The sequence below is a fragment of the Schistocerca gregaria genome, chromosome X, assembly GCF_023897955.1.
Source record: "Schistocerca gregaria isolate iqSchGreg1 chromosome X, iqSchGreg1.2, whole genome shotgun sequence".
NCBI classification, from domain to species: domain Eukaryota; kingdom Metazoa; phylum Arthropoda; class Insecta; order Orthoptera; family Acrididae; genus Schistocerca; species Schistocerca gregaria.
In genome coordinates, this window is record NC_064931.1 from 495,794,091 (window position 1) to 496,914,123 (window position 1,120,033).

Genomic DNA, 1,120,033 nt, shown 5'->3' on the forward strand with positions numbered 1-1,120,033 from the left:
TTTTGTACATAGATAAGACAATGCAAGAGAAATTCATACAATACAAATTTTCTTTTGGTCCATTATCATGCCACATGCTATATTCAAAGTAACTGTTAGAAGCCATCTCAATTTGATGACTTGAATGAACTAGTTGAAATAATCTGACGTTTGTTTAACTTTTTCTGTCATGTGTCGGTGACTTAAAACCACACAACATAATCCTAACTCATGTGAAATCATTAAATAAGTTATTTCTCATAAGACAAATCCAATGCTGATAATCCTGACTATAGCAGCATAATATATCCAAAACTAGAAAGTTCTTCTACAAGCCTCTTACATGGTGACCCAGTGGCTTATATATCACCTGTTAAAGAGACCTGTAGATGAAGACTTATTAATGTTCCAATTTCCATGTTTATATTATGTAAATGTTCCCACAATTATAACTCTGAAATATCCCATATATCTACATTATTTATTGTTAAAATTTTTATTGGAAATTCAGCACATGTGATTTAATTGAAAAATTATCAACAGATTAAAATTATTTTTTAGTTTGTTTCTCGATTTTCAAGGCACTTTGAAAAATAAATAAATTTAGGATAAAGAGTGCAATGGTAAATTATCAACTTTATTCCAATCTCTCATTTTCCTTTTCTTTTCATAGTGTGAAGCAAAGCAAGATACACAGTATTAATGAGCAGCACCAACAAAAGTGACCACGAATAGAGTCTTCACTTTTATTGGAGTTAGAAAAGTAGAGTTTGTGGATCATGTTTGCCTTGTATAATCACAACCAACAATACACTATGTGCTCATCTCAAAGTCATTGCTGAGAGGCATTGTGAATTTATACAAAATACTCATTAACAGTTTGGGATCAGGGAAAGCATCTCACCATCTCTATAATGCAATCTGAATGCCACTGACAAAGTTATTTTCCATGTCAAAAAATCAAACCAACTAACCCCTGTGGTCAAATGCCACTACTAAACTATTTATAGTGACTTTTCTCACAGAGGAGATGTACATCCACTTCAATTGAAGGAGTAACTGTCGTTAGTTGACTTGTCATGAAGAAATAAAACATTCAAATGTTGCTATATTTACATAAACTACATATGAAAATTACTTAAAAGACACTAAATAAGTTATGACAATGTAGTGCTGATGAGCGCTGAAGTTTCTACACCATAACAAATATAGGAAAGCATTGTCTATGTATTAACATTTTAATAGCTCAAAATGTAACACGTGGTATATCATGGAAATAGAAATTATCCGGAGAAATACGGGTTAATTTTTCACTTATTTAAAACTCATCTCACTCTGTGTTAAATTGAAGCTTTGGTACACTGTAGAGTTAAACCCTGTGTTTAGTTCAAGTATTGTTAATAGATATGTTGACCAGTGCTTACATTCAGGAAGTGCAACTTCTAATATTGTCAAGACATACACTTAAAACAGAAGACAGTCCTTTTTAGTTTTAGAACATCAGCTCTCTTCTTTCTTCTGGGATGAAAGAGGAATGATTGATTGTGGATAGGAAAAAAAAGACCAGGGGTTGGGAGGGGGGGGGGGGGGGGGAGGGAGAAAGTAGGACACTCAGACTTTAGGATACGAGAAGCTTTTCCCAAAAGTTATGTCAGTCAGATATTTAACATGGCTTTGCATAACCATTCCACATACATTTATAACTGGAGAGTAAGGTCTGGGGTTTTCTGGTTGCAATAAACAGTTCTTAAAGAGTAATCGGGAAATCTGTGAGTGGGAAAAACGCATCAATGTACACTATGGGCTATGACTGATTTTGCCATTCTCAAAGATATCAGTAAAATGAGCTTTCTTACTTACATACAATTAATTAATAATCTTTTGTCTTTCTGTCCAGCCACTCTACGAACTGTTAAATGCTGTAATTTGTCTGGGCAAGTGTTCAAAGAATACCTCGCAGAAAGCACTCGATAAAAATTACATACTCTGGCTCTACAATAAGAAGGTCAAGTAAGTGATACACATATGTGGGCCAGTGCATAGGATTTTTTTTACCTTCAACTCTTACCAAGTACTACCATACATGCTAACCCACATATATAAAAACTCAAGATTTCTTGTCATTCTTCAAGGTACCAATTTAAGATAGTTTCACTAGGTGTGCATGAAGTACACTGCAGTAACTTGCTATCTACCCCATTGGAATACAGCATGCTCATACTTCAAATAAAAGTATGACTTTTGTTCATACAGAAGATTTGAAGAGACAGCAGGGCAGGGAGGAGGGGAAGAAGGAGGGGGAGGGATAGTACATGAAGGAGGGGAGGGAGAAGAGACAAGGCAGGGATGGAAAGCAGAACAAACCATCAGAGGCTTCTGACATCAGTTCTTATTTAAGGTAAGGGTATGGTGAGGACTGGATGGCCAGTGACACGCCATGAGGCAAGTTGTGCCAGCAGAACACTGTTTCTCTGAGTAGCAGTCAACACTACAATTCTGAAAATATGATTATAACTAAACTTTGGTCCAAGAAATCACTCGCAGGAACACCTTTTTGGTAAATCATTTAACTTCATGTTAAAAATTCTATAAAATCCTACAGTATCTAGAATGAATTTAATTTTTTGAACTGGAACTTTCTGTACTCAAGGAAAAAAAGAATTACTGCATATGTGGTGTGTTTTCATTGTTAACTACAAATGATGAAATGCAGCTTTCATGTTCAGCCCTTAAACATTTCATTTCCTCTGATGTTTTTGTGTTTCCTTTCCCAGATGAAGGGATCTACTGGGCTTATATATGTCAGTGTGAAGTTACACGTTTAGTATTCACTTTCTGTATCTTTTTTCCAACTATACTTTTATTGTTCACTCTTCTTCCATGTGTAGCTTATAGCCTAATATGAGATAATTCCACTTTTAAATGGCTCTGAGCACTATGGGACTTAACATCTGAGGTCATCAGTCCCCTAAAACTTAGAGCTACTTAAACCTAACTAACGTAAGGACACCACGCACACCCATGCCCGAGGCAAGATTCAAACCTGCGACCGTAGCAGTCACGCGGTTCCGGACTGAAGCGCCTAGAACTGCTAGGCCACAGCGGCCACCATTTCACTTTCCACAGCTAATCAGTGACACAAAAAGAACAATCCCAGCATCCTCATGGATTAATTTAGAATAAGAAAAAGTTTACAACAAGAAGCCTGGACAAGTGTTTTGCAGTATTTACTCAGCACCCCATTCTCAATCACATTCATCAATTGTGCACTGCAAAATCATTACTTATTATTGAAGTTAATAATGATCATTGTCCCGTAAGCACAAAAAATAACTGAACCATTTTTGGCAAGTAACTTTTACAATGGACTGGAACTGCATCTTACTTATGTAAAATGGTAATTAATCTGGAAATGCTTCACAACTGATAAATATGTATGGGAATTTGACATACATTCTAAACTCCTTCCCCCTTTCTCTGGCCATCTCCTTCTCACCCCTTCATCCACTTCGTCCTCCTCCCCTCTTCTAACTGTGCATCATCTGATCATATCTTCTCCCCTCTTTCAACTCATCTCTACCTAACCTTGAGCCTTCGTTATAGTAATTACAAATAAACAATTTGTCTAATGGTTTACACAACCTCCTATCATAGTTGAAATTGACAGTGAGAAAATAACTGAAACCACATATTTTCACAGCATAGCTCAGTTTGTTAATCACAGCTGGTTTTAACAGAAAACTTGAACATTCCTGTTTTAAAAAATATACAGCCTATGACTGTCCGAATGTTTATTAGTGTGTCATGTAAAAATCTGAAGTAAACTCGTAAAGAACTTTTTGAGATTTTCGGTAGCGACTTGTCTTTATAAAATAGTACAGATTACTTGGTGCTTGATGCTGATATTAATCACTTTTAAATAACACATTTTTAGCAGGTTACACACTGGACATGAAAACACTAGATATCAGTTGGTTGATAATAATTATAGCAAAAAAAAAAAACAAACTTTTCTGCACACTTGAAAAAAAAAAAAAAAGGATACTTTAGTATGTTCACTGAGCAATAAGAAAGTTAAGTGTGATAACTGCCGCTAGAGAATGTAATATGCAGTGGCAGCAGATAAAACTAAAAATTTCTTAGGTACAAACTCTTTCAATAAAATAACTAAGAAATACTCCTTGAAAATTTTAAACACTCAAATAAGTTTCAAATAAAAAGATGTAGCCATACCATTCATTCATATGTACCAAAATTAATATGACAATATAGTATGCCCACTCTTTAAAACATAGCTTTATTCAGTCTGAGCAAGGAAGAATTTTATTTAACAAAATACTCAAATGCATTCTGATTAAAGTCAATTGTCACACATCACTCAATTCGCCTCTTCTTCACCAATGAACCAAGCTGAAACAGAACAAACATTATGTGTAAATGACAAAATTTTGCTTTAGATAGGAAACAAAACACACACAATACCCCCCCCCCCTCTCTCTCTCTCTCTCTCTCTCTAAAAGTTATTAAAGATGTTCTTACATTAAAAATGCTTAAAACACAAATACAACAGAGTTAATATACCAAAATTTCTAACAGAGAGTAAATATAATATGTTTTGACAGTTTTCTCCTGGTAAAAATGTTGAATGATTCTTTGTTATTCTAGACAAATACTATACTGAAAAGGGAAAATGATGCTGTAGTATCACAAGCAATATACAAAAAATTAATAGTGAATAGAAGCTCAACAATGAGAAAATTATTAATTATTTGAAAACTGTACATGACTGACATTAATCCTAGTTTACCCACAAGTGTTTTCATGTCTATAATTCCAAGACACATCCCAAAATAAATACAGCTGTGTTTTTGTGTCACCATATGATGTATTTTTATTTAAAGACATGTTGTGGTGACATCTGAATGAATTACTATTAGAGAACAACCAACACATGTAGTGATTACATCACCAACCATGCTCGTGAATCTGAATAAAAAACCTATGTTATTACAACGTAAGTGATTAAAGCATATAAACAAACAATTTCGAGATATGTTATCATTAAGCGAAACAAGATACAAAGAAGCAACAGCTTCCCATATGCTGTGCGGGCTAATACAGAGCAACATAACTTGATACAGTTTTATGCCATTTAGGCAGCACTTAAAAATTGCAAAGAGATTATTATGAAGATACTACAAAAATTAAGCAACTTAAATTTCAAGTATGGTTCAACATGACAATGAAGTGTTTATCCAGAAATTATCTACAGAGTAGCAACAAGAATTAGTTCCTCAGTGGCAAATCTACATGCTCTTGACAAGGGGTATCCATCAACAACAAATATTGATTCCATAAAAATGAGATTCCTTTCTGTGTAATTTACTACAGCAGAACTTTTCACTATAAAGGTATGCTGAAAAGTAATGTCTCCCAATTTTTTAGTCTGTTCTCAACCCTGTTTGAGGTATCACATGTCATGTGTATTACTTGGTCGACTGAAAGCACAAATTCAAATAGTTCATCTACACTTGGACGGCCTTCTTCTTCACCATGACAGTTCCAGACTACACAGGACGACTGTGACATCTGCAAAAACGTGACGCATTAGGATGTCATTGATAATCCACTATACAGTCTTGATTTGGTCCCATCCAATTTTCATCTGTTTCCAAAACTGAAAGAACATTTTTGAGGACTTCAATAGTGATGAAGTGGCAGAAATAGAGGTGAGCTGGTGGATCCATCAACAAAGCCAAACATTCTACAGTGACAGCATCAACAACCTGGTCTCTTGTGGGAAGAAATGTATTTGTTGTCAGAGTAGCTGTCTTGAGAAATAAATGTGCCGAAATGAAGAATAAGGATGTAGATTGTTAACATCATTTGTTTTATTTAAACAGCTTTAAACATTTTCACATAAAAAATTCGGAGGCATAACTTTGTAGCATACCCTCATATGTAATAATCTGGTCAGGTAGATTATATTAATGGTCTATGGAATGTAAAAAATGACAATATGTCTGAAACATCAATTTAAATGAAATTACAGTGCTCATCATGAAATTAGGTATGTCGAGGTCACATTGCCTGCTTAATAGAGTAAGATGGACTGGATTTGCATTTGGGAGTATGACAATTCAAATACTTGTCTGGCTGGCCAAATTTAAGTGTACCATGATTTTCTTAAACTGCTCGAGGCAAATACCGCAGCGGTTGCTTTGCAATGGCACAGTCCATTTCCCTCCCCATCCATGAAACGATCTGATCTTGTGCTTCGTTTCTAATGACCTCAAAGCCAACAGAAAGCTAAAACTTACCTTCCCTCTTTCAGACCACCACCACCACCACCACCACCACCACCGTCATCATCATCATCTAAAATGTAGACTTTCATGGCCGGAAATATCATGTCCATTATACTTATCCGGGCTGTTATGCCGCGGTCGGTTGATGAATTTTGTCTCAATACCTTAAGCCTGCCAAGGACGCTCGCAAACCTTTGGAAAAAGCTGGAGTGTATAGGATCCCATGCAGCTGTGGTGATGTTTATGTGGGTACAACTAAAAGAACGGTTTCTAAACGTTTGGAAGAGCACAAGGGAAACTGTAGAAGAGGAGAAACAGAACGATCAGCTGTTGCGGAGCAAGCTTTCCAGCCAGGGAACCACAATATTCGTTTCGAGGAGACACAAGTACTAGCAGCCACAAGCGGATACTACGAAAGGCTCTACAGGGAGGCAATCAAAATCGCTAAACACCCAAATAATTTCAACCGAAAGGAGGAGGGCGTGAAATTAAACAGTATATGGATGCCGGTGTTACAGAAGATGTGTACCACCCGTCCACTACTGGGTGATGGCAACGGTGATCGACGGCAACGGACAGCGGCCAATTGCACTGACGTTTTCAAAACACGTGACGTCACACCGCGGCGCGGGAGCTCGCGGAGACGGAATTTAGCAGCAGTCAGTAGCGAGCCAGTGGGTGTGTTGGACCTTCTATCGACCTACGGACCCCCTTGAAGATGTCTCCCGCAGTCGGAGACGAAACGTTGGGAATTGAGACAAAATTCATCAACCGACCACGGCATAACAGCCCGGATAAGTATAATGGACATCATCATCATCATCATCATCATCATCATCCCCCCCCCTTTCCCTTTCCCTTCATTTTCATCTCTTGCATTTTTCCAGGAATCCTCATCCATTCCCTGCACATGCCAAAACTATTTTATACTTTTCCTTCATCTTATCTTACAGAACTCACATACGCAATCTCCCTTATACTTTCATTTTTCATCTTTTTCTTTTTGTTACGTCCACCTGACTTCTAAAAACCTCATTTCAATTACTTGCACCTTACTTACACCCCCCCCCCCCCCCCCCCCCGTCTTAATAATTCCGATTTCTGAAATCTACAAAACAATTAGTATATAATACATTTTGTATATCACCTTTTCTTTTTTTTGGGGGGGGGGGGGGGGTCGGTGGCTGTCTTGTTCTGTATCAGTCCTCTCACACTCCCATCAGCTTCCTTTACACATTCACATATCACTTTGTTATTTCTTTCACGTCCCTGGTTTTATGCTCCCCAGCTATTTTAAACCTCCAACTGGTTTTAACTGCTCCCCATACAATGTCATTTTTACTACATATAGGTCTATCCTTTTTTCTCGCTGTAGCAACTCACTCACACTTCTTTGGATTAAATTTTAGGCCATACACTTGAACAACCTTTTCCAAAAACCTAGTCACCCCTGTGCTTCGTCCTCATTGTTCCTCCCCTTCATCAAATCATCAACAAATGACACTGCTGTCATCCTGTCTTTTCTCTCTCCTGCCATCTGTACCATTGTTACATAAAACAACACACTGAAAATCAACGAAGGTATTGGACTTTCTTGTTTCAAACTGCTTCTCTGCTTTGCCACCTTTTTCTCCATCTTCCCACTCACACACAACTTAAACCTCCCTGGCATACTTCTTTCGGGTTTTAGTCATCCTGTACATCCCTTTCCTTCTTAGTGCCTCCAAATATCACTTCTGAATACCATGTAGTTTACTTTCTCTAAATACAGGAAGATCAGCAGCAGATCTCTCAAATGGTGTTTCTGCAGCTGTCTCACAGCAAATGGGAGATCTACTTTGGACGTTCCTGGCCAGAAGCTATACTTTTCTTATTTCAGCTGCTTTTCCATGTCTCTCAGAATTCACCTCTTCAGAAACTTCTCAAAAATTTTTGCACAGTGACATAAAAGGTAACATCGCTACACTTTTTGAAATCATTTTAGTTTCTATTCTTAAAGACTGTCTTCTGGAGTAATCATTTCCTTTCATAGAGCCTTCACAACTTGATACAACATTGCATCCCCAAATCATCAGCTGCTCTGATTATCTGCACATTCAGTTAATTTAAACCTGCTACCTTTCCTCTTTTCATGTTTTTCTATGCAATTTAAATCTTTTTTTCAGTTCACTCTGTATATATCTATCTTTGTCTGTTGTTCCACATGGATTTAGCAGATTATCAAAATATTTCCTCCACAGCTCGTTAAGATCATCCTCTGTCTTTATCTCATTCCCATCTTTACCAATCAATTTTACAGTTTCTGCTACTATGATCATTCCATACAGTGTTTTCTTCTTTCCTTTACTAATTCAATCATCATAGTCTATTTTTTCCATCCCCTTTCTCCCTTTCCTCTGTGACCAGTTTTTATGCCTCCCTATTTCTGAATTCTTACCCTTCTTCAAAATTGCACCATGGTATCTCTTTGTATCTCCTATTACTGTTACTTATGCACCCTTCCTCTGTAGTTTCTACCAGTGTTTTCTTAAAGTTCCTCCATTCTTCTTCCACATCCCCCCTAGAGGGATTTTGTTTCTCATTTTTCTATGATAATATCCTTCAGCTCTGCTTCTTTAACTTCTCTACCTTTATGTGTCTTTCTTGGCCATCTGTTCACTCTGGCTCCTTTATTTTTCTCATGTTCATTACTAACAGCCAATATTCACTAAACCTGCAATGGTTTTATAGTGATATCTGCTATGTTACTCAACATCCGTCACCTGCAAACATATAGTCAGTTACTAGCTTTTTAGCTTCATCATTACAATGCCACATAGCCTCTCTTATCAAATGAGTTTCCAACCGTCAACCAATTTGGTCTTAACCATTCTCCAATTTCTTCCTCTTTCAATCAATCTCTCCAAACTATGAGCATATTCACTTTGTTCTTGGTGTCCTCCGCACTGGCTATTGTGTACAGTCTACACCTATTTCTCAGTTCACACCTTCCTTCACCTCTCAAACTTGTTTCTGGTATCTCTAACACATCCAGTTTCTGTCTTTCCATCATTTCAACAAGGTCTTCAACTTTCCCTTTTAAAGTTTTTACATTTAATGTTCCAAATCATAAACTACGTCTATTGCTATGTGGTCAACCTTTAGATGCATTTTAGATTCTGAGGCTTGTAACATTTTTGAAAGCTCCTTATATATCCTCTGCTGGCTTGCTAGGCCTATTGCAGTTTCATTCTGATTTTCCTGCCCTTTTCAGGTTTTCTGTATGACCTTTACAGTTGATCATGGGCCACAGGTCCCCACTGTACTTCACCACAACATGGAGTCTCCTACTTCGTGCTGTTGCTCATCTCCCCCAATTTAGATAAGGGGTTGGATTTTGGGACTCTTCAACTGCATACGTAGAAAACTGACCAACTGGTACCAGACAAGGCAACATTGCAAGGTGAGGAAAGAAGCAAGAAGAAGTAGAAAATTGAGATACATGATCTTGAGCTGCCTAGTTTCACAAGCGCAACAATATTGAGTGGCACATGACCTGATATGACACTGCACCCAATAAAATTGATGATGTATTCATAACAAAATGCTTTCAGCTGTTGCTATTAAAATAATTTTCAAACATCAGTATATCATACTATGTTAATAGTGGTGATGAAGACGAATGTCCACTTCATCCATCTCACATAATGGCTTTTTCTTGAGGTATGAATGGGATTTAGGTGCCCAACCTTTTGCCAGTTTATTGTCCCTTGACCTAACTACCCCCCCCCCCCCCCCCCCCCCACCCCTTGCCAGTTATACATTTTCCTTTCTCTGTAAATGCATGGCAAAAGTAAAATAGCATTTCTCCAATTTTATTATTTTCACATTGATATCCATGCTTTATAGATGCACAAAATGCTAGGAAATTGTTCCTCTCAATGTGAATCTACCAGTAATCATGAATTTACTGTTGAATAAGCCCAAATTCCCGCAGCTGATTTACCTTCAACGATGAACTAAATTTAGCAGCAATGCTGTTTTCAACAATAACATTATCATGCCTGTGATTAAGAGCATCCTTATGCCTCCATTGTGAAATTTATTATATACAGAGTGATTATAATTAAAGTTAAACTTTCAAAACGCTGTAGAAATAACACCACTGGTCAGAATGATGTCAAATTGTGCAACAGAATATTATCGGAGAAGGGGGAAAATGTATAGCAGAAGAAGAAAAACAACAGTGTGAAAATCGATCAATGGATGGCGCTGTATGTGTCAGAATACATAAATGAAAACACCTGTCATGTGCACACCCCATTGCAGTTGGTACAAACATACCAGGTACACAGTTTTTACACCTTTTGAATCTGCAACCTTTGCCATGACTGTCTCAATGCAGGATCACGCTATGCTTGTAAAGCTGTATTACAAGAATGATGACTGCACACACGTGGCTCTGCAGAAGTTCTGGACACTGAAGGGTTTGAAAAAAAGGCATTGGTCCAATGACTGCTGTGGGTCTGGAGAAAATGATTCGGAAATTCGAAAAGGCTGGGTCTTTTGGTAGGCAATTGGTAGAGGGAGGGAACAAATTGATTTGACGTCAGTGGAAACAGAGACCACAGCAATGCAGGACGAGACGTGTGGTGGTGTGCAAACGTGCAGTGCATGGAGAATTGTCTGAACATTAGACATACCCGTGAGCACAGTGAGTAAAATCCTACGAAACATCCTTCCTTGCTATCCATTCAAAATTACCCATGTGCACGAGTTGCTTCCTGTTGACCTGCCAGCAAGAGAGACATCTGCTTTAGAGTTTTTTGCTCACAAGGAAGTGGACAATGACTGGCCGTTGAAGATTCTGTAGACAGACGAAGCCCACTTCTGTCTGAGAGGGTATGTAAATACACAGAATTGTCGAATATGGACAACGGAAAATCCACACACAAATCAACCAGTACCACATCATCCTGGAAAAGTCACTGGGTGGTGCGGGCATGGTCATATTTTTTCAAAGAGACACGTGCTTCAGGTCTTGTTTCCTGTACCATCACTGGTATGTACTGTGAGTATCTTTTGTGCAATCATGTCATTCTAGCTGTCTAACAGTGTAGATGTGTGGATGGGATCATTTTTATTCAAGATGGCGCACCTCCGCACATTGCAAATCCTGTTAAGCAGCTGCTGAAATGCCATTTCGGAAATGCTAGATTTATCAGCTGCCATTTCCCTACAGTCTGGCCCGTCCCAATCACCTGATCTTAATCCGTGTCACTTCTGGCTACCTGAAAGATGTTGTGTTCAGTGTTCTGATTGTAAACTTAGCTGCATTAAAGGCACACATTGCGCAACGTATTCTGAACGTGACCCCGGAAATACTTCAATTAGTTTTGGAACATTCTGTTTCTCGATTTCAACTTATTGCAGAAAATGGTTGACAGCATATTGAACATGTTTTGTGCCAGTCTCGTGGAAATTAATAATCTGATTTGATTCTGATTGTTGATTTTTTTTTTGTGGTTTTTGGCCTCAGGACAATTAAAAACCGATGTGAGTTATGCTTTTTATGTGGTTTCTGGCCTCGGGACAATTGAAAGCCGATTTTTACCATCTGGTATGACCTTGTCGTGGTGGATGGGCTTACGTAACTAACAGTATCACATCTGTACACTCATGCACACTGAGTAGTACAGTTTTCTTAACATCAAACATGCCTCTACCTTCGTAACTCTTGCACAGACGGTCAGTCAATGTGATTTAAGCAACATGCAGTCATTAAATTCTTGACAGCAAAAAGTGTCACCCCAAAGGAGATTCATCAGAGAATGAACGCAGTTTATGGTGACTGCGTTGATGTGAGTACTGTGTGTCATTGGGCGAGTAAGTTTAAAGATGTCGAGGCAGGAACATCTGACCTGCATTACAAATCAAAGAGTTGGACATCCTGTGACAGCAACCACCGAGTTTCACACGCAAAATGTTGACAGATTGATTCAGAATGATCGTCGTATCACTCAAGAGAGAAATTGACATTTCACAAGAATGTGTGGGTCACATTATTGCTTTTCTTGGCTATTGAAAGATCTGTGCATGATAGGTACCCTGGATGCCGACTCCTGAAATGAAAGTGCACAGGCTTGAAATTTGTCAGGAACTCCTCTTATATTAGCATAATGAAGGTGACTCTTTTCTCCATTCAATTGTGACAGGAGATGAAACGTGGGTATATCATTACGACCTGGAGACGAAATATCAGACACAAAGACTCGCCCTAGGAAAAGAAATTCAAGATGCAGCCATCAGCTGGAAAAATCATGGCCTCAGTATTCTGGGATTCAGATGGTGTTATCTATGTTGATTTCCTTGATTGTGGAACAACAATAAATTCAGAGTGTTACATCACAATGCTGTGAACTCTGAAACGACAGCTAAGAAAGGTCTGAAATGAAAAGGGAAATGTTTCCTTGCAGCATGACAATGCCAAACCACACACTTCACATCATTATGCTGCTGCTGATGACATTGAGAGAACTGTGAGACTGTGGTTGCGGAAACAGAGTGTCGACTTCTTCTGTGACGGCTTTAGAAAACTTGTTAATCGTTGGCAGAAATGTATCCAATTGGCTGGCGATTATGTGGAAAAAATAATATTGGTAATTAAAGGTCACATTCTAAGGATTAATTCTGTGTTTGATTTATTCCCAATTAACGAACGTGGAGGTGTTACTTTTCATACAACCATCGTATGATTCATTTGTCATTTGCAGTCGACCACTATTAAATTATGATGCTTATGGTGCCATCTATTGCTACATTTTGTAACTATTTATTTTTCTTCTGACATACATTTTCCCCCTTTTCCGATAATATTCAGTTGCAATTTGACATTATTCTGACCAGTGGTGGTATTTCTATAGTGGTTTGAAAGTTTAACTTTAATTATAATCACCCCGTACTATGGGTAGGATTCATTGACAACAATATGTTTGCACCTCACCTTCTACTCTACACTACCTAGCAAATAAAGCTTACTTTCTGCCCTTGCTGGAAGTACAACAAAAGATTCTGAGTGATGTTCTTTTATACATTACGCAAACTGTGCATGGTATATGAGACTCAGTTGTACTATCTGAGTTCAGCTTAATTACAGAACCAAGATAAAACTGATGGCCAAAGGGTGTCTCATAGTTTAGAGCCCTTTGTTCATGGATATTACTTCATCCAATATTTCTTGCGTGGAATCAATAGTAGAACATAATTTACGATATCTCAAGTGAGACTGATTATTAAAAATTGAGGCACAGTAGAAGGGATCTGATACAAGCTGGATTTCTGTATGTAACTGTACCAGAACACAATTTATAGAAACAGTGTTCACACAACTGCCTGCTACATAGCACTGGTCTTTTAAATGGTATCAAATGCTATGACATTGGACACACACACACACACACACACACACACACACACACACACACACTTTCCATTCACAGAAAAGGCAAAACCATTTTTGGTTGGAGGTGAAATTCACAATGTATCTATTTCTGACTAGCCAACAATGTGTGGCCTAAAAACTTCATGTGATTTTGTTTCACATGGAGATGACACACTGTATAGTTCCAGACATGAGTACATTACTTTTCTGCAATAATATCTACTCTACTAATAAAATGCACACAAAAAGAAAGGTTTAAATTTAATAATCTTTCAGCATGAAAGTCGTTGCAGGCAAAGCACTGGCTCTATGGCACATTGAAATGTAATTGCCTTAGTCAGGTTAGAATGTATTACACTGTCTAAATGTTTAATGAGGAACCCGATTCACCGATATATTTCACTCTTATAATCTTTAATGTCATATTTTTGGTGATAAAATGTGATTTTGAACAGACAATTAACACTTTTGGTTAATAATTTGAGTATTTTGTTTTGCTCTAACTTAAATATCAGTTATTATGTATCTTAGAATCTATAACAATTATATGCAGATGACAGGTACTTCATAGTTTTGCCATGTGAAGGCTCTACTTGTCATGTGAAAGTATATTAACTGATGTAAAATGAAGTCAGGTTGATTGATATAGTGAAGAAGTACGAAATATTTGATAGTGCTTGTGTGAACTGCATTAGTGTATGTGTGTGTGTGTGTGTGTGTGTGTGTGTGTGTGTGTGTGTGTGTGTGTCATCCGATTCCAATACGCCTATCAGAGACTCGGCATCTCTGCTATATGGTTAATAGTAATTATCCTTTCCATAATATTGTCATTATTCTATCTTGGACTTTCCATTGTTTGAAAGCACTTAACAATTTTTTAATTTAGTAACAGAAAAACCATATGTGAATCATATGAAAATGAATGCATATTTGTATCACAAAAACTTCTTTTGTGAAAAAATTAAATATCAATGAATTTAATGTTACATATAATCTGTTGAAAAATTGGTTATGTATAATATGTTTAATTATAACACAAAAATTTAACAAAGCATGCTATGATAGCCTATGCTATGTATTGATTGCCATGGTGATTGGCACTGCATGATTCAATCTCAGTTCAGTCTGTTGTTAATTCTCTATTTACATGCAGATGTGGTTTTGGTTCATCATTGGCACACTTTCAGATTCAAATCAATGTATGTTTGGTACAATATATATTTTTTAAAATTTCAGTGCTCTGAGGAATTATTATTATTATTATTATTATTATTATTATTTACTTTTTTGTAATAAATATGAGAACTGAAATGAAGAATAAAAGTTTTTATTTGTGTCTTTACTCATGCACCAAGATACCAGGACCCTAAATCATCTCCTAGATGATGTAGGTACATTTATTTTTTAATTTTTTATAACATGGCTCTCCATAAATGTTATAAATTAGTAGTGGTTATTGCTACATAGTGGCCAGGCTTAATATTAAAATGTTGTTAGGTCAGAGTAGTGTCATTATGTTATAGCATGCATCAGGAAGGGAGTTAACTGTGGCCTTCATCCAAAGTGATTCACGGAAATTGCAGGGGTAAATCAGAGAGGTCAGAGGGAGATCTGAATGAAGCTCCTCCTCTGTACGAGTCCAGCATCTTAACAGTGTGTCACCTTATTATTGGTTCCTTTAGTGCGTTAGCTTCTTGGGTAAGAATGAAATAGGAAAAAAAAAAGGCAAAACCAGTTTTGTTCAAATAATTCTTGCACAACAATTTTGTTTTCTATGTCTGTAATTATTACAAAACACTGGAAAAGCATCACTAGCTTTACAGTCAACATGCAAAAAGTACACAACAGTGTACTTTACTTCATTAGAACTAACCAATGAGACTCTGGCATCTTCTACAATACAATATGCTGTTTCTGCATTCATCCTTTCTACTGTCATTAGAGAAAATATTTTTTAAAAATAAAACACACACGTACATCACGACCCCTCCCCCCTCCTACACACACACACACACACACACACACACACACACACACTCTCTCTCTCTCTCTCTCTCTCTCTCTCTCTCTCTCTCTCTCTCTCTCCCTCTCTACAAAATCGGGCATTATTTTTGGCATTTGTAATAATCAAGTTTTGCTGTAAATGGAGAATGTTCTCAAACATGTTTGCAATTTACAAAGAAAAGACTTGGTCTGTTTCCAAGATATATCTTTCACTTGAATTAAATCAATGCAATTGCTGACAAACTGATATATGTATGTGTAGATGGACAGTAAAATTAAAATCTTTCAAAATGTGCAACCAGCTTTTAACCATAACACTATTTTGCTAGACAATAAATTTTGAGTAAAATATTGACATTTAATAGAGAAAGATCATTTAGAAATATTAAATATTTGAAATACTTCTGCAATTTCATTTAACAAAGACCTCAAATGAAATAATAGCACTTTCTGATACTTACCAGATCTGAAATTGCTGGCAAATGAAGTGAGCAATCTGCTGCTTTTGATGGATCAGCTGGGTCTTGTGTACTGTTTCCAGCAGCTGCTGAACCGGAAGATGGATTTTCACCTGGCTTTCCAGGCTTAAGATTCCGGTGTTGTGGGAATGTTGGCATCAGTTTTGGGTCACATGCTACAACAAACAAGAAAAAAATATAAAATCACTTTCAGTTGGATAATATGTGCAAATCAGGAAAGAAGGACTAGTGCTCTTATCTTGCATAAAAGTAAACAGTTCTTAGTAAGTGTATATGATGAAATCTGGAGACATTTTCTGAATCTCATGTTTATTATCCAATTATGGTAACTAATCACACACTAGGGAGTAGTGAAAGTGGAAAGTGAGAATGGTAGGCCAGTTCTCCAATCCCTCAACTTTCCTCCATTTCTAAGCCCTAATGAGAAGCCTTTCGCCTAGTCAAATTTGGTCTTTGAGCTTACACTGTTGCCACAATCTCATTTCTACTGTGAGGACCACCCAGATAAAGTAAGAAGCAACAATTACTAAACGGACATCTGTCGTTAACATGGTTTGTGTGCCAATACAGCACTTCATTCATACTGCTCCTGACACGACTTTGCAATTTTGTTGCTAACCACTAGCCCGAATTTGCTCATGTGGGCACTGCATGAATGCGAGTGAGAGAGAGAGAGAGAGAGAGAGAGAGAGAGAGAGAGAGAGAGAGAGAGAGAGAGAGCAGGAATTGTTTGCCATTTTTGTTTTACAGTTAAGGTGCCCGAGTTTCACGGCACCCACAGACAAACAAAGGTGGCATATAAAATATATACAAATTTATTTGCAACCTTAAAGACAATGCCAGAAGAGATGATATCTTATTGGCACCATAGACTGCAACAAAAAAGGTGTGTGTGGTCTTTCACTGGGAGCAGTACAGAGAATATTTACAGAAGCATGGGCAATGCAAACCTGTGATCCAGAAATCAAGTTTCAACCTCTGAGAAAAGATATTGGTGGAAGAAAAACTGCCAATGATTTGGATGATTTCCAGAAAGACATTGTTCATCATAACGTAATCGAATATTACAACAGCAGCAAGTATCCTGCAAGGAAAATGCTAGCAGACACTTTCAAAGAAGGGCCGTTGTTCGAATGGAAGAATTCTGAAATCTTTGTGATTTAGGTACAGAACATGGATCAATGGAAGACAAAATTATAATGGAGAGATCTAACACTGCAACAGCTATAGCTACTTTTATGACAGAAATGCACCACACATCAGGAAAGAAAATCAAAGCCCAATTATTTATCCTCAATGAGAGCTGGTTCAATCAAATTCATGCCAGAAACCATGTACGTCAAGATTTGAAAGGCAGAGATGCACTGAAAGTATTGAGTGGCAAAGGAAACAGACTCTGTCATGTAGGATCATCTGAATATGGCATTATCTAAAGTGTGAAGATAATATTACATCCTTCAAATCCACTGATTATCATGAAGAAATGAACAGTGATGCATTTAAATGCAAGTTTTTAGATTTATCATGTGGTTCAGAAGAGGATTGTGCAACTGTCACTGAGAAGGGCAATTATTAATCAAGAACAAAGAAGGAATAAACTGCATACTGGCTATAAGATAAAGGTATTTCAATTTCAGCCCACTATAGAAACAAGGAGATGTTAGAAGAACTCTGGATCCACAAGCACTTTTATAATCAATATGAACTTCACAGCTCTGTACCATTTCCAATGCAGCCTGAAAGAAAATGTGTGGGACCTGGTGAAAGCAAAGCCACATCCAAAAACTGTAAGTTCAGAATGAAAGAAGTGCACAGTTTACTTGAGAAAGCAATTCATGATGTCATGGTGGAAGGGTGGATTAAAAGTGTACACCACACTAAAAATCTGCATGAAAATGATTTTCTGAAGGAAGGTTCACAAGAAAAATGTAGTGAAAGCATTGTCAGTGCTTCAAATGACTCCTCGGATAGCAAGTCTTCAGAAGAGGATATTTAGAACTGCAATAACTTGTATTAAATGTTGTTTTTCTTGTTCCTTACCCTCCCCAAAGCTGAGGACACTCTTCCCTCTCTCTCTTCTCTTTGCTCTTCTCGTCCCTTTCCTTGGCAGAGCAGCTAATATGTGTATACCACCTGTCCTGGCATGTTTGTAGGTATTACTTGTTGGGTACACAAGACAAGCGTTTTCTGTTTTGCACCAGCGTCACAACTAGCATTCAAAGCTAAGAATGCTTTAAATGTTCACATAACCATATAGCTTTAAAACTTAACAGATGAGTAGTAATAACATATTTGGCTATAACACATCTTCTCGAGCACATGAGAATACATTACTATGAAGAGGCTGCTGTTTAGAAGTATTTTCTGAACATTTGCTTGGCATATGGTTTCAAAGCCATGATAAATTGTTTAAAATAAGCAACTGTCTGCTTCTGATTATAAAACCTTTATTGCTATGTCCTATCTGCCATGTCAGATATCACATCATTTTCAAGTGAGTACACTGAGCATACATGTGGCAGAAAACATTGTCTGATGGCACAGTTTGCTGGGTTCAGCTTCAGATGAGTGGGCCACAGGCTTCTGTCTTGTGGTGACTGAAGAATATGGTAAGAATAAGAGTGTAGGAAGTGCACAGGAAAGGTGGATGGGGTGCCCTCTACACTTGCACCTTCAGCCATCATGTTTGCTGCTTCCTGGTAAAGTAAGTGTATCTTGTATTTCATTATTCCTCAATATCTCAAGTTACCAAAACTTCCTCTCTTTCAAATTTTTTACACTCATGACTGACATACAAATTAATGAAAAGCAGTTTGGAAAAAACAGTGCTAAGTGACTGTCTTATTCAGCTACAAGACACTGTAGGTCACAACTGGTAGTACAATAAAGAGATTCACTTAGCAAACATCTCTCTCTCTCTCTCTCTCTCTCTCTCTCTCTCTCTCTCTCTCTCCCCCTCCCTCCCAACAAAACTTCATAAAATAACTTACAGCTGTGGAGCATCACCTATAAATTTTTTTCTGTAACATGTAACTTTTTGCACCTATCACCTTTACTTTAAAAGTATCAGTTTCAGTTTGTTAACACATTTCTCCTTCAGTTGACAAGCAAAAAGTATCATGCAAATGACAATGTGGATGTATCCATATTTGTGTGTCAACATTGCAAAATTAACCACATAAATAAAAATTTATATGGAATGACACACAGAGAACAGCAGAGAACTGCACTTTCATTGCATGACTAACGTACCACTTCCCCCTATCAGCTTAGACATGTGAGAATTTTTTTTTTTTTTTTAATGTACAGTATAACCCCACTTTTACGTTCCCAGAATTAACATTTTCCTGCCATTTATGACATTTGTTATCGGTCCCATCAAATTTCCTATGCCCACGATGTTAATTTCCACCTGATTTTGCATCAACATGTTTATAATTTTCCTGTGATTTACACAATTTGAAAATATTTTTTTCGTAAAAGTATGATGCTGGCATAGTGTTGGCCGTCCAGTAGTGTTTACAAATATAAGTGGTTAAGTTTCTTGACACCAGAGCACTCTATTCAGCAGATTTGAATGGGTAAACGAGTAAAAGTTGTAACAATATGTGCCGTATCTCACTCCGCTGCCTAGCTCTATGTGGCGTCGTGGCTGATGGGAGTAACTAGGTTCTTTCAAATTAAGGTATCATGACCAATCACAACCATTTTCAAACTGTCTCTACAGTGGAAATGCAGTTTCGTGATTGTTGTGATCATGACACCTTTGTCAAACCATATTTAGCATGTTTCGGCAGTGCAAGAGACGCAGAAACACTGTAAAAAATACTTATTTACATATTTGCACTTGACAACAAGAAAAAATTCTTGACACACGTCGTGCTAAGCATGAAAAAATACATAACTAGTGCAGTATTTCATTATTTAAATAATGAATGACAGCTGCAGGCTTTTCAAAAACATTATGACATTTGAAATTAAGTCAAACGTTTCCACTTCCTAGACAGTTATCAGTTCCAGTTACATCAGCGGTTTTTGTTAGATAATAAACCTTTATTAGATAATAAACAAGTCCCTGACAAGTCTTTTGATGCCTGTTATGTACAAACATCATACATAAAGTGCAAGGGGGTATCCAATATGTACCTCTTACAGCTTAAAACATTATTTTCCACATTTTACATTTTCCCACATTTTACACCTTTTAAGTCCCTTGACACTCTCTCCTGCAATACGATATTTATACACAGCACCAAATAGCATCACCACAGGCCAAACAAATGATGTATCGATGTTAAAACTCTACCCATTTTATCCTGTCTCCTACCTTTATTTTCCTACATCTCTTATCACTGGCAACACAGGTCCACTCAGAGATTCTTTTCCCCTATTTATTTCTGCTTTTACAGTTGCACTGCATTATGGATCAGATGCTTTGTTATGTGGTAATAAACCATTCATGAAATCATATTCTACTAATGTAAGGAGTGGAATGCAACATGCACAATATTTCTATGAATGGCATGTGTGTTCCACGTGATAATTGTTTGTGTGTTACATTTATGATATATAGATATGGAGAACCAATTTTGGATCTGTTTTAAAAGATATGAAAAACCACCTAAACACAATATTCAGATTGTCTGGTACAGAATACCAATAGTACATTAACTTGATTCACGGAACTTTCAGAAGTATCCTCTGAGAGAATGGATTACAATTTTATCAGTCAAATCTTTTAATGAAGTATCATCAAAAGCAAAATTTCCGACCAGATAAATTATCAATAGCACCAGTCTGCTGGTAAAGTAGTGTAGTCACTCTCCATGTTGAACAACAAAACTCTTACTCACAGTGGTTATGTTACTCTCTTTCATTTTCCTTGTGCTATATGCTGATATGCAAAGCAGCATTATCTATAGAGAGCAGTATTTGGCAGACATAAAGCCAAAAAGTAAAATATCTTAAGTCAAAGCTCATGTTTTTAAAAGAGAAAGCCATTTGCTTTATAAACATGAAAAATTATAAAATATTCTTTTACTTATATTTCTTTGTTGTAGTGAAACCAAAATTAATGCATTTTAAATTAAAAATAAAACACTGAGTCATTTTGATTAAAAAGCTGCCAATATTTAAATGTATGAATTAAGGATGTTTAATGGGCCATAAAGCAAATTAAAAAACAAATACTTACGAAGTGGTGCTTCCTTGAAGTAAGAGCTCTGTAGACACTCTTCAGCTGTAGCTCTTTTTTTGGGATCATACATGAAAAGGAAGTTTAGCAACCTTAGCCCGGCAGCAGAAAGCCATGGAAACCTCTGCTTTAAATTATTATAGGGCTGCTGCTTCAGAGTAAAGCTCTGTAGAGCTGGAAGAGAGGAGAACTCTGGCCAGATGGCATCAGAAGGTGTTCCCAAAAGATCCACAATAAGCTCAAGCTGGCCGAGTTCTGAACGCCCAGGCAGTAATGGCCGATGGCCCAATAGTTCACCTAATATACAGCCTGCAGCCCACATATCCACAGAAGTAGTTTGTGTGCGGGCCTGTAGCAACAACTCTGGTGCACGATACCACAGTGTTACCACACGAGGGGTCATTGGTCGCAAAGGTAATCCAAACCATCGTGCTAGTCCAAAATCAGCTAAAAAGAGACAGAGTATGAAACACTTATGAAAGGATTTATTATTAATGAAACACCATATCATCACATTAGCCGATACAGTTTATAATCCATTTAAGAAACCTAAAAATTATGAACATTTATAGTCTGGCAATTTAGATGTTTTTAGTAATGGTTTAAAACTAAATGATAATGTCGAACATTCATATACACTGAATAAATCAGTGTACTTATCACATTGTAGTAATATTTCAATATTCTCCAGAAGCAGGTAGTCTGCTCTGTCAGTCAACTATGAATGTTTAGGTAAAAGGAAATGTGAACCATAAATAACTTTAATCATGTACAATGACACTGTAAAAACTACCATAATTATACAAAAACGGAACAAATAAATTATTTCTCATGATAAACTTAGCACAGAATAACAAAGATGTCTGAGCACTGAAAGGCAGCATGTTTCGGTGAGTGGAAGGTGGAGAAGATTAGACTCACTGAATAACATGGTTTTGGGGGGGGGGGGGGTGGATGATGTGGGTTATCTCATGGACTTGAAATATGGGGAAAACGGTGTGATAGCAAGGCAATTTGTGCGATGGCAAGGAACTGGGTGGGCAGAGATATGAATATGGATGAATAGGGTTGGTGAGTGGGTACAGAGGTTTTAGGTTTGTAGGCAAGTGCAGATCCTGTGGATGGGGAAGAGGGGGAGGGGAAATGTCACCAGGGTCATGACTTTCTCCGGTCCAAAAAAAACATTTTAGTATAAGCATTTATGTTTTTAAATTCCATATTTCAGAGCTAGCTTTTGGAGAATATAGTAGTGTGAGAACTTAAGTCTCAAAAATAAGGAGTTCTAGAAATTACAAGTTACTTTTAACAAACTGTGACCCCCTCCCCAGAACTGAACACTAGGTCTGCACATGATGATGGAAGAGGAAAGTGTGTCATAGATTGTGGAACAGAAAGAGAGTGAGGATGTATGAAGATTCTCAGATGGCAGGAAACGATGCATAGATGGTCAAAAAGTGGAAGGTTAGGTGGAACGGGAGGTATGAAGGTGAACTGATGGAATTACAGCTTCATAATATTTCAAGAAACCTATGTCTTTATGCATTGACAACAACTATTAAAGGAAGTAACATTTGAAAGACAATCCAGAAGTATAAGTATTAATAAAGTTACCTATTTTTACACATCCTTTGTCTGTCATCAGCAAGTTTGAAACTTTAAGGTCACGATGTACCACAAAATTACGATGTAGGTACTGCAGGCCTCGTAAAACTTGCAACATGATACATTTTACTTGCGATTCAGAAAAAGGGGCTTGCATGTTATCAAGTAGACTAGCCAGGTCCTGTTCACAATATTCCATTGCAAGGAAAATGCTGAAACAATAAAAATTCAAATGTAAAAATTGTATCCAAATGTAAGAAGAAAATGATATTAGTTGAGATGATAATGTTAATATTTTACCAGTCACATTTACACAGGACAATGGTCAAGAAAATTTAAGATATAAATATTGCTTGCTTGATATTACACTCTCAAAGAAAAGTAACGGTACTTTTGACAACAGCCTGTTTAAATGTTGACAACAATAACAAAACTTTGAAAGAAATTTAAAAATAACATATTTTGAACAATATAAAGAGACAAAAATATGTTAAATGTTTTCTTTCAAACTTCAATCATTTATAAGTAACTGTCAATACAAAGGATACTAGGAAAGTTTTGCAGTGTGAGACCACACATGGATAGCTAACAATTTGGTTCTGTGTGTGTTTAACTTCAACCATACTTACAACAGCGAATGTTTAAACATGTGATTCTCAACATTTCTAAACAAAGAAAACGTCACTGTTATATAGCGTACAGAAGAATGTTGGACACAAACCACAAAGTCATTAAAAAGTCGTGTGCCAAAATTCAGATTCATTAAGTGTTTCTTCACTAAAACAATGATCTAGAACAGGCATGGACAACCTTTGGTGTACCACAGACCTGATTCACAAACTTACTTAAGCTCGTGGGCCACTCGTCATGCAAAAGCAGTGCTCCTAGAGCATAAAGTCAAAACTACAGAATCTGTGAGATTAATGTTTATGCGGTAATGCACCGACAGCAATGGCGCCCCTTTCCTGACATGCCATGCCAGCAAATTATGCCTCAATACACACATTTTTGAGAGAACATTCGTTTTGTGTTCACCCGGAATTTCTTCCAAGGGGCAGACTGAAAAAGATTGTGGGCTGGATGCGGTCTAAGGGTCGCCAGTTGCCCACTCATGATATAGAATATTGTTTAAAAATTTGAAAGGGTTACTTAGTTGTATTATATGTCATAGACTCAGAGCAACCCTTATTTTGCTCAATGTGACTTTGCTGTGCTTCCAAAAGTGAAGACTTGATTTATAGCCTGGGAGTTTTCTACAAATCATGAGCTTCCACATACATGGTGGAATGACCATGCTCCACTGCTAAAGTAACAAGGTAACCCTCTCATAATTGGTTTCAAATTCTGAAGACCTGCAATGAGCACAGAGGAAAATGCTACAAGAAAGCAAGACAATCATGGATGTAAAGCAAAACTTTATTAGTATCCTTTCTACAGATCTCAAAATAGTTTGTAACAACACACTACAGATGTATACCTTGGCTCTTTCCATATTTCCAATGGTTCTCCTTCATGATGGAATCTACGGAACACAATGTGCACATGAGAGAGAGACATGATTACAGTTATTAGTTGTCTAGGGCAAGTTATTGAGCAAAAATTAATTTGTGATCACTTCTGAAATAGAGTTCAATTCTTGCAAATCTATATCAGTCACCAAGTGAAGAACGCACCATGTCTCACTTAACGAAAGGCAAGTTTAGGTACAAATCAGACCAACTGCAGTGACCAGTCCAAGTCGCAGTTCACTTTATCACAAAGACTAACTTCAGGCAGTACTGTGTTTTAAAAGTATCACAATCAAGGCAGCTTATTTATTCTTCCCTTATTCTTTTGTATTGGTATATAAAAACCAATTAAGAAAGTGGTTAACCAGAACACACCTTTCCAGGCTCCTTCCTACAACAACTTCTTTCAGGTGAACTATATTCTCATGGCGACAACTCAGCAACACTGAAATTTCACGAAGGCCGCTAACAGGCAAACCATCCTTCTCATGTTCCATTCGAACTTTCTTCAGTGCAACCACTTTATCTGATTTTGTATCTCTTGCACGATCTGCAGCAGAAAGTATTTACACAATTCTAAACATTGTCAATAAAGAACATTGATACATCATTTACCATTGAACATAAGTCATTACACATACAGGAATTAGAGAACTAGGCAAGGAACAGCAATTGGCAGAACGTCTGCAGAATTTATCTGGTGCTATCTAGACACAAATACAATATGGAAGTTATTTGTTAATTTAACTTTTGCCAACAATGAATATTTACCATAACTGCTCCAAGAAAGCCTTCACAAATCACAGTAATCATCAACTTTAATGCATAAACAAACCTATTGGATGATGTTCACCCTACCCAAATGTACACTTCCATTCCCCATTAGAAAACAATACTTTCCTGGCAACTGATTATGTTTGCCTTTAACTTAGTCAACATGTCTACTAAGAATAATTTAGCAAAACAGGGAAGTACGAGGGTTATCCACAAAGTACATTACGTTTTGGAATTAAAAATAAATAAAGTATTGGAAATTTGTTTTATTATATACAGATGAAAGCCACACTTAAATACTACTTTTCTACACAGTTGCCATTTAAATTAAGGCACTTATCAAAGCGATGGACGAGCTTGGAAATCCCTTCGTCGTAAAATTCAGCCACCTGCGCCTTCAACCACGTGGTTACCTCTTCTTGAAGCTGTGCATCGTCATCAAAATGCTGCACAGCCAACCACTTCTTCATTGCTGTGAATAAGTGGAAGTCGCTCAGTGCCAGGTCGGGACTGTACGGCGGATGAGGAAACAACTCCCACTTAAAAAGATTCGAGAACTTCATGAGTGGTATTTGCCATGTGGGCCCGGGCGTTGTCGTGAATCAGCAAGATCTTTGAGCCCAACTTTCCCCTGCGCTTGTTTTGTACTGCTCTTCTGAGGTTGTGCAGAGTTTGGCAAAACCTTTGAGAGTTTATTGTAGTGCCTCTTTCCAGGAAATCCACAAAAATCACACCTTTTCTGTCCCAAAAGAGATAACCACGTGGTTGAAGGTGCAGGCGGCCGAATTTTACGACAAAGGAATTTCCAAGCTCGTCCATCGCTACGATAAGTGCCTTAGTTTAAATGGCAACTAGAAAAGTAGTATTTAAGTGTGGCTTTCATCTGTATATAACAAACAAAAATTCCAATACTTTATTTATTTTTAATTCCAAAACGTACTGTACTTTGTGGATAGCCCTTGTAAAATGGGTATGTTACTACAGAATGTGATCCAGAACTGAGTTCCTCCAATGGTCATTTCTCTATAAATCTGTCAGATCACATAGTACTTGAAAGGGTGTTCATGGTTCACATATGCACAGCAACGCAGATTGTAAAATGTCTAATGTGTCTGTTTAGTCTGTCTTTGTTGGAAAAGGTAATTGAAAGAAGTCAGATCAACTGCATTTCACTCTCCTGTGATGACAATTTCTCGAATATGTGCAGTAGCTGAATCAACAAGGACCAAAAATGGTTGAATAGGGGAAAAAATTCGTGTAGTTACAAATTTTTTTACAATGGTAGGAAAGAGTGCTACAAATAACATACTAAAAATCCTGACAGGTTTGGTGTGAGAGTTAGGGAGGTGTATTGTGGCTGTTTAAATATGACTTTTTATGTTTTTCTAGAATAACTCAACATCTCCGCTTCTAGTGAAAATTTTTCCCAGTACAAAATTACACTACATTAAATTTCCTAAAAATGTTATATTCCTTTTTTTCTCTAAAACTGATAGTTTCTGCATTGCAGACTATGAAAAAACAGCAAATTATTGGAAACAGTATTTTAATGGTATAAAATTAATGTTTATTTTTAAATTAATTGGGTTATGAAGAAATATCAAACGTGTATACAACAGCTACATGCAGCAGAGTCATATTAAGGGATAAATTGTGTTCTATAGGTGTAACAGGTTGTAAGCAGTGGTGTGTGTGTGTGTGTGTGTGTGTGTGTGTGTGTGTGTGTGTGTGTGTGTGTGTGTGTGTGTGTGCAGCTGATGTGGAGGGTAGAAGCACAAGGGAAGTTAAATGTTCAAATGTGTGTGAAATCTTACGGGACTTAATTGCTAAGGTCATCAGTCCCTAATCTTACACACTATTTAACCTAAATTATCCTAAGGACAAACACACACACCCATGCCCAAGGGAGGACTCGAACCTCCGCCGGGACCAGCTACACAGCCCACGACTGCAGTGCCTTAGACCACGCAGCTAATTCCACGTGGCAAGGGAAGTTACATTGCCAGACTGGTCACGTACTTCCCACCTTAGTAGGTCTGCAAACTGAAGAGTGAGAAGGTGATTCCCACTCTATCTTCCCCACTACATCACAAGAAGCAAGTACAGGGCGTTTTACAGTTATACAGATCCTCCACAGTGAACCTTACGAATCACTGGTGGCACAGTTCATAGACATACCTGGGGATGATTATTTTCCACAAAGTGCACCAACACTAGTTGGCGTGGACAGAATCTATGTAAATCTCTGCACACTGCTCTGGACAGCTAGAGGGGGAGTTGATTCTTAGTCATTAAAAAAAAGTTTACTGATCAAAAGTACTTCCTATTTAACCCACTGAAATCAACTCTGATTACAGATTGCAATGATAAACCTCTTTTACAAAGTACATTATTTTTATATATATGCTGTTGCTAAAATAGTTAAAACATTTTTGTTTCTGAAATATTGCTACAATAATTGCATTCAGCCATTTGACACAGAGAGAAATATCTCCGAATAATGCAAATGAAAAAAGCAAACCATATGTAGTGAATATGAAACCTGAGGATCATTGACAAAATGTCCTTGTCAGATTATACCCAATACTTAGAACAATGCCATAGTATATTAAACCACTATAATAGGAACAAAGAAAAGTTGTCACTACTGGGATAAAAAGAAAAAAAATCTTTTTTTTAATGAGAAGGAACTGTTTCAGGAGGTAGATATAGTTTGATGGATCAGCTGCAAATAATAAACATGGTTGTAAGAAGTACTGTGCATGAGTAATCACTTAGAGATTGATAATTTTTTAGAAAGCTTTTAGATCTGTAGTGGGAGTTCAAACACAAGGAATTAAATATTCATATCGAAGTTCTGCAGTAGCCTGAGGAAACAACAAATAAAACATTTTTCATTTAGTGTTCTGTGATCCTGTGCAGAAACTTGATCCCAGAGGACTGATGATTGAAAAAGGTTGGATGTTTCTGACATTTTGTTGTGATTAAAAATGTAAAAGACAAAATGGGTTGATGTGAGAAATTAACTGTTAATAAATACTGGAGAAGACAGCCACTTACTGGCAGTAATAAAAACAGGAAAAATTGAAGCAGGTATATGCTATGGGGAAATGGTGTCACAAAAACCGTTCCTGAAGAATATGTAGCTGGGAAGAGAAAGTCAAGAGGGAAAAAGGATTCAGCTCGTTGATGATCTAAAGGAAACTTTTGTATGCAGTGAAATGAAAAAGAAAGTAACAAATATCAAGAATTGGAGACAGAAAGGATGTATCAATTGAAGAAAAAACTAATGGATGAAACAAGACCAATTCATTACGAAATACTTAAAGTAAAGCTTCAGTTTCAATTCAAATGCATGAAGAGTATAGAAATTTTATAATTTTAAAAGTATATATGGAAGGTGACTTCATCAATCTAACCCACAATTTTCAGCACCTCAGAGAGAAATTTTTAAAAGTTAATGGATTAAACAGAAAAAGGAACACACGTAAATACAACCGATTTGTCGCTTTTTTGATTTTAGGATGAAATATTTCTGTTATCTTGAACTGCACAAGAATAAGAGTAAGTTTGAAAACAAAACAGAGACACATAATCAGTATATACATACACTGTTATTAAATCTTTAAGGATTCATTTACATACGGCAGCTGAAAACAACAAGCACGGGGAAACAAAGACAGGTGAAGTTTTAAACACGGGTCATTTTCAAGCACATATCTAATGCCTCCAGTTTCATTTCACATTGTAATACATCACTGGCACATGCGGACTGGTATACACCGTATTTCTGTGTATACGTGGAACAAAATCAATACAACAGTCTACACAATAAAGTTCATTAGCTGACACAAACAGGAAGCTTTCTGGAGTTTTCCCTCAGCCCTCTCAGCTCCCTGGGCTGTCTTCATTTGTGCACTGTCTGTGACGCCTACTATGTACTTTACACCCGTGTGACCCTGTGCTTTCTGGAGTTTTCTGTTTGTGTCGGCTAATGGACATACTCATGTACACTATTGTATACCTGTTCACAAGTACGGTGGTGTATTACATTACATTGTGAAAAGAAGATGGAAGCTTAAGATAAATGCTTGAAACTGACTTATGAATTAATTGATGGGGGTTATCGGACCAAACGGTGAGGTCATTAATCTGGCAATTCTGAAGTTATCCCAAAAAGAGAGAGGGTCCACTAAAAGTGGATGAATCCAATCAGATGAGTCAAACTGTAAAACAAGGAAGTTGAAGCACACACAGTAGAAGGTTATAAAAGTGTAGCCCAAATCTAAATACTGGGAAAACAGAGGGATAGAAGAGCTGTTTTTGCAAGAAGGAGTGTCATGGGTCCCAGACTGAAAAAACATGAAGAGAGGCCCCAACCACAACCACCCTGCCCCTGTTCCAGGAGTAAAGCAAAACCTTATATTTGAAAATAAAAACCACCTTCACAGAGGAAACTGAGGATCAGTTCAACCATCTGTGAATAATCAGCTAATATTAAATTTGAGGAATCTGGAAGACTATACTTAGTACAAAGGGCCAAAAGAAGGGGACATTCCACCAATATATGGGATATCATCAGTCTGGTTCTACAACCACATTTTGGGAGTGGTTCGTTACGCAAGAGAAAACAATGAGTGAGCCTGGTGTGATCAATGTGTAGACGGCATAAGACAGTGGACTCTTTCCAAGGGGAGCAGAAGGAAGAGTGCCAAACTGCAGTAGACACCTTGATTGTGCGGAGTTTGTTACTGAGAGCAGTAGTGCACCAGATGTGATTCTGCTTTTGGGCAAAGAGAGATCTGACGTAGATCCCCATATCTGCACCTGGAATCATAAGAGGGAAGGGGATAAGTATCTGCTTCTCTAGCCAAATGGTCAGTCAGTTCATTCCCTGTGATGCCCATGTGACTTGGGACCCAGAAAGACAACTGAACAGACAGCATGGCCAAGGGCAGAGAGAAGGCCACAGATAGTAGAGACCAAAGGGTGACAAAAGTAGCATTAATCAATAACCTGCAGGCTGCTCATTGAGTCGGTACATTTTAAAACACTGTGGAGGGTGGCCTGAGCAAACAAAATGGAGGGCCTTGTTAATAGCTAGAAGCTCTGGTCTAGGGGGGAATACAATGGGTGCATTTCAGCAAGTGGAGAAGATGGAGATCCCGACAGAGGGAAGTCAGACACATTCCAAATGTCAATCCGAGCCGTGGGTGGTTACAAGGAGAGAGACATTCCTCGTTTTGCAAAGAGAACAGGGCACACGGGATGGTCAGGAAAACGACGAATAGCGATTGCGTAAGAAACCGGAAGTTGGCTCCATCATATTAGTAGAAGGGACATCTCCACTTCTGTGAGAAGACTGTCAACGGGACGAGTGTGAAAGGCACCAATAGCTAGACGCACCCCACAATGGTGAACAGAGCCAAGTATTTTCAGAGTGGAAGTAGCTGCTGAGCCATAAACCTGACTAACATAATCTAGTCTGTACAAGGCCAGGACATGATAAAGATGGAGAAGAGTAGCACAGTCTGCATCCCAAGATGGGCCACGAGGTGGAGAGCAGTAAATTTCCACATGCATGCAGTCTTCAGGTGGCGAATATGGGGCAGCGATGTCAGCATCTTATCAAAAATAAGTCCCAAGAAATGGGACTCTGTTACAACATCTATGAGCTGGTTGCCTAAATAACATTGCAGGAAGGAAACCAGAAGCATGGGAGATGGCCAATGCAGAGACCCATCGGATGGCACCTGGGATTCGGCACTCAGCAGATGCTACTGAGTGGGAGCTACACCAGATGCAAAAATTGTTGACATACAAAACTCGAGTAACCACAGGCCCAACAGAGGTTACAATCCCATTGATGGCTATGAGGAAGAGTGTGACACTTAACACAGACCCCTGTGGGATACCATTCTCCTGAATCCGAAAGGTGCTGAGTGAAGTGCCAACTCAAACCCGGAAGAGCCAGTGGGATAAAAACTTGCAGACAAAATTGGAAGGGGGCCACAAAAGCCCCAGTCATGGAGGGTAATTAAATTTGATGGTGCCAAACATGTGGTATGCCTTTTGCAGGTCAAAGAAGACCATGACAAAGTGCCAGTTATTAGTAAAAGCCTGTCAGATTGTTGTTTCCAATGTGAGTAAACGGTCAGTTGGAGATCGTCCTTCCCGGAAGCCACACTGATACGGTAACAAAAGGCCTCAAGATTCGAGTACCCAACATAATCAGAAGCTAACCATCCTCTCAAACAGTTTACGAAGTACATTCATCAGGCAAATTGTGTGGTAGCTGTTGAGAGATGTTGGGTTCTTCCTGGGCTTAAGGACGGGAATAACTATACTGTCTCACCATTGTGACGGGAAAGCACCTGTGAGCCAAATGTGGTTGAAGACCTTCAGTAGATGTTGCCTCTGAGTAATGTCAAAAGGTTGGATCATTTGGTTGTGGATGGAATCCGGGCCTGGGACTGTGTCGTGTGAAGAGGTAAGAGCCTGCAAGAATTCCCATTCAGTGAAGGGTTCATTAAAGAGTTCAGCATAGTGGGGGTTGAAACAGAGGGAGGTCTGTTGAACTCAGCGTTTCTGATGGAGAAAGGTAGCAGGATAGGAAAAGGATGCTGATGCCACCGCAAAGTATGTCACAAGGTGTTCTGCAAGGGCCAATGCATTAGTAAACAGAGCACCTAACAGAATAAGACCCTGGACAGCTGACTGTCGCTAGCAGCCCAGAAGGCTATGGAGCTTGGACCAAACCTTGGAGCTTGAGACATACGTCCCCAGTGATGAAACATAGCACTCCCAGCACTCCTTTTTCCTCTGCTTAATAAGGCACTGAGCCTTAGCATGGAGGCACTTAAAGCAAAGAGGCTGGTCTGCGAAGAGTGTCATTTAAATTGCTGCAGCACCCATCGGCAGTCCTGGACAGCGACTGCTATGTCCTTGGTCCACCATGGTACAAGTCGATAACAAAGGGGACAGCAGTGCCAGCATCAGTGCAATTTGAAAGAGAGGTGTCAAAAGTGCACAGCAGACATATATATAGGCCAACTGGTCCAGTAGAGTGCCCAACATGGGGACATGTCTGCCAGGCGGAGCCAGGGGAACGTTAGAATCACCAGAAAGTGATCACTGTCACAAAGATCATCATGGGGCGACCAATGAGGAGATAGTGAGATCGATAGGAGTAAAGGTGCCATGAGCGGCACTGAAGTGTGTAAGGGGAACCGTCATTGAGGAGACACAAATCAAAGTCTGTAATAAGTTGGTCAATTAGAAGATTGCACAATAAGCAAACAAAAGCATCTTTTTCAAATGCTTTGAAATGACCCACTTTTCTATTTCTTTTGGGGCTGTTTAAATGGCTTCAGTTTCTACTCTCGTGCAACAGCAAAGCTTATTACTTTGAACTATTTCACCGTGTCTTTAAAAGAGTCAGCCACTAAATTAGTGCATATTGTGTCTAAGAAACAAGTCAGTCCTGATACTAAACCTTTGGATCTCAACTCCCAGGGCTGTCTTCATCCGTGCACTCTCTCTGACACCCACCACGTACTTTACACCCATGTGACCTTAACTTGAGCTAATCTCTTTCAATTGTCAATTTCCTGTACTTTTTCCTCCAAGTTTCCACCTTTGTGGCTTGTCTTGCTGTTCTAATTTTTCTTCCTTTGTTTTTATTTTGTGTTTGTTATCATTTAATGCCCACCCTTTTTAACTTATTCATCTAACTTCGAACCTACTTCTTTATAAATTTAGTTTGTTTATCCATTTAGTTATTTGCATTTGCATTACTAATTTCTTTGACATTTTTATATTTAGCTCCTTTCTTGCATCTTGTGTAACTCCCTTGCTCCCAACATTCTTAAATAACTTACCATTCCTACTGCCATCTTGGCCACATTTTTAAATCTTCATCTTTTCCATGCTCTTTCTCTGTATATTGAAGAACATTTGATTCACATCTGAGATCCATTGGTCACTATTTTCTGTGGCTGTTGACTGTGCCATGACCATTACAATGAGAGTAATTTTTTGTGATGTGTGCAGGCTGTATCAAAAATGCAAAGAAACAAAACTTTGCAGACTGTTTCAGAAATGTCAGTGTCAGGAACAGTAATGCATAAAATTACACTAACATGACTAAATGTGGAAAATATAACTTAAGTATCAAACTAGAAATGGATAATAAAGGTCACTAAAGAAACACTAATCTCAAGTCTTGCAGCAAGATACATAACGCCAAACAAATTTATATTACTTCAGGTCTCTAAAGCATTTCCAGGTAACATTATAAAAGTTATATGGACAACAAATGATAAAATATATTTCCAGACTTAAGATTAAGTAAAACTAGCAACACAATATGGCACCTACATAAATAAATATAGTGTTCAAAACATCTTTAATCAGTCACTTTGAGCAAGGGCCTTTCATGTCCAATATTATAGAGAACTCTATCTTGTCTCTACGACACACTCTACAGTTTTCATTGCCTGGCTCTTAGAGTCTTTATTAGAACTGTGTACATCCAGATCAGCTGTTCACTTCATACTATGAATATGAAAAATGAAATTTTCAGAACCCTTTTGACCAAAGAATGCCAGTATCAATATACACCACATGAGTTCTACCCTAATAGAATAATATTTGTTGTCCCATTTCTCCATCCCCCACACAGTGCTCCTTTCAGTCACAGATTCCTTCATATTTCCAACAATTCAATGAAATCTCATTTTTACTGGTCTGTTACTCTGCTTTTATCACACACTATAGGTGGAGATTGATTATGCTTCCTATGAAGTTGGAAGTAATGAACAGAGCAAAAAATACTTTTACTTGATTTTGTGAATATCATTTAAAAAGCGCATTTAACTCACAACAAAAAAGCTCATTTCTTTTCTAACTCAGCAATACAGACATTTCTAATTATGTAAAAAAAAAAAAAAAAAAAGAATAAACAATCTGACACCTGGAAAGAAAAAGTGTTCTTAGACAGATAACTTCTTTCATGTAACATTCCAACATTCAAAAGTGATGCAAAGGGCTTATAAAGTAATGCCCTTTAATATACAGAATGCAATTAAAAGTTCTGATAATTACTACTACTACTATTACTACTACTACTAGTACTAGTACTTGGTAACTTAGTTTTATCAACTACTAATCACAGATCAGTAGTTCATACAGGCAACACATGTTTGGCATGCTTACTTTGTAATAAAACAAACTTTACTTACAAACAATGCCATACGTTCCTTCTCCAATTCTGTTCAGTTTTTCAAATTCTGACACAAATCGACACCTTCCAAGCTGAAACAACGATTTTTGAAAAAGGTTTTTTTTTTACTATCACATAATAATGAAGCATCCAACACTTTCTCCTTTTTGTTAAAACATGATAAACAGGTTTTCCTTCCCCCATGAGGTGTCAAGTTTTAGCTTTGCATTTCCACTGAAGACTCATTTAAACAACATGACTCATTAACATATAGTCATTAACATATATTATACCAGTTTCATTGCCATGCATTTCACTTTCAACAATCAGTGCTCCTCAAGCCTCCTAGTACAGTCATTGTGAATCATATTTATGGAGTTCTGGACATAATACATATGTAATTTACTTTCATAAGATATGTCTATAGTTCAGGTTTCTTTATAATTCCATTAATAAGAGGGTCTGAGACTTAAATACACAGGACAGTTAAGCATTGGATGTTCTGCAGTACAAAATGCTACAGGGACGCAGTATCTCTCTGTAGTATTTTAAGTATACTATGGATAACTGGCCAATGGGTTGTTGACACCCACTTAAGGCCAAAAAGGCCATTATCAAATTCAAGTACATCACGTTATCTAAAAATTAGCTTTTATCATGATCAAAAAGTTTAAGATTTAAAGTTCGTAAGATCTACAGCTGGGGGACTGCGTAAAAGGGTCTAAAAATATTGATAAATCATGTCAGCATGAGGACTGATCACAGTTGAAGGTCTTTCGGGTTCACAGTGCAGTGACAGATGCTCCCTCTATGCTCATACCATTGACAAGATACTTTTATAAGAAGTTCCACTTCTTTATAACAAATTACTCTCTCTTACAAATGATATAACTTGATCGATGGCTTCTTATCATCTGCTAGAATGAACAATAGTGAGTCATTTAACTATAGTTCCCACTTTAACTTCGTTTTAGAACTGTACTTAACAATAATATAAGCCACAACTAGGAGGACAAAGGTAAAGGCACAAAATTCACAGTCCTGACATTGCAGCAGTTGATAATGGAAGCAAGATGAAGAAAAATCAAGATATGTTCATAGGATTTTCTGACCGGCAAAAAGCGTTCAGATGCAAGATGTTCGAAATCCAGAGAAAAACTGGGGTAAGCTATAGGAAAGATGGGTACAAGAACCAAGAGAGAACAATAAGAGTGGAAGATAAAGAACAAAGTATGGATTAAAAAGGGTGTAAGGAAGGAGTGTACTCTTTTTCCCTTGCTGTTCTATCTGTACATCAAAGAGGTAATAACCGAAGTAAAACAAAGATTCAAGAGAATGATTAAAATTCAAGGTGAAAGGATATCAATGTTAAGATTTGCTGCTGATATTGCTGTCCCCAGTGAAAGTGAAGAAAAATTATGGGATCTGTTAAATAAAATGAACAGTCTCCTAACGAGTAAAGAATATAGGTCAAGAGTAAATTGAAGAAAGACAAAAGTAACGAGAAGTAGCAGAAATGAGAACAGCAAGAAACTCAACATCATAATAGGTGATCACAAAGTAGATGAAGTTAAGGAATTCAGCTACCTAGACAGCAAAGTAACCCATGACGGACAGAGCACAGGGGCCTACAAAGCATTGCCAAAAAGAGCGTTTCTGGCCAAGTGAAGTTTACTAGTATCAAACTTAAGTCTTAACTTGAGAAAGAAATTTCTGAGAATGTACATTTGGATCACAGCATTTTGTTGCAGTGAGACATGGACTGTGGGAAAACTGGAACAGAAGAGAACAGAAGCATCTGAGATGTGGTGCTACAGAAGACTTTTGAAAATCAGATGAACTTATAAGGTAAGGAATGAGGTGGTTCTCCACAGAATTGGCAAGGAAAGGAATATGTGGAAACACTGACAAGAAGCAGGGGCAGAATGGTAGGACATCTGTTAAAGACATCAGGAAATAACTTCCATGGAACTAGAGAGAGCTGTGGAGGGTAAAAACTGTAGAGGAAGACAGAGATTGGGTTGGGATACATACTGTAGTGTCCATGATTGGGGAACAACAAATAACAGCAGGCATGAATAGACAACAAGTTTGTTCCACTAAATGGGGAAAATCAAAACCAAAATAATACTATACACCACTGAATGATCTAGAGCAGCCACTAGGACAGCTATCAGCGGAGTCTGTGGATGACATTGAAGTTGGAGTGCTGTGAAGCAGAATCCCAGTTCAAGAGCGTGGTCTGAATGCTGACGATGGTGATCCGAATGGTGTGGTGTCGTGGTACCAGTGATAGCAAAGACCAAGATGAGACTGCTCAAGTGAGGGCCTGCATGAGCTTATAAAGCCTGGCCAATGGAGGAATATACCCACCATCAACAAGTTTACTGCGCCATGGCATAGAACGATTGGCACAGTACTGTCATGTAGCAGCTATTTGATGTGGGTAGCTGGCCGAGCATTCCTACGTTATTGTGAAGAAAGCTATTTGTATGAACTATACATGCGCTGTCCAACTCAGCACCGCGCTTGAACCGAAAATGGCCGGCCCTGGGCCATCTGACATAAGACCTGCAGTTGTGTGGTGGCCAGCACCATGATGCAGGCATTAATGATACCACACATCCAGCAAATAATTACGGACATAGGTTGTAAGTGCTACTCTGAGATGAAAAGTTTGACACAGTAGAGGAATTAGTGGTGGGCCACATCAAACCAGTCAGAAGACCAATGAAAAAGAAAGAGAGTAATACAACATCATGATAACTCCTCTCATAGGATGAAGCACAGGAGTGCTTAGTGTAGCAGATACACAAACCAACCATTTGCGTTTGATTAGTCATAATATAATGGGGGTCACACTGGCTTGTCATTTTCTACTCGACTCTTTCAAAATTATGTCACTATCCTAATCATAGATCATTACTCAATATTCTGATCTCTAGCATTTCCTTCGTCGTGGCCTCCATGGCTAATTGATTACCAAATTTTGTTTTTTGGTATTTGTGTTTAACTTTGAATCCAGTGTGGTGAATGTCAAAATGTAGACCAAGAATAGTTGAGACTAGTGAACTGGAATAATATTTGTCTCCCATTTGCTGATTCTTCATTGAACTACTGAACACCAAGAAGTTTTCTGTGTACTTATGTATTATAAGGTTTTGGTGATGTCTATCAACTCAGCCATGAATACGCTACTTGCATGTTGTAAGGAGTGTTGTGTGTGAATCTTTATGTGCAGGAGAGCATAACCTATGCTTTCATTAATTTTGAACCCAACTGTTTGAATGGCTCTCTGGTTGCCACACACATACAGAACTACAATAATAAACACTGGATAATGAAGAAGTCTGCATTTTTGTTTGCTTCTCTGAACGGGAGGTTATACACCATGGGGGACCTCATGAAGGAGTTATATGGATATAGTCCAACGGAGGGTGCTGCAGCGTTCTACTTAATCTCTCCAGTCATATCCCAGTTGGTTTTTATTAAACAGGATCAGGTAATTCAGATGTTCAGATACATTATGGATTGTTATCACATATTTTATGGGAGCTGTTGGCATCTGATCCACAGCAAAGGCATACAGGTTTCCGTAATGAGGCTGTCAAATGGACTTTATCAGAATGGTACAGCTGTGGGTTTAATTCACTATGCTGTACACAGTCCAAGAAACTTGGAGTGGGTGGCATATTACACTGATCATCCCTAGTTCAGACTGGGCAAAAGTAGCATGCTGTAGAAATAAGAGAATGGTGTGGTTCACTTCCTGGGAGGTGTTGTACATGAAATTTATGGTATTGTAATACAACTGGTCTTTAGCTGACATGTACAGGATAGTATCATTAATTGCTACTGTGAAAAGAGTTACAATCAATATAAACCACTGAGGGACTCACGTTTTCTTGTGTGTGGTAAGTTACTAAAGGTTGTGGTGATTCTGACCTGAAACAGAGAAGGAAGGGGAAGGGGGGGGGGGGGGGGGAGAGAGAGAGAGAGAGATTGTACAGATATGAAAGTTAATCGGTGTAGGCATGCTTGCATGAGGCAAGCTGTTTTTAATACTCTTCTGTTCCTCTGTTTGCTTTCATTAAGATCAAACACACAAATTAATTATGAATTACAAGCTGATGAACTACACTTATGAAATCAGTCATTTGCCTGATCCTGAATAGAAGTATTTATGTTGCATAGGACATATTTTACAGTGATCTTAAATAATAAAAAAAGTTTAAATTGCCATAAATACTTTTCTCACAATTTTACAGCTCCATTTGATGATTACTCTGTAGCAGAGCAAAATGTAGACAGAATTGTTTAATACACACCACATCCTGTTCTGGGATATCCATTGGCTTCCCAGTAAGAAATGAAGTGAACACCCCTCTCCGTGTAACAGGAGCAGAGGGATCTGGTCCAGCTTCTGCTGGAGCGTAGTCATCTTGCTCTAGTGACAGAGATTGTTTTGCTGAAAGAAACAAAATATAATCAACATGCATTAGTATCACATATGCGAAATCTACTTTCTATGATACTATGGAGGTGACGGGGGATGCAGAGAGGAAATTATTTGCCGTTACTGATGTTTATATGAATAAAATTATTTCCACATGATAAAAATTGGACTAAGTGCAAAACTAAGGAGTGAAGTCAATAAAGAACATAATCACATCTAAAAATGTTGTTCTATATGTTTTATAGCAAAAAGCCTCAGTCTGCTAGTATGTGCTGCATGTGGTAACACATACACAGACTCTGTTGGTTGTATATGTTAATAATGACAGTCCCTTTGTATGTTTCCAGAGTAGTGGGCTATGTGGCAGCACTTAGTTTCACTGTCAACTTTCTTTTACTTCAGTCATCAGCAAACAAAACTCACTAATATTAAAGTTGAACATTAGTACAACATGGAAAGTCAACAGGAAACTAAAGTCACCAATTTCAATATTGTTAATATGATTGCACCCTTAAGAGATCATATTGACAAAAAAGTATTAAGTTACTTCACACACTGCATGGACAAATTAAAAAAGATTTCCATACGTAACAAAACATTAGCAAAATCTGAAGAGTCTGTAAGTGAATTCTTTATTCTGTTAGGTTACATGAATTGTATTCTGTGAATCCCAAAGAGATTTTAACACATATTTTATTTATGTGCAATGCAATTAAATAATTTAGCTGTCTACTTTATGAAACATAATAATATGTCACAGTGATAATATTAATCATAACTCAATACATTTTATGTTTGAGAGTTTCTATGAAGATACTAGTCATTGAAATAGGAAGAGGTGCCCAAGAGAAAGTTCTCTGATTCGGTATTTAACTCCACATTCACTCCAAGACATTTAATATGGTCTGGCAGACTGTTGAATAAATTATACCTATGAACATGGCTCCTTTCTGAACTAACATTTAATTTTAGTCTTTGCAGATGTTTGTGGTAATAGTACTACGCTGATGATTTTAATAATGACAAAGGAGATTATGAACATACAGGCAGAGAGACAGTTGCCAAAATACAAAGTACTTGGAAGTGATCTCTAAAGAACACTCTAGAATTAACACATGATATAATCCTTATTAAATACTTTTCCGTTCTCAAAATAATGTCCCAGCAAGTGAGGCTTCCTCAAAAACGGAGTCCATAATTCATTAGTGAATACACTACTGGCCATTAAAATTGCTACACCACGAAGATGACGTGCTACAGACGCAAAATTTAACGGACAGGAAGAAGATGCTGTGATATGCAAATGATTAGCTTTTCAGAGCATTCACACAAGGTTGGTGCCGGTGGTGACACCTACAAGGAGCTGACATGAGGAAAGTTTCCAATCGATTTCTCATACACAAACAGCAGTTGACTGGTGTTGCATGGTGAAATGTTGTTGTGATGCCTCGTGTAAGGAGCAGAAATGCGTGCCATCACATTTCCGACTTTGATAAAGGTCGGATTGTAGCCTACCGCGATTGCGGTTTATCATATCACAACGTTGCTGCTTGCGTTGGTCGAGATCCAATGACTGTTAGCAGAATATGGAATCGGTGCATTCAGGAGGGTAATACGGAATGCCGTGCTGGATCCCAACGGCCTCGTATCGCTAGCAGTCAAGATGACAGGCATCTTATCCACATGGCTGTAATGGATCATGCATCAACTGAGTCAACAGATGGGGACATTTGCAAGAAAACAACCATCTGCATGAACAGTTCGACGACGTTTGCAGCAGCATGGACTATCAGCACGGATACCATGGCTGCAGTTACCCTTGACGCTGCATCACAGACAGGAGCACCTGCGATGGTATACTCAACGACGAACCTGGGTGCACAAATGGCAAAACATCAGTTTTTTGGATGAATCCAGGTCCTGTTTACAGCATCATGATGGTCACATCCGTGTTTGGTGACATCACGGTGAACGCACATTGGAAGCGTGTATTCGTCATCGCCATACTGGCGTATCCCCTGGCATGATGGTGTGGGGTGCTATTGGTTACATGTCTTTGTCACCTCTTGTTCGCATTGATGGCACTTTGAACAGTGGATGTTACCTTTCAAATGTGTTATGACCCGTGGCTCTAGCCTTCATTCGATCCCCGCAAAAACCTGCATTTCAGCAGGATAATGCATGACCGCATGTTGCAGGTCCTGTACAGGCCTTCCTGGATACAGAAAATGTTCGACTGCTGCCCTGGCCAGCACATTCTCCAGATCTCTCACCAATTGAAAACGACTGGTCAATGGTGGCTGAGCAACTGGCTTGTCACAATACGCCAGTCACTACTCTTGATGAACTGTGTTATCGTGTTGAAGCTACATGGGCAGCTGTACCTGTACACACCATCCAAGCTCTTGACTCAATGCCCATGTGTATCAAGGCTGTTATTATGGCCGGAGGTTGTTGTTCTGGGTACTGATTTCTCAGGATCCATGCACCCAAATTGAGTGAAAATGTAATCACATGTCAGTTCTAGTATAATATATTTGTCCAATGAATACTCGTTTATCATCTGCATTTCTTCTTGGTGAAGCAATTTAATGGCCAGTAGTGTATTAATATGCTGAAACCAATTTAATCATTTTTGAAATCATTATAGCATCTTGCACTGTAAGGTGAACTAAGATTGTTCATTAATTGTATGGTGAGGTTTCCCAATTACGGTTGTGGAGGAAGGACAGATGATTGGGGGTTTAATGTCCCAGCAATGATGAGGTTGTTACTGGCGGAGCACATACTCTGGTCAGGGAGGGATGGGAAAAGAAACTGGCCATGTCCTTTTCACGGAACCATCCCAGCACTTGCTTAAGGGATTTAGGGAAATCATGAAAAATCTTGATCTGGAATACAAGTCCAGTGTCTTTCCATAGTGGCACCTCACTTCATAATTAAATGAGATCTCTCTGTAAGACCAAAAACTAGACACCATCTCCCTCTTGTATTTCATAGTTATACAGATTACTGATACAATTTGAGGAATTTTATGAGAAGCACTGAACAGTATGTACGTAGATTTAGTAAAATTTAATGGTAATTCATTTGTGTGCACCATTTGTTAATGTTTTCAAATAATTTTTTAATTCCTTTAGTTATATCTCCAGCAAAAAGAAGAATACCTACACCTACTAAAATTGGAAGCATTTGATCATTTACTTACATCAGAAACAACAAAGGGCTAAAAATGGAATTCACCATTCCAAGTGCCTATTGCTAAATAATCAATATTGAACTGGATGGACTATTGGTAAAGCTTTGTATAGAATTAAGAACAGTCTACCACATGGGTCTGTTCTGGCCATGCTGTCATTCAACCTGTATATAAATGGCACACCAGAAACTGTTATAGGAACTTGTTTTGTGTACATGATACTGCCACTGCATTTCAAAGAAAGCATCTAGAGGATGCAGAAAATATGCTCACGCAAGATGTGAGAGTACTTGGCAATTATTACAGAAATTGTTTATCGTGCCCCAACCTTACAAAAACTGAAGCAACACTTTCCACCTCAACAACCGCTTAACAAAATAAATGCTAAAAGTCATCTTCTGTAACAAAATGGTTAAGAACAATCCTCATTGTAGGTATCTCGGAATTGCACTGGATTGTTCACTATCATTCAGGATTCCCTTCACGCCACAAGCAGAAAAGTTAAAGATGAGGAACAACATTATCCATTGTTGCAGTAAGGCACGCAGCCATTTGGTACGGTGGATGATGCAGGATGGCTTCTTCTTCTTCTTCACAGCGTCAGCTGCCGGCAATGGGAACTGGATAGAGTAACATTCAGTCAGCATGAAAATTGCCCTCTACGAATCTAAATAATCCATATTAGTTACTATTCGATTTTGTTCAAATTTAGCACACAGCCTTTTGTTATTAATGGAATGATGCTGTCTAAATATCAGATTATATTTATTATAGCTCCGGGGATAATGAAAATTACTTGAAAGTCTTAAAACCAATGTTTATGTCAATTAACAAATTGACTTTCATTATCATTTGAAGCCGTTTCAAAGTTATCAGTGCATAAAATCAATTAATTAGAATTTTCTTTTTAAAACTTTAGTTACTTTAGATTACATAATACAAAAATTGCTCAAAATTAATATTTGATTATAATTTTGCTGTGTGAGTGCATGAGATGACAGAGAGAATGTATGTGGGACATACATTAAAACTTAATACATCATTTTATGTAAGACCTTATACAAACACACAGTGGGAAAGTTATGGTGCAACCTCAATTCAGATGACGTATGTCGGTGTGAGCTTGCTTTTGTACAAAAGCAGCCACAATGAAAGTTACAGGAGGAATAAGTTTATTTATCAATTTGGAGAATATTTTGAACTTTGCTTATTTTGATTAAACAATATATTAGAAATTGAAGTTTTAATAACATTAATTACTATCAGATTAGTGATTAGATAAGGCAAGTTTTGCCACGAGAATGATCTGGAAGGAACATTCTAATTGGTCATTTAGATCAACAGCCAATCAGAATTATGCTGTTCCCGCGCCAATATAGTGAGGTGGGCAGTGAGTAGATATAGTTCGAGATAGTCACATGCTAACCGGCCTATGGACAACCCCATGTTACATAGCTCTGTAAAAATAATATGTAATATGAAGAACTAGTGAATTAATTTCATTTAGAACGCATCGTGACTGAAGTGACTGGTGTTACGAACATTTTAATGAAATGTTTGGTGTTTCAAAATTAAATACTTTGAGAGTTATGAGCGTATGAACTTTCTGGTCGTAATAATAGTTCTGCATGGCATATTTTGTGCTCTGTACAGAATACTTTGGCGGCCACTTTTTTTGAAGAAAAACACTGAAATGACTGAAATGGTGAAGAGTGGTGGGTCTGTGACTGTTAGATCATGAAAATTAGTCGGGTCATACTAGCAAAAATTCTGGTTGCTTTTTGAGTGAAAAGTTGTTGTACAGACAGTGAATTTTGAAGGATAAAGTTTACCATATTAAATACGGACATGAAAGCCATTTCATGTGTTTCCATATGAATAAAAATCAGATTAAATATAATTTTTAACTGCTTTCTGCAAGTAGACTGCATCCTCCGAACACCCAATTTTTTGAACAGGCCTATGAACATTCAGGAACTGACTTTCAGCTCTTTGTGGTAGGTATTAGGTAGTGGTTTCATCAACGCTGCTTTACACTGCCCAGCACATATCTCCTACTACAGAGTGAAGGGACATCGGAAGGAAGGAATTTCGAGGTAGGTGGACTTTCAATAATGACAGAAAGAACAAAGACGACCAACCCCACCCCGCCGCAAACAGAGTTCTACCACAAAGGATCATTGTTGCCAAAAAGTTCAAGACCATGCCATCAGCATGCAAAACAACACTCACAGAGTTCTGGGATGTTCAAGGTGTGGTGCATCTGGAATTAATACCTAAAAGCACCACCATAAACTGTGGAAGGTACCGTGAGACCCTTACAAAACTGAAAGCATGAATTCAAAGAGTTCATCTACACATGGAACACCCTCTCCACCAGCATAACAATATCGGGCAACACACAAGTGCTGCAATATCAGCAACAATCTGATTCCTTGGCTTCAATGTCATCCATCATCCTCCATGAAGTTCCAGTTGGTCCCAGCCAATTTTCATTTGTTTACAAAACTTAAAGGATACCTCCAAGAACTTCACTTTGATGAAGTGAAAAAAGCAGAGGTGATGTTGTGTTTTGTTTTGTTTTGTTTTAGGGTGAAAAAACAACTGGAGTCATACGCACCCAAGTAAACGATTATACGTAAATCCCAATTGATATAAGAGAAGACAGTTAAAGACGGGGATGTGGAGAAAGGGTTACAAAAGACATAATACAGAAACAGAAGTTCAAAACTAAAAATTAAATGAACTTCGCCATACTGCTTTGACGGCTGTAAAGTGAAACGCCGTCAACAGCCCGTGCATCATTTGCTAAAACAGCCGGTAACTCAAACGGCAAACCCAAGCAGGAACAATAAATGGTTAAAAAATGGGCATTCCGTAATGACGTGGCAGACATTTAAAATTTGGGCGCAATGCATACAAAGCGGTGGGGAACCAACACTTACAAAAAGACAATGGCTAAAAAGGCACTGCCCATTAGGCAAATGAGTTAAAATGACTTCCTCCCTGTGGGAGGGCGGAGAGGAGGTCGTTCAAGCCACTGTGAGAGGCTTAATAATCCAGAGCTTATTCACATGAAGGGAGGACCAATGGCGATGCCAAAGGGACACCCACTTCTGACAGGCGGCAACACAGAGATCATTGGAAGGAATATAGGAACTAATGGGCTGAGGTATGAGGACTGCACCCTTGGCAGCAGTGTCACCAGCCCGATTTCCTGGCACACTGGCATGATCAGGAATCCATGTAAACATCAGAGTGGTTCCACCAAGAGTGAGCAAGTGACAGTTTTCCAGGACCCGTTCCACTAAGGGATGGGCAGGGTACAGCGCACATAGCCTTTGAAGGGCACTGAGAGTCTGAGCAGAGAACACAATTGAAAAGTCTGTGTCGCCAGATGTACTCTGTGGTCCGATGCAGGGCAAAGAGCTTAGCTGTAAATAGGGAACAGTGTGCCGGAAGCCAATATCAAAGGACGTGGGTGCCAATGACGAAGGCACACCCGACACCATGATCTGTCTGAGAGCCACCAGTGTACACCAAGGTACTATCATGAAGATCCATGTAAAGGTCGTGAAATTGAAGGCGACTGAGCAAGGCTGGAGTAGTGTCCTTACGAAGCGAATGAGGGCCAAGGTTAACATGGGCCGCTTCATGAAGACAAGGTGGTGAAGGGTACACACATCGGGAAAGTTGCATGTAGTGTGAAGTTAAGCTGACAGAGCAAGTGTCGAAAGCAGACTCCAGGAGGTAACAGAGAGGAGGGATGCGCCCCATACTGGCGATCATAGGAATCATCGAAGAAGGAGACATAGGATGGGTGGCCACGCGTGGAAGACAAACGGCATGCATACCTTCTGAGGAGAAAGTCACAGCGGTAGGACAGCAGTAGTTCAGCAACTTCAACATACAGACACTCAACCGGGCTAGAGTAAAAGGTGCCAATGGCCAAATGGATGCCACAATGGTGAATAGTGTTGAGACGATATAAGAGGGGTGGATGTGCAGACTCATAAACAAAGCACCCATAGACTAGTTTTGAAGGGACAAGGGACCAGTACAAACAGAGGAGGGTTGTTCGATCTGCGCCCTTAGAAGTACCATTGAGAACACGCAGGACATTGAGTGATCACATACAGTGAGATGCCAGGTAAGACACATGGGAGGACCAAGACAGTTTCCTATTGAACATGAGCTGCAGGAATTTCGTAGTTTAAACGAATGGAAGAGCAACAAGTCCAAGATGTACAGATGGTGGGAGAAACCAATTGCAGTGCCTGAAATTCAGACAGACGGTTTTGTCAGTGGAGAAATGAAAGCCACTGTTGATGCTGCAGGAGTGACGACAATCAAGACATTGCTGAAGACGCCGCTCAATGAGACAGGTCAGTGGAGAACTGCAATGGATGGCAAAATTGTCAACAAAAAGGGAGAAAGAGATGCCTAGTTGGAGACAGGCCATTATAGGGTTAAAGGCAATAACAAAGAGGATGACGCTCAGGAAGGAAGCCTGAGGCACACCGGTTTCCTGGATAATTTTGTCCAACAAGGCAGAACCACGTGTAAAGAGTACGAAGGATACTAGTTCTCCAGCACGAGTTGCAGGCTTTCTCCAAATTGAAAAACACGGCCACAGTCTAATATTTCCGCAGAAATCCATTCATAACATGGGTGGACAAAGTAATGAGATAGTCAACTGCAGAAAGGCAGCCGTTAGTAAATTGCGAGACTCAAGCCACCATACCAGCTGGGCATGAATCATATGTTCCATCACCTTGCAAACACAACTGATGAGAGAGATGGATCGGTAGCTAGAAGGAAGGTTGCTGTCCTCACCGGGTTGAGGTATGGGTATGACGGTGGCTTCAAGCCAAAGTCCAGGAAATGTGCCCTCTGTCCAGATGCAGTTGAATGTATTAAGCAGAAAACGCTTGCCTGCAAGAGAGAGGTTCTGCAACATCTGACTGTGGACAGCGTCTGGCCCTAGGGCAGAGGATCTGGATGAACTGCAAGCATGATCTAGCTTCCTCATAGTAAAGGCGGCATTATAGCACTCATGATTCTGAGAAGAGAAGGAAATTGCCTGAGTCTCCTACACTCATTTCAGTTGGAGGAAGGCAGGGTGATAGTGGAACGAGCTCAAAATTTCTGCAGAATAGCGGCCCAAGGTGTTGGAGATAGCAATAGGGTCCACAACGACATCATCTGCTACTATCAGGCTGGAAATTGGTGAATGGATCTTGGTCCCAGAGAGCCGTTGGAGGATGGCCCACACACCAGAGGAAGGGGTGGAACTGTTGAAAGATCAAGTGAATGAAATCAAGCTAGCTTTTTTTTGCTATCCCAAAGAATGTGACGACACTTTGTGCGCATCTGTTTATAACATATGCAGTTTACCGCTGTAGGTTGGCGGTTAAAAACATGGAGAGCACATCTCCACACGTGAATTGTATTGCGGCATGCCTCAGTCCGCCAAGGGACTGGGACACAATGTGGTAAAGAGGAAGTGCGGGGAATGGAACGTTCTGCAGCAGTATGGATAACATTTGTGAGATATTCCACCAGGTCATCACAACTGAGGAAATCTTGTTATCTGAAGATTGCCAGAGATGAGTAAAGCTGCCAGTAAGCCTTAGTACGCTGCCATTTGGGTGTGTACAGAGGTGGGGTAGGCGTCAGCAAATGGACAGCACATGGGAAATGGTCACTCGTATAGGTCTGACAAAGAGGGGACCACTCAAGACGATGGGCAAGCTGGACAGTGCAGAAGGATATGTCCAAATGGGAATAGGTGTGTGAGGAGTCGGAAAGGAACGTGGGGGCTCCAGTGTTACGGCAGCAGACATTAAGTTGATTAAGAAGGTCCGCAAAGAGCACACCTCTCTCACCAGTTCTGGAAATTGGAAGTTTGTGGTAAGGACTATGGGACCAAACTGCTGAGGTCATCCATTCCTGGCATGTTCTGCAAGAACCCTAATGAGGATGATGCACCCTAGTCATCGAGTAGCAGAAATGGGGGAGGTAGATGGCCAATAAGCTGAAGGAAGTCTGCCCTAGTGACATCAAATGACGGAGGGACATAAATGGTACAGAAGGAAAAAGTCAGGTGAGGGAGGAAAAGGCGAACTGCAACAACTTGAAGATGGGTACACACGTAGATGCGTTGACTATGAATGTCATTCTGTATGAGCAACATGACGCCCCCATGAGATGGAATGCTGACCTCCTTCAGTGTTGGTATCAACAAATTGATCTCTCATTGCAAGAAATGCAATCATCGCCAGGGTGATAATGTTGAGAAACAGATATGTACACATGAAGAACAAAGATGTAGAATGTTAATAACATTTACTTTATTTAAAAAGCTTTCCAAATTTTCATATAAAAATTGGGAGGTATTACTTTTCAGCATGTATTCGTACTTTGTGTAAATACTGCTGTGAATTGTGTATGTATATCCATATAATAAATAAGTAAGAACATGGAACCGATTCGCAACACTTTTTGTCATGCAGTTAATATAATAATTTCACTGTATTTTAACTTTTGCACATGTATACCATGATTCACACAGTTAAAATCTTCACAATGGTAATAATTTCTTATTTAGTGATTCCAGTGTATCATATGCTGTGATAAATGAACCCTGTGAAGTTGAGAGTTTTTTTGGAAATCAGTCTGTATGCCACAGACTGTTCTGTTACACCAAGTGTTCATTTTTTGGAACATTTTTCTTACAGTTAGTGCTCAAACCTAAATTATCTTCTAAAATAACTCTTAACCCAGTCTAGCCAGTGCTTGTAGTTGTGATTTCCCTAACAATCAGTGCTCAGAGAATCTCCAAGCATGGCTTTCCTGATTGTTACTTCACGATGCAGCAAATTATTTCAGAGAAGTGATGGCTTTAAAAAAGTCGTTCACTCTTGTAGCACTTCAGGGAACTATTAGGTGGATGTTCCTGCTTCCACAAAATGCAACGTGACTTGAAAAACATATTACAGGCATGATTTTTTCCCATTCTTTCACTGTTGCAGTGTATACCTGTGGTTGCCTTGATCACAAAAGTTTGTTGAGAAATGGGGAGGGGGGGATGAAATTCTGAGGATTCTCAAAGAATCTGGATCAGAAATCAATGCCTGTAAGCAGCTAAAAAGGTCTGGATTTCACTGCAAATTCATTCTTCAAGAGCTGTTCTTTCGGACAGCATATTCATAAACGAGATTGTCCACAAAGTAAGTTCCATTTCAATTTCTATCCGCAGCAGCACTACGATCACAGTTTCAAGCATGCGTGTCAGTTACTCTGACTCAAGGAGAAGACACATACACCATTTTCAGATCGCTGCTGCTGACGTGTGCTTTGTAGTGCTTCTTTATAACATCAGCTGTAATTGAAAATGCCTCCGTGTGTGAAATCAGATCTGTGATTCATTTTCTAAATGCAAAGTAAGTTAAACCAAAGGAAATGCATTGGCAAATCTGCAAGGTTTATGGACAAAATGCTATGAGTGATTCAGTGGTTAGAAGATGGGTCAGGCTGTTCAATGAAGGATGCGATCAAGTGCATGATGAAGAACAAAGTGGTCGCCCATCTATGGTTACTCATGAACTGGTTCACACAATTGAAGAGAAGATTAAGCACAATCGTAAGTTTACACTTAGTGCTCTTTCTACGGAAGTTCCACAAATCTCATGATTAGATTCATGAAATTGTTTCTGAAAAACTGAAATTTCGAAAACTTTGGTCATGTTGTGTACCCAAAATTTTTACTGATCAACACAAAAAATAACAGATGGGCAGTGGACTTCAGTTTTTGACACACTGCAATGAAGAAGGCGATGGTTTTCTTTCTCGGATAGTCACGAGGGATGATACTTGGGGTATCGTACAACACCCCTGAAACAAAACGGCAATCTATGGAATGGAGGCATACTTCATCCCCAACAGAGGTTAAGCCTAAGCAAATCATGACACCTCAAAAAGTCATGTGCACCATTTTTTTGGGACAGAAAAGGCATTTTGCTGATTGATTTCTTATGATGAGGCCACACAATCAGTGCACATGGTTACTGCGAGACCATTAAGAACTTGCACCGCTCAATACAGAACAAGCACCAAGGATTACTGTCACAAGATGGTGTTTTTTCCACAATAATTCACGATCTCACATGGCAAATGTGACCAAACAACTCTTACGGGTATTTCACAGGGACACGTTTGATTATCCTCTGTACAGCCCGGGCCTCACCTAGCGACTTTCATCTCTTCATACATCTAAAGTCTGTTCTTGGTGGTCAACACTTCAATGATGATGACAAGCTGAAAGAACATGTTACCACATAGTTGAATACACAGGCGGCAACCTTCTATGAAGAAAGCATACAAAAACTTGTGCCATGCTATGACAAGTGCCTACAACATTTCACAAACTTTGTAGAAAAGTAGTTTAACAGTTGTAGATTTTTGTACAATAACTATTTTTTCTGTATCTGTACACGTTTGTTTAATATAACCAAACAGAACTTACTTTGTGGAAATACCTCATACATGAGGCTTACCGGCCAATGATCTCCTGCAGTGCGGATGCACTTACATGGCTCAAACTCTTACGGGATTCGGTAGATTGACTGCCACGAGTAATGAGTACAGTGGGCAAAAGCACTACAAACATAGTGTATGGACAATAAGTTGGAAATGTGGGTCTCACGGGGAGCATGCCAGAGATAAGTCCCTGCAGTCACACTATCTTCTGTGTCCTCAATGGCTCAGTCAGATAGAGTGTCTGCCATGTATGCAGGAGAACCTGGGTTTGAGTCCAGGTAGGGGCACACATTTTCAACTGTCTCCATCGATATTTATCAACACCTGAAACCAGCTACAAAGGTCTGGATTTCATTGTAATTTCATAAATATCAGACAGTGTAAATAGTTATCACAATTCCATTAACAGTAGCTTTACTGACTTGCATCCTATAGTTTGAAGGTAACAATGAGTGTTCTGAAAATGGAAAAGAGTCATCAGATGAATTAGAAGTATGCAAAGCTCTCATTCAATGAGGCATACCACAATGGCAGGAGTTTCAAAGCAATTTCATTGCCTGGATAAATGATAATGTTCAACATCTATTACATGTCTTTGAAGGTGTAAGTAATTTTTTGGCACCTCTGGATGCTGAAAGCACGGAATTTGAGTTTGGAGGCTGTTTACTGATGGGAGTAAGATGATATAAAAAATAAAAAAATAAAATAAAATAAGAAACTGAAGCAAATGGCTATGCAGGATCAACTGTTTCTAAATTGCAGAGGTAAAATAAATAGCTCCTAGGTCTGTTTGGGCCGATCGGTCTGCTGTGAAGCTATACGAGATGTATCAGTTGTTTGCTATAATTACTCGCATGTGCCTTGTGCACAAAACAAATATTAGGGACTACTGGAGCAATAAGCTAATGTTTACCAGGAAAATCATAAAGAGAGACAGATTTAGGTCAATTTACTTTATGCTTTGTGTCAATAATAAATGACAATTACATACACTGGGGCCAACAAACCCATGATCCTTTACACAAAATTCGACATCTTTATGACAACTTTATAATGAAAACAAGGGAAGCTTCATTCTGACGACACTCTGACAGCTGATGAACATTTATGTCCTTTTATAGGAGGAATTCAAGTTAGAGTACATACATCAAGAACAAGCGAAACAGGTATGGTATTAGGTTTGTCATTCTTGGTGATTCTACAACAGGCTACATTTTGTATTGTGAATATATACTACTGCAGGAGAAAAATATTATACTGCAGATTCATTAGCCCTTTGTTCATGCAACAATTATCTACATAAGGACTGTATATTGCACATGGACCAGTTTTGTTGTTTGATGCTTGCGCGTATGTGCTGTCGGTGCAGTAATGAAGAACACAAGAGGGCTGCCACAGGATTCCAACCGAATAAAGTAAGAAGATATCAAATGGTACTCAAGAGAAAACAAATCAATGCTAACACTGCACTGGAAGGATGCTATGGATCGTTTGCTCTATCTACAAAACAGAGCATGACAATTAGTGTCACAAACACAAAATCCACAGTCAGATTGGGAGAAAAGCTGAAGACTGATCTTATACTTGATTACATAAAAGAAATAAAACTAGTGTTGAACACAGAGATTAGTTGGAGACCTACTATTATCTTCAACGATGAACAATGAAATTGCTGAAGAAGATACTTTTTTGTGTGCTTATGATGTGTGCAGTCAATTCCTATATTTTTTTTGGGCCTGTGTCTCAGAAACAAACAATCTTATTTACCTTCACAGCAAACCTGGGAAAACAAATTCTCAAGAAAGTAGATGAAGATTTTATTGAAAAGGAAACATTTCCTCACTCATGTCCCACTGAGAACAAGCAAAAAGTATGCTTCAAGATACTGTATTGTTTGTTCTGAGAAAGGTGCACCTAGTATTAGCAAACGAGTGAGAAGAGAGTGATGAATGTGAAGTAGGATTGTGTCTACCTGACTGTTTCAAGCAATGTCACATAAAGGCAAATTTCACTCAGTTGAAACAGGTATATGAATTCAATAAACTAGTTTTGCGCATTTCTTTTGTAATAAATTCTTATGTGCTGCATTTACAACCATTTTTCTACTCTCGTATTTTCTAATTTTCAAACTATAACTATTCTATAAATATGTGGTGAATTTCAAAATAAGTTAAATAGATGTTGAGATAAAGGATGATGGTATACATTTCAATAAAAAAGTTTTGCATTTCTTCTTCATAAGACAAGAAGGACCCTTACAAAGGAGTTGAGAAAGCATGTGCTTTCTGGGAGATTGGTGCAGTCGCTGTGGCTTGACTGGAATGAGTTAAAGTGTTTCCAATTTGGGGGGCTATATTTGATCAGCTCATTGTTTGCCTACACAGAAATTCTAATATTCCTAATCGGTCTTTCTAGCTCAATTTTTTTACTATGCTCCAAATAATTCTTATCTTTTTGTTGGTACAGCCTTTCTCCCTTTCAAGAAATCACTAACATTTTGACACACTGGTGAGTTCACTTAAGAGTTTTATAAAACTACTTGTAATGTGATTTAATCCTGTTATCATCATTGTTCCTTGATGTTGAGTTAAATCATCTATTAATTTTAATAAACAAAAATGAAGAAAGGCAATCACTTACCTACTATAGATTGATGTGTGTAATACTGTCAGACACAGTTGCATAGACACTTCACTAGCTTCTAACATCAGGAAAATATGTGCACATCTGGGTGGTAGTTCAAAAGCAATTTCAGTCTCTGTACTGTTAGATGTGTCCATGCAACCCACACCAATCAGCTGTGGGTACTTGGTTGCCTTTCTTCAGTTTCACTTACTTTTTGATTTCCATAACTTCCATTACTACAACTATTTTTTAACTTCCTTCTGACTATGTGACAGCATATGAAATGAAAAAAATTTCTAGAATAAATATGGTCTAAAAAATTTAAGTTTAAATAACCATGTAGTATTACCTCATTCAATTTCAAGTTAAAATGTTTAATAATGCATCAAGTTCTATTATGAATAACACAAAACTACCCAATGGAGCCCTGCATATGGTGATTAATGCTGAACACTGTAAAATGTAAGGATATACATGTTTTTGTATGCTTATACCTTTTCAAAATTTGTGGTAACTTCTACTTTTTCCATACTTGACTAGCAATACCTAGATGTTAAGTTATTATCAATGTATATTCAGCATTTCCATTTCAGTGGTCAAATTAAGTTCAGAAATACATACTACACAGCATGATTTATACGATGCAGTTTATCTAAACAAATCACAACTTCAGTTACATCATTTTAACCACCTAACATTTTGCTGCAATAAGTTAACTTTAACCTCTATTTTATCTTCACATATTCCAGACACAAAATTTTCAGTTACCTTAATTTCCTTAAAGACGGATAGCTTTAGATCTGGATTTTTTCTTAAAATCTTGCTGCCCTCACACCACAGACTGCAGCAATATTACACTTCACAGTGTCCCTTTAAATATTAGGATAGTATCAACTTGGCCAATTTTTCCTTCACTTCCCTGTTGAGATCTAGATCACGACTTCAAAAAACCCCATCAACAACAACCGAATCTGTGATTGGCCATACAACAACGAGAAGAGCTGAACTTACTCCATGTTATCCTGCCTCACAAAGCTGTCCCAATGGGGCTGATAATAATGCATCAAAACAAGAACAAATATATACATAGATCATTACTCTAGCTATCTTTACCACGTCACTCTGAATACTACACCCCTGACCCTACTAACACAGGGTGTCCCACAAGGAATGGTCAATATTCATGGATATGACAGGAACAATAATTTGAAATGAAAAAGTCTAGTAAACATACGCTGCAGACCTTAAGAGCTGTGAGAACTACTTCATCTTCGGTAATGTGAAACAAATCTCTTCTACTGCAAGCTCTTTGGTTTCCATATTTTGGGAGGAGTTAGTTTGGACCAAAACAAGAAAAAAATTGTCTAGTAAACATGGGCGCTAAAATGTACACCTTACAAGCTACGAGTACTTGTTCAGTAGAAGAGTCGTTTTCCACAGCAGTGAAGATGAACAAGTGCTCATAGTTCTTAAGGTACGCACTTTAGAGCCCATGCCTACTACAATTTTTTGCTTCAAATGAGTGTTCCTGTCATATTCCTGAATACCAACCACTGCCCCACCTACCGACAGAACCTTATCTCTCTTTTTAAAATCATTACACAAAGAAACTATGTTCTCTATTACACGATTAAGACATGCATCTGACTTGAAGTTTGTGATCTGGTAGCTGTTACCTACTCCTTCTTACAGAAGCTGGCCACACCTATTCCACGAATTGATGGTGGCCTTTTCCCACCAAAAAACTACTGGTGCTCTTCTGAAAAACAATATTCTACAGGATTCAGAAAAAGTTTCAATCTGCTTCCATTTTTGCTTTCATGCAAAGAAAAATCATGGATCGTACAAATATATAATAATTATTAAGATTATTTTATGAGCAGAATCAAAGAATTTGAATGTATCATGCCACTGGCTCTTGCTCAACTACCCTTCTAATGAATGACCCAGGTACTATAAGATGAATCACACAATGATCTTGACAGCTCGTGATTCTTTAAAACAGTAACTAATTACTTCTGGTTTATCTTAATTGGTTAGGTATTTTTTCCCATTTCCTTATCCAGAATTGAACAAGACATATTTTAGAAAACGTCTCAGGAAAGATAGAATAAATAATTACTTATTTCCGGCTCCATCTGAATCTGAACATCTGGCTGAGTCACTTCTTCCGACTCAGGCAGCAATTCCACGTTTTCCGCCAGTTCAAAGCTGTTTATTTCCACTTAATCAAATGAACCTGAAATTTTACAAAATATATGACTGAGTATGCAACAGAGTTAACAAATTTGAAAAAACAATGGATTATTTAATTTATACAATTTTATACAAAATTAGATTTGTTTATTTATGTGGTACTGTTATTAATTTGCCTTAGTGGCTGTACAGGTTGGTCCTGTTTTTCTGACAATTAAGATGACATTTCCCTCTGGAAATGTTTACTGCGTGTAAAAGTGTCAAATAGTGCCTTATTTTGGATTACACAATTAACTGCATGCCTCCTTTCAGCATACTGGATGAAGCTGTTCCCAGCTTAGAAATGGGCAAGGGTGTACAACATCCTACATGATCAATCTTTGTAAATCACTATGTTTTTTCCCACCACAACATTCAGGTGTAGGGCACTGTTATTTTGTTAATATTAATGCAATCCTAGTATTAAGTCTTGTGAAATTATCCACCTTCAGTTCATATACAATACTGTGGAGCACAGTAATGATGTATTTACAAGCAAGCAGATAACAAATCAATGATAATTCCAGTAGAACAAACTATGTGTCCTTAATGTATCAAATACTATGGTTCAATACTCAGACATTTAATTACAATTACAGTAATCATGGTAATGTTTTTAAGTAAACAATTTTAACTTGCCACTGTATAATTGTACCAAAAATGCTGGTGAGTAATGAGCATCCTAATGGAACACAGATATTCAAATGAATATCAGGTTCTGGTAATCCATTACTTCAAGATTTCAAGTAAAGAGGAAGTAGCTATTTGTTATTGCAAGGCTGTATCAAAGCCCAAGACAGAGAAAGTATGGATATACATGGCATGGAGAATATGATGATTCATTTGTAGCTAAATTCCTGTGTGTATATTGAAATTGAAGTAAAACATAAATCTTGGAGTGGCAAGTACAAGGCATATCAGAGATCTGAGGTGTCTGTTTTTATAGGAAAACTATTGAAAGTTAAATTGCATTGGTATGCACATGTTTAATAGCAGTAAGCAGGTGGTTCTCATGCTAATTTGTGTGTTAGTAAATGGGTAACAGCTGCAAGAAAACAACAAGACATGCTGTTAGCACCAGAAGTCAACAGCAAATCAGTCTCAATAAATAATAGACGTGTGTGTGTGTGTGTGTGTGTGTGTGTGTGTGCATAATGCATATTTTGTCTAATGAAAACATTTACCAAATAGGCACAATGACACTTTGGAAATCAGATCAGATAAGTAAATTAGTCTTGTCAGTCACATCATATCAGCAGCAGTCACTTTAGGATTGCATACAGCTTTGTGTCATGAACAATAACTTCACCCTGAAGCTGAATATTCATGAAATTGTTTGTAAAGCCTGCTGAGAAGCATCAGACTCATTTATTTTCAGAATTTAAGAGCACATAATGAAATCCACATCGAACCATGAAAATTCTATCTGATATTGCAATATAACAGTAATGATCTATAACAATTCCATTATAATGTAAACAATCATACCAAAAATCAAGTAATATGCAAGACAAAGTATAGTAAACAATTTTGACTTAATTACAGCTGTACAAAAAGGACCACATGAACCCATTTTTGAAAGTGACAAATTGAAATACCACACCAATGTTCTTTTTATTGTAACAGCATTATTCACAGCAGATTGCCCATGTCAAAGTTTCAGTAGCGACTTCCATCAACATCAATGAGGGCACGAAGTCTGACTGCTTAAATGTATTTCATAGCAATAAATAAATTAGGTATTGATATTGTAGATGTTACTAAAGCCAACTAAAATGGCTTTAGAAATACATGGGATTGTCCACTGCTAATACCATTAACATCTGTTATAAAAGGCAAAAGCTGCCAAACACAAATGGCAACTGTTCCTTTAATCAAAGATTTTCAATAACTTGAACTGTGTATAAGAACTTCATGTAATCAAATTGTATAACATCACATTTTACATTAGAAAGTTGCATCGCAAGAATCTATGTTCTGTAGTGTTTAATTTCTTACACTGCCTATATCATCTTAGTGCAGAAGTATTCTGCATATTGTCCTTTGAAAGACACAATCAGGCCCACATTCAAATGGAATGTTATACACATCTAGGATTTTGAGCTGATATCTCCAGACAGACATAACTGATCCTTAATTTTAGGACACAGACAGATAAGAAGTCTCATTGTGTGTTTCCATCACACCTATTCAGTCTTGCTGGACATCGCACCAAAAAAACTGGAGAAAATAAATCAATAAAAAAATCTTTCTCTACTGTCACTCTACAGGTTTCAGTCCTAATTAGCTAGACGAGTCAATTTCAATAGGCCTAACTCAAAACAGCATTTTATCTAACCTCATGTATAAACTTCAGCTTGGACAATAGATTTTTTGCATTTGAGTTGATTCACTCTTTGCACAAGAGTGATCAAAACTATGGAGAGATCAGTGTTCCGCTGTGTTATAGTTCAATGTGGGTGCATCTCATAAAACAATTAGCTCAACCATCATGTGGTTATAACAGCAGAAAGTCATGGATGCATGCATGTCACCCATCACCATTTTCGTAATAAATTTAATACCAAAATAGATGTGATTCATATAGTCAGCAAAAGCCTTGAACACTTTGATGCCACACTGTCTAACGCCAGAAGTACATTCATTTTCCAAAGGACTCGTGTCCAAGGCTCTGTCCTCAAAATATTCCTAAGTACTAGTGAAACAATGATATGACAAGCTTATACACATTAGTCAATGACACACTTCCACTGGTATTAATTATAAGTACAAGTTTTCAAAAGGATTATTGTCCAACACTATTGCTCAACCAAAGTGCAAAACTGTGAATAAAATAACAAAACTTAACATTCAATCCATTTGTATCCAGTTAATATCTGTACAAAAACTGGAGAGAAGCCCTCCTAGTACATCAATGGTCAAGACACTTTGGCAGATAGTCTAGTCTTCTTGAAAAGATTTAAAATACTGCAATTTTCATAAAATTAATTAGTAACTTTTTGCCTGTCTTTCTATAAAATTTTAAGTATACACTTTCTAAATTTTGTGAGGATGAACATGCATAGAAATGTAGCTTCTAGGCCTAATTCTTAACCACAGTGTGATTTATGACTAGGACCCCTGCATCATTAACATATTTGCTCATTATGGTTGGAAAGCACATTGTCGAAAAATTGGTGAAAAGATCAGTTTTCCCAGATGGCTCTCTAGAAGGTTGCCAGAGTACCCAACATTCACTGAGTACCTCAGTGAAAGCTTGTGGATTGACTGACGTGGTGTATGATCTTCCTGTGACATTACATGCAATTTTGCTGGTCTTTAGTACGCAAATTTATTTATTTGTCAATTTTGATGGGATCGTGTGGATCAATGCTCTTTGACTATGGTATGAGTCAGCACATAATTTATGGAATGCATATTAGAACTTGTATATACAAAGAATTAAAGAATTGATAAAACAAGAAAAAAATGAGACAGTCCATGGGACGTTCAAAAAGAAACAAGCCGGAGGCATAATTACAGAAACCAGTACCTGTATGTTAGAAGTATTGACCCTGGCTGTTGAGACACTTGTCCCACTGTGACACAAGGTGGTGAACGGCCATCTCACAAAATTCCCGGGGCTGTGATGTTATCCAGTTCTGCATGTACAGATGAACATCGTGATCCGAGGTCAATTATTTGCCCCTCGGAGCCTTTTTAAGGGGACCAAAAATGGCATAATCACAGAGAGAGAGAGAGGTTTGGACTGTATGGAGAGTGGCCTAGAACCTCCTATTTGAATTTCTGAAGGGGTGCTGCGACTGTGTTGGCCATATGAGGCTTTGCATTGTCATGGAGCAGAATGACCCCATGGATGAGACTGCCTGGACATTTTGATTTGATTGCTTGGCAAAGGGTGCTCAAGGTTTGTGAGTAACTCTGAAAGTTCACTGCTGTCCCATGCTGCAGGAAGTGACTCAGAAGGGGGCCATCTTGGTCATAGAAGAATGTCAGCATAACCTTTTCAGCACTCGTGTGGATGGCCTTGGCTTTTTTTGGTGGAGGTGACCCTGGATGCTTCCACTGGATACTTTGTCATTTTGATTCTGGTTTGAAGTGATGACACCATGACTCACCTCTGGCCACCACTCGTGTCAGGAACGTGTTCCTTCCCAAGCATAGTGCTGAAGATTAGCAAGACAGTGGGCCACTCGACATGCTTTCTAGTGTGGTTGAAGACTGTGGGGCACCCATTGGGCACACACTTTGCGCATGTCCAGTCATTCCTTCATGATGGTGTGAACACTTCTGACACTAAATCCGACCAGGGCGACTATGGCTTTAACTGTCACTCAGCAGTCCTGGCTAATGAGTGCATCCACCAGCTGGACAATGTCATCGGTAATGCACTGTGGTGCTCCAGACCGTGCATCATCAGTTAATGACACCCATTCTTCCCTGAAGTGCTTGTGCCACACCTTGACCCTTGCATGGGATACGCTGTGTTCACCGTACACTTGTGACATTTGTCAATGAATGTCCATTCCTCCTACTCCTTCCACTGTCAGAAAACGACCAACGCCTCTTTGCTCTTGTTTTGATGCCTCCATGTCACTGTTTGTAATGCGACTGGCCGTGTTGGACGACTGATACATGCCGCTGCTAACTCTGTATAGTCACTTGAGATGCAAGCATGCCATCTAGCAGCAGGATGTGAAGTTCCATGCTCTGGTCAGAACCACACCTCGTTACACACACCACAATATTACCCTCCTGTCACTGGTTTGCGCATTACAGACTCCAGTTTGTTTCTTTATGAATTCCCCTTATATACAAACAACACGTCACAGGGAAAAGTTCTGAACTACTCTGAGCAACTCTTGTTCAGAAAAGAATATGTATGCCACAAGGAAACCTTTCAACTTGGATTTGTATACTTGGAGTTTAACCATTACTTTTTTTATTTAGTTTTGCTGGAAGTGTATCACTGTTGAGCATTTTCTGTAATCTCATAACATTCCAACTCCTGTATACATACTGGATGGTCCACACCATCAAATTCTTTATTGTTTCCTATGAGAACAAAAATCGAGAAAATACCTTATGTTCTCAACCTATTATTTAGCTTTGTTTAAGCATCACACTCAAAAGAATAAGTTCAGTTTTTTGAAGATACTCCTTTCCTGATAACATTCTGTGAGTGTGACAACAAATTATGTGTACTGAGACATGCCATTACCATCTTACACACTGCTTTCTCAAAAACTTTGTGAAAACACCGGTATCTCAGAGATTGACTGTTAAATGTCTAGATTCCCTTTTCAACCCTTTCATAAAGTGATTTCCCTAAATGTTTCAAACTGACAGGAAACTGACCGTACCCAAAAATATATTGCACAGACAACTGAGTACAACTAATATATGGTGCACTAATATCCATGAATCCACTCAAAACGTCTCATACTTATGGGTGTCTTTGGTCTTACATGATTTAATAATTCATTCAGTTTCATCTTTTCTTGTTTCCTGCAGCTGCATGTGACGTACACAGTCCACTCACATTAATGAGACCACAGCCTATGTTCGACATCAACGTGCCATGACCACTCACAGATAGCAAATGGTAATACTAGCAGTGGAGGGTGCATGAAATGTGTCAGTGAAGTCTTTGTCATAACATGGAAATGGAGTGATTTACCTGACATCCAATAAGGCATGATCTTTGACTTTCAGGCAAAATGTGGAAACATTTTCAAAACGGCTAATTCAGAAAACTGTTTGTATGCCCCTGTGGTTAGTATCCTGTGCATGGCAAAATGGCTCTGTCCAAAACTGGCACCGAGAAAACTGTGCTGCACCATGGGCCATAGATGAACTGAACCATACAGAAGTGTAAGGGTACTGGTGACATTGTTAGTACGAACGATTAGTAAAAGATATTGCTGCTGTAAAGTAGCACTGCCAAGATGAAATGATAGGTTGTCGGGATCAGATTGCCTTTTAACGAACCTGTGTTTTGTGAGACTGTGCAGGGTGTAAGCCAAAAGCTAATTGCTGCAAAGTACACAATTGCAAATATGTTCCATTCGAGGAGGAATGATATCTGAAATAAGTTTCATGCTATGACCCATACTTCAAATTAAAAGTGTACAAATTTCATCCAATGCAAACAAAATGGTTGAATTCTTGTTTATTCCACCTTCATCATGAGAAAATGCTCCTGCTGTGTTAAATGAAAACTGGGCTCAGAGCAACATCACTGTTATATCCCCGTGACAAAAAGTTCACTGTTTCTGTATTCATTTGGTCATGGTAACATGTGTTTAGGGGACAACACTGAGTTCATTTTTGTAATTTATTTTAATAATTAATCACCATTTAGAAATGTAACTTCACCCTCATGTCATGTTTTCTGGTACTTCCATTAAAAATTCAGCAACACCTCAACAGTGTTTATATGGCAACGTAATTGTTGGAGATTCTCTAAATAGATATTAAATATTAAAATAAATTTACAGCAGTTTTCAAAAAAGTATTATCTATATAAATGTATGTATAAAAGAAAAATATTCATTGCTAACTGATCTGTAGTTATACTGGTATAGCGTGCTTCTGTCATTTAGACAGATAAGACACTGTGTGACATTTCAACTTGCAGTTGAGAATGGCTATAAAGCCGAAATTATGATTGCGTGAAATAAACAAGTAATAATATACAGCTTAATGGAAGAACTTTCTTTCAAAATGGTTGTGTATGTTGTGGGAGTGGTGCAAGTCCACAGTTATATGTACTTGTGAACTCATGTACTCACTTTCCTTTCTGAGCAAATTAAATCCACATGTAGGCAACAACAAACTCAGGTGATGAGTGGGCTGTTACAGAGACTCACGGGTCAAGCCTATGGGAACATGGAGGTGGCGAGTTTGGGGATGACAGCACAGGACTTGCTGGTGACTTTAAAGTGTGTTATGGAGCTCATTTTTTATCTCTAGTGTATAGTTCTGCAACAATCATTGGAAGGGACAAGGCTGGAGAAGGTAATTTTATGATCTGGTGAATGTTTTCAAGGCACTCTCTGGGTGACCTCATCATTTGGGAAGGCGCAATGGATCAATGCAAGATGTTTTTATCCTTGGGGACCATGTCTATCCTTAAATGCAGTTTTTTTCTTTTCACCTTGGCATGATGGCATCTACCAGCATGACAATGCAAAATGTCACACAACTCGTATTGTATGTGCATGGTTCAAAGAGCACCAGAATGAGTTTACTGTACTCCCCTGGCCACCAAATTCCTGAATTTAAACCCAACTGAGAAACATAGTGCAGCTGCCATGGCACTGGAGTCAGCATGGCTCCACATCCGTATCAGTACCTTCCATTACCTCATCGACTCTCTTCCTGCACATCCCACTGCAAAAGATGGTTATTTAGGCTTCTGAGAGGTGGACACATTACTGTGACTGAACCGTGTATTTGTCTCTGAACACAAGCTTTCAAGAGTTCTGTATATTTAACTGCACCAATAAAATTTTTATTTAACTTGCAGCCTGTTAACAGAAAGTGATTACTAAATATTTCACACAGCTCTGGTGTGATCACCAAAAACTTCAGTTTTTCACAAGAGAGGTGTAATATGTCAAGCACCCACATTTTGCTCTGATATCTTGTCATAACTGATCAATAGTTTTAATTTTGGCCCGAGAGCTTTCTATTTTCTTGGTGAAATGAATGTTTGATGACATTTTTCAGCATTTTGCAGTAATGTCTGCAGTGAAATTCTGAAAGTGGTGCCTGACTGTCCTCCATATTATGATACAGCTCCTAAATAATATTCTAATGCTATTAGTTATCCAAATTGGTTGCTTATTAGCAGTGCATATCTGCCTACATTTTTTAGTGGCAAAGAGAGTTATCAAAGAAGGAAGTAAAGGTTTGAATTACATTTGTTGTTTAAGCTGTCTGTATTGTAGACTTCTTGATAAGTTAGTGGAGTTCAGTCAGGAGGCAGGACATTACTGCATAGTCCAATTGGTGGTAAAAGGGAGGGGGAGAGAGTATGTCAATTGAATTATTACTTTATGAGACAAAAGCCAGAGTTGAGGAGTTGGTTATCAACTTTATTTAAAAGTAGATGACTAGATTTTGCTGCCATGAGAGATAAAGTTGTGGGGTTTTTGTTTCGTTTTGTTATTATGAACCCAGTAGCAAAATGGTGTGTTCTTCATTAAAAGATATGAACTTGGCGAAGTCTGTTAATGTGAAAATAAACATGATTTTTTTTTATGAAGCTAAAGTATTTCATTCTGTGTGATTATTTGACACTCATACTTATGAACCAAGATCTTGAAATTTGCTGTTTCTGAGATTACGAAAATGTCCAGTTTGGAATTAAGGTGGAGACTATTCACAGTATATTGTTTCTAATCCAATGGTTGGATCTTGTGACCAATCAGATTATGAGACTGTTCACATCACTTGCACAGAGTTGCATGGCTAGTGACCCTTTTCAAAAACCATCATAGAAGCATTGGTGTGGAGGAAGATTGTTCCATGATTTGGCAAAGAGGAGGAGGTAACCCTAAGTATTTCTTCAACTTCAGAAGCATCTGATGTGAAATCTGCACGACATGAAGGATGTAAAATAACTTTCCAACCTGGATTGCAAGCCATTCCCTTGTTATGTGTGGCTTAAGGGCAGATGATGTGTAATACAGTCATGCCCAGTTATGATATTCCATGATGTTTTTCTAACAATGTGAGCCAGTTTTTGTAATGTTTCATAGAAGACGCAAGAATCAGTGATGCTTCAAAGAAGCAAAAACGGGACAATAGCTTTGATGGTGAGCGTGCCTTGCATTTTTCTATTGACTAACTCTCAGATCTGTTGTGAGCTGACCACGTTCCATAGCTCATTGCAATACTGTCCAGAAAATAAGATACCTTTCCTGTCAAAAGATGAATCTTCAGTTTAATGGGACTTAGAATCTATACAAAATTCAAAATATGCTTCCTAAGCATGTTTTCCACAATGGTGGTTATTTTGTGCACATCCTGTTGACAATAGAGATTATGGCAATGGTATCAATTATGAATCTAAGAGTATACCTTTCCTTTCATTATTATTAGGCTTGCACTTTTGCTTTCTGGATAATCCCGTGTAACTCTTTGATAGCATACAGCAGTGTGTGAGCACAGACCACTGCAGCAGGTCATCAGTTATCCCAAACAACTGCGGACAGGGGCAAGGTGGGAGTCAGAGGAAGCTAGGATAACTGATTTTTCGGACAACAATCATTTATGAAAACATCGAAAGAAACTCTCATTAACACACAAAGCTGTACATATACAGGATTCATAATAAGTATCAAAAACTTATTTAGTCTTGATACTAAAACTTTACAAAAAGTACATACGAATTTGGGTCCCAAAATCCTTTGGTTATGGAGTTATGAAAGGAATTCCCTGTAATGACTCCTGGTCATATAATTTACCTCAAATGTGCTCTTTTACTCACATTCTTGTTTACAGTTGCTAATGGCATCTATTTCGTTTTGTTTGATTGTCATTTGTTCTATTTTACAGTAACTTCCACAACAAAACATCATCACAATGTAGTCAGTGTCTGAAATTTCAGGATACACACATGTATGGTCTAGGAGATGGGAATGTGGATGAAGCACATCAGATTTATGCTGACCATTAGTTTGGGAGGTAGTTACTTTACATAAGAATGTTTGTATGATTCTACCAATGCTTGTAAGAAACAGGCTCACTTGCAGATGATGGAAGACCACATGATGTTTGAACACTTGAGTTTGAAGAATGAGTTCTTTGTACTGTGGATGAAACACTATCAACTAGTACAAGAAGAAATGTGAGAAGGGTAGGCATCAATCACTTGATGATCTGAAATATTATGCATGAAAATCTTCTGCAACCGTATCACCTTCAACATGTGCAAGGATTAAATGAGGCAGGCTTTCCACCAAGTGTGTGCTACGTTCATGCAATTCCTTAGCATGTATCTTATTCACTCATGAGGCTGGCTTTCACATGACATGATCTCCAATCATCACAACAATAGTCTACCATTGGTAGCTGAGTGGTCAGTGCGACAGAATGTCAATCCTAAGGGTCCCGGTTTGATTCCCGGCTGGGTCGGAGATTTTCTCCACTCAGGGACTGGGTGTTGTGTTGTCCTAATCATCATTTCATCCCCATCGACGCGCAAGTCGCCGAAGTGATGTCAAATCGAAAGACTAGCACCCGGCGAATGGTCTACCCAACAGGAGGCCCTAGTCACATGACATTTTCTTTTACATTACAACAATCACATCTGGGCTCGTAAAAAACCTCAGGATGTGTGGCAAGGCAGAAAACAACAGAGGTTCAGCCCCAACATGTGGGGTGAAATCTTTCACGATTATCTCATTTTCACACCATCATACTGGACAAACATATCTAGCTTGTGAGACACGAGTTGATTCATTTTCTTGCTAATGTACCTCTAGAAATCATCCAATGAATGTGGTTTATGCATGATGGCACTTCACCTGAGGTTACACATGTAGTTTGACAGTATCTCAATAACCAGTGGATTGATCGAGGGTGATCCATAGCATGGCCTGCCTTAAAATTCTTAGCATATTCAATTCCTACATCCAATGCTAATGTTCTGAGAGAGCATATCCAAAATGGATCCAAGCAGGAACTGAACTTACCAAGAGTTTCATTACAGCATACAGCAAAGTATGCAACACAGGCTCCGGAGATGCAAAGAATCAGGAGTTGGTAACTTTGAACAATTTTTTGTAAATGTAAATGTGTTTGGTAAATGCATAATCTTTGTGCCATGAATAATACATCATTCATACCTCCCCCACAAAGGATTTTTGGACCCATGTTTGTATGAACATTTTGTAATGTTTTAGTGTCAAGAGTAATCCCTCAAGTCTGTAACATGTTTTTACACACAGTATATATTTTGTATCACAACCTACAAATAACACAGCAAACTAACAATGTAGCCTAGTTTCCGTGGCCACTACATCATGCCTACTGTTGTGGAACTAAATCCACAATTTGTTTTTGATTCAGAGTCCAGGCTAATTTTTTCCCCACTACATTTCGCTAACATTTTAAAGACAGACTCACAGTCTTCTCATTCTTGTAACTACGTTATAATCATCACATGATAGTGAGAACGTCCCTCACTGGATAGTCTGTTTTCAGCATGATCATTATTACTAGGCTCTTTCTCATTGGCAGTTATTGCATCATCAGTTAATACTTGAAAGCCAATGTCAACATCACATGTGGGCCAATACTGAATATTTTCCTGATCACTTTCTTCAAGTCCTGAAGAGTATTTAATCAACCAAACCAGTTTAAAAACAAACTGCTATTTCGTGGCTCTTCAGGTGCAATAATAGACTCCTGTGAAGGAAGGAGCTTATTCAAACCTTTTGCTGCCGTAATATCCTTGATAGTAACTAAAACTTCAGCTGCCATATCACAGCATCCTTCAAGAAATGTTCAGTTGCTGAATATTAGTAAAATTTTTCACCATACATGTCCAATTCCTCAATTCCATCCCTAGGCTGGAAAAACACAATACAGTCAGTAGTTGTATTAAAACCAGTATTGCTGCCTTCTATCTTTTTAATTCCAAGTGTGTTTCACAAATCAAAGGGCCATTTATAGTTTGTTCTTGGGTATATATTCACATGAACCATGTGTAAAGTGTGATGTCTAAATCCTGGTTTTCTATTATTTTCATTCCTTCTTCGGTGCAAGCCTATAGCTTCACTGTCAAATACACTCACAAGTTTTATAATAATATCACTGTTCTTTCTAATGTCTCATATTGTTGCATTTACATCTCTATATTCCCAAGCAAAGCTTGATCCACAAGCACCTTTTGTCACTGTATATTATGTTAAGTTCACTGGAAACACTGAGAGCAACGCACTGACGTTTAGTCACCATTTCAACAACAGTAGCCTCACCAGGTTCAATCATCAATGCATTACAACAACAACAACATGTGCGATGTTGGGCAGGCAGGAGGAAATTGCCAAATTGGCCAGCCAAGTGCCAGCAGAACTTCTAAATGGCACAAACAAAAATTAAAATTTGCCAGCTGGAATGTTTACACTGTACCAATATTTAGGATGATTGGTATTTACATAATCGATGCTCTATTGTATATTTAAACGCAATTACCAATGGTTAAAAGATAAGGGTCAGGAAAAAAAACGTTCACAAGGTCAAGATAAAATATCCACTAACTGCCAATACATAAATTCTGAGAACGTAAGTGTTTATCTGGAAAACTAAAGCTCTATGTGAAATTTCTGTATACAGGCATGTATCCACCATATAAAAGCTGTCTAAATAATGAAGACGATGGAAGGGGTATTGTGAATGGCCAACAGCACATCAAATATAGCAAGCAGCATCTAAAACGCTGTAACGAAGTTGGACTGCTTACCGCATTTGAGACATAGTGGGATATGCAGCAATGTGTGGTAATGGAGTACCAGTATCATTGGAAAACAGTCCACATAACTAATCCTTGTGGATACACAACCAGTTTTGGTTTTGTAAAGCCATCTATGTCTACACCATACTCTTCAAGCCACCTAATGGTGTATGGTGGAGGGTACTTCTGGTACCACTAACTGATCCCCCTACTCTGTTCCAGTCACAAATAGTGTGTGGTAAGAATGATCAACGATAAGCTTCTATTATTGGCTCTAATTTCTTGAATTTTCTCGTTGTGGTCATCACACAAGATGTATGTGGGAAAAAGTAATATCTTGTCTGACTCTTCCAGGAAAGTACTCTCTGAATGGTAAACCTCTTTATTACATACAACAACTCTCTTGTAATGACTGACAACTCAGTTTGTTGAACATCGTAACACTCTTGTGCCAACTAAATGAATCTGCGATGAAACGTGCCACTCTCCATTGGATCTTCTCTCTCTCTCTCTCTCTCTCTCTCTCTCTCTACCCCCCCCCTCCCCCCCCCCCCCCCCCCCCCCGATTGATGATTTACATTTCCTGAAAGATTCTTCCTATGAGTCTCAATCTGGTATCTGTTTTCCTACTATTTGTTTTGTGTGGTCATTCCAATTAAAGTCGCTGTGTATAGTTACTCCTAGAAATTTTACTGTAGATACAGTTTCTAGTAGTTTCTCATCGACAGTGTAGTTATAAAGTATTCACTTTCTGACTATCTTTTCCTTTGTATGTGCAATAAACTACATTTATTTACATTCAGGCTCAACAGCCAGAGCCTGCACCATTCATCAATCCTTTGCAGGTTACTCTGCAAATCAGTACTGTCTTCTGGCATTGCTACTTCTTTACAGACAACGGCATCATCTGCGAACAGTCTTAAAGAGCATCCGATGCTTTCTACTGAATCATTTATACACAGTGCAAACAATAATGGTCCTCAGACATACTTTACCTGGAAAAGTATATGCTGTATTCACTGTTTTTACTCATATTGTCTATATTACACAATTTTAATATGCAAAAACCTCTGACAGTGATTAGACTATCAGTTAAAACTAGAAGTACAGAAGTTTTTTTTTATTGTTTTCAAATAAAACACTACCATTATCATATTCTGTTACATGAGTAGAGGAAACATTTGCTCAAATGTTTGCTCAGTGAACGGAATTTCCATTAGGTCCCACAGCTGAAGAACATTCCCAGTTGATAAAATTTTGACCTCAAGTAATGAAGAAGCGAAAATGTTCTACTGATATTCTAAAGATTTGTAAAACGTTGACTGTGTTAATTTTGTGGATGTATTGGAATAACACCCCCGAGTGCACTGTGATTTGGGAAGACTACATTAAAAGACATAGAACATCCAAAATCTCATCCTACTAGAAACGATAATATGATTCATAAACCAGAATTAAGTGTTTCGGTGTTACATTAAAGGATACAATTCTTTTTGGTACACATGTATGGAAAAAAGGGGGGAAGCCGCTGCAGCTGGTTTGCTACAATGCTGTATTTGGGAACTGTTGTAACTACAAAAATGAGGGCAGGGCATCCTTGACATGAATGAAAACAAATTTAAGTATGAAACTGTTAACTGTCAGCGTACATTCCTTTCATTGGAAAATATTTCTCATAAAGTGAAACAATACTTGGTTTTGCCAAAAATCTGCTGTGTAATATCTTCATGAATGTCTTCATTATTTTCAAGTTTTGCATCCGCAAAACTAGGCTTTGAATTTTGCCATATCAGCATTATACATATGATGAGGCATTCTGTGCAGCTCTATTGTTGAATAGAAGCCTTAATGAGGACTACTTAGTGAGCTGGCACATTGTCAAGTGAGTCTAGCAAGACTCTAGAAACGTTTCTCATGTTCTATTCTACTGTTTCAGATAGGTAGTAGCAGGCTGAAGCTTGAGATGGTGAATGGCACCGATCACTTAGATGAAGAGCGCCAAATACAAAAGGCGTCAGCCTTCTGATTTTCGTGGGCACATGCACATCTTGAGGCATCAAGAAATAATTAATTTTGTAAGGAGAGATGTGTAACAAGGAGGGAGGGGGATTTTAGGGGAAAGGGTTTGCTACAGTAAGTTGGTTCCAGTGGATGTGGGTCACAGCAGTTATGCCGAGATGAAGAGGCTTGTACAAGATAGACTAGCATAAAGAGATGCATCAAGTCGGTTTTACAGCTGACCACGTGAACAACAGGAAGACATAAGTGTATCTTGGTTTTTCTTAGATCTGGGCATCTTGTTGAACTGTGGCAAATGAAGGGACTGGTGATCTACTGGTAAAGCTCATGCCTGGAAGCCACAGAATGTTTTAGTCAGGCTTTAACCAAACCTTCACCTCAAAATGATGTGAAAAATCATCAGGAATGATGCGTGGGGTAGGTTAGGGACATGCAAATCGCCAAAATGGGGTCCAATGGAAAGACTTGAAGCAGACCATTGAGCCACGCAAAATCATTACCTGTAAAAAAAGACTTATTACATTTTACGAGGGGTACTCTACTCAAAATAGGAAATCGACAATAAAGTCTTTAGAGACAGAGTATAAGCTTTGGTTGGACCAGTAAGGCGGGGAAATTGTGCGCTGTCTTTTGAAAGGAAACACTCCGATCTTCATCTTACTTTCTTTAGGGAAACTGTGGAAAACTTACAGCTAGGTGGACAGACAGGGTTTTGAATCCCTCACCTCGCTAATGTGAGTTTATTGTGGTAACCATGGCGCCACCTCACTCGGTCTCATCTAAAAGTAAAACAGAATTTATTACTCCTAGAAGACAGGATGTTCCATGGCATTCTGGAAAAAGAGACATGGACAGATACAACAGAGGACCCTACCACATATTAGTGCCACAGGAAATACAATCTTAATGAGATTTCAGTTTAGGGTTATGATTACCCACAGCCTTACATGAAGAAAAACTTAAAGTACTTGGTCATTTGCCTTGCAGCAAGTTTAGACTCCATAGCCCTCTACGCTTCTCTTTTCTTTGCTTTCCTTTTCATTCTTTGATATCCTCCTTGTGGTCTACTGACATCGTCCAACATCTGGTATTTTCTTCCGCCATCCCCTCTTTTCCCCAGAATAAATTCTGCAATTAAATCTACTCGAAAGCACTCATCTCAAATTACGTCCTATCCAGTTTATCTCCTATTCTTCACTGTCAGCAACACCCTCTGATCTACAACTCTTCTCAGTACATACTCATTCCTGACTTCATCAGTCCAGCTGCTCTTCTTCATTTTGCACCATATCCACATTTCACAAGGCCGCACTCTGTATCACGGACTTCACTTGTTGCTTTCTTAATTCTGTGTTCAACCCACTACCTAAGAGTCTTTTCTGCTTTTGAAATGTCTCTTTTACCAGCGCCATTCTGACTTTGATGTCCTGTTGACAATGTGTATCTTCCCCAATTCAACTTCACAAAAGCTTGTCTGATCTCATCGGCTTTATGGTTTATGACTTTATTTAATACTTTGCTCATCTTTACTTTGTTTTTGTTTTTTTGTTTGTTTATTTTCATACCATATGCTACACATGCTCATTAAGGTCATTTAGCATTGGATCTCTTCATTTTCTGCAATAATCACCATGTCATCTGCAAATCTATCATATATTTTCAGTCCACCTTCCCTGATGCCTCTTTTCCTATCCAAATACCTCTTCAGTATTTCCTTCAAATAAGTGTTAAATAGGAGCAGCAAGAGATAACAGCCCTGTCTGCCCTCTATCCCAGTCTAGTTGTTCCTCGGTATCATTGTAATATGTACCCTTGCCTTTTGGTTCGAGTACAGATTTGCAGACAGTCTTCTCTCCTTACACTTTACTCCCTTCCCCTTCAACGTATACATCAGCTTATCCCTCTGCACTCTGTCAAAGGCCTTTTCAAGATCTATAATGGCTACAAACACTTCTTTATTCTTTTCTATGCATCTACACCTACATAGATACTCTCCAAGTCACTTTACGGTGTGTGGCGGAGGGTACCTTGTATCACTACTTGTCATTTCACTTCGTGTTCCACTCACAAACAAAGCATGGAAAAAACAACTGTCTGTACACCTCCATATGAGCCCTAATTTCTCGTATCTTATCTTCATGGTCCTTACGTGCAATGTATGTTGGCGGCAGTAGAATTATTTGGCAGTCAGCTTCAATGTTGCCTTCCCTCCAGGGATTCCCATCTGAGCTACTGAAGCATCTCCGTAACACGTGTTATTTGAACCTCCCAATAACAAGTCTAGTAGTCTGCCACTGAATTGCTTCGATGTATTCCTTCAATCTGACATGGTATGAATCCCAAAGACTCAAGCAGTACCCAAGAATGGGTCGCACTGACATCTTATATGCCGTCTCCTTTACAGGGGACCACTCTTTCCTCCAATTTTCTCAACACACCAAAGGCAACCACTTGCCTTCCATACCACAGTTCTCAAAAGCTCGTTCCATCTCATATCTCTATGAAACATTATGCCCATATATTTAAATGACATGACTGTGTCAAGCAGGACACAAGTAATACTGTATCTGAACATTACAGGTTTGATCTTGCTTCTCATCTGCATTAACTTACGTTTTTCCAGATTTAGGGCTAGCTGCCATTCATCATGCCAACTGGAAATTTTGTCTATGTTGTCTCCTATCTTCCTGCTGTCACTCAATTTTGACATCTTATCATACACCACAGCATCATCAGCAAACAACCACAAATTGCTGCACACCCTGTCCGTCAAATCATTTATGTATACAGAGGACAACTGAGGTCCTATCACGCTTCCCTGGGGCACTCCTGCCCTGGAATCGGGCACTGTGTCAAATGCTTTCTGGAAGTCTATAAATATGGAATTTGCCTGTTGCCCTTCATCCATAGTTCTCAGTATATCAAGTGAGGAAAGGGCAAGCTGAGTTTTGCACAAGTAATGCTTTCTAAAACGATTCTGATTCGTGGATGTAAGCCTCTCAGTCTCAAGAAAGTTTATTATATTTGAATTGAGAATATGTTCAAGGATACTGCAGCAAGCAGAAGTTAGGGATATTGGTCTGTAATATTGTGGGTATGTTCTTTTACGTTTTTTTTATATACCGCAGTCACCTGTGATTTTTCCAGTCGCTTCGGACTTGGTGCTGGGTGAGAGATTCACAATAAATGCTAGTTAGATAAGGGACAATGCCATAGAGTACTCTTTGTAAAATCAAACTGGGATTCCATCCAGAACTGGTGATTTATTTGCTTTCAAATCTTTCAGTTGGTTCTCTATGTCAGGCACGCTTATTACTATATCTTCCATACGGGAGTCTGTCCGATGGTCAAATGGCGATATGTTTGTACAATTCTCATGCGTGATCAATTTCTTGAATGTGAAATTTAAAACATCGGCTTTCGTTTTTCTATCTTCAACTGCCACACCAGACTGGTCAACAAGGGACCGAATGGAAGCCTCAGACCCACATAGCGATTTTACCTCCAACCAGAATTTTCTTGGGTTCTCTGCCAGATCTTTTGCTAAGGTGTGATGGTGGTAGTTGTGTGCTTTGTGCATAGCTTAATCTCTACTAACGTTCGCTTGTTGTCATTTATGTGTTCCCTTTTGAACTGAAAGTGCCACAGCCTCTGCTTCCTCAGCATCTGCCAAATTTCGTTATTAAAACATAGTGGGTCTTTTACATGCTTCATTCACTTACTAGGCATGTAACTCTCCAGACTACGATTTACAATCTGCTTAAACTTTGCCCATAATTCCTCAACATCCACCTTACTGGAACTATGTGATGTCAGTTCACTGTCTAAGCGTCTGCCCCCAGTAGCTGAGTGGTCAGCGCGACAGAATGTCAATCCTCAGGGCCCGGGTTCGATTCTCGGCTGGGTCAGAGATTTTCTCTGCTTAGGGAGTGGGTGTTGTGTTGTCCTTATCATCATTTCATCTCCATCGACACACAAGTCGCCAAAGTGGCGTCAACTCGAAAGACTTGCAACAGGTGAACGGTCAACCTGACGGGAGGCCCTAACGACACGGCATTTCCAACTGTCTAAGCAAGATACTAATAACTGCTTATCTCCTCTATCTAGCAGAAACATTCTCCGAGCTTTCTTGACTGATTTATTAACTTTCGTAGTCATAGCTGCTATAATGACATCACGATTACTAATCCCCATTTCTACACTCCTGGAAATGGAAAAAAGAACACATTGACACCGGTGTGTCAGACCCACCATACTTGCTCCGGACACTGCGAGAGGGCTGTACAAGCAATGATCACACGCACGGCATAGCGGACACACCAGGAACCGCGGTGTTGGCCGTCGAATGGCGCAGCTGCGCAGCATTTGTGCACCGCCGCCGTCAGTGTCAGCCAGTTTGCCGTGGCATACGGAGCTCCATCGCAGTCTTTAAAACTGGTAGCATGCCGCGACAGCGTGGACGTGAACCGTATGTGCAGTTGACGGACTTTGAGCGAGGGCGTATAGTGGGCATGCGGGAGGTCGGGTGGACGTACCGTCGAATTGCTCAACACGTGGGGCGTGAGGTCTCCACAGTACATCGATGTTGTCGCCAGTGGTCGGCGGAAGTTGCACGTGCCCGTCGACCTGGGACTGGACCGCAGCGACACACGGTTGCACGCCAAGACCGTAGGATCCTACGCAGTGCCGTAGGGGACCGCACCGCCACTTCCCAGCAAATTAGGGACACTGTTGCTCCTGGGGTATCGGCAAGGACCATTCGCAACCGTCTCCATGAAGCTGGGCTACGGTCCCGCACACCGTTAGGCCGTCTTCCGCTCACGTCCCAACATCGTGCAGCCCGCCTCCAGTGGTGTCGCGACAGGCGTGAATGGAGTGACGAATGGAGACATGTCGTCTTCAGCGATGAGAGTCGCCTCTGCCTTGGTGCCAATGATGGTCGTATGCATGTTTGGCGCCGTGCAGGTGAGCGCCACAATCAGGACTGCATACGACCGAGGCACACAGGGCCAACACCCGGCATCATGGTGTGGGGAGCGATCTCCTACACTGGCCGTACACCTCTGGTGATTGTCGAGGGGACACTGGATAGTGCACGGTACATCCAAACCGTCATTGAACCCATCGTTCTACCATTCCTAGACCAGCAAGGGAACTTGCTGTTCCAACAGGACAATGCACGTCCGCATGTATCCCGTGCCACCCAACGTGCTCTAGAAGGTGTAAGTCAACTACCCTGGCCCGCATGATCTCCGGAGCTGTCCCCCATTGAGCATGTTTGGGACTGGATGAAGCGTTGTCTCACGCGGTCTGCACGTCCAGCACGAATGCTGGTCCAACTGAGGCGCCAGGTGGAAATGGCATGGGAAGCCGTTCCACAGGACTACATCCAGCATCTCTACGATCGTCTCCATGGGAGAATAGCAGTCTGCATTGCTGCGAAAGGTGGATATACACTGTACTAGTGCCGACATTGTGCATGCTCTGTTGCCTGTGTCTATGTGCCTGTGGTTCTGTCAGTGTGATCATGTGATGTATCTGACCCCAGGAATGTGTCAATAAAGTTTCCCCTTCCTGGGACAATGAATTCATGGTGTTCTTATTTCAATTTCCAGGAGTGTATACTGACATTGTCGATACGGTCGGATGTGTTTGTAGCTAGAATGTCTAAGATATTTCCGTTGTGTGAGAGCTGCTAAGGTCCCTACCCATAATGCTCTGAAAGTTCTAGACTGGGGAGAGTTGCTTCTGGAACCACGATTGTACCCAGGTGTGCACCTCTTTGTCCGAAGCACGTCAACGGTCACAAATGGCTTTCTTCAGGGCTTCAAAAACATGGAAATCGCTAAGGGGCGAGAGCGGAACATACCGACGATTTGCAAGGGTTTCCCATAGGCCGCGCGGCATTAGCCGAGCGGTCTCGGGCGCTGCACTCATGGACTGTGCGGCTGGTCCCGAAGTAGGTTCGAGTCCACCCTCGGGCATGTGTGTGTGTGTGTGTGTGTGTGTGTGTGTGTGTGTGTGTGTGTGTCCTTTAGGTTAAATAGTGTGTAAGCTTAGGGACTGATGACCTTAGCATTGAAGTCCCATAAGATTTCACACACATTTGAACTTTTTTTTTGGTTTCCCATCGAAACTTCTGATGCGTACTCTAAACAACCTTGAAAACAAGTTGGTGGGCATTTTGTTGGCAGGTTATTTCGACTACACTGAGTTTCTCTGAGAAGCCCTTAGGCTCGATGCATTGGACGAATTTATTATCGCGAGTTCGCATCGTTATCGTCTCACGCGTTTCAGCAGTGTATATGAAACAATTGAGGCTCGCACACTACGGCAGTGACGTTGCGAAATCGTCGCGTTCCTGCCAGCCGCTGCCGATCACCGCGAAGGATCAGGTTTGTTGTTGAATGGAGAAGTGCACGAGTGTTCGCAACCCCAGCAACAGCTGCCGTCAGCCTGCCACTAATGCTTCCGGTTTGAGCGTGAAATTATTCATTGAAGGGGTGAAAAAATACAGGATAAATCTCGCAAAGAGTATGATGATGGGGTGGGGTGCGCGCCCTACGTGAGCAAACTGTTTCGAACGCAGCGCGGTACGGCGACTGCGCAATAATACCAAACAATGGCCAGCAGTTAAATTGTCCTACGCGAGTGCACATGCGCGTGGCACTGTGCGACGCGCGATGCGGCGAAGCGAACGCGATCAGTTGCTTTGATAGTTTCCGAATTGGACCCGGTTTGTGGTTCAACTTAAAATGTCTTAAATTTTGATAAAATCTGTTTTACAGGCTGTACCACAAGTACCATTCCCCCCACCCCCCACCCCGCCTCATCTAACAGTGTACTACACTTAAGAGCCAAAGGAACTGGTACACCTGCCTAGTATCGTGTAGGGCCCCCGCGAGCACGCAGAGGTGCCGCAACACGACGTGGCTTGGACTCGACTAAGGTCTGTAGTGCCGGGGGCAATGAATCCTGCAGGGCCGTCGTAAGAGTACGAGGGGTTGTGATCTCTCTGAACAGCACGTTGCAAGGCATCCCAGATATGCTCAATAATATTCATGTCTGGGGAGTTTGGTGGCCAGTAGGAGTGTTTAAACTCAGAAGAGTGTTCCTGGAGCCAGCCTGTAACAATTCTGGACGTGTGGGACGTCGCACTGTCCTGCTGGAATGGACATGAATGGATGCATGTGACCAGACAGGGTGCTTACGTACGTGTCACCTGTCAAGAGTCGTATCTAGATGTATCAGGGGTCCCACATCACTCCAATTGCACACGCCCCACACCATTAAAGAGCCTCCGCCAGCTTGAACAGTCCTCTGCTGACATGCCGGGTCCACACTTGACCTCTTAGCTACAAATAATCCTGATCTAATAGAGAGCCTCATGACGGATACAGAGATTAATGAAAACAAGGTCATTGTAGCGAGGCTCAAAACCATATCAACAAAAACCACTAAAAATAAACGCAAAATATATATATTTAAACAGCAAATAAAAATTCGCATGACGCCTTCCTAAAATAGTGTCTCCATTCCTTCCAAGCTAATTATGTAAGTGTAGACCAGATATGGCTCAGATTCACAAATACAGTATCGACAGCAATAGATAGACTCATACCGCGTAAGTTAATAAGAGATCCACCATTGTACACAAAATACGTCAGAACACTGTTGCAGAAGCAACGAAAAAAGCATGCCAAATTCAGAAGAACGCAAAATCCCCAAGACTGGATAAGTCTCACGGAAGCTCGAAATTTAGTACGGACGTCAATGCGAGATGTGCATTTAATACTTTCTACAATGAAATATTGTCTCTTAAATATTGTAGAAAACCCGAAGAGATTCTGGTCGTATGTAAAGTCCACCAACGGCAAAAACATTAAATACCGTCACTGCGCGATAGCGATGGAAATGTTGCCGATGATGGTGCCACTAAAGCGGAGTTACTAAATAGTTTTCCGCAATTCATTTACGAAAGAAGACGAAGTAAATATTCCAAAATTCGAATTCAGAACAGCTGTTAGCATGAGTGACATAAAAGTAGATATGTTAGGTGTTGCGAAACAAATCACTTAAGAAAGGCAAACCTTCCGGTCCAGATGGTATATCAATCAGGTCCCTCTCAGAGTATGGAGACACAACAGCGCATTTCTTATAAATCATATATAACAGCTCACTTGACGAAATGGCAGTTCCTAAAGACTGAACAGTAGCACAGGTCACACCAATATTCAAGAAAGGAAATACGAGTAACCCATTGAATTACAGACCCACATCACTGACCTCAATTTGCGGTTCTGGGCGCTACAGTGTGGAACCGAGCGACCGCTAAGGTCGCAGGTTCGAATCCTGCCTCGGGCACGGATGTGTGTGATGTCCTTAGGTTAGTTAGGTTTAATTAGTTCTAAGTTCTAAGCGACTGATGACCTCAGAAGTTAAGTCGCATAGTGCTCAGAGCCATTTGAAACTCAATTTGCAGTAGGATTTCGGAGCATATACTGTACTCTAACATTATGAATCACCTTCAAGAAAATTACTTATTGATACATAACCAACACAGACTCAGAAAATATCGTTCTTGTGCAACACAGCTAGCTCTTTATTCCCATGAAGTAATGAGTACTGTCGACAAGGGATCTCAGATCGATTCCATATTCCTAGATTTCCAGAAAGCTTTTGATACCCTTCCTCAGAAGCGACTGCTAATCAAATTGCGTGCATATGGAGTATCGTCTCAGCTTTGTGACTGGATTCGTGATTTCCTCTCACAGAGATCACAGTTCGTAGTGATAGACGGTAAATCACCGAGTAGAGCAGAAGTGATATCTGGCGAACGCAAGGTAGTGTCATAGCCCCTCTGCTGTTCCTGATTTATATAAATGGTTCACATGGCTCTGAGCACTATGGGATTTAACATCTGATGTCCCCTAGAACTTAAAACTACTTAAACCGAACTAACCTAAGGACATCACACATATCCATGCCCGAGGCAGGATTCGAACCTGAGACTGTGGCAGTCGCGCGGTTCCAGACTGAAGCGCCTAGAACCGCTCGGCCACACCGGCCGGCTGATTTATATAAATGATCTGAGCAGCCCCCTTAGATTGTTCGCAGATGACGCTGTTATTTACCGTCTAGTAAAATTATCAGACGATCAATTGCAATTGCAAAATGATCTAGACAGAATTTCTGTATGGTGCGAAAAGTGGCAATTAGCACTAAACAAAGAAAAGTACAAGGTCATCCACATGGGTACTAAAAGAAATCCAATAAATTTTGGGTATACGATAAATCGCACAAGCATAAGGGCTGTCAATTCGACTAGATATCTAGGATGTACAACTACGAGCAACTTAAATTGGAAAGACCACATAGATAATATTGTGGGGAAGGCGAAACAAAGACTGCGTTTTATTGGCAGATGAAGATGCGACAAACCCACTAAAGAGACTGCCTATATTACAGTTGTCCGTCCTCTGCTGGAATATTGCTGCGCGGTCTGGGATCTTTACCAGGTAGGAATGACGGAGGACATCGAAAAAGTGCAAAGAAGGGTATCTCGTTTCGTGTTCTCGCACAATAGGGGTGACAGTGTCACTGATATGATACGCGAGTTGGGGAGGCAGTCATTGAAATAAAGGCAGTTTTCTTTGCGGCGAGATATATTTACGAAATTTCATTCACCAACTTTCTCTTCCGAATGCATAAATATTTTGTTGACACCCACCTACGTAGGGAGAAATGATCATCATAATAAAATAAGAGCAATCAGAGCTCGAACGGAAAGATTTAGGTGTTCCTTTTTCCCTCGCGCCATTCGAGAGTGGAATGGTAGAGAAGTAGTATGAAAATGGTTCGATGAACCCTCTGCCAGACACTTAAGTGTGAACTGCAGGGTAACCATGTAGATGTAGATGGATTCATGAGGTTGTCTCCATTCCCGTACACGTCCATCCGCTCGATACAGTTTGAAACGAGACTCGTCCGACCAGACAACAGGTTTCCAGTCATTAACACTCTTATGTTGGTGTTGACGGGTCCAGGCAAGGCGGATATCTTTGTGTCGTGCTGTCATCAAGGGTATACGAGTGGACCTCCGGCTCCGAAAGCCCATATCGATGATCTTTCGTTGAAAGGTTCACATGCTCACATTTGATGATGGCCGAGCACTTTAATCTGCATTGTTAACCGGAGATGCTGTGTCCAATCGCTCGTGCGCCGACTATAACACCACCTTCAAACTCACTTAGATCTATATAACCTACCATTGTAGCAGCAGTAACCGATCTAACAACTGCGCTTGACACTTGTCGTCTTATACCGGCGTTGCCGATCGCATCTGAATATCCTTGCCTATACCAGTTTCTTTGGCGCTTCAGTGTAATTGCTTTTTCTTGTTGCAGGTGATACTGATTTGTGAGAAGAATGGCTGGTGAATCGAATTACACCCTGAAACAGCGAATCGTCTTGAGTTCCTGTGTCCATCAACCCTCAGAAAACACAGAGAGATTCGAAATGAGTTCACCATTAGAATTAACATGGCTGCAGCACCGAAACCAACTATATTACATTGGGAGAAGAATCCGTTGGAAACTGGTTCCGCAAAAGATAGACCACAGTTTGGAAAACCGAGAAGAGCAGACACACGTGTGGAAGTTGCAGCATCAGTTGAGCGTTGGCCAGAATAGTCGCCACGCGAGCGACCACGGGAAACGACTTAACGGCGCCATATGCGAACAGACATAAATCTACAACTGTTCAGACTTTAGTTTGGGAATGAATTGAATGATCAAGACTCGGAGAACTGACGCGACTTCTCTGCGCGGCTACGGGAATAATTTTGCGCCATGAAAATGCTGGATTGCACACAGATCACGTGCAGCAAACGGTGGTAATCTGATGGTACACCATCTTAAAATCAGAACCATATTAAAAGAACATATCGTACGGATGTAAGCAATCTAGAGGGGAAGCAATGGGTTTTTGGAACAGCCTGTAGAACATTTGTATTGTGGGACAAGAGAAATAAAATTGGCACTTCATTGAGAAAAGCCTTGATCGCAATTTTGTTTATTGACATGTTTCAATACATCATCATCGGAACAAAACCATGTTAAAAAGGAAAAGCTACATTTACGATATGAAATGCCACAGAAGAATTACACGCACAATGGGCAGCCGTTAAATCAATACTTACAAAGAAGTACAAGAATGAGCTACACAGCTGTGAGCACATAAGGTGTTGAAAATGGTTCATATATATATATTAGTGTTACAAAAAGGTACGGCCAAACTTTCAGGAAACATTCCTCACACACGAAGAAAGAAAATATGTTATGTGGACATGTGTCCGGAAACGCTTACATTCCATGTTAGAGCTCATTTTATTACTTCTCTTCAAATCACATTAATCATGGAATGGAAACACACAGCAACAGAACGTACCAGCGTGACTTCAAACACTTTGTTGCAGGAAAAGTTCAAAATGTCCTCCGTTAGCGAGCATACATGCATCCACCCTCCGTCGCATGGAATCCCTGATGCGCTGATGCAGCCCTGGAGAATGGCGCATTGTATCATAGCCGTCCACAATACGAGCACGAAGAGTCTCTACATTTGGTACAGGGGTTGCGTAGACAAGAGCTTTCAAATGCCCCCATAAATGAAAGTCAAGAGGGTTGAGGTCAGGAAGAGCGTGGAGGCCATGGAATTGATCCGCCTCTACCAATCCAACGGTCACTGAATCTGTTGTTGAGAATCGTACGAACACTTCGACTGAAATGTGCAGGAGCTCCATCGTGCATGAATCACATGGTGTGTCGTACTTGTAAAGGCACACGTTCTAGCAGCACAAGTAGAGTATCCCGTATGAAATCATGATAACGTGCTCCATTGAGCGCAGGTGGAAGAACATGGGGCCCAATCAAGACATCACCAACAATGCCTGCCCAAACGTTCATAGAAAATCTGTGTTGATGACGTGATTGCACGATTGCGTGCAGATTTTCGTCAGCCCACGCATGTTGATTGTGAAAATTTACAATTTGATCACGTTAGTATGAAGCCTCATCCGTAAAGAGAACATTTGCACTGAAATGAGGATTGACACATTGTTGGATGAACCATTCGCAGAAGTGTACCCGTGGAGGCCAATCAGCTGCTGATAGTGCCTGCACACGCTGTACATGGTACGGAAACAACTGGTTCTCCCGTAGCACTCTCCATACAGTGACGTTGTCAACGTTACCTTGCACAGCAGCAACTTCTCTGATGCTGACATTAGGGTTATCGTCAACTGCACGAAGAATTGCCTCAACGTTCTAGATCTTCCCCAGTCGCGAGTCATAGGCTGGAATGTTCCATGCTCCCTGAGACGCCGATCAATTGCTTCGAACGTCTTCCTGTCGGGACACCTTAGTTCTGGAAATCTGTCTCGATACAAACGTACCGCGCCACGGCTATTGATTGCCCCGTGCTAATCCATACATCAAATGGGCATCTGCCAACTCCGCATCTGTAAACATTGTCGTTATTCTGTGCAAACGGCCGGCCGCGGTGGTCTAGCGGTTCTAGGCGCGCAGTCCGGAACCGCGCGACTGCTACGGTCGCAGGTTTGAATCCTGTCTCGGGCATGGATGTGTGTGATGTCCTTAGTTAGTTAGGTTGAAGTAGTTCTAAGTTCTAGGGGACTGATGACCACAGTAGTTAAGTCCCATAGTGCTCAGAGCCATTTGAACCACTTTCTGTGCAAACGACAGAGTGGAAAGTTATTAGCGAAAAGCGCTCTGATAGCCCTGACAGTGCACCTCTTCTACTGCAAGCTCTTTGCTTTCCACATTTTAAGTGGAGGCGGTATGGACCAATGAAGACACCTATGTCCATTAAATATGGGTCCTAAAGTGCTTACTTTAAGAGGTATAAGCACTTGCTCATCTTTGTTACTGTGAAACACATCTCTTGTGCCCATATCTCTTACGGTACGCATTTTAGAGTCCTATGTTTACTGCACGATTTTGTTTTCTTATTTTTGTCCGTATTACATCCTCCCATAATATGGAAGGCAAAGAGCCTGCAGTAGAAGAGATGCACTGCCAGAGGCTTCAGAAAGATTTTCTGCTTATAACTTTTGACTCGGTAGTTTCCGGACAAAGGTCCCCATCATCCTTGAAAGTTTGTAACATCATCACGAAATCAATTTGCAGACCCAAAAGAACTACATCACCAACCTTGGCCAAGATGGTTGTTGTATCCACATTTAGTCACTTACATTCATTGTTCTTTCTGGAAATGGCCTTATTAAATATTCCTTTAGAGGAAATGCTGCATCCCCTAGGGAAACATATGGACACTTGATAGTGTATCCCTGCAAAAATTCTTCTTAACGTATTTTTAAACTTCCCATTTTTATTGCATGTCGGAATAAGAAGTGACCAAAAACATCTGCGTCGTTCTCATTGCCATAGAAGCCAACATTCACCACAACAAACTTATAGCCCGCATCTCGTGGTCGTGCGGTAGCAATCTCGCTTCCCACGCCCGGGTTCCCGGGTTCGATTGCCGGCGGGGTCAGGGATTTTCTCTGCCTCGTGATGGCTGGGTGTTGTGTGATGTCCTTAGGTTAGTTAGGTTTAAGGAGTTCTAAGTTCTAGGGGACTGATGACCAGAGACGTTAAGTCCCATAGTGCTCAGAGCCATTTGAACCATTTGAACAAACTCATAATTTTCAATAGTGACAGCTAAGCAACCAATAGAAAAGAAAGATTTGTAGCAATTATACATAGAACCAGATTTAATAGTTTTGAATGCGAATATATCTCCCATCATTATTTTCAAGACAGTTACGGAATTGCTATATGTGCGAAAAAACATCGTGCTGCCCTTTTCTTTCTTCGTTTTTTAAATCATCTTCTGTTGGCCCGAGCATGAGCTTTCTTAACAACGTTGTCCACATACCTTTATAAACTTCTACAACGATTGTGGAAATAGTCTTTTTTGAAATTCTGAAAGAAAAAGTCCTGTCAGAAGTGTACCGGTTGAATTCAACTCCAGAACTGGTTTTACTGTGTCTACGGCATAATCAAACGTCGTAAGTAACATTCAAGCATACCCATTGAATAGCAATGGTTGCCATTTCAATTCTTCATACAAATGATGAAATTCTCCTCAACACGCCTTTCAAAAGACACAAAATTTATTTTCTCGTTCGTCGTGAACAATATTTCTTCTGTATTTGATACTTAAGATACGAATTTTCCATTAAAAATGTCTTTCGTCTATCCATGATGAATGCACTGTGCTGACTGGGCAGGTGTGCTGACGGCGGGATAACGCGTTTACTTCCACCGACAGTTGCCTACGCGCAAACCGAGACGTGTATAGCACGTGTGAAGTGACACGACGCGCGACGTATATGTTAAAACACGCGCCGTGTAGGTCCTGCGCATATTGGAACGCACTGAAGTTCCCTGCTTGCGTCGGTTGGCGATGCACTGCGCAGCGCTGACAGAATCGAGGCGCGCGCTCTTAACCTTTCTCAAACTATTTTCCAGAAATAATTAGGCGAAAAAGTTTATTTTTACGTTACTTGTAGCTTTATACGTCAGCTTCATGGGTAAGTGCCCGTCATGTCGCTAATGGTCATACTTATTGTGATATTTGCAAGGAAGAAACACACTGCGTGATATTCGAAAAGTTTACTATGTTGTTGTTGTTGTTGTTGTTGTTGGGATGTTTAAGGGGGACTAAACAGCTAAGGTCATCAGTCCCCCATTCCAAAAAACCGGCGAAACAAAATTTACGGAACAGGTAAAACCCCAAGGGGGGAGGAGACGCCCCTCCCCCCAGTCACTGAAAGAACACCAATGTGTCAGCGAACACTAGAGACAAGAAGAGTACAGACGAACACTGGACAGAAAGAAACGGAAGAAAATAAGAGGGTCGGAGACTGGTTGACTGACCATGGGTACAAAAATTGGGAAAGAGTCAACCATCCGAATACACACATTAAAATCTGCAACCAATGAGACACTCGAGGACAAGATACACAGAAAGGGAAAGGGACAGGTCCCCCCTAAATGGAACCATAAAAAGGACTACCACGGATAAAATTTAAAACGTCGTCAGCCATGGAGGCATCGTCGCATAAAACCAAAGGCAACGTGCCCGGGAGATTAAAAGTCTGCCGGAGGATGCGCAGGCGGGGACACTCCAACAAAATGTGGGCGACCGTCAACCGGGACCCACACTGACACAGGGGGGGATCCTCCTGACGCAAAAGATGTCCGTGCGTCAGGTAGGTATGGCCGATGCGGAGCCGACACAGGATGACAGAGTCCCTGCGAGAAGCCCGCAGGGAGGACTGCCACACATCGGTCGTCTCCTTGACAGCCCGCAGTTTATTCGGAGAAGTCAGGCTACGCCACTCGTCACGCCACATCTGAAGCACCTTACGGCGCAACGCCAGCTGCAAATCACGAGCCGGGAGGCCGATCGCCAAAGTGGGGGCGTCGACCGCCCCTTTAGCCAGCCTGTCGACACGTTCATTCCCCGGGATGCCAACGTGACCTGGCGTCCAAACAAAGACCACCGAACGACCAGAGCGGGTAATGGCAAAAACAGACTCCTGAATAAAGGATACCAGAGGACAAGAGGTATAGCAGCGGTCGATAGCCTGGAGGCTGCTCAGGGAGTCACTGCAGATGACGATGGACGTACCTGAGCAGGAACGCATATGCTCAAGAGCGCGCAATATGGCCACCAGCTCTGCAGTAAAAATACTGCAGCCAGCCGGCAAGGAGCGCTGTTCAACATGGGCAGCGTGGGCAAAAGCGTAGGCAGGACGACCATCCACCAGGGAACCATCAGTGTAGACAGGCTCACAGCCTGAAAACGAGGCGACGAGCGCAAGAAAACGGTGACGGAGGGCCACATGCGGAACCGAGTCCTTGGGTTCCCGTGCCAAGTCCAGGCGGACGGACGGACGGGTCATACACCAGGGAGGCGTGGGTGCACAGGCCCGGAAGGGCGGCAGAAGAGGGAACGACCCCAGTTCCGACAGCAGGGACTGGACACGGACAGCAATGGAAAGCCCAGACCTAGGTCGCCGGTCGGGCAGAGGGAGGACCCTGGCAGGGAAAAGCAGGCGATGATTGGGATGGCCCGGTGAGCAATGCACATGGACAGCATAGTCGGCGAGCAGTCGGTGGCGGCGAATCCGCAGCGGGGGAACCCCGGCCTCCACCAGCAGACTATCCACGGGGCTCGTACGGAAAGCACCAGTTGCAAGCCGAACCCCACAGTGGTGTATGGGGTCCAACAACGTCAACACTGAGGGCGATGCAGACCCATAGGCCAGGCTCCCATAATCAAGCCTGGACTGCACAAGGGCTCTGTACAATCGCAACAGCGTGCTGCGATCTGCACCCCAAGACGCATGGCTCAGGCAGCGGAGGGCGTTGAGGTGCTGCCAGCACTTTTGCTTCAGCTGAGTAATATGAGGAACCCATGTGAGCCGGGCATCAAAGACGAGTCCTAAGAAGCGGCTAGTGTCCACCACTTCAAGTAGGTGACCGTCGAGGTAAAGTTCCGGATGAGGGTGGACCGTCCGACGCCTGCAGAAGTGCATAACTCGAGTCTTGGCCGCAGAGAACTGAAATCCATGAGTCAGAGCCCATGATGCCGCCTTGCGAACGGCTGCTTGCAGCCTGCGTTCGGCGACTCCCGTAGTCGTTGAGCTAAATGAGATGCAGAAGTCGTCGGCATACAAAGAAGGAGACACCGACGACCCCACAGCTGCAGCCAGACCATTAATGGCCACTAGAAATAAGGAAACGCTCAATACCGAGCCCTGCGGGACCCCATTTTCCTGTATATAAGATGAACTAGAGGCGGCACCGACTTGCACCCGGAAAGAGCGGCGCAATAAAAAGTTTTGAAGAAAAGCTGGAAGCTGACCACGAAGACCCCACTCGCGCAACGTAGCAAGGATGTGATGCCTCCATGTTGTGTCATATGCCTTCCGCAGATAAAAAAATACAGCAACGAGATGCTGACGGCGGGAAAAGGCCGTACGGATAGCAGATTCCAGCCGCACCAAATTGTCCGCAGCAGACCGGCCCTGACGGAAGCCACCCTGGGATGGAGCGAGGAGACCGCGCGACTCAAGGACCTAACACAAACGCCGCCCCACCACACGTTCGAGCAATTTGCACAAAACGTTGGTTAGTGTAATGGGGCGATAGCCGTCCACCGCCAGAGGGTCCGCACCGGGCTTCAAGATGGGAACGATAACACCCTCTCGCCATTGCGACGGGAACACGCCCTCGCTCCAAATGCGGTTAAAGATGGTGAGGATGTGTCTCTGGCAGTCCCTGGAGAGATGCTTCAGCATCTGCGCGTGGATGCAGTCCGGTCCTGGCGCTGTATCAGGGCAATTGGCGAGGGCAGCGAGGAATTCCCTCTCGCTGAAAGGAGCATTGTATTTTTCAGAACGACGTGTGTGGAACGATAACGGCGTCGGCTCGGCGCGCTCCTTTAGAGAGCGAAAGGCAGGAGGGTAAGTTGCAGTCGCAGAGCTCGTAGCAAAGTGCGTGGCAAGGTGGTCAGCAATGGTGGCGGCGTCCGTGCAGACAGCGCCGTCCAGGGAGATTCCAGGGACACCCATAGGGGTCTGGTATCCATAAATCCGCCGGATGCGGGACCACACGAGCGACGGGGAGACACGGGAGCCCAAGGATGAAATGTACCTCTCCCAGCATTCCTGCTTACGCCGTGCAATAAGACGACGGGCCAAGCCACGGAGCTTCTTAAAGGCGATGAGGGTCTCCAGAGACGGGTGCCGCTTATGACGCTGGAGAGCCCGCCTACGGTCGCGAATAGCCTCAGCAATCTCCGGCGACCACCAGGGGACAGACTTCCTCCGAGGGAGTCCAGAAGAGCGAGGGATGGCAGTCTCGGCCGCAGAAATAATTGACGAGGTCAAGACACGGACCACCTCGTCAATGTCACCCTGTGGGAGAGAAGTAATGGTGGCAGCGGAAGTAAAAGCCGGCCAGTCAGCCCTGTTGAGAGCCCAGCGGGGCAGGCGCCCAGAAGAATGACACTGGGGCAGTGACAAATAGATGGGAAAATGGTCACTACCACACAGGTCAGGATGCACTCTCCAGTGAAGGGATGGGAGAAGTCCGGGGCTGCAAAGAGAGAGATCGATGGCCGAGAACGAGCCATGGGCCACACTGAAATGCGTGGGAGCACCGGTGTTCAAGAGGCTAAGGTCGAGCTGAGCCAACACATGCTCCACAGCGCGACCACGGTCATCGGAGACAGTCCCACCCCATAGAGGGTTGTGGGCATTGAAATCGCCCAGAAGCAGCAATGGCGGCGGGAGTTGAGCCAGCAGCGCAGCCAAGACATGTCGGGGGAGTTGCCCATATGGAGGAATGTAAACAGAGCAAACAGTAATAGCCGGCGAGAGCTCAATCCTGACAGCGACTGCCTCTAAAGGCGTCAGAAGGGGTACTGGTGAGCTACAGACAGAGTGGCGAACAAAGAGGCAAACTCCACCTGAAGCTCGATGACAGTCAGCGCGGTTCTTATAGTATCCCCGATAACCGCGAAGGGCAGGGGTCCGCATTGCTGGAAACCAAGTTTCCTGAAGAGCAATGCACAGAACAGGGGAAACACTCAAAAGCATCCGGAGCTCAGGCAGGTGGCGGAAATAACCGCCGCAATTCCACTGGAGAATGGAAGCAGGAAGGGACTGGGAGGGCGTTAAGTCCACTAAGAGACAGACGGCGCCGCAGAGTCAACGGCCGCCACCGAGCGAGAGTCAGCTGTGTCCATAGGAGAGGTCCCCGAGGGTTCCGTGAGGGCGAGATCCGCGGCAGAGGCGAGGATCTCCACCGCATCCCCAGAGCCAGAGCTATTGACAGCAGGCGGTACTGAAACTGCCGGAGCGTCCTTCTTCTTGGACACGTTACGGTCCTTCTTCTCGCGTCTGTCCTTTGGCTTAGAGGGCTGGGAGAGTTTCTCTGAAGGAGCGTCGGAGGCTGACGACGACGCAGAAGCCCTACGACCAGCAGGTGGATGAACCTTCAGCCACTGGCTGACATCCGGCGGGGTAGCAGAAGAAACGGAAGAAGGGAGGGCCCCGAGGGACCCCTTCCGCGAGAGAGGAGCCGGCAGAGACGATGCCGGCAGAGAAGGGGGAGGGGGAGGGATCGAGCCCCCTGGTTTTGGAGCAGATGTCACTCCTGAAGCATGTGCGGGGGGAGTGACAGAAGGGGGTTTGCCCCCAACTGCTAAGGGGGCAACAGAGGAAGGCTTGCCCCCAGACACAAGGGGGGCAGACAGAGATGGACGGCCCCGAGGGCCAACTGAAGGCGGCACAGAGGAGGCGACAACTGCCGCCCGCGAGGGCGACGATAACGTAGCTGCAGCATAAGAAGTTTGAAGAGGGACAGGATGCAACCTTTCAAATTTCAGTTTTGCCTCGCGATAAGTAAGCCGGTCCAGGGTCTTAAATTCCATAATCTTCCGCTCCTTATGAAGAACGGGGCAGTCCGGCGAGCATGGAGAGTGGTGTTCCCCACAGTTGACACAGACAGGCGGAGGCGCACATGGAGAATCGGGATGGGAGGGGCGTCCGCAATCTCGACATGTGGCACTGGATGGGCAACGGGAGGACATATGCCAAAACTTCCAGCACTGGAAGCACCGCATCGGGGGAGGGACGTATGGCTTGACGTCACAACGGTAAACCATTACCTTGACCTTCTCAGGCAATACAGCACCCTCGAAGGCCAAGATAAAGGCACCGGTGGCCACCCTGTTGGTCTTGGGTCCTCTGTGCACACGACGGACAAAATGCACACCACGTCGTTCCAAGTCAGCTCTCAGCTCGTCATCGGACTGTAACAAGAGGTCGCGATGGTAAATAATCCCCTGGACCATATTTAAGCTACTGTGGGGAGTGACGGTAACAGGGACGTCTCCCAGCTTATCACACAAGAGCAACGCCCGTGACTGGGCTGGGGAGGCCGTCTTGAGGAGGATGGACCCATTCCTCATTTTAGACAAACCCGCCACTTCCCCAAACTTATCCTCCAGGTGTTCCACAAAAAACATAGGCTTTGTCGAAAGAAAGGAGTCACCATCACTTCTGCTGCAGACAAGGTATTGTGGTACATAAGGCTCCTGCTTGGCACTAGATCTGCGTCCCTCCCATGGCGCAGCCAACGAGGGGAACGACTGAGGATCATATTGTGCAGCATCGAATTCAATTTTGCCTCGCTTAGAGACGCTGGTGGCAGTGCGACCACCAGCTTGCTGAGATTTATTGCGCTTCATTGCGCCACATCCGCCCAGATGCCACCTACTCCGAACGAGGGCTCTCCCCAAGGGCGCCACCCAGCCAAAGCAACGGGTACCTGGCCGATATCCCATTGCCCGGAGTCCCCGTGCCCCAGACAAGATGGGCACATACTCCTTGGCATGCATGGGGAGGAAACAGCTCTGGCATCTGTAGTGCGATCCCTGCGTGGTCAGGGGGCTACCACCAAGAGGGTACATGACGACCCCACCACAACGGACTGGCTACCGTGCTGGATTTTAGGTGTTGAAAGGGTCCACAATTGCCGTGGGCGCTAAGAAGGGGATTGCGCACAAGACGAGGAGGCAACCCAGAAGACATGGGGTGTAAATCCCTCCACACGACAATAGATAGCATGCAATATGGAGGTGCACGATGGACCAATAGAAAAACACCACGTAAGGCGTCCTTCCCCAAATGGCACGCACTAACAACGGAAATTTTGAAAATGGCAGGTCAAACCCAAGTGGGGACCATCACATAAGGCCGAAACTTTGAAGACTCCTTTTAGTCGCCTCTTACGACAGGCAGGAATACCGCGGGCCTATTCGTACCCCGAACCTGCAGGGGGGGTTTACTATGAAAAATAGGGGTCGCTACGATCTTGCGTTTGGTGCACATTACAGCATATATTGCTGCATATGAAATTCTGCTAATACATTGCGTTTAAACTTCGGACGAGGTCTCTACCTGCCTCCAATCTCGAGAAAAGTGATTTTATGTGGCACATTTACTTCCGATCACACGCGCGCGAGACCGAAATATTCGTAACATCCCTCATTTCTCTCAAATCGGTCATCATATCGAAAAGAGATTTAGCAAATGATAGCACGCAAGGAAGAAAGTATTTTGCCGAATGGTTAACACACGGAACTATCTTACCTGGAGCGATATATTAAAAGCTTTAGTTTTTATTTCATTTTTCCAATCCAGTGCTGTATTTTTAAGGCAGCTAGCGAAAAGAGAATTTCCTAGCAAGAAAATAAAGATGAAATTTCTTCCCTTATATTACTGTAAACCGACACAATGAGGTTTTACGTAAGCTGTTGACCTCTCTGGTCTCAATTGCTTCTTTAATCAGACACACTGTTTCAGGATTCAGTCACAAAAGCAACTGCAAGATGAGTTGGTGCAAATTATACCGTGTTGTGGCAAAGGAAAGCCCAATTAAACCTATCAACAGAAGAAATGTAGCCGTTACTCAAAAATGATGAAGATTCTTCAAATGAGAAAAAGTCAACAACTCATAAAAAATAAATAGCCAATTCTGTTGCAATGTTGGCAGAAAACATCAGTTCTGTGTGCCAATTAGTTTTCTCACAATCTAATTAGAAGTATTATACAGTGAAGTAAACGTGCAAAACTGACGTAAGTGGCTTTTAATTTGTTAAAGGAAAAATAAAATCTCTGCTGAAACACTAACTCCAGGTGTGGACATAGCTTTCCTTCGATAACATACAGTATTTTTTTACACCAATAAAATCGGAAAACATTTTTCTCGGCTGGGCTGTGCGTGTGCGGCATCGCCTTGGATCGCTTATGTATTCGCACGATATTTTAATAATGAACGTCTAAAACTGATACTTAACAAACGATTTTTTCCCTGTTTTTCATCTGAGAAGTATGAAAATAATCACAAGTGTGCCCTTCAAGCTTCCTGATCACATGATTTTATAATAAACCTTACTATTTCGCTGCCCGCACGATGAACTGTCATTCCCTTCTTGTGATCTAACGACATTGTTGGTGGCAGAGGATATAATCCCAGTAACTAATGGTACATAAATAACTGAACTGTGCATTGCTATTGACAAAATAAAAACAATTACTTAACAAAACAGCAAAACTACAAAGGTATAAGAAATTGGAAAATATAATGCACTAAAGAAAAAAATTTACAGCTTAAATGGAGAAAAAACGGAACACTACTCAATGACGATAAAGGCAATACTTTTCCGACGGCCAATACGACCACTGCCCATGCGAGCGGTATCGAAGGGAGCATATGGGAAGGTGCTCCCCCCCCCCCCCCCCTCCTCCTCCTCCTCCTCCTCCTCCTCCACACCACGACCACAGTTCTGGAGTGGTGCGCTGCGCAAGACTTTGCCGTTTACCACAGCAAGGACTGTTGATATTTTTAAAAATATGGAGAAACCGATACTTCGATATTTAAAAAAATATCATTCTCGGCTCTCGATATGTCGAAAATGGTGGCGACATATTAACGAAAAAATATCGTCGTACCTGCCTATAAAAATATCGGCTGCACATTGTAAATAAATTGCCACTTTTGGAGCTGTATATTTAAGTACTGATTCATTATTAGGTATTCTGTACATCAGCTAGGTAGCAGCTTGCCATTCACCCGTAGGGCAAGAATTGAAAGGAAAAGGATGCACGTTCACGCTTGCTGATAACCACCTTCCTAACAATGGTAACTGCACGTAAGTGGCCATAGAAAAGGTCTGTCGTTCGGTTTCTTCACGTATCGGATTTGACCAGAACACTTCATTTCGAATTCCCTCTTTTTTTTTTCTCAGTTCATTTCTGCCGACGCCAGCGACCCAACAGTTGTAGAGTCAAAATCGCGCGATGAAGTTAAACGTTGCAGATTCTGTTTGAAGCGATGAATGCCGATTACGTCAGCATTCCCCCTAACACGTCTCCGCCCACCGCAAAGACCAATCTTGTCACTTATATTTTTGCTCATCATCTTCAGCAACTCTTTTTAAAGAATGCAGACGTGAAGAAATGACATTAAAATTGCTTTTTTATGCTACTGGTGTGCTATTTCCTTCACACTGGGAATCTTGCTATTCCATTCATGGCGCCACATCTGCCGGATTACTACTATCGCGCTTGACACACACACACACACACACACACACACACACACACACACACACACACACACACACACACTTTGCTTCACACAGTCAAAGAAAAAGATTGGGCGTGATGAAAGCTCAAAAAGTAGTAAGCGAAAATATAATTATGTTGTTCTACAGTTTCCAAGGAACAACTGCCGGCCGGAGTGGCCGACCCGTTCTAGGCGCTACAGTCTGGAACCGCGCGACCACTACGGTCGCAGGTTCGAATCATGCCTCGGGCATGGATGTGTGTGATGTCCTTCGGTTAGTTAGGTTTAAGTAGTTCTAAGTTCTAGGGGACTGATGACATCAGAAGTTAAATCACATAGTGCTCAGAGCCATTTTGAACCAAGAAACAACTTCAAATATTTATCGAAAATGAGAAACAATATTTTATGGAAAAGTGTCGATATATCGATATATTGTCGATAGCCCTAGCCTCAACCACAACGTCACGCGACGTGACTTACGCGCGAGTAGCATCACTACTTCGCGACCTAATTGCTCCGGAGAAACATCAATTCTGTGTTTCTCACAGTCGAATGAGAAGTATTATATAGTGAAGAAAATGTGAGAAACCTAAAATGGGGGGCTTTTAAATTTTTTAAAGGAAAAGGAGAATCTCTGCTCAGCCACTAATTCCAGGAGTTGACACAGCTTTGCTTCATAAAGATATAATATTTTTTTACAGCAAGAAAATCAGAAAACTCGTTTTTTTTCATGTAGTGGTATCAGCCGCCACGTGGATGGGCTGTGCACGCTGCCGCATCTCGCCGCCATCGCCTTGGATCGCTCGCCTACTCGCGCGGTCCCATGCCACGCCGCGTTCCCATCAAACCGTATACGTAGGACGCGATGGTACGATTAAGAATATGGTTCAAATGACTCTGAGCAACCTGCGACCGCGGCGGTCGCGCGGTTCCACACTAAAACGCCTAGAACCGCTCGGCCACATTGGCCGGCGGTACGATTAAGAAGAGAGCCACATGGTTTCAAGTGTGTAAGTTCTGTGATGGTTTTGCTGAAAACTAAATCGCGATAGAAATTATATTGGTAACAAATTAGGTTGTTTTTGTGTTCTAGAGATGGTGTTTTGGTCGAATGTGGCAATTTGAAATAGCGCTAAGGATGAAATGCTTTGGCTCCCTGACGAGAGGCCTTTCATCTGCATGAACAAATATTCACTGGACAGTAACAGTTTAAAATAAATTCTGTTATTTCAACTGGTTCAATGTGATCATCACTTTATTGTATTGCAGCAACAAAATACGTAACTGCACACATTCCATAGTGATATAAATCGAATAATCGTTCACGTTCGGGAATAAACTGATTCAGTGTTCTGGTTACCTACGAGATTTATGTACTTACATTTGCCTTGCCACGGTATTTTGAAGCATTGTCTATAAGGAAATCTGCGAAAACGTTTCTTCTGCAGTTAAGTGAACCTCCTTGGGCTGATGGTATTTCAGTGCCCAACTCACATAGCTATTCAAATCGCCTGACACTTTTTCAGCAACCTTTCTTCTGTGAATTTCGGTATGCACTATTTGTTCAGGACTTACCACACAGCTTTATAAATTTTCCTTACAACACACGTGTTCAGAAAAAAATATAACACCTTGAACGACCAAAGATAGGACGTTCGTATTCACAGGACATGTTCTACACAAATGATGAGCATTTCAGTCACCAGCATGAGGCCTGTAGCCTAGCAAGCACAGTGTCCGTCATGGAACCCGATAACTTGTCCCATGCGTGATGGCATCGACACGAATAAGGCGCGAATGGCGTCCTGTGGTATAGCATCAATGCTGCATTCACTTGGTTCCAAAGTTCATCTGTGGAGGTTAACATAGGGTCACAGCACTGCACCCGTCGTTTCACCATATCCCACAGATTTTCGACACGTCTCGTGATCTGGCGGGCCGGGACAAAAAGTCTGACATCCTGTGACACCAAGAAGGCATGTGTTCGTGCAGCAACAGTGCTCGTGCATTGTCTTGCTGAAAAATGGAGTCTGGGGTGTTAACAGAAACGGTATGGCTACGGTTCACAGGTTGTCATTCTTGTAGGTCAGACTGGTCTCAGTGTCCTGGACGCGCACCGGATGTGATTTGTGTTTGTATCCAATAGAATCGCTGTATGTCTTGTGCGAATGCAGTCACTGTCATGACGCTCCCCTCGTCAGCGGTGGGCCAAAATGCGGCCATCATTTTCAAACAAATTGAACCTATATCCGTCCGAAAACAGTATTTGATGCCATTCTATCCGCGGTGACGCCGTTCCATTCACAGTTGCCGTCTATCACGATTCTGCACATTCGTCAAAGGTAGGCGGAGAAGCGAACGACGTAACCCATGCCGTAATAAACGGCGACGGTCTGTCAACCCTGGTAGTGTACGATGTGTGACATTGTTCCACTGTTGCGCCAGAGCCGAGAAGGACGCACATCTGTCCTGCAATGCAATTCGGATTTGGTGTCGATCTCTACATCTACATGGATACTCTGCAAATCACATTTATGTGCCTGGCAGAGGGTTCATCGAACCACCTTCACAATTCTCTATTATTCCAATCTCGTATAGTGCGCGGTAAGAATGAACACCTATATCTTTCCGTACGAGTTCTGATTTCCCTTATTTTATCATGGTGATAGTTTCTCTCTATGCCGGTCGCTGTCAACAAAATATTTTCGCATTCGGAGGAGAAAGTTGGTGATTGGAATTTCGCGAGAAGATTCCGTCGCAACGAGAAACGCCTTTGTTTTAATGATGTCCATCCAAAATCCTGTATCACTTCAGTGACACTCTCTCCCCTATTTCGCGATAATACCAAACGTGCTGCACTTCTTTGAACTTTTTCGATGTACTCCGTCAATCGTATCTGGTAAGGATCCCACACCGCGCAGCAGTATTCTAAAAGAGGACGGACAAGCGTACTGCAAGCAGTCTCTTTAGAAGATCTGTTACATTTCCTAAGTGTCCTGCCAATAAAACGCAGCCTTCCCCACAACATTTTCTGTGTGTTCCTTCCAATTTAAGTTTTCGTAATTTTAATTCCTTGGTATTTAGTTGAATACAGCCTTTAGATTTGATTAATTTATTGTGTAACCGAAGTTTAACAGATTCATTTTAGCATTATTGTAGATGACCTTACACCTTTCGTTATTTAGGGTCAATTGCCAATTTTCGCACCACACATATCTTTTTTACATTTGTTTTGATCTTCTGATGACTTTATTAATCGATAAATGAGAGCGTCATCTGCAAACAACCAAAGACGGCTGCTAGGATTGTCTCCAAAATCGTTTATATAGATACGGAACAGCAAAGGGCCTGTAACACTACCTTGGGAAACGCCAAAAGTCACTTCCGTTTTACTCGACTACTTTCCGTCAATTACTACGAACTGTGTTCTCTCTGACAGGAAATCACTAATCCAGTCACACAACTGAGGCGACATTCCGAAAGCGCGCAATTTCACTACAAGCCACTTGTGTGGTACAATGTCAAAAGCCTTCCAGAAATCCAAAACCACAGGATCAATCTGAAATACCTTGTCAATAGCTTTCAACACTTCACGCGAGTAAAGAGCTGGTTGTACTTCACAAGAACAATGTTTTCTACATCCATGCTGTCTGTTTGTCAATAGATCGTTTTCTTCGAGGTGGTACGACCTGACCCATCGCATCGTGTTCTACGGCTTTCCGTGAAGCATTCTACACACACTCATTGCACTGGCGAAACACTTCGTCCCACACGAGCAGTAATTTCCCGGAGGGACGCATCACATTCTCTCGTGTCAATAACGCGCCCTTTTTCAAACTCGCTGATTTGAAGGTACTGTTCGCGCATACGTTTGCGAGACATTGTGCACGTCTGCTCGAGACACACTGATCCATTATGTCCGGTTTATTGCGACGACGAGAGCCGCAGCCACATTTTGCCGATAGGTGGTGTTGCGACGCAATATCGATGTTGACCTGGGACCTGGAACCTGCAGGCGGACATGGTTCATATGCTAATCAATTATGCAGAACATAAAAATTTACATTTCCTGTGAATATTAACGTCCTACCTATAGTCGTTCAAGGTGGTGGTTTTTTATGAACGCGAGTCTACTTTACACAGTGCTGTGTGGCCGATTCTGTATTGATCAAGCAGATGAATTAGAGTGCACCCACTACCTACGTATCTGGAGAAAACGAACAGGTGGCGTTACGGCTTTTTTTTTTTCTACTGTTAATACACCAAATGACTCTGCATTCATTCGAAAAGTAAAGAATTTACTTTCACTTTCTCTTGAATCTATAAACAGTGTCACAAATGCTTCTTTCAGCAGCCGTGAACTAATCACTGGGAGATTCCAAAACGTCCTGTTGCATTTCTTAATGTATTTATAAAAGGAAGAAGCAAACACAGCCCAGGTTTCTTCTGACGCCGCGATTTCGCTGCGAGCAAGCGCGGCTGTTGCTCGTGTGCGTAAACCCTAGTACAAATGGCTCTGAGCACTATGGGGCATAACATCTGAAGTCATCAGTCCCCTAGAACTTAGAACTACTTAAACCTAACTAACCTAAGGACATCACACACATCCATGCCCGAGGCAGGATTCGAATCTGCGACCGTAGTGGTCGCGCGGTTCCAAACTGATGCGCCTATAACCGCTCGGCCACACTAGCCGGCTAAGCCTAGTACACGTTCTACATAGTCTCGATCTCTCCCTATGCGGCTTCCATATGTTTGGAGCCCTGAAGAAAGGCATTCGTGGCCGTCGATATGCTTCAGAGGAAGAGGTGACGCACACCTGTATACAATAATGGTTCCGTAGGCAACAGCAAACATTTTTGCATGATTGCACTGACTATCTTGTCTCACAGTGGGATAAATGTATTAACAGTTAAGGCCATAACTTTTGAAATGATAAACAGTTTATTTCCTTTTTTTCCATGTTTCATTTTCATTAAACTGCCGCTTAGAAAAGAACGACACACTGAACGTTTGCAGAACCTTGTTTGCAATCTGGAAAATGAGGAGTAGTGCATGCTGCATAACAGTTCTCTTTGTCCCGCAGGAAATGAAGTGTATAAATTTTTATTGGTGCTGCAATCCCTTGGAGTTTCTGAAAATGTTATTTTCAGACAGTGGATCCAAAGGTATCAACCTATATTGGGAATATTAATGAATACAGCCGATGAATTCGCTAGGTATTTCGCCCAAAAACTTCAAAAATGTGACACAACATCATTATATATCGAAGTCTCAGTATCGCTACTTAAAATCTAGCAAGGCCACACTGCCTAATACCTCATGCACCATTACAGCGGATTTTGCTGTTAACTACCTATGTTTGCTTCAAGATGTTGCGCAAGGATTGCACTGGCAGAACATTCAAAGTTACGCTTTATCCTTAAGTTGTGTTCTATAAAACTGAAGGTTCCATTAAGGCGCTATCGTTGTATAAATGATTGTCTGCAGCATGATATAAACACATTCTATCTTTTGCAGAAAACCGATCTCACTTTTATATGGTAAGAAATACCACACGTCATTTCCTTCAGCAATGGCAGTTCTGTGTAATATAAAAAACTTAAAGAACTTTGTAAATTTGTGCCTTCACAAGCGAAATCATGGTATAACCGCAGAACGTAATTTTTATGCCACTAGTCACGGCAAAAATGGATGCGATTTTGGGGGTGGTACTATTAAAAATATAACCACAAGGACAAGATTACAGTGTCTTCATGATAATCACATTTTACGTCAAAAAGATCTGTTTATATTTTCATAAAATTCATTTTCCAATAACACAAATATTTTGTATTACGACAGAGAAGCTAAAAAAATCAAAAATATGTTACAAAACGGTATGAAACTCATTCTACCATTCCTGGGACAAGAAAAACCATTTTTTCAAACCACTGAATGAAAAGAGATTGCTAATAATGTGTGTTTCGTCATATACTAATTTCGTACAAGTGCATCTTGAGCTTCAAATGAGGTTTCTCATCACTATCAAGGAAGAAAAATGTTCATCGCAGCTATCTGCAATAACCAATGGTGGCTTGGAAAAATCATAGAGGTCACTGAAAAACGTTGATATACAAAGCTCAAATTCATGAGACCAAGTAGACCATCCTCAGTTTATTCGTAGCGATTTGATGCGCCAGATCCATAATGAAAATATTTTAATGATTCTGCCTACTCCTGGTGCAAGCAGAAGCATCAGCCGCTTCTATACTTTTCGATTAGGCACAATATTCTCCACGGATACCATGTTTAACAAAATGAACACTTTTTGGACCTTGACGGATGTATTTTGTATTAACTGAGGTTCATTTGATGTACATGAGCTAAGAGTCACACGAGGAAACGAATCTATTATTATTTATGTTCTTTCAGTATTATATCACTGAATAGAACAAACGCCCCTCTGATTTTTTTATGTTGAAAAATATCATAAAAGACATTCTGTGAAAAAAATTAAGATTTATGCGATTTCAGTTTTTCTCGGCGAATTCCACTGATGATCTTCTCGGGTTATCAGCCGAGTGTTGGGTTTAATGTCCAGTCGACATCGAGGGCTTTAGAGACGTAGCACATGCTCGGGTTGTGTCAAGGATGGGGAACGAAATCGGCTGTGCCCTTTCAAAGGAACAAGCCCTGAATTTGCCTGGGGCGATTTAGGGAAATCATGGAAAACCTAAATCTGGATGGCCGGACGCAGTGAACCGTCGTCCTCCCGAATTTGAGTTGTGTGTGCAAACCACTGCGCCACCTCGCTCGGTCAGGGTAGGAAGTGTTCCATGGCAGATCTGACGACAGAGTATAATGCTGGTTCAGACACAAGTATTTCGGAGAACATCGTTCAGCGCACACTGCTGAACACGAGACTCCGTAGCAGACGACCCAATAACATCGTCAACTACAATTGCAGTGCACATGGGATAATCGAGACTGAACCGTGGATCAACGGAAACGTGTTGCCTGGTAGAATGAATCACGTTTCTTGTTACACCACGTCAATGGTCCTGTCCTGATCCGCCGTCACCAAGGCGAAAGTGTGCTCGAAACATGATCTGCACCAAAGACGCACGCCGATTGGGGCAATGCTGTGATATGGGGACATTCATCTGGGCTTCCATGGGACGCAATCCCACTTATATTCTCACATGGTCAATTTTTACTCTAGTATGACGCTGCGAGAACACCAATAAAATTTTTACTAGATGAGTGATTTGTCACGGATTCACGAAGTGGGCACGAATTTGTTTTCGTTTGCAATTAGAAGTTCCGTCACGATGGTTGATAAACACTAGTACGTTACATATGAGCAAGGAAATAAGCTCCCACATTGGTCTCTTATACCAATTTTTATATTTTATTCATACCTTTTCGCGGTATTCTTGATTTGTGGTGCAGTGTTGTATGGCAAGAAAGTGATCCTAGTGCCATGCAGTACAAATCTGCGTAATTCTAGGAGCTGATTAAAGATACTTACTACATTTGTTAAAGATAGATAACAAAAATCGAGCACCGTAGTCTTCAAATAAACCATTGTGCTTGCTACGCACCGCGTTCTGGCAAGGCAAAGCTGGATGAGAAATAAAATAGTGGCTTCGAGATGCCGACAGAGTAGGTCCAGCTCGCCACCAAGCAGTACGTTGAGGACGAAGTCTGCACTACCGATTGGAAGTCGAGTGATGCCGGAAGTATGTGTGCATTTCAGGACCAGCGCACCGGCCTCCGTGATCTCTCAGCTGTTTCACTGCTTCCAAAACTAAGCGTGGCTGAAAACTTTTAAATTTCTCTCCTCCTTCCTGAGCAGGAAGGTTGGCGTTACATGTTCCGCACAGCAAGGGCTGTCATTGAAATCCATCACTTGGATGCTTCTTTAACGCTTACAATTAAATTCTCTCAGCTATCTTGGCATACGTGGCTTATTTCAGTTTATATATATATATATATATATATATATATATATATATATATATATATATATATAAAATACCTTCACTTTAAAAGCATAACATTTTAAAGAGTTCATGACGATTTACTTGTTACAAGGGCGTTCAGTACTTGTGTTTTATAGCAGCAGTCTCTCGCTTTTTTTTCGAAACAATTTGGTAGGTACGTTAAACTGCACTGGTGTCTACTTTCAAAAGATTTAAAAAAGATATAACTGACTGACGTAAAAAAAAAGAAAGAAAAAATCACCCACGAGCGAAGTCTTACAGTCTCCCAACAAAAGACAGTTTACAACACAATAGGAGAGCACTTCGCACTAGTTTCTCAATTTTCTTTTGCATTCATAGATGGAGCGCGGGGAAAATGACTCGCTGTGTGGCTTTGCAGGTGTCCTAATCTCCTATTGTTCTTATAATTATCCCACGAGATATACGCCAGGTGCAGAAGTTTCTTTTACAGTGTGTCGTGAATACTAGTTCTCTAAACTTCCATAACAGTCTCTAAACTTCAAGAACAGCGTTTCGCGAAAACAACGTCGCTATTTTTCTCGTGTAAAACAGCTGAGCATCTCCAACACGTTCGTGCCATACAGCCACAAGATTACTTGCAAGGCTCTGAATTCCTTCAGTCTTCCTCCTATAATATGGAATACCAGATAGAGTTTTTCCTTAACAATTTAAATACCGAGCCGGTTCTTTTGAAATAGGCAATGTCTGTTTACTTTCCCAGCCTTATCAGTGCCTGAACTTTGTGTCTAATGATCTCATCGTCGACGGTATGGCAAACCCATCTCCCTTCCTTTTTGAACCGACCAGATACAAATTACTACCGAACAAAACTGCAAACGGTCTGAAATTTGGAAATTTATGGTATAATCTTATAGGACCAAACTGCTGAGGTCATCGGTCCCTAAGCTTACACACTACTTACTCTACCTTAAACTTACTTACGCTAAGGACAAAACACACACACACACACACACACACACACACACACACACACACACACACACACACACACACACACACGCCCGAGGGAGGGCTCGAACCTCCGATGGGGAGTGCCGCGCGAACCATGACAGGACGCCTCGACCCCGTGGCTACCCCGTGCGGCGCAAACGGTCCGAATGTGATACATTATCTCAGTATTATTATTATTAACATCAGCAGCAGATGTCATTTGACTACACAGCCGGAAGAAGGTTGCCTCCTGAACTCTCCATGCTTCACAGTCTGCAGCTGTAAGTCTTTTCCTTCCATTAGAGGGTCTTCTAAATCTTTTCTTATCTCTCAGGAGAATGCTTACATGGTCCATCAAGGGTAGGGCGACCTTTCTCTTTCCAATCATACACACAGACAAAACTTTTCAGCGACTGTTGGGTGTCAGGTCGGCAAAAAACAGTGGAAGAAGCAGATTGTCTATGTGATTATGTGTTTACAAGAGTCAGTGCAACCGCTCGCGTGCAGGAATAATGGGGAAACAAATTTCCCGAACAGGCAGTAAACGACGTTAAAAATTGATATATTGCCAAACGGAAGTACGCGACCGTTTAAATATTTATGCAATAATTTCTTACGTCAATATTGCTTAATAATTACAAAGTTCACACAGTTTGCAGTTGATAGCCATCTTCAGAAGTGATTAATCCACTAACAGCTACCTCATGTCTAACAATTCCAGATATGCGCTCTGAACATCATGAATTCGTATAAAATACTACAATGAATTATGCATCAAGTCGCTACATAGTAGAGAGACTGAAACTGAATATTGCCGTTTGTTACTGACATACGGATTATGGAAGAGAGGGGGTTACGAGATATTGGGGGGGGGGGGGGGGGAGGGAAAAAAATAAAGTCATAGGGCAAAGGCGATGCGCGACGAGTTACAATGCACTTTAATGTATTTCATACGATTCCGTGATGTTCAGAGTGCATAACAAGAATTGTTATGTGTCATGACGAAGGTGTTAGTGGATTAATCACACCTGAATATGGCAATCGCCTGTAAATCGGTAATGTGAACATTTTAGTTATTAAGATTTCTTGACGCAATAAATTATTATACATTAAAAGATGTCTTCGTTAGATAAAATGTTATGCCGATGTTCAGCGATTTAGATTCATCACTATTTGTGCAACGGTTAATTTTTTTGTGCGATTACATTTTATCCATGAAGTGCGATACTGAAAAAAACCACCAACGACGACTCAAATAGCATTCTCACTGCACCCAAAACTATCTCAATCACAAATTTCTATAGATGCTTAACCAGACAGAAGAGGATGTCAAATATGGTGAACCGAGTAGGTGTACCAAAATTAGGGTTAGGTGTTTAAAGAGGGTAAAAAGAGGATGTTAAATCTGATGAAGAGAGTAGGCGAGGGTAAGTCGAATCCTTCATTATTTCTTTTGCCTAAGCACCTTTGTGAACGGGTACATTGTCCGACGAAAAACGTTTTTGAATTTCTTCTGCAATACGGGTCTCTTGCCGTGATTTTCTTCCCATCCTGCTGTCCCAGGGGACTTGGGCAGTAGTCGGCCATTTGTGACGCCTTTTGCAAGGTAAAGAACATTAAAATTCCTTTTGTTCAAATGGCTCGGAGCACTATGGTACTTAACATCTGAGGTCATGAGTCCCCTAGAACTTGGAACTACTTAAACATAACTAACCTAAGGACATCACACATATCCATACCCGAGGCAGGATTCGAACCTGCATCCGTAGCGGTCACGCGGTTCCAGACTGAAGCGCCTAGAACCACACGAACTTCTTTTGTACCTCAGAAAACTTTCAGTGCAATCTTTCTTGCAAAACAAATAAACTTCGCTTTTCACGGCCACATAGACCAAATTACGATGAACATTCGACTTATGTTATCGCACACCATGTAACATCATAATAAAAGGAAATTCCATGCCACTGCCACGAAGAGAAGCTGTATAACAGCAGACGACGTGTAGCATGCGACAATAGCAACGCCATCTCTTTGCCAGACTGCGCAGAATCGTCCTCTTACAGCCCTACTGCTCTACACACATACTTGGCCGCATGTATAAACTTAATTAATTGCCTGTAAGTGTCAACAGCTAGGCTGATTTTCCTGATGTACTCATTTTGGTCTCTTGTTTGAAGAGTCAGTCACTAAACTCTTTGTCGTAGGCGTTGGATATGTCCTTTCTTAACCTCCAGCGTAATACACTCCTGGAAATGGAAAAAAGAACACATTGACACCGGTGTGTCAGACCCACCATACTTGCTCCGGACACTGCGAGAGGGCTGTACAAGCAATGATCACACGCACGGCACAGCGGACACACCAGGAACCGCGGTGTTGGCCGTCGAATGGCGCTAGCTGCGCAGAATTTGTGCACCGCCGCCGTCAGTGTCAGCCAGTTTGCCGTGGCATACGGAGCTCCATCGCAGTCTTTAACACTGGTAGCATGCCGCGACAGCGTGGACGTGAACCGTATGTGCAGTTGACGGACTTTGAGCGAGGGCGTATAGTGGGCATGCGGGAGGCCGGGTGGACGTACCGCCGAATTGCTCAATACGTGGGGCGTGAGGTCTCCACAGTACATCGATGTTGTCGCCAGTGGTCGGCGGAAGGTGCACGTGCCCGTCGACCTGGGACCTGACCGCAGCGACGCACGGATGCACGCCAAGACCGTAGGATCCTACGCAGTGCCGTAGGGGACCGCACCGCCACTTCCCAGCAAATTAGGGACACTGTTGCTCCTGGGGTATCGGCGAGGACCATTCGCAACCGTCTCCATGAAGCTGGGCTACGGTCCCGCACACCGTTAGGCCGTCTTCCGCTCACGCCCCAACATCGTGCAGCCCGCCTCCAGTGGTGTCGCGACAGGCGTGAATGGAGGGACGAATGGAGACGTGTCGTCTTCAGCGATGAGAGTCGCTTCTGCCTTGGTGCCAATGATGGTCGTATGCGTGTTTGGCGCCGTGCAGGTGAGCGCCACAATCAGGACTGCATACGACCGAGGCACACAGGGCCAACACCCAGCATCATGGTGTGGGGAGCGATCTCCTACACTGGCCGTACACCACTGGTGATCGTCGAGGGGACACTGAATAGTGCACGGTACATCCAAACCGTCATCGAACCCATCGTTCTACCATTCCTAGACCGGCAAGGGAACTTGCTGTTCCAACAGGACAATGCACGTCCGCATGTATCCCGTGCGACCCAACGTGCTCTAGAAGGTGTAAGTCAACTACCCTGGCCAGCAAGATCTCCGGATCAGTCCCCCATTGAACATGTTTGGGACTGGATGAAGCGTCGTCTCACGCGGTCTGCACGTCCAGTACGAACGCTGGTCCAACTGAGGCGCCTGCATTGCTGCGAAAGGTGGATATACACTGTACTAGTGCCGACATTGTGCATGCTCTGTTGTCTGTGTCTATGTGCCTGTGGTTCTGTCAGTGTGATCATGTGATGTATCTGACCCCAGGAATGTGTCAATAAAGTTTCCCCTTCCTGGGACAATGAATTCACGGTGTTCTTATTTCAATTTCCAGGAGTGTATGTTAGGCATACTGGACGCAAAGCGACGTGTAGTGTGAACCAAAGTTCGCTCGCTCGGATGTCACAATGCAGTTCCTTGCCTACTAACAGTGCAAAAATGTGTTTCAAAATGTTGTCCTGTGCATATTTTCGGTAGAAAATGGGCGTCAAAGAAAAGCAATTTGCCACTAAAGTAACTACATGGACAAGTACCGTAGCTCATGACTGTGTCGCTGTGCTTTATAGTTAGCGAATAGAGTTTTGCTTTAGAGTTCCCGAGTTCGAATCCAGGTGCAGCTTTTATTAAAAAAATTCCTTATTTTAGACTTCGTTTCAAGGTATCTGGCTGGCTTCTTAATCGTTATAGAGCATGTCTTACACAAAACACGAGCAATTATTTATTACAATACAGCAATGAGCGTGCAGTCCTTTTCGTTATTGCAGTTTTAATGACTTTTAGCTTTCAACGTTTGTTCTCTTCCGCGCACTACGCCCCTCCTAAGTCATCGCCCAGTGTCAGCACTGTTTCTCTTTTCTTTAGTCATATTACTTCTCCCAAAGTGAAGGAAGCGACTCATCCACCTTCTTCTTGGTCTATCCCTGCTCCTTTTAACGTAAGCAGTTACCTTACAAATCACACAGACACAATGTGTAAGTGTATTGTTCGCCCTACTACATCCGAACCTATTTTCCAGAGTAGCCGCTGTAATTGTTTCTACCGATTAGTGGCGACTCGCATGCTTAGTGCTTTAGTGTCCACTACATTTCTTCAGGACACATTGTCACTAGTAGGGCGTCCAGCCCGATACAAAGCTTGCTGTCAAATTCTGTTACAAATGCTACTGTCATCATTTAACGACGAGATCGGTCTTTTAGTCCACTACTGTTATTATTACTAGCTACATCAATGGATACCTGGAAAAATCTCGGCTATTAGCGCTAATTGGTATCTCACTCCGTTCACGGGAAGCTGAGTTGAATTGAATAGTGCAGAATAAAAGCTGTCTCTAACTCTCTCTCTCTCTCTCTCTCTCTCTCTCTCTCTCTCTCTCTCTCTCTCTCTCACACACACACACACACACACACACACACACACACACACACTGGGCTATTGAGAAAAATCATAAGGTACGCGACACCTTTTGCGAACGATTAAATATTCATCGTCATTCTAACTGTCCAAAAGCACTCGCAAAGTGTCCTGAAACTGCTCGTGTCGTTGACATCGTGAGGGAATGCGCTGCCACGTAAAGTTGTTTAAAGAAATCAAAGTTGATCTCCATAGCACCGTGTGTATACATGAAGAGGAAGTGTAAGATGGCAACGATCCACTTTGATGAACGAAGTGTCCACATGTAGTTTTCCACTAATAGGGAATGTGGAAAAACTGGCTGTACATTTCAATGCTGCTCTTTTAAGCGTGGATGCAACGATGTTGTGGTGAATTCAGCGAAGCATGATCTAGAGAGTCACAAAATGTTTGGAGATGCAAGACGTAGCTTTGAGCATCTGCTCTGAAGAATATGTACGAGCCGTGTTTTTAAGTAAGTACCGTTTTGGAATAACAATAAAAAAGGGAAACTCTGCTTGGCAATTTTATTTTTACATGAAAGTCTGTACTTTTATCTAGTTTTCTACATAATTTTCACCAATATTAGACGTTTTTACTTTTGTTTATATTTGAAAAGCCTCCCCCGATTGAGAATACCGCCGACAGTGAAATATGCGCTGCCCGCATCTCGTGGTCGTGCGGTAGCGTTCTCGCTTCCCACGCCCGGGTTCCCGGGTTCGATTCCCGGCGGGGTCAGGGATTTTCTCTGCCTCGTGATGACTGAGTGTTGTGTGATGTCCTTAGGTTAGTTAGGTTTAAGTAGTTCTAAGTTCTAGGGGACTGATGACCATAGATGTTAAGTCCCATAGTGCTCAGAGCCAGCCAATTCGTCGTGAGATCAGTGAAGTGTATGGAGAAAACATTACGAGAGATGGAATGGTACGGAAATGGGTGAGAGCTTTTAAAGATGGCCGTACGAATGTGCACGACGGGGAACGAAGTGGGCGACCTTCAGTGATTACTTACGATTCCGTGCACTAAGTTGATGAAAAGTGAGACAGATAGGACGCTTTAGGATTTCGATATTGTATTACGAGTCTCCTCAAGTGTCAAGAAGTGTGTTTTATGCAGTTGTTGCCCAATCGGGCAGCGATTTCTACGAGGACGTTATTCAAAAGCTGGTTGTAAGATACGATAAGTGCCTTAATACTGGTGGGAATTATGTAGAAAAGAAGATTACGGTACATGTTTTCACGTAAAAGTGAAATTGCTAAGAAAAGTCTACTAGTTATATTTTTATTTCAAAACGGGACTTCCTTTAAAAAAAATGGGGGCGGCACCCCTTGTATGTTTTGCGACAGACATGCTGCCAAAGTTGGGGTATTTAAAATATTACAACAGGCCGCTCTTACTGAATGTAGTATCAATGTTTAACATCTGCACATTAATACGTTTTGTAGTTATTTCTGTGCCATGTCAGGTCATTTGTTTTTGACCGGTTATCACTCTTCACGAATATTTCTGAGATACCTGACCAATTATTGTTCTGTTCAGCTTTAAAAATATGTAGTTGTAGGCTACGTGTCTACATTACTAAGCGACTATCTCGAAACCCGCTATCAGCTGTACGTTGACTATCTAACAGCTCCCAGTGGGAAGAAAAATATGGAAATATTCTCCGTCATTACGGACCGAATTTAAAAATTTGAAATGCTGTCATTATCTACTCATTAAGAAGTATAATTTTATGTTAAAAGTTTAACACAATAAGACAAGTGCGCCGGCCGCGGTGGTCTCGCGGTTCTAGGCGCTGCAGTCCGGAACCGCGGGACTATTACGGTCGCAGGTTCGAATCCTGCCTCGGGCATGGATGTGTGTGATGTCTTTAGGTTAGTTCGGTTTAAGTAGTTCTAAGTTCTAGGGGACTGATGACCTTAGATGTTAAGTCCCATAGTGCTCAGAGCCAATAAGACAAGTATTACTGTTGGAAACTGTGTGCGTATCTTGAGGCATCGTAACTGACGGCGTGGAAATATCCGGACTTTATACGTTTATTGATTATTTGAGAATGGGAGCACTTAGCGACTTCCAACTAACTTTACACATAATTTCACAACTTAACGAAACTTTTTCTCACGCCCCCCCCCCCCCCATTACACACACTAAATGATAAAACGAAAAAAGTTTATCGCTTACTACAATTTCGCCGTTTATACTATACAACGGTAACATCTGGCATGAAGTTGTGATGTATTACTACTTTACAACCGACTCTATTCGTAATGCAGTTTGCAGTCACTATCCAAATATGTCATTGAATGTACCTGCAAAATTATGTCATTCTACGGCAAGTTGTTTAGGAGACACGTAAATACTGAGATGCGTGAAAAACTAGATTTCACTTAAAATGGAGCGCAGATTACCCTGGTGATATTCATTCGGTTCAAAAATGTTCTAATTTGTGTGAAATCTTATGGGACTTAACTGCGAAGGTCATCCGTCCCTAAGTTTACACGCTACCTAACCTAAATTAGCCTAAGGACAAACACACACACTCATGCCCGACGGAGGACTCGAACCTCCGCCGGGACCAGCCTTACAGTCCATGACTGTAGCGCCCGAGACCGCTCGGCTAATCCCGCGCGGTATATTCATTCGGTGTTTCATAATGAGAGCACATGGCGACTTCCAACAAATTTCAAATAAAATTTCAAACATTTTCAAAATGTACTCTCGTTACGCGCTTAACGTCAAATATCTAACACATTAACTCATTCGTAAAGTAATCAGACATGGAAGTTAAAGTTCGATCGAACTCCCGCATTCTAGCACACAACTCTATCCACGGTACTAATTGGGCTTCACAGTGACATACACTGAGGAGACGAAAGTCATGGGATAGCGATATCCACATATACAGATGGGGGGTAGTATCACGTACACAAAAGGGTATAAAAGGGTAGTGCACTGGCGAAGCTGTCATTTGTAATTACGTGATTCATGAAAAAAAGGCTTTTGCGAAGTGATTATGGCCACGCGATGGGAATTAACAGACTTTGAACGCGGAATGGTAGTTGGAACTAGAAGCATCGGACATTGCATTTAGGGAATCGTCAGGCAATTCAGTATTCCGAGAGCCACAGGGTCACGAGTGTACCAAAATATCAACTTTCAAGCATTACCTCTTACCACGGACAACGCAGTTACCGACGACCTTCACATAACGACAGAGAATAGCAGCGTTCCCGATTTGAGTTGGTAAGAGCTGATGGTAGGGTTCGATTGTGGCGCATACCTAACGAAGTCAACAATGCACTGTGCAAGCTAGTGATAGCGCCGTAATAGTATGGGCTGTGTTTACATGGTATGGTCTGACTGAGTCCTCCAGTCCCACTGAACCGATCACTGACTGGATTGGTTGATTGTTTTGGGGAAGGAGACCAGACATCGAGGTCATCGGTCTCATAGGATTAGGGAAGGAGGGGGAAGGATGTCGGCCGTGCCCTTTGAAAGGAACCATCCCGGCATTTGCCTGGAGCGATTTAGGGAAATCACGGAAAACCTAAATCAGGATGGCCGCACTGACTGGAAATGGCTATATTCGGTTACTTGGAAACCATTTGCAGCCATTCATGCACTTCATGTTCCCAAACGACATTGGAATTTTCATGGGTGAAAATGCGCCACTACACTGGGCCACAACTTTCCGCGACTGGTTTGAAGAACACTGGACATTTCTAGTGAATGATTTGGCCGCCCATATCGCCAAACATGAATCCCGAGGTCAGTTTGTGCACAAAATCGATCACTGGCAACACATTCGCAATTTTAGATGGCTGTATTGGCAGCGCGGCTCAGTATTTCTACAGGCGACTTCCGACGGCTTGTTGAGTCCACGTCACGTCGCGTTGCTGCACTGCGCCAGACAGGAGGCGGCCCGTCACGATATTAGGAGGTATCCCACGACTTTTGTCACTTCAGTGTAGCCTCGAATGAAGCTACTTGTCGTACATGTGATTACAGTGTGCCAAATGACTTTCTTTTCTATCGAAAAGATGTACGGGATGGAATTTTTGTGGAGACAATTTTGTATTGTTACTTTGCAGGGAATCGCAGACTAAGGACAACATACACACCCACGCCCATGGGAGGACTCGAACCTCCGACGGGAGAGCCGCCCGGACCGTGACAAGAAGCCTCAGACTGGCGCTGAAGCCCAATACCATTACACTTCACTTGAGTTGTCCTTCAATTGCGACTGATATGATAGCTGTCTCTGTAATCTTTCTTTGGAATGCAGCAGACTGAGCGTTTAGCTCTAGGACGACGGACTGCGTGTCAGCAACAGGTAGACCACATAATGTAAATAGTGGCCCGCCTGGTTGGCCGGAAGGAGCGCCTGGTTCAAATGGCTCTGAGCACTATGGGACTCAACTGCTGTGGTCATCAGTCCCCTAGAACTTAGATTAAACCTAACTAACCCAAGGACATCACACACATCCATGCCCGAGGCAGGATTCGAACCTGCGACCGTAGCAGTCGCACGGTTCCGGTCTGCGCGCCTAGAACCGCGAGACCACCGCGGCCGGAGCGCCTGGTCCCCGGCACGAATCCGCCCGGCGGATTTGTGTCGAGGTCCGGTGAAACGGCCAGTCTGTGGATGGTTTTTAGGCGGTTTTCCATCTGCTACGGCGAATGCGGGCTGGTTCCCCTTATTTCACCTCAGTTACACTAGGTCGGCGATTGCTGCGCAAATAAGTTCTCCACGTACGTGTACACCACCATTACTCTACCTCGCAAACATAGGGGTTACACTCGTCTGGTGTGAGACGTTCCCTGAGGGTCCACCGGAGGCCGAACCGCACAATAACCCTGGGTTTGGTGTGGGGGCGGCGGAGGGGTGAAGCGGACTGCGGTAGTCGTCGTGGGGTTGTGGACCACTGCGGCTGCGACGGAGACGGAGCCTCACCGTCGTTTCTAGGTCCCCGGTTAAAGTACAAATGTAAATAGTCCGGGCTAAGTTACAGTTACTCCGTCCTGTTTATTAACTTGGAAATCGGTTTGTTAACACCCAGATACAGTAAACGCGTAACTACACTACTGTCCATTAAAATTGCTACACCACGAAGATGACGTGCTACAGACGCGAAATTTAACCTACAGGAAGAAGATGCTGTGATATTAAAATTATTAGCTTCTCAGAGCATTCACACAAGGTTGGCACCGGTGGCGACACCTACAACGTGCTGACATAAGGAAAATTTCCAACCGATTTCCCATACACAAACAGCAGTTGACCAGCGTTGCCTGGTGAAACATTGTTGTGATGCCTCGTGTAAGAAGGAGAACTGCGTACCATCACGTTTTCGTCTTTGATAAAAGTCGAATTGTAGCCTATCGCGATTGCGGTTTACCGTACCGCGACATTGCTGCTCGCGTTGGTCGAGATCCAATGACTGTTAGCAGAATATGGAATCGGTGGGTTCAGGAGGGTAATAAGGAACGCCGTGTTGGATCCCAACAGATTCGAATCACTATCAGTCGAGATGACAGGCATCTAATCCGCATGGCTATAACGGAAAGTGCAGCCACGTCTCGATCCCTGAGTCAACAGATGGGAATGTTGGCCAGACAAAAACCATCTCCACGAACAGGTCGACGACATTTGCAGCAGCATGGACTATCAGCTCGGAGATCATGGCTGCGGTTACCCTTGACGCTGTATCACAGACAGGAACGCCTGCGATGGTGGACTCAACGACGAACCTGGGTCCACGAATGGCAAAACGTCAGTTTTTCGGATGAATCCAGGTTCTGTTTACAGCATCATGATGGTCGCATCCGTGTTTGGCGACATTGCGGTAAACGCACGTTGGAAACGTGTATTCGTCGTCGCCATACTGGCGTATCACCCGGCGTGATGGTATGGGGTACCATTGGTTACACGTCTCGGTCATCTCTTGTTCGCATTGACGGCACTTTGAACAGCGGACGTTACATTTCAGATGTGTTACGACCCGTGGCTCTACCCTTCATTCGATCCCTGCGAAACCCTACACTTCAGCAGGATAATGCTCGACTGCATGTTGCAGGTCCTGTACGGGCCTTTCTGAATACAGAAAATGTTCGACTACTGCCCTGGCCAGCACATTATCCAGATCTCTCACCAATTGAAAACGTCTGGTCAATGGTGGCCGAGCAACTGGCTCGTCACAATACGCCACTACAGCTCTACCTGTACACGCCATTCAGGCTCTGTTTGACTCAATGCTCAGGTGTATCAAGGCCGTTATTACGGCCAGAGGTGGTTGTTCAGGGTACTGATTTCTCAGGATCTATGCACCCAAATTGCGTGAAAATGTAATCACATGTCAGTTCTAGTATAATATATTTGTACAATGAATACCCGTTCATCATCTGCATTTCTTCTTGGTGTAGCAATTTTAATGGACAGTAGTGTACATTGCCGGAAAAAAGGTTAGCTCAGCTGAAAAGACGTTGATTTTAATACGATGACGTCATATGCCACCAGGGGGATAGTAGAAACTCTGATAATGGTGTGAACATCGATCGCCACCAGATAGTATAGCTACCAGAGCTGTACCTGTGTCTATACCCTTTAACAGGGAATGCTCATAGCCAGATGGCTCCGAGTGGTGCAAACGTGTAGCAAGCGGGCAACCACGCCATGGACAGGCACTCGTGCTTCCTACAGCCACCAAAGCGAGTTTGAAAGGGGTCAAATTGTGGCCTTCCGAGTGGCATGATGGTCCTACCCAAGATGGACGTTCTGCATCAGTTGTGCAACTATGCTGGTATCAGTCGTCACGCGAACATTCTCATATCTTTAGATGAGGCTCTGGACGAAGATGCAGCACAGAAGGATCGACGTATTGTGAGGGCAGCACAGATAAGAGGGCTTGTGAGCCCATACGTGTCAACACAAACTGTTGCGATACCGTTATTAGCAGTGGGACTACGCAACTCTAGCCCGTCTTCTGCTCACGCCACGGCATCGATGTACACGGCTCGACTGGTGCCTTCAGAGGATGATTTTGAAGATGCAATGACGCGCCGCAGAGTTCAGCGATGAAAGCAGATTCTGCCTGCACGCAAGTGAGCGTCATTTGCACGTATAACGTAGACCAAGTGAACGCTGTCTCGTCGAGTGCATTCGTCCAAGACACACTGGCCCCAACGCAGGCTTATGGTTTGGAGTACGATAAGCTACGTACAACTCTTATTCGCCCTTGGCGTTTTTGGAGGAAACGCTAACCAGCACTCGGTACGTGCAGAATGTTGTTAGTCCCGTTCTTTTGTCATTGTTGCAACAGGGAGGTGGTGTTTTTTTCAACAGGATAACACTCTCTCTCTCTCTCTCTCTCTCACTCTCTCTCTCTCTCTCTCTCTCTCTCTCTCTCTCTCTCTCTCTCTCTCTCACACACACACACACACACACACACACACACACACACACACACACACCACACACACACACCGCCGCCCGAAAAACTCAACGTGCTCAGCAAGACGTGGAACAACTTCCCTGGCCAGCAAGATCTCCGGACTTGTCTTCGATCCTGGACGTGTGGAAAACGATGGAATGAGTAATGACTCGTACGATTTGCCACCAGTGGGGGCTACGCTACGTACTAATATGGGTGTTTCATCATGGGTCGGTACCTGGTACCTCGAAATCACCTGGTCGTATACTTGTCACCTTTTCTGTAAGGAAGCGCTGGCGTTATTACACAACTGTCCAATTTATAATGTCTGCGTGTCAATACATTGTAAGTAAGTAAGTGAACACATTCCGCTCATGTGAGCCCAATTTCCCTAGGCAACATTCACAACCAAAAATCGTCACGTCCGCATCTTTTTTTTTCAGCAGTTGTGGACGATTATTAATAAGTTGCAATCGTCTGACATTACTCACTTCACATGAGAATCAACAAAGTGTCTTCAAATTTTAGTCACTGTGTGTTTTCAGTGATTTGTTGTACTGACTGCGCTGATAGAAGCATTGTCATTGACACGCACGTTGGTTTGAAAATCACATCACTTTACTACGCATGGTCCTGTTGGAAGTGGTATGACTTGCTTTCCTCTGTCCTCTGAACTTACTTATTTTGTCTAATATAGTGTTACCTACAGTTCAAAGCGTACTTCAAGTACGGCGTGGCATGACATTTTTCACATTATTAATTCATTGCTAAATGTGAAATAGGTTAGGAATCTCTGGATTTATAGTCCGGCACCGTGAGCCACTATTGTATAAAATACGGGAGGCAGTTTACCTTGTGATCCTACAGACATAACAGGGGCCGTGGTCAAAACACACTTTCCTCTTAAGAACATATAGTGAACCAAACTGCATCAGAGATGGCCTCGAAAATCAGTATGCTCACGGAAAAGACACTAAGAGAAATAACTTTACATCAATACTCCGGAGTTATGACCGTTGTTAAACGGTAAATGAGCTATATACTATTGCATCTTTTTTCGGTACTAGTACAACGTTTAAAATACCAAGGAAGAGTAAGGTACTTAACGTGTGGCGAAAAATGAATATTGCACGATTATGTAGTTTGGTGGTGGTGATTCTGAGAAAAACATGCCTAAAACGACACGTTATCTGAGGAATATAACTTTGCAAGTCTGGTGGTTTGATTCACTCATTAAAATCTAGTTAAGCAAACGATACTATAAATTACTGGACGTACCCACAAATACATCGGGAATGATAAGTTAAAAGAATACGCACATTGTAAGTACGTGAATTGTAGTGTTTAGTTATGTGAAGTACCAGGTGATGAGAACTGCATAAAACTGCATACCGTACTTCGTTAACCCTTTCCCATCTGTCAGACAAAAATTAAAATTAAATAAAATGTTTGGAAACTGAGATATATGTACCAATACAACAATCTTTAAAATGGTACTGATAGTTTTTTGAAATCACAAAAAACGAATTTCATCAAAAACGAAAGAAGTGTAGAACATGCATCCGTTCTGAATAACGGTAGTGTATTTCCACAGATATTCACATTGAGGTGACAAAAGTCATAGGATACCTTCGAATATCGTGCCGGACCTCCTTTTGCCCAGCGTAGTGCAGAAACTCAACGTGGCATGGATCAATAAGTTCGTTGGAAGTCCCCTGATGAAATATTGAGACATGTTCCCTTTACTGAAGTCCGTAATACGAAAGTGTTGCCGGTGCACGATTTTGTGCACGACTGACCTCTCGATTATGTCTCATAAATATTCGACACGGTTCGTGTCAGGCGATCTGGGTGGCCAAATCATTCGCTCGAATTGTCCGGAATGTTCATCAAACCAATCGCGATTAACTGTGGCCCTGTTTCATGGCGCATTGTCACCCAAATTCCATCTTCCCCCATGAACCATAGACCTTGCCGTTGGTGGGGAGGCTTGCGTGCCTCAGCGATACAGATAGCCGTACCGTAGGTGCAACCACAACGGAGGGGTATCTGTTGAGAGGCCAGACAAACGTGTGGTTCCTGAAGAGGGGCAGCAGCCTTTTCAGTAGTTGCAAGGGCAACAGTCTGGATGACTGACTGATCTGACCTTGTAACAATAACCAAAACGGCCTTGCTGTGCAGGTACTGCGAACGGCTGAAAGCAAGGGGAAACTACTGCCGTAATTTTTCCCGAGAGTTTGCAGCTTTACTGTATGATTAAATGATGATGGCGTCCTCTTGGATAAAATATTCCAGAGGTAAAATAGTCCCGCATTCGGATCTCCGGGCGGGGACTACTCAAGAGGATGTCGTTATCAGGAGAAAGAAAACAGGCGTTCTAAGGGTCGGAGAGTGGAATGTCAGATCTCTTAATCGGGCAGGTAGGTTAGAAAATTTAAAAAGGGAAATGGATAGGTTAAAGTTAGATATTGGGGTAATTAGTGAAGTTCGGTGGCAGGAGGAACAAGACTTCTGGTCAGGTGACTACAGGGTTATAAACACAAAATCAAATAGGGGTAATGCAGGAGTAGGTTTAATAATGAATAGGAAAATAGGAATGCGGGTAACCTACTATAAACACCATAGTGACCGCATTATTGTGGCCAAGATAGATACGAAGCTCACACCTACTACAGTAGTACAAGTTTATATGCCAACTAGCTCTGCGGATGACGAAGAAATTTAAGAAGTGCATGATCAAATAAAAGAAATTATTCAGATAGTGAAGGGAGATGAAAATTTAATAGTCATGGGTGACTGGAATTCGGTAGTAGGAAAAGGGAGAGAAGGAAACGTAGTAGGTGAATATGGACTGGGTCAAAGAAATGAAAGAGGAAGCCGAATGGTAGAATTTTGCACAGAGCACAACTAAATCATAGGTAATACTTGCTTCAAGAATCATAAAAGAAGGCTGTATACACGGAAGAAGCCTGGAGACACTAAAAGGTATCAGATAGATTATGTAATGGTAAGACAGAGATTTAGGAACCAGGTTTTAAATTGTAAGACATTTCCAGGGGCAGATGCGGACTCTGACCACAATCTATTGGTTACGACCTGTAGATTAAAACTGAAGAAACTGCAAAAAGGTGGAAATTTAAGGAGATGGGACATGGATAAACTAAAAGAACCAGAGGTTGTACAGAGTTTCAGGGAGAGCATAAGGGAGCAATTGACAGGAATGGGGGGAAAAAAATACAGTAGAAGAAGAATGGGTAGCTTTGAGGGATGAAGTAGTGAAGGCAGCAGAGGATCAAGTAGGTAAAAAGACAAGGGCTAGTAGAAATCCTTGGGTAACAGAAGAAATATTGAATTTAATTGATGAAAGGAGAAAATAGAAAAATGCAGTAAATGAAGCAGGCAAAAAGGAATACAGACGTCTCAAAAATGAGATCGACAGGAAGTGCAAAATGGCTAAGCAGGGATGGCTAGAGGACAAATGTAAGGATGTAGAGGCTTATCTCACTGGGGTAAGGTAGATACTGCCTACAGGAAAATTAAAGAGACCTTTGGAGAAAAGAGAACCACTTGTATGAGCATCAAGAGCTCAGATGGAAACCCAGTTCTAAGCAAAGAAGGGAAAAAAGAAAGGTGGAAGGAGTATATAGAGGGTCTATACAAGGGCGATGTACTGGAGGACAATATTATGGAAATGGAAGAGGATGTAGATGAAGATGAAATGGGAGATACGATACTGCATGTAGAGTTTGACAAAGCACTGAAAGACCTGAGTCGAAACAAGGCCCCCGGAGTAGACAACAATCCATTGGAACTACTGACGGCCTTGGGAGAGCCAGTCCTGACAAATCTCTACCATCTGGTGAGCAAGATGTATGAGACAGGCGAAATACCCTCAGACTTCAAGAAGAATATAATAATTCCAATCCCAAAGAAAGCAGTTGTTGACAGATGTGAAAATTACCGAACTATGAGTTTAATAAGTCACAGCTGCAAAATACTAACACGAATTCTTTACAGACGAATGGAAAAACTAGTAGAAGCCGACCTCGGGGAAGATCAGTTTGGCTTCCGTAGAAATGTTGGAACACGTGAGGCAATACTGACCCTACGACTTATATTTGAAGCTAGATTAAGGAAGGGCAAACCTACGTTTCTAGCATTTGTAGACTTTGAGTGGACTGTGTCTTGAAAGGAGGATATAAAATGAACGTCAACAAAAGCAAAACGAGGATAATGGAATGTAGTCGAATAAAGTCGGGTGATGCAGAGGGAATTACATTAGGAAATGAGACACTTAAAGTGGTAAAGGAGTTTTGCTATTTGGGGAGCAAAATAACTGATGATGGTCGAAGTAGAGAGGATATAAAATGTAGACTGGCAATGGCAAGGGAAGCGTTTCTGGAGAAGAGAAATTTGTTAACATCGAGTATAGATTTAAGTGTCAGGAAGTCATTTCTGAAAGTATTTATATGGAGTGCAGCCATGTATGGAAGTGAAACATGGATGATAACTAGTTTGGACAAGAAGAGAATAAAAGCTTTCGAAATGTGGTGCTACAGAAGAATGCTGAAGATCAGATGGGTAGATCACATAACTAATGAGGAAGTATTGAATAGGATTGGGGAGAAGAGAAGTTTGTGGCACAACTTGACCAGAAGAAGGGATCGGTTGGTAGGACATGTTCTGAGGCATCAAGGGATCACCAATTTAGTATTGGAGGGCAGCGTGGAGGGTAAAAATCGTAGAGGGAGACCAAGAGATGAATACACTAAGCAGATTCAGAAGGATGTAGGTTGCAGTAGGTACTAGGAGATGAAGAAGCTTGCACAGGATAGAGTAGCATGAAGAGCTGCATCAAACCAGTCTCAGGACTGAAGACAACGACAACAACAACAACAACACTAATTCCGTCATTAAATGGCTGCAAATGGTCTCCAAGTAGCAGAACATAACCATTTTCAAGCAATGATCGGTTTAGTTGGACCAGTAAACACAGTTCGCAGCATTATGCGGCGATCACCAGCTTGCACAGGGCCTTGGTGATAACTTGGGTCCATGGCTTCGTAGTGTCTGCACCACACTCGAACCCTACCATCAGCTCTCACCAACTGAAATCAGGACTCATCTGAGCAGGTCATGGATTTCTGGTTGTCTAGGGTCCAACCGATATGGTCACGAGCCCAGGAGAACCACTGTAGACGATGTCGTGTTGTTAACTAAGGCACTCGCGTCAGTCGTCTGGTACCATAGTCAATTCACACCCAATTTAGCCGCTCTGTTCTAACTGGTGCGTTCGTCGTACGTCCCACATTGATTTCTACGGCTACTTCAGGCAGTGTTGCTTGTGTATTAGCATTGACAACTCTACACCGTCGTGAGAGGTAATGCCTGAAATCTGGTATTCTCAGTACACTCTTTACACTATGAATCTCAAAACATTAAATTCGCTAACGATTTCCGAAATGAAGTGTTCCATGCTTCTAAATCCAATTAGCATTCCGCGTTTTAAGTCTGTTAATTCCCGTCGTGTGGCAATAATCATCCGGCAACTTGCCAATGCACTGGTCTCTTATACTTTGTGTAAGCAATACTACCGCCATCTGTTTATATGCACATCACTAGCCCATGATTTTTGTCATCTCAGGGCACATGTGATATTTCACAGTCAACTCACAGATGCGACTGTAACAGCCAGATGCACAAGACTGCTCTGGCGTGGAATGCAAGGATTCATGGACGTAGCGAAAGTAGTGTTTTAATCCCCAGCTGCACAGTTCTAATTTGTTTGTGCAGAAAACAAGTGTAACTGACTATAAAGTGCTTTCACCAAAGAATAACGCTTTCGGTTACATAGGCATATCACGATATTACAAGTCAGGCATATTCTGTGATTAAACCTCAATGCAGATTAAAACAATGTTCGGGAATGGGATTCGAACCTGGAACTTTGCCCTCACGGGCAATGCTCTTACTGACAGCTATCCATCCAGACACTACTCACGACCCGCCTTCACAGCTTCAACTCTGCCAGCAACACTTTTCCACCGCCCAAACTTCACTGTGAAACTTCCGGGACTAGCAATGCTGGAAGAAAGGATATTGCGAAGAAATGGCTTATCCACAACATTTTGTTTCCAGAATTAATTTTTCAATCTGCATCGGAGTAAGTGCTGTTTTCAAACTTCCATGGATATTAAAAACGAGTGAGGTACTGGCATATGTGAAACTGAGAGGATGGGTTGTGAGTCGTGCCTAAGCCGAAACGCGAAAGATAAGATCCTGGGTGCGAGCCCCTGTTCGGGACATAGTTTTTTATTCTGCCAAGAAGTTTCAATACTGCCCACACTAAGCTAGGTGTGCCAAATACATTATGCTATTCCATGACGTTTTTGTACATTGTTCGTGTGTGACTGTTACAGTTTCTGTTTTAATGCCGACATACAAATACTTTTTCCAATCTACAGAACGTATTTCATTGTTTCTTAATTATACACCATTCTGAAAGTCTCGTGAACTCTGTGATCTCTGCGCTATATTGTTCCATTCCAGAAAAGTGACAAAGCTAGCTTTAGGACTACGGCGGACGGTACGGTGGGTTTGCCAGTTTAATTGGTTGTATATATTTGTATTTGTTTTTGTTATTTTATTTCTTTCATTCAAGCAAAGTCCACCTTGAATAATTTTTTTTTTGGCAGGAGGATAGGTATAGTTGGTAGCGGTTAAAAAAATTCAAATGTTTCTCTGGATGCAAACCACATTTCTTATGTAGCAGAGGTCTCTAAGACAAACAGTAAACAAGACAGTCCCGGAAGTTTTTTTTTTCTCTCGAAACGTGCCCATACAGCCATCTCAATACAGGAAATGTTATACTACAGTTGGTTTTGACAACTCAGAGTACACATAAGTTTAAATAGTACCGTGAGAGGAAGATACAGAGGCTTAACAAAGGATAGATTCCGACGTAAAACAAAATTTAATATCAACAGTATACTGAAACGATTAAATAGTCCTGTAGTTGTTTACAGCGTTCACAAAACGCGTTGCAAAGAATACGCTTTTTTTGTATCGTCATAAACGGCTATTCTTCGAGTGAAATGCGATATGCCACTGAATTATTGTGCAGAATCAAGTGCGTGTAAGCAGGTGCTCGCAGTGATTTTTTTTTTTTTTGCTATATACGGAAAACAATCCACAAAATATATTTTGTCCTGTGCGCTGCTTTCAATATCTCCGTAAACCTAAGGAAGAATGATTGTTTATGCATGTTCATCACTAAACATTCGGCTCCCAGTGTTATTTTCAGGTCACTGTCAGTAGCTGCCATGGCTAGGGCAAAAAGGGTTTCTTTAATTATTTGAACGTTTGATGTCCAGCCCGTCATTATTAGCTTCAATTAGTTTGAAAAGTGTGGAGAAAACTGCCCTTAAAGAAGGTACATAATACTGTCCAAAGTATCATGAAAATTGTGGTTAATTTTAAATAGGATGTTTCGACGTGTGATATACATCACCGTCCTTCAGCATTACAATGCACTAGTAATTTATTTTTTTAAATTTACACTCCAGTTACCGAATTCTGAAAATATGTTACCTATATAATTGAAACCAAAGTATAATGTAACAACAGAAATTGGCCTGGGAGTATTGCAATTAAATTCATTTGTCGTTTAAGTACATAGTTGCGGCATACTCTTGACGACTGAATTTGAGAAATTTGTTATAACTTACAAATTTGTTATAACTTACAAATTAGGTTAGAAACGTTTTTATTCCCAGCTCAGTACTTCTGCAGAGTAATAGAGGATGTTTATCTGCATTAGCTGAAAAGACCGATAACAGTACCATCGTGTTCAAACCAGATGGGGAACGTTCCGTTAAAGCCCCTGTCACATGGAGTAATACAATATTCTTACAAGGCCAGCCCTGTCACATCATACGCGTCTAGCATCGGTTAACTTTTTTAGAATTTTGCTTGGCAATGCTTATCTCCCTATATCACACTTTGCGAACATTTACCACGTGTAACGACTATGAATCCATATCATCAAAATAACCCACTCACTGACTTTCAATCTTCCGTATCTTCATACAAATATGAAGTGTTAATCCCCATCGCAAATATGTTTTGTCGTGCACATACACACTTGTTTCACCCTGTAACTTTTAAAAGCTAGTATCTTCTTTAAATCTCCTTCGCTAACCTTTATGTCCAGTTCTGTAAAGAGACAACTGACAATTTTTCGCAGAGTGGAGATTTACTTTTATTGTCATGGTGTAACAGAAACAAATACCCAACCGTACATTTATATCTACCAGTGGATTACTTATTGCCACCACATTGTCCTGCTTTGATGCAATACTGGTAGTCCATCACATACACTGCCAATGTAACTCTTTTCTCCTCTTCATCGTCTATAAATTACAATGAAAAAAAAAGAAATGAAATGACCGTACGGCATTGTTGACCGGGATGTCCCATTCGGGTTCGGCAGCGAATGCAAGTCTTATTTCAATCGGCGCCACATTGGGCGACTTGAGGCCAATGATGAGGATGAATTGATGATGAGGACAACACAACATGCAGTACCCCAGCGGAGAAAATCTCCAACCCGGCCGGAAATCGAACCCAGGTCCAGTGCATGGGAGGCAAGCACGTTACCACCAGCTAAGCAGGCGGACAAGCCACTGTACTTTTCGTCGACGTTAATTTCAGCCATCACTTTATGTGTGCACAACTTTTAACTGGACGTTGCTCTACTTAAGAGTCCTTTAAAGTTTGTGCGAGTCAGTTTGATCTGTCGAAAAGCTCCCTAATGTAACAAAAAGGCACTCCGGGTCTGGAGCTGCATTTCATTAATCTAATGACAGTTGCGGAGTCAGAATCATCCAAACATGGATAAACTAATAAGTTTCCTAGATGAGTTTAGGTTTTCTATTTGGCTTGAGCACATTACAGATTGATTATAATTGCGAGAATTTTGTTATAATTATTATTATATTAAATGAGATGAATTATGCTGCATTTAGTGACTGAAGCGGGTGCGCGTTTCTTCCTTGCAATCAAACATTCTCGTTTGGCCGCAGTATTAGTAAAGCTGGGACACAGAGGGACAGCTGAGGGTGCTAGACGATTATACCTGGCATCGGCCGCGTGCCGAGACCGTTTCCATAGCAACATCCGGTGTTGCCGTAACCATCCACGCTTCCCCACTGCACATCCCGCCGCACGGGGAACGCTTCAGACGGCCTTGCTCGCATGCGGTGAGCCACGTGCTTTCTCGCTTGAGAGCGTGACTACCAGTTATTACGCCAACTAGGGAACCGTAATAACTTCCCCTCACCGATTTGATTCATATTGGAAGGGTGTGTAGGGCACGACTAGGACCTCAATATGTGAGGACTGAAAGGCGCAACTCTCAGCCGTTTTCGAGAACGTCGAGTTTAAAAATTTTAGTCGTGCTTATATGGTTTGTATGTGCGCTAGTATTCGAGGAGTCCGTCACCGAGGGAGTAAGTGCTTGGTTTCGTAAACCCTGGACCGAATCTCTCTGCCTATACTTTTTTTCATTCCCACGTAGTACTAACGTTTTATTTATTATGACAGTGGAAAGCTTTAATATTTAACAGTTCATTTATTATTTTCATAATCTTTATCCCGAGAAATGGAGAAAACATTTTCGTAAAGAGATTAGAAATAAGGATACACAATAACGATCTAGCTAATCAATAGTCATTTTATTTAAATTATTGTAACTACATTTGGGACAACTATAATATGAAACCTATGGTGGACTGCACGAATCAGGGTGGTGGTGATCGTAGAAACATGGAAAACAACAATTATTGCTACATACAGGAAATATAATGAACGCTCATTTTCCCAAGTGAATGTTTTTTTCCCCAGTGTGTTTATTGCAAAACAAACTTCGTTATGCTCATAAACAGATCTCGTTCATCACAGTTTTGTGTATCACGTATATCTGTTGTTAAAATCAAGGAGGAATGAAGAAAAAATTACTGAAAGCTAGTTTCGAGGCAGATACCTCACGTTCATGAAACTAGGGGCTTACTAGCTCGGCGACGGAATTCTTGTATACTAGCGACAGTACAGACAATCAAATTTGGCTAACAACGAAATCAACTACCTTTAAAAAGCAAATCCTAAATTGGGAGCGATATAAAGCACATCTTAATGGTTCAAATGGCTCGGAGCACTATGGTACTTAACATCTGAGGTCATGAGTCCCCTAGAACTTAGAACTACTTAAACCTAACTAACCTAAGGACATAACACACATCCATGCCCGAGGCAGGATTCGAACCTGCGACCGTAGCGGTCGCGCGGTTCCAGTCTGAAGCGCCTAGAACCGTTTGGCCACAACAGCCGGCAAGCAAGCACATCTTAATATTACGAGAGTTCTAAATAATGGAAACAAATGCTGTAAGTAATTTCCACACCAACTTTATAAAGAAAACGCTGTCTGAAACCTAAAACAACCAAAAATGCACAAACGTATGCATCCAATTTGCAGAATAACCACGGATGTTGCTTTATAAATAAAATCAAAACGCATCTGGTATAATTCTTTTTAATTACATTGCAGTCAGTCAAGGCGAATAACCAATAGTAACAGATTTTAACATCTACTGCGGAAGATGGTCACGCAAACAATCGTATTATTTTCTAACGATCAATCTAAATCAACTCGGTGAAGGGAAGTTCTTATCGTCTCTTCTAAATGACTAATTCTGAACGATACATGTACAGGCTGGCTTCTTGATTCACACAGAGTACATGTCTGCCTTAAATACTAAAACTCACACGCACTGTCTTAATAAACTTCGAACTTACATTCTAACATTGGACTGCAAAATATCGAAAGCTCTGCACACTGTGATTCGGTTAACAAGAGGAAGATGAGAGAGAAACAACACCATGTTACACGGCGCAATTTTTAAGAAAACGTGTCGCTCTTATGTTCGAAATTAGACAATAACAAGTACTAAAATTAAAAAGGGGCAGTTATTCTTCGTGAGGGTTTATTACTATTATTTAAAGCATACCATGTCCCCAGGTATAGTCACCAAGCCCCCCCCCCCCCCCCCAAACGATTGTATGGGCGCCGTTTAATATGCAGTACTGAAGCGTGTGGTGCAAGAGCCTCGATATTTAACAAATTCCTTCAACCGGATGGTATTACCGACAGAGACGCGAACACTTTGGTCAATATTCCATGGGTACAAAGGGTATACAATCCACACACATATTAGCATACTTGATTAAACTAGCTCGTAGTGCGTAATCTGAGTTTGTAAAAAGTCAGTTTTATCGAAATTTCAGTTTTGGATTAAAATTTAATAATTTGATTACTCTTACACTTGAACATGTTTTAGTATCATAATTTCGTCTATGGCACAGAGATGACGATTTCTTAAGATGTTCAGTGCGACATTAACTTATAATATACACGCAAATATTAGTAGTAGTAGTAGTAGTAGTAGTAGTAGTAGAGGGGTTTTGGGCGCACGGCAGCAAGGTCTTCAGCGCGCAAATATTAGTGAACCCACTGTGGGAAAGCATTTGCATACTGCTAGACAGTTGCTACTGTTTTAACTCCAGATGGAAACACATCAGAATCCATGATTTTCTTTTTCCTTTGAGAATACCTAGAATCCGTAACGGGGAATGTGACCACATTCTACGGCCTCTGAAAATTGATGAGGTTATTTAGGAAATACAATAACTGCACCGGTACAGAAACACTGAGACAATTTTTCATGCGTCTTGCGCGCATAAACTGAAAAGATCTGATGATGGAATAAAACTTTTAGTATGCCGTGGAACGCACGGTAACGGAGCCTTTTCTAACAAATTACATTCCGAGACTCCTATTTGCCTTCAGTGACAAAAATAAAATCTGCCGCGATATACTTTCTCGCACAGTACGACCCAACTCAAGAGTTCCAGTTTCGGGTCAGAGTACCAGCACAATTTCAATCTCTCAAGAAATCTCTCAACCTGATAACAATGTAAACAAGGCGTTCGCTACACTACACTCTTCTCCGTTATGTTCCAGACGTGAAATGAATAATTTATGAATTTCATTTCACATTAATCAGCGCCACAACTGCAGGACATTATACTGAAATCAGGAGCAGACAACACGAAATAGAGAAAATTAGGCAACAGACAATTCACACTGTTTTCCACACAGCCCAAAACACAAGAGGAGTAACAGAACATTACCAGACGCTTCACTATTTAATTAAAAACTTTTCAACAAAATGTCTAGTACATTTTTAGATTAGTCCTCTCCATTAGTGCCATTAAAACAATTTTACCTAAATCTGTACGATATCTATAAAAAAAACCTAACACACAGTTTTTCAAATGTGTCTTCTGTACACAGTGCTAACAGAAAAGCTTGATATATAATATCAATACACACACCTACTTCTACATTGGAGACATACCGATCAGAGGCGATCTGCAGATTGTGGTACTTGAAGGCATACTTGATAGACAAGATTGCATTTAAACATTTATTTTGAATCGCCGACCGGTTTCAATAGTACTTCGCTGTCATCCGCGGATCTGCAGTACGACACACACACACACACACACACACACACACACACACACTGTATTTCTAAATGATGAGGTATGTTACCTGTATATGAAACAATATAGTTGTGTATTTCATTACTACTGTTTACAAATGGAATGTGTGTCTATGTCGTACTGCAGATTCGAAGATTACAGCAAAGTACTGTTAAACCGGACATCAGCTCAAAATTAGTATTTAAATGCGATCTTGTCTCGGAAATATATCCTCAAATATCAGATCCACATATTCCGCAAGGCCGGACTAGTGTCCAAAATTCATTGTAATGGTTTCACAGAGCGAGCCTTTATATGATGCTGAAGAAGTGTATGTAATACAGCTAACACAATTTAAATGCGTTAAAATATTTACAAGTAAGGGACGCACTAAAATCTGGAATCTTTTACTGTATGAAAAAAGAACTGACACCCTACTTCATAGCATACTAAAATTAAGTGGCACAGCAGTGTATAATAATCAAAATCTATGGCAACTCTACATTTCACACATGAGCAATAACAGCAATCTTTTTGCTGTGCAGTTGATTATAGTACACTAATCAACAGGAATTATTTATTACTTTTTACTTACACTTTTCTCTGAACAGCTATCGAATTTGGTTAGAATAATCCCAGTTATAAGACTGAGTTCAGCATCAAATGATTTCAGATGTACGTAATACAATCACATTACGAGGAAAGTCAAGTTAGAAAATCAAAATACTGGTTTCTAGTATCCAAAACCCGAATACCACCTAAGAAATAACTTCATAAATAAACTGACAGTACCAACGCAGTGTTCAGTGTAATCTCCTACTAACCAAAGGCAAACACCCAGTAGGCAGTTACAAGCACAATTCATTGATATGTGCAGCCTTAACCTACACAAAACTACACATTCAATTCACTACATGGGCTCAAAAATACGCTTCCCTGTAGTAAAATACAACTATGCTATCAGCATGAGCTCAAGGTTAAGGTGTATGCAACAACAAAAATAGATGTAAACGCGCGATATGCAGTTGCAGTTTTAACTAAATGCACTTCACAGTGCAGGTTTTCACGATAGTATCTTTACTACCAAACTCGGGGAAGGAGAGTTTTGGATTTTGTTAAACAGCCCACGAGAGTTTCACCACTCCGTATGCGCGGTTTCGCGCGCTCTATGCAGACTTAACTACGTCACTAATTATAGACAGATCTCACCCTCTGGCGGAAACCGCAACCTACATGTGTTACACATGACATCGTCAGCTGACAACAGATTAAACATACCGACTAAAGGCGGCTCCCGCAAAACGTTATTTTGCAAGTTTTTATTATATACAGGTTTTGCTCAAAGTTTTGAAATTCGTAATGTGGCTCCGTGACCTGGAACATGACTTAACCGCCGCGAAAAACTCTTGCACTGGATATGAACGTGTTGTTACAGCTATTTTCTTTCTCGCTTACTCAAGAATATTACCCCTGATGACAGAGATTCCCCAGAGAAATCATAAGTTGCAAATGCTTCTGAGTAATGTGGAAGAACATAATACTTCATAGGCGGCCTTCAGGAGTTATCATTGGAAAATTACTCACACTACAATACTATGAATTAGTAGATAGGCCTTCTAATTCCTGTGGAAGTTTCACGCAGGGCTAGATAGATAACGACGAAACCGTGCAGCACAGTATTTCCTACGCACCCTCATGGCCATTATACATGCTACGAACAGGGTGTACTTCGTCGGTGGCGATGTATTTCTTATTGCAATTGAGTGTTTCCATTAAGCTTCTATATCTGTTTGTTACACTGATAATTTTGCTTGTCCTCCCCTACAAGCACAACATAGCCGAACAGTTTGTACACGGAAAATATTGAAAGGAATACTATACCTTCGCCGCCGAGAATACCGGCGGGACACAGACGTTTCTTTCGCGTCTGTAGTACTACAAAAACAATAACACACGCCCCCAACAACACTTCTAATACACAACACGAATATCTTCCGGTTGTTTTCACTAGCGTCCCACCGTATAATTTCAACTGTTTGGCCACACTGTGGCTTAAAGATATGCCTCTTTCTTATCACTACTCTCGCTCTGTGCTAGATATCGATAAAACACTATCGATAATCACTGGTAAGAAAACGATCGTCTTTGTGGTGATAATGCCGTATGGTTTTTCTAGCCGTTTGTACAGTATAATGTCCAGATCTGATATTTATAACACATATATGGTTATCTTTCATTATTACATGCTGAAATGAAAACTGATGTAAAATTGCACATTCACAATATATGTGATCAATTCAAGTAAGTCATCCTTCAAACCGTAGAAATTTTCCAAGAACTTTGCGATGTATTATTACAGACGCTCAAGACTATATTCCAAAACTCTTTCAGTCAAGGGAGTCTACACGTGTCCAGTTGCACAAAGTCGAGAAAGCAGGCTCTGCGGTCGATAACGGCGTGCCACGGTCGTCTACTGGGGGTCGTGTGCGTACAGTGGATGCCCCAAGGCTACTGTGCGATCACGTGACACCGCTCCGCGCCACGCGAGGCGCTTTCAAACGGGATATGTCCTTTCACTGGTTAGTTTGTCGCGTGGCAGTCTTAGTCACCACAGAAACCACGCACAACATTATTTTGTCGCATAGTAGTACTAGTAGCTTTATTCATACTTAGATCTCTTTTTACAAAGATATAGGACATGCCAAAGTATTTACAAGTTTAGACCAATTTAAAATAAGCTAATTCGTATACACATACATTTACAGACTTCTAGTTAGAAACAATCATTAGATTTACTCCTAGTATACAATACTTTTTTTTACAAATAACTTATTAAATACTGTAATTACTCCTAGTATACAATACTTTTTTTTACAAATAACTTATTAAATACTGTAATGCTACACTGTTCACTCATATCTCACTGTCAGTCACTGCACGCACTATACACACATTGATTCACAACACTTCACTCTCTACACACACATACACACTGGTGATCTCTGGGCCATTTTCTGTACCACAACTGAGTCAGCAACCCTTTACAATGAGTGAGATGTCGAGCTAAGAAAGAGGAAGAGGTGTGTATTGAGCAATGCATAGCTTGAGGGTAAGTTTTTCTAGAAAAGGAAAAAGAAGGGAAAAAACATAGTGTGAAGGTGTTATGTGGAATGTTAGAGATTTTATGACCATTATTACTATTTATTTGTATAACCCCTACTCTGCTTTAGCTAAGTAATCCTTCAATGTATGAAATGTATTGCATAACAGGTACTTTTTAGCTATCTTTTTAAATAAGTGTATTTTTGGAATTTCTTTTCTCTCTTCTGGTAATTTATTTTACAGATTTATTCCTTGATAGAAATGCTGTTTTGAGTTTTATGTTTATTTTTTTCTTGGCATAGCCATGGAACAACAGCGTTGCAGCTCACGGACGATGTCTCCCAGAGCAAATGCTTATAGTATGCTCTATTTATCTTTATGAGAAAGGATAATTTGTCATAATGTTTATGTAGGGATTATAACAACTAAAATATTGAAGAAACTAAGTGTTTGCAGAAAACTGTGATATCAAGCAATCTGCAAAATCCGCTTGATATGGGAAGTACGCTGACTGCAAGAAATGCACCTTCTGTGGTTGATAAAGGTGCAAATTGTTGTTTACGTAAGATTCCCCAAATAAATATTTTGCTTGTCTTCAGAGCTCGTGTGTCCCGCTGACTAATGCTGGCATAGTTGTCACCAGTCACACGTCACACATTCTAAGGCGAGATGAAACTGTGCAGCAGCAGGAGCGTGTGTTCTTGTGGTAATTTGGTTTTTGTAGCCATGTTTATTTTGGTGTGGAAATAGGCACCAGGAATTCACAACCCGGCGTGTCTGAACTGCCCTTTCCTGCAATTTCATAAGGACTGACGAGGAAGGGACAGAATAGAATGTGCAGTCTATCTTGGCAATGTTTAGTAAATCTTGACTGCAGCGCCGGAACCACCGCCATACCAAGAAGAAGTCACAATTTCTCGTGAAAAACTGTCGTCCTCCCCTGGCAGCAGAGTGGTGCCGGCACGGTAGCTCAGCGTGTTCGGTCAGAGGCTTAGCTGCCCTCTGTAATAAAAAAACTGAGTTAATAGATCAACGACGAACTTAAAAGGGTGTCTTACGACGTCCGCCCCGATCAGATTAAACGAACAAAATGAGATTAATTTTTTTTTTAAATGTGGTCAGAGCAACGGAATGTTATGCCTAACGACGCGGGCTCGATTCCCGGCTGGGTCGCAGATTTTATCCGCTCAGGGACTGGGTGTTGTGTTGTCCTTATCATCATCATTTCATCCCCATTGACGCGCAAGTCGCCGAAGTGGCGTCAAATCGAAAGACTTGCACCAGGCGAACGGTCTACCCGACGGGAGGCCCCAGCCACAAGGCATTTCCATTTACCGACAGTGTTTACTGTCACTAGATCTGCGTTTTAGTACAATGATGTCAATTAATGTGTGAGAAGTCTGTTACGAATAAAAGTCCTGCAGCCCAGACTCCCCACCGCTTTCCGACGCATATGGTACTACAGAAATTCATTTGCGCTGCGCAGCCTAACGTCTGTACCATGTCTCTTCTGACATTTGGGCGAAGCTATCGAAAACCACAAACTGTATGTCTTGTGTAAATTTTATTTTCTATGTAGGAACTCACCGTTTTATTAATGTTATCCTCTTCATTTGCTTGTTAGTTAATTGAAAAAAGATCATAAACACATTGTACATGTGATTTATCAACTGAACGCCAATTCACTAACCACTGTTTTTATAAAACACAATGTATGTGTTCGTACTATATATGAGGCTGCTTCCTCTGTTCAACTGGTTTCACCCTGTGCTTCGAGCGACTTTCGAGTATGAATGTCTCTCTCTTGCTCTAGCTGTCTAATTATCTAACTCTCTCTCTCTCTGTGTGTGTGTGTGTGTGTGTGTGTGTATTTTCTTCCACGCTTATTCTCTGTTTCGCCTGTCTGTGCTTCCTTTCTGCATAGTTATTTAGTTTAATTCGTTGAATATTCTGCTTTTCCATAGAGATTCTTTTTCTTTTAAAGGTAGTTTTCTTCAACTACTGCCTTCCATACGTGGGAACTCTTCTTTGCTGAATTTTTGGTACAAGTTCTCGGTGGATTTAAAAATCATACTTCAAAGATTAAAGCAAACACTCAGGTAGCAACACAGTTACAACCAGGAATTAAACTCTATAAAACAAACAGTTTAAGAGAATGCATATATCACAAATATTGTAGGAGTATGTCACTATTTATGTATCGTGTATCTTTAAGATTTCGTAGTAATGAGTATTTCAAGAGATTTCGCGATTTCAGAAGGAAGATATTCACTTCCCTGTCTTACCAGTGCAGTGCAATAAATCAACATCTTTCGGGGGCAATCCACAAACCTCTTGGAATTCTCTATCTTTATTTGCTGGGTAATGGTTGTGGACGATTAATAAGTCGGCATATTTGGAATATAAGCTTTTGCTTTTTAGGACTCTTTGGTAATCAGAATATCTTGTTTTAAAGTTTCTACACGTATGAACTACAAAAACAGACACAAAAGAGTTGCATAATAATTGATAAATTTTTGGTTTGTTGAGTCTTTCAGTAGCTGAGTAGTTGAGAACCAGGCGTGAGCGCGGGGAAAGATGTGCGATTGAGCCTCATTTCCAAACATAGCAACCACATTTTATTGTTATTTTAAAGAAGGTTTGACATGATTTAAACATAACGCACGACAGTGCACGTTACCAATTTGTTCCAAATACCAGCGCACGAAAAATCGGTTTTTCAGGAGGTCATATCTCTGATTCTATTAATCACGGAAGAAAATGGTTCAAATGGCTCTGAGCACTATGGGACTCAACTGCTGTGGTCATCAGTCCCCTAGAACTTAGAACTACCTAAACCTAACTAACCTAAGGACATCACACACAACCATGCCCGAGGCAGGATTCGAACCTGCGACCGTAGCAGTCACGTGGTTCCGGACTGAGCGCCTTAACCGCGAGACCACCGCGGCCGGCTTGATAACAGAGATAAGGGATCAATTGTTTTGGATAGCCCTAGGCATACCGACCATTTCTATACCTATCGGAAGAACTGGCATGCAGTAGCTGTCCTACAATACACGGTTAAAATTTAAACATTACAAATTTCCTCCAGCCTAGGCAAATTAAGCACTTCAGTTGGTTGGTTTGCATTAGATGTGGTCTAGAATCGATCTTAGAGTCTTATAAAAGCACCATCTCTTCATGGTGGTTCCTGAAAAAATTCGAAAAACCACGATTCTTCGGTACGAAAAGTGGAGATGGTCACTTCTATACTTTCTGTTCCCGACAGATTGTCGAAAATGTTACCATATGTTCTTAAGATGATATTGTCGGGTAATTTCGAAACTTTTTTCGATATTATTATCCGTTACCAAGCCCCAGAAGTTGAAAGTGGTACTTATGCTGTAAAATATGGACGTAAAATTTGGTCTGAGGTAAATGGTGAATTAACTGACGTTGCGGACACAAGGAAAGGGTTCGAGGGCCATCGCAAGTGTTCTGAAGTCACCAAACTACGTGTATAGTCGGAATGTGTCACTGTTTGGCAGGCACTTCATGCCCAAAGTGCTACTGCAGTAACAAGAAATGGGCTAGAAAGGATCTTCAAATGATTCAAAAGAACTTAAAATGACTACAAAAAAATTGTGAGACTGGAAAGATTACAAATTCAGTAAAACACTTCTGATATGATTTTTACTCTTTTCTGATACAAATCGTAAGTCGGGCGTTTTCGGTGAATAGCGATCTATGAGCAACGCAAAAATGTAAAGCAAACGATTTCGTGTTAACCTTAAATTATGCGTGCTTATTTGTTTTTTATATTATGAACCAAAGTATAAAAACGTGTCGAACTAGATAAATAAACTGTCAAACCTTTACTGACCTATAGAATTCGAAATAACACAATTCATGTTACACACTTCTAGGGGTTGTAGAGAGGACTTAATAGATCAAGTTTTACATAAGAACCCATGTCCTGAACCGACATCCAAAGACTCTACAGTACGTCAAAGTTATATACAGGGTGAGTCCGTGATGATATTACAAACTTTTTAGCTTGATGGAGAAGGATAAATGTGTCAAATTGAGATATGGGTCCCAGTACTGGAAACGAACGAGTCGAAAGTTATAAGCGAAAAACGTTCTGATATTTCTGACAGTGGAATACTCGTACCGGTACTGTTATTGAACAGATCTTAGGGTAGGAAACTTTCAGAGGTAGGAGTATGGACCAAAACAAGAAAAAAATGCCTAATAAACATGGGCTCCAAAAATGCATACCTTAAGAGCTATAAACACTTGTTCAGTAGAGGAGATGTGTTTCACAGTAGCGATGATGAATAAGTGCTCATAGCTTCTCAGGTCTGCATTTTAGAGCACCTGTGTACTCGACATTTTATCAAAAAAAAAAAAAAAAAAATGGTTCAAATGGCTCTGAGCACTATGGGACCCAACTGCTGTGGTCATTAGTCCCCTAGAACTTAGAACTACTTAAACCTAACTAACCTAAGGACATCACACACATCCATGCCCGAGGCAGGATTCGAACCTGCGACCGTAGCAGTCGCACGGTTCCAGACTGCGCGCCTAGAACCGCGAGACCACCGCGGCCGGCGACATTTTATCATTATTTTAGTATCAGAACGGTTTTCGCTTATAACTTTCGATCCTCACTTCAGATTGATACATTTGTCCTGCATCATCCTAGAAAGTATGCCTCCTCATCACGGAATCACCCTCCATATAGATACATTTACAGGCGCCGGAGTCTATAGCTTTAACGCTGTGTAGCGTTATTGGATGACGTTTCTAGCCGTGAGTTCCTATGTAAAACTTGATCTATTAAGTCCCCTCTACAGCCTCTAGAAGCATGTATCATGAATTGTGAAACACCCTGTATAAGCTGCATATGCTGGTCTAGCATGGAAAAGAAGGGAACCGGTGGAAAAATGCTCGTGTCGGAGCACAAAGAGGCGAATATGTTCCTATGACAAACACTCTTGACAGAAACCAGCTGCCACCGTCTTCATTCCGCCTTCCTCGCTAAAATTTTAGCATGCGGATACAACCGCGCTTTCTGTCCTGAAAAAGAATAGCAGAGGAACAGTGACGGTTGAAAAGAGATGAGACAGTGCCAGTGGTAGAAAAATGGTTCAAATGGCTCTGAGCACTATGGGACTTAACAGCTGTGGTCATCAGTCCCCTAGAACTTAGAACTACTTAAACCTAACTAACCTAAGGACTGCGCGCCTAGAACCGCGAGACCATCGCGGCCGGCGCCAGTGGTAGAGAAAGAGAGAGGAAACAGTGATGGTGAGAGAGAGAAAGTGTCAGCGAAAGAGAAATGGACGAAGGCAATAGCAGTGGCAGCCGAAGACAGAGGAGATACTGATTATTAGTGAAAGACAGTGGCAGTAAAAGAGAAAGAGAGATGTATGTAGATAGAAGCAGTGGGAGGAAAAGAGGGAGGAGACAGCGAAAATGAAAACCAGATAAGTGGGCACCATACATAGGTATGTGGGGGGGGGGGGGGGGGGGGGGAGAGGGAGGGGCGCTGGTTTGGAGTCTCTCAGACCGGCGAACTTTTAACATGTAGGTATAGGGGAGCGTGCATTTGGACCGAAATTTTAAACCTGTGAGTATAGGGGAAAAAAATAAGAAGAGGAATTTGTGACACAACTTGACTAGAAGAAGGGATCTGTTGGTAGGACACTTTCTGAGGCATCAAGAGATCACCAATTTAGTATTAGAGAAAAGCGTGGAGGGTAAAAATCGTAGAGGGAGGCCAAGAGATGAATACACTAAGAAGATTCAGAAGGATGTAGGTTGCAGTACTTATTCGGGGATGAAGAGGCTGGCACAGGATAGAGTAGCATGGAGAGTTGCATCAAACCAGTCTCTGGACTGAAGACAACAAACAACAACAACAACAACAACAACAACAATACAGTGTCTACAACTACTTCGTTTTATATTAAAAAAAAGTCAGTGCTCGTAGCTCAAGAGTTTAGATGCTTTTGCTTCATATGTTATTTTTATCAATGAAAAAATGAACTGTTGAAGTTAGGTCGTTACTATTGGTCACAATTTTTTCTATGAAATTTATTTCGTTGGTTTCCGGTATTAAAATACGTAACATTATTTTTCTACGAAAGTAGGGAGAGACAGACTTTCTAATAACAGAAGAGACATTGAAAGTTAAATTTGCTGTCTTCAGTATGTAATTATTCCTAGCACATTTTCTGCAGCCACATTTCTGATTTCCACACATATTTTCAATCCGAATTAGATTAAATTCAAAATTAACAGCCTCAGTTGCGGAGTTACTTAGATTTACCTAGGTTTCAATTGGGATAACCCAACCTTCTTCAGAATTACACTTACTAATGTTTGTCCATAATGGACATTGTCAAACTAAAAACATTAGTAAGTGTAATTCTGAATAAGGTTGGGTTATCCCAATTGAAACCTAGGTAAATCTAGGTAACTCTGCAACTGAGGCTGTTAATTTTGAATTTAATATTAATACAGTTGCTGACAAGGCCGCGAAATGCTGAAAGTATTGAAGAATTAGATTAGATTGTGGTAGCATCAAATTTAAATAATATTTATAAATATATTTGCAATTTTGATTATATTTAAAGAGTAGCAGACTGAAAGAACAGTAATAAACTTGTTTGAAAAGTAGTGACGAAGACAGTTATCAGGACCCCAAACCACCACAGCTAGGAAACTAGATGATAGCTCAGCCATGACCTACACGGCAAGGGGAAAAACTGATACAACTGACAAACTTACAAGTTCGCCACGAGATGTTACGCAGTAATGAAATACTGTAAAATGTATGTAAGCTCCACTTAATTTTATTTTTTAAATTGGTTTAATTTTCTTTCAATTCACTTTAAAATATGAGGCTAAATATTACATTGATATGTACATTGACGAAATGTCTGGTGCTAGTAATGCTGCGTTATGAAGTGTTCTGTCCCCACTCGTTCCCTGGCGTGCTAACACACTTCAGTAAATAGATATCAGAGCACTCGCATGTAAACCGCCATAAATTGTTCAGTGGGTAGCGTATTATAACTTAATTGCCTAGAGCAATGTCAAAGGCGCTTTTCGAGCCTTTTGTTCAGGAAATGTTCGGATCACAGCATCAGAGTCTAGTTGCCTTGTCAAATTATATTCAGTTTCCTAGGTTTTCAAATCTGTGAGATGATGATGATATATAGTTGATCTGAGACAACTTTTAACACGATCCAGAGTGCTGAATGACCTATATGTTTCAGTTGCAGTCACTGGAAGAGAGTAAAAGATGCGCACAGCAAGACATACAATCGGAAACAAGCTCAAAATTTTAAGCTCGAGTATCTTATTCAAGAGTTCCAATGGTTCCAAAGTAACATATTCAAAGTTACAAGTATGAATTCACATCAAATATTTAATTTGTTCTTCTAAATCCGTTGTGACATCATTATTCTATTCCTTGATAAGTAACGTGGATACCTCAGCTACCTGATCTTTGAGTACTTCCATAAAACCTTAGTGTTTCATCTAGAACCTTCACTGTTTCATATCGGTTCTTCAAGTTGGAAACAGTAGATTTCCTCGAATAAAATTTCTTAATTCAAATCTTTGACTTCATCCTTGGTTTCATCATGAAATGATTCCCTCTTCTTAGTGCGCACCATCGGAAATTCAGGATCAATATTAATTGTACTGGGAACAACTTCAGATCAGGAAGAATGGCGTCCCAACTTCATGATGATATTCTGGCTCAAATGGCTCTGAGCACTATGGGACTCAACAGCTGAGGTCATCAGTCCCCTAGAACTTAGAACTACTAAAACCTAAATAACCTAAGGATATCACACACATCCATGCGCGATGCAGGATTCGAACCTGCGACCGTAGCGGTCGCGCGGTTCCAGACTGAAGCGCCTAGAGCCGCTCGGTCACCAAGGCCGGCATGTAATAAGTTCTCAAAGTGTCTTGTTTCAAGATCAGAGGTAGTATTTCGATCTTGTAGTGATGTGCTTCTCTAGTCAAATGCTGCCAACAACTTTAGCTAAACTGATGCCATGATTAAACACATAAACGATCTCACATAATCCAAAACACGCCATTTCACAGAAAGTGCGTCAGCTGACAAATTTAGTCACTGAGGGTTTCAGTAGCAATGACAGTGTTATCCAAGTGAGCTACAATTGGTATTGCAGTGCGAGTTTAGCACTTCAACGTGTGTCAGACATGGAATTTAAAGAACTTCCCGTGCTTTGTTAGAGTTACCCACCATTGTGGACTTCTACTGAACAGGTTGTAAAGAAGCTCAATCACTCCGAAAAAAGTACGCTATTGGCCATTAAAATTGCTACACCAAGAAAAAATGCAGATGATAAACGGGTATTCATTGGACAAATATATTATACTAGAACTGACATGTGATTACATTTTCACGCAATTTGGGTGCACAGATCCTGAGAAATCAGTACCCAGAACAACCACCTCTGGCCGTAATAACGGCCTTGATACGCCTAGGCATTGAGTCAAACAGAACTTGGATGGCGTGTACAGGTACAGCTGCCCATGCAGCTTCAACACAATACCACAGTTCATCAAGAGTAGTGACTGGCGTATTGTGAAGAGCCAGTTGCTCGGCCACCATTGACCAGACGTTTTCAATTGGTGAGAGATCTGGAGAATGTGCTGGCCAGGGTAGCAGTCGAACATTTTCCGCATTCAGAAAGTCCCGTACAGGACCTGCAACATGCCATCGAGCATCATCCTGCTGAAATGTAGGGTTTCGCAGGGATCGAATGAAAGGTAGAGCCACTGGTCGTAACACATCTGAAATGTAACGTCCACTAGTCAAAGTGCCAGGTTCGTCGTTGAGTACACCATCGCAGGCACTCCTGTCTGTGATGCAGCGTCAGAGGAAACCGCAGTCATGGTCTCCGAGCTGATAGTCCATGCTGCTCCAAACGTCGTCGAACTGTTCGTGCAGATGGTTTTTGTCTGCCCAACATTCCCATCTGTTGACTCAGGGATTGAGACGTGGCTGCACGATTCGTTATAGCCATGCGGATTAGATGCCTGTCATCTCGACTGATAGTGATTCGAATCTGTTGGGATCCAGCACGGCGTTCCTTATTACCCTCCTGAACCCACCGATTCCATATTCTGCTAACTGTCATTGGATCTCGACCAACGCGAGCAGTAATGTCGCGATACGATAAACCGCTATCGCGATAGGCTACAATTCGACCTTTATCAAAGTTGGAAACGTGATGGTGCGCATTTCTCCTCCTTACACGAGGCATCACAACAACGTTTCACCAGGCAACGCCGTTCAACTGCTGTTTGTGCATGAGAAATCGGTTGGAAATTTTCCTCATGTCATCACGTTGGAAGTGTCGCCACCAGCGCTAACCTTGTGTGAATGCTCTGAAAAGCTAATCATTTGCATATCACAGCATCTTCTTCCTGTCGGTTAAATTTCGCGTCTGTAGCACGTCATCTGCGTGGTGTAGCAATGTTAATGGCCAGTAGTGTATCTGCTTCATGACAACTCTCAGCTGCATGTACTCCACATAATGCTATAATAAGCAGACAAAAAAAATTTTTCAAAAGGACTTCACTGAAGACGAAGTGTCTGAGCTCGTTTATAACACCCTCTAATACTTTTCCTTTGCCATAACCCTGTCCACAGCATCTACCGATAGGAACTGAGTCTTTCACAAGTGCTGATGAAATTAAATATGCTATAGCAGTCCTGTTATCTTATTACAATGTAGGTATTTCATGTGACTCTTCAAGGTTTCCCAGAGGATTCGTTGTAAATAGTCTCCACGGGTTTACCGCCGGATCACTATCCGGCGGCAAACCCGTGAAGACTATTCATATGTATTTCATATTTATCAATTTCCTTCTTGAAGCTAATATTACGGAGAATAAATGTTGTTTGTTTAGTTTGATTTGAATCAGAGGTTGCACCAACAGTAACTGAATAATATTTTTCATTTTATCTCGGTCCCAAGATGGCATACCTGACATGATGTATCACTTGACAGATGATGCGACTGTAAACGAATGCGATTGTAAACGCTTTCCAATTTCTTGTCTGTCTCTGGCCACGCTAATGTACTTTGGAAGAGCTGGATCATACTGACTCAACAGTTCTAATAAGCCGAGGAAATGTACATTATTTGGATCTCCAAGTTTCTGAACCTCTGAAGCCCAAGTCTCTTTGATCAAGAAATAATGTCACATCAACTCAGGTGACAGTACCCATATAAGCTGGATGTTCTTAACACCAATAAAAGAAGAACATAACCTCTTTACAACACGCAAGTGCATAGCAAATGCACCCTTTCATGCCATTTCAGTTCTTCACTTCGACGATTCTTCCAAGACGACTGTAGAGAAATGGAAATATTTTATGTTGTGTCTATCCTTGAATCCAAAATATTTTCCGTATACTCGTTTTTCGTGTGAAGTCACCTTGTGATGGAATCAGAAGTGCCTTATCTTTGAATGTTGTTCGCAAACTTACCAAATTATAGTGACGTTTCGCAGCTGTTGCGTTGTACATTTTTTGGGGAAATGTTTTGATAGGATTTCCAACGACATTGAAAGAAAGCGCATTTACGACTCCGTCGCAAGGTGGTTTTAGTGCACGACATACATACAAGATTACAATCAAGATTAAACACGAAATATAACTGCATACAACTGGACGGTATGACTGACAAAACTGAACAACCAAAATGGAAAGGAAGAGCTAGGTTGGTTATGCTGGTATGGGGTAAAGCTCTCTTTTTTATGAAATGATACAAAATTTATTTTACAGTAGCAGTCTGATATCTGCCAACTTGGTACCCTGAGGGATCTGAACCCTTGATAGACTTGGGCCCTCCATGAGGCTTGAGCCCTAGCGGTTTTGCCCCCCCCCCCCCCCCCCCCCCCCCCCCCCCGGCGGTCGTCGTCGAGCCTGGCTGTATCGTGTGTATTAAGGCTATTCTGTATCTTTTCTAGAGTCACTGTTTCCTCTATATGTTGGTTACTCAGTAGCAATTGTATTATTGTAAGTGAATACAACAATTTTTCTTTTTTTTTTGGCCGGGGTGGGAGGGGGGCAGCTTGGATTCCTGTTTGTCTATTTAATGCGTGTTGATGTCCTATGTGTGTGATGTGTGAATGGTGTGGTTTTCCATCACCTATTTCACAAACTCTGTGAGTGAGTTTTCCCACCATTCACATTCTCTAAGGCTGTTTGTTTTTGTGAGTTTAATTCCTGTGTGTCGTTCATTTTTCTGTCTAAGTGTTCTGCTTAATCTGTGAAGTATGCATCTGAAAACTGCATGTTTGTGTTTTACTGCTTAATCTGATTGTGTATGATACTGGGTTGTGGGGTTTTGGTATACGGGGTGTATCAAAAAGAATTTTTTTTTAAAAAAATGACCAAATGTGTGTGAAATCTTAAGGGACTTAACTGCCAAGGTCATCAGTCCCTAAGCTTACACACTACTTAACCTAAATTATCCTAAGGAGAAACACACACACACCCATGCCCGAGGGAGGACTCGAACCTCCGCCAGGACCAGCCGCACAGTCCATGACTGCAGCGCCCCAGACTGCTCGGCTAATCCCGCGCGGCCAAAAAGAATCATCAGATGGAAAAAAATTACAGCTATTATGTTATCTGAGATATGTATGTGAACAACGTACTGCTGAAAAGAGCAAACACTCGAGTTTTACGTGGTTTCTGCCACACTGGCATCTGGAAGTGCGGGAATTTTTAAATCAAAGGATTAGTGAACAATGGGTCGGTTGCACTGGACCAAATGATTCAGCCTTACATTACTGACCTCCAGGGTCACCGGACCTGACAGTATGTGATTATTTCTTGTGGAGGTTTATAAAAGACTCTGTTTATGTACCTCCGTTACCAACAACAATGACTGAACTGGGACACCGCAAACAGTAGCAGTGGAAGCTGTAACTCAAGGCATGCTTCGCTGCAGTCTGGGAACAATTTGAATACCGCATTGACATTTGACGTGCAACTCAAGAGCGAAATATTGAACACCTATGAAAATATATGGAAAAAACCTTTTTGAGTTTTCCTTTCATTTAACAGTTTGTTAATGTCTCCCCCTGGCCAAATATAATCAGCCGTCACCCCTAATTTTGATGTGACACAGACGTCTGGAACTCTAATAATGATAATGATATAATGTATGAAATGGTTTAATATAAGAGTAGTAAATTGTTTATATCAGTGCTTACCACATCACTCTAGCATAATTTCCAGAAAATTTCAGTATAGGGAAATCAATCATTTTAAAAGTATTAGTCTGAACATTTGAGAAGTACGTGTTTCATGAAACTGATTTGAGAGCTATAATAGCAATAAGCTCTAACAACATGAGTAACATAATAAGTAACATGATATAAAATCGACTCGTGCATGTACGATCAGTATTTCAGGTTTTTTATTTTGGCATGAAGGCAATGTAACTATCTTTTAGTGCTTTAGAAATTTTCTAGGAGTTTACAGGGTAAGATGGCATTTATTTAAAATTGATAATTAGTTGCAAAATTCATATATACTTGTTTGATGATGGGGAGATTGGTAATGGTTGATGAGATCTGATGAACTGTTGTGTTAAATCAATTTGATGGTTTGCACACAGTTTACAGGCGAAAAAACGTGACAGATCTCCTATATCATGTATCATCCCATCCCATTTATCATAAGGATCACCTCAACGTGTATTCAATGAAAATGATTGGGAAATGATGCATGATCAAACATCACGTGAATTATGAAACTCGAAAACTTTTCACTCGCATTTTAGTCTCGAACCAGGGCTTCGAAGGAGTGTTTGTCTATATTTATCCACAATATTTCTCTTGACTGCGTATCGATGATTGATATTCGTATTCCCATTAGATCTTTGTCATTCTGTGTAAAGTAGTCTGACGGCGGTAATAGGACGTTTTTAAATGTACCTTTTGAGAGGCGGTCTTCACTAAGTCGTCGACTGTTCCATTCTATTTAGTGTTAGCGTGACTCTTGATCTACAAAATTTTATCTTCCAGAAATTTTCGTTTTCATTTGTGACTTTAATAATTTTCATTACCAACGGATTAGTTTTCTTGAGAAGAGATGGTGTCTGCATATCTTGGAGCGAGCTTCTACAATCAGTTAAAATCAAAATGTGTTTTACTATGTGGTTCTGCAAGTACTGCACAGCTGCAAGTACAGGCGTGGCTTCTGCATAAAAAGTATAAGTTCCACTGGGAAGCGAAATCAGTTCCTTGTTACTTGTGTCTGGACAAAAGAACACACGACTCATTCTGCCATTACCTATGATTTTAAAGCCGTCATTACATATATCGAAATATTCCGGGAAATTATCACTCTTGCAGGTTTATGTTAATTGCTCTGCTCCGACGAATGTTTTTGTTGAAAAGTTGAAAAATGGTTCAAATGGCTCTGAGCACTATGGGACTTAACATCTGAGGTCATCAGTTCCCTAGACCTTAGAACTACTTAAACCTAACTAACCTAAGGACATCACACACATCTATGCCCGAGGTAGGATTCCAACCTGCGACCGTAGCGGACGCGCGGTTCCAGACTGAAGTGCCTACAACCGCTCGGCCACACTGGCCGGCGGAAAGGTTGAAAATGTCGACTTTTGAAGTTATTTCATTATACTGGCAATCGGAATCAGGATGTGCTGCCGTTCCTTAGGCATTAAGTAAAATTTCCTTTAAAGCTACGAAGCTCATACATAATTACAATTTTATTTCCTGCCAATTAATTTCTTCTTCAGAAAACCTGTCGAGTTTCTCCATCAGTGGGAGGTCACTTGCAGACAGTCTTTTCAGGAGGAATATGTCTGTCATTAATTTCCATCGTAATGCACTTCCGCTAACAATACATTTGTTGGAGTGGAACGCATAGCTCCTAGGCAAGTCGTAATGCAGCTAAACAGAATTTTTTTCTGGTTTCGAAATCGATTTCCTCAAAATTTCACTTATTAGATGGCCTTACCCTTTCGATCTTGCTTTACTCAACTTTCTGTGGTTTCCCAGTTCTACCTATGGACTCAAAGAACCGTGTGGAGTTTGTTGTTGACTACAGGTACGGACAGCCTTTGATGGCGCCCCATCTGCTGCAGTCCCATCCACGTGGGCTGGTCTCCAGACAAGCAACTGAATAATATTCTCTGTTAAACACAGTTTGTAATTTTCCAGTATTTCTTATCGTTTTCGACACTATTTGCTCTCATGATACTTTATTCTCCGAGAGGTAGCTGAGAAATTTGGAAATTGACTTATGTGGAAATATAAAAGCATTTTGTAAAATGACCCCACACTCCAAGGATAGACGTCTGTCTTCAGCTTTCCAATCAGTTACGCCCGTTAAGAAGGGGTAACATCAATACGTATCACCTGGAACGGTTAGAAAATGTGGGCGCATGACCTGTAGGTTTACTACACGTACATGCAGCTCAACAGCCATGCTTTCCAGTGCAGCGCCTCCTTCATCCTGTGCATTGTTGTATCAAATTTGAGGGTTGCCCAGAAAGTAATGCATCGCATTTTTTCTCGGCCGAAAACAATGCTACGAATGTGAAATGTTATGTATGTATCATTTGAAGTCTCCTGAGTGAGCGCGTCAAGTTTCCGTTACTTCCGGTAGATAGCGTAACTGCAGGACAGTTTAGAAATGGCGTCTGTGGGTGATAATACGTTACAAGCAACGTGCCGTCTTTGAATTTCTCACTGCAGAGAGTAAACTGGGGAATATTCACAAACGCTTGTGCAAAGTCTATAGAGCATCTGCTGTCGATAGAACTACAGTTAGTTGCTGCGCACATAGGGTGAGGTCATCGGAAGGCGGCTCGGCGGAGCTCCATGATTTGCAGCGGTCATGGAGACCATCCACGGCTGTCACACCTGACGCAGCCCCCTCGCACTTCCACTTGTTTGGGACATTAAAGGATGCCATTCGTGGAAGACATTTTGAGGACTATGAGGAGGTGATTCACACAGTGAAGCACTGGCTCCGCCACAAGGGCAAAGATTGGTAAAGACAGGGCATACACGTCCTTGTTTCGCGCTGGAGGAAGGAAAAAAACGCAGTGCATTACTTTTTGGGCAACCCTTGTAAAATGCATAACTTTTACGTTCTTTGTTGTGGTTCTACATTGCCCTGATAATGAACACATAATCCGTGAAATTTAATTGAAATACTGCTGTATATCGCGACTGTTCTATAGCATACGTTTACTCGGTACCAGCTTAATCAATAAATGCATAGTTAATTACAGTTACATGTTCGTTACAGCGTTGCGATAACTTCGGTCTATCTTTGTATTCTTGATTACACTGCAGTACATTTATACCGGTTTATCGCCGGCGACAAACTTGACTATACGCCCTTCCTGGCAACGATCTCTTTCCTCGGTTTTCCGAGAGACTCAATGAACATTTTGAATTTTAAGCTGAATTTCTCTCTAAAGCTCTGTCTTAATCCTTAAAATTATGTCCGTAGATGCAGTTTACTACATCATCACCGCCCTACATGGTGAAACATCGTACAGAGCCTAAGTTAGTCGTTTGTTCATTATCTAACACCGCGCGGGATAACAGCGCGGTCTCAGGCGCCTTGCACGGTCCGTGCGGCTCACCCCGTCCGAAGTTCAAGTCCTCCCTCGGGCATGGGTGTGTGTGTCGTCCTTAGCGTAAGTTAGATTAAGTAAGGTGTAAGCTTAGGGACCGATGACTTCAGCAGTTTGGTCCCATAAGACCTTACCACAAACTTCCAAATTTTTTTCCATTTACTTAACGGTTTTTCATGGTGTTCACGAATTGCCACATCGACAATGAAGATGTTATTGGCTGTTCACACATAATTCGTCTTTTTTTATCTCTGGTACATTTGGACCGTCTGCAGCTGTAATGTTTTTCATTACCATTTTAATGGTCTCATCTTGCTTGTTCTTTACAAAGACCTTGCTCCCTGGTTTTGCACTGTCTTTTCTATATTTTCCCTTGTTCTGTGATCTCATCAGATGAGCTGGATATTGTCGGACATACTGCCTGATCAAAAATATTCCGCCGAATAGGTAGGCAATGCTGAAGTGACCACTAGACTTCAAGACGCGGACCCTCCAGTATGATACGGAGCATACCTAACTTGACCATACGTCCCGCTTTGGGAGGGACAGTCCCGCTTTCAGGCTGTCTGTGTCGTTGTCCCTAGCCAGACCAAAATGTCCCGCTTTTGCAAAAAGACCAGACGAACCCCCTACCCGCCTATACTCATTACATTCGAAACTCCCGGATGACGGTGTCAGCGCGGGCGGCACGGAGAAGAGAGAGCAATGCGAGAGCGAGACAGATGCTGCCGCTCAACTCAGCCGACAATCACATCGCGCGAGTGCGACCTTGACGTGCGGCAACATTATTTAGTTCTAGTTTGCATTGGAATGTTCTAGCGTAAGTGCACAATCAAACAACTCATTCAATGTTTCCGAGTTTGTGTCTTTGTAACATTAGAAACATGCTTAAAAGCAAGTGTACCTTTAATATTACTTTGCAAAATAATATCGGTTTATAAAACAAAGGAGTGGTGCATCAGAAGTTACGTGTAAAAAGTGTCGTACTGATTTTAATGTTGGTCATGGTGGCGTCAGCGATATTGAGAAACATTTAAAATTGGAAAAACATGGACTTTCCGATGATACTGCTGCTTCCAGCTCGTCACTGCTTGCTTTTCTTAAAAGAACTGATTTGTCGACTTCGTTGGATTTGGATGTAGCTGAAGCGGCATGGGCATATCACACGGTTCAAGAAAACCACGGCTTTCACTTAAATGTTTAATTCAAATATGTTTTGAGAAAAAATTTAGATGTGCTCTTACAAAATCCCAGGCTATTGTTGTAAGTGTACTGGCACCTCTGGTGATGAATGAATTGAAAGAGCAACGTTATGAAGCCCAGTTCATATCTTGATTAACGGATGCTTCAAATCATGGATCAGTAAAATTATTCCCTGTTTTGATTATATATTTTTACCTTAAAACAAAAGGAAGTGAAAGTCAAGATTTTAGAGTTCGAGAGCAGCCTGGTGAAACACCGGATATTGTTGTCGATTATTTGAAGGATGTATTACCGTTTTAAATAAGAATACTTTGGCATTTTGTGGCAAGAATACTAACTGCAAATTTGGAGGAAAGAATAGAAAAGTGGGTAGTAATGTTTACGAAAATTTAAGCCTATCACTCGGAAGACAACTCTTTGGAATTGGATGCGGAGTCCATATAGTTGACAACGCGATCAAAACAGCTTCAGACCGTCTTCCTATGGACTTCGAATCTATGATTATGAAAATTTACTCGTTTTTGGAGTGGAAGCTCTCAAAGAGGTCTGTGACTCCAACGACACAGAGTATAATAAACTGCTGGGATACAGCAAAACCAGGCGGCTCGCGCTAATGCCGTCGCTTGAAAGGATTTAAAAAATCTTTCAGCCCTTAAAAGGCTGTTTTCTGAGCATCGAGAAATGGCTAGATATTTTAAAAACATTTTTCGAAAATCCCATCTCTGAATTATGCTTATACTTTTTGAATGCACAGGCAGCGACTTTACATCAAACGGTGTTAAAAACTGAAGTACAATGCGCGTCTACTATAGAATCTACGAAGGAAATTAAGTGTCTTCGAGATAACTTGGCACATATAGAGCGTTCGCTTTTTCCTCCTCTCACCGCTCGTAATCTAATAACAAAATTGTAAGATACTGACGCTGTTCCTCTGGTCGTAGAAACTGCGGCGGCAGAATTTTGTAGGACTAACAACGAATACTTGGATCAGTGATGTCATTTCAATACAGACTTAGAAGTGTTTGACTGGGCAACTTTGACAGACGTACCTGTGTGGGAAGAAATACAGAATATGAGGATTTGCTGATTACACAAGGATTTCTTAGCAGCGACCAAGATACGGACGTATTCGATGAGTTTTCTCTTATTTCCAGATTAAAAAATATCAAGCTGGAAAGCTAAAAATGTTGTTACTGGAGACCGTTGAATGGAGTTGTTCAGACATTTCCGTAACAACAATCTGAACTGTAAAATATAAACCTTCACGGCCGGAAATATGACCATTAATAAAACGTTCCGCGCTGTTATTCCGTGGCCGAATGGATTTCATCTTAAAACCCAACGTTTCGTCCCCATCTGCGGGGAGGGGGGGGGGGGCATTTTCAAGGGGGATCGTAGCTACTATAAATGACTCGTTACTGACTATAGCAAAATTCCGCTTCCGCGCAGTGTCGTGACGTCACATGTTCTGAATGCACCAGCGCAGTCGGCCGTTGTCGACTGCCGTCGTCCGCTACTGCTACCACCCCCTGGTAGAAGACCAGTACACATCTTCTTCAGCACGTCACTGCGCGTAAGCGGAATTTCGCTGTAGTCAGTAGTGAGTCAGAGTACGAATCGGACATTCAATGTAGCTACAGTCGCCCTTGACTATGTTCTCCGCAGGTGGGGACGAAACGATGGGTTTTACGGTGAAATCCATTCAACCACGGCAAAACAGCCCGGGACATTTTATTAACTGTAACAATTTGAACTCTACGATATTTCGTATAATTATTGAATACGTTTCAGGTTTGCCTGGAAGTAGCGCATCCGTCGATAGGTTTTTTTTTCTCTAATGAAAAAGATATGGACAAGTGACAAAACAAAATTTGTCTCAACTTTGAAAGCCATTTTGATTACCACGAATAACATCAAAAAATCATGTGATAAGCTTGATTCCTACTTGAAAACTAGACCCGACATTTTGAAAATGATTTCGTCCTTTGACAAATGTAAAACAAATTCTTCTGCATCTAAGGTTGATTAATTCAAATTACTTATAATTAACACATTGCTTCATGTCCTTGTTGAATAAATTATAAGCAGTGAAATAAGTTTTTTTCCCTCTAAATTCTGAAAGCGTCCTGCTCTGACCAAAGAGAAAGGTCACTTTAAGCATACTCCCCATTACTTGTAGGTTAAAATGGAGGCAGCAGCATACAGGCTAAAAATTGAAAATACCTGTATGCCCTTAAGATATCACAAATCCCACACCAATTTAGGGAATGTGGGAAATATAGGAATGGTCGTGGAAGTGCTTGGTGACTATACAATAGCTTACAGCGGCTTCAGTAAACCATCCCATGTAACAATTGGTAGTAGGGAGCAGTGGTAGAACGAACCACAACACCGTGCAGGAGACATAGTCCGGTACACTGACGGGTCGAAAACAGACGAAGGTGCGAGGCCGTGGTATTCGGGATACACCATAGGATAGATAGCGCAGTCTCTCAAGGGAAGCTGGCCACGGTATTCCACGTGGACATATCCACTATTAGGGTGTGCACAGAGGAGAATTTGCGCAGGGGCTACATATTCAGACAGCCGAGCACCTTTGAAATCTCTGTCAGGCCATGCTATGAGATTTGAGATAAACTAGGTCAGTTGGACTTCGGACCTCATGATGAACACACTGGATGGCGCTACTGTCTATGTCAACTCAACTTGCTTAAATAAACAATGTATGCAAAATAAAGACTTACAGTCACCATATCCAGCAACCCAGCACAGACTGAGTCCCTTTCCTGCAAATTTCCAGATGGAGTAGGGTAGGGGAGAGGGGAAGGAGGGGGAGAGTAGGGAGGCTTAGGTTAGTGGAGGTAGCCCAACTGATCTATTCTCTCGCCAAAATTTGAACTTCCCGCCATGATGTCACTGTGATGTTGCCACATCTATGGCCGCCATCTTGGATCCACCATCTTGAGTAAATCTGGCAATAATAAAGAGTGGGGCTGCACCGCCATTGTTCCACTACTAATATTGCCCAGTTTTTTTTAACCATACCAAATAGTATAAATGGGGAATATTTAATGTGTACAGAGAAGGGCATGCGGGGTTTTGACCGACGGAAGAGCATCACTGAGAACTGGTATATGTTTGAAAATAGACGCAAACTATTCCACGAAATCCCACTTACAGAGTCTCAGGGTTAAGTGATTAATCTAGGATTATGGTACAGCCGCCTACTTGTAAAGATTAATGACAGTGTGCAAAGAGGCATTTAAGCAATCATTCTTCCCGCGCTCCTTACGCGAATGGAACAGGGAGAAGCCTTAATTCGTGGTACATAGGGCAGTACCATCTGCCATGCACTCAAGGTGGTTTGCAGTGTGATGTCGTCTAAAGAACGAGGTCCCATGTCAAAGTTGGTACCTTACGATGGAAGCAAGTCGTTACCTGACGTACATTACTGGCCATTAAAATTGCTACACCACGAAGATGATGTTCCACAAACGCGAAATTTAATCGACAGGAAGAAGATGCTATAATATGCAAATGATTAGCTTTTCAGAGCATTCAAACAATGACATGAGAAAAGTTTCCAACCGATTTCTCATACACAAACAGCAGTTGACCGGCGTTGCCTGGTGAAACGTTGTTGTGATGCCTCGTGTAAGGAGGAGAAATGCGCACCATCACGTTTCCGACTTTGATAAAGGTCGGATTGTAGCCTATCGCGATTGCGGTTTATCGTGTCGCGACATTGCTGCTGGCGTTGGTAGAGATCCAATGACAGTTAGCAGAATATACACTCCTGGAAATGGAAAAAAGAACACATTAACACCGGTGTGTCAGACCCACCATACTTGCTCCGGATACTGCGAGATGGGCTGTACAAGCAATGATCACACGCACGGCACAGCGGACACACCAGGAACCGCGGTGTTGGCCGTCGAATGGCGCTAGCTGCGCAGCATTTGTGCTCCGCCGCCGTCGGTGTCAGCCAGTTTGCGGTGGCATACGGAGCTCCATCGCGGTCTTTAACACTGGTAGCATGCCACGATAGCGTGGACGTGAACCGTATGTGCAGTTGACGGACTTTGAGCGAGGGCGTATAGTGGGCATGCGGGAGGCCGGGTGGACGTACCGCCGAATTGCTCAATACGTGGGGCGTGAGGTCTCCACAGTACATCGATGTTGTCGCCAGTGGTCGGCGGAAGGTGCACGTGCCCGTCGACCTGGGACCTGACCGCAGCGACGCACGGATGCACGCCAAGACCGTAGGATCCTACGCAGTGCCGTAGGGGACCGCACCGCCACTTCCCAGCAAATTAGGGACACTGTTGCTCCTGGGGTATCGGCGAGGACCATTCGCAACCGTCTCCACGAAGCTGGGCTACGGTCCCGCACACCGTTAGGCCGTCTTCCGCTCACGTCCCAACATCTATCTTTTAGTGCTTTAGAAATTTTCTAGGAGTTTACAGGATAAGATTGCATTTATTTAAAATTGATAATTAGTTTCAAAATTCATATATACTTGTTTGAGGATGGGGAGATTGGTAATGATTGATGAGATCTGATGAACTGTTGTGTTAAATCCATTTGATGGTTTGCACACAGTTTACAGGCGAAAAAACGTGACAGATCTCCTATATCATGTATCATCCCATCCCATTTATCATAAGGATCACCTCAACGTGTATTCAATGAAAATGATTGGGAAATGATGCATGATCAAACATCACGCGAATTATGAAACTCGAAAACTTTTCACTCGCATTTTAGTCTCGAACCAGTGCTTCGAAGGAGTGTTTGTCTATATTTATCCACAATATTTCTCTTGACTGCGTATCGATGATTGATATTCGTATTCGAAGGAGTGTTTGTCTATATTTATCCACAATATTTCTCTTGACTGCGTATCGATGATTGATATTCGTATTCCCATTAGCTCCTTGTCATTCTGTGTAAAGTAGCCTGACGGCGGTAATAGGACGTTTTTAAATGTACCTTTTGAGAGGCGGTCTTCACTAAGTCGTCGACTGTTCCATTCTATTTAGTGTTAGCGTGACTCTTGATCTACAAAATTTTATCTTCCAGAAATTTTCGTTTTTATTTGTGTGACTTTGATAATTTTCATTACCAACGGATTAGTTATCTTGAGAAGTGATGGTGTCTACATATCTTGGAGCGAGCTTCTACAATCAGTTAAAATCAAAATGTGTTTTACTATGTGGTTCTGCAAGTACTGCACAGCTCCAAGTACAGGCGTGGCTTCTGCAGAAAAAGTATAAGTTCCACTGGGAAGCGAAATCAGTTCCTTGTTACTTGTGCCTGGACAAAAGAACACACGACTCATTCTGCCATTACCTATGATTTTAAAGCCGTCATTACATATCTCGAAATATTCCGGGAAATTATCACTCTTGCAGGTTTATGTTAATTGCTCTGCTCCGACGAATGTTTTTGTTGAAAAGTTGAAAAATGTTTCAAATGGCTCTGAGCACTATGGGACTTAACATCTGAGGTCATCAGTTCCCTAGACCTTAGAACTACTTAAACCTAACTAACCTAAGGACATCACACACATCTATGCCCGAGGTAGGATTCCAACCTGCGACCGTAGCGGACGCGCGGTTCCAGACTGAAGTGCCTACAACCGCTCGGCCACACTGGCCGGCGGAAAGGTTGAAAATGTCGACTTTTGAAGTTATTTCATTATACTGGCAATCGGAATCAGGATGTGCTGCCGTTCCTTAGGCATTAAGTAAAATTTCCTTTAAAGCTACGAAGCTCATACATAATTACAATTTTATTTCCTGCCAATTAATTTCTTCTTCAGAAAACCTGTCGAGTTTCTCCATCAGTGGGAGGTCACTTGCAGACAGTCTTTTCAGGAGGAATATGTCTGTCATTAATTTCCATCGTAATGCACTTCCGCTAACAATACATTTGTTGGAGTGGAACGCATAGCTCCTAGGCAAGTCGTAATGCAGCTAAACAGAATTTTTTTCTGGTTTCGAAATCGATTTCCTCAAAATTTCACTTATTAGATGGCCTTACCCTTTCGATCTTGCTTTACTCAACTTTCTGTGGTTTCCCAGTTCTACCCATGGACTCAAAGAACCGTGTGGAGTTTGTTGTTGACTACAGGTACGGACAGCCTTTGATGGCGCCTTTTCCTTTGCGCAATGTTTTCTGCTGTCAGCCCCATCTGCTGCCGTCCCATCCACGTGGGCTGGTCTCCAGACAAGCAACTGAATAATATTCTCTGTTAAACACAGTTTGTAATTTTCCAGTATTTCTTATCATTTTCAACACTATTTGTTCTCATGATACTTTATTCTCCTAGAGGTAGCTGAGAAATTTGGAAATTGACTTATGTTGAAATATAAAAGCATTTTGTAAAATGACCCCACACTCCACGGATAGACGTCTGTCTTCAGCTTTCCAATCAGTTACGCCCGTTAAGAAGGGGTAACATCAATACGTATCACCTGGAACGGTTAGAAAATGTGTGTGCATGACCTGTAGGTTTACTATACGTACATGCTGCTCAACAGCCATGCTTTCCAGTGCAGCGCCTCCTTCTTCCTGTGCACTGTTGTATCAAATTTGAGGGTTGCCCAGAAAGTAATGCATCGCATTTTTTCTCGGCCGAAAACAATGCTACGAATGTGAAATGTTATGTATGTATCATTTGAAGTCTCCTGAGTGAGCGCGCCAAGTTTCCGTTACTTCCGGTAGATAGCGTAACTGCAAGACAGTTTAGAAATGGCGTCTGTGGGTGATAATACGTTACAAGCAACGTGCCGTCTTTGAATTTCTCACTGCAGAGAGTAAACTGGGGAATATTCACAAAAGTTTGTGCCAAGTCTGTGGAGCATCTGCTGTCGATAGAACTACAGTTAGTTGCTGCGCACATAGGGTGAGGTCATCGGAAGGCGGCTCGGCGGAGCTTCATGATTTGCAGCGGTCATGGAGACCATCCACGGCTGTCACACCTGACACATCTGACCTAGCCCCCTCGCACTTCCACTTGTTTGGGACATTAAAGGATGCCATTCGTGGAAGACATTTTGAGGACGATGAGGAGGTGATTCACACAGTGGAGCACTGGCTCCGCCACAAGGACAAAGATTGGTAAAGACAGGGCATACACGTCCTTGTTTCGCGCTGGAGGAAGGAAAAAAATGCAGTGCATTACTTTTTGGGCAACCCTTGTAAAATGCATAACTTTTACGTTCTTTGTTGTGGTTCTACATTGCCCTGATAATGAACACATAATCCGTGAAATTTAATTGAAATACTGCTGTATATCGCGACTGTTCTATAGCATACGTTTACTCGGTACCAGCTTAATCAATAAATGCATAGTTAATTACAGTTACATGTTCGTTACAGCGTTGCGATAACTTCGGTCTATCTTTGTATTCTTGATTACACTGCAGTACATTTATACCGGTTTATCGCCGGCGACAAACTTGACTACACGCCCTTCCTGGCAACGATCTCTTTCCTCGGTTTTCCGAGGGACTCAATGAACATTTTGAATTTTAAGCTGAATTTCTCTCTAAAGCTCTGTCTTAATCCTTAAAATTATGTCCGTAGATGCAGTTTACTACATCATCACCGCCCTACATGGTGAAACATCGTACAGAGCCTAAGTTAGTCGTTTGTTCATTATCTAACACCGCGCGGGATAACAGCGCGGTCTCAGGCGCCTTGCACGGTCCGTGCGGCTCACCCCGTCCGAAGTTCTAGTCCTCCCTCGGGCATGGGTGTGTGTGCTGTCCATAGCGTAAGTTATTTTCGGTTAGATTAAGTAGTGTATGGGCTTAGGAACCGATGGCCTCAGCAGTTTGGTCCCATAAGACCTTACCACAAACTTCCAAATTTTTTTCCATTTATTTAACGGTTTTTCATGGTGTTCACGAATTGCCACATCGACAATGAAGATGTTATTGGCTGTTCACACATAATTCGTCTTTTTTTTATCTCTTGTACATTTGGACCGTCTGCAGCTGTAATGTTTTTCATTACCATTTTAATGGTCTCATCTTGCTTGTTCTTTACAAAGACCTTGCTCCCTGGTTTTGCACTGTCTTTTCTATATTTTCCCTTGTTCTGTGATCTCATCAGATGAGCTGGATATTGTCGGACATACTGCCTGATCAAAAATATTCCGCCGAATAGGTAGGCAATGCTGAAGTGACCACTAGACTTCAAGACGCGGACCCTCCAGTATGATACGGAGCATACCTAACTTGACCATACGTCCCGCTTTGGGAGGGACAGTCCCGCTTTCAGGCTGTCTGTCTCGTTGTCCCTAGCCAGACCAAAATGTCCCGCTTTTGCAAAAAGACCAGGCGAACCCCCTACCCGCCTATACTCATTACATTCGAAACTCCCGGATGACGGTGTCAGCGCGGGCGGCACGGAGAAAAGAGAGCAATGCGAGAGCGAGACAGATGCTGCCGCTCAACTCAGCCGACAATCACATCGCGCGAGTGCGACCTTGACGTGCGGCAACATTATTTAGTTTTAGTTTGTATTGGAATGTTCTAGCGTAAGTGCACAATCAAACAACTCATTCAATGTTTCCGAGTTTGTGTCTTTGTAACATTAGAAAAATGCTTAAAAGCAAGTGTACCTTTAATATTACTTTGCAAAATAATATCGGTTTATAAAACAAAGGAGTGGTGCATCAGAAGTTACGTTTAAAAAGTGTCGTACTGATTTTAATGTTGGTCATGGTGGCGTCAGCGATATTGAGAAACATTTAAAATCGGAAAAACATGGACTTTCCCATCATACTGCTGCTTCCAGCTCGTCACTGCTTGCTTTTCTTAAAAGAACTGATTTGTCGACTTCGATAGATTTGGATGTAGCTGAAGCGGCATGGACATATCACACGGTTCAAGAAAACCACGGCTTTCACTTAAATTTTTAATTCAAATATGTTTTGAGAAAAAATTTAGATGTGCTCTTACAAAATCCTAGGCTATTGTTGTAAGTGTACTGGCACCTCTGGTGATGAATGAATTGAAAGAGCAACGTTATGAAGCCCAGTTCATATCTTGATTAACGGATGCTTCAAATCATGGATCAGTAAAATTATTCCCTGTTTTGATTATATATTTTTTACCTTAAATAAAAAGAAGTGAAAGTCAAGATTTTAGAGTTCGAGAGCAGCCTGGTGAAACACCGGATATTGTTGTCGATTATTTGAAGGATATGTTACCGTGCAGTGTTTTAAATAAGAATACTATGGCATTTTGTGGCAAGAATACTAACTGCAAATTTGGAGGAAAGAATAGAAAAGTGGGTAGTAATGTTTACGAAAATTTAAGCCTATCACTCGGAAGACAACTCTTTGGAATTGGATGCGGAGTCCATATAGTTGACAACGCGATCAAAACAGCTTCAGACCGTCTTCCTATGGACTTCGAATCTATGATTATGAAAATTTACTCGTTTTTGGAGTGGAAGCTCTCAAAGAGGTCTGTGACTCCAACGACACAGAGTATAATAAACTGCTGGGATACAGCAAAACCAGGCGGCTCGCGCTAATGCCGTCGCTTGAAAGGATTTTAAAAATCTTTCAGCCCTTAAAAGGCTGTTTTCTGAGCATCGAGAAATGGCTAGATATTTTAAAAACATTTTTCGAAAATCCCATCTCTGAATTATGCTTATACTTTTTTAATGCACAGGCAGCGACTTTACATCAAACGGTGTTAAAAACTGAAGTACAATGCGCGTCTACTATAGAATCTACGAAGGAAATTAAGTGTCTTCGAGATAACTTGGCACATATAGAGAGTTCGCTTTTTCCTCCTCTCACCGCTCGTAATCTAATAACAAAATTATAAGATACTGACGCTGTTCCTCTGGTCGTAGAAACTGCGGCGGCAGAATTTTATAGGACTAACAACGAATACTTGGATCAGTGATGTCATTTCAATACAGACTTAGAAGTGTTTGACTGGGCAACTTTGACAGACGTACCTGTGTGGGAAGAAATACAGAATATGAGGATTTGCTGATTACACAAGGATTTCTTAGCAGCGACCAAGATACGGACGTATTCGATGAGTTTTCTCTTATTTCCAGATTAAAAAATATCAAGCTGGAAAGCTAAAAATGTTGTTACTGGAGACCGTTGAATGGAGTTGTTCACACATTTCCGTGACAACAATCTGAACTGTAAAATATAAACCTTCACGTCCGGAAATATGACCATTAATAAAACGTTCCGCGCTGTTATTCCGTGGCCGAATGGATTTCACCTTAAAACCCAACGTTTCGTCCCCATCTGCGGGGGGGGGGGGGGGGGCATTTTCAAGGGGGATCGTAGCTACTATGAATGACTCGTTACTGACTATAGCAAAATTCCGCTTCCGCGCAGTGTCGTGACGTCACATGTTCTGAATGCACCAGCGCAGTCGGCCGTTGTCGACTGATGTCGTCCGCTACTGCTACCACCCCCTGGTAGAAGACCAGTACACATCTTCTTCAGCACGTCACTGCGCGTAAGCGGAATTTCGCTGTAGTCAGTAGTGAGTCAGAGTACGAATCGGACATTCAATGTAGCTACAGTCGCCCTTGACTATGTTCTCCGCAGGTGGAGACGAAACGATGGGTTTTACGGTGAAATCCATTCAACCACGGCAAAACAGCCCGGGACATTTTATTAACTGTAACAATTTGAACTCTACGATATTTCGTATAATTATTGAATACGTTTCAAGTTTGCCTGGAAGTAGCGCATCCGTCGATAGGTTTTTTTTTTCTCTAATGAAAAAGATATGGACAAGTGACAAAACAAAATTTGTCTCAACTTTGAAAGCCATTTTGATTACCACGAATAACATCAAAAAATCATGTGATAAGCTTCATTCCTACTTGAAAACTAGACCCGACATTTTGAAAATGATTTCGTCCTTTGACAAATGTTAAACAAATTCTTCTGCATCTAAGGTTGATTAATTCAAATTACTTATAATTAACACATTGCTTCATGTCCTTGTTGAATAAATTATAAGCAGTGAAATAAGTTTTTTTTCCCTCTAAATTCTGAAAGCGTCCTGCTCTGACCAAAGAAAAAGGTCACTTTAAGCATACTCCCCATTACCTGTAGGTTAAAATGGAGGCAGCAGCATACAGGCTAAAAATTGAAAATACCTGGATGCCCTTAAGATATCACAAATCCCACACCAATTTAGGGAATGTGGGAAATATAGGAATGGTCATGGAAGTGCTTGGTGACTATACAATAGCTTACAGCGGCTTCAGTAAACCATCCCATGTAATAATTGGTAGTAGGGAGCAGTGGTAGAACGAACCACAACACCGTGCAGGAGACATAGTCCGGTACACTGACGGGTCGAAAACAGACGAAGGTGCGAGGCCGTGGTATTCGGGATACACCATAAGATAGATAGCGCAGTCTCTCAAGGGAAGCTGGCCACGGTATTCCACGTGGACATATCCACTATTAGGGTGTGCACAGAGGAGAATTTGCGCAGGGGCTACAAATTCAGACAGCCAAGCACCTTTGAAATCTCTGTCAGGCCATGCTATGAGATTTGAGATAAACTAGGTCAGTTGGACTTCGGACCTCATGATGAACACACTGGATGGCGCTACTGTCTATGTCAACTCAACTTGCTTAAATAAACAATGTATGCAAAATAAAAACTTACAGTCACCATATCCAGCAACCCAGCACAGACTGAGTCCCTTTCCTGCAAATTTCCAGATGGAGTAGGGTAGGGGAGAGGGGAAGGAGGGGGAGAGTAGGGAGGCTTAGGTTAGTGGAGGTAGCCCAACTGATCTATTCTCTCGCCAAAATTTGAACTTCCTGCCATGATGTCACTGTGATGTTGCCACATCTATGGCCGCCATCTTGGATCCACCATCTTGAGTAAATCTGGCAATAATAAAGAGTGGGGCTGCACCGCCATTGTTCCACTACTAATATTGCCCAGTTTTTTTTTAACCATACCAAATAGTATAAATGGGGAATATTTAATGTGTACAGAGAAGGGCATGCGGGGTTTTTGACCGACGGAAGAGCATCACTGAGAACTGGTATATGTTTGAAAACAGACGCAAACTATTCCACGAAATCCCACTTACAGAGTCTCAGGGTTAAGTGATTAATCTAGGATTATGGTACAGCCTCCTACTTGTAAAGATTAATGACAGTGTGCAAAGAGGCATTTAAGCAATCATTCTTCCCGCGCTCCTTACGCGAATGGAACAGGAAGAAGCCTTAATTCGTGGTACATAGGGAAGTACCATCTGCCATGCACTCAAGGTGGTTTGCAGTGTGATGTCGTCTAAAGAACGAGGTCCCATGTCAAAGTTGGTGCCTTACGATGGAAGCAAGTCGTTACCTGACGTACAATACTGTCCACTAAAATTGCTACACCACGCAGATGATGTTCTACAAACGCGAAATTTAATCGACAGGAAGAAGATGCTATAATATGCAAATGATTAGCTTTTCAGAGCATTCAAACAATGACATGAGAAAAGTTTCCATCCGATTTCTCATACACAAACAGCAGTTGACCGGCGTTGCCTGGTGAAACGTTGTTGTGATGCCTCGTGTAAGGAGGAGAAATGCGCACCATCACGTTTCCGACTTTGATAACGGTCGGATTGTAGCCTATCGCGATTGCGGTTTATCGTGTCGCGACATTGCTGCTGGCGTTGGTCGAGATCCAATGACTGTTAGCAGAATATACACTCCTGGAAATGGAAAAAAGAACACATTAACACCGGTGTGTCAGACCCACCATACTTGCTCCGGACACTGCGAGATGGGCTGTACAAGCAATGATCACACGCACGGCACAGCGGACACACCAGGAACCGCGGTGTTGGCCGTCGAATGGCGCTAGCTGCGCAGCATTTGTGCACCGCCGCCGTCGGTGTCAGCCAGTTTGCCGTGGCATAGGGAGCTCCATCGCAGTCTTTAGCACTGGTAGCATGTCACGATAGCGTGGACGTGAACCGTATGTGCAGCTGACGGACTTTGAGCGAGGGCGTATAGTGGGCATGCGGGAGGCCGGGTGGACGTACCGCCGAATTGCTCAACACCTGGGGCGTGAGGTCTCCACAGTACATCGATGTTGTCGCCAATGGTCGGCGGAAGGTGCACGTGCCCGTCGACCTGGGACCGGACCGCAGCGACGCACGGATGCACGTCAAGACCGTAGGATCCTACGCAGTGCCGTAGGGGACCGCACCGCCACTTCCCAGCAAATTAGGGACACTGTTGCTCCTGGGGTATCGGCGAGGACCATTCGCAACTGTCTCCACGAAGCTGGGCTACGGTCCCGCACACCGTTAGGCCGTCTTCCGCTCACGCCCCAACATCGTGCAGCCCGCCTCCAGTGGTGTCGCGACAGGCGTCAATGGAGGGACGATTGGAGACGTGTCGTCTTCAGCGATGAGAGTCGCTTCTGCCTTGGTGCCAATGATGGTCGTATGCGTGTTTGGCGCCGTACAGGACTGCATACGACCGAGGCACACAGGGCCAACACCCGTCATCATGGTGTGGGGAGCGATCTCCTACACTGGCCGTACACCTCTGGTGATCGTCGAGGGGACACTGAATAGTGCACGGTACATCCAAACCGTCATCGAACCCATAGTTCTACCATTCCTAGACCGGCAAGGGAACTTGCTGTTCCAACAGGACAATGCACGTCCGCATGTATCCCGTGCCACCCAACGTGCTCTAGAAGGTGTAAGTCAACTACCGTGGTCAGCAAGATCTCCGGATCTGTCCCCCATTGAGCATGTTTGGGACTGGATGAAGCGTCGTCTCACGCGGTATGCACGTCCAGCACGAACGCTGGTCCAACTGAGGCGCCAGGTGGAAATTGCATGGCAAGCCGTTCCACAGGACTACATCCAGCATCTCTACGATCGCCTCCATGGGAGAATAGCAGCCTGCATTGCTGCGAAAGGTGGATATACATTGTACTAGTGCCGACATTGTGCATGCTCTGTTGCCTGTGTCTATGTGCCTGTGGTTCTGTCAGTATGATCATGTGATGTATCTGACCCCAGGAATGTGTCAATAAAGTTTCCCCTTCCTGGGACAATGAATTCACGGTGTACTTATTTCAATTTCCATGAGTGTAGAATCGGTGGTTTCAGGAGGGTAATACGGAACGCCGAGCTGGATTCCAACGGCATCCAATCACTAGCAGTCGATATTACAGGTATCTTATCCGCTTGGCTGTAACGGATCCTGCAGCCATGTCTCGATCCCTGAGTCAACAGATGGGGACGTTTGCAAGACAACAACCATCTGCACGAACAGTTCGACTACGTTTGCAGCAGCATAGACTATCAGCTCGGAGACCATGGCTGCGGTTACCATTGACACTACTTGGGTGCACGAATGGCAAAACGTCATTTTTTCGGATGAATCCAGGTTCTGTTTACAGAATCACGATGGTCGCATCCGTGTTTGTCCACATCGTGGAAAAACGCACTTGGAAGCGTGTATTCGTCATCGCCATACTGGCGTTATCACCCGGCGTGATGGTATGGGGTGCCATTGGTTACACGTCTCGGTCACCTCTTGTTCGCACTGACGGCACTTTGAATAGTGGACGTTACATTTCAGATGTGTTACGACCAGTGGCTCTACCCTTCATTCGATCCCTGCGAAACCCTACATTTCAGCAGGATGATGCTCGATGGCATGTTGCAGGTCCTGTATGGGCCTTTCTGAATACGGAAAATGTTCGACTGCTGCCCTGTCCAGCACATTCTCCAGATCTCTCACCAATTGAAAACGTCTGGTCAATGGTGGCCGAGCAACTGGCTCGTCACAATACGCCAGTCACTGCTCTTGATGAACTGTGGTATCGTGTTGAAGCTGCATGGGCAGCTGTACCTGTAAACGCCATCCAAGCTCTCTTTCACTCAATGCCCTGGCGTATCAAGGCCGTTTTTACGGCCAGAGGTGGTTGTTCTGGGTACTGATTTCACAGGATCTATGCACCAAAACTGCGTGAAAATGTAATCACATGTCAGTTCTAGTATAATATATTTGTCCAATTAATACCTGTTTATCATCTGCATTTCTTCTTGGTGTTAATGGCTAGTAGTGTAGTAACGAATGAGAAAAGTCCTCGTAGACACGCCCTGGACAGGTTCCATACACAGCTGCTCCTGGAAGAGAACCAACGTCACAGCGCAGTAGCGTTCAGCTCTAGTCTACATGAAGTTAGCATCATCTTACTTCAGATCCAGCAGTGTAAGCTGTAATAGAAGTGCCAGCCGAAGTGGCCGAGTGGTTCTAGGGGCTACAGTCTGGAACCTCGCGACCGCTACGGTCGCAGGTTAGAATCCTGCCTCGGGCATGGATGTGTGTGATGTCCTTAGGTTAGTTAGCTTTTAGTAGTTGTAAGTTCTAGGGGACTGACGGCCTCAGCAGTTGAGTCCCAGTTCTCAGAGCCATTTGAACATTTTTTTAAATATATGTCAGAACTCTATGGAAGTTTACAGTCAATCGTACACTCAGAGGTGATTATTATTCTGTTCTGTACCAAGTGATAAGTTAGTTCAAGGAGTGCAGTAAGAATGATTGCTTAAATGGCTCTTTGCATGTTGTAATTACTGTAACCTTTCCTTTGCGGTCAATACCGAAGGTATATCTAGAAATGATCTAATATTTTGAGTGTGTTGTCTTATCTGCTCGATCTCCTCTGCAACCCACTATAGTGCCGACACGAATGACTTAAGTGCTTTTTGCATCTGGCAAGACATTAGAGTATACAACCTGATGTAGGATTTTTACTCAGATTCTGAAGAAAACATACGTATTAAAATGGTTCAAATGGCTCTAAGCTCTATGGGACTTAAAATCTGAGGTCATCAGTCCCCTAGACTTAGAACTACATAAAGTTGACTAACCTAAGAACATCACACACATCCATGCCCGAGGCCGGATTCAAACCTGCGACCGTAGCGGCAGCGCGGTTCCGGATTGACGCGCCTAGAACCGCTCGACCATAGCGGTCGGCTCATACGTTTTAACTGACAACTATTCGGTTCATATTAATAAAGCGTTAATGAATGAAATAAATGAGAGCCCCATTACAGATACATGCGCTTGGCATCCCTTGACATTAAGAAGCTATACATGAAGCTAGCAGTCGACTAAGCTGATAAGGCAATTCGAACAATTTTGCTAAAGCACAAAACCATCACTGCAGGAAACTGCTGAGTTTACTAACAAGGGAACCTCCCGATCGCACCCCCCTCAGGTTCAGTTATAAGTTGTCACAGTGGATAAGCCTTGAAAAACTGAACACAGATCAATCGAGAAAACAGGAAAAAGTTGTGTGGAACAATGAAAAAATCAGCAAAATATACAAACTGTGTAGTCCATGCGCAAGATAGGCAACATCAAGGAGAATGTAAGCTCAGGGGGGCCGTGGTCGCGTGGTTAGCGTGAGCAGCTGCGGACCAAGAAGTCCTTGGTTCAAATCTTCCCTCGAGAGAGAAGCTTAATTTTTTATTTTCAGTTTGTGTGACAAACTCTTATATTTTCATCACTTTTTTGGGAGTGATTATCACATCCACGAGAAAACCTAAATCGGGCAAGATAGAAGAATCTTTTTGTCCATTCGCCACGTGTACAAGTTAGCTGGGTCGGCAACATATTTCTGTCATGTGACGCACATGCCGTCACCATTGTCGTATAGAATATATCAGACGTGTTTTCCTTTGGAGGAATCGGTTGACCTATGACCTTGCGACCAAATGTTTTCGGTTCCAATTGGAGAGGCACGTCCTTTCGTCTACTAATCGTACGACTTTGCGGTGCGGTCGCGAAACACAGACACTAAACTTGTTACAGTGGACAGAGACGTCAATGAACAAACGGACAGATCATAACTTTGAGAAAATAAAGAAAGTAAACTTTGCACTTGAGGGAAGACTTGAACTAAAGATCTAACATTCCACAGCTACTCATGCTACCCGCGGGACCACGGCGCTCCGGAGCTTACACTATCCTTGATGTGACCAATATTTCGCATAGACTACTCAGTTTGTATATTTTGCTTATTTTTTCATAGTTCCACACAACTTCTTCCTGTTTTCTCGATTGATCTGTGTTCAGTTTTTCAAGGCCTATCCACTGTGCCAAGTTATAACTAAATCTGAGGGGGGTGCGATGGGGAGGTTCCCTTGTAAGCTGCTACAGTTTATTCTGAAGTACAACTATTTCTTGTTTAATAATATATGGTCCATCGACATTAACGTGATCACCGCCTATGTTCGACATCAACCTGTAGTAACCGCTCACACGCGGCTGGTTGCACCACTGGCAGTGGAAGGTATACAGATCGTGTCGAAGGGATACGAAAACAGTGCAACTGTTGTAATGGGGAAAGTGAGTGATTTATCTGACGTCCAAAAGGGCATAATCATTGGCATTCGGGCCAAGTGTGGAAGCATTTCCAAAATGGCTATGTCTGTAAACTGTTCAAGTGTCGCCGTGGTTAAAGTGTACCGTGCGGGGCAAAATGGCGATACCCAAACCCGGCGCCGAGGTAGCTGTGGTGCACCGCGGGCCATAGATCACAGGGTTGAACGACGGCTGCGAAGATGTGTGCGGGCGAATAAACGTGCAGCTGTTGAGTAACTGATGACCTAGATAAACCAAGAGACTAAAAAAAGTGTCTCGTCAACGACCTTTCAGAAAACGTTGCTGCATATGTGCATATGTAGCAGGCGCCTGATTGATGCACCAATGCGGACTGCTGTTCATCGGCGACGAAGGCTGGAATTTGCAAGCTAATACCGCAACTGGGCGTCCGCTGAATGGCGACAGGTGGTCTTTCCAGATGAATCACGTATTATACTCTGTTGGACAGGTGGCTGTTGGCGGGCACAGTGTGAAACGTCTGAAAGCAAATACTCTGCAACAATCGTCGGAAGGGTCCAAGCTGAAGGAGGGAGAGTTGTGGTCTGGGGAATGCTTTCGAGGCATTCCCTGGGTGAACTCGTCATTCTGGAAGGCACAATTGGTCAGCACGAGTATGTATCTATCGTTGAGGGTAGATGCAGTTCCTTAACTTCCTCGGCACGATGGCATATGCCACGTGTCACACATGTCACAGTCTGTGGTTCGAAAGGCCACCAATCTCCCCGCATTTAAACCCAGTGGAGAATGTGTGGGGCCACCTCGACAGAGCAGTACGCACCTTAGATCCTCGAGCTAGAAACCTAATGTAGCTTGCCTCAGCAGTGGAGTCAGAATGTCTCCACATCTCTGTCGGTGCCTTCTGGAACCTCGCTCTCTCTCGGAGCGGACCCCGCTGCAAAAAGTGGTTATTCAGGCTTTAGACAGGTGGTTACATTAATGTTTGTAATTGTTGTTTATAGGTCACATAACTCTGACTTCAGAGCATTTCTGCTCAAGCTAGAGAGGGTTCTCGATTCACTTTATAGAAACTGCCAGAAATTAGTTATATGCGGTGACTTCAATATTAATTTTGTATATGATTGTGCAAGAAAAAGAACGTTGGTAGGGCTCCTAAAATCATATATCTGATGCAGACTTTTTTTTTACAATTATGGTGCAAGGGAGCAGTAGCACTGTCATAGACAATATTTTTATTCATTCTTCGTTTCCAGATGGGCATTCCGTTAGTAAAAGGGTATGGCCTTTCAGACCATGATGCACAAATTTTAACACTAAAAGGATTTTGTACTCAAACTATGTAGGAAAGTTAATCTAATGGCAATAGAGTGTTTTTTAAACCTCCTCATGGAACAAGAGTGTCAGGATTTATAGTGCCGATAACATAGATGACAAATATAATGCTTTCCTTAACACATTTATCATGCTCTTTGAGAGTTCCTTTCCATTAGAACGTTCTAAAAAAAGCAGCCTCGGTGGCTGACTAGTGGGATAAGTATATCATGTAGAGCAAAGCCAGAATTATATCAAAATGTTAGTAGTCACAGTCAAGCTACAGTAACCCATTACAAACAGTATTGAAAGGTGCTTAAAAATGTTATTAGGAAGTCCAAGAATATGTGGTACGCAAATAGAATAGCTAATTTACAGGATAAAATTAAAACCATATTGTCAGTTGTGAAGGAAGTGTCTGGTCAGTAGCACTAGGTCGACGATATAAAGTCAGTTCGTAGCAAAAATATTTCTGTTACTGATAAATCAGATAGATATGCAGTACTTAACACTTATTTTCTGAGCATTGCTGGTGAATTAAATAAAAATTTAGTTTCTACAGCGAATCAAATAAATCTCTTGGCAAATGCCTTTCCGAGATTGATGCCTGAAATACTCCTCTGTGATACAGACAAGGCGGAGATTGAGTCATTAATTAAATCACTGAAGACTAACGACTCTCACGAATCTGATGGAGTGTCTAGCAGAATATGAAAATACTGTGCAGCATATGTTAGCCCTGTACTTACAAGGAGAGGACGCCTTCTCTTCATCGCCGAATTAGTCCAAATTAATGGTATATGTAGGGCGTGGTGAGACATGAAAGCACCCCAAATGGGAACTTCAGATGGCCAAGCGTTTAGAAAATAAAAGGAATTTTGATACGAATCTATCACCATGCGCACCTTATCAATTGTCGCTAGCCCAACTAGTGGCATACTGGCTAGCAGACTTTCACTTTAGCCAGCACGGTAGCTCAGCGCGTTCGGTCAGAGAGCTGACTAGCTAGCCTCTGTACTAAAAAACCTGGTGAAAGGATCCACAACGAACTTCAACGGATGTCAAGTGACGTCCGCTACGACCAAATACAACGGACAACATGAAGAAAAAGCGATAAGAGAACGGATTCGTATTGAAAGGGTAGAGGGTTCGACTCCATCCAGCTGCAAATATTTTTGGCAAATATACGACGAACTGTTCCAACATGAAGACGGATTGCCAACGTGCAGTATCAAATTCCCCCCCCCCCCCCCAAATGTTCGCTACTAGTGCAACCCTGCGATGTGACCAGCATAACCAGATATCCTCCCACGTATTCAGCAACATGCTGCGTTAAGCGTGGTTCACTGCTGGACTGTGCGATGAAAGAAGCTGTTTCCAGAATTTCAATCAAATTTGTTTTTCTTCGAAGACACTAAAAAAATGCGACTGCAAAAAGGCGGCGTTTATAACGTGCACAAGATGCGGTCAAAATTATTGCTTCCTCTGTTTCTTTGATGATCACACCGGTACATGTAATTGATCAATTGCAAAAGAATGGAAGCATCGATTTACATACACGACGTGCCCGTGAACGCGTTAACTACAATCCCTTTTTAAATGTTTGCAGTCCCCCATTTTATCCTATGCCTATACTTTTTGTGCTTATATAAATTAATAAAATAACCAATATGATGTTGCGGTTAATTGTAATGTCAGCAGTGTACGCATTGCCAAGGAGCACAAAAATATTTACAAGCGGGCGGAGTCGAAACTGCGACCCTTTTAATGCGAATCCGACCTCTTACAGTTTTTTTTTTATTTTTTTATTTTTTTTTTTTTTTTTTTTTAAATCGGGGTAGTGGACCGGTGGTGGCCGGGGGGCAAAGCGGGCAGGAATCGAAACTCGAGGCCTGGTCGCAATGTCCCCCTCACTACCATCGAACCTGTGGGGCACAGGGAAGTGGGAGACACAAGAATCAACAGAAGTGCAAGGCGTTGTTGTTGTTCATTTATTTGCATTTTGTTTTTGTAATATTCACTATTATCATGAAATTATGCGGGACACATCGGCGACAGAGAAAAAATATAAATGCTGGGTAAAAAAATAAAATAAAAAGGAAAAGAAAAAAGAAATAAAATCCGCGCAATCTGCGACGTGCTCTCCCATCCGCGGAGGTCAGAGGTAGAATCGATCATAGGCAGCTTAAACTCAGCCACCGCCGGGGGAGGAGGGGTAGGTCTCCTCTGGGTCAGGCACCCCCCCACCCCCCCCCCCCCACCCTCCCCAACTTAGTGGAGGTCTAACAAAGACTCCTCGAAGACAGTTAGCAAATAATGTTCGGTAACGTGGCGTGTTTTCGAGAGCTGCGTGGGCTGTTCGTAAAAAGGTCCAGAAGTCGAACCGAGAGTTGGGTCCCTCATGAAAGAGATAAGCGACAGCCCACCCTTTGACCCACGTAATAGCATGACATTTGGCGGCGGGAAAATGTTTGTCTTCCGGGTACAGAAATATTCGAGGTTCGATTGTGTCTGGTGGCACTCGGAGATAGCAGCAATGATTTGCTGCACGAAACGCCATACCTCTTGCGAAGAAGCGCATATCAGACGGAAGTCATCAGTGTCCAGTTGCTGGCAAAGGAGACAAAGAAAGGAATCTGACAAGCCAATATTGTGCATTCGCTGTTTCGTGGCAAATTTCCTGTTGACTACGTGATACCACAGTGCCCGGACGTTCGTAGGGAGGAAGGGCTGGTGGACGGTAGTCCACACTATGGGCCACAGGATGGAGGGATGTTTGGTTTCCATCACATTCCGGGGAACACAGCGCAGTAGCAGGCTGTAAAAATCCTTAGTCCTGGGTGGGTGGGTATCTGGGAGACTGCTATGTATGTAACTGTAGTCGACGAAATAGGTCAAAATATGAGACAAATGAGGCACGATATGGCCGACAGACACTGGTGGTGAGGTGGAAGCAGGCAGGACCTCAAGCAAGCTGTGTGTTAGAGATGTGCCCCGGCCGGTCCACTGTTTTCTCATGGTACTCATATACAAGGCCGCATCTTCCATACGGACATTGATGAGGTCGAGGCCACCAACCCGTGGGGGCAGGATAAGTGTCTCATAACGGACCTTCAACATGGAAACAGCCATGAGGTAATAGCCTAAAGCCGCCTGAACGTTGCGCCCAATTGTAGTTGGCAGAGGGAGAACTTTTTTAAAAATTCTTTATTTCATAAACAATAATTATGCAATGTTAACCCGCCTCCTAAGATGATTAGTGGGTCATAAAATGATACATAGATTAGATTACAATGCAGCTTTCACAATTATGTTAGTGAGCTACAGTTTAAATACTACAATGTGTTAGTTTCAGTTTTCTACGACAATGGGCAATTTGATCTAACTATTTATTACTTAACTAATCTTGCGCGATATGGACCAATTTTGATACCACATAACGATTAGGAAACTCATCGCGATGAAGTGTATTCTGACAGCGCAAAAGATTCTGGCGGACGACGTTGCGGATGACGTAGAACAGGCGACGGAAATTCGTTGCTGCTGTGCGTGAGTCCGTGGTGGTAAAGGTAATGCCCAGGTACCGGAAATTCCGCACGAGGGGCGGGGTGCCACTTTACCTTCCAGGAGGCCTCGTCCAATGTGTATTGCAGAAGATTTGGCGACATTCATGGCACTGCCAGCGGCAGCCCCAGAATGGGTAATCAATTCGAGGACTGCTTGAATCTCAGAGCCGGAGCGAATGAGGAGGAGGATGTCATCAGCATATGAGCGACAGCGAAAAGTGTGTTGGCGTAGGGTGAGGCCAGAGAGCTTGGTTATCAAGGCCCCAATGAGGGGCTCAAGGGTAGTGGTAGAGAAGGGCACCCTTGCCATATGGAACGACAGATGGGTACCGGCCCTGACTCGGACACGTGAACTGGCACTGTTGTAAAGACGTCGAGGAACGGAGGGGGGATTGCCCATTCGGGCCGCCACTGAAAACGGGAAACGATGGCGCACTTTATAGAAGGCGCTGTCGAAGTCTATAGCGACGACCGCTGCACGGAGTCTGCAGGCCGCCGCCATTGCAATTAAGTCGCGGCATTCCCGTGTGGCAGTCTGTATGTTAAGCTGTCCTCCAGGCGTTGTTTGCTCTGGGAAGAGGATGTGAGGGAGTATTGTTCGGAGCCGTACTGCCAGTAGGCGTGCGAAAATCTTGTAATCGGCATTGAGTAGGGTGAGCGGTCTGTAACTCGTGACCGTCGAACCATGGGCTGGTTTGTGGACCGGAATGATGATGCCCTCAGCGCAGGCGGGTGGGATTGCCTGGTCAGATGTCATCATTTCTTGATACATCGTCGTCCACCGTGGTGCCATGAGTTCCTGGAAGGTACGGTAAAACTCAACCGGTAAGCCGTCAATGCCGGGAGGTCTGTTGACTGCACCCTTGTCGATTGCGTTGTCGACTTCGTCTCGCATTACCGCCACTGTCAAAGCATCTGCCTCCGTGTGGGGGAGGGTACGCATGGCGTAACGCAAAATGGAGTCGTCTGCTGCAGTTTCAGCATCTTCTTCACTATAAGTACGACGAATGCGTGGACGATGTCATTCTGATTGGCCACCTGCGTGCCATTAGGCGTTGTCAGAGTGTTGATGATCTGCCGACGACGCCGTCGGTGGTCGGACACTATATGATGCATGGATGGACTTTCTAAACCCGCCTGATCGTGGCGCCGCGTCCGTATCACCACCCCGTGCAATTTTCGGCGTGCCAGCGCAATTATCTTCGCCTTAGTTCTTTGCCGTTCCAACTGGTTGTCTGGGTTGGCGGCTGAGTGTCCAGATCTCGGAAAATCGCATAATAGAAGTCAACAGTGTTACGATGCCAGTCGTCCATGCCCTTCCAGTATCTTATCAGTGTCCTCCGGATCGCTGGTTCGGTGCAGTGCATCCACCATTCAATGTCGAACGGTAGCGGGGAAGCCGTCGTTCGCAGGCTGTCCATATCTCAGTGAGTTGTTGGCAACATTCCAGGTCGTGCAGACGAGAAGTATTTAGTTTCCATGGCGCACGGCTGCGCCAAATAGATTGCGGCGGAAGGAGGACCGTACAGATGTTAAGCGCAATTGTCGGGAAAGACCAGTGGCCAGCCCGCATCTCGTGGTCGTGCGGTAGCGAACTTGCTTCCCACGCCCGGGTTCCCGGCTTCGATTCCCGGCGGGGTCAGGGATTTTCTCTGCCTCGTGATGGCTGGGAGTTGTGTGATGTCCTTAGGTTAGTTAGGTTTAAGTAGTTCTAAGTTCTAGGGGACTGATGACCATAGATGTTAAGTCCCATAGTGCTCAGAGCCATTTGTAGTACAAGTGACCAGTGTTCAGCGCTCCGTATCGCAGATCTAAGAGTTTGTGAGGTATATATCCTGTCTAGTCGGCTTTCGGAATGACTGGTAAGAAAGATATGGCCAGAACGGTCGCTGTGTTGAACTTCCCAGATATCGTGCAGCAGGAGGTCTCGCACCACTATACTTAGTTCCTGGCATGTAGTATAGTGTGTAATCTGATCTTTGGGGTGCAGAACGCAGTTAAAATCACCTCCTAGTAGGCAGCGGTCATATCGTTCTAAAAACAGGGGGGGGGGGGGGGGGGGGGGGGGCGATTTCCTCAGGATAAAACTGGGCCCTTTCATGCTGTCGGACGGTGCCTGAGGGAGTGCAGACATTAATGATGTGTGTCCTCATGCCAGGGATGCCATGCCCCGAGCTGATGGAAGGAAGGCGACGTCGGTCACAGAAATCCCGTGGCGGACGTAGATGGTCACTTCGTGGCCCATAGGATCACTCGCGGTGGCGTGAGCGGTATAGCCATTTGACATCCGAGAGACTGGCCAAGTGAACTTCCTGCAGAAGAGTGAAATCAATATCAGAAGCCCAGAGCATCTCCTGCATAAGGAGGATTTTTACACTGGAACGGATGTTGTTGCTGCTGATGGTTGCTATGCGGTAGGCCTGGTGGCGGACTGCTGGAGGCTGGTCCACTCCGCCATCCGCGCAAGGGCGTGGGCGTCGCAGTGGAACGTTATCCCACTCGCCCACAGGGGATTCTGGGGAGAGTATGATTGGTGGTTCGGCCCCGACGGCACAAGGTCTTGTAACGGGTCCTGCCCTTTGACCTCTTCCTCGTACCTAGCTGTGGAAGCAGGCACCGGTGTATCGTCCATTTTCTCTGCAGAATATGATGTAATCGTGTGTAGTGTAGTGTCGCTTGTGATATGTCCATGAAATAGTTCAGCGTCCGCATGGGGCGTCGAGGAGACGGGCGCAGGCTCACCGCAATTGAATAAGTGAACGCTCATGCCATCTGTTGGATAGCTGCGCAAACAAAAGCACAAGTGCTTCCACCTGGCGGCAGTCAAATGAATAGCGCTACGAGTAAGACAGTATCTGATAGTGCTGCGCTAGGACAACGAAATATAGAAGCGTTAAACTAGGATAATATTATTACGTATAGTAAAAATATTAATTATATATATATATATAAAAAATTGAATATGGTAATGTTATGGTATGTCCATTTGTAAATAGAGAACTTGGCATAGAGTAAATTAATGTTCTCTGCGCTCATAACGTCTGTATCAGCAGTAGCGGTTTCTGGGGGTTAGTGCTGGTCGAAGGTTGCGTCATCCTCGGCTTGCAACGTCTCCTCTTGGCCGGAAACGGTGCGACGCCTTCGCTTGCGACGTTTCGGAGAACGTTGTTTCCTTGTGCGACGCTCCATGTCCAAAGACGGAAGGGAGTCGCGTCGCTCTGGCATGAAGGGACGAGCGAGTCGATCTCCATCGTGTTGCCGAGGGTAGGGTCAGCGTCCGGTTGCGTCGGCATCGTCGAAGCGGCGTCGATGGCTGGCCGAGGCGGCGGGCCGTCCGAGGCGCTTTCCGTCGGTGTCTGGTCGGGCTCGTTGGTGGCGCACGGGCGGCGTTGCAAAGCCGTAGGAGAAGCTAAAGCAGCGGCGTAGGTCACCGACAGCACCGTGAGGGTCGTCCTTCGGCAGCTGGAACTTACGTAATACGCCGTTGTAGGCATTTGGATCTAAGGTGGCCTTCTTTGCCGCACCCGGAACAGGTTCGATGGCCGTCGCTTATAATTATTGCGCGGCATCCGCCGATCTGTAAGGAGGACGGGACGTGGCTTCGGAGATCAATGATGACCTGTGTGGAATTCTCCTCAGTGTGGCCATGGACTGTGCCGTATGGTCGCAGGAAGTTCGAATGGCAGTTCGAAAATGCGTATCGTACGCATACCTAAGCCTGCGTGATCAACGGTTACCGCCCCCACATTGCCATCAGCACGACAGAAGCGTAGTCCCTGTTTGGTCTCACGTAGGATGCGTTCGCACATGCGTCGGTAATGATTTTAACATAGACCTCACGATCGACAAATGTATGCTGATAATAGCGGTCGCCGGGATCCTTACTTCCTCTCGCAGAAAAGGCTCCACCTCGAGTGCTTTGGCGCGGGCATAATCGTTGCAGAAAGTAAATCGGAGTGTAGATCTACGGTAACGGTTCACCATGGATCATATACGGTAAGCCGGCACTTAAGCAACGACTGTCAGAATGTAAACAAGGCGAGCCCGCGCTCCGCACGCGGTGAACACGGACGCGTCCGCTCTGTTGCCCTGTCAAAGGCAGACTGCCCGCTGAGCCAAACACCGCTTCCCAAACGCACTCTCTCAGGAACAATTGGTAAGGTGCACATGCTGATAGATCCGTAGCAGAATTCCTTTTATTTCCTAAACACTTGGTCATCTGGAGTTTCCACTTGAGGCACTAACTTGTCTCACCACGCCCTACATGTACCATAAATCTGGACGAATTCGGCGATGGCGAGTAGGCGTCCTCTTCTTGTTAGCCATATTTGTAATTTTTCCTTCAGGAATGGTCAGTTTCCTGAACGATTCAAGTACTCAATACTGAAGCTGCTTTATATAAAGGCAGAAAAGGATGATGTAGACAATTTTAGGTCTATTTCTGTGCCATCAGTATTTCCTAAAGTTATTGAAAAGTCTGTGTATGTAAGGATAATTGTCATTTTATATCACACAATTTGCTATCAAGTGTACAGTTCGGCTTTAGAAGTCGTTTAACAACTGAAAATGCTATATTCTTGTTTCTCTGTGAGGTACTGGATGGGTTAAACAAAAGGTTTCGAGTGCTAGGCACATTTTTTTATTTAACTAAGGCGTTTGATTGTGTTGATCACAAAATATTGCTCCAGAAGTTGGACCATTATGGAATATGGGAAGTAGCTCAAAACTGGTTCACCTCTTATTTTAACAACAGCGAAAGGTTATTATTTTCAGTGTTGAGAATGGCTGTGATGTGAGGTGGGGTACGGTCAAATGGGGGGTACCCCGGGGATCAGTGTTGGGGCCATCCTGTTCCTTATTTATACAGAGTGAGTCGCTAAGATACGCAAATATTTTAATATGTTATTCTACAAGTAAAACTAAAGAAAAAAGTTCATATAAACATACGTCCGCAAATGTTTATTTATGTAGTTACGACTAATAAAAGATTTTCCCTGAAATTTAGCAACTTCGCTAACATGAAGCATTCGAAAATCTGTACGATGTTAAAGTATAGCATAATTTCCATTTATTTTGTTGTTATTGATCTGGTGAATCCAATAAAACATGTCCCAGACGTGCATCTGCGATAGTTTTCCAGAACATTCAGAGAATAAAAAAAAGTAATTTCGTAAAATTTTTAATTTATTAACTACTTGGACCAATTTGTTTTTTAAATTTCAGACAAATGCACATAGTTTTCTATATCTACATCTACATCCATACTCCGCAAGCCACCTGACGGTGTGTGGCGGAGGGTACCCTGAGTACCTCTATCGCTTCTCCCTTCTATTCCAGTCTCGTATTGTTCGTGGAAAGAAGGATTGTCGGTATGCTTCTGTGTGGGCTCCAATCTCTCTGATTTTATCCTCATGGTCTCTTCGCGAGATATACGTAGGAGGGAGCAATATACTGCTTGACTCTTCGGTGAAGGTATGTTCTCGAAACTTTAACAAAAGCCCGTACCGAGCTACTGAGCGTCTCTCCTGCAGAGTCTTCCACTGGAGTTTATCTATCATCTCCGTAACGCTTTCGCGATTGCTAAATGATCCTGTAACGAAGCACGCTGCTCTCTGTTGGATCTTCTCTATCTCTTCTATCAACCCTATCTGGTACGGATCCCACACTGCTGAGCAGTATTCAAGCAGTGGGCGAACAAGCGTACTGTAACCTATTTCCTTTATTTTCGGATTGCATTTCCTTAGGATTCTTCCAATGAATCTCAGTCTGGCATCTGCTTTACCGACGATCAACTTTATATGATCATTCCATTTTAAATCACTCCTAATGCGTACTCCCAGATAATTTATGGAATTAACTGCTTCCAGTTGCTGACCTGCTATTTTGTAGCTAAATGATAAGGGATCTATCTTTCTATGTATTCGCAGCACATTACACTTGTCTACATTGAGATTCAATTGCCATTCCCTGCACCATGCGTCAATTTGCTGCAGATCCTCCTGCCTTTCAGTACAATTTTCCATTGTTACAACCTCTCGATACACCACAGCATCATCTGCAAAAAGCCTCAGTGAACTTCCGATGTCATCCACCAGGTCATTTATGTATATTGTGAATAGCAACGGTCCTACGACACTCCCCTGCGACACACCTGAAATCACTAACTTCGGAAGACTTCTCTCCATTGAGAATGACATGCTGCGTTCTGTTATCTAGGAACTCTTCAATCCAATCACACAATTGGTCTGATAGTCCATATGCTCTCACTTTGTTCATTAAACGGCTGTGCGGAACTTTATCGAACACCTTGCGGAAGACAAGAAACACGGCATCTACCTGTTAACCCGTGTCTATGGCCCTCTGAGTCTCGTGGACGAATAGCGCGAGCTGGGTTTCACAGGACCGTCTCTTTCGAAACCCATGCTGATTCCTACAGAGTAGATTTCTAGTCTCCAGAAAAGTCATTATACTCGAACATAATACGTGTTCCAAAATTCTACAACTGATCGACGTTAGAGATATAGGTCTGTAGTTCTGCACATCTGTTCGACGTCCCTTCTTGAAAATGGGGATGACCTGTGCCCTTTTCCAATCCTTTGGAACTCTACGCTCTACTAGAGACCTACGGTACACCGCTGCAAGAAGGGGGGCAAGTTCCTTCGCGTACTCTGTGTAAAATCGAACTGGTATCCCATCAGGTCTAGCGGCCTTTCCTCTTTTGAGCGACTTTAATTGTTTCTTTATCCCTCTGTCGTCTATTTGTCATCTGTGCGACAATCTAGAGAAGGAACTACAGTGCAGTCTTCCTCTGTGAAACAGCTTTGGAAAAAGACATTTAGTATTTCGGCCTTTAGTCTGTCATCCTCTGTTTCAGTACCATTTTGGTCACAGAGTGTCTAGACATTTTGTTTTGATCCACCTACCGCTAAGACATAGAAGTTGTACAGAATTTAATTATAGAAAAATGATGGTAATAACGTTAACTGAAACTGTGTGAATGGGTCAGATAATTAATTAATTTATTACTATCATAGAAGACGAGAATTCATATTAAACCGGAAATTAAACAGGAAAAAAAAACAAAGCTCAATGTTAAGGATGTTGTACAGCGTACATACAGTTTCACAATAAATGTTCAAAAACGTCTCCACCGACTTCAATGCATTTAGCTGCACATGTATGAACAGATGTTGTTGCTCGTTGTAGTTTTACAGGGTTGTTTTTAATTTCGTCTATTGCATTCATAATGCGAACAGGTAATGCCTCACATGTATTGACCTCATCCCCATAAACTATGCCTTTCATCCATCTCCATACATGAAAACTTATTGGTGTTGAATCGGGCGATCTGGGTGACCACAGACGTGTAGCACCAAGACCAATCCATTTCTGGGGGAAATGTTCATTTAAATGTTTAGTAACGGCGTCGGTGAAATGGGACACGTTTTATTAGATTCACCAGATCAGTAACAACAAAATAGATGGAACTCGTGCTTTATTTTAACCTCGTACAGTTTTGCGACGGCTTCATTTTGGCGAAGTTGCTAAATTTCGCCGGCAGCTGTGACCGAGCGGTTCTAGGCGCTTCAGTCCGGAACCGCGCTGCTGCTAGAGTCGCAGGTTCGAATCCTGCGTGTGATGTCCTTAGGTTAAGTTATGTTTAAGTAGTACTAAGTGTAGGAGACTGATAACCTCAGATATTAGGTCCCATAGTTAGAGGTCTGCGCGGATGCGGATATCCGCGGTATTTGTTACTTGTCGGATAAAATCGCGACAGGCGTGGATATCCGCGTGTCATCTGCGGATAATGAGCAAGGCATCTGCCCAGTACGTATATTGCAATGTTAGTTGAAAACTTCAAGTCTGTTGGCATTCTTGGAATCTTGCAGGGCCCGAGTAGAGCGGATGTCTGTTGTCCTCAGCCCATGGCTACGACCGACGTAGCTGTACCCAAGAGACCTGCGCCTAATCCGTTTCCGTGACCGTGTCTTTCGTGTGGCCTATGAAGTGCTCTCTGGGTGGCAAACCTGTCCACAGTCTACCAGACAGGTGCCCGTTGCAATTTTCCGCTACCTCCAGTTGGCGCTTTATGGTGACCGAGTGACAACTTACATCGTAGCAAATATCAGTGAGAGTTCTTTCTTCAAATGAACACCATATCGATGAATACAATTTCGCGTAAGGTGAAAAAGGTGATTTTACATTAGTGAAGGAAAACAAATTGAAATCGTCAATTTGGAAAAAATTCGGATACGTATTTGATGGCAACGAAAAGATAAAAGATATAGTGGCTTGTTTTGCATGTAAAAAAGTATTTTCCTACACTGGACACAAAAGTGGAACTTCAAATTTGCTAAAACATTCGTATGAGGCTGGACAAAGTAGCATAATTACTTATTTAAATACCAAGAAAGGCGTGAAAGTTCCTGAAGTTCAGCCAAATTTGAAGAGAGCCGCGACAGAAAAACTTATCAATCTTGTCAGCAAAGACTTTTTACCATTATAAGTTGCGTGAGGATCTGGGTTTCTCGAGACGGCACAGTTTCCTATTGATGTGGGGGGCCAAATACGTTGCAGTGAGTGCTAAGGAACTGCTACCTCATCCAACCACCATATCCAGAAATTTGAAGGAAACGGCCGATCGTCTGCGTAAAACTGTCTCCGCAGAAGTGAAGAATATATTCAGAGATATAGGTGGAGCACTAACTGTCGATTTATAGACTGATTCGTACCGTAAAATAAACTATATGGGAGTGACTGCACATTATGTTAATTATGAAGAAGTGAAACTTGAGGATCGAGTGTTGTGCAACAGAAATTTTGAAAGTGAGATTAAAAAAACAGGGGAAAACATTAAACTTGAATTAATTAAGATACTACGGTCATTCGATTTATTCAGTGCTGTGAATAACATCGTGTTCGTTACGGATAGAGGTCCAAATATTGTGGCAGCACTTCGCCAGTACAAGAGGCTCTCCTGCTCAGCACACATTCTTAATACTGTGCTGGAGCACACGACTCGAGGGGACGCGAATGATGAGAAGAGTGCCGTGCAGCGACTAATTCCTGTCGAGCTATCACAACTTTCTTTAAAAGATTTGGTCTTCAGAATTTCCTTCAGAAGTCATTGAAATGAGATATAGACACACGATGGAACAGTAAATTGGATATGTTTGAGTCTATTAATTCACAATGGTTTGAAGTTCTGTCAATTTTGTCAGAGAAAAATCAAGATAATTTGATTGATTCTATAGACAAGAGGATGTTGGAAGATAATAACCTTTCTGTCACCATTTAAAATAGCTTCTTGTGATCTCGAAGCCTCCAAAACCTCTACGCTTTATTTATGTGTGTTGTGGAAGTTAAAACTTCTCTCCTTCCTTGAAAAAAATGATGGCGACAGCCCATTTCTGATAGATTTAAAGAGTACAGACAAATATATTTTATTCAGCAAATGGGACATAACAGTAACCCATAAATATAAAAACCTAAAATTTCTTAGCAGTGCCGAAAAAGATGAAGTTGTAAAGGAAGCGAAAATTATGTTGCGATAAATTGTCCACAGTTAAAAGATAAGGAGGAAACAACATCTGGACTTCCAGCACAAAAAGAGAAGTCTGACGTACTTTTTAATGAATTTAAAGTTTCGTCAGAAGATGAATCGACGAGAGATCTTGACTTTGCCTCATATGAATTTCTCAGATTTACGAATGATAAAGTCCAGTTTTCGGAAAGCATCGATCAGATAGCTTGGTGACATGGACGTGAAGACGTCTATCCGGGTCTTTCCAAACTCGCATACGTCGGGCACTGCATTGAAGCGTCCAGCGCGGACAAATAATGCAGGACCGACGCACGTCTTTGAAGCCACAGACGATTGATGACATCATGTTCCTGCATAGTAATCTTCCAAAGTAAAAAGGTACTTGTACAGCTTCTCTTACTTCACTGTATTTTTTGGGCTTATCTGCATCAGTTACAATTTTTTTTAATCTGATTCTTTCTTTTACAGAATTTGAATCAGAAGCAAACAGAAGATGAAAATATTTAATTTGAAGCCTGTGAGTTTTTACTGTAATATTTATAGTAAGGAATTTGCTCGACATATTGTTAGTATTTTTACTATTCCCAACAAGAACATTTACATAGCGTTAGGTAAAAGAAGGAAATATTTAACAAGCAATTGGTTTTGTTGTAATTTTCATATTAAAGAGCTCAATTTTAAGTTTTTTCCTCTTCGCAGCAAGAACATTCAACAGCTAACACGTCAATATTATTAAACTAGGTAATGATGATTTCATATGTGCCTACCTAAATTTTAGCGTGCACTACAGTAACATCTGCAGCCGCCGAGCATTGTCGCTCTTTGTGAACAGTGAAACAGCCCGGCCGGAGCGGTGTCACAGCGGGCCTAGCAACTAATTACAAGTGCCATTTCAAAGTACGGCTAACGACCACCGACAAGCTGTGACTGCGATAGCCCGTGAAAGATTATTCTGATCACATTGAAAACTTACAAAATATTCAAATCATCCAAAATAATAATGTGTCTTTTAATTTACCAGCCAATTAGTAAAGATAAGGGCTCAAATTCGTAACAAAATTGACATTTTAACTGTAACTCGGTATTGCTTAACAGGGAACAGCGCCTAACATTTGAAGTTATGGGACAGTGGTTTTTAGATGGACATCTTTAAATCGATTGCAGTTCCATTAAACTCTGAAAAAAATTATATTTTAATATTGAAAGTATTAACTGCGAAATGTACTGCAAATTTTGTCTTAGTAATTTAGCCCAATGTTGTGGATGTTTTAAAGTGTGAAAAACTTTGATTAGTTGAGAATGAAACAGACATTTCATTTATCGCTAGGTCTTAATTCGATAAATCAGCCAAAAGATGAGGTTCGAGATTTCGATCGTATTTTTAGCTAAAGTGAAATGGACTCCTAATTTCTATAACCAGTAATTTTGTTGTCACTCTTCGGAAGACGAGTTATTTCTTCCAGCCAACGTCAATTATTGCTGGCAGTTTAACTCCTTCACAGGTGCGCCAGCGTTTTGCAGTGTAGGCCTAATACTGTAAATATTTTCACCTGGAAATGAAGAGGACTGAACGCGTAAGCTATAATGTAATCATCAGCTGACATGAATGGCTTCAAAATTTGACACATCCAAGCAGTGAGTACAAAGAAACAGTCGGTAAATGATGCAATGTGCTAGTAACAGTTTAACACCATCGTCATTTTCAGCTGACTTGGCAGAAGATCAGCGAAATACAATTGTTTCTATACACGTATTTTAATCATTTAATACTATTACATTGAATTTTATTTTTTTAAATAGCGTTTCCAATCTCACGAGTTCCGAGCCGCTACTGTGTGTTCTCCGGAGCGCCAATGCTTTCCTGTTTGGAACGATCTGCTCCAGAGGAGGTGTAGAGCATTTCCTGTGATTTAAGAAGTCAAAAGTAGTTATGTTGTCGCAGAAATGGCACCTTAACAATAACTATGTCATTACATACCATAATTCTAAGTTGTTGTTGTGGTCTTCAGTCCTGAGGCTGGTTTGATGCAGCTCTTCATGCTACTCTATCCTGTGCAAGCTGCTTCATCTCCCAGAACCCACTGCAACCCACATCCTTCTGAATCTGCTTAGTGTAGTCATCTCTTGGTCTCCCTCTACGATTTTTACCCTCTACGCTGCCCTCCAATACTAAATTGGTGATCCCTTGATGCCTCAGATCATGTCCTACCAACCGATCCCTTCTGCTGGTCAAGTTGTGCCACAAACTTCTCTTCTCCCCAATCCTATTCAATACTTCCTCATTAGTTATGTGATCTACCCATAATCTTCAGCATTCTTCTGTAGCACCACATTTCGAAAGCTTCTATTCTCTTCTTGTCCAAACTATTTATCGTCTCCATGTTTCACTTCCATACATGGCTACACTCCATACAAATACTTTCAGAAATGACTTCCTGACACTTAAATCTATACTCGATGTTAACAAATTTCTCTTCTTCAGAAACGCTTTCCTTGCCATTGCCAGTCTACATTTTATATCCTCTCTACTTCGACCATCATCTGTTATTTTGCTCCCCAAATGGCAAAACTCCTTTACTTCTTTAAGTGTCTCATTTCCTAATCTAATTCCCTCTGCATCACCAGACTTAATTCGACTACATTCCATTATCCTCGTTTTGCTCTTGTTGATGTTCATCTTATATCCTCCTTTCAAGACACTATCCAATCCGTTTAACTGCTCTTCCAAGTCTTTTGCTGTCTCTGACAGAATTACGATGTCATCGGTGAACCTCAAAGTTTTTATTTCTTCTCCATGGATTTTAATACCTAGTCCAAATTTTTCTTTTGTTTCCTTTAGTGCTTGCCCAATATACAGATTGAATAACATCGGGGAGAGGCTACAACCCTGTCTCACTCCTTTCCCAACCACTGCTTCCCTTTCATGTCCCTCGACTCTTATAACTGCCATCTGGTTTCTGTACAAATTGTAAATAGCCTTTCGTTCCCTGTATTTTACCCCTGCCACCTTCAGAATTTGAAAGAGAGTATTCCAGTCAACATTGTCAAAAGCTCTCTCTAAGTCTACAAATGCTAGAAACGTAGGTTTGCCTTTCCTTAATCTAGCTTCTAAGATAAGTAGTAGGGTCAGTATTGCCTCACGTGTTCCAACATTTCTAAGTACTGCTGTCTATTACTATTAATTACTCATTCAAAACTTAAATATATGCTGATGCGGATAAGGAACTTGCGGATCAGGATTGCACTTTTCTTATCCGTGCAGACCTCTACGGCCATAGTTCTTAGAGCCATTTGAACCGTTTACTAAATTTCAGACAAAATCTTTTATTAGTCTACATCTACATCCATACTCCGCAAGCCACCTGACGGTGTGTGACGGAGGGTACCCTGAGTACCTCTATCGGTTCTCCCTTCTATTCCAGTCTCGTATTGTTCGTGAAAAGAAGGATTGTGGGTATGCCTCTGTGTGGGCTCTAATCTCTCTGATTTTATCCTCATGGTCTCTTCGCGAGATATACGTAGGAGGGAGCAATATACTGCTTGACTCTTCGGTGAAGGTATGTTCTCGAAACTTTAACAAAAGCCCGTACCGAGCTACTGAGCGTCTCTCCTGCAGAGTCTTCCACTGGAGTTTATCTATCATCTCCGTAACGCTTTCGCGATTACTAAATGACCCTGTAACGAAGCACGCCGCTCTCTGTTGGATCTTCTCTATCTCTTCTATCAGCCCTATCTGGTGCGGATCCCACACTGCTGAGCAGTATTCAAGCAGTGGGCGAACAAGCGTACTGTAACCTACTTCCTTTGTTGTCGTAACTAAACATTTGCGGACCTATGTTTATATGTTCTTTTTTCTTTAGTTTTACTTGAGGAATAACATAATATTTGCGTATCTTCATGAATCATCCTGTATAAATGATATGCCTTCTAGTATTACAGGCTACTCTAAAATATTTCTGTTTGCTGATGACACTAGCTTGGTAGTAAAGGATGTTGTGTGCAACATTAGTTCGGTTTCATATAGTGCACTTCATGACATAAGTTCATGAGTTGTAGAAAATAAACTAACGCTAAATCACAGTAAGATTCAGTTTTTACAGTTAGTAGCACACAATTAAACAAAACTCGGCGTTTTAATTTCAAAGAATGGGCATATGATTAGTGAAACCGAACAGTTCAAATTTCTAGATGTTCAGGTAGATAGTGAATTGCCGTGGAAAGTCCACGTTCAGGATTTTGTTCAAAGGCTTAATGCTGTCATTTTTACTATTCGAACAGTATCTGAAGTAAGTGATCGTTCAACATGAAAATAAGCCTACTTTGCTTATTTTATTCACTTATGTCGTATGGTATTATATTTTGAGGTAACTCTTCCCATTCTAAAAGGATATTTTTGGCTCTGAAACGGGCGGTTCGGGCAATAAGTGGTGTAACTTCAAAAACCTCTTGTCGACCCCTGTTCACTAGTCTGTGTATTCTGACGTTGGCCTCTCAATACGTATATTCCTTACTGTCATTTCTTGTTAACAATATCAGCTTATTCCTAAGAATAAACAACTTTCACTCAGTTAATACCCGACAGAAATCTAATCTGCATTTGGATCGGACTTCCTTCACTGTTGTGCAGAAGAATGTGCATTATACGGCTGCATCCATTTTCAATAAGCTTCCACAAGAATTAAAAAATCTTAGCAGTAATCCACGCGCTTCCAAATCAAAACTTGCTTCTATTCTGTTAAAGAGTTCCTTGAAAAATTAAGTCGATTCTTACGTTATATTGTTCATTGCGTTTACTCAAACTTATGGGTTGACTTTTTGTGTTCATGAACATTTATTTTTATCTGTTACTACTTTTATGTTCTAATTTCACGTACTGACACGTTCCATGACCTTGGAGATTTGCTCCTCAATTTCGTCCCACGCAATTTGACGTGTAAATAAACAAATAACTATGACTGGACAGAGCAAATTGTATGTGGAAGAAAGTGGGCTTGGCCCCAGTATTTCTGGAAAGTTATTAGTCTTTTCATTAATAATTCCAAGATGAACTTATAAAAAGTGCCAAGTGAACGATGAATAAGGTGCTATATTATAAACTTGGCTGACATGCTCCTATTAGCGTGTGGGAATGACAACAACGTAAATAACGTGCCGTAGTGTGTGCAAAGAAATTGAATTTGCAGTAGAATAGGAAAGTAATGATGGCAACGGTGACTCAAATGTTAAAACGCGAGGTGATGTACATGCGTTTCATGTTCACAAAAACCTAAGAACGACGGGCACTCTAAGAAATACAAACAGCAAATCTTGCGGTCCGAACGTTTGAGTGTGCAGGACAGGAACAAAAAGTTCAAATAATTAAGCAGTTTGCTGGGTCGAACGGCTATCAAGCGAGACTACTTGATAAGTCGATGCAATAACGAAGGACGCCGACTATGAAACTCAAAGAGAATGTCAAAATAATATCGATTACACACTGAAGCACCATTTAACAAAAACGGCAAATATTCTCAAACCACATAATGCTGAGCCGGCCGCTGTGGCCGTGCGGTTCTAGGCGCTTCAGTCTGGAACCGCGTGACCGCTATGGGCATGGATGTGTGTGATGTCCTTAGGTTAGTTAGGTTTAAGTAATTCTAAGTTCTAAGGGATTGATGAGCACAGATGTTAAGTCTCATAGTGCTCAGAGCCATTTGAACCATTTTGAACATAATGCTGTTAAAGTAGCTTTGAAAACAGCTAACACGCTGTTATGAGATGGCCTGCAAAGAGGAACTAACAGATACGACAAATCAGGTGTTTTATCAAATACGGTTCATATAGTATGACGCTATGTAAATAGGATAGAACGAGAAAACTTTTCAACTATAGTACAATCAGCATAAAGACGCGTTCAGATTAAGTAACTTTGAAAAATCAGAAGACGCCATGCACATAAGCACAACAGGGCATCCACTTCTAGAACTATTGGTCTTAAAGTGCAGCATACGCTAAGTAAAGTGGAAAAACAAAGGATGTACTTGAAGAACTGGAAGTTTTAGTGCACAGTACGAACATTTTGAGCGTGCAGATAACAAACGAACCAAGTCATTTCTTTCAAAGCTTTGTTGGGACAAAATACCATATCTCATCACCAAGAAGTACGAGGGTAATCCCAAAAGTAAGGTCTTCTATTTTTTATAAGGACATAGACCTGTTTATTTCTACAATGGTTTACATCAGTTTACAGCTTGAACATTTAGCTATTTATTGACGTAACTACCATTTCTGTCGATGCATTTTTGTAGACTCTGTGGCAGTCTTTGTATGCCCATATCATAGCAGCTTGCCGCCATGCTGTTCAGAAAGTTATGAACCTTCTCTTTCACCTCGTCGTCGGAGCTGAATCGCTTTCGGGCCAAATGTTCTTTTAACTTACGGAACAGGTGATAGTCACTGGGCGCCAAGTCAGGACTATAGGGTGAGTGGAAGATTATGTTCCACTGAAACTGTTGCTGGAGAGCAACGGTTTGCCGCGTGATGTGTGAGCGAGCCTTGTCATGAAGAATGTGTACCCCCTTGCCCAACGTTCCTCTTCTCCGGTTCTGAATTGCCCGTTTGAGTTTTTTCAGAGTCTCACAGTACCTATCAGCGCTAATTGTGGTCCCAGTGGGCATAAAGTCGACCAACAATACCCCTTTCCGATCCCAAAAAAGGGTTGTCATGACTTTACCGGCAGACTGTGTTTGAATTTACGTGGCTTTGGAGAAGAAGGATGCCGCCACTGGCGTGATTGTTGCTTGGTCTCAGGTGTACAGTGGTATGCCTAGGTTTCGTCACCCGTGAGATTTGAGTCCAGAAAATTGTACTGGCGATGAAGAAATGCGCGGGAAGCATCAACTCGTTGCCGCACGTGATCCTCAGTCAGCATGCGTGGCACCCATGTTGCACACACCTTCCGGTAGTTCAATGATTCCGTTAAAATTCTGTGAGCGGAGCGGTGCTTCTGGAAACCTCAGGAACCAACGTGCAGAGATCATCCAGGGTTATCCGCCTATCTTCACGCATGCTTTGCTCAACCTTCAACACTATATCCTCATAAATTGACGGTCTCCCGCTCCTTTGTTCGTCGTGAATTTCGGTGCGACCAGCTGCAAACTCTCTACACCACGCCCGCATCTCGTGGTCGTGCGGTAGCGTTCTCGCTTCCCAAGACCGGGTTCCCGGGTTCGATTCCCGGCGGGGTCAGGGATTTTCTCTGCCTCGTGATGGCTGGGTGTTGTGTAATGTCCTTAGGTTAGTTAGGTTTAAGTAGTTCTAAGTTCTAGGGGACTGATGACCATAGATGTTAAGTCCCATAGTTCTCAGAGCCATTCGAACCATTCTCTACACCACTTACGAACATTTTTGAAATCCATGCACGACTCACCATACACTGATGTCAATTGGCGATAGATTTCAATCGGCGCACTGCCCTTTGCGTTCAAAAACCGAATAACTGCGCGCAATTCGCACTTGGCGGTAACATCCAACGGTGGCTCCATTCCCAATGGCTGCCAAGCCTGAAGCCAAGACTGAGCGCCTCAGCGCGGCGTGCGCATGTTTACACAAAGCGCGTGAAGCACTCTTCATAACAGTGTGGCTAACTGCCACACAAACAGAGTTCTGTACTTATAAAATAGAATAGAAGACCTTAAGTTTGGAAGTACCCTCGTATTTGTGCGACAAATGGAAGTTGACAGGCATGTTTCTACATCCGGCAAATGTCTTCAACTTTCACGACAACCCCATAAGAGTGGGGCTAGTAACAGCACTATGAGGATGTCAATAAGGTTTGTTTTGAATACACGCCGTATCGTTAGTTACCTTTGAGATTGGATGTGGTGAGTTGTGTTAGTGAAGAATGCCGTTAAGTCGACGAAGACACCATTACCGACACCCACTGAATTTGAATGGGTCACGTAATTGGGCTATGAGAAGCTGGATGTTCCTTCTGCGATACTTGGTTGGAATGTAGCCACTGCGCATGACTGCTCGTAACGGTCGTCACGAGAATGTACGGTCGCAAGCAGACCGGGCTGAGGATGGCCCAGTGGCACTACCGATAGGGAAGACCATCGTGTTCGGCATATAGTTCTGGTGCATCGTACTGGATCTGCTGCAGCAATCTGAGCAGCAGTTGGTACCACAGTAACACAACGAAATGTTACAAATCAGTTACTTCTAGGGCAGTTCCGAGCCAGATGCCCCATAGCGTGCATTCCACTGATCCCAAGCCAAGGCCATTTGCGACGTAAGTGGTGTAAAGCGAGAGCTTATTGGAGAGCAGGGAGTAGGTCTATTGTGTTTTCTAATGCAAGCTGGTTCTGCCTCGGTGCCAGTGATGGCCTGTGTTGGTTATGACGTGGCCAGCTGAGGACCTGCAACACATTTGTCTGCGTGCTAGACACACTGGACGTTTTGGTCTGGGGTGCGCTTTCGAATTACAGCAGCAGCTCTCTCGTGGTTGTCCCACGCACCTTGGCTGCCAATTAGTACATCAGTCTGATGATTTGATCTGTTGTGTTGCCACACATGAACAGCATATCAGGAGGTGTTTGCCAACAGGATGACACTGGCCCACATACTGCTGTTGTAAACCAATATGCTCTACAGGGTGTTGACGTGTGGCTCTGCCTGCTCGATTATCAAATCTGTCTCTAATCGAGGACATATGGGACAACGTCGGACGCCAACTCCTGTGTCATCCACAAACAGCGTTTACCGTCCCTGTTTTGACTAACAAGTGCAAAGGGCACGGAACTCCATCCCACAAACTGACATCTGGCACCTGTACAACACAACGCATGCACTTTTGCATGCTTGCATTAAACATTCTGTCGGTTACACAGGCTATTAATGTACCAGCATTTCACATTTGCAATGGCTTATCTTGCGCTACACTAACCTGTTGACGTGCAATATTAATCACTTAAATATGTTACCTAAACAAATATATTTCCTAAATTTCATTACTCAACATTAATCACTTTTTGGTGTTGCGATTTTTTCCCCTCAGTGTACGTTATAACGCAGCATTATTATCAAATTTAAAATACGGCGTTATTATCAGTATCTAAGTAAGTTATTACATTATTATTGCTATCATTACTAAAAGCGACGAACACAAGCACATTAGAAATAGATACGTGTCGGGAAGAACAAAACTGTAGTAATGTCGATAACTGAAGCACGTTTCATTCATTTTTCAGACGGCGAAGAATAATACGTGAATCGGCTTCTCCCTTGAAATCCGTGAGATGAAGCAAAACCGTCTCCATCTGCTACAGGATTCGTGTTTTCCATTGGAAACTCCTTGGTGGTTTGCAGCTCATCAGTACCATTTGAGTTAACAGACAAATATTCCTCCCTGTGCATACTGTGTAAAGAACAACACACAACAGTTACCAATTGCGCAGTTCCTGGTTTTATGGGAATGGAGAAAATCCTGTAAGTGGCACAAACTCTTGGAGCGTTTTCTAAATCTCTCCTGGCTTTGCTCAGATGATAATTAAATATTCGTTTTCTTGCGTCTTCCAACAATTTCTTTTTATGATATGGTTGCATGACACGTTCACTCAGCCTAAAGGCTTCATCACACGAACTAACATGTAGCTTGAACCTGGGAGATGTTGTGGGAAAGGAAATGTAGTTTCATTTTAGAACAAAAGTCCCGTGCTCGACTTTACAAATATTCCAGGACCATGTTCTCTACCATTCGAACCCACGTCAAAAACCAAAAACTGACAATTTGCATCAACCATAGCAAGAAGCACAATCTGATAATATCCTTTGTAGTTGAAGAACAAACCTCTAATATTTGCGGGTGCTATAAATCTCACATGCTTACCATCAATGGCTGCAACACTATTAGAAAAACCCCAACGAGTCCAAAACTTCTTAACTTTTCCTTCGCAATCTGTACGGGGGCGATCAAAATTTCCCGTCCCTGCAGCGTATATGTAACGCAGCGCGTCTACGATGCGGATATATAAGCAGAAACATGCACGCACGAGATTAGTGTGGCATTCATGTCTTCCCGACGTGCGTGCGGTAAATGCGGAAACATGAACTACGGCTACGTTATCACCAAATGCGTGCAAACAGGACCAACGTGCTGTTACTCTTTTTTTTGGCTGCCGAAGGACAAACACCGGTAGACATCCATCGGAGAATGAAGAATGAGTATGGAGGAGAATGTCTGTCGAAAACCGCCGTTGTGTGACAAGGGGTGCTGCTGCTTCATGATGACACACATCCCATATCGCAAATGCCGTAACGCAAATGTTACGCCGACCCAACTGGGACACTCTCGAGCACCCGCCTTTTAGTCCCTATTTCTCCCCATGCGATAATCACGCCTTTGGTCACTTAAGAGACCTCGAAGGGTCGACAATTCCTGACGGACGAGGATGTGCAGCGGGCAGTAACGGACTTCTTCACGCAGCAGGAAACACTGTTTTACCAAAGGGTGTCTTCAACCAGGTGCGTCGGTCGGATGATTACCTCAAGACCAACGGCGGTTTTGCCTTATTGACATACCGATTCTGGAATGTATGGCCTTCGAACGAAAACTTTTTGATCACCCTTTATATTAGTAGGAAGTAGGTTACAGTAAGCTTGTTCGCCCACTGCTTGAATACTGCTCAGCAGTGTGGGATCCGTACCAGATAGGGTTGATAGAAGAGAGAGAGAAGATCCAACGCAGAGCAGCGCGCTTCGTTACAGAATCATTTAGTAATCGCGAAAGCGTTACGGAGATGATAGATAAACTCCAGTGGAAGACTGCAGGAGAGACGCTCAATAGCTCGGTACGGGCTTTTGTTAAAGTTTCGAGAAAAACTCCAGTGGAAGACTGCAGGAGAGACGCTCAATAGCTCGGTACGGGCTTTTGTTAAAGTTTCGAGAACATATCTTCACCGAAGAGTCAAGTAGTATATTGCTCCCTCCTACGTATATCTCGCGAAGAGACCATGAGGATAAAATCAGAGAGATTAGAGCCCACACAGAAGCTTACCGACAATCCTTCTTTCCACGTACAATACGAGACTGGAATAGAAGGGAGAACCGATAGAGGTACTCAGGGTACCCTCCGCCACACACCGTCAGGTGGCTTGCGGAGTATGGATGTAGATGTAGATGTGTGCACTGAATAGTTAATGCACTTGCGTTTTTATTTTCTGCGAAAACACAAACGCGCGACGTGTTTACAGGGTGACAATTATTGAACTATATGAAATAAAATAGTCATTACTTCTGGACGATTTACATTAGGACGTTCAAACTGTGCGGAGGCCGAGGGACATGACGGGAATTAGTACGCGCAAGTATGGTTTGGTTTAGCGACGAAGCCCACTTTCATTTGGATGGGTTTGTCAATAAGCGGAATTGAAGCACCTGGAGGACTGAAAAGACGTATTTCGAGATCGAGAAGTCTCTTCACCCTCAACGGGTGACTGTGTGATGTACAATGTCCAGTCACGGAATAATCGGTGCGATATTTCTCGATGGCACGGTGACTACCGAACGATACGTGACGGTTTTGGAAGATGATTTCATCTTCATTATCCAAAGTGACCCTGATTTCGACAATATGTGGTCCCTGCAAGACGGAGCTCGACCCCGTCGAAGCAGGAGAGTGTCTGATGTCCCGGAGGAGTACTTTGGGGACCGCAATCTGCCTCTGGGGTGTTCAGAGGCCACTGGCATGGGCATCAATTGGCCGCCATATTCTCCGGATCCGAACACACGCGTGGGGCTACATTAACACAAGGTGTACAGAAATAACCCCAAAACCATTGCTGAGCTGAAAACAGCCATTCAGGAGGTCACTGACAGCACTGATGTTCCGACACTTCCTCAGGTCATGCAGAATTGCGTCCGTAGCGACGCAAAACGCCTTACGTCGTTCGCGTGGTGTAGAATTCCTGCTCCTGGTAGAACCCGACTTAAATTCCAGTATGTCGGACGATTGAGTAAAACCAGCTGTTGGAAGCTGTGACAAGAGCTACTGCCCTAGGACACTGCATAGTTCAACATACTGCATGATCACAATGGAGATTACACCCGAGAAGACAAGGGATTTGAGCGAAGTAAACGTAGTTCGAATAATTTTACGATTGTTTTAAGAACTGATTCGTACTTTTACTTGATGCTGTGATTCTTGTGATGGTTCGAGTCGGACGATTGAAACTTGTTCTTCCGAAACGCGTCGATTTGACTGTGATCAGATTTTCATGTGATCAACATTATACACGTTGTTGAGACGAATTATTCTTTCAGATTAGTATCATCGGATCAGAGTATTTTGCACCAGAGTAGTATATTTCTTAGTTACTGTGTCACCTGCTAACTTTCTGGGAGCCTCCGCTCGTTGTGGCACAGTTTCCAGTGGTATGTAAAAAGCACAGCCCGTCCAGGCTAGTATTCTCCTGGAGCGCCAAATACATAACTTCGTGCACACGTACAATACAAACTAAAGACCAACGATTATTTACGCATCTCAGTAGATTACGTCCGCACATAAGAACTCTGCCAATTGTTAAAACAGAATCTTTCAGCAGACCAAATTTTTCTATACGGTCTGGCAATATTTATTATGAAATGAACCGCTGCGGTGTTGATGAGATGCACTGCGATGTAAAAAATAACACCAAGTTGGAGAAATCTAAAACGAAAAAAAGGGTAAAGAATATTAAGTTTCAGTGACTACCCCCTAGAGATTAATTCTCGTGGAACGTGCTTTCAAGTAAACATAAAACTAATAAAACACACATAAATAACAACTAAGAGCTCATATACAGTATGTACTGAGAAAGTTGTCGCACTGGTTAAGTTATTGAGCTAATATTCACTTAGGAACAAAGTTAAGATCCCTGTTCTATTACTGTCATTCAGATTTTCCGTCGTTCTCCAAAATATTAGGTGATTATCAGGATGTTCTTTCCACAACGCAGCAGCAGAACAGCGAAGAAATTAATCCTACCTCAAGCAATCGTAATTAAAGAAAAGATTTTTAGTTCTAATTTGCAATGCTAAGTTTAATGTTTGGTCTAATGTCGTTACCATTATATAGTAATGGTAGTTTTCAGTACCTTATACTCTTATTAGTACTGATTTAATCTATTTGTTAACTTTGAAGAGTTCGTAATACCATCTCATGTTGCCTATTAACACCTTATCCTTCTTCTGAGCCCAACATCTCACTCATTATGGATGAATGCTGATTCTGTTTTTCAGGCTATCAAATGGGAAACTGCGATACACAAAATGGAAACCAGGCATTGTCAGCTGACAGTGTTTGTAGTGTCACATTATGAAATAATATGCGTGTGTGTGTGTGTGTGTGTGTGTGTGTGTGTGTGTGTGTGTGTGTGTGTAGTGTGGGCAGTGACTGGGACCGAGGAATGAACAAACCATGTCTTTACACTACTAAATAACTTATTCTGCAAAATTTATTATACACTACGGATAAACCCAATGTGGTAGCACTGATAAAAACAGACTGTCCTTGTATTCCGTACAGTGGAGGCTGCAATCGTCAACTGGCCATCCTGATTTAGGTTTTCCATGGTTTCCCTAAACGACTTCAGGAAAATGCCGGGATGGTTCCTACTTTAAGGCCATGGCCGACTACTTTTACCACCCATGTCTAGCTATAGGTCAGTATTTAAATCTCTGTAATATGAATTATGTTATTTTTGTTGTTCTTCAATTTTAATACAGTGGCATGTCCAATAACACTAAAACTACTACTACTACTACTACTACTAAAACTACAACAGCTGCTGTCACTACTACTACTACTACTACTACTACTACTACTGAGTATTATTTATTTGAGCTCTGGCTACACAACTATTTACAGAATTTTACTGTTATTTAATAGGGTTACAAATTACATATTCATTTGTTAAAGTGGAGTTTCGATAACCGTCACTTTCTTAATTACATACAAACTTTCTTATTCTTACTTTACCTTTATTATGCTGAGGATGTTAACAATTAAAGCGTATTTCTCTTTTAGTGTCATGTGTTTCATCTTTGGAGATAAATAACTTACTGGTCTAGGGATAGACACAGTGCAGAAATAACAAATTATCAAAGAACGTACGAGAGTTCATCTTCTGACATCAATTGGCTGGTGTGTACAACAGTGAAGTCAATCAAATAATCTGGTTATTGTGGCTCGGCGTCTTCACATCTTCCAATTAAGAGAGGAAAGTCCGTCTCTTGAAAATATCTTGCCATGGCGACTCTCATTTTTGGCTGCTGATCAAGATTCGTGACACCTGTGGGTAGGGGCTTCCTAGTTTGACTATGGCCTTACAGAGTTTGGCCTGTTCACTAATGCAGTGGGAACAAAGGAGCAATATATGATCTCGATCTGCCAGTTGCGGAGGATGATCTTCGCGATATGACGAGGTTACATCTTTGATATGCAGGATAACACCAGACTATCCCAGTTAGACGTGCCTTCAGATCCACCAGAGCACTCGAATCTGAGCCGACTCCGTGTATTCTGAAACACTTGGTTTACATATTGGTACAACGACTTACGTCAGGGTAGATAGCATCCCTTCAGATAATGTTTCAAACGCTCATGGTTGCTTATTTGTGGCTTGGGCAACCAGATGAACTTTGCCACAATCGTCGAATTTAACTACAACTCATATTTAGGCCGACATTCAGTGATAAAAATCATGGCAGTGCTCGAATTACACTTCAGACTGTCTAGAATTGGCTCACGTCACTCACTGCGCTTGTGAGAAATCGTTCAGCTTCAGTAACTTCAAAATGGTTCAAATGGCTCTAAGCACTATGGGACTTAACATCTGAGGTCATCAGTCCCCTAGTCTTAGAACTACCCAAACTTAACTAACCTAAGAACATCACACACATCCATGCCCGAGGCAGGATTCGAAACTGCGACCGTAGCTGCAGCGCGGTTCCGGACTGAAGCGCCTAGAACCGCTCGGCCACAGAGACCGGCTTCAGTAAATATTGTGGATCATGCTGTTCAACAGTTTGGAACTACTGACAACCTGGATACTGCCTAACAGCATTGGCCCGTGACATCAAGATGGTGGACACTTCATTTCATTCTTATAGAATATGACGACCATGAAGTCACACATTAAAGAATTGAAAAGACAAAAATAATACGAAATATATTTAATAGCAAAAGAACATCAAACTAATGGGACAAACAATATAAACGACGTTCCTAATATAAAATACATACCAAGGCAGAAGTCCAACAAGCAAAATTCTCGAAAATCCACAAAACCTCAATAAATGTAAATAGAGAATGTGAACTCTCTCGCTTGACCTACATAATTCAGAGTCCGCGATGCTACAAATCCACAAATCGTTTCAAAAGCCAGTGCTGGAAGCTTCACTTTAACTATATAGCTCAAACGAAGTCGAATATACTAGAAAAATACACATAGCTTCAAAAATCCGTAGAAGAAACCAAAACTCGCCCATGTAGCTATTACTGAAAACCTAACTCGACCAAATAAGCTAGAACAAACTCCAAAATACTCGACAGTCCAATAAACCCTTATTACCTTCGACTAACAACATAACCCAAAATTTTATTAAAAATCATTAACATTAATTTCGATGCAGAACTATGCGCAATTATGCACTTAACTCACATACAACACCAAACAGTTAAAACACAAAAACGTACTTACCAAATGGGGATGGTGTTTAGCGCTGAAACAGCCGGTTTTCGGTTGTATCGTTTGTTTCCAATTCAGTTTAGCCTATCTGTTACAACCACTCAAAATAACCAGTTTCTGAAATAGCTGACTTTCGGTTTTTAATTCCCATTATTTCCTGTAACAAACGTAGAAGTCGAACAAAGATTGAATAATTTCAAAATTTCGAGTCTCTCCGTTTCAAGATACATAGAATCAAAATATGAAATTAAATAGCACATAAAACAAAACGTAGTCCGTCCACCATTCGCTGTTTTTCTCGAAATAAGGTAAGTCGTTAACTACTACAAAAATTCACCAGTACTCTGCTTTCGTGTTAATTTGTCAGTTTTCAGGGGCTACAAGCAGATAAAGGCGTCTTATGAAGACACAGGCAGCAGATCAGCTATTGTGTATTTTTATCTTACACTATGAATGAATTTCTTTTTAATTATTTCATAGAAATGGCAGACAAATCTTTAATCTTTTGAAGCAAATGAAGCAGTGTACTACTCTGCTACGTCATTTCGTAAAAACATTTCCAGGCTAGGTTTGCTGCCATTCTGCAATGCAACGCGTGTCCGGCGAAGACATCAAGAAAGTACCATATAGGACAGATGGGGCAAGTCTTGCACATTGCACACTGCACGTACACGCGAACCTTAAGCCACGACACTGCAGCATGATCATTATTGACTCTGCAGTGCTGTACCAATTCAAGTGCCATATGATTGTTGCCGGTTTCTGTAACAACACAATATCTCGAATGGCCAGCCTAAATTCGACCAAGAGACCCCTTCGAATCTAACACCAAATTTAGGCATGTCGACCACGCCACATATATTTGTCCCGATCCGAGATCGGCAACTATTCAATTTCATAACTTCGCCACAAACGTGGCAGTTCACAGATTCAGTAATCAAGCTCAATAACTCCATAAACTTAATAGTTGTCGCCCACTGCGGAATGTGGACAACGACCTGCAGGTAAACTTCATAGTCGCATCCATAACTAATATCATCATCATCATCATCATCATCATCATCATCATTTAAGATTGATTATGCCTTTCAGCGTTCAGTCTGGAGCATAGCCCCCTTATAAGATTCCTCCATGATCCCCTATTCAGTGCTAACATTAGTGCCCTCTTCTGATGTGGAACCTATTACTTCAAAATCTTTCTTAACCGAATCCAGGTACCTTCTCCTTAGTCTGCCCCGACTCCTCCTACCCTCTACTGCTGAACCCATGAGTCTCTTGGGTAACCTTGCTTCTCCCATGCGTGTAACATGACCCCCACCATCTAAGCCTGTTCATCCTGACTGCTACAACTATACAGTTCATTCCCAATTTTTCTTTGATTTCCTCATTGTGGACACCCTCCTGCCATTGTTCCCATCTACTAGTACCTGCAATCATCCTAGCTACTTTCATATCCGTAACTTCAACTTTGTTGATAAGGTAACCTGCATCCACCCAGCTTTCGCTCCCATACAACAAAGTTGGTCGAAAGATTGAACGGTGCACAGATAACTTAGTCTTGGTACTGATTTTCTTCTTGCAGAAGAGAGTAGATCGTAGCTGAGCGCTCACTGCATTAGCTTTGCTACACCTCGCTTCCAGCTCTTTCACTATGTTGCCACCCTGTGAGAATATGCATCCTAAGTACTTGAAACTGTCCACCTGTTCTAACTTTGTTCCTCCTATTTGGCACTCAATCCGTTTACATTTCTTTCCCACTGACATTACTTTCGTTTTGGAGATGCTAATCTTCATACCATAGTCCTTACATTTCTGATCTAGCTTTGAAATATTACTTTGTAAACTTTCAATCGAATCTGCCATCACAACTAAGTCATCCGCATATGCAAGACTGCTTATTTTGTGTTCATATATCTTGATCTCACCCAGCCAGTCTATTGTTTTCAACATATGTTGCCAAGTCGTATCTTAGGAGTCCCTGGTTTGTCAGTTAGAGGTGGGACTCCGTCACCTCCAAAGGTCCGAGGCATTTTGCTCTGATTGTTGCCAGCATCATATTTAAAGTATCGGGGAATCAGGTTGCTAGCCTTATTTGCCCCGAGTCCCATTGAGTTTTACCCCTAACGGTTGAGGGACTAACCGGTGGATTGGGTAGTCTTTGCCGTATGAGCACAAAGGTGACCCCATAACAACAAACGAAAATTAAAATGAAATCATCAACCATGAACATCATACCGAACTAATAATTCCCAAAGCTAAGAGCAAATATGGAGCCAATAACTACCGATCTGAAAAGGAATTTAGTAGCAAATCATCCAGCTCACAATTGCAGTACGAATACTACAAAATGGCACTCCACTAATCCAACGACTCATTAACATCACTCACAAACATTGTCAAATCAAAAACATTCAACATCAGAGAGCACCACAAAGTACTCGAAAATGCCCTCCTCAAACACGATCCTTTTCAAATACGCAGCGCAACCATGGCATGGCATGACATCACGTCACATAGCACAACTCAGGTCACGGGTCAAAGGCGACGACCGGTGCCGCATGATACGCCAATTACATCGTTTAATTACTTGATTGTGATCGTTAGTGCCCTTTTCCGGAGACTACAAAAGCTTCCGCTACGGGCTTGACATACTAACTTGTGGCATTTGCCGCGCACGAAGATGCGCCTTCCACATTCCCAATCCTGTGACACAGAGAATAGGGCTACTATTACAGCTTCGTGCGATTGACTCGCCGAGCATAACCTCCGTTTCAACTGTAATAGCAGGAGCACGATAGGGGGTAAATATTTCTTGAAGCGTGCACATGACAGCATACTTAGCTCAGCTGTTCGAGCAATTTTAATTTCTTACGACCAGACTATACAACCTGATAAAAGCAGAACAAAAATAGTATACTATTAATCAACTTAATTTATCTTCCACTTTTTCACAGAACGCAAAATGCAGCGCAGTAAGACTTGAGAACAGAGGAACTAAGACAATAACCATTTAAGGTTGTCCTTTTTTTAAATGGCATCATTCTACAGACAAATGTAATTGCTTTGTTGAGTACGTAAAAACTTTTAAGAATAATGCCCTGAGCAAGATATCCTCAATACAAGGCAGAAATACACCCAGTTTAATACCAGCACTTTCCTTGGTCTGGAAGCGCTACGTAAGAAAGGAAGCTAAGATAGTAATGTGTCACACTGTAGTCATTTGAATCGCAATATTAGCTCATATGGACAAGCATGATGGAGAAATTATATGTGGCATTATTAGAAGTAACCCATCATTCGGCAGAACTGATTTAAGAAAACAGCAGAATACCAAAATCAGAGAAATTTTGATTCCGCTGCTGCTGGAGACGAGTTAAATGTCTTTAACACGAGCTGCTCTCGCCCAAGGTGTCTCACAACCTTACTGTCAGTTCGTGCTTGGCGAAGGTGGGGTCCGAAGCCCTCAAAGTACTTCTTTCTTTCCTGTGCCACAATGTTCCTATGTTACTATTTGTTCTCTGTCTTAATCTCTAAGACAACCTAGCTTTTCCCACTTGGTTCCCTGTATTTTACACCACATATTTCGGTTAACTTGACCTCCACCTTTTCAAATTTCTTTACAGGATGTGCGAGCCGTGCCAGGGGTGGTATCCCAATACCCAGCACAGTAGCCAGTGCATGTGGGGAGTCATGAGGTACCTGTTGGGTGGTAGCCTTTGTCAAAGCAGGGATCGCACAGTTACGTATGTAGTGATCTTCGCGCGCATAGTGAGGAGGAGGTGCCTGTCCTTTTAGCGGTAACGGGAACTCCAGGCACTGGCTGTCATTCCAGGTGGCATTTTTTCTGGCTGGGTGGTGCCTGAGGGGAGAGCACTCGTTCGGAGATCATGGTGGATATTAGGCGTCATCAAAAGACCAAAGTTATCAGCCGATGGCTAGCAGTCTCTTCAGACAGATCAGTGCAGATCGTTACGACACAAGGTACTTTCCGTCCTTGATCACACCATGGGAGGAAAAGGAAACCAAGTGTCTTGTAAACAGTTATTCTCATTAATGTCTCGATTGACCCGAACAAATTGAGGTTCTTTCTCACTATGAAAGCAATATAAACTCCTGGAAATGGAAAAAAGAACACATTGACACCGGTGTGTCAGACCCACCATACTTGATCCGGACACTGCGAGAGGGCTGTACAAGCAATGATCACACGCACGGCACAGCGGACACACCAGGAACCGCGGTGTTGGCCGTCGAATGGCGCTAGCTGCGCAGCATTTGTGCACCGCCGCCGTCAGTGTCAGCCAGTTTTCCGTGGCATACAGAGCTCCATCGCACTCTTTAACACTGGTAGCACGCCGCGACAGCGTGGACGTGAACCGTATGTGCAGTTGACGGACTTTGAGCGAGGGCGTATAGTGGGCATGTGGGAGGCCGGGTGGACGTACCGCCGAATTGCTCAACATGTGGGGCGTGAGGTCTCCACAGTACATCGATGTTGTCGCCAGTGGTCGGTGGAAGGTGCACGTGCCCGTCGACCTGGGACCGGACCGCAGCGACGCACGGATGCACGCCAAGACTGTAGGATCCTACGCAGTGCCGTAGGGGACCGCACCGCCACTTCCCAGCAAATTAGGGACACTGTTGCTCCTGGGGTATCGGCGAGGACCATTCGCAACCGTCTCCATGAAGCTGGGCTACGGTCCTGCACACCGTTAGGCCGTCTTCCGCTCACGCCCCAACATCGTGCAGCCCGCCTCCAGTGGTGTCGCGACAGGCGTGAATGGAGGGACGAATGGAGACGTGTCGTCTTCAGCAATGAGAGTTGCTTCTGCCTTGGTGCCAATGATGGTCGTATGCATGTTTGGCGCCGTGCAGGTGAGCGCCACAATCAGGACTGCATACGACCGAGGCACACAGGGCCAACACCCGGCATCATGGTGTGGGGAGCGATCTCCTACACTGGCCGTACACCTCTGGTGATCGTCGAGGGGGCACTGAATAGTGCACGGTACATCCAAACCGTCATCGAACCCATCATTCTACCATTCCTAGACCGGCAAGGGAACTTGCTGTTCCAACAGGACAATGCACGTCCGCATGTATCCCGTGCCACCCAACGTGCTCTAGAAAGTGTAAGTCAACTACCCTGGCCAGCAAGATCTCTGGATCTGTCCCCCATTGAGCATGTTTGGGACTGGATGAAGCGTTGTCTCACGCGGTCTGCACGTCCAGCACGAACGCCGGTCCAACTGAGGCGCCAGGTGGAAATGGCATGGCAAGCCGTTCCACAGGACTACATCCAGCATCTCTACGATCGTCTCCATGGGAGAATAGCAGCCTGCATTGCTGTGAAAGGTGGATATACACTGTACTAGTGCCGACATTGTGCATGCTCTGTTGCCTGTGTCTATGTGCCTGTGGTTCTGTCAGTGTGATCATGTGATGTATCTGACCCCAGGAATGTGTCAATAAAGTTTCCCCTTCCTGGGACAATGAATTCATGGTGTTCTTATTTCAATTTCCAGGAGTGTATTTTGTGGAGAATATTGAAAACGTATTAGGCGAACTCTCTCCCCTTAGCAAATTACGAAGTAATTCTAACTTATGGGGTCCAGTCAAATTAACGATATCACTTGTCAAAAGCGTGAATAGCCATCTTTTGCAGTATGGACATGCACGAAGAGTGTCGGTGCTAGGAGGTTCCGACAGGGATGTGGAGCCAAGCTGACTCCAGTACCATGGTTGACGATCTGTAGCACAAACAGCCCGATTCAGGTCGTCCCACAGATTCTCAATTGGGTTTCAATCTGGGGAGTTTGATGGCCACGGGAGTACAGCAAACTTATCCTGGTGCTCTGTGAACCATGGATCTACACTATAAGCAATGTGACACATTGCATTGGCCTGTTGGTAGATACCATTGAGCCAAAGAAGAAACTAACAGCATATAGTGTAGTCCCAATGGATAGATGCACACTTGTGTTGATATAATATGCCGTCCAGAATGACAAGCGCACGCAGAGAATGCCACGAAAACATTACCTAGACCATAACGCTCCCTCCTCCGGCCGGAACCTTACCAATGACTGTTGCAGGCTGTACATGCCAATGGCCACCTGTCCGATGGAGCATAAAATGTGGTTCATCTGAGAAAGGCCACCTGACACCACTCAGTGGACATCAAGTTACGATATCGGCATGCAGCCTTCATCACTGATGAATGGCAGTCAGTGTGAGTGCACAAACTAGGTGCCTGCAGTGGAGGCCCATACACAGCAATGTTCGCTGAATGAACGTTGAGCAGACACTTGGTTGATCTGCGTGGCCAGCTGCACAACAGCTGCACGTCTCTTCTTTTTAAACAATTTGGTGGTATATCTATTAGAATCACATACCATAAGAATCTCGATGTGGTACATGGGTTAATTTTTCGCCAGAACCAAAAACTGCAGATGGACGAAGAACCATTCAAACATTTGGAGAGGCGAAGGATCCAATTCATATGTGTAGTACGTCAAGACATACCTGACAGCAATGTTGACACTGGCGCGCTCATCCTCGATTTTGAGAGCAATAAATTAGACTTTGCATGCTAGTACCTCTCTATGTCCACTGTGGAAGTGACTACCCTATTTGATTTCTGAAGTGCACTATCCTCGTCAACGAATGTAAAATGCATGAACTGAATGTCACAGATAGCCTCTCATATTCTGAAGCTAGGAAAAAATACGATTCTTTTTATCCAGTTTCAATGATGTCGACCTTTGCCACTGCTATGGACAGGCTGTCAGCAGTATCTGGTAGTCGCACAAATAAACTTGAGTTTGGGGTCAATAGGCCCTACACTCTCATGGTTCCTGCAGCACCGTCTTCAGAAAATGCTCCCTACACATGGCTGTAGGAGCAGTATCCTCCTCCAGCGTCTACCCTACCGGGGACAGGGCACCCTTTCTGGAACCATGTCTTCAGAAATACACTGATCAGCACCTGGCACCAGTGACTGGTGAGGGAGTGATGGACTTTGGGTCTCAGAGCTGCCCCCACTTCTTCCACTCCTATGTTCACAGTGGAAAGGCCCCATTAAGATTCTTGACTACCAGAAGGTATAAAAGACAAAAATAACCGATCTCAGGGGAAGGCTACTCTAATGACTCCAGAGGCGTCAGATCTCCTCAAGCCATCAGACCCTGAATCACAGTTTGTTGATGTTGTTCCATCTACACCAGTGACAGTGATCCTACGGCGTTACCTCACTTGGACTCTTAGTACCTGACAAAGACACCCTAGAGGTGATGGCACAATGGAACTGCAGCATATATTACTGTCACCAACCCACTAATTTCTTCTTGTTCTGCCATACATGTTGTCCTCCAAGAAACACGCTTCAATGATGACCATTCTCCAACTCTTCGAGATTACTGTGCATTATGTCAGAACTGCATTGGTCCTGAAAGAGCATCTAGAGAAGTCTCTATGTTGTTAATGCTGGTGTCATCAGTGGTTGGATTCTCCTTCATACCACGTTGGAAGCAATAACACTGCAGTTGCAAATGAACCCAGTGATCACAATCTGAAACACTGATGTACCTCCATGCAGGGCATTTAGTTATGTTGAGATGACTACCTTAAACCAATAATTCTCCCCCCTTTTTCTCCTATTTGGGGATTTCAATGCACACCACCTAATCTGGGAAAGTATCATTTCATCTGGTAGGTGTCTTCTGATCGACCAATTTATTTGTGGTCTTGATCTGCGTCTCCACTGCGATGCCCCCTATCGCTTGTTTTGGCTATTGACCTTGTGATCTCTTCCCCCACCCTCTTGGGTTCGCCACAATGGTAACAGCATGACGACCTTTGTGACAGTGACCACTTTCCTGTGATCTTGTCACTTCCTTGTCAGTGCCCAACAGATCACTTAACATGTTGAGCTCTCCAAAGAGCCAACAGGCAGTTGTGTACTTGTGGCAACACCTTTGCCCCCTGTCTGTCAGACTGCACTGACGAGGATATGGAAGACTACTTCGTTGCAATCATCGTTCTAACTTTTGGTGAGTTAATGTTACTCTTGGGTACAAATAATATCTTTCAGAGATGGAAAAACATCTGGAGGGCTAGTGCCCCCTCTAATAAACTCTGTACTTTGCAGGAGACTACAGATGCAGTATGCTCCACCCTTCATTTCTCTCAGAAGGAATCCACCATTCTATGCTACATCCACATTGGTCATACCATATTAACCCATAGTTTTATTTTATGTAACGAACCACCCCAATGTTGTGGTTGAGGAGCCATACACACAGTACCTCACATCCTCGGGAGATGCCCCCTCCTCCTCCTCCTTCTTCTGGCTCTCCATGCTAACCGTGCTCTTCCTGATACTTTGCCTCTAATACTGGCAAACAGCTCATGGACAGTTGAATTGTGTCACCCTTTTCTCCATGAAATTGGTCCTTATTCTCAGATGCAACTTTTTAAACTACTTTCTGGGTGAGGATGGGGTAGATAGCTTTGCGGCATCTCATGCTGCAAACTGTGTCTAGGGGACCCTTGATCCTACATCCTTTGCCAGCTCTTCAGTCATTCCTCTTTTACTTCATTTCAGTTGTTCTTGGATACAGGTAGCCCCTTTTTCTGCTGCACCCTATTTTGCATTTTAGGGGCAGTACTTCGATGAATAAGGGGTGCTGTTCCCCTCTTAACGTTTTAACAATAATGAATCAAGGGTGGGACGATTGTTGCAGGGACACTCAGCTGGCCCCTACCACCAATCGACCTGATCGTTTTTTTTCGCCTTCTTTTGCTATTGACAGTCCATCTGATGTCCATTACTTGTTTAGCCTTCTAACTTTTACTATGAATCTCCCAACTAAAAAGCTTTCTGACTGTGTACCTGTCTTTGCCCTTTATCAGGATGGTGAGGGTTTGGTTGAGAGTGGGGTTTCTCTCGCCACAGATGGGGCCTAGGAGACCTCCCACCTGCTCTGACCTACATGCCTCCTGACACACATATTTCTACTTTTCCTTAAATTATTTCTCAGATTTGGCATCAATATTGCTTCAATGCTTTGATTTTAGCACCCCTACATGCTTTCACAATCCATTCAAATTTGTGGTGGGCATAACTACCTCAGGATGAACTACCTCTTGACCAAGAGACCTTATGACCTCGATGTTCAGTCCCAACCAAACCAATCCAGCCAGTATTTCAGAGAATCAAAATTTCAAATCAGAATATCTCACTTACAGAATACTGGTTGCTAAAAGCAACAAAGGGTGAGATAGATGCGTGGTGATGTCGAATCGCACACGAGTTGATGTAGTGTATTAGAACATCAAGGCTGTGTAGGATACAAGTATAAGATGTCTAACAAATGCAGTACCAGTAGTGCATCCCTACAACAGCGCTTAACAAGTTTGCAACTGAAATAAGAAATTTCAAGCTTAGAGAAAGAAGTGAAAGACACTGACTGACGTGGTTGCAGAATGAGCTAGAGGAACGTTATGTGCCTTATAATCTAAACTGTGATGAAATTGTACTAGCAGAGTTTACTGACGACGATCAAATCTGCAGAAGTGAAACCGACATGGGAAAGAGGTCGAAGATCGCAGTTCATCATCGATGAAGAGATGTACAGGCGAATCGTTCATGCAGCAACACTCCGACCACAGCAAGCAAAGTCATGGGCAGTTCTCGTATTAAACAACCGCATTGCGACCATGAAGTCCAGAACTACGACGCTACTAAGACTCTGAAAGATGTCCGCGAATAAGACATACTAAAGTACTAATAGTGTATTTCGTAGATTACAGGATTGCAGAAATATTATGGGCGAGTACAAAGGTTGAAACTGGTGTACAGGAAATTTAGGCATAATACCATAACTCTGCAAGACGAAATAAACGAAACTGATGAGCAAACGACACCTGCAGACTGAGAATTTTTTAATGACGTAAATACGCAGTTTCCTGCTTCAGTAAGACTTTCAGGAGATTCACAGGTAAGGCACTTTAGGGGGGAAGGCTACTTACTAGCTGTGAAACGAATTGGCTAACCAATTTGTGTGTGGTTGCACCGATCATTATACGGATTGCAAGTGCCTGGGAATTAGTTTTGCTGTGAGATGTTGTCAGGTGCAAGCGCTCTACGAATCTCTCTTCTGTTAAGAATACAGGGCAAGCATCAACCTAGGGGGCGTGAGAAAAGCAGCACGAGCTAAGCTGAAGAATTGCACTGAAAGGAAAATAGGCATTTGACTAAAGTGAGTATGGAAAACGATGAACGCCGTATTTGTATTCCGCCGAGACCCATACAATGGCAACGATAGGACCTATATGTAGTAGTTTAGTCACCTAAATTGTGCGTATTTTGTCATCAGATACCAGTCTTTAGAGATACCACTCTTTAAGGTTTTGAATTAATCTCAACAAGTAAATTCCGTTTATGAATTATAAGGTACAGGTCAGACACCTGCGTTAGACTGATTAGATTTTCCCCATAAATCTCCTTAAATTCTGAACATCTCTCATGATGTTCTGTAATACATTACATAACTGTTTTGATTAACTGATTCTATCGAACAGCAAGTGCGAGAAAAAATTGGTTTTCTATAGAAATGACAAGAGGTGTGCCTTAGTCGATTACAGTGGCATTGATCTAGGACATAAATAGGATGAAATTATCGGTCATAGCACATTTGGCTCAGTCCTGGCTCCACAGATCCATCCCAACTAACCCAGGAGCAGGACTTTTATCCTGCTATTCTCCGAATTCGAGATCAAAATTCAACTATTTTCATGTAAAAAAACGTCTATTTTATTTTAAATGACATAGAAAAAATTATAAAAATTAATATTTTTTATTACCACTTCACTTATTATAAAGTTTTTTTCACAAAAGGTGAATGTCAGAAAATAAAATTAATATTTTTAATGAAAATTGAATGTAAGAACATAAATAAAATGATTTATGGTGAAAGTAAGAAAGTAAATAAGTAAATAAATAAATAAAAGTGTAAAATTTTCACAGAGTGAATACCAGATCATGAAAATGAAATTCATCATTTCTGTTTTTAAGTTTCTTCATTCCTTTATATTTCAGATGCATCTGGTCTCTTAAATTAACTGTAAATCCAATTAGTAATTAAATTACCAATATCTATCTGGTAAAACAATCAAACTGATTATTAAGCTCTATACAAATTTTTTCTCCATATTTTGTATTTAAATATTCACACCCAGTAATATTACATAAAACTTTTATCTTTAACTCACTTGGTTTTTTAATCTCTTTCAAGAAACTTGCGTTTTGGAGCTTCTCTCCATTTACATATAAAATATTTTATCAGTTTTTTTATAAATTGTAATGCCTCTATTTTATTTTCCAAAACATATCTTTTGGCATCGTGGGCACACAATGTTTTCTTGTTTCTTCAACTTTATAAACGTACATTACTTCTGTAAAACCACAATATCAAAGCAATCGATAATGGATTTCATATCTTCATAAAAATCTTCAGTTATTATATTGTAGATGAAGCTACCTGTGTTGTGAACTATTACTGGAAAATCTGTGTTAAATGTTACATTACTTTCTATATCATATACATAATTGTCTTGATGAGAAAGTGTATATATCTTCTTTACTTTGTTCATTTTGTAACTCTCTTCACTCTGGCTGATTGTTGCTCTACAAGTATTTGGTTTTCTGACCTGGTATGTATAGAAAATACCCCACTCTCTTAAATAAATGACACAATCGTGAATAAGTAATTGTTAACTTTGTGCCAGATCATAGCCAGAGCAGAATCATCGCATTTCTTCTTTAACTGCATTTAAAATTTCTACAGGAATAATTTTACTTCAGTTGCTGTCATGAAATTTAGCATACTCTATTGCATGCCTCTTTACACTTCCAATGGGAACAATTTTATATGCACCACTCAATCCAAGTGTATCAAGAATCTTAAAATTAAATTCATACATGTCACTATATAGATTTAACACAAAAATGTTTATCTATGTTGATTTATTATTGAGTGTCCAAGAATATTTTGTGCGCCTCATATTTGGATATGTTCCACAACTTCCATCTCCTAAGAAAAAGCCATATAAAAATAATTTCTTCATCTTTATATTCTCGTTTTTTATGTTAAAAATACTTTAAGTGAATTCTTTGGCATGGTTTTCTTCAGTATTTGATCTTGCATATACACAAGATTAATGGTAGAGTTCATCTCCTATTCTCACATGTTGAGGCTTCAGTTTGTTTAGATTCTTATCTACAATTGAATGATCTTCTGGAACATCAACAACAAGGGTATTTGTAGCAACTCTATAAATATTTTTAGTAGTTTTATGTCCTATTACCTTGTTATATCTGACCAACCTCCTTGATTTCAGATGAAGAATTTGTCAATAAAAGCTATTTCTTTTCCGTCATGTCTTCCTTCCCAATGAATAGCAAATTGGTCAATAGGTTTTATCTCTACATTAGCACTCATTTCATTTTTCATTATTACTGGTGTATCTCTCTTAACTGAATCTTCATAACAAAACTCGATATTTTCTCCATATTTTGGTTTCATTATTCTGTAATGAAAATTGTACACCAGTTCTTTAGATAAATCCAGTACACTCACACCAACATAGATGGGTTTATTAAACACAGTTCCTGTTTTATTCATTTGAATAGCAGCAAGATTTTCATTAAATACAGTTCTACCTTTAAAGTTTTGTTTAGCTATCAATTTACCATATTAATTTCCACCTGACACTAATTTTATACCCACTGTGTTGCTTATGTTCTCCATCGTTTTTCCAAACACTGAATTATTCATCAATTTATAGAAATCTTCTTCAAAATAATTTTTGGCTTTAGTTCTCAATTCTGCATTTAAATGTATATGATTCTTCAACCAATGTGATTGTTGAAAGTTTAAAACACTATTTTTGCTATTTTCACTCCTCGTGGTAAATGCTGTTTAAGATTTCTATAAAGAACTACATATTTATTTCCATCATTCAGATTAGTCAACAGCTTGCTTACTTTAGTTCCTGGTACAATTTTGTTTACAGGAGCTAATGGTAAATATTTAGGTAACTCAAGTAATTCTCTTGGATAATCTAAAACTACTTCAAAAATATCTCCAATTATAGTAGTATCTGATATTTCTTTTATTTATGTACAATCAAAATTATTTGGTTTACCGCATTCAAATCCACCATATGGTAAATACTGACTCATTGCATAACCATATAAATTATTCAATCCAAATGTGCTAGAGAATGTGATATTTTTTCTATCAAAATCCTTCATATATTTATTGTTTGTTTTAACACATCTTTAACAACACTGTGATATTCCCCCTCTTATTTCCTTTTCAACCAATACAATCATATCATAATCATGCAATAAATCAAGTGGTTTTTAATTATTTTCAACATTGCTCACAAGGTAAACCTGATGCCATAAAATACTGGGATGGTATACAAATTTTTCTAAAATTTTCAAAGACATCAGCCAAGAGCAATACATCAGTTTTAAGACAGTGATCATGATACTGACTAAAATTTTTATATCAAATTTTTTCCTTACTTTTTTGAATGTTTATAATCTTCATCACATATCGTAGTCATTCTGTTTATTATAAAGTTCTTATTTTGCCGGTAATGGTCCCTTTCAATTTTTTCTAGAATCCATGTAATCATATGGATATGTTCCTTTCCTGACCACTACATTGAATAACTTTTTAATATTTTGTATTTGACTCTATTCCAAATGTATTGAAAGTTTGACAAGTAATAAATTCATATATTTAAATGTATCAAGAAACCTCATTTTCAAACTTTTTGTACTCTTACCAAAACTAACATATCTGCTTTCATTATTTGGTACTAAATCTTTGTCATTTCTATCATAACTAAGTTCTTTCACAAGCAGAGGTGAATCATATCCAGATAAATTATCTAACTAAATTGGTACAAAACAAGGATGTATCAGCTGTAAATTAAGATTATCATATAATGGATTTAAAATCTTCCAGTTAAATGAGCATGATGATGTACTTTTTTATATTTATGTGAATACTGACATTCACACAATGTACATTTTTTCTAACTTGCATTACTTGATTGTTCTTCAGGAGTGAATGGTCTCATTTGTTCAGTTTCAGAATAAATTCTTCCAATTACTCCAATCTCTTTTTAATACATTCAAGACATTTCTTATGACAATTTGGCCCTCTATAAACAAAAGGGTCTTTATAATGGCCACTTATATATTAATTATTACAACAGAATCCATGTTTCACATTTTTTTATATTTCACATTACATGAATCTTCTGCATTGCACTGACAGTTGTCGATATTTAATAACAAGAATTCAAAATCAGCGTAATAACATCTGGAACTTTTTGTTTATGTTGATAAATTTTTAAACAGATATGTGAATCTTCCTTTGACATTTCTGCTTTTAACGGTTTGTTAACTAAACAGTGGGTTGCGCGCTGATCTAATATTTCTTTACTTGTGAAATGGGGTGAACAAAATTAACAAATTGTGCTTTTTTGTCTTTAACAATTTGACTCAAAACAAACTTAAATTTCTTGTATAACAATAATGTGAATTACTTCAATCCTTGAAGTAAAGGAGATTTTCATGTTTCTCTCTCGTACATTATGTAATTTATAATGAATACACTTGATATTTTTCATGAAATGAATAAACATTAATAGATATATTAATTCTACTCTCGATTTTTGGAATATTATCAACCACTACAGGAATTTCAAAACTTAAGTTTCTGATCAAGATAAAAATATATGTATTTTGTGACTCTTTCTGAATTTTATCTACAGGACATAATACACGTTTTATAGCAAACACAAAACAGTTTTGATCTTCATTTCATTACATTAATATGTGCTTTTTTATTTTTTATTTTCTATAATAATTCAATGTAAGATGATCCTCCCAATGGAATGTATCTATTCTCAATGGAACGTATCTATTAAATCCTAACAGAATCCAATAATTCTGTTCAATGACCATCCTGATGCACATGCTTGAAAATTACCCAATCTTGATATAATATTTGGTTTGCCAATCTTAAAATTTCAATTCACTCTCTTTCAGTTGTGATTCTATCAGTCTGTACCTGGAACTGAAATTCCATACTATTTCTATTTGTCAGCATTTGGTACTGACAAAAGAGTCTTAACATTATCTTCAATCAGTGATTTTTTCTGAAAGTGTGTTTTACAATTTTCATAATTTGGTGTTTAACTAGTCAAGAAATGATTAGGTTCAATTGAGTTTACTTTATTTTCAAAATTTCTAGTTTTAATCTCTTTGCAAATGTAGTTTCAACAACATAATTTCTAACTGTATTTGTCTATATTTGTAGCTCAAATCAATTAGTATAAAAAGGAAATAATGTTTCACCATTAGTTAAAGTTTTTTACATGTTGTTAGAAAATGGAAATTTTTTCAAAGCCTCATCTTCATTATTTTTTAAAACACCATGATTTTTAATTTTATGATTAGATAATTGTTTACAAAGACTTGTTCCATGCAGATTTAAATTTGTGACTTGATGTCCATTAACAAATCTAATTAGATCAGCTTTATTTAATTTACTATATCCACATAAATCATCTCTTTTACAATAATCACAAAGTTGAACAATCATGAATTGCTCCATTTTCCCCCAGATATTTATATATCTCAATTTTAAGACTCCTAAGATTTCTCATTTAATAGATATTTAAATATTAAGCACAAGATGATATTACTTCCCTATTTCTTAGTTACACTTTTTACATTTATTATTAGGTCTATCTTTATGTGATGGATTAACACAGAAACAACCCAATTTTTTAATTTCTTGATAACTTTTACATTTTTTGTAGATGTATCTTGTGCTTGCTTTTCATCGTTATTCATCGATAACAATATTGTCGAATATTCTTCACGTTGAATTCGTTGTAAATGATTTTCATTATAATATTTAGAAATATTTTTCCATATACAGAAGCAAGTCGTTAACTGTTGTATTTTTTTACATAATATTCATTTACCTATTGTTCACACATCTTTCTATATCTGTCTTTTTTATATTTCTTAGCAGTATCATTATCAAATGATTTCTCGTTTTTATAATATCTACAAAATTTGAATTTGACACAGGACTGCTCTGACTGTTGTTGAACCTGCTTCGTTTATATAGAAAAATTTTTATTAAGGAAAATAAAAAATCTAATAAAAAATTTCTCTCTTAAAAGGAGCTGAATACAGGTATTACAGATCTTTTCAACAACAAGCAAGTGTTTACGATTATTGATGAAAAAATAATGCACGGTTTTATCAGTAGCAATGGTGATAGGACTTCCACTCCTTGGCGCATCTTTTAGACCCGTTCTTCCATGTCTGAAATCGGATACCCAGTTCTTCACTGTTGCATAAGATGGAGCTCTATTCTTAAGTGTATTTCACATGTTGTCCGCAATTTCCTTGGGCATCATTCCCTTCAAATGAAGGGAATCTATAGCAGTCCAGTTCTTGATTATCTCGATATTCACTATTTTGCTTATACTAAGGAATACAACGCACCCTAGTGACAAAACTAACGAAGCTGGAGCCGCAAAATTGGACTTGCATACCCAAAAAGGGTCACAAAAAAAGAAGGGGTATTGTTTGTGCAATACATTATGGTGACTATCTCAGGCTAGAAACTTTTTGACTGCTCCTTGTACATGAAAAAGTCAGCGATTAAATACTACAGTCATTGAATGAAATATTACAGTCATTGAAATTAGAATGAGAAAATCCATAATTTTTATTGAAAAAAGGAAAAAAGTAAAAAATTTAGTTCTTAATAAGTTAGCTATTCCAAGTACATCTAGTGTTGAAGTATCTATAATGAAAGTATTTAACTGGTTTGTTTACAACAGTAAAAAGTGTTTGTAATAACTGATAAGAAGAATAATCCATGGTTTCATGGAACAGATGTATCTGGAATTTCAGAATATAAAAGACCGAGAGATGCAATTCATGATAATACAGAAAAAAAGACAACTGTATATAGCGAATCAGGGGTTGGTCAATCACTGACACCTTGTAATATCCAACCAAAGTATTGTTTTCATCTAAGAATCAGATGGATACAAACTTGTATTTAGATATAAAATGCCGCAGATGAAAAATTTACATATTGGCTAACTAAAGAAGTTTTACCTTCAATTATAAAATATGGCGAATATAAACTACAATAAACAAATCAAAATATGCAGCAATGAATTGAAGATTTACAAACTGATGAAGAAATGGCTGTGTGTGTTCTGAAGAAAAGAAGACATTCAAAACTTAAGAGAAAAAATTAATGAGAAAGATGAAATAATTACTGTAATACTGCCACATTTTGTTGTACCAACTAATAATACGAACTGAGCCATATGTTTGGCCTTTTAAAATTATTTGATGATGATTGCAAATGCCATTATTATGGCATTAGAATACAAAGAAGAAATTAACAAACACTGTTATATGGAACTGTAGACAGGCATCCAAACAGTGAAGAAATTTTGAGACTTGAGCACAGTTTTGATGCAATAAATTTATACCAAAGAATGAAAGGAAATTTGAATATTGTAATTTGTACTATTTTAATATTACGAATGACTATACACAAGAACAGTTGATTCATGATGTGCTAAATATTCGTCAGACTGAAGTAATATAATTTTAAGTACCTTTAGTGTATTTTTAAAGTATCTATAAACATTACAAAATTTTTCAGCACTGAATTGTTTAAATAATTAACAATTTCGTCAGCTAACTGATTTAGAAAGGCAGATGTCCCTTCATTCTGATAACATATGGCTAAAAATAGAAAGATTAACTGTACCGCTAAGAGAAACTAATAAAAATGTTACATTAATTGGTTTATATACAACTTTTTAATTCACAATTTTATATAAAAAAAGAATAAACTATATTGTGATGGAGAAACGAAAGAAATACCTGTAGGTCAGTACAGTTTAAAAAAATTACAAAAAAGTATTCATTCGAAAAATCAAAGTATTCAAATTACAGAAATGAAAATTTAAGTCGAATTACTATTGAAAATGACGTGAAATTGTATACAGATGTAAAATATAGTATTGGAAATGTGCTTGTATTTAGTAGACAGACTGCTGAAGCCAATAAAAAATCTGTTGGCAACAATGTTCCTAAAATTATTCCACCCAAATTAATTAATATAAATTTGAATCTAGCTGATGGAATATTTGTTAAATATACTGATCATTTTCATAGATACTATATTTGCTTCATCCAAACCTAATGCTGAATTTGGAAGACCAAAAATATTTATGAACAATGTTATACTGTAGATATTCGTATTTTTGACCCATTTAAGATTTAAAAATTACTATATGCAATAAAAATAGTAATTTTTACAAGATATTCTAGTTCTGGAGATGAAATTCTTAGACGGCCTGACTGTAATGACACTGAAGTTGAAATTAAAGATTCACTTCCTAAGGATGAAGAAACTAACAGAATCGATGGAAATTCGTGTACCAATTGTTAAAAATAAACCAAATTACAAGTTCAAACAACGAGAAAATATTCTTTAAAATCCAAAAGTTATGATATCTTTTTATGAACTACAAATGGCAGAAGTTGCAGGATCGAGTGTTAAGATAAATGTCAGTCTAGATATCATGGGTTACTATAATGCAGAATTTGATATGCCTCATTTCGTATTTGTTACACTACAGACGAATCTTAAAAATAAACGGTTACTTGACTCTTCATTATTCAACCACGTTAATCTACAGAAAATGTACCTTAAGAATGCAAGAAACGAAATTTTCCCACAGGAGTTGTGGAATGTTAAACATCTAAATAATTTTCTCGAAGTATGCAATGCATTTCTCGATTTTAAACGGGTCACACTACTCAAATCAGACACTCACGTAACTCCATATAATTGCATTTCAAATTATCCAATATATGTGATTAACATGATCATAGAAAGAATGTTGCAACTTCACAGAAAACCACTATGCAACTTTGCACAACTTTTAATGAAAAGATTCCTTCAGATACTATAGTGTATGTAACAATTCATGGTAAGAAAAAATCAACTTACTATGCACAGCAGGGAATATGTACTGAAAATTTTTAACTATATAAATGGATAAAAAATTAGACACAGTTATAGAAATATTAACTTCATGTTTGCCCTTCATTTTTAAGTATTTTCAGAAGGACAGAGGAAATAAATTCTGAAATATTTCAGTATGTCGATTAGAATGTGGAGCATTTTGAATTTTCAAAAATCGGTTACTATTTGCACAAGATCAATGCTTGTTCCCCCATACAGTCATCAGAACAATATAAGTCTTGCCTGTGTAAGCCTTCTCAGGCAACTGACAGATCTGAGAGTTTACAGCTTTTATTAATCTGGCAGCGTGTGGCCTCTAGATAATGTAATGCTGATCTAGTACAAGACTTCCATCAGTGCTGGCATCAGAGATAAGGCAGCATGCTGACTGACCCGCTTTGCCTCCCATACACGTTCTTTCGCAGTGTTAACTACACACTTTGTAACTTCATTCAGAGATGGCACTAAAGCAATCGCCCTTTAAAACTACATGGGAATGTACTTCCATTTAACATATAATATTCTTTTTAATTCTTATTTTATGTGTTACAAAGGATTATTTACATCTCATCACTTCAAATAAACTGCGACAATTTGAAGAGAATAATTTATTTGCATCCAAAATAGACTAATGAGAATAGCATTTTTAAAATGTACTTTGTTACTCAAATGACAACTATATACACAATCTGTGATTGAAAATATTTGCTCCCAGAACGCCCCAGACTGGGAATGGGCTGGCCATGCAAGCAATGGGAATCATCAAACATCAAGATGCTACTGAAGAAGTTCTGCGTCCTCAGTTAAAGATGATGGGTGACAAACACAGAAGAGCAGCTGTTAGTAAGTCGCTGAAAATGACTTGGAAGAACCAGAGGATGAGAAGATGAGAAAAATAGAGAAATTGAAAAATTCTTTCCAGTGGTTTCCCATATTTGGTGCTGAAGCTTTTTGGACTTTTTGACAATGAATTTATTCATTTATTTACTTTTTTCATGCACCATAATTCATTTTACTTATTTTCTTATGGTCAGATTTTATTAAAAAATATTAAACTTTTTTCTTATATTCATCTTTTGCGAGAGAAAAATAATTAATTTATAATAAATGAAAGTGAGAATAAAAAATATTTATTTTTATTAATTGTATAAGTGATTTAATATAAAACAGACATTTTTTAAATGAAAGTATGTGAATTTTGACCTAAAATTGTGAGTGTAGTAGGATAAAAGTACGAGCCATGGGTAACCTGGGTCGGTCCTGGCGTGAGCCAGGACTGAGTTAAGTGAGCTATAAATGGTACCTTTGTTCTACTGATGTACATTCTTAAATACCCAACGCCAGAGTTCTTTTGTCTGTTCATATTTTCGACTAAACTAAGAAGACAGAATCACTATTACAGTTGAAAACTTATCTCAAACTGAATGACGAGTGTTGGGTGGTACACTTAAATAAGAATAATTTAGCTATGAGAGGTGTTAAACCAGCAAATAACTGAAGGACACATAGTGATCAACAAGTGAAGGAATCCGAAGTGTCCAAAAAGCTGTTTGGACAGTTTTTACCTATGCAGAAGATGGGATGAAGACCAGACAAATAAACGTGAATAAATAAAGAAAATGTTACAAAGGGTTAGCCCAACCAAGGTGAACAAACTATGAAGGGTGCCATCCAAATCAGATCTTATGATTTGATGTGGTTGCAGTCTCAGCGACATTAATATCAAAGAAGTTGCTAGTTTTCAAGCAGTCTCAACTGGTCTCAACAAAACCTGTCCTGGATCTCATTAGTAGGGTAAAGAGAGCGTCAGCTTGTTTTGATAGTGTGGTTTATCTACCTCTGTTTTGACTGTCAGATCTTTAACCTATTGTCCTGTTAAGTGGATTATAAACCCTCCCCCCCCCCCCAGGGATTATTAACCGTCATTCTGAGAAACCACCCCAAATCTCCCCTCCTCCTCCTCCTCCATCTCATTCTCCTCCTCCTCCCCCATACCTCCGGGAATTCCCCTTGCCGAACAAGAACGTTTTTTATATCGAACTAATTGAATAATTAATTAAATCGATAATTAATTAATTAGCCCCTCCCCCTCTGGGAAAACTTCCAGCCCTGTCCCTCTCCTCCCCCACCAGGAAACTGACGGGAAAAAGATACAGTTGATTAGCTATTTGAGGGGGAATCGATTGCAATGTATGGCATATTATTTAAACAATTTCTGGTAGACAAGACAATGTGTGGAATATGGTTTATTTAATCAATTAAAGGGCTACAAGGCAGTGGTTGGTATATACGAGGGTTACCCTGAAAGTACTGCACCGCATTTTGTTTCTCAGCCGAAAACAATGATACAAATGCGAAACGATATGAATGTATTATTTGAAGTCTCCTGAGAGAGTGTGTAAAGTTTCCATCACGTCTGACACATGGCATAGTTGCAGAACAGTTTCAAAATGGAATCTGTAGGTGATGTACGTTACAAGCAGTGCACCGTCATTGAATTTCTCACTGCAGGGAAAGAAACTGTGGGGAATATTCACAAACGCTTATGTAAAATCTATGGAGCATCTGCTGTCGAAAAAAGTACAGTTGGTCGCTGGGCACAGAGGGTGAGGTCATCAGGGGGCGGTTCGACAGAACTCCACGATATTCAGCGGTCTGGGAGACCACCCACAACTGTCACACCTGACAGCTCTGGCTTACCCTCCTCGGACTTCCACTTGTTTGGGCCATTTATGGACGACTTTCGTGAAAGACATTTTGAGGACGATGAGGAGGTGATTGACACAGTGAAGCACTGGCTCCACCACCAGGACAAAGATTGGTACTGGCAGACCGAATATCCGGCTAATCCCCGAACAAAAGCGTTACGTGGTGGCAATCCTTTGATATTGATACCTGAGAAATTCCTCTCGAAACACATGCTCTCTCTCTCTCTCCCTCTCTCTCTCTCTCTCTCTCTCTCTCTCTCTCTCTCTCTATAAAGTGGCTACATCCTAATTCTATTGCATTTCCTTGTTTCCTACTGGTGGATATTGGGACTGGAATATTTGGCGGGATTCGATCCTGCAACCACCTGGTTTCCAAATCCTGTTGGATTTTATTTTCCTTTGCCTCCTATCGGTGGATACTGGCACAGTTAGGACATTTGCTAGGAAGTCCATTACATTGGAGGTAGCTGAAAATTTCAAATATCAGCTCAGTTGCATGCAGTGTCTTAAACAACCTGCAGTGGGTGTGGACTGGTGTGCTTGCTCACAATACCACTATTGGAAACAATACATTGATCAACTGGGAATTCGACGTTGCAGCTGGGTTTTCAAAGCGCTACAGAATGACTCCCCCACTTGTGTAGAGTTCACGCCTGATCCCCTCACCTCCGCTTCCCATGACGTAATAACTAGATTCACTGAGGAATTGAATGGGGTGCTGTATAGTAACCTCCGTTTGGGGTCTCCCAGGAGTTTGTGTATCATCAGGGCGCTTCTGCGAAGGTCAAAACTGCTCAATCTCTTAATTACAGATCACGTTACTATATACCACTGGAAACAGGCCAGATATTGGCCTCTTTTGATCTCGCGGCCCCCAAGTTGTGGCATTCTGTTGATCAGAAAATTCCTGACTCGCTGTCTGTCTATCTCTGTCTCCCAAGAGACAACTCCCTGTTTGTCTGTGTGAACCAATGTCTCGAAACATCTCTCCTCAGAATACTGAGTTCCTATTGGCTTATGCTGGAAAGAAAGGGGCAGCTGACGCAACTTCGATATAAAAAATAAAGTGAAATATTCCATTTGCACTACCCTATAAAATTAATTGTATAACAATTTACATGAGTCAAATAGACCACTTAAAACACTTACCTCCACCAAATGCTGATGCTTTTTCGTAATAAAACATATTTTCAACATTTGAGTATCACACGCAAACATTACACAAATCAAATCTGCGCCACAAATAGACTGTATCAGTAAATATATCCGAGGTCTTTATGCATCGGTTATTGAGAGCACAAGTACCCCAGTCCACCACAATGATTCCACTACACATATCTGGTGAAAAAAATCCTACCGATAAAACAAACGCGCAGCGGTGATACATGCGCCGTCTGCTGGGTATCCCCGTCAACGCCGGCCAGGAGAGACACGCACCACACCCACACTGACCATGCCCATCCCCTGGCATCCACACAGGTCTGCCTTACTGAAGTTCAGAGTTTGGAGCGACCGTCACCAAGCAGTGAACCCATCAATTTGCGTGGGGATATAATTAACAAGCGTAAAAACCCGTCATATTGAATCTTCTCACGCAATACCCACATCGGCTTTTGTAGCCGCTCACCCAGCACACCGATCACTTTGCCAGCCCTTGCTGCCGTGGACAAGATCAGACAAGTGTAATATGTAAAGCTTTTAAACTTGAACATGAAAGATTTTAAGTTCCTGACTGAACAACCACATAAGTATGGCGTCTGACAATGTTAAGTTTTATGCTATAACATCCTAGATTGATAAGGCTTCATTGTATACAGTGGAAGTAACAACTGACTGGACAACAACATGCATATGATAACTGTTAACATTAAGTTTTATACCCATAACGTCGTAGATTGGTAAGGCTTCAATGGATATAGTGGAAGTAACAACTTAATACAAGTACGACATAAGTCTATTTCACTTGAAAGTCTAGACTGCTGATAAATGAACTGTATAATGCAAGTAATAGTTAACAGAAACGAAACTTTTATCGCTAAACCCTTGCATGCTTAATATATGAATACCAAAATTATTAATTAACTTTATCAATTATTCATCAAATTTAAAATCAATTCTTTAACTCTATAATTTATTTGTCACATCTTTGTACATTCATTTTCAATAAGTATGTATGGCTGCAAATTACACTACTGGCCATTAAAATTGCTACACCACGAATATGACGTGCTACGGACGCGAAATTTAACCGACAGGAAGAAAATGCTGTGATATGCAAATGATTAGCTTTTTAGAGCATTCACACAAGGTTGGCGCCGGTGGCGACACCTACAACGTGCTGACATGAGGAAAGTTTTCAACCGATTTCTCATACACAAACAGCAGTTGACCGGCGTTGCCTGGTGAAACGTTGTTGTGATGCCTCGTGTAAGGAGGAGAAATGCGTAAAAACACGTTTCCGACTTTGATAAAGGTCGGATTGTAGCCTATCGCGATTGCGGTTTATCGTATCGCGACATTGCTGTTCGCGTTGGTCGAGATCCTATGACTGTTAGCAGAATATGGTGTCGGTGGGTTCAGGAGGGTAATATGGAACGCCGTGCTGGATCACAACGGCCTTGTATCACTAGCAGATGAGATGGCAGGCATCTTATCCGCGTGGCTGTAATGGATCGTGCAGCCACGTCTCGATCCCTGAGTCAACAGCTGGGGACATTTGCAAGACAACAACCATCTGCGCGAACTGTTCGATGACGTTTGCAAGAGCATGGAATATCAGCTCAGAGACTATGGCTGCGGTTACCCTTGACGCTGCATCACAGACAGGAGCGCCTGCGATGGTGTACTCAACGACGAACCTCGATGCACGAATGGCAAAACGTCATTTTTTTCGGATGAATCCAGGTTCTGTTTACAGGATCATGATGGTCGCATCTGTGTTTGGCAACATCGCGGTGAACGCACATTCTACGCGTGTATTCATCATCGCCATGCTGGCGTATCACCCGGCGTGATGGTATGGGGTGCCATTGGTTACACTTCTCGGTCACCTCTTGTTCGCATTGACGACACTTTGAACAGTGGACGTTACATTTCAGATGTGTTACGACCCGTGGCTCTACCCTTCATTCGATCCCTGCGAAACCCTACATTTCAGCAAGGTAATGCACGACCACATGTTGCAGGTCCTGTACGGGCCTTTCTTGACACAGAGAATGTTCGACTGCTGCCCTGGCCAGCACATTCTCCAGATCTCTCATCAAGTGAAAACGCCTGGTCAATGGTGGCCGAGCAACTGGCTCGTCACAATACGCCAGTGACTACACTTGATGAACTGTGGTATCGTGTTGAAGCTGCATGGGCAACTGTACCTGTACACGCCATCCAAGCTCTGACTCAGTGTCCAGGCGTATCAAGGCCGTTATTACGGCCAGAGGTGTTTGTTCTGGGTACTGATTTCTCAGGATCTATGCATCCAAATTGCGTGGAAATGTAATCACGTATCAGTTCTAGTATAATATATTTGTCCAATGAATACCCGTTTATCATCTGCATTTCTTCTTGGTGTAGCTATTTTAATGGCCATTACTGTAATACTCAGAAAGAGGGCAAAAGTGGTCCACCTCCACGTTGGTGATACACGGGCACCGACACACAGTGTTGATCATATGGCTCTGTGTGTTGCCTAAGCGACCTGTCCATAAGGTTACAAAGGACCTGCCTTATGTACAAAGATGGTGGGTCGATACAAAGAGTAGCAGCGGTGAAAAAATAAGATCATTTTGTTTCTTTTGACTGTACCTCAAGCTCTGATGTACCTCACATTCCCTGCAGCTTTGTCCATGTGAACATTCCAGTTTAAGCTGGGAATGAGTGGAAGTCGGAGAGCGTTGTATCTACGACCTTCTGCATCCTGTGGAGAAACAAGGCGAGCTGAGTTAATGCGACAGCACAGTGTTTAGATCTCTCGGCAGTATTTGAGAACATGTCGTCATAGTTCCATCAATCTTGTCCAAAGTATAGGGCCAGTGCCAAATGAAGCTCTCTCTCCTGCAACATGAGGTAGTGGAAAAGACAATACGAGCAGCTACAGTGGTGTTTATTATTGGGTACATGAGGAAGACTGCACATCATATGGGAAGTGAAGGAAGGATGAGGATTTTGTTACTGCGTTGTAGTGTATTCCCAAACTATGTACAGGTACTGCAGCCCAAAGGAGATCTGTGTCCCTCAGGGTGCATTCATGTCTGTCAACCAAACATTCGCTCTATCCTCGTTATTTTTTACCATCCAACGGAGAAAAACTCGAACTGCAAAAACTCCACTAACATCATCCAATACAGAACTCGGTAAGATAGGGTCTGATGACCTCAGATGTTAAGTCCCATAGTGCTTAGAGCCATTTGAACCATTTTTCAGTAAGATTTTGTCGCAGAAGAAGCGAAATAGTACCGTGGTGTAGTGGTTATGATACTGAAGTGTTGAATGGAGGGTAGTGAGCCCAAAACTCACTTGGACTCTACAATTTTAATTTCTATATTCGGTTCGACTACATTCTAGAAGTATCAACAAATGTTAAGCATCATTCTACTGGAATGTTCTGTAGCTGTTTATATACTGAATTTGTTCTGGCCGGAGGCAGTTCACTCCGCGCTCTTGTATGTGTAAGTGCTGAATAAACCTTCGTTGAGTGAAGTTAGTGTTCCTCATTCATCTACTTACACCTTCTTCTATGTGACATTAATCTGGTGGAGACGCTGGGTATTGGACCTTGTGATAATGCCCATTATCGTCGACACAGTGGCTCCCACCAGGCCATGACAGAGCCGCCGTTTAAGTGGCGAGAAACCCGAGTTCGAGCCATATTCAAGAGATCGCAATCTATCGGAGACAGAAGAAGAAGCGGGCGTTACGATAACAGCAACTGTGTGCCACCACATGAGACATCCTTCCGGGTTCTCTGATGAGGATAGCCAAGATCCAAATAAGTAGCTGAAGGTATATGAGCCTACATCCAAATTTAATAAATGGGATGAAACCTTGTGTTTGGCTAACGTACTTTTCTGCTTGGAGAGCACTGCCAAGCAATAGTATGAGAAAAACGAAGAGAAGTTTACAAGTGGGAAGCATTCCAGGCGGAATTGCGCAGGTATTTCGGCGACAAAAAACCACAGAAGTGCACGGCTGAACATAAATTAAAGCGCAGGGCACAGCGCCCAGAAGAAACTACAGCATCCTACATTTAAGACGCCTTGGAGCTGTGTAAAATAGTGGAGCCTAGAATGAAAGAGGAAGATAATGTTGCAAATCTCATGAAGGGTGTTGCCGAGGACATGTATCAAGCTCTACTCCTGAAGGAGGTTTCGACAGCAGACGACTTCATAAAATGGTGCCAGTATATCGAGACAATACATCAAAATAGAATTAAACGCAAGTAGTTTGAATGGCTTCCAAACGTCGTATTGATGTCTGTGATGGAGGAAGCAACTTATTCTACAGGTGTTCTTCGTCAGATATTTAGAGAGGAAGTTCAGAAGGCACTTGGCTTGTTCGGCGAGCAAGAAACAGAGACGCTTCAAGAGGTCATAAGAGAGGATGTGGAACAGACATTGAACCCAATCCCTCGTCCTTCATTTCCCTTTAAAACGGAGAAAAAGTCGAGCTCAGGCGGAGTTATGTTCCCACATTGCCGCATGAGGAACCTGTTTGACACCAAGGAAGACTGACGTCTGGAGGACCCAGGATAACCAACCAGTATGTTTCCACTGCGGACGACCGGGACATGTGGTGCTGTGGTGCGCTATTGTCGAGAAAGGCGGCGGATATTTGATGACGGCCGCGCCAGAAGACAGCAGACCCATCTTAGCCGACGCCAACCCCGGGACGACGACGGTGAGCAAGAAGATGTGGGTGCAGGACGACGTAGGTCACGATCGCTGAAGCTAGCCGCCGGAAAGGACGCTCCCCAACACGCCGATCAAGGTTTCCATCACCGTTTAGAAGCTCCAGCCGATCACCTAGCCGCCACAACCTGGCAAACTAAAGGGTGCGACCTTCCATGGAGATGAGGCCGCTGAAGAGAAAAATCCTCCGCCGTCGATCACTACGAAAATGGTAGGAAACTCTGTCGATATCCTCATGGATGGTCGACCAGCACAATCACTTGTGGGCTCTGGAGTATTATATTCTGTCATTTCGGGGAAGTACCGTCGCCAGTTGTAGAAAACCGTACTAGTCGACAACAAAACAGCTCTGCTGAAGGTGGCTAATGGAAAGAATGTATAACCTACAAGAAGATGTACCATTCGTGTGGGTATAAGTGGCCATACACAACCCTTAGAATTCACTGTCTTACAAGAGTGTAGTCAAGACGTCATTCTCGGATGGGACTTTTTGAAAGCTTCTCAGGCAATTATAGATTGTGGTCGCTCGAAGATTATGCTAGACGAGATGAGATACTGTTGACAGGAAGATGCGCATCCGAGCGTGTGGAGACTATTGTGCTGGATGAAGTGACCATTCCTGCAATCAACGCTAGAAAGGTAACTGTCATGTGTCATGCCCTGCATCAGCCCATGGATCTTTTAGTGGAACGTAAGATAGTTCAAATGGCTCTGAGCACTATGGGACGTAACATCTTAGGTCATCAGTCCCCTAGAACGTAGAACTACTTAAACCTAACTAACCTAAGGACATCACACAACATCCAGCTATCACGAGGCAGAGAAAATCCCTGACCCCGCCAGGAATGGAACGTAAGAGAAACACACCACTGAAGAATAACTTGGTCATCCCAACCTCTGTTGTCTCGTTTAAGAACGGATTCAGTGAATTGTGGATAGTTACCTGTCGCCAAGAACCGTAGATCCGTCAAGGCGCATGTGCGTAGCAAACGCTGAACCGTTAATCGAAGAACAGCTGAGCGTTATAGAAACCTCCCATGCCGAGTCTGTGGGCGAAATTAGCACTACCACTACGACACAAGATCTTCTATCTCGACTATCACCAGATCTCACTAAGGAACAACAGGAGAAGCTACTTACCATTCTTCAAGAGTTCTCTGAATGCTTCAGTCCACAGGTGAAGAGCAAATTAGACAAACCGACGGTGAAGCACCGAATTAGCACTGGAGACCATCAACCAATGAGCCAGAGAGCATACCGTGTGTCAGCAACGGAACGTCGAATAATTCGCGTCGAGGTAGAGAAAATGATGAAGAATGACATTCAGCCTTCACAGAGCCCACGGTTCTTTTTTCGTGTGACTAGGGCCTCCCATCGGGTAGACCGTCTACCGGGTGCAAGTCTTTCGATTTGACGCCACTTCGGCGACTTGCGCGTCGATGAGAATAAAATGATGATGATTAGGACAACACAACACCCAGTCCATGAGCGGAGAAAATCTTCGACCCAGCCGGGAATCGAACCCAGACCCTTAGGATTGACATCCCGTCGCGCTGACCACTTTTTTTTTTTAATCTCATTTTGTTCGCTTTTGTTCGTTGCATCTGCTCGGTGCGGACGTCGTAAGACATCCATTTATGTTCGTTTTTGATCGATTGACTCAGTTTTTTTTTTTTATTACAGAGGGCGCGTAACCCTCTGACCGAACACGCTGAGCTACCGTGCCGGCTGTTACCGGGGGCGGACAGAGCCCATGGTCATCACCAGTGGTCATTCTCAGGAAGAAGGATTGCAGTTGGCGCTTTTGTGTTGATTACAGGAAGCTTAAAAAGGTAACCAAAAATGACGTTTACCCTCTTCCACGAATTGACGATACACTAGATTGTCTGAAGTAGGCTAAGTTTTTCTCGACCATTGACATGTACTCGGGATACTGGCAAATCGAAGTAGATGAGGCTGATGGTGAGGAAACTGCATTCATCATCCCTGAGGGCCTGTATGAGTTTAAGGTAATGCTGTACGGTTTGTGTAATGCACCAGCAACTTTTGAACGGATGATGGTTATTCTTCTACGTCACCTGAAGTGGATGATGTGTCTTTGTTATTTAGATGACATAGTGTTCTCAGAGACATTTGATGAACATATAAGAAGACTGAGGGCCGTTCTTAAGTGTCTCCAACAAGGCTGACAAACTTAATCCATGAAAGTGTCTCTTTGGAGCAAAAGAAATCAATGTACTTTGGACACCGCGAGTCAAACGAAGGTGTGTGGCCAGACACTGAAAAGATGAGAGCTATAACGGAGATGTGAGAAGCTTCCTCGGATTATGTTCTTATTACCGTTGTTTAATCAAAGACTTTTGTATCAAAGCCAGGCCACTCCAAGAGTTGTTAAAAGCTGATGCTAAATTAATCTAGGGAGGTGCTCAACAATATTCTTTCCATGTGCTGCGAAAAGCTCTGACGACTGACCCTGTATTTGGTCTGTATGATGAGAGATCACCTACGAAACTACACACAGATGCCAGTGGATATGGGATCGGTGCCGTTCTGGTGCAAATTTCGGATGGAAAAGTGAAATGCTTCTAGGACTAACAAAATCCGAGAGAAACTACTCAACTACAGAAAGCAAATGTCTTGCTGTGATCTGGGCCATGTGCAAATTTCGACAGTGTCTCTATGGAAGGCCATTCACAGTTGTTATAGACCATCATTCACTTTGTTGCTTGACAGGTCTTAAGGATCCAACAGGACGACTCACCAGGTGGGCACTACGGCTTCAAAAGTATGACATTACCATAGTGTACAAAAGTGGAAGAAAACACCAAGATGTTGACTGTCTGTCAAGAAACACTGTGCAAGACCATCAAGACTTTGATGAAGATAGTGACTGTCTCGCTGCACTCCAGGATCTCTCTCCTAAGCAGAAGAAGAACGCCAAGATATCTCAAATTATGCTTGCCTTAAATCGGTCAGAGGATGTGAAAGGACAATTTAAGGTAGTTAAATGATATACTTTGCAAGAAAAACTTTGATCCGTTTGGAAAGAGGTGACTACCAGTGATTCCTAAACACATGCACTTAGATGTTCTACAGAAATTCCATGACACACATGAGGCCGAACATTTAGGATTTATTAAGACCTACGATAGAATCCGCACGAGGCTTTTCTGGCCACGTTTATTTTGGAGTGTCCGTCACTTTGTGTCGCGCTGTAGAGAGTGTCCTCAGAAACCACCTGGCCGACTCATACCAGTTCCACCAGCCGAAACGCCTTCCCAGCGTGTTGGGATTAACCTCCTCGGACGATTTCCAACGTCTGCTAGTGGCAACATATGGATTGTTGTTTGCAGTGATTATCTGACACACTATGCCATTACAAAAGCCGTGAAAACAGCCGAAACATCCGAGGTAGCCAAACTCATCGTGAAAGACATTGTATTATAACATGGTGCCCAAGGTCGTTAATTACGGATCGAGGGAAAGTTTTTCAATCGCATCTTGAGACATTCCTCATCACATGACGACTGCCTCCATACGCAAACATGCTTACTGAACGCCTTAATAAGACCTTGGCGGACATGCTATCAACGTTCGTCAATGTTGAGCAGAGCAACTGGGATGAAGTGCGCCGGCCAGGGTGGCCGAGCGGTTCTAGGCGCTACAGTCTGGAACTGCGCGACCACTACGGTCACAGGTTCGAATCCTGCCACGGGCATGGATGTGTGTGATGTCCTTAGGTTAGTTAGGTTTAAGTAGTTCTAAGTTCTAGGGGACTGATGACCTCAGAAGTTAAGTCCCATAGTGCTCAGAGCCATTTGAACCTTTTTTTTTTTATAATGAAGTGCTACCTTTCGTGACGTTTGCCTACAACACCGCCGAACAAGACACCACAGGATTTACGCCATTTTTCCCGACGCATGGGCGTGAGGCGACTACGACGATGGACACTGTGTTTCCGTTACATCCTGATGACGTGGACGACGACTATATCGGCCAGGTGTTAACCAGAGCTGAGGAAGCTCCGCAGTTAGCTCGACTCTGCACGTTGCAAGATCAAGAAAACGATTGCCAAAGGTATGACGTGAGCCACCGCCCTGTTGTCTACCAGCCTGGTGACCTCGTCTGGATCTTCACTCCTGTTCGGAAGGTTAGTCTCTCTGAGAAGCTCCTCAGGTGCTACTTTGGACCTTATAGGGTTGAAAAACAGTTGTCTGATGTTACTTACGAAGTTGAAGATTTCGACCCCGACGCAAGACGACGAAAGAGCAGACAGAGATATAGTCCACGTCCTTCGAATGAAGGCCTACAAGGATCCTGCCACCCAGGGTTAATTGGAAGCTCCAGCGGCAGGCAACAAGCGGTAAGCTGACGAAGAGCGTAGTGGAAAAAGAAGTTCTAAGAAGATCACCGGCAGGGCGAGCATCAGTCATCGGGAGTCGGAGTATGCAGGACCGATGATACGGTTCCCGGACTACGAGGCCGTAACACCAAGACCCTGTTCTCTTAAGGAGGAAGCAATGTCGCAGAATAAGCTGAATAGTACCGTGGTGTAGTGGTTATGATACTAAAGTGTTGAATGTGAGCTCAAAACTCACTTGGACTGTACCATTTTAATTTCTGTATTCGGTTCGAATACATTCCAGAAGTATCCACAAATGTTAAGCATCATTGTACTGGAATGTTCTCTAGCTGTATATATACTGTATGTGTTCTGGCCGGAGGCAGTTCGCTCCGCGCTCTTGTATGTGTAAGTGCTGAATAAACCTTCGTTGAGTGAAGTTAGTGTTCGTCATTAATCTCATTACACCTTCTTCTACGTGTCCCAGTCTGCCGATATATTGAAAACAAATACCGTATGCATGCCAACATCAAGTTTACGTGGCCATCCTATTCAGTATACAGGCATTGGGCCACCGTAGCAGGTAGCCAGTGATTGTCATTCGTACTTTAGGAGGACCATACCCCACAAAGGAATCATCGAAGAAGACAGCATACGATGGGTAGCCACGATTGGCACACAAACAGCATGCATACCCGCTGAGGAGAAAGTCACGGCGGTAGGACAGTGGAAGTTCAGCAACTTCAGCATACAGACTCTCAACTGGGCTACTGTAAAAGGCGCCAGTTGCCAAACGGATGCCACGATGGTGGATAGTGTTGAGACGGCATAATGGGGACGGACGTGCACACTCATAAACCAAGCATCCATACTCTAGTTTTGAATGGACAAGGGACCGGTACAAACAGAGGAGGGTTGTTCTATCTGCACCCTGGGAAATACCACTGAGGACACGCAGGACACTGAGGGACCGCATACAGCGAGCTGTATGGGAGGACCAAGAGTGTTTCCTATCGAACATGAGCCTGATGAATTTCGTAGTTTCAACGAATGGAAGGGCAACGAGCCCAAGATGTAAAGATGGTGGGAGAAACCATTTGCATCGTCAGAAATTCATTTAGACTGTTTTGTCAGGGGAAAAACGAAAGCCTTTGTCGATGCTGCACGAGTAAAGACGATCAAGACATCGCTGAAGACGCCACTTGGTGAGACAGATCCGTGTAGAACTGCAAAAGATGGCAAAATCGTCAACAAAAAGGGAGCTGGAGACAGGCTATTATAGGGTTAATGGCGATAGCAAAGTGGACGACTCTCAGGACGGAAGCCTGAAGCACACCGTTTTTCTGGATAAAGGTGTCCGACAAGGCAGAACCCACACGCACCTTGAAAACTCGGTCTTTTAAAAATTCCTGAAGGAAGCAGGGCAGGTGGCCACCGAAATCCCACGTGTAAAGAGTATGGGGAATACCAGTCCTCCAGCAGGTGTCGTAGGCATTCTCCAAATAACAAAACACGCCCACAGTATGCGATTTCCGCAGAAAACCATGGGTGGACAAAGTAACGAGGTGGTCAACTGCAGAACGCCGTGCTCGAAATCCACACAATGTAGTCGTTAGTAAATTGCGAGACTCGAACCACCACACGAGCCGGGCATGAATCTTACATTCCACCACCTTACAAATGCAGCTGGTGAGAGATATGAGGTGGTAGCTAGAAGGAAGGTTTTTGTCCTTACTGGGCTTAGTTATGGGTATGACGGTGGCTTCACACCAACATCCGGGAAATGTGCCCTCTGCCCAGATGCAGTTGTACATGTTAACCAGAAAGTGCTTGTCTGCATCAGAGAGGTGCTGCAACATCTGAATGTGGGCACCGTCTGACTCTGGGATGGAGGAATGGGATGAACTGGGAGCATGGTCTAGCTCCCTCATAGTAAAGGCGGCACTGCAGCACTCAAGAGTCTGAGAAGAGAAGGGTATCGCCCGAGCCTGCTCCGCTCGTTTCCCATGGAGGAAGGCAGGGTGATAGTGGGAAGAGCTCGAAATGTCCGCAAATTGGCGGCCCAAGGTGTTGGAGATAGCAATAGGGTCCACATAACATCGTCTGCTACCTTCAGGCCGGAAATTTGCGAATGGATCTTGGTCCCAGAGAACCGTCGGAAGTTGTCCCACACGACAGAGGAAGGGGTGGAACTCTTAAAACAACTAGTGAATGAAATCCAGCTAGCTTTTTTGCTTTCCTGAAGAACGCGATGACACTTTGCACGCATCTGTTTATAATGAATGCAGTTTGCCATCGTAGGATGACGGTTAAAAACGCGGAGAGCACGTCTCCGTGCGCGAATTGCGTCTTGGCATGCCTCAGTCCACCAAGGGACTGAGACGAGGCGCGGTAAAGAGGAAGTGTGAGGAATGGAACGTTCTGCAGCAGTAAGGATAACGTTTGTGAGATATTCTACCTGGTCATCACATCTGGGGAAATCTTTTTCTTTGAAGGTCGCCACGGAAGAGTAAAGCTGCCAGTCAGCCTTAGTAAGCTGCCATTTGGGTGTGCACGCAGGAGTGGTAGGAGTCTGCAAACGGATAGCACACACGAAATAGTCGCTCGAGTAGGTGTCAGAAAGAATGGACCACTCAAGACGATGGGCAACTGGGCAGTGCAGGATAGATCCAAATGAGAATATGTGTGCGAGGAGTCAGAAAGGAATGTGGGTGTTCCAGTGTTAAGGCAGAAGTTGATTAAGAAGATCAGCCAAGAGGGTACCTCTCTGACCAGTTCTGGGAGAACCCCAAAGGGGATGATGCGCATTAAAGCCACCGAGTAGCAGAAAGGGGGGAGATTGCTGCCCAATAAGCTGAAGCAAATCTGCCCTGGTGACATCATATGACGGCAGGACATAAATGGTACAGAGGGAAAAAGTCAGGTGAGGAACGAAAAGGCGAGCTGCAACAGCTTGAAGATGGATGGTCAGGGAGATGGGTTGACTATGAGCATCATCCCTTATGAGCAGCACAGCGCCTCCATGAGATGGAATGCTGACCTCAGGGGGAAGGTCAAAACGACTGGAAAGAAATGTGAAAGCTCAAAGTGGTCGTGAGGACACAATTTAGTTTCCTGAAGGCAGAGTACAAGGGGACACTGTGATGCTAAAAGTATCGTAAATTCTCTTTGTGAGACCAAAGGCTGTGAACGTTCCATTGGAGGAGGGTCATCATGAGGAAGAGATGAAGGGGTGTCACCTCGGTGGTTGCCGAGTGACAGTCTGTGAAGAGATGCTGCTACAGGGCACAGAAGCATAGGCTTGCTTGTGCTGTCAGTCTGTTGAGTCCAATGCACAAAACAGTTGGTGGTGCGCACTGGCAACACGGAGGCCGGCCGGGCTAAGGTATCACATGGCAAGACTGTCAGAGAGGATCTCTGAGTTGGCGAAGGACAAGACCGTTTGCCTTTGGTGGACTTCAAGCCTTTCCAGTTAGCAGAGGAAAACTGGGATGTTGTTTGGCTGGAGGGACATAAGAAGTCTTCATGGGAGTACTCCTCCTGTCCTTTCCTGCCTACTAGTTGCGTAGCTGGTGGCTTCGCCCTCTTGAGGCAAGAGTTTGATGGCTTGTTGCACATCTGGATGGGGAGATGGCGATTTCACAACCTCAGTGCTGAAGTTGAGGTAGATGGCCATGTCCTTCATGGAGCGAGGGGTAACAAGAACAGAACTGTAAGTGCCAGACGGGAGAACGTAGGATTTGTGACTAGCCAATAACTTGCAAGCGACTGGGTAAGGCACTTTTTCCTTTACCCAGATCTCTTGGACAGCGTGTCCATCAAGATACACGTGACAATCCCCACAGGAGACGGCAAGGCCGCCATTGCAGTTGATACAGTGGGGAGGAGGAGGCGAACAATCGCCGTCGTGTGCATCCCTACCACAGGTAATATTTTTGGCTGGGTGTCGACATGACGTTTTAGTGTGGCTAAAACGATGACACTCGTAGCAGCACATTGGCTTCGGAATGTACGTTCAGACTGTGATAATTTCATAGGCTGCTTTGATCTCAGATGGAAGCACCACTCTATCAAAGGTAAGAAAACGAGTGCGAGTGGGCACTAAGGAGGAATCTACCTTTTTCATCACCAGATGGACGGCAATGACATCCTGTTCAGATACGTAAGATTGGATTTTGGCCTCTGTCATACCGTCGAGCGGCCTAGTGTAAATAACACCCAGGAAGAATTCGGAGTTCTATGGGCCTTGACATGAACAGGGTAGCCATGGAGAAGTGAGGTGGCAAGCAGTTGTTGTGCTTGAGAATCAGAAGTAGTCTCCAAAAGCAAAATGCCATTCTGTTAACGAGAGCAAGATTTCACAGGGTCAGCAATTGCATCAACACCTTTCTGAATAATAAACGGATTTACCGTCGCGAAGGACTGACTGTCTTCAGTACGTGAGAGCACGAGGAACTGTGGTGCAGCTGGAAGGGTCTTTGAAATGTTACCTTCATTCTGTGCAGATTGTTTAAGCCGAAATTTGAAATTTTCAGCTACCTTCAATGTAATGGACTTCCTAGCAAATGACCTAACTGTGCCAGCATCCACTGACAGGAGGTGAAGAATTATAAAATCCAGTAGGGTTTAGAAAGCGGGTGATTGCAGGATTGAATCCCACCAAATATTGGAATCCTTGTATCCATCAATAGGAAGCAAGGGAATGCAACAGGATGTGGCCACTTGAGAGAGAGAAAGAACATCAGTTTCAACAGAAATTTCTCAGGTGTCAATATCAAAGGGTTGCCACCACCTGACGCTTTTGTTCAGGGATTAACGGGACATTCGGTCAGCCAGTTGTGGGGTCCAAGTGGACGTAGTGCAGCCTGCTCATGCAGGAATACACAAAGTGGTTGGCCCTGTTAAGTGGTTGGGGGCACGTGCATGAGATGCCCTGCAATCAGTGCAAAATATTTTTTTATCAGTGTAATAAAGTGCGGTGAATTATGTTAATGGTATTCTTTACACAACTGTGATTAAAAAAAAAAGAAAAAACACCCAGTAGATTGAATATTGCATACTGTCTTGTAACCCTCAAAATGTTTAAATAAACAGTATTCCACGCACTACAATCGATTTCCCAGCAATTTCTTTAAATAAATAACCTATATTCGATACACTTCCTTGTATTCAATAAATTGTTTACATAAACAATATTCCACACATTGCCTTGTCTACCAGAAGCTGCTTAAACAATATTCCATACATAGCAATTGATTTCCCGCCTAACAGCCAATCAACTGAGTCTTTTTCCCGGCAATTTACAGGTGGGGGGAGGGGTGGGGAGGACTGGGAGTTTCCCAAAGCGAGAGATTTTAATTAATAGATTGATTTACTTAATTTGTCAATTAATTTGATATCAAAAGCTTGGTAGTATCAGCTTGTGAGAAGATTGTGTTATGCCTTGTGCAAGGAGAAAAATCTACCAGCACATGTGAGAATTCTATAGCAGCAGAATCATGGTCTGGTGAGACTGTGGTTTGTCGTTCTGCAAAATTGCTACTCGTATTTGTCAGGATGTGCCTGAGGAAACAGACACATGTGAAATCGTGCAGCTATGTCACATGCCTTGAGCTGGGAAATGGGCTTGTTTGTAGCAAGACAAGTATCCACTTGGACAGTGCAACATGGTCTGGAGCATCAAGGATTATCAGTCAGGATAGCAAACATTGTTGTAGCTCACCACGACATGGCAACAGAAAGGCCCACCAGCAATGGTGTGCCCAACAACACTGGACATAGGAGTGGCACCATAACATGTTTTCAACATAAATTAAGGAAATTTTAGCTGTAAGTTGCTAATAGGGTTGCTTTTGATCTAGTTCTGTTGTAAGACTGTGCTCTCGCAAAACAACTAGTTTTTAATTAAAATCATGGATTGGTTCATTACTGCCAGGTAATGGTGTTTTCATAAATAAACACATCATAATGGCAGTAAGAACATTATTTCAACTAATTTAACTTCCCACTTTCATCACTTATAAATTACAGGATGCAGAACTGCACTTTACAGCAAATCCAGCATCACTGATACTAATTTTGTGAGCGGCATTAACTATGGGAGCTCTGCAGAAAAACAGGTACTAAGAAATCCAACATAATGATTCACTAAGATAATTCATGGATGGATTGTCTTAATCTCTGTATGTCTCAAACAGAAAAGTAAAGCCAGTCATACTGTACACCTCTTATACAATATTCTATGGACTCTGTAACAGACGGAGGGGTGGAATCTTATGACCTCGAAGACAGGACACAATCACCATCCTTAACATGTCAGAAATTCAACAGCTGCTAACCATATTACCACCTATGCAAAACAGAGGTGATCCTGTTGTGTACTCATGGCACCCCATACCATAATGCCAGGTGCTGGGCCTATATGATGACAACAACAAATCTAATCTGGCAATGTTCATTCTCGTTGAGGGCTCCACAGTCAGACAGTTGTGATTCTGTACATAGAACTGGGACCCAACTGAAATGATGACATGGTGCCTCTTCTGCAACCAATGTTGTTGGGCACACCACTGTCGGCACACCTTTCTCCTCTGCCATGTCGAGGGAAGCCACAACAATGGTCTTCATGCTGACAGTCCGTGGCCCTGAGTATGTCTTTACACTCTCCTTGGGATGATTGTCTTGCTGGAAACAATTCCATTTCCTTACTCAATGTATGTGAAGTGACTTTAAAATCATGCTTGGCCATGCAATCAGTACATCTGTCCTCTCAAGTGCTAGTTGCAAAGGGTTGCTGAGATTCTGCAAAGCATTGGAAATTGTCCTCTTCAGTCCATCGATATCATATCTGCATGACAGCTAAGGGATTCTGACCAACACGAGCAATATCATCGTGGAATTATAAACATCAGTCTCCATGGGCCCTGATCCTTCCAGTGTCTAGTTCTGACATGTGCTAGTAGACATTTCCCCATATTAAACAATGCATAACATGATCTTTTCACAAATAACACTGAAATGTGATTTCTCGATGAGAAACCAAGAGAAATAATTCCTTTTACATGGAATGTAAACAGCGTTACTGCTACCTAATTTGTGGAGTTGTGCTGAAATATTAACCATTTTCGTATGCAAGCATGTACTACACTTAAAGTATATTTGATGTATGCTGCATGTGGTCTTCATGGTGTAGCAGTTTTAATGGTCAGCAGTGTATATTTAAGTTTATGAAGTACCAATTTCACATTATATTCTGTGGTAACAAAGATAATATTTACGTCATGAATTGATAAGTAGTGACTCTGTTCTTGAAAAGTTTTGTTGCAATTTTGTTGTATTAGTTGAAAAGCAGTGAGTTATAAAATTAGCAATTTACTGAGTACTAATATACTGATTGACCAAAGTATCTGCCTGGAAGTCGAATGTGCATTTTGGAACTAGTTTAGATGTGGAATGTTCAAGCCAACACTGAAATCAATCCTTTAATATACTTTTCTGAAGAGAATAGTATGGATTGTAAGTGATAATACTTTATGCATTTTTTAATTTGTTCATATTACAAGAATGACAGTTATGCTCTAAAGCACATCATCACTAAGTGCTGCTTTCATCTCCAGGTACATGCCTCAGTTTCCCTGTCTCTCTCTCTCTCTCTCTCTCTCTCTCTCTCTCTCTCTCTCTCTAATCTGTATGTTATATTTTTGTGTGTCTTTTTCCTGTTTGATGGAGTTCCATACAACATTGTTTCCATTTTATGCATTATAGATTCTTATTTCTTATCATCTATTATTAATTTTTTTTTCATGTCATGGAATACCCTCATATGATCTTTCTGTAATTAGATTACCATAGGAACTCATGCTGACAGTTTTACTCCCTGTTTTCTACATAGCCTTGATTTCATTGCCTGCATTTACTTTTCACAGCAGTGGGTACTGTCTCTCTTTTGCGATAAAATTAGTAGTGAGGTATAGCCATGACAATAGCCTGTCCTCTGTCACTGACATACCATCAAGGATGGTACCATTAGAGACAGCAGCTACCTCCATTTGCAACAAGTGACCAAAAGAAGCAGCTGTGACATTATTGTACACATCAACCTAGCATTTGTCATTATGGGCTATGGGAAAAGGTGGAAATTAGACAGATTGTCTCATTGTCTGAACTGCCCTTATCTCAATACCAGTATCTCATCACTAAGCAATCTGGAAACTACTTAAGACATTAAAGATGACGGGTCAGATCTACAGTACAGTATCAGGTAGCTTGAAGTTATTAAATCAGTCGACTTAAATGATTTGTGGGGCAGGTTACCACATAGTGACTGCTGATGACAGAATTAGTTGCAGCCATCATTCTTTTGCCAAAAATTAAGTTCCTACTGGTAGAATATGACATTTAGCATAAACAATTTTTGGCAGAAGGGAAAATTTTAATGCTGGGCTTTTGAAAGATAGTACACCAAAGTGGTACCGCAGGACTGAACCAAGAGAATAATCTCACATGTATGATTTGTAGGTGTAAATTACTGCTTGAAAGTTGTTTTATCCATAGTTATCAAAATACAAAGAGCCCAGTGCCATAGATGTGGGTGTTCTTCGCATGGTGGCTTCAAGGGTGATGATTATTTTTGTGAGTTTTTGACAAGTTACACTACTGCATAAGCCTGCAGTTGAATGAAGAAAGGACGTCCATCCTTAGACATGAAAAATTGTAATTGAGGTAGAGGGGAAAACGAAAATGTGTTGAATAAAGATGTTTATGGAGTTAAGATGAATACTACTAGCAAATCTCTCTTTCCTTACGTTTCCCTATTTATAGAATCAGCATGTGGGCACCCAGTCAGCCAACATTTGGCAATTATAATTTTCAATGGCTGGATGTCATCCCTGTCATCACATTGCTGTTTATCAGTTTTATTATTATGCCAACCTCCACCACACATGAAAGGTCTATCAGAGCACGTAGAAATGTGGATTCCTTGTTAGGATAAAGAAAGAAAATTTCATTTGTTCCTCATTAGGATGTAGTGCTGTGAAGTGTTCAAATGTGTGTATCTATTCGCACAGAAGTCAGATCTAGTTGAGAGTGCGCAAAAGTAGTTTCTAATGCATCAGTGTTAGGGTCATTAAAAATAAATGTACCAGAGGCTATAAAATGAAACCCACTGAGGAGATTGTAATGAATTGAATACGGAAGAAATTGTTGTCCCCATAAGAGTGCTGAAGCTCCAAACTTGCTGCTAGAGGGTCACGAGCGCACAGCCATGTGACGACAAAGTAGCATGCACAAGCATCGACCATCCATTGCACTCAGTAGTCCTGGAAACAGATAAATGCAGGCTTCAAAAGAAGGGCAAAGGGTGCAGTGAGTAGGGGGTAGTTCAACCCAAAAGCCAGTTGTATTCAGGTTCTTATCTCAAGGTCATTGATAAAATAAGACTTCTGGGGTGTCATGTTACATATGAGGCAGTTATGATAGTTATTTTCAAAGTCACCCACCTCCCCCAGGTTCCCCCGCCATTGACATCCATCTGAAGCAACTGTATGTGGTGCATTCAAAGTCAGGATGTAACCCAATACTGGTCACATGGTCGCCTGCAAATTTTGGGCCTCATGTGTATTATATTTGAGGTCAGGATGTAATCCAATACCCACCCATGCATCTTGGGTTCTTGTGCAACATAAAATTGGCAGAAAAATGAAGGTCACCATCCACCTCCTCCCTTTCTCTTTGAGCCAATAGGAACACATTAAAATGCAGGGAAACCCATTCTCCACTCTTTTTTCTCTAGTTAAATTGCATCATCATCATTGTTCGAGGTCTGTTCACCATAATGAGAACAACATGTTTGTTTGGGATCAGAGTATGGGTATTGGTTGTAAATAATAACAATAATAATAAAATAATAATAACTAAATCTGTTATTATTCGAGTTACGTATCACCATTCAAGGTTTGTACACTGCAGTTAGAGGAGTGCCAGCATCAGGTAGCCAACTTAAAAACTGGAAATGAATATTATTATAATTTGTGGGGTAACATACTTTGACATTACAGTATGCATATAGCCAATGGTTTTCCCACAGTGGTAATACTTGTTCCCATAAGATCACTGAAGTTAAGCACTGTTGGGCTTGGCCAACACTTGGATAGGTGACTGTCCAGTTCTACAGAGCAGTGTTGAGATGCAGGATGTACTCAGCCATTGTAAGGCCAATTGAGGAGCTACTTGATTGACAAGTAGTAGCTTGGTCACGAAAGCTGCAAGAATGGTGTGCTGACCACGTATCTCTCCTTATCTGCATTCAGTGACACCTATCGGCTGAGGATGACACAGTGGCCAGTCAGCACTTTTGGGCCTTCCGAGGCCTGTTTGTATGGAGTTTGAGTTACTTACAGTTATAGTTACACCTAATTACAGTTATATTGTGAGTTAAAGTTCGAGAGAGTTATAGTCATAGTTACAGTTGGTTGGCTTTAGTTGGTTGGTCGATTAGTTAGTTTTGTTTGATTGGTTAGTTTATATAAATTAATAACATCATGGTACATTCTGCAAAATGGCTGTTAATGTTAAAGTAACTTAAGAGATAAGACACATCAGTTTTATGGAGTGTGGCTGGATTAGTGTAAATTAATGACACAATGACACATTCTCCAAAATGGGGGTTAGTATTAATGTAATTCATGATGTAAGATACTTTAATGTCAAAGTGTGGGACTTGGTTTCTATAATTTTATGACATAATTGAACAGTTTTCAAAATGGAGAAAAATTTTGAAAAACTTTTCAGTAAGGTGGAAGATTCAAAGATATTCATTACAAAGCATGACACTGTTTCTAAATTTGTTTCTTCCAAGTTATTAGATGTTTTGCATTTCAAATTCTGCAAAATGGTGGACAGTGTTAGTCCATCCATTCTTGTTTGTACCTTATGCAAACAAAATGATGGATGATCACATCCCTCCATTACTATTTATTGGTATCTTTTATAGTTGATGGGAGAAGCAGCTGCAATCTGATCATACAGCCAGGTCCCTAATGGCCACAAGAACCCTTCGCTCCCTGCCCCCTTTCTCTCTACATCAATAAAAATCTAGCTCCCTCTCTACCCTTCCACTCATATTAATGTGGAAAATGAGTGGGCCATGTCATTCTTGTTCTGTTCACCAAACCAGGAGGATCACCATGAAGTGCCAGCAGCGGGAATCAGCCAGCACCCTCAGGCAGAATAAAAAGGGTAAGCATGCATGTAAGTACAATTAACCTACCACAAAATGATATTTAAACAAACAAAAACTCTTGCTACATACCAAATATGTGTCACCCCTATATTATTAGTGTATGTGACATCACAGTGTGTGTTAACAACAGGTGTGTTGTCCTATTGGCAGAATTACAGTATTCCAAAACACATACATACATGTGAGGAATCTGACTTTTTAACAGATACCTCAGTGCATTATTTGACAACAAATAAGTTCTCGTTAAGTACTGAGTTCACATTTTACACACATTATTAGTGTGGCATTGCTATAAGGCTGCCCCTAGTATAATTATCAATAAACAATGGCAAATCTGAGTATGTTCACTCAGAACACACCACTAGCTATGTTATTTTGTCCATTTTTTTTGCATAGCATTCCAAAGACTCATATAAAAATGAGGGTGGACAATTAACTCAGCACAGTGTTTAAAACTTTTTGCTACAATGAAACATATCCCTGCATCACTAACGTGTCATGATATAGTTTGTTAAAAACAGTGGCATAAAAAAATTCAGTATGCAAACTCCTCCCATTGTTTTTCACATTAATTTCATCAACTTTTTTCCCAGTATTCCAGAGACACATTTAAATAAAAGGCTGTTAGAAATATGTACAGAGTCATACACAGATCTGCTAAGCTCGCTTCTGTATGACAATACCCAGCCATAGATAGCTGCCACAAGTGAGTGACATGACCCGGCTGACAGTGATCAGAAGCCAACAACAGTTGCATATGAGATGGGTAAGCATCCTGCACACCCAGATGGAAGAATAATCACTGCTCATTATGATGTTCTGACTAAATTTTCCATTGTATGTTCATGCCCAGTTAACAATGTAGACGCATAGAAGAAAAGCCCACAGATAGTAGATAGGATCTGCCAACAGGAATCAGCCGTGATAACACTAGCAGGTTGCATCTTGTCAGAGCAGCTAGCAGAGCTCATTTTATGCATGCTGTCTTAAACCTTTCTAATGCTTATTTTTTATTACATATTTCTCTCATTAATGAGAATAATTTCAGAATGAAATTTTATTAACATTTCACATACTACCAAAGCTTTCCTGTAGATATATTTAATTATACTATGACTGCCTGTGTGTAGCTTTTTTTATCCATCTCTCATGTCCTACAAATGTAGAGTGGAATGTAGTTACTAGCTTCCACAGAATCTGATTTAATGAATGAACATAATCAGTCTCTTACTTGTGGTTCCTGATCACTGCTAAACGTTAATGAATGAAAATCAAGTGCCATGCAATGTTTTGATAACTATCTTGTAACACTGGAACTTCTCCCATACCATCACTTCAATTTACCACAATTTTTTTTCTTCACATCGAGTCCTACACATATATGGGGAGGAAGACAATTGGGACTAGATATAACAGACAGTTTTGGAAGGCAGGAGGTAAGCAACCCAAAGTCAGTGATGCTAGGAAAGTGAAAAGACAAAGCCCATAAACTGTTAGTATTGGCAGAACCTGGCACTTCTGCAAAGTGGCTACAGAATTTTATGAAACCCATTGTGTATAGGATAGGAAGATGAACATAATAACAATAACAATAACAATAGTAAACCACTGTCACCATTCATACCTATTTTTTTTAACATTGCACTTGGCTTCCTAACTGGGAAGATGATCAGTGGACTGACCTTAATTGGTGTGGTAGGAAGTATTAATTAACAGTGGACATTGTGACATTTAAAATACCCTGTGAACTTTGCAAAACAGTAATTAGACAGTGTTTAAAATGGGAGAAACTTTTAATCAGTGAATAAAAAGTACAGTGAGTTTTGATGATAAAATTTTGAAGAATAGTGAATTTTTAGTGTCAGTAAAACTTTGAACAGTAGCAGGAAACATTTTTTGTACAGTTGTTATATGAACAGCGATGATTAGTAGTTATTTTGAACTTAGTGTTTTGATGACAATAAGTGGACAAATAGTTCAGAAGCTGTTTGATGAACTGAATTGGCATTGATAATATGGCATGTTAGAACTGTTATGCTGGGGCACTTGCCACTACAAAAGGAACTGGAAGAGAGAAGACATGGACATCAGATGGCTTGTTCATGTTGGAGTACAGCAATGACAGAGGCATGATACCAATCACTGACAACATAGATTGATGGTGGTACCATTGTCATCTCAGCTTCAATGGCATGCAGAGTGGCAGCTGAGACAGTATGTGAGAACATCGGTGGCAACAGCTAGTGGTGTCTGGCAGTGATCGCTCCAGGAATGTGGCTTTCAGTGCATGCTGACTCAACTATGTGACTTTGCAGTTGTTAATGTAAGTTGTACTTACATTATTATCAGAGAAAGGGGCTTTTATTATAAGAAATGTTAACGTAGGGATTTTATAATTTAAAATTATTTTACTTTGTGAGCCAGTAATAGAGGAACATGACTTTGGCTACTGTAACATGGATAATGAAGCAATCACTCAATTTTAATGTTGGTCATAATGAAGAGAATAATAATGAATTAGTTAATGTTAATATGGGTAATGAGATCACTTTCCAGGACCTTATTCATACTGGTAAGTAAATCTCATGATTTAGTCTTCCAAGATACTGTTACAGTAAATGAGAAACAAAAACTTGATGATGGTGTAAGTAACATTGAAATAACAGAATTATCAAGCAGTGATGATGAGGTTAGTGTTGGAATGTCAGAACAGTTAGTCTTCAGAATATTATGTATACACTAAAAGAGATGTCAAAAGCAAAACATAGGAATAATATGAGATTGACAATGAGAATTACTAAAATTGATGAGTCTAATAAAGTTTCAACAAAGAAATTAGACAAACTAATACTGAGTTGAGGTGAACTAGAAAGGATCTATCAAAGGAAACTGAAGAGCAAGTTAACAGTTTGAGAAATTACATAAGGAAATTCTAGTTGAACTGTCTAAATCTGAGGCTGAAATTAGAGGCACAAAGGAAATTTTTAGCATAGAAAATCAAAACAAGCACCAGAATTGATCAGCTCAACAGTTCATAGCAGGAAACAGAAGGGGTATTTTCAGAAAGGATCAAATTAGTGAACTAACATCTAGTGTTGATCAAGTAAGGAAAAAAATCTGATAATATTGCTCAGTATTGTCATAACAGCATAACACACTTCAATGTAATAATTATGCAAATAAATAAAAAAGTAGATGAAAACACCTGTGAAATATGTAATGTCAAATTTCAGTGTCATAACTGAGCAGGTGAAGTTATAGAAATGACAAAAGAAATCAACTAATCTGTAACTAAAAATAATGATTAATAAGTAGTAATTAAATCAATATGATGCTCAAGTTGAAAACAGCATTAGAGAATGTTTAGAGGCTTGGTATTTGCAGTAAAGGAATAGGATTAGGATAGGAAGCTGTGATTCAATTGATGACAGTTCTTTGTGGGTACACAAGTTCCATCAGTTTTCAACAAGGGATATAATTCATCTTTTTGCATTTGTAAAACAATTTTCAAATGCATTACCTAAAGCATGGAATGATAGAAAGAAAACTGGATGTGTAATTAGCAGGTTGGAAGGCGAAGAATTGCCATGGGGAATGAAAATGGGTTGTTCTTATGGAACACATGATGAATTTATAAGTGCTGTCCTTAAACAATATTGGTGAAACACAGTGCAAAACAGTGTATCCGGTGACATTTTTAAGGGAAGAAATTTTGTTGACAGTGAGTGTCAAAGCTATAAATAATTCTTTCAAAATTATTGGGAGAGAAATGTGAATGATCCTCTTAAGGAAAGGGATTTCATTTCCGTTGTATTGGTCAAATTACTTGCAGATTTTCATAAAAATTATTAGGAATTCTGAATGATAGTGCTGATGCTATATTGCAAGCTCAACATAGTGAGGGATGGAGAGATAATGAGTGGAGACATAATAATCAAGATAATAGACAAAGAGAAATAGACAAGGAGAAATTATAGGGAACTACCTGCTAGAGATAGAGATGGACTGAACCGTGGAAGTTTCAACATTAATAATGGACAGTGTCAAAGAGAGGTGAGACATGACATCAAAAGTATGAGGCTAGAAAATTCAGGTGATAGGAGGGAAATAAACAGACTGAGGCAGGAAAACTAATTAAAGAGTTCTGATGAGGTCTGGTTGAGAACTGATTTTGAACAAGGGTGAGGCATTGTTAATTATTTGGGATACAATGAGAGGGGTGACGTTAAGGAAAATTTAAAGTTGAAGAGGAGAAGGAGTCAGTGAAAGTTATCTGCCCACATTAAAGGAACAATTATATGGTACAGTAGTATTAGCTATTCTAGATTCAGGATGGGTCGTTTGTGTGATACATGAGGAGCTGTAATTTTCTTTCTATCACCCCATGCTTTAGGTAATGCATTCTCAAAGTGTTTTACAAATGCAACAGGATGAATTAAAGTTAAAGGTAGGAAATGATATTTCAGAATCTCCAGTCCAAGTGGTGAGATTTATTGGAGGCATTGATGCTGAAAGTTAGTAAAGAATCAAGCAATGCTGCTAATTGAGATTAAAGATAGGAGATTTAATGTGAATGTAATGATAATTCCTGGATTATGCATCAAAGTAATTATGCGGGTGAATTGGCTAATAGAAACTTGTTCTGTGGTAGATTTTCCAAAAAGAATTATTAAGATAAGTATAGTTAGAGAGGAAGATGAGTTGTTAATCACAAGTATGTGTGATCTTGAGGGATAAATAGAGTGAGGATCATGGTAAAGCATTGAAGGATAAAGTTAATGAATACCCAGAGGAAACTTGAAATGGAATAATAGAAGATGTAGGTGGCAAAAATGGAGAAGATGGGGAGGCAATGACTCTTACCACGTTTAGTGAAAAAGAGCTGTTACAAAATAGTGTAGATGGGAATAGTGGACATGATATTTGTAGGTTGATGTTAAACTTAATGTCATCTCGAGAAAATATTGATGATATAATTACTGATAAAATATGGCAAGTGGAAAGTATAGAATATACTGAAAGACAGTCATTAAGGAGATTGTTGAGGAAACATAAAAGTATTTTCAAATAGACCTGGTCTAAGGAGAAACTATGTCTTCAGATTCAAAATAAAAGAGGATAATCCATTGAAATTGAGGTGATATATTAACTGAAGCAGTAGGCAAATAAATTAAATGTATGTTGGATTGGAACGTTACTGACATATCATAAAGTCAATATTGTAGTCCATTAGTATTGGTCTTAAAGAAATATGGACCTGTAAGAATAACCTTACATGCAAGAACAATAAACAACATTATTGTTCCAAAAATGGATAGACCAGAAATATTAGAAGGGCTGGTTGAAAAGTTTAATAATATTCAAATTATGACTAGTATTGATCTGATGACCAGTTTCTGGGAGATGTCGAAAATATACAGCTTTTGTTTACATGGGTCAGTGTTATCATTTTAATGTGGTACCCTTTGGGCTAAATATTTGTGTATCCACATTTAGCAGAATGTTACATGGTATAACGAGAAAGAAATTACTATTGAAAGTGAAATGTTACATGGATGATGTGCTGATTACAGAAAATAGTTGAAAAGGACCTAAAGTTTTGGATCAGTATTGAGTACTTTTTCTGATAATCATATCAAAGTTAACATTAAAAATTGGAAAGAAAGAAATTGAATTTTTGGGACATATCATTCCAGCAGATGGTATTAGGTTGGATCCTGAAATATACAGGCAATAAAGGAGGCACCAGAACCCAGAAATAAAAAATAAAAAAAAAACAGATTAAAGCTTTACTCAGATAATGTAATGTTTATCAATAGTTTGAAAATAATCAAGCTTTGAATGCACAGACATTATAGGAATTAACTAGAAAAAATAGCCCTTGTGTTTGGACAGAGAAATGCAAACAGGAATTTTTGACAATAAAGGAAACTTTGTGTAAAACATTAAAGCTAGTTCATCCAGATTTCTCTAAAGACAGGTTTATTGTTACAGACAGTTCAGAATATGGAATTACTGCTGAAATGATCAAATTAATAAAGACCTCAGATGGATGTGAATGAAAGGCAAATACTTTCATAAGTAGAATACTGAATAAATGATAAAGTCAATATTCTGTAACAGAAAAAGGTGTTTTAGCCATAGTGCGGGTGTTTGATAAATTTAGAAATTATTTTCTGGGCAGAAGGGTTATTGTTTACACAGATCATAGGGCTCTGTCATTATTACAATAATGTAGGTTGACTCATGGTAGACCTACAAGGTGGGCTGTATTGGCACAAGAGTATAATTTTGAAATTAGAAACCAACCTGGAAAGGAAAATCTTGAGGCAGACGCATTATCTCATTTACCAATTGGTGAAGATAAGGTTGATTTTAAAGATAACAGTGGTTTGGTGTTTATGTTTTCATTGCGACAGCTCTGAAAGGTGTTTTAAAAGATATAAGGAGAGAACAGAAAAATGATCAGATTCTATGAATGGTTAAGACTACATGAAGGATGAGAAACGAGGATAAGTTGCAAAAGTATTACATAATAAAGGATGGCGTGTCATTCCATAGGGTCAATTCAGAAACAAATGATTGGAAAATACATTTGCCATGTAACATCACTGATAATGTTATACAATACACTCAGCTTGCGTATGGTCAAAACTATAGAAACAAACTTAAGGAAGCATGTATATTTAATAAATGGAAAAGAGGGTGAGGAAAGTATTGAAGGAATGCGAATTGGGCCCAAATAATAAAAATTCAAATCAAAAGATGAAAGCTCTTACGTATAGTGTTATTCTAAGCTCTGAATTACAAATAGTTGCCATGGACTTCTATGGGTGTCTTGCGATAACTATGGGAGGATATGTGTTAATAGAATTTGACAGTGCATCTAAGTGTATATCCCTTGAGAAAGAGTACAGGAAAAACTGTAGCAAGTGTTCTGAGAAAGGACTACTTTAAAAATGTTGAAAATCCACAAAAGATCATTAGTGATAATGAGCCTTAATTTGTATCAAAAGTGTGGCAGTATATGTTAAAGGAGGAATGGATAAAACCTATACACACTGCCAGAGAAAATAATACACCCTTTTAGAGGTTTCCAATTCACTGAAGATTTATAGTTGCAACAGTGCATATAGCCTATATGAAGTGATTACATTTACAGATCAATAACACAAGCAGTTCCGAGGTACCAGGTATTGACCCATGCTGAGACACCCATATTGGTACATGGTGTAGCCTCCACTGGTGTAGTGCAAGTGCTGACTCTGGCATCCAGTTGATCGTACAGATGGCGAATACTGTCCTGGGAAACATTATGTCATGCCTGCTCAAAATGTTTAGGTAGTTCTGTAAGAGTTGTTGGTTGAGGAGTTGCACGAGTCACTTCTTGTCCCATCATATCGCACACTTCTCAACAGTAGAAGAGTCAAAGATTGCGCTGGCCAGGAAAGTTGCTGCACATCTTGAAGAGAATGTTGAGTTTCATGGACAGTGTGTGGGCGAGCATTAACCTATTGGAAAAACACATCACCTTCCTGTTGCAAAAAAGGCAAAGGAATGGGTCTAACAACATTCTGCACGTATCGAGTGCTGGTTAGCGCTCCCTCCATAAACACGAAGGTTGAACTAGTGTTGTAGCCTGTAACATCCCAGACCATAACACCTGGGGTGGGGCCAGTGTTGCTTGAACAAATGCACTCTACATGACAGCACTCACCAGGTCTTTGAAAGTACCATTCCACCACTCAGAAGGCTTCAATTTGACCCCTTTCAAACTCACTGTGTTGCTGCAGGAAGCACAAGCATGTCCCCTGGCGTGGTTGCTTGCTTGCCCCATATATTTGTACTACACTTAGCCTTCTGGCTGTGAGCATTCCCTATTAAAGAGTAGGCACAGATGCTGCTCTGGTAGCTATGCCACTATACAATCTGTTGGCGGATGATGTTGAAACCATCATCGGCACATCTACTAGAACCAAGTGACATATACCATCGTCAGATCGAAACTGATGTCTTTCCATCTGTACTAATTTTTTACCCCTAGCAGTGTATATTGCAAAATATCATATCATCAAATACAGCTCAGAGACTGATGAATGACATAGGTTGCTTATTCAGAGCCTATTGGGCTAAGAAACACTCGAGCTGGCAAAAATATGTGTACGATTTTGAGCAAATAATGAATGAAATGCTACATTTTACTACTGAACTGATGTCATGTTTGGTGAAAGGCCATCAAACATGTTTGAGGAAACCATTACAATTCCACCAAAGACACGAACATCATTGGTTGAGATCAGACAGTAGCACTAAATAGGTTAAAAGAAAAAGCAGAAAAGAGACAGGAAACGTATAGTAAAGGGAAGAATGCCGAAGTCTTTACGGAAGGAGATTATGTGTTGGTCAAGGCAAGGACAAAGCTTCAAAAATTAATAATGAGCTAAAGAAATTTTATGAAATATATGAGGGCCCATATAAAATTGTTTGTGTAGCTCATCCTAATGTGATGGAACTAGTGATTCCTGTACCAAATGTGTGAAAAGATGCCTACAATGCCATAGGTCTCAAACATTTTTGTAATTTATATGTGTGGTCACCCCCCTCCACTAGACCACGGGTGGCAGTGGTGGACCAGTGGTGTGCACGCGGTGGTGGGGTGGTGGTCTCCCCAGGCGGCCATGTTCGGTTCTCAGTGTAAGCATTCTGTCTGCGCCCACGGCAGAGGACATTGACAGGCATGCTCTCGACGGATTGCCGCTATCGCAGGGTTCCATGCTGCGCTGAGTTGGTATCCCTCATTTCTGTTGACCAGATTGTCGTGAATCCTTATCTCTATGGACTCTTTGATAATGCTTTCCCAGAAGCCAGATGCTCGGCGCAGCATGGAACCCTGCGATAGCGGCAATCCGTCAAGAGCACACCCATCAACGTCCTCCGCCGCGGACGCAGACAGAATGCTTACACCAAGGACTGAATGCGGCCACCAGGGGCGACCGCCATTCCCACCATCATGCACACACCGCTGGTCCACCGCAGTCACCCGAGGCTAGTGGAGGGGGGTGACCACGTGTATAAATAGCCCGCTCTCCGCGAATCTCGACACTTCGCCAGAAGATGGGTAGTATGACACTTCCCGAAATGTAGTGAGATATCAATGCTACCATCCAAAGAATGCACCAGGAAAGCGAAACTTCTCAGCACACTGGCTTTCCTACAACACTGCTGAGACAAGAACATCTCACCAAGGTTTGTGGTGATTCGACATCCAGTAAACTCAAAGAATACCGACCGGATGTTACGACGAGCAGGCATGGCCTTAATTAGGAAGCGCATTCATTTCACTTGGAAGAATCTTGATAGGACTGCATGCACCCTCCTCACATTCCACCTACAACTGGCAAGGACATTACCAGCCTATCTGTGGGAATGGGCCGACAGCAGAATGTACTCCTACAGTGAGGTACAAAAACAGGGCTCTACATCTATACAACTTGGCAAATTTGGCCAATTAACCGGGACTCAGACAACAACAAAGGAGATGAATGAAACCAGAGCCATGGTCAATTTGACTGGAAAAGAACTGGATGCTGCCACAATCGCAGTCCTCAGTAAAGGACTAAATTTCACCCCCGTCCCCAGAACGATCCCAAAACGAGACATTATCAGCAGTTTGGAAGAAGCAGTACAAGAGCTTCCAAAGGAGGAAACAGAAGAAGTCAGACGGGAAACTTGGAGAATAATTGACAGATCTTGATTACCTGAAAATAACATATCTACGAAAGAATGAGCAGCTTTCCGGTCCCTTAGAGATGACCCTGACATAACAACCCTACCAGTGGACAAAGGGAACACTACAGTGCTATTAAGTACTGCTGAGTACTGGCAGAAAATAAACCTGCTGCTACAAGACGAGGCCTACAAGAGGCTGAAGAAGGATCCACCCTCGATGATGAGTAGAAAGACGATAGCTCTGCTGAAGAAATCTGACTTACCTGAGCCAATGAAGAAGTGGCTGTACCCCAAAGCACCAGCGATACCACACCTCTATGGGCTCCCCAAGATCCATAAGAAAGGGGTACCTCTGAGACTGATTGTGAACTCCATCAACTCTCACAGTTACGGACTTGCTAAATACCTAGCTACACTGCAGTCACCATGTGAGAAACTCAGTCGAATTCATAAAAATACTCGGGGACATGCGACTACAAAGAGAGGAACTACTCGTGAGCTTCGACGTGACGTCGCTTTTCACGAAAGTGCCCCTTCAAGACTCCTTGGCACTTTTAGCCCAGCACTTTGAACCACAAGCAGTCAGCCCTTTGAACACGCACTAATAACCACTTACTTTCAGTGCTACAGGGAATACTTCTAGCAGATCGACAGTGTGGCCATGGGCTCCCCATTGGCTCCTGCGGTTGCAAACATCTATATGGAACATTTTGAGGAGGTGTCCCTTCAATCTGCCAGATGGAAACCAAAGCACTTCTTCCACTATGTTGACGGCACTTTTGTTGTGTGGGGACATGGCAAACAGGCGCTAGATGAGCTTCTGGAACACCTCAACCGCATCCATCTGAACATCAAATTTACAATGGAAATGGATGAAAATGAATTCCTCCCCTTCCCTGATATCTTAATTAAGAGGAAGGCAGATGGTTCACTAAGCCATCGAGTACATAGGAAGAAGACACACACAGACCTCTACCTTCATGCAACAAGCTTTCTCCACCATCCAGCACAAGGGCAAACAGTACTGACCACTCTGGTACATAAGGAACACACCGTCTGTGACAAAGACAGCCTACCATCCGAGCTGCAGCACCTGAGGGAAGTCTTCTAACAAAATGGCTACAGTGAAAAGCAGATCAACAGGGTGCTTAAAAGGAAGAAGGAAGCAGTGAGAACACCAGAAGAAGATGATGAAGAAGAAGAAGAAGACAAATGACTTGCGTCCCTTCCGGATGTTGGTCAATCAAAGTTCTGCCAAAGATGCGCTGAACCTTAACACACCAGAAGTATACAGCATACCATGCGAATGCGGAAAACAATACATTGAGCAAACACAGTGCTGTATATCTAAACACTGCACAGAACATATCAGATGTGTGCGACTAGGTCACACAGAAAAATCAGCCATAGCAGAACACAGCATAAATGAAGAACACACCTTCAACTTTGTAAACACAAAGGTACTGTGTCGAGCATATGGCTTCTGGGAAAGCACTATCAAAGAATCCATATAAATAAGGATCCACGACAATCTGGTCAACAGAGATGACGGATACCAACTCAGTACAGCATGGAACCCTGCGATAGCAACAATCCACCGAGAGTGCCCCCATCAACGTCCTCCACCGCGGATGCAGACAGAATTCTTACACCGAGAACCGAACGCGGCCGGTGGGGGCGACTGCCATCCCCACCACCACACACACGCCGCTGGTCCACCGCAGCCACCCGATGCTAGTGGAGGGTGGTGACCACGTATATAAATAGCCTGCTCTCCACGAATCTTGACACTTTGCCAGAAGATAGGCAGTACGAAACTTCCCGAAATGTCGCGAGATATCAATGCTACCACCTGGCTGGAGATCTGATAAACCTTCATCAACAGTTTACGTCGGGAAAGCCTATGGTCACATTAGTTGCACTGATTGAAGGTTAATAATAGTTTCATAAAATCATTAACTAAAGCGAAACATAAGTGAGAAGAACATTTTAACTTAGTTGTTACCGGTGGAAGATAATGGCCAATAAGAAGTGTGCACTGAGTCAGTATGTGCCAAACTATTGCTGTAGCTTAGTCAAGTGGAATACGGTGCCAATAATTATTCATCACCATTAACAGTGCCCCAGAAGAAAAAAAATGTTTGTGTATAACAACTCGCTAGGAGTTTTATATCAGTATGAATGAATGCAACACACATTTTGGATGGTATAGTGTAATGTGTTACCAAAAATGATTTGTTGTGTTGAACAGAGTCCTGTTGAATGGTCATCCATAGCTTTGAATATCTTGTAATACTGTGAATCATTAGATTGCATTTTGTTGCAGTACTCGGAACATAGTTAACTTCTGTGTAATTTGATTTAATAATCAGGCTCTTACGTGTGGTTCTTGTTACCACTAAACATTAACAAAATAAAATCAACTGGGTATCTTACGTTCTGATAACTTTATTTCTCAGCAATACATTTTCTCCCATACTGCCACTTCCATTCAGCACAGTTTGTTGTTTGTGCATTGACTCCAGCATCTATATGTAGAAGAAGCCAGTCAGGGTGAGATCTATGAGACAATTTTAGAAGACGGGAGGTAAGCAACACAAAGTCAGTGACACGAGGAAAGTGAAAAGAAATGCCCTCATAAACTGTAATATTGATAGAACCTGTCATTTCTTCAAGTTGGCTGGGGAATTTTATGAAACCCACCATGTAAAGGATAAGTAGCAGACATTACAATAATAATTCACCGTCACCATTCACCTTAATTATTATTATTATTATTATTATTATTATATTATTATTATTATTATTATTATTATTTTCTAGGTTGCAACATCATTGCATTCTCCTGATAGGCTGGCCTCCATCCTGAGTGACTCTGGCCACACGAGCTGGGAGACTGTCATGCCAAATAGACTCAGCAACAGCCAGCAGCTTGGAATGTGCTGACAGCCAAGGCCGTTCACTAAAGGGCTGCCTCTTTGAGAACAGCTTACAGTGGTGCATCCACAGTGGCACAGTGGGTGCAGGGTTCAATGCGCATCCTCTGTCATTCACTTACGCTGGTGCACTGTACTGCATCTGATTGTAGTTAGCGATAAATAAATCTCACAATGTATGGTTGCCTTCATTTTCTACACTTCGACCCACCTACAGTAGAGAACCACTCATCCACTCCTCTCTGACACCATTATTATTAAAACAATAAAAAATAAAAATAGGTGTAACACTAAATTTTCTTTTAAAGTCAGTTGACTCACCATTTTTTTCTCCTGGCTCTTGACACTCTACGTGGCAGAAATTGATATAAGCAAGGGTCACAACTGGCAGCCTGCTGAATCATAGTATCTTGAGTTTGTGGTCGCAATTATTCTGTAAAATAATGAAAAGTAATCTGAACAAAGAAATATTTGTCACAGAACTAAAATTAGTGTACTCTCCTACTATTCATGCTAAGATGTTGACAAATTACTGAAACTGAAACAAAATTTTGCAAGGTCTTCCTTATTAATGGTCATGCTGGGGTCTTGAAGTTCTACTAACGAGAATTTTTTTTTTTTTACAGATACTTTGGTATGACTTCAGATTAAAAAAATCTATTAATTAAGAAGTATACAGAAATGACTTATGCATGCACTGAGTGAGGTGGCACAGTGGTCAGCACACTGCACACTGGACTCGCATTCAGGAGGACGACGGTTCAATCCCATCTCCGGCCATCCTGATTTAGGTTTTCCGTGATTTCCCTAAATCATTTCAGGCCAATGCCGGGACGGTTCCTTTGAAAAGGGCACGGCTGATTTCCTTCCCAATCCTTCCCTAACCCGAGCTTGCGCTCCGTCTCTAATGACCTCGTTGTCGACGGGACGTTAAACACTAACCACCACCACTTATGCATGCAGATCTTATGGGTAAAGCCTATCTGTTAGAAATTGGCAGCTAAGCATCTTTCCTCCTGGGAGATCATCAGCATTAGTGCAAAAGAATGTAATTAGAATGAATTTACTCTAAATCACTTATGCATAGACATACATAATATAGGAGTAAAGGTAGCTACTTGCTGAATAGCAGAAGTGTTGAATGCTTCTACTATTCAATGAGCTGTTACTCTTACTCTCAAATTATTTACATTCTACCACGACTTTCCATTATTATATTTGTGGACAATTCTTCACCCCCAGAATAGTTTGAAGTATAAAACACAGCTGAAAGGCATCTTGACAATCAGATCATTTGTGGTACAGTAAGAGACAGTAGCTAAGAAGCAAGACGTCTGTACAAAGACCAGATAGTAATTATGAAATTATTATTTGAGGCCATTGTAGTATGGATTTCATAAACCACAGTTTTCTCTTTGAGGTAACCATGTCACAAGCATTGGAGAGACATATGACACCAACAAAATGTGTACTCTAAGAATAATAATGTGTTTAAAGACTGGTGGGAGATGAAGATGCACTTATCCAAGTTCGCAAAAGACCAAAACCTATTAGATGACAACTTTTCCTAGTATGTGTACTTCTTGCAATGGCCACTGTCTCAGCTTCTTATCATATCTGCCCTCATAATGTATGTTTTGTTTACTAGCAAGGCTTCTTTCTTAAAGGAGGATTTTTTCAGTACTGTAACAACAGCAGCCATATATGGGACCTTCAAAGCATCCCCCAGATGCCTGACTTTCTAATGTTTGTGACATACAAAACCACCAGAAACCATCAAACTCATTTGCAATAAATGTATGTATATAGGCAGTTACAGTACCTCTTCAACATTTTATTTTGAGAAAATTATATGGTATTTCCATGAAAAATGTTACCAGGATTTTTGGAAAATGTGATGGGGTTGGCAGAAGAAAGTGATACCTCACAAGTTGAGTTATTGTGTGTTAGATGTTTGGATAAATCTATAAATTGTGAATCACAGTAGACTTGCTTATAACTTTTTCTGTGATTTGTTACACTATTTTTTAGCTATGTAATCTATCACACGAGGAAAAAATTGTTAATATGTCCTACAAAATTGTGCACGTCTATTATTGTCACTACTATTATGGGATAGCACTGCTTCACCAATAAGTACATGGAGAAATTTCGAGAGCAAATATGTGACCTTTACTATCTTACATTGGAGACTAGTATACTAGATACACTGAGGTGACAAAGTCATGGAATGCCTACTAATAGCATGTCAGACCTTCTTACACCCAGCACAGTGCAGTAACTTTATGTGGTATGGAGTCAACAAGTTGTTGGAAGTTCCCTGCAAAAATATGGAGCCATTCTGCCTGTATAGCCATCCATATTTTTCAAAATGAAGCTTATGCACGATGTTGTGCATGAATTGACCTCTTATTTGTGTCCCATAATGGTTCGAAGGGATTTATGTCGAGTGATGTGGATGGCTAAATCATTCACTCGAGTTGTCCAGAATATTCTGACACGGTGCTTTATCATCCACAAAAATTCCATCATTCTTTGGGAACATGAAGCCCATGAATGGCTGCAAATTGTCTGCAAGTAGCTGAACATAACAATTCCCACTCAATGATCAGTTCAGTTGGATCAGAGGACCCGCACCATTACGGAGCCATCATCAACTTGCACAAGAGTTGTCGACAACCTAAGTCCATGCCTTTGTGAGGCCTGCGCCACATTCAAACCCTACCATAAGCTGCTACCAACAGAAATCAGGGCTCAGCTATCAGGTCACAGTTTTCGAGTTGTCTAGGATGCAACCGATATCGTCACAAGCCCAGGAGAGGTGCTGCAGGCAATTTTCAGCTGTTAGGAAAGGCACTCCCATAGTCACCTTTTTCCATAGCCCATTAACGCCAAATTTCATCACACTGTCCTAATAGATATGTTAATTGAATGTCCCACATTGGTTTCTGTGGTTATTTCATACTGTGTTGCTTGTCTGTCAGCACTGACAACGCTACGCAAACGCCACTGCTCTCAGTCACTATGCGAAGGCTGTCAACCACTGTAGGTGGTGAAAGGCAATGCCTTAAATTTTGTATTTTTGGCACATCCTTGACACTGTGGATTTCAGAATATTGAATTCCCTGATGATTTCCGAAATGGAATGCCCCATGCATCTAGAACCAACTACCACTCTGGGTGCAAAGTCTGTTGATTCCCATCATGTGGACATAATCACTTCGGAAACGTTTTCACATGAATCACCTGAGTAAAATGACAGGTCCGCTAATACACCACCCATTTATATCCTGTGTATATGACACTACCAACATCTGTATACACTCCTGGAAATTGAAATAAGAACACCGTGAATTCATTGTCCCAGGAAGGGGAAACTTTATTGACACATTCCTGGGGTCAGATACATCACATGATCACACTGACAGAACCACAGGCACATAGACACAGGCAACAGAGCATGCACAATGTCGGCACTAGTACAGTGTATATCCACCTTTCGCAGCAATGCAGGCTGCTATTCTCCCATGGAGACGATCGTAGAGATGCTGGATGTAGTCCTGTGGAACGGCTTGCCATGCCATTTCCACCTGGCGCCTCAGTTGGACCAGCGTTCGTGCTGGACGTGCAGACCGCATGAGACGACGCTTCATCCAGTCCCAAACATGCTCAATGGGGGACAGACCCGGAGATCTTGCTGGCCAGGGTCGTTGACTTACACCTTCTAGAGCACGTTGGGTGGCATGGGATACATGCGGACGTGCATTGTCCTGTTGGAACAGCAAGTTCCCTTGCTGGTCTAGGAATGGTAGAACGATGGGTTCGATGACGGTTTGGATGTACCGTGCACTATTCAGTGTCCCCTCGACGATCACCAGAGGTGTACGGAGAGTGTAGGAGATCGCTCCCCACACCATGATGCCGGGTGTTGGCCCTGTGTGCCTCGGTCGTATGCAGTCCTGATTGTGGCGCTCACCTGCACGGCGCCAAACACGCATACGACCATCATTGGCACCAAGGCAGAAGCGACTCTCATCGCTGAAGACGACACGTCTCCATTCGTCCCTCCATTCACGCCTGTCGCGACACCACTGGAGGCGGGCTGCACGATGTTGGGGCGTGAGCGGAAGACGGCCTAACGGTGTGCGGGACCGTAGCCCAGCTTCATGGAGACGGTTGAGAATGGTCCTCGCCGATACCCCAGGAGCAACAGTGGCCCTAATATGCTGGGAAGTGGCGGTGCGGTCCCCTACGGCACTGCGTAGGATCCTACGGTCTTGGCGTGCATCCGTGCGTCGCTGCGGTCCGGTCCCAGGTCGACGGGCACGTGCACCTTCCGCCGACCACTAGCGACAACATCGATGTACTGTGGAGACCTCACGCAATTCGGCGGTACGTCCACCCGGCCTCTCGCATGCCCACTATACGCCCTCGCTCAAAGTCCGTCAACTGCACATACGGTTCACGTCCACGCTGTCGCGGCATGCTACCAGTGTTAAAGACTGCGATGGAGCTCCGTATGCCACGGCAAACTGGCTGAAACTGACGGCGGCGGTGCACAAATGCTGCGCAGCTAGCGCCATTCGACGGCCAACACCGCGGTTCCTGGTGTGTCCGCTGTGCCGTGCGTGTGATCATTGCTTGTACAGCCCTCTCGCAGTGTCCGGAGCAAGTATGGTGGGTCTGACACACCGGTGTCAATGTGTTCTTTTTTCCATTTTCAGGAGTGTATGTGCACGTCACTATCCCATGACTTTTGTCACTTCACTAAACTTTCCGTCGGATCTGTAAAACTTATCAATCCTTGTAACGGATATGGTTTTAGATAGCAGCGTAGAATTTCTCGGCACTTTAGAAAACGAAACTAAGGGGAGGGGCACGTTTTGGAAAGATCTGCGATGTGCAGCAACATGTACGCTGCGTATTACGAAAGTATAAATTCGAATTCCACCTACAGGAAAAGTTGATGGTTTGCGTTAATACAAGTAGTGTTGCTACAAGAAAACCAAGGCTTTCGCATATAATATTTGTCTCTAAGATTACTAAGCTACAAGGGAACCTAACATATAATGTCGATCTATTTAGCGCATGTTACACTATAAGATACATCACACAAATACGCCATTAAAATTTTTAATACCGACATAAATCTCTGATCTTCTGGGCTAGAAATTCTTCTAAATGGCTCGTCATCAAAGAGATGATTTTGAAATTAGAGCAAACGCTCAATGATTTAAGAAATTCATTGTACATTCTCGCACACAGTTCATCTTCGGTAAAAGGAAATTTACTTTGAAAATAACGCTTTGCGAACCACAATTCGCAATATTTTCCCGCGACCTGTTACAAATAGATTCATTTCAGCACTTGCCAGAGAGCGCCCAATAAGAGGCGTCACCGCGCTTCCGCAGCTACGGTGACGTCGGAACATTAAAATATCTTACTTGCATTATGTCAAAAGAAACAAGACATCAGAGGATACTCCAAGAGCGTCGGAATTTCGTGAACCATACTAAAATGCACATTCGTATGCCCAGATTCCCAATGACGTAGGCCTCGGCCTGATATTAAGCTTCTCAGTCTGGTTTTCGGGACGTAAATTTTCTTTGGGTACCAGTACTGTATTATCTCATGTTTGGTTTTTTATTACGGCATAATTCCCTACGTGCCAGAAGATAAAAACGTGCACTTGAAGCGAACAGTTGAAATTAGCCAATAGAGTGGAATTAAACACTTCGTTTCAAATAAATTTACTGCCTCAGCAGGGAAGCTTAATAAAAGCTAGACTGCGTTAGCAAACCGACAAAAATAACTTAATTGTTCTGCGAGGTGATTAATGCTTGGCTGTCAGAAAGGTGGTAATAAAATAAAATCTGAAACTAGTAACATTTTAGCCTTTCGTATTTATGTGAATGTGTTTTAATTCACTTGATTGCTCCCAGCCACAGAAATCCGTCGTGTTTTCATTTGACGTGAGAGCAATAAATGAAGAGGAAACAGAAAAATCACTAAATTAAACACGGGTCACGTGGAGACTAACCCCCTCCACTACAACTCAGGCTGGTCTGCGCATCAAAACGTCAAAAATAAAATAAAGACTTTTCAAAAATAAGTTCATTGTGTAGCGCACATCTTTCTGAAGAGCCTGATACATAAAAAATATCTTATATATCTTAGAGGAAATGTAAGAGATGATGTTTGGTCTTACTTGTGCCGGAGTGCAGTACGACGCCTCTTCAAACAACATTCTTATACCGCACGTCACTGTATTTCGCTCTGTGGAACTCAAAGGTTTATATTTTGTAATGGATGTCATCAAACTATTTCAGAACAGTGGAAATTAAAATGTCCTGTAGTGCCTCTCCTGCTCCCAGAGGGCCGGTTTGACATCCTGCTCCTCTTAAAAATAAAAAAAAATCGCAATTAATACTGGATGGGATTATTTGTAACGGCGACAAGAACTCCTTAGAAAATCAGGACTTTTTATTGCCTATTAGCTAATAACTTGTTCTTCTGTGTGACATAAAATTAAATTAGGATACCTAAAACCAGTAAAGACGAGACAGGCAAGACAGTACACATTTCTTCAATGCTTAGCTCCTAGCGTTCTCTCTCTCTGATCTTGCTACAACTTTACATGGCGTGCTTTCCTTTCTGCGAAAGAACTATTACCTCATTAAAGTTCGTCAAACGTTATGCTACGTGAAAAATCGAAATGTCGTCTAATACTGAAAAAGCTGTTAACATAAATGGTACCCAAGACTGGTGAGGTTTCTCGATCAGACTACGTCTATTTTGTCACTGTGTCCTGGATAAAATAAAATAGCCCTTTCTAATATTGCAGCAATTGTAACACGCCAAATAAGCGAGACTGTTTCGGCAATGATGATCATTTTTACAGTACGACAAAATAATTCACGAAGTAGCAATACGAAATACCTATTTGGCCTACTAAAATCAAAAAGCTTTATGCTAGGAAATAATTTCACATTTCATTCATGTGTTCCAGTTTCTCATGCACAAGGCCGAAAAGTAGTAGAAAGAATATTTTGTATAAATTTGGAATCGCCATATTCTACCACAATTTGTGTGATGTCCCCGGTTCTTCTACTTCCTCGTTCTAGGAAACAATCTTGTCATCACTAATTCTGTAACTATTCTTACTACTGTCAAAACTCATACTCCGGTTAACTTTACTAACCCTGCCACAATCACCGGTTTAGTTATCCAGCGATTATTCTCCGGTTAGGCGCTATTACGTGTTCGTACAATGAGTTTTCCGCGCTACTCCCAGAATGGAACTTAAGTGGCTGCTAGCCGGGGGGACTGACTACAATTGGCCCTGTCCAATGTAGCGATCTGGCCAAAAATTTTCTGTCAGAATTCACTTTCTTGGATACACCGAGAAGATAATACATAACCTTTCTCACCTGTTATTCCTGTTAGTCGTTTATTTCCACTCTGGTAGCCTGAATCTATGGATTTCGCTACTAATTATAACAACGCTGAACATTTGCAAACCGAATCAACCACATAAACAAACAGCAGTTGGCATTCACCTGTTCGGCTTTATTCCGCTCAGCACGTGTAGCCCCGCTCGCTTTGTGTGCAGGAAAGTTCATGTCTAGATGCGACGATGATTCCCCTGTCAGAGATATCACGTACAATATGCACGCATTCAAAAATCAACTTATAATTCATTCGGAAATCAACTTAAAATGTGTTCAAAAATGTCCAGCAGGGGCGCATTTCAAAATCATATTAATAATCGATAGACCGACGTGCGCTGGATGCTTGGTGCTTTGTAAAAGAAGATTTTTTTTTCCTCAAGAATATGAATTTGCCACCTCCCCCCGAAATTGTCGACCGGTTCACATACCGCGGTTTATCACCCCCCCCCTCCCCCTCCACTAGATCCGGGCCTGCTGTGCACGCCAGTAAAATTTTTCCTGGAACCCCATGTGGCTGGTTGCTGCTACTGCTGCTTACACAACCAACAGCCACATTTCTGTAGCCAGGAGCGGGAGAAGGTATTACTCATACGCGACTCAACTGCGCGTGTGGAGGAGTCCGCTCGTAACTGCCTAAATGAATGTAATGTAAACAGTTAAGACTTCACGCTCATCGGAGGCACTTTCATGTTATGAAGCATTGCATAGTTTTCCTAAAGCCTTTGATACATTTTGCTGTTGGCAGACGCTTGTACGTGCACCGTGTTATTTTATAAGGCGCATTTCCTTTGAAATTTAAGTTTTATTTTCGTTTTTTTTTCTCTCGTTCATGTTTTAATGCTGCAGTATTATTCTGCAGTAGCGGGATACAGTAACATCCTTTGTTAGAGAGTCGTTTCTTACCAGTCAAAATTACAAAAATTTAATTGAAAACTAAAACAACGAAAAATTTACGCAATTCTAAAAAACCCGGATGAAAAAATTCGCGGGTTTTTCCCGGATCTCCCGGTTGCCCCGGGCCGTATACACCACGCAATAAAACAATTCTGGGCGTTCTTTTTTTCATTATTCACTTGAAGGTTTTCAAAATACTTGTGATTTATAGGAGGTATGTAGCAATTTTTTATGATGATAGTATGTGGGCCAACACACTGCCTTGTCAACTCTAACTAAGGTGGGAGAAAATGCCTCTGTACCTCATTTTTTGTACTGAAACATTGAAAAGTCTATCACTTTATGTTTGACTTTCACTGACACTGTCACCTGCTTCCTACTTCTCTTGCAGTGGATCTGGATTGTGTTTCTCCATAAAAATAAATACAGTACTCACCAATATTTGTGAAAAATAAAACAGGATACAAATAAATTTAATATTAGGGCCAAAATAATTCTACCCTTCAAACAAGTTTATTGAAGGTTTTTATATTGTTAAAAGGTAAAATGAACCAGTGACTGTAACAATATCATAGGCACTCATTCATATATATTACATTAAAGAGAATTCCCGAAAATTTTAACAAATGCTATGTCTGAAGTTCCTAAGGTTGACTGGTAGTAACATAATGCTAAGCCACTCTAATATTTTCAATATCTAATGAATTTCCTGGAGTGTAATCGGTACCTCCATCACTGTCATCAAAAAATGGATGGTTATCATCATAAAATTCTCCACCAAACATTGATATCTTCACTCGATTACAGGGCAAGATGTTGACATGGTGATGTGGCACTGTTTTCATCCAAGTCAAGAACATAAACATGGTTTTGCCCTAACATATATATAGCTGACACATGCTAGCAGTCCAAATGGAAACGTGTGTTGCCAACATGTGGTGCAGTTGAAACCATGACAGATAGCATGATCAGACTAATTCACACTAAATTAAGGATTAGCACTTTCTTCCGCCAACCCCTTCATATCTTACAGATATGTGACCAAAAAGTACAGTACTAATGTGATATGGCTCTTCACATTTTAATAATAATAGTTGGATTCACATTGGTGAGCTTTTGCTTTGGTCACTTCCATATGCATGGATTTCTTTTTCTGTGGGGGTACGAAGTGGTGTAAGAGACTGACACACACACTTATCTCTCAGCCATATGTCTGTGAGGTTATTGTCACAGAGTAATATTGACTTTATGTTCTGTCAGTAACGTTCCAATCCAACATACATTTAATTTATTTGCCTACTGCTTCAGTTAATATATCACCTCAATTTCAATGGATTATCCTCTTTTATTTTGAATCTGAAGACATAGTTTCTCCTTAGACCAGGTCTATTTGAAAATACTTTTATGTTTCCTCAACAATCTCCTTAATGACTGTCTTTCAGTATATCCTATACTTTCCACTTGCCATATTTTATCAGTAATTATATCATCAATATTTTCTCGAGATGACATTAAGTTTAACATCAACCTACAAATATCATGTCCACTATTCCCATCTACACTATTTTGTAACAGCTCTTTTTCACTAAACGTGGTAAGAGTCATTGCCTCCCCATCTTCTCCATTTTTGCCACCTACATCTTCTATTATTCCATTTCAAGTTTCCTCTGGGTATTCATTAACTTTATCCTTTAGTGCTTTACCATGATCCTCACTCTATTTATCCCTCAAGATCACACATACTTGTAATTAACAACTCATCTTCCTCTCTAACTATACTTATCTTAATAACTCTTTTTGGAAAATCTACCACAGAACAAGTTTCTATTAGCCAATTCACCCGCATAATTACTTTGATGCATAATCCAGGAATTATCATTACATTCACATTAAATCTCCTATCTTTAATCTCAATTAGCAGCATCGCTTGATTCTTTACTAACTTTCAGCATCAATGCCTCCAATAAATCTCACCACTTGGACTGGAGATTCTGAAATATCATTTCCTACCTTTAACTTTAATTCATCCTGTTGCATTTGTAAAACACTTTGAGAATGCATTACCTAAAGCATGGGGTGATAGAAAGAAAATTACAGCTCCTCATTTATCACACAAATGACCCATCCTGAATCTAGAATAGCTAATACTACTGTACCATATAATTGTTCCTTTAATGTGGGCAGATAACTTTCACTGACTCCTTCTCCTCTTCAACTTTAAATTTTCCTTAATGTCATCCCTCTCATTGTATCCCAAATAATTAACAATGCCTCACCCTTGTTCAAAATCAGTTCTCAACCAGACCTCATCAGAACTCTTAATTAGTTTTTCTATTACCCGTGAAACCAGTCATGTGATCTACAAGCTACCACTGTGCTGAATTCTACATGGGCATAATAACCAACAGGCTGTCTGTCCGCATTAATGGCCACCAACAAACTGTGCCCAAGAAGCAACTGGACCGCCCTGTTGCTGAGCATGCTGCCCAACACGACATCCTTCATTTCAATGACTTAATTAGTTTTCCTGCCTCAGTCTGTTTATTTCCCTCCTATCACCTGAATTTTCTAGCCTCATAGAAATTATACTGAGTACAATGGTGTACAGTCCAATGACCAGGAACTACACCTTATGACTTCTCATAACCTTCCTGGACAAATATTGATGATTAAAATTCCTTTCAATACCAAGAGCTGAACTGGTAACAACATTTGTTTACAAATTTTCAAGATTGATAGTGGTGTTACAAAGGTAAGATCTGTGACAATAACCTCACAGACAAATCTCACTCCTGATGATAACCTTGTGTCTGATGAACACTTGCTGTTGAGAACAAGTTACTGAGTTCTATTACTTACGGGTAGCCCTGCCTTTGACAGGATAGGTGATGTTTTTGACAGGACTGGAGTAGGTGATGGTAGGAGGGTGTAAAGCGCACAGCAAACATTGTGCCCCATTTCAGACTTAATGAACGTCTGAGCATACAGAATAACTTCACAGATATGTATCTGGCTCAAAGAGTTTTTAAGTATCATCAGGAGTGCCCAGGGGAGTGTGATAGGGCTGCTTGTTTTCTCTATACATAAATGATCTGTCTGATAGAGTGAGCAGCAATCTGCAACTATTTGCTGATGATACTGTATTATACAGGAGAGTATCATTGTTGAGGGACTGTAGAATGATCTGGATGACTTAGCAATAATTTCTATTTGGTGTGATGAGTGACAGCTTGCTCTAAATGTAAAAATATGTAAATTAATATAGATGAGTAGGAAACACAATCCTCCAATATTCAAAAACAGTGTTAGCAGTGTGTTTCTTGACATTCTGTTGATTAAATATCCAAGTACAACACTGAAAAGCAATATGAAAAGGAAGGTGCTTGTAAGGACGGTTCCGTGGAAGATGAATGGTCAGCTTTAATTTATTGGGAGAATTTTAGGAAAGTGTAGCTCATCTAATAAGGAAGCCCCATATAGAGGCACTAGTCTGACCCATTCTTGAGTATAGCTCATTTGTTTGGGATCCCCACCAGATCAGATTTAAGAAAGACATTGAAGTAATTGAGAGGCATACTGCTCAATTTGTTACCAGTAGGTTTGTTAAATATGTGAGTATTATGAAGATGCTTTGTGAACTAAAATGGAAATCCCTCAAGGTAAAATGATGTTCTGCTCATGAAAAACTATTGAGAAAATTTAGAGAACTAGCATTTGCAGCTGACTGCAGAATGATTCTCCTGCTGCCAACACATATTTTGCATAAAAAGTGTCAAAACAAGAAGAGGAAAATTAGGGCTCATATGGAAGCATATATACAGTAATTTTTCTTTTGCCCCATCTGCATGTCGAAAAGGAAAGGAAATGACCAGTAGTAGTACAAGGTACCCACCACAATGAACCACACAGTGGCTTGTGAAGTATATATTTAGATGTAGATATACCACAACAAACCTACTTTGGCACATATAAATGTTGTCTGTCCCGCCAGGCTGGTCATCCAGCAACACAGTGATTCATCATGACAACTAACATAGTGTAGAACTCCACTGTGAGGCCACTGCCATCCTGTTTGAACGACCTGCTGGGGACCTGGTCACTGCCCGATGGGTCGAGGACTGAACTCAGGCTCTCCTAGCCATCAAGCCACTGGGGCACTTACCAGCACCAGTCACTTCAAGCCAGCTGCCATTCTACAGTTTTCTCCCTGGATGCCTTCACCCACCACTCATCTCGGTGGGTGGGTCTCAGCTGTCTCTCACTCAGTGGGCTGTGTCAGCATCCCACATCAGACCTGATGCAGCTCAGCCACTGACCTGGACTGCCTACCGTCAAGGTAGTGTCACACCTGTGCCATGCTGAACATATCAGGGTCCGGTGGCCTACAACAATGCTCACTTGCTAGTTTATCCGTTTAAGGGATTCTGCTACTTGTGAGCAGCTTCTGACTCACTCCGACCTACCATCCTCCACCAGAGCACATTCAAACCCTTTACACTGTTGACAACCGTAAGGCCCACTTTAATCTATGCCCTCAAGCTTTCATTCAGTAGTGGTCAGTTTTGTCTGTTTTTTTTTATTTATTTTTTTGACTATACTGTTTTTTTAAAGAAAATGAAAAAAAATTAAAAGAAACAATGTAATGCAGTATGTATAGGTTCACTGGTGAACATTTGATCAGTATGCGTAATGTATGTATGAATTCACTGAATGAAATTCAACACTGGCATGATGACACCATTCTGAGCTGTTCCTGTAGTGATGGTGGTGACCATACCAGAGTTCTTCTGCATCTGTCTGAAGATTGTTGCATTACTTTGTGTTGTGTGCTGTGCATTTTTGTTATTGCATATTACAGGATTCTTCACTGTTATGAAGGTATTTTCACAGAAACACTGGGGTAACAAACTGAATAATTTATAATTACATTATTACTCTGAAATGAGCCCCCAAAAAGCAAGAGTCCTTTATACCTAAACATTCTGAAAATATCTTCAAAGAGTCTCCAAATTTTTTTTCACAGTTTTTGTTCAAATTATAGATAGCCATTTTTCCTTCTGTTTTATTTTGTAAACATAACCTACCTGTTGCAAAGTGTGACTGAAGTGGTGTTTTCACCACAAAGGTCATTGGATCATTTAAACTCTGTGGACATCCTTCTTCAGCTTCTCCCACTAATTGGATGTCATCCCTCCAACAGCTTATGAACAGTGACCATGGAACTCCACTCTCTGATTACAACAGGTCCTTATAGTCTGCTTATACTTCTTCCACTTTTCCTTCTTATCCATAGCCTACAATAAAGAACATTATTAACAAAAGGCTGAGATGCAGCTCTGTACTAAATGTCACATATTATTTCAACATAGTTGAACCCTTTTTTCATCTAACTTTAGATTAAGAAATCATACGATAACTGATTTTCTACATAAACAAAACAGTTCATTTTAATATCTTTAACTGCTTCTAGTGTAGTAACTAGCAATATCTGAATTATGATAGTAAGCTACTTTTATTTAATGTTTTGATTTATAAATATAACATACTCTGTTTGTTGTTACTGTGATTATATTAGCAATTTCAAATGATAGGCCGAAGTCAAGGTTTTACAAAAGGAGTATAAAAAATTATATCACTCTTGACAATTATTTTAACTTACAGTTTAAGCATTGTATCTGTTTCTGGGAAAAACACAACAAGAAAATATGAAACACATTATATGACAGAACACCAATGTAGTTTCACAAGAAGTATATGCATAACATACATTAAAGACTCTTTTATTTATGACAGTTATTTTATATGACATCACCCTTCTATGCATGAAAAATATGTTGGTATCAGGATGGCAAGAAACCTTGAACATGAACATAGGCATAAGGATGTATTAATTTGCATTTTTCTGTTGTTGCCTCCCATCAATCCAGTAAAGAAAACTTGCAGCACTACTTTTCTTAATACTCACATACACACATACATACACATACACTGAAGCACCTAAGAAACTGGTAAAGGCATGCAAATTCAAATAGAGATACTTAAATAGGCAGAACATGGCGCTGTGGTCGGCAATGCCCATATAAGACAGTAAGTGTCTGGCACAGTAGTTAGCTCGGTTACTGCTGCTACAATGTCAGGGTTATCAAGATTTAGGTGATTTTGAACGTGATTGTATAACTGGCACACGAGCGATGGAACACAGCACCTCTGAGGGCCTTGGTGAAGTGGGGATTTTCTCATACGACCATTTCGTGAGTGTACCGTGAATATCAGGAATCCCGTAAAACATCAAATCTTCAACATTGTTGTGGTTGGAAAAAGATCCTGCAAGAACAGGACCAATGCCGACTTAAGAGAATTGCTCAGTGTGACAGAAGTGCAACCTTTCTGCAAATTGCTGCAGATTTCAATGCTGGGCCATCAACAAGTGTCAGCATGTGAACCATTCAACGAAACATCATCGATATGGGCTTTTGGAGCCAAAGGTGCACTCGTGTACCCTTGATGACTGCACAACACAAAGCTTTGTGCCTGGGCCCATAAACACTGACATTGGACTGTTGATGACTGGAAACATGTTGCCTGGTCAGACGCATCTCATTTCAAATTGTATTGAGCAGATGGACACGTACGGGTATGGAGACAACCTCATGAATCCATGGACCCTGCATGTCAGCAGGGGACTGTTCAAGCTGGTGGAGGCTCTGTAATGGTGTGGGGGCATGTGCAGTTGGAGTGAGTTGCAATGGTATGGGACCCCTGATACATCTAGATATGATTCTGACAGGTGACACGTACATAACCATCCTGTCTAATCACCTGCATCCATTCATGTCCATTGTGCATTCCAACGGACTTAGGCAATTCCAGCAGGACAATGAAACACCCCACATGTTCAGAATTGTTACACAGAGACTCCAGGAACACATTTCTGTGTTTAAACACTTCCGCTGGCTACCAAATTACCAGACATGAACATTATTGAGCATGTCTGGGATGCCTTGCAACATGCTGCCCATTAGAGACCTCCCCCCCATCGTACACTTGTAGATTTATGAACAACCCTGCAGGATTCATGGTGAAAATTTCCTTCAACACTGCTTCAAACGTTAGTCGAGTTCATGCCACATTGTGCTGCATCACTTCTGCATGCTCGTGGGGCTCTACACGATATTACGCAAGTGTACCAGTTTCTTTGGCTCTTCAGTGTATTATATAGGCTAGACACACAATGGCAGGTTTGCAGTTCAGCAGGATGACTAAGGCAGGGTGTGAGTAATGTTGGATGGGGTAGGTAGATGGAGAAAGAGGCAGGAGGCAGGAAACTGGAAGAGAGGTTGGGGATGAGCAGCTTGCAGCTCAGAGGGAAGCAGTATGTGTGATGGCTAGAAATGCAGGAGGGAGCAATGGCAGGTGCACAGGATAGGCATGTGATCCATGGGTATCAGAGTCAGTGAAGTGCAGCACATGAAGATGATGCAGAGGAGTGGGTGGACTGGGAGGGAGTGGCAGGACATAGGAAGGAGAGACAGAGGGTGTGGGGACACTGCATAAGCGGTGATTGAGGTCAGTAAAATTATAGGAGAATATGGGAATATGAAGACTAATCATATTTTAGAAACGGGAAAAGAGTGTATTAAATTTTGTACAAAACCAGGGGTGTATAATGTTATGTTTCAAGATGGAATGTCTCATGCAAGATGGAATGACTGCACTTGCTCTGATAATATTCCTAATATAACACCAATTTTTCTTACAGTCTTGAGCATGACTGTTGACAGCAACTGTGAGGAAGCTTTGATTAATAACGTACACATCCAATAAGTTCCTATTATCATTTTTTTATTTTTCATCACAAATGCAACCACATTTGAGGGGAATTCTTTGAGAAGGCACACAAATATAGTTCCTGAAGATGTCAGCAGTCTTTTCAATAGTTGCAAAAGGAAACAGTCTGAATGATTGAGTAATTTGACCTCGTATCAGTCAACATGGCCTTGGTGAAAAGAAGGGAAAACTATAGCCATTACATTTCCCAAACACATGCAGCTCTACTGTATGGTTTAATGATGACGTCCTCTTGGGTATAACATTTATAGCCCCATTCAGATCTCTGGATGAGAATTACTCAAGGGGAATGTTGTAATCTGAAGAAACAAAACTGCAATTCTATGGACCCGAGTGTGGAATGTCAAACTCTTACTTGGTTAGGTTGGTTTGTTGTTGCAGTCTTCAGCCTGAAGACAGGTTTGATGCAGCTTGCCATGCTAGTCTATCCTGTGTGACTTCTTACTGTGTACATAGCCACATGGTAAACAGCAATAGCAAGCGAGGGCACCTTCAAGCATTTCCGAGCCGTCGCCACCTAGAATGTGCTTACGTACTGAAACTAATTTATGCTTTCACTAAAAGTCCTTTGAAGAGTCACATCCATCCACCAATGGTGATGGCAATTGGCACAGAGGGTGCTAACATCAGAAACTACTTTCTGCTTTCGCCAGCAATATCACAGATGCAAAAATATTCTGGACACATGCAGCTACACTCAGCCGGTTCTTGTCGCAGTTCGCCCAGCAGTGTAGAGTAACCATCCATCAAAGCAGATTAGCTGTTGCTGCTATAATAGCAACCTGCTGTTTACAAGTGACCATCAGATAGTGTGTGCCGAGTGCCTAATTAAATTCAGAATACAAAACTGAATTTAATATCTGCTGTAGATAGCAGTCAAAACAGAACTCTACAGATTAGGTAGAAGCTTTAACTGTGTTAGGTTGGTTAGTATGTAGGATTGGACTCTGGTACAATGCACATTTTAGCACTCAAAGCTGAGTATTCTGTATGGATTATTTTAATAAATGTTTATTACATGTTTCATGTTGCGTTACACATGGCCTGTGCATACAACACTTATCAGTCTCTGAGTAACTACTGCAACCTACATACATTTGAACCTGATTACCTGCTTGCTGTATTCATACCTTGGTCTTCCTCTACAATCTCCCCCCCCCCCCCCTTCAACCACTTTTTCCCCACACTTCCCAAGAATAAGAATACCAAATTGACAATTCCTTAATCTGTTTAGTCTCAGAATGGGTTCCCTCAACTGATCCCTTCTTACAGTCAAGTTGTGCCACAAATTGCTCAGTTCAGTACCTCCTTATTAGCTGTGCAATCTACTAATGTGATCTTCAATAGTCTTCTATATCACCAGATCTCGTATTCTCTTCTTGTCTGAACTGCTTATTGTCCACATTTTGTTTTCATACGATATCCTTCTTTGTTTTCACACAAGGATATGCTCCAGACAAATACCTTCAGAAAAGACTTCCTAACACTTAAGATTATATTACATAGCTAAGTACCCACCACTGCTAGGATATGTATTTATTCCACTCTTCTATCAGTCCATCTCCTCCTCCCTCTCTCCATCCAGCTCCTCCTCCCCTTCTCACTGTTCATTCCCTCTTTCCTCTGTCCATCTCCTCTTCTTTGCCCCTCTCTCTGTCCATCTCCTCCTCTCCTCTCCTCTTTCTATCCAATTCTTCCTCCTCCTCCTCCTCCTCCTCCTCCTCCTCCTCTCTCTGTCCACCACCTCCTCTCCCTTCTCTCTGTCCATCTTCTCCTCTCCCCACCTTCTCCTCACACCTCTCTCTGTCCATCCCCTCCTCTTCCCTTCCTCTGTTCATTTCCCCCTCCCCCTGCCCATCACTTTCTCCCCCTGTCTCTGTTCAACTCCTCCTCTTTCCTTTCTCTGCCCATCTCCTCCTCTCTCATCTCTCTGTCCATGTCCTCCTCTTTTGTTTCTCTGTTCATCTCCTCCTCTTTCCTTTCTCTCTCCCTCTCTCCTATCCCTATTCATCTCCATCTCCTCCCCTTTCCTTTCTCTGTAACCCCCCACCCCCCACTGTATCCATCTGCTCCTTCCCCCTCTCTGTCTGTCCATCTGCTCCCTTCTCTCTCTCTCTCCACATTTTCACTCCCACCCTACTAGGAGGTTGCTAGTTCTTACCCCCACTGTATTTCTTTCCATATAGTAAGGTAATATGTGTATCCAATTTGGTAGAAATCAATCCAGGTGTTTAGGAGGAACTTCTTACCCATTGCTTTTCTACACGCATACATCACATATATTTAACATATTTCACTCATATTTATAGACATATTACACTTGTATATTTATTGAATTTTGCCCTGAACTTTTATTTTCACATAGTTCCATGTTTGTGGTTTCATATCTCCTGAATTGTGTGCCGTAAAATGATATAATCATGAGGTACATCCAGTGGTAAATGTGAATATTTTCTGTGAAACGCGTTGCGAATATAGCTAGTAGTAAATAAGTAATATGTTAAAAGTCATCCATGATAAGGCAGTGTTTCATGCATCTCACTGTTTATGATGTCATAAAATGATATATTTTTGTAGGTATATTCAGCCGCATACGTGGATATTGTGTGCAAAATGTGTTCTGGTTAGAGATAGCAGCAAAGAAGTAATAAATTTAAACATCATGCATGATGCAGCAGTTTTCCGTGCATCTCAGTGTTTATGTCATCATATCTCCTGAACTATGTGTCGTACACTGATGTAATTTTGCTGGTACATTCAGTGGTACAGAGCAAGCCTTAGCTGTCATGCAAAAAACAACTTTGTGGGGCTCTTCTGCATCTGTTATTTATTATACTTTAACACTTTTCATATTTGCATTACTATTGTAACTCTAGCCTCTGCACTCATGAATATTAAGATCCAGCTGATCTAGTTTTGACAAAAGGATTTCAGTCAAACTTCCTCCTGTTGTTGAAGTGATGTTCAGATAGTTGAAAAAGTGTTCCCCTACAGTCACTGTGCCATCTGATAAGTTTAAAAATCTAAAATCCAATACTGTTCATCATGCCTTGTGTGAGGATTACAACTGAAGATGACTGAAAAATATTTACTTTGTTCTAATCTTAACAATGCTGTTTTGTATTTTGCTGGCAAGAAAATTTATGAGTTCAGTTTGAATTTTTTTTTCCCCTCAAGATAATGGCCAGGAATTTCTTGAGTCTTTACTCACCTTAAACATTCCTGCAAAACAGGGTCAAATTCTATTATCATTTCAATCAAACCAAGAAAATTACCATTATTATCTTGATAGGGCTCGTTGCTGGTTTCTCTGAAGGCCATGTTATGCAGAGCCAGGTAGCACATGTCAAACATAATTCTCTTTAGAACATGACGTCAATGTTCCATCTCTTTTTCTAATGGTTCAAGGTCAATTCAATCAATACAACTTTGTTTCAACCATATCTTGCATTGTATCCTTTTTTATGTTCTGTATGGTTAAATGATTGTTCATGTCCTTGGAGCCAATTTTTTAAATGAACCCAATCACAGAGTCCATTACTTGACACCTTGTTTGAAGGAGATGTAAAAAGTTTACAACAATAATAAAATGAATTATCAGTAGATTTCAAATACATAAATAATTTTCAATCCCTTTTTTTTCCAATGGGTAAAGTTCTTATGTGAAAATGAGTTGAAAATTTTATTCTGTTCTTATTTAAAGGATAATGAAATGTACAATTTTAGCAGGGCCTTTCTATACAATTTCATCCATCTGTCATGGAGGACAGTAAAACATTAGGCCAAGTGCAATGGATCAGAAATATCATTATTTCATGATCACTACTAGTAGGCCTACCCGAATGTTTGGATAGCAGGAGATTCGCATTTCAGTACTTCATTTTTATCTAAAACACCACATGATGAGAGAATAATGTTAATCCCATCACCATTTAAGCATCCTTCAGTTTTATTCTGAATTTGTTGAGATGTTGGTCAAAGAAACTTTTTGAAAGCACCACTTTGTGAGCTCAAAAATTGTTCATAATGTAGCTTTTTCTCATTGTTTTGTTTATTAAATCTGTCCCTCTCACAAGACACTTCCTTGTCAGCTCTTTAAACTTCATAGCACACAAAAAACACTAGAGATTAACACAGAATGCACACCAAGTGCATGAAACGGTGCAAACAGGAAACATACATTTAGACTCATGGCAATGAAAAAACTATTCTGTAAGCAACACCCACAGACTGATGAATGTAGTGCTCGATTGTTAGCTCAAAAATGAGTTGCAAGGTTATGGAGGGATGCAGGGACAATGAATTATGTATCTCTTAATTTATGGATAAGCAATAGCCATCTGTTAACAACAGATATTATTATCGTGCATATCATAGTCCTTGGTTCCTTCAAATCCGATGCAGTGATAGTTTTCTGTGAAATACGCCAGTAGACATGTAGTCATGTCACAATGGGTATATACTTCAGTTACATTACATTCATATTAAAATTACTTTATCTTTTTCAGTTAATCTGTAATACCAACATTTCACATCATAGGTTTAAAATACCTTTTAATTCTTTGCATAGAGCTGCTAGAAGAGTGGGCCTGTGTGGTTGCACTGTGTGCACATGCCTAAGACCAGCCATGCAGTAGTATATGTGAATGCTGTCAGCAAAATGAGTCATAAATACAATTAGTATTAAAGTAGCAACAAATTAAAACATCATGCCTCATGGGGCAGTTTTACTGCATGAACAGCAAAAATGTAGTAAACAACAAACTTTTTTCCATTCATAATTTTGTGGAGGTTGTCAGTGAGAAAACATTTTCAAAAGGTTTGAAATTATGTGTAACACTTCTTGCACTTCAGTAAGTGCTCTCATTCTCAAATACTACACGAATAAATAATGTATACTTGTGTGTTTTATGTCACACTTCTTTTTCACTCTCAAATCTACAGAAATTCTTTCCTAACAGTAAGTTTCTTTCCTAACAGTAAGTGATACGTGTACCAAGTTTTGTTGAAATTAGTCCATATGAATGTTGACAAATTCGTCTTTTGCATAAATTCTTTTCTTGCTGTTGCCAGTCTACATTTTATGGTCTCTCTACTGCAGCCATCATCAGTTATTTTGCTGCCTAAATAGCAAAACCCATCCATTAATTTTAGTGTCTCACTTCCTAATCAACACTCCCAGTATCAACTGATTTAATTTTACTACATTCCATTACCATTGTTCTACTTCTGTTGATGTTCATATTATAACAACATTTCAAAACACTGTCCATTCTGTTTAACTGTCTTCCAAGTCCTTTACTGAGTCTTAGCACACTTATAATGTCATTGGCAAACCACAAAGTTTTTATTTCTTTTCCCTGAACTTTTAATTCTTTCTCCAAACATTTCTTTTGTTCCTTTACTGCTTGCTTATTGCACAGACAGAATAACATCAGAGATAGGCTACAGACCTCTCTCACTCTCTTCTCATCTACTGTTTCCATTTCATCTCTTTCAACTCTTATAGCTACAGTCTGGTTTCTGTACAAACACTAAATAACTTCAGAATGAGATTTTCACTCTGCAGCGGAGTGTGCGCTGATATGAAACTTCCTGGCAGATTAAAACTGTGTGCCCCAACGAGACTTGAACTCGGGACCTTCGCCTTTCGCAGGCAAGTGCAGGTCCCGAGTTCAAGTCTTGGTCGGGCACACACTTTTAATGTGCCAGGAAGTTTCACTAAATAACTTGTTGTTCATTGTACTTTATCTTTGCTATCTTCAGAATTTCAAGGAATGTTTTCCAGTCAACATTGTCAAAAGCTTTCTCTAAGTCTACAGGTGCCATTAAAATAGGTTTGTGAGTCCTTAACTTATCTTCCAAGATAAGTCATAGGATCAATATTGCCTTTGCATGTTGCTACATTTCTGCAGAACCTGAACTGATCTTCCACAGGGTCAGTTTCTACTAGTTCCTCCATTCTTCTCTAAATAATTCCTCAGTGTTTTGCAACCATGACTTATTAAACAGCTAGCTCATACCTGTCAGCACCTGTGCTTTTTGAACTGGAATTACTATATTCTTCTTGAATCCTGAGGGTATTTCGCCTGTCCCACATATATTGCACATCAAGTGTAATAGTTTTGTCATGGTCAATTCTCCCATGGATCTCAATAATTCTGAGGGAATATCATCTACTTAAGTCTTTCAGTACTCTGTCAAACTTATCTTGCAGTATTATATCTCCCATCTCAGCTCCATCTACTTCCTGTATACTTTTTACAATATTGTCTTAGAGTTCTCTTCCCTTGTACAGACCCTGTATATATTTGTTCCACCTTGCAGCTTTCCCTTCTTTGCTTACTACTGGCTTGCCATCTGAGCTCTTGATAATCATACAGTTGTTTCTCTTTTCTCCAAAGGCCTCTTTAACTTTCCTATAAGCATTTTCTATCTTTCCCCTTATACAATGGTGTGCCGAAAAGTAATGCCTCCGAACTTTTTATTCTGTTCTCAATATCGGATTAGGTATTACATGCCATGCATATTACTCAGTCGTCTTTCCCACTTTGCTGACACAAGCTGCAACCCTCTGCCTGTAAAGTGCTCCAAATTGTAGTGTGTAACATGGCAGAGTTTAACATAACTATCTTCGTGCATGAGAAACAGCATGCTATAACCGACTTTCTAAACAGCAGAAAATGTGCCTCCACCTGAAATTCATGAAATAATTAAAGCTGTGTATGGTGGTGATCGTATCAGCATTAGTAATGTGCAACATTGGATTGTTCATGCTTATAATGAAGGAAAAGGTGTTGCTAACCTCAATGTTGTGATAGAACTTGAAGTGGACGACCACATACAGCACCAAAAAGACTTATCAGAATCAGATTGCTGAACTGACATGAGAAAATTGTCGGATAACAAAGACACATCTCTCAGGTAAGTGTGGCATATAATGAGAACGGTGGTACAGAAAACTGTGTGACTGGTGGGTGCCTTGAATGCTCACTCATGACATGAAACAGAGGAGACTGAACATTTGTCAACAATTTCTTTTGTATTTTGTGCATGAGGGTGATGGGTTCATTAACAATGATGTGATAGGTGATGAAAACTGGGTTCACCCTGGAAACTATAGAGCATCACTGGAGCTCTGCCACAAAGGATCACAAAGTGTAAGACCATACCATCAGCAGAGAAATCACGCTCACAATGTTCTGGGATGTTCAAGCTGCGGGGCATTTGGAATTCATGCCTAGAGGCACTATCATACACTCTGAAAGGTACTGCAAGGTCCTCAGAAAACTGAAAGTATGAATTCGAAGAGTTGGTCCACATATGGGGCACCTTCTCCTTCAGCATAATAAAGCCACACAAGCACTGTGACATCTACAACAATCTGACAGCTTGGATTAAGTGTCATCTATCATCCTTCATACAGTCCTGACTTGACGTCATCCAATTTTAATCTGGTTCCAAAACTTTAAGAGCACCTTTGAGGACTTTACTTTGATAGTGAAGAAATGGTGAAAGCAGAGATGAAGTTGTGGCTCTGTCAACAAATTCAAACATTCTACAGTGATGATATCAATAACTGATCTCTTGTTGGGTGAAATGTGTTTGTCATTAGGGTGACTAGGTTGAGAAATAAATATCTAGACATCAAGAATGAAGACGTAGAATGTTAGTAAAGTTTGTTTTATTTAAAGAGCTTTAAGAGTTTTCACATAAAAAATTTGGAGCCATTACTTTTCAGCACACCTTCGTACAAGCATACACAGCTGTGCATTTATCCTCTAGCAATTCCTGCTTAGCCATTTTACAGTTTCTGTCAATCTCATCTTTTAGTTGTCTGTATTCTCTTTTGTCTACTACATTTTCTGCATTTTTATATTTTCTACTTTCATCAATTAAGTTCAATATCTCCTGTGTTATCCAAAGATTTCTAGTAGACCTTTTCCTTTTGCCTATTTGAGCCAATGCTGCCTTCATTATTGCATCTCTCAAAGCTGCCCATTCATCTTCTATTGCATTCCTAGACCCTGTTCTCTCTCAAAATCTCAATAAATTCTGGTTCTTTCAATTTCTCCAGGTCCGGCCTCCTTCATTTTCTACCTTTTTCCAATTTATTCAGTTTTAAACTGCAATTCATAAACAATAAATTATGGTGACAGTCCACATCTACCCCTGCAAATGCCTCACAGTTTAAAATATGGTTTCAAAATCTCTGTCTTGCCATTATGTACTCAGTCTGAAACCTTCCGGCATCCCTATGTCAATGCCAAATATATAACCTTCTGACATGCTTTCTAAACCAAGTATTATAAATGATTTAATTATTCTGCGCAAAATTTGACCAGAGGGGTTGCTCTTTCATTCCTTTCCCCCAATCCATATTCTCTCATAATTTTTCCTTCTCTTCATTTTCTTACTATTGAATTCCAGTCCCCCATCACAATTAAATATTCCTCTCTGTTAATTAATTAAATAATTTCTTTTATCTCATTATATATTCTTCCACTCTCTTCATCATGTGTGGAGCTAGTTGGCATATAAACTTATACTATCACGGTGGGTGTTGGTTTCATGTCTACCTTGGCTATAATAAAGTGTTCATTATGCTATTCACAGCAGCTCATCTGCAATTCAATTTTCTTATTCATTATTAGGCCTACACCTGCATTACCAGTATTTGATTTTACTAACCTGGCCAGAACTCCTGTTTTTCTTGCCACTGCACTTCACTAATCCCCACTACATCTAACTTCAACCTATCCATTTCCCTTTTTTAACTCTCTGACCTTCCTACCCAGATAAGGGATCTAACACTCCACACTTTGGCCCATAGTACCCCTGTTTTGTTTTTCCTGGTGACAATGTCTTCCTGCATAGCTGTATTCAAAAGTTTGAATGGGGGACTATTTTACGTCAAGAATATTTTATCCATGAGGATGGCATACCATCTGGAAAAATTGCAGCTGTAGTTTCTCCTTTCTTTCAGTCATTTGCAGTACCAGCACAGCACATCATGGTCTGCACCTGAATAGGAGGAGAAAGAAAAAGATTAGCTGAGCATTTCCCAGAAAGTGTAAGGGGGCCACAAGCATAAACACAAAATCACTGTGATTACCAGAGTCAAAGGGTTACATTTTTTTTAGGTTAGAATCAGGTTACAGACAGACAGTATTAAAAGAAATTAGAGCAGAACAGGATCATCAAATATATCAAAAGATAAAATTGATTTGTTTCATCAGAACATTAGGGAGTTGAAAAACAAGTGTGTGCCTAGAATATGTTGAAAATTCTGAACACCACGTACCCACAATGCTGGAGAAGTTAAATATTGGTAATTACAGACTAGCATCACTTTCATGTAGAGTTAACAGCGAACTGAAACAAATAGTTTTTGTGTTGATAAAAAACTAGAAGCATGTGTTTGTGAGTTGTTATGGCAGAATACTTCTCTGCTAATTGTAACAGTCTATAGGTCCCCTCTAGGAAACTTTCAGCTATTTATGAGAAATCTAGATGAACTACTGAACTACCTGTCAGACAAGAAGAAACAGTTAGTAGTCCATGGAATTTTCAATGTAGATTTCTTAAGAGATACAGACAGGAAAAATGAACTAGAATCATTATTTTGGTGTTTCAATCTAATTTCAATAGCCAGTTTTCAACACCATATACAGCAAAATAGTAGGACATTGATAACATTTTTATAGACAGTGCTCAGTCTGAAACAGTTAATGCGTACCCAATTATTAGTGGATTATTGGACTATCTCATCATGATGCAAAACATATGGAAATAAACAATGTGGCACATTATAGCCCTGAGGTAGGCTCATATAAAGCAGTTCAGCCTCTTAATGAGAACAGAAGATTGAAAAGTGGTGGTAGAGGATGAAGTATATATAGAAATAGATGCTAACGTGAAATCAATTTATTCCGTAGCAAATTTGTGTCAATATTTGAAAGTAGCTTTCCTAAAATGTTATTTAGCAGATCCATTAAAAAAAAAAAAAAAAAAGTGAGCATGGATAGCTAAGCAAGTTAAAATCTTATCTAAGAGGAAGAGGGAAATCTATATAAAGGTCAGAATAAGTAAAGACCCAACTTTACTTGCATAGTGCTAAAAATACTGTAATTTTTAAAGGAAAGTCATTAAAATGTCAAGAAGTATGTACATCACGACAGAAAATAATAAAGCATATAATAAGATTAAAACTATAGGGCATATTATCAAATGGAAGACAGAACAGCCAGTCAATGTAGAAGATACCATAACAGTTTGACTAAATGACAATGTTGTGACTAATAATTCACATGGTGCAAATACTTTCAACGATCACTTTCTAAATTTAGCAGCACAAATAGCATTAAATGGTTCAGTTGAAGAAGCAACCTAATGTATTAAAAATATTATTCCACAAAACTTTAAGCAACTAGAAGTAGCACCAATGTTCTTCACTGAAATTAATAAAGTTATAAAAATTCTAAAGAATCAAAATCTCTTGTGGAGTTGATGGACTTTCAAACAGAATTCTGAAAATTTTTTCCAACTCAATAAGTAATGTTCTTATTGTATATGCAGTGCATCAATAGCACAGATAATTTTTCCATACAGGTAAAAATATGCACTTATTAAACTGCTTAATAAGAAAGATGACAAGACAATCCAAACAACTATCATACGGTTTCCTTCCTGGTGTCTTTTTCTAAAATATTTGAAAAAGTAATGTACTCAAGAGCAGTCATGCACTTAAGTGGAAACAATTTCCATAGCGTATAACAGTTCAATATTCCAGAAAGGTTGCTCGACTGAGAATGCTATTTATACATTCATTCATCAAATAGTACAAGCCTTAGATAATATATGATGCCAGTCGCTATTTTTTGTGATCTCACCAAGGCCTTCAACTGTGTAGACCATGAACTCTCTTAGAAAAACTCAAGTTTTATGGAAATGGTGGCTTTTCACACAGCTTGTTTGAATCACATTTGACAAAACAAAAATGCAAAAGATGGTGCTGAATAGTTCAGGCAATGTTGGAAAGGTAGAAAATTTTATTAAGTGGGAAATCCCACACTGTTTAATTTTAGTGCCCGCCTATTTCTTGTACATGTCAATGACCTTCAACTTAATATTCAACAAGCAAAATTGGTACTTTCTGCAGATGATACTAGTGTTGTTACAAATCCTATTACAGAGAAAGCAACAGAAGAGTCAGTAAATGATGTTTTCTGAAGAATTATTCAGTAGTTCTCTGAAAATGGACTCTCCCTAGAATCTGAAAAAGCACACTGCGTTCAGTTCTGTGGTAATGGCCTTACCACAGTGGATACACCAGTTCCCATCAGATCACTGAAGTTACGCGCTCTTGGGTGTGGCTGGCACTTGGATGGGTAACTATCTGGGCCACCATGCGCTGTTGCCACTTTTTGGTGTACACTCAGCCTTGTGATAGCAATTGAGGAGCTACTCGACTGAACAGTAGTGGTTCCGGTCAGAGAAAATCATCATAACAACTGGGAGAGCGGTGTGCTGACCACAAACCCCTTCCTATCTGCACCCTCAGCTGAGGACGACATGGCAGTCGAATGGTCCCAAGGGGCCACTTGTGGACTGAAGACAGAGTGCTTTTATTCATTTCTGTATAACAAATAATCATAACAACAATTGATATAGCACATGAGATTTAATGACTTTTTTGAGATGGCTTAAGCTAAGCTAATAATTTCAAGGCTCACATTACCATAAAAGACAATACACAGTCATGGTTATGTCGGGCATGGCCCCTCCCTTATGCTATCAGAAACGAAGTGGCACAGGAACTCTTATCTTGGTAGGGCACTGGTGTGATTTCCCCAGTCAGCTGGCATCCCCTTTGCTGATTATGAAGAAGATTTCAGGCAAGTAACAATTATGTGCGGGTTTCAAGGCAGTGGTAAATCCAGAGATTATGATGGACTCTTTTCCCTTGCCACAACCTGAGGAACTCATGGACAAGTTTGATGCAGATTGCTTATTTTCCAAGACTGATCTTTATGATTTGCAGCTTCCCTTGGAAGAACAGCAATAACAAGTTTTTGTAATCAACACCCACTCGGGGTTATTTCAGTTTTCATGATTGCCATTTGGTCGCTTACCCACACCTGCAATTTTTGGTGTTACTTGTCACAATTAACTGCTACGGCATCTGTAGTGATGAGCAGTCCTTCTCAAAATATACTGAGGTTCTCACTGAGGTCTTTACAGATTGTAATTATCCTGTCAAACTTGTACAAAAACAGATCTCACATGCCTTATCTTTCCAGTCACCCAACACCTCCCAAAGCCCCACTGTCCAGCCACAGAGTAGCATTCCCCTCATGTCTCAATACCACACAGAACTGGAGTAACTGAATTACATTCTCTACCAGGGTTTTGACAACTTCTTGTCGTGCCCTGGAATGAGAAATGTCCTACCCGCTATCCTTACCACTTCTCCCACAGTGGTATTCCATTGCCTGCTGAACCTATACAATATACTCATCCATCCCTACACAACTCCTGCTCCCAATCCCTTGCCTCATGGCTCATATCCCTGTAATAGACCTAGATGCAAAATGTGCCCTTTACACCCTCCTACCATCACCTACTCCAGTCCTGTCAAAAACATCACCTATCCTGTCAAAGGCAGGTCTACCCATGAAACCAGTCATGTGATCTACAAGCTACCACTGTGCTGAATTCTACATGGGCATAATAACCAACAAGCTGTCTGTCCGCATTAATGGCCACCAGCAAACTGTGCCCAAGAAGCAACTGGACCGCCCTGTTGCTGAGCATGCTGCCCAACACGACATCCTTCATTTCAATGACTGCTTCATAGCCAGTGCCATCTGGATCCTGCCCACCAACACCAGCTTTTCTGAATTGCACAGCTGGGAATTCTTCCTGCAACATATCCTATGTTACCATGACCCTCCTGGCCTCAACCTTCGTTAGTTATTATCATTGCCCATGTAGCCCTTCGCTGTTCCCATTCCAGCATTACACAGCCCTCTATTCCACCAATGTAACCAGTCCTTTTACTTCTCTCTTTTTCTGCTAACCCCTTTTCTCTCTCCCCCACCCTCCATCTAACATGATGACTGCATCTAGCTACCCCACTCACCTACTCATCCCTGCATGCTCCCAGTAGCACTTTACTGTCCCTCATTCGTATCCTGTTATCCCTCTCCCTCCTTGTTCCAGCCTCCTCCTTATCCCCACCCAGGTGCCTCTCCCATAATGCCCTGCTGCTAGCAGTCTGGCTCCAACTGCCAGAGACTGTAGTCAAATGTGTGTGAGAAGCGGACAGTGCTCCCGACGAACGTACTATCAATCTCAGGAAATTGTTTCATGTGCTCTCAGCACACTGAGTTTGAATATTTGTGACACATTATCAACAGTCATGGTATCTACCCTTTGCAGTCACACTTAATCACCATCCATGACCTCCCAGCTCCTAGGAAAGTCAGTGAACTCCAAGCTGTGTTGGGTAAACTAACTTATTACATTTGGTTCATTCCAAATTCTTCACAGATTGCAGCTCCTCTGCATTGTCTTTGGTAAAAGAAAGTTATATTACAGTGAGTTAGGAAGTGTCAAGTTACATTTCATAAGTTGAAAGATGCTTTCCTAAGCAATCACTGCATGATGCAATTTGATCCCACTAGGCCGTCTACAAAGTGCCGATTGTGCTGGCTGTTGATGCATCCTCTCACAGGACTGGCACTGTTCTCTTGCACAGAGCTGGATCATGGAACAGTTCAAATGCTTTTCCGTCCAAGCTCCTCAACAAAGCACAGTTCAAGTACTTCCAGACTGAGGAAGAAGCTCTTGCTGCCATATATGGAGTGACCAAATTCCACCAATACTTATATGGCAGAAAATTCTACTTGGTGATGAACCCCAAGCCTCTCACCTCGTTGTTCACCCCTTCATGGCCTGTCCCTCCATGCATGGCACAAAAATTGCAATGCTGGTCCCTGCTCCCCACCTATGCAAACACTCTTTCTCACCTACCAGTCAGCACTGACTCCTCAGAGGACTCACTTGTTATTATTGATGTCCAGGACAATGAGATGCTTGATGGATTTCCCATTGACAACTGATGGACTGCTCAGGCGATGACTGCAGACCCCACGCTCAAGATTCTGTTGCAGCAGTACCTCTGCACCAGTTGGCCACGTATCATAAAGCAGATTAGTGAATACCAGGCTGCTCTGCCACAAAAAGCTTTTGGTTGGCCCAATCCCAACGCACCTTGACTTTACAGGTCCCTAGTGGAATTCCCATTGCCTTATTGTGGTAGATACCTTCAGCAAGTTTCCATTTGTGGTGCCCATGCAATCCACCACAACACTTAGCACTATGAAGACTCTGATACCAATTTTTTGCATTGAAGGTTTACTTGAAGTGTTGGTTTTGAACACTGGACCCCAGTCCACATTGGCAGAATTTCAGCAGTTTTGTGATGCCTTCCGCATTATGCACGTGATGCCCATTTCGTTCCACTCTCAATCCAATGGTGAACTGGAATGCTTCCTCAACAGATGAACAAGATACACACCTCCCATATGTAGGAGCAAAATTTAGTGCTCTTCTCCTTGCCCTGCCATCCCAGCCACACAATGGCAAATTGCAAGCAGAGCTCTTGCACGGATTTAGGACACTGCTTCAGCTGCTGAAACCTACACAGTGGTCAGCCCATCTTCTACAGTGCTGTAAGTTTGATGTACATGATTTGATTTTGTTTTTCAAAGCTTTCAACAGACACAGGAGCTGGGAATGTGGTGTTATCACCAACGTCTTGGGCCACTCCTTTATGTTGTACAGGATCCCACCAGCTGCAGGAGCAGCATCACAATCTGCTATGTTTGTCTGAACTGCATGATCCTGCCACTTGTTCTCCATTCACAGATTTGGTAGCGTGGAGGGTCCTGGAGCCTCAGCAGTCATTGCATCTCTCAGGTCCTGTGCTGCCAGACAGGGAGCCAATGGACATCAACACAGCACCATCACTGTCTCTGCAGCCTCAGCCATGGGAAGTGGGCCTCCTTTATCCTACAAACTTCTGGTGGGCCACTGAAAACCCTCATGTCTCCACCAACAGAAAAAGATGCTCTGACTCAGGGAGTCCGTTTTTGACCAACATTTCTAGACATTTGTGAGATGAACATTGGGGTGTGCACAGGAGCTTGTCACTGACTGAAGTTCTGGAGTTCTAGCTCCTGCCTCCTCAACGGCTTCAGCCCCAGACCTCCACCTCACCCCATTGTTTTCAGCAGCACCAGTGCACAACAGTGGCAAGGAGTTTTGTGAAACACGAATGTGGTATTGTGTGCTACTGATACCATGCCACATAAGTCCATGTATAGAAGTGTAAGTAGTAACCCATGTCACTGTACAACCAATCAACAGCTGGCTCCAAGACACAACCTCTTCAGTTCACAGCACTGTCATGGAGTTGACAAAAGGATGCTGTCTGGAGTATAGCGATTTTGTTAGTTCAGTTCTATGTGTCTAGTCAAAATGTTGAAAATTGCTGTGGATATCAAACTGGCCTATCTCAAGGACTCGCATTGAAATACCCTGTAGACTTGCTGTTACACAAGTTAAGTAAAAGATTGACTGTAACAGAGAAAAGGCATACAAAGAAGACAAATCGGTAGCTTGGAGAGATGAAATAGTGAAGGCAGCAGAGGCTCTAATAAGTAAAAATGTAATGTATAAGTCCTTCGATAACATGGGAGATACTGAATTTAACTCATGAAATGAGAAAATATAAAAGTGCAACAACTGTAGCAAGTGAAAGAAAACACAGACATCTAGAAAATGAGATTGGCAGAATGTGCAAAATGGGTGAGCTGGAATGGCTAGAGGGCAAATGTAACAATGTAGCTGCGTGCATGAATAAGGGAAATTAAAGATACCGTTGGAGAGAAGAGAAGTGCCTATATGAATATCAAGAACTCAGATTACAATGCCATCAAAGCAAAGAAGAGAAGGTCGAAAGGTGGAAGGAATATGTAGACGATCTGTGTGCAAGGGAAACAAATTTGAAAAGATTGTTATAGAAAGAGAAGAGGAAGTATATGAGGATGATGTGGGAGCTAAGACAATCTGAGAATAATTTTAGAGAGCACTGAAAGACATAAGTCAAAACAAGGTCCTTGGAGTACAAAACACTGCCTCAGAATTATTGAGATTTTTGGGTGAACCATACAACAGAACTACACCTCCTGGTGTGAAATATGTATGAGAAAGGCTAAATACCCTCATACTTAAAGAAGAATGTAACAACACAAATCCAAAGAACACCAATGCTGACAGGTATAAATATCACAAAACTATTAGTTCAGTAAGTTATGGTACCAAAAGAATACCTAGAATTAATAATATCTGCAGAAGAAGGGAGTAAGACACATTTGTAGCCTCTCCCTGGTATCACTTAATCTGTACACTGAGCAAGCAGTATCATAAACCAGGAAAAATTTGGAAAAGGAATTAAGGTGCCAGGAGAAGAATAAAAACTTTGCTTTTGCTTGTGCTGATGACATTTTAATTCTGACAGGGACATAAAATTACTGGGAAAGTCAATGGGATGAAATAGATAATGCCTTAAAATAGGTTATAATATGAAAATCAACAAAGATAAAATGAGGCAATGGAATGTAGTCGAATTAAATTAGCTAATGGATAAAAAATTAGGCTAGGAAACAAGGCATTAGAAGTAGTAGAGGAATTTTGCTATTTGGGTGGCAAAATAATTGAAGCTGCCTGAAGTAAAGAGGGTGCATAATTCAGTCTGGCAATAGTAAGAAAAGTGTGGAAAATAGAAGTTTTTAGCACTGAATATAAATTTAATCATTAGGAAGTATTTTCTGAAGTTATTTGAATGGAGTGTATCCTTGTACAGAAGTGAACTGTGGATGATAAACAGTGGGGTCTAAGAGAGAACAGAAGCTTTTGAAATGTGGTCCTACAGAAGAATTTTAATAATTAGACGGATGAATTGAACAAATAATCGGAAGGCATCGACTCAAAGTGTGGAAAAAAGAAATTAATAGCACAGCTTGATTAAAAGTAGTGATCAGTTGATGGGACACACCCTCAGGCATCAAACAATAGTCAATTTGGTAATGGAAGAAAGTGTGAGTTTGAAATTTGTAGATGGAGACTACGGCCTAGCAAGTACAGTAAGCAGGTTCAAATAGATTCAAGTTTCAATTTTATAGGAAAACTCTGATAAATGTAAATACTTTTTGGATTAAAGGAGACCACTCTCTGAAAGGCAGAAACTTTGAGTCATTGGCAGGCATATATATAAAGAAAGCAAACATGCTAGCTTCCAGATTAAACTCTTTTCGAACTAGAGTACAAATACACACAGAGGACAAAATATATATATATATATATATATATATATATATATATATATATATATATATATATATATATATATATAAAACAGAAAGAAACTTCCACATGGGAAAAATATATTAAAAATAAAGATTCCAAGACTTACCAAGCGGGAAAGCGCCGGCAGACAGGCACATGAACAAAACACACAAACACACACACAAAATTACTTTCTCAATTCGCAAATGCAACAATGCACATGTAATAGGGTAAGTACAAACGAAAAGAGAAAGTAAGACGATAGAGAAGATTTCGAAATGCAACAGAGACAAGTACAAACGAAAAGAGAAAGTAAGACGATAGAGAAGATTTGGAAATTCAAATTTGAACCCAACAATTACGTTTGTTATTGTCTCTGTTGCATTTCGAAATCTTCTCTATCGTCTTACTTTCTCTTTTCGTTTGTACAAATTTGAACCCAACAATTACGTTTGTTATTGTCTCTGTTGCATTTCGAAATCTTCTCTATCGTCTTACTTTCTCTTTTCGTTTGTACAAACCCTATTACATGTGCATTGTTGCATTTGCGAATTGAGAAAGTAATTTTGTGTGTGTGTTTGTGTGTTTTGTTCATGTGCCTTCCTATATATATATATATATATATATATATATCACACACAACACACACACACATATATAATATACAAGGTGGTCCATTGATAGTAACTGGGCCAAATATCTCCGAAATAAGCATAAAACGAAAAAACTACAAAGAACGAAACTCGTCTGGCTTGAAGGGGCAAACCAGATGGTGCTATGGTTGGCCTGCTAGATGGTGCTGCCATAGGTCAAACGGATATCAATTGTGTTTTTTTTTAATAGGATACCCAATTTTTTATTACATATTCGTGTAGTACGTAAAGAGATATGAACTTTTTAGTTGGACCACTTTTTTCGCTTTGTGGTAGATGGCGCTGTAATATTCACACATATGGCTCACAATTTTAGACGAACAGTTGGTAATAGGTAGGTTTTTTAAATTAAAATACAGAATGTAGGTACGTTTGAACATTTTATTTCAGTTGTTCCAATGTGATACATGTACCTTTGTGAACTTATCCTTTCTGAGAATGCATGCTGTTACAGCATGATTACCTATAAATACCACATTAATGCAATAAATGCTCAAAATGATGTCCATCAACCTCAATGCATTTGGCAATATGACATTCCTCTCAACAGTGTGTAGTTCACCTTCCGTAATGTTCGCATGTAGCATTTTTTTTTTTTTTTTTCCTAATGTTATATTTATCAAAGTAACAAGTTCAGTGAGAGAACATTTCACAAATCATGGCCTCCACAGAAACAACTATGGTAAAAAAAAATTCTGTGCAAAGGAATATTAGAAAAAATTACCAACACACAAGAACAGGTACATAGACCTACACCACTGTCAATGAAGGAAGAAATAGAAGATAGAATACTGTATTCAGTGACAGACGCAAAACAGCCATAAGATGAAAGAACAGAAGAGGTAACCACTCTGCCCTGCAAAGGAAGGAGAAGCAGTGTCATCATCATCAGCAGAAGAAGAAGCACTGTCATCACAAGCAGAAGAAGCTGTGTCAGAGATCCTGCAGGCAAGGTACGGGAGAGAAGAAAGAGTAGAAAGCAAAAACATCTCAAAGAGCAGTATTTTTTGTACCAATGGGAAAAAAAGGTGCCACAGGAGATCAAAACATTAACAAATATATTTCTAATACAAGGATCTGGGAGCAGAAAGTACTTTATGCAGCCAGTAAATTAGAGTAGACAGAAGCACTAGTAGCTGCAAAGTTACCACATAATTTATTATGTCACAATATGGACTAAAAGGAAATGAAATTAATGTTTACAACATACAGGAATATCAAAAAGTTACTAATTTTTGCTGATATGAACATGGGGGAGGGGGGGGAGGCAGACTATGCAAAATATAGAGAGTATCATTCCATGGCCAGTAGAAAACTGTACAGAAATGCTGTTTGAAGCTGCAGCAATACAAAACATATAATGGGGAAAAGTGAGTGATAAAAGGGCTCTACAGGTCACCAAACAGTCAGATAAATTGATTTCCAAAAGAGTTAGAAGTCCTTTTAGATAAGGCTAGCAGGGAATTCCCTTATATAATTGTAGCAGGTGTTCTAAATATTAATACACTAAAGGATGTATGTTGTAGGCTTGTGGTGGACAATGCAAGTAAACATTAAGAAAAGACTCTAATCTTGTTATAAGTAAATCTGAAACACTGTGCACAACTGTTAAAAGAATACACTGAGAGATGTATGATGTGAATGTATAAATAATTATGCTATTAAATGAATAAAGAATACCTAATTTTGTGGGAGTAATGTGGAGTCTCTCTCATCCTCTACAGTTTTTACCCTCTACAACTTCCTCTAGTACAATGGAAGCTAATCTCTGATGTCTTAACAAATATCCTGTCAGCCTGTCCCTTCTTCTTCTCAGTGTTTTCCATATATTCCTTTCCTCACAGAGTCTGTGGAGAAGTTCCTCATTCCTAACCATATCAGTCACCTAATTTTCACATTCTTCTCTAGCACCATATCCCAAATGCTTGAATTCTCTCCTGTTCCGGTTTCTCCAAAGTCCATTTTTTGCAAACCTATAATGCTGTTCTCCAAATGTACAGTCTCAGAAATTTGTTCCTCAAATTAAGGCATATGTCTGATACTAGTAGACTTCTCTTGGCCAGGAATTCCCTGGTTTCCAGTGCTTCGCATTTCAATGATTTTTTTATGTGTGGGCCTGAAAAAAAAGAAGGGACAACAGTAGGTAGTGTCAAGTGTCTCCTGTCTCAAGGCAAATTCCACTGGATTCTCAGTCATGTAACAACAGCCCTAATAGAATAAAAAACAAGAGGAAGGCATCTCTTTCTTTTATCAAAATATACGAAGCCTCTTAAGCAAAACAGATCAACTACTTATTAACATTAATGAAGAGGAATGTATAAATAATGCTCAGATTTTGTTCTTAACTGAGCACCAATGTGCCTTGCCATCTATAGTAAGTTATAGTTTAGTAACACACTACTGTTGGAAAAGTAAAGACAAAAGTGAAGTAGCAATTTATGTTAAGGGCAGTGTAGCGTCAAGGCTACATATGTTAAGAAATATTGTGCGGAATAACAACTTGAGGCATGAGAAACTGAAATAATAACTAATTTCTATACAATAATAGAGCTGGTTGTGTACATGGCACCTCCAGGTTACATAAAAACTTTTCTATGTATAATGGAACTTCCAAATAAGAAGAAAATTGACTTTGAGATTGTGATGACCTTATATAATCTGATATAGGTCATAAACTTTCCAACATGAATTACATCTGAGTCCCAAACTATGACAGATAACATTTTTTTATGATGTAAGTAGACATCAGAATTATACTGTCAGGCAGGTTATAAATGCACTTTCAGATCGTGATGGACAAATACACACTCTTTAAGATGTTAATCTGTTTAAAAAACAATTTCCTCAATGGGAGTTCATAAGAGTAATGAACAAAGAAGCAAAATAAACTTTCAACCATAGGTTGCAGCAAATTGATTGGTATGTAGCCTTGATAATATTGATACTAAATTTAACTGTTTTATAAATTAATTCTGTGCTTTTTCTGATGAAATATTTCCAAACAAATGGGTAAGAAACAGTGCTTACAATTCTGTAAGTAAGCCTTTAATTACAAAAGGTATAAAACAGTTGTGTAAAACCAAAAGGTAAACGTATGTTGCAATAAGATTATCTAAAGATGTAGAAGAATGGGAACACTATAGATTATACTGTAAAATTTTAAAGAAACTAATACAGAAATCAAAAGCCCTTTATTATGTGAAGAAAATAGATAATTCTAATAATAAAATAAAAACAATTTCGAGTATTGCAAAAAAAAAAAAAAAAAAAAAAAAAAAAAAAAAACAGGAAGAGATATAACAAGCAGAGAATATGTAAATAAAATCAGATATGAAAGAACCCTAGTAGATAATCCAAAAAGTGCCACTGAGATTTTTAATAAACCCTTCTTATCAAGAACTCAACAGACTGGTTGCAAGCCCGATGTTGATGAAGCCATAACTCTTTGTCCAGCCATATATTTAAACGCAATTCCAGAAATGCGTCTGTCTTCAAAAAATCATCAAGTCTCTAAAAAGTAAGAATTCTGCTGGGGTTGATGATATTTCTAATAATTTATTGAAATATTCTTGTGTGTGGATAAGAGACATGCTCTATCATATTTTCAATGTTTCCCTTCAAAAAGGTGTTGTTATCAGTAGGCTTAAGTATGCCTTTGTGAAGCCCCTATACGAAACGGGTGATAAAACTGGATTAACTAACTATTGATATATCTCTTTGCTGACAGCTTTCTTTGAAATTCTAAAAAAGCTAATACATGTAAGAATTACTGATCATCCTATGAAGAATGGAGTTCTCAGTAAGAGTGAATTTGGCTTTCAGAAGGACTGTTCAACAGAAGACTCAATCTATGCACTTGCAAAGAAGTTGTAGAGACTTAATGAGAAAATGCTGATGATTGCTGTCTTCTGTGATTCATCTAAAGCATTTGACTGTGTTGACCACCAGATTCTCTTGCAAAAAGAAAAATTGGTAGGAATAAGTGGAGTTGCAGGTAATTGGCTACAGTCATATCTCCAAGACAAAAAACAAAAAGTTGTCCTGAATACCTCAGGTGGAGTATGTGATGTTTCTGCACATGCTGAATGGAGTTCCATTGCATGTGGAGTAACTCAGGGCTCAATTCTTGACTCAGGGCTCGATTCTTGGGCCACTGTTATTCTTGATTTTCATAAATGACCTACCATAATGTACAAGCCTGTCATGTAAATTGACTTTATTTGCTGATGGTACCACAATTTTTAGGATAAGTAGAACAGAGAGTAATCTGGAGGAACCCATTAATCACATACTCTCAGATGTGGTTAACTAGTTCAAGATGAATGGTCTCTCATTAAATTATAGTGAGACCAGTTTTACTCAGTCCTGTATAAAAACAGACAAAGAGAGAGAATTGAGTGTGATATGTGGTAATCAGCCAATAGACAGAATGGACACAACAAAATTTCTTGGAGTGCACAATGACAAGAAAATGAACTGATCTTCGCATATAATACACTCCTGGAAATGGAAAAAAGAACACATTGACACCAGTGCGTCAGACCCACCATACTTGCTCCGGACACTGCGAGAGGGCTGTACAAGCAATGATCACACGCACGGCACAGCGGACACACCAGGAACCGCGGTGTTGGCCGTCAAATGGCGCTAGCTGCGCAGCATTTGTGCACTGCCGCCGTCAGTGTCAGCCAGTTTGCCGTGGCATACAGAGCTCCACCGCAATCTTTAACAGTGGTAGCATGCCGCGACAGCGGGGACATGAACCGTATGTGCAGTTGACGGACTTTGAGCGAGGGCGTATAGTGGGCATGCGGGAGGCCGCGTGGACGTACCACCGAATTGCTCAACAAGTGGGGCGTGAGGTCTCCACAGTACTTCGATGTTCTCGCCAGTGGTCGGCGGAAGGTGCACGTGCCCGTCGACCTGGGACCGGACCGCAGCGACGCACGGATGCACGCCAAGACCGTAGGATCCTACGCAGTGCCGTAGGGGACCGCACCGCCACTTCCCAGCAAATTAGAGACACTGTTGCTCCTGGGGTATCAGCGAGGACCATTCGCAACCATCTCCATGAAGCTGGGCTACGGTCCCGCACAACGTTAGGCCGTCTTCCGCTCACGCCCCAACATCGTGCAGCCCGCCTCCAGTGGTGTCGCGACAGGCGTGAATGGAGGGACGAATGGTGACGTGTCATCTTCAGCGATGAGAGTCGCTTCTGCCTTGGTGCCAATGATGGTCGTATGCGTGTTTGGCGCCGTACAGGTGAGCGCCACAATCAGGACTGCATATGACCGAGGCACACAGGGCCAACACCCGGCATCATGGTGTGGGGAGCGATCTCCTACACTGGCCGTACACCTCTGGTGATCGTCGAACCCATCGTTCTACCATTCCTAGACCGGCAAGGGAACTTGCTGTTCCAACAGGACAATGCACGTCCGCATGTATCCTGTGCCACCCAACGTGCTCTAGAAGGTGTAAGTCAACTACCCTGGCCAGCAAGATCTCCGGATCTGTCCCCCATTGAGCATGTTTGGGACTGCATGAAGCGTCGTCTCACGCAGTCTGCACGTCCAGCACGAACGCTGGTCCAACTGAGGCGCCAGGTGGAAATGGCATGGCAAGCCGTTCCACAGGACTACATCCAGCATCTCTACGATCGTCTCCATGGGAGAATAGCAGCCTGCATTGCTGCGAAAGGTGGATATACACTGCACTAGTGCCGACATTGTGCATGCTCTGTTGCCTGTGTCTATGTGCCTGTGGTTCTGTCAGTGTGATCATGTGATGTATCTGACCCCAGGAATGTGTCAATAAAGTTTCCTCTTCCTGGGACAATGAATTCACGGTGTTCTTATTTCAATTTCCAGGAGTGTAGATCTCTGTAAGAGGCTTAGCTCTGCTACAAATGCTTTACGGGTAGCCCCGTAGTTTAAGATGGCGGGGCGTGCTGACGTAGAAATAAATCACTCTGTAAACTATGAGTATTTAGTGTCTACAAAGTGCATATCGTGTGATGAAATAGTAAAAAGTGGTATTAGAACATGCCCAGTATTACATATGTTGTATCATCCACACTGCTTTGCGAAAGTAAGTCTTGAAACATATAGTGTGCTTGTGGAACAAAGTGCAACGGTTATCTAGCTGCGACTGGAATGTATCGTAAAAATTGTGAAACCAATGTATTAGAAACACTGCAGAAAGAACTCCAAGCCACAAGAGAACATGCTCTGCTACTGGAAAGCATGATCAAAAACCTTTCTGAACCGCCACATAAGGAAAAAGTTTGAAATTTGTACAGTGATGTTGTGTTAAATATACTAACAAAAAACAGATGCTCCATTGAAGAAGAGTGAACATGAAAAATGTGAGACAGTAAACAAAGGTAACCTACAAAGTGCTACTGAACACTTCTCATGTAATTTAAAAATGGTTAAGAAAAATGACTGCAGTAATTTGAAAACAAACACGAATATGAGTCAGCTTACAAATAATAAAAAACAGGTACTGTTACTTTCAGATAGTCACGGTAGGAACTGTGCAAAAGTACTGAACAAAATTTCAACAGTCAGTTATAGATTTACATCTTTTATGAAGCCAAATGCTATATTCAAAGAAGCAACATGCAATATACAAAACGAAACATCTAGTCTAGGACAAAATGATTACGTTGTCGTCTTAGCCAGTGCAAATGATATTAATGGATCAAAACATGGTTTTATGACATCACTAGATGAAACCATTGCAAATCTAGGCACACACAACTAATTCAATGCACAATACCACACACACACACACACACACACACACACACACACACATATATATATATATATATATATATATATATATATATATATATATATATATATATATTAAAAATAAAGATTCCAAGACTTACCAAGCGGGAAAGCGCCGGCAGACAGGCACATGAACAAAACACACAAACACACACACAGAATTACGAGCTTTCGCAACTGGCAGTTGCTTCGTCAGGAAGGAAGGAAGGAGAGGGAAAAATGAAAGGATGTGGGTTTTAAGGGAGAGGGTAAGGAGTCATTCCAATCCCGGGAGCGGAAAGACTTCCCTTAGGGGAAAAAAAAGGACAGGTATACACTCGCACACACACACACACATATCCATCCGCACATACACAGACACAAGCAGACATATTTAAAGGCAAAGAGTTAAGGGCAGAGATGTCAGTCGAGGCGGAAGTACAGAGGCAAAGAAGTTGTTGAAAGACAGGTGAGGTATGAGCGGCGGCAACTTGAAATTAGCGGAGGTTGAGGCCTGGCGGATATCGAGAAGAGAGGATATACTGAAGGGCGAGTTCCCATCTCCGGAGTTCGGATAGGTTGGTGTTGGTGGGAAGTATCCAGATAACTCGGACGGTGTAACACTGTGCCAAGATGTGCTGGCCGTGCATCAAGGCATGTTTAGCCACAGGGTGATCCTCATTACCAACAAACACTGTCTGCCTGTGTCCATTCATGCGAATGGACAGTTTGTTGCTGGTCATTCCCACATAGAAAGCATCACAGTGCAGGCAGGTCAGTTGGTAAATCACGTGGGTGCTTTCACATGTGGCTCTCCCTTTGATTGTGTACACCTTCCGGGTTACAGGACTGGAGTAGGTGGTGGTGGGAGGGTGCATAGGACAGGTTTTACACCGGGGGCGGTTGCAAGGGTAGGAGCCAGAGGGTAGGGGAGGTGGTTTGGGGATTTCATAGGGATGAACCAAGAGGTTACGAAGGTTAGGTGGACGGCGGAAAGACACTCTTGGTGGAGTGGGGAGGATTTCATGAAGGATGGATCTCATTTCGGGGCAGGATTTTAGGAAGTCGTATCCCTGCTGGAGAGCCACATTCAAGGTCTGATCCAGTCCTGGGAAGTATTCTGTTACAAGTGGGGCACTTTTGGGGTTCTTCTGTGAGAGGTTCTGGGTTTGAGGGGATGAGGAAGTGGCTCTGGTTATCTGCTTCTGTACCAGGTTGGGAGGGTAGTTGCGGGATGCGAAAGCTGTTTTCAGGTTGTTGGTGTAATGGTCGAGGGATTCAGGACTGGAGCAGATTCGTTTGCCACGAAGGCCTAGGCCGTAGGGAAGGGACCGTTTGATATGGAATGGGTGGCAGCTGTCATAATGGAGGTACTGTTGCTTGTTGGTGGGTTTGATGTGGACGGATGTGTGCAGCTGGCCATTGGACAGATGGAGGTCAACATCTAGGAAAGTGGCATGGGATTTGGAGTAGGACCAGGTGAATCTGATGGAACCAAAGGAGTTGAGGTTGGAGAGGAAATTCTGGAGTTGTTCTTCACTGTGAGTCCAGATCATGAAGATGTCGTCAATAAATCTGTACCAAACTTTGGGTTGGCAGGCTTGGGTAACCAAGAAGGCTTCCTCTAAGCGACCCATAAATAGGTTGGCATACGAGGGGGCCATCCTGGTACCCATGGCTGTTCCCTTTGATTGTTGGTATGTCTGGCCTTCAAAAGTGAAGAAGTTGTGGGTCAGGATGAAGCTGGCTAAGGTGACGAGGAAAGAGGTTTTAGGTAGGGTGGCAGGTGATCGGCGTGAAAGGAAGTGCTCCATTGCAGCGAGGCCCTGGACGTGCGGGATATTTGTGTATAGGGAAGTGGCATCAATGGTTACCAGGATGGTTTCTGGGGGTAACAGACTGGGTACGGATTCCAGGCGTTCGAGAAAGTGGTTGGTGTCTTTGATGAAGGATGGGAGACTGCATGTAATGGGTTGAAGGTGTTGATCTACGTAGGCAGAGATGCGTTCTGTGGGGGCTTGGTAACCAGCTACAATGGGGCGGCCAGGATGTTTGGGTTTGTGAATTTTAGGAAGTAGGTAGAAGGTGGGAGTGCGAGGTGACGGTGGGGTGAGGAGTTTGATGGAGTCAGGTGAAAGGTTTTGTAGGGGGCCTAAGGTTCTGAGGATTCCTTGAAGCTCCGCCTGGACATCAGGAATGGGATTACTTCGGCAAACTTTGTATGTAGAGTTGTCTGAAAGCTGACGCAGTCCCTCAGCCACATACTCCCGACGATCAAGTACCACAGTCGTGGAACCCTTGTCAGCCGGAAGAATGATGATGGATCGGTCAGCTTTCAGATCACGGATAGCCTGGGATTCGGCTGTGGTGATGTTGGGAGTAGGATTAAGGTTTTTCAAGAAAGATTGAGAGGCAAGGCTGGAAGTGAGAAATTCCTGGAAGGTTTGGAGAGGGTGATTTTGAGGAAGAGGAGGTGGGTCCCGCTGTGATGGAGGACGGAACTGTTGCAGGCAGGGTTCAATTTGGATAGTGTCTTGGGGAGTTGGATCATTAGGAGTGGGATCAGGATTGTTTTTCTTCGTGGCAAAGTGATATTTCCAGCAGAGACTACGAGTGTAGGACAGTAAATCCTTGACAAGGGCAGTTTGGTTGAACCTGGGAGTGGGGCTGAAGGTGAGGCCTTTGGATAGGACAGAGGTTTCGGATTGGGAGAGGGGTTTGGAGGAAAGGTTAACTACTGAATTGGGGTGTTGTGGTTCCAGATTGTGTTGACTAGAATTTTGAGGTGTTGGGGGGAGTGGAGCTGGAAGTGGGAGATTGAGTAGATGGGAGAGACTGGGTCTGTGTGCAATGAGAGGAGGTTGAGGTTTGTTGGAAAGGTTGTGGAGGGTGAGTGAGTTGCCTTTCCGGAGGTGGGAAACCAGGAGATTGGATAGTTTTTTGAGGTGGAGGGTGGCATGTTGTTCTAATTTGCGGTTGGCCTGTAGGAGGATGCTATGTACAGCCGGTGTGGATGCGGGAGAGGAAAGATTGAGGACTTTGATTTGGGATAGGAGTTGACGGGTGTGTTCATTGGCCGAGTCGATGTATAGGTGGAGGATTAGGCGGGTGAGGGCTATGGATTGTGCTGTTTGGAACTGGTATAAGGACTGATGGAAAGAAGGATTGCAGCCAGAGATGGGAACTTTAAGTGTGAGGCCTTTGGGAGTAATGCCAAATGTCAGACAAGCCTGAGTAAATAAAATATGGGAGCGTAATCTGGCTAGGGTGAAGGCATGTTTGCGGAGGGAATGTAAATAAAATTTAATGGGGTCGTTGTAGGGATGTTGTGAGGTCGACATGGTATTGGTAGGTGGAAAGGGTAATATGAGGTTAAAGTGAAAGTAAAGAGAGATTTATATAGGGAGAGATAAAGGTGTGAAAAAAGTCGAAAAAGTGTTGGTTTGAGATGAGCTATGTTGATCATGTGCTGAACTTAGGTTGATGAACAACAATGGGTGCAAAGGTTGGGTAGTTATGTTGTCTCCAGATCACGTTAAAGGGTGGGGAAATTCAAGAAAATTTCGAGAAATTCAAGAAAATTTCGACAAAAAAAAATTTTTCGAAAAAAGTTTCGAAAAAATGATTTGCGAAAAAATAAAATTCGAAAAAAATTTTTGAATAAAATCTCGAAGAATATGTGTGTGAATGTATTCAAAGGACTGGTTATGTACTGGCAGGTTATGATAATGAGGCTAACAATTGTTTGATGAAGAAATAATAACGTGTAAACCTGTGGGAAGCTGCTAGAAAATGATCGGTTTTGTGGGAAAAACGGGAATGGAAATAAAACGAAAGTTGTCGAAAAAAACTGAGATGGTTGTGTAATGGGTGAAAGGAACTGAAGCTGTGAAATAGTATTCACGAGTTTACACGAAATGTTTGTAAACTTGGAACAATGGATTTTATAGCAGCGGTTATGTTGAAAATTTTAGGTTATGGTTTGGAAGTAAATTACGTATTATTGAGTATAATTAGGCAGGATAAAATGTATGGTAGATTACGGAAAAATGGAAGATGAATACAAAGTGGAACTTCTTGTACAAACGAAAAGAGAAAGTAAGACGATAGAGAAGATTTCGAAATGCAACAGAGACAATAACAAACGTAATTGTTGGGTTCAAATTAATGACGATGTAAATAAAACAGAAAGAAACTTCCACATGGGAAAAATATATTAAAAATAAAGATTCCAAGACTTACCAAGCGGGAAAGCGCCGGCAGACAGGCACATGAACAAAACACACAAACACACACACACACTTTATCTCTCCCTATATAAATCTCTCTTTACTTTCACTTTAACCTCATATTACCCTTTCCACCTACCAATACCATGTCGACCTCACAACATCCCTACAACGACCCCATTAAATTTTATTTACATTCCCTCCGCAAACATGCCTTCACCCTAGCCAGATTACGCTCCCATATTTTATTTACTCAGGCTTGTCTGACATTTGGCATTACTCCCAAAGGCCTCACACTTAAAGTTCCCATCTCTGGCTGCAATCCTTCTTTCCATCAGTCCTTATACCAGTTCCAAACAGCACAATCCATAGCCCTCACCCGCCTAATCCTCCACCTATACATCGACTCGGCCAATGAACACACCCGTCAACTCCTATCCCAAATCAAAGTCCTCAATCTTTCCTCTCCCGCATCCACACCGGCTGTACATAGCATCCTCCTACAGGCCAACCGCAAATTAGAACAACATGCCACCCTCCACCTCAAAAAACTATCCAATCTCCTGGTTTCCCACCTCCGGAAAGGCAACTCACTCACCCTCCACAACCTTTCCAACAAACCTCAACCTCCTCTCATTGCACACAGACCCAGTCTCTCCCATCTACTCAATCTCCCACTTCCAGCTCCACTCCTCCCAACACCTCAAAATTCTAGTCAACACAATCTGGAACCACAACACCCCAATTCAGTAGTTAACCTTTCCTCCAAACCCCTCTCCCAATCCGAAACCTCTGTCCTATCCAAAGGCCTCACCTTCAGCCCCACTCCCAGGTTCAACCAAACTGCCCTTGTCAAGGATTTACTGTCCTACACTCGTAGTCTCTGCTGGAAATATCACTTTGCCACGAAGAAAAACAATCCTGATCCCACTCCTAATGATCCAACTCCCCAAGACACTATCCAAATTGAACCCTGCCTGCAACAGTTCCGTCCTCCATCACAGCGGGACCCACCTCCTCTTCCTCAAAATCACCCTCTCCAAACCTTCCAGGAATTTCTCACTTCCAGCCTTGCCTCTCAATCTTTCTTGAAAAACCTTAATCCTACTCCCAACATCACCACAGCCGAATCCCAGGCTATCCGTGATCTGAAAGCTGACCGATCCATCATCATTCTTCCGGCTGACAAGGGTTCCACGACTGTGGTACTTGATCGTCGGGAGTATGTGGCTGAGGGACTGCGTCAGCTTTCAGACAACTCTACATACAAAGTTTGCCGAAGTAATCCCATTCCTGATGTCCAGGCGGAGCTTCAAGGAATCCTCAGAACCTTAGGCCCCCTACAAAACCTTTCACCTGACTCCATCAAACTCCTCACCCCACCGTCACCTCGCACTCCCACCTTCTACCTACTTCCTAAAATTCACAAACCCAAACATCCTGGCCGCCCCATTGTAGCTGGTTACCAAGCCCCCACAGAACGCATCTCTGCCTACGTAGATCAACACCTTCAACCCATTACATGCAGTCTCCCATCCTTCATCAAAGACACCAACCACTTTCTCGAACGCCTGGAATCCGTACCCAGTCTGTTACCCCCAGAAACCATCCTGGTAACCATTGATGCCACTTCCCTATACACAAATATCCCGCACGTCCAGGGCCTCGCTGCAATGGAGCACTTCCTTTCACGCCGATCACCTGCCACCCTACCTAAAACCTCTTTCCTCGTCACCTTAGCCAGCTTCATCCTGACCCACAACTTCTTCACTTTTGAAGGCCAGACATACCAACAATCAAAGGGAACAGCCATGGGTACCAGGATGGCCCCCTCGTATGCCAACCTATTTATGGGTCGCTTAGAGGAAGCCTTCTTGGTTACCCAAGCCTGCCAACCCAAAGTTTGGTACAGATTTATTGACGACATCTTCATGATCTGGACTCACAGTGAAGAACAACTCCAGAATTTCCTCTCCAACCTCAACTCCTTTGGTTCCATCAGATTCACCTGGTCCTACTCCAAATCCCATGCCACTTTCCTAGATGTTGACCTCCATCTGTCCAATGGCCAGCTGCACACATCCGTCCACATCAAACCCACCAACAAGCAACAGTACCTCCATTATGACAGCTGCCACCCATTCCATATCAAACGGTCCCTTCCCTACGGCCTAGGCCTTCGTGGCAAACGAATCTGCTCCAGTCCTGAATCCCTCGACCATTACACCAACAACCTGAAAACAGCTTTCGCATCCCGCAACTACCCTCCCAACCTGGTACAGAAGCAGATAACCAGAGCCACTTCCTCATCCCCTCAAACCCAGAACCTCTCACAGAAGAACCCCAAAAGTGCCCCACTTGTAACAGAATACTTCCCAGGACTGGATCAGACCTTGAATGTGGCTCTCCAGCAGGGATACGACTTCCTAAAATCCTGCCCCGAAATGAGATCCATCCTTCATGAAATCCTCCCCACTCCACCAAGAGTGTCTTTCCGCCGTCCACCTAACCTTCGTAACCTCTTGGTTCATCCCTATGAAATCCCCAAACCACCTCCCCTACCCTCTGGCTCCTACCCTTGCAACCGCCCCCGGTGTAAAACCTGTCCTATGCACCCTCCCACCACCACCTACTCCAGTCCTGTAACCCGGAAGGTGTACACAATCAAAGGGAGAGCCACATGTGAAAGCACCCACGTGATTTACCAACTGACCTGCCTGCACTGTGATGCTTTCTATGTGGGAATGACCAGCAACAAACTGTCCATTCGCATGAATGGACACAGGCAGACAGTGTTTGTTGGTAATGAGGATCACCCTGTGGCTAAACATGCCTTGATGCACGGCCAGCACATCTTGGCACAGTGTTACACCGTCCGAGTTATCTGGATACTTCCCACCAACACCAACCTATCCGAACTCCGGAGATGGGAACTCGCCCTTCAGTATATCCTCTCTTCTCGATATCCGCCAGGCCTCAACCTCCGCTAATTTCAAGTTGCCGCCACTCATACCTCACCTGTCTTTCAACAACTTCTTTGCCTCTGTACTTCCGCCTCGACTGACATCTCTGCCCTTAACTCTTTGCCTTTAAATATGTCTGCTTGTGTCTGTGTATGTGCGGATGGATATGTGTGTGTGTGTGTGCGAGTGTATACCTGTCCTTTTTTTTCCCCTAAGGGAAGTCTTTCCGCTCCCGGGATTGGAATGACTCCTTACCCTCTCCCTTAAAACCCACATCCTTTCATTTTTCCCTCTCCTTCCTTCCTTCCTGACGAAGCAACTGCCAGTTGCGAAAGCTCGTAATTCTGTGTGTGTGTTTGTGTGTTTTGTTCATGTGCCTGTCTGCCGGCGCTTTCCCGCTTGGTAAGTCTTGGAATCTTTATTTTTAATATATTTTTCCCATGTGGAAGTTTCTTTCTGTTTTATTTATATATATATATATATATATATATATATATATATATATATATATATATATATAAAACATGCCAAATGAAAACTGCAAAATCTACGAAATGAATGGTTACTTGATGCAGAAGGCATATTACAGTGAACACATCAGAGTTTTAGATGTAAATAGCTTCCTCCAATGGAAAGACTTTACTAGGCATGGGCTTCACTTACATAAGAATGGGAAATAGAAACTGTGTGTTAATCTGCTGAATGCCATCAAAAGTCCAGTGATAACAAGTAGTGCCATAAAACGTGTTACACCAGGACATCAAACATATTTGTGGTCCAATGAAACTAATCTGGTGGACAATCTCAGGAGAATGAGCAATACTGTAGCTGAACCAACAACAACACCAGGAGCTGACGAGCCATCAGTAACAACAACAAAAGTAAATGTCCAGTCAGGATCATCAAGGAAAACATCAGAAACAGTGTTAGAAAAGAAGAAGGTATCCACAGTCAGCACCAAGTCACCACCAACATCCTGTGCAAAAATCTTGTCAAATGCCACAAATCAGTCAGCCCACGACATCCAAGCAGAAACAGCAAAAAATGTGCAGCCACACTCCAAATCAGTACCACTGGAAACTGTGACAAGATCTTCAACACAAAAATGCAGACCTCCAGCCTACAGCCAGGATTTTTTATGGGCAAGAACACCAGTAGCTCCCTGCTAGCAGCAAACCAAAAGAAAACAGATGCAGAGCAAAATCTTCATGAACCAAAACTACAAGAAAACCCAATATTACACCATAATGTGCAGTCAATGTTTAATAAGTTACAAGAAATAGATCTGTTCCAAAAAACAAATTCACACTCAGATGTTCTCTGTATTACTGAACTCTGGCTAACAGAAGACAAAATTAAAAAATGCCATGTTGCAAATTTACTCTAGCTGGTTATTCTTGTCGGAACAAAAGTAAGGGAGGTGGTACAGCAATCCATGTCAAAAAAAATTCAAGCTACAAAAGCCTCACAAAGTACAATAATATGCAAATAGAAACAGACTTTGAATTCTCCTTAATTATCTTAACAGACTATAACCTATTGATACTGAATGTATATAGAGCCTCTGATGGGAACATCCAAACCATCAATCACTCCCTCAAAGCACTACTCACAAAAATTCACTCACTAAACAAAAATCTCTTAATGAGTGGAGATTTTAATATTGACTTCCTCACACCTGGAAAAAACAAATATGAATTGTTGAAAATTACAAATTCATTCAACCTATCCCCAACTGTAAACACACCAACCAGGATCACAAAAAATTCAAAAACAGCTCTAGATCAGATTTTCATAAATGCAAACTACATCTCTCAATCGAAGTCATCAGCACAGGTTACAGTGACCGTTAAGCCCAAATACTAACGGTGAATTTAAATTACATAAGACAATATACCACAAAAATTAAAATGCAAAGGCAATTTAATGTTGACAATATAAGGCTTTTTAACTATCCATTAAGGGCCTAAAACTGGGCAGAGGTCTATAAAGAAAATGATGTTAACTACATATTTAATTCCTGCCGTAAAACATTTCTCCACCACTTCAATACTGCATTTCCACTGAAATCCAGGAAAATCAGAAACAAACACACAAACTCATGGGTAACAAAAGGGATAAGGATTTCCAGCCAAAAAAAAGCGTCACTTAAAAAATCACATGAAACACCATGAAGTCGATGATCAGTTTAGGTCATATTGTGAGACCTATTTTGCAATCTACAGAAAAGAAATCCAACAAGCAAAAAAATTATACAATCATAAATTTATAAATGAATCTAACAATAAAATGAAAGGCTTGTGGACAGTTGTAAAAAATGAAACAAGCAGTAAGCAGCATTTAATAAACAAAACATTAAAACTAAACCTAAATGACGAAGTCACACCAGATCCCCACAAAATAGTAAATAGCAGAAAACCTAATAAAGAAAAACTGCCACATACCAAATACTCAACACCAAACACTAATGGAAACTATACCAGTACAGGCATCAATGTTTCTTCACAAAGTCTCCAATACTGAAGTACTTACAGCTCTAAAAGGACTAAAGAATAAGTATTCCAGTGGTAGTGACAACATTCCTGATTTAATTGTAAAGAAATATGGAGAATCCATTGTAGAGCCCCTAACCCACACAATAAATGCATCCTTTACAAATGGAGTTTTCCCTGACCTACTAAAGACTTCGAAAATTATCCCACTTAACAAAAAGGGCCCTAAAAATGATGTAGCCAATTACAGGCCCATAGCACAACTCAGCTCATTCTCAAAAATATTTAAAAAATTATTTTACACCAGATTGGAAGACTATACTAATAAACTATCCTTATCAACAAAACACCAGCATGGTTTTAGAAAACAAAAGACGACTACCACAGCTATTTATGAGAATCTCAACAAAACCTTAAAAGCACTGGATAATAAGGAAATCTCTACTGGTATCTTTTTAGATTTATCCAAAGCCTTTGATGGAATTGGCCATACCATTCTCCTTAAGATGCTAGCAAATAAAGGTATATGAGGAATTGCAAACAAATGGTTAGAATCTTATCTGTCAAACAGGTTACAAAAAGTTGAAATTAATTCTGAAAAAAAGAATACAACCACCCATCAGTGTACTGTCCACTCCTCTGACACAATGCCTATTAGATACGCCACTCCTCTGACACAATGCCGATTAAATACGGTGTGCCACAAGGCCCAGTCCTGGGACCCATACTGTTTCTGCTATACATTGATGACATATGCACAAAGCTTGCTACAGGACGTACCACACTATTTGCCGATGACATGAGTATACTAATAACAAGTACTGATACAGAGGACCACAACCAAAAAATTAAACTGCTTATGTCGTCACTCAGCAAATGGTTTAACGAGAACAAACTGATTATAAATATACAGAAAACAACGTACATCAACTTCAGACTCTCATACCAAAAATAAGAAATGCCCACATTTGCCAAAGCTTACGTGTGTGGACTCTGTCAAGTTTCTTGGCATATGGCTTGAAGAAAATCTTAAGTGGGAGCCTCACACAAATTATATTCCAAAAAAACTATCAACTGTGTGTTACATTTTAAGGATACTCAAAAAATCAGTCACAAAATCTGCTCTCATACATGTATATTATGCTTGTTATGTTATGTTATGTTAACCAGGGACCTAGAAACGACGGAGAGGCTTCGTCTGCGCCGCAGCCGCAGTGGTCCTCAACCCCATGACGACTACCACAGTCCACTTCACCCCTCCGCCACCCCACACCGAACCCAGGGTTATTGTGTGGTTCGGCCCCTCGGTGGATCTCCCGGGGAACGTCTCACACCAGACAAGTGTAACCCCTATGTTTGCGTGGTAGAGTAATGGTGGTGTACGCGTATGTGGAGAACTTGTTTGCACAGCAATCGCTGACATAGTGTAGCTGAGGCAGAATAAGGGGAACCAGCCCACATCCGCCAAGGTAGATGGAAAACTGCCTAAAAACCATCCGCATGGCGGATGCGTGCCGGGGATTGGTGCTCCTTCCCACCCGGAAAGCCGTGCGTTAGACTGCATGGCCAACCGTGTAGGCTTATATTATGCTTACTTCCACTCTACATTACAGTATGGAATCATATTTTGGGGAACTCACCTGGGAGTAGATATATTTTCAAAATGCGAAAAAAAGGCAATATGCATAATATGTAACCTAAGACATAACAAATCATGCAGACAACATTTCAAAGCAAATGGCTTATGACACTGCCCTCTGCTTACATTTATAATATCATCTCATTTGTCAAGTCATACCTGTTAAACAATGACTGCACATTAAAATTCAATGGAGATATTCATAACTATGCAACAAGGCAGCAATCTGACCTACATATGATTCAGTCTAGAACTACCTGCTACCAAAAAAAGTGTTTTAAATATACAGATACAAATGTATAATAATTCACCAAATGAAATCAAAGCAACAAAGAACCCAAGAGCCTGCACACAAAAGTTAAAAAAATATCTCTTGGACCAATGCTTTTATGCAGTTGATCATTTTTTGAAAAGGGTTAAAATTGTAAACAATTTCTTAGTAAATGGTCAGTTAGGTCTGAAAATTATATACTGTGCATGTCTATGAAATATACTCGATTATTTTACTATTACATTTGTATTGGCTGTTTGTATTTTACTATACAACATTTGTATTTACTATTTTGTTAAAGATAGATAATTTCATCATTACAAAATAATGTAAAATCAGTTTATTAAAAATTACTTGCAAATATGTTCTATTGACCTGTACAATATCATATGCACAATTGTACAATTCTAATATTTGTATTGACTGTTTTGTTTAAGATAGATAATTTCCTTGCTACAAAATAATGTAAAAATCAATTTGTAAAAATTACTTGTAAATTGCTCTCTTGATCTGTCCAATATCATATGTACAACTGTACAATACTATGAATGCCTGGATCAATAAAATACAATACAATACTGCATGTGTTGAACCTAAAACAGCAAAAGTAGCATAATATGGCTATTTTCACTCATTCATTGAATACAGCATTATTTTTGGGGGCAACCCAAGGAAAGTGTTCATTGCTCAGAAGTACGCTTTCTGAGTTATATGTCGACTGCATCCAAGAGACTCAAGTAAAAGTAGCTTTCAAAAACTTAAAATATTCACAACTACATGCCTATATATTTTTTCTGTCATGTGTTTTGTCTATAAAAATATAGTGGTATTTCAACCAAACAGTAATTACCATGAGCATAACACACAGAGGAAGAACAACATACACTGCGAGCATAGAAATCTGAGTTTGGTGCAAAAGGGTGTCCACTACATGGGAACAAAACTCTTCCTCCTGAAATAAAGACAGAGATTCATAACAAGAGTAACTTCAAGAAAGCTTTAAAAGTATTTCTGCTAGAGAAAGTTTTTTACAGTCTAGATGAATTTTTAAATAAATAAATTGTAAGATTTTAATATTATGTAATACAAGGTGACATAATGCTACTAAGAATATCATTTAACTTGAGCTCTGTATCCTTTTGTGCTCTGTATGTTTTTCTGGATTGCTTTAATGATTCTAAGGAAATATGTATTTTCTTTTACTGTACTGCTGCTCAAAGAAATTACTGTATAAATTTTTATATAATTACATACTCAAATGTCTGAATATGCTATAAGATTATCATATTGTATTTGTAAAAAACTGACTCATTCCATGTCCTTGTATGCCCAACACAGTCAGACCTATGGAACATGAAATAAAATAAAATCAGTCAAATCAAATCTAGACTGCTTTGTATGTCCTCCTTGCACTGTCCATCATGTGTTATTTTGCTGCCTAGGTAGCAAAATTCCTTAACTTCACCTGGAATCACTCAACAGAGAAAAGTCCACTGGACCTGACGGGATACCAATTCGATTCTACACAGAGTACGCGAAAGAACTTGCCCCCTTCTAACAGCCGTGTACCGCAAGTCTCTAGAGGAACGGAAGGTTCCAAATGATTGGAAAAGAGCACAGGTAGTCACAGTCATCAAGAAGGGTTGTCGAGCAGATGCGCAAAACTATACACCTACATCTCTGACGCTGATCTGTTGTAGAATTTTAGAACATGTTTTTTGCTCGAGTATCATGTCGTTTTTGGAAACCCTGAATCTACTCTGTAGGAATCAACATGGATTCCGGATACAGCAATCGTGTGAGACCCAACTCGCTTTATTTGTTCATGAGACCCAGAAAATATTAGATACAGGCTCCCAAGTAGATGCTGTTTTCCTTGATTTCCGGAAGGCGTTCGATTCAGTTTTGCACTGTCGCCTGATAAACAAAGTAAGAGCCTACGGAATATCAGACCAGCTGTGTGGCTGGATTGAAAAGTTTTTAGCAAACATAACACAGCATGTTGTTATCAATGGAGAGGCGTCTACAGCCGTTAAAGTAACCTCTGGCTTGCCACAGGGGAGTGTAATGGGATCTTTGCTTTTCACAATATATATAAATGACCTAGTAGATAGTGTTGGAAGTTCCATGTGGCTTTTCGCGGATGATACTGTAGTATACAGAGAAGTTGCAGCATTAGAAAATTGTAGCAAAATGCAGGAAGATCTGCAGCACATAGGCACTTGGTGCAGGGAGTGGCAACTGACCCTTAACATAGACAAATGTAATGTATTGCGAATACATAGAAAGAAGGATCCTTTACTGTATGATTATATGGTAGCAGAACGAACACTGGTAGCAGTTACTTCTGTAAAATATCTGGGAGTATGTGTGCGGAACGATTTGAAGTGGAATGATCATATAAAATTAATTGTTAGTAAGGCGGGTACCAGGTTGAGATTCATTGGGAGAGTCCTTAGAAAATGTAGTTCATCAACAAAGGAGGTGGCTTACAAAACACTCGTTTGACCTATACTTGAGTATTGCTCATCAGTGGGGGATCCGTACCAGATCAGGTTGACGGAGGAGATAGAGATGATCCAAAGAAGAGCGGCGCATTTCGTCACAGGGTTATTTGGTATCCGTGATAGCGTTACGGAGATGTTTAGTAAACTCAAGTGGCAGACTCTGCAAGAAAGGCGCTCTGCATCGCGGTGTAGCTTGCTCGCCAGGTTTTGACAGGGGGCGTTTCTGGATGAGGTCTCGAATATATTGCTTCCCCCTACTTATACCTCCCGAGGAGATCACGAATGTAAAATTAGAGAGATTCGAGCACACACTGAGGCATTCAGAGAATCGTTCTTCCCGCGAACCATACGCGACTGCAACAGAAAAGGGAGGTAATGACAGTGGCACGTAAAGTGCCCTCCGCCACACACCGTTGGGTGGCTTGCGGAGTATAAATGCAGATGTAGATGTAGATTTACTTCATGATCCCCGATTATGATGTCAAGTTTCCCACTTTTCTCATTTTTGCTAATTCCCATTACTTTTGTCTTTCTTCAATTTACTCTTAATCCATATTCTGTACTCATTAGATTCTTCATTCCATTTAACAGATTCTGTAATTCCTCTTCTCCCTCAATCAGGATACCAATGTCATCAACAAAATTTGTCACTGATATCCTTTCATCCCGAATTTTAATCTCAATGTTTCATGGACTAATATTTGCTCCCTATTGTATTAAATTCACCTTTGAGTTAGTGTACAAGCTGGATTTAGGGTTATCAAAAGGGCAGTGGGATGTATTACCTGCTCCACTCTCCCCCTTCCTCCCCCCGAAAAAAAAACAATGGAAACAATTGGGTGTAAATTTCAGATAATAATATACCCCCAGAAAGTGAAACACATTGTTGTCAGTTAGAGATAATGACCTGTCCAAGAAAAAGGGACAGAAATGAGTATGGAATGGTCCTCTCACTGGCAATGGGTTCTTCTGGGAGTGAGTTTTCCAAAGCAAGAGGGAGAGAGTATCTCTCTCTCTCTCTCTCTCTCTCTCTCTCTCTCTCTCTGTCTCTCTCTCTCTCTCTCTCTCTCTCTCTCTCTCTCTGTGTGTGTGTGTGTGTGTAAAGAAAAAATATATGCTTTACAGAGGCTATGCTACGGTCGCAGGTTTGAATCCTGCCTCGAGCATGGATGTGTGTAATGTCCTTAGGTTAGTTAGGTTTAAGTAGTTCTAAGTTTTAGGGGACTGATGACCTCAGAAGTTGAGTCCCATAGTGCTCAGAACCATTTGAACCATTCTGAACAGAGGCTATGTCCTTGCCTTATTGTAAACTGAAAACAAGCTTTCCCAAAAAAAAAAAAAAAAAAAAAAAAAAAAAAAAAAAAAAAAAAAAAAACTAATGGTAGAATGCAGAATAAGAATCAAAGTGAGAACTGGTAAACAATTTGTCATGTGGCAATGTTGTTGTGGATAGAAATTCATCTGCACAAGTCACAAGGCTTTCTTTATTTGCAGCCATTGGTCAACTTTCCTTTGTGAAGCATGAGAGCTGACTTTTAGTTGTTTTACTGTTGGTGCTTGTGTTTAGTTCATGTGGAGTGCAGAAACTTGTATTATGTTGTTGATCAAAGATGACAAAGAAATTGAAACCCAAGACCATAACAGACTACTTTTATTCAATAGCACCAATAAGGCTGCTCAGTTTAACATCCTCAGATAGATCACAATCAACAGTAATAGATCATCTAAGTCATGAGCTGCTGCAGAATGGTTTGCAACGTTATCCAATACACTGGCGGTGAATCTGATCACCAGGAACCTAGTACCACCATCTCTCTTCAACTTGTTGGCTAAATACTGATATTAAAATATTATCATTGCTAGCATTGTTACAGGTAGCACCCAAGTGCAGGGCCAGTGTTCAGACAACAAGTGGAGGAGAGCTGGTGGTGCTAGGCTTCTGGTCACCAGACTTTGCACCACTGTTATAATATACTAACATACTAATAATACTATAAGAAATGTAGTTGTACTTAACGCATTAACACAACATATCGTGATAGTATCCCCACTCTTTTGAGTAGAGCACATGTACAATCAGGGTGAGTCAAGGGAAAGGTATGTGTTTTGACAGGTGATAGCATTAGTGATTCTGAACAAAAAACTTGCTGTGGACATATGCCCTATTCCAAATGGTTTCCGAGATAGAATACTTTTAATGTACATTTCTATTTATTTTCTGTATTATTCATTGTCATTGTTTACAATGTACCACAGTAGTATAGAGGAAGTTAAGACGAAAATTTTGGTACAGGATGCTTGTGGTCTATAAAGTCGGAAAACTACCTCAAACTGGCCTACAAAAAGTATTTAAACTACAGCATATATGTGTCGTGTGAGGGTCCCAATATTCTCATGATCTCGTCGTGCAAATTGTTCATCCTAGACAGAAAATAAATAGGACCTTTTCTTGTTGCAAATTTAATTTACTTTAATTGTGTACTGAGACACGTTTTCGTTGAAGTGTGTGGTTTTCGAGTTATTAAAGAAAAATGTACAAACGTGACATTAAATGTGTTCTATCTCGGAAACCATTTGCAATAGGACATATATCCATGTGAAGTTTTTTGTTCAAAATCACTAATACTATCACTTCTCAAAGCATGTACCTTTCCTCCTGATTCACCCTGTATATATAAGATGACCTGCTATAGTACCAAGGCAGCAACTCCAAAATTCAATATTAAAAATGAGGATACTATCCAGCTATATTATGGTAATTTATTAATAAAGAACAAGTACAATTCTTATTGTATTATGTTACTGTTTTAGTACATTATAGCTACGTCAGAAATACAATAAAATTAAAACCTATATTCATACAATAAAATTTTCTATACTCAGTTACATATGTGCATGATATTACAAAGATTATTTACCCTTTATTTTCTAGTATTGTTGTAGTATGTTTATGCAACCATGACTTCTGCACATGAGGGGCATAATAAGGTGTACAGATGTTACTACACCTTTCCCTCAGCCACTAACCAGGTGACACACAGTCATCTTTAACTAATGTAGCCAGTGCACATTGTACTGTTGCAGTGAACCATGTGCTAATCAAAAGAGGATACATGCATCTGGGGCATAGAACCAGGAATCTCCATCCACACATTCTATCTTGGCAGCACTCCTATTCATTGTCAGCTTGCCTGAGCTACCTCCCTATGTGGCCATTGTCTCCATACACATACTCACTACCTGAACTGGCTATGTCGCATTCTTGCATTGGCAAGCTTTAAAATTTCCTGCTGCCATCACATATCATTGTCTTCAGAATATCACACTTTGCATCTTGCAGTGATGTATGCCTACAGTTCCTTCTGTGGGTGAACACTTCTCTGAATTGCATCATTCTGAGCAAGGGCACTGCTCAGACAACATATTGCTCACACATGCAGCTGCCATCTTCCTTAAACTTAAACTTCTATAGACACAAGAGGTAGTGTCCATGCCCAGAGATGAAGTGCACCAGACCTTTCGTGTGAACTAAGAACCTCAGTCTAATCTGCTGTTTTTGTGGCAGAAGTGAATGCACCCTATTAATAGTATTTTGCTGTATTTTGACTGACACATTGTTTAGCCTGATGGTGAGATTCTGTGCACTAGATAACCTATGTTTCAGAAGTATATTAGTTGTTTTATTTACTACTACTTGCAGCCTGTTGTGCAATCACTATCTCTGCACCAGGGTACACGCTTCTTTACATCTCTTTTCCATCTGTGTTCTGCAATCACCTGAAACAATAACCAGGAGGTTATCAGCTACAACTTCAGCAACTCTTTGACTTGCTTCCATTAGTTCATGAATGGGCTCCATCACTATGCACCAAAAGGCAGGCCCATAGATGGATCACTGTTGTCATCCCGTTGTGCTGTTTCTTCATACTACTGCCTGGATGGTTCAACCTACCTTCCAATTTTTGCAGTAATATATAAGGGGCAGTCACATGAAAACTGAACACCTGCCACAAGGGGATCATGGAAAGGTTCCATTCAAAAGTAAGTACTACATGCCTTAAGACATTTATCCCATGGGGAGATGAGATGATCAATTCCTGTTTCTCAAAATGCAGTTGGCCACTGATGGATCCACAACTGCACCCACTCTTGTACTTCCTAGTCCAACTAAAACGCGTCAATGAATGTCTTTCTTCAGATCACCAAAGATGTGAAAATTTTACGGTGCACAATCCGGGCTGTACGAAGTACATTGCAATGTTTCCCAGCCAAACTGCTGAACCGTAACCCTCATTTGATTGGCAGTGTGGGGGTTGATGTTATTTTGCAACAGGATGATTCTGTCCAACAGCATTCCTGGGTGTTCTGACTTTATGGAACATTGCAGTTTCTGCAAAGTGTCTTCAAAGCATTGCATATTTATTTTGGTTCTATGCTCAAGGAACTTGACAAGTGGAGCAACCCTGCAGTCAATAAAGAAGGTCATCATGACCTTATGTGGTGCCCATTTGAGCCCAAGGATGAATAGTAAAGCCAAAAATGCATCTCACATCTCCTCTGGCAAAGAAATCCAAAGCTGTGCACACAAATTATGGTAAGACATGCAAAGATGTCGGTTGCAGTCATATGTGTATCAGTGGGTATGGTTGTTGCTCTGTCAGCAACCGACCACATTCTACAAAATGTAAATTGATCGTCTCATCTCCAAATGGGATAAATGTCTTAACATGTGTGGTGCTACTGTGGCAGGTGTTAGGTTTTCATGTGACTGTCATTTGTAGTAGACCCAAAAAAAGTTATCTCAGTACTCTAAACTCCCCTAGCTTGGCAAAAATAGAGGGCCACCACAAATGATTGAATGCTCCTTAGGTATCTATCACTCCTATGGTGTAGAAAGACATCACACTCAACACAAGTTCTAGTACCAAATTTACTGGATCTTCAATAGATGTTTCCTACTGGTAGCTCTACTGACTATGGTTCAATCCATTCAGTTCTCTATGGGCAAGTGATTGCAAACAGGGAAGCCTTTTCTGAACTTGTCCCAGAGTATACATAATGAATATTGGTTGGTATGATTTTGCTGAATTTGAGTGTTTGTCCTCCTCTTTTTGCAGTATTTTGCATCCGTGGTCTTCTGTCTGTTAGACACCTATCCCTGCAACAGGCACTCACTCAAAATTGCTGTCATATATAGTACTAGTTGACTCTGTGCTTGTCGCACCACCTCTGCACTGTTCCCATCTTGGCCAAGAGCTTTGCCTCTCTTTAAACACTGAGTTGCATCTCAAACTTTCTCCTGTGAAAATGGTGCTACTATTGATGACACATTGTACAGCTTGTTCATCAGCCTTGTAACTAGCCACTGTTGGTCATAGTCCCTTTCAGCATCATCTAACAACAGTAGAATACTTAGTAAATGCTCAACAGTCCTTAGACCTTTGTGTCACTGTACAATCTGTCTTTTCAATCACTGACATTATCAGTGGCAATCGAATTTCTTCCTGTTGCTATTTTGAGAGGGGATCATCAGAGATTTTCTTCCAAGTTTTTCATGGCAAACATTTCCCATCCTTTTTTTTTTATCCATGGGCTTTGAATTGCATCCTTGTACCCCTTCTTTGCTTTCTCATTAAATAATAATCACCTTGTCCTTTCCATTTCCCTCTTTGATAAGTCTTCCTTTTTATCCTTGGACTGCACTTAAAATATGTCTGTTCTTCATTGCATAGTGTAATTTTATGAGATCTAAGTCAAATTTTGGAACTGCCATATTCTCTGCTTGGTGTATGGCCTACTCTAAGTCCCATGTTGCAATGCCAATATCGGATTCTGCCAATGAATCTTGTAGCCTAATTTCATTCCTCAGACCCTCCCAGTTGGCTCTTTTGTAGTTGGACACCCACTTGATGGTTATCACATCATTGTGACTCTGTAGATTTTTTAAAATCCTGTGTGATCATGTTATGATCACTCATAGTGACCATATATAATCTTGCCATTCAGAGATATGTCAGACTGCACTGTTACAGTCCAGAGTTATGTCTGCATTTGCAGTTGCTTCTGCTCTTCCATGTTAGCCCCCCACTTGTCTTTTTTCCTACTATGACAAAGCATAAGCACATGATAACAGATATGACTGGAATGCCTCAGAGCTTGTATCAAACAAACTGACTTTCACTCCGTATACTAGAAAATACAAGTATAACAAGGACCACTAGCTCCACATGGACAACTGTAAACTGCAATGAATAACTATCTGGACCACTGTGCAGAAGTCACAGAAAGTTTAATTTGACACTTGCTGCAGAGCTGTTACACATGATACCTCTGATGAAATAGGAACACCTGTGACACTGGTTGGAATAATTAGTGTTTAAGGAACAGCTTTGTCCCCATTCCTTGAGTTTCCCAGGGTACATTTTAGAGATTACATGCTTTCCAATGCTCCATCTGGTTCTTGGGGGAAAACGACACTCTATTTGGATGAACAATGGATTTTCTTACTATCCCTACAGCACCTTGTCAAACACAAAAAACCCACAAAGATATCCTAAATCCATAATACTGAACAATCACAAAACCGACACAAGGACAGCTGTAGTATGCTGTGCAAAACACAATGTTGTTATTTTGCTTATTCTACCACCTCACACAAACCATAAGCTATTACCTCTTGATTATGTGTTTTTGCTTCATTAAAGAAATTCTATGATAAAATATGTTGTGATCTTCTGGTAAGAATAGAGAGATCAGACACAGTCTATGATGTTTCTGGGTTGGGTGGCAGAGTGTTACTCCTCACCTTCACTAGCCTAAATATATGCTGTGGTCTTAGGGGATCTGGTATTGAACAAGTGTGTAAAAAAAAATGGACCTGAAAACTAATTGCCAGCTTCTTTGAGTGATCAACCATTGCCAAATGAACTGAACCAAGGAATTGATTTGCCACTTACTTCCATTGTTGTTTCTGAGAAGATAACTGCAGATCTGAACATTCCTCAGTCCCTTGAGGACGTTAATAACAGGGAAGAAAGGGGGGGGGGAACAAAACCATTATCTCCAGAGGATATGTGGCTTTATTCCAAGGCATCTCTTTAAAAAGAGAAATAAACTAAGAAAAACAGATAAATAATTCTGAGATACTCCCATCAAAAACAGCCTTAAAGAAAAAGCTGGGTTAACAAAAGAAAACAAACCTATTACAAGAAAAAGTCTTGAAAAGAACAAGAAGTTAACAAGTTGGCTATTAGATTTCTGTTAATCTGAAGAGTGTGAAAAATTTCTACCTGTGATGCTTAATCTTTAGCAATTAGACATTCTTCAAAGCTAGAAAGCATGATGCATTCTTCAGAGCAATTTGTGACTGTGAAGGGCTATGGCAAAGAGTCTACAACTTTCAAACATTACGTTGGTAACGTTTTGTGCATCCTTAACAATGGAGGTCAAGTGTCATTCTAGAGACATATATTATGACTGAAACAATGAAATTTATTCATATGAAAGAAGTTTTGTACCAGTGAGTTGTTTGAATGGAAATCACCTAGTCTAGACCCAGTTCAAGTTAAGATCAACTTGATATGGAAATATGTTTTTCTATTTTCCATTATGATCTCAGGGACTTCAACCTCTGTTAGATACATATTAATTAGCCTTTTCTAGGTCATCATGATTCTATAATTGCTCCTTGTATGTCAGTGTACTACATTCTATAGAGTGTAGTGCAGCCATTGACTTCTTTGAAATGAGTTATGTTTCTGAATCAGTTAATGAAAAATGGTTTGGTTAACCACATGTGGGGGGTTAAGTGAACCACTTGGAGCTAAGTTACCATACATATTCTCTGCTTCTGCTAATATTTAGGAATTTAACATTACAAAAACATTCATTACTTAGTGCTACATAGAATGATGTGTTGCAGATTTACTTATGAAAAATGTAAATAAAAACAAAAAAGTAAAAACTGACACAGACAATCTAACTTCAGGCATGGCTGTACTAGTCATCAAATGGGGGAACATAATTAAAAGGAATACTCTAGTCTTATGGAAAAATGTCACTGAATACTTCTCTTAGATACATGATCAGGTGAGCTGACAAATACCGCACTCTAAAGTTTAAATTGTCACAGGACTGCAGTATAAATTAAGAACAATTTAGTTATCTGGTTTGGGTTATGTGCTGTGCCCCTCTTCTTTATCTCCCACCCCCTACTCCACCCCTTGTTGCCCCACTATTCACAAATGTTATGGAGACAATAGTACTGGTAATGTTCCTTCTGCCAAAATGTGTTTTTTCTAAAGGAATAAGGAAATTTCTGATGTTTTAAGTACTGTAAAGATGATTTGTCATCAGTGACGACATCCACACAATGAAGGTTTTCTACATTTATTTATTTTATTTATTATATGTTCCATTAATCCATATTGTGATAAATAACAAGGATGTGGAATGAGTCATGATTGCATAACACAGATATAATACATGTATATAAAATGGAAAAAAAGGGCACCATAAAATGATGAGTAAGCTTGATGGTTAAAATCAAATCAAAGGTATAGCTCAAGTAACATAAAATAGTTACTGAAAAAGAAAATATTGTACACTATCCAACAGTTAAGATGTGTTATACCAAAATAAATTAAAACAAAGTTTTAAGAATATAAATACCAATGGTAATGCAATTTACAAAGAAACAATCATTGATTTATCTGCAGGTACTCATCAAGAGAGTAGAAGGAATTCCCCACTATGTATTCTCTTAATTTATGTTTGAAATTAGGTACGACATTAATGTGAACTTTAATATCTAAAGGAAGAAAGTTGAAACTTTTTGTGGCAGAATAATGAACACCTTTTTGCACAAGACTTAAATGTTTCAGATCCCTATGTAAATCATGTTTTGACCTAGTATCATGATCATGACATTCACTATCAGCTTTAAAAAGAGACTGGTTATTAGAAACAAAAATCATCAAAGAAAATATGTACTGAGAGGGAACTGCTAATAGTCGTAATTTACGGAACAGATTTATGCAAAAATATCTTGGATGAATACTGCACATGAATCTAACAGCTCTCTTCTGTGCAGTAAATATTTTTTGGCTATATGCTGGTTACCCCAAAATATTATGCCACATGACATGATGGAATATAAATAACCAAAGTAGCCAGCTTTGATAGTGTCCATGTCACCAACGGGGGTGATTACACACAGGGCATAAGTTGCCACACTGAGCCTTCTATGTAGCACTAGCATATGCACAGTCCAGTTCAACTTGCCATTAATTAGAATGCTCAGGAACTTAGATGATTCGCAACGTAGTATATTTAGTTTATCACAGTTCAAGTGGCATACTTCATTTTCTTGCTGAGATGTATGATATTGTATAAACTGAGTTTTTTAAATATTTAGAGTTAGTCCATCGCACTTAACCCGTTAACTGCTCTGGACATGTTAACACACGTCACCAGTCCTTCTACTTGGTACTCTGAACATGTCCACGCATAGACACATTCAGAGTACCAAGTAGAAGGACTGGTGGAGCACGTAAACACGTTCAGAGCACACAGGGGCAGGTACAAAGACGCTCGTTTTAAAAGTCCAGAGCAGTTAAAGGGTTAAACCAGTGTCGGATGTCAACAAGTACTGCATTGTATTTATTTTCTAGGTCATTGTTAGTTTGAGTTTCAAGCAGAATAGTGGTATCAATAGCAAAAAGAGTAAATTTACACTCAGTGTCTGTACAAAGTGAGAGATCATTGATGAAAATAAGAAAAAGAAAAGGTCCCAAAATGGACCCTTGAAGCACTCTACACTTTAATGTGCCCCGATAAGATGAGATGGGACTAGCATCGGCACCATTAATTATCACCTTCTGTTTTCTGTTTTATAGATATGATTCAATCCACCTACCAATGCTACCTCTTAAGCCAAAAGAATTAGCCTTCTGTAAGAGAATGTTGTGGTCTACACAGTCAAAGGCCTTTGACAAATCACAGAAGATTCCATTAGGTGACATTATTATTTATTAACTCTAAAATTTCATTTGTGAGAGAAAAAAATAGCTTGTTCAGTTGATCTACCTTTTTGGAAACCAAACTGGTTTCTGATGAGTATGTTGTGGTTGTTAAGGTGTTCTACAATTCTCTTATCAATTAGTTTCTCCAATACTTTTTGAGACGCTACTTATCAGTGATATTGGACGGTAGTTAAATAAATTGGTTTTGTCACCCTTCTTGAAGAGTGGATTAACAATGGCAAGCTTTAATCTCTCTGGGACAGCACCTTGCTGCATAGACTCATTAAAAATGTGACATAGGACTTGACATATGTGGTCACTACAATGCTTTAGAATTTTAGTTGAAATGTTTTCAAAACCTGAGTAATTTTTATTTTTTTAAGGCCTTGATGGTATTTTTAACTTCAGTAATAGTGACAGGTTCAACACAAATTGGGCCATATCTATTGGGATTAGCTCTTCGCAGTAAACACATAGCAGCACTTAAGGAACCCCTACAACCTACATGTTCTGCTGCAGTTAAGAAGTGATTGTTGAATATGTTGGATACTGTTAGGGTTATGAATAACCTCATCAGTACAGCTTATCTCTATGGTATTAACATTCTTGTTACTCTTGCCACATTCTCTCTTTATAACTTTCCAAACTGCTTTTATTTTGGTCTTGGATTACTCAATTTCAGGCTTAATATACAAGCTCCTGGATTTGTTTATCACCCTTTTTAAAATTTTACAATACAGTTTATAATGAGACCTTTCATGGGAATCATTTGATACTCTTAGTGAGGCATGTAGCTCCCCCTTAGTCCAACAAGAAATTTTAATGCCTTCAGTAATCCAGGGTTTACTGGAAGAAACCTCATTGTACTTTCTTACAGTTTTTTTTTTGGGGGGGGGGGGGGTGGGGGGGTAGGCCACTTCAAATATAGAAGCAAATTCATTTAAAAAAAAGTTAAATTGAACATTAACATCTGGCCTACTATACACTGGATCTCCACCTATCTGTTGAAAATGGTAATTAAAGGCAGACATAGTTTTAGTGTTTATAAGTCTTTAGGACCTATAGGTGTGGGAGACTTCGTTGCGCAAACTAATGGTATTAACTTTAAGAAGTTGTCCATTATGGGTGGACAGGCCTTAAATAACTTGGCTTACACTAGCACTGTTGGCTCTACTCTTGTCAATCAAAATATTATCTAAAAGGCTCTCACAATTTTGTGTAACTCTAGTGGGCCAGTTAACCGTAGCAACCAAGTTGTAAGAATTCATTAAATGGTCCAGCTCAGTCAATTAAGAAGTTGATATTAGTCACCTGCAACTACTAAATTTCTGGTTTAGGAGAACAGTTTGGCCAAAAGAGATTCTAACTTACCCATTAAGATGCAAAACTTCCCAGCTGGAGCTCTGTAGATTGCAAGCACAATAATTAACATGTCCTCTGCACTAATTTCTGTCCCACAAACTTCAAAGGTTTATAATTGATTTTACTGTTTATATAATTTACAGCACTACCTTTCTCTTTACTTGTTCTACAATAATGAGTAGCTAGATCATACCAATCAAGCTGCAGCCCATCAACTGCAACTGTCATGTAATGCTCAGTAAGACATCATGAGGATGGTCAACAATGTACATATCCTCTAGATTAACAGATAAAAAATCTAAGTTACTTTTGAGGCTTCTAATATCTTGATGAAAAATAATAAGATTCTTACAGCTACCTTCACTGTCCCTCTGTAGGTCTGTTTGTCCATTCAAACCATTTTTCCCTGTTGCACTCAGGACTGCATTGGGTACAATTTGACCTATGTCGCACCTGGAGGTTTGTTCACTAGTTGTCATTGGTGAGGTCATGTGGGTGTTGGCCATAAAAAAAGTACTGCTTCTCTTTGGCAGTCTTCTTTCTCTTGTACAAAATTGTGGAATGCCATTTTTCCTTGAAGATACTGTATCAGAATTACTTTCCAGTCCTCGAGATTCTTGGGGTGGAACTTTACCATACAGTATTGATTTATCTCGGGAATGTGTATGTGATTAGATTTAGAAGAAGGATCAATCTTGTATCTACACAATACAGTATTTTCTTTACATCTGGCAGTGTCAGGGTGAGATACAGCTATACACCTGTTCCTTTCATTCACATGGGTCCCTTGGATATCTTGGCGTGGCTTCCCTTCTATAGCATAACATTTGACTTTTCTTCCAGAGCTGGTTGTAAGTGTTTTTACAACTTCACACTGTTTCCATGTGTTTGATACTGATGAAGCAATGTTTCTGCACAGACTGATTTTTCCTGTTATGTTCAGGTGTAGACCATGATTAGTGTACTCACTCCTTTGCAAGAATGGATGACATCAATTACTTTCATATAAGCAAACTTGGATGAGAAGTTCATTATATATTCATAAAATCTATACACTGTTTTGTTAACTAGGGGCTTGTCATAACAGTGAGAACGGTACATAACAATAGGTTCGTATGATCAAGTGCTGCAGCCCACTTTTCTAGGTCTGGAATAAGGTTGTTTTTAGTACGAATGTCATTTCTTCCTGCGAGGATAATAACTACATATTTGAAATCACTACTAAGTTTGCCCCTACACCACTGAGGCATGCAACTGGTTAACAACTAATGTTGCGTAGTACTTGGGCTTCAAAAAGTCATTTAGCAAAGATAAGCAGTTTCGCCCATGACACAGAAGAACAAACGAATAAATGAAAGGAAGTTCTTGATCTGTATGTTTCATAGTGAGGATACTTCCTAAACCTCTCCAATCTGCATATGCCTACTTCTGGCTAGATGTTTATTGGGTCCTCAAAAATGTTATCGTTTTATTACCACTGAAATATGTTTCTCATACTAGCACAAAAAAAATGGAGACGCAAAGTGCGTTGGTAACGCCAAGGGGCATGCCTGGAATGATTCTTCGATTTAAATCTCGCTGTTGTTGAATTCATGAAGGCGAAAGTAGTGTAGGAACGAATATTAGAACATCCGGAATGGATTGCAGACTTCGCACTTGACTGCACACGGAAAAAGAAAGGAAGGATGGAAGACTGGGTTTAACGTCCCGTCGACATCGAGATCCACATACAAAAGTATAAACAGATATTAAATTCCAGAAGATAAAGCTATCAACACACACTTTCGTCTTAATAATTCAATAGGTTACCTGAAATCTATGTTTGACCAAATGACAGAAGAAATTAGTCCAGAAATAAGCATAGTTTGAGTTAAATATGCTAAAAAAACCTGGTCTGATTTTCAAAAGCACCTGCCACCATTTTGTTCCATCCAGTTCGCAGTAATAATTGCAATCCTTTGCCATATCTTTTGTATAACTGCTGTATAAATCTGCTACGTACAAATCGTGTAGTTCACAAATCTGGAATATAGTAGTATATACCAACCAACCGGATACTGGTGCTCCAAATGCAAGTACTGTGGCGAATACGAAATCCAGAACTGTAAGCCGTGCGAAAGCGCAATTGGCACATTCGTCAGCACATAACATATCTCCTAGAAAACTATAATCAGTAACAACTGAAAGACATCTCCATACAATCAATCCTATCAAGTTGCATGTACTGCTTCTGTTTAACGAATTTATGTTAGTGTCATTGGACTTGATTTCGGACAGCGCCACAGATGAATGATGAACCAGTTACCCTTAAAATTTCGTACTTGCCTGTAATTGTTTTTTCTAGTCGTTTGAGGGTAACTTTTGGTTTCAGCAGGAGCTACGTTGCTTGATGAGTAAGAGAGATCGTGTGAGAATTCATTTAATCTTCATAGAATATTCACACATTGTCTTCCACGGACTTGTAATTCGCAGTGTTGCCACAGCTTTTGACTGCTGAGCAATTCATACATGTCAGCAGTGGCGATGGCCTTGAGGACTGTTCTCCATGATGTTCACTCAGTTGTGACGTACCCCAGCAGCTGTGAATCGTAGACTCCTGTCCGTACTTTCTGTGTTGTTGCTAAATGACGTTAAGTGTCTTCTGACTCCATGGATACTTCCGTGTTGGCTGCAGCGCCATGTTGTCTAGACAATCACTGGAAGGTCTTCTTTGCTTCTAATCCTCCACTACCTTTCCCAGAATGTATTTCTCCATATGTCTTTCTCTTTTTTTTATGTACCCTGATATGGTCATACGAGATTGCTTTTCTCCGGTTTTAAATCACTCTGTACACTCTTATTCAGATCGCATTGTTCCATTATCATCAACATATAGGTTGCGTATCAAGTATGTGGTATTCTGGAATTCCCGTGGTTACCAATCAAGCCAGAATTTATACATAATTAAAGTAAGTGAAGTTCTTGTAACATATAGAACACAAATATACTTCTCTTGTAGTGTAACCTCGTCTAGATACTATACATTATCTGCAGTTGTATCTTCGGTTCTTCTTCATTTGCTAAACTCTGTCTGAACTTCTGGAAATTCCCATTATAAATTCAGTTTCAGACGCTATTGAGAAATATCACGAGGTACGAGTGGTTTCAAAGAAATTGTAAAACAATTTCCACAATAATGAACGATTTCCTTATTTAATATTGTCAATCACATGTCTTTCAAGCAAGTCTGCCAAGATGTCATACCAGAGATGGGTCAATTCGAGTTACTAAATTGGGTTAATTCGGGTTGATACGATATCGAGCTAACCCGAATTAGATTGTTACTAACTCGAGTTGCGTTCACAAGGTATGCGACTCTAATTACATTTTTTGGTTTGTCTGTCTGTAGTTTGTAAATATTTTTAAAAAATACATATTTGTAAGAAAATAAACAGCAACAGCTGCTTTACTTTAAGCGTTTAAAACCGACTTGGTGCTGTAAAAGTACATCTTCAGTTAACACTGCTTACAATTTAAATTCAGCAGACTCGTGCCATTCATATCTCATAAAAATTTCCGTATTCATATATACATACTTTTATATGTCTCTGTGGTTATACGACATGCCTGTACAACTCGAAGCCGGTGATAAATAATGAATTTTAAATTAGCAAAGATAAGCATCTGGTGCTGTTTGTTTTCATAGAAGTCTGGAAATAAACAAACATGGAAGAGGCAGGCCGCAATTTTGGATCTTTGGTTTGAAATTTACGAAGTGCTTAATACAGACCAGACACCTCACGGCAATTCAGAAATGTATGGTTTGAGATTTTGAGTGGGAAAATAAATGTGAAAAGCAATGACTAACCGAGAAATGTAATCTATTTATCTTGCAGTAAATTCGGAGTGTTTTACGAGTCTCTCTCTTCATAATAAAAGAAATAAACAAATATTGCAGCACGATATCCATCTGTGATTGTGACGCTCCATTCGGATATCTGATGATCATCCAATGGCTGTTAAACTCTATACATCAAGTATCGGATAGTTCACAAGTCTATGTTCAAAATTTTAAAACAACAGACCCCAAATTGCTGCCTTTAGTGCGATATGCAATCATGTTCATGAACAGGCATTTGGCTACCTTACGATCGCCCGATGGCTGTCAAAATCTATACTGCGAATTTGTGATGTTTCACACGTCTGTTTCCAAAGTTTTAAAGCAAAAAGATCCAGTATTGCGGCCTATAGAGAGGTATGCAGTCATAATTAAGATCATCCATTTGGCTGTCCTACGATCGCTCGATAGCGTCGAAGTCTATACAGCGTGTTTCTGGTTTCTCACAAGTCTAGTTTCAAAATTTCTAGCCGAGAGACCAAAAATTGCACCCTGTGTAGTATCCATCACGCTAACGACAATACTGTATATATTTGGGAAATCTCGGTTTGGTTAACTGAACTGAATCTTAATATGCGCAGATGCGAAAGAGAGAACGGTATTGAATGTTATCTCAATTGTTTCGCCACAACTCGCTTTACGCAATCTTTCAACTCGGTTTGACGTAAAACCGAGTTGGGCCATCTCTATGTCATACAACTAATTTCCTAACAGAATTTTATCAATAACTCTACAGATTTATCAAATTCCGACGTATTTCAGTCTAGATACCATTGGTTATCGACGCTTTAATCTTTGATGATATATACATACCTATTTCGGCATTTAATCAGTGGAGGATCATGATCATAGTTTACAGGATTAAATTTTTGTGCAGTGTGCAGTGATTCTGTGTATTCCTACCATCTCGTCATTTTATAAACTCTGCATCATTGAAGGTGACTCCCCGTGCTTGATTCAACATAAAGGCAATACACGAGTATATAGCTCTTCTTTGTACCGTTAATAACTTGTGCTTTTAACTTAACTTTTATACGAACTTCAGGGTCTCTTTGTTTTACCGAACACGCCAAGCTTGGCTGTTGCGCCAAGCTTGGTTGTTGCTACTAATGGGGTTGCCATCAGGAAGGATTTAATTTGATCCTGAACAATTGTTATTTTTCAGAGTGAATACTGAGTTTCCAGTAGTCACAGTGGTCGGTAATGTCATGACACCCCAGTAACATGCTACTGACTGAATTTTAGTTGTGACCTCTCGCAGTTTATAAGCGTCTTGTCTCCTGCTGTCCACATACTCTAATACAGCGGTCGTCGAATCACGGGCCACATGCGGTACAAATCAAGTGTTCGTGTGGCCCGCGGTGCTCAGCCGATTTTATAATAGTATGCATCAAGCAACTAACAGCCGAAACCAAAAGCGTCAACGAGCGTTAAGAGTTTCTCAAGAGCGTATTTTCTTGCTCAGGAACAAGCAAAAAATGGCTCTGAGCACTATGGGACTTAACTTCTAAGGTCATCAGTCCCCTAGAACTTAGAACTACTTAAACCTAACTAACCTAAGGACATCACACACATCCATGCCCGAGGCACGATTCGAACCTGCGACCGTAGCGGTCGCGCGGTTCCAGACTGTGGCGCCTAGAACCGCTCGGCCACCCCGGCCGTCTGCAACAAACAAAAAGACTTACAGAGACAGTAATATTTTAAGGTGTGCTTAATTTTAATTGATGTTGGTCAATTCGGCTGTGAGCTAAGTAAAGTTTACCGCTTACGTTAGGGCCGGAGTGGTATGTGGCGCGGCGATTGCGAGTTTTCTATAAGTGAAAAGGTGAATATTATGTTGTTTGTCTTCCAATGCTCACAACCCATGAGCGTGCGCACCTGGCACCGATCAACTGTTATGGTACAAACGTCAAACGGAAGTAACATGGATTCGCGAATGCATATCCCGTTGCCCGCCACAAGCAGATACAGCAACAGATAACAACTGGATAATAAAGAAACAACAAATAAGCTAATTTAAGCAACAGCTTCGAAGATACATATGGCAACTGGCGTGCGCCAATGAGCAGTCTAGTACTCAGGGGCGGTTTTTCGTGCGCCACCCCGTCTTTTCCTAATACAAAAACCCGAATGAAAACAGTCTTTTGCAGTCGCTTGTTATTCTTTCAGATACTGGGGCGTGAAGAAGTCTAGGAATTATTCCCGGCAATCAGAGAAACAAACATTGGATTTTGCTGCGATGGCGCGGGCCATAGTACCCGCTTAAGTATGGAAAATTGGGCACTAAGTAAGCCTTCAGAAAAATCCATGTAGTTCCGAAATATTATTTTCTTTTGCACTTAAAATTTTTTGGTGTGGTACCTTATAATATGTGCATTCAAAAAGTATAAGTAGAAAGCTATCAAAAACCATGGTTTAGTGATAATTTAATTTATCTCTCAGTGACTATCCTCCCCCTCCCCCTCCTTTCCTATGGGACCCGAGGAGTCGTTATACATAGTCAATATTGACTCTTAAGTGGAAACGTCTGACAGCCTCTGTTCTAACACGTCTTACTTGTGAAAGGGGTGCGGCACAGGACTGTCGAGCATGGTTGAAAGAGTGGTCTCGGATATAAAAGGAGCAGGCTTCAGAAGCTTGTAGAGCTGGATTGGTTTCTGTTTTCTGTGTATTCGGTTCATTACTTTAGGCAAATACGGTGGCTCAAGATGTTCTTGTGAGAGTGATCTTGTTTCCTCGTGTCTTATGAGTACAATATTTCGATAAAATAACCTGTTGCCGTAATCAGGTGCTCCATGGCGTGCGTATCGAGAAGGCGTAGAAGATAGAGAGTAGCCCGAAAGGGCCTGTGCTATTCAGCAGATGTGATGATTTCGTGAACAAAGTCACTGTAAATTCCTTTGCTCAGTCCTGTCCAATGAAACTTGGTCTCTTTGCATTGTAAGGCCTTGACAGCCATAGTGATTGACCTTATCACGTGTTCCCCATTTATTGCAGATAATTTTTACGAAGCTTGTACTTAGACTAACAAATACTCGCTTTTATTCTATTGAACTCACTGTCAGTCTTCATTCCACATTATTTCTTTCCCTCTATTTGTCGGCGTCGTCGTTTATTCTAACACCACACGGAAACCAGCTTTATTCGTTTTTCTATTGAACTTATTTTCTCCATTCGTCTTGCAATCCTGGGCAGTTGTGACTTGGAATGTTGAAGAGGCACTTAAGTCAAAAACCTCCCACCTCCCTTTGACCACTAAAAAATTGTAATCAGAGATGCTTTTACTATGCATCGCGGCTGCTGCTTAAGAAACCTAGTTTTTTTTTTAATGAAGTTGCCAAGAGTTTAACATTTTCCACAACGCTCGTAAAGCAAGCGCACGGGCCATCTAATGGCTGTAGGTCTCCTCCTGAGCGTATGACACTCCAGTGAATCCAGTGGTTCAGCTTCACACAAATGGGGATTTTCGGAACTCCGAAATCGCCAGTTTTGTTTATTCAGCACTTCATTCGTGTCGAAGTACGCTTCATCTGCGTCCAAGATGCAGCCAAAAGCCGGCCGGGGTGGCCGTGCGGTTCTGGGCGCTACAGTGTGGAACCGAGCGACCGCTACGGTCGCAGGTTCGAATCCTGCATCGGGCATAGATGTGTGTGATGTCCTTAGGATAGTTAGGTTTAATTAGTTCTAAGTTCTAGGCGACTGTTGACCTCAGAAGTTAAGTCCCATACTGTTCAGAGCCAACACCCTGCAGCCAAAATCAAATCCTTCATTGTCATTGTGAAAACCTGGTTCGGAATGTCAGCTCTTTGTCGCGCAGCCCGTACAGCTATGGCCTGGCGGCTTTGGATTTAAAATGGAAATACGTGTAGGCCTTATCTCAGTATTTTCTACTTCCTTTAACGCTTCAAACCAGTCTCTGCCGCAAATCTTCGGACGCATTTCCTTGGATTTTGCTGAATAATTCTAGAAACCATTTTCAGGTGTAACTTTAGCTTGCCTGGGACCAATATTTCCCACTAGATCATCAACCACTCTGCCCGTCCGTTGGAATTTAGCGAAGATCTTGAGAATGGTTTTTGCATCATGTTCTTTTGAAACATGAAATCGCGTTTGCAAACTGTGCCTTGTTGCCATAGAACTGTGTTCTAGGCTGTGGTATTGTAGTACTAGAAAAACACGTTGTTCAGTGGGATACGTGATTTCAACCTCTTCCTTCGGTACAATAACCTCTTTTCGCATTTCAGTGGTGGAACTGATCGCTCCTATCTGCGGTGCACTCTTTATAGGCATTGCGTATTGCGATTACAGCGCCATCTGACAGCAGCTCTTCGAAGTATTTCGGAACGTCTGTATAATTTCTAGATAAAATTCATACAGCTTTCACAATAAAAATACGTTTGTTGCACTCGTCTGTCGATATTAGTTCCCGAGATATTTAATTTTGAAATCAAGGACTCCTTCATTGGACAGCCTGTATTTTCAACTACACTGCTGGCCATTATAATTTCAACACTATGAACGGAGCATGCAATACGTGTCAAATCGGGAAGAAATGTTCTACATGCTCGGTTATGTAAATGATGAGCATTTCAGCTCAACCGCACGGAGTAGGTGGAAGTAACGCCATCCGCTCTCTGTATACAGGATGGTCAGAAAGACTGAAAAACTTGCAAGGATGTTGCAGGGTAGGTTGCGCTGAGAAATTTATGTTAAGAAAAAAATTCGATACGTTGAGCCGTTTCCGAGTTAATTGGCACTGAAGTTAGCCTGTCAGGCCGCTACGCGCTATAATTCAAGCTGCCCGAAAGAGACGGTGTCACCGAACGTGTTCTTTCTTAAAACCGAAAAAGAGAGCGATACAAAAATCGGAAATGGGATGGTAGTAAGGATCGAACTCAAGCCAGTGGCTGAGCAGTCTCGTGCACTATCACCTACGCTATGAGAACAATTGACATTAATTGTATCTGGCGGGCCTCTCGAATTTCCTCGCGCTACCGCCTGATTGGCTAACTTCAGTGCTAATTAACTCGGAAACGGCGCAATTATTTTTCTTAACAATTATTTCTCAGCACAGCCCACTCTGCATCACCCTTACAAGCTTTTCAGATTGTTTCCGATCAACCTGTATATGAAAAGATTATGCACAGGTTTCTCATACAGAAATCGCATTTCAATGTTTGTCTGAGACGGGATCGCGTAACGTCTAGTGGGAGAAGCAGAGACATCTGCCAGCACGTCCCAGCATTCGACAGCAGCAGGACTGTGGCCTACAGAGATTGGTTTTAGTTCCGTCATGCAGGATCTCAACTACCCTGGCGAATTGCGTCTGAGATGACATACACTCCTGGAAATGGAAAAAAGAACACATTGACACCGGTGTGTCAGACCCAACATACTTGCTCCGGACACTGCGAGAGGGCTGTACAAGCAATGATCACACGCACGGCACAGCGGACACACCAGGAACCGCGGTGTTGGCCGTCGAATGGCGCTAGCTGCGCAGCATTTGTGCACCGCCGCAGTCAGTGTCAGCCAGTTTGCCGTGGCACACGGAGCTCCATCGCAGTCTTTAACACTGGTAGCATGCCGCGACAGCGTGGACGTAAACCGTATGTGCAGTTGACGGACTTTGAGCGAGGGCGTATAGTGGGCATGCGGGAGGCCGGGTGGACGTACCGCCGAATTGCTCAACACGTGGGGCGTGAGGTCTCCACAGTACATCGATGTTGTCGCCAGTGGTCGGCGGAAGGTGCACGTGCCCGTCGACCTGGGACCGGACCGCAGCGACGCACGGATGCACGCCAAGACCGTAGGATCCTACGCAGTGCCGTAGGGGACCGCACCGCCACTTCCCAGCAAATTAGGGACACTGTTGCTCCTGGGGTATCGGCGAGGACCATTCGCAACCGTCTCCATGAAGCTGGGCTACGGTCCCGCACACCGTTAGGCCGTCTTCCGCTCACGCCCCAACATCGTGCAGCCCGCCTCCAGTGGTGTCGCGACAGGCGTGAATGGAGGGACGAATGGAGACGTGTCGTCTTCAGCGATGAGAGTCGCTTCTGCCTTGGTGCCAATGATGGTCGTATGCGTGTTTGGCGCCGTGCAGGTGAGCGCCACAATCAGGACTACATACGACCGAGGCACACAGGGCCAACATCCGGCATCATGGTGTGGGGAGCGATCTCCTACACTGGCCGTACACCTCTGGTGATCGTCGAGGGGACACCGGATAGTGCACGGTACATCCAAACCGTCACCGAACCCATCGTTCTACCATTCCTAGACCGGCAAGGGAACTTGCTGTTCCAACAGGACAATGCACGTCCGCATGTATCCCGTGCCACCCAACGTGCTCTAGAAGGTGTAAGTCAACTATCCTGGCCAGCAAGATCTCCGCATCTGTCCCCCATTGAGCATGTTTGGGACTGGATGAAGCGTCGTCTCATGCGGACTGCACGTCCAGCACGAACGCTGGTCCAACTGAGGCGCCAGGTGGAAATGGTATGGTAAGCCGTTCCACAGGACTACATCCAGCATCTCTACGATCGCCTCCATGGGAGAATAGCAGCCTGCATTGCTGCGAAAGGTGGATATACACTGTACTAGTGCCGACATTGTGCATGCTCTGTTGCCTGTGTCTATGTGCCTGTGGTTCTGTCAGTGTGATCATGTGATGTATCTGACCCCAGGAATGTGTCAATAAAGTTTCCCCTTCCTGGGACAATGAATTCACAGTGTTCTTATTTCAATTTCCAGGACTGTATATTGTTCGCACAGCGGTGTATGATCGTGCAGCCACGTCACGTACCTTGAATCAGGAAACGGACTTGTTTGCAGCAAGACAAATCTGGGTAAGAATAGTGCGACTTCGTTTGCAGGACTTCGGATTGTCGGCACGGGGACCATCATTGCGATTTCCCTTGGTGCGTCCAACAACTGGGTACAGGAGTCGTACCACGTCGTCTCTTCAGACGAGTCCCGATTCTACGTACAACATCACAATGGTCGTATCCGTATGTGGAGGCTCCGGGGACAACATTCGTTGCCAAATTCATTCGAAATCGCCATACGGGCTCAACATCTAGTGTGAGGATATGAGATACCATTGGCTACTCAACACAATCACCTCTGGTTCGTAAAGCCAGTATTTTGGACAAGAGCAGTTATACGAGGGGGTGTCAAAAAAAAAAAAAAGTTCAAATGTGTGTGAAATCGTATGGGACTTAACTGCTAAGGTCATCAGTCCCTAAGCTTACACACTACTTAACCTAAATTATCCTAAGGACAAACACACACACCCATGCCCGAGGGAGGACTCGAACCTCCGCCGGGACCAGCCGCACAGTCCATGACTGCAGCGCCCTAGACCGCTCGGCTAACCCCGCGCGGTGAGGGGATGTCAAATGAAAACCTTAAAAGTTTAATTAAAAATTGACGTTTCGCGCTATTGTTGTGTAAGCTGGTAGTACTATTACCAATGATGTAAGTAATGCCCTCTACAGACGCCAGCATACTACAGACAAGCGAACACGGCCACAATACCAGTTTAAAATAGCTGCCCACTTGCGATATGCACTAAGCAAGAGCAGCGTACTGTCATTCGTTTTCTGAGTAGTGTAATGTTCTAAACCGATTGAAATACATCCGCGAATGAAGGTCGATTGTGGTGATGCATGTCTGTCACTACAGCGAGTATATGAGTGGAGTAGAAAGTTCAGAAATGGCTCGGCTTCTGTGACAGTCAAAAATGGTTCAAATGGCTCTGAGCACTGTGGGACTTAACATCTAAGGTCATCAGTCCACTACAACTTAGAACTACTTGAACCTAACTAACCTAAGGACAGTACCCACATCCATGCCCTAGGCACGATTCGAACCTGCAACCGCAGCTGTCGCGGGGTTCCAGACTGAAGCGCCTAGAGCCGCTCGGCCGCACCGGCCGGCTCTGTGACAGTCGCTCAGCTCCCGGTCCAGAGGCACTACGTTATGACACCAGAGTCTGCTGCAACAGTTGAAGCTATTGTGATTGAAAAACGCAAATCTGAACATCAGTCATGGCTCAGCACTCCACATAATTCGTGAAATGCTACAGTTACGCAAAGTGTCTGCAACATGGGTGCCACGCGCAGCTCACTCCAGAACACTGCTCATCCTTCATACTCACCAGACCTTGCACTGAGTGACTGCCACATGTTTAGACCACTCAGAGAGGTGACTAGAGGAGAGAAATTTCATTCTGACGGATGAGATGCAGCAGGCGGTGCAAGACTGGTTGCGCACACTACCAAAGAACTTTTTTTATTTCTTTTTTTATTCGAGAGGACTCTGTGCTCTTCTTATGTGCTGGATGATGTGTGTTGAACGATAGAGAAACTATATCGAAAAACTTCTGTTCCACTTTCGTTCAATAGAAAATAAAAAAATAATAAATATTTTCATTTGGTTCCCGCTCATATTTCTGACGTTTTGAGGCTGGTGTCTCTTCTTCATCTTCGAGGGCGCTGTGGCGTTATTTACCGACAAAATAGGGCAAGACTACATGTTGTTTGTGCTGTCCTGACCTACCTCGATACAGACCGTGTACGACTGTTGCTCTGAACAGCACGCTTTCCCGACTTCTCACCCACTGAAAACATCTGGTCATGGGTAGCTGATTGACGGGCACACTGCCAACGCCAGCCACTGCGATTGTTCTGTTTGTGCATAAAGGTGTAGCATAACGGAGTAATTTACCCATATAAGTCATGCAAGCACAGTTCGACTCGATGCCCAACTAGGTTAGAACCCTAACTGGGAACAACTTCGCTGAATGTAAATGTCTTTACATCAGCTGTGTTAGGTATAGACATACTACCTATTAGTCCGCCCCGATAGCTGAGTGGGCCGACAAAGCAGCTCAGCGTGTTCGGTCAGAGAGCTGGTCGGCCTTTGTAATAAAAAAACTGAGTGGAAGGATCAACAAACAAACTTGAACGGATGTCATGTGACGTCCGCAACGACCAAACACAACGATAAAAAAAAAGACAAAGAAAAAAGTGGTCAGCGTGTCGGATTGCCGTTCTACGGGCCCGGGTTCCATTCTCGGCTGGGTCGGGTATTTTCTCCGCTCAGGGACTGAGTGTTGTGTTGTCTTCATCATCATTTCATCCCCATCCGGCGCGCAGGTCGCCCAACGTGGCGTCGAATGTAATAAGACCTGCACCAAGGCGGCCAGACCTGCCCCGCAATGGGCCTCTCGGCCAATGACACCAAACCCTCATTTCCATTTTCCATACTACCTATTAGTGACACACGAAAATTTGTGCTGGACCGGAACTCGAACACGGATTTCTCACTTAAACACTCCACCTAACCGGGCACACCTCCTGGACTGAACCAGACTTCCATATGTCAGATTGTCTACATCCCTGTACCATAGTCCCCTACATTTATGACTTAATGCTTGCAGCTTCACTCTGTGTTACTACACCAGTGAGAACGAGACTATGACTCATCGAGACGCATGATTTTATCGTCTTGTGCCCACCTCAGCATGTAGCCTCCTATTTACCTGTATGTCTGGATGAACTGACATTTATGGTGCAGGGATGTAAACTATGTGGAAGTTTGGGTCGTCCCGAAGGCGTGCACGGATAGCCAATGTTGTTAAGGCGACTTTTCGCGATAAGTGGGAAATCTGCGTTCGAGTCCCGGACCTCCACAAATTTTCATATGTCACTAAAATAGGTAGTATATCTATAACTAACACAACTGATCCCAAGATATTCGCATTCAGCCTGTTTATTTCGGAAGACTGTCAATCGTCATTAACGCCTGTTCCTCCAGACATGCAAGTAAATATGTTAGAGACGTTGTTGTTGCAGGAGGTGGCATCTCCGTGTTCTAAATCTTACCCTGTACACTCCCGTATCACCTACAAATTTACTATGCTGTACACACGCAACAAATAATATTTCGTCATTTGCTGTCCTTCCCGGTTTTGCAATTTTAGTGCTTCCAGTAACTAAATAGTCTTTCCCGATTTCCTTTCCCATCCTTGAAACAATCCGTGCTTGTGCTTCGCCTCTAATGACCTCGACGCAGTGGCGGATACAGGAAAACCTCAAGGAGGGGGCACTAAAGATATCTTGAGCTACCTTAACTTTTACCGTAATAAAAGATAATCAAGTCAATAATCGAGTCTCGTAACAATATTTTTATTGAGAAATTACTATGAATTAGTATTATTAATACTTCACAATCAACTTATCACTCTCATTCTTGACTAATATTCACACTTGCACTTGCTACAACTAGGACTTTTTACTTATTCATTCTTCAGTCTTAACATTTCTGCTTCTGAATGTAAACTAGCTTCCTATTCGGCGAGTAGCCCGTATTTATAACGCTACGTATAGAAAGTTCTCTGTACAAGAATACAGTAGAATATTCGCGACTTTTCTCGAACAAATGCCAGACAGAATAGCATCGAGATCACTAGAATGGCCGCGACTTTTTTCGTAGGTATGTGTTAGCTATCTATGTGCCAGATAGAAACATATAAAATACGATGACACGGAGACGCGTGCTACATAGGAAAGTACAACTACTCGATTCAGTCGAGTCGACTGACGAAAGAAACGAACAAATAGCGTGTGGACTGACTGGTGGGGGCGGCGCGGGTGGCCATGCTGGCGGCCCCGCATGGAGGGCGGGGGGGGGGAGGTGGGGTGGTGGCGCACCCCGGGCACCTCCCATATGTATCCGCCGCTGCCTCCACGTCGACGGGACGTTAAAACCTTAATCTTCTTTTCTTTTATAATTTTCGAGCACAGAAGCTTTAAGCTTGCCACAAAACAACTCTCACATTCACAAACTAAGAGGGCTATGTTTTGCAACAGAAATGAACACTTCCGACCTAAACTACCTTCAAATATTAGAATTTGTTATAAATGTGAAGGATGCTTTACGCGGAACCGTCATAAAACATTGTTGAACTACTGTAAGTAATCGTTTAAACCAGACCTTCGTACTACAATCGAAATTGGGTAGCTCTCTAAAGATTTGAAATATTTTATTTTGAACGTTATTTGTGAATGCAATTACTCTGCAGAAAACATTAGAACATTTCTAAAAAGAGAGATTGGCTAATTTACTGGTAGAGTACATCTATTAGAACAGAATGCATTGCAGTAGCTGCAATCGGGCCCAAATGGTAAGCAGCTGTGGCCGAGCCACAACTAAAAGGGAAGGTGGTACAGAGGACAGAGCCGAACAGCACGATTTTTGTGTGAGGGAAACGCTAGAAGGAGATAGTGTCGGAAGTTCCATGCGGCTTTTCGCGGATGATGCTGTAGTATACAGAGTAGTTGCAGCATTAGAAAACTGCAGCGAAATGCAGGAAGATCTGCAGCGGATAGGCACTTGGTGCAGGGAGTGGCAACTGACCTTTAACATTGACAAATGTAATGTATTGCGAATACATAGAAAGAAGGATCCCTTATTGTATGATTATATGATAGCGGAACAAACACTGGTAGCAGTTACTTATGTAAAATATCCGGGAGTACGCGTGCGGAACAATTTGAATTGGAATGATCTTATAAAATTAGTTGTTGGTAAGGCGGGCACCAGATTGAGATTCATCGGGGGGGTCCTTAGAAAATGTAGTCCATCAACAAAGGAGGTGGCTTACAAAACACTCGTTCGACATATACTTGAGTATTGCTCGTCAGTGTGGGATCCGTACCAGGTCGCGTTTACGGAGGAGATAGAGAAGATCCAAAGAAGAGCGGCGCGTTTCGTGACGGGGTTATTTGGTAAGAGTGACAGCGTTACGGAAATGTTTAGCAAACTCAAGTGGCAGACTCTGCAAGAGAGGCGCTCTGCATCGCGGTGTAGCTTGCTGTCCAGGTTTCGAGAGGGTGCGTTTCTGGACGACGTATCGAATATATTGCATCCCCCTACTTATACCTCCCGAGGAGATCACGAATGTAAAATTAGAGAGATTAGAGCGCGCACGGAGACTTTCCGACTGTCGTTCTTCCCGCGATCCATACGCGACTGGAACAGGAAAGGGAGGTAATGACAGTGGCACGTAAAGTGCCCTCCGTCACACACCGTTGGGTGGCTTGCGTAGTATAAATGTAGATGTAGAGGGAGAAAGAAGTCCAGCCAACTACGAAGTCATTGGAGACGGAACACGTGTTCGGACTTGGGAACGATAGGGAAGGAAATCGGGTGTCATTTTGAAGGAAACTAGAGAAAACCTAAATTAGGATGACCGGGTGAGGATTTGAACCACCGTCCTCGTGAATGGCGAGTCCAGTGTCATACAACTGCGCCACCTCGCTTTGTGAGATGGCGTGAAAACCAGCGTATGTGCACAGTGGACCATACAGCAGCAAATGCTGGTCCAGAAGAACACTGCCGGAGGTAGCTACTTATATAGTGATACACTAGTTCATTAGAGTATTGCCCTTGTCCAGTGGTTGATGATTCATCTGTATCTTACCAATGAAGAAACAGCAGCCTGTGGACAGGCGACATTCTGGGAGTCCTTGAGCCTAAAATCTTTACTTACGCTGAAATGTGGGAAACAACTAATGTTCCGTTTTTGGGGACACATAAAGTAGCCTGTTAGCTGACTAACTTCCTCGAAGCGAGAGAGTGAATAGTGAGTCATTCCGTGACGTCATAGAATCTCTGCGTTGCTGAATCCAGCAGCGGAGGTAGATCAAGTGGGTCGAGACAGTGGGTTGTTGCACAACTGCTGCCCGTACATATCAACGCAGACAAGAGGTAGACTGCATGAACTCACGCGCGGGTTCTCCGACATTCTCCTTATTCGCTTGATTTACCTCCTCCTCTGTCTAAATCGTGTTCAACAAGGTAGCAGCCGTTAATAAAAAAGACACTTATCGATGCAAACGCACTGTATGTGCACTGAAGGACAGTACTTACGCCTGGTGTTGCGCGCCAGGAGCCTTTAGGAGATTAGCGTGAACCTGTTGCGTTGGCATCACTGTGTATGGACATTCTCTTGCTGCATGAAAAAAAAATCTCGTCAAGCGAATTTGGTTTAAAAGTGAACGAATGGTTTGGCTAAAACGTTATGTCAACATCGAATTAGCTGGAGACGAACAGTAAGGGGAGGAAGTAATTGATTGCAGTCTTGTGGAAGGAAAGATCATGTCATTCACTTTGTGTGGTTTAGAGAAACCACGAAAAATTGAAACCAGAATTATACGATACTGCGGTGCCTGTGTTGTTAAGAACGATGCAATGTTCCTTTGGACGGGCGACTACAGCCATTATGAAATGCATGAAATGTATTCTCAGTTGCAAATGCGTACGAGCTTCAGCTGTATAAGGGACTGGGACTTGAACCTGGATTTCCCGCTTTACGCAAGCTGTCGCCTTAACCACGTTGGCTATCCGTGCACGACTCACGGCCACACCCAGTCTTCCACATGTCGTCTTCCCTGCGTCACAACCTGTAGTCTTACACGCATTATGTAAATCCCATACAAGGGAGGACATTTTAATTGAAAATGGCAGCCTAGTATGAAAGTCGCTGCCTGGTATCGGCGGATAAATACGATATTGTAGTGCCTGTGTTGTTAAGAAGAACGATGCCGTGTTCCTTCGGACACGCATGCACGAGCCGGCACGGCATTACAATACCTTATAGCGTCCAAAATGTCATTGGATTTAAGCTGTCCATTAGACCGATGTGCCTGTATCTGGGGGCCTAATGTTTGTGCTTGTCCTCTGGATACTGTAGTTTATCGTTCGGTGGTATTGCCACTCACTTTGGTGGGGATCCCACGACTTTCATGCGAATATGGAATCCATGGTTCCGTGTCGGCATTACTCAACACCATGCGGGAGACCAGTGGCCGAAAGGATAGACACAATGACCATTCGGCCGTGTAGGATCGTACAATCACTACCCTTACATTGAGTCAGGAAATGGACTTGTTTGCAGCAAGACAAGTATCCACAAGGACAGTGTGAAAATGAGCAGATCATCACTGCCTGTAAGTGCAACCATTGTTGCAGCTTTCCCTGACAGGGAGAGACGGGCCGAGAGTGGCGCGCACGACAACACTTGAAACAGCTGGGGCACTGCGCCGTCTTTTCACACGAGTCCCGGTTCTGCGTTCTGCATGACGGTAAACGTATCTCTGTACGATATCTCTGAGGAGAACGACTGCCAGATTGCATTCATCATCGTCATACTGACCCAGCATCTGGGGTGTGGTTTGGGGTGCCATTGGGTACAAGACACGATCACTTCTGGTTCGCATAGTCACTCATCTGGACAGCAGGGGTTAAATTTATGACATGTTAAGGCGGGTGGGTGTGCTCTAACTTCAAGGTCTCTCTGATGTTATCCTTAAACAAGGTAACTCAAGACCGCTTGTTGCCCCTGCTCGGCCGGCCGATGTGGCCGAGCGGTTCTAGGCGCTTTAGTTTGGAACCGAGCGACCACTGCGGTCGTAGGTTCGAATCCTGCCTCGGGCATGGATGTGTGTGATGTCCTTAGGTTAGTTAGGTTTAAGTAGTTCTAAGTTCTAGGGGACTGATGACCTCAGATGTTACGTCCCATAGTGCTCAGGGCCATTTGAACCATTTGTTTTTTTGTGCCTGCTCTCCTTACCTACCTCGATACAGAGCGTGTTCGACTGTTGTCCTGGCCACACAGTCTCCATACTTCTAATCGACTGAAAACATCTGATCATTGGTCAGTGGTTGCCGAGAATCGGGTCTGCTGAATATGCAGGCCACTACGCTGAGATTAATGCTGCTGAGAAAATATACAGTGGTCTTCTTTCACATCAGTTAATAGCCACCCATAAATTGAATCCGAACGCACTATAACTACCAATGTCCATTACTATTATTCGATCCATTAGCGTCTTCATGCTTTTCAGATCGGCTAGTTCTAGATATGCGCATAATACTAAACAGAAGTTTATTCGATAACATTGCCCTGACTTTAGCCGTTTGATGTCAATCACGGTGTTCATTACACTTTCGCAGTCTGTCACGGTGTTGTGTGGGAGACATAGATAAGCATCACACGACTTTCGAAATTTACATTCGACAGTGTGCAATCGGCGTAAATACATTGTACAGTCACGTTAATGTGACCACCTGTCACAAGCTGGTATAACCAAACTATTATAGCGCGGAGCGCTGCGAGAAGTGCAGGAAGAGAGTCAGTGATGTTCCGGAAGATACTGATGGGGATGTTGAGCCATGCCGACTCTAGTGCAGTGGCCAGCTACGCTCGGTTTTTCGGCTGTGGGTTCATGACATGAACAGCCGAATTGAAGTGGTCCCACATATTCTCAGTTGTGTTTAAACCCGAAGAGTTTGGTGGCCAGGGGAGTACGGTAAACTCACCCTGGTGCTCTTTAAACCATGCACGTAAACTGCGAGCTGTGTGACATGTTGCATTATCCTACTGGTAGACGCCATCTTGCCGAGGATAACAAACTGGGTGTAGTGGTGGAATGGGAAAGCTGCATACTTGTGTTGATCCATTCCGCCTTTCGGAATGACGTGATCACCCAGACAACGCCATTAAAACGTTCCACAGGCCATAACGTTCCCTTCTCCGGCCTGGACACTTCCGACGATCGTTACAGGGTGTTTGCTTTCAGACGTTCCACGCCGTACAAGCCAACGGCCAGCTGTCATCTGAGAACGCCACCTGTCGTCACTCGGTGGACGTCCAGTTGTGCTGACGAGCAAATTCCATCTTTCGTCGCCGATGAACAGCAGTCAGCATGGATGCATGAAACAGGAACCTTCAGCGGAAGCACATACGCATCAATGTTCACTGAACTGTTGTTGAGGAGACTCTGTTGGTAGCCCGAGGGTTCGTCTGGGCGGTCAGCTGCTCAACAATTGTACGTCTGTTCGCCCGTACACATCAGCACAGCTGTCGTTCACCCAAGTCATTTATGACCCGTGGTGCACCACGGTTGCCTCGGCGCTGACTTTGAATAGCTCCATTTTGCCATGCACGGTACACTTTGACCACGGCGGAATGCGAACACTTCGCTAAGTTAGCCGTTTCGGAAATGCTTCCAGCCTTTTCCCGGAAGCCAAAGTTCATGTCCTCTGGGGTGTCAGGTACTGTAAATCGCTCCATTTCTGCATTATGGCATCGACTACAGAGTTTCCGGGTCCTCCCGGCATGCTTTATATACTATACTCTCTATTCCTAGTGCTGCCACATGCAGTCTGTGACCAAGCGAGGTGGCGCAGTGGTTAGCACACTTGACTCGCATTCGGGACGACGGTTCAATCCCGTCTCCGGCCATCCTGATTTAGGTTTTCCGTGATTTCCCTAAATCGCTTCAGGCAAATTCCGGGATGGTTCCTTTGAAAGGGCACGGCCGATTTCCTTCCCCATCCTTCCCTCACCCGAGCTTGCTCTTCGTCTCTAATGACTTCGTTGTCGACGGGACGTTAAACGCTAATATCCTCCTCCTCCTCCTCCTGCAGTCTGTGAGCAGTTATTGACCATTGACGTCGAACATAGGTGGTAGCCACATTAATGCAATCGGACTGAGAAGTTTTGAGGTTTCATGGATACCTGAAACACTGCCTTCATCAGAAACAAATGTGTACAGGAGAAACAGAGCTATTCTTTTTCGCATCAGGAAACGCAACTTGAATTCAGTGGGTAGACTAAAATATGGAAATACCAAAAACATAACGCATTACCATGGCTAATAAAAGCTAAACTAAACTCTTCCCGAACAGGCCATGAATTCCCAACGGTACCGACCGGACCCCGTGTCATCCTCAGCCCACAGGCGTCACTGGATGCGGATATGGAGGGGCATGAGATCAGCACACCGCTCTCCCAACCGTATGTGAGTTTCCAAGACCGGAGCCGCTACTTCTCAATCAAGTAGCTCCTCAGTTTGCTTCACAAGGGCTGAGTGCAGCCCGCTTGCCAACAGCACTCGGCAGACCGGATGGTCACCCATCCAAGTGCTAGCCCAGCCCGACAGCGCTTAGCTTCGGTGATCTGACGGGAACCGGTGTTACCACTGCGGCAAGGCCTTTGGCACCATGGCTAATACCTTGTAGGAAAACCGTTGGCATTCAAAACAGCTTCCAGTCGTCTCGGAATGGATACACACAGATCCTATATGTTTTTCAGTGGAACCTTGTAGTATTCTTCCTCCAAAACAGTGGCAGCTTCAGGTAATGATGAAAGTCGTGGATATTGATCACGCATCCATCTCTCCAAAGTAAATCGCAAAGGCTCAAATATTCTGTGATCAGGTGATTATGGTGGTGAAGGGACATGCGACAATTCATCCTCGTCCTCGCAAAACGAGTCCTGGGCAGTGGGAGCTGTGTGAACATGGGTCATTTCTTCTTGGAACACATCATCACCACTGGGGAAAAAAATTTGTACCATGGGATATATCTGATTAGCCAAAATGATCAGATAATCTTTGGCAGTAATGTGCCTTTGCTGAGTAACATTGGGGCCCATGGAATACCATGATATGGCTGCTTAAGTCATCACTGAACCAGCGCTACGTTTTTCTCTTGGGAAGTGAACTCTGCCAGAAGTTGGAAACAGTTGCAAAAAGACTCATCCGACGAAATGACTTGCTTCCATTGCTCAGTAGTCCAGATTTTATGGTTCCGACACCACGTTTTCCTGTGAAGTGTGAGTTTGGAATTCCAGCTCGCCCAGCTTATGGAGTTCCCTTCATATCGTTTTATTGCTAATAGGTTTCCCGAGTACGACATTCAGTTCTGCAGTGACGATTGCAGCTGTCGTCCTGTTATTATTCGTGAAGTCCTCTTCAACGTCCGCTTGTCACGTTCACTCAGCACACACTTTCGTCCGAGTTGTGACTTGGCGGATGATGTTTTTCCACTGTCACCGAATGCGATGTAAATCTTGGATACGGTGCCTCTTGAAACACCAAGCACTACAGGTCGCTTGGTTACGAACGCACCCGCCATATCAGCACCAACAGTTTACCGACGCTTGAATTCACTTAGCTCCGACATAATGCACCTACAACTATACAGAACCCTCTTCTGACAACGACTGACTCTTGCAGCTTATTGAGGACATTGTACAGGTGACGTTGGTGGTCATGTACAACAGCACAGGCCACAGCCTTGGCTACCATCTTCATTTACGTTCAAACATAGATTACTCGGGGTGTTTCCATGTTTTTATCCAGCCCCCGCCTATTGATATGAGGCAGAAAGTAAGGAGCAATCAACTGTTTGGATGTTTCACAACATAAACCGAAACCAACAACAGTGGTTCTTTAGTGAAACACCTCCAAGCTTTACGCGTGTCATCCTCTGTTTCACTGTCATCATCATCCCGGAGGGTCTAGATATGCTGTTTTGAGCCTCTTACTGATTTAAAAAATGGTTCAAATGGTTCTGAGCACTATGGGACTTAACTTCTGAGGTCATCAGTCCCCTAGAACGTAGAACTACTTAAACCTAACTAACCTAAGGACATCACATACATCCATGCCCGAGGCAGGATTCGAACCTGCGACCGTAGAGGTTGCGCGGTTCCAGACTGAAGCGCCTAGAACCACTCGGCCACTGCGGCCGGCGTCACCTGAGTATCAGATACATTAGGAACATTTCAATCTTTCTAAAGTGGCCCAAGTCGATTGTTGGTAATGTGACTGTGGAATGGAAATGCGAAATAAAAATAACGACTAAGCCCCGTCCATACAGACCTCGTGTGCTGCCGGACAGGGGTCGTCGAGCATTACGGAGGGTGGCTGTAAAAAATTGTATGAATTCAGCGGAGGGAATCACTCTTGAGTTCCATAGTGCTACCTGGAGTCCAGCTAGTGAAATGGCTATACATAGGGAGCTAAAATGAATGGGGTACAGTGATCGAGCACCTTCTCAAAAGCCATAAATTTCTGTAATCAGTGTTAACCGATGCTTCATATGGTGTAAAGAGCGACGCTACTGGACGGTGGATGACTGGAAACGAGTGATTTGGAACGATGAATCTCGCTACAGCGTGTAGCAATCCGATGGATGGATTTTGGTTGGGAGGATGCCTGGAAAACGTCACCTGCCATCGTGTGTAGTGACAACAGTGAAATACATAGGAGGTGGTACAATATTGGTGCTATTTTTAGTGGTTAGGGTGCATTCCGCTTATTGCCCATCAGAAAACGCTAAATGCTAAAGGATACGAGAATGAATAAATTTTACAGGATTATGTACTGCGTATTGTAGAGGAACAGTTCGGAGACGAGGACTATATCAGCATGACAATGAACCCCTCATAAAGCTGCGTCTGTAAGGCTATGGTTTGTGGACAATAACATTTGTGAAATGGACTGTCCTGCCCGGAGTCCTGAGCTAAATCCAATGGAACACCTCTGGGATGAGGTAAAACATCGACTTCGCTCCAGACGTCCGGGTCCAACGTCATTACCTATTCTGGATTCGGATTCTGAGGGAGAACGGGCTACCATTCCTCCACAGACAGACACCTCACTGAATGTGTCCCCAGCAGAGTTCAAGTCATTATAAAGCTGAACTGAGAACACACATCCAATATTAAAGTCCACTAGTAGGTACTCGAATACTTTTGACCAGATAGTGTATGTTCAAGAACGTCTGCATGAAGATAGTGTATGCTCAAGAACGTCTGCATGAAGAGAAAGTTTTCAGACCTATAAGCTATCCGGTTGCCTGTAAACTTCCTCTAAGGTAACTTGTGAAGTATTCTTATTTGTCTGCTCTTTTCCAGTTGTTGCGAAAAGGATAAAGGAATACATCACATTGGAACATATCTGTAGCACACTCATTTTGTTGATTGTGTTCTGCTCCTTGTCGCTAGCGGTGACAAACTTCAAAAGCGAATATACCAACCCAACAGAGGGTTTGGGAATGGGTTGTTTGGGGGAAGAGACCAAACTGCGAGGTCATCGGTCTCATCGGATTAGGAAGGACAGGAGAGGAAGCCGGCCGTGCCCTTTCAAAGGAACCATCCCGGCATTTGCCTGCAGTGATTTAGGAAAATCACGGAAAACCTAAACCAGGATGGCCGGACACGGGATTGAACCGTTGTCCTCCCGAATGCGAGTCCAGTGCCAACCCAACAGAGCAATTTTGCAATTTGGATGGGAAATCAACTACAATAAGACTATAATCACGTATGGCCCATATATGTAAGTGAAAATAATATAAATTAACAATAGTCACGGAACCAATTTATTAGCTGTCATATTTAGAGAAGCTTAAGGCCACGGCCTGATGTACAGCAAAAGAAACAGTAAAAATTACACATAGCCCTTTTAGTGACTTCAGCTTTACTTATAGGAGAGAAGTATCGACATACGTAATGCTAAAACCATTCAGAAGTTAACAGTGAACAATGGAGGCAAACGTATTCGGAATTATGAAGAAAGGCTGGATAAAAATGAAATGGATCAGAGAAGAGGCTGGAGTGAAATACATGATGATGACTGCAATGAAAAATGGAGATAGGTGGATCACGTAGCATGATAACTGGGCCAAAGAAGTACTTTGATGGATTACAAATGATAACAAAAGACAGGCGGAGCGACCTAATTGTAAAGATAGATGACATTACAAAACATGCGAGAGAAATGTCAATAAATATAGCTGAAGAATGAAATTCAAGAAGTAGTCCTGGAGGAGACATTTATTCGGGAGTGTATACCAAATGCCTAGTGATGATGTTTCACTCAGTTTTATTGAGCCCTTCAACTTTAAAGGAATATAAGTAGAAGGGCTTCAATGTGATTACTAACAGCCCCCTCTCTCATCATGGGAACTGAAATGACCAATAAAATGGACAACGACTGAGGAAAGAGAACTGTACTCTGCGGGTTTATCAGCGCTTTTTCTATTCTCCATTAGCACCATTTGCTGGCGCGTTAGCACGAGTCTGGCATCAATGTGTGTAGTTCCCCACACTGTTTACCTCTGACCCCTCAGCTTCGTGCGGAACGACGCGAGTGGTGAATGGAACGTCGAAATTGGACGCAGGGAGCACTGATGCGCGAACGTCACACATGGCAGACACCATGGGTGAGGATTTCTTCGTTGTCGGGGGTACGAGACTATTACTCCCAGGGGCCTCTAGTATTTCTTGCGACAAGTACGGTGAATAAACAATGGTATATCGGAGAGTTCGCTAGCCACTCGCTGACAGGTCTACGTGACGTGCCCAAAGCTACTGTGCAGCCGACGTTGCAAGTGTTCATACAGCTCAAGATATGCAAGGTTCCTTACGAAGTATGAACAATATTTTTTATCCCACAAAACCGACGACATTTTTGCCACTATTAAGTGTTTTAAATGCACTAAGTTAACGTCCGCTTCCTATTAGGAACGGGCACAGTAAGTCGACAATTTGTGTGAGCTTTCAGGAAGAATGATGCACTGTGGCGCAGGAAAATAATCGGAAACTATTTAATGAATGTCTTGTGACATATTCTCATCCGAACATCGCATTACCATCTGACGTCAAACCTTTATCTAACTTTATTGCTGTCATTTGTGATCCTGATATGCGTCACAGCATACGGCTTCTTGTATGTGTAATCGTTTTTATAAACACATTATAGTTTACAATCCCCCTGCATAACTGAGTGGTCAACGCGGATGACTGGCACGTTTTTCCCTTGGTGGGACAACTGGTACGGGTGCTCTTTGCCTCCTCGTGCCAACTAGGGAGCTACTTGACCGAGTAGGAGAGGCTCCAGGTCACGAAAACTGACAACGGCTAGGAAAGCTGTGTACTGACCCCACGCCCCTCCACACCATACCGTATTCAAAGACGCCATTGGCAGAGGTTGACACAGCGGTTGCTCAGGTCTGATTGGCCCGTCTAGGGGCAGAAAGCGGAAATTCATGTACCTACCTACCTTTCCCTTATTGTAGTTTACACATTAGCACCGAACAGAAAAATAATAGATACAGCCTACAGGAAAATTAGATAGACCTGTGGAGAAAAGAGAAGCATCTCTATTACCATCAAGAGCTCGGACTGCAAGCCAGTACTAAACAAAGAAGGTAAAGCTGAAAGGTGGAAGGAATATATAGAAGGGCTAACTAAAGGTAAATTAACTGTAGATAATTTTATAAAAAGGGAAGAGTAAGTAAATGCGGATGAGATGGGAAATACGATACAGTGAGAAGAATTTGACAGAGCACTGAATAACATAAACAAGGCCCCTGGAGTAGACGACATTCCCTCAGGATTACTGAGATTCTTCCACTTGGTATGTAAGCGATACGAAACAAGCGAAATATCTTCAGACTTCAAGAAAAATCTAATAATTCCAATCTCAAAGAAGGCAGGTGCTGAGAGGTGTGAATATTATCGACCTATCAGTTTAATAAGTTGCACTTGTAAAATAATGCAGCAAGCGACTTACAGAAGAATGGAAAAACTAGCAGAACCCGACCTCGAGGAAAATAAGTTTGGATTCCGAAGAAATATAGGAACACTGACCCTATGACTTGACTTCTCTTAGTAGATAGGTTCAAGATAGGCAAACGTACGTTTACAGCACTTGTAGACTTAGAGAAAGCTTTTGACAATGGTGGTTGGAATACACTCCTAGAAATTCTAAAGGAAGCGTGGATAAAATAATGAGAACGAAATGATATATACAGCTTGAACAGAAACCAGACTGTAATTATAAGAGTCGGAGGACATGAAAGGGAAGCAATTGTTGAGAAGGGGGTGAGACAGGGTTGCAGCTTATCTCCGATGTTATACAATCTGTAAATGGAACAAGCTGTAAAGGAAACCAAGGAGAAATTTACAAAAGTAATTATAGTTCAGTGAGAATAAATAAAAGCTTTGTGGTTTGCCGATCACATTGGAGTTCTATCACAGAGGGCAAAGAACATGAAAGAGCAGTTGAGTTCATAGTGTCTTGAGAAGAGATTATAAGATGAGCATCAACAAAATTAAAACATGGGTAATGAAATGTCAAATTACCGATTCATGCCGAAGAAATCAGATTAGGAAATGAGGTACTAAACTTAATAGATTGCACTGAGGTGATAAAAGCCATTCGATAGCGATACTCAGGTATAGAGATAGAAGTAGTATTGTGTACACAAGATATAAAACGGCAATGCATTGGAGAAGTTCTCATTTGTACTCAGATGATTCACGTGTAAAGGTTTATGACGTGATTACGGCCGGACGACGGGAATTAACATGCTTCGAACGCTGAATGGTAGTCGGACCTAGACGCGAGGGACTTTCCATTCCAGAAATCGTTAGGGAATTCAGTATACCGAGATCCACAATTTCAAGAGTGTGCTGAGAATACCAAATTTCAGGCATTACCTCTCACCGCGGACAACGCAGTGGACGGTGGCCTTCCCTTAACAACCGAGAGCAGCGGCGTTTGCGTAGCGTTGCCAGTGCTGACAGACAAGCAAAACTGCGTGATATAACAGCAGAAATCAATGTGGGACGTACGAAGAACGTATCCTTTATAACAGTGCGGCAAAAACTGGCTTTAATGGACTATGGCGGCAAACGACCGACGCGAGTGTCTTTGCTAACAGCACATCGCCTGCAGCGCCTCTCCTGGGCTCGTGGCCATGTTGACTCCTAGATGACTGGAAAACCGTGGCCTCGTCAGATGAGTCCCGATCCCAGTTGGTAAGAGCTGATGGTGGGATTAGTGTGTGGGGCACACCGAGCTGGTGGCGGGTCCATAACGGTGTGGGCTATATTTTCATGGAATGGTCTGGATCCTCTCGTCCAATTGATCCGATCATTGATCATATCAGGACCGGAAGACTTGCTTTTATTAAGTGATTTAAGTTGTTTCTCTACTCTGAGGATATCTACTTCTAATCTACTCACGTTGGCAGCTGTTCTTGATTCGAATTGTGGAATTTTACCTCGTTTTGTTTGACGAAGGAAATTCGGAAGGCTGTGTTTAATAACACTGCTTTGGCAGCACTGGCATCGATAGTATTTCCATTGACATGCGGTGCGAGAGCACAATTCTGAAGATTAGATGGGTAGATAGAGTAACTAGTGAGGAGGGACTGAATGTAATGGAAGAAAGAAGAAATGTATTACATTACTTGACTAAAAGAAGGGGTCGATTGATAATACACATTCGGAGGTATCAAGGAATCTTCAGTTTGGTAACGGAGGGAAGTTGAGGGGGGGGGGGGCGGAGGGGGATAAAATTGTAGAAGGAGACCAAGAGATGAATAAAGCATGCACGTTCCACTGGATGTATGATGGAGAAGTTATTCGAAGATGAAGAGTCTTGCACAAGATAGAGATGCGTGGAGAGCTACACCAAACCAGTCGTCGAACTGAAGACCTCAAAACAACAGGAAATGTAACACTTTTTGTCACGTTTACACTGCGTGTAACAGTATACATACTAACATACAAAGGATTTTGCATCAGACACAACGTTTGGGGGGAGCAAAAAACGAGGATCGGAGGAAGAACTTATAGTCGGGCAAGCTGGCACAGCAGCTATGTTCGAGCTGATAGCTCGGGTATAAGGGGCAGTCAAAATAAAAACGAGTCAAATTGAAGAAGAGTAAGTAAAAATTTCAAAAGTAATCCCATTACTGTTGACGCATTTATTCCACTGTGAGACAAGACGGTCAATGCCTTCATGGAAAAATGTTTGCAGTTAGTTATGGAACCATGATTGCACTTGCGTACACCTATGTATAAATCTACATCTATACTTCGCGGTGTGAAGTGCATGGCAGAGTGTACATTCCGCTCTACCAGTTATTAGGGGTTCTCCCTGTTCAATTCAAGCATTGATCGAGGGAAGAATGACTGTTTAAATGCCTCTGTGCGTGTTGTATTTAATCTAATCTCGTCCTCATGATCCCTATGGGAGCGATGTGAGGGATGTTGTACATTCCAAGAGTCATCATTTAAAGCCAGTTCTTGAAACTTCGTCAGTAGACTTTCTCGGGATAGTTCCCTTCTGTCTTCAAGAATCTGTCAGTCCAGTTCTTTCAACATTCCTGTTACGCTCTCCCACGGATCAAGCAAACCTGTGAACATTCGTGTTGCCCTTCTCTGTTTGTGTTCAATATTCCCCGAAGACCTATTTGGTACGGGTTTCACATACTTGGTCAGTATTCTAGGATGTATCGCACGAGTGATTTATTTGCAAGAAATCTCCTTTGTAGACTTTTTGCATTTCCCTGGCATTCTACCAATAAACCTAGGTATGGTACCTGCTTCACCCACGACTGACGCTATGAAATGTTCCACTGTGTTCCAACTGTGACTCACTGATATTATATGTGTAGGAAACTATGTTTTTTTCGTTTTGTAAAGTGCACATTTTCATATTTCTGAACATTTAAAGCAAGTTGCCAAACTTTGAACCACTTCGAAATCTTATCTAGGTCTGACTGAATATATTTGCAGTTTCACTCAGACTGTACATCATTGTAGATAACTGCATCATCAGCGAAAAGTCTGAGGTTAGTATTAATATTGTTCGCAAGGTCATTAGTATACTACACGAACACCAAGGGACCCAACACACTCCTCTGGGGTACACTCTAAGTTAGTCCTATATCTATCGACCACTCTGCATCCAAGATAACGTGCTGCGTCCTCCCTACCATGAAGTACTAAATACAGTCACGACTTTAGCCTGATACTCCATACGATCGTACTTTCGATAATAAGCGTAGGTATGGTACCGAATCAAACGCTTTTCAGAAATCGAGAAATACTGGATCTACCTGACTGCCTTGATCTATGGCTTTTAGATGTCATATGAGAAAAGTGCAAGTTATATTTCGCATGAGTTATGTTTTCGAAATCGTAGCTTGTTGGCATGGAGGAGGTCGTTCTGTTCGAGATATGTTATTATGCTTGAGCTCAAAATATATTCTAAGTTTCTACAATAAATGGATGGCAAGGATGTTGGACAGTAGTTTTGTGGGTCAATTCAGGTACCCTTCTTGTAAACAGGTGTCACCTGTGTTTTCTGCCAGCTACTGGACACAGCTTTTTGTTCGAGAGACCTCCGATAGATTTTAGTTACGGGAGGGGCTAACTCAGCGAAAACTGGACGTAGAGTCTGATAGGAATTCCGTCGGGCCCTGGGTCTTTGTTCACTTTTAACGATTTCAGCTGTTTCTTACCGTCACTGGCACTAATATTACGGGAATACATTTTTCTAGGTAACATATCTAAGTTATTAACATTGCAAGATCACAGATTAATGTAAACGCGAGACAAGCCATTACAAGTGTGAAATGCTGGTACATTAATAAACGGTGTAACCGTCAGAATGTTGAATGGAAGCATGCAAATGTGTCTGCATTGTGTTGCACAGCTGCCGTATGTCAGCTTGTGGGATGGAGTTCCACGCCTGTTGCCCTTGGTCGGTCAGTACAAGGAATGTTAATGCTGTTTGTGGATGACGCTGGAGTTGTCGTCCAATGATGCCCCAATGTTGCTTTGTTGGACACAGGTCTGGTGATAGAGCAGGCCAAGGCAACGTGTCGACACACTGTATAGCATGTTGGGTTACAACAGCGGTATGAGGGCAGGTGTTATTCTGTTGGAAGCCACACTCTAGAATGTTGTTCATGAATGGCAGCATAACATGTCGAATCTCCAAACTGACATACAAATTTGGAGTCAGGGTGAGTGGAATAACCACAAGAGTATTCCTGCTGTCATACGAAATCGCACCCCATATCATAACTCTTAATGTCGGTTCAGTATGTCTAGCACGCAGACAGGTTGGTTGCAGGCACTTAAATGTCATCCTAACAAACTCGCGCCCATCACTGGCCTCGAGATAGAACCAGCTTTTTTCGTCAGAAAACACAATAGATCTTCACTCTGCCCTTCAATGAACTCTCGCTTGACATCGCTACAGTTGTAACTGGCGGTGGTTTGGGGACAGTGGAATGCACGTTATAGGGCGTCTAGCTCAGAACTGTCCTTGAAGCAACTGATTTGCAACAATTTGTTGTGTCACTGTAGTCTCAACTGCTGCTCCAATTGCTGCTGCAGGTGCAGCACCATGCTCCAGACCCATAATGCAAAATGTTTTTGATAAAAATCGGTGGTTTGGGGACAGTGGAATGCACGTTATAGGGCGTCTAGCTCAGAACTGTCCTTGAAGCAACTGATTTGCAACAATTTGTTGTGTCACTGTAGTCTCAACTGCTGCTCCAATTGCTGCTGCAGGTGCAGCACCATGCTCCAGACCCATAATGCAAAATGTTTTTGATAAAAATTGTAAGTGGCAAACAGGGTCACGCATTGCTAACGGCCGTGACCCTGAATGTGATTTTCAACGTGATTTGGAAGTTAAAGTGATTTTTTTAATGGGGTCTCTAATATTGGATTTAAGATTTGAAAAGAGCGGCAGATTCCAGGCGTGAAATGATGCATTATTCAAGGTCATGGCGAGGTCAGTGAAGGTCAAATAAGCAAACATATTTTTAGTTCAAGTAGAGATTAACTCGGAATCGAGGAGGGATACAGAGAAGTAAACTGTTAGATACAAAATGGAAGGGGAGCTCGAGTAATGATGTACGTTTTATTTACATTAGGTGTGCCTCGCAAATGTCAAAATAACATTTATATGTTGTGATGTGTTTATTCTTGCCAATAAACACGTTAATTAAAAGTTAAAGTTTAAATATCTGTTGGCTCTTTCCAAATCCAACGTCACAAATAGGGGTTTCCGTGAAACAAAACTAAACCTTAGAATGACCTTCCATGATTATCATTCAGATAATGGTTATTGGTAAGGATACGTGACTCCTTATGCCCCTTCCCATTTGTATCTAACAGTGCATTTCGCTGTACCCCTCCTATATTCCAAGTTAATCTCTACTACAAATAAATACATATTTGCTTATTTGACCTCCATTAAACCCGCTGTGACATTGAATAATTTATCATTTTATCCGTGGAATTTGCCGCCCTTTTTAAATCTGAAGTCAAATATTAGGGTTCCTACAAAAAAAAAAAAAAGGACAAGAAAGAAACACTGTAGTTCCTTACTGAGATGTGAGACTACTGCTTCTTTGTCTAGTTTTCTGAACATATAAATCTTTCTACTTGTTCTAATTGCCCTTTGTACTTTGGTATGCGTTGTTGCAATAACTGCCTCATGGTCACTGAGACCAGATTCGTTGTCGAAATCCTTGAAGATGTCAAGTCTAGTTGTTTACATTAGATCTAACACCCTTCCATAATGAGTGGGTTCAAAATGGCTCTGAGCACTATGCGACTTAACTTATGTGGTCATCAGTCGCCTAGAACTTAGACCTAATTAAACCTAACTAACCTAAGGACATCACACACATCCATGCCCGAGGCAGGATTCGAACCAGCGACCGTAGCGGTCACTCGGCTCCAGACTGTAGCGCCTAGAACCGCACGGCCACTCCGGCCGCCTAATGAGTGGGGCTCCGAATTATCTGTTCTAGGTAATTTTCAGAGAAGGTATGTCTTATTAATGTTTCATATTATGTCTTGTCATTCCCACCGCTAGCAAAATTATAACTATCTCAGTTGATTTTTGGTTGACTAACTTATACCAATGACTATAGTATTCTGAGGGAGCTTAGGTAAAAGCGAAATGAGATTTTCTCTTAAGTTTTCGGGTACATCAGGAGATGGGTCTGGTGTTCAGTAGAAGCATCCTATTATAAATTTATGTTCGCTCTTGGTACTTCGTCCGAAGCAAAAAGATGGCCACTAATGTCTTTCTTCAGGCCTCCAAAAATATGGAAATACACTACTGGTCATTAAAATTGCTACCCCAAGAAGAAATGCAGTTGACAAACATGTTATACTAGAACTGACATGTTATTACATTTTCACCCAATTTGGATGCATAGATCCTGAGAAATCAGTAACCAGAACAACCACCTCAGCCCGTAATAACGGCCTTGATGCGCCTGGGCATTGAGTCAAACAGAGCTTGGATGGCGTGTACAGGTACAGCTGCTCATGCAGCTTCACACGATACCACAGTTCATCAAGAGTAGTGACTGGCGTATTGTAACGAACCAGTTGCTCGGCCACCATTGACCAGACGTTTTCAATTGGTGAGAGATCTGGAGAATGTGCTGGCCAGGGCATCAGTCGAACATTTTCTGTATCCAGAAAGGGCCGTACAGGACTTGCAACATGCGGTCGTGCATTATCCTGCTGAAATGTAGGGTTTCGCAGGGATCGAATGAAGGGTAGAGCCACGGGTCGTAACACATCTGAAATCTAACGTCCACTGTTCATAGTGCCGTCAATGTGAACAAGAGGTGACCGAGACGTGTAACCAATGGCACCCCATACATTCACGCTGGGTGATACGCCAGGCGGGCCGGGCTGGCAGAGCGGTTCTAGGCGCTACAGTCTGGAGCCGCGCTACCGCTACGGTCGCAGGTTCAAATCCTGTCTCGGGCATGGATGTGTGTGATGTACTTAGGTTAGTTAGGTTTAAGTAATTCTAAGTTCTAGGGGACTGATGACCTCAAAAATTAAGTCCCATTGTGTTCAGAGCCATTTGAAACTTTTTTTTTTTTTTTTTTAATATACGCCAGTATGGCGATGACGAATACACGCTTCCAATGTGCGTTCACCGCCATGTCGCCAAACACGGATGCGACCATCATGATGCTGTAAACAGAACCTGGATTCATCACAAAAAATGACGTTTTGGCATTCGTGCACCCAGGTTCGTCGTTGAGTACACCATCGCAGACTCTCCTGTCTGTGATGCAACGTCAAGGGTAACAGCAGCCATGGCCTCCGAGCTGATAGTCCATGCTGCTGCAAACGTCGTCGAACTGTTCGTGCAAAATGGTTTTTGTCTTACAAACGTCCCCATCTGTTGACTCAGGGATCGAGACGTGGCTGCACGATCCGTTACAGCCATGCGGATAAGATGCCTGTTATCTCGATTGCTAGTGATAAGAAGTCGCTGGGATCCAGCACGGCGTTCCGTATTACCCTCCTGAAACCACCTATTCCATATTCTGCTAACTGTCATTGGATCTCGACCAGCGCGAGCAGCAATGTCGCGATACTGTAAACCGCAATCGCCATAGGCTATAATCCGACGTTTATCAAAGTCGGAAACGTTATGGTACGCATTTCTCTTTCTTACACGAGGCACCACGACAACGTTTCAACAGGCAACGGCGGTCAACTGCTGTTTGTGTATCAGAAATCGTTTGGAAACTTTCCTCATGTCAGCACGTTGTAGGTGTCGCCACCGGCGTCAACCTTGAGTGAATGCTCTGAAAAGCTAATCATTTGCATATCACAGTATCTTCTTCCTGTCGGTTAAATTTCGCGCCTGTAGCACGTCATCTTCGTGGTGTAGCAATTTTAATGGCCAGTAGTGTAGCATTGGGAGAAATAGGTACTGTATTGCGGAAGTGTCAGGGCTTCCCCGCGAAACTTCTGCACCGTACTAGAAACAGCCATGTGTTCGGGCATTTTGTTTGCAGGTTGCTTCGAGAACGCTCAAGAAGTTTCGCTGGAATGCCCTTACACATTCACCATTCAGTCCCGGTCTCTCCCCAGGCGATTTCCATGCGATTTAAATGTATTAACAACTACGGCGATGACTTTCGAAGTAATAAATAGTTTACTGACTTTTCCTATGTGTCTCGTTCTCAACTGTCTGGGCCGGCCGGAGTGGCCGAGCGGTTCTAGGCACTACAGTTTGGAACTGCGCGACCGCTACGGTCGCAGGTTCGAATCCTGCCTCGGGCATGGATGTGTGTGATGTCCTTAGGTTAATTATGTTTAAGTAGATCTAAGTTCTAGGGCATTGATGACCTCAGAAGTTAAGTCTAATAGTGCTCAGTGCCATTTGACTGTTTAAATGCCTCTGTGAGCGCTGTAATTAGTCTAATATTGTCTTCGCAGTCTCATCGTGAGCTGTATGTAGGGGACCGTAGTTTAATCCTAGATTTTCTACTTAATATTGGTTCTTGAAACTTTGTAAGATGGGTTTCACGGTGTAACTGACGTCTACCATGAAGTGTCTGGCAATGCGCTTACTACCGTAAGTGTCATAAAATTTTCTTGACGGGGTGAAAATTTCGCCAACGTTAGTAATACAGTGTTATGCAAGAAATGTATAATTAAAATTTAGCTTAAATTCAAAAGAATTACCAGAGACACTCCCCGCGATTAGGTTATGATGAATATTTATTTTAACAAAAGAAGAATTACAAAAACCATATAACTTTTGTAATTTAAATTTATTTATCTCTGAGAAATTATAGTTGACAATGTTGGTTACTAGTTTCGTTCTGTGCAGGAGATCATCTATAGATCCAGTTCGCCGGCCGCGGTGGTCTCGCGGTTCTAGGCGCGCAGTCCGGAACCGTGCGACTGCTACGGTCGCAGGTTCGAATCCTGCCTCGGGCATGGATGTGTGTGATGTCCTTAGGTTAGTTAGGTTTAAGTAGTTCTAAGTTCTAGGGGACTAATGACCACAGCAGCTGAGTCCCATAGTGCTCAGAGCCATTTTTTTAGATCCAGTTCTTGTTAGGACAGTGTTGTATAAAGTGTAAGCATTCAGTCATGCCATTTAAACCACAGCACAGTTACAGGGGTTGGACGAAAATATGAAAACATCGAGGGAAATGCGTTCTTGAACATAAATGCTGATGTTAGCCACTCCTGTACATTGCGCTGTTGTATTTTACCACGAATGGCACCTATGCAATGTCCTCAGTACGTTGTAAATGTCAGAGGTAGTCACGACAGTGTTCTGTGTACTTGTAAGTGCATATTTCAGATCTAAGTGAAGTCGAACGTGGGCATATTGTTGGTTCTCGTGTGGTGGATGCTTCCGTAACCAAGTAACCTAAGTGTTTGGTGTTTCAAGAGGCACTGTATAGAAGATTTATAGCGCATACGATGAAAGCGGAAAAATATCATCCGCTATGTCACAACGTGGACGAAATTGTGTGTTCAGTAGAGTGGCGCTCTCCGAAAATTACGGTTCGGTAGTTTTGGTACACTACATAAATGGTAGCGTTACCGGTAGTGTTGCTGTAACTTCTAGGGAAAGAAACATAAATGAGTGTGTAAGAGAGAACAAGGGATCCGACGACTTCTTTCTCTTTTTTTGTTGGTTTGGTTGTTTGTTTTGCGCATAATTTGAGCCGCACATCATTCAGTGTTAAGTCTTTTGGTCATTGTATATCCTTACAGAAAATAAATTGCATTTTATAAGTAATAAAAATTATTTGATTGCGTAGCTACTGCGCTTTTATATAGCTAAAGCAATTTCTTTTGATTCAAGTACAATCTACATGTCCAAACATAAAAAAATACATAATTATCGTCGCTATTTTGTACTCAATGCAACCTTCTCAATAACGATCAGAAACAAGACTTTGCTGTTGTTAATGATGAATCCGAAAGTTGTTTATGAATAACGTAAATATGTTTCATATAAGTTCAACGAAGTGTGTTGAAGCAATGTTTTATACCTTTTTTTGTAGCGGTTTTATTATTTAATTTTGTTGTTGAGGAAATTGTGTTTTCTAGCTCTATGTTAGAAATCTGTATTTTTACCACAACATCACTCTGTTTCACGTTACAAATCAACAATTTTTGAATAAAACCTGAATTAAACACTGATCGTTTCAGTTTTGAAATAAGTACTGTTAATTCGTAAGTAACAGACAGGAGAATAACTATGTAGCACAAAAATGTTCCTTGGGTTACCCTGTCTTTTATGTATCCTCACTCAATTTCTAGAAGGTTCTTTTTTTTTAGGGGTATCTGGTAAGACATTGATCGCATACTTAAAGATTGCGATGTTTATGAGGTAAAGCCCGATATGTAAGCAACACACCCAACATACAGGAGATGTGGATACGACCTTAACTGACTATAGGTACCAGGAAAACTGGTCGTCTACTGTAGGCTTCGGTAGTTTTACAACTGTAGTGTTGAGTGACCGTGACAGACGGCCGCTGGAGAGGATTGTGTCAAAAATGAGGGCGACAGCTGCAAAGGTCTCTGAAGTGAACCCTGTCAGCACCAAAACAACACGAAGGGAGCTCAATAAGCGGAAAACTGCAGGGCGAGCTGCAATTCCAAAACCACTCACCAGTGACGCAAATGCCCGTAACAGGTAAACGTGGTGCCCAAGCCATAAAACATGAACTATGGAGCAATGGGAGGAAGTCATTTGGCCGGATGAGTCTTTTTGCACACTGTTTCCAATTTCTGGTCGAGTTTAAATCCAAGAGTAAAGCACAATGGTGTTTGGTGATGATTTATGCAGCCATATCATGGTATTCCATTGGCTCCATGGTTAATCTGAAAGGTCAAATTACTACCAAGAATTGTGTGACCATTTGGCTGACAAGGTCAATTCACTGCTACCCTGTTTGTTCCGCAATGGTGATGTGTTCCGAGACGACCGGGCCCTTGTTCACACAGCTCGCATGTCCATTTTTTTTTCTTTTTGTGAGGACGAAGATCAATTGTCTCTTCTCCCCTGGCCATCACAGTCGCCAGATTGTCTACTTTGGGGAGAATGGTGTGTGATCACTGTTCATCTCCATCATCGTCATCTGAACTTCTCACTATTTTGGAGGAAGACTGGTATATGATTCCCTTGACAACCATACAGGAGCCGTACTTCTCAGTTCGAAAACTAATGGAAACTGTTTTGAATGCCAACGGCTTTCTTACACCATATTAGCCATAACGTTATGATGTGTTTTTGGTGTTTCCATATTTTTATCCGTCCTCCGTAGTAAAGTACTGTATTCGCGGGAATGTTGTATGTGAAGATCTGGTGAACAGTGCGGAACTAGTAAGCAACGTAATCAATTCTACAACTAAGTCTACATATACATGCATATTCTGCAAATCACATTTGAGTGGCTGGCAGAGGGTTCATGGAAGTACCTGCACAATGGTTCTCTCGCACAGCCCGCGGAAAAAGAACACCTATATCTTCCCGTGCGAACTCTGATTTCCATCATTTTATTATGATGATCGTTTCTCCATATGTAGGTCAGCGTCAACAAAATATTTTCGCATTCGGAGGAGAAAGTTGGTGACTGAAACTAAAAACGCCTTTGTTTTAATGATGTCCACCCCAAATCCTGTATCATTTCAGTGACATTCTCTCCCCTGTTTCGCGATAATACAAAACGTGTTGCCGTGCTTTGAACTTTCTCGATGTACTCCGTCAATCCTATGTGGTAAGGATCCCACACCGCGCAGCAGTATTCTAAAAGAAGACGGACAGGTGTAGTGTAAGCAGTCCCTTTAGAAGATCTGTTACATTTTCTAAGTGTCCTGTCAATAAAACGCAGTCTTTGGTTAGCCTTCCCCTCGACGTTTTCTATGTGTTCTTTCCGATTTAAGTTGTTCGTAATTGTAATTCCTAGGTATTTAGTTAAACTTACAGCGTTTATATTTGACTGATTTATCGTGTAACCTGAGTTTAACGGATTCCTTTTAGCACTCATGTGGATGACTTCACACTTTACGTTATTTATGGTCAATTGCCCAATTTCTCCTCATTCAGATATCTTTTCTAAATCGTTTTGCAATTTGGTTTGACCTTCTGATGATTTTACTAGACGTAAACAGCAGCATCATCTGCAAACAGTCTAAAGAGGGCTGTCCAGATTGTCTGGTAAATCGTTTATATGAATAAGGAAAAGCAGAAAGCCTATAAAACTACCATAGGGAACGCAAGAAATCACTAATGTTTTACTCGACGACTGAGTCCCTAAGAACTGTGAGCTCGCTGCCAGGAAATCACGAATTCAGTCACATAACTGAGATGATATTCTATAAGCACGCAATTTCACTGCATATCGCCTGTGTTGTACAGTGTCAAAAACCTTCTGGAAATCTAGAAATACGGAATCAGTTTAAATCCCTTGTCAATAGCACTCAACACGTCGTGTGAGTAAAGAGCTAGGTGTGTTTCACAAGAACGATTTTTGTAAATCCGTGTCGACTGTGTGTCAATAGACCTATTTCTTCAATGTAATTCATTGTGGAGGTCTATACAGAATTTAATTTATACAAAATAAACTTAATTTATACAAAATACACACATCAAAGAAGGTTTTATGCATCACCTCGGTTCCGAGAGTCCCGGAACATGAACAGAAAATTGGAATATTTATTTATTTATTTATTTATTTATTTATGCATTTATTTTACCTGGCAAGATTAGGGCCTTCAGGCCCTCTCTTACACCTAACCAGGCATACTCAGATTGAACGAGTTACAGTTACTAAATAACATTAAGAACATTTAACGTATTATGCAGTATTGATGTCAAACGAAAAAAAATTGAGATTATAACAGTAGTACAATGATAGTTATAACAATAAAAATAATTATAACAATCAACGATAATAATGATAATAATAATGATAATAGTAATAATAATAATAATAATAGTGACTAAGTATATGAAAGTAAACATACATTTCTTTTGTGAATGTCAGTTAGTTGGGAATTTTCTCGTTATATTCTTGCAGCTTGTGAGTTATTCTCATCGAGCAGAGACATAAGACGATAGAATGGGGTGAAAGAGATATATAAGAGGTAGATAGGTTTGAGGAAGAGAAAAAGAATGGTAAAATTCGAAGCTGTGATGGAGAGAAGAAAGAAAGAGATGTTAGGGGCACAACAATGGTGGCTATACCGTCCCTAATATGTAAGTTTTGAGTTCCCTCTTGAATGTTGAGTAGTTCTGGATAAGACGCAGATCACAGGGGAGTGCGTTCCATAGTCGTATGGCTGAGATGGAGAATGACACGGAGAAAGATTTTGTGTTATGTAAAGGTACAGCCAAGATGATAGACGTTTCCGATCTGGTATTGCGATTGTGGAATGATGATAGATGTTTAATGTGAGAAGATAAGTATTGAGGGCACCAGTGGCTAAGAAATCGATGAAGTAAGCACATCGTGTGGAGATCGCGTGCCTTATGTGGGCGTATCCAACCTAGCTGGGAGTATGAAGGACTGATATGATCATACAACCGAATATTGCACACGTATCTGACGCAAGCATTCATCACTAGCTCGAGGCATCTAGAATTTTCACTATTCGTGCCGTGTTGAACTACATCGCAGTAGTAAAGATTAGGCAAGACTAGTGTTTGGACTAATTTTTGTTTAACATGGGTTGGAAATATTTTTCTAAATTTTTGAATTGCATGTAGGGAGGAGAGCGATTTCCGGCAAGCTGCGACTGTTTGTTCTTCCCAGTTTAGGTGTTCATCCAAGATTATTCCAAGGTCTTTTACTGTTTTTTGGTATGGTAGTTGGGTACCATTGAGGAGTATTTTAGGGACCGTTTCGCGAAAGTACCGGCTGATTAACTTTGGATGAGATATAAGTGTGACCTGGGATTTCTTGGGGTTTAGTTTCAGACCTAGGTTCTGTGCCCATCGAGAAACAGAGCAAAGATCTGCGTTCATACTCGCTACTGCGCCAGCAATGTTTTTGGGGCTTGCACTTATGTACAGTTGGATGTCGTCAGCATATAGATGGTAGCTGCAGGAGTGAATCACTGAAGAAATATCATTAATATACAGTGAGAAGAGTAGTGGACCAAGGACGGAGCCTTGGGGAACTCCAGAGCGCACGCTTTTCCATGATGACTTTTCCGACCCACAAATGACTTGTTGACTTCTGTTTTTGAGGTAGCTGTCGAACCAGTGTATTGCGCTGTTTGAGAAATTCAGCTGTTTCATTTTAATTAGTAATATATCGAAGTCAACTGTGTCAAAAGCCTTGCTAAAGTCAAGCAGTGTTAGGATAGTAGCTTCACGTCTGTCCATAGCATGTTTAATGTCATCAGTTACTTTGATTAATGCAGTTGCTGTACTATGGTGCTTTCGAAAGCCTGACTGATATTCGTCATGGATGTTATGAGTTTTGAGGTAATCCGTCAGCTGTTCATGGACGATGTATTCTAGGGCTTTAGATATTGCAGGTAGTATGCTGATCGGCCTGTAGTCACCTGGCGACTTAGGGTTGTCAGTCTTGGGTATAGGCTGGATTAAACTTTGCTTCCACTCAGTAGGATATATACTACTGACAAGAGACAGGTTGAAGATGTCTGTGATAATTGGAATAATAGTGGCTACGACGTTTTTAATCATGCCAATGCTCACTCCATCATTTCCTACTGCCTCGGAAGAGATTCTCATAATTGCCTTGTGTACTGTGCCGGTAGTGACATGTTTTAGGAAAAACTTGTCTCTCAAGAGATTGATATCTTGGGGCTGGTAATTTGTCGCTGCGTGGCAGATTACAGCTGTTGAGAAGAAATCGTTTAATTCTTCTGCAGACGCTTGATAAACAGCGTCATATCTTCGCTTCCCTATACCGAAACTGCGCAGCTTTTTCCACAGTGCAGCAGGTTTTGATATGCCGCATACGACAGAATAGAGGTCAACATAAGCATCATTTCCGCCTTTGTTATTGCTCATGGAAACCACAGACTGCATGCTGTACCAGCGTACAGCGAGACCTTCAGAGGTGGTGGTCCAGATTTCTGTACACACTGGTACCTCTAATACCCAGTAATACGTCCTTTTGCATTGATACATGCCTGTATTCGTCATGCCATACTGTCCACAAGTTCATCAAGGCACTGTTGGTCCAGATTGTCCCACTCCTCAACTGCTATTTGGCGTTGATCCCTCAGAGTGGTTGGTGGGTCACATCATCCATAAACAGCCCTTTTCAATCTGTCCCAGGCATGTTCGATAGGGTTCATGTCTGGAGAACATGCTGGCCACTCTAGTCGAGCGATGATGAAGGAAGTCATGCACAAGATGTGCACGATGGGGGCGTGAATTGTCGTCCATGAAGACGAATGAATCGACAATATGTTGCCGATGTGGTTGCACTATCGGTCGGAGGATGGCATTTACGTATCGTACAGCCGCTACGGGGCCTTCCGTGATCACCAGCGGCGTACGTCGGCCCCATATAGTGGCACCTCAAAACAACAGGGATCCCCCACCTTGCTGCACTCCCTGGACAGTGTGTCTAAGGCGTTCAGCCTGACCAGGTTGCCTCCAAACACGTCTCCGACGATTGTTTGTTTGAAGGCATATGCGACACTCATCGGTGAAGAGAACGAGAGGTGAATCCTGAACAGTCCATTCGGCATGTTGTTGGGTTCATCTGTACCGCGCTGCATGGTTTCGTGTCTGCAAAGATGGACCTCGCCATCGACGTTGGGAGAGAAGCTGCGCATCTTCAGTCTGTTGCGCACACTTTGAGTCGTAACACGGCGTACTGTGGTTGCACGAAAAGCATTATTCAACATGGTGGCGTTGCTGTCAGGATTCGTCTGAGCCATAATCCGTAGATAGTGGTCACCCGCAGCAGTAGTAGTCCTTGGGCAGCCTGAGCGAGACATGTCATCGACAGTTCCTGTCTCTCTGTATCTCCTTCATGTCCGAACAACATCGCTTTGGTTCACTCCGAGACACCTGGATACTTTCCTTATTGAGAGCCCTTCGTGGCACAAAGTAACAATGCGGACGCGATCGAACCGCGGTATTGATCGTCTAGGCCTGGTTGAACTACATACAACACGAGCCGTGTACCTCCTTCCTGGTGGAATGACTGGAACTGATAGGCTGTCGGACCCACTTCGTCTAACAGGCGCTGCTGATGCATGGTTATTTACATCTTTGGGCGGGTTTAGTGACATCTCTGAACAATCAAAGGGACCGTGTCTATGATACAATATCCACAGTCAACGCCTGTGTTCGGGATTTCTGGGAACCGGGGTGGTGCAAAACGTTTTTTGAAGTGCGTATTAAAACAGAAAACAGAGGTGACTATAAACCGAGTTAGCCCAAAAAGTCACCTCGAAACAGACTACCTTCTCTATCTTTTACATCAGACTTCATTAATGCAAATGGAATACAAATTAACGAGCGACATTCAGTCACGAATCTAACATTAAACAAGTGACAGGAGGTTACAAATCAACCACTAAAAATTCCACGAGTAGCTTACAAATTAGTCGCTGGAGGATATGAATTACTCCTAAAACGAGAATCCTAGTCGGGGTGCAATGACGCACCAGATCTAGTTCGAGTAGATGTTAATTTTAAGGAAACAGCCGAAGGCGCCGGTTTGTAATGTCCGTTCACTCCAATAGGAGAATGTATCCAACTTTCTGTTGAAGTTGCGACAGTGGCAACGGCTAGAGGGTGTTCGGCCGTTGGGGAATTAGCCTAGCTGGCGGTTTCGGCCACTGCTGTGCGGCTAGACGCTGCTATTTACGGAGACGGAGGTGATGGCAGGCGTATCTGTGCTGTCACCACCTGTGACAGCCTGTCGTGAGGGCGGCGAAGATCGGTTGGCACTTGCCTCTACTGCTGCAGGTGCCGCTCGGGCGAACGGACGCTGCAGAGTGAGCGACATGCGTGGTCGCCGAGTAGATATGTCGGCATCAGCGAGAGTCGTGCAGCCCGTCAGTGGGTGACGCGCGCTCAAGGTCCGTTGGTGGGCGGGAGGCGCTGGGAAAGGCCTGGCTGTCCAGTATCACCCGCTACTGCTAACATTCGGAGAGTGGAAATGTCGGACGTTCTGAGTGCCAAATCCCACGTTTCTTAGGAGAATGAAAAAAACAATGTATCTCTTTTTGAACGTAACAGGTCAATGCACAAAAAATTGAGAAAATATTCTGGTGCCACAGAATTATGCTCGTCTCATTACTGCTAAAAATAATGAGATAATTTTGAAAATCGTTACAAAGCGGAAGCGCTGTAACAAACATGTCTGGAATGGTTGCGAGCAGAATCTCGGTTTGGGGAGGGGGTCTTAGTGCTCGGTTCCTATCTGAACTAGGAACATAGGGTAAAAAGCTCTTGGTTTATCCCGGACCAGTGGCCACTTGTAATGCCAATCGAAATCTTTCTTACTGTAGCTGTGTTACAGTATATTAAGCAATCTCTGAACGACCAACCGGAGCTGGCGCCCAGGAAAATTGTGAGAAATGATTAATTTCTTTTGCAAAAGATTTTAAGTTGCTTGAAATTAATGCACAGCTAATGGCACAATTCGTTTGTGAGCTGTTCAGATTTTACGACCAAAACAGTAACCCTCATTCGGATTTTAGGTTCAAAATCAGTCAGCCTTAACTAACTCCGGACTGGAGCAAGGCTGATGGTTCAAATTTGGCAGGCGATGTATCGGATCTTTGTCTAAGATGGGTTTCAATGGTTTAAAAGAATCATACTTCGTTTGGATTTTACGTGGAAAACACATTTTTTTCTGGGAGGGCTTGGAAGCGCACCACTATACTTTAAAGGTGTCCGAATCGGGTCAAACTTTGCACTAATGTAGATAAAAGGATAACGTCAAAATGAAATCTCTGATATCTAATAATTGTTATCCGTTGTTGCGACACGATGGTTTAAAGTCGAGCTAAATGTACCACATAAAATTCGTCCTTACGGGGACTGAGTGCGCAAAAACAGTTTAAAGCGAAGCAAACAAGTAAAAAATCCATTTTTACCATAAAACTGAAAACTCGACCAAAAATCTAGCTTCATTCGTATTTTATGTGCAAAAACGCATTTTTAGGGGCTTTTTTACACACACCACTTCTATGTCTCAAATTCGTGCGAATCGGTTCAAAGCCGGCCGCGGTGACCATGCTGTTCTAGGCGCTTTAGTCCGGAACCGCGCGACTGCTACTGTCGCAGGTTCGAATCCTGCCTCGGGCATGGGTGTGTGCGATGTCCTTAGGTTAGTTAGGTTTAAGTAGTTCTAAGTTCTAGGGGACTGATGACCTCAGATGTTAAGTCCCATAGTGCTTAGAGCCATTTTTAATCGGTTCAAATTTTGTAAGAAGCTAGACAAGTACATATACATTACTGGTCCTCCTGTTGTTTTGTGAAAGCTATGTCCGTTGCTTTGATATGAGCGATATGGTTCGAAAGACAATTAAAAAACCTATACCAGATCATTTGTCGCTCGAGTCAGCAAAAATATACATCGGTTGTCAAGCTATGGCGTTCTAATGTCAAAATTATGCTAGAGTAAAAGTTAGGAACCGGAACGGAAAATTGCAAAACACCTTTACATACTCGCTCTTCTTTACGAGTTAACCCTACTTCTCCAGTGCAGTGAGTTCAACTATCGACGCCCTGTCACGTGTATGGTGAGGTTTGTAAGAACAAACAGACACAAATTTATGTGCTTCTGGAGAGTGGGATACATCTACAATAAGACGTATCCGAGAGTGGGATGCATCTATAATAGGAATGCATGTGTCCTAAACTTTAACGACGCTTTGTGTCATATTGCAAGACATGGCAAATGTCATGTTGGACGGTATGATAGCATGTGTCACGTTATACGAAATGACATCCCACTTTACTTGATGCGGTGGATTATACTACATGACATGTGTACTAAAACTAAGCCCGACGTATCCCTTTACACATTTCTCATTGGCGTTTGTTCTCTTCCACATTTCTGCTATAATCTTTCACATAATTTACAAAGTCATTTCCACAAAACAATGTCTAAATGAAAACAGAATGCATTACATGCAAAAGACAGACTGACCACAAGCACTTGCATCATGACAGAAGCTAAACTGGACTGGACTTTTGGTGTATTTCTCTTTTACTTATAGGTGAGTGTCTGGCGCCAGAATTTTCTCTAACATTATGGTTTGTCAACTGCAATAATTTCTTAATCAAAACATAAATTTTTAACAAAATAATACACTTTCATAAACAGAAAAATCAAGACAATTAGTTTGTAATAACGGATTTTAAAAAGAATTAACCTTGAACTTATGAAAGTTCTTTAAGGTATGAAAATTCTGAACACCAATAATTTTTAAACTAATGTTTTCTGACAAAATAAAAGGTTCATTTAAAAGAAGATAATGAAAACTTTGAAAAGGGTATGTTAGTTCAAATAATTTTTGGTTGTATGGAAATTTTATGTAATACTTTTGTTCACACTTCAGTTTTTAATATTATTCATCTGAATAAAATGAAGCTAATTACGTGGTTATAGTCAGCATAATGATAACTAAGTACTGAGTAATAAATTTTATTCTTTAATATTTTAAGTAAAACTTTGACAATTTAAAAAAGTTGTTATATTACACGTTGTATACTTAACAAGTAGCATAATACGAAACTTGAGTGTGAAAGAGTTACATAAAACTTTATTTTTATTTTTAAAAACTTCTTCTGTTTCAAACAGACGATGAGATAGCGAACCTTCTGTGGGTTATGATGTTGTTGTTGTGGTCTTCAGTCCTGAGACTGGTTTGATGCAGCTCTCCATGCTACTCTATCCTTTGCAAGCCTCTTCATCTCCCAGTACCTACTGCAACCTACATCCTTCTGAATCTGCTTAGTGTATTCATCTCTTGGTCTCCCTCTACGATTTTTACCCTCCACGCTGCCCTCCAATACTAAATTGGTGATCCCTTGATGCCTCAGAACATGTCCTACCAACCGATCCCTTCTTCTAGTCAAGTTGTGCCACAAACTTCTCTTCTCCCCAATCCTATTCAATACTTCCTCATTAGTTATGTGATCTACCCATTTAATCTTCAGCATTCTTCTGTAGCACCGCATTTCAAAAGCTTCTATTCTCTTTTTGTCCAAATTATTTATCGTCCATGTTTCACTTCCATACATGGCTACACTCCATACAAATACTTTCAGAAATGACTTCCTGACACTTAAATCTATACTCCATGTTAACAAATTTCTCTTCTTCAGAAACGCTTTCCTTGCCATTGCCAGTCTACATTTTATATCCTCTCTACTTCGACCATCATCAGTTATTTTGCTCCCCAAATAGCAAAACTCCTTTACTACTTTAAGTGTCTCATTTCCTAATCTAATTCCCTCAGCATCACCCGACTTAATTCGACTACATTCCATTATCCTCGATTTGCTTTGGTTGATGGTCATCTTAAATCCTCCTTTCAAGACACTGTCCATTCCGTTCAACTGCTCTTCCAAGTCCTTTGCTGTCTCTGACAGAATTACAATGTCATCGGCGAACCTCAAAGTTTTTATTTTTTCTCCATGGATTTTAATACCTACTCCGAATGTTTCTTTTGTTTCCTTCACTGCTTGCTCAATATAGAGATTGAATAACATCGGGGACAGGCTACAACCAACTCACCCCCATCCCAAGCACCGCTTCCCTTTGATTCCCTCGACTTTTATAACTGCCATCTGTTTTCTGTACAAATTGTAAATAGCTTTTCGCCCCCTGTATTTTACCCCTGCCACCTTCAGAATTTGAAAGAGAGTATTCCAATCAACATTGTCAAAAGCTTTCTCTAAGTCTACAAATGCTAGAAACGTAGGTTTGCCCTTCCTTAATCTAGCTTCAAATATAAGTCGTAGGGTCAGTATTGCCTCACGTGTTCCAACATTTCTGCGGAAGCCAAACTGATCTTCCCCGAGGTCGGCTTCTACTAGTTTTTCCATTCGTCTGTAAAGAATTCGCGTTAGTATTTTGCAGCCGTGACTTATTAAACTGATAGTTCGGTAATTTTCACATCTGTCAACACCTGCTTTCTTTGGGATTGGAATTATTATATTCTTCTTGAAGTCTGAGGGGATTTCGCCTGTCTCATACATCTTGCTCACCAGATGGTAGAGTTTTGTCAGGACAGGCTCTCCCAAGGCTGTCAGTAGTTCCAATGGAATGTTGTTTACTACCGGGGCCTTTTTCGACTCAGGTCTTTCAGTGCTCTGTCAAACTCTTCATGCAGTATCGTATCTCCCATTTCATCTTCACCTACTTCCTCTTCCATTTCCATAATATTGTCCTCAAGTACATCGCCCTTGAATAGACCCTCTGTATACTCCTTCCACCTTTCTGCTTTCCCTTCTTTGCTTAGAACTAGGTTTCCATCTGAGCTCTTGATGTTCATGCAAGTGGTTCTGTTATCTCCAAAGGTCTCTTTAATCTTCCAGTAGGCAGTATCTATCTTACCCCTAGTGAGATAAGCCTATACATCCTCACATTTGTTCTCTAGCCATCCCTACTTAGCCATTTTGCACTTCCTGTCAATCTCATTTTTGTGACGTTTGTATTCCTTTTTGCCTGCTTCATTTACTGCGTTTTTATATTTTCTCCTTTCGTCAAATAAATTCAATATATCTTCTGTTACCCAAGGATTTCTACTAGCCCTCGTCTTTTTACCTACTTTATCCTCTGCTGCCTTCACTGCTTCATCCCTCAAAGCTACCCATTCTTCTTCTACTGTATTTCTTTCCCTCATTCCTGTCAGTTGTTCCCTTATGCTCTCCCTGAAAGACTGTACAACCTGGTTCTTTCAGTTTATCCCGGTCCCATCTCCTTAAATTCCCACCATTTTGCAATCTCTTCAGTTTTAATCTACAGTTCATCACCAATAGATTGTAGTCAGCGTCCGCATCTGCCCCTGGAAATGTCTTACAATTTAAAACCTGGTTCCTAATTCTCTGTCTTACCATTATATAATCTATCTGATACCTTTTAGTGTCTCCAGGGTTCTTCCATGTATACAGCCTTCTTTTATGATTCTTGAACCAAGTGTTAGCTATGATTAAGTAATGCTCTGTGCATAATTCTACCAGGCGGCTTCCTCTTTCATTTCTTAGCCCCAATCCATATTCACCTATTACGTTTCCTTCTCTCCCTTTTCCTACTACCGAATTCCAGTCACCCATGACTATTAAATTTTCGTCACCCTTCACTATGTGAATAATTTCTTATATTTGATCATACATTTCTTCAATTTCTTCGTCATCCGCAGAGCTAGTTGGCATATAAACTTGTACTACTGTAGTAGGTGTGGGCTTCGTATCTATCTTAGCCACAATAATGCGGTCACTATGCTGTTTGTAGTAGCTTACCCGCATTCCTATTTTCCTATTCATTATTAAACCTACTCCTGCATTACCCCTATTTGATTTTGTATTTATAACCCTGTAGTCACCTGACCAGAAGTCTTGTTCCTCCTGCCACCGAACTTCGCTAATTCCCACTATATCTAACTTTAACCTATCCATTTCCCTTTTTAAATTTTCTAATCTACCTGCCCGATTAAGTGATCTGACATTCCACGCTCCGATCCATACAACGCCTGTTTTCGTTCTCCTGATAACGACGTCCTCTTGAGTAGTCCCCGCCCGGAGATCCGAATGGGGGACTATTTTACCTCCGGAATATTTTACCCAAGAGGACGCCATCATCAGTTATTCATACAGTAAAGCTGCATGCCCTCGGGAAAGATTACGGCTGTATTTTCCCCTTGCTTTCAGCCGTTCGCAGTACCAGCACAGCAAGGCCATTTTGGTTGATGTTACAGGGCCAAATCAGTCAATTATCCAGACTGTTGCCCCTGAAACTACTGAAAAGGCTGCCCCTCTTCAGGAACCACACGTTTGTCTGGCCTCTCAACAGATACCCCTCCGTTGTGGTTGTACCTACGGTACGGCTAGCTGTATCGCTGAGGCACGCAAGCCTGCCCACCAACGGCAAGGTCCATGGTTCATGGATACACTTACATATTCCACTTGACAAAAAAACGATCGTAATACTTCTGTTAGTTATAATCAACACCGAATATAATCATCACATTTATGTGATCAATAGTATGGCGTAATAAGAAAACAAACACGTATCTTTAAGTGAACATGGCACCTGGTACAGACTACTTCAGTAACGAAATATTATCTAGCTACCTGATGCGTTACATTGTTGAAGGCTCCTTCAATATGCCGAGTGTTGCACAAATTATTGCTGTCTATAAATACTGAACGTACGCAGGTCCCTTAAGATTGCGGCGGCTGTGGTGGTGGTGGAGACAACTGAGGGTAAGGCTGTGTCTGTCGCTGGAGCACACAGATGTTATGACCCAGCAGCTCGCCAAAAGTCTACTTTTCAAATGCGAATAATTCCTGTGATAGTCTGATAGATCGTCTCTCTTGCAGTGCATCAGAAGCTTGTCACTGGCTTGAAGTCAGACTGAGTTTGTGAATATGTCGAAGAGTGGTTATACTTCAAGTGTGGTGAAAAGCAATATGGATCCAGAAGATCCGGGTATGTACCGATATTTATAATTATTTTCATTCATATTATTTACTAGTAATCATCAGTTTTTATAGCTTAGGGTGTTTCCCTAAGTATTTGTTAATGCAGTGTAATAGAAAAATCATTTCTCCACTTGAAAGTAGCCGCTGAATACCGCAGTTTGATTTTGTCCTAGTCTTAAGTTAATGAGTTGTTAGCTGCAAAAAATTTCGTCTCCGAAATGAAGTTTGCAAACATTTTGCTTTTAGTCTAGGTTCTTCTAAAGTTAAAACTGTGACAGGAAAAGGTCTCAATGACGTTATGAACATATGTTCTAAAAAAGAGTTTGCAAAATGATTGACCTTTATAAAAATTACATATTATCAGAGTCTATCTTCCCCGAGGAAGAAAAGAAAGGTTTTAGACCTAAACTGTCTTACATAAAGCCACAGTTAAAGAAACGATGGCTTGCTTCACACGAAGCTGAAAATACCTTCTTAAAAAAATAACCATAATTGGCCGCAAAGTACCGTTAAAATTCCATTTTGCAAAACTCGAGTCGATAGGCCATCAAAGTTGCTCGTAGAGTTGCGCGAACGCAGTAAAAGGCAAGTCACAGCTTTTAAGAAATAGTTTTGGAACCACATAAATAACGTATACCAGTCAAATGAACCTCCGAGAATTTAGAAATTTTGGGGATTGCAAAGTAGTGAAAGATATTACTTCATCTCCTACACGAGAAGCTACATACAGATATGTATTAGATTGGAGCCGTAGAGACTTACAAGTAAAAAAAAAAAAAAAAAAAAAAAAAAAAAAAAAAGGCTTTCACATATCCAAGCCTTGTCAATCTTTGTGGAAGACTCGCTGATAAGGAAAATTATAAATAATACTAACAGCAGTATATAAGGTGTATTCCATTTATAATATTCTTCAAAAGCAGTGCTACCTTGCGACTGAATCCTGTCAGGTGACTGCCACATAATCGGAAATTCAACTCCAGCCTTGCTTAATCACACATGTAAGCGATTAATATTATATTTGGAAGAGGTTTTAAATCATCTTGCAGATGATGACAAAAATGCATTGGAACTTATCTATAAATTGGATTGTAACGGTTCACAGCAAACTGAGCTTAAATAAAAATTTTAAAACAACCATGATTCTGATGCGAACGTATTTCAGTCATCTTTCGTACATTTCCAATTATTAGTCGCAGGAGTAAAGATCTAATTGTTTGAAAAAATCCTATACCATCATCTCCCTGATATTGCCTAATGAAGACGTTGGTTATATCAACAGGCAAATTAAAACTGTACAAGAAACAAAAATTGCAAGAAAAAAGCGTGATTCATCTACAAAACACACATTGCTGATGACTATGGTAGATGTAAAGGGCTGCAATGCAGCAACAGAGTCAGCGTCGACAATGTGATGCCTCATTCGCAAGGCTACGTCAGAAGACTGCAAAACCCAAGATATTAAATACAGAAGCTCTTCAGTTTGGCCAGTCTATACGCTATTCCCGAAATAAAGTTTTAGAATTTTGTTGCATTTGTCTTATAAAATAAACATTAAGAAGTGGCAAATCCGTTCAAAAGAGCCTTGTTCAAGCACAAAGACACATTGCCAGCAAGGCCAAGGAAATAATAATGATGGGAATACCCATAGAAGATTATCTGGAGACCCTGAAGCATCAGCAGAAATAAAAGGTGTAGATCTGCAACTCGTCTATTGATTCAGGTTGATTCTAGAAGTTATTTCCAGTGGACATAAGATTTACATAGTTAAATTTTCTGCTTATACTGCTGAAACAGTAAAACTGTATGTTGATTTATATCCACGGCATCCTATGTCTTCTACTGTACCCAATATTTCGGAGCATGGCCAAACTGTCATTGAACATGCCCTCTTACCCATAGGCAGTTTATCAGAAGAAGCAGCCAAGACCCCCAATAAGCACTTTCGCCTGCACAGACAAACGTTTGCCAGGAAATTCTCACGAGAAGAATGCAGTCTTGATATAATAAACAGACTGCAACCGACAACTGATCCATTAATAACAGGTACGAGGCTGAAGCCAAAGAAAACTAGCAAATATTTCTTAAAAGAAGCTTTACATTTACTGTTCTCAAGCGAAGGATGGATTAGGCAGAGCTGAAAATGGTAAAGAGGAGTCCCCAATAATCTACATCTACATCTACATAGAAACAAACTGCTCAGGTGAACAAGATTGGTAGGCATCATCTGTAAAATAGATAATACTGTTGCTAATAAATAAAGAAACTGATAAAAATACTATAATTTTGATTTCTTTCATGTTATAAAGTCTGTAAATACATTATTATCCTCCCAATATGTTATCTAGGTTCTCACAGTACAGAAAATACCAAACACTGATTTTGACCAACTTTTTGCATGAAGTACCCATATGTGGGGCGGTACTGCCGGTGGAGCGTCGTTTGCCACGGATGAAATATTGTGCTTTAGTGTCCAGGCCTTAGGTGGTGATACTGATGGCGCCAGTGGCGGACACGCTGATCAGTGCACTGCCGGAAGGGAGGCGAGGGGTGGCTGCACTTCGAAGGAAAGAAGGGAGATCTGGGTTTAACGTGTCGACATCGACAACGAGCTCGTTAGAGATGGAACACATGGCCAGACTAGGAGAGGATGGAGTAAGAAGTCGGCCATGCCCAAGCCTAAGGAACCCACAGAGCCGTGTGCGGCTCGCATAGGTGCTGTTGGTAGGTTTCCGCCCTCTGTTGGAGGCCAGGCCATATCCTTTAATTAGCATGGTTGTGGTTGTTTGCCTTCTTCTCGTCTTGACTTGCGCCACTCGTTTCGCAAGCGTTGCCTGTCCGCTAGTGGCAGCAGCGGCGGTTGTCGATATGTAGCAACTGTTGCTCTATCTTTGGGGCGACATCGTTGTTCTTCCGGGTCGTGTCAGTGTGCAGTTCGGTTGTAGACTCAGGAGCCAGGCCCGAGCAGTATGAGAACACGCTGGGACTGCTGGCGGCGCGCATGGATTGCCGGATCGAAGGCCCGTGGTCACGAGGGTGCATGACCTCGTCGTAAACGGGATCCTACAAGCTATAAAGCTATAAGTTGGGTGCATTTGGATTCAAGTAGAGAAACCTCTACCATTGTGAGATCTTGCGATTCTCCAGTGACTTGGGCTTGTGTTGCTGCTCGTAGTGTTGCTGAGGCGAAGAGCAGCGAGTGGAGTGCTTGGGGAAGGCGGATCTGATTAGCTTTCCTGGACTTCTAATGATTAATTATTGCGTTCAAAAATGGTTCAAATGGCTCTGAGCACTATGGGACTCAACTGCTGTGGTCATCAGTCCCCTAGAACTTAGAACTACTTAAACCTAACTAACCTAATGACATCACACACACCCATGCCCGAGACAGGATTCGAACCTGCGGCCGTAGCAGTCGAACGGTTCCGGACTGCGCGCCTAGAACCGCGAGACCACCGCGGCCGGCTATTGCGTTCAATTTACTACTATTTGTTAAGTTCAACCAGCGTATTTTTCCTGCCTCGTGGCCGCTAGCTCCCCAGTTATTTGCCCTGGGGGTTAGTGTATGTAATGGCAGTGTACGTTTCCTCTCCTTGCCGCTGCTGTCTGGTGAGGCATGTAGTTTTGACAGCTTTCTTGGTTGTAAGTTGGTTGGCGATTCTTCTGCTCTGGTGGTAGTGATTCCTTTCTCGTTCCATGCGCTCTAAGCACAGTATTCTGTGGGCGGAGTCCAGACTGCCGGTTCCGGCTTTGGCGTATTTTTACATCTTTGCATTTGGTTTATTGGACGTCAGGTAGCCTCTGCAAGATTATCATTAGTCATTTGTTAGACTGCCACTAGTCAGAGTTACCATCTTGTGAAGTGAATGCAACTCTTGGCTGCCTGTCTCATCGCTCGCGAAACTGTTTTTTGCCGGACCTACTCAGAGGTCGATTCCTGGTGTACCGTCTGTGACTGGCCCTTGTGTTTTATTAGTGTATTTGCTGTTCTATTGTATGTTTACCATCATTTTGCTCACTCGTTTGGTGATTAGTTGCCTCTCTTTTTAAATTAACCTTGCTATTGCATTGCTGTTTTACAGTATGTTTGTTAATTTTTTTTTATAATTGTCGTTCTTGGCGCTAAAGTCCTTCAGTCGTTACTGTGGTTACTTGCCTCAAAATTCTAATTGGGATCACATTGGCTTGTTTTTAAAACATTATTTGCTATGTCTGTATTTTACGCTAATTTGGTAAATTGTAACGCACTGAAAGCACTATTAATTACACAGCTGTTTATTCCTTCATTAATAACTTGTGACATCTTTATTTATTGCTGAGTCTGGAATTACCGTTTTAAAAAAAATGTGTGTAATTGCAAAAGGGAACCAACAGTAACTGTGTACAGCCCCGTCCACAATTGTAACCGGATCCTGCCTTCCTTGATTACCAGGTTTCACCCACTACAACCGAAATCTGGTAGCTGAAAGGAGATTTGAAATGCGACCCTTCCGAATGTGAGTCCAGAGTAGTTTCGCTGTGCCACCTGCCACCTATCTCAGTCAGGCATGGTAGGAGAGATAGCAGTTATTGGTAGCAAGTAAGGGCACCGATGCAATCAGTTTATCCGCCACAGAGATGGTGTGGTTGGTTTCGATGAATTAGCGGGAGTGGGTATGAGACGGGGATGCTTTGTCTTCGTTCTGATTATCGCTCACCTTACAACAGCTTCTGTTTTCCACGCAAAATGTACGCTGACAGCAGTAGAATCATTTTGCAGTAAGATAGTAACGCCTGTTATCTAAATTTTCTCCATAGAGTTTCGCAAAAAAAACAGGCGTCTACCCTCTACGAAGAATCTCTGAATACTCGCGCCGGCCGGAGTAGCCGAGCGGTTCTAGGCGCTACAGTTTGGAACCGCGAGACCGCTACGGTCGCAGGTTCGTATCCTGCCTCGGCCATGGATGTGTGCGATGTCCTTAGGTTCGTTAGGTTTAAGTAGTTCTAAGTTCTAGGGGACTGATGACCTCAGCAGTTAAGTCTCATAGTGCTCAGAGCCATTTGAACCATTTTTGAATACTCGCGTGTTGAGCGAAACTACTGGTAACAAATCTAGAAGCACATCTCTGAATTGATTTCTTTAATCTGACCCGGTGGAGACCACAAACATTCGAGCACTACTCAAGAATGGGTCGCACTATTGTTCTATACGCAGTCCTCTCTAAAGCTGAGCTACACTTTGGTAGAATTCTTTCAATAAACCGAAGTCGAACAATTCCCTTCCCTGCCACCGACCTTACGTGCTTGTTCTATATCATATCGTTTTGCAACGTTATAGCTAGATATTTTATTTAATCGTGTCAGAAACACAGGTTGTTTCCAGAAACAAACATAATTCAATATAAGTTAGATATTTTACCAACGTGACTGTGAAGTAGCTCATCACCAATACTGTATTCGAACATTGTATGATTATTTTTTCCTACTCACTTGCTTTAAGTTATGTTTTTTCATTTAAAATTATGAGTATTATATTATATTTACTCAAATTTGATGAGAATTGTTAGTCATTGTCGTAAGTGGAAATTTTGTTCAAGAATTTCTTTCCTAGCAATCGTCCCATGACGATACTTTCCCAGGAACAACAATATTTTGGTGCTGTTGGCCCTATCTGAGAACGTTAGAGGTCCTATTGAACGTCATTGGCCCACGTGCTATATTATACTCCGGACTGCGCCCCCTGCAACGCAGTCGCCATACTTGCAGATGAGTACCGCGAGCTCTGCTGCTGTAATCCGATCCACAAAACGACGACGGTTCGCGCAGCTCGAGACATGGACGGGGATTGCATTGTTGCCGGTTCCAAGCAACGTTTGCGGTAAGCCCATACACGTGTCTTGCGTTTGCAGAAAGCGTATATATTGCAAATTACGTCCCTTGCTTGCTACATCTACATCTACATGACTACTCTGCAATTCACATTTAAGTGCTTGGCAGAGGGTTCATCGAACCACAATCATACTACCTCTCTACTATTCCACTCCAGAACAGCGAGCGGGAAAAACGAACACCTAAACCTTTCTGTTCGAGCTCTGATTTCTCTTATTTTATTTTTATGATCATTCCTACCTATGTAGGTTGGGCTCAACAAAATATTTTCGCATTCGGAAGAGAAAGTTGGTGACTGAAATTTCGTAAAAAGGTCTCGCCGCGACGAAAAACGTCTATGCTGTAATGACTTCCATCCCAACTCGTGTATCATATCTGCCACACTCTCTCCCCTATAACGTGATAATACAAAACGAACTGCCCTTTTTTGCACCCTTTCGATGTCCTCCGTCAATCCCACCTGGTAATGATCCCACACCGCGCAGCAATATTCTAACAGAGGACGAACGAGTGTAGTGTAAGCTGTCTCTTTCGTGGACATGTTGCATCTACTAAGTGTGCTGCCAATGAAACGCAACCTTTGGCTCGCCTTCCCGACAATATTATCTATGTGGTCCTTCCAACTGAAGTTGTTCGTAATTTTAACACCCAGCTACTTAGTTGAATTGACAGCCTTGAGAATTGTACTATTTATCGAGTAATCGAATTCCAACGGATTTCTTTTGGAACTCATGTGGATCATCTCACACTTTTCGTTATTTAGCGTCAACTGCCACCTGACACACCATACAGCAATCTTTTCTAAATCGCTTTGCAAATGATACTGGTCTTCGGATGACCTTACTAGACGGTAAATTACAGCATCATCTGCGAACAGTCTAAGAGAACTGCTCAGATTGTCACCCAGGTCATTTATATAGATCAGGAACAGTAGAGGTCCCAGGACGCTTCCCTGGGGAACACCTGGTATCACTTCAGTTTTACTCGATGATTTGCCGTCTATTACTACGAACTGCGACCTTTCTGACAGGAAATCACGAATCCAGTCGCACAACTGAGACGATACCCCATAGCTCCGCAGCTTGATTAGAAGTCGCTTATGAGGAACGGTGTCAAAAGCTTTCCGGAAATCTAGAAATACGGAATCAACTTGAGATCCCCTGTCGATAGCGGCCATTACTTCGTGCGAATAAAGAGCTAGCTGCGTTGCACAAGAGCGATGTTTTCTGAAGCCATGCTGATTACGTGTCAATAGATCGTTCCCTTCGAGGTGATTCATAATGTTTGAATACAGTATATGCTCCAAAACCCTACTGCAAACCGACGTCAATGATATAGGTCTGTAGTTAAATGGATTACTCCTACTACCCTTCTTGAACACTGGTGCGACCTGCGCAATTTTTCAATCTGTAGGTACAGATCTATCGGTGAGCGAGCGGTTGTATATGAGTGCTAAGTAGGGAGCTATAGTATCAGCGTAATCTGAAAGGAACCTAATCGGTATACAATCTGGACCTGAAGACTTGCCCGTATCAAGCGATTTGAGTTGCTTTGCAACCCCTAAGGTATCTACTTCTAAGAAACTCATGCTAGCAGATGTTCGTGTTTTAAATTCTGGAATATTCCATTCGTCTTCCCTGGTGAAGGAATTTCGGAAAACTGCGTTCAATAACTCCGCTTTAGCGGCACAGTCGTCGATAACAGTACCATCGGCACTGCGCAGCGAAGGTATTGACTGCGTCTTGCCGCTTGTGTACTTTACATACGACCAGAATTTCTTCGGATTTTCTACCAAATTTCGAGACAATGTTTCGTTGTGGAACCTATTAAAGGCATCTCGCATCGAAGTACGTGCCAAATTTCGCGCGTCTGTAAATTTTAGCCCATCTTCGGGATTTCGCGTTCTTCTGAACTTCGCATGCCTTTTCCGTTGCCTCTGCAACAGCGTTCGGACCTTTTTTGTGTACCACGGGGGATCCGTTCCATCTCTTACCAATTTATGAGGTATGAATATCTCAATTGCTGTTGCTACTATATCTTTGAATTTGAGCCACATCTCGTCTACATTCGCATAGTCAGTTCGGAAGGAATGGAAACTGTCTTTTAGGAAGGCTTCTAGTGGCACTTTATCCGCTTTTTTAAATAAAATTATTTTGCGTTTGTTTCTGATGGATTTGGAAGAAATGGTATTGAGCCTAGCTACAATGACCTTGTGATCACTAATCCCTGTATCAGTCATGATGCTCTCTTATCAGCTCTGGATTGTTTGTGGCTAAGAGATCAAGTGTGTTTTCGCAACAATTTACAATTCGCGTGGGTTCGTGGACTAACTGCTCGAAATAATTTTCGGAGAAAGCATTTAGGACAATCTCGGAAGACGTTTTCTGCCTACCACCGGTTTTGAACAACTATTTTTGCCAACATACCGAGGGTAGGTTGAAGTCCCCACCAACTATAACCGTATGAGTGGGGTATTTATTTGTTACGAGACTCAAACTTTCTCTGAACTGTTCCGCAACTGTATCATCGGAGTCTGGGGGTCGGTAGAAGGAGCCAATTATTAACTTAATTCGGCTGTTAAGTATAACCTCCACCCATACCAATTCGCACGGAGTATCTACCACTACTGAGAGACACAAACACTCCACCACCAATTCTGCCTAATCTATCTTTCCTGAACACCGTCTGAGACTTCGTAAAAATTTCTGCAGAACTTATTCAGGCTTTAGCCAGCTTTCTGTACCTATAACGATATCAGCTTCTGTGCTTTCTATTAGCGCTTGAAGCTCAGGGACTTTTCCAGCGCAACTACAACAATTTACAACTATAATTCCGACTGTTCCTTGATCCAAGCACGTCATGTAATTGCCAAGCACCCTTTGACATTGCAGCCCATCCCGCACTTTCCCGAGGCCTTCTAACCTAAAAAACCGCCCAGTCCACGCCACACAGCCTCCGCTACCCGTGTAGCCGCCAGCTGAGTGTAGTGAACTCCTGACCTATTCAGCGGAACCCGAAACCCCACCACCCTATGGCGCGCAAGTCAAGGAATCTGCAGCCAATACGGTCGCAAAACCGCCTGAGCCTCTGATTCAGACCCTCCACCCGGCTCTGCACCAAAGGTCCGCAGTCGGTTCTGTCAACGATGCTGCAGATGGTGAGCTCTGCCTTCATCTCGTACGCAAGACCGGCAGCCTTCACCAAATCAGATAGCCGCTGGAATCCAGAGAGAATTTCCTCAGATCCAAAGCGACACACGTCATTAATGCCGACATGTGCCACCACCTGCAGGTGGCTGCACCCTGTGCTCTTCATGGCATCCGGAAGGACCCTTTCCACATCAGAAATGACTCCTCCCGGAATGCACACGGAGTGCACACTGGATTTCTTCCCCTCCTTAGCCGCCGTATCCCTAAGGGGCACCATTACGCGCCTAACATTGGAGCTCCCAACTACACAATTTGTCGCTTAGCACCACCATCAGCAGTTGAACTCGCATTCGGGAGGACGACGGTTCAATCCCGTCTCCGGCCATCCTGATTTAGGTTTTCCGTGATTTCCCTAAATCGTTTCAGGCAAATGGCGGGATGGTACCTTTGTAAGGGCACGGCCGATTTCCTCCCCAATCCGTCCCTAACCCGAGCTTGCGCTCCGTCTCTAATGACCTCTTTGTCGACGGGACGTTAAACACTAACCGCCACCACCACCATCAGCAGTGACAGTAAATAACTATACACGATCACGTTTAATGCTCGCGTTAATTACGACATTCACAGCACAGCACTGGGAACACTACTGAACGCTCATTGGTTGTCGGAGAAAGCGCAGAACAAACCTAAACTCAACCACAATCGTTTATGGTCCCAACTGTAGTAACTTTACTCCGGGAGATCAGTTGGAAACAGAGGACGTCAACACAACTCGTTAGGCTGTTTTCCTCCAAGCCTCAAGCAGCCGCCACAGCATCATGGCGCCAGCCGTGCAAATATGCGGCGCACGTGTCGTAGAAACAGCGCTGCAGTGGCAGACATTCTCCAAAATCACGTGCCCACGTCACGCCGCAGCAGTATCCTGGGACTTATGTCGTAACTGGCTCATTCGGAGGGGTCAACGGGGATCGCTTTTGCTGTCCATCAGACGGGGCTCTCTTGACCTGGCCGTGAGGACCAGCCTTTCAACGCTCACTAGACATCAGCTCCTGAGTCCAACGCTTAGCTGGAGCTGCGTCTCAGTCGGCCACAACGTCGCGGGACCCGATCGCTAATCGTCCTCAGCACTTCTGATCACCATCCACTAAGGAGTTCGTCATTGTGAGCACCTTCTCTGCGTCGTCAGAGACTGACATTTCAGTTTGTGAGCAAGCGTTGTGGGCACTTGTACCCACACTCTGTCTTGAGTTCTGTTTCTTAGTTCATAAACAAACGTTTGTTATTGCTACCTGTGCATTTCAATTGTCGGCTGTTGCACCCCTCGAAAACGGACAGAAAACATCACATGATTCTTTCGTTTCAGTTGGACACTAGGTCCTATTTGCAATACGTCGCTTTGGAAACCAAGTACGATATGTAATTTGATTTAAATATGGTTCAAATGGCTCTGAGCACTATGGGACTCAACTGCTGTGGTCATCAGTCCCCTAGAACTTAGAACTACTTAAACCTAACTAACCTAAGGACGTCACACACATCCATGCCCGAGGCAGGATTCGAACCTGCGACCGTAGCAGGCTCACGGTTCCAGACTGCGCGCCTAGAACCGCGAGACCACCGCGGCCGGCTTGATTTAAATAATACTGGGTAAACAAGTACTATCAGTTGGACTGCAACCATATGGTAGACATTTGAAGTAGTTTGACAGGTCCCTGTTTGCTGCACGTAAGTACCTGCACGTAAGTTCTCCAGTACGAAAAAGATGTACGTACAACCACTGTTCAATTTTACCGTATCTGACATACTATTTTGTTAAAAAGATTCCCAAGTTCTTAATGGAATGCCTTTACGTACTCATGAATTTCAAGAGAAGAGATAATACACTGAAGAGCGTAAGAAACTGTTACACCTGCCTAATATCATATAGGGCTCCCACGAGCACGTAGAAGTGCCGCAACACGACGTGGCATGGACTCGACTAACATCTGAAGTAGTGCTGGAGGGAACTGACACTATGAATCCTGCAGGGCTGTCCATAAATCTGTAAGAGTAGGAGAGGGTGGAGATCTCTTCTGAACAGCACGTTTCAAGGCATCGCAGATATGCTCAATAATGTTAATGTCTGGGGAGTTTGGTGACTAGCCGTTCTGTTTAAACTCAGAGGAGTGTTCCTGGAGCCACTCTGTAACAATTCTGGACGTGTGGGTCGTCGCATTGTCCTGCTGGAATTGCCCAGGTCCGTCGGAATGCACAATGGACATGAATACATGCAGGTGATCAGACAGGATCCTTACGTACGTGTCACCTGTCAGAGTCGTTTCTAGACGTATCATGGGTCCCATATTGCTCCAACTGCACACGCCCCACGCCATTACAGAGCCTCCATCAGCTTGAACAGTTCGCTGCTGACATGCAGGGTTCATGGATTCATGAGGTTGTCACCATACCCATACATGTCCATCCGCTCGATCACAATTTGAAACGAGACTCGTCCGACCAGACAACATGTTTCCAGTCATCAACAGTCCCACGTTGGTGTTGACAGGCCCAGGCGAGGCGTAAAGCTTTATGTCGTGCAGACATCAAGGGTAAGCGAGTGAGCCGTCGGCTCCGAAAGCCCATATCGAAGACTGGTTCGCACGCTTACACTTACTGAAATCTGCAGCAATTTGCGGAGTGGTTGCACTTCTGTCACGTTAAACGATTTTTTTCAGTCGTCGTCGGTCTGGTTCTTGCAGGACCTTTTTCCAGCAGCAGTGATGTCGGCGATTTGATATTTTACCGGATTCCTGATATTCACGGTGCACTCATGAAATGGTCGTACGGGAAAATTGCCACATCGTCCCTACCTCGGAGATACTGTCCCCCACTGCTCGTGCGCCGACTGTTACACCACGTTAAAACTCACTTAAATCTTGATAACCTGTCATTGTAGCAGCAGTAACCGCTCTAACAACTGCGCCAGACACTTGTCTTATCCAGGCGTTGCCGACCGCAGTGCCGTATTCTGCTTCTTTACGTAGTTCTGGATTTGAATACGCATGCCTATACCAGTTTCTTTGGCGTTTCAGTGCAGTACTCGGAAGTAGTCACAATTAGCTATATGCTTACGTAAATTCGGTCAAGCGAAATTTTCTGCTTAACAATACTGTCTCAAGCCTACTAGAGTTCATTTCACAGTGGTAAGAAAATTATATGGTTTCAACGCTTTTCGCACTGCACGAATTATGTATCGCAAACTTGTACCAATGTATTACAGCGAATCTACTCAAACTAATTCAATTCACAATTAATATATGAATGGACATTAAAAATAAAGCCCTTCACTTATCGATATGACGTCAGTAGCAGCAGCAAAAAGTTATTTACATAAACCTTTAATTAATGGAAATTCCATCCAGCGAAAATTACGCTCTTTTGTTCCGTTAATTTATCACAATATTAGAGATCAAGCGGCAAGCCAATCAGCGATATAATTTACGACCTACATCGGCTTTCTTTTATTTTGCTTTTAAGCTAACAATCCAATTTCGTTTATCTTTTCTATCTGTAATCAGTTTAAAATGTTAATGAATTAAACATTATCTATAAATGTTTGATTGTCAAGTAAATATGTTTTGATAAAAAATCTTTCTTTTTCAAATTAGATAGTGGTAAAAATTATAAATCTTTACGTCAGCTTTACGGCATTTACGACTACCTAGCGTTTATTGGATGTCTTTGATTCTTGAAAGGCATTTTCAAGTTATTATTTCTCAACAGTTTTAGTCCTGGTTACGTAAAACAAGTCGTCGAACGGTAATTTATTTTCAATCATAAGTCGGGAACAAAATTTTCTTTTCAGTACAGTGGCTTTATTCTATCTCTTTTATTTCAAAATTCGGTACAGCCAGTTCGTCGTAAGTGTACCAGTGCCAGCAAAACATAAAACCCCTCTGACGGACAGAAATCACCAACAAAAAGGACAAACCGGACCCTAGGTGTCACCATCACTTTAGTTCATACGATTAAATAATCAGATCAAAATTAAAGCCTCTTCAGGTGTTGGCAACACGTGCCCCTCTAAAAATCCTTACTTGAAATATTCACTCGACTCTGTTAATCATAATTAATAACTTTGTAGTACACACGTCATTTACAAGGACTCCTTTGAAAGTCGTGGCTCTCTTTCACTATGTAAGGGTAGATATTCACGAATTCACGTGCAGATCGTCAATTCTACGAACAAGATAATAATCCGAATCCAAATGCTACATTCTGTCACCTTAAATAAAACTCTCTTGAGCCATTACTTTGCTCAAGGCCCAAAGCTACCAGTACACAACTATTAAAGAGCCACAGCTCTATCCCTTAAGAGTGTGCCAGACAACAATAAAATAGCCGCAACTCAATTTCCGCTGAGGGGGCTTCCCGAACCTGTAGCTTGCAGGTTCGAATCCTGCCTCGAGCATGGTTGTATGTGATGTCCTTAGGTTAGTTAGGTTTAAGTAGTGCACTGATGACCTCAGATGTTAAGTCCCATAGTGCTTAGAGCCATTTGAGCCAACTCCTTTTCCTTATAGCCCCTTAATATACATCAATATCAATAAATAGTTACGCAAGCCCGAGAAACTCTAACTCGCGACCAAAAAGCTCCCTGCGTTACATAAACTGTTAGGCGAAACCAGACTGATCATCCACGAAACTAGTAAAACAGGTGCTCCCAAATTTACCTTGGCAGGATTCTCGAAGCAGTATGTATTGTCGGCAGTCTCTTCCACTTCCGACTTATCGCACGCAATTGCTCACTCCCAACTAGCGTAGCCAGTACTATCCCTTCACGACTTGAATCGACTTCTCGTTCGGTTGAAACAACACTGTCTTTCTAGACCATATGAAAAAGGACAGGAACCACTAATTTTAAAATATGTACAGCGCCACTATTCCTTTTATCAATTTAAATATTGTTGTTTAAGGCCGCCGGCTGCACTCCCAGCGGCCAGCTACGACGGCTGGCTGTATTGCGGGGTGAGAGGGTGTAGCGCACAGCAGAAACTCCCGAACATGCGCGTACTCGACATTATGAAATCTACAACACGGTTACAAAACACACTAAGAAAACTTTTAAAAACATTGTTTTGTACATTTCCTTGGATAGCAACTTATTTCCGAAAGCAAATTTCAATAAGTAAAAGCGACACTAAAAAAATAAAAAAAAAACCACATGAAGATCTAGAATTTCCCGGCACATACAGTTGAGGAAAAGTTCTCGGGTTTCCAGCCTGGTGACAGTATTGTAAACCCGCGACGTTTTGACATCTTTGCCAGAAGACGATGAGAATGTCACTCGTTGAAACGTCTCGCTCAGTCCGGAACCGCGCGATTGCTACGGTCGCAGGTTGGAATCCTGCCTCGGGCATGGATGTGTGTGATGTCCTTAGGTTAGTTAGGTTTAAATAGTTCTTAGTTCTAGGGAACTGATGACCTCAGATGTTAAGTCCCATAGTGCTCAGAGCCATTTGGACCATTTTTGAAACGTCGCGGTTTTACAATACTGTCACCCGGCTGTAAACTCGAGAACATTTCATCAAAAAAACTTGCGTTTCCCACTTGGCGCAGCACATATTATTAAAAAATGCATGGAACCAATCAGTCATATATAGACACAATCTGCGAGTATTGTTTTAGTGGTATCACGGACTGTGCGGCTGGTCCCGGCGGAGTTTCGAGTCCTCCTTCGGGCATGGGTGTGTGTGTTTGTCCTCAGGGTAATTTAGGTAAAGTAGTGTGTAAGCTTAGGAAGTGATGACCTTAGCAGTTAGGTCCCATAAGATTTCACACACTTTTTTTTAGTGGTATTGAATGCTGGCAGAGCGTGCCCTCTCTGGAATGCTGAAACTGCTACAAGGTCGCTGCCACCGCCGGCTCTAGAAACTGTTTACGTAGCAGGTCTAGCTCTTCCACAGAGGTCGGTGGCACAGTATTTAGATCTAGATTCGTTTTCAGGAGGACAGCGGTACATATCCCCATCCAACTATCCAGACTTGACTTTTCCATAATTTCCCCAAATCGCTTAAGGCGGATACCGGGACCGTTGGTTGCAAAGGACACAACGGATTTCCTTCTCAAATTCGGGGCTGTGCTCCATCTTTAATGAACTCAACATCGGCCAGCTGTTAAACCTATCGTTTTTCCTTCTAACTGTACCGCCAGTAATTTCTGCTTGTCTGCTAGTTGCTGAAGTTGCAATAATCCTGTAGTAGCCTTCTGAGCGCTGTCTGGCATAGTACATACACGAAAAGTTCAAATCTATCGTCCTAAAGTTTCTAGCTTGATAGAAGTCATCGGACCCTAGGATAACATACTACTTAATGTAACTTAAACTAACTTACGCTAAGGACAAACACACACACCCATGCCAGAGGGAGGACTCGAACCTCCCACGGGGGGAGCCGCGCGAACCGTGGCAAGGCGCCTCAAAGCGCGCAACTACCCCGCGCTGCTATCCATTGACCTAACATGAAACACGTAACAGAGGGCCACGACACGTAAACCTCGAAAACGTCCGAGACTCCAGCTTAGGTCAGCCATAGTGACTGGAGAATAAAGGTGGTATTAGTGACCTTAGCTGATGCCACATCTGCGGTTACAGAATAAAATGGATGATTTATCGCCTAACATTGTTTCCCTACGAGGCAGAGAGGATCACTCACCATCTACTGCAAGGGTTTTTCATAGAATTAATGAAAAGGAGACATGGGGAAAGCTACAGTCAATGAAAGACATTAAATAAATATAATATGAGTATTTCAAAAATAAAAAAGAACACAAAAGTGACATATCCCTGTTGTACATTATCCATAATCCACTTAAAATTCTGAATGTCTTGGAGAGCTTTCGACTTGCTGTAGGGCAGGTAATTAAGCAAAACAAATACATCAAATGTACACTTTCAGTAATTTAGCCCAGTCCCGAGAGAGAGAGAGAGAGAGATGGAGAGAGAGGACTGATTATAGGATGTGGGCCACGAAGAAGGAGGGTTGCAAGCCACGATTCCTGAAATGATGGCGGTGGCACGACAGGCACGTAGATGATTATCACATTACTGCCTATGTAGTCGCAATACCGAACGCATACGGTACAATTGGCGTGACTGCGAAGTTGCAACCATTGCTGTTTCAGCTAACTTCCTGTCATGAACCGTGTTGTGCTATACTAGCCGGTATTCAGACGGAGCAGTTCCCGAGTATAGAAAGCAGCACAAGGATTCTAAGATGGTAGTAACTTCTGCAATTCTCTATCCGCCATCTGCAACCGACTGCTCACAAATGGGGACCTGGAGGTCATATCTCCATGGTGTTCTAAAACGCAGCGCCACTCCTTAGTGTGCTTCAGCTCCCATAGCCAATATAACTGGGGTTGGAGAAGGTAACGTTTGCTGTGAACCCAGACAGCAGGGCAGCCCGAACATTTGAAATTCAAGTTGGGAGCCATGCTATGGTGACAGTTCTCCGAATGTGGAGCAATCAGTCTTCCTATACGTCGGCGTGGCTGTTGCTTATTTCGAATTTAACCGCTCTAGAATTTAATTATCTCCTCCATTCTGCATATTAATTAGATTAATTAATTTAAGGATGGTAAATTATTGTGTCCCTTCCAACTGATAGTCCTATATGCAGGCAAGGCACTGGTGGATCGGTTGGCTGGGGAAAAAAATTACTCTTGCTGCTGAGTGGTTATAATTAAACTGACGGTGTTCCGAATGCTACAGTCTGGGAAGTATACATCGCAGGACGCTGAAACATCATAGGTATGTTCATTAATTCGTGCATTCGAGAAGTACGCTGGAAAAATAATACTTTCACTTCCTGCCGGCAGGTGAAAATATAGCGCTGTAAGCAGTCAGAATGTGGCGTGGGTGCAGAAAAACGGGAGGAACGATCAAACGCGTGATAACGGTCCTTCTGATACGTTTATTAGGATATGGACACAAGTTACAACAGGTGTTAAATATGGTCTCCCAACTCAGCAACATGCTGCACTCGCAACATGGCATGGTCGATCGTTGTTCAGCATATCTGGTGCAATTAGAGCAATAAGTCGTCGTACGTTATCCTTTAGATCAGGAAGAGTCCGAAAATATCCCTGAGAGAGACCATCTTTCAGATATCCTCACAATCAGAAGTCATATAGATTTAGGTCGGAGGATCTGGAAGGCCACCCGTCTTGAAATTTGCCTAGAGATAAAGCGATGGTTGCAGAAGATCTCTCGAAATAAGTCTACTACCTGGCAAGCGAAATATGCTGTCGCCACATCACCACATCCTGCATGAAAATAGTGGTGTGGACACAGTAGCGTTCTTGCAAAGCTGGAGTCATGTGTTGTACCAGGAGGTCCTTATAACGTGCAGATGTTACTGCACACCTAACAGGCCAATGATAAGTCATCTCCTCGAAGAAAACGGACCGAGACTGAAGGAGCTTTTGAAACCACACCACACAGTCACACAAGCTGAGTGGAGTGGATGTTTCTGCACAACATGCTGCGGAGTAGAACCCCATAGGCGATAGTTCACGGCACCTTGCAGAATAAAATGTGCCTCCGAAATGTCTCTCCTTTAAGAGAATTTATACAATCGGTGTACGAGTACAGGTTGTAGACACATAATTGACGACAGATGGATGTTTGGGTCTGGCAGTGAGTTGTGCTGGGATAACCCAATGGTAAGGCGACCTCTCGCGCTAAGCGGAAAACCGGGGTTCGAGTCTCTGTTCGGCACAAATTTTCACTGTCGTCATTCCACTATACAGCTGATGGTTGTCCGTATTCGCAACTGTGAACACATTTCATGTATAAAATGTGCCTCGTCCGCCCAAGGAATATTCCCCAGCCATATGTCATCCATTTCCATGCGTTCCGTAAAACGAAGGACAAAGTCACGGCGTTGAAGCCTATATTGGGGTATCGTTTGATGCACATTTTGAATCTTGCAGGGATACCAGAGAAAAATGCTTCGCAAAATCTTTTGAACTGTTGGCCAGGGGAGAGACAATTCCCTTGACGCAGCTCGAGCACTGGCTGCACAATTTGAGGCTTGTGTTGCACGGTCGGCTATAGCTACAGCAACTTCATCAACAACTGCCACAGGAATGGGCCGCCTCCCTCTCCCTGCTGCACCACCTAATTCATCTGTTTCTTAAAATGTATTGACATGGAGCCTCTTCGCAATTGTTTCATTGGGCGATATTCTCTTAAGATAGCGGTTCTACTGCTGAACTTCTGATAAAACAACCTTACCAGCAAAGCACAGTGTTTATTCTCAATAGCCTTTGCGTTTCGTACGGAAAACTTCTGCTTTCGTAATCCTTTACACCAACAGTCTTTCCACAAAAGAAATTAATATGCGTCACCAAGTGACAAACCGCATACCGACGCATAGGGGAAACATTTCACATTATGACTGACTACAGCGCTATATTTCCACCTGGTGACAGAAAGTGGAACTATTAGTATTTTCAACATTCTCTTTGAGTGCACTCATTATGATCCTTCAGCGTGATGTTATGTACAGAGCGCACGATGAAACACTTGCAACACTATCAGTTTAATTATAACAACTCGGTACATGAAATGATTAAATTAATTTGACAGCTTTTTAACAGATTAACTGAGAGGTCCGTGCTTTGTATCAATCAGCTCTAAATTTAGTAAGCAACCCCTTTATGTCACTGAAGTTAAAGAATTAATTTTAATTTGCTATCTCTCTTTTTGTTCGGAACTGGGAAGGCCAGCCATTGTGGCATTGCCACATGCGGTGTATGCTCACTAAAAGTCTATGGGCTTCAGGGTTCCGATTTGGGGAACAACTGTCTTTGTGGGAACCATAATCCCTTGCTAAGAAACACACACAAGCAACATCAAAGGGATTCAAAATACAAACACCAATGAATGAAAAATGACACATACACAAAATATAAGTGGAATAGTATTTACACTATCAAAAGGCTAAGTTCTCTCAAGGACCGCCTCATTAGAAATAACACATTACAGGAAATTTTAAATCAGTTTCAATACTTGGACCATGTTCTATTGGTGGTCTCTGCCACTCCACAAACTGTATCTTACAATCATGATTTATCTTATACTAATTACTCTTTGATGATAGTTTTCTGAGCTCATGGGAGTCTAATGAACTCACCTTTTGTATTTATGTTGGTTAAGGGCAGACTGTCCCAAGACGGATCCTTCCTACACTGAATTCAAATGTTACACTGACTCTATCACTTGTGGAAAAAGGAACTTGTTAAGTGAAGACTTTTCGTGGTCCAGTGTCTCACTATGCCACTACCAGTGTTTTTGCGTAGATGCTGACTGAGGACTTTAAATATCATCCTCTCTGAAGGGGCAGTGTTTACACACATCAGTCACACAGTTAGTCGGGGGGGCTGGTTCATCATGAAATGACCAGCTGAGTCATCCCAGTGGATGTGAAGGAGGCGCAAATAATCAGAAAACATCTCGGTTGGTGACCAACACACCCCCGTAGCTGGGCGGCAACCAGCACACTGTAACGACCGCTTCAGTGCCTCTCTGCGCTGTATACACTTCTCCCGGACCTTGACAAGCGTTCGCTCAAAAAAATGGTTCAAATGGCTCTGAGAACTATGGGACTTATACTTCAAGTTGGCCTAGACTCTTGCGAACTGTTCGAATAGTGATAAAATTTGAAATCCCTCATAGTGATCTCATTTGTTGGGTTTATTGTTACAGCATAGTTATAATAATGAAAAGATTTTGGGATCTTATAGAATCTGAAATCTCAAACATACTTCACAGTAATGTTCAAATACTTCTCCGCGACTTCAGTTTACGAGATGGAAGGAAAATAAATTTAAGAACATTGTAGGAGAATGTCCATCACACTTATCAACAAACACGAGTAGTGTAAACTAATCAGAATGTTTAAGATGTTTCGGTTAAAATATCCACACATTTTCGTAATCAACGAAGAAAACTAAGCTTGAATATCTCCAAATTTAGATCTAGGAGAATTTCAGCTGGGCCACATAGTCATATCCGAAAGGAATACCAGTAACGTTATGAATTATAAAGTGATCAGAAATCGTTAATTTGATTCAAACCAGTATTTCCCTTCAGTTGAAATTAGATTTATCTCATAGAACATAAGAAATAAAACCCAGAAAGTAACTATATACAACACCAGTAGAGCCAATATTACGAACGAAAATATAGGAAAAAATAGAGAAACAATTGAAACCACCCTAAAAGGTGATTGGCAGAAGCACAAAGAGCAAATTATTGGAAGAGTAAACTATAAGGCTGACTAAGAATTGTGTAACGAGAAATGTGAAGAAACACCACAGCAATAAGCTCAAAAGTGGAAAAGGGGAAATCTTCAAAAAATAAAAGAAAAGACTTTAACCATAAAAGAATTTAGCGTTAAAGCAAAATTAGCAAATATCATTCTTGAAACCCCTACAAATCCTAAAATCTGGTGTATCACAAGAGGAAGGTTTATCATCTGTATTACTTATCTGTGTTTTAGAGCTTCTTTGGGACTGTTACATGCTTGAAATTTAATCACGGACGCTACGAAAAACATCTAGAACGACTCGGACAACGGACTCCCTCTACTGTGAATATGGAGAGGAAGAAGATCCTAAGGAAACAAGGAAGGAAGACTGAGTTTAACGGCTCGTCGATATCGATGTCATTAGAAACAGAGCACAAGCTCGGATTATTCGACTTTGGTTTGCTGGGAGAATTTTACGCCCGGGTTCCCGGGTTCGATTCCCGGCGGGGTCAGGGATTTTCTCTGCCCCGTGATGACTGGGTGTTGTGTGCTGTCCTTAGGTTAGTTAATTTAAGTAGTTCTAAGTTCTAGGGGACTGATGACCATAGATGTTAAGTCCCATAGTGCTCAGAGCCATTTGAACCATTTGGAGAATTTTAGGAAAGAGTGGTTTTCCTCTAAAGGAGACTGCATATAGGATGCTGGTGCGACCTATTCTTGAGTACTGCTCGAGTGTTTGGGATCTGTATCAAGTCGGATTGAAGGTAGACATCGAAGCAATCCAGAGGAAGGCTGCTAGATTTGTTACCGTTAGGTTCGAACAACCGGTAAGTTTTACGGAGATATTTCGGGAACTCAATTGGGAATCCCTGGAGGGAAGACGACGCTCTTTTCGAGAACCAATATTGAGAAAATTTAGAGAACCGACACTTGAAGATGACTGCCAAATGATTCTACTGGTGACAACATAAATCGCGCTTAAAGACCACGACGATAAGATATGAGAAATTAGGGCTCATATGGACGTATACAGATAGCGGTTTTTCTCTCGCTCTATTTGCGTGGGCCAGGAAAGGAAATGACTTGTAGTGATGCAGGCTACCCTCCGCCACGCACCGTACGGTGGTCTGCGGACTGTCTGTGTAGATGTAAATGCTTGGTTACACATTGCCTTAGCAGACAACCCCCATCTGCTGTTCCACGGGATGGTGCGACGGAAGGTCGAGGAGCAACGCACCGGAGACAGCTGAGGTTGAAACGTCCCCTTAGAAAAATTTATGAATTGCTGTGCTGATAAACCTCTTCCATTATTTGATCTTCAAACAACTGAGCAGAACTGAATATACTCAGACATTTCTCTCTTTACTTATTCTGATCAACACTAAACTGACACACAATATATTTAGCGCAACGCAATCTGACTTTCAATAATCTCTACAAAAGAGTAGCCTTGACTTACAATAACCTATACCTTTCATGAATCACTTACCTCACAAAAATCTTCGTTACTCGAACTACGCCGGCCGCGGTGGGCGTGCGGTTTTAGGCGCACAGTCCAGAACCGCGTGACTGCTACGGTCGCAGGTTCGAATCCTGCCTCGGGCATGGATGTGTGTGATGTCCTTAGGTTAGTTAGGTTTAAGTAGTTCTAAGATCTATGGGACTGATGACCTCAGAAGTTGGGTCCCATAGTGCTCAGAGCCATTTGAACCATTTGAACTCGAACTACTGCAATACAGCGAGCGCCAATACTGCCAGCTAAATAAAAGATTCAAACTACTGAAGGCACTACCTACTGATAGGCATAGTTAGCAAATTAAAGATTTCGATAGAAACAAACAATGTATTTGCCTTAATAGGGTTCAAATAGTGTTCAAAAGTCATAATATATATATCAGTTCATGATATCCAGTCTTATAAATTTACTGGCTCTGATGGACACACGTCCAGATCATCCGCTCTCAAAACTCCGCCATCTCTCTCCCCACATCCACCACTGCTGGCGGCTCACCTCCAACTGCGCAACGATACGCGCTGTTCACATCCAACTGCCCAACACTACAATAGCAAATTCCAACAATGCAAACCAGCCTCAGACTTCGCACAGCACAGCCAGTGATTTTCATACAGAGCGCTACGTAGCGTTATCAACATAAAAACCAAAACAGCCTACTTACAAGGTCAACATTTGTGGCAGACGGGCAGCCAACAGCACAAGCACGGTGATCGTGACACCGGTGTGGGAGCGTAGTCGTGTGGCGTGAAGCGCCACCTAAAGAACTAGAACAGGAATGACGTGGGCCAGCAGGTAACTGCATTCCTCACCGGCGGCAATGATGCTCCTGTGAACTGCCCATTCTTTGCGACCGCGAAGCCGGCAGACAGAGGAAGAGACAGATTCCACGACAACGAGCTCATCAGCGCCCTTCGAAGCGGCTGAAAGGGGCCCAGCTCACTTCAAAACCTGGACAGAGTAGAAGCGGACAAAAGTGCGCGTCCTGACTTTAGTCCCTCGAAATGTTGTGTAGATCGTGTGGGTGCATACTAGTCCAATTTTGCGGTGGTATTTCAGTCACAAGTGAATATATGTGCCGTGACAGCTACTGGTAAACCGTGAATCGGAAAACGACACATTTTTTCAGATATTGTTTGTATAGCCTGTTCAAAGCATGACAGCGATTCAGCCAAGTTGTCTCGATAAAATAAGACGAGTGCCGCCGCAGAAGGTACGTTTATGACATTTTTAACCAGTGTAATGACGTCTACCGACTCAAAGCAAAACTATTGCCGCTTTTATCCGAAATCATTGGCTACAAATTTTCCTCTGAGTGGCTCCACTTTTGTAAATGGTTCTCCTACTACCTTAATAGTATATTTAACGAATTCAAATGTATTTGCGTGCACATATTTGCTCGTTTTTAGTGGACGGTCACTTTTGTACCGTGCAGCAGTGCCACACAGTTGACAGTTATTGTGCAGTAACGCAAAATATTCTGCAATAATATATAATGCCGAAATCAGTCCACATAGTTTTCGTCTCACGGATATGCCATAATCGAAACTGCTCCGTTGCCGATTGTTCGGTCATCTGAAGATCTTCAGAAAGCTCAGAATAAAGATATCCGGCGTTACCAAGAAGATTTTACACGCAAATATTTCCTGATAAAACGATGCATGAAGTATTTCATCATCTTCTGGCATCTTCGGGTCCACTCATTTCGATATTACAGAAAATGACAACTGAAGAAGATAAACAGATGCCACCTGAGGTAAGAGATCTGCTTTTCGAATCATTTCCCAATTGACAAGCCGACAGTGACCCTTTTGATAGCGACAATGACGCAAGCGACGAATGTGACAACGATTTAAACTGTAAAACGTAAATCATTGAATAAAACATTTCAATACCGCAGTTTGGACTTCTAATTCGAGACCTCAAAACATTTTGTGAAGTTTTATATTTATAATTTATAATTTTTGATCCGCCAAATGGGATAACCATTTTGAATTCTGTAGCTCCGACATCGTATTCGTAATCAGCGACTCCAAAAATCTAACGCAGTTATATATTATTTTATATCCAGTTTTCTATTATGTCTAGGTGAAGATGGCCCACTGTGCGGAAGGATGCGCATACAAACCAGGCAGGAATGAAATGCTTAGTGGAATATAGACATTGTAATCTACTCGTATTTAAATTAGTTATAGTTGAAACGTCCCCTTAGAAAAATTATACAAGACTGGTCTCTGTGAAACGTCCTCTTTGAACAATTATACACGGCTGTGCTTAAACTGACACACAATAGTTTTTAGCGCAACGCAATCTGACTTTCAATAATCCCTACAAGAGAATGGCCCTGACTAACATTAACCTATATGTTTCACAAATCACTTACCTCACAAAAATCTTCGTTACTCGAACTACTGCAATACAGCGAGCGCCACTACTGCCAGCTTAATAGTCATAATATATATATATCAGTTCATGACACCAATTCCTACAAATTTCAAAACTCCGCCATCTCTCTCCCCACGTCCACCACTGCTGGCGGCTCACCTCCAACTGCACAACGCTACGCGCTGTTAGCATCCAGCTGGCGCTGCCCAACACTACAATGGCGAGTATTACAACAATGCCAACCAGCCACAGACTGCACACGGCACAGCCAGTGATTTTCATACAGAGCGCTACGTGGCGGCGGCGTTACCAATAAAAAAACTTAAACAACCTACTTACATAGTGTATAACAACGACAGATAGGGCGTAAACAGGTTGCAAGGAAATAGTAGCAGCAGGTATAGCCAGGCCGCAGCCGCTCTGCCTTCTGCGCCCACAGGAGGCAGACAGTGAAATTTGAATTACCGGTTTTGAATATCTCCACTGCTGACATCAATTAAGTGCGCCGCTGGTTAACTGTTCGAGAGTTTCCCGGTACCTGCTATATTCTGGTCTACTGCATAACATAGCTATTCACTTTATAATCAGCAGGAAGCTAAGATTGCAAATAAAAAACGGTGTGAAAACGTTCACTGTCATGGCAGTTTGGTGCTTTAATTTTGTGCTCTATTTTTAACATTTTGAATGAAAGTTCTCTTTATTGTAGCTTAGTTTTTTGGACATTCGTTCTCATCACTTGAAACGTCAATTACAGACACAGTATCTGTTCGTTCAAATGGCTCTGAGCACTATGGGACTTAACTGCTGTGGTCATCAGTCCCCTAGAACTTAGAACTACTTAAACCTAACTAACGTAAGGACATCATACACATCCATGCCCGAGGCAGGATTCGAACCAGCGACCGTAGCGATCGCCCGGTTCCAGACTGTAGCGCCTAGAACCGCTCGGCCACTCCGGCAATATCTGTTCGTGATGGAGTGCCCATGTTGCCCAACATCATCCACTACAGGCGGGGACAAACGCCTCACAAAACAGCCCAAAAAATCGTGATCCGTTACAAGGTTGCATTATGTAATGGGATTAGGTCATAATATATCGATTACTCTGAGAGTCGTATTTATCTCTTGTAGTTAGAATAATCCGAAGGGTATAAAATGATTTAGAATTCACATTATGGATTACAGCTCTACAGCATGTTTGCTGCAGCCACCCTTAATATACAATCATCTTCAATTGAACCATAAAGGAATTACAATATTCAAGCTTAAAAATATACAGCCACATGGAAATATCACGACATATACGAATGTTTCTGCCGTCCCGGCTTGTGTGGCCAAGCGGTTCTAGACGCTCCAGTCGAACCGCGTGAGCGCTACGGTCGCAGGTCCGAATCCTGCCTCGGGAATGGATGTGTATGATGTCCTTAGGTTAGTTAGGTTTAAGTAGTTCTTAGTTCTAGGGGACTGATGACCACAGCAGTTAAGTCCCATAGTGCTCAGAGCCATTTGATTTGTTTCTTCCGTAAGACTCGGCGGTGAAGTACATTTTAGACGACAAATGTGACAGAGTTGGGTTCAGTTCTCGGTCAGTCCTAGGATTTTTACTCCACATATCACTTCTCTTACCTCTGACAGTGATGTGTATGTCTAAAAATGCCACGACATGTTATGGTTCGTAGACCACGCTAGAGTAAGCCCTCACTTCAAAATGACAGTCACCCCTTAAAAGAGTACACTAGTAGCTTTGGTGTACTGTAGATGCTACCAGTCTGGCACATGACAGACGTCAATGAAAATCCATTTCAAGCCCGACAGGAATTGCTGCGGTCAGTTAATGCAGACCCATCTGTATGAATTTGCGAGCGAACTTTGCTGTCGGATTTGTATGCAGTGGGATTCTGGAGTGTGGTACCGGGTAGTTATAATGAAAGCGCAGCTTCTCACGGAGGTCCAGTATGAACCGTGATTGCCGTCTGCCAGTGAAACTTTGTAGATATGCTAATACGTTAACGTGGAAGCGATTTACGCCGAAACAAAATGGTTCCAGTTTTGACCACAAAGTGCAAATCTGGCGTTGTGCACTGTTTGTATGGCAGTATGACATCCACGCTGCCATTTGACAAGCCATGATGGTTAATAACAAAATCAGCATTATGCTTTTTTCACTTGTTTGACCTTTTCTGCACACGTCCTGTTCCTAATCTATTGTATATGGTAATATTTCTATACGTCCTTCTTGTATTCCCAGCTTGAGATTTGCACCTGGTGGTCAAAATTAGAGCTAAATGTTTTTTTTAAGCGTAAATCAGATCTGCATTAACGCATTAGCATATCTACCAAATTTCACTGCCTTATGATAATTACAGCTCAGACTAGACCTCTATGATCAGATGCACTTTAATTATAACCAATCGGTACGTCGCAAAAGGCCGTTGCTCAAATAAGCACATGAAACAGCACGTCTTCAGTCGGCCAAGCAACACTAGAAAATAGCCGATTGACCCCCGGATGGTGAATCATGGCTGGACAGCTCAGTCGGCCGAGCATTTGCCCGCGGAAGGCAAAGGTTCCGGGTTCGAGCCCTAGTCCAGCACACAGTTTTAATGTGCAATTACTCTCAATTGTCAAAGAGACAAAGGAGCTGCCTCACTCAAACAGGTACTTAAGCTGCCTACATTGTCAAAAATTACGTAACACAGCAATATTAGTTCAATATGCCAGCTCCACCATCCACTGGCAAAGACGAGGAAAGCTGTCAACCGACGCAACGGAACGGTAGTAGAAGAATCGATGGCAGCCGAGCTCCGCGGCAGAAAACGATGCCGTGTGGCCCATTGCCAGGTGCAAGGCTTTCTACTGGACACCGTTTCTGTGGCTTCCGTGCTCGGCTAGTCAGACGTACTAAATACATGAAAAATATAGTGTCATGTTGTGCTGGAAGAAGTTCTCGTCGACGATGACGTCATTAAAGATAGAGCACATGTTAGTAAATAGCAAGAATGTCGAGATGAGTACAATATCAATGATTTAAAATTGGAATCATTCAACTCATACAAATAAGTGATTGTAAAAATTTATGGGAATATGGAATGGGGTAATCACAGGAGTTCAGCTTAAGGTAAAGCACGTGGCAGGTTCATTTTTAGGATATTGGAAAATGCTGCCACACTACAGAGTAGATTGCTTATAAAGCACTCATGCGACTCAACCTCTCACACTACGCAGGTGTATGGAACCCGACTAAATACGTATAACGGGGATACTTGACATAGTATATACAAAGAAGATAAGTACGAAGGATCACATGTTTCATTAGTCATCTATATGTACAAGTCCAAAGCTGCTGTAAGTTAGCTGAGGGAAATAATTTTTCTAGGTTGGCAGTTGTCTTTTTGAAACACCGTCGTTCTAAGAATTTTGCTTCGGTTCGCAGAGGAAAACATTTCAGACACACTGCCCCTCAGAAGGGACGCTAGTTTACACACATTTAGAAATCGAAAACTACAGTTTGTCGTGCGATGTGCAACACAACAACGTTCTTGACAATCTTTGACACTGCTGATACCACCCCGACGATTCACCCCTTCTCTAAGGACACCGTGGGACTGCAACCCCACTGAACGTCATAGCACTCTTTGGAGTGTAACACAACTGCAATTTTTGCTCTGGTATACAGAATGGAAAGACTAGGTACAGTTCTTTACCATTAGACATAATGTGAACGTGATCCGAAGCAGCAAAGGTAGTTTTTTGAGTCCTCCTAGTTTGCGCCCTTTAAAGCTTTTTGCGCCATGTAGTTTTCTAAAGTACTGTAATGTGTTGTGCGTTGGCACAGTGACAAAACCCACATAAAGGTCACTTTTGTTTCTTTATACATATCAATTTCACGACTGCGATTATTGTGCCTGTGACTATTTGTTGTTGTTGTTATTGTGGTACTCAGTCTGGAGACTGGTTTGATGCAGCTCTCCATGCTACTCTGTCCTGTGCTAGCTTCTTCATCTTCGGTGACTACTGCAGCCTACGTCCTTCTGAAACTGCTTAGTGTATTCATCTCTTGGTCTCCCTGTACGATTTTTACCCTCTACGCTTCCTTCCAGTACTAAATTGGCGATCCGTTGATATTTCAGAACGTGTCTTACTAACCGACCCCTTCTTCTAGTCAAGTTGTGCCACAAATTCCTCTTCTCCCCATTTCTGTTCAGTATCTCCTCATTAGTTACTTGATCTATCCATCTAATCTTCAACATTCTTCTGTAGCACCACATTTCAAAAGCTTCTATTCTCTTCTTACCTAATCTATTTATCGTCCATGTTTCGTTTCCATACATGGCTACACTCAGAAAATACTTCCTGATACTTAAATATATATTAGATGTTAACAAATTTCTCTTCCTCAGAAATGCTTTACTTTCCACAGCCAGTCTACATTTTATATCCTCTCTACTTTGACCAACATCGGTTATTTTGCTCTCCAAATAGCAGAACTCATCTACGACTTTAAGTGTCTAATTTCCTAATCTAATTCTCTCACCATCACCTGGTTTAATTTGGCTGAATTCCATTATCCTCGATTTACTTTTGTTGCTGTTCATCTTATATCCTCCTTTCAACACACTGTCCATTCCGCTCCACTGCTCTCCCAAGCCCTTTGCTGTGTCTGACAGAAGTACAATGTAATTGGCAAACCTCAAAGTTTTTATTTCTTCTCCAGGGATTTTAATTCCTACTCCAAATTTTGCTTTTGTTTGCTTTATTGCTTTCTCAATATACAGATTGAATAGACAGATTAGATACAGGCTCCCAGGTATATGGCATTTTCCTTGACTTCCGGAAGGCGTTCGATACACTTCTGCACTGTCGCCTGATAAACAAAGTAAGAGTCTACGGAGTATCAGACCAGCTGTGTGGCTGGATTGAAGAGTTTTTAGCAAACAGAACACAGCATGTTTTTCTCAATGAAGAGACGTCTACAGACTTTAAAATAACCTCTGGCGTGCCACAGGGGAGTGTTATCGGACCATTGCTTTTCACAGTGTACACTCCTGGAAATTGAAATAAGAACACCGTGAATTCATTGTCCCAGGAAGGGGAAACTTTATTGACATATTCCTGGGATCAGATACATCACATGATCACACTGACAGAACCACAGGCACATAGACACAGGCAACAGAGCATACACAATGTCGGCACTAGTACAGTGTATATCCACCTTTCGCAGCAATGCAGGCTGTAATTCTCCCATGGAGACGATCGTATAGATGCTGGATGTAGTCCTGTGGAACGGCTTGCCATGCCATTTCCACCTGGCGCCTCAGTTGGACCAGCGTTCGTGCTGGACGTGCATACCGCGTGAGCCGACGCTTCATCCAGTCCCAAACATGCTCAATGGGGGACAGATCCGGAGATCTTGCTGGCCAGGGTAGTTGACTTACACCTTCTAGAGCACGTTGGGTGGCACGGGATACATGCGGACGTGCATTGTCCTGTTGGAACAGCAAGTTCCCTTGCCGGTTCGATGACGGTTTGGATGTACCGTGCACTATTCAGTGTCCCCTCGACGATCACCAGAGGTGTACGGCCAGTGTAGGAGATTGCTCCCCACACCATGATGCCGGGTGTTGGCCCTGTGTGCCTCGGTCGTATGCAGTCCTGATTGTGACGCTCACCTGCACGGCGCCAAACACGCATACGACCATCATTGGCACCAAGGCAGAAGCGACTCTCATCGCTGAAGACGACACGTCTCCATTCGTCCCTCCATTCACGCCTGTCGCGACACCACTGGAGGCGGGCTGCACGATGTTGGGGCGTGAGCGGAAGACGGCCTAACGGTGTGCGGGACCGTAGCCCAGCTTCATGGAGACGGTTGCGAATGGTCCTCGCCGATACCCCAGGAACAACAGTGTCCCTAATTTGCTGGGAAGTGGCGGTGCGGTCCCCTACGGCACTGCGTAGGATCCTACGGTCTTGGGGTGCATCCGTGCGTCGCTGCGGTCCGGTCCCAGGTCGACGGGCACGTGCACCTTCCACCGACCACTGGCGACAACATCGATGTACTGTGGAGACCTCACGCCCCACGTGTTGAGCAATTTGGCGGTACGTCCACCCGGCCTCCCGCATGCCCACTATACGCCCTCGCTTAAAGTCCGTCAACTGCACATACGGTTCACGTCCACGCTGTCGCGGCATGCTACCAGTGTTAAAGACTGCGATGGAGCTCCGTATGCCACGGCAAACTGGCTGACACTGACGGCGGCGGTGCACAAATGCTGTGCAGCTAGCGCCATTCGACGGCCAACACCGCGGTTCCTGGTGTGTCCGCTGTGCCGTGCGTGTGATCATTGCTTGTACAGCTCTCTCGCAGTGTCCGGAGCAAGTATGGTGGGTCTGACACACCGGTGTCAATGTGTTCTTTTCTCCATTTCCAGGAGTGTATATAAATGACCTAGTAGATAGTGGCTCAAATGGTTCAAATGGCTCTGAGCACTATGCGGCTTAACATCTGTGGTCATCAGTCGCCTAGAACTTAGAACTAATTAAACCTAACTAACCTAAGGACATCACACGCATCCATGCACGAGGCAGGATTCGAACCTGCGACTGTAGCAGCCGCGCGGTTCCGGACTGAGCGCCCAGAACCGCGAGACCACCGCGGCCGGCAGTAGATAGTGTCGGAAGTACCATGCGGCTTTTCGCGGATGATGCTGTAGTATACAGAGAAGTTGCAGCATTAGAAAACTGCAGCGAAATGCAGGAAGATCTGCAGCGGATAGGCACTTGGTGCAGGGAGTGGCAACTGACCCTTCACATAGACAAATGTAATGTATTGTGAATACATAGAAAGAAGGATCCTTTATTGTATGATTATATGATAGCGGAACAAACACTGGTAGCAGATACGTCTGTAAAATATCTGAAAGTATGTGTACGGAACGATTTGCAGTGGAATAATCATGTTAAATTAATTGTTGGTAAGGCGGGTGCCAGGTTGAAATTTACTGGGAGAGTCCTTAGAAAATGTAGTCCATCATAAAGGAGGTGGCTTACAAAACACTCGTTCGACCAATACTTGAGTATTGCTCATCAGTGTGGGATCCGTACCAGGTCGGGTCGACAGAGGAGATAGAGAAGATCCATAGAAGGGCGGCGCGTTTCGTCACAGGGTTATTTGGTAAGCGTGATAGCGTTACGGATATGTTATCAAACTCAAGTGGCAGACTCTGCAAGAGAGGCGCTCTGCTTCGCGGTGTAGGTTGCTGTCCAGGTTTCGAGAGGGTGCTTTTCTGGACGACGTATCGAATATATTGTTTCCCCCTACTTATACCTCCCGAGGAGATCACGAATGTAAAATTAGAGAGATTCGAGCGCGCACGGAGGCTTTCCGGCAGTCGTTCCTCCCGCGAACCATACGGGACTGGAACAGGAAAGGGAGGTAATGACAAATGGTTCAAATGGCTCTGAGCACTATGCGACTTAACTTCTGAGGTCATCAGTCGCCTAGAACTTAGAACTACTTAAACCTAACTAACCTAAGGGCATCACACACATCCATACCCGAGGCAGGATTCGAACTTGCGACCGTAGCGGTCGCTCGGTTCCAGACTGTAGCGCCTAGAACCGCACGGCCACTCCGGCCGGCGAGGTAATGACAGTGGCAAGTAAAGTGCCTTCCGCCACACACCAGTGGGTGGCTTGCGGAGTATAAATCTAGATGTAGAACATCGAGGATGGGCTACAACCCTGTCTCACTCCCTTCCCTTTCATGCTCCTCGACTCTTATAACTGGCATCTGGCTTTTGTACAAATTGTAAATAGCCTTTCGCTCCCTGTATTTTACCCCTGACACCTTCAGAATTGCAAAAAGCTTTCCCTAAGTATACAAATGCTAGAAACGTAGATTTGCCTTTCCTTCATCTATCTTCTAAGATGGGTCGAAGAGTCAGTACTGCCTCGCGCGTCCCAACATTTCTACGGAATCCAAACTGATCATCCCCGAGGCCGGCGTCTGCCAGTTTTTCCATTCGTCTGGTAAGAATTCATGTTAGTATTTTGCAGCCGTGATTTATTAAACTGATAGTTCGGCAGTTTTCACGCCTGTCAACACCTGCTTTCTTTGGGGTTGGAATTATTACATTCTTCTTGAAGTCTGAGGGTATCTCACCTGTCTCATATATCTTGCTCACTAGATGTTAGAGTTTTGTCATGGCTGGCTCTTCCAAGGCTATCAGTAGTTCTAATGGAGTGTTGTCTACTCCCGGGGCCTTGTTTCGACTTCGGTCTTTCAGCGCTCTCTCAAATTCTACATGCAGTATCATACCTCCCATTTCATCTTCGTCTACGTCCTCTTCAATTTTCATTAATATTGCCCTCAAGTACATCGTCCTTGTATAGACCCTCTATATACTCCTTCCACGTTTCTGCTTTCCCTTCTTTGCTTAGGACTGGTTTTCCATCTGAGCTCTTGATATTCATGCAGGTAGTTCCCTTTTCTCCAAAGGTCTCTTTAATTTTCGTGTAGGCAGTATCTTCTTACACATAGTGATGTATGATATATGCCTGTACCTATCGTTGTGCAAAACCCTTATTATCGACGCCAAAATGTGTTGCTTATTTCACACAGAACTGTGGAGTATATCATGTTATATGTATTACAGTTTTTTTATTGTTACGTTGCTTTGTAACACCCAAGGGAGCGAAATTAGCTAATCGCTAAATTATGAAATAAAGTGTTAATCTCAAAAGAAAGTAATAGCCCACGTAGGAAAATGACTTCCCTCGAGTAGGGCACACTTTTATTTCACCAACGGGCGAATGTCACGGAAAGAGCAAAAAACCCGATTAGGAGATGTTTATAGGTCGTGCTAAGCCTTGAGACGGTTGAGGCGCAATGAGAACACAGCCCAGGTAAACAAAGTAAGTCACTACAATAGTATGTGAAAGTTTGTGATCACCTCTGAATTTACGCAAGTCCGAACTACGGATGAAGACCGTAATGGCAAAACAGACAAAGTTTAATATTCAGTCAGAATTAAAATAAAATGAAGTAGTGATGTTCGACGGCCGATACCAAGTCGTTAGTTATCTCACATGCAGAGGCCAAGTCCTGGTGATGATGAAGGCAGACACTGGCAGCTCCCTCAGCCAGTGGTGGCTGGTGTGGTACGGCATCGTATGTTCCGAAGGTTGTGATGGAGTCTCTGGTTGAAGAACTGTGGGTGCAGTCAGCGCTTGGCCCAGAGTTCGACGGAAGATGCCTCGGACCGACTTTGAATAACCAGGCTGCGTACGGGTAAGAGGAACTATTTGCGATCATGTGGGCCGTGGACGCGAACAGTTCCGTGCGGCCAGCAACTTCTGGCAGCGCTCGCTTTGCTGGCTGCTGGCCTAGACAGCGTGCATAATTGAAGCTCTGACATCTGCTAATGTAACCCCTTTGAGGTCAGGTTGCTGGTACACCATAGCTGTGGGTAGGGTTGCCAATATGTAGTTTATAAAGCGTCTGCACGGCAGATAGACGTGAACATTTCCGTGAAAGACTACTTCCAAAGTTTCAGGAACCAGTGTTATGTGAAACAGAAATTTTAACTCCGTCCACAAGCCCTGGCGGGACCATCGGTACCGACCGGCCGCCGTGCCATCCTAAGCCAATGGTGTCATTGAATACGGTATGGTGGCCGGGCGTTGTCAGTTTTCGTAACCTGGAGCTGCTCCTACTCCGTCAAGTAGCTCCACAACTGGTATCACGTAGCTGAGCGCACCACATTCCAGTCCTCCCACCAAGGAAAAATCCTTGGCAGTAACAGGAATCGAGCCTGGATCATTGACATGGCAGCCGCACTGGCCACACTTTCTTTCCGTCTCTTTCTTCGTCATTTACTATGATAAGATCTGTGTGAATTTCTCATGACAACTCTTCAAGTTCATCTTTGAAAACTACACTCGTTCTTTATTACAGAGGTTGGCAGCCTCCTGATCGAACACGCTGAGATACCATTCCCCCACCACTCAACTACGGAAGCGGCCATTATGTGAGGTATCTAGGAATATGCACTGAAGCGTCAAAGAAACTGGTATAGGCATGCGTACTCCAATACAGAGATATGTCAACAGGCAGAATACGGCGCTGCGGTCGGCAACGCCTTTGCAAGACAAAAAGTGTCTGGCGTAGTTACTAGATCGGTTGCTGCTGCTCCATGGCAGGTTATCAAGATTTAAGTGAGTTTGAACGTGGTGTTATAGTCGGCGTACGAGCGATGTGACACAGCATCTCCGCGGTAGTGAAGTGGGGATTTACCCGTACGACAATTTCACAAGTGTACAGTGAATATCAGGAATCCGGAAAAACATCAAATCTCCGATATCGCTGCGGCCAGAAAAGATAGTGCAAGAACAGCATCAACGTCGACTGAAAAGAATCGTTCAACGTGACAGAAGTGCAACCCTCCGAAAACTGCTGCAGATTTCAATGCTGGGCCATCAACAAGTGTCATCGAAAGTGTTCGAAACATCATCGATATGGGCTTTCGGAGTCCAAGGCCCACTCGTATAACCTTGACGACGGCACGACACAAAGCTTTACGCCTCGTCTGGGCCCGTCAACGCCGACATTGGACTGTTGATAACTGGAAACATGTTGCCTGGTCGAACGAGTCTCGTTTCAAATTGTATCGAGCAGATGGTCGTGAACGGGTATGGAGACTACCTCATTAATCCATGGACCCTGCATGTCACAAAAATTGGCTCTGGCACTATGGGACTTATCATCTGAGGTCATCAGTCTCCTAGAACTTAGAACTACTTAAACCTAACTAACCTAAGGACATCACACACATCCATGCCCGAGGCAGGATTCGAACCTGCGACCGTAGTGGTCGCGCGGTTCCAGACTGAAGTGCCTAGAACCGCACGGCCCCTGCATGTCAGCTTGGGGCCGGTTCAAGCTGGTGGAGGCTCTGTAATGGTGTGGAGCGTGTGTAATTGGAGTGCTATAGGACCTCTGATATGTGTAGATACAACTCTGACAAGTGACACGTACGTAAGTATCCTGTCTGATCACCTACATTTGCCGGCCGCTGTGGTCGAGGGGTTCTAGGCGCTTCAGTTCGGAACCGCCTAGTTGCTACGGCTGCAGGTTCGAATCCTGCCTCGGGCATGGATCTGTGTGATGTCCTTACGTTAGTTAGGTTTAAGTAGTTCTAAGTCTAGGGGACTGATGACCTCTTATGTTAAGTCCCATAGTGCTTAGAGACATTTGAACCATCACCTGCATCCATTCATGTCCATTGTGCATCCGACGGACTTGGGCAATTCCAGCAGGACAATGCGACGCCCCACACGTCCAGAATTGCTACAGAGTGGCTCCAGGATCACTCTTCTGAGTTTAAGCACTTCCGCTGGCCACCAAACTCCCAGACATGAACACTATTGAACATATCTGGGATGCCTTGTGGAACCGCGCGACTGCTACGGTCGCAGGTTCGAATCCTGCCTCGGTCATGGATGTGTGTGATGTCCTTAGGTTAGTTAGGTTTAAGTAGTTCTAAGTTCTAGGGGACTGATGACCACAGATGTTAAGTCCCATAGTACTCAGAGCCATTTGAACCATTTGGATGCCCTGCAACATGCTGTTCAGAAGAGACCTCCACCCCTTGTACTCTCATGGATTTATGGACAGTCCTGGTGTCAGTTGCCTCTAGCACTACTTGAGTCATTAGTCGAGTTCATGCCACGTCGTGTTGCAGCACTTCTGCGCGCACGCGGGGGCCCTACACGATATTAGGCAGGTGTACCAGTTTCTTTGCTCTTCAGTGTACTACAGCGATCTATGTATAGCTTGAATAGAGAGCATGAAGACAAGAATATGCACTGAAGCGTTTAGTCAGTCATTCTTCGTGCTGTCCATACGCGAATGGAAGGGGAAGGGAGCCTATGTGGTACAGTGGTACTTCGTAGTAGTTACAGAGCATGGATGTAGAGGCAGATGTAGAATGTAATTGACCTAGTACTTTTCGAAGGAAGCTGTTCCAGCATTCTCATTAATCGAATTAAGGTATCCGCGTAAAACTTAAATGTAGCTGGTCTGACAAGGATCTGAACCCTGCTCGTCCACAATGCGACATTAGTGTCGTAGTCGTGCCTGTTGCATTCAGCAGCAATCTTCAATTAGACTACTACATGACCATTCGGAATTAAGTCAGAGAAAATTGAGATAAACATAAAATTATCATAAAGGACGAGCTACTCGGTGTTGCACATTGCTAAACATGCGAAGATGGCAGCGACATTTTAAATCATCTCAGCCATGATATTAACTAATTATTAGTTCTCTGTAGACCGCGGCTCGGGGTCTTGCGGTAGCGTTTTCGCTTCCTGCGCGCGGGGTCCCGGGTTCGATTCGCGGCGGGGTCAGGGATTTTCTCTGCCTCGAGATGACTGGGTGTTGTGTGTCTTTCATCATCATTTCATCCTCATTCACTCACAAGCCGTCGTAGTGGCGTTAATGAACTTGAGGAGCGGCGGCCGAACCGCCCCGCGAGGGGTCTCCCGGCCACCAATGCCATACGCTCATTATTAGTTCTCTGTAGTCGATGCCATACTCACAGTAACAGGCGCGTCCTTTAGAGTTAATACAGGAATTCGATGTACACTATGTATCCGGGCACCTGGGTGAAAATGACTTACAAGTTCGTGGCGCCCTCCATCGGTAATGCTGGCATTAAATATGATGTTGGCCCACCCTTAGCCTTGATGACAGCTTCAGTCAGTTGCTGGAAGGTATCTTGGGGAATGGCAGCCCGTTATACACGGAGTGCTGAACTAAGGTGAGGTATCGATGTCGGTCGGTCAGGCCTGGCACGAAGTCGGCGTTCCAGAACATCCCAAAGGTGTTCTGTAGGATTCAGGTCAGGACTCTGTGCAGGCTCTTCCGTTACAGGGATGTTATTGTGGTGTAACCACTCCGCCACAGACCGAGCATTATGAACAGGTTCTCGATCATGTTGAAAGATGTAATCGCCATTCCAGAATTGCTCTTCAACAGTGGGAAGCAAGAAGGTGCTTAAAACATCAATGTAGGTCTGTACTATGGCAGTGCCACGAAAAACAACAAGGGGTACAAAGCCCTTCGTGGAAAACACGACCACGCCATAACACCACTGTCTCCGAATTTTACTGTTGGCACTACAAACGCTGGCAGATGACGTTCTCCGGGTTTTAGCCATACCCACACACTGCCATCGGATCGCCACATTGTGTACCGTAATTCATCACTCCACACAACGTTCCTCCACTGTTCAATTGTCCAATGTTTGCACTCCTTACACCAAGTAAGGCGTCGTTTGGCATTTATCGGCGTGATGTCTAGCTTATGAGCAGCCGCTCGACCGTGACATCCAAGTTTCTCATCTCCCGCCTAACTGCCATAGTACTTGCAGTGGATCCTAATGCAGTTTGGAATTCCTGTGTGATGGTCTGGATAGATGTCTGTCTATTACGACTCTCTTCACTGTCGGCGATCTCTGTCAGTCAACAGACGAGGTCGGCCTGTACGCTTTTTTGCCATACGTATCCCTTCACGTTTGCTATCACATCGGAAACAATGGATTTTGGGATGTTTAGGAGTGTGGAAATCACGCGTACAGACGTATGACACAAGTGACACCCAATCACTTGACCACGTTCGAAGTCTTTTTTTGGCGAGGTCTTCGCCAAAGGAATGGGCATATTTAAGCTTGAAAACCAGTTGAAAACATTTTTTGTTTTCAGAACGAATTTTACCCAATCCAAATTATGCATATGTCTCTAATTGTAGAAGTTTTTATGTCTGTCGTGATAAGACATACCTAACACAAATAATTTGCTGTAAATTTCATATTTTTAACACTCTACTTGCGTTATTGCTATCTGTTAGGGTGGAAAATTGTCAGCTTCTATGTAAGATAAAGATAGAGGTAGCTCGTTAGCTTGGTACAAAAGATTAGTTTATTTTAATGTGTATAACTGCAGTAAGAGCCACCGGGAAGGCATCCAGTGACGCCTCCGGGTTGAGGATGACACGGCGGCTGTTAGGTACCGTAGGGCCTTCATGACCTGTTCGGGCGGATTTTAGTATAGTTTAGCTACAGTAAGACTTGGAAATTTTCTTCGAGAAAATCTTTACTAGATACAGGTATTCGTAAATTGCAAACCATCAGTTAAAGAGCCTTACATTTTATGTTGGTGGAGGCTCCTGGATATGTACAACCTATTTCTCTATTTTGAGGATACAAGCATTAATTTCTGCTATTTCGTGAAAATGTTCGCGACTGGTAGTCACTTCTTTATGTTTACCATTTCTTCATTCTGCAGTTTAAAGTATAGAGCCACACTGTAACTCACAGAGTGCAAGGATCGCAAATACAGGACCGAGAGTTGCACGGCCGCTTATTCTTCCTACTTTACCGTATATCTACATCTACATAATACCCCGCAATGTACCCAACGGTGTGTGGCGGAGGTTACGTCTGGCACCACCAGCTGATCCCCCCTTCCCCGCTCCGCTGGCGAACGGCTCGTGGGAAAACTGATTGTCGGTAAGTGTCATTATTGACTCTTGATTTCTCGAATTTTCTCGTCGTGGTCATTACAGGAGCTCTCTGTAGGAGGAAGTAATATGTTGTCCGACTGTTCTCGGAAAGAACTCTGTCGAAATTTTAATAATATACCTCTCTGTGATACGCAACGCCTCTCTTATAACGTCTGCCAGTGGTGTTGGTTGAGCATCTCTACAACACTACCGCGCCGACTGAACTATCCCTTGATGAAACGCGCAGCTCTTCGTTGGATCGTTTCTATCTTTTCTATCAGTCTTACCTGATAAGAATCCCATACTGATGAAAAAAACTCAAGAGTCGGTCGAACAAGCGTTTTGTAAGCTACTTCCTTCGCGGATGAGTTACATTTCGATAAGACTTTTCCTAACAGTATCAGTCTGTCATCAACTTTTCCTACGTGGTCATTCCACTTAAGGTCACTCTAGATAATTACTCCTAGGTCTTTTACGGTAATACTGTTTCCAGCAGTTTGTCATCAGTATTTTAGTTGTGCAGTAGTGGACTTCTTTTAGTATGTATGTGCAATATGTTACATTTACTGGCGTTGAGGGTCAACTGCCAGAGCCTGCACCATTCATCAATCCTCTGCATGCCTTCTGCAAATCGGTACTGTGTCCTGGCGTTGCTACTTTCTTATAGACAACTGGATCACCTGCGAATAGTGTTAAAAAGAGCTTTCGACACCTTCTATTGGATCATTTGTATACATCGTAAACAGAAACGGTCCTATCACATATCCCTGGGGTACTCCGGAATTACATTTACGACTGTCGGTTTTGTTCCGTTAAGAGCGACGTGTTGACTTATGTCTGCAAGGAAATCTCTGTTTGCCAAATACATGTTGATTTTTAGATAGGAGATTTTCGTCCTCCAAAAACGTCATAATTCTTCAGCATGAAACATGTTACATAAGTATACAACAGATTGGCGTCAACGATGCAGGTCTATAATTGTGTAAATATTCCGCAAGCCATAGTGTCTGTACTTTTCAAAATAATAATGCTGTTTTTTTCATGGCGATCATTTTTGCAATTAACAACGAAGGAGATCCGCAAACAATTACTTTTTCGATATGGTCAAGCCTGTGCGGTTTTTGGCGAGACACCCATATTAAACGCCTCAAAATTCAATTGATGTAAAAAGTGCCCGAAGCATATTCCAGCGATCCGGAGTGGCGTGTTTTTGTACTATTATGGCAAGAATGAAAGCTGTAATTGAATTGAATTCACTGCAGTGAAATGAACGGAGTCAATGGGAGTATCCATTGTAAATAAAGTGTGGAAAACACGGAATAGCATATCTGCGCCGTATTGGTGCTGCTTCTGAAATACTGTAATTATTAGCATCTCACAAAACGAGCCCACACATCTTCGTCGAAGTACTTTTTAGCTTTCCTGGTCTTTCGCGAGTTACGCTCAATTCAGTAACATCATCCACCAATTTATCATTACAGCACATAGACACGTCATATTACACCAAAACTACACGCTCGTGCACTCTCGGCCACAGAAGGTTGACTCCTCAACCAAAACAGGGTTCTCCTAACAAAGCAGGGAAGAAAAATTGATTAACTGCAGATTGCCCTTCAGTAACAATGATGTTACTAAAATTAGAAACGTGTTGATACCAAAATGCGTCCTGTTGAAACAATTTTACGGATATTTTATGCCTAGTGCTCGGAAATGTGGCGCGCAATTTTCAGTTTATGGAATTTATTTTTAGGAGATTTTAGCCTTATAATGTTTTAGAGTAAAGATGTTTACTTGAAAACCTTTATTACTTGATATGCTGTCTAGCTTCAAAAATTATTCAAATGGCTCTCAACACTATGGGACTCAACTTCTGAGGTCATTAGTCACCTAGAAATTAGAACTAGTTAAACCTATCTAACCTAAGGACATCACACACATCCATGCCCGAGGCAGGATTCGAACCTGCGACCGTAGCGGTCACGCGGCTCCAGACTGCAGTGCCTAGAACCGCACGGTCACTTCAGCCTGCTGCTGTCTGGGAAATAAAACAATAATTGATTTGTGTAAATAACAATATTACTTGCCTGCAAAAGGCAAGGGTCCCAGTTTCGAGTCCCAGTCCGACACAAAGTTTTAATTTGCCGAGAAATTTCAAATCTGCGTACACTCCGCTGCAGAGTGGCAATTTATTCTGTAAACCATCCTTCTCACAGCAGTATCCTGTCTTCCAGGAGTGCAAGTTCCTCAAAGTATGCATGACTTCTGCGACGTTTGGAAGGTTGGAGAAGAGATATTTTTTTCTTTTATTTGTTGGATTTTGGTTTCAGTTACAAGAAAATGAGTATTATTTTCAATTAAAACACTTATACAGTTACATTACACTTTATGTTACCGATTTGTGGTCTGACGTATTGGGTAATGGGGATCTGTCCTTCAGGTAAAGCGATTCTTTGTTTCGGCTCTGCGCCCTTGAAGTGGCCTCTCCCACATTTTGTCTCATGTTGCCGGTCTTCTCTGAGGGAGAAATAAGGATCACTCTTGCCGTACTCGAACGATCTAGATTTTTGCCTTGGGTTATTATCTGGACACTCCTAATTCATTGAAAGCTGTGTATACGAGCTTATACGCCCTAATGTCTGTTGTTCTCAAAAGAGTAGTAATTCAGTGGAGGCCTTAGTGCCCCAAAGCACTCACTAATCTAGTGTCCAATCTGTGCTGTGTATAATTTGGGACATCCATTTTCATTCACGCAGTGGTTGTATAAAACGTTTGACACCTTTTTTTAAAAAAAAATCATATATCAATGAGTTGTCGTTGGTTCTTCTTCTCCTTTCGTTGTCTCATCGCACTCACATTGTCCTTTTAAGTCCTTGCAAGAAGTCTGTGTGTGACCTTTGGATGATATGGCATTCCTGAAGTTCCACCTTGTTTAGGCAGTTGGTCGCCCTGTTCGTTGCTGCTGATGACGCTGTAGCCTTTGACTCAGATTAATGTGCCTTCTTCATACTGAATTTGTAGTCTGCTGACTTGCTGGATAATTTTATAAACTACCGGGTTGTTGGTGTCACAGTGTACAATGGTTCCTCAGATCATGACTGCTGCTAAAGTAGAAGAGGTACTGGCGGAAGTAAAGCTGTGGTGGCGGGCAGTGACTCGTATTTGGAGAGTTTGATCGGTGTCGCCACGGTAGCTCCGGATGTTCGGTCAGGGGATGGCAAACCACTGTCCTAAAAAGCTGAGTGAAGTTTTCATCGATGGAATTAGAGAGATGTGACGCGACATCCGCACAGAGCCGCTGAAGAGAAACGACGAAGAAAAATGAGAGAAAGAAAAAAAGACGTCGGTGGCCTACTTTCAAGTTTCGAGCCACGGTCCAGCACACAGTTTTAATCTACCAGGAAGTTTCAATATTACTAAAGTTTGTAATTTTAAGTTGCGTAGCATGTAAGGTGAACCACATTTGATATCAGCTATTGTGCTAGACATGGAACTTCAAGGAGCAGACAGCAGACGCGTCGGCGGAGTGGAGTGGGAGGAAGGGAGAGAGAGAGAGAGAGAGAGAGAGAGAGAGAGAGAGAGCAGAGGCATGCTGCAGGCAGTCGAGCTGCAGTTTTGTTTTACTGCATGGATGGCAGTTGCTTTGACTGCTGTACGACTGTTTTATGTGGGTATTCGGCCAGAGCGAGGATCAAATGCTACTATGGTCATAGGTCATATTGGTTCAAGTTATTCGCTCTTTGCCTATATCTTTTACATTGAACGTCGGAATACCTATCACTGTCAGATCTATCAAATTCTACTGATTTCGCTGTTTACGGTACTTTAAGGTCTAATCTTCGTCACTATTCTGTGTGCGTGGCAGAACAAAGACAGTTTCTGAAACAATGTATTCAAGAGCTGTGACTACACAGAGGAAGCAGTTAAGTTGTGGGAACGTTACATTACACACAGTTTAATGAAAGATAATGATCATCATACAAGCCGACAATACAGCCACGTTTACTGAGGGAAAAACTGCAGAAACAGCTAGCCCTTCGCATGATCTAAAAAATAGTTCATTCTGCTAGTGTGGAGAATTTTCTCCGGCGTGCAATGGGCAAGTACTGGCAGTCTGCGAACTGGTCCCACCCACGTGCCACGTAACCGAGTTGACACACAGCTACACAGAAGGCACAGCTGGAGGTCGACGTCCTTCTTATAGCTTCAGCTCCACAATCACAGTGGTGCGCAGCATCATATGTACCTTTCTCTAAGTAAATGTCACTAGCACTCGTTCATTGCTCGAGTTTGGTCCAGTGACATTGCTCAAACAGAACGCAAATAATACACCAAAATTTGGGCTATTCTAGAGTTCTTGCTCTACACGAGGTTTAAATACACTGCAACGCACTGCGCGTCGACCGCCGTTGTGTAGTCGTTACAGTCGCTGGTCTCTGATGTGAAGGATACTATTTTGAGTCCTATCTGCAGGAATGATATATCATTTAAAACTTGCGATTCCTGGGACTTATTTATTTATAGACAATTGTAAGATGCTAGCAAATTCAATGTATGTACAAATGCACTCTTTTCTGGGGCGCACACTGGACTCCGCGTCTGGCCATCCAGATTTAGGTTTATGCCGGGAATATGCCGGGATGGTTCCTATGAAAGGACATGGTCGATTTCTTCCTGCATCCTTGAAAAATTCTGAGCTTGTGCTCAGTCTCTATTGATCTCGATATCGACGAGACATTAAACCCTAATCTTTCTTTTGCTGAGGCAGGCAGTTCAGCTCTGTCTACAGTTTCATATGCACGCAGTAATCGTGCTTTATTTGTGAAGTGTCAGTTCTTCCTGACGACTTTGTGCTCGCGACTGATAATTGATTCCTGATTCTACTTGACAAAAATTACTACGTCATATAAAAGATGTACCGAATAAAGCAGCTCCTTTCTCCATCCGTAAAACACACTGAGCTTATGCTCCCTGTCTATTGACCGCAATGTCGACGGGACGATAAATGCTGATTTATATTAAAAGTGAAGAAATTCCTCCAGCTGTATTTAAGGTGTCGATTTTATTTTGGCAACTAGTTTCAACGTCGTAACAACGTCATCTTCAGGCCCATACGCTTGTTGACGTCAACTGCGTGCGGCTAATACTAGAAGACAGTGGTGAGGTATGGACGTGCTTGGGAGCGCTGACTTCTAGTATCAGCCGCACACAGTTGACGTCAACAAGCGTATGGGCCTGAAGATGAGGTTGTTACGACGTTGAAACTAGTTGCCAAAATAAAATCGACACCTTAAATACAGCTGGAGGAATTTCTTCATTTTTAATATAAATTTATACCAGCTAACGTCCCGCTGTCCTCCATTTCCATTATGGATGTACGAAGATTAAATAATAATGTTCTTTTGTTGTATTGAGGCAGACTGTTCAGCTCCGTCTATACTTCCATCTGTGCGCAATAATCGTACTTTCAGTGTTAAATGTTAGTTCTTCTTGAAGAACCTGAGCTCGCAACTCATAACTGATTCCGGATTCTACCTGACAATATATTAATAGGTCATATAACAGACGTATCAAATAAAGCAGGGTGTTAGCTGCCTTCATATCCTTTAATAAACGGAAGGTCGTCTCTGAACAGGAGAAACAGACTCCTACTACACAAATCAATAGTAAAAACAGTAATAACAGTAATGTTGTATGCCTGACCCATGTGGGGACATGCTGCATCTGCGAATGTTAACAAACTTTAGGTGGTACAAAATAAGACACTGCGAATAATATTACATGCTCCACGGTTCGTCAGAAACTCCACAATCGACAATGATTTAAAAATTAAAACTGTCTCAGAAGAGATCTGCTCCATATCCAAAAGTTTTTGCGACAAACTTCCTTACTCAGCCGACACAATTACCCACGTACTGAAGTAGAATTTGATGATTCCCGCTTAGAACTGAGTCACACTGACCAGTGAAGACATGTCTGGAGATGCTCCAGACGGCGGTGCGATACCAACCGCCATAAGGCCCGACAACCACGATTGATGGTGTGGGGTGCCATTTCTGTTCATAGCACGACCCCTTTGTTTGTCATCCGCGGCTCTCTTTCAGACCAGCTGCACGTCGACCATTTTTTATACCCTGATTTACTGTCCTTCATGGAAAGCCGTTACATTTCAGCAAGATAACATCCGTCCGCAACGTCAAAAAGCTCACTTTCGAGAAATAGTTGAAAATGCGATAACACATTAACTGCCATCTCGAAGATATCCGGTTATTTTTTACTGCTTATTGGAAACCAAAATGTATCCAAAATCACTTCGAAAACTTTTGATTTCAACATCCTGTCTGCTTTCAGATATATCAGTTGCTCTTGTAAGACTAAATCAGAATTATTCGGAATATGTTTCGAATCCATGAATGGATCACGAACTGAGTTAAACTTTTCAGCACTCTTTCCTAAATATTTTTTTGAAGGAGCACTACATTTTCTTTGATTAAGTCTATTAACACTTTATTACCGTCAATAATGTGCCATACAGTTGAGAACATCTCACACGATCCATTTTCAAGTGCTTGTAGCCACAAATTTAACTTATTAATAAAGCCTTTACTACTCTCCATACTAGTCAGAATATTTTCGTTTTTACTTTGCATTTTTCTGTTTAGTTCATTTAAGTGTACGAAAATGGCCGAAAGATATGTCAACTTAAGTAACCATTAATCATCTGCAAATAAATCCGCATACTCATGCCACTCAATTATACACTCCTGGAAATTGAAATAAGAACACCGTGAATTCATTGTCCCAGGAAGGGGAAACTTTATTGACACATTCCTGGGATCAGATACACCACATGATCACACTGACAGAACCACAGGCACATAGACACAGGCAACAGAGCATGCACAATGTCGGCACTAGTACAGTGTATATCCACCTTTCGCAGCAATGCAGGCTGCTATTCTGCCATGGAGACGATCGTAGAGATGCTGGATGTAGTCCTGTGGAACGGCTTGCCATGCCATTTCCACCTGGCGCCTCAGTTGGACCAGCGTTCGTGCTGGACGTGCAGACCGCGTGAGACGACGCTTCATCCAGTCCCAAACATGCTCAATGGGGGACAGATCCGGAGATCTTGCTGGCCAGGGTAGTTGACTTACACCTTCTAGAGCACGTTGGGTGGCACGGGATACATGCGGACGTGCATTGTCCTGTTGGAACAGCAAGTTCCCTTGCCGGTCTAGGAATGGTAGAACGATGGGTTCGATGACGGTTTGGATGTACCGTGTACTATTCAGTGTCCCCTCGACGATCACCAGAGGTGTACGGCCAGTGTAGGAGATCGCTCTCCACACCATGATGCCGGATGTTGGCCCTGTGTGCCTCGGTCGTATGCAGTCCTGATTGTGGCGCTCACCTGCACGGCGCCAAACACGCATACGACCATCATTGGCACCAAGCCAGAAGCGACTCTCATCGCTGAAGACGACACGTCTCCATTCGTCCCTCCATTCACGCCTGTCGCGACCCCACTGGAGGCGGGCTGCACGATGTTGGGGCGTGAGCGGAAGACGGCCTAACGGTGTGCGGGACCGTAGCCCAGCTTCGTGGAGACGGTTGCGAATGGTCCTCGCCGATACCCCAGGAGCAACAGTGTCCCTAATTTGCTGGGAAGTGGCGGTGCGGTCCCCTACGGCACTGCGTAGGATCCCATGGTCTTGGCGTGCATCCGTGCGTCGCTGCGGTCCGGTCCCAGGTCGACGGGCACGTGCACCTTCCGCCGACCACTGGCGACAACATCGATGTACTGTGGAGACCTAACGCCCCACGTGTTGAGCAATTCGGCGGTACGTCCACCCGGCCTCCCGCATGCCCACTATACGCCCTCGCTCAAAGTCCGTCAACTGCACATACGGTTCACGTCCACGCTGTCGCGGCATGCTACCAGTATTAAAGACTGCGATGGAGCTCCGTATGCCACGGCAAACTGGCTGACACTGACGGCGGCGGTGCACAAATGCTGCACAGCTAGCGCCATTCGACGGCCAACACCGCGGTTCCTGGTGTGTCCGCTGTGCCGTGCGTGTGATCATTGCTTGTACAGCCCTCTCGCAGTGTCCGGAGCAAGTATGGTGGGTCTGACACACCGGTGTCAATGTGTTCTTTTTTCCATTTCCAGGAGTGTAAAAAAATGCAAGTGTCATCTCTAAGTTGAAACACTCCTATTAACAGTTTACCTTGAGATAACCATCGTACTTCTGTATGTAGCAGAAATGTAGTGTGCTGTGTTCCCATTTCTTGAGACAGAAAGTTAAAAAGCGATATATTAAGGGCGGCGTTTTTGATGAAATTCAGGGCTTTTACCACTGCGTTCATCACAGTTTTCGGAGGAGCTGGCAAACACATAGCAACAATGGGTCTGCGGTGAGTGAGACCATGGCCGGCTCGTGAGTTAGAATTTACTTAGAGTACTTCACCCACAAATCCTCTCACATGACCTTTCGCCTCAGCGGCTCCGTCTGTACAAACACTAAAGCAAACCTCCCACGTTAATTCATTAAAACAAAACTCCGCCCGAACAGGCCTTGAGAGGCCCAACGATACCGACCGGCCGCCGTGTCATCCTCGGCCCACAGGCGTCACCGTATGCGGATACGGAGGGTCACGTGGTCAGCACACGCTCTCCCGGTCGTATATCGGTTTACGAGACCGAGCCGCTACTTCTCAATCAAGTAGCTCCTCAGTTTGCCTCACAAGGGCTGAGTGCACCCCGCTTGCCAAAAGCGCTCGGCAGACCGGATAGTCACCTATCCAAGAGCTCGCCCGGCCCAACAGAGCTTAAGTTCGGTGATCCGACGGGAACCAGTGTTACCACTGCGGCAAGGCCGTTGACACGTTAATTAATTACGGTCCAAATATTTGTGATTCACACTAAATAATTCTTTACTGATTGCTCGTTCCGGCAGTTCTTTGCAAAAGAAGGGAAATTACTTGCAATTACATCTACATCGACATACCTTACGTGCGAAAAAAGTTATGCGTGAGTGCAGATATCGGTAAACTCATCGATCTGTAGTGAAAACCTGCAAGCGCTCTTTATTTTCTCCTTCGATATGTCTTCGATGTCGTCGGACATGTCACTAACTCGTTGCTTGATTGTGTCAACAAGGAGAGCAACATTTGAAATTTCGGTAGCAGCTTCTGAACCAGGGATTATTTTTAATGTTTCTTTTGAAATATTGTGTGTGGTTTATTGGCCTTTATGATAAGTTCGGCTACTTTCTCGTTAGCTGTACTTTTTGCGAAACACCTACCGACGTAGTCATAAGTTTCACTGGTTTTTTTTTTTTTTTTTTTTTTTTTTTGTTCCAGCATCCGACGAATATAGTTCTCAACTTTACTTAACAGAGAGGAATGTTTTGTGGACAAATGTCGTCTCAGTTCAGTGGGAACAATAGCAGCATTACTGAGTTTCACCATACACAGCACAGTCGGGCATTGGGCATATTTTGTCACCACAAAACAAACAGCAAGATAAATAATTATCACCATGTTGCCTTTGAAATAATACTTTCTGTTTCCTTTTCTCGGGATCAATGGTTTCACTAGCAGCACTCGAGGACAGTCCACTTCACACAATGAAGTTATCCGTATCGAAAAAAAATTGATTTCACTGTAACAGAAAATACTGGTGTAGCAATCAGAATAGTCTCACTACTGCGGAGCTCAGCTGTGATAAAACTGAACTGAAATGCTCGAACGATGGACAGTCCAGGATAGAATAACAACAATACTGTTGAACTCAAATACTGTGTCGTCTTTTGACGGTGAACGAAAAGTTTAATAAAGTTCAAGACGCAGCTACAAACTGGAAAAGTATCAAAACAAGCCAATAAAAATAAGAAGAGAGGGAGATTTTTGCTAATTCCCGGAATTTTATGGAAGAGCATGTACACAAAAGATGAGGCGATACAAAGTACTATCTTCCTAGAGGCAGTAAAGGCGAGAATACAATTTACTTAAGCAAAGCATAATATCAGTATTGAATAAACAAACAGTGACAGTTATCAGCATGTATTACACAATTAAGCTCTAACAAGCACCTTCTTGCTTAAAATTGAAAGAAATAAATTACATTTAACTTCTTTAAAAACATAAAGTTTAGCAGCATGTCTAAAATCGAAATAACTTACTTTATTACAATAACATGTACATTTTCGTGTCATACCCTTCAATTTGTGGCGGCACATCAGTGTGCCGTAGCACACCGGTTGCGGAACACTAATGTAGAACACAGCCTGGAATAGCGCGGAGTCACGTTACTGGCTGTAAAAGCAGGCAAAGAATAAAAAAATATTTCTGTTGATGGCAGTTCTTTTTGACTAACAATTCCAATGGAGGAAGAATATACGTAATAAAGCGTTCCCAAATCAAATACTGTCGCAAGTAGAAATATGAGAGCACGTGTGAACAGTGCAAGACCCTGGGGATGAAAATAAATAAGCAATGATTTAGTGGTATTCCTGATTATTAATAAGTAACTCAGTAAGCTATGGCAACAACAGAACTACATTTGTCCTATAATTGACCACATCGTGTACAAGTTCACAAGGCATGATAGTGAGAACAAAAGAAAACTTCATACACTCTAGAATACACTAAGCAATATTAAAACAGTGGGAAGGTAACTAGTGCCATACTCTAATCTCACGGATAGACAACTGAAATACCTGTACTGTTCCTCGAGGAATAAGACGTCTCTCTCTCTCTCTCTCTCTCTCTCTCTCTCTCTTTGAACAACGAAAATTAACACTACTGAAGGTACATCTATAGCCCTGAAAGCGATGCAAACAAACTTTTACGCCAAGCTGCGCTAGCACTGCCACCACCTTATCACAATCCTTGTATTTTACAAATGGTTCAAATGGCTCTCAGCACTATGCGACATAACTTCTGGGTCATCAGTCGCCTAGATTTTAAAACTAATTAAACCTAACTAACCTAAGGACATCACACACATCCAAGCCCGAGGCAGGATTCGAAGCTGCGATCGTAGCGGTCACGCGGTTTCAGACTGAAGCACCTAGAACCGCACGGCCACAACGGACGTCTGTATTTTACAGCATGGAAATGGTCATCGGAATGTGAGTTCACCTCAGTACTCACAAGGCGTTCACAAGTCAGTCTCTTCAAGCGTGGAGATCCAGTACGACTAACAAAAGGTAAAAGAGCAGAGAACGCTGAAAGCAGGAAAGAAAATGCCGAAAGGAAAATACCTTTGTGTAGCATTCAACGAGACACACTTCGATTGAACTCTGCCGCGCCGGCACCTGGTTGTTCAGCCAGCCATTGACTACAGATTTACATGGTGTCCCTCCAGGAATGGTCAGTATTCAGGGATATGCGAGGAACAATCATTCGAAGCAAAACAGTCTATTAAACATGGGCTGTGAAATGCATACCTTAAGAACTGTGAGCACATCTTCATCTTCGATACTGTGAAACAAATCTCATCTGATAGAATACTGTGAAACACGGCTCTTCTACTGAACAATTGGTCATAGCTCTTAAGGTATGCATTTTAGACCCTATGTGTACCAGACATTTTTCATTTTGTTTTCGTCCATACTACCTCCTCCCACAGTATGGAAAGCAAAGGAGGTGCAGTAGAAGAAATTTGTTTCACAATATCGAAGAGGAAGGAGTGCTCATAGGTCTTTAGGTATGCGTCCTAAAGACTATGTTTATTGGACTTTTTTTTCGAATTATTGTTCCTGTCGTGTCACTGACCACTGACCATTTCTTCAGTGCCTCCTTCCACTTTCACTGTAGTCTGCTTAACAGTCGAGAGCCCTGTTACAGAACGTCCTTGCAATGTCGTGTGACTAGGGCCTCCCGTCGGGTACACCGTTCGCCGGGCGCAAGTCTCTCGATCTGACGCCACTTCGGCGACGTGCGCGTCGATGGGAATGAAATGATGATGATTAGGGCAACACAACACCCAGTCCCTGAGCGGAGAAAATCTCCGACCCAGCCGGGAATCGAACCCGGGCCCTTAGGATTGACATTCTGTCGCGCTGACCACTCAGCTACCGGGGCCGGATGTCCTTGCAATAATGTAGAGATTCACAAATCGTATAAAAATGAATAACTTACTTGGAAGACGACTTTTAAAGAATGGCTTTCATCTTTTTTAATACATACTTGTTTATTCTAACACTTATCAAAATAAAAGTCCACAGCCAGAGCAATTTTTCTAAGAGATTTTGCAGTACGCTTGAAGTCCAGTTCTCTGCGATAAAACCTGTCAGAATTTCGCAAAATTGCTGTTTCTTTGCATTCTTCATAATATCACAGAAGATATCCATAGCGTATATGGGACTTTCGCTGTGTGCACTTTGCTTCTTCTTCTTTAGAGTAGATAACTGAATTCCACTCCTTCGGCATCGTGTCTTTTCGTCAGTAATTTGCACACCATAGACATATTTAACTTAAACATTTTGGTTGTACGTTCCATCATTTTTCCGTCAGCACTGTCATGCCTTTCTCCTTCTCATCGTCAGTAACTGTAATGAACTTAATAGCAAGCCGCCTCACCAGCCAATTTGAGGCATCTTCCGCCATCGCTTTCCGTGCTTTCTCTGATAGGTCAGAATGCGTACTACTGTGAAGTGAAAGATGGCTGTTCACTGTCACGTGAGCAAGTTACACCACCAGACAAAATAGTGAAGCACCCAGAAGACAGTCGGGTGTCCATGTAGTTTCGTGCACGAACGCAACATCGGGGGTTAAGTAAATCATTAGAGTTGCTATTCTCTGTGACAGGTAAAACGGCCACCAGAGAACAATAGTGTTGTTCGTGTTTGTGTTGTCGCAAGGCCTGGTAGTGTATATAAGGGACGTGATCAGCGTCGGATGTCGAGTGTTCATTGTGACGGACGCGGAGATGCCGCATACTCGTGTAAGAGAGCGTTATCAGAACCTGGCAGTCTGGAAGGGGTCACATCGTGCGTCTCAATTTGGCCAGTTTGTCGAATCCCACAATACACATATTTTTGGGGCATTCGGATGTGACGATAGGGCGACGTTGGACTGTACGGTAACATAAGGGCAGGCATGGGAAGGAGCGCCTAGTTCCCAGCACGAATCCGCACGGCGGACTTGTGTCGAGGTCCGGTAAGAACGGCCAGTCTGTGGATGGTTTTTAGGCAGGCTGTTTCCCCTCAGCTACACTATGTCGGTAATTGCTGCGCACACAAGTTCTGGGTCATCAGTCGCCTAGATCTTGAAACTAATTAAACCTAACTAACCTAAGGACATCACACACATCCATGCCCGGGGCAGTATTCGAACCGGCGACCGTAGCGGTCGCACGGTCCCAAACTGAAGCGCCTAGAACCGCTCGGCCCCGAACTGTGTCTGTGGGATGGTGCAAGTGTTAAAGCAGCCGTTCGCCTAGATGCCGGCGCATCGAGACACAATCATCGACCTTGTATAACAAGAAACGTGATTCATCCTACAAGGTGACACGTTTCCATTGATCCACGGTCCAAACTCGATTATCTCGCATCCACTGCCTTATAACTCGTGATTTCGTTGGGTCGACATGAGAGACATGAGGACATATAGCTACCGTCTGCTGCAGAGCACCATATCATGTTAGTGCTTCATACTCCGAGCTAGGGTGGCTGCGGCCGGACAAACTGCGTGACTACCACACTCTATGTCTACTTCACCGACTCCTCATCGCGCAAGCACCCCAGTACCTAGCTTCAGAGATTAAAATCCTGTCATGCCATCATAATCGAAACACGAGGTCACTCTTATCTGGTAACCTAACTGTGCCCACTCACAAAACAAAAACTTTTGCAAACTCCTTCTCAGTTGCCGCTGTCCGCCTCTGGAACAAACTGCCCCTTACCTTGAGGAAAATTCAATCTCCTGTTGCTTTTAAGAAGAAGTTGAAGCATTTCCTACTATCATCCGCATAAAATTCTCCACAAAATTAATGTGCAAGGCAAATCCTCTCATCTGTCAAATAGCAAACCTAGTGTCTCCTATCTTGCTCCTGAGATGCCTTCCTCTTCATCTATCTCTATTAGACACGCAGTCTCCTTTTCCTTTATATTTTCCTTAATTATGTTTCATCATGTCTCTCTATTCTTCTCCTCGCTTCACCATGAGTCTCCCTCATACTCCCTGCTGCCAGCACTCCTATCTTAAATCTTTCTCTTCAATAATGTATTATTCGAGGTGTACCTTTCTAATTGTTTATCTCACTTTTTGTATTAGATGTAGTTTAACATGCCTACTGAAACATATGACTGTAAAATAAGTAGAATGCCTGGTTAGATGTAAGAGAGGGCCTGATGGCCCTAATCTTGCCAGGTTAAATAAATAAATAAATAAAAAATAAAATAAATATTCAACAATGTCTTCTCCGAGATACTTGTATCTGCACCTGTATTCTACTCTGTAGTCAGATCTGCCACAAATCTCTGCCCGTCCTGTTTTATGTAAGTGAAATCTCCGACCTCCAAATTTCCTGATAAGGCGTTGACGTTTAGTACCTTGTCGCTTACTCGTGGTTCAAATGGCTCTGAACACTATGTATGGGACTTAACATCTGAGGTCATCAGTTTCCTAGAACTTAGAACTACTTAAACCTAACTAACCTAAAAACATCACACACATCCATGCCCGAGGCAGGATTCGAACCTGCGACCGTGGCACACCAACAGACGAGCAGTTTCTGCGTTTTCGTGATGATAGTCATCAGCCGCCGGGCTACAACAATCTGCCCTTAGTCAAAGTCGCTTATATCAATGGATCCCCCCATTTGAGGACCGTTTCGTCGCTAGAACAACTGCCCACTCGTTTCCACTCCGCTTATACGGGGTGAGTCACCTAACATTACCGCTGGATATATTTCGTAAACCACATCAAATACTGACGAATCGATTCCACAGACCGAACGTGAGGAGAGGGGCTAGTATAAGTGGTTAATACAAACCATACAAAAACGCACGGACGTATGTTTTTTAACACAAGCCTACGTTTTTTTAAATGGAGCCCCGTTAGTTTTGTTAGCACATCTGAACATATGATCAAATACGTAATCAGTGCCGTTTGTTGCATTGTAAAATGTTAATTACATCCGGAGATATTGTAACCTAAAGTTGACGCTTGAGTACCACTCCTCCGCTGTTCGACCGTGTGTATTGGAGAGCACCGAATTACGTAGGAATCCAAAGGGAACGGTAATGGACTTAGAGACTGGAACAGCACATTACGTCCACATGCTAACACCTTTTTATTGGTCTTTTTCACTGACGCACATGTACATTACCATGAGGGGTGAGGTACATGTACACACGTCGTTTCCGTTTTCAATTACGGAGTGGAATAGAGTGGGTCCCGACATGTCAGGCCAATAGATGTTCAATGTGGTGGCCATCATTTGCTACACACAATTGCAATCTCTGGCGTAATGAATGTCGTACGCGCCGCAGTACATCTGGTGTAATGTCGCCGCAGTCTGCCACATTACGTTGTTTCATATCCTCTGGTGTTGTAGGCACATCACGGTACACATTCTTCTTTAACGTACCCCACAGAAAGAAGTCCAGAGGTGTAAGATCAGGAGAACGGTCTGGCCAATTTATGCGTCCTCCACGTCCTATGAAACGACCGTCGAACATCCTGTCAAGGGTCAGCATAGTGTTAATTGAGGAATGGGCAGGTGCACCATCGTGCTGATACCACATACGTCGACGCGTTTCCAGTGGGACATTTTCGAGCAACGTTGGCAGATCATTCTGTAGAAACGCGATGTATGTTGCAGCTGTTTGGGCCCCTGCAATGAAGTGAGGACCAATGAGGTGGTAGCCAATGATTCCACACAATACATTTACAGTCCACGGTCGCTGTCGCTCTACCTGTCTGAGCCAGCGAGGATTGTCCACGGACCAGTAATGCATGTTCCGTAGATTCACTGCCCCGTGGTTTGTGAAACCCGCTTCATCGGTAAACAGGTAGAACTGCAACGCATTCTCTGTTAATGCCCATTGACAGAATTGCACTCGATGATTAAAGTCATCACCATGTAATTGCTGATGTAGCGACACATGAAACGGGTGAAAGCGGTGACGATGCAGTATGCGCATGATACTACTGTGACTCAGTCCACTGGCTTTCGCAATGTCTACATCTACATCTACATCCATACTCCGCAAGCCACCTGACGGTGTGTGGCGGAGGGTACCCTGAGTACCTCTATCGGTTCACCCTTCTATTCCAGTCTCGTATTGTTCGTGGAAAGAAGGATTGTCGGTATGCTTCTGTGTGGGCTCTAATCTCTCTGATTTTATCCTCATGGTCTCTTCGCGAGATATACGCAGGAGGGAGCAATATACTGCTTAACTCTTCGGTGAAGGTATGTTCTCGAAACTTTAACAAAAGCCCGTACCGAGCTATTGAGCGTCTCTCCTGCAGTCTTCCACTGGAGTTTATCTATCATCTCCGTAACGCTTTCGCGATTACTAAATGATTCTGTAACGAAGCGCGCTGCTCTGCGTTGGATCTTCTCTATCTCTTCTATCAACCCTATCTGGTACGGATCCCACACTGCTGAGCAGTATTCAAGCAGTGGGCGAACAAGCGTACTGTAACCTATTTCCTTTGTTTTCGGATTGCATTTCCTTAGGATTCTTCCAATGAATCTCAGTCTGGCATCTGCTTTACCGACGATCAATTTTGTATGATCATTCCATTTTAAATCACTCCTAATGCGTACTCCCAGATAATTTATGTAATTAACTGCTTCCAGTTGCGGATCTGCTATTTTGTAGCTAAATGATAAGGGATCTATCTTTCTATGTATTCGCAGCACATTACACTTGTCTACATTGAGATTCAATTGCCATTCACTGCACCATGCGCCAATTCGCTGCAGATCCTCCTACATTTCAGTGCACATCTGTTCGACGTCCCTTCCTGAAAACGGGGATGACCTGTGCCCTTTTCCAATCCTTTGGAACGCTACGCTCTTCTAGAGACTTATGGTACACCCCTGCAAGAAAGGGGGCAAGTTCCTTCGCGTATTCTGTGTAAAATCGAACTGGTATCCCATCAGGTCCAGCTGCCTTTCCTCTTTTGAGCGATTTTAACTGTTTCTCTATCCCTCTGTCGTGTATTTCGATATCTTCCATTTTGTCATCTGTGCGACAATCTAGAGAAGGAACTACAGTGCAGTCTTCCTCTGTGAAACAACTTTGGATAAAGACATTTAGTATTTCGGCCTTTAGTCTGTCATCCTCTGTTTCAGTACCATTTTGGTCACAGAGTGTCTGGACATTTTGTTTCCATCCACCTACAGCTCTGACATAAGACCAAAATTTCTTAGGATTTTCTGCCAAGCCAGTACATAAAACTTTACTTTCGAATTCATTGAACGCCTCTCGCATAGCCCTCCTCACACTACATTTCGCTTCGCGTAATTTTTGTTTGTCTGCAAGACTTTGGCTATATATATGTTTGCTTTGAAGTTCCCTTTGCTTCCGCAGCAGTTTTCTAATTCGGTTGTTGTACCACGGTGACTCTTTTCCATCTCTTACGATCTTGCTTGGCACGTACTCATCTAACGCATATTGTACGATGGTTTTGAACATTGTCCACTGATCCTCAACACTGTCTGTACTTGAGACAAAACTTTTGTGTTGAGCCGTCAGGTACTCTGAAATCTGCTTTCTGTCACTTTTGCTAATCAGAAAAATCTTCCTACCCTTTTTAATATTTCTATTTACGGCTGAAATCATCGATGCCGTAACTGCTTTATGATCGCTGATTCCCTGTTCTGCGTTAACTGTTTCAAATAGTTCGGGTCTGTTTGTCACCAGAAGGTCTAATATGTTATCGCCACGAGTCGGTTCTCTGTTTAACTGCTCAAGGTAGTTTTCAGATAAAGCACTTAAAAAAATTTGACTGGATTCTTTGTCCCTGGCACCCGTTATGAAAGTTTGAGTCTCCCAGTCTATATCCGGCAAATTAAAATCTCCACCCAGAACTATAACATAGTGGGGAAATCTACTCGAAATATTTTCCAAATTATCCTTCAGGTGCTCAGCCACAACAGCTGCTGAGCCAGGGGGCCTATAGAGACATCCAATTGCCATGCCTGAGCCTGCTTTAACCCTGACCTTCACCCAAATCATTTCACATTTCGGATCTCCGTCAATTTCCTACGACACTATTGGAGTTCTTATCGCCATAAACACGCCTCCCCCTTCACTGTCCAGCCTGTCTCTGCGGTATACATTCCAATCTGGGTTTAGGATTTCATTACTGTTTTCGTCTGGTTTCAGCCAACTTTCTGTCCCTAGTAATATATGGGCGTTGTGACCGTTTATTAATGATAGCAGTTCTGGGACCTTTCTATAGACGCTCCTGCAGTTTACTATTAGCACATTAATATTGTTATTCCCTGTTGCATTTTGCCCACTCCTACCTTGCTGCGTCTCAGGAGGCGTCTTGTCGGGCCTAGGGAGGGAATTCTCTAACCTAAAAAAACCCCATGTGCACTCCACACGTACTCCGCTACCCTTGTAGCCGCTTCCGGCGTGTAGTGCACGCCTGACCTATTCAGGGGGATTTCTCCACCCGATAGCGGAGGTCGAGAAATTTGCACCCCCAGATCTCCGCAGAATCATCTGAGCCTCTGGTTTAAGCCTTCCACTCGGCTCCAAACCAGAGGACCGCGATCGGTTCTGAGAACGATACTACAAATAGTTAGCTTTGATTGCACCCTGCGAGTGAGGCTTTCCGCCTTCAACAATCCCCCCAACCGCCTGTACGAACTGAGGATGACCTCTGAACCCAGACGGCAGGAGTCATTGGTGCCGACATGAGCAGCAATTTGCAGTCGGGTGCACCCAGTGCTCTCTATCGCCGCCGGTAGGGCCTCCTCCACATCTAGGATGAGACCCCCCGGCAAGCAGACAGAGTGAACACTGGCCTTCTTCCCGACCTTTTCGTTATTTCCCTAAGGGGCTCCATCACCCGCCTAACGTTGGAGCTCCCAATAACTAATAAACCCCTCCCCCCGTGTGCCTGCTCGGACCTTGCTGAAGGAGCGGCCACATGTCCACTCACACGGCCAGCCTCCACATTGACCCTCCGCCTCGTGCGCCGCGAACACTGCTGCACACGCCACTCCCCTTGGGGAGAGGGTGGCCCAACCGCTTCCGGTACCCGCGAAGATGTCTCGACAGCAGGGACAGTGGGTGAAGCTTGTAACACCTGGGGTGTACCTTGCGACGCACCAGACTCCCCACTGCCGCTACACTCCGAGGCAGCAGCCTGAAGAAGGCTGACCGCGGCCATCAACACGCTCAGCTGTTCGCGACCAGTGGCCAGCTCCTCCTGCGTCCGTACACAGCAGTCACACATCCTATCCATCCTAAGGAATCAATTTACTGAAGAGAGTTAATCAACTTTTAACGTATGTGCCGTGTACTCATGTGTGGGTTCATGGCAACAGCACCCAACACACCAACTGCACCCGCTTCTCCTGTGACGGGCCTGTTACGGATCCGTTTGCGTGCTACGGCCCTACCTGTTGCATACAGTTGGCGGTAGATGTTTTGCAATGTGCGGCACGTTGGATGCTCTCTGTCCGGGTACCGTTCTGCATACACCCTGCAGGCTTCAGCTGCATTTCGTCGAGACTCGCCATAGATGAGTATCATCTCCGCCTTTTCAGAGTTCGAATACACCATGGTCACAATTCCTACAACACTACACTATCACAGACGTCTGGTAACACGGTGTACTACAGTCGGTCTGCGTGCGGAGACGAATGCAGAATAACAATAGCAGCAAGCGCTACATGCGGACACTGCGTCACCTAGACCAAACCACAACAGTGCACTACAGCCACACTCGTAAACGCGGTCGTCATCGTAAACATGTCCCTGCAGATGCTGCTCGCCGACCGTGGCCCGTGTTTGTTACAACACGCAAGTGAACGTCGGAGGTTTCAAGCGTCAACTTTAGGTTACAATATCTCCGGATGTAATTAACATTTTACAATGTAGCAAACGGCACTGATTACGTATTTGTTTATATGTTCAGATGTGCTAGAAAACTAACGTGGTTTCATTTTAAAAAAACGTAGGTTTGTGTTAAAAAACATACTTCCGTGCATTTTTGTATGGTTTATATTAAACAATTACACTAGCCCCTCTCCTCGCGTTCGGTCTGTGGAATCGGTTCGTCAGTATTTGATGTGGCTTACGAAATGTATCCAGCGGTAACGTTAGGTGACTCCCTCTGTATACTTTTCATATCGCGTCACAGACACGCAACGTCAAGGAAAAGGGTGTTTTAAGAAAAAAATACAGAATATTGTTGACACAGTTGTTGACTGTTTTTCCACACAATTGACATCCCGTTCAACCTGTGGCCTGCGGCACAAGCTTCTTTATGGCCACCTAGAAGAGCCCGCAGCTCGTGGTCGTGTGGTAGCGTTCTCCCTTCCCACGCCCGGGTTCCCGGGTTCGATTCCCGGCGGGGTCAGGGATTTTCTCTGCCTCCTGATGGCTGGGTGTTGTGCGATGTCCTTAGGTTAGTTAGGTTTAAGTAGTTCTAAGTTCTAGGGGACTGATGACCGTAGATGTTAATCCCCATAGTGCTTAGAGCCAGAGCGACCTCGAAGAATTCTCCCGCCAATTTCCTCCTCCACTTCAGAACTTCTTTCTAGACCTGCTCGTCGATTGGAAATCTAATTCTGCTCATCTGTGCCTTCATGGAGATAAAAGGATGATAATCGGAGGGCACCAAGTGAGAGGAACATGGGAATGGTTCAAAACATCCCAACCGAATTAGTGCAAGAACGCCTTGGTGGCTATGTGAGAACGGGCATTGCCGTGCAACAAGCACTCTCCTCTCGTCAGCATTGGTTCAAATGGCTCTGAGCACTATGGGACTTAACGTCTATGGTCATCAGTCCCTCTCGTCATCATTCCTCGCCTTTTGTTTTGAATGCTCTCTTTGAGTTTTTTTAGGTTCTCACAATATCGTTATGCACTGATGGTCTCTCGCTGAGGCATTAATTCTACCAAAATGATACCTTTTCGGTCCGAAAACACTGGGGCCATGATTTTTATGCCAGAAATTGTGCTTCTGACTGTTTTAACAGATGGCGAATTTAGGTGACGTGACTGTGACGACCGTCTTTTTGTGTTAGGCGTCTAATTAGCCTCCCACGTGTAAAGTAGCAAGTTATTACGAGATAACATTCGTTGCAGTAGGGCACGCAGCCGTTTGGTACGCTGCAGGATGTTTTTTTTTATTTTATTTTATTTTTTGTCGCTTTGCTCACAGCGCAGCTAACGCTGCCTGCGATGAGAACTGCATAGCGTAACAGTCAATACGAATATTCGTACCCTCTACGAATCTAAATAATCCATATTTGTTATTATCCGACTTTGTTCAAATTTGGTACACAGCCGGAATGATGCTGTCAAAATTTCAGATTTTTGTTCATTATAGTGCCGGAGACAAAGAAAATTATGATTTGAAGCCGTTACAAAGTTAACAGTGCATAAAAATCAATTAATTAGAATTTTCTTCTTTAACACTTTGGTCACTGTGCATTACGTAATACAAAAATCGGTCACAATTATTATTTGATTATATTTTGTTGTGTGAGTGCGTGAGAATGGCTGAGAGAGTGTACATACGTTAAAACGTAATAGTTCACTTTTCATAAAACCTTTAACAAATAGACCGTGGGAGAGCCATGGTGCAACCATGATTCATATGACTTATGGAGGTGTGGGCTTGCTTTTGTATAAAAACAACCAGAATGAAAGTTAGAGGCGGAATAAGTTTGTCTCTCAATTTGGAGAATAATTCGTACTTCGCTTATTTTGATAAAACAATGTACTAAAATAGAAGTTTTAATGACATTAATTACTATCATATTAGTGATTGGATAAAAAAAGTTTTGCCGCGAGAATGATCTGGAAGGAACATTCTGTTTGGTCGTTTAGATTAACAGCCAATCAGAGTTAATCTGTTCTCGCGCGAATATAGTGGAGCGGGCAGTGAGTAGAATAGTTCGAAATAGTCGCTTGCTAACCGACCTACGGCTAACACCATCTTAGATAGCTCCGTAAAAATACTCTGAAAAGTGGAGAAATAGTGAGTTAATTTCGGTTCGAATACCTCGTGACTGAAGCGACTGGACTTACGAACATTTTAATGAAAGTTTGGTGTTTCTAAATAAAATAGTTTGAGAGTTATGAGCATGTGAAATTTCTGGTGGTAGTAACAATTCCACGTGACATGTTTCGTGCTCTGTACGGTATACTTTGGCGAGCACTTTTTTCGAAGAAGGTAACGGCCTTGCCGCAGTGGATACACCAGTTCCTGTCAGATCACCGAAGTCAAGAGCTGTCGGGCGTGGTCGGCACTTGGATGGGTGACCATCCGGGCCGCCATGCGCTGTTGCCATTATTTGGGTGACGCCAATTGAGGAGCTACTCGACCGAATAGTAGCGGCTCCGGTCAAGGAAAGCCATCGTAACGACCGGGAGAGCGGTGTGCTGACCACAGGCCCCTCCTATGCGCATCCTCTGCGAGGATGACACGGCGGTCGCGTGGTCCCGGTTGGCCACATGTGGCCTGATGACGGAGTGCTCTTTCGAAGAAGACCACTGAAACGACCGAATGTTTAACTCGCGAATAGTTGTGCGTCGGTAGCTGGTAGAACGTGAAAATTAGTCGGGTCAGACTTGCAAGACTTCTGGCTGCTATTCGAGTGAAACTATGTTGTACAGACAGCGAACTTTGAACGACAGAGCATTACCATATTAAATACGGACTTGATAGCCATTTCATGTGTTTCCGTATGAATAAAAAGCAGAGTCAATCTAATTTTAAATGCTTTCTGCAAGTAGACTGCATCCTGCTAATGCCCGATTTTTTAAAAACAAACTTTCAGGAACTGACTTACAAACTTGAGTTACGTGGCCTGTGTGTGGTAGGTATTAGGTAGTGGTTTCATCAACGCTGCTTTACAGTGCCCAGCACGTATCTGCTACTACAGAGTGAAGGGACGTCGGAAAGAAGCACTTCATGGTAGGTGAAAGAGGGAATGCGGACGACCGACCCAGCCCCTGCCGCACACGTTTCATCTTCAGTCACAAAAGAGCTCAGAAAATCCTCATCTTCCAATTCAAGTTGCTCAAGAAACTCGCAGGTGTCATTGAACCGATTTTTCTTGTACTGCTCTATGAGCTGTTTTGGTACCAATCTTGCGCACAGTTTCTGGTATCCCAGCTTTTCCATGGGTGTCTTGTATAAGAGAGTTCTGCAGAGTTGTGGAAACATCGCAGAAATTTCATCCACCGTCAAACGACAGTCTTCATGAACAGTTTCCTCATTTCTTCACACCAGCCCATTAGTCAAAATAGAATGTCTTCTGCTCCCCTATTCGTCATGAACATGTGTTCTGCCTCCATTAAACTACCTACGCCACTTACACACTCATCGAAAGGTCTGTACCTGAAGACTGGAAAGTTGTGCAAGTTACACCAATACCCAAGGAAGGAAGCAGGCGTAATCCCCTGAATTACATACCCATATCACTAATATCGATTTGCAGTATGGTTTTGGAACATATTATTTGTTCGAAAATAATGAACTATCTCGAAGATAACGATTTATTGGCTAAAAGTCAGCATGGATTCAGAAAGAATCGTTCTTGTTAAACAGAACTACCTCTCTACTCTCTCGAAGTAATTAGTGCCATCGACAGGACTCGTCAAACTGATTGAGTATTTTTAGATTTGACACCGTTCCTCAGAAACGTCTTCTAATCAAACTGAGTATATATGGAGTATCGTCTCAGTGCCCACCCGGCTAGCCGCGCGGTCGAACTCGCTGCTTCCCGTGCGAGAAGACGTGCCGGTCACCGGCACGCACCCGCCCGGCAGATTAACCGTCGTTTCTAGGTCCCCAGTATAAATACACGATACAATACAGGGAAGTGTTATAGGCCCTCTGCTGATCCTGACCTACATAAACGACATAGGACACAATCTGAGCGGCTCTCTTAGACTGTTTGCATATGATACTGTTCAAAATGGTTCAAATGGCTCTGAGCACTATGGGACTTAACATCTGTGGTCATCAGTCCCCTAGAACTTAGAACTACTTAAACCTAACTAACCTAAGGACACCACACACATCCATGCCCGAGGCAGGATTCGAACCTGCGACCGTAACAGTCGTGCGGTTCCGGAGCGCCTAGAACTGCTAGACCACCGCGGCCGGCGATGATACTGTCATTTACCGTCTTGTAAAGTCATCAGATGATCAAAACTAACTGCAAAATGATTTAGACAATGTATCTGTATGGTGCAAAAAGTGGCAATTGACTCTAAATAATGAAAAGTGTGAAGTTATCCACGTGAGTACTAAAAGGGATTACAATTACGAATAACTTCAGTTGAAACGATCATATAGATAATGCTGTGGCTAGTGCAAATCAAAGGCAGTGATTTATTGGTAGAACACTTAGAAAATACAATAGATCGACTGAAGAGACTGCGTACACCATGCCTGGCCGCCCTCTTCTGGAGTATTGCTGTGCAGTGTGGGATACGCATCAGATGGGACTGATAGAGGACATCGAAAAAGTTTAGAGAAGACCACCAGCTCGTTTTGTATTACGAGAAATAGGGGAGAGAGGGCAACGGACATGACGCTTGAATTAGGGTGGCAGTTATTAACACAAAGGTGTTTTCCGTTGTGGCAGAATCTTCTCGTGAAATTTCAATCACTAACTTTCTACTCCGAATGCGAAAATATTCTGTTGGCTCCCACTTGCATAGCGAGAAATGATCATCATGATAAAATATGAGGAATCAGAAATCAGACGTGTTAGATAGTGGAACCTTCGAGAAATAGCTTGAAGGTGGTTCGATGAACGCTCTGCCACGTACTTAATTGCGAACTGTATATTTACATGTAAACACACTCGTTCTGTTCGTAACATCTTCGCCGTAAACCGTTTTGATTTGCGAAAAATTTCGGTAAGTGTTATTTGTTCCGCGCGTAGGAAGCGGATCACAGCACATGGCTCGCACTTGGCGGTATTTCTTACCGACGTCATTCACGCAGCTGAACACTTTACCGTGAGGTTACATACTACTGTGTTCCTGAGATGTTCGTTCAGTCAGGAGTGTCCCCCCCCTCCCCCCTCCCCAAAAAATCACTCTCTACCACCCAGTGTTGCCAACCACAAAAAAAAACCTTACTCTCTGAACGTGCCTTCCACATTGACGCTAACGACGCAAGTGTTACCGTAAATGATACACGAAGATTCAAATGCGGAACACAGCAACGCTAGGGCTTTTAATGACGATCACATAACCGTTGAAGATGGCGCAGGATTTAGCACAGTGGACTCTCATCCGGGGGGAAGAGGGTACAAATCCTCATCCAGCCATCCTTATTTGCGTTGTCCCGGGTTTCTCTACATCGATTAAGGAAAATGCAAGGAACGTTACTTTGAACAGGAAGAAGATGTGATTTCGTTTCCCATTGCTTCACGATCCGAGCGTATGCTCCATCTCTAATACGAAAACGTCTCGCTGAGTTCTGATTTTCATTTCCTTTCCGATCTTAACATAAACGCAAAGGCTTTACGTGCAGTTACTGGGTTGCATTTAAAGGGCTTATTTCAATAGTGGTACAAGTCCATTACCCCTACTTTTCTGCCTATAATGTTGTTGATCCAAACAAACAGAAAGAAAGGTTCATCTCTAGCAAGAAGCCATATACTAGAATATTTCTGGTATCTCAACTGCAAATTTTTCAGCGCTCATTTAACTTTAGGACTCTGTATCGCAGAATGAACAAAAATGGACTTGTACCACTATTGAAATAAGCCCTTCATTTCTAACTGCAGTTTCGTTATCAGCCATTTTTCGTCCCCTTCCAGGTGCCAACATATCCACTTTCGTGATTTGCAGTTTTACTCATTAATGTTCCTTGAGTTTAGTCCTTGATTTTGTGCCTCCATTTCTGCTAAGTCGTCATCTAGGGAGTTTCTTGCCACGAAGAATCTAGCAATTAATCTCCATACCCCATTTTCTGTCAATCTGATTATATGTCCACTCCTCACCCATTTCAATTCCATATCAGACGCTATAATTTCCTCAGCGCCTTTTCTTAGAACAAAAAAATTATTTTCCTGTCCCAAACCCTCATTTCTTTCACTGACTGTTGAGCAGGTCGGAAATCATTTGATGATCTGCACATTAAAATCTGTGTCTCACGGCTGTACGTAAGAACTGGTAGTATATGTTGCTTATATGCTTCCAGTTTCAACCATACTGGGTTCTTAGTCACAGCATTTAATTTTCAAAATAAATTCTAGACCACTTTAATTCTGCTCTTGGTTTCTTTTAATACCTATCGGCTTGTTGTTTTAATCGTTCCACCTATGTGGCCTCGTTTACTGGTTCAATAATGCAATTGCTAACCTTTTCTGTATACTGATTATACGTAGATTTGGTCTTATATAATAAATTTTCAGCTCCGTTCCCATACCAGTTCTACAAACTTCCACGTTAGTTGCTGAGATTCTTCTACAGTCAATGTCCGTAGAAATAATAAATCTTGTATGCTAAATATGATTAACTAAAAATAAATATAATTTTATGCAACGTTAGTTCTCTTCATTCTCTAATTTATAGCTCATCTTCTTATTACTGCGTGAAATTATTCGACCTTTTGGTTTCCTTCTCTGCCGAAAAATATACAGTTCATAGTACACTAACTTCCCTTACCCATTTGAAACACGCCTTGGTTTATCGTTTAACATTGTACCTTTAACAAGCAATCAGCAATTAGCGCTGCAATTCTTTGAAATATGGAGACCTAACGTACCGAATATTTTTCTATGCCATTCATACAGTTTATCATGAAGGTATTTCTCATTGTACCTTTGATGAATTTTATCGTCACACAGCTTTGTAGAGCGGTTGTTGTTGTTGTTGTGGTCTTCAGTCCTGAGACTGGTTTGATACAGCTCTCCATTCTACTCTATCATGTGCAAGCTTCTTTATCTCCCAGTACCTACTGCAACCTCCATCCATCTGAATCTGCTTAGTGTATTCATCCCTTGGTCTCCCTCTACTATTTTTACCCTCCACGCTGCCCTCCAGTACTAAATTGGTGATACCTCGATGCCTCAGAACATGTCCTACCAATCGATCCCTTCTTCTAGTCAAGTTGTGCCACAAACTTCTCTTCTCCCCAATACTATTCAATACTTCCTCATTAGTTATGTGATCTACCCATTCAATCTTCAGAATTCTTCTGTAGCACCACACTTCGAAAGCTTCTATTCTCTTCTTGTCCAAACTGTTTATCGGCCATGTTTCACTTCCATACATGGCTACACTCCATACAAATACTTTCAAACACGACTTCCTGACACTTAAATCTATACTCGACGTTAACAAATTTCTCTTCTTCAGAAATACTTTCCTTGCCAGTGCCAGTCTACAGTTTATACTCGACGTTAACAAATTTCTCTTCTTCAGAAATACTTTCCTTGCCAGTGCCAGTCTACAGTTTATATCCTCTCTACTTCGACCATCATCAGTTATTTTGCTCCCCGAATAGCAAAACTCCTTTACTACTTTAAGTGTCTCATTTCCTAATCTAATTCCCTCAGCATCACCAAACTTAATTCGACTACTTTCCATTAGCCTCGTTTTGCTTTTGTTGATGTTCATCTTATACCCTCCTTTCATGACACTGTCCATTCCGTTCAACTGCTCTTCCAAGTTCTTTGCTGTCTCTGACAGAATTACAATGTCATCGGCGAACCTCAAAGTTTTTATTTCTTCTCCATGGATTTTAATACCTACTCCGAATTTTTCTTTTGTTTACTTCACTGCTTGCTCAATATAGAGATTGAATAACATCGGGGAGAGGCTACAACCCAGTCTCACTCCCTTCCCAACCACCGCTTCCCTTTAATGTCCCTCTACTTTTATAACTGCCATCTGTTTTCTGTACAAATTGTAAATAGCTTTTCGCCCCCTGTATTTTACCCCTGCCACCTTTAGAATTTGAAAGAGAGTATTCCAGTCAACATTGTCAAAAGCTTTCTCTAAGTCTACATTTGCTAGAAATGTGGGTTTGCCTTTCCTTAATCTAGCTTCTAAGATAAGTCGTAGGGTCAGTATTGCCTCACGTGTTCCAACATTTCTACGGAATCCAAACTGATCTTCCCCGAGTTCGGCTTCTACCAGTTTTTCCATTCGTCTGTAAAGAATTCGCGTTAGTATTTTGCAGCCGTGACTTATTAAACTGGTAGTTCGGCAATTTTCACATCTGTCAATACCTGCTTTCTTTGGGATTGGAGTTATTATATTCTTCTTGAAGTCTGAGGGTGTTTCGCCTGTCTCATACATCTTGCTCACCAGATGGTAGAGTTTTGTCAGGGCTGGCTCTCCCAAGGCTGTCAGTAGTTCTAATGGAATGTTGTCTACTCCAGGGGCCTTGTTTCGACTCAGGTCTTTCAGTCAAACTCATCACGCAGTATCATATCTCCCATTTCATCTTCATGTACATCCTCTTCCACTTCCATAATATTGTCCTCTAGTACATCGCCCTTGTATAGACCCTCTATATACTCCTTCCACCTTTCTGCTTTCCCTTCTTTGCTTACAACCGGGTTTCCATCTGAGCTCTTGATATTCATTACAGTTCCTCTATTACGCCCAATAGAACTTCTTACAACTTCGAGATCTCAATGTGCATTCCTTCTACCAGTACTTTTCGCTGCGTTCCACAAGGTCCTATGGATTGTGCGGCATGATTTCATCACTGTTATATTCGTCCTTGTAGGAGTATATCTAAATCAGTTAGATATATATTATTTGGGCTTACACTATCTCAAATCATTAGGAAAACTTTTTCTTATATTTATTCGTTTTTTTCAGTATGGTGATGCTTGTCTGAGACACTAGACTTGTTTTAACTATGAGTGGCTTTTCGTTCTCAGACCAGTTTTTACAGTTTAACTGTTTCCCTCTAAAGAATTTCAGACAAACGCCAGCTCGAGCATCTGTTCTGCCTAATGGCCTCGATGTTGCTTGGATGACAAAGCCTAACCCTCTGTTTTTCCTCCAATACATAGCATTGAAATATTGCCATGTTTTTAAATACTGTTCGATACTGACTTTACCATAAGTAAAGTCAGTGTCACATTTGTGGAATGATAATTGCAGTTTCTTCTTAATAGATACCTTCCCGTAAGTACACGAAACATTTTCTTTTATTCTTGTAACAATTCTTGCTCTTTTTTCTCAAACAAGAGATTAAAAGAAAAAAAAATGAAAGCACTCTTAAATTTGCCATTCGTCATTGTTGGGTGGTATTTTTTAATACCATTCCATGACTTCATTATCGTAACTAGACACCCCCAACAGACTGCCTGGAATGTCTTTTTACTGTAAATGCACTGTAGCAGTTTTGAAAAAAGAAATAAAAATGGATGGGATGCATAAAAATACTAATGGAGAGATGGAAAATAAAGAATAGCTTATCCAACAATTGATAAAAATCGTTTTCTTTTGCGCTTGTGCGCTTTTTATATGAACAAGTATATATTAAAGTTGACTTTTGCCCTAACTAATGGATATTAAATCTCTGAAAATTTAAAATAAATCATTAAAAAAGGAAAGTACCAATAGTCTTGCGTTGGATTATCAATGCGTTTTATCTAAAGGCTGATAAGTTTGATTTTTATATTTGGTTTGGTTGACTGCGCCACATTTCAGCGAGGCACTTTTATACCAATTGATGCATGTATGTATGTATATGACTCTCTCAATTTATCAAAGTGGCATACCATTAATCTGGGAACTAGATGCCGCGTGTTCTACGGGATAGTCTCTTATTTAACTCCAGTGACCTGTTGGCCTGACAGAATGCGTATCGGACGTAAATCGTCCATACTTTCATTAACAGTGTTTTCAAATAGCGCGTTTTTTCAGTAATGTGTAGCGCAACCAAATAGAGAAAAACGTTGTCATATCCACAAAAAAAACAACAAAAAAACCAAAAAAAACAGTGAACACACACGCTTTGGTTAAACGAGCCACGAGATTTGAATTCTTTTTGTCGGTTTTATGCAGTTACTTTTACAAAATGATTCAAATGGCTCTGAGCACTACGAGACTTAACATCTGTGGTCATCAGTCCCCTAGAACTTAGAACTACTTATACCTAACTAACCTCAGGACATCACACACATCCATGCCTGAGGCACAATTCGAACCTGCGACCGTAGCGGTCACGCGGTTCCAGACTGAAGCGCCTAGAACCGCACGGCCACACCGGCCGGCTTACTTTCACAAGGAGAGCAGTTTGTCACTTCCGCTTCGTTGTGCATTGGCTATTGCTCCAGGTCGCCGCCTTTAAAAGTTTGGTTCTAGACCGTTCGAGGCGTAGATTACGTTACTTGATGTGATATATTGAAAACTTTTGTCAGAAAGGCCAAAATGAAAATGTGTTTTTATTGATTTAAGTCTTAAAACTTTAGCAAAGTTTGATGAAAATATTTTGAAGGAATAGACTATGTGAAGATGAACTTTCTGAAGAAGTGAACCATGTAAAAATGTGTGTGTTCTGAAAAAACACAAATTAAGAACTGGTAAGTGTGTTGGTGAAAAACGGTCTGTCATTGTCAACTTTCTTGTATTTCAAGATATCTGCTGCAAAGCTTTGCATCTCATTTCTGTGTTTGTGCTTAGCTCTGCCTGGCACTAATGCTACTGCAGAAAGAGTGTTCTCTATGGCAAATGCTTTATGGAATGATGATTAGAATATGGTTAGTGTGTAAACTGTTAAGGAAATAATTATAACAGACTGATTTTCAGAGTACAACATGCGATTTATAATATTGTATTTGAAAATACCAAACTCCTTAATGTCATACATTCTTCTGTAAAATATAATAAAACAGATGTTTTTAAAACTCGCCATGACGAAACTTCCTACCCAGTACTGAGACTGAGAAATAAGTAACCCCCGTAAATAATAAACATTGTTTACCCTAGTTTAAGACCTCCTTATATTAAAGTCTCATACAGTGTTTGCATGTGATAACAATAAAACAATAGTATATTTACTCGATTCGTAATGAAAGGTATTTTGATTTTGTTTTAGCTTGGATTTTAATTGAAAGGTACGATTATCTATGTGCTTTTAGCATAAACCAAGTACTTTAATACAAATATGCTATGTAGATACAGTATTACAGTTCTCATAAAATTTTGAGTCGTTTCAGTTTCTAATTTGTGTCCTTTATTTTGATTTTGAAGCTTGTCACTGTATATTAGCCATTCAGCACCAAACTGTTTAAGGTATGTGCGTATGTAAGGAAGCTGTGGTGTGTTACATCTTTTGTCCAATTTTTTTTATAAATAACTTGTTCCCAAATGTTAACTAGAAGAATTCCTCTGCATGAAATGTTTTAAGAACTATCACCACCAACACCAACACCACCACCAGTGCAGTGCAAATGAGACCAATCACACAATCTGGATATAGGAAGGACAAAACATTAAAACATACTGCTAACTTCACGTCTGAAAATGAAGCTAAATTTTGATAGTGCATGTATTAAAACCCAGAAGGCCTTACTGTAAACTGTGGCGAAGATTGATGAGTGATGTGTCTGCTGAAACAGTGTTTACAACGATAACAAAGTTAACCACTGAGAGTGAACTGAAATTGTGCATAGAAATATCCTATCATGTATTAAACTTTGTATTTACAATGGAAAATTTGAAATGTAACTTTCGCCAGGCCTTTCTCGTGGGCGTCCACAGCAATTTATCCCACGATGGAGTAAGATTCTATTTTTTTTTTAAATATGAAAGTGTTAGCGAGTTCGGAGGCGTCATCCCTGAGAACAATTTTACAGGAGATGCATGAAATTTCTTATATAAAAAAGAAGTTTTAGTTATTGACTCAATGTTCCCATTAGGTCCCAGAATTTACACATGATGTTATCATTATATTCAAAGTATAAATTTTTATAATACTTTTTAACTAACTATTAAGACAACTATGCAATAACATCGAAACCAATTAGTCTGTGTGTGTATCCGTTGTATGATCAATATCGGTTTGTTGCTATGGTGGCACGATCATATTTGATACTTGTGTGTATTTGAAATTATATTGTCTTGAAATTTTGACACATGTAGCTGAAATAACTTACCTAATAAGTATGCCATTTATCTATGACTATTCTGTCATTTCGTGAACACGTAGATATAGCTTTTTATAGATGACCACAAGGATGATAACAGACCAGAGGATGCATGACGTTATCCAAACGTGTTAAAATATAAAACACAGCAAAATCATCCAATCTATGCTGCTGTTCCCCGTCACGTTGCTGAGGAAGGATCTGTAGCACCACAAATCGTGAATGTAGGCACACCAAGATTTTCTAGTATGTCTGGCCAAAAAGAACATTCTGTAGGTTGTCAAAGAAGATCCACGTATAAGCAAGCACTACGTCGCTGTTGGAAGTGACGTCTCGAAGAACGAAATGGAGTTTATTTCACAGGAACTTAATGTGTCGTATAACTTTCAACGTAATTAGAGTATAACAGTCAATGGTCTCACAAGATACCTCCATGTGTAGTAGTTAGATCCCTTGGCAAGTGGTAACTTTCATAACGGCAGCAGTACATCAGAATACTGTGAGTTGACACTGCTTCTTCTAAGAAGCTAATTATTTTAAATTTCGTCAATACTCTCGACTACAGCTCCAATGTTTCATACATGTTTGTGTATTCATCCAGCCGCCTTTAGTATACATAGGAAATGACACTGCTAAATATAGATGCTAGCTGAGTTGTTGACCCTTGTCTCACAGCTCCAGACAGCGTTGGCTTCAGTCATTCAGTTTGAGGCTATTGTCAACTGAGATAACTATGGGTATCCAGACAGCAGAGTCTGAAGCACATTCAGCACGTCCCACGAATTCCCCAATCGGTCCAATAATGTGGCCGCCCTGCATACTTCCTGCACTGAGGCTGACTCGTCACTTGTGGTCGAGTTGGAGATCGTTTCAAGTTGTGGCTGGCACCAAAAGACTTTCTGGGGGCCCAGCAGGATGCCTTCTCTGATTCGTCTAGCAAACAGATTTTGGGTGCTATCTGCGACTGACGAAATGCCTGAGCCAAATGAAGTCTCTCGACCTCTCCCAGAGGAAGCCTATCGGCCCAGGAGGTCTGGGCTATCACAGAGGGTGGGATTAATGGTAGCTGGGAGATCCAACATTAGGCATGTTATAACGCCCCTCAGGGATACAGCTGCGAAGAAGGACCAGTGTGCACTCTGTTTGAATACCGGGAGGAATCGCTCCAGATGAGGAACAGATGCTTCTGGATGCCATGAAGAGCACAGAATGCTCGGGTGGTTAGCTGAAGTAGTAAAGACTGTCAGTCTTGCCTGCGAGATGAAGGTGGCACTTACCATCTGTAACATTGGTGACAGAACCGACTGTGGTCTTTTGGTACAGAGGCGAGTGGGGGGGCCTCAATCAGAGGCTCAAGCGGTTCTGTGGCTGCGTACGCTGTAGATTCCTCCATTTGCACAGCAGGCTGGTGGGTTTGCAGGTTCCGTTAAATGGTGATGGTCCATCAAGCACAGGTAACGGGGGCAGTGAGGAGGGGACTGGGAGATTTCTTACGTTAAAGGTCTTGGCAAACTGCAGAAAGGGCTTCAGTTTCAAACGGTTTGATGCTCGTTATTAACTCGGTATTATTTGTTGCTTGAGGAATATTTTAGCACTGTTCTACACAGGTATACACCATGCCCAGGACATCAACCAAACAAACCTGAATAATGTAGCAATTCATTAAGTCACTGTATTTCTCATCATGTTCAGCAATGTAGCTAGAATAAAAATACAAAGAAGAGGGAAGATTAGGGTCTAATATGCTGTCAATGATGAGGTCATCAAGGATGGAGTATATGACCAGGTTAGAGAAGGGTAGGGAAAGAATGTGGCAATGTCCTTTTTAAGGAACCATCCCTGAATTTGCATCAAATGATTTAGGGAATGGTGGAAAATGGGAACTTGGATGAACAGATAAGGATTTGAACTACTGCCTTTCCAAACATGAGTCCAGTATCTTATCATTTCATCAATTTATTCTATAAACAATGCCAGAATAGGCTGAACGTCTTGTATGGTAGAATCTCAGACAATGTTACTTTGCACATTAAAATCTTATCATGATTAGGTTCTCTCAGACAGTGGGAAATGTTTAAATAGTGTATTTTGGAATTAATTATTCATCTCATTATTGTTAATTAAACCATTTCAGTAGAAAACTTCACTAACATAGATTTATACTGAATTAGAAAAAAAGCATGATCAAGTAACTATTGCCACAGCAATATATCTCTTACTGTTTTGCTCAGCTACCTCCCATTATACCTTAATTATAAGACTTACTATCAGTTTCCCACTTCAACAGTCTTCTCTACTCAAACCATTTGTTGGTACAACTTTTTTTGACACGTAGTCCATCTATGGAAGACCATGCACAGTACATTTCATGTAATAGCTGAAAATGTTTCATTACACTGACTAATCTTCTTGAGGCACTATAAATTCCTTCTCTTCCTGTCAGGTTTAAATTTTACTCTAATTGATTGGATGCTCAAACACATAATTCTACAACAGCAATAACACTTCTTGCCTTCTGTAAACAGTTTTTCAGTTGAGAGAAATAGACCACCATATCATATTAGTGAAAACAGTGTCAAAGTGGAACAAGGTATGGTGTGAATTAGGAGGAGTGAAGCAGTTAGAACAAACCACATGGGTTTCCACATTTAAGAACTCTCTTAAATGAACATCACTTCTTTAATTCATTAAGGATATTTGAGAGATTTTATTATATATCTCATACACATTACAGTGAAGAAAACCTGCACAATCACATGTTCTTTATAACGAATTTTCAGTGAATCCCATTCAAACTGACTACGTTATACAGCAAATGGTACTGATCTTAAATATATTAATGAAATAATTGTCTAACAATCAGTAAACCATATTCTCAGTTATTGGCTACAGCTACAGAAGGAACAACAACTGTCACTTTGAGTTTAAAACCTAACTGCTTTGTAGATATCAGTTTTGTAATCAGAAGTGACAAACAAAATAAGTGTCTGTGGCTGCATTCAGCTGGCACAAGTGCCTTTTAATAACAACAGATATATTTAAAAATTAACTAATCATAACAAAGGATTAATTTTTAACTTTTGTACAAAAACAGGGTCTTTCAAATAATTTGAATCACAAAGGAAGTACACTTAATCAATTCAAAAATATTAAAACATTTCATGAGTGTTTACTTTTGTTGATATTCTGGGCAAGCTACATTAGGAAACAACCACTTATTGGTTATATAATGTATAATTTCAGAAAGAAATATATTTATCATTTTAATTCAGTCTGATCTAGTATATGCATTTATAATTATTAAACTGATATAGTAAATTTTGTGCACAACATATGTGCTTTTTAAAATGCCATGCATCAATTCATCTGCAACATTAATTGTTTTCTGGAGACTAGGGAGATAACAAGTACTGCAGTTGCAGACTTTGACACTCTTAATAAAGAAGCAAGCTGGAAGTGTCAGCCACATTTTATCACATTTCTCTTTACCCACTTGCAAATGATTACATGATTGGATTTTAAAATATTTCCATCTTAAATACACTTATTAAAATAATGGATGAGGCCAATACTGTTAAATACTGGTGATGTGAAAGGGGGGGATTAAGGCTCTGGATAATACATCATACATATTTGAAATACTTCTGTTGAAGCAGTTCTTTGGCAGCATACATAGGCCATTAAGCTGGACAAATTATCTACTGGATTAAGATATCCAGTCTTCATTCCAGCACAGTGCTACTAACTGAAATTTTATTTTTCAATTGTATTCAGTGCTATGACTTTCCTGAAACAAAATCTATTATTCAGTTGACAATTGCTGTACAAACTACATGTCTCCTCATGACATAAACCTTCATAGTTCGTCTGTATAGTATATCTCAAGCCAAAAAGATCACTTACTGCAAATGTTAATTTTGTCTTCATTAAATTTCATGTTCAAAGCTAAGCAATAGTGTTCCTCAATTTTACAACCATATGTATAACAAAATTGACTGAGATGAGGCTCTCAAAAAAAGTTAGCAGATATTAACCTATTTACAGGTATTCAAACCAAATAAACTCAAGGACATATTTGAAAATATTAACAGCAGCATGTTAATTTCTGGTATGTATTTAGTGAGAAACTTAATTTTAAAAGTAAATGCTAAAAATGCGAAGCGCGTGTTGTGAACAATCAGTACAGTTTTATTCTACCCATTTCAGAAATAAGTATATCTTACTCAGAAAGTATTTGCATAATGGCAAAACAGCATCACCTGTACTTACGGTAGCATTGGAACTACAGTTGTAAAATAAAATTTTTGTGCTGTTAAAAGCTGGTCATGATGTAATAGTAGCATCTGCCTAGTGATATTTGTAAAAGTCAGTGGTTTTAGGCATCCAGTGAACATATTGTCAAATCATTGTTATATTTTTACATACTCAAAATGATCTGAAATGTGAAACTGTTAATTGTAAATTAAACATTCCTTGATGTAGAAATGGTTCTCAGACGTTCAGATGCTTACACAAATGGAAAGGATAGCAAAAAGAGGCTGCACCAAACTTCCCTTAAGTATTTTGTTTAAAAAGATTTTGATGACCTTGCCTGGATGGTATTTAACAGTCATCTTCCGTAAAAAAAATTGAAAAATTATTTATGTTTTGAGTGGTGCCTGTTCAGTTTCACTTACAATAATTTAAAAACCTAATTTTGTTAGCTTACAGCATTTTATAAATGCAGAGGAAAGATTTGGCAATCATACAGTCTACACTGTCTCCTGGGAATACTGATTTGACTTGTTTCAGGCAATGTTGAAAATTGTAGGGAGGCAGCTGGAAGTGGGTGGTGACCAACATTGTAGGCAGTTTGGTATCCAGTGTTGTAAATAGCTTTTTTGAAAGAGAAACTGTGGAGTTTTAAGGACTATTGCTGTCTTTTGCCTTTCAGTCAGTACTAATGTTCTTCGCCAGGCATCACATCAACATTCATCTGACATACTACGTATCACTTGTGTTTACATTGTGAAAAATCTGAGAGAATTTTTGGAGCAGTTACTATTTGAGATGAACATAGGTAATATCAGAATTAGTGAAGTCTCAATGCCCATATTATAGACAAGTAGTTCAATGAGAAATATATTAGTACATAATTCTCAAAATGGGTAATTTCTGAAATTTGTATTATTAAAACATGCATTTAATTGCAACAGATAAAATTTATAAGCTGGTGACAGGCAGAAAATATGTTCAGTGAATGGCTAATCTGTGATCATACAGATCTGGCAGTGCTCATTGTAATATTGGTGCTGATGAGTACAAAACCGTTCACAGCTTACATGAAAGGTGCATTTGCTAAGCTAAAAACAACACAGAAATTTGGTTAGTTATCACATTACCCCTACCTACAGGTAGTAACATTTTTTTAGAATAAAAGGAAGTGTTTCAGCAGACTATTAGTTTGTAGATTTAAACTAGCAATGTGTAGCCCTTCTTTGAACCAGATCCTATTGTGTACATGGATCAGTAATAGATAAAAACAGGTATAAAAAGTGGCACATAATAGTTTCACTAGAATTGCAACAGAAACTGTGAAACATATCATCTTTGTCATAAAAAATGCAAAATATGAATAGTTGTCTAGAAAATTTCAAGGAATATTATCACTGAGAGAAGACATGCACAGTAGAAAAAATATCAGTAATGGCTGAGTGATGATCCCTCCAAAATCACATAAAATGACCAAATCAATGTCACTGTAGTCCTAATTATAATCATGAGTATGCTATGCTATTTTATAAGCAGAATTGTATCAGAAACTCATGCTGAACACTGCACTGGACAAAAATCAGAACTTCACGGAAACTGCTTTACTTCACTTTAGCGAAGAAACATTTTATTTACATAACATTATAGATATGCACCAACAGCAAGTCTTCTCATGCTTCCAGACATGGCAGCACAGTATTTTGCAAAACAGGTGCTCTTCTATCTTGCAGTGTCACTGTACTGGTAAAGATCCTATCACTGGTTATATGGTCCTTTGCTTTTTCTATGGCATCGTGTCTGTCTAAAAGCAGAACTAGCAGGAAGTATCAACTACATTTATATGCACTTCACTTATAGGCTCACAATACACTCAAATTAACAGTATTAGTTAATATATAGGTGCACAATTATATAATAATATTTTTGACTAATGTAAAATGATTCCACCATCTTATTTATGTAGATGACTAAGAATCACTTTCGATAATAACTGTAAGCTGTTACATCTAATGCAAAAGGTTTCTCAGTGCACCCATTGCTTGAATAGTTTGATACAGCAGTCACATAATTTGTTGAAAACTGTCTGGAACCATAAATCTTTGATTTGAAATGTTATTAGTACAATACTACATCAAGAAACACGAATTTCTTTTTGGTTATTTTAGTAGCGAAAGTTTAAAGATCCTTGTTTTCTTTTTGGAGAAGGAAGACCTACACGATTATCAGTCAGTAGACACGAAAAAGATAACACAGTAGTTCCGAGAATGATATTACCACTGGGGAAAAATGTTCAGATTCATCCTTGATATGAACAGGTAGGCAATAGCTCCAAGTATAAGGTTACAACAGTAATTACAAACAATGATAATAAAGGGAGGAGGAATTTTACACATTCCTGCTTTAAATTAAACTATTATGTACAAAAATGTTAACAAAAGTACAATCTACTCGAGTCTGTAAGTATTTAATACACACAAACATCAATAAATTCCAGACATCTTCATTCCTACAACTCCCCCTCCTGAAAAGGAAACAGAAACCATCCTCTTACCAATAATGTTTTTGGAGGTATTACACCTGGTTGAATAGTTTTCGAGGTACTGAGGCAGACACAAGCAAGCAATATAGTCCAAGTAAGGGTGTCATCACCAATCAAATAACAGATGAAAAACAGACAACTGCATCAAAATAGCTGGCACATTTTTGATATAGCTATTTTTATAGACGTTTCAACATTCTGTTATCGAATCCAGTCTCTATCAGTGTCGAAAACCCCAAATTTTCAAATACGCGCCTCTACTTCATTTAAAGTGCAATTGCAGAACTTCAGTTCTTTGAACTGTAACATTCACAAAGTCACTTATATGAGGGAGGAGTAGGTAAAATATTGCAGCAATTCCTCAAGAAACAACATCGTCCATATTGCAGTCTCACAGCTCGCTAAAGCATATACTGATAATGCAGCTCCAAATGTGCCAAATTCACAAATGAAGCATGCTGCAGACTTTTTTTTCTTGTAACTTCAGGCAATTTATAATCACCTACAGTTTCCCCCGCCATCACGCATACGATTGGTCTAATGACACTGCCAGCTTGTTGCCTTTATCAACCCAGTTTCGCAGACGACCGCGAAGTTCCTCCAGAGATTTTGACTTTGCTTTATTTATTCGTTTGTACTTGACATCCTTGGGCTTTGTTACTGATCTGTGGTTGCTCATAACACGATTGTAAGTTGTCATGACTCGGTGGTGTGGAGACTGCGGCGTCGGAGGACTTTCGTGCAGCCGCTCGAAGCTGCCGTAGAGTGCTTGCAGCCTGCCGCTGCACGCGTCTTCATCTGGAGCATCTTCAGGCCCTGACGCGGCATTGTCAGCTGAGGAGCTGCTGTCAGCAGCCTGTGCCCCTGATACGGAGGCCGAGGCCGATGCTGATGGTGATGGTGAGTTCGTCTGCTCTCCCTCTCCATCTTCTTCAACGCTGTATACCTGCAATTGTAAACGTGCATCTAAAAATCTGGCAAGTATTTTAGAGTAGGTTGCGTAGTAATGTTTAATCACTCAGAAAGAGACACTATTGAGTGCCTCTGTGTACGGGGTGGTCCATTGATCGTGACCGGGCCAAATATCTCACGATCTAAGCGTCAAACGAAAAAACTGCAAGGAACGAAACTTGTCTAGCTTGAAGGGGGAAACCAGATGGCGCTATGGTTGGCCCGCTAGATGGCACTGCCACAGGTCAAACTGATATCAACTGCGTTTTTTGAATATGAACCCCCATTCTTTATTACATATTCGTGTAGTACGTAAAGAAATATAAATGTTTTAGTTGGATCACTTTTGTCGCTTTGTGATAGATGGCGTTGTAATAGTCACAAACACATGGCACACAATTTTAGACGAACAGTAGGTAACAGGTAAGTTTCTTAAATTAAAATACAGAACGTAGGTACGTTTGAACATTTTATTTCGGTTGTTCCAATGTGATACTTGTACCTTTGTGTACTTATTTCTGATAACTCATGCTGTTACAGCGTGATTACCTGTAAATACCACATTAATGCAATAAATGTTCAAAATGGTGTCCGTCAACCTCAGTGCATTTGGCAATACGTGTAACGACATTCCTCTCAACAGCGAGTAGTTCGCCTTCCGTAATGTTCGCACATGCATTGACAATGCGCTGACACATGTCAGGCGTTGTCGGTGGATCACGACGGCAAATATCCAACTTTCCCCACAGAAAGAAATCCGGGGACGTCAGATCCGGTGAACGTGCGAGCCATGGTATGGTGCTTCGACGACCAATCCACCTGTCATTACCTCTTCAACCTCACGCGAGCTATGTGCTGGGCATCCATCATTTTGGAAGTACATCATCACCATTCTGTCATGCAGTGAAACATGTTTAGTAACATCCTGTTTCCCTAAATAACGTAACTATCCGGAGAACGATCCGGACACTTGGATGATGTCGTCCAGTATACCAAGCAGTATACACAGCACACGCCCGTTGGGCATTTTGATCATAATAGCCATACATCAACACGATATCGACCTTTTCCGCAATTGGTAAACGATCCATTTTAACACGGGTGATGTATCACGGAGCAAATACCGTCCGCACTGGAGGAATGATACGTGATACCACGTACTTATACGTTTGTGACTATTACAGCACCGTCTATCACAAAGCGAAAAAGTGGTCCAACTAAAACATTCATATTTCTTTACGTACTACACGGATATTTAATAAAAATGGGGGTTCCTATTTTTTTAAAGTGCAGTTGATATCCGTTTGAGCTATGGATGCGAAATCTGGTTTCCCCCTTCAAGCTAGGCGAGTTTCATTCTTTGTAGTTTTTTCGTTTGACGCTTATTTCGTGAGATATTTGGCGCGGTCACTATCAATGAACCACCCTGTATACGAGGGTTGGAACTTAAATAATGGTAACTATTTATTCACAACCGATACAAAAGTGTTACATGTTTGCACCTGTTACTGCCCTTCAAAGTAGTCACCAGCGTCGTGTAGAACCCGTTGTCAGCGATGTGGAAGGCGTAGTATACCGTTAGCACAGCCTGGTCTGTTGATGGTTCGAATGGAGCGGTTTAAAGTTTCGGTGATTCTTGTATACGACTGTGATGGTGTTATCCTAACGCATTACGTTCCTCCACGGCAGACCGTCAATGCATAGTATTACTGTTCGTTTCTGGAGCATCACCTGCGACCAGCTTTGCAAAAGAAGCGGCGACACTTTCTGCGCAACCCACCCATTATTTTGCACGACAATGTGCGGGCGCATACAGCGGAAGCTGTGAATGCTCTGTTCAGTCGATGGGACTGGGAAGTACTGTACCATCCGCCATACTCCCTGGACTTAAGTCCTTGTGACTTTGCTTTGATTTCGAAGATGAAGGAACCACTTCGTGACATTCGCTTCAGAACTTTTCCAGAGATTCGACAGGCAGTAGGCCGCTCCATTCGCACCATCAACAGAACAGGCTCTGCCTTCCACATCCCTGGCAACGGGTCCTACACAACACTGGTGACTTCTTTGAAGAACAAAAAATGGTTCAAATGGATCTAAGCATCATGGGACTTAATATCTGAGGACATCAGTCCCCTAGGCTTAGAACTACTTAAACCTAACTAACCTAAGGACATCACACACACTCATGGCCGAGGCAGGATTCAAACCTGCGACCGTAGTAGCAGCGCGGTTCCGGACTGAAGCGCCTAGAACCGCTCGGCCACAACGGCCGGCCTTGAAGGACAGTAACAGGTGCAAACATGTAACTCTTTTGTATCGATTGTGAATAAATAGTTGCCACTATTTAAGTTACAACCCTCGTATATTAAGTGTTCGAAAGTATCCAGACACCTATTAGTGGACGGTAATATGGGGTGTGCGCACACTTCCGTTTATGACAGTTTGGACCCTCCTGGAGAGGGCGGCGGATTGAGGTGCACATTCAATGACGTGTTTTAATCTCTGTGGAGGAACGTCATCCAATTTTTCCTCAACAGCGGTAAGTAGAGAATGTAGTGATGCTGGGCGCTAGACTCTGGAGCGAAACCGACGCTCTTTCTTGTTCCAATTGTGTTCCATTAGGTTCAGCTCGGGACTCTGGGTAGGTCAGTCAATTTCAAGAAAGTTATTGTTCACAAACTATTACTTCGCAGGTGATGTCTTATGAGAAGTTGCCCTACCCTGCCGATACAAACAAGGGACAAGAACCTGAGCATGAAGAACACTCATACCGTAACCCCACCTCCTCCTCCTCCATTCTTCACTCTTGGCGTGACACATGATAGTAGGTAATGTTTTTCCGGCATTCGCAAATTGCAAACAATTCCATCGGATTGCGACAGGATACAGCGTGATTCATCATTTCGCATCACTAGTTTCCTGTCGTCTAATGTCTAGTAGAGTTTCCCTTTACATCAGTTTCAGGTGTCACTTAGCACTCACCACAGAAATGTGTGCCTTACAAGGAGCTGATCGACGATTGCACACTACACATTTTTAACGCCCTACGCTGGCAGAACTTTGGAACTCAAGAGTTATTCCTTCCGCTGGTTTCATGTAGTTTTTTTTTTTTTTTAACGACACTCCGCATTGCCTCGATGATCCCTGTCTGTCAGTACATGAGGTTTGCCGGATCTTTGTTTACCTGTCGTTGTTGACTGGTGTTTCCATTTCAGAATCACAATCACCAACTTGGGTAACTGCAGAAGGGTTGAAATATCCTTGCTCGATATTTTACTAAGGTGACATGCAATGAGTAGTCCGAGCACACTGATCTCCCGATCGACCCATTCGGCAGTTATTATTATTATTATTATGAGCGTATGGCATTGGTATCTGAGACCCCTCGCGGGGCGGTTCGGCCGCCAGTCCACAAGTTTTTTAACGCCATTACGGTGACTTGCGAGTGAATGAGGATGAAATGATGATGAAAGGCACACACAACAGCCAGTCATCTAGAGGCAGAGAAAAATCCCTGACCCCGTCGGGAATCGAACCCGGGACCCTGTGCGCGGGAAGCGAGAACGCTACCGCAAGACCACGAGCCGCAGGCGCTCCTCTGTTATTAATGCTGTATTCCCCGCCTCTTTATATATTGGCGGGTCCGCCTCTCGTGACATCTATTGACCAATTCCGCATTACATAAGATGTCCCGATGCTTTTAATCAGATAGTGTATATGCTATACGGACGCGCAATGTATCTCAACGTACAAAGTTACTAACAATGAACTCTTGGAAAAGCGAAACTTTATTGTCACAAGGTGGTCAGTCAGTCAGTGTAACTGATCATTTTAAATTCTCAGGACTGAGGGTAGATGGAAGTATTTCTTGAAATATAAAGTTCAAGATCTCGAACAGAAACTGAATGCTATTTTCTTCGATATAAGAATGATTCCTGTTTATAACAATGAAACATAAAAGTTAGTTTACTTTGCTTCCATCCTCTCTATTACCCCCCATATATTTTGCGGCAACTCTAAGCACTCACTAAGAATATTCTTAGCTCAAGAAAGGGCGGTAAGGCTGATCTGCTGTTCGCGAACTTTGTGCAGGCTGTTCTGCAGGTGTCTCGGGATTCCAACTCTGTCATCTCTATACATATATTCCTTAATGGGATTTTTCGTTGACATTATTGGCTCATTCATTATAAACCGCACATTTGTTCAGTGAATACTAGGGGAAAACTATGTGGATAGCACATCCTAACTATTCACCGCAACTTTAACTCTTCTTCTGATGGTCCGTGTCCGCGTAAGACATTTACTGTGGATCCACCTTGATGCAAACATTATTTGTTTTAGTTATCCAAACTAATTTCGGCAAAATGCCACTATCTCCATGGGGTTCCTTTATTCTAAAACGTGGAAATTAACATCGTTACATTATAAAACGAAAATCATTTTTACATGTCGCACTGTTAGCTTCCAGATACGTGTGCGAATATTCTTACAGTTCCTTTTTACTTTTATAATCACTTCATATTTCTATGTTTGTTGTAGTTTTTCGACATACAGCATGTCATCTGCAAGGACATGTGGAGCTATCATTAACAAATATAAAATAACGAACTTGAAAACGTCTGTGTTACGAAAATTAAATCTGCGACTGTATTGAGACAATTTTGAACAATAACGTTTCAAGTCATTTATAGGCGTTATCTGATCAACGTTGCTCCTAAGAGAACGGAACAGGCGTAACTTTCACTTTGACAACAATTCAGATATTACGCCATGTTTCTGTTATCGTGATGTATCGCATGTCGCGCGAATTTTGAATGCTGCAGCGGAAATTCTGATGAGCTCTACTCATTATACACTGGGGAATGTGGGAGGTAGAGCTTGCGAATGTGTGCATGCGTGTAAGTTTTCTTAAAGCAGTGAAGAATGTGTTGTTAACGTTAATTCACCGTGTATGCTACCGCTGTTTCACAACGTAGAGATTGCTTCCAAGTGGCATGCGAGTTGTCACTCTTTGGAGCTCTCAGGAGTTTTATATAACTTAATCAGAAATTACAGCTTGTTTCGCCTGTATATTGAGACTGACAGGAGTTGCATGTGAGTTGGTAAATTTCTGCAATGCTGAATTTGTTTGGAGTACTATTTTCTGCTCTTAGTCTTCTTTTTTGTGTTTTTGTTCTGTATGCTGTTGGAATCCCTTGCCCCTTCGTTATGTTTCCAATTCTGTACTCCTTTATTGTGTTAGTGTGTATTGTTTGCTTTTCAGATGTAGTGTGGTTATGTTGTGTTGTGTATATCCTCCGCCTCTGTTTTCTCAGACTCTAGTTGTGTACTGCGTGAGTGCCCACTTTGACTATCTTTCACTTTTATTTTGTTGCTGTGCTTGCTTATGGTGCCCGTTTTGTGTTCATTATTAATAACAATTTATGTGATTATTTTTAGTTTTCATGTGCTGTTATGAGGCTTGAGACTTGTTCTGTTTACCGTATGGAGCATGTGTCTGAAACAGGTATATTTATACGTTGTTAGGTGATTGGATTTGTTATGGATAAAAGTGCTGGTGGTTGTGTGTTTTCTGTAGACGGAAAATTCGGTTTGGTTGTTGTTTCGTGTTATTGTGAGGTCCAGTAAATTTTATTTCTTGTTTTATTAAGGTTCCATTGTGAAGTGCGTTTGTAGTGTACTGTGCTGATGTTATTGTGTAGCTCTTCTCGTTTGTGTTTCATCTATTAGAGAAAATTTGTCACCCACATGTCATTACAAGTATACTAGTTTTTTTACTATTTTTGTTTCACAGTTTTGCTGAACATTCTGTTCGCTATATGCTCCAAGAAAATAAAGAGAAAATAGGACGGATGTGACAGTGGGCCACTGCATGTGTAGTCTCTTCTCTAGCAATCTGGTCGATACCAAACCATTGTGGCCTAATCTTTTTAGTGTTCAGAATTTGCCTTCTTATTTTGTTGCGAATAGTGAAAGATGCCATTTCCTTGACTGGCATTTTGTTTATGGATTTTCATACGAATCCCAAGTTTCGTCACCAGTAAATATTTGGTTCAAAGATTTCTCATCATTCTTGTAGTGCTGAGTGAGGAATGTTTGTGTAGCTGCCATTCGTTGTTTTTTATTTTCATGTATTAAAAGTCGAGGAACCCTCGCGGCACACCCTTTTCTACAGCCTGAACAACCAGTAATAATTTGGTAAAGAACTGATCGTGAAATTTCATTCATCATGAATATTCGTTCTTGCGCAAATAAAATTGATGTACCATTTTAGAACTCAAGCTTCGTTCGACACATGTCCATAAACTTTCGATATCTCTCTGTAAATTTCGAAAGGGCACGTTTCTTTCGCAATCAGAAACCATATTAAAGTACGAACTTCACATTTGGCTGGATCGCTAGTTTTTCACACTTTTAAACTCGCACAAACAGTGACCGACTGTTCCTGTTCGCTTCATAGTGGCGCCAACGATTTGGAAGGTCTATGAACAGAGGCAGGGGGGGGGGGGGGGGGAGAATTGCGTGACTATCGAAACGATCATTTCTCTTAGAATTGCGTGACTATCAAAACGGTCTTTTCTCTTAGACTGACCTCCATACGTAAGGACATATGTAGATTCACTCCCATGTTTGATCCTGGCGACACCTGTCAGCGTATTGAGCACCGCCCGGTGATGACGCATCTCGCGTCATGTAGCGATAAATCGTCTTTCTCTTGGCTTGTCACTGCCCCTCCATCCCCCCACCCCATCCGGGACGGAATTTGTAAACCTTATCTGTCTGCGTCTCGTGTTATCCCGTGTGAATGTTTGAGAAAATTTTCGAAATTTTTGTGAATCGCGTAACTTAGTCGGAACTTAGGTATCAGCATGGGAAACCGCCTAAAAACCACATCCAGGCTTGCCAGCACACCTGCCCTCGTCGTTAATCCACATGACGTGTTCGATTCGGGCCCTTCGCGCCTCCCTGAATCCTGGAAGCGGCGAGATAACGTGCGCACATTCCGGGCGGGTCGCCAAATGGTGGTAAACCAGTAAACACCCAATTCCTTAAAGAATCGAACTCCCATGTATAAGAAGTTTTCAACTGTCTGATTACAAATGAGTCGATGTGTAAAATATTTACGATGCTGCGTAAAGTTTGTTCGAGATCGTTGAGTGTTCTCATTGTAAGACACTGGATGAATCTAGTCTAATTCGTGCTGCGTAAAAAAGTAACTAGTTTTTCACGCATCTTAATGTTCATGGCATATCTCCTGAACTGTGTGTCGTAAAACAATACAATTTTGCAGGTACATCCAGTGATACACTCCTGGAAATTGAAATAAGAACACCGTGAATTCATTGTCCCAGGAAGGGAAACTTTATTGACACATTCCTGGGGTCAGATACATCACATGTTCACACTGACAGAACCACAGCCACATAGACACAGGCAACAGAGCATGCACAATGTCGGCACTAGTACAGTGTATATCCACCTTTCGCAGCAATGCAGGCTGCTATTCTCCCATGGAGACGATCGTAGAGATGCTGGATGTAGTCCTGTGGAACGGCTTGCCATGCCATTTCCACCTGACGCCTCAGTTGGACCAGCGTTCGTGCTGGACGTGCAGACCGCGTGAGACGACTCTTCATCCAGTCCCAAACATGCTCAATGGGGGACAGATCCGGAGATCTTGCTGGCCAGGGTAGTTGACTTACACCTTCTAGAGCACGTTGGGTGGCACGGGATACATGCGGACGTGCATTGTCCTGTTGGAACAGCAAGTTCCCTTGCCGGTCTAGGAATGGTAGAACGATGGGTTCGATGACGGTTTGGGTGTACCGTGCACTATTCAGTGTCCCCTCGACGATCACCAGAGGTGTACGGCCAGTGTAGGAGATCGCTCCCCACACCATGATGCCGGGTGTTGGCCCTGTGTGCCTCGGTCGTATGCAGTCCTGATTGTGGCGCTCACCTTCACGGCACCAAACACGCATACGACCATCATTGGCACCAAGGCAGAAGCGACTCTCATCGCTGAAGACGACACGTCTCCATTCGTCCCTCCATTCACGCCTGTCGCGACACCACTGGAGGCGGGCTGCACGATGTTGGGGCGTGAGCGGAAGACGGCCTAACGGTGTGCAGGACCGTAGCCCAGCTTCATGGAGACGGTTGCGAATGGTGCTCGCCGATACCCCAGGAGCAACAGTGTCCCTAATTTGCTGGGAAGTGGCGGTGCGGTCCCCTACGGCACTGCGTAGGATCCTACGATCTTGGCGTACATCCGTGCGTCGCTGCGGTCCGGTCCCAGGTCGACGGGCACGTGCACCTTCCGCCGACCACTGGCGACAACATCGATGTACTGTGGAGACCTCACGCCCCACGTGTTGAGCAATTTGGCGGTACGTCCACCCGGCCTCCCGCATGCCCACTATACGCCCTCGCTCTAAGTCCGTCAACTGCACATACGGTTCACGTCCACGCTGTCGCGGCATGCTACCAGTGTTAAAGACTGCGATGGAGCTCCGTATGCCACGGCAAACTGGCTGACACTGACGGCGGCGGTGCACAAATGCTGCGCAGCTAGCGCCATTCGACGGCCAACACCGCGGTTCCTGGTGTGTCCGCTGTGCCGTGCGTGTGATCATTGCCTGTACAGCCCCCTCGCAGTGTCCGGAGCAAGTATGGTGGGTCTGACACACCGGTGTCAATGTGTTCTTTTTTCCATTTCCAGGAGTGTATATACACACACACACACTTAGGTGTAAAAAGTCACGGATACCTCCTAATACGGAGCTCCTTTTGTGTAGTGTAGTACAGCAGATCGACATGACATGGGGTCAACATGTCGTTGGATGTACCCTGCTGAAATATTGAGCCTGGTGCCCCTATAGCCGTTCAAAATTGCGAAATTGTTGCTGGTGCAGGTTTTGTCCACGCACTGCCTTCTATGGGATTCACGTCGGGCGATGTACGTGGCCAAATCATTGGCTCGAATTGTCCAGGATGTTCTTCAGACCAATTGCAAACAATTGTGGTCAAGTGACATTACATTGTTGTTTGCCGAACAACAAGTACATGAATGGATCCAAATAGTCTCCAAGTAGTCGAACATAGCCATTTCCGGTCAATGACCGGTTCAGTTGGTCAGAGGACCCAGTTGGTTCCATGTAAACACAACCCACACTGTTATGGAGCCATCACCAGCTTGCGTCATGCCTTGTTAACAACTTGTGTCCATGACTCCGTGCGGTCTGCGTCACACACTAACCCTACCATCAGCTGTTACCAACTGAAATTGGGACTCCTCTGACGTGTCCACTGTTTTTCAGTCGTCTAGGGTTCAAGCGACATGACCACAAGCCCGGGAGAGGTGCTGCAGGCGATGTGCTGTTAGCAAAGGCACTCGCGTTGGTCATCTGCTGCCATAATCTATTACAGCCAAATTTTGCCGCACTGAACTAACAGATACGTTCGTTGTATGTCCCATATGGATTTTTGTGGCTATATCACACAGTACTGCTTGTCTGTCAGTACTAGCAACTCTACGCAAACGCCTCTGCTGTCGGTCGTAAAGTGAAGGCCGTCGGACACTGCGTTGACCGTGGTGAGAGGTAGTGCCTGAAATTTGGTGTTCTCGGCACACTCTTGACACTGTAGATCTCGGAATATTCAGGTCTCTAACGATTTCTGAAATGGAATGTCCGACGAGTCTAGCTCCAACTACCATTCGCGTTCAAAGTCTGTTAATTGGCATTGTGCGTCCATAATCACGACGGAAACCTTTTCAAACGGATGAAGTCAGTAAAAATGACACCCCTGCCAACGTACTGCCCTTTTACAGCTTGTGTACACGATACTACCGCAATATGTATATGAGCATATGGTCATCCTATGACTTTTGTCAGCTCAGTGTATACTGTCTACAAACTGTTGTGAAGAGAGTCGGCAGTAAAGAAGAAGAAATTGAAGCGTCACGCCTGATGAAAAAGTTTGACTTCAAGAAAAGCGAAAATGTGGCTAGTGAGAAACTTGTTTCCTTTCATCACTTTTTGGGGGGTGTGAACAAGAAAAAGTTTCATAAATGTTTAGAATTGTGTGTAACGTTTGATGGAAGTCGTGAAGTGGTCTCATTCCGGAATACTTTATGAATAAAGTCCAGGTATTTGCACGCCGTTAGTTACGCTGCCTCTAGACAAACTGTTTCTAATTGCAATACTTGTATTGCGTTAAAGTTGTGAAAGAAGATTATGTTTCTTCCTGAGTATACAGGGTGTATCAAAAAGAATTATCCGATTTAAAAAAGTCATAACTATTATGTTACTTGAGATATGTGCGTGAACAATGTACTTTTGGAATGAGCAAACTCTCGAGTTTTACATGGTTACTGTTAGGTAGCAGCAGTGTGCACCCACTTCAGTTCTAGTAAAAATGGTGTCGGGACAACAGAAAGCGTTTTGTGTTCTACGTTTTGCACAGTACGGGTCAGTAATAACTGGTCAGTCTGGCTTTCGTACTTGGTATGGTGTGAATCTTCCTGCAGCACAGAGCATTAGACGATGGCATGGACAATTCCGCGAGACAGGTTATTTCTTTTACAACCACCGGGCCGTCCCCGAGTGTCTGACGCAGACGTCGAACGCATTCGCCATAGTTTCACAAGGAATCCGCAGAAAACCGTTCAATGTGCAGCTAGACTGCTCAACATGCCCCATATGTCCGTCTGGCGTGTGTTGTGTTGACGTTTACACATGCAACCATTCAAAATTAAGTTACTGCAAGATCTTCGTGAAGGTGACAACAACGCGCGGAGTTCTACAATTCCGTTCTTGGCAAGGTGGAGGATGAAAGTTTTCTTCCGCGCTTAGTATTTAGTGATGAGGCAACATTCCATTTAAATGGAAAGGTGAATCGTTATAATGTGAAAATATGGGGCACGGAACAACCACATTAAGTTGTACAACAGAGGGCCTCTCCAAAATGTGTTTTGTGCAGTTTCACGGGAAAAGGTGTAAGTCCATTTTTCTTGGCCGAGAACACTGTTACAGGAAGCACATATCTCGATAACTTTCTTTTCGCACAGTTGGAGACTGATTCGAACGACTTCATTTACCAGCAGGATGCGGCACCGCCACACTGGTGTCAGGAAGTGCGAAAATTTTTAAATCAAAGGATTACTAAATGATGAATCGGTCGCACTGGACCAAATGATTCAGCCTTACATTACTGGCCCCCAAGGTCACCGGACCGGACTGAATGTGATTATTTCTTGTGGGGGTTTATCAAAGATTCTGTTTATGTGCCTCCGTTAGCAACAACAATGAAAGACCTGAGACATCGCATAACAGCAGCTGTGGAAGCTGTAACTCAAGACATGCTGGCTGCAGTGTGGGGGCAATATCAATACCGCATTAACATATGCCGTTCATCTCGAGGGGGCCATATTGAACACCTATGAAGAGGCAGGAAAAAAAGAAACTGCGTTTCCCGTTCATCAAAAAACAAAATCATTGTATACGTTTGTTAGTTTGGGAAACAGAGACGTGCAAAATCGGATGATTCTTATTGGTACACCCTGAATTATTGCATCACATGAAATTTTTAAATTCGGTCAACAGTTTCACGAAGTATGGAAAATCAAAGTTTTTTCACTCTGGAAGCCGTTAGACAGGCAACCCGCAGCTGTTAGTGTGTTCGGTTTAGTAATATAGACGACGAGGCTGCGCAGAGGGCACTCACAGTCTCGAGGATCTCCGGACGGCGCAGGAAGCCGTTGGAGCGGCGCAGCGACGGGTACTTGGGCTGCTCGAGGGCGTCGGAGACGCTGCGCACGACGGCGACGGCGCCGCCGCTGCGGCCGGCGTAGCGGCCGTGGTGCCACGCGTGGCCGGCGCCGACCTGCCCGTGGCCGTGGCCGTGGCCGTGCGCGTGCGCAGACGGCCCGTGGCCGTGGCCGTGCGCGGAGCTCGTCTCGCCGTCGCCCTCCTCCATGATGACGGCGCTGTCGCTGTCGTTGAGCGAGTCCAGGTTCGTCGAAGCCTCCCCTGGCGGAGGTGACTCGCAGCAGTCCAGCCCGGCGTCTGCCAGTCGCGAGCGCAGCACCTGCAACGCCCCAGACTGCGCCTTGCATCTCAACTAATTCACCGTTTACCATTAGGAAGCTTTCAAACACAACTCTCTCTCTCTCTCTCTCGCGCACACACACACACACACACACACACACACACACACACCCTCCATCTTCAACCCAGCGCCCTACTCTACGCACACCACCTACAGCTGCCATGATCCCTCACAGTCAGCCATAAAGCCGTCGGCACACCGACTGTGCATCCGAACGTTCAGCGTGCCGTGTTTCTGACGTCATAGCGTGGAATAGCACGTTCGGGAGTCTTTCCGAAAGTGCAGAGCAATATCAGGCATGTCAGATATTCTGAGCGTGCGTCTGAGCGTTGACCAATGAGATGGCTCAACGCCACCTACGTCACACGCACACAGTCTCCCTTACCGAGCGAGGTGGCGCAGTGGTTAGCACACTGGACTCGCATTCGGGAGGACGACGGTTCAATCCCACGTCCGGCCATACTGATTTAGGTTTTCCGTGATTTCCCTAAATCGCTCCGCCGGCCGCGGTGGTCTCGCGGTTCTAGGCGCGCAGTCCGGAACCGTGCGACTGCTACGGTCGCAGGTTCGAATCCTACCTCGGGCATGGATGTGTGTGATGTCCTTAGGTTAGTTAGGTTTAAGTAGTTCTAAGTTCTAGGGGACTGATGACCACAGCAGTTGAGTTCCATAGTGCTCAGAGCGTAAATCGCTCCAGGCAAATGCCGGGATGGTTCCTTTGAAAGGGCACGGCCGACTTCCTTCCCTAATCCGAAGAGACCGATGACCTCGTAGTTTGGTCTCTTCCCTCAAAACAAACCCAACCGTGTCCCTTCAGTACAGAGCAGTGAGGAGCCATATTGGCGTTCATTTCAAGCCTATATGTATATATGCCGTTTCTGACCACCAGCAAATTGAGAATCATTGGAAAACCCGTTGTTAGTTGTGCGATTCGTTCCAATAAAATAATGAGAAACATCATATTCGTGGCAAAAGAGTTATTGCAACTTGCGTATTATGAGAGTAGGCTATTTGAAGGCAGCGACACACTGAAGATCCACCAAAAACGCATTGTTCTTGGTAGAATTTGTTATAATTAAATGTCAATTAGCATCATAACTATCTACGATTAACGTTTTTAGCAAGGGGTAACAGAATATGGTTAAATACAAGACGGGAGTTACTGGTTTAGCGTAATGAGTAGCGCCACTGTCCAGGCGTGACCTTTTGTTGGGCTGGTGGTTCGCGTCTTAACACTTCCAATTTTTTTTCCCTAACATTCGTGTTTTTATTAGGTTCTGATATTTTATTATTAGTTTAATATAAGTATATGCTAAAATATTTGATGGCATGTAAATATAAGTTCACCTTTTTTTGAGGGGTGACTTTGTTCGATCGGCTTAATCTACAGGACAGCTTGCGCTACTTGTATAAAGATATTTTGCCCCTTTTTCTTTTGCGCTTCGGAATTCGCATGTTGCAAAGATTCTGCTACTGGGTAGGAACAGTGATCAAGCAAGACTGACCTTAGAGTTTTACTAAAATGTGGGAGCCGGCCAGTGTGCCCGAGCGGTTCTAGGCGCTTCACTCTGGAACTGCGTGACCCCTACGGTCGCGGGTTCGAATCCTGCCTCGGGCATGGATGTGTGTGATGTCCTTAGGTTAGTTAGGTTTAAGTAGTTCTAAGTCTAGGGGACTGATGACCACAGATGTTAAGTCCCATAGTGCTCAGAGCCATTAGACCCATTATTTTAAAATGTGGGAACGATGAAATAATGTTTATCTTATGCAGATAAGTATTCCAAATTTGTACCGCGCTGTTTGTAATGGAACTTTTATAAGCCTGTGTCCTTACTGATTGGACATGGTATTTTCCTTTTCGTGGACGATGGAGGAAATGTGCGTTTTAACAGAGCTAACGTGGGAATTTTACGCGCGCCCGTTGAGTAAACAGTGTGATTTACGAACTAGAGACATCCCTCAACTGCCGCTGGAGTGCGTTGCCATGGCGTATACCATGTTGGGGACCACGTACCGTATGCACAAGTCGCATCGTTCATGAGCATTCAGCAGCACGTTGAACTTGGCACGCTCAACGTTAACGTTCGACAGCATGGTCCGTGTGCCGACGGCTTAAGGCATGTGAGCAAGAACACGTGCAGTGTCCTACAATATACAGAGTGAGGCGAAATACACATCGTATTTTTAAAAAAAAGTGGTAATAAACGTTGTTAACCTCGAAGAGGGATATCAATTAATAAAACGCTCGACCCTTTGCACCACCCCAGCGGTGGGAGTGTGGGTGACTTTGGAATCTTAAATAGGAACTCCTACTTTTTATTGCAGATTTGGATTCTCCATGAAAAAATATGTAACTTCCAAACGGTTCACATGGCTCTGAGCACTATGGGACTTAACATCTGAGGTGATCAGGCCCCTAGACTTAGAACTACTTAAGCCTAACTAACCTAAGGACAGCACACACATCCATGTCTGAGGCAGAATTCGAGCCTGCGACCGTAGCAGCAGCGCGGTTCCGGACTGAAGCGCCTAGAACCGCTCGGCCACAACGGCAGGCAATATGTAACTTTCGTTTCATTTATTGATAGTTGGCGCTGTAGTCGGTACACATGAATATGGTGTGATAGTTGTTGCAATACGGTAATACCTCACAAAAATACACACCCGATTAGGAAAAGCAAAGTACATTATTTGGTATTTGGGAAAATGCTATCATGGGACACCGTCTATTCTCCCGCAATGCATTCTTAGACTACATTCAGCGTTACCCAGGAACAACGTCGTGGACGCAGTAATGATGTGTTCCCTTCGGGGTGCTTGATTTTGGTGAGTACCCTTGCCTCTCACTAACTCGGGGTGCTTGGTTACTCTGCGTCCCCTTGTCTATCGCAACTGTTTCAGTGCAGCAAATGTTCGAAATGCACATTGCAACCCAGCGTGTGAATGACAATCCGACATGTATTAGTATGTCTGCACAAATTCTCGCAAATTCATTGCGCATCCGCTGCCGCATACTTTCGGGGTTTGTTGGTACATCCATCTAAACACTCTCTTTTAGCCATCCCCTCACGAAAAAGTCGGCAGAAATCAAATCGGATGAACGCGCGGGCCACCTCTGAGGACCACCTCGTCCAATCCATTGACCTAGATAGTTTTGATTCAAAACTTCTCGAGCAAGTCGTAAATAATGCGCTGGGCATCCATCGTGTTGAAACCACATATCAAGTCTCGTTTGAAGTGGAACATCGTCCACTAGTATAGGTAAAACATTATCGACAATGTCGCTGTACATTTGAGCAGTCAGATTACCTTCTATGAAGTATGGGCCAATTATCTGCGTACTAAAATACCGCACCAAACGTTGATGTTCAACTTGCCTTACCTAATGGGTATTCTCCACTGACCAATAATGGATACTATTCGATTCACTTGACCCTGATTCTTAAATTTGATTCAGCGGAGAAGAGTATCTGTTAAATGAAATTATCATTGACTGCCAATTGTTCCTGTACCCAATTACACAAATTCAGACGATTGTGAAAATCGTCACCATGCAGTTCTTGATGCAGTGATAAATGAAATGGATGTCATTTGTGTGCATGCAGTATACGTAGAACACTTCTTTGCGAAATTCCCGAGCCTCGCACAATCTGCCAAGAACTGATGTGAGGATCTGCATTAACTGTAGGTAAAACTTACACTGCGATATTTTCTTTTGTCACAGGCCGCGGTCGGACTCTTTCTCTATGTTTAATACTTCCCGTTTCAGTAAACAGGTGGATAGCACTGCAAAACATCGTTGCAGATGGAACATTCCTATCGGGGAACAGTGTAGCATACCTTTGACGAGCTTCGTCAACATTTCTATGAGACTAAAAGTACGCGGCAATGATATCGACCCTCTCTGCAGTCGTTAAAATCGTGGAAAAATTGCGACATGTGTACAGTCGGAATCATTGAAGTAACATGCACAGCCTGACCGCGGACTGAGCGCGTAATCACGGTCGGTGCTTCATTCGATTGTGAAAGGTGTCGCATTATCAAAAATATCAAGTACTTCGTCTTAATCGGATGTGTGTTTGTTTGAGATAGTATCGTTTTGCAACAATTGTCACCACATTTCCATGTCTACCGATTACAGCGCCGTCTGTCATGAAACGAAAGAAATGTCACATACAAAAGTTACATTTTTTTTCACGGAGAATCCAAATATGCAATAAAAATAGGGGTTCTTAAATAAGATTTCAAAGTCACCCCCCTCCCGACCCTGGGGGTGGTGCAGGGGTGTCGAGCGTTTTGTTAATAGATGTCCCTCTTCCAGGTGAACAACGTTTGTTACCACTTTTTTTAATCCGATGTGTATTTCGCCAATTATTCCGGCAAACAGTTTTAAAAGCCTCACCCTGTAGGTTCTTTGCAGTGAAATGTTTAACTCTGGTCTATAAATTGGAAGAAACCCGTGCTATGTACGTCTAATACATACAAAAAACGCAAACACCTCTACATATTTGTAAATAGTTAGGTAATTTAAATGAGCTGTTAATATTCACTACAGATCTCCGAACAAAAGATGTATAATTAAATAATTTTCTCTGTATTACAAACCAATGAAAATGTCTCGTGTGAATAGGCGACACACGTTTTGTACACACAAATAAAACATTCAGCTGCAAAAGAACAGTTTTTCGTATCTATACGATATGGTATTATTGAAGCAGCAACTGAGGAAAATTGCCTGCAAATGTTAAAATCAGTAAAGAAGAGAGAAATGTGTAGCGCCAACGGTGTGCTTAGCGAGGTGCACCTGCCCTGTGTGATATAATTTCATAATCGATTATCGAATGAAGTCTATTATGCCACCTTACAACAAACTCTTCGACTCTAACCAAATATTTTACATCATGCGAACTCTGTTTTTTTATTCCTAAGACAACATGTAAGAACAGTGCAGTATTGCTGATTCCATTGATATAATACACCGAGGTGACAAAGATCATGCGATAACACTTAATAGCGTGTCGTACCTTCTCTTTCCCGGCGTAGTGCAGCAACTCGATGTGGCATGGACTCAACAATTCGTTAAAAAATCTCCAGCACAAATATTGAGCCATGCTGCCTCTATAGGCGTCCATAATTGAGAAAGTGTTGCCGGTGCAGAATTTTGTACACGAACCGACTTCTCGAGTATGTCTCATAGATGTTCTATGGCACTTATGTCGGGGGATCTGGGAATCAAAATCATTCGCTCTTATTGTCCAAAATGTTCTTCAAGCCAATCGTGGACAATTGTGGCCTGGTAACATGGCGCATTGTCATAGATAAAAATTCCATCGCTGCTTGAGAAAATGAGGTCCATGAATGGCCAAACAATCATTTCCAATCAATGAACGGTTCAGTTAGACCAGAGGACGCAGTCCATTCCATGTACACACAGCCCACACCATTATGGAGGCACCAGCACGTTGCACCGTGCCTTTTTGACAACATGGATCCATGGCTTCGTGGGGTCTGCGCCACACTCGAACCCTACCATCACGTCTTACCAACTGAAATCGGGACTCATTTGACCAGGTCACTGTTTTCAAGACGTCTAGGGTCCAACCGATTTGGACATGAGTCCAGGAGAGGCGCTGCAGGCGATGTCGTGCTGTTAGCAAAGGCACTCGTGTCGGTCGTCTGCTACCATAGCCCATTAACACCAAATTTCACTGTAATGTCCTAGCGGCGTCTGACGTACGTCCCGCATTAATTTCTGCGGTTATTTCACGCAGTGATGTTTGTCTCTTAGCACTGACAAGTCTACACAAAAGCCGTTTCTCTCGGTCCTTAAGTGAAGGCCGTCGGCCACTGCTTTGTCCGTGGTGAGAAGTGTTGAATGAAATTTGGTATTATGAAGACACTCTTTACACTGTGGATCGTGGAATACCGAATTCCCTAACGATTTCCAACATGAAATGTCCCATGCATCTAGATCTAACTACCATTCAGTGTTCAGAGTCTGTTTATTCCCGTCGTGCGACCATAATCACGTTGGGAACCTGTGCACATCAATTACGTGCGTACAAATGATAGCTCATCCAACGCACTGCCCTTTTATACCTTATGTACGCCATACTACCGCTATCTGCATATGTGCATATCGCTATCCCATGACTTGTCATCTCAGTGTGCATTATGCAAATTCCATTTTTTTATTCGTAAGACATGTTTGTTGCAACAGTACAAGCTTGTTGATTCCATTGTACATTACAGTCCTTTCGAAGGTGTGTTTTGGATTCCTGCCAGAACCTTATCTTTTGCTACCATGAATTGAGAATATACAGTAAATAAAGACCACAGTAGTGTTGTACAGAAGGTCCAGCTCCTAGATGTGTGTATATAAATTATTAAAGTCCTTGCTTAGCACCGACGGCAGGAAATTAGATCCGGCTCATAGCGTGTGTCACATCCGATATTTGGGGGCACACAGAAAGTGTAACATTGCAGAAGGCAGGGCGCCGCTCATAATACAATTCCACACCGACCCGTAATCAATAAGTCCAGGCAGTGTAGTATGAAGTCATCTAATCCATGATTCCGCGAGCCTTGCATTACAGAGCCATAACCTGTAACCCCCGAGCTCAGCTACTCCACGATGACCCAGCACTGACGGAAAACGCAATGGCGAGGGGGAACGGATAATAAATGAATAAATGAGACACCACTGTGTGGAGAAGTTCGCTGACATCTCCAGATAATGAGGCCAATTGACAGCATTGCTGGCTGCGGTGACGTTATGCCCAGCCTAAATACAAACTTTTCACGAGTCTCAGCGTCTGGTCATCTTATCTGCACCTCTGATTCCGACGGAATGACAGTTTTGCAGTTACAGGATAACTTGGTTGGCGAATCTTGCTGTGTTGTCAACTACTAAGAGACCAAACCCAGCCGGCTGTAGAGGAACTTAACTGCTGTTTGTTCACCGCCGAAATTGAAGATGTCGTTGAGCCTGGGCCTTCCCCCGGTGAAGGGCCATACCAACTGACTGCCACCTCCATGCATGTACGTAGTACCACCTCCCTGGCTGTATGCTGTGTTGTTGATTTATTTCCTGGACTTCCACCTTCACGACACGCACCATCGGTGGCATGGTGTTGGCACCTGCTTAAGCACACATCCTCTTCGAGAACTCTAGCTGTCGGTGAGCCAAAATAGGTTTGCGCCTACAGACTCCTTTCTAGCTACCCGCACGACATCGCTGCTGGGTCCTGATCTGCGCAAGGGCCGCAGCTGCCGGAAGTCCGCAGTCTGTCACACTAGTGTGCAAATCAGCAAGCCTTCCGCCTTTACAGGGAAGACAAACTGTACTGGAAAACCACAAGCAACAAATATGTTTCCCAACAACGATGTTTCACTGAGAACTTAGGGTATATGACAGCCATGCACATCAGTTCACAAGCTTGGCCTCCTGCACCAGCAGCGTCACCACATCTCCTGTTCTGCCTCATGTCCACTAAAAATCCTGACCCGAGGAATGTCCGTTACTGTAGCGTGACAGGTTTCATGGGGAACCAAGTCATTTGCCTGATCCCAACATTGTATCACATAACCTAATGTGTAATATTCACATTCAATTAAATTAATGTACTGAAAAGTAACATTTATTCAGCAGATGCCAGAGGCCAAACAATCATGATTTTACACACACAACTGTAATCCAAACCCATCAGCGGAATTAATATTACTAAATTATAAACTGCAATGTTAAATTCTCCATAAATTCCAAGAAAAGAAAAATGGACTCTCAGAATACAAGAGCAGTGTTAGAATCAATACAAAAACTTCTGTAAGATGAGACGCTTAACACACGAACTCTCAATATTTTCAATTACGTAAAAAATTTACTTACATAATTTTATTTTGCTAAGATGGTAGCCAGGTCCCAAGATATAATAGTGGAGTCAAGTATGGTTGTTAGTACATTAATACACTTTCAAACAGATTTTTTATGCAACTGAAAAATCTTTTAAGTTAATTCTAACGCAATACATAAAATAACTGCATAGTCGGCCCCTTTAACTGGGTGGTCAGTGTATGCAGGAGGCCTGGGTTCAATTCCTGGCCGGATCGGAGTTTTTCTTCGCTCGGGGACTGGGTGTTGTGTTGTCCTCATCATTTCATAATCACTTACACGCAAGCTGCCCTATGTGGCGTCAACAAAAAAGACCTGCAACTCAGCGGGCGACTCCTCAAGTGGGGGACCCCTGGCTCTCAATGCCATACGATCATTTCATTTCGTTTCATTTCAGACAGCTGCGTATTTGTATTATTACATATAATGTTAGACTTCGTTTTTTGACATCACATCCCCTAAACTGGTGGAGACAGTGACGTCTTTAAATACATTTTATTCAAACGCCACGAGTCACTTCATAGTGAGTTAATCTTGTGGTAGGTTAGGTAAACCTACAGTGAAGTCCAACCAAATGCATGTTGGTAACAGCGCATAAACATGTCGGATAACAATCTTTTGCAGCTTTGGACCAGTTGTTCGGAAAATAAATGCTGAATTATGAAGTCAGGTTGTATTTGTCAATATAGCTCATACATATAAAATAAGACAGCAGAAGTGAACTCCATGACGAGAGACCTGAAATCAACTGCAGCCATCAGATACCTCACATTACACTGATAGAAATCTGTAAGATGCCTATGTGGAATACTGGTACTATATTGAACGTGGCATCAGACTTATTAATCCACTCTAAGAATAGGCATCACCAAAACTCTTCTAACTACTACTACTACTACTACTACTACTACTACTACTCCCCCTCCTCCATCTCGAAGTAAAATTTATGATCTTCGTGAATCGAACCTGCATCCTACCCTCTGACACTTACGAGTCAACTCAGTGTCAGTTTGTAGAACGCCCAAACATCTAACGGATACTGACTAGTTGCAAGTGTACCCAGAGCACATCGCTGCGAAATCTCATCACTGTTTCACCGATCGCTGCTTCTGTCATTGCAACTGTGATTGAAAGATGCTATCAATTGACGATGTTTTTCCTCTTGTTATTAGCCAATGTCCAGAACTACTAAAATGTAATTATAGAAAATATTAGTATATGTATGAATGTTACATACCTGAAAGCAAAATAGTAGTACAAATCTCACACAAACTACACTCTATCAAAATATTGTTGATCCTTTCGAGGCCACTTTACATATTTCCTACTGGTTTTTGTGTTGGGGTCTACCACCAACAGTTTTTCTTACGCTAGTAATAGTGCATTTAAACAGTCCGCACTCTATACAAATTGCAGCTCTGGGAACAGGTTTGTAAGTTTTTGAGCAATCACTGTCACTATTTGGTTAGGTTTTGTTCTGCTTTAGGGCGCAAAAACAACTGGGGTTTTACGCGCCCAAGTCAAAACTATAGAACACGAAGACAGAGACGAGTTAAAAACGACTATACGTTAGAAGGCAGCTAAAGCCAAGCACTTGTAGAAAGAGCTAAAATGATACCATACAGAAACGGAGGTCCAAACTAAAAATCAAATGATCTTCGCCATATTGCTTTAGTGGATAAAAAGTAAAACGCGGTTGACAACTCACGCGTCTTTTCCTAAAACGGCAGATAACTCAGACGGCAAAGCCAAGCGGGGACGTAAACGGTTAAAAAATGGGCATTCGGTCAGGGAGTGGCGGACAGTTAAAACTCGGGAGCAATGTGTACAAAGTGGTGGGGTAGCGCCACTTATCAAATGGAGATGGCTAAGGAGGCAGTGCCCAATACGTAGCCTAGTTTAAATGGTCTCCCGGCGGGAGGGCCGAAAGGAGGTCAGCCAAGAGGCTTAATAAGCCGGAGCTTATTCCCGTAAAAGAAGCACTGGCCATGCCAAAGGGACAGCACCTCCTGACAGAGATCATCAGAGGGAATGTAGGAACTAGCGGGCTGAGGTGCGAGGACTGCAGCCTTGGCAGCAGCGTCAGCAGCCACGTTTCCTGGCAGACCGAGATGACCAGGGACCCACAGAAACATCAGACTGGCTCCACCAAGAGCGAGAAATTGACAGTTTTCCTGGACCCGCTGCACTAAGCGATGGGTGGTGTACGGCGCACATACACTTTGAAGGGCGCTGAGTGAGCCTGAGCAGAGGACACAATTGAAAGGTCTGTTTCGCCGGATAAACTATGTGGCCTGATACAGGGCGAAGAGCTCGGCTGTAAATACTGAGCAGTGTGCCGAAGGCAGATATCGAAAGACACGAGTGCCAATGACGAAGGCACAGCCGACCCCACGGTCAGTAAGAGAGCCAAAAGTGTATACAAAGGTAATATCGCGAAGTTCCATTCGAAGGTCGTGAAACTGAATACGATAAAGCGAGGCTGGAGTAGCGTCCTTAGGAAGCGAATAAAGGCCAAGGTTAACATGGGCCGCTTCACGAAGCCAAGGTGGCGAAGGGTTAACACCCACCGGGAAAGTTGCGGGTAGTGTGAAGCTAAGCCGCCGTAGCAAGTGCCGAAAGCGGACTCCAGAATGTAACAGAGAAGAGGAACGCGCCCCATATTGGTGATCAAAGGAATCATCGGAGGAGGAGGCAGAGGATGGATGGCCACGCATCGCAGATAAACGGCATGCGTACCTGCTGAGAAAAACGTAGTTGGGGTAGGACAATGGTAGTGAAGGAAACAGGGCAGGCGGCCACGGAGCCCCACGTGTAAAGAGTACAGAGGATACTAGTTCTCCAGGAGGAGTCGTAGGCCTCCTCCAAATTGAAAAACACGGCCACAGACTGGAATTTCAGCAGAAAACCATTCATGACATGGGTGGACAAAGTAACAAAATGGTCAAATGTAGAACGCCGCGCTCGAAATCCACACGGTGTATTTGTCAGTAAATTGCGGGACTCGAGCCCCCATACCAGCCGGACATGAATCATACGTTCCATCACCTTATTAACGCAGTTGGTGAGAGAGATGGAGCGGTAGGTAGAAGGAAGGTCCTTACTGGGCTTAGGTATGGGTATGACGGTGGCTTCACGCCAACGTCTGGGAAGTGTGCCGTCTGCCCTGATGCGGTTGTACGTGTTAAGCAGAAAGTGCCTGCCCGAAAGGGAAAGAGCTGCAAAACCTGAATGTGGACGGTGTCTGGCCCTGTGGCGGAGGATCGGGATGAACTGAGAGCATGGTCTAGCTCCCTCCTAGTAAATGCGGCATTGTAGCACTCACGATTCAGAGAAGAGAAGGGTGTCGCCCGACCCTCCTCCGCTCGTTTCCGTTGGAGGCATGGTGACCGTGGGAAGAGCTCGAAATGTCCACAAAATGGCGGCCCAAGGTGTCGGAGGTAGCAATAGGGTCCACGATGACATCGTCTGCTACTGTCAGGGTGGAAATTGGGGAATGGATCTTGGTCCCCGAGAGCCGTCGGAGGTTGGCCCACATGATAGAGGAAGGAGTGGAACTGTTGAAAGAACTAGTGAATGAAATCCAGGTAGCTCGTTTCCTATCCCGAAGAACGAGACGACACTTTGCACGCATACTGCAAGGAGGCCGACCGGGCTGTCATCACGTGGCAACACCACCGAAGAGGATCTTCGAGTCGGTGAAGAAGAAGACAGTTTGCCTTTAGTGGACTTCTTCGAGCCTTACCGGATAGCAGAGGAAGACTCGTGTGTCGTTTGGTTGGAGGGACGTAGGAAGGCTTCACAGGAGTACTCCTCCTGTCCTTTCCGGCCTACTGATTGTGTAGCCGGTGATCTCATCTCTTGAGGCGAGAGTTTGATAGCTTGTTGCAGAACTGGACGGGCGGATGGTGATGCTACCTTGACACTGGGGGATTTTATAACCACAGAGCTGAATTTGAGGTCTCATGTCTGCGTGGCCATGTCCTTCATGGAGCGAGGGGTAACAAGAACAGAACTATAGGTGTCAGACGGGAGAACGCAGGGTTTGTGACTAACCAATAACTTGCGAGCGACAGGGTAAGGCACTTTGTCCTTTACCCGGATCTCTTGTAAAGGCCGCTCATCAAGATGCACAGAGTAATCCCGAGAGGGGGCGGCATGGCCGCCTTTGCGTGGAGAAGGAGGCGGACAATCGCCCTCGTGTGCAACTCTACCACAGATTACACATTTGGCTGGGTGTCTCAGGAACTTACTCCACGATGCCCTGTTAAACGCATTATGTGTGTGCATCACTACACCGCCAATTCAAACCTGCGATGTCTAAAGCTTTTAACTGCAGTGCATAACAAGAATCACGATCTGCGAGATTTTAGAGGCACAGCCAAAGAACTGACTAGTCGTACACATACTACGCTTCCTCGAGTCCAGAGTTCGTAATCATTAGGGCTAAGTCAATCACTTAACATTTCTGTAAGAGGCGGTCAAGATGTTTCCGTCTGAGGTCATTGCTGCAGCGTATATGCAAAGCCTAGAGCGACCTCGATACGAATATATACACTATGTGATGAAAAGTATCCGGATACCTCCAGAAACACATGTTTGTCATATTAGGTGCATAGTGCTGCCACCTACTGCCAGATACTCCGCATCAGTGACATCAGTAGTCATTAGACATCGTGACAGAGCAGAATAGGGCACTCCGCGGAACTCATGGATTTCGAACGTGGTCAGGTGATCGGGTGTCACTTGTGTCATACGTCTGTACGCGAGATTTCCACACCCATGAACATCCCTAGGTCCACTGCTTCCGATGTGATAGTGAAGTGGAAATGTGAAGGGACACGTACATCACAAAAGCGTACAGGCCGACCTCGTCTGTTGACTGACAGAGAGCGCCGACATTTGAACTGGATCATAATGTGTAATAGGCAGACATCTATCCAGATCATCACACATGAATTCCAAACTGCATCATGATCCACTGCAAGTACTATGACAGTTAGGCGGGAGATGAGAAAACTTAGATTTCATGGTCGAGCGGCTGCTCATAAGCCACACATCACGCTGATAAATGCCAAACGACGCCCCACTAGTGTAAGGAGCGCAAAAATTGGACGATTGAATAGTGGAAAAACATTTTGTGGAGTGACGAATCACAGTAAACAATGTGGTGATCCAATGGCAGGGTGTGGGTATTGCGAATGCCCCGTGAACGTCATCTGCCAGCGTCGGTAGTGCCAACAGTAAAATACGGAGGCGGTGGTGTTATGGTATAGTCGTGTTTTCCATGGAGGGGGGCTTACACCCCTTGTTGTTTTGCGTGGCACTATCACAGCACAGGCCTAAATTGATGCTTTAGCCACCTTCCTGCTTCCCACTGATAAAGAGTAATTCGGTGATGGCGACTGCATCTTTCAACACAATCGAGCACCTGTTCATAGTGCATGGCCTGTGGTGGAGTGGTTACACGACAATAACATCCCCGTAATGGACTGGCCTGCACAGAGTCCTGACCTGAATTCCATAGAACACCTTTGGGATGTTTTGGAACACCGACTTCGTGCCAGGCTTTACCGAACGACATCGATACCTCTCCTCAGTGTAGAACTCCGTGTAGAATGGGCTGCCATTCCCCAAGAAACCTCCCAGCGCCAGATTGAACGTATGCCTCGAAGAGTGGAAGCTGTTATCAAGGCTAAGGGTGGCCAACACCATACTGAATTCCAGCATAACTGATGGAGGGCGTCACAAACTTTTAAGTAATTTTCAGTCAGGTGTCCAGATACTCCTGATCACATAATGTGAGTATCGACATGTAGGCAAGTGCATTAGTGTGACACTCGTGTCTTTCCGACGTGCTCACAGTAAATGTGGGAACGCTAACTATGGCGACGTTATTAGCAAGTGCGTCCAAACAGGACCAATGTTCTATTATTCTTTTCTAGGCTGCTGAAGGACAAACACCGGGAGACATTCTTCGAGGAACTAAGAATTCGTGTGGTGCAGCATGTCTATCGAGAACCACCGTTGTGGAATGGTGCTGGTCGCGATCTACACAAAAGACTTCCTCATATTGCCAATGTCGTAATGCTGAAGTAACTCCAACTCAAGTGGGAAACACTCGAGTACTCGCGCTATAGTCCTCATCCCCATGAGATTATCACGTCTCCGGCCTTAAAATAGTGCTTGAAGGATCGATGATTCCCGTCGAACAAGAAAGCGGGCAGTTACGGACTTCTTCCCGGAGCAGAACATGGTGTTTTACCGAACGGGTTTTCTTCAACGTCGACGTCAGTGGGATGATAGCCCCAATGCTCACGGCGATTTTGCCCGATTGTCATACCGATTCTGGGCTGAATGGACTTCGAACGAAAGCTTTACGATCGCTCCTTATATTTTTGAGATTCCAGATGAACACTGCAATGACGTAAGATTTCGAATTTTCAGAAATAATTTTCTAGTCTACCACAGTAAAACTGCAGCCTGTTTGGCAAGGAATTGAAAAGCATTGCCACCTGCACCTACTAACCACCTTAAAATCGTTGAGAAGTAGTTCTCGCAAACTCATTTCAGGTAAAACGATTTTCAGTCTTTAAGGAGACCATTGCCTGTGTGCATAAATCGCAGTGAGGTGGAAGATAAAATACGAGCCATTACTCTAGGCTCTTTAAGTACTTTCCTTTTAATTGAGAGAGGTGGGGAGGGGGGAGGGAGGGGAGAGTTTTCTGCGCTGCAAGGCGGTGCTGCAGTGGGAGTTTCAGGTTGTCTAATTAGCTGTGCGCTGACAAATGGGTGGGAACGGAACTCTCCGATTGCTCCTTTGGAAGCTTAGCACAATGGTAGAAACTGGCCCTAATTGGATCATTCCGACAAGATGGCTTTCCCACCATTGCTCTTTCAGTATAACTTTTTTTTTTTCATTTCCAGTAACTGTAGTGTACGTCTTACGAAATGGATTCGAATTAGTGAAACATTTTCTAATTACGCGAAGGAAAGGTATTTTGTGCAGTAATTTCCAGATATACGTCGCCCTGCTGGAGTGGATGAATTAGTTGGTATATTAATGTAGCCGTTACAAAGATAATCTAGTTCTTGCAACTGATTGAAAACTTTACAACAGTAGACAAGAAACGCACTTCTTTGGATGCGCTCTTTGTTAGTATTTGTGTAACTTCTTCGAAATAAATCAATTGATGACTAAAATAGAAGCTTTTTATTCGTAAGTACAGTTAATCACCGCATAACTCGACTCACCTAAGTACGGTTCTAGGTGCGCAGTCAGGAACCGTGCGACTGCTACGGTCGCAGGTTCGAATCCTGCCTCGGGCATGGATGTGTGTGATGTCCTTAGGTTAGTTAGGTTTAAGTAGTTCTAAGTTCTAGGGGACTGATGACCACAGCTGTTGAGTCCCATAGTGCTCAGAGCCATTTGAACCATCATCTAAGTACACTGAAGGAAAAAATGTCAACACCAAGAGCGAGTTGTGCGACAAGCCGAAGTTGGCAGGCGCGTTTCTACGAGGGTGAGTCAAATGAAAACCTTAAATTTGTAATAACAAATCTAAATTCGCACCCTTATCCTGTAAGTTGGTAAGCATGCTACAAATAGCGTGTAGAATGGCCTGTAGGCGGCAGCATAGTGCAGATGCACACATACCGTCGCAGTATCAGTATAAACATGGCCGCCCCACTTGCGACTTGCACCAAGAAAGAACAGCGTTCTTTTACTCGGTTTTGGCGTAGTGAAGGTGTGAAACCTACTGAAATTCAGCGACAGCAACAAGTCTATGAATGGAGTAGGAAGTTCGCGAATGGTGTGACTCCAGTGGAAGATGCTCCTCGTCCAGGTCAGGAACAACGAGTTGTGACTCCACAGAACATTGCAGCAGTTGAAGCCATAGTGAAGGAAAACCGCCGAGTGACACTGAATGACATTGCAGCATGTTTACAGATAAGTTATGGATCAGCAGCCGGTCACCGTTGCCGGGCGGTTCTAGGCGCTTCAGTCCGGAACCATGCGACTGCTAAGGTCGCAGGTTCGAATCCTGCCTCAGGCATGGATGTGTGTGATGTCCTTAGGTTGGTTAGGTTTAAGCAGTTCTAAGTTCTAGGGGACTGATGACCTAAGATGTTAAATCCCATAGTGCTCAGAGCTATTTGAACCATTTGATTCATGGGTCAGCACACCACATTGTGCATGATGTGCTCCAGTTTCACAAAGCGACTGCAAGATGGGTGCCATGGCAGCTGACTCCTGAAATGAGAGAACGACGTATTGATGCTTATGAAGAACTTCTTCGGCGCTTTGAACGAGAAGGTGATGGCTTTCTTGCAAGAATCGTTACTGGGTACGAAACCTGGGTTCACTTCCACTAACCGGAAACCTTACTCATCAGACCTTGCCGCAAGTGATTTCCATATGTTTGGACCACTCAGAGACGCAATGGGAGGAAAGAAGTTCAGTTCTGATGAAGAGGTACCCCATGCGGTGCATGAGTGGTTGCGCAGACTACCAAAAGAATTTTTTTCTAAAGGAATTTATGCACTTTGTAAGCGCTCGAGGACTTGCATTGAGCGTGGGGGAGATAATGTTGAAAAGTGATACAGCTTTGTACCACTTCTGCACAATAAATAATATTTTAAAAAATATTTAAGGTATTCATTTGACTCATCCTCGTACATTTAAAAGACGTCTATTCAGATTTCGCGCCAGTCCTATAAGAATGGCGCGAGCAGCGCCACTATTAGGACGTAAATCAGGTTTGATTTAAATACACGCTGTGATGGTAGTGTGCTTTAGTTACCTTTGAGACTGGACATTATGAGCATATATTAGTCAAGAGTGCCTTTAAAGCGACAAAGACTGCATTATCAACAGCTCACTGAATTTTAACGAGGTCTCGTAATAGGGTTACAAGAAGTTGTATGTTCCTTCTGCGATACTGCAGAAAAACCTGACAGTAATGTTGTCACTGCACATAATTGCTGGCAGCGGTGTCCACGTGAATGTGCGGTCGCAAGACGACTCGGCTCCGGACGGCCACGTGGCACAACCGAGAGGGGAAACTACCATGTTCGGCGGATGGCTCTGGTGCATCGTACTGCCACTGTAGCAGCAATTTGACCAACAGTTGGCACCACAGTGACACAATGAACTGTTACAAAGTTCAGATACAGACGCCCTGTAGCGTGCATTCCACAAACCACCGCCATTTACGACTTCACTAGTGTCAAGCGACAGCTCATTGGATGGCAGGGTGGAGGCCTGTTGTGTTGTCTGTTGAAAGCTGGTTCTGCCTGGGTGCCAGGGACGGCCGTGGGTTGGTTAGGAGGAGGCCAGTCGAGGGCCTCCAACCAAACTGTCTGCGTGCTGCACACGCCGGACCTACACCTGGTGTTATGGTCTGGGGTGCAATTTCGTATGACAGCAGGAGCACTCTCGTGGTTATCACACACACTGACTGCAAATTTGTACGTCAGTCTTGTGATTCGACACTTGCTGTGCTGCCGTTCGTGAACAGCATTTCACGGGGTGTTTTCCAACAGAATAACGCATGTCCACATACCGCTGTTATAAACCAACGTGCTCTACAGGGTCGACATGTTGCCTTGGCCTGCTCGATCGCCAGATCTGCCTCCGTCGAGCATGTATGGGTCATCGACAACCGACAACTCCATCGCCATTCACAAATAGCATTAACCGCCCGTGTAGTGACTGACTAAGTGCAACAGGCATGGAACTTAATCCCACAAACTGACGTCCAGCACCTGCACAGCACAATACATTCACGTTTGCATGTTTGCATTTAACATTCTGGCGGTTACGCCGGTTATTAATGTACCAGCATTTCCCAAGATTTTCCAATCATTTGTCTCGCGCTTACATTAACCTGCGATCTTGCAATGTCAATCACTTAAATGTATTCCCGAAATTTCACCAGTCTACATTTTTTTGTGTTGCGATTCTTTTTCCGTCAGTGTATTAGTGTGCAATTTTGGATGCCTAATTAAAAGCTTCTCCTGCAGCTACGTGCTTCGAAAATTGATAGAGATGGACTGGGATGAACATTTACGAACTGTAATAACAATCTCTAGAACTCGGCTGGAAATTACGCCGGTTGGTACAAATCCGCTCAAACCACGAAGGCTGACATTGACCTAAATGCAGATTAATCACAGAATTTTTTGAAGATATCCTCGGGACGCAGGCTGTATTCTCTAGCAGGCGTAGCTCAACCTCAAGTCTGGTTCAGATTCATTGTTTCCCAACCGCCCTCACGTCCGTCTGGATTGAAAGCCAGAAATAGTTTTTCTACGTCTTAAAACACCATGTAACATATGTGACTCAGCCATCTGCATCGTGTATCCCTCTCGGAGAGACTTCCCCTGTCACTACGCAAATTGCTGAGTGATTTCTACCAGTATATGATTCGAACAGGCGTCAGAAGATCCATAGAGCAACTGAAGAAACAAAACATCGTGGAAGGTGGGCAAGACACGGAAGAGTAGAACACGTTGTTGGGCATGTTTTTGCTTGAAGCACTGGAAAGCCACGATTCTGGACGTGAGTTCTACTTCACGTGTATGCAGAAGTCGGACAAAAATATGGATATACCAGAAATATAACACATTATCATGCCTAATACGGTGAAGGAAACCAATTAGCATTCAAAACAGCATCTCATTTTCTCGGAATCGATGTATACGGATACTATATGCTTTTTAAGAGAATATTATGTCGTTCTTCCTGCAGAATAGTGGCAAATAGAGCTAACGATGATGATGGTGCATACCGACCACGCAACCTTCTGTCCAGAATAGACCACAAAAGCTCAATAACATTGAGATCTGGTGATTGTGGTGACCAGAGAAGATGCGCAAATTCATCCTCGTGACCGCAAAACCAGACCTAGATGATATGAGCTGTGTGAACAGGGGTCCTGTCGACTTTGAATACAGCATCAACATAGGGGAACGAGTATGGTACCATGGGATGGACCTTATCAGCCAAAATGGTGACATTATAGTTGGCAGTAATGAGACCTTGCAGAGTAACCTTGGGGACCATGAAACAGCACGATATGGCTGCCCAAAGCACCATAGAACCTCTGCTATATTTCACTCTTGGTACGTAATCTCGGCCTGAAGTTGAAAACAGTGACAAGCAAGTCTTACCCAATGAAACAACTTCCTTACATTGCTCCGCAGTCCAGGTTTTATGGCTTCTGCACAACTTTTTCCTGTTACGGGAGTTTGCATCACTTATGAGTGGTTTTGGAATTCTAGCTCGCCCTGAAATTGTCTGCTTATTGAGCTCCCTAGACAGGGTTTGTGAGCGTAACATTCAGTTTTTCAGTGACTTTCCCAGATACCATCTTATTTTTCGTTACAGTCCTCTTTAAGGATCGTCCGTCACGATCACTCAACACACACTTTCAACCGCATTGTAACTTAGCGGACTTTGTTTCCCGTTTTCCCTATATGTGGTATAAATCTTCGATACGGCGCCTCTTGAAATAGCAAACACTTTGGCTACTTTGGTTACGGAAGCACCCACCATACGAGAACCAACAATTGACCACCGTTTGATTTCACTTGCAAGTACACACAACGCTGTTCTGACCACGACTGACACAACGTATTGGGGACATTTCACAGGTGTCGTTCGTTGCCAAATAACACAGAGCAACATGCAGGCTCGGCTAGCATCTGCATTTACGTTTAAGTATGCGTACCTCGCAGTGTTACCATAATTTTTTCCAACCCCTGTCTCTACCCAGCAACTTCCATGTGCTCTTGGAACTTTTGAAGGGAATTCAGAAATACTGTACTAGTGTAAGCTCCTTTTTCCTGCCGGCCGGTGTGACCGAGTGGTTGTAGGCGATCGCAGGTTCGAATCCTGCCTCGGGCATGGATGTGTGTGATGCCCTTAGATTAGTCAGGTTTAAGTAGTTTTAAGTTCTAGGGGACCTATGACCTCAGATGTTGAGTCCCACAGTGCTGAGAGCCATTTGAACCAATTTCCCTCTTCCTTTGTTACTGCGCCCGGTCACAGACTGACCGATTGGAAGGATAGGGATTGCGACTGTAATATGACTCGTCTTGCGCCCACTGCACACCAGCCGAGTTTACGAGAGCGGTCGATGGGTCGGCAGAAAGAACCGGCCAATCCTTGACAGCAAGTGCGACAGACCGAAGCGTTTTAGATGCCAAGTCAAAGTGGTCTTGATCTGACCGACCAGTCTTTCAGACTGTTCTATCCGTTGCACCTTGAAGTACCGGTACTACAAAACATCGCGTCCAATAGTAGCAAGAAGGAATGAAGGGTAGAGTTTAACATTTCGTCAACAGTGAGGTCATCAGAGACAAAGCAGTAGCTCATTACAAACAGAATGGGGGGTGGGGGAGGAGGGATGGACTGTGAGCTCGGAGGAGCTGTCCTGGCATTCATCTGAGATACGACGGGACCTTACTCTCGACAGTCTGATTGGTTTTACCATCCGATCCCCCTGAATACGAGTGTAGTTTCGTAACCAGAAGACCATTTTACCTGTAGCAGTCTTTACAGGATAATTTAACTTTGAAGAGAAAGGTGTCGTCAGGAGTGGCCAACGGAAGTGTGATAGCACCGTTCTTGTTCTCTATATGCACTGAGGTGACAAAAATCATGTAATACTTCCTAACATCGTGTCGGACCTCTTCTTGCGCCGCATAGTGCAGCAAGGATACGTGGCGTGGACTCAAAAAGTCGTTGGAAGTCCTCTGCAGAATTACTGAGACATGCTCCCTTTGTAAAAAACTAAAAGGTAAACTCCGCCCGAACAGGCCATGAAGGCCCAACGGTAAAGCCGTTACTCTATGGCATTGGCCACTTACTTAGCTTGCATTTATCACGAATCTCTCGCATAGCGCAAAGTACCAAGAGACTGGGGGAAAAATTAGTTGCCTCCTTTATATAAGAAGCGAAAAAGAACGGACCCGCAAAATTACAGATCAATATCCCTAAAATCGGTCTGCTGCAGAATTCTTGAACATATTCGAAAATCTAATATAATACGTAAATTTCCTTCTGACATGAAAGCTCCTGTCCACGAATCAGGGCGAATTTAGAAAGCATCGCTCGTGCAAATCTCAGCTTCACTTTTTCTCGCAGGATATACTGCGAACTGTGGATGAAGGGCAACAGTCAGATTTTATATTTCTAGATGTTTGACACGGTATCCCATTGCAGACTATTAACGAAGGTACGAACATACGGAATAGGTTCCCAGGTTTGTGGGTGACTTACACAGCCACGTCGATTAAGTATCTAGGCGTAACGATGCAAAGCGATTTGAAATGGAACGAACATGTAAGGATTGTAATAGAGAAGGCGAATGGTCGACTTCTGTTTAGTGGGATAATTTTAGGAAAGTATTATTTGTCTGTCAAGGAGACCGCGTGTAGGGCATTAGTGCAATCCGTTCTTGAGTGTTGCTAGAGCTTTTGAGAAACGCACTAGTTCGGATTAACGGTAGACATCGTAGCAATTCAGAGATTGGCTACTAGATGTTTTAACAGTAGTTTCTAACAACATGCAACTATTACGGAGATGCTCAAATGGGAATCCCTGGAAGAAAGGCGACGTTCTTTCCGATAGTCACAGCTGAGATAATTTAGAGAACCGGCATTTGAAGCTGACTGCAGAACAATTCTACTGCCATCTACGTACATTTCACGTAAGGACCACGAAGATAAGGTACTGATGGATACATACAATCTTTTTTCCCTCGCTCTATTGTAGAGTCGAACAGGAAAGGGAATGATTAGCAGTGGTACAAAAAGAGCCACCACTATACATCATACAGTGGCTTGTAACTGTGTATATAGATACATATGTAGCTGGTGTATGCAATAAACGTTCATGATCTGAGTCAGTTGGCTACGCTAACAATCACTAGGCCTGATTTGGAGAACTGTTGGATACCGAAACCAGGATAAGCAGATTAGGTATTTAAAAACAATTAATATACCTCCAGTAGCAGGTTTTCTATATACACATCGCTGGACAAAAAATATTTGCTGCACAAAGGAAGGAGTCCCCGGATATATGCAATTGGTGCCACAACTTGCTAATAGGGATAAAAATACACCATTGGGTTTTAGATTACTACGAATATAGGGTTGCCAAAAACACATCTATCTTGTGAGACCACCTCGAGCTGCAGTAAGGCTCCTTTCACATCAAGGCATCGATTCGTGGAGATAGTACCTACCACGCTCTACTCGAAATACTATCTAAGAAAAAAAATTATCCGAATGAGGCGGAAGTCTGTAGATGTGATGTAGATGTACCGACAAAAAAATGATTAAAAGTTCAGAAAAATTGGATGGTTCGTTCACGCGAAAGAGCTTCACCAATTGTGCTGGTCAATAACACGCTGGTCCACCTTTGGTCCATATGCGAGCAGTTACTCGTCTTGTCATTGATTGATAGGCTTGTTGTATGTCCTGCTGAGGGACATCTTGTCAGACTCTTTCCAACTGGCGTTAGCTTGTCTGAATCCTGATATGGTTGAAAGGCCCTGCCCATTAAGCTCCAAACATTCTCAGTTGTGGAGCTGCGACCTTGATGGCCGAAGAAAAGCAAGCTGTAGGAACTCTCCCAGTCTGCGTGCTGGCGTTATCTTGCTGAAATTAAGATAAGGACGGCTTGCCACGAAAGGCAACAAACGTGTAGTGGAATATTTGCTTTAAGTGTGCTATGGAGACAACCCAAGGGGGAGTACTGAATCGAATTGGGGAAAAACGATTATGGCACAACTTGATTGTCAGAAGAGGTTGGGTGATACGACGCTTCCAGAAGTATCAAGGAGTCGTCAGTTTGGTGACAGAGGGAAGTGGGGAGGGGAGGTAAAAACAATATAGGGAGACCAAGCCTCGAATACAATAAGCAGTTTCAAAAGGATTTAGATAGTAGTAGTTAAGGTGGGATGAAAAGACTTGTACAGGATACGCTAGCGCGGAGAGGTGAATCAAACTAGTCTTCGTACTGTAGACGGCTGAACAATGACAAGGAATATCTACCTATACTTCGACAAAATGTCAAGTTGGTATCGATTCTCAAACCATCTAGAACAGTACAGTTTGTAAACCAAAAGGCAGGAAAGCACAGCTTGCGAGTACACTGTCATTTTAATGTGTATGGCACCTTGTTCTGATTTAACGCTCAGAAATGGTTTGAAAGCTGAAACCAGTAGTGGAAGGAAGAAGTCTAAATAAACACACATACGTGGAAAAATGCCGCCTGCGTTTAATAAATTTATGGTTGGTGTGTACCACGCTTAAGAGTATACAAAAAGTAACGTGAGAGGCCGCAACAACACATGCATAACCACTCGTCAGACACCTCTCAGTTCATAGCAGCAGCCACCAGATGGCGCTCAGAAATTTGGACTATATTCTGCTTCCGCGCCACACTTATTTGTGCGTCGTATTCGTCAGGGGCCAAAGACACCGCTGTCAACCGTGGACTACATTGCTTCCGCCTTTTACTGCTGGACATGGAAATTTTTTCGCCGACAGGTATAAAACACAATGCAGCGTGGACACACACAAAACTACAACCCAGAAATTAATTTATTTCATTGCCTGCAGTCAGCTCAGCACACTGCATTACAGTAAAATATTCTGAAAACTACTTTCCAACATAGCAGTAGCTATTTACAGAGAATTAGAACCATTAACTGAGCGTCTGCAGTCATTACTGTTAGTTATAGCGATATTATTTTATACTGCCGAGAGACAGCCAAGTTATTTAGATTTCATGGTGCAGGGTGGTTATAATTAAAATACAGCTGCTCACAGAGATGCAGAGAGGACTATAATTATAGCATGGCAGATAATCTTGGTATATGGTAATGCGTTAATGCTGAACCGATTTACACTGGAAAAAAGTTAATTCCAATTTTGGCCACCAGGTGCAAATCTGGCGCTATACACTGAATGACATCCACGCTGCCATTTGACAAGCCGTAACGACAGTATGACTGTCGAGAAGAGAGACAGTGCACTGTTAGTGAAACTGTTAAGCGAACTGCAGCAATTAATGTGCTGCATTGAGAGAATATCGCTTACTGGAAGGACTGAAGAGAGGTGCAATGTCATAAAATGGTTAAAAGAAGATAATACTGAAACTCAAGAGCACCAATGAGCTTGGTGTGGCACCTGGAAAAGAAAGGCGGCCTGTCCTGGTGGAAGTTACTGACGAGGTCGCTGTTGCTGTAACTGACCACGCACCAAGTGTCCAGGGTAGTGCTAATGCTTTTGCACTTTCACGACAATTGTTGATCCATGGTCAACAGTTTGGAAAGTTTTGACATCTGTTTTACACTGGTACCCGTACAAGATCCACATTGTTCAGCAACTGCAACCTCATGATCCAAAGCAACGCTCTGAATTTGCCCTTTGGTTTCTGGCACAGATCGAAGTCGATAACATGTGATCGGGCAATATTCTATGAAGCTGCGAGGCACATTTTACACTGCAGAGTGCAGTGAAGACACAGAACTGCCGAATTTGGGGTAGTGTTAAACCGCTTGTTATCTACGAAGAGCAACTGCATTCGCTGTAACAATTCGTGACTGTGTGGTGTGGATTCACGAGAATCTTTATTCTCTATCCGTTCTTCTTTGAAGAGAATACACTCAGAGGCCCTGTCAGGTTCACCGCGACGTATTTGGAAATTTGTGTGACTATGGGACCAAACTGCTGAGGTCATCCGTCCCTAGGCTTACACACTAATTAAACTAACTTACGCTTAGGACAACACACACATACACCCATGCCCGAGGGAGGACTAGAACCTCCGACGGGGGGAGCCGCGCGAACCGTGGCAAGACGCCTAAGCCCCCGCGGTTACCCGGCGCGGCTTACTGTGATGTCTGCACGTTATCGAGACCTCCTTGCGCAACATGTGATTCCTGCTTTGTAAGAGCGCAGCTGTGTGGAAAACACTGTTTTCATGCAAGACGGGGCAACACCTTAAGTTGTTCGAATAGTGAAAGATCTGTTTAATGTAACCTTCGAAACAGAGATTTGTCAGATGCATGGCCTGAAAGATCACGTGATTTGAATCCATATTAGTTCTGGCTCTGGGGATATCTAAAAGAACGCGTTGACTAGAGACTCGTTAGGTCTTTTCCTAATCTGAAGGTCAATATACAGCGACACGTAACTCAGGTGTCACCGGAACTGCTGCGATCAACAGTTCAAATGGCTCTGAGCACTATGAGACTTAACATGTGAGGTCATCAGTCCCCTAGAACTTAGGACTACTTGAACCTAAGTAACGTAAGCACACCACACACACATCCATGCCCGCCGGCCACGGTGGTCTAGCGGTTCTATTCGCTCAGTCCGGAACCGCGCGACTGCTACGGTTTCAGGTTCGAATCCTGCCTCGGGCTTGGATCTGTGTGATGTCCTTAGGTTATTTAGGTTTAAGTAGTTCTAAGTTCTAGGGGACTGATGACCATAGATGTTAAGTCCCATAGAGCTCAGAGCCATTTGAACCATTTTGAGCCATCCATGCCCGAGGCAGGATTCGAACCTGCGACCGCAGTAGTCGTGCGGTTCCAGACTGAAGCGCCTAGAAGCGCTCGGCCACACCGGCCGGCCATCAACAGTTCATCAATGCATTTTACAGATGCAGCATCTCGTCGACGTTACTGGTGCTCTTACTGAACGAACTGCGTAAGCGGCAGGTAATAATAAAATCATCAACATGCCTTTCTCACATGCTTGACCTTTTCTGTCCTAATCCATTACATACGGACACGTTTCTATAGCCTCTTTCTTGCTGTCACAGCACCATATTTGCACCTGATGGCCAAAATTGTCACCAATTTTTTCCCACAGTTAATCGGTTCTGCATTAACACATTATAAGTTTTGCTGCAGGACGATAATTACAGCTCACAATGGAACTATTAGGTATACTATTAGGCATACGACAGCGAGTGCCATGCAACAAATTGTACCAAAATTTGGTACCAATTTGCAACATACGCTTAATAAATGTTATTTGTTATCTCTTATCGAGTTGTCACCTTCCTGTTATAGTACCACTCTATCATACGAGTGTTTAATAATTAAGCTTGCAATCAGCCATCTTGGTGAACTATGGAAGGGCTAGAGTGGATGTCTGGGCTGAATTAATAGTAGCATTCAGTTACTACATTCGCAACAGCTGTGGTGCGCACTACGAAGATACGTTTCGTAACAGGAGGGAATAAGACAATACTGTGTGCTCTAGGAGCCTGCTAAGAACAGCAGTATAGTTTTCCGGAATTGTCCCCTACGCTCATGGCCTAAATGACGGAATGCCAGCGGCTGTTGGTACTTGTGACAAAACCGCTTTCTTGGAACGCGTCCCTATTTGACAACTGCCCCCGCACGCTGTACGACCTTAAAAAAGCATTGCGTGTAGCACAAAGGGTTGCGAGCCAAGATGCCGCTTGGAAGTGCAGCACGCTACTTCCTCCGTCTCAGGACCAAGTTCGGCGCGTCCCCTCTGGCTGCACTTTGGTCGTCGCGTGCCAGCAGTGAAAGGTGGACCTTGAGCTGATCTTGCTGGCCTTACTGTGTGTGTGTGTGTGTGTGTGTGTGTGTGTGTGTGTGTGTGTGTGTGTGTGTGCAAAAGCTTGCCGCCGGTTCGCTACATCCCTGGTTTCTCGTAGGCGGGTGCTAAAAATAGCTACTGTACTCCGACAGCACTGTAAGCGTAACACCTTCCAGACGTTACTTATATAGAATATCGACAGACCGCGTTGCTTATCACTCACACAGACTTCCATATTTTAGCGACAAGGCAACTGAATATTCTGGTGTGGTACTGTGTGCAGTTGTTGAACGTAAATGAACGGCATAAATTTCCGGCGTTCGCGAGATTAGGACGTTACTACCTCGAAAAAGTTTTTTAGTTAACGTTGCTATTATCTTCGGGGCGTGAATATGACCCAGATAGGAGATACTTCTTCCGTTAAGTTTTTATATGTAAACACCAGCGTTAGAAATTTAATGACTGTTTTTCTATACATTTTACATGTATTGAGGCTCATATGAAAAAAAGTTTTCTGCCCTTAATTAGGACTTAATTTTTTACAGTACTGTCCCTTGGATCCATATAACACAGTTGTTTCAAAATTTACAGCATGTACAAATATCAGCAGTAAAATTTTATTTCTGTGTGTCTGAGATACATCCATTATGATTTCTCTATACTAATGCAAGGCTTTTTGAAAGGTGTGAAGTTACAGAACACTTCATGTCGTTTCTTAGGCTCAAATTACCAAGACATTATCGCTACCAGTAATGTTTCATCATCTATTTGCTGCGAACGCAGTTCATTTATCTAATTTAGTATTTTCTGTGTGGTTATCATAACGAAACTTTTTCTTTCAGACGAGCAGTTGGACGCAGTAAATGCATCTGACAGTGAGGAGAATATTTCTAAAGAAGAAAATCAAACCAATGACGACAGAATTCATCCTATATCTGGATAAGAACACACCTCAGGTACTGATGCTTTGCGTGGAAACGTGCAACCGGTGAGACAAAAGTATATTTTAAAACTTAGAACATTTTCCACAAACTAGAAGAGCATTCAGTGCAAACGTTATAAAATTGATCCCTGGTCGAACAAAGTACACAATATCCAGAGTAAGTGATATAAAATTCTATTTTCAAGCTCTTATCGACGATAATACTGACAGCGTATTGTCGTGGAAATGACTGATATTGACGATCAAAAGGTTTATGGTGACAAATGATAAGAATTAGATCAAATTACACGTGGAGCCTGTATTGATTTTTCATTACTTGTGTGTATAAATAGTATGGTGAAACAACAAAAATTTGTGGGATCCAGAAACAGGTCAGTCATTTTCCTACCGCAATGTCACAGAAACAATTCTGGTGCATCTCACATGCGTTAGGGCACCATTAGAATTCTGCTCGAAGAGCGCATATAGCAAACGACATGTTAGCAGCTACAAGAGTACCCTCAAGAGTACCCTCAAGAGTACCCTCAAGAGTACCCTCAAGAGTACCCTCAAGAGTACCCTCAAGAGTACCCTCAAGAGTACCCTCAAGAGTACCCTCAAGAGTACCCTCAAGAGTACCCACAAGAGTACCCACAAGAGTACTGTGGAAAAAGTTGGTGGAAATACTTTCAAAACTATATAATCTTGGCATAAATTTATCCACAAATGAGCAAATAGAACATATTTTAAATCATAATAACTTTTAGTAATTTATGTTAATCAAATGGTTCAAATGGCTCTGAGCACTATGCGACTCAACTTCTGAGGTCATCAGTCGCCTACAACTTAGAACTAATTAAACCTAACTAACCTAAGGACATCACACACATCCATGCCCGAGACAGGATTCGAACCTGCGACCGTAGCGGTCGCCCGGTTCCAGGCTGTTGCGCCTAGAATCGCTCGGCCACTCCGGCCGGCTAATTTATGTTAATCCTTTAAATATCAGTCAGGTCATTATGATCCGAAGGAACATGCGTGTAGCTCTTTTAATGAAAGGAGCTCGGTTAATACTGTGTTCTTTCCTACCATTCACGCAATAAGGGTAGAATAGCAGCGAGGGTTTAGCTTTCACTGTGATGTAGCGTTGCAAGAGCTACTTAAATAACTCAGATTCCATGACGTGACAAGTCGTCATACGGGTGGCGCTGCCACCTTGAGTTGGGTGTAGGTTGGCGGTGGGGGTGGGGCCGTCTGGAAGGTGGAGGCGTCTTTCCATTACGAAGTGTAGACGCTCGTTTAATATTCGTCGCCCGCATCTCGTGGTCGTGCGGTAGCGTTCTCGCTTCCCGCGCCCGGGTTCCCGGGGTCAGGGATTTTCTCTGCCTCGTGATGGCTGGGTGTTGTGTGTTGTCCTTAGGTTAGTTTGGTTTAAGTAGTTCTAAGTTCTAGGAGACTGATGACCATAGATGTTAAGTCCCATAGTGCTCAGAGCCATTTGAACCATTTTTTTTAATATTCGTCGGGCGATTTTATTGGACAAGCTGCCGGAACACGCGGGATATGAAAGAGAAGTACTTATTGTGATTCTTGGATTTTATTAACATTGATGTGTAATTCATCCACGCAGATTTTACAGCTATTTCCTATTCAAAAGCTAGAATAAACAGTGTTGGAGAATACGCCTGAATATTCTTTTGTAAAAACATGCTTCACCGCCAGAATGACTTAAAACAAGCACTATAGCATTGTTGATTTTTTATTAATAGCTTTTGATAGTGTTTGACGTGCCATCGGTAGTGCTCAATTTCTACTTACCTATTTCCGTTTTAAGTCCCCACAGATACTCCTAGTTTAGATTTCTACTACAGCTTGTTAAATGCAAAAACGCATGAAAGATGGCTGACAAGAAATTGTGCTCGTATCAAATCTTCTGTACAAAGACGTCGTTAGTGAGAATGCCTGCGGTGTAACCTAGATAGATTAAATGAATAAACATACATTGTCACAAACGCCTCACATCTTTCTAAAAGCGCCTTAACCCTTCGAGTACCAGTGAATCTTGCCTGAAACCACCATTTCGTTACGTTTTTTAGGGCCTTTGGCATGAAACTACCGATGCTATTGCAAAGACAGGGACATTTATTAGTACACTGAGGTAAGTCTACGAATGTAGGGCATTATAGGAGTCACGTACAGCGTTTAGAGCAGCAGTCGGCCCGAAATAGTGCCACGCGACTGTAAGAGATTGTGGCATGCGTGTTTTTTTTTTTTTTTTTTAAATAGTGATCATATTGAGAACATAACTGATCCTGAAAGTAAATATATCTAAAGTTATTTTAACGTAAATTTGAGTTTGTACTACTGCTGTTATGAGTAGTTTCGAAATGAAACGACTAGAGCAATATGTAGTTTGGACATGAATTTCTTAAATTTTAGGCCCATTTTGTTTGTTATCTACAACTATAATTTTTTGTTTACGAGCTCATGAAAGTTTCGAAATGTGGGATTGTGTGTAGGAACATTGCTAAATTGCTTTCAAATACAAATCATGAAATGATGGGTGGTTGAAAACTGTATGTCCCAGTGGTTCCAAAGTGAGACAACAACTTTGATTGTTTACTTTTTGCCAATGTCTTCTTGTATTTGTTGCTTACTGTGATGATAAAGATCAATTTTGCAAAAAAATTAAAATTAATTTTTATTTATCGCTGGGGCTAAAAGGGCTGAGAGTCACGCGAGTACGCTATGGAAGCACAAATCACCTGACGTCACTACGATGAGGCATTAGGCCCACGAGAAAGACAGGCTGCGGCGCCTACGTCACGAAGGTAGGTTTGAACTTCCTCTCTCGCTCAGCACAACAGACAAAATGCATTTCTAAACCTGTTAACTCGCAGTTGGGCGTGTACGTGCTAACGAAAATTGCATCTTCTACTGGAATCTGTTGTTATGAAGTCTTACTAATTAACAGTACTACAACAAAATTTAAGATGAGTACTCGATATAAATAGTGTAACGGCTTGTTTATAGCATATAGTCTCCTCTGCTTAACAGTCCTCATTTCATACTAGAAGTGGTGCTTTATGCCACTGATAATCATTTTGGCATGATTTTAACTTTATTGTACTCCAGTACAGCTGTAACAAATTATTAGTAGGCCTATGAACTTCCTATTATTGTAGGACTAATAACAGTAAGACTCCATAATAGTAGAAGATGCAATTCTCGTTTATACTCACACATCTAGTTACGAGTTAACAGGTGTAGAAACGCAGTTTGTTTGCCGAGTTGAGCGAGCGGCGAGTGCAGGCCTACATTCGTGACGTACGCGCCGCGGTCTGTCTTTCTCGTAGGCCTCGGATGAGACAGGGGCTTGTTGCCTTCCTCAGCTGCAGACGCCGGACTTTGTGGGCGAGCGGTTCTAGGCGCTTCAGTGCGGAACCGCGTAGCTGCTACGGTCGCAGGTTCGAATCCTGCCTCGGACATGGATGTGTGTGATGTCATTAGGTTCAAGTAGTTCTAAGTCTACGGGACTGACCACCTCAAATGTTAAGTCACATAGTGCTTAGAACCATTTGAACCAGCTGCAGCCTGCCGTTTTTCCTTGTCGCAGTGTGAACGTGACTCTTCAATTGGTCGGACCGGAACGTTATGACTAATAACCATGAATGTTCGTGCTGTTAAATAAAAAATACAATGCGTTTTTCTGGGTTATAATGAAATACCGAGGCTGTGTTATACAATTCCCCCCCCCTCCCCCGTCCTCCCTCTCTCAAAACTTTGTGTGTCCAGGTTGCTACGTTAGTGCGAGCGCTAACGACTAAGTTAGCTAGCTGCCATCTTGGCGGCGGAAATCATTTGGTTGGTGAGGGGAGAGAAGGCGATACTGCGTGTTGATCAGACTGTGTGATTTTTTTAGATTCTCCCGAACCTCCCCACATTATGTAATGAAGTGTGGACATGTCACACTGTGGAGGGTCGTCCATCTGCCTTTAAGCACGGCCGTGTTTCCAGTCAATTAAGATTATGTACAGATAGGACTGACTCGCACAGAATATTCTGCAGTGAGCTATAGAGTGCTGGTCCTTCGGCCAACTTAATTTCTCTTCGTAACTGATCTAGCTGTGTGAAATGATACCACCCAATAACGTTGGCTCCACTGTGCGCAATACTGAACTGGAAACAGAAGAGCTGTTGCACATTAAAAATGGCGTCGTTGGTTGGGTAGAAATGGCCGACGGCAAAACAGCTATGTTTCACTCCACTTTACGCCACGACTGCAAAATCATACACCTGGCGGTGGGGAGAACGTCATCAGCCTCTCACTTCCCAATTACTACCCATTCCAATAACTTTTCTCTCTTTTGCACCACCCTGTAACACGTTTACATTCAATACCGTACAAGAAGACTTCTGGGCCTACACGTACATAAGCAGCGAGCGGCACAGTGTTTGCAGTCTTACCTGTATGGTTCGTTGCTGCCTGGCGATGATGGTGTCCCTCTGGGCTAGGAGATTGCCCAGGTCCTTCTGCTTGCGACAGAGTCGCGACTCGAACAGTATCAGCTGCGCAGACAGCGTCTTCAGTTGCTCAGCGCGTTCTCGCGCCATTCGCACGAACAGCTCCTCCTGAAAACGGCAGGACACTAATTAAATACTTCTGAGCACCAACAGTATCAGAGTGCATCTGTATCACGGTGTCATTAGGCACGGTTCACATTCGGGTTTTGTAAACTGAAATCGTACTCTCATTCACAGAGAGTCGATGTGCAGACGTCTGATTTTAGGCTTGCTTATACACGGTCCAGTAACATTAAGGTGACCACCTCCTATGTTTAACGTAAAAGTGCAGTGACACTCTCAGACGGCAGGTGGCAGCACTAACAGTGGAGGGTATATAAAGAGTGTCGGGGAGGGGGGGGGGGGGGGGGGGGACGTCGGAAACAGGGCAGTCGTCGTCGTAGTGCGGAAACAGAGAGGTTTATCTGATGCCCAAAATGGCATGATCATTGGCTTCTGGACCGAAGGCGGAAATATTTCGGAAACGGTTAAGTTTGTAAGCTGTTCGCGTGCTGCAGTGCTTCAAGAACCGGGTGATCAAAAAGTCATTGTTGTTGTTGTGGTCTTCAGTCCTGAGACTGGTTGGATGCAGCTCTCCATGCTACTCTATCCTGTGCAAGCTGCTTCATCTCCCACTACCTACTGCAACCTACATTCTTCTGAATCTGCTTAGCGGAGTCATCTCTTGGTCTCCCTCTACGATTTTTACCCTCCACGCTGCCCTCCAATACTAAATTGGTGATCCCTTGATGCCTCAGAACATGTCCTACCAACCGATCCCTTCTTCTAGTCAAGTTGTGCCACAAACTTCTCTTCTCCCCAATCCTATTCAATACTTCCTCATTAGTTAGGTGATCTACCCATCTAATTTTCAGCATTCTTCTGTAGCACCACATTTCGAAAGCTTCTATTCTCTTCTTGTCCAAACTATTTATCGTCCATGATTCACTTCCATACATGGCTACACTCCATACAAATACTTTCAGAAATGACTTCCTGACACGTAAATCTATACTCGATTTTAACAAACTTCTCTTCTTCAGAAACGCTTTCCTTGCCATTGCCAGTCTAAATTTTATATCCTCTCTACTTCGACCATCATCAGTTATTTTGCTCCCCAAATAGCAAAACTCCTTTACTACTTTAAATTGACACACATGCTCGGAATGGCACGGGTTTTGTTAGAACTCACAAAATACAAAAGTTCACAAAATGTCCGACAGATGGCTCTTCATCTGAACAGAATAGCAATAATTAGCATAACAAAGTAAGACAAAGCAAAGATGATGTTCTTTACAGGAAATGATCAATATGTCTACCATAATTCCTCAACAATAACTGTAGTCGAACAATATTGTTGTGAACAGCGCTGTGAAGCATGTCCGGAGTTATGGTGAGGCTTTGGAGTCAGATGTTGTCTTTCAGCGTCCCTAGAGATGTTGGTCGATCACGATACACTTGCGACTTCAGGCAATCCCAAAGCCAATAATCGCACGGACTGAGGTCTGGGGACCTGGGAGGCCAAGCATGATGAAAGTGGATGCTGAGCACACGATCATCATCAAACGACGCGCGCAAGAGATCTTTTACGCGTATAGCAATACTTTGTTTTTTTTCGGTTCTAATAAAACCCCACGTCATTCCAAGCATGTGAGCCAATTTTTACCTATCTATCTACATTATTCCGTGGTTTATTAAGTTTTCAAATTTATACTGACTTTTTGATTACCCGGTATATCGTGCAAGACAAAATGTCGCTTTCCAAAACCAGCACCGAGGACACTTGTGCACCACAGGCCAGAGATGACAAGGGTGAAAGAAGCGACGGCTGCGGAGATGTGTACGGGCGAATAGACGTGCAAATGTTGAGCAGCTGACAGCCCAGATGAACCAAGGGCCACCAACAGAGTCCCCTCAACGACCGTTCAGTTAACGTTGCTGCGTAAGGGCCCCTACAGCAGGAGCCTGGTTCATGCACCCATGCTGACTGCTGTTCATCGGCGACGAAGGTTGGAATTTACACGACAGTATCGCAACTGGACGTCCAGTGAGTGGCGACAGGATTTTTTTACAGATGAATCAAGTTTTATGCTCCATCATACAGATGACTGTAGCAAACATCCAGGTCGGAGGAGTGAGCGCTAATATCTGAAGAATGTTCTCGTGGCATTCTCTGGATAAACTCGTCAATCTGTAATACCAAATGGATCAACGAAAGTGTGCGCCTATTCTTGGGGACCATGTCTGCCCCTGCATGCATTTTGTTGCTCCTCTTAACGACGGCATCTACCAGCAGGACAATGCAACTTTGTCACACAGCTCGCAGTCTACATGCGTGGTTCGAAGTGCACCAGACTGAGTCTACCGTACTCTCTGACCACCAAACTCCTTGGATTTTAACTAAATCGAGAATGTGTGGGACCGAGAATCTGTAGGACCCCCTCGATCGGGTTGTTCGCGACATCGATCCTCAACCGAGAAACCTAGTGCAGCTGACCACGGCACTGGAGTCGGCATGGCTCCAGATCCCTGTCGGTATCTTCCAGAACCTCACTGACTTTTCCTGAACGTCTAGCATGCGTCCGCGCTGCAACCTTGGTCACATTAATGTGACTGGACGCCGGCCGCTGTGGTCGAGCGGTTCTAGGCGCTTCAGTCCGGAACCATGTTGCTGCTACGGTCGCAGGTTCGAATCCTGCCTCGGGCATGGTTATGTGTGATGTCATTAGGTTACTTAGGTTTACGTAGTTCTAAGTCTAGGGGACTGATGACCTCAGACGTTAAGTCCCATAGTGCTTAGAGCCATTTTTGTGACTGGATGGTGTATTCTAGTGTTTTAACACGCTGCCACTCTTCGTATGAGAGTGTAAAATCCGAGACTAATTAACCACAACCACATTAACATTAGCTTTGCATGTCTGCCAAGGAAGCTTTTAGTTCTAGCTTTTAGTTTAGAATATACTAAAATCTCTCTCAGGAAATAAAATAATTGCTTCCAACATATCTTAAACGACGAAAATAAAAATAAACCTAAACGATCGAAATATGATAACTCAATGAATGATCAAAGAGGCGCAGAATGAGATTTTCACTCTGCATCGGTGTGCCGGAAAAGACTCGAAATCGGGACCTTTGCCTTTCGCGGTCAAGTGCTCTACCACCGGGTTCGCAGGAGAGCTTCTGTTAATATTGGAAGGTGGGAGACGAGGTATTGGCAGAAGTACAGCTGTGAGGACGGGACGTGAGTCGTGCTTGGGTAACTCAGTTGGTAGCCGGCACGGTAGCTCAGCGTGTTCCGTCAGAGGGTTAGCTACCCTCTGTAACAAAAAAACTGAGTGAACTGCTCAACGAACAACCTGAACGGGTGTCCTGCGACGTCCGCCCCGAACATACACAAAGAACAATTTCACACAGTTTTAATCTGTCAGGAGGTTTCAATTCTCAAAGATTTTCGAACTGCTTTTCGTTTCGGTTGGTCACGGTTCAAATAGTAATGGTGACCACTATTGTTGACTAGAAACAAATAATTCTTTTATATGAAAGTAGGAAAACCGTAGTATACATAGAAAACTCTGCAGAATGTTCCAATCTACCATTAATACCATGAAACGTGTACCTAACCATGCGTACATTCTCATATTCATTAACAAAACCACACACCGATTAGTTTGTACAGGAACTGAAGAGGATGTTATCATAGATTATTCAGATACAGCGTAAAAACAGATACAAAGAAAGCTGGGAAGTAACAGCATCTTCGAATATGAATTTGTGTATACCAGAAGGAAAGGAGCAATTATTTACAAAAGGTACGTATGCAAACACCAAACGTTGGTGCTGACATAAAGAGAGCAATAGAAAAGAAAATTCCAAATAGAATGCAGCGTCTGGTAAGCAGAAGATAAAGGTTTCAAGCAAAAGATAACAGTGATATGAAACACTTCACTGAACTATACGAACTCCTTCATATATTTCCACCACAGATTGTAACAACCTATAACCAAAATTTAATAAGATAAACTTATCTTTAGTAGATATCATTTTTCACTGATGCCAAAGTAGCTAAAAACGGAAAGAAAATTTTCCAAGCGTTCCAAGATTTATTGAAATATTTCTATAGTTCAAGACATTAATCAGACAGACAGACAGAGAGGTAGTAACAGAATTAATGGCGTTACTGACGTATTGCCAGGGGAGATATTTGAAAAAATCACAAGCATGACGAAAGAGAAAACGCACGGAGAAATTTGTATTTCGGTAGAAATGCCTAAATTTGGAGACAAAGCAACACGGAAGTCACTTGCAAATTTCCAGAATTAATCTTCACTCTGCAGCAGAGTGTGCACTGATTTGAAAATTCCTGACAGATTTAGACTTGGTGACGAAGAGGGGCGTGCACCTGGGATTTTTGTATTTCGTGGGAAAGTTTAATGGCAACAAGCAGTACTCGCGACCTCTTCCCAAAGCTTTACTTCTGTAAGTATCTTCTCAAATGGGGCACTGGCGGAAGCACGGATGTCAGGAGGGGTCGTGAGTCGTGCTCAGATAGCTCAGTTGGAAGAGCACTAGCCCTCGATAGGCAAAGGTCTCGGGTTCGAGTCTCAGCTCGACATATAGTTTTAATCTGCCAGAAGTTCACTTGCAAAATTTTTTACGTAATGTTTGCGGAGTAAGACAATTGCCCAAACCCAGAACAATGCTTTGATTATTCTCCTTGACAAGCAGGAGGACAGATGAAAATAAAAAAAATAAAACTAATGACCAATCAACTTACTCTCCGATACTCACACCAAAGTGAACTACTAAGAATGGGGGGGGGGGGGGGGGTGAGGGGAGACTGTTCTTAATTCAGTTTCAATAAAATCTATGCTATCAGCTTCACTTGTTGAAAGGTTATGTGGTCGTAAAAACCACTATATCCTGTACTGAGTCAAGCTGTCCCGCAACTGTTGTGACTGGTCCTTGATATCGCGGATACTGGCACTGGGACGGATTTTACGTCTTTGCTGGTCTCACGTCTTTTCTGCTGGGAACAGATCGGGGGAGCCTCCAGACCACGAGGATATCTCATCAAACACATGTCACACAGCACGTATCATGTGTGGGTGAGCATTATCCTGTTTAAGAATAGCACCAAGCCGTCACATTAAAACTAACTTACGACAGCGTAGGATGTCTGTTGAGCTGTCAGAGTTCCCTCACTCACCACCGGCCGTGAGATGAAGTCGTCCCCTACGGCTCTCCGCTCCAGGACGCCAGGAGTAACACCGCAGTGCCTCTCCAAAGCATTTGAAGCATGGGCTCTCTCTCTCTCTCTCTCTCTCTCTCCAGGTCGCTGCCATACTCGTTGACGATGGTCATTTGGGGTACTGCAGAAATGGGATCAATCGCTGAACAGAACACGGCGCCATTCCTCAGCAGTACATACTTTCCAGTCATGTCACAACTGCAAATGTAGCCGTTTGTTTTATGGTATCAACAGCAGCCTACGCGTGAGACGGTAAATCTCTATTCCTCTAGTTACTTATCTCCGACCAATGGTGTGGGGTGACTAAATGTGGAGGGAGTCCATTTCTTGACCTCGGATGATAGGCGCAGATACGAAGAGGTTACGAGGTGCTTGGTACACAATACGGCGATCCTTCCTGAAGGAGGTCAGACGTGGTCGATCGGAACCGTGACTACGAGTATTTCTGACGTCACTTTCCCATGCTGTCCTACGTCGGGCCACGGCCTAATATTCCACGATTTCACCAGTTGGCCAAATGGAGACACACACAATGAGGCCTCTTTCAAGCTGCCACGTGCTGATAACATTGCCTCGCACGAGTATGTGGCATATCCGTGTCCTTGAGTGATCATTCAACATCTGACGCTGTTCACGCCCTTTATATTTCCTACCAGGTCTGATAACAGCATTAAACGCGAACACTACTGACGTAATCTGGTTTAAGTTCTACTTGCGACAGAGAACTGCATCTCTAATAATTTGCATACTCGTGTGTGATGGGTACGTGTCATGGTCATCCGACCAGGTTTTCTGGGTGCTTAACTTATTTAAGCAGGCAGTGTATAAAATAGGGAAATCACCATGAGTCAACACTGTCTGAGACTAGAAGATTCTGAGACTGTTCTTAATTCAGTTTCAATAAAATCTATGCTATCAGCTCTTGAGAGCCAAGCACTGATTCAAGCTACCTGGAGACGCTGGACACTAGTTTGGAAGACGACGGTTCAAATCCATATCTGGTCATCCAGATTTAGATTTTCTGTGATTTCGATGACTCGACTAAAGCAAATGTCAGTGTGGTTTCTTGCAAATGGCACGGCTGATTCTCTCGCTCCCGCTCGAATCAGAATTGGTGTTTTGACTAACGACTGTAATCAACAGCACTGTGAACCCTAATTTCCCTTCCTCTTTTCAAGTAACCTTTATTGAACCAATTATGTTTCCAAAGTGCTGTAAGTATAGGTTTCGTTGAATTGGATTCAACGGCTTTTTCAAAATCTTTGGTTCTCATAACGGTAATTCATGCTTATTCCTTAGTGCGCTGACGAATATATAGGATGACTGAGTTCCTTCTACTGCTGAGTTTTATGCAACTTGCAAGGCTTTCAAATACCACGTGCAAGATTTTCATATCCTCTCGCTTGCTACACGCAAACTATTAGTCCTACAGGGGGCGCGGTGGTCTCGCGGTTAAGGCGTTGAGTCCGGAACTGCGTGACTGCTACGGTCGCAGGTTCGAATCCTGCCTCGGGCATGGATGTGTGTGATGTCCTTAGGTTAGTTAGGTTTAAGTAGTTCTAAGTTTTAGGGGACTGATGACCTCAGATATTTAGTCCCATAGTGCTCAGAGCCATTTGAACTATTTTTTTATTAGTCCTACAGAAAAAAATGAATAAGAACTTTTTGTAAGAAACTTAATTTAGCTAAATTGTGAACTGGGATACATTTTCGCTAGAGACTGTACTTTCCGAACTACTCAATAAAAACACACAAAGTGACCTTCAAATGAGTTTTTCTTGAATAATTTCTTCAATAAATCTAAAACTGTGGCCTCCCGCGAAAACTTGGTACATGAAATTTCGTACAAAAAAGTCCTGTTTATTTTTTATGTAGGCTTAATAGACTGTGTAGTGATCGAGAATATGAAAGTCTTACGCGTGGATTGTGAAGGCATTCCTGGTTGCATAAAACTCATTGGTAGGGCAGGCGAATCACCCTATATACATCGCCCCTACAACTCCTATTATACGTTATCAGAATAATAATAATAATAAACTTAGTAACAAACTCAGAAGCGGAAGAGAAGTCAGGTGCGGAGATACAAACTGACGAACTATTTTCCTAAGTTGTAGAGGAAATTTAATAGGACAAGTTTGGAAGTAGACTTGAAAATAAACTAGAGCAGAATTAAAATAAAGTACATTAACACCTGAAAATAGAACGTTAAAGTGAAGGACTGGACGAACAAATTTTATATATATATATATATATATATATATATATAGAGTGTTACAAAAAGGTACGGCCAAACTTTCAGGAAACATTCTCCACACACTAATAAAGAAAAGATGTTATTGTGGACATGTGTCCGGAAACGCTTAATTTCCATGTTAGAGCTCATTTTAGTTTCGTCAGTATGTGCTGTATTTCCTCGATTCATCGCTAGTTGGCCCAATTGAAGGAAGGTAATGTTGACTTCGGTGCTTGTGTTAACGTGCGACCCATTGCTCTACAGCACTAGCATCAAGCACATCAGTACGTAGCATCAAGAGGTTAGTGTTCATCACGAACGTGGTTTGCAGTCACTGCAATGTATACAAATGCGGAGTTGGCAGATGCCCATTTGATGTATGGATTAGCACGGGGCAATAGCCGTGGTGCGGTACGTTTGTATCGAGACAGATTTCCAGAACGGAGGTGTCACGACAGGAAGACGTTCGAAACAATTTATCGGCGCCTTTGGGAGCATGGAACATTCCAGCCTATGACTCGCGACTGGGGAAGACCTAGAACGATGAGGACACCTGCAATGGACGAGGAAATTCTTCGTTCAGTTGACGATAACCTTACCCCTAAAGTCAGCGTCAGAGAAGTTGCTGCTGTACAAGGTAAGGCTGACCACGTCACTGCATGGAGAGTGCTACGGGAGAGCCAGTTGTTTCCGTACCATGTACAGCGTCTGCAGGCACTATCAACAGTTGATTGGCCTCCACGGGCACACTTCTACGAATGGTTCATCCAACAATGTGTCAATCCTCATTTCAGTGCAAATATCCTCTTTACGGATGAGGCTTCATTCCAACGTGATCAAATTGTAAATTTTCACAATCAGCATGTGTGGGCTGACGAGAATCACGTCATCAACACAGATTTTCTGTGAACGTTTGGGCAGGCATTGTTGGTGATGTCTTGATTGGGCCCCATCTTCTTCCACCAACGCTCAATGAAGCACGTTATCATAATTTCATACGGGATACTCTACCTGTGCTGCTAGAACATGTGCCTTTACAAGTACGACACAACATGTGGTTCGTGCACGATGGAGCTCCTGCACATTTCAGTCGAAGTGTTCGAACACTTCTCAACAACAGATTCGGTGACCGATGGATGAGTAGAGGCAGGACCAATTCCATGGCCTCCACGCTCTCCTGACCTCAACCCTCTTGACTTTTATTTATGGGGGCATTTGAAAGCTCTTTTCTACGCAACCCCGGTACCAAATGTAGAGACTCTTCGTGCTCGTATTGTGGACGGCAGTGATACAATACGCCATTCTCCAGGGCTGCATCAGCAATTCCATGCAACTGAGGGTGGATGCGTGTATCCTCGCTAACGGAGGACATTTTGAACATTCCCTGTAACAAAGTGTTTGAAGTCACGCTGGTACGTTCTGTTGCTGTGTGTTTCCATTCCATGATTAATGTGATTTGAAGAGGGGGGAGAGAGAGAGAGAGAGAGAGAGAGAGAGAGAGAGAGAGAGAGAGAGAGAGAGAGAGAGAGAGAGAGCCCTTCGGTGCTTTAGGTAAGCTACCAATGTGTCTTAGGGCGGACATTTACAATCAGTGTGTATTTCCTGTTATGGCTTACGGAATGAAATACATATTTTTAACGCAATAACAATTCAAAAATCTGTGGACTGCTGAGACAGTTACGGAGAGAGGCATTATGGTAATTATTAGGGGGGAGAGTAAAATAAATATATAGATCAGGCGAAAATACATAATGAAAGACGTAACTGTGATTTTAATGAAACTGAAATGGAGGGGTCGTGGCTTGCAGCAAGGCGAATAAACGGCCGAAAAAATATTGAAGTTATTTCCTGGGTTCCAAGAAATATGTGAAGACGGAGACGCCGACCTAACGGAAGATGGGTGGGTGGGTGGATGGATGGCATTATAAAATATGCACGGCCAACACGGAAGCGCGTAACTGACAAGCGCGGTGCAAAAGTCTGGAGGAGGCTTTTAACAGTAGTGGATGTAAAACGGTTGCTACCGATGATAAAATACTACCGAAACACAGCTTGTTATGAAAACGGAAAAGTCATTCTTGTATTAATGAGGAGTTATAAAACTCTTACAACCACCACGCATCATTTCCTTTCCCAATCCAAGCTTTTGGTCGATCTTTAATGGCCTCGTCGTCGTTGAGACGTTAAACCCTGAAATTCCTTCCTTTAACATGAATGCATTCTTTTTGTTTGCCAAACTTCATTTTTTCATTTTGATTCCTTTTTTCCGTGGACAATTTTTTTTTCAAAATTAATAAAGCGAGCTTATTTTATTTGTTCTTCCTTAGACTGTCACTGACAATACTGGTATCAAATCCAATTTTTCTACACTCAGTATCAACTTTTTCGCTGTTATTCTACTAGAATTCTGTTTCTGCCTACGTAAAAGTACCATATAGCGGTAGTCTTACATTAAAAATCTGGTGTCTCTACCGGCCGCTGGATTGAGGCATTTCAGTGTAGGCCTATCATTCAAAGGCACGCTAAGCAAGAGAGTACTCAGAATATACAGTAGTAGCCGTGGGTCATTTTAAGGTGCTCAATATCGACAAGCAAAACAATGTGCCTCACCGGTGATAAGACAGTCTTGGGAAGTTACACTGCCTGACAAAAATGTGAAGCACCCACAAGACATGGTCAGATGTAGTGCCATTTCGTGCACATGCAGAACATTGGCGGGTACTTTACTGATTAGAGGTACAATTTTGTCAGACAGGTAGAATCGCCACCACAGTGCATTAGTGTTGTTCGTGTTTAATGTTCTTACAAGGCATGGTAGGGTGTATACGGGGCGTGAACGGCGTCAGATATTGTGTACTCGTGAGAGACAGCGTTATCGTCACATGAAAGAGTCGGAAAGGTGACTCACTCTGGGTCTCCATTTGGTCGAATCGTGAAATATCCAGATTTAAGCGGCAGTCGGATGTGACAGTGGCCTGTTGTTGGACAGTATGAGCACGTGAGTGCAGGCATGCTCGTCATCAAGGTTGCAGTCGACCACGTATGATCTCTATAAGGGAGGACCACAGTCCTGTGCACTAAGCACGTCGTAATCCCCTTCACATCTGGGCCAGTCGTCCGAGATCAAGTAATCATCCCGCACTATGGGCCGGAGATAAGCAGCTTCAGGAATAAGGAATTACCGTCTCATGCGTAGGCTGCTGTAGCCCCACAATACATACAGTTGAGTTTGGAGTTTTGACGTACTGGCGGACACGTACTGCTGATGAACGGCGTCGCGTTATGTTCAACGAAGAATCGCGATTCTGCGGTATCCAAAAGAATGTTCAAATGTGTGTGAATTCCTAAGGGACCAAACTGCTGAGGTCATCGGTCCCTAGACTGACACACTACTTAAACTAACTTACGCTAAGAACAACACACACACACACACACACACACACATGCCCGAGGGAGGACTCGAACCTCCGGCGGGAGGGGCCACGCAGTGCGTGACATGGCCCCTCAAACCGCACGGCTACTCCGCGCGGCGTGCAGTATCCCAGATGGCCATCGACCTGAAGAGGTCCCACTCTTCAAATGTTTTGGAGAGGCATAGCCGTGTTACTCCTGGCGTTGGAGTGGGGAGCTGTCGAGGATGACTTCATCTCACGGCTGGTGGTGACTGAGGGAACTCTGACAGCTCAACGGCACGTCACAGAAATCCTGCGCTGTCATGTGTTACTTCTCATGCTACAGCATCATGGAGTCATTTTTCAACATACGACACGTGCTCTAAGAACGGCCTGCGTGATGCTGAGGTACTGTTGTGGCCAGCAAGAGCGCCAGATCTGTCCCCGACAGAAATTGTGTGGGTCTAGCTCAGACGTAAAATCTATTCCAGTGACAGTATCCAGCATATCAAGGAACAGCTACTACAGTTGTGGGCCAACTCGGGAGAAGCGCAACGGCAACGGCTTCATGACACCTTTCCCAACAGATAAAGTGCGTGCATTCATGCTAGAGGGTGTGTGACATATTGGTAAGTGGGTTCATATTGACAAGTTTTTGTAGCTTTGATTATTTTGTAATCACTGAAATAAGATCACATGCCGTCTGAAAACGTGAAGTTTTATTTCGTTCACTCTTTCCCTTCTGGGTGCGTCACTTTTTTGTCAGGCAGTGTATATTCGCCTCGTTATCAGATAACTGCTTCTAACCACTTACTAGTCCACACACGATATATGCAAGGTGATTTTCTCCATAGTGTACAAACTCTACGGATTGATCGATGAGAGGATACCGAACAAAACAAGGTCTAATGAACTGGAGATGCGTGGCTTCCATGCTAGAGACCATTTACTCAATCACGGTTCTAGGCGCTCCAGTCTGGCACCGCGTTACCGCTACGGTCGCAGGTTCGAATCCTGCCTCGGGCATGGATGTGTGTGATGTCCTTAGGTTTAAGTAGTTCTAAGTTCTAGGCGACTGATGACCTCAGAAGTTAAGTCGCATAGTGCTCAGAGCCACTTGAACCATTTTGAACTCAATCAGGCTTTGTTACAGAGACTGCAGTGTAATACGCGCTGCAGCATGCAGCCACAGTTACAGTACGCGTGGTTTCCTCCTGCAGGATGGTACTGTTTCACATGCATCTTGCCCTAGAGACCTCTCCTACCATGTAATCGGTAACTTTGTGCCCGAATAACTTCTTTTGCTGACTCACCTTGTAGTGTATGTGATACAGCGTTGTACGCAATGGTTACGTATTCGAATCGAGAGGCTACTGACATGGTATTTGCTTACGGAAAAGTAAATGACAACGGGCAGCAAGGTTATATCAGGAGACCTATCCCCGCCGACAACAACCACAGCGTTCAACATCTGCAACAGTGTTCCACCGTTTGTCGGAGACAGGGTCGTTTCAGGAAGCAGGAAATCATGAAGGACGTACCCGAAATGTTCGGACATGAGACTTTCAGGAAACTGTGATTAACAAATGGTTCAAATGGCTCTGAGCACTGTGGGACTTGACATCTGAGGTCATCATTCCCCTAGACTTAGAACTACTTAAACCTAACTAACCTAAGGACATCACACACATCCATGCCCGAGGATGGATTCGAAACTGTGACCGTAGCAGCAGCTCAGTTCCGGACTGAAGCGCCTAGAACCGCTCAGCCAATCGCGGCCGGCTGTGATTAACACTGTGGAAGGCGACAGCCGTGTCAGTACCAGGCAGTTCGCCCTCCAGTGCAGAATAAGCCAGACGACGATGTGGAACATTGTTCATGACAATTGTTACTAGCCTTATCACTTACAGCAGCGACAGACTTTCCACACCGGGCCCAGTTTTGCCACTGGTTTCTTCACCAGGCAACCACGATTACGGGATTTGTGTCATCCACCTTATTATAGATGTGGTCGCCTTTTCGCGAAGTGGTACTTTCAACTTTCATGACAGTTATCTGTGGTTGTGGGATAGTTCGCAGAACCCCTATGGTACGACAGCATCCGTCCGTGTGTGGCCAAGCGGTTCTAGGCGCTTCAGTCTGGAGCCGCGCGACCGCTACGGTCGCAGGTTCGAGTCCTGCCTCCGGCATGGATGTGTTTGATGTACTTAGGTTAATTAAGTTGAAGTAGTTCTAAGCTCTAGGGGACTGATAACTTCCGATGTTAAGTCCCATAGTGCTCAGAGCCATTTGAACCATTTTTACGATGACAGCAAATCATTAACATCGGTGCAGCCGAAATGTGCGGGCCGGTATAATTGGCGAATGTATTTTGTGACCAATCTTCCACCCACGTCGCCTAACAGGCTGGAACTATCGGTGTTTCTTGCGGATGACTTTGTTAATTTTTATCTCTCTGGCCCCGCATACTGTCTTTCAGTAATATCATTTCAAGATTATCACGAAAGTACCTAAATGAGGTGAGAGTAGCCGTAAACGCTAGGTCAACTATTTATGCATGAATTACGCATCCCATGAGCGTCACGTCTGTTCTTTTTAAATCTTACAAGTATTTTCATGGCTATTAAAAATTCAGTCACAAATTTTCAAGACTATCTGTATAAGGTTGCGAATCTCCATGTGGCTAGAAGAAATTATTTTATTCGTCTTAGTCCGATTTAAAAACGTAATACATTAAAAATCCATTTTTATTTAAGTAGGTACTGTCCTTTTTACTCTTCCGTGTGTGAAATTTTTTAATCGATTTCCAGCAGTTTTATGAGATTACAACAGAGACATGTGTTAAATTTCACATTTATTTCAGTTTCTCTTCACCTGACGCAACCAGTATGTTGCTTCGTCCTGTGTGAAACTCGTGAGAAGACCATGGACGTAAAAACTACAGAGATTCTAGTTCTCATGGAGGCTTATGGTCTATAAGCCCTCACTCAAGGTATTTAACAGCACAACGTGTACTTTCGCACCCACAAACGAATAAACAGTCGAGATGAAAACGTGGGAAGGGAGACGCCCAAAGAATATGCTTTAAAAAAAGAGCCAATATGTATCGAGAGAGAGAGAGAGAGAGAGAGAGAGAGAGAGAGAGAGAGCTACAGCTGTTTGGTCAAAGTATTTACATGAAATAAGTGCCCTGCCATTATCCTTAGAAACAAAACATTACCTAGTGTGACTTAAAATTGTTTACAATAACGTCACTGATACAGTCCACTATATCTGTTATTCAAAATTTTGATGCGGACAGACGACAGCCTCAATGAAATTTTTGAATGAAGTGATTCAGATTTAGGCTGTTAAAATATTATTTGCTGCGAAAAGCTAACATAATAACAGCAGCACGCAGCTAACATAATAGTAAAACAACACCCACTAAAAACAATAAAGTCAAAATGTACACGACATTTTGACTTTAGTGTTCATAGTGGATGTTGTTTTTATCATATTAGCCATGAGCTTTCTCATGTTTGCTCACATAGTGTATGGAACAGCAGGTGTATTTGTACCACCACTGTTGGGAACTACGTTAACGAGCCTCTCACAGCTTTATGTTCTTGAGTGTGTCCCACTATCCCACAATGCTCGAAAATGACCATGTGTCGAAACTGAAATTGGAATAAATAATATTTTAACAGTAAATGTATTCGCAATTGCGAATAAGAACCACCCTCGGCTGTATATTAGATTGACGAGAATGAAAATTTGTGGCAGAACGGGACTCGAATCCGAATTTCCCGCTTTACACAAGCAGTCACCTTAACCGCTTCGCCTATCCGTGCACCAATGACGGACAGACCCAAAAGTCTTCCGTATGTCGCCGTCCTTGTGTCACAACCTGCTCTCGTACGTTACATATATTCCCATCCAGAAAATACATATTTATTGAGTGTCTATGGCCTGCTTCTGGCGGAAAAATACAAATTGCATCGTACTTCTTAATATCACAGGTGCTGCTATTTCGTAAAAAAAAAAAAATCGTTATCGTTGGATAAAATGCACCGTTGTTTTGTTAAAATTTCTTCTGTGTCAATGATAGACGTGATCTCTCGCATTCATTGAATTGTGTGGTGTTTAAACAATTCACAATAGCGTCATAAATACAGAAGTCATTGCTAAATGAAACATGGTGTGGTTCTGTGGCAGTGTTGTATGTCATGAGAGTTAAAGCAGTCTCTCATGTTCATTGGTAATAGTGCTTAAGGTATGACTTAAGCCTGCTATATGATCACAAGGAAATGTACAGACTAGAGTCGCCCTACAGCTGCCTCCATCTGCGCATCTCGAAGCTACTGCCTGCTTCATCTTGCAGGTGAGTTTTATTTCGCCCGCTATAACGCGGCGTGAGCCTTACCTGCTGCTTGACCCTGCGGCGCCAGGCGAGCAGCTGGTGCGCCTGCGCGCGGTAGCGGTCGCGCAGCTCGCGGATCACCAGCCGCGCCTCTTCCACGCTCTCCACCGGCCGTTCCTCCATGGCCTGCAACATCAACACGAAAACATCAATCAACGACATCGCGTTAGCAAACAATATATTTATTTATTCACTTAAGTATTTGTGCATTTATACCGATGAGCCAAAACGTTAATGTCAACAGCCCTCTGCGAGACTGAATGCAGCACGGTGGCGTTACGGGCACGTGATGTGGTAAGGAAAGTATATAAGCGGAGGAGAGACGAATGGTGAATCATTTCAGCGATGATACGGGCTGCAAATGGAGTAACCCACTGAAAAAATTCTACATCGACAAAATGCATGTTGTCATGGCCCGGTTCCTGGGAACGAGCATGTCGGAAACGGTAGATCTGATTGGTTGTTGGGGGTGCTACTGTCGTAAGCATATATTTAGAAAGAGATGAAATTACTGGTAATCTACAAGGTGTTTGAAGTCTACGCCTTATCGCAGAACGTTGAGATCGGAGGCTTACCCGCTCTGTAAAGCAGATCTGTGGCAGATCTTACGACAGAGTACGGTGCTGTCACAGGCACAAGCGCTCGGAGGCAGCCTTTAACGCGCATTGCTGAACATAAAGACATGCAGTAGGCGACTCCTAAGTGTTCTCATATTGACTCAATGACAACGTCAATTCCGATGGCAGTGGTCATGGGTTAACAGATAAAGGACAGTGGACGTATAGAAACATGTCGCCTTCTGGGATGAATCACATTTCTTGTTACACCAGGTCGATGGTCATAACGGGATAAGCAGTCATCCAAGGGAACCGCTGCTCGAAACGTGCAAGGCGCCACGGACCCAGGCCGTTAAGGACAGTATTATGCTATTGAGGGCATCCACTTGTGCATCCGTGGAACCTCCGGTGATAAGCGAAACCACTATGACAGCAGCGAACCACGTGAATACTGTTGCTGACCACTTGTATCCCTTCATGCTTGATGTCTTATCCTATGACGATGCCATCTTCTAGCAGGATAGCTGTCCATGCCACAAAGACAGAACCGTACTGCAGTAGTTTGAGGAGCATAATAGTGAATTTATTGATGTCTTGGCCACCAAATTCTTCTGATCTGAACCCAATGGAAAACATCTGAGACGCTATCGGGAACCAGATCCCCTTCCAAAAACCGCCGTCCTGTTATTTACAGCCGGACGGTGCGGCCGAGTGGTTCTAGGCGCTACAGTCTGGAACCGCGTTACCGCTAGGGTCGCAGGTTCGAATCCTGCCTCGGGCATGGATGTGTGTGGTGTCCTTACGTTAGTTAGGTTTAAGTAGTTCTAAGTTCTAGGGGACTGATGACTTTAGCATTAAGACCCATAGTGCTCAGAGCCATTTGAAACATTTTTTGTAATTTACAGAAACTGGTTGACATGTCCGTAGACATCTAGACTTTCAGAAACTCACCAACGACTTGCCGAATCCATGTCAGGCAGAATTTCTGAAGTATTCCTAATGTTGACCAACACTCTGCCAAGCAGTTGGTCATAATGTTTTGGCTCATCAGTGCATTTCACGTTGCAAGATTAAAGCTTTCAGGCGCTCTCGTACGTCCAACCAGACACCATATGTGAGTCAGCGTTACAATAATCATCGTACATTAGCACTACACAATGTTAATAACAGTAATAAATATCGTCATTCTCATCTCCACCATTATAATTCTTATTGTGGCAGATTTTATACAAAAACCATTGAAAAAGGGAACGGAAAATTCTCAGAAAACTCTTGGTACTAAAACGTGAAAATGGAATTCGAATGAAAAAGAAATCACAGGAGGCCTATCACGTTTGCAGTAAAAAATAACAGATAGCATCCGAAGTTAGTGATTACATTTTTGCTGTCACTTACATAGAAGGGATAATACTGGGGTCACAAAGAAAATTGTTAACTTAGCCTAATCAACAAAAAATCATAACTAATTAACAGAAGTTCATGAAGACCTGGAAGAAATTGATTCCCATTAAGAAATCATTCAAGATAGAGTGCAATTTTGATTTCTGATTCATGATCACAAATTTTCTGAGAAAAATACCGGACCATATTTAGAATGGAGAGAATAATGTAAAAAGAAACATTCTGAATGCAGATGGCATCTGAGGAAAGAACATTAAGCTTAAATTAGAAAGCAAAAGAGTCTTTCACATCTACATGGATACTCTGTCAATCACACTTAAGAGCCTTTTCGTGCGAGCTCTATTTCCCTTACTTTATTACGACGATCTTTCACCCTACGAAGATCGGCGTCAACAAAATATTACCGCATTCGGAGGAGAAAGTTGGTGATTGGAATTTCGTAAGAAGATTCCGCTGCAACGAAAAAGTGTGAGCAGCTGCTTTTATTTCGATTATGTCCACCCCAAATCCTGTGTCATGTCAATGACAGTGTCTCTCCTATTTCTCTTTAATACAAAACGTGCTTCACTTCTTTGAACTTTCTCGATGTGCTCCGTTAATCCTATTTGGTTAAGATTCCACACAGCGCAGCAGCACCCGCAAAGCGGACGGACGGGCTTAGAGCAGGCAGCCTCTCTAGCAGATCTGTTGCATCTTTTTGCCAAAAAAACGCAATCTTTCTTCGCCATCCGCCACAACATTTTCTGTGAGTTCTGTCCAATTTCAGGTTTTCATAACTATAGTTTCTAGGTATTCATTTGAATTTACAGCCATCAATTTGACCGATTTATCGTGTAACCGAAATTTAACGGATTCCTTTTAGCACTCGTATGGATGACCTCATACTTTTCATTCTTTAGGCTCAACTGAATCTTCGCACCATGTTGATAGCTCATCTAAATCGTTTTGCAATTTGTTTTGATCTTCTGATGACTTTACTAGACGATAAAGGACAGCATCATCTGCAAACAACCAAAGACGGCTGCTGAGATTGTCTCCTAAATCGTTTATTTAGACAAGGAACAGCAGTGAACCTATAACACTATCTTGGGTAACGCCTGAAATCACTTCTGTTTTATTCTATGACTTCCCATCAATTACTACGAACGGTGACCTCACTCACAGGAAATCACGAATGTAGTGATTTAATTACACTCCTGGAAATGGAAAAAAGAACACATTGACACCGGTGTGTCAGACCCACCATACTTGCTCCGGACACTGCGAGAGGGCTGTACAAGCAATGATCACACGCACGGCACAGGGGACACACCAGGAACCGCGGTGTTGGCCGTCGAATGGCGCTAGCTGCGCAGCATTTGTGCACCGCCGCCGTCAGTGTCAGCCAGTTTGCCGTGGCATACGGAGCTCCATCGCAGTCTTTAACACTGGTAGCATGCCTCGACAGCGTGGACGTGAACCGTATGTGTAGTTGACGGACTTTGAGCGAGGGCGTATAGTGGGGCATGCGGGAGGCCGGGTGGACGTACCGCCGAATTGCTCAACACGTGGGGCGTGAGGTCTCCACAGTACATCGATGTTGTCGCCAGTGGTCGGCGGAAGGTGCACGTGCCCGTCGACCTGGGACCGGACCGCAGCGACGCACGGATGCACGCCAAGACCGTAGGATCCTACGCAGTGCCGTAGGGGACCGCACCGCCACTTCCCAGCAAATTAGGGACACTGTTGCTCCTGGGGTATCGGCGAGGACCATTCGCAACCGTCTCCATGAAGCTGGGCTACGGTCCCGCACACCGTTAGGCCGTCTTCCGCGCACGCCCCAGCATCGTGCAGCCCGCCTCCAGTGGTGTCGCGACAGGCGTGAATGGAGGGACGAATGGAGACGTGTCGTCTTCAGCGATGAGAGTCGCTTATGCCTTGGTGCCAATGATGGTCGTATGCGTGTTTGGCGCCGTGCAGGTGAGCGCCACAATCAGGACTGCATACGACCGAGGCACACAGGGCCAACACCCGGCATCATGTGTGGGGAGCGATCTCCTACACTCGCCGTACACCTCTGGTGATCGTCGAGGGGACACTGAATAGTGCACAGTACATCCAAACCGTCATCGAACCCATCGTTCTACCATTCCTAGACCGGCAAGGGAACTTGCTGTTCCAACAGGACAATGCACGTCCGCATGTATCCCGTGCCACCCAACGTGCTCTAGAAGGTGTAAGTCAACTACCCTGGCCAGCAAGATCTCCGGATCTGTCCCTCATTGAGCATGTTTGGGACTGGATGAAGCGTCGTCTCACGCGGTCTGCACGTCCAGCACGAACGCTGGTCCAGCTGAGGCGCCAGGTGGAAATGGCATGGCAAGCCGTTCCACAGGACTACATCCAGCATCTCTACGATCGTCTCCATGGGAGAATAGCAGCCTGCATTGCTGCGAAAGGTGGATATACACTGTACTAGTGCCGACATTGTGCATGCTCTGTTGCCTGTGTCTATGTGCCTGTGGTTCTGTCAGTGTGATCATGTGATGTATCTGACCCCAGGAATGTGTCAATAAAGTTTCCCCTTCCTGGGACAATGAATTCACGGTGTTCTTATTTCAATTTCCAGGAGTGTAGATGACATTTCATAAGCACGCAATTTGAATACAAGCCTTTTGTAAGGACAGTGTAAAAAGCCTTCTGGAAATCCTGAAACACGGAATCTATTTGAAATACCTTGTCAATGGCACTCAACACCTCCTGTGAGTAAAGATCTAATTAGGTTTCGCAAGAACGATGTTTTGTAAATCCGTGTTGGCTGTGTGCCAACAGACCATTCTACTCTAAGTAATTCATTATGTTCGAACACAATATATGTTCCAAAATCCAGTTGCAAATCGACGGTACTGATATGGACCTGCAGTTTAGTGGATTTCTCCTACTGCCTTTCTTGAATATTGGTGTGACCTTTATAACTTCCCAGTCTTTGGGTACGGATCTTTCGTCGAGCGAACGGTTGTATATGATTGTTAAGAATGGAGCTATTGCATCAGAATACTCTGAAAGAAACCTAATTGGTATACAGTCCGGACCAGAAGACTCGCTTTTATTAAGTGATTTAAGTTGCTTCACTACTCCGAGGATATTTACTTCCACGTTACTAATGTTGGCAGCTGTTCTGGATTCGAATTCTGGGATGTTTACTTCGTCTTCTTTGGTGAAGGCATTTCGGACGGCTGCTTTAGCAGCACTGTCACCGATAGTATTTCCATTGCTATCGAGCAGAGGCGCCACTGATTGTGTCTTGCCGCTAGCTTGCTGAACATACGACCAGAATCTCTATGACTGTCAGTTTTTGAGACAAAGTTTCGTTTTGGAAACTGTTATAAGCATCTCACACTGAAGTCCGCGGTAAGTTTCGAGGTTCTGTAAAAGATTGTCAGTTTTGGAGAGTTTGCATTCGTTTAAATTTGGCATGCTTTTTTATTTTTTTTTTGTGCAACAGTGTTTTGACCCGTTTTGTGTACCAAGGGGGATCACTTCTGTCGTTTGTTAATTTATTTGGCGTAAATCTCTCAATTTCTGTCGATAATATTTCTTTGAATTCACGCCACATCTTGTCTACATTTACCGGTACATCGTTAATTTGAAAAGAGTGGCGATTGTCTCTCAGGAAGGTGTCAAGTGAATTTTTATCTGCTTTTTTGAATAATAGTATTTTTCGTTTATTTTTGGAGGTTAGTTGGTTTGGGGAAGGAGACCAGACAGCGTGGTCATCGGTCTCATCGGATTAGGGAAGGATGGGGAAGGAAGTCGGCCGTGCCCTTTCAGAGGAACCATCCCGGCATTTGCCTGGAGTGATTCAGGGAAATCACGTATTTTTGGAGGATTATGAGTTACAATGTTCAGTCTCGCTACGACAACCCCATGTTCACTAATCCCTGTATCCGTTTTGATGCTCGTTATTAGCTCCTAAGCGTCATTATTATTTCATTACTTAATCGTCAGTGGAAGGTCTACCGATTTTGGAATTCTTAGAGAAATATTGAAATCTGCACGTAAGATCAGTCACATATTTACATATTTCTATCGTTACGTACAGTTTCTATAGTAGTAAATAATTTAATAGGCGGTGAAAACACGAATTTGTAAAAGAAGAAAGCGGAACTCTTAAATTTAATTTTGTTCACAGCCACAAGACTAAGTTTAGCGGTGCACTCTTCACCCGTAACATTTCCTGTGACCTATTCTATGATGACCATACACGAAGCTACACAATGTGACCATGGCATGGGGAATAGTTGTCAAAGTCTTGCACGAAAAGATCTGTTATGAAAAGGTCGCTATACTTCGTCCCGAATATGTCCGATAATGTTGAGTGAGCGAGGCCACCACACCACCATCATATTTCCTTCAGACCACGACGTACTCATCCACGGTTTGTGGAAAGAACCATCTTGAAATGGTGCAACACGTTGAAAAAGCAGAGGTGGAATATTCGAATACCCATAGTAATAGCACTCTTTCACCGAACAGATGCTGAACAGTTAACAATTTTGTTCACACGTTTGTTTCTGCAGTGTGTAAACAGTTCGTCTCCGAAAATGGTTTATTGTTCAAAAGATATACATCCAGTATCCTCTACTTATCTTCCTAATTTGTAAAATAATTTAATGACATCCTATTAAAGTCATCGATATGCAACCTGAGGACACACAAAGTGCACTTGGTGTGGTGTTAGCTAACTTTGGGCAACATGATGCACTTAGACAGTGTGACCATGGTCACAGTGCAAGATACCGAACATCGAACATGTAGCAAGAATTGACCGTGAAAGTTAATGGGACAGCTCGCAATAAGCAGTAATTGCGCGTCACGACCCCGATTTGCATAGAATTTTCAACTATCACTACATATTCATTCACTGCACATCCATCGTATCTGAACGGTTTACACTTATATCACATGTCATCGCATCTACATTGATTTCATCCGCACAAATTAATTAATTTCATTTCGCCGCATTTAATTCGTGACAGCTAATGGAACTGATGGCACCCTGATTACCCTCAACGAAAGACTGAATTAAAGGAAGCAGAAATACCAGCCGCAACACATTGAATAATTCGATATGGAATTTGAAGGTGAATTTGTTAGACCTTGTACACAGCTTCGAAGTCATTGGAGACAGTGTCTGTGAGAGACAGTGGCAAACAGGATGGGCAGTGAATTTGATCCCGGTCAGATCAGCAGAGCGAGGCCAATGGAGTACTTCAGCTTCGGAGTCGTGCAGACACTGCAGTTTTCCAGGGCAAGCGTGTCAATGGCTGCCAGAGTACGTCGGTAGGAGAAAACAGTGCCGCCGGTCAGGGTCGACTATCTGACTTCCGTGATCTGGACAACGAGACCGTGCAATGCCGACCGTCTATCCGGTCAACACTTTTGTGTTTGGCTTCCGTCTACGTAGCCAGTCATTCAGATCAAGAAATTTCGAAAACTGCTAGTTCGGTTGTCCACTTGCACGCAATGACACACACATATACACTCATTTCTTCCATGCTGGATCCAATTTCAACACGGAGAATCGCCACCATGTGGTAACGGCACATTTAAAAAGAAAACAAATGCGACTGTACTTCAGACACGACCAACCCGGGACCTCCGTACCCACGGAATTCGGCTTAAGGCTTCATTACACAGCATTATTAGAAAGGCGTTTGGCCAGAACACAGCTATTGCAGTCGTTAATATGAATTTGATAAATTTTTGAAAGTACTCTCCTCCTGCAAAAAGTTTCTCTTATAACGAGAAAAAAAAATGGCTCTGTCAGAAGTTGAACCGAGATCCTCAGTGTGGCAGTCAGACCGGTTTCCCGTACATTTTATATTTCATTAACCGAGACGTGCAACTTAAATTACAGTATACATTTTATCACTGAAAGGTGGAGGAAATATTAGGGTTTAACAAAAGTGGTTCAAATGGCTCTGAGCACTATGGGACTTAACATCTGAGGTCATCAGTCCCCTAGACTTAGAACTACTTAAACCTAACTAACCTAAGGACACAACACACATCCATGCCCGAAGCAGGATTTGAACCTGCGACCGTAGCAGCAGCGTGGCTCCAGACTGAAGCTCCTAGAACCGCTCGTCCACTGAGGCCGGCTGGGGTTTAACGTGCCATCGACTGCACGAGGGTGGGTTGGAAAGTAATGCCACCCGATTTTTAACGTGAAAACACTTCATGCTTTTCTAATAATTAACGTTCTACATCGCTATTCCTCATGTCTACATACTTGCTTCGCACCATAGTCTCCCTGGCGACGAACATTTCTCTCCCAACGAGAGACCAGTTTGTTGATACCTAAACTGTATTTGCGTGACTGTTGACGGAGTCAAAACTTCACCTCTGCTTGCACCGATTAATCGCTATCAGAGTGAAGTCCTCAACGGTGTAAGTTTTGGAAACAGATGAAAATTGGACAGTGACGTCGGGACTGTATGGAGGATGTTGGATGACTGAACTCAAGGCGTCGGATTGTTGCAGATGGCATAACGCTCGTGTGTGGTCTGGGACTGTTATGTTGAAGGAGAGGGTCTTCCATGTGTCGATAAACGCCTATATTTCGAAACTCATATCACAGTACGCTGTTTTCTCACACACCAATGTACTTACGTTAGGCACCGCAATGTTACAAGCTACAGTTCGGAGCTCTCTTGCGGAAGAGGGCTGTTCATACATATGTAGACACGAAGAATAAAGATGTAGAGTGTTAATAACGCTTGTTTTATTTAAAAAACTTTAAAGTTTTCGCGTTTCTTTTAAGCACGGGCTCGTGTGTTTGTTAGAAGCGGACCACAAGCTAGGATCCGGGAAGGAAACCGTCCGTGTCCTTTCAACGGAACGACCTGTCTAGAGAAATCACAGAAAACCTAAATTTGGATGGCTGGACGTGGATTTATTCGGCCATCCTTCTGAACCGTAACCACCTACAGGCATGGTATCAAAATTGCCTTGACTTGTCTTTCTCATTCTCCTTCTCTGCCCCACTCTAGCTCCTCCTCCTTCCTTCTACCTACTTCGTGTCTTCTTTGCTTTCTCGTTGGTCAGATCCACTAGTCCCGCTATTTCTACTTTAAACCTCCTTGTTTCGTAGATGTTTTTACTGATTTCACATTTCTCTTTTACTGACAAACAACATTTACTCATGGAATTTTTATGTTTCTGTTCTCGTGATAAGTTACTATCTAATTGCAACCTTATCTGTCTCCGCCTGCTTAGCTGGATGGGTAACATGCTTGCCTCCCGTGCACTGGGCCCGGGTTCGATTCCTGGCCAGGGCAGAGATTTTTCTCCGCTCGTGGACTAGGTGTTATCATCGTTTCATCCCCATCATCGGCCGCAAATCGCCCGATGTGGCGTCGACTGAAATAAGACCTGCACTTGGCGACTGAACCCGCAAGGGTATCCCGGCCAACAATGCCATACGATCATTTCATTTTCATCCTTATCTGTTTTCATTCTTTCACTGTGTCTATAGAAAGCCAGATTTCTTTTCTTCTTTACGATTAAGAATTTTAAAACTTTTCACATACTTTCTTACTTGATCTCAAGTGAGACGTAAATTCATCTAATGATACATTCCACGGCCGCAGGCTCTTCCTCTCAAACTTCTGTACTTCTTTCTCTGTCTCTCGGAGTCGCTTTCAGGTAACAGCCTTTAATGCATATAAACATACAGATTTGGTTACGACATGGTAGCATATTAATAATAAACCACTTTAAACTTTGAAATTTGCAACAAAGCAGTTTCTACTCCCACTAATGCAGTGTGTCTCGGAACAGTTCCCATGATTCGTTGTAGAATCATGTAACATATTTTGTGTTCAGACATAATTACCTTTCTAGACTCTGAGAAGCTCATCTGCAGAAACCAGCATGGTTTTAGGAAACAGTGGTCATGCGAAACACAGCTGGCCCTCTTTGTGCATGATATACAACAGGCTCTAGATACCGGCTCCCAGGTTGATGCCATATTCCTCGACTTTCAAAAGGCGTTTGACTCAGTTCCGCACTGTCGCATGCTCCAAAAAGTGCTCCCTTACGGCCTATCCGATGACATATACGGTTGGATAGAAAGTTTTCTGACAGGCAGAGAGCAGTATGTCGTCCTGAATGGGGTGACTTCAACAGAAACAAGCGTAACTTCAGGTGTGCCACAGGGCAGCGTAATAGGTCCGCTGCTTTTTACGATTTACATAAACGATGTAGTTGATGGTATTGGCAGCGGCATTAGACTGATTGGCGATGATGCTGCAGTCTACAGGAAAGTAGTATCACACGAAAGTTGTGAAAAAATTAATCAGGATTTGCAGAAAATAAATGCTTGGTGTAATGACTGGCAGTTCTCTCTCAAGTAAGAGTAACGTACTGCGTGAAACAAAGCGAAAATCCCCATTAATGTGAGAGTAATAAATAAATTCCCAGTCTTTGGAAACGGTAACATCCGTCAGGTATCGGGGTGTGACTGTTAAAAATGATCTCAAATAGAACGATCAGATTAAACGAGTAACGGGTAAGGCGAACTCTAGATTTCGGTTTATTGGTAGAATCCTGATGCGATGCAGTCCTTCAAGAAAGGAAATTGCTTATAATACGTTAGTTCGTCCAGTCTTAGAGTATTGTTCGTCTGTATGGGACCCTTACCAGTTGGGTCTGGTTCAACATATTGAGAAGGTCCAAAGAAGAGCGGCAAGATTCGTGACTGGTACCATTGGCCATCGCGAGAGCGTTACAAATCTCATAGAAAGTCTGAAGTGGGACACACTTGCAAATAGACGACGCGCTAAACGGAAGGTGCTGCCCACTGAAGTCTGAAAACCGATCTTCTCCAAGGATGTAGAGCATATATTATTACCACCAACTTTCAAATCGCGAATGAGCACCATTCAAAGATACAGGAAATTAGAGCTCGTACTGAGGCGTTCAGACAATTGTTTTCCCCTTGCGCGGTCTGCGAGTGGAACGGAGGGTAGGGGGGAATATGACTTTCTGAATGGTGCCCTCCGCCACAAACCGCTAGGTGGCTAGCGGGTATATATATGTAGGTGTAGACTCTGTCTTTTGCCGGTTTACTTTAGAGCATCGCTCACTCCTTTACTTCCAGTAACCTGCTACTGTCAGTGATCCGAAGCTCTCAAACTGCCAGACAATAGCCGGCCGCGGTGGTCTCGCGGTTCTAGACGCGCAGTCCGGAACCGTGCGACTGCTACGGTCGCAGGTTCGAATCCTGCCTCGGGCATGGATGTGTGTGATGTCCTTAGGTTAGTTCGGTTTAAGTAGTTCTAAGTTCTAGGGGACTAATGACCACAGCAGTTGAGTCCCATAGTGCTCAGAGCCATTTGAACCAATTTTTTTTTGCCAGACAATAGGCCTTTCGAGCACGGGTACACAGTGACGGGATTTCGGAGTTTACAGAAGTTTCCACAGTGACATGATGCCTCACCTTTAGTGTTTCAGCCACGGGCGTTTGTAGCTCATCTCAGAGCTATTACGAGCGATTGCTGTTGTGATTTGCCGCTCCAGACAACATAATGTGAGCAGTAGTAACTAAATTACTGTCATGTAAGAATATTAGAGGTCTCGGAAGCTGTGTATTTACGCATGTTGAAACACCTTTCGACATTGTCCTATCATCACGTTAATAGTTTTCCCTAAATCTTTCGTCCTAGTGGCTTATACACTATCTGATCAAAAGTACTTTAACACCTCTATGTAATGCAAAATTTATAACTAGATGTCACGAGAGGCGGAGCAGCCAGAATAAAAGGAGGCGAGGACTATTATGACGTTAGTAAAGTCGCAATAACAGCAGAAAAGGGCGGTCAGGAGAGCTCTGCGACTGTCAAATTAACTCCCACAGCCAAACCAAGACCAGGCAGACCTCAGGGACCATCGAGCATTGCGGAGGGTGGTTGTAAAAAATCGCCTGCAATCAGTGGATGGTATCACTTGAGTTCCAAAGTGATACCAGCAAAGTAGCTCACACTGTTTCTCACGGACTGTAAAACAAGGGCTACTTACAGGATACAACTGACGCGTAGCACCAACAAGGCGTCAACAACCTTTAAACAACTAAGACCTTCGAATTTTTCCTCTTTCTTATGAAGTTTGAGCTTTCCTCCACACTGAAGTTATCGGAGATGGAACAATCACTCAGTTTTGTAATGATGAGAAAGGAATAACCCTGATATCTACATGCAGTGAAGCAGTGATGCCACTGAAACCCAAAAAATAATTGCTGCCAGACGTCTAGAACATGAGTACATTTTTGTGCCGCTGAGGAACTATGGTACACGCACATTGGTCAGCACAGAATGAAGTATGTATTAGGTTTTTGCTTTGAAATTTTTTTTTCAACGTTAACGAGGTGTATTGGAGTTATCTGAAAATTGCAACTACCTACATGGAAATGTGAATCCTGTTTTGTATCATTTCGGTAGTGTGAAACTGTCTGCCAGGCTGGGACTCTAAACACGGAACCATGGCTAGGTGACAAGTCAAGGTTCTGGGTTCGAGTCGCAGCCCTAAACACAGTTTTAATAGACTAGACGTTCAAGAACACTCCTTTGCAGAGTGGAAAGACTCATTTTGCAAATCACCTTGTGCGTCCATGATTTAGAATAGGAATGCTACCAACACACATTGCAGACATGCAGTTTTCTAAGCTGTATTACAATTATAGACGACTTTTGAAAGAGCTCTGTAGCATCCAGTGGCTCCGGGATGTTCGCAACGACCAATACATTAGTACTTTAGCAACTAGTAAAAAGACAGACATATTGTAAATTAAATGTAATTTAAAAAGAGTACTGGAACCCCACTGGAATGATTTTTAACAGCCAGTGTTGAATTCTGTGTCGCATCGATTATTGGCATCATCTATACCATATAGAAGGCTATGAATAAGTGCCTCAAGAATTTTGGAAGACGACTGCGTGAAAACAAGAAAGAAAACAGACTCATCAGTTGATAGTGTGTGTCACTATAAGTGATGCGGCAAACGTCAGTGCGCGCGTGAAATTCACTGAAACCGCCCACACAAATTTCCCGGAACGGCGCGACAGCAGCCCGCTTTGTAAAGGTATTCACTGGATTGCCTGTCTGCAGGCGCGAACTAATTCGATGCAACAATAGGGAGTGGGTTATTTGTCCAGATGTTCCGACACGCTGCTCCATAGTGCAACTACGCCATGGCACGTATTATGTATCGAGAATATAAGTGTGTGTGTGTGTGTGTGTGTGTGTGTGTGTGTGAGAGAGAGAGAGAGAGAGAGAGAGAGAGAGAGAGAGAGAGAGAGAGAGAGCGCCATGTGGGAAGTACGTAACACTCAGGTCAGCGTCCGTTTATCCATGCGCTTCATTAATCTATTCTTCTGGATTTTTGTACAGAGTGTTATAGGAGGAATAGTCAATATTCGGGGATATAAGAAGAACGCTCATTCGACGCAAAAAGGCCTAGTAAACGTGTGCTCTGAAAGACATACCCCTCAAGAACTATGAGCACTTTTCTCAGTAAAAGTAATGTGTTTCACAGTAGCAACGATGAATAAGTGCTCGTGGCTCTTACGGTATGCGTTTTAGAGCCCATATTTGTCCTTCAGATGATGGTCCCTGACATATTCCTGATTATTGACCATTCCTCCTGCTACACACTGTGTACATGCTGTGTTACTGATCGACGAGGACATCGTAACGTATACTGTGGTGCCAAAAATCATCCCATATCTCCTAATATCGTGTCAGACCTCCTTTTGCTGAGCGTAGTGCAGCAACTCTACGTGGCAAGGGCTCAACAAGTCGTTGGAAGTTCTCTGCACAAATATTGAGCCATATCGCCTCTGTAAGCCGGCTATAAACGTCAAAGTGTTATCGGTGTAGGATTTGATGGACGAACTGGCCTCTCGATTATGTGCCATAAATGTTCGATGGAATTCATGTCAGGTGATCTGGGTGGTCAAATCCTTCGCCCGAGTTGTCCAGAATGTTTTTCTAACCAGTTGCGAACAACTGCGGTTCTGTGACATGGCGCACTGTCATCCATAAAATGAATTGATGAATAGTTGCAAATAACCATTTCCAGTCAATGATCAATTTAGTTCGACCATAGGACCGAGTCCACTCCATGTAAACACGGACTACACCTTTATGGAGCCACCAACAGTTTGCACAATGCCTTGTTGTCAACGTGGGTCCATGCCTTCGTCGAACGCTACCATCAGATCTTACCAACTGAAGTCTGGCATCACCTAACCAGGCCACAGTATTCCAGTACTCTAGGGTCCAATCGAAATGGTCACGGACCCAGGCGAGGTGCTGCAGGCGATGTCGTGCTATTAGCAAAGGCACTCGCGTCGGTCGTCTGCTGCCGAAGTCTATTAACGCCATGTTTCGCCTCACTGTCCTAACGGATACGTTCGTCATACGTCCCACATTAATTTCTTAGGTTATTTCACGTAGTGTTGCCTGTCTGTTAGTAATTACAACTCTACGAAAACGCCACTGCTCTCGGTCACTAAATAAAGGCCGTCGGCCATTGCGTTGTCTGTGGTGAGACGTATTGCCTGAAATTTGGTACTCTCGGCACATTTTTGGCACTGTGGATCTCCCTAACGTCTAGCTCCAACTACCATTCCACGTTCAAAGTCTTAACTCCCCATCGTGTGGCCATAATCACGTCGGAGACCTTTTCACATGAATCACCTGAGTACAAATGACGGCTTCTCCAGTGCACCCTGCGTACGCGATACTACCACCATCTGTGCATGTGCGTACAATCCAATCGCTAGCGTAATACAGGAGCATGAACATTCTGTAATACGTGCTGTAAGCAGCAGAAATCCTCGAGAACTACTACAGAACACATCCGCTGCAGCTAGTGTACACAGGGCAGCGAGGAAGTGGCCCATCGAGAGGTGAGTGGTCTCTTCTCTCATGGTCGTGTTGCTGCCCAGCTGTCATTGTTCACAAGAACGAATGCGTGACGCGTCTTACATTGGTACAAACAACGCCATTGCTCGGCGGAGCAGTGGAAGCGACTTTTGCGGAGTTGCTGTAATCACGATACATTACCTCGTTCTGATGAAAGCGTGAGTGGTACTCGTGAATGCCTTTAAATTACATTCACCTGCTTGTGGTATGTCGACACTTAAGTTTTTTGTTATTAAAGTCTTGGGGTTCTGTTTCTTAATTTAGGCACAGCAGTTAACATTCCGCCGATGGTAAAATGAAAACATAGGTTTATGAAAATATTTTAGGCAGTAGCATATATCCTTCATTGTCGCAACTGTTTGGAGTCTGATCTCGTCTGTATCAACAATTCAATGCTCCTGCCCTCAATGCAAGGATCGTCACATGGAGGTTCGAGGAAGAATAAAAGAGAATCAATTTTCTGGGCTAGCCAGCTGAAATCCACGATCTGGATTCCGTTTTCGTGTGATGATAATCACAATAAAATAGACGCTAACACTCACCGAAGATTATGCTAGAAAAGAAATTTGTATATGTTGTTAGTTACAGATTTAACGCCATTGGGACGGAGAGTGTCTTCGTTCGTAGACATTTGGTGTTTTAAGGAGCCTGCGTCGACTATTTCAATATGTGCCTTAATTAGTACCGTAATGAGAATCTAAAGTTTGACAAAAATCATTCCGTAAAAGTAAAATCACTGTTTAAGAATGTCCGTACTATTTTCACAAAACCTTAATTTTTCCCACTTATCGATCACAATAACATTGAACTTTCACAATCATCGTTAAATTGTATTTTCTCGGGTGACTAGATGGTTAAGATGAGTTGGACAAGGTATATGTTACCTCAAATAGAAAAACCGTAGTAAAGCAATGCAGCGTTCAGTAGAAACCTTGGATTTATGAGCACCTACTAATATTTACAGATTAATTATCTCTAACACTGGGTATCGTGCTGTTCATAAAATTAGATCAACATTAGTTTTAACACAGCCCACCCTATCCTGCAACAATTTTGTCAGAGGTGTAACTAGAACAACAGTAAGTGCAGAATATTTGTTTGTTTTAAAGATTGTTCTATTGACAGAAATTATTAAGCCTATGACGTGGTTATTTTAAACGAATTTTTACTGTATCGTTACCTAATTGTAATGTACCACTACCATCAAGACCTGTATCTGACTTACTTTGTTATGCCTAATAGACTTTTTTGATTTATTTTATGGTCGTTTAGTGTTCCACTCTCCTTAGGGCCTGAGAAGCGTAGTATTTCCAGTAATCCATACATTTTCATTCTTCTTGTTTGTTCATTTCAGTCTGTTTAGCTTCCAAGAAATGGTTCAAATGGCTCTGAACACCATGGGACTTAACAGCTGTGGTCATCAGTCCCCTGGAACTTAGAACTACTTAAACCTAACTAACCTAAGGACATCACACACATCCATGCCCGAGGCAAGATTCGAACCTGCGACCGTAGCGGTCCCGCGGCTCCAGGCTGAAGTGTCTAGAACCGCTCGGCCACACTGGCGGGCTCTTTAGCTTCAATCAGCCGATGTGTGTGTGTGTGTGTGTGTGTGTGTGTGTGTGTGTGTGTGTGTGTGTGTGTGCGCGCACATAAGGATTGATTGCCACACACTGTAGCAGGTACAGAAAATCGAACAAGGTACAGTCTTTTATTGCATATGCTAAACGCTATGCAGTTTGTTTTGAAACGTCCCCTTTGAACAGTTATACAAGACTGTACTTAAACTGACACACAATATTTTTAGCGCAACGCAATCTGACTTTCAAAAATCCCTACAAAAGAATGGCCCTGACTAACATTAACCTATACGTTTCACAAATCACGTACCTCACAAAAATCTTGGTTACTCGAACTACTGCAATACAGCGAGCACCACTACTGCCAGCTAAATAAAAGATTCAAACTACGGAAGGCACTAACTACTGATACAGGGTGTTTCAAAAATGACCGGTATATTTGAAACGGCAATAAAAACTAAACGAGCAGCGATAGAAATAGACCGTTTGTTGCAATATGCTTGGGACAACAGTACATTTTCAGGCGAATAAACTTTCGAAATTAAAGTAGTTACAATTTTCAACAACAGATGGCGCTGCAACTGATGTTAAAGATATAGAAGACAACGCAGTCTGTGGGTGCGCCATTCTGTATGTCGTCTTTCTGCTGTAAGCGTGTGCTGTTCACAACGTGCAAGTGTGCTGTGGACAACATGGTTTATTCCTTAGAACAGAGGATTTTTCTGGTGTTGGAATTCCACCGCCTAGAACACAGTGTTGTTGCACCAAGACGAAGTTTTCAACGGAGGTTTAATGTAACCAAAGGACCGAAAAGCGATACAATAAAGGATCTGTTTGAAGAATTTCAACGGACTGGGAACGTGACGGATGAACGTGTAAGAAAGGTAGGGCGACCGCGTACGGCAACCACAGAGGGCAACGCGCAGCTAGTGCAGCAGGTGATCAAACAGCGGCCTCGGGTTTCCGTTCGCCGTGTTGCAGCTGCGGTCCAAATGATGCCAACGTCCACGTATCGTCTCATATGCCAGAGTTTACACCTCTATCCATACAAAATTCAAACGCGGCAACCCCTCAGCGCCTCTACCATTGCTGCACGAGAGACATTCGCTAACGATATAGTGCACAGGATTGATGATGGCGATATGCATGTCGGCAGCATTTTGTTTACTGACGAAGCTTATTTTTACCTGGACGGCTTCGTCAATAAACAGAACTGGCGCATATGGGGAACCGAAAAGCCGCATGTTGCAGACCCATCGTCCCTGCATCCTCAAAAAGTACTGGTCTGGGCTGCCATTCCTTCCAAAGGAATCATTGGCCCATTTTTCAGATCCGAAACGATTACTGCATCACGCTATCTGGACATTCTTCGTGAATTTGTGGCGGTACAAACTGCCTTAGACGACACTGCGAACACCTCGTGGTTTATGCAAGATGGTGCCCGGCCACATCGCACGGCCGACGTCTTTAATTTCCTGAATGAATATTTCGATGATCGTGTGATTGCTTTGGGCTATCCGAAACATACAGGAGGCGGCGTGGATTGGCCTCCCTATTCGCCAGACATGAACCCCTGTGACTTCTTTCTGTGGGGACACTTGAAAGACCAGGTGTACCGCAAGAATCCAGAAACAATTGAACAGCTGAAGCAGTACATCTCATCTGCATGTGAAGCCATTCCGCCAGACACGTTGTCAAAGGTTTCGGGTAATTTCATTCAGAGACTACGTCATATTATTGCTACGCATGGTGGATATGTGGAAAATATCGTACTATAGAGTTTCCCAGACCGCAGCGCCATCTGTTGTTGACAATTGTAACTACTGTCATTTCGAAAGTTTGTCTGCCTGAAAATGTACTGTTGTCCCAAGCATATTGCAACAAACGGTGTATTTCTATCGCTGCTCGTTTAGTTTGTATTGCCGTTTCAAATATACCTGTCATTTTTGCAACACCCTGTAGGTATAGTTAACAAATGAAAGATTTTAATAGAGAACAAACAATGTATTTACCTTAATAGTCATAATATATATAGCAGTTCATGACATCCAGTCTTACAAATTTCAAAACTCCGCCATCTCTCTCCCCACATCCACCACTGCTGGCGGTTCACCTCCAACTGCGCAACGCTACGCGCTGTTAACATCCAGCTGCCCAACACTACAATGGCAGACAACAATGCAAACCAGCCACAGACTGCGCAGCCAGTAATTTTCATACAGAGCGCTACGTGGCGTTACCAATAAAAAAACCTAAACAGCCTACTTACAGTTTGTATTGCAATACAGTAGCTTCAACATCATATCACAGCTGATTAAGAGCGTTGCGCCCCTGTCTCTTTGAAGCACAAGTGTGTGCGTTCTCTTCATTATACCCTTCACACCTATCTCAGAAGTTAAAACAATGTGTTACTGTATTTCCTCACTCAACGTTCCGTTCACAGCTTCTGTCGCAACATTCTCCTGTGCCTGTGAAAGGTGACTGTCCCACGTCTAATCCAGAATCATCAACTCAGATAGGACACGCGGACCAAGGCGACCGCACCGTATGATTAGCCTTTCTATCCCTCCAGTTGTTTACATGCATTTTCAAGCGTTCTTGCCCTATAGTACATTTTTAATTACAAATAATGGAATATCTCATATAAATCAGTAATCAGTACTAACGATCTGTCACATGTACCCAAAAGTTGTATTTAATACACCTTAGATGCATATTTCAATGCTACGAAGTTCATTAAAGAAACTGATGATTGATTGTAGATCTTGCTGGAAATCATGAGGAATCTTCTGCTGTAATTTGACGGGCAAATACTTTTTACTGAATTTTAAGTGTGAAGACGATATTTCATGAATCACAAATTCATTATTTTTTCTTGGAATTGTGTTTTTAAAAATGCAGTGCTACTTTTTTCTCAACACTAGCAACAACGAAAATATTTTGAGTGTAATAGTTATTTACATGTCACTATGGTGAAGGGTCCTTAAATCTAGTAATTTTGTGACGATTTCCCAACGCTGGTGTGAAATGGATGTGAAAAAGTGCAGTTCACAGATTGCTGTCACTGTTTCTTTGCCGAGCGAGCTACAGGCAAGAGCGCACTATTCTCAGCTTGCCCTTCAACATAACGACCTAACGACCTTGTATTACTGCATACGTCTCCCTGTAACGGGACACACTCTTGTGCGAATGCCAGTAAATCACTTTTAATCGTCAGATTATTACTACTGAGCCTTTCCTCTCTTCTGAACTAACAAGGTAAAAGAACCGTCACAGACTATTCCACGTGCTGTACTGAATTTAGTGATGACACAACGATGTAGCTGAGGTTGAAATGTCCTAATCCAGCGATATGACACTTGGAAACTATATAGAAATACAACCAAAGGCGACTACCACCCACCACCACTAATGGTGTATAGCGACAGTCAAACTACCGTATGTGGCTACACACAATTCCATTCCGAAAATAACCAAGAACCTGCATTATTGTACTAAGCGAACAACCGATGACGTAAGCTAGAAGCTTGTGTGGAAGAATTTACTATCCTGGCACAGTTATGATGCACGAATCGAGTGAACGTGATCCACACTCATGCTCATAAATTAAGGATAATGCTGATACATGGTGAAACAACGCTCTGGTGGGCGGTTTTCGGGTTTAAAGACAACGGGGTATGACCATGACATGCATCTGACCTGCGGTCGTCGCACGGTGGCGCTGGTAGCACTTCACATACGCAGGGGTAGAATACTAGGGCGACTGGAGGCTGGTCAAACATAGCAGGTGGTAGCACGGGCCCTCCGTGTGCCACAAAGTGTGATCTCAAGACTATGGCAACGATTCCAGCAGACAGGAAACGTGTCCAGGCGCTACAATACGGGACATCCACAGTGTACAACACCACAAGACGACTGATATCTCACCATCAGTGATCGCAGAAGGCCACGGAGTACTGCAGGTAGCTTTGCTCGGGACCTTACCACAGCCACTGGAACAGTTGTCTCCAGACACACAGTCTCCAGACAGTACAGACGACTGAATAAATATGGTTTATTCGCTCGGAGACCTGCAAGGTGCATTCCACTGATCCCTGGTCACAGGAGAGCCCGTAAAGTCCGGTGTCAAGAACGCAGTACATGGTCATTGGAACAGGGGTCCCAGGTTATGTTCATGGGCGAGTCCAGGTATAGTCTGAACAGTGATTCTCGCCGGGTTTTCATCTGGTGTGAACCAGGAACCAGATACCAAACACTTAATGTCCTTGAAAGGGACCTGTATGGAGGTCATGGTTTGATGGTGTGAGATGGGATTATGATTGGTGCACGTACACCCCTGCACTTCTTTGACAGAGGAACTGTAACAGATCAAGTGTATCGGGACGTCATTTTGCACCAGTATTTCCGCCTTTTCAGGGGTGCAGTGGGTGCCACCTTCCTCCTGATGGATGATAACGCACTGCCCCACCAAACTGCCATCGTGGAGGAGTACCTTGAAACAGAAGGTATCAGGCCTGCCTGTTCTCCAGACCTAAACCCCATCGAGCACGTCTGGGATGCACTCGGCCGACGTTTCGCTGCACGTCTTCAAACCCCTAGGACACTTCAGGAGCTCCGACGGGCAGTGGTACAAGAATGGGAGGCTATACACCCGCAGCTACTCGACCACCTGATCCATAGTATGCCAACCCGTTGTGCGGTCTGTGTACGTGTGCATGGTGATCATATCCCATAATGATGTCGGGCTACATGCGCAGGAAACAGTGGCGTTTTGTAGCACATGTGTTTCGGGACGGTTTTCTCAACTTATCACCAATACTGTGGACTTACGGATCTGTGTCGTGTGTGTTCCCTATGTGCCTATGCTAATAGCGCCAGTTTTGTGTAGTGCCACGTTGTGTGGCACCACATTCTGCAATTATCCTTAATTTATGAGCATTATTGTAAATGTGACACCTGAACTGAAGGTTTTGAGATTTGCGACAAGGCAGAGCCCATGTCGCTAAGAAAAATTTCTCAAAGTTCTAGAAATTCACCGGAACATTCAGTAAGACGTTTCATTAGTCGACTAAAATTTTTCGAATAATCTGCACCAACTCTATGATGAAAACTGCACGCCACTGAGACAAATTTCTGAGCGTCTTTGGGAATCTTTATTCCGCAACTTCGACATCTACGAAAATGGCAATGATGAAAAATTGTTTCTTTGGAAATGTTCCCTTCCACGGAAGAACCTATGGTTGAAGTTTCACTCTTACACACAGTGATGAGCCAGAACATTATGACACTGTCCACCACGAGTTACATGCGGCACGATGGCGTTCCGGGCACGTGATGCGTGAGGAAAGTATACAAGCGGACCAGAGAAGAATAGGGATTCATACTAGCGACGATACGGGTTGCAAACGGAGAAATCGCCTAACATTAGAGATCTTGACAGAGAGTAAATTGTTATGGCCTGGGGTCTGGGAAAGATCATCTGGGAAACGACGAAGCTGGTTGACTGGTCTCGCGTCCTGCTGTGGTGAGTGTCTATGGAACATGATTTAAGGACAGTGAAACCGCAAGCAGGCATATAGCGAGGTGTTATTCGTCCACGCCTCATCACAGAACGTGGGACTCGGAGGCTTGTCCTCTTTGTAAAGCAGAAAAGCTGTGATCTGTGTCAGATAGGACGACACTTTACAATGCTGGCGCACGTACAAGTGTTACAGCGCACAGCGTGCGGAGCACATTGCTGAACATGGGGGCTCGGCAGTAGACGAGCGCTACGCGTCCCTCGTGTTATCCCAACGGCTTCGTCAATTACGATAACAGTGTGCACGGGATCGACGAGATGGGACAGCGGATCAGTGGAAACGTGTCGCCTGGTCGAATGTAGCACTTTTTTTTTTTTTTTTTTTTTTTTTTTTTTTTTTTTTTTTTACACTAGGCTGACGGTCGCTCTCAAATACGCTGCCATGCAGGCGAAACGTGAAGATCACTACGCAGGCCGTTGGGGGTAGTGTTACGCTATGAGGGGGACTTTCACTTGGCCTTCCATGGGAGCTGTGGTAGTAATTGAAATCACAGTGACAATTGTGGACTACATGAACATTATCGTGGACGACCTGTATCGCTTTGTGCTGTATGTCTTCCCTGACGGCGATAACATCTTGCAGCAGGATAATTGTCGTTGCTACAAGGCCAGGAGAGTGCTACAGTCGATTGTGGAGCCTGGCGCTGAACTCACGTTGATATCGTGGCCAGCAAATTCGCCTGATCTGAACTCGAGGGAACAAATTTGGGATGCCATCGGACACCAGTTCCACGGCCACAAACCACAGGGCCATAATTTACGGGAATAGCGAGGCCTTCGTGTTGACGTATGGTGCCATGTACCTCCGGCAACCTAACGAGGACTTGTCAAATCCATGCCACACACAATCGCTGCTACAGTGTGTTTCAAAGGTGGGACCAATCCTATTAAGCAGTTGGTGACAATGTTTCAGCTTATTACTGTATTTCCATAAAATTACACTTCGAATCTTGAAGAAACATTTTTTTAAATTCTTTTACTAAGTGGGAGTTGTGCTAGCTCGTGCAGTACTTCTAGAAACTGAGGTATAATAATGGAACTAGAGCCGCGCGGGATTAGCCGAGCGGTCTCTGTCGCTGCAGTCATGGACTGTGCGGCTGGTCCTGGCGGAGTTTCGAGTCCTCCCTCGGGCATGGATGTGTGTGTGTGTGTGTGTGTGTGTGTGTGTGTGTGTGTGTGTGTGTGTGTGTGTCCTTACGATAATTTAGGTTAAGTAGTGTGTAAGCTTAGGGACTGATGACCTTAGCAGTTAAGTCCCATAAGATTTCACACACATTTTAACATCTGAACACAATGGAACTAGAATACATTCTTTAGTAATAGGCATTCTGATTCATAAAAATAGTAAATTCGGTCCAAAATTCATCTCGTGTACAATTTTTGTGTGCGAACAATAATTTTTTGATATTTACTTACGACTATTGGATGTTATGGCCCTCCTCCTTATTATTAATGAAATACTTAGATAATCTCTGCATATGCTTTGCTACCTTTATGTGTGTAATGGGGGTTTCATCAGACCAAGTGCTGTGTTAAAGTAGTGGAAGCAAAGGACTTACTCAAGCAGAATGGGGCTCAGATGTCCTTCCGCCTATGTGCCGAAGCTGGTTAAAAGTTTCGTGATCTGCTTAGAGTATTTGAGGCTTATGTCCGGATGGCTCTATCAAAAACTAATTCCCTGTCCCATTCTAGTCCACTAGTCTATGCTTCACCTATAATGACGTCGTTCTCGTTGAGGTGTGAAACAATATATTTCCTTTTTAACTTTTTTTCTTTCCTTCCTTCTGTCCTTCCTTTCTTCTTTCTTTAACAAGCGCATTACTTTTAAACTAGCTCTTTAGCTATCGTCAGTTGTTTTAGAGGATAACAAATATACGGTTGCGAAAGAGTATTCATGGCGAGTTTACATTCGCACTTGAAAAGTGACCTAATCCCATTGCCTGTATGACTTCGGATTACGAAGTCTGATCAAACAGCGGTATTAACTCAGCCTCTACGCGTGACGGATTGCCTCGCACTCTTACGAGAGCAATATCGAAAGTAACTCATTTTCATATTGCACGCCAATATGTAGATTCGGTCAGTTCGCATTCATTAATCTGAGAGGGAATACCCTTTTTACGTTGTGAATTGTGCGAAAAAAGCGTGGGATGGCTGCTACTACAGTCAATCTTGACGTTTACAAAGGGCGCGCAGTAATTAATTTCCTGTGTATGAAGAAAGTGAAATCAAGCCGATATTCACTGCAGAGTTTGAGAAGATTATTGGGACAAACGTTTTGAGTGAGAATGTTATGAGGGATGATGTTTCGGGAGAGACGAAGTGAGGCGAACGATTATCCAAGGAGAGGACGACTGACGGTAGTCGACTATGAACTAGTGAGAAAACTCGATGGAATATTTATTGAAAATCGTAGACTGACGGTTACAGAATTGTAAGACCGTTTTCTTCATGCGACATGAGAAGTTTTCCACGACTTGTTAACTAACAGGTTGGGCTACAGCGCGTTTTATCTGTTTCATGTCCCCAACTTTATTTCTGACTGCCGTAAGACCCATAGGAATAATGCAGATTTAAACTTCCTGCATCGGTACGCAGACGAAAGACTGTGTAAAAGACACTATGACAGGTGATTTTCCAACTATTCATGAGTGCCAAATTTGAACATCGAGACGAAACAAGAGTTCGTGGAGTGAGCTGATGTCAGTTCATCACGGAATCGTCTGAAATATTTCCTTCTTAGAAGATTATGGTCGCTGTATTGAAGGGCTGAAAAAATGCTCTGCTGGTTCATTTTATGGAACGAGATACATAATAGAACTCAACACCGCACCGGAAAATGTTAAAAACCTGCCAGACCAATTCAAAATAAATTACGAGATGTACTGAGTCCCAGCCTTGATTCCCTACATTACACTGGTCCACATACTGACACGACGATTTGAGAATTCTGGACAAGTTTCAGATGGGAGATGTTTCGACGTTCTCCGTAGAGCACTGATTGATTCCCCGCCGTTATCATTCATTCTTCGAATCAAAGAAGTGACTATCGTATGAGATACAATAACGTCACTCAAATCAGGGTCCATTCATAATTAAGTAGTAACTTTAGCTTATGTAAATTTCATGTGTGTACAATAAAGAGGTATTTCGTGCATTAGCGTTTACTTAGTAACCAAATATTTCCGAACTGCCGCGGTACTACAGCAATGAAAACACTAAAATGTGGTGTCGAATAAAAGAAAAAAGATTAAAGTTACCATCCCCTCGACGTGTGTGTTATTAGGGACTAGATTCAAGCTCGGATTGTACAAGGACGGCAAAATAAATCGACCCTATTTTTTTTCAAAGGCTGAGGGAGAACATAGAGAAGGGAAAACTACAGGAAACATCTACAATATTATTGCATCGATTTTGTGTTGTTTTATGCCGTGTGGCGTTATATTTTGGTATGACATTGTAGATATTTCCTGTAATTTTTTTGACAGTTCACACCCACACATTTATTATACCAAAATATTACGCCACATTTTGGTATAATATTGTAGATATTTCCTTTAATTTTTTTTGACAGTTCACAACTACACATTTATTACACCAAAATATTACGCCACAGGATATACAACAGCACAAATTCGTCGTGAAATCGAGATTTTAGAATTTCGCGCGAGAGATAACAAGAGAAGTTGCCAGATTGTGACACCAGATGACACATATGCGTCAGGACAACGTGGACATACTTGAAAACGGAAATCTTCCGAAACAGCTGTCGTAATAACCAATAAATGTTTTAAGCAGTGATACTGGAACCTTACTTGCAGAATCGGTAGACGTGCCTTTTTTACCAAACAACCTCAAGCTTGATTCACGCACCGCATCAGTAACCAATTCCGCCATCAGGAGGACCAGCGTAGCACAGAATTTAAGTGGCTACTTTCACTGGTGCGGAGTGTGTTCGCTGTGTGTTTTGGTTTCATGAAACGGACTCTGCTACAACTGTTCGGCGTAAGTTTCGCACCAAATACGCCAAAGAAGCTCCAAGCAGGCACACAATTTACTCTCGACTGAAGAACTTTGTTGAGATGTGTTTTCACTGCGACATGAATGTATCACCAGGTCTCCCACGTGCTGATGATTATGTCGAACAGATTAGGGAGAGCTTCGCTTGCCGTCCACAAAAATTAACGCGACGTCCGTTTCGCGAGACTGGCATTCCATATTCCTCCCCTATCAAACAATTTGGTCGACTTGAAACATCGAATCTAGGCTACGTTGCACAAGTTACGCCCGTTTTGCCGCAACGAGCGTGGGAAGAAGTTGACTACCGACGGAATGTTTGCCGCGTCACAAATGGTAGTCATATCGAACCAAAATGACACTTGACACTTTTACGTGAAACCTGAGGTTGTTTTCTCTAAAATGACACATCTGCCGATTCTGCAAGTTATTTCAATAAATTTCTTTATCATTCTAAAGTTGTTAAGTCCTTTTTGAGTAAACTTCGATAACTTATTTTTCCAAATCTTAAACACTGAAATAGTAGCGAGAGATTTCGAAGTGTGAGCTGCGGCAGGTTTAGCAGAGGAGCCTCTAGTGAAAGCAGTATGCAGGCAAGCGCTACGATTTCACCCGCCCGCCACTGGACTATCGGAGCTGATGAGCATTTCTAATTCATTCCGCGAGCATAGCGGCACGGCGGGTGAGAGCTCATTTCCTGCAGCGATTGCTTATAGATCGGAAGGAACTGGATGTCCCAAATGTAGCACGCATGCCGGGTGAGACCTTGAAGTTGTTAAGATGGAATATTTTTGGTAGTGATTAACATGTAATTATGCTGGTTTCACCCAGATGAATTTTAAAACAACACTCACTAAATAACTTTTAGTTTCTTGTCATATCGATCTTACTTGAAGCAATACCGATCTCAACTTTACTAAAATAAGGATATTTAGACATTTCAGCTGCTGTCATCGTCGATGTGAAAGAAGAATTCAACGTCATATCCTCTCAAAGAAATACGTATGGATAAATTGCATTAGTTATAAATCTGAATTTCTCGTGCGGAATTGTCGTGCTCGGTTAGGTCGCTTAAACTTGCAAAACTTGCAGATCGACGATACTGCCAGCAAAACTTCTTATGAGTTAATGAAGGTGAAATTCTATACCAAGCCTGTAATTTTAATTGGACCTCTGGTTGTTTACGTCATATGCGCACAACTTTTAAGTGTCAGCATAATGATGTTACAATATAGGCGTCAAAAAATCATATATAACGACAGTCACACGATCAACTGTTACAGACGGCGTTTGTGATTTACAGATGAATAAAATTAAAAATTCAGCCCTGTTGCAAATGTGTCATTTTCATTTAACAAATTGACGTCTGTTGCCTAGTTTGATTGGGTATATACGAAAAAAGTAAATCATATCTCTGGAGTTAATACTACAAGAAACTAGCCATCGTTCGGCGAGGACGTATTTTTACGTCATCTACATGCTCATACAATAACAAAATCTTTCGCGGTTCCACAAATTTTTGAGGTTTACTGCTTCGGAAGAGATTTAAGGGAGACTGGAATTTAACGTCAACTTGATCGTGAAGTCGAGCTCTGCAGTAGCTCGAATTAATATTGAAGTGGTTTACCCTGTAAGAAGGGCTTCTTGAAATGAAATGATCGTATGGCATTGATGGCCGGGAGTCCCCGCCTCGGGAACATCGACCGCTGAATTGCAAGCCTTTTCAGGTGACGCCACTTGTGTGTCGGTGGTGGTGAAATGATTACGAGGACCCCGTGCGGAGGGAATCTCCGACTTGACCGGGAATAGAACCCGGGCTCGCGGACGGCAGTTAGACGTGCCAACCACTCAGCTAAGGAGGCGGACAAAGTATTTTTAAACACTTCTTACAAATCCATAGGACTTACTTAATACGCTGGGAAGGTTTATTTGAATAGTAACCCATGTCGGGATAAGAATCGTTTTCAAGCTAAATGAGCAAACGTGTAAAACAAAGTATTCTGTTGGGTAAAGGAGCGAGAGTAATTTGCTGTGAGTGATAATTATTATATTTCAGATACAAAACTAATATAGTAACAATATCTAGAGGTAAGGTACTTAAAGTATACAGCTGTTGAGTATCACGTTACACACTGTGTAGCTTTATCCACTGGTCGTCCCCTTCTTGTTCTAGTGGGTAGCAAAGAACACTGTTACTTCATTGGCTAGAACGTTAAAAATTTCATAATTATCAGAGACGCTTTAAATTAAATAAAATATTTTGTGATTGTTTCTGTAGTATAGGAAAGATCATATTTCTGTTCACAGATTCCTATTCACATTATCCTCTCCTTTGTAGTCTCTTCAAGACTGATATGTTTATAATCGAAATTTTAAAACGCCGCGTATATACTTGGTGTTATCGGCATAGACGGAACATCTAATGATGGGCTTAGTGTATCCGGAATAAGCAGAGTGAAAAGATCAGGTATATAGACACAGTGACAGTGATTTTCATTAAGAATGAGAATTAGGCTACTTCAAATCAGGCTTCATCATCCTGATGAAAGTTTCTACTGGGCTCCCCAAACTCATCGTTGGAGAATGCCTGCATGATTCCTGAAAAATGCGATGACTATTTACTTCACCTACCCATTTTTTAAGCTGATTAGTGTTCCGTCTAAAATGAAATCGCTGGTGCGAGGGCATAAATACAACGAGAGAGTGGAAAGGACTTGGCAGTGGTGACGAAGAAGTGCAGCAAGCGCTGGTGTAGAATAATAATAAAATTAAAAAAATAAAGAAGAAAAGTTGTATGGTCGGCAAAGAGGCGGCGTAAATATGAATTTTTTCTTTTTGTTATGGTCCTGAATGTTATGTAATAACGTATTACAATATCAACTTGAATTGCGGAGTACTTTTGTTTGTACACCTTTTTTATAGTTTGTGTACTTAGTCATTTCATTCAACTGAATAACATCTAATACGCCAGTCTTCATAAGGCAATGGAACGAGCTAGCTTTATAGGTGGATACAGCGTAATGAACAGCTTACAAGGCGTGATAAAAAACTGTAGAACGGAGTAATGAGTATGATTTACCACTATGCCTGAGTTTCGTAGGATTTGACATAGCTTTCGACACAGTTCGACGCAACCAACTTTACACTACCAGCGTGATGCTGCCCGGTCGCCGTGTCATCCTCTTGTGTTACGGCATCATTCGGATGCGGTATGAAGAGGCATGGGGATGGGGCCGGCACAACACTCTCGCTGCCGTCGACAGATTTCCATGCTTTCCGACCGCTTTTCAGTAGTGCATTCGGCCACGACTTCGTTTTTATGGATGACAATGCACGACCGCATCGAACAGCGCAGGTGGCGGAGTTCTTGGAACGAAAGGACTGGCCTGCTCTCTCCCCCGACTTACAACCTATAGAGCACGGATGGGATGCTTCGGGGAGACGTATTATAGCACGTCCACATGCACCAACGACCATACCGCAGTTGTTAACCGCACGGGTGGAGGAGTAGAATTCTCTACCACAAGGACACCTTACCAACCTCGTGGCCAGCATGTGAGCAGGTTGCAGAGCATACAATGCTGTCCGTAGTGATCACACACCCTACTGAGAATCATGTCCCTCCTTTTGTAATGTCCAGGGAACCATCGTTAATCGCGGCCAGTGCAGTGTGGTTATTGACTTTAAATAAATGTCTACTTTTTGTTCGTCTCGTTTCGTATTTCTTTCAGTTATCTTTTGTATACTGTAGCAGTTCTTTCCACGTAAGGTCATCGAGCTATGTTACTTGGCAGCGGTGCATCTGGCCGAATTTATTTTCATCCTTAAGTTTTGTACACCAGTGCAGAATTCCTGAAAATTAGCAAGAAAATTATAGATTTACTAATCCGTTTTTATACACTACTGGCCATTAAAATTGCTACACCATGAAGATGACGTGCTACAGGCGCAAAATTTAACCACAGGAAGAAGATGCTGTGTTATGCAAATGATAAGCTTTTCAGAGCATTCACACAAGGTTGGCGCCAGTGGCAACACCTACAACGTGCTGACATGAGGAAAATTTCCAACCGATTTCTCATACACAAACAGCAGTTGACCGGCGTTGCCTGGTGAAACGTTGTTGTGATACCTCGTGTAAGGAGGAGAAATGCGTACCATCACGTTTCCGACTTTGATAAAGGTCGGATTGTAGCCTATCGAGATTGCGGTTTATCGTATCGCGACATTACTGCTCGCGTTGCTCGAGATCCAATGACTGTTAGCAGAATATGGAATCGGTGGTTTCAGGAGGGTAATACGGCCTCAATCGCTAGCAGTCGAGATGACGTGCATCTTATCCGCATGACTGTAACGGATTGTGCAGCCACGTCGCGATTCCTGAGTCAACAGATGGGGACGTTTGCAAGACAACAACCATCTGCACGAACAGTTCGACGACGTTTGAAGCAGCATGGACTATGAGCTCGGAGAGCATGGCTGCTGTTACCCTTGACGCTGCTTCACAGACAGGAGTGCCTGCGATGGTGTACTCAACGACGAACCTTTGTGCACGAATGGCAAAACGTCACTTTTTCGGATGAATCCAGGTTCTGTTTACAGCATCAAGATGGTCGCATCCGTGTTTGGCGACATCGCGGTGAACGCACATTGGAAGCGTGTATTAGTCATCGCCATACTGGCGTATCACCCGGCGTGATGGTATGGGGTGCCATTGGTTACACGTCTGTCACTTCTTGTTCGCATTGTTGGCACTTTGAACAGTGGACGTTACATTTCAAATGTGTTACGACCCACGGCTCTACCCTACATTCGATCCCTGCGAAACCCTAAATTTCAGCAGGATAATGCACGACCGCATGTTGCAGGTCCTGTACGGGTCTTTCTGGATACAGAAAATGTTTGATTGCTGCGCTGGTCAGCACATTCTCCAGATTTCTCACCAATTGCAAACGTCTGGTCAATGGTGGCCGAGCAACTGGCTCGTCACAATACGCCAGTCACTATTCTTTATGAATTGTGGTATCGTGTGGAAGCTGCATGGGCAGCAGTACCTGTACACGCTATCCAAGCTCTGTTTGGCTCAATGCCCAGGCGTATCAAGGCCGTTATTACGGCCAGAGTTGGTTGTTCTAGGTACTGATTTATCAGGATCTATGCACCAAAATTGCGTGAAAATGTAATCACATGTCAGTTCTAGTATAGTATATTTGTCCAATGAATACCCGCTTATCATCTGCATTTCTTCTTGGTGTATCAATTTTAATGGCCAGTAGTATATTTAGGGTGGTTGAAACAACGATTGAATGGACTGCAAAACAAAAAAGTCAGAAAAGTAAAAACAGGTGGCATTGCTTCTGTTAAGGGTTTCCGAAATTAAGCTACCGATGTGTCTGAGAAGAAAGTTTTCAGTCAGTGTGTATTACCAGTTTTGACATAAGGCAATGAGGCAAGGATTTTAATGTGAAAACTATAAAAACCTGAGAGCTACTCAGCGAACAATGGACAGTCACGTTGGCAATTGCTTGAAGGAACGGAAAAACAAGGATCACATTGCAATAGAAGGCTTTATTGTGAATGTAATGAAAATGAAATGGAAATTGTAGGAACATAAAACTAGACGAATAGATAATCGAGGGACCGAGAAACTACTTTGCTGGATCCCCGGAGATAGGGACGTCCGAGACGAGGATGTAAGCTTAGGTGACTAAACGGCATTAGAATACACGCAGGTGCTTAATGAAGCCTCTTGGATGAATGTTAGTAATACATGGATATTTCTGGAGGATGCCTGGATAAGTGCATATCAAATTGTTGCTGCCGCTGCTGACGACGTTGATAATCATTCGATAATTCACCTACAGCAGTTAAGAAATTCGTAGATAAATTCAACCTTAGTTGTACTTCTCTGGAAGGGTATCCTCACCAACGATGTCCCAAAACTGTGACTACATACGTAAATGTTAAGAAAATGTTCTATAGGGCAGTGTATCATCGACGATTAAACATGTTTGAAATAGCTGACGCACAGAAAACCGAAAGGTATAGTACAGTTCGTTTTAAAATGAAACAAATTCAGGAATATTTGTACAAGACAGATGCAGCTTTTGAATGGTAACCGGAAGCAAATGCGAAATGATGTTTTAAACCACATTTTGACAGTTTTATAAATAATTAATCTGGTTTTGTACACCTATTTAGTACTGTGGTGAAGCCACTTACGTAAGAAGCTAAAAAGCTACATAAGCAGTATTTGTAGGCCGGTGGAACTGTGACAAAAACAGGCTAAGCCAATTTAACCTGTCACAAAAGAAGGCTGAAATGCAAAAGCGATTCTTACTACTGAATTACTTACAAAGGGTAAATCAATAACTAGCGAATACTACAAAAATCATCTTGACTGATCTCCATGTCAGCTAAACTTGATTCCTAACCTGAAGGAAGCACATCATGACATTCGCTTCCGAACTGTTACAGAGATTCGTCGAGCAATGGACCACTCCACGCGAACTGTCAACAAAACTTGCACTGCTAAGGGTATCCTACGACTTCCACATTACTGGTTGGTTCAAATGGCTCGGAGCACTATGGGACTTAACATCTATGGTCATCAGTCCCCTAGAACTTAGAATTACTTAAACCTAACTAACCTAAGGACATCACACAACACCCAGTCATCACGAGGCAGAGGAAATCCCCGACCTCGCCGGGAATCGAACCCGGGAACCCGGGCGTGGGAAGCGAGAACGCTACCGCACGACCACGAGCTGCGGACTCCACATTACCGGAAACGGGTTATACACAATGCTGTAGACTACTCTGAAGGACAGTTAAAGATTGAAACGTGTAACTATTTTGTGTAAGTTGTAAATAAATAGTTGCCACTGTAAAAGTTCCAATCCCCGTATACTAACAATTGCGCCAGAAACAAACATTTCACCGCTCAAAACAGCGTCATAATTTTTAAAATAGATGTAAGCAGGCACGCTTAGTCTTATAAGGTTATATATCTCTTGCGATGATGATTAAAATGGGTGTTGAATCGCGCCATTGTATAAAATACTTTCATTATAAACTTAAAACAACGCTTCTACCGCATTACAACGGCCTTGCTCAGGGCGAGACCCTTGTGCCTCACCCCGAGAAAGGCCGTCGTAATATGGTTGAACCGTTGTTTTAAGTTTATAATGAAAGTACTGTATAGAATGGCGCGGTACAACACCCAGAAGATTTTTAGCCATCATGGCACCGGCCGATGAGGCCTACGTGATTATACCTCTTGCGACGTGTGACAGGCATCTAAGAACTTGTGCGATCTGTAAAGCTAATAACCATCTTAAAGCCACTTGTCTTTCACGACAAAAAGTACTTAATGCAGCAGCCTTCGAACATGGACGTGCGTCAAACGCTCCCACAACGTAGCCACACTAGTCAATGCAACCGAGGATAGTGGACGGCCGAAGCAGCTCGTTGTAGAGCAGGCCCTATTTCATACGCAGGACAGCACCGCACGAAGATCCTAATATACACTATCCGATCAAAAGCACCAGGACACCCCTATGTAACGCACAAGTGACCGATTGATGTCACGTGAGGCGTACTTGAAGGTATAAAAGGAGGCGAGGATTATTGTGCTGTCAGTGCACTGTTACGATGCGGAAGAGTGTGGGTCGGAGCGAAGATGAAGTGAAGGGTGGCGGATCGCCGTCCGCCAGAGCTTGCTTCGCCGGCGGCCCCATCCGGCCCCCCACTTATGAAGTCTCGCATTCGAACGTGGTTGGATACGGAGAACTATCTGGACGCGAATTAACGACTGCGCGACTGGCGGGCAGCGCTGTATAATGCTGCTCATCGCCTCGCCGCCGCGATACGTCTGAGATTACCGCCTCGCGTGTGCCGTTGCAAGAGCCTCCTCCTGCACCTACTGTCGTCGTCTACTGTCGCAGCGCCAGCAGTGGACGAACAGGCTGCTAAGAGCAACACACCGGAAGCAAATCTCGCGTTTCTGAGGTGAGTTCAGCCTGAGGGAGGGGGAGGGAGCGTCCAGAAGACCAAATTGTGAAGGCCGCCCGCAAATGCATGCCGCTGCTGAAGAGGACTCCTCCTCCCCTCCGTCTGCCAACGCTTCTTCTTTTTCTTCTTCTTCTCCTCCTCCTCTTCCAAGGCACCTACGCCGTCTGGGCCGCCCTGTCCAGAAGGTGGCTTTATCGTTCCCAAGCGCAAGCATACCGCCAGAGCTGCTGGTGCTGAATTAGACTCCACCCCTGCAGATAACCAACCACTTCAGTGATATCTCTGAACCAGTCTGCTACTGTGATGCTGCCCCACAGACAGAGGAGAATCCTCCCGAACTGGATGAAGCACTTTGAATCTTTTAAACTGAAGGTCAAGGGGGCAACCACGCCGCATTCTAGCCACCTCGCCAGGTACTCTGCTGACGAACACCACAAGGTGCTAAAGCTCGTCAGTAAGGAGCTCCTCCATTGTTACACATACTCTTTAGAGCCTCTGAAGCTTCTGAAGGCGGTGTTTTGACATCTTCCCTTCAAGGTGTTCTCATACCATCTGAAGGAAGAACTTCAAGAGTTGGGATTCAGTGTACACACATCTCGCATGAAGTCCCCTTACACTCACAGGGATATGCCACTCTTCCTCAGTGTCCTCATACATAACGCGGAGAACAGAAAACTCTTCCAGCTGGTGTCTGTGGACCACATATAGATTGCAGCAGAACTCCTAATCAACAGACTTCATTTGCCGTAATGTTTGCGCCAGAGGACAGTTCACGTGGCCCACTACTGCTTGATGCTCTACTATCGCAATAAGTGTACGTTGCCCACTACTGTTTGATGTCCTACCATCGCATTAAGTGTGCTGTCCCTCCCCACAGCAGGGACTGGACCAAGCCTGACGAGGTGACAAAGTGCTTCAACTACAGCAAACAGCACATTGCCAATTAATGTGCCTGCCCAGCCTTCTAGCGAACCGCCAGCAAGAAGAGGGGCAAGAGGGCACCTTCCTGGCGTGTGCTGCCTGGAGTGAGCTTCATTGGCGCCATGCAGAGAAAGGAGTCGCCAGCTGCACCACCCACCCTGCCCCCTGACGACGCCATCTGAGGTCCAGCAGGGCCCCTCTACCTGCCTGGCCTATCCAGTTTTGGCGATCTTCCACTGCAACCAGGCCATCTCGATACCTCTGCTGCTCCCCATGGATGGGGTCGTCCGGCAGTCCTCTGAGCAGGCTGACGAGCAGTTGGTCCTCCTTGTCCAGTAGCCACCCCCATCCCACTTCATGGGGATCCTGCTGGCAGCAGCAAAGTCACTGAGTCAACAGCAGAGCACTACCACCCTGCCAACACTCCCTTCGTTGTGTTGACTACGAGCATTTTCAGAACCAGATTATCACTCACCTCAATAATATGCCAGATCATGACATTCTTGCCACTGACTCAGCATTGGACCACTTCACCCATTGCATGTTGCAGATGGTGGATGTGGCCTCTCCCAGCTGTCTGTCGTGGCCACCAGACTTTGAGAGACAGTTGCCACCTCAATTCCTCAAGGCCTTCAAGGAGAAGAACCAGGTCTTCCACCAATGGCAGCTTACCCATCATTTGGACAACAAAGTGTCAGCTCGATCAGCTGTGACTTAACATTTGGAAGTCGCACACCAAACATTGTAACTGGGATTGGGTGACTAAAATAGCTACCCTCTGCAATGATGATGGCAGTGACTGATGGGTGCCAAAGAGGATCCTCTGTTGGCAGCAGAGATTCCACCCCTACAAGTGGGGCAAGACTTCGTCTGAAAGCCTTATGCCAAGGTCAGCATCTTGGCTGACGCCTTTGCAAACAACTTTTTTCCAGTGGTGGTCTCAGTCGAGTGCAAGCACATCCAGCTAGTAGAGGAGCAGTGGCCTTTTTTTCCTGGCTGCCATTTCCAATGATGACTTCATCAAGCCCATCTGAGAGGAAGAGATGGGACTACATCTCTCGCGCTTCAGCCCCAAGAAGGCTGGTGGTTCCGATGGTTTCAACAACGATATCCTGTGGCAACTGAATCCATACACTTATCGCCTGCTCTCCACCATTTTCCAGCGTCGTTCTTCAGTCTGGTGTTTATCCCTCCATATGAAAACTTGTAGAGGTGTTAGCCAGTCTGAAGTGTGGTAAGAATCCTCAGCTGTCATAGCAATACCAGTCGATCAACTTGCTGCCATTGCTCTCAAAGGCCTTCAAGTGGCTCTATGACAGTGGCTGATTCACCACATCACTGGTGAGGCCCTCACACTGGATGATCAGTTTAACTTAACCCACTAGCTGCTGTGGGTGGTGGAGTAGGCAGTAGGAGCTCTGGAGCGCCCTCAGTACCTTGAGGCACTGCTCCTGGAGGTCTAGTGCAATCGACTCCATGTGACATGATAGCCTCGTGTACAAACTCTTTGCTCACAAGGAGGACATTCCACGTTTGCACCGAAGAGATCAGTACATTCTGGGGTACAACAGGGCCCTCTGCTGTACTCCTTGTACACAGCTGATATCCCGAATGTCATGCACTCCCAACTGGTACTATATGTGCACGACACTGCACTTTTAACCTGAAGCATGAACACAGAGATACTTTCCCGCCACCTACAGCTCGTCTGCGATTCTATTAGTGCTTGGTTGAGAAAATGGGGCTTCAAATTGAATGACGTGAAGGGCTTGGTGCTCCCATATCGGGGGGTCCCTGTTCTCACTCGCCCAGTGTTAGAATATGCTGTCGTCGTGTGGGGCAACACTGCCCTGACCCACATCCAGCACCTCCAGACAGTGTAGAATCTGCCATGCACATCGCCCTACACCTCCTGCGAGACTACTCCACCCGCCAGTTTAATGACGACACTGAGAAGGCACAGGAGTCTGATAAACATTCTTATCTGGCACTTGGGACATCAGTTTCATCTTTGGGTGACGTCGTGACGGTCGGCCTTGCTGCTGGCGTGAACAGTGCTGTAGAATCTGATGATACACCACGCTGGATGGCATTCTCCGCTCATGACCAAAATCAACATCAGAAGACATCAGGTCCAATGAGACTTGTCGGTACTGAATGAATTTGAGTAAGTAGAGAAGCAGTAATAGCAGAATGGATCGGTGATGAGAGCTCAGTGAATTTGATTCCACCCGAATAATAGAATCAACTGTTCTGGAGCTGCCCAAATCGGTCGTTGGTCATGTGATTGAGAAGTGGAAACGCGAAGTAACAACAACAGCTAAACCAAGACCAGGCAGACCTCATACACGGACACAGACAGCCGAGAATTGCGGAAGATGGTTGTAAAAATAAAAAAAATAGCGGAAGGAATCACCCTTGAGTTTCAGGATGCTACCAGGATGAGGTACAATGTTCCAGCAGTTCCTCATAAGGAACAAATTTCTACAGTCCAAAGTAGTCTACATTTGAGGTGGTATAAACAGCAACACTAGTAGACAGTAGATGACTGGATACGAGTGATTTTGAGTGGTGAATCACGATGTACTCTGTGATATTCCGATGGAATGAATTGTCGTTTGTCGAATGCCTAGAGAACTCTACCCGCCATTGTGTGTCGTGCCTACAGTGAAGTACACAGGATGTGGTGTGCATTATGCGAGTGTTTGTGGTTTGGTTGTGGTCTCCATATTGCGCTTAAAAAAACACTTAATGCGGAAGGATATTAGCGTGTTTTACAGCATTTTGTAGCATGTACGGTAGAGAAACAGTTGGAAGACGATGGTTGGTTGTATGACCATGACAGTGCCCTCTGTCGTAAAGCAACATCTGTAAAGGAATGATTTGTGGCCAGTAACATTCCTGAAATGGACTGACTTGGACAGAGTCGGTATCTGAGGCCGCACGGGGTAGCCGCCCGGTCTAGGGCGCCTTTTCACGGTCCGTGTGGCTTCCCCCGTCGGAGATTCGAGTCCTCCCTCGGGCATGGGTGTGTGCGATGTCCATAGTGTAATTTAGTTTCTGGTAGATTACGTAGTGTGTAGGTTTAGGGACCGATGACCTCATCAGTCTAGTCTCATAAGACCTTACGACAAATTTCCAATTTTACGGATCTGAAACCAATGGAACGCCCCGGGGGTGAATTAGAACGTCGATTTTGCTAGAAGCCGCCAGCGTCCAACATCACTAGACAATCCGTTCTCGCGTCTTGAAGGAGAATAGGCAGTCATTCCTCCACAGACATTCAGACACGTCACTGAAAGTGTCACCAGGAAAATTCAAGCCGTCATAAAGGCGAAGGATGAACGCACCCCATCCCATATTCATTTCCGCTAATAGGTGTCTATTTGCCACATCGAGGAAAGTAATACTATTCTTCAAACGACGTAGCGAACACTGAGACTCACGAGCATACCTTCCAGAAAAACGTACAGCAACAAACAGACACTGCAACAGGGATCAACGCAATTGCGTCATAAGCGACTTGATCTCGATACGATTCCAAACAGCAGTCCGCATGACTGGTCTACTGAACCAGTGTGACATTTATCTACAGATAAACTGAAAAGTGTATCTCATTCAGCAAAACATAAAAACAAAAAAAGTCCACAAACAAAAGCACGCGAAAACCAGAAGGTTGGTACTAAAACAATGTGAAGAGGAAATATAAAAATCGGAGAAAAGTCTCCAACGTACAAGGACAATACGAAGAAAAGATGCCGCAGATGAAACTACAGTGTATGAAACTGAACAGACAAATCAAATAACGCGAGGTGACTATTTGGAGAGTAATCCTGCAAAATTCGAAGTTAAGCCCAACACAACTGTCGACCACCAATTTGTCGAAACGTAGTGTTACAGGTCCTCTGCTGTTCCTGATTTACACTCCTGGAAATGGAAAAAAAGAACACATTGACACCGGTGTGTCAGACCCACCATACTTGCTCCGGGCACTGCGAGAGGGCTGTACAAGCAATGATCACACGCACGGCACAGCGGACACCCCTGGAACCGCGGTGTTGGCCGTCGAATGGCGCTAGCTGCGCTGCATTTGTGCACCGCCGCCGTCAGTGTCAGCCAGTTTGCCGTGGCATACGGAGCTCCATCGCAGTCTTTAACACTGGTAGCATGCCGCGACAGCGTGGACGTGAACCGTATGTGCAGTTGACGGACTTTGAGCGAGGGCGTATAGTGGGCATGCGGGAGGCCGGGTGGACGTACCGCCGAATTGCTCAACACGTGGGGCATGAGGTCTCCACAGTACATCGATGTTGTCGCCAGTGGTCGGCGGAAGGTGCATGTGCCTGTCGACCTGGGACCGCACCGCAGCGACGCACGAATGCACGTCAAGACCGTAGGATCCTACGCAGTGCCGTAGGGGACCACACCGCCACTTCCCAGCAAATTAGGGACACTGTTGCTCCTGGGCCATCGGCGAGGACCATTCGCAACCGTCTCCATGAAGCTGGGCTACGGTCCCGCACACCGTTAGGCCGTCTTCCTGTCACGCCACAACATCGTGCAGCCCTCCTCCAGTGGTGTCGCGACAGGCGTGAATGGAGGGACGAATGGAGACGTGTCGTCTTCAGCGATGAGAGTCGCTTCTGCCTTGGTGCCAATGATGGTCGTATGCGTGTTTGGCGCCGTGCAGGTGAGCGCCACAATCAGGACTGCATACGACCGAGGCACACAGGGCCAACACCCGGCATCATGGTGTGGGGAGCGATCTCCTACACTGGCCGTACACCTCTGGTGATCGTCGAGGGGACACTGAATAGTGCACGGTACATCCAAACCGTCATCGAACCCATCGTTCTACCATTCCTAGACCGGCAAGGGAACTTGCTGTTCCAACAGGACAATGCACGTCCGCATGTATCCGTGCCACCCAACGTGCTCTAGAAGGTGTAAGTCAACTACCCTGGCCAGCAAGATCTCCGGATCTGTCCCCCATTGAGCATGTTTGGGACTGGATGAAGCGTCGTATCACGCGGTCTGCACGTCCAGCACGAACGCTGGTCCAACTGAGGCGCCAGGTGGAAATGGCATGGCAAGCCGTTCCACAGGACTACATCCAGCATCTCTACGATCGTCTCCATGGGAGAATAGCAGCCTGCATTGCTGCGAAAGGTGGATATACACTGTACTAGTGCCGACATTGTGCATGCTCTGTTGCCTGTGTCTATGTCTATGTCTATGTGCCTGTGGTTCTGTCAGTGTGATCATGTGATGTATCTGACTCCAGGAATGTGTCAATAAAGTTTCCCCTTCCTGGAACAATGAATTCACGGTGTTCTTATTTCAATTTCCAGGAGTGTATATAAATGATTTAGGAGGCAATGTTGTTTGCAGATGGTGCTGTCGTTTACAGTCTCGTAATCTCATCAGAAGATCAGAACCAGTTGCAAAACGATTTAGGTAAGATCCTGTATGGTGTGAAAATCGGCAGTTGATTCTAAGTAATGAAAAGTTTGATGTTATCCACATGAGTGCTAAAAGAATTGGTTAAACCTGTATTACACGATAAATCAATCAAAACCAAAGGCCGTAAATTCAACTAAACACCTAGGAATTACAATTACGAACAACTGAAATTGGAAAGAACACACAGAAGATGATGATGGGAAGGTGAGCCAAAGATTGTATTTTTTTGGCAGAACACTTATTAGATGCAAAAGATCGGCTATAGAGAGTGCCTACACTATGCTCGTCGGTCCGATTTTGGTGTACTGCGGCGCGGAGTGGGATCTTTACCAGACAGGATTTACGGAGTGCACCGAGAAATTTAGAAGAAGAGCAACTCTTTTTGTGTTATCGAGAAATAAGAGGAGAGAGTGTCACGACCATGATACAACATATGGGGTGAAAATCATTGAAACTAAGGCGTTTCTCGTTGCCGCGACGTCGTCAGGAAATCTTAATCACTAACTTTCTCCTCCGAATGTGAAAATATTTTGTTGACGTTGACATACATAGGGAGAACCGATCATTATAATAAAACAACGGAAATCAGAGCTCGCACGGGAAGAAATAGATTTTTTTTTGCGCGCGGTTCGAGATAGATGCGAATGGTTCAAATGGCTCTGAGCACTATGGGACTTCACTTCTGACGTCATCAGCCCCCTAGAACTTAGAACTACTTAAACCAAACTAACGCTGGCCGGTGTGGCCGAGAGAGAGGTTCTAGGCGCTTCAGCCTAAAACCGCGCGACCGCTACGGTCGCTGGTTCGAATCCTGCTTCGGGCATGGATGTGTGTGATGTTCTTAGGTTAGTTAGGTTTAAGTAGTTCTAGGGGAGTGATGACATCAGATGTTAAGTTCCATAGTGCTCAGAGCCAAACCTAACTAACCTAAGGACATCACACACACCCATGCCCGAGGCAGGATTCGAACCTGCGTCCGTAGCGGTCGCGCGGTTCCAGAACCGCTAGGCCACTTCGGCCGGCGGTTCGAAATAGGAATAAGAGAGAATTATTGTGAAGGTGGTCCGATGAACCCTGTGCCAGGCACTTAAGTGTAATTTGCAAAGTAGCCATGTAGATGTAGATAATGTGGCAGATAAATCTCAGCGACAAAGTATACCCAGAATCAACTCACGAGTACGCGATAGCAACTATAGACATTAGATTTAATGTTTAACAGAGTATTTGTATGTAGCAGACACAGGATGTCTCAAGAAGAAAAATCAATATTCAGAGATATGACAGGAAGTTGATTCGAAGCACAAACGTCTAGTAAACATGGGCTCTGAAAATGCATACTTTAAGGGCTACGAACACTTTTTCAGCAAAAGACGTATGTTTCACAGTAGTGAAAATGAGCAAGTGCTCATAGCTCTTAAGGTATGCATTTTAAAGCTAATATTTACTGGGCGCTTTTGCTTCGAACGCTCTTCCTGTCATATCCCTGAATATTGACCATCTCTCTTGAGACACCCTGAGTAGGCATAAGTGTCCTACATAAGGATGTTACAGCATAAATAGGAGAAATAAATTCTGTATGTTCCTTCTACGTTGCACGGCTTACAAATACGAGACAGTGTGTCACACCTGCGCTGAATATTTTAGCTTAAGCTTACGCTGGCGGCGCAGGGCGCACTGAGCTCAAATTACAAATCGTCCTACTTGGGCCTAGTGCTGACTGTATCCACCTAGACTAGCTTCATCCCACCTAAACACAGTTATTGATGATCATTACAGTAAACACAGTCCTAATGCTAAAAAAACATCGAGAAAACAAAAGCAACGGCATATTCGCAAAACGCAAGCACAAATGATCGTTCAACATCGCATGCTTAAATCCTTGGTTATCAATATTTACATCTATTGCAGAACGTATAGCGTAATTGAAACTTTGCCTATCCTTTATTAAATCGTAGAAAAGATTCTGGAAGATGTTAAAAGTTGTTTACAGGTAAGTATGGTGATGCAACAACTACGAAGTACCATTTCAGTAATGTATACTTCTTCGCATTCAAGGCGTTTAACGAATAAAAAAATTAGCAATGTTTCACTATCAGTCAAATTATGGTAAAAAAAAACAGGAGCCGAACTGACATAACCCAGTGCCTTTTAAAATGACTTATTCCAGTTACTAATGAAAGAAGGGCACACAATCGCCTGTATCTAATAAGTATTCAAATTATACTTTGAAATGAGTTATTTAGATGACTCCCATACTCTCTAAGAGCTAGGCGAACTCTGCCGTTTTCTCCAAAAGTAATCCACGAAACTCAGTAGAAAGAATACATTCACCAAGAAAGTAAATAATTATATGAAAGAACATGCTAAATCCCGTCCTTGATTCACGACTGAACTCAGTATGCGACGACATCGTTAAGGGATGCGTCTCTACTGACGATAAACTGCATCGAATTGGCTTCGGACCAACACCACACCAGTCAATGGCCCTTGTGGACGCTTTGGCGCGTCTATTCACCTGCGGAAGTGAAACGGAGATTTGGAACAGTATCAAAATGGATATCATCAATAGAAAGTACGTTACACGAATATGTAAAACACACATTCGTCAACCTAACTAGCAGCTGCATCCAGGCATGAAAGATTCCGCTTATGACCCACAGAATACTACTACTACTACTACTACAGCGCTCCCATCGACAAGACGTCAACACTATGACTTAACTGCACCTTGAGGTTCAGAATTGCAACTTCAGAAGGAATTCCGAAGAATGAGAAGCGGTGACCATCAAGCTTTTACCAGAAGGAGGGAAGGAAAATTAAAGCTAAATGCCCCGTCGGTGACGTGGCCATTAGAGACGGAGCGCAAGTTTGTATAAGCGAAGAAAATCAACTGTGTCCTTTTCACAGAAATCATCACAGCAGTTGCCGTAAGTGATTCAACACTATTACCGGTAAGACTAGAACTCTAGTTTTTATTCGAATCAACAAAACTGTTTAGAAAAATTGTATTAGTAGCACGGGGGTACTTACATTAACAGTTCCAACTTTGATGGACTGTGCAGACAGCGATAGTGTTAACATTTATTGTACATGGCCAAACTGCTCTCTGGATCTCTCAAGGATATAGTTCTTTTCCGGTTATATTTCGTCTAGGACAAAGTTCACATTTACTCACATCGAACTATGTTGGAAAAACTGAGGATGCGTATTACGTCATGGACACCTACCTAACGTGTTACACACGGCAGTAATAGAGAGTGCATCAGTGACAAAAAACTGTTATCACACTATGATAAAAGTATTCGTAATAACAACAGAATGTGGTGCTTGAGATTAATAATAAACGTGTTAGAAGCGACTGTTAAAGTACTTGTCTTTCTACCTGCAGTTAAGAGAGCAAATTTACTCAGAGTCAAATAAGAACGAGGTAATAGCTGCATAAACCAGAACTTTCCCGATATTTATGACGTTATCAACTCAGTTTTTTTACTCACTGCTACGTAGTGCATTGCTTGCCAGTGTGTCATCACTGCAAAATATTTATAAAGAAACACTGACATTCGAGGCGAGAAGTTGTTATAAATTCACGAAAGAAGAATGTGCTATATCGATTTCCATTGGTCGGTTGCACAATATGTTTCGAAGTTCACTTAATTGATTGGAATACGACACAGAAATATCGTCTAGCGTTCAAATGATATGAAAAGCGGACTGTTCTGTAAATGAATGTTCGAAGTTGATTCTACTAGTTACTTGCCTGTTACTTAGCTCTAACTGGAAAATAACGCAGTAAGCGTGTGCGCTATCTGTCCGTTACGCTTTAGTCGGCAGACTGTAAAACAGATGGGCAACGAAGCTGGAACTCATACACCGTGGAGCTAAGTGCATAGAGATAAACGATAATGGCGGAAGCTGACGTAATCGTTACGGCAATGAATTTCGCAGTACGAGCGCTCTATTGATGAGACTTCGGAAGGTGGTTGACTGGACGTATCTCTCTCCGCCCCCCCTCCCCTCCACCCCTCTCTGACAGACAGACAGACAGACACACACACACACACACACACACATACACACATACACACATACACACACAAATTTTTGATTTCCGCTGGCAAATGCTCAACTAACTGACCTATCCAAGCATCTCTCATGACTCAACCACCAGTTTTACCTCCGCCAATACCCCACCTCCTTCCTTCCACACTTCCAAAAGTGCTAGTCTCGCAACGTACGCAGATGCAGCGGAACTTACGTGCAGTTTGGCAGGTAGGAGATGAAATACTGGTGGAAGTACAGCAGTACGTGGATAGCTCGGAGCTCAGTAAAAAAAAAGAAAAAATAAAAAAAAAAGCGGTGGAGCAGTTGTCCACAAAAGATAGTTCGCAGGTTCAAGTCCCAGTCTGGCACACAGTTTTAATCTCGAGGAAGTTTCCACTCAGGGCACGTTCTTCTGTGGAGTGAAAATACGTCCTGTAGGTGTACAATTATTTAGCAGGCTGAAATGATGCACTTATTGAGGTCACGGAACACACTGTCACACTGAGGTAAGAACGACTTTTATTTCCCATATGTACCTACATTAGGCTTATAGTTACCGCTATAACTTTAAACATTCATTAGTGGACAGAAGTACTTTCCGGGTTGCACTGAAAGCTTCGTTCATTTCTCAACCCACAATATATCTGTTGTGGTTGGCAGGAGAGCCAACACCGTGTTAGTAGAGGAGGCCGAAAGGCACGCCTTTTAGCGCACACAGGCTGGCGTGAGGTCTGGAACAGGACAAGGAAATTAGAATTTAGAAAAAACGGACGTAGCTGGGGAAATACTTAACTTTAATCCATTAATGACGAACGTCGGTCTTGACAGTACACGATTCAACATCAATAATAACTGAAATGGTGCCTTGCTAGGTCGTAGCAAATGACGTAGCTGAAGGCTATGCTAACTATCGTCTCGGCAAATGAGAGCGTATTTTGTCATTGAACCATCGCTAGCAACGTTGGCTGTACAACTGGGCGGAGTGCTAGGAAGTCCCTCTAGACCTGCCGTGTGGCGGCGCTCGGTCTGCAATCACTGATAGTGGCGACACGCGGGTCCGCGTATACTAACGGACCGCGGCCGATTTAAAGGCTACCACCTAGCAAGTGTGGTGTCTGCCGGTGACACCACAATGTCAATAACAATAACAGCCAATGTTTTCTAGGGATTGGTAGCATTACACGGATATATATATATATATATATATATATATATATATATATATATATATATATATACTGCGTTATGGACGGCATCTTCATCGACTGCAGCCACTATACAACAATTATTGCGGACCACCTCTCCTCATGCTTTGTGTCATCCCCTAGAGCGATAGCATCTACCATCAGGATAACTATTCGTATCAGAAGGCCAGAAACGGTCTACAGTTATCTGAGGGAAATGGTAGTGAACTCACTTTGACGTCTTTGCAATCAATTTCTCCTGATCTCAGTCCGATGAAATACGACGAACGCTCAATAAGCAATGAAATAACTTTTTCCTCTAGGCTAGTTTCGCTTGAGAAAATACAGAGTTTGTTGTCTCGTGAAACATTCCCGCTTCGGCCCTACAGTTTTTTGATGTTCCGGTAGATGGTGGCGTTATACGTAGCCTTCAAAATGGCGTCTGTAACGGAATTCCGTTCCAAGCAAAGAGCAATCATTGAATTTATTTTGGCGGAAAGCCAGAGCATCGCTATTCACAGGCGCTTGCAGAATAACTACAGAGACCTGACAGTGAACAAAACCACGGTGAGTAATTGGGCGAGACGCCTGTCATCATCGCAACAAGCTCGCACAAACCTGTCCGATATCCCGCGTGCCAGCCCACCGCACACAGCCTCAGGAAGTTGAAGAAACGACTTCAGCTTTTTCGCCGCCACGAGACATGCAAACGAACTTTTCCTTCTCCACTACAACGCAAGGTCTGACAAGTCCGCGCACCCCAGAGGAGCTCACGAAACCACACTGGGCTGTTCATCATCCATCCTATCGCCCGGACCTCGTACCTGCAGACTTTCATCTGTTTCGCCCTTACGAAGGACGTACTTCGCGGGAAGCAATAAATGGCTGATGGGGAAGTTACTGACGCAGCAAGGCGTTGGCTCCGACGGCGACCAGCAGAGTGTTATCATGCAGGCATACAGGCCCCAGTAAGGTGGCGGAATACCGTCGCAATGAACGGGGATTATGTTGAAAACTAGTGTTTTGTAGCCAAAAGAGTGGGGCATAATATGAATAAAATCAACCTGCTATCATAAAAAAATGTATTGCATTAGTTATTGAACACCCATTGTTCATACGAGACTATCAGGTACCTGCTTCGTGCTCAAAAACCACTGACCCATAAGTTGAGACGAATTGTGTGCCCTGTGCGTAGACATCTGATGCCACAATCCGGTAACATAAGAAGAACTTGTCGAATCCATCCTACGAACAATTACTGCTGTATTGCTTTCTAATTTTTGGTCCACACACTACTAAGCAGGTGATTATGATGTTTGGCCTCATAGGTATATCTGTTTTATTTGAAAGCATTTTATTGCCAATTTCTTGATTCTAGTTTTATGAACAATGTTTTTTAACTGAAGTTTTATTATTCTGTGAAGACGCAGGTCTTTTACTGGTTAAACATTGTTCGTACCTACAACAGGTAATCTTGATAAGATTTCTAGTGTTTGTCCTATGTTCTTCCCCTAAACGAATGTTGAGATCATCCATTCAAATTGGCAATGTACGGTACCTTCTCCATAGTCGTCATAATGTGCTGGTGCTCGTATTTTCATGATCTCTAGCTCATAGACGGGTTCATTCATAACAAATAATATTATGCAGCACGATAATGACTCGTAAAGAACTTAATTTTTACGAAGGCGTGCTGAAAAGTAATTCCGCGGAATTTTTAATCTGAAAATTCTTTAAACTTTTTTAATAAGATAAAACGTTATTAGCATACTACATCTTCATTCTTCATGTCAACATATTTATTTCTCAGTAGTCTCTCTGGCGATGGAAACATTTCTCTCAACGAGAGACCAGTTTGTTGATACCGTCGCTGTAGAATTTTGAGTTCGTTGGTGGAGTCACAACCTCACCTCTGGTGGCCTCGCTTCATCACTATCAAAGTGAACTTGTGGAAGGTGTTCTTTCGAAACATGACAATCGGATAGGGCTAAGTCGGGACTTTATGTTGGATGGTCGGTGACAGTCAACCCAAGGCTTCGGATTGTTGGAAATGTCTCAGCGTTCGTGTGTGGTCGGGCATTGTCATGCTGAGGGAGAGGGTGCTCCATGTGTGGATGAATTCTTCGAATTTGATACTCGACTACAGCACGCTGTTTCTCATGTACCGGAATATTACATGCTACAGTTCGGAGCCCTCTAGCGGCAGGGTGACTGCAGGTTGCATCAACGAAACAGGCAAATCGACCGAGTAATATACACTCCTCGAAATTGAAATAAGAACACCGTGAATTCATTGTCCCAGGAAGGGGAAACTTTATTGACACATTCCTGGGGTCAGATACATCACATGCTCACACTGACAGAACCACAGGCACATAGACACAGGCAACAGAGCATGCACAATGTCGGCACTAGTACAGTGTATATCCACCTTTCCCAGCAATGCAGGCTGCTATTCTCCCATGGAGACGATCGTAGAGATGCTGGATGTAGTCCTGTGGAACGGCTTGCCATGCCATTTCCACCTGGCGCCTCATTTGGACCAGCGTTCGTGCTGGACGTGCAGACCACGTGAGACGACGCTTCATCCAGTCCCAAACATGCTCAATGGGGGACAGATCCTGAGATCTTGCTGGCCAGGGTAGTTGACTTACACCTTCTAGAGCACGTTGGGTGACACGGGATACACGCGGACGTGCATTGTCCTGTTGGAACAGCAAGTTCCCTTGCCGGTCTAGGAATGGTAGGACGATGGGTTCGATGACGGTTTGGATGTACCGTGCACTATTCAGTGTCCCCTCGACGATCACCAGAGGTGTACAACCAGTGTAGGAGACCGCTCCCCACACCATGATGCCGGGTGTTGGCCCTGTGTGCCTCGGTCGTATGCAGTCCTGATTGTGGCGCTCACCTGCACGGCGCCAAACACGCATACGACCATCATTGGCACCAAGGCAGAAGCGACTCTCATCGCTGAAGACGACACGTCTCCATTCGTCCCTCCATTCACGCCTGTCGCGACACCACTGGAGGAGGGCTGCACGATGTTGTGGCGTGACAGGAAGACGGCCTAACGGTGTGCGGGACCGTAGCCCAGCTTCATGGAGACGGTTGCGAATGGTCCTCGCCGATACCCCAGGAGCAACAGTGTCCCTAATTTGCTGGGAAGTGGCGGTGCGGTCCCCTACGGCACTGCGTAGGATCCTACGGTCTTGGCGTGCATCCGTGCGTCGCTGCGGTCCGGTCCCAGGTCGACGGGCACGTGCACCTTCCGCCGACCACTGGCGACAACATCGAAGTACTGTGGAGACCTCACGCCCCAGGTGTTGACCAATTCGGCGGTACGTCCACCCGGCCTCCCGCATGCCCACTATACGCCCTCGCTCAAAGTCCGTCAACTGCACATACGGTTCACGTCCACGCTGTCGCGGCATGCTACCAGTGTTAAAGACTGCGATGGAGCTCCGTATGCCACGGCAAACTGGCTGACACTGACGGCGGCGGTGCACAAATGCTGCGCAGCTAGCGCCATTCGACGGCCAACACCGCGGTTCCTGGTGTGTCCGCTGTGCAGTGCGTGTGATCATTGCTTGTACAGCCCTCTCGCAGTATCCGGAGCAAGTATGGTGGGTCTGACACACCGGTGTCAATGTGTTCTTTTTTCCATTTCCAGGAGTGTACATGATATGTAATAAATAACTCGAACGATATTGACAACAGAATTAAAAAAAATCAGAGGCATTACTCCTAAGCATGGCTTCGTACAAATTATAAGAAGTAACAACTGGTTTCGTGGGAACACACTTATATTTAACGAATGACTTGTATAAATATTACATTATTACGCTCCAGATATTAAATGTATTCTAATGCAATCTGCATGTATCTGTGTTCTACCGTACTATTTCTCTTATGGATTGGTTGATTTGGGAGAGTGGACCAAAAAACGACATCCTTCCGTCCCATCGGATTGGGGAAAGATATTGAAGGAAATCGGCCGTGCCCCTTCAGAGGAACCTTCCCGCCATTTGCTGTAGCGACTGAGGGAAATCACGAAAAACGTAAATCAGGATGCCCGGATGCGGGTTTGAACCGTCGTCCTCCCTAATGCGATTCCAGTGTGCTAACCACTGCTTCACTTCGCTCGCTTCACCTATGGATCCGCCTCCGTATCCGAGGTCGCTATCACACTCCTTAGCAGATTCGAATTCTGGTGGTGAAAGAAATTTTCATCACTAGTGTTCGACCAACAAGCGGAGGAGAGGAGGTGGCGTAAAGTTCATTATCACTCAACTTCCAAACTTCCGGAGCGTCTCATTAAAGACTGTTGGTCACCCGCTAATAACCTCGGCGCTACTCGAGAGGAGCGGGTTATGTGCTGGTACTGCGTTTCACCCTAGTCTTCCCGTGATCTTCATGTAGCACAAACATAGTCACAAATTGGTTTAAATGGCTCTGAGCACTATGAGACTTAACATCTGAGGTCATCAGTCCCCCTAGAACTTAGAATACTTAAACCTAACTAACCTAAGGACATCACACACATCCATGCCCGAGGCAGGATTCGAACCGACGACCATAGCAGTCGTGTTGTTCCAGACTGTAGCGGCTTGAACCGCTCGGCCACATAGGCCGACCCGAAACTAAACTACTCTAAATAATGAAACGATCACATTTTTGAACCACGTTATGTTCGCCTATTGTGACGCAGATTTGTGAAATTTGACTAAAAGCAGCTTGCAACCTTCCTCCTGAACTGTGCAAAAGCGTAGCGCCCTGAGACGTTACCCGCGGGCTCGGCAATGCTTCAAAAAACAAGATGCCATCACATGCGAAAAAAAAAGGCCAGAGCTCAGAAGGCCACGTGCAGTGCAAGGTGAGGTAATGCGTCACATTGGCACCAAATTTCGCGACAATTCTGCCCAACGCCACGCCCTCCTCGCCCCTCCCCCCCCCCAACCCCCCTTTCTGTAGGCCGCCCGATGTGACCGAGCGGTTCTAGGCACTTCAGTCCGGAACCGCGCTGCTGCTACGATCGCAGCTTCGAATCCTGCCTCGGGCATGGATGTGTGTGATGTCCTTAGCTTAGTTAGGTTTAGATAGTTCTAAGCCTAGGGGACTGATGACCTCAGATGTTGAGCCCCATAGTGCTTAGAGCCATTTGAACCAACCGTTCTGTAGGGCGATTCCGTGATGGTCGCCAACTTTCAGGGATAATGAAAGAAGGGTAAATGTATCAATATGAGGTCCGGAAACGACTGAGTCTAAAGTTATAAGTGAAAATCTTTCTGATACCTGTGACACTGGAATACATGTACTGTACTGTCGTTGCTAATATTGTAGAGTAGGCAACTTTCTGAGGTGGCAACATGGACCAAAACAAGAAAAAAAGTCAAGTAAACATGGGCTCCAAAATGGATGCCTTAAGAGCTATGAGCACTTTTTCATCTTCGTTTGTGTGAAACATCTCTTCTGTTAAGCAAGTACCCATAGCTGTTAAGGTATTTATTTTACAGCCTACGTTTATGGACTTTTTTTGTCCATATAGCATTTCTGAAAGTGGTCTACCCCACAGTCATAGCAGCAACAGTACAACTACATGTAGGCCTATTCCATTGTCAGATATATCAGAAAGATTATCGCTTAAAACTTTCGTCTCTGTCGCTTCTGGACCAGGATCCGTTACGTCAGGTTGACTACATCGTCTCTGAAAGTCTGTAACATCATCGTGGAATTACACTCTACATCACACCTACTCTTGGCGCCTCTGGGATGGAGGTCACAACCGCCGCGCTCAGCGTTCAAATCATTCTGTTTTCTTATTGCTGACCGAGGAGACCAAGTCAGACACACTGGCACTCAGAATCGGCACAAAAGAACCTCAAGAGCTGGCGAATTGTGTCAATGTAACGATCCTTTCCTTTGAGGTGTTTTTTTACACACATTTCGTGATCGAAAATGGCAGTCTGCAGTGCAGTGCAACAGAACGACTCAACCTTTACCTAAGGGCACAGTGAGGCTGCAACCCCATTGTACGTGATCTGACCCTTTTGGAGTGCACCGCGACTCCAGTTGTTGCAGTGGTATATGGTGCAGAACCACTTGGGGCCATACAAACAATTCGACGAAATTTGAACGTGACCTGAAGCAGCAAAGTGTGTTTATGCTTTTTCACCCCTCCTGTTTGCGTCCTTGTGTGACGTTATCACTATTGGCGGGGTGGGGGTGCGACACTGACACGTGGATTTATGAAACGGCAATGAGTCGTTCTACGACACCGCAGTTCGACATGATATGAAGTGCCACCCACGCACCTTCGCTGAGCACTTTAAAAAATGTACCTGTACAGGAACAACCACTGACCGATTCGTAGGCGTCTGCGGGTAGCCAACCGCTTCGCCAACACTTATTCCACATGTCCGTAAGCAGGCTCTAGAGCAGTGTGTAGCGCCATTCAGCTGTAGGCTACGCTGCTGGTACATTTGCCATTCTTAGGCATACGGGATGAGAGATGCCTAATAAGTTGCCTGTCCGCAGGCAACAGGCAACTAGGAACTGGTCAAGGGTTTCCTCTTTACAGACAGACTTTTAAAGTGCTCAATGAAGGTGAGCGTGTGGCACCATGGGCGCTGCCAAACGCAGCCCACAGAAGGGGGTGGAACTAAAGGACTGAGACAGCAGAAACACATTTTGCTGGTTCCGATCACGTTCAAATTACGTCGAACTGTTTCGAACCATCCCTAGTGGTTCCACCCATCATACCAGACTAAAAATTGAGGTCCCTCTACACTTCAAAGGGACCGGATCACACTGTGGCTGTAGCCCCACGACGCTCTTAGGGAAGGGCTGAAACGTCCAGGGCGTGTCAACATTGTCAAAGGTTGTCAAGATCGTCGATCTGTTACATATAGCACCACAAATTGTCGTTTTTGACCACAAAATACGTGAAAATGAGCGCCCCAAGGGAAGGTTTGGCTTCATTGACGCCCCTATGCCTCCTCCTGGGCCCTTTTCGTGTCGATTTCAAGCCGCGGTGTGTCTGAAATGTGTTCCTTGGCCACCCATAAGAAAACCGTGTGATATCGCAGTTGGGCATGGCTGTTCTGACCTCAGTCGCAGAGACGACAAGAGAAAGGGTGAGATGTGGGTGAGGGGGTTGTGACGACCTCCCAATCATATGACATATCCACTGTGGCGTTGGGCAGAACTAGACTGAAATTTGGTGTCAATGTAACATCATTAACCTACCTTACACATCACATGAACTTCTGAGATTTGTGCCTTTTCTCCGCATTTGTAGATACCTTTCTATTGCAAGTGTCGCCTATCCTGGGAGTGCCGTCGCAAGGCGCCACGCTTTCACACCGTTACAGAGGAAGGGTTTAGCACCTATAAGTCAAACTTCACACTTCTGCCTCGTAAGTGTGTAAAATGACATCGTTTCACATAAGTGATCCTTTCACTATTTGTCAGACTGTGTATTGGATACAATGACATACTTGCATCAAGACGGGACTATAAATTCATTATCAATTGTCATTTTGGTAGTCCATTAGTGACAAATACATTAAAAACGAACTGCAGCGTTTTACTTTACGAACAGTCTATTTGGTTATGACTTGCTAACGACTGGATACATAATGTATCAAAGTGAGTATAAACATCAGCAACATTAGGCGAGGGCAATAACGGAAACTGTGGAGCGCCACTCTACTTGCGGAGAACTGTTCGATTCCTGGTTGTCGAGGAAATTTGGGTTGCCAGTATTTTTCCGGAGAGTGGAGGCCTGGTGATGGCTTACGTTTACTGGCCACCAGACTAGATAAAATCTCCAACTTCTCCGCAGCATTTTATGGAATGAGGTCTTATCAGAGTTCATAGTGATTTTCCGTCCGTCAGATAAGGTTGTTAAACTAGGCGGCCTTGACGCTAATTTGAAAGATTTGTTAGCACGGGGTTTCAGTTAATCTTTTCTCAGTTTTTACTATCAACGTAAAAGTGACTCTGCACTCCATACTCACTGTACGCATTCACATACATTACTAACTTACACTATAATATAACAGTCACATCTCTCAATCGATACTTGGCGAAGAACCCTCAGAACGAATTCTTTCTAATTAGGCGGTTGCACTTACCTTTGGGTTTCCCAGGAAGTAGTAGCGTTCGATTGAACTTTATCAACATAAATAATTTGAAATTAAGTACTGTAAAGGAGAAGAAACTTGTTTTGTTATCAACCCTAAGTACGCACTACGATGACTTTCTTAAAATTAACATTCTTTGTCCCAATGACCTGGCTAAGCTAAATTTGATGATCACGTGAGAACGATCATTATGTGTAAACAGAGTTCTGGCCTTGTTAATATTTTGAAACTCTTTTTGCGGACAGCTGTTGCCGTGATCTAATACTGCTGTTGGCATCAAGATATAAATGCACTGAAATCGGAAATGCTGTTTTTCGGGTTGATTTGCTACCGTTAGAGGGATGCGCAACTTATTTGCTAACTGTTTAAATAAAACTAATGACAAAGTTTGTTGTTAGAGCAGAAGTACCTAAGAACCCTTGTTAATTCTGTTGTTCGATACTGAACCAAATCAATTAAATAATTTCAGTTGAATTAACTACATTCGTGGTGAAGTAATGTGTTTCACGGTAAATGAATATTGTTTCGGATTTGGACCGCAGACGCCGCAAGCTATCTGCTAGTCTAGTACAACATGCAACCGTTTTAATTACTCTCGGCAAATAATATGAGCGACTGTAATTAAATTCTCTCATATTTGAAACACTACACAATATAGTTTCGCTAAACTTTAATTTCTCATATGGCTGTATTTTACACGGCAGTTTATGTTTCTATGTCGTATCTGTATTTATTTAAATGTTGCAAAATTTTCAAAAATTTGAAGGACGGAAAAAATAGCTTTGAAAAATGGGAATTCTTCGTAGCGTTCGGATAGCTGCCTTTCAGTTAGTTGTTCCACCTTCTAACCGTTGCTACACAACAACTTGTGTAATAACTGATAAATTTACGATACATACTGCACTACTCATACCAACGAAATATAAAGTTACAGAACACATCATGAAACCTTTACAATTGTTGATTCTTCACTTTTACATGTAACTCAAGACTTGCACGGGTCCTAAATTTGAAATTTTCAGTACTGTAAGAAGCAACTTTGATTTATGATTGCTCTTACACAGGCCAGATGCACTAACAACGCCTACATAGTCGTATCTATCTTTAAAAGATTGTGAGTATTCGCTATCTCACGTACTTTGCAGAACGTGAATATTCGCTATCTCACGTAAGTAGTTTGTAATGTCAAATGACTGACACTATTGATGTGTAGTAATTTGGAAAAAAAACTCTGTACCACGGTATACATTTCTTAGTTTACCGCTGGCTGCGGTGGTCTCGCGGTTCTAGACGCGCAGTCCGGAACCGTGCGACTGCTACGGTCGCAGGTTCGAATGCTGCCTCGGGCATGGATGTGTGTGATGTCCTTAGGTTAGTTAGGTTTAAGTAGTTCTAAGTTCTAGGGGACTGATGACTTAAGATGTTAAGTCCCATAGTGCTCAGAGCCATTTGAACCATTTTGTTAGTTTACCCTCCGGAAATAAAGACAAAGATAAATTCGATAATTACGTAGAGGCATCAATAGAAAACAATGGCGCTTTGCATCGAAATGAAACGCTTACAATACTTATTAAAACACAGAAAATATAGAAATAACGAAACTGACCCCTGCAGCCAAAAAGATAAGCATAAAAGAGACAACTGGCCTCGAGGAGTGGAAGATTATCACTCGTTGGTCAAAGATTAACACTGAAAATGTTCACAAGATATAATACAATGCAAAGCTTATTTCGTTTGCCGTGTGTAACATAGTGTACAAGGCTGATGGAACGGAATGAAGTAAGTACATGATTGACTTCTTTGAGAGTCAAAGGTCATCTTATGAAAGCTATTTCGATTTTACTCGTGTATCAATGTGTACTGTAGTGTAGGATCGGGGTTAGTTCCAGATGACCAGTTCTGCAATAAATTCATATTTGAACTACGGTCGCAAAATGATACTGACCGATCGGAACTGCCTGCACATCTCCAGGTGTATGGATACAAGTCACTTCGTTGTGACAAGAATTGTTGCAGGTTGTCAATGCTGGTTTTTCCTGATCCATTTCGACACTTCGAAAGGAACTTCTTCAGATGAACAATTTGAACACAAATGCACGAAAAAGACGCCTGTGCCCACAACGACGCGCTATTACGCCGAATTAAGAGACGGAAACAGTGGAATGCGGAGTATTGTAAAGGTGTTACCTTGTCAGACGAAAAATTTCTACCCGTGTGTCCGTGATTCACGGTGTCAACTGTACGGCTGGTCCCGGCGGAGGTCCGAGTTCTCCCTCAGGCATGGGTGTGTGTGTGTGTGTGTTTGTCCTTGGGGTAATTTAGGTTAAGTAGTGTGTAAGCTTAGGAACTGATGACCTTAGCAGCTAAGTCCCATAAGATTTCACACACATTTGATTTTAACGGTGTCAAGCCCGTCGTAAATCACAGAACCATCACAGACAACAGCGTGCAATTGAAAAGTGCTGGCTGAAGGAGGATCTGTGGTAGTCTGGGGATACTTTTGTTACTCTGAAAGAGTGTCTATTGATTGAGATACAGATATATTGAATCAAAATAGCATTAAATAACTGTACAGTCAGGATCTGCCTTCTTCATCATTTTGAGAAAATCTTGTGCTTGTCCCCCTTGCCGACTGTTAACAGTGCTCCTACCCCATGCGGCTAATATGAAAGCAACTTGTCCCCTTTTGCAGAGGCAGTAAAGATGAACAGCGCATTAGGATTCTGTAATGATAACTATATCTGTTCAGTCTTGCATGGGGTCCTTCATTAGTATGGAGTCTGAAGAAGATAGGAGGAAACGTCATAACTTAAAATTATCCATATAAAATAAATGTAGTCAGAGATCATAGGTTCATAATATTCTGCCTTGGCAGCCTTCAGTAACTTAAGGATTGCCATAGATTAATACATAACCCGCAATATGCCAGAACAAGACCGTCAAGGACTGTGTTCAGCGGCACCAGTGTATAATACGAGTACGTTACCAGTATGCGCATACTGAGAGTTTTAGTGCTAGTGATTCGTTTGTTACGGTCATCGGCAATCAGATGGCGCTGAGAAGGCCTGTCGGTGCACCCTCTGTTTTGAATCTGCAGGCAGTAGCTGATCTGTCTTTAGAGATGTACAGGGTTTACAACATTAACTCTAGGTTACAACCGTGCTCCACCGATGAATATGGACTTCTTCAGCTATTAGAACGGTATGGCATTATGGCCTGCAGGAAACTGGATTAAAGTATCGACGGATTGCTGCATATGCTGGGCACAATGTAACAGTGATGTGTTGCTGCTTTCGCCAGCGGCCTTGGATTATTACCACATTTGTACACCCGGTTCTGGACGTCCAAGTAGGACAGACGCACGTCAAGATCGACGCATTATGCGAGCAACGGTGGCCGACCGATCGCCATCCATGGACGAAATCCGAGAACATTTTGCGCCTGATATGTCATCAATGTCATCAGGACCACTTGTATGAATATTAAGAGCTCAGATGGAAACCCAGTTCTAACCAAAGAAGGGAAAGCAGAAAGGTGGAAGGAGTATATAGATGGTCTATACAAGGGCGATGTACTTGAGGACAATATTATGGAAATGGAAGAGGATGTAGATGAAGATAAAATGGGAGATACGATACTGCGTGAAGAGTTTGACAGAGCACTTAAAGACCTGAGTCGAAACAAGGCCCCTGGAGTAGACAACATTCCATTGGAACTACTGACGGCCTTGGGAGAGCCAGTCCTGACAAAACTCTACCATCTGGTGAGCAAGATGTATGAGACATGCGAAATACCCTCAGACTTCAAGAAGAATATAATAATTCCAATCCCAAAGAAAGCAGGTGTTGACAGATGTGAAAATTACCGAACTATCAGTTTAATAAGTCACAGCTGAAAATACTAACGCGAGTTCTTTACAGACGAATGGAAAAACTAGTAGAAGCCGACCTCGGGGAAGATCAGATTGGATTCCGTAGAAATGTTGGAACACGTGAGGCAATACTGACCCTACGACTTATCTTAGAAGCTAGATTAAGGAAGGGCAAACCCACATTTCTAGCAAATGTAGACTTAGAGAAAGCTTTTGGCAATGTTGACTGGAATACTCTCTTTCAAATTCTGAAGGTGGTAGGGGTAAAATACAGGGAGCGAAAGGCTATTTACAATTTGTACAGAAACCAAATGGCAGTTATAAGAGTCGAGGGACATGAAAGGGAAGCAGTGGTTGGGAAAGGAGTGAGACAGGGCTGTAGTCTATCCCCGATGTTATTCAATCTGTATATTGAGCAAGCAGTGAAGGAAACAAAAGAAAAATTCGGAGTATGTATTAAAGTCCATGGAGAAGAAATAAAAACTTTGAGATTCGCCGATAACATCGTAATTCTGTCAGAGACTGCAAAGGACTTGGAAGAGCAGTTGAACGGAATAGATAGTGTCTTGACCATCAACAAAAGCAAAACGAGGATAATGGAATGTAGTCGAATAAAGTCGGGCGATGCTGAGGGAATTAGATTAGGAAGTGAGACACTTAAAGTAGTAAAGGAGTTTTGCTATTTGGGGAGCAAAATAACTGATGATGGTCGAAGTAGAGAGGATATAAAATGTAGACTGGCAATGGCAAGGAAAGCGTTTCTGAAGAAGAGAAGTTTGTTAACATCGAGTATAGATTTAAGTGTCAGGAAGTCATTTCTGAAAGTATTTGTATGGAGTGTAGCCATGTATGGAAGTGAATCATGGACGATAAATAGTTTGGACAAGAAGAGAATAGAAGCTTTCGAAATGTGGTGCTACAGAAGAATGCTGAAGATTAGATGGGTAGATCACATAACTAATGAGGAAGTATTGAATCGGATTGGGGAGAAAAGTTTGTGGCACAACTTGACCAGAAGAAGGGATCGGTTGGTAGGACATGTTCTGAGGCATCAAGGGATCACCAATTTAGTATTGGAGGGCAGCGTGGAGGGTAAAAATCGTAGAGGGAGACCAAGAGATGACTACACTAAGCAGATTCAGAAGGATGTAGGTTGCAGCAGGTACTGGGAGATGAAGAAGCTTGCACAGGATAGAGTAGTATGAAGAGCTGCAACAAACCAGTTTCAGGACTGAAGACCACAACAACGACATGTCGTCAGGGATCACTGTGAACCGTCTGCTTGCAGCAGGGCTACGATCACGTGTGCCTCTGGCTAGCCTAGCACGGGCACCATGGCTACTCTAGTATCGTGAAATAGTTGACTGCAGAATGGAATGGTACTCTGTTGCCTTCGGTGATAAGAGCAAGTCCTGTTGGTATGCGAGTGATGGACATGCTGCGACGCACCATGTTCTTGGTGGTGTACAACTGCCCTCGCCAGCAACATCGCCAGATCTCTCGCCACATCAGTACGTATAGGACATGATGAAGTGGGAATGCAACAAAACGTGCAAGATGCTTGGGGTATTCTATCGCAGGATGCCATTCGGCACCTTTATGATCGTTTGCATGCGAGAATACACACCTGCGTTGCCGCAACTGAGCTGTTTACTTTGTAATGATATGAATGTTTCGTCACTCTTTACTATGACGTGCGTTTCATTTGGTCTGACGAACTATCTGTTACCTCACTCGTCAACAGAAAACCGCAAACACAAGTTTACAAAATGAACGTACACGTAGACTTGGTGAGCTTCCTATTCTAGAATGCGTTACTCTACCGAAAAAGTACATCATCTTCCTGTCGAAGAAATGCCAGTAGCACGGGGATAACAGCCTGCGCGATGTAGTGGGTACTGTTACTTTATCTGCAGAAAAACCAAATGTGACCGGAAGACGTAACTGATGGCCCCCACACACGAAGGCTGGGATGGCCCCTGTGTGTCGTGGGTGTTGCATTTTTTCCGGCAGTGTATACAGAAAACTTCGCAACACTGCACAGAAACTACAGAACTCTATACAAACTTACTTGAGCTATACAAAGGGCCGTGCTGTGGTGGATGGAGAGTCTTGGAGGAAATTCCCTTAAGGCAGAGAGACAGTACTGAAACATAAGATATCGATTCAGGTAACAAAGGGGAGGTCACGGTGGAATCTTTCCACATGGCTGGCGCCGTAAGACTGTGGCCGTAGAGCGACAAGATGGCTGCGAACTCTAGCAACAGTGCCGAGGTCTGAGCCATGACTGAGCATAGACTGCACAAGTAAAATGGTAAGCATTATCGTCAGTCGATGACTGGTGTAAATAGTTCGCTCAAATAGCTTGCTTCATATCCTGAAATTATTTACATTATTTCTTATTGCCATAACGTAATATTTCTGAAGTTCATTTTATAACTGTATCTGAAAAGCGACCTCTAATGTCTCTACCATTGGGAAAATTTTATCTTTTCGATTCTGCTTCAGTTTTCTTAGACGGATGCCTGTTATGCTTTGAAGATGGCAAACACATTCTAATTTACTTACTAACAAGTAATACTGTATATTGTAAATACACAACAATTTGCAGCAACCAAATAGCAATCAGTATTTTTAACACTGTTTGTATAAATAAAAAACAAACAAATATGGCTGGTTGCTGTGTTATTTAAAGGAAAGAAACATTAATTCTGACCGTTTTGCAACTTGCGACTCCTCTTTTGAAATTAATGAAGTGCTATAATGAGAAAACAATGACGCGCGAAATTTTGCTAGTGGTGTGGTCGGTGTTGAGAAGCCGGCTGTAACCCGTAGCCGGACGCGGGGCGCCTGGCGGGCGCACGCCAACAGCCGGCTGCTCCAGTGACCCAGCGCGCCTCCAGCAGTTCTCCAGTCACGACTTACACGCTCAGACTGCTTCCCCGCGAAGGCGTCGCAGTATGGAGCTGCTCCCATCCAATTTACACGCCTCGAACGAACAATGAGGACGGGCGAGCTTGGAAGCAAACGATAATGTAATGAACACCCGTCTTCACGATGGTTACCATAGTAGAATAAACAGTTGAACTAACAAGATTTAAGTAGTGTGATCAGCAGCTGTGGTTCGTCGGGGAATGAATAAACACAGTTCCTAAATTGTTTCTGAGGAACTTTTTACTTTCATCACCTACTTCGCTTCCTGGATCGGATTAGTCTTTACACACTTAGTTCGGTGGATACATTTTCATACCCCATATGTTACTATCATTTCTTTAGCCACTGGTCTCTCGAATACCCCTCTTCGCATATCAAATACCCTTGATCATTCTAGAAGTGCAGTACAAGATCTGACACGCCCACCATCTTGTCTGTACCTATGCACAAATCTTTCTCTATATTAATCCTCGTAGTACCACTGTGGTCAATATGATCACATAAGCGCATTGGAAAATCTTATCTCCTTTGCTTTCAAAACTATTTTTTTTAAATGTATAACTTTCTCCCTCTGGGTCGATTGTGTCTTATCATGCTTTCTTTATATTTACAACACATTAAAATTTATTCATAGATATGCACTGATTACCAGTGAGGTCAATATGACACCAGTCCAAATTTCCTTTCCTTTCTATAAATACAGAATCATTTCTGTTACACTGGACAACTTTAATTTATGTTTTTATGTTAGCTCATTTAAAATACCGCCAACGTACCCGGTGAAAATTTTTTTGGGATCTGTATGAGCCAGTCTTATTCAGTGAAAAGAAAAAGGAAGCAGGGCGGTTAAACACCATTTCGCAGTATGCCAGCTAACTACCTGCTAACTTACACGACCTAAAACCACTCTACATTCAACAGGGCAAATCACTTTTTCCTGTTTTCATTGCCGTAGCTTCCCTCTCAGTATATACCAGTTCATTTCGTCGCGGCCAACAGTGAAGCAGTATCTTTGCCTCATTGTTAACATAACTTTGTAGCCCAAATTTCATTTTAGCAATCGCTGGAGCTTACTGATAAAGCACTTGTTCCAGTTCGACAGAAGGGCGGTTTAGATTACCGTTCTGCCATCCAGATTTGATGTTCTCTGTCTCTAATGACCTTGTCGTCAACGAGAGATTAATCCTAATCTTTCTTTCTTCCTTCCTTCCTTCCTTCCTTCCTTCCTTCATATTTCATTCTCTCTTTTCTTTCTTTCCTCACACTATTTTTATTTCTTTACCTTTTTGATGACTTTTCCTTGTGTCTCGCTATTCCTCAGACTAATTAACTATTAATGCAAATTCAAGTCTTTTGTAAGTGCTGCCATGTATTTATGTTAACACCTCATTAATCCCGTTTCGTGTGTATGTTTCTTTGAAGAAAGTGCAACATTTTGAGCACAGACACGACTGATTTTCGGAAAACTATCAGCGTCCTGAAAAACCTCTTTAGGCAACCGCAGTCCGATACGAGAGGCGCAGTCGAACTAGAACCCCCAAATCTCTGATCATGAGCGACGACGATGCAATAAATATTACAGAGAACATGCGACAGAAATCACTGTCGATCGGAAAGTAACATGACCGACGACAATGTTCACCAGACTGGACCTGTAACACATGTTTAAAGCAACTTGTAATCCGTATTACCTGGTTCGTACCGTTAAACATGTAAATCGCTCGGCAGTTAACACCGTCTAATAGCATTATGTTGGTCCTTCAAATGAATGATCGCAATTGACGTTATTTCGATGTACTTTGTATTTAGGGCATTAAATGTATCTTTTGACTAAGATCTTACACAGCTATGTCCACTCACATTTTGTTAGACAAATATGCACTTCATGTATTCGGTTTTATAGCAGAGCACCTGAAGCAGTGTGATGAAGGAAACAAATAACGATGAAAAGCTTAACTTCTGTAAGACTATCTCTCTGGCTCTTCATGACAATTCTTTCAGCCGTCCGTTGTGGCAGAGCGGTTCTAGGTGCTTCAGTCCGGAACCGCGCTATTGCTTCGGTCGCAGGTTCGAATCCTGATTTGGGCATGGATGTGTGTGGTGTCCTTAGGTTATTTAGGTTTCAGTAGTTCTAAGTCTAGTGGACTGATGACCTCAGATGTTAAGTCCCATAGTGCTCAGAGCCATTTGAAAAATTTGAACAATTCTTTTGACTGTATGAAAAGTGGGGTTTGCTGAACGAGCGATTTAATATAGTTCCCTTCATTGTTAAACGATCTCTATGCCTAACTATCTGTTTTTCATTCACTAATGGTTTTCGCTGATTTTTACTGGTTATGAGTCATATTAACCGTTTTCTTCATTCGCGCTCATTGGGCACACTCTACTAAGAAATGTGAGGTTTGTGTCTTTAGCATGTATGTTTACTGTAAGTGAGTGGGGTGAAAGTATGGGAAGTGGAGTTAATACGTCTAGAAAGTATGTAGTAAGAATTAAAAACTTGAACATGAAACCTTCCGTCATTTTATGCATATAGATTTATGAATACAGTTCAGAAAGAGTGTAATGCATGGCGGGTTCTCCATGCCTCGCATGCGGCCTACCGTTCAGGGGAAGCAATGTCTTCCAGCTCCTTGGGCATTACGATATTTTGAGATGAGTAATAGCTGATAAGGGTAGAATAGAAATATGTAAGTGTGACAAAGCAACAAGAAGTTTAAGCACACGGTAGCGGACCGACAGTAGCCGCAGAAATACACTTCTTTTCTTCGACGGAAACATGAGTAATGACGTCTGCAGTCACTGTCAGTGTATTCTGACACTGAACACGAAAAAGTATGGACTGAATTTCAGAGAGAAGTGGTTAGTATATTCCGCAGCTCGTCGAAGTTCTCGCGCCCATATATTTATACGCTCACTTCGACTACTCTGCAGAAGTTTCGCTGGACAGCCCATACACATCCTCCATTCACTCTTGAAATCTCCTCATGAGATTTCCGTATTTTTCGAGCCCTGAAGAAAGACATTAGTGGACGTAGATTTTCTTCAGACGAAGAGATGGAAGTCTGGATGCAATTATGTCTTCGTAGCTGAAAGGAAACAGTTTTCCATAGAGGCATTGACCACGTTGTCTCACAGAGGAGTAACTGTATTAACAGTTATTTACTTACTATTTCCCATGTGCCTCTCTTTGACAGCCCCTTATACGCACCCCAAAAACAGTTTTGCATCACTTCGGTTCCGAGAGTCCCGGAACCTGTACAGAAAATTGGAATAGAGATCAACATAAACACCATTTCCACCCTTTTTTATTGCTCATGAAAACCACACATTGCATGTTGTACCACCATAAAGCGAGACCTCCAGAGGTGGTGGTTCAAATTGCTGTACACACTGGAACCTCTAATACCCAGTAGCACGTCCTCTTCGTCGTGGCATACTATCCACAAGTACATCAAGGCATTGTTGGTCCAGATTTTCCCACTCCTCAACGGCGATTCGACGTAGATCCCTCAGAGTGATTGGTGGGTCGCGTCGTCCACAAACAGCCCATTTCAATATGTCCCAGGCATGTTCGATATGGTTCATGTCTGGAGAACATGCTGGCCACTCCAGTCGAGCTATGTCGTTATCCTGAAGGAAGTCATTCACAAGACGTGCACGATGGGGGCGCGAATTGTCGTCCATGAAGACGATTGCATCGCTAGTATGCTGCCGATATGGTTGCACTATTGGTCGGAGGATAGCATTCACGTATCGTACAGCAGTTAAGCCGCCTTCCATGACCACCAGCGGCGTACGCCGGCTCCACATAATGCCACCCCAAAACAGCAGGGAACCTCCACCTTGCTGTGCTGGACAGTGTGTCTAAGGCGTTCAGCCTGACCGGGTTGCCTCCAAACACGTCCCCGACGATTGTCTGGCTGAAGGCATGTGCGACACTCACCGGTTAAGAGAAAGTGATGGCAATCCTGAGTGGTCCATTCGGCATGTTGTTGGGTTCATTTGTACCGCGCTGCATGGTGCCGTGGTTGCAAAGATGGACCTCGCCATGGACGTCGGGAGTGAATTGGCGCATCATGCACCCTATTGCGCGTAGTTTGAGTCATAACACGACGTCCTGTGGCTGCACGAAAAGCCTTATTCAACATCGTGGCGGTGCTGTTAGGGTTCCTCCGAGCCATAACCCGTAGCTAGCTGTCATCCACTACAGTAGTAGCCCTTGGACGGCTTGAGCGAGGCATGTCATCGACAGTTCCTGTCTCTCTGTATCTCCTCCCTGTCCGAACGACATCGCTTTGTTTCACTCCTAGACGCCTGGACACTTCCCTTGTTGAGAGACCTTCCTGGCACGGAGTAACAATACGGACGCGATCGAACCGCGGCATTGATCGTGCAGGCATGGTTGAACTAGAGACAACACGAGCCGCGTACCTCCTACCTGATGGAATGACTGGAACTGATGGACTGTCGGATCCCCTCGGTCTAATAGGCGATGCTCAGGCATGGTTGTTTACATCTTTGGGCGGGTTTAGTAACATCTTTGAACAGTCAGAGGGACTGTGTCTATGATACAGCATCCACAGTCAACGTCAATCTTCAGGAGTTCTGGGAACAGAGGTGATGCAAAACTTTTTTTGATGTGTGTATAATCCAGTAGGAGAAGTAGTATGGCGCCGTGACGGGATTAGGCCTAATAACTGAAGTGCAGAAGAAGAAGAAGATGATGATAAAAACTAATATTGTATTTTTAACAGTAGTTTGAATAAAAAGGATTATTTGTACGTTGTAAATACTTATAATTAGAAGGCTAATATTAACTGTCAGAATACATTTAAGTACAGAAGTAATGAAAGATTTTATTCGAAGAGATCTGAATAACTGCGATTTCGTGACTAATTAACGTTCACGCAAGACTGCATCAAAAGGCTGACAACCCATACACGAGCATATGAAAATCTTGGCACTGCAGAAAAGTAATTTTAAGCTTCGTTTCTCAGTTGATGTGCAGTACGGTATCAATAATAGGATGAGCCAGTCATTTTGGATAACAGTCTTACCGTGCACAGTGCCTTCTATAGTGGACAACCTGTTGAAAACTTGGAAGATGTAGCTCTAGCAATATGTGAGGAATGAACTTGCAATGTGGATAAACCCCCTGCAGGTCTTTACAGCTAGTGGTACGGTGTAAATACCTCGATGAAATGTATCCTGGACCTTATATCGGTCGTGGCAATGTTGTTTTATGATCATCAAAGTCAGCTGGTCATTCTTCGTTAGGTAGTTTGCAACGTTTTTTTTTATAAACCAAAATTTATAAGCGAAGAATCTGCACAAGTGAGAAACTGCTTGTTCGAAATATAAAGATGTAAACGCTAATTTCGATTAGTAGTACAGCACATGCTTAAACGAGCTGTAAAATGGATTGTAGTTGCCACAGGCATTATTAAACACGAGCTGCATAGGAAAATTAACAGCTAAATGGCAATCAACTCTCTGTTAATTAACTGTCACCTGTGTGATTTCGATTCGTCGCAGTTTCAATCTGCTGTATCTTGAACATTGAGAGGAGATCATGTGTTTTATGATTTTTCCCTGAAAAATGTTCCATACTACTATTTCTACCTAATAACTGCTCAAGAAATTGTCTATTTGTTGGAGTACAAGTGAAACTGTCACCAATCCGAAGGTTGTTTTGAACACTACAGTGTTTTACTGGGCTTGGCCCTATTGGTGGTTGTATACCTTCACCTTCCTCCCGCGTCAGAGATTTACGTGGAACCTATAGCTTCATATGTACTTCGAACCACGATGAAACTCTGAATTTTTTAGCATTAGGAAACAGTGCCAGAGATGAAAGAAATATTAACACACAGAAATCCTAGGACTTATCGGGAATCGAACCAGAGACGTTAGGATCCGTAATCTGGCACTTTGCCACTGGGCCATCGAACCATGACATGAACTTAATTATGTCCTCTTTATGCTAGATCTGAGGTGTAGGCACAATGATCATATTTCGAAGACTCCTCCTCTACGATATTGCAGTATCGGACAAGGAAAGGTTTAAAAGAAACAAAGCTGATTGTAAGGGAGTTGATTTCGGAAAAGAATGGTGAAAGTTGCCGAAGTAGCTGCATATCCCGTGGAATCAGAAGATCTTACATTTTATGGGTGTCCGAGTCGAAATACAGAGGAAAAAGCGCGCGCATCCGTGAGCGCGGACTGAATACGGGATGCAGTGCGGGCGCAGGCAGATGTGCCGCCTGCGGCTGCGGTTTGCATGCAGGCCGGCGGCACGCGCGTCCCGTTAGCCGCGGGCTGGCTGCCGGTGCGTCTGCCAGCCGGCCTACTCCCACGCCGCCACTGGAGCAGGACCACCGACAACGCGGGCACGTCACGCATCGCCAGGCCCACCGCTGCTACTCCAAACACTGGCCTCTTACGTCTGCCTATGCCACAAAACATTCGTGGGAGTAACCCAAGCTGGATATGTACAGAATGCAGTCTTCTCAGGCTTCTAGCCACGTCAAGTGACTATGTACCTTATCTTATCAAAAGTATCCGGACACCTATTAGCAGACATTCATATGGAATATGTCCGTCCTGCGATTTTATAACGGCTCGAGTTCTTCTGTGGACACTTTCAGTGAGGTGTTTGATATCTGTGGGGGAACAGCAGCTAGTTCTTCCTCAAGAGCCGAAACAACAGACGGAAGCTGTGCTAGCGTACATCTACATCTACATGACTTCTCTGCAATTCACATTTAAGTGCTTGGCAGAGGATTCATCGAACCACAATCATACTATCTCTCTACCATTCCACTCCCGAACAGCGCGCGGGAAAAACGAACACCTAAACCTTTCTGTTCGAGCTCTGATTTTTCTTATTTTATTTTGATGATCAATCCTACCTATGTAGGCTGGGCTCAACAAAATATTTTCGCATTCGGGAGAGAAAGTTGGTGGATGAAGTTTCGTAAATAGATCTCGCCGCGACGAAAAACGTCTTTCCTGTAATGACTTCCATCCCAATTCGCGTATCATATCTGCCACACTCTCTCCCCTATTACGTGATAATACAAAACGAGCTGCCCTTTTTTGCACCCTTTCGATGTCATCCGTCAATCCCACCTGGTAAGGATCCCACACCGCGCAGCAATGTTCTAACAGAGGACGAACGAGTGTAGTGTAAGCTGTCTCTTTAGTGGACTTGTTGCATCTTCTAAGTGTCCTGCCTATAAAACGCAACCTTTGTCTCGCCTTCCCTACAATATTATCTATGTGGTCTTTCCAACTGAAGTTGTTCGTAATTTTAACACCCAGGTACTTAGTTGAATTGACAGCCTTGAGAATTGCACTATTTATCGAGTAATCGAATTCCAACGGATTTCTTTTGGAATTCATGTGGATCACCTCACACTTTTCGTTATTTAGCGTCAACTGCCACCTGACACACCATACAGCAATCTTTTTCTAAATCGCTTTGCAACTGATACTGGTCTTCGTATGACCTTACTAGACGGTAAATTACAGCATCATCTGCGAACAACCTAAGAGAACTGCTCAGATTGTCACCCAGGTCATTTATATAGATCAGGAACAGCAGAGGTCCCAGGACGCTTCCCTGGGGAACACCTGATATCACTCCAGTTTTACTCGATGATTTTCCGTCTATTACTACGAACTGCGACCTTCCTGACAGGAAATCACGAATCCAGTCGCACAACTGAGACGATACCCAATAGGCCCACAGCTTGATTAGAAGTCGCTTGTGAGGAACAGTGTCAAAATCTTTCCGGAAATCTAGAAATACGGAATCAGCTTGATACCCCCCTGTCGATAGCGGCCATTACTTCGTGCGAATAAAGAGCTAGCTGCGTTGTACAAGAACGATGTTTTCTGAAACCATGCTGATTACGTATCAATAGATCGTTCCCTTCGAGGTAATTCATAATGTTTGAATACAGTATATGCTCCAAAACCCTACTGCAGACCGACGTCAATGCTTTAGGTCTGTAGTTAGATCGATTACTCCTACTACCCTTCTTAAACACTAGTGCGACCTGCGCAATTTTCCAATCTGTAGGTACAGATCTATCGGTGAGCGAGCGGTTGTATATGATTGCTAAGTAGGGAGCTATTGTATCAGCGTAATCTGAATGGAACCTAATCGGTATACAATCTAGACCTGAAGACTTGCCCGTATCAAGCGATTTGGCAGAGATAGAGGCGCTGCAGCACAGAACTACACAGGAAACAGTAAGTTCGATTCCAGATAATATGTACAAATATCATATGGATGCCAAACAGTGTTCACACAATTCCCGTGGGCAGCAAACGATACCCAACAGAGCCCTATAGGGTTCAAGAGGGCTCATTTTTTCAGAAATGACTTCATTCAGACAATTTATAATATAGTAACAAGTGCACTAAGACAGATAATGGATAACTCACATGTAAGAACAAACAACAGTAACGTAAAAGAATTCACCGGAGAATCGCTATGGAGTCTGGATCTCCAGAATGATATTTTAAGAACATAGCACACTGGAACTCTTGCCATTACAGGTAACAAACACAGCCGCCTATATCTTTTACGCGCCAACAAAAAATCCCTAAGAGCGATATCTGAAACATCGCTGCTGCGGAATGAACCATTTCTGTTTCGTAGGTTTAATGTAATGCGAGCCGACAGAAAAGATGGATATGGGGGAAGTGCACTTCTCATAAGAAAAGAAATCCCGTATAAAATTCAAGGAGATGATAGATAAGAGATACCACTTCAAGCTGCTGCAGCTACATTATATACGAACAGAAATGAAATTAAGTCCGTTTACAGATCGCAAAGGGAACCGTAAAGAAGCAACAACTGATCATGTTTAATTCGGTAGCGCATTCAAAAATAATGTTACGTGACTTTAATGCTCATCACCCTGCTTGGGCTCAGACCAAGGAAACAGGGTCAGCACAGTGATAGCGGAGTTTGTCAACGACGATAACTCAATAGTTTTAAATGACGGTTCCCCAACGAGGATAACAGCCAACCATTAAGCGCTGTAGACAAATGCTTGGTGTCACCGAGTTGAACATTAGTTATACCATGGGAGGTAGTAGCGCAATCTCTTGGATTTGATCATCTACCCGCCGTTCTCCGAGGTGACACAGTAGCGATACGTTGTGTAATATAGACAGCCTCCAAGAACAACATTCGCAAGGCAAACTGAAAGAAACACGTAACTACCCTTTCAGAAAAGATGCATACGTTTCCAGAATATGGATAAACAAGAGCAGACTACGCAAATTTTATTCCTTGTATTGAAACCATAACGGTATCTATCCCACAAAATAAACCATTTGTTCCGAGGAGGAAAACATTACTAGTGTGGTGGGATGAGGAAAGCAATAACGCATCGCTCGAACGAAGGAAAGCACCAAATACGTATAAACGGAAGGCCCGCTTATGAAGAAAATTACATAAACTTCAGTAGACTGGAGACGGAAGTGAAACGAGTATTCAAAGAAACAGAAGAAATCTGCATGGATAAACTGTAACAACCTTAATAAAGATGTGACCAGCTCAACCATCTGGCAACGAATTAAGGTATACATAGACTGGAGCAACAACAACAGTACAATTGCGCATCAGAAAAAAATAGTGGATGGCATCCTGAAAAAGTTTGGCACCAGTATTATTTGAACAATACATTGATAAGGAACATGAGGAAGGAGACCATTTCCTGAACGAATGCTTTACTGTTGCGGAACTCAACAGGACACTTATTTGGGAAAAGTAATGCCTCACAGACTGGCAATGTACATTATCTCATGCTCTCCTCGTTAACGCAGAAAAGGAGGAACCATCTTTGTAGTATTTTTAATAATATTTGGAACAAATATCGATAATCCCGAAGGGAAGGCATCACGAACAGTGCTGATAGGAAAACACGGCGTAACACCTAATGAAGGTCGGCCGGAGTGAATGGTAGGAAAGAACACAGTATTAACCGAGCTCCTTTCATTAAAAGAGCTACACGCATATGTTCTTTCGGATCATAATGACCTGACTGGTATTTAAAGGATTAACATAAATTAGCCGGCCGGAGTGGCCGAGCGGTTCTAGGCGCTACATTCTGGAGCCGGGCAACCACTACGGTCGCAGGTTCGAATCCTGCCTCGGGCATGGATGTGTGTGATGTCCTTAGGTTAGTTAGGTTTAATTAGTTCTAAGTTCTAGGCTACTGATGACCTCAGAAGTTATGTTGCATAGTGCTCAGAGCCATTTGAACCATTTGAACCTAATGAAGCAACCTCGTATACGCAAATAGTGTTCCTGAGCTGTGCACAGAAAAAGCTGGATAGAATGTTTGAAATACAGGCTTGAGTGGTAGGATGAGGACCACATACTTTCCCCAAAACAAATTTTGTTCTTGGGTGATATGTCACGAACGATACACTAACAAAATTAGTAACCAATACCGAGATAAGTGCCGGGCGCGGTGGTCTCGTGGTTCTAGGTGCGCAGTCCGGAACCGTGCGACTGCTACGGTCGCAGGTTCGAATCCTGCCTTGGGCATGGATGTGGGTGATGTCTTTAGGTTAGTTAGGTTTAAGTAGTTCTAAGTTCTAGGGGACTAATGACCACAGCAGTTGAGTCCCATAGTGCTCAGAGCCATTTGAACCATTTTTTGAACCGAGATAAGTCTCAACCGCAACGGATATGGCATAGCTATTTTTATTAACAAACGACGGCTATGGTAATGTCAGCGTATCGATGCTGGCTGCCAAAAAGCGGAGGTAGAATATTCCCGGTAGCTTCGTGAACAAACTTACCCATTTACTACCCATCGATCACTGGTAGTAAGAAGCGTAAATATCTACGTAGGGCCGAGGAGAGGCGGAAGGTTATCCTCTACCTTTCAATATATTTAAGTTGAACCTACACGACAGTTTGCCACAAAATGACACAGTTTTACAGTATACTGCTGATCTACATGTACATATTTACAGCGAGTGACACCCTTCCTGGTGGCTTGCAGAACATCGATTAAACTATGTCTAGACTACACACGTGTATGACGAAGAGTGGTTTCGGTGTATAACCTAACAAGTTTTTCGTTCTGCTCTTCACCAGACATAGGGTTCTTCTCATGGAGACGCTGTAGTTTGGGCCGTACGAACTACCAGACAAGACGGCAGTCAAATAGCTGACTCCGTATCCACCACAAATTTCGGTGGATGAAAGCTATCTTAACTTGTCAAAAGTGCAATAATATATGACAAGCTCTCATGGGTGTGAGCTGCTGAGTGGATGCACACATTGGGCTAAGATTGTATCATACTAGCTGAAACAAATGACACGTCCCTACATCTACGTCACTAATACAAGACGGGAATTTTTACTCAAACGGTAGCAGTTCTCACAAGGCCAAATATTACAAGACACCAGTACCTTAATGGTGTTGTGCTACACTTCCAGTTAGTGGTTCAGTAAAAGTCTTCCTCCTCTTGTCGCCGTATACATGGATACTGGTCAATTTCTCAAACGTTACACATCTGCACAACGATTACTCTTTGAAGCAGACTACCGTGCCAGATAATTGGAACCATACGTTGTATTTGACCTCGACCAGCCGGCCTGGATAGCCGAGCGGTTCTAGGCGCTACAGTCTGGAACCGCGCGACCGCTACATAGCAGGTTCGAATCCTGCCTCGGGCATGTATGTGTGTGATGTCCTTAGGTTAGCTAGGTTTAAGTAGTTCTAAGTTCTAGGGGACTGATGACCACAGAAGTTAAGTTCCATAGTGCTCAGAGCAATTTGAACCATTTTTTGACCTCGACCTTGGTTGTGGTTATTCGATTAACTGCATTTCGATAGAGTACCTCTCCAATCGTAACAAACGCCGGATTCATCGACACTGACACGTCGAAGACCTTAGTCGTGCTTACCGAGAAGGCATCTGTCATACTGGTATGGATTCATGCCCCCTAAGGAACTCACGAATATGACACTCGACATTTTGGTTATTCTTGAAGCTGTTGAAAACGTCGAGAAGCACTCGGGTTTTGAGTCCGTTATCTTGTCTGATTCTAGATTAGCGCTGAAACTATTATTACATCTGCACAGCGGAAGACGCAGCCATCCAATAGCAGATGACATCCTGAATATGACGTTACATATCAAAAAGAGGACTCAGCAAGTTACCGTGTACCTGGTAAAAACATACTTCGGCATACCTGACAATGAAAAAGTAGACAAGCTAACCAAAAACGCCATCTAGGATAGAGCGAGGGAACACATGGAATTACCAGTTACAGACCTTTTAAACACTGCTGAATTAACAGTAAGAGGGAAGTGGAACACAGATTGGCTAGAGACTCACAATCACAAAGGCGAACATTCTACTAAAGTGAAACCGGTACGTCTGTCATCAGAAAAATCGATGTTCTACAAGACTCACGAACAGTAAAAGGCGCCTCACATTCAACCAAGGCTGTTACAGGAAGCATGTACATCTATATACATACTCTGTACGACACCGTACGGTGTATTGTGGAAGGTACCGTGTACCACTGCAGTCCGTTTTCTTTCCTATTCCACTCAAAAATGTAGAGAGGGAAACTCAACGCTCTGTATGCCTCAGTACGAACCCAAATTTCTCTTAACTAGTACGCGAAACGTACATTTGTGACGGTAGAATGTTTTTGTCATTGCAAATGCCTATACCGTAATGGTCTGGTAGCATCACCATTGTGCGAATGTGGTGAAGAAGAGTACGTCAGTCATCTTTTCTGGCTGCACGAACAGATACCATGCTAAAAGCCACCCCATACAACGCCTGGTCACCATCGGTTGCTGTTTGCCGACATGTATCACCATACTGCGCTGCTTGAAAGGCTTGAGAATTTATCACCTTTTATATGTCTTTTTGCTGGAAGACGAGATCCAGTTCTTTTATGATTCTAGTGTAATTTCATGTTTATGATGACGTGTTAATACTTATATGTATAATGATGGTTCAAATGGCTCTGAGCACTAACGAGACTTAACATCTGAGGTGCCGACCGCTGTGACCGAGCGGTGCCTAGAACCGCTCGGCCACTGCGATCGACACCTCAGATGTTAAGCCTCATTAGTTCTCAGAGCCATTTGAACCATCATAATGCTTCAGTCTGGAACCGCGCGACCGCTACGGTCGCAGGTTCGAATCCTGCCTCGGGCATGGATCTGTGTGGTGTCCTTAGGTTAGTTAGGTTTAAGTAGTTCTAAGGTCTGGGGGACTGATGACCTCAGATGTTGAGTCCCATAGTGCTCAGAGCCATTTGAACATCTGAGGTCAACAGTCCCCTAGAACTTAGAACTACTTAAACCTAAGGACATCACACACATCCATGCCTGAGGCAGGATTCGAACCTGCGACCGTAGTAGTCGCGCGGTTCCGGACTGAAGCGCCTAGAACCGCTCGGCTACTGCGGCCGGCTACAATGATGGCTGTATGAATTCTGCTCAGAAGCAAAAAATAAATAAAATAAAAAATCAAAATCATGAAATTTAGCATTTGTGTATTAAACGGTGCATGTAATGGAGCTTCTTTCCTTTTGCTTTTCAGTTTTCTTTCCACGGAGAACCTTTCTTATGTAGCCTTTTACATCTTTCTTATCGTAATGTTCTTAGAGGTAATGTGTAGTTTTTGACAGATATAATTTTTTCAACATTCCTACCAGATGCAAATTTTAAGAACTTTTCTATTGTATGTTATTCTCAGTCGAAAAATGTTCGTGTACAGTTCGTCATTCTTGAGCTTAGAACTATTAATGACCGCACTGCAAATTCCTGGTAATGCCAGTCGTGTATCCCATTATTACAATACTTCACAAACATACCGACTACATCCACCTTTCCCCATCGTACCGAGTGTCGCATTTAGAGCAGGTGTAGCGCAAATCGTGCGACTGCTTCGGTTCCACAATACTTAACTACTTTATTAGTTACATAAATCAAGAAGTCTACATATATAGTCCTATATTCGAAGCAAAATATTTTGTTGGATTCAACATCACCAAAATGTATATCTTCCTGATACGTTCTCTGGATTGTTTGGAATATTCAGTTTTCTCCATTATTTTTCGAAATACAAAAAAAGAAGAAATGCTAGACACAAAACATGACACTTTTCCAGATAATATGGAATGATTAACGCTCTGTCTAGATAGGAATACTGATCTCTCAAATGTTGCTTAGTACAAACTCAATTTTAAGGTGGTATTTTATTACGCAGACGCAGTCGAAAATATAATCCATTTCCCGTCTTCAACGTGTTTCCTGATCTTTGGCGTTCTTATTGAGAAGTTTTATACATTTGTGGTAAAAATGCTTAGATAAGTAAGACACAAACAGCCTGCTTTTTTAAATAAAAATGAATCTTCACTATTTCACGTCTATGGGGAGCATGTTGTGGGAAGAACATGGATCCTAGAAACAATACAGCTTGTGCTAAGAGACCCTTCTGCATCATCCATATGTGGTAGGTCACTGGGAAAATTAAAAAACAAATTTTTAAGGACTTTTATACGAAGAATAATTTTAGTAGAGGTGCAAGGGTCGAAACGGTTTTGCAGTGTTTCGTCCGGGCACAGCGTCAAAGAGCTACGAATGTAGAACTAATGCATTAGCAGACGAGAATGTAACTTTGAGAACTGTGTCTTCCCATAAATAAAAGATTGGTTTCACCCAGTTGCTGTTCTTTTACATTTCATTATCGAATCCGGCATAACATTACGAAGGAAAAAATCTCCTACAGGGAAATGGTTGTGGCACATTTCTTGTGTAGTAGACGGACGACCCTGCGCAAGGACATTAAAAAACTGCCGTTATGTGAATGACTGCACATACGCGGGCAGCATGCACTCTAACGACCTGTGGCAGCATGCAACAGCGGTGTCGTAACTGTTGGAGATTTCCGGGATTTAATGCTATCTTTTCTTGCTAGTGGAACATGTAGGGCAGCCAGGATAATTAACCTATGAGATATGGCTTGGAGCAGATATGATAAAGCCGATGTTAACGAACAGGCAAGCATTCATGAAAGAGAATGAAAGAACTGCTCTCTCTTTTCCGTATTTGTCAGTCGTCGTGGTGTGTGTCGGCGCACGCAAATAATCTAAGCGTTTTAGCTCACAATGGTGGGTTCGGCGTCGATTTATACTCTTTCCTCCTCCTCACAAACTTCAGAATAGTTGTTGTAATATGTTACTCATTATAAAGCATTATAAAGCATTTCCACTAATATATTCCAGAATGCTTTCATTCCCGGCTTAAAACGGAGAATAGTAATAGTAAGCAAAGTTTTGCCATTTTTCTGTTGTGTATGTAAAACCCATTTAAGTGATTACTGCAGTTTACTTTAACAATACTGTTAATGTGGTAGTAGTAGAGTATTGTACGATAAGTGGGGGCTAAACATAATTCAGGACAGACTATTTAATAATGAAGTAAAAGTGGTAATGTGTTTCCATCCGCTTATCGCCTCCACGCCGTAGTGCGACAATACTAACTTACCTTAAAAACAAAATGGGCGGGTGTGAATCTGACTGCAAGTAAGTGCCTTCACCAGCGCACCACCTTGGTTGGTCTTCCGATGAAAGGAGGCATTGAGTGTAGTGAGAAGCGCTTCGGGATTCCAATATAAGGCTGATAACAAGAAAAGAGAGCCAGTCATGACAAAACTCTACCAGCTGGTGAGCAAGATGTATGAGACAGGTGAAATACCCTCAGACTTCAAGAAGAATATAATAATTCCAATCCCAAAGAAAGCAGGTGCTGACAGATGTGAAAATTACCGAACTATCAGTTTAATAAGTCACAGCTGCAAAATACTAACGCGAATTCTTTACAGACGAATGGAAAAACTGGTAGATGCAGACCTCGGGGAGGATCAGTTTGGATTCCGTCGAAATGTTGGAACACGTGAGGCAATACTGACCTTACGGCTTATCTTAGAAGAAAGATTAAGAAAAGGCAAACCTATGTTTCTTGCATTTGTAGACTTCGAGAAAGCTTTTGACAATGTTGACTGGAATACTCTCTTTCAAATTCTGAAGGTGGCAGGGTAAAATACAGGGAGCGAAAGGCTATTTACAATTTGTACAGAAACCAGATGGCAGTTATAGGAGTCGAGGGACATGGAAGGGAAGCAATGGTTGGGAAGGGAGTGAGACAGGGTTTTAGCCTCTCCCCGATGTTATTCAATCTGTATATTGAGCAAGCAGTAAAGGAAACAAAAGAAAAATTCGGAGTAGGTATTAAAATTCATGGAGAAGAAATAAAAACTTTGAGGTTCGCCGATGACATTGTAATTCTGTCAGAGACGGCAAAGGACTTGGAAGAGCAGTTGAACGGAATGGACAGTGTCTTCAAAGGAGGATATAAGATGAACATCAACAAAAGCAAAACGAGGATAATGGAATGTAGTCAAATTAAATCGGGTGATGCTGAGGGAATTAGATTAGGAAATGAGACACTTAAAGTAGTAAAGGAGTTTTGCTATTTAGGAAGTAAAATAACTGATGATGGTCGAAGTAGAGAGAATATAAAATGTAGACTGGCAATGGCAAGGAAAGCGTTTCGCAAGAAGAGAAATTTGTTAACATCGAATATAGATTTATGTATCAGGAAGTCGTTTATGAAAGTATTTGTTTGGAGTGTAGCCATGTGTGGAAGTGAAACATGGACGATAACTAGTTTGGACAAGAAGAGAATAGAAGCTTTCGAAATGTGGTGCTACAGAAGAATGCTGAAGATTAGATGGGTAGATCACGTAATTAATGAGGAGGTATTGAATAGGATTGGGGAGAAGAGAAGTTTGTGGCACAACTTGACTAGAAGAAGGGATCGGTTGGTAGGACATGTTTTGAGGCATCAAGGGATCACAAATTTAGCATTGGAGGGCAGCGTGGAGGGTGAAAATCGTAGAGGGAGACCAAGAGATGAATACACTAAGCAGATTCAGAAGGATGTAGGTTGCAGTAGGTACTGGGAGATGAAGAAGCTTGCACAGGATAGAGTAGCATGGAGAGCTGCATCAAACCAGTCTCAGGACTGAAGACAACAACAACAAGAAAACCATCTTGTGGCTGAAACAAAGTCTCACGTTACATTAGTTTGTAACTGTTGGCATTCTGCTGCTAGGGCGATGTCTGAGTAACAACTTTGACTATGCAGGCTGTGTCTCCTAAGAATTGTCAGGCGCATTTTCTCTGGTGTTTCAGCATATATTTGTAATTTCGTTTTTGCATTGTGTAGATGAAGTCAGCCCAAACAATTACTGCTCGTCATGTCTTTCACGATCTAGTTTTGCGCGAAAACCATTTGCAGATATCAGTGTTAGTCATCTCATCTAAATGGTTCAAACGGCTGTAAGCATTATGGGACTTAACATCTGAGGTCATCAGTCCCCTAGAACTTAGAACTACTTAAACCTAACTAACCTTAGGACAACACACACATCCATACCCGAGGCAGGATTCGAACCTGCGACCGTAGCGGTCTCGCGGTTCCAGACTGTAGCGCCTAGAACCGCACGGCCACTCCGGCCGGACCTCTATATTCCATGCAGTGCTAACGCGCTATATGGAAAATGAAGGATAGATCTGCATGACCACAATACGGCGACCTGCCTTCTTTCGTGGATCAACCCTGAAACGTCCCCCCCTCCCCCAACCCAAGTTGTTACAAGACCTGTAAAATGGTGCTAATAAACCTCGATATCGTACACATCACATACTTTACATTTTTTCTTAACCCACAGGATATAAAAATAAACATCAATTTTATTCTAGTAGAACACTAATTTAATAACCTGCGATTTTTCCACCCTGTGGAACGCTGAAGCTATTAGTCCCAGAGAAAAAAATGAATAGGATCTTTCTTGTAAGCAATTCAAAGAACTTTAATTTTGTGCTGGAAAGTATTTGTGGTAGAAGCCGCGGTTTTCGAGTTACTCAAGAAAACAGAGTGAACTTTCAACACCCCACAGCGCTACGGTCACACCCCACCGGTCATGAATTTTTGTATGTTGTTCATGGCACTTCCTCTTACCACTGTACAAAAATTTGCTATAATATTTTTTCTGCTGTTCGATCCTTTTTGGTCTTCGCTGACTGGGCTATACGGTGCATGGCAGAGGGGTACCTTGTACAGTTGCTAGACATTCCTTTCCTGTTCCACTCGCAAATGGACAGAGGAACATGCGACTGCCTGTATGTTTACGTACGACCCTTGATTTCTCTTAACTTGTCGTCGGGACCTTTACATGAGATGCACGTTGGTAGCAATGCAATCGTTATGCAGTCTGTCGCAGATGTCGGTTATCTAAACTTTCTCAATAGCGTTTCGCGAAAGGAACGTCGTCTTCTGTGCAGGGATTCCGATTTCAGTTCACGGAGCATTTCCATAATACTCATATGTTGGTCGAACGAGCCGGGATCAAATCTAGCAGCACGTCTTTCAATCACTTCGTTGTCTTCCTCTAATGTAAACTGGTGCGGAGCACGAACACTCTTAGCAATACGCAAGAATGTGTCGTACAAGTGTTCTGTGCGCGATCACCTTTATGAATGAATTACACTTCCCTAGATTTCTTCCAATAAACCGAAGTCGACCATTCGCCTTCTCTACAACCGATCTTACGTATTCATTCCATTTTATGTCGCTTTGCAACGTTAGCCATTGATATTTAATCGGATTGACTGTGTCAAACAGCGCACCACTGATGCTGCATTGGAACATTATAACATTGTGTTCCCTATCCATCTGTGGAAAAATTAACTGAACTGTTCATTATTTCAAAAGGAATCGCTGTAACTGTTAATACATTTATCTCTTTCACAGAAAAGAAGATTAAGGCCTTCATGGAAAAATTTTGTCTGATGCTTACGAAATCGTGACTGTACCCAGGCGGGCACTACTTCTTCCGTAGCAAATCGGCGGCCAGGAATGTTTTTCTTCGGGTCTCCAAAAATATGGAAACCACACGGGGAGGATCGGGACTGTACCGAGGATGTGCAACTTCTGCAGCGTACTTTTCGTTTCGATTACACTGCAGAAGTTGCGCTGGGAAGCCTTCACACGTCCTATATACAACGATCTCTTCCTATGCAGTTTCCATATTTTTTGAACCCCAAACAAAGATATTCGTAACCGTCGATTTGCTTAGTACGAAGAGGTGCACGCCTGTGTACGATCACGGTTTCTTGGGCAAGCGAAAACATTTTTCATTGGAAGCACTGAATTTCTTTTCTTAGGGAGTACAGTGTCATGAATGTATTAATAGTTATGCCGATTTTCTTTGAAATAATAAACGTTTTACCTAATTTTTCCACATATCTAGTTTTTATTTGAAAGCATCTTAAAAATTCTAGCCAAGACATCTTGAATCGTGCTACAGTCACTCAGACACTTACCCGTCCACTACTGCATCAGCAAACTGTCGCTAACTGCTGCTCACCCTATTGGTCGGGCCATTTATGTACATTGCGAATCAGAAATTCACCAACAGACTTTCAGAAGCTGTTCAGGGCTACCTTCTGAGTATTTTGGTACGAAGGACCCACGAACTCCGGCGGCTCACAACAGAGTTTATTACATTTCGTTCGGGCTCTTGCCTTATTTAGAGTTGCAGTTGTATTGCACTGAAAAAGGGTGCATAACTGTTCCCATGTCGACACTATTACTGTGTGTACCTCATGTATGGGTTCACCGTTTGCAAGGGAAGAGCTGTATTACTACGCCATGCTCAGCTGTTCCTGCACCGACGCCAACCACATTACAGTAGTGTTTCGTCTGAGGATTGATGCATTATTGTGTGTCGTGGCTACTATATATGACAGGGTTCTTCACTGTTGGTAGGTATTTTCACAGAAACAAGGGTGGTTACGATAACAAACCGAATAAATAACAAATACACTATAAGTAGTATCTGGAGACCGTGTGTCTTTCATACCAAAATACTCAGAAAGTATCCCCGAAAAATCACTGAAAGTTCACTCTATGTAAAGAGAAAAAGAGCTGTTTTATCACACTGCCCTGTGGCAAGCCTGACCATAGTACACTGATATTTAGACAAAACAAAAACCGGGTTCTGTTGCTGGGAAAAATGTTGCGAAGCTGCGCTTCATAGCGATTGTGGGTCTGGAACTGTGAAACCCCGTCCTCAAACACGAGACTTGCGAATGGACTACACCCTGGCCCATGGACATTTCCGGCTACGTGATCTACATCTGTATGATTATTCTACGATTCAGAATTAAGTGCCTGGCAGAGGGTTCATCGAACCTCCTCCAAGCTATTTCTCTACCGTCCCACTGCGGAACAGCGGGCGGGAAAAACGAACATTTAAATATTTCCGCGCTAGCTCTGATGTCTCTTATTTTATTATCATGATCATTTCTCCCTATGTAGGTGGGGACAACAAAATATTTTCACACACTGGGGACAAAGTTCGTCACTGAAATTTCATTAGAAGTTCCTGCTGCAGCGAAACACGCATTTGTTTTAGTGATTGCCACCCGAATTCGTGTATCATATCCGTGGCATTTTGCGATAGTAGAATACGAGCTACTCTTCTTTGGACTTTTTCCATGTCCTACGTCAATCCAATCTGATGCGGATTCCTCACCGTACAGCAATACTCTAGAAGCGGGCGGACAAGCATATTGTATGTAGTCTCTTTAATAACCCTGTAGCACCTTTATGTATTCTGCCAGTTAATTCCAGTCTTTGGTTCGGCTTCCCCACAACATTTTCTTTGAGATCCTTCCAATTTAAGTTATTCGTAATTGTTATCCCTAGTTATTTAGTTTTATTGACACCCTTTAAATTTGTGTAATTTACCGTTTAATCAAAATTTAGTGGATTCCTTTTAACACTCATGTGGATGAATTCACACGTTTCATTATTTAGAGTTAATTGTCATGTTTCGCACCATACAGATGCCTTGTCTAAACCATTTTGCAATGAGTTTTGATCATCTGATGACTCTGCAAGATGATAAATGGCAGTATCATCTTCAAACAGTCTAAGATGGCTTTTCAGATTGTCTCCTTAATGGTTTACATAGATTATGAACAGCAGAGTGCCTTAACACTTCCTTGGGATAACGCCAGATATTACTTCTGATGTACTCGATGAATTTCCATCAATTATTACGAACTGTGACCTTTCTGGAAGGAAATCACGAATCCAGTCTCACAACTGAGACGGTAGTCCATAGGCACGCAATTTTATTAGAAGTCGCTTGTGACGAACGGTATCGAAAGCCTTCTGGAAATCTGGAAATGTGAAATCAATTTGACATTCCCTGTTGGTAGCACTCATTACTTCTCCAGAATAAAGAGCTAGTTGTGTTCCACAATAAAGATATTTTCTGAACTCATGTTGGCTATCTGTCAATTAATCTGTTTCTTCATTCTAGTTAATAATGTTCCAACACGGCGTATGTTCCAAAATCCTACTGCAAATCGACATTAGTGATATGGGTCTGTAATGCTGTGGATTACTCCCATTTCATGTCTTGAATATTGATGTGACATGGGCAACTTTCCAATCTTTAGGTACGGGTCTTTCGAGTAGCGAGCGATTGTATATGATAACTGAGTATGAAATTACTGTATCAGTATATTCTGAAAGGAACTTAACTGTTGTACAGTCTGGACAGGAGGCCTTGACTTTGTTAAATTATTTCAGCTGCTTCGCTGCCCCGAGGATATCTACGTATACTCAAGTTGGCAGCTTCAATTTTGAAATATTTACGTCGCCTTTCCTGGTAAAGGAATTTCGGAAATCCTTGTTCAGTAACTCTGCTTTAGTGGCACTACCATCAGTAACATTACTATTGCTATAGCGCAGTGAAGGTATTGATTACACTTTGGCACTTGTGTACTCTGCACTTGCCCAGAATCTCTTCATATGGCTAGAGATATTTTAGACTTGCCATTTGAACTGATGTGTTAGTTCTGAGGTACTCATCACTAATCCTTATCTCGTTGTTGCAACATAAAAAAGACTCTTGTTTTATTACTTTCCACCTGCAGGAATTGTGCAGCTATATTACTGTACCGGTCTATTGTGGGCCACGATGACATCAGAGCTGGCTGTGGCCAGTACCGGTATCGGTGGCACACCCCCCCACTCCCCTTTCCCCCACTCAACAGCCACTTCCACCATTATCGGTGGCACTCCCCCCCTCCCCTTTCCCCCACTCAACAGCCACTTCCACCATTATCGGTGGCACTCCCCCCCTCCCCTTTCCCCCACTCAACAGCCACTTCCATCATTATCGGTGGCACTCCCCCCCCTCCCCTTTCCCCCACTCAACAGCCACTTCCATCATTATCGGTGGCACTCCCCCCCCTCCCCTTTCCCCCACTCAACAGCCACTTCCATCATTATCGGTGGCACTCCCCCCCTCCCCTTTCCCCCACTCAACAGCCACTTCCATCATTATCGGTGGCACTCCCCCCCTCCCCTTTCCCCCACTCAACAGCCACTTCCATCATTATCGGTGGCACTCCCCCCCTCCCCTTTCCCCCACTCAACAGCCACTTCCATCATTATCGGTGGCACTCACCCCCTCCCCTTTCCCCCACTCAACAGCCACTTCCATCATTATCGGTGGCACTCCCCCCCTCCCCTTTCCCCCACTCAACAGCCACTTCCATCATTATCGGTGGCACTCACCCCCTCCCCTTTCCCCCACTCAACAGCCACTTCCACCATTATCGGTGGCACTCCCCCCCTCCCCTTTCCCCCACTCAACAGCCACTTCCACCATTATCGGTGGCACTCCCCCCTCCCCTTTCCCCCACTCAACAGCCACTTCCACCATTATCGGTGGCACTCCCCCCCTCCCCTTTCCCCCACTCAACAGCCACTTCCATCATTATCGGTGGCACTCCCCCCCTCCCCTTTCCCCCACTCAACAGCCACTTCCATCATTATCGGTGGCACTCCCCCCCTCCCCTTTCCCCCACTCAACAGCCACTTCCATCATTATCGGTGGCACTCCCCCCCTCCCCTTTCCCCCACTCAACAGCCACTTCCATCATTATCGGTGGCACTCACCCCCTCCCCTTTCCCCCACTCAACAGCCACTTCCACCATTATCGGTGGCACTCCCCCCCCTCCCCTTTCCCCCACTCAACAGCCACTTCCACCATTATCGGTGGCACTCCCCCCCTCCCCTTTCCCCCACTCAACAGCCACTTCCACCATTATCGGTGGCACTCCCCCCCTCCCCTTTCCCCCACTCAACAGCCACTTCCATCATTATCGGTGGCACTCCCCCCCTCCCCTTTCCCCCACTCAACAGCCACTTCCATCATTATCGGTGGCACTCCCCCCCTCCCCTTTCCCCCACTCAACAGCCACTTCCATCATTATTGGTGGCACTCCCCCCCTCCCCTTTCCCCCACTCAACAGCCACTTCCATCATTATCGGTGGCACTCCCCCCCTCCCCTTTCCCCCACTCAACAGCCACTTCCATCATTATCGGTGGCACTCCCCCCCTCCCCTTTCCCCCACTCAACAGCCACTTCCATCATTATCGGTGGCACTCCCCCCCTCCCCTTTCCCCCACTCAACAGCCACTTCCATCATTATCGGTGGCACTCCCCCCCTCCCCTTTCCCCCACTCAACAGCCACTTCCATCATTATCGGTGGCACTCACCCCCTCCCCTTTCCCCCACTCAACAGCCACTTCCACCATTATCGGTGGCACTCCCCCCCTCCCCTTTCCCCCACTCAACAGCCACTTCCACCATTATCGGTGGCACTCCCCCCCTCCCCTTTCCCCCACTCAACAGCCACTTCCACCATTATCGGTGGCACTCCCCCCCTCCCCTTTCCCCCACTCAACAGCCACTTCCATCATTATCGGTGGCACTCCCCCCCCTCCCCTTTCCCCCACTCAACAGCCACTTCCATCATTATCGGTGGCACTCCCCCCCTCCCCTTTCCCCCACTCAACAGCCACTTCCATCATTATCGGTGGCACTCCCCCCCTCCCCTTTCCCCCACTCAACAGCCACTTCCATCATTATCGGTGGCACTCCCCCCCTCCCCTTTCCCCCACTCAACAGCCACTTCCATCATTATCGGTGGCACTCCCCCCCCTCCCCTTTCCCCCACTCAACAGCCACTTCCATCATTATCGGTGGCACTCCCCCCTCCCCTTTCCCCCACTCAACAGCCACTTCCATCATTATCGGTGGCACTCCCCCCCCCTCCCCTTTCCCCCACTCAACAGCCACTTCCATCATTATCGGTGGCACTCCCCCCCTCCCCTTTCCCCCACTCAACAGCCACTTCCATCATTATCGGTGGCACTCCCCCCCTCCCCTTTCCCCCACTCAACAGCCACTTCCACCATTATCGGTGGCACTCCCCCCCTCCCCTTTCCCCCACTCAACAGCCACTTCCACCATTATCGGTGGCACTCCCCCCCCTCCCCTTTCCCCCACTCAACAGCCACTTCCATCATTATCGGTGGCACTCCCCCCCCTCCCCTTTCCCCCACTCAACAGCCACTTCCATCATTATCGGTGGCACTCCCCCCTCCCCTTTCCCCCACTCAACAGCCACTTCCATCATTATTGGTGGCACTCCCCACCCTCCCCTTTCCCCCACTCAACAGCCACTTCCATCATTATGACTGTAGCCATTCTACATAGTCCCAGTTCTAATTCATCCATCAAGCACGTCGCAAAGCTGATTACGTCGTTGGTGCAGCCCCGCCGTCGTCACGCGACACGTACGCTCGTAGCGGGAGGTAGTTTACAGCTGGACGGCGCTCCAGGAAGTGCGCATTCTCCTCACTTCTCATAACGGACAATGCGGGAGCAGATGCAGCGCAGTAGCTGCAGCGCGAACGCTCGTGCATCGATGATGGGCGGCGGGGCTTCTGCATACGATTAACAGCAGAGCGCGTTAAGCCGCAAGATAATTTTCCCATGAATATTTATGTACTCTTGGCAAACCGCAGGTCCGGCGGGCGCGGTTTTCATATTGCAGCCTCTTGCAAGGTTGTGCGAGTTTCTAAAACACACACGCCAAAAAAATCGAAGCAAATGTCGTAATTTCCTTGTCCCTCAAAGCTGATAAATAACTAACTGAGTGAAACTGTTTCATTATTTCATTCAAAGCAGGTTCTTTTTGCAGAGTAACAGTATTACTACCGCTATCCGCACATACAGTAGTTTGAATTTGACACAAAAATCGCACGCCTTTGGACTACATTTTTTGCAAATTTGTCGTCCTTAGCGTCAAAATTACGCCAATCTTATATTATAATCATAGCTCAGACTTGTTACTCATTATTTTGTGAAACAGTTGGTAAATTGTAGAGTACAGCTGAATCAAAATAGTGCTTTACTTATTTTTTATTCAGTAGTATGTTAATGAAATTACGTCATCTTCAGTGAATACTTATCATAAAAGCGCCATTGCCTTCAGCCCCATGACACGGCTCATAACACTCTCTGAAGTCGAAAAACCACTTTCAGTGAAATGAGAGACTACGAGAAAAGCAGTTGTCTAGATCTGTAACTAAAACAGACCGATCCTAGTAGCTCTTAATTGTGTGTGACGAAAAGTCCCAGACTGAAGAGCCTAGAACCGCTCGGCCCCACGGGCCGGCTGTCACTTGTGTCAAACGCTGTACGTGAGATTTTCACACTTCTAAACATCCGTTGGTCTATTGTTTCCGACGTGATAGTGAAGTGGATATGTGGAGGGACACGTACAGCACAAAAGCGTACAGGCCGACCTCGTCTGTTGACTGACAGAGACCGCCGACAGTTGAAGAGGGTCGTAACGTGTAATAGGCAGGTATCTATCCTGACCATCACACAGGAATTCCAAACTGCATCAGGATGCTGCAGGTACTATGACAGTTAGGTGGGAGATGAGAAAACTTGGATTTCATAGTCGAGCGGCTGCTCATAGGCCACACATCACGCCGATAAAAGCCAAAACGACGCCTCGCTTGGTGTAAGGAGCGTAAACATTAGACGACTGAACAGTGGAAAAACGTTGTGTGGGTTCACGAATCACGGTACATAATGTGGGAATCCGATGGCAGGATGTGGGTAAGGCGAATGCCCGACGAAGGACGTGTGCTAGCGTGTGTAGTGCCAACAGTAAAATTCGGAGGTGGTGGTGTTATTGTGTGGTCGTGTTTTTCATGGAGGGGGCTTGCACGCATTGTTGTTTTGTGTGGCACTATCGCAGCACAGGCCTACATTGATGTTTTAAGCACCTTCTTGCTTCCCACAGTTGAAGAGCAATTCGGAGATGGCGATTGCATCTTTCAACACAACCGAGCACCTGTTCATAGTGAACGTCCTATTTGGGAGTGGTTACACGACAATAACATCCCTGTGATGGACTGGCCAGCACAGAGTCCTGACCTGAATCCTATACAACACCTTTGGGACGTTTTGTAACGCAGACTTCGTGCCAGACCTCATCGACGGACATCGATACCTTTCCTCAGTGAATCACTCCGTGTACAGTGCGGTGCCATTCCCGAAGAAACATTCCAGCACCTGATTAAACGTATTCCTGCGATAGTGGAAGCTGTCATCAGGGCTAAGAGTGGGCCAACATGATACTGAATTCCAGTGTTACCGATGGTGGGCGCGACGAATTTTTAAGTCTTTCAGCCAGGTGTCCGGATGCTTTTGATCACATAGTGTAGAAACCACCCGACAGAAACCCTGAAATATAACTGTTAACCTGTCACATTCAGAAAGTGTGTCCTGCCCACATCCTTTATAACTATCAAATTTTTGTATGACACACCCTTGTTTTTGTATATGTCATGACGCCTTCAATTCCTTTCCCATAATTACACTGTTTCCTAGGAATCGTAGAACGTCTCCGTTTCTGACACTTCACATTGATACCACCCCAGGTCTCTCTTCTACCAACTCATCAGATTTTTCTAGTTTCTACGACTTGTCCAATCTTCCCTCACCTTCTGTTAACCTGAAAACCCCGCCGTCCAGCCTCACGTCTCCAAATTCGGGACACTTGCACGACTAAACTAAATTTCCAATAACCTTTTCGATGTAAATTCTCAGAATCCGGGCTCAACGCAGTCCTGATCAAATCCCATTCCAAAGGCAACAAATCTGTCTTGGCAGTTATCCATCCTTCCACATAGTGTAACACTTCGAGCTGTGCCAGGTCGTATTCTCACATTTTTATTCCTATTTAAATAATGATTTCACGTTTATTGCTTATCACCTTCTTTCTCTCTTTCGAGTCAGACGATATTTGCTTTCCGTGATCAAACTGTTTTCACATTTAACTACATTAGTGGTCAAGGGGGCAGCAATGCATTTTATTTCAACGGAATTCTGATGCTGGGGAAATCTGTCATTACTTGAGCTTATAAGACATTCTGTACACTGTTGCTTTCGGCTTACCGAAACGTACAACTGCAGAGGAAAAACAGCTTTTCCTACGGAGCAGGTTTGCTAAAAGCGATTCAGAAATAGAGTCCACTGTTCCAACAGGAGCATGCAAGAGTACAGATTGGCCAGCCTAATCCACCTAATTCGTGGTTCCTGGAGGACAATAAGGTTCCGCTGGATGGGTGGCCTCATAACGCCCTGTTCACACAATACAGAACGGAAAGCTTCGGAATATGGAGAGGCGTAAAACCTCTTACGTTCCTAAACTGCTACATGTGATCTGGGCGACCTCTTCCTGAGACTACCATTTCGTCCTGTTGCTCGATAGCATTCCACATCCTGATATATTGCCACAGTTGCTCCTGAGAAAATTTCCGCTTCAGGCAGGGGGAAGTAAACAATTTCAGGGGGTAGAGATCTAGTCCATATAATATACTCTATTAGGTAGAGCAACAGAACGATTAGCAGCAGTAGACATCAGCCGGAAGGAAATGGTTGATGAGGTGAGCACGTCACACTGAGTGTAAAAACACATGTGCATCAGACAGCAAAGGTGTTCACTCTGGCGGTAGGTGCAATGTTAGGCTTGGAAAACATATTGCGTACACTTCAATCACTCATGGATGCAGCTGAAGAATGAGATAGAAAGTAGAATGAGGGAAAAGGCGTTTATGAAATACTACGAGGAATTTTCGAAGGAAATTGGGAAATACGAGGCCACAGTAGTGGCAATCATAACATGAGTTACACAGAATGCGAAAGCGATTCAGGAACTCAAAGCAATGATACGTTCCAGAGCAACCAATCGGAAACAAACGAGTTTCAGCGGCGTTGCTCAGCCACGACTCAACGTTTAAAAGAGACAGAGAAGGTAGTCGTGTGAACTTCCACAGAAATAGAAAAGAGAATTGCACAAGCAGTGTGTAATGAGGACATTAGCTGGATAGGGCCTCTCCCGCGCCAGCAGGTACAGGAGCTCATCAGATTCCGAGAGTACTTCATACACTATGTCCATATGTCTGTTAGCTGCTGTACTTGCCTTGACAGGTACAAATTTACAAATCTTTAACATACCGCAGCGCTTCAGCAACCGTGAATTGTTCAGGTAAACTAAAAAAAAATTACCTTGCAACTGAAGGTTCAAATGGTTCAAATGGCTCTGAGCACAATGGGACTTAACATCTTAGGTCATCAGTCCCCTAGAACTTATAACTACTTAAACCTAACTAACCTAAGGACATCACACATATCCGTGCCCGAGGCAGGATTCGAACCAGAGACCGTAGCAGCAGCGCGGTTCCAGACTGAATCGCCTAGAACCACTCGGCCACAGCGGCCGGCAATCAGCTTATCACCCCCAAGTTTTCTATGTTAGTCTTCAACATTGCTTGTAAGTTGTTATCTGTAATTGTTATATAGAGCCGCTTGGCGCATGTTTTCTGTTTAAGTTGCCGGTTAAGAAGGTAGTCTGACAGACATGATTTTGTTGTTGTTAAGAATGAAGTAGCATATGGCCAAGGTACCGCAGAATGGAGATCTATGGATATAAAAAAGGTCGGTCATAATAATGGATGCAGGTGTTAAGCGTATTATTACTGGGTGTACCAGAATATGCTTCTTATTAACTTTAAAGGAATCGACATTTAGGAATGTATTCTAGGGACCAAACAGATATGAAGTTGCAGTTTATCACTCACGGGCTAGTGACCAATACTGATAACAAAACAACCTTAAAATAGCACACTAACTCTGAGGAGGACTGACTGACTCACTGTGAATAACTGAGTACAGATCGCCGGCCGCGGCGGCCGAGCGGTTCTAGGCGCTTCAGTCGGGAGCCGCGCGTCTGCTACGGCCACAGGTTCCAATCCTGCCTCGGACATGGATGTGTGTGATGTCCTTAGGTTAGTTTGGTTTAAGTAGTTCTATGGGACTAATGACCTCAGATGTTAAGTCCCATAGTGCTCAGAGTCATTTGAACCATTTGAGTACAGAACACACTGATTTTTCTTTTCAGGCTTTACTGTTACTGTTAATTAAGTAAACTTATTTACAAAAAATTTCCTTTCTGTTGTACAGTTGCCTTTAGTGAAGTGACTATTTCACGCAATAACTCACCTTAGAAAATTCGATTGGTACATAAATGAAAAGTGACTTTTTCATTACCTTCTCGAAAAGACTCAAGACAACTCACTTCTAACTTCATACTTATATGGTACATTTTGCGCAACACACTCTGAAGTTCATGACTTGTTGAAAATATCTGTTTGAAGGATTGCTACAATTTTAGCATTAAAATAGTAGGGAATGAGTAGCTGACGTGTTAATTAAAATGTACTGTAGGCCATCTGTGGCATGGTCCTAATTTAGGATTTCTAAGTCACACACACACACACACGGTCTGTTCGGCCCATCGACACAGTTAGGTCCTGGCGGCGTGGGCGGCAAGTAGCAGATCTTAGCGGGTGATGACAGATGTGGACAATGACTGTCCGTGTTAACACGACGGTCATCACTACAGATCGACGCACGAGAGTATGGTCAAAGGAACCGACTTACGGAAATCGTTGTTGAATTAAACTGCTAGCTTGATAGTAACTTAACTTTGGTTCAGACAATACTGTCCAGCAATACAATGGTGGCGACCCAAGTCTGCCTTTCTGAATAATTTGCTCTTTCGTTGGTGCTATAGAGTCAATGTCTAAAAATTTATTTTTGTGTGTTATTGATGAATTAATATGTATATGTGTAATCAGCACATAAAACTCTATGATTTAAGTACTTATCCCACTATTATAATTAAATTGTCGACGCCCTGCAACGATAAACATTTATGACAGGCCCTCTGATGAAATCAGAGCTTAAATTTCCTGTAATCGCCACAGTAATATCAATAATTACTGTTAGTGTTTCGTGGGGATATGCTACCGCTGTCTAATCTGCAACGGTAGTACTGGCAAATGACTATTTGGCTATCCACGGAGTATCGTAGCAAAGTAACCGGTTTTATTTCCGAATACCTCCGACCTCTAGCGATAGAACCCAACATTCTCCACCTCTTCCTCACAACAGAACTCCTTTCTTTATCTTTTCTTTCCTGTGTACCTGGTCATGCTTCCATGAAACAACAGCAGCTCTCATGACAATCCCATCTCGTAACACCCTCACAATACACAATTTTCACACGACATTGTCTTAAGAACACTGAAAATTCCGTCACCCAAACCACTATTCACCAAAGAGGGTTCTTCACTTTAGTAGCACATATAATCTACTATCATCATCATCATCGTCCACTAGAAAAAACAGAGCAGAAATAGGAGAAACAACAACAACAACAACAACAACATACCGCTAACAGCCAAACATTCCTTGTCCGTGAAGGGCGAGAGAATTTAACCGATTGTTAAGGACACTCCAACGTAAGAGAAAGCAATCGGCTGACCTGCTGAGAGGCGATGACGACAGACGAGCAGAGAATAGGCTCCACAAGCCCGGGAGGCCCCGGTGTAGAGCTGCTCACTAGAGATCCCAGCTGGCCGCGAGCGCTGCAACAAACGTAATCCGCTTAGAAATGTTTGTGGCGGAATTTTCTTTTGTTGAGTTTTTATTTTTTCCATTGATATTATCTATGTTACCTGAAATACATAAACTTTTATGTTAGTTAGTGTTGTAAATGTATATTTTATACTGCACTGATGCTATGTTCAAAGAGATTAAAATCTGTAGTATCACAGTAACGGACAGTTCGAGAAAAGCGGTAGGACGCAAAGAAAAGGAGAGTTGGCGTGATGTTTTCTGGATATCGTATACAGTCAACTTGAGGATTTGAATGACTCAGGAACTAACAGTTAGTGGTAAATGTAAAGTAAAGAACGTGTATTTCCAAGTGATTAAAGTTGTTAAGATTCTACGAGTGGTTTACGAGCATCGTTGAGTTGATATGTGAGCTACGTTGTCAAGTCACGTTAATTTGACCACCAGCCATGTTCGACGCCAACGTCCAAAAACCACTCGAACACGGCAGTTGACAGCACTAGCAGTGGAGGGAGAACCAGTGAAATAGTGCAGTCGTTGTTGTAACGCGAAAACTGAGCGATTTGTCAGATGTTCAGATTAACGTTTGTGGAGATGTGTACGGGCGAAGAGACGTGCAACTGTTGAGCAACTGATCGCCCAGATGAATCGAGGGGCTACCAGCAATGTACACTTAACGACCGTTCACCGAGCGTCGTTGTGTATGGGCGTCCACAAGAGGCGCCTGGTTCGTGCACCCATGCACACCACTGTTCATCAGCGACGACTGTTGCAACTTGTACGCCAGCATCGTAAGTTTACGCCCACAGAGTGGTGACAGACGGCCTTTTCAGATGAATCACGTTTCATGCTTTTTGGCGCGGACGGTCCTGCAACAATCGTCGAAGGGTCCAGGCCGGAGGAGGGGCGTTATTGTCTGTGGAATTCCCTGGGCGGTATCTTCATTCTGGAAGTAACAAGGGATAAAAAATATGTATTTGCCTTGGGGACCGTGGACACCCTTATATGCAGTTTGTTTTCTCTCGCCACGATGGCGTCTACCAGCAGGACAATGCAACGTCTCTCTCAGCTGGCATTCTACGTCTACGGTTCGAAGAGCACCAGAATGAGTTTGCCGTCCTCCCCCGCTCATTAAACTCGCCGGACTTAAACTCAACCTATGGTCGATGGGACCACCTCTTTCGGGTTGTACGCACCATGGATCCGCAATAGAGAAACATAGCGCAGCTGGCCACGGCACTGGAACCCGCATTGCTCCACATTCCTGTAGGTATCTTCCAGAACCTGACTCTCTTGCTGAACGTCTCGCAGCGGTCCAGCCGCGTGGGATTAGCCGAGCGGTCTAGGGCGATGGACTGTGCGGCTGGTCCCAGCGGAGGTTCGAAACCTCCCTCGGGCATGTGTGTGTGTGTGTGTGTGTGTGTGTGTGTGTGTGTGTTTGTCCTTAGGATATTTTAGGTTAAGTAGTGTGTAAGCTTAGGGACTGATGACCTTAGCAGTTAAATCCCGTGAAATTTCACACACATTGGAACCTTTTTTTTTTTCGTTGCGGTTCGCAGAAGGTGGTTTTCAGGCTTTTGACGGGTGGATAGATTAATGTGACTGGACGCACGCTGTATAAACGACGAATTACTTAATTACGGTAAGGAACGATTGACTACTAGATTATACTATCGTGATGGCACAGTGCATCTAATTGCCTTATTTGTGTTTTCTGAGCAGTAAACGATCGAGCACTTTCAGGTATGTCGAAAATCGACAATTGTAAATAAACTGAAAACATTAGTCCCATCTGCATATTCCTCCATATATTGCTCCGATTTTATTTGCTCTTTTCATATCCTTTCCATATCCTTTTGGGCATCACAAAATTGCAGCAAAAGTGAATAAAATATACAATCACGTGTAAGTAAGAAGAACCAACAATCAGTTTAAAGACTTTCTCCTCTTATGTAGGAAAAACACCAGACGAATTAACTGGACATTTCATTATTCATTCGGTTTTCCTGAAGCACAGGTGTTTAAGAAGTAACGCTCTGAGTTAATAGCTGGCGCGGTAGCTTGTACCAGACAGTAAGTTAAACTCATTTACGACGGGTACCGTATCAGTTCTACCATCATAAATTGTTAACTGGTGTTTATATAGTTTATCTGAGTGCTTATACGCTATGTGGTCAAAAGTATCCGGAAACCTGGCAGAAAATGACTTACAGGTTCGTGGCGCCCTCCATCGGTAATGCTAGAATTCAATATGGTGTTGGCCAACCCTTAGCCCTGATGACAGCTTCCACTCTCGCAGGGATATGTTCAATAAGGTGCTGGAAGGTTTCTTGGGGATGGCAGCCCATTCTTCACGGAGTGCTGCACTGAGGAGAGATAGCGATGTTGGTCGCTGAGGCCCGGCACGAAGCCGGCGTTCCAAACATCGGAAAGGTGTACTACATGATTCAGGTCAGGACTCTGTGCAGGCTAGTCCATTACAGGGATGTTATTGTCGTGTAACCACTCTGCCACAGGCCGTGCATTATGAGCAGGTGCTCGATCGTGTTGAAAGATGCAATCGCCATCCCCGAATTGCTCTTTAACATTGGGAAGCAAGAAGGTGCTTAAAACATCACTGTAGGCCTGCGCTGTGAGCCACGCAAAACAAGGGGTGCAAGCCCCCTCCATGAAAAACACGACCACACAATAACACCACCGCCTCCGAATTTTATTGTTGGCATTACACACGCTGGCAGATTGCGTTCACCGGGCATTCGCCATACCCACACCCTGCCATCGGGTCGCCACATTATGTACCGTGATTCGTCACGCCACACAACGTTTTTCCACTGTTCAGTCGTCCAATGTTTACGCTCCTTACACCAAGGGAGGCGTCGTTTGGCATTTATCGCCATGATGTGTGACTTATGAGCAGCCGCTCGGCCATGACATACAAATTTTCTCATCTCCCGCCTAACTGTCATAGTACTTGCAGCATCCTGATGCAGTTTGGAATTCCTGTGTGATGGCCTGGATAGATGTCCGACTATTACAGATTACGACCCTGTTCAACTGTCGGCAGTCTCTGCTAGTCAACAGACGAGGTCTGTCTGTACGGTTTTGTGCCGTACGTGTCCCTTCACGTTTCGACTTCACCATCACATCGAAAACAATAGACCAAAGGATGTTTAGGAGTGTGGAAATCTCACGTACAACGTATGACACAAGTGACACCCAATCACCTGATCATGTTTGAAGTCCCTGAGTTCAGCGAAGCGCCCCATTCTACTTTCTCACGACGTCTAAAATGACTAATGAGGTCGCTGATATCGAGTACCTGGCAATAGGTGGCAGCACAATGCATGTGATATGAATAACGTATGTTTTTAGGGGTGTACGGATACTTTTGATCATGTAATGTATGTGAGTTGCGAATGCGATTTTGCTACCGAAATGAGGATTAATGGAGGGAGGACACCTTCCTCAATAGTAAAGGAATGCTGAACGAACTTCCTTCAGCATATTAAATAAGCAATAATTTAACTTAAAAGGATTAATTGAACCTAAACTGCAATTTAGCTCTGGGCTACTTAAAAACGTAAAGCAAACTGCACTTCGAGAGATGTTTGATTTCTGATATTTATCCTCGCATTCCGAAATGAATTATTCTGCTGATAGCGTCACGTGTTAACACTAATATGTTCAATTAAGACCGAACAGTGGTGGGTGTGTTTCAACATACAAGGATGGCATAACAAGCCTTCACAGATTGTTTAGTAACAGTAAAACCATTGCTCTGAATTTCTGCACGAATAAAACTGTTACTGTAGTGAATGACCTCGCAGGTCTTTCCGGCGTGTCTCATGAATTCATGGAGTTACTCTCCCTTCGCACGTTACAAGGCTTGGCTCAAAAAATTGCTCTGAGCACTATGGGACTTAAAACCTGAGGTCATCAGTCCCCTAGATTTAGAACTACTTAAAACTAACTAACCTAAGGACATCACACACATCCAGGCCCGAGGCAGGATCCGAACCTGCGACCGTAGCGGTCGCGCGGTTCCAGACTGAAGCGCCTAGAACCGCTCTGCCACAACGGCAGGCACAAGGCTTGGCGTCCGGAACTCAATTTATTACGATCTTGCTGGTCTTCTCATCCATCAGAACTGGAAAACGCTGACAATGTGCATTTCACGGAATAACAGCGTGAACTCTCAAAAATAAATGAGCATCAAACAGCGTGGAGGGTGCCGGCTGTCGAACTCGGCTATGCCGGGTAAATCACCTGAAACTTGCACCACAAATATTGCGGAAACGGAAAGTGCTATTGATGTGAAGTTTTCACAGAATGGACTGGTAGTCAGGGGCTCGTATTGTTAGCTAATAAACAGATTGTAATAATACTTAGAGTATTTTTGTGCTAACATACGTGTTTTTAAATGGAAAAGTGGCTACTGACATTAACAAACTAAAAGAGGGTGATTTATATTGTCAGTGATGTTTTTTGCAGGACTATAGTGCGAATCGATTACGAGGTTGTATTTTGAAAAGTTTCCACACCCACACTTGTTTCTGCCATTTAACCTGCGTTGTTCCTAGGCACGATGTTATGTTTGCTTACAGTGTGCTTGTGTGTTCCTTGAGTGCACCGCGACTTGCTGCTCAGTCAGTGTGAGAGAGTCCTAACAGTAGATCGTCAGTGGACGATGGGATTTACCAACGCAGAAAAGCCGAAATGCTCATGGTGCATGGGCAATGCAGGAAGAATGCAGTTCATTCTTGTACGGTGTCAGTCTTTGTGAAAAGATATCCCAGTAGACGTCAACCATCTCCACAATTATTAATCAACCTCTTCAACCAGTTACGTGAAAGAAGTAGTGTAACATCTACACAATCTAACAGGAGGAAAGAAGTGACGGCATAAGAGGGGGTAATTAATGTTCTTGCTGCTGTTGCAGCTGATCAGCACATTAGGTCCTGCGCAATCGCACGAGGAAGTTGCAAGAGTCAGGGAAGTGTCCTACGCACTCTGCATCGACATGGGTTCCGTCCATACAGCTCTCTCAGTCATGAGCTGCATGGTAACGGTTATGATAATCGTGGTAACTTCTGTACATGGGCATTAAAACAGGGTTTTCCATACGTATCACGCATCTTATTTAATGGTAAGCCACATTTACCAATCATTGCCAGGAAAACCGCCGAAACACGCAGTATTAGTCTGTTGACAATCTTCATTGGCTTCATCAGGTGGAACATCAGCGCCCGTGGAGTGTAAACGTGTGGTGTGGGATAGTGAACCACCAGATCATAGGCCCATTTTTGATATACGGAACACTGAACGCGCCCAAATATCAAAGGCTCCAAACAGACCATTTTCCACGGATGCAAGAAAGCGTTCCTCTGCAGACTAGGAGGAACTTGTGGTACGAACATGATGGCTGTCCAGCCAATAGGGCTCGAGGTACTGCAGCATATCTTCACGAATTTTTTCCAAGTCCTTGGAGTAGACGCAGAAGACCTGTACTTAGGCTTTCCGGTTCCTCGGATTTGACGCCTGCAGACATTGTTCTGCGTGTAAAGTTAACAGACGCTATCTACAAGGACATACCAACTACAACCGATGATATGCAACGACGTATTGCTGCGCATAAAAATGGACCCAAAAATTCGGCAGAACAGCAGAAAGCACACCATTATCACGGCAGTATTCTAAGCAGTTTAACTCCTTGTAGTATAAAGTGGACGTGTGGGCGACCATCTCATTCACGGCGGCCTGAAAAAGGATACTTTATTATGCACGTACGAGCATTTCGACACACTTATCTTACTTTTTACTTTTATGTAAGCAGTTGGGCATGCGAGTGCTAGACAAGTTTCTCGAAACGCTCCGTACAGCCAATAAACTTCCACTCTGGCATATATTATACGTTCGTCATTCGCTCTAATACGATAGAACATTCACTCACACAATTGTACTGACTGACAGAGGTCGATGTTTACCATACTAAGCGATTAAGAGCACTGCTATTTAACAGGGCCATGTTCTGTGCAACTGAACCATGCGAAATGAATGTTAGTTTCATATTAAAGTGCTAAATGTACTAGGGTACTGAGAAGAATAATATTAAAGAAAAATATTAAAGAAACCACTTACTAATGTTCTGAAAAATTTTGCAGAACATTAGAAAGTGTTTTCCTATTTAATATTATTATCATGTTCTGCTAAGGACCAACGGAAAATTTAGTGAATGTTAAGAAAAAAATAGTTTTATTGTGGACAATCTCCAGTATTCTGTCGACAATGAATTTATAGGCGGTGGAAAACGAACATTAACTAGAGTAGTATTAGGGAAACATTCGGCCAACTCAACTTTAAGGAACATTATTTATTCGTCTGTGATGAATTAAAAAAAAAAACACCTGTAGTTAAAAAGAAACAAAAGATTACGATTGCTATGCTCTAGTGTTCTACCATTGCCGCATCTTGCTCGAAAACATGCGTTATGTGCAACATTTTAGAAAACTTTCTTAGGGAGTAGTTCCAGCTGAAACATGAAATAATGCTGTTATAGCGGCCGTCGTTGAAAACTGCTCTCCTCTGGGGAGCAGTTGTTTATTTTACTTCACAAAGATTACTACACAAGAACTTCCTCCGCTATGTTGGGCTTTCTTCGTTGTTTGTTGCTGAAAAATTAAGTGATTTCTTTCATTTTTTACTTGCTTAAAAACACTGGTGCTAATTATGACATTTACTTTGCAACTGTGTAGGAAATGCGTGAAACTAACTTCGACTAGCTTCCTAACAGAACGGTACCTTATGAAGGGACGCAGCTGCAGATATTAACGTTACCAGTATCTCATTCTTATCAGTGACATCGAGCGAGGTCGTGCAGTTCTTAGCACACTGGACTCCCATTCGGAGGACAAACGACTCTAATTCCCATCTGGCTACTAGATTAAGATTTTCCGTTATTTCCCTAAATAGCTTCAGGAAAATGCCTGATGATTCCTTCGAAAGGGCACGGCCTATTTCCTTCGCTATTTTTCCCAATACGAGCTTGTGCTCGATTCTAATGACCTCGTCATGGACAGGACTAACGCACTAGTCATCCTTTTTCTTCAACAGCGAGACTGCACTGAGGAAAAAAGTACGAGTTTCAGCAAACTGCAGTCTACTTTTTCTGTTTGATCTGGAATATTTTAGACGGGGGCGTGTAGACAAACCCGATGACTTTCAAAAATTCTTAATCTTGGAATTAATCGCTACTAACGATGCCTAGACTCAGATTCTTGAAACACAGTGAAAGGCGATGATCGAACAGTATATCCTTGTACTACAGTTTTCAAGGGGACCATCAGACCAGTTAATCTCTGATGTAGATGGGTGTTCGGTATGTTGTAGAGACACCTGGCCGCTACATGCGACAGCTCCTAGTTTTCGAGGAAATCTAAGTCGAAGTTCAATGCGTACGGGCTATATCCATCATGTTAACTGTGTTCAAACCGAGCTCGTGTAGCACAGGGGCCAAGGTTTACGGTTACCACGCAGGAGGTACAGATTCAACCCCGCCCATGTTTTTCTTTCCTCTTCGTATATAGTATTATTAGATAATGAATGCCACACAAAATTAGAGAAAAAGTCATTTTCGGCGTAGTCATTTCATTAACAAAGCAGTCATTACAACAAACGTATTCCGTAGATTGCAGAATCGTCTTACTCGTTGTCACTTGCATCGATTGCTGTGCTAGAGCAGAATTCTGGATCGTATTTGTTGTAAAAGCAACCGAAAGAAATTCGTCGAGCACCATGCACAATTGAAGAAAGCTACTGCATTGCAGGCGCACAGATTTTTCAGAATCGGAACCAGAAAACACAGTTCGCTTAAATTAAAAAAAAAAAAGAAATAATCGTTATTAGATGCGAACTACGTGTATTTGATCATTTCTGTGAAAGCAAATACACTTCATTGATGCAGAGTTAAAGAACATATTTTTTATGAAACCACCTCTCGAAGTGATTTCTCCAGTAGTCTTCAGCAAGACGGGCGCAAATTGAAATTTTTGCGCGAAAATTTTAACGTGTCTGTAGAAACGAATGTCACAGATTTACAGATTTGGCTAAGTACAGTGCATTTGGGGGGGAGGGGATGAGGTTTAGGCTGTAGGTGCACGCTTTACTGTCATCTATAAAGATTTTATGGTGATGTGTCCGATCGGACAGTCATAGCCACGAATCAATAACGTGAAGAAATTCTCCTCCTCCCAGGTGGGGAAGAGTGATAGATTTTAAAAATCTCTCGTACAGCAGTTTCATGAAGCTACCTGATTTGATACAGGTCACAGATACATTTTTTAATTTATAAATGAAATCGTCAATTCGTTTTTGAACAAATCAAACCAGTTTCCCATATGGTTGTTGCATAAATAAGGAAAAGTAAGGCAACACTATTCCTGATGCTGTTATACTCTGCTGTGAATGAATGACTAATCTTGTTCCCCAAGGGATTCATTGTGCATGTATTGGTACTGGCAACCGGTTTGCTCGATATTAATTACATAAGTGAGTTCAAAGTTAATCTTTCTGGAATCCTTCCGCAGTTGCTAATACTTGGTCCATCGTTGCCGAACTGTTTGCGGCAGTCCTAATATTTATAATTTTAACTACCAACCACAAGCGGAATACACATCTAATCAAAGTGTGCTATATCTATTGAATTATTAATGAAATTACTAAGGCGAAAATTATTTGGAATAACTTAGCGTCACATATGCTAGTTAAGTATACTAAGTACGATGAAAATGAAAACACGGACCGGGATTGAACCCACACCAACAGCGTGGCACACGTAAAGATTAGCCCCTGCTCTCCGCTCGCTCGGTAGATACACAATAAACATGACGGATACAGCACGTATGTTTTAAACTTCAACATCACTCTTCTCGTAAACTACGGTCCGTTGCATAAAAAGCCTCTAGTCAGCACTGGTGTCTCTGCAACATGCGTAAGAGTCACCAAAATCGGTGATTAACAGGTCTGATGATCCCTTGTCAGACTGAAATATAAATTTCAAGAAATGATGGGCACAAAGGCTCTAGGAGCGTTCTTCTACGAGAAAGGAATGTCAAGAATTCATCCGTATCGGTTTCATGCAGTTTTTACGAATGTGCCTTATCTCTGAGAAGGAATTTCGTCCAAATAAACACGAAAAAGATCATTGGGTTTGAAAAGCACTGACATGAGCAGGCTGTGACACTACGAAGAATGAAATGAACAAACGAATCTGAAGACCAGGTAGTCCGAAGCAGGCCAGCAGCACGCCCATGTGCGCGCGCGCTGTAATCTCTATCAGTTGATCATCAACATCATAGTTGACCGAGGAGCAGACAATACTTTCCGCGGTCTCGCAAAAGCGGCCTCGTGTATCATAGGCTGCTGGCAGTAATGAAGTCATTAACTACTCAACACTACACAGTATGTTCAAGGACGCTAAACGAGAATTTTGGCAAATATTATTACGCGAACAGGCGAATATCCTGCTAAAAGGTAAGGCTGCCTCAAAGGGAATGTTGGTTCGAACACCACAATGGCATATTTCAAGTGTCGCCTTTGCCTTATCTACACTCCTGGAAATTGAAATAAGAACATCGTGAATTCATTGTCCCAGGAAGGGGAAACTTTATTGACACATTCCTGGGGACAGATACATCACATGATCACACTGACAGAACCACAGGCACATAGACACAGGCAACAGAGCATGCACAATGTCGGCACTAGTACAGTGTATATCCACCTTTCGCAGCAATGCAGGCTGCTATTCTCCCATGGAGACGATCGTAGAGATGCTGGATGTAGTCCTGTGGAACGGCTTGCCATGCCATTTCCACCTGGCGCCTCAGTTGGACCAGCTTTCGTGCTGGACGTGCAGACCGAGTGAGATGACGCTTCATCCAGTCCCAAACATGCTCAATGGGGGACAGATCCGGAGATCTTGCTGGCCAGGGTAGTTGACTTACACCTTCTAGAGCACGTTGGGTGGCACGGGATACATGCGGACGTGCATTGTCCTGTTGGAACAGCAAGTTCCCTTGCCGGTCTAGGAATGGTAGAACGATGGGTTCGATGACGGTTTGCATGTACCGTGCACTATTCAGTGTCCCCTCGACGATCACCATAAGTGTACGGCCAGTGTAGGAGATCGCTCCTCACACTATGATGCCGGGTGTTGGCCCCTGTGTGCCTCGGTCGTATGCAGTCCTGATTGTGGCGCTCACCTGCACGGCGCCAAACACGCATACGACCATCATTGGCACCAAGGCAGAAGCGACTCTCATCGCTGAAGACGACACGTCTCCATTCGTCCCTCCATTCACGCCTGTCGCGACACCACTGGAGGCGGGCTGCACGATGTTGGGGCGTGAGCGGAAGACGGCCTAACGGTGTGCGGGACCGTAGCCCAGCTTCATGGAGACGGTTGCGAATGGTCCTCGCCGATACCCCAGGAGCAACAGTGTCCCTAATTTGCTGGAAAGTGGCGGTGCGGTCCCCTACGGCACTGCGTAGGATCCTACGATCTTGGCGTGCATCCGTGCGTCGCTGCGGTCCGGTCCCAGGTCGACGGGCACGTGCACCTTCCGCCGACCACTGGCGACAACATCGATGTACTGTGGAGACCTCACGCCCCACGTGTTGAGCAATTCGGCGGTACGTCCACCAGGCCTCCCGCATGCCCACTATACGCTCTCGCTCAGAGTCCGTCAACTGCACATACGGTTCACGTCCACGCTGTCGCGGCATGCTACCAGTGTTAAAGAGTGCGATGGAGGTCCGTATGCCACGGCAAACTGGCTGACACTGACGGCGTCGGTGCACAAATGCTGCGCAGCTAGCGCCATTCGACGGCCAACACCGCGGTTCCTGGTGTGTCCGCTGTGACGTGCGTGTGGTCATTGCTTGTACAGCCCTCTCGCAGTGTCCGGAGCAAGTATGGTGTGTCTGACACACAGGTGTCAATGTGTTCTTTTTTCCATTTCCAGGAGTGTATATCTATATGGTTACTCTGCAATTCACACTTAAGTGCCTGGCAAAGGGGTTCACTGAACCATTTTGATACCATTTCTCTACCATTCCACTCTCGAGTGGCGCGTGGGGAAAAAGGAACACCTAAATCTTTCCGTTCGAGCTCTGATTTCTCTTATTTTATTATGATGATCATTTCTCCCTACGTAGGTGGGTGTCAACAAAATGTTTACGCATTCGGAAGAGAAAGTTGGTGATTGAAATTTCGTAAATAGATCTCGCCGCAAAGAAAACCGCCTTTGTTTCAGTGACTGCCACCCCAACTCGCGTATCATACCAGTGACAATCTCACCCCTATTGCGCGATAACACCAAACGAGCTACCGTTCTTTGCACTTTTTGAATGTCCTCCGTCAATCCTACCTGGTAAGGATCTCACACCGCGCAGCAGTATTCCAGCAGAGGAAGGACAAATGCAATGTAGGCTGTCTCTTTAGTAGGTTTGTCGCATCTTGTAAGTGCTCTGCCAACAAAGCGCAGTCTTTGTTTCACCTTCCCCACAATGTTATCTATGTGGTCTTTCCAATTTAAGTTGATCGTAATTGTAATTCCTAGGTATTTAGTCGAACTGATAGCCCTTAGACTTGTGCGATTTATCGTAAACCGAAAATTTATTGGATTCCTTTTAGTACCCTGAAGTTTGAACCGCTTTACCCACCTAGTTTTAAGAACTACAGTTTAACGTGGACTCTGGACCATGGTATACGAATAAAATTCGAAACGTTCTTGTTTCCACTGATATAAACATCTATAGTATTATTGGATGGGGCCAAGTCGGGACCATATAGAGGACGATCGATGAGAGTGAACCCAAGGCGTTGGATTGCTGCAGGTGTCGCAGCGCTCTGGTGTGGTCTACCATTGTGGTGCCCCATGTGTGGACGAACTCTTCGATTTCGTGCTTTCGCTTTTCTGAGGCTCTCCCACGCACCGACATAGTTACGTTACACACCGCCACGTCACACACAATAATTCGGAGTCCTCTAGCGGCAGAGGGTTGCAACTTGCGTTAGTGAAGCGGAAAAGTCGACCGAGAAAATGCATGACATGTATTCTAATACCTCAACCGATGCTGAGAACAGAATATAAAATTCTGAGGCATTACTTTTTAGCACGCCCTCGTAGACGCTGAACATGCTCCGGTAGCAAACGCTACAGAGGAGGCATCATGCAACACTAAGGGCCTGCAGCGTTAATTTCGAGAACGTATGTTCCAAGTAGGGTCGGGCAATATATATTACTTCTTCCCACATTTTATTGCGAAATGACCGCGACGAGGAAATCCGAGAAATTACGGAAAGGGTGAAAAACGATGGTACCGTGTGTGTGTGTGTGTGTGTGTGTGTGTGTGTGTGTGAGTGTGTGTGTGTGTGTGTGTGTGTGTGTGAGTGTGTGTGTGTGTGTGTGTGTGTGTGTGTGTGTGTGAGAGTGAGAGTGTGTGTGTGTGTGCTGCTTGCATCTAGGAGTTATTGTATTGTTTGTCTTTCATTTCGTGGGTGACTCCGTTGTGCTGCTTCCCGAGCTCCCGGCGCTGGGAGAAAACGGTGCTCCGTTTAACGCGGGTGCGAGGCCGCGGATGGGAAGGAGACACCTCGGACAAGGACGGCGAGGTTCTGCGGCGCTCTCACTGCCGCCCCCGGCCAGGGAAAGCCCGCCTCTGACCACGAGGCGCCGCCACCAGCTTATCCGAATACACCGGCTGCCGCACTCTTCGTAACGCTACTCGTCTCCTCACTGCTTGCAACATACGCATTTAGCGCAGTGTTATAAACCTACATCTACGTGATTACTCTCCAGTTCTCACTTACGTGTTTGGTAGAGGGTTCGCAGAAACACTATCAGGCTATATTTCGACCGTTCAACTCTCGGTTAGCACGTGGTTCAAATGGCTCTAAGCACTATGGGACTAAACATCTGAGGTCATCAGTCCCCTGGACTTAGAACTACGTAGACATAACTAACCTAAGGTTATCACACTCATCCATGCTCGAGGCAGGATTAGAACCTGCGACCGTAGCAGCCGCGTGGTTCCAGACTGAAGCGCATAGAACCGCTCGGCCACAACGGCCGGCAAACACTTGGTAAAGTTCAAGTGGGAAAAGCCCTTATCGCTGTGGCGAAAAACGCTTTTGTTCTAATAACTACCACCTCAAGTCGCTTATAATATCTGAGACGTTCTCTCACCTACCTCACGCTAATACAAAAGGATATGTACTTCTTTGAACTATTCTGTGTCCTCCAGCAGTCTTACATAGCGAGCAGTAATCCGGAAGACAAGCGTAGTATTTTTAGTCTCTTTGTAGATGTGTCGCATCTTCGAAGTATTCTGCCAATGAGAGGCAGTCTTTGCTTCTCTTTCCCCACTACACTTCCTCTACGATGATTGCAATTTAAATTGTCCGTAACTGTAATCTCGAAGTATTTTTTATATCCCCTTTTAAATTTGTTAGGTTCAGTTGTGAAACCAAAATTTAGCGGAATTTTTTCTAATGCTAATGTGGAGAACCTCATTTTTTATTGCTCACGGCTAATTGCCGCTTTTCTTACCACTTACATCTCTTGTAATTAATTTTGTAATTCATATTCATCCTCCGATGAGTTTAGGGATGGTACGTTTTCAGACATTCGTCTCTAGCCAGCTCGAGCAGAAGTTGAATATATTTTCGTATTCCATTTTTAAATGATGGCATTCACTTTTTAAGTGCTACTGTCTATTTATGAAACTAAAAAATGAACTCCAGAACATTAAAGTTTTCGCAAATGGGAAAACATGATCCAAGGCACATCACAGCCATGTACCTAGGAACAAATAATCGATTGAAATTTAAAAGTGTTGCAATCGAGACAATCTTTCCAGTGATGCTTTTAATCGTTTTCTGTTATATTATTACTCTACTACGTCCCAATAATCAGTAAGTGAAATCAAATTAAGCAAACTATTATCAAAAACCAGTTACAAGTTAAATACACTTTGAAATAGAAGCTGTTGGCAACTAACAAATATTTGCATTGTGAAGACAGGCAAAACTTAAGACAGTAAAGAAATTGCGTTCATTTGCAACTATTACAAGTTCCATGGTAATAGATCTTTTTCTGTTTCACGCAAGTGAATAATGAAAAATGTACTGCTGCTAGCTTACGAACAGTATTTAGATGTGTACAACGCGAAATATTTATAAATTCTGCACAAAACATAACCTCATGTCTCAGAAAAACAAAAAATGTAGCAAATGGCAGCAACTGCTTATGGCGGTCTCTAGTGCGCATCCCTCCATGTGATTCTGTATCAGTCACTAGTCTGATGTACCGACCAAAAAACATGTATTTCTAGGTACACTATCCTCTAGGTACTACACACTCTCCTGCTGGACGATAAACGACACCATCTGCAAACAATCTAAAAGAGCTGCTCATATTATCTCCTAAATAGTTTGTATGGACCAGTAACCGTAGAGGGTCTCCAACACTTCCTTGGAGAGCTGCAGGTTTCATTTCTGTTTTACTCGATTACTTTCCGTCAGTTACTACCTTTCCTAGGGGAAATCACGCCGGCCGCAGTGCCGAGCGGTCTGGAACCGCGCGACAGCGACAGTCGCAGGTTCGAATCCTGCCTCGGGCATTGATGTGTGTGATGTCCTTAGGTTAGATAGGTTTAAGTAGTTCTAAGTTCTAGGGGACTGATGACCTTAGGAGCTAAGTCCCATAGATCTCAGAGCCATTTGAACCATTTAGGGGAAATTACGAATCCAGTCAGACAACTGCGACGATGCTCGGTAGGCACACAATTTGATTAGATGTGGAGAAATGAGGAACGGTACCAAAATCATTCTGGAAATCTAAAAATATGGAATCAGTACGGCATCCCTTCTCGAGATCAATCATTATTTCGTGAGAATAATGAGCTAGTTGTGTTTCACAATAACGATATTTTCTGAATCCGTGTTGGTTGTGTGTCCACAGATCGTTTTCATCAAGGTATTTCATAATGATGTGGGACAGTGTAGGTCCCAAAATTCTGCTACAAATTGATGTCATTTATATGGGTCTATAATTCAGCGAATTAATTCTATTTCCTAGTTTGTGTATGATGTGACCAGTGCCGGTGGACTTGCCTTTATTAAGTTTTTGAGTCGCTTGGCTACACCGGAGATATCTACTTCCTTGTTACGCATCCTGGCAGCTGCTCTTCATTAGAATTCTGGAATACATACTTGTACCTTCTTTGGTGCAGGCGTTTCGGAAAACAGTGCTTATTAATTGCGCTTTAGTGGAGCTATCGTCGGTAGTATTACTATTTCTTTCAGCAGTTAAAGTATTGACTGTATCTTTCCGCTGGTATACTTTACGTACGACCAGAACCTCTATGTATTTTCTTCCAGATTTCGTGACAGAGTTCCATTGTGGAAACTGTTAGATGTATCTCTCATTGAAGTTCGGGCAACGTGATTAACACTACAGTGGGGACCAGAATTCAAATTAGAAAATTTGAAAGGCTGTTATGAGATGTTTTCTGAGTATTTTTATGCTAGGGACTCACAGTCGCCTATTTCTCGTAACAGAGTAATTGCATTGCGTGTGATTTCTTGCACCTATTTATGTTTGTATCTATATTGCAATGAAGACATCTCCACAACGTTGTAAATGAAACAAACTTGTTCCATTCAATCACCGTGCTTGCTGTTGACAACATCAATGCCAACTTTGGTTTTTCGCGCCCGAACATACATTCAGTACAGCTCAGTTCTGTCTCAAGGTTGTCTGTCGGGATTTGTTTCTTGAACGTTAACAGCGATAAACAGCAATATGGATAGGTTTGCTGATCAATAGTTTACCGATAAGCACCTCAGGTGTATTTTCACGAAATACAAACGATGGCATCCACGTGGAACAAAAGTAATTGGGGAAATAAACCGAATAAATTATAATTACATTATTACCCCACAATGAGCCACTGAAGACCAAATACCTCTTACACCAAAGTACTCAGAAAATATCTCAGAGCAATCATCAAATTTTTGTGGATGGAATTCGCGTGCAGACTCTAAATTCGCCCAAAAAATTTCTCTATCTGGCCTAGAAGAGGTATTATTAAAAATGTACGTTTTTCGTTATATAGATACATGTTTCTTAATAACCCGAGTTAAGTATCCATTCGCTTTCCAGAGTAGTTTTTAAAGTAGCCGAGTTGAATTTGTTTCATTCAGATTGATAGTCCGTAATATCGCGCCGTCCTAAAACTCTGTAATGAAGGTTTGTAAGCTGTCTTCTCATCCATGTTCAACTGCTAAGAGACTTATGTGTCCATACTGTTACTAAAGAGGAAAGTGGGATTCTAGGAGATTAAAAGTTTACAAAATAGCTGACACCATGGCTATACCAGTAGTAGTACGGTACACTTGGAAATGTGGAACCTCTCGATATAATCTGTGTTTTGACCCATGACGCCATCAAAATAGCAGAAAAACTACTCGTGAAATCCAGTGTGCCTTAAATGTAATATTACAGAAATTATAGTTATTTTTGGGGCATCACGTTCGTTCGCGTCACGGAGTTACAACTAAAATGTCACATTTCAACCTAACCTAACCTAGGGCTACGCCGCAGATCACCGCAACCTAAATTCCAAAACTAATATAAAAACGAAATAAATATTTTCAGGGTTCTCTATTATCTCTGATTGTGCACTTATGACTTCACATGACAACATAAATACTTCACGGGTCAAAGGCATCGTCCAGTATCAGTAGCTTTAATCTACGCCATTTAGAGTACAAGTTCTTACAGCTCGGGTATGACGTCACGTGTTTCTGGCTGAGCCGTTAACTCAGTCTCCAGTGAAGTCGTTGACTAATACTGCATTGACGACTGATAAATATCAAGCACTACATTTCACTTTGATGGTCCACCTGATATGAGTGATTTTATTGAGAATTATGTTGCCACGCTGTTAAAGAAAATTGCAAGTTGCTGAATTTGTTTTCAAATATATTGCATGAGGAGACAAACAGTAAGTTACACATTATACAACAGGCCAAGTAACTTCTACTACACTCCAGAGTGACACAGATATACATGACAGTATTCCTCAGTGTAGTCACAAATTCTCTGTAAATTCAGTTTCTGGACGACAGAAATCTGCTCCTTTGTCACGCTGTCATTCGGTAACCTCTGTGTTAGCGTCCTCATCGTTGAAAAATCCGCTCAGACGTCCTTTCAGCTTGCCGAAAAGATGGAAATCGCATGGTGGAGAAGCTGGAATGAACAGCGGATCAGTATGATCACGACTATGCGACCTTCGTCATATTCTTGGCACCATCTCTCAGCTGGATGCGACAGTGTATTTGATCCAAATACTGCCAGAATTTCACGGTGAGTGTGTGCAATTTAGATGTTTTGCCGTAAGAATTGCATCGTCCCACGTACTTCAACTACGGAATACGTTTCCAGTTTCCGCGTCATTTCACTTCCACGCACTGATGCGCCTGTTACCTTTACCGCAGCACAATTGTGTCTACAGGACACTCGGAACATGTACACTCTTCTGACAATGCACCATTTTATTGGGTAACGGTCTCAACGTGGTACGACATGTATAACTTACTTTCTGAACTACCGACGTATCAGATGTAAAATAGTGTGCTTCATTGTAGGAAAGGCTTATTTCCGCTGATCTCATTTTATCATCATATCGGGCTTCCTCCTTTAACATTGTCGCTTAAGCAGGCAGTATGTGTAGACATGTTGCAAGGGTGGAGCGGAATCTAGGGCCAATATCTAGTATTGTGCTATAGTTGTGTTTTATCGTAGGAAGCGTGAGACAGCCGGTTTGGAGAGGTTCCTCTGTCATCTCGAAATGGTGTGTCGGTAGAGAACTTCCCAGAACGGACAGCGCCAGCATTTGCGAGCGATAGTTCATTTCTTTTTGTTATAGTGAATGGGTTTGCGTCTCGTAATCCCACGCAATAGACGTTTTCTCGAGTGCAGAGTGGAGCAATGACTATAGAGACGTCGAATGCTACGACATGGAAGACAGTGAGTTCAACAACGCTTACAGTGTGCTAAATCGCCTAGTGGTCTTATCGATATACCTCGGATATTCTTATGCCACGTCAGAAGCTTTTTAGTGTGACGCCGAGATACGGTGCGACGTTAAGCAGTATCTTCGAAGGTGTACGTGCAGGGAAATTGAGTCCACATCTGTGCTTCGATCCTGGCTAAAAGGCCAAGAAGCCCTTATTTAATAGCCAAAATACTAACATCGCAATTAAGCTCTGAAGTTGACACGATGCTGACCTGACAGCCGCCGTATTTTCATCTCACAACGGCGGCATTGATTGCAATCGGCACATTACTCTCCCAGCCGTTGTCATCGTTCCGAACTTCAACCGGTCTCACAACACGAGTGCACCCCTTTACCGTCAATTCAACAAGGTAAACTCATTCACATTAATGGGAGTCGAATCTGGATTTTTCACTTTTCTCTACATTTAATGAAAATTCAGATCATACAAAATATTGCTGTTGGCATCATATTTCACAATGAATTACACAAATGACGTTACAATGAAGCAAGTTCGGATACAAACATAGCATATGAGAACATACAGAAATGGGCCAAAGAAGCTTACGTCAAACGCAACTCTAATAGCAACAACTAGCAGCACCCGAGTGCATTAGTACAAGTTACGAAGTAAATCCATGATAAACAATGCAAAATATCGAGTGGCGCGGTTTCAGAAAAGTAAACGCCACGAAGATAACTAACTGACCGGCCATCGTCGCTACGCCGAACGCCGAACCGGTGCGTGTTGGCCGCAATAAAGTACGTACCAAAACGTCGCACAGTTTTACGCTTGCTGTAAGCGTCCTCACTTACTGTAAAATCAAAACACGCTGCGCCTACTACCTGACCACAGTATTATTGCACTTTGCCTCCCGTGAGCGTTATCGGGAACACGCAATGACGACACAGTACAGAAGTACAGTGGTGGCTAAGGAGAGCAGTTCGCAGTACGAACGATTTCAAGACAGCTGTGTAAATACTATCAAGTGGTCCAGCGTGTCATTATGAAATATTACGATAAAAGCTCACGATAAGCCGACCCAAGCGCCCTCACTTCCAGTGCAACAATATTGTTGTCGACTAATAAGTGCATTTAAAGCAAGCAGACTTCAAGGAGATAACACACTGCCATTGAACTTACCGAGCAAACGAAGAGAATATCAACGATATTTTTCTTTGTCTATTGTATTTCAACGCTGCACGCTGAGGAAACATCCACCACTCATTGCGTTGAGGTCTCTAACTTGCCCACAGCTAGCAATGGTACAGTATATCGTAATTTGAGTCCGAAGTCGCATGCAGAACGTTACTGAGAAAGGTGAATATTACTCTCATTTTGGCCCTAACAGTTACATAGGGTATAAAAATAAGTTATGAGATAGTGGACTCAACCTACTGCAATTTCAAAAAGCTGCGCAATTTGTAGCTCTTCCGAGAAAAAAGTTGTTCGTTAATGGAATATATGTTTGACGAGCAACATTAAAATGAAATGCATTTATCAAATGATATTCTGATGATTCGTTATAGATTAGAACATAAATTAAGCAAAATCCACTACGAATCAACTAATATCATAGATATCCGAGTTACCGAGGGTCAGTCGCGAAAGATATAAGAACCCTTTTATTTTGTGAATTGTTCAAGACATCGAAACGATGCTTTCGATAAATGATATTACGAAGAGGGGTGCGTAATTTCGTTACACACTTGATGAACCTTAATCCTATATTTACCAAGAGAAGAAAAACCAAACAATTTTTATAGAGGAACGGTACACTTTTCTTAGCGAAATTCCAAAACTTTTGAAATGCTTGTAAATGTTGATGATAAAGATGAAACATTCCGAAAAGTACTGAATAACGTATTCTGCTTGAAAGGCAAGGCGGTTGGGATCCGCCATTGTGGTGTAAACACCGCAAGAGGGGTCCTCATGTCGGCTCCACAGATTTATGAAGGCGTCTGATATTTTACTTGTACGCTCAACAGAATTAGCAAGACGTTTTATCATCTGACACCTCATTCGTAGCCCCTTGTTTGCCTGCAGACATTTACACCAACAAGGAGAGTTTACGTATGCTACTTGTATATATTCACTGTAAAAAAATTTGAAAAAACATCAATGCGAAAGTATAGGGTTTATCCGGTTCGCCAGTGCCCAATGACCCAGGCACTTGTAAGAATTATCAGGACATTACTCCGATCACTTATCTGAAACATTTTAAGTAAGACCACTGAACTACCAAATTATCTGTTGGATGGAGCCAACAGGTACTGTGATTTAACTTCGTAGTATTGGCCTATCTTCTTGTGTATAGTGACTGAGTGTAAGCACGAGAGCCCTGGTTAGCGGTGATTACACCGCAACATTGGACTGCAGCCACCATACTTCTCAATTTCAACATTTAACTGACGCTTTCGTGAGAAGTTTAGACGCCAAGGTTAACAAGCGCTATATCACTGCTACTGTAATCGTTTTTTCGAAAGCTTTCGAATTGTGTTAAGAAAAGTATACCGCTCCATTTCACAAATCAAACTTGCTTAATCATCTCGGTAGATGAAAGATTTAAGGATATTAATTGTGGAACAGAATTACGTGTCTCTATGGTTACTATCACCTGTCAAAAGTGTTGTTTCAGAATTCTGAGCGTTGACCGATTAAAAGGTGTTTCGTCTTAAGTGAGTCATTATGTACAACACCACTCTTAAAAAATAAGTATCGCAGATAAACAGCTGTAATATACACTTATGAGCCAAAACATTATAAACACTGCCAACAGCGAAGCAATGCCGATGTTGGTGTTCGCAGAAATATTTGGTTTAGATTAGATTAGATAAACTTTTGGGCCGTGTACCCATAGTAAGGAGATCGTCAACAACGTTCAGTACACTGAGGTACGTATGATAATTCGAATGCAATAGTAGCCACGCCTCATGAAAGAATAACTCATCCGTTCATTAAATATCATCTTGCATTATGGATGCTGTATGAGCATCGCGCATTAATGTATCACCACGCACGCAGGTTTGCGCAGCTTGCAACAACAATTACAGATATATTTAATAAATTTCAGACTAGGTTTGTACAGCATTCATTACGGAAAGTTATGATTCAGTGCTATGATACGTTACTGCTGTAACTACCATGAGGTATGTTATGTAAATTTCATTCTATGCAGCATTTTAACCTACTGATCTTTTCTGATGAATTAATTCTCTTAGCTATTACACTTGAGTGCAAAAACATACAGGGAATTATCTGGATGGAGAGGAAATCGGTAATTTGATGTACAAGTACATACAAGCAAATGATCACAATTTCAGAAAAATTAATGATTTATTCAAGATAAAGAGCTCCAAGAAATGAAGTCAGCAACGCGTTGGCCCATATCTGACCCTCACGCAAGCAGTTATTCGTCTTGGTATTGACTGACAGTTGTGGGATGTCCTCCTGAGGGATATAGTGTCGGACTGTCCAACTGGCGGGTTAGATCGTCAGAATCCTGAGACGGTTGTAGGGCCCTGACCAGAATGCTCCAAACGTTCTCAGTTTGAGAGATCCAGCAACCTTGATGGCCAAAGTAATGTTTGGCAACCACGGAGATAAGCAGTAGAAACACTCGCAGTGTGTGGGCGGGGATTACCTCTCTGAAATGTAAGCCCAGGTTGGCTTACCTCGAATAACAACAAAAGGGGCGTAGAATCTCGTCGTCGCACCGCTGCGCTGTAAGGGTGCAGCGGGTTACAACCAAACAGGGCGTGCTATGGAAAGAAATGGCACCTGGTGGTCGGGTCATAAGTCAGGTAGGCATCCCACTGTCAGGGGGGCCTTCGAACATATCTTGGCTGGTCATCGGCGCTCATTTCGAAGCAGAACTCATCAATTCTACTCCAGTCAATGATACCAGGCCGACTAAATCATTCGAACTTTCTGAAATTTGAATAATTCTTTGGTCTGTACAAGTGTATCACATCTACCGATTTCCGTCCTATTCGGGTAATTACTTCTGGTGCGTCCTGCTTTTGTCTTGAGAGTGTAATTGGCCCGAATATGACCGTGAAGTGCAGTTGAAATCCTTTTACGTTATTGAGTTAAACGATCTTGACATTACAATAAAAAATTTGTGTGTGAGTGCATGCTTTCTCGGCGAATTTCATACATGAAGTCTTCACGGGTTGTCAGCCGAGTAGCGTCGTCGTCTCGTAGCAACGTTTCGATGGAATGCGTCTCCATAATCTTCAGGCGAAGTGATCGCGAAAAGTTGCTACGAGACGACGACGCTACTCGGCTGACAACCCGTGAAGATTTCATATATAAATAAAAATTTTACACACCACTGCGATCGTGCATCCATAATTTAAGCACGTTAAATTTCATGAAATAATGAAATGTAATTACATTTTATCTATTTTGGCCCCCCCGCCCACCCACCTCCATTGCTTCGGTACGTTTCAGTGAATTCAATTGATGACGTTTTCTGTACCAGGTCTAAATGATTTGCTGCTGCTGCTTCTGCTGGCAAAGAAAAAAAGCAACGGAATCCAATTCCTTCCCCTGTACGCATCCTAACGTGCTAAAATTTGACGGTAGCAAACATGGCGCGGGTTATCGGGAAACCACCTCCATACCCTAAGTCGCTATTCGACGCTTCTGTGAGACGGTGGACTGTGAGGTATGCCGGTTCGAACCCTTATAGTGCAAGACTTTCACTGCCAGGTTTGGCGTGCAAGGGGAGGAGATTGATCACCAACCTGTCCGCAGTGTATCAAAGTGAGGGCATGTGACACTGTTGATGGTGATCCGTCCGTCGAATGCGGCATTAAGCTCGGTGACTCCCTTGGTGCTGTTCTAGAGGAGTAGGCTGTACGCCGACACCGCGTTTAATCCATTCCCTTCCCTCCATTGGTAACACAAACCTTACATTACAGCGTACAACTAGTCATCCACACGAAACAGATACACATTTAACACTTCATAACAGATGGGATGAACGTAATAACAAACCACCTCCACTAGGAGCTTGCCAAGAACGGCGACGCAGTATTTCTCTATCTGTTCCCCTACGCTCATTCGCCGAGTATGGGAATACTTTTGAGTTTCACTTAGCAGGAAACAGATACTGTTCCGGCATATCTTAAAGTGTACCCCGAGTGCGGCCGAAGAGAAGATTCTCCCCGGGACTCGGGATAAGCAAGGCTGACAAGTTTACAGGTTTATGTAAAGTGTACATTACGAGAGAAGCGATCAGCGGTGTGTCGGAATGGAAGGGCGTCAGAAACCGGCTGTCGCCAGCGACAGAGCAGGAAGTGATCACGTAACCGGCCCGCTTTCATCCAGCCCTGCTGCCCCTGCCTTGTCCGCCTCCGCTCACGGATTCCGTCCGCTTCCTCCTGTCACACGTGCAGGGAGGCTCAGGTCCATTAAGTAGCCTAACTCTCTAAATCAATAGTTACCCAAATGCTTTGTCTCTAAGAGTCAGAGGCGCAAGCATCGGCTCTTCTTTGTGTTGTGGTCTGCAGTCCAGAGACTGGTTTGATGCAGCTCTCCATTCTACTCTATCCGGTGCAAGCTTCTTCATCTCTAAGTACCTACTGCAACCAACATCCTTCTGAATCTACTTAGTGTATTCACTTCCTGGTCTCACTCTACGGTTTTTACCCCCAATGCTGCCCTCCAATACTAAATTTCTGGTGTCTTGATGCCTCAGAAAATGTCCTACCAACCGATCCCTTCTTCTAGTCAAGTTGTGGCACAAATTCCTCTTCTCCCCAATTCTATTCAGTACCTCCTCATTAGTTACGTGTTCTATCCATATAATCTTCAGCATTCTTCTGTAGCACCACATTTCGGAAGCCTCATTTATCTTCTTGCCTAAAGTATTTATCGTCCATGTTTCATTCCATACATGGCTTCACTCCATACAAACACTTTCAAAAGAGACTTCCTGGCACTTAAATCTATACTCGATGTAAACAAACTTCTCTTTTTCAGAAACGCTTTCCTTTCCATTGCCAGTCTACATTTTATATCCTCTCTACTTCGACTGTCAGCAGTTATTTTTCTCCCCAAATAGCAGAACTCATCTACTACCTTAAGTGTCTCATTTCCTAATCTAATTCTGATTTAATGGCTCTGAGCACTATGGGACTTAACATCTGTGGTCATCGGTCCCCTTAATTCTGATTTAATGCGACTACATTCCATTATCCTCGTTTTGCTTTTGTTGATCTTCATCTTATATCCTCCTTTCAAGACGCTGTCCATTTCGTTCAACTGCTCTTCCAGGTCCTTTGCTGTCTCTGACAGAATTACAACGCCATCGGCAAACCTCGAATTTTTATTTTCTTCTCCATGAATCTTCATTCCTACTCCAAATTTTTCTTTTGTTTCCTTTACTATTTGCTCAATATACAGGTTGAATAACATCGGGGATAGGCTACAACCCTGTCTCACTCCCTTCCCAACCACTGCTTCCCTTTCATGCCCCTCGACTCTTATAACTGCCATCTGGTTTCTGTACAAATTGTAAATAGCTTTTGGCTCCCTGTATTTTACAGTTGCCACCTTCAGAATTTGAAACGGAGTATTCCAGTCAACATTGTCAAAAGCTTTCCCTAAGTCTACAAATGCTAGAAACGTTGGTTTGCTTTTCCTTAATCTATCCTCTAAGATAAGTCGTAGGGTCCTCACGTGTTCCAACATTTCTACTGAATCCAAATGGATCTTCCCCAAGGTCGGAGTCTGCCAGTTTTTCCAATCATCTGTAAAGAATTCCACGCTCCGACGCGTAGAAAGCCATTTTCGTTTCTTCTGATAATGACGTTCTCCTGTGTAGTGCCCGCCTGCAGATCAGAATGGGGGACTATTTTACCTCCGGAATATTTTACCCAAAAGGACGGCATCACCATTTAACCATACAGTAAAGCTGCATGCCCTCGGGGAAAATTACGGCTGTAGTTTCCCTTGCTTTTGGCCGTTCGCAGTACCAGCACAGCAAGGCCGTTTTGGTTAATTTTATAAGGCCAGATAAGACAATCATTCAGACTGTTGTCCGTGAAACTACTGAAAAGGCTGCTGATATCAATTCCTACCCCCTCTCCCCTTTTTTCCTGCTCCGCTCCCGGATGACGCGTAGGAAAAAGGAATAACATTCGTTATCTTTTCTCGAGATACGCATAAGACGAAGCAATGTGTCGGTAGACATGCTCTCGGATTTTATGCAATAAATCACACCGTAATGCAGAACGCCTCTCTTGTAGCGTAAGCCACTGCAATTGGATCAGCATCTCCGTGACACTTTCACGCTTACTGAAGCCGGGTTTTCCTAGGAGCAGATATTTTGCGCCACGTAATACGTAATATGACCGTCGTACTGCGTCGTCCACTGAACACACAAAAAAGTGAAGGTGTTTTCCGACAGAGCGCAATTTGTAGTGCGCCAACGCTTTACTTCAAGGGGTGACAAGCCGACTGGTTCTGGAAGAGTCTAATGCGTTGCAAGCTACATTCTAGTGAATGAGTGCCAAACACGGTAGAAGAGTACCCGTGATCACTAGAGAACAGTGAGAAAAGATGAAATATGTATCACAGGATCTGCTGCAGGGCAGAAGAGAACTAGCTACTGGGACTGGTTGACATATGTAGAATGTGTGTAGGATGGAAGGAACACTTCCAGATGCTATACCGCATACTTGTAACATGCAAAATTCTCCTAAAGTGACGGCGGGAACCCAATAAAGGAATCTGCAGCAACGCCGACGATAATGTTAAGGAACAACTGAGTGTGAATCACTTTCCCGTATCTCAGCAAACATCGGGACTACCTCTTTTATCAACATGCAGACAGACTCCGCCCGAAAAGAGAAAAAAAAAGTGATGTCCTCCTCAAGTATCTAAATGAGAACAGTGAAGACACATTACACTTTAAAACTTTCTGAGAGAGCACTTCAAACCATTACCATAAGAGATGGAATAAACATGTTCTTCAAAAGCCGTGCGGGATTAGCCAAGCAGTCTCAGGCGCTGCAGTCATGGACGGTTCGGCTGATCCCGGCGGAGGTTCGAGTCCTCCCTCGGGCATGTGTGTGTGTGTGTGTGTGTGTGTGTGTGTGTGTGTGTGTTTGTCCTTAGAATAATTTAGGTTAAGTAGTGTGTAAGCTTAGGGATTGATGACCTTAGCAGTTAAGTCCTATAAGATTTCACACTTTTTTTTTGTTCTTCAAAAGCATGGCTATCACCATGAAAACAATTCGGACAGATCGCATTGCACAGACCAAGATTGAAATTTTTCAGAACCGTCACAGAGATGGGAGTGTTAAACCAACAGCGCCAATGCTGTTCTTGTTCATCACTGAATTGTTATGAAAGTTATTGGTCCTCCAACGCTCGTCAGCACTATTCCTCAAGTCCGCCATCGACGTACCTACACCACCTCTTACTGAACTTACTGAAACGAGTCACATTGTCGCTCAAGCACTAACTGACCTTACTGACGAGCAGTACTAACACAACAAATAATACAGAACAAGACAGTGGTTTATATAAGGTTTCACAATGTATTTGCTTTGTAAAGCTCACTGGAATTTATGAAAACTGAGCTGATGTTTTTGTTGTGCGTTACTGGCTTGTGACGCGTTTATTTTTTCCATTGAACTTCTTGCAAAAATAAAAAGTTATTTATAACGATTATAAGGAAACTGCTTACACGCAATGTACTTCCCAGACAGCATATGTGGACTGAGTAGTTTATGTGCTTGCAGTTTCATTTTCTGCGAAAACGTACGAGGGCATGCTGAAAAATAATGCCTCCGAACTTTTTATTCTGTTCTCAACATCAATTGAGGCATCACATGTCATGCATATTACTCGATCGACTTTCCCGCTTCGCTGACGTAAGTTGCAATCCTCTGCCGCTAGAGGGCTCCGCATTGTAGTTTGAAACATGGCAAGGAGACCGCTTATAAAACACTAATACGACCTGTTCTTGAGTACTGCTCGAGGGTTTGGAATCCCTATCAGGTCGGATTGAGGGAGGACATAGAAGCAATTCAGAGGTGGGCTGCTAGATTTGTTACTGGTAGGTTTGATCAACACGCGAGTGTTGCGGAAATTCTTCAGGAACTCGCGTGGGAGTGTCTAGAGGAAAGGAGGCGTTCTTTTCGTGAATCGCTACTGAGGAAATTTAGAGAACCAGCATTTGAGGCTGACTGCAGTATAATTTTACTGCCGCCAACTTACATTTCGCGGAAAGACTACAAAGATAAGAGAGATTAGGGCTCGTACAGAGGCATATAGGCAGTCATTTTTCCCTCGTTCTGTTTGGGAGTGGAACAGGGAGAGAAGATGCTAGTTGTGGTACGAGATACCCTCGGCCACGCACCGCATGGTGGACTGCGGAGTATGTATGTAGATGTAGATGTAGAATTTGTAACGCATCTATGTCGATGTACGAGAAACAGTGAGCACGAAGTCGAGGAGTTCATCTACACGTGAAGCCCCTGTCCTTCAACATGACAATGCCAAATCACACGTGAGTTCTGCGCGCTGCAACGTCTGCAACAATCCCACGCCTCGTGCTCACTGTCATCGATCATCGTGCACAGACTCCCGCCTTGGCCCCATCCGATTTTCATCTGTTTCCAAAGCATAAACACCACCTTCGAGAACTTCACTTTGATCATGATGAATCGAAACAAGCAGAGGTGAGGTTGTGACTCCAATAACTAAGTAAAACATTCTACGGTGACGGTGTCAAAAAACTCATCTCTTGCTGCGTCGCCAGGGTGAATATGTTGGGAAATAAATGTATAGAGCCGGACGAAGTGGCGGAGCGGTTGTAGGCGCTACAGTCTGGAGCCGCGCGACCACTACTGTCGCAGGTTCGAATCCTGCCTCGGGCATGGATGTGTGTGATGTCCTTAGGTTAGTAAGGTTTAATTAGTTCTAAGGTCTAGGCGACTGATGACCTCACAAGTTAAGTCCCATAGTGCTCAGAGCCATTTGAATCCAAATGTATAGACACGAAGAAAAAAGATTTAGTATGCTAATGAAGTTTGTTTTATTTGAAATGTCTGAAGAGTTTTCACATAAGAAATTTGGAGGCATAGCTTCTCAGCACCGCACGCCCTCGTATTCAAGTTTTGTATTCCTGCCGACGCAGAGAGCCCTACGCTGTTAGCGCGGCGCAAAATTCCTGCTCCATGGAAAACCCGAATTAAATGAACCTGTGACGAAACGCGCTGCACTTCATTGGATCTTCTCTACTTCGCCTACCATCCTATCTGGTTAGGGTCCTAACCTGATCAAGAATATTCGAAGTAACGATCGAACGAGGGTTTTGTAAGCTACCTCCTTCGCGGGTGGACTACAGGTTCCTGGGAATTCTTCCGATTAATCTCAGGGTGGAACGTGCGTTACCTACGATTAGCTCTATGTGGCTCGTTCCACTTTAGATCGGTATGTATATACGCTCTCAGATATGTAATGAATGCAACTTCTTCCTCGACTGTTCGCCAATCGTGTAGTCATACAATAGCGCGATTTCCGACTATTTATGCGCTGTGCGTTATAGTTGTTTGTATCGGTCCCTGCACTAAGCATTAATCTTCTTCAGGCTTTCTTGCATTTCTCTACAACTTTTTCAGAGTTGCGCCTCCTCTGTATACAACACCAACATCTGCACCGAGTTTCCGACGTTATCTAACTGGTCAGTTATAGGTAGAGACTTCAGAAAGCTCAAATGTTCAAATGTGTGTGAAATCTTATGGGACTTAACTGCTAAGGTCATCAGTCCCTAAGCTTGCACACTACTTAACCTAAATTATCCTAAGGACAAACACACACAACCATGCCCGAGGAAGGACTCGAACCTCCCCTTTAGAAAGTAAGTTACACGTGTTGTCTTACAATAAGACCGTTGCCCAACAAGAGTAGTGCTTTGTCATAAAAGAGGGTTTCCTGTAGATACACACTGGAGAGCCAAAGAAACTGGTACACCTGCCTAATATAGTGTAGGGCCCCCGCGATCACGCGTAAGTGCCGCAATACAACGTGGCATGGACTCGACTAATGTCTGAAGTAGTGCTGGAGAGAACTGACACCGTGAATTCTGCAGCGCTGTCCATAAACCCGTAAGATTACGAGGGGGTGGAACACCACGTAGCAAGGCAGCCAAGATACGCTCAACGATGTTCATGTCCGGGGCCACCAGAAGTGTTTAAACTCAGAAGAGTTTTTTTGGAGCCACTCTAGCATTTCTGGACGTGTGGGGCGTCGCATTGTTCTGCTGGAATTGCCCAGGACCGTCGGAATACAAAATGGACATGAAAGGAGACAGGTGATCAGACAGGATGCTTACGTACGTGTCACCTATCAGAGTCATATCTAGACGTATCAGGGGTCCCATATCACTGCAACTGTACACGCCCTAAACATAACAGACCCTTCAGCAGCTTGAACAGTCCCCTGCTGACATGGAGGTTTCATGGATTCATGAGGCTGTCTTCATACCCATACACGTCCATCCCCTCTATACAATTTGAAACGAGACTCGTCGGTTCACGCAACATGTTTCCAGTCATCGAAATTCCAATGTCAGTGATAACGAGGCGTAAAGCTTTGTGTCGTGCAGTCATCAAGGATACACGAATAAGCCTTAGGGTCCGAAAGCCCAAATCTATGATGTTTCGTTGAGTGGTTTGCACGCTGACACTTCTTGATGGCCCAGCATTTAAATATGCAGCAATTTGCAGAAGGGTTACACTTCTGTCACATTGAGCGATTCTCTTCAGTCGTCCTTGGTTCCGTTCTTGCAGGATGTTATTCCGATCGCAGCGATTTGATGATGTACCGTATTCCTGATATTCACGGGACACTCGTGAAATGCTGGTACGGGAAAATCCCCACTTCATCGCTATCTCGGAGATGTTGTGTCTCATCGCTCGTGCGCCGACTATAGGACCACGTTCAAACTCACTTAAATCTTGATGACATGCCATTGCAGCAGCAGTAACCGATTTAACAACTGCACCGGACGCCTGTTGTCATATATGCGTTGCCGACCGCAGCGTTGTATTCTTCCTGTTTACGTATCTCTGTATTTGAATACGCATGCCTATACCAGGTTCTTTGGCGCTTCAGTGTAGTTCTGCTGCGGTGCGCGTAACAGGTGCATCACAAAGATGGAGTGAAATGGTGCCGCAGCTGGAAACTTGCCCCAAAGTTGAAAAATGCGGGAGACTGCGGTTCTTGTGGACAAAACGTCTAAATTGCACACATGTTCCCCATGAAATTGCTGTGGGCCAAGGCAGCCGTAGTGAAATGGTGCCAACAACTTGACCAAGGCCGCTTAGATGTTTGTGAGGCTGATTCACCATACAATCCAGATCTAGCATCAGGCGATTTCCATCTTCCCAGCAAGCTAAAAGAACGTCTACGGAGGGGGAATGAGATTTTCCAACAATGAGAACGTTCATACAGATGTTCTCGAATTGCCCTGTGAGGAAGAAGCGGATTACCATCGTCAATGAACTGAACGATTAGTCGAACAGTTCTACCGTTGTTTACAGACATTTGGCGACTATGATGGAAAGTAGTGACTTCTGTCTGTGTCATTTTGAAGTGTAGTACAGCTCTTAACAAAAGTTATTTGGCCTTCCAATATAAGGTGTAACTTACTTTGTTAAAATTGTTTCTGAGCGGATCCACAGCCTCTAAATATTTTATATAAAAGAACCATGGGCCATAGGTGCCAGTAATGTAAACGATCTCTATTTACATTGTGCATTAGCTAATTTCGACAGCTTGTGGTTTTCAAGTAATTGTAAAACACAATGTCTGTTATGGAGATGTGTGCAGACAGTGTTATGCTCTTCCATGTTGGTTTTACAGATTCTTGAAAATAAGTTGTCGAAACCAGATAACCGTGGAGTTTAAATAAAGAACGTTTACATTACAGCCTACTACGGACCATTTTTTTTCTTTTGTTACTTTAAGCCTCCTTGTAAATTACCTCTAGGTACTTTTCCTTCAGTTCTCGAGGCTGAACGCAGTAGTAGGCAATTTAATGGACAAAGCAAAGCGCCGTGACAGCTACGTTCAGATGGCGAGCTAGCTCGGCCTCACTCTCCAGCGAAACCGGAAGACAGCGCCTAAGGTTTTTTTTAGGTATACGGCAGCGGGGCCACCTTTCACTATAAACACTGGCTTACCGGTGAATCGAGATTCAAGCGAGAGAAACGCTACACAGAGAAAGGCTAATACAAGAAAAGCGATAAACGAAACCAACTGAAGAGTGCTAAGGAAATCAGGAACTTGTTGTAGTAACCGTTTAACGGTTTAACATCTCTTCAAAATCACTCTCAAAAGAAGAAGGCTTCTTTTTTCTCTCTTTGAGATTACGTTGGGGAAAAAATCTGCATCGTGATTGGTGTCCAAGTACTTCCTAGCCACTTAAGAGTGATTATTGAACTGGGGTGATTTATGAAGGTGAGTGAGTAAGTCGAAAATGTCAGAATACGGTACATCGTTTTAAATTTCTCTCCTATATTTTTCTAGACAGTGGCAGCACATGTCGCGTGGAAGGCAGCTGGCACACAGTATTCCACGGGCAATGATTAATAACATACAGTCAGAACAAGATGGGAAGTGTGCTGTGAGCGTGTACCCGACTAGAACAACGTGATTTATGTGAGCCGAAGGACGGTCCGCAGCGGGTAGATGTAGAAATTTTTCTCGTATGTGTTAAAAACTGTACTTCTTGGAAATCTTTGTTCAATTGGATACATAAGTTCCCCAAAGCACAAAAAAAGGTCTGGCAGCTCTGGTTATCCAGTAATTGCACATTGTTTCCCCGTCTAGGGGTATTTAGCTACCCCCAACACACATTTGTTTTGTGGGTTGCAGAAATTTAAGGACCCAAATAAACGACTTACATCCAGAGAGATCACTCGTTACATTCTAACGCTGTCACAAGAATTCTATTCTGCAGGTATTTAGCGCTTTGTCGAGAGATGAATTACGTTCAAATGGTTCAAATGGCTCTAAGCACTATGGGACGTAACATCTGAGGTCATCAGTACCCTAGACTTAGAACTACTTAAACCTAACTTAGCCTAAGGACATCACACACACCCATGCCCGAGGCAGGATTCGAACCTGCGACCGTAGCAGCAGCGCGGTTCCGGACTGGAGCGCCTAGAACCGCTCGGCCACAACGGCTGGTCGATGAAGTAAGTGTTCAAGTTTATGTTGAAAGGGAAAATAAATTTCAGGCTACTAGACGAGGCTCTGGTGTCTCTATCCCAGTTTATGACATACTTATCGACTTACTCTCTTACGATGTAGGGCGCAGTGTTGCTTTTATCATCTGTGGAAGATGTCGGTTAGAAAATGTAGTCCAAAACTTTACGTTGAGTTTCAGTTTCACCCTGAATAATGCATTACATATGCTTTCCTAAACGATTAATTATTTCATTTCTAGATCATCTTAAATAGTATTTTTCAAGAATAATTATTCCTCCGAAATGATATGCTACTATAGTCAGAGGGACGTGAGCTAGATTCGAATCGAAGCCGTGTGCTTTATTATTCTTCACGTAAGGGCCCAATACGACCACGCGAAGTACAATCAATCAATGTCGCTTTTAATGGTTGGCTTTCTTGTGTGTCCTAATTTGTTTCATCCTTTCAGAATGAGGTCTCTCATCAGACCAAGGTGTTCCAGTCAGTTTTCTAATTTTCCTCTGAGCAATTTACAATCAAATATCTTTTGTCTGAACGTTTTTCGATCTCTAACGTCTGCCTGAGTTATAAAAGTATTTTAAGATCATCCTTAATTGCACCGATTCACTTAATTGGCTCAGTTTTGATCTTACTTCTGTTTCTGTAGAAATCTACTACTTGTTTAGTCAACCTAGTGAGTGCCAATATTTTAATGTGTCCATAAACTTGAACTCTTCGTTTCCTCATGTCATCATGTATGTCTGTGTATTCCTCTATTTCCATATTACTTCTCAGCCTGTAAGTTTATCCATGAATAATTTTGTGGCCCAATATTTTCCTAATTATATTTCTTCCTTCTATTTAAAATTAAAGTTTCTGCTCAATAAAGACATTCAGGTTTGATTAAAGTGCTGTAATGCCTAAGAATTTAGAAAGTGTATTTAGAAAGTGATTTTTTATTATGAATATTTTGTATTAATCTGAATGCACGTGCCGTTTTTTCACAGCCAACTTGGTTTGCAGTATTTAAATTGAGAAGCCTCTTATTTTAGCTTATTTCGTGTTCAAAAACTTTGGTGCTTGTTGGTTGCATGTCATATATTCCGTTTTTACGAATGATATTTGTCGTCCTACTTTTTCCACAACATATTTACGAATTCAGATTTTTTTTAGCTGTGGTAATAAACCTAGTTAAAATTTACAGATCATCTGCAAGGGCGAGGCAATCTACTCCTAATATTACTTCTACCTAACTTGATGACTGACCTATATTTTGACTCGACTTTTGCCCTCGCCAAACACAGTTAAACAATAATGGGGAGAGTACGTCTTCCTTTCTAACACCAGTCTTTATATCAAATGGTTCAGAAATTTCTCCTATGAATTTAGCTTCACGGCTAGTTTCGGTTAACGTTTCCTTATTTATTATTTGAGTCTTATTACCTAGCTTTTGTTCCTTTAAAATTTGGAAAAAGGGATTCACGATCAATTGAGTCGTAGGCCTTTTTAAATCCACAAATGTACATACAATATTGTTACTCGAAATCCTTTTACTTTTTAAATTAAGAATGTGTTCCGGCCAAGATCTTTTTGGGCTAAAGACACCAATTTTAGGTTCTAACTGTTCTTGGGCTCGATCAAGTGAACATTGCGAGAGAATTTTGAAGGTGACCGGGTCGGTAATTATTAACACCGGTTCTATCCTCAGTTTTATACAATGCATGAATTAGGGTAATTTTCCAGGCCTCAGGTATTTTCTCAGTTTGTCAGATATGTCACATTAGTTGAGTGATCTCTTTTACAGCAGTAGGGACAGGTGATGTTAGTAGTTCTGCAATTATATCGTCTTCTCCGGATGCTTTGTTGTTTTTAAGTCTCTTAACTTGTTTAGTTATTTCGATTTCGTCACGATCTGTAGAGTTAGGACTGGTGTTGTTATTAGTTTTCAATAGTTGGATTTTGTTCGCTGGTTCTGGACAGTTTAATAGTTTTTCGAAATGATTAGCAAGTACCTTACAATTTTCCTGGTTGTTAAGAGACAACCTGCCATTTTCATTTTTGAAGCAAAGACTATGAGGTTGGTAACCGGTTGGTTTTGATTTGAACGTTTTATAAAAGTTTCTTGTATTGTTGTTTTGGAAGTTTTTTTTATGTCTAAATTTTGGGCATCTTCGTAGTTTCTTTTAGTCTGTTGTATGTATTTTCAGTTTTCTTACTATTCCAATTTTTGAATGTCCCATGCCTAGACTTAACTGCTGTTTCACAATCCGTATTTAACCAAGGGTGTTCAAAGCGGATTTAAATCCTGTGCTGTTTCGATGAACGTTTCGTTTAGACTTTACCATGTGTTGGATTCTTTTTCGTCAAGTTTGTTAGAGATGGGGTTATTTTAAGCACTGTCAAATTTTGGGATAACATTTTCTGTTTCGAAGTGATTTTTAGGTTGAAGTGTTACTTTTATTCTCTTTAAATAACGGTCAGAATCAATATTAGCGCCTTTCCTATCTTGGAAATTCAAAATTTCTTTGTGGTTAGGGTATGAAATTGCTACATGACCTATTTGAAAGTCAGAAATAATTTTAATGAGTGCCCGGCAAGTGTTTTGTTTAGAAAGATTCTTTTTAAAATGTGTTGACATGATTTTAAGCTTAAAATTTTTGCGCGTTTCAAAAAGTCTTTGACCATTTTGGTTTGTCCATTTATGTGCAGGAAATCCACCCACCGTTTTCTTATTTTTTTTTTCTCTTTACGTAATTGAGCATTAAAATCACCCTTTAAAATTTTAACATGGTTTGGGGGAATTTTCGAGATAATGCTTGCTAACGTTTCGCAAGCTTCATTAACTTCTTCAGGTTTTACACTGTTATTTTCATTGAGTGGCATATGAACATTAATTGAAGTGTATGCTTTGTTTGCCCATTTAAGAGAAATTGTCATTAGTCTCATATTAATAGGTTTTACTTCCGTTACTGAATTTAAAATATTTTTGGAGACTACAAAAGCAACTCCCAGCTGTGATATATTATTAAGTATTGTTTGATGAGTTTCACTTTGAAAAGGACGATAACTGCCGAAATCCATAGTGTTATTGTCCGTCATTCGTATTTCTTGAAGTGCCATAATTTCAATTTTCTGTTCTTTTAATGTATCTCCCTATTTATGAAGTTCACTTGGTTGCAAAATTAATTTTATGTTATGTGAAGGAAATTATTTGCTTCATTTGGTTTTAAGTTGGCCAGAGGACTCCGACTTCCGCAGTTGAATCAAATTGCATTTTAACCTGGTCTCCCTAGAATTCGAAAGATCAGCTGTGCCAATAATACTGGCGATGGGGTAATATTGTGGTTATCAAAATGCTCCATGATGTTTGTACCTGGAATCAGCTGGGGTTGAGTAGACTCACTGATTGCACTCAGAGTGTTACGACTGGAAGAGTTAGTTCCAGAATATAAATTTTAGCCGGCCGCAGTGGCCGAGCTAGTCTAGGAGCTTCAGTCCGGAACCGCGCGACTACTACCGTCGCAGGTTCGAATCCTGTCGGTTTAAGTAGTTGTAAGTCTAGGGGACTGATACGTCCCATAGTGCTCAGAGCCATTTGAACCATTTATAAATTTTTGTCGCACCACTGGTGAAGAGACGCTGACTACTTTGCCGCTTCTACAAGACGGACAATAGGTGGATTTAGTATTGTTTTCTTTAGCCCAGGTCTGCTTATTCTGTCCACCGTATTTGATGGAACGTTAACTGTCCGCCACTTGTGATCCGTCAGATACTCTAGGCAAGCTTCAACTTGTCACTAGTTTGTCACTATTTATCGTAAATTTCTAGGTGGCCCTTCTCCTCATTACATACTCCGCAGAATCGTTCTTCCATACTGCTGAGGGACCATTACACCTCGGAGAAAGTATAGAGTAGATTGTTCTACATCAGTACTGAACTGAAACTGAATTATTTTAACCTTGACAGAATACATGTCACATTGGACACTTCGACCGTTAATGTGGTGCCACTACTCGAAATTTCTTGAGCGAATTCTTATTCTTAATTGTTTCTCTTCGTTATTAAATACGAATAATCTATTTTCAGCTCTAGATGAAACGTGTAAAACTAAGTATACTGAACGGACGGCTTCAAGTTGCTAGTACATATGAAGGGCTTATTTCAATAATGGTACAAGTCCATTACCTCCACTTTTCTGTCTCTAATGCTTCTGACATTAATGGTCCAAACAAACAGAAAGAAAGGTTCATCTCTAGCAAAAAGCCATATGCTTGAATATTTCTGGTATCTCAACTGCAGATTTTTCAGCGCTAATTTAACTTTAGGACTCAGTACCTCAGAATGAACAAAAGTGGACTTTTACAACTATTGAAATAAGCCCTTCATATGTACTATCAACTTAAAGCCGTCCGTTCCGTATACTTAGTTTTATATGCTTCATCTAGAGCTGAAAATAGATTATTCTACATGCATACATTGCAGGGAGTCGATAAACTCTCTTTACATTTTCAAAAATTTGTTTTAAACGCAGTTGACCAGATATCTTCGTCATATATGTACTATGTACTAAGTGGTTTTTAAAGGTTTTAGTCAGATTACATTTTTTGTTTCAGATATCATGTTATACAGAATCGCTACTCCTGAAGAGAAGGCACTGAATGTGTCACAGCTCTGAAGTTTCGCTGGATCTGCAGATCCTATTTTATTTCGGTAAACGTCATGTCCATTAATTCGTGCAGGGCACAAAAATTTTGGTAGACAGGGACAGTGTTCCGCAAAAGGAATTGAAGATTAAGATTTTCTAAGCAAAACATCGATCGTGTAAGAACAGTCTTCAGTCGTTCTGCGTGAAATTCTGTCCGTAGTGCTGCCACACATAATTGTAGTTACCACATTCAACAGTGCACTAAGCCCTATACCAAAATTAGTGATTTTATGTTCAAAAGGTGCATTTGTTTCAGGAGCAGAAACCAACTGATAAGCGAAGACTTAAAGAGCTGGCAATTAACATGCTGGAAAGAATGTCTGCGGATGAAACATTCACCTAGTTTCTTTCAGAATGAGATGACCTTTCGTCTTTCAGGAAAACTGAACCGCACGTGGGTCGGGAACTTCAGCGAAGTAGTTTGGTGAGGGATCATGTGTGATAGCACCATTGGTCCGTTTTTCCTTAGCGAGATATCAGTAACTGTAAATGTATCCTGGATCTTTTTCCTGAATACATGAGACCACTACGTGACCTTGGAGCAATGATAATTTTCCACCAAGATGTTACACTGTCGATTGGAGACTGAAAACTCTTAAGTTCCCAACTGCAGCATTTCCAGACCGGTGGTTTGTAAGGTGTGGCGCAGTTCCTTGACTACCTCATTCACCAGAAGTCAGTCTTCTCGACTTCCTGCTACGAGATTCTTCAGATATCTTACTAAAATAAGCGACATCACTGATCGTAAGCAGAGGGTTATTGTTGCCATTTTGACCACTAATGGGTGTTAGCAAAAAATCAATTACTTTTTTGATGTGCTTCGTGCACCTAATGTTGCCCATATGGACATGTATTAATCGTAGATAAAAAAAGTTATATATACTAGGAGTTCGAAGAACGCCGGCCGAAGTGGCCGAACCGTTCTAGGCGCTACAGTCTGGACCCGCGAGACCGCTACGGTCGCAGGTTCGAATCCTGCCTCGGGCATGGATGTGTGTGATGTCCTTAGGTTAGTTAGGATTAAGTAATTCTAAGTTCTAGGGGACTGATGACTACAGATGTTAAGTCCCATAGTGCTCAGAGCCATCTGAGCCATTTAAACATTGTAAATTTGTATCCCTCACCATTATTTACATGCTTTAGTAAGGTTCTTTCTGTAACTTATTTTTATTTTTCTGAATCCTAGAGACATTTTTGGGGCTGTTATGCTTTATTATGACATAAATTGTAATCGCAAATCTTAGTATCAAAAACTATACAATTACGAGTTTTTAAATTTGTATTTTTGAGAGGTTTTATAGTAACTTTTCTTTAATACACGCAGCAAGAAAACAGTCGTAAGTCAGCTCTAATCCATGTTAAGTGCACTCAGTTTGTGAACTATCAATGTTAAGTACCCAACGAAGCATAAAATTTTGTACAGAATACACCATTTTGAAAATATGTCTTTTCTGTAGATACGTTTGGGAACAATGACTTATCCGAATAAAAATATAATGTTGCACGTACTGTAAATATATTATTGGACTTTATTGAAACTTTACTACGCAGTTTCTCAAACCAACCAATTTATCCCTTACCATTGTTGACAGCTGAGGTCTTCATGTGTATCTCATTTTGTAATAATTTTCACGTACTAGTATTTTAATTTGCCTCTGTGACAATTTTTTTCATCTGTAAAGAGACTTTGTGGACACCCTGTACTTCGCAAGCAACTTCAACGAGGAGGGTACTTTGCAACAGTATTAGCGATTTTTTCTGTTGTATTCGTGTACTGGTTGCTGTGATGGTGTAGCGGGTAGAGCACTAGACTCCGGCCCAGGAGGTGCATGTTTTCATCTAGGATAGGCGTGGAGACTTTCCCTCACGCCAGCCCTCCCCGCCTCCCTTTTCTCCTACAGGACGGCTCGATGTCCACTCAGCTTGCAATTAAATAAGTATCGGGGATTTCTCCCGGGGGCCAAAGGCTGCCGAGACGGCGGGACCATCATCCTCCCGCTCTCAACGCTGAGACGAAAGGTTGTATCAACAGTGATGCCACAGACTTTACTTTTACTATTTTATCATGGCTATCAATATGCCTCTGTACGTGACATAACATTTCTTATCTTATTCTCGCAAGCTCTATGGTTCTCCTAACTTTCCCAGCAGATTTCCTACTTCTGGGTTGGCACAGTACCCTTAGCAAATTCAAAGAACGACATTATATCCAGAAAACTTTAAGTTTCAATGTTACGTGACTGATAAAGTTCTAATTTTAAGTAATAACCTGGTGAAAATGATATTGTCCTTTGAATTTGCCCATCGCGAGATTTTACTTCAACAGATTCCCATTTAAGTTCTCCGAGCATCTCTGCTATATTCCTATTTGTTACGATCCTAGCAGCGCGTCTCTGAATTCACAAAAAATAAGGTTACAGTATAACGCTCCATGGGCATTTTGGTTACTAGAGACACACTAGATCAGCTTGTTAAAATATCCACTTTATTGAAAAAACCATTTCAACATATTGTTTAAGTGGTTCAGGAGAACTATGGAAAACCTAACTCAGGTTGACCACACTGCGTATTTGACCTCGCTCCTCTTCAGTACCAATGTAACGACTTACTTTTGTGCTCCTTCGTTTAGAAGAAGTGTTAGCTTCCAAAAAGTTAGCAAAATTTTGGAAGTACATAATTAGTCACGGGCTAACGATTTACTGTCTTACTTTCATGTGTTTATACCTTAATAGTGTATACCGGGGAAGTGAAAATAGCTACGGGAATAAAATACTGAGCAAAAAATACATCAAAACTATGGGTTGTTACGTGCTAGCGTTCTATGAAGACCTGTTTCAGCTTCCTGTTCTGTACTCCTGTATTTATCCTGCGCTATTTTGTTCATTTCATGGCAAGTATATTTTCTACTGAAATAAAAAGTCCCTCAAAGGCGTTGTTTTCTTGTCCATGTATCACTTGCATCAACAGTGGAAAGGGCAACTGGTTGCCTGTATTTACAATTAAGTCTGAGTGCAAAGCTATTACCTGCCCAAATTCCTCGCTCATAACTCAGCAGACTTGTTGAAGACTGCCAAGTGTTTAGTGATCCTCTTTCTCTGCAATTTGGAGAAAATGTAGCGGTTTTCTCTTAACTATTCTGTGCAGATTTAATGGGGAGGGCGAATCTAGGGAACATTCACCAGCTCTCATTTTCGCGTCTGAAAATATTTGCCCCAAATTAATGCAAGTGTTATGCACACAGTTATATGAAATGAATGTATTAAATTACTCGGTACCCCAGCGTAGACCGAGACATTTATGTGAGATTTTTGTGCGTCGCAGAGTAGAGTAATGATTATTTTCTTTGTCCTATCTATTTTTGTTGATCTATTATGCTTACAGTTTGTTCAGAGATCGAAAGGGAGTGAATGATTATTGATCCTTTGCCGAAACTAGGTAGGACTGGGTCAACCACTTGTTCGCTGACCCGTATTGGTATGTAGTCGTAATCCGAGAGTGCGGTTTCATTGTTACTGTGACATCACAAACCTGCAGGGTTTGGTAATCTGATCTTTGCTTTCGTTATTCTATCCATGCAGCCTTGGTGACATCTGAAGCAGCGCACAAAGCCAACGTGTCGAACCAGTTGAATGGTTTCTTGGTATGTAACTTCCGTCCTATTGGATCTATGTTAATATATGACTGTGACGTCTAAAAGATGTATTTTGAATGATCTATGTAGAATATTTAACAATATTACGGTTATAACAAACAAACAAAAACACACACACAAATACACTACTGGCCATTAAAATTGCTACACCACGAAGATGGCGTGCTACAAACGCCAAATTTAACCGACAGGAAGAAGATGCTGTAAAATGCAAACGATTAGCTTTTCAGAGCATTCATACAAGGACGACGCCTGTGGCGACACATACAACGTGCTGACATGAGGAGTGTTTGCAACCCATTTCTCATACACAAATAGCAGTTGACCGGCATTGCCTGGTGAAACGTTGTTGTGATGCCTCGTGTAAAGAGGAGAAATGCGTACCACCGCGTTTCCGACTTTAACGAAGGTCGGATGGAAGCCTATCGCTATTGCGGTTTATCGTATCGCGACATTACTGCGATGGTCGAGATCCAATGACTGTTAGCAGAATATGGAATCGGTGGGTTCAGGAGGGTAATACGGAACGCCGTGCTGGATCCAAACGGCCTCGTATCATTAGATGTCGAGATGACAGGCATCTTATCCGCATGGCTGCAACGGATCGTGCAGCCACGTCTCGATCCCTGAGTCAACAGATGGGGACGTTCGCAATACAACAACCATATGCACGAATAGTTCGACGACGTTTGCTGCAGCATGGACTATCAGTTCGGAGACCGTGGCTGCGGTTACCCTTGACGCTGGATCACAGACAGGAGCGCCTGCGATGGTGTACTCAACGACGAACCTGGGTGCACGAATGGCAAAACGTCAGTTTTTCGGACGAATCCAGGTTCTGTTTACAGCATCAAGTTGGTCGCATCTGTATTTGGCGACATCACGGTGAACGCACATTGGAAGCGTGTATTCGTCATCGCCATACTGGCGTATCACCCAGTGTGATAGTATGGGGTGCCATTGGTTACACGTCTCTGTCACCTCTTGTTCGCATTGACGGCACTTTGAAAAGTGGACATTATTACATTTAAGATGTGTTACGACCCGTGGCTCTACCTTTGTATCGATCCCTGCGAAATCCTACATTTCAGCAGGATAATGCACGACCGCATGTTGCAGGTACTGTACGGGCCTTTCTGGATACAGAAAATGTTCGACTGCTGCACTGACCAGCACATTCTCCAGATCAGTCACCATCTGAAAACGTCTGGTCAATGGTGGCCGAGCAACTGGCTCGTCACAATACGCCAGTCACTACTCTCGATGAACTGTGGTATCGTGTTGAAGCTGCATGGCCAGCTGTACCTGTATACGCCATCCAAGCTCTGTTTGACTCAATGCCCAGGCGTATCAAGGCCGTTATTACGGCCAGAGGTGATTGTTCTGGGCACTGATTTCTCAGGATCTATGCACCCAAATTGTGTGAAAATGTAGTATATTACATTTGTTCAATGAATACCCGTTTATCATGTGCATTTCTTCTTGGTGTAGCAATTTTAATAGCCAGTAGTGTATATACACTCCTGAAAATTGAAATAAGAACACCGTGAATTCATTGTCCCAGGAAGGGGGAACTTTATTGACACATTCCTGGGGTCAGATACATCACATGATCACACTGACAGAACCACAGGCACATAGACACAGGCAACAGAGCATGCACAATGTCGGCACTAGTACAGTGTATATCCACCTTTCGCAGCAATGCAGGCTAATATTCTCCCATGGAGACGATCGTAGAGATGCTGGATGTAGTCCTGTGGAACGGCTTGCCATGCCATTTCCACCTGGCGCCTCAGTTGGACCAGCGTTCGTGCTGGACGTGCAGACCGCGTGAGACGACGCTTCATCCAGTCCCAAACATGCTCAATGGGGGACAGATCCGGAGATCTTTCTGGCGAGGGTAGTTGACTTACACCTTCTAGAGCACGTTGGGTGGCACGGGATACATACGGACGTGCATTGTCCTGTTGGAACAGCAAGTTCCCTTGCCGGTCTAGGAATGGTAGAACGGTGGGTTCGATGACGGTTTGGATGTACCGTGCACTATTCAGTGTCCCCTCGACGATCACCAGAGGTGTACGGCCAGTGTAGGAGATCGCTCCCCACACCATGATGCCGGGTGTTGGCCCTGTGGGCCTCGGTCGTATGCAGTCCTGATTGTGACGCTCACCTGCACGGCGCCAAACACGCATACGACCATCATTGGCACCAAGGCAGAAACGACTCTCATCGCTGAAGACGACACGTCTCCATATGTCCCTCCATTCACGCCTGTCGCGACACCACTGGAGGCGGGCTGCACGATGTTGGGGCGTGAGCGGAAGACGGCCTAACGGTGTGCGGGACCGTAGCCCAGCTTCATGGAGATGGTTGCGAATGGTCCTCGCCGATACCCCAGGAGCAACAGTGTCCCTAATTTGCTGGTAAGTGGCGGTGCGGTCCCCTACGGCACTGCGTAGGATCCTACGGTCTTGGCGTGCATCCGTGCGTCGCTGCGGTCCGGTCCCAGGTCGACGGGCACGTGCACCTTCCGCCGACCACTGGCGACAACATCGATGTACTGTGGAGAGCTCACGCCCCACGTGTTGAGCAATTCGGCGGTACGTCCACCCGGCCTCCCGCATGCCCACTATACGCCCTCGCTCAACTGCACATACGGTTCACGTCCACGCTGTCGCGGCATGCTACCAGTGTTAAAGACTGCGATGGAGCTCCGTATGCCACGGCAAACTGGCTGACACTGACGGCGGCGGTGCACAAATGCTGCGCAGCTAGCGCCATTCGACGGCCAACACCGCGGTTCCTGGTGTGTCCGCTGTGCCGTGCGTGTGATCATTGCTTGTACAGCCCTCTCGCAGTGCCCGGAGCAAGTATGGTGGGTCTGACACACCGGTGTCAATGTGTTCTTTTTTCCATTTCCAGGAGTGTACGAGGAGTATTTGGAAACTAAGGCCCGATAGGTCGCAAAACGGAAACGTCAATAAAAATCAGATGGAACTTTGCGTAGATGTGTTGGGCAGTGTCTGTAATATGAGTTTAGATCGCATCGCGTCGCTCTTTTCAGTTCTGAGCGCAGAGTGAGCACGTAGAGATATCTACAAGAATTGTATCTCCCGCCAAGTATGTGTGTCAGCTGAGAGATTTCGCCTGGTTTCGTGCCACCCCACCTAAATGTCACGCATTTCCTTCATGACAATTCTGGGCCCCACACTGCAGGGGCAATGAGGACGCATCTGCAGTGTTTTCAATGGGAAGTGTGACCACCCACCATACAGCCTGGACTTTGTTGCCTCTGATTTTAATCTCTGCTCACATGAACCGCTGGTTATGAAGACATTTTGACACAGACAACGAGCTGCAGACCAGTGGAGAGAAGTGCCAGAAAACAAGACGGGTGTTTTATGACGAGGGTACAACGCTATGACAGATGTCTAAGTCGGAGGGGCGACTATGTAGAAAAGTAGCTGGAAGGTGCATCAAACTGTTGCAAATAAAACGTTTGATTTTCGTTGCGGATTCCATCAACCGACCGTTCGGGCCTTACTTTCCGAACATTTCTTATTTTCCAGAATGAGATTTTCACTCTGCAGCGGAGTGTGCGCTGATATGAAACTTCCTGGCAGATTAAAACTATGTCCCGGATCGAGACTCGAACTCGGGACCTTTGTCTTTCGCGGACAAGTGCTTTACCAACTGAGCTTCATATCAGCGCACACTCCACTCCAGAGTGAAAATCACATTCTGGTAAGATCCCCTAGGCTGTGGGTAAGCCATGTCTCCGCAATATCCTTTCTTTCAGGAGTGCTAGTTCTGCAGGTTTCGCAGGAGAACTTCTGTAAAGTTTGGAAGGTAGGAGACGAGGTACTGGCAGAAGTAAAGCTGTGAGGACGGGGCGTGAATCGTGCTTGGGTAGCTCAGTTGGTAGAGCACTTGTCCGCGAAAGGCAAAGGTCCCGAGCTCGAGTCTCGGTCCGCACTAAGTTTTAATCTGCCAGGAAGTTTCATTTCTTATTTTGTATTTATATATAGGGTGTTTCACAATACCTGTTACGGACTTCTATGGGTTCTAGAGGTAGAGGTAGAGGTAAGTAGACAAAGTTTTGATAAGCAACCTCTGTCCGGAAATGGACCTGTTGGAAGGTTGACGATCGGATCACTTTCAAATCTTCAGTTCCATGGTCCTCACACAAACTGAGAAGAGGCATCGTCGTCGTCCCCTGTGGTAATTATAACAATTACCATTTTCAAATGGTTCAAATGGCTCTGAGCACTAGGGGACTTAGCATCAGAGGTCATCAGTCCCGTAGAACTTAGAACTACTTAAACCTAACTAACCTAAAGACATCACACACATCCATGCCCGAGGCAGGATTCGAACTTGCGACCGTAGCGGTCGCGCGGATCCATACTTAAGTGCCTAGAACCTCTCGGCCACTTCAGCCAGCAATTACCATTTTCGTCCGACTATAGCAACCGCTACGAGAAACTGATACATTCGCAACTAGGAGGGTTGGCGAGGTGGTACAAGGACGCACCGCGCTCTCGACTTTGAGCAAGACGTCCTTCTGCATATAAAAAATAAAAGAGAACCCGACGATGATTACTCGAAACGTGCCCATGCCACGGGTTCCTGCAGAGTGCACAGTTCAGAGCTCATTTTATCGTGTGCGTGTGTGTGTGTGTGTGTGTGTGTGTGTGTGTGTGTGTGTGTGTGTGTGTATGCGCGCGCGCGCACAATCAGTTCTTTCACATGTGTCGGCGGAGTAGACTACACGTGGTCCTTCAAGTGTACCCACAGGAAAAAATACAGGGGAATTAGGTCAGGAATATGGAGGACATGGAACTGGACCTCCCCTTCCGAGCCATTTTCCTGGAATTGTTCTGTCTAAATGCCGTCTCACATGAGTTGAAGTGTGGAGGTGCAGCACCATGTTGGTGGTGCCGAACATGAAGTGGAACATCTTCCAGTGCGTCAGGCAAATAGTTTGAGAGGAATGCATGATACCTTCGTGCAGTCTACAGGTCAGGCAACATGTAGGGACCCAAACTCATGTCTCTCAATATTCTGGCCCGGATGTTGAACCCAAAGCGAACTTGATATTCACGGTCGGTGGTGACGCTTGGATAAACATCAGGTGGGCATTGTTCATATTGAAGACACCCTCACGAGAGAACGCTGCTTCATCAGACCATATTACAGTGTTTATGAAGTCGTCGGTTTCCTGTTCTTGTCCCAACCACGTACAGAATTGCATCCGCAGACGGCAGTCTGCAGCATGCAGACGTTGCGTTAGAGAATAGTGGTAGAAATGGATCCCATGCTCGTGCAGCACGTCAACGGCCGTGGGTTGCGAGACACGCAGCTGCCTTGCTACGCTACGTGTACTTCGCTGGGGTTCCTGGTGTATGACCTCCAGAATAGCTTCCTCAGTAGCTGGGCGACCTCTGTCACGCGATGGTGGAAGCAGAGAACCTGTCTCCTGAAGGCGAAGCTCCAGACAGCGGAACACATTTTTATCTGGATGTCGTCGACTAGGATACCTAGCAGCGTATTCACTGGATGCAGCACCAGCCCGGTTATCACACGCACCAAGGACCAGAACCATAGACACATATTCCTCGTTGCTGTATGCAATACGTCTTCTACTCTGTTTTAAAATAACACAAGAAGAATATAAGATATGCTCAAAAAAATGTGTGTGAAATCTCATGGGTCTTAACTGCTAAGGTCATCAGTCCCTAAGCTTACACACTACTTAATCTAAATTATCCTAGGGACAAACACACACACTCAAGCCCGAGGGAGGACTCGAACCTCCGCCGGAACCAGCCGCACAGTCCATGACTGCAGCGCCTGACACCGCTCGGCTAATCCTACGCGGCTATAAGATACGTGTACGAATGTACATGGAGTCTGTCACTGCGCGCGACTCCACTAACAACAAATAACTTCCTGTCTGGTGAAAAGCGCATGCAGTATAAACACATCATTAACCGCACTGGGCTATTCCACCTAACGCGCATTACCTCTCTGGCCATCCATCTATAACAGTCTTGGCCATGATCTTAAATTATCAACCCACCATTTGCCTCGAGTGATTCAGTATTTTGGTGTGACTCCCTCAAGGCTCCTTGCTCATCCTGTTCAACACGAAAGAGCGCTCTATGTTTACCGACAGCGATGCATCACACTAGCCTTCCATACATTGTGTGTAACCTGTATTGGAAAGCCACGCCTTTTAATTGAGATTAACGCCTTACAAACAATATTTTGAGACAGAATTGCACACCAGTATCTGATCAGAATATCCATATTAACTGACAATAAAATATTAAATATGCAGGGATCTTGCAAACGGTCTTTGTGAACCAGAGCTGTCAAGAATCCTGTCTACTCGACATAACGGCCGCATTCAGTAAGTAATCTCCGCCTGGGAATTAATGAACGGGGTAGACAAGAACGGATTTGCTAACAATGTGTGGAAGCGGAAACTTAGCAATGTGGGCTGCGGCCTGGAGGTAACTTCGCTAATTAGCGACCCGTCAAACGCAGCCGCTCCGCAGTCTATCAGACAAGTTCACTGTTCCTCATCAGCAACTTGTTAACACACTCTGTGTTCAAGATGCTGCACGGAGCTTTTCCATGTTCGCACATCTCAATAGAAATTTGTTATTTTTACTTTGGCACAAATTTATTATGTACACGCCTTGTCGGGAATCAAACAAAAATTATAAAACAAAAACAAAGTCCTTTCTTTATTCATTTACTGCTTATTTAGCCCGACTAGGTTAGGGGCTTGAGGCCCTCTCTTACACCTGACTAGCAGCAACACATGCCGAAAAAAATTACAAAATCTTCCCAGAAATAATAATAATAATAATAATAATAATAATAATAATAATAATAATAATAATAACAGTAAAGGGCATTTGCAAAGGTATGGATTAGATTAGCGGAATGGATAAAGGAAGAGAAGAAGACTGAAACGACAGTGACAGCGACTTTTAGGAGAGAACAGAATATATGGGGAAGGTTCAGGGGGAGGGGGCTTACGAGAGTAAAGACGTGTAGAGTATTGGAGTGTGACAGAAGTGGACCATTAGCTGTCTTTTGAAGTTTGGAAGGGAACTAATTTCAGATATTTTGAGGACGATTGTTCCCAAGTCTGATTCCTGATACAGAAAATTGTTTAGGAAACATGGCAGAATTTTACTTTGTTGAGAATGAGTATTTCCGCTCTTCAGATAGTAGTGTAAGAGTGGAAGACAAGTCCGCAGCTCGTGGTCGTGCGGTAGCGTTCCCGCTTCCCACGCTCGGGTTCCCGGGTTCGATTCCCGGCGGGGTAAAGGATTTTCTCTGCCTCGTGATGACTGGGTGTTGTGTGCTATCCTTAGGTTAGTTAGGTATAAGTAGTTCAAGTAGTTCTGATGACCATATATGTTATGTCCCATAATGCTCAGAGCCATTTTTCTTTTAGTTGAAGACAAATAAGAGGGAGTGCAATGACTGAGAAGATGATGATAAGCAAAGTATCAGAGTCTCTACGCTTTTCGGCACGTAAACATGAAAATTGTTCGTAAGCTGATGTGACATGGTCGAAAAAGCGTACGTCACAAATACATCGTACATAAGCATTCATCGCCAGTTCCAGCCTGCATGAACTTTCGTAAGGAAATCCTTCGAGGATGGCGTCACCGTAGTCAAGTATGGTATTAGTGTAACCTTGAGCTTCTTTTTACGCTTAAAAGGATTTTTTAAATATTTCTGTGGTGAATGAAGTGAGTGACACTTTCTTATAGACTGCAGTTGCATGTACAGTGCAGTCTAAACAATGGTCCAGAATTTTCCCCAATAAGGTGGATAATTACTCCTTGGGATAAGGGAGGTTAAATGACATTTTCTGAGAATTAAAAACAAAAGCGTTTAGCTGTGTTTCGGTCACGACGCTAAGTTATTTTTAAAATATCACCGTTTCGTAGGACTATAATAGTGATTAACGAAGTTACCAGTAATAACACTTCGTGTTTCAAATATTATGATTGACGTGTGAGACAGTATTGATGGATGTTACAGCTTTTGAAAAAAATGAAAATCTTCCTCATATTGCACACCCACTACAGAAACACTTTGGAATTCTTGTGTGATGGTCTGGATAGATGTCTGCCTACTACACATTATGACCCTATTCAACCCTCGGCGGTCTCTGTCAGTCAACAGACGAGGTCGGCCTGTACGCCTTTGTGCTGTACGTGTCCCTTTACATTTCCACTTCACTATCACATCGGAAACAGTGGATCTAGGGATGTTTAGCAACATGGAAACCTCGCGTACAGACGTCTGAGGCAAGTGACACCGAATCACCTGACCACGTTCGAAGTCCGTGAGTTCCACGGAGCGCCCCATTCTGCTCTATCAACATGTATAATGAATACTGACGTCGCTGATACGGAGTATCTGGCAGCAAAATGCACCTAATGTGAAAAACGTTGCCGGCCGCGGTGGCCGAGCGCTTCTAGGCGTGCAGTCCGGAAACACGCGGCACCTATGGTTTCAGTTTCGAATCCTTACTCGGGCATGAATGTGTGTGATGTCCTTAGGTTAGTTAGGTTTAAGTAGTTCTAAGTCTAGGGGACTTATGACCTCAGATGTTAAGTCCCATAGTGTTCAGAGCCATTTGAAACAACCATTTTTGAAAAACGTTTGTTTTTGGAGGTGTGCGTATACTTTTGATCACATAGTGTATAGAAGGGTATTAGGAATAAGCGGTACTGATAGTCTCAGTGACTCATTAGTTCGTGAAGCTACAAAAACTTAGTATTATTTATCTTTTATCACTTTAGAAATAAAAGTGTTATGTTCAAAGAAAATTTGTTTCCATTCTAAAGTTTAATTAAGCGCTCGTGTTAATATTCTCAGAAAAGCTGGAAACCACGGATTAACAGCGTAATGTGCAGCTTTAAAAACCCTGAAAGTATTTCGCTTATTTTCTGTGCAAATGTATCACAAACATGTTGCAAAGATCAAAAGAAAAATCATAACACAGATATCAGTCTGTGTAATTAATGTAACTGGTGATACTTTGGTTCATTGTTTCCCTTTGTTCGTATGATAAATTTTTGTGACTGTTCAACAAATATAAGGTACTTTGCATTTATTGACTCTTCCGTCGGTTCTTGGTAGAATATTTTATACATTCTGAATTAAAACACACGCAACCCTAGTGTAATATTCTGCAGTATTTATTATTTATTTCACAAACCAGTTTCCGACTTCATCACGTTCAAAGGTAAATATGTGGTGCAGTAAAACCTTGTAGTATGAAAGTTTTTAATTAATGGATCTACAGAGTAGCTTCATTTCCTTAGATGAGAAACGTTTATGTTACATTCAGGAAGAAAACTAGAGGAATTATTGCAGTGTAAATAGTCTTACATCGCATTTACACTGAAATAATTCTTCTAGTTTTATTCTTGAATCGAACATTAACATTTCTCATCTCTGGAAATGAAGATACTCTGTAGATGCACGAATTTAAAATCTTCGATCCTACAAGATTTTATTGCACCACATATATTTGTATGTCGAAAACCGGTGTGTGAAGTAAATAATACATACTGCAGAATATTACACTAGTATTGTGTGTTTTTTAATAAACTCTGCAGAATATTACACCAGTGTTGTGTGTGTTTTCATTCATAATTTAAGATACTTTGCTTAACGACACACCCACATTAAAGAAAAGAGGGAAGTTAGGAGTGGACGTCGGGTCAACAACGTGGAGGTGATAGCCTCAGCGAGGCGATCGTCACCCCCCGATAGGGCTGCAAAAACTGCACCTCCGTCTCCAAAAACAACTACCTTTCTGTAGGTTTGTAATTTGAAGGTGGGTGTAATACAAATGAAGTGTTATTGAAAAATGTTACTTAAATGACCTATCAGATGAAAAATACTGCACGCAACAAATGTTATGTGTAACTGTAGTAACTAAGTAGCAAATAATACAAACTTTCTAAAAAAAATTGAAAACAAAGCAAAGCTTATGTGTTACTGGTTATGGCAGCTACTATACATTGGTTTTATTTTGATGAAAATAGAGAACAAATTTTATTTGCTCCTCAAACTATTAATTGTGCATAAATCATTCATTGCAAATAAAAAAGATTATAATTAAGTGTGGGAGTACATTCCTTTCGAAGAACAGTGTTTTACTTATAATCTTTCTCCCCATTTGCTTGCTTTGAGAAAAAGCAAACTCATTGATCACATCACTGAAGTGAAACGTGGCAGACGTATCGTATTATTTCGACAAGAGAGCTGAATTTGACAGTTTGCTTTACCTCTACTCCATCCTAAGTTGATTTTTTTGTCATCTTTAATTGACAAACTGCGTTGACAATATATTGCAGTCACTAGAATTGTCAAAGGAACTTCAAAATATTGTAATGAGAAGCTGCGCTCTTTGACAGCTCTTTCTGCTAGAATTTTAAAGCCGGTATTTCGTTAACATGCTCAGCTGTATCGATGATTCTGGTATATTTGGCACCAAAATTTACTGACGATTTCCAAAATAAGACACAGAATTCTCATTTAAGGAGCTCCTGACAGGAAATTAAGGTGAAGTGAAATGGTATGTTGTGTGTGAGATCCGTTTCCCAATCCTCTTATTATTCTATATAATTATTTGACGCAGCCTAGCTTAAACTGTTTCACTGTAGCCCACAGTTGGTACAAATCAGCAAAAATCAGAACCCTTCTGTTAAACACCATACTTGCATCAACGTCTTCTGTCTAACCTTTGAGTGTCTACAATACAGAGAAGTAGCAGGAAAAACTCCAGTGCTGGACGTACGGTGAACGTATCAATTAGGACAGCGTGACGAAATCTGGACTTCATGGGCTTTGGGAACAGACGACCGACGCGAGTGCCTTTGCTAACAGGACGACATCGCATGCAGCGCCTCTCCTGGGCTAGTCACCATATCGATTAGATTCTAGACGATTGGATAACCGTGGCCTGGTCAGATGAGTCCAGATTTCAGATGGTAAGAGATGATGGTGGGGTTCGAGTGTGGCGCAGACCGCACGAAGCCATGGATCCAAGTCGTCACAAGGCATTGTCCAAGCTGGTGGTGGCTGCATAACGATGTACGTTGTGTTTACATGGAGTGGACTGCGTCCTCTAATCCAACTGAACCGATCATTGACTGGAAATGGTTATGTTCGGCTACTTGGAGACCATTTGCAGCCATTCAGGGACTTAATGTGCCCAAACAACGACTGAATGTTTTGTGGATCATAGTGCCCTGTCATCGGGCCACAATTGTTCGCAACTGGTTTCAAGAACATTCTGGATAATTCGAGCGAATGATTTAGCTACGTAGATCACCCAACATGAATCCCGTCTAACGTTCAAGGTATATAATCGAGAGGTGAGTTTGTGCCCAAAATCGTGCACCGGCAATGCTTTTGCAATTATGGACGGCTATAGAGGCAGCGTGACTCAATATTTCGGCAGGGACTTCCAACGACTTGGTGAGTCCATGCCACATCGACTTGCTGTATTACGCAAGGCAAAATGAGGTCCGACACTATTTTAAGGAGGTATCTGATGACTTTTGTCACCTCAGTGTAATTAAAGTGTAGCTACTAATGGAGGTCAAGTGTAAGCCGCAATTATCGTACGACAGTGAAACTTAGTAGATGTGTTAATCCGTAACAAATTTACGCTGGAGAGAGTAAGTTCCAATATTGACCATCAGGTGGAAATCTGGCACTGTACAGCATCTCGTCGACCCCTTCAGTGCCAATACTGAAAAAATTGTGTAAGCGGCGGTTAATACAAGGCGTGTTTTTTTTAGTAAGTACGGTTTTGAAATTAAAAAAAAGACGTGCTAAGATATCTCAATAATTTTATTTTTACGTGGAAGCCTGTACGTTAATCTACTTTTCTACATAATTACCGTCAATATTGAGGCACTTATTACGTTGTACCAGGTTTTGTGTACCCTCCTCATAGAAGTCTGGCGCCTGACTTGTTAACCACTGCATCACCACTTTTTTGACTTCGTCATCGTCTTGAAGACGCTGACCTCCCAGGTGTTTCTTCTAGTGCAGGAACAGATGGTAGTCACTGGGCGCAAGATCGGGGCTGTGCGGAGGATGATCTAGAAATTCCCATCGAAAAGATGTGACGAGATCTTTGGTCTAATTCGCCACATGCGGACTTGCATTGTCTTGCAGCAAAACGATGCCCTTGCTCAACTCCCATGGACTGTTGCTTTGATTCTGGTGTGACGTAGGCCACCCATGTTTCATCGCCCGTAACTATTTGGCTTAAGAAATCATCACCGTCGTTGTGGTACCGCTCAAGGAAAGTCAGTTCACAGTCTAAACGTTTGGTTTTGTGCATATCCGTCAACATTTTCGGTACCCAACGTGCGCACAATTTTCGGTAATACGAGTGCTCCGTCACAATGCCACAAAAAAACACTACGAGAAACATTAGGAAATTCATCCCGCAAGGAGGAAATCGTAAAGCGTCTGTTTTCTCTCACCTTATTGTCCGCTACCTGCACCAAACTTTCATTAACGACCGAAGGACGCCCACTCTGTTGCTCATCATGCACATTTGTACGGCCATCTTTAAATGCTCTCACCCACTTTCTTACCATTCCATCACTCAATGTTTTCTCCGTAAACTGCATAGATCTCAGGATGAATATCGATCGCTTTTAGGCGTTTATCACTAAGAAATCTTGTAACAGCCCGTACTTCACAGTCGGCGGGACTCCTGATTATTGGAGACATCTTAAACACTCAGTAGACAACGTAAACAAGGAAGAATCAGACTGTAATGGCGTCAGTGCGTAGATTAAGGTACAGGATTTCATGTAAAAATAAAATTGAGATATGTTAGCACGTCTTTAATTTCAAAACGGTACTTACTTAAAAAACACGCCTCGTAGTAAAATGAAAATAATGCTTTTCTCATTTGTTTGTCCTTTTTTGCCCATGTTCCATTACTAATCCATTATTTAGGGAAGCATTTCTGTACGTCTTTCTTCCATTCACAGCGCCACAGTTGCACCTGGTGGCCAAAATTGCAACTAATGTTTTCCACCATAAATCGGTTCCGCATTACCGTATTAGAATATCTACCAAGTTTCTTCGCTGCCATGCGATAATTACAGCCCACACCAGACTTCTGCACTTTAATTATAAGCCTACCGGTGTGGTCTAGCGGTTATAGGCGCTTCAGTCTGGAACCGCGCGACCGCTACGGTCGCAGGTTCAAATCCTGCCTCAGGCATGGATGTGTGTGATGTCCTTAGGTTAGTTAGGTTTAAGTAGTTTTAAGTTCTAGGGGACTGATGACCTCAGATGTTATGTCCTACAGTGCTCAGAGCCATTTGAACCATTTTAAATTATAAATCTTAAAATGCCTTTCTTCTGAGGTTTTTTTCCGGTTAGTTTTTGCGTCCCGTGTGTGCCTGCGCCCTCAGCGGGACCCTATCTCGCCATGTCGTCGGTACGGCCCTGAGCACTGGGCGAGACTGTACGAGGGGGACGAAATAGTTGCCTGTTCACAGTAATGATCGCAGCAATCACCCTCAGGGTGTTAGAGAAGCACGGAAAACCTAACACTGGATTGAGGGGGATTTGAATCCTGTTTCATCCACTTGAAAACGCTTTCAATTTCAGTTTATAGGGTCCCGCACTAGGCTGGATTCTTTATCCGGAAACCTCCAGTTACGTAGACAAGCTAGTAGTTACAGCGAGTGGGGAATAGTTATGGAGGCAAAAGGACTCGAGCTGATATTCAGTTGGTGAAGCCTGTGCAGCGCATTTATCCCCATACAGTCGTGCTAGAAATGGGTTCCTGGCGGCGCAGTTCAAGTTGCCGGCGGTATGAGTCACAGTAGACCGCCGATCGCCCCGAATGGCTCTGCGGAGGCGACGTGACGTCCGTTCGTTAAACACTTGTGTGTGCGGCGGTATACTCGCGTGGGAACAGTGTCTCTGCTATAGTGAAGATACGCCCTAGACAATGTTGACCTCTCAAGCCGTATTCTTGGGTAATCCTTATGCTGCGGCCAATCCGTCTTGTACCGATTGTGACCCCACGTTCAAAGTCGGTTAACACGCAACGTGGGGCCATGTTCGCTACACATCAGTGTGTAACAGACTGTTCAGATGTCGTGTCTATACTCACACCATACCCTGGCGTCTAGCAGCAATGTTCGGGCGTTATATTCGGCATCTGTTGAAATAGACTAATCCTTCTTGTGACGTTGGTCATTAGATAATGAATGAATTCCTCAGTTATGGCAGATGGTCCTTTACTGAGATCTTCAGCGAGTATAGGCACTGACTTAAATATTTCTGGTCTTGTGCAGATTCGATGATCAAAAACTTTTATTAAACGTGCACCTGCTTTCAGATGTGAACCCTGTACATGTCAGCTACTTACTGGAAATTTGGACCGTGAAGCTATTTCCACATACATATTTTTCCATCAGATAATGTAAGCATTCTGCATACCCGAAGAAACCTGTTATGTTAATCCCCCCACGAGAAAAAGATAGCGTTGTTAAACGCCCTACACACTTGTACTGAAACACCACAATATCCCACTATGTATTTTTTCACAGACCCCTGTGCCCTGCTCAATAGACCAAGTTCCATGGTTTGAATTCAACTCTATGTAGTTTATAATGAGGTGGGGGTATGTGACCTTATTGGTGGTAGTCCTCACAATGAACAAGGACGTTTAGTGGGCCCTTTGGTCTACTCGCACTTTACATGTATTTCAGTTTTCGTAATCGTCCCTTACAACACATATACAAGGTCATCCATACGACACAGTTGCACAAGTGAAGCACGCTACGATTTACCTAAGTGGAACCATCACGCATGAACCCCTAGTCTATAAAGAATCATCTGTCCAAGGCTATCCCTTTTCGTAAGAGTCAAGGATCGCCAAACCACAATGATATATTGAAGATAAAATCCTCATATGACGCAAGCTACGAACTCAGGAGATTTTACGATCAATCACAACAGCCACGATTGTCGGGATACTTACACAGTGATGAATAAGTATTTCTTTAAGCCTGGCTCTCGCGATTCCGGGCGTTTTCCTTCTCAGGACAAAAGGTGGTGGTACTGAAATCATTCTAAACCAGTCACAACTGACGCATAGAGACTAATGTAAAGTATCGTTCACCTAGAATATTTACGTGGTTCTAAAAAAATTAAGGGTTCAAAGTACAATAAATTTCATTAAAAAGAAGTTCAAAGTCACCTAGAAACCTTGTCTCGACATATGGCGAGGTATGTACAACAGTAAAGTACCAGCCATGTATAACACGTTAAAGGAAATTCACCTGATAAGTTCCGAAAGTTTTACTGTTGAAACAGGTGACACAGGAACACTGACACTATCACGTACATCGAAGTCTTCTGGGTACTTCACTTTTTTTGTCAGGCACTGCATTTCGGAGCAATGGAATAACAAATCGATATATAGATCACTTTGGTAGCAAACATGACAGGTCTGTCCCTTAATCCCGTTAGAGAAGACTGAAGGGTCATTCTGAGATACGTCCAACAGACGGAACTGAAAAGAAAATTAAGGACTTAAGTGTTGCTAAATCAAAAGAAAAAAAACTCCTTATCAGTCGATGTCGACTTTTCGTTATCAAAAATTAAGTTCTCGACTTTCGTGTGGGCTGTCGAGCTTGACGTGTATAAAACATGTATACCGCTTCTGAACAGAATATTCCTGGTTCTAAATGGTTATCCATGCATTATGAGAGTGCATGCTTTCTCAACGAATTTCTCTATTTATTAGCTTCTAGACGATGCTGTCACAAGGCTGATAACCCGACAAAATTTCATCGATATTACGTAGTACTTCGTTGCTTTATATCACAACGGGGGATGTTCATCCTAAAACTTACTACCGAATTATGGAATAATGAAGTTGACATAATATTTTTACAGCTAATAATGTGCCAAGTAGATTTAACTAATGGCGTAAAGTACCATCAATAAATCATTGTTCAATTGCCCGTTTATCCATCTAGGGTTCTTTACACTAAGGAAGAGTGTTCACTTTTAATGTCTTAATAGTTTTAAACGCAAATGGCGTGCAGCCAGACAGCGTCTGAGTGGAGGCTGCCAGTAAAAGAAGCGGATGGAATACTAATGTGACACGCGGTTCAGCTTCAGAGTTCGCACGCGGTCAACGGCTGCCTGTCTTTCCTCCATGTAGCTCTCACTAGTTCCGAGTTTTAAGTTGCCCGGTATGCCAGCACACAGACCCTGTGGATTAGACATATTTATTAATATCAGTTGTCATTAATTACGAATGTAGGAAGACAAATGCTCAACAGTAAAAACGTGCCTGCAGATTTTCTTAACTAGCTACACCATTAGTCCTCTGAAGGATTTCTTCTCGAGTCTTGTCAAGTAGAAGGGGTGTTCCTATCATCGTATGGTCATCCAGATAGAAGTTTTCGACGGATTTTCTGGAGCGTATGATGCTAATGTCGAGGTGAGTCCTTCACCGTGAGTGTGTCCCCGAACAGCTATCCGGAACTGTCCTTTACATGTGTCGGTTTCAATAATAAGAGACTATGCAGAGGTTGGTTAGCACTGAATGGTTAGTTTCCTTACAATTTATTGTCAGGTATGAGCTTGGCGATCAGTCTGCAATGACGTGCGACAGAATTTCCTTCATTGGTACTTTAGAGCGAAATTCTGTTTTCAGACGTCCCTAAAGCATTTCATCAGTCTTACAGTTAACAAGTTCTTGTTGAGGACAACGGAATAACTCTTATGAACACACAGCCATACTCCTTCCCTTATTAAAAGATATCAAGAGATCTGGAAAGTCACGTAGCGTAGTGTTGAGTGGTGCTTTTTATGAGTGGATCCTCCCCAAATATATCACGTTCACTACGTTGTTTACAGAAATACATTAGTTGAAAGAAGACGCAGCTTAGAAACGTGTTATCGAAGACTGTAAGACCGTTCCACAATTCCGACACCTAACCATCTCCTCGGACTATTGTAAAATGTTTTTTGCACGTGCGCTCGTCATGAGTATTAAAAATAAATCTTTAGACACACTTGCCTCTAAATATTGACGTCAGAATGCTTATCGACCTCAGAAGTCATATCGTGAGACGCAGCCTTCCCCCACCACCCATAACACCCCCCCCCCCCCCCCCCCACACACGAGAGAGAGAGAGAGAGAGAGAGAGAGAGAGAGAGAGAGAGAGAGAGAGAGTACTTCTGTAGTATGCGAAGACCACTGTTTCCCTTCTGGCTTACTAGGTATCTTTCCTGTTCCCCTTCAGGGTAAATCACACGTTCATTTCGACAAGTTAGACCATAAGTCGTCATAAACAACAATCCAAACTGTGGAGTAGATGTGTCATATTCGTCCTGTTCACCTGCCTTGGAAGCTGCGTAGTTCGCAGAGCTATTCGCGGTGTGAACTATGAAAATATTTTAATTACTAGAGTTTGGCATAATCTTGATTTTGTAGATGTGTAGCCTTTCAGTTTGCCACGAAAATTATCTGGCCCTTATGTTACAAATTTTAGTGGAACATTAATATCTTTTGTTCGAGTTTCACAGCACCTGTGCGAGATCAGATTATAATTTTGGCCTCTTTCCACCACATACACACTGTCATAACTTGTTAGGAGAGTAACTTGCCTCTTGTAGTGTTATTTAGTTGCACCCTGCCAGCTAAGTGCAAATGTAACGTGATGTACTTGTCCTTAGATGTTTACCACAGAATGCAGTGAGACAAATCGTAAAAATCAATATTTTTAGAAAACATGTTAGCTCTCAAAATACTTACAGAAACTTATGTACAACATACATACTTGCAAAAAGTGTTAGTCGCAGAAGTGGAAAAACAATGAAACGTATCTGTAGAGCTTGAGGAGTAGTGTGACTGTACCGCAAACTTTAAAACTCGGAACAATCACGACTAACATAATGCATGTCTCAAGCCCGTTGCTTGTACCATGTCCTCAGGTCTTCGATAGCCGAGGAAGTGAATGGTGTGGATGAATCATATTCCCACCAGCTACAGGTGCATCTCATTTATTGTACCAGGTCCTCAATGTCTCAAGAACGACACTGGTCAGAGAGAACATCCGAAGTGATAAGCGGGAACCGCGTCTGGATGTGAATACCCTTGCCGAAAGACAGTGCGAGAAAGATTCAGGAGAAGCTAAATACGTGAATGCCGAAATACACTGCCTGACAAAAATAGTGCAACAACCAGAAGGGGAAGAGGAAACAAAATGGAATTTCAGAGGTTTAGAGAGTATGACCTATTGTTTCAGTGATTGCAAAATCGAGCCAAATTTGCAAAGGACTTGGCAGTACGAGTCCACTTATCAGTATGACGTTTCACCTCCTCTGGCACGGATTCATGCACTAATTCGGTTAGGAAGGTGTCAAAGCCGTTTCATCCTCTCTGAGGGAAGCTAGCCTACAACTGTTGTAAAAGGTGCTTGATATACTGGATACGGGCTCTGGCACGTAGTTGACATCCTAGCTAGATCCATAAACACATGTTCTATTGGGGACAGTTCTGGGATGTTCCTGGCCACGCGAGTACCTCGTCACGCAGGCAGTTCAGGGAGACACGTGTTATTATGGGCGAGCATTGGCCAGCTGAAAAATGGCACTGCAGTACTGTCGCATGAGTGGTGATACACGAAGAAGCAGCATATCTGTGATTTACTGTTCCATGTATATCACCCATGATCTGAAGTCGTACCCGGTGGCTACGTACATCTTGACGCCGTGAGTAATATCGCTATAACTCTTCAAAATAGAAGAAGAATGGGACTTTTCTTCTATGTCGTCGCCATACACGACGACGACGGTCATCGGGGATTGTGCGGAACCGCAATTCATCTTTGAACACAGTGCGACGCCATACCCAGTAGTTCGCACTTCCTGTGTATAGCACCACTGCAAACTTAACTGTTTGTATTGTGGTAATAACGGCAGCATATGCAAGGGACGGTAATTCCCTATTCTGGCTGTTGTTAATCTCCGACCAATGGTTCGTCACGACACAAAATGCTGACAGGAATCCATTACTTCTTGCATTATTTCATCTCGCTGTCATTGCGTCGTCAAACTTCCGATAATTATCACGATATGTTATTAAACAGTACTGTATGCCACTCCTCAGCCTATCACTGACGTCACTGGTGTCCTTGTACGAAACTGTATGTACTCCCCCTGTATCGCGGTAGGTCGTACACAGCACGGGCAAATTGCGATCTTGGGTTGTCTTGTTGAAAGATGAAGTCATGGAGACTTCGAGGATAACGGACAGCCATCAGACTTAACACGTCCGAAATGTAACGGCTGCTGTTCAAATTAGCGGCTATGCGAACCCAGAGGTGATCCTATCGTGTACTCAGCGGCACTCCATACCAGTCGTTGGGCCCGTGTGACGATGACTGATGCAATCTGGCAACGTTCGTTCTCCTCGGTACCTTCACATACCGATACTTCCATGGTGATACTGGTCGCAGAAAAAGAGATTCGTCTGAAAAAAGACGTGATGCCACTCATGTGTCCAGTGTTGGTGATTTGCCGCAACATTGTCAGCACGCCTCTCTCTGCTATCGCCTCAAGGGAAGTAGCAACAGCAGTTGCCGTGCTGTCAAACGTCTTCGCACAGTTCCGGTGGGTACTTGCCTTACTGCAAACAGGTCCATTTCCTGCCTCAGGATACGTGACGATGGTGTACAATCCTACACGGTTGAGGGAACCAGATGTCTGTCCTCGACGTCGACGGGGCTTTAAACTCTAACCTTCCTTTCTTCTTGTGCGGTATTCGCGTTTGGACGATGAGATCCTGCATGGCATTGAGTATGACCTTCCTGAACCCATCGACTCCATATTCGTATGACAGCTGAGGGATTCCGTCCACGGCTGCAACAGTTTCGCTGTACAATAAACGGCAGTCTCTATAGACCACGATGCTAGTGCTTATGAATCGCGCAGGTAAACTTTTCTCCTCCTCCCAAGAGTCATAACACGATCTTTTCACAACAATCAACATTCTTTGCGATTTCTGAATGACAAACTCACTGTGCCATCTTTCCTTATGTACGAACTGTAGAACAGCGTTACTCTTACGTATTTAGTACGACTGTAATTAAATGCAAATCATTTGCATTTCGGCTTGGAGACTCTTTGGTTGCAGAAGAACTGCCTTCAGTGATGAGTAGCGCCTCGAGCTGATCCCCGATGACCAGCGAAGTAGTGTCCAGAGACGTTTCGGACAGCAGTGGGATACCAGTCTGATGGTCGCCCGCCATACGGCACGATAAGCAGCAGCAATGATCTGAGGTGCCATTTCTTTTCACAGCAGGTTGCAGCACAGCGGTACGTCGACGATATTATTCATCTCGTTTTGTTGGCCTTCATGGCAATCCATCATTGGCATTCAGCAAGGCAAAGCACCCTCGCACACAATGAGAGTTTCTACTGCTTATCTTTGTGCTTTCCAAAGCCTACCTTGGCCAGTAACGTCATCGGATCTGTCTCCAACTGAGAACATTTGAAGAATTATGGGCAGGGCCCTCCAACCAGCTCGATATTTTGACGATCTAACGCAGCAGTTGGACAGAATTGGCACGATATCCTTCAGGAGGACATCCAACAACTAAACGCCAAGCCGAATGACTGCTTGCATAAAGGCCAGAGGTGGACCAACGCGCTATTGACTTGCTCAGTTTGTTAAGTCTCTCCCATGAATAAATCATTGATTTTTTCTGAAATTTTAATCATTCGTTTGTCTGTACATGTACATCGTATCTAACGATTTCCGTCCCATGTGGGTAATTCCTTCATGGTGCGCTCCCCCCTTTTTTACTTAGAGTGTATTTCATGCCATATGTTGTAATATGTTGACTGAATACAGATGTTTTCATCGAATTGTTGTAGTTCGTGATGCCAGTCCAGACTATTTTAAACGTGTCTAAGAGTATATGAGGCTAACTCCACACTTAAGAGAACTCAGGCACATGATCAATGTTTTGTAAAAGAAGAACTAGGACTTCAGTCCTCGACGATGCGTAATCTGTTCACAGCAGGCACACATACAACTGCGGTACTCTGTCTGCTAGTCGAATTAGCAATTTGTGTCATTAATGTTATCTCCGTGTACTGTGGAAGTTGTGTTAAGATTTGCACATTTTTTTATGCGTCCTTCGAATGAGGTATGTTTAAAGTTAACCTTCAGTGTATTATGAGACGGCACATTCCCACACTGTTCGAAGTAGGGAAAAAAGAAAGAAAAAATAGGAAACAGAATCAACTGGAACTACTTACGACCAATCTGAAGTTGCACAGTTCAAGCCTTATGTATCTGAGAAGAATAGGTTAGTGGAGCTACCCCAAAAACGCTGACACGCATTCCGTGCTCAAATATTGAAACCATCATCCGAATGTGTAATAATCGTTTTCGTTTCTAATTATTCCAAGCAACATTTGTTTTACAGTGGTTGTCCATAACTGGGGTACTGCTGTTTGTCAGTTTGCTCTATGTTACAGGACGTGAAAAAGCGAGTCGCATACTTCTAACTTTGAGCATTCGTGAAAATATTTCAGATTCAAGATCTTAGTCGGGTGAAACGGAAATAATAATCATCATCAATTGTCGTATCTTAGATCTGCTATTTCCATAGCGTGTGAAAAGTATTAGAAATTCTTCCCTTTAACAAAACAGATTGACTTTTCTTACGAAATTACTACATATCCTTTTGGATTTCTACTTTGCAGGGATGTAAACACAACATTATGCAAGATATCATGAGACTATTTAAAGGCAAAATACGCACGTCCATTTTGTCCACTCTGTACAGGGTGATTCTGTGATTATGATACGAACTTTCAGGGATGATGGAGGACAGTAAATGTATAAATTTTAAAACAGGGACCCTGGCCAGGAAGCGACAGAGTCGAAAGCTGTTAGCTAAAATCTTTCGGTTACCTCTGATAGTGGAATATATGTACAGATACGGTAGTTGCTAAGATTTTAGGGTAGGTGACTTTCAGATATGGTAGCATGGTCCAGTACAAGAAAGAAATGTCAAACGTGGGCTCTTAAGTGTATGCGTTAACAGCTATGAACACTGGTTAATCTTCGCTACAGTGAAAAACATCTCTTCTACTGAACAAGTGTCCATAGCTCATATGGCATAAATTTTAGAGCTGATGTTTACTAGACGTATTTTCCTTGTTTTGGTCGATACCACTACCTCTGGAAATTGCCTACCCTACAATCTTAGCAATAACAGTAATGATACAAACAGTCCACTGTCAGAGGTATCAGAACGATTTTCGCTTATAAATTTCGACTCTGTTGTTTCCGGACCAGGGTTCCTGAACTCAAATTTATACATTTATCCTCCTCCATCGTCCCTGAAAGTTTCTAACATAATCGTGGAATCACCTTCAATATCTGTTCAATCTACTAAAAGTAAAACATCAAGTAAAACGGAAGTTATACAAGGAGTTCCTTAAGTGAGTATTATAGCCCCTCTGCTGTTTGTGATCTACGTAAACGATTTAGGAGACAATCTGAGCATCCCTCTTAGATTTTTTGCAGACGATGCTGTCATTTACCACGTAGTAGAGTCATTAGAAGATCAAAACAGATTGCAAAATGTCTTAGACACGATATCTGTATGGTGCGAAAAGTAGCAGTTGACTCTAAATATGGAAAAGTGTGAGGTCGTCCATATGTGTACTAAAAGAAATCCGTTAAATTTAGGTTACACGATAAATCACACTACTCTAAAGGCTGTCAGTTCAACTAAATATCTAGGAATTACAATTACGACTAAATTTGGAACAAACGCATAGATAATAAGGGAACGCGAGCCGATGACTGCGGTTTATTGGCAGAACTCTTAGAAAATGCAGCACGTCTGCTAAAGAGACTGCCTAGACTACGCTTGTCCGTCCTCTTCTGGAGTATTGCTGCACGGTGTGGGATCCGTATCATATAGGATTGAGGGAGGACATCGGAAACGTTCGAAGAAAGGCAGCTCATTTTGTATTACCGCGAAACAGGAGAGAGAGTGCCACCGATATAATACACGAATTGTGGTGGCAGCCATTAAAACAAAGGAGTTTTTCGCTGCAGGAGGACCTTCTCATAAATTTTAAATCACCATCTTTCTCCTCAGAGTGTGAAAACGTTTTGTTGGCGCCCACCTACTTAGACAGAAATGATGGTCATAAAATAATTAAAAAAATCAGAGTTGGCATGGAAAGATTCAACTGTTCGTCTTTCCCAGGCGCTCTTCCAGAGTGGGACGATAAAAAATAGCTTGAAGGTGGTTCGATCAACTCTGTCAGGCATTTCAGTGTGAATTGTAGAGTAATGACGTAAATGATGACATTATTATTGCATGGGATGCCATAAAGGTTAGTTTAGCTGCCGATATGTGTAGTTTTAACTGCAAACCATAGACCTCTATGATGTGGTACGTGGTTGATTTGTTGGGTCATCAGCTGTCTCCTCTGCTCTCAGATTACCTGGATTGCGGGGAGAATTTGAGTTCAGTTCGGAAAATCTATAAAAACGATTACCTTCCTCGTTTGCGTTATCTATAATTCACCAGTTGCTGGCGTAACTGTCGTGCCATTGTACCTGGCTTACTTTAACTGCCTAGCGATCCCGGTCAGCTTCTCAGCATACTGGCGTCAGCTGCTCGTTGTGAAAACACTCCTCTTGCTGCCTGCCCCTCCCACGCCTTTGCTGGCGGTACTTTTCTGTCCATAAACAATTTATGTCAATACGAGCATGGAATGCAACACGCAAGCGCTGGAAAGTTAGATACACAGGAAATATATTACAGCACCTTAGGCATTAATGTACGTGTTCATTTTTCTGTATTACACTTCGCTTTTCAGGCCCCGCGAGTACACTGTGAAATATAACTAGTTTTTCATATAATCTCTCTTACAGTTGACAAAGCTGAAATCTCGAAAATTGAAAGGATGCATGAAATACTTGGAAAACGCCAATCAAAGAACAAAAATGCGGGAAAGGAAAGTGAGTAAAGCGTAAGAAACATGCGCAATAAGATGGGAAAAACTATCTGATATAGTCGTAACTGGTCTACAGGACTGCTTTTCAATATAGCACATCACTATGTGCAGACCAAAAGCGTTAACTGGTATATTAAACTGAGTACTACTAAAAATGAGTATTTTTGACTGGCATCAGATTCAAGCATTACAAGCTATTAAGTTCGATCGAACTACCAAAATATTTTCATTTTTTCCTAAAAATATGTAACACAGTACTTCCGCTTCACGCACGTACTTTTTCATGGCTTCATCTAGTGAAGAACAAATGCAAATTTTAACTGTAGGACTCACTTGGTCTCAAATGCATAGTGTAATAAATATTCGAATATTTCTAAGAGTTACTTGTGTTCCGGAGATATTTCCACGGCGTTCCATATCCGGGGACGTTGTGAGGCTGTCAGTAAGTTGGATTGCTCCTCGATGTTTCATGTCGGGGGACAGAGCTGAAGAATTCCTCGTTAAAATGGCGGAGAAAACGAAAATACCTGTTTTGAGTGTACCTTAATGTAGATGTATTGATTCTAGGTACCTGTCACTTCAGCGAAAGGATCCTGTGTAGTTAAAAAAAATCCCCTGAACATCAGAGTGCCTCTTCCAAATTGAGCCACCTCTCGGACGCGATTCTCCGGTATATTTAGTGAAATAGGCGTATTAATTTTCATGGTAGGGGTGTAGTTAACGTTCTGACTGAGCTTTGAAGTTTTAATGTGTCTCGTGAATTAGAAATCTCTCTAGAAAGGTCGTTATGTAAATAATAAAAAAATAAAAGAGTACTGGAATCATGTGTAATCCTTTATTTGTGTATTAATTAACTGGAAACCTCTTTCTTGCATCTGTAAGTAACTCTCGACAGCGTGATTCTCAAACTACTGTTTCCAGCATCAGCCTCGTGAGCAATAAAAAAAGGGGAACGCGAAGAAACGTTAGCGTGGGTAAGATAATTCTGAACATTTTAATAACGCAATTTCCCTCCGTTTGTTAAGGAAAAGAAGATGCCCAAAGTGCAGTAAGAAAGAAATACTAACGTTTCGGGTTGCAACAGCAACTTATTCAAAAACGTGGAACACCCACATAAAGTAGTCCAAATGAAACTCAACTCTAATGATGTAGAGAACACGGTGTCAGCATTAAAATTCCAGAGGAATTACAGAAGCTGCTGACAGGGTTCGCGAGTGCGACGTTAAGTTCTGCAGTAACTTTTACAGCTGTCGTCCCATTATATTTCGTCATAATCCTCTTCAATAACCGTCTGTCACGATCATTCAAGACACTATCGTCGGCGTTGTGGCTTACCGGATGATTATTTTTCGTTTGCAGCCAGCAGGCTTGACTAGCATCTGCATTTATGTTCAAGCATGCATTTCTCGCGGTGTTTCTATGCATTTGTTCAACCCCTGCATTGAGAGAAGAGGTAACATAAAAACATATCAGTACATCTCCTCGTTACAAAGGGCATAAGCAGTATTTCAGTTTGTACAGGGCGTTCTGCCGAGACTGTGATGCATACTTGAGATGACCACAGGACGAGAAGATCGCTATCTTGTCCACAGGTGGTAACAGCTACGTCCGCTACACTGACTTCAAGGTGGAGTTGTGTGACAGGTGTGCACCTAATTGTATTGAATGTTAGACGGCTGCCAGTGCTACCCCATTCAGATGTCCAGAGACATCAAACGCCTTGTAAGACCACCCCCCTGACTTCAACTGACTAATGATGTAAAATTGTAAATTTGTAGTAAGATCTTATGAGACCAAACTGCTTAGTTCATCAGTCCCTAACACACACACACACACACACACACACACACACACACACACACACGAGGGAGAACTCGAACCTCCGACGGGGAGAGCCGAGCGGACCGTAACAAGACTCACAGCACTACTTTTACCCTTCTTCTTACTGGTAGATCTACACTGAAGAGCCAAACAAACTGGTACACCTTTGTAATATCATGTAGAGCCCCTGCCAGCACGCAGAAGTGCAGCAACACGACGTGGCATGGACTCAGCCAATGTATGAAGTAGTGCTGGAGACAATTGACACCATGAAGCCTGCAGGGCTGTCCATAAATCCCTAAGAGTTAGACGATGTTGATATCTCTCCTGAACAACACGTTGCAAGGCATCCCAGATATACTCAATAAATTTCATGCCTGGGGAGTATGGTGGCCAGCGGAAGTGTTTAAACTCAGGAGAGTGTTCCTGGAAATACTCTGCACCCATTCTCGACATTCTGGACGTGTGGGGGTGTCGCATTGTCCTGTGGAATTGCGCTAGTCCGCTGAAAAGGAAATGAATGGACGCAGGTCATCAGACAGGATGCTTACGTACGTGTCACATGTCAGAGTCGTATCTAGACATATCAGGGGTCCCATATCACTCCAACTGCACACGCCTCACACCATTACAGAGCCTCCGACAGCTTGAACAGTCCCCAGCTGACATGCAGGGTCACTGGATTCATGAGGTTTTCTCCATACCCGTACACGTCCACCCGCTCGGTACAATTTGGAAACATGTTGTCTGGTTGGACGAGTCTCCTTTCAGTCATCAACAGCCTAATGTCTGTGTTGACGGGCTCAGGTGAGGCGTAAAGCTTTGTGTCGTGCAGTTATTGAATGGTTCGCACGCTGACACTTGTTAAAGGCCCAGAATTGAAATCTGCAGCAATGTGAGGTAGGGTTCCACTTCTGTAACGTTGAACGATTCTCTTCATTCGTCGTTGGTCCCGTTCTTTCTGGATCTTTTTTCCGGACGCAGTGATGTCGGAGATTTGATGTTTTATCGAATTTGTGATATTCACGGTACACTCGTGAAATGGCCGAACGGGAAAATCCCCACTGTATCGCTACCTGGGAGACGCTGTGTCACATCTCTCGTGCACCGAATACAGCACCACATTCAAACGCACTTAAATCTTGATAAGCAGTAACCGATCTAACAATCGCGACAGACGCTTGTCTCATATAGGCGTTGCCGCCCACATCACCGTATTCTGCCTGTTTACACATCTTTGTTCAAATGGTTCAAATGGCTCTGAGCACTATGGGACTGAGGTAATCAGTCGTGTAGAACTTAGAACTAATTAAACCTAACTAACCTAAGGACACCACACACATCCATGCCCGAGGCAGGACTCGAATCTGCGACCGTTGTGGTCGCGCGGATCCAGACCGAAGCTCCTAGAACCACTCGGCCACATCGGCCGGCTCATATACTTGTATTTGAACACGCATGCCTATTCCAGTTTCTTCGGCGCTTCAGTGTATGAAGTCTATAAAATAATTTAACATTTTCACTTAATCTCTTTTTAATAACAACAAACCACATCTTGCCGGCCGTTGTGACCGAGCGGTTCTAGGCACTTCAGTCCGGAACCACGCGGCTGCTACGGTCGCAGGTTCGAATCCTGCCTCGGGCATGGGTGTGTGTGATGTCTTTACGTTAGTTAGGTTTAAGTAGTTCGAAGTCTAGGGGACTGATGACCTCAGATGTTAAGTCCCATAGTGCTCAGAGCCATTTGGACCATTTGAAACCACATCTTGCAAGCGCATGTGGCAAAGTTAATTGGGTGGTTGCAAAAACTGCTGGGTAAATAAATGTTCTTCATTGCCTCCGGCTGCAAGCCCATAAGTAGTTGCTAGGTCAGATTAAATCAAGTTCCGATTACTTAAACTGAGTCTGAAATACTAACGATCATAGAGTTCGAGTCACAGAAAAAAAATAATAATAATAAATAAATAAATAAAAATAAGAAATGATAATGATGGATCAACCTTAACGTACAGTGAAATTATAATCAAATCAAGATACGACGCTGTCGACAGGCGTTGGACAGTTGAAAATGTGCACCCCGACCGGGACTCGAACCCGGGATATCCTGCTTACATGGCAGACGCTCTATCCTTCTGAGCCACCGAGGGCACAGAGAATAGTGCGAATGCAGGGATTTATCCCTTGCACGCTCCCCGTGAGACCCACATATCCAACTTAATGTCCACACACTACATTCGTAGTGCCCCTGCCTATTACACTCATTACTCGCGGCAGACAATCTTACCGAGTTCCGTAAGAGTTCGGGCAATACGCGTGCATCCGCACAGAAGGTCAATGGCCGGTTAGCCTTAACTATATGAAGATGGTATCTGTTCTTCACATAGTTAGCGTATAGTATCGCATAAAGCCACACCCACCAGTGTTCATCAAGTGAAGTACGCTAGCGCCTAAGAAATGTAACGTGAAACACAAATCAATCCTGTCCAGCGAATATGACTTTGTCAAAACCACGCCTTAATGAAAGCTACGTAATTCGTTTTTAACCTCAAGAGATTTATAAGTGTTTGAAGTTAGGTTCGCGTTAAAGTGAAGTTACATCAATTAGTATGAAAAACTAGTTTTATACTAAACTAAAATTTGCGAATTTTAATCACAGTTCATACAGATGTAATACGTCTTAAAAGCGAAGAGTAAAGAACACTTACGATTCTTTGAGCAAAATAAGTGAAAGACGTAGATAAGTATACGATTACACTTAACTGTGGTTCCTATATGAAACGTTCCATTGTGAATAGCGCTACTAATGTCAATTTGATGTACTTGGAAAGCATTATGTAAAGCAAAGTTTTATTTTTCTTCTCGAAAAGTATGTGGTTAGATGTTCCTATGTGACGCTTTCAACAAATACGGAGATAGACCCGTTATATCAGTAAAATGTTTTTTTTTTCGGAAGAGAAAAATGGTTGTGTTCGTGGGACGTGTAGTGTATGCGCGACATGGACGCGAACAGTCACTGTATGCAGGTCGTGGGCGAGATCTGAGAAGTGAAACAGCAAAAAGGGCGCGCAAAATGCTCCGGAGAGGATGAGTGGCAATACTCTAAACAACCCGACATATACGTTTCCTTTCGCTAGGCTTTCATTGTAGTGGCGAGACAACGTAATACCTTCACGTATTGTGCACACCGTGCGAGCCAACTTCTGTGTGCAGTCTCAGTCTGCAGGCAACGTTCCTTTCACGAGCATGACGTGTGCATCTACAAATGACCACAACTAAAGCGACCCTTTTGAACTGAAACTGCATTAAGAGACCACGCTTACATCGGTTGCAGTGTGCTGTAATTTAGAAGTCGTAGTGGTTCTTCAGACGCTGTATTCATATTCCAGACAATATAACTGGATTTCCCAGCGCCATTAATCGCTGCTGCTATTGCTCCTGCGGATCTCCGAACACATCGGGTCAGCCTCAACTAAGAGGTTCAGGTACAATAAGCAGAGATATCTGCATAAACCGTTGCACATAGGTCAGAGGTACCAAGAGTTACTTGAATGAACGAACATTATTTAATCACAGTAGGAACTACTTGGTATTGTACCCAAAACGTTAGTTCCTCTTTCCTTAACAAACCCAGAGAAGCTGTAGTATTAAAATGCTGAGAATTCGCTTGCTGTCATACCCATGTTAACGTTTCTTCGAGTTCCCCTCTATAAATGATCGCTACGTTAATGTTTGAAATAATATACTGAGAATCGCGCTGTAGCACAGTTCCTTAGAGGTGCAGGACAGAGTTTTCCAGTTAATACACAAATGGCGGATTACACATTAATCCAGTATTTCCTTATTTTCATAAAGACGTTTCTAGAGAGAGTACTCGTTTACAAGACACTTTGAAATGTACACCGATGAGCCAAAACATTATGTCCACCTGCTTAATAGCTTATTTATCCGTCTTTGGAACGAAATACATCACTGATTCTAGGTATCAGTAATCCAAAAGTTTGTTGGTATGTTTGTGGAAGTATGCGACATTAAAGGCCTACGCACAGATCATGTAATTCGGGTAGGTAACGGGCTGCTGATTTGCGTATAGGGTGATGAAGTCTGGAACCGCGCGACCGCTACGGTCGCAGTTTCGAATACTGCCTCGGGCATGAATGTGTGTGATGTCCTTAGGTTAGATAGGTTTAAGTAGTTCTAAATTCTAGGGGACTGGTGACGTCAGAAGTTAAGTCCCATAGTGCTCAGAGCCTTTCCAGTCATATAATTTATATCAGGTAAATTTGGTCGCCAAGACATCAACGTGAGTCTACTATAATTCTCCTCAAACCACTTAAATACGGTTCTGGCTCCGAGACACGGACAATTATGATGTTGAAAGATGAAATCGCCGTCGGGGAAGACATCAAGCATGAAGGGATGCAGTTGGTTCGCAGTGGTCATTGCGTCTTTGATTAATATCACAGGTCTCATGCAACCGTAGTATAATGTCTCCCATAGAATTATACTGCTCCCAACAGCCTGGTTCAGTGACGTGTTGCAAGTTTCAGGTCGCCGTTCACCTCGACGTCGGCGTTTGTGGATAAGACCATCACCTAGTGTAGGAAGAATGAGATTCACCCGAAGAGTCGACATGTTTCCGTTGTTTGGAGGTCAAATCCCGATAGTTCTGTGCGCTCTGCAATCGTAACTGGCGTTGTCGTTGAGTCAACATGTGAACAAGTAGGGGTGGGCGGTCTGCTGCGGAGCTCCATGTTCAACGATGTACAATGAACGGTGTGCTCGGAAACACTTGTGTGTGCGCCAGCATTGTGCTCTTTCGGCAGATATGCCACAGATCACCATCTGTCCTACTTTACAGTGCAGAGAATCCTCCGTACCCCATGTCCTGTGGAGAGTCGTAGACGTCCAACCATCTGACGCGTAGGGGTTGTTTCACTGTCTCACCTCTTACCTCTTACCGTACATGCTCAGGACAGTAGCACGTGAGCATTCGACAGCTTCGCCGTTTTCGAGGTACTCGTTCACAGGCTCTGCGGAACAATAACCTGCCCCTTATCGAAGTCCCTTATCATTTTGGATTTCCCAGTTTGCTGCCCATATCTTCGCTAGGGTGATCCCCCGTCTGCGTCTGCTCCGCTTACATACTTTTTTTACCGCGTCACGTGCGTGCAACGCCACCAGGCGGCATATAACGTCACGGTGGGCAGTGGTCATAATATTTTGGTTTATGAGCATAGGTACTCATTTCTCTTTTCCTGCTGAACATTTTTACTTGCCAAAAACTGAATCATGTTGGCGACATTTCGCTGTGATGTTGAACGTCTCAACTATTTTACAGAAATGATCTATGCTTTTACATTCAGATTCGCACAGTTCGCTCGCTTACTGACGGCCTCAAGTACAGCGTTAGCGAATGCTTTTCAAAACTGTGCTCTGTTCATTCTTAAGCTCAAAGAAACCGTAATATCATTTGACGTTCGGCTTCGTTATGCACATATTATACAACACATACTCACTAAACTAATCCTTCACCATCCCAATTTTGTGTACCCGTCATTTTTTATACAGTGCCTCTCTCCTATGTTCTAAATATGAAGCAATATTTGAGTATCTTGGTGTACAGGTTTACACCAGATACGTACAGCCAATGTGAATGTAACATCGATATCGACAGTGAATTCTTTCACTAAAACTTATCAGTTTGTCATGGACAGCAGAAAACTTTTCCCGGATTAAATCTTTCATTCCAGTGTCTCACTATAACATAGTTTGTTGAATACATTTTTTTATCAGAAGAAAATAAAATTTTAATAGAATTTAACTCTGAAATCGATGTTTTGAATAGTGCCACGTCGAAATTGAGGTACATGATGCAAAGTAAGAGCTCTGTATCAATGGATGTAGGACTTATGCTTTCAGATATTTTCATTCATCAAAATCAGATGCTGTAGGATGTAAATCACTCATTAAGCTTACCTAATGTTCTCCTGTATAAGCTAAAAGGAAACTATAGTGCGGGAAATAGATCAAAATTTTGCTAATCATACAGGATTTCAATATTAAGTTAACTAAAATTGGACGTCAGCTAAGGACATATACTTATGAGCCAAATGAATATGACCATCTGTTTAATATTATTTCGGTCCATCTTTGAAACTCAATACAGCAACGATTCTGTGTGGCTTGGATGCGAAAATTCATTGGTAGATATCCGGAGATATGTGGCGCCAGAGGTGTACATACAGATAAAGCAAAACTTTTATATTACAGCTCACTTTTTTATGGACGCGGGCCGGCCGCTGTGGCCGAGAGGTTCTAGGCGCTTCAGTCTGGAACCGCGCTGCTGTCGCAGGTTCGGATCCTGCCTCGGGCATGGATGTGTGTGATGTCCCTTGGTTAGTTAGGTTTAAGTAGTTCTAAGTCTAGGGGACTGATGACTTCAGATGGTAAGTCCCATAGTGGTCAGAGCCATGTGAATCTTTTTCTTTTTTTTAATGAATGCGGAGCTGGTGCCTGATAGCGTTCCATATATGTTCGATCGGGTCACAGCAGACGAATTTGGTGGCTAAGACATCAACGATCACGCTCTTCAAACTATTGCAGCACGATTACGACCCGACAGTTATCCTGTTAGAAGACGGTATCGCCGTCGCGGAAGACAAATCATGAAGGGATGGTTCTTATAATATTCATATTTTACATAGGTGTCGTGGTGCCTTCGATTACTGTCAAATGCCCCATGGGAACCTAGTTGAATGTAGATAGTAGTGCATTACGAATTGCATTTTCTGTTCAAATGGTTCAAATGGCTCTGAGCACTATAGGACTCAACTGCTGTGGTCATTAGTCCCCTAGAACTTAGAACTACTTAAACCTAACTAACCTAAGGACATCACACACATCCATGCCCGAGGCAGGATTCGAACCTGCGACCGTAGCAATCGCACGGTTCCGGACTGCGCGCCTAGAACCGCGAGACCACGGCGGCCGGCGCATCATTTTCTGTCTGTAGCGTTTTTGACACTACTTGAATTTAATGGCTCAGTTGCGATGTCTGGTGTTAGCAGTCCACCCTTCCACTGAATTACATATTTTTCGTCATAAAAACTTAAGCAGTAACTTACTGTTGTCGTCTTGATGAAGTATTCGTCTAGAGGCTCTTCTCCGACGCGGAATGGGATTCAAATGCTGTGGTCACCACGGAAGTTCAGTGTCTAATGCACCGACTGTTCCGAAGTAAGCAAGTTTCCGCCCACGGGACGCAGGCCTCGGCTCGATCCTCGCACCTGAAAAATAATGGCATTTTAGCAGAATTCTGTGAACATATTACTGAATCTCAAAGTTTTGCTTTACTTGCAATCTCGCTACCAGAAAATATTTACAGCATTGCTCTAAATGTAACAGAACAAGCATTATTCACCAGAGAGAGAGAGAGAGAGAGAGAGAGAGAGAGAGAGAGAGAGAGAGAGAGAGAATTAGTGGTAGGTATTTTGCTGGAACTCTGCCTCTGTTTCAGCGATCATTGAACGACTGTCTAGTGGAGATCTTGGGTTTGATTTCCGGTACTCTCAACGACTTACCGTTGGTGGGAGGTCTGGATGACACGCTTAGTCTTACGATCATTACTGACAAGGCAGCTTAAGTGGAAGTTGGCGTTGGTTCGACAGCTTATAGTAACGGGGAGGACAGCGCTGGTTAACGACATGCTCCTCCATGGCCACGACCACTGAAATTTTGGAGGATTATCGTATACTGTGTGTCGTCACTCTGTGTCTCAATGGTAAGACCAAGCGAAATGGTGAGGTGTATAACACTTGAATCGGATTTGAATGGACGGTGCTTTAAAACACGTGCTCATAGTGATTTAGGCTTCCCGTTATTTCCTTGGATCGCCAAAGGGAAATTTTGAAAGGGTTCCTTTGAAAAGGACAAGGCCGATTTCTTTCCTCATGCTTCCCCAATACGAGCTTGTGCTCCGTCTCTACTGGCATCGTCGGCGACGAGACGTTAAACACTACTACTCCTTCCCTTTCTTCCATGGGCGTATAACAGTTTTATTATTGTTACCAAGATATTGGGGACAACACGTCTGTAGTCTCAGAAAGCACCGTGAGGCGATGCGTAAGTTGCGTGAGCTAGAGATAAGACTGGATGGGATCGTAGCGTATTCGGTAGTGGCTAGATCGTTGGCGGAAGACGCATCGGGCACATTTTCGTAGTCTTTCTGGCGCTGGGATTCTTATGGGCCACTATCGCGTCAGCAATTCAAACGAGGGGCTTCAGGCTGTATAAATCGACATAGTCGAGGACCAACAGAAAACACCAAAGATTAGCACGAGGTTTTTGTTTTTTTAATTGATCTCTGACTTCTGCGTTTCCGTTCGGTATATGCTGTCATAAAACTGTAGTCTTCTTTCCCTCAATTTCACAGTTAGCTTTTACATATTTAAATGGAGCTCTCTGTTTGATCTTAATCTGTATTCAACATAACTGCTCATTACTGCTAGGTCCAGTATTTTCCTTACAATTCTTTCAACTTTTTCCAGTTTTTCAAGATCCCCAAATACTGCTGGTTTAGTGTTTCTGCTGCATACAGTCTTTCAAGCCAGACCACTGTTTGATATTGTCTTAGTTTTGTGATCCAGGACAAAGTCTTTCTCTTACTTTTTTGTCATTTGGAATGTCCTTTCCATTTTATGTACTCTGTTTCCTGTGGCTATCTTTTCTTTCGTGTTGCTTGTTGTCCATTCTCCTAGATATTCGAAACAGTTTTAGTTATTGTGTTTTTATGAATTTTAACATCTGTAGGGACATCATTGATAATTGCCATGGAATGTGTTTTTCAAATGATATTTTTAGTCCTATTTTGTTTGCTCGTCTCTAAGGTTCTGTAATTCGTTTTTTTGGCACAGCCTAGTAAGTCAGTAATTCCATGTCACCTGCAAAAGCTAGACAATCTAGGGCGATTTAATTTGACTTTCTTCACAGTTGAACACACTTAGTATTGATGGATTTCCTTCATTCTCTAGCTTCTCTAATTTGCAGTTAAAAAGTAGGGACGATAAACCATTTCCCTGTGTTACTCCTGATTTTCTTTCAAAAGGTTTTGACAGTTCCCCCATAAATTTCACTCTTGATGTGTTTCTTGAAGTTCCTTTAATTACTTCTGTTTTATTGTCGAGTCCGAATCCCTTTAAAATCATCATGAGTGCATTTCCATAACGCGATAGATATGCTTTCATATTATATATATATATATATATATATATATATATATATATATATATATATATCCACAAGTGATCAAGTATTTAAAGTTTATGATTTTTCCCCATTTCAATTATGTTCTTTAGATTTAGTATTTGCTCTGCACAAGATCTTTCCTTCCTAAATCCTGCTTGATACTCTCCTAGTTGTGGATCGAGTATTCCTAGAGCTCTCTTTAAAAGTGCCGTGAACAAGATCTGATATGTCACTGGCAGGAGGCAGATCCCTCTATAATTGTTACAATTCGTTTTCTTTCCTTTTTTTATGTAACGGGTGTATTAACGCAAATGCCCATTTTGAGAGTAAGTTATTTGTTGTCTAAATTTCATAAATGATTTCTGTTAAACACAGAATAATATTGTCACTAGACACTTTCCACAATTCAGCAACTATATTGTCTTCTCCTGGTGCTTCGTTATTTTTAAGTTGTTGTTTGATTCCCTGATATCTTCTATTGTTTTATGGCGTTCAGTCAGGTTGTATTTTTAGATAGCGTTATCAAAATGAAATTCTTTCGTTGGTAGATCACAGTTGTGTAGTTCTTTGAAGTAGTCCACAAGTATTCAGCAGTTCCCTGTGTTATTATATAAGTCTTCTGTATTTCTGCATATATAAATTGTAAACTTGATGGCATGTACTTCTTTAAGCTATTTTTGAACGATGTTTTATAGAAGTTCTTTGTGGGGTTCTGCTTAAAAGATGATTCAACTGATGTTAGTTGATCTTTTATTTGTTGTGATCTGATCTTTTTGAGACCTTTGGATGTATGTGTCCTTGCTTCTATAAAACTTTTTCCTGGTCTTGTCACTTTTACTTGCGCTCCAGATATTTCAATCCCGTCGTCTCCCTCTAAGACATCGCCATCATCATTCCACCAAGCATGTTTCCAATTCTTTTTCAGACACTCAAAGAGTCACCTAAGATACCTGGAAGCATGATAAACCAACTTTAGTCATTAGCAAAAAATTTGTGAGCCCTCGAGGTCGGGAGTGACATATCGTGTTTACTGAAAGCAGACAATCAAACAATGGTTACTTAACATACGCTAGTGCCAACGTTTGACGGAACTTGGGGGGCTATAATTTCAAGATGCCTTCCCACTACCATTCTAGCCCGCAATAAGTACCTCGCTGGAAACCTTCACGTCACCCCAATGAAGTGTTTCAAAATGGAGAAGTAACATCTTAGAATATAACACAAATTCCGACCTCCACAAGTAAAGAAATAAATACTGCTTGTCAACGTCTTTCGTTACATTGAGCTACTGATTTTTTAACGTTTCATCGACGTGAGTACAAGTTAAGTCCGACAAGGACAGGGGAGATAAACGACTTTTGCAGTTTATGGAAATCAGATATCTGCATCAGGATGGCTGGGCGGAGATCTGAAACCCTACTGGAATGATCACATTGGCTCAGCGGCAGATAAGTCAGATGGCAAACTTTCGTTAATTTGTAGGATACTGGGAAAATGCAATTAGCATACACAAGGATATAGTTTACAAAACAGGCGTGTGACCCTTCCTAGACTACAGCTCAAGTGCGTAGCATCTGTTCCAAATAGGACTAAAAAAATGGTTCAAATGTCTCTGGGTACTATGGGACTTAACCTCTGAGGTCATCAGTCCCCTAGAACTTAGAACTACTTAAACCTAACTAACGTTAGGACATCATACACATCCATACCCGAGGCAGGATTAGAACCTGCGACCGTAGCGACTGTAGGGCCTAGAACCGCTCGGCCATCCCGGCCGGCAATATTGATCGTATAAAATATGGGCAGTAAAAATGATCACGTGTTTTATTTCACCCATGGGAGAACGCCACGGAGGCTGTGAGAAAACTGATCTGGCAGATGCATCTAGACAGAAAGTGTCTCACGAAAGCCTACTTTGGATGTTTCAAGAAACAATATTCTGAAAGGCAAGATTAGACTGATGGCGGTGCGCACAGGGACAATGATGAAGTCTTTCTTTCCGCCATCCAACCACGAATAGACCTGGAAGAAAGCTTAATACATGGTACTATGTGAAGTAGTCTATGCCTTACACCTCCCAGTAGTTCGAAGCGTGTACATATAGATGGATTACAGCCCAGTGTCTTAATCACTATTCCATTTTGTTAGATTCTGGAAGAGTGTTTTTTTACAGGTATCGTGTGATGATATTTCATTTGTGGGAAGCTGAACAGCACGATTATCAGGGCCCGTACGAATTCCTAATGTTTTCGCAGTCCAGTCGCGCCACTGTTCCCGAAGGGTGATGATGAAATCAGGAAGGCAACAGAAACACCCAGTCCCCGGGCGGAGAAAATCACCGAGCTGATCGGGAATCGAACCCCGGAACCCGTATTCCAGAGACAGGAACGCTAACCACTAGACCACGTGCTGCGGACGGTAGTGTTGTGCCCTGGGTCAGAAACGATACGCATAACCCGGCAGGATGTATGAAGACAAACTTCCCGCAGGTGACGCTACCCGCCGTCGTGCACCTGGAAGGGGGTTGCGTGAGCTAATGACCAGCGCTGGGGCGTAAGTGCGTTGCCGCTCCCGTCTTAACGTCGGCTGCTTACCTGGCTGCTTACTAGTACTACAATCAACGCTATGCTCACTGCTTTCATACTTTGAGTTACTGCTGAGCTTTATACGATGATTGTGCGCGTGTCTCCGGACTTTAGTTTAACACAGTTTTGCTACTTCCATGTTTATCATTCACGAAGAGTCTGTTGCCTTATTGACAACAATATCATTCACATGTTAACTTGTTTTCGCTGCAAGAAATAAATAACATTCTGGCAGAAATACAAAAGCTGTAAAAACATTTATTGCACTGTTGTAGCTGCAATTCTCTTTCATCGGATTTATCACTACGTTATGAGAATCATCGTTTAGCCGTTGTACAAATATGGATACCTCACCGGCCGGCAAAAGTGGCCGAGCGGTTCTAGGCGGTACAGTCTGAAACCGCGAGACCGCTACGGTCGCAGGTTCGAATCCTGTCTCGGGCATGGATGTGTGTGATGTCCTCAGGTTAGTTAGGTTTAAGTAGTTTTAAGTTCTAGGGGACTGATGACCTCAGAAGTCAAGTCCCGTAGTGCTCAGAGCCATTTGAATCATTTTTTGATACCTCACCGTGCATTCTGAGTACTCTGACCTTCTGAAAGAGTTTATCTTTTATGTTTGTGGTACAGACTTTTTTTCATTAACGCGGTAAGCCTTTTGAAAGTTAAGAAGTCTATTCACTCGTCAGTCGAACTTTCTTGTGTGACAAAATACAGTCAGATTGTAATTTCTAAAACCATGGTTGAATCCACAACGGATAGATCATGTTTGTACGTGTTTGTCGTGCCGAATTTGTTTTGCTTGTCACGAAGGAATCCAAAAAGCCTAAAAAGTCCAGTTGATGGGTGCACGGACACATCATCGCTTTTACATTATTCTACAGAACCCAGTCCATGGATGTTGGTCACGGATGGGTGTATACGATTGTAGTCCACTACCTCAATGTCAGTTAAGGCCTGAAAATTGTGTATTGAATCACCGAAACTGGTTGCAGTCTAAAAAAATGACATCAAAACGACAGTTGCAGGTGTTTCATTTCATTACGCAAGTGAACGGCCGAAGTGCCGCAGACCATCAGTCAGGAAGATGGACATATAAAAGCCTGTTTTGATTTTATCCCGACGTTTTCACGATAAATTTACGGCGTGGGCCCGAACAGCATACACAGGATTTTTTTTTTTTTGCATTTGGCGCTTATGGTGCTAAGTAAAAGCGGGTTTCCTGAATTTTATGGTTATTAAATATGTGTATTACATGCAGTGTATCACTTCACTGTAGGTTTCTTTACTGCAAATGGTGTGCTATCACATACCTCATGTTTCAGCTGCGAATTATTTACTTTTAGCAGGAAACATTTTGCCGATCTCGTTGCTCGTGTTGATACCTTCGGATGATTCTCACTACAGAGATTTACTAGAGTGCAGGATGGACAACTGTTTATGTTTGAAGGGTGAGAGGTTCAATCCATGCATCTACACTAAGCTCATAACTGATCAGGACATCCAAGTTGTTATCCTCTTTGTGGGGAACACTAAAATGTTATCATGATAAATGAAGTAATTCTCATTTTAATATTTCACAGCTAAGTGAAGTGAGTAGCCAAAACAATTTTCTATCGTTATCACAAACTAAAGGTTAATTATCTGTGCTGAAACTTCTGGTTCTTCCTTTAACCTGTGTCATTCCAGAAAGTTGAATGCAGATATGATAACGTTAGGAATGATGTTAGCTAAGTTATGACTTTATGGTCGCTGCATTCTTCAGCTACGTAAGTGAGTTGTCTTTGTTGTGTCTACAGACGTTTATGGCCACGGAGATGTCTTTCTCTCGACGGAGGTAAATACTCTGAGAAGCGGATGCAGACGCACCGCTGACACACAACGTTTTCATTCGTACCGCTGCTTTGCCATCACCATCGCGAGGCAGCAGTGGTTTCGTGACTTCAGCGCTTTCTGACGACACTTAACGTTCAAAAGAGGATCTGACTCCATAAAACTATAAATTAATTTGTCTGTTTTGCGACAAAACTCTTTTTCTTTCCCTTTTCCTCCTCAGACCAGACTTTTTCAGTAAGAGTTTGCTATTATTAATTGGATTTTTTTTTTCTGAAGCTATGAAAAGATCGAATTGATAGTGGATACATGATCGTTTACACCCTTATTGCTTCCAAATGAACCACGTAAAAGTTCATAGCTTCTAACTTGCTGGCTCTTAGACATAGTCAAATGTCTATTACATAGAACTGTCACAATATGTACAACGTGGTATTTGCGACGAACATGGGTACTGCAACCGTTTGTAAAACTGGCAGTCATAAATGAGTTCTATTTCACCTATTTCATGAGCTGGCTTAAATGGTTGCTTATTTATTTACCGTGTCAGAGCTGACAACTTTCGTATGATTATGTACTTACAACGTAACACAACTTAGTAAGAAGTGTATTCATCCAGACGTGTGTTAAAATGTGGAAAATAAGCAAAATGTAATTTGTAAACTGACATTAATACAGCGAAAGCAGCAGCAACATATCAGATCACTATTTAGCAAAGCCCTGACCAGTTGGTGTTGACTATTTAGATCCACAATTACGTATTGTAGGAGGGCATGGTTTGCAGTTCATCATTTCAGCTACATCCTTGTTGCCTCCCACGTAGAGTTTACTCAAGGAAATTCTTATTTATTAGGACTGGTCCTGGTTTCCCAAATTTCAGGTCTTATTTTGTTCAGTAATTTCCACGTCGTCCATGCTCCATGTCATTGAGTGGATTGTCAGAAATGGTCACCTATCTACGGATATGGGATTATCTAGTCCTGTAATGTGTTATTCTGTGACAAAGCGTGTATGGGAAGGCTATTGTGTAATGGCCGTGTCTACGACACACCTATATAAGCTTTCTCATATCAAGTTGTCTCCTCCTGTCTAATGACTGTTGGTTCAATATTTGCCAAACAACAGACTGTCTCAAAGTGTCGTCCTTACAAAAAAGTAATCCGCCTACATTTTTAATTGAGACGATGTCTACTTTATTAATACAGGAGAACTGTAAAAATGCCGCTTATTTCAAGACACAGTTAGCATAAAAAGCTAATATTGCGTAAGCTCACTGATTGCAATTTTGTTAAAAGTGTATGTTAAACCATACCTAAAGGCATATTCCAACACCGCGGGACGTAGTTTGGTTTGTCTCTAGGCAGCATTTCGGTCCTCAGTGATATGTGTTGCCCGAATACTTAACATTGTACTCTGAATCGAGGCCATTGAGCAGCAAAAGCTTGGGCACTTTCTTCAAGACTGACGCAGCACGATATTCAAACTACAGCTGCGTTTGAATATTACAAACTATAATACATAGACAAAGTATGAAAACACGAAACATTACCATGCCTACTACGGTGTAGGAAAACCGTTGGTGTTCAAAACAGCCTCAGTCGTCTCGAATATTACACTATTCCTCCTGTAAAGTAGTAACAAGTTGAGGTAAGTATGAAGGCGGCGGATACCAACACGCACCATTCTCTCCAAAGTGGACCACCAAGGCTCAATAATATGGATATCTGGGGACAGTGGTGGCCAGGGGAGTTACGGCAATTCACCCTCGTGCTCAACGAACTAGTCCCGGACGATGCGAGCTACGTGACTTGCTGCCATGTCGTCTTGGAATGCAACTCCACGACTGGGAAGAGACCTGATCAGCCAAAACGGCTACATGATCCTCGGCAGTAATACGACTTTGCAAAGTAGCCACGGGGTCCAGGGAATACCACGATATCGCTGACCCATCACCGAACCCCGGGCCATGTTTCGCTCTCGGCAGCAAGCAGTGTGCATCGTAGGCAGTGGACGGCGTACGCAAGACGTAAACTTGTTCAGAAGTTGTAGACACCGTGTACCAAAATTCATCCAACCAAATGACTTCCTTCCATTGCCCCATAGTCCGGGTTTTATGGCTTTGGCACAACGTTTTTCTTTACTGATGACTAGTATGGGCAGTCTTACACGCCCTGCAATTCCCTGTTTCTAGAGTTCCCTTAGCGTTGTTTTGGTGCTGGCCAGGTTCGCGAGTGCGACAATCACCTTTGCAGTGACTTCTGCAGCTGTTGTTGTCTTACTCTTCGTCACAATTCTCTTCAGTGACCGTCCGTTACCACCTCTCAACACACACTTTCGTCCGCGTTGTGACTTAGCTCATGATATTTCTCCTCTTTTTTTTGTATGCGGTAGAACAACTTGGCTGCGGAAGCACCTGCCATATGAGCACCATCGATTTGCCCACGTTCGAATGCAGTGGGCTCTGACATAATGCACTCACAACTACACAGAACACTGTTCTGACCACGAGTGACACTTTCAATGTATTGAGGACATTGCATAGGTGCCGTTAGTTATCAAATACGAGAGTGCAAGCTACGGTCTTGGCTAGCCTCTGCATTTGTGTACAAGCACAAATTTACCGCTGTGTTTCTATGTTTTTATTCACCCCCTGTATCTTAAATGATGTGGCGGAAAACACATGGTTTACTATTATATATTTTCCCCTTTTGTGGCCGCAACTCGTAGCCGACGTGGAAACTCAGCGAGTTCGCTCAAGGGACTGGCCACCCTCTATAGGAAAAGACGAAAGGCTACGAAAAACAGACGGAAACAAGTGGTTAGCGTCACTGCCTTTAGACTACAGGGTCCCAGGTTCGATTACCTGCCAGGTCATGTCTGTGTTGGCCTAATCATTTCAGGTAGTTAGTTATTTTCAGGTTCCATAGATCATTCTCACGACTTTTTTTTATCGAAATGACGTTCAATCAGTCAGTTTACAGGAGATTATATATGAAAATATGATTTTAAATTACATTTAGAACTTTCTTCCCTAACTGTCAGACATTTTATGTTACTAGACAAATGGTCAAATATTTTTATTGCTGTATGCTGCACTCTTCTCTGAGCCACTGCCACCTTCAACAATGGGTAATAAAGGTCACTTTCTCCTCTAGTGTTGTAGGTATGGACATCACTGTTCTTCTCGAACTGATGGATTAATTATCTCTAATTTCACTAGCGAAAATATGTGTTGCGACGGAGCATTTAAAATGCCTAGCTCCTTGAAGAAGTACCTACAAGACTTCAGTGGGTGAACACTGCACAAAAGCGAACAATAAGAGTAATATGTAATCAACACGAAGTGGTGATTTTACCCAAAACATAATTTAAAAAATAAGTAAATAAAAATAAAAGTAAAATTCTCACGGTTAAGACTGTGTGAGATGTCATGCGACGTCCACATAGAACCGACCTCCTTGTATACGAGTGGAAATATGCAAAATATGTCAAGAGGTTGATACTTTGTTTCCAAGCCGGCCGCGGTGGTCTCGCGGTTCTAGGTGTGCAGCCCGGAACCGTGCGACTGCTACGGTCGCAGGTTCGAATCCTGCCTCGGGCGTGGATGTGTGTGATGTCCTTAGGTTAGTTAGGTTTAAGTAGTTCTAAGTTCTAGGGGACTGATGACCGCAGCTGTTAAGTCCCATAGTGCTCAGAGCCATTTGAACCATTTGTTTCCAAGATTAGTAGTTATCATCAGCGACACTCGAGTTGCCGAAGTGATGTCGAATAGAAACACTTTCACCGGGCGGTCGAATAACCCCAGACGGAGTCTTCCGGTCAATAATGCTATACGATTATTTCATTTATTCCCTTTTGCTCAATTCGCAAACGATATGTGGCACGAATGAGTAATGGTAAGCTTCTATATTAGCTCTGACTACTCTAATTTATCTGGCATGGAAATTGCGTGAGTTGTCGGTAGGTGGCTTAATTTATTGCTTCTCTCTTCCTGGATAGTATGCTCTCAGAATTTCAACAATATACTTCTCCTGGGTGTACTACGCCCCTGCTGCAACGTCTAACACTGGACATGGGTAAGCACCTCCGTGACGTTCGCGAACTGACTAAACGAACCCGGAACGAAAAGCGCAGCTCTTCTTTGAACGTGCTGTATCTGTGCCATTAACCCTATCTGTAAAGTTCCCAGACTGCGCAGCGGCACTGAAAAACCAACCGAAGGAGCTTTCTATAAGTTACTTATTCGAAAATGAATTGCCTTTCTTAGGGTACTTCCAATGAACATCAGCGTGGTACAGTACCTGACCTCTCTACAACAAGTTTTCTGTGACTACCACAATAGTTCGCTCCAGGCACATGCTTCTCAATTTTCACCGTTGTCACTGTTTCCAGTGACTGATCAACAGTGGTATAATCAAACAACAGTGCGTTTCTCTGACCACGCACAGCAAACAGTTTTTTTATACTGAGCGTCAACAGCTATTTCTAGCACCAGGAGTCTATGTTCTACATATATTGTTGCATTTTGTTTGAAATTTCTGGCGTTGCGGCGTCTGTGAACGGGTGGTTCAAAATGTTTCGCACAAAATGAAGGAGCTGACAGAGGAGTCAGAGCAAAGATAGTATACTGTTTACCAAATAGTGTTGTACATTACAGAAGATGTTCAAAACGGCGACCACGATATTCAGTACAGATACAATATTTTCGTAAATAATTCTAGGTCACTCTTTGAAGTATACCAGTTATCACACGAATCTCATCAGACGCTGGAAGTATTCTGGAGAAAAGTATTTCTTCGTCGGGAACTGGCTTAAACCAGACATTTGGTGCGCTCTCAAGAAAATCAAGATGGGTCGGAGCATGAGAGGGAGGTAGCCATGCAAATGGACTTCCCATTCCGATCCAGCGCCCGGGATACGTGCCATCGAGTACGTCACGTACATTCACAGAAAATTGTGCTGGTACCCAGTCTAGTTGCATCCACACCTAACGACGCATGTTAAGCGATACATTAAGTGGTGCCTTCCGATGTTATCCACCAGACTATTTATAAATCATGTTGTATATAGAGAAAAAAGGTATAGCATATCGTGTAATACAACTTTGGCGAGACAGTATTATGAACAGTGCAGTGGACTGTCAATCTGTGGACTTAGTGACTGATGGGAAAAAATGCAACACTGTTGATAATTAGATATCTGACTCCAAGGAACCTTCCATTAACCTGAGGTTAATCCGTGACTTGAAGTTCACTCGAGCGAAACTTATTCTCAGAGAATAATAAGGCATTACAGCAGTTTTTGTCCACCTGCGTAGCTCAGTGGTAAGCGTGTGTGGCTGCTGTGTCAATGATCTGGATTCTATTCCCGGTACTGCCAGGGATTTTTCCTTGGTGGGAGGACTGGAAGAGGATGCACTCAGTCTCCTGTTGAGGACCTTATTGAATGAGAAGTAGCTCCTTCACGGTCTGGGAAGCCTACAACGGCCGAGTGAGCAGTGTGCTGACCCCACGCCCTTCCATACCGCATCCAAATGCCATTGGCATGGATGACACGCCGTCAGTCGGTACCCATTGTCTCATCCGGGCCAGAAGGTGAAGCTTCACTTTGCGCACAGCAGCTTTTAGTGGTTCCATTATGCCGTTCTTTAAAGTGTGCACACAGTAGTCATGTGTGGTACTGCAAAATCTTCACTATATGTATGGGAGGCCGTCTGAATACTTTATTCAGCATTTTCGTGTGGTACTAGGCGTCAACAACCGATGCCGGCCGTCGTCGCTTGATCTGAAGATTAGCCTTTGAAGAGGACGGTTTGGAATACTCCGAAGAAGCATTCGCGATGTTGTGCAAGTTCAGGGCACATCTCGTACTGACTTAAGAATATATATCAGCTGCAGGAAGTCCAAGCATTAATACAGGAGGAATACTTATGACGAGTACAATTTGCGCAATGGTATTTACAGAAAAGCATTCCCAAGCCACCATTGTCGACTTTGGTGCTATTTACCGATGAATGCACGTTAACTCCAGATGGAACTGTGACCTTTAACAAAACTCATTTGTGCAGAAGAAAATCCGTGCGCGCAGATTGTTAGACTTAACCAACGTAGGTTCAATGTGAATGTAAGGCCTGAGATAATTTATGACCCTATCATTCGGCCTAATGTAATGTCAATCAGATGAAAATGCCCGATCTACCTCATTTGTATCAGAGATGATCTTCCTGCTCTACTGAAACAGATGCCACTTCGGATTCGTCAGATAATGGGTCTGCAATTCGATGGAGTTCCATCTCATTTTGATGCATGCGTGTAGCACCACCCGGACGCTACATATACAAATCTATGGACTGGTAGAGGGGGTCCGTTTCCTGGCCAGTAAGGTCATTTCTTCGCTATTGACTGTGGGATAGCATGAAGACTATAACGCATGCTACTCCTGTAACATCAAACGAGGACCTTATTGTATGTTGTTCAGCTGAGAGTGAAATCTTATGGGACTTAACTGCTAAGGTCATCAGTCCCTAAGCTTACACACTACTTAACCTAAATTATCCTAAGGACAAACAAACAAACAAACAAACAAACAAACAAACAAACAAACAAACAAACAAACACACACACACACACACACACACACACACTGCCCGATGAAGGACTCGAACCTCCGCCGGGACCAGCCACACAGTCCATGACTGCAGCGCCTAAGACCGCTCGGCTAACCCGGCTCGGCCCTTTATTGTATGAATCGTCACTTCCACTGAAATGCTGAACGTAACGTACAGCTGCACTTATTTCAACATGTGAATCAATGTCTACATTGCCGATGACTTTGCTTCACTCAAGATGGAGGTTAATGTTTTGAATCCCCCTTTGTTATGTACGGCGCGGTGTGGTGCTCTTGCTTGGTTTCTTGACTAAACTTTGAATACCTGCCGACCACCATATCCGAGTCTTTGCAAACCATGAACTTTCAGACATGAGTTTAGTCTGGAAAAAACGATCAGTTATCCAAACTTGTCAAAACACTAATCGTTCCGCAGGCCGAAGCCGCCCGTCCAAGTTACACTGATGACTAATGGGTTGCATAACTGTTAGGATACCAGGCAGAACACAAGGAACTTTGATATTATTATTATCACATTTCAAAGCACCTCAGCGCTGAAACTATACGTCTCCAGACTGAGGTTCCCACTTGAAAATTGGATTTTCTTGTACACCCTGTACACACATCGTAAACAGTAATAGTACTATAACAGTTTCCCATCTGACAATTTCTCTTCATCGAGAACAACATACAGACATTTGTTATTTAGGAAATCTTCAATGAAGTCTGAAAGGTAATTTCATGTTCTATAAGCTCGTTGAATGTTGACAAAGGCGACAGCGTGAAATGATACCGAGTCTCTTACTGGACTATAACAGCCTTGTGCGTCTCACAGATGAACAATAGGAGTTGACATTCACACGACCGCGACTTGCTGAATCCATGTTAATTCCACAGGAGCTTTATGATCTCAGAAAAGGTCTAACTATGCGAACATAAAACGTGTCCCATTATTCCAGAACAGACAAATGGCAGCGTTATAGGGCTGTAGTAACGTGCATGTTCGATAGCCGTTCTCGAAAGTGGGTATGACCTGCGCCTTTCTCCAATCACTCTGAGCGCTTAGTTGCTCCCTCGTCCTACGATAAACAACCGCCAGAAGAGGAACAACTTATTTCACATAATACATAGAATGTCGACCAGCTACTCTATCGGACTCAATGGCCTTTTCCCTTTACTGAGCGATTACAATTGATTATCAATTCCGCAATCTCTTATCCACATATCTCTTATTTCAGCGTTCCTGCGACAGTTTGAAGGAGGGACTGAAATACGAGTTTCTTCACTGTAACAATTTGAAAAGGCAGGATTTAGTATTTCATCTTTCTGTGTCATTGTCCATTTCGCTATCAGTGCCTCGAATGAGGCCTACTGGATGGGTGACTTTTTCGTAACATCTTTGGGTTTGCTGTCAGTTCGTGAGATAAAATAATATCTTATAATTCACTGAACCCATCTTTCACTGCCTTCTTTACGGTCGTTTTGAGTACGTTCATCTTTTCTTTGTACATAACGCTTTAGTTTTGTTTGCATCTATTATGAAACTACCTTTGGTTTCGAACAAGTCAAGTCTGCGGGGAAATCTTGACGGTCATTTACAGTGATTGCTCACCTGCTCTTTTTTCATATTGTCCTTTTTTGTACAGGAATGAATTTTCTGCTTGTAGCGCAAAGAAATGACTATAGTAATAAGCATATGAAAGCATTTGGTTCTGTTATTGCCTCACCAATTTCCCTGGAACTTATCGATGACAGGCGAATGTTAAGTTGCTTGTAAAACGTCTTTCTATATTTTCTGTGCAAGGTTATGTTGCTGTACGCAAAAGAGCGCTCTCAGCGACGGCCTCATTTCCTTTTTAATGCTTATTGTTTTTATAAACGCACTTTTCCATCCACTGAGAACCCTAAAAAACAAACCACACGATCGCTTTACGTATCTGCACTTTGTTTTGTGTGTCAATAGAAGCTGAAAGGGATGTAGGAACTAGACACGTACCGTAGGAATTCAAATATAATCCACATGACGCTCCAAAAAGCACAGTCTGAAGCCCTCCTTAAAGTAAATTTATTTGCTCTGCACAACTGCGTGTAATTATATGGGGAAAGCAACCTATGCTTCGTATTTTCTCACAAATTCATTTTGTTCCAGCACAATACAATGCACTGTAATGGGGTGGACTGATCAAGGAAGTTTCTGAGTTTTCTCTTGCAGTAAGGTTCCATATTTTGACACAGTATTATACAATGCATGCTGATTGTCTTTTTCGTAGTGTAACAGGAAGTTCTTATCTAGGCTAATGTTTAGAGTGTGTTTTTGCTCTCTCCAAAAATCAGCAGTGTTTTCAAATGCTCACGGACAATCTAAGTGACATATCGAGTGTGTATGTGACGGACTGAGAATCCGACCAGGGCTAGAAACATCTCTGGTAGGAATTAGAAGTGCGGAAAAAAAAAGCTAGCGAAAATTCTTTAATCGATTGGTAATCCAATTCACATTTAAACGTTTAGGGTCTTACTGTTATTGCAAGAATGTTTCTTTAAATAACCGATATTTGCACCAAGTACTTATTGCACAATTACAAAATATCACGAGCAGAGAAGCTAACGTGAGTTAAAGCAGTGTCAAACTTCTATACGAGCTTTTTGGAGTTCAGTCAGGAACTTTACTACAGAGTTTTTTATTCATCAAAACCATAACTGTTTCGTAATATTGTTTCATAATTTACGCAGTTTGTGGGATTCGTGCATTCTAAATTTTACTACTTCTAACAACGTTAACGCTTTATTACCAGTAGAATTATGGTACAATTATTAGCGTAATATGTTACCGAAAAAAATGCATGGGGTGGAAATAACCAACAGTAACTAAAAGAGCAGTAAAACATACAGCCGTTAGTGAATAACAAAACATTCTCTAAGGACCGTTATTAGTATAGACAATATGCGACTATGTAATCACAAAAAATAAGCATACGATGTACGTGATTAGCTACTGTTATTACGATCATTGTTGTTGAGTATGTCACGCTATGACATTTGTAAACTGCAGTTGAAATACAGAAATGCCATGAAGTTTACTTTTTCTTATTCATTGGTAGTGGTATTCCGATTTTACTATCTTGCTATCAGAAGAACGTAAACTTTATGTTAATATTCGTTTCAGGGAGAGAAATAGGCACATGTTTGAAAGAGACTCAAAACCAATGGAAATTTTATGCTGGGACGTAAAGTAAATTTCAATTACTACTCGTAAAATGGCCACAGCAGGAAGTAGCATAGTGCTTAACATGCAGAATTTTCGCTGTCGTATTCCAGTTGATAAGAATTTACGGGACCATTACTGCACCGATAAGTGGTATCCATAATAGAATACGGCTTCACAGAGCGAAACTATGGATACTTTGATACAATTCTTTCTCTGTACATTCCGTCATCTAATGTCCGTCAAAATGTGGAACGCAGTGTTTACAAATAAGATTTAGCAGTTTTACGACAAGAGACAGAGTTTGCAAGGTAATGTGCAGTGTGGTAATAGACTCGCACCATCAAGCGCGGAGTGTGGTTATAGTCCGAGAAACTTCAACCTCAGCCGTAAGGTTCAAGGTTACGTAACATGGAAAACATGCGAAATGAATCTGTTTAGTGGTTCGTGTGAAACGGATGTCCCAATAACGTTTAATTTTACAAATGCTTTCATACTTACATATATTGGTACACAACAACTAGTGCAATGTAACCCATCTCTAACGGCTTATACTTTAAAATCTTTATGGCCCTCTATGTACGATACACAATTCTAATAACGTATGTTTTGATCGTGTTTCTTAAATAGCCGTACCCACTGGTCGCCAGATACGACCAAGCGTTCCAAGTAAATTAATATTTCTCCTCATTTGGGTTAGGAAGGAGGAGAAGGAGGAGGAGGAGGAGGAGGAGGAGGGAGAGACAGTCAAATTTCGCGATAGGGACGAAATTTATAAAAGTAAATATCCCACCATTCGTTTCAGGTGCGTAAAGGAATATACAGGAAACCTAAATCTGGGTGGCAGGACAGAGCTGAAATCAGCTCTTTCCAATAAAGAGAACAGTGTCAGAGCCTGCATCACGGTGCTCGATATTGATGGTAGGTATATTGAGGGGTTTACAACGAAACAGTAGACAACTTGTATGTTATTTGGTGTCAGGTCTCTCAAAGATGGTCAGGTAATAAATACTGATTCTTTGCCGGATGGATAAAGCCAATAGTCTTGTCTGTTTTAGCTACTTACAGCAAAGAATGCTATTTCTGACATTTTCGGTCACGAACGAAAAGCGTACCAGTGAACAGTAAATACCTAAGCGAGGAAAACACACACACAAATATATATGTAAGTCAAGAACGTCCTACTTCATTGTTCAAAACTGAATGCGTCTGTCGCAAATCGGGGGAAAACCAAATAACAGTGAGACTGCGATTGTAAGTGAAAACATCGGGAATAGCGTGAATGTTGTTGTTTGTAGAAAGCAGACGAAAAAAATTGTTTCAGCCGTACAGTTCACTCGACAGTAAAACCAATGTACCAGATTTGTGGGTTAGAAACTGATAACGCTGCTTTTGCAGTTCAATAAACCAAAATTAAAATTTGGCTGCTTGCTGCTGTACGCTGTAAATATTTTACATCACATAACAACTAAGGTTCTAAAATAATGTAATTATTTGACAAAGTAGCACAAAGGAAAGCTTTTTCTGACAGTCGGACTCGAAAAATGTGTTCACTTACAAATTTCATGCTGACGATAATGACTACAATGTTAATAAGAAAAGTTGCAAGCCACATTGCTAGAACGTAACACACTGACTCCAAACACCTAATTATAGTATACAATTTTGCATCTGGTATGTCAAAATGATCCGCCGGCTAAACTTTCAGAACTCATTCCACACACATATGTGTTATATGATCATGGGGACCGCTTTCCTTTAGTTCCACGTTAGGACTTATTTTCGAAAATTCTTTATATACATTAACCACGAGAAACACGGAGGAACAAAACATATCAGTATACCACATGAAATTCTTTTTTTATAACAAAATTTTGAAAATGCTTACCTACAATGCATTGATACATGTATTGATGATGTCCAGGAGCACCGCGTATCACCCCGCCACACAGGGTCTTGTACTAGGTTTCGATACAGATGACCTTTGAAGTACCCTCGTAAAACAGTCCTCGGATTTAGGTCCAGGGAATTTGTTCACCTCTATCCAACAGCTTACAACTTAACCAGACATAACTGGAGGTCATATCGAAAACTTCATGTACGAAAGAGTTCCATGCGCTATGCCGGTACATTCTGTTTCTGTGTATTTGCCGATGCGTCAATAGGAGTAAGGGGTAAGTTTGCATGAGCTAGACTTGATTCACACTGTCTCCCAGTATGCATTAATTATTTTGTTATCACCACTGTGGCAAGCCATACTGATATCTGTACTTGTCGCGTAGTACTGATCATGGCATTTTCGCTTTATGGCACGTTAATGTTGGTTATTACCTTGATCACTTTATTGACATCAAGACTATCAACGCTTGCCGAATACGTTCCTTCTAAAGCACGTAATAAATTCAGATTTTAGTGTAAGGAGAAAAAATAAATACGACCAAACGTGATGTGGGACAAGTGAATTCAGTATATGGAAGTAATACAACGCATAGATGATGTAACTTTCCAGCTACGAGCCACTCATCATTAAAGTCTTTCTTGTACAAAATGAAAAGGTTACAAGTCATCACTTCTAAATCGGGAGTGGTGAGACAGCCCTGCCAGCACGGTAGCTCAGTGTGTTCGGTCAGCGGGCAGGCTGCTCTCTGTAATAAAAACGCTGACTGAAGCAAAGAGGTCGGACCGCGGAAATTTTCAGTCTTCGTTTAATGTATGCTCCACCTCTCAACGAAGTGACGAGTCTCCAGAATCGAATTGTGGTTCGAATTCCACGTTACGCAAGTGGGTAAGTGTGATAAATTAACAACACGTAAATGGCCGTAGTTGCGTCCAATTGAAAGACTCGCAATCAGTCACTGATTCACATGCAAATATTTTTATTATGACACCTCAGTTGTAGAGTAGCTGCAGACACTACGCCCTGGTTCTTGTTACCAATGTTTGCAAATCACGCTAAATACATTGCAACTGTTACGAACTGCCGAAATCATGGGCTGTGACTAGTGAAACAAACAAGCTCACTGAAATATATTAGGCAAGGCTATTCAATAACTCTTATAAGACGTATATACACACACACGTTGAAGATTGAAAGTAATGTGACTATACTATATTGATATTCATCTCTTTCGATTTCATAGTCCAAAAACTTTTGGATCGCCGCGTAGGTCTAACATGAAGCTGCTTAGCTTTTCAGTTTTTAGTATTTCTTGTGTTAAGAAGCACGGCAATTCACGGCTCTAAGGAGAGCCCATAATTGCATGGCTCTGTAGGAAAAACCGTAAGCGTTTTTCTGAGGAATGGACGGTGGCAGAAACGTCGGCTCCCGTAGCCTTGTTAACTCCGGTGTCAAGTCTGCGAGACGACGATGGTACATGGGAAGGCGTTCCGTTGGCAGCCCAAGGCGCTCGCAGCGGCCGCTCCGGTAACCTCCGATATGGGGCAGGCGGGCTGCTTCGCAGCAGGCGTCTCTGCTGCAGCCTGCATGTCTTTGCGAAATGCAGTTCTGCACTGCTGACCTCCCTCGCCTGTTTTGCCAAATATTTATTTCGCTGCAAAACCGTTTGGAAGATAGTTCCACGTGAAATATTGCATTTCGGGATGATATAAGTCGGGTATTCACATACTCCAGAGTATTGGAAATCAATGAACACCTGGTTGTTATAGGGCAAACGACGCGATGAGCGATGCTTGCCGTGAGATTGTACACTGCTGGCTATTAAAATTGCAGCTCCATGAAAACGGCGTGTATCTTGGATATGCAAATTGTACCATCTGAACAAAAGTATCCGGAAACCTTCATGAAATGCGAAATTGACAACTGTTCACTGGGATGTCGTGAAAATCGGGCACGCCAGTATAAAAGAAGACGGGTGGTACTGTGGTGTCTTATAGAGCGGCAGGTTTTTTTCCATCAATAGCTTTCTGGACAATAGGCATATAATAGTGAATGATAATTAATTGAAACCCTTAGCTGCCGACAGGTGGTGGTGTTATGCCTGGATGGGGACAGCTGAAATTGTGTGTCCCAACCGGGACTCGAACCCGGGATCTCCTGCTTACATGGCAGACGCTCTATCCAGCTGAGACACCGAGGACACAGATGAATAGCGCGACTGCAGGGGCTTGCACGCCTCCCGTGAGACCCACATTTCCAACTGTCCACAATCTACATACCTAATGTACGTAACAGATATTTGCCCATCCACTCATTACTCGCGCACACTAAGGTGACGATTCCCGTAAGAGTTAGGGCAACCTGCGCGCATTCGCACAGACGAAGGTCAATATTTAACTGTATATGAAGACAGTAACTGTCCTCGAAAGAACAGATACCATTGATGACCGTGCAGCTTCTCAGTTACTGTCTTCATATATAATAGTGAAGATCGAGGGACAGCACTCTAGCCTGATACTCCTCACAGACGGGATCCCTCAAGGTTCTGTGTTGTCTCTACTATTCTTTGTCATCTATGTCAATGAAATTTCGCTATTGCCACGAACCGCCTTGCTGACCGGTAGCCGAAGGGTCAATGCGGTCACCGCTCGCCTACGTCAACTCACGATGGAAGAATATTGGAAGAAAATACAATCACTAACAATGCAGACAAGAGGAGAGCGGTCATGTATACCCAACCAGGCCCGGATCTCAGAGAAAGGCTGATTCTTCACCATTAGTTAATCTCATGGAACACTCACGTCAAGTACCCCTCTAATTCGGAAACCATCCAGACTTTACAAAATCGATGCCTTCGACTCATTCTTGTGGAGCCCAGCTGGGCAAAAAACCGTGATCTACATGAAGAGCTTAACCAATCGACCATCCATAAAATTATCATCAACACACATGCAAGGCCATGGACGAAATAGAAGCTCTACGACCGACGTCACACCACGTCACCTAGCATACGTTGGCTCAGTAGCACCTGAGCATCGGCACCGAGTCCGGGTGCCTCCGGCGATTATCGGAGTCTTACAATGCCCATCGACCTCACCTTTCACTTACATGTTGTAAAGGCCAAAGGCTACGAAACCCAGTGCCCTTATCAAGATTCCAATAAAGACAACGTTACACCTTGACTATCCACAAGGGAAGGCCAGCCACTAAGTTGGTAGGACTTCGTCACAACCATCCAAAAAATTGTGTTGTAAACAGAGGAGCAATGACGGCAGAATGGATCGGTCAGAAGAGCTTAGAGGATTCGGACGTGGACTAATCATTGGATACTGTCACAGTAAAAAATCCATCACTGACATTTCCATCCTTCTAAAGCTGGCCATGTCAACTTCTGATGTGATTGTGAAAAGAAAACTCGAAGGAACAGCTACAGCTAAACCAAGACCAGAAGACCTCTTGTACTGAGGGACAGGGACCGTCGGGCATTGCGTAGGATGGCTGTACAAAACCGCATAAATTCACTGGAAGGAATTATTCGTGAGTTCCACAGTGCTATCAGCAATCCAGCTACCACAGTGACTGCGCGTTTGGAGTAAAAGAGTCACATTTTTGTAGTCATTACTAAGCGGCGCTTGACGTACTGTAGAGAGCGACATCACTGGACAGAAGACGGCAGGAAACGAGAGAGATCACGCTATACCATGTGACAATACGATGGAAGTGTTTGGGTTCGGCGAGTGCCTGGAGAACGTTGCGTGTCGCCAGTAATTTTCAAAGGAAGTGTTGTGTTTTGTTCTGTTATGGTATTGGAGTGTTTTTTGCGGTTAGGTTATGGCCCGTTGCTGCACTTAAGGATATGAACACATGTTACCGCATCGTGTAATGCGTGCATTAGAGGATCAGTCCTGAGACTATGCTTGTTTTTATCAGCACGAGAGTTGTTTACCGAGGCTGCAGTTTACCCTTCCGTAATATTGCTGCTCGCCATGGTCGGGAATAGATGACGATCGTGTGAACATGGAATCAATGAGCTCATGAAGGACATATTGAACGCGATGCAGGATCCCAGCAACAAGAGCTCGAGAGGGCACAGATATTGTTCTCTCGGTTATGCAGGGTAGTACAGACGTGAATCAGGAAATGGACCTGTTTACAGAAAGGCAAGTATCAACGCTGACAGCGTGGCGACGTTTGGAGCGCCTCGAACTGCCAGCAGGGCGACCACTTTTCTGACGCGGCAGTAGAGAGAGTCACGTCGAGTGGTGCGGCCTGCTGGACACAGGCCCGGTTCTTCCTGCAGCATCACGATGGACGTATCCGTGTGTCGAGGTTCCGAGGAGAACGATCGCTGCCAGTTTGTATTCGTTATCGTCATACGAACCCGGCTTCTGGCGAGCTTCTACCAAGTGCCACTGACTACACAAGACTATCACTACTAGATCGCAAAGCTGGTAATTCAGGCAGCAGCCGTTACATTTCGGATTTGCTCTGCCGGTAGCTGTTACCGATATTCGAGGTCACCGAGACGTTATCTTTCAGCACGATAACGCAAGACGGCCTGTTGCCCATACTGCCCTGAACTACCTCGATGCAGTGAGTCTTCGACTTTCTGTAGCCGACACGTTCTCGAGATCTCTCACCCTCGGGATCCACCTGGCAAGCCACCATTCGCCAGCGACTATGACTGATGGCCTCCGGCATAGAGTTGAAGCAGAATGGAATAAGCGCATCCAGAATCACTTCAACACGATGCCCAGCCTGGTTACATCCATTTTGGTGCCAGAAGCGGTAGCTCTGTTACTAAATTTCGTACCCTGTGTAGGTCCAAATGTCCACAAATGTAATCATGTACTCTTTCTGTAAGGGGCGATCAAAAAGTTTGCGTGTGAGGGTGTAGCTGCAGCTTATATGCAATGTAGCGAATATACAGGGCGTTTTTGTAACAACATGCAAGAATGTAACAGGACATAGAGAATGCTCCACTGGACAATTTGTGGTAGGGAACCTGGGATCGGAGAAGCCAGCTTGAGGAGATTGGGAAGTAAACTCATCTACCGCTGTGTCTAGCATTATTGTTTTCCAGCTTATTTACAGCTAACGCGTGTACAAGTTTCCACGCGCTGTGCTGTTTATTTACATGCACATACTATATTTCCTGCAAGGAAACAAGGAGGACGAGCCTGATTACTACGAAGTCATGATGCAGGTTTTGTTTAGTTGCCCATACGATGGCTCTGTAGTACCAAGACAGAATGTGCTATGAATCAACGACAGACGCACATACTGGAGTGTTGCGAGTACTCCACGAACAACAATTACACCAATATCACCCACAACGAGTCTATGCAATGCTTGTGACTGACTTTGCACCAAGGGTCGCATTGTGTTAGTGGTTGCTCCAACAATGGATTGAGCGACAAGATTTCCTCCAAATCGTCCTATTTACTGACGAGGCCTCTTCTGATCGTGATGGTATTTCGAACAGCAAGAATAACCGTGTGGCCGGCCGGTGTGGCCGTGCGGTTCTAGGCGCTTCAGTCTGGAACCGCGTGACCGCTACGGTCGCAGGTTCGAATCCTGCCTCGGGCATGGATGTGTGTGATGTCCTTAGGTTAGTTAGGTTTAAGCAGTTCTAAGTTCTAGGGGATTGATGACCTCAGATGTTAAGTCGCATAGTGCTCAGAGCCATTTGAACCAATAGCCGTGTGTGGGATGAGGAAAACCCTCACGCTGTAGTATAGTCACACCATCAAGTACCTTTATCTGTGAATATCTGGGACGACATTGTAGGCGACAATCTCATTGGGTCATACCTTCTACCTGGCTGTCTGAATGGCTACCTGTACTTCAGGTTTGCGCGAAGAGTTCTATCAGAGTAGTTGGAGATCGTACCCTTGGCTGTTCGTGAGAGGACGTGGATTCAACACGACAGTGCACCGCCTCGCTTCAGTGTGGATGTCCGGAGCCATCTCAGTGCTGCATTTCCTGGTCGCTGGATTGGAAAGGGAGGTCTATTCCACTGCCTGTGAGGTCACCTGGCCTGAATCCCCTTTATTATTTCCTATGGGGATATCTAAAGTCGTTTGTGTATGAGACCTCAGTGGATACGGAGATGAAATTAGTTGCCGGAATTGTAGCGGCCTGTGATATGATTCGAAACACACCAGGGATATTTTTCAGAGTGTGTCAGAATCTTGTTCGCCGACGCCATTCTTGCGTTAGTGTTGATGGCCATTATTTTCAGCACATTTTGTAACATACATTACAAATGGTACGTACAATGTGCCAGTGATGATATTTGCAGTAACTAATGTAAATAAGGTGCACAGAAATGGCATTTTGTTCGTATTATCTCCTTAATCTGGCTTCTCCGACCCTTAAATTGTTCGGTGGTGCATCCTCTATGTCCCGTTATATTTCTGCACGATCTTACAGATACTACCATATAGTCACCAACATGTAGGCAAGGGATTAAGTGGTATTAGAGCCTTCCAGACGTGCGTGCGATAAATGCGGAAACGTGAAATATGGCGACGTTATTATTAAATGCTTCGAAACAGGACCAACGTGCTGTTATTCTTTTCTTGGTTCCCGAAGGATGAACACCGGTAGACATCCATAAGAGAATGAGGAATGTGTATAGGGCAGCTTGTCTGTCTAAAACCACCCTTGTGGGATGTTGCTTCATGATAACGTTTGTCCCTACATCGCAAGTGCTGTAACGCTGAAATTACGTCAACTGAAAGTGGAAGACGCTCGAGTACCCCCCCCCCCCCCAAATTAGTCTTTATCTCTCCCAATGCTATTGTCATGCTTTCGTTCCTTAAAAAAGATTATTGACGTGTCGAAGCTTCCTGTCGGAAGAGCATATGCAACAGACAGTTACAGACTTCTTCACGCAGCAGCACATGGTGTCTTACCAACGGGCATCATCAACCTGGTGCTTCGTTGGTGTGATTGCTTTCATGCTCACGGCGATTTTACCCTATTGGCATATCGATTCTGGTCTGTATTCCTACGAACGGAAACTTTTTGATCACGTCTTTTACTACGTATGCTCCGTACGACAAAGTTAAACTTCTTTATTTGCTTTCGTTCCTGATGTTGCAGTTTTAATGGCAAGTAGTGTGTTAAAACTACTGTGACTAAACCCAGTAACTCTTAATCCTGCGCTTATGCCTCAGTGTGGGTTTCAGAACAGAGATCATTGTTGTCACATCAGATGTCATAAGAGTGATTAACAGCTTAGCTGCCGCCTAGAAGAGCAATCTTTAAAAGCTACTGAGAAATTCTCCTGTAGGCTATTACTCGCTGAATAAGAACACAAACCACAGGCAACGAAATAAATCAGTGTATTAACAATTGTCCTCAACAATAGCTACAAGCAGCGTAATCTGTCATCAGGAAATCTTCATACGCAGAATTCTCCAAAGAATGTTAACCAGTAAACCCATAATGATTTCTATGAATTTTGGTGTACGTTTTATTTTTCATGAATTTTGTGTTTTCAGCTGAAGTTTTGAAACCAGTTGTATTTGCTATTTCCCAGAAGATTTATTCGAATAACTGCTTCGGTCAGATTTTCTGGACTATTGAAAAATAGTCTGTAGAAGGCCGGTAGTTTGTCTTAATTCCATTTGTTTTCCTTCCCGGAATCATTGATTCAATTTTGTGACTTCTTAGCTCAGAATTCCAGTTCCTAACATTTTTTTATAGAAATCGAGTTTAACAGTACTAGTGATAATCCATCTCCTTCTCTAACACTATCATTATTTCAAATGGCTGAGATTCTTCTGCCATAAATTTAGCTTTAGATACCGTATTTGTTAGAGTTCCACGAATTATGTTTACTAATTTTGCTTTAACACCAAATTCTCTAATGTAAAGAATCAAATGTTTCTTTGAAATCATTATGGGTTTACTGGTTAACATTCTGTGGAGAATTCTGCACAGATTATTATTATTATTATTATTCTTTTTCTCAGACGTTATGTCTGGTCAAAAATGGAAAGTGACGCGGACCTTGATCAAGCGTGACTTCCTTTTAACTGTACGGTATATGTTACATTGCATTTAGGAACTTTCGGGTAATTGAACATGTATCAATAATTACAGATTTCTGTAGCTGTATATATACGTTTGGATGTAGCTGTATTGCGTTGATGTACTGGTGGATATTGTGTGGTATGACTCCTGTAGTTGATAGTATAATTGGTATAATGTCTACTTTATCCAGTCAGCCAGTTGGATGTATTTTTCAATTTTTTCTCCTGTTTTCTTCTGTGTATTTGTTGTATTGGGTATGGATATTTCGATTAGTTGTGTTAATTTCTTCTTTTTATGGGTGAGTATGATGTCAGGTTTGTTGTGAGGTGTTGTTTTATCTGTTATAATGGTTCTGTTCCAGTGTAATTTGTATTCATCATTCTCCAGTACATTTTGTGGTGCATACTTGTATGTGGGAACGTGTTGTTTTATAAGTTTATGTTGTAAGGCAAGCTGTTGATGTATTATTTTTGCTGCATTGTCATGTCTTCTGGGGTATTCTGTATTTGCTAGTATTGTACATCCGCTTGTGATGTGATCTTCTGTTTCTATTTGTTGTTTGCAAAGTCTGCATTTATCTGTTGTGGTATTGGGATCTTTAATAATATGCTTGCTGTAATATCTGGTGTTTATTGATTGATCCTGTATTGCAATCATGAATCCTTGCGTCTCACTGTATATGTTGCGTTTTCTTAGCCATGTGTTGGATGCGTCTTGATCGATCTGTGGCTGTGTTAGATGATACGGGTGCTTGCCATGTAGTGTTTTCTTTTTCCAATTTATTTTCTTCGTATCTGTTGATCTTATGTGATCTAAAGGGTTGTAGAAGTGGTTATGAAATTGCAATGGTGTAGCCGATGTATTTATATGAGTGATTGCTTTGTGTATTTTGCTAGTTTCTGCTCGTTCTAGAAAGAATTTTCTTAAATTGTCTACCTGTCACAATGTACGTTTTTTATGTCGATAAATCCCCTTCCTCCTTCCTTTCTGCTTAATGTGAATCTTTCTGTTGCTGAATGTATGTGGTGTATTCTATATTTGTGGCATTGTGATCGTGTAAGTGTATTGAGTGCTTCTAGGTCTGTGTTACTCCATTTCACTACTCCAAATGAGTAGGTCATTATTGGTATAGCATACGTATTTATAGCTTTTGTCTTCTTTCTTGCTGTCAATTCTGTTTTCAGTATTTTTGTTAGTCTTCGTCTATATTTTTCTTTTAGTTCTTCTTTAATATTTGTATTATCGATTCCTATTTTTTGTCCGTATCCTAGATATTTATAGGAATCTGTTTTTTCCATCGCTTCTATGCAGTCGCTGTGGTTATCCAATATGTAATCTTCTTGTTTAGTGTGTTTCCCTTGGCTATGCTATTTTTCTTGCATTTGTCATTATTATTATTATTATTATTATTATTATTATTATTATAATATTACTATTTATGGGGAAAGTAGATCTCTAAACTTTCTTGACTGGTATACTTTAAATTTTTACACGATTCCCTAATAAACGTCTGGACGGGTGTAGGCTACATAAGTTTTAATGTTTATGGCATATATATATAACATCTATAATACTATATAAAAGCAAGTCTCTTAACGTTGTTACCGAACTCTCGAAGAGTTCTTGACTGATTTATTTCAAATATTTACATGATGTTGTGATAAATGTTCAGGCGGACATTAACTATATATTTTTAATGTGTATGGCATGTAAACGTCTATATAATACATGAAGGAGAAACGTTGTAATAAAATACCTTGAAAAGTTCTGTATCCATTTACTTCAAATTTTTTACAGGGTACTCTAATAAATATTGAGAAGGACTTAGGCTACATAGTTTTTCAAACGACAACGTACAGGTTTTTTTTGATAAAACAGACATACATATATATTTTCAAAGAAAAATTGTATGAAGAACTATGTGCCGTTTTGTTTTCACAGAAAACAGAAAAGCTGTATTTACGGCTTTTCAGCTTATGATTAGAATACTACTACGAAATCTAAATCATCCGAAAGTTTGTAATCGTACCCGCTTGCACATTAAAATTATGCGAAATACTGTCAATGAACTACTGTCCTCACAGATCGAGCAGCAGGAGAGGTCTCTCATACTCCGTATACCAATGATCCCAACCGATTTCCGAATTCGTTTTAAGCGACTTCATTTTCCGATCAAGGATTCCTTGACCATAGCAACAAACAACGCTCAAGATCAGAGAAAGGAGAAAGGGGAGACAGTCAGAAAAGAGGGGGGCATGCGAGGAAAGGGATACAGAAAGGGGGGGGAAGGAGGAGATGGAGAAAGAGAGGGGGGAGGAAATGGACAAAGAGAGAAGGAAAGGAGCTTAGGGCGTGAGTACAATTATATTATGTAGTCTGCAATTGTGAAGTATTACCGGGTTCGCTAGTCTAATATAAATTTAACTGTTAAGAAGTCTTTCCTGAAGGTATTTATCTGGACTGTAGCCTTATAAGGGAGTAAAACTGAGCCGATAAATAGTTCAGGAAAGAAAAGAACAGAAGCTTTTGAAATATGGTGCCGCATAAGAATTTTCAAGATGAACTTACCTATTGAGGTACTAAATCGAACTGGGGAGTAAAGAAGTTTGTATCCCAACTTGACTGAAAGAAGGAATTGATTGGACGCATCCGGAGGCGTCAAGGACTGATCATTTTATGAATGGAGGGAAGATTGGGGAGAAGTGGTGTGATTCTGAGAAATGTGTGGGGGGCGGTAGGGAGCAAGGGAGGGGGCTAAGGCATGTAGAAGGCGACCTAGGCTTGGCTTACGGTGAGAACGTTTAGAGGTATGTAGGTTACAGTAACTATGCCGACGCGAAGTGGCTTGTACAGGATACTAGCGCGGAGAGCTACATTAACCAGTCTTGGGACTGAAAACCACAACAACAAAGACGACAACTCTCTTCTCACTTTCGTCCCAACTCATAGGCGAGAATTTTGAAGCCTCAACGTGACCACGCGACCCGAGGAAGCGCTCAAACGTCGGCAGCAGTTAAGAAGTGAGCGACCAACTGCCTTCACGCGAGCGATTTCCACAAAGGTGGCCACGTTCTCCGAAGTTGGAGAAGGGCGATACTGCGAAGTGGCTGCTGCGGCTGTCCTTATGAGGAGCGGGCAGCGGCCGGCTTAACAAAGGGCTGTCGGGCAGCGGGCAGTGTCCGCTACCAAACCTGATCCCGCGGTGCGCGGTGCGCGGCCGGCGCTGTTGCCGCCTCTTTGCACGTCGTCGATCGCCCCGGAAAACCGCTGCCCGCTGCCCGCGCCGGAGAAACGCGGTGACGCAACGCCAGGCGCTTCTGCAAGGCTCGGCCGTCACCCGCCATAGCTTTCCCTGTCAAAATAGACGGCCGCTGGCCCGTTTCAGTCTCAAAGGTTTTTACTCGTGAAGCTGAGCCAACTTCACACCCACGCATCGCGTCGGCATGGATGTTGAAAGTGCAAAACGTGACATCTCTGACTTCCAGATTTCAGCAATAGAACGTATTTGTGCAATAACCAAATAACTCACGATTACATATTTTTGAGTAAAACAAAAAAAAAAAACTATCTACAAAATTGAAAACGTCATTAAACGGTCTTCTCTTTTCACAACCTTTATTTAGGTCACCTAAGCACTGTAACAGCGTATTACGTAACCAAACAAAGATTTATTATGGCATTTAATGAATTTTAAAAAAATGGACTTGTCTCCCTCTTGTACCAAACAACTTTGTTTTTCAAATATGACGTCAACAAATGAAGAAGTAACTAAATAAGCAACAGCTATTAGCAATTACTGAATTTTTTTATTAAAAAAAAAGACGGATACCATCTTAAAATTCACGTGTGTGCAAGGTTAACAAGTTCACTGTGCTTCTCCTTTTGATGAACTGTGTGTACCTTCCATAACAGTTCTATCACAAACCACCTTATTATAAAATTACATCTCTGACGCTGGCAAATATGCTTTGACAAGGTTCGTGACATCTTTATATTTCTCAAATTTAACTTAGAGAGGCCATTTATAAAGTTTTTTTCTTCAGAAAAAGTCAATGCAGTGATGCTTTGTGAGTGTCGAAATCGAGGTAGACAAATTGTAATAATGATGGGCTCAGTCAAGTACATGCTCCTGTGCAGTAGAGTACTCAAAGAACCTGTATTTTGAAACAGTAAGTTCTTAATGTTAGATAGAAGTAGCATTTTTGGGTGGAATAAGAAGTCTTGAAGTAAATCTTGTGAACTGCTTCCATGTATTTCACGTGTCAGAGTCTGACTACAGTTTGGTGCAATGACAAAGCAAGCTCTGACCATGTCTGGTTCTCGCCCCCAAACACCTGACGTCGACAAGCCTATACCCTATGTTATTCTCAGTTGGCCCCACAGACATATCTGACTCTTCCACCACACGATAGAGAAATTTTCAAACTATGTAATGGGTCTCAAATCTCACGTTCGGCCAGAGTGGACATATCTGGTTATTGCATCAATCTCTTCTTATATAATCATCCTGAAGAAGTTAGGTCCTTGATGCAGTCCAGCACAACGTGAAGACTGGTCTGGATCAGAATGAGAAACCTGAAGCAGATCTGAAAGAAAAAATTGGTTGGATATACTCCAATCTTCACAGACGGATAAAAATGGGACTAGGAGATAACAGTATGTGCGCTTTTCTTCTCTCGCGAATTTTGAAGGAAAGGGAATATGAAGATCAGGAGAAGACATTACCATATTCCTGGCCGAATCATTCGGACTTTACGCCATCTAATACGTAAAAAAAGGGTAATATTGTGATTAACCCGAACGTTTATTTGACCGCCGCACTTCTATAAAGGCATGGTCGTATTGGAGATAGTACTGCATGCCCCTAATTTCCTCCGACCTTTGAACAGGTTTTACCCAGTCAGTAAAAAGACCTTTGAATGGGTTTACCCAGTCAGTAAAAAGGAGACCTACTATTAGACGTGGACTCCAAAACAGATAACATCTTGGCATTTTTCACTGTTAAAAATTATTTCTGAAGGTGAAACAAATGGCAACTGACAGAAAAAATTCCTAGAACCTAATTGACAGGATATTTAAACTTGTAATCTAGCGCTTACCCATCGACACACACTTATTTTCTTTCTCTAAAATTCCCAGAACTGTAATAATCGCGCCGGCCAGGGTGGCCGAGCGGTTCTAGGCGCTACAGTCTGGAACCGCGCGACCGCTACGGTCGCAGGTTCGAATCCTGCCTCGGGCATGGGTGTGTGATGTCCTTAGGTTAGTTAGGTTTAATTAGTTCTAAGTTATAGGGGACTGATGACCTCAGAAGTTAAGTCCCATAGTGCTCAGAGCCATCTGAACCATTTTGTAATAATCGCCAATTCATAAAATGTTATGGAACAAGTCGGCAACAGAATTTTGAACATAGCAAGAGGTAAGTATGTTTCGAACGTACTAGTTCAGTATCATTAAGCAAAGAGGAAAGATAAAATTTTAGAATTCGTCAGAGTGAAATTTCATATCTTCATGAAAAAAAATTACTTCAACAAGTAATTAGGAACTCAAGGTATATGGACATACATTCGAGCGAGCGAATTTCGTGCAGCGGTGTTCAATGTCGTGGGATGATACGGACTGTGCTATTCGTATCCCCCTTATTCGGTTTTAGGAACCCGAATGAAGAACACGTTTGACAACACCGTCTCGAGCGGGCCTCTTGAATTTGCGCGCGCAACGGCCTGATTGGATATTTTCAATGTTAATTAACTAGGAAACTGTGCAATGTATTTAATTTTTTTCTGAACAATGACTTCTCAGCCCAACTTCCCCTGCAACGGCCTTATAAGCTTTCCAGACTGTTTCTGACGATTATACACTCCTGGAAATGGAAAAAAGAACACATTGACACTGGTGTGTCATACCCACCATACTTGGTCCGGAAACTGCGAGAGGGATGTACAAGCAATGATCAAACCCACGGCACAGCGGACACACCAGGAACCGCGGTGTTGGCCGTCGAATGGCGCTAGCTGCGCAGCATTTGTGCACCGCCGCCGTCAGTGTCAGCCAGTTTGCAGTGGCATACGGAGCTCCATCACAGTCTTTAACACTGGTAGCATGCCGCGACAGCGTGGACGTGAACCGTATGTGCAGTTGACGGACTTTGAGCGAGGGCGTATTGTGGGCATGCGGGAGGCCGGGTGGACGTACCGCCGAATTGCTCAACACGTGGGGCGTGAAGTCTCCACAGTACGTCGATGTTGTCGCTAGTGGTCGGCGGAAGGTGCACGTGCCCGTCGACCTGGGACCAGACCGCAGCGATGCACGGATGCACACCAAGACCATAGGATCCTATGCAGTGCCGTAGGGGACCGCACCACTACTTCCCTGCAAATTAGGGACACTGTTGCTCCTGGAGTATCGGCGAGGACCATTCGCAACCCCACTCCATGAAGCTGGGCTACAGTCCCGCACACCGTTAGGCCGTCTTCCGCTCACGCCCCAACATCGTGCAGCCCGCCTCCAGTGGTGTCGCGACAGGCGTGAATGGAGGGACAAACGGAGACGTGTCGTCTTCAGCGATGAGAGTCGCTTCTGCCTTGGTGCCAATGATGGTCGTATGCGTGTTTGGCGCCGTGCAGGTGAGCGCCACAATCAGGACTGCATACGACCGAGGCTCACAGGGCCAAACGCGGCATCATGGTGTGGGGAGCGATCTCCTACACTGGCCGTACACCTCTGGTGATAGTCGAGGGGACACTGAATAGTGCACGGTACATCCAAACCGTCATCGAACCCATCGTTCTAGCATTCCTAGACCGGCAAGGGAACTTGCTGTTCCAACAGGACAATGCACGTCCGCATGTATCCCGTGCCATCCAACGTGCTCTAGAAGGTGTAAGTCAACTACCCTGGCCAGCAAGATCTCCGGATCTGTTCCCCATTGAGCATGTTTGGGACTGGATGAAACGTCGTCTCACGCGGTCTGCACGTCCAGCACGAACGCAGGTCCAACTGAGGCGCCAGGTGGAAATGGCATGGCAAGCTTTTCCACAGGACTACATCCAGCATCTCTACGATCGTCTCCACGGGAGAATAGCAGCCTGTATTGCTGCGAAAGGTGGATATACACTGTACTAGTGCCATCATTGTGCATGCTCTGTCTCCTGTGTCTATGTGCCTGTGGTTCTGTCAGTGTGATCATGTGATGTATCTGACCCCAGGAATGTGTCAATAAAGTTTCCCCTTCCTGGGACAATGAATTCACGGTGTTCTTATTTCAATTTCCAGGAGTGTATATTTGTATGTCAATATCTACATCGATACTTCGCAAGCCACCGTACGATGCGTGGCGTAGGGTACTCTATATCACAACCAGTCATTTCCTTTCCTGTTGCATGTTAAGTCCCACAGTGCTCAGAGCCATTTTTTCCTGTTCCAATCGCAAACAGAGCGGGAGAAAAAACGACTGGCCATATGCCTCCCTATGAGCCCTAATTTTTCGTATCATATCTTCGTGGTTCGTTGGCGGTAGCAGAATCGTTTTGCAGTCACCTTCAAATGCCAGTTCTCTAAATTTTCTCATTAGTGTTTCTCGAAAAGAGCGTCACCTTCCCTCCATGGATTCCCATTTGAGTTCCTGAAGCATCTCTGTAGCACCTACGTGTAACAAATGTAACAGCTCGCCTCTGAATTGCTTCGATGTCTTTCTTCAATCTGACCTGGTGAAGATCCGAAACACTCGAGCAGCACTCAAGAACAGGTCGCAACAGCGTCCTATATGCGGCCTGCTTCACAGGTGAACCACTCTTTCCTAAAATTCTCCCAATAAACAGCAGTCAACCATTCGCATTCCCTACCACAGTTCTTACATGCTCGTTCCATCATATCGCTTTGCAACGTTACGCCCAGATATTGAAACGACTTGACTGTTTCAGACAGGACACTAGTAATACTGTATCCGAACATTACAGGTTTGATTTTCCTACTCATCCGCATTAACTTACATTTTTCCACACTTGGGTGTGCGCGTGGTTTGCGTCGTATGATGACAAATGGGAGAGGGTGAAACCCAGTGCCAGCAGATAGCCCACTCCTCTCGAATAGCAACAAGGGCGCTGCAAAGTTTTTCTCTCCATCTGATGGGTCACCACCAACAGTGTCACATGTCTCCACTTCATGAGATACTGTGCAGGGGTTTGGGAGCAACCCTATGACATTAGCTAAAGGCCTGGTGATAAGTACAGTTACGACACCACACAGCATCCACTTTGCCAGAAAGGCAAAGCGAAAATCCCCAACAACACGTAGTATACCGGGGATGATCACCCCTCCAAATACCGCTACGCCCGGCATCACACAACTTCGGTGATCTGACAGGAACCAATGTATTCACCGAGACAAGGCCGCTGGCTTTTCGATTGGTGGACTTCGGATTCAGCAAGTATAGTTCGAGCGAGGGAACTGTGTGCAGCTGTGTTCAATGTCGTGCAGTGTTTCAAATGGCTGTGAGCACTATGGGACTTAACTTCTGAGGTCATCAGTCCGCTAGAACTCAGAACTACTTAAACCTAACTAACCTAAGGACATCACACACATCCATGCCAGAGGCAGGATTCGAACCTGCAACCGTAGCGGCCGCTCGGCTCCAGACTGTAGCGCCTAGAACCGCTCGGCCACTCCGGCCGGCTCGTGCAGTGGGATGACACGGATTGTGCTATTCGTATACCTAACGCGACTGTAAACTACTGACATAAATACAACCTTTTACAGTCTTCTCTACGGAGAGACTATAAGGGACAGATACGTGTACACACAGCACCTCATGTATAGTTATCGACATATATTGCGTAAGACTCACCTTGTACATCTCGTTAGTCCAAAAAGTTTCGAGACTGAATTAAAGAAGAATAGAAGAAAGTTCAGATGGTGATTTTAATGCTAAAGGTGCGCTACATACTTTAGTACAACGCAAAAATGTGTGTGTGAATTCCTAAGAGACCAAACTGCTGAGGTCATCGGTCCCTAGACTTACGCTAAGAAGAAACACACACACACACACACACACACACACACACACACACACACACACACACACGAGGGAGGACTCGAACCTCCGGCGGGAGGGGCCGCGCAATTCGTGAGAGGGCGCCTCAAACCGCGCGGCAGTACAACGCACAGAACGTTCATACAACCACGTGCAACCGCCAGGAAAGTCCTTTGGAATGTTGTGCAACTCGCGTACCACATTGGCTTGTGAAGTAAATGCAATGTATTCGCAGTTGCAAATATGGACAGCCATCAGCTCCATAATGGAATGACAACGAAAGTTTGTGCGGGACCGGGACTCGAATCCGGATTTGCCACTTATCGCTAGCGGTCTCCTTACCATTAGGCTATCCGAGCACGACCCACAGCCGGATCCAAACTTCCATATATCGACAGTTTGTACTCGTACATCCATTACGTATATTCCCGTACAGGGGAGACATTTTACTTGAAAGTCGCGTGCTCTGTGTTGGTGGACAAATATAATATTGTAGTGGCAGAACGACGGAATGAAAGGTACATTGCATCGTAATTCGGAATAACACAAGCACTGCAATATCGTATTGGCTTTTGTTTGTCGGTTATGTCGTCAAATTGTTGACACTTCATGTGTATTTCTGCACTTTGTCGTTATTGATAGGTTTATACAGACAACACCAAGTTCGTACCCCGTCATGATTTTTCCAGTAAAGAATTGTCCGCGTTTAGCATTTCAATGAAGTTGCGGCAGGCGTCGAAGCCTCTTTTTTTCATTTTTTTTTTCCTTTTTGCTACGGGAGTCACGGTGTGCGGAACAAACTTTGCACACACTTTTATCTTCTTCAAAATATTCTGGAAAATATTTTGACACTTTAGAGATGTTGCAACACTGCTCTTTGTGACAACAATGTTGACGCACAACGGCGGCACTGCCGCTGCCTGACACCGGCCCCTCTGAAGGACTGTTCCAACGCACATTAATAGTCAAAGCTGTCACCGTAATTACTGCGTTGACGTCGCCTATACGCTAGGAATAAAGTCAAACTCCGAACTTTTTGGGCGGACGGAGTATGGCGTAGGATACTTCACCCATATAATTGACTTTTTATTGAAATTCCATTCGTGTACGGAGGGAGGTTAAAAGTACTGCCTATTTTCACACTATTCGTGCCTAGTCTGTCACATGTTACTCACACGATACCTTTGCTAGGTATAAGAAGAAAGCATTATAATTTTTGTCTGCCCAGAATTACACAGTTTCCTCTAACTTGGTTTTGCGAGAATAACGTCCTCTTCCTTCCAAAGAGCCCCCTTTAAATTATTTGAGGATATCTGCTAGACGTTCGTTAGTTCCAAAATGTACTGTTACATATCCATTGACAAATAGGTACTTCAATTTAACAATAAGTTCTCTGGTTACAAAGATATGGCAGTAATTTCGGCTGGTCCCGGCGGAGGTTCGAGTCCTCCCTCGGGCATGGGTGTGTTTGTGTGTGTGTGTGTGTGTGTGTGTGTGTGTGTGTGTGTGTGTGTGTGTCCTTAGGATAATTTAGGTTAGGTTGTGTGTGGGCTTAGGGACTGATGACCTTAGCAGTTAAGTCCCATAAGATTTCACACACATTGGAACATTTTTTTGGCAGTAATTTGCTTACTAGTGTTTCAGTTTGCATCATAGCAGAAACCTAGTTTTCACTGACACGGCGCAACTGTCATTATCTGTAGGAATAACAAAAAATGAAGGTGAATATTCGAGGCACGCAACATCTTAAGTTCATTTAGGTATTCTAACAGCGCTCCGTTTAATGCAGCTGCGAAGAGCTCTCATTCCGTTTCTGTGCTGCCTGGAAATAAAAGCGCTTTGTCTTCCTCTCACCTTGCCTTCCACTCATCTTCCCCTTTACTGGATATTTTAAGCGAAAGCTTCAATTTTCTTTTAGCGCCATCGCTCAAGAGACGCTCTTATAGACACTCAAAGTGCACTGATGACCGTTCTTTTGGCCTGTATCGGGCTTTGTGAAGCGCCGTACTGTCAGCTGCTCGCAGGCTGACTGACAATGGATAATTAATCGATCACTTCGTTCATTAGGGACACACCGAACGAAACGCGAAAACTTCAATTAGTTTGGTGTATCCGATAACTGGCAGCCTGTGTGGAGCGGGATTTATCCGAATATTAACGAACCAGGAATACGCAATCCCGCCTCTCTTTTTAGTAATTAAATGCGCACCGAACGAACGCGAGCTAAACTCTGAAGCTTTGGCGTTATGGATGAAACAAACAATACGGCATTCAGTTTGTACGTAAAAATTCAACGTCTAATCTAATTTCTCATTGTCATTTTATACATCATGGTGTCTGGAATACACGCTAATATGAAATCCTGAGTTTTTGGAGCGGGGGTATTCGTTAAAACGGGTAAGTACGTTTTATAGCTTCGCTGGATCCTTATTTAAATGTAAATTCCGATACATGACTGGAGGAATATACATCATCATGAGGCGATCATGAGAGTACAAAAATTGTTTTGTCGTGGCGTGTTTTGGAGCGTGGAGAAAGAAGCACAACACACCTGAAAAATTTGTCTTAATTTACTTGTCGCTTGCAAAACGCACCTTCCATTCACCCAAGATACACGAAACGAGAAAATTTTAATTGGCAGTTTAATAGCCATCCTGAAGAGAAATTTACACAGCCGGTTCGAAGTAAGAAGACGGGGCTGGAAGTGCATTCGTAGATAGCAAATTTAAAGTAGATGGGACAAATTCGAGCTCCATTAAGTAGCGCACACACTCACTGCAGATCCTAAATAGATTCTACAGGGACTTAAATACTCGAATGGAATTCTAGAAAATTCGCTTTCGCATATGTGACACCAAACACCCACACGCATACAGCTGAGATACATATATCACGTCCCTGGGTGTAAAGGGATGGCCACATAAAGGGCATCTGGCCCACTTAATGTAACCATGCGAAATCAGTTACATAACGATGCAGACCCTACGCCGATGCGTGACAGAGGCACTAGCAAAAGAAGAAGGTCTTACAAAATTATAGGGATACTCTATGCCGCAGAGGTACATAATCGCGCATCACGTCCTTTGTACCAAAACTACAGATACAGCAGGAACTTTTTAGTGACAATAGCACGACCGCGATTCAATCACGAGAGATTTCAGCAACATCTCTAACGCCTCAGCACGATCGCATATTCTTCATGTGAATGTGACAGCGAGGAAGACGATAACCACATTTCCCTTAGCTGTATCAAGAACCTAAGATACTAATGCAGTGTCTGATGCCTTTGGCAATGTTTTACTAGCATTAAAACTGTTTTAGTGACAAACATAACAGTGTAGGCCTTGCGATACCATTTTGTAGCAGGAAGACAAATAAGAACCCAGGAAAAGCAATAATTTTTTTTTAATATTCCGGTATACTAAACCAGCAAGTATGATTTTCGTTATCAACCCTCCTTTCATATTAATGAATATTTCAATTTTGTTTGATCATTAACTCGATTTCAATTTAAATGAATGTGATTGATTATTGTTATCTTTTAACACTGCAGGCTGTATACGTGATGTCCAAAAAGATTGCTAACTTTCAAAAAAGGACGAATACTTCGATCATCACTCAGTGAATTTCTCAGTATTGGATACGTGCTTGTGGTCCACTTTAACGGAGGGGGAGGGGATGTGCATGACTCTTCCCCCTCTCCCCCCCCCCCCTCTCCACAAAAATATTTTAGTAAAAGCATAAATATTTGTACTTTTATCAGTTTCCAAATTTATCGAAATAGGCAAGGAGTTCTAACAAACTACAAGCTACGTATATGTCAGGATAGTTGTCAGCTGCTAGCTCCCGTGGTTCGGTACGCGACCTGACCGCCTCCAGAAGTCATTACAACCAGTTCGAGGCGGTCACTCGCAGGCTGACCGTACCTGCTACTGCCAGAAAATCGGACACTGTGCTTGAGCTCACAGATAGAACCGGCAAAACACCTCAAGCTGAATTAAGGGAAGACAGAAAGGGAAGGATCCTCTATAAAGGAAAAAAATAACACTAACTCAGACATAAATGGAAACGACTGGAAGAAACAGCATTCCTTTCATGTACTTCAATTGTCGTTCACTTATTCAGGGATGACAGAGATGGAAAACGATTTAGATATAACAATTATGGCGGGCGAGTTGTTGAGTACTGGCTGTGATAAGCTGAGCTTGGACGGAGCGAGGATTGGACTGCGGGAACAGGGATGCGCAATGCAGCATTGCTCCAAATTAATACACTGCATTATAAAAAAAGATGTATTCAGATAGAGTGGAGGAAACGAAATGACACATCACAAGTTCAGATGGTATGGCCGCGCGGTCTAGGCGTCTTGCCTCGGTTCGCGCTGTTGCCCCCGTCGGAGGTTGGAGTCCTCCTTCGGGTGTGTGTGCGTGTGTGTGTGTGTGTGTGTGTGTGTGTGTGTGTGTGTGTGTGTGTGTGTGCGTGTGCGTGTTTTGTCGTTAGCGTAAGTAAGTGTAAGACAGATTAAGTAGTGTGTAAGCCTAGGGACCGATGACTCAGCAGTTTGGTCCCATATCACCTTACTACAAATTTCCAAAAATTTTCAGATGGTATGTGATGTACCATGTGCGGACGAGCATTGTCCTGTTGAAAAATGGCACCACGGTACTGAAATTTAACACATAAGGACGCAGGATGTCCACTTCGTGCCGTTGTGCCGTCAGAACTTTCTTAGACACACCCGTCTGTGACCTGAAGTCGTATCCGATGCCTCACCATACCATGACGCCAAGAGTACCTCGGCTGTGCCTCTCCGGAACACTGGAACAACTGAACGTCTCCACAGGCTGCTGCAATACTCTTCGACGATGGTCTTCCGGGAACGCGCAGAATCGCGATGCATCGCTGAACGCAGTGCCAAGCCATTCATCAGCGGTCCGTGCATCCCGATTACGGCCCCATCCAAACGCAGACATTTGTGTTGTGTTAATGGCAATCTATGCACGGGACAGTAATTCCCAGTCCGTCTGCTGCTAGTCTCCGAACAATGGCACAGAACGACGCAGTGAGTCCATTACTAGTTCTCGGATAGCAGGCGCCGATGAGAAGTGGTTGCGATGTCCTTTGTGTACAGTATGGTGATCGTCCCTTGTACTGGTCTGACATGGTCGACCGAAACCTTGACGACGAGTATGTGAGCTCTTGTTCCCATGAAGTCCAACATCGAGCCACGGTCACATCCAAATGCAATATGAATATGGATATTGCACGATTCGATCAGCCGCAAAGTGGAGACCGACGATGAGCCACCCTTTCAAACTGCCAGGTGCCGGTACAGCTGTCTCAAACGTGTACGCTGCATCTCAGTGTCCTCGTGTCATCTCGCAACATCTGACGCTGTTCAAGCAGCTTGTATACCCTACGAAGCCTGGTACCACGACCGGGCAGTGACAGCACTAGTGCACTCTGGTGGCCGTTTTATTTATCACAAATAATTACAACTCAGACAATTTACATATCCGCCGATGGCATGCTCGTCTACGAAGTTGACTTGACATATGACCATGCCTTCTGGGTGCTTCACTTCTTTTGTGAGGCAGTGTATATTGTTTACTTCAGTTTTTCCTCAGATTAGCAAAAGTACGTTGGAGAAATATCTTATGTTCATCAGCTGCGGTAAATATAAAAGCTTTAACATCTGCTTTACATATCTGTGCTAAATGCTGGAATTACCACATTGATTTCAGTTTCAAACTCGGCTCAGCTTCGATTCATATCTTTTTGAACTTGACACCTATAAGGAGAGCGTAAAACAACCATAAACTGAGGACTAACATCACTACTCGACATTAGTAATTTTAGCATACTTAAGGGTAGCTTTTTATAATCCTACCTGAATTTACTTAAAAATACAGCTGAAAACATTGAATCAGTCAGTCTGGGTGGAAATGGATACATGGTACAAGGAGGTACTGAGTGAATTGTGAGCCACAGAGCATCATTGTAGGAGCTTCCTTTATTAGATTTTTCTGCTTTTTCGCTAAACCACCTACGGCGAATATTATATTTGTTAGCTCAACAAACATACAGTCCATCTCTCGTGTACTATTAGACCAACTAGCAGGTAGGAAGGAAACTTTGGAGTTAACGTTCTGTCGACGACGGAGTCACTGGAGATGCAGCATTAACTGCTTGAGAACGGTGCAAGGACAAAGGAAGAATTCAGTTCCGTCCTTTTCATAGGAACCATCCCAGCATTTACGTTAAGAAATGCCGCGCGAAATGGGAATCCGGATGACCAGATGGTGATCTGAGGCACGGTCCTGTTTAAAGAGACACCACTGTCTTAATTAACCATCTTTTATGATAAGCAAAAGCAAGCAAGGTGTAATGTAAGTCCATAGATTAACAGCAATTACAATATCAGTTGCAATAGTTTGATGTAAGCCTCGGTAACATTATTTGAAAGCCAAAGTCACAAACCACTCCACGACAGTTACTAAATCGTACGATAATAACGAACCAGTCAAGGAGCCGTGCGTTGCGGAGGGAAAGATATGGGAATGAATAAGCTTTAATAGAAGAAGACCACGAAAACTGCGCCCGCTATCGACCAAAGCCAGAGAATGCGGCTTCCGGGCAATTCACTGAAACAGACTCTGGACTGATGAAAACGTATCTCGCACAGGCAACGTACAAGGGCTATTGTGCAATGCAAGCACTCTTTCTATTGACTAGGACAACGGCAGTGTGTTTCCACGTGCAGATAAAGTTCCATTGTAAAACTTCACCGATCACTGAATGCTACTGCTTCTCCGAATTTTAGCAAACGTGTCCCTGTACTCCGTTGCGTTTCTTTCTTTTTCTTTCACGTAGACTATGTACGTTGTAAATAAACACGCAGTACTATTCATCTGACCATGTAGTTACATGGTCTTCATTTCAGACCGAGCAAACATGGTTTCCGAATTTTAGATAATACGGTATTAATGTGCGATCATAGTGTGCCTCACCACAATCAAACGTCCACGCCACCGTATTCATCAGCACGTAACAATGATGAATTACAGACCAATTTTTCGTCATTCAAATCATGTAACCAAACTAATACTCTTCGTTTTCCGCCGTTCCTTAGTTCCTTATGAATTGATGGAGATATGGTCCGTATTTACAACTAAATGAAAGTTTGTTTATTGACATACACGTTTTGCTTCTTTTGCTTATGGAGCATCTTTAGTGGCCTGTAATACATGTTTATATATACACTCCTGGAAATTGAAATAAGAACACCGTGAATTCATTGTCCCATGAAGGGGAAACTTTATTGACACATTCCTGGGGTCAGATACATCACATGATCACACTGACAGAACCACAGGCACATAGACACAGGCAACAGAGCATGCACAATGTCGGCACTAGTACAGTGTATATCCACCATTCGCAGCAATGCAGGCTGCTATTCTCCCACGGAGACGATCGTAGAGATGCTGGATGTAGTCCTGTGTAACGGCTTGCCATGCCATTTCCACCTGGCGCCTCAGTTGGACCAGCGTTCGTGCTGGACGTGCAGACCGCCTGAGACGACGCTTCATCCAGTCCCAAACACGCTCAATGGGGGACAGATCCGGAGATCTTGCTGTCCAGGGTAGTTGACTTACACCTTCTAGAGCACGTTGGGTGGCACGGGATACATGCGGACGTGCATTGTCCTGTTGGAACAGCAAGTTCCCTTGCCGGTCTAGGAATGGTAGAACGATGGGTTCGATGACGGTTTGGATGTACCGTGCACTATTCAGTGTCCCCTCGACGATCACCAGAGGTGTACGGCCAGTGTAGGAGATCGCTCCCCACACCATGATGCCGGGTGTTGGCCCTGTGTGCCTCAGTCGTATGCAGTCCTGATTGTGGCGCTCACCTGCACGGCGCCAAACACGCATACGACCATCATTGGCACCAAGGCAGAAGCGACTCTCATCGCTGAAGACGACACGTCTCCATTCGTCCCTCCATTCACGCCTGTCGCGACACCACTGGAGGCGGGCTGCACGATGTTGTGGCGTGACAGGAAGACGGCCTAACGGTGTGCGGGACCGTAGCCCAGCTTCATGGAGACGGTTGCGAATGGTCCTCGCCGATACCCCAGGAGCAACAGTGCCCCTAATTTGCTGGGAAGTGGCGGTGCGGTCCCCTACGGCACTGCGTAGGATCCTACGGTCTTGGCGTGCATCCGTGCGTCGCTGCGGTCCGGTCCCAGGTCGACGGGCACGTGCACCTTCCGCCGACCACTGGCGACAACATCGATGTACTGTGGAGACCTCACGCCCCACGTGTTGAGCAATTCGGCGGTACGTCCACCCGGCCTCCTGCATGCCCACTATACGGCCTCGCTCAAAGTCCTTCAACTGCACATACGGTTCACATCCACGCTGTCGCGGCATGCTACCAGTGTTAAAGACTGCGATGGAGCTCCGTATGCCACGGCAAACTGGCTGACACTGACGGCGGCGGTGCACAAATGCTGCGCAGCTAGCGCCATTCGACGGCCAACACCGCGGTTCCTGGTGTGTCCGCTGTGCCGTGCGTGTGATCATTGCTTGTACAGCCCTCTCGCAGTGTCCGGAGCAAGTATGGTGGGTCTGACACACCGGTGTTCTTTTTTCCATTTCCAGGAGTGTATATGTACAAGCTGTCAACACTTGGCTGACGACATATAAAATTTGGGTCTGGCTGTGAATCGTGCTCAGGTAGGCTAATGGTAAGGTGACCGCTAGCGATAAGCGGGAAATCCGGATTCGACTCCCCGTACAGAGCAAATTTTTACTGTCTTCATTCCATTATACAGCTGCTGGATGTTCATATTCACAATTGCGAATAAATTTCATGTACTTGTAAAATAGTCCTAGGTGTCTGCAGGCAGGCATCTGAAATCTGAGGTATGTAACGTGGTTGCCTGCCTGCAGGCGCCTAGCGCTACTTGACAGGGTATCAGAGTACAGATATATTTTTAAAATTCTCAAAAGAGGTGAGCAGGTGCAAGCGAGGGCACCCTGCAGCCGCTGGCGCGTTCACGTACTGTTGACGCAGAGTCATCTTCGGTGGACGTATTGCTCATCACAGACGTCACCGTCGACTACAACAAAAATGTTCAAATAGGTGTGAAATCTTATGGGACTTAACTGCTAAGGTCATCAGTCCCTAAGCTTACAAACTACTTAACCTAAATTATCCTAAGGACAAACACACACACACACACACTCATACCCTAGGGAGGACTCGAACCTCCACAGGGATCAGCCGCACAGTCCATGACTGCAGCGCTGTAGACTGCTCGGCTAATCACGCACAGCGTAGTCGACTACAGCGAACTGCTACCATGTGGCGCAGTGTGACGATGTTGATGAGTCGTCGAGGCTCCACGGCTGGAGTTCTGAACGCTGATCGACAACTAACCCAGTGAATGATGGATGACTAATAGTAGTCCCAGTCTGGCACTTCTGTCAGTGACAGTATCTAAGTCTTAGGCCTATTAATGAAGTACACTGCGACACTATTTGATGACTGTGGCAACTGCTGGCGCGATAAATGCAAAGCAACGGTCCGACGATAGCTGAAGGCAGCTCCAGCGGGCCGAGTGAAGCTGTACATCCTCTTCAATCTGCAGTCGGAGGATGAAAGTTCTCTTGCGAACCATTTGTCTGACGTCAGGCGGAAGCACGATGTACTCCCTGTTATCAACGCCTTCTGTAGCGTCAGTGCATAACTGTGACAGATGGATTGGACTATGTGTGTGACTTATGGCAGAGGCATAATGTGTGCCCTGTTAAATTGCACCCTCTGTAGCAACCAACCATAGCTATGAGACGCCGTCGGCCGGGGTAGCCGAGCGGTTCTAGGCGCTACAGTCTGGAACCGCGCGACCGCTACGGTCGCAGGTTCGAATACTGCCACGGGCATGGATGTGTGTGATGTCCTTAGGTTAGTTATGTTTAAGTAGTTTTAAGTTCTATGGGACTTAGTAGCTCAGATGTTAAGTCCCATAGTGCTCAGAGGCATTTGAACCATTTTTTATGAGCAGTCACGCTGTAGACTGACTCTGCCGTGTGCGTTTTTATTTTATTTTTTAATATCTTTTCATTCTCATTATCTGATTGGGAGGGCGCAGGGTGCTTAAGAGCATCTTGTTCGTTCTGTTCAACCATTTCATTTTTACACTTATTTATTTATTTTTCACCATTTTGCATTATAAAATTTATTTTTATTTACTATTTTAGCATATATATTTCGTTCTTAAAATTTGTTGTAGGTTCGTGGTTTCGCGCCCTCTTTACATATAGCTGCATGCCGTGTCTGACGGCGGACACAGTACTGTAGATGCTCGGCCTTCAGGAAGACAATGCACCAACCCATCACTCTCATATTGTGAGAGAATTGTTTGAGAACCACACCACGCACCTAGGACAGGTTATGTGGCCTCCCAGGTCACTCGAACTCAATCCTATCAAGGATATCCGCACCGCTATCGAGTGAGGTGGTTGTCTCTAGAACGCACCTCCAATCAATCTCCGTGAATTATGTATGACGGTTGTTGACCCCCACGATCGAGCTCTGTTAGAGCACACTCAGTTTTTTCTGTGGCACAGCGAGTGCAAGAACTTTACTGACTACGTCTCTGGACAAAGAGAACATTTATGGGGAGATCGGGTACTGAACAACCACGTGTTAGCTCTTGACAATGTAGCCTGGCGTCAAAACAAACGCACTTAGTGTGGTGTTAGACGACTTTGCGCCACATATTGTAAGGAGCATTTGCTATTTTAATGCACATACACATTAACTGATTAAAAGTATCCGTACACCCCTGTGTTATGAGGAATTAACGACTTGATATCACGAGAAGCGGACCCGCCAGTATAAAAGAAGGGTGGGGGGAGGGTATTGTGTTGTTAGCAGAGAAACAGTAAGCGCTGAACGGATTGGTCAGGAGAGCTCAGTGACTTCGAACGTAAACTAATCTTTGGATGTCACCAGAGTAACAAATCCATCAGGGAACCAATAAAACAAGTACATAATTGCAACAGACTGTTCACTCATCAGGGACATTTCATCCCTTCTATAGCTGCCCAAGTCCACTGACATGACTGTGAAAGTGAAACACCTAGGAACAACCACAGCTAAACTAATATCAGTCAGACCTCATGTACTGACGGGCAGGCACCATCAGACACTAAAAAATGGTTCAAATGGCTCTGAGTACTGTTGGACCTAACATCTGAAGTCAACAGTCCCCTAGAACTTAGAACTACTTAAACCTAACTAACCTAAGGACATCACACACATCCATGCCCGAGGCAGGATTCGAACCTGCGACCGTAGCGGTCGCGCGGCTCCAGACTGTGGCGCCTAGAACCGCTCGGCCACCCTGGCCGGCCCCCCCATTGTGCTTAAGAAATTACTAAATACAAAACGATATGACCACAGTTTGAAGCATTCTGTAATGCGTACAGTAGAGGAACCGTTCGGAGATCATGGTTGATTGCATCAACATAACAATACAGCCTGTCATAAATCACAATGTGTGAGGCAATGGTTTGTGGACAATAGGACTGTTGAAACATTCCCGCCGGCCCAAGGTCCCGACCTCAGCCTAGTGGAGCTGTTTGGGATGCATCAGAACGTCGACTTTGCTCCAGGGCCAGCGTCCAAGCTCACCACCGTCTCCGGTTTCGGCTCTTGAGGAGGAATGGGCTGCCAATGTAAAACAGACATTCACACACCACAATGAAAGTGTCGCCCAGCAGCGTTCAAGGCGAAGGGTGGACACACTTCATACTCATGTCCACTGATAGATGTCCGGATACTTTTGATCAGATGTGACGAATTAATACAGAAGAGTTTAATCTAAATTTGTGTGGACGAACGGACATTTGAATCTTGTTCAGTCCAGTCTGTAAAATACTGCGCCGCATCACTGGATAGTTTCACAAAAGAATGAAACCAGGTGATGGCAGCGCTGTGCTAGTCAACTACATGAAATATACACGCGATCAGCTATATAATAAACCATTCCCATCTTTACCTCAAGTTACATCAATTAACCCATGCACAAGCAGTGTCATAAAACAATTTTATTCTGTCCTTCAACTGAAAGTGATTGAAAGCGACGACGCTTTCACTGTAGAAAGCTCAGCGTAACAATTTATAGAGTGCTACCGATTCTACTCAGGTAGCGACACTAGACCTTGCGTTGGGGAGCTTGTGTGTCCATTTATGTCAAGTACGTATTATGCAAGTACATTCCGGATGTTTCTTTATAGCTAGTTAAACACAGCTTTGACTTCCGGTATCATCAGGTCACCAGGCGGTCTGCTAGGGAAAAAACAAGGTCGTAAATGTAAGCCAGTGAAAGGCGGTTCTTTTATTAGCAAGTCGTAATGAACACTGACGACAGAAAGTTGATGTTTCTCATACCAGAGCTGGTAATGAGGACTGAATTACAATGTTTCGTTCAAATTTAGTGGCAGGACAATAAAACCTTCAGAAATTGTTCAGATATCTGAGTCTTTTAGGAGGGCATGCTGAAAATTAATGTCTCCGAAATTTTTATGGGAAAACTCAAAGCTTTTTAAATGCAACAAAAGTTATTAATATTATACATCTTTATTCGTCATGTCTACATATTTATTTGTCGACGTAGTCAACCTGGCGAGGAACACATTGCCCCCCAATGTACATCTACATTTATACTCCGCAAGCCACCCAACGTTGTGGCGGAGGGCACTTTACGTGCCACTGTCATTACCTCCCTTTCCTGTTCCAGTCTCGTATGGTTCGCGGGAACAACGACTGTCTGAAAGCCTCCGTGCGCGCTCTAATCTCTCTAATTTTACATTCGTGATCTCCTCGGGAGGTATAAGTAGGGGGAAGCAATAAATTCGATTCCTCATCCAGAAACGCACCCTCTCGAAACCTGGCGAGCAAGCTACACCGCGATGTAGAGCGCCTCTCTTGCAGAGTTTGCCACTTGAGTTTGTTAAACAACTCCGTAACGCTATCACGGTTACCAAATAACCCTGTGACGAAACGCGCCGCTCTTCTTTGGATCTTCTCTATCTCCTCCGTCAACCCGATCTGGTACGGATCCCACACTGATGAGCAATACTCAAGTATAGGTCGAACGAGTGTTTTGTAAGCCACCTCCTTTGTCGATGGATTACATTTTCTAAGGACTCTCCCAATGAATCTCAACCTGGTACTCGCCTTACCAACAATTAATTTTATATGATCATTCCACTTCAAATCGTTCCGCACGCATACTCCCAGATATTTTACAGAAGTAACTGCTACCAGTGTTTGTTCCGCTATCATATAATCATACAATACAGGATCCTTCTTTCTATGTATTCGCAATACATTACATTTGTCTATGTTAAGGGTCAGTTGTCACTCCCTGCACCAAGTGCCTATCCGTTGCAGATCGTCCTACATTTCGCTACAATTTTCTAATGCTGCAACTTCTCTGTATACTACAGCATCATCCGCAAAAAGCCGCATGGAACTTCCGACACTATCTACTAGGTCATTTATATATATTGTGAAAAGCAATGGTCCCATAACACTCCCCTGTGGCACACCAGAGGTTACTTTAACTTCTGTAGACGTCTCTCCATTGATAACAACATGCTGTGTTCTGTTTGCTAAAAACTCTTCAATCCAGCCACACAGCTGGTCTGATATTCCGTAGGCTCTTACTTTGTTTATCAGGCGACAGTGCGGAACTGTATCGAACGCCTTTCGGAAGTCAAGGAAAATAGCATCTACCTGGGAGCCTGTATCTAATATTTTCTGGGTCTCATGCACAAATAAAGCGAGTTGGGTCTCACACGAGCGCTGTTTCCGGATTCCATGTTGATTCCTACAGAGTAGATCCTGGGTTTTCAAAAACGACATGATACTCGAGCAAAAAACATGTTCTAAAATTCTACAACAGATCGACGTCAGAGATATAGGTCTATAGTTTTGCGCATCTGCTCGACGACCCTTCTTGAAGACTGGGACTACCTGTGCTCTTTTCCATTCATTTGGAACCTTCCGCTCCTCTAGAGACTTGCGGTACACGGCTGTTAGAAGGGGGGCAAGCTCTTTCGCGTACTCTGTGTAGAATCGAATTGGTATCCCGTCAGGTCCAGTGGACTTTCCTCTGTTGAGTGATTCCAGTTGCTTTTCTATTCCTTGGACACTTATTTCGATGTCAGCCATTTTTTCGTTTGTGCGAGGATTTAGAGAAGGAACTGCAGTGTGGTCTTCCTCTGTGAAACAGCTTTGGAAAAAAGAATTTAGTATTTCAGTTTTACGCGTGTCATCCTCTATTTCAATGCCATCATCATCCCGGAGTGTCTGGATAGGATGTTTCGAGCCACTTACTGATGAAACGTAAGACCAGAACTTCCTAGGATTTTGTCAAGTCGGTACATAGAATTTTACTTTCGAATTCACTGAACGCTTCATGCATAGCCATCCTTACGCTAACTTTGACATCGTTTAGCTTCTGTTTGTCTGAGAGGTTTTGGCTGCGGTTTAACTTGGAGTGAAGCTTCTTTGCTTTCGCAGTAGTTTCCTAACTTTGTTGTTGTACCACGGTGGGTTTTTCTCGTCCCTCACAGTTTTACTCGGCACGTACCTGTCTAAAACGCATTTTACGATTGCCTTGAACTTTTTCCATCAACACTCAACATTGTCAGTGTCTGAACAGAAATTTTCGTTTTGATCTGCTAGGTAGTCTGAAATCTGCCTTCTAATTACTCATACTAAACAGATAAACCTTCCTCCTTTTTTTATATTCCTATTAACTTCCATATTCAGGGATGCTGCAACGGCCTTATGATCACTGATTCCCTGTTCTGCACATACAGAGTCGAAAAGTTCGGGTCTGTTTGTTATCAGTAGGTCCAAGATGTTATTTCCACTAGTCGGTTCTCTGTTTAATTGCTCGAGATAGTGCATTCAGTATAATGTCACTCGATGCTCTGTCCCTACCACCCGTCCTAAACACCTGAGTGTCCCAGTCTATATCTTGTAAATTGAAATCTCGACCTAAGACTATAACATGCTGAGAAAATTTATGTGAAATGTATTCCAAATTTTTCTCTCAGTTGTTCTGCCACTAATGCTGCTGAGTCGGGAGGTCGGTAAAAGGAGCCAATTATTAACCTAGCTCGGTTGTTGAGTGTAACCTCCACCCATAATAATTCACAGGAACTATCCACTTCTACTTCACTACAGGATAAACTACTACTAACAGCGACGAACACTCCACCACCGACTGCATGCAATCTATCCTTTCTAAACACCTTCTGTACCTTTGTACAAATTTCGGCAGAATTTATCTCTGGCTTCAGCCAGCTTTCTGTACCTATAACGATTTCAGCTTCGGTGAGAGACCAATTTGTTGATACCGTCACTGTAACATGTTTGACTTTGTTACCCGAGCCACAACCTCATCTGTTTACACCGCTTACATAATTATCAATGTGAAGGCCTGTAAGGGGTTCTTCAGTCGTTGGCTACAGATGAAAATCGGATGGGGCCCCGTCGGGACTGACTGGGGGACGATTGATGACAGTGTACCCAACGCCTCGGATTGTTCCAGATGTCGCAAGGACTCATGTCTGATCTGACATTGTCATACTGACGGAGAGGGTGCTCCATCTGTGAACGAACTCATAGAATTCGAAATCCGATTACAGCACGCTGTTTTTCACGCACCGCTTAGTTACGCGCTACTAGCAACAGAACTGCAAATATGTGGACACAAAAAACGAAGATGTAGAATGTTAATAACATTTGTTTTATTTCAAAATCTTCATGAGTATTTACGTATACATTCGGAGGCTTTACTTTTCATCGCACCCTCGTATATAGTTGGACATTATCTTAGTAAAACAAAACTAATGAGACCAGCATGTTAACACGTTTCATATAACATGTACAGCAGCTGTAGCGCTGTTTAGCGTTTTTCATTTTTACCTTTTTTATTTATTTTTGTGTGGTAACAGATCTGTTTCCGCAAAAGAGCCGCCGTGACGACGACAGGTTGACGCCCCGTCGACTGTCGCATAGCTTCAGCATCCCAAGAGGCCTACGTACAATTTCAGTGTTCGTGAAATTCCTGTCATTTACGAAGTCAATTAGTCAAAAACCGAGTCCGTTTCCTAGTTTTTCCATACTCTTTCTTCACTGTAGAAACCCCTTTTCAATGGCTGCACTTACCACGGTCCAAATCCTTGAAAAGAGCGGGACTCGGATAACGAAAGATACGGTGGTCATGGCGGATGAGAAATAGTTTCATAATACAAACTGTATAGTTATCTTTTTTTCTACTTGCCCTGCCTAAAAGCATTTCATTCCTGTCGGTGAATCTCTGCTGCTTAATTCTTCATTTGATGCATTTCATTGTTTCGTTAGTTTTCAAGAATGAATAATGTACTACATCAGTAAGTACCCTCAACATCCGAATCTTTCACGACTAAAGGGACAGTTTCCGAATTTCTTTCGGAAGTTCGTCAGAAAAGGACCGTACTTTCTGTAATATCAAGGTTTAGTCACGCAGCATTTCTCTGTGCAAGAATAAGAACTTTTTTTATCCGAACGGGAGGAATATGATACATGTCCAAAATATTGGTTTTATTTAGGTCAACAGTTCATCGGGAAAAAATGGAAGCAGATCAACGTCTTGTCAGCGAGGGCATCATATACTGAACTAAGATGGGAACTGTGATGCAAGCATTATGCACGGGACATTTTGAACGACCTGTACAGGGGTTTCGCCTATAGTGATTTAAGGGAATCACAATGAATCTAAATAAGGATAGATGGCTGGGAAATTGAACCATGCTCCTCTTGAATAAGAGTAGAGTGTGTTTATCAATACGCCACCTCGCGGTGGCACATCAGAACTCCATTGATCCAGGGTCTTGACGTTTCTGGGTTATCACGACTGCCGACTCTCTTCCTGGAAGTCTGTTGACAGCGGAACGACAATTGTGCCTGTCGACAGCTGCTGATTCATCGGTCCCGCCCGCCCATCTCACCTGCCCCGTCACATGCCGACAGCCAACAGCGTCTCGAATTGTGTTACTCCGAAATGCAATATTCCTGAGGAACGAACGCATATGTGTGGCGGAGGGCAGTTCTGCTGCCATTATCTGCTCCCTCTTCCCTGTTCCGTTAACGAATGGGAAGAATGGTTATAGTTAAACTTCAAATAGTTCAAATGGCTCTGAGCACTATGGGACTTAACATCGAAGGTCATCAGTCCCCTAGAATTAAGAACTACTTAAACCTAACTAACCTAAGGACAGCACACAACACCCAGCCATCAAGAGGCAGAGAAAATCCCTGACCCAGTTAAACTTCCGTTTATCTCTAATTTCTAGAATTTTCTCACTGTGACCATTTTGCGAGACGTGTGTGGGAGAAAATAATATGTTGCCCCACTCTTCCTGGAACGTAATCTCTTGAATTTTCAACAGTAACCACCTCTGTGATGCAGATCGCCTTTTTTTTTAGCGTCTGCCACTGGTGTTTGTTGAGCATCTCCGTTATGCTCTCGCGCCAACTAAACAGCCACGTGACTTTTGTTAATCCAACCGGGTAAAGCTTCCAGGCTGTTTAGCAATACTAAAAAATTAGTCGAACAAACGTATTACAAAACACTTCCTGCTTGACGTTGTGGCCGAGCTGTTCTATGCGCTTCAGTCTGGAACCGCGCGACCGCTACGGTCGCAGGTTCGAATCCTGCCTCGAGCATGAATGTGTGTCATGTCCTTAGATTAGTTAGGTTTAAGTAGTTCTAAGTTCTAGGGGACTGATGACCTCAAATGTTATGTCCCATTGTGCTCTGAGCCATTTGAACCATCTGAACTTAAGGTTCTTCCTAACAATCTCAGCCTGGTTTCTGCTTTTCCCACTCTTTTTACGGGGTAATTCCGGAAGTTTAGTCATAGTTATTTTGTGGTAGCTACTGGGTCCATTGATTTCTCAAATAGCGTAATCATTCAGTAATGAAGTTCTGCGCCATCAGTCTTCTGCAGGTGTCCTTGCAATTGGCTACTATCTTCCGACGTTTCTTTCTTTCTATAGACAACTGCATCACGCGGGAACAGCGTCATTGAGTTTCCGACGTTATACAGACAAACTGCAGGAACTGATTCCTGACTGGAAATAGTGGTATCTGCTGTAGCCAGTGCGTTAGCTCGGAATCAGGATTGTCTTCCGGCAGGAAAATGAAGACATTCCACTGCATTTAAAACATTTTCATGGAAAATTTACGATTAAGTGTTTGTGATAACCATTTGTATCCATGTCAAAACCATCTTGGGCTCCCATCCGGGTGGCATCTTTCAAGTTATTGAATGTGTAGTTTCTTATACAGTTGACATCAATAATCCCTTCCCCTCCTTCCACCTCCTCCACCAATTTACATAAAAGCTTTGAAATTCTTCTAGCGTAGAAGATGAGTGACACTTATTGAAACGTCGCGGAATTCCGAAGTTGCCACCCAGATGAATGCCCCCAAAAGATTTTATCAGCAGTAGACGCCGCGAATGTCTACAGATATCAGTGATCGTAAGGCTGTGACAGGATCTATGACGACGGGTCCTATAATGAAAGTTAAAAAAGGTAGAAAGATATATTTGCTCAGCAAGGGTAACAGGATACAAATTTCAGAATCTCAGCAGTCAGCATCAAATATTCGGTGATGAGGGCGACGATGTGGTGAACAAATGGAAAAAATTAAAAGGCATCGTTCAACATTCCCTAGACATGTATGTTCGGAAAAGGTTTTAACGGATGGGAAAGATCCACTATGGTTTAATAGCCGTGTTAGAAAAGCGCTACGTAAACGAAGAGCACTTCATCTCAGATTCAAGAGAAGTAAAAAACTGGCTGACAAACAAAAGCTGAACGAAGCGAAAAAGAGCATAAGGAGAGCAATGAGAAATGCGTTCAATGATTTTGAAAGTAAGTCGTTGTTAATTGACATTAGTAAAAATCCTAAGAGACTTTGGTCGTATGTAAAATCAGTAAGTCGGTCAAAATCATCTATTCATTCTCTCAGCAACCAGATCGGCACCTAAACGGAAGATAACAGAGAGAAGGTCGAAATACTAAATTCGGTCCTCAGAAGTTGTTTCACCGTGGATGATCGTAACACTGTCCCTCCTTTCAATCGTCCTGCGAACGTCGAAATGACAGATATTGAGATAACCGATCGCGGAACTGCAAAGCAGCTACAATCGCTTAGTAGTGGAAAGGCTTCAGGACCAAATGAGATACCTTTAAGATTCTATAAAGATTGTGCGATAGAACTTCCTCCCCGCTAGCAGTAATTTATCGTAGATCGCTTGAACAACGAAAGATACCTAACGACTGGAAAAAGCGCAGGTCACTTCAGTTTTTAGAAAGGCCTTCAGACAGGTCCACACAATTATAGACCTACATCGTTAACGTCGAACGGTTGTGGAACTGTGGAACATGTTTTATATTCAAGAATTATGACGTTTTTGGAAAATGAACATCTTCTCTATAAAAATCAACATGGATTCCGCAAACAGAGATCCTATGAATCTCAGCTCGCTCTGTTCCTCCATCAGATCCACAGCGCAGTGGACAACGGCGCTCAGGTTGATGCTGTGTTCCTCGATTTCAGTAAGGCATTTGACACCGTCCCGCATTGCCGTTTAATGAAAAAAATACGAGCTTACGGAGTATCGGAGCAGATCTGCGATTGGATTCAAGACTTTGTTGCAGATATGGCGCTCTTAACGGAACGAAATCGACAGACGCAAAGGTAATAACCAGAGTACCACAGGGAAGTGTGATAGGACCGTCGCTGTTCACAATGTATATAAATGATGTAGTAGAAAGCGTTGGATGCTCTTGAAGGCTATTCGCAGATGATGCAGTTGTTTATACCAAAGTAGCATCGCCAGAAGATAGAATTTACAGAACGACGTGCAGAGAATTTATGAATGGTGCAGACTCTGGCAGTTGACCCTGAACGTAAATATATGTAACATAGTGCGATACATAGGAAAAGAAATCCATTACTGTACAGCTACACTATTGATGACAAACAACTGGAGACAGCGTCTGCCGTAAAATATCTAGGCGCACCTATCCAGAGCGACATTAAGTGGAATGACCATATGAAACAGATAGTGGGGAAAGCAGACTCCAGACTCAGATTCATCGGAAGAATCTTAGAGAAATGTAGCTCATCCACGAAAGAAGTGGCTTATAAGGCGCTTGTTCGCCGGGTTCTTGAATATTGTTCATCTATCTCTATCAGTTAGGACTGATATAGGAGACAGAAGATACAACGAAGAGCGACGCGTTTCGTCACGGGATCGTTTAGCTGGCGAGAGAGCGTTACAGAGATGCTAAACAAACTCCATTGGCAGACGTTACAAGAGAGGCGTTGTGCATTACGGAGAGATTTACTATTGAAATTTCAGGACAGCACTTTTCAAGTGAAGTCAAACAACATAATACTTCCCCCCCCCCCCCCTCCCCCTCCTCAGATACATCTCGCGTATTGACCACGAGCAGAAAATTTGAGAAATTACAGCCAACAGAGAGGCTTACCGACAATCATTCTTCCCACGCACTATTCGTGAATGGATCAGGGTTGAAGGGATGTGATAGTGGTACCGAAAGTACCCTCCATCACACACCATAGGTGGTTTGAGGAGTATGATGTATATATAGATGTAACGTGTATTTCTATCGATTTTAGTCATTTAAGGACCACGTGGTAAGTTATCTTTTCTTATGAGTGTACTTTTCTTCTCACAGCGTCGCTCTTTTTGAAAATTTCTGATCTTCTTCAGAAATCAATTTTATTTTTAGGCATTTTTATCATGTAATTTCGTGTTATACATGTTTTCTACCATCTTATTTCTCTTCTAACAAACTTCTGTCCCTCTGTATCTACATATTGAACATATTTACATTTTTATAATCTGGTAAAATGAGCACTTCTATTAAGATATTATACATATTTCTTTCCTGGTAAATACAGCGTTGCTCTCTTAAATGATTTTTTTATTGAATGATCAGAAAGTGGTCAAACAATGATGAGCACAAGAACAGAAGTGGACAGAGTTAAAGCAGGAACTGATGTTCCCACTTATTAAAAAGTAGACCCTCGAGCAACCTTGGATATGTTTAGATCCCTGTACGATTATCAAAAGTTAGTTTCCCTTTTTTTAGGACTACTTGTTTCCCCATTTCTGTTCGAACTTGTGGTCCGTCTCTAACAATCGCCTCGTCGACAAGTAATAAAAACCTCGACTACCAACCTCCATATATAGCTGCCCAACTCGCTATCTTTTGGGAGTGATGATGGGGTATCCTCTTGACTGTCTCTGACCTCTGAATTGATTTACGTGGCCAGTTGTACACTGAGTTACAATTTACTGTGGAATTAGAAACATAGTGCTGCTTTATTGTACGAAAATTGGCAGTACTGAAATTCACTTCAAGTATTGGGAAAAACTGTTAGAACCAATCGAGGATTAAACTTCCTTTGATTTTGTAGTTTCGTATTTGCTCACCACGTCATATGCCTATGTATTATGCTACTGCAGTTCAGAGGAAATAGCTGTGCCTCAACCAGATGACAGTTCAAGGTCCACCGGATAAAAATTATTTAACTTAGTTTTTGTACTGTCTCGGACATTACAGAGTGATCGACAAAGAATTTCAGTTGCCTTTTCTCTAGAAGTTTTCCTGTCAGTGCAAATACTGTGTGGCCTTGCAAGCGGTGTCAATACACCGATAGCGAACGCGTCCGTCCAAATAACAAACTTCTTTTCCCTTCTGTCTGTGTCAGTGACTACCTCACTACAGTTCCGACGTCCTATAACAATACGCTACGTGGTAGAATGTATAACTGTGTAAGACGTCATTCGCATACAGATACATCAAAACATGATGACCACTTCTCATCTCGAGAACAAATGCTGCTTTGTGGTGCAGCAGACACGTGGTTCGGTAAAAAAAAGTATAGAAGCGAAGCAAAGATGAATGGGTGATCACTCCAGCTATGATACCTGCTGAAATGTACAGATTAACTTACATTAGATTAGTTTTCGTCCCATAGACCCAAGAATGAAATTATTCTCGTGGTTGTGGAACATGTCAAAGCATAATACACTCCTGGAAATGGAAAAAAGAACACATTGACACCGGTGTGTCAGACCCACCATACGTGCTCCGGACACTGCGAGAGGGCTGTACAAGCAATGATCACACGCACGGCACAGCGGACACACCAGGAACCGCGGTGTTGGCCGTCGAATGGCGCTAGCTGCGCAGCATTTGTGCACCGCCGCCGTCAGTGTCAGCCAGTTTGCCGTGGCATACGGAGCTCCATCGCAGTCTTTAACACTGGTAGCATGCCGCGACAGCGTGGACGTGAACCGTATGTGCAGTTGACGGACTTTGAGCGAGGGCGTATAGTGGGCATGCGGGAGGCCGGGTGGACGTACCGCCGAATTGCTCAACACGTGGGGCGTGAGGTCTCCACAGTACATCGATGTTGTCACCAGTGGTCGGCGGAAGGTGCACGTGCCCGTCGACCTGGGACCGGACCGCAGCGACGCACGGATGCACGCCAAGACCGTAGGATCATACGCAGTGCCGTAGGGGACCGCACCGCCACTTCCCAGCAAATTAGGTACACTGTTGCTCCTTGGGTATCGGCGAGGACCATTCGCAACCGTCTCCATGAAGCTGGGCTACGGTCCCGCACACCGTTAGGCCGTCTTCCGCTCAAGCCCCAACATCGTGCAGCCCGCCTCCAGTGGTGTCGCGACAGGCGTGAATGGAGGGACGAATGGAGACGTGTCGTCTTCAGCGATGAGAGTCGCTTCTGCCTTGGTGCCAATGATGGTCGTATGCGTGTTTGGCGCCGTGCAGGTGAGCGCCACAATCAGGACTGCATACGACCGAGGCACACAGGGCCAACACCCGGCATCATGGTGTGGGGAGCGATCTCCTACACTGGCCGTACACCTCTGGTGATCGTCGAGGGGACACTGAATAGTGCACGGTACATCCAAACCGTCATCGAACCCATCGTTCTACCATTCCTAGACCGGCAAGGGAACTTGCTGTTCCAACAGGACAATGCATGTCCGCATGTATCCCGTGCCACCCAAAGTGCTCTAGAAGGTGTAAGTCAACTACCCTGGCCAGCAAGATCTCCGGATTTGTCCCCCATTGAGCATGTTTGGGACTGGATGAAGCGTCGTCTCAGGCGGTCTGCACGTCCAGCACGAACGCTGGTCCAACTGAGGCGTCAGGTGGAAGTGGCATGGCAAGCCGTTCCACAGGACTACATCCAGCATCTCTACGATCGTCTCCATGGGAGAATAGCAGCCTGCATTGCTGCGAAAGGTGGATATACACTGTACTAGTGCCGACATTGTGCATGCTCTGTTGCCTGTGTCTATGCGCCTGTGGTTCTGTCAGTGTGATCATGTGATGTATCTGACCCCAGGAATGTGTCAATAAAGTTTCCCCTTCCTGGGACAATGAATTCACGGTGTTCTTATTTCAATTTCCAGGAGTGTATAAAAGAACATAGAACATCTGAATATAATACTTCCCTGGTAATTTGTCGGGAGACTGTCAAAATATGCCAATACGTTACAAGTGCTGCTTAAGTCAAGCCGGCGCTATTTGTAGGTGGACAGTTCTTGAGCTTCAAAATGGAAACACTGCATGCTTCACTTCTGACACTACAAAATCACTAACCTGAAACGAATGAAATCAATGGAAACAAAATCAGTGAATTACAATTATCACAATTACCGATACTTGGTCGAAAAGGTTTCATCCTAAGTGAAATGAAAATGCCACCAACATTAACTTGTACTTGAGTGGGACACCTGATTATATGAATCAGCGGTCATAACCAGTGAGCACAGAGAATAAGCCAAAAATCTATTCCACTACCTTTTTCCTTCTATTTCGTGGAATGGTAGCACCCGAAGAATGGATATATTGGATTACTATGGCTTACTTTACCACCACTAATGACAATTCATGTCACTGCGTTTTACGTTATAACGAACGGTGACAATGAAGACGAGGTAGATGGGGAAAAGTAAATAAACTGTTTTATTATTTCAGAAGTATTCGCCATAAGTGTTAATACATATTTTATATCACTGTGAGACAAGGGCCAGCCGCTGTGGCCGAGCAGGTCTAGGCGCTTCAATGTGGAACCGCGCGACCGCTACGGTCGCAGCTTCGAATCCTGCCTCGGGCATGGATGTGTGTGATGTCCTTAGGTTAGTTAAGTTTAAGTAGTTCTAAGTCTAGGGGACTGATGACCTCAGATGTTAAGTCCTATGGTGCTCAGAGCCATATGAACCACTTTTTGTGAGACAAAACGGCTGATGCCTCATGGAAAAATGTTTCTGGTTGCCCACGCAACCATGATTGAGCCCAGGCTTGTATCTCTTTGTCCGAAATGAATTGACAGATATATAAATCGAATGGGGAGAGATGAGGACTGTATGGAGGCTGTGGAAAGGCTTCCCAGAGAAACGTCTGCAGCGTACTCGAAACAACTTTGGCAACACACGGACCCGCTGCAGAAGTTTCGGTGGGAAGACCTTAACATAACCTCCATCAGTCCCTTTCTCTCCCCATGCCGTATCCACATTTTTGGAGCTCTGAAGAGACAATCGTGGCCGTAGACTTGCTTCGGACGAAGAGGTGCACGCTTGGGTACAGCCATGATTCCGTAGCAAAGCGCTAACGTGTTTCGTTAAGTCATCGAAAGCCTTGTCTCACGATGGAATAAATGTATTAATAGTTTGGCGATTACTTGAAATAATACAGTTTACTTACTTTTTTCCATGTGTCTCATTTTATTCATTTGACTGCTCATTATGCATTGTATTACATTATATTATATTCCATACATCCCACAGTGAGTCTCTCTGATGTGGAAATAACTAATAGGTACATTCAATGTAAGTGCAATGCAGTGAAATGACATAAAATTACGAAAGACTATTGTATTAAACTGAAGATATGAGTTATCACATATTATATAAAGTAACTCCGTTATAAAATGCACCAACATTATCTATATGACATTTAATGTTCTCTGGCAGGTTACTGAACCCACGTATCTGACTCCTTCCTGTAATAATGTTAAGCCCTTCAAGTCTCTGCAGATGATGTGTCTGGTTGCAGTGATTTTAATGTAGCGCTTTCAACTTTGAGGAAACAAAATATTCGTAATGACAAAGGGTGCCGATGAGTACATGTACGTATTGCAACGTAGTTTTCAAAATACCACATTTTTCGAAGAGTTTTCGACAAAATATTCTACAATTAACACCAAATATAATTCTTATAAGATATTTCTTTGTTGTGAAAATACTATCACTGTAAGTTGAGTATACGCATAAAATGATTCATTAACCTATTAGTGAATAGAAATATGCAGCATTAAGTAGTTCAGTAATTTTTAATTACCTGTGGAAGTAATTTCATCCTAAATGATTCCATTCATTTCATGTCTCTGATTCAATTCATTTGATACATATCCCTAGGGCAGGGTAAGGCACGGGCTTCATCTACATACATACTCCGCAAGCCACACAGTAGCCTGGCGAAGGGTAAATTGTACAACTGCCAGTCGTACCCTTTCCTCTTCCACTCGTAAAGGGAACGAGGGAAGAACAACTGGTTATAGCATGTAATTTTTTTAGAGTGTTTGGAAGCCGTGAAAAGAAACATATTTCCTATGGCAAAAGAGTCACAGATGCTCTGTTTTCCCGCTAGAGGTCTATTAACTTTTTGACGCAAGTTATGTCCAAAGACTATATTCAAACTGCGTTGCGACTAATATTGTTTTAAAAAATGGTTCAAATGGCTCTGAGCACTATGGGACTCAACTGCTGTGGTCATCAGTCCCCTAGAACTTAGAACTACTTAAACCTAACTAACCTAAGGACATCACACACATCCATGCCCGAGGCAGGATTCGAACCTGCGACCGTAGCAGTCGCACGGTTCCGGACTGCGCGCCTAGAACCGCGAGACCACCGAGGCCGGCTATTGTTTTAAAGATGTTGACGAAAATTTTGTCCGTCCGCATTACTGCACAACTGGCATCTGCCTGCTAATTATTTCCAACACGCTCGAAACAACCTCCAAGCGTTTCAAGAATATTAGCTGTAGCTTCAAGCAAATGGGAAACAGATCTCCTTGGGTGTATCAGTGTGTCGTACACCAAACGCTTCATCTCATCCCCCCCTCCCCCCCAAAAGAAAGGAAAGAATAGGAGTGGAATGGGAGAACCTGGTGGCCACCGTACGGGGCCCCTCTTCCCAACCGACAACTGGAGAAAACATTGTCTAAATGTTCTATGATAACAACGCTGAAGGGTGGTGGACCCCATCATGCTTGAACCATGGTTGCTGCCTGACTGTTAAGTGCACACTCTCCAACATTTCCGGCAGCGCTTCAAAGGAAAAACATACTGTACTTTCCTTCACTGAGAGTATGAGAAAGAAGGTATGACCCTATCAGTCGCGAACAATACCAACAACACAAAACTAACCCTTCCTCGTAGAAAGATGTATTTTGTTGCATACAAACCAGTCAAAAAAGCTGTGAAAGTTGGCCTAAGGGAAGTGCAGCGTCGAACGCTTCAAGGAATGCTAGTGGGGAAACGGTGCACTTGTGATATTTTTTGTCACATGAAAATGTATTTATTTTTACTTCCCCTAACCATTATAATATTTTGTATGCGTAATTTTTTACACACTTTATATGATTCTGCATGAGCCCTGATTCCTCTTACGTTGTCTTCTCGCGCCTTACGCGGAATGTGTGTTGGTGGCAGTAGAATCGCTCGCAAATACCCATTCTTTAAACTTTCTTAATACTGTTTCCCGAAAAGAAGGTCTTCGCTCCGGAGATTCCCGCTGGAGTCCAAGGAGCATTTTCCCAACACTCGCTACGGATAACAATCTAGCAGCACACTTCAGACCTGCTACCAAGTTTTTCTTTAATCTGAACTGGTGTGGATTCCAAACACTCCAGAGGTACTCAAGAATGAGTCACGCAAGTGTTCCCGTACGCGGTCTCCTTTGTGTAGATAAGCTACGCTTTCATAGAATTCTTCCCCGAGCTACAGTTTCCTAGAATTCTCCCGATAGACAGAAGTCGACGACTCGCTTTTCTTACAGCTGGTCTTTGGAGCTCATCGCATTTCATGTCGCTTTGCAACGTTATGGCTGAATATTTAATCAAAGTGATTGTGTCAAGCAGCACACCACTAATACTAAAACATTATGGGTTTTTTTTTCTTATTCATCAGCATTCACTTACGTTTTTCCACACTTCGAGGAAGCTGACATTTATCACTTCAAATACAAATTCTATCAAAGCCATTTTGCATCCTTCTGTAGTCACCCTGGCACGACACTTTCCCATAAAAAACATTGTCATCAGCAAGTAGCCGAAGGTAATTGCTCAACCCATCGTTCACATCATTTACGTATACAGGGTGGTCAGAAACAGACCAAAAAGCTTCTAAGGGTGTTGCACGGTAGGTTGTGCTGAGATTGAATTGTTAAGAAAAAAATTCAGTACTTTGCGCCCTTTCCGATTTATTTAGCACTAAAGTTTGACAATTAGGTCGTTGCGCGAGCAAAATGAAGCAGCCTGCCCGAGTTTGGTATCCTCGAACCGAACAGACGTAGATTTTTCTCACCTAGCTTAAATTTATCAAACATGAAAAAGGAACATCTTAACTGGTAATGAGCACCTGAACAAGTGGTAACTCATGGGCACATAGATGTCTGTGCATTGTCGCATTTTAGCGCGTGAAAATGCTTGAATTTGTGCGCGCACCGACATGATTGGCTAACTTCAACTGCTAATTAAATCTGGAACGACGCAACGTATCGATTTGTTTTCTTAACAGTTATTCTTTAGCTCACCCTTCCCTGCAGCTCCATTACAGGCTTTTCAGACTGTTTCTGGCCACCCTGCATAGAGAACGGGAACAGACCTGTCACACTTCCGTGGGACACTGTTGACAATACGTCCGTTTCCTCCACGATATCCGCTCTCTTGGCGTTTTATCTTGAAATCGTAAACATTAGGGTTGTTTGTTCGAAAAGTAGGGGAATAACTTCAATAGTGAGCCTGTTGGTAAAGGTGACTGCGCGCCATAAGCAGGATAGCCAGATTCGAGACGTGGTCTGGCACAAATTCTCATGTGTTCTCACATATTTGTAACACTGCAATGGCCCGCACTATGCTGAGTCCTGCTAACTGATCCGCGGGTGGCAGTCGTTGATATTTTTGCTAAAATCGTTTTACAGCGTGCTCCGTAGTGGTCGGTCTAACTGCTTTCCAAGTATCGGCAGATGACAGTTGCGGCGTTTGCACTGGTTTCCAAGCGAGGCAGTACACGCGAGACAAGACAATAGAAAACGTGCGCGCAGGCCGAGTAGCTGCAGCTCGCTGAGACGTGGCACAACGAAGCCACGGAGCTGGCGCCAGGCAGACACAAACCGGTGAAAGCTCTGCGCACAAAGGCCACGTGTGAGCTTTTCTTTCTTGGTACAATATGAAGGAAGATCATCACTGAAGCAACGAATATCGAGTGGACAACGGAAGGGAAGGACACTGCCAGGGGCATGCGGAAAGTGTTATCACACAATTTGCCTTAAACGCTTTAGACAACGCATAGGCGATCTAAACATGATCGAGGTTCGAATCCTGTGTACCTGCGCTACGAGACTAGTATCTAAAGCACTGTGTTAGCCCACTAAATGCTTATCAGCGCCAGATAGTGCAGACAAAAAAAAGTCATCCTTCGAGAAGTCATTACAAGCATCATTGAATACCGTGTAATTCGGCCCCTGGACTTCCTAATAGCGTGGATTCGGTTCGGGAGCGAGACGCAAGGTTGTGCAGGTACGATACATCCACGTTAAGGCAATCGCTGAGGAACTGATCGCGCAATTCCACCAAATTGCGAGGATGCAGATGTCGCGACTTACCTGCTGTTCCAAAATGGCCCGCAGATTTTCTATGGAGTTCGAAACATGTGATTTTGCAGGCCAGATGAGATGTCACAGGGTAGGGGAGTGTCCACAGCACACTCACCATAAAGATTTCGAAAAAAGGGCAACATCAAGTCAACGAGAGTGTTAAACGTTCTGCTTGATATTGACAGTAAACTGAATTAAGGGGCCGAGGTCACAGTACGAAAAATGTCGCAGAACCACCTCCCGCCAGAGCTACACGCTCGCAACACTTCCAGTTAAACGCTTCACTGGATAGTTGAGGCACTCTACGCCTTGCAACGTTTGAAGGATTTTAAGGATACAAAATCTCAACTCGTGCCATTTTTTACAAGTGACCAACGTGTTACCTGTCACATTTACCTACTAGAGTAACTGAAAATACCGGAAACGCTTGCGACACCCGTCGCTTTCGAGGATTGCATCCATTCTACTCCCGTGAAGAAAAATGCACTGCTGTGCATGTCCCCTCAGTACACTAAAATGTATCCGGACACCGCTGTGTAATGCGAAATTGACCACCGGACGTCAGTATAAAGGGACGCAGGGAGTATTGTGTTGTCAGTAGAAAATCAGTAACAGCAAAATGAATCGGTCAGGACAGCTCAGTGACATCGAACGAGGACTAGTCATTGAATGTCAGCTGAGCAACAAATCGATAACCGCTATTTCAACTCTTCTGAAGCTGTCCAAGTCGACTGTTGGTGATGTAATTGTAAAGTGATAACAAGAAGGAACAACCATAGTTTAATCAAGACAAGGCAGGGGTCATGTACTGACGGACAGAAACCGTAGAGCATTACGGAGGTAGGTTGTAAAATAATCGCATGAAATCAGCGGAAGAAACCACTCGCGAGTTTCAAAGTTCTACCAGCTTTGCAGCTAGCACAATGATTGTGCACGTGGAGTTAAAAAGAACAGGGTACAATGGACGAGCAGCTCATCATAAGCCACACATTTCTAAAGTCATTGCTAAGCGACGTTTTGTGTGATGTAAACAGTGACGCCACTGGACACTGGGTGACTGTAAACGAGTGATTAGGTGTGATGAACCAAACTATACCCTGTGCCAATCCGATTGAAGGGTTTGGACTTGGCGAATGTCTGGAAACGTTAATTGCCATTACGTGTAGGGCCAACAGAGAAGAACGAAGGAGGTGGTGTTACGGTATGGGGATGATTTTCGCGGTTAGGATGTAGTTACCTTATTGCCCTTAAGAAAACTCTAAATGAGGAAGGATATGAACACATTTTACCACATTTTGTACTGCGTACAGTAGCGGCACAGCTCTGAGATGACAGGCTGTGTCAGCATGACTATACCCTGTCATGAAGCAGCATCTGTGACATAACGGTTTGTGGATGATAACATTCCTGAAATAGACTAGCCTGCCCAGAGTTCCAACCTGAACCCAATGGAACATTTTTGGGATGAGTTAGAACGTCGACTTTGCTCCAACGTCCGGTATCACTACCTTCTCGGTTTTGGATTTTGAGGAAGAATTGGCTGCCAGTCCTCCACAGGCCTTTCTAAAGCCTTTTTGAAAGTGGCTTCAGTGAAGAGTGGCCATACTCGATATTCTATCCCGTAATAGATGTTCGAATGCTTATGAATAGCAGCGCGGGGTAGCGTCTTGTCACGGTCCGCGCAGCTCCCCCTGTCGGAGGTTCGAGTCCTCCCTCGGGCATGTGTGTGTGTGTGTGTGTGTGTGTGTGTGTGTGTGTGTGTGTGTGTGTGTTTGTGTGTTTTGTCCATAGCGTAAGTTAGTTTAAGTTAGATTAAGTAGTGTGTAAGCTTAGGGACGGATGCCGGCCGCGGTGGTCTTGCGGTTCTAGGCGCGCAGTCCGGAACCGTGCTACTGCTACGGTCGCAGGTTCGAATCCTGCCTCCGGCATGAATGTGTGTGATGTCCTTAGGTTAGTTAGGTTTAAGTAGTTCTAAGTTCTAGGGGACTGATGACCACAGCTGTTAAGTCCCATAGTGCTCAGAGCCATTTGAACCATTTAGGGACGGATGACCTAAGCAGTTTGGCCTCATATGATCTTACCACAAATTTAAAAATTTTGCTTATCAAAAAAAAAAAAAAAAAAACACACACACACACACACACACACACACACACACACAGAGAGAGAGAGAGAGAGAGAGAGAGAGAGAGAGAGAGAGAGAGAGAGAGAGAGAGTGAGTTAAGCAAATTGGACACAAATTTATGTTCATATCTGTATCGACGGAAAATGAAAACCTTTAAATTTTGGCTGCCGATAAATGAATGTATGACACTGCATCGCAGCTGACAAGAATAATAAACGGGTGACATGACGATACCAGTGCATGAAGTCTTTGCAAATTTCATTCCGTGTACTCAATTGGACAGTAACTATGCATCGTAGACACACACGTGAACATTGTAAACAAATATCAGCATTTGAGAGAGGACGTGTAGTTGTGCTCAAACAAACCAATTGAAGTAATAGGCGAATCGCTAGACATTTGAATAGCAGTGGTATTCCTATTCGATGATGTTGGCAGGAATGGGTGAACCATGTCAAACGAAGCATCAAGATGGAAGCCGTCGACCTTGGGAGACGACAGAAACTGAGAACCGAGAAATTGTCAGAGAGGAGAGGCACTCACCATTATCGCCAATACGACGTGCAGCTGGTCCTTCAGCGACCACAAGCACCATTAACAGTAGGGTCACAAAAATGATGCTGAGCTCACGGCGCCCCTGGCGCTGACTATCTATAACCACTGTTCACCAACAAGCTCTTAGGCAGTGGTGTCTGGCCAATTCGGCCTGGAATCTCATTTACTGGAGTAGAATTGTCTTCAGTGATGATTATCACTTCTAATTTAGCCTCTGTGACCAGCGAACACGTGTCTGGTGATGCCCCAGACAGCGGTGGAATACCAACCTGACTGTCGCTTGCTATACGGCCCAATAACAAGGGGTGGTGGTCTAGGGTATCATTTCTTTTCACAGCAGGACCCTTTGGTTGTCATCCGCGGCACCCTTACAGCACAGCGGTACGTCAACAATATACCACGCCCTTTTTTGTTGTCCTTTTTGGCAAGCAATCTTGGGCTTACATTTCAACAAGATAATGACCGCGCGCACATGGAAAGGGTTTCTACTGCTTGTCTTAGTGCTTCGCAAACCTTCCTTTGGCTAGCAAGGTTGCCGGATCCCTCCCCAATTGATAACGTTTGGAGCATTATGGGGAGGGAACTTAAACCATCTCGGGATTTTTACGATCTAGCTCGCCAACTGGACATAATTTAGCACAACATCAAATGTTCAAAAGTGTGTGAAATCTTATGGGACTGCTAAGGTCATCAGTCCCTAAGCTTACACGGTACTTAACCTAAATTATCCTAAGGACAAACACACACATCCACGCCCGAGGGAGGACTCTAAACTTCGCAGGGGACAACATCCCTCAGGAGGACATCCACCACTCTATTAATCAATGCCAAGCTGAAGAACAGCTCGCATAAGGCCCAGAAGTGGACCAACGCGTTATTGGCTTGCCCAGTTTGTGAAGCTGTTTCTCTTGAATAAATCATGCAGTTTTTCTGAAACTGTAATCATTTGTTTGTCTACCGATTTCCGTGACATATGAATAAGTCCTTCGTGGTGCGCCGATTTTTGAGTGAAGTTGATCATGTGACGGGTCCCTTTCGATACAGATTTTTTTTTGTTCTCGTGGAAATTGCATACTCACTGCTGCAACTACGGTCGTTATGAAACACGTGAAATGTATTTGCAGTTGCGAATATGGACAACCGTTAGCTGCATAATGGCATGACGACAATGAAAGTTCGTGTCGGATCGGGACTCGAACTCTGATTACAAGCTTATAGCGAGCGGTCGTCTTGCCATTAGACTACCCGTACACACTCCACGGCCAGACACATTTTTGATGATATGTAGAAGTTTGGGTCTGGCTGTGGAGCGTGCTCGAATAGTCCAATAGTAAGGCAATCACTCGCGGTAAGCGGGTAATCGGGATTCGAGTCCCTGTCTGGCACAAATTTTCACTGTAGTCATTCCATCATACATCTGATGGTTGTGCGTATTCGCAACTGCTAATTCATTTCGTGTACTCTAATATCCCGTTGATGGTATGTTTGGCACCAAAGGGGGTGCTTATTTAGATTAATAATTGTGCCTTTGCACGAGATTGCCGAATGAATCTTGTGTTATAAATCCACCACCTGGTGTGCAGTAATGAAACGAACGGCGTCTGCGATCAGAGACCGGTGGCGCTACGGAGCGGGGAGTGCAGATCGGCGAGAACGGCGCTGGCGACGTGCAGGTTACGCAACGCTGGCCTGGCCTTCGCCGCCACCGCCGCCGCCGCAGCTGCCGGAAGCCCAGCGTGCCCTGTGCCGTCCTGCACAGCTCCACTACTCTCGTACTTACTGTCGCGGAACTGTTTTAAACCAATGGAGTCCACTGTCCGGGCCAGAGGAATGCTGTGACGTATGGATCCGGAGCTCTGCGTCACCGGTACAGCAGAGTGGCTGAAGGCTAAGAAACCGCTATTTGCTTTGCACGAGACACGTTGGTCCCTGCCAGACGACAGATGAACTCAATAATAGTCACATATACATAATTGGTACTATATTTTAAAATTAATAATTCCAGGTAAGCTGCAAATAGTTTAATTAGTATGGTTTCTTTTATTCATTAGAAAATATATGATGTATTCTACGCGGCGGGCTAGGCAGAACAGAAAATATTGACGTTATATTCGTCACTTCCATACAGTAATAGTTTCTGGGACATATAGGCGTCCAATGGAAGTTTTAGAACAGTGTTTTTCAACGTTTCAATTCTCTCAGACTGAGAGGATAGGAACACATCTGAGCTACATGATTAGTCTGAAATTCACTTGTGTTTGGCAGAGAGTTCATGGAGCCACGTCCAGACTATTTCTCGACCATTCCACTCACTAATAGCAAATGGGAAAAATGAACATGTAAATATTTTCGTGCGAGCTCCGCTTTCTCCTATTTCAATAAGATGGTCATTTCTCATTAAATAATTTGTCATTCAGGGAAGGACACTGGAGACCGAAATTTCGTGAATTCGCCTTTGTTTCAATGAGTGGCAGTCCAACACGCTCTCTCTGTTGTATTTCGCAATAACGTAAAACGAACTGTCCTTCTTTGAACTTTTTCGATGCCCTCCTTCAATCATATATGATAAGGATCCCATAGTTCGCAGCAATATCCCATAAGACAATCTCTTAAGTAGATTTGTTTCATCTTGTCTTTGTTCTGACAATAAAACCCAGTTTTTGGTTCGACTTCCGCAGAACATTTCTTTGGGATGATTTCAATACAAGTTCAAAAATGGTTCAAATGGGTCTGAGCACTATGGGACTTGACATCTATGGTCATCAGTCCCCTAGAACTTAGAACAAGGACATCACACAACACCCAGCCATTACGAGGCAGAGAAAATCCCTAACCCCGCCGGGAATCGAACCCGGGAACCTGGGCGTGGGAAGCGAGAATGCTACCGCACGACCACGAGATGCGGGCCAATTCATGTTGTCTGCAGTTGTAATCATTAGGTATAATGTTGAATCTAAACCTTTGCTTTTGTGTAATTTAACGTCTAACAAAAATTTCTGAGTACTGATGTGGTGAGTTGCACACTTTTTTATTGTTTGGGGTAAACTGCTATCTGTCGCACCATGCAGATACCTATGTAGTATGTAAACACCACACTTAGTTCAGATTTAGCAGTAGATTTACAGCCTTTGTTATATAAAAATTTAATGATTTGTTTAGTCACCATCAGTTAGGGCTATGACAAGTTAGTAAAGCTTATCGCACAGCGTGCTAGCTTGCCAGACTAACGACCATTTGTACGGTACATAGGCCAGCCTGACTATGGTTTTTAGGTTGTTTTCCATGCCTGTTTAGGCAAGTGCTGAGCTGCTTTTCAGTGTCTACCTCAGAAAATAAGATAAACAAACAGTTCAAATACTATAAGACAGAGAGCAATGTTTACATGATTTACAGACGGATGCCGCTCACCGCTTCCCTACCTGAAATTATAGAATGATTGTGATGACAAGGAGGGTATCGGGCCACAAAGGTACAATAAAATATCGATTGAGGATGGGGGCGTGCCAGAGTGACATAGTGGTTAGCGTATCTGCCTAGTGAACAGGAGGCCCTGGTTCGACTCCCGTCATTGGCACAAATTTTCATTCGTCTCCTCAGTCTGCATATATATACCATAGACGTTTGAGAACCCCATACAGTTTCATTTGATTAATACAAACTTTGCCGAATAATGGAAACAGCGGTCCTCTCACTACGGTATAATCGCTAGGAAAGAAGGAGTGAATGCTATACTCTCAGTGGCATTAGGGTACCAAACAGAGTCGCCTATTGCTGTCCTGGCAAAGGTTCTACTGAGAGAGATGCACGTTGCCTTGTGTGTCGTGTGGATTTTTGTCTCTAAATCATGTGCTATGTAGGGTTGTGCTGTGTTGTTGTAGATGAGTATGGAATAAAAGATAGAGAGGAGGTGGAACACGATGTCAATACACATACCACGCCTAACGGAGCCATCGACCTTCACATCTCCTCAACACAAGCATTGCCATACGCCTCAAATTCGCGAAACGCTGCGGAGGGATTTGGGATTTAGCGCGCGATGCAGGCACACAGTCTAGTGATCAGGAGCTGTATGCCACAGCTTTTCCTCTCGTCTCGTTGTCGGTCAAGTTTCTAGGTCGAATAGACGCATACTCGTGTGCTTATCGGCCTGGCCTAACTAGACGATTTGCTTACTGACAAAAACAAATCAGAGTCGTTGCCAAGCTTCATCTGACCACGCAGTTCAAATGGTTCAAATGGCTCTGAGTACTATGGGACTTAACATTTGTGGTCATCAGTCCCCTATAACTTAAAACTACTTAAACCTAACTAACCTAAGGATATCACACACATCCATGCCCGAGGCAGGATTCGAACCTGCGACCGTAGCAGTCGCGCGTGATCACGCAGTACCTTACCAACAGGATAGTTGTGAATATTATGTGGTCATTAAAGAGAAACTATTTCGCAAGACGCAAGTACCGAATCGGTATACTCTAATACGTTAAGTTAGTAGTTACTCGCAAGTTTTCCTTCCGCCAAGCAAGTAGCTCTGACAGAGTCAACAGTGTTCGTATTCAGATTTGTTTTCAATGGTTGGCTGAGCTGTGAGTGCCGATTACGTTTCGTTGGTCAAATTTTTTCTTACCCGCACACAATTCGTACCCGACTGAAATATTTTATATATTTCTTTACTTTAACTTAAGTGTTGTTAGTCTCGTGAACTCTTTCTCGCTATCCAATTAGAAGACCTCCGGCCACTCACGTGTACGTGTTTCTTTAGTATCCCTCTGACATTAAATTCAGTAGATGGCTTGTAGTATCTGAGTAGTCCTCAGAAGAGAGAAAAAGAGTGAATTTATTTAAGCAACTATTATAAGTACTTCTCTGAAGGTACTGAATACACATTCATATCTCTGGTTCAACTACCTCAGTGAGCCATTCACTCACTCGTTCCGCACAGCGAAACACGTAGCTACATTAGATCGCTAAATTCATTGTAATTACGTTATGACGATCCGTTAATGTTCTAGAAATAGCATACCGTATCTGAGCAGATACGCCCAAAGAAAAAAGAAAAAGGAGAGCGATGTAAAAATAATTACGCTCGCTCGTGAACTGTGGGTGGTGTAGACCTTGAGCGACACTGCAAACGAGCTCACGCCGCAAAGTTTCCGTGCAGGCGAAGAGAAACACACATTCCTGAGGTAAACACGCTATGTCCTTCAGAAGAGAGTACTGCATTTATGTTCAGTATTTCTAGACAGAGAAACGTGGTCCGGGAGCAACCGAGTCGAAAACTTTAACCAAAAACGTGAAAATTTCAAATTTAATATTTGTCAGCTGACGACGACAGGTACCCAGGCAGGTAGAGTTTTTTTCAAAATTTTATTTTTCTACCGAAATTGCACGAGGTGCTATATTGGAAATAAAGTAGCATGTTTCAGCTTCTATGATCGCTGCACGAAGTTGTTTCGGAGTCGTTCGAACTACGTAAGAATTGTTAGCATAATGTCACAGACAGCAAAAATTCTTACCAGCACTCCTCTACTGACTCTCATACAGGACTAGAGATGTGACGCCAGTAACATCAGCCAAATGGCGTCGGTTCAGTTGGTCATAGAAATGTTGTGTAAAATTCGTTACTTTTTAGAATATGAACACAGAAATAATAACGCAACTACCCTGTGGTCAAGTTTAAACTGATGGAAAGGAAGTAAGGGTGACTGATAGCTCGCGAACTATCAAATAAATGAAAAATGGCGCTTACAGAATCAACAGCAACGAAATGTACAGTATACAAAATTCACTCAGTTTTACGTGGAAGAATTGTTCTGAATAACATACGTCCTGCCAAAAAAGAAATAAAAGAAAATAAAACCTCTATAGTCTTAAGCTGTGCGTGTGGCCTAGCACTTCATTCGTCAGTTTTCCTTTAATTTATGGCTTACGACAGAATGGGTAAAAGCAACAGAATTCATATCATGACTCACCCTGGTAGCGTTGACTACTCTGAAATCACCGGGATGAATAACGAATCTGCTTCCACTTTATTTAAAAAACAGGAAGTACAACTGAATAGAGTAGAACTTTTGTTAGCTCCAGCGTGATGACGCAACTGCCCTGTGGTCAAGTTTAAACTGATGGAAAGGAAGGAAGGGTGACTGATATATTGTGCCTATACGCAGTTACGGTAGACTAACATCCAAGATATTTGTTGGAATATGCACTGCTCCCGCCATATAACACATTCTTGCGTAAATCTTATATGTTATGACCTATTGGAGTAAATACTTCATGCTCGACTGAGGAACTAGTGCTATGTAATTTTTTTACAGTTTTCATGGGATTTGTTCTCACATCGGCAATTGCATAGTTAGATACCAATTATGTGGCCTAATTAAATTAAGACGGAGAAAATAATTGCTCTCTGCCTTGTCTAAGACATTATTTTGACTATCGCTCCGAATGTCAGATACGTGATAGATTTCATGTCAGCTCGAACACCTTTGATTACTATCTGATTTGATGTGGTACGACGATAATTGTGCTTTGATGTCAGTTTACGTATAACGAATACATTATCACATATTATACTCTGTCATCCTCTTAATGGCCATACATGGGAAACCTTCACATAGAAACCAAAGCTAGAATCACCATCTTTCTTCTTCTTCTTCTTCTTCTTCTTCTTCTTCTTCTTCTTCATTTTTTGCCTTTATCCCTAGCCCACATGTCAGCATGATTGCTGTCGGATTTGGCATTGATAATGGTAGAGGGTAGTCTGATACCCTCGCTGTCGTCATAACTTTTACCCCCCCCTCCCTCCCCAGGAACAGAATTTGTGTACCCCAACTGTCTGCTTGTAGGCATGTCCAAACATGCGAACGTTTTCTAAATGTTTACGGGTCGTGTAACTGAGGCGTGATGTAGATACCAGCCCGGTATTCACAGAGTCGAAATAGGAGACCACCGAAAGAACACATATAAGGCTGGCCGGCACACCCTGCCCGAATCCCAGAAGTGGCGTGCTAACACGAACAGCTATTCGGGATGGTAAACCAAAGCGAGAATATGAAATACAGTCTTTCTGTTACGTGATATCAGCCATAGACAACGGTTTCATTTTTATTTTCTAGTAACTCTGGATGTGGCAGGTGTTCAACACCCAAACCTGTCATTGCTGTTTTATGACAGATTGTTTATTAAGCAAGCTCTACTATCTACCCGAATTTTCCATTTTGATAATTGAGTATGAGCGTAAGTAAAGTAGTTACCTGTTAGTAATAGATGTTGCGAGCTAATTTTTCGTCTTCAGTTATGATTTTTATACAATATGTTTTGTTTTCGATACGAAATGGCAGCAAGATATTTACCCTCACCCAAACCTCAAAACTGACCATCTATGCTACCGGAAGACTGGCAACTAGTAAAACACTCTTCACGCCTTTATTTTTTCGTGATTAAACCTCTGTTACTTTTAACAGTAAATTTCTGTAAATTGTGTATATGTGAAGTGAAAGAGACTGGAAACATGGTTTTCAGGTTCTCACTTGAGTACAGACAAGTGTGGATGTACACGGTTTCCTTCTACTGTAATAATCCAAATCCTGGAAGTCATAACTGCGATGAAACGAATTCTGTGAATTTAGATCTTCATTTGTTATTATGCATATCACACTTCACCAAGTCCCCTCAGTGAGTACCGGTTCTCCCCCGGGGGTAAAAGGGAGCCGGGGCGATGATCCCGCCATCCGTTCCCTCCTAGTGCTGAGGCGGATGACACCCTCTGACGTCCCACCCATCAGTCCGGTTACCGGCTTGCGCTGTAGACATGCTTTTACATGTCATTTGCATTTTATCATAAAGCAGAAAGCATAAAAAATTGTTCAAATGTATGTGAAATCTTATTGGACTCAACTGCTAAGGTCATGAGTATCTGAGCTTACACACTACGTAACCTAAATTGTCCTAAGGACAAATACACAGACACACATCCATGCCCGAGGGAGGACTCGAACCTCCGCCCGGGTCAGCCGCACAGTCCATGACTGCAGCGCCTTAGACCGATTTTTTTTAAATCTCATTTTGTTCGCTTTTGTTCGTTGCATCTGCTCGGGGCGGACGTCGTAAGACATCCGTTTAAGTTCGTTGATGATCGATTAACTCAGTTTTTTGTTACAGAAGGCACGTACCCATGTGACCGAACACGCTGAGCTACCGTGCCGGCATGTGGTGTGTGGTGTGTGTTGCGTGCTGAGTGCGCCCGCTCGGCTAATCCTGTGCGGCAGTAAACACGAATTGTAGGCCCTGTACACGGTTGCGCCACTTGCTGGGTCTTAAAAAGAAAATGTGACTGGAGTAGTTAGCGGTAAGTTTATTGTAAGTTATGTACCTTTCACTGCAGTAGGAAAATGTTTAGATTACCTCCGAACCCAACTAGAGCTATGCAACAGCGCAGGCTTTAGGAAGTTTTCTTCTGCCGAGCTCTAGCATTACCTGTTTGGGATTTCACACCACCCTTCCCGGTTCTGTTAAGAGGTTTCTTCTTTATTTTTAGCGCAATGTTTAAATACATGACCATCAGGAGGAGGGGTGGGTAGCACACCGCCCTGTCAATATGAGGCCATTAGAGTCTAAGCACTGACTCGTACGGCCTGTATGAGGGGAATAAATCCATTATGAATTTGTTTAAGCCAACAACCCTGAATTGTGATGAGTGTTAAGAGCCAATACGGAAAACCTCTGTCAAAGGGTCTAAAAAAAGATCTGAAGCTCGCTCGTCGAGCTGGTAGTGGACTAGCACAAGGTGTAACAATGCGGTTTATCCATCTATTAAGACGTCTGTATACTTTTCGGACCGAAACTTCCACTTTGCACGGGTGTGTACGCCGTAATATAAGATCATGTGTATCAGATTAGTATGCAAACGAGATATTTTTAATAGACCTCGTGACGGAGGTCTTTTCGAATAGCATCTTACATTGCTCGCGAAAGGTAGGTCCAGACTGTAGCTCGGTCCGACATAAGGTTTTTAGCTGTAGTAGCTGAAAGGAATTTAGCAAAAGTCAGTGTGTGTCATTAACGGCAATTCCTAATTGTTTCGATACCAGTAACACATACAGGTGACGCACACTAACAGGGAGTTTAAATGAATGTTGCTCATAATTCTATCAATGGTTTTTGTAATGAAGTTCAATGACTCTACCGTGATTTCTCCATCCGAAGAAGAGCTCATACGACACCAAACAAAAACTCTGTCAGGTTATTTCTTGGCAAACCCGAGGAAGTATTTGCAAGTAGCCGCTATGGATTCAGTGTAGGATGGCTGAGAAATGTTAATACGTGTAGTAAACGTTTTAATTGTCAACGCGAAAAATGTTACATAATTTTTTGTTTGGAGCAGTATCGGAAATGTTGCACCTGTGTCAGGTCAGTCCAGAGGACAACTTTCGCCATCTGGATTGTCCGATGTTTAAAAATCACTTGAACTCCATGTTTGGCCAAAACGTTTCCAATACTGTCAGTAAACGTGTCAATAAAATGCACGAAAATTTTCCATGTTAGCGGCTGTTGTTCCTCACTTGTTCTGGAATTCCCATTCCTGGGAGGTAGCGCGCGTTCCAACTTTTTATGGAAGCAATAATTTTTATTAACAGCCAACCGTAAATAAATATTGTAATAGCTCTACTAACTCCAATAAGAAATTGGAACGAGCACTGCGTCCAATTAGAGAGAATTCAAATACTAATGAGGAACAACGGCCACCATCAAGGAAATCTTGCCTGCCTTTTATTAATACAGTTACTGATCGTATCGGAGAAGTTTTTGGTTTAATCACTTTCTTGACCCACCAGTAAAATAAAACAATGCCTGAGAACTGAAAGAGATGTACATCATCCATTAAAGAAAGCTGGTGTGTATAAAATTCCTTGTAGTTGTGATAAAGTATAAGTTACATTGGAGACATGATGAGAATTAACACTCACTAAACCGAACACAAAAGGAACTGCCGCTTTCTGCAAGCTGACAAATCGGCCATAACGTAAACATGCTTCTCTAAATGGAGACTATGAAATAAAATTTAGCGAGACTAGCACTGTAACGAAGCCAAGCTTATATAGCGAGGCAACAGAAATCTGTAAGCACTATGATAATTTTAAAAGAAAAGGGAGTTAAATGAAACAGGAGTACCGATTATGCGCGAAGAATGTCACAATAGATTACTTTTAAGGGAGAAGTATGTCACCAGCACGGATAAACACGCATTCATCACGGGATGAAAGGTGGTGCAGTCTATACAGCTCTACAAATTCGGAGGCCGCCCAAGCTCTGGACGCAATCGCCGATTTTTCCCTGTCGAAGTCTGCCGCAGATGGGGATGACAGGTCCGTGAATAGTTTCATATAGGGTATTCAGCTGCCCCTACTGATGTCTGATGCAACCCACAGTGTTTAATCTGGCTTTCAAAAGCCACGCACGAGATTTTCATGTTCTCTGTCTCGCTACATGCAAAGTAATTATTACAACAGGAAGAAGATGAACAGGATCTTTTTGTAGGAAATTAAATTGTAGTTAAGTTTTTGACTGGAATAAATTTTCGCTAGAGGCCGTAGCTTACGAATTATTCAAGGAAAATGTACAAATGTGACCCTCAAACGCACCCTACTTCCACGCTAACCCCTCACAGGTCAGAATTTCTAGTATGTTGTTCATGGCAGTCCCTGCTACCACTGTACAAAAATTTGCGACTGCACGAATTATTTCCCGCATTCGACCTTTTTGGCCTTCATTGACTGGCATTACGCCACTGGCATAGTCGGGCACTTAAATTGTAAAACTGACGTTTGTATACATTTTACCTAACACTTTTGAGAATTGTAGCAGTATAAAATTAAAATTACATTGTTTTTTCGTCAGGAATTCTGATTACGAAGCTACTGTGTTTGTAAGGGTTAAGTTTGGATCGAATTGTTAACGTAATTAGTTTTAGCGTAACGTTTACAAAAGTTATTTTTCTTCTATTACCCTCACGGGAACGTCTGAATTAATAATGTTGACGTAATAGCCGACTACGCTGGTGGCATAATAGCCCAATCAACAGAGACCAACCACAATGAAATATCGGAACTATTTCATGTAGTCAGAAATTTTGTGTATAGTGGTAGGAGGGAACGTCGCGAACAACATACTAGAAATTCTGACTGGTGAAGGGTGAGTGTGAGGGTGGAGGTGGGTATGAAGGTCACTTTTGTAAGTTTTTCTTGAATAATTAGAAAACTATGGCCCCCAGTGAAAATTTATACCAGAACAAAATTTAGCTACATTAATTTCTTGCAACAAGATTCTGTTCACATGTCATGTAGGATTAATAGTTTGCTTGTGGCGAGCGAGAGAATATGAAGATTTTGATGGCCAGGTATAGCACTACGGAATGCATAAAACATCAGCAAGGGCAGTTAAATCACCGTGTATATCGATTACCGCCTGTCAGCCCGAAAGTTTTAGCTGAAGTATCCAACAGATTAAAAACACGTGCCGAACCCGAAATCGAAGTAGGAGCTTAAAAAACATGGGAAAAAGTGCAACAAAGAATCAATGCGTAATTCGATCGTTCCATTCCATACCATACCATCACTTATTTTTGTGACCTAAAGCTCAGTCTTTGAGGACTGAGATTGTGTGGGATGGAGCAGAGGTTAAGACACTGAAAGCGCATTTGGTAGGCCATCTTGACTTAAGTTTTTGCATTCTACAGATGTAAACGCTGCTAGTGCTTCGTCTCTATTGATCTCGACTACTAAAAGACGTTTAAAGTGACTTGCACACGTTAAATATTTATTGACAATACTAGTTAGTCAAATTTTCATTATTCTGAAACGGTTCTCACACCCTCGGCAATATCGTCAGTCGGGAAGGCGGTTTTACAACTTTAAGATGTCTGACACCCAAAAGAATCCATGTGTCGCACTTATATTTGTTATACCTAAAAAAACAACGAAAAAGAGGAAATAGGTCCGGGAATTGTAGAAAAAAGGAGAGAATTGTCACATGTCCGATAATTCAGAATCAAGGACCCGAAATATTCGCAAGACTATTTTTGGATGAGTCTTGAAACGTTTATGTTGATGCGACATAAAATAGAGAAGCAAAATACATTATTGAAGATGCAATCGCAGTATCTAAGATTTTTGGCGATAGACGCGTCATTCGAAAGCTTGGAATTTAGTGCTACATCTGCAAAAACAATTAGCAAAACTGTAATGGAAAGCTGTGGAATAATCTTATCTTCAATGCAAGGGTATATTCAGATAATTAAACTCTGGCGTTTTGTGATAATTTCCTGAGACTGATATACATTTCACAGACCTCTCACTAGACACCGCATATACAGGGTGTGCCAGGAGACATGGTCATTATTCAGGGATATGACAGGAATGATCATTCGAAGAAAAAAGTGTAGTAAATACGGGCTCTAAAATGCATACCTTAAGAGCTGTGAGTACTTGTCTAGTATAACAGATGTGTTTCACAATGTCGAAGATGAACAAGTGCTCATAGTTCTTAAGGTACACATTTTAGAGCCCATGTTTACTAGGCTATTGTCTTCGAATGATCTTCCCTGTCAACCGCGCGGAATTAGCCGAGCGGTCTAGGGCGCTGCAGTCATGGACTGTGCGGCTCGTCCAGGCGGAGATTCCAGTCCTCCCTCGGGCATGGGTGTGTGTGTTTGTCCTTAGGATAATTTAGGTTACGTGGTGTGTAGGCTTCGAGACTGATGGCCTTAGCAGTCAAGTCCCATAAGATTGCACACACATTTCAACATTTTTTTTCCTCCCTGTCACATGCCTGCATATTCACTATTTCTCTTGGGACACCATCTATATGGTGTACTTTTCGAAATGCAACTCATTTTTACACACTTCTGTGTAACTCAACAAAGTAATAATATGTTTTCAAAGTGCCGGCAGCAGTGGCCGAGCGGTTCTAGGCGCTCAGTCCGGAACCGCGCGACTGCTACGGTCGCAGGTTCAAATCCTGCCTCGGGCATGGATGTGTGTGATGTGCTTAGGTAAGTTAGGTTTACGTAGTTTTAAGTTCTAGGGAACTGGTGACCACAGCAGTTAAGTCCCATAGTGATCAGAGTCATTTGAACCATTTCGTTTTCAAACTAACGACGAAAACAATACCATAGCGAATCCTCCAGTGGCCATCCTGAAAGAATAAATACAAAAACTACTCTTGCATAGGCCTATAAAACTGTTTCGTGTGAATATTTAGTAATCCTTCATCGAAGACCTTTTTTTAAAGTTTTCGTCCACATATTTCTTTGAAGACTGATTCAACATGGAATTGTTTTTTCCCCCTCGGTAATTCAATCATACCTTTCTTGTTCGTTGTAGACAGTAGAACATTGGATTATTAACTGTAGACCGTAAATGGAACAGAGACGAACTGAAAACGCAAACAGAGAACAACGTCATCCGGTTCACGAAGCCCTGTCAACAAGCAAAGGACCAATATTGTTAAACCGTAATGAGTCAGACTCTCACGCTCAGTACGCATTGACAATAGTGAATAAGTTGGGGCCATTAACACTGCTCGTTAGTAGTTCTGGCACTGACACTGTATCTGTGCGCCACCTCAGACGGTCAGTATACTGACGGTTTGACAATATTATTGAACGTGTAAGGACTTCTAACCATAACTTATCTCCCGTGCTCTTCGCTCTGCAACATCTTACACCCTGACGAAAAAAAGTGTTTGCTGTTGCTCTCCAGGGGGTGTGTCACTCGAGCACCGCTGTTGGGCTGCGAGTGGCTTCCAGCCGGTGCTACATTTTCCAGCATCCATCTGGCGGGATTGGTGCGGGCGGCTGGCGGCTGGAGTGTAAGCCGGGCTGCGGCGGTGCCAGAAAGTAGGCCACAGCCCGGAAACAGCGGACAGCGGCCGACACTGACAACCATACAGCTGCACTCCACGATAACTCCACCCCAAATGCGGCTCTGCCTCGCCACTGAAAGAGCAACGCAGGCAAGGGGAAAGTTTCACATCCCGACACTGATATACTGAGCTTTTTAGGAGAAAAGTGCACTAGCTAGGGTCATTTTAGGTTAAGGTCCTTTGTCTAACCTTTGTTCAAGTGTATGAATTCAGCCCTCCAATAAATATTCTGGAGGGTTAGCCCAACCACCTCATTTTACTTTTGTTTGTAGTTTCCGGAGATTTCTAGATACGAATGTATAGATTGTTCAAATAGATTTCGGGCTTGCAGCCGCTCGTCGTAAACGTCTTCGCACGATATTTCGGCTGGACAACTGCCAGCCATCTTCAGGCTCACCTGAAGATGGCTGGCAGTTGTCCAGCCGAAATATCGTGCGAAGAAGTTTACGACGACCGGCTGCAAGCCCGAAATCTATTTGAACAATTGATTCGCCGGGAAAATTTCAAAGTTTAAAATGTATAGATTGTTACTTCGGAAAGATCTGTGGCAGCCACAATTTCTGTATCCAGCTTCAAATATTTTGCACTCTGAAATGTTTTAGTCAGGATGTCTCTTATCTTGACACACCAAATAACTTTGCCCAGAAGAAAAACACAATTGTATCGAGCAAATGTTGCTTAGCTACCAGGGGTAAAGCAATCAGCGTAACTGCCTTTCTCGTAACTTCGCTCTAATCTAGATATGAACAGCAATACGTCTTTTCTAACTACAGAGCACTAAAGGAGTAAAATGTTACATTGCTCTGGTACCACAAATTTTATTCAAAGTCATAACTTATAGGTTAGACACTGGTTAATTAGAATTATTAGATCTCCAATGGTATGTTACATACTAAAAAAGTACATTATTGAGGGTATTTTCGGTCTGTCGTTGCAAATACAAATGGCTCAAATGGCTCTGAGCACTATGCGACTTAACTTCTGAAGTCATCAGTCGCCTAGAACTTAGAACTAATTAAACCTAACTAACCTAAGGACATCACACACATCCATGCCCGAGGCAGGCTTCTAACCTGCGACCGTACCGGTCGCGCTCGGTTCCAGACTGTAGCTCCTAGAACCGCACGGCCACTCCGGCCGGCGTAAATACAAAAATGCGTGATTTTTTCAGCAGACGCGTTTCGCTTGACTGATGTAAAGCATCATCAATGGTCTGTAATTAAGTTATTTACATTCTGATTTTCTTTTTAAATCGAAAAACAGTTCGTTAAGAACGGTTGATTTTTCGGCTGATTTCTCGCTTACATGGGAAAATGCGGTCTGCTAGCACATCGCCGTTTTTCTGCTTTTGACACTGATAATTTTCGTCTACTTTTTAGATGTTCTGCAGCACTATGCATTTCTCACACCACACTTTTATGCACACCACACTTTTATGCACACCACACAAAAGCGTGCAAATAAGTGTGGTGTGAGAAATGCATAGTGGTGCAGAACATCTTAACTGTGACAAGTGCAGTAGTTCCGTATTAAGAAAGGGAGACGAACAATCCGATTTAATTATTAATTTTGTGATGTTAAAACGCACAATTTCTTGAGTTAAATTTGCACAAATGTCACTTTTACTTTTCGGAAGTGCAAGAACTAGGGGTTTTAAATATTAAAGGACGATTTTAAACAAAATTTCGCGTGGCGTGGATGCGCTGTAGCTTATGTGGCTCGTGTGGGATAATTTGAGGCTGTTTCACAGCTTGATGGATCCCGTGTTCTTTATCACCTTGTCCAGTTAGACCTTACGTACACCACTGTGGTACGTGGTACCCTCTATATTCAACAAGTTTGTCTCGAAGTTTTAAGTACTGTTTTTTATAATTTAATTCATTGGAGCATGTACATCCGCACCGAATCAAACAAAAATTTATGAGCTTTTTTGAATAATAAATCAATGTATGACGAACTATCCTCAGAAATAATTTTCTGGTCTTTTAAGCTGATTTACATTAAACGAATTGCGAGACTATTTAAGACTGTTACACAGTGCAAACTACTTTGCTTAGACTGTTTGATTAGACTTGACCTACGTTTAAGGACAAGGGGCAGCAAAATTATGCTCGTTCTATGATGTCAGGGAGAAAAATTCTATATGTGGCACGTAGATAGTGCTAATACCAATGATTCCAACTGTCGGAAAGGTTACGGCCCATCTTTCCTGCAGTACTGAAGGCGTTCTTTTTATTAGTTACTTTTTAGAGAAGAAAACAATGTATTTAATATTATCCATTTTCTTCCGATGTGACGTAGCAGTTGTTATACTCTATCAGTGATCATTACGAGTATTTGCATTCAGTGAGCACTTCTTACTTTCTACCCGCCTCCGTAGCCGAGATCATCCGAACGACATGAGAAGATATGGCACCGAACACATTAAGCCAATTTCTTTAAAAGAGTGGATTCTCCCAACGGTTCGGGTGTTCCAGCCCTGAAAAGTTTTACTGCACAGTTAGTTTCGATTGGATATACGAACTGACCCTTATGGACTAGAGATTCTGACAGACGACTGCCCCTCCTCTGTGCGAGAGCTGGCGATTTCAACGATCTTGTTATCTGATATAATGTTGAAAGTTAGATAGTTTCATTTCTTGTGGGAGTGCGGACAGATTACTTTTGAGCGGGGTGGTAAAAAAGTAAGTATTTGTCCTACAATTTTCTTCCTTTTGTGGAATTTTGTAATTTTTAATGCAGTTCCTTGTGAAAAGTGTGGAGTACACTTCAAACATGTTCTGGTTATAATAAAAAACTTAAACACAATAAGTCGTTAACGCGAAACAAGTGGTAATGCGCTTTCCTGCAAACCCCAAGGTCGCGCGGGAACGAATCTCTCTCGGACCACGGATTATTCTATTCCGTTTGAAGAAAATAAAATAAAATGGTCGCTAGCGCAGTCCTTTGCCTTGGCGCTCGACTGAAGGTAAGCCGGTTCGAATCCTTGTCGTCGATGAAATTTTCACTGCCAGTATTTGGCCGGCAAGGGGAGGAGAGGTGACAGCGTAAAGTTTCTGATCACCTTTGCTTGTGCTAATGTTCTGGATTAAATTCAAACCTCTACATTGCGCCATGAAGTGAGGATATATGACGCTGTTGACTGCTGATGGTGATCCGCCCGTCGGACGGAGGAAGGGGTGGCGGGGAGCGACGGTAAGCCCGACGGCTTTATACACCGTTCAAGGGTGGCCCGTTTCTAACAGTGCTTGGCCACTGCTGACTACTAATTCCACTGACTCAAAGGAAGAGAACTCAAGTTAGTGAAAGAACTGGGTATAGCCATTCACGAGATAAAATTCACCCACGTTCTAGAGCTGAAAATAAACGACAACAGATAGAGTTTTGGATATTTTTTAATGCAGATGAGTAGTTTTAAGTATAGCATGGAAGTAACGGCCAGAGACTGGCCACACAAAATCTTTGGAAATATAAACATGAACTACGCTTGTACAGTGGTACCCGAGATGTAGCTGCCCACAATTATCTCCAGACACTGGCAGAAGCATCAAGTAGTGTCCACAAGTGAAAATGACATGGCCTGCTGTACGTAGTTAGAGAGTTTCAAGTGGACGATTTTAAGTAAGACGAGGATCCATATTGTATCATGTTTTTTATTTTATCTAATGAACACCACAGTGTCAAAAACTGTATGATGAGGGCATCGTTTCTTGAATTATTGCTGGAAAAATCAATTACTTACGATAAACAAAGTCAGGGACAAAGCAAAAAAATGGTTCAAATGCCTCTAAGCAGTATGGGACGTATAATCTGAGGTCATCAGTCCCCTAGATTTAGAACTACTTAAACCTAACTAACCTAAGGACATTACACACATCCATGCCCGAGGCAGGATTCAAACCTGCGACCGTAGCAGCAGTGCGGTTCCGGACTGTAGAGCCTAGAACCGCTCGGCCACCACGGCCGGCACGGACAAAGCAGATGAAAATAATATGTGAGTGACCGGGGGAGGGGGTAGCGGGGGGAGAGGGGGTTGGGAGGTTGAATTGCAAAAATAAAAAAAACCAACACGAGGACAATGCAGTTGCCCTAAACTGTACTCTGGAAATACGACATCTGGGCGATATGTAGTAAAAAATGCTAGAATCTCAGCACTGTTCTCTAACCCCCTCCGTCTCTCCGTCTCTCCGTCTCTCCGTCTCTCCGTCTCTCCGTCTCTCTCTCTCTCTCTCTCTCTCTCTCTCTCTCTCTCTCAACACTGACCTATTCCTACGTCTGATAAATAATCCAGAATTGCGCTACATGGATGGAAACTGCCCACTGAAAAAAGAAGTTGGACAAACTGCGTTGAGCTGAAAAAGGATTGCGTCGGGTGGATAGTGATTTTTGTTTTCTCCCAAAACTCTTTCTCTTTGAGAAATTGTGAGCTTGCCCCGGTATACGTATAGAGGCTCGGCGGCACCATCTGCGCGGAGGCAGCGAGCGGCAGGTGCGGCGGATTTTTGTTGCACCGGTCTTCCGCTTGAGCGCGCGGAGGCGCGTGGCTTCCTGTGGCCGCCCAGCTGCGGGACCGGTAAGTGCTGTTACGTTGCTGCTCCAGGACTTTATTACATAGACTCGTTGTATCAGAAGCGACAAGACGTCATGCCCTGTGAACTGCAGTTGGATACAGGTGCTAGCTGACATCAACAAATTAAATTGAGAGAGAGAGAGAGAGAGAGAGAGAGAGAGAGAGAGAGAGAGAGAGAGAGAGACTTATTTTCTTGCCTTGCTGATTTCCTGTATTTTCCGTCTTTCCACACGGCTGATTTCCTGCAACTTCTGCTTTTATAAAAAAGTATTTTCCGTCTTTCCACACGAAGTAGCATATAATAATAGACTACTGGCCTTTAAAATTGCTACACCAAGAAGAAATGCAGATGATACACGTGTACTCATTGGACAAATATATTATACTAGAACTGACATGTAATTACATTTTCACGCAATTTGGGTGCATAGATCCTGAGAAATCAGTACCCAGAACAACCACCTCTGGCCGTAATAACGGCCTTCATACGCCTGGGCATTGAGTCAAAAAGAGCTTGGACGGCGTGTACAGGTACAGCTGCACATGCAGCTTCAACACGATACCACAGTTCATCAAGAGTAGTGAGTGGCGTATTATGACGAGCCAGTTGCTCGGCCACCATTGACCAGATATTTTCAGTTGGTGAGAGATCTGGAGGTTGTGCTGGCCAGGGCAGCAGTCGAACATTTTCTGTATCCAGAAAGGCCCGAATAAGACCTGCAACATGCGATCGTGCATTATTCTGCTGAAATGTAGGGTTTCGCAGGGATCGAATGAAGGGTAGAGCCACGGGTCGTAACACATCTGAAATGTAACCTTCACTGTTCGAAGTGCCGTCAATGTGAACAAGAGGTGACCGAGACGTGTAACCAATGGCACCCCATAACATCACGCCGGGTGATACGCCAGTATGACGATGACGAATACACGTTTCCACTGTGCGTTCACTGCGATGTCGCCAAACACGGATGCGACCATCGTGATGCTGTGAACAGAACCTGGATTCATCCGAAACAATGACGTTTTGCCATTCGTGCACCCAGGTTCGTCGTTGAGTACACCATCGCAGGCGGTGCTGTCTGTGATGCAGTGTCAAGGGTAACCGCAGCCATGGTCACCGAGCTGATAGTCCATGCTGCTGCAAACGCCGTCGAACTGTTCGTGCAGATGGTTGTTGTCTTGCAAACGTCCCCGTCTGGTTACTCAGGGATCGCGACGTGGCTGCACAATCCGTTACAGTCATGCGGATAAGATGCCTGTCATCTCGACTGCTAGTGATACGAGGCCGTTGGGATCCAACACGGCGATCGGTATTATCCTCCTGAACCCACCGATTCCATATTCTGCTAACAGTCATTGGATCTCGACCAACGCGAGCAGCAATGTCGCGATATGATAAACCGCCATCACGATAGGCTACAATCAGACCTTTATCGAAGTCGGATACGTGATGGTACGCATTTTTCCTCCTTACACGAGGCATCACAACAACGTTTCACCAGGCAACACCGGTCAACTGCTGTTCGTGTTTGAGAAATCAGTTGGAAACTTTCCTCATGTCAGCACGTTGTAGGTGTCGCTACCGGCGCCACCCTTGTGTGAATGCTCTGAAAAGCTAATCATTTGCATATCACAGCATCTTCTTCCTGTTGGTTTAATTTCGCGTCTGTAGCACGTCATCTTCGTGGTGTAGCAATTTTAATGGCCTGTAGTGTAATAATAACTCAGAAAAACGGCGAGGAAAAGATGGGTTAAGAAATCCGTGGTCACCAAACGGAAACTGCTTTCGGGCCTCTACGAGAGCATGCTGAAAAGTAACGCCTCCGATTTTTTTTACCTGAAAACGCCTCAATCTTTTTGAATAAAACAAACATTATTAACGTTCTACATCTTCATTCTTCAGGTATACATATTCCTATGTCAACATAGTCGTCCTGAAGATCAACACATTTCTCCCAACGAAGGACCAGTCTGTTGATATCGTCACCGTAGAATATTTGATTTTGTTGTCTGAGCCAAAACTTCACTTCTGCCTGCACAGCTTCATCATTATCAATGTAAAGTCCTCGAAGGTGCTGTTTAAGATTTTGAAACACGAAAATCGGAAGAGGCCAAACCGGGTCTGTGTGGAGGATGATCGATGATAATGACCCCAAGCCGTCACATTGTTGCGAACGTTGCAGCACTCGTGTGTGCTCTGGCACTGCCGTCCTGAGGAAGTGGGAGCTCAATGAGAGGACGAACACTCTGAATTCGAAACTCGATTCTAGCAAGCTGTTTTTCACTCACTGACGTAGTTCTCTTACACACCGCCAGATTACACGCTACAAGTCGGAGCCCTCTAGCGATAGAGGGTTGCAACTTGCGTCAGGGGAGAGGGAAAGTCGAACGATTAGTATATGGAGCATGTAATACCTCAGCCGATATTGAGAACAAAATTAAAAAAAAATTGATGCATTACTTTTCAGCACACTGTCTTATAAAAGGAAAGCCATCTGCTAATACAGAAAACTGAGAAATACAATCATAAAACCAGTGTTTCTTTATGAGGCTGAAACTCATTTTAAGCAGAACAAACATTAAAGAAATCTTAAAGAGACAACGAAAAGTAATTAAGAAAATTTTAGCTCCACATTGTGCTGAAGAAGGAACACAAGTTCAAGACCATATAAGGAAACTGGAAAGTATACCGACATTTATTTGGATATGAAAACAATCCACAGGCTAAAATTCTGCGGGCATATTAAATGAATCGAATCAAACGGATTAGCTAGACGGGTTATAGAATGCTACCGAAATCGTGGTAAAGGTGCTCCTAAAGATGAAGTGATAATATGGATCGGTGCAATGAAAGAAGAGCAGAAGGAAGCAGGAACAACACAACTGGATATAGCAGACATAAAATTATTTGGGAAGAAAATTCTCGTCTGGACAGTTGGGCTGGCAGGAGAACCCAAGAAGACCGGAACAACTGTGGTGATGACAAGCGGAAGAGACGTCGTTTTGAGGGAATGCAAGTAATGTGGCCACAGAGGAAACCTAAAGAAACTCTGAACATGCTCCTTGTACATTGCTTGGTCCAGTAGGGCTCAAGGTTGAGCAATAATTCAATATTACACTTGGAAGCAAAACTCTGCCACCAAGGAAAAGAATAATGAGTTCGTCAAGATAATTTACCGGAAGTTAGGACCGCAATAGCTGTTAAATACAAGAGACTACTTAATAATACAAACATAATCCTCTCACTGATCTAGGCAATGATAAATCGAAGTATACTCAACTCGCAGACAAAACAGTTTGCTAAGTTCTATCCATTCGTAACGATGATAAAAAAAACGGATATGAAAAGGACAACCAAAAATGTGAGACCTGAGCTTCTCCTGGCGTAAACTATGTTCAAAGTACTTACGGGCATTCAGCCAGGTTGAATTTTCGACAACTGCCGATATTTCGGCGGATGCACCCTCCGCCATTTTCAAGGCTTAACTGCAACGACCAGACGAAGTGCAGAAAACACGAGAGCTCGGTTCTGCGAATCTAACAGAAAAGATAACACACACCTAAACAAAAGCCACCAAATCTGCTATTGCCGAACATTGTTTGGACACTGGTCACCCCATGTGGTATAATAATACCGAGATATTAGCATGCACGTCCGGCTATTGGGATAGTGTGATTAAGGAGTCTGTTGAAATTAAATTGGCTAGCAACCTTGTGAATAGGGATGGAGGCTTTTGTTTAAACTCGGCCTGGAATCCTGCTCTTTCACTTGTTAAAAAACATAGGGACAGAGTTAACGTTTCCTCAACTACCAGTCCATAGTTTCTTACTATCGATAGCTCTGACTTCGTTCATCTTTGGTGGCTTTTGTTTAGGTGTGTGTTATCTTTTCTGTGAGATTCGCAGAACCGAGCTCTCGTGTTTTCTGCACTTCGTCTGGTCGTTGCAGTTAAGCCTTGAAAATGGCGGAGGGTGCGTCCGCCGAAATATCGGCAGTTGTCGAAAATTCAACCTCGCTGAATGCCCGTAAGTACTTTGGACAACCAAAAAGTTTCCGTATGAGAGCGTCGCTGCAGCGTATATGCAACATGACACCAGTCTAATGCGGGTATATAAGCACTGACATGAAGGCAAGGGATTAGTGTTGCATTCGCGTCTTTCCGAGGCGCGTGCGCTAAATAAAGAAACTTGAACTATGACGGTTGGTTGGTTGGTTTGGGGGAGGGGACCAAACAGCTATGTCATCGGTCCCATCGGATTAGGGGAGGATGGGGAAGGACGTCGGCTGTGCCCTTTCAAAGGAACCATCCTGGAATTTGCCTGAAGCGATTTAGGGAAATCACGAAAAACCTAAATCAGGATTACTGAAAGCGGGTTTGAACCGTCATCCTCCAGAATGCGAGTATAGTGCGCCAACTCGCTCAATAACTGTGGCGGCATATTTACGAAATGCTTACTAACAGGGTCAACGTGCTGTTATTCTTTTCTTGGTTGCCGAAGGACAAATATGGGTATAAATCTATCGGAGAATGAAGAATGTGCACGGAGCCCCATGTCTGTCTATATCCACCGTTGTGGAACTGCGCGACAAGGGGTACCGCCGTTTCATATAAACGACGTCACTATGTCGTAAATTCCCTAACGCAGAAGTTACACAACTCAAGTGAGAGATACACTAGCACTCACCCCATAGCCCTGATCTTTCCCCCTGAGATTCACACCTTCTGCGTCTCTAACAGCAGCCTTGAAGTGTCTACGATTCCTGGACGAGGATATGCAGCAGACAATCGCAAACTTCTTCACGCAGCAAAAAAAAATGGCTCTGACCACTATGGGACTCAACTGCTGTGGTCATCAGTCCCCTAGAACTTAGAACTACTTAAACCTAACTAACCTAAGGACATCACACACACTCATGCCCGAGGCAGGATTCGAACCTGCGACCGTAGCAGCAGCGCGGCTCCGGACTGGAGCGCCTAGAACTGCACGACCACCGCGGCCGGCCTCTTCACGCAGCAGGACACGGAGTTTTACTAAACGGTTTTCTTCCCCTCCCCCTAATCACCCAGCCTAGAAGGTTATCTTCAACCTGATGCGTTGATGGGATGATTTCCTCAATTCTCACGGCGATTTTGCTTGATTGGCATGCCGATTTCGGAATTTGAACGGAAACTATGTTCGGCCTTATATTAAGAATGGAAATAATTATATAAATTATTATATCGTCATGTTACAATACCATCCACTTCAAATTATGAATGCCATGATGGGAGAGGGAGGTAGGGAGGGAGGGAGGGGGAGATGAGCGAGAGAGCGAGAGAGACGCGGATGTGTGTGTGTGTGTGTGTGTGTGTGTGTGTGTGTGTGTGTGTGTGTGTGTGTGTGTGTGTGTATGTGTGTGTAGGTGGAAGTATGTATGAAATGAGGTAACTTTTACTTACGGGTTTCTTTCTTTCTTGTATTGCCACTGTCGACGATAGCCATCAAATAACGTACCTGCAATGAAGAAAAAACTGAGTTAATGACAAACACTTTCTCCATATTTACTTTTCGAAGACTCGTAAATAATAATTAAAGGTTTTCTGCGCACCATGACTTGCACTTAACAAATTTTCCTTGAGTGACATCATCTTTATAAAGGTGCAATAATAAATAGTTCGGAAAATTTTGCATATTATGTATGTTCTTGGGTTTTTTAACATATGCACAGCACAAAATGTCCGTCTCTGTAGCTGAGTTGCCATGCGGTTGATCCGGGTTCGATTCCCGGTACTATCACGGATTTTTAGTTTGGTGGGTGGACTATAACGTGGTGTACTCAGCCTCGTGATGCCAATTGAGGAGTGAGGAGCTACTTGACATAGAACGACCACCTTATGGAAACTGACGACGGCTAGGAGAAATTCCTTCAAAAAAGACGACGAAGTAAATATTCCAGAATTCGAATGAAGAACAACAGCCAAAATGAGAAACTCAGATGTATATATCTTTGGTCTAGCGAAGCAGCTTTAAACAAAGACAAGGCTTCCGTACCAGATCGTATACCCGTCAACTTCCTTGCAGAGTATGCTGATACAATAGCTCCATACTTAGCAATTATATACAATCGCTCACTCGTGGAAAGACCCATATCCAGAGATTGGAAAGTTGCTCAAGTCACACCAATTCCCAAGAAAGGAAGTAGAAATCCGCTGAATTACGGATCCATATCACTAATGTCGATTTGCAAAAGGTTTTTGGAACATATACTGTGTTCTAACATTATGAATCACCTCGAAGAAAACGATTTCTTGACAAATATCCAACACGGATTCAGAAAATATCCTTCTTGTGAAACAGAACTAGCTCTTTATTCTCACGAGGTAATGAGTACTATCGACAGGAGATGTGAAATTGATTCAATATTTTTAGATTTTCAGAAGGCTTTTGAAACCGTTCCTCACAAGCGACTTCTAATTAAAATGCGTGGTTATGGAATGTTGTATCAGTTGTGTGATTGCATTTGTGATTTCCGTTCAGGAAGGTTGCAGTTCGTAATAATTGACGGAAAGCCATCGAGTAAAACTGAAGTAAGATCTGGTGTTCCCCAAGGGAGTTTTATAGGCCCTTCGTTGTCCCTGATCTACATAAACGATTTAGGAGACAATATGAGTAATCTTCTTAGAATGTTTTCAGGTAATAGAGAGAAAACACTTTTCTTAAAATATCTATTAATGAACGAAGTTTCCACATTTTATTGTTTTTTGTGTGTTATCACATGAGCGATTAAATCTCACAATTCTTTCAGATATGTCTCTTCTTAAGTCCAACCCCGAATTCCGGTAACATCTTCTGCTAGGTAGATGATTATAGCCCGAGAGAATTAGAATTCCTAGAATACCTTTTAATTTCGTCATGTGTTATTTTTGGATCTGGGAAGTTCTTGAACAAAGCGTATTTTCTGTATGCAGCAAAGATAAATTTAATTATTTTACCATTCTAAAACAGTTCAAAGCACTGAACTGGAGACAAGCTTCTGTATTTGCCGTGATCGCTCTCAGGAAATAAGGCGTTATCACTTTGCAGATCCTCCCTTCCCCAATTATTTTGAGCTCTGTAGCTTTCCTGTTTCATCTTAAATAACATTTCCTGATTTATCATCATGAGAGCAGCCAGTCTCAGGTTCATCACCTAACCTTGGTCAATACCGCTTCTGCACCAGCATGAAATTGCCTTGGTCCAAGATTATCTATGGCTCTGAGCACTATGGGACTTAACTTCTGAGGTCATCAGTCCCCTAGAACTTAGAACTACTTAAACCTAACTAAGCTAAGGACATCACAAACATCCATGCCCTAGGCAGAATTCGAACCTGTGACCGTAGCGGTCGCACGGTTCCAGACTGTAGCGCCTAGAACCACTCGGCCATCACGGTCGGCCAAGATTATCTATCTTTCCACCCCCATCTTCTTCACCAAAATCTACGTCCGACTCTACATTAACTTCAGAAGGCTCAATAAATGTATCATTTACATCTCCTCCTCCTCCTCCTCCTCCTCCTCCTCAAGAACATCCAGGATTTCATACACAGATAGGCCTCTAGAAAGAAGGAAACATATTTACTGTTCTGCTTAGCGTAACATATGTGCAACACACAACTGGATTTGAAACCATAATAATGAACTGCATTTTGTGACCAATCTATAATATAATTTTCAGCACCTGTTGTTGTGGTCTTCAGTCCTGAGACTGGTTTGATGCAGCTCTCCATGCTACTCTATCCTGTGCAAGCTTCTTCATCTCCTAGTACCTACTGCAACCTACATCTTTCTGAATCTGCTTAGTGTATTCATCTCTTGGTCTCCCTCTACGATTTTTACCCTCCACGCTGCCCTCCAATACTAAATTGGTGACCCCGTGATGCCTCAGAACATGTCCTACCAACCTATCCCTTCTTCTGTTCAGGTTGTGCCACAAACTTCTCTTCTCCCCAATCCGATTCAATAGTTCCTCATTGGTTATGTGATCTACCCATCTAATCTTCAGCATTCTTCTGTAGCACCACATTTCGAAAGCTTTTATTCTCTTCTTGTCCAAACTATTTATCGTCCATGATTCACTTCCATACATGGCTACACTCCATACCAATACTTTCAGAAATGACTTCCTGACACTTAAATCTATACTCGATGTTAAATTTCTCTTCTTCAGAAACGCTTTCCTTGCCATTGCCAGTCTACATTTTATATCCGCCCTACTTCGACCATCATCAGTTATTTTGCTCCCCAAATAGCAAAACTCCTTTACTACTTTAAGTGTCTCATTTCCTAATCTAATTCCCTCAGCATCACTCGACTTAATTCGACTACATTCCATTATCCTCGTTTTGCTTTTGTTGATGTTCATCTTATATCCTCCTTTCAAGACACTGTCCATTCCATTCAACTGGTCCAGGTCCTTTGCTGTCTCTGAAAGAATTACAATTTCATCGGCAAACCTCAGTTTTTATTTCTTCTCCATGGATTTTAATACCTACTCCAAATTTTTCTTTTGTTTCCTTCACTGCTTGCTCAATATACAGATTGAATAACATCGGGGAGAGACTACAGCCCTGTCTCACTCCCTTCCCAACCATTGCTTCCCTTCCATGTCCCTCGACTCCTATAACTGCCATCTGGTTTCTGTACAAATTGTAAATAGCCTTTCGCTCCCTGTATTTTACCCCAGCCACCTGTAGAATTTGAAAGAGAGTATTCCAGTCAACATTGTCAAAAGCTTTCTCTAAGTCTACAAATGCTAGAAACGTAGGTTTGCCCTTCCTTACTCTAGCTTCTAAGATAAGTCGTAGGGTCAGTATTGCCTCACGTTTTCCAAGATTTCTACGGAATCCAAACTGATCTTCCCCGAGGTCGGCTTCTACTAGTTTTTCCATTCGTCTGTAAAGAATTCGCGTTAGTATTTTGCAGCTGTGACTTATTAAACTGATAGTTCGTTAATTTTTACATCTGTCAACACCTGTTTTCTTTGTGATTGGTGTTATTATATTCTCTTGAAGTCTGAGGGAATTTCGCCTGTCTCATACATCTTGCTCACCAGATGGTAGAGTTAGGACTGGCTCTCCCAAGGCTGTCAGTAGTTCCAATGGAATGTTGTTTACTCCCAGGGCCTTTTTCGACTCAGGTCTTTCAGTGCTCTGTCAAACTCTTCACGCAGTATCGTATCTCCCATTTCATCTTCATCTACATCCTCTTCCATTTCCATAATATTGTCCTCAAGTACTTCACCCTTGTATAGACCCTCTATATACTCCTTCCACCTTTATGCTTTCCCTTCTTTGTTTAGAACTGGGTTTCCATCTGAGCTCTTGATGTTCATACAAGTGGTTCTCTTATCTCCAAAGGTCTCTTTAATTTTCCTGTAGGCAGTATTTATCTTACCCCTAGTGAGATAAGCCTCTACACCCTTACATTTGTCCTCTAGCCATGCCTGCTTACCCATTTTGCACTTCCTGTCGAAGCAAAGATTTTAAAAATTGTGTGGTATATTGCTTCAGAAAATAGTGCTTACTTCTTATTCAAAAACATAATCTTATGTGGAAAAAGTCATCAGTAAATGGACAACCAGACATTGTCCTCTTCCTGCTTTCAGCTGGCAGAAACCCGCTTAAATATTAACAACAGAGCTTCGTCAGCTGAGAGACATACAACACTAGACATTTCAAATAAATGCATTGTTTCCAACAAAAGAAAACAATGGTAGAATGTTGCATGACATACGCCACGCTATGCAGAAATGGGTTAAACTGGAAAGATCACACAGATAATGCTGTGGGGAAAGCAAACTAATGACTGCGGTTTATTGGCAGAACACTTGGCGGCTGCTTACACTACGCTTGTCCACCCTCTTCTAGAGTATTTGCTGTTCGCCTCAGAGTGTGAAATTATTTTGTTGGTGCTCATCTACACAGGAAGAAATGATCATCGTAATAAAACAAGAGAAATTAGGACTCGCACGGAAACATTCAAGTGTTCGTTTTCCCGAGCGCTATTCGAGAGTGGAACGGTAGAGAAATAGTTTAAAGGTGGCTCGATGAACCCTCTGTCAGGCACTTAATTGCGAAGTGCAGAGTAATCGTGTAGATGTAGATAAAGATGTAGGGAGCGGTGTGCTCACCCCACGCCTCTCCGTACCGCATCCAACGACGGCATTGGCGGCGGATGACACAGCAGTCTGTCGGTACCGATGGGCACTCGAGGGACTGTGGACGGAGTATGTTTACGTTACACGATAAAATAATTTCTCAAAGAACAAGATGTATCTCCTACAAAGATAAACTGACACATTTCGATAAAGATGTAAAATGAGCGGCAGAGGTACAGAAAAAGGAAGGAAAGGAAACTAGGAAATTTTGTCTTCCTGCCCGAAGCAAACCGAATGAAGAACGAAAGATGGTAGTCAGTTTACTATATGGTGGAAAACTTCAGGAGTTAATTTAAGCGCCGGCCGCGGTAGTCTAGCGGTTCTAGGCGCTCAGTCCGGAACCGCGCGACTGCTACGCTCGCAGGTTCGAATCCTGCCTCGGGCATGGATGTGTGTGATGTCCTTAGGTTAGTTAGGTTTAAGTAGTTCTAAGTTCTAGAGGACTGATGACCACAGCTGTTCAGTCCCATAGTGCTCAGAGCCATTTGAACCATTTTTTGAAGTTAATTTAAGCGATTTTGTCTGATTGGCTTACCGATTCTGGACTGTACGTACTTCGAACGGAAACTTCTTGCTCCCAATTATCTTTCCGAAAATCATAGCTGTAGATTAGACACAGTGTTCTAGATATCAATAGTGACGAGAGTGAAAGATGTCATGAAGCAAGAGCAGATAAAACATTTTTACAGAAAAAAGTGAGATGCAAACATCCCTTCCACAGAGAGTACGTGAAATGATCCTCATGGATGTGGAGTAAGCCAAATATCTCAAATATATTTTCATTTTGAATTAATAACAAACTTGTGCATATAAGCTAGGAATCATCAAACAGAAAATCAGTTTACAACACCTGTTTACGTTGATCACATCACTGCACTCAAGATTTGCAGCAGTCACATTTTACGTAACGCTCGCATTATATTAATACTGAATAAATATCGATGGATTCTATTCAAAATTAGTTGGTGGAGTAGCAATAGTTTGGAACCAGTACACGCAATGTAGAAAACTCTTAGAAGGATAATCTAAATGTACAACTATACTCACCAAAGAACTAAGAAGTGCTTGTCAGATGATATTTCCCATTGCACCATGTAATGATGTTTCTTTCCTTTCCATTCGCGTATGGAGAGCGGGAGATGATTGCTTGACTCCTACTGTGCATGTTGCAGTCGGTCTTGTCTTTTCCTCCTGTACGGGACCGACATTACATTAGTAGATCCTTCACTTAATACTGGTTCTTGAAACTTTTTAGTTAAGTATTCGCTAGGTAGTTGGCACCTGCCAGTTTAGTTTTTTTACCATCTACGTAACCCTTTCCCCATGGGTCATAGCTGTGCAACCTTCGATCGGTGGCTTTGTCGTCTTGAAACATAAATGTTCCAAGGTAGCATTACTGAAATGGTCCCTAGCTGTATTTATTACTTCCTTTTCAGTAATTTCACTGTACGCCGAAACACTGACTGTATTTTTGCCCTTCCAACCACTTTCTAACAAAAGGCACTCCACAACATATCATTTTCAGAGAATTTTTTTGATCTGAACAACACTCACTGTCTGTTACTCTGTTTCCTCAATCCAGAGTATGAAGCTAGCATTACTATCATAAACAGACTTCTTTTCATCACAGACAATTACACGGTCCCTGTCTTCCACGGTCCATTCTTCGTACATAAATCCTGCCTGCTATATGTTTCTTAGTTAGCGTAGATTTCTTCCTGGAAGTATTCCTCTTGGCTTTCATTCCAAAGCCGTCTAAGCATTTTTTGATGCCAAATAATCTTTTAAATATCTTGTTCGATTCTGAAAGAAATCTGACGCGAAGTAATTTTCCTTTGTCGCTGGTTTTTTAAAATGTTTCCCACCGTTCGGTGGTCAATGAACAATTTTCTTGCAATTTCTCTAGTTGAACGTCGTGGAATTTTTTTTAGACTCACACCATTCCTAGTTTATTCCGTGAAATATACTTCCTTCTTGCCATAACCTGAAACGAAAATTTTAGGTTACAAGTTCTGCAGGGACCTGTTCAAATATTTAAAATTAACCAGAGCGTCAAGACGTTCTGAACATGGCACAGATCTAAAGTTTAATATGGGGACATCTTGTCGTCAAGATAGATGTCATCGTGTTGAGTACCGTCGCATGATTTTTCAAGCGTGAACCAACGAACGCTACGATATGAACAAGCATTCCATTTCGGGAGTAGATCCGCCATCTCACATTTCAGTATGGTAACGGCTGTCCCTAGAATGATGTGTGTTTACTATAACAGAGCCAAGATGCTATCTTGATTAGGGAAATCCGCGTAAGTGTCAGACATGGCTGTTCATGCTATTTCGTACTGTCGCTGTGAGCATTTTCATACTCCGGCCTTAGTTGCTTCCTTATGCACAGATTCACCCATAGTTACGATGGTGTTCAACAACAGAAAACACAAAAATATCAAGTACAAAAGGAAAAATACTTTTTCACACTTCAGTAACTGTTAGTCGGCTCAAAATGCACAAGAGAGTACTGTCATGCTATCTAGGGACATAGTGGTGAATTATTCGTACAGGGTCTCTCTTCAGATTATTTAGAATTTGATAAATATTAAAAAGCTTGTTAACAACATTTTCCCAGTGTGTTGAATTCAACGAATATCTGTAGTTAAATCCGGGAAACAAAATTCTTGTCATAAAAATATTATTTTAAATAATTTGATAAATGGTTGTAACTTGTGTGGGGTTGTAAAAATACGACATTCAAGCAAAAACATTGAGTAAAGGGAAGTGAAGAAAGAAAATATTATGATTCAACTAAGAAGAGATATTTCTCTGGACCGCATTGTATTATAAGATGGGCATCACACATGTTTTGTAAGAAATCATCTTAGAAGAATTTTCCCTGTCATCTACCATGGAATTTAAGGATGGCACATGCTGTGCCTAGGACTGAGCCCATATGATCGTTCACCTAGCGAGGTGGCGCAGTGGTTAGCACACTGGACTCGCATTCGGGAAGACGACGGTTCAATCCCGTCTCCGGCAATCCTGATTTAGGTTTTCCGTGATTTCCCTAAATCGCTTCAGGCAAATGCGGGGATGGTTTCTTTGAAAGGGCTCGGCCGATTTCCTTCCCCATCCTTCCCTCACCCGAGCTTGCGCTCCGTCTCTAATGACCTCGTTGTCGACCGGACGTTAAACACTAATCTCCTCCCCCTCCTCCTCTCGTATGATCATTCCATTTCATATCCTTAAAAATAGTAACACCCAGGTATTTGTACGAGTTGACGGATTCTCACCGATTTTGTTTCTGCGTTTTTTTGTCTCTCTCTATTTTACGTTTCTGGGTATTTACAGCAAGTTGCCGATCTTTGTACCACTTCGTTACAAATCCAACTGAATATTTGTGCAGCTTTTCCCAGACAGTGCTTTACTATAGGTAACTGCTTATCTACGGAAAGTCTAAGGTTACATTAATTTTGTCTACAGAGTCATCATGAACACAAAGTGTGCTAATACACTTCCCTGGAAAACACTAAGTTATCATTACCCTTTAAATGACTCAACACAACATGATACGCAACGTCCTCTCTATCAATAAATCCCAATTCAGTCACAAATTTCGTTTTGATACCTAATATGATCCTACTGTAGTTAGTAAGCTTTGGTACTAATTCAAATGCTTTTGGCAAGTCAAGAAATAACGCGTCTACCTGATATTCTTGATCCATGGTCAAATACGAACGATGTTAAGTATAAAGCAAGTGTTGCGGCGTAAATTTAAGCGCCGGCATGCCAGTCGGGAACGATCTACATCTACATGACTACTCTGCAATTCACATTTAAGTGCTTGGCAGAGGGTTCATCGAACCACAATCATACTATCTCTCTACTATTCCACTCCCGAACAGCGAGCGGGAAAAACGAACACCTAAACCTTTCTGTTCGAGCTCTGATTTCTCTTATTTTATTTTGATGATCATTCCTACCTATGTAGGTTGGGCTCAACAAAATATTTTCGCATTCGGAAGAGAAAGTTGGTGACTGAAATTTCGTAAAAAGGTCTCGCCGCGACGAAAAACGTCTATGCTGTAATGACTTCCATCCCAACTCGTGTATCATATCTGCCACACTCTCTCCCCTATAACGCGATAATACAAAACGAGCTGCCCTTTTTTGCACCCTTTCGATGTCCTCCGTCAATCCCACCTGGTAAGGATCCCACACCGCGCAGCAATATTCTAACAGAGGACGAACGAGTGTAGTGTAAGCTGTCTCTTTAGTGGACTTGTTGCATCTTCTAAGTGTCCTGCCAATGAAACGCAACCTTTGGCTCACCTTCCCGACAATATTATCTATGTGGTCCTTCCAACTGAAGTTGTTCGTAATTTTAACACCCAGGTACTTAGTTGAATTGACAGCCTTGAGAATTGCACTATTTATCGAGTAATCGAATTACAACGGATTTCTTTTGGAACTCATGTGGATCACCTCACACTTTTCGTTATTTAGCGTCAACTGCCACCTGACACACCATACAGCAATCTTTTCTAAATCGCTTTGCAGCTGATACTGGTCTTCGGATGACCTTACTAGACGGTAAATTACAGCATCATCTGCGAACAGTCTAAGAGAACTGCTCAGATTGTCACCCAGGTCATTTATATAGATCAGGAACAGTAGAGGTCCCAGGACGCTTCCCTGGGGAACACCTGATATCACTTCAGTTTTACTCGATGATTTGCCGTCTATTACTACGAACTGCGACCTTCTTGACAGGAAATCACGAATCCAGTCGCACAACTGAGACGATACCCCATAGCTCCGCAGCTTGATTAGAAGTCGCTTGTGAGGAACGGTGTCAAAAGCTTTCCGGAAATCTAGAAACACGGAATCAACTTGAGATGTCTGCGAGAAGACCGGACCTCCCCCAGGACGACAGCGCGACAGCAGCGGCCCCTATCAACACCACCTGGACTACGAGAGGACGTAAGCGATGCGACCGACTGGTGACGACCCAGTTCAATAGCAACTTCAAGATTACTGAGTTCTATAGCAGCGTCGACACTAGTTATTTTTATTTGACTATCTATGTAGCATAGATTTTAAATTGTTTATACTGAAGAAGATTCATTATTTCGTCGCCCTTTGCTTGCGACACATTTGTGTAATTGTCAAAGTTAAGTTTTGTCATTTACTTTTTGTAATAAAACACATTAATACGACTTGTTTGATTTAAATGTCTAGCGAACGGAGTACGAAGGCTTCCTAGACACCCCATATTTGACCACAAAGCTGGACGTAATATTTGACTACGAGCACAGAGACATGATAGTAAGTGATTTAGAAACAAAACGAAGTGTTAATTTTCCCAGTGATATTTGATATCTGACACGAGTTTAACTCTGATGAAAGCCGTAAGAAATGTAAAGAACATAAGCTGGTGTTCTCTGTGATTGAACTGCAGAAGGCAGTTGTGTTGATGAACTGTTAACTTGTTACACCAACCGTTGTGTTTTATTAATAACCATCTAAAAAGGTTAAGTTGTTATAATTTCATGCGTCTAAGGACCTAATACATTGTAATGTGAAACTCCATAACAGGTCTGCCACGATAAAGCGTCTTGTATCTAAACTAGGATCGACTTAAAAAGTTATGTGGAAGATGTTTTGCCTCATTCGATCATAGTATGAAAATGGAGTAACAAAATTCCCTTCTTAAATCGTTCTGAAGAGTGGCTACTATTAATGCGTGATTTATCACAGCGGGAGACCCATTGTTGGTCATTCTGTTTGGACCGAGTCACTAATTTACATCAGTTACATACACGTGGCCGGCCGGAGTGGCCGTGCGGTTCTCGGCGCTACAGTCTGGAACCGCGAGACCGCTACGGTCGTAGGCTCGAACCCTGCCTCGGGCATGGATGTGTGTGATATCCTTAGGTTAGTTAGGTTTAGGTAGTTCTAAGTTCTAGGGTACTGATGACCTGAGTAGTTGAGTCCCATAGTGCTCAGAGCCATTTGAGCATACACATGAAAAACATATTTAATTCGCGTGAGTTTGTCTACATATCTAACAAGAAATTGGTTACTCTTCTTCGTAATATATTAAGTAAGTCAGTGTACAGGTATGGCCACCGAAAATAACTTTTTACTCGTAGGAAACATAAAATATGTATCAAAAACAAATGTTGCTTACCTACAAGGAGTCATTGACACACAGGTTTGCCTTCTTTTTATTTTTTTTTTTATTCAGTAATCCGCTTGCTCTCCTGAATACCTATTAAAAACATATCGTGGTGTAGCATTCGCGTTAACATGGCGTTATTAAAAACTTAACAAAACTGGTTGACGAGGGGATGTCATGACGTCGGGATCACAGATTTACTTCAAACTTTGTACACCTTTAGTATGCGATTGAAACAGCATAATGTGCAAGTAGTACTGGGTACTCCACTGGCAATTGCGAGAAAATCGCAGGAGGAGTTTTAAGCGTCTGTTATGTGGCTTACGTATAAGTGAGTAGGGGGCTGAACGTTAGAGTTCATTGCGGGCAAGTGGTTAGCTTTCGAGCTTCGTATGACGAAAGTGTTTGAGGCGACTTTTCGGCTCCCATTCTAACTTAACTTTTAATCTATACTATCGGAAAAAGCATAAATTTTTCAAAATGTCAGCAAGGTGTCTTTTCCCTTAGACGCTCTGAACACTCCCTGTAAATGCGGGAAAACTGCATTCATTCGATGTAGAAGATGTCGTTTCAATTTGTGTTTTCCATGTCTGTATGACAAATGCTATACTGGAGCGTGGGATGTAGAGAGCATATCCGACGAGTAATTGTTCATTACTCTTGTGGTCTGGCACATTGTGACATACTACATTAATGAGTAACACTATCCGCATCATTATCCAGGTTTGACTTGGGCTTTCCAAGCCTGTCCCTCGTTCTCGAAAATAGTCAAATAACATATGAAATTCAGTACAACTTCATGAAAACGCGCGTTGTTTTTTTTCCTTATGTTACTCCCAAATGTCATGTAAATAAAATAATATGACCAATGATGAAAAAAACATACGGGGGTAAGTCAATTGTTATCAGCAATTATTTATATTCTTATTTATTTTGGTAGTACTGTTGTTTTACGTTGATGACACATTTGTTGTTATATCTTTGCGATTTTCAAGCTGCTAAGTTAGTTTCGTTATCGCTGCCTTGCTGTTAATCTAGCTGCTCCGGTGTCTATTTGCATCAAAGAAGAGCAACGTTCAGTGATCCGTTTTTTCTGGTCGGAAGGCGTATCAGGGGCCGAAATTCTTCCAAGACTTTCGGTTCAGTACGGGAACAGTGTTTTGCCAGAACGGAGTGTCTACGAATGGACTGAAAAATTCCGAAATGGCCGCACGATCAAGAAGCTGGACGATCGTTTATCGCCACAAGTGAAGAAACCACTGAGCGTTCACGTGAAATGATTCTCTTCGACAGACGATTAACTATTGACGAAGTGGCACATCGTCTGCAAATTAGTCACGGTTCTACCTACGAAATCATACACAACAGGCTTGGGTTTCATAAAGTTTGTGCAAGATGGGTCCCAAATCAACTCACACAGTTGCATAAGCAAACGCGCTTGGGCATCTGCAAAAAAAACATTTGGATCGCTATAGTAACGAAGGGGACAACTTCTTAGACAGGATCATTACTGGTGACGAAACGTGGATCCAAGATTACGAACCGAAAAGTAAACGGCAGAGTTTGGAATGGAAACATACAAATTCGTCGTGAAAGAAAAAGTTCAAGGCCCAACCATCAGCAGGAAAACTCATGCTTACGGTTTTTTGGGACGCACAAGGTCCAGTACTGGAACATTATGGGGAAACGGGCACAACAACAAACAGTGTACGTTACAATGGGATGCTTACTGCCAGGCTAAAGCCTGCAATTCGAAGCAAACGCCGTGGATTGCTGTCAGAAGGTGTTGTGTTGGAACAAAGCTACAAGAAATGTAGTCATGCTAGTTAACGCAACCCTGGTAGCTAAGCAAAATTTGTCTGACACATTGTTTTTCATTTTGCTTCTGGACAAGAAGTTATTTGGTTCAAATCGCTCTGAGCACTATGCGACTTAACTCCGAAGGTCATCAGTCGCCTAGAACTTAGAACTAATTAAACCTCACCAACCTAAGGACATCACACACATCCATGCCCAAGGCAGGATTCGAACCTGCGACCGTAGCGGTCCCTCGGCTCCAGACTGTAGCGCCTAGAACCGCACGGCCACTCCGGCAGGCCAAAAAGTTATTTGGGGGGTGGTCAAGTTGGATGTGCTACTCTCAGTGTTACACACAGTCTATACGTAATTCAGGTCTCCAAATGGTATTGTATAACCATGTTTAGTGCTACGTATAAATTCCTTTTTGAGGGATTTGTATTTTTCTTATTCACTAAGCAGGCTGTATCATGTAACATGTCTTTCGACACATTCGGATGGTCACCGCGACAAAACCAGCCGAGAGTTCTGTAGTCTTTCTTTTGTTTGCTTGGTTCCTCTGCATAACGACGCCCCAGTTAACGGGATCAAAATTTGAAGTGAAGTGAAATGTCATCGCATTTAATTCTGGATGGGACGAAAGTGTAGCAAAATAGCGCAGCACCAGGTCCTCTGGAACAAAGAGGTGTGGCTAGTGAGTGCTCCGGTGTGTTCGCAAGGCCGGCCCGCCCTGTGGCAAAGGTCAAGGCTGCAGCTGCTCCTTTTCCACAGGCCAGCCCAGTTTCGCATCTGCAGGCCAGGCTGCGTGTCGCCCCCACTTGCTCCCCTGCGTCAAAAGCCGCCCGCCCTTTGAACCCTAATAATTAAGCATGAACAAACTTAGACCTTCTATAACAGAGCCCGCATTGGACCCACATGGTTCATTAAACAGCTCGAGTCACCTCATGAGCAAAGTGTCGTTCCACGCTTTATATTGTGACAAGACTGTATTCTCTTTCCTTTTGATTGCTTTTCACACAAACAATGAATAAAGTAGTTTCTACCAAACATAGTTTCAAATACAGAAGCATTGCTAACAAATGATGCAGTAAAATGGCAACAACAAGCTACCTCGTTCTTATGCGCATCAGTGAACAAAGCATCTATAATCATTAAGTTGTTCTATAGGCAAACAACAACGACATTAAAGAGGAACTAATTATCATAATATTGGCAGTTCTTCGTGCTATTCCGCTTCAAACTATCACGATGCAAGTAGAAACAGGACTTTTAACAAAAAATCTTAAGAACACGTTTCCCCCGACGCTACCTGTCAGTAGTACTCACAATCTTTAACATCGGAGAGAGTGTACACGGTGAAAGACGAGGTCTACGGAACAGAAAATGTTTTCCGTTAATGAGTATGGAACAGGTAGCGTGGTCTGGTCAGTCACGGTAATCATTTTTTGAACATGAAGGAATCATGTTTTGAGAAAATTCAAGCAAAATTGTATTTCGGACAGTGATCGCAACAGCATAACAATGAGGTGGGATCCCATTGTTCGGGTGACCGTAATATGATATTATGTTAGTACTGATAAAAGTAATAATAAGAATAATAGTAGTAATAGTAATAACAATACAACAACAGTAATAAATAATGTAGGACCCACAACTGTTGGTATCTTTGTATCATCGGCCTTCCTAATATGCTTACATAGTTTCCTCCCGAAAAAGGAGATTGTATTTGATGAGGACTATACACCACCACACGTAGCCGTGAACTATAAGCGCTCTTCATTTTTCGACTAGTGCATCAAGCGAAACAGCATGGTGGTTGTGGCACAAATGTGCGGCGGCAGCAGAGGCGAAAGGGGGGGGGGGGGGGATATAACTCCCTGCTCCTAAATTTATTAGGGCAAGACAAGTACAATGATCTCCGTGGTTAGTTTTGCAACGTCTTGCAATGGCCTTGACTGCGAGTTTCTTGGTGGCTTAAATGCTAAGAAGTGATCAGCAGCAGAATCTGTGGACTCTGAGCTAGCCGCGGTGGCCGAGCGGTTCTAGGCGCTTCAGTCCGGAACGGCGATACTGCTACGGTCGCAGCTTCGAATCCTGCCTCGGGCATGGATGTGTGTGATGTCCTTAGGTTAGTCAGGTTTAAGTAGTTCTAAGTTCTAGGGGACTGATGACCACAGCTGTTCAGTCCCATAGTGCTCAGAGCCATTTGAATCATTTTTTTTTGAAGTTAATTTAAGCGATTTTGTCTGATTGGCTTACCGATTCTGGACTGTACGTACTTCGAGCGGAAACTTCTTGCTCCCAATTATCTTTCCGAAAATCATAGCTGTAGATTAGACACACATGTTAAGTCCCATAGTGCTAAGAGACATTTTTTTTTTTTTTTTTTTTTTTTTTTACTCTGAACTGTTGTAGCCGTTTCAAACTTTTCAAAGTTTCTGAGTAGACCCTTCTCTGATGCTCGTAGGAGGGCTACTGGAAGGTACAGTATGTTTGACAGTTGCATTTAAGTGAATTGTACTACTCTCAGAACTATGTCCGCCTGAACTTTTATAGAAACTCAAGGTTATTTCTGATCAAGTAAACACTGATTTCGATGAGGCAAAGAATGAAAAGAGTCAGGACGCACTATTTTCGGCTTTAATCAGAAAGCACCTTATATCACGCTTGCTTGCATAGAAAAAGAGGAAAAGGGAGAGGGCGAATCTGTGCACCAGGAAGCAGCCATGTGTGAACTGTCACATCGACAGTACGAAATAGCTTGAACAGCCAAGTCTGACCCTTATGTGGAGTTCGCTAACCAAGATAGCATCTTGAGTCTGTTATAATTAACGGACATCACATTATTCTACGGACAGCCCTACTGAAATGTGGAATGGCGCATCTACTCCCGAAAGAGAACGTTTGAATGGTTACGGAATTGGTTGTTCGTGTCGTAGCGTCGCTAATGATGATCGGTTCACACTTGGGAAATCATGCGGGAGTATTCAATACGACGACACTATTAGCTATGACAAGATGTCCCCTATATTAAATCCTCGGTTTGTGCCGTGCGCAGTACGCCTTGATGCTCTGATTCGATTTGCATTGTGTCTTGGCGAAATTTGGGTTTGGTGGCTAGCGGAACTGCGCTGTCCTCCATTCCTGAGAAGGCTCACGTTACTGGCTGCCCAGGATCTATGCATAAAAAAAAGATTTTGGGTTCATCGTCCCCTAGACGACGAGGTTATTACAGACAGAAATCAAGTTCAGTTTCATACAGGAAGGTGCAGGAAACCAGCCGTGGCTGTGTTTCAACAACCATCCTGTCATTTACTTTTAGTAGTACTATATAATCAATCGCGGAGAACCTAAATACAGACTGTCAGACGATAATTGAACCCACTGCACTTCGAAAGCGGATTCAGCACCTTAACTGCTGTTCAAACGAGCCCATTCCTAAGTTTATCATAGAAGGCGACTAAATTGCCGCTGAAAGCCTGTTCTAAGCGTCCTATTTGTTCAAAATCCCTCAGCTCTAACGTATTGTGTCTATAGACGATATACGACGATTAACGATTGCTAACCACTTGGAGAAATGCGAGATATCACTACAGTTCGGTAGCTGCTGAAATCTTCCAATGTCTTCTTGAATCTCTTACGTTCTTACTTCCATTGCTGCCACTACATGGCATAGTGAAGTCTGAAAGAACAAAATGGCCGTAAATCCACAAAATTGGTCAGTCTACCTACCTGTGTAACATCTCCTAACATCCTGTAGTCTTTTAAGCTATCAGCTATCTTCGTGATTTTCCTGTTCACACTCGAAGGATGTCACGTGTTTTCATTTTTCTGTGTCATCGAATTGATATGGACATTCCACCAAACGTTTCCTATTTGTCCACTTCATTCATTTTGTGTCTAAATGTACGCCCCTGTTCGCTCTTCTACACAAGGAATCGTCGCAGAATGCTATCAGTGATAACTGCAGCAAAGTTGTCCGGAAGTTTTGGATGGAGTTGCTCAATATGTTGGTTATTTTAGCGTTCAAATGGCTCTGAGCACTATGGGACTTACCTGCAGAGGTCATCAGTCCCCTAGAACTTAGAACTACTTAAACCGAACTAACTTAATGACATCACATACATCCATGCCCAAGGCAGGATTCGAACCTGCGATCGTTGCGGTCGCGCGGTTCCAAACTGTAGCGCCTAGAACCGCTCGTCCACTCCGGCCGGCTATTTTAGTGTTTTTTAAATGATTGCACTTCTTTTAATCTTTTCTGTTCATTTCAAGAATAGGCGTTTGTGTCGCAATACATCAGTAAACAAATGTAGCGGACTAACAATGAAAAATTTCCCTGACAATATTTTCTCCTAATGTGACAGCTGCTATTTGGATCCTAAATCACCGTCTTAAGAACCTGCTGCCCACCAATTCTTTCCTGTTGCTGGTGATATCGCTAAAGAATACGGAAACTGTTTAGACTAATCGACTCTGCTTTCTGCGTTATCGTTGGTTTCAGTCCTGCTATTCCCCCCCCCCCCCCCCCCCCCCCTCGATACCACCACCACGACCACCACCACCACTATCTAACAAGCTACATATTTACTAATAATATTAGTAAGAATTTTAATTGGTGGAATCTAACGGTGGCATATACAAGAGAAAACAGCATGCATCTAGAAACTATTTTTCCTTATATACGTGTGGTGTCTGTTCTTTCAGACATGCCTTGACGGCCATGAAGATCATTTCCGTGCTAATGCACAGTCTCCCGAACTCTTGGGGGAATCGGGGTGATGCGGCAGGGAATGAGTATGGTGAACAGGGGGCGCTACGTAAGTAGTATGCGAAAAGTTGGGGATTTGGGTTGGAGGGGAAGAGTGCTCGGATAGCCGAAGCGATTACTGCGACCGCTCGCGTGAAGTGGGATATCCGTCGGTGCTGGTGGTCCTATGGGACCAAACTGCTGAGGTCATCGGTCCCTAGGCTTACACACTACTTAATCTAACTTAAACTAACTTACGTTAAGGACAACACATACACCCATGCCAGAGGGATGACTCGAGCCTCCGATGGGCGGAGCCGCGCGAACCGTGGCAAGACGCCAAGACCGCGCGGCTACCACGCACGGTGGGGAAATCAGATTTCGAGTCCCGGTCCGGCAGAAATTTTCACTTGTCGCCACTGAATTCATCTGAATGTCCGATTGCAGCCGGTGTTGCAACTTTAATTTTATCGTAAAGAACACAACTTAATCACCGAGCAAGGCGACATGCTGGCCAGACACTACACAGAAGTTCGATACGACGGCTGTTCAAATCCCTTCCTGACCACTCAGATTTAGGAGTTCCGTTGTTACTCTAAATTGCTTAAGCCAAATGCAGGGATAGCTGCTTTGAGAAGGACTCTGCCGATTACCGGCTCTATTCTTTGTCGTTCCCAGCGAGTACCTGGTCTCTGGTGACCTCGCTGTCGACGGGACTTTAGGGTTTAATCTTCGTTTTTCCTTCCACTTCGAAATGAACTAATGCTAAAGTTGGTGCAGCTCTCGCGAATACGCTACGTTAGGCAGGTAATTCCAAGGTGAAATTGGTGAGAATATTTGCTTCTCATTAAAAGTGTAACTGTTAAAGAGAAGGCGAGAGTTTCACACAAAAACATTAAGACACTTAGCGTTCCTCAGCGAGCAATGGAGAGGTAAGTGATGGTAATTACTAGGCGAGTCAGGAAAACTTACAAATGGACTAATGAGCAAACAAGACGTAATTATGTGTATGATAAAAAGTAATGGCGACAGATGTAAACAGATGAAAGCGTGTTTAATGGACATAGAAAGTTCTTTGGTGGATTCCAATTAATAAATAATATCACACATTTTCTTCAGACGTCTATCAGCAGCAGTAATACATTCTGAAAAATGAGTGACACAAAGCTGTAGTAACTCTGTCGCTACTGAAAGTGGCTCAGCTTCGTATTTGTGGATTTTCGCTTTAATAGATGAGCACAATTGCAATGACTATATACCAGTAAATGTGTTTTCATATCTCAATTTGTGTGACATAATATTACTGTTCATTCTTTCATACAAAGAGGACGGCTTATTAGCGAAACCGGAAAGAACATTAAATGATTAATATACAGCTTTGTGACATGAATTTTCGAAAACTAAACAAGGCAGAGACGAAGTAACAGACCTACCAACCTGACATATCATCGTCAACGTCGTCGTTACTGTGTTCATACTGACTAACTTCAACGACGAGTTAATAATGACGAGAAATTGTAGTTTCCCTCATTTTCATGGTCTCTACACTGTTTCAGTGCTATGTTCACTTCCACACCTGTACATTATCCTGAGACGTTTCTTGTGAGTCACTAGTTAGCAGACTAATGAGCAGCTGAACTACAAAGTCCACCGTAATAGCTCGCAGCACCGCATTCCGTCTTGTGATTACTCATATTCTAAAACATTTTTCTAAGGTAGTGCTCCACAGCTGTAATGCGTTAAATAAAGAGAACGTTTATAATTGAGTTAGTGGTAACTGAACGTGCACAGTAAAGCTGCAACACAATAGCTCATAGACAAGTTCAAATTTCATGGACATATACACTCCTGGAAATTGAAATAAGAACACCGTGAATTCATTGTCCCAGGAAGGGGAAACTTTATTGACACATTCCTGGGGTCAGATACATCACATGATCACACTGACAGAACCACAGGCACATAGACACAGGCAACAGAGCATGCACAATGTCGGCACTAGTACAGTGTATATCCACCTTTCGCAGCAATGCAGGCTAATATTCTCCCATGGAGACGATCGTAGAGATGCTGGATGTAGTCCTGTGGAACGGCTTGCCATGCCATTTCCACCTGGCGCCTCAGTTGGACCAGCGTTCGTGCTGGACGTGCAGACCGCGCGAGACGACGCTTCATCCAGTCCCAAACATGCTCAATGGGGGACACATCCGGAGATCTTGCTGGCCAGGGTAGTTGACTTACACCTTCTATAGCACGTTGGGTGGCACGGGATACATGCGGACGTGCATTGTCCTGTTGGAACAGCAAGTTCCCTTGCCGGTCTAGGAATGGTAGAACGATGGGTTCGATGACGGTTTGGATGTACCGTGCACTATTCAGTGTCCTCTCGACGATCACCAGAGGTATACGGCCAGTGTAGGAGATCGCTCCCCACACCATGATGCCGGGTGTTGGCCCGGTGTGCCTCGGTCGTATGCAGTCCTGATTGTGGCGCTCACCTTCACGGCGCCAAACACGCATACGACCATCATTGGCACCAAGGCAGAAGCGACTCTCATCGCTGAAGACGACACGTCTCCATTCGTCCCTCCATTCACGCCTGTCGCGACACCACTGGAGGCGGGCTGCACGATGTTGGGGGCGTGAGCGGAAGACGGCCTAACGGTGTGCGGGACCGTAGCCCAGCTTCATGGAGACGGTTGCGAATGGTCCTCGCCGATACCCCAGGAGCAACAGTGTCCCTAATTTGCTGGGAAGTGGCGGTGCGGTCCCCTACGGCACTGCGTAGGATCCTACGGTCTTGGCGTGCATCCGTGCGTCGCTGCGGTCCGGTCCCAGGTCGACGGGCACGTGCACCTTCCGCCGACCACTGGCGACAACATCGATGTACTGTGGAGACCTCACGCCCCACGTGTTGAGCAAATCGGCGGTACGTCTACCCGGCCTCCCGCATGCCCACTATACGCCCTCGCTCAAAGTCCGTCAACTGCACATACGGTTCACGTCCACGCTGTCGCGGCATGCTACCAGTGTTAAAGACTGCGATGGAGCCCCGTATGCCACGGCAAACTGGCTGACACTGACGGCGGCGGTGCACAAATGCTGCGCAGCTAGCGCCATTCGACGGCCCACACCGCGGTTCCTGGTGTGTCCGCTGTGCCGTGCGTGTGATCATTGCTTGTACAGCCCTCTCGCAGTGTCCGGAGCAAGTATGGTGGGTCTGACACACCGGTGTCAATGTGTTCTTTTTTCCATTTCCAGGAGTGTATATTGCTGCAAAACCATGCATTCGGATGCAACTTATCTCTGTGGGAATGAGACGTGATGCAGCAACAGACGCCCGGGGAAGCTGGGGTTACTGTACTTTGAGGTATCAAAATCATGTAAACAAATGCGGACCGAAAAACATCACGAGTCACACTCTTGGGAACGAAAGTCTGTCCAAACCTTTTGTGTGTGCCGGTTATGGCTCTAGTCAATATGTACAGTATCCAAAAAAACAATAGAGGAAAAACGGATGTTGTTTATAGAATAAGTATAGCAGAGGTGATGTTAAAAAATGGTATAACTGCCGGACAACGAAAAGCGTGGAAATCATCACTAGGTGAAATACCTCTTCGACTCCAAACGCAATATCGAGCCCATTTTCTAAGACACTTCGATCCGACGCCTAAAATGATCAACAAGAATGTCCAAAGTTTGCATAAAACAAGTACGAAACGAAAAAAAACGTAGGACTGCTCGGAGTGTGTAGTAGCGTTACTTCCACCACAATACTTTTGAATCAATCATGTTAAGCTCGCTTCTAAATTTTAGAGCTGTTGATAATTTTGTGCTAGAAATTCGACGAAGGGAAACATTTCGTATTGCAATTAGATTTTTTGTTGACAATATCTACGTTTAGATGTCACGTTATTAAATTTCTTCTTCAGAAGTGATACCCGTAGACACCCACGAATAACATCGTTTCTATTAAAGTATTATTTATGTGTAACAATTTATATTTATATTTGGAAGAATTGTTAAAGGGACAAGAATTAAATTAGTAGTAACGTCTACAAGAGCAATATTACGTGAAAGAAATGTGTAGCTACTTAACAGGAATCCCCAATTCGCCTCATATTGCAATTGTCTCGCGCATCACTCTGGCCAGTCACTTGGTATAGATTTCGTCGAACTAAATGGTACGGCAAGAAGTTAAGAAGGCTAATTTATGGAGCGCTCGAACCTTCCTACGACGCCGCCGCGAAAAGAAGAGGATTCCACGTTTTGTCGTCGCGGACCACACCAGTCACACTTCTCCAGCCAGGAGAATATTTCGTCCTGACCATTTGGTATCCTTACTCCGCAAGTTGGTCACTATGTGCACGATATCAAGCATACGATATGGCTCTGGAATGGGTACCAGGGAAGCCAATATATTGAGGATGGCAGCAGCAATAACGCGAAAGTCACCACTTGGCAATGGCAGAAGAGAACTCGGTCGAAAGTTCGTGGATTTTAAACCACTGCCTGCGGCTGGAAGACCGAGATAATTTTATTAGGTGAAATACGATATGTTTCTCACCACGCAGTCACAAAATTTTCTTAGCAGTTGGGATGTAAGTGTAATAAGAGTACCTTGAATAAGTCTTGCAAAAAGAGTACAAGCCGCATTTTCAGCGGGAGTACAGATGTATCCAGTTATCAAAAGCTTGTTAGTGACATGCAACATAAATAGCGATGTTTGCCTATTGGCGTCAGTATTCCAATCTACATCCATACTCCGGAAGCCACCTCACGGTGTGTGGCGGAGGGTACTTTGAGTACCTCTATCGGTTCTCCCTTCTATTCCAGTCTCGTCTTGTTCGAGGAAAGAAAGATTGTCGATATGCCTCTGTGTGGCCTCTAATCTCTCTGATTTTATCCTCATGGTCTCTTTGCGAGATATACGTAGGAGTCATGTATGCTTAATACATCAGAAAGCAAGATGACAAAATGACTTAGTTCAGTGCTAAAAGATGGTCCATATAGACTGATACTAGTAGCACATTTCTGTGTTTATATAAAAGCTCATGGCATATATAAACAGTCTTTCTTTACTCAGTTTCCTCTTGCACGGGACACAAACTATAGACACATTTCCGGCCGCTGTGGCCGAGCGGTTCTAGGCGCTTCAGTTTGGAACCCCGCAACCGCTACGGTCGCAGTTTCGAATCCTGTCTCGGGCATGGATGTGTGTGATGCCGTTAGGTTAGTTAGGTTTAACTAGTTTTAAGTTCTAGGGGACTGATGACCTCATAAGTTAAGTCCCATAGTGCTCAGAGCCATTTTCAATTGTCTGGCGCATACCCACTCCCTGTAACACCTAGCATTACATAAAAAGCGAAGTTAGGCCTCCTGAATTCTTAAGCTTCCAATGAAAGTGATACAAGTTCGTGGTATTCAACGTCTCGTGATAGGCGATTAGCAGAAGTATTGACATGGGACGGTGCATTATGGACGTTATTATAATGTGATAGTTCTGGAAAGAATAACCTTTATTGTTGTTGTTGTTGTTGTTGTTATTCCTCGAATTCGCAAATGATCCGTCGCAATGTGATTCTTGTTTCATGTATTGCAACGACAGATAGCTTTCGGCCAACTGAGTCGCCCACACGACGTTGACCACAGCAGTTAACCCCGGCGGCGGCGATTTCGCTCTAATAGAGGTACTTTAGGCGGACCCTTGACTTGGTGACCTGTGGAACGTACAGCGACTACACGGCTTCGCAAATGGAGTGGGACTGCCTAATGCATCTTCTACACAAAGGAGTGAACGTACTGACATCCACCTCGTTACCTGTCAATAATGTACGCGATTGTCTCTCGCGCGAAATGCGAATTGTCTGATATCACGGCCATGACACACACACACACACACACACACACACACACACACACACACACACACACACACCAGCACACAAGCTGCTCTCCAACATGTTAGCTGTTCGGGATTGAATTATTCATCAGAGTACGTGTTCAAGAGCAGTCGATCGTCGATCAAAATTTTTTGATTGCATAGAAAGAAAGCACTCTTTTCTCCCATATCCTTCCTCCTTCGAGTTCTAAGCATTTTGTTGCAACAAAATGATTAAATCTCTGAGAAAATAAGTTATTTTTTAACGAAAATGAAAGAGCATACACAATTAGGGTTCATAGTTACACCCTAACGTTACCAGTAACTGCGATATATTAAATATTCCTGGGTTTTAAAACCTATGAATTGGCAATACGCGTACCTAAACGGCCATCAGACAGATCCATGGTTTTAGTTTAATTCAAGAGCTACGAGATATAAATTAATGTGCTGACAGTAGGTCAAAAATTGAGTCTACCTAGTGCCTTCTACAGATGTGATCTCGTATACGAATGCCATTGGGTTAAATTTGGTAGGGTGCTATATTGTACTAAATTAGTTCTTCTATTATCGAAAAACAACTGGAACTTCTCAAAGTTAAGAAGGCACCAGATTCTGACGGAATCTATCAGATTTTACACTTAATGTGCTACCTTCATAGCAAATTTTTAATAATCTCTCGCGCGGTGAATAGTCGAATCTTCTTCGACTTCCTCGCCGGTTCCCGTTTCACTACCGGGTCAGCAGTGTTATACGGGTTTTGGCAATGTCCATGGTAGTAGACGTAATCCACTAAATTACAGACCCATATCATTAACGTCGGTATGCTGCAGGATTTTGGAACTTACATTTTGTTCGAACATTATGAATTATTTCAAAAAAAAATCTACTGACAGTCAATACTGCTTTAGGAAACTTCGTGCTTGTGAAACAGAACTAGCTCTTTACTCGCATGAAGTGTTGGGGGGGATCTCAAATTGATTCTGTATTTATAGGTTTCCGGAAAGCTTTTGACACTGTACCACGCAAGCGGCTTGTAGTGAAATAGCGTGCTTATGGAATACCGTCTCAGTTATGTGACTGGGTTCGTGATTTACTGTCAGACAGGTCACAGTTCGTAGTAATTGACGGAAAGTCGTCGAGTAAATCAGAAGTCACTTCTAGCGTTCCCCAAGGTAGTGTTATAGGCCCTCTGCTGTTGCTTATCTATATAAACGCTTTGGGAGACAATCTGATCAGTCGCCTTCGGTTGTTTGCCGATGACGCTGTCATTTATCGACTAAAAGTAATCGGAAGATGAAAACAAATTGAGAAACGATTTAAAAAAGATACCTGTATGGCGCGAAAATTGGCAGTTGACCCTAAATAACGGAAAGTGTGAGGTCAACCACTTGAGTGCTAAAAGGAACGCGTTAAATTTCTGTTACACGATAACTCAGTCAAATCTAAAAGTCGTAAATTCAATTAAACACCTAGGAATTACAATTACGAACAACTTAAATTGGAAGGCACACATAGAAAAGACTGCGTTTTATTGGCAGGTCACTTAGAAAATGTCACAGATCTACTAAGGAAACTGTCTACAATACTCTTGTCCGTCCTCTTTTAGAATACTGCTGCGTGGAGAAGGATCCTTACCAGATAGGATTGACGGAGTTCATCGAAAAAGTTCAAAGAAGGGCAGCATGTTTTGTACTGTCGCGAAATAGGGGAGAGAGTATCACTAAAATGATACAGCATTTAGCATGGACATTATTAAAACAAAGGCGTTTTTCGTTGCGGAGGAATCTTCTCACGAAATTCCAATCACCAACTTTCTCCTCCGAATGCGAAAATATTTGGATAGAGACGATCATAACGATAAAATAAGGGAAATCAGAGCTCGTACGAAAAGATATAGGTGTTCGTTCTTTCCGTGCGCAATACGAGATTGGAATAATAGAGAATTGTGAATGTTGTTCGATGAACCCTCTGCCAGACACTTAAATGTGATTTGCAGAGTATCAATTTAGATGTATCGATGTAGATGTAGATACAGATATACATGACAGCTAGTGGCCGGATGACCTTTCTTACGCCACAACTCCCCCCTAAGCAGACATTGTGTACCGCATCTGTCTACGTCTAGAGTAAATCTCATGGTCAAACATGCTAACGTTTCTAAATGTTTGCGTAGCGTGTATACGAGGCGGGGCGTGGGGAAACCGTCCGTTATTCATGCAGCTGAATGTGGGAAACCGCCTAAAAACCACATCCTCGTTGGTCAGTTCACCAGCCCTCTTTGTTAATCCGCGTGGCGGTTTCTATACGGGACGGGATCGTCTCCCTGAATCCCGGAAGCTGCGCGTTAACATGCTCGGCTATCCGAGTGGGTCGTGCGTAGTCCAATGTGACTTGAAAAATATCCGTATCCACGACGTCTGTCCGAACATATTTTAACATTATGACCTTCCTAAAATAAAGGGGGCTTCTCTACAAGGATTATAAAGGGTTGAGGATAAACCTTTCGTGTGAGTAACAATTCACTTTACTCACATACAGAATCTTCCAAATAAAAGACAAAGGTGAATATTTTAATTCTGTTTTCCTTCATTTCTGTAAGACGCTCAGCATTGTTCCAAATGTCTACTGGAATCAAAGATACGATACTGCGGAATATCTTCATAGATTTGTAATTGGCTTCAACTATTTCTTAACTAATGGAACCCAGAGTGTTGCACTGGAAGACTAATGATCAACAGAAAAGAAAGTAACACAAAGTGTGCCGAAAGGGTGCGTAATGGCACTGTTAATTTACTTACTGTATACATAAATGTTTCATCACATAACGTCGTCAGCATTGTCAGATTGTTCGCTGTTGATGTTTTATACAGGGAAGCATCGACATAATACGATCAGTGAAATGAAGAACAACTTTAATACTATTTCCAATTCGTTTATGATTTGATAGAGGTCTTAAAACGGAGTATTGCAAGAAAACTTTCAAAACAAAAAAGAAGGAGAAAGATTAGGGTTTCGCGTCCCAACGTCGACGAGTTCTTTAGAGACGGAGCACGAGCTTCGACTGCGGAAAGAAGGGGAACGATATCGACCGTGTCATTTTCAAAGCAAACACCCCGGAAATTGCCTTAAGCGCTTTAGGGAAACCACGGAAAACATAAATCTATATGGCTTGACGGGGATTTGGACCGTCTTCCTCTCTAATGCGAATGCGGCTTCTTAACCAGTACGCCTCGTCGCCCAGTTAACCCGATCACATGCTATTACAAGATCGAACTTCTTGGAGCCCATCACATCGTTTGAATATTCAGGGGTAATACAAAAAAGTGGTATGAAATGGGATGAATGCGTGGTATTAGGGAAAGTGGATGTATGACAAATTTGTATGAAGATCCTGGGAAGGTGCTGTGTATCTCTACAGATAAGAACATGCGACAGCGCAACATGCTGACAAAATGGGAGAAGCACGCAGAAGACATGGTCGGAAGTAAATGTAACTTTGTGAGTGTACACACCCTCGGCGGACATTTAATGATTACAGTTATACTCTGTTGGCCGCTCTGCCTGTCGTGGAGAATTATTAGTGTTTATCGTTTAGTGTTGTTACTATGCCTGATAGAATACATAAGGTCGTCAACAGCGTCAGATTTTGAGTGCTCAGTGTGAAGAATATGGAGACGCCGCGTGATAGTTTGAGACAGCATTATTAGCACCTGACGTAGTTTTAAAGGGGTCTAATTGTGCGTCTCCATTTGGCCGGCTGGTCAAACCGTGCGATTTCCCGATTTGTGAGGAGTTCGAATGTGAACACGATCCGATGATGGAATGCATGGGACTGTGAGGGCAGTCGTACTCGCGATCACGGTTCCGGTCCACCACCACAAAGGAGGATCGGCCTACTGTATACCAAGCACAAAGTAACGGCTTCCACATCGGCGCCTGCCAACCGAGAACAAGTAATGGACTCCCTACAACTTTCTGTGTCACTGGTCGTAGACTTATCAGCTGGACTAGGGAATTACCGTTCCATACGTAGGTTGTGATTACACCACAACACGAACGGCTGCGTTCGGAGTGATACTCCGACAGGGAAGAAGTGACTGCTGATGAATTGCGTCGCAACGATGAATCTTAGTTCTGCATTTCCTCCAGAAGACCGTTGTCGACAAGTATGGTGGCGACCGTGAGAAAGCTCCCATATTTCCTATGTTTTGGAGAGGCAGAGCTATGTTACTCTTGGCGTTATCGTCTGGGGGCCATCGGGTATGATTTCGGCTCACAAATGGTAGTGATTGAGGCAACTCCGAAGGTACGACTGTAAGTTACGGACTTCCTACGCCCTCATGGGTTCTCACTCTTGCGGCATTATCGTGTTGCCTTTTTCAAGAGGATGGTGCTCGTCCACACATGACACCCGTCTGTATTAACTGTCTGCGTGATATTGAAATATTCCCTTGCCCAGCAAGGACACTAAATCTGCCCCGAATAGTATATATGCGGTACCAGTTCGGACGTAAACTTCTTAACACTGACAGTATTCTGTATATCAAGAACAAGTTACAACAATTGAGGGCCAACTTGTTTCAGGAGAGGATACACCAGCTTTATGACACCCTTCCAAACCTGCCTCTTCTAGAAATGCCCAACATGTATCTCTCCTAGCGATCTACAAATACCGAAGTTCCGCTAGTGTCGAATGTATGTAAATAGGGACAGCGTTATCAGTTGTTTGTGTTGGACTCGTCTGTATGCTGTGAAATATCTTCGCCGAAATTCGTCAGACGGTGAACACAGAAAAGCACTTTGAGCAAATACTTTTAGGAGTTATTCTTAAATACATCTTCCCCCACATAAAAGTGTCGAAGTTTGTAGTGACACAGCCGGCCGCGGTGGTCTCGCGGTTCTAGGCGCGCAGTCCGGAACCGTGCGACTGCTACGGTCGCAGGTTCGAATCCTGCCTCGGGCATGGATGTGTGTGATGTCCTTAGGTTAGTTAGGTTTAAGTAGTTCTAAGTTCTAGGGGACTAATGACCACAGCAGTTGAGTCCCATAGTGCTCAGAGCCATTTGAACCATTTTTTTGTAGTGACACAAAAAAATAGCTCTGAGCACTATGGGACTTAACATCTGAGGTCATCAGTCCCCTAGAACTTAGAACTACTTAATCCTAACTTACCTAAGGACATCATACACATCCATGCCCGAGGCAGAATTCGAACCTGCGACCGTAGCGCCTAGAACCGCTCGGTCACTCCGGCCGGCACTCTAAATCTTTCCGTATTTTGTGTACATGGCTTGGTGCTGGTTGTTCTTTCTTTCCATGTATTGGGTTTTCTCATTTGATATCTGTAGACCAGGTGTGGCAGAGATTTCATGTAAGTATTCCAGTGCCTTTTGTGCTTCTTGTATACTGTTGCTTATTATTGCCGGGGCATCTGCAAATACCAGGTGTTTTATGATCGTCTTACTTGCAGATGTTCTTCCTAGGTGAATCCCTTTTACTTTTTCTTCCCATTGTTTGATAATATTATCCAATACCAAGTTGAATAAAAGGGTGACAGACCATCTCCTTTTCTGACCCCTGTATGTATCTCGATTTGGTCTGACATTTCTGAAATACATTTTATTTTGGACGTGGTGTCTGAGTGATCGTTGTATAAGTGTCCTAATTTTTCTGTCTATTCTATAGTCTTCTAGTGTGTCAAAGACAGTCTGCCTCTCTACGGATTCGTAGGCCTTCTTAAAGTCCACGGATTTGACTATCGTGTTGTTCGTTTGTTTGACCTTCAGGAGCGATCTCAGATTCCAAATCTGTTCAATACAGGACCATTCTATTCTGAACACTGCTTGGTATTCACCTATTTTTGTATTAGTTTGCAATTCTCGTCTCTTGTGTAATGCCTTTCAGAGAATTTTGCTGGTGACTGATAATAACTAAATACCTCTGTAGTTATTAGGGTCTGCCTTGGGGCCCTTTTTGTCGAAAGGGTGAATATTCCTGTGGAATATTCTCTGTATTCCATGTTTCTGTAAGAATTTTATAAGTTTTGTTTGTGATGGTCTTCGAGTTTCCACATCTCGGGGAGAGGCAGAGGAGGCCGGAGGGGGAGGGAGGCGCAGCTGGTGTGTGTGTGTGTGGGGGGGGGGGGGAGGGGTGTTTGTGAACATATATATGAAACGAGGTAACTTACAGTTTTTCCTTATTGCATTGCCACTGTCGACGATGGTCACCAGATTACGTACCTGGAAGGAAGGAAAAAAATTACTTATTGACAAAATTTTTAATATTTACTTTTTGAAGAACCATATATAATAATTTGAAGTTTTCTGCGCACCTTAATCAGCACTTAAATATTTCTTGAATGACATTTTTAGAAAGGCCATACAACCTTCAACAGAAAACGGTTCGGAAAATTTTGCATATTACGCATATTCTTCGGTTTTTAGGACATCTCAACTCGGCAAGTAAAATGAGAAGTCGAAAAACAGCATCTTTACGTTATGTCACTGAAAAATATGTATGAAGCGCCCCAACGTACACGAAAAATGTAATGGAATTTACTGACATCAATACTTACTTGAAATTTAAAGGAAGCTTATACTACGTCATTATAAGTTTTATAGAATTAATTCTTTAAGTAGAGTTTTACCAAGTACTACAATTTTAACCTGTGTCGCTTTTCTTGCTCGGGTGCGATTTGAAAATGATGCAATGCCCGCCTCCGTAGCTGACTGGCATGCTAAGGACCTGGGTTCGATTCCGGTACGACCAGGAATTTTTCCTTGGTGGGAGGATTGGAACAAGGTGTACTCAGCCTCGTGATGCCAACTGAGGGGCTACTTGACCGACCAGTAGCGGCTCCAGGTCACGAAAACTGAAAAGGCTAGGAGAGCAGTGTTGCTGGCCCCATGCCTCTCCACACAACATGCAATGACACCATTGGCGGAGGACGACACGGTGGTTGGTCGGTACCGATACTTTTTTACGTTTACGTTACATGAAAAAATATTTTCGCACTGAGCAAGTTACGTCTGCTACAAGTTTGTAATGTTTGGAAGCTAGTGTGAAACACTTCGGTAAAGATTTGGAGTGGGGTCAGAGGCACAGAAAAAGTAAGGAAAGGAAACTAAGAAACGTTCTCTTCCTATCCGAAGCTAACGGAATGAAGAAAAAAGACAAAAAAGAGGCCAGTCTGTTTACTATATTATGGGAAACTTCATGACTTAATGTAGTCTTACCTACTCACACTACGGTCTAGAAGGAACATGTTTAAATTGAAATAAACAGTTTCGTGGCACCGCTCATAAGAGGAAGGAGTACAGATGTCGGTGCAGCGGACGAGCATCCATATTTAATATTAAAAAAAAATGCAGATTTATGTGGATCGTATTACTCTAAGGTGTACTAGATATCTGTGTCACAAAAGCTGTAGGCTAAATACATACATTATGATATTAATCCTACAGCCAGCGATTAATGAGGCTTAAGATCATGAAGATCGACTTACTTCGTTTCTGGATTAATACAGTTCATATGAACTATACAGAACCTTAATTATTCATACGGCTAACAACCGGTTTATGGGATTACGTTACCTGCTAGCGTCCCGTTCGCGCGGTTTGTTGTGGCTGCTTCGAATAGATAAGTATGTTTCCAGTAAATGGGACGTTTCAGAAATTAAGAAAGCGTGAAACACCGTCACGGGACTGCTGGCGAATTAACTTATTTATAATCAAGTATGTATGTGTGTGTGTGTATTAAACCGGGGACCTAGAAACGACGGAGAGGCTTCGTCCCGCCGTAGCCCTCAGTGGTTCATAAACCTGCAACAGGCCACAGCAGTCCACCCACCCCACCGCCACCCCTCACTGAACCCAGGGTTACTGTGCGGTGAAGAGAAGGTGATGCCAATCCTGAGCGGTCCATTCGGCATGTTGTTGGGCTCATCTGTACCGCGCTGCATGGCGTCGTGGTTGCAAAGATGGACTTCGCCAGGGACGTCGGGAGTAAAGTTTCGCATCATGCAGTCTATTGCGCACACTGAGTCATACCACAAAGTTCTGTGGCTGCACGGAAAGCATTATCCAACATGGTGGCTTTGCTGTCAGGGTCCCTCAGAGCCATAATCCGTAGGTAGCGATCATCCACTGCAGTAGTAGCCCTTGGGCGGCCTGAGCGAGGCATGTCATCGACAGTTCCTGTCTCTCTCTGTATCTCCTCCATGCCCGAACAACATCGCTTTGGTTCACTCGGAGACGCCTGGACATTCCCCTTGTTGTACTTCCTGGCACGAAGTAACAATGTGGACGCAATCGAACCGCGGTATTGACCATCTAGGTATGTTTCAACTACAGACAACACAAGCCGTGTACCTCCTTCCTGGTGGAATGACTGGAACTGTTCGGCTGTCGGACCCCCTCCGTCTAATAGGCGCTGCTCATGTATGGTTGTTTACATCTTTTGGCGGGTTTAGTGACATCTCTGAACAGTCAAAGGAACTGTGTCTGTGATACAATATCCACAGTCAACTTCAATCTTCAGGAGTTTTGGGAACTGGGGTCATGCAAAACTTTTTTTGATGTGTGTATAACTGTGGTGGGGTGACAATGTCGCCACACTCGTCATTTAACCTAATAGAGCGAAGTCGTGTGCGTAGAACGTCTGAATCGTGCAAACTTTGCATATTATTGTGGTGGTGGTGGTTAGTGTTTAACGTCCCGTCGACAACGAGGCCATTAGAGACGGAGCGCAAGCTCGGGTTAGGGAAGGATTGGGAAGGAAATCGGCCGTGCCCTTTCAAAGGAACAATCCCGGCATTTGCCTGAAAGGATTTAGGGAAATCACGGAAAACCAAAATCAGGATGGCCGGAGACGGGATTGAACCGTCGTCCTCCCGAATGCGAGTCCAGTGTGCTAACCACTGCGCCACCTCGCTCGGTTTGCATATTATTGTAATTTAACTGTTTGAGTATGTTATTTTCTCTGACGGAGAATAGTGACTAGCTCAGTATTTGCCAAAACGAGCGTGAAAATCGCCTAAAAACTTCATTAAGGCTGGCCAGTGTACTAGCCCAACGATCGTTGACCAGTCGCGTGGATTCGACCTGGATCTTGTTCATCTCCCTGTGTTGCAAAATAGCGCGCTGCGTGTTGAGGTATACGAGCGGGCCCAGTCGCAGATGCAGTTCAGGGAAAAAATTGTCTTTACATTTACTTTTACCTTTAACTTCCGGTTCCCATAATTTCCTCAAACTGACTTTTCACCCATGTTTATGGCGTGTTCGGAAATCACCGTTACAAATCTGTATGACTTTTATATGGTAGTTAGTACGTAATATTTTGAATAGGAATCCATGTCCGGAAACGTACCGTTTGCTGAGGAAAAGAGAAAATTCTCAGAGATGCTTGTCCTGCTGTACAGTAGGGTGCATAGGATAACGTGTACTATGTCATGCAGTCACCTGATGTCAATATCCGTCTTCCTGAGAGACCTATTCAATGCCTTTGCGTCTCTGATACAGCAAACGTGGCTCGCTACACGTTTCCGGAACACGCAGACTGCTCCTTGTGTATGGTGAGGTTCGAGGTAACGGAAGAATTGCTACTCGGCTGTATCATGAACGATTTCCGCATCGTAGCACGCCATCGCACAAACTTTTTGCAGAAGTTACGCAGTGGCTCCGAGGAACAGATACCTTCACCGTGAGGAGACAGGAATGTGGTGCTCCATGGTAACGCCGCACGTACGAATTTGAAGAAAATGTAGTGCATCGCGTTAAAGAGGACCATTTAACGTGTATTTTAACAAGTGCGCGTGCAATGCGTGTTAGTCACAGTAGGCCCTGGGACGTTCTGCGTGAGCAGCAATTAACATCCGTACCACTTACAACGGGTACACGCTGTGAGTCCAGCAGATTCTTCACAACGCGTTGGTTCCTGAATCGCTACAACGACACACCCTTGTTTCCACATCGAGTTCATTTCTTATACGAATGTAAGTTCATTAGGGACTGTGTTCTGAATTAGCGAAACAGTCATGCCTGGGTGGACGAAAAGCCTGGTGCCACGTATGTTCATGGATTTCAGTATCTATTTGGTATTTACGTGTGGGCAGGTATTCTGAACAGTCATGTGATTGGCCATACTTCCTCGGCCGTGGTGGCCGAGCTGTTCTAGGCGCTTCAGTCCGGAACCGCGCGACTGCTACGGTCGCAGGTTCGAATCCTCCCTCGGGCATGGGTGTGTGTGATGTCCTTAGGTTAGTTAGCTTTAAGTAGTTCTAAGTTCTAGGGGACTGATGACCTCAGATGTTAAGTCCAATAGTGCTCAGAGCCATCTTATACTCAAGCTAACTGGTTCTGCATACTTGATCCACCTACAAAACGTATTGGACCCGTTCTTGTAAGCTGTGCCACTAAATGTCCTTCAGCAAGTACGGTTTCAGCCAGATGGTGCACTATATCGCTTTTCACGTGCGGTTGGGAGACATTTCAGCAGGCGATATGGTGAAAGATGGATAGGCTGACGTGGTCCAACGGCTTGGCCACCGCGATCGCCGGATTTAACTCTTATGGACTACTACTTGTGGGATCGTATGCAAAATTTAATTTACGAGAAACCTGTAGAGACAGAGAAAGATCTGCTGGCACAAGTTCTGGCCGCTGCAATAGAAATTGAAGAGACACCAGGTGGGATGGTGAGTGTGTGACACACGCTTCGCAGGGACAATGTCTGTAAAAAAGTTGGTAGTCGCCGCTTTTGTAGTGAATCAGTACTGTTCTGTATGTACAGTCTGCCGGATTCTTCTTTTTTTTGTTTTAGAATAATGTGTTTCAGTGTTAATACAAACAAGTGTGTTTGAGTGATAAATAGGTGTTTCGTTATGTTTCCTTTCGAATTGTTACTTAGTAATTGTACTATGTTACGCCTATTTCAATTTCTCAAGCAGAAGTGGATGAGTTAAACGTTTGAAATGAAACCGTCGTCGAATGGAAACGGTACTTTTCCAGATTTGGGTTGCTACTCAAAATATTATGTACTCACTCCCCTCTGCAAGTTCTGTAAGTTTGTAATGGGAATTTCGGAACACCCTGTATACAGGGAGGAACAGCCGACACTTACGTTGAAGTGTGGAACGCCTATATTTGGTGTTAACTTTCTCCGCAAGCACAACCCCTTTCTTACAGTGTCTTTCGTGTTGGGCTTCAACATAATACTGTACCGTGACAATTAGCGAACAAGTATTAGTGATTCGACATAACGCGCCCGGTTAGCCGAGAGTGCTAATGCGCTGCTTCTTGGACTCGGGTAGCCGCGCCGGCCCCCGATCGAATTCGCCCGCCGGATTAACGACGAGGTCCGGTGTGCCGGCCAGCCTGGATGTGTTTTTTAGGCGGTTTTCCACATCCCTCTAGGTGAATACCGGTTTGGTCCCCACGTCCCGCCTCAGTTACACGCCTCGCAGGCATTTGAAACACATTGAAACACATTCGCACTTTTCCATGATTTACACTAGACGCAGACAGATGGGGTACTCTGATTGCGTCCCGGGGGGGGGGGGGGGGGGGGGTGGTACGGGGTGGCGGCAGGAAGGGCATCCGGCCACCCTTTCAAATTAACATGCCAAATCCAAATTAACCACGCCACCCACGCGCACGATGCGGGACAAAGGTGCAAGCGATAGGTAGAATTAGTGATTCGACATAATTCCCAGTCGTTCAGCTGCGGGCCATAGAATATCTGGAGGTAGTGAAGACGGCAGCAGAGGCCTCCCACTGCTCTCTCTTGCAGTGCAAGAACTTGTCTCGTAGAGCGATGTACGGCTCCAGCCCCGTTCGCCCGACAGCGTGGGTAGTTACGGAGCGACAGACTGCAATTAATCACGTCTGATTTAAAGTATGACACGTATGACACAACACTAATTCTTTTCTTATATGTTGCATGTGTTTCATAGCGTATCACTAGTTAGAATTCCAGTTTTCCTCAGATACAAGTTATCACCAACGGCGCTATGATTAACGTGCTATGCTCAACTTCTTGTCTTTTACGCGTGTTCGGCAGCAGCTGCGTTTGCCATAAAATAACGGAAGGACGAAAGGCGGCGCCAGTCTGAACATTTCTCCGTGCGGCAGCAAATCTACAAATATCGTATACCCAGGTATAGTGGTGTACAGCACGTTTGCGGAAATAACAACACCGTGGGCGATACATGTGACGAAAATGATTTTCTTTTCTAGAGGCTAGATCCGTGACAATACACAAACGATTGCAATTACGAAACTGTACACGCTCGGAATGTGGATTCTGTATCGTGTGAAACCTCCATGTACTGCAATCAGAGTTAGTAAACATCGTGATATGTAATCAGTGAGGTCCTGAATGTATTCACGAGGTATTTCCCTCCACTGAATTTGTATAAGAACCCAAAAAGCATCAAAACTGGTTGCAGGAAGACCGTAGCGGAAGTGCTGCCAGTTAACCACGTCACCGATATATTCGATGGAAGTGAAGTTTAGACCAACGAAGCAGTGCTACCCGTCTCGCACATTCCTTGCCACTTGTCCGTGGGCATTGTCCTGTTGGTATATGGCATGTAGAGTTGCCTAGCGAAGGGGCACTTCATCGGGCTCAAATTCATCTGACGTAGCTATTACTGTTTGGAATTTCCCCCGTCGTTAAAACTCCGCCTGCTCAGCTGAGTGGTAACATGATTTCCAACCATGCAGTGGGCCCGGGTTCGATTCCCGGCCGACTTGGTGATTCCTCCGCTCGTGGACTGGATGTTGTATTGTCTTCCTCCTCGTCCTCCTCACCACCACCACCACCACCACCACGACAGCACAAGTCGCCCATTGTAGCGCCACCTGAAATAAGACTAACTCGGCGACCGGAGTTAACTGGATGGGGCCTCCCGGCCATCAATACCGCACGATCGTTTCATTAGATTTAATTTCATTTCAGTCGTTAAGAGTTAAGTTCAACTATTGTGTACGTTGGCACCTTTATCACAACACTTGGGCTTTTTCCATATAACGAGATAGGCTACCAGATGAAAGTCATAACAGTAGCGTCTAACACGTATGCCATCACCACCCTGTACTGGAGCTCGTCGGCAAACTCTTAATATTAAGAGTCCGAACACCTGCGACAGCGTTACCGCGTAGTCCGGTGTTTGCAACTTCTGGGCAGTGGAAGTAGACGAAATGGTAATCGTAAGCCGGCCGCGGTGGTCTCGCGGTTCTAGGCGCGCAGTCCGGAACCGTGCGACTGCTACGGTCGCAGGTTCGAAACCTGCCTCGGGCATGGATGTGTGTGATGCCCTTAGGTTAGTTAGGTTTAAGTAGTTCTAAGTTCTAGGGGACTAATGACCACAGCAGTTGAGTCCCATACTGCTCAGAGCCATTTGAACCATTTTTTTTTTTTTTTTGGTAATCGTAGAATCTGACCAGCTCCCAGGAAATTAATACCTGATATTTTTTGTAACAGAGTACTGCAGACTTCCACAGGGTGTCTCAAGAAACGAATCCAGAGAACGTACCCAGATTTTCTACAAGGGATGACATCCTGTATGATTATTGCTCGCAAATTATCTGCCTAAGTATTGAAGGTACTGTCTTTCATTTTAATGGGACGATGTAATTTTAATGTTATTTGATAGCCCGTAAAAAAAAAAGTACAGCGACGCCATACATAACGAAGTGCCCGGAAGATGGACTACGATATGTGAGTTGAAGCGTGCCGAACTACAGGCAGATAACCTTTATTTATTTACACGTCTAGTTCCGTAGGACCAAATTTAGGAGCAAATCTTCAAGGTCAGGGAACGTGTCAGTACATAAAATTACAACATAAAATTAATAACAGATAAAATAAAATGAGTCGAAACAAGGCCCCCGGAGTAGACAACATTCCGTTAGAACTACTGACGGCCTTGGGAGAGCCAGTCATGACAAAACTCTACCAGCTGGTGAACAAGATGTATGAGACAGGCGAAATACCCTCAGACTTCAAGAAGAATATAATAATTCCAATCCCAAAGAAAGCAGGTGCTGACAGATGTGAAAATTACCGAACTATCAGTTTAATAAGCCACGGCTGCAAAATACTAACGCGAATTCTTTACAGACGAATGGAAAAACTGGTAGATGCAGACCTCGGGGAGGATCAGTTTGGATTCCGTCGAAATGTTGGAACACGTGAGGCAATACTGACCTTACGACTTATCTTAGAAGAAAGATTAAGAAAAGGCAAACCTACGTTTCTAGCATTTGTAGACTTAGAGAAAGCTTTTGACAATGTTGACTGGAATACTCTTTTTCAAATTCTAAAGGTGGCAGGGGTAAAATACAGGGAGCGAAAGGCTATTTATAATTTGTACAGAAACCAGATGGCAGTAATAAGAGTCGAGGGGCATGAAAGGGAAGCAGTGGTTGGGAAAGGAGTGAGACAGGGTTGTAGCCTCTCCCCGATGTTATTCAATCTGTATATTGAGCAAGCAGTAAAGGAAATAAAAGAAAAATTTGGAGTAGGTATTAAAATTCAAGGAGACGAAGTAAAAACTTTGAGGTTCGCCGATGACATTGTAATTCTGTCAGAGACGGCAAAGGACTTGGAAGAGCAGTTGAACGGAATGGACAGTGTCTTGAAAGGAGGATATAAGATGAACATTAACAAAAGCAAAACGAGGATAATGGAATGTAGTCAAATTAAATCGGGTGATGCTGAGGGAATTAGATTAGGAAATGAGACACTTAAAGTAGTAAAGGAGTTTTGCTATTTAGGAAGTAAAATAACTGATGATGGTCGAAGTAGAGAGGATATAAAATGTAGACTGGCAATGGCAAGGAAAGCGTTTCTGAAGAAGAGAAATTTGTTAACATCGAATATAGATTTATGTATCAGGAAGTCGTTTCTGAAAGTATTTGTTTGGAGTGTAGCCATGTATGGAAGTGAAACATGGACGATAACTAGTCTGGACAAGAAGAGAATAGAAGCTTTCGAAATGTGGTGCTACAGAAGAATACTGAAGATAAGGTGGATAGATCACGTAACTAATGAGGAGGTACTGAATAGGATTGGGGAGAAGAGAAGTTTGTGGCACAACTTGACTAGAAGAAGGGATCGGTTGGTAGGACATGTTTTGAGGCATCAAGGGATCACAAATTTAGCATTGGAGGGCAGCGTGGAGGGTAAAAATCGTAGAGGGAGACCGAGAGATGAGTACACTAAGCAGATTCAGAAGGATGTAGGTTGCAGTAGGTACTGGGAGATGAAGCAGCTTGCACAGGATAGAGTAGCATGGAGAGCTGCATCAAACCAGTCTCAGGACTGAAGACAACAACAACAACAACAAAATAAAATGTTTATGAACCCGAAAAATTTCAAGCCATAAGTTTAAGTAAACGCAATCAACAATACAACAAGAACCAGCTTAATTTTTCAAGAAACTCTTCTACAGAACAGAATGAGTGACCCATGAGGAAACTCTTCAGTTTCGATTTGAAAGAGCGTGGATTATTGCCAAGATTTTTGAATTCTTGTGGTAGAATATTGTAAATGGATGCAGCAGTATACTGCACCCTTTTCTGCACAAGAGTTAAGGAAGTGATTCCTTGTGGATTGGTAATTGTCGGTGTGACATTTGGCATATACAGTGGGTCATTTTGTGAATAGCATGACTGCAAACACAAATGTTTGTGATACGACTGTACTCTTCTTTCCAGTCGTACTGAACGTTGTTAAGTCATTGAGCAGTTTTCAAAACGGCGCAGCGTTTTAATACCACGGTAAATAAATTTGCCAGTACTGACAATGCAGTAAAATGCCATCACCTACTGAAAACCTTGCTTCGATGTTTCGATACGTTTGTGAAAACATTTGAAGAGTTCCATATCACTGAGCACTCTTTATATAAAAATCTGTTGGCAAATGTTCCGGCACGCCACTGGAAAGACGAGAAGATGAAAAACTAAGCATCAGAAGTAATCAGTCGAATACACACTATTTCTGTCGAAGTAGTAGATTCAACATCTTGTATCAGAAAACTAATTCGTCCCATTTGTGACTTCCTATGATGAAAACTGTTACCTCAAACTTTTTCCTAATGGGTATGCATTACTTTCGCGCCGGCCAATGTGGCCGAGCGGTTCTAGGCGCTTCAGTCTGGAACCGCGCGACCGCTACGGTCGCAGGTTCGCTAGGTTTAAGTAGTTCTAAGTTCTAGGGGACTGATGGCCTCAGATGTTAAGTCCCATAGTGCTCAGAGCCATTACTTTCGCGATACAGTTATTACTACTTCTATATATTATTTCCATACTTCTGTTAATTATGTAGGTGTTATACAAATACATGATAAACAAAAGATAACTAAAGTTACCAGGGAGAATTTTTCACACTGCAGCGAAGTGTTCTGGTTCAAAGGGCTCTGAGCACTATGGGACTTAACATCTTAGGTCATCAGTCCCCTAGAACTTAGAACTACTTAAACCTAACTAACCTAAGGACATCACACACATCCATGCCCGAGGTGGGATTCGAACCTGCGACCGTAACAGTCCCGCGGTTCCGGATTGCAGCGCCTAAAACCGCACGGCCAACGCGGCCGGCTGAAGTGTTCTGGAAACAGTCCCGTAGGCTGTCGCTTAGCCACTTCTCTGCTACATCGTTTCTTCCAGGAGTGCTAGTCCTGAAAACGTCTGACGTTTGGAAGTGGAATGATATAGCAACCAAAGGAAACGATTACTATTTGGTATTGGCGTAGAGAGAGAGAGAGAGAGAGAGAGAGAGAGAGAGAGCTAGCTCTGCATCATGACGAGAACCTACATTTGACTTTTTCTCACCAAACTCAAGAGCACTGATACATATTAATTTATCGGCTTTTTGTGATTGCAACATTGAAGTCTCAAATCAAACCTAGGAGCCATATATTGACCGCCAGTGCTAATTATCTGTGTTTGATTCTCGAGACAGATTAATGACGTTGAAGCGTTTGAAATCAAGCCAGAAACGCAGTCATCTGCTGGTGCAAGATAGTTGGGAAAATCATGGAAAATTACAAAGAAAAAAAATAGTTTAAAGCGAGAATGTTTGGAGATTACTTATGAGCGTGCAATAGAGACAAAATATTATTCGGTGTAAGCTTGGTTTCTTTTTTAAGCGAAAGCGAAGAAAATGTGTTTTTAATTTAGTGTAATTTTATTATGTATGGAATTTAACAAAAATTTGGACAAATCACTTTCATCTACAATAAATTTGAACAAATCATTCACATCATTAACGAACTTATTGTATATTCACTTTATTGTTATACAAGTTAAATACTTGTTTTAGGAAAAAAAAACATCTTTCGTTGCAGTTGCCGCAGTTCTTCAGTTTAATTTCTCTAATTTACATACAAAAGCAGCTAAAAAGTGTAGAAGAATAGTACAGAGAAACTCTTCAGCAAGAAGTTAAAATAAGTTACGCTGTCTTTTTTAAAAATAGTTTTGTTGTACACACAAAATGTATTTACTCTTGTCTTTTCTTTTACTATTTATTAATTCCTTGCTAATCTAAATAATTTAAAGAATGTGATGATAGTGGTTAGGCTATGTATAAATATTTTTACAGATTGCATTTCATTGTTTTTCAGCACATTAAATAATTTTTAGTTTAAAAAGAAGAAAGTAGCTCAGTCGGTAAGAGTATTGGCCAAAAAGATCAAGCATCCGGGTTTGAGTGCAAGTTCAGCACAGAGCTTTAACCTGTCTAAGAAGTTAACCGAAGTTAATTGTACGTTCAGTTATCAAGTACTCAGTGGAAGTTTGCGAGAAATCTCTTTAAAGTTTGTATCACTTTTATGTTGAAATTAACATACCTAGTGTCTATTTTTTCTCATTGTTTAATGACCTCAATACGACTTCTGCACGAATACTGTTGAAGGGCGTCTTCCATACGAAAGTTTTTGCAAGCACTGTTTGATGCTACTGTTTATTAATGAAACGACAAGCTGGCGCGATTTTAAAGGGCAAAGAAGTACTGGCGACGGTGTTCTAGGAGAGAAGCAGGCGGCGTGTGTACTCGCAACCATAATGGCCGACGCGTGGAACAGGAAACGACACCTGCAACATCCTGGGCCTCGCCTTCCCACGTCCAGGAGTCATCGACTTCCACTCCTCGGCTACGCTTCTCGCGTTGCTGCTTTCTGGTGATCATCATCTTCATCTTTATCACTAACAAGCACTATCCGTGGCTGTGTAACTGGTCGGTTAAGGCCTCCGCAGACTACCAAATAAACTGTCAAACTTCACGTATTTGTCAAATTATTTGGTAGTGTGCTACTTGTTTGATGTTTTTACCAACACGGACTGAGTCTGAGATAAATTTAGATTGACGGGCGATCTGACAAAAGTATTATGCGTATGTCAAGCAATAGCCAGTTGCTTGCCGGGCTATTGTCTGTAGCTTTGATACATCTGGAAACTGGAGCGGATTTCGAGGATTTTATCATACTAGAGTCAAAATAGTTCGTGATACAATACTGACAGCGTAACATCTGCTTTAAAAGTGAGATTAAATTTGATGTCTTGGTTGGCACGTCTGTGAGCTTAATTGGCAAAATCGTGGATAGCAAATAGCGAATTTGGCAAACAAGTTTGCTCATTTACTGGAGTCTTTACTCTTCGCTCCTACGATTACAGCACCATGACTGCAGGGGAGTACAATGCATGTGGTCGCACAGCGTCAGTTTTCTGTAAAACTGGTGTTCTGTGGACTTAAAAACAGGGAGACCCTGAGCAGCTACTTCACCTACATTTTGTTAGCTACGACATTTGTTAACTTTATCAGAGACTCCATTCACAGAAGGAACATTGGAAAAAGCTATTTCCATTTAATCTCTACGCTAGTTCTCTTTCCTTAAAAAGACGGCGTGCAGGGCGTGACTGTCCAACGTATGTCAACGGCCGCCGTGTCATCTTCTGCCTTGCGGCATTATGCGGATTCTATATGGAGGGGTACGTGGTCAGTATACCACACTCCTGGGCCACTACTATTCGGTGAAGTGACTCCTCAATTGGCATCACGAGGCGGAGTGCACCCCGTACTAGTCTTCCCACCAAGGAAGAATCCTTGCCAGTATCGAAAATCAAACCTGCGTCCTCTGTAGGGCAACCAACTACGCTGACGATCAGCTACGGATGCGGAATTTTCACCAAAACTCAGATTAAATGCACACGGAGAACTTCCATATCGATTATTCAAGGCTTGCTTACTTGATGTTCCTATCATTCCACGGACATATATCAAAAAATGTTCTAATGTGTGTGAAATCTTATAGGACTTAACTGCTAAGGTCATCAGTTCCTAATCTTACACACTACTTAACCTAAATTATCCTAAGGAGAAACACACACACCCATGCCCGAGGGAGGACTGTAACCTTCGCCGGGATCAGCCACACAGTCCATGACTGCAGCGCCCCAGACCGCTCGCCTAATCTCGCGCGGCGGACATATACCTGTAATTCGTCTTTTCAATAGCACCGAGGAGACGGATTTGAAAATCAATGGACCAGACTATTACAGGGAAATAGTCATCACGATGCTAACAACGAGTTTCCTCGTCAATCAGATGACGAAGGTTCAAAAAATTCCCAGCACATCGTGAAGTAACTAATGTCATCGGTAGGTATGGACTGAGAATATTACTGGAGTCCCACCTTCACTACTCAGAATAGCGCACTGAGATAATACTGGGTATACAATCGTCCACTAATTCGATTCTCTGTAGGTACTCCGAAACTATCAATAATATAGGTAAATTGAGTCCACGTTAGTTAATACCGCACAAGCCACTTAACCTAGTTTCTTACCATTTTCTGTTATTCCGAAATGGTGAGGTTCTGTCTGCAGTAAATAATTTATGCCTCCTGATTAGTTCCAAATTGATTGTTGCGACTCATTTTCGTGAGTGTTCGTGTAATATGCCAAGATGAGGTGGTCAGGTGTCTTCTTCCTTCAACATAGATGCAAAATATGCAACTTGTACTGTGAGCGACTGCTGGGTGCTTACAGTGTTGTTTACGTTGCTCTGTTTGTTTACGTAGATGAGAGGAAACAATATGTTGCAGCCTGGTGCTGGAGCACTGGCAGATCCGCTGATCAGCAGTAAATCTGTGTGTTGACAAAATGATAACTGTAAATATGGTTCTCGGGCGAAACGTCGGATGTCACTGTGCACATTCCACAATATTTCGTCAGTGCAACTGACCGGCATCTTCAGGTGCAGCGAACAGAGATTTTGTTGAATTCTCGCAACAGCTCCCGAAGTCTCGCCCGAGAACCACATTTACAAATAGTCCGTCGCAAGCCACAAGCAACACAAGATGATAACTGGCTCCTGAAATGACTAACTTTGTATTATGAATGAAGATTACGTGCTGTTGAGAGTGCAAGGACGGACCGTGCAAATGCAAAATACCATTAATTTTTTAGAACATATGTCGTGGAGAAAATCAGAGATCTAGCTACAATGCTTTAAAATTGATTAAAAACAGTATTGATCGCAATATAACATTTATTGCAGTATTAACAGGTTTCTGTCAGAACGTGGTTATCTTCAGACCTACTGTACCATGAAGGTAGGCGGCGGTGGTGAACGGAGGTGTCTTGGCTCCACTGCACTTCCCGTATAATTGAATGAAGATGATCACATTCCGCCCGTAACCGGTTACCAATGCAAATACATGTTTTACTGCGGTCAAGACATTTTTAATCCATTTTTAAACAAAAATACCATGGGTATTGACAACGTGCTGCAGCTTTTATCAACTATTTGTTATTATTATTATTATTATTATATTATGTGCGATTAGACCCTTTTGAATCACGCAAATCATCTTGATTCTTTTTCCTTTTTTCGGCACTGCTCTTATTTTTTCTGCCGGGGCTCTCTTCCTTTCCTCTGTCCAATTTGTTTCTGCTTTCTTCGAAGCTTCGTTCTCTGACACAACTTCATAATTAAATACCTTTCTGTCCAAAGTATCTTAATAACTAATCCGAGCTTTTTGTAGGTCCTTTTTGACCACTAGTATCCAGGGTATAGTTTTGAGTCCTAAATATTAAAGAATTTTGTGCGTAAGTCTTGTTTTGGAAAACCTAGAGACGTGGCCTTAAAATTTTAATCGCCTTTTTCTAATGTCTGCTGCAAGGTTGGACAATTTCTCTGGCCACGCGGGGTAGCCGTGCAGTTCTACACATCTTGTCACGGTTCGCGCGGCTCCCCCTGTCGGAGGTTCGAGTCCTAGCGCGGGCGTGGTCTCTCTCTCTCTCTCTCTCTCTCTCTCTCTCTCTCTCTCTCTGTCTGTCTGTCTGTCTGTGTGTCTGTGTGTGTGTTCCATAGCGTAAGTTAGCTTAAGTTAGATTAACTAGTGTGTAAATCTAGGGACCGATGACATCAGCAGTTTGGTCCCATAGTCCTTACCACAAATTTCCAAAATTTTCCAATTTCTCAGTTGTTTGAAGAGATTTTAGTCTATAGCCCTCTTCTGCTTTCTTATGTCCTAGTATTTTTCTGATGATTTTACGTTCTTCCTTTAATACCTTTTCTAGGTCACCTTTTATGTGGACTGTCAGGGTTTCACTGGATTACAGGACTGTTTTACTACTGTATTGCAGTGCCTATTTTTAATGTGTTTGGACAAGCATTTTTTTTGTCACCTTATAGGTTCTTCCATAGCCTCTCTTTCGTTTTTAAAGGCAAATGTTTTGCGCTATTTTCTATTTTATCACGTATTTATGTTATTTAAAAATTACGAGATAATGAAGTGTAAATTGCGCGAACTGATGGATCAGAACAATCAGAAACTGAACCACAAAAAAGGCGTTTCCGCGCTTCAACACAAAGAAATTTAGAAGAGTGAAACTACACAACGGATTGCACTGAGAGACTCTCCGGTGAAACAGTTCTTACAGTGTCCGCTGTTGCGTGTTGCTGTTGGTTACGCTTCGCGTGATGAATGATGGGAAGGAAACAAGACGAATTACGAGTCGGATGTGTGTTGGCAGTCACGTTATTTGTTTGTAATTTCCTACGCTTCGTAAATACAAATTCAGAAGTATGATATACAAGTATTTGAGTGAAACGACGAACGTTGACCTCGAGGTGCAGTACACATCCGTTGGCAAAACTGTTTTTTCGGAGTTCACATGCATTGTGTTTGCCAACTCCAACCAACTTATTACATGTCTAACCTAGTCTCCGGCTAAACTACGGATCAATGCCATCACGACCTACGTTTCGGGGTGAGGATGGCGGTGGGTTAGTATTACACTCTCCTGACTTTAATGTGATTGCTGCTCGTTTCACTCACAGCATTTTAAGCTATTTAGTCCGAACCTAGCCGAGAATCGCTACGTTTTCGGGAAAAATATTGATTGTGATTATCAACGAACTGACGCAGAAAGGTGTAACTGTAACTACTGTCTATATAAGAGTGGCGGTGGATAAGGTAACTACACTATGTGATCAAAAGTATCCGGACACCCCCAAAAACATACGTTTCTCATATTAGGTGCACTGTACTGCCACCTACTGCCAGGTAATCCATATCAGCGACCACAGTAGTCATTAGACATCTTGATGGAGCAGAATTTGGCGCTCCGCGGGACTCGCGGACTTCTAACATGGTGAAGTGATTGGATGTGTCATACGTCTGTACGCGAGATTTCCACATTTCTAAACATCCTAGGTCCACTGTTTCCGAAGTGATTGTGAAGTGGAAACGTGAAGGGACACGTACAACAGCAAAGCGTACAGGCCGAGCTCGTGTCGGCCGCAGTGGCCGAGAGGTTCTAGGCGCTTCAGTCCGGAACCGCGCTGCTGCTATGGTCGCAGGTTCGAATCCCGCCTCGGGCATGGATGTGTGTAATGTCCTTAGGTTAGTTAGGTTTATCTAGTTCTAAGTTCTAGGGGACTAATGACGTCAGAAGTTGAGTCCCATAGTGCTCAGAGCCATTTGAATCATTTGAGCCGATCTCGTCTATTGACTGACAGAGACCGCCGACAGTTAAAGAGGATGGTAATATGTAATAGGCAGACATATCCAGACCATCACACAGGAATTCCAAATTGCATCAGGATCCACTGCACGTACTATAACAGTAAGGCGGGAGGTGAGAAAACTTGACTGTCATGGTCGAGCGGCTGCTAATAAGCCATACACCACGCCGGTAAATGCCAAACGACGCCTCCCTTGGTGTAAGGAGCGTAAACAATGGACGATTGAACAGTGGAAAAGTGTTGTGTGGAGTGACGAATCACAGTACACAATGTGACAATAAGATGGCAGGGTGTGGGTATGACGAATGTTCGGTGAACGACGTCTGCCAGCGTGTGTAGTGCAACAATAAAATTCGGAGGCGGTGGTATTACGGTGTGGTCGTGTTTTTCATGGAGGGGGCTTGCACCCCTTGTTGTTTTGCGTGGCACTATCACAGCACAGGCCTACATTGATGTTGTAAGTACCTTCTTGTTTCCCACTGTTGAAGAGCAATTCGGGGATGGCAATTGCTTTTTTCAACACGATCGAGCACCTGTTCATAATGCACGGCCTATGGCGGAGTGGTTACAAGACAGTAATAGCCCTGTAATGGACTGGCCTGCGCAGAGTCCTGACCTGAAATCTATAGAACACCTTTGGGAAGTTTTGGAACGCCAACTTCGTGCCAGGCCTCAACGACCGACATCGATAGCTCTCCTCAATGCAGCACTCCGTGAAGAATGGGCTGCCATTCCCCAAGAAACCTTCCAGCACCTTATAGAACGTGTGCCTGCGAGAGTGGACGCTGTCGTCAAGGCTAAGGGTAGGCCAACACCATACTGAATTCCAGCATTACCGATGAAGGGCCCCACGAACTTTTAAGTCATTTTCAGCCAGGTTTCCGGATAGTTTTGATCACCGTGTATGTCGATGAGTGAGAAGCAGTATGCTACAATCGAGTTTCGAAATCGAAGTGTTCGTTTATTCATGGAGCACCCTCTCCTTCAGCATGAGAATGCAAGGCCACACACGAACACTGCGACATCTGCAACAATACGACGCCTTGGGTTCGCTGTCACCGATAGTCCTCCAAACAGTCCCGACTTGGCACCATCCGATTTTCATATATTTCCAAAACTTAAAAAACGCCTTCGAGAACTTCAAAAAATGGTTCAAATGGCTCTGAGCACTATGGGACTTAACATCTTAAGTCATCAGTCCCCTAGAACTTGTAACCACTTAAACCTAACTAACCTAAGGACGTCACACACATCCATGCCCGAGGCAGGATTTGAACCTGCGACGTAGTGGTTGCGCGGTCCCAGACTGAAGCGCCTAGAACCGCTCGGCGACACCGGCCGGCCGAGAACTTCACTTTGACAGTGATGAAGCGGTGCAAGCAGAGGTGAGGTTGTGGCTCCGTCAACGAAGTCAAACATTCTGCAGTGACGGTAAGAACATACTCGTCTCTCGTTGGGAGAAATTTGTTCGTCGTCAGGATGACTGCTGAGAAACAAATATGTAGACCTGACGAGTGTAGATGCAGAATGATAATATCGTTTGTGTTATTTAAAAAGCTTTAAGACTTTTCACATAAAAATTCGAAGGCATTACTTTTCAGCACCCGCTGTTATTTAGCATTCCTGCAGTTTTTATTACAGAAAGGGTCCAGGACTGCGAAGCTGCTGCAGCCGTCGTCCTTTCAAAATGCCTTGCGTACTCTATTCAGCAGTACTGGCTATTAGAATGCAGGAAAGACGGTAGCGCCTGACACGTATCTGACTGTCACTTTTAACACACGTTGGGCGAAGACTTGCCTTGAAACAGTGCGTTGTCACTCTGCGTGACAACCATAGAGTTCACGTGTCATAGCAGTGAGAGTCGTTCATGGTTTCTGGAGAACGTATTACACGTCAATGGTACGCAGTTCACCAACCGAAAGGAGATTTACCCACATCGTGTATCCGGGAGACTGGACGCTGCTGTGCTGTCGTTACGACCCTATGGGGAACCCGACAATCACTCAGAGCTATAGGCTATTCAGATTACGTGCTCCGATCCTTATTTATCTACTCGTTCCGGTCGCTCTTGACTGTTCCCTGTAAAGAGACAGTATGTCATCGTATAACAGATCCACTTTCCAGGTTCTAACCTTCATTCAGCGCAGTTCTTACTCATGTGCTGATGCGCCCATTGTCGTATACGCGGCTTATTTGTACTTGTTCCATTTATTAAGTTTCTTCAGTGACTGGTCCTAACGGTGGAGTAGCTATGATACGGCAGTCCGAGTGCTTGCCCTCGGCGTCATTGCCATGTGAACATAGTTTTGTGATGGTCGAAAAGAAAATGAAGAAGGAAAAGAGAGATGGTGAAGGATGGTGGAAGAGGGGGAAGAAGGGGGAAGGATTGGAGGACACTACAACGGGAAGAAGGTGGAGTTTTATGGAAGGGAATCTTGAGAGGATTCAGACTGGATGGTGGTAGCCAACAGTTTCGGATGACCTGCATTTTCCTGGCACAAAGGCGTGCCTGCTTCTTGTTTTCGGCTACTAGATGGAGCTACTCATTATGCCCAGTGAGTATCTCCCGAAGGCTCCCGCACCGAGTGAACCAGCCCACGACGAAATACGCCGCTCTGCATTGTACCTTCTCTATTTCTTTTGTTAATTCTGCCTGATTAGAGTCCCAGACTGACGAAAGTACTAAAGAATCGGTCGAACGAGTGTTTTGTAAGCCACCTCTTTTCTGTATGTATCAAATTCCTTAAGATTCTCTCGTCGAATCTGTCTGGTATTTGCCTTACCTACCGTTTGTTTCACGCGATCATACTTTAGATCGTTCTGCATTGTTCAGCTTTTATACTTCACGATAATTACCGTTTTCAGTGATTCGATGCCACTAGCGCAATTTTTACAGCTTTGCATTTTCGGAAATGAAACAACGAAAAACTAATCGCCATATTGTTGTGAAAAATGTTGCTTTTGAGTGTGTGTCAGTCCCACTTTGAACTGTACCATTCAAAAAATACTAATTGAAAACTGTACCCTTGCTTGATTGTTAAGTCTTGTTGATTTCAACTAACGAATAAACAGCCTAAGAGGCGACAAGGATTAAATACAAAATTGGCAATGTCTGCAGGGGCGGGGAGGTGGAGAGGAGGGAGAAGGGAGTAGTGGATAACATCTATCCGTGATCTTAGCCCCTCACTTCTATCACTCTCTTCTACCCACTTTCCGAATTTAAAATCAATCAGGCCATGCTTTATGGTGTTGTGGCTTTCACATTTGTAGTTAATGAGTTCAGTATGAAGCCATAAATGAGGGGCTTATTTCAACAGTGGTACAAGTCCATTACCTCCACTTTTCTGTCTATAAGGCTTCTGAAATTAATGACCCAAACAAATAGAAAGAAAGGTTCATCTCTAGCAAGAAGCCATATGCATCAATATTTCTGGTACCTCAACTGCAGATTTTTCAGCGCTCATTAAACTTTATGAACAAAAATGGACTTTTACCACTACTGAAAGAAGTCCTTCAAATGCAGTATTCAACCCAGCTTTTGTGATGACCGATTGAGTTTTCTCCGAAACCTGCATTTCATATGGAAAAATCTTTATATTCATGTTATTTACCGACAGCATGATTTAGAGGTGATCTACATGCGAACATGTTTATAGCACAACTTGCTCGGTCGAACGAATTGCCCTAGCATTATTACCTACGCATTTAAGACGCCAGGTACGACACCGTGTTACGAGGTGGGCATCTTTAACTTTCGAATCGTCCCTGATGTTACTCTTGGACAACAGGACGCTTAATGTAGAGAAAGTTTTCCCCGCATCAGCCAAGGCAGACATGGTGCTTAAGTCTCTCACCCGGAAATAACGGTTAGTTGCGCTGCTGCAACCGTGTATAGGAGAGTCTGCCTGTGACGGTGTGTCAGTCTCCGGACATTGCTGCCGGAACGTATCTGCTGACGATTGAAACGCTGCAATCGGTACAGGACATACAAACTGATTTAACGAAGAACCATCAACGATTTACGTAACGTAACTAATAAAGTGTTTAACTGGGTACATGAAGTGGCATAGCTATGATTCGCGCGTGTGTGTTTTTAGACGCGAATGTGTACCTAATTTACATGAACCACTCCTGAAACCCAATACAAAGAATAAAGTTCACGGATTATCTGTGCTGACACATTATCTTTTGCGCTGCATCTCTCCTGAAGATCCATCAAACGTTTTATGCTGCCTTCGTACATCACTGTCATGGTTTCATACGACAGTAAACTGCTGACCAGGAACAACTGATGAATCAGATAACAGTGAAATGCATCGACTTTCCACCCTCAAACGTACGTGGCCAGTTAACACAATAAAAATTGTTTACTTGACGAAATAATAAACTACATGAATCCGTGGTGTCTGTACTTTCGGACATGTCTGAAAAAACAGACAGTGTACACATGTAATTGATTCGCCTCGATGGGCGAAGAATGTAGCAATTTCAGTGCGGATGCATAATTACGTCCGACCTCCTGCCGGAATCTACAAGTAGCGAGCGTGGAAGACACTGACAGTCGATAGGTGGCGCTAGATGGTAATCTGAGCCGGCCGAGATAGTTCGCGCAGTTTCGAAAAACATTGTGTCTGGGTGGCGCAGTGGTTAATGCAACTGCCTAATAAGCAGGAGATCCCAGATTCGAATCCCGCTCCAGCACACATTTTCACTCATCTCCATTGATAACGCAGAAAGTCCTGATGCAGCTGGTATCAATACTTCGTTTTCTTTCTCCCCCTCCTCCAAGTTACATAACATTTTAGACTGTGTATTTACTTATGCTATGTGTTAAAAAACATCATTCCCAACGTATACGAGCTTATGAAATGATTTTTTTTTTCAGGTTAATTCTTACATTTAACGCTTCTAACCTCCTTCTTTACACGTACTCTGCAAGTCAACGTTCGGTGAATCGTACCAAAACAGCCACTGCTTGGAACTGACTAACTGTATCCTTCGGTACATGTCTTAATCTCTTTGATTTTATTTTCATAATATGTGGCGATATATTCGCTAACGGCAACTGGGTATTTATCCATTTTACCTCCAATACCGACACAATTTACGCAACTGGATTTTGCGAAAGCGAAAGATTCTCAAAATGGTTTAAATGGTTCTCAGCACTATGGGACTTCACTGCTGAGGTCATCAGTCCCCTAGAACTTAGAACTACTTCAACCTAACTAACCTAAAGACATCACACACATCCATGCCAGAGGCAGGATTCGAACCTGCGACCGTAGCGGTCTCTCGGTTCCGGACTGAAGCGCCTAGAACCGCTCAGCCACCGCGGCCGGCTATTTATTTCAAATCAATGCAAAGAAGAGAGAACTGTAACAAGCATAATTTAGCGAGAGAAACTAAGTAACTGGCATGATTTGAGAAAAACCGTGAAACACCGAAAAGAGGAAGGCAGAGACAAAAAACTCCTGGATCTTCATTAAATATTTATGATTTGAATTCATTTTAGCGGCAATTACAGTTAAATGGATCTTAGATATCCCTGCAGAGAAAGGGAGCATTTTACATGACGGTCGTGACTTGACCTGCTCGTACAGTTTAATGTATTGGACTGCGAGAGAAGAAGGCGAGATCCAATCCGAGTCCCAGGTTACAGCAGCCAGCTCGAGTATTATTGAAGAAAGTTTCCAAGATTCATAGCCAGATGGCGCAGAAACTTTCTTGGGGAAACGATGTTTGCGGCGTCAAGAGTTGCAGAGAGCCACGGAACGAAAATAAAAGTAATTACCAAATGACGGATATTTGATTGCCCATCTTTAGCAAGCCATGCCACAGGCAAAAATGCGTTATAGAAGATGATAGCTTTTAGATCCCATAATAATCCTCTGCCGTCAGCATCTAGAATGAAGGTAATGACGCTCTGACTCATACCTGCATCTGGGCACTGCGTCCGCGACGTTTTATCGTACAATAAGAGAAACAACACTAGTTTTATCTTCATAGACTGTCTCATACGTGTCCTAAGGCACTCGAGTCCTTCAGTTCGTCCGAATATCAAATCTGGATGTAATTTTGCATTGTGTCCTAGGAGCAACCGACTTAATAGGATACAAGAAGTAATAACTCAACAAAATTCCCTGTAAGAAACGACTAGGAGTATTGCGGAGCTTAGAGAAGATTAACATTACTCAGAGAAAAAAAGTTTTAATGGAAAGCGAAGGTAGTGCATTCTATTGTAATAAAGGAAATGAAAAGCGTTAACAATTCAGTTTTTCTTCCTTAGTGGTATCAAGCGACATGAGTAGAAAAGTTTGTGGGTAAATTTGGTAACGAACTCCAGATGGTGGGAGCCACAGCTGTTTAACGTACTGATACGAACAATAGTAAAAAGTTTTATTGCTCTTCTACATCGGATTTTGGAATTTAGTGAGCAGCCCCTTCCCTGTAGCGCGTCGTCTATCTGCAAGTGTATCCCACTTCAAACTTTCTATGAGATTTGTAACGCTCTCGAGATGGTTAAATGTACCAGTCACGAATCTTGCCGCTCTCTTTGGATCTTCTCGATCTCTTGAATCAGATCCAACTGGCAAGTTCCCCATATAGACAAACAATATTCTAAGACTGGACGAACTAACGTATTTTAAGTAATTTCCTTTGTTGGAGGACTACATCACTTCAGGATTCTACCCATAGACCGCAATCTAGAGTTCGCCTTACCCGTTACTTGTGTAATCTGATCGTTCCATTTGAGATAATTTCGAATAGTCACAGCCAGATACTTGACGGATGTTAACTCTTCCAAACACTGGGCTTTTATTTGGTACTCTTACATTAATGGGGATTTTAGCTTTGTTATACGCAGTAGGTTACAATTACTAATATTGAGGAATAGCTGCCAGTCATTACACCACTTATTTTCTCCAAATCCTCACTGATTGGTTTACAAATTTCATGTGGTACTACTTTCCTGTAGACTAAAGCATCATCGGCAAAGATTCTAATGCAGCTGTCAATAACATCAACCAGATCGTATATGTAAATCATAAAAAGCAGCGGACCTATTACGCTGCCCTGGGGCACACCTGGTGTTACGCTTGTTTCTCTTGAAGTCTCCCCATTCAGGACGACACCCTGCTCTCTGCCTGTTAGAAAACTTTCTATCCAACCGCATATGTCAACGGATAGACCGTAAGCACGCTGTTTTTGGAGCATGCGATCGTACGGAACTGAGTCAAACGCCTTTCGAAAGTCGAGGAATATGGCATCAACCTGGGAGCCGATATCTAGAGCCTGTTGTATATGATGCACAAAGATGTCCAGCTGTGTCTCGCATGACCGCAGTTTCCTAAAACGTGCTGGTTTCTGCAAATGAGCTTCTCAGAGTCTAGAAAGGTCATTATGTCTTAACACAAAATATGTTCCATGATTCAACAACAAATCGATGTCAGTGTAATTGGCTGGTAATAATGTGCATCCCATTTTCTACCTTGTTTGTAGACTGCTTTGCCCTGTGCCTTCTTCCAGTTCCGTGGAACTTTCCTTTGTTCCAATGATCTCTGATAGATTATGGATAGGTATGGTGTTATATTTGTAGCACAGTCAACATAAAATCTTACGGGGATACCGTCTGGGCCCGATGCCTTCCTGCCGTCTAAGGATCTTAACTGTTTTACAATCCCACATGTACTAAGCACTATGTCAGCCATCCTTGCGCTTGTTCGAGAGTCGAAAGGGGGAATGGTGCTGCAGTCCTCTACCGTAAACGAGTTTTTGAAAGCTAGGTTTAGAATTTTGGCCTTCTGTTTACCATCATCCGTTACCTTACCCGTACTGTCAGCAAGAGAAAGTATTGAATTGTTTGTGGCATTCATAGATTTTACGTACGACCAAAACTTTTTTTTTTTTTTTTTTTTTTTTTTTTAGAATCTGCAGATAACATATTGCTTTCAAATTCGTTAAAAGAATCTCTCATTGACCTTTTGACAGCTGCTTTCGTTTAGCATAGTTTCTTGCAGTCAGCGGGGCAGGGACTACGTTTAAAATGACTGTGCAAAATTCTCTGCTTTCTCAGCAACTTCCTAATATCTTTGTTGAGCCAAGGTGGATCCTTTCCCTCCTCTGTATTTTTGCTAGGCACATATTTCTCTAGCACGTGGTGGACAATACCTTTAAATTCCGACCAAAGATGCTCAATATCTGTGTCCGCGGTGAATGTTTGAAGCTGACTATGATGATATTCATTAATGACATTTGCTTTCCCAAACAAGAAAATTCTACGCTGTTTTTTTTCCAACTTCTACTGACATAGAAGACACAACGACATTATGGTCGCTAATACCTTCTTCTAGATTAAGGTCCTCAAAAAGATCAGTCTGTTTGCTGCCAAGATATACAATATGTTCCCATCTCGAGCTGGTTTCTAACCAATTGCTCAAGGTTGTATGTAGAGAGCGCTCCTAGAACAACTGCTGCTGCCCCCTGTGATAAACGTGTAATTTTCCCAGTGAATGGACGCCATATTAAAGTCTCCACCTACAACTAATGGATAATTTGGATATTCCTTGTGCTCAGGTGGTTCTCTTGTTATGCAGCAGTGAGTTTCAGAGACATTACTGCCACAGCATTAATTCTTCACAGTACAGCATTGTAGGAAGAACTGCAGGTAGATTATGCGCAAATAGTCAGTAGATGCGTCGAATATACAGACTGTTCTGCAATGCTAACCAACAGTCTTCTTCTGCCATTCTCACGACACACGCGTACAAACTACAGATTTGTAAAATGGAAATGTAATTGCATCAAATGAAAAGAAAACATGTTATCTAACATGTCAGAAACTTATCCTAAAAGGACCACATCGACATATAGGTGAAGCGAAAATGTTTAAACAAACTTTAAGGAGATGGATCCTAATATCAAAACAAAGGGGGAAAGATGAATGAAAATATATCAGAAAGTGCTTCATTTTAGTAACGGGAAGTAACCTATTTGCAGTAGCTGGTTGGCTGGAATACGTCGGATCATTGACTATCGCATCCTTTCAATGATTCTCAAACACCTCAAAAATAGCTGTCTCAAATTTTCGTGACACGTTCATGAAAGTCCCACCATTTGGAATTCCTGTCACATACACTACAATTTCATTAGATGCCCCACAGATCAAAATCAAAACGAGTGAGGGCTTGTGAACTTGCAGGGCACGGAAGCGGTACTTTCCTGACTATACATCGGTAACTGTGACGAACTGTTCAAGTAAAACGTTTGAGAGCTCTGTCAAACAAACCACCTTATACTTCTTATCGGCTGGGGAGTATTCTATAGAAGTTTGTAAGAGTTCATCAGCAGGTATTTTAAATGGCGACTCCACGTAATTTGTGTTTTCAATGAAAACTAAGCATTCCTGGACATGGTGAGTGATTTTGGTTGTTGTGAGGAACTTGTTTCCAAAGTTTGTCAAAGTATATCAAGTGTACTCTGTATATACAAGGTGCAAAAATTTAACGGGAGCCAAATGAATTCTAACTCTTCCGTGACGAACATCCGTAAAATTAGCTTAACTTGGACAACCTTCAAATAATGCGGGAGGTTATATGACTTGACTGATGACTAATATGTAACTACTTACTGGGTTATTTTTGAACGAGTGCCTGTCAAAGCGGAAAGATGGTAGCAACTTCTCGAATTAAAAGTCAACTGGTAATAATCATATTTACAGATTAATCTTGAAATTCAAAGCCTGCGTACTGTTACCGTAACACTCAACAACGGATTAAGAAGCAATTAGACAACCTGTCACAAGGTGAAGTGCTTCATTTAACACTCTAAGACAAATTTCAATCGATAAAATATTCTAGTTCGGAGGTTTAACTGCCTCTATCATTCATCAACAAGTGACTTCTAGAACAGAGAACTTTCAAGACTATCGCAACAGATATACAGTTGCTACGGAAAATGCTCATCACAAGAAATTTGTCCGAAGAAATCCATCTACGAACCTCTTTACTTAATCCAAATGGGACTATGACACGCTCACAGCCCCAGGAAGTATTGCTTGATTTGGCTGCCACTACAAAGTCGTTTTGGAATGGATAGTATGCTTGCCTACAGTACAAATATGCGGCGAAGACTGAGCAACTGGACTTCTCATGCTTTATTTGCAGAACTAAACGTTTTCGATGACTGTGTTGCGTGTGTTCCTTCAATAGGCCTAGTACACAATTGTTCGTAAATCGAATAGACTCTTATGTGGGCAACATTTATTGATGTTATTTTACTCGAATCCTCTAGGTAAATTTTGCCTTGTAGGGAAACCCTAACAAATCTTTTCTTTGTGATATGTGTACTAATTAATGCTTGACTTAACTGACAAAGCTGTAACTCCTCACTCAGTATGGTGACAAAGGAAAGCAACATATCCGATTTTATTCTGATACGACATCGTGAAACGTATGCAGCACACGTCAGCCACACTCGCGACGCCCCCATAATCTGAATGTAGCGGACGCTGCTGCCGTGCTTTCCATGTTGACACCCAGTTAACGTAGCAACTTTTTCCTGTCCAGACCGCAACTAGACATATCGAGGTTGGGCAACGAAATCAGCTCTGCCGTCTGCGGTCGGCTCCTCCCATTTCAGACCTGTGGAAATACGACGCCTCATCCTACAGGATGCACTCATGTCAACTTCCAGCGCTCCCAGTGAGAATTAACAGCTCTTAGGTCTCGTCATTGCATAATAATGCCTTAGAGCTTGAAATTTCACACTATTTAATGAGCTTCACTTACGATTATCATCATATAATCTACTTGTAATGAAATAGGCTTCTTGAAACTGTTTAGCTGGCAGAGTTTTTGTTGCTCGGTAGAAGGATTTGTCTGTTTTAGTTAAAACAGAAATAGTTTCCAGCTAAATACAACGATCGTACAACACGGCCAATTATGTTCATCTCGAGAACTACTTCCCACTCTGGTTCAAATGGCTCTGAGCGCTATTGGACTTAACATCCGACGGCATCAGTGCCTTGGAACTTAGAACTACTTTAACCTAACTAACGTAAGGACATTACACACATCCATGCCTGAGGCAGGATTCGAACCTGCAACCGTAGCAACCGCTCGTCCTCGGTGGCCGGCTTCCCCACTCTTATCATAACGATTTCATCAACGGTGCCCAGAATATGTGAAGTGAAAACTAACAAAGCTAAATATATCAACTTGTAATACATAATACTTTCGCTAGTAAGTTTTCTATTGAGGAGATAAAAAAAAAAACGAACAGGGAAACCGGACATTCTAAAAGTTGTGTCAAGAATTTTGAGGATGGGACAAGAAATGATATGGGGGATCTATCAAGTTATCGAATATGTAATATCCCATGTAGTGTAGAAGCGCTGCATCTTCGCAGTTCTAATTACTACTCTTGGCAGATACGTTTTTTGTAGCATGAGACTGTACTTTCGTCGCGGTTCCTAACAGCGTATGTTTTAGTAGTAGTAAAAAGTTTCGTATTCCTATGGAAATAAATATTTAGTACGATTTGCGGTCTTTAATATTAAAACGAACGTTTCGGTTTGTATTTATCGAAACAATGTGACTGCAAGTTTGTGCACTCAGGGGTCTTCTTAGAATCTTCGCTGACTCAAACTGTGTCAAGCCAGTTAGGATGTAACGCTGAGTTTGATATTACGTTACATTTGTGGTTAAATAATGGAAACAACTCCGTAGCTCACCTTTCATCAGTTAGATAAGAAATTTCTGGAGTAAATACGCGCTTATGTACTCGTAATTAAAAATCTGCAGAGGCTGATAGTAAAAGATATATATGTGTTACCAATATTCTTCTTATTATAAATATTAACATTTAGCTACAGAAGGACGACACTTCCGTTACATGATGGATGGATGGCAGGGGAACTGGCAAGAGAATTACCCGTGCCTTATAAACACTCGTCGTAAGTAACAGCCATACAATTCACCGATTAACTGTAACACAGTTGCTAGATGCAAACCTTTTATTTTTTATTTTACGACGTTTCTCAACTTCCATAATTTTCCATGTGTTCAATCTTCTTCCTGACGGCCCCTTGCATTCTTCGCACGTTTAACATCTTGCATCCACTTCTAAGTGGTCGTCCAACGTTTTCTTTTTTCAGCTGGTTTCCTTTCATAGATTGTTTTTGGAAATCGTATCATCCATTCGTTGGAGGTTGTCATACGAAGTTAATATTTTGCTGTCTATGGCATCGAGAATAGTGTTCTTTTCTTTCGGGTATTCTGACATTTATGACGTTTCCGGTCTAGAGGTGCGACAAAGGTTCTGACTGAAGAAATTTCTCGAAAGATGTTCGTAATGGCTAATTTCTTGACTATCCTTCTATCTACCACAAAAATCATCCGTGAATGATAGTTACAATTTCTGTGTTTAAACAACGTCTGTCTTCATATTACAAACACAGACACTGTAACCATCACTGAGGCACCTATGCCTCGATGGGCTAGAATGACAAAGTATTTCTGTCTCCCTGTGCGGGAATCACAAAATGTTCAAATGTAAGGGTTGTGGACTCAGTGACATGGAAGTCTGGGTCAATGCTGGTGGCGTGCTATGATAGCCGATGTGGTTACGACGACTGCTCGCGGTAAGTGGGAATTCTGGTTCGAGCGCCATTCAGGCAGAAATTTTCATTTGTCGCAAACAGCTGACGTTAGTGCTAATCCATGTCGTAATAATAATTATCCGACTATAATGGTGGATGTCTAACTTTTTTTCAGTGCGAGGTGCAGACTTTTTCCGACTGATAGTGATATTATTTCACTCTTGGACAATCTAGGCATCATACATTTCATGAAATAGAAGGCAGTGAAACGGCATTTAATTCTTCAGTATTATTAGCTCACTAATAATATCTGGGAGTGCCCGGTTGTCAAGTTAAACAAGAGAAGAAGTTTAGGAAGCACGAGAGAGGTACTAGCAGAACAAAAGTTGTGAGGACAGGTCGTGAGTCCTACCTGAATAGTTCAGGCGCAAAGCACTGACCACTAAAGTCAAGGCTCTCGGTTCGATTCCAGGTCCATCACATGATCCAGTTTTAATTTGTCAGAAAGTCCAAGCGTCACTAATTCCGCTATAGATTGGATTGTACTGATGGGGTTAAAGGGACCAAGCTACGAGATCATCAGTCCCTCCATCCTGTATGCGGTAAGCCACGAAGATTCCTCAGAGAGGAAGGAAACAGAAGAAAAATCCTGAAGTAGTCCGACTGCTACCAAGAATCAGTAAAACCAAGAGAGAGAGAGAAGCAAGTAGAAGTGAGAGAGGGGTAACAGGGTGAATGTGGGTGAGTTGCTCCTCCCAGAAAGAAGCTGGGACTTACAGGGACATGCTATGCAAAGGGAGGAGCAGCGTCTACAACCCAGCAGTGTTTCCTCGCCCTCCATTACCACGAGAAAAACTAGCAACGCAGAGAAGTTGATAAACTCTCAGGGATGGGAACAAGGACGACGAGATAGTAAACCAACAACAGATGTAAAAGAAAAATTTAAAGGGTGGGAAGGGCTGAAGCCCGGCCGGACCACCGAGCAAGGGCAGCCATGGGCCCCCTTGGACGAAGCAGGCGACGGGGCACCCCTCAAATCCCTTAAGCGGCCGACGAGACCAGTGTGCCATACCTCCCAGAGATTAATGGGAACAACTTTCGAAGATAAAACGTAAAAATAGATCAGGCGCTTTGGCGTCGTCGGCTAGTACCAGAGGCAGCATGTCAGCAGGTTGAAAGTTTCGCCCTAAAGTGACCAAATTAGGGCAGTCCAGTATGATGTGGGCCACAGTCAGACGGGCACAACATGGACAGTGGGGTAAATCCTCACGTCGTAGGATGTGGCGGGCAATCTACCGTCCTCTGTCGACTTCGCATTGGTCACACTTGGCTCACCCATGGCGATTCCGCTGTAGAGTGATAGATTTATTCTGTAACGATGTTAACAACGTCGTAACACAGATCGCATTCATATTTTTGAGCATTTCTTTAGATGATAAAGTGCAGTAAGTTATCTTATATATCTAGGGATATTATTCACGAGTTATTTCTTTTTTTATTAACTTTTACTTCATGTTGTAAAATGGCTCTGAGCACTATGCGACTTAACTTCTGAGGTCATCAGTCGCCTAGAACTTAGAACTAATTAAACCTAAATAACCTAAGGACATCACACACATCCACGCCCGAGGCAGGATTCGAACCTGCAACCGTAGCAGTCGCTCGGCACCAGACTGCAGCTCCTAGAACCCGCACGGCCACTCCGGCCGGCCATGTTGTAAATATGAAGCGCAAACGGGCCTAACGATTCCGCCATATGTGCCATCTGAAATAGTTGTCGTACGGCGACAACATTCTTTTCAGTGAGCTATGGAAGAAGTTTACATGAGCGTGGTGTCTCATCCAGGTCGAAGTTACTCTTCTGAAAGTCTCAACTACCTACATTTTAAAATTATTAACATAATGCCTGCAGATGAATTACAGCAAAAAAATTTAAATTGAGAAATATTTATTTAATAGAGATAGTAACGAGGTAATTTCATGTCACAGACCTCGGCCAATTTCGGTCATGTAGTGAAACAGTGGCTCTGCAACTGCTGCACAATTGTACAATGTTTGCCATCAAAACAGCAACACCAGTAAAGGATAGCAAATAACGAAGTTTCACTTATTGTGCGTACCCAGCGTAGGAGGAGAAATACACGATTAAATCTGTGGGTTGCTTGCTACGAAATTTAGTTCACAGAGCTGCCACCTCTGGCAAAATCAGTGGCTCTAACCCATCTGGGCACTGAGTCGAAGGGAACATGGATGAAGTACGTGTGCGCCTTTCCACGCTGCTGTAACTCTACATCAGATTTCATCAATTGTAGTGGCTGGCGTGGTAGGTGTTTCCAGTGGGCAAGAGATCTGGAGAATATGCTGGTTAGAGCAACAGAGATCCACAGTATCGGGGTAGGTTAGGACACCACAGATAACATACTATCTTGAGTTATCTTGTAAGATAACGGTACTGAGACCTCGAAGATAGAGCACAAAAACCTGCCTAGCACGACGAAAATACATTGCGGAACATAATTAAAATATCACATATTTGAAACCTCAGTTTTATCTGATTGCAATGCAAAAGTTTGAAATCTGACTCAAATGTGCCTACAAGTTTTCTATGTAATGGTGGAAAAGTGTGGTGCCCTGCGACGTCACACACTAGCTCGGCGACGCTTCCGACAGCAAGCGAAGAGAAGGCCTGAGCTCAGAAGTTCATGTGACGTGTAAGGTGGGTTAATGATGTCACTTTGGCAACAAATTTCATCACAATTCTCCCCAACACCATCGTGAACGTGTCACACGACGGAAAGGTCGTCACACCACCCCTTATCAACATATCACCCAATCTTTTGTCACTACTGCGATGGAGGTCAGTACTGCGACGCCTAGCGTCAAGATCGCGCAGTTTTCTTATAGGTGTCCTAGGAAAATATTTCAGACACACAGCCGCTCAGAACTGATACGAAATGGGCTCAGGAGGTGACATAAAGGGCGTCTATGAAACCACTCGTTCCCGAACACTTACCGGTCGAAAACGACGTATTACATTGCAATAAGCAACACAACGACGTTCTTCACAGCTTTCTACTCTGTTGACATCCTCTGCGCGATTCTACGTTTCTTTAAGGACGTTGTGGAGCTGCAACCCCATTGAACATGACCTGACCTTTTTATACAAAAAGCAGCCACAATTTTTTTCTCTGGCATACAGAGTGCAACTACTAGGAAATGTTGAAAACTGTTCGAAGTAGTTTTAATGTGATACAAAGCAGTTAAGAGTGTTAATGCATTTTCAGCCCTCCTCTTTGGCACCGTCCTGTTGCACTCACATGGACATGGTGGGGGGTTCAACAATGACACATGCGTGAATGAAAAACTGCAAAGGGTTCCCCCTCTAAGACAGCCCAGTTCAGCACACTCCACCTCCCCCCCCCCCCCCCCTCGCGAACCCAGCCGCGTATTCATTTTTAACACTTTAAAAATGCACCTGTACAGTGAAATCGACACCTACTTCGCTGTGTTGCACCCCGCTGATGCCTAGCGCCTATGGAGAGGCAACCCCCTCAACACCTCTTGGCTACACATGCCTGCAAACAGGCGCTAGAGCAGCAGACTCGTTTTCGACCGTGATTTGTGAGAGAATAAAGGCCCCAAGGGAAGTGGTAGTCTCATTGGCGTGCTGTATGCCACGCCAGGCATTCTCGTGTTGATTCTGACCGGCGCTGTGTCTAAAATGTTTTCCTCGGCTACTTATAAGAAAACTGCCTGATTTTCAACGCTGGTCGTCGGCGTTCTGGACTAACTCGCAGTGTTGTCAAAATAAGAGGTGTAATGTGGGTAAGAGGCGGTGTAACAACCTTCCCATCGTGTTGCACGTCCACGGTGGCAATGGAGAGAATTTGAGTGAAATTTTTGCACGGCTACACAGGAAGGACGTAGGCAATCTTAAGCCTAATTTCGAACTTCTCCGTTGCAATGGGACACAGTTATGGGTTTCTAAGAAGTGATCCTTGAATTGTGTTGCTCAGTGTATAACTGCTGCCGAAATTAGCAATTATGTGAGCCCGAGGTAATAATGTTGAGAACCTAATGGCACGCCTTACCGTCATGTCAAGTGCAAGGGCCGTATGACAACGACGAATGCAGGCTGGCATTGTGCATTCTCCTCCGAGCCTCCACTTACGGATATGCGCATCGAGAGGCTTTGCGCAGAACTGGGACTCATCTTGTACCCCTATTGTGTCCAGCGTAGTCCTGGGAAGCGCCACTGCCGGAGCGCCCAGGAAGGTCGCAACAGTAGACACCTTACTGTAAGTCCGTGGGGTACCAGACGACATTGCGTTGTCCGTGTGGATACACGTTTCGCTGCAAACAAGCTCATTTCCTTACAACGTGACGTGGCTGTACGATCTCACACGGCCGATTGGATAATACGTGTGTCCTCTCCGGTGCTTGTGGTGGGGGCCACAGAGATCCTGCATGGCGCTGAATATGGTACTCCTGAACCCATCGATTCCGTATTGCATGATCCCGACAAATGGGAATGGCAAACTCGTGGGACGGTAAACAGGCAACGATCCTACTGCTGTCGAATTCCGACACATGTTAGTAGATGTTTCTCCTTCTTGCATGAGGCATAACACTACCTTCTAACAAACAACGAACACTCAAATGCGATTTATCAATGAGAAACCAGCGGCGTAATCTTTCCTTATTTAGAGAATGTAGATGTCGTTCCTCCTCCGTACTTTGTGCGGTTGCGTTGAAATGCTACTAACATGGATATCTGAACATGTAGTACTCATCATGCCAATTTGACGATTTTAACATGCCGCCTTCATGATGCTAAAACTTTAATAGCCAGCCATGTATTATCTGCTCTAGTGCTTACCGATTCCGTTTTACATGTTCTGTGGGAACTGTGATTGGCTTTATGACGAATCACTTTGTGAATATAATACGCCTCTTCGTTAATAACCAAAAGTAGAAAAAATCTGTAATCATTTTTCAAATTCTGAAAATATATCATCGACGTACACATTTGCCTTATCCATACACCGGATATTTCGTCCACGCACTGATTCCTTTTCAACCCTCTAGAACAATCTTGTTACAAAACTATTCGTGACACCTCTTTCTACCATCGCGAAGTCCATAGACAAATACGGGGTGTTCAGAAAGTCTCTCCGCAGTACCGTATGATTGTTACCCACGTGTGCAGTATGCAACAGTGAATATACCGAAATGAAACTCAGTGAAATACAAGTTATTAATTTATTGAATATTCATTTTTACTTACAAATTTTTACATTAAATGTTGAAAGTGTCCCCCTTGTTGTTGAATAGACAGTTCAATTCGTCTAATCATGTTTCCAAACACAAGCTGTAACATTTCTTCTGTAACAGAAGAAGTGAAAGTGGATATCGCAGTTTTCAATTCATAGATGGATTTTGGACCGTTTTTATAGACAGTCGCTTTCGTTGCACCCCAGAAGGAAAAGTCAGGTGGTGTTTGGTCGTGGAGGTCAAAGTCCCTGTGAAATTATGCGATCACCAAAAACATCAGCAAGCAGTGACACTGAAACTTTAGCTGTATGCGCGGTTGCACCATCTTACTGAAAATAACCGTTCAGTATTTCACTTAACACAAGTTCTCCTATGAATAGGTACAGAATATCACTGCAGTATCGTTGTGTGTTAATTGTTTCGTTGAAAAACCCAGGCAGGCAACAATCATACGGCACGCGCGGCTAACAATCATACGGCACTGCGTAGAGACTTTTTGAACAGCCCGTATTATCGAACGAGATTGGGTAACGGCTTATTCGGAGGGCGTGTATTGAATTTCCCGTACTGGCATTCAAAATTTAGGTTTTTAATAGTTTCTCTCAGTCATTAGAAGTAGAATGCTGGGATGGTTCCTTAAGTGGGATCACAGTCCCCCTTTCTCGTCTCACCTGAACCTAACAATCTCTTTGTCGACTGGCTGTTAAACTCTGACCTTCATTTTCATAACACTCATGAACAGTTACGGTAAAACCGATGAAAAGAAGACTGAGCTCTCTGCTTCTTGTATGGATCAGTATAAACAGTGATATCGTTGCGAATATTCATCTTACACGTCAGAATAAAATATTTCACTCTATAGTTAGAGCGGGCTGTTCGAGTAATTACCTAAGAGACTTATCAGATAACGGCAAGTTGGTTTTGGGACAGAGGGAGTCCCAATTGAGAATATTTGGGAAGGGATATCCATTTCCGGAATTTTCCTTACAAGAGAAACTTTCTGAAAACATTGGTCAGAACCAGGGCGTGGGAACTACACCGTCTGACAAAAAAGTGACACACACTGAAAGGGAGGAGAAAATAAAATGAAACTTTACGGGTTGAGAGGTATGTGAAGTAATTCCAGTGACCACAATATCTAGTCAAATTCACAACTGACTTGGCAGTACGAGCCCACTTAGCCCTATAGTATGACGCTGCACCCTCCTGCCTTGGGTACATGCTCCGATTCGGTTGGGAAGTGCGCCATAAAGCTGTTTTATCCTCTCCTCAGGCGACACAGAACAACTGTTGTAACTGGTACTTTATATGCTAGATACTGGTACTGCGACGGAGTTAACGTCTGAGCCGGTCCCACGCATATTCTATCGGGAGCAGATCTGAGGATCTTTTTGTCCACAGCACTACCTCAACGTCACACAGACACAGAGAGACACGTCCCCTGTGTGGGCAAGAATTGTTCTGTTGGAAAATGGCACCACGATACAATCACATAAAAGGTAACACAGGTGGACGCTAGATGTCCATGACTTACAGTTGTGTTGTCAGAGTTCCCTCAGAATCAGTATCATACTCGCCGACGACTGTCATTCGGGGTAGGGCTGAACCGCAATTCATAGTTGAACACGATGCGACGCCAATCATCAATAGTTGAATCTTCCCGGCCACGACATCACTCCAAAAGCAGCCGTTGTGTTGTTGTGTTAATGGTAGCCTACGTTTGGGACTGTAATTCCCTAAGGCTGGCTGCAGTAAGTCTCCGACCAGTGGTGCGGGAGACAGTGCTGCACGGAGTCCATTACTTGTCCTTGGATGACAGGCGCAAATATGAAGAGGTTACGATGTGATTGGTGCATAATACAGGGATCGTCTCTTTCGGTGGTCAGACGTCGTCATTGGAACGTTCACGAGCAGAATGCCTGGCCACGCGTTCCCATGCAGCCTAAAATCGGGTCAAGGTCACATCCAAATGCTCGCCAATTTGAATATTGCAAGATTCGACCAGCCGTCCAAAGGGACATCCAGTATGAGGCCCCTTTCAAAATATGCTATGTGCTGATAACGTTGTCTGAAACAAATACTGGATTTCGGTGTCCTTCACTCAACATGTGGCGCTGTTCACACTCCTTATATACCATACCAGGGCTGTTTAAAACACTATAAACGAACAATACTAATGCATTCTGGTGGTCGCTCTACCTTTGTCAGAGAACTGAGACTCTAATCATTTATATAGCCGTCGATGGTGCAGCCATACACGAAGTTACGTTGACAGCCGACCATGTCTTCAGGGGGCTCCACTTTTGTCATGCAGTATATTTTTAATTTGATTCCAAGACGATACATTCCAGACAAAAAAAAAAAAAACATGAAAGCTTTCTGAATGTGGAAGTTTATTTGTGAATGTGCATAAGGAGTATAGTCGAGCACTTGCTCGACACGGGCTGTTTTTGTAGAGGGTGACAATTACTGAACTGTATGAAATAAAATTATCATAACTTCTGAACGGTTTGCGTTAGGACGTTCAAATTGCACAGTTGGCCGCGGGGTATGGTGGGAGTTAGAATGCGCTGTAAGGCTTGGTTTAGCGACGAAGCCCACTTTCATTTGGATGGGTTCGTCAATAAGCAAATTTGACACATTTGTGGGACTGAGATTCCGCGTTTCGCAATCGAGAAGTCTCTTCACCCTCAACGGATGACAGTATGGTGCGCAATGTCCAGTCGCAGAATAATCGTGCGATGTTCCTTGATGGCACGGTGACTACCGAACGACACGTGAAGGTTTTGGAAGATTATTTTGTCCACAAGATTATTCCTCGACTACAGCTATTGTTGAGGAATGATGGTGGACATATTGAGCATTCCCTGTAAAGATCATCATCTTCGCTTTGTCTTACTTTGTTATGCTAATTATTGCTATTCTGATCAGACGTAGCGCCATGTGTCGGACATTTTTTGAAATTTTTTACTTTTTTCGATTCTAATGAAAACCCGTCATTCCAAGCATGTGTGTTAATTTGTACTTCTCTATCTACATTATTCCGTGATTTATTCAGTTTGCAAATTCATACTGACTTTTTGATCACCTGGTATATTCCATACTGTCGTAATTAGTTTTAGTTTACAAGTTACACCATCATGGCACAAAAATAGGGGTAAATTAAAGCTACACCATTGATACGGACCCCCTCCAATGAAACATGAGTGGGTTCAGAACCCATCTGGAGGAACTTAGACCCCTCATACAGGATAGACATATCTGTCTGTCTTCAAATGATGTACTTTAAATGATGTGTATGAAACAGTACTTAAAATGATGTGTGTGAATACACAACTGAAAGAGAAAAAAGTGAATTTGAAACCCGCCGCATTTTACTCAGACATATCAACAATACTGTGACTTACATATTTATTGGCGCTTAGCTGTAATCAGCCAGCCGGGCGCGGTGGTCTTGCGGTTCTAGGCGCTACAGTCCGGAACCCTCGGACTGCTATCGTCGCAGGTTCGAATCCTGCCTCGGGCATGGATGTGTGTGATGTCCTTAGGTTAGTTAGGTTTAAGTAGTTCTAAGTTCTAGGGGACTGATGACTTAAGATGTTAAGTCCTATAGTGCTCAGAGCCATTTGAACTTTTTTTTTTGTTATCAGCCACACTATTTCTATTTAGCAAACATGATCACAGTTAACATCTAGCATCGCGTGACCGCATATGAGAGAGTAAACAAACTACAGATTTCAGTTCTCTCGTTTTCTTTATGCAGCTATGAGGAAACAAACGAATGGTCCACTCGTTGGATGTTCGAGTCCTACCTCGGGCGCGCGCGCGTGCGTGTGTGTGTGCGTGTGTGTGTGTGTGTGTGTGTGTGTGTGTGTGTGTGTGTGTGTGTGTGTGTGTGTGTGTGTGTTCCTTAGCGTAAGTTAGTTTAAGATAGATTAAGTAGTGCGTATACCTAAGGACCGATTATCTCATCAGTTTGGTCCCACAGAAGCTCACCACAAAAAACGAATGGTACAGCTGAATGCTCAGTATAAACGGACGCGTTTATTAGCGTTATGCTAGCACTAAATTTGAATGATAGCGACTGGTGGTATAAACCAGTTCACCTTCTAACGCATTATGCGGAGCCTCGTTCTAAGGGCTCTTAAGCTCACCCGTGTTTCCTGCCACTGGAATCCCTAGCAATCCCAGGAGCTTCATGATGTGCGTGGTTTGCGCGGTTTACGGGCTCTCTCTCTCTCTCTCTCTCTCAGTGCTCACTCGGATTCCGAGCAGCGTACGCTTCAAAGATAGAGGTCCGCCATTCCGCCGGGACGGGCATTCAGGTCCGGCGCTTTTGAACGCATACGAGCGAGCGATAAAAGCGCGCACGACCGTCCTTACCTACCACTGCAGCCAGCTGCTTTCGTTACCGTTCTGGCACGAAGGATTTCGTGGAAGCCTTTTCAGTTGGGTCCCGACGTTTTAAAAAAACTTTTACATTCATTGCGTTGCCAACAAAAAAGAAATATTACACAGGTTCCATTAGCAATAATCCTCTTTTATACGGCAATAACGAGAATCGTAAAACGTCACATGGGTAAGAGATGAAGTAGCCTGGTGGAACGTCAACATTAGCAGCAGCATGACGTCTAAACATATCTGTACCTCTAAAAGCAGTTCGCAGAACACAGCTGAGCAGCATAGAGACTATATTAACGAAAATCCAGTTCCATATTGTCGCCAATTTAACCTACTTACAACATAAAATCAAAATTCAGTTTCACGTGTATAAATAACCGAAAACAGATTTCAATATTTATTATCATAATTTTGATCCGTTAAAAATCTTTAAGTTAGTGGTTGGTAGCTGTCTTTACAACACACGCAATATCATTATGCTGTACTTCATTCCATGTGATCCTAGTATCTTTCACAATGTCAGCAGTTTCAGGAAATACAGGAAAAGTTCAAAGCCTGCTCTCCTACAGCTTGTAGTGCGTAACTTAAATCGTAAATTCATCTGGAGTTGTTAACAGACGATACCTCATCCGTATCAGTCTCATTACTTAAGGCTATATGAGACCCATGATAATTAGTTGTGACCTACTTCACACAGTGTTGTGGATTTCATGATAGAATATTTTCCCTTACCTAAGTCGACCTAAGTCAAAACAAGGCCCCGGGAGTAGACAACATTCGATTAGAACTAATGATAGCCTTGGGAGAGCCAGGCATAACAAAACTCTACCACCTAGTGAGGAAGATGTATGAAACAGGCGAAATACCCTCAGACTTCAAGAAAAATATAATAATTCCAATACCAAAGAAAGCAGGTGTTGACAGATGTGAAAATTACCGAACTATCAGTTTAATAAGCCACGGCTGCAAAATACTAACACAAATTCTTTACAGACGAATGGAGAAACTGGTAGAAGCCGACCTCGGGGAAGCACAGTTTGGATTCCGTAGAAATATTGGAACACGTGAGGCAATACTGACCTTACGACTAATCTTAGAAGAAAGATTAAGGAAAGGCAAACCTACGTTTCTAGCATTTGTAGACTTAGAGAAAGCTTTTGACAATGTTGATTGGAATACTCTCTTTCAAATTCTAAAGGTGTCAGGGGTAAAATACAGGGAGCGAAAGGGTATTTACAATTTGTACAGAAACCAGATGGCAGTTATAGGAGTCGAGGGGCACGAAAGGGAAGCAGTGGTTGGGAAGGGAGTGAGACAGGGTTGTAGTCTATCCCCGATGTTATTCAATCTGTATATTGAGCAAGCAGTGAAGGAAACAAAAGAAAAATTTGGGGTGGGAATTAAAATCCTAGGAGAAGAAATAAAACTTTGAGGTTCGGCGATGACATCGTAATTCTGTCAGAGACAGCAAAAGACCTGGAAGAGCATTTGAACGGAATGGACAGTGTCTTGAAAGGAGGATATAAGATGAACATCAACAAAAGCAAAACGAGGATAATGGAATGTAGTCTAATTAAGTCGAGTGATGCTGAGGGAATTAGATTAGGAAATGAGACACTTAAAGTAGTAAAGGAGTTTTTCTATTTGGGGAGCAAAAGAACTGATGATGGTCGAAGTAGAGAGGATATAAAATGTATACTGGCAATGGCAAGGAAAGCGTTTCTGAGGAAGAGAAATTTGTTAAAATCGAGTCTAGATTTAAATGTCAGGAAGTCGTTTCTGAAAGTATTTGTATGGAGTGTAGTCATGTACGGAAGTGAAACATGGACGATAAACAGTTTGGACAAGAAGACAATAGAAGCTTTTGATATGTGGTGCTACAGAAAAATGCTGAAGATTAGATTGGTAGATCACATAACTAATGAGGAGGTATTGAATAGAATTGGAGAGAAGAGAAATTTGTGGCACAACTTGACTAGAAGAAGGGATCGGCTGGTAGGGCATATTCTGAGGCATCAAGGGATGCCTCATAATATCAAGTTTTGTATTGGAGGGCAGCGTGGAGGGTAAAAATCGTAAAGGGAGACCACGAGATGAATACACTAAACAGATTCAGAACGATGTAGGTTGCAGTAGGTACTGGGAGATGAAGAAGCTTGCACAGGGTAGAGTAGCATGGAGAGCTGCATCAAACCAGTCTCTGTACTGAAGACCACAACAACAACAACATTAGGCGGATGTAGTCTTTTGCGGTCAGCTACTTAATGAATAATATATGGAGCGAGGAGCGATCAGATATTTTTCTGTCGGAGATCGTACAGTCCTGAACCGGTATGCCAATCAGCTAAATTCACCGTGACCATTGATTCATCATTAAAACAACGCGCCGGGTTCAACAAACCCGTTTGGGAATTGGCCGAGCGGTTCTAGGCGCTACAGTCTGGAACCGAGCGACCGCTACGGTCGCAGGTTCGAATCCCGCCTCGGGCATGGATGTGTGTGATGTCCATAGGTTAGTTAGGTTTAAGTAGTTCTAAGTTCTAGGGGACTGATGACCTCAGCTGGTAAGTCCCACAGTGCTCAGAGCCATTTGAACCAAACCCGTTTGGTAAAACAGCGTATCCTCTTGCGTGGAGAAGTTCGGAACTGCCTGCTGTACTTCCTCGCCCGACAGGAATCGTCAGCCCTTCAAAACGTTTTTTGAGCGATCGAAGGCGTGATAATCAAATGTTAGAGATCAGGACTATGCTCGAGTGTCTCCCGCTTGAGTTGGCTAACGTCTGCGTTGTGATATTTGCGATTTGGGTACGTGCGTTAGCATGATAAAGCAGCAGCAGCAGCAGCAGTATCTCCATCCGTGGTTGTTTGCAGACATGCTGCCCCATACACATTCTTCACTCTCCGATGGATATCTACCTGTGTCTTTCCTTCGGCATCCAAGACAATAATAGCACGCTGGACCAGTGTAGACTTGTTTAGTAATAACGTCGCCACAGTTCACGTTTCTGCATTTACTGCACACACGTTGAAAAGACGCGAATGCGGCTAATCCCTTTCCCACATGTCTGTGCTTATACAACCGCATCAGAGTCGCGCTAAGTTGCATATTGATGCACTCAAACTGAAACTTTTTGATCCACCCTGAAGATTCTATATTTTTGTTTTATCAGATACCGAAGATTTCTTCATCAGAATTAATTTGTTCTTGGAGAATACCTAAGTAGCTTTCAGCCACAACATAGCTCGACGACACTATTCAGATCCAAGTGTAACAACTGCCTTCTAAGAAATTTTGTAGCAATATCTTACCCAGCTCCAAGTAAAGCACCAGATATTTACTTAAACAAGAAAGCAACGTTGGGAATTGTTCCTTACAAGGCCATCTGATCCCGCGAACAGAGTATCAGCGACGTCGCGTTTATTCAGAGGAATGAATTCGCTCCTATACTGTTAGAAGCATAACTCGATCACGCGCAAAGCTTTTGGCGTCGGATGCTTATAAGCGTCTTTGTTCGATAATACTACTCACACATTGTCAAAAATCGGTACCTATTCGCATGTAGTATCTGGCAATCGACGTTGCGCTTAAATAAATTACTAGGCGCTTGGGTTTAGAAACTAGATACCGTTTCGAAACTATTGTCGTGCACACGTGACCACTTGTTTAATCTTGTCGTTGTCGTCGTCGTCGTCGTCGTCGTCGTCGTGTTCATTGCGAAGACTGTAGTCTACGCTGTGCAAGCCTTTTCATACGTGCATGATTACCACACCCTGTATCCATTTAAATCCCCTCACACTTCCCTCTTTTAGCAAATCCATGATTTATTAATACCTCAGAATGTGTCACATCAACCTATCTTTCTTGTAGTCGATTTGTGCTAAAAATGTTTTTCCTCTAATTCGATTGAGTTCCTCCTCGTCAGTTATTGTATCTAATCTTCAGCATTCTTCTGCGGCAACACATTTCAAAAGCTTCTGTTGTCTGTCGACGTTTAACTTCAGTACAAGATTACACTCCACACAAATACCGTATGGAAAGACTCGCAACATTTAAATTTATTCATTAGAGATTTATAACATACTGGCGAATCTCTCTTTAGGAAGGCTTTTCTAGGGACTGTCAGTCTGCTTTTTATATTCTCTCTCCTTCGGCCATCAATTATTTTGCTGCCTAAATAGTGAAACTTGAGTACTGCTTTTAGCGTGTCAAATCCTAATCTAATTCCCTCAGCATTATCTAATGTAATTTCACAACGTTTCATTACCCTTGAAATAATTTTGTGGATGTTCATTTTATATCCTCGTTGCAACATACTAGGCGTTCCATTCAGCTGCTGCTCCAGGTTCTATGCTGCCTCTGTAAGAGTTAAAGCGTCATCTGCAAACCGATAATTTTTTATTTCTTCTCCCGGAAGTTTAACCTCCTTTCTAAATTTATCCTTGGTTTCCCTTACTGCTTGTTTCATGTACAGATTGAATAACGCCGGGGATGGGCTACAACCCTGTCTCACTCCCTTCTCAAGGACTATTTCGCTTTCATGTTCTGCAGCTCTTAACTATTGTTTAGTTCCTGTTGAAGTTGTAAATAAACTTCATTTCCCTGCATTTTATCACTATTATCTTCAAAATTTCAAGGAGTGTAGTCCAGGAACCATTGTCAAAAGCTTTTTCTGAATCTACTAATGCCACAAACCTAGTTTTGGCTTTCTTCAAACCATCATCTAAGCTAAGTCGTAGGGTCAGTATTACATCGCGTGTTCTTAGATTTCTCCGGAATCAGAACTGATCTTCCCCGAGATCGGCTTCTACCAGTTTTACCCTCCTCCTGTAAATAATTCAAAGAAATGGTTCAAATGGCTCTGAGCATTATGGGACTTAACATCTATGGTCACAGTCCCCTAGAACTTAGAACTACTTAAACCTAACTAACCTAAGGACATCACACACATCCATGCCCGAGGCAAGATTCGAACCTCCGGCCGGCGTAAGTAATTCATGTCAGTATTTTGCAACTATAGCTTATTAAACTGGTGGTTGTGTAGTGTTCACACGGATCAGCACCTACCATTGTTGAAATCTGGATTAATCAAATAGTTTCTAAAAACCGAACTGCCTAGACCTGATTTTCAGTAAGAGTTTATCTGTTAATCTTGAAGTCGAGTTCTGTTCAGTAATATTGTGGAAGTTTTCACCTGGTTACTTCCTAATAGCTCAATGTGTATTATCTACACAGTCCTTATTGTGAGTGCATCTGTTGGTGTTTTTGGGTACATACTCGCCATCGCTTCCTTCCTCCAGGAATTTTCATTCTCTAGACTTACCCGAATTTATGATTTTGCTAGCATGTTCCGGCGTCTTCTTCAACGACACTGTCACTTTCTTCCCCATTTCTCTGTCACTGTCAATAAATGTAATGACGCTAACAGCAATTGGTCACGCCTGTCAGCGAAGAAACTTCCCGTGATCACTCTCCACGCTTGAAGTGCAAGATCAACAGCTCGCAGTACGTTGAACTGAAACTTAATTTACCTGGGCTCGGTAGCCAAGTTAGCTCCGCTGTAGGAGCGATTAAACAGTTAGCTTAGCCGGCCAATAATTTCCGTGCGGCATTGCGACACGGTGAGCCACAAGTGGAAACTGATAGCAAGATGTGGAGGTGGTGCGCACAACAGGTGGGAGGCAGCCAATGTTATTGTGGGCCAGTTACAACTTCCGCGAATCGAGTCGCTGACTCAGGCAGAGTGGCCTTGCGCTCTGTTGTGTGTTTTCGTGGCTCTGCCACCGACGTGCCTTTTCACAGCCACAAGAGCGGCGCGCTATCGTTGCAGAAGCTGATGCAATCAGCGGCCGGGCATAGCCTGAATGGATTACTTTATACCGACAAGCGGAAGATCTCGGACACGGCCAACCGATTCCGCTCATATTTGACAGATCGCTTTTATACAACCTAAAATTAAAGACTAAGGTATTTATTGACCTCCGGGACATACACATGTAGCCATCCCAACATTAGAAATGTTATATTACAGATCACACTTCATTTTGACAATTCGAAGTAGACATTATTATAAATCGTACGCTGGGACGAAATTGCATGTGCTTGACAAAAGACTGACTCCGACATAAACAAGTTTCTCAGTCATGGTATGGCTGCCGAAGTGGCCGAGCGGTTCTAGGCGCTACAGTCTGGAACCGCGCGACCGCTACGATCGCAGGTTCGAATCCTGCCTCGGGCATGGATGTGTGTGATGTACTTAGGTTAGTTAGGTTTAATTAGTTCTAAGTTCTAGGGGACTGATGACCTTAGAAGTTAAGTCCCATAGTGCTCAGAGCCATCAGTCACGGTATACTGCAACGAGGAAACAAGATGAAAATGGAACACAGAATACACAGAGGCAGTACGCTACAAAATACTCCTGGCACACAATATGGCATGATAAATTTCTGTTGGCACGGATTTGGGATGTTCCCAATTCAGTCCAAATCCCTTATGTTCATGACACACACTCCACATGAAACTGATCAGGACGAGAGTTAACTGAAAATATGCCATTTTTCATCACCCTACAACCCCATATTTTCCTGGATGTCGAGGAAAGAAACTTTCTACTGTCGCTGTCCGGCGAAAGTGCCGCTGACGTAGTGATCAAGGAGAGGAGAACCTGTGCTCCATTCCTAAATACATTCTGTAGTTTTTTTCGTTTGTATTTCGTTCTGTATCGAAGTTGGTAGGAATAGGAGGGTTAATAAGGTAAGTAAATCAATAAGGAATAATAACAAAGCAGGCAAATAAATGTCTGAAACGTATGGGGTTGACAGGGAATTAAAATTTTAATGTTGGATGCTTTACAATTACTCTTTCACTAACTCTGATATGTGTCCTCTCTATCCTTCGAATAATTACATGGGCCGGCCGGAGTGGCCGTGCGGTTCTAGGCGCTACAGTCTGGAACCCAACGACTGCTACGGTCGCAGGTTCAAATCCTGCCTCGGCCATGGATGTGTGTGATGTCCTTAAGTTAGTTAGGTTTAATTAGTTCTAAGTTCTAGGTGACTGATGACCTCAGACGTTAAGTCGCATAGTGCTCAGAGCTAGCCAATAATTACATGGACGGTACTTTTCATATGGTGATTCGAAGCAAATATACTCGCAGAACAAAAAGAAGTAATGATGCAATATTCGCGCAGCTAGATCGTTTCTTCTGAAGATTCTGTGGGAAAACGATGCCATCCATACATCGGCTGAAAAATCGGTGCTGACAGTTGATAATGAATTATGCTATGAATCATTATTACACCCGCGTTGTTGGACTAGTCTCGCTAGATTTCCTACAGATTTCAACCCTCCGAATAAAGCTCTCTATCGTGACTAGCTGTAAACAAGAGTCGCGTGGTCTGCTATCTGTACTCAGACCCTCGTGATGATTTCGTAGCTATCTTATTCTGAAATTTCTTTTTCATACATCGAAACTTAAAATTTTAATTCTTTTCTAGTCCAAGTAGTTTGAGAAATTTGTCTACCTTCTTATTTTTCCTTGTTCTTCTATTTAACTTATAAACCATCCTATTCTTACAAACGTAGATATGATAAAAATACAGATGAAAATAATACAGAATGCATTTAGGAATCTGACACGGGGTTTCCGCTCCCGAGCCACGGACTTTGGTCACTGCGCCAACGGGACTTCCACTGAACAACGTTTACCGTATGGATACATAAGCGACAGTCGGAAAAATTCCTTTCCGCGATATTGGAAAGTATGCGTTTTTTGGACCCCATAGATAATGACGAAAAATAGTTTTCAGTTACCTATTTGCCTATGTGCGTGGTGGCACAGTTAGTAATAAAACAACAAAACGTGTTTTTTTATTCTTCATGGCAACAGGTGCAATTCAGTCAGAGCTGTGTGGCATACTTTTGTCGAGGGTATGGTAATGAACATCTAACAGCTCAAAGCATTCTATGATGATAGCAGCCGTTCCACGATATTCTTTGTATGTGTAAGAGGAAATCCATATGTCGCTCCTAAGTGCTCGTTCAAGAATAGAGCGCATGCAACAGATTTTTGCGTATGAGTAACAGAAGTCCACTCATCGTGCCAAACGACGCTTAAGCCGTTCTCACACAGGGCCAGGCAGCTACAGTTGACGTGGACACGGACGATACGTATGATCTCAAGAGAGAGCACCCTCAGCACACAGGACGAGCTAGTTAGCGCTTTTTGCGTTGTCAGCTGTCCCCAGCAGCAGTTGTAGATTTTATCTGGCTCGCAAACGACAAAGTTTGTTTACGAAATTGGAAAAGCGACGCTTCATCCAGTCCCAAACATGCTCAATGGGGGACAGATCCGGAGATCTTGCTGGCCAGGGTAGTTGACTTACACCTTCTAGAGCACGTTGGGTGGCACGGGATACATGCGGACGTGCATTGTCCTGTTGGAACAGCAAGTTCCCTTGCCGGTCTAGGAATGGTAGAACGATGGGTTCGATGACGGTTTGGATGTACCGTGCACTATTCAGTGTCCCCTCGACGATCACCAGAGATGTACAGCCAGTGTAGGAGATCGCTCCCCACACCATGATGCCGGGTGTTGGCCCTGTGTGCCTCGGTCGTATGCAGTCCTGATTGTGGCGCTCACCTGCACGGCGCCAAACACGCATACGACCATCATTGGCACCAAGGCAGAAGCGACTCTCATCGCTGAAGACGACACGTCTCCATTCGTCCCTCCATTCACGCCTGTCGCGACACCACTGGAGGCGGGCTGCACGATGTTGGGGCGTGAGCGGAAGACGGCCTAACGGTGTGCGGGACCGTAGCCCAGCTTCATGGAGACGGTTGCGAATGGTCCTCGCCGATACCCCAGGAACAACAGTGTCCCTAATTTGCTGGGAAGTGGCGATGCGGTCCCCTACGGCACTGCGTAGGATCCTACGGTCTTGGCGTGCATCCGTGCGTCGCTGCGGTCCGGCCCCAGGTCGACGGGCACGTGCACCTTCCGCCGACCACTGGCGACAACATCGATGTACTGTGGAGACCTCACGCCCCACGTGTTGAGCAATTCGACTGTACGCCCACCCGGCCTCCCGCATGCCCACTATACGCCATCGCTCAAAGTCCGTCAACTGCACATACGGTTCACGTCCACGCTGTCGCGGCATGCTACCAGTGTTAAAGACTGCGATGGAGCTCCGTATGCCACGGCAAACTGGCTGACACTGACGGCAGCGGTGCACAAATGCTGCGCAGCTAGCGCCATTCGACGGCCAACACCGCGGTTCCTGGTGTGTCCGCTGTGCCGTGCGTGTGATCATTGCTTGTACAGCCCTCTCGCAGTGTCCGGAGCAAGTATGGTGGGTCTGACACACCGGTGTCAATGTGCTCTTTTTTCCATTTCCAGGAGTGTATATTCCTTCGAAGAACAAGTCGATATGGTTCTCATTTACGAAGAATGCCAACGAAATTCAGTGAGAGCTAGAGACTTATAAGCTGAAAGATATCCTCGACGTACTCACACTACCCGTCGCACATTTAAATGTGTATGATAAATTGAGAACAACTGGATCTTTAACGTATCGAAAACATCCGGCAAAGGAAAGTTACTAACGAGGAAACGGAAAGTGATGCTCTTGCCACTGTGAGCCAGAGCAGTGTTGTTCGTGTTCTGCATCGCCATAAATATCATCCTTACGATGTCAGTCTCTACCAAGAATTAACTGGCATGGAATTGATGTGTCGCATTGAATTCTACCGATGGGCTCAACTTCAGATTCAGACGGATGACACTTTTACTGATTCGATTTTATTTGCTGACGAGGGTGCATTAACGAACCGTGGAAATGTTAATTTGCGTAACATGCATTATTGGGCAACTGAAAATCCATGTTGGCTGCGGTAAGTTGCACACCAAAAGCTAGGGACGGTAAACCTATGGTGTGGGATTCTGGAGGGCAGAATTATAGGCCCCTATTTCATCGAAGGAAATCTTAATCGTTGGAAGTACACCACATTCCTGCAAGAAATATTAGGTCTGTTATTCTAAGAAATACCTTTAGGAACAAGGAACAGAATGTGGTATGAACACGATGGGTGTCCGGCACATGTTTTGCAAATGGCTAGAAGTGAGTTGCAGAGGCAACTCCCAAATCGTTGTAATGGAAGCGGTGGAGATGTGTCATGGCCGGCTCGTTCGCCAGAGTTGACACCTCTGGATTATTTTCTTGTGGGGATTCGTAAGAGACATTGTTCATAAAGACGTTCAAACTACACCTGAACATAAGCGAGAGAGGATGGTCAGAGCATGTGCTTCGAAAAGTGCCGATGTGATAAGGAATACCACTCAATCCATAATAAGAAGATTGCAGCAGTGCATTGATAAAAATGGTCATCACTTCGGACACCTTCTGTAAATGGACGTTCATGCTACCTTTTTGACCCTCAAAGACCTTACTGTTACACATCATTGGATTCGTCTTGATAGCCATTATCAGAAAATAAGTACAAAAGTATAGCATCCCATTTACAAAAACAAAGTTGACCTTCATATATCTGAAGCGACCCCACCTAGCAACAAAAAACCAACGACATACATATTATGCCCCCCCCCCCCCCTTGTTCCATGCAACTTTTGTCCCACAAACTTTTCAGCTTCTATCATACTTCCGGAGTTATTTTCGGTGGCAATAGTTAGTGACTCGCCCTGTATATAAACTAAACGTATTTCGAAAGGTATAAGTTATAATAAAGAACACCAAATATGGGCTAAAACTGAAAACGACAAGTACAGTACATCGTCTCGCAAGTTCCGCTTATGACGTAGAAAGTGCTCTTGCTTCTTATTGGTTCTATTCTACGTGGCACGTTGTCGAAATATCGTAAGCCTTATTTTGTGTTTCGTGTGACAAAATGGCTCCTCACCATGAAATAGGAGGATGTGACGTCACAAAACTCTTACAGTTCCACGTCAATGTTAGCTAACTCGTCGCGTGTTAGGACGGCTAGCCTTTCCTCATGATTGCGTCCGTCTGGCCTGCTTTGCGGCGACGTTAGTGTTGCAAACCATACACGATTTAATTGCTACAAGCAATTTCCCCTTATCGGCCAAATTCTGATAGTGAAAATTTCATCCCCCAGGAGGATTCCAACCGGCTTACCTCCGATCGGCGCGTCAGCACACGGACATGCGTTAGCGACCTCGGCTACGGAAGCAGATTGATCTCCGTTCATAGATTACAATAGTAGAAAACAAAAAAGACATAGATAAAACATTTCAGAACGAAAAAGAAATTGAAAATGCGACTAGTGCTGCTGCTGCAGAATACATTCTCTTGTAACTTTCTGCAAAATTTGTCTTAAAGAGTTTCTGCAAGTTTTGGTTTTCAGTATCTCAGATACTCCTCCAGTTCTGCAATTCTTTTTCGGGGACTGCGGAAACAATCTAAGTTCATAGCACCAAGACACGACTTAAGCCAGTGTCTTTTTCTCGAAGTTTTGGCAAGAATGGATCGAAATATTCATGCAATTAAGCCTTGTACTAGAAATCTCTGCTCCTTTCTTATTTGGAACTGTTTTCTTCTCTTAAACTAGTGTGATAATGTGAATATTATCATAATTTCTACATCAGAGGGACACAACCAGTATTTGGTACGAAATTTTTTTTAAAAAATTGTACGATTAATGGCAACATAAAAGGTCAGAGAATACTAATTTTTTAGTTCATCGTGACCTCTAGCTGTGACATTCATTCACTAGGGACTGACCTGCGCAACGGCAGGAATGCGCATTGTGAAGAAGTGTTGATGACAGCGGTCTCATCACAGGGGAACTGTGATAATGGACTTTCTTTCGCAATGAGAGGAGTCATCGGCACAACCCGACTTATTTTTTACCGCGATGCTATTAAACATCTGTTGGCAACTAGCAAGAAGCTAATTTCAGCTCGGATTAAGCTACATAGCTTTATAGTGTTCAGTGTTCAACTTGCCATTGTTACGTTACAACTGCTTCGTAACTTTTGTGATGGTAAATTATATGGCAAAAAAAGCAGTTGCAGCAATTAACGAATAATCCCTCGGCTGTACGTCCTGCTAACCATAGTCGACACAGTACTGAATCGGTTCTTTATGAGTTGTGCGTACGTGTGTTTAACAGATACTAAAAGTGTCGGTATCTCTACGAGACATGCAACTGAATTCTTAAGAACTAATTTAAATCTGTTAACAGCCGTTGCGTAGCCCTGTCGGCAGATAGGCGATTCCTGCAGCAGCAAATTGCCTGTTGCTGGCACGCTGGTAGCTTCAGTGTCACTTGCAAGCGTGTGATAAATTAGTCCGCAAATTGAATCTCCCGTTCCAGTCTGCCGAGCGTGCCGCTATCGAACAGGTGGCACGGTCGGTTTCATTACGGTAAAACAATTTAACAGTTTTTGCCGTTATCCTTAAAATAGAATTTAATGAAAATGCAAATATAAGAGAGATGCGCGAGTTTATATTTCGTATATTATCAAGCATTTCGGAACTGGGTTTTAACTGCGCACGTCCTTGTTTTTGACAAGTAATGCTGTTTTAACAGTTGTGCAACGCTGACGCTAGGAAACGTATCTCTACGATGGTGTTTAAACTTTAAATAGTATTCCACCACGAAATAGCAGGTAGTTGATACGAAGTTGTGGAAGCGGCCACGTGTCTAGTACTACGCTCCACATATGATTGCTCTTCGTGTTCCTTCGCTTCTGCGAGTAGCGAGAGGTTGTGCAACTCCTTAAAGACCAGAGACGTAATCTATGAATAGTAATTGTAAGCTCCCATCTTCAGGTCACAAGCTCCAGTTTACCTCAAAACGTTCGTCGACAGTGTAGCGACTAGAAACGAGACAAGTCCGCCTCTTCGCTATTGTCAGCTGTAATGCTGTCAATTTCTTGTATCACCAGTATTCGAATCAGCTACCTCTGGATGCCGAGGACGCGAAATGCAACTATGCTCGTCTATGCTGGACATGCGCCCTATACTGTAGTTTCGAGCCGGCCGCGGTGGTCTCGCGGTTCAGTCCGGCGCCGCGCGGCTGCTACGGTCGCAGGTTCGAATCCTGCCTAGGGCATGGATGTGTGTGATGTCCTTAGGTTTGTTAGGTTTAAGTAGTTCTAAGTTCTAGGGGACTAATGACCACAGATGTTAAGTCCCATAGTGCTCAGAGCCATTTGAACCATTTTTTTTTTAGTTTCTAATAACACCAGCAACATCCAAAAAAATAATACTGTAAAACATTTCCTTCTTTTACATGTAATGTGTGGCGTTCATTTAATTTTTCAATGATTACTTCCACTGCTGAAATTTTTTCGCTGCATCAAATATAGTGATTCATTCTGCAGTAACGCTTTGTAGATCAAGGGCGTGTACTTGCCGGTGTACAACATCTGCAGGTCATTTGCACTTATTCCTTACATGATTCCACATTTGTGACTTGGCACACATGGCCCCATACCTAGGTTATTCCTCCAGCTTTTTTAGTGCCGAGAGAAAGTGACAGCAGACGGTCCTGTCGATGTTGAGATTGTTCAGTACGATGTACAATCTAAGATTAGACAAAAATGGGGAAAGATATTTGCCGCAGATGTGTTGAAATAATTAGCTCTCCATCCGGCCATGTAACTTTGAAGAAGCAACGCACATTATGATGTTTCATACAGAAGAGTCACAACGCTAGAAAATCTTAGTAAAATGCACTAAGACGTGCAGAAAATCGAGGCTTGGTGTAGGGACTGGCTGTAAACCTCAACGTAAACGAATTCACCGTATTGAACGTTAAGCAAGCGGACAGACTAGACACAGGGTGAATACTCCATTATTGAAGAATCAGTGGAAACAGTCGCATCCATTAAAATCTGAGAATGTGTGTACGAAGCGATTTCAAGTGTAACGACGACAAAACTAGTTGTGGAAAAGACAGAGGCCAGATTGAGATTCCTAGGAAGAATCTTGAAAAAGTGTAGCACACCCACGAAGGAAGTAACTTACCAAGCTATAGTCCGACCGATACTTTAGTTTTTCTCAGAAGCCTAGGACCGTTACCAGATAGGATTAATAGAGGTAACACAGAAGATCCAAAGAAGGGCAGCGCATTTCGTCACACGTTCGTTTAGTAAGCGCGAAAGTGTCGCGGATTTCCTCATCCAACACCAGCGGCAGAGGGTACAAGAGAGGTGTGGTTCCAAGAGAGTACGTTCCGAAAAGGATCTTACCATGAAACTCTCTAGAAAAGATCATGACGATAAAATAAGGAAGATCTGAGTTCACACAAAGGTTTACCAACGATCTTACCGCGCACCATTTGCGTCAAACACGAAAGCGGAAGAAGTGATAGTGGTATACAAAGTACCCTCGGCTACACAACATAAGGTGGCTTTTGGTGCATGGATGTAGGAAACAGGTTTAGATGAACACTTGACGTGGAACATGTATGATAGAATGGGCGGACGGGTGTATGAAACTTGCTTTCCCCGAATGAGAATCGAATCTCTTCATCACTGCGGCAACTCGGACGGTTGCAGTCAATGGTAAGTTAAAGGTAAACAAAGAATAGTAAAAACACCATATAGCTGAAGGCTCAGGCTATTTAGCTGGAATGAACTGACGGTATCACACATTGACGTGATGGGTGTGTCACTGACAAAATGAAGTTGTGGGAAGTAACGTTGTCAAGAGATGAAACTTTTATGATTATAAACCAATAGCAAGTAATACTGTTGCACCTTCTGTTGTCGAGATTCATACATATTTTCACGGTTACTGGAGATTGTGTCCAGTACTTCGAAATTTACTTTTTATTACAAATCCATGATGGCAGCAAACCAATTGTATATAGCGAAGGAAAACTCCGAGCTACATCTAAACTAAAATATGTATATAGACTAACGAATCAAAATGTGACGTTGGAGATAAAGGCAACAACAACACTGAGTTTAAATTACTATGATCAGATAAAAATGTTTTGATCAAAGCGCCACATCGAAGGGTTCGGTGGTGACATATTTCGTGTTACTTGTATGCGCGTGTAACCACATAAGTCTTGTAAATCAAATAACAGTTTCTTCTGCCTTACGTTACCTGTTAACAGCGAACTGCGTAATAGTTAGTGTTAGCGTTCCATAATCAGTCATAAAAAGATTTTAGTACGCACAGAAACATTCCTAGTTTTAGGGATGTTCTGTATTATGCTGCCTCATCTGTAAATACTCTGAGGCATATATAAAACACCACCTCACCTTTATTAAGAAATCCTATAATTTCAACTACTGGCTACGTTTATTGAACATCCTCAGATGGCAAATTCTATGACCATACAGAGTAGTATGGCACACATGAAAACGGTTTCAGTAACACGATGAAATTATTTTCGTATGTACCAAACACTAACATAGTCATCTGACTGCCTTCATTCAACGTTACCGGTAGAGAAAGTTAAAGTACTTTTTAACAACAAATGAGGTCATATTCTATACATAGATTAAAATAACCACACTTTTATTACTCTCATACATCACGGCAATGGAGGATATACATTGGGAACAGTTCCACATATTATGCTTCGCGATGTAGATTTGATAGTAATTGAGATGTTAAATAAGGACTAACCTCGATCATCGCATTTTTATTGAAAAATGCCGGCATTAAACCGTGATCTCCACAAACGTTCTTTGCACTACACCACTTACAGAATGTCACAGCTGAGTTTATTTCCGTTCTGTCGAGTGCCTTTAGTGAATATGGTGTCAAAAGTAACAGTAAAGTCTATATAAAAGCATTTGTATTTCCAAGAACGGTTACTGCTGCGTGCTTTTGTTATTTCGCATAATGGCTAATATAGCTGTGAAATGGCAGGCAGATAGAATAAAATTTTACTACGTGAGTTACGGTGAAAAGAAAGAACGCGCAGAATGGAACGTTTTCCAGGAAACCTGTTGTAATGAACATAACTTTCCACAGAAATACACACGCTTTTATCGCGTTTATTGTTCTTTCTATGCAGCAGTATCTCGGACAGCGCTTTATGCCGAAGTGTTTGTTTAAATCTTATCTGACTCGTAAATAGCACTAAGGATGTAATTTATACAAAAATTTAATGTAATGTAAATATAGCACCACTAATTTAAATTGTCACCAGTAGCACTTTCATATACCCGTCCGCACTCTTGCTTGCTGTCACGTAATTATCCCCTACTGCCCTTGCAAGATCACGCACACGAGAAAGAATAGTTGGGCACAGAGCACCTCCAACTTCTCACAGCGCAATAAATAACTTCCCAGCCAATTTACCATCCAGATTAACAGTCAGCATAATTGTATACGAATGCGTTAAGACAGTGATGTTCGTTGATCTTGATACAACACTCTTGGCACCTCTCTTTCCATGGTTCCTTGCAAATGCATTTCCACTTCAAATCCCGATTGGTCGGAGCTGGAAACGGATTCCTTATATGGGATAAGTTTATCTCACCTACAAATTTTGGGGCAGATTCCGCAGTTTGTTGTGCATCCTCAAGTAAAGTTATGGAATCATCCACTGCTTGAAATCACTGTAATCCATGTCACTCGCAATGTGATGTGCATAACGTAGTAGGTCACTATCAACACATCCTGTAAATTGTATCGAGCATACTTGAAACGCGCAAACATCAGTTTTCGTAAAAAGCGCACCTTGTGCTCCCTTTAATATCCGTAGTTTTTCTTATCCACTACACGGTCACATTGCTGCGGGCTACTTCTAAAACTGTTCATAACTTTTTTTATTATGCTGAAGATGATCTAACATGTACGTAATTATTTTTAGTACCCGCTCCTTAGACAGCTATTGTCTTTTAGTATGTTTCTCTGAAGACGGAATCTGTGGCTCCCTGGCCGAGAAGGATGATGAACTAAATGACTCGACACATATTTCGATATCACTATCACTTATTAAGCACGTATCGTCATCATTGTACTCAACCTGTACATTTTTCGCATTGAGTGAATACGATACCACACATTTCACTGATTCATCCTGCAGAAACGCTAATATTTCATCTACTACTTTCTTTCACTGCGAAATTCTTTGGGTTTCTTTCGGACGAAATGTCAACTTTGTCAACTGTTGTTGTAGATATAATGCAATGTTCGTTTGTTTATCGTTGCCATTGCTGTGCTTTGTATGATCACGACTAGCACTCTAAAGCAGTTGTGAGTTGCTCGCAGTTCAGTTACGCTCCATAGCCTCATGCTGTGCTCGTAATTGGACATCTTCAGTCCCGCCCATGTTGCCATTAGTAGCCAATATTGTGGTTGCGTGGTAAACGATGCCATAATCATCACTGTCATTTTGCAACCTCGCACTCAAGGGGTTCCTTGTCAGTTCATTATTGTTTCCCCGTCAAAATCATTGGCATGTGAACTACAGGCTTCTAATAGAAAGCTCACACATCGTTACGTAGACGCCGTCCATAGTGGCCGAGCGGCTCTAGGCGCTACAGTCTGGAACCGCGCGACCGCTACGGTCGCAGGTTCGAATCCTGCCTCGGCCATGGATGTGTGTGATGTCCTTAGATAAGTTATGTTTAAGTAGTTCTAAGTTCTAGGGGACTGATGACCTCAGAAGTTAAGTCCCATAGTGCTCAGAGCCATTTGAACCATTTTTTATAATTCCATATCCGTCTCTAGTCCGTTTTTAGACTTTCTTTAGAGCGTCACGTTCCCGGAACGCCACCAGGCGTCATTCAGTTTTGCTGTAAGCAGTGGTCATTACATTTTGGCTCAACGCTGTAGGTATCATTCCTGTAACTAAGTAATCCTTGTTGCTGAGGCGCTCTATTCTGAGGTAAAACGAGTTGAATCGTGCCGCTGGAAAATTTTCACTGCCAATATTTGGCCGGCGAAGGGAGGAGAGGTGGGGACGTAAATTTTCCGATCCCCAGTGTTTGCGCCAATGTGATGGATTAAAATCCAAATCTCTCCGCGGTGTCTCGTGCAGTGAGGACTTGTCACACTGTTAATGGTGATCCGTCTCTGTTGGGAAGGTTAAGCTGAGCGGCCCCTTGGTGCCATGCGACAGGAGTAAGCTATGTGCGAGCACCGGATTTAACCCCCTCCCTTGCCTCCATTCAAAATAGTAACCCAACACTACACCGCACGCACTGTCAGTCACGCACACGTCACAGATATACACTTGACACTTCTTAACAGATCGGAAGAAAGCTACGGCAAACCACCACTAATAGGACATTGTGTGTCTATTCTGGATTCGTGCATCTGCTTCCCTACGCTCATTCCATGAGTAATAGACTACTTTGACTTTTGATGCGATCAATATTTCGCTAAGTTTGATAACTATCTGGTGTTTCGTCGTGTAACACTTTCCAATTCAGTCAGTAAATTCCGCGTCACTCTCCATTCCTGGAAGGAATAATACAGTAGGGTAAGGCAAATACAGGTGTTGGATAAAAATGTGGAAGTACCGGAAAAAATACATGCTTCAACATAAATGCTGATTATGAGCAAAGCTGCAGGTTGCGCTGTTGTATTGGACCACGAACGGCACCTGCGTAATATCATCAATGCCTTGTAAGTACCAGTCGTTGTGTTTACTTCGGAAAACATTATGTCGGAGCCAGGTGAAGTAGAACGTGGGCAAGTTGTTGGTGCTCGGATGGTGGGTCCTTCCATAAAGAACGTAACCAAGTGTTTGGTATATCAAGAAGCATACAGGGAAAGTGGAAAAATAACAACCGCTAATTAACAACGCGGACGAAAGAGTGTTGAGTGATCGTGACGGACGATCATTTTAGAGGATTGTAGCGAAAAGTAAGACGACGACAGCTGAGAAAGTCACTAACTCAATATCGCACTCGCAAACCCTGGCAGCACCATAACATGAAGTTCCATAAGCGGGGAATTGCAAGGTGAGGTGGAACGCAGAACCGACTGTGGCGCAAATGTCCATAACAGGAAAATGTGGCCCTGAAGCCATGAAAAATCGACTGTGGAACAATAGAAGAACGTCATTTAGTCACTGCTTCCAACTTCTGGCCGAGTTTACGTCCCAAGAGTGAAACATGGCAGAGGTCCGTTGATTTGGGCAGCCACATCATGGTGTCCCATGGGCCCCATCATTACTCTGCAAGGATTATGTGATCATTTGGGCCATTCCATGGTACTATATTCCCCAAGACAACAACGCCCCTGTTCACACAGCTCACGACGTCCAGGACTGGTTTTGGTGGGCGAGGATGAATTTTCGCATATGCCCTGGCCACTGTAATCACCAGGTGTCCGTGTTATTGAGACTTTATCATCTGCTCTGGAGGGAAGGGTGCGTGCTCTCTCTCCCCATCCTTTATCGTTACCAGCACTTGCTGTTACATTGCAGGAAGAATGGTATAAGATTCCCTTGAGAACCATACATGTCCTGTACTTATCCATTCCGAGACGACTGGAAGCAGTTTTGAATGACAATGGTTATCCCACACAGTACTATGCACGGTAATGTGTGGTGTTTTCCTATTGTTGTCCACCCTTGTATTTTCCCTTGGTGTGAAGTATATTACACAGTTCCCAAATGCGCGGGTGTGCTTTCAGGCACACATAGCAGTAGTCGGGAGAGAGAGAGGGAGAGAGAGAGAGAGAGAGAGAGAGAGAGAGAGAGAGAGAGAGAGAGAGAGAGAGAGAGAGAGAGTGAGAAGGGGTGGGGGTTGGGGGGAGGGGTGCTGGAGTCGGCCGGAGGTGAGTTGATGAGCCAGACGGAGTCAGTGATGTTTGCTTTGGCGTCGCGTTGCCTAGGGCAGCGCATCGTGCTGCATTGCGGCGGGCGCAATCAATACGGCGGCGCACGCGACAGGTGCCCGCGGCCGCACGTGCACGTCTTGCGCTTCCGGCAGCTGCGAGGGCCCCGCCACGCGCCCTTTCACCTCCGTCCTTGCGGTCACTGCGGAGATGGTCTCCTAGCGGGCGCAGATAGCCTGCGAACGGCTAACGGACAGCAGGTGGCCCAGAGATCGTGTTCACCCGTGTGTTCGAGAAGTGGTAGTGGCTTTCCGTCATCGTAGACGTTTGTACATGCGTTATGATAAATTAACCCTAAGCCTCGGGAATTCTTGCGGGTCGCACTAAATGCTGCACTTTGCACTTTACGATTCCATTTTCTCGGACTAACCTTGATACCAAGTTCTGTGTCCTCAAGAAGATACGATACACACCCTTACATAGAGAAGCGCCGAGATGCCTAATACTCAGGTGTAGACGAGTTAAGGCTAGCCTCAAACAGAGACAGCGCAAGGCAAGTTCTGTTTTATGCTTCTTCCTTACGGCATGCATATAGTCCCCAAGCGGACATTCATCCCCCAAACTCGGATATACAATTCTAAAAATGGTTCAAATGGCTCTAAGCACTATGGGACTTACGATCGGACGTCATCAGTCCCCTAGAACTTGGAACTACTAAAACGTAACCAACCTAAGGACATCACAAACATCCATGCCCGAGGCAGGATTCGAACCTGCGACCGTAGCAGTCACGCGGTTCCGCACTTCAGTGCCTAGAACCGCACGACCACCGCGGCCGGCTATACAATTCCACTGAGTTATAAATAACATATTCTCAACGGTACTGCAAGACATCAGGGTTGTGTCTAAACTCGCCGCAGAGGAGCTAAACTGGAAGTTCTACAAGTAATCGTAGTTACCGTTCACTGTATTCGGGACTAGACCAGATCTGAAGTCGAATCAGAGCAAGCAATACTTCCCACACATCTTCATATTACAGTAAAGTATTTGTAGAGCTTCTATTAATAAGTGTTGTGAATTGTTGTTAATATATGTTAGCATTTTGACATAGTTGTTGCATAATCCTGTATGGCTCTATGTCGTAGCTGTATACTTGCTGGCCGGCTGGGGTGGCCGAGCGGTTCTAGGCGCTAGAGTCTGGAACCGCGCGACCGCTACGGTCGCAGGTTCCAATCCTGCCTCGGGCATGGATGTGGGTGATGTCCTTAGGTTAGTTAGGTTTAAGTAGTTCTAAGTTCTAGGGGACTGATGACCACAGATGCTAAGTCCCATAGTGCTCAGAGCCATTTGAACCATATACTTGCTGCGTCCACGCCAAGCCACCTTATAACGGCAGCTACTTTCGTTGGTAAAGAGTTATCTTCCTGCCAGATTCATGTTTTACACCAATTACATTAGGTGAATACAATATCAATTTAGGCAGACCCTCCTTTACACATATTACCAAGTCTACATGCCAAATTAGCAAAATATTTAAAAATTTATTTAATTTAAATACTCTTCTAAAAACAGTGCGAAGTAAAAGAAAGTAAAAACAGTGACGAAGGAGAAGTAAGTACAGTAGTTCAGGTATCTATTAACGAGAATGAATTTGCTTCAACTCTAAACACAAGGGAGTATTGAAAATTACACACATCAAAGAAAGTTTCGCATCACGTCGGTTCCGAGAGTTCCGGAACCTGTACAGTAAATTGGCATAGAATTCAACATTTCCACCCTTTTTATTGCTCAAAAAAACCACACATTGCATGTTGTACCACAATACAGCGAGACCTTCAGAGGTGGTGGTCCATACTGCTGTACATACTTCTGATACCCAGTAACACGTCCTCTTGCATAGATGTATGCCTGTATTCGTCGTGACATCCCCAAGTTGATCAAGGCACAGGTGATCCAGATTTTCCCACTCCTAAACGGCGATTCGACGTAGATCCCTCACAGTAGTTGGTGGGTCGCGTCGTCCATAAACAGCCCTTTTCAATCTATCCCAGGCATGTTTGATAGGGTTCATGTCTGGATAACATTCTGGCCACTAATCGAGCGATGTCGTTATCTTGAAAGAAGTCATTCGCTAGATGTGTAAGATGGGGGCACGAATTGTCGTCCATGAAAACCCATACCTCGCCAATATGCTGCTGATATGGTTGCACTATCGGTCGCCGGCCGCTGTGGAAGAGCGGTTCTAGGCGCTTCAGTCCTGGACCGCGCTGCTGCTACGGTCGCTGGTTCGAATCCTGCCTCGGGCATGGATGTTTGTGATGTCCTTAGGTTAGTTAGGTTTAAGTAGTTCCAAGTTCTAGGGGACTCATGACCTCAGATGTTAAGTATCATAGTGCTCCGAGCCATTTGAACCACTATCGGTCGGAGAATGACATTCACGTATCGCCCAGCCGTTACCGCGCCTTCCGTGACCACCAGCGGCGTTACGTACGTCGGCTCCACATAATGCCACCCCAAAACAGCTGCGAACCTCCATCCTGCTGCAGTCGCGGGGCAAAGTGTCTAAGGCGTTCAGCCTTACCGGTTCGCGTCCAAACTCATCTCCAACGATTGTCTGGTTGAAGGCATATCCGACACTTATCGATGAAGAGAATGTAATGCCATCCTGAGCGGCCCATGTTGTTGGTCCCATCTGTACGCGCTGCATGGTGTCGTAGTTGCAAAGGTGGACCTTGCCATGGACGTCTGGAGAGAAGTTTCGCACCATGCAGCCTATTGCACACAGTCTGATTCGTTACACAACGTCCTATGGCTGCACGAAAATCATTGTTCAACATGGTGGCGTTGCTATCAGGGTTCCTCCGAGCCATAATCTGTACGTAGCGGGCACCCACTGCAGTAGTAGCGAGGCATGTCATCGACAATTTCCGTCTTTCTGTATCTTCTGCCATGTCCAAACAACATTGCTTTGGTTCACTCAGAGACGCCTGGACACTTCCCTTGTTGAGAGCCCTTCCTGACACAAAGTAACAATGCGGAAGCGATCGAACCGCGGTATTGACCGTCTAGGCATGGTTGAACTACAGACAACAAGAGCCGTGCACCTCCTTCCTGGTGGAATGACTGGAACTGTTCGGCTGTCGGACCCCCTCCGTGTAACAGGCGCTGCTCATGCATGGTTGTCTACATCTTTTGGCGGGTTTAGTGACATCTCTGAACAGTCAAAGGAACTGTGTCTGTGATACAATATCCACAGTCATCGTCTATCTTCAGAAATATTCTCAGTTAATTTGTCACGTAAAATGTATTGCACTCGTTTTTGTGGTGTTTCCAAGATTCCATCTGTTTTACCCTCATAGTTATCACCGATCGTCAAATATCAAGTCATGCACTTTGGTGACTTTTCACCTTTATTTACAGATCACCTCCAAGACAAATACGGCAACGTTTGGTTTTAGTCACCCATTCGAACACTGAAAAATAAGGGAGTCATTTTTGAACTATGATGAATAAAGTTTTTAAAAAATGGCGACTGCACAACTTGTCAGTTAATCCATTCGAACTAAATAACTGCAAGCCGATTACTTTAAAAAGCCGCATAAAAAATTACAGTTGTGTCCTTATGAAACCAGTAACTGACGAACGAGTACACGTGCAGATCGAGGGAGAGAGATTTTGTCTCCCAATAATCCCCTGGGAAGATGTACGTAGGAACAATAACATGGGAAATTGTCATGACATCCGTTTAATGAACTATATTGTGTGGATGTAATGTAGTGTGACCATTCCGAGCGGAGCGGCAGCCAGGGGACTGTTATGCTCCGGGGATCGGCTATGATTATCGGAAATCTTTATCAAGTTAAGGATTCATTACGCAGCTACATGTTCGACACGCAGGGCTGTGGACGGTATTCTCAAATACCAAATTTCAGTTTCTTATCGAACACTGCCCACACCGCAGATCGTTTTATTCCTTTGAAATAAGTTTACGCTTAGTTCTCGCCAGAATAAGTGCAATACTCGTGCACACAGCAACTTACAAGCTTAATTCTGTAGGTCAGCAATTGAGTACCGTTAACAACTAAACTGTTTTTACTTGTTTATCGACAGTTTCTCAGGCTTTGCAGAGCAAACCCCGTTTCTTGGTGTACAACGCATCAGTATACTCCTGAGATTTGAAGAAACTTGCGAAGCTTGTCGGCTGGGTCGTTTACTGAAGGCGTCATATACAGCTAGTAAGGTACTTATTAGCAGTTCATCTGTGTGCGCAGCAGAGCCCTGTAATGTGAGGTTCCAGCACTTTAACTCGACATCGGGTTGCATAAGTAAAATCGAACAGATGACACTGATGTGTGTTTGCATCCACAAAAATTAGGTAAACGTAGTTTCACTGCTCCAGTATAAATGCTTCCTCAGTTGCTATCTACATTCCTGTAGAAGATATAGCGTTGTGAAATCGAACAAATCTTTATGTAGCATCCTATATTTCTGGTGACCACTTCCGTAGATCGGTGGTCAGAGTGTCTGGCTGCCATGCAGAGGAGCCGGTATTGCTTGCGATTTTTTTTTTTCCCTTGGTGGGAGGACCGGCACGGGGTGGTCTCAGTCTCTTGAGGCGAGCTGAGAAGCTACTCGATTGAGAAGTTGCAACTCCAAGGTCTAGAAAGGTAACGACTCGGAGAGCAGAGTGCTGACACAAAAACAACAGCCAAATGACAGCATTGGTAGAGGATGACATGGCGATCGGTCGGTCGCGATTGGCCTGTCTGGGCCGGAACAAGGACCTTTTTTTTCTGTGTTTCTGAAGCCCCAGAAATTAGCCTAGGAGGGTGTGGGAAACTAGCGGTTTAGATCTGGCTCTGGTTTAATTTCCTGCGTCTCAATCAAGCTGTGTGCGTAATAGATTATACGAGCACGAAGATACAGAACACCATCAATTACAAGAAAAGCTCTTCAGTTGGTGGATACTCTGCTCCATGTATCCACTAGCATTTACAGGTTACAGTCGCAAACGTACCTTGCGGGAAACACTATTTCTCGTTGGCAGACTACAACTTCACTTGACACGCGGTTATGTGGCTTCAGTGCTACCAAAATGACCCCCGTTACGATAGGGGTCGTCAGGTAATATTCGCGTTTTGGCTAAGTGCCACTTAGAACTCTGCTGGGAAGTAACTATAGTTCGCCGGTTGATGTCGTGCGCGTGGCAACGCCATAAACGTGGGCACGAGGGAGTCCTAATGCAGAGAACGCTCACTTACCGGTAAGCTGACCTCACTTGTCAGAGTTTACGGCCGCGTACAGAGTTTCCACACGTGAGAGCTACGGTTGCAGCGCGTTTTCGCTACAGAATGTACTTAACATTTGATTCAGCAGAAAATATTACATCTACTTCATGACGTGATTTACACAGTGCACCGAAGTTTGTTCATATTGGGAGACTGGCATGGTATTTTAGTACATCTATTGACTCTTGTTACGATTAGATTACTCAAACATTAACATCTGTTTTTTTTAAATATTGACGGACTGGCAAATAAAGTAGATCCAGTTTTAAAATCAATACAGGCAAAAATTATGTTTAGGTGTGAAGCTTGCGAATACTGCTGGCAGTAGTATAACGCACTGGTTTGCAAAGCTTAAGGACGAAAGAAACGTTCGCATGATGTGTATCTCTATGCAACCTGGACCATATATAAAAAGAACTGCTATAGTTTAATAGAGAAGGTAACAGAGGCACACAATGAGAATAACAGAAATGACATTTTTATTCAAAGACAGTAACTACACTGAAGTCACCGCGTTTTATGATGGTCCATTTGACATTACAAATGGAGGGACATTGTTACTGATGGGGTGTGTGATCACCACGGACGGCAACAACGTGGGTGGAAATGGGCATGAGAGGTGCACCTTGCAAAGTAAATTCGTCTGCAATTTTCATGCTCCTTTCTACAAACATTTAGCCACTTATTTTGAAAGAAAAGAGCAAAATTTTACATCTCGCAGAAAATGGTATAAACATGATACTGTCCAACACCACCACCACAACCATCCAAATCATTGGTACCACTCAATGAACAGGAGGAATTAAGAAACACAATGTTTCTTAGCAACTTACACATTACTATCATTAATATGTGAGAGTAATTTATGAAACTACCCAGAAAGATTCTGTGGTTAACATCTTGTTAAAGCGTTTTCTTTTTTTCCATTTTTGTCCGTATTATTCACCGTAGCAAAATACACTAGTTTCGTTTATAACTGTCCAACAAAGAATAAACGATAAGGCCTCAGTCAGCCATACGAATGGTTGGTGCTTCATGTGTGTAATGCCAGCCTCGTCTGTTCAGGGAGACATTACAACTTTCCATCCGGTAGCAAAGGCAGAGAAATCCGCCTGTAGCGGAGATAAAACTTGAATCATTACTGACTTATCATACAATAGTAATTAACAATGGTAGAGGTAACTAACAGCCTTAGCTGACAGAAAATGACATCTTTACTATCTATTTCACAGAGGGCATATTTTTTTAAAATACTTACCGTAAAACTTCACGGTGTCAGTAACCCAAAAAAAGATTATAACTTATTTTTTCTTTTGTGAATTCGTCATGGGTTCAAATGGCTCTGAGCACTATGGGACTTAACATCTATGGTCATCAGTCCCCTAGAACTTAGAACTACTTAAACCTAACTAACCTAAGGACATCACACAACACTCAGCCATCACGAGGCAGAGAAAACCCCTGACCCCGCCGGGAATCGAACCCGGGAACCCGGGTGTGGGAAGCGAGAATGCTACCGCACGACCACGAGATGCAAGTGAATTCGTGAAGGGATCTCATTGTGGAGAAGTATTAAGCGATGAACTGCCACGTTGGTGTATCAGTTAAATTTTATGTTTTGTAAGTGTGTAGTTGATCGATCGCTGTTTCGCATTTTGTCCAGCAGTTTTCCTTTCCTTCTCTAAAACGAAACATTAGTATTAAAAGTTTCGCTTTTGTTATGGTAATTAGCATGTACACCGTAACAGTCGACGTTGCAGAAAGAAATGACAGTCACCTGTTTTCATATTCAGTGCTAATTATCTGTCCGCTGGCACACGAAGATTTTTTTTTCTGCGATCTTCCTAATTGGCAGCTTGTATAATCGGACAAAGCTAAATGCAAAAGTAAATTTCAAAACGCCAGGAACAGTCACGCCCCTGAAATTTAGTAAAATGATGGCTTACGTTTATTTTGCCAATGATGCATGTAACTTGCTTTGTTTCCGCAAATTTGGTAAGGGAAGAAAATCAAACTCTGAACAAACGGTGAGAACAGAGTGGCTGCGATGTACACTATTTCGAGACTACGCCCATGAAAAATTTAAGTTCATCTGGAGTTTCACACACGTACCTACAGAAGCACTGACAAGCAATGTACAATAATATTCATTTGGTCGCAGAAACGAGTACCTATCTAATAAGGAAGTTCACATACATAAACGTAGTTTTGTAACACAAATAACTGAACAGATGATCTCTATTGGAAATGAAAATAGAAATCATTAAAAACTTGACTGGTAACTTGTTTATAATGAAATGTCACCTAGTGTACACATAACTGCTAGCTTTCAAACTTCGAACGCAAAATTTTACAGCGAACAGTAAAATTACCTATTTTTATTTGCTGCAAAAGTGAGAAGGAGCCTTAGTTTACACGCTGTTCAATTTGGATGTCCACAAGTAACTGCTTTACGATTATCCAAGGCCGGACGGAAGAAGTGTGAGTGAAAATTAGAAGGCTCAGCTGTCACTCCAACGCGATAATATCAACAAGCTGTTGGCTCTAGGCACTGTGGGACGTAACATCTGAGGTCATCAGTCCCCTACACTTAGAACTACTTAAACCAAACGAAATCACACACATCTATGCCAGAGGCAGGATTCGAACCTGCGACCGTAGCAGCAGCGTGGTTCCGGACTGAAGCGCCTAGAACCGCTCGGCCACGGCGGCCGGCAATAAGCTGTTGCAACAGAAGAAGTCCTACTTCTTGAACAAAGAAGAGAAATACCATACCGTGACGACCATTTAATTCGAGACACAGTGTGCAATGTGATCGAAGTACAACAAATATAAATGTCACAATCGCCGAAATATTATCACGTCAGCTAAAAAGTTTCACCGAAATCCGAAGCAAATTTAAGAAGTGTAGAAAAACTTTCGCAACTACATAGTGTATTGGGGAGACGTGCGATTTATTCCAAGCACACAGACAGCTCTGCTCTCTCCCGGAAACTTGAGTTATTCACGATCTGGGCCGTAGTCCCAAACTGGCGTGAAACGTCTGGCAGCTCTGCGGAAACGGAACTCGCCCGCCAAGTGGATTCACTTGGACATGTGCCACCGCCAAAAGACCAGTACAACGGGAACAGGTTATGGGGCCGGTGAAGCTCACGGCGTATTCTCTACCCAGCTTTCTGTCCCCCCGGCTGTGTGACGAGCAAGAAGCTATAATGGTACCTACAGACTAAGTCCCTATATGGTTGCATCCGAAATTCCAAATAATTATTTCACCCTCCAAAGATAAATTTGTGTATACTACTACCATATTTCTACAGCCATCTTTGCTGTCACTTTCAATGCCCATACTGCACAGTAAGAAAGGCATTCGCCTACTGTCTGCAGTTTGTGTTGTTCTGCCTTTCAGCGTGTAAGCATCTATAGTTATTTGTTCGTAGCATATTTGAAATATAACTGAAAATTCTGATTTAGTCTATGTTTTGTTGATCGTAAATCATACCATTACTTTTCACTAATGCCATGTAGAGGTTTCTTAAGTTTCAATGTTAATTACGTTAGAAGACCAGTCTGGTGATCTGTAGATTTGTGCGTCATCCGCGCGCCATTTTGCCTAGATTTGCACGATATAGAAAAATTCGAACCTTGCAACCTAAATTTCTTTACCGAAGTCCGATTCATGTTTTCTGGTGCGATACAAATTATTTTGTTGCATTATACGCACAAACACGGTCCGCCGTCAGCAGACTTACCTGCCCTCCAATAAAAATTCTGAGCCTGTCGACTATCAACATAACAAACCCAATTTACTTAATTTGACCATCCACAGTAAATGTAATTCAGCACTTGTTATTATTTTTAATTAAGCTTCCCATCTTATGAAACTCCCTGGTAGATTAAAACTGTGTGCCGGACCAAGACTTGAACTCGGGACCTTTGCCTTTCGCGGGCAAGTGCTCTACCAACTTTTTTGTTTCTTTTTTTATTTGTAAATCTCACTTTGTTCCTTTTTCTTCGTTTTGTCTGCTCGGGGCGGACGTCGTAAGACATCCTTTTAAGTTCGTTGATGATCGATTAACTCAGTTTTTTTTAATTACAGACGGCACGTAACCCTCTGACCGAACACGCTGAGCTACCGTGCCGGCAACTGAGCTACCCAAGTACGACTCACGCCCCGTCCTCACAGCTTTACTTCCGCCAGTACCTCGTCTCCCACCTTCCGAACTTTACAGAAGCTCTCCTGCGAACCTGACCTGAAAGAAATGATATTGCGGAGACATGGCTTAGCCACAGCCTTCCGTTTATATCAATATTTCAGTTTAAATTCCAAAATCTGGCACACAAACACAAACACAAACACACACACACACACACACACACACACACACACACACACACACACACACACACACACACACACACACAGAGAGAGAGAGAGAGAGAGAGAGAGAGAGAGAGAGAGAGAGAGAGAGAGAGAGAGAGAGACTAGAAAGTGTACAACACACTTTCCATACCCCTTAGCTAAAAATTATCATAGGTTGCTGAATCAGGCAAAAAGTTAGGCACGCAACAGATTCTGCGAGAGTTGGCTTATGTTTCCGAAAGACAACACCTACCTATATTCGCACAGCACTAAAATAAGCTGGAACTGAATCTTGTTGGAAACACACTTTGCTCAGCAAAAAAGCAGTGATGTGTGTAGCAGTTCCTGCAGGTTGGTATGGACAAACTGACTTATTCCTTTTTAATGGAACTACGGGTCCTAGACAACGTATATCAAGCACTTCACATAAAATGCGGGTTACTGCAGTTCCAAATATCAATTTTTCCAACTGTTAATAACCCGAAACGCTCAAGTAGGCTACATATGTGAATAATACGTGCATATAGAATGCAGTATCACCAGCATTTTTATCAAGAAACAACTGCCTTCAGTCTGTAAGATTTGCGAAATCTGATACTCCAATTTTCTGCGGTTTCTGAATGTGAACACGTGCATTACCAAATCTCAGAGTTCAGTGTTCTCGCATCACACCTTCCGGCCCCAGGAAGCTTTCTAAGGTTTCTAGGAAGTACAGAAACGACACTCTGTGCTCGAAGCTTCCTGTTAGCAAATCGGCGCTTGTTGGTACGACGAGTCTTCAATTGTCCCTCGCCTTGTCGTACGGCAAAAATATGTCAGCAACGTGAAACAGTTCGTAGTTCAGGTTCAGTCCAGAAAAGTACATGTAAACGACGACGACAATTGTTAATATACTAAAGGTTCAGAAGACGAACAGCAACCAACCACGAGTAGGCTACTGTAAAACAGACAATTTCATTAGGATGTTATGTGAACCATTGTTTTCTTCGACAGATTATTTTGTTAATTATAGATCGTTAATTCTTATAAAATAACTGCATTACCGACCTCGTCGTGTAGTTGCCATCGACAAATATGAAATATTCTCATACATGTTTGCTTAAAATTTACCGAAACATTTCCGTGTACGTGCATATTAACAGAGATAAAGCTTCACATTTTGACTGAACGTAGGGCCACTTTGTTAACGTCGATCGTGTGACAGAAAAAACTAATGTGGTACTGCAGTCCAGTTACCTGCATTAAAACTTTTCCAGGCATTAATCAGTTTTTTCTCCTGGAATTCATAAGGCATTTCACACAATAGGTACCCTTGCGGCAGTATGACAACGCATTTTAGATTTGAACTGCGCCAGTAAAACTGCCACGATCGTATATAGGTTGCTAACTATCTGTTTCTTATTTCAAGAGATAACATTGTATTTCGAAAATTACTCAATTGGAATCTTAACCAAAATCTTGTTACATTTACTGTCTGCCCCGAGAGCAGGCTGTTTGATCGTACCCTCTTTCATCATCCTATCCCCTAAAACTTTGTAATTAAATTTCTTTGGAACTCCGGTAACTTTATGAAGCAGCGACATCCCTCCCACCAAAAGGGACTCTACGCCGCCTCCAGGAAGCGAACAAAGTGAAACGAATGCTACGCCTACAGAGAAAGTCCCTTTTAGTACAACTTATACTTTAATTACAGTGTCAGAATAGGATACACGAAATTTATTTTCATACTTATACTCAATACTAGTAGATACAATTACGTGTTAATTACGTATTTCATATAATTAACGTAATGCTTAATTTCTCCTTTGTTTGAAATCTATATTCTGTTATCACGAAAGACCTATCACAACATTTTTGCTTGGAATTTTATTGTTGTGGAAATGTGTAACTACACGAAGCCATGATCGTACCAGTGTGATTATTATTTCCAACCGCTACACCTTTACCGATAGTTAATTATCTGTAATCGTTCATTGTGTGATGGTTGCACACCGACGTTAGGAATTAACGAATTAACATTCCATCGACGTTGAGGTTATTGGAGATTGACCATGGGTTCAACTCGACAAGAATGGGGAATGGAAACGGCCCTAGACTATAAACGATCAATCATATTCCTCACCTAAGGTGTGTGTGTGTGTGTGTGTGTGTGTGTGTGTGTGTGTGTGTGTGTGTGTGTGTGTGTGTGTGTTTTCATACCAGAATAAGGAAGAAGATTATATCTTAATAATTTGATATTACAGCAGCCCCACGCTTCTGCTGAAGTAGCGAAAGTCTGTAACGAAGTAACGTTAAGACCGTACCCGGGAATAGTTTACACAAGTGTGTAAGTCAGTGAACTTTTCCAGTGGGTGTACTTCTATACGTAAGCCTTCTACAATCACCTTTCAAGGATGGGATCTACTGTGCAGAAACCCATCAGACAATACACTTTAATTTAAAAGGGGACTGTAGAATTGGAAGTGATTTTTGACTCAGAAAACGCCTTTTCACATAGCCAGGAAAAGAAATTCTCATTCATCTTGTGTTTTTAGCTAGATGATTGACAGTGATTTGATATTAGTTAGAAAACTATTTGTATCTCTAAACTGTAGCCAGATAGCACCACGAAAGTCATCGACCAGTAGTTTAAGACTTTTTTCACTTTCACTGTGTTTGAAAAGATTTTGAGAGGAGCACCATATGACCCCAGAATACACGCTGGAACTAAGCGATCCTGCAAATGAAACAAACTGAATTGTGAGATACGCAGTGGTTCCAAACTTCCCTGTAGCTCTTTCGCTCCTTTCTGTAGCACTTCGCAACACAGAGTTACCCCGACAAGTGCGGTTAGAGATAAGCGAGCGCGCGCGCCAAAGGAACCAGGGCGTGTTAGCGAGTCGAGTAGACGGCCACGCCTCTCGCTGATGTGTATACTGCGTGACGCGGCGCGGCCGGCCTCTGCCTTTCCGCCAGGGGAACAATAACGCTTGCAACTTTCACCCAGCCGTCGCCGCTCAGCGCAGCCGACGTAACCTGAGACTTACAGGCGTCGCCGGCATACGAAGTCAGCATAGGCTATCGCGTAACGTTACACTTAACCAGTCACAAACATGTGACATCGATTCGAGATTGCTTCAGTCTTTGCCTTGTTCAGTAACTCCGAAGGTTCGTATATTTTCTGTAAATGCGAATATTTTACGTTAGGATTTGCCGCGACCGTTATTGACACTAAATGAAACAATATGTTTACTGTTACCAGTCACTGTTTATCTCCACGACGCGTTTCAAAGGTTTAAACCTCCATCATTACGTGGTTTGCGTTTGTTAGTATAACATTGTGCGTGTGCGTGCACGTCTTGTGTCAGAATTTTTTGGTGGAACTTGTGGCACTGTCTAGTGGAGAAACAAAACACTATTTCAGAACATGGTTTTGGGTTTCTTTTGACTACAAACTAAACTTATACCTAACGGTAAAAATAAAATAAATAAAATAGAGTACCTCCAGTGGTCACCGGTTCCTTTCACTGTGTTAACTCATCACAGGTAAATCGTAATATTTTTTAAACAAATATGGCACTTGGAGCTATTAGGTGCAAGACTCATATAACAGAAGAGAAACATTATCACAAAGTACAAAGAATATACATTGAAACACTCCAAATATACAAACACCAAACAGAACAACCTGAATCCGTCTTAAATGACAATATTTAAAATAGTATAATCTCTATTTCCAGCAACTGCCAGCGTCATTAAATTTGCACGCACACGCACACACCTTAATTTTTACCGGAAATATTTTGTTACGTTACCTTGACATCCCCCAAATGGACAAGGGATAGGTCTCATTTACAAATATATCATCAGATCAACAGCTTGTACCCCTGTCAGCTTGAAACTATATGTACATCAACTAATGGCAGAAATTTTACATCCCTCTACATATCTTAAAGCATTAACCAAAGTATTATCCCAACCTTTAGGCAGTTGTGTTATGTAAGGGATATAATCTTAAGAAACCCTTAAAGAACTGAATGTTGCTACTGAAAACATGTGTCGATCAGTTCAGGAAATGGATTGCCGAAAGAGTACATTAATTTGGAACGACGATGAAACTCTATAGATTTACATATACACTCTGCCAATCATAATAAAAAGCATAGCAAGAAGTACGCTTTACTGCAGCATGTTTTGAAAGTTTTTTCCATCCCATCACATCGTTACAAGAATAACAATTTATATAATAATGGGTACTGTTGTTAGTTTGCCGGCCGCTGTGACCGAGCCGTTCTAGGCGCTTCAGACTGGCACCACCCGACCGCTACGGTCGCATGTTCGAATCCTGCCCCGGGCATGGATGTGTGTGTTGTCTTTAGGTTAGTTAGGATTAAGTAGTTCTAAGTTCTATGGGGCTGATGACCTCAGAAGTTAAGTCCCATAGTCCTCAGAGCCATTTGAACCATTCTGAACCTTAGTCCTGAATGCTAGTCCAATGCACTACATCGTACGGTTACTTCAACCTAATTTGCATACCACATACTACACTTGTTTGTTTTTTCAGTAATTCTTATGATTTTGAAGTTGCACGGTCCAGTCACATTCATGTGAGCATTGCGTATGTTCTACACGCAGTAATCAGTCAGGCAGTTTGACAGGTGGCAGCACTAGAGGCGGAGGGGCGTTATCGTAAGGTGGAAACTGTGCGATTTACCTGACGCCCGGAAGGGTATTGCACTGGTCTTCGGGCCAAGTGTTGAACTATTTCCGAAGCAGAAACTGCACCGCGGTTAAGGTATACAGCGTATAGCAGAATCACGCTGTCCAAAACCGTCGCTGAGGCAACTGTGTTGCAACACGAACCACAGATGACGCGGCTGAGCGACGGCTGCAGAGATGTGTACAGGCGAATAGACGAGCAACTGACCGCCCAGATTAACCAAGTGGCTACCAACTATGTTTTCTACACGATCGTTCAGCGAACGTCGCTGTGCATGGGCCTCCGCAGCAGGCCCCTGGTTCGTGCAGCCATGTACACTGCTATTCATAGGCGACGAAGACTGGAATCTTCACACCAGTACCGCAACTGGACGTAAACTGAGTGGCAACAGGTGGTCTTTTTCAGGCGAAAAAAGTGTTATGGTCCATTGGACAGATGGCTTTCGGCGTGTACAGTGTGAAACGTCTGAAAGCGTACTCCCTGCAAGCTGGAGGGAGCGTTATGATCTGGGGATTGTTTTGATAGCATTCCCTGAGCGATCTCATAGTTCTGGAAGGCACACTGGATCAACCCCAGTATTCAACTATCCTTGAGGACCTTGTCTACCCTCCTACGTGCGGTCTCTTTTTCCTTCGGCACGATGGCGTCTACTGACAAGACAGTGCAACGTGTCACACAATGGTTCAAATGGCTCTGAGCACTATGGGACTCAACTGCTGTGGTCATCAGTCCCCTAGAACTTAGAACTACTTAAACCTAACTAACCTAAGGACATCACACACATCCATGCCCGAGGCAGGATTCGAACCTGCGACCGTAGCAGTCGCGCGGTTCCGGACTGTGCGCCTAGAACAGCGAGACCACCGCGGCCGGCCGTGTCACACAGCTCGCAGTGTTCGTGTGTGGTTCGAAGAGGACCAGAATAAGTTTCTCGTTCTCCCATGTCCACTAAACTCGCAGCATTTAAATCCAATCAAGAATGTCGTCATGGCTCGACATCCCTGTTCAAAAATGGTTCAAATGGCTCTGATCACTACGGGACTTAACATCTATGGTCATCAGTCCCCTAGAACTTAAAACTAACTAACCTAAGGACATCACACAACACCCAGTCATCACGAGGCAGAGACATCCCTGTTGGTACCTTCCAGAAGCTCACCGCCTCTTTTCCGCCGTCCGTAGTGGCCGAGTGGTTCTAGGCGCTACAGTCTGGAACCACGAGACAGTTACGTCGCAGGTTCGAATCCTGCCTCGGGTATGGATGTGTGTGATGTCCTTAGGTTAGCTAGGTTTAAGTAGTTCTAGGTTCTAGGGGACTGATGACCTCAGAAGTTAAGCCCCATAGTGCTCAGAGCCATTTGAACCATTTTTTCTTACTCTCTTCCTGCACCTCTCACAGCGGTACGCGCTTCAGAAGGGAGTTATTCAGGCTTCTGACATGCGGTTACATTAATGTGATGGGACAGTATAATTGAAGCATGACAATCCTGGAAGTAACTAGTGGTTTAATACTACAAAAATTTGTTTGCTGTGCCCTGTGAACAAAAAGTCTCAGTCTCTCTCTCTCTCTCTCTCTCTCTCTCTCTCTCTCTCTCTCTCTCCCCCTCTCTGTGTACATGTGTGTGTGTGCTATTAAGGTAATAGATCAGGTAGATTTCAAGTAAACCACACAGATATTTTTTCTGAACTGCTTTCCCTGTTAAGAAAAGCTGTTTTATTTTAATCTCAGTTTCAGCGTTATCTGGTGCGCGTCCTCCCTAAGTTAGCACTTTTCGCTGAACCTTCATTACGCATAATTGCAAACTATACCCTGCTCCAATGACAAAGCCTTTTCTACGTGTATCGCACAGATGACCATGTGGGTCGCTGTAGCCTTTAGCCAATGGAAGTACATCACAGATTTCTTATTAATCTCTCTGTAACATTGCAGAATAAGAAGACATGACACTAGATGTGGAACTTTGTTGGCTGCTGTTATTTAATCCAGTTAAACTACAGCTTACATTTATTTAAGCTGTTTATTTTGTCTCGAGACAATGCTGCTTCATAATTCTCGCAAAAATCTCCGAACTAAACCTTCTGGAATGACCGAACAAATTCCATCATTGTACATTTATATCTGTAATGGAGACGAATGCTTTTGCAGAAAACGATGCAAATATTTTTTCATTGAAATTTCCGATACATGCCGAAATTGGATTCTATTGAATTCCAATGCCGCAAGACCTGTGTATTCAGCACTGTGCACCTGCACGCGGCTGTATCTTATCAATGTGAGTATTTGCGCAGTGGGTGTACGGCGTTATTCTGCGCGGTAAATAAACCTGCGTGAGGCAGATAACGGATTGAGTGATGAATTTTCACAGAGCAGTTGGTACTACTATTAAGAGATTATGTTTTCCCAATGAGAACGAAACTCAAATGGAATGCGAGAACTTTGACCAATAGCCGGTAGATGTTCAATTTCTGCTGCCGCTAGGTCTTTAAACAATTCTTGACCTCCCGAAATTCAGTCAACAGGTAACGGCGCAGTCAGGTACTTTAACTCAATTCAAGATAAGAAATTAAGACTATTTCTACTTTTCTTATCATGTATTAGTCGATACGCGCTGCATAAATACGTATTATCAGAGTTAATGTTAGATAGCAAAAATACTTACGCTGCTAAAAACGCAGTGAAATATATCCTAGTTTTTAAAGAGGTCATGTGTGTAGGGATAAGCGAATGTGAGATATTCAAGACAAACCATTGGGAGAACACTTTCGTACACAGGCCTACAGAGAGTTTTCCTTCTATCGCTGTATGAAGAAATAGAATACAACGGAGGAATTAGAGTATTATATTCTCTGAAAATGGAAAATTAATATCGCGAAGAAATACTCCAACGAGAAGATTCTTTGGGACGTCGTCGTTGTTTTCACTTCGAAGACGAAGTACGATGCAGCTCCCAATGCTAGTCTACCCTGCCCAAGCCTCTTTTTGTGTACGTAGGTATTGTACCATACACCCGTCTACGTCTGCTTACTGTGTTCAAGCCTTTACCCATCTTACGCCACCCTTCCCTCCCCTCCCCCACACAAACTTCCCTTCATTCCCAAACTGATGATTTCTCCATACCTCAGGACGTGTCCTATCAAACAACTCATTCTTATAGTAAGGTTGTCCCAGAAATTTTCCCATTTCTGCTCAGTATCTCTTCATTATTTTCTTGATCCACCCATCTAACCTTCAGCGTTCTTCTGTAGGACCACATTTCAAAAGTTGATATTCCTTTCTTGTTTGAACTGGTTATCGTCTACGATTTATGAGGCTACATTCCAGAGAAATACCTCACGAAAAGTTTTTCTAGCATTTAAATTTATATTCGACGTTAACAAGTTTCTTTTTTTTCAGAGACTTTTATTTTGTCACTGCCATTTCCACTTTATATCCTCTCTACTTCGGCCACTATCATTTATTTTGTTGCCCAAATAACAAAACTCCTGATCAACTTTCAATGTCATTTTCTCATCTAATTCCCGCACTATCACCTGGTTTAACTCTCTACATTCCATGACACTTCTTTATCTTTTGTTAATGTTTATCCTACAGCCTCCTTTAAGGCACTTTCTATTCTGCTCAACAGTTTTTCCAAGCCCTCTGGTGTTCGACAGAATTACCGATTTCGTTTCCAAATTTCGTCTTTGTTTCCTTCACAGCTTTCGCACTGTATAGACTGAATAATATCGAGGACAGGATACATCCCAGTATCATTCCCCTCTCAACGAATGCTTCCCTTTCATGTTCCTGGAGTCCTACAACTTCCGTTTGGTTTCTGTACGAGCTATGAATAATCTTTCGCTCAATTTATTTAATAGACTACATTCAGAATTTCAAAGAATGTAGTCCAATCAAAATTATCAAAATCTTTCTCTAAACGTACAAATGCTATAATGTAGGTGTGCCTTTCTTCAATGTATCTTCTAGGTACGTCGTAGGTTTAGTATTACGTAACACGTTCCTACATTTTGCAGGAACGCAAAATGATCTTCCCTGAGGTCATCTTCTACCAGTTTTTTCAGTTCTTCGCCACATAATTCGCGTCATTATTTTTCAAGAGTGGCTTGTTAAACTGATGGTTTGATGCTGTCCACACCTGTCAGCACCTGCCTTTTTTGAAACTGAAATTATCGTATTCTTTCTGAAATCTGAGGGCATTTCACATGTCTCATATCTTGTGCACTAGATGGATTAGTTTTGGAATAGCTGGCTTTTCCAATGATCTCAATAATTCTGAGGGAACTGGCATGCTACAAAAGTTAACCCCTGTAAGATCATAATCACAGTAACGTACATTTATGGACTAATTATCTTTTCTACTTCATTCTAGCTACAATGCAGTCCTGTAATCGCGCATAGAGACTTTCATGAAAGTTTTGATCATCATCTTTGGAAACAAGGTCCCTCGCTACTTCCACCTGTGGTTGCAAATGGATAGGGGATGTTTCCGGTAATGCAGACACAGCTCGCTCTGATTGGTCAAAGATTAAAGCACCTCTGAGGAAAGAGAAAGATATAAATCCATGTCACTTTCTCGTCCGGTACTCATATATAACCCGCCGGAAAGAGACGTGCATTTCTTTCCGGGAATGATTTTTATTGACAGTAATCTCCAAAGCAGAACCAGAACAAGGAACAGACAGGTTTGTAGAATCTGATTTTGATTTCAACGAGTCTGATCATAGAAACGTTAAAAAGAGGAGGATACGTAACATAAAGCTGCCTACGAAAGAAATTTTTCTACTTGCCTCTTCATCAGTTATACTTTCTAAAAATCACTAATTATTTTTTATGGAAATATATACATGATTAGTTTTAACACCAATGAACATTTTTTTCACTCCTATCGATTCAACTACACTTAAAACAAGTTTTGTCACAGGCTACCAGTTTTTAAATAAAAATTCTTCTGTGGAATAGAAGGAGATGTCCAGAAAAAAAGATTTTAGGGTAGATTTAAAACTTGCTTTGTCGCCTGTCAGACGTATTATGTTATTGGGCAAACTATCGAAAATTTTGTTGATGCATATTGAACGCCCTTCTGATCAAGTGGCAGCTTTAGTAATGAAAAAGAGTTCATTTTTTTCTAGTTTGTGCGTATGAACATTACTATTTGTGATGGATTGTTTATGACTGAATTTAATTAGCAAACATACACTTTTTGTAAGGATTTTAAAATGGATAGCTACTTTAAGAGGCATCTATAAGATGAATGCGTGTGAACACCACATATTACTCTTGCTGCTCGCCTTTTGCAATAAATAATTTCTTTCTAAGTGGTGAATTACCCAAGAAAATTATTCCACAAGAGATTCTTAATGTATGTAAATACGCAAAATTTGCTAGGAACTTTATTTCGTTTGTTTCCAAAACTAGCAATTATAAGAAATGGGGAGCTGAACATAACTGTTTGAGCATCTCAGTAATAAGATTTATCGATTTCAAGTTTTCGTTAAAATGTACACTTCTATCCTGCCTACTGACTCTTGTTCATATGCTGTATCAATTGATGGTATGACGATTTGTTGTACAGAACTGCATACAGTGTGATTTCTCGAAGTTAAAGAAGAATCCATTTCAGGAAACCACTTAATGGTTTGAAAAATATCATTAACAATTTCTTCTGTTGCTTTTTCTCTTGTGGGTTTTGATGTAACACTAAAATCATCGCCGGCCGCGGTGGTCTCGCGGTTCTAGGCGCGCAGTCCGGAACCGTGCGACTGCTACGGTCGCAGGTTCGAATCCTGCCTCGGGCATGGATGGGTGTGATGTCCTTAGGTTAGTTAGGTTTAAGTAGTTCTAAGTTCTAGGGGACTGATGACCATAGCAGTTGAGTCCCATAGTGCTCAGAGCCATTTGAACCATTTTGAACTAAAATCATCGGCAAAAGTACTAGTTCTGCTTAATTAATGTTAAGTGGAATTCCATTAACATATTCTGAGCGACTATTACTTGACAGTATATTTTTGTCAAGATGACGTTCTGTGACATCGTTGACGTCATCTGGAGTTATTGAATTTGCTATTACAAGGAGCACTAGCACAATTAGACAAGGGCATGGGAACAAATCTGCTGTGTCCTTTTCAAAGAGCCTGCCGTAAGCCATTTATGGGAATGAATAAAGACCTAAATCCAGATGACTGAGCAGATTTGAATCACGCCGCTCCCGAATAAATGTTACCATTCAACCACTGCGCCAGTCGCTCGCTGTAAGGCTCTTCAGGGTACACATTGTAATTTCTGAAGGTAACGGTGTCAATAAAAGGCATTATTAATCCGAAGTCTCTTGTCCAAGGATGAAGTGCAGAACAGTTAAGAGGATTGTCACCTATAAATAGCACTCTTTGGCTCTCTAGAATTTTTTTCCCATCGATTATCCACCAGTGATTTCAATAACTCAAGTCGGCAAAGTTACTACATTCAATCTGGACACTGAAAGGACAGAATCTTAGGATCGTTCAGATCGTTCGACTGTGCGAGAATTTCATTAATTTCTCATCCCATGACGAGATACAGCATTTATACAAAAAACAAACCGGTGAGTGTTATTGAGGTAATAACATGGTGGCAAGAAACAGGATTAAATTGTCTTACAGAAGCCTGTGAGATGGCTAATTTATGAAGTGGAGACGGTCCGCCCTCATGCTGCCTATTCCCCGTGCTTGGATTGTACTCCACAAGCTGTCCAGATTTATCCTATGGAATCCAAAAAATTCTGTGGCGTCGCCCGGCACTTCAAAAGTCGAAGCAACGAGGCGAAAATTCTGAAGACTCCTTTGTGACTTTCATTGAGTGCGGTGACGTCATAGTCTTCTTTTTAGAAGGAGCTTGAAGAGCACACACTTGTGTTGCCGGAAAAGGATACTCGACAAGAATGACGTCAAGGCAGAGATCGATCATCACTGTACTTACTGGAGCTTCGATCATATCAATCCTACAATGCTTTCTGCCTTTACTGAACTGAAGATCTGGCTGAGAGTCACTACGCAATTCGCTTACCCTCCCAAAACAGTATCTACAACGATTTTGCGTTTCCATTAGTTAAGGTAACAAAAATTAATTCAACTGAATTTTTCGTCGGTGTTCGGCAGAATACGATTATATTAAAAAGGATAACACTTCCTAATGTTCTGCAAAATTATATTTAGACACGAACCATCTTTCGGCTTCTAAGGCCATCTTCAGGTGGGAAATGAATATCGCAAACATAGATAAACATGATGGGCGACTTACATAGATATTATTTGTACATAAGATACAAAAAATGAGAAAGTGTTCACACAGGAAAATATTACAATAATTACATTAACTAAGCAAAGGGGGGGGGGGGGGAGGAGGTATACAAAGTTTATCTTGAGATACATGTTTACCCCCATTTTTAGGTTAATGTAATTATTGTAATACTTTCCTATAGAAACTTTCATTTTTTTATCTTCTGTACAAATAACATCTGTATAAGTCGGGCATTATGTTCGTCTGTTTCCAACATTCAGTTGTCACCTGAAGATACCTTGGGAAGCCGAAAGCCGGTTCGTGACCAAATAAATATAATTTTGCAAAACATTACGAAGTATTTTCCTTTTAAATATTAAAATTCAATTTACTCTAAAAGCAAATATCATAGTCAGTGGGTGAGCGCTTGCTACACACGGATAACCTCGACTCTGAAGGTAAGTTTGATACAGATTCGTGTGTTTTTAATTTGTGAACAGCAGTTTTGAAAGCTTCAGAAAACAAGCACTAGACATCTGGGGGCGAAGCTTCTCTTTTTTACAATTTTTTTATGGAACAGATAGTTGTACCTTGGTACATTTTTTCAGACTTTCGCATTTAGTCAGCCCTATAATAGCAGTTAAATATTTTTTTCTATTATATTTTTAAATTATGGCATTCACTTGTTACGTGCTGCAGTCTTTCTGAAATCACAAAAATTACCCCAGAAAATTTCCAAACACACATGTGTCAAGTTACAGCAAATGGCTTGGTCCAAATGGCTCTGAGCACTAAGACTTAACGTCTGTGGTCATCAGTCCCCTAGAACTTAGAAATACTTGAACCTAACTAACCTAAGGACATCACACACATCCATGCCCGAGGAAGGATCGAACCTGCGACCGTGGCAGTCGCGCGGTTCCGGACTGAGCGCCTAGACCCGCGAGACCACCGCGGACGGCTCAGGTACAGCATGTCTGTGTGTCTAGGTATAAAATTTTAAAACCGTTGCGACCTACAAAATCTAGTCAATACTGTATTTAATAGTCTATCTACCTGGTATGCTATTTATCTGTTACACACCAATAACCACTAAGTGAAACCAAATTAAGCAGCAACATTATAAAAAACCAGTTACAAGTTAAATACATTTCGAAACAGAAGCTACTGGAAACTAACACAAATTTCCATTTTTAAGACATAAAACTTTTAAGAGAGTAAGGAAATTCAGCTCATCTGCAAGTATCACATGTTCCATGGTAAAATACTTCTGTTTCAAGGTACAAGATGGTACACGACCGACGAAGTACGGCTTAACTGTCTACATGTGATACAAACAGTATTAAAAATATATATAATATTGCTCTCGATAAAAGTCTGTACGTGAAGAATTAACACAAAAGAATTATATGATGTTTAGAGTACAAATAGATGTACAAATTAATTTGCAATATAAATGTAAAATGACTCGTTCCACATCATGACGATTTATCGTGCAAAATGATAATGAAACATGAAAGTAAATAACCAACCAATATATTCAAAGTACCTATTGTAATGTATTACACATCACTTAAATTTGTAGAACGCGAAATATTTACAAATCCTGTGCAACACACATGTTTAACAGCAACATAAAATGTAGAAAAATGGCAAAAACAGCTTGTAGGGTGTCTAGTGCGCATTCCTCCGTGTGATTCTACAACCAGTCGCTGAACTGAAGTACTGGCGAAAGAACATCGAGTACTCAAAGGCACACTATCATATATGCACAAAACCATCCCCTACAATTAGTAGATGTCAGTACCCCAAAATCTATTTCTTCATTTAACTTGTGGTGGTTTTAAACTTATTCTTTTACAACTTATGCTATTTTTTATTTTTTTATTTATATCGGTATAAAAGAAGGCTGTATACATGGAAGAAGCCTGGAGATACTGACAGGTCTCAGATAGATTATGTAATGGTAAGACAGAGATTTAGGAACCAGGTTTTAAGTTGTAAGACATTTCCAGGGGCAGATGTGGACTCTGACCACAATCTGTTGGTTATGACCTGTAGATTAAAACTGAAGAAACTGCAAAAAGGTGGGAATTTAATGAGAAGGGACCTGGATAAACTGAAAGAGCCAGAAGTTGTACAGAGTTTCAGGGAGAGCATAAGGGAACAATTGACAGGAATGGGGCAGAGAAATACAGTAGAAGAAGAATGGGTAGCTTTGAGGGATGAGGTAGTGAAGTCAGCAGAGGATCAAGTAGGTAAAAAGACGAGGGCTAGTAGAAAACCTTGGGTAACAGAGGAAATATTGAATTTAATTGATGAAAGGAGAAAATATAAAAATGCAGTAAATGAAGCAGGCAAAACGGAATACAAACGTCTCAAAAATAAGAACGACACGAAGTACAAATTGGCTAAGCAGGGATGGCTAGAGGACAAATGTAAGGATGTAGAGGCTTATCTCACTAGGCGTAAGATAGATACTGCCTACAGGAAAATTAAAGACACCTTTGGAGATAAGAGAACCACTTGTATGAACATCAAGAGCTCAGATGGAAACCCAATTCTAAGCAAAGAAGGGAAAGCAGAAAGGTGGAAGGAGTATACAGAGGGTCTATTCAAGGGCGATGTACTTGAGGACAATATTATGGAAATGGAAGAGGAAGTAGGTGAAGATGAAATGGTAGATACGATACTGCATGAAGAGTTTTACAGAGCACTGAAAGACCCGAGTCGAAAAAGGCCCCGGTAGTAAACAACATTCCATTGGAACTACTGACAGCCTTGGGAGAGCCAGTCCTGACAAAACTCTACCATCTGGTGAGCAAGATGTATGAGACAGGCAAAATTCCCTCAGACTTCAAGAAGAATATAATAATACCAACCCCAAAGAAAACAGGTGTTGACAGATGTGAAAATTACCGAACTATCAGTTTAATAAGTCACAGCTGCAAAATACTAACGCGAATTCTTTACAGACGAATGGAAAAACTAGTAGAATTCGACCTCGGGGAGGATCAGTTTGGATTCCGTAGAAATGTTGGAACACGTGAGGCAATACTGACCCTACGGCTTATCTTAGAAGCTAGATTAAGGAAGGGCAAACCTACGTTTCTAGCATTTGTAGACTTAGAGGAAGCCTTTGACGACGTTGACTGGAATACTCTCTTTCAAATTCTAAAGGTGGTAGGGGTAAAATACAGAGAGCGAAAGGCTATTTACAATTTTTACAGAAACCGGATGGCAGTTATAAGAGTCGAGGGACATGAAAGGGAAGCAGTGGTTGGGAAGGGAGTGAGACAGGGTTGTAGTCTCTCCCCGATGTTATTCAATCTGTATATTGAGCAAGCAGTGAAGGAAACAAAAGAAAAATTCGGAGTAGGTATTAAAATCCATGTTGAAGAAATAAAAACTTTGAGGTTTGCCGATGACATCGTAGTTCTGGCAGAGACAGCAAAGGACTTGGAAGAGCAGTTGAATGGATTGGACAGTGTCTTGAAAGGAGGAGATAAGATGAACATCAACAAAAGCAAAACGAGGATAATGGAATGTAGTCTAATTAAGTCGAGTGATGCTGAGGGAATTAGATTAGGAAATGAGACACTTAAAGTAGTAAAGGAGTTTTGCTATTTGGGGAGCAAAATAACTGATGATGGTCGAAGTAGGGCGGATATAAAATGTAGACTGGCAGTGGCAATAAAAGCGTTTCTGAAGAAGAGAAATTTGTTAACATCGTTCATAGCCTTAAGTGTCAGGAAGTTGTTTCTGAAAGTATTTGTATGGAGTGTAGCCATGTATCGAAGTGAAACATGGACGATAAATAGCTTAGACAAGAAGAGAATAGAAGCTTTCGAAATGTGGTGCTACAGAAGAATGCTGAAGATTAGATGGGTGGATCACATAACTAATGAGGAAGTATTGAATAGGATTGCGGAGAAGAGAAGTTTGTGGCACAACTTGACCAGAAGAAGGGGTCGGTTGGTAGGACATGATCTGAGGCATGGATCACCAATTTTGCATTGGGGGGCAGCGTGGAGGGTAAAAATCGTAGAGGGAGACCAAGAGATGAATACACTAAGCAGATTCAGAAGGATGTAGGTTGCAGTAGGTACTGGGAGATGAAGAAGCTTGCACAGGATAGAGTAGCACGGAGAGCTGCATCAAACCAGTCTCAGGACTGAAGACCACAACAACAACAACAACAACAACAATCGGTTTTATGTTTACGTTGTACTACACCAGTTAATCGTTGTAAATACGTCTTCCGTTATAATTACTGACTAACGATTATTTCTGTCACATTGTTGACGATGTTACCTTATGACGCACATTTCAAGCTATGTACATTTTATCTAATGTGATCATGTGAGTCTTCTCTATAAAAATGGGATAAATGTATCTCTGTCAAGTTGTCTAGGAAGTTATGTAATGACGTCTGGTTCGTCGCTATGTATAAAAAAATATCCATTGTAAATGAGTTTTCTTTTTATAAATAACAGATGTCTTAATATATTACTTTGTAATGAGAGAGCTGCTGGTATATTCACATACCACAGAATGGTGTCTTTGTAAAGTAGCACTGATTTCATTTCTGTGATCAATGCTCGCGCTATCGACGGGCTTTCGTTTACTTCTCAGATAGCTTATTCGCCGCAATCAGCTTGACACTGGTTCTCTTCGAATGGACAATGGCACTGTCAAATATGCCTATATGAGTTGATGTACCGGCTTTATATTCAGTCTGGTGTGTTCACTTTCGCGATCCTTATACTAAATTTTGATTTAAATTTAATTATTAACTGTAAAAATTGAAAATTATTTATATAGATCACTAATATGCATATCTGCGTTAGTATGTATATATTTTCTATCGTTAATTTCCTTGTAGATTTTATTCCACAGCTTCTGTCTGATCCTGACATTTTGAAACCCTAACGCTTAATAAAGAACTGTGCAACCAAGACTTTTATATATTTAAAAGTTGTGCCGAATCTGAATGGTCGCCTGCCTCTACTATGGATGTGTTTCTCTATCAAGTAATGGCAAGACATTTTGGATGGAATCATATTCGGTTGGCTTATCTGGTGAACCGAGGTGGGTCTGCCCCCTCCTGCAATCTTGGAAGACTTCTTATCAATTTCAGAATTCTCACGTATTTCTAAAAATGACTAGCTCTACTCAGCCGCAGATTTATCGTTGCCGAATGTAAGGGGAAACAATGTGGCTTTAGTAAACACTACACTGTTTTGTTGTCAGGTTGTTCACAAGAAACTGGCAGCGGTTTTAGTGTGGTTTTTCAATCTTTGGGGATGCAAACCTTCGCAGAACATTGCCTAAATAAAGTACCCTATATGTTCTCAGTCGATTCCTTGTACAACCGCTAACTAGCTACGGAAAGGGACACCTCCAACACCTAGCACAGAATAAACATGGCTGCACCATAGCTACCCAACATGCATCCTCAGTTCCCACAAGAACAGCTTTTTTCGCTTTCTGCACATCTTAATCTCAAAAACAGGTTTACATTTGACCCGTTAAGACCTACTGAGATTTCATTCAGTTTTACACGAAAGAGCAACTGTAGCAGCTCATGTCATGTTTAAGGTATTCTGTAGATGTGAACCCAAATGCAGAGAAAATAAGAATTTATGCTCTGGAAGAGAAGAAAAAAGTGGTAAAATATCAAGGTCGGAATGCTTTTGGACCTTCTCAAATTACATGGCTCTCAAATTATATGGGGGTGCAACCTAGTGCAACGTTCAGTCATAGAGTTAAGATTTTCTATATAGAGGGTACCACAACTGTGAATTTATTAGAACAAAGTATCATTTTCCACTTCAGTTTTATTAATTTTATTCGTTCAGCCGTCTAAGGTATTCGCGAGTGATCTTGTACTTCTGTTCAGAATAGAATATGTATATAACCCCCCCCCCCCCCCCGAAAAGAAATGTAATGATGTGAGTGTAAACAGATTTTAATCATTTTTACCTGCAACAGAAAACTATGCGTTACATACTGAAATGACAGCGTTTTTAATTTGTATTTCCTATTCGTTTTGGTTCACAAATGCTGTCTTGGTTTGGCAGCAAGACATTTACAAAGGTATTACATTGCTCAAATAGTAAAGCTAAGCATGGAATAAATGGAAAAATAATTTCAGATACTGTGACTGTATATTTTTGTAATTGAGGAAAATAAAAGAACAATAAGATATAAAACAGTATGGCACATTCTGCTAATGACTAGTCAGAGATCATCCATACAATAAAATGAAATTTGAAATTTAATCTCACCTCACCATATATTTCACTATTTTTATTTTACATACTACTTTCTTACTATCTTTAACTTTCTTCATCTACACACACAAATGTAGTCATAGCATCTGAAATTATTGTTCCATTTATTCCATGCTTAGCTTTATTCTTTATCAATATAATACCTCTGGAAATGTCTAGCTGTCAAACTAACACGACAATATTTATGAACTATTTTCTATTCGATTATAGAAAACACAGATTTAAGGGCGCTGTAATTTCAGTGCGTAAGGCACAGTTTTTTACTGAACGTAAAGTGCATTTAAAATACGTTTACGTTCGCATCACTACATTCTATTCTTGGAGGTAATATATTATATTCTTTTCGTACAGAATAACATGGTCACTTGAGAGTGGCCTAGAAGACAAACTAAATGTAAAAAAACAAAATTAATACAGTAGGTGTGAAAAATGCCACCTTTCCGCAATGGATTTACAATTTCTGCAATACACTACTATAGCTCACAATAACGTACCAACGAGGGATACGAGACCAATTTTTGTTCAGTACTAGGCTATTAACAGGCTGTCCCACCGGTCAGTTTGATGGTTGTTTTCGAACATTTTCAACAACCACATTCGTATTAATAATATAAAATGATATATCCCTACTTGGGATATACTAATGAAATATTTTTACCTTTAGAGTATATCAGTAATTTACATTCAAACCAAAGTTGACTGGATAAGTTTCAAAAGTTAAATATACAATAAGCTTTGTATATTTCATGGCAACTATGGTTTGTTGGACTACACTCTACAAACTAGGCACAAATATTTAAAAAAATCAGTTTTGGACTCTTACCCACCATTATATAAATTTATGTGGATACCGTGGTTGTTCACAGCATATTCAGCATGAAGATTTAGAAGAAAATACAACACTAATGAACATCCTGTTTATTCTTGGTATCTTGAATCAGTAGGCTCAAATCATGATACAAGAAACAACACAAAATCATCCCCAATACAGCACAAGACCATCTCTGGTCTGAACTACTACTTCTACATTCTGCCGGTTAAACGCCACATCGCCTCATAGGGGCATTCGACACCTTGCGTCATTTGTAAAGAGGCTAAATTGCGATTCGTTAGACCACACTACAGACCTCCTGTCAACTACGGGTCTAGTTTTCGTTTTGTTTCGCCCACTGAGGAGGTTTAGTTGCGTGTGCTGCTGTGAACAATACCCATTCCCGAGATAGCCGACTTGAAATACCCATTGCTTTTCGATCCATTCTTCTGTGGTGATTCCATACAACGGACTGCCATGTACACACAACTTCACTGCCATGACACATCAGGATGGAGCTTCACATCACCGTCTGTTACTAGTTCTACACCATCTACAGCGCTCCAAGGCGACCAGTGTTCTGTTTCAAGGAGTCACTAATATTTTTTTTCTGGTGAGCTTACATTTCAGCATATAAATAGCTATCTTGGCTCCGTGATATGGAAGGTACACGGTCCAGTCACAATGTGGCCACCGCCTATGGTCGACGTCAAAGTGCAATTACCACCCACAGGTGGAGGCGATATATAGTTTGTAGCACGGACGCTAAAACACTGCAACCGTTGGCGTAATGTGGAAACGACGCGACTTATCTGACGTCCAAAAGCGCATGATTATTGGCTTTCGTGCCAAGGACGGGAGCATTCCGAAAGATGTAGTTTGTAACCTATTCGTGTGCCGCCGTGGTTAAAATATACCGCGCAGGGCAAAATGGTGCTATGCAAGACTGGAGCCGATGCAACTGTGATGCACAAAGATGTCAGGTGTCAACGACGGTCGCGAAGATGTATACTGGCGAATAGACGTGCAACTGTCGAGCAATTGACCCCGTAGATCAATTGAGGTGCTACAAACAATGTCTCCTCAACGATCGTTCAGCAAACGTTGCTGCATATGGACTTTCTCAGCATGCGCCTGGTTCATGGAGCCATGGTGACTGATGTTCATCGGCGACGAAGACTGGATTTGTACACCAATCTGCAACTGGACTGAGTGGCGACAGGTGGCCTTTTCAGATGAATAATGTCCTGTGCTCCATTGGATAGGTGGGCGCTGGTAAGTACGGCGCGAAATCTCTGAAAGCAGACTCTGCAACAACTACGGTCTAGAGAATGACTTCGTGATATCGTCATCCTGGGAGGCACAATCGATCAACACAAGTTTCCAGTGCACCTGCGTGGTTCAAAGTGCACCAGGATGAGTCTACCGTTCTCCCCTGCCCTACAGATTCCTCGAATTAAAACAAAATCTAGAATCTGTGGGACTATAACAATAGGGCTATTCGCGACATGGATCCTCAACCGCGAAACCTAGCACAGTTGGTTACGCCGCTGGAGTCGCCGTGGCTGCACATCGCTGTCGGTACCTTCAAGAACCTATTGACTCTTCTTGCACGTCCCCCAGTGGCCCGCGCCACAAAAGATGGTTTTTCAGATTTTTGACAGTTGTTCACATTAATGTGACTGGCCAGTGTAGAAGAAAACCGCATGTCCTGATTATTAAACAGATTTCTGAGTTCGCTACGACAATGAAGAGCGAATTATGCGTTTATAAAACGCGGTCGCAACACCCTGCGATAGCCCATTTTGTTGTTGTTGTTGTTGTTGTTGTTGTCTTCAGTCCAGAGACTGGTTCGATGCAGCTCTCCATGCTACTCTATCCAGTGCAAGCTTCTTCATCTCTCAGTACCTACTGCAACCTACATCCTTCTGAATCTGCTTAGTGTATTCATCTCTTGGTCTCCCTCTACGATTTTTACCCTCCACGCTGCCCTCCAATACTAAACTGGTGATCCCTTGATTCCTCAGAACATGTCCTACCGACTGATCCCTTCTTCTAGTCGAGCTGTGCCACAAACTTCTTTTCTCCCCAATTCTATTCAGTATCTCCTCATTAGCTGCGTGATCTACCCATCTAATCTTCAGCGTTCTTCTGTAGCACCACATTTCGAAAGCTTCTATTCTCTTCTTGTCTAAAATATTTATTGTCCATGTTTCACTTCCATAAATGGCTACACTCCACACAAATACTTTCAGAAACGGCTTCCTGACATTTAAATCTATACTCGATGTTAACAAATTTCTCTTCTTCAGAAATTCTTTCCTTGCCATCGCCAGACTGCATTTTATATCCTCTCCTCTTCGACCTACATCAGTTATTTTGCTCCCCAGGTAGCAAAATTCATCTACTACTTTAAGCGTCTCATTTCCTAATTTAATTCCCTCAGCATCACCTGATTTGATTCGACTACATTCCATTATCCTCGTTTTGCTTTTGTTGATGTTCATCTTATATCCTCCTTTCAAGATTCTCTCCATTCAGTTCAACTGCTCTTCCAGGTCTTGTGCTGTGTCTCATAAAATTACAATGTCTTTGGCGAACCTCAAAGTTTTTTATTTATTCTCCGTGGATTTTAATTTCTACTCTAAATTTTTCTTTTGTTTCGTTTACTGTTTGCTCAGTGTACAGATTGAGCTCATCTTACGCAACGGAATTTTGAGTCATAGCTCAGTGGTAACTGGGGGGAGTCGTGAGTTGGAAACTGAAATCGGCTGCAGCAGAAGTGTGAGCACTAAGCGGTGTCGCACGTGTTGATAGAGCACTTGGCACGTGCATTAACGCGACATGAAACGGTAATAAGGTCTTCGGCACTCGTAAACAGCGCGCGGAACGTAATTTACGATTACGTGCGCAACAGTTGCGGCTGTGGCTCCGACGCTGCGAGTGTGACGGCTAGCGCTGTAATTGTGCCCGCCAGTTGTAACCTCCGAGCTAAGCGTGCCATTCCTCCCCTCCACTATTAACCCGTACAACAGCAGTAATCCAACTACAAACGAGGCAGTTTCGTCATCACGGCTCGTCGCGGATACATTTGGAACCGTGTCTATGCACGGACAATCACTGACAAAATAGATTTTCCGAAAATTACCTACATGTAACTCTCTGTAGATGTAATACAGCATTTCAGGATAACTCACGTTGGATGTTCGACATTCCTGTGGATGCCTGGTACATATCCTAATGATGACCAAGAGGCGACAGCGCTTGCAGAGTGCCATTTTCTAGATCAAACAACTTGGCTGTAGGAATCAACACTGATTCAGTTAGCACCCATCACTGTGAAACTCTGCTTACACTACTCGGTCACGATATCCAGAAAGCTACGCACAGTAAAAAAAAATACATGATTACCGGAAGCTGGACTAAATACCTCGCAGCAAACAGAGCTCGGTAAGTCGTTATTAAAGGGTAGAGATATCGTCAGAAGCGTTATTAGCGGCCCGTGTAGCTCACAGAAGTGTGATAGGATCGTTCCTGCCACGTTATACAGACAGATGACGTGTCAGACAACGTTTGTAGTCTCTAAGTGTTTGCAGGAAAGGCAGTTATATGTAGGATGGTCATATGAAACAATGTTACGAAATTTAGAGACCTTTGCAGACGATCGATGCCCAGTGGAATTACTGTCACCTGACCCTCAACACGCATGTCTGCTATCCTTCACTGGAACCTACTACATCCGCAAACTACCTGAGTCCAGAAGCAAAATAAAGATGTATTAAGTAAATTTTGTTTATCTACCAGGGAGGCTTAACCATTATGGTTGTTTTTCTTGTAACTTCGTGTGTTACGAAGGTATGAACAGCAGTATGCATTTCATAAACGGCACCCAATATTTTATTTGGTAGTAAACTTCCTCTCCTCAAGACCCGCTAAAAACTTATCACAGTTTACCATTCACATAAGCCTGATGTTATTAAAAATCTAACACAAAATTGGATGACACCTGTACTAAACAGTGCAGTTACCTGGACAATGTAGCTCATCCACTTGTTGTAGATGATAGTAAAGAAATAGCAATACGAGGAAAACAGATTTCTCATTCAGGCAACCGTCTTCAGTTGAAGGTCTGTGTGAGTACAATGCACGCCAACGAAAATAAGGTATAAATTGTACTGTTTTATGTAGAATGTAATTTAGCAAAACAGTAATACATCAGTTTTTATTTTTGGGAGGTCAACTGTTCAGTGCAAACAAATCTAGTGGAACGCCATGTCAGGTTTATAGTTTATTTGCTTTTTGCAGTGCAGGGTAGTTATTTACTTTAATTTTGGCCTAGTGTGTGACTTCCACCTGTTGTCCTAAGGTGGCTTTATTATTTTTGTAGACTGCATGCATTCCCAGTGGCAATTTTGAAACAAGAGGAGTTTTCCCAGGCCGCACTTTAAAGTGGGAATCCCTTGCAGCCTCATTTTGGGACGGTATTATGACAGTCCATTTACTGTAGATGTTTGCGTATTATAGTCCTATTAAAATTACTTGATAGTTGAATTCTGTCACTTGGCGCTACAGTGTTGCCACATCAGCTGCCGGCTACCACTTGGTTATAGCTGGCACACACGCCGCGTCGCTTCACAAATGTTGCTAAGGTGTAAAGCGGAGCAACGTTGGAAGTGGCCACCGGAAACGCGAGATGCTCTGTCGAATGCTGATTTTAGGCGACCAATGACTGAACTATGACATACGACGCGTTTTGTAGTCCTGAATTTGAACTCGCATCCTAAGCTAACCACTAACTCGTAATGTGCGATATATCCGAGAAAACAGCAGTTAGTCTGCGGCAGAACTAAAATGTCGATCACTTTGTTCACGGCGATTAAAGCTAGCCTTTACGAGCAAACTCAAGACTGAAAAAATTCAGTTTCAGCGCTAAAAGCGAACTGTAAAATCTTGCTTTTGCTACGAGAGTTGACTCGATACCGACCGATGAGCAGTCCTGGTTGGAATCCATTTGCAGGTTATAGGCTACACAGGCAGATTCCGAACGAAAAAAGAATAATAGAAAGAAAAATAAGAGCATATAAAAAGTCAAAACGATGATGAAAATGATGCAACAAAAGATTAAAAATTAAAAATACATCGAATCCAACTAATTGATACTAGTGAAAATCATCAAATAAAAAATGTCACCCGACGACATTCGAACCCACAAACTTTTACATCTCAGCCCTTAGCTTGAGTATTGCGCTACACAAGACCTTCAGATTACATTGTCACACGTAATTGTAAATAGAACCAGTCGCAACGATCATTTTCTGTCTTAAAAAGTTTTGGTTTCATGCCATCTCATATGAAGCCGATCGCTGTGATATTACTGAATTTGTGAACCCGAAACGCGTTTTTTGCGAAAGAATCCAGTAGTCTTTGGGTAGTGGTGTGTACGAAATGTGTGTTATTTAGTTATCATTGTTTTGTGTCTGTTGTTTTGGGTGTGTGATGAAATGCGAAATAAAAGGGCCGGATCAGGGATCATGGATGCAAACAACAAAGAAAAACGCCAGAAAAGGAATTACAAGTGAGCTGGCCGTTTGTTGTTTCAGTTTAGCAACGGAGAAAAGTTCAAAACTGATTTAAATGGCTCTGAGCACTATGGGACTTAACATCTGAAGTCATCGGTCCCCTAGAACTTAGAACTACTTAAACCTAACTAACCTAAGGACATCACACAAATCCATGCCCGAGGCAGGATTCGAACCGGCGACCGTAGCGGTCGCGCGGTTCCAGACTGAAGCGCCTAGAACCTCTCGGCCATCGAGGCCGGCCTTTTTATTTTCGATTTCAGATACAGCTGTGTAGGGGGTAAGACCCCTATCCAATAAAAGCATTTTACAGGTGCGGCGCATTTGCTTACTATCAACATAAAACAGTAACTGCAATAATGTTTTTACTTACAATACGGGTACAGGTAGTACAGTACTCCAGCACTTTAAAACGATATGTTGTGTACACTGAAGGCAGTCCTTGAATAAGAACTGAATCATCACTACTTTTATTTTATTGTGGTTGACTGAATGACTGGTGCGCGTTTTCATTGTTTTCCATTTAAATTTATTGCGACTTACGTTTTTTAATAACGCCATGTTACGTAACGAACAAAGTTACAAAGAAGAGAATGACGCTGGTTTGTTCCCTTTGTAACTAAACAACAATAGCCTGTTGCATTTTTTACTTTGCTTTTGGACAAAATGTTATTTGAGGTGGTCAAGTTTAAGAGGACGCCCTGTGTATTTCCGTAGTGTTTTAAGGTGGAAAAGCTAACGTGCTCGTATAGCGTAACGCGCTAGCTTCGGAAACATGGAGGTGAGCCAGCCTCTGATAGAAGCAGCGCGCCAAATTAATGACCGTGTGTTGGTACTTCTGACAACCTGAGTGTGGTGTATATGCTGTTTCATACGCTCGTTTAGCAAGTGATGAGCCTGTCCGCACAATCCGCTTAAGACAATACTATACATGTAGTTGAAACAAAGTTTACGCTATTCGCGGATAGATCGCGTGCACGATTTCCTATCTTTACGTTACTCAGACGACTGTGGCCTCAGGAAAGACATCCGGCCACAAAATTAAACAATAACAAAAAAATTACCACATACCGAAGAAAGTGGACCCTGTACTGGACGGGATAAGCCATAGGCAAAATAAATAAAAAGTTTTAAGGTGGAGCAGCTACATAAATCTAACAATAGGGAAGTTATACGCAAATCTCAGAATTATTGGAGAAATTCTAACGAAGTGCAATACACTTGTGAGGTACAGTATTTGAACGAAAGTATACGGACACCTATAACTGGACATTAATATAGGATGTGTCAACTGTTCTCCTTTATGTCGGCTTGAACTGTGAAGAAGACATTTTGAATGTGGTGTCTGAATGTCTGTGGAAGAACGACAGCACATTCTTCCTGAAGAGCCAAAACCAGAGAAGGTAGTGATGTTGGATTCTGGGATCCGGAGCGAACTCTACGTTCTAACTCATCCCAAAGGTGTTTCACTGGACATTCGGAGTCACAACATGAACCCAATGAAACACCTTTGGGGTGAGTTAGAATGATTCTCCTGGTTAGGGTATGACCCCTTACTACATTTAAGAAAACGGTGAATGCAGAAGAGACTGCACATATTTCACTGTATTGCGAGCTAGACGATGGTTGTATCAGCTTGAAAATACACCCTGTCATCAAGCCTGAATTGTGAGACAGTGTTGGAACATCCGTATTTTATGATAAAGATATATCATTCTTAAGAAATTTCTACGTGGATTCGAATTAAGAATGAGCAGAGTCAGACCGACAACAAAAAACGAAAAATACACACACACACACACACACACACACACACACACACACACACACACACACACACGACGTTACTGGTTAGCGGACCTTCCCTTCTAAGTAAACCGCTGTAGGTCAGATTAAGAATACAGGGAGCTCAATTCAGTACCAGATTAGGAATCACCAGCTTCTCCCGGAACTGGCTAAACGGTGTGCTGTAGCCAGCGTTGAACTGCCTGCCCCGCAACCCAGCTGCCGTCGCCGTAACAAAGCTCGTGCAGCGACAAAGGTATTGGGTGAAGCCCAAGAACCGCAGGAAGAGGTGGTCTCGAACACTTGATACGCAAAGAAAAGACACCGTCCTGAGTAACTGCTTCCTGAGACTAACCCAGCAGCTGCTCACGGAAGTCCGCTCCTGCAAGGAGACCACATCCGACCTGTGAACATTTCTGAGAATGGGATGCATTCCTTCCTGACGTCGGATTCCATGCTGCAGGGTACGGAGAAAGACTAAGAACTCGGGACCTTTAACCGCGAAAGAGCGCGTGAGAGCGAGAATAGTGAAGTATATTACTAAGGCTGCGGTCACAGTGGCACCAAAATCGGTGGATTCTGCCGACGACCGACATCGGTCAAAGACCGTCAATCTTTTCAAATGAGTAAGCCACTGTGTGTGCAATCATAATGAAGGCGACCAACATCATCGCCCGAACGTACAGACTTCAGACGACAATCGGTGAAATTAATATCATTTTTTTTTCTTCGGTCATATTGGCCAACACAGCACGAAGAATGGACTGTGCCGCGTGGGATTAGCCGAGCGGTCTCAGGCGCTGCAGTCATGGACTGTGCGGCTGATCTCGTCGGAGGTTCGAGTCCTCCCTCGGGCATGGGTGTGTGTGTTTGTCCTTAGGATAATTTAGGGTAAGTAGTGTGTAAGCTTAGGTACTGATGACCTTACCAGTTAAGTCCCATAAGATTTCACACACATTTTTGAATGGACTGTGAGAAACTGATAAGTTTACTCAAAGAAAGAGTCTGTGGTATCCTGAGGATGAAAAGGATCATAATCGGAATATAGTTCGTAATTTATGGACTGAAATCGCAGTATATTGGAAACCGCAAGTGGACAAAATCTTTATCGAAAATTTTAGGCGTAAAAAAATTGTTCGAATGAGAAGAATGGTTTATCTTATGCTTAAAGTTGCTGTAATGGATCGTCTTGCATTGAGGTGGGTGGACATTAGCTATCTGCAAATTGTTATTGCTGCTTACTGGCGTTTTGATGCCAGTGGGTTGGTGATTCTGTTCTATGATGTGGTTTGCAAATGTACTGTATGTGTTTCCACTTTTCAGTGTTTAAGGTGTTCCGATTACCTTATTCTAAACTATCTTCCACACGTATGCTGAATTTCAGTTACTCAACGTTACTTGACATATGTCTGCACAAATTCAAATAAATTCAGCAAAACAGAGCGTTTGTACTTGCTCTTCAAGGATACTAAGAACTATGTTGAGTATGTAACAGAAAGTTTCTCCCTTCATCTCATATCCTCGTGAAACTTGTCTGGTAAATCCAGTAGCCGAGGACAGTGTGCAGTACTATCCATGTTCTTTTCGAGACAGATATTGTTCATGTAGATGCATTCGGAATCATTTTAATAGCAAATGCCGCATTATAGCTTCCGTTTCCAGGCACAGAGGTGTTATGATATCCATCCCACTCTTGGAGGTTAGAACGTAACTTAGTACATACGTAGAGTAAATTCTAACCTAAACTAACCTGACCACCTCGACCGCGCTTAAAACTGACGATGTTATCGGGCGACCTCTGAGGACAGCGTCTAGCAATCGTTGTCAGCCCCACTGTGAATGCAGCCTAAGCGACTATCCCGCAACATGGTACCAGTTGCAGGTTGCCTATCGAACGGCTTCCAGAGGCAGCAAAAAAATTATTTTAAACATTTTGCGTAACTACTGTCTGAATTTAAAAATTTAAAATGCTGCCATAATCTACTTATTAAGAGGTATTGTGTTAAAGCATATCGTATTTCTCAGCCGATACCGGGCAAGCGACTTTCAAGTATAACGTCTGACCTGTACGGGAATATACATAATGGATGTACAAGTTTCAGGTCGTAGACGCATGGTTAACGACATATGAAAGTATGTCTGGCCGTGATTTGTGCACGGATAGCCAAATAGTATTCGCGCACGGTAGCTCAGTGTGTTCGGTCAGAGGGCTGATTGCCCTCTGTAAGAAAAAAAAAACTGTGTAAAGGAATGAAAGATTAATCTGAACGGATGTCATGTGACGTCCGCCCAAACCTAACGCAACGAACAATACCGAGCAAGAATGGTAAGGCGACCGTTCGCGATAAGCGGTCCGGCACAAATTTTCATTGTCGTCATTCCATTCGACAGCTGATGGTTGTCATTATTCGCAATTGCGAATACATTTAATGTATTTCATAACGGCTGTAGTCACTGCAGAGCCTCTTCCTTTGGACATTCATGCATTTCCGAATGAACTTTGCATCGTAATCAGAATAACACAGGGACTGCAATAATTATTTATGTTAGAAGTTTAACAGAAAAAGTTGAGTATTACTGAATAAGAATTTTTCATTCTGCAGCCGAGTGTGCGCTGATATTAAACTTCCTGGTAAATTAAAACTATGTGCCGGACCGAGACTCGAACTCGGGACCTTTGCCTTTCGCGGGAAAGTGCTCTACCAACTGCGCTACCCAAGCACAACTCACGCCCCGTCCTCACAGCTTGACTTCTGCCAGTACATCTACATCCATACTCCGCAAGCCACCTGACGGTGTGTGGCAGAGGCTACCCCTCTATTCCAGTCTCGAATTGTTCGTGGAAAGAAAGATTTTCGGTATGCTTCTGTGTGGGCTCTAATCTCTCTGATTTTAGCCTCATGGTCTCTTCGCGAGATATACGTAGGAGGGAGCAATATACTGCTTGACTCTTGGGTGAAGGTATGTTCTCGAAACTTCAACAAAAGCCCGTACCGAGCTACTGAGCGTCTCTCCTGCAGAGTCTTCCACTGGAGTTTATCTATCATCTCGGTAACGCTTTCGCTATTACTAAATGATCCTGTAACGAAGCGCGCTGCTCTCCGTTGGATCTTCTCTATCTCTTCTATCAACCCTATCTGGTACGGATCCCACACTGCTGAGCAGTACTCAAGCAGTGGGCGAACAAGCGTACTGTAACCTACTTCCTTTGTTTTCGGAATGCATTTACTAAGGATTCTTCCAATGAATCTCAGTCTGGCATCTGCTTTACCGACGATCAACCTTATATGATCATTCCATTTTAAATCACTCCTAATGCGTACTCCTAGATAATTTATGGAATTAACTGCTTCTAGATGCTGACCTGCTATTTTGTAGCTAAATGGCAAGGTATCTATCTTTCTATGTATTCGAAGCACATTACACTTGTCTATATCTAGATTCAATTGCCATTCCCTGCAGCATGCGTCAATTCGCTGCAGATCCTCCTGCATTTCAGTAAAATTTTCCATTGTTACAACCTCTCGATACACCACAGCATCATCCGCAAAAAGCCTCAGTGAACTTCCGATGTCATCCACAAGGTCATTTATGTATATTGTGAATAGCAACGGTCCTATGACACTCCCCTGCCGCACACCTGAAATCACTCTTACTTCGGAAGACTTCTCTCCATTGAGAATGACATGCTGCGTTCTGTTATCTAGGAACTCTTCAATCCAATCACACATTTGGTCTGATAGTCCATATGCTCTTACTTTGTTCATTAAACGACTGAGGAGAACTGTATCGAACGCCTTGCGGAAGTCAAGGAACACGGCATCTACCTGTGAACCCGTGTCTATGGCCCTCTGAGTCTCGTGGACGAATAGCGCGAGCTGGGTTTCACATGACCGTCTTTTTCGAAACCCATGCCGATTCCTACAGAGTAGAGTTCTAGTCTCCAGAAAAGTCATTATACTCTAACATAATACGTGTTCCAAAACTCCACAACTGATCGACGTTAGAGATATAGGTCTCTAGTTCTGCACATCTGTTCGACGTCCCTTCTTGAAAACAGGGATGACCTGTGCCCTTTTCCAATCCGAGGGGGCCAAGTCTGGAGAATAGGGGGGATGTGAAACGAGTTGGAATCCTATTTCCATTAATTTTGCGACCAATACTGCTGAGGTGTGTGGTGGTGCACTGTCGTGATGGGAAAGGACTTTTTTGCTGTCCAATCGCCGGCGTTTTTCTTGCAGCTCGGTTTTCAAACAGTCAAATAACTATGAATAATATGCACCTGTAATAGTTTTACCCTTTTCCAGAGTGTCGATAAGGATTATCCCTTGCGAATCCCATAAGACAGTCGCCATGACCTTTCCGGCCGAAGGACTGGTCTTCGCCTTTTTTGGTGCAGATTCTCCCTTGGTAACCCATAGTTTACAGTGTTGTTTGGTCTCAGGAGTATAGTAATGTATCCATGTTTCATCCACAGTGACGAAACAACGCTTAAAGTCCTGCAGATTCTTCCTGAACAGCTGCAAACCATCCTTGCAACACTTCACACGATTCCGTTTTTGGTCAAGCGTGAGCAATCGCGGAACCCATAATGCGGATAGCTTTCTGATGTCCAAATGTTAATTCAAAATATTATGTACCCGTTCATTCGAGATGCCCACAGCACCAGCAATCTCACGCACCTTAACTCTTCTGTCATCCATCACCATATCATGGATTTTATCAATGATTTCTAGAGTCGTAATCTCCACAGGGCGTCCAGAACGTTCAGCATCATTGTACCCATATGGCCCCTCTCCGAAAATTTTGAAGCCACGTATAAACTGTTCTAATCGAAGATGAATAGTCACCGTAACACTCGACTTTGATTCACACGAATGTGAAACACAAAGAAATAGACCAATATGGCTGAAACTTTGTGTGCGTTCTTTCCAAATATGCTACTGACTAAACTTGACCTCGATACGAGCCACCTCTCGCACTTTTCACGGACTTTTCAAACGCTCCTCGTAAGGCAATGAGGACGGGGCGTGAGTCGTGCTTGGGTAGGTTGGTAGAGCACTTGCCCGCGAAAGCCATAGGTCCCGAGTTCGAGTCTCGGTCCGGCACACACTTTTAATTTGCCAGGAAGTTTTGTAAGTATTACTGTTGAAAACTGTTGGTTTGTCTTGCGACAGCGTAACTAAGGACGCACAAATACCCGGACTGCACACCAGTATCTGAAAATGAGAGCACTTAGCGGCTTCCAAGAAGCTTTAAGCGTAATTTCAATTCTTTTCCTGAACTTTCCTTACTTACCTACTTAACGTAAAATAGTTCACAAGTTAACTCATTTGTAAACTAATCAAAAGTTTGAAGCTGTTTTATACATATGAGTTCGATTCTTTATAGGATCTGATGTTTTCTGGTACTCACCAGAACAGTGTTCTTTAAAAACTTTATTTGCCGATTGCAAGCAACTGTGAATGCAACACATGACAGAATATAGCACGGCCAACTGTTTGGAAACGGCTGATGTGAGGCAGAAGGCGCAGGGCCCGGTGCCACAGCGGCACACGCGCGCCAGCCAGAGTAAACACATCTGCACGTTAGGACGGCCGCCGGCCACCCCTTCAGCGGGCCAAGGACACGCACGGCGCATCGCCTCCTGCTGCTCGCTTAGCCCATCTCCTCTTCACGCTCTCCTGCTCCGCTAAGCACGGAACCGCTCTCCACTCCAACCTCTTCTCCCCGAGGTGCTTGCATTAAGCAAATTATTATGTATTCTCAGTACTGAGTGCTGCCTGCACTCTCAACACCACCAGCACGGTGATCCGTGGTGCACAGTCAATTTCAGGAAGAACTTTTCCCCACTGTTCGGCTCCACAGCCGTTGGACATCGACTAAATAATTCATGATTGCGCTTTATCTTACACAACTGGCCATTAAAATTGCTACACCAAGAAGAAATGCAGATAATAAACGGGTATTCATTGGCCAAATATATTATACTAGAACTGACATGCGATTACATTTTCACGCAATTTTTGTGTATAGGTCCTGAGAAATCAGTACCCAGAACAACCGCCTGTGGCCGTAATAACGGCCTTGATACGCCTGGGCATTGAGTCAAACAGAGCTTGGATGGCGTGTACAGGTACAGTTGCCCATGCAGCTTCAACACGATACCACAGTTCATCAAGAGTAGTCACTGGCGTATTGTGACGAGCCAGTTGCTCGGCCACCATTGACCACACGTTTTCAGTTGGTCAATTGGTGAGCGATCTGGAGAATGTGCTGGACAGGGCAGCAGGAGAACTTTTTCTGTATCCAGAGAGGCCCATACAGATCCTGCAACATTGTCCTTCTGAATGAAGGGTGGAGCCACGGGCCGTAACACATCTGAAATGTAACGTCCACTGTTCAAAGTGTCGTCAATGCGAACAAGAGGTGACCGAAAATTGTAACCAATCGTACCCCATAGCATCACGCCGGGTGATACGCCAGTATGGCGATGACGAATACTCGCTTCCAATGTGCGTTCACCGCGATATCGCCAAACACGGATGCGACCATCATGATGCTGGAGACAGAACCTGGATTCATCCGAAAAAAAAATGACGTTTTGCCATTCGTGCACCCAGGTTCGTCGTTGAGTACACCATCGCAGGCGTTCCTGTGTGATGCAACGTCAAGTGTAACCGCAGCCATGGTCTCCGAGCTTGTAGTCCATGCTGCTGCAAACGTCGACGAACTGTTCGTGCAGATGGTTGTTGTCTTGCAAACGTCCCCATCTGTTGACTCAGGAATCGAGACGTGGCTGCACAATCCGTTACAGTCATGCGGATAAGATGCCTGTCATCTCGACTCCTAGTGATACGAGGCCGTTGGGATCCAGCACGGCGTTCCGTATTACCCTCCTGAACCTACCGATTCCGTATTCTGCTAACAGTCATTGGATCTCGACCAACGCAAGCAGCAATGTAGCGATACGATAAACCGCAATCGCGATAGGCTACAATACGACGTTTATCAAAGTCGGATACGTGATGGTACGCATTTTTTCTCCTTACAAGAGGCATCACAACAACGTTTCACCAGGCAACGCCGGTCAACTGCTGTTTGTGTATGAGAACTCGGTTGGAAACTTTCCTCACGTCAGCACGTTTTAGGTGTCGCCACCGACGCCAACCTTGTGTGAATGCTCTGGAAAGCTAATCATTTGCATATCACAGCATCTTCTTCCTGTCGGTTAAATTTCGCGTCTGTAGCACGTCATCTTCGTGGTGTAGCAATTCTAATGGCCAGTAGTGTATATGGAGAGCTAAAGACGTCATCAAGCCGTAGATTGGTTTGAACACCACAGTGCTTCACTAGACATGGTCCTGTCGGACGTGGTATGCCTCCGTCTTCCTACGAACAGTAAAATTGCTGATCCAGCCAATTATACGGAAATCCAAGGTGCAACTCGATACTTTTCATATGAACATTGTCATAGGTGAAGGAAATGATACGTGACAGACAAAAATCCTACGAGGGACCGAGGTCGAGCCCGAAAGTTTCGGATCCATAGTCTGATACTTCACCAAGATTTTTCTTTGAGTATGCACAATACAACTTGAACGTACACCGCAATTTTTATCGATTTACACACAGTGAACATGGGTTTAGGAAACATCGTTCCTGTGAAACACAACTAGCTCTTTATTCACATGAAGTGCTGAGTGCTATTGACAAGAGATTTCAGATCGATTCCGTATTCCTGGATTTCCGGAAGGCTTTTGACACTGTACCACACAAGCAGCTCATAGTAAAATTGCGTGCTTATGGAATATCATCTCAGTTATGTAACTGGATTTGCGACTTCCTGCCAGAGAGGCCACAATTCGTAATAATTGACAGAAAGTCATCGAGTAAAACACAAGTGATTTCAGGCGTTCCCCTAGGTAGTGTTATAGGCCCTTTGCTGTTCCCTATCTACATAAACGATTTGGGAGACAATCTGAGCAGCCGTCTTCGGTTGTTTGCACATGACGCTGTCGTTTATCGACTAATAAAGACATCAGAAAATCAAAACAACTGAAAAACGATTTAGAAAACATGCCTGGAAGGTGCGAAATGTGGCAGTTGACCCTAAATAGCAGTAAGTGTGAGGTCATCCACATGAGTGCTAAAGGGAACTCAAACTTCGGTTACACGATAAATCAGTCTACTCTAAAAGCCGTAAATTCAGCTAAATACCTAGGTATTACAATTATGAACCACTTAAACTGGAAAGAATACACAGAAAATGTTGTGGGTAAGACTAGCCAAAGGCTGCGTTTTATTGGCAGGACACTTAGAAAATGTAACAGACCTACTAAAGAGGCTGCCTACACTACGCTTGTCCGTCCCCTTTTAGAATACTTCTGCGCGGTGTGGGATCCTTACCAGGTAGGACTGATGGAGTACATCGAAGAAGTTCAAAGAAAGGCAGCACGTTTTGTATTATCGCGAAATATGGCAGAGAGTGTCACAGAAATGATACAGGATTTGGGCTGGAAATCATTAAAAGAAAGGTGTTTATTCGTTGTGACGGAATCTTCTCACGAAATTCCAATCATCAACTTTCTCCTCCGAATGCGAAAATATTTTGTTGGCACCAACCTACATAGGGCGGAACGATCACCACGATAAAATAAGGGAAATCAGAGCTCGTACGGGAAGATATAGGTGTTCATTCCTTCCGCGCGCTGTACGAGATCTGCCAGGCACTTAAATGTGATTTGCAGAGTATCCATGTAGATTTAGATGTAGATTTCATATCCACAGAATAATTGTGATAGCAAAAACTCCATGACAGGCTGTCCTACACACGACTGAAGCATTACCGACATACGAGGTCACATCAGAGTCTCCTCAAACCTTCATTTGGCATCCCCGGTGACGTGCAGCTCAGTAATTGTTGCCTCGAAGTAACGTTCGGCTTGCCCATTTAACAAAGCAGAAATTAATCTAGCACACTGTATGTTCCTCGCCTTCAGTACAACATATGTAATTGTCTCTATTTTACCACAATCGGGATGCTTTTAATCCAAGAGACAAAACCAGTTGCCATTTTCAAGTATTAGCACACCTGCACGTAAGAGAGATAAACGTTCGGCGTTCAGACTAGGTAGTGAAGTACTTGTGCTATTAATAATCATGAGGTTTTATTCTGCTCTACGTACAACGTACAACCACATAGAGTTGTTCTGCTGACCCTCACTTTTAATTTCGTTGCTCAACGATGCACCTACTTTAAACTTCCGCGCTAACAACCGAGACAACTACAATTGCATGAAAAGCTCACAGATCTATACCTTAATATTTTTATGGCGAAAGTTTTGTTCTCCTTCATTCAATGCCGAATGCGATGCTTTCTGTTTTTCCAAACATGGTTTTAGGCACAAATTTCTTCTCTTTCTGACTCTTCGATTTTGCGATTTATCACGCCAACAGCCACAACTAACGGTAGGCTGACGCAAGGTGCATTTGTGCGCAGGTAAGCAAAAGTAACACGCAACACGGTTATTAACCCTTCATTATGTGCATTTCATTTCAAATCACGATATTTTTTAAAAAACTGTTCGTGCATCACATATACTTGGAAATATGACACGTCATTTAAATTGGAATAAAGTTCATTTTCAATGTTCCACTACTTCTTTCCATAGACACCACTGCGCATCATTAAGCCACAGAGTCTCACGGTGTTTTATTCATCACTGTTGGCTAATTTTTAACAGAAATTTAAAGTAGATAGAGAGGTAAAAATTGACACGTGCTTGGAATGACATGGGGTTTTATTAGCACAAAAAAAGTATTGCTAGAAGCGTGAAAGATCTCTTGCGCACGTCGTTTCGTGATGATCGTGTGCTCAGCCGCCACTTTCGTCATGCGTGGCCTCCCAGGTCCCCAGACCTCAGTCCGTGCGGTTATTGGTTTTGGGGTTATCTGAAATCGCAAGTGTACCGTAATCGACCGACATTTCTAGGGATGCTGAAAGACAACATCCGACCCCAATACCTCACCATAACTCCGGACATGCTTTACAGTGCTGTTCACAACATTATTCCTGGACTACAGCTATCGTTAAGGACTGATGGTGGACATATTGAGCATTTCCTGTAAAGAACATCATCTTTGCTTTGTCTTACTTTGTTATGCTAATTTTTGCTATTCGGATCAGATGAAGCGCCATCTGTCGGACATTTTTTGAATTTTTTTTTACTTTTTTCGGTTCTAATAAAACCCCATGTCATTCCAAGCATGGGTGTCAATTTGTACCTCTCTATCTACATTATTCCGTGATTTATTCAGTTTTCAAATTTATACTGACTTTTTGATCACCCGGTATAGTCTCACAACGATCAACCATAAGCTGTTAGCAGAACACACATGGAGTCAAAAAACATAGGGAAAATGCAGAGGCATATTGGAAACACAACATCGATTAAATAGAATACAAATCAGTGCAGAACATAATGTAACTGTCCTTACATCCATTGCCAAAGGAACTATACACTGACACTGTGTTAGCTTGTAAACATGCGTCTCGACTGACAATGGGCAATCGTTGTATCCAATATTGAAAGTGACCATTACGTTGAAACTGGCTCATGGTAGTGAACGAAGTATCTTATCCAAATAATGTACAACTGTTCAAGATATTTTAATTCGCATTAGCGTGGTACGAAGCAGTAACTAAAGTATTTCGAAACCTTTTCATAGTTAACAGTGACTCCATGAGTATTTACGTGTGTTTTGGTCATGACCAGGTGACAGTGTATCTGCGTTTTGAAGTGTGCCGTGTTTAACAATTTCAGTTATGGTTGGTTATTAAATGTTTTTCGCCGCCGAATGACATAGAAAGCGGTAGTCCAGCACAGAGATACTGGTCACTGTTTTGATGGCAATTCATTGTTATCGTTTCACCCATCATGGCACATTAATGCAGACTATTTAAAGATACAGTACACAATTCAGGTCTAGTGCAAACAACGTAATTCTAACCTGATGATCATACTGTTACAGAGTGATTGTTTGCACTTCACTGAATGATGCAATCTGCAAATGTAGCACAACCGAGCTTCAGGCCGCTATGAAAAGAAAGTAACAAAAAAAGTATTTTTTGAGAATTTCTTTGATTTAGTGTTGGAACATCGACGCCCTTTTAAGAAACAGTTTTTTTTCTGTTGTCGTTGGCGATGACAAACAGGAAATTAAGGAATGACACTCAAAAATAAAATCTGTTTGCATTAACGATGAAACAATAGAACTAATTTATGAGTTATGTTTAGCACAACTGAAGAGTAGAGTACGGGCAGCAAAAGAAAAAACTACAAGAATAAAAAACTTTTATCTTGTGACGCAGCATGTAAATTCTGCTGGTAATTTAGCCGATTTACTCCTCTAACAGATACAATTAGCTCTATGGATAGCTCATGTTAATCGAATCCGCTCATTTTAAAAAATTAAAGCAATCTAAATGGACAATAAAAATGTGTTTTCTCATCTACATCTACATAATTACTTTGCTATTCACAATTAAGTGCCTGGCAGAGGGTTCAATGAACCACCTTCAAGCTGTCTCTCTACGGTTCCACTCTCTAACGGCACGCGGGAAAAACGACCACTTAAATTTTTCTGTGCGAGCCCTGATTTCTCTTATTTTATAGTGATGATCATTTCTCTCTACGTAGGTGGGCGGGTGCCAAAAGAATGTTCTCGCAGTCGGAGGAGAAAACTGGTGATTGAAATTTCATGAGAAGATCCCGTCGCAACGGCAAACGCCTTTATTTTGATGATTGCCATTCCAATGGCACTATCTCCCCTATTTCGCGATAATACAAAATGAGCCGCGCGGACTAAGGCTCCCCCTCGGACGTTCGAGTCCTCCCTCGGCCATGGGTGTGTGTGTTGTCCATAGCGTAGGTTAGTTTAAGTTAGATTAAGTAGTGTGTAAGCTTAGAGACCGATGACTTAAGCAGTTTGGTGTCATAAGGTCCTTCCACAAATTTACAAATACAAAACGAGCCGCCCCTCTTTGAACTTTTTCGATGTCATCCGTCAGTCCCACTTGATGCGCATCCCACACCGCACAGCAATACTCCAGAATAGGGCGGACAAGTGTAGTGTAAGCAGTCTCTTTAGTAGATCTGTTACACTTTCTAAGTGTTTTGCCAATTAATCGCTGTCTTTGGTTTGCTCTACCAACATCATTATCTATGTAATCGCTCCAGTTTCGGTTATTTGTAATTGTAATCCCTAAGTATTTAGTTGAATTTACAGCCTTGAGATTTGTGTGACTTATCGCGTAATTCGAATTTAGCGGATTTCTTTTAGTACTAATGTGAATAACTTCACATTTTTCTTTATTCAGGGTTAATTACCACTTTTCGCACCTTACGGATATCTTATCTAAATCATTCTGCAATTAGTTTTGGTTATCTGACGACTTTACAAGACGGTAAATGACAGCATCATCTGCAAATAATCTAAGAGGACTACTCTGTTTCCTATGTCGTTAATATAGATCAGGAACAAAAGAGGGCCTGTAATACTTCCTTGGGGAAGTGTTGTTTTACAACAAGTTATAACGAACCATTTCCGAGGATAATATGTCAATTTTTGCTAAGTGAGGTTGTCTCAGTGAGCAAAGAAGAGAGAAGCGTTGGAACAACGAAGAAATACAGGGAAAAAAGCAGTGGGGTCAAGGATCAGACGTGAGTGCGTGATGTAGTAACGAAATGAAGTGGAGATGGGTGCGACATTCCATAGCAACTGATGGTAGAAGCACCAACGAGATTGTCTGTTGCATTTCGCGAGGTACGAAAAGATGGGGGCGAATACCTAATGAAAAGTTGGTAGAGAATATCATAAAATATACAGAAGCAGCGTGAATGTGTATGGCTTAAGAATGTGATGTGTAGTGAAGTCTTAATGAAGCTATATGGCTGATGATCGTGAATATGTAATCCATGTTAAGGAATGGCGACGGGACGTTAAATCTGAACTTACTTTCCTTTGTGCCCAGGTTTTAAGGAAGGTTCCATTTCAATGTCATCGACATGTCATTACGGGTAAGCACGTGGGACGAAAAGGGGGAAGAAATCGATCGTGATCTTGTCAAATGAAAATGGAAGGGACGGCAAGAGAGACTATTTAACGACCGTAGACCATGAAGTTATTAATCACGGGGAACCAGCTCGAAGAAAAGTAGAACGGAGAAGGCAGTAGGTAATGTTCTTTTCAAAGGAATTATCGCGAAATTCATCTAAAGGGTAAAACCATGGAAATAACGATGGCCAGACAGAAACCTGTTCTCGAGAATACGTCACAAGCAAGGCGCAGTTTAGCGTTAAGGGGCCGTTGTCATATACAACATTATTCTTCAGGATGGTTACCATTACAATGTGATGCCTGTCAATTGCGGAATATGTTGAAATTGTGCCATCATGTGCAGCTGGACGTTAACCTCGAGCGTGACGTTAGAGATGGTATTTGCCCCGTGTGACGTAGGCGTACCATCCATACGTGCCCAAACTTGCGTACGTGCTATCACTGAGTCATCTCTGACTGAACATGAATCCTCATTCTTACGAATGCCAATAGTTTCAGTATCGGACGTAGCTCCGTCGACTTCTTCGTTGATCTACATGCAAGATTTTCTTGTTCTTTATCTTTTAATTCCATCAACGGTAGACCGGGGGGGGGGGGACTTTCCGAATATTCAACTGAGCTGTCGCTGCATATTAGTTCCCAGAGTTTTAAATAGCAGCGAGAATAGTGGAGGAATGATTCAAAAATTAACCACCATACCAGCTTCTCCTGAAGTAATCGAAAATATTGCTTCGGTAACTTTAATTAGGAAATGCTCCCGTATATATTTACCAGAAATTACAGTTCATCTAATTTTCTTGTAAACTGTAACATTCCTTGAAGTTTTGGGTCAATGAAACGTCCTTGAATCACACTTAAAATTATGTTTCACCACGCATATCAAAGATTTTGGCTTCACTGTTATGCTCATTCAAGACAGTTCATCCCCAACAGCCAACGTGAAGTAGAAAAGAGTTTCGTACCTTGGTATAGTTTCCAGATTATCCTCTAGTCAGCCCTGTAATATTTTTTAAATAAATTTTCTAATTCCATTTTGAAAAGATAGCGTTAACTTTTTATGTGCTGCAGTCTTTTTCTGAAATTACAAAAATTACTCTGGAACACCAATGTTTGCAAAGTGTGGAAGCATGTTCTAAGGTACAACATGGGAATGTACAGAGGAAGAAAAAGTCCACTGAAATTTAAATGCACTGTAAGCGAAAAAGTCTTGTCAGTACTGTATTTAATAGTATATCTGTTACATTATTACTCTGCTACGTACCAATAATCAGTTAGTGAAATCAAATTGAATAGCAATATTATCTAAAACCAATTACAAGTCAAATACATTTTTAAACAGAAACTGCTGGACTGTAACAAATTTCCATTTTCATAACAGGCAAAAATGGTTAAGGCATTAAAGAAAGTATCACACGTCCCATGATAAAAGACCTCCACCTGTTTCAAGGTACAAGATGGTGCACTGCCAACCATGTATGACTTAATTGTGAACTATTTTCGTTTATTCTGTTACTTTAACTAATCGTCTTTGTGCTTCTTGTCGAAAGGGACAACTGGAACACCAGTACCATCATAAAATTCTTTATTCTGGGAATTTTTTTTATCCTTAATGAAAATTCATACCAAGGTGGTGAAGGTTTATGAGGAGTCCACTCCTTGAAAGGTCAAGAAACGGACAGAGTAACACTGTTTTGTAGATCTACGTGAAGAACTATCATGGAGTAACAGTCACCACAGACGTGTAACAAGAAAGAGTTTCGTACATTATTCTTGAAGAATGAAGTATTGAACAAACTTTGTGCAAGATGACTTCCGTCTGAAGAACCGTGTCGGCCGCGGTGGCCGAGCGGTACTAGGCGCTTCAGTCTGGAACCGCGCGACGGCTACGGTCGCAGGTTCGAATCCTGCCTCGGGCATGGATGTGTGTGATGGCCTTAGGTTAGTTAGGTTTAAGTAGTTCTAAGTTCTAGGGGAATAATGACCTCAGTTGCCAAGTCCCATAGTGCTCAGAGCCATTTGAACCATTTGTGAAGAACGCTGACCAAAGAAAAATTAGTTTCATAGCAACGTTTGGACCGTTCTCATTACAACCAGTGGTATGCACCAATTTATTATTAATCTGGATAAGACTTAGTCCACTGAGTCACAACAGAAAAGAAACGCAATTAAAGCTTTCGTTGGAAATTGGTGACTTTGCAGAGGCGTAGATTGCAAAGAACGCTCATGACGACAGTACACTTCCTCACCATGGTGTTTTGGCAGTTGATAAACAGTAATGCAAGTACAAAATCTGTAACATTTTTCCAGTTTATTCAACAGATCTTGCTGGCTCCACAAATTCCCCCTTCCGAGGAAATTTGTGGTTGAAATAAATTTTTCTATCCAATGAACCGTTTATGGGAGCAGAATCACGCTTCAGAGATTAAATCTTCTCCGTGGTAAAACGTCGGAGGAAGTGCATTGATGAAAAGTTGTTTCAAATGTATTTTTTACCTATAAACAACTGTATCGGCAAACCGAGAACATTTCCCGTCGCCTATGTGTTTTATGTTATTTATCGTAATAGCGATTCATCAAAATTTCAGACGGAATTTACTTCCCCAATCTCTCAGACTTGAACATGAGCCACTTTCAACGTTCTGAAATTGAGGGCCCGCTAGACGACGATAAATTCTGCTTTAGGAAAGGTAAATGCACTAGAGAAGCATAATGAAAGCACGTCTTAAGAAAAGTCAAGCACGTTCATCAAATTTGTCGGCTTAGGAAAAACGTTCGCCGTTATAAAATGTTGCACGTGTTCGAAATTACCAGGAAAAATGTGAAAGCTATCGGGAAGACGTGTAATATGCATTACGTAAAAGAACGAAAAGGGGGAAAAATAAGAATGGAAAACCAAGAACGAAGTGTTCCGATTAGAAAGCGTGTAAGTCATGGATGTAATCGTTCACCGCTACTGTTTAATCTAAAGGATGCCCCCAGGAGAAATGGTCAATATTCAGGGATATGAAAGGCACGACCCTCCAAAGAAAAAAAACTTAAGTAAACATGGGCTCCAAAATGCATACCTTAAGAAATATGAGCAATTTTTCATCTTCACAATTGTGAAACACATCTCTTCTTCTGAAAGAAAGTGCTCGTAACTCTTAGGATAAACATTTCAGAGCTCATGGTTACTAGACAACTTTTTCTTGTTTTGGTCCACACTATCTCCTCCCAAAATATGTAAAGCAAAGAGCTTACAGTAGAAGAGATTTGTTTCGCAGTATAGAAGATGAAGTACTTATGGTTCTTAAGGTGTGAATTTTAGAGCCCATGTTTACTAGACTTGTTTTTGCTTCTAATGATCGTTCCTGTCATATCCCTGTCTGTTAACCATTCCTCCTGGGACACACAGTATACGTCGAAGAAGCAATAACGTAAATAAAGGAAAGGTAAAGGAATGGAATTAAATATGAGGCTGAATGGATATCAGTGATAAGGTTCGCTGATGACATTGCTATCCTCAGTGAAAGTAAGAAAGAACTACAGGACAGCCGGCCGGTGTGGCTGAGCGGTTCTAGGCGCTTCAAATTCAAATGGCTCTGAGCACTATGGGACTTAACATCTGAGGTCAACAGCCCCCTAGAACTTAGAACTACTTAAATCTAACTAACCTAAGGACATGACACCCATCCATGCCCGACGCAGGCTTCGAATCTGCGACCGTAGCGGTCTCGCGGTTCCAGACTGAAGCGCCTAGAACCGCTCGGCCATTTAGGCCGGCCCAAAAACTTGCCCACGTTAGACTTCACCTAGCTCCGACATAATGTACTCGGAAGTAACATCCCTGTAATGGACTGCCGGCCGGTGTGGCCGAGCCGTTCTAGGCGCTTCATTCTGAAACAGCACGACCGCTACGATCGTAGGTTCGATTCCTGTCTCGGGCATGGATGTGTGTGATGTCTTTAGGTTAGTTAGGTTTAAGTAGTTTTAAGTTCTAGGGGATTGATGACCTCAGCTGTTAAGTCCCATAGTGCTCAGAGCCACTACAGGACATGTCGAATGAGAAGTGCATTCTAATGAGCACACTGGACTAAAAGTAAACCGCAGAAAGACGAAAATAAGGAGTCGCATAAATAAGGATAGCAATAAACTCAAATCAAAATTTGGGACTGCAAAGAAATCGAGGTGAAGGCATTATCCTAAAGCGCGCGCGCGAACGGGCGCGCATGTGTGTGTGTGTTTTTGTGTCTGTGGTTACAATGTGTGATGAAATACGAAGGATCCAAATACACCAGTAACGACAGCGCAATTTGGCAACGGCGAACATTTCAGGTTTGATGTTGAGTGCTCCAACTGGAGGAAACCAACTACAACGCCTGAAGTGTCAACTGTCAAGTAATTTTAATCTAACTATAGACGTAAGTATCATATATACACACGTAGCCTTAACAGTAAGTACCCTTACGCAAATAATAAAAAATCTATGTATTTTTCCACTGATAGCTTGACAATGGCAATTAGAGCCAAAAAAGGCCTATCGCAATAAAGAAATTCAGCCAAAGCAGTGACTGTTTGATATTTATTATGTGATTACAAGACATATCACACTATGGAACCAGAAGAACGGAAACAAAATTTTACTGAAGGCGGTTTTACTGACGCAGAATGTCAATTATTCTGAAGTAAGCAATGGAAACGAAGTATAGTGCTATCAGTTTGGTTACTTGCCGATTCACGGCGCATCGTTTTTGAGAAGCATGCACGCTATACGCGGCCTGGCAGCAGAGCATGTGCGAGCGACACGTGAGCGCCGAGCGGTGGTGGGGCTTCGCCAGGTTGGCCGGCAATCCACTTAAGCTGCGCAGCTGGCAGCGGCCGGCCGCAGCTAAAGCTTCCACTCGCAATATCCAGCGAACAGCCTGCTGGCCACTGCGGGCACTCGTCGCTGCACTTGCTGTATTCTGCAGCAATGGCTCGCAACACTGCATCGAAGTAGTGTTTTCTTTCTTACTATGCAGCAGACTTCTCTGATCGTATCAACTATACATTCAGATGACAAAAGTCACGGGATACCTCCTAGCATCGCGTCACACCTCCTTTTGCACGGTGCAGTGCGGAAACTCTACGTGGCATGGACACAACAAGTCGTTCGAAGTCCCCATGTTGAACCATGCGGCCTCTGCAGCCGTCCATAATTGCGAAAGGGTTGCTGGTGGAGAATGTTGTGCACGAACTGTCCTCTCGATTATATCCCATAAATGTTCGATGTGGTTCGCGTCTGGCAACCTGGATGGCCAAATTATTCGCTCGAATTGTCCACAATGTTTTTCAAACAAATCGCGTATAACTGTGGTCCAGTGACGTGACCCATTGTCATCCATGGAAATCCCATCGTTGTTCGGGAACATGTCATCCATGAATGGCTGCTAATGGTCTACGTAGCCTAACATCCAGAGGAACCAGTCCATTCCATGTAAATACAGGCCACACCGCTATGGAGCCACCACTGGCTTGCACAGTGACTTGTTGACAATCTGGGTCCATGGCTTCGTGGGTGTTGCGCCACACTGTAACCCCACCATCAGCTCTTACCAACTGAAATCGGGATTCACCTGCTCACCTGACCATGCTACAGGTTTCCAGCTATCTAGGATCCAACGGATATGGTCACGAGCCCAGGACAGGCGCTAGAGATGATGTCGCGCTGTTGGCAAAGGACTCACATCTGTCGCCCGCTGCCATAGCCCATTAACGCCAAATTTTGCGGCACTGTCCTAACGGATACGTTCGTCTTACGCCCCGCATAGATTTCAGCTGTTATTTCACGCAGTGTTACTTGTCTGTTAGCAGTGACAAGTTTACACAAACGCCGCTGCTCTAAGTCGTTAAGTGAGAGCCGTCGGCCACTGCGCTGTCCGTAGTGAGATGTAATGCCTGACATTTGGTATTCTCGGCACACTCTTGACACACTTGATCTCTGAATACAGAATTCCCCAACGATTTCCGAAATTGAATGTCACATGTGTTTAGCTCCAACTACCACTCTGCGTTGATTGGTTGGTTGGTTGTTTTTTGGGGGAGGAGACCAGACAGCGAGGTCACCGGTCTCATCGGATTAGGGAAGGAAGTCGGCCGTGCACTTTCAAAGGAACCATCCCAGCATCTTCCCGGAGTGATTTAGGGAAATCACGGAAAACCTAAATCAGGATGGCCGGACGCCACTCTGCGTTGAAAATCTGTTAATTCCTATCGTGAGATCATAACGTCGGAAACCTTTTCACATCAATCAACTGAGTATAAATGACAGCTCCGCCAAAGGACTGCCCTTTCGCACCTTGTGTGCGGGATACTACTTCCATCCGTATATATACATATCGCTATACCATGATTTGTCACCTTAGTGTAAGCTACGCTTCATTGTCCATTCCGAATAAGCTGTAACCTATCCATTCGCTTGATAGCTGCAATCCTATCAGCTGCCGATGTTGCAGCGGTAAATCAAGTGCTTGGAAACAGAGGTCGCTGAATCGAATCCCGCTCGGACAACGGAAATTTCCTACCTGACTTTAATGTAGCTTTCGCCTCTCAGCGTCACGAACGACAAATGGTTCGGATTCCACGTTAAGCTGTAGGTCTCCTTACCCCAGCTGAAGAACTGCGATAGATTTTAGGGAGACGCAACTCACCGAAGAAATGGCCAGTTGAAAGACTAGCACCCGGCCATTGAGCCACATGAAATTATCAGCCGCATTCTACCATCTGCCAAAGCTTTCTCATACCCTCTCATATTACTCCTCTCCAGACCGAGCTGCATCCAAATATCTTCACGAGGAGCTCAGGCCACCATTGTCCGTAATGATCTCAAGATCACACATATCACCTCATCAAGCTTAATATAATCGTTATTTTGTTCCTGTGAATGAGTTTTGTATTGTGTGGCTATAATTGAAGTCCAGCTACTAACATAGTTCCAACGTGGGCAGTAACTGCCCTATAGCGCCGAAACTTTGTAAGTATTCTAAAGCGGAACCGATTTTCGCCAGAAAAGAACTAGTTCCAATTTTGGCCACCAGGTGCAAATCTAGCGCTCCGAATGCAGGAAAGATGTGCAGTAATGTTCCCATGTGTAATGGGTTAGGAAAGGGACACGATTAGAAATGGTCAAACAAGTGAGAAAGGAATAATGTTGATATTATTAGCCACTGCTTTCACAATTTGTTCATTATCGGCACTGGAGACGTCGACGAGAAGGTATTTGTACCTACTGTCCAAAACTGGAAGCAGTTATTTGCTAACTTAAATCTTTTCCGCATTAACGCATTAGAATATCTGCCAAGTTTTGCTGCCATACGATAATTACAGCCCACACTGCACCTATGTGAGTAGCCACACTTTAATTGTAATCACCCGGTATGTACTATGAGTGTTTTACTCACAGATTGAAGATAGGCAACATGGTCACTATCACCAGTTCCCCATGCTGCTGCGAACGTAAACGACGGATAAAGATAAAAAACTCTTCTTTTGTGGAAGTCCCGGTTCCGACTCCTGGCGAAAACTTCAGCGTCCTTAGATGGAAAAGTCTCATGCCCATTCAGTCTCATGAAACCAAATGAGAAGCTGTAAGAATCAATAAGCGGCTAAAATTGAACCGCTGAATCTAAGGCTCGCTTTAGTCTGTGAATCTATGTATCTTTCTAGTAGTGATACCGGCATTATATTATATCACTTGAAATACCGAATTTCATAGCTAGATTTTAAACAGCAGCTAGACGAAAATTACCTCTTACTGATCAGAATTGCTAATATTCTATGCGATATTATTCTGATAACATAATAGTCCATTAACGGCATTTTCAGTTAAGGCAAAACGGTACCTCGTTTACCTTTTCAGCTGCTTAACTGACTTCGCTTTGTTTCCAAAATAGCACCCAAACGCTGGAGAACGGTGGAAACCCATAGGTGAAACCCTGATGAAGTTGGTGGGCGCGGAAAACTCTCACAGTGCAGCATATACATTTCTTGAAGTGTGACGCTTTTCATAAGTTGCTTCGTTCCATCGGACACTGCTAAATCTTGAACTTAGTCAAAAATTAATTAATTAATTGTAAATCAGACTATCAGTTTCACTCCAACGGCACTTCACTAGGCATGGCTCTGTTATCGTGGTAGGCCTTCGCCTTCCTCTACACGAGAACGGTCTCAGCTAGGTCAAACAATGAAATAAAACACTAAGATTGATGGGATCCTCATGAAAGTGTTTTTACGTGTAAATACCTGTAGTTTGGAACGTACCCACGGAGTTATCAACACCCAAGTAACAATTCCTTCATTTCCATAACAGCGGTAGGCCCTTATTAGAAACATTGTAATCGGAGGAGGAAGGCTTTGAAACCCACTGAAGACTTAATTGGGAATGGCTGAAATTTGATTCGCAAACATCATTTCATTTGAATAATGCGATGGTTTGTTCAGAAAAAATAATCCCTCTTCTCATCCCTCTGCAAATGACCTAGAAATGTGTCTCTAATGAAGTCTGACCCAAAGGAAATAATGATAGTAGATGCTAGTGCGCATTGAAATACATCAATGGGGAAAGCTGGAAATATGTGCCGCAACGGGACTAACCCGGATTTTTCTGTTTCTCGCCAACGGTCGTCTTGACCGCCTCGGCCATCCGGGCCGGCCGCGGTAGTCTAGCGGTTCAGGCGCTCAGTCCGGAACCGCGGGACGGCTACGGTCACAGGTTCGAATCCTGCCTCGGGCATGGATGTGTGCGATGTCCTTAGGTTAGTTAGGTTTAAGTAGTTCTAAGTTCTAGGGGACTGATGACCACACATGTTAAGTCCCATAGTGCTCAGAGCCATTTGAACCATTTTCGGCCTTCCGGGCACAGTCCCTGACCGAATCAAAAGACTGAACTATCCACACACTACATACGTAGTTCCCTGACCATTATCATACTTACTCGCAGCGATTCTCTGATTGCCTTAAGAGTTCGAGCGTCTTTGTGCATCAGATTGAAGGAATCATTGGGCTGTCTCGCTCTAGTTACATATATGTGGTGTCTGTTTATTCGGCATGTCCGAAAAAACAGGCACCAGATATATTCTAACGATGATACGGTATAGAAGTTACCTTAACTTTACACTAGCTTTTTTTAAAATATCTTTCACCAGAAGATGGAAAGCACAAAGGCTCTTTACACAACGAATTTAGACAAATATTGCACTGTACTAAACGAAATGTAGCTGACTTACCAAGCAACGTAAATCGTTCAACATACATAAATCCACATTTGCAAGAACTACTCTGTAAATAAACTATGCAGCTCTCGTCGAGATTTCTGCGTTTACTACACTGAAGTCCACCTCCGTAGCTGAGTGGTCAGCGATCCTGTCTACCACGCTGTAAATCAGGGTTCGATTCCAAGTACTGCCAGAGATTTTGGAAAGGAATGCACTCTGCCTCGTGATGCCAACTGAGAAGCTACCTCACCTAGTAGTAGCGGCTCCATGTCACTAAAAAGTGGCAAAGACGGGGAGTGTGGTGTGGCGACCCAACGCCCCGTCATACCATTGTATAGGATGACATGGCGGTCGGTAGTTACCGATGGGCCCGTCAGGGACTATGGACAGAGTTTAGTTGGTTGGTTGTTTGGGGAAGGAGACCAGACAGCGAGGTCATTGGTCTCATCGGATTAGAGAAGGACGGGAAAGGAAGTCGGCCGTGCCCTTTGAAAGGAACCATTCCGGCATTTGCCTGAAGCGATTTAGGGAAATCACGGAAAACCTAAATCAGGACGGCCGGCCGCGGGATTGAACCGTTGTCCTCCCGAATGCGAGTCCAGTGTCGAACCACGACAGAGTTTACATTTACTACACTTTGTAGATTTCTCGCCAGGGGAAGATCATGTTTTGAGAACGTCGAATTTCATATTTTAGGAGAAATGAGGTTCGCCAACTACATTAGTGTCAATAGCATCCGTAAGGCGTTTCTAGATCTTCAGAATCCTGAAGAAATGTTATCGGAGCAGTATCTCGTTGCAGGAAAGTGTAGCACCAGCATAGCAGGATATACAGAAGTTTCTTTCCACTGAATTACCGGTGCTCAAGTTTCACAGTTGAACTGGACATTTTTGTGGGACTGTCTACCAAGAGCACTTTTCTGCTGTAAATTCCGGCAACAACTAACATTTTTCTTCACGCGTTTGTCTTCACAATCCACGACGTTTACTTCTACCACGAACGATATGAACATAATCCTCGCGTGAGATTGTCAATGCTATCTGCGTTGCGAACAAGCTTGAATAAATTAGTCTTTTTCTGAAAGTTCCCACATCTTTCTACGGAAATTATGGCACACTTAGCGCTTGTTTCGAATTCACACATTAAATACCATTAGCTTCACTACCAAGTAACTGAAGAAGCGACAGTCTCTCTGCTGTTGAGTGATCTATTTATTTTGGTTGTTTGCTGTAATGGCAGCAATGTTTTCAAGAGAAAATATCGCTACGTCACACACTGTCTCATAAGGTGTCGGCGTTACATCGTCAAGGATGCCTAACGAAAGCGATGGCAGAACGCTTCACACTTTCACAAATGACTGTCTTTAGAAGAGAGAAGCTAAAGAACCGGTCATCCAGAACCGCGGGAGCGGATGGTAAAAGGACTACTTCTTCGCTCGTAACAATAAGGAAGCAATATTGAAGGAATGTTCGCCATTAAGAGCACGAAGAATAAACGCAAAACGGAGAGCGGCACAAACCTGCTCTTCCAACTACTAAGAGCACAGATAACATCGACGGCAAAACGATAACTATGCGCTCAAGTGAACTCGAGTAGTACGATTTCTGAACCGACACAGTGCTGCCCTTCCTCAAGAAAACTTATTTCCCGTCTCGCTCATTAAATTTACTGGCTGCATAAGTAAACCAGACTAATAAGAAGTGGAAATTTTAGGTATACGGTGTGGCCGCAACTGCCTCTAATTTATTATTCGCCGTGCTCGAGAAGGTAAAAGGGTGAGTCAATTCCATCGGTCTCTTAACTATAGGCCCACGGCGCATTCCTTTCCTAACGGCAGAACCGCGGCATTCCATTTCTCAAATAAGAGAGATATTGCGCAGTGGAGCGAAGAAAACGATTCCTGCGTTCCTGTCGCATTGTCCGGAAATCGTAATGCCCTCCAAGCGCCTTCACATTTATCACTTGCTCATACTATTTTCTCCCATTTCGGTAAACTTCAACTCTAACTTTCTTCTTGTGTATTCTGGGAAAACGTCGCGACGTAAAAGTCCAAACAGTGTTATCGGTATCTTTCATGGCTGCAACAAGCAAGTAATGGGTACCCAATACCGTAGACTGTTTGGTGCCGGAAGTAGTAAAAAGACTACAGTATGCACTCAGATTCAATGTTAACGGACTGCCTTTCCCTGCAGCCTCTCGACTGTTTAGCTTTCAGGGTCAGAAAGGTTCAGCCGTAAAAGAACTACCACGTACATAAAGCTGCCGTGAAATTCATTCTGTTGATATACCACAGCACTCGCTTTTACAGTCAGTATGCTCGTATTCTGATTTTCTTCCCTAAGAAATTATTTTAGCACAAATGAAAAGTGGGTATTGCATAAAGAACGCTGTATTTTTATATGTTTTTTATCATGGGAGATTACTGTTAACGTCTGTATTTCATAAACAATACCATTTCTGTGGTTCCCCATACTGCAATAGACGTTATTGCTCGTTACGATTTCAGTTCTATATCTGTTGCAGCCATGTTCTATTTAATCTGTGAATCTCTCTTTTTTAACTGAATTTCCCTTTCTCGTCTTTTGTATTTTTTTAAATTAAAAATTTTTTTGCAGCACTGCTAACTCTGAGTGCTTCAAATGGTGTTAAACTGCAAGATAAACCATCTCTCTCTGAAAATGTCGTCCTAACAGCATATAAACTATAGTATATATCCGTCGGAATTAGATTTCTACGTCCGATTCATGCTTCACAATGCTTTTTATATGGGAAAGGCTACAAAAAAAACTACTTCCTAGTTTCCTTAGCATCTAAGCTGTGTCGCTACGCACCCTGTGAAAAGTTGAGTTTGTTTCAAACTGCCACCTGCGTCAAGTGGGAATTACTTCGGTAACAGTTTTTTTCCCATCAGTCTACTGACTGGTTTGATGCGGCCCGCCACGAATTCCTTTCCTGTGCTAACCTCTTCATCTCAGAGTAGCACTTGCAACCTACGTCCTCAATTATTTGCTTGACGTATTCCAATCTCTGTCTTCCTCTACAGTTTTTGCCCTCTACAGCTCCCTCTAGTACCATGGAAGTCATGCCCTCATGTCTTAGCAGATGTCCTATCATCCTGTCCCTTCTCCTTATCAGTGTTTTTCACATATTCCTTTCCTCTCCGATTCTGCGTAGAACCTCCTCATTCCTTACCTTATCAGTCCACCTAATTTTCAACATTCGTCTATAGCACCACATCTCAAATGCTTCAGTGTAACAGGTAAGCCGCCATAAAAACTTTTGATCCTCAGCGGCCAAGAAGCGTGCTTCAGGAAGTTACGGCCCTAGCGCTGCCATCAGAGAGACAAAGCCTCCTCAACTTTTACGAAACTTTTAGCCGTTACTTTAGGACAGGTAGTTCACTTCAGTGTTGGAGGATTATTTTGCAGAACAAAGAGGTCAAATGTGAAAAACCACACTCTCAGCAAAAGAGGAACACCTATGATAATAGTAAGACAACTCAAAAGGAGTAATTTTTGAACTTCCTCAACAACAAAATATATTTTATCCGCTTAATACTCTCTCCCTCTTTATCAGTGGGTTGGTCTCAGGAACCTAAGGACAGAAACACTGAGGTGTTGAAACTAAGCTGTTGTAAGACTGATAGCATTCCCTATGTTTTATTCATTCGGTTACCTGAGCTAACATTTAATTTTGTATTTTTGTTACAGCGTGTCGCAGAGAGAGTGATCATTTGATATGGAAAGTTACCGATACTGCAGAAAAGTTGGAACAAGCAATAAACATAATAGAAGTCTTGAGTATTTTCTTATAAATAATTAACCACCTGCTTCTATAATCCAGCCCTGTAATTTGAATTGCTGTGGTATTCGGGAATTGTTAACTTTACGCTGGAAGTAGTTGTACACGAGAAGAGCTGTGCTCGCGGACAAAGATCACAATATGTAAAATAGATTATCAAGGAACTGGATATACTGTACTATGCATGCATGAATGAAAAGACACATCATGACACCAGATGAGACTAATGAAATAAAAGAAATTAGAACTGCTATACAAAAATTGAATACCAAAGCTGCTAAACTCCACTAGTCAGCTGTATCCTCCTGACAAACTTCTAAGAGTTGTGTAAATAAAAAGCATTCACTTTATAATTTTGTTTTCTGCATTATCATGTTTCCACCGTATTGTCTGTATCTGGTATACCACTATTCGTCGTGTTATTGGTATATCTATTTCTGGTCCAGTGCCTTCCAGGCATCGGAACTCCGTGAATGGAATTAACTCTGCTCTCATTTCTTTCGTGCTTAGCTGTTCATGTCTGATGTTTTTGTGGCAGAGACAGAGCACCCATCTGGCATTCGAATAAACGATTGTAGCAAATACTGCAGCTCAAGTGTGCTTGCTCATCGACGGTAGGTCTCCTGAAGCCACCAACTGTGTGAGGTTCCACGCAACTAGAGGGTACTGAAAGTTTCAACCGACCCCAAGCATCCACAGTCTGGTTCATGTCATCAGATATTACAGGCCACTTCTTTCGGTTGACTCCTGCCTTATGGAGGAGGCTGTTCACGAATTGGGTGTGGTATGCTCGTGCTCATGCATTTCGGTCTTCAGTGACCACCGTATCACTGAAATGTTGACTGCAGGGCTGGAGAACACGTTGGGGCATCCTGTCTGATGCTCTGTGAAAGTATACTACGTAAACTCTGTCCAAGAACATTGGCAGGCCCATCGGTAACGACCGACCGTCGTGTCATCCTCTATAATGGCACCATTGGATGCGGTATGGAGGGGCGTGGGATCAAGCAAACAGCTCTCCCGGCCGTTGTCGGTTTTCATGATCTGTCAAACAGCTCCTCAGCTGGCATCATGAAACTGAGTGCACCCCACTACAGTCCTCCCACAAAGGAAAAATCCCTGGCAGTACTGGGAATCAAATCCGGGTCTTTCATATGGCAGTCAGCCGCGCTGACCACTCAGCAACGGATGCGGACGTCTGACGCTCCACAGCCCTCGAATTACCCTTGATAGCTATTAGAAGCGTCCGACATGCGTACATGGTACCGGCCCTAAACATGACTGACCCAGTTCCTTGCTGAACCCAAGGAGTTGCATACCTGAGACGTGCATCTGGTTGTAGCCGCCGCCATCCTCTTCTACGAAGTTCATCAGGCGTCTTGCATTCGTCGTCTAAGAGAAACCGACGTCATTGATCCAGACTCCATTACAGGTACTCACTTGGCCATCTTCTAAGCACACCACGGTGCTGGAAGGATTATACTGTTGCTCTTAATGAACTCCTAGAGGCCGAGTTGACTGTGGGGAAATGGTTGTATACTGTCAAGATCGACACAACCCTGTAACTTGCCTGCAAAACGCGGAGTGCAGTTATGGTGCAGTCTCCTTAGGGCATGTGCCCGTGAACCATAATTTGCAGGGAGCGATGTAAGCTGCTAATATTCACCATGGGAAACCACAATGAGGCAGACCTTTAACATTGTGTCGCACGATGATTAAAGGAATAGTGATGGTGGAAATTTTCCAATTTATGTATGACATTTTCAGTCTAGGTCATTTAATGTAACAAGTCTTAGCCTCACCCCATGTGTTAGGAGGAAAAGAGAGAGGTTAAAAGTGACTAAGCCAATGGATTCTTATGTGGGAAGAATGAGGTTGAAAACCCTATCCAGGCACCCACATTTAAGTTTTCACGTAGTTTATCTAATATAGCAAGAATAATGGAGAATAGACTACCTAAAATAGCATTCTACAGGACTATAGATGCAATGCGAGGAAGACTCAGAATTAAGTGGCAAGATAACATCAGTAGTGGGGCTAGGTCAGTGAGAGCTCACTTCGTTAGCGCGGGTTGTCTACATCAGGGACAGTTATGCACTCATGGGCAAACCTATTGTTCTCCTATAATTGACAGGTACTTAACCTATTGTTCTGTTAGGTGCTTTTCCATATCACCCCCATTTCCTTTTGATTGACAGGCATTTAACCTATTGTCCCCCCCTCCCCCATCACCCTCCCCCGTTGCTGCTACAGGTACACTTTCTGGTCTGAGTTATTGGAATAGACCCCCTCTCACCCTCATAAATCAGGTTGACTACTTAATTAAATTGATCAATTAATTAACTTATTTGGTGGGAAAGTGCCATGTCCCCTGCCATGCCCCCTGGCGAGAAGTTCAAATTCCATCAGGACAATGCAACATCGAAGTCATGGCGGAAAAACAAAATGTTTGGCAGTGTACAAAGCATGCTACAACAGAAAAAAAACAATGTTTTAAACGACACAGGGTCACAGGGAGCGTCCCTTTCTACTTACAGTATAGTCAGTGGGATACGGTCATCCTCCTACAGTATAGGTGATGAAACTTTAAACTGGTCTGTGCAGTGGATCTATACCTGTATATTTAATAGGATCGTCACATGTGCTCAAAGCTGGCATGCATGCAGTATTTGCTTTTGATATATGTGAGGAGAAGGATTCAGTAAAAATCTTGTTGAGTTCTTTTTTGGATGAAGTTAGTGAAGCTTTTATAGTTCGTAATTATTCTCTGGCGAATGGAACAGAATAACAATGATAGAATGTTGGGGTGATAGACGTGAATGGACCTTGAGGGACATGGATCTGTAGTACCTGCTTGTAGTTTGGAGTTGCATCACAGTGCAGTAGCAAAATCCAAGTCCTTCCACCCATGTCTTGTGCTGTATTTTATACTACCTCATGTTGCAGGAGCAGGCTTCATTTCCGCCAAATGGTCCAAACACAGTTCTGTCACAGTAACTCAACTCCGCAGGTCGAGGTGGCCGAGCGGTTCTAGGCGCTCAGTCCGGAACCGCGCGACTGCTACGGTCGCAGGTTCAAATCCTGCCTCGGGCATGGATGTGTGTGATGTCCTTAGGTTAGTTAGGTTTAAGTAGTTCTAAGTTCTAGGGGACTGATGACCACAGATGTTAAGTTTCATAGTGCTCAGAGCCTTTTGAACTCAACTTCGCCTGTTTCTACACAGTTTTCTGAGGATAGTAGATATAGCTTTCTCTGACTTTTACTCACTTCCGACTTATATTGGGACAATCACATGTGCAAAGCTGTAGAGGCGGTAGTGCAGAGTCTGAGAGGTAGTTGAAAGATACATAGGGACTACCTAAAACCATGTTAGAATTTTATTGTAGCAGATAGATTCTAGAAAGGTGGCTCGTTTCGAGATATGAGAGTGCCAGATATATATGACATCAAGACAGAATGCGTCACAAATACTGGGAAATATCTATCAGCAGTGGCGTGAGCGCGTTGAAGATACCGGTTTCATATCACACTACTTAGCCGAATCTCTTTCAAAATGCGGTAATTTTACTACGAGGTTGCACCGTCAGAGGACATGTTGGTCTTACACTATACACTGCAGCGATAACCGTCTCGGTATTTGTCTGGAAAACCACGTGATTCGTAGGTAATGCCATACGTGGATTTATAAAGCAGTATAGCTTTCAACGTGGGTACTTGTGTGCACATGTAGAACCAAGACCACTTTTGACAGTAACATATAGTTGTTGGGATTGGGTTTTTTTAACATCTGGCAGTTTGTAAGATGATTAAATTTCTCTTTTTAAGACACGGTGTCAACACTCGCAAGAAAAACTTATGAGACATGTCCACCCATCATTGATTTTTGGTCAGTATTATTTCGTATCGCCAGCAATCTGTTATTGACGAAGTATTATACTTCGTAGTAGGGGTGCGTGATAGGTTCGCCTTGAGCATCGGGCTTATAGAGTGTGCGTTTGTGTTCAGGCATGTGCAAAGGAAGGTATGGATTTGACGTGGAATACTGTGACAGCAAAGGGAAGAGTATGTCAAATCATAAGAATGGTACTGATATTTCTATTTCCAGAACAGCAGCCTTCAACAGGGTGTATTTCCAACACTTCACTAATAGTTGAATGTTGTTCAACTGAGACCGTGATCGTAACATTTAGTTGTAAGTACAGGGATAAAATATATATGCAACTGATTTCTTAGGATGACATATGGTTTATGAAGGCCATATAACACTGCATGTTGCATAAAACGAGATCGGTAGGGCAACTGAACCATACTGTATGCCTACAGATGCATATGCTGCAACCTGTAAACTACTATGTGGTGAATATGTAGAATCTTGCTGGCAGTTTGTTCAAACCTGCTAGTGCAGGAATAATGGTAGTTATAGTAATGAACAAATCTAAATCCACAGGAAATTTTTCTTTTTTCGTTTTATTGGCTTTCAGTTCGTGTCCATGTAGCTATCTCAATACTGGAAAGATGATACAACAGCATGTCTGAGGAGACTTTCGTGTCAGTTATGACGATATGAATGTAAGAACAACAACACCCAGTCCCCGAGCAGAGAAACTCGGAGCCGGCCAGGAATCAAACCCGAACCGCTTCAGTTAGCAATCTGCTGTGCTGACTTTGCAGCTATCAAGACGGACGAAGCTTGTTCAAACCAGGCAGCCGGTGCTCCCAGCAGGCGGTTCTGCTCACCCCGAGCGCGCCGCAGTCGACAGGCACCTCTCGTACCGCACGTTTTGCGGGCGGATGCTGCTCCAGTGCTCTCAGAAATTGTATATAAATAATTAATAGGGTGCAAAGCACCCTGAGACTCTTGAAGTGAAACATGTGGGCACACACAGAAAGGGGAGGGGGAATGGCGAGGGAATGAGGGAAGGTAGAAGGTGGGGCAATGGTGGGGGAGGGAGGTGTGCTTGAGGGCGAAGATGGAAGGGGTGGCCTTGAGGGGGAAGGGTCAGACACACTACACTGAAGTAGACAGGCCCAAAAGTGGGTTTGGATCGTCCTTCATCCACTACTCCTGTTGCCCATATGAAGCATGTTTTCGCAAACACACGAAGACATATGACGGCGAGATGAAAATTAATGCCTCCGATTTTTTATATGAAAACTCTTCAAACTTTTTAAATAAAACAAACTTTATTAATATTCTACTTCTTTATTTTTTTCAGTCAATATATTTATTTCTCTGTGTATTCACCCAGGCGATGAACTCATTTCTCCCAACTAGAGACCAGTCTGTTGATCCTGTCACTATAGTATGTTTTACTGTTGACAGAGGCACAACCTCACCTTTGCTTGCAAGACTTCATCACCATGAAAGTGAAGTCCTCGAAGGTGTTCTTGCCGGCCGCGGTGGTCTCGCGGTTCTAGGCGCGCAGTCCGGAACCGTGCGACTGCTACGGTCGCAGGTTCGAATCCTGCCTCGGGCATGGATGTGTGTGATGTCCTTAGGTTAGTTAGGTTTAAGTAGTTCTAAGTTCTAGGGGACTAATGACCGCAGTAGTTGAGTCCCATAGTGCTCAGAGCAATTTGAATTTGAAGGTGTTCTTTAAGTTTCCGAACTACATGAAAATCAGATGGGGGCTAAGTAGGAACTGTGTGAGGTATGATCAATGGCAGTTAACCCGAGGCGTCTGATTGTTCCAGATGGCGCAGCGCTAGTATGTGGTCTGACATTATCATGCAAAAAGAGAGGGTGCACCTCGCGTGGACGAATACTTCGAATTCTAATCTCTATTACGCATACCATTTCTCACACCGAGCGAGGTGGCGCAGTGGTTATCACACTGGACTCGCATTCTGGAGGACGACGGTTCAATCCCGTCTCCGGCCGTCCTGATTTAGGTTTTCCGTGATTTCCCTAAATCGCTTCAGGCAAATGCCGGGATGGTTCCTTTGAAAGGGCAGTGCCGATTTCCTTCCCAATCCTTCCCTTACCCGAGCTTGCGCTCCGTCTCTAATGACCTCGTTGTCGACTAACCACCACCACTTCTCACGCACCGACTTATTTACGTTACACACCGCCATGTTATACGCTACAATTCGGAGCCCTCTAGCGGCAGAAGGCTGCAAATATGTGGACGTGAAGAGTTAGGGCTTAGTATATTAACGTCTGTTTTATTTTAAAAGCCTTAAGCATTTTCACAAAAAAAAATCGGAGGCATTACTTTTCTGCACGCCCTCATAGTAAGGTCAGACCCGTATCTGGTTGATTATCGATTGACTGCCGACCTGACACGGAATCTAACAAAGGCTCAGTTACTCTAACTTTCGTTATGACTTGAATTTTCCAATATGTAACAAAATGCATGGAGTAGTTCTATTGCCAGATTCACTGCTGAATCTAGGATTTTCTTAAATATATGGATCAACCGATACAAATGCGTTTTAATTGTTTCTCTTAGTTTATTACAAGCAGATAGGCGAGGGTACAAGAAGCAGGCTTTTATGCGTATCGTTCGGTGCTAGTCAATGGTTGCGACTTGCCGGGTGTTTATATTTTACACTGTGAAGCAACAGTCCATGCATATTTCCTGGAACAGAGCTTCCTGCTGCTCACCAGTAGTTGCCGCTCCCACCACAAGATTGTGTATTAATGTTCATTAGCTGAGGAAGCACAGTCTGCAGACTATTCTAGCCTCTGAATTTACACAGTGTAATGAATTTTAGTTGCACTTTACTTGTAAATGACGTCCTTAAATATGACCTAGGGATCTGGGACCTTTTTCTTGTGTTCTGTTTCTCTGTCGACAACGGAGCTCTACGCACAGTGTCACAGACAAACACCATCCATTAACTATCTCGGCGGTTTAAGTTTTCACAAATTATGACTCTGGCAGCTTCCATAAACTTCTCAAATGGCAGATGCCAGTGTGATCTTTAGAGCATTTACCTGCAAAGGGCATAGTGTTCGGGATAAGTCAACCCATTCTCCAGGCTATCAACCATTTCGGATTCTGCCGAAATTTAGAAAATTATTGTGTGCGATTATTAAGAAACTAAATTAGTTAGAAAAAAAATTCGGTGCAATATCACCTCTCAGGTTTTTTCCAATCTACGATATACTTTATTTTATAACCCTCGGAAAGTGGCATTTCCGAAACGGACGAGCGATACACAGATACATTCTTTGTAAAATATTAAGCGTGCAATTTTCTCATCTCCCAAAGTAATTTCATAAATCGTACCCAGAGTTGAAAAATCCCCACGTGGTCCTTAAGTAATAATTTTCGCATACAACTTTCGCACGTCAACAGCCCTTCCTCACGCGTACCAACCACACTGACCTTTTATCACAACCATACTGCCTGAAAGATACTTCCCAACTCTACCGAACACGACTTAATAACGTTAATGTACTGGAAACTTGCGATTAACACAACAATTTTACAGCGGTAGTGATGTAATAGGCTTTTAATGCTGGACAGGACGTAGAGGCGAAGTTGGAGGAGAAGTGGAGGCTGCACTCTCTCTGTAAGTGATTCCTATAGGAAAACCGATGAATTTCACTTATCCCGCCACCAATATTTGGAATAGAATTTCCCAAAATAAATATAAACAGCATTTCTTTTCAAACTTATGAATATCAACTAAAAATTTACCGGTAAGTCTAATCATTAGTTCATTGTCAGTATTATTAACTCGCATTGTCACTATAGACACTCAAATCATTTTAATACTAATTGCCACGTTAACATTCTTATTCCTTAGATAACTTTGATTTTTATGTGGAACACTGGTCCGACGTAAGGGAGGGTCCGATGGCCCTAATCAGATCAAGGTAAGCAAATAATGTGGTCTGCTACTAGTATCTGCGTCTGAGCAATAGTAGGTACAGTAGCTTTCTAGATCATATCAGATTCCGAAAGCGAATTTTCTACACATGACAATAATTAACACAGACCAAACCCTAAATACCAATGTATATAGAAAACTAACATACACAGACACAGTCATTAATAAATCTTCGCCGTGAGGGATTAGCCGAGCAGTCTCAGGCGCTGCAGTCATGGCCTGTGCGGCTGGTCCCGGCTGAGGTTCGAGCCCTCCCTCGGGCATGGGTGTGTGTGTGTGTCCTTAGGATAATTTAGGTTCAGTATTGTGTAAGCTTAGGTACTGACGACCTTAGCAGTCAAGTCCCATAAGATTTCACACAAATTTGAACATTTTTTGAATAAATCTTCCACGCACCCCAACTCACATAAACAAACTGCATTCAGATCCTTCTTAAACAGAGCATAGAAATTCCCACTTAATGCTGCCGACTAGGAGACAGAAATGAACACTATCAAATACATTGCACATAATAATAGCTATCACCAACATGAAATAGACACACTATCACACTGCATAACTAAAAATACCAACAAACAATGTGACATAGCTTCCTTACATAACACCCAGAAACCCAAGTAAAGAACGTCACCATATTTAGGTGCCATATCAGACAAAATAGCGAAGCTGTTTAAAAAACAGACATCAGGATCACCTTTGGCACCAACAAAAACTTAAAAAAGAAACTGATACATGACATCTCACAGAGAAACTTAACAAATCAGGAATTTATAAAATTACATGCAGTCATTGCAATAAATATTATATTGGTCAAATGGGAAGAAATTTTAAAACCCGCGTTAAAGAACACATTGACTGGTTCAGACTTGGCCAACCGAATAAATCAGCTATAGCGAAACATATAAATGAAATAAGGTACAGTGTTACAATAGACAACGATCTCAAAGTAACACATAATTTAGGAAAGAGCTGGATAATGAACATCTTGGAGGAAATGGAAATATTCATCCATGGCCACATGGTGAATAACGAGATCCTGAATGAAATGATAGACTTCAAAAATTCACATTTCTTTTCCAGTTTCACTACAGTACTCTTAGAATAAAAGATACATAACATGACAGTTGTTTAACTGTAGCCACAGCAATTGCTTAGAAATATGTAAAATAAATAGTTTATATCGTGATTTGCGCAATAATATTGTAATGTATTTAGTCAACCTACATCATTAATAAGATAACAAGTCGTGCAGAAGACACATAAACATCTGACATCACATAGATAGACAGATCGATAGTCAAATCGAAACCAGCTGTATTTCGACCGCCATCTTGTCCACTGTACTACAGATTCGTGCTTGTGATCGTGTTTCCAAGTTACTGTTACGTTAGCGAAAATTTGTGAACTGTGATCAAGAAAGCCAAGAGAGCCACGGAAATGGAAACACCTCAGCTCATCGCAAAAAGACTGATTTGCCTGAAGAACAAAGTGAGTGATTGTTACTAAACATTTTCATGCAAACATCAGTCCAGCTTCCAAAGTGACATCGCCTCAAAGTTTTCTCTTCTTTCACAGGATAACCACAGCATTTATGAAAAGTCTATATAACATCAGTATGACCTTATTGTAAAATTGTTTTTGTAATGCCATTTAGCCTGAAGGTGAGGTATTCCCTCGAAACATGTTGCTAAATAAACAAGTAATACAATAGTTAACAAAACTTGTGACTGGTAGCGGTAATTTAAAAACCTTTGCACATACATTTCACTAGCGAATCAAATGCCGTGACAGAAGTTCAGTTAGTGCGCCCATAGGAGTATAAAAGTTTATAGCTCGGTACTTGGTGGGAAAAAAAGGTGACTTTCATATGACATTTGCCGTTCATACCACTAGAACATCAAGCTTCTCAATGAAATGGAGTTCTAGAGAACTGTTGCTAGAATGTTCAAAAACATTTCGGCTGCCTACTGAATAAGCTAATGTGAGCTAGATTTCAATTAGTACATGCAAAATGCGATACCATCATATGATTGATGGTAGCGTAATTGCATTGCAAGAGAGATCACGTACACATTCGGACCATTACGAATCTCTGACTACTGCAGGTGAAGATTGTGGAACGGAAGGAAAAGTCGTCAGCCTTTAACAAGTTTACATGTACACTGAGATGTGTTATTAAAAAAAGCTTTGGAGTTATTTATTCAATATACGCAACCTATGCTGCAAGCAACATCCTCACTTTAACTGACGTGTGTGGCTTTTTTCCGCATTTTTAATCTGACTAGTTACGGCAAATTAAAACAAAATACCGTGCTAATATTGGCAGGTGCAACGTGTACACGAGGTGGCGTCCTAAATTTCTGAACTGTCTGAATTAGGATTTAGCTTGTATTGCACTGCCATCACACAAGGCTGTGTATATCGAGCGCGTTCAGCAGACTTCGTTCTACGAACTAACATATTACTTAAGTTTTAACAGTATTTTATACGAGACACTCTTGGGCTCAGAGTCGTTTCATAAGACAGAAAGCGACACATACCAATCCAATGAAAATACTGCTGTTACCTTTACAATAAGAATTGTAGTGTACTAAAAATGGGACTGCCGCCTAACCATTAAATATGGTACTTTTGAGGAATGAACTATCTAACATGACTAAGCTACACCATGCTGCACATTTTCAACATATTGTGTAACTTACGCATGGGCAATTAGTATATTTCTATAGGGATTGTAGCAGGGACAAGATAGTTCGAGAGTCTTCGTATTGGGACGCGAAATCTGGATAGTTCGGCAGTTCGATATCGGCCAGTAAACCCACAAACGGATTCGATCCCAAGTCCACAATCACGTGTCATGCAGTAGCTATCAAATATCTTCCATGATCTAGAATGATAAACACGAACAATGCTAGGCATGGAAGTAGCCATCAAGATTGGTGAACATTCTGAAATCAATATCCCTAATATTATGAACTGGGAACTGATTAGCTACCACTCACCTTACATTGCGAATAAAGACCTTTTTGAGACTGTGTTAGATGATGGACTGACCATTCTCTTTCTGCTGCACTGAAGTCACTATGACATCGTCAGCTCTTGGCTACTCTTGTTAATTTGTTCGTCTTCCAGTCCATGTTCGTTATTCCCAACATGCCTCTACTCCATTTCCTGTTGGTAAACTCAAGTTTTGTCAGGTTTAAGCATTTATGAACTAATCTCACTGCCATAAGACTGACTTAGCAGCAGACATTGCTTTTATACTTTCCGTTTCTTGCAAAGCTGGAAATCACCGTTTGAGTAGAGCGTTCAAGTCGAAGTCATGTTTGTTTACCATATATCTTGATGAATTTCCATCGGCTCTTCATTTTCAATTAAGCTAGGGGCATGAATTCGTACTTGAACGACGGCATTGTTCTACTTACATGGTTGGTTGGTTTTGGGGTTTGATGGGGGCTAAACTTGTAAAAGGCCTATACAGTAAAAGCGTAACCTCTGCACCCAGAAGGAGGGAATACCAAGAGGTACAGAGCTAAAGTGAACACCGCAGTAACACAATATAGAGGACACTTAAAAGGAGCAGAGCATATAGTTGACTAGAGTAAAACTTAGATGGGGCCGACGCCTACAGGTCATCACCGGTTTTGTCCAGATTTACGGTATATGCAGGGCTTGGGCAGAAACGAGGTGGCGGAAGTGGGAGCACCAGATGGCCAAGCGAACGGAGAAGAAATTATATTGGCCGGCCAGAGTGGCCGAACGGTTCTAGGCGCTTCAGTCTGGAACCGCACGACCGCTACGCTCGCAGGTTCGAACCCTGCCTCGGGCATGGGTGCGTGTGATGTCCTTAGGTTAGTTAGGTTTAAGTAGTTCTAAGTTCTAGGGGACTGACGACCTCAGATGTTAAGTCACATAGTGCTCAGAGCCATTTGAACCATTTGAAGAAAGCATTTTTGTCGCGGGTCGTGCGAGAAATGAGCCCTTTGTTAGCGTAGTTTCTAGGAAGAGTTTGATGCAGCGGAAAGCGCACAGACCAGTAATTATGTCGTCGGATCGAGTCTCTAGGGGGAAGCTTTTTCCTTCTGAAATTTTACGTTACTTGCATTGCAAATAAACCGAAATAGTGTTCAATATATTGTGCTCATTTATATCTTCACAAAAGGCATAAAATGAGAGACAAAAGATAATCTGGGATTGAAAATAATTTGCAAGAAGGGATTGTACTAGCAGCATCCATAAGGACTGCAAATAACTTTTCAAGAAGGGACTGTGATTAAAGCGTACAGGACATCCACCAGTTTCATTTTGACTTTCTGGCAGCCCCTGGCACATGCACGAAACAATAGGTTTGCTTGTTTTTAGGATATCACCCCAGCAAGTGTAAATAAATAATTGTAAAATAATAAAAAATAATAATTTCATGTACGAAATTCTCGTATACTCCTTAAAATTTCCTGGAAACTTATTTGTAATCTCAAATGTTCCTTTGCATTTCCTTCTAATATCTATGAAAATAGTATTAAGTACAATATATTGAGCATTATTTCATTTTATTTGTAATATAAATACCGCAAAAATTGAAAATTAAAGTTTCCGCATAAGGACTCGACCCCACGACCCTCTGATTACCGTTTGTGTTCTTTCCGCTGCGCCAACCGCTTCCTAGAAATAACGCAGGGATAAATGGCTCATGCCTCTCCCGACTGCGCCACAAAAATGCACGATTAGACGTCTGGAAATTCCACTTCTATCACTTTCATTTCTGCCTGTAATTTTGGACGGAATCGGTGATGAGTAGGTGCCGTGTTCTGTATTTTGGAAGCTGAACACAAGAGATCAGCTTCTGGTGATTTCCTGTATTCTTTATTGTTCCATTCAATTCATGACGCTATCGGTTTCGGGGTCATATGACCCTTCTCAGTGTCCTTCTAGAGATACATTTTTGTAAAGAACTTCTGAAAACTGTAGACCTAACTGTCGCCTCTTTTCTGGAACCTTGTGAGAAATGTACGTTGGCGTCTACTCTGCTACCCTGTATCAAGAGACCTACTAGGGTCTAACAAGAGCAAGCTCATTCTAAATAGGTTAGCACCAGCAGTCGATTCAGAAGACAGTAATGCTAATCTTCGCAAATATTTTGTCTTGTTTTCATCATTCCGATTAAAGTTTTGTTTGACTCACTGGTATCACCTAATTTCTTGTTCAGTTCTGAATGTTTCACTCGCTCGATGTAATATAATTTAAGTTTTAACCTTATTGCATACGTTAATAAAGAGACATATGTAGATTCGATTAATTCTTTATGAAGTGCTATCTGCCCAGACTCCGTCGAAATAAACAACAAACGCATAATAAGAAACTAAGGTTCCGTAGATACGTTATCTACATCGCATCATTTCCAAGGTACGAACACCTGTGTACAAATCCACAACCAACCTGAGAGCATTATTCTTAAGACGACAGCATTGTTAATTCACGCTCAGATGTGGGATCCATTGACCGCTTTTCTCTAAGTTACTGAACAGCAAAGGAAATGGTTCAGAAGTGAAAGAAGGGCTACTGCACTTCGTTTGATGAATATTTGCTTACTATACTCAAATTATCACTTGATAAATTATTGTATGCTTATTTAAAACCCTCTATTTTAGAAATAAAAATTTATTCTACTTCCCGATTCCAAGTCACATTTCTCGAAATGAGTGGTAAAATAGATTTAAACTACCTATTTTCGACAGCTCCTGGATTTTTAATTTAAAGTGCCCCCCTAATTCTTTTTACGACTGTTCTGTAGCTGACAGATTGCTTTCCATGGTAATGGAAACACGAATTAAAAAAAAACTAATTAATGTTCTGCTACGATGGGACAGATTTGTGAAACAATGAATCACCACTGTTCCTGTGAAAGACTTAAGACTGGACGCAGTGGATCGACAAATTTTCGTACGAATACGGGAAAAGCTCTGTCCGTGGTGTACAAGAAAACGCCGGAACATGGTGCAACACAGTACTGGAGTATATACTTGCATGTGATTGCGCTACGGAAACCGAGAGACCGCTAGTCAAATGCTAATTCTATTATATTCCCACTACAACACTGGCTCTCGAACGCAAAAACGCCGCAACATCTTGTGTATATTTAAAGACTGAAAAAATGCGTAATACTAAAAAGATTTTTCATATGCAAAGCTTACTATGAACGTTTTTCAGTGTCGTGCTCCAAGCAGAAAGATCCCAACCTCCTCCTATGCTTGTTTATAACGGTCCATATATGCGTTCCGGTTAGTTCTAATATTTGTACCGCATCTGTCACAGAAAAAAAGTAGCGAAGAAGTTTGTGAGACATGTCTCACAGAGAAGGCAAAATTAGAACTTGGCGTCGACAGTGAGTTCATTACAAACTGAACTTAAGCCCAGGTAAGAGAAGGAAGATTATACTTCAAGGATCTGTCGACGACGAATTCACGAATGGGCACAGCATAAGTTAAGACTGGGTAATTTTTATTTTAATTATTTATTTACTGGTTTCTTTAAGCTGGCAATATTAAACTCCTCACGTCCTCTCTTACATATAACTAGGAATTTTAGATATTTCACACTGAATACACTATCTGATCAAAATTACATAGACACCCCTATGTAAAGCAGAAGTGACCACTAGATGTCACGAGAGTTGGACCCACCGTATAAAAGTAGGCTGGAAGTACTACGCGCCAGTAGGAAACCAATAACACCGAAGTGGGTTGGTCAGGAGACCTGAGAGACTTCGAACGTGGACTACACACAGAAAGTCACCCGAGAACAGATCAATTTAGAATATTTCTACTCTTCTAAAGCTGCGCAAGTCGATTGTTAGTACTATGATTATGAAGTGGAAGATCTGATGTATTGGCGGACTGGGACCGTAGAGCGTTACGGAGGTGGGTTGTGAAGAAATTGCATGAAATCAGGCGCCAGTTCCAAAGTGCTGCCATGAGTCCATCTCGAACAGATTGTGCGCAGGAAGTTTAAAGTAATAGGGTGCAAGTTCGAACACATCATCATAAGCCATACATTTTTGTAGTCAGTCCTAAGCGAAGTTTCAGGTGGCCTAAAAAGCGGCGCCACAGGACAGTGGATGGCTGGAAACGAGTGGTTTGGGGTGATTAATCACGTTATAGAACTGCGACAATCCGATGGAAGGGTTTGGGTTCGGCAAAAGGGCTGGAGAACTTTACCTGTCTTCATGTGTTGGATAAAAAAAAGGTTCAAATGGCTCTGAGCACTATGGGACTTAACTTCTAAGGTCATCAGTCCCCTAGAACTTAGAACTACTTAAACCTAACTAACCTAAGGACATCACACACATCCATGCCTGAATCAGGATTCTAACCTGCAAACGTAGCGGTCGCGCGGGTCCAGACTGTAGCGCCTAGAACTGCTCGGTCACTCCGGCCGCCCAAAAGAACATACTTTACATTCGTTAATAAGAAGTACAACAACAGAAATTACAGGAATGTACATTCAAACTATGAGCGCTATCTAGCAGCAGAAGGCATGAGGGAAAGGCTGGAAGAGCGAGAGTAGGGGGAACATGAGATATAAGTAATGAAGATTACATATTCAGAGATTGCCGAGAAGCATTTGACACGGAGCCCCACTGCAGGCTGTTAACGACGGAACGAGCATACGGGATAGATTCCCGTACATGGGAGTGGCTCGAAGACTTCCTGAGTATTAGAACCCAGTACGTTGTTCTCAACGGCGAGTACTCAGAGGCAAGGGTACAGTCAGAAGTGCCCCGGGAAAGTGATTGGAGGGCTATTATTTTCTGTACATATAACAGACATGATGAGCAGCCATCTGTGGTTGTTTGCTGCTGATGCTGTGGTGTACAGGGACTGTGTCGTCGTTGAGTGGCTGTAGAAGGATACAAAATGAGTTTCCAGATGGTGTGATGAATGGCAGCTAGCTTTAAATGTAAAAAAAAAAAAAAAAAAAAAAAAAAGTTGATGTAGATGAGTAGGAAAAACAAACCCGCAATCTTCGAATACAGCACTGGAAGTGTGCGGCTTGAGACAGTCACGTCGATTAACTATCTAAGCGTAACGTTGCAAAGAGTTATGAAATGGATCGAGCATGTAAGGACTGTAGCAATGTAGGCGAATGGACGACTTCGATTCATTGGGAGAATTTTAGGAAAGTGTCAATCTGAAAAGGAGAAAGAAAGGTATCGGAACAGTTAAGAGGCGGGCTGCTAGATTAGTTACCCGTAGTTTCGAACCACACGCACGTAATACGGAGATGCTTCGGGAACTCGAATGGAAATCCCTGGAGGTAAGGTGACTTTCGTTTTAGGAATACTATTGAAAAAATTTAGAGAACCGGCATTTGAAGCTGACTGCAGAACGATTATACTGCCTTCAACGTACATTACACGTTAGGACCAGGAAGATAAGAGAAAATAGGGGCTCGTAAGAAGGCATATAGACAGCTGTTTCCCCGTCGCTCTGTTTGCGAGTGGAACAGCAATGGGCTAGTAGCTGCACAGGGTACCGTCTGCTACGCACCGTACGGTCGATTGCGGAATATGCAGATGTAAAAGGAAAAGACGTGACTGAGTGAGAAATGGGAAGAGGATTAAGTGTAACTGGGAAAAAACGGGAGCATCTGTACTTCTCTTTGACAAAGGGACTGGTCATAAACGTTAATTTTTGGTGCAACATTATGAGGGTGACAGAAACTTCATCTTAAAAGCAACATGGCACTGAATTGCACGCAGAGTGCATGGTACTTTATTCCAGAGGCGGATAGCACCGAAAGAGGAGGTGGCGGATGTTTTTGTTTTAAGGATGGGCACAGCTAGATAAGGATCAACCATGGTCCTTTTAACGGAACCATTCCGATATCCTCATTGAGCAACATAGGAAGATCGTCGAAGACCTAAATGTGAATGGCCGGACAGAGATTTGAGCCTCGCTACCCTCAAGTTTAAGACCTGTGTCCTAACCGATCACCTCTTCGTTCGACAATTGGAGGGCGAACTTTGGATCAATGTTTCGAGGAAATGTCTCTAGTGTTTGGAGAAAACTATACACACCACTTTACAATTTTCAGGTTGTTTACAGAGATTCAGGAGGGATATATTAACCTCGAGCGGAATTGCTAAGGACTTAGATTCTTTCACGGGATTCTTTAGAGTATTTTGGGTGCAAGTGATTTTGTTTAACACAATCACACAAATGAAACTTTCAGCCAGCACCTTAAGACATACAGCATTCAGTCGCTTTTTATATGACTTTATTTAGTCATGTAAAAATTACCTGCTTACTGTATTTCTTAAAGCAATTTTATCTACAGCCACGGAGCTGAATCACTATTACTACGCTTGAATTAAAATTATCCATGTAGTTGTTATATAAACAAGTACGAATAATATCCTTCACCTCAGTAAAAATGGTCCGTATAATTAGAAAGTAACAACTATGTTGTTGATATGCATCACCAAATGCTGTGTGTAGTTTGCTTATTTTTCCGGTGTTCCGTGCGTAAGTGGACAGTGTAAGTAATGATTATCTTACGTGAATTTCTACATAACAGGACACTCTGATTTCCCTAAATGAAACTGTTTGCATATTTTATCAATATCGATAGGACAATAACTGTCAGCAACAATAGATACTTGTTATTACATTCAAACTGTCATAATGAAATTAAGAAGCACACTTAAAATGTAAATTTCGCGAAACGCTCGGTGAGCAAGATAAAAGTAAACAAAGGTCGTCACTGCCATCAGCAATTTTTTTGATACCGAAAACTAAACTATTGTTTTGCCATTGCATATTGTACTTCCCGCAACATTTTGTAAAATAAATAACATCTTTGAATTTTTATGTTATGTTATTACAATAATATGCATATCAAAACACTCCGGTGTCCATAGAAAATTTGTTGGATGACCTCTACTTCTTAAATTCTTGGCATATGACAGTAGCTTATGAACTTAGAAAAAGTAAGGTTCCACTTCTCGGTGTCGAGCCCTTAGGGACCAAAGAATTTCACGTACGTAGTAAATTACAGCGCGAGCCGTTCTGACGTAACTGTAGCTAAAGTAATATCGTATTCAGCGTGCGCTGCCTCCTATGACGTTAAAGTAATGAGATTGTAATTCAACCGACGAAAAAATGTAACCTTACCAAAAGCGAAACTGATATCTGGATGCCTGTCCGTGACCGGAAACTTTTCCAATAACGGCGATACGTCAATATCGTTCTGACGCTATAACATCTCTCTCATTTTTGTTGCGTTCTTTCTCTCTGATCTTTCACTGGAACAGTAATGTTTCCCGTCTTTTGACAAAGTCAAGGCAGACATTGACTAAGGTAAGGGAGGCATACCTTTTTGTAACAAGAATATAGCTTCAGTTTCACTTTAACGGCAAAATTTAATGTCGCTGCGGTTGCCATTGTATTCACTAGATTGCAGGACTAACACTCCTCAAGTAACAGGCATAAGTCTCTTCCAGAGTGAGTTCTTCCCTCACACTATGTGACCGAAATTATCCGTACACCCCCAAAAACATATGTTTTTCATATTAGGTGCATTGTTCTGCCACCTAATGCCAGGTACTCCGTATCAGCGACCTCAGTAGTCATTAGACATAGTGAGAGCAGAATGGGGCGCTCCGCGAAAACTCAGACTTCGAATGTGGTCAGGTGATTGGGTGTCACTTGTGTCATGCGTCTGTACGAGAGATTTCCACACCCCGAAACATCCCTAGGTCAACTGTTTCCGATGTGATAGTGAAGTGGAAACGTGAAGGGACACGTGCAGCACAAAAGCGTACAGGGCGACCTCGTCTGTTGACTGACAGACAGCCGACAGATGAAGAGGGGTCGTAATGTACACTCCTGGACATGGAAAAAAGAACACATTGACACCGGTGTGTCAGACCCACCATACTTGCTCCGGACACTGCGAGAGGGCTGTACAAGCAATGATCACACGCACGGCACAGCGGACACACCAGGAACCGCGGTGTTGGCCGTCGAATGGCGCTAGCTGCGCAGCATTTGTGCACCGCCGCCGTCAGTGTCAGCCAGTTTGCCGTGGCATACGGAGCTCCATCGCAGTCTTTAACACTGGTAGCATGCCGCGACAGCGTGGACGTGAACCGTATGTGCAGTTGACGGACTTTGAGCGAGGGCGTATAGTGGGCATGCGGGAGGCCGGGTGGACGTACCGCCGAATTGCTCAACACGTGGGGCGTGAGGCCTCCACAGTACATCGATGTTGTCGCCAGTGGTCGGCGGAAGGTGCACGTGCCTGTCGACCTGGGACCGGACCGCAGCGACGCACGGATGCACGCCAAGACCGTAGGATCCTACGCAGTGCCGTAGGGAACCGCACCGCCACTTCCCACCAAATTAGGGACACTGTTGCTCCTGGGGTATCGGCGAGGACCATTCGCAACAGTCTCCATGAAGCTGGGCTACGGTCCCGCACACCGTTAGGCCGTCTTCCGCTCACGCCCCAACATCGTGCAGCCCGACTCCAGTGGTGTCGCGACAGGCGTGAATGGAGGGACGAATGGAGACGTGTCGTCTTCAGCGATGAGAGTCGCTTCTGCCTTGGTGCCAATGATGGTCGTATGCGTGTTTGGCGCCGTGCAGGTGAGCGCCACAATCAGGACTGCATACGACCGAGGCACACAGGGCCAACACCCGGCATCATGGTGTGGGGAGCGATCTCCTACACTGGCCGTACACCTCTGGTGATCGTCGAGGGGACACTGAATAGTGCACGGTACATCCAAACGGTCATCGAACCCATCGTTCTACCATTCCTAGACCGGCAAGGGAACTTGCTGTTCCAACAGGACAATGCACGTCCGCATGTATCCCGTGCCACCCAACGTGCTCTAGAAGTTGTAAGTCAACTACCCTGGCCATCAAGATCTCCGGATCTGTCCCCCATTGAGCATGTTTGGAACTGGATGAAGCGTCGTCTCACGCGGTCTGCACGTCCAGCACGAACGCTGGTCCAACTGAGGCGCCAGGTGGAAATGGCATGGCAAGCCGTTCCCCAGGACTACATCCAGCATCTCTACGATCGTCTCCATGGGAGAATAGTAGCCTGCATTGCTGCGAAAGGTGGATATACACTGTACTAGTGCCGACATTGTGCATGCTCTGTTGCCTGTATCTATGTGCCTGTGGTTCTGTCAGTGTGATCATGTGATGTATCTGACCCCAGGAATGTGTCAATAAAGTTTCCCCTTCCTGGGACAATGAATTCACGGTGTTCTTATTTCAATTTTCAGGAGTGTATAATAGGTTGACATCTATCCAGACCATCGCACAGGAGTTCCAAACTGCATCAGGATCCACTGCAAGTACTATGAAAGTTAGGCTGCTCATAAGCCAAACATCACGCCGGTAAATGCCAAACGACGCCTCGCTTGGTGTAAGGAGCGTAAACATTGGACGGTTGAACAGTGGGAAAACGTTGTGTGGAGTGACGTTATCTACCAGCGTGTACAGTGCCAGCAGTAAAATTCGAAGGCGGTGGTTTTATGGTGTGGTCGTGTTTTTTCATGGAGGGGGCTTGCACCCCTTGTTGCTTTGCGTGGCACTATCACAGCACAGGCCTACAATGATGTTTTAAGCACCTTCTTGCTTCACACTGTTGAAAAGCAATTCTGGGATGGCGATTGCATCTTTCTGCACTATAGAGCACCTGTTCATAACGCACGGCGTGTGGCGGAGTGGTTGCACGACAATAATATCCCTGTAATGGACTGGCCTGCACACAGTGCTGGCCTGAATCCTATAGAACACGTTTGGGATGTTTTGGAACGTCGACTCCCTGCCAGGCCTCACCGACCGACGTCGATATCTCTTCTCAATGCAGCACTCCGTGAAGAATGGGCTGCGATTCCCCAAGAAACCCTCCATCACTTTATGCAACGTATGCCGGAGAGAGTGGAAGCTGTCATCAAGGCTAAAGGTGGGCCCACACTATATTGAATTCCAGCATTACCAATTGGGGGGGGGGGGGGGGGCGCCACGAACTTGTCATTTTCGGCCAGGTGTCCGGATACTTTTTATCACATAGCGTAGAAATTATCACCAGTGTGCGGTTTCGTAGCTTCTCTGTGCTATATCCCACAACACTGAATAGTCTATGCGCGTTGCAAGGCATTCGCCAGAGTGACCTGGCCTCCGCTGTTCTGCGTCTGTTCGTATTCACGCTTAGAAGCCGACCGGATACGACGTGCCGACCATCCCAAGCGACGATTTCAGGTACTTTTTCACACACCCGTGTGAATGCTGAGCTGTTTTGCCAGTTTTGTTTCACAGAGACAGCATAGCATGACCAACATTTCTACGACGGCATACGCATTTCAATTAAGCAAGAGACGCTCTTCAACTGCGTTTAGTAATAGCACATTAAAAGAATTACTATTGCCAATTTTTATACTGGTGTTCTCTCGGCATTTAAGAGTGCTGACGAGTAATGAAAGTTCTGTTTTCTCTCAGAAGAACATGCGTTAAACCATAAATTCTGTTATTTCGTAGTGTACATCCTATGTCATCAAAGACAAGCACTTTCTTATATTTTCATCCTGTGGCGTCTGTAATTAAGAGCATGAATGTGACGTTACGTAGAGGCTACAGGTAGTCGACAAATATCTCCGATAATAAAACCCTTCTATTTATACTGGGCAGGCTAGTGGGGTCCATACTAGATTAATCTGCCAAAGTCCATCGATCGTGTACAAAAAACACTAATGCTTACAGGTTTACATCCTTAGCAACATTTTTGTTAAGCTTTTACGGGAAGTTGCGATTCAATATGCCTCGAGAGGACTGAACGTGTGTAATCTGGTAAAGATTATACACAGTGTGACCAGTTCTTCGTTATTGGCATCCGATGCATGACACCTCCGAGGCCATGAAAATAACTTCACGAAAAAAAGCGCACCTAATTTTCCCACGTTAACGGTAGAATTGGTGCAAAGGAAGACTTCTTCAGCCTACTGGGAGTCTTTCGCGTTTTATCTAAGACCCTAAAAACATGTAATACATCGAAAGAAAGCGATTTTTGCAAGAGACGAAAGCCAACAGGGTGACATTTCCTTTACAGTTAAGAAACTATTTAGGGGTTCTCTAAGGCCTCAAAAACACGAACACAAAATCTGCGACGGCAAGTCAGCACTGGCAGATGACACTGTGGTGGGTATATATGGGACGGAAAGCGCTAACAGCACACACGACACCTGTCTGACAAGTTTCATTTTAAAACAAATTTACCTTAACGATCTCACCGCGATCGAACGGTGACGGCAACGCTGGGAGCTTTAATATGATGAACGTGAAGGCGCAAAGGCACAGTTAAGGAACAAAATGAGAGAAAAGATGCATTTTTTTTATTATTTGCATTTTCATAGTTGGTATAACGATGTCAATAGAAAAAAATCATCTGAGCTTATAAAAGCCACCAAACACATACGGACAGTGCTCACAGTTTGGACTAAGCAGTTTAAATCTTGAGGCTTTTCCCAACGTCTGTAAGGAAGTCTCTGCGTCGGAAGACGGCAGAACCAGAAAGCTTTTTGCTGCCTGCCTACGGCCCGGGGCTGTGCAGTTCAAACAAGCTGTGTGTGCCCAAGCCTCTGGCGACCTTCAGCTCCGGAAATCTTTCTACTGCCAAGGAATCTGTAATCATTGAATGTCGTAACTTCCACTGGATTCACGGACCCATTCATATAAATGTACGACAGCGAGTCCTGTCTTTGGTGTTCAATGTGTAAAGAATTTAATGATGGAAATAATATCAAAAGGTAAAAAGAAATACAAGACTTAACACAACTGAAGATCGACACTAATATCCAAAGGAAACGTTCAAGCATGTCATCTCGGGCAAATGAGATTTTACGCAGTTCCAAGATTTTGTTGGGAAAGGACCAGCAACTTAAATTTGATAATGCTTTATTTCAGATTTCTATCACAGGTTCGCGTATTTTATACTCGAGAATAGTTTCGAACGTAGCCACTCAGTTTCAAACCATACCCGTACTTAAGGGCATATCGACGCAAAACCTCACCGAAGTACTCTGATAATATAACAGGTCTTACAACAGATATTGTAGTAACAATGTTGTCCGAGTATATCGCGAGGTTGTGTGTCGATAAGCACTTCAGTGCAGGAATGGTCTGAAAATAAACAGCTACGTTCGAAACTAGTCATGAGTATAAAATACGCAACTGTGACAGAAATTTTAAATAGAGAAATGAAATTATGATAACGGCCAGATAACATCTGAAAAAATTATCATGCTGGAGATTATTTTGATGCTATTGGAGAAACCATTGTCACGAAATTACAAGACCTTCCAAAACAGTAGCGCCTCATCGCTGAAAAACTGACGTTGCCATGAAATTGCAATTACCTTCCACACCAGTGGAGCCTCATCGCTGTAAAACTGATGACACTTGCTAAAGATGAAGTGAACTGCTTAAATTTATGTTGCAGACTAGTCAGAGAGTTACTTAAACATTTGAGTAATGCTCAAATTCACCAGGTATGGACACTGAACAGGCCCTGACAGGTCAAATTTAGTTAAGACACTGGTTTTGGCAAAAACATGGGACTATCTTTTAGTGACAATGTGTGAATTATCATTGAGTTTGAAACTGAATATTGTGTAATCTAAGTTTGTTTATTAAAATACTAACAAAATATTATTATTATTGTTCTTATCAGTATCATAATATTCAAATTAATTCCTTGTATTCATATAAACCCGGCGAAAAGCTTCCTGAAACAGTCGAGCACGTTTCTGATGTTGACAAAATATTATTGCTGAAAACTTCGTCCGGTGGCCATGATCGCCACCGTCAATCGATATTGGGGTAAAATGGTTATCTACATTAAATATCTCGTTTCATTTAAACAGAGTGACTAATAAAATGAGTTGAAGATAACTTTCTTCTGTGCATCATCAAACAACTGAAAACAATTCTAGGCACACAATTTAAGTACGTAAATGCGCGGAATACCGTTTACACAGTTCCCCGACAGAATTCACTCCGTTGAGCTTAAGATTACACTTTAACAGATGAGGGTATTCCAGAAACGAAACCAAGAACCAAGCTGACTAGTGGGTGTAGATTCAACAGCGAAACCGAAGTAACGTAAAGAATGAATAAATCTATTTAAAGCTGAAGGCTTTATGATAAGGGCTGTTGAGACGTTAAGTTTCCATGCAGTAGTGTCTGATAGAAAGACCACCTTATCAAATTTTACCCTGGTAGCCTTTAGTTTTCTACCTGTTTCCGCTTTGTTTTTTGTTTTGCTTAGTTCAGATTTTTAAAATGTATATTTAACAAATTCAATTGAAAATTTGAAATTTTCCTAAAACATGTACCATTGAGACACGAGAATCGTGTTAAGCGTAGCGGTTAAAGCGGTTGATTTCTATTCAGAAAGAACGTGGTTCAAATATTCATTCAAAAACACTGATATAGGTTTCAGGTGATTTCAAGCGGATGCCGTTGTGATTCCTCTGCAAAGCCCACATCCCATGGAATCATTCCGCACGGGAACTGCACGGTGTGATTGCAGTACCATATCATGCAAATATAATTGGACATTACAACAACATACTTTTAATTTAGAAGGTTATGATCGCACCGTCGGTGCATTTAGAAAATAGAAATTATAACTAGCTGATAATTTTTCCTTTGTTGGGGACCACAAACAATTTTTTTAAACTATAACACTGTCGCAGTAGTCTGTATGTTTTTATTATTTGCACGAACGCGATTTTGGCTTATGGTCCATTATCATGGGCAACTGGGAAAGGTACCAGTACATATCAGACATGTCTGCCTAACACGTCACCGTCAAACATATGAATTGTAATGTTAGATGACGACGCTGCGCCGACATGCGACATATATCGGGATCCTCCCCAGTTGTCCTTGATAACTGCTAAAAATTCGAAATCATGATAACGAAATAATAAAAAGCATAGAGTAAAATGATGGCAATGTTGTCATTTTAAAAAAATTATAACTCGTTCTTGAATATCACCGATGTTTAAATGTTGCTCGGAGAAGGAGCATTTCCACTTCTCGGACTGGCAGCTACCTCCTGAAATTTACTGTGAAATTTCAGGAGGATGTTAAACATTGCCTGACAGAAAAAGGCTTTTTGAACGTTTAATATATACGTAAATATCTATAGGATAGATTAGAAGCTGTAGACGTGATGCAGAATACTGCATTGTCTCGACAATATCAAAAACAATTTTGGAAACACACCTTTGCGAAATTCCTTGACGTGATGACCCGCTCTCCTTTCGATAACGAGCTCACTTACAGATTTTCCAGCGTGGGAGAAACCATCGACCGTATCACTGAGTTAAGGAAGCTTCCTTAGATTCGACCTGAGTGCTTTACGGAAACCACTAGAACACGTAAGTCAAAATAGACAAGCCATGCTATAGGAGAGGGAAGTGGGGTGGGCACAAACAATGAACAGTTATTGTTGAATAAATAATAAAACTGATGGGCTGTGTTGCCCTGGAGCAGCAGAGCGCGGGACGTTTCCTTAAATGCCAGGGCCGAGCCCTGCAAAACCTGAGACCGGCCTGCGGCTGGCAGCACCGTTACTCTAGGCTACCCAGCAAGGCCTTGCAGTTTTCTTGCAGGTAACGCCATTTTTTGTCTACATACTTTCAACGGAAAACAGAACGCTACATATCCTAAATGAGTGCCGCAAACATCTTGAAAAAAAATCATTAACTAAATCAAGCTATGATGCTTGAACAGTTCTTTTTCAGTAATAGTAGCAGTAGGCGACTTCCAATATACAGCCGGATGACTAGGAAAAATCAGACGCAAAGAATACATATTTAACACACTATTTTGACTTTTACAAAGGGTTTACAATGTACTAGAGCTTTTATTTTTCTAATTAACAGCACATTATTGTGAGACTTTACGACGCTATCGATTACATGCTGGTTTACCAACTACTAATGCTACGCACTAAAGAAATAATTGCCCGTTTTTTAACCAATATAAGTAAAAATTTTTCTGTTGGGTCCAGAAATACAGAATTCCAAACAGAAAAATCTTTATAAGCAACAAATGTCTCGAGTTCACAATCCGTTTGACAGCTTCAGTAATAAGCAAGACATCACTTTCCATTTGCAACTGGTGGAAATATCTACTGGTCCTGTTTTTTCTTCATTGTATGTTAGTTAATAATGCATTAAGTGGTTCGTGAGCCCTAAAACGAAGGGAGAAATGAGCTTCCTGTGTGTGAAGGTTAGTTCATTACGTCAAAGTCTATAAACTTTCTCTGTTTTCTTCCTTAAAAAACAAAAAAAACACAGTTTATAATACAGATGAAAAATGCAATTAGATAACAATAAGTTATTTATTTATGCTGAAAGTGTACGCACATCACTTGTAGGGAATGTTTCTCCCAAAACAAAGATTTACACGATAACATCTATTTACTAAGAGTCCTCATTCGGAGTATACAATTACAATAAAATGACGTATCCGCGTAATATTAGCTATACATATGAGTAATTAGACTTTCAAAGCTAGTACTGATAGTATGTCCAGTACAGATATACATATTGTTCGCGTTATAAGACGAACTTAAACCATAAAGTGATCTTTGCTGCAACTTAACTTCTTTGTTGTCGTCTGTAACTGTGTCACTAAACCCGCGCATACGTTTGTCATTCATTATTCCTTGCGCTCACGCTGGCCTATCGTTATCATTGCACACGACATAGCAAAAAAACTGGAAAAGGTACATGTGTTTGTAGATTACAACTATGCATTCGCTTGAGCGCTTTGTTGCCGTAGTAGCTAAGCAGTTACAGTGTTGCAGCGTGCACTCGCACGTAACAACACAATTTTAGATTCTTCTCTTCGGAGCTCTTAGACATGGAACGAAATGCACAGAACCCACATCGATTCGTTTTCTTTTTGCGATAATACTACACTCTAAATAGAAAATACACTACTACGAGGTAACTACGTGGCGCCCTTTTAGTCGAGTGGGTTATTTCGCGGTGGCTGAACGCACACGTAGCGATTTTATTCCCAGCGCTCTAACAAACTGGCTTCAGTATGCGCTACTAATCAATAAATTTCTTCGTAAGATCAAAAACAATATTAAGAGGAAGCGCGTTTCTGACAGCTACTGACAATGCCACACGCTGGCACTACGGGCGCTCCGACGGTGACTTCAATTCCTACGACCACTGGACGACAGTAGCAGCTATTTCCTTCGTATGTCACTCTCAAGCAAATAATCGTGCATAAATGGTCTCAGTGATTTCTCTAGTATACAGAGAAATCATTCTCCTTTCGTTATGAAAACTGAGCGCACTCACTAACAACGAAAAATTTGACTATGACGGGTGACAACAGGTTGTTCATAGTCGGCAAAGTCTGCGTAACGGCGAAACTTCGACGAACAGAAATTCCCGAAGGTACAACAGATGCAGCGGGAAACACCTGTTACGTCAGTTTATATGATCTGTCATTGAAACACCTGTTAACTGGGAGGCGTCTAAAATTTTCCGAGGAAATAAGCAACAAAGTCCAGCAGCGTAATTAGAAAAAAATAGTAAGTTACCTTGCCATTTACTTCGACTTCCGCGTCTTCTGCAGCGACACAGCTCTAACCGCACGGACGTCTACTGTCAAAACTTGGCCCGCTGTTGGTGGCTGGACCATGCGGCGCGCGAGAAAGAAAAGCGTCTGCGCTGTTGCGGGCAAGTTGAATGTCTTTTGCACTACAGAAGTAAGGTACCGGGCAGTGTCACTGCTGTCGCTCGACTGACGCTCCCGTCATCACGCGCCGCGGTCGGATTAACGTTCCTCACGCTTGGCGATGTACCATCTGACTGCACCTAACCGCACGTTTACGATGAAATAACTGTTATTTGTGGGCAATGAGCTCGGCTGCGCTGAAAGAGCTCGGTTGCGCGCAGAGCCATCTACCGTCGCGCCGCGAAGCACGCAACCTATCCTGCCATCTGCTGCTGACATTGAACATTACAAGACCCACGCTACATTAAGTAGTTACCGACTTCGCTACTACGTGTCACACCAGTACAAAGAACAAATGGTTCGAGAGATACGAGGGAAACAAACTTTGATGTCGCTGTGCTTAGTTTTTTCGTAGAATCAAATATGTTCTTTTTTTACTATACAAATAGTTCATGTTTTTATGATAGTACTGCCGCATTTGTGTCAATGCCGTCTCTTTTCTGCTGTAGCTAATACCTTTCCTATATTTGCAATGTTCCTCAAACAGAAGGTAAATAGCAGTCTTGACTTTAGCACAGAAGTGAACGGCTGCGCGGAATCGACGTTTCTTGCAACAAATTATTGCTTTCTGTCATCCACTCTCCTAATAATGCTGGCGAAACAAACGCTGATGTACTGCCGGAAACTGATCAACAAGTAAGTACTCGCAATAGGAACTCTCTTCTCATGAAGGGCCCTCAGCAGCATTGTCATTATGGGCTTTCGCATTGCTTAATGTTGTAACCATAAATGAATCATTTCAAAAGTCTTCATCTTCCGTATTTCTTGAGCTATTCGTGTATTCTATAGCGACAGTTAAATATTAGTAGTTGAAAATTAGAAATTTTCTGCCTAGCCTCATCTAGAGAGGAAACCAACAAATGGCCTGGAATAAGCAAAAAAATTATGTACACCATTTCGATCCTTCCTTTAGTCTGTGCGGGAAGTGGGTTAACAGGTGCATAGGTACTCAATTGATGATTGTTAAACAAATGATCCTTCGCATTTGAAAAGCCTGTTTAGTTTATCAAAAGCACTCAAATTTTTTTTCATTTCTTCCGCTTTTTCCCCTCCCTGCGCCGTCATTCTCTAAAATTGCTCTAAACTTTAAATGCAAAGGATCATCAACTGGTTGTATGACTCTAAGCCAACCCATATCTTTGTAAAACTACTGTGAGTATAGTAAACATTTAGCTCGGTAATGGTCAAAACCCTCCTCGCTAAGAATTACTTCCCCAGACTGAAGTTGTCGTTTGTCACAGATGTGCTTATTCATTACTGCAGTCACTCTCAATCCCCTAGTGGTAATAATAGTGATATGGAGTCAGGAGTAGTGCGCAGGGTTACATTAGTAAGATCTTCACACACGGTCCACTCACGTTAATATGGCTACAACATACGTTCGATGTCAACGTGCAATAACCATCCAATGAAGCCAGGTGGCAGCACTAACGGCAGAGTGTCCATAAAGCGTGTCGGGGAGACAGGGAAAACAGTGCAATCGTTGCTGTAATGCGGAAACGGAGGGATTTATCTGAAGTCTAAAAAGGCATGATCATTGGATTTCGGTCCTGGGATAGAAGCAGTTCCGAAACGGCTAAGTTTGTGAACTGTTTGCTCGCTGCTGTGATTAAAATATATCATATTTGGCAAAATGGCGTTATCAAAACAGACATATAGGTGCACCACGGGCCATAGATGGAGGTGAACGACGGCTACGAAAATGAGTACGGGAGAATAGATGTTCAACTGTTGACCGTCCAGATGAATCAAGGAAATACCTATAGGCTCTCCTCAACGACCTTTCAGCGAACGTTGCTGCGTGTGGGTCTTTGCAGTAGGCGCCTGGTTCACGCACCCATGCCGACTGCTTTTCATCGTCAACGAAGGCTGGAATTTGCACGCCAGTACCGGAACTGGACGTCTACGGAGTAGCGATAGGTGGCCTCTTCAGATGAATCACATTGGCTTGTACGACGCTTCAACAGTTGTCGGAATGGTCCAGACTGGAGGAGGGAGCACTCCCTAGGTAATGCCGTCATTCTGGAAGGCACGGTGGATCAACAAAATTGTGCATCTGTCCTTGGGGAACATGTCCACCTCTGCATACAGTTTGATGTTTCCTCGGCACAATGGCATCTACCAGCAGGACAATGCAACGTGTCACAGCTCGCAATGTACGTACGTGGTTCGAAGAGCAGCAAGATGAGTTTACACTACTCTCCAGGCCACCAAATTCCACGGATTAAAGTCCAATCGAGAATATATGGGACCACCTTGATCGGGATTTCCACGACCTGAATCCGTAACCGAGAAATCCAGCGCAACTGTCCACGTCACATAAGTCGGTATGGCTCCACATCCCTCTCGGTACGTTCCAGAACGTCAATGACTGTCTTCCTGCATGTCCAAGGCGCAAAAGGTGGTTATTCTGACAGGTGGTGACGTCAGTGTGACTGGACTGTGCACATTTTTCTCAAGTTAAGGGTCTGAATATGAGAAAAATTGGAAATGTCCTGCCAGGTCACAGTGCACATATATTACTAAAACTAAACGGAATTTATGCGTAATCATATTTCAGGGAAGAAAAACTATTGAGATGAATGAGTCATGAAATGTATTCGCAGTTGCGAATACGAAGAACCACCAGGTGTAAAAAGGGAATGATGGTAATGAAAATTTGTTCTGAATAGGGACTCACTTTACGCGAATGGTCACATTAAACGCTTTAGCTATCTGTGTAAGGCTCATAGCCAGACTAAGACTTTTATATATCGTCGTTCCATCGTCACAGTCTATACTCGTACAAACATTATGTAATTCCGTACAGGGGAGGACATTTTAATTGATAATTATTACCTGATATCGGCGGATAAATACGATATTGCAGTGCCTGTTAAGAAGAGTGATGCAATGGCCGAAGGGACAATGCACCGTACTCGTTAACAACACAGGTACTACAATATCGTATAAATGAGTCAACTTGCAGTGTTAGATATTTAAAGCCAATCTCGAAGTACACTCTTAGCAAGAAGTATACAATACCGACAAAGAGAATGACAATACAGTAACTTTCTAGAAGCCTGTATCAGTTTTCCTGAAATCTCTTTTCCCATAATCAGTGCAAATAGGGAACGTACTTCTAATGAGCAACTATTTGGGTAAAGAATAGTATTAGAATATCCTGCAGAAGGAAACGAGAGCTATGAATCTAAATTCCATCGACAAATTTTCAAAAGTTGTTCAGGGATATTTTCTGAAAATTGTGGTATAACGACCCGTGATCTCCGATGGTAAGCTACAGATAAATAATGTAATTATGATCCATTCAGTTTGTTTCCCCAGTTGCTTTAATTTCCGTGAAAATACGTTCACAACAGTGAAATAGGATGCAATATATAGCCAACAAAACGTGCAACACAGAACACTGAGTAATAAGACAATCCTCAGACGAAACATGTGCACTTTTATCACAGTGTGTTCCGTCAGCATACGGTACAGTATATAACAAAGGAAGAACTGTTCCACTACAGGTATTTCTCAAGACGTTGATGATCATGATCACAGAAGAGTTAACAGCGACTGTCTTACTCATTTAAGAATTCACGTATCTGCGACAATCCTAGCAGCCAGATCCATGTCTGTATCAACCGGAATATCGTGTTCTAGGTTTTTCACACGACCCCAGAAGTATGTCAAACCGACCATAGAACAGAACCACCGCGACCAATCCATTGTTGCCAAAACTTTACGCTAGTGTGTTTCCTAATATCGAGTACAAAGCGGGCTGGAACGCCACCATGTCGATTCGATAGTGCCCGAAAGAAAAAGTGAGGCACTCAGAAGGCGTCGCCGGGGTGCTAATGTGTCTTCGTCCACGTACACACTATCGTCCGTTATGCAAATGATTAGAGTTGCAATTCTCTGTGACAAGTAGAATGGTCACCAGAGATCATTATTGTTTCTCGTATTTAGTTTTGTTACCAGGCTTGGTAGGGTATATCAGAGACTTGAAGAACAAGTGCTGAGTGATCACTGGGAAGAACACGAAGATGCTGCGTACTCGTGCGAGATAGCGTTATCGGTACCTGACAGAGTTTAAAAAGGGGGCTGATTGTGGGTCTCCATTTGGCCGGCTGGTCGAAACGTGCAGTATCTAGATCTGTAAGGCATTCGAATGTGACAGTGGCCCGAAGTTGTACTGCACGGGAACGTGGGACAGGCACAACCGCCACCAAGGCTCCAGTCTGCCATGTCTGACCACAAGGAGGAATCGCTGTATTAGGCACCAAATACACCGTAACCGTTTCACACGTGCACCTGCCAGTAGAGAACAAATAATGGACTCCCTCCAACATTTTGCATCATCGCGCACCATTGGTCGGAGCATAAGAGCAGCCGGAACACGGAATTACCGTCCCATACGCAGGCTACCGTAAACAACACTACACAAACGGCTGCGTCTGGACTGGTGCCGTGACTGAGAAGCATGGTATGCTGATAAATAGTGTCGCATTGTGTTCATCGATGAGTCGATGTTCTCTGCCACCCCGGGTGACCAACGTCGGCTAGTGTGATGGCTACCCAGATGATGTCCCATTCCTCCAGTGTTTTTGAGAGACACGGAATGTTAGTTCTGACGTCACTGTGTGGGGAGTCACCGGGTGCGACTTCATTCACATTTAGTTGTGTTTGAAGAACTCAGACGGTACACTGGCAAGTCACGGACATCCTGCCTCCTCATGTGTTACCACCCATGCGACAGTACCATGGTGCCATTTTCAACAGGACAATGCTCGTTCCCATACGTCACGTGTCTCTGTGAACTGTCTGCGTTATATTGTTGTACTCCCGTGGCCAACAAGATCCCCAGAGCTGTCCCCGAGAGAGCATGTGTGGGACCAGCTCGGACATCTGTTCCTTCCCGTACCGGTATCTAGAAACAGTTGTGGCCAGCTTGCCTCAAGAGAGGATACAGCGCCCTTATGACAGCCTTCCCAACCGAGTCAGTGGATGCAACCAGGCCATAGTGTTTGGAACATCCAGTTGGCACATACTGCCAATTTCATTGAAAATGTGACTCGATTTTGTAGTGATTGCATTAACATTATACATCTTCCAACCCGTGAAGTCTCATACCGTTTTCTCTCCCCTTCTAAGTGTTTTTTTTTTTGTCAGGTAGTATATACAGGGTGGTCAGAAACAGTCTGAGAACTTGCAAGGATGTTACAGGGCAGGTTGAGCTGAAAAGTAATTGATGATAAAAAAATTCGATATTTCGCGCCGTTTCCGAGCTATTCAGCACTGCTGTTAGCCAATCAGGTCGTTGCGCGGGCAAAGTCAAATGGCCCGCAAGAGACGGTGTCGGCAAACGTGTTGTTTGCTGGTGTCCTTGAACGGAACAAGAGAGCGATACAAAAATTAGACGTGGGACGGTAGTAATGTTCGAACCCGAGCCAAATGCTGGACACTCTCGTGCGCTACTATCTACGCTGTAAGAGCAACTGACACTAATTGTATCTAGCCATAATCTTTTGGCCCTTGCTGTGACCATGCTGGTTGCTACTGTAGAACTGTTTCAAAATTCATTCTCTCTCTCTCTCTCTCTCTCTCTCTCTCTCTCTCTCTCTCTCTCTCCCTCTCTCTCCCTCCCCCCTTCTCTCTCTCTCTTTTTGTCTTTCTTTGCAGTGAGTTGATGTTCACTAGGCAGTCACTCTACCACCATTTCTCTGCGAGAGTTTTTTTAAATTTCTAGTTTAAGCAATTGAAATAAAGAAAATAAAAAGAGAAGTTACTTTCACCAGAGGAACTCGAAACTACAACTTTTTTTTCATTTTTTTAAGTGACACACTGATTACAATTTCTCAATGCTGTGAAACAAGTAAAGCATGTGTATCTTTATGTAATTAATTTCTTTTATTTTTTTGAGGTCACAGTCGGCTGTAGGCTGGAGGAGACAAGGTGGGCAGGGGTCGAATCCCGAGGCCTGACCACAGTGCCTCCTCACTCCATTTGCCGAGCTGCATCCTCTTACGACTGTGTTTTTTTATTTTTTTGCACATTCTGACATTGGAGAAACAAGTAAAAACTAGTCTACCTATCCAGAACCTTGAAAACCCCGCAAGGCAATAAAGGATGACAGGCGGACCGAGTCCAAGTGGTAGGGGTGCCATGTTTCGTTCCGAATCGGGCGGGCGACTGCCACGCCGGGAACGTGACAGCTTAGTGGGGACGTGGTAAATAAGCTATTAAGATGATTGGAAAAACAGGCACGATAACGGAGACCGCGCGCAACCGCCGCATGTGCAGTCTGCAAGTACTGCCAAAAATCGAGGTACGACTGATGATCATCTCCATATTTCTTTTTAGAGAGAGAGAACTGCCCGAGACCTTGTGGCAGAGAAGGACTCTGGGTCAATAACATGCGGCAGCACTCGCAGAAAACACGCGACCAGTTGTCAGCCAAATAACCAGACATCCGCAACGACTATACAATTGAAGCGGTGATGATCACCGTCGACACTAAGAGAGACGGCGCAGAGGAAAGTGTACGCCAGTTTTATGCCACGGAGCCGCTGTTTGGTTGGATTCTCCCACAGGTCGCAAAATAACAAGTCGACATGATATGCGTCGGAAAGAAACTGTGATGGCTGTGCCGCCAAATCAGTCCGTCGCAACAATTAGAACTTGCGTCCTACGACGTTAGAGACTACACTATGCAAGAAAAGGACGTAGAAATCCTTTGCCCGCGGCCGGCGCGTTCGTGGGCAATCGGTGTGAGTATAACAGTTTCGCGACGAATGCGCGGTGTGTGCAAACGCGGGCATGATGCTACCGACCGGGACCGGCGGGGAGAGGGACACTGGCACAAGGACGGCAAGTAAATGGTGCGTAATGGAGGCCTCGACACCGCGCCATTGTTTCTACATCGTGGCCATGTGAAGTGCCGCCGCACGATAGCGACGTCCCTAAGACCAAGCCTTCCTCCACGTGGGAGGGGGCGACTGAGTGTATCACAGCGGACTTTGAAGATGGGCCCAGCTGTTAGAAAATATCCGAATGTCGCTTGAATGCTATGTCCTATCGTAATCGGCATCGGTAGAATCTGCGCAATATGAACTGTTCTGGATGCCGTACAGGCGTTCAGGCAGGCAACACGCTGCAAGGGATCGAGGCGGCTTAGCGAGTTGTGACTGATCATCCTACGGGCAATTCCCAAAACATGGCGAAAGTTGACCGCTATGGGACGTTGACTACGCTAAGGTGATCCATAGATAGCGGAGACGTTGGACACAGCGCAGGGGCGCCAGATCTTCCGTGGGTAGCTCGCGACCAGACAGCGCCGTGTATTTGCGCAAATTCATCACATTACCATCCGCCCTCCCATGAGCCCAAATGTTGTCGAGGATATATGCGACATCCTCCCAAGAACGAACCAGCAGCATGAGGCCATCTGCGTAAGCTCTACATCGAACGACGCGACTGCGGAAGATGAGTCCAGGTAACTGGCCGTCAGCAGACCTATGAGTGGCTCCAGCGCCACCGCATAAAGGTGCATGGAACGCCCAAGGACCTGGACCAACGAATGCACGCCGCTAAAGAGCCACCGAAGGACCCTGAAGAACCGGGCAGGGAAGCCGATGCGTTCTAACACAGAATATACTGTAGAAATACATGGGGCACCCTGTAAAACACGCTGTTAAAACCTACGGCTACGACCACCGCACGAAGTCTGCACGCCACTGTCGGCGCCGTCACGTCACGACAGTCTGTAGTGGCTGCCTGGACGTTAACTGTGCCACCTGGCGGCGTTTGGTCGGTGGAGAGGACTCGTGATAAGACGGATCTACCGAGCGAGGTGGCGCAGTGGTTAGACACTGGACTCGCATTCGGGAGGACGACGGTTCAATCCCGCGCCCGGCCATCCAGATTTGGGTTTTCCGTGATTTCCCTAAATCACTCCAGGCAAATGCCGGGATGGTTCCTTTCAAAGGGCACGGCCGACTTCCTTCCCCGTCCTTCTCTAATCCGATGAGACCGATGACCTCGCTGTCTGGCCTCCTTCCCCAAAAACAACCAACCAACCAAGACGGATCTGCAGCTCGCCGCCAGTAACCGCGAAAAAAATCTTGTAATCAGTATTTAATAAGGTGGTATGGCGATAGTGTTCCGTCGTAATTCCAGGTGTCGGTTTATGAACGGTAACAATAATACCCCCAACAAAAGCTTGGGGAATCGCGGCTGCAGACGTGATCAGATCATTACACATCTCCGTCCATCGTGTAGACATGAGACAAAAAACGTACGATAAAATTTAGTTGAGAGACCATCGACGCCTGGCGACTTGCACAGGACACCCCTGAAGATAGTGGTAGTTACCTCGGATGTCACGTAATCCGCTCCTCAACAGTGGAAAGTTCACGGCGACAGGATCGAAGTCCAGGACGGCCCCATCATCGGTAGAGTACACTCGGCAATAATACTGAATACTTTCCTTATTAAATACTGAATTCACCCGCCACACCGCATCTGTTTTGCGGGGACGCACCACAGCCCCAGTGCAGTCCCCATTGAGAAATTGTTTGTAGCTTCACCTTAACCATGCTGCGTTCACTTTGCACTTCCAGGGAAGGTGGCTGGCCATCAGGGTCGTGGAGACCGCTGACGTACTAGTAGGAGTCTGTGGTGTGGTTGTGCCCTGCTGTAAATGAGGAACATGCGACGGAGCGTCTGTTTAGCACTTCCAACCACCAATCCATCACTGACGCTTATGATCAGGGACGCCGTTCGCCCCTTTTCCACGTCTCAGTGATAACGTTGGCAACAATCATGGTTCTCGAGATGCGGAGTGTTGAGTTTCCGTGGTGGCCGAACCCCCAAACCTGCTGGCGGGGAAGAAGCGGTGTACAGATTATGTGCAGTGGTCAGAACACCAAAGGCCAGGGCTCTACATCGAGGACCGCATCAACTAGTCCACGGGAGACATAAATGCGGTGTAACCGACTTGCCGAATGGCTCCTATGAAACGTGAATCCCGGGTCTCTGCGTGCCATAACTTCCAGGTATCCCGTGGGCTAGAACGCAAACAATGCGACTCAGCTTCTGGCACGTTGTAAAATTCGGGTATTGAACTTTCCGGCTGAGTACGCAGCTAAAGTTCCCTCGAAAGAGATGTCCATGTCGCCATAAGAACAGTGGGGCAATCTCCACACAAGGTCGCCCACTTTCAAGCCGACGCGTGGCACCAGAAGGTGCATAGACATTAATGACTATCGTGGAGAGTATCGTAAACGCCATAAGACGGGAGATACATGATGTCGTCAATCAAGATGCCACTCCACGGCCAAGGCGACCTTAAGAGAGGCACAGAAGTCGTATCCTGATATCCGAGGTAGCGCTGCTAAATGCCCCTCCTGTAACAGTGCAATGTCTAGTTCGGAAGCCTACATTATATCTTTCAGGAGATGGATATTGACGGACACCATTGACATTCAGTATCGCGATACGGTATGCGTGAAGCTGCGTAGCACCGGGTTGAGCTTGGGTGGGTTGGGAGGGGAGGGGGGAGGGGGCCACGGGCGGCTGCTGTGAAGACGCGGCGGAGGAGACTCCTGTACGGGATCTGCTGTTTCTTCAAAATCCTCGCTCCACGTCAGCGGCGACTCCGTCGCCGTGGTAGCCACATGTTCAACGCCCGCCCACACCTCCAGAGCGGCAGGTGTCGTTCCTTCTTCGGTAGGAACTTCAGAGGCAGGAGTACTCCGTTCAGTCGATGCCACAGCCACTGAGGGCCACCGTTCCACAGACATTGACGACACCGTTGTTCATAGTCTGACACAGGAACGTTGGTTTGATCAATAGATAGTGTATCATGTAGACAGGGAGAGGTGTCCCGTTCCGACGTCGAACGGTGCCGCCTTTTGCGTCTTTTAGGGGAGCTTTGTTTACGCAGTCGTCCTTCCGTGTCCGAAGACGGGAGGGAGTCGCACCGGTCAGGCAGAAAGGCCACCATCGGGACAACTAAAGAGTCGACCAAGGAGTCACGTTCGACATCATCGTCTTCCACTGGCACAGCCGTAGCAACCACCGTAACTGAGGAGAAGGCTGAAGTCACATCGTCAGTCACGTTGTCCACAACCGGCCCATGGCATATCGGAACACTATCTATCAGCTGTTAATGCGATTGCGAGAGCCGCCGGCTGACCGGCGGTGCCTTAAAAAAAATGGTTCAATTGGCTCTGAGCACTATGGGACTTAACATCTATGGTCACCAGTCCCCTAGAACTTAGAACTACTTAAACCTAACTAGCCTAAGGACATCACACAACACCCATCCATCACGAGGAGGAGAAAATCCCTGACCCCGCCGGGAATCTAACCCGGGAACCCGGGCGTGGGAAGCGAGAACGCTACCGCACGACCACGAGATGCGGGCGCGGCGCCTTAAGCGCCGTCGCCTATGTGATCGGAAGTATCGTAGACAACAGGGGAAGTACCACTCCTCCAGTCGGTAGCTGTGTCATCCGTCGCTGTAGACATTCAGACCTGGTGTGGCCCACTTTTCCACACCCAGAACAAGTACGCGTCTGTCGGTCGGACATGACTACGACCCGACACCCGCTGATTAGATAAGACGGAACATGGCTGCGCAGATCAATTGTGATTTGACGCACTCCTAAGGACAGAGTATCTGCGGAAGTGGGCCCAGCGTTCTGCCTTATGATCACGTACAGCACCGTATTGCCGGAAAGCCGCTACGACGTCCTCTGCAGGTGCCTGGAACGGCAGTTCGAACACGGGAATAATTCTAATGCCTAATCCCTCATGTTCAACTTCGACCAAGGTGACGTTACCGTCAGGTTGACGGAAATGAAGTCCCTTTTTGGTCGCTTTTATAACCGCGCTCTAACGCAGCGCCGTGGATCATTTTAACGTAAACGGTGTTGCTGATATTCGAGAGATCGGTAGCCAGAATTTCTGGTGGCGGGATCTTCGACTCCTCACGGAGGAAACGTTCCACAGCTAAGGCTTTTGGTCGTGCGTATTCCGGACAAGAATTTAAACGTAATGTCGTTTTTCTGAACTTACTCGTATTTGCATGATCTCAGTGCGCGAAGCTCACGCGTCGACTAAGTCGCAATGTAAACAACCACTAGCGCACACTCCCCACAGGCGGGAGTACGGCGCGTCCTCTCCGGGTACTGCTAAATCCGGACTGAACTGTACCGACTGAGCTACCCAACCACGACTCACGACCCGTCCTCTCAACTCTACTTCCGCAAGTACCTCATCTCCTACTTTCCTAACTACACAGAAGCTCTTTTGCGAAATTTGCAACACTAGCACCCCTGGAAGAAAAGTGTGCGTATACTGCTTAGCCACAGCCTGGAGGATGTTTGCAGATTGATATGATCACAGTTAGTGTTGATAAACATTTTGAATTGGCAGCCGCTGAACTAACAAAGTTAGGCACCCTTAGGATGAGCGTGTACCGTTCACCTAGTGGTAAAATGGACTCATTCTCCAAGAAAGTAACTGAAGTCCTAGAAAGAGTCGCAGCCATCAAAACTGACGTAATAATATGTGGAGACACGAATATTAATACAGGTGTTAAGAGTGACATTGATATAAACTTCTAAAACATTTCGAACACTTTTGGCGTGGTACAAATGATAAATGCTGGTACCAGGATATCAGAAAGCTTAGCAATAGTCTTAAGGTGGGTGTCCACTAGCAAGTAACTTCCGCAAGTAGCGTCTGCAAGTACTTGCTGAGGTGTTTATATTAGTACGAAAACTTGCACAAGTTGTCTTCTGCAAGTCGCTTCGGCAAGTACTTGCGGAAGTGTATCCACTACAGTTCGCGTTGTGAGACAGGCAAGCTGTAGATTACAATGTCGTGTGCACAAACCAGAGCAGCCGCCAGTATTGTTGTATTATTACTGTTAAAGAAAAAGCGTGACGAAAAACGAAAAGTTAAGAACAAGAGAAGTGTTTGGGTAAAGAAATGGATACAGAAGCGTTCATGCTTAAGTTTCCAAGAAACACCACTGAACGAACTGAAATCAGAGGACTTTGCTCACATTACAAACTTTCTGAGAATGTCTTTCTCAAGTTTTGAACACCTCTTGTCAATTGTAGAATCAAATATTCGGAAACAAGATACAAATATGCGGCAAGCTATATCAGCAAGCGATCGTCTTTTAATTACTCTTCGATTTTTAGCGACAGTTAAGAGAATGAAACATGCAAATGTCAAATAAATATTTACCGCCAATAGTCGTACATTTATATTTATTCCACTGAATTACTTTTTTTTAATTTTTAGGCGATAGTTTTCACCCTTTGAAGTAACTTTTCCGAGTACCCGTTTGCACGGTTGTTACGGACTGCTGTTTGCTCTACATGAATGTTTGAAAAGAGTATATTTGAAGGTTAGTATTTTGATATTTCATAACTCGCACAAATAATTCGCTTAAGTTACCCTGTGGATGATGAACTTGGGCAGTATCAAAAGTAATAATTACTTTCTCTTATGGTGTGTAGATAAAACTGCTTTCAGATGTCATCCAAGAATTAGTTCTAGTTTCATCTTCCTCAGATACTTCCAGTATTGTCTTTTGTATTATCCTCTTAATTTTCGACTTGACATTTGTATCAATAACCTTAATTCCAATGCCCCAGTCTCCAAACTCCTGATGTTCATCAACACGTTTGTGCATCGCTTCTATTGCCTTGTTTAGAATAGTATCTGAATTTTCATCGGTATTTGTATTCTTTTCAAATGTCTTCTTTCCTGTGCTTTTTCCTGGACTGTATCTGTCTCACACTCATCATCTTCCCTGACGTTTTCTGATCCGTAAAATAAACATTGTAATGTAATATTTATCTTCAAAGGGATAAATTTCAGATATAATTTTGTTTTCTATAATTTTAGGTACCTTCAACAGAAGAAGAATGGTTACAAATCGCTACTGGTTTTGAAAATAGATGGGATTTTCCAAACTGCATTGGCGCTATGGATGGAAAACATATAGTAATCCAGGCTCCCAAGAAATAAGGCAGTGTGTACTTTAATTATAAAGTTTTGTGCTATTGGCACTGATTGGACCTGACTACAGAGTTGTATACTTCGATGTGGGCAGTAATGGTAGAATATCTGATGGTGGAGCTTTTAATAATTGTAGACTGTCAGAATGTCTTGAATCTAATTCTTTGAATCTACCAGTTCCGCGAAATTTACCTGGTAGAACTGTGCTGATGATGAATTTGCTCAAAAAATTATATTATGAAGCCACACCCTTTTAGAGGCCAACCAGAGCAAAATCGTGTGTTTAACTATCGGCTCTCTAGAGCAAGAAATGTGTCTGAAAACTTGTTTGGGCTTATATGCATACGTTTTCAAGTATTACGAACGCAAATTATTCTAAACCCAGAGAAATCGAGACAAATTGCCAAATCGATTTGTGCTCCTCATAACTGTTTACTCACAGAAGAGAGTAGAAATTCCGTTTATGCCCCACCTGGCACGTTTGATTCTTAAGATTTACAGACGCAAGGAGAATGGCGCAAAGACATATGGACAAAATGAATATACCGCTGGAACCAATAAACATACATAATTGGCCACAGATGGCCAAGGAAGTCAGAAATGAATTCACAAACTACTTTGTTTCACCAGAAGGGGAAGTAGCCAGGCAATACAGACGTCTTTAAATTTCAATTTTTGATGAGAGTGTAAACATAAATACACCTGTAATAAAAGTAATAAATACTATATGCAGAATATTAAATTTATTTCACTTACCATATTATCTTCGGTTTTTTTAGGTGTCTAGGAATGAAACATAAATTTCATGGAATCAAATAATTCCCATTTACTTTTATATAGGTCGTCTGAACCTTTTTCACTTTTTATTTTCTTCGATTTATTTAGTTCTTGATTATACTGCGTACGCAAATTGTGGATTTTTTTCCGTATTTATGGCTCTGTAGTGTCGAATTCCGACGCAATAATTTCCAATGCGTCTTGTTTTTTTAACCGATTTTTAAAGTCCATGCGTTGTGTGTCCCACAACACGGGAAAACACTCCACTCGCCGAATAAGCCATTGTGTTTTTTCGTTCATCCACACGAACTTCAAGACTGACATTTCGTACTGTATACACTTGTGCAAGTTCCGAAAAAACTTCTCGCAACTGGCAAGTCCAGCAAGTAATTGCGGCAAGCTACAGAGCTTCTGGAAACTACTTCTCCAAATTGACGAAACTTGCGGAAGGTAACTTGCTGCGGGTGTTTTCACATGCAGAGAACTTGCAGAAGTAGCTTCTGCAAGCGACTTGCGCAAGTTTACTTGCTAGTGGATACGCGCCTTTAGATCATCTACGAGGGGCTCTTGACAAATAGTTCCTCCGAATTTTTATTTGAAAACTCTTACTTATTTTTAAATAAAGCAAATATCTACATTTCTACGTATTTGCAATCCTCTGTCGCCGGAAGACTCCGAATTTTAGCGAGTAATATGGCAGTGTGGAACGTAACTCTGTCGGTGCGTGGGACACAGCGTGCTCTAATCGAGTATTGAATTCGAAGAGTTCGTTCACACATGGACCACGCTCTCCATCGGCATAACAATGCTAGACCATACACGAGTGCTGCGACAGCTTCCAAAATCCTACGCCTTGGGTTCACTGTCATCTATCATCCTCCATATAGTCCTGATTTGGCCCCATCCGAGCTTCACCTTCTTCCAAGACCTAAAGAACGCCTTCGAGGACTTTGTTTTGATAGTGATGAAGCCGTGCAAGTAGGGGCGAGTTTGTGCCCCGTAAACAAAGTCAGATATTCTATTGACGGTATCAACAACTGGTCTCTCGTTGGGAGACATGCCATAGTCGCCAGGATGACTATGTTGCGAAATACGTATGTAGACATGTTGAATAAATATGTAGAATGTTAATAACATTTGTTTTATTTAAAGAGTTTTAGAATTTTTTGCATAAAAAATTCGGACACACTACTTTTCAGCTCGCCCTTGTACTTGCAGATACCAGCAGGGAAAATAGTAAAGTATTTATGAAAGATCTTGGCCTCTCCGAGCATTGCTGTCAGATAATAAAGCTAAGGCAGACTTGGTAAAAACCCACAAAACGGCAGGTCCACCTAGGGCACTGACAGCTCAGACCTGGGACGAGGTGTATATGGAAAACAACGTAGATTTTAAGTTTTCTAAATTCTGCACATGGTTCAAATTAATTTTTGAGGAGTCATTTCCGAAAGTACCCACTGCAACAGCAGTAGACAACGAAAATTGATGGCTTCTTACGGGTACTAGGAATTCCTCCCACATTTCTCATTTTCTAAAAGAAACACTACACTAATCCACAGTTCCAAGATTACTATCACAGGTATCGAAAATATTCAGGAGGCTACTGCTTACCCCAAAAAAGTCTTTCAGTGACAAATTAAAACAAAATGCTGAAAATAAAAGCAAAACAGTTTGGTTAAGCATATCCATTTGGATGCTTAAGAACTCGTGACTCTTTATTCGATATAAATAGAGAAAACTGTAATTATTCATTTTTTGAATACTTGTTTACTCCATAAACCGCTTTACTAACCTTTTCAGGCTCGTCTTCAGATGGTGCAGAGGACTTTACAATATTATTTTATAGTTTAATTGTGAGCGCTCTCGCAATCGCGCACCGAACATTACGCTATGAAATAGTCATGTAAAGTCCTGTGCACCATCTGAAGACGAGCCTGGAAAGGTTCATAAGCCGGTTTATGGAATAAAAAAGTATTTCAAAAAGTGATTAGTTGCAGTTCCGCGTATTTATATTAAAGTAGTTTGATATATCATAAAACATGAAACTGGAAATGAAATGCCATACAAATGAAAGATGTGGGAAGAGTAATAGAAAATCCACAGGAATTAGAAAACTTTGCGAATGACTGTTTCTCTGAAATTGTGGAGACATCGCAACAAAATATTTCTAAAACACATGTACCACCCACAATCACTTAACAGTAAGCACAAATGATGTCGTTTCCCACAATAGCGCTGAAGTCAGGAAGGCGATAGACAAATTTAAAAAATAAGTCAGCAGGCATAGATGAGGTTTCAGACGGTGTTCCGAAGTCTTGCATAGACAGCATACAGGGCCCATTAACAAATATAATAAATAGGTCCTTTAGCTCAAGCATTTTTCCAGTGTGCCTGAAGTACCCACTGTCTGTGCCCTGACTAACGAAAGGTAACGTGGATAGCACTGACAACTACTGGCCAGTTTCACTTACGTCTACATCCTCAAAAATAAATGAATCAGTCATGAAAGATAGACTAATGAGTTACATGAATAAATACAAACCTTTTTTTTTATACCGAAACACGGTTTGGTTTCCGAAATGGGAGAAGTGCGATATCGGCTATAAGAGTTCACAAAACTGGTACTTGAAGCTCTTGACAATGATTACTATGTTACAGGTATATACTTAGACTTGCCCAAGCGTTTTGAGACTGTTGGCTATAAAATACTACTAATCACGCTAGAAGCACTGGGTGTAAGAAGAATAGTAAATCAGTGGTTCTAGTATTACATGGAAAACAAGTGCAGAAGGTAGAGATAGTTCACATGACAGATGTTGATAATTCTTTATTAAGTGTTCGGCAGGAAATATATAAACATAGGAGTACCTCAGGGAAGTGTACCGTAATCAATTCTATTCTTAGTATAGAATGCCCGAAGAAGAAGAAGAAGAAGAAGAAGAAGAAGAAAAATGCGCATAAGACACGACCGAAGTCAGTGTAACTTCGTTTATGTACACACCATCGGCTGATATGTAAATGATTAGAGTTGCAGTTCCCTGTTAAAAGTAGAATGGCGTCCAGAGTACACTAATGAGTGTGAACAGCGTAAGATGTTGAGTGTTTTCTGTGAAGGACACTGAAATGCTGCTTACTCTTTTGAGGGAGCGTTATCAGCAGCTCATAGGATATGAAAAGGGGCTCATTGTTGATTGCCATTTTGACAGTTGGTCGAATCGTGCAACATCCATATTTGCGGGACATTTGGATGTGACAGTGGCCCGATATTGGACTGCATGAGGACGTGAGGTCTGGCATACTCGCCGCCAAGGTTCTGGGCGACCAAATCTGACTATTGACCATTACAAGCACCAAGCACAATGTAACCACTTCAAATCTGCCTTTGCAATCCGATAACAAACAATGAACTGCCTGCGTGTCATCCCACACCATTGGCGGAAACTAGCAAGCAGGACTAGGGAACATGCGTAGGCTGCAGGGAACACCGTAACACAAATGGCTGCGTTTGGAGTGTTGGTGTGACCAGGAAGCATGGACTGCTGATCAACAGCCAGCCCAGATGATTAAGCCAAGATCGCCGTTCTCGGACGCACTCTGCGTCCCATCACCATGTCTAATGGCGCTCTCTCTCTTTCTCTTTCTCTTTCTCTTTCTCTCGCTTTCGTTCCGTCTCTAATGATCTCGTTGTCGACGGGACGTTAAACACTAATCTCCTTATATATCGCCGGACTGCAGCCTGGTTAAAGCACAGTTACCACGGAAAGTGGTGAGATGAAGACGGACTGCTGTATGAAGAAATGGTGAAATCGCTCCTAATCTATGTCAAAGATCGTTAAGACGTTTTGTGGCTTTGTGACATTTTCAAAAGTGCAACAAGAAACTTTGAAGATTATAACTGTGCAGATAGTCAGAGACTCTGGGAAATGTGTGATGGTGATCACATAAGCGATTACTTTTATTCCTCAGAAAATGTACAAATAAATTTAAGCTGGATTAACAATAAATGATATTGTCTGTTTTTCACAAACTCTATTTTTTATTTCTTCTCATCCTGCTCCTTCTCCTCCTCTTACAAAAAAATGGTTAAATGGCTCTGAGCACTATGCGACTTAACTTCTGAGGTCATCAGTCGCCTAGAACTTAGAACTGCTTAAACGTAACTAACCTAAGTACATCAAACACATCCATGCCCGAGGCAGGACTCGAACCTGCGACCGGAGCGGTCGCTCGGCTCCAGACTGTAGCGCCTAGAACCGCACGGCCGCTCTGGCCGGCCTCCTCTTAGTGTTCAAATAAGTATTTATTATACGCTGCCGTATGGCTCGCTGAGTACTGGAGTTAAAATTCTAGAAGCTTCCTGAATACATTTCTTAAAGTGCCACCTCTCCACAGCAGAATGCATCTAAGAACCCACATGAACCTCTCTGTACATGGTAACTGGCCAGTCGTTTATTGTGCAAACTGAGGTCCACACTTCTTCTGGAAAATGTACATACGTACTTTGACATCAGTGTGAGTTTGTCACGTGTGAACGTAGCTCATCAAAGTCCACAGAGCGAGGTTGCGCAGTGGTTAGCACACTGTATTCGCAGTTGGGAGGACGACGGTTCAACTCCCGACCGGCCGTCCTGATTCAGGTTTTCCGTGATTTCCCTAAATCGCTTAAGGGAAATGCCGGGATGGTTCCTTTGAAAGGTTACAGCGGACTCCCTTCTCTAATCGGTTGTGACCGATGATCTTGCTGTTTGGTGTCCTCTCCCAAATCAACCAACCAACTGTCAAAGCCAGAGCTCGCGCCTGGGTCGGCTCTGTCAGAGAGGCACGGTGTGTCTGCACAAGTAGCTGGCAATATCGCAGTGTCATGGGCAGGCCATTTCAGATGGTGGCTGTCTGCAGTTACCGGCACGTGAATACATGGATAGTGATTCTACCATTAAGGGAAAAGTTTTGGAACCATTGGGAGAATATTTGCCGGGTACACAGGTTTGAGGAGGAAGAGACATTTCGATCGCGAAATGCGTATTCTCAGTCCCCCAAATACGCCAATTTTGCTTACTGACGAACTAATTCAAACGAAAGTGAGTTTCGTTGCTAAACCAAACCATATACACGTGGAAGTCCTGTTCGTCAGTTCTGTTGACAATAGTGGTGGCGAATCACAACCGCTGTTCCATGGCCCTCGGACTAATGCTTGATGGGTTTGAATTTTGTATGGGAAGAGATGCAGGTCTTCAACAACAATTTGTCGTAGTGTCCCCCAGTTTATTCCCACCCGTTGTGCAGCTCGTCTGATCGATTTCCTGGGGCTAGTTTGAAACACTTAGGTGTTTTCTCGATGTCTTCAGGCGTTTTCATCCTTTTTGGACGACCGCAAATACCAACACTGTCATCACGAACACTACCCGTTCTCTCAAACATGGGAATAAAATTCTTGATCGGTTGTATTCAGCTTGGACTGGGCCACAAACTTCCTGTGAGGCACAGCTGGGCTGTTATTGCTCGCACAATAGTCCTTCACAAGCACTATACGCTCAGGCACGCTGTACTGTGACATTTTCAAGTGCAGACGGAGAGATTAACAACTGGTCTATGTGTTTGGAGCACTGACTGGCCAATTTTGAACGGTAGAAGGATGAATCTAATTTATGATTTACTTATTTGTTGTGTACAATGTGCTCATGGTTGTCTTCGTCATCTGGCTTATCGACGTCCAACGTGTTACGGTATGTAAATGAAAAATCGTGGTTCTGCCTCTCGAATTTTTGAATGTCCGGAAATTTTACAGGGAATGTGATGCTTTGGAAATAGTAATGCCGGCAGATATATAGGTGTTTTATACGTTCTCGGGTCATGTGCATTTTAACTGTAATTTTTATCGCTAGCCAGAAGCGCCCATGCAAAGTAATAATTATCCTTAAGATTCTTGTTATTAATGCTTGCGTGTTTTAGCAATATACCTTCTGGAAGATGGATGAAACTGGGTCACCCAGTAAGTGGATCAATGACATTCAAGTACATATCCAGATGGAGTATACTGCCAAATGCCTTACTGGACTCTCCTCCCGGCATTTCGGAAGAAATGGTCCAGTTTGACGATCTTGGTAAAGGTTTCGAACTACTCTGCAATCGACTGCTTTGCGATATCATCGCATTTCTCAGCCAGCATCAGCATCACTGTCTTCCTTCAGAGGGTGCGTAGTTCACAGTACAGAACTGCTTCGCACTTGATGGTGGGTTTCTGTGGATCATTGATAACTACCTTTCCACAACTGCTTGAAAAGCATTGAGGAAAGTGGTAGGCTGTCAGTAGTTAACATTTTAGTTATCAGTGTAGGAAAGCACCAGCAATCACTGAGTGGTCCAGTGCAGCTATAGGACTTACTTTGTGATCCATAGCAACACAGGTGTGGGTGCAGGTGCTGCTGCTGCTAGACCCAACGGGATGTCTCAGTGATCTCTGATGGTAGCGACATCCACGAGATGGACCAGGCCTCGGAGAGTGTGTCCCAGACCACGGCAAATGGACCAAAGTCATGATGCCAGACTCGCCTGTGGTGTCGACGGCCTGGCCTGCACTGCAGATGATGGGGCAGGCTGCTGCTGCTGCGCTTCTGGTTCTGAGCACATCACAGATGATGATGGACTGGGCTGCAGCATGGTTTGCTGTGGGTAAATCATCATCAGGAGTGGTGGACCAGGCTGCTTGTACATCATCATGGTAATGGATTGGATTGCATAACCATGACCAATGGACTGGGCTGCTGGTACACAATCACAGACGACGGGCCGAGCTGCTGCTACATGACCAGCTGGAGGCGTACCATTGTCGGATCGGCTGCTGCAGGCACAAGACTGCCACCCATATCCTCCATATCACCTGCACAGAGAAAAGGAGGAAAATATTAAGTAACTTGCAGAATTAAATGAACAGATACGTCTAGGCGCCTATAGTCTTTCTACTCACGTCTGAATGAGTCCACAGGACCCTTTTGTCCGCTATCTCAAGCATTATTTGGTCCAAATTTGTCTGTGAATCCACACTCCCCTGGCTGACGTCATCGAGTGCACCTAGAATGTGTGTTGGGAGTTAGCATTGTAGAAGAAGAAGAAGAAGAAGAAGAAGAAGAAGAAGAACAGTAGAAGGAACGACCACTCAGGTATTTACTCCTCGATGACTGATGTCATGTACCACGAACTAACGCTAGAGAATGGCCTCATGGGTTGCATCAGAACATTCGCCCAGAATTCATCATCATCATCGAGGGTACCTACAAGAAGACAAGATTACATCACTTTAGTAATGCAAGCATGCAACTCTATATGGCACATTATTTTATTGTAAAGGAGAAGAATAGAAAGGAGTACTGTCGCTCCTTGACGGCTGGTGTCATCCCCCAAGAACTCACTGTGGAGAACAGTGTTGGCTCTGATACGCGGATCTTTTGCACATCGTCGTCATCGTCGGTAATCACTATGGGCGACTGCGGCTGTTGAGTTATTAATTACAGGAGTCGGCTGTGGCACCGAATCTATCCACATGGCCGCTATTTTGTTGAAGACTTCTACAACGGACTGAAACAAAGAACATCACGTGGGATAACTGCATTATTCACGTATATATATATATATATATATATATATATATATATATATATATATATATATAGAGAGAGAGAGAGAGAGAGAGAGAGAGAGAGAGAGAAAGAGAAACGGGTACTGAAGTTCATATGAATCGCGATTTATGCAGCCACCATCCTCTGGAATACCAAGCCACTTAACAAGACACTCAAGAGCGCTGTCGGTCAACAGGTTTGATGGTATGCTTCCATCTGCAACAGAAGACGAAGGAGGAGAAGAAATTATTCATCAGGTTTCAGTTAAAAGAAGAAATACACACACTTAGAAAAAACAGCGTGAAAAGAAATCATTTCCACATACCTATGAATCATCATCAGAGATCAATCTGGGACGCTTACTAGCGGCACCATCGTCGTCGTCAGTAGCAGCAGTAAGACGCTTCGTAGCGCACACAGAATGCTGACAAGGTCTAGGTGTGAAGAAAGAACAGGGGTAATAGCAGTGGGAATTAACTTCCACGGCACAGCCCACAGCCCCTGCAACATGAAGTACCAACTGCCACGGCACATAGAAGTTCCGTAGTGTATACCTTGGCACGCACTTTCTGGATCCTGCCTTCCATTTCATTGCATCAGGACTTCTGTGGAACTCATCGTTAAGGAATACGAACTGTTGACCGCTGTTGGCATGATGCTTTTCTTCGAATGAGGGGTTCGTGGGGGACGTTGCCAGTGCACTTGTATGCCAAGGCGAACAACCAGCGAATGAATAGAGTACAAGTCATCTGATGATTTAAGTTACACCCTTTACGTGATGTAAACAACTTCTACGGCTACACCGTGTAACAGTGGCTACCATTTGGAGGGTTCCTGTGGCTGCCTGAGAAGGAAATAGTCACTTTGAAGTAAAAATCGTAGATATGGATAAGGATGCTGATGAGGGATATATCCTGGAGGTTGAAATGGAATATCCCACACATTTGTTTTACAGGCATAGCGACTTGTTGCTTTATCCGGAATGCCTTCAATGAAGGACTAGTCGCTGTGGAGCCGGCCTAAATTTCACTGGTGTTCACGAAGCCTGTCTATACCAGAGTGTGTGTTGTGCACCACATGCACCGTATTTACTATGACTTTGCAATGCCAACCCCCACCGACTCCAGGTTACTTTATGTGGATACAAACAGTTTCATAAGTAGAGCGAAAGTTTTTTTTTCCTTTATTATAATTTCATTCCCCTGCCCCATATGGGAGGGAGAGGGTTGGCAGCGGCACAGTTCATTGCTCTTCAGCCAAAATGGACTCCCTGTTCTGCGCTCATATGCAGCACACCACGCCTGGTACATGCGGCGCTCGGGGATCACAGCACAGCTACTACACTTGAAGATGGGCTTATAACAGTCCGAAACCGGTCGTGTGAAGATAAAGTAATTCACAACTGAAGGGGTACTTTCAACCTCTGCTATAATGCTCAGTTGCGGATGTTCTGCCAACAGGATTGTTTGTACATTGGGAATGGTTAAGGAAACTGTGCGAGCAATTATAATTTAAGGATGACACTGAAGACAGTCTCAGTGTAAGGTAGATTTTTTCAGTTAATAAGGCGAGGATATCTGCTGGATTTCTTGAAGAAATTGCCAGATTACCTGAAAATCCTAAGCAAATGAGCACTGTTTCCCTTGCCAAGGTTTAAATGAAGCTAAGCTGTTACGAAGAATTCAAAGCGTTTCAATCAATACGAAGTTTATTACCCTTTTGTATATTAACTAATTTTTACGGAAACCTCGCCGATGAGCTTTAGTGGGACACTTGTTGGCGGTTCAGTGGATACAGCACGCCGTGTCTTATCTTCCAAGCCAGTGGTAGGGTTTAAGAAGTTTTCTGCGTAGCAGTCAGATTGCTACAGGCCTCAAAGTAATGGAGTACGTCTAAGTGGGTCTAAGCGAGACTGCCAGACATTATCTAGCATCAGTTACACAATTACAGAAGTGAAGAAAGTTAATCCGAGTGTAGCGATTAATTTTTCTGTCACCTACTGCCGAGTAATTACGTCGCAGAGCGAAATCGCTAGCGCCGCTGTCTGCCTGAAGCACGTGGACTGCGGTCGCGGACTTTTCCTTCGGGACCATGTTGAGGATATGAACGTTTTAAAATCTGCCTATTTCCAGATGCTCTGAAAATGAAGTCACAAAGGAATTATTTTGCGGAAATATGAAATCCGTCTTAAACTAATGATGTTATGCACAATCTTGGAAAAGGAAACATGAACAACGTTCAAAGATATAGCAGTTTAGACAACAAAATTCGTCGTATCTCAAAGTTAAACGTTTTTGAAGTAGCTATGGAACAAAAATATTAATCTCCATCACTAAATCTCAGTCTTGACGTTAATTTTATATTTTAACTAGCTGAGTACCCAGCGTTTCCCAGGTTTGTATTTATTCCAGTCTTCCACTAATCCATCTTCTCCTTCCTCCTCTCACTGTCCAACTCCTCCTTAATCTCCTCTCTGTCCATTTCCTCCAGCCCCTCCTCTGTCCACATTCTACACCCTCCCCCCACTCTCTTTCCATCTCGTCCTGCACCTATCTCTGTCCATCTCCTCCTCACACTCTATTCTTCCATCTGCTCCCATGTCCCTCTGCCCCTTCGCCCTTTGTCGATCTCCTCCTCGTCTCCCCATCTAATTCCATTTCCTCCCCACCTTCCTTTGTTCGTCTCCTCCTTCCTTCTCTTTGTTCAACTCTGTCACTCCCCCTCTCCCTATTCATCTCCTTTTCTTCCTTCCTCCGTCCATTTCCTCTTCTCCGTTTCTGTCCATCTCCTCCTCCCCATATCTGTATCCATGTATCCACCTCCTCCCCCCCCCCCCCCCCACTGTCAGACCATCCACTTATCCCCCTTTCTCTCTACACGTTATCACGATCACTCCAATATAAGGCTGTTTCTTTCCAGATCGTAAGTAATATGTGAACCAAATTTGCTTGAAATCACTCCAGAGGAGTAGGATGAGCTTCTTACCTGTGTTTTTGCCCATGTTCCCACAAGTTAAATATATTTCACATATATGTAACATATTTCACACGTATTTGTACACATATTTCACCTATAATATAGCGACTTTCGCCCAGCAGTTTCATTTTCACACAGTCAATGTTTATGACGTAGCATCTGTTGAAGTACACTACTGGCCATTAAAATTGCTACACCGCGAAGATGACGTGCTCAGACACGAAATTTAACCGACAGGAATAAGATGCTGTGATATGCAAATGATTAGCTTTTCAAAGCGTTCACACAAGGTTGGCGCCGGTTGCTGACATGCTTAAAGTTTCCAACCGAATTCTCATACACAAACAGCAGTTGACCGGCGTTGCCTGGTGAAACGTTGTTGTGATGTGACGCGTAAGGAGGAGAAATGCGTACCATAACGTTTCCGACTGTGATAAAGGTCGGATTGTAGCCTATCGCGATTGCAGTTTATCGTATCGCGACATTGCTGCTCGCTTTGGTCGAGATCCAATGACTGTTAGCACAATATGGAATCGGTGGGTTCAGAAGGGTAATACGAAACGCCGTGCTGGATCCCAACGGTCTCGTATCACTAGCAGTCGAGATGACAGTCATCTTATCCCCTTGGCTGTAACGGGTCGTGCAGCCACGTCTCTATCCCTGAGCCAACAGATGGGGACTGTTGCAAGACAACAACCATCTACACGAACAGTTCGACGACGTTTGCAGCAGCATGGACTATCAGCTCGGAGACCATGGCTGCGATTACCCTTGACGCTGCGCATCACAGACAGGAGCATCTGCGATGGTGTACTGAACGACAAACCTGGGTGCACGAATGGCAAAACGTCATATTTCGGATGAATCCAGCTTTTGTTTACAGCATCATGATGGTCGCATCCGTGTTCGGCGACATCACGGTGAACGTACATTGGAAGTGTGTATTCGTCATCGCCATACTGGCGTATCACCCGGCGTGATAGTATGGGGTGCCGTTGGTCACACGTCTCGGTCACCTGTTGTTCGCGTTGACGGCACTTTGAACAGTAGGCGTTACATTTCAGATGTGTTACGACCCGTGGCTCTACCCTTCATTCGATCCCTACGAAACCCTACATTTCAGCAGGATAATGCACGACCGCATGTTGCAGGTCCTGTACGGGCCTTTCTGGATACAGAAAATGTTCTACTGCTGCCCTGGCCAGCACATTCTCCAGACCGCTCACCAATTGACCAACTGAAAACGTCTGGTCAATGGTGGACGAGCAACTGGCTCGTCACAATACGCCAGTCACTACTCTTGATGAACTGTGGGATCGTGATGAAGCTGCATGGGTACCTGTACACGCCATCCAAGCTCTGTTTGACTCAATGCCCAGGCGTATGAAGGCCGTTATACGGCCAGAGGTGGTTGTTCTGGGTACTGATTTCTCAGGATCTATGCTCGTAAACTGCGTGAAAATGTAAGCACATCTCAGTTCTAGTATAATATATTTGTTCAATGAATACCCGTTTATCATCTGCATTTTAATGGCCAGTAGTTTGAGCTGTACAATGATACAGTTCTGCAGGTACATCTAGTGGTATATGTGTCTACTGTTTGCAAAATACGTTGTGAATAGAGATAGTAGTTAAGAAGTGATAAATATAAAATGTCAAGCATGATGCTGCAGTTTCTCACGCATGTCAGTGCTTGATGCCATACCTCCTGAACTATGTGTCGTACAGTGATAATTTTGTGTGTACATTCAGCGGTATATGTCCAATGGAGAGTGAGAAAATAGTTGGGACTGGAGTTCGTAACAACGGAATAACAAATTTAATCATCTTGCATAATGCGGAAATTTTTCACGTATCTCGGTGTTTATGACGTCATATCTCTTGAACTATGTGTCGTGGAATGATGTAATTTGGCCCGTACAATCAGTGCTATATGGGAATGCTGTATGCAAAATGTATAGTGAATACATGTTGTAGTAAGGAAGTAATAAATTAAAACGTTAAGCTCCGTGAGGGAATTTTACTGTATAAACAACGAAAACGTAGTAAGCGATAAACTTATTTCCTTTCACCATTTTGAGTTTTTTTTTAAAGGTTTGAAATTATGTGTAAAGTATGTTGCAACTCACCATGTACCCTCATTTTCATATAGTGGATGACTGGACCGCCACTCCTTTTCTACGCAGTTTCAGCAGATATTTACCATTAAGTTTTCTCATTGTGAAGCCGGAGTCAGCCAAAACAATTCCTGCTTGTCACGTCTCTCATGTGACACCCAGCGTCAACAGAAAGTATCGGTTTGCTTTCCATTACAGCCGGGCGGATTGGCCGAGCGGTTCTAGGCGCGACCGCCGCGGGCATGGATGTGTGTGATGTCCTTAGGTTAGTTAGGTTTAAGTAGTTCTAAGTTCTAGGGGACTGATGACCTCAGAAGTTAAGTCCCATAGTGCTCAGAATCATTTGAACCATTTTCCATTACAAACAAAATTATTTTTAAATCGTTGTTTTGCTTGCCCATTTGACAGAGCGCTTCCAAATTATTCTACTCCCGTATTCATTTTATCGATATGTACCAACAGGGAGAGTAAATGACGAAGAATAAAACTGAGTACGGCAGCGATTTTGTACCTCTGCATACTTGGCCGTAGCAGTCAGTGCACGCCAGGGTAGTTCCGTCACTGCTGGAGGCCAGGTTATTGTTCCAGCTTTACTGTCCCTGTTGATATATGTCGATAAAATGAATATCGCGCTATACTAATCTGGAACTGCTCTACCAGATAAGCTCGTAAAATTCTGCTTTAAAAACAGTTTTGTTTGCAACGGGAAACAAAACGACGCTTTCCATCAATACTGCGCATCCCATGAGAGACTTGATGCGAGCTAATTGTTTGTGATGAATCCAGCTACGGATCGCAAAAAGAAATTCCAAACACCTGCCGAGACGCCAGTGAAAATGCTTCTGATGGCTCTTAGGAGAGACACATTGTATACGTTCATCAATTTTTATAATATGTATGGATTTTACGCTTTAGTCAACGGCCACACTCCAACAACCACACTCCTTAAATAGGCTGATAAAGTAAACTGCAAACAGTGTCAGAGCACTACTGGGAGATAGTAGTGTTAAAGTACGAAAAGAAAAGTTATGCCAAAGATCACAGCCGAGTATCCCAGAACTGAACAAAAGTTTGTAAGATTTTCGTTCAAGGTTTCTGCCGACATCCTTGGAAGAAACTTCCTAGAAAACAGTTGTATGAGTAAGAGGAGATTAGTGTTTAATGTCCCGTCGGCAACTAGGTCATTAGATACGGAGCACGAGCTCGGATTAGGGAAGGATGGTGAAGGAAAGCGGCCGTGCCCTTTAAAAGGATCCATCCTCGCATTTACCTAAAGCGGTTTAGCGAAATCACGGAAAACATAGATAAGGATGGCCGGACACGGGTTTGAACCTATGCGCTCCCGAATGTGAGTCCACTGTGCTAACCACTGCCCTACCTCGCTCGGTGGAAACAATAGTAGACATCGACATCTTCACACGCAGAAGTAGAGAATGGTATCAAATTATAATAAAAATAAAGAAAAAATTAGGAAGAAATTCTGAAATTCAATGCTAGGAATGTAATTCACCCTGCTTTCTGGTAGGTGATAGTTCTGTTCCTGATCGGAACTCGAACGCGGTCCTATAACTTACCGCACTATTCTCTTATCCAATAAGCTATCCAGGCACGCCTTGTGGCTCACCCAATAGTTTCAGTCCACCTTAACTCCCTTCAGCTTTCCAGACTTCACATACGCACTCCTTCTCTTACCGGACTGACACTCCAGGTAAAAAACATATGGCAGAGATGATGAAAGAGGAATATAGACATCAGTTGCATAAGAGCACTAAAGTAATTCAATGGCGAGAAGTGAAAATTTACACCGGACCGTTACTCGAATCCTTATTTCCCGCTTTACGCGAACGGTGCTTTGACTGCTTCAGTTACCCTAGCACGCTTCCCGTCCAACCTAAATTCCCAACACACATATAACAGTAATATGGCAGAACTTTAAAAAATTTCTTTCACCGCCTTCTGAGGGTACGAAACGCTGCGTGTGGTCTCACACGCGACCGGGTTCAGAATACATGTACACACATCAAAAAAAGTTTTGCATCACGTCGGTTCCGAGAGTTCCGGAACCTGTACAGTAAATTGGAATAGATATCAACATAAACAATTCCGCCCTTTTTATTGCTCATGAAAACCACATATTTCATGTTGTACCACGATACAGTGCAACCTTCAGAGGTGGTGGTCCAGATTTCTGTACTCACAGGTACCTCTACTAGCCAGTAGTACATCCTCTAGCACTGATGTATGCCTGTATTCGTCATGGCATACTATCTACAAGTTCACCAAGGCACTGTTGGTCCAGATTATCCCACTCCTCAACGGCGATTCGGTGTAGATCCCTCAGAGTGGTTGGTGGGCCACGTCGTCCATAAAAAGCCCTTCTCAATCTATCCCAGGCATGTACGATAGGGTTCATATGTGGAGAACATGCTGGACACCCTATTCGAGCCATGTCGTTATCCTGAAGGAAGTCATTCACAAGATGTGCTCGATGGCGGCCAGAATTGTCGCCCATGAAGACGAATGCCTCGCTAATATGCCGCCGATATGGTTGCACTATCAGTCGGAGGATGGTATCACGTATTGTGCAGCCGTTACGGCGCCTGCCATGACCACCAGCCGCGTAAGTTGGCCCCACATAATGCCACCCCAAAACAGCAGGGAACCTCCACGTATCTGTACTCGCTGGACAGTGTGTCTAAGGCCTTCAACCTGACCGGGTTCCCTCCAAACATGTGTCCGACAATTATCTGGTTGGAGGCATATGGGACACTCATCGGTGAAGAGAACGTGATGGCAATCCTGAGCGGTCTATTCTGCATGTTGTTGCGCCCATCTGTACCGCGCTGCATGGTGTCGTGGTTGTAAAGATTGACCTCGCCATGGACGACAGGAGTGAAGTTACGCAGCATGCAGTCTATTGCGGACAGTTTGAGTCGTAACACCACGTCCTGCGGCTGCACGAAAAGCATTATTCAACATCGTGGCGGTGCTGTTAGGGTTCCTCCGAGCCATAACCCGTAGCTAGCTGTCATCCACTACAGTAGTAGCCCTTTTGCGGCCTGAGCGAGGCATGTCATCGACAGTTCCAGTCTCTCTGTATCTCCTCCATGTCCGAACAACATCGCTTAGGTTCACTCCGAGACGCCTGGACAGTTCCCTTGTTGTACCTCTTGGCACGAATAACAATGCGGACGCAACCGAACCGCGGTATTGACCTTTTAGGCATGGTTGAACTACGGACAACACGAGCTGTGTGCCTCCTTCCTGGTGAAATGACTGGAACTGATCAGCTGTCGGACCACCTCCGTCTAATAGGCGCTGTTCATGCATGGTTGTTTACTTCTTTGGGCGGGTTTAGTGACATCTCTGAACAGTCAAAGGGACTGTGTATGTGATACAATATCCACAGTCAACGCCTGTCTTCAGGAGTTCTGGGAACCGGGTTGATGGAAAACTTTTTTGATTTATTTACACTACTGGCCATTAAAATTGCTACAGCACGAAGATGACGTGCTACAGGCGCGACATTTAACCGACAGGAAGAAGATGCTGTGATATGCAAATGATTAACTTTTCAGTGCATTCACACAAGGTTGGCACCTGTAGCGACACCTACAACGTGCTGACGTGAGGAAAGTTTCCAACCGATTTCTCATACACAAACAGCAGTTGACCGGCGTTGCCTGGTGAAACGTTGTTGTGATGCCTCGTGTAAGGAGGAGAAATGCGTAAAAACACGTTTCCGAGTTTGATAAAGGTCGGATTGTAGCCTATCGAGATTGCGGTTTATCGTATCGTCATACTGCTGCTCGCGTTGGTCGAGATCCAATGACTGATAGCACAGTATGGAATCGGTGGGTTCAGGAGGGTAATACGGCACGCCGTGCTGGATCCCAACGGCCTCATATCACTAGCAGTCGAGATGACAGGCATCTTGTCCTCATGGCTGTAACGGATCGCGCAGCCACGTCTCGATCGCTGAGCCAACAGATGGGTATGTCTGCAAGACAACAACCATCTGCACGAACAGTTCGACGACGTTTGCAGCAGCATGGACTACCAGCTCGCAGACCATGGCTTCGGTTACCCTAGACGCTGCCCATCACAGACAGGAGCGCCTGCGATGGTGTACTCAACGACTAATGTGGGTGCACGAATGGCAAAACGTCATATTTCGGATGAATCCAATTTCTGTTTACAGCATCATGATGGTCGGATCCGTGTTCGGCGACATCGAGGTGAACGCACTCTGGAAACGTGTATTCGTCATCGCCATACTGGCGTATCATCAGGCGTGATGGTATGGGGTGCCACTGGTTACACGTCTCTGTCACCTCTTCGTCGCATTGACGGCACTTTGAACAGTGGACGTTACATTTCAGATGTGTTACGACCCGTGGTTCTACCCTTCATTCGATCCCTGCGAAACCCTACATTTCAGCAAGGTAATGCACGGCCACATGTTGCAGCTCCTGTACAGGCCGGTCTGGATATAGAAAATGTTCGACTACTGTCCTGGCCAGCAAATTTTCTTGATCTCTCACCAATTGAAAACGTCTAGTTAATGGTGGCGGAGCAACTGGCTCGTCACAATACGCCAGTCACTACTCTTGATGAACTGTGGAATCGTGTTGAAGCTGTATGGGCAGCTGTACCTGTACACACCTTCCAAGCTGTTTGACTCAATGTCCAGGCGTATGAAGGCCGTTATTACGGGCAGAGGTGGTTGTTCTGGGTACTGATTTCTCAGGATCTATGCATCCAAATTGCGTGAAAATGTAATCACATGTCATTTCTAGTATAATATGTTTGTCCAATGAATACCCATTTATCATCTGCATTTGTTCTTGGTGTTGCAGTTTAAATGGTTAGTAGTGTATATGCTCTCTTTGGGACGTGCCGCGCGTGAGTCATATTATGAGGATTATTGCTCGGCGGATTTACATGGACACTTTTATTAACAGACGCGGATTACTCCTTTGCATTATTAAGCTATTAATTCACTTTAAATAACTTTTGCCAGTCTCGATTCGACCCGCGAGACAGGGTCAAAACTGTCACTAATCCTATAACATTAAGAAATGCCATACAGAAGTCTCACTACTTTCGGAAAACGTCTGAGAATTGATCACTGGAATTGAAAGAGTACACCGCTGACAGTTCATATACCGCCTTCAGCAGGCTCCTTGCAACTCCCGCCGATATCTTCTCGATAGCAAAACAGTAACACAGTCAAAACGTACACAAACAACACATTTCAAGTTTCCACAAAAACAAATGGCTCTAAGCACTAAGCAGTATGGGACTTAACATCTGTGGTCATCAGTCCCCTAGACTTAGAAGTACTTAAACCTAACTAACCTAATGACTTCACACACATCCATGCCCGAGGCTGGATTCGAACCTGTGACTGTAGCAGCTGCGTGGTTCCGGACTGAGGCGCCTAGAACCGCTCGGTCACAATGGCCGGCTCCACAGGAACAAATGGAATTTGTTGGCTTCAATTGAACGTAATCAAGTCCATCTCAATCAGTAAACACCACAGTCCAGTTCGCTACTTGGCCTCTCAACACAATTTGACACATCTGCCTGCTGAAGATGCGTACGCTTGCGATAAAGCAACACTCGCCTAGTACACTGGAAATGACTCGATCAGAATTCCACGCCTGGGAACGGGAACGCACTTTCGGATTCTTGCAGGTTTTTCGTATCTGAAAAATAAATTGGCAAATTAGTGAGAATCACTGACTACTGACTGCAGAAACATACTTTGAAACACCACCTCCACCACAGTGGACATAAGACTTTCCTCTTACACCCCACGGGGCCTGTTGGCCGACTTTCTGCATTCGCGACTACCAAGCCGCTCTACGAAGTTATTTTAAGCATCTGCACCATTCAGCCAGTGAACTGCAGGAACAGAGGTGGAGATTGAGGGACTCGTAGTTCATATATCTGATTTTGATAAATACGTTATCAGGATATCTCTTTACTCTGCACCGTGGTGAAGTTAATCCATGGCAAGAAATATGACACCTGACGGCCTGTACCTAACTCATTGCAGTTTTAGGAGGTTTTTGCATTCTTTTCCCTTCCCTCGAAAAGTTAACAAATTCAATAAATTACTCAGTTCACAAACAAATGTACTTCATCTTATATGGCAATAAAATATTTCTCAGAAAGAGGTAGGTTAAAAAAATTAGTTCCTTTTAGAAATTTGTGTGGTATATATTGTTGCTGGAAAGAAATGTTAGTTAGAAATGGTTGTCGCTTGTTGTACGATCCTCAGATACAAGCACTCCGTCAATCCCAAAAATTTCGACACTGGATTAATAAAAGCTAAAATAGTGGTTTTAACGTTTCAGGTATTCTATACGGACTGCGCGATTTCATTACAATGCACTCAACGTTCATAAAGTCATGTGAAGTGTCACAGAAGTCCTTCTTTGATATATTGTTCAGCTTGTGCATAACACTGACTTGAATGTCGGTTATATCATCGAAGTGTTACCTCCTCATGTGAATTTCTGTACTTTGTCATTTTGTGGCTATTTCTTATTGATAATACAATCCCGTCATCAGTGCTGATCTTCTTCAGAAAAGAATTGGTCTTGTTTGGAATTTCAAACAAGTCGTGGCAGGTGTTCACACGTTGACGTTCTGGAGTGAATATGTGCGGGACAAACGCTGCACACGTATTTCTTTTTTATCTTTTTTTGTTTAAATTGGCTTTCGGGAAGTACCCATAGGGCTATCTCTACAGTGAAAGATAGGACAGTGTGTTTCGAGAATTCAGAACATTCATTAGGGCCAAGCCATAAACTGGTACGAAATTAGACAGGCTTAAACTTGTCACGTGACGCTATGTAGGTGATTTTCGTGTCAGTTATGACGGTACGAAGATAAGGACAACATAACACCGAGTCTCCGAGCGGAGAAAATCTCCGACCAGGCCGGGAACCGACACACACATTTCTCATCTTCAAAATATTCCTGAGAATATCTTGAGCACATGATTTAGATATGTGGTTCTATTACGATTATGATACAACAGTGTTGACATACAAAGACAGCATTTCCATTACTTAATACTGCCTGCTCACAGTTGATTGGTCGAATGTACATCTATTGTTCACAGTAGTTCAAACTGTCACGATAGTTACTGCGTGGACGGACGTATATTCCAGGAATAAAACCAGACTCGGAACTATTTGTACGGACGGTATGATTTTGTACCGTGTTCATTTTTAGAGAATTTGCTATCAGTGTACCTCTTTTAACTACAGTGGCTATTCAAAGTATCAGTTTTGGAAATGCTTACTTATGTGGAAATTGATTTTTTTGTGTCGAGACATAGCTGACTATGTTGATCTCTGTCCGACATTTAGTATATATCTCGTCTAAGATGTCATCATAATGTCTTAAATAGAAAATTAATTTGGTTCTCGTCAGAACATCCGTTAGTATCATAGTCTTGTGTTGAAATGATTCCACACTAAGTAAATAAAATCGTATGACAGGGGTCGTCGCTCATATTGGCACCTTTACTTCGCTAAGAGTGTTCTATTTTATTTCATCCTGCTTGTGTATATGAATATGATGAATACCAGTAAAGCGCATAGTTCTCGATGCCACATACTCTACTCCTCTCACACGTATTATACGTCTTAGCACCAGTTGTCTCGCTGAGTTTAACATACGCATCCGACTGACGTGTTATCAACATTGTTGCGTGACCGTATTCTATAAGAATCTGTGGAGATGTTTTGGATTCAAACAATGACAAATGCGAGAAGTTTATGATCAGGAAATGTACACCAGTTCCTCCACCCCTTTTTCTGTAAGAAACTCTGCTGTTAATTTTTCCACCACAACATTAAAATCAGTTCTCGGTGGAATGTCGCTGCGATGCTCTACTTTACATCTATCAGATAAATAGTACATTGATGTAATTTATTTATACCGACCAATGTGACGCAGTGGTCAGCACACTAGACTCGCATTCGGGAAGACGACGGTTCAAATGCGCATCCGGCCATCCAAATTTAGGTTTTCCATTATTTCCCTACATCGCTCCAGGGAAATATCGGGATATTTCCTTTGTAAATGGCACGGTCGAGTTCCTTCTCAATCTCTCCGTAAACGAAACTTGTGCTCCGCCTTTAATTACCTCGCTGTCAACGGGATGTTATACTCTAATCTTCGTTACTTCCTTGCATTTATTTATTACAGGGCGAATGCATTAAAATTTCTAGCAGAAGTTCAGTGTAGGCTGTAATAGTTATTTGCTTAGACGTATGCAATGTGAAAAAATACACACAACACCACTGCGCTATATTTATTCTATAATCAAGTGCTGGGAATTCAGTTCTATTCCTTAAATAAAATAAATTACTTGTCGGGTGATGTAAGTCTTAGTCAAGGGTAAATATTTTTTTATGCTAAACTGTAAGAAGAATGCAGGTAATACTTTTTAATTAAAGAGTTATGCCATTTAAATAAAAATGAAAACAAACAGAATTGTAATAATTTGGTACTTGCAGGATTATTCACGTACTATCAGCAGGTAACTTCATTGTTAAATGTCGATACCAAATCATGTGCTCGTTTATTTTACCCGGTAATTGCTGTAACTGTTTCAAATTCATAGCGTATACTCTCTATATTGCCATTAGTCGTGGTTTTGCAGCTTGCACGTATCAAGTTCTCGCACATCTTTGTTTACTATTGTTATTCTTATATTATTTTATCAGTCGCTACGGACAGTATAAATATCAATTGTTTATTGCTTTTCCTCTCCTCCACACGTCCTTCATTATTTCACCGTGCTGTTCTCTTCTTTGTACAGTCCAGCTTGGGCTAGTCTTCTTTTTGGTCTTTTCTCTAAAACTTGCACAGTTTTGTAATTTTTCTTTAAGTGAGTATTTTGAACTTCTCCTTGCCTTTTTCGGTTTCTTTGATGCCTGAGTTTGCCATTCTCAATTCTGTAAAAAATTACGTAATTTTATTTTGAATCTGTTATGGTCCCCTCTTTGAAAATGAGCACAAAAATCAATTCTTCTCTTCCTGATTTCATCTGTAAATTTTTCAGAATGTGACCAATATTCAGTGTCATGATATTTTCTGTTTTCTTCTCCTTTTTCTATAGAACCTATAATTATTCTTAATTATTTCCTTCCGTGATAAGGTACTTTCACTTTGACAATACTTGATCATTTATTATTGTTATTATCGTCATTTCTTTTATCAAACTGCATTCCTGTCGTCATACCGTTGTTTTAACTTAAGCTGGTGGTAAACGCTTTGTATCTACTAATCTTAGAATTTCTGATCCGTATATTACCCCCTTTAGGTTTTTGTGTATTGCGTTTCTGAGGTGAAGATTGATGGTCAGTGAGTAACTTGCTTAGATTGAGGCGGCGAAATACTTAAAAAAGCACGTAGGCTGGTCCATGTACCAGAAACACTGTCGTTAAATTGATGCGCAATTCTGTTTTGACTACTCTTACCACAAGGTAGGGCTCTACACTACGGATTACGAAAAGATTTCCCATTTTACCAAGTCGTTGCACAATTTTATTAATTTATCTTTTTTCCTACTCCAAATTATATGCTGAGAGGTTTATTAAAATTCGTTCTTAACGCTTGTACACTCTAACGGCTAAATCACGCTCCACTTGCTACTCTAGCTTTGTTTGCAACCGAGGTATTCCTGTCAACCTTCTAATCTTAAAAAGAACTCTAATTACTTCTGTTCTCACTGCAGTAGTTGCTACCAAAATGGGCACATAGGACCCTGAAAATTATGAACTGTCAGACATGCGTCAGGTGAATGCCACCTGTCGCGGTAGCGGGATTACTTAAGAAGGAATGGGGTGTCGTCCGTACCTGATGCAGCCAAGTGTGAACAGCACCATTGTGAGTGAATGACCCTTTCCTCCGTCCCAAACTGTTATTAGTCTTGCACGGCTGCCTTCGGGCTGCAACGACACACCAAAGTATCACGGACTTCCGCAGGGTGAATTCCAACTGATTCCTGCCGTGTGGCTACCAGCCCGCTTCAAGTCTTTCTACAGTATTTGTAGCCACTTCGGCGCCTTGCGCGTCAGGTTCGCTGCCCATTTACTTCTTCTTCTGCTTCAATACTCCGCAAGCCACCTGACGGTGTGTAGCGGAGGGTATTTCTTCTACCACGAACTGACTGTCACCTTCCGTGTTCCACTCTTGAATGGCGCATGGGAAGAATGATAGTCGGTAAGTCTCTGTTTTAGCTCTAATTTCTCGAATTTTTTAATTGTTGTCTTTTCGCGAAATGTATGTGGGAGGAAGACTCTTCCCGGAAATTACTCTCTCGAAATTTCAGTTGCAAACCTCTCAGTAATGCACAGCGCCTCCCTTGGATTGTCAGCCAATGGAGTTTGTTGAACTTCCCTGTAACGCTCTCCCGCCAACTAAACGATCCCGCGAGGAAACGTGCCTCTCTTCGTTGGTTCTTCTCTATCTCTTCTGTCAGTCCTACCTGGTAACGGTTCCATATTGATGAAGAATAGTCCAGAATCTGTCGAACAAGCGCCCTCTTTCGTGGATGAGTTATATTTCCTTAAGATTCTTCCTATGAATCACAGTCTGGCGTCTGCTTTTCCTGCTGTTTGTTTTATATAGTCAATCTGCCTATGGTTGTTCTGTATTCCAAGGTATTTTACGGTATATGCTAATTCCAGCAGTTTGTCATCAATAGTGGAGGATGTACAGGAGTGGATTTCCGTCCCATTGTATTCGCAGCATGTCACATTTATTTACGTTCAGTGTCAACTGCCAGAGGCTGCAGCATCCATCGAACTTCTGTAGGTAATGTTGCACATCGATACTATCTTCTGGCATTGCTACTTTCTTATAGACAACCGAATCATCTGCGAATAGTTTTCAAGCGCTTCAAAAGCTTTCTACTAGATGATTTATGTAAATCGAAAACAGTAATGGTTCTATCACACTTCCTTAGGGAGCTCCGGAAATCACCTTTATATCTGTAGATTTTGTTCTGTGAAGAGCGATTTGTTGAGTTCTATCCGCAAGGAAGTCCTGCATCCAGTCAAAAATCTGGTCCGATACTCGGTAGACTCGTATTTTTTCTCTAAATGGCAGTGCGGCACGGTCTCAAATGCCTTCCTGAAATCAAGGGACGCGCCGTCAACCTGAGCGCCGTTGTCTACAGCGTTATCGATCTGATGGAGGAAGAGAGCGAATTGGGTTTCGCATGATCTTTGTTTGCGGAATCTCTGTTGATTTTTATAGATAAGATTTTCGTTCTCCTAAAAGTCATAATTCTTAAGCATAAAACATGTTAGATAATTGCCGGCAGCGGTGGTCTCGCGGTTCTAGGCACGCAGTCCGGAACCGTGCGACTGCTACGGTCGCAGGTTCGGATCCTGCCTCGGGCATGGATGTATGTGATGCCCTTAGGTTAGTTAGGTTTAAGTAGTTCTAAGTTCTAGGGGACTGATGACCACAGCAGTTGAGTCTCATAGTGCTCAGAGCCATTTGAACCTTTTTTTTTTTTGTTAGATAATTCTCCAACAGATTGACGTCAACGATATAGGCCTATAATTATGTGCATGTGTCTACAACTCTTCTTGATAACGAGAATGACCTGCCTTTTTCTCTGAAGCAGCTTCTCATTGGGCCTCAAGAGGCTGAAAGGACTCAGTTCCAGATCTTTCTATTCGAGATAAATCTGAGCTGATGACATGGAATCAACCCTAGGGTCTCCGCGGGGATGTTAACGTCATTCAGTTTTTTTGCTAAGAAATGTTACGCAACCGACAACACTTTCTGCGGGTCCATCTGAAAGAAGGATCTTTCTATAGATAAGTAAATAAGTAAATTATAATAATGAATTACATGTCGTTTAGTAATGAGTTAATTTTTACATATCGTCGTAAGCAGACAGATAATACCCAAGTCAGTAGTTGTATCGAATCTTTACTACACTAGTGCCTCAGAGTGTGGCATAATAGAAGGGCATTACGGTCCGGAATAGGTATGCTGATCAGATAAAATCGCCGTGAGGATTGAGGTAATCAACTCACCTACGCACCAGATTTAAGATACCCGTTAGGTAAAACAGTGTGTCCTGCTGGCTGAAGAAGTCAGTAACTGCCTGCTGCGCATTCACATCCGACAGAAATCGTCGACCTTTCAAAGCATCTTTTAAGGGTCCGAATGGGTGACACTACCATGGGGATGATCGGAACTATAGAGCGGGTGCTCAACTGTCTCCAACTTGAGTTGGAGTAACTTCTGCGTTACGACATTTGGGATACGTGGGCGTCTTGTGTCTAATCGTCATCAGCAGGGAACTAGAAGCACCATTCCACGACAGTGGCTTCTGACAGGCATGCTGTTCCATACACATTTTTCAATCTCCGATGGATGTCTACCGGTGTTTGTCCTTCAGAAGCCAAGCACGTTGGTCCTGTGTGGACGCGCTCGGTAATAATGTCACCATAGTCCACATTCCCGCATTTCGCGCAAAATCCGGAAAGATACGAATGCCACAATAACCCGTCGGTTCGTATATATTCGAATCGGAGTAGCGCTACGTTGCACATACGCTGTAGCAACGCCCTTAAACGGAAAATTTTTGATCGTCCCTTACAGATAAAGAGAAAAAGGGAAAGAGATATCTCTATAAAGTGATGACAGTCAAGATCTCTCCACAAATCGAAATTTTCCTATTTGTGGCCTATAGGAAGCAACCTGCGCTTCAAATAGGCGCGTGATTTAAAGTTACCGAAGGTTTGTGCATTAAATCCGCTATGTCTCTGCCGTACATGTGTATGAAACTCTGTTCACATTCAGTGGTATGGAGAGTTGCTGAAAGCGGATACACTACTTTTCAGAGGCGCAACTGGTTCAGATTTCCTTTTCGTGAGCGATAATGTTCGTTCACATCAAGCTGCTCTTTGGTTTGAATTTCTTGCAGGAATAAATATCCAGTGCGTTTGCTGATCAGGACGCTCTCCGGGTCTGAATATCATACAGCGCCGGCCGCGGTGGCCGAGCGGTTCTAGGCGCTTCAGTCCGGAACCGCGCGACTGCTACGGTCGCAGGTTCGAATCCTGCCTCGGGCATGGATGTGTGTGATGTCCTTAGGTTAGTTAGGTTTAAGTAGTTCTAAGTTCTAGGAGACTGATGACCACAGATGTTAAGTCCCATAGTGCTCAGAGCCATATGAACCATATCATACAGCGTGTCTGAGATGCATTGGTGAGATCTACTGATCTACTGCAGCGTGGCAGCCATCACAAAGTGCGCTCGCAGACATGCGTCCAGCTCTTTCTCTGGAGTGAAATGGACTGCCTCCACAGCTCACTGCCAATAGAGCACTTACGGCACGCTATAAAAGGCACTCCACGTAGTCATAGAACACTCGTGGTAGCTGGAAGTAATCATATCTCTTATTAGATGTCTCTTGTAGAGAAGATTTTCCGGTTTTCTTATTTTTAGACATAATAGACTTTCTAATTACAAGTTTGGTCTTGGTTATTTCGTTAAGTGTCTTATGAATAGCTTACCGTGTGCTATAATCCTTCTTGCACCCCGCTCAGGAAATATTCTCTTCATTAGTGTGCTTGACTTTCGGACACTAAAGCATTGTGTCATAGCTCAACATAAAAAAGTGAAAATTGCATGTTGTAGTTGGCAGAAGAGCCGACACCGTGTTACGAGAGGAGGCCGAAATGCACGCCTCTTAGCTCACGCAGGCTGGCATGAGGAGGGAAGAACTATACTGACGTGAGGTCTGGAACATGAAAAGGAATTAGAATTCAGAAAGCGGACGTAATTAGTTAGATAACTTCAATCCATTAACTATGAACGTCGCTCTTGACGGTACATGATTCACAATATTATCTGTTCAGAATACATTCTGGAAGTAACTGAATATGGCGCCTTGCTAGGTCGTAGCAAATGACGTAGCTGAAGGCTATGCTAAACTGTCGTTTCGGCAAATGAGAGCGTAGGTAGACAGTGAACCATCGCTAGCAAAGTCGGCTGTACAACTGGGGCGAATGCTGGTGGAGTCTCTCTAGACCAGACCTGCCGTGTGGCGGCGCTCGGTCTGCAATCACTGATAGTGGCGACACACGGGTCCGACGTATACTACCGGACGGCGGCCGATTCAAGGGCTACCACCTAGCAAGTGTGGTGTCTGGCGGTGACACCACACTTCATATGATTCCATCCTGCCATGACGCTCTGTCGTTTCATCAATTCTGTTACGATCTAAAGGAGCAGAAAAGCGTCGAAGCCTTCTAGCACTGTGTTATATCCCTTACATCTACACCTATACTCCGCAAACCACTTTACGGTGTGTGGCGGAGGGTACTTTATCTACCAGTGTCACTTCCCCTTTACCTGTTACAGTCGCGCCGGCCGTTGTGGCCGAGCGGTTCTAGGCGCTTCCTTCCGGAACCGCACTACTGCTACGGTTGCAGGTTCGAATCCAGCCTCGGGCATGGATGTGTGTGATGTCCTTAAGTTAGTTAGGTTTAAGTAGTTCTAAGCCCAAGGGACTGATGACCTCAGATATTAAGTCCCATAGTGCTCAGAGCCATTTGAACCATTTGTCCCAGCCGCGTAAGGTTCGCGGGAAGAACCGTTACTGGTAAGCCTCTACGCACGCTCGAATCTCTCTGATTTTATCTTCATGGCCTTTCCGAGAAATTTTCGTAGGAGGAGGTAATATTTTGGTTGACTCTTCTAGAAATTTATGCTCTCGGAACTCTGACAGTAGATTATGACGTGATGCAGAACGCCTCTATCCCAGTGTCTGCCACTGGGGTTGGCTGTTCATCTCCGTAACGTTCTCGCGCTTACTAAGTGAACCTACAACGAAATGTGCTGCTCCTCTCTGCATCTTACCTATTTCTTCTATCAGTCCTTATGGTACGGATCCCATACTGGTGAGCAATATTCAAGAACTGGTCGAACAAATCTTTTGTAAGATGCTTTCTTTGCAAGTGGATTACATTTTCTGAGGATTCTTCCAGTGAATCGCAGGATGGCATTTGTCTTACTGTCGATTACTTCTGTCTGATCGTTCCACTTCAAAAACTCCGTACGCATACTCCTAGGTATTTCGTGGAAGTAACCGCTTACGAGATTGTTCTGCAATTTTGTAATCATACAGTAAAGGATCTTTCTGTCTACGTATTGGCAATATGTTACATTTGATTATGTTGACGGCCAACTGCCACTCCGTGCACCAAGCTCGATCCTATGCAGGCCTACCTGCGTTGCGCTACAATTTTCTAGTGTCGTGACTTCACCAGTTTTTAATGTAGTGGCACTGGACGTATTTTTTCTCTCATACTGAGAATTATGCACACTATGCGATCCAAAGTATCCCGGCATCTGGCTGAAAATTACCTAATACTTCGTGGTTCCCTCCATCGGTAATGCTGGAACTCAGTATGGTGTTGGCCCACCCTTAGCCTTGATGACAGCTTCCATTCCGGCAGGCATACGTTCCGTCAGGTGCTGGAAAGTTTCTTGGGGAATGACAGCCCATTCTTCATGGAGTGCTGCACTGAGGAGAGATCGATGTCGGTCGGTGAGGCCTGGCACGAAGTCGGCGTTCCAAAACATCCCAAAGGTGTTACATAAGATTCTGGTCAGGACTCTGTGCAGGCCTGTCCATTGCATGGATGTTATTGTCGTGCAAGCACTTCGCCACAGGCCGTCCAATATGAACAGATGCTCGATCGTGTTGAAACATGCAATCGCCATCCCCGAATTGCTCTTCAACAGTGGGAAGCAAGAGTGTGCTTAAAACGTCAATGTAGGCCTGTGCTGTGATAGTGCCACGCAAAACAACAAGGGGTGCAAGCCCCGTCCATGAAAAACACGACCACACCACAACATTACCGTCTCCAAATTTTACTGTTGGCACTACACGCGATGGCAGATGACGTTCACCGGACATTCGCTATACCCACACCCTGCCATCGGATTGCCACATTGTGTACCGTTATTCGTCACTCACCAACGTTTTTGCACTGTTCAATCGTCCAATGTTTAGCCTCTTACATCAAGCGAAGCGTCGTTCAGTATTTACCGGCGTGATATGTGGCTTATGAGCAGCCGCTCGACCATGACATCCAAGTTTTCTCACCTCCCGCCTAACTGTTATGGTACTTACAGTGGATCCTGATGCAGTTTGGAATTCCTGTGTGATGGTCTGGATAGATGTCTGCCTATTACACATGACGAATCTCTTCAACTGTCGGCGGTCACTGTAAGTCAACAGACGAGGTCGACCTGTACGCTTTTGTGCTGTACTTGTTCCTTCACGTTTCCACTTCACTATTGCATCGGAAACAGTGGACCTAGGGATGTATAGAGGGGTGTAAATCCCGCGTACAGACGTTTGACACAAGTGACACCCAGTCACCTGACCACGTTCGAAGTCCGTGAGTTCCCCATTGTGCTTTCTCACGATGTCTAATGACTACTGAGGTCGCTGATATGGAGTACCTGGCAGTAGGTGGCAGCACAATGCACTTAATATGAAAAACGTATGTTTTTGGGGTTCTCCGCATACTTTGGATCAGATAGTGTATGTTTAATTTTCAAACACAATGTCGAGGATGCTCATATACTTTATATTACAGTACCCTCCCATTCTTTCATCATTTCAATTCTGCCTGTCTAGGACTAGTACGTATGACCCCTACCAACATTGGAACAACGCACGTCTTGTTGCCATTAGTTTAGTTCCACTCTCAGTAAATTCAGGATATCTTACACCAGATCTAGATAGTAAATGCAAAAAGGAAAAGTGAAGAACGGTTTTAACGTCCCGTTGAGGATGAGTTCTGAAGAGACGGAGCTCGGGCAGGGGAAGGTAGGGAAAGAAATGAGCCGCCTTGGAAATCTGCTGGTTTAGAGACATGACGGCAAACATAGTTCTGGATGGCCGGATGGGGATTTGAACAGCCGTCTCCCAAACACAAGTCTAGAATCTAGTTTAAAGCCTGCTTGTTGCAACCTCAATCTTTCTCTCCCCTTAAAAACTCTCTTTTCCCTTCATATTTTTTCTGTTCATACATTGCTCTTGTACCTCCAGTCCTCTTCTATAGACTCTCCTTTGGTGACTCCTCTTTTTTATATTCATCTTTTTTCTCCGATTGCGTCATCAGCTTAGTCTGGCTCTAGTGTAATTCTGTCCGTATTACTGATATGAATACTACCAATACCCTTCTAGTGTTGCTTACCGTAAGTGCCAAATCATGAAAAATATACCTCAGGTTATATTTACAACCCTGGAATTGGTAAACTAAATTTCAATGCTTTTCATTACAACATAAACACCAGAAAACTAAAATGTAGATTCAGATACATACATGTGTGTGGCTGTGTCTATATTTCAGTTTGACTACAGCCACGATTTCAAATCCAGTCGTGGATAAATTCAATACAAATACAAACAGCTTCTTCAGTTCTTTCTTTCTAACTGTTGTCATTGCCTCTTCGTGATCTGAGTATCCCTATTGCGCTTAGTTCTTCATTGTGATACTGTTTTTTACGACCTCTACTGCTGCAATTCTTGATACCGTGGTACCGGTGCCGTTAAGTCTATTTGTCCATTCATACTGATTATGGTTTGCAATAGTGGTTCAAGTTAAACGAATAAATAAAGATAAACGAATACAAAGTTCCTCTTATAAATGAAAGAAACGAACCTGAAGAGTCATTACAGAGAGAGTCTTCTTGCAGCATCATCACGCTGCTCCGTGAAGGTTATCCTAGTAAAAGGAGTGGAGGAAGATTAGAGTTTGTCATTAGAGGCGGAGCACAAGTTCGTATTACGAAGGGGAAGGAAATCGATCCCGCTCTTTTCGAAGAAGCCATCCCGAATTTTACCTGGATCGATTTAGGAAATATGCGGAAAATCTAAATCCAGATGGACGGACGGGAATTCGAACCTTCATCCTCCTGAATGCGACTCCACTGTGCTAACTACTGCTACACCTCCCTCGTTTGTTACCATGACAATAACACGATAGTAGTTCATTCAGTTTGTTCCATTTGGTTGGCCCAGGATAAGAAATTTGTACTGGTCGTGGTAGTCCAACACATTGCGACTTAATTTCTTTCGCATTGCCGGCAGCGGTGGTCTAGCGGTTTTAGGCGCTCAGTCCGGAACCGCGCGACTGCTACGGTCGTAGGTTCGAATCCTGCCTAGGGCATGGATGTGTGTGATGTCCTTAGATTAGTTAGGTTTAAATAGTTCTAAGTTCTAGGGGACTGATGCCCACAGATGTTAAGTCCCATAGGCTCAGATCCATTTAAACCATTTGATCCTTTCGCATTGAATGTTGATTCTAACCATACATCCACGATTGAGATTAACCATTTCTTGTTACTTGAATTTATTTGTAAATGTCAGCCACATTAGTTAAATACGAATTGCGATATATCGTGCACTGACTCACGGGGTACTTAAGTAACTAAGCTTTGTTAGTTCACTTAGGCTACATCGAGAACTGTCCCGTATGACTGGGAAACAGCATCGAACACTCCCATTTATAAGAAAGATGAAATAACGGACAGATGTAGTTACAGACAAATATACCTTGTTGCAGGATCATAGAGGATAACAATGATATTCAGGGAAATGAAGGGTCTCATGATTAATCAGTACCGATTCTGAGACGCAGCTCACTGTTTCAACACGCGATAGTTAGCCGACATTGGACGCAATAAAACAGGAATTTACCAACTCCTTTGGGCCATGAAAAGCTTTTGACTCAATGTCACACTATCGATTGATACCTAAGATACTATTATGCAGAGTATCATTCAAATATGTTACCTGTCCGAATTCTTTTTGTTACTAATATAAATCATTATGGCGGATTCTGAAAAAAAATGAAGATAAACTTCATGTGCTTCTAGTGAGCGTCATAGAACCATTAATATGCTCAGTGCACATAAACAGTTTAACATAGAGGGTCAGAAAGACTGTGAAATTGATCGATGACTATTCTTCTGTCTACAGGAGAATATCGCGTCACTTGATGTTCCTTAGGAAATGCTGACCGACGTGGATATTATTAACAAATCATCTGTCGGATAGCACTCCTTAAATGTGAACAAATATACAGTAATGTGCATAAAGAAGATAAAAACCTAGTTAGTTCCAGACTAATTGTGGAGTCTCTATACAAAATATGTATTAGGTAACAAATAACTGAAACAGAGGAAAGGAACACAACAGAAGACGAACGGGAAGCTTTGTCACATGAAACAGTGACAGCAGCAGAGGATCACATGGGGAAAAAAGTGTAAGAAAAGTAGGAATTCTTGGATAATGCAGGAGAGTCTAAATTTCATTGGCAAGAAGAGAAATATAAAAATACCATAAATTGAGGAACGAAAGGGAATAGAGACTTCTAAAAATGATATTGACAGTAAGTTGGAAATGTCTAAGCAGGAATCTTTAGAAGCCCAATGCAACGCTGTAGAAGCATGTGTGACAAGAAAAAAGGTAGATGCCACCTATAGAAAAATTGAAGAGGCCTTTGAAGGAAACAGAACCAGCTGCATGAATAGCAAGAGCGCAAATTGTAAGCCGGTACTGAGTGAGGAATGGAAAATAAAGGGCTGAAGGAATATACAACTGTGTAGTGGTATAAGTACATATATTTTTATTGGTGACTGAACAGTGTACTGAACAATATTAAATCAGTATTGTTTTCATTTGCAGACTAATAATTATAGCCATTAGGAGCAGTATGTCTTAGGTTGGTTAGTACCTCTAAGTACTTGTGATAAGATCAAGTCAAAAATGCAGAACCATTTCACCTGGTGTGCAAGATATAAATGACAAGCGAAATATTCTTAGACTTCAGGAAGAATGTAATATTTCCAATTCCAAGAAAGGCAGGTGCTAATAGGTGTGAATATTACTGAACTACCAGTTTAATAAGTCATGCTTGCAAAACACTGACATGACTTATTTACAGAAGAATGAGAAAACTGGTAGAAAGCGACCTTGGAGAAGAACAGTTTGGGACCTCAAGAAATCTGAGAACTCGTGGGGCAGTACTAACACTACAACCTCTCTTAAACGATAAGTCGAAAAAAAACATACGTTTCTAATATATGTAAAGTCAGAAAAAGCTTTTGAGAACGTTCACTGTAATACACTCCTTGAAATTCTGATGATGGCAATAATAAAATATAGGGAGCTTAGCGTTATATACAGCTTGTATAGAAATCAGACTGCGGTTATAAGGGTCGAAGTACATGAAAGAGAATTTATTGTTGAGAAGGTAATGTGACAGGGCTGTAGTGTGTCCATGACGGTATTCAGTCTTTACAGTGAGGAAGAAGAAAAACAAACCTAGAAGAAATTGCCGACAACACTGTAACAAAACAAACGACCTGTAAAAATAAAGTTTTGTTTCTTTGTTGCACTTTTTTCTCTACGACAGGGACTGCCTGTAAAAGACGTATAATAACTATCACTGAATCCTGCTAGTTGAACGCGACATTAATACTAACTGGGGCAAGCGGGAAACATAGTGTGTACAAAGGTAGTTGGCACGAATAGTTGTGGCTTAATGTTGAAAGTGCTTCAAAGATAAGCTGAAAACGTTTGACTGACAGACGGAAAAATAAAAAATTATAATAATAATAATTCTAAAGAACCTTACTGACAAATAATAACTGTGATTCACAGAGGGACTCGAACTCAGACTTTTGCCCTTCATAAGAAAAACTCGGAGGTGGGGTTGGGACCAAGGCTAGACTTCTGTAAGCAAGTTCTAATTGATGTAGGCTGCACTATTTATGCAGGAATGAAAAGACTTACACAGGACACACTAGCATACAGAGTTGTGTCACACCAGTCTTGGAGCTGAAGACCACAACAACAACATATGAAATGAAACTAACGCATGAAATCAGGCAAGTAATCAAATAGCAGAGACCGATTTATTGGGAGAATAGTAGGAACACCATTTGGCGAACGTTCGCCGTTAAGCCTTCGTTCAACTGTGGCAAGCTACGCAAGGTCGAGCACCAGAGAACACGATGTAGTATCTGGAAGTAAGTAAAAGGAAATGGATGTCGCCCATTATTAGTACTGAATGACTGAAAGTCAACAGCTGTTCAACGTCTAAGAATGACAGCCAATAAAAACGAATCAGCCAATACAATGGGTGACAAAAGTCATGGGATAACGATATGCACATATAGGCGCACAGATGGCGGTAGTATTGCGTGCACAAGGTGTTACAGGACAGTGCATTGGTGGAGCTGTCATTTGTACTGAGATGATTCATGTGAAAAGGTTTCCGAAGTGATTATGGCTGCACTATGGGGATTAAGACTTTGAAGACGGAATGGCAGCTGTAGCTATACGTATGGGACATTCAATTTCGGAAATAGCGAATTCAATATTCCGATTCAACATTGTCAAGAGTGTGCCGAAAATACTAAATTTCAGGCATTACCTCTCATCACAGACAACGCAGTGGCCGACTGCCTTCACTTAACATCCGAGAGCAGCGCCGTATTTGTAGTGTTGTCAGTACTAACAGACAAGCAACACTGCGTGAAATAACAGCAGCAATTAAACACTATAACGGCGGAAGGGGTCAAAATTACCCCTGTCATACGGTTTTCGTTCATTGTCATGTTCAATTTATTTACTTCGTTAATGAAATTATGTGACTCTTTCTAATTTTTTCTCCTCTTTCTGAAAATGTTTTAGTATTTACAAAATATTTTAATTTTCTTCGCCATTTCATTCAGTATACCTAGAACAGCGGAAGGGGTCAATTTAACCTAACTGTAATTTCTCTTCTGAATATAAGTAAATTATCCAGAAATACAGTGGCAACAATAAGCAGTAACGCAGAGCAGTTACTCCTCATTGTTCCAACTTGTCCAGTATACATTCCAGTCCTACACAGCTTATGTTGTGTCGCCCAGGCAGTCTTAGTCCGTGAAGCGCGTTTTCGAACATGTATCATCAGCTTGGACTTTCTGAAGAAGAAGTGTTACATCTCTTAGAGAATTTCGAAGTTGAATCGGAAATTGACTTCACTGATGAAGATGATGGTTATGTACCTGACGCAAGTGAAGATGAAGATATTGTGAACGAGGGGCGATTTGTGGAAGAGGATTCAGATGCTGATATGCGTCAATCATCACCTGTTTCAGCACGGTAGATACAGTAGTAAGTGTCTACAAAGATGATTGCAAGTGATGGAACCGTGTGGGAGATTGTAAATTATTTATCTTCTGGAAGGCGGTCAGCTGTGAATGTTATGAAGGAGAGAGGAGGTCCCACTGCTTATGCTTGCCAACGACTAGACAGCTCTGTCATCAGTGCCTTCTATCTTATTTTTCATGAAGCAATGCTACATCTCATGAGGAAATACACAGACTCAAATGCTCCAAAAGTACTAATAAACAATGACTGGACTGTGTCACTTCAGTAAATGGAGAAACTGATAGCCATCATGTATGTTCTGAGTGTATTGCGCACAAAAGATATGTCTGTGGATGACCTCTCAGGAGTTTCTCAGATTTCTCCGTTTGGATAAAAAATCAACCCAGGCTGAATGTCTGGCAGCCAAAAAATTCGCTCTTGTATATGAAATTTGGGGAAAGTTAATTGAAAACAGTATTCGTGCTTATCACCCTGGAGACGAGCAACTGTTACCAAGCAAAGCAAGATGCAGGGCCGGCCAGTGTGGCCGAGCGGTTCTAGGCACTACAGTCTGGAACCGCGCGACCGCTACGGTCGCAAGTTCGAATCCTGTCTCGGGCATGGATGTGTGTGATGTCCTTAGGTTAGTTAGGTTTAAGTAGTTCTAAGTTCTAGGGGACTGATGACCTCAGCAGTTAAGTCCCATAGTGCTCAGAGCCGTTTGAACCAAGATGCAGGTTTACTCAATTCATGTCCAACAAACCCGACAAATATGGTCTCAAATTCTGGTCGGCTATTGATGTAACGACAAAGTATGAATGTAACGCGTTCCCATAGCTCGGCAAAGAGGACACGCACAGAGAGAAACAACCACTTGCATAGTACGTCGTTGTGCATCTCATGAAGCCATTTGTAAATCAAGGAAGAAATGTGACCACAGGCGACTTCTTTACATCTCTCCAACTTGCTAAAAAAACTCAAAGAAAAGAAAATTTCATTAGTTGGTACAACGAACAAGATCCGCCATGAAATCCCCGATGAAGTAAGGAAGCCGAATGCTGAAATAAACTCCACAAAAATACTGCACAGTAATGGCAACACAAACTGGACCTTGACTGTATACCACGGAAAGAAGAATAAAATGTCATTATTCTGAGTACAATGCATGCTGAAGTAGCAATAAGCAAGGAAGGAAAGAAAGAACCTGAAACCTTAACGTTCTACGATGCAACAAAGTATGAGATGGACGTGTTTGATCAAATGACCTGTGAATATATTACGAAGGTTGCATGCAGGAGATGGCTAATGCATATCTTCTACAGCGTACTGGACATGGTGGCAATAAATGTGTGGGTCATCTGTACCATAGTAACGAACAAGATAATGGAAAGGAAGTAGTTCATACTTCAACTGGCAAATGAACTCAAGGGAACGAAAGAGCAAGAACATCAGGCAAAGGAAGAGGAATGGGACTGAATTCACCAAGAAAACGGAGGAAGTGCCAAATCAGCCTCTGGAAAGGCAGCAAGACCAGGCGAAACTGTGTAAAGTGCCACAAAGCCGTAAGCGGAAAATGTGTGCGTAAAACAGAAATCACCTGTGCTAAGTGCGTCTTGCAGCTTCAAATGACTTGAGTGAAAAGTAACACAGAGCTGTTTGTAAAACACATGTGAGAGCAAAGTGGACCAAATATACTAAACGTGTCTGGAAGGCTGTATGAATAGTTAATAAATTGAAATCTATAGTTAAGAAACTTATTAGCATTAGCAATAAAAATTTGTATAATACATTATTGTTCAAATAAATTCGTAATTATTGTTTATAATTGTAAAAAATTGTTGTGATTACTAGAAATAAAGTATAGATTAACAAACACTATAAAAAGTACTTGCGTAAGACAAATATGAAAACATTTTATGAGGGGTCAAAATCGACCCCTTTCCGCCGTTTTAGGAATGTCTGAACCTCCGCCATTCTAGTGTTAATGTGGTACGTACGACCACCAGACGACCAACGCGAGTGCCTTTTCTAACAGTGTGACACTGCGTGCTACGCCTCTCCTGGACTCGTGACCGTGTCAGTTGGACCCTAAACGACTGGGAAACTGTAGCCTTGTCAGATGATGACAGATTTCAGTTTGTAAGGGCTTATGGTAGGTTTCAAGTGTGGTACAGACCCCACGAATCCATGGATCCAAGTTGTCAACAAGGCACTGTGAGAGCTTATGATGGCTCCAGAATGGTGTGGGCTGTGTTGACATGGAATTTGGCCGCGTTGGGCTACATCTACATTCATCTACATTTCTACTCCGCACGCCGCCCAACGGTGTGTGGCGGAGGGCACTTTGCGTGCCACTGTCATTACCTCCCTTTTCTGTTCCAGTCGCGTATGGTTCGCGGGATGGCCGTCTGTCTGAAAGCCTCCGTACGCGCTCTAATCTCTCTAATTTTACATTCGTGATCTCCTCGGGAGGTATAAGTAGGGGGAAGCAATATATTCGAAACCTCATCCAGAAACGCACCCTCTCGATACCTGGCGAGCAAGCTAAACCGCGATGCAGAGCGCCTCTCTTGCAGAGTCTGCCACTTGAGTTTGCTAAACATCTCCGTAACGCTATCACGGTTACCAAATAAGCCTGTGACGAAACGCGCCGCTCTTCTTTGGATCTTCTCTATCTCCTCCGTCAACCTGATCTGGTACGGATCCCACACTGATGAGCAAGACTCAAGTATAGGTCGAACGAGTGTTTTGTAAGCCACCTCCTTTGTTGATGGACTACATTTTCTAAGAACTCTCCCAATGAATCTCAACCTGGTACCCGCCTTACCAACAATTAATTTTATATGACCATTCCACTTCAAATCGTTCCGCACGCATACTCCCAGATATTTTACAGAAGTAACTGCTACCAGTGTTTGTTGCGCTATCATATAATCATACAATAAAGGATCCTTCTTTCTATGTATTCGCAATACATTACATTTGTCTATGTTAAGGGTCAGTTGCCACTCCCTACACCAAGTGCCTATCCACTGCAGATCTTCCTGCATTTCGCTACAATTTTCTAATGCTGCAACTTCTCTATATACCACAGCATCATCCGCGAAAAGCCGCATGGAACTTCCGACACTATCTACTAGATCATTTATATATATTGTGAAAAGCAATGGTCCCATAACACTCCCCTGTGGCACGCCAGAGGTTACTTTAACGTCTGTAGACGTCTCTCCATTGAGAACAACATGCTGTGTTCTGTTTGCTAAAAACTCTTCAATCCAGCCAGAAAGCTGGTCTGATATTCCGTAGGCTCTTACTTTGTTTATCAGGCGACAGTGCGGAACTGTATCGAACGCCTTGCGGAAGTCAAGGAAAATAGCATCTACCTGGGAGCCTGTATCTAATATTTTCTGGGTCTCATGAACAAATAAAGCGAGTTGGGTCTCACACGATCGCTGTTTCCGGAATCCATGCTGATTCCTACAGAGTAGACTCCGGGTTCCCAAAAAGGACGTGATACTCGAGCAAAAAACATGTTCTAAAATTCTACAACAGATCGACGTCAGAGATATAGGTCTATAGTTTTGCGCATCTGCTCGACGACCCTTCTTGAAGACTGGGACTACCTGTGCTCTATTCTAATCATTTGGAACTTTCCGTTCCTCTAGAGACTTGCGGTACAAGGCTATTAGTAGGGGGCAAGTTCTTTCGCGTACTCTGTGTAGAATCGAATTGGTATCTCGTCAGGTCCAGTGGACTATCCTCTGTTGAGTGATTCCAGTTGCTTTTCTATTCCTTGGACACTTATTTCGATGTCAGCCATTTTTTCGTTTGTGCGAGGATTTAGAGAAGGAACTGCAGTGTGGTCTTCCTCTGTGAAACAGCTTTGGAAAAAGGTGTTCAGTATTTCAGCTTTACGCGTGTCATCCTCTGTTTCAATGCCATCATCATCCCGGAGTGTCTGGATATGCTGTTTCGATCCACTTACTGATTTAACGTAAGACCAGAACTTCCTAGGATTTTCTGTCAAGTCGGTACATAGAATTTTACTTTCGAATTCACTGAACGCTTCACGCGTAGCCATCCTTACGCTAACTTTGACATCGTTTAGCTTCTGTTTGTCTGAGAGGTTTTGGCTGCGTTTAAACTTGGAGTGAAGCTCTCTTTGCTTTCGCAGTAGTTTCCTAACTTTGTTGTTGTACCACGGTGGGTTTTTCCCGTCCCTCACAGTTTTACTCGGCACGTACCTGTCTAAAACGCATTTTACGATTGCCTTGAACTTTTTCCATAAACACTCAACATTGTCAGTGTCGGAACAGAAATTTTCGTTTTGATCTGCTAGGTAGTCTGAAATCTGCCTTCTATTACTCATACTAAACAGATAAACCTTCCTCCCTTTTTTTATATTCCTATTAACTTCCATATTCAGGGATGCTGCAACGGCCTTATGATCACTGATTCCCTGTTCTGCACATACAGAGTAGAAAAGTTCGGGTCTGTTTGTTATCAGTAGGTCCAAGATGTTATTTCCACTAGTCGGTTCTCTGTTTAATTGCTCGAGGTAATTTTCGGATAGTGCACTCAGTATAATGTCACTCGATGCTCTGTCCCTACCACCCGTCCTAAACACCTGAGTGTCCCAGTCTATATCTTGTAAATTGAAATCTCGACCTAAGACTATAACATGCTGAGAAAATTTATGTGAAATGTATTCCAAATTTTCTCTCAGTTGTTCTGCCACTAATGCTGCTGAGTCGGGAGGTCGTTAAAAGGAGCCAATTATTAACCTAGCTTGGTTGCTGAGTGTAACCTCCACTCGTAATAATTCACAGGAACTATCCACTTCTACTTCACTACAGGATAAACTACTACTAACAGCGACAAACACGCCACCACCAGTTGCATGCAATCTATCCTTTCTAAACACCGTCTGTGCCTTTGTAAAAATTTCGGCAGAATTTATCTCTGGCTTCAGCCAGCTTTCTGTACCTATAACGATTTCAGCTTCGGTGCTTTCTACCAGCGCTTGACGTTCCGGTACTTTACCAATGCAGCTTCGACAGTTTACAATTACAATACCGATTGCTGCTTTGTCCCCGCATGTCCTGAGTTTGCCCCACACCCTTTGAGGCTGTTGCCCTTTCTGTACTTGCCCGAGGCCATCTAACCTAAAAAAAAACCAGCCCACGCCACACAATCCCTACTACCCGTGTAGCCGCTTGCTGCGTGTAGTGGACTCCTGACCTATCCAGCGGAACCCGAAATCCCACCACCCTATGGCGCAAGTCGAGGAATGTGCAGGCCACACGGTCGCAGAACCGTCTCAGCCTCTGATTCAGACCCTCCACTCGGCTCTGTACCAAAGGTCCGCAGTCAGTCCTGTCGACGATGCTGAAGATGGCGAGCTCTGCTTCCATCTCGCTAGCGAGACTGGCAGTCTTCACCAAATCAGACAGCCGCCGGAAGCCAGAGAGGATTTCCTCCGATCCATAGCGACACACATCATTGGTGCCGACATGAGCGACTACCTGCAGATGGGTGCACCCTGTACCCTTCATGGCTTCCGGAAGGACCCTTTCCACATCTGGAATGAGTTGGAGCTCCCAACTACCAGTAAGCCCACCCTCTGCGAGTGCCCGGATCTTGCAGACTGGGAGGCAACCTCTGGAACAGGACAAGCAGCCATGTCAGGCCGAAGATCAGTATCAGCCTGAGACAGAGCCTGAAACCGGTTCGTCAGACAAACTGGAGAGGCCTTCCGTTCAGCCCTCCGGAATGTCTTTCGCCCCTGCCACACCTCGAGACGAGGTGAGGGATCAGCCTCAATGTGTGCAGTATCCCGGGCAACCACAGTCGTAGTCCGATTGGGGGGATGCGTGGGACGAGCTGGCCGTCCCCCACAAACCCCCATCCGGACCCCCACAGTGATGCCCATTGGCAACAATCTCAAGCTGCGTGACTGAAGGCAACACTGCTTGAAGCTGGGAGCGAAGGGATGCCAACTCAGCCTGCATCCGAACACAGCAGTTGCAGCCCCTATCCATGCTAAAAACTGTTGTGCAAAGAACGTCTGAGCTAATCTACAGAGAGCTCAAACAAATCGACACAAAATTTGAACGATTTTTAAAATACAAGACTGCCTAGTAAATGCAGTAATGCTGCTACTTGCGCACTGCTGACACACTGCTCGGCGGCGGAAGGAGACTACTCGATTTTACACTATTCAGGTACTAAAACGCGATGCTACAACTCTCAAATACTGTAATACGCCCGAAATTTATGAATTACACAATGCAAGTACCAAAAACACACAAAGCTACTTGGACCCTGGACTGAATGCTCCCAAACAACAATGGAATTTTTATGGATGACAAAGTTATTCATGATTGGTTTGAAGAATATTCTGGACAATTCGAGCGAATGATTTGGCCACGAAGATCTCCTGGCATGAATCCCATCGAACATTCATGGGACATAATCGCGAGGTCAGTTCGTGCACAAAATCCTGCACTGGCCACACCTTCGCAATTGTGGACGGCTATAGAGGTAGCATGGCTCAATATTTCTGCAGGGGACTTCCAACGACGTGTTGAGTCCATGTCACGGCGAGTTGCTGCACCAAATCGTGCAAAAGAAAGTCCAACACGGTATGAGGACTTTCGTCAGCTCACTGTAGTTGCTTGCAAGAAGGTCATGAACATATTATATTCCTCGCCATTAATATCCATACTTGTTGATAAAGATTCATCGACTAATAGTATTTTTCTTTTGCTTTTTTATTAATTTTAGTGATGGTGTAGCGCAACGAATACGTTCCCGCATACTATGATTGGAATCGAGTTCTCGTCCACAGACAGCTTATTTTGATCTGTGCTGTTTAGTGTTGTTGTTAGCCGATCGCTTCTGTCTGGTGCTTTCGATGTGGACACACGTCAACATTTCTGTGCAGCACATACGAACGTGTAGAAGAAGTAATCGTAGAACATCAATGGAAATTGATTCAAAGAAATCTAAGCTCTTTCCATGAAATCTTGTTAGGTTAATTTAGAAATCAGCGTTCCGGGTAAAGTGTGCAAAAATCCTACTGCCTCAATCGTATTTCTAGCTCACGGTGGGACAAATAACAGCAGCCTGGACGAGTGGATACGATTGGACGTGAATGTATACATACAACCACACCCCGTGTACCCCCGCCATGTGATCCACACGGGTTCAGAGCGTAGTGTGGTATGTGTCACAGAGTGAAGGAGTGCAAAGGGGACGGTGGTACTCATAGTGGAGCAGCGGGTGCTCGTTGTGGAAAGTCACGTGACAACAACGGTGTGGTCCGTTGTTTGCCGAGAAGTTTAATGGTGCCACATTCAGTCTGAAAATGGCTATAGACAACATTTGTTTTGAGCAAGACAAAAAAACGTTCCGAAAAGTGCCCGCACAGCAGAAAATGTGGTGGAAGTTCGCCAGAAGATGCTCCAGAGTCCTGGTACGAGGTACTGGCAGAAGTAAAGCTGTGAGGACGGGGCGTGAGTCGTTCTTGGATAGCTTAGTAGAGCACCTGCCCGCGAAAGGCACAGGTCCCGAGTTCGAGTCTCGGTTCGGCACACAGTTTTAGTCTGCCAGGAAGTTTCGCTTCAGAGTCCTACCAAATCAACCCTAAGTTCGTCACAACAGACCGGCATATCACGTTGATCATGCAGACGAATACTCTCTGGGCCTGCTGTCTGGTGGCGGCCCTAGCTGGCCAGCCAGGTCACCTGATGAGTCAGTGTGCGATTACTTTGTGTGGGAAGACCTCACGTCGAAAGTGCATCGCAACAACCCTTACAGTCTTCAAGAACTGCAGTACAGCATTTCGGAGGAGAATGCGGTAATTCGTGCAGTTCATCATCGATTTGCCTATGACTACGTTCTTGCGACTCTGTTTCACAGAGGAAGAGTGCACTGCAGTTCCTTTTGTAGATTGTCGCACAGATGACAAAATGGTAGATATCGAAATAAACGACAGAGGGAGAGAGAAACAATTAAAATCGGTCAAAAGAGGAAAGGCCGCTGGACCTCATGAAATACCAGTTCGTTATTACACGCGAAGGAACTTGGCCTCCCTTCTTGCAGCGGTGTACCGTAGGTCTATAGAAGAGCGTAGCGTTCCAAAGGATTGGAAAAGGGCACAGGTCATCCCCGTTTTCAAGAAGGGACGTCGAACAGATGTGCAGAACTATATACCTATATCGCTAACGTCGATCAGCTGCGAATTGACGCATTGTGCAGGGAATGGCAATTGAATCTCAATGTAGACAAGTGTAATATGCTGCGAATACATAGAAAGATAGATGCCTTATCATTTAGCTACAAAATAGCAGGTCAGCAACTGGAAGAATTAATTCCATAAATTATCTGGGAGTACGCATTACGAGTGATTTAAAATGGAATGATTATATAAAGCTGATCGTCGGTAAAGCAGACCAGACTGAGATTCATTGGAAGAATCCTAAGGAAATCCAATCCGAAAACAAAGGAAGGAGGTTACAGTACGCTTGTTCGCCCACTGCTTGAATACTGCTCAGCAGTGTGGGATCCGTACAAGATAGGGTTGATAGAAGAGACAGAGAAGATCCAACGGAGAGCAGCGCGCTTCGTTACAGGATCATTTAGTAATCGCGAAAGCGTTACGGAGATGATAGATAAACTCCAGTGGAAGACTCTGCAGGAGAGACGCTCCGTAACTCGGTACGGGCTTTTGTTGAAGTTTCTAGAACATACCTTCACCGAAGAGTCAAGCAGTATATTGCTCGCTCCTACGTATACCTCGCGAAGAGACAATGAGGATAAAATCAAAGAGATTAGAGCCCACACAGAAGCATACCGAAAATCCTTCTTTCCACGAACAATACGAGACTGGAATAGAAGGGAGCATCGATAGAGGTACTCAAAGTACCCTCCGCCACACACCGTCAGGTGGCTTGCGGAGTATGGATGTAGATGTAGACTCATCGACGTGAGACATTGTTTATGTCAAGTACAACTCTTTACACACATTAGAAAAAGTTTTCCATGACGTCGGTTCCGAGAGTTCCGGAACCTGTACAGAAAATTGGAATAGAGATCAAGATGAACGTAAAAAAATGACTCTGAGCACTATGGGACTTAACATCTGAGGTCGTCAGTCCCATAGAACTTAGAACTATTCAAACCTAACTAACCTAAGGACATCACACACATGCATGCCCGAGGCAGGATTCGAACCTACAACCGTAGCAGTCGCGCGGTTCCAGACTGAAGCGCCTAGAACCGCTCGGTCACAGCGGCCGGCCATAAACATCATTTCCGCCCTTTTTATTGCTCATGAAAACCACACATTGAATGTTCAACCACCATACAGGGAGACCTTCAGAGGTGGTGGTCCAGATTGCTGTACTCACCGGTACGTCTAATAGCCAGCAGTACATCCTATTTCATTGATGCATGCCTGTATTCGTCATGGCATACTATCCACAAGTTCATCAAGGCACTGTTGATCCAGATTATCCCACTTCTCAAGGGCGATTCGGTGTAGATCCCTCAGTGTGGTTGGTGGGTCACTTTGTCCATAAACAGCCCTTTTAAATCTATCCCAGGGATGTTCGATGGGGTTCATGTTTGGAGAACATACTGGACACTCTAGTCGAGCGATGTCGTTATCCTGAAGGAAGTCATTCACAAGATGTGCACGAGGGGGGCGCGAATTGTCGTCCATGAAACGAATGCCTCGCTAATATGCTGCCCGATATGGTTGCACTATCGGTCGGAGAATGGCATTCACGTATCGCACAGCTGTTACGGGCGCCTTCCATGACCACCAGCGGCGTACGTCGGCCCCACATAATACCACCCCAACACAGCAGGGAGCCTCCACCTCGTTGTACTCGCTGGACAGTGTCTAAGGCTCAGCATGACCGGGTTGCCTCCAAACACGTCTCCGACGATTGTCTGCCTGAATGCATATGCGACACTCATCGGTGAAGAGAAAGCGACGCCAATCCTGAGCGGTCAATTCGGCATGTTGTTGGGCCCATCTGTATCGGGCTGCATGGTGTCGTGGTTGCAAAGATTGACCTCGCCATGGACGACAGGAGTGAAGTTGCGCAGCATGCAGTCTATTGCGGACAGTTCGAGTCGTAACACAACGTCCTGTGGCTGCACGAAAAGCATTATTCAACATGCCAGCGTTGCTTTCAGGGTTTCTCTGAGCCATAATCCGTAGGTAGCGATCATCCACTGCAGTAGTAGCCCTTGGGCGGCTGGAGCGGTGCGTGTAATCGACAATTCCTGTCTCTCTGTATCTGCTCCATGTCCGGACAACTTCGCTTTGGTTCACTCCGAGGCGCCTGGACAGTTCCATTGTTGAGAGCCCATCCTGGCACGAAGTAACAATGCAGATGCAATCGAACCGTGGTATTGGCCTTCTAGGCATGGTTGAACTACAGACAACACGAGCCGTGTACCTCCTTCCTGGTGGAATGACCGGGATTGATCGGATGTCGTACCTTCTCCGTCTAATAGGCGCTGCTCATGGATGGTTTGGCCGGCCGCGGTGGTCGTGCGGTTCTAGGCACTGCAGTCCGGAACCGCGGGACTGCTACGGTCACTGGGTCGAATCCTGCCTCGGGCATGGATGTGTGTGATGTCCTTAGGTTAGTTAGGTTTAAGTAGTTCTAAGTTCTAGGGGACTGATGACCTAAGATATTAAGTCCTATGGTGCTCAGAGCCATTTGAAACATTTTGCCATGGATGGTTGATTATATCTTTGGGCGGGTTTAGTGATATCTCTGAACATTCAAAGGGACTGTGTCTGCGATACAATATCCACAATCAACGTCTGTCTTCAGGAGTTCTGGAAACCGCGGTGATGCAAAACTTTTTTTTGATGTGTGTTTGATGTTCCAGAGACATGCCTACTCCCTCAGCAATGTGGCGTTCTGACTGTCATGATGGTATCCTGGATTGCAGTGACATTTCCCTCTTCACTGGCCGTTACCGGTCTCCCACTGTGTAATGCATCATGGACAGAAGTCTTGCCCCGCTTTAATTCCACCACACCCTTTTTCACCTTGGAACAGGAAGGAGAATCTTCTCCTAAAGTTTATATCATGTTATTAAGGATCACCTGTGCACTCACACCCTTTTTCAACAGGTACTGGATAACCGAACGCTTGCTCTCATTGCCCATTTTTCAAAATGTGTACACCTTAGACCCTCCATATTCTAATATCTCAAACAAAAAAAGATATTAATGAAAAATTTGGTACGTAACATAGCATAGGAATGTACCATTAGTTACTAAACTGATATTCGGCTAGGACAAGAAGTTCATGAGAGGGACGAGAAGAGTTGGAGGACAATTCTCCAGAGGTTCTGTACTCGTCAACAGCATGAAAATTCAGTCCATATTACATTCTTTCCCTTCATGCAGCAAGTGGGTGTGACACTATTTCAATCCCCATTGAAGAAGGAAAAAAGGAAATCAGCACCTTTTACGAGAAAAACTCTTCCGTGTCTGACTTCGTATTTCCAAACAGCACGAAAAATTTCTAAACCAAGGAAAATTAAGATACAATGGACAACCCTTGCTGACAATTCCATAAATCTGAAGAAAAACCTACATTCTAACTTTCAAGAACATATGCCTGTTCGCGACGCCACCCTGTACTATTCTTTTCATACGAACCTACAAGTATAGGCATGGCTATTAACGAAAATGTTCCATCAGATTGGAGTTGGACGCTAACAAGAGGATGGGTAATTTTCATAACAATAAAAAAATGCAGCTCCAGGCTTCTTAGTGAAACTTATTTCTTGAAAAACTACGGATGCAGCACAGCGGCCTGCAGCTTCAAAAAAGCAGGATTCCGGTACTCTGCCATTGGCAAACACTGTTATTGCGACAATTCGCCCCACCCGAACCTCCGAACATCAACGAGGAGCATGCTGAGAGGGATTACGACGACGAGGAAACCCTAACAGACATCGCTGAGGTGGAAGAAGCTGACGCCCAAGTAGGTCAATCCGTTAACTTATTTGTGCTCCTGCGTTATGCTAAATGTTTTTTTTGTTTACAGTAATTTTCCTTCTTTAAGTACAAACATAGATGGTAGGAAATGGCACTGTACTAAATGTGACAGAAATTTATTAAAATATGCATTGTGAAGGTAGTTATACACTGCTGGCCATTAAAATTGCTACACCACGAAGATGACGTGCTACAGACGCGAAATTTAGCCGACAGGAAGAAGATGCTGTGATATGCAAGCTTTTCAGAGCATTCACACAAGGTTCGCGCCGGTGGCGACACCTACAACGTGCTCACATGAGGAACGTTTCCAACCGATTTCTCATACACAAACAGCAGTTGACCAGAGTTGCCTGGTGAAACGTTGTTGTGATGCCTCGTGTAAGGAGGCGAAATGCGTACCATCACGTTTCCAACGTTGATAAAGGTCGGATTGTAGCCTATCGCGGTTGCGGTTTATCGTATCGCGACATTACTGCTAGCGTTGGTCGAGATCCAATGACTGTTAACAGAATATGGAATCGATGGGTTCAGGAGGGTAATACGGAACGCCCTGCTGGATCCCAACGGCCTCGTATCACTAGCAGTCGAGATGACAGGCATCTTATACGCATGGCGGTAACGGATCGTGCAGCCACGTCTCGATCCCTGAGTCAACAGATGGGGACGTTCGCGAGACAACAACCATCTGCACGAATAGTGCGACGACGTTTGCATCAGCACGGACTATCAGCTCGGAGACCATGGCTGCGGTTACCCTAGACGCTGTATCACAGACAGGACCGCCTGCGATGGTGTACTCAACTACGAACCTGGGTGCACGAATAGAAAAATGTCATTTTTTCGGATGAATCCATGTTCTGTTTACAGAATCATGATGGTCGCATCCGTGTTTGGCAACATCGCGGTGAACTCACATTGGAAGCGTGTATTCGTCATCGCCATATTGGCGTATCACCCGGCGTGATTGTTTGGTGTGCCATTGGTTACATGTCTCTGTGGGGCGGCGAAGAAGTCGTCGAATGAGTTGTTTGAATGTTCATTTCACGTAACAGACTATTGCCGATGCAACATATGTGGGACGGCGAAGAAGTCGTTGTTTAATGTTGAATGAAAGTTGAACATTGCCACCTTAAATCACGCGAGCCTGGCAACTAATTTGGTGGCCAGTCAGAAAGCGAAGGGAAACTTACTGACCTTAGTTCCCAGTCTGCACGGCCACATTCCTGTACAGCCCAGCTAAACGAAAAATATCCATAGTTCTTCACGGGATTAGGGCTGCTTCAATAAAATTTAAAGTTCCAAACAAGATTTTATTATCTTAAAGGCTCACACAAATTACTCGAAACTTCTGAAAATGCTAAAGACATTAAATATTGTTAATTCAGCCAATCGTTTAATAGTTCAGAGGCGACTTCTACAGCAAGTTCCTCCCGAATAGTTCATTACTCTAACTAACGGTGCTCTATTAATAGTTCGCAATAATGTTAAAAAAAAAAATAATGCTCGCCTTAAAAGTGGAGTTAGTCACCACTTGCCACGCGGAATTATACTTCACACGGACGGCACAATAACAGTTTGTTACCGAAGTCTAAACGATCCAGGACGGTGTACAGTCCTCGCGATTTTCAATGTCCGTTTACATTGCTAAGTACGCGCATGTCACAGCCCGCTATGACGTCACCCGAGGCGAGGCGCGATCGGACGTTAAGCTCGCGTGGACTAGGCGTTGGTCTAATGCGGAGTGAGCTTCCTACTGCCTCTGCCGCTCTTTTTATATAGCTCCGGCGCGTACCGCCAAGAGAGCATCTGTTCTTTCCGTTCCTATGCAGATGCCTGCAGCTTCCAAATGATCGCTATCTCAGGCACATAATCTTAAATATCACATTTAATAATAGCTTTACAAACTTCTCAATTTTTGTATACATACATCTGAGCAGTACAGAAGCACGTAGAAAATCTCAGCCCGCTAAAATTAAAACTTTACTCTCTAGAATTTTTACAATGGAACTAACGGTAGATTGTTACCTCTGAACCATAGCTTTATCAAGACTTGTATCAGCTGTTAATTATGCTACAAGACTAAAACTTGGTGTAGCTTTGTTAATTGTCCTATCTGATCATTGGTCTTAAAGAATTTGTTTTATCATTAAAATTTAAAGTACTTAATCTATAATGCTTATGTACATTTTACTCACAAAAGTAGTTTTTACTAAATTACTAAAAAACTAGAAGAGGTAACTGATTGTGGTATTTCCATTATTATTATTAGGGTGAACTGAAGCATCCTACCAATTTTCAATATTGTAGCTCTATTATTTCGCGCCTCTGATTTTTCCGAAAAACGCGGATTCTGGAGTCAATTTTAGTTTTATGGTTTTGGAAACCAGCACCACTCATTAATGACTTCTTACTGCACCTTCTCACCAAATTTTGGCTTCCTAGCGTCATTATTTAGCGCCTCCTATTTTTCTTTCAAAACGTGAATTTTACGTAAACTACTAATTTTATAACATTAAGATTTGTTACCTGAAACATTATTACATAGAACTATACTTTAACAAAGTTTTACACACAAATCTTAATTTTTACTTTTATGTTAAATGTGGTGCAATACTATATGCAGGCGCGTTACGATGACGTGACGCTACTAGCAGTGAACTAGGGTAAGTCCCGTGCACTCGCTCGCCTCTGTATCTTATACATGATACAGCGCTTGCTTTGCTTCATCACCCCCTTTTTAATTTTCGTGAAAATCTATTTTTGAACAAAATTAAATTTCTAAAAGAACAAACAAGCGATGGATTACTTTAGTATACCTCTTTCAACTTAAGTTGCTTCTTCTTAGGAAATTCCTTATTACTACATACACAAAATAACCATACTCATATACACATAGAAAACCTAGTACAGAAGACATTCACAAATTATTTACATACATTTACATGGAAATATAAATTTTTCAATGGTTACAAAATAGTTATTTATTTTTCTTTAAAATCAGTCTCTTCCTGAAAAAGAAAATACACACGACTTTTATCACTGCAACGCACTCACATTTTTCTTTTACTATAATACTCGGCACTGTGGTGGGTGTCCTATTGTAACACTCATTTAATTTCACTGATTGACAAAATTGTGGGAGGAAATTGTATTCACTGTGGTTTGCGTCTCTACTTCCAATCTCCCTACCGCTTGTTGTCAGTCATTCATGCAGCCTGCATGTCCCTGAGAAACAGACAATACAGTCTAAGTTTCTGTTTTCAACTTATATCTAAGGTAGGACAAAGTACATTTTATAGTTTATATTCTGGCACTATTTTACTAATTGTGAAGTTGTCAGAAAGACATTTAGCACTAAGTCGTATCTGATACAATAGCTCCTACTTTCTTCTTTCATAAATAATCTTTTAGGTTCCTAAATAGTGAAAATTCTTTTAGCAAATTAATATATTAAGATCTTGCTTCAACTTAGAAAATTGAGTAACCTTTTAGTTTTAATGTACTCTGGCTTAATTATCGTATGGATTAGTTCATCAAAGAAGTCATTTGCTGACCAGCACTTTGCTTTATTGTATGAATTACTAAAGAAATTAGTTATTTTCAGTATACCGATTCCAAATTTCTGCATTTTCCAATATTTGTGTGTTTCTGTTGTCTGTTTAACTATTTATTTGCCTCAAGCAAGATTTAGCGTTTTTCACCATTTCACGAGACGTGAGGGAATTATTCTTTAATCCTACATCATTTACTTCAATTTACTTACTTCACTTCTTCACCTTATTCATTTTCTCCCTTTTCTTCCAGATTCAAAATACTTCATTTCTCCACTTCTTTCTCCCTTTTCCTTTTGTCAGCCTATTGACGTCCTGTTTCTATATATTTGGTGCGATCCTCACACCACTTCCACACATCTCCATTTATTTAATTCTAAAACGCCATTGCTTGCCTCTATGAGCATTACCTTCTTACGCTGTTTTCCTTCAGACAACCTTATTTCTAGCAACATACTACCTTCTGCATAATCTCATGGATTATTCATATTCATACCGTACTTCGTATACTGCAAAGTGTCTCTCTTAGTTGTAGTTTCTAACCCTTTACAATTACATGAAATATTTTAATTTATTTATTTTAGCCATGTTTGCCTCTTATTGGTACTCAGACTTTTGTTTTGCCATTCACTAGGTAGATCCTTACTAAGAATACTTAAAACCTAATAGCATATATACAACATGAAGACATATGTGATTCTTACCTGTTATGATAGACCAGAAGAAGGGAATGAAACTTGAAAAGGAAATAAAGTTTCACCCAGCTGGGACTGCACGGTACGCCAAACCGTGTATCCGCCAAAGAGTGGCAGACTCCCTACAGTAATTAATTACTGTTAATTTTAAATTCCTTTAGATCCACAATATTTCTTAGACCTAGTTCTCTCTTACTCTTTGGATATTCCAAACGATAGGCATTTGCATGAGGTTTACTTACTATTCTAAATGGTCCATGATATACATGCATAAACTTTTTAGTTTCTGCAGAAATTTTCTTTGATTTTTCTTTTGTTTTGACCAGCACTAGCTCACCTATTTTAAAACTAGTGGGGGAAGCCCTTGCATCATGCCTCTTTTTAACCTTAGCACTTTCCTCATTCTCACTGAAAACCAAATTTTCCTGCAAGTATCCTTTATTCTTTATTACTCTAATAGGCAGTTCCCAAGTTTCATTACTACCGCCTATATGACTTCCTATAAAAGACTCTCTTATCACTTTAGAGTCAGGTAAAGTTAAAATTAAGTTGTTCTGATCAAAATTGATCTTTCCCTGGTACTTTGATAAGAAATCAGTACCAATCAACATATCAACACTTAAGCCTAGCACAATCAAACAAGGATGATCTATTACTACGTCATTTATACCAATGGGTATCAAAGCTTCGTGTTGAACTGGTCTAGAGACTTTTCCAGTAGCACCTATAATCTTTAAGCCACTTACTTTCATAACTGTTAACTTCTCTTTATTGGGTATGGTGTCAAAAAATGTTTGTGATAAAGCACTTGCTTCACTGCCACTGTCAAGCAGACAACGCACAGTGACTCCTGATATGTTTACTTTGATAACAGGGTGAGTTATTTTACATTGAACAGGTTGCTCACACACCTCGTCTAATAAATCTCGTTCTATGTTCTTCCAGCTAAAGTAATTCTGATCAGTTGCAATTACATTTACATTTACATCCTGGGGCTCATCATGCTCTATAATCTTAGCTGCTTTCTCTAATCTGTCCACTAACTTTAAATCGAAGCATCTGACGACTTTTTCTACTTTTGTTTGCTGCACATCAGCCAAACTATCATCTACCTCTGAGCAACTGCGTCCCTGCGCAATATTGCTGTTCATAAGAATGTCGTCACCTTCAACTATTTGTGGCACGTTTACACAGCTACTAGATTCTTTCACCTCGTTACTATTTCTACCCCCTTCATTCATCATTTCCTCCTCTCTAAAGTTTTGCAGTACTGATTCTACTTCTGCTACTTCTACTTCAGCTTTTAGATTGCCATTTTCATCGAAGATGTAAGCTTTTACTTCATCATTATTCCCATCAGACTCAAACCCATTATCTATTTCTTCCCCATTATCTACCTTGAGTTCCTGTTCTTCCTTGACCCATTTTTCTAGTGTATCCAAAATACTATCCACTATTTTGTGAGAGTGGCTTAACACATCACTGGTATTATCTGTATTTATTTCGTCATCCATGTTGTCTGTCTGTGTATGTTGGCTGATTGTCTGTGTTTCCGTTACTGGCTGTGTTACTGTTACCGCCTGGTGAGCGCCAGTTTCCTCATAGGCGGGATTTAGTTTCCCACACGCGGCCTGTTGTGTTCATCTGTGACACCACTAGATATAGTAGCATCATGACTCCCTTCTTGTCTTAATGGCATAGTATTTACTTCTCCACTTTCGTCATAGTAGTTGTTACGAAAGCGTGGTGAGTATCTACCCCCTCTTCCTCTGCCACGGCTTTGGTTTCGATAGTTTGTTTTGGTGTGCCTAACTTCCATATTTCTAACGTTCACGTTTCCATTATTTTGTACGTGATTGTTAGAAGATTTGTTATTCTGCTGCACCTGCTCCTCAGCAGCAGCTACTCTTTCCACTCTTTCCAGATATTCAATAAATTTGTCTATATTATCTCTAGGGGCGGAAATGATCCTCTTCTGCCAGTACCACGGCAGCTTACCTTCTAAACCCATAATGATCATATCTGGCTTCATCTTTTCTGTCAAATGTGACAGTCTTGAAACCCACTTCCTAGCGAAATCCTTTACTGATTCACGCCCTGGGAAAAACTTCTTACCACTCCAGAATTCCCTTAACACATCATTTTGTTTGTTATGTGACCAGTATTCGTTGAGAAATGCAGACTTAAATTCAGATAAAGTTTTACATTTGATCATTACATCCGCTGACCATCGCAAAGCATCACCTGACAAATGACTTCTTATAAATGAAATTTTTTCTCTTTCTGACCAAGTGTTGGGGAGAACATCCTCAAAGTCATTCCAAAATTCAAGAGGGTGAATGTACTTATCAGGATCAAAGCGCAAAAACTGTCGACACCCTATAAAAGCGGCGTCAACTGAAGTCACATGCTGCACAGTAGAATGACTAGAATTAACAGAGGTTACTCTATTTTCTAGGTTAGCAATGTTAGTATTTAATTCCTCTACTTGTGACTCTACTGCTTCTATCCTGGCAGAACATCTTTGTTCCACTGCACCACGAATTTCGGTACAGGTTTCTTTTACTTTCTCAATGTTTTTCTGACAAGTATCTACTTTAATTTGTACCTCTTTAACTTTGTCAGAGCAAAGTTTGGACTCGTTGCTCAATCTTTCGGACAACCTCACTTCCAAAAGTTCATCTGCCTCTTGATAATTTTTTTGAATTTGATCTATTTCACATTTGAAAGTACTATGCATTTTAATTAACTGTTGCCCTACTTTTACTTGAATGTCATGATGAATAGCATCTATCTTATAATTCAAACTATTCCATTTTGATTGCAGTTCTTCTTTTAGTTCTTTATTACTAACCTCAATTTTATTCTCCAACTTTTTATTACTATTTTCAATTTTAGCCTCAATTTTATTTTGGTTTGATTCGAGTTTGGCAAACAGTATTTGCATCCAATCCGGAGCTTCTACCTTGATACTTTGTATCTCTTGACTTGACTGAGCTGGAGATATATTGAGCTCAGTTTCACTACCTGACAAAGTTAGCAACTCTACTGGCTCCCTTTTGACTTCTATTTCACTTATTAATTGCATCCCTGCACTCTCATTTAAATTAAAGTCATAATTTACTGGTGACAAATTACGTTCTAGTTCAATATTTGAGGGATTAATGGAACCATCCTCATTAAACTCAATTCCTGATCCTGAGGATTCTTGGTCAGAGACCGGTTCCCTTCTGAAATGTACACTACTTTCCATATCTTTTAGTTTGTTAGCAGCAGTTAATAAATATTTTAAAAGTCTTTGACTTAACTTAAATGCTTGATTTCGACGAATGATGTCGTCGCGGTGTACCAGCAATCGTGATGCGACGCGTCGCGACGTATTGAAGGCAGCAGCAGCAGCTGTAGCGTCGAGTACCGCCACAGGAATCGCCTACTGCAATAGCTCCAGGGGGGGGCAGCAAGGCACCGTTGACCGCTCGGCGCAACCGGCAGCTGTCTCGCAGATCAGCGCAGCTCCGCGATGACGCACCGTCTTCCTTTAGTCTCAGCGCCGTCGGCAGCCGCGATCCAGCATCGTCGCCTTCCTCACCATCGTCACAAATTAACGTACAGCGGTAGACACTTATTGTTTATACACTACACCCGCCTTTACTGGTAACACTGTTCCCACACTAGTTCAATTCAGTGTCCTGTTATTGCCTACCGAGTTCGTTAATTTATACCAATCGCTTTCACACATCGAGCACTTTTATTTGCTTTTAATTCAGTTTTCCCGGCCGATGCACCATATGTGGGGCGGCGAAGAAGTCGTCGAATGAGTTGTTTGAATGTTCATTTCACGTAACAGACTATTGCCGATGCAACATATGTGGGACGGCGAAGAAGTCGTTGTTTAATGTTGAATGAAAGTTGAACATTGCCACCTTAAATCACGCGAGCCTGGCAACTAATTTGGTGGCCAGTCAGAAAGCGAAGGGAAACTTACTGACCTTAGTTCCCAGTCTGCACGGCCACATTCCTGTACAGCCCAGCTAAACGAAAAATATCCATAGTTCTTCACGGGATTAGGGCTGCTTCAATAAAATTTAAAGTTCCAAACAAGATTTTATTATCTTAAAGGCTCACACAAATTACTCGAAACTTCTGAAAATGCTAAAGACATTAAATATTGTTAATTCAGCCAATCGTTTAATAGTTCAGAGGCGACTTCTACAGCAAGTTCCTCCCGAATAGTTCATTACTCTAACTAACGGTGCTCTATTAATAGTTCGCAATAATGTTAAAAAAAAAATAATGCTCGCCTTAAAAGTGGAGTTAGTCACCACTTGCCACGCGGAATTATACTTCACACGGACGGCACAATAACAGTTTGTTACCGAAGTCTAAACGATCCAGGACGGTGTACAGTCCTCGCGATTTTCAATGTCCGTTTACATTGCTAAGTACGCGCATGTCACAGCCCGCTATGACGTCACCCGAGGCGAGGCGCGATCGGACGTTAAGCTCGCGTGGACTAGGCGTTGGTCTAATGCGGAGTGAGCTTCCTACTGCCTCTGCCGCTCTTTTTATATAGCTCCGGCGCGTACCGCCAAGAGAGCATCTGTTCTTTCCGTTCCTATGCAGATGCCTGCAGCTTCCAAATGATCGCTATCTCAGGCACATAATCTTAAATATCACATTTAATAATAGCTTTACAAACTTCTCAATTTTTGTATACATACATCTGAGCAGTACAGAAGCATGTAGAAAATCTCAGCCCGCTAAAATTAAAACTTTACTCTCTAGAATTTTTACAATGGAACTAACGGTAGATTGTTACCTCTGAACCATAGCTTTATCAAGACTTGTATCAGCTGTTAATTATGCTACAAGACTAAAACTTGGTGTAGCTTTGTTAATTGTCCTATCTGATCATTGCTCTTAAAGAATTTGTTTTATCATTAAAATTTAAAGTACTTAATCTATAATGCTTATGTACATTTTACTCACAAAAGTAGTTTTTACTAAATTACTAAAAAACTAGAAGAGGTAACTGATTGTGGTATTTCCATTATTATTATTAGGGTGAACTGAAGCATCCTACCAATTTTCAATATTGTAGCTCTATTATTTCGCGCCTCTGATTTTTCCGAAAAACGCGGATTCTGGAGTCAATTTTAGTTTTATGGTTTTGGAAACCAGCACCACTCATTAATGACTTCTTACTGCACCTTCTCACCAAATTTTGGCTTCCTAGCGTCATTATTTAGCGCCTCCTATTTTTCTTTCAAAACGTGAATTTTACGTAAACTACTAATTTTATAACATTAAGATTTGTTACCTGAAACATTATTACATAGAACTATACTTTAACAAAGTTTTACACACAAATCTTAATTTTTACTTTTATGTTAAATGTGGTGCAATACTATATGCAGGCGCGTTACGATGACGTGACGCTACTAGCAGTGAACTAGGGTAAGTCCCGTGCACTCGCTCGCCTCTGTATCTTATACATGATACAGCGCTTGCTTTGCTTCATCTCGGTCACCTCTTGTACGCATTGACAGCAATTTGAACAGTGGACGTTACATTTCAGATGTGTTACGACCCGTAGCTCTATCCTTCATTCGATCCCTGCGAAACCCTACATTTCAGCAGGATATGCACGACCGCATATTGCAGGTCATGTACGGGCCTTTCTGGATACAGAAAATGTTCGACTGCTGCCGTGGCCAGCACATTCTCCAGATCGCTCACCAATTGACCAACTGAAAACGTCTGGTCAATGGTGGTGGAGCAACTGGCTCGTCACAATACGCCAGTCACTACTCTTGATGATCTGTGGTATCGTGTTGAAGCTGCATGGGCAGCTGTACCTTTACAGGCCATCCAAGCTCTGTTTGACTCAATGCCCAGGCATATTAAGGCCGATATTTCGGCCAGAGGTGGTTGTTCTGGGTACTGATTTCTCAGGATCTATGCACACAAATTGCGTGAAAATGTAATCACATGTCAGTTCTAGTATAATATATTTGTCCAACGAATACCCGTTAATCATCTGCATTTCTTCTTGGTGCAGAAATTTTAATGGGCAGTAGTGTATATCTGTACAGAGTGAAGGAAAGGTCTCATTGAAGACAGGGAGGTAGGGTGTTCTTGGGATTGTTAAGAGTTGACAGAAAGAAGCACTTACCATGAAAAACCTGCGGCTTTTGCCATTTTGGTACAGCCTTAGCAGAAGTGAGCACGCAATTGATGGTATGTGCGGGGGAGGAGGGGAGGTGGAGCGGGGATTCTTGATGTTACGCGTGACTGTTAGATGTACGATTCAAATTAGAAGTACAATTTAAATTATTTGATACACAATTAAAGTTATGTTAGAACCTGTCGCTTTTGCTGTTGTTGGATGATTTGAGAATTATGCCGTTCCTTTGACCTCTGCATCTTCGTAATTGTCTAGTTTAAATATACGCATCATCAGTGCAAGTTGTAGAGATTTTTGCGCTCTACAAGAAAGGTCTAAGTACTTCTTATCGCAGAATGCAACAGAAAAACGTATAGAGAAACATCTGCAATAATAACATAAATTTCGCGATTTTCGGCCCCCCCAAGTGAGCACATGGTCCTCTAGGTCGAAAATTTGGATTCTGGGTTATACACCACTCACATACAACATAGTAGTTCATAAAATTCAGACCTTTTGCAAGGTTCATCGTACCTGCCGACTGGACTGTAGTCTGCACACCTGTGTTCACAATCGTAGTGCCATGTGAAATATCTCAGTATTACAATATATAACTTGTAGAGTTGTCAAAATTGTGAAAATTTGTTGCCGTTATAGTTTTTAATAAACTGCATGTCATAGGTACCGGTACATCTCAAATTTTATTTCTCTGGATTACACTTTTAAGTTATACTAAAGCGATGTACTAAGTAAGCACTGGTGTGAAAACTAATTACTATTATTTTAAAACATTTGATGTATTTTATTGTTGTTTTTATAAAATTGTTAGGCATTTGTGACAGGTTAAAAGTGGGATAACGGGACGATATGGGTACATTAGGGTGGCGGGAAACAGCAAGAAATTGTGACACCCAGAACTAAAGCCTGGACCATCGGTTCGAGATAATATCCGTATTTATTCAAAAATAAGTCGATAAAGCGGAAGACTGTCGTGTGACATATGCTCCACGTTACAACCCTTACCTATTATAAAAATGGGTGCAGGCAAAATTAGAGCAAAAAACTCTGCGGTTTGGGCGAACTGAACCGAGCCCTGCCGGTATTGTAGGAAATTGAAGCGTTAAAACTAATTGAGGCGTGTGTCAGCGCAATTTCAGATGAGAAGCATTCTTTTTAAACTGGTGAAGTTTATTCAAGACTTTCTAATTGAGCATTCACCTTCCCTGATTAAGGAAATATGTAAATTACCAGATTAAGTAAATTATCGGATTAATTAAATGTATAACTAAATGAGGGCGGTAGCTAATTATTAAGAAAGTCCTTTAAATAACGCAAACGAATGCGCGGCGTTCGCGCTTAGACCTGTAGTAGTACATCAAGCGGCCGTCCGATGGCTCTGGCTGCTCTGTTAGGAGGTAGCGGCAGTGGCGCAGGGTAGCACACTGATCCACGATTATTGTGACCCGTCAGTTGTCAGAAGCCACAGACCTCCGATGTCCGGTTGCAGGATGTCGTTTCCTTCCAAAACCATAAGACACCAGATTGAGAAGCAAACTCATTGTATGAAATTGGTCTCAAATGGTTTCATCTGACAGTGCAGAAGATTTTGGAGAACACCACAGGAAACAACGATGTTAATATCATTTAGATGACATGTGATGCTTCAGTCGAGTTTACTGTTCGCTACTGAGGACAACTGACCAGGTTAACAGAGACTGATGAACCAGTATATACCATCAGAAAATATCTACTATCTCAATCGAACCGTTTGAGCTATACGTAGAAAAGGACAAATTACGACAACCTTCGACAAGTCAACCAATATTTAACCAAAAGCACTCCTAAACATTCAGTCAGATCTTCTCATACAAATTTGTCACAAGTTTGGAAAGCGTCGACAACGTTTTACTGCCGGATTCCAAATTTTTCCTGAACGCTAAATACTCTGCGTTTGCTTGGTTTGCCGATGATTTGACATATCTCTCAACGGCACTGCCATTCAGGAATTTAATGCATTTTTGTCATTGCGGCTTCGAGCCATGTATGAACCATTATTGCACCTTTGGCTGCGTGTGAGTTTCGACTTTCGAGACAGATTGATAACTGAAGGTAAATCTGAGGAATTTTCATTCAAGTCTGTATCACTACCACATTGTGGAACAAGGCAACTGGAAAATCGTCTTGTGAAATAGCAAAGAAAATAGACTTAAAACGCATGCTGTGTTGATACTACATATGTGAATGCTGTGGAGGCTAGAGTATTATTTTGTTCAATTTTGGTCTATTCCCTTTTGAAGATAAGTAGAATAATATATATTGTATTCCATGTCTTAATTTTAGTATTTTACAGTTTAGCTCATAAAAATTTGAACATTATATTGTATGTTTAAAGATGAAGGAAATTTTCCAGTTCTTTAATTACTCTAATTTATAGCTAAAACCAGTTCAAATAATGTACCAACATAGCACAAAGAATATTTTGGAAAAAAGAAGTTAAAACTAATTTATATTGTTTATAAAAAATATTTTGTGGATACAAAAAGATCTTCATTGGTATTGTCCCATTTTGAATTTCTTTATCCATTTAAGATAATTAAGTCGAAGGATGTATTGATAATGATTAAGCTTCGGTCAGCATTTGTACAAGTATATAGCTTATCTCATTTCAGCTCTATAGAACACTAGTAAGGTGGCAGCAGCTCGGTCAAATCCCTATCCAGCCATCTAAATTAAGCCTTTTCAATGACGTCACTAAATGGCTTAACATGAATGCCGAGTAGGTCCTTTTGAAGAAGACAAGTAGATTTTCCACCCGATTCTTGTCCAACATGAGCTTGTGCTCCCTCTCTAATGAGCGTGTCGTTTACAGGACGTTAACCCTGGTATATCCTGTTCTTTCCTTGTTCAATCAAGACAAGGGAAGCAAATGTGTCATGTAGTAGTGCAGGAAGCGGAAAGATAAAATCATTGAATCCTTTTCATTTCTTTTGTGTGGGACGGTAACATGTGATGCCTACCTGAATAAGTTGCAACTGAATGCATTTGCGAGCCTACTGATGGTAGCTTTCTTTCCCAACACATTTCCCATCCTCAATACGTGCTGGCGTACCTTTACGGTCTGTTTCCAGAAAACGACGATCAATGAGGTCTTCTAAAATCAGCCTTGACCCAACTCCGTTAAATTTTATTTGCGACGGAATCTATAAGCCAGAGTTTGCGAAAAACCTTGTGCATATCGAACAAGCGAATATATACGTCTGCTAGAAAAATTTGGCCTCTAGGAATAATAAAATGTCTGTTTCATACGCAGTAGCAGTCACGTTTAGTAGAATCTTTAATAATTGTATTTTTATTGAAAAATAAATCGATAAAACGGAAGACTGTCGTCTGACATATGTTCCACGTTACAACCCTTACCTATTATAAAAATGGATGCAGGCATGCATGTACACTGGTGTCCAAAATTAGAGCAAAAAACTCCGTTTCTCCATCCTGTGTCTCAGTCACGATATAATCAAACTGTCACCAGGTGTCAGTATGATCGTGTTCTACACGGAAGATGGCATTCCAGTCAACGGACAGCCACGCCTACGATGCCTTCAGGGCACCTATCAAACGGGATAATGTTTGCCGGATAGTCCCACAGCCACAATCGCGGTGTAGACAGTCACAGACGGTGCAGTATGGCACAGAAAAGAACCCTACCAGATTCTCTGTGGTGGAGGGCTATACAAAAAATGGAAGCAGGACGGTCGCAAACTGATGTGACCCGATGGCTGACTCTGAATAGTTCTGTTGTTACTCGTATGTGGTGACAGTTTATAGAGACCGAAACTGTTTCCCGAAGACCAGGGAAAGGCCAACCACGTGTGATTTCAAAAATTGAGTACCTTTATTTGACTGTCGGGACGCGACGGTACCGCCTTTTACTGCACGGCATCTGGGATCTCCCCTCGCAGCAACTAATGCACGTGTTGTATCGAGGCAAACGGTGTACAGAAGGCTTCATCAGAACACCCTTCACTGTCGGAGACCTGCTTCATGTGTACCTCTGACGTGCCTTCACAGAAGGGAGTGGAGTCGTCAACATGCTACCTGGACGGTCGAACAGTGAGCCAATGTTCTTTTTACAGATGAGTCCCCCGACGGATTCGTATCTGGAGGGAACAGGCAATACAATTTCGGGACCCAAACATTGTGGAAAGAGATCTATGCCGAGGAGGATCCGTAATGGTGTGAGTAGGGATTATGTTGACCACTCAAATACCTCTTCATGAAATTGTACGAAATGCAAGGTTTAACTGCTGTCAGGTATCATCCTGGGGCCTCATGTGCAGCTATTGTGAAATGCTGTGGGGCCCAGACTGCTTATTGATGTAGGTGGTTGATGTTTTCTTGTAAACGGAAGATATTTTACGCATTGTGTGGCCTGCTCGCTCTCCCGATTTGAGGCCCGTAGAACATGTCTGGGCTGCATTAGGGAGACGAGTTGCATCACGGCAGCATCCATTAACCACTCTTCAAGACTTGCGAGCAGCTCTGCAAAAAGAATGGGCGTTATTGCCTCCACATGAGACTGATGACATCATTCACAGCAAATCCCGTCGTTGTCAGGCCTGCGTTATTGTCAGAGGTAAATACACCACATACTGACCACGTTAATCAGTTGTCGGACTGTGTGTCAAAATCCGTGACGTTGAAAAAAAAGATCATTTTTATCCACCGTTATGTATGTTGCAGTTGTTTACGTCATGCTGTAAGTAGGCTGTTTAGGTTTTTTTTATTGGTAACGCCGCCGCCACGTAGCGCTCTGTATAAAAATCACTGGCTGTGCCGTGTGCAGTCTGTGGCTGGTTGGCATTGTTGTAATACTCGCCATTGTAGTGTCGGGCAGCGGCAGCTGGATGCTAACAGCGCGTAGCGTTGCGCAGTTGGAGGTGAGCCGCCAGCAGTGGTGGACGTGGGGAGAGAGATGGCGGAGTTTTGTAATTTGTAAGACTGGATGTCATGAACTATCATATATATTTTGACTATTAAGGTAAATACACTGTTTGTTCTCTATTAAAATCTTTCATTTGCTAACTATACCTATCAGTAGTTAGTGCCTTCCGTAGTTAGAATCTTTTATTTAGCTGGCAGTAGTGGTGCTCGCTGTATTGCAGTAGTTCGAGTAACGAAGATTTTTGTGAGGTAAGTGATTTGTGAAACATATAGGTTAAAGTTAGTCAGGGCCATTCTTTTGTAGGGATTATTGAAAGTCAGATTGCGTTGCGCTAAAAACTATTGTGTGTCAGTTTAAGCACATTCGTGTATAATTGTTCAAAGAGGACGTTTCACATAGACCAGTCTTGTATAATTGTTCTAAGGGGACGTTTCAATGCATTCTTTACATTGTTTCTACTTTACTATCACTTGTTTACACTGTTTTGTGGCAAAATAAACGAAACCTTGCAAAATTTCCGTTTGTTGCTTTCATTTTGGATACCAGTGTATGTTCCCCATCTCCTCCTAAACCACTGTACCGATTTCAACCAAACTTGGTTCACATATCGCTTACGTCTAGAAGGAATCGCTTTGGGCGTAAAAACCACCTACCTATCAAAGGGGAGGGCGTAGTGGTGGAAAAGAAATATAGCTCACGATGCGCGAATTCCAAAAACTTATTCATCCACTATTTGACAATGAGAGCACTTAGTGACTTGCAACAAACTTTACAAATCATTTCAAATATTTACGCCGCGCTGGGTAGCCGTGCGGTCTGAGGAGTCTTGTCACAGTTCGCGTGACTCTCCCCGTCGGATGTTCGAGTTCTCCCTCGGGCATGTGTGTGTGTGTGTGTGTGTGTGTGTGTGTGTGTGTGTGTGTGTGTGTGTGTGTTGTCCTTAGTTTAAGTTAGATTAAGTAGTGCGTAAGCCTAGGGACCGATGACCTCAGCAGTTTGATCCCATAGTCATTGCCACAAATTTCCATTTTCAAACCTTTACGAAACTTCTTCTCGCTGACAGTCCCCAAAAGAAAAGAAAAATGTTTGAAAATGTTTATCGCGTAATAAAGTTTCGCTGTCCATGCAATAAATCTGCCGCATGAAGCATGACGCTTTAATTTATTACTTCTTCACTACTAACTGTAATTCACTTTACAGACAGTATTTACCTATACCACTGAATGTACCTGCAAAATTATATCATTGTATTACACAATGTTCAGGAGATATCACGTCATAAAGATTGAGCTGCGTGAAAACTATGATAAATATATTCGGCACATGTGTACTGTGGCAAACCCGTGGGTAAAAAGCTTCTCCTAAACTACTGGATCGATTTCAACTGAACTTGATAAACATATTACTTACTATCTGGAAAGAAATACTGTCAGAATAAGTACCACCTGCCTGCTATTATGGTGGGGATTATTACTTTGTGGTGGTGAGAGCTGGTGGGGAGGATGAGATGGACACAGATAAGGGGGGGGGGAGACGACTAGGTGTGTAGAGAGAGGGGAGGGAGAAATATACAGAGAAAGGGAAAAGGATGAGCTGGATGGTGAGGGGTGGGAGAAGGAGATTGGCTTAGAGTGGGTGAGAAGATGAACTAGGAGAGAAGAAGGAGATGGACAGGGAGAGGGGGAGGAGCAGATGGACGGGGAGAGGGGGGAGTGGCAGATGGACAGGGAAATGGCAGGAGGAGAGGACGAAGAGTGATGAGCAGGAGATGGACAAAGGGGGAAGGACGAGATGGACTAACAGAAGACTAGAAGAAACACATACCCAGTCAGAATATATTGCATACCATTAGAACAGCTGGTCCATCATTCAATGCGTGTTGTTGCAATCTCTTCTCTAAAGTAGTGATTCTTAAGCTGGGAAACATTTTCGCAGTTACTGTTCTGCTGTCTTACATTCTCCATACGTGAGTACCAATCCTACCTTGTCTTTATAGGTATTTCAACTGGAGATGGTTGACCGAATGATCGATGTGCATCTTCCTTGTGTTTCCATTTACTTACTGTCAGCTCCAGCAAGTGGATGAGTTACCTTACTGTGGGTAACTGTACCATGTGCTGGAACAGTTTAGTTAATTTTGTGTTTCGTTTTTTGTAACGTCTTCTTCACAGGAATTATACACTATGATACGTTTTTGGAACAGGGTTGGACGGGAGGAGGTGGATTACTGAACAAAAAATGTAGGGTCCTATTTAAAGAAGGCGCACTGCTGGTTATATCTTCACAAGGAACAAAATTACAAGAAAGGCAATCATGCTGGTTAACGTTCCCCTGGTAGCTGAGCAACAATGCCTTGATACAGCTTTTGTTGTTGCTTCTGGACAAAAAGTTATATGCGGCGGTCAAGTTAGATGTGACATGAATTTATAAATATTCATCTAACAAGAATTTTGTCTCTACTGCAATGTCTGACATAGAATGAATATATTTAAGGAAATTACAGTAAAACGTACTTTAGTTTAGAAATGTTTTCACAACAAATTTGTTTTGGCGTACTGCCTTCTTTGTACCCATGATCCCATTTCCTAAGGTAATAAAAAGATCATATACGTTACTACAGCAATCTAGTGAGTCGAAGTACCGATGTTCCAAACATGAGCGAGTGGTGTTAGTACAACGTGTAGAGGTTTAACTCTCCCACACACTAGTGTTGTAGAAACCCTTTTACTCTTACTTTTACAAAAGTAAAAAGTCGCGTAACTCTAAACCTGGATTGTATGACAACAGAAATTTATTGTTATACGTGGCGTAAACGATTGTGTTTCAGAGTAATTATTATAACACAAGGCTGTGCTGCCAAGTAATGACTCCGATTTTTTCATGCGAAAACTCTTAATATTCTAAACTAATACAAAATTTGTTAACATTTTACATCTTTATTCTTTGTGTTTACATATTTGCAGACCCCTGTCGCTAGGTGACTTCGAAGTGTTACTTGCAACATGGTGGTGTGCAACGTAGGTATGTCGGTGCGTGCGAAACAGCGTGCAGGAACCGAGATTCGAATTCAAGGAGTCCGTCCACAGATGGAGCACTCTATCCTTCAGCATGAGAAGAAAAAAAATGCAACGAGCGTTGTGACCGCTGTAACAATCTGACGCCTTTTGTTCTCTGTCATCGATAAAAAAAAAAAAAAAAAGTCAAATGGCTCTGAGAACTATGGGACTTAACATCTGTGGTCATCAGTCCCCTAGAACTTAGAACTACTTAAACCTAACTAACCTAAGGACATCACACACATCCACGCCCGAGGCAGGATTCGAACCTGCGACCGTAGCAGTCGCGCGGTTCCGGACTGAGCGCCTAGAACCGCGAGACCACCGCGGCCGGCTGTAATCGATCAGCCTCCATACAGTTCAGACTTCGCTCCATACGGTTTGCATGTGTTTCCAAAACTTAAAGAACACCTTCGAGGTCTTCACTTTGATAGTGATGATCGGTGCAAGCAGAGGTTAGGTTGTGCTTCCATCAACATAGGCAGATATTCTGCAGTGAAGATATCAACAAACTAGTGTCACGTTGAGAGAAACGTGTTCGTCACCAGTGTGACTATGTTGAGAAATGTATGTGTAGACACGAAGAATAAAGATTTAGAATGTTAATAACGTTTGTTTTATTTAACAAGCTTTAAGAGTTTACACATAAAATTCGGAGGTTTTACTTTTCAGCACACCCTCGTTTTCCACCATCTACCTATAGCAAAATATAAATGATGCGTGGGACACAACAGTGTTACTATATTCATTGCTACGAAAGATCTCATTAAGCAATTTTTTTATTTGTATTAGTATTACATACAAAGTCAATTTTAGAAAGACGGTTTTCAGTCACAAATGATTGTGCTTCACTTCAATACACAGCACGCGTAGAGAGTTATGTGTCCTTCTTTATATGAAATTAGTCTTTTGCATCATCTCCTTTGCCTTCGGATAAGTCGAGATCGTGATAAAGTGCATTTTTATTATGAAAATGTGAGACCTAAGAGTTTGGTAAAGACGTATCGCAATACCGATTGAAAGAGTGAGGAAAGTGACAAAGTGAAATAAAAATTAATAGAACAAAATAGGAGATAAGTTTCTTAGCTTGGTAATATCGAATAATGTGGAACACAGCACGTTACCACGACATTTCACGTCGTTCAAACAGCAAGTGTTTTTGTAACGGAGCCAAAACCATTCACAGAAGTAGTCCATTAAAAGTCAGAAAAATAAGAGTTTCTGATTCCATGTCTACGTTCTGCTACATTTGACCAGTAAATCTACGTAAACTGCGAAATTCGCAAAAACTAACAATCCTTAACAAGCGTTTGCACAACTTTTTTTAATCAAGGTTCGACTGGAACTGTAGAACATGAAATAAAACAAAACATTGCAAAGAAGCTTTGTCAATGATCTTTAGTATTAACACATACAAAATTTAGTTTAACTAACTTATTTTTGATCACTGAGCTCGATCATTTTCAAATGTTATCAACTGAAGCTTACCTGTGCTGTTACTACACCGGGAACACCTAGTAACGGCTTGCTAACGTATACTAAGGGCCGGGAGCAAGCAATAGGAGGGCCCACATACAGTTACGCCATAGTCCATCATATACTGCCTACAAGAACTTACTTCCAATCACATCGTATTTTATGACGCATGACGCAAAGTGCCACACCGGTCTAGTAAGCAATGGGGTGCAATGAATGTGAGAACAGAAGTGTACTTGAATTATTATTCACTACCCTATTCAGTTACTCTTGAGGCACTACTGGTACTCTCTCACGGTGAGATCACAAAGCCTATAATAATAAGGCAGGTTGGCATTAAGAGTGTGCGGTCAGGTTGGCATAGGAATTTGCGGGTTGTCCAGAGTTTCATGGAGTGGTTCTCACAGCAGTACAACAGCTGCATCGTTTACACATTATGTCCAACTGAGCTATCACAACATTTCTATCGGTCTGTTTATTGAGCGCTGATCCCTAACAATAAGAAAAGAAAAGACATAAATAACGTGACCACCGTCTCTGTAAGATTGTAATCATGTTTCCTGTCATTTTCGTTCGCCATAATTGTATTCTGTATAAAACAGATCAGCACTTATCTAGAAGTGTTCGTCGCCTAACTTCACGAAAAGGCTAAGAGGACGATGCGAAGCTGTTTACCACTGCCACCTCATCCTCTGCCAAAGGCATCATTAGGCATCACTATTTGAGGAACACATTGTACATCAATACCAGAGTTTTCGTCACCCGGCTCGCTGAATACTGTTGAAAGCGTCTCAACAAGGATGAATACAGACTTCCCAGAAAAACAGGGTGTGAAGAAACTATGTTCACAAAATTTTAGGGTGATCAGAGAAGATAAGATGAAAGACTTTTTTGTGCGACAAAAGTCGCAGATGCGCTCTAGACTTCCCTTAGGCCAGCGTTTACAACTGTTTTGACTGTTTCGTATACAGCAAGTGGTTCAAATGGCTCTGAGCACTATGGGACTTAACAGCTGAGGTCATGAGTCACCTAGAACATACACGGTGTTTCAAAAATGACCGGTATATTTGAAACGGCAATACAAACTAAACGAGCAGGGATAGAAATACACCGTTTGTTGCAATATGCTTGGGACATCAGTACATTTTCAGGCAGACAAACTTTCGAAATTACAGTAGTTACAATTGTCAACAACAGATGACGCTGCGGTCTGGGAAACTCTATAGTACGATATTTTCCACATATCCACCATGCGTAGCAATAATATGGCGTAGTCTCTGAATGAAATTACCCGAAACCTTTGACAACGTGTCTGGCGGAATGGCTTCACATGCAGATGAGATGTACTGCTTCAGCTGTTGAATTGTTTCTGGATTCTGGCGGTACACCTGGTCTTTCAAGTGTCCCCACAGAAAGACGTCACAGGGGTTCATGTCTGGTGAATAGGGAGGCCAATCCACGCCGCCTCCTGTATGTTTCGGATAGCCCAAAGCAATCACACGATCATCGAAATATTCATTCAGGAAATTAAAGACGTCGGCCGTGCGATGTGGCCGGGCACCATCTTGCATAAACCACGAGGTGTTTGCAGTGTCGTCTAAGGCAGTTTGTACCGCCAAAAATTCACGAAGAATGTCCAGATAGCGTGATGCAGTAATCGTTTCGGATCTGAAAAATGGGCCAATGATTCCTTTGGAAGAAATGGCGGCCCAGACCAGTACTTTTTGAGGATGCAGGAACGATGGGACTGGAACATGGGGCTTTTCGGTTCCCCATATGCGCCAGTTCTGTTTATAGACGAAGCCGTCCAGGTAAAAATAAGCTTAGTCAGTAAACCAAATGCTGCCCGCATGTATATCGCCGTCATCAATCCTGTGCACTATATCGTTAGCGAATGTCTCTCGTGCAGCAATGGTAGCGGCGCTGAGGGGTTGCCGCGTTTGAATTTTGTATGCATAGAGGTGTAAATTCTGGCGCATGAGACGATACGTGGACGTTGGCGTCATTTGGACTGCAGCTGCAACACGGCGAACGGAAACCCGAGGCCGCTGTTGGATCACCTGCTGCACTAGCTGCGCGTTGCCCTCTGTGGTTGCCGTACGCGGTCGCCCTACCTTTCCAGCACGTTCATCCGTCACGTTCTCAGTCCATTGAAATTTTTCAAACAGATACTTTATTGTATCGCTTTTCGGTCCTTTGGTTACATTAAACCTTTGTTGAAAACTTGCAACAACACTGTGTTCTAGGCGGTGGAAAATAAACCATGTTGTCCACAGCACACTTGCACGTTGTGAACAGCACACGCTTACAGCAGAAAGACGACGTACAGAATGGCGCACCCACAGACTGTGTTGTCTTCTATATCTTTAACATCAGTTGCAGCGCCATCTGTTGTTGAAAATTGTAACTACTGTAATTTCGAAAGTTTGTCCGCCTGAAAATGTACTGTTGTCCCAAGCATATTGCAACAAACGGTGTATTTCTATCACTGCTCGTTTAGTTTTTATTCCCGTTTCAAATATGCCGGTCATTTTTGAAACACCCTGTAGAACTACTTAAACCTGACTCACCTAAGGACATCACACACATCCATGCCCGAGGCAGGATTCGAACCTGTGACCGTAGCGGTCACGCGGTTCCAGACTGAAGCGCCTAGAACCGCTCGGCCACAACGGCCGGTCGTATACAGCAAATCTGCTTTGCAATTCACACTTACTGCAACTAGTAGGAAGGACAAGTTTTCATTACTGCTAGCAATGTCCACGCCCTTGTTATGTTTTTATTGCTGATGTTATGTTCTGTTTACGTGAAAGTTTCTACTGATTTCCACAGTTTTTTGATTGTTGGTTACGCATCTTATGTGTGAAGAGGCACGATGCAACAGTCGAACAGCAAGGCGGCTGTGTGCAGAACGATTTCCAGGGAGGACGTTACCGAATCATATCACATTTCAAAGTCTTGATAGCCGACTTCGTGAGACACTCCTGTGGATTTCTTTTTGTGGAGGAGGAGGAGGAGATTGGTGTTTAACGTCCCGTCGACAACGAGGTCATTAGAGAGGGAGCGCAAGCTCGGGTGAGGGAAGGATGGGGAAGGAAATTGGCCGTGCCCTTTCAAAGGAACCATCCCGGCATTTGCCTGAAACGATTTAGGGAAATCACGGGAAACCTAAATCAGGATGGCCGGAGACGGGATTGAACCGTCGTCCTCCCGAATGCGAGTCCAGTGTGCTAACCACTGCGCCACCTCGCTCGGTTTTCTTTTTGTGGAGTTATGCGAAGCGTTTCGTGTGCGGGACACTGATAGACACCCCAGAAGGGATGATTGTACGTTTGGGTGAAGCTGCAGCCATTATCCGTGAAACACTTGATTGTTTTGAGCCTGTTAGACAATTATTACCACGTAGATCTCAGTTGTGCATTAATGTAAATGGAGGAGTGGCCGAGCGGTTGTAGGCGCAACAGTCTGGAACCGCGAGACCGCTACGGTCACAGATTCGAATCCTGCCTCAGGCATGGATGTGTGTGATGTCCTCAGGTTAGTTAGGTTTAAGTAGTTCTAAGCTCTATGGGACTGATGACCTCAGAAGTTAAGTCCCATAGTGCTCAGAGCCATTTGAACCATTTTTTTCAGTAACGCCCATAAAACAATACTCATCGCGTGGCTGTTCGGACAGCGTCTGTGAACTTCACTAGCGTCAAAACTTTCATGAACTTTGGATGCAAACTACTGTCGACAGGTTCGGAAACAGTTTCTTATAGTCTAATTGCAGTCCATATTACCTGGACTTCATCTTTAATAAGTCACTTACACATCGACACCATCTTCAAAAAACAGCAGCAAATGTGAAGAACCGCAACAATTTGTTGTAAAAGCTAAGTGATAATTATATGGGAACCGACAGAAACTCAATGAAAACAACAGAACTTGTTTTAGTTTATTCTTTAGCTGACTATTGTTCAGCTGTGTAGCTCAGCAATTATCAGGTCTACATAGCAGATGTTCAGCTTCTATATGTGATGAGAATAGTACCTGATTTGATTATGCCTATGCCTGCTCAGTGGCTCCCAGGGCTAAGAACATCACTCCGCTTCACGTAACAAGACCTCTCCGTTATGGAAAAGAATACAGAAGAATCATTATTTTCCTGTGCATATCACACAGCATTGTTCTATAATCCTAGTCTAATCTTGTCAACCAGCCCGGAGAAGTACGTCAGCCAACATTTTAAATATGTAACTGCCTGGGAATCGAAATTATCATCTTCACCCCAAATATCAAATGCCCCTCGCGACACCTACCATAAACTGAATCGAATGAGATGTGGAAGAGAGCGTATAGCTGGTATTCTCTACAGCTGGCGAAGGTGAGACTTTCCAAGCTGTGACCGCAGCGAAATAGCGTAGTCAGTACCACGTACCGTCCATGAGTGCCTCTTACGTGCTTTCGCTGAATTCCTCTCTAAATCAGCGGTGAACAGACTTGCTATCGCCGGCCGGTGTGGCCGAGCGGTTCTAGACGCTTCAGTCCGGAACCGCGCTACCGCTGCGGTCGATGGTTGGAATCCTGCCTCGGGCATGGATGTGTCTGATGTCCTTAGGTTAGTTAGGTTTAAGTAGTTCTAAGTTCTAGGGGACTGATGACCTCAGATGTTAAGTCCCATAGTGCTCAGAGCCATTTTTTTGCGACTTGCTATCAGCGCGGGCAGCAAAACCCTCACTGTAACTAAGTAAGGGTCACAAGTTTAAAAAATAACGTGTCGTGTGACATGTTATTATTCCGAATTTGGGATCTCCCTGCCCTATCACCTGTAGACTGAGCTCAAAAGAACTAAGTTCTACAAGGGCCCACCATCTTCTTTTCGGGAAGGAATTGAAGGTGAGTATAAGATGAAAAAAATTACAAGGACGAATGGCGAGGGGCAAGTCACCATCAGATGGTTAGAAGGACGCATGGGGCCCGCGGGTAGTGGTTTGTGCATCTCTGCTCTAAAGCTACTGAGTGGCTGGATAACCCCGACACTGATCTTTGTTTTTTTTCCTTTTCTTTAGTTAACAGATTTTTTTACTTTGTTTTAATTGTTAATCCGCGGGTACTTGTGTTTGTTCAAGAGCGCCAAATGCCAAATAAAATAAATCTCTGGTACACTGACAGCCGATGGCAGCTATTTGTACATGCACGTCCAGTACACTCTGTAATTCACTTCCGAACGAACAGCAGAAGAAAGGAGGGACCATCGACAGAATTTTCAAAATGGGAATTAATAACTACTTAAATGCTGCATCTGCCAAGTAGGCAAGTGAGACTGGCCCCACGGAGAGCATACGTACGCACATAAACCGACTGCCCCAGCCCCACTACTCTAGGACAGATGCTTCGCGCACAGCGATATGCGGCAGGGGCAACGAAGGTCGGCAGAATGTGGGACTAGGCCCCACCAGCATGCTAAACGGCCAGCTGGGACAGGTCGCTGCAAAAGGAACCCGACGCGAGCGCAGCGCCGGCCTCGCTGTGAGGTGCAGCCGACCACTGCCGCCACCGATACGTGTAAATCCGGCCTATCGAAAAACTAAGCGCCTTGCACCAAATAAATAGACACCTACTAGGAAAATGATCACGTTTCAAATCGACCTCTACGCGCATGTTTTGCTAGGTGGTCACAGCGGAACCCTCTCCGTAGGGGTGTCTGTCTATATAGGCTATAGGGTGTTCCAAACGTTTAGGCATAAAATGATATAGAAGCTGTATGATTATACCTTAAGTTCTTTGAAATTATGAACTAATGGTCAGAGATTATTTTTTTAACATAAATAACTAATATTCCATTACTCACTTTTTCTCATCTTTCTTCTGACTCCTTTTGTAGCCGGCCGCGGTGGTCTAGTGGTTCTAGGCGCGCAGTCCGGAACCGCGGGACCGCTACGGTCGCAGGTTCGAATCCTGCCTCGGGCATGGATGTGTGTGATGTCCTTAGGTTAGTTAGGCTTAAGTAGTTCTAAGTTCTAGGGGACTGATGACCACAGATGTTAAGTCCCATAGTGCTCAGAGCCGTTTTTGAACTCCTTTTGTACAGCCTATCACATCCTGCGTCAGTTTCGACATCTCAGAAAATCACTAAACCCTGGATCCTCATTCTCAATTATTTGTTGCATATATTTCAATCTCTGTCTTTCCCTATAGTTTTTGCGCACTAAGATTCTCTCTTGTACCAGTGAAATTATTCTCTAATGTCTTAACACAGGCGCAAGCCTTCTGTCCTTCGTTCTAGTCAGTGTTCCCCAAATATTCGTTTCCTCGCCGATTCTGCGAAGAATCTCCTCATTTCTCACACTCTCGCTCTACTCGTTATAGCAACAACTTAAGCTCATAGCAGTAGTTCAAAGAGACGAGCGCCCGTTTCAAAGCATCCATTACAATGGTGGTAACACTTTGGTGTTCTCTTTCAAATACCCTATGCCTTACCAAACAGTTTTACTTTAACTTTTTGCTTCTTTTTCAACCAGCAACGACATTACGCAACACCATAATGAGAGAGATCGATGCTCTCCTACTAGTACACTACTGGCCATTAAAATTGCTACACCACGAACATGACTTGCTACAGACGCGAAATTTAACCGACAGGAAGAAGAAGCTGTGATATGCAAATGATTAGCTTTTCAGAGCATTCATACAAGGCTGGCGCCGGTGGCGACACCTACAACGTGCTGACACGAGGAAAGTTTCCAACCGATTTCTCATACACAAACAGCAGTTGACCGGCGTTGCCTGGTGAAACGTTGTTGTGATGCCTCGTGTAAGGAGAAGAAATGCGGACCATCACGTTTCCGACTTTGATAAAGGTCGGATTGTAGCCTATCGCGGTTCCGGTTTATCGTATCGCGACATTGCTGCTCGCGTTGGTCGAGATCCAATGACTATTAACAGAATATGGAATCGATGGGTTCAGGAGGGTAATACGGAACGCCGTGCTGGATCCCAACGGTCTCGTATCACTAGCAGTCGAGATGACAGTCATCTTATCCCCTTGGCTGTAACGGGTCGTGCAGCCACGTCTCGATCCCTGAGTCAACAGATGGGGACGTTCGTGAGACAACAACCATCTGCACCAATAGTTCGACGACGTTTGCATCAGCTCGGAGACCATGGCTGCAGTTACCCTAGACGCTGTATCACAGACAGGAGCGCCTGCGAGGGTGTACTCAACGACGAACCTGGGTGCACGAATGGAAAAATGTCATTTTTTCGGATGAATCCATGTTCTGTTTACAGCACATTGATGGTCGCATCCGTGTTTGGCGACATCGCGGTGAACGCACATTGGAAGTGTGTATTCGTCATCGCCATACTGGCGTATCACCCGGCGTGATAGTATGGGGTGTCATTGGTCACACGTCTCGGTCACCTCTTGTTCGCATTGACGGCACTTTGAACAGTGGACGTTATATTTCAGATGCATTACGACCCGTGGCTCTACCCTTCATTCGACCCCTGCGAAACCCTACATTTCAGCAGCATATTGCACGACCGCATGTTGCAGGTCCTGTACAGGCCTTTGTGGGTACAGAAAATGTTCGACTGCTGCCCTGGCCAGCACATTCTCCACATCCCTCACCAACTGAAAACGTCTGGTCAATGGTGGCCGAGCAACTGTCTCGTCACAATACGCCAGTCACTACTCTTGATGAACTGTGGTATCGTGTTGAAGTTGCATGGGCAGCTGTACCTGTTCACGCCCTGTTTGACTCAATGGCGAGGCGTATCAAGGCCGTTAGTACGGCCTGATGTGGTTGTTCTGGGTACTGATTTCTCAGGATCTATGCACCCAAATTGCGTGAAAATGTAATCACATGTCAGTTCTAGTATAATATATTTGTCCAATGAATACTCGTTTATCATCTGGATTTCTTCTTGGTGTAGCAATTTTAAGGGCCAGTAATGTACTTAGAGATTACAATGACGAATAACTTAAAATGGGACGATCACATTGATAATCTTCTAGGAAAAGCAAACCGAAGACAGCGATTTATTGGCAGAACAGGTTGCAAATGCAATAGGTCTACTAAATAAACGCCTACATTACGCTTGTCCGTCCTCTTCTGGTGCACTGTTGCGTGGTACGGGATCCGCGTCAGATAGGATTGACGGATGAAATCAAAAAAGTTCAAAGAAGGGCAGCTCGTTTTGAATTATTGCGAAATGTAGGTGTGAGTGCCTCGGATATGATACGCGAATTGGAGTGTCAAAAAAAAGAGGCGTTTTCCGTTGAGCCAGGATCTTCTCATGAAATTTGCGTTACCAAATTTCTCCTCAGTGTGCGAAAATGTTTTTTTAGCACCCACCTATATAGGAAGAAATGATCATCATAACAAAATAAAAGAAATCAGAGCTTGCACGGATCGATTTCAATGTTCATTTTTCCCGCGCTCTGTTCTAAATTGGAACGTTAGAGAAATAGCTTGCTTGCGGTTCTGTGAACCTTCTACCAGCCATTTGACTGTGATTTGCAGAGTAATTATGCAAATGTAGATGCAGATGTTAGTAGACAGAAATATCAGAGCTGGATGAGCTGTTGTCATTACATCCTGTAGCGTGCAACAGCAGCTACAGTGTACAGTACTTGTGGCAGCGCATATCACATGAACACATGGTGTCGTGCACCAGTCAAAACAAAGGGATGGAATTTAGTCTTGTTATGTGATCTGTTTCAGTGCACAAGATGACAGAGAATCTTGGTTTGCATCTCGGGCTGTAGTGGGTACCGTCGCTGTAGCTAGAACGCGGTTTCATTGCCTCTAGAACGCGGTGTTCCTGGTTCGATTCCCGACCGGCTCAGAGAATTTCTTCGTTAGAGGACTGAGTGTTTCTGTTGTCCTAATTATTTCATCTCATCTTCATCACAAAGCCGCGCAAGTCGCCGAAGTGATCTCAAATAGAAAAGTCTGGTCTCGCGGTTCTAGGCGCGCAGTCCGGAACCGTGCTACTGCTACGGTCGCAGGTTCGAATCCTGCCTCGGGCATGGATGTGTGTGATGTCCTTAGGTTAGTTAGGTTTAAGTAGTTCTAAGTTCTAGGGGACTGATGACCACAGCAGTTGAGTCCCATAGTGCTCAGAGCCATTTGAAACAATATTTTTTTTTTTATTTTATTTTTATTTTTTATTTTTTTGGAAAAGTCTGCACAAGCCCGGTGAATCCCACACGAGGTCGCCGGCCAATAATGTCATCCGATCATTTCATTTCGTTGGTGGTGAACGGAGACTAGTGTGACATGGATTTCATACGCTCCATAACTGGTTATTATAGCAGTTGAAACCACCATCAGACTAACAGAAAAATTGAAAAAAATAGGATGTTCGAATGCTCTCGATAGTCTGTTGACAGTCCTGAAATCTGGGGTTAATATCATTTAGCCCCATTATTTCCACACGTTTTTCATGATACGGTTATGGGTCCCACTGCACGCCAGTATTCTCCACTTCTCGAAGCGTGCTTTTCACGGGTTAGTTCCGCGTGCGTATTAATAATGTGACATACGATCCAGCACCATCTGAAATTCTGCTTTAAAAAAATACTCTACCGCTAACCTTCGCTAGAACGACCCAGATGCTTGTAACTTAACTTCCAGTCAGAATTGCACCTGTTGCGAAATCCCGCTGCAGCAAGCATTACATGCACGACCACAAGCTTTTGTTACGCATAACACTCTTACTTTGACACCCAGTCATGAACCTTTAACAAAGGGTAAACTTCACTAGGGGCAAATCACAGACAACTGTCTTTTTAATTTTGTCATAATAGCGCCGCCAACGTCGGTTCGGTAGGTGGTTGTTGGAAATGAAACTTAAATTGTTTAAAAACACATAATTACCTCACACGTATTATTTGTATAAGACCTCGTAATTCTGTATTGCATAAATTGTTCATTATCAAACCATTGGTTCCTGATCATAAGACATTCAATTCAGAATATTTTATTACGTGTATAGTGTTTACCTTGAAGTTGTAGGTACCCATATATGGGGTCCAAGAGAAGAGTTCTCAGCCTGGCACAGAGATGGCGCTGATGTAATTTTTTTAACGGCACTTATTATGCCAAAAAAAGAATTGGAAATTTTTGGTAAGGTCTTATGGGACAAAACTGCTGAGGACATCGGTCCCTAAGCTTACACTCTACTTAATCCAACTTAATCTAACTTACGCTATGGACAACACACACACCCATACCCTGGGGAAGACTCGAACCTCCGATGGGGCGAGCCGCGCGAACCGTGACAATGCGCCCTGGATCGCACGGCTACCCCGCGCGGCATTATGCAAAAACGTAAGTCGAGTGACATCTTTATCTGCTCTATAGTTTTGTTCATACGATTTCCCAAAGTAATTATCTGCTGCGTGTTTCGTTTGAATGGATAAAATGGCGCAGTCGTAAGTCTTTATCCTGAGCTGTTTATCACCAGAGGAACTTCACCCAAAGATAGTGAAGGCTAACGGAGAGTATATTGTTTCAGTTTCAGTAATTAAGAATTTTGTGATTGAATTTAAATGTGGCCGTATTTGTCTTGAGGATATTAACGATATCCCAGAGTACAGTCACAGATGAAAAGTTCGACAGAGTACATCATATAGTTCTGGACGATTAAAAGTATATGAAATCACGAACGCTGCAGGTATATCGAATCAAAGAATATGCCAAGTTTAACATGAACTGTTAGGTTTGAGAAAGAATTTCGCCAAACGGATGTGGCATGTGTTGAATTTTAACTAAAATTAAATGTGAAAACGAATTTCTCAGTAATATTTGGACCATTTTAAAAAGAGTCTATCTGATTTTTTGCGCCAATTTGTGTTTGTAGGTGAGTCCTGGGCCCACCACTTCACACCAAAATCGCAACTACAAAAGCAATGGTTGGATGATAGGATTACAGCTCGTAATCCACATCAGTACTCCACACAGCATTTCTCAAAGCGTTCTTTTCATGGGTTAATTGTAACAAAAGAGAAGTGATCACTAGTTCATCCTACCGAGTTTCACGAAATGGGTAAACAAAAAGTGAATACTGCGCAATTCGTTTGAGTCAAATAGATGAAAAAGTGAAGTACTCAATTTAAATAAGATGGAATTAAATGACCTCACATTGGAGACAAAAAAGTTTGTTAAACTGAAACAGGGATAAGGTTCAAAAACAATTACACTTATTCATTTGCATATAAATTATCAATAGAAATCTCTCAGGGCCGATTTGACTCGACACAGACACGACACACTAATTAAGCATATATAGAAAATTAATCATTTTATCTCACCACTTGGCGGAAGTAGCAGCGTAGGTGGGCGTAGATAGTTGATGTGGTTCTGGCGCTATGTGCTGATTTCCCGGTGGGCTGGCACGGTCTCGCGGATCAGTTGATCGACAGCCAGCGGCTTTTATCTCCGCATTTCTGTGTACCCATGGCTTCACCGGCGACGCTCAGGGCGGCTTAACCCACGCTCTGTTCACTGCTTCCTCCTTAGTCACTCTCCAGATAAAAACGCCTCTCAGCAGCCAGCGCCACTCTATTGTCCCGCCGCAGAGGTCGTTCGCTGTCTCACGATGCTCGTGCAGCGTTTTTTGCCTGCAGTAATTAGACTGCAGAGGTGGTGGTGGTCAAGTTCAAGTTATATTTGGATGTGCACGCCAGGTAGCACAAACATAGTCGAATGTTCTAGAAGCTGAATATTGAACTGAAAGGAAACCCGTATAAAGTAGAACGGAAACTAAGAGTACCACCCAATTACAATAGACATCTGGGTGAATCAGATTCGAAGTCTGAAAACCAAGTAGAAAACACAATGACATGCCCCCAGAACGCAGTCAGACAGACCTCCGGAATTAGAATGAGAACCTGTGTAGCAAACTTCCCAGAATCAGTCACAGACAAGACGATAACGGAAGGGAATGCAATGACTCTATGCGCAACAGAATGACCTCTGATTGGGAGTTTTGTTATCCTTCTCCCATTCTTGTCGGTCAGGACGCTGAATGTACCGTCGTATTGTCTTGAGATTGCTGCACTCGATGTGCAGTGCCTCACAGTGAACGATTGACACTGGATAACACAACTATGCCAGTGTTGGTTATACGACACCAGCCTTTCGATCTCACTTCGAAAAATCCTTGGATTTACCTCCACAGGTAGCCGGGCGAGCCGTCGTCGATGGCCGGCGCAGTGCAAGCAAACTCGGTAGCATTCCCACAGTACGCCGGATATTCTGGAGAAACGGCTGTGAACGCTCTCTGTTCTTTCTATTCGTGAGTCAGCAATAAGGCAGCAGCTTAACATCAGGCCATTTGTTTGTAATGGAAAAATCCTTTAGTCTCCCACACTCAAGTCTCTCATTTAATGAGGAACATTGCTGGTGTCCCTGAGCTGTCAGTCAGCCATCAAACGGGGCACCCCTTACAGAGTGAAAGAGTGAAACACAACGATCGTAAACACCCCCTGAAAATTTTCTGTTGCTCGGAAAAAGTTTCACAAGACTAGGAAAGGCTGAAATGGAACCGTTTCGTCCACAGTGTAGGGCTGTTAAGTATTACAAAAATTACCAAGGGGCTTCGATTTAAAAATTTATCCTTTTCATAGTAAAAGTGCCTAACCACAAAAGTGCTGTGGCAAACATCATTCGTGTATTACATCGAAAGTCATCTCATGATCTATGGTGGATTGCACGTTGTGCATCACTACAGTTTTCCCCTGTCCTATTTCATTTCGGAATGGTCCGCGAGAGGAACGACGGTTGATGAGACGCGTATCAGTTCTAATTTTGCTAACTTCACGGGTATAATCATTTTGCGATATAACGTAGTACATAATAATTTACATTACTGGCCATTGCAATTACTATACCAAGAAGAAATGCAGATGATAAACGGGTATTCATTAGACAAATATATTTTACTAGAACTGACATGTGATTACATTTTCACGCAGTTTGGGTGCATAGATCCTGAGAAATCAGTACCCAGAATAACCACCTCTGGGCGTAATAACGGTCTTGATACGCCTGGGCATTGAGTCAAACAGAGCTTGGATGGCGTGTACAGGTATAGCTGCCCATGCAACTTCAACACGATACCACAGTTCATCAAGAATAGTGACTGGCGTATTGTGACGAGCCAGTTGTTCGGCCACCATTGACCAGACGTTTTCTATTGGTGAGAGATCTCGAGAATGTGCTGGCCAGTGCAGCAGTCGAATATTTTCTGTGACCAGAAAGGCCCGTACAGGACCTGCAACATGAGGTCGTGCATTATCCTGCTGAAATGTAGGGTTTCGCAGGGATCGAATGAAGGGTAGAGCCACGGGTCGTAACACATCTGAAATGAAACGTCCACTGTTCAAAGTACCGTCAATACTAACAAGAGGTAACCGAGACGTGTAACCAATGGCAACCCCTACCATCACGTCGGGTTCAAAAATAGTTCAGATGGCTCTGAGCACTGTGGGACTTAACATCTATGGTCATCAGTCCCCTAAAACTTAGAACTACTTACACCTAACTAACCTAAGGACAGCACACAGCCATCACGAGGCAGAGTAAATCCCTGACCCCGCCGGGAATCGAACCCGGGAACCCCGTCGTGGGAAGCGAGAGCGCTACCGCACGACCACGAGATGTGGGCATCACGTCGGGTGATACTCCAGTATGGCGATGACGAATACACGCTTTCAATGTGCGCTCACCGCGATGTCGCCATACACGGATGGGATCATCATGATGCTGTAAACACAACCTGGACTCATCCGAAAAAATGACGTTTTGCCATTCGTGCACTCACGTTCGTCGTTGAGTACAACATCGCAGGCGCTCCTGTCTGTGATGCAGCGTCAAGGATAACCGCAGCCATGGTCTCCGAGCTGATAGTCCATGCTGATGCAAACGTCGTCGAACTGTTCGTGCAGATAGTTGTTGTCTTGCAAACGTCCCCATCTGTTGACTCAGGGATCGATACATGGCTGCACGATCCGTTACAGCCATGCGGATAACATGCCTGTCATCTCGACTGCTAGTGAGACGAGGCCGTTGGGATCCAGCACGGCGTTCCGTATTACCATCCTGAACCCACCGATTCCATATTGTGCTAACAGTCATTAGATCTCGACCAACGCGAGCAGCAATGTCGCGATACGATAAACCGCAATCGCGATAGGCTACAATCAGACCTTTATCAAAGTCGGAAACGTGATGGTACGAATTTCTCCTCCTTACACGAGGTATCACGACAACGTTTCACCAGATAACGCCGGTCAACTGCTGGTTGTGTACGAGAAATCGCTTGGAAACGTTCGTCATGTGAGCACGTTGTACGTGTCGCCACCGGCGCCAACCTTGTGTGAATGCTCTGAAAAGCTAATCATTTGCATATCACAGCATCTTCTTCCTGTCGGTTAAATTTTGCGTCTATAGCACGTCATCTTCATGGTGGAGCAATTTTAATGGCCGGTACTGTATCACTTGGCTCGTCTTAGAACATACTGTCTTCGGAATTTTAACGGTTAACCAATCCGTCTTACGAAATGCCTCTCTTGTAGTGTTTGTCATTGAAGTATCTTCGCGACTTTTTCGTGCACTAAACAAAACCACTATTATAGTGCAATACTTTTATTTGATCTTCTCTAACTCTTCCTCAAATTCGTGCTATAAAGTAATGCCTCAGAATTTTTAAGTGAAAAGTCTTAAAAGATTTTTCAATAAAACGAACGTTACTAACATTCGACATCTTTATACTTCATGTCTACGTACTTGCGGCCCTCTGCCGCTAGAGGATTCCGATTGTAGCGTATAACTTGGCAGTGTGTAACGTAATTACGTCGGCGAGTGACAAACAGCGTGCTTTAATCGAGTTTCGATTTGGAAGAGTTCGCTCTCGTATGGTGCACCCTTTCCTCGCAGCATGGTAATGCGCACACACGAGTGCTGCGATATCTGCAACGAAGCGAGGCCCTGGGTTTACTGTCGTTAATCATCATTCTTCATACAGTCCCAACTTGGCCCCAATCGATTTTCATCTGTTTCCGAAACTTAAAGAACACCTTCGAGGACTTCACTTTGATAGTGATGAAGCGGTACACGCAAAGGTCATGTTGTGGCTCCGTCAACAGAATCAAACTCTTTTACAGTGACGGTATCAACAAACTGGTCTCTCGTTGGGAGAAAAGTTTCGTCGCCAATGTGACTATGTTTGCAAATAAATATGTAGACATGAAGACTAAAGATGTAGAATGTAACTAACTTTTGTATTACGTAAAAAGCCGCAAGACTTCCCACATAAAAAATTCGGACGCATTACTTTTCAGCCCGCCCTCGTATTAATCCTACGTAATACGGGTTCCAGATTTTGTAAGCCACCTCATTCGCAGATGAATCACATATCGTTAGAATTTATCCACCGCAGTTGTCTTTCTTACAAATAGCTCCATACGGTCGTTATGACGGAAACCATTCTTGACGCGTTTCAAGATTGTAACTGTTTCCATTGATTAACAACCAGTCGCGTAATCAAACTGTAGTGGGTCTTCCCGCCTATTGAAACACAATACGTTCCATTTGTTTGCGCTGAGGATCAACTGTTGGCACGTACACCAAGCGTCGATAACATGGAGGTCTTGGCGCATTTCGCTACAATTTTCGGACGCAACTTTCCTATGTACAGCAGTATAATCTTTGAACAGCCTCATAGACATTCTGACGTTACCCGTGTAAGCATTTGTATTGTGAACATTAACGACGCACCACGATCTGTCAGCACGGCGACCACTGTTGTGGCTTCTTTTGATGCGTCACCAGAGAGAGGTCCGTCAATGTCGGTGCATTCAGCAACAACAGGCACATACTGGCATCACGTTGTTCTTTTAGATGAGTGCCTACTCTTGGTACAGCGTCATGATCGATGTATTTTGAAGCACCGAAAAAAAAGGAACGTTTCCAGATCGCATTCGTCAAGGTCATGTAGGTCCAGGACCTGGCGTGATGAAGCGGGGAACCATTGGATCCACAACACGCTTATCTTGGTTCTCGTAGCCGGTAATTTGGACAGCAGGCGCTACATGTCTGACACGTTAACGTCAATAGTAGTGCTCTGTCGCTGAGGTATCGCTGACGTTAAGTTTCAATTAGATAACACAAGATCAAGTGCTTACCTATCTTGATACGGAGTGTGTTTGACTGCTGCTCTGGCCATCACGTTTTTCAGACCTCCCACGCACTGAAGACATCTATCTGGTCACTGACTGCCCTGAAACTGACACATTACCACTCGTCAGCCACAATGACTGATGTACTCTGGCCCAGAGCTGAAGCTGCATGGAATGACGCACCAATATTTGCCACCCCAGCTCAGTTCCACTCAATGCCCTCCTGGGTAAGAGTCACTGTGGCTACCGGAAGTGGGTGTTGTGTGCTATCCAAATATTTTGCCTGTGGTCTAGAGAAAACGAGTGTGACGGGAAACCCACTCGTTGTAGGATCAAATACCAGTCGGACTGCGGAAATTTTCAGTCTACTTTTACGCTAGATTGCACCTGTCAGTCATGTGAAGATATGCCAGGGACGACACATGGCCCGTGATTCTAAGTTAAACTCTAGTTCTCCCTTCCCCGGTAGGGTTCCTGGAGTAGCTTAAGAGTGCGCAAGTCGCCAAAGTGGTGTCCAATGGGTAGAACTTGGAAACAGATGGCTGGGCATCTCTCTTCGCGGCTTCCCAGCCAGTCACGCCGTACGAGTTTACTTTAGCTCCAGATATAATCACATACTCTTCCTGCTACACAGTATATGCACAACAACTAAAATTTTGATATGACTTTTTCCTCGTGTAGCAGTTTAATGGCCAGCAGTTTAAACAGGACGAACAAAAACTCCACTTACAAAATTTCGGAATTTTTCAGGAATACTTTTTTAATATTTTCGTGAAAGTGTTCATTGGTCACAGATGGCTCGTTACCGAATATTTGCATTTACTTTAATTTATGTCTCACAAATATCATTCTACACAGTCACATCAATGTGTCACCTGTCAGAAGCCAAAATACCCACCTTATGCAGGGCAGACCACTGCGAGCTGTGCAAGAAGAGAGTCAGTGAGGTTCTGGAAGGTACTGACAGGGATTTGGAGCTATACCGACTCCAGTGCCGTGGTCATCTTTTCCATGTTTATCGTTTGAGGATCTAAGACAAGAACAGCCCCATCGATGTGATTCCATAGATTCTCGATTGAGTTTAAATCCGGTGAGTTTGGTGGCCATGGGAGTGCGTAAAACTCATCCTGGTGCTCTTCGAAGCACGCACGTACATCGCGAGCTGTGTGACACGTTGCATTGTCCCACTGGTAGATGGCGTTGTGCCGAGGAAAAAGAAACTGCATATTGGTTTGGGCATGGTCCCCAAGTATAGAGGCACACCTGAGTTGATCCGATGTGCCTTCCAAATTGCCGCGTTCACCCAGGGAGTTTATTATTATTTATTTTCTGAAATCTACGATGACATGCCACCTTGTTACTAATACCGGTCGGCCGGCCGCGGTGGCCGAGCGGTTTTAGGGGACTGATGACCTTAGAAGTTAAGTCCCATAGTGCTCAGAGCCATTTGAACCATTTGAACTAATACCGGTCGTACTTTCGCAATACGAAATTTTAAACGTACAGAATGTGTAACTTATTTGTTATATTTTACTTTTAAGAAGGAGTAACAGTATTGCAGCTTTAAATACTTATAGACTTAAAAGTAACTAAGAAAAGAAAATCTTAAAATTAAAGATTTGTGAACATACGATAGGATTTTAGGAAGAGAGAGAAGAGGTTATGGTATACTTTAACCTAAAGACATACGGCAAACTGAGAACAAATTTCTAAAATAAACAAGATTATTGCATTTAACAAGGAGAAATAAAAGATAATAAACATTTATGTAATTAACAAAATTTTGGAAAATCGAAATGTAAACTATACCCATATTTTTAACGTGATTCATCTGAAAACGCTAGCTGTCGCCCCTAAGTAGACGTCCACTTGCGGTTCTGGCGCGCAATTTCCAGCCTGCGTCGCCCGTGAACAGCCGTCAGCAATGGCTGCATGAACGAGGCACCTGCTGCAGCTGCCCACACGCACCAACGTACGCTGAACGGTCGTTGAGCAGACACTGTTGGTAGCTCCTTGGTTCGTCTGGGCGATCAGTTGCTCAAATATTGCACATCTATTCGTGAGTACACCTCTGCAAATCCGTCGTTCACCCCTTTCATCTATTGCCCGTGGTGCACCACATTTACCTCGGTGCCGGTTTTGGATCGCGCCATTTTACCATGCGGGTAAATTTTAACCCTGGCGGCACGCTAACAGTTTACAAACTTAGCTTTTTCGCAAAATGCTTCCACCCTTGGCCCGAAAGCTAATGATCATGCCCTTTTGGACGTCAAATAAACCTCTCCGATTTCGCATTGCGACAACGACTGCACTGTTTCCGGCGACCCCCGACACGTGTAATATGCCCTTCACTGTTGGTGCTGCCACTTACCTCGTATGAGTGGTTATTGCTCGTTGATGTCTAACATTGGCGGTGTTCATATTAATGTGAGTGCCGGCCGGGGTGGCCGTGCGGTTCTAGGCGCTACAGTCTGGAACCGCGTGACCACTACGGTCGCAGGTTCGAATCCTGCCTCGGGCATGGATGTGTGTGATGTCCTTAGGTTGGTTAGGTTTAAGTAGTTCTACGTCTAGGGGACTGATGACCTTAGAAGTTAAGTCCCATAGTGCTCAGAGCCATTTGAACCATTTAATGTGAGTGCACCGCATATATGTTTTACCTTGAAAACTTCTGCAAAACAATGCAAATGTCGAAAGTGTGCACTTTATTTTTTTTTATTTTTAACAAACTTGTTCCATTCATCACGGTATTGGCTGTTGACAGCAGTAATACTCACATTACTCTTCGACTTCAAGCTTGCATTCGGCATTGGTCGGTTCTATCTCGTGTTTGTTTTCTGGTACTGTTACCTGTATGTTATCAGTAATATTCAAATGTGAAAATGGTTCTAAGCACTAGGGGACTTAACATCTGAGGTCATCAGTCCCTTAAAACGTAGAACTACTTAAACCTAACTAACCTAAGGACATCACACAGATCCATGCCCGAGGCAGGATTCGAACCTACGACCGTAGCAGTCGCGCGGTTCCAGATTGAAGCACCTAGAATCGCTCGGCACCAGCGGCCGGTTATCAGTAATATGCACGATAGATGTAGTGTTGAACTAATGATCAATATGGCACCTATTCTTTGGGTTCGCTGAATGCCATGGAAGAGCGGCACAACGAAGTTGCTTTTCCCGCAGCCATGCGAACCACATGACAGCACTTTTGCGTGTGTGTAAGGGTTGTCGCAGTATTCTGTTTTTTAAATTGTACGCGTTTCCAATGCTATAAAAGTATGTACACAGAAATATGGGTAACTGGGTTAAAAAAGCGAATAAATAACAACTATATTATTACTCTATAGCGAGCCAGCGTAGAACACGGTTCCCTCATACCAAAATACTTAGAAAATTTCAATGAAAAACCTTCGAAATTTTCACGATGGAGTTCGGATGCAACCTGTCTACAAGCTGGAAGTGGACTCATTTTTTAATCAATGCTAACTGCGCTTAGCTTTGCGATAACGGGACTGTCCATGACTGACACATACGCATAGAAAACAAAATTGTATTAATATCACATTAAGGGTGGTCCTCGCTATTATACCTGGTGAACCAGGAACCACAAGGAACTATAGTGTTGCTGTTTCCACCACTACCCAAAGTCTGTTTTAGCAGAAGCGTCAACTGGGTTTTTTCATTTCTCATTGTTTTGGTCAAGGCTTTATACCACTTATGACTGCTATTTAAAGAAAGTTTCACCAGGTTGTAAAATAATGACTTGCTTGTTCAGACATCCCAATTGCTAACATTCACATTAAAATTCCCACGAGCTACAACTCCATATGCTTCGTATTAGCATACAGGGTTGCTACTGAAGTCCAAATGCTTCGAATGCAACCATGCGGAATATTACACGATGAAATGGAATTAATTCATATAGCGTTATGTCCACCTAACTCATAAAGTGATGATATCACTGTGAGCATAGTTATGTGTTGTTGTAACTATGTCTTGTACATTTGGTGCGCTGCAGCTTGTAGAAATTGTAAAATTTTCATATATACGAAAAAGTCTCACATTATTTTAAACGAACAGTCCGCTCTAGACAACAAAAACAAAAAATAATCGAAAATTTCAGTCGTATTCCTTAAAGACAACACATTTTTCGTTCTGCTAACAGAAGTAATACAAATTAGAAGTAGCATTATACAGAGTGTTGCTTTTAACTGAAGACATTGATATATCTGGACAACTACTCATCGGATTAAAAAAAGTTAAGAGTCCAATTCGTTTGTCTCGGATGGCGCCATCCAACGATAACACACTCGACGCGTTACCCCACCACGTGACTGGGTGGCGGGAGGCAATTTTGAAATCTTCAATGGCAAGCCCCATTTTGTATTGCAGATTACTATTCTACGGCAAAAAAATATACATTTTGTCTGAAGCATTTTCTTCGTTTCGCCGCAGATGGCGCTGTAGTCGGAGGAATAGAAATGGGTACACAATGGTAATTTACGACATGCTACTCAGTGGCCCCTGAATGTCCAATGGCACGTGGGATACCACCTCCATTCTGCGAGGGTAGGGAAGGCCAGTATTTCATAACTTCTACTTGGAAATCGCATTCGCAATGTTGGCTTGCTCCGACATATCTAACAGGTGACTGTCTGATGTACCAACGTGGCCGTGCAGCGAAATACGACGTATCATAACAGGCAGTACGCTGTGACCGGAGCTCACTTATCGTGCAGACTTAGAACAGATAGCCGCTCTAAACTTTGGAATACTTGCGCATTATTTATTGTCTGCACATCTATCTATCATTTCGAGAACAGACCTGCAAGCTGACGGTGAATATCGCAACCACAGAAGAAAAAAAATTTAAATGATCCTGATTTACGGAGAATGTAGGAGAAATGTTGAGGCTACTGTTGCCTTGTATGTCAAGCGTTTTCCAAAGAAAGCTCGCTCTCGTTCGTTCTTTTACAAGGTTGTGAACACTTTTATGTCTGATGGCAGCGTACAGGCCGTCAAAAGTAAACAAAGCAAACGTGTTACAGGAGAAGTTAATGAAACAGCTTGTATTAGCAGCAGTGCAACACAACCCACGTATAAAGGCCCGGCAGTTACACCGCGATACCAGTATGTCCGTAGGTATCATTGTCCCAATACTGCATCGTCAAACGTATCGTCCATACCACGTGTCACTGCATCAAGAACTTCATGACACCGATTTCTATAACCGGTTAGTGTCTTGTGAATGGGCACGTCAACAAATGCAAACGACCCCTCTGTTCTTTGCGGAGGTACTATTTTCCATTGAGTATACATTCTCAAACCATGGTAGTGTTGACCGGGATAACATGCATAATCACCATTAGCTACGGCACGCTAACCATCAACGTCCTTGGCCGGGTAGCGTATGGTGTGGCATCGTGGGGAACAAAGTCACTGGTCCGTATTTTATCGACGACACGTTGAATGGACTCAAATATCGAACGTTTATGGAACAGGAATTACCGGTACTACCGCAGCCTGTTGCGCTGGACGTTCGAAAACATGTGTGGTTTCAGCATGACGGTTTCCAACGCATTACGCAGTTTAAGTAGAGGAGGTATTAGACCGTGTTTACACTGGTCGGTGAATCGGCAGAGATGGCCCTAGTAATTGGATCGCTAGGTCGTCGGATTTCTTTCTGTGGGGGCACTTAAAAGATAAGGTGTCCAGCAAGTGCCAACAGGCCCTGAAGACATGGCCGACCGCATCAGAAACGCCTGTACTGACATGCTTCTGTCCTGTGTACTGTCATTTGAAAAGCGGAAAACTAAGTGCATTGACTATGGTGGTCCTACGTTTGAACACTTACTCGAATTGGAAAAGTAGAGTAGCGTTCGTCTCCAGCCAATGTCACAATGACGCGTCTAGTAGTCCACTGTTCGATATGTCGGGGGAATACATCATTGCGAATGGGGTTTCCAGTTATAAGTTATGACGTGTCGGTCTGTCCTACCCTCACAGCATGGAGGTGAGATCCCACACGCCATTGGGTATTCAAGGGCCACTGAGTAGCATGTAGCGAATTACAATTATGTACCCATTTTTATTTCTCCGATTAATGCGCCATCTGTGGCAACAGGAAGGAAATGCTACAGACCAAACGTATGTAGATTTTTCCGAAGATTCGTAACCCGCAATAAAAAATGAGTGTTCATTGAAGATCTCAAAGTTGTCCCCCGCCACCCAGGCACGTGGTGGGGTAGTGGGTCGAGTGTGGTATCATTGGGTGTCCGCCTCCGAGACAAAGAAGTTGGAATTATAACGTTTTTGATCGACATGTAGTTTTCGAGATATTTCAATGTCTTCAGTTAAAATGAACATCATTGGCGTACGCTAGACGACCTTGCATATAAAGCAAATCAGATTACATTGCAGATAACGCATTACAAGAAATTTTTGTGTTGTGTGTAATACAGATACGGATCTTGATGAGCAACGCCCGAAACTAGTTCGGTAAAATAAAATGATAGCAACAAGCAGCTTCTGTCGATCAATTAATTACTACTGTGACACATTTATTGCAACTATCTTAGTCACGCAGCTAGGACTAAGATTTCAGTGTAGACTTCTGACTTACTGTCTTGCAGTAAGTACCTTTGTCCTATTTCTGTTTCATTATGGAGAATTGTTTATACTGATGTTCTGTTCTAAAATCTTGCGTGAGGACTTCATTCGCTACTGGACTCACGATTAGAAGCCGCTTTTCGCTTGCTCACATGGCCTACTAAATATAAATCTTATTTTACATGTACTTTCCTATCTGTATAAGAGTCCAAAAGTGTATGCAAGATTTCAAAGTCTACATATGTTCGTACATTTTGAGATTACAAAGCAGGGTACGCTGCAACATCATTACGAAAGCTTTGTAATCAGTTCATGGAGGGACCGGGAAAACAATAAGGCTGCATATACATCTCCTTACTGTGACCGATGTTTGTGTAGGGGTAAGGGTATGTTCTGACAATTAGACTGAAGGCGGTCTGTCGGAGCATTAAGAGCAGTTTTTCACTTGAAGCACGACGCCTCCCATCCTCATTCATTGTGCGTCTGTGTGACACCCACGCATTCAGCGTCGCGGCCCACGCAGTTGCTCTTTAGTCCTCCTTAATGCTTTGGGTCACTCCCTTCTGGTAAGAACCCCACACACTCCTGCCACGCCCAAGCTACAGTCGGAGGAAAATTTTGTAACTAGCGTCGCTCATATGTCATACATACTACTGAAAAATCTAAACAGTGTGTCAGAGAGAACCATTTACTTTCCTCCTTGCCCCACGTGTTGGCTTTTAACTAAAATCTCGTTATACAAATATTACTACACGCACTGTCTAGAAAAAAAGAAGCAAACTAATCATTTGTGGAATATTACGTTTTATTCGGTATTAGGTATCCAGGAATCTGATTGACTGCTTGGTTAGCTATATACGGAACAAAATTTAAAACTCCACGAATGATCCATTCATTTCTCTTTTCCTAGACATCGCTTCTAGTAGTATCTGCATTAAGAGATATTATTTAAAATCAACATGTGGAGAAAGCAAGAAAGTGAAGAGTTCATTTTGACACGATGTTTCTGGCCAACAGAAGTCTACTAGTATCAGACATAGACCTTAGTTTGAGAAGAAATTTCTGAGAATCTGCGTTTGGAGAACAGCATTGAATGGTAGTGAAACATGGATTGTGGGGAAACCGAAACAGAAGAGAACCGAAGCGTTTGAGATGTGGTGTTACATAAGAATGTTGAAAATTACGTGAACTGATAGGGTAAGGTATAAGTAGGTTCTCAGTAGAGTCAGCTAGGCAAGGAATATATGGGACACACTGACGAGAAGAAGGGACAGGATGGTAGAACACCTGTTACGACATCAGGGGATAACTTCAATAGTACTATAGGAAGCCGTAGAGGGTAAAAGCTGAAGAGGAAGACAGAGATTTGAATACATCCAGAAAATAAGTGAGGACGTAATTGAGAAGTGTTACTGTGAGGTGAAAAATTTTACGTACGAGAGGAATTCGTAGCGGGGCGCTTCAAACCAGCCAGAAGACTGATGGCTCAAAAATAAGTAAATGAATACATAAATAAAAAAGCTAAGCCAGTGATTGAAATTTCAGAACAATGCATCAGTGTTACTGTCATAATAAATGTATTCTTCAAAAGCAGCGCGAGCCAGAGTACGACCTGTGTTACATCTTAACATCAAAAGGAAAAGGCACTTTAGGTGCTATGTCGCCAAGGATCTCTGAACATCTTGGTTTGTGGCTTAAAAAGTTTGGGGTTATCAAAAATAATTGCATTAACTTTTTAGGCAGGATACTTGAATCAAGCTCAAGGACAAATGCCAGACGAACTTAAGTCTTTATATGATTTGTTTTCTTTATCACTATCAAAAGCATGTTTAGTCCTAGTTTATCTATGAATTCATCTGGATTCCACTCCTTCACATTGTTTTGGATATTTATCCGTAAGGATAATCAGAAGAATTAGTTTGTGAAACTGATTTTTCCAAATATAGAGACGCTTCATTGATATGTCATGAAAGCCCACAATGCCATTGCTCATTGTTACTGGAGGGGAAGGAATGGTTAACGAGGCACCGGGCGAAGTGGTGCAATAATAAGACATGTTGTATATGAAATAGAGGGATGGGAAGAAAAGGGAAAGGTGGGTGAGAAACTTGTGCTTTCCAGCCGCACGGGACTTTGTAAAAATGCAGTAGCGGAAGCTGAAAATTTGTGTGGCCAGGCACTCGAATCCGGATTTGCCGCTTCCCATGAGCGGTTGCCTTAACTGCTTTTTTGTATATGTGTGTTTCTATTTATTTATTTATTTATTTTTAATAAGTTTATGTACCAGACTTCCAGAAGTCGCTAGCGCCTTCCGATTGGCGGAACATGCAAACGTGTCTTCTCGAAATTTCAATGGAGATTCCGTTTGTAGTGCGTTTAGAACATCATGTCAGCAAAAATGCATTAGCATGGCTTGGACGTTCCAACTGAAAGGCGGGTCATGAAAGGCACTCCATCGAAAATTGTATCTGGGGTTGCGAACAAGTGCATAGTGTTAAGGTAATCTAGTTCTGATTTCTCATCGGGGCCAAAAAGGTAGCGGACCGTATGACCGCGTATCCAATTCACAGCGTTAATTTTTGTTCCGGGGTAATGAACCACATCCGGGAATAAAAGCGTCAGAAAAGTGATCTGAGCAGGTGTCTGTCAGACAAGGATTGCCAAGATACGCTGCCCGAGCCTCCAGACGCCAGACGACGGACCACATCAGAATCGATGAGCGTCTGTGTCATCTACACCACAGTGAACACAGAGGGGTGTGTCAGCGAGGTAGATGCGGTGCAAACGAAACTGGTTGACGGTGATATACCAGGTGGGCTGGACGCTGGTATCCATATAACCGGCATGCACCGCTTTCTGCACACGACGCCGCATGATCTGGGGAAACTTGTGTTCGATTAGTTGGGGGTTCGACACATTTGTAATGTGTCGTGTACAGTCTTTGTCTGGAGTATACGTAGAAGGGGTAAGGAGTGGGAGGATGTAACTTACTTCAAGAAAGAAGTGCCGAAAGTGATAAAAGGGGGGGGGGGGATGTCTGATAACATGACTGGGGCTGACATGGAGACTGGCGCATATTCATGCAAAAGCAGTCCGGTTAGGCTCGTCGGGCAGAGACTCCAGACTTTCAGTTCGGAGCTAACAAAAAGTGCCGTAGCTTTGTCTGGCACATGGAATAAGCCCGCTCCACCATGCTCCAGTGGGAGGACAAAGGAGGAGTATTGAACCTTAAATAACATCCCGGTACAGACAAAGGATCCTATCCCCATCAACATACGACGTGCGAGGGTAATCGAAACCGGGAACACTTCTGTCTCATAGGGGATGCCTGAGGCGTGGTAAACATTCACGTATTGCACACGCTGTACAGTGTCAAGGGATCTAAGCCGGTGGTCCACAAGGCCAGCCCCGATAGTCTGGAGGAGACGTCTACCGTTTGTTGCCGCTGAACAACGGAGGTCATTCATAAAATCAATGCCCAAACAGCGGACGCTGGTGGCCACACTTAGAGGAGCGACACATCTCTCAAGTAGACCCTCACCAATGAGCAGAACCTTTGATTTGGAAATGTTAAGAGAACTGCCCAATGCCTCCCCATATTTTGCCACCCACGTCAGAGCCTCCCGAAAGTCGTCTTCACTGCAGAGATAGGGGACTAGATCGTCAGCATAGGCTGTACAACAGAAGCGGTGCCCATGCAATGTCAGGCTCACCAGGCGTTGGCGAAGCCCCTGAAGTAGGGGCTCTAATGCCAAAGCATACAGTATTGTGGAAAGTGGGTTCGTTGTTGGTTGGTTTTTGGGGGGAAGAGACCAAACTACGAAGTCATCGGTCTCATCGGATTAGGGAAGGACGGGGAAGGAATTCGGCCGTGCCCTTTCAAAGGAACCATCCCGGCATTTGCCTGTAGCGATTTAGGGAAATCACGGAAAACCTAAATCAGGATGGCCGGACGCGGGATTGAACCGTCGTCCTCCCGAATGCGAGTCCAGTGTGTGGAAAGTGGGAAACCCTGTCGAACAGAGAGCTCGATCACCAGAGACGCGGTGAGGCGATCATTACAGAGTATTCTTGAAGTCGCGCCGCTCAAGGGCCGCGTTACCACTGTTACTATACGAACCGGAAAACCCATGTGTTGGAGGACCGATTTCAGAAAGGTATGGTCGACACGGTCGAATGCCTGACTGAAGTCAAGCGATGCTAATGCGCGAAGTAAATGTTGCGTCCGCGCGTGCGCGATCATGTTCCTGTAACGGCAAAGGGCCGTATGGATGTTGTTGCCACCTCCCAGCGCAGTCTGATCAAGGGAGGTGACGCATCTTGCAGCCTTCTTGAGTCGTGAGGCCAACAAACGGATAAAAATTTTCATGTCACTGTTGAGTAGAGAGGTGGGCCGGTAATCACAGATCCGTGATCGCCCATGTGGCTTAGGGACTAGGATGATGACTCCATGAAGGAAGGTGGTGGGATCGTCGTTGTGGGTGACATCAGGTCACATCAGATGGACGTCCAAGTAGGTACCAAAAGATAGATAAAACACTTGTAAAATTCGAGGGGGAGGCCGTCAGGTCCAGGTGACTTGTTGGCAACTCCCGCCTTGATAGCATCTAGGACATCATGGGGGTCACTTTTTCCTGAAGTTCTTGAGCCACATCCTCTGGCACTGGTACTGACAGTCAGTGCTGCTACCTCCTCAATTAAGGTCGGGGGATGTGAGAAGGCAACGTGCAGCCGGCGGAAATGAGAATAGGAAGTGTGACCAATGGTGCGTTGCGTAGTGTATCGTCGCCCTTCCGCATCGGTGAGTTCGTGAATGAGAGCTCGACGACGTCGGCGTTCTTTGAGGAGGTGATACGTCGATGGCGTTTCGTGAGACATGTGGTCACGGGTGCAGGATCTGACAAAGGTCCCTTCCAAGCGTCGTTGCATGAGTGAAGTGATCTGCGCTTTAGCACGATGCACTTTCGTCTGACGGACAGGAAAGAATGAGATCGAAGAACAGTCACAAGGCACCGCATAATAATAGTCCATGGTGCTCGCTTGCCACGTCTTGAAGTCTTTGTCATATCCCATCAGTGCACTGCGTAGAGCTGGTTTCGCGCAGGATAGCCACGAGTATAAGGTGAAAGTGTATGTGAGGCGACGTCAGAGGGCCCACGCATTCTCAACGATACATAAGCAATCAGGGGCAGTGAGGTGGGAAACGTTTATTTTCCACAGGCCGCGACTGTGCCACACCTGTTGGCGGGCGAGGACGACATCGCACATGTAGGCGTCGTGGTCAGAGACAGCCAGAGGCCATACTTCGGCATGTCGAGTGTCGGCAGCAGGGGAACGTGTGAGGTATATACGGTCGAGGTGACTGGACGAATGCACCGCATAGTATGTGAAACCTGTGTGGATGCCTTGAACCTTTGCCCATATGTCAACAAGCTCAAGTCTGTCGAGGATGATGGAGAGGGACGCACACGGGGAATTACATGAAAGTTGGTCATCAGGCCCTTGTGTCGCGTTGAAATCTCCACCGAGGACCATTTCATCCAGGGGACCCTCAAAAAGCGGCGTTACCTCGTCAGGAAAGAAGGTGTGTCGGTAACGACGTCGACTGGAGCCGGACGGCGCATATATTTTGAGGATGCGGACGCCGAACAGCGTGACAGCCATACCTCTAGCATTAGGAAGATACACTACATCTTCAGCAGGGAGTCCAGAGCGGAGCAGGATGGCGACTCCACTAACATTGTCAGAAGCATGGGAGATGTGTGCCGTGTAGCCACTGAGGGCGTTGAAATCAGCGACGATTAATTCTTGGAGGAGGGCAATGTCATCACCAGCATAAAGGGTCTCTCGGAACATTGCTAGTTTGTGTGAAGCCCGAAGAGTGGCCAGATTCATCGTCACGATGCGGTAGCGTTGTGGTCGTGCTCACACCATTGGCACAGATTTTCCGGCTGAGATGTCCAGCTGGCGTGTAACATCCGGCGCAGTCACTGTAGCCGCAGTCACTGGGTGGAAGGTGGATCGCGCACCTCCAAGGGGCACTGCCTGACGGGAGAGCTGCCATCTCGATCTGCTCCATCGTCGAAATCATCAGCTCTGGAGACTGGAACAGGTGGTAAGCGACTGTCGCACTCATTGAGGACGAGGTGTGGTGACGCTGCTGTAGCGGGATCCAGGGAATCTTCCTCCATGGGATCCATCGTTGTCGGGTGGGATCATTCCTCAGATGGGACATCAGGAGTGGCCACTCATGTCGTCAGGTCGCTCGAGGGGAGATAACTGTCTTGTATCAGCTGCACTGCCTGTAATGCCACATGAAGATGTGTGTCGTCGGATGGCGTTTGACTTCTTCCGTTTTCGGGGCGACCGCTGTTTTCGGAGGCGCTGTTCTGTGTCAGAATGTGGACCTTCAGTGTCCGAGGTCGGGCTCATCTGAAGAAAAGCAGAGGTAGACACCCCACTCGCATCGATGTCCATCGCAGTTGGCGGGCTGGTCATCGAGCTCTAGAGAGTTGGTGGTCTCGTAGCCGTCGGAGGAGATGGTGCCGGTGAGGCCGCGACAGCACCGTCATTTCCAGTGCCGTGGGAGAACAGGCGCTTCCTGAAGTGACGCATCGGGTCTGCGTACGGCTGTGACGTAGCTGTCTGGTAAAGAAGAGACCGTCGTTTTGGGAGCTGAGTCACTGGTCGGGACCAGGAGAAAACGTCTACGGAGACAGTCCGACCGAACATGGCCCTCTTGTCCGCAACCGGAACGCGTACGCGGCTAGCCATCGTACATAACGATGGCTTGTATGCCACCTATCAGCAGAAAGGATGGTACATGTTTGGAGAGTTAGATCTTGATTTGGCGGACACCATTCAACACCTGGTACGTAGTGAACATCTGCCGTTTTTGCGCGATGTGGACCACAACATTGTCGTAGGGTCGGAAACCTTCGACGACCACGTCTTGTGGCATTTCGAAAGGGAAATTAAATACCCTAAATGTTCGAAGACGGAAACCACCGTGATCTACCATTGCGTCTCCAATATGCCCGTCAGAATGCTTAAACTGGAGTCCGTGTGCGTGTTTTCGAACTACCTCAGCACATGCTTCCTTCGTCGTCATTTTAATATAGACGATGCTGCCAGTGACAAAGGAGTGATTACCTATCACTTCCTGGGGGTCCAGGCGTAGCTCTTCGCGAATGAATTGTTCAGTTTTATAAGAGCGTGGTCGTTTATGTTCGACTTGGAATGTTACTTTAATGTCGCTCGGTGGTAACAGTGCACCATGAGGTGCAGTAGTAATGGACGCTACACAACACGAAATACCGCGACGCCGAAGTAATCAACTGCGGTGTGCTGTCCGGCACGCAGAGCTGGTCCGCACGCGACCACGGCCGAAAGCCGACTGCTTCGATCATCCGGACACGGTACCTGGCCAACCTAGATATCCAATTTATAGCAAGCTGCAATGCAGCGCCTTATTCCATTCACCCCATTCTCGTAGGGGTTCGGACGATATTAGTGTATCCGCACTGAGGCACACGTCATGGCGTCGTCACGCTCTCACAGAAATGTGTAATGTCTGTCTGGCAGAACTGACACCCTACCTTATCTTCTCCAGTCCGACCCTGTTCTCCATGTCTAATGACTTCGTCGTCGAAAGGTGGTTCAACCTTAATCTTCCTCCTTTCTTCTTTCAAAACGCGCATGGCCCGGTGATTAAATGCGCGTGTAGAAGAAAGTTGGGAATATTTTGTACAGTTTCTATGAGTTGATGACGTTGAGGAGAAATATTATGAGCTCAGTTGTAAAAATAGAATGTGCAATGTTCCTTCAATATTGACTCAAGAAGTAAATTATCTCGGGATTTATGTTTACATTATATTTTACCTTTGTTCTCATTATACATCCCGTGCAAGTGGAGCTTGTTTGTAATGGCCCACAAGTTCAGGCATCCTCTCTGGTAGATACCACAGCAGTTACATCTTCTCAAGTTCATTTTTAGTGATGTTATCAATGATTGGACACGTGAGGAAGGCACTAAGACTAACTATCGCTGATCAAAAGTGGTTCAAATGGCTCTGAGCACTATGGGACTTAACATCTGTGGTCATCAGTCCCCTAGAACTCAGAACTACTTAAACGTAACTAACGTAAGGACATCACACAACACCCAGCCATCACGAGGCAGAGAAAATTCCTGACCCCGCCAGGAATCGAACCCGGGAAACCGGGCGTGGGAAGCGAGAACGCTACCGCATGACCACTAGATGCGGGCGTGACTCAGACGTCAGGTTTCCTAGCCAACCACCGCAAAAGACTACTGTTGAAGTTACCGACAGATCTGTTGAGAGACAATAGGATTCTGTTTTCAAGGTTGTGCTGCTGCACGAAAGTCGCTGAACACAAGAACGACTGTGCGAAGGCGCTTGGGGTGGTCTGCAGAGTACTGGAAAAATGCGTTGTGGTGTGATGAGTGATGGTTCTATGAATTTAAAATGCTTAGGATTTAACGTCTCGTCGATGATGAGGTAATTGGTGACGGAGCACAATCTCGGATCATACAAGGACGAGTAAGAAAATTAGTCGCTTCTTATCCAAAGGAACCATCTCGTCATCCGCCTTAAGTAATGTTGAGAAAACAGGGGAAACCTGTATCATCATGGCTGCAAGGAGGCTTGAAATCCATTCATCTTGAATACTAGTCTAGCTAACCACTGCGACACCTCGTTTGGTCAGCAACGGTATGCACTGATCTGCCAGAACGTTATGAACACCTTACCTGTGTGTGTTGTTCTTAGCGCAAGTTCGTTTAAGTAGTGTGTAAGTCTAGGGACCGATGACCTCAGCTGTTTGGTCTCTTAGGAATGCACGCACATTTGAACACCTTACCTAATAGCCAGTGCGGCCATCTTTGGCACGCATCTTGGTATGGAAACAGTGTGCCCTTGGTATGTCGCTGGAGGGAGTTGGCTCCACATCTGCACAGCAAGTCACATAATTCCCGTAAATTCCGGGGAGGGAGGCGCTGAGCACAGACGCCACCTTCCATTACATCCCACATGTGTTAGATCGGGTTCAGATCTGATGAGTTGGGGGCCAGCACATCAATTGGAACTCGCCACTGTGTTCCTAGAACCACTCCATCACACTCCTGGCTTTGTTACGTGGCACATTATCTTGTTGAGAAATGCTACTGCCGTCGGGAAACATGATCGTCACGAAGGGGTGTACGTAGTCTGCAACCAGTGTACGATACTCCTTTGCCATCAGGATGCCTTGCACGAGCTCCACTGGACCCACGGATGCCAGCTTGAATGTTCCCCAGAGCATAATGGAGCAGCCGCCAGCTTGTCTCCGTCCCGCAGTACAGGTGTTAAGGAACTGTTCCACTCGAAGACGATGGATTTGCGCAGTGCCACCGGCGTGCTGAAGAAGGTACCGGCATTCATCATACCATGCAGTGCTCTGCCACTGCGCCAACGTCTATTGCTGGTGGTGACGTGCCCATTTCAGTTGTAGTTGTCGATGTCGTGGTGTTAACATTGGCACATGCCTGGGTCGTCGGCTGAGGAGGCCCACCGTTAGGAATGTTCGGTGCATTGTGCGTGTAGACACACTTGTACTCTGTCCAGTATCAAAGCCTGATGTTAGTTACGCCACAGTTCGACGCCTGTCCTGTTTTACCAGCCTGCTCAGCCTACGACGTCTGACATCTGTAATGATGGGTGACCGCCCAACCCTGCGACGTTTGGACGTGATTTCATCTTGGTTTCGCCACATGTTGGAGACACCACAGCACTCCTCGAACACCAGTTAAGTTGTGCAGTTTCCGAAATGCTCGTGCCGAGCCTCCGGGCCATCACAGACTGCCCTCGGGTCGGGCGTCTTCCCCATTCTATGCACGGACAGCACGCTCACTAATACTACATGCAGCGTGCCTGACTAGCAGTCATTCCTCGCCAGGCGACGCTGTTATCACCTCGATGGGTTTATATCGATAGTAGGTCGGTGGTAATAATGTTCTGGCTGATCAGTGTAAGATTTGGTACTCAGCAGCTTGCATGTGGAGGTGACGAATGTCCGGTGCACGGCGTTTGTATGTAAGTTATTTGTGTTAACAGAGGAATTGCGTAATGTGCTTTCCGGAAACACTTTCTCTGTTTTCCGTTCTGACCATTAAAATTTGTAGAATGGAAGTCAATAACAGGGTAAGTGCTAAAAATTTTGTTTTGAGTTCGAGCGGAAAAACCGAGCTGAGTGCCGTTGCCGACAACCTGGAAAATAGGCTAAGGGCTAAGATCATTTCTAGTTGTGCAAATGAGGTCCGAAAAGTAGCATGAACAGCATGTGCCGACCCACTGGCGAAGCTAAAGCGGTCTAAGTGATACAAAACTTTGTAACTGTTTGCAGCGTGTGTCAGAAACTTTGCGCAAATTGCAAAAAGTGAGAGGCCGGAAGAACGCAGTGTGTCAAGTACCTAAGGACGCAGTAAAACTTACGGACAATGTGGCACCTAAAAATTAATTTGTGATTGCTATGCTCCAGTCTGAAGATCTTTATATTTTAAAAAATCACCCGATATAGGTGAGTTAAATGAAAACCTTAAATATTTTTTTAAAATATTATTTATTGTGCAGAGGTGGCACAAAGCTGTATCACTTTTCAACATAATCTCCCCCACGCTCAATGCAAGTCCTCCAGCGCTTACAAAGTGCATAAATTCGTTTAGAAAAAAATTCTTTTGGTTGTCCGCGCAACCACTCATGCACCGCGTGGCGTATCTCTTCATCAGAACGGAACGTCTTTCCTCCCATTGCGTCTTTGAGTAGTTCAAACATATGGAATTCACTTGGGGCAAGGTCAAATCTGAGGGCTGAAAATTCAACTAAATACTTAGAGATTACAATTACAAATAACCTAAATTGGAACGATCACATAGATAATATTGTGGGTACGGAAAACTAAAGACTGAGATTCATTGGCAGAAGACTTAGAAGGTGCAACAAGTCTATCAAAGAGATTGTTTACACTACGCTTGTCCGCCCTGTTCTGGAGTACTGCTGTGCGGTGTGGGATCCGCATCAAGTGAGACTGAAGGATGACATCGAAAAAGTACAAAGAAGGGCAGCTCGTTTTGTATTATCGCGAAATAGGGGAGATAGTGTCACAGACATGATACGTGAATTGGAGTGGCAATCATTAAAGCAAAGGCGTTTTTCGTTGCGACAGGATCTTCCTATGAAATTTCAATCACCAGTTTTCTCCGTTAATTGCGAAAACATTCTGTTGGCACCCACCTACATAGGGAGAACTCAGGGCTCGCACGGGAAAATTTAAGTGCTCGTTTTTCTCGCGTGCCGTTCGAGAGTGAAACGGCAGAGAGACAGCATGAAGGTGGTTCATTGAACCATCTGCCAGGGACTTTATTGTTAACAGCAGAGTAATCAAGTAGATGTAGATGTAGATGTAGATGTGGATGAGGAAGACACTCAAAATGCAGGTGTGTGATTGTTGCAACTGTTGTAGTCATGTTGCAAAAGGATACCTGCTGACAGAATTCCACGTTGCTTTGATTTGATTGCAGGCCACAGATGATTTTTTAGGAGATCTGTGTATGATTCTCTGGGGACTGGTGACAGTGGTCCCTCTAGGGCGCTGGGCCTACATATTAACGCAACGAAAGTAAATATTTCAAATATAGTTGAATTCAAGTGAAAAAATTTGCATCTGGTGTAGTCAAGATGAGAACAATGTTTGACGAACTTGAACACTGGAGCACCTATAAGATTTTCAAGAAGGGGATTACCGTTGACATAACAAAGAACTTTGTTTTATCGTCACAGCAATGTAAAAACAATTTGTCAGCTGAACAGAGAAAGAATCTGCAACAGATACTGCCGTATTTGATAAGAAGCTACTAGAACATTTTTCTAACAGCCGCGCGGTCTAGGGCGCCTTGTCACGGTGCGTGCGGCTCCTCCCGTCGGAGGTTCGAGTCCTCCCTCGGGCACGGGTGTGTGTGTTGTCCATAGCCTAAGTTAGTTAGATTAAGTAGTGTGTAGGTTTAGGGAACGATGACCGCAGCAGCTTGGTCCATTAGACCCTACCACAACTAACTAAAAAATTTCTAACAGTTAATCAATTAAAATTACTTTGTGCTCTACAATTTAATAGAAGGACTAAAAATAATTTAATCACAGGATAATGTATCTGTAAAATGTTTATTATTAACAAAACTGATAAATGCTTGAGATTTCTCTCATTGGCACGTACCTCTTTTTTTGCCGATACCTGTATGTCATTTAGGACGTTCGGTGCTTTTCAGAATAAAATATTTATTTTCATTGAGAAAACGAAGGGGATGTAAAAATGGTTTGCAATAGTTATGTGGCTCTTTTTGTAGACAGTAAATAAAAATATTGTTAATGCTTTTTCACAAAAATATTTTTGTCAAAGCAAAAAAAGCAGTATTTTTGCACATATCCCGTTGTTGATTTCCACTCTGCAGTTGTGTATCGAGAAATAACTGCGGGAACTTATGAAAACATATTATATAGTAGTGTGGTTGTCGCAAATCAGACCTCCTGTGGAAGAAGCAAGGGTCATTGCATTGTGTTTGGAAGAATATCAGATGATTTTACCGAATTGGCCTGGTTGAATTCCCGGTCTGGAATCCACTGAATATTTTTGGGGTGAACTAGGATTCAACCCACGTGCCAAATCAATTAAACCAAAAGCTATTCACTAACATTCACGAAGAATGGAAAAAAACTCCACCTCAATATGCTAGAACTTACGGAAAGTCACACAGCCTATGTTAAACGCGAATTTTAATATTTTTGGTGTTGTCTGCTACAGTACACTGACAGGCCGTCAACAATTACGTAAGTCCTATAGAACTTTACTCAGCTATACGAATGGCAAAAGAACACGTATATGGCAAGAAGATGTATATATTGAGCTGCGAAGAAAGCTTAAAAATTCTGGACAAATGTTGGTGTCCTCGTTTCAAATATATTTGTTTGAAGAATAGACTGAAGAAAGCGCATTAAATTGCATCGTGACGATACCATTGGCTAATTCATACTGATTCGTTGAACGGGGACGAAAATGACATTCAAGAGCCACAAAAGGCGGAACAAAGACAGTGAAAATGATGCAAATGTGCTTGCATCATTACTCACAGAACGTTAATATAAGACATATATAACAACATCGTAACAATGTTAACACACAGGAAAGGGAACTAATTACTAAAGATAGGACATGCCAAATATCTTACTGTTACGTCCAGAAAAAGATATATTCTTTAAACAACACGCGTAGTCAGCAGGTATCAAAGATGTACCCAGCACGCTGGATCACTGGCAAGTTGTAAATGCGGCTATAGGCGGAAGTAATGAATGTAAGTTACCACTCTACTGAATTTATTCAGTTCTACACAGTTTTTTTTATTCTGCTTCAATAAAATTTAGATTGAATTGACCTGATAAACTAGAAATCCGTTCCACATGCAAAAATTTATTAAGCAACACCTGTAATACGAATAACGCTTTGTTTTGATTTTATCAAGTGATAGGATAACCAGGACCAAAGCAGGAGTCAGGCAAAAAAATATTATTTCGCCCAAGCTTTTCTCAGTTGCCTTGAATTATATTTTAAGAAAGTGAGATTAAGCATTCGATTCAGTGGATCCTATTTTAACTGCGCGGTCCATTTACATTAATGTGACCACCGCCTGTGTTCGACATCCATGTGTAATAACCACTGAGAGACGGCAGGAGGTAGCATTAGCAGTGAAGAGTACACAAAGCGTGTCGGGGTGACACGGAAGTAGTGTAGTAGTTGTCGTAACAAGGAAACGAAACGATTTATCTCATGCCCAAAAGGGCATAATCAGTGGCGTTTGGTACAAGAGTGGAAGCATTTACAAAATGGCTGAGTTTATAAACTCTTCGTGTGTCGCAGTAGTTAAAGTATAAAGTGTTTGGTAAAATGGCGCTATCCAAAACCGGCGCCGACGGAACTACGGTGAACCGCGAACCATGTATGACAGGGGTAAACGGCTGCGGAGATGGATTCGGGCGAACAGACGTGTAGCTGTTCAGTAACTGACGACCAAGATGTACAGAGAGGCTACCAACAGCGTCTCTTCAACGATCGTTCAGCTAAAGTTGCCGAGTATGGGCATCCACAGATGGGGCCTGGTTCATGCACCAATGCTGACTGCTCTTCATCTGCAACGAAGGCTGGAATTAGCTTGCCACAATCGCACCTGGACGCCCACTGAGTGGTGACAGGGGCCTGTTCAGATGAATCACGTATGTTCCATCTGACAGGAGCCCTTGGGTGTGTACGGTGTGAAACGTCTGAACGCAAACACCCTGCAAAAATCGTCGGAAGTGCCCAGACCGGAGGAGGGTGCATTATGGTCTGGGAAATGTTTTCATGGAATTCCTTGGGTGATATCGTCATTCTGGAAGGCACAGTGGATCAACACAGTATGCATCTACCCTTGGGGATCATGTCCACCCTTACATCTAGTTGATTTTTCCCAGAACGATGGCGTCTACCAACAGGACAATGCAACGAGACACACAGCTCTCAGTGTACGTGCGTGCTTCGGAGAGGAGCAGGATGAGTTTACCCTACTCCCCTGACCACCAAACTCACCCGATTGAAACTGTACGCGCCATGGATCCTCAACTGATAAACCTAGCGTAGCTGGTCACGGCACTTGGGTCGGCATGGTTCCACCTTCCAGTACATAACTGATACTCTTCCTGCACCTCTCGCAGCGAATCACGCTGCAAGAGATAGCTGTTCAGGATTTTGACGGATGGTCACATTAATGTGACTTGACAGTGTACGTTCGACTATCAAGTGTCGTCTTTTATGCGTCAACAGCATAGGAACTTTAACGCAGAATGGATCAACGTCTAACATCATACGTGATGGATGGATGTCCAATGACTTTTCTTCTTAGGTGCGCGTCAGTCGTCTACTTTCGAACCTTGATGAGGACTGCAGCTTGTGAATATTTGATAAGATGCAACTTTCTCAACAGCCAAGTCACCACAGTCCATCCTTTGTCATAATCATTAACTTTCTCAATTCCTTTCACTCAGTGAAATCACGTTGTTACTTTGTATCCATGACAGCTACTGTACGACTCCCGCGCTGTGTCACGTATCCTGGATGTAACGCCATCTGCAGTTAGCTGCTGAATCAGTAGCTGCAGGAGTCAGAACCCGCGAACCGCGCATATTGTTGGAAACCGCATGGAAGCATACAGCCCTGGAACAATCATCGCGTCCTTTTCCCGTATAAGCTTACCCCCCCCCCCCCCCCCCCATAAATTAGTCACCTTAGTGTTAAGTGCGTGTTTAATGTCCACAAGGCTTTAAATCATCTGCAAATTCGTGATTCCTGGATTCGAAAAGGTTCTGTATATAGGAAATATTACACATCACAACATTTTCTGGGACAACTCGAATAAGTCAGCCAAATTTCTTAAATGCCGTCCATGACGTTTGCTGTGTTGTTACTAGCCATCCTAGAGTTTACAGTGTGATAGAAACCGGGGACTGTGACGACCAGCCTCGAAGTGTAATTACCCTTTAATGTCTCTCATTCCGAGCAATCACAGAGTTAATCCGATGTCGCGAGAATTGTTGGCAGACCTGGTAAAGCTGCGGCATTCGTTAAGATGACCAGCAAACATCAAAGCGTGGTTGCCAACCAGCCCGATAAAGCCATTCTGATCGAAATTAACTGTCATCCCAACCACAAGACTTATTTTCAAACGATTAAAACGTCTCCAGAAAATCTCACAGGCTCCTCTAATTTGCATATCCATCATGCATTTCTCATGAATTGCTTTATGCCGTTTGCGACGAATTCACATAAGCAGGGATACGTTTCATCTTACCAGATGACAGCTTACCATCTCCCCATTGCTCCCTGTTGTCACGTAGTGCACTGTGACGTCACACTTCAAATACGAATTTAGGCATAGCCTCCGTGTGAAAATCTGATTCAAAATTCCATCTGGTGCTATTCTATACAGATTGTTAGTTTGGAAACTGAGCAGGAAATATCAGCAATGTCTTCCTGGAGCAATTGCTGCGTTTTTATCAAGCTATTTTCACCCACAAGCCGAGATATACGTCTGCGGGCACGAGCTGTCAAGATTATCACCCGGCCAGAGTTCACACGTGAGTCCTTTGACGCAACCCTGAGTGCCACTGCCTATAAACCCGTAGGGCAGAGAAGCCTGTGGTAATAGACACAAGTTAAATCCACCACTTCGATCACAAAAGTAGGTTCCCTACGCCCATTTCGCACTCGACGAACCAAACAGACCTGCCTGGCTACACTTGCCAAGCAGTTGCCCATTTCTTTACGTTACCCAATGCCATCTGAAAGTATCCAAATTGGTAAACTGCTGGCCATTAGAATTACATCACCATGAAGCCAGCAATCAATGAAACTCAGAATATCACAAAAAGTACTACTGTACGAGCTTGGTTATGCACGCGATCAGCATTTCAGTGCAAAAGCTCAGAATAGGTAGGAGTAAACCATCTACATTTTGTATATTACGAAAGATTTCACAGCAGGTTTCTCATTCATAAGTATAATTTGAATGTTACTTGTTTGTGAGAAAATCGTGTTATGTCCGCATAAAAAGGGGAAATGCCTACCAGCACGTGTCTAAATTCGACAGCAGCAAAAACGTGGCCAATCGAGGCTGTATTTCATTATTCTGTGATATTGATGCTCGCTTTTTCTCGGGATTCTACGACTGCCACGTGAATATGAAATTGATGGGTTCATAGGAGGGCCACCCAACGCAATGCAGGATCTCATTAGGGCCACGCGACTATCGCCCGAAAGGAAACACTTATTTTTCGCTCGGCCGTGCAGAATCGTATAGCCGTATCACATACCTCGAATCCAGAAATGGGCTTGTTTGCAACAAGACAAGTATCCAAGCGGACAGTGCTACGACGTCTGAAGCACCACAGACTGTCAGAACCGCAACCATTGATGCGGTTTCCCTCGATGCAGCAGTGTCCCAGTTCTGCGTCAAGCACCATGATGGACATATCCGTGTATAGAGGCAATGAGGAGAACGAATGTTGCCCGATTACATTCGGTCATCGTCATACTGGTTCAGCACCTGACGTGACGGTATTTCGCCGTAAGCAGTTAGTCTGGACAGCACTCGTTACAATCCGAACGTGTTACGGCCTTCGGCTGTGCTCTATCTTCAAGGTTTTCGTGACGTTATCTTTCCACAAGATATCGCAAGACCGTATGAACCGGTGCTGTCCTGGTCTTCATCCAAACAAGGGTGCTCAGCTGTTGCCCCGGCCAGCAGGCTCTCCAGATCTCTCGCCCACTGAAAGCAACTGGTCATGGATTGCCGAAAGATTGGCACGCCAGCACTCGCCAGCCATTGAAACAGATGATCTCTGGATTTAGCATGGAATGACGTATCCTTATCTGCTTAGCTGGACTTGATGGTTCGTTGGTTGAGGATTAAAGGGACCAAACTGCATAGGTCATCGGTCCCCTGGACTTGATGCCTAGCTGGGTAAGAGTCATAGCTGCTGCCACAGGTAACTGCTTTGTGTAGTGAAGTTCGCACCCTATAAACCTCCAAAATCACCACCAAATTACATCTTGTTTCCTCATACTGTACTGTATACGCTTGATACGTATAATTTCGTTATTTTCTATCTCTGTTACCTTTGCAATTGTAGTGGCCAGCAGTGTACGAGGCGTGTTTTTTTTTTAAGTAAGTACCGTTTTGAAATGTAAAAAAAGTCGTGTTAGGATATCTCAATAATTTTATTTTTACATGAAAGCCTGTACCTTAATCTACGCACTGACGCCATTACAGTCTGATTCTTCCTTGTTTACGTTGTGTACTAAGTGTTTAAGATGCCTCCCATAATCGTGAGTCCCGCCGACTGTGAAGAACGGGTTGTTATAAGATTTCTTAGTGCTGAAGGCCTAAAAGCAATCGAAATTCATCCTGAGATCTGTGCAGTTTACGGAGAAAACATTATGATTGATGGAATGGTAAGAATGGGTCAGAGCATTTAAAGATGAACGCACAAATGTGCATGGTGAACAACAGAGTGGGCGTCCTTCGGTCGTTAATGAAAGTTTGGTGCAGGAAGTGGACAATAACGTAAGAGAAAACAGACGCTTTACGATTTCCTCCTTGCGGGATGACTTTCCTAATGTTTCTCGTAGTGTTTTGTATGGCATTGTGACCGAGCACTCGAATTACCGAAAATTGTGCGCACATTGGGTACCGAAAATGTTGACGGATGTGCACAAAACCAAACGTTTAGACAGTGCATTGACTTTCCTTGAGTGGTACCACAACGACGGTGATGATTTCTTAAGCCAAATTGTTGCGGGCGATGAAACATGGGTGGCCTACGCCACACCAGAATCAAAGCAACAGTCCATGGAAGTTGAGCAAGGGCATCGTTTTGCTGCAAGACAATGCCCGTCCGCATGTGGCGAATCAGACCAAAGATCTCATCACATCTTCATGTAAAAATAAAATTATTGAGATATCTTAGCATGTTTTTTTTTTTAATTTCAAAACGGTACTTACTTAAAAAACACGCCTCGTATTAGCTTCAACATGCCACGACCCTAAATTGTTGTTTAGTGAGGTCAAAAATATTGTTCAAATGGCTCTGAGAACTATGGGACTTAACATCTGTGGTCATCAGTCCCCTAGAACATCCATGCCCGAGGCAGGATTCGAACCTGCAACCGTAGCAGTCGCTCGGTTCCGGACTGAGCGCCTAGAACCGCGAGACCACCGCGGCCGGCTAGTGAGGTCAGAAACGCTATTTTGAGTTATATTATCAGCCATTTCTCTGAAAGTTTAATGGTTTACTTGTAATACATTTTATCACACGTTGTACAATGTTCATTTGGTCTGCTGTTTCCTGCATGTTACGGCGTTTTGTTTTTTTTTTTGTTTTTTTGTTTTTTTGTGACAGTTTGTGCTCCCGATCTAAATGAATGAAGCGGAATTACTTTATGCTTCATTATCTTTCAGCCCACTTCCTACTGACAAGTTTTAGGAAAACTTCTTGATTGCGAAAGATGTAAATTCCATTTTGACTTAATAATAAGAAACTGGCACCGGGTAAGTAGCGACGAAATGTCCTTGCACACTAAGCTTGCAAAACGCTTCCACTGAACACATTTAAGTTTTTCTTGGAAGTTAGTCAATATGTTCATTAACAGAGAGTAATGAGTCGACACAACAGACAATACAGCATGCAACGTAAGAACATAATCCTACCGAGCTTTCATACATTACATGTTTTATGCTCCTGCACCGTTAGTACACGTCAGTTTCCACAGTGGATGTTATAGGCATATACGTTCAGCCTTATACGGAATAATGACGGGTGAATGGAAATAAAATAACTATGGATACCGTGCTGTTGACGTCCCAGGAACGTTTCTTTTTATGCGTTTACGTTCTGCTCAGTCGCAGCTCCCCATCAAAGTTTTTAAGGGCCATCAGTTAATTCTTGGGCCTGGTGTTATGACCGTCATATTTTCTAACACAGCTAACAACGCAGTTGGTACAACAAAAGGTTCTTGCGAGGTGAATCATAAAATTGCAGACCTTTCGTGTTTACATTGAGCCTTAAGCCCATAAAGAGCAACACGGTAGCAGCTGTAATGTACACCACTGACTCGTAGCAAGTAATCTTTTCAGCAAAGCTCCATCGGAGAGCTGCCTTTGTTATTGAATAAAACGAACTACTCCTCAACGATTCTGTCTTACTCAGTGTACATTACTTAAGCGGAAACCAGGAAACGAAGACTGGCAATAGTAAATAGGCAAAATTACAGAGACAGATGTATTGTTAGAAAGTTGACGCTGCACTTGACGTTCTCCTGACATGGCAATGTACAACAGTGTGCTTCACAAAGTTCGGTGAATGGTTGTCGTAAAACAAGAAATACAGTAAACAGAAAATACCTTGTAGTTGATCGAAGCATCAATTTTATATGCCTACGTACGCCGTGTAGGTCTGAAGATACGTGCCTTTCGGGATAAATTCCAGACGAAGGAACGAAAGGAAGTCTGTGGACGTCAGATGAAGAGAAGTGCGGTGGCTGATTGAAAGTAATTGCGCGGCGCTCATCAAAGATGATGCGAGCAGTGATGGTACGTGCAGATGGCCTTTGTCCGGCGGTAAACGTTCCTATCCAGCCCATCACAACTTTGAATGACACTGAAAAGCCCGTCTCAGGTCTGAACTGTATAATACGAGAATAAAAGTTTTCCCTTCGGGCACAAATCTACGTTCGCCCTTTCATCCTTGACTTCTGAAGATGAGTCATTTTGGGAAGTAGGCGAATATCCCATTTGATTATTTCTTGCAGAAAGACATACTACACAGAACATTTGGAGACTGTTGGATTGATCGTTTGGGCTTTTATCTGCGGGGAAAATCAAAACAAGAGATACAAAGGTAATACCAACGTTTCCCGAAGATATGAAACGCCGTGTAACAAAGGTCTGTGACGCGATAGGTCCACATGAAATTCAACGAGCAATACTGTCTATCCTGCTGAAATGTAGGGTTTCGCAGGGATCGATTGAAGAGTAGTGCGACGGATCGTCCACTGTTCAAACTGCCGTCAATGCAAACAAGAGATGACCGAGACGTGTAACCAATGGCACCCCATACCATCATGCCGGGTGATACGCCAGTATGGCGTAGACGAATACACGCTTCCAATGTGAGCTCACCGCGATGTAGCCAAACACGGATGCGACCATCATGATGCTGTAAACAGAACCTGGATTCATCCGAAAAAATGCTGTTTTGCCATTCGTGCACCCAGGTTCGTCGTTCAGTACACCATCGCAGGCGCTCCTGTCTGTGATGCAGCATCAAGGGTAACCGCAGCCATGGTCTTCGAGCTGATAGTCCATGCTGCTGCAAACGTCGTCGAACTGTTCGTGCAGATAGTTGTCTTGCAAACGTCCTCATCTGTTGACTCAGGGATCGAGACGTGGCTGCATGATCCATTACAGTCATGCGGATAAGATGCCTGTTATCTCGAATGCAAGTGATACGAGGCCGTTGAGATTCAGGACGGCGTTCCGTATTACCCTCCTGAACCCATATTCTAACAGTCATTGGATATCGACCACGCGAGCAGCAATGTCGAGATACGATAAACCGCAATCGCGATAGGCTACAATCTGACCTTTATCAAAGTCGGAAACGTGATGGTACGCATTTCTCCTCCTTACACGAGGCACCACAACAACGTTTCACCAGGCAACGCCGGTCAACTGCTGTTTGTGTATGAGAAATCTGTTAGAAACTTTCCTCATGTCAGCACGTTGTAGGTGTTGCCATAGGCGCCAACCTTGTGTGCATGCTCTGAAAAGCTAATCATTTTCACATCACAACATCTTCTTCCTGTCGATAAAATTTCGCGTTGTGTAGCAATTTTAATGGCCAGTAGTATATAAGAGCGGGGTACATTCGTGGAGCTGTCATTTACAAATGGTTCAAATGGGTCTAAGCGCTATCGGACTTTAAAAAAATGGTTGAAATGGCTCTGAGCACTATGGGACTTAACATCTATGGTCATCAGTCCCCTAGAACTTAGACCTACTCAAACCTAACTAACCTAAGGACATCACACAACACCCAGCCATCACGAGGCAGAGAAAATCCCTGACCCCGCCGGGAATCGAACCCGGGAACCGGGGCGTGGGAAGCGAGAACGCTACTGCACGACCACGAGATGCGGGCTTATCGGACTTAATATCTGAGGTCATCAGTCCCCTTAGAACCACTTAAACCTAATTAACCTAAGGACATCACACCCGAGGCTGGATTCGAACCTGCGACAAAAGCGCCTAGCACCGCTCGGCCACCGCGGTTGGCTGCCATTTTCACTCGGGTGATTATTTGCTTTCCGCCGTGATTATGGCCGCACGACTTTGAACGTAGAATGGTAGTTAGAGCTCGACACGTAGGTCTTTACATATCGAAAATTGTTAGATAATTCAATATTCCGAGATCCGCAGTATCAAGAGTGTGCCGAGAATATCAAATTTTAGGCATTACCTCTCACCATTGATAATGCATTGGCCGACGGCTAACATACAAGTAATACTGCGTGAAATAACAGCCGAAATCAATGTGCGACGTATGACGAACGTATCCATTATGACAGTGAGACCAAATTTGGCGTAATTCGGTTATGGCAGCATACGACCGACGTGAGTGCCGTTGCTAAGAGCATTACATCGCCTACAACGTCTCTCCTGGGCTCGTGGCCATTTCGACTGGACCATAGATGGCTAGAAAACCGCGGCCTGGTGAAATGAGCCCCGATTTCAGCTGGTAAGAGTTGAAGGTAGAGTTCAAGTGTGGTGCAAAGCCGGTCAGTGTGGCCGAGCGGTTCTAGGCGCTTCAGTCTGGAACCGAGCGACCGCTACGGTCGCAGGTTCGAATCCTGCCTCGGGCATGGATGTGTGTGATGTCCTTAGGTTAGTTAGGTTTAAGTAGTTCTAAGTTCTAGGGGACTGATGACATCAGATGTTATGTCCCATAGTGCTCAGAGCCAATTGAGGGACCCAAGTTGTCAACAAGGCACTGTGCTAGCTGGTGGTGGCGCCATAATGGCGTGGGCTGTGTTTACATGGAATGAACTGGGTTCTCTGCTCCAGCTGTACCCATCAGTGGCTGGAAATGGTTATATTCAACTACCTGGAGACCATTTGCAGTCATTCATGGACGTCGTGTTCCCAATCAACGATGGAACTTTTATGGATGGCATTGCGCTGTGTCACTGGGCCACAACTGTTTGCGATTGGTTTGAAGAACATTCTGGACAGTTCGAATCACCCAGATCGCCTGACATGAATCACATCCAACAGTTATCGAGAGGTCAGTTCGTGTACTAAATCCTGCACTGACAAGGCTTTCGCAATAATGGACGGCTGTAGAGGCAGAATGGCTCACTATTTCTGCAGTGGCCTACAACGACTTGTTGACTCCATGTTACGTCGAGTTGCGAGCGAGGTAAAAGGAGGTCTGACACAATATTAGGAGATATCCCATACCTTTCATCACCTCGGTGTAATGTTGTGTGTCACTTCGAATCAGAAGAGATTATCTCTGATTTCGGGAGATTATCTGAAGTAGTAAAGACTGCCAGTCTTGCAAGATGAAAGCAGAGCTCATCATCTTCGACAGGACCGATTGTAGACACGTGGTACAAAGCCGAGTGAAGGGTGTGAATCAGAGGCTTAGATGGCTCTGAGACCGTGTAGACTGCAGATTCCTCGACTTGTGCCGTAGGGTGGTGGTTTTTAATAAGTTAGCGGCCATTACACTCAGGACGTGGCTACACAGGTAGTGGTTGTTTAGGTTAGAGTGTCATGCGAAATTATAGAAAGTTCGTCAGTCTAAAAGGATGTAGTATCGTGACTTCAGATACCACAATGCATCTGTCCTCACTTGGCAGTAACCCACGTGACTGCACCGCCAGTCTGCGGGCGGCCTGAGACACACCTCCTCAGCTAGCACAGCCGCTATCGCCACGGAGATGACTTGAACGCCGCACTGACCTCTAATCTAGTTTGTCTGCCAGTGCAGCCCTGTCTGTTTCTTCTCTCAGCATCTGACGTTATTGCGGATATCGAATCGGTCTAATTCATGGGCTTTCATTGGATGTTGCTCTAGATTTGATGTTATTCAAGTTACAAGTATATAAAACACTACATGGGCACCTTACTATTTTGCTCTCTGTTATAAAACCTGTCAACACCTTGTCACCCTCCACCAGGATGACCAAAGAGAGGATAGACCCAGTGGCAGTCGGTATTGTGATTGAAAACTGTCGTAGCTCTGTTGCAAAAGAACCTGACCTCCAAGCACTGATAGAAAGCACTGAAGCTCAAATCGTTATAGTTACTGAATCTAGCTAAAGCATGAGATAAGTTAAGCTGAAATTGTTTGCAAAGGATCTAATCGTGTTCATGAAGGATAGATTAAATACAATTGGTGGTAGTGGGTTATTGCTGTCAGAAGTTCAGATGGTTCAAATGGCTCTGAGCACTATGGGACATAACATCTGAGGTCATCAGTCCCCTAGAAGTTAGAACTATTTAAAACTAACTAACCTAAGGACATCACACACATCCATGCCCGAGGAAGAATGCGAACCTGCGACCGTAGCGGTCGCGCGGTTCCAGAGTGAAGCGCCTAGAACCGCTCGGCCCTGTCAGAAGTAGTTTACCTTGTAGTGAAATTGAATTAGAAAGTTCTTGTGAGTTAATCTGGCTAGAGGTTTTTATTAGCAACAGGAAGTAATTCATAACTGGTTCCTTTTTCTAACACTCGACACTGATTATACACTTGCTGAACAATTCATTGAAAACGTGAGTCTTATCTCAAATAGGTACCCCACTCATACAACTTTAGTTGGTGGTGACTTCAATCTGCCCTCCATATATCGGCGATGGTAGGTATAAAACGTCGTCCGAAATACACTCCTGGAAATTGAAATAAGAACATCGTGAATTCATTGTCCCAGGAAGGAGAAACTTTATTGACACATTCCTGGGGTCAGATACATCACATGATCACACTGACAGAACCACAGGCACATAGACACAGGCAACAGAGCATGCACAATGTCGGCACTAGTACAGTGTATATCCACCTTTCGCAGCAATGCAGGTTGCTATTCTCCCATGGAGACGATCGTAGAGATGCTGGATGTAGTCCTGTGGAACGGCATTCCATGCCATTTCCACCTGGCGCCTCAGTTGGACCAGCGTTCGTGCTGGACGTGCAGACCGCGTGAGACGACGCTTCATCCAGTCCCAAACATGCTCAATGGGGGACAGATCCGGAGATCTTGCTGGCCAGGGTAGTTGACTTACACCTTCTAGAGCACATTGGGTGGCACGGGATACATGCGGACGTGCATTGTCCTGTTGGAACAGCAAGTTCCCTTGCCGGTCTAGGAATGGTAGAACGATGGGTTCGATGACGGTTTGGATGTACCGTACACTATTCAGTGTCCCCTCGACGATCACCAGAGGTGTACGGCCAGTGTAGGAGATCGCTCCCCACACCATGATGCCGGGTGTTGGCCCTGTGTGCCTCGGTCGTATGCAGTCCTGATTGTGGCGCTCACCTGCACGCATACGACCAACATTGGCACCAAGGCAGAAGCTACTCTCATTGCTGAAGACGACACGTCTCCATTCGTCCCTCCATTCACGCCTGTCGCGACACCACTGGAGGCGGGCTGCACGATGTTGGGGCGTGAGCGGAAGACGGCCTAACGGTGTGCGGAACCGTAGTCGAGCTTCATGGAGACGGTTGCGAATGGTCCTCGCCGATACCCCAGGAGCAACAGTGTCCCTAATTTGCTGGGAAGTGGCGGTGCGGTCCCCTACGGCACTGCGTAGGATCCTACGGTCTTGGCGTGCATCCATGCGTCGCTGCGGGCCGGTCCCAGGTCGACGGGCACGTGCACCTTCCGCCGACCACTGGCGGCTGTGGAGACCTCACGCCCCACGTGTTGAGCAATTCGGCGGTACGTCCACCCGGCCTCCCGCATGCCCACTATACGCCCTCGCTCAAAGTCCGTCAACTGCACATACGGTTCACGTCCACGCTGTCGCGGCATGCTACCAGTGTTAAAGACTGCGATGGAGCTCCGTATGCCACGGCAAACTGGCTGACACTGACGGCGGCGGTGCACAAATGCTGCGCAGCTAGCGCCATTCGACGGCCAACACCGCGGTTCCTGTGTGTCCGCTGTGCCGTGCGTGTGATCATTGCTTGTACAGCCCTCTCACAGTGTCCGGAGCAAGTATGGTGGGTCTGACACACCGGTGTCAATGTGTTCTTTTTTCCATTTCCAGGAGTGTAGTACTGAATGCTTTCTCCGAAAATTATTTTGAACAATTAGTTCAGGAGCCCATTCGAAGTGTAAATGGTGGCGAAAACATACTGTATCTCTTATCAACAAATAATCCTGAGCAAAAAGGAGCATCATGACTGAAATAGGGATTGGTGACCACGAAGTCGTTGTAGCAAGACTGAATACCGTAACATCTAAATCCACCAAAAGTAAACGCAAAATCTATCTATTTAAGAAAGCAGATAAAAATTCGCTTGACGCTCCCTAAGTGACACTCTCCACTCCTTCCAACCTTATTATGCAAGAGTAGATCAGATGTGGCTTAAATTCAAAGAAATAGTATTGTCGGCATTGAGGAATATAAGCCAAATAAATTAATAAGAGGTGGTACAGTTCCTCCATGGTACACAAAACAGATTAGAACACTGTTGGGGAAGCAACGAAGAAAGCGTACCAAATTTAAAAGAACACAAAATCTCTAAGACTGATGATGTTTTACTGAAGCTCGAAACGTAGCTTGGACTTCAGTGCTAGATACGACAGGTTTACACAGTGAAATTCTGTCTCGAAATCTGACAGAAGATCCAAAAAATTCTGGTCATATTTATAGTATACCAGGGAAAGATACAACAAATGCCTTCACTGCACGATAACAATGGTAATGTTACAGGAGACAGTGACACTAAAGCACAGTTATTAAACATGGTTTTCCGAAATTTCTTCACAAAAGAAGACGGAGTAAATGTTCCAGAATTGGAATCAAGGACGGCTGCCGACATGACAAACTCAGAAGTATATATCCTCGGTGTAACGAAGCAGCTTAAATCAGTCAATGAAGGCAAGTCCTCCGGTCCAGACTACGTTAGTAAGGTTCCTTTGACGATACAAATGCCCCACATTGGGCAGTCACATACAACTCCTCGCTCGACGAAAGATCCGTATCTAAATACTGGGAGGTTGCAATGGTCGCACCAATACCCAAGAAAGGACGTAGAAGAAATTCGCTGAATCACAGACTCATATCCCTAACGTCGATTTACAATAGAATTTTGTAACATATACTGAGATCAATCATTACGAATTACCTCGAAGGAAACGATTTATTGAAATATAGTCAGCACGAATTCAGAAAATATCGGTCTTGTGAAACACAAGTTGTTCTTTATTCATATGAAGTTATGAGTATTATCTAAAGGGAATCTCAAATTCAATACATATTTGTAGATTTCCAAAACATCTGACACCGTTCTTCACAAGTGACGTCTGATCAAATTGCGTTCCTAAGTAGTGCCGTGTCATCTGTGCGATTGGATTCGTGATTTCCTGTTAGATAGGCCACAGTTCGTAGTAACTGACGGAAAGACATAGAGTAAAATGATGTCTGGCATTCCAAAGGGAAGTGTTATACGCCCTCTGGTGTTCGTAATCTATGAGGGACGATCAAAGAGTTTCCATTCAAAGCCGCACTAACCCATTGCCTACATGCCGGTGCTTATACCACGTATACCCACACCGTAGTCGCGCCGGGTTGCATATACGATGCAGCAACGCCCGCAAACGGAAACTTTTTGATCTCCTTATATACAAATGATTTTGGTGACAATCTGAGTAGTTTTCTTTGATAATTTGCAGATGATGCCGTCTCTTAAAGTCATCAACTGATAAAAACCAATTCCAAAGTGATTTAGACAAGATATCTGTATGGTGCGAAAAGTGGCAATTCACTCTAAATGACGAGAAGTATGAAGTTCTTCTCATGAGTACTAAAAGGAATCCACTATATTTTGGTTACGCGGCAAATCACACAAATCAAAAGTCTGTGACTTAACCTAAATACTTAGGATAAATCTTTCTTATCAAAGATATTCTAAATTGCCTACGTATAACTATTTCTATGGATCCAAAGATAATGCCAGCTTTGGCTCAGATTGGTTCACTAGATTGAGGATAAGGAATATTAATAGTTGTAGATGTATTAAAACTGCTATTTTTATAGTAATTTCTAAATTCGAGGGAAATTTTGTAAACAATTACAGATGACTTAAACTGGAACGTACACACAGATGATAATGTGGGGAAAACTAACCAAAGACTGCGACGTATTGGCAGAGTACTTGGAAGATATAATAGGTCTACTAAAGAGACTGCCTACACTACGTTTTTCGGTCCTCTTCTGGAGTACTGCTGCGCAGTGTGAGATCTCCATCAGATAGGATTGACGGAGGACATCGCAAAAGTTCAAAGAAGTCACACAAATCTGAAGGCTGTAAATTCAACTAAATAATTAGTAATTAAAATTACAAATAACCTAAATTGGAACGATCACATAGATAATGTTGTCGGTAGAGCAAACCAAAGACTGCGATTCATTGGCAGAACACTTAGAAGGTGCAACAGGTCTACTAAAGAGACTGCTTACACCACTCCTGTCCGCCCTATTCTGGAGTACGCTGTGCGATGTGGGATCTCAATCATGTGGGACTGACGGATGACATCGAAAAAGTTCAAAGAAGGGCAGCTCGCTTTGTACTATCGCGAAATAGGGGAGCTAGTGCCACAACATGATATGTGACTTGGAGTGGCAATCATTATAACTAACGCGTGTTTCGTTGCGTCGGTATCTTCTCATGAAATTTCAATCACCAGTTTTCTCCTCCGATTGCGAAAACGTTCTATTGGCGCCCACCTACATAGGAAGAAATGATTATCACAATAAAATTAGAGAAATCAGGGCTCGCACGGGAAAATTTAAGTGCCCGTTTTCCCCGCGCGCCGTTCGAGAGTGGAACGGTAGAGAGACAGCTTGAAGGTGGTTCATTGAATGCTCTGCCAGCGACTTTATTGTGAATAGCAGAGTAATCACGTAGATGTAGATGTAAATGTAGGGAATCTCGTTTTGTGTTATTCCGAAGTAGGGGGAAGTGCGTCACGGATATGACATGCGAGTTGGAGTGTCAGTTATTAAAAGGAAGGCGCATTTCGTTGACTTTGGGAAAAATGATCATTGTAATAAAACAAGAGCGATTAGGGCTCGCACGGGAAGCTCTAAGTGTAGGTAACTCCTGTGCGCTGTTCGAGGGTGGAACGGTATAGAAATAGCTTAAGGGTGGTTGGATGAATCCTCTGTGAAGTCCTTAAATTGTGAATTATAGAGTAATCCTGTAAATGTAGGTATATAGGACATATCAGTGAGGTGCCTGAATGTCTGAGGAGGAAAGGCAGCTCCTTCTTCCCTCCGCCACACACAGCGAGGTGGCTTGCGAAATACAGATGCAGGAGAAATGCCGAAACCAGAGAAGGTAGTGATGTTGGACGCTGGCTCTGGAACGAGGTCAACGTTATGACTCATCCCAAAGGTGTTCCATTGGCTTCAAGTCGGGTCTCAGGGCAGCCATTCTATTTCAGGGATGTTAATATCCTGACAGGTGCTGCTTTATGACAGGGTGCATCATCATCATCTCCGAACGGTTCTTCTTTTGTACGCTGTATACAAAGCTGTAAAATACGTTCGTATCGTTAAACATTCAGCGTTTTTTAAAGCGAAATAAGGGGAACATACCGCAACCTAAAAAAACACCCCAACACTGTAACATCATCCTCTCCGTACTTCATGTTGGCACTCCACATGTCGACACGTAACGTTCTCCAGGCATTCGCGAGACCCAAACCTCTCCATCAGATTGCCACAGGCTCTAGCACGAGTCATCACTCCAGATCAATCATTTTCAGTCGACCACTGTCCAGTGGCGTCACTCTTTCCACCACCCCTAATGTGTCTTAACACTGACTACTGAACTGTGTCTATGATGGTCCATCATGGACAGGGGACATCAGCTGGTTAAGTAATTGTCAGTATCAATGAAATTCTCCAACATTTGTGTAACTAAGACGTTATTTTATTTTGACTACAACCAGTTTCGGCATCCCATTATGCCATCTTCAGGTACCACAAGCACCTCTCAAAATAATCGGTAATGCCGTACAGTGCTATGTATTCCTGGATTTCATGAATTCAAACCGTTTTACGAGTGTTTCATTCGAAGGTTTAGTAGTAACCTGTTGCTACAAAGCCTTTGCATGAAGCACTTGTGAGACGGTTTGAATTCACGAGATCCAAGGATCAATTGCACTGTATGGTTTATTTTGAGAGGTGCATAAGAGGCCTGAAGATGGCATAGTGGAATGCCGAAACTGGTTGTAGTCGAAATAAAATAAAATATCATCTTAGTTATACGGCTGTTGGAGAATTTCATTGATATTGAAAATTACAGAAATGTGTGGTTTATTGGGAACTGACCGACCATATCCCAGTCTTTTAACGCCCCAGGTACAGCCACTGTGCTACCAGAACTGCTGATAACACTCTGGAATTCGCTAGTGATTCCTTCCGCTGATTTTATGAAATTTTTTTACAGCCACCCTCCCAAATGCTCTCCGTCATTAGATGAGGTTACCTGGTCTTGGTCTAGCTGTGGTTGGCTTTTTCACTTCACTATCACGTTACCATCAGTCGTCTTGGCAGCTTTCGAAGGGTTGAAATGCCTCCTATGGATACTCAGGTGACGTCTAATGACTAATCCACGTTTGAAGCTCTACTGACCGACTCATTTTGCTTTTACTGCTTCTCTACTGACGGAAGAAAACTCCCCGCTTCCACATTATACTAGCGGCTCCGTCTCTCGTGAATCTAGTGGTCAATTCTGCATTACATAGAGGTGTCCAAATACTTTTGATTAGTGTATCAATAAAATATTTACCAGCGCTGTCTACATCTTTACTTCCATTTACATCTAGCGACTGTACAGTGCAGAGAGGAGGGTTCTTTGTACCATTGCTAGTCATCCCCCTTCCCGATTCCACTCGATAATGGAGCGAATGAAAATGATTGTCTGTATGCCTCTGTATCTTATTTTAACCCTTTCTTTCAATTGCTTTTCGCGAAAAGATAGCCTTCTTCCGTCCAAGGATTCTCGTCCACGTTATGAAGCATTTGGCAACACTCTCGTAATGATCGAGTCGATCTACATTTATATCTAAATCTATACTCTGCAAATCAATGTGAAGTGCATGGCAGAGAGAACTTCCAATTATACCAGCTATTAGGACTTTTCCTACACTCCTGGAAATGGAAAAAATAACACATTGACACCGGTGTGTCAGACCCACCATACTTACTCCGGACAATGCGAGAGGGCTGTACAAGCAATGATCACATGCACGGCACAGCGGACACACCAGGAACCGCGGTGTTGGCCGTCGAATGGCGCTAGTTGCGCAGCATTTGTGCACCGCCGCCGTCAGTGTCAGCCAGTTTGCCGTGGCATACGGAGCTCCATCGCAGTCTTTAACACTGGTAGCATGCCGCGACAGCGTGGACGTGAACCGTATGTGCAGTTGACGGACTTTGAGCGAGGGCGTATAGTGGGCATGCGGGAAGCCGGGTGGACGTACCGCCGAATTGCTCAACACGTGGGGCGTGAGGTCTCCACAGTACATCGATGTTGTCGCCAGTGGTCGGCGGAAGGTGCACGTGCCCGTCGACCTGGGACCGGACCGCAGCGACGCACGGATGCACGCCAAGACCGTAGGATCCTACGCAGTGCTGTAGGGGACCGCACCGCCACTTCCCAGCAAATTAGGGACACTGTTGCTCCTGGGGTATCGGCGAGGACCATTCGCAACCGTCTCCATGAAGCTGGGCTACGGTTCCGCACACCGTTAGGCCGTCTTCCGCTCACACCCCAACATGGTGCAGCCCGCCTCCAGTGGTGTCGCGACAGGCGTGAATGGAGGGACGAATGAAGACGTGTCGTCTTCAGCAATGAGAGTTGCTTCTGCCTTGGTGCCAATGATGGTCGTATGCGTGTTTGGCGCCGTGCAGGTGAGCGCCACAATCAGGACTGCATACGACCGAGGCACACAGGGCCAACACCCATCATCATGGTGTGGGGAGCGATCTCCTACACTGGCCGTACACCTCTGGTGATCGTCGAGGGGACACTGAATAGTGCACGGTACATCCAAACCGTCATCGAACCCATCGTTCTACCATTCCTAGACCGGCAAGGGAACTTGTTGTTCCAACAGGACAATGCACGTCCGCATGTATCCCGTGCCACGCAACGTGCTCTAGAAGGTGTAAGTCAACTACCCTGGCCAGCAAGATCTCCGGATCTGTCCCCCATTGAGCATGTTTGGGACTGGATGAAGCGTCGTCTCACGCGGTCTGCACGTCCAGCACGAACGCTGGTCCAACTGAGGCGCCAGGTGGAAATGGCATGGCAAGCCGTTCCACAGAACTACATCTAGCATCTCTACGATCGTCTCAATGGGAGAATAGCAACCTGCATTGCTGCGAAAGGTGGATATACATTGTACTATTGCCGACATTGTGCATGCTCTGTTGCCTGTGTCTATGTGCCTGTGGTTCTGTCAGTGTCATCATGTGATGTATCTGACCCCAGGAATGTGTCAATAAAGTTTCCCCTTTCAATTTCCAGGAGTGTAGTTCCGTTCTTGCCTTGCGCGCTGGATTAATGACCGCTCAAGTGCCTCTGTGCGCATTGTAATTATGCTAACATTGTCGTCACGATTCCTACTGGAGCTATACGTAGGGAGTTGTGGTATATTCGTGGAGTCATGACGTAAACTCTATTCTTGAAATTTTATGAGCAGATTTTCTCTGGATAGTTTCTGTATATCTTCAAGTGTCTACCAGTTCGGTTTCTTCAGCATCTCTATGAAACTCTGCCACGGATCAAACTAACTTGGGGCCATTCGTTCTGCCGTTGTCTATATACCCGTACTTTCAATATCCTCTGTTCTATGTGGTATGAGTCGCACAATCTTGTGGAATAATCTGTCGCATAAGTGATTTTTTAAGCATTCTCTTTTGTAGACTTGACTGCATTTCCCTAAGATTCTACCAGTGAATCGAGTCTTCCACCAGCTTTACCTACGACCGAGCCTATGTGATCGTTCTATTTCACGTCCCTACGAAGTTTTACACTCACGTGTTTGTACGTCTTTACCGATTCCAATTCTGACTCTGATATTATAATCATAGTATACTATGATTTTTGGTTTTGTGAAGTGCACAGTTTTACATTTCTGAATATTTGAACCAAGTTGTCGATCTTTGCACCATTTTGAAATCTTATCAAGATCTAACTACATATTTGTGTAGCTTTTTCGGACAGTACTTCATTACAGATAACTGCATCATCTGTGAAAAGTCTGAAATTACTATTAATATTGTCTGAAAGGTCGTTAATATGCAACATGAATAGCAAGGGTACACACTTCCTTAGGACACAGCCGGCCGCGATGGCCGTGCGGTTCTAGGCGCTCCAGTCAGGAGCCGCGCTGCTGCTACGGTCGCAGGTTCGAATCCTGCCTCGGGCATGGGTGTGTGTGATGTCCTTAAATTAGTTAGGTTTAAGTAGTTGTAAGTTTAGGGAGCTGATGACCTCAGCTGTTAAGTCCCATAGTGCTTACAGCCATTTGAACCTTAGGGCACACCCGAAGTTAGTTCTACATCTGTTGATGACTCCATTCAAGATAACATGTTGCTTGATCTCTAGCAAAAAAATCCTTAATCTAGTCATAAATTTCGCTTGATGCCACATACGATCTTACTTTTTATAACATGCCTAGACGCGATCGGCAACAAATTTTGCAACATGCCTCGTGTCTTCCTTTAACCCCCCTCGTGGGTATTACAAACGCTGGAAAAGTACTCTAGAGTGGTCTCCATAAGCGACTTGTGCGTGATCTGCTTTATGAGTTTGCTACACTTCTCAGGAGCTTCCCAATAATCTGTAGTCCACCAATGAGTATCCCAACAACTGAGCTTATACGCTCATTACATTCTATGTCTTATGCACAGATATTTAGTCGACATGACTGAGTCAAGCATCAGATCATTACGTAACACTTTATTTCGAATATTACAGGTAATATCTTCCCAACTAATATTCATTAACTTACATTTATCCACATTTAAAGCAAACTACCATCCCTCGTATCAAAAATAAATTGTGCCCAAGTCGTTTTGAAATCAGCTTTTGAGACAGAAGGCGGTAACAGTAGTTTGTCACAAGCACACCTTTGTAAATGGCAGCGTTAATGTTACACGGACTCTCCCCCCCCCCCCCCCTTTCCTCCAAATTTTCACAATTTTCCATCAAGTCTCCGACTTTTTTCTCAAAACATGTCACTCTCACGAAACATCGTTACTCATTATGCTAGCTGACCGTCGAGCCGCACGTATCTTATTAGAAAAAACTTCGCTTCTGTTCCGGAAATGTTTACAAAAATCTTAGTTACTCCCTCCAGTCACCTCTTCTGTCTCGTACACCTTTAGCGACACCGCAAGTACCTTTTTTTGCCATTTGTAACAAAACATGAATTCTTACATTGCACCGTCGCACTGTGACACTTGTCGCATACGACTGACAACAGCACTCGTATCTTCTTAGATTAGTACGTTTGATGCACTGCAATGTTATTCTCCATATGCGTAGGTGCATTCACGTATCTGTAAGACGCATTGTCTTTTAGACACCAGTGCATTCACTGAACGATTTGGCGAGTTTTGCAGTCGCGATGATGTTGCATCGACGTAAAATATTTAGGAAGATTTCGAGCTTAAAACAATGTTATATAGGTGTTTTCTTTCTTTTAGTTTGCTATGCCCTCCTCAATACTGCCTTGTATATTCCAAGTAACCAAACAGGATTCTTCTCTCTACGTCCATCAAAGCTAATGCAGAACGCCTTATAATTTATCTTAATAACGGTTAGGTGATAAATTCGTACAAATTGCACTGATTATTCTCGTCCCCCTTCATGTCTGGTATAACATAATTTGAAATTGAAAATCCAATGAAACCGTTACTCTGTTATTCGAAACTTAAAAAAAAAAAAATGGTTCAAATGGCTCTGAGCACTATGGGACCTAACTGCTGAGGTCATCAGTCCCCTAGAACTTAGAGCTACTTAAACTTAACTAACCTAAGGACATCACACACATCCATGCCCGAGACAGGATTCGAACCTGCGACCGTAGTGGTCGCGCGATTCCAGACTGTAGCGCCTAGAACCGCTCGGCCACCCCGGCCGGATGCGAAACTTTCCATTTGATTAATATCGATTCGCTGCATTTATCTTTATGTTACGTCTGAAGTATCATCCGACAGAAGGCGTAGGGCGTATTATTAGTTGGACAAGATTAGTAAAAGAAATCGATGTTTTGCTGAAGAAACCGTGAGCAAAGTGAGAGGAAAAAGTTACCTGAGAGCAAGACAGGAACGTTCCTTGACTTTAGAAAATGGAGTAGTGTGAAAAACTGCACCGTTATGTAGCACTTTTCTCAAGTTGCTCGGGGGGGGGGGGGGGGACCCTAAACGTGTGTTATAGGATCGTAACTCTTCACAGTACAGGGTTCCTAGTAAGTACTTCTGGAGTTTTGGAAGACTATTATGCGAAAACTCCTCGACTGAGCATCTCTTACAGTTTTTTAATTCACATTACATGTGCTCAGTGCGGATATGACAAACATCAATACATGTGTACGTTTCTTTTAAGTTGCTGCTGCCTGAAGGTGTAACGTAGGCCGCTTCAGAAATTTGCTTATTGGATTGGTTCTCTGTAACCGCGTACTAATTCGATGCGACAATACGGAGCGGATGATTTGTGTACATATTCCGACACGCCTGTCTCCCAGTATAACTACGCCCCGGCCTGTATTACTAATCTAAACTTGGAGAGATGGTGTATGCAGTTATACGTGTAATTTTCCTGTGTGTTTTGTAATTTCGCCCAGTCGTCATCTTATATCCTATAGGTACTTACGAATAACGCTCTCAGTACCTACAAATGATCTAGTGGATAACGTAGGAAGCTTCGCGAGTCTGTTCTTGCAATAAAGCCGTTGTGTGTAGAGATGTTGCAGCACTAGAAAATTGTAGCCATGTGCGAGGCGACAAGCACAGGATCGACACTTGGTGCAGGGATTGTCAGGTGTGTCTCAACATAGAAAAATGTAATGTGGTGCTCGTAAATAGACGACAAGATCCGTTATTGTTTGATTACACGATTGCCAAACTATCACTGAAAGTAGTTATATACGAGAGCGTGCTGAAAAGTAATGCCTGTGATTTGTTTTATGTGAAACAGACTAAAGGCCAAAATACTAAATATCTTTTTCCAAAGCTGTTTCACAGAGGAAGACTGCACTGTAGTTCCTTCTCTAGATTCTCGCGCAGATGACAAAATGGTAGATATCGAAATAGACGACAGAGGGATAGAGAAACAATTAAAATCGCTCAAAAGAGGAAAGGCCACTGGACCTGATGGGATACCAGTTCGATTTTACACAGAGTTCTCGAAGGAACTTGCCCCCCTTCTTGCAGCGGTGTACCGTAGGTCTCTAGGAGAGCGTAGCGTCCCAAAGGATTGGAAAAGGGCACAGGTCATCCCCGTTTCCAAGAAGGGACGTCGAACAAATGTGCAGAACTACAGACCTATATCTCTAACGTCGATCAGTTGTAGAATTTTGGAACACGTATTATGTTCGAGTGTAATCAGCATGGGTTTCGAAAAAGACGATCGTGTGAAACCCAGCTCACGCTATTCGTCCACGAGACTCAGAGGGCCATAGACACGGGTTCCCAGGTAGATGCCGTGTTTCTTGACTTCCGCAAGGCGTTCAATACAGTTCCCCACAGTCGTTTAATGAACAAAGTAAGAGCATATGGACTATCAAGCCAATTCTGTGATTGGACTGAAGAGTTCCTAGATAACAGAAAGCAGCATGTCGTTCTCAAAGGAGAGAAGTCTTCCGAAGTAAGAGTGATTTCAGGTGTGCCGAAGGGGAGTGTCGTAGGACCGTCACTATTCACAGTATACATAAATGACCTTGTGGATAACATCGGAAGTTCACTGAGGCACCGAGCGAGGTGGCGCAGTGGTTAGCACACTGGACTCGCATTCGGGAGGACGACGGTTCAATCCCGTCTCCGGCCATCCTGCTTTAGGTTTTCCGTGATTTCCCTAAATCGCTTCAGGCAAATGCCGGGATGGTTCCTTTGAAAGGGCACGGCCGATTTCCTTCCCCATCCTTCCCTCACCCGAGCTTGCGCTCCGTCTCTAATGACCTCGTTGTCGACGGGACGTTAAACACTAAGATCCTCCTCCTCCTCACTGAGGCTTTTGGCGGATGATGCTGTGATATATCTAGAGGTTGTAACAATGGAAAATTGTACTGAAATGCAGGAGGATCAGCAACGAATTGACGCATGGTGCAGGGAATGGCAATTGAATCTCAATGTAGACAAGTGTAATGTGCTGCGAAAACATATAAAGAAAGATCCTTTATCATTTAGCTACAATATAGCAGGTCATCAAGTGGAAGAATTAACTCCATAAATTATCTGGGAGTAGGCAATAGCAGTGATTTAAAATGGAATGATCATATAAGGTTGATCGTCGGTAAAGCAGATGCCAGACTGAGATTCATTGGAAGAATCCTAAGGAAATGCAGTCCGAAAACAAAGGAAGTAGGTTACAGTACGTTTGTTCGCCCACTGCTTGAATATTGTTCACCAGTGTTGGATCCGTACCAGATAGGGTTGATAGAAGAGATAAAGATCCAACGGAGAGCAGCGCGCTTCGTTACAGAATCATTTAGTAATCGCGAAAGCGTTACGGAGATGATAGATAAACTCCAGTGGAAGACTCTGCAAGAGAGACGCTCAGTAGCTCGGTACGGGCATTTGTTGAAGTTTCGGGAACATACCATCACCGAGGAGTTAAGCAGTATATTGCTCCCTCCTACGTTTATTTCGCGAAGAGACCATGAGGATAAAATCAGAGAGATTAGAGCCCACACAGAGGCATACCGATAATTTTTCTTTCCACGAACAATACGAGACTGGAATAGAAGGGAGAACCGATAGAGGTACTCAGGGTACCCTCCGACACACACCGTCAGGTGGCTTGCGGAGTATGGATGTAGATGTAGATGTAGAAACTCTTAAACCTTTACAAATAAAACAAGCGTTATTAACATTTTACATCTTTATTCTTCGTGTCTATATACTTATTTCTCAACATAGTCACCTTGGTGACGAACAATTTCTCGCGACGAAAGACCATTTTGTTGATACCGTCACTACAGAATGTTTTAAGTTTTGTCAACAGATGAAAATGGGATGGCGACAAGTCGGGACTCTATGGAGGATGATCGATGACAGCGAACCCAAGGCGTCGGATAGTTTCAGATGTCGCAGCACTCCTGTGTGGTCTGGCATTGTCATTGTGAAGGAGAGGGTGCTCCACGTGTGGACGAACTCTTCGAGTTCGAAACTCGATTACAGCACGTTCTTTCCCACGCACCGACATAGTTACTTTACACACTGCCATATTAAACTGCACTATTCGGAGCCCTCTAATGAACGAGGACTGAAAATATGTAAACATGAAGAGTGAGGATGTAGAATGTTAGTAACTATTGTTTCATTTAAAAAGCTTTAATAGTTTCCACATAAAGATTCGGAGGCATAACTTTTCAGCACGCTTTTGCAGATTCATTACCTAGGACTATCCATACGGAGCGATTCATAGTAGAACGATCACATAAAAGTATCCGTAGCAAAGGCAACTCCAGAATGAAACTGATTGGATGAATCCTCAGAAAGAGTCGTTCAATCATGAAGGAGAGAGAGTTAAAAAATTGCTCGTTATGTCTATACTTGAGGATTGCTCCACAGTCTGGGACTATGGCTGATAAAATTGATAGTGGAGATGGAGATACTGCAAAGGAAAACTGCGTGTTATGTCACGGGTGTTTTAGTGAGAGCGGGAGCGTCACGGAGATTCATTGGACTCAAATAGCATAAGCTACAAAAAAGACGTTTAACATCGCTGACACGGCTAAATTCTGAGAGCGTACGTAGTCCTTAGTCATACATCTCGTCAAAACAACAAAATTCGAGAGATTAGAACTTGTAAGTAGAGATACTGATAGTCGTTATTTTCCAAACATAATTTGCGACTGCAAACGGAAAGGGATGACGTGACATACGACACGCATTGTAAAGTGGCTTCTGCAGGATACATGGAAATGTAGCGGACCTCAAGCCATGCTGGGAGACCAAGTGGAGGGGTGGGGGATTTGCGTATCCTGTATTGCCTTGCGAGGGCCGCAGAGCCTGTATTAACGTTCTGCACTCCACTGAGGGCCAGCACTCCAAGCGTAATTCCCCCTACACCTCATGCCCAGATTTCTGGTAAACTTGTACAAGTATTACTAAGACACATGTCACAGTGTTGCTAGGCCACCTTTTAATGTGCACATTATTACCGTGCCTCATGGCTTTTCATGGTTCTCGAAGGTCCATTAATTCATGGACTTGAGTGTATACAGAAATTTGAAACAACCTTGCCCGCATCTCGTGGTCGTGCGGTAGCGTTCTCGCTTCCCACACCCAGGTTCCCGGGTTCGATTCCCGGCGGGGTCAGGGATTTTCTCTGCCTCGTCATGGCTGGGTGTTGTGTGATGTCCTTAGGTTAGTTAGGTTTAAGTAGTTCTAAGTTCTAGGGGGCTGATGACCATAGATGTTAAGTCCCATAGTGCTCAGAGCCATTTGAACCATCTTTTGAAACAACATACGTGCGGAGAGACGACTAGTCGTCGATAGAAAAAAGATAATAAAAACAATAATAAAGCTTCTCAAATGTTGGAACTGTATCATTGAGAAGTTGGGAGGCTATACTGAAGAAATGTAAAGAGCAAAAAACATAGAGGGGTGGCGCAGCGGTTAACACACTGGACTCACATTCGGGAGGACCACCGTTCAACCCCATTTCCGGGCATCATGATTCAGGTTTTTCGTGATTTCCCTAAATTGCTTCAGGCAAATGCTGGGATGGTTCCTTTGGAAGGGTACAGACGATTTCCTTCCTCAGCCTCCCATAATGTGAGCTTGTGCTCCGTCGCTAATGACCTCGTTGTCGACGGGATGTTAAACACTAATCTCAAGAGCAAAAACCTACTCCAAAATAGATAACTATGAAAAATAAACAATTATCATCATTATTAGCATCAGCAACTGTTTATTATACACCGTTGAAAATATGCCATTTCCATAGTTCTGCACGTATTGCGAACTTCAGCTCTTCGCCTCAAAGTGTGTTCTGCTTGTTCATTAATGCTGTCAGCCTGTCTTTCATTAGGTCGTCCTCTAGGTCTTTTCTTAGCACAAGAAATCCAACAAAGACTTCCCTTTGACCATCTCTCGCATTTTCGTCTTGGTATACGCACAGCCCTTTCATACACTCCTGGAAATTGAAATAAGAACACCGTGAATTCATTGTCCCAGGAAGGGGAAACTTTATTGACATATTCCTGGGGTCAGATACATCACATGATCACACTGACAGAACCACAGGCACATAGACACAGGCAACAGAGCATGCACAATGTCGGCACTAGTACAGTGTATATCCACCTTTCGCAGCAATGCAGGCTGCTATTCTCCCATGGAGACGATCGTAGAGATGCTGGATGTGGTCCTGTGGAACGGCTTGCCACGCCATTTCCACCTGGCGCCTCAGTTGGACCAGCGTTCGTGCTGGACGTGCAGACCGCGTGAGACGACGCTTCATCCAGTCCCAAACATGCTCAATGGGTACAGATCCGGAGATCTTGCTGGCCAGGGTAGTTGACTTACACCTTCTAGAGCACGTTGGGTGGCACGGCATACATGCGAACTTGCATTGTCCTGTTGGAACAGCAAGTTCCCTTGCCGGTCTAGGAATGGTAGAACGATGGGTTCGATGACGGTTTGGATGTACCGTGTCCCCTCGACGATCACCAGAGGTGTACGGCCAGTGTAGGAGATCGCTCCCCACACCACGATGCCGGGTGTTGGACCTGTGTGCCTCGGTCGTATGCAGTCCTGATTGTGGCGCTCACCTGCACGGCGCCAAACACGCATACGACCATCATTGGCACCAAGGCAGAAGAGACTCTCATCGCTGAAGACGACACGTCTCCATTCGTCCCTCCATTCACCCCTGTCGCGACACCACTGGAGGCGGGCTGCACGATGTTGGGGCGTGAGCGGAAGACGGCCTAACGGTGTGCGGGACCGTAGCCCAGCTTCACGGAGACGGTTGCGAATGGTCCTCGTCGATACCCCAGGAGCAACGGTGTCCCTAATTTGCTGGGAAGAGGCGGTGCGGTCTCCTACGGCACTGTGTAGGTTCCTACGGTCTTGGCGTGCATCCGTGCGTCTCTGCGGTCCGGTCCCAGGTCGACGGGCACGTGCACCTTCCGCCGACCACTGGCGACAACATCGATGTACTGTGGAGACCTCACGCCCCACGTGTTGAGCAATTCGGCGGTACGTCCACCCGGCCTCCCGCATGCCCACTATACGCCCTCGCTCAAAGTCCGTCAACTGTACATACGGTTCACGTCCACGCTGTCGCGGCATGCTACCAGTGTTAAAGACTGCGATGGAGCTCCGTATGCCACGGCAAACTGGCTGACACTGACGGCGGCGGTGCACAAATGCTGCGCAGCTAGCGCCATTCGACGGCCAACACCGCGGTTCCTGGTGTGTCCGCTGTACCGTGCGTGTGATCATTGCTTGTACAGCCCTCTCGCAGTGTCCGGAGCAAGTATGGTGGGTCTGACACACCGGTGTCAATGTGTTCTTTTTTCCATTTCCAGGAGTGTATTTCAATTTCGTAATAAACACTGTCACGTCCTCATCTCCAGTTTTACCTCTTTTTGTTCGTTCTTCTATCCCTTCCTGTTAGGCCCAAAATGAATCTTTCCACTTCTCGTTGGGCAACCGCTCCATTTCTAAACTGTCCCATAAGTCAGTACTTTGAGTAAACACTTTTTATGGACTTTTCCAGCTAAGGCACGCCAGAAATGTACTCCTGAATACAGGATAGCGTTTCCCAGAGAACTCCAAGCCATTTTTATTCTACGCTTGTTTGTTTTGTGTCTATCCGCTTGTTGATTTTAGTTATCCTAAGGAGCCAAATCCGTCAGCTGTTTCTGTAAATTCAATATTAATTTTTAGTGTTTTCCTGGGAGCATATTGTTTGTACATTATTTCGGAATCATTGTAACAAAACTTCGAGCCTGCTGTTGCACATGCTCTGTTGGGTTACTCCATCTTTTGCTTAATTTCTTTTGAACCCAAGACACATAAAGCAACATCATCTTCAAATCGAAGATGGTTCAGATAAGATTCATTTATACATATTCTTTCTTCCTCTGAGATTAATAATTTGAAGGTCTCTCCCATGGTCAAAGAAGCTGGCAATGGTGAAACAGTGTCCCCTTACCTATCCCCCCCTTTTTTTTTAAGGTTTTCACTCTCATCGTGCAACCGAATGGAAGCTGTAGCCCTGTTGTCTATCTCTCCAATAACGTTATATAGGTATATAACATTTCTTGGTTTTCAAGCGCTGCAGATTCTATTATCACAGAGTTAAATGCTTTCTTATAGTCTGTAAACTCTACAAAAAGTGGCAATTGATATCCGTTGCTTCTATTACAACTTCGCTGTCAACCTGTAGGTGTTTCATTGCGCTATATTTTCTTCTATAGCTTGCTTGGTCTTTCTTTTTGGCTAAAGTCTAAACTGGTTTTCTGGAATTTTTTGTAAGGATTTGGTAACAACCTTGTATACCACTGACAAAAGCCTAACTGTAGTACGCCACATTTTCCTACTCCCTTTATTGTTAATAACGGTATTGTTCCAGCTACTAGTTATCGTCCTCATTCTGTGAATATCTGGAAAAGTTTTGCAGTTTGCACATCTCCCACTGATTTTATTGTTTCTACTGGTATCCCATCCTTCCCTCCACTATGGACTCAAGATAGTTTTTTGAAGAATTATTTAAACACCGTTAGCATGATTTCCCGGTTCGTCGTAATGGAGCCAACTAACATTCTGACTGACTGATGTGATATGTTACCCATCCCGTTTCGTTTTTTTTTTTTAGTTCGACTTGAATCGATTGTTTCCTTTATAGTCTTCTCATCATACTTCCTGAAATCTTCTCATAAATGTTTCTCAACAGTTTTGTTCAGTCCAGTTAATTCTGTCAGACTTCTGCTATCATTTATTTTTACTTCTTTTCTCTTATCCATCAGCTTATTTTTGTCGTCTCAAATTTTGTTTTGTTTGTACCGCTTCACTTGTGCAACATCACTTGCTATTTACAGTGAAATACTTGTTAAGGCATAATTACCACTATTTAACTATACATATCTACAAGCACTAGCCCGCATCTCGTGGTCGTACGGTAGCGTTCTCGCATCCCACGCCCGGGTTCCCGGGTTCGATTCCCGGTGGGGTCAGGAATTTTCTCTGCCTCGTGATGGCTCGATGTTGTGTGCTGTCCTTAGGTTTAAGTAGGTCTAAGTTATAGGGGACTGATGACCATAGATGTTAAGTCCCATAGTGCTCAGAGCCACTTGAACCTTTTTTTTTTTTTTTGCAAACACTCGCATTTATTTATATTTTACATAACATGTAATTTATAAACGCTTTTATGTTGGATATTGTACTCCCGTCCTGATATTGTAGATGGACATATGTCAACTTTGAGTAAACTGATACTGCTATCCATAGTCGTTGCACATAATTTTTTTCGGAATGTTGCAAAGTTTTTCAATGATTTGATGTTGCCCGTGTATTATGTTTTTTTATTATTTTGAAAGTCCTAGAAATTCAAGTTTGAAAGCTAGTTGTTTACACGACGATATTTATGTTGTTTTCGTCCATGTGTATATGGAACTGTTATTTCTGCGCTTTTAATCTCTGTCGCTTTGGTTATCTGAAATCGGTTTGTTCACAATGTCCTACTGTGACATAATGTATGCTGCAGATCGCAGTGGAAAAAAAGATTTGTTTATGAAGTTCCAACATAATGCCGGATATGACCAGTGACTTGGGTAGGAAATATTTTTATTTTTTCCTAATATCCGTCACTGTTACAACAATAGTCATCTCTTTCTGGTGAGTAGTTTCGGGTCATCACGTCTATTTTCAAACCATAGCCTAAAACGTAAGTGTAATAATACAGTACATCAATTTACATGTGAGCAATAAATGTTCATATTCATCGTTATAAAACCATTAGATGAATACAAAATTTTAGACTTCATAGGAATATATAATATGGTTTTCATCGAAGCGAACGCTGCGTTGTATTGGAAGGAAACCATATTATGTATTCGAATGAATACTAACATTTTTTATTCATACAATTGTTTCCAACGATGAATATGAACATTTGTTATTCATACGTACATTTGTAGACTCTACGATTACACTTATGTTTAGTGCTATGGTTTGAAAATGGACATGATGATCCGAAATTAGTCGCCACAGATAGATGACTATTATCGTAACTGTGACGAATATTTAAAAAAAAGTATTTGTTTATTGTTTGCCAGGACGCAGTCAATCTCAGTTTTACTTCGGTTTCGTCTTTTGCATGTCCTTTTACCTTCTGGGATTTTCTTTAATTGCATTTCTTTTTAACAAATGACTCTTTAGATGTCAGCTTTATGCATTTAAATACAATGTATAACATCCCCCGTCTCCTGGTTACCATAAATGTATGTTTGCACAAATTAAAATCAGATGATAATGGGGACACGAGAAACTATCAATCTGAAAATAGAATTTGTTTCTTCCATTTAAGGCCGAGTAATAGAGGAATATCTGGCTCAGCTCTGAAGTGACACGTATTTGTTTCTTTTTTATATTATCCATAAACAGCTAACGTCTGTTAAGAGTGGTCCTGTATGTACCATGGACTGCTCCCAACTTATCCGCTACTTCATTGTTGTACGAGACGTGTTTCTTTTTTTAATTAACTACTGTTTTGAAATAAAAATAATACTCTGAGACTTTTCTTAACAGTTTCATTTTTACACGACAGCCCGTACTTTAATCTACATTTTTATGCAATTCCCACCAATATTAAGGCACTTGACACTCCGCACAACCAGCCTCGAATACCATTCTCGCAGAAATCTGCCGTCTGAGCATAACTCTCGATAATCTAAATGTCCTGTTACAGCTTCATAAAGTACTCTTCTTCATACTTAAGTAAATTCGTCACAGAATATTTAGAGCGTAAAGCGTCTGTCTTTTCTCACTTTTTCATCGACTTCCTGCACTAAATCGTCAGTAATGGCTGATGGCCGCCCACTTCGTTCCTCATCATGGAGCTTCGAACGCCCATCTTTAAAAGCTTTCACCCATATCTGTACCACCCCAACGATCATAAGTGTCAAGAAGTTTACCTTACACAATTGTTAGAGAAAGTTTAAACTATTGAAAGTTATGCCCAGACTTGCCTTTATTACTTGGCTTAAGTTCCTTCACTACGCTAAAGGCATCTACATACCAATTACTCGTGTTAACTGATCAATCACACAGTGAACGAATTGATTGCGTTTTGCAGATGTTGTACTTCACTTACAACTAGAATCTCTTTGGATTTTATGCCAGATACAGACACAGTTTCGTTGTGGAAACTGTTAAGGTCTATCTCAGCTTTGTAGTACACTAGTAAAGAATTGAAAGATCACATACAGGCATCCAAGTTAGTGTTTGTTTCGCTTTTTGACGTATTTCTGACCAGTTATGAGAGTGAAAATGGTGCTGAAAATAACTATACGCTTGTTACTAACGTACTATCAACTCAAAAAGCACACTAGACCCTTCTGTAGGGAGTGGACCATTACAATTTGAGCCGGCCGCGGTGGCCATGCGGTTCTGGCGCTGCAGTCCGGAACCGCGGGGCTGCTACGGTTGCAGGTACGAATCCTGCCTCGGGCATGGATGTGTGTGATGTCCTTAGGTTAGTTAGGTTTAAGTAGTTCTAAGTTCTAGGGGACTTATGACCTAAGATGTTGAGTCCCATAGTGCTCAGAGCCATTTGAACCATTACAATTTGTTCTGCTACTTTTACCTCTAGAAGCTTATCCTCCAATTTCGCTCATTCTGCTCGTTATACGTACCAGATACCAGTGAAACGAATCCTCTCTGGCAATAATATCGTCGGCGCTCTTCGGAGGAGTAAGACTGCACAAGGCGGCAGTGCGTGACGCAAGTTCACGTTTGGCGAGACTAGGCCCGCATGTGCGCGAAGGCCACTTCCCGGACGTGCAGCCCATCGCTGTACACACCAATCATCGGTACGCGCCTTGTTTAGGTAAACAACTCTGCGCCCACGGCAGCGAGACCGCCGTTGCGCAAATACCAAAATACACCGTCAGCAGGCGTGTACAGCCGCCCACCATACTTGGAGGCAATGACGTTATCCCAACTGACAGGGACGACATTGTATTCGCAAAGCCTCATAACCTCAGGAGGGAACTAAAACACACACATACGCACGCACGCACACATTCGCACGTACATTCACAGGAATGTTCTCATTATTTCACTGTGGAAAAAAAGGCGAAGAAGCTCAGGTGGGTCAAACCAGATATATCAAGAACTAATAAATGTATCGTGTGGTTTTCTATGAGTTGCAGCGGGAAAAGTGGCAAATTTTCCGACATACGCAAATAATTTTTAACGTTCTTAAGTCCCATTCACTCAGGAGCTGGGTGGGTACTGTTCTGTGACTACCTGACGGACTAACAGTATTTGTCGGACCGGTACTCGAAACTGGAACGTTAGCTCTCCCAGACAACTGTCTCGCCGATTTAGCTGTTTAGTCGAGACTCACGATCAGCGTCGCAGAAATACTCTTACCAGTGCCTCTCGTCTGTCTTCCAGACTTCACAGACGTCCTCCTGCTAACCGTGCGCCAGAAGCGCTACTGGAAAAAATGCTATAGCCACAGCCTAGGCGACTATCTGATCACAAGTATATGGTGGACATGCGGATGTGTTACAGAACTGACCACTAGATGTCACGAGATGCTGAACCGCCACAATAAAAGGGGCGGGGAGTATCGGTAAAGAAGTATCAACAGTACGATGGGTCGTTCAGGAGAGCTCGGCGACTTCGTTCGTGGACTCGCCACCGAATGTCACTTGCGTAACCAATACATCAGTGACATCTCAGCCTTCTAAGATATGCCCAAGTCGAGTGTTGGTGATATAACTTTAAAGTGAAAAGGCGAAGAAACAACCACAGATAAACCAAGGATAAAATGGCTCTGAGCACTATGGGACGTAACATCTGAGGTCATCAGTCCCCTAGAACTAAGAACTACTTAAACCTAACTAACCTAAAGACATCACACACATCCATGCCCGAGGCAGGATTCGAACCTGCGACCGTAGCGGTCACGCGGTTCCAGACTGTAGCGCCTAGAACCGCTTGGCCACCCTGGCCAGCAAACCAAGTATAAAACAATGGGGCGCTATGGTCGAGCATCTTATAAACCACATATTTTTGTAATCAGTGCTAGAGGTGGTGTAAAGAGAGACGCAGCTTGATAGTGTATTGCTGAAAACGAGTGATTTGGAGTAATGAATCGCGCTATACCCTGTGGCAATCAGATGGAAGGATTTTGATTTGCCGATTGCCTGGAGAACATTGTGCCATCAGGGAAGTAGAGAGCAGTTGGTGTTACTGTATGGGGCTGCTTTTCGTAGGTAAGTGTGATCCACTTACTGCGCTTAATTCCATACAAACGCGGCATCACTTCGTAGTTTTCGTAAACCCCATTCGGAGAATTGTTAATGATAGTCAATTGTCAATGCCATGAAGCTGGTGATAGGTAAAAAGGATGAAATGTATGGAAACGAAGTATTTGTGGACCCTAAATGATCAGACTGACACGCCCACTTGTCTCGTAGTCACGTGTGGACTGCGTTATCGCTGCTGAAATGTTAGCAGCAGTTCTTTCATTTGCTGCTCCTGTTTTTCATTAGCGTCTTTTATTCTTCACTGTTCTAGTTTTAGGTGCTACAGTCTGGAACAGCACGACAGCTACGGTCGCAGGTTCGAATCCTGCCTCGGGCATGGATGTGTGTGATGTCCTTAGGTTAGTTAGGTTTAAGTAGTTCTAAGTTCTAGGGGACTGATGACCTCAGATGCTAAGTCCCATTGTGCTTGGAGCCATTTGAACCATCTGTTCTAATTTAAAAAAAAAAATTATAATCTTTGCAAAGGCATCTCTGAGAACATAGATATCTTTCAGTGCGCAACTGAACCGATGCGCTAAGGGTTTTGGCGTCAGTCACCTTAAACTAAAACCGTATCCATTTTTTTTTCGAATGTTTGAATAGGGCGAAAACAATACTCCCTAGAAATTACAACGGATTTTTGTCCCAATTTTCATCGCCGAACAGAATGTGTCAAATGGGTATCAGATTGACGTAATTAGTGATCTGAGAGAAAACTGAAATACTTTGGAAAAGCTACTACTAGCTATATAAACTCTGGGTCAAAAATTTCACTCTTCAAGACCTAGTTATTTTGCGCATAAGAAGTTGCATTGGTGTAGAAATTGTAAAAATGTTTCTTTCATGTTGAAAAAAAAAAATAAAATGAGTATCAAATTACAGAATAAAATGAAACTTCTTTCTTTCGATCTATATACAATTAATAATAACAGATATCGATCAATATTCCGTGCTTTCTGAACAAAACTTGAAAATAAAAAATTTGAGACAACGGCCAGATATTTGGTGAAATGATTTGTCCAAAATTAAGAAATAACATGGGTTAGAGGAATGTTTGACCCGCCTAATTGCTGTACGAGATCTCGAGTGTTATTCAAAGGTGCGTCAGATGTTTCTCCAATCTACATTATTTTATACTTTTAGATAAACCCTTTCACAAAACAATTGACCGTTCTTTTTTTTCATTTTTTAGACTGTTGTATGAACTGTGGAAGACCGAATTGGTTCACGAGAAAATTTTTGACTGCAACAACATCAGAGCACAGCTTTCTCGGCTTTAAGCTCACAGGTAAACACAGAAACCGTACACGAGTTTTGTATGTGCTTACATTTAGTACAGCAGGACAAACGCCTGTAGATTCTCCTCTGACGGCGTGTCATTGGAATGTGGCGCCGTTTCCTTCTTAGTAATTGTTCCAGACATCATAAGTTTTTGAAGTACTCTTCGAAAATTCTTTCCAATGGCACAGAAAGAGTGTAGAGAGTAAGGAAGACAATCTGGTGCCATACTTTGGCGGCTGTAAACTTAAAAGGTTACTTGTGTACGTCAGAAAATTGTTCGATATAACTTAACGAAAAATGCACCTCGAAATATTTACTGCTTCTAGATAATTTCACGTGGCCTGTCCAAGGTTCCTCACGCTGTACGTTAGTGATACTCAGCTTCGCAGCGAAGAACTTATTGATTTACACAGATGTGACTAGGTCGAGGACACGAGTACTAATACCTCCATTTCTCCGACAGCACATCCACGATTTTATGACGCGCGTTGGTCACGAAAGAAATATTCGAAATTCAATAAATAAGATTATACAGAATGAAACGTTCTTGAACGGAGCTGTGTTATTACATTAGAATCGAACAGATTTCATGTTCCTACTGCATCTGGATGCCTTGGGCAGATTGAGGGAATATTTTGAAGAGTTGCTCAATGTAGGTGAAAATACGATCAGTAATGTTTCAGGTTTCGAGGTAGAATGGGGTAGGAATGATGATGGAAATAGGATCACATTTGAGGAAGTGGAGAAAATGGTCAATAGATTGCAGTGCAATAAAGCAGCTGGGGTGGATGAAATTAAGTCGCAACTCATCAAATACAGTGGAATGTCAGGTCTTAAATGGCTACAAAGGATAATTGAAATGGCCTGGGAGTCGGGACAGGTTCCATGAGACTGGACAAAAGCAGTAATCACACCAATCTTTAAACATGGAAACAGAAAAGGTTGTAACAACTACAGAGGTATCTCTTTAATCAGCATTGTGGGTAAAATCTTCTCAGGTATTGTTGAAAGGAAGGTGCGAGTATTAGTTGAAGACCAATTGGATGAAAGTCAGTGTGGGTTTAGGTCTCTTAGAGGTTCTCAGGACCAGATCTTTAGCTTACGGCAAATAATGGAGAAGTGTTATGAGTGGAACAGGGAATTGTATCTATGCTTTATAGATCTAGAAAAGGCATGTGATCGGGTTCCTAGGAGGAAGTTATTGTCTGTTCTACGAGATTATGGAATAGGAGGCAAACTTTTGCCAGCAATTAAAGGTCTTTACATGGATAGTCAGGCAGCAGTTAGAGTTGACGGTAAATTGAGTTCATGGTTCAGAGTAGTTTCAGGGGTAAGACAAGGCTGCAACCTGTCTCCACTGTTGTTCATAATATTTATGGATCATATGTTGAAAATAATAGACTGGCTGGGTGAGATTAAGATATGTGAACACAAAATAGGCAGTCCTGCATATGTGGATGACTTAGTTGTGATGGCAGATTCGACTGAAAGTTTGCAAAGTAATATTTCAGAGCTAGATCAGAAATGTAAGGACTGTGGTATGAAGATTAGCATCTCCAAAACGAAAGTAATGTCAGTGGGAAAGAAATATAAACGGACTGAGTGCCAAATAGGAGGAACAAAGTTAGAACAGGTGGACGGTTTCAAGTACTTAGGATGCATATTCTCACAGGATGGCAACAGAGTGAAAGAACTGGAAGCGAGATGTAGCAAAGCTAATGCAGTGAGCGCTCAGCTACGACGTACTCTCTTCTGCAAGAAGGAAGTCAGTACCAAGACTAAGTTAGCTGTGCACCGTTCAATCTTTCGACCAACTTTGTTGTATGGGAGTGAAAGCTGGGTGGATTCAGGTTACCTTATCAACAAGGTTGAGGTTACGGATATGAAAGTAGCTAGGATGATTGCAGGTACTAGTAGAGAGGGAAGAATGGCAGGAGGGTGTCCACAATGAGGAAATCAAAGAAAAACTGGGAATGAACTCTATAGATGCAGCAGTCAGGGCGAACAAGCTTAGATGGTGGGGTCATGTTACACGCATGGGAGAAGCAAGGTTACAAAAGAGACTCATGGGTTCAACAGTAGAGGGTAGGAGGAGTCGGGGCAGACCAAGGAGAAGGTACCTGGATTCGGTTAAGAATGATTTTGAAGTAATAGGTTTAACATCAGAAGAGGCACCAACGTTAGCACTGAATAGGGGATCGTGGAGGAATTTTATAAGGGGGCTATGCTCCAGACTGAACGCTGAAAGGCATAATCAGTCTTAAATGATGATGATGATGACTGCATAGGCCACGAAACATGTAATCACGTACCGATCTTGCACGCGTTAAGTTCCCGCACAACGGAGATACGCCGTGTTTCAGAAACGCTTTTTTTATCTTTATCTTGCAAAATAATAATTGAAAGGAATATTTATTTAACTACGTAAACGTAAGAAAAGTCTTTTTAGGTATTTTTATCCATCCTGTAACTGATGTATTGAAACCACCTGTGTACAAATAAGTTAGAACCAAATTTCCATCAATTTTAGTTATCGAGCTAGAAAGGTGCAAGGTTTTGGGGTGGATGCAACTTTCTGTACATGATTGGCTGTGTTCAGATAGACGTCTTGGTGGCGTAAATTTCATTTAAATGAGCTGTTGAAATGAGTGTGCATTTCCCTGAATGCACCAATCAATGCCCCTTTCGAATGCCCTACAGAGACAGCGTAAATTTGCTAGTACTACGGAGCGACAAGCTTCTTCGATGGGCTGATTGAAGTCATGTCCGGTTACACTGTAGAATGTATCCTTACACTGCCGTATACAACGCAGGTTGGAATGCACCAACAAACGAGGTTCGGTCTGCCACAGATACAAAAGTGGAGTAAACATGACATAAACATCCAACGACTACGTTGACATGCCTGTGTTCGGCGAATGCGACATGGTGCAAATGAAGCAGCCATGGCTAATTCTGAGAAGCTTCCTGTCGAAGAGCTCCTTCAGCCTTAACTTTCTTACGTGCTGAACAACTACTTCGAGAAACAAATAGATTTAGAAGGTGCGGCGGTAGTACACGAAGGCAAGGAAGGAGTGAAGTTATGAATGTTTGTGTTTTAACTCCACGGTCTTCAGCTTACAAGAAGTTGCTTTACTCACTGATATCAGTCTTACATCTGTGTGGCAAATAGGAAACAGCCGCAAGTTTTGCCTGTACCACCTGTCACTGACACGGAAGCTGTATGGGAATGGCTTTAATCGGAGGGTCACTTCCCGCGAATTTCACTCTGGAGGCCTTACAAACTGTTTATTCTCTCATGAATCCACGTTCACAATTATGGAGTAGTCAGCCGTCAAGCATGCAATACTGGGCAAAAAAAAAAAAAAAAACGAGGTGTCCGTCATCGAATGAGGCGTTTCGTTTAAGCGTGTTGTGGTATCCTTAAATATGAAATCACCCATCCACACTACTTCGCTGGTACACTAACGGGTGACACCTATAAAACTCTTATCATCGACAGTTTAGGTCCTCACCTTGAAAATGTCAATCATGACGTTATAAGCCTTAAGCGGATGCAGCACTATAGTCACCCATGCCATTCTAGGTGCGATTTTGTGCAAGAAATGAATAAAAAAAAATCTGGAAATTGGTTAGAATCGCGTGGTCTTTAGGAATGGTCCGGGTCTTTCTCACCTCTCTACCTCTCAAGCCAGCACGCCACGCATCAATCTATACGAGCAGGTTCTTTTAGCCACATTGCAATTCCTTCAAGAGCACTGTTAAACGTCTACCGATTTTTGGTCTATGAGATGAGTGACGTGGAGAGGGTAGATCAATACGTTCGGTACCGAGCAACTACAGTTTCTTGTGCATTCCTCAAAAATGCATTTTAAAAGAGGCTTTGAAAATCAAAAAAAGTAAGTAAGATGTTCTCACAGCAAACACAGATGTGTTACTTAGAGAAAATTCGGACGTTGAAACTGATTAACTGAAAGTCATATGAAGTTACGTAATTATTGCTGCACTCAGCTTCTTGAGACAGCTGAACTTAAGTAGAGCGACAGCTGTGCCACAAAACTTTTGAAACAAGACTGCGGATCGCAGTTCGTTTTCTATTGCCAAATGAGGAGGAAAAATGCTTTGTCTTGTTATAAATGTTTGTCATACCGTTTCATTTCGGCTTTTACAGGGCACGCTGCTAAGATACTGATGGGTGTGTGGTTACGGTGGGCAGGAATGAGAAGCGTTCTGCGTCGAGAGGTAATGAGACCATGTCTAGAACCAAATTAAGCACAACCTCATAAATATCCAGATTCGCTCCTTTCATTTCCGCAACAAGCATGCTTCCACAGGGCCTTCAGATTACGTGAAAAGAAACGGCGTTGAAGAACTTTCTCTATGCCAAATACTTGGATGTTACCTGGACAGGACCTTGACAACATGTGCCAAAACCAAAGTGAATGTCAAAAAATGGTTCAAATGGCTCTGAGCACCATGCGACTTAACTTCGGAGGTCATCAGTCACCTAGAACTTAGAACTAATTAAACCTAACTAACCTAAGGACATCACACACATCCATGCCCGAGGCAGGATTCGAACCTGCGACCCGGTCGCTCGGCTCCAGACTGTAGCGCCCAGAACCGCACGGCCACACCGGCCGGCAAAGTGAATGTCAGCAGCAGAAACAATATCCTCCCAAAAACTGTTGTCTCAGACTGCACGGGATAATGATCTTCTTGTCCACATAAATAGTCTAGGGAGATGCGTCCATAGTAAGGGTTCAATGGTTGAATACTATTGCTAGTGTGAACATGTCTGCGTTGACGAAACAACGCTATCTATGGCGAATTTCCATTAACAACAAAGCATGAATGCCTCAGATTGTAACGCACATGTGAATGCCGTGGCTGTTGAGGTGAGATCGAAATTCTAGCCGGCCTGTGTGACCGAGCGGTTCTAGGCGCTTCAGTCCGGAACCGCGCTGCTGCTACGGTCGCAGGTTCGAATCCTGCCTCGGCCGTGGATGTGTGTGATGTCCTTAGGTTAATTAGGTTTAAGTAGTTCTAAGTTCTAGGGAACTGATAACCTCATATATAAAGTCCCATAGTGCTCAGAGCCATTTGAAACATTTGATGTGTGGCAGAGGATACTTGTGGCCCGCTAACTAATCTCACCTTCCCTGTTCCACACACAAATCGAGCGTGGGAAGAATTATTGTCGGTAAGCCCCTGTATAAGCTCTAATTTCTCGAATTTTCTCGTGATGGTCGTTTCCCATATGAGGGAGAAAGTAATGTGTTGTCCGACTCTTCCCGGAAAGTGCTATATCGAAATTCCCACAGCATATCTCTCAGTGATGCACAACGCCTCTCGCGTAATGTCTACCACTGGAGATTGTTGAGCATTTCTGTAATGCTCCCATACCGACTTAACGACCCAGTGACGAAAGGCGCCGCTCTTCGCTGGATCTTCTCTAGCTCATGTATCAGTCCTACCTGGTAAGGATCCCAGACTCGTGAATAATACTCAGTAATCAGTCAAACAAGGGCCTTGTAAGCGACTTCTTTCGTGGATGGCATCTGTTTTTCCTAATTTTTGTTTTATGTGGTTATTCAATTTCAGTTCACTCCTAGATATTTTGCCGTGGATAATGTTTCCAGCAGCTTTTCATCAATAATGTAGTTGTACAGTAGTGCATTCCTTGTACTTCATATGGGCAATAAGTTACATTTATTTATGTTTATGGTCAACTGCCAGAGCATACACTGCCGCGCGGGGTAGCCTCGCGGTCTAACGCCCCTTTCCACGGTTCGCACGGTTTCCCCAGTCGGAGTTTCGAGTCCTCCCTCGGGCATGAACGTGTACGTGTTCTAATTAGCGTAAGTTAGTTCAAGTTAGATTAAGCAGTGTGTAAGCCTAGCGACCGATGACCTCACTATTTTGGTCCCATAGGAACATACCGCAAATTTTCAAAATTTCCAGAGCATACACAATTCATCAACCCTCTGCAGGCGAGTCTGGAAAGCGATATTGTCTTCTGCCAAAACTACTTTCGTATAGGCAACCGCATCATCTGCGAACAGTCTTTAAGAGCTTCCGACGCTTTCTGTTAGATCATGTATATACACTACTGGCCATTAAAATTGCTACACCACGAATATGTCGTGCTACAGACGCGAAATTTATCCGGCAGAAAGAAGATGTTGTGATATGCAAATGATTAGCTTTTCAGAGCATTCATACAAGGTTGGCGCCGGTGGCGACACCTACAACGTGCTGACATGAGGAAAGTTTCCAACCGATTTCTCATACACAAACAACAGTTGACCGGCGTTGCCTGGTGAAATGTTGTTGTGATGCCTCATGTAAGGAGGAGAAATGCGTACCATCATGTTTCCGGCTTCGATAAAGGTCGGATTGTAGTCTATAGCGATAGCGGTTTATCGTATCGCGACATTGCTGTTCGTGTTGGTCGAGACCCAATGACTGTTAGCAGAATATGGAATCGGTGGGTTCAGGAGGGTAATACGGAACGCCGTGTTAGATCCTAACGGCCTCGTATCACTAGCAGTCGAGATGACAGGCAACTTATCCGCATGGCTGTAACGGATCGTGCAGCCACGTCTCGATCCCTGAGTCAACAGATTGGGACGTTTGAAAGACAACAACCATCTGCACGAACAGTTCGACGACGTTTGCAGCAGCATGGACTATCAGCTCGGAGACTATGGCTGCGGTTACCCTTGACGCTGCATCGCAGACAGGAGCACCTGCGATGGTGTACTCAACTACGAACATGGGTGCACGAATGGCAAAACGTCATTTTTTCGGATGTCGGATGCATCCAGGTTCTGTTTGCAGTATCATGATGGTCGCATCGGTGTTTGGCAACATCACGGTGAACGCACATTGGAAACGTGAATTCGTCATCGCCATACTGGCGTATCACCCGGCGTGATGGTATTGGTTACACGTCTCGGTCACCTCTTGTTCGCATTGACGGCACTTTGAACAGTGGACGTTACAATTCAGATGTGTTACGACCCGTGGCTGTACCTTTCATTCGATCCCTGCGAAACCCTACATTTAAGCAGGATAACGCACGACCGCGTGTTGCAGGTCCTGTATGGGCCTTTCTGGATACAGAAAATGTTCGACTGCTGTCGTGGCCAGCGCATTCTCCAGCTCTCTCGCCAATTGAAAACGTCTGGTTATTAGTGGCCGAGCAACTGGCTCATCACAATACGCCAGTCACTACTCTTGATGAACTGTTGTATCGTGTTGAAGCTGCATGGGCAGCTGTACCTTTACAGGCCATCCAAGCTCTGTTTGACTCAATGCCCAGGCATATCAAGGCTGATATTTCGGCCAAAGGTGGTTGTTCTGGGTACTGATTTCTCAGGATCTATGCACCCAAATTGCGTGAAAACGTAATCACACGTTAGTTCCAGTATAATACATTTGTCCAATGAATACCCGTTTACCAACTTCATTTGTACTTGGTGTAGCAATTTTAATGGCCAGTAGTGTATATTGTAAACAGTAATGGTCTTCTCACACTTCTTTGGTTTACGCTGGTAATCATCTTTATATCTGTCCATTATACTTAGGTGCGAAAAGTGATGGTATACCTCCTAAAATCGTGCCGGAAATCCTTTTTTCCGGCGAAGTGCAGCAACTCGACATGGCATGGACTCAACAAGTCGTTGGAAGCCCCCTGAAAAAATACTGAGCCATGCTCTCTCTATAGCCGTCCATACTTATGCAAGTGCTGCCGGTGCATCATTTTGTGCACGAACTGATCACTCGATTATGTCCCATAAATGTTCGATGGGATTCAAGTCAGTCTATATGGGTGGCCTAATCATTCGCTCGAATAGCCCAGAATGTTCTTCAAACCAGTCGCGAACAACTGTGGCCCAGTAACATGGCTCATTGTCATTCATAGACATTCCATGGTCGTTTAGGAACATAAAGTCGATGAATGGCTGCAAATGGTCTCCAAGCAGCCTAAAATAACCATTTCCGGTTAATTATCGGTTCAACTGGACCAAAGGACCCAGTCCATTCCTTGAAAATACAGCTCACATCATTATGGAGCTACCTCCAGCATGCACAATGTCTCGCTCACAACTTGATCCATAGCTTCGGGCGGTCTGCGCCACATTCGAACCCTACCTTCAGCTCTTATCAACTGAAATCAGGGCTCTTATGACAAGGCCACGATTTTTCAGTCGTCTAGAGTCCAACCGACATGATCACGAGCCCAGGGGATGCGTTGCAGACAATGTCGTGCTGTTAGCAAAGGTACTCGTGTTGGTCGTCTGCTGCCATAGGCCAATTACGCCACATTTCGCCGCACTGTTCTAACGGATACGTTCGTCGTACGTCACACATTGATTTCTACTGCTATTTCACCTAATGTTGCTTGTGTGTTAGCACTTACAACTCTACACAAACGCCACTGCTCGCGGTCGTTAAGTGAACGCCGTCGGCCACTTCATTGTCCGTGGTGAGAGGTAATGTCTCAAATTTGGTATTCTCGGCACACTCCGGGCCCTGTGTATCTCGGAAAACTGAATTCTCTAACGATTTCCGAAATGGAATAACCCATGCGCCTAGCTCATCCTACCATACGCGTTCGAAGTCTGTTAACTCCCCTCGTGCGCAATTATCACGTCGAAAACCTTTTCACGTGAATCACCTGAGTACAAATGAAAGCTCCGCCAATGCACTACGCTTTCATACATTGTTTACGCGATAGTACCGCCATTTGTACATGTGCATATCATTGACTTTTGTCACCTCAGTGTAAGAGCGACGTGCAGATGTCGGAAGTCTTGAATCCAGTCACAAATCTTGTCCTATAATCGGTACGTTCGTATTTGTTTCACTAAACGGCAGCGCGCGACGGTGTCGAATGCCTACCAAAAGTCAAGGAACACAGCATCAATATGATCTCCATGAGGTTTGCAAGACCGCTCTTTGCGGGATCCATGGTGATTGATATGGAGGAGATGCTCGTCCTCGAAAAATGTCATATTTCTTGAGCATGAGACACGTTCCATTATTGTGCAAAAGTTTAACGTCGACGATATAGGTCTATAATTATGTGCATTCCTCCTGCTACCCTTCTTGGAAACGGGAATGACCTGCACTTTTTTCCAGTCGTTAGTTACCCTTCCTTGCTCCAGCGATCTCCGATAAGCTGCTACTGGGAGGGGAGCAAATTTTTTCGCATAACCTTTGTAGAGAAGAGTTTTTATGCCAGAGACAGCTTTTTGGTTGATTCATCAAAATTTGGAGCTTACCGTCTCTCGATGTGTGGGTAGAAAGTTTCTAATCTCAAACTTGATAGTGAATATCAATTACGTCGTTGTTGGTTGGTTTGGGGAAGGAGACCAGACAGCGTGGTCATCGGTCTCATCGGATTAGGGAAGGATAGGGAAGGAAGGCAGCCGTGCCAGTTCAGAGGAACCATCCCGGCATTTGCCTGGAGCGATTTAGGGAAATCACGGAAAACCTAAATCAGGATAGCCGGACGCGGGATTGAACCGTCGTCCTCCCGAATGCGGGTCCAGAATTACGTCGTGACGATGATGTTGGTTTCAGGGTTTTCAACAGCATGGTAACCAGCTTCCTACCAATCATGTGAAAGTAAAGCGATGTACCTTGCTGAGACCTGTAAGATACTTAAATAAAAGTGTCACATTTTCCTTCAGGAAATAGTATTGGTCAAAACTAGAATGAAAGTTCCGTAGTTATATGTTTGGAAACAAATACTTATTTATGTATGGGCCGTTTTACTTGTGACGAATAAAGTGTAGTATTTACAAATGAGGTAGGATTCACAAGAGATGGCATAGTAAATTACCGCATGTTTGTGAAGATGCAAATCCTCAAGCAGTAATGTAGGATAGATATCAGGATCGCTTCACTATCAGTGTTCTTCAAAGTGGTTCAAATGGCTCTGAGCACTATGGGACTTAACATCTATGGTCATCAGTCCCCTAGAACTTAGAACTACTTAAACCTAACCAACCGAAGGACATCACACAACACCTAGTCATCACGAGGCAGAGAAAATACCTAACCCCGCCGGGAATCGAACCCGGGACCCCGGGCGTGGGAAGCGAGAACGCTACCGCACGACCACGAGCTTCGGACTATCAGTGTACTGGCAGGAGTTGTCAGGAAGAGACCCATTTTACCAAAGAGATGAAGAGGTACTGTGTATCACAGATTTTTGGGCAATGAATTGCCAGGGCTGTTGGAGAATGTTAACCTTACAGACAGACAACGTAATGGTTTATGACTATATGTAGGACGGGACACCACAATTATTTTCTGCGGAACATGTGACAATACCTCGCCCCAACGTTTCATGGGCGATCGACTGGTCGAGGAGGCTCAGTAGTATTACCTTCCCGTTCACTGGGCCTGAATCCGTTGCATTTCCGGCTATAGGAACAATTAGAGGCATTAGTGTGTGTCCAACGGATTAACAATGTGCAGACATTACAGGAGCGTGTGACCAATGTCTGTGACGCATCCCAATCGAAGCAGGTGTCTGTGAAAGAGTGCATCATTCACTGCGAAGGAGGGCTTGAGGAGGTGTCAGGATGAATAGTAATCACATACAACAGTACTGCCTGTAGTGTCTACTTCTACTTAACATACAGATGGGAATGAAAGGACGGATTGGCCCATGTTTCAACAGGTATCAGATTTCGGACGTATGATTACAGGAACTTTTCTGCTAGCATTGAAGATGCTTTTGTCTAAACACCCTGTGTACAGGGTGTCACAGATGTACGGAACCGATCGTTCCTCTCGCAGACAGGGCGCGAGACTTTTTCTGCTAGAATGTGTATTATGCAAACAATTAATGAACAGCTGCCCATCTCTGGGATGAAGCGATCACGATGCTGTTAATATAACCGACAGAAAAATGAAAACAAGGTAGATATAAAAAAGTAAGTAAACTCTTTATTATTTCAAAAGTAATCCTCATAACAGTTTACAAATTTATACCATTGAGAGGGAACACGGTCAACGCTGTCATGGGAAAATATTTGCAGTTGGTTACAGAACCACGATTGTAACCATGAATGCACCTCTTCATCCGAAGCAAATCGACGGCCACGAATGTCTTTTCTCAGGGCGTCAAAAATATAGAAATCGACTGGGGAGAGGGGGTTGAGTTGTTTGGGGGAAGAGACCAAACTGCGAGGTCATCGGTCTCATCGGATTAGGGAAGGATGGGGAAGGAAGTCGACCGTGCCCTTTCAAAGGAACCATCCCGGCATTTGCCTGGAGTGATTTAGGGAAATCACGGAAAACCTAAATCAGGATGGCTGGACGCGGGATTGAACCGTCGTCCTACCGAATGCGAGTCTAGTGAGCGCCTGGGGAGGGATCGGAACAGTACGGAGAATGTGTAAGGGTTTCCCAGCGAAACTTCTATGCGGGCCCACGTATTGCCGAAGTTGTTTCGGCCATGCATTGTCTTTAGAATTGTAAATATGTTCGTATTTAGAAATACGAAAAGACCGTCAATGCTAGCTTGTGACTTAATGCATATAGACATGTACGGAATGATTTTGCTAAATGAGGACGAGCTGCCGTAAACCATCCCTGAGAAGATAGGGAGCAAAAAAGGCTATTTAGCCAGAAATGCATTCCAATCATTTCAAGGGAGGTATACCCACTTGAAGGTGGGGACAAGACATATTTGACAGAATAGGTTTGCCGGCCGTTGTAGCCGAGCGGTTCTAGGCGCTTTAGTCCGGAACCGCGCGACTGCTACGGTCGCAGGTTCGAATCCTGCCTCTGGCATGGATGTGTGTGATGTCCTTAGGTTAGTTAGGTTTAAGTGGTTCTAAGTTCTAGGGGACTGATGACCTCAGATGTTAAGTCCCATAGTGCTCAGAGCCATTTGAACAATTTGAATAGAGTAGGTTTCAGTAATTGAAGGCACACAGGACGCACCAAGCAAATGTTTGCACTTGTGTTTTAGCTCCGCACGCAGGAAAGCAGTGAGCCGGAACAATATCATGTAGCAGCCTCATTGCGCTTCATACCACCAAAGGCATGTCTTCCAGCAAGGGAGACAGGATAATCCGTAGGAAATGCAGGTATGCCTCGCCTGTGAGGCGTTGCGGAAGGATGACTAGTGCTACGAGGCAGTCACCAAAAATCCTCTCCCACAAAATGAGCCTGTACCGGTGGTGATGATTCGCTGTCACCGTACCATGGTGATTCTCCGTAGTCCGCAGGTGCGCGATGTGAAGGTTGGCCCGCATCTCGTGGTCGTGCGGTAGCGTCCTCGCTTCCCACGCCCGGGTTCCCGGGTTCGATTCCCGGCGGAGTCAGGGATTTTCTCTGCCTCGTGATGGCTGGGTGTCGTGTGATGTCCTTAGGTTAGTTAGGCTTAAGTAGTTCTAAGTTCTAGGGGACTGATGACCATAGATGTTAAGTCCCATAGTGCTCAGAGCCATTTGATGTGAAGGTTGGCGATACTACCCCTCGTGAAGGTAGCCTCGTCTGGATGACAGGAATCCCAGTACAGTGGTGATTTGTATAACGAACCGACAACAAAACCGTCGCCGCGGAGTAAACCCGTAATAAAGCTTGCACGTCTTCTAACGGTACGGGTAGTGGCAGTCGTAGAGAACGTTTCGCTCAGTGGTCTGGCTTACATCATGCTGGCGTGCCACCTGCCTGGTTCTGATTCCTAGGTCACTGGCGAAGATCTTTTATCACAAAGTGGGTGTATCTCCCTTGGAAAGCATTTCCAGTCCAATGTCTGTATGACCTCTTTTGCTCCATATCCTCTCGGGGATCGTTCGCTGCAGTATGTACCCGTTTACCACAATCACCATGTATAATGTACAAGTCAATGTACAGTGTATGGTGGAGAATACATCGTACCAATATTATCGATTGTTTGTCCTGTTTCATTCGCTTATTGAGCAAGACTAAATTAGTGTCTAACACACTTTTATACGTGCCCTAATCTTTCTTATCTTATTCTCATGATCCCTACACTAGACATAGATGGCGGCAGCTAAATAGTGACACAGTCTTTTCGAATATAGGTTCTCTAAATTTACTGAACAGGGTTTCGTGAGAACTCCGTAGTCCTTTTTTCCAAGGATTCATATTTAACTTCGTCCAGCATTTCTGATGCACTTCGGTATGGCCTACACAAGCAGCAGGTCTCCGAATACATTCTACGTCTTTGGTGCGTTCTCCTGAAAGTGGGTTAAATCGGAAATCAGACGAAAAAGTTTATCTGATTACACAGTTAAAAGGAATTTTGAAGCATATGCCCTACACTGGAGAAGCTGTATGTTATTTTTCGCACCTGTCGTCTATCTTGAACAACTGACCACCTTCATCGGACGTGATAATTAGCGATTGCTTTGCTTTTGAGCCACGCTCACGTCTTCCGAAAGCGTGAATGATTTGTCGTATGGCCACAATAGCGTTAACTTTTTATCATTAGGGTAGGGAGGAACTATACTTTTCTGTAAGCAGCTCACCGTTGCAGCCCCATAACATATTCAGTTACTTTGGTTCTAGTTTCAGTAGGCACTTATTTGTGCTAGAATCACTATTTGTTAGTTCTCCGGTCGCTCTTTAATATAACTCAGCAACAACAAGAAAGGTTTGTGCACAGGCTGCACTGAAACTCAAGCTATTTTATAACTAAAGTGAAGATATTCCAGTTGTCAGTTAGAGGTGTTATGTCGAGACATTTCTTACATAAGTTTTCAAGTAAAATACATAAATGTTCATAGGACTTTTATTCGTTACGGTCGTTCCAAAGAGTCAGCCGGTGTACTGCTGGTTCATGTTTCTTGCGAAACGGGAAATCTGTGTCCAGTATAGCTATCTGCAAACCACATCCCGTGACAAACCGTGCTTCATCCACGGAACTTCTCTGGACTGGTCTTATACGTTTTAATTACAATATAAACTACTAAATACTCAGGCTGTCAATGTGAAAACTACTGGATTAACATCAATATATTGTATTTGTAGAGCTAAAATGAAACTTGTGAGAGCAGGATATTTCAATTTAAAGTATGTGGGGGAATGAAGCATTGTGCTCCTATACATATGCGCAGGCTACAGTTTCAGAATGTGTATAAAAAGCTACATGTGTTTTCATTAACAATAATATTTGTGCATTTAAAACCAAAAACACAAATGTGTCTGAATAGTTCTGTAGAACCGCATGTCAGTTAGGATGTTTCGTTGCCAATTCGTCACAGCATTTGAAATTTTCAGAGTGTGTGTGTGTGTGTGTGTGTGTGTGTGTGTGTGTGTGTGTGTGTGTGTGTGTGTGTGTGTGTGTGTGTATTGACTAGCTATTAGCCAACGGCTGCTTGAACACTGAAGTGTACTGGTTGAACTATATCTCGACTAAATCATCTATCCACCATCGTTCAGTGATGTTTAAACAATAGAAGTTGGTGGTCACTGTTCTTGGACGGCCTCAAAAAAGCGGGTATTGTCACCAACCTTGCGGAGTTTTTATCTGAGACAATAGGAATATGCCTGTGCACTGACTAAAATCATCCATAGAGTATGATGATCTTAGTTATTATTTTAACTATTGTAAGAGTTTTATCTGACTGGACGATGCAAGAAATATTTCCAGAGACTGAAAATTACTTATTACAATTTAATTATTACCCATATCTTAAACTTGTTACCTGATATGTCGCTATTAAACATTATAATACTGAAGCCCTTAAGTCACTGTCATAGTACAGATTCCTTCTTGGAAATAAAAGACATCTAGATGTGACGGGCGTTAGAAGAACACCTCTCCTCCCCCCTCCCTCATTCTCACAATAACATTTCCTTCTCTACTGTGTGAAGTATCTGTAAATTTCGGGCGAATATGAACATAAAGCTAATTCCAGTTGAAATCCGTCTTTATTAGACAACTATGTAAAATAATGGCTTTCATTACAAATACGAGAAATTGTTTACTTCAACAATTTACGAAATATGCGCCAGTTCTTTTTTTTTCCATACTTCCAATAGCATTCTCCACCCCTTAAACTCTGCTGCGTCTAATGGTTTGCCTCTGCAATACAGCAGATTTTTTGTAACCATAAAACTGTTACAAATACTGATGGAGCAGCACATTATGATCAATGATCACTGCCAACAGCACGACTGAACGCTGTGTGGCGGCGCTACAGGCACGTGACGCAGTAAGGAAAGTATATAAGCGCAACAGATACGAGTGGAGAATGAACGTCTCCATGTCAGTGTATATTAACTTCCATTATCTCCCCTTACACTGTTTTATGTCCCCCTTTTTTATCACCTTATATGTAACATTTTATTCTTGTATTAGCTGTCATGTCACTCGGCTGAAGAGCTGCGGATAATGCTACTGACAGCCCTCCCCTGCCCATATGGGGCAGGGGAATGAAATCACAATTAAGAAAAGAAAAAAAAAGAGAGTGGAGAATCTTGTGCGCTGTGCTCTCCGCCTCGCCTCGCCTCGTCTCTCCTCGCCTTCCGTATATGCCTCCCGTCCTCCACCCAGATCCTCTATGACCTGATTCCTTTCCCCTATCTGCTTCTTTTCCTCGAACATATCCAAGTCCTCTACATCTCCCACAGAATAGATCCTCCCCCCCCCCCCCCATCCCCTGGTTGCTCCACTCCTCTCCAACCACCACCCACTTCCACATCTCCACCATTATGCCCCACCTACCCTCCACCTCTACACCCTTCATCTCATTTCCCAAGGTGGCTTCTGTCAACTCCTCCTCCCGGATGATGCCCTCTTTCCCTCCATTTATTCCTCCTATCAACTATGATCTTCACCTCCCCCTCACTACCTCTGTCCTTTTCTCAGGCTCCCTCCCCCCCTTCCATTCTGTTTTTCCCTGCCTACCCTCTCTTTCACTCCTTGCTCTCCCCCAAGTCCTTTTTCACTCCCCCCTCTGCCTATCCCATCTTGCATCAGCCCTGCTCCCCCTTTTGTGTCCTCCACCCCTTTTTGCTTTTTCCTCTCCTTCCCCCTTTTTCCCCCTCATCTGTTTGGGCGCTACTCCTACGCCCCCTCCCCCCCAAAATCTGGCTTAGGCTGTGGTGTGTCATCTTTGTGTCTACTCTCTCTGTTGTGAACAGAAACCATACTGTCGCTAGATGTGATTTTTTATCTCTTGTAAACAGAAACCAGACTGTCACCATGTTTTCTAATTGTTTTTCTACTTTCTGTGTGACTTAATTAACATCACCAACCCTTTGTTTTTATATTTTAACTTTCACAACTTTCCGCCATTTTACAGATTTAAAAAAGTCGCTGTTTTTATCTCCTGTTTTATTGTTTATTACTTTCTTATTATATTTATAAATATTCGGTTGGTTTAAGAGCGGCGTACTAAGCTGCTGCCGGCCCGCCCCTCCCCCTCCTCTAGAGGGAATCGAAACTCAATAAAGGAAAAAAACAAAAAAATGGAGAATAATTCTAGAGACGATACAGAACGCAGATGGGGAAACCCACTGATGTAGGAGTCTTTGACAAAGGGCACACTGTTATCTACCTCTGACTGGGCACGAGCATCTGGGAAACATCTGTTCGCGTGATACTATAGTTAGTATAGATGTTGGAAGTTCACTCTTCATCGTATAACATGGAGTTCCGAAGTTTGCCACCCCTGTAAAAAGGGTAGGTACCGATCTGTGGCACGTCTGGCGAAGGGCTACAACGCTGACACAGGCGCAAGTGTTTAGGAAAACACCATTCAAAAAATGTTCAAATGTGTGTGAAATCTTATGGGACTTAACTGCTAAGGTCATCAGTCCCTAAGTTTACACACTACTTAAGCTAAATTATCCTAAGGACAAACACACACACCCATGCCCGAGGGAGAACTCGAACCTCTGCCGGGAATACCATTCAGCGCAAATTGTTGAACATTAGCCTCCACAGCAGATGACTTTTATGAGTTCTAATGTCTGTCTTGATTGCAGCAGCCATGCTGTCATCGATATTTGACCATAGATCAGTGGTTCCCAACCTTTCCGAGACTATTACCTCAGCATGTGATATTAGCTAGTAACCTTCCCCCCTCCATCCCCCACCTACTCATCTCCTCTACCACCACCATCATGAACATCAGTGCCTAACTAAACTTTAGAGTAAAAAAAACCTTTTTTGAACACTTGTATTTTTAAAATGATGAAAGAAATTATGTTTAGTTTTTGTAGGCGCTTTATTAAACCACGAACTAATGAGATAATGAGATAATTTGCACTGCTCATTTCCAAAAAAAAACCTTTTTTCATAGAACGATAAAGTAACTCTCTGTGCATTACAACTGCTACCTGTAACTCCTCCTCAGAAAAGAAAGCTAACCATCCTCATCGAGGGTACACACTTGTCACTAAACATGCTTTGTCTGCACCACTGCTTTTCCTAGTGGTGCTTGCTTCATACACACGTTGCACCATCCTTTAAATTCAACCATATTTAACTGTATGCATTATACTTACCGTTTATAAATCATTGGATTGCTGGTCACACTACTTCTGTAATGGCAGAAATTGGAATATTTCAGAGTGCCAAGCTTTCTGTCTGACTACTGCCGCTAATAATAATAATAATAATAATAATAATAACACCAGTCCACAGCAGACTTTTTGCAGAAACCAAAGTAGACGTTCTTTATAGATTCCAATGCGCTGAACACAAATACCATGACGAAAATTTTCCCCTAGCTCAGGGTATAAGTAAGTTGGGACTATACATTTCACGTATAATGCTTCCACAATCGATGAGATATATATGTTAATTGAACTTACTTAATTTATTCAAGCCATTTCTTTGTCTTTCTCTTGTGGATGGTGTCTGGAACATCTCCCTTTAGCGTCTTGCAGAATCAGTCAGCACTACAGTAGCCCATCGTCCTGCGTTCCGCTCTTCCATGACAGAAATATCTTGGCGGAACCACTCGCTCTTGTCATAACTTAAAGCTCCACAGTTCTCTGGGAACACATCGGGGAGGGAGTAAAGGAAGTGTATCTCCAGGGTTATGTTGCATCAGTGATCTTATAAACATGCACGAGTTCGTGCACAAGGCCCATGTAATTGTCGGCTCTCTTGTTTCCCAAGAACAATGTTGCCACATCACGAAAACAGTGCCACACATGCAGCTGATCAGAGGGTCAGAGTGGACTCAAAGTGTGCGCACCCCAACGGAAGGCGTATCTGTCGAACAACGAATATCCCCTTTGTGATGTTCTGCGTGCTGAGACATGGAAACTTCTTATACAAATACTGAAATGTTGCTTCGTTCCTCTGCACAGCCTTACCACAAATACTGTCTTCAGTCTCAACTTAATGTTCAATGGTGGGATGACATTTTTGTTCGGATTCGCTAGAGGTTCTTCGGAGATATTTTTTGATCCAGACAACAGAGCTGTTCGTGGAGGTCATTCCACCCGTGTCAGTATTTTTCTTTTCCACGACTATCCCACTCACTCAGGTAGCAGCAATACTTAGTGTAACCCTCTCGCGAAACCATCAGCCTTGCAACGACTTTGAAATCTCCAAATAACAGTCATTCACGCTGGTTGTAATTAATACAGTTTACAACGTATTTTAACATATAGCTTTCTTTAGCTAAGGCAGAATATGCGAGATGGATGGATGGCCTTTCAACACAATTCTGTAACAGTGTTGACTTCAGAGGTTTTTTTTCGAGCTGTCTATAAAGTGTCTCCACTCATCTGATCTTTTCTTAATGTTCATGTCTTCCAACAAACCGTCAATGTCACTGCAGAATGTAATGTCGTCTTCAGTACTGAAATAACAAGTTTCTTCTCAAGTTTCCGAAACATAGACCTACAGAGCGTGTAAGCGAAGAAATTTCACTGCTGCTGTCCTGACACCAAGAGCTCGGCTTTACGCTTTGAAAGATATAGATCCGTAATCAGATCACTGAATTCGCAATGTATAATTTTGTGTGGTTGTCCAAATGACAATGTTGATGTACATGTGGGGTCAATGTCACTGATAGATGACTTCATTTTCTGGCTGTATGTGTCGGTTCAGCATCATTGCTATTGCTGCTCGATGGTGGTCCGTGTGGGGGTATAACAACTTTCAAATGACAGATAGGATGTCAGGGTATCGACTATTCCTCTTCCTCTCGGTATTGACTACATTCCGCGAGAAGGGACCATTCAAAAATAGCAATCTGATGTTTGCCGTGAACCCACGAATCATGCAACAGATACACCAAACTTTATGGAGACGTTTTTAATTTGCATCCAAACACTCAGGGCAGAGGAACACGAGGTGCAACACAAGTACGGAGCCCACAATTCATCTCTATCTCCAACTCGAACCTGAAATACAAGGCGTATGCTTGTTTCGCTGCTTTAGTCAATGGTCGCCTTCTTGAACAAGAAATAACATCGGCTCAGATGTTATAAAAGTTATCAGTTTTGGTAATGCTGCTGTGGGGCATTTTTGTGAAAAGTACACGTGCAGAGTAACACAGTTCTTCAATTTCAACACTTCACTGCACATACATTCACTGTCAACCAACATTCGTTCCAGTAACAAGTGAACTCACGCAGCACGATACCGTGACAATCGACGGCTAATGTCGCGTCTGGTTTCTACATTCGACAGTTCTTAGGCGATTGAATGGTGCGCATATGAGCCATGGTGTTAAACAGTGTTGCCAAATTGTGCTGGAAGCGTCCACCACTCACTCACTCTCAGCAGAGGAACCAATGCCTTTGTATGTAGTCTTATAATGTCGCTTAACTGTGAAACATACATCTTATTTACTTGTAACCCTGAGATAGGAGGCAATTTTAACCTTGATATTCGCGTTCAACTCATCTAAATCTACAAAGCACGGCTACTTTCATTTCTGTAAAAAACAAAAAGTGAAAATTTTCCAGTGTAATCACTGTGTAGACCCTACAGTATCAGTTACATAGTTACCCTTGTGTTGTGCTGCTAATTAGTTCCTTTATTATTGTCAGTTGAGAAATAACAGTTTCCGGTTATTATCAGTGATAAAATTCACTACAGTTTTAAAACACGACTGTAGCGGATTTTATCATTGATGATGAGTGTGTACAGTTATAGATGTCCCCTCAAGAGAAACGTGTGTCGAATTTCTGGTAAACTGTAGGAATTACCTGCAGCTCGGAGAAGGTATTTTCAGGAGATTGTTAAAAATATGCGATACAGATGTCTTAATTTTACTGTCAGGTGCGTCATACACTGCGTGTGTGTGTGTGTTTTAAAAAAAATAGGTTTCATGACCGAAACACAGTTGATTACCATTTGTTTTTACCCCTCAGAAAATTTCATTTTGTTTCCCGAGTGGGAAGGGGGGGGGGGGGGAGGTAATTTTTCCCAGACTTACACCAACTCGATCGTAGTGCCTGGATACGTTGTCATACAGGCGAAAGCTTACTCTAAACATGCACCACGTTCCAGAAGCAGGCTGGCGCCGGCAGTATTATGCTATGGTGAACTCTATGGGACAGCAATCGAAGGCTCCATGACAGCTGTAGACTAAGTTACCATTACTGTGAATAACGTGCAACCCTTCATGCTTTCAGTCTTTCCCGACTGCAATGTCATCTTCCAGCAGGAAAGCTACACGTGCCATAAGACCAGCGTAGTGCTAGAGTGGTTTCTATGAGGATGCTAGCGAAACAGCGCTGATGTCCTGGCCTGCAAATTCGCTTGATCTGAACCTACTGAAACATTTCTGGGACTCTATCGGGTGGCAGCTCTTCGCTCACAAACCACCGGCCCGTAGTTTGAGGGGTTGAACGAGATGTGCGTAGACATCTAGTGCCAAATACCTTTATAAACCGACCAAGACGTTGTCGAATCAGTACCACGCATAATCGCTACCGAATTGCGATCCAGAGTTGTACCATCACGCTATTAAGCAGGTAGTTAAGGTTTTGACTCATATTTTATACTGTTAAAAGCCTGCAAACAATGACAGAGTCGAAGACAATAAATTGACATCATTTCGCTGTCTTACACAAGGGCTGTTAGAATAATGTGTAAGAAAATTTTTAAAAGTACATGAATCATAATTATCTCCGCTCCAACATCCACGAAAATAAAATAGTAATCATCAGTCCAGGTCATCACTTAAATTGAAAAATAGTGCAGAGTATTCTGGTTGAATCATCTAAATGTTCAAGTCATCAAATTCACTTACAGTTAGATTAAAAAAGTCACGGGACTCCTATTATCATGCTGGTCTTCCTTTTGTCTGGCGTAGTGCAGCAACTCTACGTGGCATGGACCCAAGAAGTCTGGGAGTCCCCTGCAGGAATACTGAGCCATGCTGCTTTTCCAGAAGCCCACAATTGCGGAAGCGTTGCCGGTGCAGGGTTTTGTGCAACAACTGATCTCTGTCAATAAAATTCTTCTGGGTTAGAGACCGCATTGTCATTTATAAAATTCCAACGTTTCGGCGTCTGTTGCAAGACGCCTTCCTCAGGGTGTGTTGCTAACTGCTAAATGCGCGCAAGTGTGGGTACATATATACAATGGAAGAGTGTTGTGATTGGATGTGAGGATGAGGAGGAAGGGTACTAGGAGTTCATTTTATTGGCGTTTGCATTGCGTCTTGTTATTGGCGGAAATAGGCGTTTTCCATTGGAGTTTCCTTTACTGCCTGCCATTGGTGGAAATCGGCGAATAGGAGACTTAGCGGCGACTGCAGCGTAGCGTTGTTTACTAACTGCCTAGTATAGACTAGGCCGCGTCAGCGCTCTGTGTACCATCCTCCGCTGTGGCCTACCGCACGCCTGTTGCTTTGCGCGAGCTGTCCTTCCGCAAAGCTGTCACAGCAGGCAGCCAAGACGCTGGAAGTCTGTACCCGTCTTCTCTGTTCATATTATCGGGTCGCTTGGCTATTTCTATAGCCTCTCTAATCTTCCTCTCAAACTAAACGGCTGTTTCGCCAGTACTCGGGCCTCTCGAAATTCGATGTTCATCCTGCACTGCTCATGATGTTCTGACACCGCTGATTTGCTATATTGTTTGAGGCGGATATATCTCTCATGTTCAGTTAGCCTCGTGATTATTGGACGCCCAGTCTCACCTACATACACCAGTCCACATTCACACTCGATTTCATAAACTCCGGCGGCATGAAACTTGTCAATTGTATCTTTTGTCGAGCCCAGAATGTCTTTTATTTTGTTGTTGCTACGAAAAATTTTATTGTCATTTTATAAATGACAATGCGGTCTCTAACCCAGAAGAATTTTATTGACATTGACAACGGCCGCGGAAGCCTACGGTTACATTTAACTGATTTCTGGATTATGTCCTAGAAATGTTCGATTGAATTCATGTCGGGCCATCTGCCATTGTCGTCCATAAAAATTCTATCGGTTTCGGAATAAAGTCTATGGTAGATAGTAAGCTCCTATGGGACCAAACTGCTGAGGTCATCGGTCCCTTAAGTCCATGAATGGGTACAAATGGTCTCCAAGTAGACGAACATCACCATTTCCAATCAATAGTCGGTTCAGTTGGACCAGAGGACCCAGTCCATTCCACACAAATACTGCCCACATCATTATGGAGCCACCACCAGCATGCACAGTGCTTTGTTGACAACTTGGGTTATTAGCCTCGTGGGGTCTGCGCCACACTATCATGAACTCTTACCAACTGAAACCGCGGTTCCTCTGACCAGGCCACGGGTTTCCAGTCGTCTAGGGTCCAACCGATACGGTGGCGAGCGCAGGAGATGCGCTGTAGGCGATGTCGTGCTGTTAGCAAGAGCCCTGGCGTCGATCGTCTGCTGCCGTCGCCCATTAACGCCACATTTCGCCGCACTGCCCTAACTGATTCGTTCATCTTACGTCCCACATTGATTTCTGCCGTTATCTCAACCAGTGTTGCTTGTCTGTTAGCACTGACAACTCTACGCCAACACCCCTGCTCCCGATCGTTAAGTGAAGGCCGTCGGCCACTGCGCTGTCCGAGGTGAGAGCTAATGCCTGAAATTTGGTATTCTCAGCACACTCCTGACATTGTGAATCTCAGAATACTGAATTCCTTAACGGTTTCCGAAATGCGATATCCCATCCGCATAGCTCATCCTACCATTCTGCTTTTAACGTCTGCTAATTCCCTTAGTGCGGCAATAACCACATTGGAAACGTGTCGAAATCCCATCTCCGCCAATGCACTGCCCTTCTATACTCTGTGTACACTTTACCGCCGCCCTCTGTATATGGGCATGTTACTGTTCTACACTCCTGGAAATTGAAATAAGAACACCGTGAATTCATTGTCCCAGGAAGGGGAAACTTTATTGACACATTCCTATGGTCAGATACATCACATGATCACACTGACAGAACCACAGGCACATAGACACAGGCAACAGAGCATGCACAATGTCGGCACTAGTACAGTGTATATCCACCTTTCGCAGCAATGCAGGCTGCTATTCTCCCATGGAGACGATCGTAGAGATGCTGGATGTAGTCCTGTGGAACGGCTTGCCATGCCATTTCCACCTGGCGCCTCAGTTGGACCAGCGTTCGTGCTGGACGTGCAGATCGTGTGAGACGACGCTTCATCCAGTCCCAAACATGCTCAATGGGGGACACATCCGGAGATCTTGCTGGCCAGGGTAGTTGACTTACACCTATTAGAGCACGTTGGGTGGCACGGGATACATGCGGACGTGCATTGTCCTGTTGGAACAGCAAGTTCCCTTGCCGGTCTAGGAATGGTAGAACGATGGGTTCGATGACGGTTTGGATGTACCGTGCACTATTCAGTGTCCCCTCGACGATCACCAGAGGTGTACGGCCAGTGTAGGAGATCGCTCCCCACACCATGATGCCGGGTGTTGGCCCTGTGTGCCTCGGTCGTATGCAGTCCTGATTGTGACACTCACCTCCACGGCGCCAAACACCCATACGACCATCATTGGCACCAAGGCAGAAGCGACTCTCATCGCTGAAGACGACACGTCTCCATTCGTCCCTCCATTCACGCCTGTCGCGACACTACTGGAGGCGGGCTGCACGATGTTGGGGCGTGAGCGGAAGACGGCCTAACGGTGTGCGGGACCGTAGCCCAGCTTCATGGAGACGGTTGCGAATGGTCCTCGCCGATACCCCAGGAGCAACAGTGTCCCTAATTTGCTGGGAATTGGCGGTGCGGTCCCCTACGGCACTGAGTAGGGTCCTACGGTCTTGGCGTGCATCCGTGCGTCGCTGCGGTCCGGTCCCAGGTCGACGGGCACGTGCACCTTCCGCCGACCACTGGCGACAACATCGATGTACTGTGGAGACCTCACGCCCCACGTGTTGAGCAATTCGGCGGTACGTCCACCCGGCCTCCCACATGCCCACTATACGCCCTCGCCCAAAGTCCGTCAACTGCACATACGGTTCACGTCCACGCTGTCGCGGCATGCTACCAGTGTTAAAGACTGCGATGGAGCTCCGTATGCCACGGCAAACTGGCTGACACTGATGGCGGCGGTGCACAAATGCTGCGCAGCTAGCGCCATTCGACGGCCAACACCGCGTTTCCTGGTGTGTCCGCTGTGCCGTGCGTGTGATCATTGCTTGTACAGCCCTCGCGCAGTGTCCGGAGCAAGTATGGTGGGTCTGACACACCGGTGTCAATGTGTTCTTTTTTTTCCATTTCCAGGAGTGTATGACTTGTCACCTCAGTGTATCTCAGACAATACAGTCGGCTTACAGTAACGGACCCGAATTTTTGGAAACTACAACAGCCAAGTCATATAGCACTATCACTGTATCTTATTGTGCTTCCTCCGAATAAAAATTCTTGTTATAGTCTTCTTGAAACTTTTGCGGAATCAGGCATAATAAAATGAAATACCGGTTACAAATCTGGTTATATGTTACATTTGTAGATGTGCAGAATTGGTAGCAGACAGTGAGAATACGCCTTTGCTGAGAAATGAATACGCAACAGGTAAATAAATGTCAAGTGTACATATGCTTCTAGTAGTTACTGTTTCGAAATCCTCTATGCCTGAGAAATTTACTGGAAGTAACATCCACGAGACTAAAAACGTACTGGCAGTCACAACAGAAAAACAACAAGGCTAATAAACTTACATATCCAAGTCCTATCCGCGCGAGATAGGGCGCCTTGCCACGGTTCGCGCTGCTCCCCTCGTCGGAGGCTCGAGTCCTTCGCGCGCGCGCGGGCGTGTGCGTTTTTTTTTCCCTTAGCGAAGTTAGTATAAATTAGATTAAGTAGTGTGTAAGCTTAGGTACAGATGACCTTTATTTGGTCCCGTAAGATCTTACCACAAATTTCGAAAAATTTTCAGGTCTTAAACGTGTTTTTGCTTTTCCTCTAGATCGTACATTAAAATTTGTCACAACTTATTGTTATGTTTTCGTCGCCTGAAAGGAAATAAATCTTTCTTCTTGATATATAGAATGCTCCAGTGTTGTATCACGGAGATAAATTGTTGAAATAATTTTGTTAGAACATTCATTCTACAAATTAAATTTTCTGAATATTTCCACGGAAAAATGTGACGTGTGGAAAAATCAATTTTCTGGCCTGTTATTTATTACAAATTCATGGTTTCCTCCTCTTTCTTCTAGCAACGCCGTAAACCAAAACAAAAGCGAGTTTTTTCTGTTAAGCATTTTGTACGACATAGTACGAGTACGAAGTATACACATAAATACTCTTTCCGGAATCTCTAAGGAAACTATTTACAGCTTCAAAAAATAGTGAGCTGAAATTGTGAGGGTCGTCGATTTCGAGTCTATACTTGAACCGAGGTAGTAATCAGGCGTACACGTATGGCCTTCATTTTAGTGTAATGAATGACAGCAATTCTTGTGAGCTTACATTACCTTTGCCTGTATTAAAATAAGTAATTCGACAATTTCAAGCAACAATGGCGGTCTAGGGGTAGCACTTCGGAGCGTCAAAAACGCAGACACACGCACACACAATCAATTCTAGATGAGGCTTAACAAAGGATAGTTTTTCGTGGAAATTTTTAGGTACAGTGCATCTGTTAAGGAAACAATACCCAAGTTTGAGACGATCTTCCCAGAATAGTGTGTCATTGTCTGAGGTCCTTATCGAGTCAGCCTCACGGAAAACCTGATTCATACACGCAAGTGTAGTATTTTAACCACTTGGTATAACCTAAGTAAGAGCACGTTACACGTAACATGACTTCGTTCTTCAAAATCCAGTTGGGTAAAAATGAAATGTATTGGAGCTAGATCGTGTGCGAATTCTAAATTCACCGCATATCTGTTTTACAGACGGTGAGATTTAAGTAACAGATTACAACACTGGCCAATAAAACTGCAACACCATGGAGGTGGCAAGGAATAAACCTCAAACGAGCGTAGAGTGTATCACATGCTTGGTTGTGCACGTCATTATCGCAACGGAACAGAACGAAGTACGTAAGGACTTCGTAAAGTAAGTTACACAGTTCTTCCAACGCCAAAATCATAACGCAAAAATGACACATTGTCACAAGAGCCTTCACGTTCCAGGTTTCCAGCAGGCAGTTCCACTAAGGTACGGATAACAGGTGTATTACAGCGTGCGAGTGAAAAGTACTGGAGACGTACTCCAAAGCTGAAGTATGCGGGACAGTACGACCCTTGTGGACAAAATGTCTAAATTGCAGAGAGATTCGCTGTGAAATTCTGCAAGTGTATGGACCAAATGCAAGTTCACGACTAGCCGTAGTGAAATGGTGCCAAAACATGAATTGAGAGCACATAGGCGTGAGTGATGCTAAGCGGGAGGAACTGATTTGTAGCAATCCTAGAGTGACTATCGTGGACATTGCTCAAAAGATGCGGATCTCAATAGGCAATGCTCATCGCCCGAGGTATCAACATTTTTGTTCATGCTCGGTTCTGCGATCACTCTCCCATGCATGCAAAGGCGTAAAGTATATGGCACTCTGTACTTTGCTGCTTTCCACTAAGTTACGTTCAAGGATTTCCTAACCTGTATAATTACGGGCGATGAGTCATGGGTCCACCATTTCATACCTGCAACGAAGAGAGCGTCTATGGAATGGAGAGGCACCTCCTCGCCATAAATGCACAGTTTGTATCATCAGCAGGAAAGATCATCGCCACTGCTTTCTAGTTTTGTACACAACTTATGACGAAGGGCAGAACAATTAATGCTGATTCTTACTGTGCAAAACAGTCATTGCTATCACTGCCCAAAGCCACTAACAAGAGAAAAATTAAGCAAATGCATTCTTCTGTTGTGCACAACGCAGGCTTTGCTTGTTCGTTTTTGATAGGATGTTTGGAGCCATCCGCCGTACAGTCCAGATCTTGCGCCGTGTGATTTTCATCTTTCCCCCAAGCTGAAAGAACACTCTGGCGGAGGAGAAATTTTCCATCGATGATGTCGTTTATACAGCGGTTCTCGAATGGCTTCGCAACCAAGGACAGTTCCTATCGTCGGGGAATTTCACGGTTGGAAGATAGTTCCCATCATTGTTAACAGAAACGATCACATCTGCTTAAGACAAAGTCTGTAAATGAGTCGGCGATCGTGTTACGGCCCTTTGTGAAGGTTCATCTTTTTCACGTAAGTTGTACATTACCGGTTTCGGCCACTGCCATTTTCAGATTTGTT

At 42.9% G+C, this 1,120,033-nt stretch overlaps 2 protein-coding genes, 1 non-coding gene and 1 pseudogene across 4 annotated transcripts; all 4 read right to left on the minus strand.

Moving 5' to 3' along the window:
• Positions 1 to 4,182: 4,182 nt before the first annotated feature.
• LOC126299411 (cyclin-dependent kinase 10) lies at positions 4,183 to 128,952 on the minus strand. 2 transcript variants are annotated; one of them, XM_049991305.1, is made up of 9 exons: positions 128,747 to 128,952; positions 55,435 to 55,551; positions 38,820 to 38,959; positions 34,511 to 34,583; positions 24,870 to 25,044; positions 22,996 to 23,198; positions 21,385 to 21,831; positions 16,173 to 16,345; positions 4,183 to 4,389 (listed from the first exon to the last, which is right to left on the minus strand). In XM_049991305.1, exons 2-9 carry the CDS (start codon positions 55,448 to 55,450, stop codon positions 4,354 to 4,356), a joined length of 1,263 nt encoding a protein of 420 aa, XP_049847262.1. In that variant the 5' UTR covers positions 55,451 to 55,551; positions 128,747 to 128,952; the 3' UTR covers positions 4,183 to 4,353. The 2 variants fall into 2 exon arrangements, with proteins under 2 accessions (XP_049847262.1, XP_049847263.1); XM_049991306.1 differs by lacking the exon at positions 128,747 to 128,952 and adding an exon at positions 70,761 to 70,809.
• Positions 128,953 to 337,783: 208,831 nt separating this feature from the next.
• Positions 337,784 to 337,901, minus strand: LOC126299629 (5S ribosomal RNA; annotated as a pseudogene).
• Positions 337,902 to 440,725: 102,824 nt separating this feature from the next.
• LOC126299101 (homeotic protein female sterile) lies at positions 440,726 to 940,068 on the minus strand. The gene is made up of 7 exons (XM_049990775.1): positions 939,753 to 940,068; positions 670,613 to 670,774; positions 596,752 to 596,854; positions 505,157 to 505,279; positions 489,783 to 489,947; positions 457,519 to 457,881; positions 440,726 to 445,786 (listed from the first exon to the last, which is right to left on the minus strand). The coding sequence occupies exons 4-7, from the start codon at positions 505,274 to 505,276 to the stop codon at positions 445,361 to 445,363; spliced, it is 1,074 nt and encodes a 357-aa protein (XP_049846732.1). The 5' UTR covers positions 505,277 to 505,279; positions 596,752 to 596,854; positions 670,613 to 670,774; positions 939,753 to 940,068; the 3' UTR covers positions 440,726 to 445,360.
• Positions 690,978 to 691,052, minus strand: Trnat-ugu (transfer RNA threonine (anticodon UGU)). Its single transcript has one exon. It is a non-coding gene; the product is annotated as a tRNA-Thr (tRNA).
• Positions 940,069 to 1,120,033: the final 179,965 nt, after the last annotated feature.

What these genes read in the sequence shown, in the direction of transcription:
- LOC126299411 (XM_049991305.1), bottom strand. An exon ending in AGGAACGTATGGCATTGTTT is followed by an intron (nt 25,045 to 34,510) that starts GTAAGTAAAGTT and finishes TTTCTGCTGCAG; the next exon opens with ATCGTGCAAGAGATACAAAA. An exon ending in GTAGGAAGGAGCCTGGAAAG is followed by an intron (nt 23,199 to 24,869) that starts GTGTGTTCTGGT and finishes TTATTGTTTCAG; the next exon opens with CATTTTCCTTGCAATGGAAT.
- LOC126299101 (XM_049990775.1), bottom strand. Translation starts at nt 505,276, where the DNA reads ATGGAGGAACGGCCGGTGGAGAGCGTGGAAGAGGCGCGGCTGGTGATC. An exon ending in GCCGCAGGGTCAAGCAGCAG is followed by an intron (nt 489,948 to 505,156) that starts GTAAGGCTCACG and finishes TGCCGTTTTCAG; the next exon opens with GAGGAGCTGTTCGTGCGAAT. An exon ending in GGCAGCAACGAACCATACAG is followed by an intron (nt 457,882 to 489,782) that starts GTAAGACTGCAA and finishes GGGGCGTTGCAG; the next exon opens with GTGCTGCGCTCGCGACTGGC.